At 47.4% G+C, this 961,301-nt stretch overlaps 289 protein-coding genes and 5 non-coding genes across 294 annotated transcripts; 150 read left to right on the top strand and 144 right to left on the bottom strand.

Annotated features, from left to right (window-relative positions):
• Positions 1-3,445: 3,445 nt before the first annotated feature.
• On the top strand, positions 3,446-8,037 carry RhiXN_04909 (Retrotransposable element Tf2 protein; the record flags this gene model as incomplete). The annotated part of the gene is made up of 3 exons (XM_043324725.1): positions 3,446-4,612; positions 4,754-5,827; positions 5,884-8,037. The coding sequence occupies 3 exons, from the start codon at positions 3,446-3,448 to the stop codon at positions 8,035-8,037; spliced, it is 4,395 nt and encodes a 1,464-aa protein (XP_043177144.1).
• A 5,135-nt stretch (positions 8,038-13,172) lies between these two features.
• RhiXN_04908 (integrase core domain protein) lies at positions 13,173-14,234 on the bottom strand (the record flags this gene model as incomplete). The annotated part of the gene is made up of 1 exon (XM_043324724.1): positions 13,173-14,234. The coding sequence occupies one exon, from the start codon at positions 14,232-14,234 to the stop codon at positions 13,173-13,175; it is 1,062 nt and encodes a 353-aa protein (XP_043177143.1).
• Positions 14,235-14,397: 163 nt separating this feature from the next.
• On the bottom strand, positions 14,398-17,666 carry RhiXN_04907 (Retrotransposable element Tf2 protein; the record flags this gene model as incomplete). Its single annotated transcript, XM_043324723.1, has 9 exons — positions 14,398-15,095; positions 15,142-15,633; positions 15,681-15,794; positions 15,845-15,966; positions 16,068-16,225; positions 16,719-16,811; positions 16,865-17,197; positions 17,281-17,457; positions 17,574-17,666. The coding sequence occupies 9 exons, from the start codon at positions 17,664-17,666 to the stop codon at positions 14,398-14,400; spliced, it is 2,280 nt and encodes a 759-aa protein (XP_043177142.1).
• A 4,803-nt stretch (positions 17,667-22,469) lies between these two features.
• Positions 22,470-26,109, bottom strand: RhiXN_04906 (BAH domain protein; the record flags this gene model as incomplete). Its single annotated transcript, XM_043324722.1, has 17 exons — positions 22,470-22,862; positions 22,912-23,055; positions 23,106-23,207; positions 23,277-23,498; positions 23,555-23,643; positions 23,704-23,830; positions 23,882-24,224; positions 24,274-24,440; positions 24,494-24,633; positions 24,686-24,694; positions 24,747-24,941; positions 24,992-25,020; positions 25,089-25,311; positions 25,366-25,382; positions 25,433-25,556; positions 25,609-25,998; positions 26,049-26,109. The coding sequence occupies 17 exons, from the start codon at positions 26,107-26,109 to the stop codon at positions 22,470-22,472; spliced, it is 2,775 nt and encodes a 924-aa protein (XP_043177141.1).
• Positions 26,110-26,503: 394 nt separating this feature from the next.
• On the top strand, positions 26,504-28,034 carry RhiXN_04905 (glyceraldehyde-3-phosphate dehydrogenase; the record flags this gene model as incomplete). Its single annotated transcript, XM_043324721.1, has 11 exons — positions 26,504-26,529; positions 26,579-26,583; positions 26,634-26,675; positions 26,752-26,780; positions 26,826-26,999; positions 27,052-27,074; positions 27,124-27,250; positions 27,303-27,424; positions 27,477-27,602; positions 27,653-27,779; positions 27,828-28,034. 11 exons carry the CDS (start codon positions 26,504-26,506, stop codon positions 28,032-28,034), a joined length of 1,008 nt encoding a protein of 335 aa, XP_043177140.1.
• A 1,913-nt stretch (positions 28,035-29,947) lies between these two features.
• Positions 29,948-33,029, top strand: RhiXN_04904 (transcription elongation factor S-II; the record flags this gene model as incomplete). Its single annotated transcript, XM_043324720.1, has 5 exons — positions 29,948-30,217; positions 30,275-30,648; positions 30,706-31,624; positions 31,682-31,965; positions 32,018-33,029. 5 exons carry the CDS (start codon positions 29,948-29,950, stop codon positions 33,027-33,029), a joined length of 2,859 nt encoding a protein of 952 aa, XP_043177139.1.
• Positions 33,030-33,206: 177 nt separating this feature from the next.
• On the bottom strand, positions 33,207-37,096 carry RhiXN_04903 (uncharacterized protein; the record flags this gene model as incomplete). The annotated part of the gene is made up of 27 exons (XM_043324719.1): positions 33,207-33,248; positions 33,296-33,373; positions 33,420-34,111; positions 34,164-34,199; positions 34,257-34,396; positions 34,456-34,475; positions 34,531-34,636; positions 34,691-34,773; positions 34,827-34,837; positions 35,022-35,046; positions 35,097-35,148; positions 35,206-35,220; positions 35,277-35,285; positions 35,337-35,381; positions 35,437-35,508; positions 35,556-35,574; positions 35,631-35,757; positions 35,807-35,966; positions 36,015-36,121; positions 36,173-36,234; positions 36,296-36,305; positions 36,348-36,534; positions 36,587-36,715; positions 36,768-36,802; positions 36,856-36,878; positions 36,932-36,941; positions 36,989-37,096. 27 exons carry the CDS (start codon positions 37,094-37,096, stop codon positions 33,207-33,209), a joined length of 2,403 nt encoding a protein of 800 aa, XP_043177138.1.
• A 114-nt stretch (positions 37,097-37,210) lies between these two features.
• RhiXN_04902 (ankyrin repeats) lies at positions 37,211-39,954 on the top strand (the record flags this gene model as incomplete). The annotated part of the gene is made up of 8 exons (XM_043324718.1): positions 37,211-37,264; positions 37,312-37,360; positions 37,415-37,571; positions 37,616-38,921; positions 38,975-39,065; positions 39,124-39,746; positions 39,800-39,880; positions 39,934-39,954. The coding sequence occupies 8 exons, from the start codon at positions 37,211-37,213 to the stop codon at positions 39,952-39,954; spliced, it is 2,382 nt and encodes a 793-aa protein (XP_043177137.1).
• Positions 39,955-40,147: 193 nt separating this feature from the next.
• RhiXN_04901 (U4/U6 small nuclear ribonucleoprotein Prp4) lies at positions 40,148-42,297 on the bottom strand (the record flags this gene model as incomplete). Its single annotated transcript, XM_043324717.1, has 10 exons — positions 40,148-40,637; positions 40,851-41,090; positions 41,145-41,250; positions 41,300-41,477; positions 41,530-41,611; positions 41,659-41,764; positions 41,811-41,925; positions 41,988-42,166; positions 42,216-42,237; positions 42,286-42,297. 10 exons carry the CDS (start codon positions 42,295-42,297, stop codon positions 40,148-40,150), a joined length of 1,530 nt encoding a protein of 509 aa, XP_043177136.1.
• Positions 42,298-43,763: 1,466 nt separating this feature from the next.
• Positions 43,764-45,386, top strand: RhiXN_04900 (UDP-N-acetylglucosamine transporter YEA4; the record flags this gene model as incomplete). Its single annotated transcript, XM_043324716.1, has 8 exons — positions 43,764-44,002; positions 44,061-44,107; positions 44,162-44,297; positions 44,354-44,454; positions 44,514-44,578; positions 44,632-44,841; positions 44,895-45,077; positions 45,141-45,386. 8 exons carry the CDS (start codon positions 43,764-43,766, stop codon positions 45,384-45,386), a joined length of 1,227 nt encoding a protein of 408 aa, XP_043177135.1.
• A 173-nt stretch (positions 45,387-45,559) lies between these two features.
• On the bottom strand, positions 45,560-46,680 carry RhiXN_04899 (uncharacterized protein; the record flags this gene model as incomplete). Its single annotated transcript, XM_043324715.1, has 4 exons — positions 45,560-45,874; positions 45,927-46,347; positions 46,411-46,517; positions 46,567-46,680. The coding sequence occupies 4 exons, from the start codon at positions 46,678-46,680 to the stop codon at positions 45,560-45,562; spliced, it is 957 nt and encodes a 318-aa protein (XP_043177134.1).
• Positions 46,681-46,843: 163 nt separating this feature from the next.
• Positions 46,844-48,290, top strand: RhiXN_04898 (uncharacterized protein; the record flags this gene model as incomplete). The annotated part of the gene is made up of 3 exons (XM_043324714.1): positions 46,844-46,979; positions 47,025-48,182; positions 48,235-48,290. The coding sequence occupies 3 exons, from the start codon at positions 46,844-46,846 to the stop codon at positions 48,288-48,290; spliced, it is 1,350 nt and encodes a 449-aa protein (XP_043177133.1).
• A 574-nt stretch (positions 48,291-48,864) lies between these two features.
• Positions 48,865-50,381, bottom strand: RhiXN_04897 (uncharacterized protein; the record flags this gene model as incomplete). Its single annotated transcript, XM_043324713.1, has 8 exons — positions 48,865-48,983; positions 49,044-49,122; positions 49,171-49,237; positions 49,281-49,525; positions 49,576-49,902; positions 49,963-50,049; positions 50,105-50,209; positions 50,265-50,381. The coding sequence occupies 8 exons, from the start codon at positions 50,379-50,381 to the stop codon at positions 48,865-48,867; spliced, it is 1,146 nt and encodes a 381-aa protein (XP_043177132.1).
• A 174-nt stretch (positions 50,382-50,555) lies between these two features.
• Positions 50,556-53,867, bottom strand: RhiXN_04896 (ClC voltage-gated chloride channel protein; the record flags this gene model as incomplete). The annotated part of the gene is made up of 23 exons (XM_043324712.1): positions 50,556-50,645; positions 50,697-50,753; positions 50,803-50,981; positions 51,036-51,134; positions 51,191-51,379; positions 51,434-51,482; positions 51,533-51,558; positions 51,618-51,663; positions 51,719-51,806; positions 51,863-51,932; positions 51,984-52,071; positions 52,120-52,218; positions 52,269-52,400; positions 52,462-52,491; positions 52,544-52,579; positions 52,630-52,841; positions 52,896-52,905; positions 52,957-52,971; positions 53,021-53,128; positions 53,377-53,480; positions 53,529-53,539; positions 53,663-53,731; positions 53,791-53,867. The coding sequence occupies 23 exons, from the start codon at positions 53,865-53,867 to the stop codon at positions 50,556-50,558; spliced, it is 1,884 nt and encodes a 627-aa protein (XP_043177131.1).
• Positions 53,868-54,304: 437 nt separating this feature from the next.
• On the top strand, positions 54,305-56,111 carry RhiXN_04895 (TRAUB-domain-containing protein; the record flags this gene model as incomplete). The annotated part of the gene is made up of 9 exons (XM_043324711.1): positions 54,305-54,311; positions 54,369-54,513; positions 54,569-54,711; positions 54,786-55,063; positions 55,111-55,218; positions 55,271-55,401; positions 55,530-55,789; positions 55,841-55,919; positions 55,976-56,111. The coding sequence occupies 9 exons, from the start codon at positions 54,305-54,307 to the stop codon at positions 56,109-56,111; spliced, it is 1,287 nt and encodes a 428-aa protein (XP_043177130.1).
• A 409-nt stretch (positions 56,112-56,520) lies between these two features.
• RhiXN_04894 (uncharacterized protein) lies at positions 56,521-58,023 on the top strand (the record flags this gene model as incomplete). The annotated part of the gene is made up of 3 exons (XM_043324710.1): positions 56,521-56,999; positions 57,083-57,436; positions 57,513-58,023. 3 exons carry the CDS (start codon positions 56,521-56,523, stop codon positions 58,021-58,023), a joined length of 1,344 nt encoding a protein of 447 aa, XP_043177129.1.
• A 273-nt stretch (positions 58,024-58,296) lies between these two features.
• On the bottom strand, positions 58,297-60,694 carry RhiXN_04893 (E3 ubiquitin-protein ligase ARI6; the record flags this gene model as incomplete). Its single annotated transcript, XM_043324709.1, has 10 exons — positions 58,297-58,444; positions 58,497-58,519; positions 58,576-58,632; positions 58,692-58,873; positions 58,921-59,028; positions 59,081-59,453; positions 59,510-60,005; positions 60,057-60,205; positions 60,255-60,521; positions 60,578-60,694. The coding sequence occupies 10 exons, from the start codon at positions 60,692-60,694 to the stop codon at positions 58,297-58,299; spliced, it is 1,920 nt and encodes a 639-aa protein (XP_043177128.1).
• Positions 60,695-60,844: 150 nt separating this feature from the next.
• Positions 60,845-63,711, top strand: RhiXN_04892 (transcription elongation regulator 1; the record flags this gene model as incomplete). The annotated part of the gene is made up of 13 exons (XM_043324708.1): positions 60,845-60,847; positions 60,902-60,928; positions 60,980-61,021; positions 61,073-61,129; positions 61,189-61,251; positions 61,303-61,397; positions 61,444-61,843; positions 61,903-62,136; positions 62,196-62,477; positions 62,528-62,851; positions 62,902-63,135; positions 63,196-63,603; positions 63,655-63,711. 13 exons carry the CDS (start codon positions 60,845-60,847, stop codon positions 63,709-63,711), a joined length of 2,226 nt encoding a protein of 741 aa, XP_043177127.1.
• A 1,336-nt stretch (positions 63,712-65,047) lies between these two features.
• On the bottom strand, positions 65,048-65,735 carry RhiXN_04891 (ribosomal L37ae protein family; the record flags this gene model as incomplete). Its single annotated transcript, XM_043324707.1, has 6 exons — positions 65,048-65,084; positions 65,144-65,253; positions 65,308-65,355; positions 65,417-65,452; positions 65,504-65,559; positions 65,615-65,735. The coding sequence occupies 6 exons, from the start codon at positions 65,733-65,735 to the stop codon at positions 65,048-65,050; spliced, it is 408 nt and encodes a 135-aa protein (XP_043177126.1).
• Positions 65,736-66,043: 308 nt separating this feature from the next.
• RhiXN_04890 (dolichyl-phosphate-mannose-protein mannosyltransferase) lies at positions 66,044-68,739 on the bottom strand (the record flags this gene model as incomplete). Its single annotated transcript, XM_043324706.1, has 8 exons — positions 66,044-66,444; positions 66,496-66,825; positions 66,878-67,631; positions 67,682-67,844; positions 67,906-68,014; positions 68,071-68,375; positions 68,427-68,548; positions 68,596-68,739. 8 exons carry the CDS (start codon positions 68,737-68,739, stop codon positions 66,044-66,046), a joined length of 2,328 nt encoding a protein of 775 aa, XP_043177125.1.
• Positions 68,740-68,872: 133 nt separating this feature from the next.
• On the bottom strand, positions 68,873-76,501 carry RhiXN_04889 (pre-mRNA-processing-splicing factor 8; the record flags this gene model as incomplete). Its single annotated transcript, XM_043324705.1, has 14 exons — positions 68,873-68,929; positions 68,985-69,188; positions 69,242-69,559; positions 69,614-70,287; positions 70,340-72,394; positions 72,444-73,106; positions 73,160-73,445; positions 73,499-73,629; positions 73,683-74,533; positions 74,587-74,789; positions 74,849-74,863; positions 74,924-75,575; positions 75,632-76,335; positions 76,382-76,501. The coding sequence occupies 14 exons, from the start codon at positions 76,499-76,501 to the stop codon at positions 68,873-68,875; spliced, it is 6,933 nt and encodes a 2,310-aa protein (XP_043177124.1).
• Positions 76,502-78,951: 2,450 nt separating this feature from the next.
• RhiXN_04888 (pre-mRNA-processing-splicing factor 8) lies at positions 78,952-80,602 on the bottom strand (the record flags this gene model as incomplete). The annotated part of the gene is made up of 2 exons (XM_043324704.1): positions 78,952-79,929; positions 79,979-80,602. The coding sequence occupies 2 exons, from the start codon at positions 80,600-80,602 to the stop codon at positions 78,952-78,954; spliced, it is 1,602 nt and encodes a 533-aa protein (XP_043177123.1).
• A 276-nt stretch (positions 80,603-80,878) lies between these two features.
• On the top strand, positions 80,879-82,290 carry RhiXN_04887 (pre-mRNA-processing-splicing factor 8; the record flags this gene model as incomplete). Its single annotated transcript, XM_043324703.1, has 2 exons — positions 80,879-81,225; positions 81,267-82,290. The coding sequence occupies 2 exons, from the start codon at positions 80,879-80,881 to the stop codon at positions 82,288-82,290; spliced, it is 1,371 nt and encodes a 456-aa protein (XP_043177122.1).
• A 508-nt stretch (positions 82,291-82,798) lies between these two features.
• On the top strand, positions 82,799-85,279 carry RhiXN_04886 (DNA replication licensing factor MCM2/3/5 family pretein; the record flags this gene model as incomplete). Its single annotated transcript, XM_043324702.1, has 9 exons — positions 82,799-82,801; positions 82,850-83,015; positions 83,067-83,132; positions 83,185-83,485; positions 83,556-84,117; positions 84,166-84,308; positions 84,373-84,453; positions 84,505-85,027; positions 85,082-85,279. 9 exons carry the CDS (start codon positions 82,799-82,801, stop codon positions 85,277-85,279), a joined length of 2,043 nt encoding a protein of 680 aa, XP_043177121.1.
• A 751-nt stretch (positions 85,280-86,030) lies between these two features.
• RhiXN_04885 (WD40 domain-containing protein) lies at positions 86,031-87,416 on the bottom strand (the record flags this gene model as incomplete). The annotated part of the gene is made up of 2 exons (XM_043324701.1): positions 86,031-87,131; positions 87,189-87,416. The coding sequence occupies 2 exons, from the start codon at positions 87,414-87,416 to the stop codon at positions 86,031-86,033; spliced, it is 1,329 nt and encodes a 442-aa protein (XP_043177120.1).
• Positions 87,417-87,523: 107 nt separating this feature from the next.
• On the top strand, positions 87,524-90,516 carry RhiXN_04884 (THO complex subunit 1; the record flags this gene model as incomplete). The annotated part of the gene is made up of 8 exons (XM_043324700.1): positions 87,524-87,709; positions 87,766-87,775; positions 87,923-88,041; positions 88,083-88,916; positions 88,983-89,402; positions 89,461-89,615; positions 89,718-90,126; positions 90,190-90,516. The coding sequence occupies 8 exons, from the start codon at positions 87,524-87,526 to the stop codon at positions 90,514-90,516; spliced, it is 2,460 nt and encodes an 819-aa protein (XP_043177119.1).
• A 196-nt stretch (positions 90,517-90,712) lies between these two features.
• Positions 90,713-93,535, bottom strand: RhiXN_04883 (peptidase inhibitor i9; the record flags this gene model as incomplete). The annotated part of the gene is made up of 13 exons (XM_043324699.1): positions 90,713-90,737; positions 90,797-90,860; positions 90,921-90,982; positions 91,042-91,131; positions 91,185-91,257; positions 91,319-91,586; positions 91,637-91,661; positions 91,722-91,744; positions 91,802-91,863; positions 91,924-91,947; positions 92,004-92,071; positions 92,232-92,396; positions 93,456-93,535. 13 exons carry the CDS (start codon positions 93,533-93,535, stop codon positions 90,713-90,715), a joined length of 1,029 nt encoding a protein of 342 aa, XP_043177118.1.
• Positions 93,536-93,689: 154 nt separating this feature from the next.
• RhiXN_04882 (heme peroxidase) lies at positions 93,690-98,556 on the top strand (the record flags this gene model as incomplete). Its single annotated transcript, XM_043324698.1, has 25 exons — positions 93,690-93,704; positions 93,762-93,881; positions 93,938-94,039; positions 94,094-94,156; positions 94,237-94,321; positions 94,372-94,508; positions 94,565-94,719; positions 94,776-94,983; positions 95,034-95,322; positions 95,383-95,708; positions 95,762-95,844; positions 95,902-96,088; positions 96,142-96,175; positions 96,226-96,311; positions 96,364-96,473; positions 96,526-97,132; positions 97,187-97,272; positions 97,321-97,441; positions 97,496-97,753; positions 97,807-97,855; positions 97,919-98,049; positions 98,102-98,212; positions 98,265-98,344; positions 98,398-98,488; positions 98,545-98,556. 25 exons carry the CDS (start codon positions 93,690-93,692, stop codon positions 98,554-98,556), a joined length of 3,546 nt encoding a protein of 1,181 aa, XP_043177117.1.
• Positions 98,557-99,218: 662 nt separating this feature from the next.
• RhiXN_04881 (uncharacterized protein) lies at positions 99,219-100,451 on the top strand (the record flags this gene model as incomplete). The annotated part of the gene is made up of 4 exons (XM_043324697.1): positions 99,219-99,500; positions 99,558-99,835; positions 99,897-100,092; positions 100,146-100,451. 4 exons carry the CDS (start codon positions 99,219-99,221, stop codon positions 100,449-100,451), a joined length of 1,062 nt encoding a protein of 353 aa, XP_043177116.1.
• Positions 100,452-103,566: 3,115 nt separating this feature from the next.
• Positions 103,567-114,319, top strand: RhiXN_04880 (vacuolar protein sorting-associated protein; the record flags this gene model as incomplete). Its single annotated transcript, XM_043324696.1, has 43 exons — positions 103,567-103,654; positions 103,706-103,768; positions 103,815-103,868; positions 103,922-103,973; positions 104,035-104,140; positions 104,191-104,256; positions 104,314-104,405; positions 104,461-104,543; positions 104,599-104,727; positions 104,781-104,915; positions 104,967-105,110; positions 105,227-105,299; positions 105,347-105,425; positions 105,475-105,604; positions 105,653-105,756; positions 105,811-105,850; positions 105,902-105,993; positions 106,119-106,252; positions 106,442-106,519; positions 106,641-106,908; positions 106,957-107,112; positions 107,144-107,288; positions 107,339-107,605; positions 107,673-108,110; positions 108,143-108,254; positions 108,884-109,010; positions 109,093-109,227; positions 109,323-109,868; positions 109,983-110,418; positions 110,479-110,827; positions 110,887-111,015; positions 111,082-111,127; positions 111,189-111,298; positions 111,347-111,641; positions 111,707-112,294; positions 112,341-112,439; positions 112,487-112,766; positions 112,814-112,884; positions 112,939-113,389; positions 113,446-113,537; positions 113,585-113,694; positions 113,744-114,040; positions 114,088-114,319. The coding sequence occupies 43 exons, from the start codon at positions 103,567-103,569 to the stop codon at positions 114,317-114,319; spliced, it is 7,521 nt and encodes a 2,506-aa protein (XP_043177115.1).
• A 377-nt stretch (positions 114,320-114,696) lies between these two features.
• Positions 114,697-114,798, top strand: RhiXN_12359. The gene has a single exon. It is a non-coding gene; the product is annotated as a tRNA-Glu (tRNA).
• A 2,177-nt stretch (positions 114,799-116,975) lies between these two features.
• Positions 116,976-120,453, top strand: RhiXN_04879 (Fungal specific transcription factor domain; the record flags this gene model as incomplete). Its single annotated transcript, XM_043324695.1, has 9 exons — positions 116,976-117,166; positions 117,271-118,201; positions 118,284-118,664; positions 118,714-119,051; positions 119,114-119,465; positions 119,514-119,654; positions 119,712-119,894; positions 119,948-120,173; positions 120,239-120,453. The coding sequence occupies 9 exons, from the start codon at positions 116,976-116,978 to the stop codon at positions 120,451-120,453; spliced, it is 2,958 nt and encodes a 985-aa protein (XP_043177114.1).
• Positions 120,454-120,721: 268 nt separating this feature from the next.
• On the bottom strand, positions 120,722-122,384 carry RhiXN_04878 (uncharacterized protein; the record flags this gene model as incomplete). Its single annotated transcript, XM_043324694.1, has 6 exons — positions 120,722-121,535; positions 121,588-121,739; positions 121,794-121,942; positions 121,996-122,112; positions 122,164-122,219; positions 122,266-122,384. The coding sequence occupies 6 exons, from the start codon at positions 122,382-122,384 to the stop codon at positions 120,722-120,724; spliced, it is 1,407 nt and encodes a 468-aa protein (XP_043177113.1).
• Positions 122,385-122,561: 177 nt separating this feature from the next.
• RhiXN_04877 (aldehyde dehydrogenase family protein) lies at positions 122,562-125,396 on the top strand (the record flags this gene model as incomplete). The annotated part of the gene is made up of 9 exons (XM_043324693.1): positions 122,562-122,577; positions 122,648-123,715; positions 123,767-123,851; positions 124,217-124,646; positions 124,701-124,835; positions 124,901-124,920; positions 124,980-125,096; positions 125,150-125,243; positions 125,304-125,396. 9 exons carry the CDS (start codon positions 122,562-122,564, stop codon positions 125,394-125,396), a joined length of 2,058 nt encoding a protein of 685 aa, XP_043177112.1.
• A 319-nt stretch (positions 125,397-125,715) lies between these two features.
• RhiXN_04876 (aldehyde dehydrogenase family protein) lies at positions 125,716-126,515 on the top strand (the record flags this gene model as incomplete). Its single annotated transcript, XM_043324692.1, has 4 exons — positions 125,716-125,867; positions 125,925-126,154; positions 126,215-126,301; positions 126,355-126,515. 4 exons carry the CDS (start codon positions 125,716-125,718, stop codon positions 126,513-126,515), a joined length of 630 nt encoding a protein of 209 aa, XP_043177111.1.
• Positions 126,516-129,384: 2,869 nt separating this feature from the next.
• On the top strand, positions 129,385-129,796 carry RhiXN_04875 (dynein light chain 1, cytoplasmic protein; the record flags this gene model as incomplete). Its single annotated transcript, XM_043324691.1, has 4 exons — positions 129,385-129,464; positions 129,506-129,630; positions 129,685-129,740; positions 129,791-129,796. The coding sequence occupies 4 exons, from the start codon at positions 129,385-129,387 to the stop codon at positions 129,794-129,796; spliced, it is 267 nt and encodes an 88-aa protein (XP_043177110.1).
• Positions 129,797-130,415: 619 nt separating this feature from the next.
• Positions 130,416-133,457, bottom strand: RhiXN_04874 (uncharacterized protein; the record flags this gene model as incomplete). Its single annotated transcript, XM_043324690.1, has 4 exons — positions 130,416-131,116; positions 131,176-131,320; positions 131,374-132,279; positions 132,315-133,457. The coding sequence occupies 4 exons, from the start codon at positions 133,455-133,457 to the stop codon at positions 130,416-130,418; spliced, it is 2,895 nt and encodes a 964-aa protein (XP_043177109.1).
• A 1,374-nt stretch (positions 133,458-134,831) lies between these two features.
• On the top strand, positions 134,832-135,248 carry RhiXN_04873 (cold-shock DNA-binding domain protein; the record flags this gene model as incomplete). The annotated part of the gene is made up of 4 exons (XM_043324689.1): positions 134,832-134,871; positions 134,928-135,065; positions 135,114-135,120; positions 135,170-135,248. The coding sequence occupies 4 exons, from the start codon at positions 134,832-134,834 to the stop codon at positions 135,246-135,248; spliced, it is 264 nt and encodes an 87-aa protein (XP_043177108.1).
• Positions 135,249-136,052: 804 nt separating this feature from the next.
• On the bottom strand, positions 136,053-137,222 carry RhiXN_04872 (shuttle craft protein; the record flags this gene model as incomplete). The annotated part of the gene is made up of 5 exons (XM_043324688.1): positions 136,053-136,461; positions 136,517-136,645; positions 136,700-136,840; positions 136,966-137,023; positions 137,078-137,222. 5 exons carry the CDS (start codon positions 137,220-137,222, stop codon positions 136,053-136,055), a joined length of 882 nt encoding a protein of 293 aa, XP_043177107.1.
• Positions 137,223-137,728: 506 nt separating this feature from the next.
• RhiXN_04871 (uncharacterized protein) lies at positions 137,729-139,514 on the bottom strand (the record flags this gene model as incomplete). The annotated part of the gene is made up of 3 exons (XM_043324687.1): positions 137,729-138,050; positions 138,561-138,648; positions 138,698-139,514. 3 exons carry the CDS (start codon positions 139,512-139,514, stop codon positions 137,729-137,731), a joined length of 1,227 nt encoding a protein of 408 aa, XP_043177106.1.
• A 946-nt stretch (positions 139,515-140,460) lies between these two features.
• On the top strand, positions 140,461-142,788 carry RhiXN_04870 (DNA replication factor Cdt1 C-terminal domain; the record flags this gene model as incomplete). Its single annotated transcript, XM_043324686.1, has 4 exons — positions 140,461-140,527; positions 140,664-140,763; positions 140,821-141,487; positions 141,544-142,788. 4 exons carry the CDS (start codon positions 140,461-140,463, stop codon positions 142,786-142,788), a joined length of 2,079 nt encoding a protein of 692 aa, XP_043177105.1.
• An 823-nt stretch (positions 142,789-143,611) lies between these two features.
• On the bottom strand, positions 143,612-144,138 carry RhiXN_04869 (C2H2 zinc finger; the record flags this gene model as incomplete). The annotated part of the gene is made up of 3 exons (XM_043324685.1): positions 143,612-143,796; positions 143,852-143,882; positions 143,950-144,138. The coding sequence occupies 3 exons, from the start codon at positions 144,136-144,138 to the stop codon at positions 143,612-143,614; spliced, it is 405 nt and encodes a 134-aa protein (XP_043177104.1).
• A 1,148-nt stretch (positions 144,139-145,286) lies between these two features.
• On the bottom strand, positions 145,287-148,321 carry RhiXN_04868 (uncharacterized protein; the record flags this gene model as incomplete). Its single annotated transcript, XM_043324684.1, has 8 exons — positions 145,287-146,254; positions 146,310-146,820; positions 146,878-147,074; positions 147,284-147,343; positions 147,401-147,907; positions 147,961-148,051; positions 148,111-148,182; positions 148,241-148,321. 8 exons carry the CDS (start codon positions 148,319-148,321, stop codon positions 145,287-145,289), a joined length of 2,487 nt encoding a protein of 828 aa, XP_043177103.1.
• Positions 148,322-148,570: 249 nt separating this feature from the next.
• RhiXN_04867 (SUR7/Pali family protein) lies at positions 148,571-149,682 on the top strand (the record flags this gene model as incomplete). Its single annotated transcript, XM_043324683.1, has 8 exons — positions 148,571-148,595; positions 148,652-148,692; positions 148,760-148,861; positions 148,927-148,990; positions 149,040-149,132; positions 149,186-149,246; positions 149,308-149,390; positions 149,447-149,682. 8 exons carry the CDS (start codon positions 148,571-148,573, stop codon positions 149,680-149,682), a joined length of 705 nt encoding a protein of 234 aa, XP_043177102.1.
• Positions 149,683-150,444: 762 nt separating this feature from the next.
• Positions 150,445-151,883, bottom strand: RhiXN_04866 (F-box-like protein; the record flags this gene model as incomplete). Its single annotated transcript, XM_043324682.1, has 2 exons — positions 150,445-150,537; positions 150,600-151,883. The coding sequence occupies 2 exons, from the start codon at positions 151,881-151,883 to the stop codon at positions 150,445-150,447; spliced, it is 1,377 nt and encodes a 458-aa protein (XP_043177101.1).
• Positions 151,884-152,317: 434 nt separating this feature from the next.
• On the top strand, positions 152,318-153,095 carry RhiXN_04865 (Zinc finger, C2HC5-type protein; the record flags this gene model as incomplete). The annotated part of the gene is made up of 2 exons (XM_043324681.1): positions 152,318-152,488; positions 152,640-153,095. The coding sequence occupies 2 exons, from the start codon at positions 152,318-152,320 to the stop codon at positions 153,093-153,095; spliced, it is 627 nt and encodes a 208-aa protein (XP_043177100.1).
• A 99-nt stretch (positions 153,096-153,194) lies between these two features.
• RhiXN_04864 (clathrin adaptor complex small chain) lies at positions 153,195-154,346 on the top strand (the record flags this gene model as incomplete). The annotated part of the gene is made up of 8 exons (XM_043324680.1): positions 153,195-153,309; positions 153,422-153,499; positions 153,558-153,595; positions 153,660-153,719; positions 153,777-153,848; positions 153,897-154,017; positions 154,082-154,119; positions 154,170-154,346. 8 exons carry the CDS (start codon positions 153,195-153,197, stop codon positions 154,344-154,346), a joined length of 699 nt encoding a protein of 232 aa, XP_043177099.1.
• Positions 154,347-156,116: 1,770 nt separating this feature from the next.
• RhiXN_04863 (major facilitator superfamily transporter) lies at positions 156,117-158,094 on the bottom strand (the record flags this gene model as incomplete). Its single annotated transcript, XM_043324679.1, has 9 exons — positions 156,117-156,227; positions 156,280-156,332; positions 156,382-156,407; positions 156,462-156,549; positions 156,604-156,841; positions 156,891-157,293; positions 157,344-157,614; positions 157,668-157,859; positions 157,917-158,094. The coding sequence occupies 9 exons, from the start codon at positions 158,092-158,094 to the stop codon at positions 156,117-156,119; spliced, it is 1,560 nt and encodes a 519-aa protein (XP_043177098.1).
• A 250-nt stretch (positions 158,095-158,344) lies between these two features.
• On the bottom strand, positions 158,345-159,007 carry RhiXN_04862 (uncharacterized protein; the record flags this gene model as incomplete). Its single annotated transcript, XM_043324678.1, has 1 exon — positions 158,345-159,007. One exon carries the CDS (start codon positions 159,005-159,007, stop codon positions 158,345-158,347), a length of 663 nt encoding a protein of 220 aa, XP_043177097.1.
• Positions 159,008-159,093: 86 nt separating this feature from the next.
• On the bottom strand, positions 159,094-160,065 carry RhiXN_04861 (RNA polymerase-associated protein LEO1; the record flags this gene model as incomplete). The annotated part of the gene is made up of 5 exons (XM_043324677.1): positions 159,094-159,276; positions 159,329-159,505; positions 159,558-159,741; positions 159,793-159,992; positions 160,063-160,065. 5 exons carry the CDS (start codon positions 160,063-160,065, stop codon positions 159,094-159,096), a joined length of 747 nt encoding a protein of 248 aa, XP_043177096.1.
• A 319-nt stretch (positions 160,066-160,384) lies between these two features.
• Positions 160,385-161,119, bottom strand: RhiXN_04860 (ricin-type beta-trefoil lectin domain protein; the record flags this gene model as incomplete). Its single annotated transcript, XM_043324676.1, has 3 exons — positions 160,385-160,861; positions 160,930-161,012; positions 161,074-161,119. The coding sequence occupies 3 exons, from the start codon at positions 161,117-161,119 to the stop codon at positions 160,385-160,387; spliced, it is 606 nt and encodes a 201-aa protein (XP_043177095.1).
• Positions 161,120-161,205: 86 nt separating this feature from the next.
• RhiXN_04859 (uncharacterized protein) lies at positions 161,206-166,475 on the bottom strand (the record flags this gene model as incomplete). The annotated part of the gene is made up of 9 exons (XM_043324675.1): positions 161,206-161,404; positions 161,469-161,586; positions 162,101-162,158; positions 162,211-163,046; positions 163,105-164,191; positions 164,275-164,754; positions 164,820-165,800; positions 165,851-166,158; positions 166,211-166,475. The coding sequence occupies 9 exons, from the start codon at positions 166,473-166,475 to the stop codon at positions 161,206-161,208; spliced, it is 4,332 nt and encodes a 1,443-aa protein (XP_043177094.1).
• A 643-nt stretch (positions 166,476-167,118) lies between these two features.
• On the top strand, positions 167,119-168,799 carry RhiXN_04858 (glutamate N-acetyltransferase; the record flags this gene model as incomplete). Its single annotated transcript, XM_043324674.1, has 6 exons — positions 167,119-167,836; positions 167,889-168,068; positions 168,116-168,258; positions 168,304-168,395; positions 168,450-168,708; positions 168,764-168,799. The coding sequence occupies 6 exons, from the start codon at positions 167,119-167,121 to the stop codon at positions 168,797-168,799; spliced, it is 1,428 nt and encodes a 475-aa protein (XP_043177093.1).
• A 161-nt stretch (positions 168,800-168,960) lies between these two features.
• RhiXN_04857 (uncharacterized protein) lies at positions 168,961-170,273 on the bottom strand (the record flags this gene model as incomplete). Its single annotated transcript, XM_043324673.1, has 5 exons — positions 168,961-169,193; positions 169,245-169,301; positions 169,349-169,530; positions 169,583-170,175; positions 170,229-170,273. The coding sequence occupies 5 exons, from the start codon at positions 170,271-170,273 to the stop codon at positions 168,961-168,963; spliced, it is 1,110 nt and encodes a 369-aa protein (XP_043177092.1).
• A 162-nt stretch (positions 170,274-170,435) lies between these two features.
• On the bottom strand, positions 170,436-170,930 carry RhiXN_04856 (Zinc-finger double-stranded RNA-binding domain-containing protein; the record flags this gene model as incomplete). Its single annotated transcript, XM_043324672.1, has 3 exons — positions 170,436-170,582; positions 170,629-170,805; positions 170,880-170,930. The coding sequence occupies 3 exons, from the start codon at positions 170,928-170,930 to the stop codon at positions 170,436-170,438; spliced, it is 375 nt and encodes a 124-aa protein (XP_043177091.1).
• A 195-nt stretch (positions 170,931-171,125) lies between these two features.
• Positions 171,126-171,766, top strand: RhiXN_04855 (ribosomal protein L35Ae; the record flags this gene model as incomplete). The annotated part of the gene is made up of 5 exons (XM_043324671.1): positions 171,126-171,139; positions 171,296-171,419; positions 171,473-171,537; positions 171,596-171,689; positions 171,743-171,766. The coding sequence occupies 5 exons, from the start codon at positions 171,126-171,128 to the stop codon at positions 171,764-171,766; spliced, it is 321 nt and encodes a 106-aa protein (XP_043177090.1).
• Positions 171,767-173,617: 1,851 nt separating this feature from the next.
• On the top strand, positions 173,618-175,921 carry RhiXN_04854 (Zinc finger, CCHC-type; the record flags this gene model as incomplete). The annotated part of the gene is made up of 7 exons (XM_043324670.1): positions 173,618-173,663; positions 173,715-173,925; positions 173,976-174,303; positions 174,401-174,867; positions 174,905-175,229; positions 175,284-175,398; positions 175,470-175,921. The coding sequence occupies 7 exons, from the start codon at positions 173,618-173,620 to the stop codon at positions 175,919-175,921; spliced, it is 1,944 nt and encodes a 647-aa protein (XP_043177089.1).
• A 77-nt stretch (positions 175,922-175,998) lies between these two features.
• On the top strand, positions 175,999-176,319 carry RhiXN_04853 (uncharacterized protein; the record flags this gene model as incomplete). The annotated part of the gene is made up of 1 exon (XM_043324669.1): positions 175,999-176,319. One exon carries the CDS (start codon positions 175,999-176,001, stop codon positions 176,317-176,319), a length of 321 nt encoding a protein of 106 aa, XP_043177088.1.
• Positions 176,320-176,880: 561 nt separating this feature from the next.
• RhiXN_04852 (AAA domain protein) lies at positions 176,881-178,109 on the bottom strand (the record flags this gene model as incomplete). Its single annotated transcript, XM_043324668.1, has 6 exons — positions 176,881-177,400; positions 177,468-177,516; positions 177,568-177,589; positions 177,672-177,753; positions 177,833-177,987; positions 178,041-178,109. The coding sequence occupies 6 exons, from the start codon at positions 178,107-178,109 to the stop codon at positions 176,881-176,883; spliced, it is 897 nt and encodes a 298-aa protein (XP_043177087.1).
• Positions 178,110-181,452: 3,343 nt separating this feature from the next.
• On the top strand, positions 181,453-183,572 carry RhiXN_04851 (uncharacterized protein; the record flags this gene model as incomplete). The annotated part of the gene is made up of 10 exons (XM_043324667.1): positions 181,453-181,633; positions 181,695-181,897; positions 181,957-182,006; positions 182,061-182,228; positions 182,280-182,379; positions 182,441-182,505; positions 182,560-182,946; positions 183,003-183,139; positions 183,262-183,413; positions 183,462-183,572. The coding sequence occupies 10 exons, from the start codon at positions 181,453-181,455 to the stop codon at positions 183,570-183,572; spliced, it is 1,554 nt and encodes a 517-aa protein (XP_043177086.1).
• A 1,142-nt stretch (positions 183,573-184,714) lies between these two features.
• On the top strand, positions 184,715-185,170 carry RhiXN_04850 (Centromere kinetochore component CENP-T histone fold; the record flags this gene model as incomplete). Its single annotated transcript, XM_043324666.1, has 4 exons — positions 184,715-184,752; positions 184,804-184,849; positions 184,900-184,957; positions 185,007-185,170. 4 exons carry the CDS (start codon positions 184,715-184,717, stop codon positions 185,168-185,170), a joined length of 306 nt encoding a protein of 101 aa, XP_043177085.1.
• A 78-nt stretch (positions 185,171-185,248) lies between these two features.
• On the bottom strand, positions 185,249-185,875 carry RhiXN_04849 (ubiquitin-conjugating enzyme; the record flags this gene model as incomplete). The annotated part of the gene is made up of 5 exons (XM_043324665.1): positions 185,249-185,253; positions 185,303-185,349; positions 185,400-185,602; positions 185,674-185,813; positions 185,866-185,875. 5 exons carry the CDS (start codon positions 185,873-185,875, stop codon positions 185,249-185,251), a joined length of 405 nt encoding a protein of 134 aa, XP_043177084.1.
• Positions 185,876-186,044: 169 nt separating this feature from the next.
• Positions 186,045-187,487, top strand: RhiXN_04848 (vacuolar protein-sorting machinery protein HSE1, Class E; the record flags this gene model as incomplete). Its single annotated transcript, XM_043324664.1, has 6 exons — positions 186,045-186,087; positions 186,152-186,239; positions 186,300-186,474; positions 186,531-187,262; positions 187,330-187,389; positions 187,431-187,487. The coding sequence occupies 6 exons, from the start codon at positions 186,045-186,047 to the stop codon at positions 187,485-187,487; spliced, it is 1,155 nt and encodes a 384-aa protein (XP_043177083.1).
• Positions 187,488-187,557: 70 nt separating this feature from the next.
• On the top strand, positions 187,558-189,017 carry RhiXN_04847 (uncharacterized protein; the record flags this gene model as incomplete). Its single annotated transcript, XM_043324663.1, has 3 exons — positions 187,558-187,612; positions 187,671-187,763; positions 187,813-189,017. The coding sequence occupies 3 exons, from the start codon at positions 187,558-187,560 to the stop codon at positions 189,015-189,017; spliced, it is 1,353 nt and encodes a 450-aa protein (XP_043177082.1).
• A 338-nt stretch (positions 189,018-189,355) lies between these two features.
• On the bottom strand, positions 189,356-190,275 carry RhiXN_04846 (kinase domain protein; the record flags this gene model as incomplete). Its single annotated transcript, XM_043324662.1, has 2 exons — positions 189,356-189,706; positions 189,760-190,275. 2 exons carry the CDS (start codon positions 190,273-190,275, stop codon positions 189,356-189,358), a joined length of 867 nt encoding a protein of 288 aa, XP_043177081.1.
• Positions 190,276-190,606: 331 nt separating this feature from the next.
• RhiXN_04845 (SAM-dependent methyltransferase) lies at positions 190,607-192,309 on the top strand (the record flags this gene model as incomplete). The annotated part of the gene is made up of 3 exons (XM_043324661.1): positions 190,607-191,095; positions 191,152-191,478; positions 191,530-192,309. 3 exons carry the CDS (start codon positions 190,607-190,609, stop codon positions 192,307-192,309), a joined length of 1,596 nt encoding a protein of 531 aa, XP_043177080.1.
• Positions 192,310-192,535: 226 nt separating this feature from the next.
• On the bottom strand, positions 192,536-193,933 carry RhiXN_04844 (uncharacterized protein; the record flags this gene model as incomplete). The annotated part of the gene is made up of 1 exon (XM_043324660.1): positions 192,536-193,933. One exon carries the CDS (start codon positions 193,931-193,933, stop codon positions 192,536-192,538), a length of 1,398 nt encoding a protein of 465 aa, XP_043177079.1.
• Positions 193,934-196,790: 2,857 nt separating this feature from the next.
• Positions 196,791-199,179, bottom strand: RhiXN_04843 (uncharacterized protein; the record flags this gene model as incomplete). The annotated part of the gene is made up of 4 exons (XM_043324659.1): positions 196,791-197,440; positions 197,489-197,534; positions 197,587-198,615; positions 198,670-199,179. 4 exons carry the CDS (start codon positions 199,177-199,179, stop codon positions 196,791-196,793), a joined length of 2,235 nt encoding a protein of 744 aa, XP_043177078.1.
• Positions 199,180-199,411: 232 nt separating this feature from the next.
• On the bottom strand, positions 199,412-200,299 carry RhiXN_04842 (carbohydrate esterase family 3 protein; the record flags this gene model as incomplete). The annotated part of the gene is made up of 5 exons (XM_043324658.1): positions 199,412-199,656; positions 199,709-199,802; positions 199,856-200,013; positions 200,069-200,144; positions 200,192-200,299. The coding sequence occupies 5 exons, from the start codon at positions 200,297-200,299 to the stop codon at positions 199,412-199,414; spliced, it is 681 nt and encodes a 226-aa protein (XP_043177077.1).
• A 933-nt stretch (positions 200,300-201,232) lies between these two features.
• RhiXN_04841 (uncharacterized protein) lies at positions 201,233-206,373 on the bottom strand (the record flags this gene model as incomplete). Its single annotated transcript, XM_043324657.1, has 20 exons — positions 201,233-202,091; positions 202,145-202,747; positions 202,802-202,929; positions 202,988-203,052; positions 203,112-203,160; positions 203,213-203,320; positions 203,369-203,461; positions 203,512-203,516; positions 203,583-203,604; positions 203,656-203,678; positions 203,730-203,842; positions 203,891-203,905; positions 203,960-204,002; positions 204,059-204,215; positions 204,278-204,365; positions 204,419-204,454; positions 204,507-204,523; positions 204,580-204,752; positions 204,823-204,944; positions 205,055-206,373. 20 exons carry the CDS (start codon positions 206,371-206,373, stop codon positions 201,233-201,235), a joined length of 4,038 nt encoding a protein of 1,345 aa, XP_043177076.1.
• Positions 206,374-208,854: 2,481 nt separating this feature from the next.
• On the top strand, positions 208,855-211,497 carry RhiXN_04840 (uncharacterized protein; the record flags this gene model as incomplete). Its single annotated transcript, XM_043324656.1, has 10 exons — positions 208,855-208,897; positions 208,955-209,021; positions 209,076-209,155; positions 209,215-209,321; positions 209,393-209,533; positions 209,582-209,629; positions 209,681-209,799; positions 209,849-210,043; positions 210,088-210,733; positions 210,793-211,497. 10 exons carry the CDS (start codon positions 208,855-208,857, stop codon positions 211,495-211,497), a joined length of 2,151 nt encoding a protein of 716 aa, XP_043177075.1.
• Positions 211,498-211,910: 413 nt separating this feature from the next.
• Positions 211,911-218,626, top strand: RhiXN_04839 (ICE-like protease (caspase) p20 domain protein; the record flags this gene model as incomplete). The annotated part of the gene is made up of 34 exons (XM_043324655.1): positions 211,911-211,966; positions 212,100-212,122; positions 212,180-212,245; positions 212,301-212,335; positions 212,398-212,479; positions 212,541-212,626; positions 212,674-212,797; positions 212,845-212,855; positions 212,903-213,016; positions 213,071-213,095; positions 213,146-213,223; positions 213,280-213,492; positions 213,549-213,676; positions 214,106-214,194; positions 214,251-214,262; positions 214,319-214,360; positions 214,420-214,650; positions 214,709-214,785; positions 214,833-214,898; positions 215,178-215,262; positions 215,313-215,329; positions 215,487-215,533; positions 215,589-215,651; positions 215,708-215,732; positions 215,795-215,872; positions 215,928-216,146; positions 216,204-216,331; positions 217,613-217,629; positions 217,690-217,755; positions 217,817-217,844; positions 217,906-218,042; positions 218,095-218,236; positions 218,296-218,413; positions 218,463-218,626. The coding sequence occupies 34 exons, from the start codon at positions 211,911-211,913 to the stop codon at positions 218,624-218,626; spliced, it is 2,892 nt and encodes a 963-aa protein (XP_043177074.1).
• A 50-nt stretch (positions 218,627-218,676) lies between these two features.
• RhiXN_04838 (eukaryotic translation initiation factor 4G) lies at positions 218,677-223,660 on the bottom strand (the record flags this gene model as incomplete). The annotated part of the gene is made up of 20 exons (XM_043324654.1): positions 218,677-219,024; positions 219,083-219,337; positions 219,395-219,490; positions 219,544-219,806; positions 219,865-220,010; positions 220,062-220,161; positions 220,218-220,466; positions 220,526-220,654; positions 220,852-220,929; positions 220,979-221,126; positions 221,182-221,339; positions 221,419-221,585; positions 221,623-221,972; positions 222,021-222,120; positions 222,222-222,563; positions 222,593-222,776; positions 222,821-222,891; positions 223,084-223,336; positions 223,390-223,566; positions 223,612-223,660. 20 exons carry the CDS (start codon positions 223,658-223,660, stop codon positions 218,677-218,679), a joined length of 3,663 nt encoding a protein of 1,220 aa, XP_043177073.1.
• Positions 223,661-223,877: 217 nt separating this feature from the next.
• Positions 223,878-224,976, top strand: RhiXN_04837 (Fatty acid hydroxylase superfamily; the record flags this gene model as incomplete). The annotated part of the gene is made up of 3 exons (XM_043324653.1): positions 223,878-224,389; positions 224,448-224,781; positions 224,842-224,976. 3 exons carry the CDS (start codon positions 223,878-223,880, stop codon positions 224,974-224,976), a joined length of 981 nt encoding a protein of 326 aa, XP_043177072.1.
• A 401-nt stretch (positions 224,977-225,377) lies between these two features.
• Positions 225,378-226,136, bottom strand: RhiXN_04836 (uncharacterized protein; the record flags this gene model as incomplete). Its single annotated transcript, XM_043324652.1, has 3 exons — positions 225,378-225,568; positions 225,624-225,816; positions 225,948-226,136. The coding sequence occupies 3 exons, from the start codon at positions 226,134-226,136 to the stop codon at positions 225,378-225,380; spliced, it is 573 nt and encodes a 190-aa protein (XP_043177071.1).
• Positions 226,137-227,112: 976 nt separating this feature from the next.
• On the top strand, positions 227,113-230,675 carry RhiXN_04835 (bestrophin protein; the record flags this gene model as incomplete). Its single annotated transcript, XM_043324651.1, has 16 exons — positions 227,113-227,478; positions 227,530-227,692; positions 227,835-227,901; positions 228,373-228,544; positions 228,603-228,654; positions 228,713-228,750; positions 228,810-228,840; positions 228,899-228,961; positions 229,016-229,047; positions 229,106-229,252; positions 229,316-229,785; positions 229,843-229,979; positions 230,033-230,094; positions 230,155-230,249; positions 230,316-230,326; positions 230,383-230,675. The coding sequence occupies 16 exons, from the start codon at positions 227,113-227,115 to the stop codon at positions 230,673-230,675; spliced, it is 2,199 nt and encodes a 732-aa protein (XP_043177070.1).
• Positions 230,676-231,356: 681 nt separating this feature from the next.
• Positions 231,357-232,335, bottom strand: RhiXN_04834 (glycoside hydrolase family 16 protein; the record flags this gene model as incomplete). The annotated part of the gene is made up of 6 exons (XM_043324650.1): positions 231,357-231,410; positions 231,470-231,542; positions 231,604-231,727; positions 231,778-231,841; positions 231,896-232,159; positions 232,216-232,335. 6 exons carry the CDS (start codon positions 232,333-232,335, stop codon positions 231,357-231,359), a joined length of 699 nt encoding a protein of 232 aa, XP_043177069.1.
• Positions 232,336-233,989: 1,654 nt separating this feature from the next.
• Positions 233,990-235,571, bottom strand: RhiXN_04833 (ADP-ribosylglycohydrolase; the record flags this gene model as incomplete). Its single annotated transcript, XM_043324649.1, has 5 exons — positions 233,990-234,332; positions 234,386-234,526; positions 234,581-234,780; positions 234,835-234,877; positions 234,943-235,571. 5 exons carry the CDS (start codon positions 235,569-235,571, stop codon positions 233,990-233,992), a joined length of 1,356 nt encoding a protein of 451 aa, XP_043177068.1.
• A 170-nt stretch (positions 235,572-235,741) lies between these two features.
• On the top strand, positions 235,742-237,413 carry RhiXN_04832 (glycosyltransferase family 25 protein; the record flags this gene model as incomplete). Its single annotated transcript, XM_043324648.1, has 7 exons — positions 235,742-236,300; positions 236,356-236,446; positions 236,505-236,595; positions 236,644-236,782; positions 236,843-237,010; positions 237,067-237,297; positions 237,355-237,413. 7 exons carry the CDS (start codon positions 235,742-235,744, stop codon positions 237,411-237,413), a joined length of 1,338 nt encoding a protein of 445 aa, XP_043177067.1.
• Positions 237,414-237,934: 521 nt separating this feature from the next.
• On the bottom strand, positions 237,935-239,907 carry RhiXN_04831 (peptide transporter PTR2; the record flags this gene model as incomplete). Its single annotated transcript, XM_043324647.1, has 4 exons — positions 237,935-238,607; positions 238,672-239,460; positions 239,512-239,748; positions 239,801-239,907. 4 exons carry the CDS (start codon positions 239,905-239,907, stop codon positions 237,935-237,937), a joined length of 1,806 nt encoding a protein of 601 aa, XP_043177066.1.
• A 1,445-nt stretch (positions 239,908-241,352) lies between these two features.
• Positions 241,353-243,279, top strand: RhiXN_04830 (extracellular matrix protein 14; the record flags this gene model as incomplete). Its single annotated transcript, XM_043324646.1, has 9 exons — positions 241,353-241,532; positions 241,596-241,690; positions 241,750-242,218; positions 242,271-242,363; positions 242,417-242,588; positions 242,644-242,790; positions 242,842-242,986; positions 243,038-243,122; positions 243,178-243,279. 9 exons carry the CDS (start codon positions 241,353-241,355, stop codon positions 243,277-243,279), a joined length of 1,488 nt encoding a protein of 495 aa, XP_043177065.1.
• Positions 243,280-244,592: 1,313 nt separating this feature from the next.
• RhiXN_04829 (extracellular matrix protein 14) lies at positions 244,593-245,524 on the top strand (the record flags this gene model as incomplete). Its single annotated transcript, XM_043324645.1, has 5 exons — positions 244,593-244,691; positions 244,759-244,805; positions 244,859-245,016; positions 245,070-245,223; positions 245,278-245,524. 5 exons carry the CDS (start codon positions 244,593-244,595, stop codon positions 245,522-245,524), a joined length of 705 nt encoding a protein of 234 aa, XP_043177064.1.
• Positions 245,525-247,116: 1,592 nt separating this feature from the next.
• Positions 247,117-249,067, top strand: RhiXN_04828 (C2H2 zinc finger; the record flags this gene model as incomplete). Its single annotated transcript, XM_043324644.1, has 7 exons — positions 247,117-247,491; positions 247,541-247,631; positions 247,676-247,828; positions 247,883-248,044; positions 248,097-248,278; positions 248,331-248,522; positions 248,579-249,067. 7 exons carry the CDS (start codon positions 247,117-247,119, stop codon positions 249,065-249,067), a joined length of 1,644 nt encoding a protein of 547 aa, XP_043177063.1.
• Positions 249,068-250,157: 1,090 nt separating this feature from the next.
• On the top strand, positions 250,158-253,044 carry RhiXN_04827 (polysaccharide lyase family 8 protein; the record flags this gene model as incomplete). Its single annotated transcript, XM_043324643.1, has 10 exons — positions 250,158-250,312; positions 250,365-250,682; positions 250,739-251,000; positions 251,048-251,129; positions 251,189-251,207; positions 251,260-251,410; positions 251,469-251,512; positions 251,572-251,715; positions 251,778-251,799; positions 251,848-253,044. 10 exons carry the CDS (start codon positions 250,158-250,160, stop codon positions 253,042-253,044), a joined length of 2,394 nt encoding a protein of 797 aa, XP_043177062.1.
• A 1,144-nt stretch (positions 253,045-254,188) lies between these two features.
• RhiXN_04826 (cytochrome P450 family protein) lies at positions 254,189-256,380 on the top strand (the record flags this gene model as incomplete). Its single annotated transcript, XM_043324642.1, has 11 exons — positions 254,189-254,341; positions 254,394-254,445; positions 254,498-254,630; positions 254,685-254,873; positions 254,931-255,079; positions 255,161-255,345; positions 255,409-255,553; positions 255,631-255,832; positions 255,889-256,011; positions 256,074-256,241; positions 256,299-256,380. 11 exons carry the CDS (start codon positions 254,189-254,191, stop codon positions 256,378-256,380), a joined length of 1,581 nt encoding a protein of 526 aa, XP_043177061.1.
• A 480-nt stretch (positions 256,381-256,860) lies between these two features.
• On the bottom strand, positions 256,861-257,599 carry RhiXN_04825 (uncharacterized protein; the record flags this gene model as incomplete). Its single annotated transcript, XM_043324641.1, has 4 exons — positions 256,861-256,999; positions 257,052-257,125; positions 257,191-257,357; positions 257,410-257,599. 4 exons carry the CDS (start codon positions 257,597-257,599, stop codon positions 256,861-256,863), a joined length of 570 nt encoding a protein of 189 aa, XP_043177060.1.
• A 289-nt stretch (positions 257,600-257,888) lies between these two features.
• On the bottom strand, positions 257,889-258,426 carry RhiXN_04824 (uncharacterized protein; the record flags this gene model as incomplete). Its single annotated transcript, XM_043324640.1, has 5 exons — positions 257,889-257,957; positions 258,020-258,034; positions 258,091-258,116; positions 258,174-258,293; positions 258,345-258,426. The coding sequence occupies 5 exons, from the start codon at positions 258,424-258,426 to the stop codon at positions 257,889-257,891; spliced, it is 312 nt and encodes a 103-aa protein (XP_043177059.1).
• A 202-nt stretch (positions 258,427-258,628) lies between these two features.
• Positions 258,629-258,716, bottom strand: RhiXN_12358. Its single transcript has one exon. It is a non-coding gene; the product is annotated as a tRNA-Ile (tRNA).
• A 384-nt stretch (positions 258,717-259,100) lies between these two features.
• RhiXN_04823 (C2H2 zinc finger) lies at positions 259,101-260,107 on the top strand (the record flags this gene model as incomplete). Its single annotated transcript, XM_043324639.1, has 3 exons — positions 259,101-259,421; positions 259,477-259,536; positions 259,598-260,107. 3 exons carry the CDS (start codon positions 259,101-259,103, stop codon positions 260,105-260,107), a joined length of 891 nt encoding a protein of 296 aa, XP_043177058.1.
• Positions 260,108-260,515: 408 nt separating this feature from the next.
• Positions 260,516-262,235, top strand: RhiXN_04822 (F-box-like protein; the record flags this gene model as incomplete). The annotated part of the gene is made up of 4 exons (XM_043324638.1): positions 260,516-260,545; positions 260,619-260,779; positions 260,831-260,953; positions 261,008-262,235. 4 exons carry the CDS (start codon positions 260,516-260,518, stop codon positions 262,233-262,235), a joined length of 1,542 nt encoding a protein of 513 aa, XP_043177057.1.
• Positions 262,236-262,331: 96 nt separating this feature from the next.
• RhiXN_04821 (NmrA-like family domain-containing protein 1) lies at positions 262,332-265,247 on the top strand (the record flags this gene model as incomplete). Its single annotated transcript, XM_043324637.1, has 12 exons — positions 262,332-262,512; positions 262,560-262,600; positions 262,655-262,739; positions 262,786-262,860; positions 262,915-263,130; positions 263,187-263,428; positions 264,088-264,267; positions 264,328-264,488; positions 264,547-264,658; positions 264,718-264,759; positions 264,827-264,990; positions 265,052-265,247. 12 exons carry the CDS (start codon positions 262,332-262,334, stop codon positions 265,245-265,247), a joined length of 1,695 nt encoding a protein of 564 aa, XP_043177056.1.
• A 573-nt stretch (positions 265,248-265,820) lies between these two features.
• Positions 265,821-267,176, bottom strand: RhiXN_04820 (Lipase (class 3); the record flags this gene model as incomplete). The annotated part of the gene is made up of 8 exons (XM_043324636.1): positions 265,821-265,945; positions 265,997-266,068; positions 266,126-266,183; positions 266,235-266,273; positions 266,340-266,631; positions 266,689-266,758; positions 266,809-266,883; positions 266,951-267,176. 8 exons carry the CDS (start codon positions 267,174-267,176, stop codon positions 265,821-265,823), a joined length of 957 nt encoding a protein of 318 aa, XP_043177055.1.
• Positions 267,177-271,343: 4,167 nt separating this feature from the next.
• On the bottom strand, positions 271,344-274,952 carry RhiXN_04819 (Zinc-binding dehydrogenase; the record flags this gene model as incomplete). Its single annotated transcript, XM_043324635.1, has 14 exons — positions 271,344-271,478; positions 271,550-271,854; positions 271,911-271,930; positions 271,987-272,160; positions 272,213-272,303; positions 272,379-272,402; positions 272,460-272,475; positions 272,526-272,567; positions 273,754-273,901; positions 273,955-274,225; positions 274,285-274,535; positions 274,588-274,703; positions 274,759-274,778; positions 274,835-274,952. 14 exons carry the CDS (start codon positions 274,950-274,952, stop codon positions 271,344-271,346), a joined length of 1,731 nt encoding a protein of 576 aa, XP_043177054.1.
• Positions 274,953-277,418: 2,466 nt separating this feature from the next.
• Positions 277,419-280,002, bottom strand: RhiXN_04818 (transcriptional corepressor LEUNIG; the record flags this gene model as incomplete). Its single annotated transcript, XM_043324634.1, has 4 exons — positions 277,419-278,075; positions 278,125-278,446; positions 278,539-279,493; positions 279,546-280,002. 4 exons carry the CDS (start codon positions 280,000-280,002, stop codon positions 277,419-277,421), a joined length of 2,391 nt encoding a protein of 796 aa, XP_043177053.1.
• Positions 280,003-280,404: 402 nt separating this feature from the next.
• RhiXN_04817 (transcriptional corepressor LEUNIG) lies at positions 280,405-280,966 on the bottom strand (the record flags this gene model as incomplete). Its single annotated transcript, XM_043324633.1, has 4 exons — positions 280,405-280,531; positions 280,582-280,713; positions 280,763-280,898; positions 280,948-280,966. The coding sequence occupies 4 exons, from the start codon at positions 280,964-280,966 to the stop codon at positions 280,405-280,407; spliced, it is 414 nt and encodes a 137-aa protein (XP_043177052.1).
• A 187-nt stretch (positions 280,967-281,153) lies between these two features.
• Positions 281,154-281,770, bottom strand: RhiXN_04816 (uncharacterized protein; the record flags this gene model as incomplete). Its single annotated transcript, XM_043324632.1, has 2 exons — positions 281,154-281,416; positions 281,452-281,770. The coding sequence occupies 2 exons, from the start codon at positions 281,768-281,770 to the stop codon at positions 281,154-281,156; spliced, it is 582 nt and encodes a 193-aa protein (XP_043177051.1).
• A 65-nt stretch (positions 281,771-281,835) lies between these two features.
• RhiXN_04815 (actinin-binding protein, afadin and alpha) lies at positions 281,836-284,502 on the bottom strand (the record flags this gene model as incomplete). Its single annotated transcript, XM_043324631.1, has 10 exons — positions 281,836-282,297; positions 282,356-282,514; positions 282,847-282,952; positions 283,013-283,109; positions 283,169-283,439; positions 283,515-283,656; positions 283,707-283,913; positions 283,977-284,122; positions 284,178-284,337; positions 284,420-284,502. 10 exons carry the CDS (start codon positions 284,500-284,502, stop codon positions 281,836-281,838), a joined length of 1,833 nt encoding a protein of 610 aa, XP_043177050.1.
• Positions 284,503-284,676: 174 nt separating this feature from the next.
• RhiXN_04814 (actin) lies at positions 284,677-286,153 on the top strand (the record flags this gene model as incomplete). The annotated part of the gene is made up of 7 exons (XM_043324630.1): positions 284,677-284,715; positions 284,773-284,809; positions 284,856-285,208; positions 285,251-285,553; positions 285,602-285,704; positions 285,758-285,933; positions 285,986-286,153. The coding sequence occupies 7 exons, from the start codon at positions 284,677-284,679 to the stop codon at positions 286,151-286,153; spliced, it is 1,179 nt and encodes a 392-aa protein (XP_043177049.1).
• Positions 286,154-286,276: 123 nt separating this feature from the next.
• On the bottom strand, positions 286,277-286,963 carry RhiXN_04813 (deoxycytidylate deaminase (dCMP deaminase); the record flags this gene model as incomplete). The annotated part of the gene is made up of 5 exons (XM_043324629.1): positions 286,277-286,475; positions 286,534-286,574; positions 286,627-286,670; positions 286,726-286,833; positions 286,891-286,963. The coding sequence occupies 5 exons, from the start codon at positions 286,961-286,963 to the stop codon at positions 286,277-286,279; spliced, it is 465 nt and encodes a 154-aa protein (XP_043177048.1).
• A 1,040-nt stretch (positions 286,964-288,003) lies between these two features.
• RhiXN_04812 (uncharacterized protein) lies at positions 288,004-288,873 on the top strand (the record flags this gene model as incomplete). Its single annotated transcript, XM_043324628.1, has 5 exons — positions 288,004-288,197; positions 288,223-288,320; positions 288,375-288,581; positions 288,653-288,704; positions 288,762-288,873. The coding sequence occupies 5 exons, from the start codon at positions 288,004-288,006 to the stop codon at positions 288,871-288,873; spliced, it is 663 nt and encodes a 220-aa protein (XP_043177047.1).
• A 915-nt stretch (positions 288,874-289,788) lies between these two features.
• Positions 289,789-291,090, top strand: RhiXN_04811 (mRNA-capping enzyme; the record flags this gene model as incomplete). Its single annotated transcript, XM_043324627.1, has 1 exon — positions 289,789-291,090. The coding sequence occupies one exon, from the start codon at positions 289,789-289,791 to the stop codon at positions 291,088-291,090; it is 1,302 nt and encodes a 433-aa protein (XP_043177046.1).
• Positions 291,091-293,848: 2,758 nt separating this feature from the next.
• Positions 293,849-295,363, bottom strand: RhiXN_04810 (uncharacterized protein; the record flags this gene model as incomplete). The annotated part of the gene is made up of 6 exons (XM_043324626.1): positions 293,849-294,349; positions 294,518-294,677; positions 294,746-294,916; positions 294,981-295,056; positions 295,108-295,242; positions 295,294-295,363. 6 exons carry the CDS (start codon positions 295,361-295,363, stop codon positions 293,849-293,851), a joined length of 1,113 nt encoding a protein of 370 aa, XP_043177045.1.
• Positions 295,364-296,624: 1,261 nt separating this feature from the next.
• RhiXN_12360 lies at positions 296,625-296,707 on the top strand. The gene has a single exon. It is a non-coding gene; the product is annotated as a tRNA-Gln (tRNA).
• A 2,253-nt stretch (positions 296,708-298,960) lies between these two features.
• On the top strand, positions 298,961-300,349 carry RhiXN_04809 (mRNA-capping enzyme; the record flags this gene model as incomplete). Its single annotated transcript, XM_043324625.1, has 1 exon — positions 298,961-300,349. One exon carries the CDS (start codon positions 298,961-298,963, stop codon positions 300,347-300,349), a length of 1,389 nt encoding a protein of 462 aa, XP_043177044.1.
• A 469-nt stretch (positions 300,350-300,818) lies between these two features.
• Positions 300,819-306,350, top strand: RhiXN_04808 (F-box/WD repeat-containing protein pof7; the record flags this gene model as incomplete). The annotated part of the gene is made up of 20 exons (XM_043324624.1): positions 300,819-300,853; positions 300,918-301,138; positions 301,191-301,372; positions 301,419-301,624; positions 301,689-301,941; positions 302,074-302,338; positions 302,388-302,464; positions 302,517-302,828; positions 302,881-302,905; positions 303,030-303,136; positions 303,192-303,286; positions 303,351-303,435; positions 303,505-303,631; positions 303,690-303,745; positions 304,107-304,129; positions 304,239-305,235; positions 305,381-305,595; positions 305,687-305,824; positions 305,877-306,099; positions 306,189-306,350. 20 exons carry the CDS (start codon positions 300,819-300,821, stop codon positions 306,348-306,350), a joined length of 3,804 nt encoding a protein of 1,267 aa, XP_043177043.1.
• Positions 306,351-307,283: 933 nt separating this feature from the next.
• Positions 307,284-308,030, top strand: RhiXN_04807 (uncharacterized protein; the record flags this gene model as incomplete). Its single annotated transcript, XM_043324623.1, has 1 exon — positions 307,284-308,030. One exon carries the CDS (start codon positions 307,284-307,286, stop codon positions 308,028-308,030), a length of 747 nt encoding a protein of 248 aa, XP_043177042.1.
• A 662-nt stretch (positions 308,031-308,692) lies between these two features.
• On the top strand, positions 308,693-308,940 carry RhiXN_04806 (uncharacterized protein; the record flags this gene model as incomplete). The annotated part of the gene is made up of 2 exons (XM_043324622.1): positions 308,693-308,742; positions 308,796-308,940. The coding sequence occupies 2 exons, from the start codon at positions 308,693-308,695 to the stop codon at positions 308,938-308,940; spliced, it is 195 nt and encodes a 64-aa protein (XP_043177041.1).
• Positions 308,941-310,213: 1,273 nt separating this feature from the next.
• RhiXN_04805 (uncharacterized protein) lies at positions 310,214-311,932 on the top strand (the record flags this gene model as incomplete). Its single annotated transcript, XM_043324621.1, has 5 exons — positions 310,214-310,551; positions 310,601-310,702; positions 310,769-310,945; positions 311,014-311,296; positions 311,354-311,932. 5 exons carry the CDS (start codon positions 310,214-310,216, stop codon positions 311,930-311,932), a joined length of 1,479 nt encoding a protein of 492 aa, XP_043177040.1.
• Positions 311,933-313,643: 1,711 nt separating this feature from the next.
• Positions 313,644-314,535, bottom strand: RhiXN_04804 (uncharacterized protein; the record flags this gene model as incomplete). The annotated part of the gene is made up of 5 exons (XM_043324620.1): positions 313,644-313,758; positions 313,816-313,889; positions 313,954-314,154; positions 314,204-314,261; positions 314,312-314,535. The coding sequence occupies 5 exons, from the start codon at positions 314,533-314,535 to the stop codon at positions 313,644-313,646; spliced, it is 672 nt and encodes a 223-aa protein (XP_043177039.1).
• Positions 314,536-315,123: 588 nt separating this feature from the next.
• On the bottom strand, positions 315,124-320,930 carry RhiXN_04803 (Mus7/mms22 family protein; the record flags this gene model as incomplete). The annotated part of the gene is made up of 11 exons (XM_043324619.1): positions 315,124-315,404; positions 315,461-315,668; positions 315,718-315,867; positions 315,919-316,092; positions 316,146-316,447; positions 316,496-317,669; positions 317,720-319,399; positions 319,452-320,140; positions 320,192-320,252; positions 320,301-320,633; positions 320,679-320,930. The coding sequence occupies 11 exons, from the start codon at positions 320,928-320,930 to the stop codon at positions 315,124-315,126; spliced, it is 5,304 nt and encodes a 1,767-aa protein (XP_043177038.1).
• Positions 320,931-323,925: 2,995 nt separating this feature from the next.
• Positions 323,926-325,578, top strand: RhiXN_04802 (uncharacterized protein; the record flags this gene model as incomplete). The annotated part of the gene is made up of 11 exons (XM_043324618.1): positions 323,926-324,081; positions 324,348-324,401; positions 324,455-324,467; positions 324,527-324,621; positions 324,674-324,766; positions 324,818-324,874; positions 324,933-324,981; positions 325,035-325,074; positions 325,147-325,270; positions 325,328-325,450; positions 325,516-325,578. 11 exons carry the CDS (start codon positions 323,926-323,928, stop codon positions 325,576-325,578), a joined length of 867 nt encoding a protein of 288 aa, XP_043177037.1.
• Positions 325,579-326,398: 820 nt separating this feature from the next.
• On the bottom strand, positions 326,399-327,721 carry RhiXN_04801 (carbohydrate esterase family 12 protein; the record flags this gene model as incomplete). The annotated part of the gene is made up of 9 exons (XM_043324617.1): positions 326,399-326,444; positions 326,502-326,581; positions 326,639-326,719; positions 326,767-326,829; positions 326,886-327,050; positions 327,100-327,314; positions 327,344-327,349; positions 327,410-327,543; positions 327,600-327,721. 9 exons carry the CDS (start codon positions 327,719-327,721, stop codon positions 326,399-326,401), a joined length of 912 nt encoding a protein of 303 aa, XP_043177036.1.
• A 562-nt stretch (positions 327,722-328,283) lies between these two features.
• RhiXN_04800 (alpha-amylase) lies at positions 328,284-331,405 on the bottom strand (the record flags this gene model as incomplete). Its single annotated transcript, XM_043324616.1, has 15 exons — positions 328,284-328,529; positions 328,587-328,702; positions 328,778-328,880; positions 328,930-329,032; positions 329,085-329,253; positions 329,312-329,401; positions 329,459-329,702; positions 329,756-329,894; positions 329,949-329,991; positions 330,041-330,208; positions 330,259-330,529; positions 330,580-330,861; positions 330,914-331,138; positions 331,194-331,280; positions 331,337-331,405. 15 exons carry the CDS (start codon positions 331,403-331,405, stop codon positions 328,284-328,286), a joined length of 2,355 nt encoding a protein of 784 aa, XP_043177035.1.
• Positions 331,406-332,305: 900 nt separating this feature from the next.
• RhiXN_04799 (coronin) lies at positions 332,306-334,755 on the bottom strand (the record flags this gene model as incomplete). The annotated part of the gene is made up of 7 exons (XM_043324615.1): positions 332,306-332,784; positions 332,836-333,100; positions 333,151-333,453; positions 333,503-333,698; positions 333,751-334,529; positions 334,580-334,676; positions 334,724-334,755. The coding sequence occupies 7 exons, from the start codon at positions 334,753-334,755 to the stop codon at positions 332,306-332,308; spliced, it is 2,151 nt and encodes a 716-aa protein (XP_043177034.1).
• A 579-nt stretch (positions 334,756-335,334) lies between these two features.
• Positions 335,335-335,712, bottom strand: RhiXN_04798 (uncharacterized protein; the record flags this gene model as incomplete). The annotated part of the gene is made up of 1 exon (XM_043324614.1): positions 335,335-335,712. The coding sequence occupies one exon, from the start codon at positions 335,710-335,712 to the stop codon at positions 335,335-335,337; it is 378 nt and encodes a 125-aa protein (XP_043177033.1).
• Positions 335,713-336,563: 851 nt separating this feature from the next.
• RhiXN_04797 (uncharacterized protein) lies at positions 336,564-338,051 on the bottom strand (the record flags this gene model as incomplete). The annotated part of the gene is made up of 2 exons (XM_043324613.1): positions 336,564-337,054; positions 337,106-338,051. The coding sequence occupies 2 exons, from the start codon at positions 338,049-338,051 to the stop codon at positions 336,564-336,566; spliced, it is 1,437 nt and encodes a 478-aa protein (XP_043177032.1).
• Positions 338,052-338,606: 555 nt separating this feature from the next.
• RhiXN_04796 (coronin) lies at positions 338,607-340,423 on the bottom strand (the record flags this gene model as incomplete). The annotated part of the gene is made up of 6 exons (XM_043324612.1): positions 338,607-338,759; positions 338,810-339,121; positions 339,171-339,366; positions 339,419-340,197; positions 340,248-340,344; positions 340,392-340,423. 6 exons carry the CDS (start codon positions 340,421-340,423, stop codon positions 338,607-338,609), a joined length of 1,569 nt encoding a protein of 522 aa, XP_043177031.1.
• A 631-nt stretch (positions 340,424-341,054) lies between these two features.
• On the top strand, positions 341,055-342,259 carry RhiXN_04795 (J domain-containing protein; the record flags this gene model as incomplete). Its single annotated transcript, XM_043324611.1, has 9 exons — positions 341,055-341,070; positions 341,128-341,246; positions 341,304-341,319; positions 341,378-341,595; positions 341,662-341,789; positions 341,853-341,871; positions 341,927-341,983; positions 342,044-342,115; positions 342,179-342,259. 9 exons carry the CDS (start codon positions 341,055-341,057, stop codon positions 342,257-342,259), a joined length of 726 nt encoding a protein of 241 aa, XP_043177030.1.
• A 1,675-nt stretch (positions 342,260-343,934) lies between these two features.
• On the bottom strand, positions 343,935-345,407 carry RhiXN_04794 (glycoside hydrolase family 61 protein; the record flags this gene model as incomplete). The annotated part of the gene is made up of 6 exons (XM_043324610.1): positions 343,935-344,000; positions 344,056-344,476; positions 344,526-344,873; positions 344,923-345,018; positions 345,079-345,253; positions 345,305-345,407. The coding sequence occupies 6 exons, from the start codon at positions 345,405-345,407 to the stop codon at positions 343,935-343,937; spliced, it is 1,209 nt and encodes a 402-aa protein (XP_043177029.1).
• A 1,687-nt stretch (positions 345,408-347,094) lies between these two features.
• RhiXN_12357 lies at positions 347,095-347,175 on the bottom strand. The gene has a single exon. It is a non-coding gene; the product is annotated as a tRNA-Ile (tRNA).
• A 463-nt stretch (positions 347,176-347,638) lies between these two features.
• Positions 347,639-349,033, top strand: RhiXN_04793 (Peptidase family M28 protein; the record flags this gene model as incomplete). Its single annotated transcript, XM_043324609.1, has 6 exons — positions 347,639-347,824; positions 347,876-347,954; positions 348,008-348,548; positions 348,598-348,718; positions 348,772-348,841; positions 348,900-349,033. 6 exons carry the CDS (start codon positions 347,639-347,641, stop codon positions 349,031-349,033), a joined length of 1,131 nt encoding a protein of 376 aa, XP_043177028.1.
• A 1,127-nt stretch (positions 349,034-350,160) lies between these two features.
• RhiXN_04792 (uncharacterized protein) lies at positions 350,161-354,064 on the top strand (the record flags this gene model as incomplete). Its single annotated transcript, XM_043324608.1, has 6 exons — positions 350,161-350,379; positions 350,434-350,633; positions 350,688-350,754; positions 350,810-350,945; positions 353,136-353,670; positions 353,728-354,064. The coding sequence occupies 6 exons, from the start codon at positions 350,161-350,163 to the stop codon at positions 354,062-354,064; spliced, it is 1,494 nt and encodes a 497-aa protein (XP_043177027.1).
• A 1,083-nt stretch (positions 354,065-355,147) lies between these two features.
• Positions 355,148-357,684, bottom strand: RhiXN_04791 (uncharacterized protein; the record flags this gene model as incomplete). Its single annotated transcript, XM_043324607.1, has 9 exons — positions 355,148-355,347; positions 355,402-355,512; positions 355,572-356,450; positions 356,518-356,654; positions 356,712-356,824; positions 356,875-357,176; positions 357,230-357,360; positions 357,420-357,508; positions 357,565-357,684. The coding sequence occupies 9 exons, from the start codon at positions 357,682-357,684 to the stop codon at positions 355,148-355,150; spliced, it is 2,082 nt and encodes a 693-aa protein (XP_043177026.1).
• A 1,007-nt stretch (positions 357,685-358,691) lies between these two features.
• RhiXN_04790 (Retrovirus-related Pol polyprotein from transposon opus) lies at positions 358,692-365,013 on the top strand (the record flags this gene model as incomplete). The annotated part of the gene is made up of 5 exons (XM_043324606.1): positions 358,692-358,788; positions 359,193-360,769; positions 361,000-363,936; positions 363,988-364,324; positions 364,385-365,013. 5 exons carry the CDS (start codon positions 358,692-358,694, stop codon positions 365,011-365,013), a joined length of 5,577 nt encoding a protein of 1,858 aa, XP_043177025.1.
• Positions 365,014-366,048: 1,035 nt separating this feature from the next.
• On the bottom strand, positions 366,049-366,519 carry RhiXN_04789 (uncharacterized protein; the record flags this gene model as incomplete). The annotated part of the gene is made up of 1 exon (XM_043324605.1): positions 366,049-366,519. One exon carries the CDS (start codon positions 366,517-366,519, stop codon positions 366,049-366,051), a length of 471 nt encoding a protein of 156 aa, XP_043177024.1.
• Positions 366,520-367,290: 771 nt separating this feature from the next.
• On the bottom strand, positions 367,291-367,953 carry RhiXN_04788 (uncharacterized protein; the record flags this gene model as incomplete). Its single annotated transcript, XM_043324604.1, has 1 exon — positions 367,291-367,953. One exon carries the CDS (start codon positions 367,951-367,953, stop codon positions 367,291-367,293), a length of 663 nt encoding a protein of 220 aa, XP_043177023.1.
• A 673-nt stretch (positions 367,954-368,626) lies between these two features.
• Positions 368,627-369,357, bottom strand: RhiXN_04787 (uncharacterized protein; the record flags this gene model as incomplete). Its single annotated transcript, XM_043324603.1, has 4 exons — positions 368,627-368,716; positions 368,767-368,845; positions 368,913-369,100; positions 369,160-369,357. The coding sequence occupies 4 exons, from the start codon at positions 369,355-369,357 to the stop codon at positions 368,627-368,629; spliced, it is 555 nt and encodes a 184-aa protein (XP_043177022.1).
• Positions 369,358-371,679: 2,322 nt separating this feature from the next.
• RhiXN_04786 (uncharacterized protein) lies at positions 371,680-372,104 on the top strand (the record flags this gene model as incomplete). The annotated part of the gene is made up of 3 exons (XM_043324602.1): positions 371,680-371,751; positions 371,800-371,950; positions 372,004-372,104. The coding sequence occupies 3 exons, from the start codon at positions 371,680-371,682 to the stop codon at positions 372,102-372,104; spliced, it is 324 nt and encodes a 107-aa protein (XP_043177021.1).
• A 661-nt stretch (positions 372,105-372,765) lies between these two features.
• On the top strand, positions 372,766-373,862 carry RhiXN_04785 (glycoside hydrolase family 30 protein; the record flags this gene model as incomplete). Its single annotated transcript, XM_043324601.1, has 7 exons — positions 372,766-372,851; positions 372,900-372,945; positions 373,002-373,050; positions 373,106-373,235; positions 373,287-373,453; positions 373,501-373,751; positions 373,806-373,862. 7 exons carry the CDS (start codon positions 372,766-372,768, stop codon positions 373,860-373,862), a joined length of 786 nt encoding a protein of 261 aa, XP_043177020.1.
• A 568-nt stretch (positions 373,863-374,430) lies between these two features.
• RhiXN_04784 (thiamine biosynthesis protein) lies at positions 374,431-375,503 on the top strand (the record flags this gene model as incomplete). Its single annotated transcript, XM_043324600.1, has 3 exons — positions 374,431-374,557; positions 374,621-374,732; positions 374,810-375,503. 3 exons carry the CDS (start codon positions 374,431-374,433, stop codon positions 375,501-375,503), a joined length of 933 nt encoding a protein of 310 aa, XP_043177019.1.
• Positions 375,504-376,772: 1,269 nt separating this feature from the next.
• RhiXN_04783 (uncharacterized protein) lies at positions 376,773-378,309 on the top strand (the record flags this gene model as incomplete). Its single annotated transcript, XM_043324599.1, has 11 exons — positions 376,773-376,840; positions 376,901-376,992; positions 377,042-377,133; positions 377,206-377,411; positions 377,467-377,551; positions 377,605-377,699; positions 377,753-377,759; positions 377,806-377,909; positions 377,965-377,993; positions 378,047-378,150; positions 378,202-378,309. The coding sequence occupies 11 exons, from the start codon at positions 376,773-376,775 to the stop codon at positions 378,307-378,309; spliced, it is 990 nt and encodes a 329-aa protein (XP_043177018.1).
• Positions 378,310-380,279: 1,970 nt separating this feature from the next.
• On the top strand, positions 380,280-382,496 carry RhiXN_04782 (cytochrome P450 family protein; the record flags this gene model as incomplete). Its single annotated transcript, XM_043324598.1, has 10 exons — positions 380,280-380,496; positions 380,549-380,687; positions 380,752-380,940; positions 381,004-381,328; positions 381,378-381,498; positions 381,550-381,563; positions 381,614-381,803; positions 381,853-381,919; positions 382,216-382,362; positions 382,421-382,496. The coding sequence occupies 10 exons, from the start codon at positions 380,280-380,282 to the stop codon at positions 382,494-382,496; spliced, it is 1,485 nt and encodes a 494-aa protein (XP_043177017.1).
• A 1,100-nt stretch (positions 382,497-383,596) lies between these two features.
• RhiXN_04781 (transcription elongation regulator 1) lies at positions 383,597-386,152 on the top strand (the record flags this gene model as incomplete). Its single annotated transcript, XM_043324597.1, has 7 exons — positions 383,597-383,675; positions 383,741-384,477; positions 384,527-384,658; positions 384,714-384,933; positions 384,984-385,075; positions 385,129-385,458; positions 385,511-386,152. The coding sequence occupies 7 exons, from the start codon at positions 383,597-383,599 to the stop codon at positions 386,150-386,152; spliced, it is 2,232 nt and encodes a 743-aa protein (XP_043177016.1).
• Positions 386,153-386,728: 576 nt separating this feature from the next.
• Positions 386,729-387,709, top strand: RhiXN_04780 (uncharacterized protein; the record flags this gene model as incomplete). The annotated part of the gene is made up of 7 exons (XM_043324596.1): positions 386,729-386,752; positions 386,806-386,975; positions 387,027-387,157; positions 387,211-387,257; positions 387,309-387,422; positions 387,478-387,581; positions 387,640-387,709. The coding sequence occupies 7 exons, from the start codon at positions 386,729-386,731 to the stop codon at positions 387,707-387,709; spliced, it is 660 nt and encodes a 219-aa protein (XP_043177015.1).
• Positions 387,710-390,874: 3,165 nt separating this feature from the next.
• RhiXN_04779 (RNA recognition motif protein) lies at positions 390,875-392,792 on the bottom strand (the record flags this gene model as incomplete). Its single annotated transcript, XM_043324595.1, has 8 exons — positions 390,875-390,998; positions 391,053-391,738; positions 391,795-391,903; positions 391,966-392,141; positions 392,195-392,372; positions 392,421-392,499; positions 392,553-392,612; positions 392,666-392,792. 8 exons carry the CDS (start codon positions 392,790-392,792, stop codon positions 390,875-390,877), a joined length of 1,539 nt encoding a protein of 512 aa, XP_043177014.1.
• A 179-nt stretch (positions 392,793-392,971) lies between these two features.
• Positions 392,972-394,777, top strand: RhiXN_04778 (Squalene/phytoene synthase; the record flags this gene model as incomplete). Its single annotated transcript, XM_043324594.1, has 5 exons — positions 392,972-393,202; positions 393,262-393,476; positions 393,528-394,221; positions 394,276-394,401; positions 394,454-394,777. The coding sequence occupies 5 exons, from the start codon at positions 392,972-392,974 to the stop codon at positions 394,775-394,777; spliced, it is 1,590 nt and encodes a 529-aa protein (XP_043177013.1).
• A 765-nt stretch (positions 394,778-395,542) lies between these two features.
• RhiXN_04777 (F-box-like protein) lies at positions 395,543-397,251 on the top strand (the record flags this gene model as incomplete). The annotated part of the gene is made up of 5 exons (XM_043324593.1): positions 395,543-396,028; positions 396,103-396,117; positions 396,175-396,274; positions 396,323-397,029; positions 397,090-397,251. The coding sequence occupies 5 exons, from the start codon at positions 395,543-395,545 to the stop codon at positions 397,249-397,251; spliced, it is 1,470 nt and encodes a 489-aa protein (XP_043177012.1).
• Positions 397,252-398,747: 1,496 nt separating this feature from the next.
• RhiXN_04776 (glycoside hydrolase family 32 protein) lies at positions 398,748-401,192 on the top strand (the record flags this gene model as incomplete). The annotated part of the gene is made up of 8 exons (XM_043324592.1): positions 398,748-399,068; positions 399,131-399,220; positions 399,279-399,327; positions 399,377-399,585; positions 399,635-399,918; positions 399,972-400,250; positions 400,300-400,924; positions 400,977-401,192. The coding sequence occupies 8 exons, from the start codon at positions 398,748-398,750 to the stop codon at positions 401,190-401,192; spliced, it is 2,073 nt and encodes a 690-aa protein (XP_043177011.1).
• Positions 401,193-401,922: 730 nt separating this feature from the next.
• RhiXN_04775 (vacuolar protein sorting-associated protein) lies at positions 401,923-404,811 on the top strand (the record flags this gene model as incomplete). Its single annotated transcript, XM_043324591.1, has 13 exons — positions 401,923-402,046; positions 402,112-402,261; positions 402,315-402,487; positions 402,546-402,669; positions 402,724-402,903; positions 402,955-403,304; positions 403,363-403,434; positions 403,486-403,546; positions 403,602-403,864; positions 403,913-404,524; positions 404,576-404,617; positions 404,673-404,737; positions 404,793-404,811. The coding sequence occupies 13 exons, from the start codon at positions 401,923-401,925 to the stop codon at positions 404,809-404,811; spliced, it is 2,235 nt and encodes a 744-aa protein (XP_043177010.1).
• A 141-nt stretch (positions 404,812-404,952) lies between these two features.
• Positions 404,953-407,521, bottom strand: RhiXN_04774 (uncharacterized protein; the record flags this gene model as incomplete). Its single annotated transcript, XM_043324590.1, has 5 exons — positions 404,953-405,279; positions 405,342-405,691; positions 405,748-405,846; positions 406,257-407,241; positions 407,303-407,521. 5 exons carry the CDS (start codon positions 407,519-407,521, stop codon positions 404,953-404,955), a joined length of 1,980 nt encoding a protein of 659 aa, XP_043177009.1.
• Positions 407,522-408,748: 1,227 nt separating this feature from the next.
• RhiXN_04773 (GMC oxidoreductase) lies at positions 408,749-411,044 on the top strand (the record flags this gene model as incomplete). The annotated part of the gene is made up of 6 exons (XM_043324589.1): positions 408,749-408,938; positions 409,013-409,139; positions 409,195-409,859; positions 409,912-410,249; positions 410,298-410,750; positions 410,805-411,044. 6 exons carry the CDS (start codon positions 408,749-408,751, stop codon positions 411,042-411,044), a joined length of 2,013 nt encoding a protein of 670 aa, XP_043177008.1.
• A 1,186-nt stretch (positions 411,045-412,230) lies between these two features.
• On the top strand, positions 412,231-417,058 carry RhiXN_04772 (The BTB (BR-C, ttk and bab)/POZ (Pox virus and Zinc finger) domain; the record flags this gene model as incomplete). The annotated part of the gene is made up of 13 exons (XM_043324588.1): positions 412,231-412,757; positions 412,828-412,982; positions 413,035-413,095; positions 413,152-413,470; positions 413,522-413,608; positions 413,660-413,698; positions 413,782-415,189; positions 415,238-415,299; positions 415,350-415,578; positions 415,629-416,007; positions 416,063-416,129; positions 416,189-416,577; positions 416,635-417,058. The coding sequence occupies 13 exons, from the start codon at positions 412,231-412,233 to the stop codon at positions 417,056-417,058; spliced, it is 4,146 nt and encodes a 1,381-aa protein (XP_043177007.1).
• A 226-nt stretch (positions 417,059-417,284) lies between these two features.
• On the top strand, positions 417,285-418,518 carry RhiXN_04771 (uncharacterized protein; the record flags this gene model as incomplete). The annotated part of the gene is made up of 6 exons (XM_043324587.1): positions 417,285-417,498; positions 417,561-417,703; positions 417,763-417,942; positions 418,058-418,175; positions 418,213-418,235; positions 418,291-418,518. 6 exons carry the CDS (start codon positions 417,285-417,287, stop codon positions 418,516-418,518), a joined length of 906 nt encoding a protein of 301 aa, XP_043177006.1.
• A 924-nt stretch (positions 418,519-419,442) lies between these two features.
• On the bottom strand, positions 419,443-421,362 carry RhiXN_04770 (uncharacterized protein; the record flags this gene model as incomplete). The annotated part of the gene is made up of 8 exons (XM_043324586.1): positions 419,443-419,697; positions 419,751-420,344; positions 420,395-420,612; positions 420,667-420,788; positions 420,841-420,959; positions 421,019-421,167; positions 421,224-421,305; positions 421,348-421,362. The coding sequence occupies 8 exons, from the start codon at positions 421,360-421,362 to the stop codon at positions 419,443-419,445; spliced, it is 1,554 nt and encodes a 517-aa protein (XP_043177005.1).
• A 1,513-nt stretch (positions 421,363-422,875) lies between these two features.
• On the bottom strand, positions 422,876-426,845 carry RhiXN_04769 (dihydrodipicolinate synthetase family protein; the record flags this gene model as incomplete). Its single annotated transcript, XM_043324585.1, has 10 exons — positions 422,876-423,079; positions 423,130-423,255; positions 423,306-423,812; positions 423,871-423,960; positions 424,015-424,163; positions 424,226-424,655; positions 425,874-426,094; positions 426,150-426,333; positions 426,384-426,590; positions 426,651-426,845. The coding sequence occupies 10 exons, from the start codon at positions 426,843-426,845 to the stop codon at positions 422,876-422,878; spliced, it is 2,313 nt and encodes a 770-aa protein (XP_043177004.1).
• Positions 426,846-427,912: 1,067 nt separating this feature from the next.
• On the top strand, positions 427,913-434,392 carry RhiXN_04768 (dynein heavy chain 9, axonemal; the record flags this gene model as incomplete). The annotated part of the gene is made up of 17 exons (XM_043324584.1): positions 427,913-427,935; positions 427,990-428,049; positions 428,753-428,954; positions 429,009-429,097; positions 429,209-429,267; positions 429,319-429,551; positions 429,610-430,211; positions 430,262-430,300; positions 430,360-430,466; positions 432,521-432,690; positions 432,745-432,833; positions 432,889-433,004; positions 433,061-433,293; positions 433,348-433,596; positions 433,634-433,942; positions 433,993-434,270; positions 434,329-434,392. The coding sequence occupies 17 exons, from the start codon at positions 427,913-427,915 to the stop codon at positions 434,390-434,392; spliced, it is 2,922 nt and encodes a 973-aa protein (XP_043177003.1).
• Positions 434,393-434,522: 130 nt separating this feature from the next.
• On the bottom strand, positions 434,523-436,112 carry RhiXN_04767 (polygalacturonase; the record flags this gene model as incomplete). Its single annotated transcript, XM_043324583.1, has 10 exons — positions 434,523-434,608; positions 434,660-434,747; positions 434,809-434,932; positions 434,984-435,218; positions 435,275-435,343; positions 435,397-435,509; positions 435,565-435,658; positions 435,715-435,772; positions 435,828-435,920; positions 435,984-436,112. 10 exons carry the CDS (start codon positions 436,110-436,112, stop codon positions 434,523-434,525), a joined length of 1,089 nt encoding a protein of 362 aa, XP_043177002.1.
• Positions 436,113-437,081: 969 nt separating this feature from the next.
• RhiXN_04766 (uncharacterized protein) lies at positions 437,082-438,843 on the bottom strand (the record flags this gene model as incomplete). Its single annotated transcript, XM_043324582.1, has 12 exons — positions 437,082-437,177; positions 437,231-437,356; positions 437,411-437,525; positions 437,581-437,620; positions 437,674-437,718; positions 437,990-438,019; positions 438,074-438,127; positions 438,184-438,196; positions 438,255-438,288; positions 438,347-438,492; positions 438,552-438,721; positions 438,771-438,843. 12 exons carry the CDS (start codon positions 438,841-438,843, stop codon positions 437,082-437,084), a joined length of 942 nt encoding a protein of 313 aa, XP_043177001.1.
• A 484-nt stretch (positions 438,844-439,327) lies between these two features.
• On the top strand, positions 439,328-439,735 carry RhiXN_04765 (ribonuclease H2 non-catalytic subunit domain-containing protein; the record flags this gene model as incomplete). Its single annotated transcript, XM_043324581.1, has 2 exons — positions 439,328-439,651; positions 439,712-439,735. The coding sequence occupies 2 exons, from the start codon at positions 439,328-439,330 to the stop codon at positions 439,733-439,735; spliced, it is 348 nt and encodes a 115-aa protein (XP_043177000.1).
• A 1,023-nt stretch (positions 439,736-440,758) lies between these two features.
• Positions 440,759-441,690, bottom strand: RhiXN_04764 (oxidoreductase family protein; the record flags this gene model as incomplete). The annotated part of the gene is made up of 6 exons (XM_043324580.1): positions 440,759-440,823; positions 440,997-441,009; positions 441,065-441,109; positions 441,179-441,334; positions 441,394-441,563; positions 441,618-441,690. The coding sequence occupies 6 exons, from the start codon at positions 441,688-441,690 to the stop codon at positions 440,759-440,761; spliced, it is 522 nt and encodes a 173-aa protein (XP_043176999.1).
• Positions 441,691-443,807: 2,117 nt separating this feature from the next.
• Positions 443,808-445,391, bottom strand: RhiXN_04763 (uncharacterized protein; the record flags this gene model as incomplete). Its single annotated transcript, XM_043324579.1, has 11 exons — positions 443,808-443,963; positions 444,040-444,148; positions 444,211-444,250; positions 444,314-444,362; positions 444,424-444,467; positions 444,649-444,678; positions 444,743-444,796; positions 444,853-444,865; positions 444,922-444,966; positions 445,022-445,177; positions 445,236-445,391. The coding sequence occupies 11 exons, from the start codon at positions 445,389-445,391 to the stop codon at positions 443,808-443,810; spliced, it is 852 nt and encodes a 283-aa protein (XP_043176998.1).
• Positions 445,392-448,828: 3,437 nt separating this feature from the next.
• On the top strand, positions 448,829-452,126 carry RhiXN_04762 (uncharacterized protein; the record flags this gene model as incomplete). Its single annotated transcript, XM_043324578.1, has 5 exons — positions 448,829-448,942; positions 449,070-449,117; positions 449,175-449,538; positions 449,604-450,230; positions 450,280-452,126. The coding sequence occupies 5 exons, from the start codon at positions 448,829-448,831 to the stop codon at positions 452,124-452,126; spliced, it is 3,000 nt and encodes a 999-aa protein (XP_043176997.1).
• A 525-nt stretch (positions 452,127-452,651) lies between these two features.
• Positions 452,652-452,954, bottom strand: RhiXN_04761 (cytochrome C oxidase assembly protein; the record flags this gene model as incomplete). The annotated part of the gene is made up of 2 exons (XM_043324577.1): positions 452,652-452,800; positions 452,846-452,954. The coding sequence occupies 2 exons, from the start codon at positions 452,952-452,954 to the stop codon at positions 452,652-452,654; spliced, it is 258 nt and encodes an 85-aa protein (XP_043176996.1).
• An 863-nt stretch (positions 452,955-453,817) lies between these two features.
• Positions 453,818-454,849, top strand: RhiXN_04760 (F-type H+-transporting ATPase subunit b; the record flags this gene model as incomplete). The annotated part of the gene is made up of 6 exons (XM_043324576.1): positions 453,818-453,857; positions 453,901-453,976; positions 454,046-454,062; positions 454,115-454,356; positions 454,423-454,768; positions 454,824-454,849. The coding sequence occupies 6 exons, from the start codon at positions 453,818-453,820 to the stop codon at positions 454,847-454,849; spliced, it is 747 nt and encodes a 248-aa protein (XP_043176995.1).
• Positions 454,850-457,903: 3,054 nt separating this feature from the next.
• On the top strand, positions 457,904-460,649 carry RhiXN_04759 (Fungal Zn(2)-Cys(6) binuclear cluster domain; the record flags this gene model as incomplete). Its single annotated transcript, XM_043324575.1, has 7 exons — positions 457,904-458,032; positions 458,094-458,192; positions 459,326-459,430; positions 459,491-459,675; positions 459,730-459,872; positions 459,921-460,195; positions 460,251-460,649. The coding sequence occupies 7 exons, from the start codon at positions 457,904-457,906 to the stop codon at positions 460,647-460,649; spliced, it is 1,335 nt and encodes a 444-aa protein (XP_043176994.1).
• Positions 460,650-465,265: 4,616 nt separating this feature from the next.
• On the top strand, positions 465,266-468,695 carry RhiXN_04758 (mitochondrial carrier protein; the record flags this gene model as incomplete). Its single annotated transcript, XM_043324574.1, has 13 exons — positions 465,266-465,389; positions 465,441-465,479; positions 465,532-465,580; positions 465,853-466,106; positions 466,170-466,234; positions 466,276-466,359; positions 466,416-466,681; positions 466,737-466,779; positions 467,436-467,636; positions 467,761-467,858; positions 467,910-468,014; positions 468,258-468,445; positions 468,499-468,695. 13 exons carry the CDS (start codon positions 465,266-465,268, stop codon positions 468,693-468,695), a joined length of 1,713 nt encoding a protein of 570 aa, XP_043176993.1.
• A 151-nt stretch (positions 468,696-468,846) lies between these two features.
• On the top strand, positions 468,847-469,161 carry RhiXN_04757 (cuticle-degrading protease; the record flags this gene model as incomplete). Its single annotated transcript, XM_043324573.1, has 3 exons — positions 468,847-468,912; positions 468,975-469,042; positions 469,122-469,161. The coding sequence occupies 3 exons, from the start codon at positions 468,847-468,849 to the stop codon at positions 469,159-469,161; spliced, it is 174 nt and encodes a 57-aa protein (XP_043176992.1).
• Positions 469,162-469,820: 659 nt separating this feature from the next.
• RhiXN_04756 (cuticle-degrading protease) lies at positions 469,821-471,350 on the bottom strand (the record flags this gene model as incomplete). The annotated part of the gene is made up of 8 exons (XM_043324572.1): positions 469,821-469,845; positions 469,898-469,965; positions 470,016-470,170; positions 470,229-470,432; positions 470,486-470,537; positions 470,587-470,648; positions 470,705-470,940; positions 470,995-471,350. The coding sequence occupies 8 exons, from the start codon at positions 471,348-471,350 to the stop codon at positions 469,821-469,823; spliced, it is 1,158 nt and encodes a 385-aa protein (XP_043176991.1).
• A 1,419-nt stretch (positions 471,351-472,769) lies between these two features.
• Positions 472,770-476,414, bottom strand: RhiXN_04755 (uncharacterized protein; the record flags this gene model as incomplete). Its single annotated transcript, XM_043324571.1, has 16 exons — positions 472,770-472,794; positions 472,851-472,918; positions 472,970-473,124; positions 473,175-473,379; positions 473,434-473,595; positions 473,744-473,882; positions 473,935-474,026; positions 474,078-474,138; positions 474,187-474,269; positions 474,705-474,883; positions 475,179-475,256; positions 475,309-475,511; positions 475,659-475,725; positions 475,783-476,013; positions 476,072-476,163; positions 476,215-476,414. 16 exons carry the CDS (start codon positions 476,412-476,414, stop codon positions 472,770-472,772), a joined length of 2,040 nt encoding a protein of 679 aa, XP_043176990.1.
• Positions 476,415-477,916: 1,502 nt separating this feature from the next.
• RhiXN_04754 (subtilisin-like protease 8) lies at positions 477,917-479,368 on the bottom strand (the record flags this gene model as incomplete). Its single annotated transcript, XM_043324570.1, has 8 exons — positions 477,917-477,988; positions 478,041-478,195; positions 478,254-478,460; positions 478,513-478,677; positions 478,733-478,855; positions 478,909-478,961; positions 479,021-479,112; positions 479,180-479,368. The coding sequence occupies 8 exons, from the start codon at positions 479,366-479,368 to the stop codon at positions 477,917-477,919; spliced, it is 1,056 nt and encodes a 351-aa protein (XP_043176989.1).
• A 1,538-nt stretch (positions 479,369-480,906) lies between these two features.
• On the top strand, positions 480,907-481,576 carry RhiXN_04753 (uncharacterized protein; the record flags this gene model as incomplete). Its single annotated transcript, XM_043324569.1, has 3 exons — positions 480,907-481,011; positions 481,067-481,146; positions 481,204-481,576. 3 exons carry the CDS (start codon positions 480,907-480,909, stop codon positions 481,574-481,576), a joined length of 558 nt encoding a protein of 185 aa, XP_043176988.1.
• Positions 481,577-482,443: 867 nt separating this feature from the next.
• On the bottom strand, positions 482,444-483,636 carry RhiXN_04752 (Fasciclin domain-containing protein; the record flags this gene model as incomplete). The annotated part of the gene is made up of 5 exons (XM_043324568.1): positions 482,444-482,644; positions 482,701-482,760; positions 482,870-483,100; positions 483,160-483,345; positions 483,406-483,636. The coding sequence occupies 5 exons, from the start codon at positions 483,634-483,636 to the stop codon at positions 482,444-482,446; spliced, it is 909 nt and encodes a 302-aa protein (XP_043176987.1).
• A 1,560-nt stretch (positions 483,637-485,196) lies between these two features.
• Positions 485,197-486,885, bottom strand: RhiXN_04751 (F-box-like protein; the record flags this gene model as incomplete). Its single annotated transcript, XM_043324567.1, has 3 exons — positions 485,197-486,034; positions 486,130-486,611; positions 486,682-486,885. 3 exons carry the CDS (start codon positions 486,883-486,885, stop codon positions 485,197-485,199), a joined length of 1,524 nt encoding a protein of 507 aa, XP_043176986.1.
• A 1,541-nt stretch (positions 486,886-488,426) lies between these two features.
• RhiXN_04750 (TPR-2 domain-containing protein) lies at positions 488,427-490,118 on the top strand (the record flags this gene model as incomplete). The annotated part of the gene is made up of 5 exons (XM_043324566.1): positions 488,427-488,486; positions 488,540-489,190; positions 489,246-489,511; positions 489,561-489,687; positions 489,738-490,118. The coding sequence occupies 5 exons, from the start codon at positions 488,427-488,429 to the stop codon at positions 490,116-490,118; spliced, it is 1,485 nt and encodes a 494-aa protein (XP_043176985.1).
• A 710-nt stretch (positions 490,119-490,828) lies between these two features.
• Positions 490,829-491,817, top strand: RhiXN_04749 (CHAT domain protein; the record flags this gene model as incomplete). Its single annotated transcript, XM_043324565.1, has 2 exons — positions 490,829-490,973; positions 491,024-491,817. The coding sequence occupies 2 exons, from the start codon at positions 490,829-490,831 to the stop codon at positions 491,815-491,817; spliced, it is 939 nt and encodes a 312-aa protein (XP_043176984.1).
• Positions 491,818-492,494: 677 nt separating this feature from the next.
• On the bottom strand, positions 492,495-494,049 carry RhiXN_04748 (terpene synthase; the record flags this gene model as incomplete). Its single annotated transcript, XM_043324564.1, has 8 exons — positions 492,495-492,592; positions 492,648-492,912; positions 492,971-493,095; positions 493,152-493,333; positions 493,392-493,525; positions 493,577-493,707; positions 493,766-493,954; positions 494,034-494,049. 8 exons carry the CDS (start codon positions 494,047-494,049, stop codon positions 492,495-492,497), a joined length of 1,140 nt encoding a protein of 379 aa, XP_043176983.1.
• Positions 494,050-495,845: 1,796 nt separating this feature from the next.
• RhiXN_04747 (uncharacterized protein) lies at positions 495,846-496,171 on the bottom strand (the record flags this gene model as incomplete). The annotated part of the gene is made up of 2 exons (XM_043324563.1): positions 495,846-495,949; positions 496,006-496,171. 2 exons carry the CDS (start codon positions 496,169-496,171, stop codon positions 495,846-495,848), a joined length of 270 nt encoding a protein of 89 aa, XP_043176982.1.
• A 1,204-nt stretch (positions 496,172-497,375) lies between these two features.
• Positions 497,376-497,968, top strand: RhiXN_04746 (uncharacterized protein; the record flags this gene model as incomplete). Its single annotated transcript, XM_043324562.1, has 2 exons — positions 497,376-497,909; positions 497,966-497,968. 2 exons carry the CDS (start codon positions 497,376-497,378, stop codon positions 497,966-497,968), a joined length of 537 nt encoding a protein of 178 aa, XP_043176981.1.
• A 1,618-nt stretch (positions 497,969-499,586) lies between these two features.
• Positions 499,587-501,789, bottom strand: RhiXN_04745 (uncharacterized protein; the record flags this gene model as incomplete). The annotated part of the gene is made up of 3 exons (XM_043324561.1): positions 499,587-500,066; positions 500,116-501,271; positions 501,323-501,789. The coding sequence occupies 3 exons, from the start codon at positions 501,787-501,789 to the stop codon at positions 499,587-499,589; spliced, it is 2,103 nt and encodes a 700-aa protein (XP_043176980.1).
• Positions 501,790-504,731: 2,942 nt separating this feature from the next.
• RhiXN_04744 (uncharacterized protein) lies at positions 504,732-505,695 on the bottom strand (the record flags this gene model as incomplete). The annotated part of the gene is made up of 2 exons (XM_043324560.1): positions 504,732-505,334; positions 505,387-505,695. The coding sequence occupies 2 exons, from the start codon at positions 505,693-505,695 to the stop codon at positions 504,732-504,734; spliced, it is 912 nt and encodes a 303-aa protein (XP_043176979.1).
• A 604-nt stretch (positions 505,696-506,299) lies between these two features.
• Positions 506,300-506,381, bottom strand: RhiXN_12356. The gene has a single exon. It is a non-coding gene; the product is annotated as a tRNA-Tyr (tRNA).
• Positions 506,382-506,498: 117 nt separating this feature from the next.
• On the top strand, positions 506,499-506,908 carry RhiXN_04743 (microtubule-associated protein CRIPT protein; the record flags this gene model as incomplete). The annotated part of the gene is made up of 3 exons (XM_043324559.1): positions 506,499-506,522; positions 506,583-506,772; positions 506,826-506,908. 3 exons carry the CDS (start codon positions 506,499-506,501, stop codon positions 506,906-506,908), a joined length of 297 nt encoding a protein of 98 aa, XP_043176978.1.
• A 101-nt stretch (positions 506,909-507,009) lies between these two features.
• RhiXN_04742 (PfkB family carbohydrate kinase) lies at positions 507,010-508,473 on the bottom strand (the record flags this gene model as incomplete). The annotated part of the gene is made up of 10 exons (XM_043324558.1): positions 507,010-507,020; positions 507,074-507,128; positions 507,179-507,309; positions 507,359-507,494; positions 507,560-507,673; positions 507,732-507,860; positions 507,914-508,049; positions 508,103-508,173; positions 508,234-508,306; positions 508,364-508,473. 10 exons carry the CDS (start codon positions 508,471-508,473, stop codon positions 507,010-507,012), a joined length of 966 nt encoding a protein of 321 aa, XP_043176977.1.
• Positions 508,474-509,300: 827 nt separating this feature from the next.
• Positions 509,301-512,368, top strand: RhiXN_04741 (peroxisomal targeting signal 2 receptor; the record flags this gene model as incomplete). The annotated part of the gene is made up of 13 exons (XM_043324557.1): positions 509,301-509,508; positions 509,567-509,735; positions 509,800-509,955; positions 510,014-510,495; positions 510,555-510,577; positions 510,627-510,661; positions 511,043-511,117; positions 511,209-511,451; positions 511,507-511,618; positions 511,702-511,710; positions 511,779-511,815; positions 511,891-512,309; positions 512,363-512,368. 13 exons carry the CDS (start codon positions 509,301-509,303, stop codon positions 512,366-512,368), a joined length of 1,974 nt encoding a protein of 657 aa, XP_043176976.1.
• A 2,977-nt stretch (positions 512,369-515,345) lies between these two features.
• On the top strand, positions 515,346-516,569 carry RhiXN_04740 (2OG-Fe(II) oxygenase family protein; the record flags this gene model as incomplete). The annotated part of the gene is made up of 9 exons (XM_043324556.1): positions 515,346-515,405; positions 515,470-515,654; positions 515,703-515,787; positions 515,845-515,939; positions 515,992-515,998; positions 516,046-516,149; positions 516,203-516,231; positions 516,288-516,391; positions 516,450-516,569. 9 exons carry the CDS (start codon positions 515,346-515,348, stop codon positions 516,567-516,569), a joined length of 789 nt encoding a protein of 262 aa, XP_043176975.1.
• Positions 516,570-516,895: 326 nt separating this feature from the next.
• On the bottom strand, positions 516,896-520,388 carry RhiXN_04739 (exo-beta-1,3-glucanase; the record flags this gene model as incomplete). Its single annotated transcript, XM_043324555.1, has 20 exons — positions 516,896-517,026; positions 517,084-517,156; positions 517,215-517,373; positions 517,432-517,497; positions 517,550-517,652; positions 517,706-518,012; positions 518,068-518,127; positions 518,205-518,304; positions 518,370-518,714; positions 518,771-518,801; positions 518,870-518,940; positions 518,995-519,049; positions 519,109-519,164; positions 519,218-519,285; positions 519,344-519,478; positions 519,535-519,655; positions 519,712-519,818; positions 519,886-519,934; positions 519,986-520,322; positions 520,372-520,388. 20 exons carry the CDS (start codon positions 520,386-520,388, stop codon positions 516,896-516,898), a joined length of 2,391 nt encoding a protein of 796 aa, XP_043176974.1.
• A 389-nt stretch (positions 520,389-520,777) lies between these two features.
• Positions 520,778-523,805, bottom strand: RhiXN_04738 (exo-beta-1,3-glucanase; the record flags this gene model as incomplete). The annotated part of the gene is made up of 16 exons (XM_043324554.1): positions 520,778-520,920; positions 520,976-521,048; positions 521,108-521,266; positions 521,320-521,491; positions 521,546-521,849; positions 521,906-522,160; positions 522,217-522,565; positions 522,618-522,672; positions 522,723-522,793; positions 522,849-522,903; positions 522,952-523,007; positions 523,064-523,131; positions 523,183-523,323; positions 523,374-523,485; positions 523,539-523,694; positions 523,746-523,805. 16 exons carry the CDS (start codon positions 523,803-523,805, stop codon positions 520,778-520,780), a joined length of 2,229 nt encoding a protein of 742 aa, XP_043176973.1.
• Positions 523,806-525,551: 1,746 nt separating this feature from the next.
• On the bottom strand, positions 525,552-526,681 carry RhiXN_04737 (short chain dehydrogenase; the record flags this gene model as incomplete). The annotated part of the gene is made up of 3 exons (XM_043324553.1): positions 525,552-525,584; positions 525,639-526,235; positions 526,406-526,681. The coding sequence occupies 3 exons, from the start codon at positions 526,679-526,681 to the stop codon at positions 525,552-525,554; spliced, it is 906 nt and encodes a 301-aa protein (XP_043176972.1).
• A 2,466-nt stretch (positions 526,682-529,147) lies between these two features.
• RhiXN_04736 (short chain dehydrogenase) lies at positions 529,148-530,561 on the top strand (the record flags this gene model as incomplete). The annotated part of the gene is made up of 4 exons (XM_043324552.1): positions 529,148-529,285; positions 529,339-529,717; positions 529,959-530,213; positions 530,272-530,561. The coding sequence occupies 4 exons, from the start codon at positions 529,148-529,150 to the stop codon at positions 530,559-530,561; spliced, it is 1,062 nt and encodes a 353-aa protein (XP_043176971.1).
• Positions 530,562-531,746: 1,185 nt separating this feature from the next.
• Positions 531,747-533,997, top strand: RhiXN_04735 (uncharacterized protein; the record flags this gene model as incomplete). The annotated part of the gene is made up of 5 exons (XM_043324551.1): positions 531,747-531,835; positions 531,896-532,221; positions 532,278-532,460; positions 532,513-532,686; positions 532,742-533,997. The coding sequence occupies 5 exons, from the start codon at positions 531,747-531,749 to the stop codon at positions 533,995-533,997; spliced, it is 2,028 nt and encodes a 675-aa protein (XP_043176970.1).
• Positions 533,998-534,281: 284 nt separating this feature from the next.
• On the bottom strand, positions 534,282-535,634 carry RhiXN_04734 (Lipase (class 3); the record flags this gene model as incomplete). The annotated part of the gene is made up of 9 exons (XM_043324550.1): positions 534,282-534,400; positions 534,463-534,537; positions 534,588-534,642; positions 534,696-534,734; positions 534,787-534,893; positions 534,954-535,138; positions 535,198-535,267; positions 535,317-535,385; positions 535,442-535,634. 9 exons carry the CDS (start codon positions 535,632-535,634, stop codon positions 534,282-534,284), a joined length of 912 nt encoding a protein of 303 aa, XP_043176969.1.
• Positions 535,635-537,294: 1,660 nt separating this feature from the next.
• RhiXN_04733 (Lipase (class 3)) lies at positions 537,295-538,348 on the bottom strand (the record flags this gene model as incomplete). The annotated part of the gene is made up of 7 exons (XM_043324549.1): positions 537,295-537,363; positions 537,415-537,453; positions 537,505-537,611; positions 537,672-537,856; positions 537,914-537,983; positions 538,033-538,101; positions 538,156-538,348. 7 exons carry the CDS (start codon positions 538,346-538,348, stop codon positions 537,295-537,297), a joined length of 732 nt encoding a protein of 243 aa, XP_043176968.1.
• A 1,863-nt stretch (positions 538,349-540,211) lies between these two features.
• RhiXN_04732 (FAD-binding domain protein) lies at positions 540,212-542,840 on the bottom strand (the record flags this gene model as incomplete). The annotated part of the gene is made up of 10 exons (XM_043324548.1): positions 540,212-540,464; positions 540,525-540,763; positions 540,824-540,935; positions 540,999-541,126; positions 541,194-541,315; positions 541,370-541,628; positions 541,684-541,769; positions 541,826-542,429; positions 542,608-542,741; positions 542,795-542,840. 10 exons carry the CDS (start codon positions 542,838-542,840, stop codon positions 540,212-540,214), a joined length of 1,983 nt encoding a protein of 660 aa, XP_043176967.1.
• Positions 542,841-546,740: 3,900 nt separating this feature from the next.
• RhiXN_04731 (dipeptidyl aminopeptidase) lies at positions 546,741-550,061 on the bottom strand (the record flags this gene model as incomplete). The annotated part of the gene is made up of 14 exons (XM_043324547.1): positions 546,741-546,829; positions 546,885-547,119; positions 547,169-547,223; positions 547,274-547,468; positions 547,521-547,596; positions 547,653-547,760; positions 547,810-548,054; positions 548,112-548,293; positions 548,348-548,948; positions 549,003-549,262; positions 549,312-549,415; positions 549,463-549,664; positions 549,718-549,945; positions 550,002-550,061. 14 exons carry the CDS (start codon positions 550,059-550,061, stop codon positions 546,741-546,743), a joined length of 2,640 nt encoding a protein of 879 aa, XP_043176966.1.
• A 1,714-nt stretch (positions 550,062-551,775) lies between these two features.
• RhiXN_04730 (uncharacterized protein) lies at positions 551,776-553,467 on the top strand (the record flags this gene model as incomplete). The annotated part of the gene is made up of 3 exons (XM_043324546.1): positions 551,776-552,028; positions 552,087-552,919; positions 552,973-553,467. The coding sequence occupies 3 exons, from the start codon at positions 551,776-551,778 to the stop codon at positions 553,465-553,467; spliced, it is 1,581 nt and encodes a 526-aa protein (XP_043176965.1).
• A 243-nt stretch (positions 553,468-553,710) lies between these two features.
• Positions 553,711-554,579, bottom strand: RhiXN_04729 (uncharacterized protein; the record flags this gene model as incomplete). The annotated part of the gene is made up of 4 exons (XM_043324545.1): positions 553,711-553,921; positions 553,978-554,144; positions 554,235-554,409; positions 554,461-554,579. 4 exons carry the CDS (start codon positions 554,577-554,579, stop codon positions 553,711-553,713), a joined length of 672 nt encoding a protein of 223 aa, XP_043176964.1.
• Positions 554,580-555,892: 1,313 nt separating this feature from the next.
• On the top strand, positions 555,893-557,654 carry RhiXN_04728 (oxidoreductase family protein; the record flags this gene model as incomplete). Its single annotated transcript, XM_043324544.1, has 14 exons — positions 555,893-555,965; positions 556,019-556,182; positions 556,237-556,392; positions 556,447-556,488; positions 556,538-556,550; positions 556,612-556,665; positions 556,722-556,751; positions 556,805-556,857; positions 556,915-556,971; positions 557,030-557,075; positions 557,126-557,165; positions 557,229-557,340; positions 557,396-557,506; positions 557,568-557,654. 14 exons carry the CDS (start codon positions 555,893-555,895, stop codon positions 557,652-557,654), a joined length of 1,038 nt encoding a protein of 345 aa, XP_043176963.1.
• Positions 557,655-558,044: 390 nt separating this feature from the next.
• Positions 558,045-558,790, top strand: RhiXN_04727 (SYS1 domain-containing protein; the record flags this gene model as incomplete). The annotated part of the gene is made up of 3 exons (XM_043324543.1): positions 558,045-558,101; positions 558,156-558,472; positions 558,526-558,790. 3 exons carry the CDS (start codon positions 558,045-558,047, stop codon positions 558,788-558,790), a joined length of 639 nt encoding a protein of 212 aa, XP_043176962.1.
• A 2,796-nt stretch (positions 558,791-561,586) lies between these two features.
• On the top strand, positions 561,587-564,334 carry RhiXN_04726 (mitochondrial chaperone BCS1; the record flags this gene model as incomplete). Its single annotated transcript, XM_043324542.1, has 16 exons — positions 561,587-561,722; positions 561,812-561,866; positions 561,918-561,954; positions 562,003-562,186; positions 562,242-562,321; positions 562,391-562,472; positions 562,529-562,550; positions 562,605-562,741; positions 562,797-562,920; positions 562,971-563,034; positions 563,084-563,224; positions 563,274-563,313; positions 563,377-563,664; positions 563,792-563,820; positions 563,868-563,999; positions 564,050-564,334. 16 exons carry the CDS (start codon positions 561,587-561,589, stop codon positions 564,332-564,334), a joined length of 1,836 nt encoding a protein of 611 aa, XP_043176961.1.
• Positions 564,335-569,889: 5,555 nt separating this feature from the next.
• Positions 569,890-570,459, bottom strand: RhiXN_04725 (uncharacterized protein; the record flags this gene model as incomplete). The annotated part of the gene is made up of 3 exons (XM_043324541.1): positions 569,890-570,033; positions 570,096-570,281; positions 570,343-570,459. 3 exons carry the CDS (start codon positions 570,457-570,459, stop codon positions 569,890-569,892), a joined length of 447 nt encoding a protein of 148 aa, XP_043176960.1.
• A 1,384-nt stretch (positions 570,460-571,843) lies between these two features.
• RhiXN_04724 (dynamin central region protein) lies at positions 571,844-574,695 on the bottom strand (the record flags this gene model as incomplete). Its single annotated transcript, XM_043324540.1, has 12 exons — positions 571,844-572,169; positions 572,231-572,714; positions 572,768-572,987; positions 573,124-573,356; positions 573,414-573,539; positions 573,594-573,936; positions 573,990-574,069; positions 574,125-574,173; positions 574,230-574,406; positions 574,465-574,505; positions 574,554-574,585; positions 574,638-574,695. 12 exons carry the CDS (start codon positions 574,693-574,695, stop codon positions 571,844-571,846), a joined length of 2,169 nt encoding a protein of 722 aa, XP_043176959.1.
• A 135-nt stretch (positions 574,696-574,830) lies between these two features.
• On the top strand, positions 574,831-575,363 carry RhiXN_04723 (Membrane magnesium transporter; the record flags this gene model as incomplete). Its single annotated transcript, XM_043324539.1, has 5 exons — positions 574,831-574,900; positions 574,952-574,972; positions 575,023-575,072; positions 575,118-575,221; positions 575,273-575,363. 5 exons carry the CDS (start codon positions 574,831-574,833, stop codon positions 575,361-575,363), a joined length of 336 nt encoding a protein of 111 aa, XP_043176958.1.
• Positions 575,364-575,438: 75 nt separating this feature from the next.
• On the bottom strand, positions 575,439-576,096 carry RhiXN_04722 (uncharacterized protein; the record flags this gene model as incomplete). Its single annotated transcript, XM_043324538.1, has 3 exons — positions 575,439-575,696; positions 575,909-575,919; positions 575,985-576,096. 3 exons carry the CDS (start codon positions 576,094-576,096, stop codon positions 575,439-575,441), a joined length of 381 nt encoding a protein of 126 aa, XP_043176957.1.
• A 526-nt stretch (positions 576,097-576,622) lies between these two features.
• On the top strand, positions 576,623-582,378 carry RhiXN_04721 (uncharacterized protein; the record flags this gene model as incomplete). Its single annotated transcript, XM_043324537.1, has 19 exons — positions 576,623-576,808; positions 576,901-577,346; positions 577,404-577,532; positions 577,583-577,679; positions 577,737-577,791; positions 577,854-577,906; positions 577,956-578,392; positions 578,457-578,600; positions 578,650-579,010; positions 579,077-579,318; positions 579,371-579,641; positions 579,690-579,836; positions 579,884-581,106; positions 581,175-581,331; positions 581,361-581,429; positions 581,491-581,670; positions 581,736-581,750; positions 581,816-581,966; positions 581,993-582,378. 19 exons carry the CDS (start codon positions 576,623-576,625, stop codon positions 582,376-582,378), a joined length of 4,749 nt encoding a protein of 1,582 aa, XP_043176956.1.
• Positions 582,379-582,817: 439 nt separating this feature from the next.
• RhiXN_04720 (alpha/beta hydrolase family protein) lies at positions 582,818-583,910 on the bottom strand (the record flags this gene model as incomplete). Its single annotated transcript, XM_043324536.1, has 2 exons — positions 582,818-583,681; positions 583,752-583,910. 2 exons carry the CDS (start codon positions 583,908-583,910, stop codon positions 582,818-582,820), a joined length of 1,023 nt encoding a protein of 340 aa, XP_043176955.1.
• Positions 583,911-584,716: 806 nt separating this feature from the next.
• On the bottom strand, positions 584,717-587,191 carry RhiXN_04719 (uncharacterized protein; the record flags this gene model as incomplete). Its single annotated transcript, XM_043324535.1, has 6 exons — positions 584,717-586,178; positions 586,228-586,333; positions 586,464-586,593; positions 586,712-586,957; positions 587,030-587,125; positions 587,174-587,191. The coding sequence occupies 6 exons, from the start codon at positions 587,189-587,191 to the stop codon at positions 584,717-584,719; spliced, it is 2,058 nt and encodes a 685-aa protein (XP_043176954.1).
• Positions 587,192-587,637: 446 nt separating this feature from the next.
• Positions 587,638-589,859, top strand: RhiXN_04718 (uncharacterized protein; the record flags this gene model as incomplete). The annotated part of the gene is made up of 4 exons (XM_043324534.1): positions 587,638-587,736; positions 587,801-587,862; positions 587,939-589,461; positions 589,519-589,859. 4 exons carry the CDS (start codon positions 587,638-587,640, stop codon positions 589,857-589,859), a joined length of 2,025 nt encoding a protein of 674 aa, XP_043176953.1.
• A 9,935-nt stretch (positions 589,860-599,794) lies between these two features.
• Positions 599,795-605,694, bottom strand: RhiXN_04717 (uncharacterized protein; the record flags this gene model as incomplete). The annotated part of the gene is made up of 9 exons (XM_043324533.1): positions 599,795-600,180; positions 600,207-600,357; positions 600,423-600,686; positions 600,748-601,003; positions 601,072-602,489; positions 602,538-602,808; positions 602,861-603,111; positions 603,170-604,447; positions 604,510-605,694. 9 exons carry the CDS (start codon positions 605,692-605,694, stop codon positions 599,795-599,797), a joined length of 5,460 nt encoding a protein of 1,819 aa, XP_043176952.1.
• Positions 605,695-609,694: 4,000 nt separating this feature from the next.
• Positions 609,695-610,773, bottom strand: RhiXN_04716 (Retrotransposable element Tf2 protein; the record flags this gene model as incomplete). The annotated part of the gene is made up of 3 exons (XM_043324532.1): positions 609,695-610,522; positions 610,573-610,665; positions 610,720-610,773. 3 exons carry the CDS (start codon positions 610,771-610,773, stop codon positions 609,695-609,697), a joined length of 975 nt encoding a protein of 324 aa, XP_043176951.1.
• Positions 610,774-612,160: 1,387 nt separating this feature from the next.
• Positions 612,161-616,916, top strand: RhiXN_04715 (Retrotransposable element Tf2 protein; the record flags this gene model as incomplete). Its single annotated transcript, XM_043324531.1, has 3 exons — positions 612,161-612,501; positions 612,573-613,511; positions 613,595-616,916. 3 exons carry the CDS (start codon positions 612,161-612,163, stop codon positions 616,914-616,916), a joined length of 4,602 nt encoding a protein of 1,533 aa, XP_043176950.1.
• Positions 616,917-617,468: 552 nt separating this feature from the next.
• RhiXN_04714 (Retrotransposable element Tf2 protein) lies at positions 617,469-620,759 on the bottom strand (the record flags this gene model as incomplete). The annotated part of the gene is made up of 1 exon (XM_043324530.1): positions 617,469-620,759. One exon carries the CDS (start codon positions 620,757-620,759, stop codon positions 617,469-617,471), a length of 3,291 nt encoding a protein of 1,096 aa, XP_043176949.1.
• Positions 620,760-620,884: 125 nt separating this feature from the next.
• Positions 620,885-622,081, bottom strand: RhiXN_04713 (Retrotransposon-derived protein PEG10; the record flags this gene model as incomplete). The annotated part of the gene is made up of 1 exon (XM_043324529.1): positions 620,885-622,081. One exon carries the CDS (start codon positions 622,079-622,081, stop codon positions 620,885-620,887), a length of 1,197 nt encoding a protein of 398 aa, XP_043176948.1.
• Positions 622,082-624,126: 2,045 nt separating this feature from the next.
• RhiXN_04712 (Retrotransposable element Tf2 protein) lies at positions 624,127-628,913 on the bottom strand (the record flags this gene model as incomplete). Its single annotated transcript, XM_043324528.1, has 2 exons — positions 624,127-627,478; positions 627,562-628,913. The coding sequence occupies 2 exons, from the start codon at positions 628,911-628,913 to the stop codon at positions 624,127-624,129; spliced, it is 4,704 nt and encodes a 1,567-aa protein (XP_043176947.1).
• A 1,198-nt stretch (positions 628,914-630,111) lies between these two features.
• On the bottom strand, positions 630,112-632,202 carry RhiXN_04711 (Retrotransposable element Tf2 protein; the record flags this gene model as incomplete). Its single annotated transcript, XM_043324527.1, has 1 exon — positions 630,112-632,202. The coding sequence occupies one exon, from the start codon at positions 632,200-632,202 to the stop codon at positions 630,112-630,114; it is 2,091 nt and encodes a 696-aa protein (XP_043176946.1).
• Positions 632,203-632,279: 77 nt separating this feature from the next.
• On the bottom strand, positions 632,280-633,467 carry RhiXN_04710 (Retrotransposon-derived protein PEG10; the record flags this gene model as incomplete). The annotated part of the gene is made up of 1 exon (XM_043324526.1): positions 632,280-633,467. The coding sequence occupies one exon, from the start codon at positions 633,465-633,467 to the stop codon at positions 632,280-632,282; it is 1,188 nt and encodes a 395-aa protein (XP_043176945.1).
• Positions 633,468-637,128: 3,661 nt separating this feature from the next.
• On the bottom strand, positions 637,129-643,281 carry RhiXN_04709 (Retrovirus-related Pol polyprotein from transposon; the record flags this gene model as incomplete). The annotated part of the gene is made up of 2 exons (XM_043324525.1): positions 637,129-637,688; positions 638,436-643,281. 2 exons carry the CDS (start codon positions 643,279-643,281, stop codon positions 637,129-637,131), a joined length of 5,406 nt encoding a protein of 1,801 aa, XP_043176944.1.
• A 689-nt stretch (positions 643,282-643,970) lies between these two features.
• On the bottom strand, positions 643,971-645,593 carry RhiXN_04708 (Retrovirus-related Pol polyprotein from transposon; the record flags this gene model as incomplete). Its single annotated transcript, XM_043324524.1, has 1 exon — positions 643,971-645,593. The coding sequence occupies one exon, from the start codon at positions 645,591-645,593 to the stop codon at positions 643,971-643,973; it is 1,623 nt and encodes a 540-aa protein (XP_043176943.1).
• Positions 645,594-647,656: 2,063 nt separating this feature from the next.
• RhiXN_04707 (short chain dehydrogenase) lies at positions 647,657-650,231 on the top strand (the record flags this gene model as incomplete). Its single annotated transcript, XM_043324523.1, has 4 exons — positions 647,657-647,918; positions 649,800-649,890; positions 649,946-649,981; positions 650,054-650,231. The coding sequence occupies 4 exons, from the start codon at positions 647,657-647,659 to the stop codon at positions 650,229-650,231; spliced, it is 567 nt and encodes a 188-aa protein (XP_043176942.1).
• A 1,284-nt stretch (positions 650,232-651,515) lies between these two features.
• On the top strand, positions 651,516-658,321 carry RhiXN_04706 (start domain-containing protein; the record flags this gene model as incomplete). The annotated part of the gene is made up of 13 exons (XM_043324522.1): positions 651,516-651,773; positions 651,862-652,091; positions 652,337-652,397; positions 652,462-652,487; positions 652,541-652,857; positions 652,926-653,045; positions 653,103-654,234; positions 654,286-656,758; positions 656,840-656,881; positions 657,030-657,531; positions 657,572-657,806; positions 657,857-658,034; positions 658,079-658,321. 13 exons carry the CDS (start codon positions 651,516-651,518, stop codon positions 658,319-658,321), a joined length of 5,817 nt encoding a protein of 1,938 aa, XP_043176941.1.
• A 2,986-nt stretch (positions 658,322-661,307) lies between these two features.
• RhiXN_04705 (glycosyltransferase family 66 protein) lies at positions 661,308-665,023 on the bottom strand (the record flags this gene model as incomplete). The annotated part of the gene is made up of 12 exons (XM_043324521.1): positions 661,308-661,421; positions 661,483-661,680; positions 661,738-661,843; positions 662,292-662,407; positions 662,492-662,609; positions 662,668-662,953; positions 663,010-663,951; positions 664,007-664,401; positions 664,469-664,668; positions 664,718-664,754; positions 664,800-664,817; positions 664,869-665,023. The coding sequence occupies 12 exons, from the start codon at positions 665,021-665,023 to the stop codon at positions 661,308-661,310; spliced, it is 2,685 nt and encodes an 894-aa protein (XP_043176940.1).
• A 343-nt stretch (positions 665,024-665,366) lies between these two features.
• RhiXN_04704 (GPI-anchored small secreted protein) lies at positions 665,367-666,392 on the bottom strand (the record flags this gene model as incomplete). Its single annotated transcript, XM_043324520.1, has 5 exons — positions 665,367-665,816; positions 665,868-666,016; positions 666,069-666,138; positions 666,200-666,269; positions 666,328-666,392. 5 exons carry the CDS (start codon positions 666,390-666,392, stop codon positions 665,367-665,369), a joined length of 804 nt encoding a protein of 267 aa, XP_043176939.1.
• A 2,091-nt stretch (positions 666,393-668,483) lies between these two features.
• Positions 668,484-669,151, bottom strand: RhiXN_04703 (short chain dehydrogenase; the record flags this gene model as incomplete). Its single annotated transcript, XM_043324519.1, has 2 exons — positions 668,484-668,737; positions 668,920-669,151. 2 exons carry the CDS (start codon positions 669,149-669,151, stop codon positions 668,484-668,486), a joined length of 486 nt encoding a protein of 161 aa, XP_043176938.1.
• Positions 669,152-670,879: 1,728 nt separating this feature from the next.
• On the bottom strand, positions 670,880-672,056 carry RhiXN_04702 (short chain dehydrogenase; the record flags this gene model as incomplete). Its single annotated transcript, XM_043324518.1, has 4 exons — positions 670,880-671,169; positions 671,223-671,591; positions 671,655-671,675; positions 671,720-672,056. 4 exons carry the CDS (start codon positions 672,054-672,056, stop codon positions 670,880-670,882), a joined length of 1,017 nt encoding a protein of 338 aa, XP_043176937.1.
• An 89-nt stretch (positions 672,057-672,145) lies between these two features.
• Positions 672,146-676,317, top strand: RhiXN_04701 (short chain dehydrogenase; the record flags this gene model as incomplete). Its single annotated transcript, XM_043324517.1, has 9 exons — positions 672,146-672,305; positions 673,215-673,378; positions 673,442-673,468; positions 673,541-674,113; positions 674,186-674,242; positions 675,102-675,348; positions 675,402-675,542; positions 675,602-675,970; positions 676,028-676,317. 9 exons carry the CDS (start codon positions 672,146-672,148, stop codon positions 676,315-676,317), a joined length of 2,028 nt encoding a protein of 675 aa, XP_043176936.1.
• Positions 676,318-679,142: 2,825 nt separating this feature from the next.
• Positions 679,143-680,808, bottom strand: RhiXN_04700 (uncharacterized protein; the record flags this gene model as incomplete). The annotated part of the gene is made up of 14 exons (XM_043324516.1): positions 679,143-679,155; positions 679,182-679,246; positions 679,307-679,421; positions 679,498-679,537; positions 679,592-679,640; positions 679,697-679,753; positions 679,804-679,853; positions 679,989-680,042; positions 680,096-680,108; positions 680,161-680,201; positions 680,277-680,364; positions 680,415-680,432; positions 680,485-680,648; positions 680,736-680,808. The coding sequence occupies 14 exons, from the start codon at positions 680,806-680,808 to the stop codon at positions 679,143-679,145; spliced, it is 840 nt and encodes a 279-aa protein (XP_043176935.1).
• Positions 680,809-685,241: 4,433 nt separating this feature from the next.
• RhiXN_04699 (squalene monooxygenase) lies at positions 685,242-687,023 on the top strand (the record flags this gene model as incomplete). The annotated part of the gene is made up of 5 exons (XM_043324515.1): positions 685,242-685,952; positions 686,006-686,423; positions 686,474-686,564; positions 686,626-686,905; positions 686,964-687,023. The coding sequence occupies 5 exons, from the start codon at positions 685,242-685,244 to the stop codon at positions 687,021-687,023; spliced, it is 1,560 nt and encodes a 519-aa protein (XP_043176934.1).
• A 269-nt stretch (positions 687,024-687,292) lies between these two features.
• RhiXN_04698 (uncharacterized protein) lies at positions 687,293-687,553 on the bottom strand (the record flags this gene model as incomplete). Its single annotated transcript, XM_043324514.1, has 2 exons — positions 687,293-687,365; positions 687,405-687,553. 2 exons carry the CDS (start codon positions 687,551-687,553, stop codon positions 687,293-687,295), a joined length of 222 nt encoding a protein of 73 aa, XP_043176933.1.
• A 1,689-nt stretch (positions 687,554-689,242) lies between these two features.
• On the top strand, positions 689,243-689,702 carry RhiXN_04697 (uncharacterized protein; the record flags this gene model as incomplete). Its single annotated transcript, XM_043324513.1, has 2 exons — positions 689,243-689,622; positions 689,678-689,702. The coding sequence occupies 2 exons, from the start codon at positions 689,243-689,245 to the stop codon at positions 689,700-689,702; spliced, it is 405 nt and encodes a 134-aa protein (XP_043176932.1).
• A 1,346-nt stretch (positions 689,703-691,048) lies between these two features.
• RhiXN_04696 (uncharacterized protein) lies at positions 691,049-692,756 on the top strand (the record flags this gene model as incomplete). The annotated part of the gene is made up of 5 exons (XM_043324512.1): positions 691,049-691,343; positions 691,404-691,936; positions 691,990-692,026; positions 692,086-692,536; positions 692,588-692,756. 5 exons carry the CDS (start codon positions 691,049-691,051, stop codon positions 692,754-692,756), a joined length of 1,485 nt encoding a protein of 494 aa, XP_043176931.1.
• Positions 692,757-695,248: 2,492 nt separating this feature from the next.
• On the top strand, positions 695,249-697,073 carry RhiXN_04695 (uncharacterized protein; the record flags this gene model as incomplete). Its single annotated transcript, XM_043324511.1, has 5 exons — positions 695,249-695,576; positions 695,636-696,168; positions 696,222-696,258; positions 696,316-696,772; positions 696,824-697,073. The coding sequence occupies 5 exons, from the start codon at positions 695,249-695,251 to the stop codon at positions 697,071-697,073; spliced, it is 1,605 nt and encodes a 534-aa protein (XP_043176930.1).
• A 1,157-nt stretch (positions 697,074-698,230) lies between these two features.
• RhiXN_04694 (chitin deacetylase) lies at positions 698,231-699,775 on the top strand (the record flags this gene model as incomplete). Its single annotated transcript, XM_043324510.1, has 5 exons — positions 698,231-698,321; positions 698,372-698,525; positions 698,580-698,713; positions 698,773-698,889; positions 698,958-699,775. 5 exons carry the CDS (start codon positions 698,231-698,233, stop codon positions 699,773-699,775), a joined length of 1,314 nt encoding a protein of 437 aa, XP_043176929.1.
• A 988-nt stretch (positions 699,776-700,763) lies between these two features.
• RhiXN_04693 (uncharacterized protein) lies at positions 700,764-702,586 on the top strand (the record flags this gene model as incomplete). Its single annotated transcript, XM_043324509.1, has 5 exons — positions 700,764-701,979; positions 702,032-702,129; positions 702,181-702,273; positions 702,336-702,498; positions 702,537-702,586. 5 exons carry the CDS (start codon positions 700,764-700,766, stop codon positions 702,584-702,586), a joined length of 1,620 nt encoding a protein of 539 aa, XP_043176928.1.
• A 728-nt stretch (positions 702,587-703,314) lies between these two features.
• RhiXN_04692 (uncharacterized protein) lies at positions 703,315-705,222 on the top strand (the record flags this gene model as incomplete). Its single annotated transcript, XM_043324508.1, has 5 exons — positions 703,315-703,890; positions 703,946-704,534; positions 704,589-704,686; positions 704,739-704,831; positions 704,890-705,222. The coding sequence occupies 5 exons, from the start codon at positions 703,315-703,317 to the stop codon at positions 705,220-705,222; spliced, it is 1,689 nt and encodes a 562-aa protein (XP_043176927.1).
• A 1,999-nt stretch (positions 705,223-707,221) lies between these two features.
• Positions 707,222-708,095, bottom strand: RhiXN_04691 (YOP1 protein; the record flags this gene model as incomplete). The annotated part of the gene is made up of 3 exons (XM_043324507.1): positions 707,222-707,507; positions 707,563-707,843; positions 707,901-708,095. 3 exons carry the CDS (start codon positions 708,093-708,095, stop codon positions 707,222-707,224), a joined length of 762 nt encoding a protein of 253 aa, XP_043176926.1.
• A 3,385-nt stretch (positions 708,096-711,480) lies between these two features.
• RhiXN_04690 (uncharacterized protein) lies at positions 711,481-712,163 on the top strand (the record flags this gene model as incomplete). Its single annotated transcript, XM_043324506.1, has 3 exons — positions 711,481-711,658; positions 711,711-712,017; positions 712,070-712,163. 3 exons carry the CDS (start codon positions 711,481-711,483, stop codon positions 712,161-712,163), a joined length of 579 nt encoding a protein of 192 aa, XP_043176925.1.
• A 2,829-nt stretch (positions 712,164-714,992) lies between these two features.
• Positions 714,993-715,676, top strand: RhiXN_04689 (uncharacterized protein; the record flags this gene model as incomplete). Its single annotated transcript, XM_043324505.1, has 3 exons — positions 714,993-715,170; positions 715,223-715,529; positions 715,583-715,676. 3 exons carry the CDS (start codon positions 714,993-714,995, stop codon positions 715,674-715,676), a joined length of 579 nt encoding a protein of 192 aa, XP_043176924.1.
• Positions 715,677-716,901: 1,225 nt separating this feature from the next.
• Positions 716,902-718,417, bottom strand: RhiXN_04688 (cytochrome P450 family protein; the record flags this gene model as incomplete). The annotated part of the gene is made up of 10 exons (XM_043324504.1): positions 716,902-716,977; positions 717,033-717,176; positions 717,255-717,362; positions 717,426-717,440; positions 717,498-717,540; positions 717,617-717,806; positions 717,891-717,904; positions 717,967-718,087; positions 718,204-718,277; positions 718,342-718,417. 10 exons carry the CDS (start codon positions 718,415-718,417, stop codon positions 716,902-716,904), a joined length of 861 nt encoding a protein of 286 aa, XP_043176923.1.
• A 2,126-nt stretch (positions 718,418-720,543) lies between these two features.
• Positions 720,544-721,997, bottom strand: RhiXN_04687 (cytochrome P450 family protein; the record flags this gene model as incomplete). Its single annotated transcript, XM_043324503.1, has 10 exons — positions 720,544-720,634; positions 720,696-720,839; positions 720,909-721,004; positions 721,065-721,079; positions 721,143-721,209; positions 721,261-721,450; positions 721,510-721,523; positions 721,592-721,728; positions 721,791-721,908; positions 721,973-721,997. The coding sequence occupies 10 exons, from the start codon at positions 721,995-721,997 to the stop codon at positions 720,544-720,546; spliced, it is 897 nt and encodes a 298-aa protein (XP_043176922.1).
• A 2,256-nt stretch (positions 721,998-724,253) lies between these two features.
• On the top strand, positions 724,254-724,721 carry RhiXN_04686 (uncharacterized protein; the record flags this gene model as incomplete). Its single annotated transcript, XM_043324502.1, has 2 exons — positions 724,254-724,395; positions 724,444-724,721. The coding sequence occupies 2 exons, from the start codon at positions 724,254-724,256 to the stop codon at positions 724,719-724,721; spliced, it is 420 nt and encodes a 139-aa protein (XP_043176921.1).
• A 1,121-nt stretch (positions 724,722-725,842) lies between these two features.
• RhiXN_04685 (uncharacterized protein) lies at positions 725,843-727,576 on the top strand (the record flags this gene model as incomplete). Its single annotated transcript, XM_043324501.1, has 4 exons — positions 725,843-725,970; positions 726,034-726,169; positions 727,276-727,424; positions 727,480-727,576. The coding sequence occupies 4 exons, from the start codon at positions 725,843-725,845 to the stop codon at positions 727,574-727,576; spliced, it is 510 nt and encodes a 169-aa protein (XP_043176920.1).
• A 9,450-nt stretch (positions 727,577-737,026) lies between these two features.
• Positions 737,027-737,706, top strand: RhiXN_04683 (uncharacterized protein; the record flags this gene model as incomplete). Its single annotated transcript, XM_043324500.1, has 3 exons — positions 737,027-737,210; positions 737,260-737,566; positions 737,625-737,706. The coding sequence occupies 3 exons, from the start codon at positions 737,027-737,029 to the stop codon at positions 737,704-737,706; spliced, it is 573 nt and encodes a 190-aa protein (XP_043176919.1).
• Positions 737,707-741,481: 3,775 nt separating this feature from the next.
• RhiXN_04682 (Cellulase (glycosyl hydrolase family 5 protein)) lies at positions 741,482-743,796 on the top strand (the record flags this gene model as incomplete). Its single annotated transcript, XM_043324499.1, has 8 exons — positions 741,482-741,842; positions 741,900-742,071; positions 742,125-742,697; positions 742,752-742,887; positions 742,939-742,948; positions 742,998-743,103; positions 743,158-743,352; positions 743,403-743,796. 8 exons carry the CDS (start codon positions 741,482-741,484, stop codon positions 743,794-743,796), a joined length of 1,947 nt encoding a protein of 648 aa, XP_043176918.1.
• Positions 743,797-747,260: 3,464 nt separating this feature from the next.
• On the top strand, positions 747,261-748,321 carry RhiXN_04681 (NAD-dependent histone deacetylase SIR2; the record flags this gene model as incomplete). The annotated part of the gene is made up of 5 exons (XM_043324498.1): positions 747,261-747,419; positions 747,470-747,513; positions 747,568-747,928; positions 747,985-748,125; positions 748,181-748,321. 5 exons carry the CDS (start codon positions 747,261-747,263, stop codon positions 748,319-748,321), a joined length of 846 nt encoding a protein of 281 aa, XP_043176917.1.
• Positions 748,322-748,487: 166 nt separating this feature from the next.
• Positions 748,488-748,961, top strand: RhiXN_04680 (NAD-dependent histone deacetylase SIR2; the record flags this gene model as incomplete). The annotated part of the gene is made up of 3 exons (XM_043324497.1): positions 748,488-748,551; positions 748,588-748,771; positions 748,856-748,961. 3 exons carry the CDS (start codon positions 748,488-748,490, stop codon positions 748,959-748,961), a joined length of 354 nt encoding a protein of 117 aa, XP_043176916.1.
• A 154-nt stretch (positions 748,962-749,115) lies between these two features.
• RhiXN_04679 (PAP2 domain protein) lies at positions 749,116-749,469 on the bottom strand (the record flags this gene model as incomplete). The annotated part of the gene is made up of 1 exon (XM_043324496.1): positions 749,116-749,469. The coding sequence occupies one exon, from the start codon at positions 749,467-749,469 to the stop codon at positions 749,116-749,118; it is 354 nt and encodes a 117-aa protein (XP_043176915.1).
• Positions 749,470-750,564: 1,095 nt separating this feature from the next.
• Positions 750,565-752,551, top strand: RhiXN_04678 (mitochondrial chaperone BCS1; the record flags this gene model as incomplete). Its single annotated transcript, XM_043324495.1, has 7 exons — positions 750,565-750,834; positions 750,889-751,072; positions 751,131-751,230; positions 751,286-751,390; positions 751,451-751,573; positions 751,623-751,960; positions 752,019-752,551. 7 exons carry the CDS (start codon positions 750,565-750,567, stop codon positions 752,549-752,551), a joined length of 1,653 nt encoding a protein of 550 aa, XP_043176914.1.
• A 2,318-nt stretch (positions 752,552-754,869) lies between these two features.
• On the top strand, positions 754,870-757,176 carry RhiXN_04677 (cytochrome P450 family protein; the record flags this gene model as incomplete). The annotated part of the gene is made up of 12 exons (XM_043324494.1): positions 754,870-755,065; positions 755,120-755,258; positions 755,327-755,533; positions 755,602-755,722; positions 755,988-756,108; positions 756,168-756,181; positions 756,266-756,455; positions 756,508-756,574; positions 756,632-756,646; positions 756,709-756,816; positions 756,894-757,037; positions 757,101-757,176. The coding sequence occupies 12 exons, from the start codon at positions 754,870-754,872 to the stop codon at positions 757,174-757,176; spliced, it is 1,398 nt and encodes a 465-aa protein (XP_043176913.1).
• A 471-nt stretch (positions 757,177-757,647) lies between these two features.
• Positions 757,648-758,159, top strand: RhiXN_04676 (uncharacterized protein; the record flags this gene model as incomplete). The annotated part of the gene is made up of 3 exons (XM_043324493.1): positions 757,648-757,846; positions 757,885-757,994; positions 758,046-758,159. The coding sequence occupies 3 exons, from the start codon at positions 757,648-757,650 to the stop codon at positions 758,157-758,159; spliced, it is 423 nt and encodes a 140-aa protein (XP_043176912.1).
• Positions 758,160-760,701: 2,542 nt separating this feature from the next.
• On the bottom strand, positions 760,702-762,490 carry RhiXN_04675 (Retrotransposable element Tf2 protein; the record flags this gene model as incomplete). The annotated part of the gene is made up of 2 exons (XM_043324492.1): positions 760,702-761,351; positions 761,815-762,490. The coding sequence occupies 2 exons, from the start codon at positions 762,488-762,490 to the stop codon at positions 760,702-760,704; spliced, it is 1,326 nt and encodes a 441-aa protein (XP_043176911.1).
• A 569-nt stretch (positions 762,491-763,059) lies between these two features.
• On the bottom strand, positions 763,060-764,523 carry RhiXN_04674 (Retrotransposable element Tf2 protein; the record flags this gene model as incomplete). The annotated part of the gene is made up of 2 exons (XM_043324491.1): positions 763,060-763,918; positions 763,982-764,523. The coding sequence occupies 2 exons, from the start codon at positions 764,521-764,523 to the stop codon at positions 763,060-763,062; spliced, it is 1,401 nt and encodes a 466-aa protein (XP_043176910.1).
• A 1,190-nt stretch (positions 764,524-765,713) lies between these two features.
• Positions 765,714-766,291, bottom strand: RhiXN_04673 (Transposon Ty3-G Gag-Pol polyprotein; the record flags this gene model as incomplete). The annotated part of the gene is made up of 2 exons (XM_043324490.1): positions 765,714-766,179; positions 766,203-766,291. The coding sequence occupies 2 exons, from the start codon at positions 766,289-766,291 to the stop codon at positions 765,714-765,716; spliced, it is 555 nt and encodes a 184-aa protein (XP_043176909.1).
• A 36-nt stretch (positions 766,292-766,327) lies between these two features.
• On the bottom strand, positions 766,328-767,458 carry RhiXN_04672 (Retrotransposon-derived protein PEG10; the record flags this gene model as incomplete). Its single annotated transcript, XM_043324489.1, has 1 exon — positions 766,328-767,458. The coding sequence occupies one exon, from the start codon at positions 767,456-767,458 to the stop codon at positions 766,328-766,330; it is 1,131 nt and encodes a 376-aa protein (XP_043176908.1).
• Positions 767,459-769,316: 1,858 nt separating this feature from the next.
• Positions 769,317-769,868, top strand: RhiXN_04671 (uncharacterized protein; the record flags this gene model as incomplete). The annotated part of the gene is made up of 1 exon (XM_043324488.1): positions 769,317-769,868. One exon carries the CDS (start codon positions 769,317-769,319, stop codon positions 769,866-769,868), a length of 552 nt encoding a protein of 183 aa, XP_043176907.1.
• A 362-nt stretch (positions 769,869-770,230) lies between these two features.
• Positions 770,231-770,860, top strand: RhiXN_04670 (uncharacterized protein; the record flags this gene model as incomplete). The annotated part of the gene is made up of 1 exon (XM_043324487.1): positions 770,231-770,860. One exon carries the CDS (start codon positions 770,231-770,233, stop codon positions 770,858-770,860), a length of 630 nt encoding a protein of 209 aa, XP_043176906.1.
• Positions 770,861-771,264: 404 nt separating this feature from the next.
• On the top strand, positions 771,265-774,388 carry RhiXN_04669 (Retrotransposable element Tf2 protein; the record flags this gene model as incomplete). The annotated part of the gene is made up of 4 exons (XM_043324486.1): positions 771,265-771,662; positions 772,700-772,922; positions 772,975-773,201; positions 773,287-774,388. The coding sequence occupies 4 exons, from the start codon at positions 771,265-771,267 to the stop codon at positions 774,386-774,388; spliced, it is 1,950 nt and encodes a 649-aa protein (XP_043176905.1).
• Positions 774,389-775,382: 994 nt separating this feature from the next.
• On the top strand, positions 775,383-775,874 carry RhiXN_04668 (Retrotransposable element Tf2 protein; the record flags this gene model as incomplete). The annotated part of the gene is made up of 1 exon (XM_043324485.1): positions 775,383-775,874. One exon carries the CDS (start codon positions 775,383-775,385, stop codon positions 775,872-775,874), a length of 492 nt encoding a protein of 163 aa, XP_043176904.1.
• A 3,219-nt stretch (positions 775,875-779,093) lies between these two features.
• On the bottom strand, positions 779,094-780,386 carry RhiXN_04667 (uncharacterized protein; the record flags this gene model as incomplete). The annotated part of the gene is made up of 1 exon (XM_043324484.1): positions 779,094-780,386. One exon carries the CDS (start codon positions 780,384-780,386, stop codon positions 779,094-779,096), a length of 1,293 nt encoding a protein of 430 aa, XP_043176903.1.
• Positions 780,387-781,614: 1,228 nt separating this feature from the next.
• Positions 781,615-783,039, top strand: RhiXN_04666 (uncharacterized protein; the record flags this gene model as incomplete). The annotated part of the gene is made up of 5 exons (XM_043324483.1): positions 781,615-781,676; positions 782,169-782,313; positions 782,372-782,547; positions 782,597-782,844; positions 782,897-783,039. The coding sequence occupies 5 exons, from the start codon at positions 781,615-781,617 to the stop codon at positions 783,037-783,039; spliced, it is 774 nt and encodes a 257-aa protein (XP_043176902.1).
• Positions 783,040-783,758: 719 nt separating this feature from the next.
• Positions 783,759-784,741, top strand: RhiXN_04665 (pathogenesis-related protein PR5K (thaumatin family); the record flags this gene model as incomplete). The annotated part of the gene is made up of 5 exons (XM_043324482.1): positions 783,759-783,857; positions 783,918-784,200; positions 784,251-784,399; positions 784,456-784,660; positions 784,719-784,741. The coding sequence occupies 5 exons, from the start codon at positions 783,759-783,761 to the stop codon at positions 784,739-784,741; spliced, it is 759 nt and encodes a 252-aa protein (XP_043176901.1).
• Positions 784,742-787,761: 3,020 nt separating this feature from the next.
• Positions 787,762-788,742, top strand: RhiXN_04664 (pathogenesis-related protein PR5K (thaumatin family); the record flags this gene model as incomplete). The annotated part of the gene is made up of 5 exons (XM_043324481.1): positions 787,762-787,863; positions 787,916-788,195; positions 788,256-788,404; positions 788,459-788,666; positions 788,720-788,742. The coding sequence occupies 5 exons, from the start codon at positions 787,762-787,764 to the stop codon at positions 788,740-788,742; spliced, it is 762 nt and encodes a 253-aa protein (XP_043176900.1).
• A 918-nt stretch (positions 788,743-789,660) lies between these two features.
• On the top strand, positions 789,661-790,693 carry RhiXN_04663 (pathogenesis-related protein PR5K (thaumatin family); the record flags this gene model as incomplete). Its single annotated transcript, XM_043324480.1, has 6 exons — positions 789,661-789,759; positions 789,819-789,932; positions 789,980-790,145; positions 790,204-790,352; positions 790,401-790,608; positions 790,689-790,693. The coding sequence occupies 6 exons, from the start codon at positions 789,661-789,663 to the stop codon at positions 790,691-790,693; spliced, it is 741 nt and encodes a 246-aa protein (XP_043176899.1).
• Positions 790,694-795,356: 4,663 nt separating this feature from the next.
• RhiXN_04662 (Retrotransposon gag protein) lies at positions 795,357-796,661 on the top strand (the record flags this gene model as incomplete). The annotated part of the gene is made up of 1 exon (XM_043324479.1): positions 795,357-796,661. One exon carries the CDS (start codon positions 795,357-795,359, stop codon positions 796,659-796,661), a length of 1,305 nt encoding a protein of 434 aa, XP_043176898.1.
• Positions 796,662-797,122: 461 nt separating this feature from the next.
• On the top strand, positions 797,123-800,156 carry RhiXN_04661 (Retrotransposable element Tf2 protein; the record flags this gene model as incomplete). Its single annotated transcript, XM_043324478.1, has 3 exons — positions 797,123-798,331; positions 798,391-798,842; positions 798,887-800,156. 3 exons carry the CDS (start codon positions 797,123-797,125, stop codon positions 800,154-800,156), a joined length of 2,931 nt encoding a protein of 976 aa, XP_043176897.1.
• Positions 800,157-804,098: 3,942 nt separating this feature from the next.
• On the top strand, positions 804,099-805,174 carry RhiXN_04660 (pathogenesis-related protein PR5K (thaumatin family); the record flags this gene model as incomplete). Its single annotated transcript, XM_043324477.1, has 6 exons — positions 804,099-804,251; positions 804,300-804,413; positions 804,468-804,633; positions 804,689-804,834; positions 804,889-805,096; positions 805,149-805,174. The coding sequence occupies 6 exons, from the start codon at positions 804,099-804,101 to the stop codon at positions 805,172-805,174; spliced, it is 813 nt and encodes a 270-aa protein (XP_043176896.1).
• A 638-nt stretch (positions 805,175-805,812) lies between these two features.
• RhiXN_04659 (pathogenesis-related protein PR5K (thaumatin family)) lies at positions 805,813-806,880 on the top strand (the record flags this gene model as incomplete). Its single annotated transcript, XM_043324476.1, has 6 exons — positions 805,813-805,923; positions 805,987-806,100; positions 806,160-806,325; positions 806,389-806,537; positions 806,591-806,798; positions 806,846-806,880. 6 exons carry the CDS (start codon positions 805,813-805,815, stop codon positions 806,878-806,880), a joined length of 783 nt encoding a protein of 260 aa, XP_043176895.1.
• A 498-nt stretch (positions 806,881-807,378) lies between these two features.
• RhiXN_04658 (hydroxymethylglutaryl-CoA synthase) lies at positions 807,379-809,040 on the top strand (the record flags this gene model as incomplete). The annotated part of the gene is made up of 6 exons (XM_043324475.1): positions 807,379-807,456; positions 807,506-807,632; positions 807,687-808,043; positions 808,097-808,350; positions 808,413-808,838; positions 808,900-809,040. 6 exons carry the CDS (start codon positions 807,379-807,381, stop codon positions 809,038-809,040), a joined length of 1,383 nt encoding a protein of 460 aa, XP_043176894.1.
• A 3,542-nt stretch (positions 809,041-812,582) lies between these two features.
• RhiXN_04657 (uncharacterized protein) lies at positions 812,583-814,959 on the bottom strand (the record flags this gene model as incomplete). The annotated part of the gene is made up of 12 exons (XM_043324474.1): positions 812,583-812,646; positions 812,698-812,969; positions 813,017-813,316; positions 813,369-813,479; positions 813,528-813,632; positions 813,685-813,774; positions 813,843-813,896; positions 813,945-814,013; positions 814,068-814,226; positions 814,288-814,386; positions 814,441-814,607; positions 814,662-814,959. 12 exons carry the CDS (start codon positions 814,957-814,959, stop codon positions 812,583-812,585), a joined length of 1,788 nt encoding a protein of 595 aa, XP_043176893.1.
• A 602-nt stretch (positions 814,960-815,561) lies between these two features.
• On the top strand, positions 815,562-816,710 carry RhiXN_04656 (Transposase family Tnp2 protein; the record flags this gene model as incomplete). The annotated part of the gene is made up of 3 exons (XM_043324473.1): positions 815,562-815,611; positions 815,915-816,066; positions 816,115-816,710. The coding sequence occupies 3 exons, from the start codon at positions 815,562-815,564 to the stop codon at positions 816,708-816,710; spliced, it is 798 nt and encodes a 265-aa protein (XP_043176892.1).
• Positions 816,711-816,757: 47 nt separating this feature from the next.
• RhiXN_04655 (Transposase family tnp2) lies at positions 816,758-818,735 on the top strand (the record flags this gene model as incomplete). Its single annotated transcript, XM_043324472.1, has 4 exons — positions 816,758-817,659; positions 817,711-818,024; positions 818,075-818,316; positions 818,370-818,735. The coding sequence occupies 4 exons, from the start codon at positions 816,758-816,760 to the stop codon at positions 818,733-818,735; spliced, it is 1,824 nt and encodes a 607-aa protein (XP_043176891.1).
• Positions 818,736-820,536: 1,801 nt separating this feature from the next.
• Positions 820,537-821,462, bottom strand: RhiXN_04654 (pathogenesis-related protein PR5K (thaumatin family); the record flags this gene model as incomplete). The annotated part of the gene is made up of 5 exons (XM_043324471.1): positions 820,537-820,653; positions 820,731-820,793; positions 820,833-820,981; positions 821,032-821,305; positions 821,364-821,462. 5 exons carry the CDS (start codon positions 821,460-821,462, stop codon positions 820,537-820,539), a joined length of 702 nt encoding a protein of 233 aa, XP_043176890.1.
• Positions 821,463-823,174: 1,712 nt separating this feature from the next.
• RhiXN_04653 (uncharacterized protein) lies at positions 823,175-825,159 on the bottom strand (the record flags this gene model as incomplete). The annotated part of the gene is made up of 3 exons (XM_043324470.1): positions 823,175-824,650; positions 824,701-825,008; positions 825,069-825,159. The coding sequence occupies 3 exons, from the start codon at positions 825,157-825,159 to the stop codon at positions 823,175-823,177; spliced, it is 1,875 nt and encodes a 624-aa protein (XP_043176889.1).
• Positions 825,160-825,359: 200 nt separating this feature from the next.
• On the bottom strand, positions 825,360-828,783 carry RhiXN_04652 (E3 ubiquitin-protein ligase; the record flags this gene model as incomplete). Its single annotated transcript, XM_043324469.1, has 9 exons — positions 825,360-825,480; positions 825,540-825,562; positions 825,621-825,667; positions 825,723-825,840; positions 825,891-825,972; positions 826,022-826,127; positions 826,184-827,481; positions 827,530-827,678; positions 827,728-828,783. 9 exons carry the CDS (start codon positions 828,781-828,783, stop codon positions 825,360-825,362), a joined length of 3,000 nt encoding a protein of 999 aa, XP_043176888.1.
• A 370-nt stretch (positions 828,784-829,153) lies between these two features.
• RhiXN_04651 (Peptidase family M28 protein) lies at positions 829,154-831,968 on the bottom strand (the record flags this gene model as incomplete). Its single annotated transcript, XM_043324468.1, has 13 exons — positions 829,154-829,500; positions 829,554-829,713; positions 829,762-829,786; positions 829,835-829,980; positions 830,034-830,261; positions 830,314-830,331; positions 830,386-831,048; positions 831,103-831,180; positions 831,233-831,281; positions 831,332-831,493; positions 831,544-831,616; positions 831,673-831,771; positions 831,833-831,968. 13 exons carry the CDS (start codon positions 831,966-831,968, stop codon positions 829,154-829,156), a joined length of 2,184 nt encoding a protein of 727 aa, XP_043176887.1.
• A 2,743-nt stretch (positions 831,969-834,711) lies between these two features.
• RhiXN_04650 (peptidase C14) lies at positions 834,712-839,736 on the top strand (the record flags this gene model as incomplete). The annotated part of the gene is made up of 8 exons (XM_043324467.1): positions 834,712-834,742; positions 834,801-835,261; positions 835,299-835,450; positions 835,508-835,646; positions 835,695-835,742; positions 835,791-837,329; positions 837,382-839,446; positions 839,498-839,736. 8 exons carry the CDS (start codon positions 834,712-834,714, stop codon positions 839,734-839,736), a joined length of 4,674 nt encoding a protein of 1,557 aa, XP_043176886.1.
• Positions 839,737-840,464: 728 nt separating this feature from the next.
• On the top strand, positions 840,465-841,355 carry RhiXN_04649 (uncharacterized protein; the record flags this gene model as incomplete). Its single annotated transcript, XM_043324466.1, has 1 exon — positions 840,465-841,355. One exon carries the CDS (start codon positions 840,465-840,467, stop codon positions 841,353-841,355), a length of 891 nt encoding a protein of 296 aa, XP_043176885.1.
• Positions 841,356-842,525: 1,170 nt separating this feature from the next.
• RhiXN_04648 (kinase domain protein) lies at positions 842,526-844,016 on the bottom strand (the record flags this gene model as incomplete). The annotated part of the gene is made up of 3 exons (XM_043324465.1): positions 842,526-843,064; positions 843,117-843,861; positions 843,909-844,016. The coding sequence occupies 3 exons, from the start codon at positions 844,014-844,016 to the stop codon at positions 842,526-842,528; spliced, it is 1,392 nt and encodes a 463-aa protein (XP_043176884.1).
• Positions 844,017-844,633: 617 nt separating this feature from the next.
• Positions 844,634-848,975, top strand: RhiXN_04647 (ubiquitin carboxyl-terminal hydrolase; the record flags this gene model as incomplete). The annotated part of the gene is made up of 14 exons (XM_043324464.1): positions 844,634-844,637; positions 844,693-844,773; positions 844,854-845,014; positions 845,070-845,122; positions 845,444-845,565; positions 845,621-845,674; positions 845,731-845,972; positions 846,075-846,272; positions 846,800-847,071; positions 847,187-847,560; positions 847,624-847,753; positions 847,814-848,231; positions 848,282-848,412; positions 848,765-848,975. 14 exons carry the CDS (start codon positions 844,634-844,636, stop codon positions 848,973-848,975), a joined length of 2,451 nt encoding a protein of 816 aa, XP_043176883.1.
• A 3,136-nt stretch (positions 848,976-852,111) lies between these two features.
• On the bottom strand, positions 852,112-853,456 carry RhiXN_04646 (uncharacterized protein; the record flags this gene model as incomplete). Its single annotated transcript, XM_043324463.1, has 2 exons — positions 852,112-852,713; positions 852,775-853,456. The coding sequence occupies 2 exons, from the start codon at positions 853,454-853,456 to the stop codon at positions 852,112-852,114; spliced, it is 1,284 nt and encodes a 427-aa protein (XP_043176882.1).
• Positions 853,457-853,659: 203 nt separating this feature from the next.
• Positions 853,660-862,062, bottom strand: RhiXN_04645 (Retrovirus-related Pol polyprotein from transposon; the record flags this gene model as incomplete). The annotated part of the gene is made up of 3 exons (XM_043324462.1): positions 853,660-861,087; positions 861,135-861,199; positions 861,255-862,062. The coding sequence occupies 3 exons, from the start codon at positions 862,060-862,062 to the stop codon at positions 853,660-853,662; spliced, it is 8,301 nt and encodes a 2,766-aa protein (XP_043176881.1).
• Positions 862,063-867,113: 5,051 nt separating this feature from the next.
• On the bottom strand, positions 867,114-869,326 carry RhiXN_04644 (uncharacterized protein; the record flags this gene model as incomplete). Its single annotated transcript, XM_043324461.1, has 8 exons — positions 867,114-867,221; positions 867,272-867,298; positions 867,352-867,533; positions 867,608-867,908; positions 868,385-868,543; positions 868,604-868,678; positions 868,884-869,006; positions 869,057-869,326. 8 exons carry the CDS (start codon positions 869,324-869,326, stop codon positions 867,114-867,116), a joined length of 1,245 nt encoding a protein of 414 aa, XP_043176880.1.
• A 2,007-nt stretch (positions 869,327-871,333) lies between these two features.
• RhiXN_04643 (uncharacterized protein) lies at positions 871,334-871,950 on the top strand (the record flags this gene model as incomplete). The annotated part of the gene is made up of 3 exons (XM_043324460.1): positions 871,334-871,558; positions 871,589-871,900; positions 871,948-871,950. The coding sequence occupies 3 exons, from the start codon at positions 871,334-871,336 to the stop codon at positions 871,948-871,950; spliced, it is 540 nt and encodes a 179-aa protein (XP_043176879.1).
• Positions 871,951-872,780: 830 nt separating this feature from the next.
• Positions 872,781-875,906, top strand: RhiXN_04642 (Retrovirus-related Pol polyprotein from transposon; the record flags this gene model as incomplete). The annotated part of the gene is made up of 3 exons (XM_043324459.1): positions 872,781-872,979; positions 873,040-875,491; positions 875,549-875,906. The coding sequence occupies 3 exons, from the start codon at positions 872,781-872,783 to the stop codon at positions 875,904-875,906; spliced, it is 3,009 nt and encodes a 1,002-aa protein (XP_043176878.1).
• A 1,745-nt stretch (positions 875,907-877,651) lies between these two features.
• RhiXN_04641 (uncharacterized protein) lies at positions 877,652-878,176 on the bottom strand (the record flags this gene model as incomplete). The annotated part of the gene is made up of 4 exons (XM_043324458.1): positions 877,652-877,674; positions 877,750-877,854; positions 877,904-877,938; positions 878,007-878,176. The coding sequence occupies 4 exons, from the start codon at positions 878,174-878,176 to the stop codon at positions 877,652-877,654; spliced, it is 333 nt and encodes a 110-aa protein (XP_043176877.1).
• A 269-nt stretch (positions 878,177-878,445) lies between these two features.
• Positions 878,446-879,226, bottom strand: RhiXN_04640 (uncharacterized protein; the record flags this gene model as incomplete). The annotated part of the gene is made up of 3 exons (XM_043324457.1): positions 878,446-878,844; positions 878,891-879,159; positions 879,205-879,226. 3 exons carry the CDS (start codon positions 879,224-879,226, stop codon positions 878,446-878,448), a joined length of 690 nt encoding a protein of 229 aa, XP_043176876.1.
• Positions 879,227-879,800: 574 nt separating this feature from the next.
• On the bottom strand, positions 879,801-881,717 carry RhiXN_04639 (Transposase family tnp2; the record flags this gene model as incomplete). The annotated part of the gene is made up of 5 exons (XM_043324456.1): positions 879,801-880,713; positions 880,798-881,164; positions 881,227-881,475; positions 881,529-881,675; positions 881,714-881,717. 5 exons carry the CDS (start codon positions 881,715-881,717, stop codon positions 879,801-879,803), a joined length of 1,680 nt encoding a protein of 559 aa, XP_043176875.1.
• A 405-nt stretch (positions 881,718-882,122) lies between these two features.
• On the top strand, positions 882,123-888,853 carry RhiXN_04638 (LON domain serine protease; the record flags this gene model as incomplete). Its single annotated transcript, XM_043324455.1, has 25 exons — positions 882,123-882,234; positions 882,336-882,423; positions 882,488-882,510; positions 882,566-883,009; positions 883,057-883,304; positions 883,352-883,468; positions 883,525-883,645; positions 883,693-884,039; positions 884,183-884,312; positions 884,366-884,382; positions 884,434-884,514; positions 884,561-884,671; positions 884,717-884,977; positions 885,024-885,044; positions 885,552-885,719; positions 886,097-886,186; positions 886,241-886,337; positions 886,390-886,569; positions 886,625-886,863; positions 886,910-886,979; positions 887,030-887,790; positions 887,842-888,060; positions 888,115-888,276; positions 888,348-888,670; positions 888,727-888,853. 25 exons carry the CDS (start codon positions 882,123-882,125, stop codon positions 888,851-888,853), a joined length of 4,557 nt encoding a protein of 1,518 aa, XP_043176874.1.
• Positions 888,854-890,538: 1,685 nt separating this feature from the next.
• RhiXN_04637 (capsular polysaccharide export protein) lies at positions 890,539-894,787 on the bottom strand (the record flags this gene model as incomplete). Its single annotated transcript, XM_043324454.1, has 11 exons — positions 890,539-890,542; positions 890,602-891,176; positions 891,231-891,479; positions 891,536-892,527; positions 892,590-892,608; positions 892,675-893,064; positions 893,115-893,845; positions 894,005-894,156; positions 894,216-894,284; positions 894,362-894,665; positions 894,727-894,787. 11 exons carry the CDS (start codon positions 894,785-894,787, stop codon positions 890,539-890,541), a joined length of 3,546 nt encoding a protein of 1,181 aa, XP_043176873.1.
• A 2,679-nt stretch (positions 894,788-897,466) lies between these two features.
• RhiXN_04636 (uncharacterized protein) lies at positions 897,467-897,943 on the top strand (the record flags this gene model as incomplete). Its single annotated transcript, XM_043324453.1, has 1 exon — positions 897,467-897,943. One exon carries the CDS (start codon positions 897,467-897,469, stop codon positions 897,941-897,943), a length of 477 nt encoding a protein of 158 aa, XP_043176872.1.
• Positions 897,944-898,983: 1,040 nt separating this feature from the next.
• On the bottom strand, positions 898,984-901,058 carry RhiXN_04635 (ubiquitin carboxyl-terminal hydrolase; the record flags this gene model as incomplete). The annotated part of the gene is made up of 7 exons (XM_043324452.1): positions 898,984-899,126; positions 899,183-899,221; positions 899,270-899,546; positions 899,592-899,915; positions 900,436-900,552; positions 900,736-900,977; positions 901,034-901,058. The coding sequence occupies 7 exons, from the start codon at positions 901,056-901,058 to the stop codon at positions 898,984-898,986; spliced, it is 1,167 nt and encodes a 388-aa protein (XP_043176871.1).
• A 2,816-nt stretch (positions 901,059-903,874) lies between these two features.
• Positions 903,875-904,639, top strand: RhiXN_04634 (uncharacterized protein; the record flags this gene model as incomplete). The annotated part of the gene is made up of 1 exon (XM_043324451.1): positions 903,875-904,639. One exon carries the CDS (start codon positions 903,875-903,877, stop codon positions 904,637-904,639), a length of 765 nt encoding a protein of 254 aa, XP_043176870.1.
• Positions 904,640-906,405: 1,766 nt separating this feature from the next.
• Positions 906,406-908,616, top strand: RhiXN_04633 (plasma membrane H+-transporting ATPase; the record flags this gene model as incomplete). Its single annotated transcript, XM_043324450.1, has 7 exons — positions 906,406-906,603; positions 906,672-906,729; positions 906,930-907,355; positions 907,431-907,544; positions 907,597-907,654; positions 907,718-908,492; positions 908,545-908,616. 7 exons carry the CDS (start codon positions 906,406-906,408, stop codon positions 908,614-908,616), a joined length of 1,701 nt encoding a protein of 566 aa, XP_043176869.1.
• Positions 908,617-909,363: 747 nt separating this feature from the next.
• Positions 909,364-914,752, top strand: RhiXN_04632 (CHAT domain protein; the record flags this gene model as incomplete). Its single annotated transcript, XM_043324449.1, has 5 exons — positions 909,364-909,949; positions 911,635-911,771; positions 911,821-911,953; positions 912,000-914,575; positions 914,630-914,752. The coding sequence occupies 5 exons, from the start codon at positions 909,364-909,366 to the stop codon at positions 914,750-914,752; spliced, it is 3,555 nt and encodes a 1,184-aa protein (XP_043176868.1).
• A 5,587-nt stretch (positions 914,753-920,339) lies between these two features.
• Positions 920,340-920,925, top strand: RhiXN_04631 (uncharacterized protein; the record flags this gene model as incomplete). The annotated part of the gene is made up of 2 exons (XM_043324448.1): positions 920,340-920,513; positions 920,584-920,925. 2 exons carry the CDS (start codon positions 920,340-920,342, stop codon positions 920,923-920,925), a joined length of 516 nt encoding a protein of 171 aa, XP_043176867.1.
• Positions 920,926-924,311: 3,386 nt separating this feature from the next.
• RhiXN_04630 (Transposable element Tcb2 transposase) lies at positions 924,312-925,349 on the bottom strand (the record flags this gene model as incomplete). The annotated part of the gene is made up of 1 exon (XM_043324447.1): positions 924,312-925,349. One exon carries the CDS (start codon positions 925,347-925,349, stop codon positions 924,312-924,314), a length of 1,038 nt encoding a protein of 345 aa, XP_043176866.1.
• Positions 925,350-926,868: 1,519 nt separating this feature from the next.
• RhiXN_04629 (SNF2 family amino-terminal protein) lies at positions 926,869-931,912 on the bottom strand (the record flags this gene model as incomplete). The annotated part of the gene is made up of 16 exons (XM_043324446.1): positions 926,869-927,194; positions 927,252-927,428; positions 927,486-927,563; positions 927,627-928,044; positions 928,104-928,277; positions 928,343-928,678; positions 928,741-928,906; positions 929,002-929,486; positions 929,553-929,828; positions 929,891-930,150; positions 930,211-930,367; positions 930,427-930,752; positions 930,809-930,985; positions 931,039-931,306; positions 931,362-931,580; positions 931,628-931,912. 16 exons carry the CDS (start codon positions 931,910-931,912, stop codon positions 926,869-926,871), a joined length of 4,128 nt encoding a protein of 1,375 aa, XP_043176865.1.
• A 1,367-nt stretch (positions 931,913-933,279) lies between these two features.
• RhiXN_04628 (DEAD (Asp-Glu-Ala-Asp) box polypeptide 58) lies at positions 933,280-935,786 on the top strand (the record flags this gene model as incomplete). The annotated part of the gene is made up of 4 exons (XM_043324445.1): positions 933,280-933,726; positions 933,793-934,312; positions 934,374-935,004; positions 935,057-935,786. 4 exons carry the CDS (start codon positions 933,280-933,282, stop codon positions 935,784-935,786), a joined length of 2,328 nt encoding a protein of 775 aa, XP_043176864.1.
• A 2,055-nt stretch (positions 935,787-937,841) lies between these two features.
• Positions 937,842-940,250, bottom strand: RhiXN_04627 (uncharacterized protein; the record flags this gene model as incomplete). Its single annotated transcript, XM_043324444.1, has 7 exons — positions 937,842-938,020; positions 938,068-938,536; positions 938,590-938,768; positions 938,820-938,882; positions 938,954-939,735; positions 939,786-940,044; positions 940,139-940,250. 7 exons carry the CDS (start codon positions 940,248-940,250, stop codon positions 937,842-937,844), a joined length of 2,043 nt encoding a protein of 680 aa, XP_043176863.1.
• Positions 940,251-941,897: 1,647 nt separating this feature from the next.
• On the bottom strand, positions 941,898-942,873 carry RhiXN_04626 (uncharacterized protein; the record flags this gene model as incomplete). Its single annotated transcript, XM_043324443.1, has 3 exons — positions 941,898-942,393; positions 942,450-942,699; positions 942,753-942,873. 3 exons carry the CDS (start codon positions 942,871-942,873, stop codon positions 941,898-941,900), a joined length of 867 nt encoding a protein of 288 aa, XP_043176862.1.
• A 155-nt stretch (positions 942,874-943,028) lies between these two features.
• RhiXN_04625 (ATPase) lies at positions 943,029-947,688 on the top strand (the record flags this gene model as incomplete). The annotated part of the gene is made up of 10 exons (XM_043324442.1): positions 943,029-943,143; positions 943,202-943,454; positions 943,514-944,301; positions 944,360-944,431; positions 946,083-946,114; positions 946,162-946,368; positions 946,424-946,641; positions 946,701-946,958; positions 947,007-947,529; positions 947,581-947,688. 10 exons carry the CDS (start codon positions 943,029-943,031, stop codon positions 947,686-947,688), a joined length of 2,574 nt encoding a protein of 857 aa, XP_043176861.1.
• A 578-nt stretch (positions 947,689-948,266) lies between these two features.
• On the bottom strand, positions 948,267-949,196 carry RhiXN_04624 (uncharacterized protein; the record flags this gene model as incomplete). The annotated part of the gene is made up of 6 exons (XM_043324441.1): positions 948,267-948,280; positions 948,333-948,422; positions 948,491-948,535; positions 948,591-948,780; positions 948,832-949,075; positions 949,138-949,196. 6 exons carry the CDS (start codon positions 949,194-949,196, stop codon positions 948,267-948,269), a joined length of 642 nt encoding a protein of 213 aa, XP_043176860.1.
• A 2,203-nt stretch (positions 949,197-951,399) lies between these two features.
• On the bottom strand, positions 951,400-954,468 carry RhiXN_04623 (Hydrocephalus-inducing protein; the record flags this gene model as incomplete). Its single annotated transcript, XM_043324440.1, has 11 exons — positions 951,400-951,883; positions 951,939-952,072; positions 952,129-952,237; positions 952,303-952,364; positions 952,425-952,493; positions 952,551-952,580; positions 952,629-952,955; positions 953,003-953,068; positions 953,127-953,701; positions 953,770-954,193; positions 954,274-954,468. 11 exons carry the CDS (start codon positions 954,466-954,468, stop codon positions 951,400-951,402), a joined length of 2,475 nt encoding a protein of 824 aa, XP_043176859.1.
• A 209-nt stretch (positions 954,469-954,677) lies between these two features.
• Positions 954,678-956,492, top strand: RhiXN_04622 (2OG-Fe(II) oxygenase family protein; the record flags this gene model as incomplete). The annotated part of the gene is made up of 5 exons (XM_043324439.1): positions 954,678-954,927; positions 954,993-955,189; positions 955,246-955,695; positions 955,750-956,385; positions 956,442-956,492. 5 exons carry the CDS (start codon positions 954,678-954,680, stop codon positions 956,490-956,492), a joined length of 1,584 nt encoding a protein of 527 aa, XP_043176858.1.
• A 635-nt stretch (positions 956,493-957,127) lies between these two features.
• RhiXN_04621 (uncharacterized protein) lies at positions 957,128-958,469 on the top strand (the record flags this gene model as incomplete). The annotated part of the gene is made up of 4 exons (XM_043324438.1): positions 957,128-957,291; positions 957,348-957,847; positions 957,901-958,100; positions 958,155-958,469. 4 exons carry the CDS (start codon positions 957,128-957,130, stop codon positions 958,467-958,469), a joined length of 1,179 nt encoding a protein of 392 aa, XP_043176857.1.
• Positions 958,470-958,579: 110 nt separating this feature from the next.
• Positions 958,580-959,224, bottom strand: RhiXN_04620 (uncharacterized protein; the record flags this gene model as incomplete). Its single annotated transcript, XM_043324437.1, has 1 exon — positions 958,580-959,224. The coding sequence occupies one exon, from the start codon at positions 959,222-959,224 to the stop codon at positions 958,580-958,582; it is 645 nt and encodes a 214-aa protein (XP_043176856.1).
• Between the last annotated feature and the right edge of the window lie 2,077 nt (positions 959,225-961,301).

Genomic DNA, 961,301 nt, shown 5'->3' with positions numbered 1-961,301 from the left:
GCTCAGATAATTGCGCTGAAAAAGCTTGAATACTCAGATTGGCAATTGTTCAGCTTTTGCAACCTCAGACCAAGGTCTCTCACGCAACTGTTGGTTGTATCTGGGCCAAGTATGGACTTACTGACTGCCCACTTGATTGACACAATCCCATTCCTGGGTGCCCACAAAACTAACCCCAGCAACGTCAGATTTGCTGCTTTGGCCCTAGCTTGGAGTAGAGTACCAACAGCAGCAAATATTAGATGGCAGTACTTCCCTGCTGTTGGGTCCTCTACCCTCTGCTGCTACCTCCAAGAGCTGGGTTTACAGCCATACAAATGCTGCCAAGTACCTGCTCACTTATTGGCATAGAAAGCCTGTTGCGCATGGGCCCACAGTTGATTATTCTGGCCACAATCACGCTGGGACAACATTGTCTTCTTGGACAAAGTCCAAATCAAGTTATTTGGGGCAACAGCAGCCAATATTACTGGAGGCAACCTAGTGAGTCCCTGAATAATCCCCATACACCAAAAAGACAATATCTCATGGTGGCGGGGGTATCTTCATTTGGGGGTGCATTACCTGAGAGGGAGTTGGGCAATTGTACCTTATACAACGCAAGCTGAACGCCCCAGGATACATTGAAATCCTTGGGGATGCCTTCTTTGGAACCCTTGCCAACTATAAAATCACCCTGTTCAACATTACATTCCAGCACAACCAAGATCCAAAGCATACAGCCAGGCTGACACAACATTGGCTTGCCAGTTGGGGCGTAAGCGTCCTCCCATGGCTGTCAAAAAGCCTGGATTTGAATATAATTGAGAACATCTGGTGGCATCTGAAGGAGCGCATGCGTATTCACTGACCTCCTGCTTCAAATAAGGAAGAATTATGGAAAATAGTGAGGGACAAATGGAAACAAATTTCCCCAAAATATATTGGCAATTTGTTGATTCATTACTTCATTGAGTACAGCTGTGTATTTAGCTAAAGGTGGAAACACCAAATACTAAAATTTGTATCCAAATTATTCAGTTTTGCATGTCATTTGGGTGCATGCATGCAGTTGCAGGTGCAATTTGAAAATGCTCAAAAAGAATGAGCCAGCCCAAAAGTTTTGCTCACGTGTATCTCCACAAGGAGACTTAATTTCAATCTGAAACTTTGTACATATGTTCTATACTACTGTATCTACATAATTTACTATTACATTGTAAACAAATTCTCAATTGTGTGGGTGACGTGTGAGCATCATTGATTTGAGCTCATGTGGCTCAATCTTTTGGGCACAAGTGTATATAAATTCAGCTGAGTAGATAAACAGTAACAAGTAATAATTCTCTTGTTTGTAGTATTTATTATTCAAGATTCTATCTTGTGGCTACACACAGAATATTCAGGGTCCCCCCTGTCGCATAGGCAAGTGCTCCGGCGCTTAATCAGCCCTTAAGCGCCGACGCACTAAACGCGCCTTTTCTCCATCACCCAGGCATCCTACACTGCCAAATTGCTTGCGCTTAGGTGCGCCTGTTTGTGCGCTCCAGAACGCTGGATCAAACTCCCAAAGCAGACAACATTTGGCAGAGTTATGCCCCATTTACTGTAAGTACCCAATGCAGCGGTATCCTAACTTTGGGACTGTTTACTCCAAGGATGAAACACTTAGCCTTGGGACAACTAAGGACCCACACAGGTAAATACTGCCTTGGGGCAAACATTGCCTTGGGGCAAATATTAGGATCTGTTGTTTGTTTACTATGTACCAAAGTATTGGCTCTCCTAAGTGTTTCAGTTGCCACATGTACCCCCTGTACCCCCTCTTGGTATCAATCATGTATATACTTGTTTGTGCACCTTCTCAGGGTATAAAAGGACCCTGTGAAGACACTTCTAATGCATCCATTTATCCACTTATATATTGACATATACACACAAGCCTTTAACAGCTTATCTGCGCATTTACTTTAGTGATTGACTCACTGTAAATAGCATAGGAGGTTATTTGGCGCACTAAGAACATAGGCCAGTCCCAACAGACACAGGGTAACCTATTAGTGTACTTACTGCGACCCTGTGCCCCTTGACTGTCACAGTTGTTGAGTTCAACATTGAGTATAGTGCAACAATACTGTAAGGATTGTTGTGATTGAGTGATAGTGTTTCAATCCACCATACCCCCATATTGTAGATAGCTTTATCTACAATATCTCATAAATCCTAGATATATTTTAGGTAAACCCCATAAGTCTTAAGTCTTACTTAAGCATCTATAAGTCCTATACTTTTTAGGCCAATCCTATAAATCCTGTACATTAGTCAGGCAACTCTCTTACTTAAGGTACTATCCCAGAGACCTTAGGTATACATACCCTTAGTCACTGTTATAACCTCCTAACTTATACCACTAGATTTGCCTGGATTTTCTGATATTTTTAGTATTTTTTACGAACTTGATATCTTTACTTTTTCAATCACGTGATCTTGGCGCTTATTATGCCAAGATGCCGCGCCAAGATGCCGTGCCAAGGGCGCTTAGGAGAAATCCATGCTTCTGCGCAGCCCGCAGCACACTTCCTTTTTCACATGGACTCTTCCTTTCCCACATGCTTTGACCATGTACATACTTCTGTTTTGTCTATATATACAGCAGGAAAATTGCTTGCAGACCCCAAGTCAATTTTACCTTGTCTCTTACTCATTAGAGAAGGTAGTTAGCCAGCTAAGTAGCCGGCCCCCAGTAGCATTAATCACTTACCCCTTATATTTTACCTACCACACCTCCCAGGCCTAAGGCCCCCTTGCAGTAGTATAGAAGCAGTAGGCTGCCTTAAGCGGTATTAGTATAGCCTTAGATAGTCAGTTCACATAAGCAAGTGTAGTAGTACGGCCTCAAGCGCCCGCCCGCTAGCGTGTACCCAACCTTACAGTTGGCGTACAACATTGTAAAATCAACTTCTGTAGGCTGTAACCAACAAGGAGAAGTTCCCCTGTACTAGCACAAGGGAAAACATGTGATCAGGGCCACCTTGCAGGATAGAATAATAAAAAATCCCCCACCCCCACGTAGTACCAAATTGCTATAAGGCAGACGGATACCTATCCCCCGCATACCACAAGTTTTGCCGGAACTCTGCAGTTAGCAACCCTAGTCAGCTGAAGTACCCGCTTGCAAAAAACCTGCTTGTATCACAATTGCCAGATCTGTTGATTTGTTGTAGGGATTGTTCAACGCCAGGTATTTGACGCAAGGGTTTAGCATTCACATACTGCGCAAAAACCGTTCCTAAGTCCTGTATCAGGCACTCCTACCCCCCACGCCGTCTCCACTATACCATCCACATGCTCTGGTGCTCCTCACCCCTACTCTTGCCCCTCCAGCCGCTCCAGCCAACGTTCCATTCCAACCTGCTCCCAACCACCCTCTTGCAGCACATCTCCCTCTCCGCAAGACCTGCCAGGCATGGAACCAGAGCCGTCCATTGTCTCTCTCCTCAAGGCTATCCAAGCCCTCACCACTCAAGTTGGGTCCCTCCAGGACCAAGTCAAGTCTCAAGGCAAGCAGATCATCCAACTTGTTGCCATATGCAGGGAGACAAACAACCTTGTGGGAGACAAGGACCAAGGGGGCGTCCAAGCCAAAACTGGCCCAGCAACTGGGCCTACCACTCCCCCTACCCATACAGGGGGAGAAGCCAACACTCCAGGCACGGTTAGGCCTGGACTCAAGGCCCCTTTCCGCCCATCCAGGGGAATGGGCTTTGACTCAGAGGAAGAAGAAGACCCAAGGAGAACTCCCAAAAAGGAGCCTCAGGGAACGCCTAAACAGTCCCTCAGCTCCCTCACCCCATTTGATGCCGGGTCCTCAGTAAAGCAGCCCAAGATGGAACTCCCAGATCCCTACAAGGGTGATACAAGGGGACAAAAGGCCACACAATGGCTTGATAGGATGATGCTTTGGGTTGCCCTTCACAGGGATCAGTTCAATGAGGAGGAGCAGATGGTGGTATGGATCCTATACCACATGACAGACAAGGCTGCCAATTGGGCCCTCCCCATCATCAGATCAATCATCAAGGGCAAGGGAAACCCTCCTACCACCATCACGGCCTTAGCGGCCAAATTCAAGGAGGCATTTGCCAACCCAGATGCCAAGAGGGCCGCCGCCAGGAAGATTGCTGCGCTTACTCAGACAACCACCATGTCTGAATATGTAACAGAATTCCGCAATCTCATTGCGGAATTGGACTGGAATGAGGAAGCATACATTGCCCAGTTCACGCGCAGCCTTCACTGGAAGGTTAAAGAACTCCTGTCCACAAAGGACAACATCCCTGACAAATTGGAGGCTATATTTGCCGCCTCCATTAAGATAGACAACACCCAACAGGAAAACAAGGAGAACTGGCCAAAAAAGGCACCTGCCAAGTCCCTGGCCACCATGGCCACTTCCACCACCACTACCAGGGTCCGCCTCTCCAAGGACCCTAATTATGTTACTCCAGAAGAAAGGGACCGCCGCCGCGCATCAGGGCTGTGCGTTAAATGCAGCCAAAAGGGGCACGGGATCAAACAATGTCCCAATGGCTGGAAAGCCACAATCAAGGAAGTAGTCAAAGTTGCTGAGGATGTTGAGTTGGGAAAAGATTGAAGTTGAGGACTGCTGCCAAGCCCCCAACTAAAAAAGACAATATAGATAGTATTGAATTTGTAAATGTAGGCCTGGATTCAAATAAAAAAACCATTGCTTTTTATTGATCTCTATGTCCAGAATTCCCTGGCAGAACCCTTAAAAACCTTGATAGATTCAGGAGCCACATTGAACTTCATTTCCCCCTTGATTGTGGAAAAATATAAAATCCCAAAAACCCAACTTGAAAATCCACAAGTTGTGAGAATGTTAGATGGTACCCTCTCCCAGACTGGTTGCATATGGCACCAGGTTCAACTTGCGGTCTTGGCCAATGGCCACTCACACACAATTCCCTTCCTAGTTTGCCCAATAGGCAGCACCTTGGCTATACTTGGTATGATATGGCTTACAAACAAATCTCCTTTGATTGACTGGCAACAGGGTTTAATCACTTTCCCTGAACAAGTTCAAATTGCCTCTGAAGAAGAAGCCAATTCAGACCCCCTTGCAGACCTCCCCACACAATACCACAAATTTGCAAAAGTGTTTGGGGAAGAGGAGTTCAAAGTACTTCCTCTGCATAGGGAATACAACATTGCTATTGATCTTGTCCTGGATGCCAAACTCACCCCTGGACCAATATATGGCATGACCAACGCAGAATCCAAAGCGCTCAAGCAACATATTGATGAGGAACTAGCCACAGGCAAAATCCGCCCCAGCACCTCATCCGCTGGTGCCCTGGTCATGTTTGTCAAAAAGGCGGATGGATCATTAAGACTAGTTGTGGATTATTGGAAGCTGAATGACATTACCCACAAGAATGTCTATCCTCTCCCCAGGCAGGATGACCTTATGGCCAAATTACGGAACGCCAAGCTGTTCACAAAGCTGGATTTGCAATGGGGCTACAACAACGTGCGCATCAAGGAAGGCAATGAATGGAAAACTGCCTTTAGGACCAAATACAGCCTTTTTGAGTACTTAGTCATGCCTTTTGGTCTTACCAATGCCCTGGCGGCTTTCCAGCACTTCATGAACAACCTATTCCGGGACTTAATTGACGTTACAGTGGTAATTTACTTGGATGATATCCTAATTTTCTCCAAAGACCCCAAGAAACACCTGGAACATGTAAGGGAAGTCCTCTCACGGCTGATGAAAAATCAGCTGTTCTGCAAATTGTCTAAGTGCCACTTCCACGTCACTACGGTTGATTATCTTGGCATTGTCATATCCCCAGCAGGCTTCTCTATGGATCAAAAAAGACTGAGGCAGTCACCTCATGGCCCCAACCCAAAATGGTCAAACAGGTCCAGGCTTTTTTAGGTTTTGTCAATTACCTTTGGCAATTCATCCCCAATTTCAGTTCAGTAGCATGTCCCCTCCACAACCTCACCAAGAAGGAAACCCTATGGTTGTGGGGCATGCCAGAAGAACAAGCATTCCAGGAACTCAAGGCATTGGTAACTAAGGCACCGGTCCTCATCCACTCCAACCCAGATCTCCCCTATTACCTTGAAACAGACGCGTCAGGGGTAGCAATGGGGGCCATACTCAGTCAAAGAGGATCCAATAACCGCTTACATCCAATTGCCTACATGTCCAAATCCTTCTCAGGCGCAGAGGCAAATTATGATACCCACAACAAGGAACTCCTAGCCATCATCAAGGCCCTGGAGGAATGGCAAATATTCTTGGAGGCAACAGACAAACCAATCCAGGTTTTCACAGATCACAGAAACCTGGAATATTGGATGCAAGCTAGAACCTTCAACCAGAGACATGCCAGATGGTGCATCTTCCTGAGCAATTTCAATTTTGAAATCCATTATTGCCCAGGAAAACAATCAGGGAAGCTGGACGCCTTGTCAAGAAGAGCGGACTATGTAGAAGCCGCCCAGGAACCAGAAGTCATGTTACCAGCCAAGGTATTTGCCAACAGGTCAGAAGCAGAACTCAAGATAGTCACAGATATCCAAGCCAAGCTCAGGGAAGATCCATCACTTGAGTCTATCATCAAGTTCCTCACAGAAGACGCAGAAGACGCCCCCATGTCAATCCAAAAAGCCTATAGAGACTACAACTGGGAAGAAGAATTACTTTGGTACCAAGGAAAGTTGGTGGTTCCTGACAATGAACCGCTAAAAGAAAAACTCCTAAGAGAATTCCATGACTCCCCCCTGGCAGGTCACCCTGGACAGCAAAGGACCCTTGAACTGTTGGGACAAAATTACTGGTGGCCAGGGATGAAATCCTTGGCTAAAGAATGGGTCAAATGCTGTCCCACCTGCCAAGCCAATTGTTGCCCTCATGCACTGGTCATTGCCCTCAAACCACTAGAGGTTCCCCCGTTCCCGTTCCATACAATTTCCTACAACTTCATCACAGGTTTCCCCAAGTTGCAAGGGTTTGATGCAATCCTGGTTGTCATAGATTCCTTCTCCAAATTTGGCCATTTTATCCCCACCTCCAAGAAAGTCACAGCCAAGGGACTAGCGGACCTATTTGTCAATAATGTATGGAAATTACATGGATTGCCAGTCAACATGGTTTTGGACCGCGGTACAACATTCATGGGCAAATTCCTAAGGGCACTCTACCAACGCCTTGGAATCAATCCGGCCTTCTCCTTGGCCTATCACCCGGAATTGGATGGACAAACGGAACAGGTAAATCAGTTCATTGAATTTTACCTAAGATTGTACGTTGCAGCCAACCACTCAGACTGGGCCACATGGTTACCATTAGCGGAATATGCCTACAATAACGCCAAACACTCTGCTACTGGGAAAACCCCATTTGAATTGGTCTTTGGAAGGAACCCCGTCATGAACCCATCCAACGTACCGGCAAATGTCCCAGAAGCAGATCTTGTAGCTGACACTTTGGCCAAGGAATGGAAAGAAGCAGAGTCCGCTTTAAGGATGACAAAGGAGAGAATGGCAGGAACAAAAGGCATAATCCCAGAATTCTCTATTGGGGAAAAAGTATGGCTAGACGCAAAAAATGTAGAGATCCAATCAAACTCCAACAAACTAGATCCCAAGCGCCTAGGCCCTTTTGAAATCAAGGAGAAAATATCAAGCAATGCCTATTGCCTAAAACTTCTGGACACGCTAAAAATCCACAATGTATTCTATGTGGGGCTGCTATCCAAAGTCCTCAAATCTCCAAGCCAACTGCTACCAGAACGCCCCCCTCCTGAAACAATAGAAGGGGAAGAAGAGTACAAAGTCAAGCGGATCATTGACTCAAAAAGACAACAAGGAAAGTGGTTTTATTTGATCAAATGGAAGGGGTATGGTCCGGAAGACAATTCCTGGGAACCCAAAGAGTTGTTGGAACACAGCCAGGAGGAAGTCCAACGCTTCAACAAGTTGCAACTGAAAAAGGCTTGTGACTCCGCCAAGAGCCTTTAAGGGGGGGGCAATGTTATAACCTCCTAACTTATACCACTAGATTTGCCTGGATTTTCTGATATTTTTAGTATTTTTTTACAAACTTGATATCTTTACTTTTTCAATCACGTGATCTCGGCGCTTATTATGCCGAGATGCCGCGCCAAGATGCTGTGCCAAGGGCGCTTAGGAGAAATCCACGCTTCTGTGCAGCCCGCAGCACACTTCCTTTTTCACATGGACTCTTCCTTTCCCACATGCTTTGACCATGTACATACTTCTGTTTGTCTATATATACAGCAGGAAATTTGCTTGGAGACCCCAAGTTGATTTTACCTTGTCTCTTACTCATTAGAGAAGGTAGTTAGCCAGCTAAGTAGCCAGCTCCCAGTAGCATTAATCACTTACCACTTATATTTTACCTACCACACCTCCCAGGCCTAAGGCCCCCTTGCAGTAGTATAGAAGCAGTAGGCTGCCTTAAGCGGTATTAGTATAGCCTTAGATAGTCAGTTCACATAAGCAAGTGTAGTAGTACGGCCTCAAGTGCCCGCCCACTAGCGTGTACCCAACCTTACAGTTGGCGTACAACAGTCACTTAGACTTAAGTAAACATTAGTCTAAGGTACTATACATAACCAACCACCTGCACTTGATAGTTGCTAGACTATTTGTTAGGAGTTGTTACTCCTGATAACCTAGCCTATATTGTGCATATATTCTGTGCATATATTCTGATTCTTAATACTAGTTCTTAGTTATTCTCATATACATTTTGTGTATAGTAATTTCTTACTCCTGTACTTACACAACTCTTAACAAGAACAGTGCTGACAATCTACTAGGCTATACTACTGTATCTAATAGCGCTTAAGGTGCTCTACTACTAACCACTGTCAGCAAAGGGGCCTTAGGCCTGGGAGGTGTGATGAGTGAGTAAGGGGGGTAGTGTAATACTACTGGCAGCCAAGCTACTTAGCTGGCTTCTGATAAGCTGTCTTGTGAATAAGAGACAAGGTAAAATTGACTTGGAGTCTCCAAGCAATTTTCCTGCTGTTTATATAACATGGGAATCTACAGAGCAGTCTGTGTGTGTGAGAAAGGAAGACTACATTTGAAAAGAGAAGCATGCTGCAGGCTGCACAGAAGCATGGATTTCTCCTAAGTGCCCTTGGCACAGCATCTTGGCATGGCATCTTGGCATATAGGTGCTGAGATCATGTGATTGGAAAACTAAAGATATAGAGTCTGTATGTCCTAGATGTCTGGTAGGACATTGAGGGGGTGGCGCTTGTGGCTGTGGGTTACAGTAAGAGAGAGTTGCTTAAGGCAACAAGGGTCCTAACTACAACAACAAGGCTATCCTACAACAACAAGTCTGCCTAAGGCAACAACAAGCTATCTAAGCACAGTGATGAAGCTGCTTAAGGTGGTGTGGACTAACTAGGTATGTAGCTACTTAGTAATTACTGGCTGTAAGGCCTTGTACACTTAGTGGGATGCAACAAGAGGTAATTGACCTGGGTGTTACCATGGTTGGTTGGCCTCCTTATATTACAGGAGAGAACTATTTACAATACACAATATGCAATATCATAACCAATAAGAACCCTGCTCTGCAGTTGGCCTTACTCATGCATATGTGTCACTGACATGTCATGATGATGTCATAGGTGGAGGTGGCTACATATGCTGATTTAAGCGCAGATGGGGACGTGGCTCAGCGCTTAGCATGATATAAGCGCCAATGTCACATGATCAAAAATCTAGTCCATTTGTCTTTGTTTAAATTTGAGAAATGGGAATAAATTCCCTGGTATCAAGTGTGTCTACACACTGTAAAAAATACTAAAGATATCAGAAAAAAGAGAAAATTCTAATGGTATATATTTAAGGGAGTGTAACATAACCCATATCTGGAAGGGTTATTACCATATATATCCACTGTCAAAGATATATATAGTATATATGATGCACAATGATATATGAATAATATATGTTGCTGGGGGACATTGCACTCCCCCTGTCCCCCTTGCTGCAGGCCAATGTTAAGGCCTGCAGGCAAGGTCTGAATAATATATTATTATAGAAGAGATTAGTCATCCCCCCCCCCACCTCAAATCTGTAGTAGTTTAGTATAGTATTTGATAAAGGGCTGGAGGGGGGGAGGTCATGTGACCTGGACTTAGAGAATGTCATTAAGTCCAGCCATATTGACCATAAGTCTCTTATATGTGGGAACCTGGAGGTTCTGAGTGCATAAGTGCAAGCATATCCGTGTTTCCAGTGGCCGTAGTGTGTACCATGAGTGCCCTGGTATGTGAATAAAGGGCACAATAGGGGTGTGGCTCATGACAAAAGGATAAGTTGGATAAGGCAACAAGGGACTAAACTACAGCAATGACCAACTATACTATGGTGACTAAGTTGCTTAAGGCAACAATGAGCTACCTAACTACATTGGCAAGGCTGCTTAAGGCAGTGGAGACAATGTATCTACTGAGTAACTTAGTAAAAACCTGGGCTGTAAGGCCCTGTGTACAAAAGGTGATGCAACAAGAGGTAATTGACCTGGGGATTGCCATGGTTGATTGCCCTCCTTATATTCTGAGATAGAGCTATTTACAATACATTATATCCAATACTGTATCAAATAAGAACCCTGCTCCAGTTGGCCTACTCATGCATACATGTCACCTGTGATGTCATCAAGGTGGAGGTGGCTATGTTGCTGACTAATCATGGAGGGGGACAAGGCAAGGCACTTAGGGTATGACATAAGTGCCAAAGTCATGTGATTGGAAATGTTGTCCATTTGGCTTTGTTTAAATTTGAGAAATTTGGAATAAATTTCTGTGGTATCAAGTATGTCTACAACAAGGGCTACTAAGGCCTGGGTTAATGGTTGTTAAGTAATGAGCACTAATGGCCAACTAGGGGCCTGGGCTAAGGATAGGTGTCATCAATAGAGAGAAATAGAACTAGCTGGAATTGAACCAGCTTGACCACTAAGCCATAGAGCCCTATTAGTCCTTTGCTGACAACCCATGATTACACCTGCTACCCCCCAATTTGGGCTTGAGCCAGCATGCAACCACTTGTGCTGGTCCATTTGACCATGTTTACAACAGTAGGTGTAAGCTGGAGATGGATTGACAACAAAGAGGTCAAACCTTGCTGGTTAGCAGTGGCTTGACCCTGCTTATGTACATGAGAAAAGCCACATCAAAAACAACAACAAAGCATGAGTCTTTACAATTTCACATCATATATCAAATGTATCACTTGACCTTGATGACATATAAATTTACCAAAAAAGGAAACTGTCTCAGAAAAAGGTAGCAAATAGTAAAAAATCATGTCATGCCTGTCAGAGCTGACAACTACCAGAGAGGAACCTAACTAGTTATTGCCTAGTATAGGACTTATCAACTAGTAGGACCTAACAATGCTCAAAGGCAATTGCCAGACAAGGGGTGGACAAGACCAATATAAGTAAAGTGCACTATGCTGTAAAGACAGCAGGTGTCATGACCCATGCCTTGCTGGCATGTCTCCTGACCAAGCCACCTACTAATAGGATATTCCACAGTCTTTAGAAGGCCGCATTTACTCACATATATGCAGTCAGAACTGTCATTACTCTAAGCGCTCATGACTTAGTGTTACAACCTCCTTACCTACACCACTGGATTTGGACGATTTTTCTGTTATTTTTACTATTTTTTACAAGCTCAATATCTCATGCTTTTTATCACGTGACCTTGGCGCTTATTATGCCAAGATGCTGTGCTGAGATGCCGTGCCAAGGGTGCTTAGGAGAAATCCACACTTCTGCGCAGCCTGCAGCATGCTTTTTATTTCCATTATGTACTTCCTTTCTCACGCACACAGACCATGTAGATAGTATGCCCCTGTCTATATATACAGCAGGAAAATTGCTTGGGAACACCAAGTTGATTTTACCTTGTCTCTTACTCATTAGAGAAGGTAGCAAGCCAGCTAAGTAGCCAGCCCTGTTGTACACCACTGTAATGTGGGTACTCGCTAGTGGCGGGCACTTAAGGCCGTAACTACTACAACACTGCTTATCTAATCTACTGTATCTAAGGCTAAACTACTGGTTGCGTAAGGCAACGTTCTACTATCTATCGACGGAGGGGGCTTAGCCCAGGAGGTGTGGTGAGTGTAATAAGTGGGGTTAACTTCTGAACTACCGGGGGCCGGCTACTTAGCTGGCTGGGAATGTTCCTCCTCAATGGTATGAGACAAGGTAAAATCGACTTGGGGTCTCCAAGCAATTTCCCTGCTGTATATATAGACAAGCGCATACTATCTACATGGTCTGTGCGCGTGAGAAAAGAAGAGTCCATGTGAAAAGGGAAGCGTGCTGCGGGCTGCGCAGAAGCGTGGATTTCTTCTAAGCGCCCTTGACACGGCATCTCGGCGCGGCATCTTGGCATATTAAGCGCCGAGATCACGTGATCGAAAAACAGAAGATATTGAGTTCGTAAAAAATACTAAAAATAATAGAAAAAACGTAGGAATCTAATGGTATCAGTAAGGAGGTTATAACAAGCCCCCTGTCCTAGACGTCTGTAAGGACGTCGAGGAGGAAGGCGCTTGCGGCCGGATGTATCTAAGTAGAGAACCGCGTAAGGCGGCGGCAAGCTATCCTACGGCGACGACCAGCTATACTACGATGACCAAGGCCGTAAGGGCGATGACCAGCTATGTAACTACAGCAAGAAAGCCTTAAGGCGGTGTGGACTAAGTAGCTAAGTGGTTTACTGGGCTTAAGGCCCTCGTACAGTAGTGGAGATGCAACAAGAGGTAATCGACCTGGGTGTTACCATGGTTGGTTGGCCTCCTTATATATTACAGAGCTAACTAATTACAAATACATTTATATGCAATACCGTATCAAATAAGAACCCCGTTCCGCAGTTGGCCTTACTCATGCATACGTGTTACTGACGTGTCATAGTGATGTCATCAGGTGGAGGTGGCTATGTATGCTGACTAAGCGCGGAGGGGGACGTGGCTCGGCGCCTAGCGTATGATGTAAGCGCCGAGATCACGTGATTGAAAATGTCGTCCGTTCTACTTCGTTTAAATTCGAGAAAATGGAATAAATTCCCTGGTATCGACTGTGTCTACGACACTGCCCCCCCTCTAAGGGCCTTGGCAGCGCCGAGGGCCTTCTTTTTCATTTCCTTCTCAAAATTTTTTAGGATTTTTTCGGCATTTTTGAGGTTTTCCCTTGGTTCCCAGGTGTTTTCCTCTGATCCGTAGCCCTTCCATTTCACCCTAAAAAACCATTTCCCATTTCTTTCCTCCATGTCCGTAATTCCCTCGACCTTGTATTCTTCTTCCCCATCTATGGTGACTGGTGGGGGACGGTTCTCAAAAGCTCGTTTGTCATCCCTCTTTACTTTGGACAGTAGTCCTACGTAAAAGACGTCGTGGATCCTCATGGTTGGTGGGAGTCTGAGGCGGTAGGCGCAATTGGAGATCTTCTCAGTTACTTTGAAGGGGCCCAGGCGTTGCTCCGTTAGCTTGGGGCTCAGGGTTTTTAGCTTCACATTCTTAGCATCTAACCAGGCCTCTTCCCCAACTTCAAATTTGAGTGGTTCTCCTGTTTCTCCAGCTATCATGCGTGTTTTTGATTGCCGGAGTGCCGCCCCTATTTCCCGCCATTGAGATTCCATCTGCGTTGCCAAGTCGTCTGCCTCCGGGACGTCTGTTGGGACGTTACTTGGGGTTAAGGAAGGTTCCCAGCCATATAGCGCCTTGAACGGGGATTTGCCTGTTGAACTATGTACCGCGTTGTTGTAGGCAAATTCCGCCATCGGTAACCATCTGACCCAATCTTTCTGATTTACCCCCGAGTAAGCCCTTAGGAAGTGTTCGACCGTAGGGTTCACGCGTTCCGTTTGACCGTCACTTTGAGGATGGTAGGCCGAGGAAAAATGGGGGTCTATCCCTAGGCGTTGGTACAGAGCTTTTAGGAATTTGTTATTAAAGACTCGTCCTCGATCTGATACCGTTTTTTCTGGCATGCCGTAACGTTTCCACACATGGCGCAAGAACAGGTCCGCCAATTCCGGGGCTTTGAGCTTCTTGGAACACTCCACCAGGATAACATATTTGGTGAAGCTGTCCACAATGACCAGTATAGAATCGTTGCTTCCGTCCTTTGGTAGATCTACTATCATGTCGTAGATACGTGTTGCCAAGGGCGTGATGGTAGTTCCAGGGGTTGTGGTGGGATGGACGCGTACTTAGGTTTTCGGATCCGTTGGCAGATTTCGCATGAATCCACGTGCCAGTATGTGTCAGCACGGATACCGGGCCAGTAGTAATTCCTGGATATCAATTCTAGGGTCCGCTGCCTGCCTGGATGGCCAGCCAATGGGCTATCGTGAAGATTCGCAGCAGGTCCGTTCGTAGGGTCCCTACATCAGGTACCACAATCCGTCCTTGGTAAAATAGTAGGCCGGCCTCCATCTCATAGTCTTTGAACGCGCGTTTAATGGAGGGCGGGGCCTTGGATTCGTTCTGTAGGAACTGTAGGATCTCTTCCAGGGACTCATCTTGGTCTAGGCTTGACTCAATGCGGCGTTGTAGTTCCTTTTCCGGTGTGACTAGTGCAACGTTGGCGAAGACAGGGTTGGGAAGCATGGTCTGGTCAGCAGGTGGGATATCAGCGTGGTCGGCGCGGCGGGATAATGCATCCGGTTTGCCGGACTGTTTACCAGGGCGATAGACTATTTGGAAATTATATCCTGCTAACAAGAGGTGCCACCTGGCATGACGACGGTTGAAGGTCCTAGATTCTTTCCAATACTCAAGGTTCCTGTGGTCGGTGAACACTGTGATAGGGTGGGTTGTTCCTTCCAGGAAGATTCGCCAATATTCAAAGGAACGGATGATTGCAAGGAGTTCTTTATCGTGGGTGTCGTAGTTTTGTTCGGCACCTTTGAACGATTCCGACAAGAATCCCAGGGGGTGTAAGCGACCGTCTTCCTGGCGTTGGCTCAGTATGGAGCCTAATGCTGCGCCGGACGCATCCGTTTCTAGGAAGTAAGGTTTGGTGGGGTCGGCATGGCAGTACTGGGGCACTGGTGATAGCATTCTTCAGGTTCTGGAAGGCCTCTTGTTCCTTGGTGCCCCATTTCCAGGGTGTATCCTTTTTTACTAGGTTGTGCAGGGGTTGGGCTATGTGACTAAAGTTGGCAACAAACCTTTGAAGAAAATTGGCAAAACCTAGGAATGACTGGACTTCTTTGACCTTTGATGGAACTGGCCACTCTCGTACCGCCTGGATTTTGAGCTTGTCCAGGCTAAAGCCTTTATCCGAGACAATGATTCCCAGGTATTCTACGGAAGTCACATGGAATGTGCATTTTGAAGCCTTGCAAAACAATTGGTTTTCCAGTAAGCGCTGTAGGACCTCATGAACATGCTGAGTGTGGGATGCGTCATCCTTGGAGTAAATCAGGATGTCATCTAAGTATATGATGACGCATACATCCAGTAAGTCCTTGAACAACTCGTTCATGAAGTGCTGGAAAGCGGCGGGGCATTTGTCAAACCAAAGGTCATAACCAGGGACTTGTATAAGCCGTATTTAGTGCGAAAGGCCGTTTTCCATTCGTCACCTTCTTTAACCCGGACGTTATTGTAACCCCATCGTAGGTCCAGTTTGGTGAAGACCTTGGCGCCGCGGAGTTGGGCCATCAAGTCATCAGGACGGGGTAACGGGTAGACATTTTCTTGGTCCGGTTATTAAGGCGACGGTAGTCGACAACCAATTGGCGGGAACCATCCTTTTTTGGTACAAACATGACAGGGGAACTGATGGAAGATTTACTGGGGCGTATCTTTCCGGCCTTGAGCTCGTCCCTGAGCCAATCCTTGAGCGTGGCGGATTCAGCGTCGGTCATGCTATAGAGGGGCAAGTTCAAAGGGCCTTCTTCCGTTAGTTCGATTCCAATATCGTAGTGCCGATGAGGGGGAAGCTTGTTGAATTCTTCTTCCCCAAATACCTTGGCATATTGATGGTACTCGGGGGTACTCCTTCAAGGGGGTTCTTGTCTGCTTCCTCTTCTTCGGCGATGGCTACGTGCTGGTTGCGCATGGGGAAAGGAGAGGGTACGTTGGTTCCAGTTGATTTCAGGATTATGGGTTTCCAGCCATTTGATTCCTAGGATGGCAGCGTGTGATCCGGTGTTACAGATTAAGAAAGTTTCTGTCATACGCTTGCCATCAAATAGGAAGGATAGATTGGCCTTCTTCCAAATCTTGCCAGCCTGTGGGCTCGACCCATTGAGCATAGTAACGATGCGGGGTTGTGGGAGATCTATCAAGGGAAGGCGGAGTAGTTCCGCTGTGCGAGGGTGGAGGAATGATGAGGTAGCGCCTGAATCTATCAGGACTTCTAGTGTTTCCGCTTGCTTCTCTGGTTTGATTGGAATTGTGAAAAGGGGTTTATTTCTATGTGATTGCGATATATTACAAAATTCCAATACTAAGCCAGAGTCCTTGGGGTCCTTGCGCGCGGCAGCAGGTACCCTTAGTCTTTTCCTGATTTGAGTCCAGACTCTTTGCCAATTTTGGCGGCTTCCTTCTTAACACCGTCTTCCTTGGCGTGGCTTTCCAGCCAGTGCGGCATTCCGCAAATTTATGGCCCGCCTTACCGCATTTGATGCAGAGGCCTTCAGCCCTGCGGCGGTTTCGCTCCTCCTCGGAGACAAAGTTGGGTCACTGGAGAGGCGCCCTGGTCTTGTGGCCTGTTGGCCGGTACTTGCCCCCCTATTGGGGGTGGAGGAAGTTCCAGACTTACTACCCTTAGGCAGGTGGCTGGCACGCTCCTCGCGGAGGGCGTTGTTGATGACCAGGGCTGCGTTCTGCAGCTCCAGGAGGGTAGTGGGGCGCCGCCTCGGGTGGCGATGAGGCGGCTGACCTCCCAGTGGAGGCCACGTGCGAATTGCCCACAAAGGGCGGCGTCGTTCCAGTCTAGGTCCATGGCAATGGTCCTAAACTTTGTAATGTACTCAGCACAGGTGCCTGTCTGAGTGAGGTAGGTGATTTGCCGCTCCGCGGCCCTTGTGGCGTCTGGGTTCCCAAATGCAGCCAGGAATTCCCTCTGAAGTCCTCCACCGTTTGGATGATGGCCCTATGGGACCCTAGTTGGTCGAGGTGAGGGTGCGCCCATGCTCCTGCTGCATCCTTCATGTTCATTAGGAGGAATGAGAGTACCTCCTGGTCTGTTGGGAACATGCGCTGGTTAAGGCGGACCCATGCCATCATTCTTGTGAGCCATTGTCGTGACTCATTCCCGATTTTCCCCGTATAGGCGTCAGGGTGATCTACCTTGACGGGGGCTTGGTATGCGGCTACTGGAGCCGCTGGTGGAGGGGCAACGGGGAGCGGAGCCTGATAGGCGAAGATGGAGCGGGAGTTTTGGACTCGTGGGGGGGCCCGGACAGGGGTTGGTTGGGCAAAGGTGATGGGAGGCTTGGTGGGGTTAGCCCAGGCAATGAGGGGCGCACTAGGCGCTGGAGGAGGTCGGCTTTGGATAGGGGCCTGGGCGTGGCTTCAATTGCCGGTGGTTTCCGGTCTTCTGGTGTGTGGTTGGGGCCCATTAGCCTCGATGCGAGTGAGGGTTTGGTCTGCTCCCATCCAGTCTCGGGCTTCCTTGTTGACTTCCTTGATTTCCTCGAGTTCCCGCTCGAGCCGGATGACTTGGTTTTGCAATCCCAGGAGGAGGGAGATTGCACGGCTGAGGGATATTTCCCCATAACCTCTGGTTCAAGGCTCCCTGACTCATCGGCGGTTGCCGGAAGAGAGGGTCCCAGCTCTCCTTGATCAAGAGGGATTGGGGACAAGCGGTGCTCCGGGAACGGGTTGCCATCTCATGGGGATATGAGCGGCCTTGGTGGGAAGTGGCGCGTTGGGAGGCGCGGGAGGAAGCGCAAGAGGGGGTGCGTGACGTAATGGTGGGCGAAGGGGGGGAGGATGGTGCCTATAACAGGACTTATGGTTCGCTTTCTTGTTTCTGGCGCTAAGAACTTGCGTCAACCGCCTAGCGTTGGACAGTCCCTATTGACCAATCAACTGCCGTGTACGGGCGTGATGTGGAACGGGTTTTCTGCAAGCGGGTGGATCTGCTGACTAGTTCCGCTGACAAGGGGTGCGTGACCGGTGGTCGGGCGATAGGGATAGCCTGCCTTATAGCAATTTGTTACTACGTGGGACCAACAGCTCTTTGATTATTCCAGCTGAAAGGGAGAGTCCGATCACGTGTTTTCACTCGTGCTAGTACAGGTATCCTTCTCGGGGGTTGGAGCTTAGTAGGGTTGGGTGCAGAACGGTTTGCAACCGACGTAAGGTCGATTACCTAGTGTCCTAGACGTCTGTAAGGACGTCGAGGAGGAAGGCGCTTGCGGCCGGATGTATCTAAGTAGAGAACCGCGTAAGGCGGCGGCAAGCTATCCTACGGCGACGACCAGCTATACTACGATGACCAAGGCCGTAAGGGCAATGACCAGCTATGTAACTACAGCGAGAAAGCCGCTTAAGGCGGTGTGGACTAAGTAGCTAAGTGGTTTACTGGGCTTAAGGCCCTCGTACAGTAGTGGAGATGCGACAAGAGGTAATCGACCTGGGTGTTACCATGGTTGGTTGGCCTCCTTATATTACAGAGCTAACTAATTACAAATACATTTATATGCAATACCGTATCAAATAAGAACCCCGTTCCGCAGTCGGCCTTACTCATGCATACGTGTTACTGACGTGTCATAGTGATGTCATCAGGTGGAGGTGGCTATGTATGCTGACTAAGCGCGGAGGGGGACGTGGCTCGGCGCCTAGCGTATGATGTAAGCGCCGAGATCACGTGATTGAAAATGTCGTCCGTTCTACTTCGTTTAAATTCGAGAAAATGGGAATAAATTCCCTGGTATCGACTGTGTCTACGACACCCCCTCAGTAGTCTAAGATGCTCACACCCCTTATTACACCTACCACACCTCCCAGGCCTAAGGCCCCATTGCCAGTAGTTAGTAGTAGGTTGCCCTATGCAACAATAGTATAGCCTAGCCAGTTAGATTACATAAGTCCACTTGTAGTAGTATGGTCAAAAGCACCTGCTCCCATTAGTGTGTACCCACCTTACAGTGGTGTACAACACTTAGAGACTGACAGCCCACCAGGGTCACATGACCTCCCCCCCTCCAGTCCTTTATCAAATACTATACTAAACTACTACAGATTTGAGGTGGGGGGGATGACATAATCTCTTCTATAATAATATATTATTCAGACCTTGCCTGCAGGCCTTAACATTGGCCCACAGCTAGGGGGGTGGGGGGAGTGCAACATCCCCCAGCAACATATATTATTCATATATCACTGTGCATCACATATACTATATATCTTTGACAGTGGATATATATGGTAATAACCTTTCCAGATATGGGTTATGACAGCAGGGCTAAAACCAAGGCAGGGACTATTACACTCATGGTGCACCTGATTGTATGCCAAGGGTAGGTAGTGTTGGAAGGGATAAGAGGTTGAGTTCTGAGGCTTAAGGCTCTCAGAACCTTCCTGTCCTAGATGTCCTTAAGGGGCATCAAGGCGCAGGTGCTTGTGGCTGTATGGACTGAGTAAGAACTGCATAAGTGTTACACTCCCAAGTTTTATACCATTAGAATTGGAGAATTTTTCTGTTATTTTTAGTATTTTTTATGGACTTGATATCTCTTGTTTTCTAATCACGTGATCAAGGCACTTGTTATGCCAAGATGCTGCACCAAGATGCTGTGCCAAGGGCGCTTAGGAGAAATCCATGCTTCTGTGCAGCCTGCAGCACAATTTTTATTTCACTTGTACACTTCTTCTCTCACGCGCACAGACCATGTAGATAGCGCCTCTTTGACTATTTATACAGCAGGAAAATTGCTTGGAGACCCCAAGTTGATTTTACCTTGTCTCATATTCATTGAGGAGGATACATCCAGCCAGCTAAGTAGCTGGCCCCTAGTAGTTACAACACTCACCCCTTTTATTGTGCTCACCACACCTCCAGGCCTAAGGCCCCCTTGCCATTGGAACCCAGTAGCAGACCACCTTAAGCAGTGATAGTATAGCCTAGATTAGTCAGTTAGATAAGCACTGTCTGTAGTAGTACAGCTGTAAGCGCCTGCCCACTAGCAAGTACCCACCTTACAGTGGTGTACAACAGTAAGGCAGTGAGGGAACTACCTACAACAACAAGACAACTATCTACAATGACCAAGGCCTTAAGGGCAATGGGTAACTACGTATGTACAGTGGGGTTGATGCTTAAGGTGTTGTATCTAAGTAGTTGCTGGCTGTAAGGCCTTGTACACAATGGGGGGTGCAGCAAGGGGTAATCAACCTGGGTGTTACCATGGTTGGTTGGCCTCTTTATATATTGCAGAGAGTACTAATTACAAATACATTGTGTGTGGGAAAAGAAGTAGTCTATATAAAATAAGAACCCTGCTCTGCAGTTGGCCTTACTCATGCATACATGTCACTGACATGTCATAGTGACATCATCAGGTGGAGGTGGCTACACATGATGAAGTAAGCACAGATGGGGATGTGGCTTGATGCTTAGCATAAGATATAAGCGCCAATGTCACATGATCAAAAATGTTGTCTGTTTGACTTTGTTTAAAATCAAGAAAATCAGAATAATTCCCCTGGGTATATGTGTGCCTACAACACCTCCTTATATGTTCAGTGTTGTAGACACAATTGATACCAGGGAATTTATTCCTATTTTCTGAATTTAAACAAAGGCAATTGGACAACATTTTTGATCATGTGATCTTGGCGCTTATATCATATGCTAAGCGCTAAGCCACGTCCCCATCTGTGCTTAATCAGCATGCATAGCCACCTCCACCTATGATCATCATGACACGTCAGTGACACGTATGCATGAGTAAGACCAACTGCGGAGCGGGTTCTTATTGGTTATGATTTTGCATATTAGACATTTGTAATTAGTTCACCTCTGTAATATATAAGGAGGCCAACCAACCATGGTAACACCCAGGTCAATTACCTCTTGTCACACTTCCACATTGTACAAGGCCTTAGGCCAGTAACTACCCAGCCACCCCCCACCTGTACTTGTTGCCTTAAGTGGCTCCCTCATTGTAGATACATAGCTTGCCATTGCCCTTATGGCCTTGGTCACCATACTAGGATAGTTAGTTGTTGTAGGTAGCACCCCCCACCACCTTAAGTGGGTTCACTTAGTTCTATACAGCCACAAGCGCCTGCTGCCTTGACACCCCTTAAGGACATCTAGGACATTCAGCAAGAGGGAGGAATAGTATATATATTGACAAACACAATAACAAAGATAAGGTCACATGACCAAAGATAAGAAAGATGTGATTAGATTACATAATAAGCGCTCAGCGCCTAAATAGCATAAAGATGCATATATCCATAAATCTTCATGAAAATAGCGCATATATTCACTATTTCTTTGACTTAGTGGATTCTAGGGTGATCACGCCTCTAGGGCATGACAATGCCAATGAAGGTCATGACAGTAGGGGAACACAGTGCTATTGACCTGTTGCTGCTACACTCAAAAAACCCAACATCAGTGCAGAATATCAATATTCTGGCAACAAGAAAGACAGGGAAAAAATAAGTCATGTAAGTACTTAGGTTGTGTTGCATTTTATTCAATTTACATCAAAACTGTGTTGTCCCCTTCAAGTACATCAACCCCCAAAAAGCCTCTTTTTGGCAGATAGTTCAAAATTAAAATAGCTTTTTAGTGGAAAAATGCAATTTGATTCCTTTAAGGAGATTACTTCCCTACATCAAGCAGGTCACATTTTGATGATTTGCTTTATGCAGAGATGGGATATGTGAAGGCTTTCCAGTTGTTACGCAAAAAGGCTAGGGCAGTGGCATCTAAGTATACTAGCAAACTTGAAATGGTCTGGGAGGGATCACTCTTTGGCCACAAAAGCCTGATCTCACAGTGCAGCCTTGGGTTTGGGTAGTCCAAAGCCCAGAATCCAAAACTCTAGGGGTTGGACTTTTGGTGCTTGTGCACCAGGACTTCCTACAAAGTCCATAATTGGGGTTCAAATTTTGGTAAAATCTGAACCTTCTAAGCCCAGTTTCTGAGTACTGCCTACTTTATGCATATATAGCTATAGATTTATAAAATGCCCCCCATTTTAATCTCAAGTGTTTTCTACAAGAAAAAGGCAACGTTCCAGCCTATTACGGTCAACAAATACAACAAATTGAGTGACCATACATGATAGTAATTATTGAATATGAAACAACTCCCAGATATTACTGATTTTATTTCTTATAATAATCAGTCAGAGATGCTGGTAATAAAACCACAGTAGCTGCTACAATGTGTGTTATTATCGAGCTTGAACTGGAGTGGCGTGTGCAGCAGCTATTTTCTCCAATCGAATATCCTCGCTACCAATATCTGTAACTGCCTCTGCCACGCCTGCCAATCCACGAGATAGGGGGCCTGACCTGCACAAGTTGCATAAAACATCTGAGGCTCCATCTGGATCTACGATGGTTTGGCCATCTAAGGTCCAAAAGCAAGGAGAGTCATTCGTACCGCAGGACCTGCAGTTGCTGGCCAAGTTCAGAGGACTTAATGGGTCTCCAATGGATGAGATTGCAGGTAGGAAACCCTGAGCGCGAAGCAGTGTGTCCAATCGTTTTGCTTTTCGCAAGAGCCCATAAGAATGTGAGATGGAAACCTGTTTATATGTTCGGCAGTAAAGCTGAAGTGCCGACTGATATACAGAATAAGAAACAATCCTTTGTTGTTTTTCTCCAACTCACCTCGCCATTTGTGTTTAGCGAACATATATCAAACGAAGGTCTCAGAGAAGCCGAATGGGTCTTGCAGCGAATCGAGGCTTTCATCACACCTACCTCGCCCCGAAATTCAACAATGGTAGCTGGGTCACGGCGAATGTTCTTGGACTACTAAGACATTTAGTTCAGGTTCCTCTTCGACTGAAAAACACACTTACTTGCCGAATCTCGAACCCAAATGCATGGCCAGCCATCCAAGCACAGGAAACATGAAATTGCGTCCCACATCCTGATGCGCAGCTGACCACTGCACCACCTTCCTGCCGACATACGGAACAAGCCTAATGACACGTAAGTAATACATATAACATGCCATGCAACTGACGCACTGATGCCCACCGTGCATCCGATACCGAACTTATCCCCTCTACTAATCGAAGCCGAGTCGCATCGGTAAAGGATGTCTCAGGGACAAAAACAGAACAAAGGGTATGCACCCATCCACGGCCCTCCGTCGGCTTAGAAAGTCTCAGTATAGTACTCGCTACTGCACTCTGCTTGCTCTGAAGGTTGTCATTTGAAGTTCTCGGACAGAGTAAACAGTTTGGATTCTGCACAAATAAAATTAACAATGTCCATACGATGCCAAGATTGCCAGACGGGTTACCAATGACGACTCCTGCGACTTCTCGTTCTGACATAGCTCGCATAGCCATATTTCAGCCATCGCGTCCTCCTCAGTAACCCCGTACACAGCTGGAGCAACAGGGTGACGAGTTAGCGAATCGTGTTCTGCAGGCACCATAAAAGCCTCACCTGCATGGACTTGGACACCGCATTGCGTGCACTGCACCACCCTCCCAACCGGTCCACTTTTTTTGCAACAACAACATATATGCTGTCGGGGTGCAAGTGGGGGAGAAGGGCCCCGAGACATGGATACCTTCACCAAGAAGATCAGTGCCAACGATCATACATTCACTCTATTCAATACCTTTGTTCGTTTTACGGGCGGTTGAGGTGTGTTTTCCCGCTTATCAATCCCGTTGCTCTTTTTAGGCTCTTCTATTCTGCCAGACCGAATGTCCCCGTATTTACGCCAGGATATACCGCACTGATCACACATCACTTCTGTTGGTAGACCCCGAGGAGCTTTCCACCATACGGCGGACTCTTTGGAACGACATGCCCCACAGACCTGCCTAGGAACATCACCTCCGAACCCATAAACAGAGCTCTCATCGTCACTACTGGGTGAGCGACTTCGCTTCAACGAAATGCTTTTGCCGGTTAAAGTATTGGTTTTCGATTGTCGATTCTCTTCCCTTAGGCGGTCGCTACAGGACTGGGTCAGGAAACCTCATGGAATACAAGCTTGAGCCTCACTTTTTCCAGCGCCCATAGAACCGTACCACCTCGTATATAGAGCGGGTTTTGATCCCATCCTTGATGGCTCGCATCTCGGGACCATGTTGCTTGATACCATTTTCAAACTGTTCAATTTCATCTTGGGTCCAATCTTTATCCCAAAACCTGGTATCTTTTGCCTGCCACTGAGCAGTATGTCAGTAGGCGGGAAAAAAAAAACCCCAGGGAATACACGGACCTTTCGGGGACGGGTTGTGCTGTTAAATTTCTGCGTGATGTCGAGATATTGCAAGCTATAGCGACGTGCTGATTCCTCTAAAAAGTCAACGCCATTACGCGCAGCCGGCTTGGACCAGAGATTTTGATGGAAAGTATTAACTGAGATATTGCATCAGCACCTGTCCAGGCTCCTCAACAAGGGACTACCTACATGCAGCCTCTGACGTATATTCGTCAGTATCTCACCAGAGCTATCACTATACTCAACTTACGTTCTTCTTCGCTCATTGAGACAATAACACTCATCATCTCGATAGTGTCATCGCCACCCCTTTCCGGAACACCATCCGGGATCTGACTGGGCTGTGGGGAGGCATTGGTGTCTGGGGCTACCCAGGGTCCTACGACTGCCTGATACCGCGCTCCCACCCTGGTAGCGGCCTTTGGAAAGATGAGATCATCGGGGTCTAGACGCAATGTAAAGTGAGTGGTTAATAAGAGTCCAATAATCACGAACCAAGTGTATCTTCGGCCACAGTATATAAACTGATGATAAAAGACCCACGTCAGCGCCCTAGTCGGCACGCGCTTAAGGAGCGACTCGAACCACCCACCCAAAATATCTGAACGGCCACATTTTGAAGTATCTATCCTCCGAGTTGATATCCCGATGTGGAAGGTTAGTACTGAGACCTGCTAAACCCCGAGACTTCACAGCGACCTTTGAGACTCTTGATTTAGTGACAGGGGTGGAGTGTCGCCCCCCAGGTTGAACATGTTCATCATGATGCCTTGAACAAGCACCACACGTCCACCCATACCCCTTGGCAGGTTTTGCTACCAATGGTGGATTAACACAAGCCATATGATAGTAACATTTGCAAGTATCACATCGAACTGAATCTTGGCTAGAAAGACGGTTACATAGGTAATTTCACAGATCAAATCGATAACTTACGAAGGTGCCCACTTTTCACAAGTTTCACAAAGGCGCAGATTGTCGGTTAAATCTCCAATCACGTCCCTCTCTGCGACTACAAATTCATATCGCGATTGCAATATTTCTCGAATATTAGCGGGCACTACGAGAATATCAATATAGGTGAATTGTTTATGGTTATCTGCAGCGCTTACGGTTGGTAACGTCCGCCGAACGCAGCACATCAAACTCTTTACGGATGTATGGATCAAACACCCTTTGAAAATAGAAATGGTCGGGTTTTTTCTTCCAGGCTTGAAGGTCAGATATTTTGTCCTTATGCCGGACATAGCATCTGGCCCGCAAGTGCGAGACAGGTTGAACTTCTGAAAAGATAGCAGCCAAGAGCAAGCGCGGATCCGCGCTTGGACGATCGTTTAGGTCACTAGGACGATAGTACCAAGCCAATCGTACACGAGTAATAATTTCTCGTCCTTTTCCTCTCGTACGGGTTGTTCCTTCGTCAGGAAGGAATTCCATGATACGAGCAATGTTGTACGGAATACCGTCGCGCTGAGGCCACGGGGGAGACACATAGACATGGTCTATAAGAGTTCAGTATCCTTTTTACTCTTCGATGGCCCGTGAGACATACCATTTATATAGGCAGTTTCCCCGTTGGATATCCTCAGCGAATGGGCTCCTCCAGAAACCATGACTGTTGACTAGCCACAGAACAAACAGGATGTTGAATTCCAAACGATGGGTGGACTAAATATGAACTACTGCTGGAGATAGAAGTTGGACTGAGATGTTTTGTATGGTCTCGCGTGGTCCCTGCTACCGAACGGTAGTAAACGGGGTGTGGCAAGGGAGGTGACAGCTTGGCTGGTCACGTGTGTATGGCGGTGCCGAGGGCGGCTGGGGTCGGTGATTTGACTCCGAATCTGATTCCGACGGGATCGTGTCATCGGTGTTTCCCAGGGATCGATATCACGATTGGAAGTGGGGTGGGAACAGCGTGAGAATATCAAGTTTGAACGCGTATATAGACCCCTCTGCTGAGGCCTGTGCAGCCACAATTCTCTTTCATTCTCATATCATATTACAATGACAGTCAAAGTTGGAATCAATGGGTATGCTCAATCTTTCATGCTCTACGACTCGCGACTAATGACATTCTAGCTTCGGTACGCGGAGCTTCCTTCCTCGTTGAGGCTCAAATAAATCTCTTTAACAGGTCGCATCGGACGTATTGTACTCCGCAATGCTATCGCTCACGGTGAAGTTGATGTCGTTGCCGTGAATGAGTGGGTATCTTCATCCTTGTTCTAGAATTCGAACTAAATGCATTCTAGCCCCTTCATTGATCTCGAATACATGGCGAGTAGGCCCTTGCGTTTGATTATCTACGGCTGATGTATTTCTTCAGGTTTACATGTTCAAATACGACTCAACTCACGGGCGATTCAAGGGCAATGTCGAAGTCAAAGATGGATCCCTCATCATCGAGGGAAACAAGTCGCCCATCAAGATCTTCAGCGAGCGCGATCCCACAAATATTAAATGGGACACCACTGGGACCGAGTACGTTGTCGAGTCGACGGTAAGCATGACAGAAGCCCATGGATTTCTTGTATTGATCGCACTTTCAATAGGGTGTCTTCACTACCGTGGAGAAGTAAGCATAACTGTTGGTAGATCTTCTAAACAATCCTAACAGCTCACAGAGCTTCTGCACACATCAAGGAGAACCCAGGTGTTAAGAAAGTGGTTATTTCCGCCCCTTCTGCAGACGCGCCTATGTATGTTGTTGGCGTGAACTTGGATTCTTACGAACCCAAGGGATCCAAAGTCGTACGTATGCCAAGCCAGCCAGCGGTTACCCTAGCTGAACGCCTCCGATCAGATCTCTAACGCATCCTGCACGACCAACTGCCTGGCTCCCCTTGCCAAGGTCATTCACGATGAATTTGGTATCGTTGAGGGTTTGATGACTACGGTGCACGCCACAACTGCTACGCAGAAGACGTGAGTGAATGCGCACTACGGATTCGTGCAATTTCTGATGGAATCTCTCCAGCGTGGACGGACCGTCTGCTAAGGACTGGCGTGGCGGACGCGGTGCTAGTGCTAACATTATTCCTTCGTCCACCGGTGCTGCCAAGGCGGTCGGCAAAGTCATACCATCGCTGAATGGCAAACTCACGTAAGATTGTACACGACGTCCACCTTACCCATTCTTACTTCAATTTCTAGTGGCCTCGCCTTCCGTGTACCTACTTCGGACGTGTCTGTTGTTGACCTGGTGGCCCGACTTGAGAAACCGGCCTCCTACGACGACATCAAGGCTGCAATCAAGAAGGCTTCTGAGAACAAACTGAAGGTATATACTGCTCAATCCTTCCCATTCTGTCATTAACCCTCTTCTCAGGGCATCCTTGGCTACACAGAGGATGATGTCGTGTCCACCGACTTCGTTGGCGATGAACACTCTTCTATCTTCGACGCCAAGGCCGGTATCAGCCTGAACAAGAACTTTATCAAGCTTGTTGCCTGGTATGACAACGAATGGGGTTACTCCCGTCGCGTTGTTGACCTGATCGCCTATATCTCCAAGAAGGACGCAGAAGCCGCCTGAGCCATGGATCTTTGAGGCTTCAGCCACCATAATGTAGAAATCGAGTTGAAAATAAAATATCTACTGGAATATAAGCCAGCTCCTGTTGCTTGGTTTGGCGTGGCACAACGCTTACCGTGATTTTCAAATGCTTCGGCATTGCCCAGAGTGCCATGATCGGGGTTAGATTCCTAGGCTACTGAACTGCACTAATTGACTTCAGCTTGAAAGAGGACACCAAAAATGTACGACCTGAAACAAGAATCTTAACATTAACAATGTGTACAATGTCGAACGTGTGTGTCGGCATTGCGTGCGTAATCGCACTCTCAATCACACATGACCAAGACTTTTGTCATCCAGAAGTGGGCTCTGAAATCGGCTCAAACACAAACACCTAACCTTCTTTTTGACAACAGAAATACTAGTAGAACCCTAAAACAATACCAGTTGACGATTGTATGGGCACCCGAGAATAGCAGACCCACTCACACCTATTAGTACTTCAATGCCCTATACCTACACGGTAGCGCATGCATCCACGTTCGGAGGGCAAGAAAAAAAAGGATGAACAAGGTAAGTGGCGACTGCTTATCTGTTTCTTAGCTGGTGTACGTCTCTATAGGAGAAGGAATACAGAGAAATAGCCCTTCGACGGCTGTCGTTTATTGTTATCAACTTCGCCTCTTATTCCGTTTCTTTTGGTATCTTCCTACTCTGTTCCTACTGCCCATTTGTTTTATATTATTATTGATCTTTCAACAGTTTAAATTTCCTAGGCAGGTTCTGATCGCGGCTTGATCAAGTGTATGTAGATGCATATACACGAACTGGAGAAAAATAACCACTACGCGATCAAAGGTTACCCCAAAGCTGAATGGGGGAGTACTTGGAACCAATAAGTTGGCGGGGAGGGGGCATTTCTTAGCTGCCAATAAAATTTTTGTGTAACTTCATATAACGAAGCAAGCACACATAGATACGGTGAGAATCCGGCGGGTTAGACTGGTAATTTTTAGTCAAGTAACAGGGTCTAAGATATCTGCCCAGCTTACCAGCTGCCGTAACTCTCAGGAAACCTTGGATTTGAGATTTATTTCAGCTGCTGGACTAGAACATGGGGAGCAGTGAGTCTGCATTGCTTAGTTATCTAAAGAGCGGGCGGACCGAAGCTTGTTTACTGTAATATGAAGTTCAACATTTTCTGTCAGCCATATTTGCTCGGCCCGGAAGGCTCTTTTGGCAAGTAAGCCCTAATTATAAAATAACGCTTGTTATATGGTCACGTGAGCATTTACATAGCCACATGCTGACTTTGATCGCTGTTGCACCTATCATCTAATTCTCAGTCACCCGACACATCGCATTGACGTGCAGGCCATCCGCCATGTCCAGTCGAACTAAACAAGGATTAAGTACAACACGCTCTGGTATGACGTCCGCTGTTAATCGGAGACGCTCTATTCGTGCTCGACATGGGCAAAAGGTACTGCTCAATCACAACGTCGGAAACTAGGCTCACACTCATGTAGCAGGAGTCATGTCCATGCAGTGATGTAGAAGCAGACAGCCCAATGTTGAGATGCGGTGCATGTCTTAAATGGTGTGTGTTTTACTCTTTCATAGGAATCAACGAGCTGGAACCCGCGCAGGTACCATTTCCGCTGTGCAAGTCTGGCGGAACGGGATGCTGAAGACCTTGGTGAGCAATGTGTTGTTGTCTTTGCCGATTCTTCCTGATGTCTTGGATAGCGTATTTCGTCTGCGCTTCTTGCGCATTATCAACCGGAAAAAAGAGTCGGGGTGAGTACTCTCGAATTTGGAACTGCTGTATAATTGGTCGCGTAATTTTGCATGGGCATCATACCCAAAACTACCTGTTTTACGCTTGTAAATACTATTTCTATATTTCGGTGGCCACCATCGCCTCGAACATGGGTGTACTGCCACGAAAATTCATGTGGCGACTATACCTCAATGTTACTTGGCACAATCTGGATGACGCCGTGCTCCTATCACCCTTACTACCGCACGCCTCCAACAACAATAAACTAACTATTTATCATCTCGTAAAAATAGAACATTGGGAGCTCGATGATTATGAGATTGCTGCCCTCCCAAGAGCGGAGGAGCGTGATGGATCTCCTCAATCAAGTGACGACGAGGCCGGTTCTGAAGACAATTTCGTGGCTGAACCAGACGAGGTTAGTCCGGATACTGGCCCTTTTTAGTTACTCAATTCTCTAAACTATTCACCCTAGGCTATCCCTCTCGAGGAATTGCCCAGTGATCACTCTGACGAAGGTATTGGTTCTCGGATACATAGACGAGGGGCTCGGAAGCGCAAGAGCAACTCAAGGCAAATTGAAGCCTCGGTCAAAAGATATAAAATCACTGAGGACGCTGCTCCGAGCCCACCTCTGACTTCTGCTGAGGACCCGATTCGTAAATCTTGCCTTGAACTCCTTGTCAGGCTCTTGACTCCCATTTTCTCTGAGGGCTTACCCGATGAGCCTGAGCCCCCAACGAATGCCGTGGGGGCTGAACAATTTGCGACTGAGCTGGAGACATGCGTGTTCGAAATTTATGCCGATCACACAGATTTTGACAACAAAATTCCAGGTAATAAATACAAGTAAGTGCCCCCCTCCCGGCATGTTATGGGTTTATTTGGTTGATCGAGGCTGTTCAGGGAGAGGATTCGTATGCTCAATTTTAACCTCGGAAAAAAAGATAGGAAGGAATTGAGGCAGAGTATCAGAGTTGGAAGAATCAGTCCAAATGAACTTAGCCGAATGTCGTCAATCGATCTAGCAAACTCTCAAGCTCAACAGGAAGCTCACAAGCTCGCAGAGGAAGCGATGAATCACTCGATCTTACAAGCTAGGACGGCACCTCTGCGTAAAATCACCCATAAAGGTGAACAGGTCATCGAACAGTCGCTGGAAGAGGATAATTGGCGTCTACAAGAAGAGGAAGCCGCCCGTGATCGAGAACGGGAGCTTCAGAGGTCTCGGTCAAACACAGTTGGCTCGGCTCACGATGGGGAGAAAACCCGTGCTAAGCTTTCGGGTATGTTTTCCGGAGGGACGACCCAGGAAGGACCGATGGTACAATGCACACGCAACGATACAACTGAAAAAGTATTTGATCCTGCATCCGCAGTATTTAACGTCGATTTTGACGGCGACGGGCCCACTCTCCATGAACATGGTCCTCCTACCCCGCCTGGCTTATCTGGGGAGCATATCGTATCTTCCGAGAATGCGTTGGGCGACGGTCTGCAGATAGCTAGCCCCAGTGCTACTTCTGTTTCTCCTACGGCACAAAACTTTAGCCTCGACGGCATTTTTGGGACCTCCGAACCCGCCACTTCGATATGGAACGACATACGCGAATCGGAAGGGAGCATCAGCGCCCACTCACCGCTAGGTGATGGTCCCGTAGCACCACCAGACGATGCCGATTTTGATGCATTCATTACTGTGGAGGATGATGAAACACCCGAGGAAGCATCTTCAAGAGATGATCACGCCTCTAATACTGCCGAGCCTACCACTTCAGCAATTAATCCCTCTCTAGCGGATTTAAAAACAATTTGGCAAGGCCGTGTAAGTTTTAAGGCTCTGCCCCTTGTGTCCATGATAACTGACACCTGACCCACTCAGGTCGGAATGCCTTCAACGAGTGACCCCTCCCGCATGATCCAATTTCAATCCGAATTTAAACAAGTTGCGGGAGCACCATTTCACGATATCGAGGCGAACAGGCAATCTTTATTCCCTGTTCCATTATTTGAAATTATTGGACGGGTTCCAACTACTCAGGCTACGAACTATCTGGTCTCCATGAGGCTCAATCCTACCAAGGAACTTTTTGCTTGTATATTATGTCCTAGAGAAGATGACAAGGGAGCGTACCTGGAATTACACCAGACTCTGCTTGGAAAAGAGTAAGTAAGACAAGGTGTGTATCCTGTCTGTGACTAATACCCCTTTTTTTAGCCGATATGGCCTTATTTTTCCTTGGGGCCAGGACCCTCCACTCTCGGCTCCAGGCAAAGAGCTGTACATTGCACCTCTATTACCAGAGCACCCTATCCCGGAGTACATCCAACTTCTGGACAATGTCAATATCCCGGCTAGGCGGGAAGGTCCGGTGTTTTGCGGGATATTCGTCCTTAGTAAGGGTCGGGTTACCGCTTTGGATGCAAAGGAACACTCGTATCCAACGCCGGTCGCTCCTATCCCTTCCTTCGCCCCGGTCCCTCCCACCATCCCTGCTACCCTACCCAATCCGATTGATCCGGCTAATTCTCTCTTGGGAGTACAGCCAGTGCTACCTAGTGTCACTTCATCTCTATCGAACCTCTCAGAAAGTTCGCTTGCTACCTTAAGCAAGGATTTAGCAAGTTTGACTCCGGGCCAGCTCGAGTTGGTCCGTAGCTTATTGGTTCAACAGCCTTTACCTGGCTCGACATCAGCCCCAGCAGTGCCGCCGACTGGGACTACCCTTCATCAGAATATGTCATCGCGGGGACCACCGCATCAGGGGCCGGGACTGTCCGGGCCTTTCCTGCCTACGGGACGCTCCCCGTCACATATATCCGCTCCTCTTCACTGGGATAGGCCTAGAGAGTCTTACCCCGATCGCGGCTGGGAACCAGGCCCCGGGCCGGGACGATACGGTCGTGACGACTATGCTCGAGATAATTTCACGCGAGAAGATCCGAGGCGAGACGACTTTAGGCTCGACGAATTTAGACGTGATGATTTCGGGCGCGACGATTTTGGCCGCGAAGATTTCGGTCGGAGCGACTTTGCCCAGGAGGAATTTCGACGGGATGAATTTAGGCGCGACGGCTTCCGGCGTGAGGTTCCCCGAGATGATTGGCCTCCCCATGGCCGCAATGACTCTCGCGACGATCGTCCTATCTACCGCGGTCGCGGAGGCAGGCCATCCCACTATCGTGGTAGGGGTAGAGGTCCACCTGCTCGATGGCGAAATGAAATATAGGGTTAGATTTTTTGGCTCTGGTGAATGTACACCATATTTAATTTGGAATGATGTTTCATGTAGTTTTATTCTGCTATTGGTCAAGGCTACGTATCATGGAGTATTAACACGGGTTGATCTCCAGGTATTACCCAGAGAAAATATTGTTGAAAATCATGATTCAAAGCCGATCCTAAATTATTCTAATCGATTCGTCAATTTCTGTAACATGATCTCGATCTATGTAATATTAGAACGCGAAACTTGAAATTGAGCGTCGGACTCACCCTTTGAAGTTTGTCTTCCATTTGAGTCATCCTAGCTCGTAAGGAAATCCAGTTATCATCGTCTTCCAAATTCCCGGCCTGGAGACATATAAGCATAGCGCTGTATCAAAGTTGAGTTCCTTACTGCTTCGGAAGGCTCTTTCTCCTCTCCAGGGGTTGTGCTCAGAGCACTAGAGCTCGTCCCAGCACCTCCCACCATCCCCGTCAGTGCCCTCCGCCGAAACATAGCCACGCCCGGGGCCGTTTGTTGATCTCCCCCAGATTTGCGAAGCGTTCTTCTTTGTCCGATGGTGGTATTTGGCGCGTTAAAACCGCCATCAGGAGGTTCGGAAATGATGGGTGAAAAAAGTTGCGCCAAAGGGCTGGTGAAATTTGCGGGAGGTACGCTTAGTGAGGCGGCTTCGGTACGATTAGGCACGAGACGGGGTTCAAATGTAGATTTACGGCGATTTCTTCTTTGTATGGGAGCCAAGAACCCATTATTGAGTTGGGTAGAGATACTGCTAGGAATTTGGTCTCGTGATGAATTCGCCTGGAAGGCTCCATTATGGTTTTCAAGCGCAATCTCGTGGTAAGGACCTCCAAGTTGATTACTTCCTGTTGGACGAGGGGTCCTTTCTGAGATTGATTGGCCCTCACCAGCCGAAGATGCGCTCATGATTGTATCCAATTTCGGTCGCTCAGGGCGCTTAAACTTCTCACTTGGGAGAGGGGGCGGCTCTGACTCGGAACTTTCGAGTTGACAAGGCCACGTAAGACTATCCCCAATAATCGGACTGGGGTTAAATTCGTCATCAAGCTCGAATATGGCCTGGACTAATCCATGATGGTTCAAAGCATACGCCCACGACATGTAATGATGACTCACCATTCCCCGACGAGCCAACAGCGCCTTCAAACAGAGCTATTTACAGTAAATAAGATTGATATTCAAATAGGAGTAACGACAAAGATAACCCACTCATCCGTTTCAATCTCCGAGGTAGCGTCACAAACCGCTCAGCAACGTTAGTCACTTTCTCAAACATACTTTCAGCCTCAGCTGCCGCTTTTTGCCTTTCATAGAAAGAGATGGCAAGCAAGATAGGAAAACCGGTTATCCTGAGTATGGCAAACGATGAACCTCCTAGCTTGCCGAGGATCAACCTAATGAGACGCACCTGATCATGGTAACGTTCACCTACGACGGAATAAAAACTATAAGTATGTAAATGAGTTGCAAGTGCAAAACACACTTTGTGAAACCATCTTGGTGAGAGTATAAAACTTGCAGGTAGCATTACCATCAAGGCTATCAAGTTCATGGGGGGCTGGTAAGAAAATATTGCGTCTGCTTTGACACTACATATAGGTTTAAGTCCGATCCTTGCTTTGATGCTCGGAGCGAATACTTACCCTTCAATCGTGCTTACGGCTCTCCGAAACATTGCTTCCATTGCAGCATCATTGCTAATATTGCTAAAAGTGTGGGAGAGAATCTACTGAGCTTGGTGAGCTTGCCTCAAATCGTCCTATCATTTAACATACTAACCGAAACGAGGACTGTCAAAAGGAGTGTATTGCTCAAACAAGCATAAGATATCTGGTGAGTAGCTGACTCAGTTATACAGCCAACGCAGAAGTATGTGACCGCACCATTAGGACTGGTCCAAATTGTGGGTGGAATTCGGCTTCGAATGAAACAAACGTAAATGCCCATCGCCTACAGTCTGAAAATTCCACATACATGCTCTGTCGAATCCACTAGCGTCCTGGTGATAATAGGTCAGGCCAGAAGGCGAGAAATTGGGTGCCTATTTACCAGTCCAAACCATAGATCGAGCATCCACCAAGCAATTTGACCCGAACCGTACCTGCTCCAGAGGTTTAGCCCATGGAGCATCTGAGTAGCTGTTTAAGTCGGTACGTACGTATCTCTTCCAAGACTATGTCAACAATGTCAACACCGTTTGAATCGAATTCCAATCCATATACGACTTACGTCCAAAGGCTAGGTATAACTGAGTGAGCAAACGAGCCGGGGTACGAATGCTGAACTTACGCATACAGAAAACCACCGAAACAGAAAGCGGCTACCAACATCAAGCTATGGACCATTCATCAGTAGAACTCTCGATCACCTTAGGTTTGTTGCATCTTACACCGCAAATTCTGTAAACATCGATCGCAACGAAAGAACCATAAGGTTATTCGATAGAGTGACAAATGCCAACCTGAAAGGAATGTTAGTGGAAACAGAATCGTATCTAGGGAAAACAACCTCGGGAAGACAATAACAGCTGTTGCATGCCGATTTCAGTCAAAATTTTATAATGTCTTTAGCTTCGAAACTTACCGACGACGGCCAGAATATCAATGCCTAGTTCACGAGCCCAAGCTTCATCCCAGCGAATCCCATACAATCTAAGACCGGCATACGAAAAGTACACAGTCACAAAGGCCATGTCGAAACCGTTCCAGAGCTGAGTAAATAGTCAACAATCCGAACGTCAGTACTGGACGATATCGTACATTCGAAGAGTAAACTCGAATGCCATGCTCTTGCATTGCTGCGAGTTTTTCGATCACGAATCCAAGCCCATATATCATGAACAAGCCTTCAGGCATATTAATTGTGGATTTTTCATTGAGCTCTAGGGCCACCACGAACAGTACGAAGAGCAGAACGAAGCTATCGGAGAATAAGAATTTAATCCGCAGTGAATTATGGGTAGCCCACTTGATATATTCCAAGACACCACGAATCACCGGAACTTTAAGCCGATAATGATTGAGGAGGGGTGCTCGATGTGGGTCATAGAAGTGAATGGGTTTTAGCTTGTAGGTCTGTGCCCTCTGTTAATACACTTTCCTTTCCAAGAATAAGCTGCAACTTACATCAGCGAGGATCGAGTGATCGGAACTGGCTTGATAAACAATATGACCCCAATAAATGGCATCTGCAACATGACGTCAGGTTGACCACAATTAGCAGGGCAAATTCAAAATCCATGAACCCACCGATAACTTTCTGGCAAGCGGAACTTTTAATAAATCTTTTCGCACTACCCACAATGGCCATTTCTATTGCATTGCCGACACGCTCACGAATGTCGAATTCGTCCGCATTTTTTTCCGCAAAATCTCGCACTTGCTCAGGAGCCCCCGCGAAAATTGGCCAAGGCGTGGTACAGGCGGTAGCCAGTTGCAATGTTGAGTCCGCATGCTCTCTCAAGGATCTGATCGCTAGTATCTCACAGCTGAAATAAAGCTACGTCAGAAGGAGCGGGAATAGTCCATATCTTGCCTTACAGTGCGGCTCGCGTCTGTGAGAGCGGGGCGGTCGATATGTTTTGGTCGCGAAGGAAGTGGACCCGGTTCAGGAGGAAGCAGAAAGTAACTGATAGGTTGTTCTTTGATTTATACTTTTCATGCAGTGGCCTGGAGGAACAAGTTTAGGGATAGATGCATTGAAACCAGGATTGTCACCCACACGACGATAGTATAAGTAGATTCAGTGGAAGTAAGCTAAGGCACAAGGTTTAGTCTTATGAAAGTGTTTTGAGTTGCTGGACACTGACTGTCTCCCAAGAAAAGGGGGTGTCTGTGAAGGTGCAAGGTCAAACCGATGGGGGTTGTAATTTTCTTGTCACATACCTATAAATTGCTAAAAGAAGGTCAGTTTACAATATGTTGTGAGCTCAGGAGTCTCACCATAACATCAGCTTTAATTTCATGTATAATCGGCCATACTGGCGTGTTGCTCATAAGCTCCGAGGTCAGCAAAGGGGCTGCCTCATCTTCAACGTCTCGAGAATCCATTACGGAAGAGCGATTCACATGTGATAACGGTCACGTGGATGTTAGTTAAGTCAAGTCACGTGCAATAGAGAACGGAAACAATCCCACGTGACGGGGTGAGAGTCGTGTCGCGTCATGGCAGCACCTGGAGCATTTCCCGCAGGGCAAACAGCCAGAGTATACAATGCAGTGAGTCGGATGTCAGTATTGGAACAGTCGATGCTGATTCAATATAGGTCTACTCCTCTGTTCAAGTATTCGAATGTATGGTTCGAGGGATTGCTGGTGAGTTTGATCGCTTGCTGATAGCCACCCAGATTTTGTGTTAATTTGCTTTAGTGATGCGTCGTCGATCCGACTCGTATGTGAATGCCACACAGATACTAAAAGTGGCTGGGATAGACAAAGGTCGACGGACCAAGATTCTCGAGAAGGAAATTCTGCCTGGCAAACATGAGATTGTCCAGGGTGGTTATGGCAAGTATCAGGGCACATGGTAGGTCGTTTATTCCCTTACCAACCGGTACTTACTCCACGCAGGATTCCCCTCGAACGAGGTAGAGACGTAGCCGCCCAGTATGGAGTGGCTTCGTTGCTTGGCCCCCTCTTCGACTATGTTCCAGCCCCAGCGCCTCTTCATCCTCGACCCCTTGGCACTACCTCACATGGTCCAACTTCTGGTTCAAATCCCCCATCTTCTGGCTATTCTTTCCCGCCTGCCCCTATTGTTTCTCCGCTACCTCCTACTGCTCCTCCTGGGTCTGCGCTCAGACTATTGGCCCAAGGTCGTGCTCAAGGGTTGTTCACACCTTCGACGCTTGCGAGCTCGCATCACTCAAATTCCCCTCCTCATCCTGGTCAACTTCCTGCCACATCACCTCACCGCTCCTCGCCTGACCCTATCTTGGCTAGCTCTTCAGATAGCACCGCATCTCGGCAACACTCTCGTCACCCATCCAACTCCGCGACTATGGCCGGCGGTCCAAATGTCAAGCGCCCCCGTCCTCATGAAATTCCTTCTCTTGCACCTAGTGTTACGCCCATCATTGATGGGGAGCTTCCGCCAACTAAACGACAGAGGGTACTACCTACGCTTGGGACTGGCCTAAGTGATACTTGGCCTCCACCTGCCCTTGCTGCTCCTGCCACAATAGTTCCGAAAGCCCCCGCTGCATCATCTCAATTGTCCCACCCTCCATGGGCAACAGTTAAGCACGACTCTCCGAAAGGGGGTCGTGCAAGAGCTGTCTTGATGGCGATTTATAGCGATGCGGACCCTACTCACATTATACAACTTCTTACCGCTGTACCTCCTGAGGAAATGGACATCAACCTCCCGCTGGATGAGCATGGTAATACTCCGCTTCATTGGGCTTCTTCGTTGGCTCGAATATCCCATGTGGAAGCCCTTCTTGATGCTGGCGCTGATGTTCAAAGAGGAAACGCTGCCGGAGAAACCCCTTTAATGCGCACGGTGTTAAGTGTCTCTTCGACAAATGACAATGCTATATCCTCTATGCTACCTCTCCTTGCCCCTAGTCTTCGAACACTCGATTCTTCGCACCGCTCCGTGCTCCACCACATTGCCGAAGTAGCGGGCGTCAAGGGGAGAGCTGCAAGTGCCCGAATGTATATGGAAGCCATCCTGGAGTGGGTTGCTCGAAACCAGGGCGGGGAGTTCAAGACCTTTGTAGATTTACAGGACGAGAATGGCGATACCGCATTATGTGTAGCTGCTCGGGTCGGTAATCGAGCACTTGTTCGTATGTTGGTCGACGTTGGAGCCGACAGGGGGATCGCGAATAAGCTAGGCCTCCGCCCCGGAGATTTCGGCGTCGAAGGACAAGTACGGTCACGCTTTGAATCAAAAAGAAACTCTATTGACACTAAATGATCTAGAATCTCCAAGTTGGTAGTATGGAAGAGGTACTTAGTGCACTCCGCTCACGCCCCTCAGTCCCAGTTCAGCGTTCTCAAGATATTATTCATGGTATGTTACTATGCGTGATTGTCGATTATTACTTTCATTAATTCAACATTCGTCATAGATTTAACCTCTATGATCCAATCGTTAACGTCGGACTTTCATTCCGAAATAAAATCCAAACAAGACTCACTGGATGTAGCTCAAGCCCATCTGCGCGCGGCAACTCGAGAGCTAGCTGACCAACGCAGGCACATTGCTGCTGCTCAGGTACGGCTGGCTGCTTTGGATCAAGCACGACAGCGGGCTCGCAACGTGTCTCGGACCATTAAAGACGAAGTCTCCTTCGATTGGACGGGTCGGACTGAAGTGAACGGCACCCCTGCGCACGCCTCAAGGGGGATCGCATTCCAGTATAGGGGGCCATCGTCGACGCTCGCCGCAGAAACAGTAGTATCCGTCGAGGATGTACCTCGAGCAGAAACCGCGGCCGCCATTGGGGATAATTCCGCGAATTTAGACATCAACCCCTCGAGTCTGAATGTGGACCCCCCTATGCCTGCCCCAGGAAGCGATACTATTGCCACCCTTGTGAGATTACGTCGGTTGAAGATGTGGCATACTCGAATTGAGGAACTCGTACGAGAAAGGATGGACGCTACTCGGGGCGCGGGAGCAGAGAAAGAGTTTCAATGCAAAAAGATTGTGTCCCTGTGTACCGGAGTTCCTGTTGACCTGGTTGAATCCGTAAGTGATGGTCCGAACTTCTGACCGAGTGTTGAAGAACTTCCTTTAAATAGATGTTGGAAAACTTGCTGATTGCTGTGGAGAGCGATGGTCAGGGTGTTGACCTCAATCGCGTTGCTGGATTTATGCAAAAGGTATGCAACATTTCACGTCCTTCCAAAGCATGATCGCTTATACAGACTCCCAGGTTAGAGACGGGGGCCTCTGAGGCTTCATGTATCCAAACATTTTGGGCGTCCATACAAAAGTTGTTGGTTTGTTTCACTATCTGCTTGTCACTGAAATCGGATGTAACCATAACAGCCATTTTTATTTCGCTCGGTGTACCTTTAGATTAACAATGGCCAGCTTTGTATCACAGAATGAATGTGGCTCCGGAAGAAATGTTAAACTATGGAGCTTTAATTCTCCATGGAGAACAGTTGGTATGAACGATTCCACGAGCCACTGGCAATAAATTGGCCATCAGATGAGATGTCTGCAGACATGACTTTGCCAGCGTCTGCGGACATAGCTTTGACAAGCTGCCAGTCATCTGCGCTCCATACCTTGACCATCCCATCATAGCCCGAACTAACCAAGAATAATCCGGGGATGGGTAAATGAAGGTTACCCACAGACTTTGAAGGGATCCTATCGTCCATAATTTCGTCTGTTATTGCAGGCTTATCCTCTTCCATCTTGGATCCATCTTCCCCGTCCTCTATTTTGACATCAGTGGAGCTACTACTACGCGCAATGTCGGTAAATATATCTCCTGTCGCCAAGGGCCGATAGAACGATACGTCAGAAACAATCGAAGTATGTGCGCCGATAGTATAAAGTGCACGCAAAGAACGCATGTCCCAAATACGAATCGTATTATCTCCGGAGCCCGTAGCAATTTGGTAACTACAAAGGTTGTCAGCGGGATGGCCATGCGTTTGGGTTTGTGAACATGCCCGTTGGGAGAGAAGTCCATCCCGTAAATCGCCTGCCCGTGTCCGTCAAGTACCATCGCTGTTCGCCCTGTTCTTAAGTCCCAAACTCTGCCAATAGCATCCAATCCGCTTTACAGTACCCCACATGAGAATGTGCTTGGATTGTGCAAGAAGCAAAACTTACCCAGAGGCCACTAATGCACCGTCATCCTGAAACTGTACAGCGTAAACCTCCTTGGAATGGCCTTCCTGGAATAACAACTGTCTGTCTGAAACATACGAGCTAGTATTTTGACCGGTAGAAGCGTCCCACAATCGCCAGGATCCATCATAACTCGCGCTAGCCAGATATTGGCCAGAGGGATGAAATGCCACCCGGCAAACTCGATCTGCGTGACCTTTGAGAGTATGAAGGGCTTTGTCACTACACTCAAATGAGTGATAAGCAAATTTACAGAATCGAGTAAATGGATATCACCTATTTAGTGACCATAAGCTGACTTCTAAATCCGCCCCACCTGTGGCTAGATTTATAGCATCCGCGCTCTGAGATAGCGTGGCTTGTGGGTGCCAAGCAACACCACCTACACGATCACCGTGAGCTAATGAAGGTAAATGTCAGATTCGTGGCACACTTTTCGGCAAATGCTTTCCCACCTCGATAGGGCTTTGCGAGATCGCAAGCAGGAACATTCCACAACTTGACATTTCCCGACCAACTTCCAGTGGCCAGTAATTTCCCGTTGGGAGAAAAGCGAACCTGAGATATCGGACGCTCATCCCCAATTTGCGACCCATAGGTAGCAAATTTCTGAGAACCAGTTAGTTCCCGGGCCGTAAGACCAGGTGGTCGCGATGCCCACCTTAACCTCACCGAACACTCGTTTACGAGTATCTATAATTTTCCCGAGTGGAAGACGACTTTCTTCTCGCTGCTGGGCAACTCTAAGTTGAGCTCTGAAATGGTTTGTGGTGGTAAGTACCTCACTAACCGGTAAAGTCTGGGAGTGGTAGTGACCTGGGTAATGAATATTCGGCTATTTTTCTGCGAGCCTCTAGAAGCTCCAGTGAACCTTCCGTGTAGAACTCCTCTTCTTTCTGTGCGATATGAGTGAGTTAAGATATTAGGGTATGTCCCATTTACTTGCCTCCTCATCGCTGGAGCTTGATTCATCCTCCATCTCAATATCATCGTCTCCCCCTCGGGCAGCACGAATCTGAGACAACACGTAAATCAAGCGGTCACGACGATCTGCAGCCTGTGGACATTGAATTGGTGCTTAGGTGAGAATTGTCACGCGCCTGATGTTGTGGAACATACGCGTTCTCCAAAGAGGGTGATAGGTTCTCCAATCTCACGCAACCTGGCCTTGACACGACTATCGTCTGTGGGAACTGCCATAGTCCTCGCTCGTTTTTTTCTGTCAAGCTCATCGAGAAGAGCTTTGTTTTCTGCCCTCACGCGGTCGGACCCCCCCAGCGCGTAATTTCTGTCATCGACTTTAGATGAATGTCAATAGGGTATTGTCATCCGAGTGCTCATACTAACCAAGGTTTTCCAACGTCAGTCCCTGTGTGTGCATTAGTCATTAATCTATGGATCTCTATTTAACACTCACGCTATCCGCCATGGTGAAGGACGTGGTCGGGTAACTACCATGGGTTGCAGTTGGGCGCTTATTGCAAAGTGAGATGACAAATTATTCGCCGATAAATTATAACCCAATAGGCATGATCGACCACAAAACAGTCCATGAGATAGGTGACCATCAAACTTGCTAGCAGTAATATAGTTCATCTTTCAATATTCAATAAATCCGATGGATCTTGTATTTTCCGACTGCTCTTCGATCGAAAACCGGAATGATCCTCCGCGCATTTATTTGGCGAATAGTCTGGACAGTGATATGACGAGTGCATCAAGATTATGTGCAAGCGCACCCTATGTATATTATAAAAACCACAATGCATATGCACTGAGCCTACCTTTACACGTTTCTACTGATGTCGTAACTCTGGAAGTCAACTGCACAACGAAGCGGTGCTCTTGAATAACCTGGTAAATTGGTTCAAGATGGGAAAACATTTGATTCGATATTGCCAGGTTTGATCATCTTAGCGAACCCATCTGTAATTGTTCTTATGTCTTATAACTCATCTGTAAGCAGCATGGCTGTCTGATATCCCAGATTCATCAACGCCGCAAACCATATGCAACCCCATTCAGGGTCATTCACCAATTCATCACACCCATTACGCTAAAACGGTATCAGGGCATGCCCGGCCCAGATAGGAGACATTTCAGAATCTTTATTCACATGTCTCGCGGCATATATGAGACTGCCCTCTTTTCAAGTAAGACTGCCTTCCGAAGTATTGTGATTGAAGAGGCTCCAGTACAGCATATACGTATGTACACTAGATGACCGCTGCAGATGTGAGAAGTGTTACCTCAATCTGAAATTAATCACAAATCACAGCAATTCGAAAGTATTCTGATGCAATCATGCCATAGTCCGCGAGTCAGCTGATCAAGATGGCATAGTAGATGGAAGGTAATATCTCAATCTAGATTTAGAGGTTCTTTTTGGCCCGCGATCAAGAATTCCAAGATGAACCATGATATTTTCGGACATATATTAACTCAGAAAGTCTCGTAGTAATCATTGAAACCAGAACAGTTGAGGATTTGGACCTCGTGAGAACAGGAAGGCAATCATTCTGGGTGACGATACCGATGAAATATGAAAATGAACCAAGGTGATTGAGCTCCGAACCCATTAATATTAGAATATGCTTGAGACAATTGATTCGCATAGAACACCAGACTATCAATGTTTTCAGGGCTGAAATATACTCAAAACTACATGGTTGCGAAAGATAGATCATCTCTTGGGTGTCGACGGAATCGAAGCGAGCAATAAGCCGGAATATTCGATCCGGCGGTACTCTCCGCCAAACCAACCGCCGAGCGCCAAGTTGAGACGTGTACAGCCAGCAAAACATAATTCACCACGTTTCGACCAACGTTTCATCCTCAGTGCAAGCTTAACACAGGATTGCGGCATCACATTCCCTTCTCCCTTCCACAAGCACTATGCAAGCTCATATTTCATCCAATTATCTTACATCACGCGTCCGTATACGGAATCGGGGTGATAAACCCTTGGGATCAGCTGCATCAAATACTAGCACCACGAACATAGCATCTGCCGTAAAGGACACCAGTACGCAGCACCTTTGGGCGCCATGGAAGATAAAGATGCCGGCCACACTTGCGCCCAGGTTGTTCGACTTTTTGTTGGCTGTTTCGCTAGTTTTCGGTGGATGTTGCACGTACGCCTTGATCCTGTATGCGATTTGTGGCGCCGCTACTGAGCACCTCGCCTTTTAGGAATGCCTGGACTCTAGAGCGGGTATTAAATGAAACACCTTCAATAGGTTGGTCTCTTAAGCTTGCGCTGGTGAGACAAGCACTTACCGCCATTTCGACAGGCACGACGCTATCGTTCCTTCAGATGCTATTTATTACCATTCAAGCTCTTCCGTCAGTCATCCAGTGGGATACGCCTCTGTGGAGTTCAGTACCACTACCGTCGCTTAAACCTCGAAAAATACCCCTGTCAGTGTGGTAAGCCTGGGCTTATTGCATGCCTCTTTTCACATTAGCTATAAAAAAACTCGCAGGACATTGCAAGTTGGGCTCGTATCTACCATAGCTATACTCAACAACCTAACATTTCGATACAAGCTCCCGCTAAGTATTCAAATTGTATTACGATCAGCAGGTAGGTGCTCCCTTTACCCATGCCTTTCGCCCATATTTATCGGCTCATCCTTGTAATAGGCCTAATCGTTTCGATGGCCCTCGGATACCTTTTTGGGTGCAAACAATACAATAAGACCCAGCTCGTAGGCTATCCCCAATTCAAGTCTCAACATGGGATTCCTAACTTTTATACTAGTTAGCCGCTCTGATCGTAACTGCAGGAGTGATTACGACAACCACTTCTAAAACGACTTCGGCAGCATCATATCAAGCCAACACCAAGGAATATGCATTGGGAGTGACCTGCCTTGCTCTATCGCTTCTTGGGTCTGGGGTACTTGGGCTGTACCAAGAACGAACTTTCACAAAGTATGGTCCACACTGGAAGGAGGGTGTGTTTTATAATGTGAGTTGATTGTGGAATATGGTGTATAAGTAAATCAATAGCCATTCCGATAGCATGCAATGTCTATCCCTATCATTTCCTTCATGTGGTCCGAGATCTCCGACGGGTGGCGATCTCTCGCCACTTCACCCTCGAGCAATACAATCTTTTATGGGCTTACTGGACTCCACGCGGTACTAGCATTCAACGTTGTCACCCAAGCCGTATGCGTTTCGAGCGTAAATAACCTGACTTCGGTATGTTTCTGCTTAAAGTAATTTTCGAGATTGCTAGACATTCATAACACCTTCCGTTTACAGCAAGTTTCATCTGTCACAACTAACCTTGTGCTTACCGCGCGGAAGGCCGCGAGTTTGTGTCTGAGTATTTGGTGGTTCGGGTCTGGGATTTCGACGAGGCTTGCGATTGGCGCTACCTGCGTCTTTGCAGGTACTGTGTTATACGCTCAAGCGAGCTCTCAAGGCAAATTAACTACTGCTCAACCCACCCCCGCCGACCCTCCGTCCGATGGAAAGCTACTTGCCGAGAAATCAGAGTCTCTTTAGTGGACACGGTAATTACTGATATCCTTGAAGCCAGTCAATATGGATATATACGCTTATTATGTATTTTTACTTTAATAATCTGAGCATAATGATTGTATTCCATGCCGTGATAGACGTAACAGTACGAGCATCACGTCCAGATGGAAAGTCCAGTCACATTGTCATTGCAACCACTACCAGCCAAATATCATATCCGAAAGCTTTCCCATCACACCAGACTGAGACTGGTTCTCCTGGGCCCCCTCTTGCTGGTTCCTTACACCCCAGTCAGCGCCTGGAGCAGACGCTGCGGTAGGTCGCGTTTGAGCTGTCACTGGCGCGGTAGATCTGAATGCGGAAGCTGATGGCGCAAGAGTTGCGGCTCGACCAAAAGCTGTGGGCGCATGCGAAGTTTGCAAGGCTGGGCTTTTAGGAGTGGGTTCCGTAGGTGCAGCGGTAATCGCTAGCCTAGGTGTAGTTTCGCCAAGCATAGATGCTTGCGAAGGATCCTAACGCAAGATGAGTTCTAGAATGGAACAAAAAGAGATTAAACGGACTTACGACTAGCCGAACAGAAATCATCATATCCCCGTTGATTATATCCCCGTCTCGCCTCAAGGCCCTAGCGCCGTCCCATGGATTGAGGTAAGTAATCTTGAACCAATTTCCACCCTCTGCTGGCATTTCTGGTGCGGAACTCTCCCCGATCGCGGTGAACTGAGATATCACACTATGGGCACGGTCCGGATAAAATCCGGATACCAGAACTGCTACTGCGCCATCGTGGTTCTGCGTAGGAGCAGCCCCTTTGCCAATAGTTGAGACAGAAGTTGAAGCAAGAGTGGGTCGAAGAGTTTGTTGGAGATGGGCTTGTTGATGCTGTTGAGAAAAGTTGAAGTTTCCGCCCTCGAGAAGTGATTCGGTGGGTGGTGCATCGTCATCTACTATCGGCGCAGTGCGGTCACGAGCTTTTGGAGGTGGCCTAGACGAGTAAATAAAAAACAATTCAGGATAAGCCAACTACAAGCATCAACCACAAACTAACCGAGCATATAGTGAGCCAGTCCCGAATTGGGTCGACTGGCCATGGTCTCGTGCCACGGGCTCTGGGAGAAGAGGAGGGTTATTAAAGTTGGAGAATCCGGAGACACTCTACTCCTTGTGAGACAGGCGCCACGTTCAAACATACAAAGGTACGCACTTTTCCCTGTGTAGTCGATAACAGATACCCTGGAACGTATTTTTGTTCTTGATTTAGAGAATCAATCGTGAACGCATTTGGTTGGGACGTTGAGGCATGTTGGGACTGAAACATGATTAGGTGTGGTTGGAGTTGGATGATGAAGCAACAGCCCAGCGCTTAGGTGAGGAGTGTTCTCACGTGACTTGCCACGGGGTGCAACTAGCCACGAGGAGGATCTACGGATGCATCGTGTTGTCCACACATCCAGCTGAACTGACTCTTGTCTTATGCGCCCATGGGTCGAAAAAAGGGAGGTAAAAATCCAGAAGGTCACAAGGCGGGCGGCGCTCGTATGGGTGCTGGACGTCCGCGAAAGACCGGTCCACTGACACTCAAGGCCTCCATTCGGGTCCATGCCCACCAGCCACCCGGTGAGTCCATTATATATGAATTTACGCTAGCTCTAACTTCCGTAGATCCCTCTGGACTCATCCGGCGCGATGCTGTTCACCCTGCTCTCCAAGCTTGGATTGATATCCCTGCAACATATGTCCTACGATGCTGCAATTGTGGCCATTCCGACCAGAACAATCTCTTGGACTCCAGCCCGCCACTACTTGCTGCGGACGAAAACCCTTCGACCACATCAAGTCTCTTTTCCCGCTCACAGAGCCCTCATACTTCTGGCACCGGAGAGCCTCTCCCAGAGGTCTCGGCCGACTTTGAGAATCACAGTGACACTCCTTCGCTCTTCACTCCTCCTCAGTCTGTCAGCCCAGTGGGATCGTCCATCTCTGACCCAGATCAGATCCACTCTGCAATGTCCAACGATGACTCTGTGGTATCTCATGCCGAGTCTCTCTTGATGCTCGGTACTCCCGCCCCAACTATTTCCATCCCGGTGGCTCACACATCGTACGAGCTCGAGCCTCAGGAATTAACCCCGGCTGCCACCCATCCGCATTCGCACTTACCGGTGATGCAGCCGAATCATATTCCACAGTCTCCAATGACATACAACCAGCCGTATATTCCGAGCTTTATCTCACAAAACAGTGTCAACCATCCAGACCAGTTTACAAACCCCGGGCCCGATCCTCAATCTCCGTATCGCATTTACAACTCACAACCCGAGCCGCATTTCACTCCCACCTCGACCACGCCTCCTTCTTTCCCTGGACCAGCAGAACCACCGTTGCCATCCCCCCAGCAACAGTACTATTCACCTCAACAACAAAGGCCTCCCGAGTTTTCTCAGCAGCAAGCACAACACTTTTACGCTTCCGCTTCGTCATATCCAGACCAGCAGCCTCCAGAGATGTATTTCCCCCAGGCCCAGGCCTTGCAACAACCGCAACACATCAAACCTGGTCCAGCCGCGTGGCGCCATGCCCCACATTCCACCTCCATTCCCCCCGTGGTTGCAGCCATTCTCTCACCTCAGCACACACACCCACAGCAACAACTCGATCCCTGCGGACCAGTGCAGTTTTTGCCTACGGGCCAACACACCCAGCGACGCCGCCGTCGGTGTGTCATTTGCATCGGGGCCGGAAGGGAAGGCGAGGCCGATAGGTGCTGTGGGAGAGGGAATCGACATTTATGTCCTTTGTATTCGAAACATGGAAGTCCTGGTATGTCGCCTCCCCTTTCTTCATTTCAAACCTCGAATTAATGCATTCCCAGAAAACATAATGGAAATTCGCAACGCCAAACACGTTCGTTCCACTACTGCGACCTGACCGCCCATTCGACTATCGATCTTACATGTACTTATTTTCTCTTGATTTTCTTTCTTTGGGTTCGTATCCTTATTTATTCCGCCTCCCGTGTATCCGTATTTGTTTCTTTTATGTTGCCTTCCTAACTGAACATTGAGCGAAGGATTTGGTTTGGTCAACGTATATCTAATAGTCCATTGTACAGTTAATATTCTGAAGCGAGATATACGTAGCTTCGTTGCTATCCTGAACTTGTTGTGTTGGTTTATTTTTGTTGCATGCCTATGCGTGCAAGGTGTACCGGCGCAGTATGTACCGCCTCGTGGCCAAAGTGGGCTAGAACGAGATACACGTTAGTCTTCCTGGTCGAGACCGTTGCCTTGTGCTCAATGTAAATGCTCAATAAGTGCGTTCGCAATGTGGGTCGTATGATATATTGGGAAAGAATTCACAAGATCGAAATGAGTGGCTCAAAAAACTAGGCTTGCGTCATTAATACATTCAGTCGAAGACTCCAAGTGCAGAACGATGGCTATCAAGTTGAGCGAATGTAAGCCGAAGTAACTGGTCAGGAATTCAATTCCTTCTACACGAGTCAAGACGGTAGCTTCAGAGCACTCGTCTTGATTCCGTCACCTCCCCATTGTGCGACCTCTCTTAACATATTGCGTTTACGGTCAGCGGCAGCGTTGGATCGAAGCTCGTACAAAGTTGCTGCGTAATTGTATGCAAGTGAGTAAATTACACATCTAAAGAAACCAGAATAGCACGTACCGAGATTATACAAGAAAGGCTCTACAGCTACAAACGATGCTGGACTCACTTTGAGCATGCTTTCGAGCAAGGCAATTGCCTATCCAACATTGGTCAGCCTCATAAAGTAATAGCGAGCATATCTCACCTCATCTAATTTTCCGCAAGCCAATAGCACAACCGCGAGATTATTGATAACCTGGATCACTCGCGTCCTAAATTACCTGTGAAACTATGACAGGGGCCAAATCGGCTCACACACCATTCTCCTTCTCGTCCTCATGCGCCTTTCTGAGCATCTCTTCCGCTTCCTCCCACCTTCCCAGCATCGCGGCTTCCAGAGCTTGCGTAATCGCGTCCGTCTCAACGCCCTCGAGTGTCAATTTCACGGATTTGGTATCCCCAGCCTCCATCATGATACGTGCCAGTGCGAAACGGATCTCTGAAGGCGCTTTTGGAGCTATTGCGAGTGGACGAAGAATTGACAAGGCACCGGGATAGTCCTGTAATCCAGAGTCAATAACCATCTAGGTGAAGACACTTGAAAGTGCACCTGCATCTCGATCAATTGGGTTACAACCATCATTCCTGTCCTCATTCCCCGCTCTGTCCAAATCCCCCAAGAGCCAGGCTTCTCGTCTCTCCTTGCCATGCTCTTGCACAATCTAATTAATCTAGTAAGCTCGTCCAAGTATCCCTTCAGGTCCCCGGACCAATAAATCGTGCGTGCATAAAATACGTCGAGCTCGTACGGTACGATTTGGCGACGAACTGAAGGCGGAGAGATGGCGTTGAGGACAGAGTAGAGATTCGAGCATTCCGCTGTTGCTTGGTTAAAAAGGCGCATTCGAGCGAGAGAAGTTAGTCTGAGCGACCATAACTATGTACGAGAAACGGTGTCGGGTTTACCAATATGTCAAGGGGAATAAACCACGCTTACATCGAGTACCAGCGTCGTGTCTGCAGAAGGAGTCGCGACAATTCGGTCTTTCGCCATTCGCGCCAATGCACGCCAGCTGTTTGACATCTGAGTGTCCTGCCATAAGTAGCGAGCCATGTTTCGGGAATATCATACTGCATACCACCAGAGTCTCCAGCGTTTGTTCCTCATATCTTCCTACTAGGTCTCGATGAGGCCTCGCCTCGGCGGGGATGTGCTTGCTGAGCAAAGCATTGAGTGGGTCTGTCTAGAGTGCTCTTTTGGTTCATCCAATAATCAATAATCAGCGAATAAATACTTACAGTTGGAAGTGGAAGAAACAATGTAGGATGGTTTAGTCCTTCGATTACAATCTCATTCACGGGTGATGCTCGGGGCGTAGCTTCAAATGGGTTAGGGATGGGTGATGGGACAGACATAATGGGTGCTCCCAGCGGCGCTTGCGGAACCGTGGTTGCCATTAGTGGCTGGGCAATTTGTGGCTACACCTTTACTATTGCACCTATTACTCTACCCGTTCGTCTCAAGTAGCTGTAAAAGAACTCAGAGTCTGATTTCACTTTGTATAACCATAATACACTTGATTATCACAATTAGGCGCCAGTAGTAAATATAGTTTCGGATTGCTCAGCCAACACATGCGCATTCTGAAAGCGTTCTCTCAACAGGTTAACCACGTCCCTCTAGATGGGAACAAATTAGGTATCATCACAGCCAAGTACATCTGAACTCACTTTGGTCATCATTCCTTTAAGCTGCCCTTTGTTCGTAAACAGTACACATTGCGGGCTCTGGGTTTAGCGTTAGGATTCAACCCGGGCTGGATGAGGGAAAGTATACCATTTTTTGGAAAAAGCTGACAACCAGCTGAAGTGGTACGGCGGGACGAAGTTGCATTGGCGCTGGATCCAACGAAGCAGACAAATCTGCTTCTTCGTATGATGAATCATGCCTCCCAACAAAAGTGTAGTTCATATCCGGCGGTGCCACCCCATCTGGGTATTGATCGGCGAGATTAGCTGAATAAAAACAAATCAGCACTTGAAAGTAAGATTATAGCAAACCTAACCTACATATAGCCATCTGAAGCTTATCTCGCGTTATGTATCCCACAAGTTGATCACCGTCTACCACAGGAAACCCACGATACGTGTACGTCTGCAATAAATGTTCTATCCACAGCTTAGCTTCACAACTTCCCTTGTAAGCATGACCAAGGATATCTCACCAAGCTCTTCTGAGGTACTATGATGAGCATTGATTGAGATTATATGCTCTCGAGCAATCATACGCCCAGCCGCTGTCTCCCCATAGTCCCTGAACTCAACCGTAGTAGATAGAAAGGGATACCCGTGAAGTGCGATCCAAGCGTCATAGATCCCTTCTTTGCCAAACACGTCGCCCACCCATTTGCTAACTGTGTTACAATTACATCAATAGATAGAGCGACTTGCCATGCAATTGCTCTTACCCATCACTGCGATCATAATAGGCAAAACGTGGGATAACGCGCCAGTCAACTATTAGAAATTGTCAGTTGGTGTATGAGACCAGTTCAACCTCAAATTACCTCAAACATGATAACAACCAATGATACTACAGAAAGGACGGTGTTAAGCATAGGTCCAATCAGGAGGTGAAAAGTATATGCCTACTTGTCATTCGAGTTACACCGCCCAGCATGGCCGCCGCACCAATCACCTGCGAAGGCGTTTGTGATTTTACGCAGCATGGTGTCTAAAAAAATGACACTTACAGAATAGAATCCAGGAAAAATGCATTGTCCCTCAGGTGCGCATGATGAGAAAATCCACGCAGTAGGGTGAGCACGATGCCACCCTTGCCTAGAAGTTGGTCCCGAATTAACGACACTATTAAACTCTAGTAAATCGACACTCACATGATAATACCAACCGCTCTGCCCATAGTCGCTCCAATTGCGATTGTGGGAAGAAAATTCCTGCAGGCACCTTACCAAAGAGTCAGTCCGAGCACAGGGTAGTCGCATAATCCTTACTCACCTTCATTCCGAATGTCCATGCGGTTAACCCCAGTTTGAACCCAGAAGTCAATACGAGTCCAAAGATATTCTGCCACATTGATGAAACACTGCCATTCAAAATATTAGCTCATTGGGGTCGGGGAGCTATGATGTACTGCATACTTGCATAGGCCATGGTAATCCGGTTTGGTGGGGTCGCATTCCGCAAATAAATTTCCAACCAAATTAGTGCTTTGAGCTCTCATAAAGGCAATCTACCAAGGTTTTAATACGATACCTAACATTATAACTGAGATGGCTATACCGGATAACTAAGTAACGATGTAAATGCTGTCACGCACACCACTTCCATGAGTGGCCAGTCACGAATCCAAGAACGATGTCGATGGACTGCAGCAGCGATGTTCAAACGAATGAGAAGTGCACCAGCGAGTCCCTGAAACGAATAGGTAGTTCAGAATAGGGGCCAGTCATGGAACCTTGACGCAAATTCTTACACCAAAGACACTCAGAATCATCCATGGGAACTAAACGAAGGTATCAACAGATTGGTCCACTAGATCCATCCTATCGACATACCAGTTCAAACCCTTTCCAAGGCGTCCCTTCCGTAACCTAAAATACTGGTAGACAACAGCCCATTTTCAGATCATACATAAACCTACTCGAAACAGCACCAGATTCCCGGTCGCGAATACATCAGTCCACTGGAGTGTCACAGCGGCCAGTACAGCACAAACAAACGCGCGCCACATTATATGAACACGCGCGAAAAGGTCGAGTTCTTCCAGTCCAAATAGCACCCCACCTAATGGGGATCCAAAAGCGACGGCCACACCTGCCGATGCGGCCGCAGATAGGATGCGGCGCTTCTGTGCTGGATGTAGGTTAATCGGTTGAACCTATTGTAAAGCTAGGCAATGAAGCATACCTTGGTTTCCCTTAAAGCGTGAAATGAGATCGTAAAATATGGATGCGATACAGCAGCTAACATGCACCAAAGGGCCCTACCGATCTCCCTCAGTGAAGTGAGAAACAAAAGCTTATATTTCTCACCTCTTTACCGAGAGATAGCCCGGAACCCACTGCCAGCGCCAAGCCTACACCTTTGACCAAGAGTGTCCAAGGAGATAGGAACAAATCTAGGACATACCCATTGAGGATCTACAAATTTAATAGACATTCGATTAGTCTTTTTCATGAAAATACCATAAAATACTTGCAGCTTTAATCTCAGGAACTGGTATTTTTTGTCAGGAGCACACAGTGATTTGAGATGCTGCCAGACTCACTTCCGGTGTGAAACGCGTACGGTGCGTATGATTGAACAAGTATTGCGGCGCTTCCAGAATATGCCATCTATTGCAAGTACGATATGCTGATGCCCTGGAGGTTGATAAACGTGAACTCACAGCCAGTACGACGTAAATGATGGATTGAATGAGTGCCGTCGCAGCTATAGATCTAATCCCAAGGTATTCTCCCCACGTGTTCCATTCGTTGCACTCTTCTCCAGCTAAATTCACGTTAAGCCGATAGCCTAGGGCTAGGCGGAGAGACTTACCGTCCAGACCACTGCAACACGAATTTTCGTTGTAGAAAAATCCGTAACTACACCTCCCCGTGCGTATATCACCCAGCCTTCGTGTATATATAAAATAAGGTAAAGTGGCAGATTGAATTAATTGTAGGACTTACCAGGCAACTAGAACATCTAACCACGCGCCGACGAAGCCAACCAAAATACCGGTCACAATGAGAACAACCCTAGATCACCAAGAGAGTCAGATATAGGGGATTACCATCCGCATACATGAGATAATAACCATATTCGCGCTTGATCCAGTAGGGGAAGGACAATCCCTCGAAGACCCGGTTGAGAGCGTAGCGTGTTCTTGTTCATTCGCTCAACGGCTTCTTCTTGGGTCCAGTCTTTGCGCCTGATAAGAATGAAGGTTATACAGTGAGCGAAGATGCCTATTTACCTATAGTCGCGCCATCTCGATATGCTCTCTTCCTGTAGATAGATCCACTTGACTTTCCCAGGGATTCATATACTGAAATGTTTCAATATTTTCGGTAAAAGTGGCTTGTGTATCACCATTATCAGTGTTTCTTGAGCTATCTTTGCTTGCTCTAGGATGTGCTCATCCCATTGGGTCCATGTATCGTCAAACCCCGGTGCCTGAGCTGGACCGGACATGATCAATACCAATGTACGTGTTGGCCGGGTGTAAACCGTTGCGGTGGCAGTGCCAATCGGCCAGTACGCCACTTGAAGTTTGATGTGCAAACTAAACCATTTGCAATTAATTTTGCAGTAACCACAACTGGGCAATCATGAGCCGTATGATATTTCTCCGTTTCCTATCCAACAGCAGATAAACTCATCCGCGCTTGATAGCTATTTCCCTTGCGGAACAAATAGCCCAGCTAGAGGACACCGCACCTCCTGACGTCGACATCGAACGGATTGACGGCGGCGGGCTGGCAGAAGAAGCCGACAGCAATGATTTAACCGCGGGGAGAGGTCACTACTTGGATGTCGGGTATGTTCTCATTCTAATCTAGCTCCGTTAAGTATAGCTTATTGGGTATATCTAGAGTCTCATCACTGCGTAAACAGCAAAGCGCGTTGGCCGACCCCAAGTACGAAGGGGTCCGAACTAGCAGGAGCGAATTGTATGAATTCGATGACGAAACTGATAACGATATAGGAGACTCCGCAGCAGATGATCAGATAATGAGTCGGATGAATCGGCCACCATAGGTAGGCTCCCCGAATCATTGGCTATGTTACTTTCCTCATGAGATTAGACAGACGAGGGAAATCAAGAAGGAACACCCACCGTTTCAGGAAGTGAAGACGGAGAAAGCGAAGGAGATGATGACGATGACCTTAAGAGCGTAGACTCAGGGCCAAGTGACGTTGCGCTAGAGCACGCAGCAGACAACCTTGCGGCAGCGCTCAAGGAGTCAAGGGAGGCTGACAAGGACAAGGGCAGATCCATTATCCAACAGCGCGCCCTGTGGGACTCACTGCTTGAAACTCGTATAAGGCTCCAAAAAGCAGCCACAGCTACCAACCGCCTTCCTCACGTAAGTTGTTTCAACTTGGCTATGTGCCCAGTACTAATATTTCGTAGCCCAATGATCTTGCGCCGTATGTGACGTCAGAAAGCGGCAGGGGGGCAGTTCATTCTCTCCTCAAGGAGGTCTTGTCATTTTCAGATGAACTCCTAACTCTACGCAAGGTGATTTCGGCCTTCCTATATTGGGGAGTCTAGCTCAACCTACTCTTCATAGCGGCTCGCCCAAGTGAATGAGCCCGAGATCGAACTTCCTCCATCCAAGAAACGAAAGATAGTCTCCAGCGACGAAGCCTTTGAACAACAGATTAAGGATGCGTCAATTGCGGCTGTAGAGATGGATGCAGTGTGAGTTCTTGTCGGTTGTGCGCCACTCCCCAAAAGCGTCACTCACCAGCCTTGATTGTAAAGCTATCACCCAACCTGTGTCCGAACTCTACAAAAATGGTCAAACAAAATCGCTGCCGTTACACCAGCAAGTCTCTGGCGCGGAGCGGGAAATCATTCCGTGGAGGCGTAACACGTTCGACTGTCGAGCTAGTGGAGGACGCGCTTGGCGAGTCCGGAGCTAAAGCCATTGGGAGAACTCGGGTTCGCCGATCTGCGGGGGCCCGTGTAGGGACACAGGTTTCGTCAGAGGTCAATGGTGCTGAGGGAGATGCCGAAGTCTTTGACGATTTGGATTTCTATCAGACCTTACTACGAGATGTGATCGACAGTCGTACGGGGACGGAAGGTATGCATTATATTCGAAAACTTGCGTGACCACTAACTTAATCGATAACAGACGACTGGATGGCGCGACAGCGCATGAAGAAGGCTAAGAAAGTGGTGGACACTAAGGCGTCAAAGGGTCGGAAGCTGCGGTTTGTTATTCTCCCCTTCTACGTTTCGGCCCATTATCCTAAATACGATCTGACAGGTACGAGGTCCACGAGAAACTTCAGAATTTTATGGTTCCCGTTCCCACTGCAACTTGGCACGAAGAACAAATAGACGAGCTATTTGCGAATTTGTTAGGAAAGGAACTCGGTCGCATGGATGCTCTCCCCGCATAACGCGTGTTGTTTTGGCATATTTCCTTTCAAGTTTGGCCTTGTTTTGTCTCCCACACTTTGTCTAGCTATCGCCCGTACGTACCCCATGTTGTAACTGGTTGGGCAACTTTCATGTACATACACGGAGCCCAAAATAAGCACCATGCTGTGTCAGATCGAAGTAGGTACACTGCCATAATTACCGCGGAGCGGCAGTGGCCACTGTCAACGTCGAATTTGAATCCACGGCATGTTATGCTAAGTTTACGCATTTCATTCAAGGCTGTGGTTTGGTTTATAAATCCAGCCAGGCGCAGCTACTGCGCGATATTCTTCTCCCTTCTGTCCCCTGGACATTTTTCTTGAACGGACATTCAAGTACTGGCCTTGTTTTGTGGTCTACCACCTTTCGTATTGTCCTCTTGACGTGATGTTTACCTCAAGGCAACTGTCGTTGCTACTTGCTTTGCTTTTTGTATCTGGTTTAGGGACAGTATGCGGAGGCCCCATACAGAACAAGGAAAATCTAGTGGCGCGCCAGGTTACAACCGCTACTTTGGCTTCATCTACCCAAGTTGCATCCCCTACAACGCTAGCATCACAAACGACACTTCAGTCATCTGCAACTAGTGTTGTATTATCCTCGGCAGCGAGTTCTTCTGCTGCTTCCGCCACCACCACTAGGAGTACTACTATAGCTACTTCGAACATGCAGAGCTCGACCACCACTCAAATTACTTCAACTCATACCTCCCAACTCACCGCTACTACATCCGATACCTCTTCTCTCACGTCTGCCGCAACTTCGAGTACTTCTGGCACATCGACATCGACATCGACTTCAGCATCGACATCGGCAACCGCAACGGCCTCTGTCAATATTTTTGACAAGTCAAGCCCTTATTTCGGGTATGCGGTTGGAGTAACAGTCGTAGTTGGTAAGATCTAAACTTGTTATAAGGTTTGATATTTTAATCTAATTTATCTCAAAGGTATTTTTGTCCTATTACTCCTCGTGCTCGTAATTCGCTGGATCGTCCAGAAGTTCAGCAAGAAGCCGACCCATCACCGATCACGGCCAACGCTGGTGCATGGCGCTACTCTGAAGATACCGAATTATATTCTCCAAGCGTAGCTCCCAATTCAGCAAGCAATACTATGTCAACCATCCCGCTTGCACGGCATAAGGGACTTGGTGCTGAAATGGGGGAAGCACAGGCATTCTTATCCACGGAAAGTGTCACATTGTATCCTCCCGCGAAGTACACCGAAGAGGAAACCGGCTCCAGAAGACATTCTAGGAGTTTGTCAAACGCTCTTCGTCCCAAGCCACGGCCATGCCATACGTTCAACGGCGACCCATGTCATTCTTACAAAGCCCACCTGCTACTCACCCGGCATTTATCGTGGATCGGGATCAAGACTCCAACAGTGGGCATGGCCATTCGGACGCGGCCGGGGCCAGAGCAGTCCCCGAGGCATCTCGGAGGGCGAAGTCGACTTTGCCTCTCCAGGACAATCCATGCCAAGCATGCTGATTGCGCGTGCCGGCCACAGTGACGCATATAGGCAGCCCACAATCGGATCTACAAGTGTTTCCCGAGCTAGCACTGCATCAGTATATTCTCAGCCATCCGGAATCCATACACCGCCTCCCATGCCGGAGCTGCCTCCACTTCCTACACCCGCAACACCCCGAGCCCAGGCTCAGCCTCGGCCCCAGTCCCGAGACCAGTCCCCTGATGTGGAGGCTGAATTATTAAGAATGGCCAACACTTTCACTGATACGATCCCTGGGGACGAATCAGTTCATTCTCAAGATAACAACCAGCCTGCGGTCCGGCAGACACCGGGTCGAATGGGGTGGGGCCGTCAGGCGCCAAGTTCAGTTCATAGTCATTCAGACTTATTTTTCAATCAGGAACAACGCTAAAATTCACACGGACATTTTCGTCTCCTATCCTACTCTACGGACGATTAAAATTTATGGACTTTGTTTTTGTGCTTCTCGTGCAATATTAGTTATACATATCGGTCGTATTCATATTTCGTTCCCTTGATCATCCACTTTCAACTGTATTTCATGCAATTTGACAACGTATAAAATAATAACCTTGAACGAATACACTGTTATTAGATCTAAATGCGACTCTCCCAGGCGCCGAATCAAGGAGAGCCATGCCAACACAAGTCCAAGTACCCCCAGTCAACGTCTTCGTAAGCGTTGCAGGAAGGAGAGCATAGGTGCATCAAACATATCACATCTCCCACGGAAATGCTCGTTGACTGCGGATTGGATAATCGCCCGGTCTAGGGATTGGGTAATGAGGGCCCCGCAGCGATAACAAAAGTGCCTATATGCGGGGTTTACGACACGTCAATTTGTACTTGGGTGGTTACACTTACGAATTGCAGCCGGGCGTAGTACACTGTAAATAACAACGTTCGACTACGTGGCTTGAAGCTGTAACTGAATCAAACTCACCGTCATATGGTAGCATCCTTCATTCCGACTGATGGGGGTTTTACATCCCGGACATTCCTACCCAGACACCCTTTGTTAGTCACTGAGGAAACATATATATGACTAATAAAAGATACCTTCCATCCCTCTGAAGCCATCAATTCCCGCAATTCGCTTGTCCCATCACATGAGTGTTTCTCATCTCCTTCGATCGGCTTATTGCAATTCTTGCACCATTTGTAGTCGCAATCGGGCAATGGACAGGTAATCTCCATTTCTGACTCGAGGTCGGCTCGCATGACGAATGCAGCTCTCTGGCCTGGAGTGGGACGTCAATCAGGCTCGTAATGACAACTAAAGCCTTACATTTTCGACAGTGGACCATAACTGACAGGGATGCTAGCGATAATTCGACATATGTTGCATATTCTCGCTCGTCAAGTCCTATTATCTCGACCAAAGCCTGCCCAGCGGCTTTGTTCAAGTTAGCACGAAAGTCAAGGTGACTGAGTTTCGATCAGCTTACTTCCTCGGCTTCCATCCTTCGATGCATGGCAAGTAGGACACAAAAGTGGAAAGGTCCTAGATGCGAGCTTGGACTTGATATAATCCCTCATACACTCCCGGCAGTATTTGTGGTCGCACCCATCCATAGGGGCGAGGGCGCCCATATGGAATGTCTCAAAGCAGATACCACAATCGAATACGTTTTTGCTCTGCTCCGGCTCTTCAGCTGCTAATTCGGTCAGCAACTGATCCTCTGCGTCGAATTCCTCCTGCATCTTTAGTGCAAGGAGTGCGTCTTCCGATAGGCCTTCAGGATATTTCTTGGACTCGGACACGGGTTTAGGCTCGATTGGAGATTTCGGCTTTGAGTCGAGCGCCGAGTAAGCGTGATGCTTTGAACCCTAGTCCTCAATAGCTATCCAATAACCCCATTGCGAAGGAGACATACTAGTTCTCGTTCGAGTTTCCTGGCCTTCTCCCTCAACTCGGTCACTTCACTACGCAGCCGCTTCGCCTCTTCTTCCGCATCGAATGCATGCAACAAGCCTACGTTTGCTTCATATATGGCCGCCAATCTAGTAGTTCTCTCTTCAGCCGGTTGGCGCCACTCAACCCTGCGCACAAGATGTGCAGAGAACTGTGACATGAGTTGTGCTTCCCACGACAGCCCTGGCGACCCTGTATTGATATTTACCCGAAGTAGCGCGGTGAGGTGTTGGGCTGCTGCGGCAATAGACGGCAAGAGTGTTAAGCCTGCTCCATCCGGATGCTCAGGTCTAGAATGAGAGTCAAAGATCGCATATATAGACTCGTCCCTATTTAAATTGGAGGAGACTGAAGGCTCAGTGGTAGATAGTGGTACGCGTAGAATGGCGACTATCTCGGGTGGGCGGGTAATCAAGGCTGCGGTGATGTCATTGGTAGTTTCCGCAGTCTGAAGAGAGCTTATGAAAGTTTAGTGAATCCGTATCAAGAGTGCGAAAATTGGAACATACTTGATCATAGTTAGAAACGATTCAAATCCCACCAATTTATCATGTCGATCGTAAACTTTCATGGCCTGATGGAACAGTGGAAGACTGAATAGGTGGTCGGGCTCTAAATGACCACGACTGGACCAATGTACACAGATCGCGGTCGCATCCTGTTTCACAGAGTTAATGTGAGATTTAAATACGTGCGAGATAACCCACAAGGTGAGTGTCCAATAAACTCAACGACTTTAAGAGATTAACTCCAGTCACGCCTTGTAGTGGCTTATCGAGTGCGATACGAATCGTATTTAGTGCAGCTAAACCACAAGCAGAGGGCGCGCCTTGGCTGTATTGGCTAGTGCCAGGGTATGAAACAATGTGAATTTCTCCCGCAAGGACTCGTTGGATCTTTTCATCAGGCGTAAGATTAGGAGCTGGATCCACTAATAATTTGGTTTTATTGGAGAAGAACCAGGCTTCGAGGAGCTCCCAGATTTAGAATGCTTAGAGGAGTGGCTCCGAGAACTCTTGCTGCTACTAACGGGTGCATTACGATCGGTAATTACTTTTCCAGAAGAAGAGCGTCTTTCGTGCTTGGATTTGTCTGGTGATCTAGAGGATGATTTAGTTCCTGTAGACTTGGGGTTACTTGTTGACATCCTTGGTAAGTTAGGTTCGGCACACGGTCATGGGGCCCATGATCAGACGCGGCTTGGGTCGTGGCTAAGCGCCAGGTCCGTGGATTGTATTTGGCGCCAATCCCGCCATTAGGCTGCAACCTCCCCTTCCGCAACCCACCGTGATTCACGATGGTATGTTATACGCTTCTATGACTTGGCTGCTGTCACTAACACTGGCTATCACAGGCATCTATACCTGTACCGGTACCATGGGTACGCGATTTAATCAGTGCATAATGAATGCTGCTTACGTTTTGTCTACAGACTGAGTACCGCAATCCTGAAGGGAGGATATACTGGTACAACGTGCGTGCAATGTGTACTCAGACGCAACTTGCTATTAAACTATAGACATAGACTCAAACTAAATTGAGCTCATGGGAGAAGCCAGAAGAGCTCAAATCTCCATTCGAGGTGTGGCGTTTGTTCATGTTCACCATGTACGTTACGCTAAACTATGTGCACTTTCTTAGAGAGCGATGGCCAAAACACCCTGGAAAGAGCACACATCTCAAGGACGTAAATACTGGTATCATGTACGTCTGCTTCATCTCGTCACCATTTGTTGTTAACCACTGTTGGAACAGAGTCAAACCAAAGAGTCCAAATGGGAAATGCCACAGGAACTCGTCGAAATTATGGAAAAGGTCAACAAGGAGAACCCCATGCCCGCCGGTCTCCCGTAAGCCTTAGTTTTTACTTCCCGGGTCGATTTGACATGTCTGCAGACCCCGGCCCGGTGCTCCAAACTTTGTACCAGGACCCGTCACTCACGCGGACGGTCTCCCAGCGGTCCCAGGTCTACCGGTGAACCCGACCCTCGCTCTCGTTGGGCCAGGCGGAATGCGTCCAGGCCCAGGACTCATGCCTCAGCCAGGTTTCATGCCCAACAATCCCGCTGGTATGGGCTCACCTCTCCCCACTCGCCCCAATATGCCGGACGATCCTGTCGTTCCTCCGGGTGGTTTCCCCACGCACGACGAGGCAGAAAAGGCGTTTTTCCATCTCTTGAAAAAAGCCGGTGTGGATGCGACTTGGACCTGGGACAGGACTATGCGTGCGATCATCACCGACCCACTCTACAAGGCTCTAGGAAGTTTGGCTGAGAAGAAAGCTGCGTGGCAAAAGGTTCGGCGACACTTGCTTGTGGTTGGGTTCGGCACTAATCGTTCGTCCTTCAAAAATAGTTCGTGGAAGCTATCAAGGCCAAGGAAAAGGAGGAACGTGATGCTCGAATCGCAAAAGCTCGTCCAGGTATACGTAACCTGTTGACCAACTCTAAAGATGTACACTATTACACTACTTTCCCTACGGCCGAAAAGCTGTTCGCAAGGGTTTCTGCGTGGAACGCTGCCAAAATCGAAGAAGAGCGTAAAATCATTTTCGACGAATTTGTCGAAGAGCTGAAGAATGCGGAAACGGTAAGCCCTAGTTCTTGTTGAATTGGATACCATGGTCCTAAAAGTCTATCCTTGCATAGATTAAACAGCGCGAGCTGAAAACCAAAAATATTGCCCGAATCGTTTCCTTGTTCAAAGAGCTTGACGTGGATGTCCTTACCAAATGGCGCACCGCTCAGCAACGAGTTCTTGAATGTGACGAATGGCAAGAAAACGAAGAACTAAGGAATCTTGGTCCATTAGACATGTTGCTTGCCTTTGAAGACTATTCTCGTGCACAGGAGCGCATGCACCAAGAAGAAACCCAGAAGAAGGCAATGGAGAAGGCTCGGAAAGAACGGAAAGCTCGTGAGGCATTCAGAGTAAGCAGATATCGCCTGTGTATGATAGCACACGTTGACACCCATCTCAGGAACTTCTCGATGAACTTGTCAAAGGGGGCCATATTCGTGCCAAAACTAAGTGGAAGAATGTGTACCCCATGTTCGCCGAAGACGATCGTTACCTGAATCTTCTCGGGACACCCGGGTCGAATCCGATCGAGTTGTTTTGGGACGTGGTCGACCAATTCGATCAGGCACTTGAGGAAAAGGTTTCGCGCGTCAACCGGGCGATGGATGCCAAGGGCATCAAATTCAGTGCCTCGGTGATTGGGGAGAATCTCCTTGATACCATTCGAGGATCAAAGGAAATTGAGGGTCTCAATGAGAAGGATATTCTGGATGTTTACGAGACTGTAAGCATCCATACTGGGCCATAAGATTCATGGTATTGACAACCCCTTAGTTCAAAGAAGAGCTGAATCAAAAAGCCGCCGAAGAGCTGAGGAAAGCTGAGCGCCGAAAGAGACACCAGATCGAAGACCTGCGTAGTGCGCTGAAAAAGATGGACCCTCCTATTGGGTTGGACATCCCATACGAGCAGGCTGTTTCTCTCATGCAAGATCTGAAAGAATTCAAGGCGATCGAGGACGAAGAAACCCGCGCGGCCGCGTTTGCGAAATACGTCCGCAAACAAAAGGTTCGTTATATTGTGCTCTCAACCTTGCAATTCACGTACTAACGAATCGAGTTGGAACAGGACAAACTCAAGGAGTTGTCCGAGGATGGTGGCTCTACCACCAGTCGGAAACGAAAGGAACCCTCTCATGCCTCGTATGATCGTGACCGAGAGAGGGACCGGGACCGTGATCGGGATCGAAAGCACCATCGAGACTACGATGACCATGACCGAGACCGAGACCGAGACCGCGATCGCCACCGAGACTACCGTGATCGCGACTATCGAGACCGAGACCGCGACCGGGACAGGGATCGTGATCGTGATCGTGATCGTGACTATAGGGATCACAGGGATAGGGACTACCGGGGCTCATCGAGGTACGAGCGAGATGACCGCGACAGAGGACACCGTTCCGATCGACATCGACGAGATACTATGGATGTGGACCGGTACGAGTTGGACTATGCAGATGAACGAGCCAGAAAGGTGAGCTACATGGTCTTGATTAATCCGGCTTGTTGATTGACTGCTTAGTAGAAAACTCGTATGGAAGTCGATGGACGGGAAGACAGTCCCGAAGAAGGCGAAATTTAATCAGTCGAGGCGACGATCACCCAATCTATTCTCTCGGTCTGTGTTTCTTAAGTATGTGAGTTGTTGTTGTAATGATGATATTTGCTTCTTCCTATGTGTTTTCCGAGATTATGCATTGCGATGGGTTGGCTGTGGGGTACATGGTCCAACGGTGAGCATGGAACTTATTCATGGATGACTTTTCAGTTTCTGGACATAGTCAAAACATGCTAAATAAGATCCATCATACACTGCCATCAAATGATTTTATGAGAGTTTGTCCTGGACTAAGTCCGTGTCAATCTCGACGTGCCCTACATGCAAATCGCTTATATTGTTGTCAAGGCACCAAAGAATTTCGATTCGTGCCCCCTTGCATTGAGCGAGTTGTAGATAATCCGCTTCACTCAGTCACCGGTAGTAGCAGAATCTAATCTATGACTAGAGCTATAAGATTATTCGAGTTTGTTTATTTTGATCCTTGTATGGTCTGCCCAGTGCTCCCAGCTTGCCGATATTTGCCAGTGAGCGGGTACCCGTGATTCAAGTTGACAATATAAACATACATTGCCCGACAAGGGTTACCTCATCAACAAATTCATCGTACTATCCAATTCCCTTTTCAATTGATTCCTCTCCAGCAATTTCTGTGGCCCTCCAAATTTGGAGTCGGTTCTAGATGGAGAGTCGACTGGTTTATCGCCTGGCAATTTAGAGCAAAAGCAAATCTACTAATTTAGTTCAATAATTTATCTTAAAGATATTCATTAATGCCACCCGCCGCCAACATTGATTGAACTATGGCTTCTGCGCGCGTAGTGCAATGGCGCATACACAAGACACTGCCAACTGGGGCTCTGCTTTTCAAGTTTGTGTCGAACCCCCCCCCCCCCCCAATTCACCCAAAAGCGTCGAAGCATTTCATGGCACCTATCAGCACACTCCTAGATGATATTCTCATTTCTATTTTTCCAGTTGCTTTCCAATACACCCCTATCATGTATATCTTTCCACATAAGGCTCCCAGAATATCCTAATCTAAGTTTGCAACTATGTGACGGGAGAATGAGATTGATAACTTAACCGTAGCTGACAACTATTGGTTCAAAGGATAATCTCATCACTAAGCAACTGGACATAACTTTCTTTCAACTACGGCGCAGTGCACGATTCGGGTTTACAAAAACGGTTTTGATTGCTATTTTTCGGATCGGGGTCTCGCATATACTTACCCCACACGACGCACACGTCGGACGAAAGAATTTTCATAGTGCATAGCAGCAGGACGAGTGCATTGGAGCATAAGAAGCAATGATAATACAACACACGCAAGCATATAATCCTAATCAGACCATTTTTATGCCTCAGTAAGCTCGCGCAGACGACGAATGGTACTAAAAGCGGGATTTTTTTTTAGTTGAGTAAAGGTCAACCGAGGGGGAAAGAGACGTACCTTCGGACAGTCGCCGCAGCAGTGGTCGAAACAGTCCATGCACCGCCAGCAATCACCTTCTTGCACGAGCGGCAGTTCCAGATACCAACAGCGGTGCGCTTGACCGAGTCCTGAACATTCCCATGTTACTATCTAGCCCTTGCGTCTAGTTAAATCAATGTTACCTTTCCGCAGAAAGTGCAGGTGTAGCGAGCGTGTTGAGTGACCTCCATCTATAAGCCCAGATAACCGGTCAACTATCTACTTCCGCTACAGGTATACGATTCGGCGTACCTTCTTCACTTGCTTACGCAGGGAAGCACCATAACGCTATAGCACAAAATCTAATTATTATCACCCTTGTGCCAGATGCAGCCAAACCCGAAACTTGCCGTTCCGTACTTTCCAGTAACGCCAACTTTTCTCGTGCGCTTGGTCTATGATGCGAAGCACATTTAGCATTCATAAACCAGATACGACACTTTGCCTTACCATTTTGGATGTCGGGGGTCTTGACGGGGTCTGCGGATGTGTGTTTGTGTGGATCCGGAAGCAAATTCGGATGTGAGTTGGGTAAGCCTCTTGATTTGGAAGTGGTACTGAGAAGTACCATATCCTCTGAGATAGTTCCCCAAGTCTTTTAAATACGCATGTGAAGCGGTCCAGCTGACACCTTGCACTAGATCATGATTTCTCTGTCCCAAATGTAATTTATTCTAACAATGCCAATAGATATATTACTCAAGACTACAATCAGGTACAACAAACTATAATCCTGAGCACAAACACACCGGGAGTTATGTACAAGCTTCGTGCCTCCTACAAAAATCAAAACAAACTCTCCTGGATCGTAATGCGCGTAAGATATTGTATTTTATTCCCTCTATCTCTTCCTCTTTCTTTCTTCTCCACGTCATTTGCTTATTTGCCCGCAAAGTGCAAAGTCCAGGTGGACAGAATTCTCCTCCTGTTGACTTGGTGGCCGTCGAGCGAGCTCGTTCCGTATGTCAATGGCGCAATGAACAGGAACACCATCAAAAGTGCGACAGCGAATCCAGTAGCTGCGATGGCAGCCTTGAATCCGAGATCGCTCTTTTGACGGGGGCGAAGACGGGTGGATGGGCCAGCAATAGAGATAGGATAGTGAATGGTTTCAGAAAGGATGAAGTTGAAGACGGAACCGGCAACAAGGGCGGATGCGAGATGTGCTGGGAGGTAGTGGTGGACAAAGAGCTGGCGGTTCATGAGGAAGAATGGGAAGTAGTGGTAGGCCCAAGCGAGCAGGAAGAATCCGGTTGAGTTGTACAGACGATTCCGGACAGCTGCATGAACGAATGAGCACGGCATGATATATAACGCGCGTGGACACTTACGATCGGGGATAGGAACAATACCACGCCTCCTAGCGAGTTGATCGGCGCCAAGGACGCCCAAGAAGATTGAGAGTGCCATCACGCAGAACCACCAACCAAGAACATTTCCAACCATATAAATCTGCTTCTTAGAGTCGCTCTCAGTCCAGAAACTGATCCCACTGAGAAGGAATGGCCAGTTAATCGGGCCAGACGCATATGGATGCGAAGCAGTCAGTCCAGCGTTATGCTGCAACATCAGAAGTTGTAGCTCGCCGAATTTGCGGAAGAAGTTCATATGTTTGGGAGGGCGAGGCGCAACGTTAGTGATACGTTCGCTCTGGGTACCGTCTACAAAACCAGTTAGTCTTGGGGACTAAAGCAACCACTGAATCGGACTTACATTCATCTGCAACAATATCATCAACATACCAAGTGCAAGACTTTTCGGCCGAGTTCTTGTTTCCGTTGATCTCTTGCTGGTTGAAGGCCCAGTCGGGAAGGGGGCTTGGATGAGTCCACATGGCGACTTTGGTAGGGATATGAATCAACTTGAAGTGACCGGACTTGCTCTTCCAGGGCTCCCCCTCGTGTGCATCATTGATCTGAATCTGGAACAAGGTGTCATTGTAACGCGACTCGTCGTTGGCGTCGATAGTGGTGAACTCTTGGTTTGTGGGCATCAAGGGCGAGGCGACATCGTGTGTCATAAGGTAGGTGTCGGTCTTGATGTGTAAAAGTTGAACAACATCGTTGTGGCGGACAACGCGACCACGGCCAGTGGATGGGATGGCCTTGGTAGGAATAACCTGCCAGTCGTTGTTGGTATCGTTGTGTGGATAACCAGTGACTTGCTGGCCTTGACTACTGATACGACCATCTTCGTAGCGCATTGGGTAGCGTTCAACGTGTGAGTGAAGGAAGGTCTTGGTATCCTTGTGGCGCATAGTAATAGTATCGTAGTAGCGGATCTCCTGACTGTTCATCAGCAATTCATTGCCCTTGAGAGTCTCTTGGAAAGCAGGGCTCATGAAAGAGTCGCCACTGCCCGAGTTGGTAAGAATAGCAAAGTGAACCCAGAAGAAAGACAGATAGACAATGGCGGGTACGATGATCAAACCAAATGCGCGGGCAGCAAAGTGACGTCCGAACGATTCCTGCACAAAATTTGAAAACACGTGCATAGTAGATAATTAAGTACACATACCATAGTATGACCACGTCTGATATCCAACAAACTCCACAAGTCGACCAAGACGGCGGTTCCGATAGTGGCGAATGTGAAGAGACCAACCATTTTGCATCCCAGAGTGCATGCCAAAAACACGCCTGTCGCGATCAACCAAGTCCACCACTCGGATGAATACTCGCTGAAAAGGGGCAAAAACGGTCAGATGAGGGCAAAATGGAGAATATGCGGAGAAAACTCACGCGTATCGGAGTTTGCGGAAGCGGATGTACGAGTACAGTGACAGGGCCATGAAAAAGCATAGCTGTGCATCGAGAAGAATAAGGCGAGACTGGGTGACGTGTCCGTTGTCTGTATGCGCGGTGCATCATGAGCATCAGTAGCAGCGTGATCGACACGTCACCTACCAAAAAGAACAAGGGCGGCAGTAAACGCCGAGACGATAGTGGGATAGCCGCTTTCCTTCATTATCTGGAATACGATGGGGACCGTCAAGCTGCCGAGAACCGCAGGGAGAGCACGGATGCCGACATAGGGGACGTGATGTTCGGTGTAGCTGTCCCCGATATTCTCAAACTCGAATTTACCGTCAAAGCCAGAGAACCAGCCGGCGGCAGCGAGGAGCATCTTTGCAAATGGAGGGTGCACATCGAAATAGTATTCACGCAAGATATAGTATGCGGCGAATTTTCCAAAGTGGACCTCGTCAAAGCTGCAGGATCAGTTAGCGGATGGGTCACGTGCAGCAGAGGCATGTACATACACGACCTGGTCTGGCTGGTTAATCTTGTAAAATCGTAGCAAGAACGCGAGTGCTGTGAGTGCACCCATGACCGCGAGACTCGTGCTCTCAGACTCAAACGGCGCATTAGTCGCGCGTTCTCTCTGATGAAAAAGTTAGAGAAAATAATTGCAAAAAACAAAGGGCGGACCTCGCCGTTAGGGTTCCAGAGCCCCATCATGTCGCGTCGAGGGTGGTCGTCATCGTCGATAACACTCGCAGTCGCGATACTGCCATGTTCAGTCGCACCCCGACCGTATCCTCGCCTCCGTGCCCCAGACGCAGCGTCACTCATAGTCGTTGTCAGGAGTAGCTCGTGTCCAGGCCCCCTTATCTAATCACCGCAGCATGACACGTAAACAAACAACGTATATTACTCGAACAACATGTACAACCACAGCATATGTAACTATAATACCTCCAGACACCTAAGCAAAGCTGTTTTCCACGTCAGCACTGTCGTCACCCGTTTCCAAGTTTGCAAACTATCGGGATAACATCAGTAAACGTACATAAATAGCTTGGATGCGCAAAACTCACTGAAAGGAATGCATTCGGTCTGTGCTGCTCAGCCCAGAATGGTAAAGGCGTGTCAAGCACAACGTGATATGGAAGATTGGCGGTCCACATTTGCGCAAGGCCAACACCGTAGTTCCATACTCGTCCTTCGGGGGTGAGTGTCATACCCAGAATGCGATCGGACAACAACAATTGGACGCGCTCAGACATATTAGGATTAAAGCCCTGTAGAAGAATTGTCAATCGTCGCGCTCAAATCGATAAACTTGGACGCGTACCTGAGGATTAACACCCGAGTCTTGATTCTTCCTTCCCCACTCGAACCCAGCCACCGTCAACTGGTGAGCGCTGAGACTAATACTACCAGGCGTAAATGAGCAGCTCAGGCAAATCGAGTGGCTGCTCCATTCAGGGTGGTCCGCCATAATCTTTGCTTGAGTGGTTACATCGGTAGGAGAAAGGTGAGAGATATCTAGGCCTTGGGTCTTGATCCACCCAAGAGGTTCAAGGTCTTTAAGTAGGAATTCGTGCTTGGGATGTTGGGCCGGAAGTTCAACTGAGTTGTTATTTCCCCGTTGGGGAACCCAGACGACAGCCTTTAGACGCATTTAATCAGTACAAATCTAAAGTCAATCGATATGACAACTCACCTTGATCTCCTTGACCTGCTTGTTATCTGCAGGGCTCGAGCCATACAAGAACGCAGCAACCTGGGTCCTCAAGTCGGCATTCGTGATAAACGCCCGGAGCACGTTCTTGGGCAAGACATAAGTGTAGCTAGCCGCATCATCTTTAACATCGTCATTCGATACATAAATGTGCTGCAACCGCAGAGGAAGGTGAGTCGCCGAAATCGCACGAACGCGCCAGTCAGACTTGGAGCTGAATACTTGTTGTTCATAATTGGTGGTTGTGACAACTTGAAGAGTGTCTCCATGAATGTTGGTCGTCTGAGTTTGTACGGCAGTGACCTGTCCTTGCGCCTCGGTCGATTTCTCGAGCTCGGCCATTTGCTGACGCTGAATTGAGGGTGCTGCAATCTCTTGACCAAGGATAATATCACGGATTTCACTCGCGGTGAGGGAAGCAATGTTCACGCTGTTGCGTTTACCAAAGTCCGCTAGAATGAGATCGCGCAGGGCAACTTCAACCTTGATCCATTCGTCGTCGGTAAGTGTCGGCCAGACAAAGTGTGGTTCGGTAACGGTGCTCTTGTCGGGGCGGAGGATAACCTTCGCTTTCTCGTTGTTGACGTGAAGACCACGGAGCAGAAGGATGAGGCGAGAGAACGCGGTGTAACTCGAAATCGACTTGAGCCAATCATCTATTGCACATACATTAGTTTGGGCCTTCACAAAGAGACAGCGCAAACTTACCATAAAGACTGAAAAGCACCATCTGAGGTTGGGTCGCTCTCAAGATCAAATCACCAAACTTCTCCATCTTCATGCACGCTTGGAACGGCAACTGAAGCTCACTACCCTTGATAACGATGTTCGGGAAGTCGAGCAAGTGCACTTCGAGAGGATCCAACATGCCCTTACGAGTAACGATAACTTGTTTGGGCTGTTCTTCAACGGGCAGGGAACGAACAAGGGCGGCAACTTCTTCGGCAGTCTTCCATTTTGCAAGCTGGCCGAGACGTTTTTGTCCGGCCCAAACACTAGTGTGAATAATCTTCAAAAAGAGTTGACCGGAGCGAGGATTGAAAATGAAGATGGCGCCGTTGATAGGCTTGGTGGTCAAGTTACCCTCGAACGTTTTGTGGATGGTGACCCGGTAGACGTTTGTGTCGTCGACGAACCAAATAATCTGGTTGGAGAAGAGTTCGGAGTAGTTTTGGCTGTTAAGGTAAGGCTCGGTGGGTTCGGACGAATAGAGTTGTAGACCCTTGCGGATACGCTCGCGCAAGACGTGAAGTGCCGGATTAGCCTTCATAATCTTGCTCATCGCCTGTTGGATCAAAGGTTTCATGCCAGGGAACCAATTGCCGTACGCGGACCACAAGTTGTATGCCAAGTCCATGCCAATCATGACACCAGTGGGCGAAGGGTAGATCGACATTGAATCTGACACGTAGTCCAAGAACTTGGAGCGAACATAACGCTCGATGTCGTGTGTATCGAAGTCACCCCACCTAAGCTGAACATCAACCCAGTATTTGTTGCTGGTTGTGCCGTCGAGAACATCCTTGGAATCAGTGACAATCGAGGGGCGTGAGATGTTCCATTTATACGACGAGAAGAGGAGGATGTCGGCGCAGGACGAATTCATCTTGTAGGACTTGCGAGGATGGATCGTTTCCTTCTGTACGGTCTCTATTTGCAAAGCTTCAAGCTCTTGGTCGAATACCTGACACAAGTCCATGATGACAGACTCGTGAATCTTCTGCCACAAGTGGGCACGGAAGATCTGGATCAAGCTGATCTTGAGAGTTGGAATTTTTCCGTGCATGAAAATACCAGTCAAATCGAGTTGCACTTGGAAACCAACGTAGACGTTTGCGCGATTAATCGTGGGCGACCACCAGAGCGTGAAGCGACGATTCGGGATTTGGTTAAGACCAGATCGCTGGGCGTTCGTGAGCTTCTTGTAGCGCATCGACTCTTCGAAACCAGATGCTTTCTCCCAGAACAAACCCTCCCAAGTTGGGAAGTACGTTCCCTTGAATAGAGTGTGCTCAAGGATACCTTCGACACCTCCGAGAGCAGCGATAACGTCGACACGGTAGTTATTCAATTGCCAGAGCTTTCCGTCGTGGCGTTGCGATGTCCACCAGAAGGGATTGTGCTTCAATAGCTGGTACTGTTTCCAATCGGTTCGTACGCGCCAGCCCTTGTCGTACGCGAGAGTATGACGGTCCTTTTGGAACAAGGTGTTGATACGAGGAATACCACGGTCCCAACTGTCTTCCAGATCTTCAAGTGTCAACCTGCGGTTCTGAGCATTGGCTTCTTTGCGCTTCATCGAGTATTCGGACCAGACGCGCGCAGAGTCCATGAATTCAGCCTCCCATGGTTGGAGATACCGATATAGATTGGGAATGAGCTGATCCTCTTCGTGGGTCATACCGGCGCGGAAGTGAGAAACGGCTACATCGGTTTGCTTCGACCACCTCAAGTCGCTTTGTGGGATCAAGACGTGACCCATAGACAACATACCCAAACCACCGAGTTCTTTGGGAGTGTAGAAAACGACGGGGGGGAAACGGGAAGGCATCTTGGAGTTGAGCCCAATCTTGACGCGGGTCTGAATCTTGTTTTCGGCCTTGACAAGCGCGTCCAGCAACTCGTTGGTGTGAACGACGGCCTCGCGATAGTAGGTCATGAGGCCAATAATCGCCGTGTTCCACTTGTTGACAATCTTTGAGAATGTAGTTGAACCAGAACTCATGAGCACTTGACGAATACGATTATTGAATTGTTGGATACCTAGAACCAAGGTCAGTACTTGAGCAACAAGCCGTCGGGCGCAACTTACCCTCATCAGAGACACGTAAGAACGCTTGAGCTGTCCTCTCCTTCGTTTGCTCGTTTGTCAGGTTCCAAACACCGTCCTTTAGTGAGAATTGCTCTCCACTCATTGTGCGAATCTTAGGTAGGATACGAATTTCGAATCCGCACATCGAGAAAAGGAGTTGTGGGTTATCCTTGGAGTAGACGCTCACAAAGGTGTCATCCCACTCGATTGTCGTCAGAGACCTGGGCAAACTCTGCTTCACGTTCCAGAAGACCGCTCGACCGAGGTTAACGTCGTGCTTGATCAGACGCATACGGCAATCACGCGGCCAGCATCGCTTGTTGTTGTACCCAATAACGTTATTGTTCGTCGGGTCGGGATTAGCGCTGAGGTAGCGTTGGATAAGATCGCGTGCCTCATCGGCTGTGAAACGGAAGAGGATATGAATACGGTCGACGTAACGGGAGTACAGGCGGATGGGATGGCGAGTTTCAGTGGCACTGTCTCGGAACTGTAAGAAGTTGTTGGGGAGCTGGGGCGGGCCTGCCATCTCGCTGGCACGTTGCAAGCCGAGGATGAGCAAGTCGAGAACGAGACCGTAATATTGGAAGACAAATGCCGAGAATTGGAGACCACGAATGAGACCATACGCGTTGGTGTGCGCCATATCCTTGTAAGTGAGGACTGGGTTGCAGGAGTTAGCCCAGTACAGCTAGCCGGATGCACTATTGACTCACCAGTATTGTTCTTTGCTGTAATATAATCCGCCAGATTGTGATCCAAAATTAAACGCAAGAGTCGGTTGAGAAGAGTTAAATCGATCTTTTCGTACACTTTCGACAAGACGGTTTCCATGAGGACGTTGCACTCTCCCTCGCTTGTCTCCCAAATCTCGCTCAAGTTGTTGATACCCTGGCACCACTTATAAACGAGAAGTGGAGGAGGCTCTGTATCAGCGGGTTTAATCCATGCAGGGAACAGACCACGCTTGTCAGCTTCGAAGAATAGGAATTGATCAAGGTACTAAATGAAGTTGCAATAAGCCATCCGAACAAATCAAGTTGGTCAGGACTCACAGCATCGGTGATCTTCTCGACGGGTTCAATGTCGTAGCACGGAATGAGCTTGTCGTATGTATCGAAAAACTCAATGCCAGACTCCTTGAACGCACGTTGAGTCAACAATAATCGCTTTATACGCGACAGACCTATTGGAAAGTATTAGTTTCCACAATAAAAATTTTGAACAATAGCCACTTACATTCATGAGGATTATCGTAAGCCTGTTCTATCAATGCCAACTCTTCTCTCTGGCTTTGGTTCAACCTTCCTTTTACGCTATATGCCTCCTTCAACTTTTCAAGAGCGAGAACGAGGAGCTTGGTGTCATGCTTGTAGCTCAAAGGTGGGAACGGAATTGGCGCAAATTTGCGGCTTTCCAGCCAGTGCACGGTTGCAGTATAAATCGCCACCGCTTCCTCAGAGCTGATATAGGGACCGTCCTTGAGATATCCGTGCTGGCGCTCCTGCTCGGCCTTCAAGTAGAGACGCGTCAAACGGCCCAAGTTCTTCTTCACAACTGCTTTGTCGACGGTAGCGCCACGACGGATACGCTCGCGGTTGTAGTGAGCAACGGAGCACCACCAATCTGCCTTGGACTTGATATAACGCAAGATGATGTTTTCAATCGCTGTGGGCATCCCAGGTACCTTCCAAGGAATGTTTGCTTTCCAGCAACGCCACGCCTCACTCAAATGCTGGAGGATCGTCTTGGCCTTGTTCTGTTTGATCGACTCGGGCATCATATCGAGAATATCATGCATGACGGCAGCACGGAGTTCGAGATCAAAGTGAGATTCGACGCGTTGCTTGGTTACTGTCTTCGCAATACCCTTGGAGTTACGACCTTCGAATTGGCGGGCAAGGAGGTTGCCGAGCCATCGCTCCAGGAGAGGAACGATACCGCGCATAAAGAATAGCCAGACTCGCCACCCGGGTGCCCAGAAACCACAGCCAGGTCCTTTTCCAACAGGGCCGGTGTTGAAGCGGTAATAAATCAAGTGCTTCAGATCCTTGCACATACGGACTTGACGCATCAACTTATACTTGTAACTGCAGTATACTCGTTAGACCAATATATATGCATATACCCGTCTGCAACGTACCGATACATGCCAGTCAGGGCACCAACATGTGCAAAGATGTACTGGAGTGCGTCGGCAAGCTGGAAAGCATCGACGTTGCCGAGACGGAACTGCACATGTGCATCGACCACAAGTTTTGTAAGGCGGAGAATTTCACGACATAAATGGAATGCATTTCCGAAGCGAGACTTCTTGCGCTCTTTGGTAGTCAGGGTTTTGACGGGCTAAGCCAATAATCAGGTCAATAAGACAGCCTTTAGATTTTGTCCAATGGAAAACTAACCTTCAAGTTCATGTTCTGAATAATAAAGCAAACCTATCAGAATCAACATGATGCTTTACAAAAAGATGGACTCACGTAATCCAGATGCAGATAGTTCAAATTCTTACGGTGAATCAACAGGTTCAACATGTTGTATCCCTGTCGGCAAACCTGCAAACCGGCCTCAACCCAATCCAACTTCGTTGTCTGGAAGAACTTCGTTGCCTTGAGTTGGCGGAAAAGTGACTTCTTGGTCATAGCCTTTGGCGGTCGATGTTTGAGCTCATTAAGGACATAGCACTTGAGCAACTTTTGATACGACACGCGAACTTTGGTAACCTGGCCAGGTGGGCAGTGTTCCAGGTACCAATTCTTGACCAGCGGAACGTCTTGGGCTCGCCGTGTTCGCCCAGAGCGAGTGTTGTAAGGCGCGGGTGCCCACCACAACGCAATTGCGTCGGCTGTGTAGTCGTTCTCCAAAGAAGATTCAGTAAGGAACGGCTCGACCTCGTCTGGTAGTTCGAAATCGTCATCATCCGCGCCGTTGGGTCCGAATATATCGTCCTCGTGAGCAATAAGAGGCGCGTTCTTAGGCGCGACGGCACGTGAAGATACAGGGTTAACGAGAGGATCGAAATAGAAGGCAGGAAGATCGGGGTCGTCTGTACGAATGTAGACGTTTTTGGGGACATGATAGGGTGCAATATGAACGGAACGGGGGGAGAGTTGTAGAGGTGAGGGAATGCCACTTTGTACTCGGTTCGGATTTGCTGTCGTATAATGACTTTGTTAATGTCGTTAAACTCATTCCAGTCTTCGTCAAAAGATTCCATATCGCGATAAAGTGGCTCGAATTTGGGCCCACCAGGGATGGCCATGTTCAAAGCTTTTGCAGTAAAGAACGATTTTTTGTCGAAAAGATAAGATGCGTTGGAGTCGGTGTGGTCGGAAAGGAGGGTTCGGCCAAGTCGGTACAAGTTGGCCATTACAGGCAGATCGAGAGACCAAAATTTATATGCTTCGCCCGAAACGGCAGGAGTATCGACAAGTGGCCGGTGGTCATAGAACCACTCAAAGATTGGGCTGTCTTCCGCTTCGTCGAGGTCGAGTTGAATTGCTTCGAGCGGGTCGACGTCGAGAATGTTGTCACCATAATCGAGTGGGGGTTCTTCGTCGTCAAATGGAGGGAATCGCATACGCTTGAAATGACGGCGATCACGCTTTTCTCGACGCATAGCAAGCCACATAGATGCCCACTGAGCATGGTAGACAGGTTCGATGACTCTGGGGACCTGGTTCACGAATGTAATAGCACCAGTGATGTGGTACAACACTGGCACTTCGCGGACTTGCTCCCAAGGGCACGGAATGTTTTCCAAAAGCTTGAGAACGGCATGTGGCACGTATTTGAGCGCGCCAAGATGGACACGCTTGTCGTTGCGGAATTTTCGGTTGCTCATGTCGCCATGATCCTTGATGATTTTTCGTACGTGCTCCGGGGGAAGATCCTGCACAATGTCAGCGGGACATTAGTAAATTTACTGCTGTATTTACCTGCTTGCCGGTGTCGATAAACCCAGCTTTACGCTTCTCCCCATAACGTTTGTTTTGCATCTGGACCCATTTGTGAGATTTTTGGGCGAGAACCTCAGAGGGCATTCGCATAGAGTCCATTTGCTGTGGGTGGGAAGTCCTGGAGGCATGCCAGGTGGCGGCGGGACAAAGCCCGGAGGAGGCGGCGGTGCAAACGACATCTCCCCAGTCGTCGTCAACAACAAGTCGGTGGCGATCGCGTGTGCCTACACAGCCACTTGGCGCCTCGTGATCTTGGGACTCTATCGGCGCTTACGAGAACTTTCCTGAATTTGTGGGTCAGTTGGTGGTCACATTCCAATTTACTACAGCCAAGTATTGAAGGAACCACGGTGAACTTTCCCAGGGTTCTATCGTTATATGCTCATCGCCCATCATTTACTAACCTATTACAGGAAGTTTTCTACTGTAAATCTCAATCCCGACGGATCGCAGGTTTTAATGTATTCATATGCATTCTCAATCTTTTCATGTGCTTGGGGGCGGACATATGACATACAGCTTAAGCGCGAAGAGCTAGTTACTTTCACGCTACATCTAACCTGAGTTGTATTTTGGTACCCATGCCATTGGTGCCTAAGCATGATACATATACATGTATCCCTATACACCTGTTATTGGTTCTTTTACTACCACCCCTAAACCAAACAAACTACGGACAGTAGTCAAAAGGGTCGAGGTCTACTAGTACATCCTTACGGAATAACGATCCCCAATGATGCAAAAGGATGCTCGTAGTAAATAAAACTTCTTAGAATATAGGCTCAGAAAACTTTAGTATCATAGCCACGGAGGGATGATTCTTGTTCCATTTCGACCACATCAAGGGGGAAAGCCCCAACATATGCTTATATTTCTCGCATTAATAACTATCGTAGCGCATATATTCCGATCTTGTATGAAAGGGCTCTGATAGTCAGTTTTGGTACGTTGATATTGTTTGCATTGAATACATAATACTTGAGGGTATAGCGCGGGTGCCTTCTCACCATGCAGAACATTGGCTATTCCTGACGCTTTAGTGCTAAATATGAGAGTTTCAATAACGCCCACAGAGCTTAACAGGCAGGAGTCATCTTCAATGCTTCCTGGATACAACAGCAGAGATTTCAGGTTACAGCGCGCGAGCAACTCCGTAGTCGATACAGCACGATCTAGCCTGCGTGAATATGCAATAGCCTAGGTCCAGACATAAGTAGCCGTGCAACGCATCCAAAATGTCACCGATCATTGTTTGTCTTAGCAAAATTATCTCAAGGTCTGATAGCTGCACAAGTGTACACTGGATTATTGTGGGAGCAATATGTAGAGTGATATCTGGTGTTGATCTGAACGGTCAGCTGGGTCAAGTGCCCTGGCACGCAGTTCAAGCTAAAACAAGTGGATAAGATTGATTAGTAAAGATCTCGACCTGTCCACTCGACTTCGTCATTGTATGTGCTTTCTTCCGCTTCAGTGAGGGAGTAATAGTCCTTATGAGCCACTTCAATTTTGAGCTCAAGTGATCGGATACGAGAAGCAAGCGGAACAAGAAACTCAACTCATATGTTGATCGAAATTAAGATGCATTTACTTGCCTCAATTTCAGAACTCATCAACCACTTAGGCACAGGTGATACAGCTGCCTTTTCTGAAGATTTTGTTAAGCTTTTGGATAGCCTTATTGGTGCCTTTCAAACCCTCCCCATTCGTCTTGACTCCTCTTCTAGTTCAGGATTTGGCACCACTTCGCCATTGTTTATGACCGACTTTACTACACTAATGACAAAGGCTGCCATGGAACTCTCTTCGCACAGCATTCCCGCTAACCAGACATTGAGGGATGTTGCGTCCAATCATTACAGGCAAGGGTCCGGGTTATATAGCACATGGTTAGAATGCTATATATGCAAAGACAACGACAAGTTGGTGTGAGTATGCGGTTTGTGAGAATGGTAACCACAGGGAGCTAATTGAGGGCGAAAGATTTGGGAAGATGAGCTGAAAGATCACTGTGAGCTGCAAAAGTGCTAAAAGGCTACGTGATGTCCGGTTTTTGCTAGGCGTTCCCACCCAAAAACCCACAAACCCAAATATACAACTCGATTACACAAGCAGGTGACTTATAGCAAGGTTACTGATTATGGAAGTAGTGGTTGGACTTTACCGACCATTCGCATATGCGCATGTAAGTCGCGGTTTATGCATTGGAAAGCACATTTTGGGTTCTGTATTCTCCGACCCCTATGCTGTATGTTGCAGTTGAGACCACCCACCCGTGAGTCCTCAATCACGGTCGAGCGCCCGAGGCTCTTGGCACACCCTTTCCACCTCGTGGCCGCAGGGATTACTTGCTTTTCTCCCAGTTCCATATGGTCTCTCTCTGGGTTTCTTAGTGCATATATCGCATCTTTATGTATGCCTACTATTTTCGCACACATCACTTCGCGAATGGGCTTAGCTCAACTTCTACAATCGATAAATTCACGTCTACTTCATAGATATAGCTTATAAAAAGGCTTGGTAACCCAATACGGAATGTAGAAGTCCACTTAGAACGACATTAGGGAGTACTCTGTAGGGTTGGGTGATTTTGAAATAACAACCTTGCCGGTGATACCAATGTTAGATAACTCTTGCTCAACTAAAGTTGTGCTATGTATTTTGGGGACAGGCCCCCGGGTAATAGTGTATGGCACCCATACCACCAGTCGCTGGGGAACGTACAACTTGGCGAGTTGCAAAAGCGTACCAATAGCCAACTCGTCTGGATTTACACTTAGCAGGTGAAGTCTCTTTGGGTGAAGATGGCAAGGTTTCTCGTAAGCAAAAATGGATTTCATATCTTCACTTGAGTATATGGTGAGCGTGAGGGTTTGTAGGCCATTCACAAGGCTTAGTAGTCCGAGACAGCTGGTGATTCCCACAAAGTGCAGTGTTGCCACATTTGAGCGCGCAAAGAACCTGGCTATCTCTGCAGTGGTGTATGTTTCGTCCGGACCAGCCAGCGAAGAGCAAATTGCCATGTGCAGGGGTTCAGAGCCAGGAGTAAGTAGTCTCATGACGTATTCAAGATCACTCTTGGATTTCGGCCGCATTATCAGCGTTTGTAGGTGGGGTAGTGACACAGCTGTAGGTAGGTTATCGCTAGGAATGATACAGAGTCCAAAATCCAACACGCGTAACTCAGGGCTCGAGGATAAGATCTGAGCTAAGTGGTACACGGAAATGTCTACTCTGTTGTAACTGTCGTAAGTTCCTAGGCTGAGTTCGACAAGACCAGAATATGCGATACTCGTCCAGGAAGGGAATATGGATGCCAACCTGAGAACCCTAATTCCTCCCCAAACATTACGGAGGTGAGTTTCAGGGGCTTCAAGTAAAAGCTGATTATCGCCAGGCCCGGCCTCGGCAGACTCAATGAAGAGGTGGCCGATATGGTTACAAATGCTCGTTCTCAGGCTAGCCTGGCTGAGCGTTTCAGGTAAACAGCTCGTACCAAAACATTTAGAAAGTACGGATGAAGCAAACTTATTGCGAGGCGCAGGCGTCGTATGAGCCTGTGTATTCCATACGAACATCGAGATCTAGAGATTGAATACGAGGGATAAGTGGAATGAAGAACTCGTTCAAGCCAGTAGCTTCCCAGTACTCGTCCGTAGGATAAGGAGTAGAGATATGAAGTTCAAGCGGGGAGCTGCCAGCACGTTCTAAGAAGATCCGGCTGCGATCTTGTAACCTCTCACTATTGTATATGTGGGGGGTGGCATCGATGTGTGTCCAAAAGAGTGGGGTGCCAACAATAATCCGACGCCAGTGGGCACAAACATGAGTTAACAAGACCAGGTACTGTGTCTCGACGGGCCATAGGTTAAGCGTGCAAGGTTCTGTACCGATCGCAAGCCGAAAGATGCGAGTGAGTACCTCGGTCGGGAGTACTTTCATAGGCGCCGTTACAGAGGAACTGTTTATCGCCTCGCCAATGGCGGCCTTAGCTCGTTGTATTTGGGCCTCAAAAAAGGTAGCTCTTGGGTATTCCTGAGCAATGAATTCATGAGAGTTCGAGTTCGGTACGCAAACAACACTCTCAGTCTTTGATGTTATCTTGGGGTTGGGAGTAGCGAAACAAGCATCAAGATATTCGTCCAGCGCGGCTCCTAGTGCGTTGCTCGCACTCTCGAGTTCACTAATACCAGTAACCATTATAATTTTAGGGTTATGCGAACGATTTTCGAAATTCAAGGGGGTGGGCGGTAATTGCAAGTTTCCTGGTCCACGATCTATCGTAAGCATACGCGAGGCGTTGCATTTATAACAATTGCAATTCACTATCACCTTGTGGTATACATTGCATACGTCCCGTTCTCTCACAGTATATATCGCTCCAAGGACCCTTCGAACAATTACCTTGCACAAAGTTATTTTCCAAGAATATATATTATCGCTCGCGGGCGGTAGTTCAGGAAGACGACCAGTAAAATGGATTCTAAACTTAAATCTATCGGCTACCGGCTAGAGGCTGCACTAAGTCAATATTTGGACACTAGTCTCGCTGTACGAAGAGAATGTATCAACCAAACGACTGCAGGACCCGTCCTTCAGAATCTGCGGCTTACTGGCCAGCTTGATGAGGCGGTCCTGCTTGAACAAAAGATCCAACGGGCCAGGGTAGCTATCAGCTTTGCAAGGAACGCCTCGCCCAGCATCGTCCCTATCCATCGTCTTCCCCAGACCTTCTTGCCAAAATTTTTCTTCTCTTTCCTACTACTGAGTCATGCATATTGGATTCTGGCATCAGAACAGTGCCTCGGGAGTATCCAATTTGTGTGAGTCATGTTTGCACTCATTGGCGCCAGATTGCCATCAGTCTACCCCAGCTATGGATACACATCGACATCACAGCAACGCTCTTAAAAAACTCTAGTTCGTTATCTCGCATAGAGACATTTTTGTCGAGATCTGGGAAATCGCAACTGGAGCTCCACGTCCAATACGCATATGAAGATCATGCCCATGACCGTAAGATTGACCCTTCTCTAGAGAAGGCTGTTGCTCCTCTGATTCCCCGCATTCGGCGGCTAAGATGTGACATCCCCTTCCTATCCTATGATACCGATCCCGTCGATTCAATTTCCAGAAAAGAATTTAGTTTATCGGTACTTTCCCAATTTCTCAATACGAAAGCCACACCTGGGACTCTGGATGCGTTGGAAATATGGCTCACAGGCACAATAAATATATTCAGCATCTACACGAATGAACAGTTACACAGGGAAGATGCTCTACGTCTGGACATGCCTGCTCAGCACCTAGAAGATTTATTATTTCCGGTCACCACTCTGCGACTAACTCGTTGTTTTCCCGACTGGACGAGCAAAGCATTTCACAACCTCAACGAGCTTCGTCTTTGCGCCTTCCACGACAATGCTCCTCTACATGAATCACAATTATTGGTTATTCTAGCGAGTAGCCCCCAGCTACGTGTGCTTGAGCTTCAAATTGAGTTGAGCCTCTTGGACATTGCAGTTCCGCCTGTAGCACTTCATAGCCTAGAAACCCTTATCACCCACGCCCGATCATTCTTAGAACTCGGGAGACTTTTGCGATTGCTGGACACCGGTTCAAGCCCCATATTCATGACCATCTACTCCCCTTTTAATTGGTACGAACAGCCAGACGAGAACATTGTACATTTCTTTTCTCGCTCGAATGTGACTAGACTTTGTGCGGAGGAATTCAACAATTTTTATAAACCATTTGAACTCGTCAATCTCTCACCTACAGTCAAGAAATTGCCATTACCCCACCAACCAACGACTCCTGGGAGTTTTACGGCGATTATCGATTACCTATTCAAGTTTGCCTGGATACATTGTACTATTACACGATAGCTCGGATATTAATATCGGCAATCTTCAAAGAGCGCTGGAATGGTCTGGTATCCGGAGACTGGTGACATGGGGGAGTTTTCAGGAAACCACCCGTGATACGAAACCAATCAAGGCAAGCGACTTCTTCGGGATGAGCTTTCTAGCTTTGGTCCTATTTTGGAGATGCTTCCAACTTGTATGCCTTGTCCAAAGGACACTTTCCTGTTATAAATAAGCAAGTGTTCGAACTTGAAGTATACTACGAAAGACCATTCATTTGAGCTTTGATTGATTTGAGTGAGACTCTGCTCAACAATTGAAGTACGGGCTGTCGATTCGGTCACGGTGATCGTTTTTATTGTGAGGGCCCATTGAGTTGGATTTCTGGCGAGCAGCATGTATTCTCGGGCTCCTTTACCATCAGATACCTCAGCATTAATTTTAAAAAATTGAAAGGTACGATCTTTGGAACGCATCCCAGCCAAAGTCACGTGATCAGACGCGCTCCTGTTCTGGACCAGTTATCCACATGGTGAGCTAGGTAAATCCGCTATTCTCCCTTAATTAACTTTATATTAAGCAATCGCGTACACAAGACGCCTCTTCAAATCAAGAAGAGATTAGACGACAGATCGCTGCCCTTCAGGCCCAGCTGTTGCCGTCTCCCGAGAGAACCAAGTCCAAGCCTGCTGAAGAGCCAAGTGGCCCCACAAAACGTGTGCTGGTAGCTGGAAGTCCTTCTCCAAGTGAGTAGAACTGGTACTAGCGAATTAAAAAAAACCTATAAACATTCACAGAGAGGCGTAAACTTCAGCATGATACACAATTGAAGTCTCAAAACAGGCAGGAGGGAAGCAACAGTGGTAAGACTTGACTTCAGCTATACTATCACAAGGTAGTTAATCAGAGCTCTAGGAAAGCCGAAACCTATAGCTGCCCCGGCCTTTAAGCCCCCTTCCCCGCCTCGGGTTTCTGCTGTTGCGGCGGCTGCATCGGCATTTCAAACCAACCGCACTGCCCGAATTAAGGATGAAAAAGAGCCAGTTGTGCGATCCACATCGTTTGCCCAACCCCTACCGGTGGATTGTGTCACGCAGACGAGGAATGATGATATGACAGTTAAAGAAGAACTACCACTCGGTCCAATCGACCATCCCGCTTCCTTCGATGACCCTCGCTGGGAAAGACGGGAACCATATTCTGGAATTCATCTTTCGTGAGTTCAACTAGTTGCATCTACTTTTACATTTATCTCCCTATATTAAGTGCTTGAATCTTACATCTAGATCTCGAAAATTACCGTTTGAGGAGTTCCAAGAATTTATGTATGGTCGAGTCTATCTTTCCCCCTCTAAACTGTATTCTGTTGCTCGACTTTCCCCCGATCGCTCTGGTTATGACGTGCCTGTAGAGGGTGACTGGGTTACTATCGCTGTCGTAGCGGAAAGAGGGCAAGTGCAGGTCTCGAAACGAGGAAATCGAGGGGCTCCACAGGGGAAGAGAGGCGATAATTCGGCTGTTGGTCAAAACGCCGGGGAAGATGAAGACGAGGATTCTCGGCCTACCTCTCGCGAAAAGAAGTACATGCGCCTCTTACTTGTCGATTTCGGCCATCGTGCATCCGAAGAGAAACCAACACCAAAGGAGCAAACGAAGGGTGATGCCCTACTGAATATGCTCTTGTTTGAAGCAGACTCGGCGAAGACCGAGGATGGGCAGGCTACTAGAAGCAATGGAAGGGGGGTCACTTACAAAGGGGGCAGTGGAGGTGCTTTTGAAGCATGCGCCAAGCTGAGGGAAGGCGCCGTTTTGGCCATCCTCAACCCTCGTATTTTGAAGCCTTTCCAGGTATGTATTACAATCAACCCTGAGAGAAATGACTGAGACTTGATCCAGCGGAACACTGGTAACCCACATCCTCGTGATAACGCTCTGGCCATCACTCCGGAGAACGCTGAGTCCATTGCTGTACTAGGCTATTCTCGGGATCTTGGATCATGTCGCGCCATTAAGAGAGATGGAAAACCTTGTGGTAGTTGGTGCGACAAGTGGGTCATTCATTTTTCAGTGACTTTCGTAGGAAGGCTGATATGGGTTCTTTAGGCGCATCTCTGATGTATGCGAATATCACATCCAAGACGCCATCAAAAGCAAGAGAGCGGCTCGACCTGAATTTTCGGCAGGGTTAGTTCTAATCAGTAATCTGCGAGACCGTATTGAGCATATATCTGGTAGAACGATGAACCTTTCTTCCTTGAATTCACAAGGCGGGAAAGGTGGGAAGTTTGGAAAACCAGCATACGATCCATCTCGTAAGTGGGGATTAACACCGTCCACTGGGCAACAAAACGCTGCCGCATCGTCCGAATCCGCTAGACTTGGCGGAGGCGCCACATATGTTGTTGACGGACGGGTATTCTCTGGATTCGATACGGGTGGCATTGATGCCGATGCTGCGCGTCTAAAAGGGCTGAGAAAGAAAAAAGAAGAAGAATTAGCCATTGAAGAGATCATCCGGAAGGACGGAGGCAAAACCCCAGCTGCGCGAATCCTGAAAATGGGCGCAGCACACTTGAAATCGCTCGATTCTACCAGTACTAGTGTTTCAACTAGTGATGTTCCCGACGATCAACTTGGCGAAGCCAACGAAACGCCGAAGAAAGTGTATTCAGCGGATCTAGTAAAGAGTATCGGGTTCGATCCGTCTCGTCGCTCTGGTAATAACGGGAGACCCAAGGAAGGCGGGGGGGTCCGACAGGTTGGGTGTTTTCGCTATTTACTAGAGCAAAATTCTTACTTGTTTGTTGTACAGTTGGTTGCGAAACTGGATCGTTCAGTAATTTTGGGACCGGCCCCTGGATCCAAGCGTATGCGCTCGAACGTCACGTCTCATTTCGCCCCTTCTCGAGAAAAAGAAGCTGAGGATGGCGAAAAAGATACTGGGGAGGTACCAGGGGCAGGATTAAATTTAGATTCAGACTCAGATTCGGACTTGGAGATTGAAGACTGAATTTTGATTGGCATGCTTATATCTTCGGGCAGTGTTTTTTCCCCTCCCAGTACACAGGCAATTTGTATATACCATCTTGAATTGTACGTATTTATGGAAATCGATAGATGTATTCTTTAACTATGTGGAGTTAATTGATACCAAGGGGCAAGCGTATGTATGCACCTGATTGGACGCCAAGAGGTTAATCAAAAGTGGAGATTTGATTATTCGCCGCAATAACAGGATTTCACCATCCATACCAACTTGATTATGCTACAGTTTTTTTTTTTTAAAAAAAAAAAAGAAAGAAATTGAGAATTTTTTCTCATAGCTACAATTCTTTCATGATCTGTGAAAACAGACGGTCTGAAATCAGTGCCTACAAATGAGACACCCGTCTGTTTCAAACGTCTTATCGGGCTGACATTGATGAGGATTTGCGAGTGGGATATTCATGAGAGTTCCTATACTATAGTGCGTGGTAGCGGTTTCTTCAACCCCGAGAACATGCTCACTTCAAAACCTGGGTGTTCATGGCACTACCTTGAGTTCTGAATCAGCTGAGATTCCATTTGCTACCAGCCAGTTGCAGGTTTGTGCCATATACGATAGGGTCGTATAATACCAAAATACTCCAAGTCATACATTTTCCATCGCTAATATATCCAAATTACCCCATCATCCCCAGCAACCCAAACCGTCTTTGACTCGTCGTGCCATACGATCGATCGAAGAGGTGAACAGTCTGCCCCTCCTGCGTATTCTACTATCACCTGAAATTGGACGCCGGCTGAATCCGATTTTTGAGATATTTGAAGTTGGTAGGGGAGGCCATCATAGTCGCGACTAGCAGGCGAGGATATGCATCTGTAACAAATTTTTTGGCTGAGGGAGTGTATCGCGCGGACTGGATCCACTTGCCTATAGAATCTTTCAGCAGAGGTATGAACTTGACGTCTGAAATCCCTGCGCCGTTCCTTATACAACTACCAAGGTTAGTTGTGACCACACTTCCGTTGTCTATGGTGCATATAAAGAACGAGATAACACCACGCTGCGATCCTGTTGCTACCAGATACTTGTGGGCTGTATAAAGAGGGTAAATATCTATTGCATCGAGCGGTCCATTTCTGGTGTATTCGAATCCAGCCGAAGAAGTACTAAACAATGTGTTTCGGGAGTCTACATCGACGAGGTCAAAGTGGCCTGACTGAAGAGCGAGGACGGCCAAAGAAGCAGAGTGAGCGAATGATAATGCGAACGAATTGATGGCTACATCTCCATTAGAACGGACCATCCCGATCTGTCGGCTCACAGAGGTAGATTCGGGAGTTAGGTCCCAGACTCGAAGGGTGCCATCGCGGCCTGCTGAGATGGCTTTTGTCCCGCATGGAAGTACCCGGGCCGAGGTTACGGAGCGAGTGTGTGATGTCAGACGAATGCTGGGGGGAAGGAGCGTCTGGCTGATTAGTGCGCTGGAGTTGACCTGGGCCAGTGACGAGAAACCAGGAAACTCGGATAACACGAGGCTAAAGTCCTCCGAGCCGGAAAGAATACGAGGATTGGCGGTAGATGTGGTAGGTTTAACCAGTTGGACAGTTGAAACTGCGCCCTTGTGGTAGTTTCCTTCAAGAGGTGCTGGCGTATCCTTTCTTGCTTTAGATGGACCAGCACCAACCAAGACCGAGCCATTTCCTAGTGCAGCCACCCATAGCTGGCCATCGGGAGATATGTCCAAGTTGTTAATTCCTTTGTCCAGTTTCGAGGAGGTTTTTGTAGATGTTACTTCCGGAAGGGTTATAACATGAGTAGGGAAATGAATAGAGCGGTTGTCTATATGCAGGGCCGGACAACTAACGGCAAATATCGTCTTTGAATAGTCCGTATGAGCCACAATAAGCTAGACCCATGAAATAGTATGACTCACATTCTGAATCCGTTCGCATTGGACACCATCTCTTCCCTTGAAAGCACATTGGGTTCGATCTTCATCTGATATCATCACCGCCACCTTACCATGCACCGATGGCATGGACGAATCATAGCAGCTGATCCATATGTCCTCGTTCTCTATGACTCCTTGTTCAACGTCCTCGATGGCCGTAAAGGCATCCGCCTGGATTGTGACCTGTGGTAGACTTGTCGGTAGGGTCATGAGGCGATCGGTGATCGTAAATGACCATCATTGTTTGGTTCGATCACGGAAAACATACACGATCCTAGCGCCGAGCGCTTTCCTCTCAACCGCCACCTACCTTCTTCATGGACATTCAGACTCGGTATTCCTCCAAATCCGAATGCTTTGAGCGAACGGTCCAAAAGGTTCTTGTATCCAAAGATGGCTCATCTTCAAAATTAATCCGTGAAAATCTGGGGCAAATTCCTGTTCCTGCAAAGGATCGACCCGAGTGGGAGTATGTCATACGAGCCAACATTTGGGATCACGTTGTATGTCTCTTTGTATTAGTTATGCTAACTTGGTTCAAATATTCCTCTTATCTCAGGCGAAAGAGGGTGAATTGACCAAGAACCCGGAGACACGAGAGGCCTATTTCAATGAGCTATTTGCCAAGCTCGATGTTGCGCTAGAATACACAGAACTGGGCAAGTCGACATCTCGCATCTAAATATGGAGCGAGCTATATTAAACCTCCTTTTTAGAGGCCTGTAATTGGCAGTTTGTTCTCGAGGTCTTGGAAGAGGTACTTGATGGTCACACAATTGACTCTTGCGTTACTATTTTTGGTTGGGTCGAGGATCGAAGTTCGCGGTTACTCAAGGTAAGTAATCGGGCTAACAAGTCATCGGCTTTGAATAACAGGATCCAAAGGGAATGGTTCCTTCGAAAGGCAAAGCACTTGTGGTCCTTCGCACTCTCAATGCTCTCAAGGCCCGCGCTGCTCGAACAGGTTTTGCTGGTCGTATCCTCGCCTTCCAGAGCGGAATTTTCGACATCACAGAGCGAAGCGGTGTCAACTTACAAGGCGAGCTCGGGTCCACTTGGAATGGAGTCGCGATCCCCCCGCCTGTAGGCGAGAAAGCGGAGGCAACCGAATCTGGGGTCAAATTGGAAGGTAGTGATGCGATGGAAGGAGTTGAATCGACAGACCAGTCAGCTGCTGGAGACGAAGACAAGAAATCGGTCGCCGAAAACAAAGGTTCTGCTGATAGCAAGCCCGCCTCGCGAGCAGCAGATGCAAAAGTAGACCCCGCTGAACAGCGCCGAAATTTATACAACACTTTCTGGCAACTCCAACTATTTTTCGCCAACCCCCTCGTGTTTGCTGAAGGTATCTCAGCCCAGGCTGCTGTAGCGAATGGAATGTACTCGAGCACTGAACCTCCCACCGACCTGAAACCCAATGATGTATTCTCTGCCTTCAAGAAAGCGGTGGACACCATCATCCCAGTTCTAAGCGAGAGGACTAGAAAAGATAATGCGTTGATGGGACGAGAGGGCAAAGGTTCGAGCGCTCCTGTTGCAGGAGTGAAGAGGAAGAGGGCCACTTCATCCGGCGTACGGAGGATCCGAGATCAGATGGAGGATGAAAATGCTAGAGAACTCGAATTGGAGCGCCAGCCGCCCGAAGATTTGGATTTAGACAAGTACTTTTTTGCGAAATTCTTGACTTCGCCAGACCTACTGGACTTGGAGGTATGTGACTGCAATCTTATTTAGATGATAAAATTTATGTCCACTCAACATTTGTGTTTTCCTTAGCTGGCAGACACAAACTTTCGGAGACAGATATTATTCCAGCTAATGATTATGCTCAAGCACCTTTCCCTCGCGATCCAATATGCCAAACCCCCTCCGGCACCTCCAGCATCCACTCCTACACCACCCCCTCAACAGGCAAGCAATACAACCGCCATGCTCATACCAAACGCCAAGTCTCTTGCGGCCAAGCAGCCTGCATCTCCTGCTCCCACTCTTGCTCCCATTCCAGCCCCTGCCCCCGCTCCACTTACACCTGCTGCTCTCGCTGCCCAGCAACGAAGAAAGAGACTTATGGGCGACATTGTTGTAGCAGTCGAAGAGGAACAGTGGGTTCGTCGCCTCGTGTCAAGCTGCCTGGACGAATGGCGTGCAACGGGTGCTGGAAATGTAAAAGAACTTTTCACTCGAGAAGAGCACTGGGTGCGTCGACTTTTGCAAGAACTGGCTTGATAGTGGTACTCATTTCCTCTTATTTCAGGTTGACTGGAAGAACACGATGTGTTCGCCATTCGAAAAACGAGGGTTTGACCAGAAAGCTTATGCGGAAAACGCGCGAAAAACTCGCGAAGACATGATCCTTCGCCCACTTAACGTATGGAGAAACCCACTGGGCAGCGCATCCTTGACGGCGGTGTGGGACTCCAAATACAATGGACCCGAAGACTTGGAGGATGTTATTCGGCATGTAACCCTTAAAGATGCGCAACCTTCCTTCTAACCCACCGCTTTGTTTAGACCTCCCTCTATGCAAAAGTTCGAGAATCTCAACAAGAGCATCAATCTCCAAATCCAACGGGCCGAGGCAGCGATTGCTGCAGAGAGCGCATTGAGGAACCCACCACCCGCACAACCGAGTCCTGCGCCCAACCAACCAGCAGATGCATCCACAAGTCTAGCCCCTGTAAAGGCCGAAGGGGATACCGGGGCTCCTGGTCCCGCAACGCCCAAACCCATGGCGAAGCCACTTGCGACTCTAGGTGTGCCTCCAAAACCCAACATCCCCTCGCGCTCTGGGACACCAGTTCCTATGGCTCAGCACCAATCCTCAGTCATTGCTAGACCGAGTGATGAAGAATTACCTCGCGCTCCCAAGCCCGCACCGAGGCTGACTCCAAAGCAGAGGATGCTCGAGGAACACCAATTGGTGAGGCTAGCCGTTTCCTAGACGGTCTTTTTTTTTGCTCGTACTGACAATACCAATATTTAGACAAAAACTAAAATATGCTGGCAGGCATTGCGTGCTGCCTCCTTGCTTGGTCACACCCGAGTATTTGGACAGATTGGCTTGGGAAGTGTGGACCAGCTCATCCAAGAGATCGAGAAGGATAAAAAGAAATACGAAGATGACCGTGCAAAGAGGCTCGCTGTCAAAGCAGACGAATCAGCCAAAGCCGCTGCAGCCAGCATTGCAAATGAAGAAGGAAAATCCTTGGTTGAAGCTGACAAGGTAGAAACTGATGCCGCAGAACCAGAGAAAGTAGAAGACGAGAAGGTGGAGGGTGGGAAGCCAGAGACCATGGAAGTTGACGCGTAAAGCAGGATTGTAACGGGCAGGTCATATGGGCTATGACCCAAGGCACTGACCAATGGCTTTGATGTGCATAATTGATTGTTGTAGTCTATCTTATTTAATACCGTATAACCACAACATCTAAACACCCATATATATCGGCCACATTGCTCAAGTCAACGTTGGGGCAAACGAAGTTGTCTATATCAATATTTCCCTCCTACCATGGTACAGCTCGCAAGTTGCTATCAAAATCCAAGGCCAATCAGTACTTGAAGTAAAATAAAGTCCAAATCCAACCCACGTGGTGCCTGTGGGGACATTGATGACATCCGGGACTGCATGACTTTTCAGATCGGTAGTCAAAGCTAAATGCGCCATATATCTCAGCCGTCCGATCAAACGTACGCTACTCCAGGCGCTCATACCTGCCGGCGCTTTATTTCCGTATGAACCAATTGCAACAGCCATATACGCAGCCACGTACGATCTATTTGTAAAGAATCCATCAAAATATAGGCGCGCTTTATCATCGTGGAGCAAACTTACACGCTACCGGTCGGTGTGTTGCAGTTGGGTATATCTGTTGGGCAAGCGATAGGGTAGAAGCTCCAGACATCCAGCCCAGCGCCATAGTTGCTACCAATTCGTGAGCACCTCGTTTCACGGTATCAGAACCCGAAGCACCTTACCTATTAGTTGGGCGAACCTTGGATCGTGGTATCGATCCAACGGTCACAGCACCTGCTACACGTGCTGGAGAGACTGTACTGACGTCGGTATTCGAGTAACCTAAACACACATAATGAAGTATATGTATGCGCACTTGATGCCCAAACAAACTTGCCGGCGGTGACAACCATGTGGAGCCCAGCATTTACGGCTGCAGCAACAGCGTTATCAAGGGTCACAGAGGCTGGTCCTCCAAGCGCCAGCGCGCCAATTGAAGGTCGATTTGTCGATTGGTATTGTTGGACTGCCCAGTTGATGCCAGAAATGAGAGATGATGTTGTACCCGATCCAGAATCCGAGAGAATTTTGACCGCAACGCCCGAGGCTGATGTGGCGGTTCCACCTGCTTCGGCGCAAAGCGCCTGGAAAAACTCGACTAACGTTCTGTGAAAAGAAGGTAGAACAAGCGTACCGAAGCTGCTAATGCAGTACCATGGCTGAATATGGGACGTAAGATTTTCGACTAGTTCTCAGAGTGTAAGCGACTTGTCGCTCACCCGCTTCCGTCAATGTCTTGATACTATAATTGTATCAGTTTATTTAAAGGCTCGTGAGAATACTTCGAAATCAAACTCACTCCACCGAACGTAGCACCCCAGCGAACACGAGACCCAAAGCATTGCTTTGTTAAGTTGATTCCTAAGATTAACATTTCCCCGGTTAAATATGTTAGTTCATGTATCGAATTTGTGACGTTACCAGTATCGAAGAAGTAGATATCGACTGTAGTTGGTCAAGCCAGATGAGCCATTATGAAGCTGATAAGATGGCCCACCTACCACCTGCGCCTCCATTCGCTTTCTTCTCGAATAGTCTTCTAGCATTTCCAAGCTGAGTAAAGGTAGAGCTAGTCGGAACAATCATGGTCCGCGATTGGTGAGAGCTCAAGTACACATATAAACAATAATTGCCTTGGTGTCCCCTGTGGAATAGATAGTATCTGGTCGCTTTGAGGCGCATATATTCAATTCAAATATACATTGTCTCATGAGAACACCATCACTTACATTTCGATCGCCTGTACGTCGTCGGACAACCTTAATGCTTCTAACACCGAAGGGGAAAGCGCGGCCGCATAGCCGTTGATGACGGCCGAATATACGTGTTTTACCTCGAAGCCTTCTCTTCGCTCGTTGACGTGAGACTGAATGTTGGCACCTGGCTTCAGCGTTCTTTTGAAATAATAAGAGAACGAATATATTGTTATGCAGGGCATTATATGGCCTGTCGTGATATCAACCTACATGATATACGTTTTACTGTCTGGCACAACGGCAAATGCCTCGAAAGCAAATAAACAAGGTAACACAAATTGTCTGAACAACATTGCAGGTAACAGAGGTGAGAAGTATCGACCAATACCCTCGATAGCTGGTTATATGCGGCTCACTCATCAGATAAGCGAGGATTGCACCATTTCGATTTTGATCTATCCATGTGGTGTTTACCTAGTAAACATCACCTGTTTGACAGCTTCACGGGGAATTTTGGTCTTCTTGACTTCTTGTTGACGCGAATGGTATCAAAATACTGTTTTAGTTGGTGCCCATCATAGTGACCTTATGGAAACGAATCAATTAGTACTGAGTAAGCTTGAAATGTGGTGCTCTACGCGCCAAGAATTATCTCACTACCATTAGTGATACACAAACGCAATTGGTGGTTCGTATCGGTGCATATATCGGGACTATGTGCTTGAGAGATATGCGCACATCTGGGAGGTCAGATCAGTGTTAGATCAGGCTCGATATTGTGCCTGATAGGTTAGTGACAAAGATGCGCTTGTGGCTCTATGGTCTATATTACATACATGCAAACCACGACACGAGGGTACAAGCGAATCACAAGCTATCTATTTCTTGGTTCCGGTGGAATCCAAGTCTCTAAGCCTGGGCCTCTATGCTATTACCTACTTTGATAAGACTTAGCAAAAACGGGAACCAATGTTGCGCCACATCCAGGCACCCTGATATTGTGCCTGTACTTGTCTTCGGCTCGGTGGCCGTTGGATCCTCAACATTGGCCAACAAGGGCAAAGGAACATCGAAATTCTGCTTGCGGAAGCAGCGGAGATAGAGTCTCTCTAATCTAAGCACGATTAGCGCCGGATTGTGGTCAACTCGGGGATAGTTGCGTAGACGGGGATTGTTATAATGAAAGCTAAGAAGCTTGGGCCCCGTGTTCTTGCGTCAAGGCAGTGAGGGAATAGTTAAGCGAAAAGGAGCGCTCACCGTACGCCGTGACCCTCATTACGAGATGAGGAATTGTCGAGCCAGACAGAAGTTCGTGATTTGAAAGATTGAACGTCCATGGCGAAGGGCTTAGCGCCAACCAATAGAACGCACCTCGTTCAGGGGGAATGATGGACCGGAGATCGAGGCACCGGTATGGTTATTGCGTACCGCGAGGCGTGAAAGCATATATAACCCTCTTGTCACTCCTCTTCACTCCTTCACGCACACACCATGCCTTCCCTCTGGGTAAGTGTAATAATGGATTGAATTCTCTAATATTGTTTCAATTAATGGTTTCGATAGAACCCGGTTTTGGACACGCTTGCCAAGGTCTCTGACCTTGCCGATACATCACGTCTATCGTCTCGCCCGATCCCCAAGGCCCCTGATGGCCTTTCGGACGCTCAAGCGGCTCCTGCCATGGTATGATTGTCCAACCAATGGGTTATTGAGATTTTGATATATAAAATACCCCCCAGTTTGGTCGAACCGATCGTCGTTCGACCATTTCGACCGTTATCGATGCTTTTACCAACCAAGCGAGGCGGGGAAAGCCCGTTGACATCGATTTTGATGTTGCAGTAAGTGTTTTGCGCGTGGCCGTTTCTGCATAAATTGAATCCATTTTTTGTTAGTCCGCGGCCGCAGACGCCCTCTTGAACTCCAAGACAATTGGTTTGGATGATCGAAAGTACCTTGTAAGTGGATCAGTCACATTTGGTCCCGTTTCCGGCCGAAGTATATGATTTCCAAATGGCACTAATTATGGACCCTGTAGCTCGAATACCTCTTCGTTGCCCTGAGCAGACTTTCCCCTGGCGGCGATCTCCAACAAAAACTCCAGGATGCAGTTATCACTCTTCGTACGTAGCAATCAAATGTATCCTTTATCACGATCTCACGCGTATTTTAGTTTACGGCGATCTCCCACACCCACCTGTAACTAATGTTCACCCTGATTCTCGCTTCCGCGAACCCGATGGTGGAAACAATAACCTTAATATGCCAGACCTCGGTCGTGCTGGCACACCCTACTCGAGGACCGTGGCGGTGAGTTTAAATTCCGAATCTTCAGTATATTATTCAACTGATTTCTCGTATCTTAGTCGATCACACCCATTCCTCCTACAAACCTTCCCACTCCAGAGCTTATTTTCGATACACTTCTTCGTCGCGACACTGAAGGAGGTATACCGCACCCAGCTGGTGTTAGTTCCTTGCTCTTCTCGTTTGCTGTGTTGATTATCCATAGCTTGTTCCGGTGCGCTATTTCACTTCCAATTTTTGTCATATCCGAAACTAATTCCCATTCTATAGAACATCCCCCGAGTCGGTGTATATCAATGATACATCCTCATACCTTGATCTCTCCCCGCTATATGGCCATTCTTTTGAGGCTCAGAATAAAGTTCGTCGAAACGATGGTACCGGTCGTCTACACGAAGACGTGTTTGCTGAGAATAGGCTGCTGCTGATGCCTCCTGCGGTCAGCGCACTCTTGGTTATGTTCTGCCGCAACCATAATGTGAGCGCTTTTCTCAAATCACTCAAACCAATACCAATATCGAATTCTAGTACATTGCAACCAAACTTCTCCAAATCAACGAGAATCGTACTTTCAAGGATCCTGAGAAGCTCAAGGACCTGCCTGTTGTCAACCCAGAAAAAACTGGCACCTGGGGAGGCCCTTCAGAAAGCGGTAGTCCTCAGGACCAAGGTAACAACGCAGGTGGAGGGAAACATGGTAAGGATTGGACCGACGTCAGCATGACCGACTCCATCTTGTCGCAAGGTGCTACGGCTTCGACAGCCTACACCACTCCGGCTGCGTCGAGATTTTTAGGCCTCGATAATCAAGCATCGCGTGAGTTAATATTTGTATAGTTTTAGTACCTACTTATAAGTTCGACGCTGCCAATACCAGGTAAACCCCGCACTCCCCTTGAGGAACAAGATCATGTTATCTTCAATACTGCGCGTCTCATCAATTGTGGCTTTTTCATGCACATTATCATTTCCGACTACATCGGCGCCATCTTGGGTCTGACTCGTGAAGGTTCCTCCTATTCACTTAACCCTCTTGAAGAGATTCGAGGCTCGGATCACAAACTCGTTGGGCGCGGAGAAGGCAATTCATGCAGTGTCGAGTTCAATTTGTTGTATCGCTGGCACGCAACCTTGAGCGCCGCGGACGAAAAGTGGACAGAATCGATGATGAAGAGCAAGTTTGGGGACGTCGACCCGAGCAGTGTAAGGGAGAATATTAGTGCGCCAATTATTCGAGGCTGATTTAATCTCTGTAGATCACCTTGGAAGATTTTATGAAACAAGCAGCCAAAGACAAAAAGACGGCTCAAACTGACGTCAAGACCTGGACCTTCCACAAGTCAGTTACTTTTGGTCTTTCTTTCACTCACTTTATCTAATTGCTTGACTATCTTAGCAAACATGGCCAACCGCTCCAACGTGACAGTACGACGGGCCGATTCAAGGATGCAGACCTCGCCGAGCTATTACATGATGCAGTCGAGAATGTATCCGGGGCCTTCTCTGCTCGCAACACTCCAGAAGTACTTAAGATTGTTGAGGTGTTGGGAATTAACCAAGCGAGGAAATGGGGTGTTTGCACTGTGAGTCCAGACTTTGGGTCGCTTGAGATGTATTTTGCTGATATACGTGACAGCTCAATGAGTTCAGGAAGTTCATTGGCTTGAAACGTGAGTAGTGGCATTTAATTAAAAGAACTTTACACTGACCCAATTTCCAGCCTACGAATCATTTGAAGAATGGAATCCCCGCCAGGAGATTGCTGATGCAGCGCGCGGGTTGTATGGGCACCCTGATAATCTAGAGGTTTGTTCCTGGCGTCGAGTAGACTCTAAAACCATGCTCACATACCATACAGCTTTACGTTGGTATGCAAGCTGAAGAAGCCAAACCTGTCATCGCCGGTGCCGGTCTCTGCCCTGGGTACACAATCAGTCGAGCAATCCTTGCCGATGCCGTCGCATTGACGTATGTTGGTTATTCCACATATAGATATAGAAAATAACCCTTCACTTCACAGGCGCGGCGACCGATTCCTGACTACCGACTTCACCCCACAGAATCTCACAGTATGGGGCTTCCAGGACTGCCAGCGCGACATCAATAACGGCTGCTTTGGAGGCGTTCTCTCCAAGATTCTAATGCGTGGTTTACCCGAGCACTATACCTTCAATTCGGTCTACGCTCTCTTCCCCTTTATGACCCCGAAATTCATGAAGACTCACCTTGAAGAAATGGGCATCATTGACTTGTATGATTTAAGGCGCCCAGAAGAAGCTAGACATATCGTTGGCATTAACTCGTACAAGGCTGTTCGGGAGGTCTTGAACAACCCCGCGATTTATAATGCTACATACGAGAAGCATATGAAAGAGCTAACCAACGGATATGGCTTCTTCCTTGCCATGGATGATCCAGCTGCCCATCAACGGGACATGAACGTGATGCACAAGGTCATGGTTGGCTCCGCAGAATCTCTGGAATACAATGTCGCATGGTATGCAGCCAAGACGACCGAGCTCATCAAGGACAAGTCGTTCTCTATGAGCAAGGGAACAACACGTAATGTGGATATTGTGCGTGATGTGCTGAATCTCGTGCCAGTTTACTGGGTTTCTCAGGAGATGGTGAGTCATTCCTTCCGGTATCCAAGAAATCTATCTGAAATATGGCTTGCGTAGGCCGGTTTGCCTCTCAAATGCAAAGGCAATGAGGATGGCTTGATTACTGAACAAGAAATATATCAGATGATGACGGTCGTATTTACGTGAGCTACCCTCGGTTGACTGTACAACCGTGTTCTCATCCATTTTAGCCACATTTTCCTTAATGTCGAGCCCTTGAATGGATGGCAATTGCGCGACAAAGCCAAGCAAGTTGCATCGAAATTGCTAGGTATTATTCAGGGTCACTTGGAAGCAATCGCCTCCAAAGGCGTAAGTGCACTTGGTTCTTGTCTCACAAATCCTTTGCCTTATCCCGAATCCTAGCGACTCTCCTTTGCTGGTATCAAGGCCTTTGTAACAGACCGCTTCTACGGCGATGACGATCGTGCTCAAGCGTTCCTTGCCAATTTGTACAAGAACAGGGGCGATCTTACCATCGAGCAGCTATCCTACAATGTGTTTGGGTGTATGATTGCAAGCGTATCCAACTACGCGCAAGCAGCCACTCAGGTCGTCGATTTTTACCTTGAAGATAGCAGGCAAGATCTGAAAGAAATCATTTGTGAATTATCGCGTCAAAATGTGGGTACCTATGATATTCAATCGCCACTATACTCACGTTTCAAATTTTTCAGACGCCAGAGAGTGATCACAAGTTAGCTGGATATGTTCGCGAGGCGATGCGTGAGTACCATTCTAGGGGTGCTTTGATCGAGGCAATTAACTGGGTTTCAACTGGGTGTATAGGCTTGAGCCCACAGGCACCCGGCATCTTCCGCGATGTATCTACAGAGGTGACACTACAAGACGGAGACAAGACTCTTCACCTCACTCCTCACAACCGCTTATTTGTCAGCTTGGCTAATTCCAACCTTGATGTAAGATCTATTCTTTTGAACCTGACTACTCCGCTAACGTATACTATAATAGCCGGATGCCTTTGAGAACCCACATAGTGTTAATCCGGATCGCCCTCGCGACGCATACAACCTCTTCGGACATGGAATGCACAAGTGCATGGGTGATCAATTTACCGAGAGGGTATGTTTCTCTCTTAATAACGTCCGAGTTTGGTAATTAACCCATACTACAGACGATGCCTGCAGTGATCAAAAGCATTTTCAAACTAAAAAATATCCGTCGCGCTCCAGGCGAATCGGGCAAGCTTCGGTCGTGAGTCACTACCTATGTTCTCAATCGAAAACCGTATACTGAGCCCCAAATAGATTTACTCAAGATCTGCATGGGACAAAGCAAACCATGTTCATCAATGCCAGGGGTTTAGTTACCCCTTGGCCTGCATCCATGGTGATCCAGGTTCGTACTCTTTCAATCAGCGGGGCTATGAATATTCACCTACTTCCCCTCCTCAGTACGATGAATAATCTCAAAAGTGATATGACCCTTCATGTTCTACGAGTACGCATTCATGCAGTCGATTATGCGTTTTATTTAGCTTCCTTGTACAATACCGAATGCTCTGTAACGTTAATGAACAAATTTATCTACCCAAAAATAAAAATAAAAAAATAGCCGTATCAATGATTTAGATGATCCCCGTCATTCATTATTCTCCGGGTTTCTCTCGGGGTTGACTATCCTGATGATCGGCCGTAGTCTTTGCTTTCAATATATTCCCGGCGAGTCATGCCCTGGTTTGATACGTTTGTGGTTGTTTACATGGGCATCTACGGTCCTACTAGCAGATGAAGCAAGGCTAGGCATATTCGTTCATCTTGCTCCTACATTGGGTCAAGCGAAAGTCTCAATAAACTTTTCTCAATGGGCTGGCACTGCAATTGAATGCACCACAGAGAGATGCGTGATGTGTAAGCATTTAGGTGCCTCGCTGAGTAAGATGTAGCCAAAATACGGTGTTTTGATATGAGCACCGGCCGCACTGGGGAAATGACTCGAACTACTCGAGTCGAGCGCGGTTTTAAAATACTACAAGTATCCGGCGAAATGATGTTAGGCAACATGCATCCCTTCGATTTCGCAGCTTCGTTTCGTCTTATACTTGGCACTTCTTTCATATACTGTGCGTATGGCTGCCCCTTGTTATACCGACAGTGGATACTCTGCTCCTACGTCTCCGCCATACTCAGCATCGGTAACTGATGGGGAGCGGATTGTGGAGCTACGTCCGTCCCTATCATCCCTGCCTAATGACCTCCCAGATCATTATATGTTTCAGTCTCAGCGCATAAAGCTGGACCTAGGTGCGCGTATCTGGCCAACTCGTACCCCATGTTTTGGGCGTACAGGTGTAATCGAAGGCACAGTGTCGGTGACGACTCTGGACCACATCAAACGTCTTACTATCATGGTATGACTCGACTTTATAGTGAATACACATTATGCTAATCGTATTCTCCTGGTGAAGGTGGAAGCCATAGTAAAATCGTCGTTTATGGAGCGAGGGATACTCATTGGGCATATCGAATCCACGCTATTCCAACGCTCGGTCACACTCTATACAAGCACTCCTCCAACCGTAAATATTCTGCACTATCCTTTCTCAATAAACCTCCCCGAGACTTGTGACAAGAGCACAAACCTACTCCCTCCCTCTTTTATATGCTATCTACCCGGCGTTTCAGCAGAAGTGCGATATCGTATTCGCGTTGATATGCCACGTTCGGGTTTGCGTCGACGGGAAAGGTAAATTACAATAACTTATTCCCTTGGAAGCTATCATAGCTAAACTTGGCGCCTTATGTAGTCTAACTGTGCCCATCCTATACCTCCCTCGCTCTTACGCACCTCTGACCCCTCGTGCCATCCCATTGTTTGACGACCAAGTCCACCTGTCTGATGCTCAAGGCATGAAAGAGCTCCACCTTGCTCCCAAGCCGATCGGCAGCTCTAAAAAATCCAGTAAACCTCAAGCACTGACAACTGCCGAAGTTCAGGCCAAGGTTTGAAACATTGTCCTCTCGCCAATGCAAATTGAATGACTTTATCTTGCTAGATCTCACTTCCCTCTCCATTGATTATATCTTCTGGGGATCGGATACCCTTTGTCATCACTATATATTCCCCATCGCAAGCACTTGCTGCTCTTTATACGGATATTTCGCTTCAGCTTGTCAAGGTTACGAGAATTAAAGCATACGAAAAAATATCGCTTAAGGAACTGGTTCTAGCTGCTGGCGAGGTATACGAATCTGAAGAACGAGGAGACGGCGTACAAATCCTTCGCGGAGAGCTAGGAAATGGTACTCCCGGAACTGAACTCTCCTGGTCGGCAGGGGAAGCAGTAGAAGTGAAGGTATGAGTCATTACCAAGGATCCTGCCGACCCCAGAAAAATGATCGCTATATATCTAGCACATAATTCGACTTTCAATCAAACCGTCCTGCACAGTGTCATTGTCTGCAAATCTTCCCATATTCGAAGGTATAGCTACAGTAGGCGTTGTGACTCATCGATATAGTCTGGAAGCCGATATAGCGGCGCCAGCATTGGGAATGATCGGTATTAGTATCGCTTGAACTCTCGTCGACGCTTTGGCGTGAGTTCACGAATATAATACACAGTACAGCACCAACTGTTTCGGAATAGGACAGTAGGTCCAGCGTTCTATCACAGGACTTTTATGAATGTTATAGTAGCTATGCCACATCTTATAGTACCGCACAAAAGAACCTCTTTGGGATTTTACCCCATATAGGCGTACTTACACTAGTGACAGGAATATATCTTCCCGAGTGAAAATAAGCTTCTCTCTTCAAAGTCCATTTATAATTCGAAGTGAACGGCGTTGGCTTCAGTTATCATACCAAACAAAATGCCATAAACTATCATCCCCCCATAAACGTTGGCCAAACCAGGCTATTTATCTAGACAACCTATAGGATCCGAAATATCTACATCATTTTATACCATGTTTATCATTATCTTCTGGAGAATTTTGTTGAAATTCAATCAAACCATGCAGAGCAGTTCAAGTTGTTGCACGCATATAAGAAGGGCGTGACTGAAGCCTTTGCACCATTACGGATGTCGTGTGCTCTTGCATTCGAACTTGGAGAAATACCTCGGGCATAGCGAGGAAAAACAACCACCCACGATACCACTTTGTGGCCTCTGAATGACATGAAACGAAACAACAAACCATTATCCGGAAAATCATCATCTTTAGAGAATTAGAATATGCAGTAACCACAACCAACATAGCCAGCGACTACAACATGCGCATACAACAGGCACGCAATTTTACATTTTAGATACGGCTCCCAGTTAGACGCAGACGTAGACGATACGTATGAAATCAAGAGTAGTTAGAGATCTACTAAAGATTCGAACCATACCACACATGCCAGAAGCATTTCCTTATTCGCGTGAATCTCATCGCAACTAGCGCAAGAACCCGAAAACTGAACCCAGGAGGGTCATCAAGTTCAATACTTTTTGATAGAACGGCGTATCGATTTGTGGCACAAAACTGAAATAGCAAAGGCGTCATCAGCCCCACATTTCGAGCTTCTCGCAAAAGTCTGATCAGTATCAGCTGATATCCTTATCCTCATCGAGGCATCGGGGGCCAAGGAAGTACAGAAGCTATGCTATATAAGACCACAACTGCGCGCAATACAATTTATTTCCAATGCTCAATGAAGAAGCTGTTCGTCTTTGCACTAACGCATCTTACACCTTGATTGTTCTCGTACATAGCACTCTGGCTCTAGCGTAGGGCATTATCCTTATTTAGTAAGTTGATGCACCCTAAACCGTTTGACTTCTAGTTTACAATGTGTGCGGGTTGCTGAAAACGAAAACATCAGCAGCCAGGACTGAGCTATCGATTGGCCGGGCCACTGCTGCGCGATACGCTGGTAGCGTAGTAGCTCATTTCGAGTATAGCTTGTCGTATTAAAATTTCACAAGCACATCGGATCAACTGGGGTTTCCTTAACTTGGACAAACTTGGAAGAACATCTCCTAACCAACCGCTCCCAAGTTGTAGTGTTCAGCCGCACCTTGCCGTGCAGTTGACTTCAGCCAGCTTCTCTGTATCACATTGTGCTAATCTTGTTTGAGTATATATCAATTTGTACCTTGTCCCAGAATTCTATTACGAGTTATATTAATTGCTTATGTTAGATCCACGTAAAGACGTTTCAGTTCTTCCCAGTGTGAGGCTAAAGCAGCCTCCTATAGTGATCGCAGGCGCCTTCGCGGTGTGAATGGCAAGGAAGAGGTGGGCTGCGAGATATTCCTGGCCCTAGCTACCAATGCGATTTCTTATCATTCTTATCCCTTTCGACTCAAAGAAGCCAAAGTTCATAACGGAGTAGCGGCCGGCCACCGGGCTCCGAAAATACGTCGCTCTAGAGGCCTTTTTTGTGCCTTGACGTGTGTGGATGTGAGGGTGTGTTAAGTCACCAGACCAAATGTACATGTTGAATGATTTTGGGGCTTACGTACGAAAAAAATACCCGGCGCTGGAAGTCGGTCTGGTTGTCGCTCAATCGGTAACAATACAATCAAAGTCGAGGCTAAAACTTCATTGTCGTTCAGCTGGCTGGAATATAAGCTAAAAGGTCATGTGAGGTTAATATAGTGCAAGGATCACTAGATTTAAGCGTGGTCTAGGCACCCGTAGCCAAGAGACCGAGAGGCGTCCCTTGGCGTCTACCGCGGCAACAAAGCCTTGCGAATAGTCGTGCCGGCGACTGCGGGGTAGTCGGAAGAGAGAGATCGTTGCTCGCTCCAACTACAAAAGCGTACTTGGAATAGATACAATAGTGACACATCCATGAGATCGTGCGAACTGGGTCAGATAGATGGGATAATATCCCCACTTTTTCAAATTAAATATCTGAGTGTACGCCCCTGTTAGAACTGTGACCGAGGGTTGAAGGTGGGTACGCCTGATGACTCTCAGTCTGTGGCTGACACCTAACGCCACGAGTATCGGGAAACCCCAGAGATGCCACACATTGTGAAGCCAAGGTGCGTCTATGCTGTATGCGGTAGGCCAGCAAAGCAGGACCAGTCGATGTACCTGGCGTAACACGACATCGCAATTTGAACCGGCTGACCAAGCTGAGATGACGCAGGGTCCTGGCTCGGTTGCCACGTGCTTGTACCCCAGATCGACTCTCCACATAAGACGATCCATCATGTCAACAGTCTTTCGAAGCCCCCTGGAGAAAATACAGGAACTGAAGAAATTGTCTGCACGGTGCTTGCCATTTCGGCTCGATTGCCACCTCCGACCCTGTGTCTTCCGACAAGCGACCGTTATATACCTGTGTGTGTGGGGACAGGCACCCATATTCCCCGCGTTGGTTCTGTGATCTAGTTCTACTTAAAGTTGCCTCTGTGCTAGTTCTCTGTGTTGTTTTTTCTTCCCCGCGCTCGTGTGCGCGATCCAACTTGGAGTCATGGCTCCTCTAGGTGCCGCCAACTTTTGTCCGGATGACACTCCGCTGGATATAGTACTCTATTCTGGGAGATGGTACAAGCATCGACGTGAGTCCTGTCTAGTTCTTGAGGATGATAAAAAATCTTACATATCCTCAGATCTTGTAATACTCAACTTGATGCTGGTCATTCCACTGGTAACATCGTATGCTAATGGCTATGGTAGGTACAGAATACCTCCCACTGCTACCGGGCTAACAACCTTCAGATGGATCCATGATGAACGGTCTCCAGTCGGTCGATGGCTGGAAAGAATATTTTGGTAATTAACCCCTGATATCATAGTCAGCATGCTCACCAAATCCATATATTTAGGTCATCCCACGCCCAAAGAGCTAGGCCTCTTCAACGCCATCCAGTCTATCGGGTAAGTCATCACGCCTGGTATTACCCAACACAGCTGACCGGGCGTTTGGACATGTACGTAGTTCCCTGGCCGCAATACCTCCGGCGCCATTCCTATCAGACAGATTTGGTCGTCGAGCGGGTATTTTCGTGGGATCATCGATTACATTGGGCGGTGCTATTACCCAGGTTTGATGCGCCTTTTTGTTTATTGGGCCATAGGTTGACACAATACACAGACTTTGACGACAAATCTGCATACATTTGTCGCAGCAAGGTTTATGATTGGATTTGGCACGACCCTTGTAAGTTGGCTCAGCTGCCTCGTTATGGAGGCCAAAGTCTAACCAACGGGATCAAAGGCGATGATGGCTTCCATTGCTCATTTCGGAGCTTGCATACCCAACACACCGTGCACCGCTCACGGCGTTGTACAACTCGCTATGGTTTTCCGGTCAGATTGTTGCTGGTGGGTAATATCCTAAATCGGTACTTGCACACTTCTCAAGCGTAAATGTCATCTTTTCGCCTATCCGACATTCGCCCGCATTTCGTCATGCTCCGCATATACGCGATCTCGCGGGTGGTGTTGGTGTATCGCCTATTATCGACATGCACGCATGTGCGTTGTTTATTGGTATACACAGGCTGGTCGACGTTTGGCACCTTTCGAATCCCCAACGAATGGTCGTGGCGTATTCCATCGGCCCTCCAAGGGGTTTCGAGCGTGCTCCAGTTGGCGTTTGTATGGTTCATCCCGGACAGCCCGCGTTGGTGTGAGTTTGCCCAGTGGATTTTTTTCATGCTTCCGTTGGCTGATCTCGCATAGTGGTTTCTGTGGGACGAGACCAAGAAGCCCGAGAGGTGCTGACGAAATGGCACGCGGGGGGTGAAGAGAACAACGGGCTTGTGAAGTTTGAATACCAAGAAATCAAGAACGCGCTTGCTGCCGAGTCACAGAGAGGTAGGGCTCCGAGCCATCTACCCATGCACTGAGAGTAATAATGACCACCAGGTTCTGCATGGATCGATCTCTTCCGCACGCGGAAATCGCCGACGCATGCGGATTATCCTCGCCATTGCGTTGTTCTCGCAATGGAGCGGGAGCGGGTTGATCAGTATTACCTCGAAAGGGTGAGCCTGAGTTCGCGTTGCCAAGGTCCGTTCGGGACAATATCCATATTTGGGTCAATCGCCTATTTGAGGGATGGACGCTAATGTTTCCTACTGGGGATATCTGGGGAATGAAGTTCTGACGGGGTTGTGTTGTGATAGGTGCTGAGCGGGATTCGCATCGAGAGTTCAAGAGATCAGACGCTGATCAATGGGTGCCTTGCGATTTGGAATTGTATGTATTTTGATACGTTTTACTTATGGGGCTGACATTGGTGGTAGTGATGTGGGCGGCAGGGGCGCGATGTTTGTTGACCGACTCGGACGGAGAAAGTTATTCTTGACGAGCAATGTCGGCATGGTATGTTCACCCTTTTCACGCACCGAATACGAAGCTAATGCGTTTATAGTTGGTTGGCTTCTCGATCCTGACGACCTGCGCTGCTATCTTTGAAAAGTCACGGGTCGAGAGAGCCGGACACGGTGTGATTGCGTCGTTATTTTTATTCCAGGCCGCGTATGCGATTGGGTATACACCGCGTATGTATTCCGGGGGTAGTATTGTGATGTGTGCTAATTATGGGTCAGTGCTGGTGTCGTATACGGTCGAGATTCTTCCGTTCTTCTTGCGCGCAAAAGGGTTGGCGGTGATGTACTTGTTTGTGAATGCCGCGTTGATATTCAACCAATATGTGCGCGCGCTTTTGCCCTTTGTTCGCAGTCCAAGCTCACTCTTGTTGTTCCAGACGAACCCGATCGCACTTGATGCCCTGAAATGGAAATATTGTGGGTAGCACTAATTCGATACAAGCCAGGGATACTGAATTGGAGCGACAGATTTGATCTACACGGTGTGGCTCGTGTTTGAACTTGTGTTCATCTACCTGTTTGCGGTCGAGACGCGGAACCGATCGTTGGAAGAGACAGCGGTAAGCGGGGTTGGTTTGGGCTGGTTTGGGAAGTGAAGGATTGACGGGTTGTGAATTTACCCCGCGATCGTCGTGATCTACGATGGGACGGCGATGTCTATGTGGCACGACTCGAATGATGCCAGGCGCTATTCGACGGGGACGCGGCACTGCCGGATATGGCGATGGACACTCGGACTGAGAGCTTCATGGCGGAGCACGTGAGTCGAGAGTCGAGTCGAATAAGCTCGGTGCCTGAGAGCGGAGACAAGCCGAGGGTGTGAGTGGGCGGCGTTTATGGGACCGGTTGCTAATCATTAGAATTGTTTTTGCTGGGGTGGTCTTGATATTTTCTGGGCGGGGTTGGTTTCCGCGCGGCGAACCTAATTAATTTCCTTGGGTGCCGTGATGGCGGTCGTGTTTGGTGATGCGCGTGATGCCGGCATGGTTTTTTGTTGGTTACGCACAGGTTCGACGGACGAGAGGGGTTCCAGCTTTATGATCTCGGGAGCAAGGCGATGCATTCGTATGCGAGTTCGAATCGGTAGTGAGTGGGATATTTTTGGGATTTCTGTTGGGACTTTGTATGTGTGTATGTATATATATATATATGAAAAAGCAGGGCGATTAGCGCCGGAATGAATAGTTGCGGAAAGAGACGATCGCAGTCGAGGCGGAAGGATGGTGGTTGCACTTGGACGGATGGGTTCACCTAACCGCGAACTATCACCGATGAGTGCTGGGAGTACGAGCCGAGAACGAGTGTCGAGCCCCGACGAAGAGGCGCATGACCCGCTGCTGGGACGGTCCGAGTCGCCAGTGCAGAGCCACCGACGCAAGCACCGCCGCCGACGTTCGCGCTGGACAGGAATCGCCTATGACACGGGCTACTACCTCGTCCGACAGCCCTGGTTCCCCACGCGCCCTCTCTCCATCGTAAGTCGTCCATCTCTTGTTGTTCCCCCTGCTCGTTGACGGCAGCAGTCCATCTCCCTCTGTCTGCTCGCAGCCCTCGTCACTTGCCTTGTCTTTGCCATCATATACCTCGTCAACTCGTTCAAGTCGGCGCTGTCATGGCGTCGCTACTGCTCGACACTGCACCCTTTCCTCCTGCCAACTACTCCACGCTCCCGCCCGTCGGTGTCTTTCTCGGTGTCCTCACCGTTGCGAGCGGCTACGAGCGCAGATGATGATCCGCGAGAGCTATGCCGCCCACCCTGCCAGTCGCATCCCCGGCACCGAGCGCACCGTCGTCCGCTTTGTCATGGGCCGTCCCACCGGCGCTGACATCCAGGCCGTCCAGATCGAAAACGACAGTCAGTGCAGTCCGTTTTTGTATTTTTATTTTCTGACGACTATTCTCCAGTCTACAACGACATGGTCATTCTCCCCATCAAAGAAAACATGAACGATGGCAAGTCCTTTGCTTATTTCGAATGGGCCTACCACAACGCCCTCGTTCCCCCTCCCGCCGGTCTCCCCGAGCTCAACAACCGCACTGTCGTTCTTGCCCCGCACGACCCCACCACCACTAACCGCGGCTGGGTCCAGCCCGACTATGTCCTCAAGGTTGATGACGACTCGTTTGTCATGCTTGGCGAGATCGAGGCTAGGCTGCGAGTCACACCGCGCAGTTGACCTATTGGGGATGTGAGTCGGTTCCACATTGGGTTGTGCCTCCGAGACTGATTCGTTTTCAGATGTCGTCAAGAAGCGCTTCATGGGTGGGGAATCCTATGCACTCTCTTTCGACCTTGTTCAGTACATAGCAACCTCTCCCGTCGTCCGTGCCCAAACCAAAGGCGAAGAAGACCAGGTCACTGCACGATGGATGAAATCCCACCCGCGCGCCAACATATCGTCTGGTGGTCCGAACGCTGTTGGATATACGACCACCCCAAAGCGGCACCGTCTACTCCCGCGGCTTCCTCTTTCCTTCCGAAGTCGAGAGGGTCAGAGCCATCGAGACAGGCGCGGCCAGGGCGAGGACGATGGGGATATCGTGGATGTTCGGTGGAGCAGCGTCGCCACCTATCGTTATCGCTATACCTACAAGACTGCCACCCACTGGCCTACCCGCTACACCCCTCCGCGGGACAACTTGACCCTCGCCCAAGCCATGGAGGCCCTCGTCGAGGGTCGCGCATGTCCCTGCTCACCCCCGACCAAGACCCCCAAGAGGTCTACGAGAACCGGGAGACCTGGGAGGAAAAATTCAGAGGGAACAAGGTCGGGGGAAGTGTCGTGGTTCATTATGTCAAGAGCCGCGAGTGGTGGCTCGAGTGCGTCGAGGTCTGTTGGGCGGGATGGGTGTCGGGTTAAGAGTGAGGTGACCCCCCGCGCGTTGGGGTCTTTTGTGTACCTTTTTTTGCATGTAGATTGGTCATTTATGTCTGAACCACCCCATGTTGTCGTTTTGTTGTTGGGTATCCGTACAATATTATCTTGTATACATTTTTTATTTATCTGTTGTTCTCTTTTGGGGGTGTGCCAATGGGGGAACCGCCTGTAGTGTGTAAACGACAGGGTTCGCTTGCACTTGATTGCCGAGACACCTATTCTATGCCAGTATCACCATAGCATTCCAATTCAAACAGTTCGCACGGATCCAATAAATCAATAACCTCGGTTTCATTTGTCCCAATCGCAACACTAAATTGCTAATTTATCCCGTGGCGGTGCATCCCTGCTGTAGGGCGCTTACACGTTGACTGCGCGTTGATCCCTCTTGCAATTTCCGATTACCGGCTTGCGCAAGTCTTGGTTTACTGCTACGACCACCCAGCTCTGGGCAAGGGCATATCAAAAGTAAAAACCTCAGCACAATAAATCGAAAGAGAGTGCGCATTTGATCAGGTGGGTGCACTGTGTATGTGCAGGAGATCTGACGGGGTAACTTGTGTGTGTGCAGGATGTGGGCGAAGCGATTCGCTTTGCCGTTACTGTTATTTCTGGGCGCATCAGCCCAGAAACCCAACGTCAAAACGACCCGATTCGAGAATTTACCCAAGAACATGTTTTATTTCGAGGATGCGTCTGTGAGTTTGGGTCCTCTCCTTGGTTCTTGTTCATTCGACTGACGGGGGCATTGCGTGTGTGTGGGGGATGAATGCGCATTAGGCTGTACTCTATCACGATTCTGCGCAAGCGAATGTATACCTCTCAGAGGACGAAGGGAAGAATTGGAGCAAGGTCAAGGGTGTACCGGACGGCCATGCGCTCGTGCTCGTTCAGCATCCGTTCAATAACCGAATGGTGAGTGCCCATGTGTGTGTGGTTCTCGAGCAGATTCACACACGCACACATAATCCCATACCAATGGAATGGAATTCTAATTCTACGGCGCCAAGGCTTTTATTCTAGGCGACAAGGTCACGCATTGGCGCACGATGGATCGAGGTCGGATGTGGCAGTCGTTTGAGATGCCTCATCCGATCGCGTTTGTTCCTGCTCCCCTTAGCTTTCATTCGGACGAGAAGAATTCGGAATGGATTATGATGCAGGTATGCACACACACGAACGACTCTAATGTCTTGCACTCACTCGCACTCGCACCCACACTTGCACTCACACTTGCACTCACACTCGCACCCAAGGTCCGCGAATGCAAAAAATCAGCCTGGGGATGGTCCGAAACGTGCTTTGGCTCGACATACTACACCCTCGACGCATTCTCGTCCGGAGCCAAACTCCTCACGCGCAACTCGTTCAAATGCATCTTTGCCCACTCGTCCAGCATCCGCACTATCTCGAGCGGGAGCCACAAAAAGATCGGGTTCGCGCCCAAGCGTCCGCCGAGCCAGGTGTTTTGCGTTGCGTTTGACAAGAATGCCGCGGATGGGAGCACGAATGCGCGTTCCAGTCGGTTGTTTACGAGTTCGGACTGGTTTGACAAGGTGCGGGCAAAGTGTTTATTTTATCTACGGGTCAAATGGGATTCCTGATCGTGTGTGTGGCCAACGGCAGGAAACCGAATTGATCGATTTCGGACTGGGCCAACGTGCGTCGAGGGGTGTGACCGCGATCGGGATCATGTCCAAGTTCATGGTCGCCGCGCTCCGGACCCGAGCGGTAAATCGCACGAGCTCCAACTGCAGGTCACGCTCGACGGGCATACATGGCACAAGGCCCAGTTCCCGCACGCCTCGTCCTCCAAGCTGCTCGAAAACGCATACACCATCGTCGAGTCCACGTCGCACAGTCTTGCCGTCGACGTCTTGTTGCACTCGGACGCGGCCGTCGGGACGTTGTTCGTGAGCAACTCGAACGGCACGTTTTTCGTCGAGAGCTTGGTCGATACGAATCGTAACCGGGCTGGGTTTGTGGATTTTGAGGATTTGGTGGGTGTCGAGGGTGTTGGGATCGCTAATTATGTCAAGAATGCGCCTGCGGTCGAGGGGCACAAGGCTGCCAAGCAGGTTAGGAGCGTTATTACTTTTGATGATGGTTAGTGCCCCTTCTCTTGGTCCTAGTCCCCCGCCCCCTGGGTGGCTGACGTGTGGGCAGGCCGAACTTGGGACCCACTCGATCCCCCTGATGATTCGGACTGCCGGTCGGGTTCGCGCGAAACGTGCGCCCTGCATTTGTATTCGGTCTCGACCCCGCATAATATCGGCAAGGTGTTTTCGTCCCCCGCGCCTGGGCTCGTGCTCGGTGTTGGTTCCGTGGGGACGCACCTCCGGCCGTACGAAGAGTGCGACACGTACATGTCTCGGGACGCTGGTCTCACGTGGAAGCGTGTTCAAAAGGGCGCGCATATGTATGAAGTCGGCGATCAGGGCGCGGTCACGGTTCTCGTGGACGATGAAGAGTATACTAAGCAAGTCAAGTACAGTTGGGACGAGGGAAACACATGGTAACGTTACCCTTTCAACCCTCGAGTCGACTGCGCTGACCCCGGGCGGCGTATACTAGGCAGACGGTCGACCTTGGGGTAGAGATTCGCGCGCGAGTCTTGACGACCGTGCCTGACTCGACGTCGCTCACTTTTATCTTGCTGGGCTCGCTCTCGCGCGAGGACGCCAAGGGCCCGGTGGACGCTATGTAGCGATCCACTTGGACTTTGAGCCGGCCAAGGTTCGAAAGTGCGAGAGCGATGACTTTGAAAAGTGGTATGCGCGCACTCAAGGGCAAGGAATGCCTGATGGGGCACAAGGTGAGAATGGGTTCGAGCGTTTATCCGCCGAGTTTCAGTTGATGGGATGGGGGGCCCGTAGCAATGGTACAAGAGGCGAAAGGAAAACGCAAAATGTTACGTCGGAGACAAGTTCAACGAGGCTCCGGAGCACGAGGAAAACTGCCCCTGTGAAGATGAAGATTATGAATGGTGGGCATCTTCTGATTACCTTTTTGACTCGTACTGCGCTTAAATCAGCCCCATCGTCAGCGACTATAACTATATCCGCCAGAACAACCAGTGTGTGGCTGCCGGCCCTGAGCCAATCCCTGTAGACGTTTGCAAGTCTAACAGTCGAGGTGAAAAGTATTTGGGGTCATCTGGATATCGACTCATTCCCGGTAATACCTGCGACCGAGACAAGGGAATCAAGAAGGACGAGAAAATACAGAAAGATTGTTCCGAGGCTCAGAAACCTCCTGGCGAAGTATCGCACCAAGTCAAGTTCTTCAAACGCCCGATCGTCGGAAACTGGCATTTCCAGAAGGCAGGAGTACGTTTTGGTTATCGTATTTCATTCTGGGACCTGTCATTCATAAATTTATTTTTGATTAACAGACGATTCTAGTCCAGTTGGACGACGGAACGGTACATCAGTCTTCAAACGAGGGCTATTCGTGGACTCAACTCGTCAATGGCGAATACATTATTGCCGTGTATATGCACCTATATGCGGATGACCGAGCTTATCTGATTACCAACAAGGACAAACTGTATTACACAACTGACACAGCGCAACAATGGCTGGCCCTTGACCTGCCGGCACCGCCCAACCAGTTCGGGCTTGGTCTTTTATCGTTCCACCCATTGCAGTCCGATTGGCTCATCTATACTGGACAGACCGATTGCGGCAGCGACAAGACCAATTGCCATGTGGAGGCGTACTACACTCTCAATCATGGGCGTACTTGGACATCAATCGAGAAATACGTCAAGACTTGCACATGGGCCCGCACCGCCAACCTTCGAATCGATCAGCATTTGATCCTTTGCGAAAGCTATCGCGACAAAAAGGGCAATCAATTGTCCTTTGCGAACAATCCCTTGGAGTTTATCGAGGGTAGTGAATATTTCAAAAACAAGCGCAAGATGTTTGATAATGTTGTTGGGTTTGCCAAGTTTTCAGAGTATTTGCTCGTTGCAGAGGTAAGCAGGTTTTAGGGTGTTCGTTCGCGGGCTAATGTTAGCACAGGTCAAGGGGCAATCCAACGCGTTGGATCTCCAGGTTTCGCTCGACGGACGCAGTTTTGCGATGGGAAAATTCCCCCCTGGGATGTCGGTGGACAACCATGTATGCGCGCTGGCTCTTTTGTTTACCATTTGCTAACGCACTCCCAGGCATACACGGTACTGGAGTCGAGCACCGACTCTGTCTTTTTGCACGTTACCATGTCCGACAAACGCGGTGCTGAATGGGGCAACGTTCTCAAATCCAACTCGAACGGCACATACTATGGCCTCTCGCTCGAAGCTGTGAACCGAAATGCACAAGGATATGTCGACTTTGAAAAGCTGGTTGGCTTGGATGGGATTGCAGTCATGAATATTGTTGCGAATACGAAAGAAGTAGAACACACAGGAAAGAAGAAGCTCCAGACTCGTATATCTCACAACGACGGTGAGTTGAGTAATGATTATGTGAACAGGCTCTGAACTTTATGCAAGGCGGAACTTGGAAGAAACTCGTACCACCCCCCAAAGATTCTTTGGGTCAAAACTACGAATGCTCAGGGACTGTGAGTTTCAGCTCAGTTATTGGTCGACTGTAACCAGCTCATACCACACGCCAGAATTGTGCACTGCATATTCACGGCTATACTGAGCGATATGATGCTCGCGCCAAGTATAGCAGTCCATCAGCTATTGGCCTCATGATGGGGGTTGGGAGCGTGAGCGAACACCTTGCTCCATACAAGGACAGCGATACGTTCCTCAGCCGGGACGGAGGATTCACATGGGAGGAAGTTCACAAGGACGCACATCTATTTTCGTTTGGTGACTCTGGTTCGGTCATTGTTATTGTCAACGACGAAGAGCCGACCGACCACGTGCTATATACTACCAATGAGGGGACCAGCTGGCGCGAGTACAAATTCTCGGATGAGAGGTTACGAATTCGATCGATTGTAACCAAACCGACAGAAACAAGCCGAAAGTTTGTTTTGCTGGGCCACAAGTCTGCCGACCGGGACACCTGGGTCGCGATTCAACTCGACTTTTCGGCTATTACATCACGGCAGTGTGAGCACATGTATGCGGGAGAAATCGGGTTTCTTGGGCTCATGACATTTCCATAGGCTTGCTTAACCCGGACGATCCAAACAAAGATGATTTCGAATTGTGGAGTCCAAGCGAGGAGCGCGAGGAGCGTTGTCTCTTTGGCAGACAGGTGTGTGGGGAATACGTTTTATCGTGCGGTCACTTATTTCTCCGCAGGTTCAATATCATAGACGATTGCGGGATCGTGATTGTTATGTCGGTGACCAACCCAAGATTGAGCAGCGCATTGTAAAGAATTGTGCATGTATGAAGTTTGATTTTGAATGGTAAGTGAAGCCTAATAAACTGATCATGTTCCTGGCTAACTCTTTCCAGCGAGTTCAACTATGTCCGCAATAGCGCGGGTGATTGTGTGCTGACTCCTGGGGCCGAGCCTCTGCCGAACGATGATACTTGCCCAGGTGATGCATCAGTATGGTACGAACGAACCGCGTACCGCAAAATCCCACACTCTAGTTGCGAAGGGGGTGATCGTAAAGATCGTGGGCCAGAACATCCATGCCCAGGTATTGGCTCCCACGGATACCTTTTCTGGGGATTCGTCGTCATGATACCCATCATATTCGCTGGCCTCGTAGGTCTACATTTTAAGAAGCACGGATTTGCTACTGGGTGAGTCCCTATATTTTTCCCGATTGTACGCATCTGACATTGCATAGCGCAATCCGGCTTCCCGATAATACCGGTCGGCAGTCGTGGGATGATGGGGGGATTGTCTCCACCCTGGCGTCCATCCCTGTTGCAATTGTTGCAGTCTCGCGCGGGGTATGGGCACGTGTCTCGACTCTCTTGCCTGGCCGAAGAGGCCCACGGTATCCTACAAGAGGTGGATATCGAACTGTGGCCGTGGATGAAGATGCACAAGTTCTCAGATTTGAGGACGATGATTGAGTTTGTTGAAAATGTGTATTTTGTAGCTTCTCTGTCTAGTACATATGCATAGCTTTAACCTTTTTTGACCGTTCCGTTTGAAAGGTCTAGAATCGAGTTAATTGAGCTTCGGTAGGGGTAAAAAATTAACGCAAATTACCACCACCAGCCCCTATTGGTCGGTCTACAGTCAGGTATCCGTGAATCACCTCCAATAGCTTTATCTGGTTTCATTATATCAGAGACCTCCTATTACTCTACTGCATATAGTCGAGTCCCATATCTTGTATCAAAATTCTACATCTATTTATTCTTGACGTTCCTGTGATACACAGCCAAGTACGGTTTATCGAGGCATGTGTTGGCTATATAAAATGTGTTTACAACGTATATATCAGTCCGATATGGTGTAGTGGCTAACATTATCGCCTTTCAAACGGCCATGTGACTATTACATGACTCGTACGCGATAGCGCTGGGTTCGATTCCCAGTATCGGAGCTTTTGTTTTAAGAATAATTTTATTTTCGCACTCCAACTCTAAAATCAGCCGTTGAATACGGGCTCTGGGGGTTCAAGTCCCCAAAACTATTTGAGGTTTAACTTCCTGGTGATATAACGCACCTTTCCCTTCCTCCGCCTAAAAGCAAGCAGAGACCAACCAGTTATGCGAATGCAACTAGATGACACAAGGTACCCGCTTCCATGCCTTAAGCAAAGTAATCGAGCCACTCCCTTCTTTACCAAGCATTGATAGCACCTATGAAATTACATAATGAGGTATCAGAGACTCCACTACGTAAGCGATATACTCGCGAATATTTGTTCTTTTTTCAATGAGATCACGTATTTACTCATGGTGGGAGACACTTGAACCTCCATTGAGGTCTGCACATGGTTTGGCGAATAAAAGCTGCTGGCCAAATATTTGCAAGACTTCCGGTATTTGCCAAGGCTTGGCAGTTGTACTTGAGGCTCTTTTCTGGCTTATTTCCGCTGTATCGCTGTATTTCGCCCAGGGGTCATTCAAAACGTCGGTATGCATTGAAGTAACTTTATTTTGCATCCGCGTTTCTCGGGCTAGCCTCGGTATTAATAAATGCCGCCGGTAATGTATTTGTAATTAGAACAATACACGCACATGTGGATGATTGACACTTTCGATCGCAAGTTCTACGGAGCTCACGGCCATATACACAGTCCAGGTTTCACCCCTACTCTATGCCTTTCTCACTCTCGCTTCAAATGTGCATGCCATCGTTGATCTTATCTCGTCCGGAAACTACGTATCACGGCATGTTCCCACCGACTTTCTCTTCTTCTCGATGAGATAGTGTTCTTGACTGGTGGGCTGGCGGAGATCCTAGTGCAAGCCCATCGCGGGCTAATCCCCTAGTCCTTGCCTGAGTTTCTTTATTTGTATCACGACGAAGACAAGGTTGCGACTATTTAGCCCATTTTCCCATTGGGGCAAAGCGGGGAAAATCCACGGCTAAACGAAAAGGAATACATATGGACGCTATTTGTATACCTGATTTTGCCTTGTAAGCAACAAATGTCAATATTCATTTTACCCCATGCACTTATGCATGGCGTGTATTGCATGACGCACTTATGTGTCCCGCGGCCGCATGCATGTGTTCGTTGACACCAGCAACGCCATATTTGTAAAAGCTGCCACGTTTCATCCCCGGACGTAGGCCATACGGTCTAGCAGCTGGCATCTCTGGGTAAAGCGAACAGGACGTATTGGGGCATAGATACGCCACCCTAATGCCACTAGTAACAGGACGTCGTCCGATTCGGCAGTTGGTATAATTATTTCGTGGCTTCTGCCGGTGCTTCGCCTTGCAACTGATGTACGTAACAGCGTCCCCCCCATCCAACTCCTGGGGCGATCTTCGTTGATCATGATCATGATCGCATGGCGGATTCAGCTGGATCTGTGATAGATCAAGGTTCAGTGATAGTGGTCGTTTAACGTTCGACCAATATGTGATGAGGCTAGGCTTGAATAACACGCACCTCGTGTGTCCTTCGGCTACTTGCACGAGTCACCTTAGTTCAACGGACATACGAGCTTCATGAGCGTGCGTAAGCCGCGTTTCAGCAACGTGTTCGAGGGGTTAAGAGTAGGAAATCCGAGACTCAGCGGGTTAATTCCGTTGGCTGAGCCCATGCCTGGGGGTGAACGGAGAGGTTGGAATTCAGCAGTATGCTCGTGAAACACGATGACGTCCTGCAGAGCTGGTAGTGGCCTTGCAAGGTCTCAACTCAGGGATGTCCAATCATGTCTGAGTGCTGAATCAGGGGACACTAATTATTCCACCCAAACTCCCAGAGAGTGGCGAATGTTTAGTGTCCTATCTGTAATGCCGGTAAATCTTATGCACCCCAATGCCGCGGAAACCAACTCAAGGCCACTTGCCAAGTTATATGCTGAGTATGCGACCCTGATGGGTTTACTACAAATGGGAAACTAATAGAAGCGGATGTAATACAAATAAGAGCGGATGATCTCGGTACGGAGAACCGAAAACCGGAGATCACGGCATCGCACCTCGATACCGCCGGCTCGCTTTACCAAGTTTCACCCACCACAACCCTTGCCTATATACAGCTCAGTCTATAGTGCCAGTTAGCAGTATCCCCTTCCTCCGGTCATTCGACCGCCCATCATGGATTTCACTACATCCCACCAAGCAGTAGCTGGCCCTAGTACTCATGATCTACCAAACTGGCCTGGAACAACTTCATCCCAGTACACGAGCGGGAAGAGGGGGCTAGATGATGGGGACGGAGATGGCGGCGAAACTGACGAGGACGAGGGAAAGCCTGGGGAAGAAGTACCCAAGAAAAGGCGACGAAGGTGAGTTGGTTGCCCGACTCGACACGCGTATCCATTACTCATATTGTTTGCTCTCTCAACCAATCGGGAACATTGCCACTATACCACATGGCAACTCCATGTAGACAAGCACTTTCGTGTACAGAATGCAAACGGCGCAAAATCAAGTGCGACAGACAACATCCTTGTGGCCCCTGTGTGCGACGTACTGAGGCGGACAAATGTCACTGGAACGTTGTCGAACCTTCAGACAAATACATTTTGCGTACTGAGTGGGATGGACTTCAACGCCGGGTCGAGGCTCTGGAACGAGGGAAAAACGAGGTCGGGTCTCAGCGTCGAGGAGATGCATCGTCTATCAAGAGTGTTGCCCCCGAGGTCAATAGGGAGCCTCCCTCCAATCTTGTTCGGTCGCCTAGTCACCTCTCTCGAAGCCAGACTCTTCCTTCACATCCAGAACCTACTAATGCTCGTATTGCCCGCCTCGAGGCCTTCATTGCTGTATTCGCTCCTGAAGCGTGGGCCCGGTTTCAAGCGGAAGAAGCGGGTCAATCAGGTGGAGTTGGATCAGACGATTTTGACAGGAGAGGAGAGGAGAGGGTTTCGGCTTCGAGAACACAGCTGATGGACTGGCGTTCCGTTCGTTCAGAGGATGAGCGCTCCTCGACTGCCCTAGGAAGTACTAGTTTGCGTGCACCACGCTCCGAACCTAGTATTTCTCCCCTGGTCCCTCCCAGACGCGAGGATGGTCTACCCCCGATTCAGCCCCCCAATTCACACCATGCGTCATCGCACCACCCCGCGGCATCGGCCAGATACTCTCCGCTCCCCCCACATCCCTACAGCCGTACACCTCCAACTCAGCATCAAGAACACTATGCCCGGCCGCTGCTTCCTCGAGGATCCTCAGACCAGCCCCCATCATCTTCCTCCAGCAATTCTCATTTCCCGGCCCGTTCGCTTGATGGACCGTTACCTGGTCCCCGGACATTAGGGTTGGGAATTGTCCCTGGGTTCGGGGGCCCAAAGAGCGAAGGGGGTGTATCATCCAGGCAGGTGAGTCCACCTTCCCTTATCGGGGGATCAACATATCAAGCTAATGTTATCGTGATTGCCGTGCTGACCGTTTGGACCATAGATAAATGAATCATGGGATGCCCCTCTCTCGTCACGTGTTCTTCCACCCCCACTCCCTTCTCCTCGGAGCCGCGCGAGTGGTGCGACAAGTGTGACATCTACTGTTTTTTCAGAGGGGCGGAGGCCAAGCGACCCTAGTCCATTTGGAAGATACGATAGTTTTGGAAGCAAATATGAGGTTCCAAAGCAGACAGAACCTAGTTCAAAACAAGACAGGCAAGACGATCCCGGCCCCCCTCAGGTGTTTCTCTCATTTCCTATGTCCTATCACTCAGACGAGAGGGCCGCGTTACTGGCCAGCGTCTTGGGGAAATCCGAGATGGCAATTGAAGACGGTGCTGTGCCGAGCCGCACAATGTGCGATAAGATTGTAGATTACTATGTGAGTCGGTTGGATTTACACGCCATTCTGTGTCTAAACTATGGTATAGTTCGGTCGTGTGGCTTGGAATCATAATTTGGTTGACCCCGCAGCTTTTCGAGAAGCATACAATGCCTTTTTCAGCTCGCCCTCGGATAAACGACATGCTCCGTTTATTGCTCTGCTCCTTGCTATTCTTTGTGTTGCGCTAGGGAACATGACTCCTGAGCGGGCAATTCGTGAGGGCATATGTCAAAATCAGGCACACTGGAAGCGACGTTGCGATGCGTACTGGCGGGCGTCCCAAAGAGCTCTGGGTGCCAATGACATTGCCCGTAGCAAACCAATTGAGCTGGCTCAAACTTTAGTAATGCTACTGTATTGCAATCAAAGTCTAGATGATAATGGGTATGCGCACGATTTTCTTCAGAATTGATGGATTCCAATGGCTCACAGTTCATGTTGTGTAGCTGGGAATACTCTGCTCACTTTGTGGCATTCGCTGTTAGGATTGGGCACAGCATGGGCCTCTCAAAACTCGGCTCAGAAGCCATTGGCCGCGTTCCTCCGCCCGGTCTACGCGAACGAGAACTTCGAAGGCGAGTTTGGTGGAATATCGTGTTTATGGATTGGTATCTATCTCCGAGTGTCGGTCATTCCTATCTCATCCATCCCGCACAATGTACCACGGCCTTTCCCGCTAATCTGGAATGGGAAGAAATGGTGGACGGAAGGCGTTTCGAGCCAAGACCTCGGAACCAATGGACCGGGGCAGCATTTTTGATTGCCAAAGCGGAAGTCTCAGAGTCTGTCAGAGAATTGGTGAGTTTCAGTCGTTTCGTAATGACAAATAGCTAATCCCAGATTCAGTCGGATCATATAAATGCAGGTCAAGCCCTCACATACGACTTTCTCTTAGCCTACGAGCACAGAGTGAACGAACGGCTTGGTCTTGTCGCTCCATGCCTCCTACAACGTGACCACATTCTTGAGCGTGACGATCGGGTAGCGGTACGTGCTTCTGAGAAGGTTGATATGCTTCTAGCGTGGGCTCATGTGTTTCCGCAGTGGGAACGTATCATGTTGACGATTGGGCTTAATAATCGTTGCATCAGGTTGCACCGGAGGTATATGCTACGTGGTTATACTGTTTTGGAGTATCGTGGGTCCACAGAGAAATGTATCAATGCAGCCAAGAGTATGCTGCACATCTACCAAGAAGCGCAATCTATTGATTTTCCTGGAATTACCGTGAGTCGGCTTGGAATACAATTGGGTATCTGCTGACTGGCATCTTTGGCAAGTGGTGGGTTGTATGTATGCACAGTTTTGCCGCGGCGGTAGTGCTGCTCATGGACCAGTTCTATGCACGGACTGCTGTTGGCGGCGAAACCCCTCCGCCAGCGGAAATGGAAACCCGGCGTCGACACATCTTCCAAGCCATTAGTTTACTGAGCGTTGTCGGGAATACCAACAATCTTGCAAGACGAGCCGCAAGAGTCCTTGCCATACTTGCCGACGAACTCGCCCGTCGGCGACACACCTTTTCACCCCTGATTTGCACCCTAGCCTATCCACGAGCCTACATATTTCAGCAATGGATAGGCTTAGAGATCATCCTGGGGATGCACATCTAGGAAGTTGGGTATCCGCAGGATTGGGACCTGCGACTGTACCAGATGCAGAACTTCAAGCTGCGCCTGTTAGTGTCCGAGGCATGCCGCCCGAAATCGAAGCCTTTTGGACTCGGGTGTTTGAGCTAGATCTTCCAGTAGCAGAGGATCCTAGAGATGATAGAAGTAATCACTAATACATCAGTATGCTTCGTTCCACACATATACATGCGTATGCTTTTGACTACTTCACGAACCCGTTAAGTACATTCATATTGATATTTCACTACTCCTTGGTGTACCTGTAGTATTTCAGACTCTTTGATTTTCTTTCCGGGCCAACATCGCTACTTATGATACATTGTATTCGAGCTTGAGGTTGTAACATACACGGAATGCTACCTGATTCTCAATAATTGATTCATTTGCACTGAAAATTTAATATCGCAAGATTATTCAAGAAGTCTATTCAGATGGGGTGGGTGGCGCATTATCAAGGATAGTCTTAATCATCTTGGACCCAATGGCCGTTGCTTCCGCAAACCGGGGTTGGAAGAACGACTGAGTATGCTGGAACCTGTCCTTGTAAAGTTCAAAGCTTCCAAATGTTACGCACTGGCTCCATCCACGGGCCGCGACAACAAACTCGAGGTCATCCGAGCGATGAGAGACATTATGGACAGCCGCACTGAGTGCGGCGTCTAAACGTTCCTCGGAGCGGAACAAGTATTCGGCAACCCCAATCCACATCCTAAACAGAGGCGTGGCGGCCAGCGAGAGATGTTCAAAAGGGTCAATGTTGAGCGCTGCCCAGCAGTCTACCATCGCAAGAAGGGAAAGGTGTGAGTTGGTGCTAGGTGGTCGAGAATTGGACTCTCTTGAAATTGTACCAGGGAGCGCATTATTACCAGTTGATTTCGTCGGAGATCCATCAGCTTCGACACATGACATCCCAAATTTGTCCAGTACATCCTCGCTAAGCAAGATCGGGGTAACCCTCCGATGAGGCCCAAACAAGGCTTCGCGCGCTTTATACACGCGCTCCCGAAGTCCCTTGATGTCCCCAGCCAGCATTAGTTTAAACAACTCTGTCGTGCTGGCTGAGTACTGCTTGATCATACCGCGCGCAGCTGGATTTAGTATTGCTAGCCCCGCATAAACGTGCCACTGGTTCGAATAAATCCGGAGCATGATGTTGACCTTGACGATTTCTATCCCTCGGACGTACAAGCCCTGTTCCCAGGGATAAGACTGGGAACAATGCCACGCTGTACCCATACTAAACAATTTTAACTTGAGCAGGATGGCCCAGTTTGAATATGGATTCATACCTCAGAAAAGCGGCATGAGTAACTGCTTGCGTATTTGCGGTTACTAGGTCATGATCTTCGTATGACAGATACACAAAATGCGAGCGGAACGGGCGAAGTATGTTCTCCACGAGCTTAAGTGCCCAGTCCGGACCGCGGTGACGAATTATCACCTGTCTTGAGTGTGAACAAACCATATCTGAAACGATAAGAACACAAATATGTACCAATGGCTGCCCTTCAGGAGATACCGTAGGGCCATGAAGCGAGTGACATGAAATAATATGGACGTCTTCCGGCAAATATTTTTCGAAAGCCTCTTTCTCTGGTGTTTTAACGGAAGTCTGCCCCCCAACAATGGAGCCGACTTTAGTGGCTAGGATCCATTGCGTCAGAATAAAGAACCCTGAGTTGACAATCTCTACTCACACGGTCCATATTCTGCCACTACTTTATCCATGAATTGAGCTTCAACAGCATACATAACCCAATCTGCTGTCCTTGACACTCGGTGCCCATCACGTAGGACGTTTATCCCGGGAACATCTGGCACAATTGGTGAGCAATTAATTCATTCAAGGTTGACCTTGAACCCACCTTTCATGTCTTGGGTGAGTTGATCGAAGTTCTCCGGACGGTCACAAACATTGATTCTGGAAATAGTTAGTGCCAACACCATGTGGCCCAAATGTAGCTTACTTAGCCCACCCCGCTGCAGATAATACTTTGGCGTACATCTTGCCCATTTCACCCATACCTATGATACCGATAACAGGCTGATCTTCGATCGGAGCATCAGGGGTTGCATCGAACCGCATATTGGGAGTCTCTATTATATGTCTTGACTCTGTATACATAAGTCGTCGAATTGGTCCCCAGGTCGGCTAGACACTCGTAATCAAGAAGGGAGCGTACCAGGAGTTTAAAAGGTAGTATGCTTTATAGGCTATCGAATTGACTCGGGGCCACGTCTAGGGTCCCCAGATCGCACACCAATGATGAATACCCGCGGTGAAAGCTATAGCTCAGGATCCAGGCTGAGGACAAACAAGCCCGAATGACGTATGCTAAAACCAATCAGCAACGCGGTCACGTGGCCCTGCATCATGGGACACGCATATACCCACCCTTAACAGCAACAGAAAGAACACAACTGAGAGCTTACAATCCCCCATCCACTTCATTGCATCACACAGTCACCCACACATCGAATTTGTCTCGCCTCACATTAACCACCCATCCAACCCAAACATTCCATTCCCTGATCAAATCAAAATCAAGGACTCCACTGACGGACTTAAGCGCGACGAATACCGCGACAAAGTCCTATCCGAAATCAGCGTACTGGAAGAGTGTCATGCCAGCTTTCTTGGCTACTCAGATGGGCACGCGGCGGTGTCCAATGGCATTCGGAAAGTCGGCGTCGGCTACGTTATACGTGCCGGAAAAAGGACTATGTCATCGTCGTCAGTTGGAATTGGACCGCGAGCCAACATTTATGATGCAGAAATGCTGGGAATATTATTAGCGTTCATGAAAGCTAAACAAATAGCCGAAAACCAAGGTTATCGCAAAATACGCGTATATTGCGACAACCAGTCCGCTGTTAAATCCATCACCGACCTATCACGACATCCGTGCCAGTACACATCCAGAGCATTCGTCACCGCCGCCAAGGCATTCGTGGCGGAACATCCAGAACGATCCATCCACATCACCTGGGTACCTGGGCACAACGGAATCGAAGGCAACGAAACAGCGGACCGATTGGCTAACGAGGGAGCTAGTGTGACTCCAAACCCCATATTCAATCGCACCATCACATGGGCGAAAGAACAGGCAACTCGCAAAACCATACGTTCATGGAAGAAAGCATGGTACGAACACTCGGAATCACGCATTAACTCGAAATATTACATACCCCGCCCACCCGCACTCAAACTACACCCCATTTTCAACTCAAGCAAGCTGGGCAGGGACATCGAGTGCCGCCTCGTACAATACCTCACCGGACACGGACATTACGGCGAGTACCATGCACAATTCCACCACGACGTAGATCCCAGATGCGCCTGCGGGGAGTCGGAGGAGACAATCTTTCATTTAACCACCTCCTGTCCCGCTACGGCGGGACACAGGGGGATACTCAGTGAGTTTTCCACCAACATTAATGATCCCACACTGTTTGGCTCTCTAGCAGGTCTCGAAGCAGTCGCAAAGTTCATAGCCAAGACGGGCATAGGCCGAAGACGAGGAGGCCCGCAGGCAGCCGCTCAAACCATGTAGTATATACGCCCTTAAGGCCGCCACTCCACTCCCGCCCTTACGGCCTCTACCCCGAGTTAGGCCTTAAGCCACCTGTACGTCGCCACGCGACCATTTCTTTGCCCACTGACCGTGCTACGTTCTCGCTTGTTTCTTTCTGTGTGTTTCCCCGTTTGCGCTTTGTTTTGTAGCTTCCACGGTTCGGTCCCGGTTTTTGTGAGCGGTTTGCCTAGTTCGCATGTAGCTCCCGTATTGTCTTATATATGGAAATGTATTAAAAAAAAAAAAAAAAAAAAACGCGGTCACGTGGATATCAGGAGTAAGCGCCAACATTTGGTAGGTAATTCCTAACTTGCAATTGCGTGCCCTGGTTACTTCACCGAAGCGCCAAAACATTCGAGAAATCATTACTGAATCTCTCCCTACTTCTTCCACGTCAAGAACCAGTCCTTCGAACTATCGGGCTAAGTGTTCCCTCGCCCCGGCCTTCATCCGAGTTTGAGCAAATCATCAACATGTATTCTTCTAGAACTTCTCTCGCTCCTACATATGGTCACATAATTAACGGACAGGAAACTTTCTCTGAAAAGACAACTTCGGTTTTCAACCCGGCCACTGGCTTGCGTCTTGCTGACGTTCCCGTCTTAAGTTCAAGTCAGCTTGATGAAGCAGTAGATGCTGCCGAACGAGCCTTCCCCATGTGGGCAAGCAAGACGTATGAGCAACGCGGATCTGTGCTTCTAGAAATGGCTATCATTATTGAATCGCGCGTAAACCAATACAAGGAACTTTTGACGTCCGAGCAGGGTAAACCTGTGGGTCTTCTAGCCGGAACTATTCACTCTGCTATCTAATAAATGTAACCCTAGCATCGTGAAGCGCTCTCCGAGATTATGGGAGCAGTGCATTGGTTTCGTGAGGCCGCCTGTCTCAGGTTACCCGAAATCATTCACGAGGACAGCCCCAGGCGAAAAGTTATTACCCACCACGTCCCTCTCGGAGTCGTGAGTTGATTTCAGTGAGCGTACTTCCAGTGATAAAAGCTGAAATACTTTAAATATACTATTAGACAGCCGCTATAATTCCTTGGTAAGTGTTAGCGTTCGCTGGTACATACGGTAGGCTTTATCAAGGATTGATTGTTCTAGGAATTATCCTATTCTTTTGGCGGTATGGAAAATCGCACCTGCTCTACTTGCCGGGAACACGATCTTGGTTAAGCCAAGCCCATGGACCCCATTGACAACCCTTTCTATCATCGCCGAGTAAGCGCATATATTCAAATTAAATATCATGTTATTTATAACGGCCCAAACAGCTTACAGCGCGCATTACCACCTGGCGTTCTAAGTGGAATCAATGGGGATGAAGAGCTTGGGCCACTGATCACTGCCCATCCGCGAATAAAAAAGGTGAACCAGTAGCTCACTGGAGGATTTACCAAAACTGACCATAGTATCCTATTCAACTAGATTGCGTTTACAGGATCCATTCAAACCGGCAAGCTTATCATGCATAGTACTAGTCATGATCTCAAAAGAATCACACTGGAGCTAGGCAAGTAAAAAAGCGTCGTTGGGCTTCAGACTAGGCTTATAAAGCGTTTGAATTCATTATCAGGTGGCAATGATCCTATGATTATCCTTTCCGATGTCAATCCTCAAACCATTGCACCGTAAGGATGTTCCTGCGAAAGATATTTACTGAAGTTGACGAAGAATTATTGTATAAAACAGGAGCATATTTTGGGGAGCTTTCACTGTAAGCCTGCCCTTGCATTTATTGAATTTTTCATCATTTTCGTGTCTTTCATCAAGAACAACGGCCAATTTTGCATTGCTGGTATGTACCTGTTCGCAACTCGAAATTCCTTGTATTTTTACCATGAATTTTAATCACCAAGCTAAGCGCATCTATATACACAACTCCATCTATGAATTCGTCCGAGACGCTCTGGTTGCATATGCTCGTGCCGTCGTGGTTGGCGACGGTGCTCAAGAAAGTACGCAAATAGGGCCAGTTCAAAACTATGAGCTGTAAGTATTGCCCCTGCGCACACACTGATCGTTAATTTTGGGGCATTCTACCTTTAGCTTCAAGAAGTTGAGGGACATTTTTGAAGACACCAAAGCTAGGAAGTGCAAATTTGCCCTAGGTGGCGAATTCCCAACAGCTACTTCGGACCGAACCTGTGGGCTATTTGTTCCAATAACCATCGTTGATAATCCTCCAGAGGACTCTCGAGTCGTACAAGATGAACAATTCGGACCAATTGTTCCCTTGCTTAGGTGGGAAGATGAAGCAGACGTTGTGCGTCGGGCTAGTAAGTAGTGATCACTACTCTCAGGCTCACTTATGGTATTTATCCAACGTGCTTACACAGATGCCACACATTATGGGCTTGGAGCTTCTGTATGGGGGAACGATCTCGTTCAAGCTACACGTATCGCCTCGCAAATTGAATCAGGCAGTAAGGCGCAAATTTCTCCTTTGAACTTCTCCTTCGCTGAAGTTCTATATTAGATGTATGGGTGAACGAGATCCATAAATTTGGACCCACCATTCCTGGAGGTGGCCACAAGCAATCGGGGATTGGTGTGGAGAACGGTATTGCAGGGCTGAAGGAATGGACTAACTACCAAACTATTTCTATAAATAGAGTGGAGGTGGCTGCCATTGAGTAAGATTTTCTTACCGTCATTGATATAGTGGTCCGTAGAACAAGATAAAGATAGCCGCCTAACAATATAATAGTATCCTTATATATACTAAACCGTCTGTACATCTGACAACATCGATTGGATCCATTAAATTGAACTGTGGTAGTATGAGCAGGTTAGGTACTAGTGCTCAATTGAAGTAGCATAATCCCTTACTAGCTTTCGTAACCTTCTGACACCTACCTTAGTAACAGGCCTTGAAATGAGCGACAGCCTTGCGCTCCTCTAATCATAATTCACAATGCTCTTGGATACCTCTACGAGGTCCATAAGCTCTAATCGGTGGTTTGACTTTTGATTCGTTGCGCCATTATGTCAGTTGAAGACAGCCCAGTGAACGCATTATCAGTGTATGCGCTGCGATATATATAATTGATAGGCAAACTCTAATGTAAACCCTGTACTACAATGCCACAAAGTGCGTACACGCTAAAATACGCCCATCTAGCTGCCCTGGCTTTACTTTCTGTTTCTTGTGCCAATTTGCTTTCTGACCTAAACAAGATCCGCAAGCACGGGAATCGCTTGGAGCGCCATTGGCCTGCGTTGTGTATGGCAGGGCCATTCAAACTCCTACGGTCCATTGATCTGTTGGAAGGAAGATATCCGTAATCCCGGTCGGGGATATCCAGATATCCGATTACGACTTTGCCACGTTGTGGCACAGGGGTGGGGGTGTTTACAAGTGCACGACCTCGAGCAAAGCGAGACAACGCTCGGGAAAGGGTATGCTCTATAACGACTAGCACGCGAAGCTCTCATTGATCACCGCGGATCTGGTCAACCTTATCATAGTTAGGTCGGATGATCTGATCTCGTAGAACAACTTACCCGACCAACTAGGGGCACCCCCCACTACGTGGTGCCACTGAAGCATTGGTTTACCCGACCCCAATACCCGGGTCGTCAAATCCACGCTTTTTTCGACTTTCTCATTCAGATGGACTAGGATGGGTGTGGCGTAAACGGGGGAGCTGAGTCGACGTACGTTGAGCCGTATTTAGCATTACGAAAACTTAATTTACTTCGGGAATCTTACGGAAGAGAGTGCTTGCTACCGATGTCAGATAGAAACTCTGCTTTTACAATTACGCTCGCCGATTTATGATCAAAATGACCATGCGGTCTAATGGAAATACCATTTATACTAGAATCTCAGGCTTGCTGGTCACATACTTCCATAGATACGGTTGTTCAACCACGTACAGGCGTTGTTTTCCTTTGAGCCTCCAAATAAATATGTAGGAGCCGATCAACATACAATCGAATTCTGAACTGAAGAAATTAATTGGAAGGGGGGGGGGGCGGATGCATGTCTAGTTACAAGCACGCTCCTACCCTATGCCTACGCGAGAATCAGGTTCATGGATCCATCATTGCAGGATCGGTCGAATACTAGCGTGTAGTTCGATCAGCTGGCGTACTTGTCCTTGATCTGCGTTTGTTTCGTGAACACGAGCGTGTTTTGGACGACATACACTATACCTCTTTTAATCATATGTCTGCCAATATACTATGCGCATATACTCACAGTTGTTCCAATTGTAACTCACACTAGGACTATCCATATTTGCCATACTTTCGCCACTAAAGAGGTCCTTAGTGGTACGAATAGCTTCAGAAAGTATTGGACACCGTAATTTTGTACGTATATCATGACTATAGCCTGTAACCGGCTGACGAGCCTCTCATCCCCTACTGAGGTCTACCACTACTAAATATATGTGATCTGACTATGCGATCTAAGGTAACGTTACTAGCTTGTAGCATACTTTTCAACTAGCCCTTGTCTGGCATAGTTATCAAGTATCTATGAGGTCAATATTTTGCTATATCTTTTAGCTACCTGAATCTACAGTCAATGTTTTCAGTTCATTGAGTTTAATAGCTCAACCAGACGACTAGCACGATCCTGAACAGAGAAACAAGAATGCATTCGACTTTGGGTTAGATTAATACTGTTGCCATCCCTTCTAGTCCCGACAACCATATGTGTAGGCAAACCATGGAAATCTAAGAGATAGTCTAACCACAACGACAAAATCCAAAGATTCCGAATGTACCGCTCTTAATTCGGGCAGATAAGCATATATAGCATGCAACACATACAAACAAAATAGGGAATACACACTAGTACTGGCTAGTACGGTGCCGAAAGATATAGGGGCACATGGCTTAACCCATTGCTCGCGCGAGGCGGTACCAAAAATACACGAGACACGTATCACTGAGCTATTGGTCAAAATCTTCAGCTATCAAAAACGATATCCGTCCGCAGGACCAGGGCAACCGATAATGCTAAGGCTAGGAGAACAGGTGAACATTTGGTATCATAACAATTCGTGGGATATTTGTATGTCAATAGGGTTCTACGCATGTTGCAAGTGATCTTGCATATGGAAATGAGCAAAGCGAGAGCGCTGGCTATTCAGTACTACAGCGGCTACGTGGTGAGCACATAGAACGAAGCATTCGAGGAAGCTTATGGATGGTTCTTGAGATGTAAGTAGAAGAAAGAGGCATCTCCCCGCATTAGTTACAAGGAGATGACAATTATGCCCAGCACAAGGCAAGAGGTGCGCACATGGTAAAGCTGGGGATACATGTGAAGGCTGAACCTCGTGGACATGATGACTAACACATGAATTTGTCTTTGTTGACGCGATTGTTCACGCCACTTCTTCTCTACCACCACCATAATAAATAATAGCCTTTGAGCGCCTACTCGATATCCTCTCACACTTGGAATTTATTTCTCATAAACGATTGTTCGTATATACACACACTTGTCTCAACGCATATTAAACTCATCTGTGGCCGTAAAATTGTGCAGATGACCGATCGGGCACAAGACGCGTCGACCACCGCAGACAAGGATTCTGCTCCCAAAGCTGTCATCAAGAACGTAGACATGTCCGAAGACATGCAACAAGAGTCTATTGATATTGCCACAGCTCTCTAGAAAAATTTAATATCGAGAAGGATATTGCCGCCCATATTAAACGCGAGTTTGACCGCCGCTATGGGACAACCTGGCATGTTGTTGTGGGAAAGAACTTTGGGAGCTACGTCACTCACGGTCAGGCAATTTTACTTCTACCGTTAGGTGTAGCTCACTTAAAAAATTACATAGAAACTAAGCACTTCATATACTTTTACATCGGTTCCCTTGCATTCCTTATCTGGAAGGTATGTAAATTCCAACCACAGGTCGTGCATCTCCTCACGGTCTACCGCAGTCATAGATAGTCAGTTGTGGTGTGTGCATGGTATCGTTTTTTCCCGCTCTGCGCGACAGTGCGTCGGTAGACCTGGATAGGTTGCGAACAATTGCTTTCTTTCAAGTCCTAATCGTGTTTCTCATGTCGGGTGCAATTCATCGGTTTCGCTCGTATTTGGCCTGATCGAGTTGAGCAGTTGTGATTGCGATGGTCCTCATTTGTGTCCCCATAGAGACATTCCGACCGAGGCTGACTCTTATCTGCACCAGTGCTCGGCTGGCTCTAAGTTCAGCATGCTCATGCAATGTTTCCGCGTGCATCGCGGTTTCTTCTTTCAGAAGTCGTCGGATAATTGCATTATATATGTCGGATAAAATCACAAGATCCAGGCTGTTCTTTTAGGGCCCAAAGAAGATCATAACGCTGATAATACGGCAGTATTGTAAATCAGGAGGCACACCCCTCTTCAAACTGAACCGTGCTCCAAATCGGTCGATAGCCCCCGACATGCGACATCTGTAGTTCATGTACGGCCCCAGATTGAAGTACATTTATTATTACACTACTATACATGGTCTCTGGCGGCGTGCGGTTCAGTATATATTAGTGTAATCAAAAGAAAGACTGGTGTTGATGCTTGGCTTCACTCCCACTGGACCACCTCAAGAGACATTCTAGCCACAACCCGTTGACCCTCCTTCGTACCTTCCAAGATTTCTAACAAGTGGGTTCCCAGGTGTTCTTTCAAAGGAACTCCCCATAGCTCGACATCACGTTGGTCCAAGTTAATCCAAGCTGGGACAGGCTTCCCGTTCTGTTGGCGGACCGATATCTCCGCGCCTCGAGAGGGGATAATCTCGAAGGGAACCGAGATTGCAAACGGAGTCCCAATCGGGATCTTTGAACAACGAGATGATGTGCGAATTGGTGCAGTGTTGTTAACGTCTGGGTTCAGCGAATGTATTATAGCCTTGGGGGGTCCTATGCATTCGCCGAGTAAAGTAGGCGACTTTCCCGGTCCAGTCACAGGAGAAGGTGCCGTTCCTACAGAAGGAGTCATATAGAATACAGCAGATCCAATATCTATGCCATCGTCCAAGGATGGGACATAACGGACACCTAGGGATAAACGTCTGTCTTGGTGGAGTTGGTTGGGTTCATTGTTGCCTTCACTTGCTCGGGACAGATTATTTATCACAGCCTTCTGGGAGCGATTTCGAGAAGTGCTTGCCCCCTCATTTGAAGCCAGCACCCTCTTCTCGCTATTAAGTTGCACCAATCGTGGTCGTCCTACACGGTTATACTGAGGCTTCCAGGGGAGGACGGGACGGTCATATCTTTGCTCTGAGAACCAGTCGAATCCATAGATGACCGTATCGCAGGGTGCTCAACTGAAGTGGTACTAACGATACTGGGAAGTACCTGGCGGGCAGCGGTGGCAATAACCGCGGCCTCTCTAGGTTCATTACCAATGGTTTCGGAAGAAACTGAAGGTCGAATAAAGTGTGCTGGTCCAGCGGTGCTGGGACGCGGCTGTTCGGATCCGTCCTACCAAACCAATTTACATATCATAAGATCCAATAGCTTTCATCGCCACTTACCACCCGTTGATCTCGTGGAGGCAAAAAATCGGATCTCCGACGAGGAATACTTGTCAGTGAGCTCTCGTCAGACTCACTGAATGATCGGCTGGTGTGGTCATACATGATTTGTGTCGAACTCTCGCGTGATAGCAGTCTCCCATGTGCCTCAGGTTTGGTCCCGGGCCGCTCAAAACTCGGAACGTGGTTTGGTACACCAGATAGGCACTGTCTTCCATGTTGAACGAGGTCCTGTTCAGAACCATTTGAACGCCGTTTGCCCTCTAAAAAGACATTCTCGGTGAATCCCAGCATGCGATTGTCGTCGATCAAAACAGGGCAAGAAATCTGAGATCGCCGAACTCGACCTAATTGTGATCCCAAACTATGATCTTGAAGTTTCCATTTTGATGCGGCCGACAGGCGCTGGAAGATACCGACTCCTTTACCGTCTATTGCCTTACGTCCAGGGTTGGAGCCATGTATCTGGGGCGGAAAGATCTCGGAAGAGGTAAGTTTATATCCTCCCTCCAATCCAACGGTCGTTTCGCCGCTTGCTCGGCCTAACTCAACACTCCGTACTGATTTTTCCATCTGGCCAGCGCAATGAGCACCCACCCGGACGACACCCCGACCTTTCCATTGGCTTGCATTCTCGTCGTCTTCGCACGGATCGCGAACTGCACAACAGCGCCGGCAGAGAGCGAGCAAACAGCATACGAATATAGCGCCACCAATAACAGAAAAGGTTACCAGAACTGCTGTCTTTGCTCGATGGCCAACACCGTGTCCATGCCGATCTTCCCAAACCTCTGGTCCAAATGTGGCATTAGGGGAAATAGATAGAACCAAGGACGTAGTCGATATGGCGTGCGTCTCCGAGTCAGTTGCGCTAAACGTAACATTTACCTCATTGTAACCTGTGGACTTCGGGACAATACCACTCAGAGTGCCATTCGAACCATCGTAACTGAGCCAGGATGACGCTGTACGTGGATTGTATTCGGTAATAATTGTTGCCGGGTTGAAGGCCCGCCCATAATATACTCCTTGAGCGAAAACGTCATGAATGTACCTGTCGTCACCGCCACAGGCTGGATAGGCATCGAGCTAAAGCACGAGGGCAACACACTTAGTTTGATGCTGGTGTCCACTGTATCGTTGTAATCGGAGGTAATAGACACGGGAAAAACAAGGTTGGTTCCAATAGCCGAGAGGGGTGGTATTCCAGAGAGAACGCGAGTCAAATTGTTAAAGACAAGCCAAGGGACTGTTGAAACGTTGACTTCAACGCGAGATATGTTTGCAGCAACTACTGGTATCCCGTCGATCGTTAATCCACCAAATGTTTTGATTGAGTGCGCAAACGGTGTTCTTCCAGTTACATTGATGGTTTCCAGACCGGTTGTGCCGTCAACTCCCAGAAGATGTGTGCGCGGCCCAATAACCAAATCGAATCGTGCTTGGATTGCTCCGAACCCCCACCGGTCACTTCCGTGAAGTATAATCGAGAGCTTTGGGCTACGATTGGTGGGAGCTACTCCATCAAATGTGAGCGTTCGATTGTTGAAGACAATCCAATCGGGCAAGGGTAAACCATCAGCCAAGGTGGCATCATAATAAACATTACGCTCATCGGGAGTGATAAACGTGAATCCATCAAAGCCAATGCTAAAGGACCACTTCGGAGGAACCCGAACGCCAATACTGGGAGCCGGAAATGTAAATACCGATGAGATTGACGGATTCCCAGGGACCAGTTGAGTCTCCAGTGGTATATTGACGATAGGTGGTGGAAGGTCGGACACATAGAGCTGGAAGCGATCGCTATCTCCAAATTGATTGTAAATACGGACTGTAGTAATTCCAATATCCTTTGGAGTTGGGGTGCCCCTGAACGTGCTCGTAGCGTTGTCGTAAATGAGCCAACCTGGAGATGTCCGAAGGAAGATACTCGAGAAATTTGTATTATCAAAAGTGGATGGAGAAATAGTCCAGGAATAAGGTTGATTGACACGAGCTATGAGGGGATGCTGCCTAGATAGGGGAATTGCTGCCTGAACGACCACCGGAAGAAACGCTATCAAGACTTTGACAATACGCATAGTTACACCTCGGAGAGAAAACTTCCGAAGAGAAGAGGTTCAACGTAATCTCTTCCTCCCAAGAAGGATGAATTGTGGCAAAAGAGTGTAGTATCGAAGGGAGCTGAGATGCTGCACTGAGTAACATACATGGGTTCTCTATAACTAGAAAAAAACTTACGAGCAAATTATACAGGTGATATTAAATTATTGCTGGTTCATATAATTGTGAGAAGTATATGTTGAACGAAAAAGATGATGGGAGAGAAGCAAAATTCGCAAATAGGGGCATGGAAAAATCCAGCGCCTATAGCTGTCGATCTACACTCAGGGTCTCGGACCAATAATTCACCAACTGGCACCCATAACCATGGCCAGAAAACGGGTTGAGCTGGTAACAATCATTCACTTCAAGATCTCGCATAACGGATTTCTCACACAATAACCATTAATCAATACTTATGTTGGAAAACTCGCACGCCATTTAGCTGATCATAGGGTACCTGCAAAGTATTGTCCGCAGCCAGAGGCACAGACAACCCAGTTCGACAGCTCGCGCCCTACCTGCAAATTTGTTGAGAAAATATAGGAGATCCAGTAGCAGAAATGAATTCGACTCGGCCACGGGCCCTGAAATCAGAAGGTAAGTATCATTGTACCTTTATGCGGCTTATGGTATGCTTGTGTATCTCTCGGATAATCTATATTCATAAGCCCCGCTGCATACACCCCGCAACGCAATGACGATTTGATCGTGTGTTATGATGTGTTTGTCTGAGACTTTTATGTGTATCGACGGCATTCTGACATTAAAATATACCCTTTCTAGTATTCCGCGTGGCACACCTGCGATGTACATGTGCTAACATGAGGATCGTAGCATAAGGGCGCTAGCCAAAAAAAATGAGTTACTCCACTTTGTGTTTAGCCAGTTTTATTTATTAATCGACTCAATAGCGGGGGCTGGTCCGCGGGGGCAAGCAAAGTCGAAAGCGCGAAAATAATACTGTACGATTGCAGCTGACTATCGCTGTGCTGGAAGAGCGTTGTGCTTCACACAAAAATGAACTACTATAGAATTAGCGTGCTACCGCCACTTGAGCGTTACCCGAGAACAAACAATTAGGCTTGAGTATATTAATCTATTCCTTAGGCTCCGGGCGGAGTTAGAAATCGTGTCAGAGTGGCGGAGAGGAGCACCGATAAATTGTTAAGACTAGTAATAATGTACAAGCATAATCTAACCTTTAACGATTCCGGAATTTCGGAAGGACCCTTTATAATAGCTTGTGTGGGGGTACAAAAACTGGGACATTTGCCAGAGTTATACCTCAGCCCCTCTCAATCCACACCTAGGTCTCTCACATTGAGCTTCTCAAAGTCACCCTCTTAACTATGTCCACTAAATTAGGGTCCGTGAGGTGGTTCAATGGTGGTACGTAGGGCGTCATGCGAAGCACCGGTCCCTTCTGACGCTGCATTTCTTTCTAGCCAAGGGACACGGATTCATCGCTCCTCACGACGGCGGAGAAGATGTTTTCGTTCACTTTAAGTCTATCATAGGGGATGGATACAAGTCACTCCTTGAAGGCGACCTCGTCGAGTTCGAGGTTGAAACCGACACCAAAGGTCGATTGTCAGCTAGGAAAGTTGTCAAGAAGTAGTTAATTTGTAAAGAGAACGAGTGAGCATTTCTTGACTTGGAGGTTTGGAGAATGCCAACTCATCCTTAGGTATGCTGAAGAGCCAGGAATCAATAATCCGGCCGCATATATGGACTTGAGAATCTCAGTTATTCGCCACGCGTCTTGACGTAAATACGCAGTGTTTCGGGCCGCAGGCGTTTTTGAATTTGTAGTATTTACTAAATTAGGTGTAATTTAATAGATTCTTAATATGTTATAGTGCTTGCAGCAAACGAGCAATCAGTCCTTAGTGAACGTTTAGTATTCTCTGTGTCGGAGTTCGAATATGCTTGACGCACGCAAATTTTCTACTCAAGGGGGGTTCAGCGCGACCCGCTCAACATCAAACTTTATGTAGATGGTGTTCCTCCGGTGAGTTCTGCCAAGGGGATCACTGCTCCTGAACTAGGTCACGTTTTCGGGTCCTACCAGAGTCAGAGACGTGGCCACGAACCCGAATGCCTATCGTCGTTTTACGCGCATGATAGCCTATTGAATTCGCAGGTGCCACATGCTAACACTATCAAATCTTTGGACTCCCTTTTTGTCAGTGTGCAACCAGTAGTGTGTATTGTGGAATTTTGCGATCAACCTTTCAATTCGGCTCACAACATATGGGCTCCCCTCATAAGTTCACTTGTACTCCGATATCGCGGCTTCTGCCTGCACCTCTCATTGCAAAGACGGCTAGCTCATATTACATAAAGCCACTTTATGTACGGAATAAGTACAAAAGCCCCCCAGTAGAGGTACACATACATTTGGCACACGTATCTAATGGATGGTCGCTTTGATTTGACGGTCAATGACACAGCGAGACTAGACCAGCACCAATTGAAATAAATCTTGACGGGTTTATGACATTTGTGTATTAGCCATAACCACCAAAACTATACATATTATGACCTAATCTAATTTGGGAATGTGTAACTCATTCGTCCTCCCAGTTGGCTGGTATGTCCTCCCTGGTTTCGACAGCCTGAGCTAGCGTCTCTGTCGCCACCCGAGACGTTTGGGGCGGAACTGAAGTCCTAGCCACGGGCCCGAGATTTGGTCGGGCCCATACTGTAGCGCTAGACCCTATTGGCATATTCCCCGATGTCGGGGGGCCAGGGCTGGCTGCCATACTTCTTGGTGCAACGTTCAAATTTGGATCACTGACGCCGGAAGCCCCGCTCCTCCAGGCGCTAGCTACAGGTCCGCCTGGGGTTGTGGGTTTAGTAACGATCGCAGGCTTTCGTAGATCGCCTAAACTTCCGAGACGAGACGGAGTAGGCACGCTAGCTTGAGAAAGCAACGGCACAGGAATACGAGAGTCAATCCTACGAATAAGTTGGATGCTATAGGGGGAGAAGGTCAACAACGTGATTCAGAAAATATACCCAATATAGGTACCTTCGCCTAGGCTCCTCATCGACCAGTTGCGTAGTGATCCGGTATACCTCGGCCACTTCCATCACGATCTTGCGTCTAACTTCAGGCATATGGGGCAATACATGCGCTTTTTTGTCTCCTGAAACGAAGCTAACATCACGGTGTCAACCAGACCATATTTCAGACATAAACCACGGTACGTACTCGGCCAGTGCCTTTTCCATGTTCTTGATAAAAGATTGATTGGCGGGTACCCTGGAGAACGCAACGAGTTCTGGGCTCCAAGTAACTTGATTATGGTTTGAGGAGCGCCCACTCTCAGAAATTCCCAGAGCCTCAGCTAGCCTAACATTGCGTTTAGCGACAAGGCATGCGTCTTGGCATTTGAGTATTCGGGACGCTCCGCACGGCGCGGGCTGGGTGATGCGCCCACACCCACAGGTTACGGTAATAACCTCTGGGCAAGGTACGGCATCGATTGATGGACAAGTGGAAGGTGCATGACAGGGAACAGGGCAAGGATGCCCACTATAAAAGGTTATTTAGACTCGGTGATAGTGGCCGGAGGTAAGGTTTGCATACCATTTTTTTCGAGGCTTTCCGCAAACCTGAGCACAGGACCCGCAGGCTCCAACATGGCAAGTTCGGTCGCAAGAATGATATCCACAGTCAAGCGGCTTCCCGCAAGGGGCGCCGCATGACGTGCGTTCTTGCGAGCACCGGACATTCCGCACAAGACTTTTTCCGCAATCGCACTGTCGATTTGTCAAATACGGACAAGGGGGACACAAACTTCCTTCTTCAGCAGCGTGGCACGTATGAGGAGTTCGTGGGTGGCCACATGGTGGTGGAGGTTCGATACACGGGTAGGTACAGTTCATGCGTGTTCCGCATGGAACAGGTGGCTCGATTATCGTACGGTTGCAAGGACAGATGAGTTCTTCAAAGGATGACTGTAGGCACCTCGGGCAGGGACCACGGTGGTCAGGTAGCATACAGTTATGATTCCCACAACTGAGTTTCTTGTTGCAGATCTGAAATCATGACAGTAAGGCTTAAGAATTCATAAATGTATCTTTGCGCTCACCAAATCACAAGTGTGCCAACCCTCAGGATCATCATCCACGGTGTCACCTGTAGCACCAAGATCTACCTTCCTCTTTCCCTTGGATTTTCCCGCAGTTCCAGCCAGCGGGCAGCAAACTCGGTTGCATACATGTCGGCCACATCCCCTCAGGGCTTTACATGTTTTCTGGCATAGAATTTGTTGACCACCGGCAAGTTCGTTGCAAGGAACTTGAGAAGTCGTCTCTCCGCATCGACACTTGACGGAGATAGGCAGCGTACATGGGGGACAGGAGCCCGTATGACAGACTTTGGTGCAGGCATGTCCGCACTCCGAATGAATTTTGCCACACGATTGAGAGCAAGTAGGAATAGGATCGACGCAAGTGATTCGCTCAACCGAAAGGGGAGTTTTGGTGCAAGGGCATGTCGTGACGAGGGAGGGTGAGAAGGGACAAATGGAAGGAGTCTTCGAAGGAGGGTGACAAGGCTGTGAGCATGAAAAGCGTCAGGGTAGCTCGAGATACGGATAATCAAATAGAGCAAGTTGAAAAGAGGAATGTACCAGTAATATGGTGCTTACTTTTTGGCATTTGTGTTGGCCGCAATTGAATATCCTATATCGATGGTGAGCGTGTTTAGCAAGGCCCCTCAGCAGAATATCTCACCGATCACAAATTTCTTCACACTCCCATCTACCTTCCCATGCACCCTCTCCGTCTACTCTACACTCCCTAGAGACCCCTGCTCCACAAGGCATCTCCTTCTCGTGTTTTCCACAGTAACACTGAGCAAGATCCACAACCTGACATGGTGTGCAAGGTCCTGGGTGACATTCGACTTGGCAAGTGTGCTTTTCGCATCCTAGCAATCGCCCACATGGTTGACCACAAGACAGAGTTGGTACCGTAGCGGAGCCATTCAAAGAACTCTTGTTAAGGACGGAGCATCTTGATACAATAGTTTTGTTGCCACACCAGCAGTCCCTGCTAACACTTACCAAGCAAGGAGGGCACGGACCGGGATGACAAGCCATGGGACAAGCGTGTTCGCATTCTCTCCGAACCCGTGCACACGGCTCCCCACAACTGTGAGGAGTCGAAAGTTGACTGGGGGCAGGGTTGGTCACTCTCGCACAGAAGCATGCATACGCCTGCGGTATCACGGTACGTTTAGTCTGACAGCCGGGGCAGCGCCATTCGCCAGGGAGATCAACGTTTCGAGCGCGATAAGCTTCGCGAGTCGCTTCGACAGACTTACGAGCCCATTCTTTAATGCATTTCATGTGGAATATGGTCCAGCAGCACGTAGCGGGTGCGTCTCCAATCAAAGTGGGAGGAGGGGCACAAGACCATATCGGTTGGGCTGGATGAACTGGGTTGAAGCATATCGGGCAGTCGACAGCGTCGTGCTTGTGAGTAAGCGAGTATATGAGCCTTGAAGTGAGATCGCCAGAGGTTGGTGGTGGAGGCGCGGGCTCTGAAGCTGGAGCAGCGGATTTGGGTGATCCTTCGGTCAGACGAGCGCCAAAGTGTTGGCGGCGCCCACCACGTCCAGTTTGGGTTCCACCGCGGTTAGAGTTACGATTTCCTCTTCCTCCACCACTGCCACCACCGCGACGTGGTTGAGTATGGGATCCAGCGCTTTCGGCGGCAGAGACATCTCCCTGACTCTCAGTGGCCAAATGGGGTGGCAACTGGGCAGACTCGCCACCAGCCGCCCTTGGTCGCTCCTGGCGAGGTCGGCGATTGCGATGACGGCCTCGATTGGCTGATGTCTCAGAGGCTGAAACCGGAGCTTGTCCGGTCCCAACGTTAGAATCATCGGGGTGGGGAGAATTATTTCTACGACCTCTTCCCCGACGATTCGGCCTACGAGATTGGGGTGTTGTGGCTCCAGCAACCGCTGAAGGCACAGAGTTGGGCGGCCCACGATCGGCGGGAAGCGTGCTCATTCACTAGTAAGTAAGAATTAGAACTAGAGCGTAAGTTAGATTGTTAGTAAAGTTTTCTACTTTCGAGGCTTTTTATACCTTTGGGGAGGTCTTAGTCAAGGTGGAGTCATCACCACCGCCCGGCGGGCAACGCTCGGGGCCGTACAAGCGCCGGGGATGAGTCAGCGAATAGGTACTGTGATTTGTAACTGTAACTATAGTCATTCTCTTACAATTGACTCGACATGTCCATCGGAGGCCGTTAAGCTCACATTAATTTAGCATACAGCAGAATATGATCCATTATGTGTATCTTTACTGTATGGTATACATTAGATCTCATTCGCACCGAGTTCGAGTTCCGAATGCCGTTGATCCATAACATTAAGCCGCTTTCAAGCATGAAAATTTACTGGTCAAATAATCCTTCAAAGTGAACTATAGCGTGTGCTAACAAACCAAGAGAAAATGATATTCAAATATGCGTTAGATCTAGAGTTACGTAGATAGCTTACACAGTCACCCATGTACGCGTCAAAGTACTCTCAAAGCTCGAGTGGTAGATCTATAGGCGACTGATCCTGTTACTTGAAATGGCCGGGTATAGCACTTGAAATTTCCTTCACAACGAGCCCTGATTGTCTTTATAGATGTGAGCTAATTTAGTGAAGTATTGATCAGCTATGCTTGATCTCTAATAAAGCTTCTTCCTATATCTCAATATGGGAATTCAAGCACCAGAAAATACCTGGTTTGCAGGAGTTGACATTTCAGAATCATCAAGAGTGCCTATATATATGAGTTACTGGCTTCTTTAAGGCTTTTCTTTGGGCAAATTTCATCTATATTTATCAGGCAATGACAGGTCCTTGTCCTTGACGAGCGAACAAGGAATGTCAAACCTAATAAGGTGATTATAATACCGGACGCGATCACATGACCAATCATTTATTCAGGGTCAATTCGGATGTTTGTTGAGCAACACGACCGTGACCAACAAGAGTGTGCTTCCTGCGTCTCTGCGTTGCGAAAATGTGAGTTTTATTCCTCACAAACGCAACTAACCAACAGTCACTAATATTAATGGCCCGATTCAGCCCTGCCTATAAGCCCCCCCCCCCCCACATAACCCAGGTAGCACGCTCTTGAACATCTCACAATACCACATAGTTGAACACAACATATTCACAATGGCCATCACAAAATCCGAGAAGCGGCGTAAGATTGCCACTAGTCCGTCTACGACGACTCCCAAGAGGAAGATAGCTGAGTAGGTCCAAATGTCGACCGCAATGAATCTCAAAACTCAATGTCATTTATGTGCCAGCAACATGGCGTCCCCATTGACAAAGCGAGGACTCACTGTTTCTCCGGCCGGTTCTCCATCTTCACCGATTACCCCTCGTGCCAAATCACTACCCCTTCCTTCTCACCTTTCCCGCATGGTTACAATCCATACTGCTCTCGAGACAAGTTTGTCTTTGTCCCTCGCAACTTCCTCCCGAGCTCCGTCCCAGCTCACGGGTCACCTTCCTGCTATTACCAACACAGTTGCGCTGGAATCTGCAGGACTCCGTGTTCGCTGTGGAGTGGAGGAAATCCGTCGTCTATGCTGGCTTTGGGAGTGGGACGGATGTACTCTCCCTCAGTCTGTTGATGAAGCCTCCAAGCCTGGTATACGCTCTACAGGTCCACTAGAGGATAGCAGCGAAGACAATCCATTCCTCGACTCCAACACTCCTCGAAAATCTGCTCCGGCTCCCACCCCACCTCCGACCGATTGGCTCCGTGGAGGAATGGGTTTAATTGTGACACCGACAACCCAAATTCAGCGAGCTGAAGGTCGTCGTGTCCCCGCCTACGGGATAGGAATTAAAGTCGAAGTCACGTCCGATGACTCGGTTGGCGTAGCTCTTAGTGCCGCGGCAAAATGGACGGCAGATTCACATTTACGCCGAAAAGAGTTGACGGACAAACTTCACCAGTGGGTCAAGGTGAGATGCTACTGGGGGGCCGGTTATCTTTTTATTCTTACGCAGGATCCACACAGTTACACGAAGTTTCTCAAGTTACACCAAAGGCCAACGGGAAGACGAAACGGCTCCGGTCTCTGTCACCAGTTCCCATTCCCCCTATCCCATTTGCCGATCTTCCCCCACTTTCATCAATACCCATGACGTCAACACCAAGTACACAACGCATACTTCAAACACCATCCAAAGGAATGTTTTCCACGCCAAGTCGTGGTACGATCAGTACACCCACATTTGCGCGCCGACAAGGCGGTTTCGGTACACCATCCTCGGGTAGAAGCGTTTTCAACACTCCCAGTCACCGGAAAGGTGGTATCTTTGCTACGCCAACCTCTGCTCACCGCAGCGGGGCAGGGACACCTGCCACAGATAAACGCCTGTTTGACATGGCTCCCCCAATGACACCAACAACTCGTGCTGCTGGCGTCCCACTCCCCCCTACCCCTGCAACGACTCCATCATTGTACTCTTCATCTGCATCGGAATCTGGTGATTCACGGCCTTGCACCCCGTGCACAAATCGAGTCTTGTTCAAATCAGCACAAGGAGTTGACCCTCAAACACCTCGAAAAGACAAAGATGCTACGCCATCTGTGCCTATGACTCCTCGTCAAGCTGCATTGGCTGAGCGACTTCGTCAACGTGGGCTTGCCACACCCTCAGGAAAGACCACAACCGTGACACTGGGCTACGATGCCGAAACTGACACAGTTCGGACTGCCGAGGCAACCCCTGCCGAACTTCGCCGTCGCTGCTTGCTTGCTCGACTCCCTGACGCTGCCGAAACTTTGTTAGCTATGTTTACGTCGCGTCGTGTTATTCCCCTGAAAGAGGCCGCTCGATCGATTGTCAGCGCGTCTAGAGTTACTACCCAAGAAGCTGAAGATGAAATTCGAATGCTTGCGGAGTTGTGCCCCAAGTTCTTACGGATTCGGATTGTGGAGCGGGATGAGTGGGTTGAACGAGGTACCGGAATTGCAACGGGTAAAACAACCAAGTTGTCAAGCCCCAGCGGATCGAAGAGCTCTGTACAGCCGATCTCCAGCCCAGCCCACAAGAGTATTTCTGGTTCTGGTGTCCAGACTCCTTCCACACCTGCCCGGACCGGCTCTAAAAGTACGGGAACTTCAAAACTAGCCGCTGGCAGCCCATCCAGCAGTTCCCTTGCATCGGCCACACCCCGTAAGGCAAAGGAGTTAGAGGTTTTCGGATTAAGGGAAATTAGAGAGTTGGTCCGCCGTGAGCTTGAGGGGGGAATATAACTTAATTAGGGCTTAATTTTCAATCTACAAACCAACATTGTATAACTTTTTTATGCGGGGTTGCATCAACATTTAGACGTCGTTTACGCCAATCGCGATATACATATGCCTCGTTTTGTTCTGATAATAAATTTACCGTATTGCCATAAGATACGAGGAGATTGCCGAGAACTTGTCTCGGTAAATTGATGCTAAGATTACGCATAAGATCTACTGTCTATTGCAGGAAATACAAAACACCGCGATGATATAGCTTGTTGGGACACAAGCCTGTGATCAAGCAGCCGATAGATTTGGTTAGCATCCTTTGACAACCGATAGATTAAACCTAAGTTAATTCCCGTGTACTTGCGCGTTGGCTCAAACTCATGGTGCCGCCACAGGCGGGGCGACTTGTTATGGCGTATTGACTTTCATATCGGATCAGAGAGACTAAGATATGTGCGTCATGCTCTGGGTTTCGGCTAATCCCACCGTGCCCCGAGTATGCCACAATCTGAAATAAGCTAATATGAGAGCCTTGATAATCCTGTTCATGTATGCACAGCTTCAATGTGGTATGTGAACACATATAAATAATAATATTGCGTCGATCATGATGGAATAAATAGGCCAAAACATGAGGAAATACTATGTACATCGAACCAGTGAGAAGCAAATGGATTGCGATGGTTACAAAGCTCTTCCGTATCTAATTTAGGGAATACTCAATAAGTTAAACCAAGCTGATGGGGATGGGGATAAATTGCTGAATGAATAAATTATTGTGGTTGGCCCCAGCGTCCTTTGATGTTGATGGGCAATAAATAATAATAAATGATTCTTAACGCCTCGCGTGCTGAGCGACAGAGAAGACTCCATATTCGCAGCTGTTGTTCGTATGATGGGAGCGACCATCTTCGGCATCGGCATCTGTCATGCGTGGTTGTTCGTGTACGCTAAGGTGGCGGCGCATATTACTCTTGACGGAGAATCTACGCCCGCATCCTTCATATGGGCATTGGAAAGCTGATGCAAGAGTTGAGTTGAAGATCGTTACACATACAAATCATGGAATACTCACGTTGCTCTCCGGTGTGTGTGTTCATGTGAGTCTGTATAGCCGAACACAACAGTAAGAGTCAGGGCGTATACGTGGACGTCCAGGTCATATAGACGTACCTGAAGGCTACTTGGCCTGTCGAACGCTTGTCCACATTCAGCGCATACATGTCGGCGCGAGCCAGCCCCTGCGCCTGGGACGTTTGCACCTGGTTGGGTGGGGTAATCGCGCTCTTCAGATCTAGCAGAATTCGGCGGAGTAGGGTAAGCATAGTCGCTCCGGCTTTGGCTGGAGGGGTGGGACGGCATATGGTGGAACTGAGTATTCTGGTCGTACATTGGAGTTTTATGCCGGTTCCCTCGGTCTGCAACGTTGAGTAGGTGCTGGATGGGTGGCAGAGTTTGACGCTGGGAGTGATGAGAGGACATTATGAAGAATAAATAAAGCTGTGCGATTAGGGGTAGATAAGGAAGGCGTCAGAGCTCGGGGTTAGAGTGAGATGAGAGTAAAAGCGAGTATGCCGAACTCGAGGCGGGGTGCATAACCCTTATAAAGTACTGCAGTTCCCAGGTCAAGGCTATGGCCCACATAAAGGATATATCCAGGCTCCTCGAAGCGTAATGATTGGATTGATTGTTGAACTTCGAGTACATTGTCACCACTAAGTCGTATCCAGGATTTGATATGATGTGATGCACCCATTTCGGTCCCATCAGGACAAGAAATCATTATACAGCATATAGAGACGCCAGAACCTGACACCGAGCATCACAGGCCGCTTGTTTGTATAATGGATGGTAAGTAAAGGGTACTTCGGAGGGCGGTTAATGGCGTCGAGAAGGAGGTAAAGTGATGAGGCAGAGCAAGATTGATCAATGGCGAGTGGCAGTGCTTGTCCATATCAATAAAAATACCACGGCACTGTGCCCGATATGCGCGATGGTGCCCTGACAGCTGATAATTATGGTATGCTCCCGGTCATTTCGGTCCCAATGTGGTCAAACATGCCTCCGACCCGCCCGAGGCCGAGCCCCTGGAGTGATGATCAACACCACAAATATCAGGAAATAATCAGAGGAATTTGACGAACAGCATAACTCATCATCCACAACACATACTTCCCCAACCCCTCTTATTTACATCCCCCCGGTCATCGGCTAAACAACCGATGCATATGTTGGTCTGAATGAATATAGGAGGTCGAACTAGTGTATGCGTCATAATCTATTTCCAATCGTGGTGCGCCGGCGGCAGACCAGCCCTCGGAAACAGTAGTTTAACCAAATTTAACGACTCTAAATATTGGGGTCATGGTTGTACATATAGTAGCCAGGCACTGGTAGCCCCCCAGTGAAGCTATACTACGCCAGTCATTCTAATGGAGCTAACTCCTACATACAATCCGATAAACCATTATATTCTGCATCGCAGTAGATCGATCGAGAACAAAAGCTAATCACATGAAGTCGATAGCACGTTTCCGGGCCCGAGGTGGACCTGCTCCCTCGGTTAGCGTCGATGGCGCCCCGCTTGAATCGGGACATGTCTTCTCTCCGGTCCCAACGGATACGGTAGCAGCGGGAGGCTGCTTCTCTACCCATTCATCTTCGTCTTCGTCTTGAGTCCGAGGCTTTTTTGGTTTTCGGGCCGCCTCTCCGTCTCGTTCGCGCCTCTTTCCCTTGCTGCTCGAAGCGTTTTCCGTATCTGCATCTTCGTCAACGTCGAAAGAAAGTGCAGCGCGCTTCCCCTTATCCTTCTTGCTCTTCTTGTCCTTTGATTTCCTCTCTTCCTTATCCTTAGTTTTGGTTCGGAGATTGAAGATAGGCTTGAACGTGGCAAGATCCACAGGAGGCTCTGGTCCCTCTGGTCCTTCCTCCGCTTTGGTCGATATGTGAGGTGGAGCAGCGCGTCTAACGGAGGCTAGAGCTGCGTCTAAAGCGGAGATAGGTGCTTCAGGCTTGGTCGCCACATTGCCATCACTGGCTTCTTCATCGCTTTCCTCTTCATCACTGGCAAAGATAGCTTTGAATACGTCCATAGTGGGGCGTACGTACGTGAGGGTGTCCACGCCTTGATGTGGATCGTCCCCTAGTCCAACGTTCGCTAAGTCGCGGGGGCCAAGGTCTTGTTCTGCAACCCCCTCCCCCTCATGGACTTCGACCGTATCTAACGGCTTCATCTCGATATTGTCAAGGTCTACGTTCGCCGGTGCTGTCGGAGCTACGCCCACTTCTTCTTCCCATGTTTTCGTAGGCGCGGTAGGCGGCCCATCAGGGTGGGGATCATGAACCCCGAAGCGTTTGCATAGTAATCGGTGGGGATACCATGGCCGTACTTCATGGGTGAGCGGACCATACATGCCAAGTCGCGCCGCATTGGCTTTGGGATCCTCATCCTCAATGGGAGTAGGACCCTGTGTAGATCCTGTACAAACGGCTCTTAGTCTTGGTTATGTATAAGATGAATGTATAATATCCACCTTCGTCCTTCTTTTCATATGTTGGCTGATAGAGCCCTCCTTCTACAATGGGCGCTCCTCCAATAATTGTCGAAGATCCCCCTACAAATCGTCCTGCCATAGCCCCGGTGACTGGTTTGAAGATAGCCGCCGCCTTGGCGTAGTCCTCCATTTCTTTATTAAACTGTTCCACGTTTTGGTCTGGTAGCAAACCCAGCGAAGCAGGGGGTGTATCTGACGCGGTCGGCGCTGATGCATAGTACTGCAGGTATGCGGTGTAACGCGCATTTCGAAGTGGGTCCGCAGTAAATGGTTGAAACCCGAGCAGAGCAGCCTTGGCTGTAGGAGCTGTAGTTGGAGCTATACGCGGCTTAACGGTAGGCCTAGGAGGTACCGCCTGGGGTCCATCGGGCGTGTCTGATGTAGCCGTTGCGCGGAAGTTTAAGAGGCGATCACGATCCTTTTGCGAAAGGTACTCAAAGACAGATTTCTTCGCCTGCGGGAGCACCGGTTCGCCTAGTTGGGCCCCGCGCTGCAAACCAAAGACGAGTTTAGCTAAATTGGAAGACTGATTCGGAACATGACTTACCTCTTGGGCGGTCGGGGCGTTCTTCCACCCTGATTTCCCCTCATGCACAGCCTCGGTCTTTGTTCCGACATCTTCCACGCCCCTGTTTGTGCCACCATCAACGCCTGAGAATTTCGTCCATACCCGTCTAGGATCGGCTGTCCATCCTTGCGGTACATCAGGCAACGGATACCATTCATCTTGCCCTATGGACGTCTCTGACAAAGTATAGCCAGAAAGTAAAACCCGGCCATCATTGAATTTCACGACTGGTCCTGCTGAACGGCCTCCGCCACTCGTATCATTACGTGATGGCCTGTTAACGTTTTGCGATGAGAGGGTTAGGGGCCGCCGACGGGAATAGCCATCAGCCTCGTTGTCATCAATTTCGTCGTAAGCCATCCTTGTTGCACGGAAACAGAACTACCATCGTATACGTCGATGTCATCTTCATCTGCGTCGTTGAGTGCACCCAAACCGAATCCAGCTATTGATAGCGCTCAAGTTAGGGGATGTATAGAGCCACGGACTAAAGTAACCATACCACTGATAGGGCCCCTCGTTGGGTCTGCTCCCAGCCCCGATATCTCCGCCCAACCGGACTGGACCAGTGTGTCCCAGTCCATGTGCATTATCTTTAGCCCGAAATAAAAGGACAGGTGTATCCCTTGGGGCAAAAGATGCTTGCTGGCCTCGGCGTCCTCTGGTACACCCTGAGGAACGACGCCAGCATCAATGTCTTGTTGTCGCCTTCGAGTATAAGAGACTCGAGGCCCTACTCCCTGCCCAGGTTTCCATCCCATTTTTCGAAGCAACTTGGCACCTGGTGAGTCCAGCGATGGAAGAGTGAGGGACTGCAAAGCCGAGGTCAAAGAATGGTCGTCGTTTGATTGAATTCGAGGGGTCAATTCAGTACTCTCGCTCGTGTCAACAAGTTGTTGGCTGTCGCGCATTTCAGCGAGATCTTCTTCGTCCATGAAATCTTCAGGTCGAGAGCCCTTGTGACTAGCACGGGCATTTCGAGAGGACTTGAAGGTGGAAGGAGCCCATCCTAACTTCGAGTTAATGATCTAGTATAGGTCCAATGAAGTCAAATGAACATACCTTCCTTGGAACCAACGGTATTAAAGTAACCAGCTGAGAATCCACCAGTGAAAGCACCATGCAACCGTCTTCGGCCTTTTTCATCCCGTACCTATAGTGCCTGAGCATGGTAGATAAGATCCAATAGTAACAACGTGATATATCACTCACTTCCTGCTTCCATACTGGGACAAACTCATTGGCATCTTTGGTACTGGCAAGAGATGGAAGTGGGGTACCAATCTGGTTGGACCAATGTCTTAAATGGCATGAATATAACTTTAATTTGTTCGGTACGTACCAAGCAGAAGTTCTCATTGGCTTTTGCACTAGCTGGGTCTATACCCATGTTATCTAATTTGCGCTTCAACCGTTGGGCCATGGTGGATTGTGGCAGGAGGCAAGTAAGCGCTACAATGACCAAGCCCGGCGTTAAGCGGAGATTGTCATGTGACTCCAGAATATAAACAAGATTCGGAATTTAGATCTCAGATTGCTGATGACGTTATGCTGAAAGAAGTCGGCTCCGCTCCATGAATTGAGAATCCAGGCCACTTAGGCCAAGACCGTTCATATTGGCCTCATTTTCTCCCCCTCTCCCTTACCCTCGACCACCACCAGCTCAGCAATTATGGCTCGCGCATTCTGTCTTCCAGGTTAGATAGGATGACTTTAGCTCTATTGTGAATGTGCTCCTAACTTCGATTTCCAGGAATTTTCTTCCTTGTTGCTGCACTTGTGCTCCAGATCTTGGTAGGCACAGCCTCGTCATTCCGCCATCAATCATCCATTTTCTTATAGTTTGTATTTTGATGCACAGGTATCCATATCTCTGCGCTATGTTCCAGCGCTGGATATTGCACGCACGCACTTTTCAGGGGCTGCTAGTGCAGGCTCCTCTCAGGCTGTGAACGAACTCCGGGTATGCGTCCATGACGGTTGCGCTTCCGAACCTGAACTGATATGTTGGTTGTTCGCTTCGAACAGGCTGGGGTTTGGTCCTATTGTTACAGAGTAGAGCAAAGCGGGGATTTTGCATGTAGCCCAGCCCGTAAGCTTGACATTCCTGCTCTCTGTACCCAATTCAAGCCGTCGTCTAGGTCATGGCTATTCCTTAACCATGTCATCGAGCGGGGGTGACGAAGAGCGCATTGGCGCCTCTTGGACTCGTGGGTTGATTCTCCACCCCATTTGTAAGTCCAATCTCCTTCTGCATTCGAAGCCGGGGCATGACCGAATAATCCAGCTGCCGCAATCATCTTCGTTGCATTGTTATTGAGCCTCTCACAACACCTTACTGTGACCTTGTACGCGATGTTTCGTCTTGGCCATCTCTGCCTCTTCCTTGATTAATCTATCCAACGACAGATTTGCGTCACTTGCCTCATTCCTCGCGGCATTCTTCGTCCTCATTGCATTTTTATGTGACATTGCACTTTTCGCATACCTCAGTATGTTATTAAATTTAGGTGTTCTTAATCGGCTCTGTGCTCACATGCGTTTGTAGGGCGTCGTGCGTCGAAGCTCGACAATGTTATTGCGTCAACCAAGCCTGGGCCCGGATTCTGGATGACGCTCGCATCTTTTATTGTATTACTCTTCGCAGGGTGCACCGTCTGCCTTGGTCGTCGTCATGACCGCCGTAGCGCCGCAGGAACTGGTCTCGCTACTACCAGCGATGCCTATGCAGCCAACGCTGCCGAGGCTCGACCATGGTACAAGCGCTTTGGCCGCAAGTACTGAACATCTTTTATTGAATAATCCTTGCCAATTTCCTACTCTGTAATTTCTACCTTTTGGCTCGTCATTTCCTCCTGATTGTGAACTCAACAGGGATAAACATTTCTTAAACGTCACTTCTGCCTCTACATGTTGTTGGAGACTTGAACTATTGCAGTGAATACATGTGTTATTGTTTCTTGAAGCGACTGATTACGCGACCCACTGCGGTTGTGACGATTCAACAAGTCAACAACTCGAGGGTGATAGGTACCTGGGTTCTGGAATGAGTACTTGAACTTGATAATGTAACTGAATTCAAGGTATGCACAAGGAATCGGAGTTCGTGATATGATAAATACATATAAAATTGGCAAGAGCCAGGGGATATCCCTTCCATACGGGTCGCTTTCGACACATGCAGTCGTTACGATCTTGGGTGAAAGAGAAAACTTGTTCTCCCTCGCTAGTAATACGGTTCAAGATCACTGCATCGAGAGTTGCGGCAGAGGTCCCAAATATCAACGACGAGGTTATCAACTTTGAGAAGTGCAAAATTGCCAAAATGTTAATTTTTATAATCAGGACCCTGAATTGTGCACGGGCCACCTTATGTGATCATTGCTAGCCATGAAGGACATTTTGTGGGGTAGCCAAAGTTATGTATTCGCAAATTCTGTCCGTTGTACAGTAGATAACTAAAATTCAAATAAAACGGGATCGAGTACTACAGGGGATTAGCAGGGATACACGTCAAGACTAAAACAATGAAAAGTTCAAGTTTTTTCAAGGAGCGTATGGCGTGGAAGGAACACGGCTGTGTGCCTTGGAAATAGGGACATATCTAGGGAATGTGTCGCACTTGACCATTTCTTCACGCTGCAATCATTTATGTATATTTGACTACTGTATCAGAGCAAAGATAAGAAGACAACACTGACCTCTGCTACGCTGAACCACCCGAATTCGTGTCTGAAGCACCTCAAATCTATTCCCTTTTCGACACAAAGTACTTTGAGCCCAACAACATCACTGGATCCTTCGCTCTCGCACCAACTGTACGTGACTGTCCGCAAAGAAGGAGCTTTCCGTACATATTCGAGTATGTCTTCCAACGAAGTTGATGTCGGATTCTCCTTTCGTGGAGCTGAACGGGTTCCAACAACTGCCGCGGCAGCTTTCGACCTCGTTTGAACTGGCGAGGTGCGTGGGCTGCTAAACGGAAGGGACCTGGTCGGGGACGTGACAGTCGGCGATGATGTCGTGGTGGAGGAGGGTGGGGTAAAAGGAATAGGAACATTAGGAATCAAGCTCTGGCGACTTGGTTTAGGTTTGATGCCGAACGCGAGATGTTCAATCGTAGGTGGGAGAGCATTTAATGTCTCCCTTGTTGGAATCGACGCGGTAACTTTAAATTCTTGTAATTTCTCAAGCTGGGAAAGCGTAGTGAGTAGCCGCTTGGGAGCACGGGGTATCCGTAAGGAGCGTAGTGAGTCTCGTAACTTGAGTAGAATCATACACAGAAAAACAACATCATCCGAGATATTGTTCAGTGATAATATCTGAAGGGAGTGGCGTGAGTTGTATAGTATCCACTGCAGATGCTCTTCGCTTTCTGGGCGAGTACATCTCCACTCGTATTCATATAGCTCGAATTGAGGCTTACTTGCCCCATAAGCTCGAACAATTTCGGCGTTACCGGTCAATGAGACGTGCTCTACGCTCGGCCAGATGCTGCACAGCTGGGACCCAACTATTGAACGATCGGAGGCCATACAGGCAATCCGGAGTGCTTTGGGCCGTACATCCGAAAACCCAATCATTTCGAGAGTTGCGTCGTGCAGAACCGTTGTCCGTTCAAAAGTTACGTCTATTTCGATAATTGATGGGAGGAAGCCGAGCAACTTGGCGAGGTCTCCTGGGGTAATTGCGTCCCGAGGGGCAATGGTAGCGTTTCCACCGTCTCCATGCACGTACAATTGAAGTCGCTTCACTGCTTGAGTTAGTTCTATGCGTGTCCCGTGCATAAGAAACAGGCGTAGACGTCGCGCTTGCGAGATCTTGACATTTGAAAATAGGATTGCCTGGGCAGGTCCTCTCCAGGCCCGACAAACCAGCGCGAGTGACTTCATGATAGCAGGGTTAACTGAAGATAGGGCTGTAATACACAGGTATTTGAAGCATTTCTTTAGCAGTTCTGGGGGTAGTGATTGTATGTTCGCCATTATAATTCGTTTTCAAATAAACTGAGAGGGAGAGAGACTATTGTGGTAAGACGCAAAAGATTGTTGTGGCCCAAATAGCAATCTGGCCGGTCGTGGTTGCAGAGCGGAGTGATCTGTTTTTTTCAGGATTGTCAAGGTACCAACGAAGTCGATTCAGTCGAGCGGGCCAGTGCAGATCAATAAGCCCTGAGCACAACCAATATATCCAGACGCAGAGTAGGTCACCGCGCGCTCAAGGGTGTGGTAGTCGAATCTACGATGAGGCGAGGAGTCATAAAACGCACAGCCTAGTGTATTCCGGGCACCCTCGTTTTCTTCTATAGAGATGTATCACGTAATCAATCATTTCATCCTGTATAAGCACCCTGACAACTCGGCGTCCACTGAATCATATATCAGTGCCTATTCATTTGGTCTACTGCAGACGCATCGTAATGAGCAAGAATAAGACGACGTCAACAGCCTGGGCAAGCAAGAAACAGGGTGGGGGCTCATTAACATCTGACCTCCTCACACCTCGGAGACCGTCTCCGGCGCCAACACAGAGCCAGTCGAAGCGTTCAAAGGGCCCATCATCGCCTGCAGGGCTACCAAAGAGCGCTGAAGTGAGAAGATTGGAGCGATTAATTGATGAGGTCTCAACTGGAGTGGTTGATAGTAGAGTGGCCAATCGCCCTGGATGCTTCTGTCTAGGTAAGTTCAAATACATTTGCACGCTCCGCAACAAGTGATATTAAGCTGTGTCTTGTGAGTTAGCTCGCCCACGAACTCTCACATTATGTCCCCATTTGCATCCACTGCGGCATCGTATTATGCTCGCTACATAACCCTGCCCTCCCTTGCCCCTCGTGCTCGAGTCCACTTTTGCCTCCTGCGACCAGAAACGCGCTCCTCCTCCAGCTCCAAGAAGAGCTCGCCCTGCAGATTCGTAAAGAAGACGAGAAAATAGCCGAGGAAATGAGGATAGCAAAGGAAATAGAACTTCATAACAGTGGTGGCGGCAATTTCCCTACTCTCACAGGAAAACCCGACTCTAAGCCCGCGCAAAACCTTCCTAGGAAAGTCATTAGCATTGGTTCAGGGAAAAAGGCCACCGTTTCAACATTTATATCCGTCCCTCTCCATCCGTATCGACTCCAAATAGTGGAAGAACTTCACCAGTTGAAGAGCGAATACCGCCGCCACCACAAACGGCTATATGCATCGAGCTAGATCCTGAGCTAAAGCTACTGCAACGTCAGAGACCATGGGTCGATCTTCTTGACCCGACTCCAGTGTATCAGCCCAAACAGCCTCAACAGCAGTCAGAGGATGCACAATCTCGAGGAGGTGGCGGCCGCGGCCGGAAACGTGGTCGGGGTCGTGGAAGAGGAGAAAACGGCGGTGCCCGTACGGTACCAGGTTCAGGGAGTTAGCCTTCTCTCCTGTGTGATCTGGGAGAGGGTTACTATATGCATGACTACATATTGTAGTTTACCACTTTTAATAACAATAAAGTAAATTTTATTGCAACATATAGCTGAAAAAATTGATTCTAGCCGTGCTACGTGGTCCCGTCACTCTTGTTGTACGAGCTGAACCACATGTATGGGATCTCGGATTAGGTTACAAGTGCGGTTGGTAATCTCAGTCATAATGATTAGGTAACGGAACATCACTGACTTCCTAACTCAGGCCTCAACCACCACATGATTCGATTCATATTGGTTCAGGTAAACATTTTTCTAAACTTTAACATGAACAGTAAAGTTATTTAACCGAATCAATACATGTTAGAACAGACAAGGAAAAACACGTTTATCCAAATGGTACGTGCCGTTCGAGGACGACGAGAAGGTCAGCCCCAACCAACTGTACATAGTCGTCCTGTTCACAGCGATTGTCACCCAATAGGTTCGGCTTCGAGGAGAGGTCCACAGATTGGTTGCTCCCAGGGACCAAAAGTACCAATCCAATTTTGTGGAAGTAAGAACTCTTTTGTTTTTAAGTTACCTCGCTCAACTATGACCCCAGTTCCGAAACTACAAGGTCGTATACAGGAGATACGCTGGGTTGTTCTTCTGCGTATGTGTAGACGCCAACGACAATGAGCTAGCATACCTTGAAGCCATCCACCTATTTGTCGAAGTCCTTGGTAAGTTACATCAGTTGCTACACGTCAAGATTACTTGCTATAGTCCATCAGACCAATTTTCCAGAATGTTGTGAGCTTGACCTTGTCTTCAACTTCTACAAGGTAAACAGAGATATACTATGCACATACGTATTCTAATTATGGGTTTTTAGGTCTACGCTATTCTTGACGAGTGTTCCTTGCGGGCGAGATTGAGGAAACCAGCAAGACGTTGTCATGGCACGATTGGAGGAGCTGGAGAAATTAGAATGAGCCTGGGCCTAGGAAATTTGGACCCCGTACACTACATTATCTTAATATGTACAACCATGTGCGTTCCGCGCCATTAGCCACTCAAGTATGGTGGGCCGGTCTCTGATGATTCGATAAGCCTTGTTTCCCTTACTCGAACCTCAGGCAGCCAACACCAGGTAACCGATTTGACATATGCTTTGTTATATGATCAGTATTATTCTTCAGCTAACACTTAAACGAGTCCACAAGGAGGCAGCAGGCTACTAAGACCAATGTTTGGTAAGCGCTGAGATTACGTTCTTGTCGATTTGTCGAACTCCACCTAGCTTGATTACAGAGCCCCACTACCACCGTGATATCTTTCTGTTAAATTTGAGTAAATTGCGCCTGACAAGCGGATAAACACACTAGGCGAACGAGAATCAAAGCAGCCTAGTTCTATTCCTCAGTTCAATATTATTTGGTAGGCTGAGCTTACTTGTATGAAAATCGCTTAGTAGTGTTGCTAGCTGTGCTCTTTCATGTCTGCGAATCTGTCTTGAGCAATAGTTGCTGCAAATTACACAGGGAGCACTGTCTAAGAATACTTGAGATGGGTTCATTTATTATTTGATGCTGGTTTATATCTTGCAATCGCCACGCTCCGTTCTTAATTGGCTTCACCTGGTACTTCTTTGGGCTATCAACAATCTACAGGGTTGGACACTTAACTAGTGATAGCCTACCATGCTTAATATTACCGACTATAGATTAAGCCATGTTTTACTGGTTAGTTTACCCCAGCTCCTCAGCGCTGCTCGATTAAAATCTCGAATGTTGATTCATGTTGATCATGATTCTCGTGGACTTGTGTCATCGCTTCGGATGTTGCCGAGGGGCTATGCTATGTTAACAGAGATTCATTCGTCGGAACATTCGCGAGAATCGATAAGAGGCTGGTCTGGACCTTAATTACCACCTACCGGGCACTTGATTGAGCACTCAGTGGAATTTGGCCATATTAGCTAGGTATATGCGCATGGTATACGAAGTGCTCCATGCGGCAATTGTTTAGTACAGGCGAACGGTCGCCACTCTGGGTCTACTAACGCGAACATGAGAGATGATAACGGAAACTATACTACGCTAACAGGGAGCTTGGATACCCTTTATCGCACGTGCTAATGTTCCGGAAGGCAGGGGAATATCGCCAACGTGTCGAATCGGCCTCGGTGCAGTATAAATTCACCCAGATTTTTACTTAATATTTTTATCCTCTTTCTTGCGCGATGGGAACGAAGGCAGCTCTGAAGACACGTAGAGTTCTCACCCACTGATCCTAATTTTCCAGGCAGGTATTGAGTATTTCGGGCATCCTTTCACTCACCCGTTTGTATTTGGATATGACCCATACGGCTTATATTATACTGCAATTTGCCCCTCACCATTTTGACCAGTACACAGACAGTGAAATGGAGAAATTACAATCATAACTATACGAAGACCAATATCTTTTATATTTCTCTACTTGCAGATCTTATATCTTAGATTTTGTTGGGTCTGCGTATATTCATTTAGTGTTGAGTATAACGGTAGTACCCAGTACTAATATGTGTTGCATGAATCAATTCGATTGGCCTGACATAGAGAAAGCAATGCAGGGAAGTCGCACGATGTCTAGAACAGTTTCAGCTATATACTAAAACCTTGGACATTTGGCGACTGGATCATTACACAAGGTTGTGTGGCACTACAAAAATCGAGCGTGGAGTCAAACCACTGATAAGACAACTAAAAAAGTCATGGGTTTTGATAATAGCATCCCAGTCCCAGTCCCAGTCCCAGTCCCAGTCCCAGTCCCAAAGATATATCATCTAGGGATAGCCTTATTCCTCGGTATCAGGATTCGGGTCATTCGATGAGGTGCTGTCCGGAGGGGTGTATTTGTCCGTGTCTCTGACTAGAGTGACTATACCGACCGCTAAAAGTAGGAAAATCTAATGGAATCATCAGAACATAAGTCTTGATCAAACTCAAAAATTTACTAACCGAGGAAACAAAGAAAACAAGCTGCGGGAGGCGTGTGGTCGCTGTGCGACTCACTATCGAACCCAAAATGATCGGAGACAAGAATTCTGCAGTCGAACGAACGAGCGCGATTGCAGCCAAAGCTTCGCCTGTAATATTGATCATTCAATAATCCATATGGGGCATTTTTCCAGCCCTTTTACTTGCCTTGAACCAAGGGCTCAACACTGGCAGAAACAAGTGCGCTTATACACGGAGCAGCGCCTGATCCCAGAACTTCAATCATCAAGGCTATTTAACAAGTCAGTTACCAGCTCTTGTAGATGGATTTCTGTAGAGACTTACATATGCTTGCGAGAGTCCTATTGGGAGATAACCCGATCCCGAGTAGAGCTAACGATGTAACGAAGAGAGAGAAAGCCAGTAGGTGCACGTCGAATAGTGAACTAGGTAAGTTTTTGGTATCCGTCCTATTGGAGTAGTTTTTAAGGTAGAATCTATGTCCGGTCTTAAGGATTGGAGGGAACAGTAACAATAGATATATAGTTTTCCCTGCGGCAACCGAACTAAGCATGTATCCGTTCTAGCCTATCCTTTAGTGGCCATATACTATCAGATATCTAAAAACTAACCTGATCGGGAGTAGCATGGAATCGATTGGTAGTGTAAATCAAGTATGCTGTTGAGCTGTATGCAGATCCAATGTATGCGAGGAGCACTCCAACGGACAACAACATCATGCGCTTGTTACGTTTACCCGTTGCAGGGTCACGCTTCGGCCAGATGAGAGCGAGAGGACGAGAGAATGCACTGGCACTCTCCTTTACGCCCTCTTGTACGCGTTCCAGGCTTGTGCTTCTACTCCTTGCGAGTCTGGGGCGACTGCTTCTCTGCCTTCCGCGGGAACGTTCTGCAGCTACTTCAGCAGCACGGGCAGTACGCTTTTCCCATCCAAAAGACTCAGGAATGGCGATGATGATATAGAATAGAAGAACCGTGCATATGGCAGCTTGAACCCAGAATACGTATGTGAGACTACCGCTCCAACGAGTAATCAGTCCTCCAGAGCGAAGCTTATAGCCAACCCAAAATTGACGGAGCCCTCGAGGATAGAAAGCACTGGCCCAGGATCGCTTGACACGTCCACAATAAACATAGTAGTCAACAAAGAAAGCTGCCGGGGGCCTCCAATTGCGGCGATAACGGTTGAGAAAACAACGAGCACCAGAGAACCTTGATACAGAGCCGCGATTATCACTAAAGGCGAGATAGCATAAAGCAGGGCAATAATGATAAAGATGGGTTTACGGCCAAACTTGGCCGAAAGTGTGCCTATGGGCGAGGAAGTGACAACGGCTGGCGAGTTGAAAGGTCAGTATTAGCGAGCTCTTAGTTTAGAGTTTTTATACCTCCACAGATGTCCACAATGATTAGAATCTGTATAATCCTAGCGAATAAAGATTGTACTTCAGGTGCTTGACATAGCTCTTCTGGGATGTGCCCACTCGGCGGAACCTTGGATGGGTCGTGAGCGTTATACCAAAGCTGACAAGCAATGATGTTAACGATCTGGATGGATGTTGTAACCGCGATGCTGCCAGCTGATCCATTTTTGGTTGAGATTCACATTCGATTAGTCTAAATAACTGTGGACTCACACATGAATCCTAAGAACGCCACTGGTAACGCTAGGTGTGCGCGCTGAAAGCGCATGATGCGTGACCGTGAAAAACGCTGGATTGGTTGAGCTTCATCATGTTCAGCAAGAAGTGAACTTGTTTCGGTCGGTTCGGCCCGATTAGCATCGTCAAGAGAACGAGGATCGTCAACAATCATGGCGTTTGTGTTACCTGAAGGTTCGGTATTGAGACAGAGTCAAGCACTCAGGAGATTAAATATGCTAAACGAAGGTTGAAGTGAATCAGGCACGTTGTAGATAACCTGCGGGCGCTCAAATCACTGCGGTGGTGCATATGCAACCGTGGACAAGTGTTCTTCCATCACGTGAATGGAATAAAAAAGGTGAACACGCCGTATAAACAAGGTACGATAAAATATATGCACGACAAAGTGGGCGGCGTATTACTCATTCGTCTTCGTCTTCATCATCTAGAGCTACCGTCCGCCTCCTGTTTCTTGTTTTACCACCAGCCTTACGAATACTAGCCTCCTCATCTTCTGCACTGTCATCCATATCCACATCTTCGTCAGCATCGGCCTCGGGATCCAGATCAGCGTCTTCCTTTCCGGACGCTCTTTCCTTCTTCCGACGCTTGGCAGCCTCCCGCTCGAGTTTCTCCTCTGCTTCATCAAGTGAATCCATACCATCGTCATGTCCCTTCCTGCGCTTCCCATTAGGCGACCCGCCATCATCCGCGTCATCCTCGTCCGAAACGACGAAGTCATCTGCCACATACTCTCCCCCACGTTTGGGAGCCGACTGCGTTTTCTTCCTAGCGCCTATTCCATCATCAGAGTCCGAATTAACATCCCCTCCAGAATCATCTGATGCAAATACGTCGTCGCGTCGACGCGATGCAGTAGAAGTACGACTCCGACGAGCCCCGTCGAATCCTCCCATAGACGCGCGCGGTTTGCGTGGGCGGGCAGAGCGGTTCGCCGTTTTTTGAAGCTCTCGCTGCTCCCGCTCGGGGTCCATTGTTGGTTCAGGGGCCAGACGCAGGCGAGCAGTGCGACTGTGTCTTTGACCAACCGCACGCACCAACTGCCTATGTGTCGCAGAGAACATGCCGGTTGGCTGTAACGTTAGAGTACCGGTGATAGGGACTTCGCATTGAAGCACTCCCGCGTGTTTGTGTTGTGTGTAGAGATAACTTAAACCACCGGCTCGTTTTGGAGTTTGAGAAGATTGAGTCTGGATTGAGTCTGGGGCTGCGAAGCCGCGGGGACTGGGCGCGATCCTTCCGCATTGGCATTGATGTCGAATATTTCTGTCCCAAGTTGGAGAGACATTGAGCCGTCGGACCACTTGACGATTCGAGCGTTCGATTGCTTTTTCTGCGGGATTTGTTAGCTCACTTCAAGTTGTGCCAATACTGTAATTACCCACCATTTCGCCGTCCTCGCCGTGGATCCATCTCCACCTAATTGTATTGGTGACATCCAGCATAATTGCACTTTCCTTCTTGTCTTCGCCCTCATATTCATCTTGCGGTCCCTCGTAAGTTTCGGTATGAAAAGGTTTCGTGTCCAATTTAAGGAAGCTAGGTAGTCGCATCATCCAATACTTTACAGGAAATAATTAGCAAGTAGATTCATATTCAATGGACTTTATTCACCTGACTGTCAGAGCTAGTTGGGAGGGGCAGTTTGGGAATGTTGATTTCTGCCTCGCGGAGTATCTGTGGCTCTGCTGATTCTCCCTCCTCCTCTTCGTACTCCATATTCTTTCTGTGCTTTCTCTCGGCTTCCGTCAACCCATCACCGTCGGACTCATTTTGAGAGGGTGCCGCGGAAGACTGTCTGATAGGAATAGTAAACATCAGAACCATTTTTGGTCATACTTTAACTCACCGCTCAGACATGGTTACATCTGCAGCAGGTGCCTCGTTCCCAGTCGCTTCATCTTCGTCACCGAAAAGATCTTCGACTGTAGCATCTCTAACCTCTTCTTCCTCTCCTACGTCAGCCCCAGTGTCGTCTGCCTTTTCATCAAACAGGTCAGACGCGGCATCTGCGCCAGTAGTTTGTGCATTTTCATCATCCGAGAGCGACTTTGTGATATATCAGGTAGGTGTACATGGGTAAGCCTATTTACTCATCCAAAATATACAAAATACATACCATGGTGGTGAGTGGTTGGACGCGAGGTTGAAATAGCGCTCGGCGCTCATCACAACAATAAACAAGTCACCTTGATTACATTTTGTAACAAGCTGATCTGCACTCCCCAAAGGCCGCAATTGATTGCTGGTATCTTCTCATGTAAGAGGGTCGAAAATCAGTAAAGTCTTGGCTCTCATTTCGGCTTCAAGCACTCCTGTGGGAAGGTTGTCTACAGTCTGCACATATCGGTGTTGTGTGAGAGCAGGCGCGACTGCAAACTAAGGCGTTGTCGAACCCTACTTATTGATTCATATAGATCGCTTCCCATCTAAACAAAAAGTTAAAGTACACTACATAATCCAAGAACAAAGGCTCCTGCAGCGAACATAGTGCCTCCCAGTATCAGAGCATCGCTGCTCGCCAGTCTTCTTGCACCGTTGGCAGTGCTTGTAGTAGGAGATGCCGAGGTCTGACCACTCCTAGAAGTACTGGAAGAGGCCGGTGGTGTAGTAAGAGTTGATAAGGAGCTTGTCGTGATCCCGGCATTCCCCACCGAGCTTACAGATGTACACGAGCTACTTTTGGGAGCTGCGTGTGGCTGAGGGGTAGATGGGTCACCCTGATGAAACGTGGAAGAGCCGTAGATTCCCATCGGTTGACTCGAGTCGCCCATGCAGTTCTCGAAGACGCCTTGAGCGTAATTTCCAGGCATATTCCACTCGCAACCCATTATATCGTAAATGTGGTTGCAGATCTTAGCAGCGTTGGGGCCGTCTTTGCATGCGCGAACACAGAACTCGGTGGAAGACATGAAATTCTGATAGGGTATTATCAGGAACAGTTCCTTTGAATATTATATCTATAGAGATATCATAGGCGACGTACCGTCCATTCGTGATATTGTTGTAACTTCCCAAAGCTATTGCCAAATACTAAGCCTCCGTGTGGGTTACCCAATCCATCTGCGCCTGTAAAGATATACCGTCAAATAAGTTCCCAATATGAACAAGCATTGTGTTTCATGATTACCATGTGGGTCGAGTTCTCCTCCAGCATCACCTTTGGGTATGTTCATTTTAGTAAAATCTCCCCACCCAGTGACTTGAACTAAAAATGGAATGAATATAAGTACATAATTGGGGCTCATGATCATAAGTAAGTTTACTTGCCATAGTCGGGAGTTTGCACGAAATGAGCGCCTTTGAGTGTACCGTCGGGGATCAACCGGGTGCCATATCCTGCCTTGACGCACCAAGACACTACAATCTCTTCAACTTCTCCAATAGATGAGTTTTTACCATCAGAGTACGGAGGGGCCCAGAGACAAAAGTCTTCAACAGAGTTTATATAGAGATTCTGGCTGTAAGCGTGCTTCTTGGTGAGCACTACCATATAAAATCTTTATGTATGTATCCTCAACTGACCACAGTGATGTTTGACTATTCCCAGACCCGCACTGGTTTGTGCCGATCTGTCCTTCCTCCGTATGGGCAGGGACATTATTAGGAAGGTATGTCGCAGTGTATTGGGCTCTGCCAATCCCTGAAATCGCGGAGAGAGTAGTGAGCACCAACAAAGCCATAGCAGTCAAGTTGTGCCACGGAGGACAGAAAGAAGGATGACGCAAAGAGGTTAGTCAAGAGTCCTCTGCGAGTCTGACGCTGGCAAGTGATGAAGATAAGCCACTCGTGGGGATGAGATCTCATGCATTTCCTCATGTGGTTCGGTTAGAATACCTATCTAGATTAGCGGTATCATCCCGTGCTGCACACATGTCACTATTGCGTGGGTAGCCGCCCAGAAATGGGCCGCTTCGGACAAAAATAGCTCAAATTGCCCAATGTTATCTTGCCAAGCCATTCATGTTTGGTGATCGCTGACAAAGGCACATTGATGTAATCAAAAGTGGAGAGAAGCAGAGAATCCGCAAAATATGTGTGAAAGTTAACGAACGATGATACAGTATATAGTGAATGTACCCGAAAATGCAAGAAAGATAAGAAAAAAAAATAACCCCATAATATACAACATAACGCTGCCTCATTCGCCTAAATACACTCGCAGGCCGCCTCTACTCTGTGGCCCGCAGCGTCAAGAACGTGTGTGAGAAGCATCTGTCGAGGATAGTCAATAAAATATTGATAGAATATCGAATACATAACTCACTCCCATGGAATCGAATACCTTTCCACATATTTTGCCCGTACTTTCTCGGTACGAGCACATCCACACCATCTCTTCACCAAGTTCGCCATCCAGGCTGGCCAGTATAGCCGATTGATCAGAAAGCATGGTTTCGGTCTGAAGGTCATCGTGACTCAAGCGTAGGCTTGTTTGACCCTGGGATTGAGTAGCGCGCGCAGAGTCCTCAAGGGCATGCTCTCGATCTGCAACCAACAATTCCCGTCTTCGGATCTCAACTTCCCGTTCGCGTAGTAGTGTCTCCCGTCGTTCTGCTTCAGCAGCCTCTTCTTCCAGTTCTTCGATCCGCCTCTTCAGTCCATACCACTCTGCTGCACGGCGACAGAGCTCCGGCGCCTTGGAGCGAGCATACATCTCACGCTCAAGCTTGAGCTGACCCTGGAGAGTTTGAACCTCCTGTTTGTAACGGGCCATGTTCGATTCGAACCCGCTTTTCCACTGGCGAATTCCACTGCTAAGTTGAGTTTCTAGCTTCTCAACCTTGGCTTCAAGTGCTCTGTTCTCGTCGGACATCCGTTTGGCTTCGATTGATGCTCTAGTGTACTGCTCCAGGGCGAATTCACGTTGAGACTCAGCCGTCTCGTATTGGTTTCGTACCATCTCGAGCTCCTTCTCCAATCCAGATATGGTAGTCGTTCGCATCTCTATCTCTTGTGCATGTTCCTGCCGCGCTTGCTGCAAAACTTCGTTTAATCGATTGGTTGACTCCACGAAAGCAGCTGCTTCGGCCTCAATAGCCTTTTTAGCGGTTTCCAGATTGGTGAGATCAGCCAATAGAACTTGAATTCGCGTAGCTTGTTCTAAGGTTACAGATTCAGTAATTACTCGACTAAATGTAAGTCAACAATATTTGCACACCTTGGATTTGTTTCTTCATGTCTTCATTCGCATGGCGAGGAAGATTGCTTTGATCGGCCCTGCGGTCATGATGCCAACTGTCTCTATAACTTGGGCTGGATTGATGTGCCGCCACTTGCTGTTGCCGAACCGAAACTCCTTCGCTGGATCGAGAGCTTGCTCGGCTTGGCGAAAATCGCCGGGGACTAAAGTCTCCGATATCGCTTTCGGGAGATGAATGCCGAACATGTTTCTTGAAAACCTCCACACTCATTTCAGGTACCATTCCCAGCTCGTTAGACCGACTGGACATAGGAATAAATGGTGCGTTCGCATCGTCTGGTTTAGCCTCTTGAGATGGTTCAGACCGATTCATTTGAGAGAGTGGCTCGCGGTCAGTTACATCTGCTTGATCGTCCCCATTGGTTTCAACAGCCGGATTGGACGAATGGACGTGTTCCTGCTCGTGGGTAGGCACAGCTGGAGAAGGCTTCATGCTTGGATTGGTAGGCGTAAAGTTGCTGATGGTGTCATTCTGAGGCAGCGGCTGACCAGGCCGAGGTATACTCCAAGAAGAAGCCGGTTCTTCAATGGACGAATGAGTATTGTCTTGTTGTGATTGGGGAGGTTGGGAACCAGGTTGAGTAGGTATATCTGACACCGTTTGAGATGGAAGCGTCGGAGGGGTCGAAGCATGGTCCGGAGTTGCCGTAGGGAAAGAATGAGATTGCGATTGCGACTGTGAAGATGTATCCAGAATCCCAGGAAGAAGTTTTGATATAACCTCCCGGGCAGTTGGATGATCAACAGCAGTACGAGAATAGGGAGCTGGTATCTGCGCAAAGGACGAGTCTGTCGATGTTTGGGTGATGCGCACCGATTCTTCTGTATAATGCACCTGGCTAACGTCATTCACGGTCATGTTCAACGGGTCGAGCGTGCTGTCGCCGAAGGTGGCCATTGAATCTTCCTCTTCATCCTCCTCTTCATCCTCTTCTTCATACTCGTCTTTGTCGCCGCCCTCGTCCTCTTCGCCTTCTTCTTGTTCTCTCTTTTGTTCATTTGATTCGAAACCTTCCGAGGCGTCGGAGGAGAGGAGCATGTCCACCTCCGTCGCATGAGCCATTGATGCGTCTGGTCAGTTGCTTCATATGACATTTCAGGGACAGACAGCGATCCAATATCTTGCACCTCATCCACGTTGTCAGTATTTTCGGGTGAATCGGGCAAACCATCCTGTTGAGTCTCGAGAAATGAGGATTGTTGAGGACTTTGAGATCGCCTACTGGTATCTGGTGCGAGAGATGGGCCATCATCGCCCAATGAAGGCGAACTACGAGTCGAGCCCTGGTCGGTTTTATTAGTCTCGTTCTCTCGTTCCTCTTGTTGGTCGTCTCCTTGAACCTCTCCTGAGTCGTCGTCGTCGTCGTCCTCTTTGCCATCCTCTTCGTCTGGCTCTTTTGGAACCAGTTCGAGATTCTTAACCTCGGCCTCACTCTCGTCAACTTCGCCCACTTCCTTGTTTTCACAATTGTCATCCTTGTTTTCCCCTTCCTCGGTTCCGTCCTCGGAGTCAGATACATGCGTAATTTTGGAGGAATCACTGTTGGACTGAGACTGAGATTGAGGTTGGGGTTGTGGCTTAGACCTCTCAGGGTCAGCGGGTGTTGACTATAGTGTTGAATAAGGGTAAGCCTAAATGACTCTCAATAAAATAAAAGGAAAAATAAGTGCACCTGTGTAGGTTTCTGCCCTGAAGTCTTATCTTCAGACTCGATACTTGAGGTGATACGATTCGGGTCGGCCATCCTATCGTCAAGCACATTAAGCGCATAATCGTCTTGGTATTCGTCAACGTCGTCTACTCCATCCACGCGGAACGACACGCTCTTAGCTAAACTTGGTCTAGCACTTGAGCCAGCCGTTGACTTGGCTAGACTTGATCTCTTGGGGGCATCAGGAGAGGGGTCGGATGGTATGAGAGCAGTAGAGGGGGTAGGGACCGGAACGGGCTCAGGAGCAGGGGCATGACGTGGTGAGGTAGAACGCGGCGCTTTACCCTCGAGAAGGGCGGGAGCCTTTGCCTCTGAGGGAGTCGACGGGCCAACAATCGACGTCCTACCCGCACTCCTGCGACTGCTGTTTGCAATACTGCTCGTCCTGGACTTGGAGCCACTTCGCCGGCGTAGTGCATCATCCTTTTCAACAAGCAAGGGCCAATATGGATAATCCTCAGGAGGTCCAGGTGGCCCCTGCAGCGCTTGCCTCCTGATATCTCTTTGGGTTGAAGGCTTGCTACGAGGAGGTAGAACGCGGGTACGAGCGGCGGACGTTGGATGTGGTCGTTCATGGGGAACGCTAGATGCGCGTAAATGCTTGTCTGAAGTATTTCGGGTAGCGTTCCTAGTTCGAGGCTTGAGTGTGGGTTCAGATTTAGCTTTAAGAGGGCTGATCCTGCCATCTGCTCCGCGCTTTGGAGGAGGCGAGTATTCATCATCTTCTGTTTCGGTATCGGTATCATTGACGTCTTTGTCTCCATCCTCGTCTTTATCTTCACGGCTGGCCTTTGTTCGGCGCTTGATAGGCTCGGGATTTATTGGGCCACGAGATGACTCGCCCTCCTTGTGCGCTTGAACATAAGGTCCGGTGAGCTTTGGAAACTCGGCGTTCTTGACGACCTTGGGCTTTCGTTCCTTGTATGTCACTGGCCCGAACCGCTGGACGAATTTTAGCTCTTAGCACGAGCTTTCAGCTTAAACATACTCACCTTTTTGGGGAACATCTCGCCCACACCACCGTCATCGTTATCGAAGGGCGAAGCAGGTAGTGGTGAAAGAGGACCGCCAAGTTTCATCTTTTTGACGGGGGATATTGGATCTTCCCTGGAGTCCGAGTCACGTCGGCGTTTGGTGCGCCTGGGAGCAGGAAGTTCAATACAGAATAATGTTTCGCGGCGAGAAGTGGCAGACGTTTTAGGTAGTGGTGCAGGGGACCTCGAGCGGGCAGAGGTAGAGGCATCAGTCCCCCGTGATGATATGCTCTTTCGAGATACCTGACGAGGCTTTGACACAGAAGCTACATAAAGGATATTCAATTCATCCAAGTCCAAATGAATGAACCGACTCACAAACTCTCTTCGGTGGCATGGCTCTTGCCTTTTGATTCATTCGTGCCTTTTCCCTTTTCCAATCCTCAATCAAGTCGTCCGTGCAATCCGTTTTCGGGACCCAATCTGGCTTCCATTTCTCCCCAGTTACAGGATCGATTCCCTCCCACTGGACCAGATATTTTCTCCCCTTTTCAGCTAAAATCCGTTCCACATTGTAAAGGTTTTCTTCGTCGTCAGATTGGGACTGGAACTGAGTTTCGTACCCAGCTGGAAATTGGCTCATGGCGCATGTGGTTGAGTGGAACAGGCGCCGTCAACACGTATTCACGTGATCGTGGCACAAGATGAATAACAAGTGCGAAATCGGGGATCTAAATTGATTTGTTTTATACGCTGGCGATCCAGGCCAAAAATAGGGCACAGTATGTAAAGTTATATCGAAAGTGAACTGACTGGATTACTTTTACAGTAGATCACGATTGGTAATGACAGATGTCATAGGACCAAAAACACGGGTTCCGTTTGAAGTATACAAACCACCCTTGTTAAGGAGTGCTCCACTGGTTGTTGCACCTCTCGCTAAGCTACAAGCCACGAGTTATCTAGCCAAGGACCAAATACTCACAAAGGAGAAACTGATCAGCCGGTCCCTGATCATCCCGATCATATCCGACCAGATAAGATTAGATCCTTTCCTTTCCTCCAGCTATCCTCGCCAACCTCTCCAGTCACCGCAATTATAATATTACGTGTCTCAATAGATCTCCAATACCCCGCTACAAGACTCTTCTACACAGCCTGTAGAATTCTTCATCTTGAGGCATTTACCCAGTCGCGTCTAGCGTTATTCTCTCGAGCGCTTGACAAGCTTAAGGTCCTCAAAAAAGACCGCATCCCACTCTGGCCGTTTGTGCATCCAACGTACAATGAGGCCCGCATCCCGCCCAACTCCCCTCCTCGCGTTTACATCACTCGGACGACGCTCTCTTTCCTCTTCCCAAATACTCGGAATGCCCCACTCAGCACCGTCCAAAACACACCTACACCAACCCATCCCAGACTCTCATTTCCCCCAGGGATACATAGTCTCCTCGACCCATGCAGGCGTGAAAAAGAAAGCAGGCGTACTAGATCTGGGTATCCTCCTCTCGACCACCCCCCAGACGAGCGGAGCAGCATGTTTCACACGAAACGCATTCAAAGCGGCTCCTGTTCAAGTCTCGACAGAGGTACTGAAAAACAGCGAAGGCAGGGTCCGGTCGTTGGTCGTCAACTCGGGATGCGCCAATGCCGTCACGGGCGCTAAAGGTCTCAAGGATGCCTGGGCTATGGCAGCTTCAACAGACGCACTCGGCCGTGAACTCACCCAGTCTGGAGGGGGCTACGAAACGCTGGTCATGTCTACTGGTGTCATCGGCCAGCACCTTCCAATCGAAAAGATCACCAACGCATTGGGCGGAGAGGGGATCAAATCGAATTTAGGCTTGTCGTTTGGACATTGGGAGGGGTTAGCTAGGGCATTTATGACCACTGATACGTTTCCAAAGTTGAGGGCTAGGAAATTCAGCGTTAGAGGTAAAGAGGTGAAGATTGCAGGAATCGACAAGGGGGCAGGGATGATTCATCCGAACATGGGCCCGCCTGGTATGCCCTTGTTTCCTTATGGTAGATGTATGCACCTCACAGGCTTCGCCAGGTCTCCCACATGCAACGTTGCTGGGAGTTATAGCAACTGACGCAGGAGTAACGCCCCGTTCGCTTCAATCCGCATTGACATACGCCGTAGATCGATCGTTCAATTCGATTTCGGTAGATGGGGACATGTCCACAAACGATACGGTCATCGCATTTGCAAACGGGGCCGCATTCGGTGACAGTACGTTCCTGGATCACTCCCACAGAATTCTGCTCACAAAGAAACAGACGAACCTGAAATCGACGAAGCGACCCATCCGGAAGAGTACCTCCAATTCCGAGACGAGCTTACCTCGTTCGCGACCGAACTCGCCTCGCTTGTCGTACGGGATGGAGAGGGCGCGACCAAGTTTGTTACCGTCACGGTCGAGGTAATCAATTTCATTTATATGAATGATTGATGCTCACAAACACAGGGAGCTCCAAGTTACGAAGATGCACACAAGGTGGCATCCACAATTTCTACCTCTGCGCTGGTCAAATGTGCACTGTACGGTGAAGATGCCAAGTCAGTTCCCATACTTTCATTCTCCACCTAGACTATCACTCATGCGTGTTATAGCTGGGGCCGCATCCTCTGCGCCGTAGGATACACGTCCCTGCCCTCGGGAACAGCATCGACCCAACCCGAGTCTCCGTCTCGTTCGTTCCAGATGAAGGATCCCGGACCGACCCCGCTCAAACTACTCACAAACGGCGAACCAGAACCTGCCAACGAAGAACGCGCGAGCGAAATTCTCAAGCGCGAGGATCTGGAGATTCGTGTTCAGCTTGGATTGGGGAAGGAGAGCGCGAACTATTACACGTGCGATTTCAGCCATGTGAGTTTTGTCCTATTGCTTGACAGGGTAGGGGCGATACTGATAGGGTTGGTAGGAATACGTGACAATCAACGGAGACTACCGTAGTTAGTTATGTTACAGTAAATTCTTTGATAGCGAGTGTTTAAACTAGACAAATATAGCGTCTGTAACATGTATACAAAATCGTAAGCATCAGCACGTCAATCTCGTTGGTTCCAAAGCAGCGACCCGATCTCCCACATGGCAGGATAGTAGGCCAAGGGGCCGATCTCAGTCCCAGACAAGGCTCCCCTTTTCGTTGACGCTGGCAGTCATCCCTCCGCTCGCTTTACCCTTGCCTGAAGCGGGCTTGGCATAGGCCTCAGCGATCCGCTCGCGCTCGAGTGCGCGTTTGTGTGCTTGGAGTTTGGCAACTCGGTCTTCTTCGGCATCAGCCTTGGCTGCCTTGGTTGCATCGCGCTTGGCAGCATTTTGGCGTTGTTTTTTGGTTAGTGCAGAGGGGTCTACGAATTAGAGTTAAACACGATAAACAAGTCGAATAGGGCATGGCGTACCAGAGGATGATTTAGCCTGGCTAGACGCTTGCGTAACAGTTTGGCTACGTTTGGGTTCTATGCCGAGTCAAGCGAATGGCAAACGGGGCTAACTAGGGACATACTGCGGCTTTTAACGACACCCCACCCGCCCTCGTCGGTCTCGTCATCGTCCATGGAAACGACCTTGTTCTCGTCCGCATCTTCATAGTCGCCCCATGAATATCCCGGCGCAGGCTGAGGTTCCCCTTCGGATTTGACGCGCATTACGCGCGCAACCTCAGGGTACTGGGGCGTTTCAAGCATACTACCCACAAAAAATCAGCATAAAACTCGAATTAAAGCCAAGTAACGCTCACTCTTCAACACCTGTCTTACGCCCGGCAGGAAGCAATCGTTCGGCCAGTGTGGGCTGCTTGACTTGTTCCTCGGCCTCGTCTTCGGTGCCGGTGACCGACGTGGTGAGTCCATCGCTGAGCACAGCCCCTGACTTGCCTCCTCTCTTCCTTGTCTCTACGCGTGTCCATGCTCCGTCGTTGGCACTCGACGATTCGTAAGCACTCGCACTCGGCTGGGTCTGAGCCTGGGCCAACGTCGTTTCGATACTCGACACCGGTGCCTTGCTCTTCTTCTTCTTCTTTTTCGACGCTGTTGAGCTCGATGGCGGAACCTCGGGCTTGGGCGTCACTTCCTTTTCTTTCTGTTGCGGTAGTGGTTGTGATTGCTGTGGCTGTGGTGGCTGTGGTTTGAGCGGAATAGGCTCTTCGGCGGCGGTGTCTTCGCCTGATGTCGCTCGTACAATGTTCCCAGGCAACGACTTTTTCTTGTTCTTTTTGCCTGATTTTTTCGAGGTGGATGTGGCCTTTGTGCTTGTTTGCTCTTGGTCTGGTTCGACCGTGCCGTCCGCCGAGGGTTTGGGCGCACCAAAGTAGAATGCGGCGCCGACAGCGACCTGGCAAATGAACCCATCAGCGGCCGAAACAAACGTAAGCTTGTCGGACTTACGGTGACAGCCGCAACAGCAATTTCAGTAACACTAGACTCGAGCATAACGATTCGCAAAGTAAACGACAAGCCAAAGGGGGGTGGACGTGGACGAGTGCAAACGAATTACTCCAGATTAGGTAATCTTAGGGGCCGAGCTTGGGATGAATGAAATGCAAACGGGTCTCGATTGAATAAATTAATGAGCAAGGATGTTACATGGGGTGTCTATGCGATCAACTCCATATCTGGTGCAGCGGCGGTGGCGTCGGTATTAGGTCGTTTACGGACTTCTCTCCCGAGTCCACCGGCCCTTTCCGCCTCTTCGATCGTATACGCTGGTTCTTTAAGTTGTTTACATCGTCGTTTGTGGACCTGTAGACACATTAATCGTGTACCGAGATAGACAAGTATAACTTACCTTGCTCTTCCAGTGAGACCTCAGTGCAGCATCCGTTTCATAGTACTTGGCGCACTCGACACAATAGTGCTGTGCCAGCCCAGGCTTTTCCACATCGATCGGCTGCGCTTCCAGTTTGGCACGGACAGCAGGGTCAAGATCGTGCAGCTGAATCTGGTCCAAATCTCTTGTCCGAGCCTATATTCCAGAACATATTCATTCCATGCTCTATGTAAGGCCAAACCTGCAAACCACCCTTGTCCGACTCGCACGGTGCACATCCCTTGTGCCTTGTGCACCCTCGACCTTCTTAATCGTCCCATTGCCAGCTGTACCGCATTAGCCTTTGGCAAGCACAAGTTGGAGAAAACTCACATAATATAGATCGTCGCTCAAGTCCAAAATTATTACCCCACCCGAGACCCTGACGAAATCACTCACTCCGTCGGATCAAAATTTGCGTCCGACACACCGACACAACGCGACCGACCGACTCGATTCAAGTCGACTTGTAAAATATGCCGAGCACTCGGTGAGTGTTTATATTTCGGGCTCATAAACTATGCTAGAGCACGAAATGTCAATGCTGGATGGATAAACGGACTGGGAATATGGATCAAAAGTGGATTGGGCTCCGGCTATGTGGATGGATGGACGGGACGAAATGCTAATTGGGGTTTACTTGCAGTCTGTACACCAAGGGCCGTATTCTGGGACACAAGCGCGGCAAGCGCAACACCCGTCCCAACACCTCGCTCATCCAGATCGAGGGTGTCTCGAACAAGGACGAGGCTCAATTCTATCTCGGCAAGGTACGTCGAGTCATATCCCATCCCGTAGCCCCTTGCTCACTGGACGGGCTTAGCGACTTGCATATGTCTACAAGGCAAAGCGGGAAATCAAGGGGTCTAAGATTAGGGTTATCTGGGGGTGAGTGTCTTTTTCTTTTTCTTTGCTTGTTTTGGCGCCGAGGCTGATGGAATTATAGTCGTGTAACTCGCCCACATGGTAACTCGGGTGTTGTAAAGAGCAAATTCCGATCCAACATTCCTCCTCATGCATTTGGCGCGAGTGTCCGAGTGGTGCGTCCTTTATAGTCTAGTACGATTCATGGCACGCTAACAGCCAATTGCAGATGCTCTACCCCTCCTCGATTTGATTCCACTGTATCACCCTACCCACTGCTTTATGCCATCATGTTATATGCACGGTTTTCCCAAAATGATTGGTTCAATTCGATGAGACTTGGTGATGTGAATATGCGGGTGTCTTTGTCATCGAGGTGTGTACGAGTTGAATGCCATTCGGCCCGGATTTCACGGGCTTTTGGCCGTTGTGCGTCATTCGGAATTACGAGGGTGTATATCCACGTTGACGAAGATGCGTGTTGTGACCTTTTGGCCCGATCAGGTCGGTTGCTACTCTCTGTTGATGATCGAGTTCGAAACCGGGAAGCATGGAGACAAGAGACCAAGTTGGATAAAACTGTGTCGAATCGAGTAGGGTGAATTGAACTCGAAGCACGCAGGCTGACCCATGATAATAAGCCGCCGGCACATGATCTTCCGACCCGGTCATGCTCTCAGACACTCTATCTCACCGTGGTTGTACGGGCCGGGTTGATATGGGTCAGAGTTCAACTCGTGTATTTCATCGGCTGTCTAGCGATCAGACAACCGTCCATGCATAAAGACTAAGCACTATGAAGAAAGTTAAATGGCTGGTGGCGCAAATAAACGCTGTTGCCACTAGTCCACGTGCGGAGCACCGGCTATAGATGTGTCGTGCCACATACGTACATCCCCCTCTCCTATTCAGGATTTACCGGCGCACGGCAGACACACTCTCTGTTTACGCATGGAAAAAATTGAAAAATTCGGCAGCCGCCATAACAGAGCCAATCGCAACCAACCCTCACAATCATGACATGCAGCAACCTGGTGCCCTATACCGCCCCTGGGGGGGCAAATCGGTATGAAACATCCCGCAAAACAGGTCCCGCTCAACTACGCCACCGTCGGGTGAAACCAGTCACGTGGCGGTTTCATCTTGGGCCAAGGTACAGCCACCTCCTGGAACACGGAATTGGGTTTAATGAAATATGTAGATTTTAGGACTAATTAGGTATTTGACCGCAAGGGTTGGGATGCGTGTTTCTTAGGAAGGTGGTGAGATTGTATCCCTGAATGCGAATCTTTTTTAATCCCTGTGAATGGGGATGGAAAAGGTGAAGTTTTAGTCCAGGATGATGTAGACAGGCGTGTACATGTGAAGGTGCCGATGGAGGAAAAGTGGATATCCAAACCTTGTGTTTTAGTAGGTGCAGGTGTAGGTGCATGCGCTGGTGATCGAGCCTTCAGCCCCCGCGAAATTGACACGCGAAATCAGCGACAACGAGCAATGGGGTAATGATCAGCCGCGCTGATATGTTTGCCCAATTACAAGGTTCGGTAAATTGGCCGAAATGAATGGCGGTGGGTGGGTGATTGTGTCGGTCGGAGAATCCGCGGCACAAGAGCAGAGAGGAACGAGTTGAGGGGGGGTCACTGCAAATGATTCACATGGACGGGCGACCATAGGTCCGGCGAACATCGGAGGAAAATAGAACTGGTGTGGGATGAGAACAGCACTTGGAGAACACTGTACTTTGTAGGAAGCCAGCGCTTGTGGTTAATGTCGGGCGCCATAGGAACCTGGAGTAGTGGAGAACGACCCTGATGGGCCCTGATGTGATATTGCTGATATACGGGCCCAGTGGTTGGATTTGGGATTCCCAGACCCGGCCTTTGCGCAGGCGCACATTCTTACCGAGTTAAATACGTGGTATTCACATTTAGTCGTTCGTTTAACACGCTCCTGTCCTTGCTCTTCACTTTTCTTCCGTTTCGGTTACTTGTTTGATTTTTTTTTTAAAGCGCTGCGTGGTGACTGTGTATTTGAAACCTTGTAGCGAGGGTGGTCGAGGTGCACACGACTTTTGATATCATCGGCTTGTTTTCACCTATAAGCGATGCCTCTTTCGCGTGAGCCCCACGACGAGCCGCGATCCAACATGCGTGAGTAGCGTCATTGGGATGAGTCAATTAAGCTAACTTGGCTCTAATTAGAACTATCAGCTCCAAGTTGGACCTCTTCGTCCTTTACCACATCCCCACGCCGACCGTTTGCCATGACCGAAACGCCGTCCTCGCCCTCGAGCTCGACCGCCTCGCAAAAATTCGAAGTGAAAAGGCTTTTATCCCGTCCTGCCGATCCGTGTGGCTCTCGTCCGCTTACTCTAGTCTCCCATCCACCGACACCCGAACCCACTACTAGCACGTGAAGCGCTCAAATAGTCTTGGACGAGGATTTCTCAAGCGCCGGCCGAGCAAGACCCAGGACGATGCGAGCACACCCAAGGCCCGCCAGATGCCCCTCGACGGGCCCATTCCGTCCGCTCCGTCGTTTACTCTTGCCGATCCAGCTGCGACTACGCCAGCATCCGCCTATGCCCGTGCCTATGCCCAACGCACCCAAATGGCATACCAAGTCGATGTCGCCGATCGGGAACACCGGCCAACCGGGGCCCGGTCCAAGTCCCGCCCCCGTGCACCCTCAGAACCTGCCCAACAAGCCCAAGGCCAGTCTCGCAATCCATTTGAATCACCGTCCGGGCGAGTAGTCGCTGTAGGAGACTCTCCTCCGCTCGCTCTCGCGGTGCAGGCCCTACATCATCACCGGCATCATCATCATCTCCCAAGCCCGAGCCTTCCCTAGCCCGTGGTCTGAGCCGTAAAGTTTCGGCCCGTTTCAGGCGCCGCAAAAACTCCAACCCGGGCGCCGGGATCATGAGCGACGGCGAAACCGATCTCCCCCTCTACACCCCCGATCGAGAGAAAACGACTCCCACATGATGATGGAAGGAATGGGAAGCAGGAAGGAACGATTGGTCACGCGAAAAAGAACGCGTTGGCCTGCGCGGCATTGGTTTCACACTCGCCCCTCCCTCGGTTCACATACGCGGTCTCCTGTCTTGTCCGTCGTTCAGTCTACTACGAGTTCCCCTCGGCTTTTGGATCAGGATGCCATGATGCGTGTGCCCCGCACAAACCAGAGGCGTCTGTCTCGCCATCTTTCGATTGAAGACTTTCGGGGGCTTGTTCGCCCTGAACAGGAGGCGGTCACCAAGCTGGACATCTGGGAGCCTAAGAACACAGGGTCTAAGAATACCGAGTCTAGGCCCGAGGCAGAAAAATCGAGCGACAGAGACGGGCGGATAGTGTGAGTCGCAAGGAGAGGACCAGACGGGATCTGGCAGCGGTGCAGGAGAAGGAACGGGAGAGGCAGAGAGCAGCTACGGTTTCCAAGTTTGCTGGCCAGGACCCTCCGATGGCTCGCACAGAATCCCAGCCTCCGTTGTTCAGAAAAGACGACCTGCACACCATATACAAAGAGTCATCCCCACCCCTTCTCTCAAATGCGACTCGTCATCCAGACGTAGTACCATGGTCCGTAGCGATTCCATGCCTAGCGAGTGTCCCAGACCTACAGCCATCACCAACGATGCACGCAGGGAGAACAAAATTTGGCGCTTGGTCAAGAAGATGTCGACCGGAACGTTGAAGGAGAAAAAGAGCCACCAAGTAAGTTTCCTTGTATTTTCTACTCGTCCAAGCTCTGATTCCGAACCGCCACAGGCTGAAAAGGCGCCCCCGGTTCCTCCTCTGCCTACCAGTCGTCGTAGCTCCGTATATGACTATGGCGAAGAAGTTCGGCCTGACCTTGCGCGATTCGCAACTCGCGAGCCGAGCAGTACGGCCAACAGTATTCATTCTGGGCCGAGCAGTTTGAGTGGGCATGGCACCGTTAGTGTCCCGACTCAGCCCAGCCCTCTCGGAACCGTTCTGCATCTGGCGGGAGGCCATCGTTGAGCCATGAATGGCGTCCGTCGATGACCAACGACTCGGCCCCGAGCTCGTCTCCCAAGTCTTCATTTGGCAAGACCCAGAGTCCGAGGACCAGCATGTCATCGTACATTGATCTGGGAGAAGAGATCCCTCCTCTCCGTTGGGAAACACATCGTCTCTCCCGGAGAACTCGCCCAACAGTACATACCGCGGGACCGCGAACCATTAGTACCGAGCAACACCCACAACGCGGAGTCGGAGCGTCCCCCAGTCTCCCGCCTCCCAAACGACCCCGCACGGCACAAAAATCACGAGACAAGGTCGGATCCAGCATCACACCTCTCTCGAGCCCTGCATTGTCCAACGCACCGACGAAACCTAAACCGAACGTGCTTCGACGACCGACCCGGTTAAACGACGACGACTGACGATCCCGACCCTTTCTCCTCGACCCGTATCCGCCGCCCCCGCCGCCCCGTCTCCGAGATCCCCACGCTCGGCATCGATGGGCATGCCTTCCCCACGACCGCGTCCCCAGACCCAAGCTCAAGCCCGGGATTGGAACCGGGACCAGGACCGGGACCAAACACAGCTCCCGCCTCGTCCGCGCTCAAACTCGCTCGGGACCCTCTTCACGTTCAGAGAGCTCGACGACTCGCGCTCCAAGTCGAAACTGACCGAACAAGAAAAAGTCGCCAAGTTTGAGCAGCTGCTTGAAGCGAGCGACAAGGCGGGCGGGACTCTGCATGCGCGGTTGAACGACCGGGCGTTGTTGTCGGATACGATTGCGTTTGATGGGGCGAGCGTTGTGAGTGAGATGATTTGATCCCTTTTTTGTTTGGTTTGTTTGGTTTGTTCGTTCGTTTTATGCTGGCATCTGGATCTATCTTTTTTTATATATTTAGAGCACTGGACGTGCTTGTTTTCTTTATGTGTATATCTTGGGTTTCGGGTATACCCATGCATACCTATCTTGTAGCCCTCTTGGCGGCTTTAATTATATATCCCCTCTTGCTTTTTTCATGGATGCATGTTTCTCTCTTGCATGTCTCTCTTCGCATATACATTCCCTAATCTCACCTCCGGACTATCTGGACAGTCGCTCTTTTTTCTCGCATGCTCGATTTCCTCTCTTCTCATACTCACATCATGATGCACTCTTTTGTTGTATATCTTCTTTCTTTTTCGTATACGATGTACACCACCAGAGTGAAAACGTTCAATGAAAATAGAACCCTTTTTTAAAAAGATGGTCTTGTAAACCGGTTATTTCACCATCTGCCGGTCTCAAATATGCGTGCCCTCATCAAGATCAATCCAATCAACGAGAACGATAAATTACATCAAGTATTACCAGGAACATCAGAATGCTGAGATTCAAGTGGGTTCAGGTCGGAGTTGTGGGAAGATGGGATAGGTCGAGGAGGTGTTTGAGACCAAGTTCCTGTTGGACGCCCTCGGGGATAAGCCCCGCTTCCTCCGTGGTGCACGTACCCAGAGCTGTAGTTTGACTCCCCTCGCCCCCGTCCTCGACCCCAGCCCCGGCACGGTACCCGTATCCTCTATGTGAATCCGTCGATGACGACCCTTGAACCCGCCAGTTGCCGAGCTCAAATCCTGTTGTGGGCCTTGAGAGTTGGACCCCATGATGATGATGGCGATGCCGGATGATGGAGCGCCAGCCGTGAGAGCCAGACCCACGAGAAGAGAAATAGCCTCGCCTGCCGCGGTCTTGCGAGCTCCTAGAAGCCTGTGGTAATGCATCTGGGAAAGGGGCATAGGGACTCTCTCGGATGGCCGCTAAAATGTTTTCCAGCTCTTCGCGCGTATAGTCTGGATTCTCTCTAGGCGCGATACGGTATACTCGGTTGAACCCTTCGTTGGCGCTGATGGGAACGAACTGGTAGCTGAATCGAGATAGGACTGTATGCCGGCGTCAGTCACGGTGTTGGATTGGATTTGGATTCGGGCTACATGCCTTCAACTGCTTTCTCCGGCGTCTTGAGTGTCGGGTGGTCCTTGCCTGTTTAGGAGAATGTAAATACCAACGTTGCTTCGTTTGGATATGACGAACATATCACGGACGTTCGATTAGCCTCGCGTGACAGGTCTTATTGCCATAGCATTCATATCAGTTCCAACGGCCCTTCGCGTGTTATTAGAGTAGCAGACACCTACATCAAACGGCGTATCCATCGTGATTCCCCATATTTCAATGTTCGAATGTTGACGCGCAATATCGATCCAGGTTCGACGTTGGCTATACCACAATCACGACGTCGATGTAAATATGTATACAACAAACTGAAATGGATCTCCCAAGCCAGCTAAACTCTCACCCTGGGTCGAAATTGGTTCGGTCTACGCAAACAGATAGACCCTGTGAGAGAGCGGCGTGAACTTCTCGTTCGACGTCTTCGCGTCTTCCGAGCTCGTCTTGGTTACATCGACGAACTTCGGGGAATTCGCGCTGGAGAGCGGTAGCGAATGTTGACTTGAGGAAATAAGGATGACGTTATTCAAAAAAAGCCAATTTGGGGTGCATACTTTCCCTGAACCAACTAGCCCGCAAAGAACGATGAGTATGTTCGAGTTGGTACTGTTTGATGGATCCATCTTGGTCGTGGCGTAAAGCTGAATCAGAGGAATTTCAAAGAGGACACTATTTCACACAATTGTTTACGGGTGAGATACCTCACGCAAGTAATACATAAATTATTATTCGTACACATCTGAAACATGTGTGGGATACGTCGGACAGAGACTTCAGCCATCGCGTTCCCGAACCAAATACTCTGGGTAGAAATGGCCTATAGATGGATATTTGAAATATACTATACACGACCTCGTGCATGATCAATACATCCAAATAACTTGCCATACCCCAGGGGGCTTTGTTTCTGGGTTTGTCGATTTCCATCACCCTTTCTCCAAGCCACTCCCTCTCAAACTATACAACTCTTGAAGCTGATACCTTATCATCCTCTTGTGTAATAGCTGGTTAGTGAGCTTGTTCTACAATGAGTTTCTCAAATCACCCTTGGGGTCTTGAGCTCGTCGATTACCTCGAGTTGACCGAAAGCTACATTCCTGCTCGCACACCGAGCTACGAGCAAGTGCTCGAGTCATACTTGCTGTTTCATGATGGGGACCTCAAACCCGAACTAACGTGCAATGTACTTGAAGATGTGCTTCTGTTATTAAACTATCCCGAAGCTATATTAAGGTGGACGACAAACCCTGAGATATGGTACAATAGGATTATCTCTCCAGTGTTAATTATAATACACGCCTACACCATAGATAATGAGGTAAGCTTCTTGAACTTGCTATCCGTGAGAGGGGCCGCATAGATTCACAAAGGACAAATAGGTATTTGATCATTATTTTGGTGTCTTGTGCATTCAATTGCTGGTCATGGGGATCCAAATAGACGTATTGGCCAGAGAGCATATTTAGAGGAAACGATTATCCTTGGACTTCCGGAAGACCCTGGGGCCGATGTGGTATCCCGCGCATTGCACCAAGAAAGCGTCAGAGCCATGGCATGTTCTGATGCGCAATGCGGCGCGTCCCGAGAGCTCTTAAAAGATCTTCTAGATAATATGATAGACTCGTACGATGTCATATTCGAGATATGCAGCTCAGTTCCAGGTATACACGGATGGGACACAATTTTTGTCGCAGCATGGAGTGCATGGAAATCCAGCCCACGGTTAGAGCAGTGCGTTTTTACTATTCCCTCTCAGCTAGTAGTTACTCATCTCAACAGAGAGAGCGAATATTTTATTGGATGGCCTCTCTATGATCTCACATGTCGCTGCGCCTTGGCTTCGTCGAACAATGAGGCTTTTTCTATCGAAGGGCTAATCGCTGTTTCGAAATGGGCGAGAAGTAATGCGCCAAACGCTGGTGTAACTTATAAGACAGTTGATCTCATGGGGAATATTAATGTACCTGTGTTCCTCGATGCGCTTACAAAAAGTCTGGTTCGACCACATGCATCCCGCTGCACAGCTCAGCCACTCCCATTCTAGTCAAATTTATCACTCAATGCCTATCTCAGTCCAACCTGGTATTCAGCAATTCTTCGACGTCTATTTTAAAGCGGTATTCCATCGCTTATGGACGGAGATCGACGATGAACGGTGCTTAACGGATTTGGAGTACAGGCGTGAGACACTCGAATTTGCTGCAGCCCTTCTCGAAGCCATAACATATCCATTCTAGTATGTATCATCATTTTGTCGTATTCGGTAAGATGATTAAAGGCATACAAGTTGTCCATTACTGGAAGAGTCTAAGGCTGCAAAGAGATCGCTCGTACTTCCTGGCTTGACGTTTTTCGCCCAAGTACTTCCAAAAGGAGACTGGATCGATCTAGCAGGTCGCTTACTTTTGCTTCCAACAATTTCATTGTGCGGTAGGGAGGTTTCTGAAACAGAATTAGGCGAGTTTGGAGTAGGTGTTGATATTTGGTCACAAGCTCATATGCCCTATTGGCCTCAGAAACATTAATGGATGCGCACGAGGCCACTAGGAGCGTGTTAACTATCTTTATGACATTACTGCACGGGCACAAGTCAAAGATGGCGGATCGCTTCCGTCCCTGTTTTCAAGACTGGCTAAGCGTTTACCGACATATAACGGCGGGATCTTATCTAACCGACGACGGCCAACAACTGGCTATATATCATGCTAACAACTTCAAAACCTGGACCAGGATCGGAGCATTGGCTGGGTGGTTTCCAACTCCCTCAATAGGGTTTTGTTTTAATACCGGATGCCCTTATACCTTTACCGGGCCGGCAGATTCACCTGTTCGAATCTGTGGTGGATGTATCTCTCTTACAGCGACTTATTGCGATAGTAGCTGCCAATACTCGTATGTGACATTTGCCGATAGTTGATGGAGCGTGACTCACCCCTGAGCTTTGTAGTGACTATATGCGTCATCGCGCGGAATGTGTCTCTTATAAAGGACACTGTTGAAGATTTACTGGCAACTGTTGGGAAAAGATAAATAAGCACTCTCCTGGTCCAATTCTATTAAATATGTTGTATCAAAACCAAGAAAATTTGTCTCACCTCAGACTTACGCAAACGTGATTTGTTAGCCAGCAGACCTATCTGTTGATATTTTAGCGTTAAAAACAGTGAACCGGTCGCATATATCCAATTAATTAGGACTAAGGAACAGAGAGTCAAGATCGCAATTACGGGAAGCTGCAACAATGGTACTACGAGTAGTGGATTTTAGAAATGACCAATTGGTCACCAGGCCAAAGCCCTTCCGACGCTTTTTTCAAACACTGATTGTAAGTGGTTGAGTGGAGCTATCGTACTGGAGATCGTTCTACACTCTTCAATTGTGTTCCACGAATCGATTCCCTTAAGTGTGGGCTAAGGATGCGCCAAAACGAGCCTATTTGTCTTTGTATACGTTTATTGCATCTCCTTATAGGGTCTAGACCCTTCACGGGCATACAAATTTGGCTCGCCCAACATTTTTGACATGATCACCAGCGATGTAGTCAACGGGGCTACACTCTCCTACGCAGCTCAACTGCTCTCGAGAGTAACGGAGCGCTGGGAGAACGAAATCGTTCTTGTGCTCTCTTGTTTGCCCCTGACGTTCAACTTTTCTCGAGGACGTTGGGGATGATGTTGGATAGCACAGCCCGAATATTTCGCTTTCGTTGGCCGCAGATCCGTCCTGATTTTGTTGGTGCCATCTTTCTGTTGAGCTTATTTCTGTGGTACTACGGTTGTATGTAAATCATATTATTGCTCGGTACACGCACCATCCGCCCTTCATCGTACCCAACACACGTTGGAATACACTATCAAATCTTTGCCCGATCATGAGTTCTTGACTTCCTGAGTTCCCGCTTGTGCCCTGTCAGGCTTTATTATATATACCGACCATGCTTGATGGAAATCTCCTCCCTCCACGACAATGCTCGTTCCATTTATTTTAGTACTAGCGACCACGGGTGTATTTGCCTGTGGCGGACATGCCGACCACACGTATGTGCCAATGCGACGCATGCAACCTGGTGCGACACCCAGTACAACGTGGCCCACCGTTCCTCTTGAATGGGGAAATATCAATTTTCTTCATACGACCGATACACATGGTTCGCTTTTCAACCCACTTTATTTTTCTTCCCAAATAACTACTTACGTCATTATATACAGGCTGGTTATTGGGTCATCTCCATGAGTCCCCTCCCGAACCAAACTATTCAGGGGACTTTGGAGATTTCGCGTCATTTGTAGATCATATGCGTAAAGAGGCAGATAGAAGGGGGGTCGACTTGCTTGTTATTGATTCGGGCGATTTGCATGACGGAAATGGGCTGAGCGATGGATTCCCTGTTGGAGGTGTGAATGGACAAAAGGTAAGCGTTGAATTTAAATTTCAATCTAAAGAAGACTGTCAACATATGGCCATATATAGTCGAACGAATTTTTGTCCAGATTGCCGTATGATGTTATGGCTATTGGCAAGTGAGTACAGTAGCGAGTCGCCAAGTTTAGTTTTTTGACTGTATGGACTACTAGTCACGAACTCTACCAATATTCTGTGTCATATGACATGCATACCAACTTCGCACCCAGACTTAAAGGACGGTATCTTTCTTCCAATGTCAACATCACTATACAAGATAAATCGGGAAACACGGTCAGCAAACCCCTCGGCTCGAGGTTTGCTAAATTTACCACCAAACAGTGAGTATTCTGATTCTGCTCAAGCGAGGCTTGCCTAATCCATCAGAGCAGCAAGAAAAAGATTACTGCACTCGGAGTGATGTTCGAATTTACTGGAGGCAACGCTAATACCACAGTACAAAAAGTTGCAACCATGGTCAACGAATCATGGGTAAGCCTTTGTATCGGTTTAGTTGTCTAGGTGAATGCTAACTGGTAATATATATTATCAGTTCAAAGAGGCGATTAAAGAAGAGCCTGATTTATTCCTTCTTGCGGGACATATGCCTGTTCAAAAGTAAGTATCCCTGCATGAGATCCAATCGAGCTCGTAGTGACGGTCCCTTCATAGGGACAAATGGCCTCTTGTCTTTGATGCAATCCGAGCAGTTCACCCAACGACCCCAATTGTCATCTTTGGCGGACATACCCATATCCGTGATTGTGTTCAACTGGACAAAAGGAGTATGTCGCTCATGAGTGGACAATACATGGAGACCGTCGGATGGATGTCTGCCGATCTAGACGGGGTTAAGAACTCGACTGAACCCGTCAAGTTCTCAAGGAGGTACTTGGATGCGAATAGAAATACGTATCAGTTCCATACCAATAAGACTGGGAGAAACGGTTTCGACACCGCCAAGGGGAAGAAGATTACCAAAGACATGGGCCAAGTGGCCAATGAGTGGAATTTGACCCAAGTCTGGGGACAGGCACCACAGGATTACTATCTTGACCGGTTAGTAATACTTCACTTCCCGATAGTTCGCAGCAGTTGACCAATGTTCTCATTAGCGTTCAATATCCGAACAATGCTTCCCTACTCAACCTGCTGCGGAACAAGTTTTGCCTGCCGCACTTGCAGCCTCAAACCCGAACGGGCCAAACTTCCCCACACGTCCGTTATCGATACCGGCAACCAACGATTCGACGTATATGCTGGTCCTTTCACTCGTAATGACCAATACACAGTATCACCGTACTCAAACGTGATTGTGTACATGTCTGTCCCCGCCGGTATTGCAAAACAGATTGTGGCAAGTTGAATGCCCAGTTACCAATGCTGCGAAACGGAGTGAGGAAGACGAAGGCTTATTCCAGGGAGAGATTGCGCCTCATTTTAAAAAGTGGAAGAGGGAGCAATATGAGACTCATTATGAAACGAGGAGAGACCAAGGGTTGACGTTGGGATACGTTACGACCGATGTGAGCTCTACATAACTTGAGATCTCGTTGGACTGACCTTGTTCTCAGAGTTGCCCTGGAGTTGGCGACGATATCTCACACGAGCCCATCGCTTCATACAGTATCCTAAATATATTTCCTCCCGTTCCCGTCGAGTGTTACAGACGACACGCTCGTTGATGTGATTTTTACGATTTTTATCAAAGCAAGATTATTTCGATTGTGAACGATCTTGGCGGAGGAGGAAAGAATTACACCACGACTGATGTGAAGAGCTGGGGCGTGAACCAGCCATTGATCACCAGTGCATTTATGAACCGTTTGTCAAGAGTGCTTGGGCTTAGTAAAATTACTGTATGACAATATATTATGCCTCTATATCGAATGCTTTTTTCATTATTTCGGTATTATCATCGCGCAAGTGTGTATTGAGCTATAGGAACCCCTTGCACTACTCTACGACCGACCCTTCGATTCACAAGCCTGGACCAATGTTCTACTCTAAAACTGAACGTGTCCACTCCGAAATCGAAGCAAGCTAGTTATACCTCCTGATTACTAAACTAGATTTTATGATTCGAGAAACATGAGTGAATTTAGTAGTTGAGTGATAACGGGTCTGGGTTGTGCATGGGTTGTGCATATACAATTGACCTATGCTGTTGACCCAGTAGGATGAGATTTGCAATTCAGGGGAGGGTCTGGGAAAGATCAATTAACGGGATACATGTATTCATTTTCTCACTTTCACACTTCCACCTCATTCTTATGTGTTTTTGTCACATATATCTTAGAGCGAGGCTCTATACGGTATAATTAGTTGGTTATAAGGACGAATGAATGGTACTACACCAGAAAAAGTGAAACCAAGGCGGCCATGACTTGGAACATAGATGGTGCGGCCAAACAAAGAAGCAAGCGCGAATCAGCGCCAAACAATCCCGACATTAGATGCGCACGTGACCGAGTGAGGTGTGTCGCAACGCACAATTCTCGCTCTTAGCGTTCCAAATAGCTCAGATACTGTGAGATAGACAAGATATATGCTAAAAGTCTCTCTCTGTGTATTTTATGTACGCACTCTACAGCGAGCTCTGCCGACTTCAGTAAAACCGAAAGGTACGGTTTGGGGTTTGTTTTTCTTTGATGAAGGATCACGTGATGCTAGGTCTCTCGCAAAACACCCGTTTAGGTGTATAAAAGGGCTCAACCCGAGTCGTATCAGCCTCATCAACACCTCTCCTCCTCATTCTTACACGACTCGCGCTCTCTGAGCCCAACGCAACTTTTATCTCCCACACAAACCTTTAAACTCGAATAAAATGTCTGGCCGTGGAAAGGGTGGAAAGGGTCTCGGAAAGTGAGTTGAACGTAATACGTGTGGTAAATGTTGTGTCTAACAGCAGAGCAGGGGTGGTGCCAAGCGTCACCGCAAGATTTTGCGTGACAACATCAGGGTATTACTAAGCCCGCTATCCGCCGTCTTGCTCGCCGAGGTGGTGTCAAGCGTATCTCTGGTCTCATCTACGAGGAGACCCGTGGCGTGCTCAAGATCTTCCTTGAGAGTGAGTCACTGCTATCGCTTCCTCATTACCATTGCTGATATGTTTACAGATGTCATTCGTGACTCGGTAACATACACCGAACACGCCAAGCGCAAGACTGTCACTGCGCTCGATGTCGTCTATGCCCTCAAGCGCTCGGGACGCACTCTGTACGGTTCGGTGCATGAGGACTGGTCATGTTTTGGGCTGTGCATATCTCTTGTTGCTGTGTAACACCACTTGTTTTGTTATTCTATCTTATTTGATTCTTTTTTGAACCGTCTACCCGCAAGTCGATGATTAATAGTTGAGTCAAGCTAGCGACGGATACAAATACATGTAAGAGGGGGCATCTAATAGTGGAACCCTCTGGGGGCTGAGGAAGCTTGCGGTTCTGAGCAGTTGCCATTTCCCTGAACCAAGTTAGCACATGCACCAACGCATGTGTGATCGATATACTCACCGTCGAATGTGAACGAGAATAGATTCCAACGACGACTCCCGAATCCAGTTTGTGAGCACAGCCAACTTGGTATGGTCGACTTTTCCGGTAGGTCCAACAAACGGCAAATTCACTTTGGAAACGAACGTAACAATAGGAGGTTTGTTTGGATATTCTGGTCCACATTCAATCTTGAGACTGTAGATACGGTTCTCGTGCACGGTCTGTGGCGAAATGGACACGCGTTAAATATTAGAATAAATCAATAGAGCTCATAGGAAGTGATGGGACTTACATGGCCGGGTCCAATGATAGTGCCATTCCAGTGAGTCATTGTCATATCATCGCCGTCTTCGAGTCCATACGAGCAAGAGCCATCGCCAATACCCTTCTCACCCTTTTCGAGCTCTTCAAGGAGCTTAAAGTTGCGCGGAACTGCATATATCCCAAATATTAATTCAATTCGAACGGTTTATACTGAACTAACCTTGGGCCATTGTCGTCGTGGGTAAGGGTGTGGTGGGGCAGAGTCAGAGCACAGGACTGCGACCCTCATATGCTGACAAAGCACTACGCGCTTCCTCCACAGTTGATCTCTTTCCCATCCACCACCGTCGATCTTGGTGGCCACGCTAGACATATAGACATTTATTTTGGATATTTACAATGTTTCGAGGAGGTCAAGTCAATCCGTACGACGACATCGTCGGTAAGTGCAATGTCCAGGTGTAATTGTGTAGGGGCACTTGACGAGTCTCATGCATGTTTGGCAGTCAAAGCGACCGATGAGAACCAGACGAGCGAGAACTGGGAAATTTTGTTGAATTTGTGCGACAAGGTCTCTGAAGAAGGAGAACAAGGGTGAGCGCGGCTCGACACCCGCCTTGAAATATTCTGGATTGACGTCACCCGTTCATCTAGGGCAAGGAATGTCATTGCCGCGCTTCTCAAGCGTCTCACACACCGCAATGCCAATGTCCAGCTCTATGCATTATCCGTTTCAGAGGCCCTCTCCAAGAATTGCGATATCACAGTGCATCGCGAGATTGCGTCCAAGGCGTTCACTCAAGGTCTTGAGAAGCTCGCCACAGATAGGGTAATATCCCGCCTTGCAGTACAGCCCGTATATCTCGCTCACTCACCACACTACAGAATGGTCATGAGAAAGTAAAGAAACGTGCTCTAGCTCTCATCAAGATGTGGGCTGGCGAGTTTGCATATGATCCTCAACTTGGGTTGATGGAAGAGTGCTACTCGAATCTCAAATCCAAAGGCATGCGATTCGAAGATGCAGATGCAGCTCCTGCTCCAACATACGATGACGAAGCACGTCGTCGCGAAGAAGAAGAGCTCCAACGCGTCTTGGAAATGAGTTTGCATGACAAGGGCGGGCGTGATCGCTGGGCTGAGTATACGAATGCTGGGGCGAGCGGATCCGGATCCGGCTCTGGTGCTGGATTCGCTGGGTCCAGTTCTGGGCCAGCCTATACGCCTGCTGCCCACCCTGCCGTTGCGGCCTCTTCATCCAGGCAGGATACGATTCCCGCTCCCGCCCCAGCCCCGGCTCCAGCTCCAGCTCCTGCCCAAGTCTCTAGCCCAGCTCCAGCTCCATTTTCAGCGCCAGCTCCCGCGCCAACCGCGGCCCCGTCTTACTCTGCCCCGGCCCCCGCTGCGCAGTCCCCCGTGACCGAAGCGGCGCCGCTTGACCCAGGCACGATGCAAATTGTCAAACGCGTCAAGGCTCTGCACGATTTCAACGCCACCGAACAAGGCGAGCTCTCATTCAAAAAGGGCGACGTTATCAAAATTGTCGATCGGTGCTACAAGGATTGGTGGAGGGGTCAGATCAAAGGCACTGTTGGGCTCTTGCCTGTCAATTATGTCGTGCGTTTTCTTTTTTTCTATGTTGTATGCAGCGTTCGGGGTTTGGTTGATGCTTGGTTTTGGATAGGAACCCCTTCCAGAGCCGACGGCTGCTGAACTTGCCAAGGAGGCAGAGGCAGAGGCATTGGTCTGGTCTCAAGGCGGGGCGATTGATACTTGTTGCAAAAGTTGCGCGAGTTTGATCCCGCGACTGATAACCTGAACGACAACGAAGAAATCCAGTAAGCTGTCCTTGCATCCTTACCCTGGGTGCATACCAATTATCATTATTCGTTAGGAATTGTACCGTTCGGCTATGTCTTTGCGTCCGAAGATCCTCAAGTTGATCGACAAGTACAGTCAAAAGAAGGGTGCGTTTACGATTGGATAGACCGCTGGGCGGATGTTAACGCTTAGGGCCTTGATTAGCCGAGCTGGTGGTTATGAACGAACGCTACGTTAAAGCCAGGAACACATTTGAACGCATGATGGAAGAGAGCGTAGCCAAGCACAACCCTTCGGGTATGTCTCTGCGGAACTTGGTCCAGCATATGCTAACATTATCCATCAGCTGCGGTTTACGAATATGGCCCGCAGCCCCAGCCCGAAGGATACGGCCGCCCGCCAGCGGACAACCGCGGTGTTTCGACCTACGGTTGGAACCAAAGCATTTACGGCCAAGTTCCCGACCCAGCTGCCTATGCCGCATATCAGGCCCAAGCACAGGCTCAGGCTCAAGTCCCGCAACCCCAGCCCCAGGCTCAACCCAGGCTCAGCCGCAGCAAGCTCCCGTGCAGAACGTCCCACAAGAGTACCCACCACAGCCCTATGGCCCGCCACAGCCGCAGCCGCAGCCTCAGCCAACTCCATACCCTCAAGAGCAGCAATACTCAGCAGCAGCAATGGTACCAGGGCCAACAAGGTCAACAACCATATGGCCCTCAGCAACCCCCTGTGTCTCCCGGGCAGCAGCCGCAACCACAGCCTCATCCCCAATCTCATCCTCAGCAGCAACAGGGGTATCAACAAGGCCAGCCCGGGTATCCGTATGGGGGCGAACAGCATACTCAACAGGCTCAGCCACAACCGCAGCCGCAACCACAACCACAGAGCTATCCATACGGTGGCGAGTCACAGCAGCCACAACCACAACCGCAGAACTACCCATATGGCAGCGAGCCACAGCCTCAACCTCAACCTCAAGCGGGCCAGCCAGGGTACCCACACGCGCCTGAACAACAACAACAGCAACCTGGACCTGAAGGCCAACCGGGACAGCACCCGGCATATCAGCAGGGGTACCAGGCGCAGCCTCAGCAGCAGCAGCCTCAAACTCAACAACCTCAACAGCAGCAGCCTCAGTCCCAGCAGCCTCAGTCCCAGCAGCCTCAACCTCAACCTCAGCCCCAGCAGCAACAGGCGTACCAACCCCAGCCTACAGAGGCGGTCGCGGCCGAGCATGCACAGTCGCCCCAGGCACAGCACGTTCAACCAGACCCCACTCAAGCGGTTCACGAGACTCCAGCTCAGGCCCAACCCCAACCCCAACCCCAGCAGCAACAGCCTCAAGCCGGTCCACCATACCCCTGGAACGGAACTGCAGTATACCCGCATCCTGGGGCGTGTCAATGGGCCGAGTATTATCTTGGGGGAGGAGAGGATCCTTCCGGCCTGGTGTACTTCACCGGTCCAGATGGGAATGTTTTGAAGAGCGTTCCGCCCCGAGGTGGTATGGACGCGTTACAGCAAGGAATGGCGGGCGTTAGTTTGACATGAGTTGGATCTTAGAAAAATGGGAGGTTGAATGGACTGAGGGTTTGGAAAACAACGAATCTGTTGTATGTTGATACATTTACAAGAGTAATGGAACGAGTCTTCTTTTTGCTTCGTTTAGTAGGGCTCCGGATTCGGACTTGCTGATTGTTTTCTGGTACCAAGTTCCCAATACGGATACGCGTGAACTACTCGTAAAGGTCGTTGGATTTCTGACAAAGATAATTTAATACAGCATGGCTCTACATCTGGATGGAGGCATAAAACGTTGATAGCTAGAAACTGGGGACAAGTCAGTCACATCACACACCCCTTATTTTAATTCACTTACCTAGGTCAATTTAATCATCGTCACGAGTCTTTATATGATGAGTCCTTTGAATTGCCCATCGCTCGCTCTTTGGTAGGGTATAATGGGAAACCAAATTAGCAAAGAGCTTGAGGTCGCTGATCTGAGGCGGCTTGTCCTGTAATTGATCTTCTAGTGAAATCACATCTTCGTCGATCCCACGTTCAAGGTAGATGAGGACTATGCCTAGAGAATATGCGTCCCCCAGCCGTCCGTCCGTCCCTTTGTCCGATCGAAGGATTTCGGGAGCGCAGAAGGGCGGTGTACCCATAATCGCCTCTTCACCTATATATGTGCTATGGCCAAAGTCAAGTATCTTGACGACATTGTAACGAACCATGATCTAGTCAAAGGGTAATCGCATTAAAGTCATCTAAAAATAGACGCTCTACTTACATTCGTGCACGACAAATCCCCGTGAGAAAGCCCAAATTTATGTATGTGCGCAAGGCCTTCTAGGATTTGATTGAACCAGTCAATCTTGGTGGAATCATTCCAGATGGTGGGCAGTAACTCAAGTAGTGTGTGTCCGTGGTCAATTTCCTCGAGCACGAGCCCAACACCTTCGATAACTCCAAAGAAACGGACGACGTTTTTGTGGATACCGATGGTACGAAATACACGTAGCTCTGCGGCAAATTGTTTGACAACGTCGTCTAGTGATTGGCGTTGCACTGTCAAAGTTCCCTCTGATGGGCCTGTACTGGATACTTGACCTGATGCAAAGCTTAGGGGCTGGTCTGCATGGGGACGTTTGACGATGCACCGAAACATCTGGGATGACGCCCCATCCTCGTTAAATGGATACAGTCCAGTAGTACGGTTCAGTGCAGGCGGGTCAGGGGGACCATCAGAGCTTTCTCTCAAAGCCAAGTCTAGGATATCTTCTGGAGGCAGATATGAAGCACACATTGTGATATATGGTCACGAGGAGCTGTCAGTGAGCATCAAGAGGGAAGCAGGGGGGCCAAATGAGGTGGGAGCTTGAGAGCCTGAGAGATTGTGTTGATTTATCAGATCATGTCTGTCCCGACTCTCGACGAGGCAGGTGGTCGCTCGGGGCTATTTCATTTTCCGGAGCCCAGCGCTTGTCGATAAATCCAGTAAAGCCTTGATGACGTGTGGCTGTGCTGGGCGATCCTTACGCTGTAGCATCGACCTCATTTGACTACGAGAACCAAATAAATCCTGGGTTTAATCTGTGGTCGAGGGTGGACTTGGCAGGTTTCGAATATCAATCTCTATGATATGTCTGCGCGGCGTCTCCGGCTCTCGCTCGCTTCTGGCAAGTAGCCGCCGGCATCTACCCACTTTCCGTACCTTTAGCCAGAGCTGTGTATCCTCAAAGACTTCAGACCCAAACTCTCGAGATAGGTGGAACTATAATGAATCTTCTCTGTTCGATGTCGAGGATCCATCAGCTCTCCCACATCAAACTTTTCGACGAGTGACTGCCTCTCAATTGGCCAAACAGGCCAAGGAACCACCTCGCCGCGTTAAAATGCTCTCTCGAGACTTTATCGATGATGCGCTTTATAACCCGCACTATGGCTACTTTCCAAAACAAGCTACCATCTTCACCCCTGAAACTCCCTTTGATTTTGCTGAGATACCCAATTCTCGAGTGTTTCATCAAGCTGTAGCCGAGAGGTATCGGGATTATAGGCTCGAAGCTGGTGTCGGGACGGGGCCTGGACGTCAAGTATGGCATACTCCTACCGAACTGTTCAAGGTAAAGGGGGTTTCATCGGATTGGAGTTGCGAGCATGCATTGAACTAATTGGGTAGCCATACTACGGCCATGCGATAGCCCGATGCCTCATATCGGAATATCTTCTCAAATATTTCCCATATGAGGACCTCGTAATCTACGAAATTGGAGCGGGGAACGGAACACTGGCCGAAAATATACTAGACTTCCTCCAAATCGAGCATCCTGAGGTTTACGAACGAACTCGATATCGAATTATTGAGATTAGTGGTAGTCTTGCTGAAAAGCAAACGGATCGTTTGCAAAGACGACACGCTGGTATCGTCGAAGTCCTTCACAAAAGTGTGTTTGATTGGACAGAACAGGAGCCAGCGCCATGCTTCTTTTTAGCCATGGAGGTTATTGTGCGTAACTTTGTTTGGTCTTCTGTGAGCTCGAGTTGACCATATCCGCAGGACAATTTCGCCCATGACATTATTCGATATGAATATGAGACACTCAGACCCCTCCAGGCAATCGTCGCAATTAACCAGCTTGGCGACTTTTTCGAACTCTACGAACCTGCGCATGATCCGTTAATATCCAGGTTCCTCAATCTTCGCTCCCGCATTCGACATAATTCCCCAGCTCTTGCGCCTTCGCTCGCCAACAACTCTTTTATGCGAGCAATCCGTCCTTACTTGCCCTTTGCTCCTAACATGACGCAACGAGAGTTTATTCCTACCAAACTCCTTGAGTTCCTCGTCCTCATACATGAAAAGTTCCCTCGGCATCGTTTATTACTATCCGATTTCTCCTCGCTCCCGGACACGATACCAGGTTACAACGCGCCTGTGGTACAAACGCGCGTAAACGACATGATGATTCCATGCGAGACATATCTCGTCCATCAAGGATACTTTGACATCTTCTTCCCGACCAATTTTGACCTCCTGAGAGACATGTACGAGTCTGTCGTCGGGGGCGGGGACGACGAGCGAGGGACCCGGGCATCACCACTAGGAAGCGTTGCGGGTTCTATAAAACTTGGGTCGAACTTCTTTTCACCCCAAGGACGCAGAAAACCGATTGAAGGGGTGTTATCCTCTAGTGGACTGGCCGTTGGGGAGCGCAAAAGTAACGTCTATGCGCATCGTGAGTTCTTAGAAAAGTATGCCGATTTGGATGCGACGACGTTACGCAATGGGGAGAACCCGATGTTAGATTTTTACCAAAATGTAAAATTCTTATTTTAGGGATGGTAAATTGCCTTTCACGTCGTGCTCGGAGACTTAGTAAATTATACATTGCAAGGAACGCATTCCGCAAAGCCAATCTACATCGAAGGATCCAAACAATACACTAAGGACTCATAACCCAGCGTGATTAAACAAGTACGATACGTATAGTTATACCAAGACTTGTAGGATACTCATCTCTAATGACTAACATAAAATCAAAAACCCGAAGCATTCGTGACGATCATGACACCTTTGGAAACATTGCCTGCACCTTCAACTCCACCTGTTGCAACTGAGCAAGAAACGAAGCAGAAATCTCCTTCACAACCACCCTCCCATCAATCCGTTTCCCTTCCTCCGTTGGAACAATATTGGTTGCATCCCAGTCTAACCCCTTTTCACTCTTCTCGATACGTTCAATACTTTGTTCCGCACTAGCCCACTCAGATTGCAAGTCGGTCACCCGGTTCTTTAGCGAGCGCAATTTCCTTCCTGCTTCGGCAGCGGCTGCACCGTTCACTTGTACGTGTTCCGACAAGCCTGAAAGTGAGGCAGCGAGAACTTGAGATACGGTTCTCATATGAGCCAAGTGGGGTAATGTACTTGAAGGGGTGAGTGGATCCGAGGGATAAGGGGGTGGGGGAGGAAGAGAAGTTCTTCGCAGAGTTCTTCGATACGGCGAGCCGCGGGGACTTCGACGCGCAAACATTGGGTCATCTCCGTCTCCATCTTCGTCAAATACGTCTCGCGGATCACGCTGTTGGGCCTCCCAATTGTCGTCATAGTCGTCTTCGGCAACGACATCAAGCGTTCGTAATGAATAGGCTTGTGCGGGTGGCTTTTCTGTGAGGACAACGTCTTCGAGAGGTTCGACGGACCCAATGCGATCGGCTCCTCCTACTTCACTATCAATTTTGCGAAATTCGCGTTCGTAAGTCATCAAATCGCGTAACTGGTCCTCGCGCTCGCGGCATGCCTCGTCAATATGCCTAATAATGTCGGTCGCGAACCTCTCGACTGCAGGCTCCGCGTTGGGGTAAATAGACGAAAGCCTTCCTGAATTTGTGGATTGGGCAGGCTTGAGGGGAGTCGAGTCAACATCCATGTTCTTTAGTTGAACGATGAACTGGTCCAAGAACAAGACGTTTTCTTTGAGGGTTTCAATTGGATCAACGTTCGGAGTCGAAAGAGCAAAAGATGGTGCAGGTAGGGGCTTGGTTGGGGAAGACTCGAATTCAGACTCGAGGGCGAGACTGTGGGTACGACTATGTCCATTAAGCATGTCGTTTCGGCTTGGTCTGGATGGTGTATCAACCATAATCGTTGGAGAATAGTTATCCGCTCCCAACATGGTTTCTGGTGCAGGCTCTCCGAGCTCGATATTCAAGCCTTGTCCCGCGGCCATTTCCTCCCCTTCTTCTTCTTCGTCCTCCTCTTCCTCTTCCTCAAAATCTAATCCAAGTTCGTCAGCAAGTGCCCTAGAATCTGATGGTTCGGACATGACTGCGGCCGCCAGTTCGTGCGCAAGCGACGCGACTACAGGCGACCGCCCCCCAGGTGTGCTCATATTCTGTCGCGAGGGAGTTTTGCGTGGTGGCTTGTAGGTAGACGGTGCAAGAAAGTGGGTGTCATAGTCCATCGCGAGAAACAGTATGTGGTATGTACAAGAGAGTGTGTAGGTTACGAAAAGGGTTCGTGCTGTCGTGGACTAGAGATGACAGAGTCTAACCTATCTTGACCTTGGATGACTTCGCAGCGCTTAATTCATCACGTGGCATTCCAATTTAAATCCCTAAACGGGTGTCTTCACTGGTAGACCATGGGGGTGAATCCCATTCTCGCGCATATGGCCACCCAAGCTATTATGAGCAATAATAGTCTCGATACTAATATATAACTAATGTGGTGGACTCATGTATCGTAAATCGTTATCGCAAAGACTATAAGGCTAGGGCACGCGACACGTGGGTCTGAATTAACATGAATTAACTCTGGTACCTGGCCGGACCCGCTTCTATACTAAGCTGCACAAGCTAAAAAAAAGAACTTATTGTGATAAATATATGATAAAATCCTTGAAGGCTATTTCTTCACTCAACTTCAGAGCGCTGGTCGCGCCCGGCCAACGCCGGGTAATACTGTGCAAAACCCACCGGAGCCCTTGGGCCCAAAATGCTCGAGAAGCTTAAACGAGACGCTCACGGTAATCTCGTTTGTACTTCTCGAGCATTTCGGGCTCGCGAGCTCCGACAAATTTTGCAGACTACATAGCTAGGTATCAGAACCTAATCAATCTACTCCTATTACTCGGTACAAGTATTTCTATAGCAATATTTGAGATGAAATTCACAGCTGATATTAGCTCAACGTGTACGACCAGACTCCTGAGATCGATGCCACAGTCGCCCATCGCCGTTCAAGTGCCGTTCGTATGCAATGCGTTAACTGACAACAATCAGAAACGTGACTGCATTTGACTCTGGAACTTCTGATAGATGACGTTGAGTGTCCACATCACGATAAAGGGGTCACTTGTGCGGCGGCACTCAAGTCTAGTCTTCCTCCCAGAGCAGGATTGCTACTATTAGGCCACGGGTGGCTAGAGGGACACTCGGTCGGGAAAAAAAGCACGCTCGAAGCGTTATAGCACTCCAGAGGTAACAAGATCTTTTGCCTGGCAAGTGCTTTGATTGTCAAGTGTACTCGTCGAGTTGAACTATGTCGTCGGAGCTGTATGCTTGCGTGCATAGAACAGAGCCTACCTCATTAGGTCACATCGAGAACAACCGATGTGGAACAGAATAACGCACGCAATATATCAGCATTTTTTCTATTGGAAATAGGTCCTCCCAATAGGCTAGTGTGACATACCAAGGGTAAACCAAATCTCCGGCTGTGGGCTGTGGGTATAATATGTCCTGATTAAATGATGCCTCCCTTGTAAAGGGCTCTCCGATAAGCTGCTTATATAAGATCTCAGCCCTATGTGAGTTCAAAATCGGCCACTTCATTGGCGAGATTTACCACACCGAACCGTTGATGCTGTCATCAGTACTTAGGATTTTATTGATCATCAGGGGTTCTCGAAGTCAACCACAGTTGATCACATCCGTGAGGTGTTTTTATTCACGTGGGCGCGAATCCTCGTACCGTTTTGTCCAATCCAATGTCTAAAACGGAGTACACAGCCCCAAATGAATCGGGTTGCATACACCCCTGAGAGAATTATGCTACCATTAGTTGTAAATAACCAACTGCTCGCTTCCAGAATGCTATGACGCCCAGGCCTACGGACGTATATCCATGTAGCCTGCTTCAAGTGCAGCACCGAGTGGGCGCGTATTCATTATTTGGCTTTGCATCTACGTTATTAAGAATGATACCCACGCTATTTATGCCTCGAATATGCCACCTAAACCAGCTGCTCAATATTTTAAGTAGCCTAGAGGGTAGCAGAAACCCAAGTCACTGCACTTAAACAGTATGGGGATACGGTCACATTCTATTGTGAAACCAAGCCCCCAGCACGTAGAGGGGTAAGCCCAGTCTGGTAATAATTTAATTAGTTTGCTCACTGATTTCACAATTTACGCCGCCTGTCTTACAGTCAGCCTGCTTTACCTTGGGAAGATACTTACGATCATGAAAGTTGGCTATACCGCCTATCCTCCTACTTTTTAGTCCTCCTACTTTTGGTGGCATTGATGTTTGGAATTAGCCAGCTGGCTTTCAGTCATACTCCGGCACCTCCTTGAACGAATAGAAGGCCAAAGTTTGGGGAATGGACCGGTCAAAGAGTCTAAAGTGCACACATTGGAGTAGTAGAATGGATATGTTAGCAAACCCCCTGTGCATCTTTAGTGATCCAAGCCACCTATATCTTTGGTCCTACCAGCTCTTATTTTAATAGAAATACATACAGCTGTATATCATACTAATATTTTGTTCTATATGTGCCATGCTCCTCCTAGAGCGAGAAGACAGACAACAATACATTTGGCCCAAGTATTATGGTCCCGCTTGATCCGCCTACATGGAGTTTTGGTACGATGACTTCAACTTCTCAAGCTAGTTGGTAGATAGTCAACATAACGGACGAGGAGAAACGAGACACACATTTTACTGGGTCAACACCCATGGCTCAAACTAACACTAGTATTGGTAGCCCCTCGGTGTCGCGGACGCCGAAGCTGAAGTTTTAAACGCCTATCGGGGTGAAGGGCTCGTAATGGCTGTTTATTCAACACCTTAGAAGTGGCGGGGCAGTGAATCGGAGGTCGGAAATCAGGTCGGTGTAGATAATATACTTCGTCTATTCAAATTGTTCCGCTTTGAATTCGAAGCTACCACAAATTAATATCAAGAAATATAATGATTGGACTACAAGTAAATACAACGGCACAGCTTGTTATACATTATGTTACATGCGGCCATTCAGATTCGTATATATGCGTACCCTATTTCAATTTAAGAGGTGGGAGATATTGTTTCCGCATCTACTCTCCTTTAATTAACCCAGACAAGATACTCGCCCCTTCATCCGGCCCATCCCAAAGATCAGCGCCACCATCCTGCATATTTGACCCAGCACTGATGCCGTTCGATGTCACTCCTGGGACAAAACCACCTCCGCCTCCTCCAGCCAAGAACTTCCTCTTAACTTCTCTCTCGGCTTTACCGAGAGCACGATACTCATCACTACCCCTCCACACGGCCCTTTCGATCACATGTTTTACCAAAGCACGGACTACGAAAAAAGCATGGGAAGCTGCAAGAGCAGTCAAGATTGCGGGGAGAACGGCTGTCAATAATGTGCTCGTTGCATGTGTAAGGCCGAGCCTCCCTCCAAAAGTAGTATTCGTTGCCGGAAAGTGCGGAATCTTGATTTCACGGCCGAGAGTAGTAGTCAAGAATGGCGAACCAGATTGTGCGGCTGTTGTGGTACGACCGTGAGAGTCGACGGTCATGGGGCGGAAGAGGTAGACGAGAGCCGCATTGGTGAGTGCACCGACCCAAGTAATAAACCCAAGTGCTTCTAACCATGGGCCAATGGTGTCCACGCGTTGTGGGAGTGGGCGACGGCCATGGCTGGTTATTTTGAATGCATCTGAACGAAGTTCGAGCCAATTGTTGAGGAGAGCCATTACTATAAAAAATGTAAGTTATAGTTGGCGCTTAATATAGGCACACGTACGAGGTGCGAGAGGCCAAGCGGCGCTCCAGATCACGATATAACCAAACTAACAATACAAAAATTAATTATGAATTGATAGACATAGTTCACTTGCTTACCTGAGTCACCATTTCCGCGTAATCTGAAAACAAAGTGTATTCAGGCAACATCGACTCTTCCCTCGCATGTTCCACTAGCTGGGTCACGGCGTCCAACTTTTCGTTGTTCTTTTTATTGTTGATGCTTCGGCTGGCGCGAGCTTTAGCCACTCCTCGTAGGATGAAAGGCAGTCCAGTCTCGAGGAAAAAGTTGATAGCTTGATTGGTCACCGTGTACGCAAACATTTGGGCATGTAGGCGACCAGGATTGATTTTGGTATGAACGTCGATGGGTGGGAGAGGCTTGATCCCTGCATCGGTGGCTGCCTCTGCCACTTCAGGATGGCCGGAATCAAATAACGCAGTGTTCACCCAACGCATAACATCGGGTCCGAATGGGATGTAGACGAATGCAGTCAAGAAGAGTCCCAGGAAGGCCACGATACTCGACAAAGCAAACGTCTTCAATGTAAGCGAGCGATTAAAGGAAGATTCGTGAGCGTGGTTTTCCCAGCGGGTCAAGCCACCAGCGCTTTGGTTATAGACTCCCATGATTCGAGGGATCACGGTGACAAAAATAATAGTCGGAATGAATCCAATATAGCTCTTTCCTGGACCGTCGTATAGCTGAGTGACAAAGGCCTCAAATAGGAATATGGCGGTAAGGAGACCACCGAGCAAGACACCAAATAGGCTAATGACCGGAACCGAAAGTGCCATACGGAATTCGCGTTTCCACCAGGGGAAAAGTGTGTCAGAATCGGCCGCGATATTATCTTCGGATTGTTCTTGAATCGAGGTAGTGATAAACTCGACTCTTCGGCGCTCCACGCGTGCTACACCGTGAGTTCCCCAGCGGACGGACAGGGCACGTTCACGAACTTGCCAAATGTCTACTGTAGTGATCGCCCATAGGGAAAGTGCAAGAGAGTAGAGTGGATGATATGGGGTTTTAAGCACCCATGCAATAAGCCCCAGAGTGGCGGGGACAAATAGAGCCCGAGTGTAGAAAGACAGGAAGGAAAAATACAAGGCGAGTGATTCGCCGAACTAGACAAGTAGTCAGTCCCAATCAAACACATGTAAGCAAAAAGGCCCACATACGTTATCCCTAATTTTATCGAGCTCAACATCAGGGATCGAAAATCCGACTTGTTTCCGCGTCCAGTTGGAAAGCCATGTGTGGTTAAAGTCACGGTCCTGAAGTGCCATTATGCTTTGAATGCGGGACCAGTGAGGGGAACCGGGTGCCACTCCAAGCCCCCCATCGGTTTTAGGAGACGATATGTACGTGTGAACGAGACGAATGCGCTCGGCTGGAGTTACCGCCCCAGGATTGCCGGTACTGGATAGGGAAGGCACCTTGGCACGAGCAACGCCGTAAACAAAGTCGGTACGACGCTCATGTTCGGCCAGTTGTTCTAACTTGTCTTGAGGGCACCACACAAACACAAGAAGCTCGTTATCTGATGCACCCTTCTTTCCGACAGCTTTGAGTCCGCCATCGGTGAGTGTCGTCAAAAGACGCTTGTATTCTGAGGCCGCATCGATGGCTTCAGCCTTGGACTTGGCTCCGCTCCGGAAGATGATTGCAAGGTCGACTCTAGGAGTCATCGAGGTAAGATATATGGCAGGATGCGAGAGGACTTGTTGATGATCCCCAAGTTTTATATATTACTCGTTGATGCAATGAGGTCGACTCTGACGTCAGAAGTGATCACGTGAGACAGGGCGTCATCGTCTACTAGGTGCCTGGATCATTGACGGTGTGTGCAGATCGTCCCAAAAGATAAGATAAAATGAGTAAAAGGTTGATTGAGTATATGCGTATTATGTTAAGGATTCTCTAAACAACGTTATATACAAATGGATAGTAAGAAGCCGCAATCTTGGCGTTGCCATTCTCGTTGGGATGAACCCCATCATAGGTATCCGTGGTGGTATTGAAACCCTTGTATAGGTCAACAACAGTGATCGGTGAAGCAGTAGTTGTCTTATTCTTTGCCCAGGCTGGTATCGCACTGTTAAATGCAATAACTCGCTGATTGCATTCCGTGCAACCAGAAGGATTCATGGGAAGGATTTGAGCAACTAATAGAGAACGTGAGTTCTTGTAACCATCCTGAACCATGATACCAATTACCAAGAATTTTCATTGTTGGCTTGCTTGCACGCATTTGGTCTACTAATTTGCTAAAAGCGGTAAGAATCGTGGCAGGGGCTATGCTACTCCAGACCTATTGTTTTCGAGTCAATTCTACAGTCACTGGGATAATGAACTCGGCCTTACATCGTTTGTACCCAACGTCATTGCCACTACGTCGGGCGTCGTAGCAGATAGCCAGGCAGGAAGCATATTCTGGTTCGCGATATTTGTAGCGAGATATCCACCATGTCCTTCGTTATCGCCATCATAAGGAATTCCACAGCCTTGAGCCGGGAGGGTTCCTATATGTCTAATAAATACCAATTGGCCGATTAAAATCTTAAATGAAATACATACCAACCATGTCTACGTTTGTTTTCCCGCATTTACCAACTGAGTCCAAAGTAGAGCCCGCCAACAGCCCTTTCAGCCGCTGGATGTTAGAGTATGCGCCCCGTATTGGTGAGTCAACACACTTACAGGTGAGCCGGTGATTGAGTCACCGAGGAACATGACCTTTGTTGCGGCTAAAACAGGATTGACTGTATATGCCAATGAGGCGAGCAATACTGCCAGTTTAGCGTGCATTTTGGGCGTAGGAAGTGTGTCAGTAATGGGGTGAGGGTCCAGCACTGTGCTCTCTTTTATATCCTACGCTCGGAAATTCGGTAGTTGCAACATCTTGGCAAACAGCTACCAGATTGCACACAGTAGTTAGAGCTACGTCTCAAATGATCAGAGATTTCATCAGACCGGACTATCAATGGATTTACATCGCGACCCGTGGTACATTAGATGTGGAGACTTGGCCAGTCGGAAGTCATTCCGTAGCCGAGACCTTCTTAACTCGGGGATTCAAGAAGAGTTGTATATTATTCTCTCTTAGAATACTGTCAAATGACCGTTAGGATCCCACCACTCTCGTTTGGCACGCTCGGAAGAATTATTATAATTGCAGCGTGAATTACTTTGGGGTAGTGAGGCTCTTTATGTAATCGGAATCATTTCCAGATGCTGTATCCACCCCACTTTATATATGAAAAGACCCATGTAGAATATATACGATAATGGTGATATTTGCCAGAGAGATTCAGTTGCCAATTAACAGGCTAGTGTCTAAGCAACGCACGCTGCGGCGACTATATCATCGCACAGTAATCACTAGTGCAGCGAATCATAAGGGGAAATATACGTACTACGGCGAGTTCAATAAAAAAAGTGTAGCTATTTCAGCCCCTTACTAATCATAACAAGCAATCAACACCCTATTTTCAGGCCTTAGCCTGTCTAGGATAGACATACACTGTACATATATGCGCCATGTGATAAAAGTCAGTTCATGAAGGATAACAAGCTTCTGGTTAAGATAGCCAGACAGATATTATTCGAAGCTCAAGAGTCCCCGGTTGTACGCTACATCTGGGGCACCAAGTCATCAATTAGGTTACTCAAAAAATGATACAAAATCCAAATTATAAAATGGATACACTATCCAAGCGTATGTGCTAAAACCTTCCCCTATTACTCAGCGTTTCGTTTTAATACCAACTTCTTGACCAGACTCCAACCCCCACTTTCCTCTTGTTCGACTCGTGCGTCATCAAGTTTCTCGGCCTGTTCTTCCCTGGCCTTCTGTGCTCTTTCCGCTTCTTCTTCAGCCAAGACAGTAGCATCCAAAGCCTTGCGAAGGTCTTCCGGAGCCAATATTCTTGTCTTCCTCTTATCCGAGTTTTGTCTGCTCTCGCCTCCATCGGCGGCTGTCTTGTAGGAGAACAAGCTGCCAGGCTTGGCAGTGTCGGTATCTTCGCCGCCCCGTCCAAAGCGGAGAGCGCTCAATAAAGATGGTTGCCGTTGAATTCTTGGTTGAGAAAGTGTCCCGCCCAGTGACGAGGTAGTGGCCGGTTCATCAGGTACAGTCTGAAGAGTTTTCATCTCCACCGATTCCGAGACAGATTGGCGCATTCCCCAAATTGATCCCAACGTAACGCGGTCAGCAGAAGCCGTACGGACTCGAATCAGACTGGGACGAGCAGCTCGAGTGGAATAGGAAGTGGCCTGTGCAGGGTTCTCATCGGGGGTTCCAGCCGGAGATTGGGTGAAAGGAATTTGACCAATGCTCTTTTCGCTATTATGCTCGCGTACTGGAGGTCGAACAATTGATGATAGTGAAATATCAGAACCTGGGCTACTGGGCTTTGCATCTTGGCTTTTATCAACGAAGCTCTTGTCCTTGTTCTTGTGAGTGTTCCGATCATGCACGCTAAGGAGCAGACGATGCATGAATATTGTATCATCAAGGTCGATGGGTCCAGACGGATCACGGGGTAACCAAAGGGCCTTGGGGCCCTCTTCCAAATAGTAGGGACATTCGTAGGACGCACTGGCGCTCGATCATTAAATTGAATCTGGTAGTTAAAAACTGGCGAAGCTTACCTTCCGTTGGGAGTATCGTCCCATCTGTGAACCTTTGGCCCGGACGTGACTAAGTCCGTTGGTTGGAACCTGGTGAGATAGTTTGCACCGCCCCAGTCATCATCATGAGACGGTTTGGAGATAACCAGATCCAAAAGTTTCCCAGGCGCTTGTACGAATATATCACCCACGTGCCCTCCGACTTGTTGAACAATCCCTAATGGAGCAGCAAGTAATCGAGAGCTGGCCTGAATAGCAGCTCCTGTGGTGCTCTCGACGCTTGTGGGCGAATCGGGACGCATGATGTCGGCCTGGGAGTTTGTGCGGCTCACGACCTTTGAGAGCGACATGCTCTTTGCTTTGTGTCCTCTCGGAGTATGACTACGTATTGGATTGACATGATACCCACGTCCAAATGACTTCAGACCTGGGAAGTTCCAGGACATTGTTGAGGGCCCCATAGCGTCCGGAGGAGAGTGGAACTTGTCTAGGCGCTCCAGGGGCATGGGCTCATCGGACACAGCACCATTCGGTTCACGTCTTGCCTCTGTCGAGGACCTCTCCTCGGAACTCAGGAATGGCTCCTCGTTCCCACATAAACGAGCACTCTCTGCATCTTCCAGTCTTCAGATAATGTTAGCCCTTGACAGTTGTTGAACAATAAACAATTAACACTACCTCTCGTATCTAGCCCTGAATTCTCGAGTAGCCAATACTTTGAGGAATAGTGTCAGTCCAAATAACGTGCCGCTTATTCCCGCTCGTGCTCGATTGTAATTCAAGAGATTAAAGGCTAAAAACACAATCTAAAGAAAGTAGAGGATTTAATATTTAGCACTGTAATCGACGGAATGTTAGACATACGTGACTCAAAGCCAGGCCGTCCATGGAATATCTCATCACTCGAATAGTAAGCATTTTACCGTTTCCTACCAGAAAACGATCTGAGCGTCTACGGCAAAGAGTAAAAGACAATGTTTCTTCAAACCTTCGTAAAACCGACGTGCATATACTCGTAGCAACTGATTGCGGAACACCTAAGTATAATTGGTTCAGTTATTATTTTAACTGTAATTATAATCGACTCACCACGTTGGCCACTGAGTAATAAATCAAGCCAAAAGGTATAACCAACGGGTTGAGGACCGCGAATATCATGAGTATATGCATCCCAAGTAGATGATTGGGTGTCCAGTACTGGTAGAAATATAAGCAACTGGCCAAAGTAGAATATATGGGACCTACATGGTAGTCTATAGTCCTTGGCCGAGTGCCTCTTTTTCGTTTACGAGGAGTCGAAGCTTTTCGGACGCCCCAGATGTAAGTCACTAGTGGTAGCTGGAGAGCCCTGTAAGGGTGCAGTTCTTTGATGTGTCCAATAAACTTACCCCAACTACTCGCACAAGATTTTCAACAGGATATTAGCACTGGGGGGAATCGCTCATGTAGATGAACGTACCTAACCCAAATTGCATCAAGTTCTATTTTCCGGTTAGTAAACATGGAGCCGGTCGTCAGCATGTCATACTCACCTGCAATGATGTTTGAAGAATAACTGGAGGGTATGATATGAGCACAGTCGGAGGTAACAAGTGGAGGTACGTACACCATCCGGCATAAAAAGGAGCAGCCGCAGGGAACGAGGATGAAACTAATTGGAAAGGGTCGGGTATTTCTTTTTTGAATGCTTCCAGGAATGTCCGAAAACTGGATAGACCACTGCATCATAATGAGTATTGCTCCTATCTAGTAGCGGGCCGCACTTACATGCAGAAGAAAATACTAATGACAGAGGGAATATTAGTGATTTGCGATCGTGAGAGTCGAGAAACATACACAATATTCAGTATCAGCCATTTGTAGTAACGAATCAAGATTCCTAACAGATATAACCGCATTGGTAAGTCACGGAGTGTTGATCAAACCGTTTCTTACCGTCATGAAGCCCACTAAAGGTTACTTCGGTCTGAGCCTTCCTTCCGATAACGAATAGGATGACAGGAATGAGAATACCAAGGCCAGCGACCAGCAACGTAGGAATAAGACCACTGAGCAATGAGCGTCCACGGGCATGCTTATCGAAAAACTCTTTCTACAGTTTATTGGGATGTTTGTAAGTGTTTTAATATTTAAGCTTATTTTGATAACACATACCAGCGGAGGGATTGCGACCTCCAACGACTGAATAGAAATAAGAGTTGTGATAAACGAAATTGGAAAGAGCCAAAAGATCTGAAAAAGCCTGAATACAAGTATGTTTTTCAGATACAATTGATCACACTCAGTTCTGCTTACCATATTGCCGCTCCCACCAACCAATCTCTAACAAATCTGTCAAATCCCAGTTAGTTCACAATCCAGGTTTACAAGAAACCGTTCGTACTGCGCAGCGAACTTTCCCTGTTCAAGAAACAAATAGTAAGATCTGGAATACAATACGAATAAATAGAGGCTACCTTCACAAGTCTTTCCCAATCTAGATCCGTGGATTGGGGAGCCATTACAATAAGACAGGTCAACGGCCGACCAGGACGGTGGGCCAGCGTACGCACGGCACGGCGGGCATCCTCCCACCGTCGAAATGTAATAAAAGCCGAACTCGCAGGCTCGATAGTAGAGGGCTTATCAGCTGAGAATGGGGAAGAGATCGTAAGTTATGGGCTCCGTAAGGTATTGAGAATGCAATACTTAGGTCTTACCATCTTCGCCAGAGAAGCGAACCTCGCTTTGCTCATCTACATAGAACGATTCTCTATCTCTTCTTCTCTCAGAAGCATCAGGTAAGGGGGAAGACTTGGTATCTTCCACTCGCCTTTGGATACTGCGTATGCTGGAGTAAATGCTACTGGTCAGTGGATCAAACTCGACACCCCCGGGCACCATGTTTGCTTTTGGCGACCCGTCTAGTAAATACATCGATAAAGTGCTTACCGGGCGAAAGCTAGATCGATAGTGGGTAATCCTGTCGGAGCCAGAATCCCAATCAGTTCGAGAGGCGTAAAGAGTATCGACCTTCTTCTGGTGATTGGATGGAAAGGGCGCAGGTCACTGGGGTCCATATCGTATAAAGCATCCCAGATAGTTCTATACACAGACGCGTTGGCGCCGTTAGACGAATGCTGCCCGTTTTGCTCCGCCCCATTGGATTTGGCTTGGCCTTGCTCGGACGAGTGTAGTTTACTACCAACCTTTGCCCGCACTGTGCCAAAAGTGGAGCTAAACCAAGGCATGACGCCATACTGCAAGTCTCGCCTGCAGGACTCCTCGACAAATGGACCGATTGCGTGCACCAGCTTATCCATCACCTCACTTCTGTCCGGCCTCCCCAGAGTAAACCTCTCGACCGAGATTCGTAATCGAGTTGCCCTGTCTCGAACAGCACCCAATAAACCACCGCCATTTTCTCCATCTGAACCGGAAGTATGTGCCTGCTGAGACTTTGCATCGGCTCGGAGTCTTTCTCGCCGCCTAATTTCCCCTTCCTTAGCCTTCCGAGCCTCCTCCCTTCGCCGCGTCATCATCTCCGTGGCTACAGCAGCCATTACTGTCTGCGCCAAGTGAATGTGCGCTTCTTCCAGCTCCTCTACTCTCCTTCCTTGGTCCTTGAGGAGTTTGGCCAACGCACTTAGCTTGGGTGCTATTACAACGGTCTCCACCAACTTCCTCCCTCTGGCTTCTACTTCTTCCATTTGTTCAGGATCGATTTCGAATTCATCGGCCATGGGAGTCTCTAGGTTCGGCCGTTCACCTTCGACTCTTGATCTCTTTGGCTTGTCTTTTGGCTTATTGTCAAGTGGTGAACGAACCGCGTTGACCGGACGAACAGCAGACTTGAACTTGTTCCATGATTTTGTTCTTCTCTTGGCGTCGTCGTCAAAAGATTCGGGAGCCGGGCCATCTGGAAGGTATCTCCCAAAGTATCGTCGGAGCATTTGGGGAGTACGTAGGTTCTGAGGAATGTTGGTCATCATCACTGTACGACACCTGAGACTATAGTCCGGTCCGTTCCCATTGGAATAGGTGGGGATACGAGCAGGAGCAGGTTCAGGTTGAAGTGGGAAAAGCGTGCCCGTGGTAGATGAATCTGCGGGGAATGATGTAACCGCGGCAGAATCTGGATGTAGAGCAGTAGCAGTGGAAGCTGGTTTCTTCGGCGACCCGATTCTCGACATTACCGGAGCGGGAGCATGTCGGGCGGCGTAGGCGCGATATCTGAGTGACCCAAGAACGAACCATACGAGGAACAACATCCAGGAAAATGTGATCCAAATCACCTATAGTCGTTTTAGACATGTTAGAAGTTCATGAATAAATATATGTAAATGAGCCTTGCCATTCCCATATGAACCCAGAGTATTTTATCGGCATGCTCGTCAGGTAGTCCTTGTATCAAGGTAGTGACGGAACCCCGATTGATGTCGCTCTTTTTAATATCCTTGTATCCTAGAAGATAGTGAATAGGAAGGATCACGAGAAGGGTAGTACATGTATGAAGTGCAGCAAAATAAACTGTGCAAAATGTTGAACTCAAGCTAAACGTGCAAATAGAGTAATCCACTTACAGCACGCTCGAAGAAAGCGAGTATACACTGTGGCATCAACTCCAGATAGCCGAAGAAACGTCTCGTCATTGGTTCGTAGAACTTGCCATATCCACATCAGAGGCCATTTCGGTTGGACGGGAGATGGGACAACTGCCCAGCAGCGGGCCATATATAGACTATGGAGCCAAGAGCTCATGTTATCCGCGGCTTCACCAAATTTAATTAGTACTCACTATCCAGTGATCCAGTTCTCCCTGCTCCCAAGGTGAGAAATCCTCTTAGCATCTTCCGAGGACAGACCCCTTGTATCCCCGACTGGAAAGGGCTCGCTACGGACCACTTCCCCTCTAGCTCTCCTTCTCGGTATCCGGCGTAGACATTCGACAAGAGTTAAACACACGCTCCCAACAGCTATCGCTGCATATGTTTGCTGAAGAAGGCCACCATATGTCGCCTCTCCACGGTCAGTGTAAGTGGCCATTGGCCGGTGAATGTCAAGGTGAAGCTCTCCCCAAGATCCCCTTCTGCCGGCCAGCAAACAGGTGACGTAACGCACGTGATCATCGGTCGATCAAAACTTAACCTCTTTTTAGTATAATTGTTCTTCAACAGACCTTCTAGAGCACAGCATCATCAAGCTTGTCATGGGCATGCGTCTTACAGCATAGGCGGTCAAAATATATCTTTATACGATATTGCTATATATACTGGAATACATCAGTGTGCCACCACTGCGAGACCACAACCGGCATTTCGACAAGACACCCTTTTGTTTCAGTTGTCGTAATCGTTTGTCAGTTCTTCGGCAAAAAAAGAACCGACTTCAGAAGATTCTATCTAACTTTATTTTAGGTGGAGCAATACAGTCAACCGTCAGCTCGATGACCAATCTCACTGTCACACGGCCCGTGCCAACAATACATACACACAATCTTTTCGGAAATATTGTGGACTTGATTTTTTTCTCCACTGGTTGTTTGCAATTCGTGCAATTCGTGACCTAGTCCCAGGAATATAATGTACGTGAACCGCTATAGGCATATGGTGTGCCTGCTTATATGTTTTCAGAATGAAGAGTGGGCATATATTGGCCCCGTATTTCGAGATTTATTGTTTCTCCAGTGAACGAACAATGCACCCATGCACCTCATATGTTATAGTATATACAGGTCGGTACCATCGTCAAGCTCAGAGGGTGTCGGTACAAGACTTGATATCTAAGCGGGTACTCGTATGAGTGACACGACACCTACAGTACTCCGCTGGTTCATAACATTTCCGAAAGCGTCGTATAATTAATAAAATGAACAAGCGCCTCAGCCTCCTATAATCATGTGTATACCAAGAATGTCTGAGACAGCCAAGAGTCCCGGCTGACGCCCTCGTACGAGTGGTGCCATGGCTTTTGGATCTCTGAGCAACAAGGCAATGCGACTTTGGTTTATTACAATCGATAATTTCAATAAGCTATCCAACAACAATAACATCACTCACGTGTTTGCTGGATACATGCATCGGGAGTGTAGTGACTTTTCATCGGGCAAAAAATGTTTACCGTGCTGCTTGTTGATGCTTCAAAAAGACAACAGCCTTGACATATTACGTGGCTGAGCGTCATCCGTGTCACCGTGCACACGTACGTGTATGTATTCTGACATATATTGCGCATACAGTCAAAAGTTATCTCAAACCCATCTGTGATTGCTTTATCGAATATTGGATCTTGATTATGCTGGTCTCTTCCATGGGATTGAGTATTTGAATGGGGTCTCTGATGGCCGGAATGAGGCCGAGCCTGAAGATCCCCCAAATGAATCCTGCTCAGACCAATGCCTGTCAATGAGAGTATTTGAATTCAAGTAGAAAAAAGTAAAACGTATGACAACGAGCAACAATATGCTATGTATTGTTACATGGTGCTCCAACGATATTCCACAACAATCGAAAGCAATCAACATCTATGCTACATAGCAGTATAGAAACAGAGAGGTGTTTTGTTTCAATCGAGGAGCGGATCTTCGTATTGACCCACGTGGATTGATGACGGTGTCATAAATAAGCGCTGGACCCGCGGGTTGACGTCGTCCCTCAACTCTGCTACACTGTTCCTCGACCACCGCGTATGGGGTGGCACCCCCCACAACACAAACACAAGATAGCAAGATAGCAGAGTCTTGTAATATCAACATGAATTCGGAGAGTGGGTCGGACGTAGATGTGGATATGGAGGGTAGGTTTTCTTTTACATCGTTTGGGGACTTGCTCATTCAACCCGACTTGCTTGCAGATGTAACGATCACCCGTCCGCCCGCCCCGAAAGCTGATGAAAACGCTATGGAGGAGGACACCCCCATGTGAGTACATGATATGTATACTACGCCGGAGCTTTATCCTGACTATCTGTGCAGGGAGCTTTCGGTGTTGGCCGCTTCCACAAGAATGACAGAACTCTCCTATACTATTTCTGACATACAGACCCAGCTATTTGGTGAGCAGACGTTTTTTGCGCCTCGGTATGCGCGCTATGTTTATATATCATTACTCAAGAGATTCAGGAGCTACGACATGCCGAAGAATCAAACAACTCGGGAGAGAACCATCTCGCCATCGAGCGTGCCATGTCCGACCTAAAGGAAGCCGTGGCTCTGGTTGACGTGGAGTTCGGGGAAATCGATGCGAACCTCGCGCCGGTCTTCAACATGCAGCTGATCCAACCGCAGCCCAGATTAACGAGCACGAGCCTGTGTTGAGAAAGCATGCTGCATTATCAGCCGACTGGCAGGCAGTTCATCAAGAAGTTTCTCGTCTACACAACGAGCTGCAGGAAGATCAACTCTTGGTTAGATTCCGTACTGCCGTTGAACAGGTAAGGTTGATATATTCCAATGATAGATATCTGCTCACGTTTCACAAGGCTGCGGGCATGATGGACTCGTTGGATAAGGCCGTGGAAGCTTGCCAGGTAAGCTGCCCTGGACTGAATAGTGATCATTTCCTGATTGGGCTCTGTCAGGAATTCATTTGGCGAAGAAGTGAAGCTTTGCGGGCACAGCACAACGAAACAGCAGATAAGCCTGGAGAACTTTGGTCGCATTTTGCAGAGACTGTCGAACATTATGAGCGGGTCAAGAAGTGAGCAGAGGTCTTCAATTCTTGAGCTGTGTGCTAATTTTTGCTCCAGATATTATTATCAGTCTAGTACCCAGGCCATGGCATCGATCGACAAGACGATGGGCAGTCGGGACTTCAAGAATGGGGAGGTTTTCCGCAGACACACCGAACTTTCTGCTCGTTGGAAATCCATTCGTGAACGTATAGCACGAACAGATCGTGAGATCGAGCTGTTGAAGAAACCGCCAGAGCCGGAGCCCAGCGAGTCAGGATCTGTAAGATCTCGGACGACGACATCCTCGCGACCAGAGTCCCAGTCAACATCGATGTCAACATCAGAGTCGTTATCGGTCTCAACACTGAGCCAGTCGATATCTCCCCTAAGGAAACTGGCAGCACGGGTCACCTCTGGATTCAAGACTCCCAGCCGCAAGAAGGAGAAAGAAAAGGCCAAGACTGGACCGAGGCCTTCGTCCTTGATGCCTCCGCCACGGGTGATGTCACCAACCAACCCCAAGATCTTTTCCCCCCAGCTAATCGCCCATCCGCACAATCGATCTTCTCCACACCAAATCATCTTTCGTCGAGTGCCAGTCTTGCTCTTAGAGGAGCAAACTCTGCCCCCGCCAAGCCCCGTTGGAACTCGTCGACAAAGGTTCAAGACGACACCTATGCGATCGCTAAGCCTGGCTCGCCTCGTACCGCAGGACACATGCGGCATGCATCTGCCTCGGCGTCAGGGCGACAGTCAGCCATGTCTGGCCGGCAAACTCCGTCCCGCTATGCAGATTATGGCGTTTTCTCCACTCCGAGGGCCCCCAACCTTCCTTCAGGCTCCCGTCCACAAACACCTGGGAGTGGGCCCAGAAAACGACCCATGTCACCTAGTAATATCCCTGCCCCGATCGACGTCGATATCGGCCCACCTTCCATACACAAGACGTTTGCAACACCTGTTCACCCTTCTACACAAATAAACTTTCACCTCCAAAGAATATCGATAATCCGGAGCAGATGAATTTTCTAACTCCACCGAAAGCAAGGCGAGCCAGTCACTCCCGGATTCCCGCTCCAGTTTTCCATAATAGTCGCCCGACGTCACCTTCGGCCTCGAGCACATCCTACTTTCCAGATGGATCGACCAGCCCCATGTCAACCCAGTTTGCCTCTGCTGTGGGCTCTCCAATCGACTCTAAAGACCATTCGCCTTTCCAAACTACAGGTCAGAGCGCCGCACGCCCATCAACCCGGGTTCTGCGAGCTCCACCTTCAAGCTACCGAGGTTCTACCCCAATGCCCACCTCGGCACGCCCATCTTCACGTGGTAGTATGACTGGCGAAAGCGCTGGTCGTCGCACATCCCTGGACCGCATTGCTGCGGCCACAGCTCAAAGTGGGGACTTGACCTATGTTCCCAACCCCAAGGATGCACTCGATGTTGAAGTTGCACGCGTTGCCAATTCGCTTGTGCACCCTTATTTCATTGAGCGAGTGAGCGACTTTGTCAAGGGCGCTCAGGGGCCCGACGCTTCTGCACAGTACTCTTTCACTTTGCCTACTAGCCGCAAAGTCATGGTCTGCAAGCTTGTGATTGTAGAGAAGAGCGCTGGGAGAAGCTCCTTGGACGGAACAGGCGTAGCCGGACAACAGCGCCGAGTGATTTGCCGAGTTGGAGGTGGTTGGGAGAGTTTGAGTGCCTTTTTGGCTAGGAGTGTCTGAAGGGTTTTTTTAGTCTTCTAGTATTTATGCATTTTGTTTGTTTTGTTTTCTGTATATACGCTTGTTTGCTACAGGCTAGTTTACTGCTTTGTGGGAATGGATCTCTTGTAATTGCTTTCGCTTTAATCATCGTAGGGCCAGATCATCTCACAAGTACACCATATCTATTGCATATACCCCACATCCGCACCTCGATGTTCATCTGAAGGCGGTGAGATCACACTACGTGAGGCGTTCTAACCACCTTCGGCGCTTGCTGTGCCTGTGCATAGCCCCACAGGTGACATGCCACAAAGGATAAGTTGGTGAAAATCAGAACGACCACCTGGTTTCTTGATTGTTTAAATTACAAACATCCTTACGAGCATTATTTACCATTTATTGAAGCTACTGTCTTTGGATTACCTCCGACTATGTCACGAACAAGTGTCGATAGCTCTATTAGTCCTTCTTCACCCAAATCACCAGGGTATGTAGTCTCTGGTCAAGTTCCCAAATTGATTGAATTATTCAAACCGGTAAATTTGAAGTTTTCTCAAATCGTAAGCCTTTGCCCCATGCGATGATGAATTCACCAAAGAACTTGTTCTGTAATGGTATAGGACTAGTGGGGCAGGAGACACAGGTATACATTGACCTCTCTTTCCACTTCATATTGTGGTCGAACCTTTGGCCCTAATAGGTTCGCCAATAAATATACAACTACCATACGGATCGCCCTCTGCTGGAAGCGAGACGTTCACTCGAGGTATATCTGCCTAGCCCATATGTTTCGTGCGCCACCTCTTACTACTCACACCCAGTCTCTAACTGTACTGGGAAGAAGAAGGCTGTATGTGTGAGTGGTCAAGAACGTTCAACATTTATGACGCATTATGAAGTAGGCCACCTTGGCTCTAGATCGGAATTAATTATCAAGGTCAACGTGATGAACTTCGGGGTTGTATACACGACGCAGGCCATATTGCCGAACTCCTTATTCGTTCGTAAACCTATTTTTATTGCCCTCTCTGTCTTACCAATTAATTTAAACCGTGATGCAGAGCAGTTCGGTTTTCGGAAGGAGAACATAGTCAAGCTCACAGATGATACCACGGAAACCCATAGCTTGCCGACGAAGGAAAACATTGTAAAGTATTTCTCGCACCATTTGCGACCGTACTGATCTGTTTCTAGATCTCTGCTATGCGTTGGTTGGTAGAAGATGCGAAACCAGATGACTCTTTATTCTTCCATTTCTCCGGCCACGGAGGCCAGACGGAAGATCTCAGTGGCGAAGAGATTGACAGCTACGACGAAGGTAACCCTTGATGTACCTCACAAGCGACTTCCCTTTGACAATCTTAGTGATATACCCGGTTGATTTCGAACAAAATGGTTATATCGTTGATGATGTATGAACTAGGTATTTGTCTGGGGTTTGGACGATCCTCCCTCACCCCTTGATTTACATCAGGTAATACATGATTTAATTGTACGGCCCTTGCCCGCGGGTTGCCGGCTCACCGCATTGTTCGATGTGAGTGCTCATGCCTATATGTGTGTTATCGTTAAGTCTTACTCAAAATCGTAGTGCAGTCATTCCGGAACCAGCCTGGGTAGGTCTTAACATTACAACTATATTCTCCTTAACCAAAGGTATTTTCAGACCTTCCTTATGTCTATACAAGTCGCGGAAAGGTGAAAGAGCCGAGTCGTTGGGTAGATATTGGGCAAGGCTTGAGAAGTGGGTGAAACAAGCCGTACTTTCATTGCATTGCTTATGCATATACTCGTCTCAAGACGCAGGGCGGTCTACTATCCGTGGAGATATGAAAGGCATGATCAAAGGCTTTGGCAATATGTTCAATTCCGAAACAAGCTTCCAGAAGAGAGCAGTGCGCTACGCCAAGAAGACTCGAGCTAGTCCAGCTGATGTTGTTGCTTGGGCTGCATGCAAAGATTTTGAGAAATCGGATGACGTTGTGGAGCACGCTGAGGTTGTTGGCGCTATGTGTAAGCCTGATCTATTACCATCCTTCGGCCTAGAAATCTAATTATTTTGGTTCAAGGCTATGCGTTTATCGAAGCACTGAGGAAGCAACCCAAACAATCTTACCAGGAGCTGTTGAACAATATTCGTGACCTTCTATACGAAAAACATGATCAAAAGCCTCAGCTCACAAGCTCACACCCCATTGTACGTCTGAATACCATTGCATAGATGTTTTACTTATAGTACCTAGGATGCCTCCGACTTATATATTATTTGAGGACGGTAATCGTTGCGTGTCATCTTGGATGATTGCTCATGAGATGTGTAGCCTACCGAACGGATTCTGTAATCTGTATTAATATAGTACTATCTTATTGAGAATTTAAAGATTTTTATTTACAAAATATCATTAATAAAACTAAGAGCTCATGTGCTTATTAGAGAGTGCCCAGGATTCGAGGTTACATAGTCTCATTGGCCCCTAAATCAATTAGAACATCACACACCACACCGCGTGTAAGGGTTGGCTCACGCCTCGTGGCCGTAAACAGGCGCCGCCATAAGGCAGGGTTTGGGTTATTGGTTCAGGCAATCACCTCCCTTCACCTTCGTAGGCTTACACTACTAACCTAGACCCCCCCCTTCACCCCTGCAGACACTTGGAACAGCGCGATGTCAGGGAATAATGCGTCTCAGACTCATCCAAACACTGATGAACATACGTATGTATGCGTTTGAATTGATATGATCGACACTACTGACATCGAGTGCTCTTCAGTTCTCCAGCCTCGTAATTATTTCAAGTTATCGCTGTCGTACATTATTGAATAGCTCGAACTACCACAGTCATCGGCCGCCACCAAGCCACCCAGTCTCAAGTCAATTTAGGTAAGAGTACCTGACTCATGATTATTAGGTCGTTGGTCACGTATGTACATGTGCTATAGTGATCAATGGATAAAAGATCCTGATACCCCCCCCACAACACCACCCCTGGTCCCGGGGAACACGTATTCGCCGCCTCTTAGCCCCAGGTCGATACTTTTGGGGTCGCCAACGAATAATTCTAACAACACCAGGTATCCTGGGCAACCGCACGGTCGCCGGGCGGAATACGTCACTGAGCCCGAGGATTACGGACTTGGCGGTGGGCACATAACATTGGACATCTCGTCCAGGTAAGGTCTCGGGCTAACATAAGTGGACTTTTCAGCAAGTTAATATGAATACACACAGATCGTCTTGCGAGCAACATGGCCTAGCACAGGATGGCGCTACTTTTACTCATGAGAAATTAGCCACAAACAGCACATGTGAGTAGGCTTATTCTGGGTCGTTCTAACAGAGTGTATACTTACAGACGCATCTGATCGGCAAGCCTGTGGTGATCAAGGCCAACACACTTTTTCCTATGATCAGCCTATTCGTGAGCTATTTTCTCGACAGCCGGTGCACACACTTAAGCTTAGATAACTCGTTTTAAGATACATACCACCCCGGAAAGAAAAGGGCACTATGTGTGAGTAAAGCATTCTACACCGTTGGAAGTGGCCAGCAGCTCATCGTAATCCAGGTTGGCATCAATTATGTTGGACAATCCGTAGAACTCCAAGGTTGCGTCAACGATGCTTACAACGTTTCCGAATTTTGAGCGGTACCTCGTTTACTCTTCCCCTTGCTTTATCCGCCTTACCATGACGTTCAGTCCAATTCGGATACGAGGAGGAAAACATCCGACAGCTCACTGATAGTGCGACGGATCCCGTTTTCTACCGACTAGGGAGAACATCGTGATTGTTTCCTCATATATGCCTAATATAATTTCTAAGCTATCAAACAGATTGCAGGAATGCACTGGTTAGTTAAAGATGCGCAACCTACCGATGCGCTATTTTTTCATTTTTCTGGACATGGGGGACAAACCAAGGATCTTGATGGAGATGAGGCTGACGGCTTCGACGAAGGCATGTCGATCAATACTCAGGCGATGGCTCGTGCTCTAAGCTATCTTTAGTTATTTATCCTCTGGACTACGAACAAGCAGGCCATATTGTTGACGACGTACGTTATCTATATTTTATACCATTTTGGAACATCGGTGAACCAATGCTCCAAGGAAATGCACGAGATCATGGTGCAGCCACTGCGTGCTGGGTGTCGCCTGACCGCTATATTTGATGTTAGCCCCGCTTTACAGTTACATGATATCGGTCTTACGATTTTTGTTATACATAGTGCAGCCATTCGGGCTCAGCTCTTGGTACGCACCAGTGTATATTTGTCAGATACTTCTGATGCTCATACTTCTATTTATGATTTTAGACCTGCCATATACCTACTCCACTGATGGTAAAGTAAAGGAGCATAGCCAACTAGTGGAGACTGGACGTGGTTTACTAAGTTAGTGCGCTTTGGGTGCTTAGGATCGCTGTTATTAACTGATGCGTCCATCCAGGTGTTGGGAAATCCTGGGCGCGCGGCGATATGAGTGGTGCAATCAAAGGACTGAATGATGTGATACGACCACCTACAAGCAGACAGGCCCGCAAACAAGCGATATTACGCTCTAGACAGACGCGTTGTAGTGAGGCTGATGTCATCTCCTGGTCTGCATGCAAAGACTCGGAAAAATCAGACGACGCATTCGAAGGGCACGAAGCAGTTGGCGCAATGAGTGAGATTTTGAATAGTGATAATTTAGAATAGTTCCAGGCTGACCACGCTACGACAGGTCACGCATTTATACAATCTCTGAAACAGAAACCCAGGCAATCCTATCGCGAGCTACTCAACAATGTGAGGGTGATCCTTCGTTCGAAATATCAACAGAAGCCTCAACTTTCCAGTTCTCATATAATTGTACGTTTCTCCCCAAAGATTTAACGGGAAACAACTAATATATAGCCCGTCAGGATACAAATAATTGGTTCATTGTATAAGAGCTACTGGTGGGGTTTTTATGAGTCGAGCTCGCTCGAGGTTGGAATATGAAAGCGTATTTATATCTGCAAATTCTCCTCAGAAATTTTGTGTACACTTGATTTCTAGAGCATTGATGCATGTCACCGTGTGTTTTATCAGTACATAATAATAACAGTGGTGTAAGCTGGTAAAGTCATGCTCTTTTCTATATACAAATATAATGGTGTCAGACAATGTGCATATAAACAAAATCAAGCACCTGATATACAGTGGGCCACAAAACAAATGGAACACGTGACCGTATTTTGTGAGTATGAGCGTGACGCAAGAACGGTAGGGAATAACGCATAGGTACATTAGTAAGGAATATAGAGATATAATTAAAGAGTATTTTTACAAACTCCGGTGGAAATGGGACAAGTTTACGCAAAGATACAGCTTTGGTTTGGTGCCGGGTGTTCCATTTGATTTGCAAATGCAACCCATCCAGCCCGGCCCCTGCGGCTTTTGTGAATCTTGACCCGTTTCTTGGCCGAATTTGACCAAACAAAAGGTACAAGAGTATTTCTATAACCAAGAAGAATATTTACATAAGTTCTCAGCGCATATAAGCAACGTTCTGGGGTGTTGTATATGCTCAATAAGTACTGGCTCTTCCTCCCCTTTATCCCTAGATTGCTCTGGACCCAGGGACTATTAGGAGCCAAGAATGAGCTATTGGATGGCTGTTACCCTATAAGTCATTAATGTGTCTTTCTCTAGTGGTTGGATAAGGAATAGGTGGATATATTGCCAAGATACATGTATACTAAGCTACCATACTAAACTTGAGAGGTCTGCTATTGCACTAAAAAAGCAAAGGGTAATGAGTAAACATGTATCTTGGCAATATATCCACCTATTCCTTATCCAGCCAATAGAGAAAGACACATTAATGACTTATAGGGTAACAGCCATCCAATAGCTCATTCTTGGCTCCTAATAGTCCCTGGGTCCAGAGCAATCTAGGGATAAAGGGGAGGAAGAGCCAGTACTTATTGAGCATATACAACACCCCAGAACGTTGCTATGCTGAGCTCGTCTGACATCGTGGCCAACAAAACCAAGAGCAGCTTTGCAATTCGAACATATGCTTATTTAATCACGATGGTCTCTCAGGGTCCCATCAGGAATCTAAGCCATCCACCATGGTCACCGAATTGAAACCAACGAAACTAGGGAAACGAGAATAGCAAGTAGGATCTCGATCGAAGGCACATAATCTGTAGAGCTGATTGCTGTTAACTAATCTTCAGCTGGGATGACGTTTATAATAACGAGGTTGAGAATTTTGAAACCAATGGGGACGAAGGTGAAGTCTGGTGAGCGCATTACAATATAATTTCCACCGCTTGTCTAAGTTGCCTGATATTTTACCCATAGGTTCGGAGAAGAAACGGTTGAAAAGATGGTGAGCCAGAGTTTACACTTGTTTCATCTCAAGAACATTAATGTATATCTGCTTCCACAAGCTTGAATGGACACTCGATAACTATCCTCCGAACACTGAACCCTATGTTCTCGACATCGGTACGGGCAATGGAATCATGACGGTAACCCTGGCCGAAAATGGGTATGATCCAGGCCATTTGGTTGGGCTCGATTACAGGTAGAGTCAAGATCGGACGTACATTGAAGTAACGTTAACCTAAAACCATGAGCGAACCCTCGGTCAAACTGGCGAGGGCTGTAGCCAACGCTCGCGGACACTCGAGTATTCGATACGTGGTATCTGATTTCATCAACGAAACCGCGCCCGCGCCAACAGAGGGAGTTTCTCCTGGAAACTGGGATCTTTTGCAAGTTCTTCCTCCCCCGAAAAGCGCGCGATGGATATTAATCATTTTAGCAGGCTTGATAAGGGTACCTACGATGCAATTGCATTATCCGGGAGGTCTGAAGACGGGAAGACTATTGTCTCGAGGTATCCTCCCAAGGTTGCTGAGGCTCTCAAACCTGGTGGCATGTTCCTGATTACATGTAAGATAATGTAAGAGCGATGCGATGGCGACTAAGACTTTATTTTTAGCCTGCAATTTTACTGAAGAGGAGCTCAAAGAAGCTTTCGGTGCTCCCGAACTCGGATTAACCTACCAGTGCGTCCTTCGTTCGATTACTATGCGTAGCACTTACCAGCGATCTCAAGCTCGCGCATACAACATCCAACCTTTACATTCGGGGGAAATCAGGTAGTGTGTGCGCCTCGGTCGCATTCAAGAAAAACTAGGAGATTAAATAAACTACTACAAATCATCATCATCTGAAAGTGAATCCTCTTGTAACGCATCCTGTACAACGCTCAGACCCCAAATCACTAGTTCGTGCGCCCGTTTGGTTTTTGTCTTGAGATCTTGTTCATCGGATAACATAGATTTTATAAAGTATCCGATGCCTTTACACAAAGCGGGTAGTCTCTTGGCTTTGGCAATAATTTCTTGGATTGCTTCTCGATTCCGAGCTTGCGGGATGGAAGATTCGGGAGACCGAACATCGACCAGGGGAGAGTTTGACTGAGAGCTAATAACCATTTGTGCAAACAATGACCTGAAGAACTGCTTCGTGCGTGGTCGGAGCACGAGGAACTCGACCGGCTAATATATAAAAGCACAGATCAGAACTGACGCCTCGGCCACCCAAACCGCAACTGACCTTGAAGATGGTTAAAGCTACCGATCCGCGTGCTAACCACCATGCATACGCCTTGGCATGATTGGATATCATAGAGTTCGATACTTCGTCGCCACTGGCCACCTCGTCACGCGAAATGGCTTCACCGCCGACTTGCGTCTCTCCGAGCGAACGCAAAAAATCCCAAAGACAGTACTGAAGTGTGATTCTGTGTGAATGAGATTTTTGACATAGGTGGTGGGTGACAAGAGTATAGAATGGGTTATATGCTCGTTCCTATTCCAGTAGCTGTGTGAGTAGGCGACATATAAGTGCATAGGCAGAATAACGCACGTTACCACAGCAGTGTAGCACTACACGTATAATTTCTCTTTGTTGTGTTTCTTGGAGATCGAGCTGAGTTAACCGTTCGCATGCATCCACATAATCCTAGCCTCGAATTATCAGACTTCATATTTGCTCAACTATTTGATAACACTCACATCACTGCTCACGAGCACAACAAAAATATTCCTCCGAACTTCAGTGTTCATCCCGTGCTGACGAGCCAGTTGCATTAGCTGTTCAGTAGCCTGGGCAGTACTCGTGCCCTTATCCTCGGTTTTACTAGATTGGGCTGTCTTGGTGGCTTTCTTTTCTACCAATGGATCACCGCCCCACGCCGAGCCAACCAGCCACCATTTACCGCGCTTGGAAGACGTGTGAAGATCTTCTAGCGAAACCCGAAGTGGCTCGTGCGACATGACTGTTGTCCCATCAGTTCTTCTTTGCCTACAAGACCTTGAGATGAAATCCCAGCTTACCGTGTCGCTTTTTGTTTATCCCACCAAGGTACTTTTTCATTCTCTCTATCGCCTCCGCACCTACATTCTGCCCGGTCCCTGTCGCACGTTTCACCTTGTTATTTTTGAGATTGACAAGCGTTTCGACCATGAATCGGAACCTCGAACTAGAAGAGAATTCTGTATGTGCGAGTTGATTCAGGTAGCGCTGAACTTACCTGAGCTCGTTGTCCCTCTTCCCTTTCATCTTGTCTTGAACCAATTGTATAATGTCCTTGAGCGCGAGAGGATCATCCTGTCTCATCTGCTGGCCGGAATCTAGCCTGCATAGTCAATATACCGACCCCCTACCCCCGATACACAAAGGCACCCACTCTTAACGACCTTGAGCAACAACTCGACATCGAATTCCGAAAATTCCGAGTCGAGCAATGCGCGAATAAGGTCGTATATCAAAACGCAAGAGATTACTTGGAAGTTGTACAATTCGGAGAGTAGGACCAGGAGGTTGGATGATTCTTTGCTCCCGATAGCTGGTTCTTCCGGGTTCTGGGATGAGCTGGAGCGAAGGCTGTTCCAGTGGGTTTCGTATGATGATACAGTATTTTCGATAAAAAAGGCGGCTGAAGGTTTAGTTTCGTTATGAATACGGCCCGTTCGTATTTTTAAATCAGGTACATACCGAATTCAATACCAATAATCTTATGGATAGCAGCTACAAATGCCGCGTGAAGGATAACGAATGTGTCCAACAAATTAGCAGAAGACGAGACAGAATCAAGAATGATACTCGTCAATGCCTGAGTCACATCTGGATACCAGTTTTAGCATCAAATTGTACGGCGTGATCTTCCGAGAACGCACCATTTCGGGTTGGCCCGGTACAGAGCTTCAACTTCTCCTACTATTGATTCGATATTTTGTTCACTCAGTCTGAGAGGTATTAATCAGCATAATACAATATGCCATTGACAGTTTACGGACCTGTTCAGCAACCCTTGAGCTGACGAGCCAACTTGACCTGCTCTGGAGTTTGCGCGCTGTTCAGATCGGCTTTTTGGCGGAGATGAGGGGGGACATATGCGCCTGTATTGATTGTTAGCGCCATTAAAACCATATAGAAGGAGGTTGCTACCTTTTGACTGAGTCGCAGTAGGCGAAGTAGCCTGTTCCTTCTCTACTTGGGGGTCCAACAGAGTTGGCACCTCCTCGTCTGACTCGCCTTGATTCTCATCACTTTCAGAATCGCTCTCGTCCAACTGAGAGTCTTGGTCTCCTGCCTCCTGGTAGCGCCATTCATTTAAACTTGACCATAGTGACACACGTTAAAACTCGTACCTCGTCCAGTCCTTCATCCCCTTCGTCCCCTTCGCTCCCATCACTCTGATCACCGTCATCTCCTTTTTCCTCCAACTCGGCATCCAGGTCGTCATCATCACCCCCCAAACCGCTCATATCCATATCCATCTCAATCCTATCCAAATCACCCAAGATGTCTAACCCCGCCAATTAGCTTCTTTGTTCCCGCAAACACACTACGCCTTGCCAAAGACCACTCCAAAAAAAAAAACTCACCATCCAGGCCATCCGCACTAAACGCCCCTCCATAACCCTTTTGCTTTCCCTTTTTCTTGGAGACTCCAAGCTTAGCTTCGAGCCATGCGATTTCATCATCTTCAATGTCCTTTGTTCGTTTCTTGGATGTCGAGGTGGATGGCGAGGAGGCGGGAGAGAGGCGTGGACTTGGTGGATTTGGTAGGCTTGGTGGATTTAGCGGACTTGACAACTTTCGTAGCGATATGTCCCGACTCCAAACCAGCCCGAGCAGGCTTCAACTCCAAGTCCGCAGGAATGGATTTGGAAATCTGGGGAACAGAGGCAAGTTTTGGTTTAGAGACCGGAGCAGGGGTAAGAGGCCCAGCCGCTGCTTCGATCCTTGGTTTCTTTGCAGGTCTCGTGTCCACCGATTCACCAGCTCTCTTCTCATGGAAATTGTCTCTTTCTTTTACTCTCGAAAAGTAGTCGTTCTTCCCCTTTTTACGGCCTCTCTCTTTTCTTTCCTCGCTGACCTCCTGTCCTGTCCTTTCCCCTTGCCTCCAGCACGCCTCACATGTCTCGATGCGAGCTCGCTATCTAGTACTATAATTAGCCGAGAACATCAGAAATACAAAGTATACGTTACCCTTGGAATTAATCTCCTCCAAGAGCGACTGTGGCAGTTTGGTTCGTTTGTCTTTATACCCCATCGTCGATCGATCCAAGTCCAAACCAGAAATTCTAAATCAAATTCCTCACAAGATTAGCTGACAAATCCGATCAACCCAGCCACCATGAGGAACAAAAAAAGCAGATAAATTACAATCCAAAAAACTATTTACATTTCATTGTCACTATCATCAACATCTTCATGATCAGAGAGAATAACATCAAGATCTTCGTTTTCCTCATCTTCATCTTCTTGATCATCTCCTTCCTCTTCTTCTTCACCATCTTGCTCCTCATCCTCACTTTCCTCAAACATCAACGACACAAACTCGTCTCCCAACTTTTGTTGACCTTCCTTTTGCTGCCCTGCACCAGGCATGCTCTCCTCGGCTAGAGCAACTCCGGCAGCAGTAGCCTGGGCAGCAGCACTCGCACTCGCAGCAGCAGCCTCCATCTTCCCCCGACTCGCACGTATCACATGGGGCAATTTGCACCCCTTGGTCGCACACACACCCCTCTCCGCAAAATCAGGACACTCACGCACATGGTTCCGCTCACACTCCACTCCGCGCGCACAGTACCCAAGCACCGCAAAGTCCCGGCACACCCCTTCTTTGCGCTTGTCCCCCAGAAACACATGCGGGTAGGGACACGACGAGCCCAGTCGACATCGCCCCGCGTTTTGGAAATGGACGCAGAGGGGCATGCGTTCGGGCGTGGGGTCGTGGCTGAGTGGACAGGTCAGTGCTGTGTTGGGGCAGTCGCCGGATACGAAGCGTGGACAGATGGCGGTCTTTTGAGGATCGTGTTGGTACGGGCATGTGTTCCCGTTTTGGCATATGCCTAAGTTCATACGAGTCAGAAGCGCGTGGATGATGAACGATAATGGAAGGGAGAAAAGGGAAAAAAGGGGGATTGCCCACCGGTACGTGTCCAGAATTTGCACGGCTTTTCGACTACTTTTCGACGTTTGACAGTTTTATTTCTGCTTTCTTGTTACGAGATGTATCTAGCCTAGGAATAGGATAAACGCACCGATGAGCTTGGACATTGTTCAGGACCTTGGAAAGTTTGGCTAGCCGTGCACGTTTGGCGGCCAAGACGGCTGGTGGAGGCGGTCGTGGTTTCTTGTTAACTCGATTGGCAGCGATAAGTGTGTGCTTTCCGGCATGAACATATTGAGGCGTTGTTGTTGATCCGGATGCCGGAGCCAGAGTCGATGCTGATGCTTGAGGAGTTGGGGTTGGAGCTGGAGCTGGAGCCGAAGTCGTCCTTGAAATTGTCGGTGCTACAGTGCCTTCAGGGGGGAAACCCACCATTAAAGAAACAAAAGCAACTTACCGCCTTTGCGAACTAGAGATTTTCCGCCGCGGCCGCTCTGGAAGACCTGTCCGTTGAGTACGACTTCCTGTGCGTTAGTGTAAGGCTTGGTGCTGCGCTGCGAGTGGGGGACGTAAGGCCGTCCACCACGGTAGCCGCCCCGGGGTTGAGCTTGCGATTTATGTCGATTGATAGCACCTGTAACACTATTAGATACGATATAGACAAATATATATATCTCACCTGAGAGTCTTGAAATCTCCTCAAGAATCTGAGCTTCAGTCTGTGCCATGATTATGATGGTCGGGAACAACGCGGTGGATATGAATTAGTCATCGGTAGGGGCTTCGGAGCGATTAGATAATCACAGGGATACTACCCCGAAAAGGCGGCCGAGGCTATTGAATCTCACGAGTCCTTTTCCTGACTTTGGTGTTGTGCAAGCGAGTCCGAATCCCATCGGGCGCAGGACTATATAAAGGGGAGCCACTATCTGCTGGATAGCAACGATGACCATGAACGTGACTTCTGCATTCTACGATTCGCTCGTTCCCTCTCCACTGACCTATCCATGGTACCACTCGTCCAAACCCGACCTGCTCGACTGGGCATCTGACAAGCATCTCTCGCTAGCAGCCCCCATCATAGCCTATTGGGTCTACTCCATGTTCTTCCATGCACTGGACACAATCGAAATCCCATTTTTCGAGAAATACCGCATCCACGAGAGCGAAGAGGTCAAGAGCCGCAATTTGGTCTCTCGCATAGATGTCATCAAGGCCGTGGTTTTGCAGCATGTTATCCAGACTATCTTGGGTCTGGTTCATCTCGACGGATCTGGCTCCGAGTCTTCGTATAACCACACAGCTGGCATGCGATACTGGGCTCCCTGGGTCGTTCATGTCGTCCGATTGGCATGTGGACCGATGACAGCGGAAAATATTCTCGAATCGTACGGACACCAACTCGTCCATTTTACGTACTGGTGGTTTATCCCCGGTGTCCAATTCATGTTTGCATTGTGAGCTATCGTTTTTTTTTCTCCGCCACGATTCGTCCCGAGTTAATTAACCTTGTAGGTTCGTGATGGACACATGGCAGTACTTCCTCCACCGTCTTTTCCACGTGAACAAGTATTTGTACAAAAAGTTTCACTCGGTTCATCATAGGCTCTACGCTCCTTATGCCTATGGCGCGCTATACAACCACTGGTTTGAGGGTCTCGTGCTCGACACCCTCGGTGCTGCCGTTTCCCACTATCTCGCGGGGATGGGCATCCGACAGGGCATCTTCCTCTTTGCGTTTTCTACCCTCAAGACTGTCGACGATCACTGCGGCTACGCACTACCGTTCGATCCTTTCCAATTATTCTTTGGCAACAACGCACCGTACCATGACGTCCCCATCAGGTTCGTTTACTTCATCCTTCTATATATATGTGTGTGCTTGACGCTGACCGCGATTACATCATAGTCTTATGGCCTCAAGAAAAACTTTAGCCAGCCCTTTTTCGTGCATTGGGACACCATCCTCGGGACCAAAATGGAGCCTCGCAAACTCACAGACAAGTCTGATGCACGTCTCAAGAAAAAGGAAAAGGAGCTATAATCGTCGGGTCTCGGCGTATCAATGTTTTAATAGTTGTGGTAATACCGTAGTCTATGCGTTGTATCGTGTTCTTTTCGTGCTGTTGTTTTGATTCTGGTGGGACATGTACAATTCATATAATTGACTGTGATTATTAAATGATTTTTTGGTGACATATATTATATACATAATCCGTCCGAGAGCTGTTAAACTTGTTCAATGTGTCCGAGGGTATGTTATCACATACGGAAACGCATGTACGCCATTAGTAGAGCTGCGCAACCCGTAGCTTCACCCAATAATCAACCTCAAGAGAACAAAACGAGAAACAAGCGGACTCACCGACTGTAACAAGGTACTGTAGTGTACTTTGCTATAGATTTAGAAGACTACCGTGTCAGTCACCGGCCAGAGACGGAACACTAACGAAATGGAGGGAAGAACCGATGGGTGGGAATTGATCGAACGACCAGACGATCACGGCAACAACAATCCGGAGAACTAACCTTGCTCTGCTCAATCGCCGTCCTCAATCCCGAAATCTCACTCTCAATCCTCGTATCTACCTCTCGGATCTTCAGCTCTTGAACACTACTCTCGTCTCTTATCCTTCCTACCCTCACAATTAATTTCATGCCCATTTACCCTGAATATAAGAACAGACTCACCCTTTTCTAAATTAAGATCTAATCTAACCCCAGCCTGGGTACGCGAAATCTCCTCTCGAAGACGGGCTTTGAGGCGTTCGACGTCCGTGACAAGACGGTCGTTGTCCGCCTTCATTAACGCTACATCGTTCTTCTCCAAAAGCTGGATTTCAGACTTGAGTTGCGCAAAGTCGACTTTTTGGGTGTACGAGTACTAAACATTGGGCAGAAACCACCCCATACACAGGAACACAGGGAGGAGGGGGAGATTGGGAATGTCAGTATTAATTATCCGGACTTGATTGAATTGAATCAAAGGTGCATGGCGAAGAACGGGGAACGGACCTTTTCCTGGTCTGTCTTTGTGACCATATTCCGACTCATATTCCTCACGCTCTCGTCGATGATTTCCGCGACGGCCGTCATGATTCCCTCTGCCTGAGACCTTGAAAGCCCCTCGGACTCGAGTCGTTGAATAAATTGATGCGTGTCAAAGTGTGTTGTGACCGGGGCGGGGGGAGTGTATGGATCCATCGTGCTCGCTGGGTAGGAAAGACGGGTCGAGCTATACATGAATAAACGTTGTATTAATTAAACGAGTGCTTAGCTCGCTATTTAATCTTCTTTTCTTCTCTACTCACGTATCCCAAGTCGCGCCCTAATCATGGCGAAGCTGCGGTCTGGGGCGTTCAAAGGTCGCAATTGAGAAGGGAACTCCTCAAGTCAAGGTTTAGATAAGATTAGATCCCTAGTCCCCCCTCGTTCGATCATCACATGATTACATGATCCAAATTTTGATTTGAATTCGGGTTCCGCCTTGCAAACTTGTTATTAACCCACACCACAATGCAGAGCGATGATGTTATTTGGTCTGTTATAAACCACCAGGTGAGTTGATAAATAATTTGTGATTGAAATGATGCTAAACAAGTGGCAGTTTTGTTCTTATAAAGTCAAGTAGGTCGTATTCCTCCCTCTATCCACATGGAGTTAATATTATCACAGAACGCAGACCCAAAATTTCTGCCGGAACGAATATAATGTTACGGGATTTTGTAATAAGCAGTCATGTCCCCTGGCCAACTCGAGATATGCAACTGTGAGGGAGAAAGAAGGTTCTGTCCCTAATCACTCCGTCCCTTGTGATTTGTTTACTTATGGGAACGAGCAGGTGTGCTATATCTCTATGTTAAAACTATCGAGCGAGCCCATACCCCTGCAAAAATGTGGGAAAAGATTAGACTTTCGAATAATTATACAAAGGCTTTGGAACAGGTGGGTGTCGTTCTTTTTGTTTCGAATGATCGTGGTATTGACGGAGAGAGAGAAATAGATAGACCAAGAACTCATTTACTGGCCAAATTTTACAATTCATAAATGCAAACAACGTGTGACCAAGATCACCCAGTACCTGATCAAAATGAGAAAATTAAAGCTACATGCACAGTACGTCTGGTATTCCTCCTCTCCCCTCCCTTTTTCTTCATTGTATTGTCTACTAACCGCCGAAATGGTGTATAGACCCAAACTCATTGGAATCAAGAAAAAGCTTGAACGGAGGGAAGCCACGCGGGAAGCCAAAGCGCTTGCGGCCGCACATCTCGAAAGATCGATCGAGAAGGAGTTAATCGAGCGATTAAAGTCGAAAGCGTATGGAGATGCACCGTTGAACGTGAACGAGGAGGTATGGAGACAGGTTTTGGAAGGTGAAAAGGGCAAGAATAAGCTGGAGATGGAGGACGACGAGACGGATGAGGATGATGAAGAGGAGGAAGAGGAAGAGGAAGAGGGGCTGGGAGATCGGGAGTATGTGAGCGACGATAGTGTCGATGAGTTTGGGGATTTGAGCGACTTGGAGGATTTGGAAGAGGCAGAGGTAAGCCTTTCTGGGAGTTTCTGGATATTTTGTTGCTGATTTCTGGTGTAGGACGATGAGTCAGAGGAGGATGAGGAACAAGGGGACGAGGAAGAAGAGGATGGAGATGAATCAGACGACGAACCGAAATCATCCAAGAAACGACCTTCGGCCCTTGGAAAGCGTAAAGCTGGACCTTCATCACGACCAGATCCAAAGAGGAAGAAGGGACGAGGTACGCGTTTATTTGCATTGTCTCTCACGCATATCTTTGCCCTCCTGGTTATACCTTTTTCTTGCTCGAGTCTTATCGAGTCTATCCATGTTCGCTTCTGTTTTTATCCTTCATCGTATCTGACAAATGCTTTGCCTCATAGGTGGTGCCCGTGTGGAAGTCGAGTACGAAGACACTGTTCCACTCACAAAAGAGATGATTGCTTCATGGTAGTTCTTGAATCTGTGTTATGGACGCGCTTTTTTGTATCAAGTGGGATATATGCTTATTTTCGTTTCGATTGAGCGCCAGTAAGTGAGATACTGTGGCTGGGCTATCCATGGATGCCAAGCGAGTGCTAGAAGCCTTGTTAGGGTAGTGGCAGAGGGCGGGTGAGTGGCGCCACCGGAGGAGCGCTTATTATAACCCTCAGTTATTAACGGAATTTTGTTTGGGCTCTTTTGATCCAGATTTGGGATGTGTTTACTGACGCTCCAATTCCCAATAACCCCGAGTCAAGGCTGAGAGACGCATACGCAGATGCTTTTTGTGGCTGGCCAAGCTTGCCTCGTCCATCGCCAGAGCCGCATTGTGAGCCTCGTTCATAGTCGTCTGACCGCAACGATTAATTGATAGTCGCCCAAGAAGCTTGTGCCAAGCCGACCGGATGCCCCTTTCTGCTATTGACTCATTACGACCAGGCACGCGAGCATCGCCCGAGACCGTCACTCCAAGTATAAACTCCCCTTCCCCCCCACTCATGCCGTTATCACCTGTTCCCTCCAGTCATCCGTTACGGCACTTGACGCCATGCCAGGTGCTTCAAGTTACTCGGACAGCTTTATGTACTTTTTGAAAAGGTCCCGTGGGATCGTGAGTATTTGCTTTTGTTGATTTTATGCGCGTTTTGAGGGTTAATTGTGTTGGGTAGATTGTATACCAGATATGGCCCGAGTTGACATTTTTCACTGCAGTTGCCGTTAGTGAGTTGTAGTTCTTGGCGTAATTAAAGTACAAGCTCTCAATGATCTGGGCGTGAAGTGGTCTACACTGTTTCGGAGTTCACTTCCACGACTCTTGTAAGTTTTCTTCCTGTTTTGAATTTTGCGAGCTAGCTAATTCAAGCTCCCATCAAAAGGCATTCAATAACGCATTGTTGACGGTTCTTGGTGCGTCGTTTATCCACATGCATCTTGGGTCGTCTGTTGCTTACCGCGGGGTTTCCAGGTACTGTGCTCGGTCTTGTAATCAGCTTCCGCACAACATCGGCGTACGACCGATACTGGGAAGGTACTTGCCAATCACTCTATCTTTGGTTATATGCTCATCTTACGCGCTATTTAGGCCGCAAGCTATGGACGACAATTTCACTTGCGGTTAGTATACATCTCGACTCATCGACCTGACGAGTCTAGGCTCATATGTCTACTGCAGAGTCGTAATTTGGCCAATCTTATCTGGATTCATGTCCCGACCGACCGTTCGGCCAAATCTAAGACTCCTCTCCCCAAGGACGCGCACCTCAAAGTTATTATCGAAAAACGTTCGATGATCAACCTCGTTCAGGCGTTCTCGGCTTCTGTCAAGGCAAGGCACTCACTACACTGCCATTTGATCGGAGAAAGCTGAGAACTTTTCCTGTAGCATTATCTTCGTGGGGAGACTGGGGTGTACTACGAAGACGTGTATCCTTTGATTGCTTTCCTTCCACAGTATGCCAACAGCGAGCACCTCCCGCTCTGGTCAGACTATACAAACAGCCACGGACACCATGTTCCGCTCAAGACCGAAGGTGATCTTGAAGCCGGTAATGGCGTCGGCGCCAACGGGAAGAAGCTATACCAGAAAAAGAAACGCTCCGATGGGTTCAATCCCGAAGGCGCGCTTCCGACCGTTTCGCCAGACCATATTCAGCTCGCTCCTGCAAGACTAGCTCCCAAGCTCGGATTCTTCGATTTTGTTCCCGTGCTTTTGCCGCTAAAGGCCTTGTACAAGTTTTTCAAGCGCATAGCAAGTAAGCTTGATGATGAAGAGGATGCGTCAAGGAGTTCGTGGACTGGAAGGAGGACTGGACGCCCGGCGGTCGTAGAGTCTGTCGTACCACTTGAAATTGTGTAAGTTCGTGTCGTTTTGCTGTGTCTAAGCCTTTAATGAGTGCCCTTGCTTGACAGACTCTATCTATCCTCTTATTTCAACTTTCTTTTGACCGAGGGATTGCTCCAATCCGCTGCTGCCACTTCGTTTAACAACAACCTTCATTTCCTTCAAGATGCATCTGTTCAGCTTCGTCGTGTTGCCACTACCCCCAGTAAGCCGATTTGAGTAGCATACATACGTTTTAATTTGACTTGCTTTCGTTAGTTCCTTTCGCGTATCAGGCTCATCTGCGTATGGCCATCTGGCTCTACTTGTTCTTCCTTCCTGTCAGTACTATATGGATACGCAACTAGTATAGAAACACTAAATCCTGGTCATCATTTTAGTTCCAGGTCTATACCCAATTGGGGTGGATTGTCATCCCCGCAACCACGTTCGCTTCCTTTTTATACCTTGGCTTCCTCGAGATTGGAGCTGAGATGTAAGTGCTTTGATCCTTAAATAAACCGAGCTCTGATGAATTCCCTACTATCGTTTGCCTGAATAGTGAGAACCCATGTATGTCCACACTTTCACTCTGTCTTTTGCGCCTCGTGTCTGACTCAACCTTTTAGTCATGTACGACGAGAACGATCTCGACATTGACTCCTACTGCCTCTCCATCGCCCGCGAAATTGCCGAGATCACAGCTCACGATCCCGTCCCGCCTGCTGCATACATATTCTCGCCAGCCAACCAACCTTTTGCGCCCGCCGACAGACGGACGGCAAGCGATTTAACAACAGATATGGAACACGAGTACTATAACGAGGGAACGGGGATGCAGAATCTACACACAACGCTTGTGAAGGGGTGGAGGGCGGTCAATGAGATGACCAGGGATAACAAGAAACGTGTTGCTGCTTGAGGATGGTAGAGAGGGGGTTACTGTGATTCTGGTTTCAGTCTTGGTTCTTGACTGGAGTGCTTATCGGGTGTGTTGAACCGAATACCATAATTTATAACCTGGACTGCCTCCCCAGCATACAACTTGGATTGCCGACTACTGCGCAAGCCACAACTGTGGCGCGACCGAACGATTGATATTTTAGTAATTCAAGAACAAAAACAAGGATGTTGCGCTAACAAAAGATCACAATTGCAAGCGATGTTGACTGTGCAATTCGGCATTTTTATGGAAATCCAGTAGCAAACCTAAGTAACCTGGATCATACTAGCCATTTTTACTTTTACAGAAGGCTTGACCGAAATGAGTATCAGTTCGTAGCAAATTATGCAAACATCTCCGTTGATTATATGCGTATTGATTACATATGGCACTAAAGAGTAGAAAACGAAACTGGAAGTCAATTTGTTTCAGCCGGGACGCTCATCTCAAATGGAGCAAGGCGTCTTGTTAGAGGCGGCTGCACAGCGCGAGTTGAACTGACTAGCCGAGAGCGACGTTGAGTTGGAATAAGCCTGAGAAAATTTGAGTTAATCATCTACATGGAGGTTATTAAAGGACGAATCTAACCTTGATGTAATAGATGTTAGCAATGGCATCCTTGGTTGGTGGGCCCTTGGTCCAGCCGGAGCCACCGTCAGACTAAACGTTGGCAAGGATGGAAGAAGCGACAGCAGGGGAGTTTTTGGAAACAGTCTGTGTTAATTTCAATGTCAGAATTGGCCGAAAGATATTAAGCTATACGAAGTACGTACCGACTTCAAGGAGCCATCATAATAGTACTTGGTAGAGCCTGGGAGCCAGTCGAGACGGTGTTCATGGAAAGCCCTGATTTAGATCATTTCTGTCATTTTCCGTACCAGCGAAGGGTAAACTTTGCTGAAATCACGTAAAGTCGGCCCCGGGGATAACAACAGCCTTATATGCGCTCAGGTCTGTGTTACCGTTAATCAAACCAGGCTGGTTGGTTTGATGTACGCGCTGATAATAGTCTACGTCCGAACTCAAGAATTCTACACCGATGTTAGTAGCCATCCTAATGAGGATGCGGTTTCATATTAACTTACCGGTATCAGCTTCTGGGTGTCACTCTTATAGGTGAAGAATCCGAAGCATACGCCAGGTACCTAATATGATCCTGAATCAATATCATGCTCATTTAGACAAAGAATATGACTGACCTTGGGGACCGTAGCTCTCATCCTGAAAGTACCGTAAAGAATATCGCTGCGGGTGGTGCCGATTCCACCAGTCTGAACTCGACCACTGCCAGAATATGCGGAAGCTTTGATCCCTAGACCGTCGTTGTATGCGTATACGTTGTTGGCGGTGTATTGCATTCCGTACGGAACATTTTCATGATCTTCTTGCCACGTGAATTTATAGTAGTTCTGACTCAAGACAGACTCTGAACCGGCAGTGAAATCTGAGACGATAGATTCCCGCTGTAATTATATAGCCCATAAGTGTACGGTATACAGAAAAAAAATAAGTTACGAACCCATACTGCTCCAGTAGAGTCTTTGTATCCACAAGCGCAAGTATTGGCTTGGCGCTCGGTCAAAGTTGCCGCAGACGCTACAGCGATGGCAAAAGGCGCAAGTAATAAAGTGCGGACCATGGTTTCTTGAGTTGGAATAAGTCACTGAATATGGTGTGATGTTGTCAAAAAAGCAAGCGAGAGGTCGGTATATATACCTCTGGGCTTCACGTCAGAAGTTTTGTACCGATGCGACCCGGGCTAGATTGATGGTGCTGATACTCACCATATTTTTCTGAATCTAGGCTAAATTGAAGCCCATCAATCAAACCGCCTAGGTAAGTGGTGCATTCGTGATACCCAGATCCGTAATTTGGATGGATCTGCGCCAGCAAAGACAGTCAATATTATCTCCGATGTCAACGCATCCAAGAACTCGTGTACTTTATTCGTACACTTCCCAACGGGCTTACCGGGCTAGGGTAGCGCCAAGCTCATAAGTGCGTTGGAATATTGTTACTCCGGTAGTTCATCTAATCCTGTACGACCCATCAGACGTGTTCAAGTTAGGCACTATTGTAAAGAATTTTAATTCTAAAAGATATAATAGCAAAGGCAGAAGATGCTTAAGGTTACCTCGCGAGATATTGAGAGTTCATGGGCAATAACGCTGGTAGTATTCTGGGGCTTGGGAGAGCTTCAGTCACTGTTCCAGTGGGTTGTACGTCTGAATTTGACTGAACAGACCATATATGCAGGAGTGGCTAAAGTATTCTAGGGGACTGGTACCACGTTGATGTTATCTTACAATGAGCTTTGTGAGTGTTGTTTGTTTGATAGATTGTATCTTTAGTCGCCAAACTGATCATTGGATCCAACAAGGATAAAATGATTTCATCGTTCAATCTTTAATCAAACGGTGAGAGGTGTTGTCTTGCGAAGTGAATCAGCCGAAAATGATTTATTTCTCACCCCACAAATTATTTTTACGCACTGAGCTGAATCTCGCAACTCTAAGGTTTATTCCACATGACGAGCGTGCCGACAACGCCGCGCATGCCAGCTGGCGCATTGATCATTAGCCCGAGCGGCCAAGGTGAGGTGCTTGAACACCCTACGTTAAACACCGGCCGTTCAAACTCGGTGCTCTGGATAACATGTAAATGGATATGACGAATTGTACATCATAGGGCTGAAACCATCGAAATTTGTATATATATACATGATAGAATTATCTTTGGGAGTCAGCATCAGCACAGGATCTAGCACAAAGTAATGGATGGGCCTGGATCATTGAGGCGCGAACATGACTCGCGGGTCGGGCGGTCGTTTTCGACCACAAGCACATAGGTGGGAGGACTGGCAAGCATGTATATAGAATAGCTATTGCGGAATATAGAGTGATGGGGGTAGCGGAGCAAAAAGAACTATACGCGTGTGAATAGTTGCACGCGAGGCATGGCAGAAGACTGGAATCAGACCCACCTATATGCGTATAAGTATATAAACATAGTGGGTGCGGGGGCATCCCGATGCCAAAGTCTCGACTTGTGAACCTCCGCGCGCTCCGGACCACAGCCTCAAATAATGACTGTGATTCACCTCAGTTCAAGTACACGATCATATTATCTGTTGTTGCAGGCCTTCTTTACAATAAATGACAGGTTGATAATGATGTACATACTATATTCTCAAGTATACAAATCGGTTCGGGCTGAATTGTTGAATACAGAAATAAACGAGGCACCAGTGCATACGTGAAATAGAGCAAAATGAAAACTAAACTTTTATCACTTTAACACATAATGCACCCGTCCTTCTCGCTCTTCCCTCCTTTACTACCTGACCCATGAGAGCCCGGCAGGGGAAGTCCATCATTGACCCTTTTTCCAACCTCACACATGAGTTCGTCATACCGACGGTTCAGCTCCTCGGGTGTGAACGCGCCCTTTCCTCCATCGATGAGCACATCCGGGTCGCTACTGGGGTCATAATCTCCTCCAAATCCGAGCAACGACCCAGCACACTGCATCTTTTCTGCAAGCCAAGGAGCATGACGAAGATGACGAACCCAGTGGTCAGGGAGCCCAGTATCGGTGAGATATGCACCCAAGAGAGAACCTGCTACGGTCGCGTTTCTACAAAGGCCCATATCAACAGGCAAAATTGGTACATGTGTTTATCCACTCACGTATCGGCGTCGCCACCTTGCATGGTGATTTCAGTAATGCACCGCTCGAATATTCCAGATTTGTTCGATTCGGGAGTGTTCAGGACTTTGCGCAATGCCCAAGTTCCAGCTCCAAGGCATTTAAAAGTGTATCCAATATGTCTGGAAAGACCATCAGTATAGTATTTTAGGGGAGATATTAAGTGAATTACTGACTGACGACTATCTAATTCCAGTTCATCCAAGCTCCCTGCGTATATGTGCTTACGAAGGTCATTAAGTTGATCTTCACTCAGACGCTCCGGAGCATATGCGCCAGGTTTAAGTGGGTGATCTTTATAGTTCTGAACAAAATCAGTGCTTTGTTGAACAATGCGGTCGAAGTCTTGGAGGGAGTGAATTTCGTTGCGCATTATCTATTACACATATTTATTGGGGTGGACCATCATGAACATTGATGGGAAACTCACAGCTGCTACTAGGCCGGTGACTATTGTACACGACACCAAGCACCTAGAGATGAGTTATTGATATCGAAATGTTCAAATGGTAAGTTTCTGGTAGATTCATGAACTAACCTTGGGTCTGGGTGTGTTGTGGCTGCAAGTTGTAGCGCACCATTCATGGCCCGATCCACACCGTTTGTTCCATCTGAGTCCTGGAAAAGGAGTGCACCGATGATAGCCGTTCTCATCAGAGCGCCATTGGCAGCAACATATCGGTTGGTTCCTTCCCAGTATCTACACACCAACTCGTCAGATTTTTGTCTTTGGCTCCGTTTCTCGCTCAACTTGACTGCCGTTCCTACAGGATCTTTTTCAAAATCTTTATCCCGTACTACGTTCCCCACAGTTCTTCCTAGGCCGAGCGGAAGGCGATCCAAACACCGCAAGCCATTTGCTACCCAGAATTTAAGACGAAGAGCGAAGTCGTGAGGGTCTAGGCAAGTTCCGTTGCTCGCCAAAAATGAGAGCAGTATTAAAATGGAGTGATCGGTATCATCGGTCCACCCGGAAGGTTCAAACATAGACCTATGCCTGTCGGGCTTGATTCCAACCAACGACGGTGAGTGGGGCTCTGGTAATGGTGATTGGAGCGAGAAGCTTGGGGTGGGACCATAGAGCTCAATAGCGTATGAGCGCGATAAGAATTCTGTAAATAGCCCAATGGCATCACCTAAGGCTCCTCCCAGAGCGGTACCAGTCATCCTCTTTGGGCTGACATGATGGTTGCAATCAAGTATATGATTGTGATGACCTTGGCTCCTTTGAAATACCTGGGTGGCGGTGCAAAGCAGGGTCCAGGAACGTCGATCAGGCAAAAAGTACACGCGGTCAAGTTTGAACTTGCTCCTCGCCCTCATTCTGAACCGGAAAAATGCCCATCCAGCGGACTACGTCCGTGGCTATTGGTATCATACTATGCACCATTACCGTCTACTTCCTCCTTGGTCCTGAATATACACCTCATTTAAATGCCACTTTTTGGAACTCTCAGAAGGGTGCTCTTACGACAAACAACACGATCAATCTGACAGAGGCCCAGCTGGCAGATATCCATGCATTGAATCCCACTTTGAGCAGTGCATCGCCTTACAGGCAGCGTCTAGCACTATTACACCCCAAAATGCCAGGACAAGGAAAAGCCCCTCATCCACACCTTGGGATCGCCTCAAAGATCGTGGTAATTGGCCTTGAGCGCCGGGTCGATCGGCGAGAGCATATGGAACGCATTCGACGTGCTATGGGGCTTGAATTTGAGTGGTCGAATGCGATTGACCTTTCAGACCCCAGAGTTGCTGAAATCCTGGAACGCGTAAGGTGGGCTCGCGAAGAAAGCCGCGAAGGCCTAGAATCTCTTATCCCCGAACTTAACTTTGCGTGGTCGGACGAGGTTGAAGAAATGTTTAAACACGGTATTCCAAAGGATCCTATTGGTGGGTAACCATTGTTCTTATCACACGTCAACTGCTCATGTAATTGTCCGCTTAGGCATTGAATATGCCGATATCTGGTCCCTGCATGATGACCCTCGATACGCCCAGTTACCCCCGCTACCCAAAGCTCCAGTTCCGGATACAAGGTGAATTATTCAATCGGACTCTAGAGTGCACGACCTGGTATCTTATTCGGCTCTCTAGACCACCCCTTACACATATGGCAGGGTTCAATATCACTATGCCTACACCAATATCGTTGGCTGCGGTCAGCTGCTGGTATTCTCATTATCAGGTAATGCGTCGAACTCTTACTTCTACAGACTGAACTAAACCAGCGTAGGTGCTTCGTTCTGTCGCTGACGGGCCTGACGAATCTGTCATCGTTTTCGAGGACGATATTGACATGGAGTTTGATCTCGAGAAACGAGCTCGCGAAATGTGGCCCGCTCTGCCGGAGGATTGGGACGTAGTAATGCTAGGTACGTAGATGCGCTGTCCTCAAATGCCCCTTTGAACACTGCTCAATCGAGTATTATCAGGTCATTGCCAGTCTCATGAATGGGGCCATCCTAAACTCAAATATACACCTGCCCTTCATCGTTCCACGCATACAATGTGCACCCATGCCTATGCTGTATCGAAACGAGGAGCGCGTAAGCTCGTTCGCTTCCTTCGAAGTGAACGCTTTGCGTATTCACGGCCAATCGGTAAATGATTCCTAGCCAAAACTTACCTGCCATTAGCTAATGGATTGCACCTTCAGATCATACCTTTATTCACCTCGGCTACCATGAACTTATCAAGATCTACTCGGTTCTGCCCGCAGTCGTTTTGCAAACCAAAGATAATCCTTCCGACATTGTTGCAGGCACAGGCGGGTTGAAAACAGAATTTTTGGTAGACAGTGTGTTGGAACGTATTAAAATGGTGGAAAACAACAGGATCTTCATAGCGAGCCGGCACATTGGGAGCCTGGAAAGGACCATCTTAGATTGTGATATATGTATGCAATGTTGAACTGTTGTTGTTATCTAATCTGAATATCGAGCAGATGACTGGCGCGACCGATGGAAACTCACCAGACATACCAAAGCTTATCTGGTATACTGATAACTATGATTACGGCAAAGTGGTGCCTGGGTTTGTAACGATGCTCAATTCGACCGCACGTTCCGCGCCGCTTACCCAGTAGTCGCCCTGGTGGCAGGAGAGTATTCGGAGGAGCGCGGGTCATACATATATTGACACGAGCGCAAGATAAATACGGTCTACGGAGCTGTAACACGCATTCTAAAATATGGACATGCAAATAAAACCCCATTAATTCATTTTATTTGGTGGATACTGCCCATCTTTGGGGCTAGGCTAGGAAAGTTTTGTTGCTGTTCCATAGCTGCTTTATTGACAATCTACTATATTCCATGTCAAGTTAGACAAACGACATGTCTCGCATCGAGTAACTGAGAAGTAGACTTTTTGTTCAAACGAGGCCAATCACTTTAAACAATTCAAAACAGTCGTCACACAACTGAGGATAGAAAAGAAAGTAGAAGAATTTCATTATACAACGTACAAAGAACATAAACACAGCATCGACCCAAAGCCCAATAAACATCTACACTCATACACGCTCACTTCTCATCCTTGAAACCGGAACGTCCAGTAGCACCAATGGTATTAAGGGCATCTTCCTCGGCATCGAGGGAGCGGAAAGTAAACCAGAAAGCAATGCCAGCGAGGAAACTCGTGATGGCAACACCGGCATACATCCACATGAGGTAAGGATCCGTGCTTACACCAACAAGACCGAACTCGATCGCGGATGCGAGGGCGGACATGAACAAGAAGATGGAAGTAACCACGGACTTCATGCGTTCAGGGGCCTTGGTGAATGCGTACTCGAGACCGGTGATGGAAGCAAAGATCTCGGAAAGACCGATGATAACGTAAGAGGGCGCTTGGAGCCAGACGTTGAGGGGAGCAGGGTCGTCGCACTGAGAGGCGAATTTGCCGCATGGGCCTTTCTTGTAGATATAGTACTGGATGATAGTGGTGTAGACCATGGAGAGCGAGGCAAGGAAGAAGCCGAAAGCGATACGTTTGATGGGCGTGAAGTTGATCTTGGCACGACGAAGGGCCGGGTAAACGATGCGCTCCATAATGGGGATCATGATAACGAGCGAGAGCGGGTTGAGGTTGTTCACGATTTCGTTGGGCACGCCATTGAGCTTCATGGTCGCGGCTTGAGACGTCAAGTTGTTGGTCATTTGGTCGTAAGAGATCCAGTAGAGAGGGAAGAAGGCACTGTAAGAAGAAAACAGCTACTATCAGAAACCTGAAGCAGGCGCTTGCTAAAAATAGAACTCACAAGACCTTGCACGCCTTCATCGCACGCATGACCTCATCGGCAAACTCATCGTCCCAGGTAATAGCGGAAGGAACGGTACCAGCTCCGGTGCCACTTTCACCAGTCCTCTTGTTAAGGTGGTAGCTGGGCTTAGCACTCTCCCAGAAGTCGGGGCTGGTGAAGTTCTTGAAGAGACGAACTGGGTTGATAGACCACTTGCCACGGGCGGCAATACGGAAGACACGGAAGGCCTCGACAAGGACGGAACCGCGAGGAGGGGTCTTGTGGTACCTCTTGTTACCCCACACGAGAATAGGAGGAATGAGCAAGAAGACGAAGGTGGGGAGCGCATAGGCGAGCCAGAAACCGACATACTTCTCCGCAAAAGTAGTGGTGAGTGAAACGAGGGAGCCACAGTTGATCATCATGTAGAAGTACAAAAAGGTCCTCTGCACAGTAAGACTAGGATCAACGAGGACGGTCTCGCCGCTGGGGAGAACGCGCTTGTGTAGTTTGCCACGGTACTGTTCGGCGACGAGGGGCGAAATGTTGGACTTGAATCCACCCGTCCCAAGGCCCATGATGACAAGGGAGATGATGAATCCTCCGAGAGCGCCATTGGGATGCTCGATGGCTTGAGGGATCGAGACAAAGACGAGGAGAATATGACCAACCAAACAAATGGTATAGAATACACAGATGGCCTTGAAGCGACCATAGTATGTATCAGCAACAATGGCACCGATGATAGGCGTAAAGTAGGTCCAGAATTGACGGAAGTTGCCAAGTGCGGTAGACGTACGTTGACCACTGCATATAAGTGAGTAAGTTTATTTATTTGTTTCATATTGATACACTTACCGACCAAGTGCACCAGCAACGTCATCAGGTTTTAGCGTATTACCAGCTCTCGAGCCTTCTGGGAGCGGTTGTTGAACGTAATTGGTCATAGGACCCGTCGTTCCATACCATGAGAACCGCTCGGCAAACTCGACGAACACAATGGTCCATGCGGCGAAAGGAATAGTATCCGCAACTCGGCGCAAAGTATGTTTTTCCTCCTCCGTGGGAAGCAAACTGGGGTCGACGACCTCGTCCCTACATGTGGGGTCAGTGGATTGACATGGTGACAGTATTCCAAAATGCTCACGTTGAATCTTGGTCATAATCATGTTTGAGGTCACGCTTCTCGTCAATAGTCTGCACCTTGGAGAGAGCAACGACTTCATCAACATCAACGTGGGGTTCGGACGCCATGGCTATAGCACGGGGGGGATTCGTCGCGCGTAGGGGAAGCGTCAACGGCCGTGGGCTGAGGGGTGAGAACAGGAAGCCAAGATTTGTGAGGTTTATAAAGGGCGGAAGAGTGGGACTGCATGTACCTTGTGGACCAAGATGAATTGGAGATAGAATTCGAAGACGTAGCACCATGCTTCGTGTGCCTTTGGGAGTGGAGACGATAAAACCTGGCGGTATCAGCTTGGTACGCGATGTGATTGGTCCTGCGCTTGCAGCCCATGTGCTCGCTTGCTGACACTCGAAGAAGCGGAGCAAAGATGTCCTATTCCATCACACCATGATCGCAATTGCTGACGACCGGTATCGCCGGCAAATGGGCTGGACCACGACCGGATCGACTCTATGCACCATACAATCGATAAATTTTTGGTTTGGGGCGCAGTAGGAACCGTCGCCAAACATACTTTCAGCCGACCGGGAGATGACCAAATTAATTTGAAATGTATTGGGGTCTGGCGAGCACGAAATCGAAGCCCAGTGATTGCATGTGCTCGCATCTGTGGCCATCACTTCTTCTCTTGGCACTACTCCGTATGTTTACTACCTGCATATGCTAGTGTACAAATCGGGAGCATCTGGTTCAGCCCAGAGACTCGGCCGGAACCAAATTTGGATCTCGAGGACGTGCGTCTGGGCACTGATTGAAAGCTTGCCCCTGGGATTAGGAGGTGTTGATAAACGAAAACAACATTCCTCGGCGTCATTGGGGGTGCTAGGGCCACCATTAGAAGAGCAGAAGGACCAAAAATAAATCAAAATTCGTCGCTAAAACACCGGCTATATGTCCGTCTGTGCCTTTTAGCTGTCTTCTCCACCTTCCCCCACATCGGCTCTGATGATGCAAGAATGCCAAGGTATGGTGATGCCGACGGCCAACGGGCCAAACTTAAGGAAAGTTATTCTGGACAATAATTGTAAGGAACACCGACCAGGATCTCCAAGAAGCGTGGCGCTGCGGAGGACATCGACTGGTACTAGAGTCGGATTGTGTCGGAGCAGGACTCCATTATAACGAACTGTGGCCGCACCCGAATGTGAAGTAGAACACATAATACCAAAGTAGTAATGTGGGTTGACCCCGGCCAGAAGACATTGCCGAACCGGTGTGGTGGTGGCTGGACTTGAGCAAGTTAAATTTAATCTGTGCTGATCAGGGCTGTTTCAATTGTGTCACGTGCTCATTGTGTCGGCTAACACTCGCCATCACCTTCTGGTTTCTGGTTTTGTGACGTAGACCTGGTTGTAGTGGATTATCCTTGGCAAACATATCGGTTTCGTTAACATCCCGAGCTTGGAAGACTCCGATTGCCCTCCATTGGCATTTGAATGCGCTCTGTTTGAATCCCAACTCCGGACTTAGCGAGCGTTTGCAATTGAGGAGTGATCATGCTGGACCTTCGGCTATGGCCAGCCCTCTCTCTGCACCCCTATTTCTCGGAGTAGTGCTGGGTCACCCAACGCAACAACCTTTACTATCCTCAATTCAAAACTCCGGCTTGCCCGCAAACTACACGAGTTTCGAACTGCGGCGTTATGGCATCTCCAGTCATGGGGATCTAGTTCACATGATTAACCTGATGAATGTAAGCAATTTCGAGAGCCCTTCGTCAGGTGGTAGTAGGCATTTACTCATTTCTGAACTGCAGAAAGCCAACATCGACGTATGGCACCTCACGCCAAGCCACGTGGATGTTCACATGGATACTACGGCCGACTTGCCACTCTCCTTGGCTAACCGGCGGTACACAACACTTCCCCATTCGTTCCCTTACACTATGATTATCACCCCACAACGGCTAGCTCATCTAAACATCCGAAAATAGATTTATCTTCACTACAAGATAATGAGTTTCACCGAGCCTATCACACATATGAGGAGATAAATCAATTCGTCGTCGCTCTGGCATCTCAGTATCCTAAACTAGTCGAAGTCGTCTGGTTAGGAGCATCGTCGGAGGAAAGGGATGTGTTCGCCATCCGGATTGGGAAACGAAGCCGCGCCGGAGGCAAGAAAGGAAAGAAACACAAGAGCAAGGACGAGAGGAAGAGCAATAAATCTACTATTTGGGACACACATCCGCTTGTAGAGATGGCTCATCATTATGCAGGAAACTTAATCAGCAGACTGATGGAAGTCGGGGAGCTCATTTTGCGTGGTCGTGCGACTACCATGCGAGATCTGTACTCGAACCCTAGGTTTGATGCGATAACGCTAAGCCGACCTATCAAGGACAGGATGGTTATCCAAGGCGCGCAGCACGCCCGGGAGGTGAGTTCTAGTCTAGATATCTTACTCAATACCGGATTGAACTTTTGTGTAGTGGATAGCTTCAGCAGCTGCTCTTTACATTGCCCACGCTTTGGTTACGCCTGAGGGCGAGCCCGGATCGCTCCAACATTTATTGAATAAATTTGTAAACGTTGTCTGCCTATCCTAATCTTATATAGGCTGATGATTCTCTCATAGGATTTCACCATTATTCCCGTTCCCAATCCCGACGGCTATGCGTACACCTGGTCCACTGACCGATTGTGGTACAAGAATAGAATGCAGCTTCAACCCGACGCTGCATACCATGAGTGTCGGGGTATTGATATGAACAGGAACTGGGGATACCAGTGGAACGCGTCAGACCGCTGTAAGTGGTATATCGACCAGCCTTCCATTACTGGCCGCTAACTGCCCGTTTCAAGTCTCTGGAAGCCCCGAGGACCCATGTTCACACTGGTACCCTGGCGCATATCCATTCCAAGCGCCTGAGGTAACTGCCATTGCAAACTACATCCGCCGTACTCCCAAGATCCGAGGGTTCTTGGATCTACGCAGTTATGGACAACAGCGTACGTTAGTAACCTAACTTAATCGGCCCCTGTATGCTAACTTACGCGTAGTGATGTACCCTTACTCGTATTCGTGTGAACATGTTGCACCACATGCGGAGAATCTGATCGAAGCCGCTCTTGGAGCGACCAAAGCGCTACGGGAGACTCATGGTATTCCGTACACGTCGGGAGCATCGTGTGAGCTTTTGTACCCGTGAGTACCCCACCCATTTATGCACCGAGTGTAATAATGAGTTGTGCACAGGGCACCGGGGAATATCATCGATTGGACATACGGAGATGCAGGGATAAAATACTCGTACAGCTTGATGCTTCGTGATACTGGAACAGTATGTTATTTTACTATTTTACCTCATGCTATCATGCGCTTATTTCCTCTTTAAGTATGGATTCCTGTTACCACCTCGGTATATCCAACCTGTTGGAGAGGAGACAGCTTCAGCGGTCAAGAGCCTCGTCAAATTTATCGAAGACGATGGCATGTAATCAATGACTACGTTCTCAGTCTGGAATTTCTCTATAGGGTGTCTAAATGCTTGATGTTGTGTTTGTTCCCTGCCTTGGAAACATGTTGGCCCAGCTTTTAGCTTGTATTATAAAGGGGCGTCTCTTATATAATGGGGCATTATATCAAAGGAGACCACTAATCATTTTGACTCGATATCTCAAGCAGTTGGACTTGGTGAGACCAGAATTTAGTTGCGTAATTAATCCGGATCACGTGATATCTTTCCCTCAAACTTGTACATCCACCACCAACAATATTCTCTAGACACACAAAAGTACTCTTAAGCTTACTGAGTAAGAGCGAACTCGAATAGAATTGGATACGATATCTATAGCTCGGGTTATTTTTTTACTCGCCAGGTTGACCGATATATTTCTAGTAGTGCAGGCAGCCATGGTGTCTGAGCTATCTGGGGACACTCTCGACCTCGTCAATCGGATGGAAGATCTTAACCTAAAGCTCTCAGAGCACGACCCTAGAAATGACAGTCAAAACGAGGCGCAAGCAGCCTTACTTAGTCAACTGGCAAGACTCGCGGCGGACAATAAGTAAAGGGGTGTTATATCCCGGATAGATTGCTGTTGATTTACAGACAGTCGGCAGGTTAATTCTAGGCAAAAACGAGCTTGTTCGAAAATCGATCATTTGGATGTGGCGGTTTGTTGAGGCGAATATCCGAGCAACCGACTCCTACATTGTCGTTGAGCCTGTATGGAAGTATATTGTTAGCTTAGCACGTTTTACGGGGAATCTGATGATAGAGTGCCCGAGCAACCAAAATTGGATTTTGAGGTATGCTAGATGCTTTTATCTGTGCTCAACTCTGTATAAAATGACATTGTTAGGGAATGTGAACCGCATATACGTTGGATTTTACATTTCCTCACGTCGTGGTACTACACCGAAGAGGTCTTAGGTAAATATAACCACCCCACTATCTGAGTGTATATTATTTACAAGATTTTTGATAGACCGTAGTATGGTGAGGTCAATGGCCCGATGTCTATCGAATCTTGTAACTGGGAATGAAGAGACATCAAAAGTCGTCTGGACTACATACACAACATTTGCAGAAAAGGATAACATTGTGACGTACATTGAATTGATCGGAAGTCGATAAAGTACTCAAATTTTGCACAGACGACTCCTGCAATACCCAGATCACCAAACTGTAGTAGCCACCTTGGTGTTTATTTTAAATTCCTTGTCAACTAGTCCAAGCCAGAGGTGTGTATTGATACCAACTCAGCCAGCTTCTAGCTCCAATTTACTCATAAATAAAAGCTTGGCTATGTCGACAGGGGTCGGAGGTCGCGCTATCTGCGTCAGTCTGCTTGAAAAAGCCGACCAGATACATGAAGACGAAGAAGAGGCGAGTTGTTCCGATAATGTAAGGGATCTCATGTATTTTAATCCTAATTAATCCTCCTCTTTCCAGCTTTAGTATATTCGTTAAGCTCTTTGAAGATGGAGGCTTAGAGCCACTGTACCAAAGCTTACATTCGTACGCGCATATGGCTGACAGAATCGTAGATGTGGCTAATAGGATGCATTCAGGTCGGATGAAACTATATCACCCCACCAGATTACACTACTCAAGCTCCTCGATGGATATATCGACGTTCAACCCAGGGCTTGTGAATCAAGTCCCTCCCTCTCAGCTTTCCTTCCTAATACATTGCTAACACTGCTCCGAACCACAAAATCATGGACTAGTGTAGATACCAGCTCTGAGGCCGAGCTTGCTCTAAACGAGAATCTCCCTCAGGTCTCGATCGCCACGGTGCTCGTATCTCAAATGCTATCCAACATACTTATGGCGAACAAACGGTATGGGAAAACGCCATCGACAAGGAGAACGCTGGACGACCTATACTGGGAACGCTTCGAGCACATCTAGTGCTTTGTGGAGCTAATTATAGGTATGTAGAAATCCATCAGAATCGCGCCGATCATGTTTTTAATAAGAATGATAGACGTGCTGCGCCGGTTGGATCAATTACTTCCTCGTATTCAATTTGGAAAGCCAAGCCAATCGTGACTGAAGCCAATGCGCCTCCAACCGACAAGGCATCACTTCCCGCCTCTCGTTTTGAGCTCCAAAAACGGGATCTAGTAAGGCTGTTGGGTATCCTTGTACATGATGACCCCAGCATACAGCCCGCGTACGAGAAGCGGGGGCGTGCAACTCGTTCTTGGACTATGTGCGATCGACGAAAGTAACCCATGTCAGTCGATTCTTAAATGGTATTTCGGATGCTGATAATCTATAACAGTCATTCGAGAGCACGCGCTCTTTACCCTTAGAAACTTGCTGTATAAAAACCTGATAACCAGCGAATCGTTCAAGAAATGGAGCCTATGGGAAAAATTGACGAGAATGGGATACTCAGAGGCATCTAATGAAAGTATAACTTGGCCGCATGGATCCGGAAGAGTATATCGACCCAATGTGCCGCCATTCCTTGCATGTTGTCAAAGATGATGCGTTTCCGGTATTTCAGTCCCCGGATAAAGCACCAATATTGTAACTTAAACAAATAAATTTGGATGTGGAATGAAGGCCCCAGGCTAATAGAAAGGGATTGGATCGACCAAATGAAAGACATGTTGCGATACGCGAGCCATCGCCTGGCAGTAATATCATGTGTGCTGAACGAGAACCGCCGCACTAACCCCCTGGTATAGGCATAAACCACCGGCTGCATTATTACCGGCATTGCAGTCTGCCGCGAGTCTCTCTGATACAGTAGCCACGGAACCTTGGTTTGTCCTTCAGAAACGTGTGGTCATGTCAGTCATCATAACCGGTCGGTCAAGCGATAAAGTTCGCCTTACATTACAGAATCTGTGGGACTCTGATTGGTTACGATGATTTTGCAACTGCGAAACGACCATTCTGTGCCCAAGAAGGGAGAGAGGTTGATTGTTTGGTTGGATACCGTGTACAAGGAGTTGGCTATCGTCGTACAATCAAACTGGTTAGGTCCTGTCCCGGCAGCACCAGAACACATATTTGTACATGGACTGTCGATTATTGAAATCGGTCCTGTTGTCTTGCCGCTCGAAGACCCGGTCTTGGGTTTATTAGGAAGGGAGAAAGTAGTCACAACTATATCCGGAAAACCCAGCACGGGAATGCGATTTATTGAACCTACAAAAAGCAATGGTCGGTGCTCTCTTTCAACAAGGTGGAGCTGGTGTGGCAGTGATGTCGTACCTATGGCTGCGGCAGATACTTGCCAACAATTCAACAAACCACGAGAATCACCCAAGCCGGCATCAGTAGCCATACGGGCGATCGCGAGGCCAGAGTCAATGGTGCTCTCATTAGGCAGCGCGAGCGATAAATTCGAAAGAAATATATGAAAAAGGGCCAGCCTCTGGAAACGGGAGTATGTAGGCAGAGGGAGAGTTACGAGAGCTCGAGGTGGAAAAGGGATGGATGTGCCGACACACCCGACACACATGGTACCGACCTCGCGCTTGCCTTCTCATGGGAATCCGAGCGCCCCAATAATGACTGTTCTGCTTTTTCTTGCCGAATTAAACCAAGGAAACGGTTGTGAAGCACGCTTGGTTCTCAGACAACGCGAGTCCCACATGACTGCCGCCTATATCATTGACAAACAACACCATGCCTAAATTGCAAGCTGCTGTTTATTACACAAACTCAGCGCTAAGCCGAAGTAATTGGCAAAAGATTTTTGATTCCAGCTCGTTCTCTGATCATAGGTTGTGACACATCTTTTGACTGGCGAATTACTTATACTGTGGTTATACCTGGCTGATATCTTGTGAGACTCAAGGTACTAATGGCTAATGTGCTGGACTCTTGTGAATTGAGCAGGTGCCATTCAAAACAGCCTACGAAACAAAATTTGGCTGGGAAAACACGAGCAACTCAGTACCCCTCTGATAGTGAAGATAGCGCACTCACCGACTCAACTTCTGACTCTGACTCTGATCTTGAATATGAGGTCTCGGGTGATGAACGTACGGCCATAACTGAGAAGGAAACTCCTTCGATGACTTCTCTGACGGGCGCTCGTCCCATGAAACCACTAGTACCGCAGAGTACGTCGACTGTACACACTAAAAAGCCTTATGCTTGCACCCATGCTGGATGTTACAAGTCATACAGGAAGCCATCTCGGCTTCAGGAACACGAAAGATCTCACACAGGCGAGGTGAGACTATTGGAGACAGACATCTGTATGATACTGACAGGCGCACCAGAGACCATTTGTATGCTCTGAATGCGGAAATTCATATCTTAGAGACTCTCATTTACGAGCTCACATTCGTAGCCACCTGCCATCCAGTGCACGTCCGTTTGTCTGTTCCCAAGAGGTACCCATAGTCGATTTACAGTCATCGGAACAAGAGTTGATATCGACCCAACATGTGGTACCAGAGGGCTCTGCGAAAACAGCTCGGACGCAAATATGCGGTCAAAGATTTTGGACCGCACAACACCTCCGAGCTCACGAATCAGCTATCCACCAGGGAGAAAAACCGTACAAGGTATGTAAATTAACTATACTACCTTGGAACAAATTGGCTTGACGATATACTCAGTGCACGCTATGTACCTTGGCTTTTGGCAAGCACAACGCATTACGACGTCACATAGCCGACAGTCTTCTCCTGGGACCAAGCCGTATCGATGTGAGCACACTGGCTGTACCAAGAGCTTTGCTACCAATCAGAAGCTTAAATCCCACACAAAGGTGCACGATGGTGAGCAGGGGGCGACTTTTTTGTTAACCCAAGTTACTTAACGTCTTTCAAGCCACTCGTTATGCATGTGCCCACCCAGACTGTTCAAACGATAGTGCAAGCACCCCTGTTCAATTTCCCACTTGGTCGCTACTGCAAGAGCATATGCGCTCTGCACATCCACCCAAATGTCCCTATGCAGCCTGTGAAGGAAGAACTTTCGCCTCGTCTAAAGGACTTCGAGGTCATCTCAAAGTACGTCGGGGGCTTGTTCTTCAAATATGAGCTACATTCTGATATATAATAGACGCATCGGGATCGCGAATTGGAAGCTAGCTACGCCACTGGATCTTCCGATACATCTCTTCTCAAGCGTCCCCATCAGGGAGTAGACTCCACAAACGAATCGTCCGAACCGCCTCCCAAAAGACGGCGCGGAGGTGAGGTCGGCAGAGATTGGCTCTGTCCAATAGACAGCTGCGCCAAGACATTTAAATCGGTTGGTTTTTCAACAGACACGATACAACTCTGCCTAATCAGCCTATGATCTTGTAGAAAAAAGCTCAGCAGGATCACATGCGTGTCAGCCATGAGGGTCTACGTAAATTTGAATGCCCGGATGCTGGGTGCGACAAGACTTTTGGGTACAAACATGTCATGCAACGCCATTTGGAGCGCCATCATCGTCCCCAGAACAATGAATCGGCCTTACCAAAGCCAAACTCAAAGCCAACGAATCAGAAGAATACTGCCAAGGCGGGCACACTTATTGGTTTACTCACTGGACAAGACTACGATGAATCGCCACAATCATCAAAGTCTAACGCGCCCCCTCGACCTCGACTCATCAGTTGCCCTTGGCCGAGTGCTTTCGGGACGACCAAGCTCGTTAACGAGCCTGCTTCTTCGACGATTGACAACCTGGTCAAGTGTGCATTCAAGTTTAGTAGAGCGTATGACTTGCGTCGACATCTTCGGAGTGCCCATGGGTTGGAGGCCGGCGCTGACGAAGTCAACGCTTGGGTTTTGAAGTACAAGCAATGAAAAAGCTAATCGAGTTGACCTTGTATTTTGTTCGCTATGATATTAATTACCCTCTATCTGATTGCTTTTTTTATTCTTCATGTATATTACTCTAAGGATCGCGAAGTCGAACTAATTAGTTGTTCCACGCCATTGCAACCCACTCATTTAATTCGCTGAAGCCCTTGATGCGGCCATATGGGCTGATTCTGATGGAGCGAAACCAACACGCTCAATCTAATCGAGAATCTTGTAGTCAGGTAACAACGTCAAAAACTTTATCGTGCATAGGCTGAGTTATGGCATCAATCCTGCCAAGCTGCCAAAACGTAAAAGGAAGATTGGTCGGGGGGTGAAACCCTACAACCCCGCGTGGTCGATCTCCCTTGAGCCGTGAAATTTGTCTGGAGTGGCCATATATGCATTAAATTCCAAGTTGCAAATACATTATGTATACTAGTATAACATATTCGATCCAAATTCGATTGGATAGAACTCTTTATCGATCGCATTATAGTGATCCGTATACCCGGCTAGCCCCACAGCGGCAAATTGCAGGTCTCCAATAAGACGCGCGAATTATTTGTCAGATTGTATGAACCGGGGTCTTACTCATTATCGCCTGCGGAGAATAGGAAAAACCAAGCATTTTTGGTAGCACTAAAATGACAAACGTACTGTACAATTGGTACTATTTAGACTTAACAGTTAAGACTGGTTCTCGTAGTTTATAGCAGCTCACTTGGGCTATTCTACGCCAATGATATTGATATTCAAGCGAATAACTACACGTGTTGGTTCATACCATTTAAAAAAAGGGTGCCGGAGAGAATGATACCTGTTCCTTGGGAAGACGCACAAATTCTGCTCGATCTGTTCCACAGATGAATATAGTGTATGCTTGTTTGCAACACCTGATTGCTGACATTGACACGTTCTAGTTTGCTCGTTCATTCAAACCCTATTGCAACGCAGCCCAAGTTTCCCTGACTATGGAAACTAATATTGGTGATCGGCTGCTACCTTCTTCTATATAAGAACCAGGAGTTCTACCTACCGACTCAGTTTTTCATCTCGTTTCCCTCTTCCTCGTTTGGATCTGAGATCTGTAATGGTTTATTTTCAGCTGCTCACAGCAGTAGCTGTCGCGACACTAGCCTACGCGCAGACAGATGGCCTCGACAAGGATATTCAGACGCTCTACGAGCGAAGAGTAGAGTCTGCAGTTGCCCAGTCCGGTGCTACAGCCGAACTTGTTCAATCTTAGTGAGCAATCAGGGCTTGTGTTTTAAGCCTTTCACTAATCAATCATTTGAAGTATGTCTACTATTCAGGAGGACGGAACATGGAAAGACGTCAACTACACTACTGGTTGTGATGCTCGGCGTGCCAATTGGCCAGCCAGCATTCACTGGACTCGAATTCTTGCTATGTCTGCGGCGTACTATGGTGCTCCCGGAGCTGAAGAATATGCTAAAAGCTCGGAACTGCGGGGTATCATATCGCGAGCAATGGAATATTGGTTTGCTAATGACTTCAGCACAATTGGTAATGGAGCATGTCTGGATGGAGGGGGTCTTGCTGGTGACCTATGCCCGTGTGGGACTCCAGGCCTATGGAATACGAATTGGTATAGGTAAGTACATACACATGACAATAAAACCACATGGGCGCTGAATTAAATTCGAATAGCAACGTGATCCTTGTCCCCAGACCTGCTGGAGCAGCCTGTCTATTGTTACGCGATGACCTGACCTCTACAGAGTTAGGAAATTGTACCCAAATGACTGCACGCTCTGATGCAGTATTTTATCGAGATATTCTGCCAAGCTATACCGCTGGCGCAAACACACTGGAGATCTCTTCAATTGCAATTGCCTGTGCACTGTTGGAAAATAACCGTACAGGAAACATCACGAGATTGGACGGCGTGTTCGACCGCGTCCATAGAGAGGTTAGTCACTTAAAAGATCCTAGGGAGTTTTCACTGGAAGAACTTAGCTCGTCACTCATGACGAAGATCGGGTGGATGGTGTAAAGCCAGATGGCTCGTTCCATCAGCACATTGGGATAATATACAACGGTAAGTCGCATGAAGGCTATTTTGAGCCCATGAGTCCACGCTGACGCCTGACCGTCAAGGCAATTACGGAGCTGTCTTGTACGTTTATATGTACCACCTCTGTATCCAGGATTAAACCTTTTCTATATAGCTCACGGAACATGGCAGCATTCGAGATACAATCCCTCAACACGAGATTTCAAGCAGACGAAGCCAGTCGAGATGTACTGGGTTTACTTCTCGGAGGCACACAATGGATGGTATTTAGCGATCCCTCAAGAAAGAAACATTTTTGGGACTATGTAAGATCGAATTCAAGATAGTCAGGTTGTGGTAGGCTAATAGAGCATGATTTGGCAGACTGTTATTCCTAGGTTCATTTCCTTCGCGATTGCGGATAATCAGTACGTTGAATAGTTAGATGACAGCACAAATAATCACATATGCGACGCTTTTCCTTTAGGCCAAGCTCAGGCCTCGGAGCTCTGGATCCTAACTATCGAACTCTCGGCGATGCATGGAATCAAACTCAGATACAAAGATTTGTCAGGGACCTGGAACCAGTACCAACTTCAGTCAATGCAGGTCCACTTGTGGGTAACAGGATGTGAGTACATTCTTTTCAAATGATCGGCTTGAGGTCTCAATTATGTTGCTCGGGTCTCATAGGTTCTGGAACTCCGATTATATGGTAAGCTTTTTCGCTGTATATGATTTATCCCGATGCTGAACCCTTCAGGTCCATCGTACGGAGGACACCATTACCACCCTCAAACTTATCTCGAATCGAACCAAGACGTCCGAGTGCGTCAATACCCAAAATCCTTATGGTTTTCACCTTTCGGATGGGGTCATGTACCAATACTCTACTGGGGCAGAGTACCAGGATATGTGGGCTACTCTTGATTGGAACCTCGCTCCAGGTTCTACAACAGACTACAACGTCACGATCTTGAATTGCTCCAAGACTGCAACGTTCGGTATTGATCCTTATGCAGGCGGTGTTAGTTCAGGGGATGCTGGTATTGCGGCTATGAAGTATCTCAACCCCCAAACGCAGCAATTCAGCTTCCGAAAAGCGTGGCTCTTCTTCTCTGACAACGTGCAGCATGTTCTAGTCAATGGCGTCGTGTCCAACAGCACCGCACCTGTGTACTCCAACCTCGACCAGAGACTTCACAAGGGCCCTATCTACATCGACGACAACGAAATTACCAGCGGAAACCATAGTGGCGTGAGCAGTTTATGGCATTCTGGAACAGGCTACGTATTTCCCAAGGCACAAGAAACGGAAATATGGCTTAATGCAGGGGAAAAGACTGGTGAATGGAAGTCAATTGGGACAAGTACCCAGCCTGCATATACCACCGATATGTTTGCCGCATCGATTGTTCACGATTCATGCAATTTGGACTCGCCGATAGAATATTCCATCTTTCCTGCGACTAGCTCGAACGAGCAGTTCAAGACCAAGGCCAGCGAAAATACTCCCAGTACAATTATCAACGATGGTACCGTGAGCGCAGCCATCGACTCAAAGGGCCATTTGATGGGCGCTGCGTTTTGGACCGAAGGAGGCGGCTCAGTACCAGTCTCGGCTATGGGCTTGACGGTTCATGTTGACCGGCCTGTCGTGCTCATGATAAAACGTGTCGATGAGCAGTCTTGTGAGGTACATTTGGCAGATCCTGCACACGGGAGCGGGATTGTGAAGGTACGACTGGAGAAATTGTCCAAAGGCTATCGGCATAAACATAGGCGCAATGATCGACGACAGCTAGGACACGCGGCAGGCGAATTTTATGTAGGTGCCAGACACCACCACCGCTCCGAGTTGGAGACGACAAATAATGATGTATTGTTGGAGTTTGAGCTCCCCGATGGTGGAATGGCTGGATCTGGAGTAACCAAAGTGTTTAACTGTAAATGGGCATAGTGCTAGGTACTCGCATCCCTATCCATAGACTTCCGGTCCAGTGAGAAGGGGTCTTATTTATATTTTCTACCGTTAACTCTCGCTTGCATAGCCTGAATATATTCCATTTAGGTTTTGTCCCTTAAAATATACCTGCCCAGATTTTCGATAGTATTCAAGTTAGACATGGTCCAGGGCAGAGATAGTGCTTCACGCAAAGCAGAGCTTTGCATAAAAACTACTATAACAGGTGACGGGCACATCGAACCCATTGCTGAAATCTAGTCAAATTTATAAGGCAGATATCGCATTTCAAATCATCGTAGCCGCCAGAACATTTCTTCATATTCACTCAATCAGGCTGAGTCATTGACCTGTGCTATTCGATGATGATAAGTACTTTGATACGACCTCCCACTTACCCACGCCAGCTTATCCAGTGATCCTCGACACTTGCACTCAGTGGTGTAAAATGGCTATCTGACAGGAAGTATTCTATCAGTCCGGTCCGAGTTTCGAGCGCGATCGCACAACGGAACCCATCGAACCCAACATCGATTGAGTCCGTACGACATAATTCAACAAGGCGCGACATAGTTTAATCGTTGGATCTTAACAGTCCGTCAAAATCTAAGGGTTTAGGAACACCGATCTACTCGAACTGCCACTTTCGTGTGCATTGCACCGCACGGTGGACATGGTCTCGGTTACCAACCTTCCGCCGGTTTGAAATTACTCATGATTTGAGCGCTTAAATCACCGTCCTGATTTCTCAATCGGGCATTCCAAGGAGGTTTAAACGGATAGTTTTCATTGCAACTGCAGCATACTTGCCAAATAGCATATGAGCTCCCAATGACAGCTTGATTATAGCATCCTTTGGAAATATTTCAGCCCTTCGTTCGTGTATGCGCCAAGGGAGGAGCGTGATGGAAGGTGGCGCGCCAATCAGCGGCAGGCCTGTGCAGGTATGCGGACCGGGAATTCCCATCATTATGACTCGGAGTTAATGCACCATGTAGCAATATGACCAGCCTTCAATCCAGTGGAATGTTGGCCTGTTGCACAATCATCGGTTTGGTCGGAGCGACGAGTCACATTTCCAAGATTCAGAAAGGTATAAATATCCTGGGCGCATGCGCCTACACCACACATATCTCAAGCTATGATTTCAGAGTCTGCATTCCCTCTCGCTATTCTGGTAGCAACATCTGTAGTTGCTTATTTACTATTAAAGATCGTTCGCACTACGAGTGAACCTGCAGGAGTCTTGCCTCCAGGTCCTGAGCAACTGCCTCTCATAGGCAATGTGCACCAGGTAAGCCATAGTATCCTCAGTGGTGATTAAAATACAAACCCATTTATTATAGATGCCTCCTAAAGAAGACTGGCTGACATTCAGCAAATGGTCGAAGCAATATGGTACGATAGCTCAAGCCATTATACTCAAACTTCGCTAATAACGATTCTACAGGAGATATGTTTTACCTTAGCATCCTTGGAAAACCTCTTATCGTGGTGAACTCCATGCAAATAGCATCGGATCTACTGGACAAACGCTCCGTCAACTATAGCGAGCGGCCTACTTTTCAAATGGCAGGGGAAATGTGAGTTGTTAGTTCTATGCTTCCCATGCGTCAACTGAATTTTCCAATCTATAGTATGGGATGGTCCAAATCTGTTGTTCTTTCTCAGTATGGTGATAGGCTAAAGCGCTACCGCAAGCTACTTCAGTCTGTCTTGGGCCGGAGCTCTGCACCCCGGTTTCGTCCACTTCAACAAGAGGAAGCTATGCGTTTTGCTCTCAGGATGATGAAGACCCCCGAAGACCTTGTACAACACATCCGACAGTAAGTTCCAGCGCTTGGTTTACCCATCTAGGGTTTGCTGACTCCAAATTATTTAAGTAATGCGGCCGCGGTGATAATGAAGATTGGATACGGATACGACGTGTCCTCTACTTCTGACAGGTACATTAGTATTGCAGAGCGCGCGCTTGGTCTTTTTGCAGCGGCAACTGTCCCTGGCGCTCATCTGGTTGATCTCTTCACTTGGAGTGAGTCATGTCACGCTATTTTCAGCTTATCGGCAACGACTTACTGGTATAATTTTTCTTTATTTTTTTTTTAAAAAAAAGTGCGCCACCTCCCCGCCGTGACTTCCAGCAAAGTGGCAAGGGAAGGAAACGCGGCTCTCATGGAGATGGTCGAACGTCCATTTGGAGATGTAAAGAAGTCGCTCCAGGAGTGTGGCGAAGAGGACCAATATTCGTTTGTTAGCGCCAGCCTTCGCGCTCAGGCTGATGATGACGATCATATTCAAGTGAGTCAATGTTGAAGTCCGGTTACGCGGAGCAAGGGCGCTAATATTATTATTGCCTCCTAGTGGGCGGCTGCCTCGTTGTATGCTGGTGGCGCTGATACCACCGTCTCGGTCGTGGAAACGTTCTTCCTTGCAATGGCTCTATATCCTGACATTCAGCGTCGGGCACAAGAAGAAATCGACCGAGTCTGCACGGTATTTGGTGATGGTAAGTTTTATCCCTTCTTCGCCGCTCTTCATCGGCGGGCCGCAGAGGCGCAAGTTAACTGAATAAACAAAACCTAGTAAACACACGCCGGCTTCCAACCATCAACGACCGCGACGCCCTTCCGTTTACTTGGGCCATCTACCAAGAGTGCTTGCGATGGGGCGTTGTCACGCCCTGCCAGTACCATGTATCCCGAAACGAAGACGTATATGACCTTGATCACGGCGCATATAGCCAGGTTAGGATTCCGAAAGGTACACTTGTGGTAGTGAACGCTTGGTACGTGCACATATACAACAGGCTTATAGACATTAAAACTGATAATAAACACGTAGGTCCATCCTCCATAACCCCGATACTTACCCGAGGCCATTCGAGTTTGACCCAACTCGATACCTTGGCGAGAAGGAAAGCACACAGCCGGACCCTCGTGACGTGGCTTTCGGATGGGGTCGAAGGTGAGATTGACTTGTCAATGATTCGCCTTGTGTTCAGTACTGATCCTAGTTTGAAATAAAAGGCGCTGCCCCGGTACCATCATCGGAGATGATTACGTCTTTGCAACAATTTGCACCACGCTCGCGACTCTGTCGATTTCGAACGCCCGGTCCAAGGCGGGAGTGCCTATCCCCGTTCCTCGTCCCGATGTTGAGGCGGACATGTGGCGTTATACCACTGGAAGTATTAGGTCAGTGGTAGAGTTCCCTTTTCCTTTTCATTTTATACTTAAATACACGAATGTTAGCCATCCAGAGCCATTTGATGTCACAGTGGTGCCTAGGGCTGGGGCCTTGGATACAGTAGAGGCAGGCACAGACCGCCATTAAGCGGGTACCTGAGACCGCCCTCGGATCCAACCCTTTAACGTACAAGTCATTCGTTACGATAGAGCACACGGTAATCGCTATTTATGGGCTTGCAGTGGCATAATTTAACTGTTTGTAAACATTCGACTAAAATCAATATTAATGAATTTGTATATCACTCTATTACAACGAACTGTGATCTGAAATCGTGTGCCACCTATGATGGTGCTTACCTTGAACAAAATACGGAATATGAAAGTTCGTAGCCGAAAACAGTGCGCAAAGGCCACTTCTGGTCCGGTTTACCTCGCTGGATCTGTCGAGACTACTTAACACACTAGGTAACTATATTTGCGCCACAAGGGCCGGAAAGTTGAACTCGATTTCGAAATCCGCAAAAACCAAAAGTCCATTAGAAATAACTAAGAGAGGAATCTCTACCAGCTACCCTACAAAAGCCTGTGATAACAAAAATCAAACAACGCTGGTCTTCATAACCCATCAGTAGGAGGCGGGCTTCGTAGCGTATTCGATCATATCCATCCTGTCTGAATATTTCGCAAATGCAGGAATAACCATATTTGACAATGGCTGAGGCAGCTTCTGGGCTAGGAAATCTCCCATAGAGTCGACCTCGACGCTAAAATATAGGGTTAGTTGTCTCTTAGATGGTCAGAAGTGAAGGAACGGACTTGATAGCATGGATATTATCAGTCAGTTGCTGACTGCGAGTTCCCTTGCAGCTACGGAGAATATGATACATTTTCTGTTGAGACAGGACGTGACGTGAGCAAGGAAGTGCAGTGGACTCATGTTGCGGCCCAAACTCACGCTACCAACAGTTGATATCTCGCCTCCTTTTGCAATATTGCCAAGGTCCAACAGCAAGAACTTGGACTTGAAGTCTGAATTGTAAGTTTTGACACAATCAAGCACCCCTGCTGTGATCTCTATCAACTTGGCCTCCCGTTCGGACACCGGGCCAGCCATGGCATCGGCTGTTTGTCAAAATTAGAGCTTAATTGAATGCTATGGCTCAACAGTACCCACTCGTTTGCTCTTGGTATTCATTGAGCTTGGCAATGGTGTCTTTGTAGGGGGATGCAGAGTAAGTCCGGGGAGCAACGTCAACCTTTGCAGGAACCCGAACCATGCCGATTTTATGGGCATGGCCGGAGCGGGAGTGAGCGACAACACCGACGGCAGCAACAGCGACAAGCAAGAAACGCGAGAAAATCATGTTTGAAAAGAATGTAGTTGGTAACGAGAGGGAGAGACCAAGTCAACAAGCAACTAAAGTGGGGTGAGTGAAAAGACGGTGTTGGCTCAACGTCCGTGCTCTTTTTATAATTCGAAGTCGGCGGACTACGCCCGCTTCCGGACGTTTCAGGTCCACCCTTCGATCACGGCTTCTCGCCCATTCAAGCCACTAATTCAAATTAGGGTACACAGGTTTATGTGCGAGTGGCATTATAGTACTGGTACATAATGCAGGTGGTATCAGAAAAACGATCCGAAAACAGGGGGTATCAATGGGCTGGAGGAGGGGGGTCGATTTCGCCCGCAAGGATTTTCTGGCCAACTTCCTTTTCTTCTTTCTGAACAGACAAATCACATTCAGGTTCGGACCGATGGGTTGGGCGTGGATACAAAGACTTACATGACCGGGTAACAACTGTTTACAAAAAAAAGTTAGCGAATCTAATAATATCCGGCCTGGACTTCACTCACATTCCCTCGATGGATCTTTGCGTAAGCTATTTAATTCAAGGTAAATGAATTATTGAACATTATCTCCCCACAGGAGAACGCACCTTTCACCTGCTCCTTGAAAGGTAGTTTCTCTTCTTCGTGGAGGCGCTGGTCAGCGTGCGCATTAGCAGAGTGTTCCAAGTCATTGGGGACCGCAGAACCACTTCCTGGTTGGGTCGCGGCTGATCACAAAGGTCAGATAATTGACTCTCGGAATTCCAAATATCAAGTACCTTGTTGATCTGCGACAACTCCCTCAGTTCCCTGATGGGCAGGTTGGACGATCTCAGATGGCAGAGCGGGCTGATTAGACATAACAGCAGTGGGATGTGGAGGATGAATTATCGGAATGGTGATAACACTGGAGAGATTATAAGCTCGAGTAACGTGAGTATGACGTCACGCCACTGGACGAGCCTGGACGGGCGCCTACAAGTATGACGATGGCACTGATCTCCCGTCCACAAAAGAGAGTTCCATCAAATAAGCCCGAGCGGTAAAGCACCCGGCAAAAACATGGTCAGCGGGGGGGTCGAACCCACGACCTTCGAGTTACACGTATTGCGCTATTAGCTCGACGCTCTAACCAACTGAGCTAGCCAACCGATGAATGTTGTCAAGTAATGTGTATTATTGCACAGCATATTATGCTTCACATTTTCCCTTTGAGTTCTCGAACAAAGACTACTGTGATTTCCGTAAGTTGTGTCCTGGGGCGTCTGTATAGCCAGTATACCTGTCATGTGCTGGGAAGGTCACATGTATCTTGATGCCATAGTCGTGCATTGTACCCAACGTTTCATTAGAATTTTGCAGTGGAATTGTGTTCCAATAGATCAACTTATGTAAAGTTACTCGTATATATGCGCAAAATACTGTTATGAGCGCACATATATCTGATAAGATGGGTGTTACGGATTGTGAGTCAAATTTGAAATTCGTGATGTGAAGCTTATTTGGAACAGGCATTCATGTTGGGCTCGGCCACCATGTCCGGTAAACGACGCCGACATTCCACTTCTTCTTCCAACGAACATGGCCGGATTGAGCCTCAAACAAAAGCCCGTGGATTAGAATCTATTGATCCAGATGGAAAACTTCCCCGAACTTCGGATAGCAATCCACCTAGATATCTTGTTTGTTCTTTGCCTCCTACTTGTGCGCCTCCTCGACATCCAACCTCATTAGGATCTCTAAGGGAACTAGAAGAGCATTATAAGAAGTACCATACTCATATCTGTAAAGAGGGAAATTGTCGTAACGAACCTGGGGGAGCCAAGATATTTCCGGATGCCCGGATGCTCGAGTTGGTAAGTGTTCTTCGTTTCTCAGTATAATTTACGAGCCTTAGCGAGCTTCGTATAGCACCAGACAGAGTACCACGATGAGTTAGCAAGAATAAAGAACGAACGAGGCGAAAGTACCGTGGGCGCGCTTTCTACTACTTATCCAATTATCTACTTACCACACGCCATTCCTCACACAGTTTGCTTGCTTTCTTGAGTCGTGTCCTAAAAAATTCCGTACTCCAAAGGGGAGAAGGCTGCATTTGATCGATGCCCATGGATATCCCAAGCTCTTTTTCTTTGCGGTGACCAAACATGGCGTCGGTGGCTTATTGGCACGCTATGGGGAGGGTGCTACTCTAATTCGCAAGCCATGGAAGCCTAGGGCAGAGAATCAAGGTGCTGGAAAGGAAGAGAGCGATAGTGACGGTGATGACGACACAAAGAGCAGTTCGGCGCTACATAACACTGTTGATCAGCCGGCCACCCCCCTAGCGGCGGAAGCTGGGCCATCACGAACACCTTCTGTCCCACTATCGCAACCTCGCGAGGATTTGGATGACCTAGCTTCATCTATGAAGAGCCTGAGCCTTGTTCCCACCAGCATCCGGTTTGGTCGTGGCGTGCGGAGGGCTGGGTTTGTGCGAGGCACCACAAGAGGAACAAGCCGCGTTGCTTGGGGACGCAGCTCGAAGAAAGAAGAGTCATGAGCTTCGGATTGATTGATATAAAGACGCGGCTGTCAAGGTAAGCAAGATAGTTTTATCATTCATAGTGCCCTTCTCTGACAGGGCTGTTCGTTGGCGTAGGTTTCATGTCGTGGTGGTGGTGTGATAGTAGCTATTCTCATGTTCGGACTGTCGGTTCCCGAGCGTGCGAATTCAGGATAGGCTTAGGAAATGGGTGCGATGATACCTTAGTTGACCAAGGTTAGCCATATAATATTCCATCATTCAATATAATACACATTTTATCCCCAACTTTAGTCATATTTCTGGTCCTTTACCGAGGAAGTTTCCTATCTGGGCGTGATATGACCAAGCTGTTCCACTTCCGTGATTGTCGGCTGGTCTTTCTTACAAATCCGATGTCCCCACGTGCTGTCTGCTCCATTGGTTATGCTCGGCGCACAAGCTACGTTGCGTCACGTACGTATATAGGCCTCTATAGAGTGGATAACCCCTCGACCACCCCTCACTCTTCTCCGATTCTTTGTCTCAGAACCTATCAATGCCTCATCTTGTCTCATCCCAAACAAAACGATTCAAAAAGTGGTTGCTTCGTTTCAAGACGGGAAAGTTCGTTGGGCATCGCCCCACCGGAATTGAGGTCCTATCGGCCAATAGTCACTCGCAGCCCTTACATGTGCCCGTAGCACTTCAGTGAGTTTAACGCGATATTGGCATTATTACCAGTATACCGATACGCTATAGGGTCGCTAGGGGAACCTTGGTGGAAACTCTCGCTGGCGCCAAGGAGGATACAGTCGATACGCCAAGTACGGCCCGTGCCGTGGTTTCTGGAGCCAGTTTAAGCGGGAATACTCGGAGTTCATGGTAAGATATCCGAGATCAAAAGCAACAATCGACTGAGATCCATATTGTTTGTAGTATATCAATTAACGATCTCCCAAGAGAGTTGTTTATTCGTATTTTATCATATGAGGGGGAGACTGATGAAGGCCCCAATCTTCCCCTATTGGCTTCTTGGACATGCTCGCGCTGGCGTGAGGTTGTCTTGAACACACCCACACTCTGGAGTACGGTGTGCTTGGGCGTTTATGGCGCTGGCCTACCCGAAATTCTACTTCGCAGTGGAGGATGCAGCATCGATTTTATCCTGGATTCTACGTCTGCAGAGTCGATTGCCTTTCCTCGAGACGTCTCTGGATTACTCGCCATTCTTGAGCCATATTATTGCCGAATTAGATCACTTAACCTGGTTCTACCCGACCAGGATTGTGTCGAAACGACCCTCGCACAGATATGTGGTGCCGTGCCGAATCTCCAATCACTTGAACTCAGCCTCCCATATGACCCATGTTCTGGCATGCAAATCTTTGCACCTGCTCTAGCACCTGATATCGCCAACTCATTCGGGGTAATCGGCTGCGGTAGTGGAGAAAAGCTTCAAGTTCTCAAACTTCAAGCTGTCAACTTTCCCTGGTACGACAATGCGTTTTCACACCTCACAACGTTGCGACTTGCGTCCATGTGTACGGAAGAAACAATGATTGTTTGGGAACAGCTCACAGAAACTCTTATGCGCAATGGCCCCACGCTTGAGGAGCTTAGTCTCGACCAATGTGACTTTTGCGTCGAGGACGAAAGCTTGTCCTTTCCCGTCGTCACACTCCCGCAACTCAAGTATTTGCACCTCCGACTGGTTGATCCCGGGTTGATTGCTATGCTCTTGTCACATACGTCTATGCCAGCTCTTGAAACCCTGGAGCTTGAATTCGATCCCGACGACCAATGCGAAGTGTTCCGTGCGTTATTCCCATCCACATCTACATGCCCCGAACAAGAGCCGGCCAAGTCTTTGAGCCGAGTACGGAGCCTCGCGATTCAGGGAGGAGCATATCAGGCCGATCTCGTTTGCGAGATTATTGGTCGCATGCCCGACCTTGAGCGACTCATGCTTGGAGGGTGTATCGTTACAGCAGCCATCATTCGAACACTTTCATTGCCTCGCGTAGCACGGAAACTAACCGACATGTGGCTCGAATTATGTGAGAACTATTGTGCCTTTGATTTACAGCGGTTGGCTCGGGCTCGATGCGGAGGAGTACGGGTGCATGAAATCGGCTCAGCAGGCCAGGCGCCTCTTGTCATGTGATGTAGTGGTCTGTGCGTATCTATATCAAGTTGTTATATACAATAGGGTGTAACAGAGTGAACCTTTGCCCACCACAAAGCAAATTCGGACTCTCCTATGAGTGATTCGATTGGAGATGTTGCGTCCTTGAAGTATTTAGAACGTACAAATCTAGATGAATCACTGTATGATCTGGACGCCAACGAGTTGCGATTTTTCCAGCTAGCTACTGATATCAGAGACCCAGCTGAAATCAAGCAACACATCCTTTCAATCCAGGCCGAGGCATTCAAGGCAGGTGAAGATTGATATGACTATCACTGTAACTAAGTACGTTTATTACAGATATTTCCATATCCTTGTATACGCTATTTCATGTTTACCAAGTGAGACTAATGTGTAGAGTATCGTATCCATACTTAATTGTTGCTAGATTAAAGGTCACCCGGTACCCTGTATATGCGCATGTCTTAGATTATGGGCGTACACATGCCGGTGCAATATTCTTGGAAATGGCATGCTGTTGTAAGTCGGTCAACAGAAGAGGAGAGAAATACCGACAATGTGTTAGTTGGGAACGATGCTCGGAAGGCTGCGTTGGATGGGTATCCTTTGGAGAATATTGTTGCGACAGATTTGCGTCGAGGTAAGTCTGATTGTCCCATCACCCCTACGCAAAAGCTCACGAGAGGACGCATAGACTTTTGGGACCTTGGATTCAAGTTGTTTAAAGATGATCCAGCGCTATTCCCCGTCCCGTTTCTAGAGGGCGATATTTTCTCATCGCAGTTGCTGGATCTTGATGCACCCCGCCCAACCGAACGGCCAAAGGTACCACATCTGAAGACCTTGACCGAGCTCTTGGGCCGCGTCTCTATAATTCATGCCTCGGCATTTTTCCACTTATTTTCTGAAGGTGAGTACCCCTTCATATTCCATCGCTTACAATTAGATAAATACTCGCCGCCCTAGAAAATCAAAAGAAGCTTGCCGAGAGATGCGTTGCTCTTCTTAACATGGAGCCAGGATCAACCATATTTGGTTCGCATAACGGTGCCCCAGAGCCTGGGGTATACACTGGTATTGGCGCCCCGGATCGGGAGATGTTTTGCCATTCCCCCGAAAGTTGGCGAAAGTTATGGATAGAGCTTTTTGGTGATCGAAGGATCAACGTCATGGCTACACTTGAAGGCGGCGAGGCCGGGGCGAAACTCGTGGGGCCCTCACTCCCCCGTAGAGAGAAATATGCTATGATCTGGAGTGTCGTAGTACTTTGAGCGCTCTTGTAATAAGATTTCGAAAGGCCGAGTGCAAACCATTGTTGAGATTTGCTTATATGCCTATCTCATACGAAGGCTTTTATTCGAATGGTTAATTGCCTATATTTTGGACAGATTATACATACATGTGCATTTCAAGTGCGAGTGCGCATAATCGACCACTCGGCCAATGGAGCGGGGGTCGTACTGGCCAAATGTAAACTCAATCCAAGTTAAAGTTTCAGGAGTTTGTGCTTGGAATCGAAAAGGAGTCCGGCTCACGTGTTTCAGAGCGGTTTGCCTCGTTCGCGTGTAGCTCTCTAAATATGATTTTTTTTTAAAAACTCGGCTCACGTGACCATCCTAAACCCCACCGTAAATAGATCTGAGAAGTCCATAAGATCGATCCGAGATAGCGCTGTCCCAACTACTGAATTGAAGCGCGCCTCCTAACGCAGACCCTCTCGTCCAACTTGTTATACACCAGGAATGAAAGTTGTCTTGGTTGTCGGTGCCACGGGCCAGCAAGGCAGTAGCGTCATTGCAGCACTATCTGATTCCGGAGACTATTTGTGTCTAGCATTGACACGGAATCCCGATTCTCAAAAGGCTAGAAACTGAAACCCATAAGAAACGTAAAGCTAGTAACAGGTGATCTAAACGATATCCAACAACTGCGAAAAGTTTTCGAGGACGCAAGGTCCGATCCTTCGTATGCTATATGGGGTGTATTTGTTGCCTTGGAGTTTCCAGGGCTGGGCGTAAATACAGAGGGCGAGGAAAGGCAGGGCAAGGTGAGCTCATAACCATCTGCGTCACACACACAGAGGAGTAGTTACCGTGATTGAAACAAGAATATCGCGACTGTTGCTTGGGAGTTCCGAGTCCAATCGTATATATTCTCGTCTGCAGTGATGGCCTCCTTCCCTGAGGATAAACCGCCCATACCTGGGACAGATCACTATGCCAAGATGTCAATCGAAAAGCATGTATCTTCCTTGGATATACCATGGACGTACGTTTTATTATCGCTTCTTCCCGAGGATATAATTCTGAGTGATAGCTGCGCACAGTATCGTTCGTATCGGGTTTCTGATGGAGAACTTCAACACCTCGATTGCTGGTAGATTCACCAACGCAGCAATTCAGTATTGTATGTCACCAGAGGTCAAACTTCAGCTTACTGTAAACTACCCCTTATTACAAGACATTGGGAGCCAATTGCTAAGTGTGTTGTGTTATAGGCTGTTGATGACGTTGGGCGATTCAGTCGGCTTATTTTTGATGTACGTACCGAGCCCGGCAATATACTTGTTTGAAGCAATTGATAACTCTGAATTATGCATCACACAGAATCCTTTGGAATTCAATCGGGAGACCATTAACGTTGCCATAGAGGGTCTCAAAGCAGAAGAATTAAATCAAGTTTTTATTCAAGCGACTGGGTATGATATACCGAGCGTGCCTAGGTTCGTCATGACCGCCGTCTACTGGCTAAACCATGATGTCAGAAGCGTGTGCGTAGCCCTTTCTCTCCTTGGATACGTAGAATAATAAGGCTGATTGTGCACTCGGTAGAATCGAAGGCTTTGTCCAAGCCGACGACCTAAGAAAAACAGATCTCGAGGGGTACAATGCAAATATCCAAAAGGCCGCGGGCCATATGAAACTGACGACCTTTGAGGAGTGGGCTCAAAGGTTTAGTCAAATGACTCCAGACAAAGTGAATGAGCATCAAATAACAGTATGGGGATTACTTACTGGAAAGGCCTGATGGAACTTGTCTGAGCCCCGTTTTGATACTTAAGTGTTTTATCTTGCGATTATAAATTTGCTGTTCAGGAGTCCCGTGCTCCGGGTCTCTTGTGCTTGTTTTATTTTCAAGCCGGTGTGGTAAGGCAAGCGTTCTTTCTCCCTGTCTTTCATCACGTCAGCAGGAGCGACCCCCCCCCCCGAAACTCTTGCACGCCAATTGTAATGCGCGACGACACCATAGTTATATCTTCTCAACCTTGGCCGCTCTATTAAATTTAAACTACACAACATGTATAGTTATCTTCAACCCAAAGTAATTCAGCTTTTACACCTTCGGACTTTGAATATACAGCGTAGGCACCGGTTCCCGAGTTATCCTGCTTGCGAGACGTACCAGCAAAACTACATGCGCATCTATTGGTAGAATCCATTTTATGCAGAAACACTCACAGTAGTGAATCTGATGAGTAATGCGGTTCTCGAATGTCTCAACTCACACCCTATCCCTAGAGCGCTAGGGGAAAACGGATCGCATAAGACAACCCCTTGTGCTTTAGCTACACTTCCCATTGCCAATCTGAACGAAATGGATCTAGCATGTACCAATATCCTGTCCTATCATTACGCCACCGGCATATGGTCCAAGATGGTCATTTAGTACCACTCCTCCAGTCAGGACTTGTCCCGTCGAGCAATCTGGACTCAGGTTATCTTGTCCTGAATCTCTCATTAGATATCGAATCGTTGGATTGATTTTTCCAAACTTACCCGCACAGCTGTTCCATACCCCATCGGCGTTAATATGTTCTTCGCCAGTTGTGTGCCTGAAGCCAAGTGACACTATGGTGCAAAAGCATTCAGTCGTGATAACATCTGACTCTTGAACAGACGGCTTACCTGGGGGCAACACTGGAACAATATCCTTCTTATTAGTAATACGGGTGATGCTTGAAATCTAAAGCCCAGCTGAATTATTGCTACCGAAATAGAGTACAATCGAACGCACCTTTTCGTTGACGAAATCGGCAAATACATCGTTTCCCACCTAACAATAAATCACTCATCATCTGATCCTTTAATTCCCGAGGTTAGTGCTAAACTTCTGACATACCCTAGGTCCTCCAAATCCTTTTACGGTAACATTTACTGCGCTTCCGAGCTGGGTTTGCAAGTATAGACCATCTAGGGTTGCCAGCGCAGCGCCCAGTGAGTGTCCAATTACCAGTATCTTTGTGGCGTTCCTCTGAGCCAACACACCCTTGACAGCGCTCAGGATATCAACAGCCGAACGCGTGTGTGACGCTAAGAAGCCAACATGAGCTTTGGCTAAAATCGGGCGGCCAGGGAATTGGGTGCTTGAGAGCTCAACAGGGAGGAGTGTGACATCTGTAATAATTGCTTCTCTGGGAACAAAGCAGGTAGGTCAGTTGACGCAATAGCTGAAAGCTGAAACCGCATACATCTTGGTAAGGTCCGTTCCTTGACGTCCAACAACAACTGAGTTCTGAGATGGCCACCAGCCTACATACCCTATATAAGCGTAAGTGAACACATGTTTCGTTATATCAGGCATGACCTACAGTACTGAACCCGGCCTCCATCGCCCCCGCTTTTGTACACCTGGAAATCTTTAATGGAGTCGGCCTGACATGACTCTGGGAAAATAATTGATCAATGAATAGAGTCTAACCTCTTAATACTAGACAAATATAAGCCACTTACTGCACTGCCAACTGACCCGTGATTCCGGACTACAGTATGCAGCGGCTGCGAACAATCCATACGGGATAGAACTTTCAACTTTCGCCGAATTAAGGGGAGTAACTGATCCGACCGTCAGCTGCTTTGCATCTTCAGTCAAAGATCCGGGAGGAGCAGTAGTGTTGGTAGGTGCAGCAATGGCCCTGAGAGGAAGAGCTAGAACGAAGGCTGGCAAGAGAAACAGCATGGCTAAGAGAGCGGCGTGTGGGTGCGTGTGTTAAATGCTATACATAAATCGAATAGGGTTATATAGACTCCAACTTTGTGATTGCCTCATCTATATTTCGCAACATTTGTGGTATAGTAGCTCAATGCAAATGAGCGGGTTGCCATCCCCTTGATCATGATAGAGTCGAGCGCCTGTCAATTCTAACTATCATCAGCCCTCTCGGTCGCCGACCGTGAACACAAAGAACATCAGTCGACTACCATATTATAAACCTTGTACTCAACTCCCGGGCTATGGAGCTATCATAACTATCTTTACTAAACCGGAGCACCTTTATTACGGGCCAGTCAGCTAAACCCCTTTCGTCAGGTGTACTGAACATCCGAACGGCGTCGGTCGGTATCATCAAACCCTCTCATGATTGTCCACACGCGGACAGTATCAGGCCTTGGCAAACTCGAGACACGACCAACGAAAACATTTATTCGGACATGGGACATGCAGAGAACACCATTCCTACAATGCATTTGATGGTTATCTCGGCGCACGTGCTCGTTGAGAATTCTTGCGATCAGAAGAATTGCGTGAGTGTTAGGGACCGAACGGGCTTAATTGAGTAGGCGTTTTTGGCTTTTTGGGTCGTCGGTTGTTAGCGAGAGCTTCCGATATGAACCACCATAACAAAACTGTAACAAGATCTTTTCGAGTCGCTGTTCCGACTACTTCGTTTTCATCCACTAAATAGCTCGGGAACCCGAGAAAGGACCCAATAGTTACGGGTAAAACCCATCTAGTCATTGGCGACTATTTTTGGCATGTTTTGAAGCTCGGTATGTAACTGCCGACATGTGATCTATCGCCACAATAAGAATTGGCCTAGGGATTACCGCTCCCGTGCTGAGATAGGCTTGTGTTGGTCATGCGCCAATTTCCGAGGTCCATCGAACATATTGCCATCTCTCGGCATCGTGGGCGTCTCATTATATGACCTCTTTCACGCATACAAAACTACACCTCTCAGCCCGGGGCACCCCTATCGTGGCTTTCATCGGTGCGAACATTCATTCACCCTCTTGAACCCCATCGCTTCCTTCAACCATGTATCCAAAACTCTTATTTACGATATTTATATCTCTTTCAACACAAGCACTCACAGGACCGGCTACGGCAAAGCCCATTGTAGTGGGTTCGGATCAGCCGGTCGAATCGACCTCGTCTTATATGTCAAGCAATTGCATAGTTCTGTCAATTATAACCAGTAAAAGACTTTATCGTCTATGCGAGTGGAGGAGACCGGAATCTGGTTCATTATTGTAAGTAATTCTGTCGCAATTATCTCTGCCCAACCTTCAGACCTATTTACACAATACGTTTGTTCCAGGGTGCGTTGACTGGTGGCCATCTGGAAACTCGGTCGTTATAGGACATCAAGGCACGTAATTCACGTCTACCGGACACCAAACACAAATACCCACAGCTTTACTACGCCCTTGAATACGCATATCAGATCAATCGGGATGAGCAGCAATGCGATAGTGACCACAAAATACCTGTTGTCTCCACTAAACAATGTGGTTTAAGAATTGGGTGTTGACCCACAGTATTGTTTATCTATCTCTATAGATCCAGATAGGCTTCAATCATACTGTACTCTATCTTCTCTATAATCGTGTTTCTACCCTTATTAAATTCATTTTTAGAGAGATCTATTATTGCTCTGAGCATAGGATTCGATGAGAGGGCCTTGGAGGCCATCCTCACTCAGCATATACAACACGCAACATCCAAGCAGCATCCAGGAACTGGCGGAAACAAACTCCCATAACCGAAAACTCTACTCAATGACACCCGGTCAAGCAAGTCTTTTTGATGCCTTGCCTAGCCTTGCGAAACAGGACGAAGATCACGATTCCCTGACTGTGCCTTCCCATAAAACTAATAAAACAAATCTAGCATGTTCTCCTATCGAGTCAAAGCTAGATAAACATGCCACCGAAGGCAGTGTTTTAGAAAATCCCAAAGCCTCAGACGATGTGAATGATAATTTCACAAGGGCAATATCCTTGGATTGGAATGTTGAAAGCAACACGTTGCCATTTATCCTAAATGCGTGTGAGTGTTTTAATTTGCAAGCAATCTAATATGCTTTGAGCCAGTTGCGTGGATGCATTTTGGGCTACACAAATGATGTTCGATCTCCTCCAGGTTATCCAGATAGGGCGTACATATGTCTTTCGTCAATATGAAGCCTCAGAATTGGCAAGATAGAAGTTAAAGTTGGTCCCAGATTTCACGTGGACCGCTGGGGATAGCACCATATACGATCTTGATGATCTACCGAGTTTTACCATCTTCCAGACTCACATGTGTCAGCAATTCCTGGCAGCCACTACCAACCATTCATGCGAAACCCTGGATTGACCCACTACCGCAGACTCTATCGATTCTAGAGCCAGGCTTGCGCAAGCGAGGTTTATGGAACTCTTCCGGGAGTAAAGCCGGAGAGGAACCCCGATGTGTTTTCGATTCTTCCAATCATAATGGTATGTCTGGTACTCATTCATGTTTTTATGAAGCCTTTATCTCACAAACTACTACGGTTAGGCATAGCTACATATTCGGCAGAAGAATAAGACGCGATTCACCAACGTATAATGAATCAACCCGAGTGTTCGCGTCGGCCCACTTCAGGGAACGACATCATAAAATACTGAACGAGATGTGGTCGTAACCAAAACGCCTCGGTCTAGCGGTATGACACGACCTTCGGCTGGCATGCTTGCGTGTGATTGGTATGTAATACTTCCTTCTGCTAGCGGTTCACGATTTGTTTTAGAACAAACTACCAACTATGTGACCTTACCCTAGCCACTTTTTACTCTGCATGTACATGATAATTACCAAGTTGGTGCATGAATTCAAGGTACTATTCATCCTCTATTCCACAACAAGATCTCTTGTTTTCATGGTAGCGCATTTGATCTTGCCACACATGTCTGTCTTTGATTCAAATCATTCTTCTGGAAGGTGGTGTTGAATTGTCCATACTGGTACGAGTGTTCCAAGGCCTTACTGTTACAAGCAACTGGTCATCTGTCTGAACTGCACCTTGGTAGTAGTTTAGTCCTCCAGTATATCTTATATCAGTCCCCGCTTGAACGCCAACAAGATTGATCGATCAGTTTGGTGGTCAATGTTCTAATTACCTGACAGCAGATAATTTCAACGCAAGTGTTTTGGACATCTGGTTGTTGGCAGTGGCACTACTGTTGTCCCAATATTAGAAAGTTTTCGGTTTCGAATTCTACTCAAAACCATTAAATTATGTAAGAAAATTTGGTAGCAGCTTGTAAGGGTTACGCGATCACTGTAGGTCTGGCTCGGGTGTATGCGTTACCCTTACGATATATCGTAACCACTCTTAGTGTTACACTTGTACCCGGTGCTCTGTTCAGACTGATTACTAACTATATACGTTCATTTGGTTTCTTCTGTTTACGCATGTATCGACCCGGGCACCTTATAAGGTCCCGGGATTGCGACCCACTCCCCCTGTCTTTACTCTTATCATCAATATTGAGTGTGTGTTACGACTTGTTATTTAGGCGACGCTGTCCCAACCGAGTCATATATATACATCCGATAAGTAGAGACCTTGCACAACTCAGGGCTCTGATCAAGAGGACCATGGTCTCGTCAAATCGTGGTAGATAAAGCTTAAGCATATACGGTGCACCAAAGATAGCACTAGAGAATCGTAGTTATGTCACCTGATTCGGCCACACCGTCCAACCTATGGGGATATACTCTACGGGGCCCCAAAGATCTCGGGAGCGCTCCGCGACTCGCTATTGTCGGCGAGCACTTCGGAGCGTCTGGTATGACGCTCAGAAGTGCTCGCCGAGCAATCCGGACCCGTCGGATCCTAACGAGGAGGTTCCCAAAACCGGAGCACTCTAGAGCGCTCCAGAGTTTTTGGGGCCCCCATAGAGTAGTAAGCTTGGTTGAGGTGACGATCTCTCCAATAATCAGCTACTAATAACTTGAACTATAAGCCATGTCTTTCTAATTAACTGATAAACTTAAGCTAGGGCGTTCCAATGTGCCTCTTGCTACACTACTAATTAGTTAAACTCGCTTGGATTGAATACGATTCTACAAATACAAGTAGTTGCCTCCTCTCCCTCAATCCTGGGGGTGGATTACGACCTTCACACCGCTCACACCCTTGCGCGAAAGATCCAAAGCTTCTGGTACCGCGGCAAGACCTCCCTTCACAACTTGTACCCGGTTAGGTACAAGCTTCTCATCCTTGATCCACTGCCAACAATTTGCCAGAATGGCACGCTTAGATCCCTGAAATGATGAGGGACACCATACACAGTGTGTACAGTGACCTTGTCTCCACGGTTCTTCTCCTTGACTGAGTCAGCGAGCGGAAGCACGATTGCAAGATGTGCGACTGGTGCAAGAGAGGGAGTAGTCAGGATATCGAATGCAAGTGATTGGGTAGAATTTGTGGAGATTGCGTCTAGAACAAGAGCGACAGGGGTGGAGAAAGCAGATTGGATAGTATTTGCATCCACGTCGCGACCAAACACATGAGTTGCTCCGAGCGACTTGAGGAAGTCATTGTGTTGGGCCGACGCAGTCGTAACAATAGGCGAGAAGCCAGCGATACGGGCAAGTTGAATAGCTTGATCAAGCCCAGGCCGTAAGTAACGTAAAGTAGATGTTCCGCAGATCACCCACCAAATTGACCAACAGACGCACTCCCCCCCAGGATTAGCACGCCTTTTCCATTAGCAGTGGGACCATTTTCTGGTACATCAATGCCAGTATTTTGGAAGAGACCAAAAAACGCAGTAATAGTACAACTGGGATGGTCGATGCCTGATCGTCGGTGATGTTGCCTGGGATCTTAGAAATGAGATCTGTCTCGACGATGGTTTTCTCTTGGAATGTTGTTTCGTCGCTGCTACGGTAAATGCCTTCGAAAAAACTACATATTGACATTAGATAACAGATTGAGAATCGTGAACTACAAGACTCACACTCTATCTCCGACCTTAAAGCCAGTCACCTCTGGACCTACTGCTTCAACGACTCCAGCTCCGTCAAGCCCCAGAACAGCAGGGAAATTTTCTATAATCACGCCATATCAACGATCTGCAGAACCAATGATTAAATACGGATAGATTGAGCAAAATGAACATATACTGACCTTCCAGTCAACAGGGTTGACTGAGGAAGTGTTCGTTCAGTACAGTAATGTATATGTGCATTAGAGTAAGAACTTACTTGCAGCAGCAGTGACCTTTACGAGAGCTTGGTTCTTTTGTGGGTAGGGGTAGGGCGAGTCTTCACTTCAAGTTTACCGTGCTTCTCGAGAAGGAAGGATGCCTTGTGCTGAGTCATGATATCAGAAAATGAGTTTCAATAAGAGCTATTGAGATTGGGAGTTTGAATGGTTGAGATATATGCAAGTTCAAGGCACTTAAATACCATCTACTCTTGGTTTCAGAGCGCTGTTAGGTTTCATATATCATGTCATGTAGTTTAGAATGGATAGACAGTAGGAGCGCGATACGCATACAACAAGTTGCAAACCAGCCAACGCGGGTGTTTGGCTTGATCATTAAATTATGAATCTCCCGCGCTGACTGATCCGATTCTCATTTGTTAGACGCGTAAATTAGGGATAAGTTGTCTCATCTGAAATTAACCTAGCTTCAACCCGCGTTGAATGCTTATAGTTCTGCATCAAGCCTGAGAGAGCGCAAAAATGACCAAGCAAAGGACAAAACACAGTCACAAAAGAGACGAAGGGAAAACAGAGCCTCTGTCTCAACTAAGAAAAGTGAACCCCCCCCCCCCGACACCAACTGTTTGGGTACATACAAACACTCATCTGATCTAAGGTACAATCCCTTGCTAACCGGGCTGTAATTTTGCATCTTGCCGTAGGACACCAAGTCTATTGTTGCCAACATGACAAAATGGCGCGGAGCCTTCTATACTGGTATTTTGACTGCGCTGTATGGCCCCCATTGTGTTGGCTTGCTAAATTGTGTTGTAAATTACTGAATATGCAAAACAAGTGAAACTATACGAATACTTAAGCTTTTGAGTATCTGATTTTAAGAGTATGAGCGCCAGTAAATCAACATGAGTAACCAGCATACAGGGATCAGAGTGTTGCCTTAAAATTGATCCCCCAAGTCCTGAGCCTCGACTCAAGGTCTCAACCCGGTCAAATATAGGACAATCACCTCTGAGATATTTAAGTATGTAAAAGACTGCTTTTATGCTCATCTTCATGGTGCCTATGTATCCATCTGAGTTTTAAGTATGGGTGTGTGATACCTTTGATGTATTCCTTTTCAGGTGTGTCCACGATTTGAGCGCGCCAATTGCGGTCATTGTATTGTAGGCCAGTATAATTGATAGTCTTAAGTTAAAACATCCTCAACCCGTCGCTTGCTATGTTATCAGACAGCTGAATTTGTTTATATTCAACACTATTATACAAGTACAAGTAGTTGGTTCCTTGCCCTCACTCTTGAGGGTGGATTACAAGCTTCACACCGCTCACACCCTTGCGCGAAAGATCCAAAGCTTCTGGTACCGCGGCAAGACCTCCCTTCACAACTTGTACCCGGTTAGGTACAAGCTTCTCATCCTTGATCCACTGCCCGACAGTTTGCCAGAATGGTACGCTTAGGTCCCTGAACTGATGGGAGCTACCAAAGATGTTATGCACGGTGATTTTGTCTCCAGAATTTTTCTCTTTGACCGAATCGGCGGGCGGAGCACAATAGCGAGATGGGCGCCCTGCACGGACGAGGGGGTAGTCAAGACCTCGAAAGCAAGCTCCTGAGTCGAAGCCTGGGAGATTGAGTCTACAACAAGAGCGACTGGCGTAGAGAAAGCAGATTGGACAGTCTTTGCATCCACGTCGCGATCAAATACATGAGTTGCTCCGAGCGACCCGAGGAAGTCATTGTGTTGGGCCGACGCAGTCGTAACAATAGGCGAGAAGCCAGCGATACGAGCGAGTTGAATAGCTTGATCAAGCCCGAAGTTGGTAAATAACGGGGAGTAAACCTCCTGTGATATCACCCACCAAATTGACCAACGGATGAACTTCCTCCCAGAATCAGAACCCCCTTTCCGTTGGCGGTGGGACCATTCACTGGCACCTCGATGCCAGTCTTCTGAAAGAGGCCGACCAGTGCGGCAACAGCAGCGACTGGGATGGTCGATGCCTGGTCGTCGGTGATGTTGTCTGGGATCTTAGCAATAATATCGGTCTGGACAATCGCTTTCTCTTGGAACGTTGTTTCGTCATCACGACCGTATGCTCCCTGGAAAAAACTGTGCAGGAAGATCAGATGGATAACAAAGGCTGTAAACTGTGAAACCTAACATTCTATCTCCGACCTTAAAATCATTCACCTCCGGGCCCACTGCTTCGACGACCCCAGCTCCATCGGTTCCTAGAACGGCGGGGAAATTTTGTAAAAAGATACCGTAGTCGATGATCTACACAATTAATAATTAAAGATGGGCAGATCGAACACAATAAACATGCACCAACCTTCCAATCGACAGGGTTGACTGAGAAACCACCATTCAGTCAAGAAAGTATATACACACTTGGGCCAAGGACTTACTCGCAGCGGCAGTGACCTTGACAAGAGCTTGGTTCTTTTGTGGGGTAGGGGTAGGGCGAGTCTTCACTTCAAGTTTACCGTGCTTCTCAAGAAGGAAGGATGCCTTGTGCTGAGCCATGGTGTCAGAAGATGAGGTTCAATAGGTCTATCGAGGTTGAAAGTTGGGATGGTCGAGTTGTGTGCGATCTTCGAAGCATTTAAATACCCCCTGTTCTCGGTTTCGGAGTTCTATTACGTTCCATAAGTCACGTCATATGCTCTGGAATGAATGTGACAGAACGCAATCCGCATAAATCAGTCAGCATGAGTGTTCCTAATCATTGGATTGCGCAAAAGCTCACGAATACACCGTGCTGACTATCTCAATCTTTGTCAGTCGTAAGCGCTGACGAAGGGTGTCCGACGCCGAAATGGTACTGGAAAGCTCCAGATTGTCCCGTGACTTATGCTGTCACTCGGCGCCGTTTCTCGGATGTCGGCCCAAGGTATTTACACCGTCGTTGAAATTAGGACTGTGTCGACTAACGTACCAACGTATATAAAACAGCTAGCGCATTAAAGAAACCCCAGTTTCTTCATTGCCCCTTTGGCCCATCTATACTCTGTTGACCTACAAAAATGGCCCCAACCAAAGTTCTCATCTGTGACATGTACTAATAATAGCTCACATACGCAGCTAGTCCAATGCGTCTGACCAATGCCTGTGAGAGACCTCGTCTGGGTAAGTGAAGATGCCAAATGATGATTACACTTGTTGCCGAGATTATTGTAAGTAAACTAGCAGCCATTATCCATATCTCGATCCACTTGTCCAATTACAGCTTATAAAATCTAAATCGCGCGCTCAATTCTGACGAGCCATCCACCACCTACGCTAATATTATTGGTATCTACCGACACAACGCATCGGCAGATTTCATTGGCATTTTCGGTAAGGAACCGATCGAGGAGTTACCTTCATCTATCAAATGTATCGCGCATAATGGCGCTAGGTATGGTCAAATTGATGTTACCGCCCGCAAAGCTCGCGGGATAGGCGTAAGCAATACGCCCCGGAGCAATTGATGACGCAACGGCAGCGACTGCGCTTTATCTCTTCATCTCTGCGTGCCGCCAATTTTCTATTGCGTAATGTAATGTATGAAAAGGAAAATAGAAGAAGTGGGCTCGCACCGGCTCATCATCCGAGCGCATTGACGCTTGACATCATTGGTATGAGTGGGATCGGTTTTTGTACACCTTGCAAAATCGGCGAGGGCATTCCCTACGAAACGAATCTTGTCTCACTCGTGAAACCCGGTAAAGGACGCCGACAGAGTACTATCCGGACATAGACAAGATGTCTCTGAGAGATTGAAGTTCTCAAGTGCAGAAGAGATGTATGACGGCTGATCCGGTTGTTACTGATAGCTCTATGCTGATGGTCTTGGCGTCCATCCGAACGACCCTCAAGTAAATCCCAAGTTATCTACATTCCACGACGTTAATATAATCCCTCACATGGACACAGAGACAGGAATCGCACGAGGTCCGAGCGCTTGGAGACTTGAAGGATTTCCTCGAGGGCAAACCCGTGAAAAGGATACAGTTTAGGAATCGGGGTGAACGCTGCTTCAATGTATATAATTCAGCAGCTTGAATATCCGAGAACAATCTAAGAAAGTGGTATAACTAGATGTTTCCAGAGCGCGCATACCATTCCGCCTCGCAATATACATGACATTCGTACCAGGCAGTGCACATTCAAAACCGGGCCCAAGACCACAAAAGAACATCAAAAGAACAACCCCGAAACTGCCGCCCATCAATCCTCTATCAAAGTCCTCGAGGAACTAGCCCTATCACACAATAGATACCTAGGGTTATCAGTATACATATTTATGTTCCACCGCCACATGTGCACGCTCCACCGCAGAAAACAGACCATACACTCACCGTTTGAAGCGACGAGGCACCATACGAACCGCGCGTCACACACACAAACCATGGCATCACATCACATTCAGAGAAAATCGAAACATAAATACACAACCCATGCGTCCTCGCTCACACACATCCAAACCAGCTAAACTGGCCTAAACACAAAGAGAAGGAAGAGAGAAAAAAAGAAAGGAGTGTCGAGAGCTTAGCTAGAGAGAAAAATGTTTAAATCCAGCGGAAAGATTATTACTGTTACAAAGCGCACATTCTGAAAATAGACAAAAAGAACAAAAAATAACGAGGACAACGACGATGGCAAAACCACACGCGCACGCACACGTACGCACGCACGCAATAGAACATGGGGGGAGGCGGATCGGAGGAGGAAAGGGAAAGGACATGAGAGTCGAGTGGGGGGCGTTCATGGAGATAGCAAGGAGTGCAGTCTAGGACAAGAGGTGGGCAAGGGACAGCAAATAATGTAAGACGAAACACAAAGAACATGCGGACGAAGATACACCATAGACTTTGGGGCGGAGGGGAGGGAGGGTGAACTACACACCATAAACAACAGTTGCACGCCATAGAACAAACGCTATTTTTGGAGGGGGAAAAAAACAAACAAGCAAACAAAGAGAGGGGAGGTCGAAGAAATCGAAAGAACTTAATCGTCGTTTGTCCAACCAACGCTGTCGATGCCGAACATTGGGTCCATGTCCGCTAGAATGTCATTCCCAAAGGTCGGAAAATCCATCCCGCCCGAGAAATCAAACTGGTCCCCAAACTTGCCGTCAAACGTGAGGATGCCGTTCGATGGGGACTGGGCCGGAGGGAACATAGGTGGCGCCGACCCGGGTGGTGGAGGGGGAATACCCGATGGACCTTGGTTCATCGCCGGTTGGGCGCTCTGCGGGCGGACCATGGGCACCGGCATGGGCGAGTGGGTATCCGACGGCTTGACGGGCGTATGACTTCGATCTCCGGGATTGTTCATTCCATTCGGGACCGTGCTCGACGCGAGTGCCGGACTACTCCCCGCGCTCTCCGGCTTTTTCACCCCTCCTACATTACGATGCGTTAGACTGGGGGAGGCGGGGGGACCCATCGAGCCGCTCGCTTGGCCCTTGACGTTCATCACCTGCCGTGGTTGGCCAGCGCTGTCACCACCAGACGCGGGAGACGGCGCGTCAGGCGGCCTCGATCCTCGTTGCCCAGGACCTGCACCGTTCACCTGGCCCGGGTTCTTTGCAAACGGCGGCGCCTGGGGGCCTCCTTGCCTCAGTATCGCGCCGCGCATCTCCATAGTATATTGCTGATCGGCCTGTGTGTAAGTTGAACCAACGCTGATCTAGCTTGGCCGAGCCACTCACTTGTAATCGCTGTTGCTGGGGGTTGGGCCCTTGGCCATTCATACCCGGATTGCCCTGCTGCTGCTGCATGCCCTGGAACGGCGGTCCACCTTTGGACGAAGTGGGCCTCCCATCCGGCCCGGTCCTCGACTCGACCAAGGCGCCCGGTCCAGGATCGTTCGGTCTCGGGCGCTTAGGATCAGGCGGCGACCCGCCCAAGCTCATGGTCGCAGCCGGAGGAGGCGACACAGGTCGTTTCTGTCCTTGCCCCTGCTGTCCCGGCCCCTGTGGCGGACCTTGGGGATTAAACCCTCGTCCCGGTCCCGGCCCCGGCATTCCAGACCTATAAACACACACGAGAAAAAAAATTAAATAAATATCGATTCCATTGACTCCGCCCTCTCGCCCCCCGCCTTGGCTCAGAAATACACTTACGGCCCCATTTGACCCCCCTGGCCGGCCACACCTGGCCGCCGTTGCATATTCACTCCACCCTCGTTCGTCCATCCGGCTTGAGTTTGCTGTGGCGTGATGCTCCGAGGATCTTCTTTCGGCGAAGGCTGGGGTCCACCCATCGGCAGACCACCCATCTGTTGAGGCCCGCCCATCTGCTGTTGTTGCGGCCCTCCTCCCATCCCAGGCTGAGGTCCGTTCATGCCCATCATTTGCGGGGGTCCGGGCGGATACCTCAGCATGCCCGGATTCGGCCCCATCTTGCTCGGCGGCTGGCCCATCATCCCACCCGGACCAGGCCTCGGTCGTCCGTCGTCGGGCCAGGATCCATCCGGTCGTCGACCCTGTTCAGGACCGCCGGGCCCCATGTTGTTGTTGGGCGGAGGCCGCTGCGCCCAATCGGGTGTTTGGTTAAACATGCCGCCTGGACCTTGCACCGGTCTCGCGTTGGGCGGGAAGCCAGTCCCGCTCGGTCCACCCGAAAACTGTCCGCCCGGACCTGGTTGGAAAGGTTGAGAGCCAGGAGCTCCAGGCGGGAAGCCTTGTTGGCCGGGTCCAAAGTTCTGACTGGCCGGACCTGGTCCGTTGGCGCCTGGCTGGAACGCAGGACCAGAGCCCGAGGGGAACGGTCCGTTTTGTCCTGGAGGACCGGACTGTCCTGGACCTGGCCTGAACTGCTGTTGGTTACCACCCGGACCGCCCTGGAACTGGCCAGGCTGGCCTGGGAACGGAGGTTGACCTGCACCAGGCCCGTTGGGACCTGAAAACGGCGGTTGCGAAGGATTAAATTGTGGATTAAACTGGGTTTGCTGGGGCGATGGCCCAGGACCCGGTCCGCCTGGGAAAGTCTGGGGTGGAGTCGGGACCGGAGACGGGCTAGAAGAGATATGTGGAGCCGAGGGCGTCGAGGCGTGGGGTGTTGATGCGTGTGTCATACCTAGAAAGGAAGGTGAATAAGTAACCTTGAGGCTGGGCGAAAAGCAACGCACTGGGTGTCATTTGCATGGGACCTGGTGGCATGCCCATTCCAGGCTGTTGCGGTCTCTGTTGGCCTTGGAGGCCCATTCCTTGTGGGGGGCCGGCCATGCCAGGTTGCTGGGGAGGGCCGTTCATTTGGCCTGGTGGCATGCCTGGGCCTTGCTGCTGGGGACCCATGCCGGGTTGACCAGAGGCGCCGGGACCCATGCCTGGTTGACCGGGCTGGCCCATTCCGGGCTGCTGGGGGATCCTGCCGCTCGCTTGGCTTTGAGGCCGTGGGCCGGCCAAGGGATTGGGCATATTGGCCATGGCAGGAGTAGACATGGTGCTGGCTGTTCCCGAACCGTTGATGCTCGGGGCGATGCCGGCCATCATCGGATGAGAGTGACCAGTCATGCTCATACTCATGGAACGTGTTCTGTTCTGTTCATCCTTTTCGTGCATGGCGAGTTTTCGTAGGCGAGCCATGGTCTAAGCGCACATGTCGGGACGGCATATGTCATCGAAAACACACAGAGGAGACGAACCGAGTCGTCCCAAAAGAATAATCGGATGAGATCGATGCCGGCGGGAAGTCGGAGTAAATAGTGTCCGGGCGGAGAAGCAGTTCCGGATTTGATCCCGGTCGAGAAGCGAGTGTTCGAGACGCGGCAAGGAGATACGAGAGCGAGTGAATAGATGGGGGTGGAGGTGGAGGGGGGAGATATGGAATGAAAAGTGATCCGTGTGTTCGGGCCGCATGGGGATGCCGGAGGGAGATCAGACAGCAGTTGGAGGACCGGGCATGGTAGCGCGTGGGATTGGCGATGGTGGGGAGTCGAGCAAGCACAGCGCCGCAAGGGAAAAACAAACAAGATGGGGAGAGAAAAGTCAGTAGAGAGATGGGTAAACAAACAAGCGACGCACATTGACATAGACGGGACCCGACTCGCCCTGGCCGGGGGGAACAAGGTGGGAGCGCTGTGAGTTGAATGTCTCCCAAAAGACAATCCACCATCTGGGCAGTATCAGTAGGGACCGGAAGAGAGCATATGGGCGAACACGCACTCGAATAGCAGTCCCTGGGGGGCGTCAAAGTTGGGTCTGGAGTCGGGAGAGATGCGTGCCTCGCGCTCGAATGCCGAGGCTGTCTCGGCGAACTTGCGGCGACGGCAGTAGTCGAGAATGTACAAGTGCAGACTAGGGAGGGTAAATACGGGAGATAATGGGAATAAAAGAGACTACGCACTGCTTGTCCTCGTCCCAGGAGCGGTGGCGATTGCCAATAGTGGTGGCTACGGTAGAGTGCGTGCCCGTCGGACTAGTCGTGCTCGACGACGCAGTGCTGGGGCCCGCGGTATGGGGCGGGTGCGGAGAAGAGGTGGCTGCAAACAACATCAGCACACGACAGATGCTGCCCACACACATGCTTACTAGCTTGGCTCGAGGCCATCTCATGTGCTGCGGTCAGAACACTCCAAGTCCAATCGACCGCCAGATGTTTCGTCCAACCCGTGGGCGACGACAGCTAACAAGCGACCTCGGGCGCACGGCACGTGTCTCTCGGATGCAATTCATAACATCTACAAACACCACATCCAATTGCTATGGATACTATTACAGGTGGCAAGTGGCTAATCTTATCCCTTCCACGCGCTTCGCTTTGCCCGCACTCCCCCGACAGCCGCCTTCCGGGGTGTCATTAGCGCCCGCTTGGCCACCACCGGCACACGCGTCGGTTTCCCCGCCGCAACGGGCACCCGGCTCTTCCCTGCCCGACTCGACCCAGCCGCCGTAGTCTTTTCTTTTGCCTTGGGTGCAGCAAAAATAACATCCAAGTCCCGGCCGTCTCTTTTTCCTTTTCCTGCTCCGTGCGCGATCGCTCGGTCGTAGCCGAATTGGACTTGCCCGCGCTGTCAGCCTCGCTCTCGCCCTCACCCTCCTCGGCGTCGGCTCCCTTGCTCTTGCCCTTGGACCGGTCCTTGGCCGCCGCCGCAGCAAACTTTTCCGCCAAACTTCCCACGACCACGCTACCCGAGCCCGCCCCAGCCTGAAGCGGCGACTGCACATCCGACTGCACACTCGTCTTGGTCGATTTCCCTCCTCCCCCTGTTCCTGTTCCTGCCCCTCCTTGGCCCGTTTTCGGCGACTTGCCCACCGCAAGTCCGGACTTGGGTGACCGGCTCCCACTCGACTTGGGCGACTTGTTCTGGGGCGATCGCGCTCCTCGGCCATTCGCGCTGCTCCTCAGCGTCATCGTCATCTTACTCGGCAGCTGCACAACCTCTTCCACCTGCTTCTCCCCGGGCGACACCGCCAGGCTTATGATCCTCGACAAGGCGACGGTACAGCGGGCGCATAGTTTCGTGCGCGTGCGCGTTGGGCGGCAGGGTGCAGCGATCGCGGCGTACTAGGGATCTTGGGGGCGGGCGCAAACGGATTCACAGATGTCGTGCCAGAGCCAGACTCGGAACCAGAACCAGAGCCAGAATCTGAACCTGAGCCCGACGCAAGGTTCTCTTTTTCCTCAGAGCCGGCACCTGCCTTTTCTTTCGTCTTGGCCTTGGCCTTGTCCGCAGACTTTTCCTTGACCTTTACCCTGGACTTCTCCTTTTCTTTTTCCTTCTTCCCCGCTGCCGTCGACGCCGCCGCCTTTCCCCTCTTCTTCGGTCGTTCTCCCGCTTCGGCCGCTTTGGCAGCTTTAAGCGCCATACGCAGTTGTCCCGTCAACCCGTTCCGCTCGACCGGCTCCGGCTCTGGTTCCAGTTCCGGCTCGCGGTGGCTCTGATTGCAGATCTTCCTCATCTTCGACGATGGGCTGGAGGCACGGTTCCTGGCTCACATGCATAGGAACAGGCGACGATCCAGAGTCCGAGACGACGACGACGACCGGTACAGGCCGTTTAGGATTAGGTTCAGACGTTGCTACCCGCGGGAGATCTTCTTCCAGTTGTCGAGTCGCCCATTCTCGTTTTTCTTCAGCCAGCGCGAGCCTCTCGACCTGAATGAATGGAAATGTTACCCAATCTGTGTGTTAGTTATTTTAATCGGGACGAGTTGAATGTACGAGCGGGGCAGAGGGCAGTGTGACCACCCAAGGCCCCCCAATGAGTGAGGAGGAGGGGAGACAGCAATGTATATATATCTGCCGACAAACGTGTCCATCCCAGTTCATCTAGGGTTCCGATAAAGTTTGGTTTCAACACCATGACGGAAAAAGTAAGGACCATTCACATGAAAACCCCCGGATAGACGTGATGGCATGTATAATTGTAAAGCGGAGGAACTGAACCGAGGGAAGATGCCGAAACAAAGGTCTCTGCACACACGTACCTCGAAATCACTCCGCTCTCGCGCAAGTCGAATAGCGGCGTCCGTAAACTTGGCCCGTTCGTCTTCGAGCTGCTGTCGTTGCTCGGCAATCGTTGCTGCTTCGCTCCTATCGGACATCTGAGGATTAGGTGTATACAAAAGAGCCGAGAGGCAGCGGCGAACGTACGAATCACGGTCTTCGACATCCTTCTCCAATGCCTTCTTATCATTCACCATCTGCTGAATCAAAACCCTGCTCTTTTCACAGAAATCGTTGCTCGCAGCTACCTCGATTAATCCATCAGTGGTCACACCCCACATTTTGAAACTAAAAGAGACTGACCTAGTTCTCCCTTGAGCCTCGCAACCTCCCGTTCTACCTTTTCAACCTTGTCTTCCCATTCCCGAATCTCGAGTCGGTGTTTCTCTGCCTTGGCACGTTCTGCTTCGCGGGCTGCGATCTCCTTGTCTGGCGAGTGAGTCGAACCGGCCGATGCCAGCTGTTGTATGAGATCGCGCAGTGTCCGGTATGCATTGAGAGCCGGCCCGGCATCATCTTCAATAGCGGGGGGTGTAAATAATGCAGCAGGAGTAGGAAGTTTGATATTCGGTACCTGCAATAAAAATACACACATTCATTCACTCCATCCCGCCCACTCAAAAACATGAAACCCCGAATTGAAACTCACCTCCTTTTCACGAAGACCATCTCCGACCACATTAACCAACTTAACAAGCACCTCCCGAAACTCGTCATTCACTTCGGCCAGCCTCTCCCGCGCTTCAATCGCATCCCGCATAGCTCCCTCGGCAGCCTCCTCCCCTTCACCCCTCACACCCACATACTGCTCGTTGACCGCCACCGCCCAATTCGAACACACCATCCCGCTCCGACTGTCCCGAGCTTAGCCTGCTCGCCAGCAAGCTTCTGCCATCGCTCTTTCAGCCGAGCGACGTCTTGTTCGCGTTTGCGGAGGTCTGCGGCCGAGGCTGCCCTCAACGCTGCATTGGCCGATGTTGTCTGGGCGAGTTGGGCGGCGGTACGGTTGTGGGATGTTTGCGCAGATGTGATATCTTTTGCTAGTGCGCTATAGAACAACTATAAGTTCAAGTACAGGAAAGGACAGGAGTGAGGGGGGCGAGAGACGAACTTGGCCTTTGTCTTTGCAGCCTCGGCCTCGCGTTCAGCCTGAAGGACCTCGTTCTTTGCAGCTCGTAACATATTAGACACTCGTTCATGCTCGTAAGATATCGTTCTCAGCCGGGCCGACAGATCTTCGGCACGTTGCATATCATCCTAGTAGAATAATATGGGTTGAGCAGTAAAGAGCAATATGTACGGTCATACTTACCACCCTCTGGGACAGCATGCCCAATACACATTTGACCACCCTGTTCTGTTCCTCTCGTCCAAGTTCAGACAAGTCCAACGGGGCACGCGCAAATCCATGGGCGATGATTTGTGAATTGACATACGCCAACGAAGACGTGCTCGTTTCTGGAGTCGAAGGCCTACAATACACCAACACAACCAAAAACACAATAAGAAAATAAAGAAACAAAAAAAGGTAAATACATCAGAGTGAAAACTCACTCGGCAGCCCCGCCAAACGGACTGTTGGCTACATCAAACGCCCACCGAACACCGCGTCGCGTCGGAGTTTCTGTCGTCGCCATGTTTAGACAAGATGCGCGCCTTTGCTTTCATCCCCACGTGACGTAAATGACAACGCACGTGATCTTCGTCATTCGCCTCGGTCCCCTCTCCCACCGTCTTGACGAATAATTAACGCTTAATTCAGTGAGTGGCTCGTTTGGGTCGAACTTAAATGAATCTAATACCAGTGTAGAATGGACCAGCCGCCTCTAGTCGTTGACAACGGAACTGGCGTAAGTCGGCTATACTCGACGCGACGCCCTGTGCTCATATCTCCCAGTTTGTCAAAGTCGGATACGCGGGGTCCAACTTTCCCGAACATGGCAAGTTAAAATTACTTTACTATTATTTAATTTATTGACATGTCCCTCAGTCTTCCCATCTGTCATCGGTCGCCCTATTCTCCGTGCCGAAGAGCGTCTCGGTCAGCACCTAATCAAGGACATCATGGTCGGCGACGAAGCCGAGGCCGTACGTTCGTACCTCCAAATCACCCACCCGATGGAACACGGAATCGTCAAAGACTGGGACGACATGAAACATCTGTGGGATTACACATTCGATCAGAAACTCCGTGTTGACCCTGCCGGACGAAAGATCCTCTTGACCGAGCCTCCCATGAATCCAAAGCGGAACAGGGAACGTATGGCGCAGGTCATGTTTGAAGAGTATGGATTTGGGAGCGTGTACGTCGCTATTCAGGCGTGCTTACCTTGTACGCGCAAGGTGAGACGCGATGATCACATCTTGATGTGTGGGTACTGATAGGATACCGACATACTAGGTCTGACGACGGGTGTTGTCGTTGACTCGGGAGACGGTGTAACGCACATTGTCCCTGTATACGATGGTTTCGCGCTCCCGCACTTGACGCGCCGACTCGATATCGCAGGTCGAGACGTAACGCGTTACCTCATCAAACTGCTTCTTATGCGTGGGTACGCGTTCAATCGTACGGCCGATTTCGATACCGTCCGAGAGATCAAGGAGAAATTCTGCTATGTGAGCTACGATTTAGAGATGGATCAGAGGCTGAGTGAGGAGACGACGGTGTTAGTTGAGAGTTATACTGTGAGTAATATGCCGAGTCTTTTGGATTTTGATTTAATCCAAGTTAAGCTCCCCGATGGACGTACGATCAAAATTGGTGCAGAACGCTTTGAAGCGCCTGAATGCATGTTCCAGCCCCATCTCGTGGACGTTGAACAACCGGGTGTAGCAGGTAATCTCCGCCTGTACACTCTTACCCTACAATCCAACTGATTTCCCTCTTAGAAATGCTTTTCCAAACAATTCAATCAGCTGCAGTCGACACTCGTGCCGAACTCTATAAGCACATTGTTCTCTCTGGTGGATCCAGCATGTACCCAGGCCTCCCTTCACGTCTTGAAAAAGAGATGAAGCAACTGTACTTGACACGAGTTCTTGGAGGGGACACAAGCAGGCTACGCGTGAGTTTGGTTTTCAGCATGTCATATGACACCACTAATCCTCCGCTAATAGAACTTCAAAATGCGCATTGAGGACCCTCCTCGCCGAAAGCACATGGTCTTCCTTGGTGGTGCGGTGCTTGCAGATATCATGAAATCACGCAACGAGTTCTGGGTCACCAGGGAAGAGTGGTACGAACGTGGTGCAGCGTCGTTGGATAAGCTCGGACGAGGAGAGTAGATGTTAGATATTGTATTTAGGAACACAAGGATAAAATAAGCTTGTTTCACGATGGAGATTGATTGATTGAATTTGAGCATACACTCGTGCTTGGCTGAATGAATTCGAAAACGGGGTGCCCCACTAAGTTCTTGGCATCTCCAGATGCTCCGGTCCAAAACTATACGGAAGAATATCCTCTAGAAGAACGGCCTTGACTGCGGTGTCGGAAGTGGCTGGAGTATAGCTCGACTTGACCATATAAATAGGTGTCTTGAGCGAGCAGAATTCGCGAATAAATTGACGGCAAATGCCACACGGAGACACGATTTCATCGACGTCACTACGTAACGAGGGAATATAACGTCTCGGACACGACGATGAGACGGGGTGAGACATACCTCGTCACCGCAATAGCTAAGAAACTTTTGGTGCCTTCGCTCTTTTATGCTCTCAATCTTGGTATAATGCTATCCGAATACTAAAGGACGTACAACTGCCTTGACCAGGGCCGTACGTTCGGCACATATAGTCCCCCCTTTGAAAGCACAACTCAATGCAATCAAATCGGCAAAAGGAAAATTCACACCTACCGTAAGAGGCATTCTCAATGTTGCTACCCAAAATAATGTTCCCGTCTGTTGCAAATAGTGCGGCACCAACGCGGAAGTTTGAATAAGGGCTATAAGCCTTGCCCTTGGCTTGGGACCACAACAGTGAGCGTTATTCTTCGCACTCACACGAGAGGAACAAGGTACCTTCGATGGCCGCTTGAATAAGCTTTTCGCGCTCTTCTGGTGTCAACTCTCGTGGGACTATACCGGTGGACATGGTTGTTGAAGTAAGATTTGGGTTCCCGGATGTCCCCCAGGACTCACGTGCATGCGCGGAAGTCTGATGTTATCAACAAACTAGTTGTCCGAATCCGTCGAGCGCCTGCCCTTAATTAAATACGCCTCGAAATGGGTTATCTTTGTTTAACGTATACTATTTCAACTTGTGACTCGAGTTTATGCTTACCTTTTGGACGAGTGTCAATTGTCAAAAACGATGATTAATTTAGATACCATCGTTTGCAATGAGCTAGAGCCAAGAACGCCTCCACATGCACCTCCACCTCGTACATCGATTTATTTTCACCCACATTTGCACATATTCCGGCTGACTGAGCTGATTATAGAAACCAGGAAGTAAGGCATATAATCTTGGGTATGTAGAATTTCCGGAGTTGCGCCTGAAGTTCGCCATTGATGGTCTTTGAGGCAGTTCGCAATTCTTTCGTCGTAATGTTCTAATTCCAGGACTGGGCGTTGCGCCACAATATCATAAGAGAGATGCGACTTTCTTTTATTGGGATCTACCTTGGCGCTGGCCGACATACTAGAGCTAAGCTGGCTTTGCATGGTGACTCAAACATTAGTCCCGCAGCCGAACTTGTGGTTTGTTAGAAACTCAGTTGAGGCGCTCAGTGCAACGCTTAAAGCCTCAAACTGCGTGTTGACTTGGTGCTTCAAGCTTTGGTTTCTTGGCGAGAACTTAATTAGCGGGGCAAAGAGTGACACGTCCAGCGAATGAACCCTATGTTACGAAATCTAGGCTGTGTGATTCTGGTTTCTATTCTCCCAGCCGTCGACTGGGGAATTGGCTTGGAGCTGTCAACCAAGATGATTCAAGAGTGATAAGTTGAAATTCGAATGGTGGATTCGTAACTTCGCGTAGCGTCATTTTGTGACATTTATCCGCAAAAAGTCAAAAGCTGGGCGGTTGAGATACAAAAGGGCCGAACCCCCAAAAGTAAAGGTCAAATATTGTTATCGTCTCCCCTTCCGACCTATACTTGTTTTCACACTCCCTTTAATACTATTCGAATCATGCTGTTCAACCGCTTTTTGCCTATCGCTGCCCTCATTTCGTTTGGCGCGCCAATCCTCGCTGCACCAATCTCATTTCCCAGAGCTACTGGATTGAGTGCTGCAGAACTACAAGAGGAATGCGATAAAATGTATACAGAGCTCGAAGACGCTATAGCTCGTCAAAGCATGGGTCTTTCCATCAGTTCCGAGGAGTCGGTCAAGATGGTTAACCTGAAGGCTCTCTGCGCCCAAGGAGCGCACCGCAGCCAATAGCTCTATGGCGGCAGTTTTTGTCACGGCGCAGAGTAAAATGGACAGCTTACAGTCCGAAATAGGTAGGCTGGATACTATTTGTTTTACTAGTAGGGGTTACTAAGATCGGTTCGCAGATCAAGTAATGGCTGGCCCGATAGGTTCTATGGAGGGGAAGATCGGAAAAATCATGATCGAGATCGACACCGAGGTCAAGCAAGTACACTCAGGAGTCAAGTCGTTTATTGGCGCCGAGTCTAGTGTCGTGTATGGAAACCCGGATGGAGGCGCACTGCTTACCACCCAACTTGCTAACCGCGTTCTACCCTTCTACATTCTTATTAGTAAGTTCAGCTTTAGTCTGTTTCATACAAGTTTATCTAACCTGGTTCAAAGATCGCGAAGATGGAGGGAGCCGTCAAGAATATTAGTGGCTATACTTTCACATCTGCACAACAGAGCATTCGGTTAGTCCCTCGACTTATTTCATATTGGGTCGTTTGATTTGACTCGTTTACTTCCAGCAAAGACATCACCGCTATGAAGAAGACTCTATCCATTGTTTCATCTGAGCTTGCTGACGAGGTTTCAAGCACGATACTCATATCTAGCATAGGATATACATCCCTTGCTTAGGGGTTTGGCTACTTTCACCCTGCATGCTTCGTTCTCTTTCTCGCTCTGTGAGCTTTCCTCTGGGGTCTCCCTTAGAATACATGTAGCATACATTCATACACTTTTTCGAATCCCATATCCTTATCCTTCTTAGAATTAGGCTGTGAATATGTATCAAATCTACTATGGACTATTCTTAAGCACGAGGCTTTTGATTTAATTGGTTGATGAACCATAAAAAATAGTGCACTCAATGGATTTGCTCGTTTGCTTGATGCCTCGCTTGTGGGGAATGCAAGCCACGGAGGCTTATGCTTACTGGATGGCGTAGACTCGTTGATTAAGCTTCTATGTCATCGATCATGCTTACAAGCCAGGTAAAACGAAAACACTTTCATACTCGAAAAAGCAAAAGTAAATCCCTGGGCTACATTATACAGTATGAATGTATGCGTGCCGCCGAAACCGGTAACGTCAGGTAATTATATAATAGTGGAGACATGTACGTTTCGAAGATATGCGCTATTCTTTTACATGAAATAGCTTAAGCTGCGGAAGTTGATAAAACTAACAAAATGAACGTAGGAATTGTGCAAACTAGCTAAACCGCACCCTAGGCCTAAAACCGACCAGCCCAGTGAATTTACAAATCAACACGTATGTCCTTTCTTAACTGTAACTGTTACACACTTACGCCATTACAGTAACCTCACTCAATAAAACCACGATCTTGTGTTTCATCTCTAGTTCTTTCGCTACAAGTTGCTTTCTGTCTGATACCATCCAGCGAGATAGAATGAATGCACCGAATGTAAGTTGAACTCAATTATATTACCTATCCAGGAACAATCGATTAACTGAACTAGTGTTCCCCCCATACTGCTGTCAAGGAGTGGGAGGAAGCTGGGGCGTCTTTGTTAGCTGCGTTCAAAAAATATGCAGACATGTACTGGAATAGTTAAATTGCCAACGGACGGCGGAAGCGTAGAAGACCTTGCACCCAGAATCGAGTCCATCCTCCATACAGTACATGCGACCATTTCCGAAGGGCTACCCAAGGCCACAGCCATTCTAACTCGACTCCAAAATAAACTTGCGTCCTCAATATCTCACTCTCCCGAAGAGATTATGGTAGAAATTTTCACGAATTTCATTTTCGATGATGGTGGCCCGGACTTATTCACTATTCGGCCAATGGACCAACGTGTATGGCTCATCTATGACCTTTTACATACTTTACGTGGCGTCTGTTCCGCATGGAGAGATATCATAATGGATAGGGGATCTCTATGGTCGGTGATACCCATGATTCGAACCCGGTCTCACGGAGAAATAGCGCCCTATGAATTTAGCCTGCAAAGAGCGGGAAAGGGCATGCTACATCTGGCGGCATTCCACCGTTGCTTTGTGTTTTGGGAGAGAGATTTCACGAAGCTCATATCCGAATACGGGCCACAACTGCGTACCATTAACATCATCCTGAATAATACTCACTTGGAGACTGTCAGAGAAACCGTCTGCACGCTACTAGATCATGATCTCACTGGATCTCTGTCTGGATTCTCCGTTGCACTCGAAGAGCTGCGATTCAAGCATCGTAAAGATAGTGACCACCACGACTGGGACTATACGGTCCCAGAATTTCCTAGAGAGTTTGATTATCTTTTCCCTTGCGATTCTCCCCAACATACTTCCTTTGCACTGCTTTTGAAGTCACTGGTAGTCTTTCGCATCAAAAACGTTCTCCTTCATTGGGAGCATATTAGCTTTTCCTCTCGGCTTACAGAGCTTCATATACAAAGCATTAAACTCGGATATGACGATGCAATTGTTCCATTCGTACAGACTCTCTCTTCTGCTCCCGAGCTACGCGTTCTAAAGGTTATCGAAGTCGAGACGTTCCGTAATATTAGTAAATCGCCTAAGGTATCTGCCCTCATACCTGTTGAACTTCCAAAGCTCCAGACCTTGATCCTTTATAACTTGTACTTCAACACTTTCAATATTGTACTTCGTATGATTGCCCCCGGCAAACACCGATTGAGCCTGGGCCTCGATAGTGCAAGTTTCGAGACTAACCAGCCCCCAGGAGTTGCGGCTGATGATTTTAGTAACTCTCATATCAGTGGTGATGAAGACATGGATGTCGATGGCGGTGATAACCCAATTAACATTTCCGAGCTGCTGAATGCTCTTGGAACGACCCATGTTGACAAGTTACGATTGGAAGCACCATAAATACGATTCGTACACTCCTGAGAGGTTTGCCAGCTCTATTGACCCTCGAGTTGAATAGGTGGATAATTGACGAATCCATCCCAGAGTGGAGCGCAACTAAACTTGATCGATATCATGACCATGACGCTTCGCCAGATTTCCCTCATCACCTACTCCCCGAACTGGAAAGCCTTCATTTAACCTGCCTCTCAATTGGTAACCATAGCATACAGCCTTTCCAGAAGATGGTGGCTAGTTATCCGCTGAAGCGGATTGGCATTGAAGGAAACCTTTGGAGAGCATCGGACAATGAGTACTCGGAAGGTGCTACAACCAGCTGTGAATCGATTGGAGAAGATACTGGCCTCGTACAATGGCTGAAGGATAATGTACCGAATGTTTTTGTTGGCAGATATGATCAGGCTTACAATGCTAGATGGGATACATGGCAGCTATAATAGCTGCTTCAGAGTGCCCTCGTATAATGAACATATAAAGACTAAATAGACTGTATAGGTACCAGTGAATTCAGGGGTTAATTTTGCCTATAGACACCTGCAAACCATGGTTTTCCCAATTCCTATATTTAGGGCTGAGGATGTATTGTAATGGCATACGATCACCTACGAATGTATTGATACAAGTTAACATCGTCAGACATATGTAAAATTCTCTCACTTACAGGTTAGCTATGGCATGCTTTTCAATTATTGGAGGTAGTTTTGAGCTATCAGAATGTGATTGAGGGTATGTTTTGTGCCATAAATGCAGACAGCCTCGTCAGGATGCACTGACGGCAAATCGAGAAGTGCCGTAATGTCAATAGAGAAGTTCGAAAGGCGACTTAGTCGCATGTAGCGATGAAGAAACTGACGCCTGAGTGACGTTTGGGTGATGATAGGTCCATCCATTTTTGGGTACTAGCCATGCTTCGACTCCAAAATAGGTGGAGCAGGCTCGATTGCTCTTATTTAAGTATGCTACGACGCAAGCAAGGCGGAGCGCGTTTGGTAGTGAAAGTGAATCGCCTTACAACACTGCAAGGTAAAATAATATAGCAACTGTATTGCTTGAGCAAATGGAGATGCTATCCCAGGCTTGTTCAGGTGGTTGGACATGAGGTGGTCTGGTGAAGTAAGGCGAGGAGAGCACGAGTGGTGGGCCCGAAATACGAAGTATAGAAAATATCGATGCGGATGTCGACCAATGGCTGAGATTAACAGAAAAGTGGCGCCCAGCAATCGGGTTGCCTAAAGTTGGTTAGGGAATCTACGAAGCAGGATGTAATGTCTATCAAGGCCTGATGAGAGATGAGCAAAGCGTGCTGGAAAATGCCCTAGAGAGCCTAAAAGTATGAGCAGCCTTGGGAGTCACGAGGTTTGGCCTATGCGAAGCGTTTTGGGTCTCGACCAATAAGGATGAGGGCAAAGTCGAAGGATGAGAAAATACTGTTGGGGATACGTATTGGGACAAGAAACCGCGGCTGCAAATACCAAGTTCATTTGGGGGGGGGGGGAGGTAAGAAGGGTCGATTTGGACTGTGTTTGGTTACGATTTGCATAATAGCGAATATGCAACGATAAGGTCGGTATCGATCATAGAGTTTATTTTATTTTTTTTCGGGGGGGGGGGACACGGTGCGCTAGGGGACACAAATATCAGAGATTATTGAGTATGTTCTATGCTTCCAATTTAGTACTTATACGGCACCGTATTAGCATATGACCTTTGTTTCGACTATAAGCCCGTTGAGTATAATTTTCTACCCAGCCTAACAGCTAGTTCACTTTTCTCTTGTCAATAAGCAGAAATAATGATACATATGCGTACTCACTGCGATAATGCTGATGAATAGGGTTGCTACAGTGCCCCGTACTTGTTGGAGGACTTAGGATAAGATTTGGGTGAGGAAGGCTAAACCAAACCGAAGCCTAGAGAAGATTGTGTCGATGAATGACGAGATATTGAGCGATAGGGAGACGTAGTCGCAGGCATCTGTAACTACGGTTGTCGAGGCGATAACGTGTATGATACAAGGAGTGTTGGTTTGGATAAATTCTACGTTCCCTATGTTACACTTAGGAAAATTTGGGTGAGGAAGGCTAAACCAAACCGAAGCCTAGAGAAGATTGTGTCGATGAATGACGAGATATTGGCGATAGGGAGACGTAGTCGCAGGCATCTGTAACTACGGTTGTCGAGGCGAGTTCAACGTGTAGGTGATAAGAGCAAGGAGTGTTTGGGGTTTGGAATAAATTCTGACGAATTCAGCCTATGGGCTATACACTTTAGTGGAAAACTTTAGAGGTCAATTAAAGGACCAAGAGGGTACTCACTGATAACGAATGCACATGATCAGGATTAACAAGATAGGGGGTGCTTGAAAATAGACGAGAATGGATAAAATGGATGGAGAATGGACAAAAATGGCTGAAAACAGAAGAGAGAAAATTGACGAGTTCAGAAATGTAGAGTAAACAGGGCAGACTGGAGGGCGAGAGAAAGTTTGCAATGGATTTTTTTTTTTTGGATCTTTGTGTATTTTGAAGTTTTTTTTTTTTCGTATTTGTATTTTCTTGAAGAAGCAGAGCCGAAACGGTAGCCAAGGCCGAGGTGTAAACGAGTTCGAAAAGAAACGGATGAAAATGGCGAGCAAAATGATGCCAAAAATGAGTGGCAACGATTCTTCCGCTTTCAGCTGAGTATTGCTCAGCATGGGACCCCAATCTCGTCGGTAAAGGATTCTCGGGGCGTAACTATTGCTGTGACGGTATCGCGCTCATGCATGGCTGCATGGGCCGGACTGCTGATGGTGGGCATACCTACCCGCAGCCCATACACTCATAGTTATGGGCGACGCAAGATAGAACTCTTCAATTGGAGTATCAGGAGCCGACGCGTCAGATGAGCAAGTCGAGTATGCTGGGATAAGGGGAGTTGATAAGGGAGTGAGGATCGGCGAGGCACGAAGCACAGGGCCAGCCTTCTGAGCCACATCGTCAGCCACGAGCTTGTTGTTACCAGCGCCTATCGTCGCGAGCCAATCGGACATGTTTGTTCGGATCTTGTTTAGTCGCTTGGTTCCTTGCTCTTGTATTTTGCGTTTATATTTGACTATGTGTCCGAGTTTTGACTCCTTAAAGGGAGTACGATCCTCATTCGATTCGTCTTCGGTATAATCGATGCTGGAGGAGGAAAATCCAGCGGAGACAAATGGAGATAGCTCGCTGGAGTCGGAAATGTAGGGGGTTGTTAATGGATCCTGCCGCACGTTGAGGATCTACGACCCGGGTGAGGTGGAGCCCGTTTCGCGCATGATTCATGGATAGTTTCTTGGATAAGTGTATCCTGTGGCCCTAATCGTGATCGCCGGGACTTCCATGGCATATCGATTTCCCCACGATGGCTTTATCGGGCCGACTGTAGTTTCACGTCGAGTTTGGCGCACCACATGGCAGTATTCAATAGCTCCTGGTTCAGGCCGGGTTCTAGTGGCTGGCGCATGAATGAAAAGCCCGTCGCCTGCTAGCTCTCTCGCGCAGTACTTGTCACGTTGACATGCTTCGATTGCAGCCCTTTCGTTAGCCCGCCGGACAGCCAACTCGTTTCTAGCAAAAAAAGCACCATAAGTCATACTTCAAAGCCTATGTACATGGCGAACTTTGATAGGACTCACTCAGTAGGAAGTCGGATCGGGCGCGTTGGCTTCCCAGGAAGCCTCAGAGTTCGCATCTTGGAATACTTGCGAACTCGCTCATTATTGTTAGTAGAGGAGGGTGAAGATGCTGGACTTGGGGTAGGGTTTCTCGGAGGTTTGACTTCGTTGGTCTTTGGCAAAACGCTGGATCTGTTTGCTTGTTCAGGTTGATTCAATGAACGAGCATAAGTAGCACTCGCCTATTTAAACGTACCGAAGTAGGGACATGATAGTTAAGACCGTTGATGGAATTGTCTTGCTTCGAGACTTGATTCCTAGGTCGTGATGTGCTACCTCACAGTTAGTGTGGTTATTTGAACGGAGCCGCTGACAACACTTACTTCGTCGCTTCGCTGTTAAGTTTGATATTAGTTTGAAGTTGCTGGGAGAGAATAGGGGTAGCAGTGTGCTCGTCGCCTCCAATAGTGTGGACTGCCGGGAGATATGCCCCTGGGATTGTGTGACTGCCGGTACCCCTGAACGCAAGCACTGTCGCCACCGACTCCGCGAGCACTGATAGTACTCACAGTAGACTTCGACTCCATTCCACACCCACTCTGCGACCTTGCTTCCGCCAGGAGTATACCACGCAGCCATAGAGACCACGCATATCACCACCGCCGCACTGTACCATCCCAGCTCCGAATGCATTGGAGTCCGGTAGATGCTGAGAGCACACATGTTCGCTGATACGCTTGCTTGTTCGAGATGCCAGGTGATGGTCAAGATTGGGTACAGCTATGGCCGATGTTCGATGTTCAATACTGGATAGGGGTTGACCCATTGCCGAGATATACCTCCGCTATTGGACCATGAGCCTCGGCTGAATAGCCAGCGTACCTTGAGCCAATAGTAGCCCATAGAAAGTGAGATAGACTTGTAGGGGTGAGAGATACAATGATAAGCACTAAGGGAGCTGGGACTTCGTGCGCATATGGGAGAGCAGGAAGCTCAGCATATGGGGATCGTACCTCGAGACTGGGATGGGAGTATGCACCTTGTATGATAACCTTCTATGGGAAGAGTTACAGGGGTAGAGATCTCTGCTGAAAATGATGATGGTCACACGGAAGGACGAAAGAGTTGCTGAGTGTGAATGTAGATCAAGGGTGAGACACAGGGGAGCTGTCCGAAAATGGAAGTGGACTAACCATATAAGTGAGTAGTAAGTCACGTCATTACTCCACGCTTCCAAGTAAAAAGGACGCCCTCTTTAGAGTCCCTATGTAATCTAATGGCGCTGTTTTGCTTAAGCCCAGAATTGTTGTGCCAATGTTGTAGCCAAGCTCATTTCGTCTATCAATCACAGAATTGACATCCAAATATGGTTCGAGCGACGCTGACATAGCTCAGTGATCCTAACCACCTTACAAACTATTTAAACTACGAGTAATTAGAAAGAGCGCTCTTCGTTGCTGTGGGAAGCAGGAACCTCTGGGCTTCCTTGGGCGTTGCGTAAGGGTGTTAGTATTCCACGACGCTCAGTATCATATTCTTCAAGACGTCGAATGAATAGGCCAATACATGAGGCTTGTACGGCTCACAGCTTTTTTATGCATATAGCTCATAGATATTTAATTTATATGTTACTGTATCTAATGTAATAGAATATTAATAAATTCAAAACAGTCATCTGGGTCTCGACAGAACACCCTTTTTGTACGAGTGCTTTCTACCTATCTTTATGAGTGCTCTGGAGCTCCCGTGTCCTCTTTACGAAAACAGTGGATTTTGTCGGAGAGCCCTTTAAGAAGGAAAGGTACTGCCAGAGCTCCGGAAGCGTCCTTTATGACGTTGACGCCGCTAGCAATTGTACATTAGGCGCCAGCCCATCCTGACCGAGAGCAGTCACGTGAGAGGCTCTATAGTGTAGTGGTTATCACCTCGGATTCTGATCAGGTCACCATTCCGGTAACGCCAGTTCGAATCTGGCTAGGGCCTTTCCTTTTATCTAGCTTCTTGGAAATGAATCCAAAAGCCTCATGATCAGCCACATGAATCACCCGGACGTCGTCCCTATATTGCCCTCTGGAATGGCGTATCAAACTCGAGGCCCCACCTCTGGTCTTGCGCATTTTCGCCCGCACATCATCCCTGGTAACGACACGACAACGCCTTTTTTCTGCATAGTCACTTTAGGGCCAGGCCCTATGTTGGGCTACAAAATACTGGGGCATACCCCATGTGTACAGGTTGGAGGAATGAACAGGTCACAGTATACACTAGCAATCGAGATGAGAAAAGATGCCAAAACTAAAAAGCGCAGACATGCGAGCAGACCGAGACTACTAGGGCGTACGGGACGAAAGGAGCTGAGCCAAGGTAACACCGTCAACCTCTATGGTCCCCCGCCAGCACAAGCCTTCGATCTTGCTTTGAATACAGGCTACCCCACTAATATACTATGGGTATATGAGAATACGTATAAAGTATCGGCGGTTCAATGCGCTTGATACTGCTGCGAGGGCAGTATAAAGAGTGTATTATGCTCGCCTTCATCCTTGGTGGAGGAAGTGGGTCTTCTTCAGACCCATCAACTAGGGATGTTGATTCCGTCACCGATATTCACAAGCCGCCAAGCTCAAGAACGATGTATCAAATGAATTATACTTCTCAAGCTTTTGAATGCAAAGCCTTACCCTTGATGGTGTTTGAGCCAAGATATTTCACTAACGCTACTCTATAAAAAGGCACTCACGTATGCCGAAAACCCTGTTCAACACTCCCACTCTCGCTCTCAAGGGCTTATAGCACATCCACATCATTATTCCAGTACCGCATCATGTTGTTCAGTCGCTTATTCTCCATTATCGCTGTTGCTTCAGTCATTGCACCAGTTATTTCGATACCGCTCCCACGTCCCATCAGTGACTTCGAATTGAAGCCGAGGTTGTGGGCTCGAAATTGAAGTGGAAAAAAGCACGGTGAAGTTGAGATCGAGATCGAAAAAGAAGGGAGCGGGTCACATCCCCTTTCCGAGCTGGAAGTCGAAATCAAGGTCAAGGAACCTGGTGTTCGTAGTGGCTAGTTGGTCGGCATCGGTTTGATTGGTTGGATATCGACTAACTTGTTCCTTTAGATTTAGCCATGCTCTAGTGCTTGAAAGTGAATACGCTCAGCTATCACAGGATTGTTGTTTTACGTCTGATCCAATCTAATGCAAAATCAATCCCTTTTTTTTAATTCCTACATAACTATACTCAAAAATATCATACACAGACTTGTTTACCTCTTGTATGCGAAAACTAGTTCTCAAGTCTCCGTTCTGCCAAGCTATTTGACATGCCTCTCTCTGCGCCTCTCACTCCCAGCCGCTGCCGGCCGGGCTCTCTGTAGTCGTCGTGTGAGCGTGTTTCATCCAATCATAGCAGTCCAAGCAATTGGGTATCATTGTGTGAGGTCAAATAGCCGAAGCTATGATTGATTGTGGCTGATGCAGTTTGATATCGATACCGTATTATTCATATTTATTGGTATCGTAGCCTAAAGCTATAGCTTGTTATATCCCAATTCCTTGTTCATCGGCGTTACAAAAAACCTCCGGTTGCGCCGGATTATTAGTAAATTAGGAAAGACATTGTAAGTGACGGCCACTCTCGCAAATTACACAGGCTCCCTGACACACCTTCATTGTAAGTTATGATCACGTGTGGCCCCGCCGACCCAGCCATGGGTTGCTTCAAGGCATTTACCATCTACCACCACCAACTCAACAAAATGAGTGCGTTGAATGTGAGTTATACCCGTAGTAAACTCCGGTCGATTGAACAGGTGGACGTCACATATAGTTGCCACCAACATCGTACGCCACTATCAAGCGGTGGGAAGAGGCCGCTTCCCTCATGACCGCATTCACCATTACGTAGACACTTGCACAGAAATAGGCACCGATCCATTAAGTAGGTTCGTACGACTCGAGGACCTTGGACCTAGAGTCGATTCCATTCTCAAAAACGTACACACCGCCATGTCCGACCAGTTACCCAAGACGACCACCACTCTATTGCGAACTCGGAATATCCTGGAGTCACCAGTACTACGCTTCCCCAGAGAGATCCTATTGAGATTTTTATGCTTCGTTTTTGATTACAAGCAAGGCCCGCAAGTACACATATCGATGAAGGATAGCGTGCATCACTATATGCTCGCCTGTATACATTGTGTGGCGTCTGTTCTGCATGGAGAGACATTGTGATGACTAGAGGAGTGCTATGGTCGGTGCTACCTCTGGGCTCACGCCAAGATACCTGGAATCCGGAGGCCTTTTACCGGAGTCTCCAAAGGGCAGGAGCGAGCCGATTGCACCTGGCGGCACATGACGATGGTACTGAGCATTGGAAGGACGCCTTTATGCAACTTATGTCGGAGCATGGACCTCGGTTCCGGACAGTGAACCTTTTCAGCAACGACCTTAAGCGAGTCAGAGGTTTTGTTCGTACGCTGCTGAACCACGTCGCCACTGGGCCATTGTCCGAGTTATCGATTAAGACTCGGCCCAAACTTGAATATCATCCTCTGTATGAACTTGATGATGATCGGGAGGGCGAAAGAGACTTGGACGGCTATATCTTTCCCGGAAACCCTCGTCAACATTCCACAGTTATTCGCGTTTTGGAGTCCCTCACTGCATTTCGTATTAGTGGTGTTCGAGTTAACTGGAACAACGTGTCATTCTCATCTAGGCTTGTTGAGCTTCAGATATGGAATATCACACTCGGTTACGATAACACTATTGTTACCTTTCTACAGTCCCTCTCTTCCGCCCCTGAGCCACGGGATTTGCACATTATTAGAGTCCATACTTTTCGCGATCAAAGTGCTCCAATCAAAACTGATGCGCTTGCACCCATCGTCTTTCCCACACTGAAGACGCTTTTTCTCCAGGGGTTGTACTTCAATAGTTTCAAGTTAATATCTGCCCTGATTGCCCCTGGTCAATATCGTGTAACCTTACAGTTTGACTACAGGTTTGCGAGGATAAGGAAGCCAGGAAGGGAGATACATCCCTGCATTTATGATCGTGAATACATGGGTGACGATGACCGTGTTGAAGCTTTTGACGTTGCCGAGCTGTCAGCCGCTCTAGGGCGAGTTCAGGCTGACACGTTAAGACTAGAAGGGGGGTTTCATCTGAGGAAAGCCCTACTTCGGAGAGTTCTCCGCGGATTACCGGGTCTCAAAACGCTGGTCTTATATGATTGGGTATTCGACGCGAATGATCACTATCGGAGCCCAGACGACTTTTGGAGAGACTCCCCGCGGAGTTCCTTACCCGACGACAAGATTCCGGCGCTTGAAAACTTGATCTTGGTCTCTTGCGAGGTATATCTTCAAAGCATTAGCTCTTTCCTGAATATGGTATCTAGCCACCCGCTTCGACGGATCAACTTCTTCAACACGTATGTTGGGGATCGGAACGACGAGAGGTACAATCACCTGTATATCGCCGACTCGCAGCGGTCTGGAAAAATTGTGAAGATGATAGAATGGCTGAGAGATAAGATACCAGAGGTTAGAATGGTTGATGACCACAGTATTTTACATGCTACATACTATTACCGGAGAGAATGGGAGCTGTGGTAGCCAAGCAAGATTCTTGGTACATGATGATGAATTCAATGAAATTAGTTTCTAGCTATTTTTCTATCGTTTTCTATCTTCTATGCCGTACGGTTTAATCAATTAACGAATACTCTTATCGATTTTTCAGTTGACTAGCCGCACTTTAACTGGATGAATGAAATTTATCGCCAGATGTCTCAAATCTGTTTTTACACTCCATAATAAGGCTCTGATTGTCCCATAGATCGGGCACGAGTCATCCAAATATATTCACCCTCTAATAATTGCCATTAGCCATTTGCATAAAATGAATCATCAAGACCGAAACGCATATACTCAACAGTTCCCGTCCGCGCATAGACGCTGACCGGCGTATGTCAGCTTCCAGTCCATTCCAGCACCTTCTTCACCGAACCACCCGCCGGGCGCTTAACAGATATACCTATTTTTCCTCTCCATCTCCCCACCACTCACTCCGTATCCGAAAGCGATGGCAGGCAACAAGAAGAAAAAGTCTGGTGCAGCGTACGTACGAGTTGACAAATCGAAACCAGGGTCAAGGGACTGATGAGCAGATTTTAAACCCTAGTCGCAAGAAGCAAGCTGCTGCCGCGAGTGCGACTACAACTGGTGCGACAGAGGAGCCGATTGTTATTCCCGACGACGAGATGGAGAGCTCTTCAGATACGGATACCGGTCCTGACCAGTTAGATCTGGCGGCGCAGGCAGAGATCATCAAGGAGCGGGGGAACGATCAGTTTCGAAAGGGTCAATATGAGAGCGCGATCGAGAGCTATTCAAAGGCTATTAGTGCGTATACCACTCTGCTATTGGTACTGTTGTTCATGCATAGGATGAGCAGGTATGAATCCCAACGAACCGAGTTACCTAACCAACCGTGCCGCATCGTATATGGCGCTCAAAAAGTTCAGCCAAGCGCTATCCGACTGCCAAACAGCAGCGTCTCTACAGTCTGCGAATCCAGTACCCAAGACACTGCTCCGTCTTGCCCGATTCACCTTGCGCTCGGAGATGTTCCCGCATGTCTGGCTGCCCTTCGAGATTTGCCGATTCGACGCCGGGGGTCCAGGATGTGCGAAAGCGGGCAGAGGGGTTGGAATTGCATCTCAAGAGATTCAAGGATGCCAAGGACAAGAACGAATGGGGTGCTGCTCGATTGGCGCTCGAGCAAGCTGTCGAGGCTGTGGAAGGCGACGTGCCCGTTCAATGGAGGTGCTGGCGAGTCGAGTGCGAAGTCGCACGTGGTAGCTGGACTGGTGCTCAGAATGCCGTCAGGTACGTCTCACGCGATCAAATTTACTATATAGCTCATCTATCTCTACAATTTGAATTATCACAGTGACGCCTTGCGGTTGGCGCCGAATTCGTCAGAAGTTCTCACTCTACGAGGCTTGATTCTGTTCTTGACGAATCAAATACCAAAAGCCATTCAGCATGCGCAACAGGCTTTGCGCCTGGACCCGGATTGTACTCCTGCGCGTCAGCTGCTTCGACGAGCCAAGGAAGTCGAGCGAGTCAAGGAAGAGGGTAACACGTTCTTCAAGGCGGGTCGATTGGGCGAAGCCGTTGAGAGATATGGTGAAGCACTCGAGGTAATTGGTCAGGCGCAGAGTGAAGGTGGAGGAGGCATCTGAGGGCTATATTATTGAGTAATCGGGCAACAGCTCAGTTCAAGGTGCATTTTTTTATCCCCCCTTTGTCTGTGTGCTAATTGGTACTTGTAGTTGAAACAACTTGAACCAGCGTTGGAGGATACCAATGCATCTCTTGCGCTGAATCCTGATTCGTACAAGGCCCTACGGACGCGCGCGAGGATCCATCTTGAATTGGAACATTATGAGGATGCTGTTCGTGATTTCAAAGCTGCTCAGGAGTCTGCAGAGAGCGACGGTGCAGCGGGAGGAGAAGTCCGGTCAATCGCAGAAGAGGTCAGGAAGGCCGAGGTATTACTAAAGAGGAGCAAGACCAAGGACTACTACAAGATCCTAAGTGCGTGTGTATTTCCTATAACCTCTACTCGTGACTAATCGATTGGCAGACGTCGCGCGAGACTGCTCAGACCCGGAAATCAAAAAAGCATACCGACGAGAAAGTCTGATTCACCACCCCGACAAGGTAAGTTGTCCATACTCCCTCTTCAGCCTTCTTGGCTAATGATTACCGCTAGGGCGGAGACGAAGAAAAATTCAAAATACTCACCGAAGCATATACCGTTCTCTCTGATCCACAGAGACGAAGGCGCTACGATATGGGTGTAGATGAAGACGGCGAATCAGCTGGCGGCGGAATGGGCGGAATGGGCGACCCGATGATGGGTATGCAGATGAACCTCGCCGAGATGTTGGCCCAGATGCAAGGCGGCGGACGGGGCGGGTTCGGTGGGTTCAGCGGGTTTGGAGGCGGCGGCGGGTTCCCAGGGGGCGGCGGTGGAGGGTTCCCGGGCGGGGACATACGCATGGGTTTGGATTTTAGATTCCCCGTGTGTTTTTATATAGTCAGCTGTGCTAGTCTATTCTTTGTAGCGAATTTAGATTTTTTATTCCGTGATTTGGTTAAGTAAGCGTAATTATTGGGGAAACAATTAGATTGTGGCGGTGTTGGATGATCCGCTCTTGGAAGACCACGATCTTATCCCTTGCGCCGAGCTCGCCTGGATTGATATAATTGAAAGTTAGACTAGGTAATATGGCGACGACAGCTGCTCCTCTTGCATCTCTTAATTCGCTGGGCTCGAACACTCGATCACCGTCTGCTGGACCAAGCAAGTATCGGGGAGCCGTTGTAGAAGTACTTGCCTACTCTCCTCGAGTTCCTACTTATCAATAAAATAAACCAATTGCAGGACTTACAACTCCCACCCGCGTTTGCTCTTTCTCGCAGCGAACATGTTGTCAAGGCCATCGAACTAGCGTACGATCGTGACTTTTCGTACATTCCGTGAGTCCTACCCAATTTATTCACAAGAGATGGCCAAGACTGAATCGATGGGTTGGGTTCCTAGAGTACTAGACTCGAGGAGAAAGCCCGTAGGATACATCAACGTTGCGGATTTGAAAACCAAGTGGGAGGCAGGGAGCGCCAATCCTGTGAGTTCCTAGATCTGCCCTGCTTTATCATACTGATTTATTAAATGAATCTCCCCTCCTCCCCCAAAGTCGGATTTAATCTCGAATTATATGACTAAATTTGCACGTGGGACTGGAGTGGAGTACACTGTGATTACGCCCGAGACGCCGTTGGAGGAGCTCGAGGCGTTTTTGGAGACTACGGATTTTGCGATCGGTGGGTCTCTTTTCGTAATATACAAAGCACGGAGCCTAAACGGAAAGGGAGGATATAGTTACAGACTGGAATCGCAAATTTGTGTTGGGTGTGGCGACCAAGGATGACTTGTCGGTGCGTCTCCCGGCGTCGAGAATACAGATGATCAAAGTTGAACTGACTCGCATGGATTGCAATTGTAGAATTTTGTAACGAGACGTGGAGCATGAAACGAGTGTTTCTAGATTTGGGATTAATTCGATTGCACGAGATGTTTGCTTAGATTCGCTTCATGTTCGGATGATTGAGGATACAAATGTTGGTTGTCAGATGGGATTACATAATAACTTGAGGCGTCCTCACGACGACGACGGGCTCTGACGACTTTTCCTCTCCCCTTTGTGTTGACCCCGATCTGTTTGTATAGACACATTGCATTTTCTGGTTACTTGTTTACTTGACTACCTAATACTTCGAAATGAGCACGTACGCACAGATGGCGGCTGAGCACTTTGTCGGGTGAGCAGAGGCATATCTTTATCGGGAGTGGACTGACGAGATGTGTCGTGTATTGCGTACAATACTATTCAACGGGACGCGTGTTCGATGCTATATGTTGCTGGTGCAGCGAGTGGGCCGTAGTTCCGCCAGCACCACCGTCTCCCCCCGTATCGCCTGGAATCCACACCCCCTCGTCACCGAATACTGTGCTCGTTCCCGTCTTCTCTCCCCCAACGCCGGCCCCTTCTCCCCGTCCAGACTCGCACAAACAACACCAAGCACCGATCTCATTCAACCGCGACGTCCTGCCGTACTTCTACCTCCTCTCTCCCTCCCAGCGGCGGGAATTCGTCACGCAGCTTATCCAAGCATGCGACGTCGACCAGCTCGTGCACGCAAACGCCCTTATTCAGCCGAGACTCAAGCGAGACTTTTTGCGCGAACTTCCGCTCGAGGTCTCGCTCTACGTGCTTAGTCTCATAGGCGATGCCAAGACACTCGCTAGGGCCGCTCAGGTCAGCCGTTTCTGGAATGCGCTTGTTGCCGACGAGTGGACCTGGAAGGTCCTCTGCGACCAGGCCGGCTATGGTAGTCCCAAGTCCGGTCCTGGTATGGGTCCTGTGCCGAGGTATGATGAACTTGTGAGAGGGATGAGGAGACTGTCGATTACTACCACTGCCCCCGGATCCGGCCCATCGTCCGATATGCCTTGCTATCCATTCCCGGCTTCATCAATACCCAGACAGCTTACGCACCAGTATCATTACAAATTGGCCTATCTTACTGCTCGCAATTGGCTAAAGGGCGGTCGGATCCTTCGGGCGCACAATTCTTCAGACGATGGGGTCGTTACGTCTGTCGCGATGGATGACGAATGGATCGTTGTTGGTTTGGCAAACCACCGGATCCACGTATTCTCCTCCCGAACCGGTCGGCTCGTCCGAACACTTGTAGGGCATACGCTTGGCGTGTGGACGCTCGGTCTTGTCAGTCGAGGTGGTGTTTTGAAAACGGCGGAAGGAGAGGAAGAACGAACGCCCGAGCAAGTTGCGTGTGATGCCCAGGTCACGCCCGGTCGCTTTTGGGAGGGTGTTCGACAGAGAACACGGAGAGTCGAACAAACGGTCAGCCAGATGCGTCGAATGCTTCGGCTGGGTGGGGTCAGAATGGAGCGATTGTTGTTTCGGGAGGGTGCGATCGGGAAGTAAGAGTATGGGATCTTACAACTGGGTTAGTCTCTTCTTGCTCCCTCACTGTATTTCAACTTAGCTCTTTGCGTTATTATGTAGCAACTGCCTGCATGTCCTTAAAGGACATACATCCACCATTCGATGCCTTAAAGTCCTCGACTCACGCCCGATCGCTGTCTCTGGTTCTCGAGATACCACTGTTCGAGTCTGGGATATTGCGCGGGCAGGGAAGTTCATGTTCTCCAGGGACATACAGATTCGGTCCGATGCTTGGAGGTTGCAGGCAAATTGGCCGTAAGCGGCAGTTATGACGCAACTTGTCGGGTACGTCTTGTTTTCCCTTTCTTTTTGTCTTTCGAGAACGGGACTAACGAAAAGGAAAAAGTTGTGGGATGTTGATTCCGGAGAATGTTTACGAGTTCAGGGGCCATTATCATGAAGTCTATTCAGTTGCCTTTGATGGCGAGTTGTTGGCCACTGGTTCTTTGGATTCGCATGTCCGGATATGGAGTGCTTCTACAGGGTAAATCCCCCGCTTCCCCATTCTCATTTACCCCACTTACCTTAATTGGCAGAGATTGTATCGCCCTTTTGCAAGGACACACATCCCTCGTGGGCCAAATCCAACTGCTCGGCAACATTCTCGTCACAGGCGGCTCAGACGGTCGAGTGATCGTCTATGACACTGCCACGCTCGAAACTGTTCATAGGATCAGTGCGCACGATAACAGTGTCACTTGCTTACAGTTTGACGAACGGTATATGGTTAGCGGAGGGAGCGATGGATCGGTCAAGATGGTTAGTTTCTCTCTTTCTTTTTGCTACTTCTTTCTCCCAGATGGGAAAGTATTCCTTTTTTTAGAATAGAGCTGACATGTTTGGAATAGTATGACATGAAGACTGGCCAGTTTGTACGTGAGATGACGACTCCGTGCGAGGCGGTTTGGCGCGTCAGCTTCAGAGACGATAAATGTGTTATGATGTGTCGTCGGTCTGGTCGGACGGTGATGGAAATTTGGACGTTTAGGCCGACGGACGAGGAGATGTGATGTGGTGGTCGGTGCTTGGATGAGAAAGTGTGTAGAAAAGGTGGGGGTAGGGGCACGGTCAGAGGGGGAGGAGGGGAGGTGGTTATCAGCAGGAGAACAAAAGCGCGAGTATTCCGCCGACGACCAGGTCTACTTGACCTTGATAGAGGACAATAGACTCGAACCCGACGATTTTCATGATTTGACCTATGATCTATGATCCACGTTTGAACAGTTTCTTAAAAAAAAACTCTAAATTACGATTTGTACCCTTTTTTCTCTCTTTTTTCCTTACCTACTCACATACCGCATCTATCCCACAACCCCCATACACATACCATTTGCATATTACGTACATCTCGCAGCTATGGATTCTTTTGCTCGTGTCGCCTCGTACCGTTGTCTTTTTGTTACGATTGTTAGTGCTATCGATTTAAAATAGTTTTTTCCCTTTCAAATTCTTTTTGGGGGTTGATTGTGAGACACGCGAGCCGATTCTGCCGGTTTCAGAAGTTCCGGCTATATTACTCGATTTATTCTACTACTCTCGAGGTAAAATTCTTGTTAAACTATAGACCCACGTGTATAGCTCATCGTGCTAGTCCCCTCAGGCTGACTACTACTACGCAGCCAAGGGAACCTCTCATGCATTGTATCGCGCAGTCACCACATAGGCAATCCCGCCCTAGATCATCCCGAGCGCGTATCGCTCATCCAGATAAGAGATAACAAACATACTGATTCGATTTCCCCAACCGCAATTCAAGAAAGGCACGAAATATTAACTGTCCTATACACTGTGTCCCAAAAAAGTGCAATACATGGGCATGGATGGCGCCAATCGGATAGAGCTACGCGAATTGGTAAATTAATGATTAGCGCTGTCAACTTGAGCTTGACGTCAATACTCTTGCCACACCATCCTTGAGATACTGCCCAGCCCACTCCGGCGCCATGTCTTCGGTACTCGCCATGGGGAATGCTAGGGGGCGAAGAGAAGGAAAAATCCTAGTCATCAACCCTAATTCGTCCCAAAGCATGACCGAATCACTCGTGACCATGTTCCAGACTTGGCCTCCCCCTGCACACGTTACCTTGTCCTTCTTCACCGGCCCCCCAGAATGCCCCAAATCTATTGATGATGAGGAAGGATGTCATGCCTCGGCAAGGGTCTGCTTATCACAGCTGCTTCCTAGTCTTCATGCGCAAGAATACGATGGCTATCTCGTTGCTTGCTACAGCGAGCACCCGCTCCCTCGGCTTCTCCGCGAGGCATCTCAAGGCAAGGTCCCAACTCTGGGCATCTTTGAGGCCTCGGTCCTGTACTCTCTAGCCCACACGACTCCGTCGGACAAGTTCGGTATCATCACCACTGGCCAAGTCTGGGAAACGCTCTTGACCAACGCCCTCGCCAATTTCTTGGGTGCACGCGACTCGACAAGGTTTGCTGGTGTCATGTCCACGGGGTACACTGCAATCGAGCTTCATCAGGTGCCTCAGGCCGAGGTGTATCGCAAGATAGGTCAGGCGGCCAAGGTACTTGTTCAGGACCGGGGCGCGAGCGCTATTTGCCTTGGTTGTGCGGGGATGGTAGGGATGGAAGAAGCTATCACGCAAGCTCTTGGCGAGAAGCTGGCCGAAAAGGTTCTGATCGTTGATGGAGTCAAGGCCGGGGTGCTTTTGCTTAGTAGTATGGTTTGATAAGCATACGGCAGTGGCCTTGTGGTGTCATGCAGGGATGGTGAGAAAGAGGTAAACTTGGATTTCTTAATATTACCGGCATTCGACTGACGTTGTTAAAGATTTCAAATCCCCCAAAATTATCGTGGTTCCGGATGGACCCAACAAGGCGAGGGGATATCGCTGAAGCATCGGTCCTTACTGGTGCTTGGATGAGACGAGCGATGCCGACACGTGTCAATTAACGACTGAATCATGAATAAACCTAAGCGATTTGGTAACTCATTCTGAATCACCGGACTACGTAAAACATATGCTGTGCTAATCCCGGACTACGTAGTTTGGCCTGAACCTGAAACCAGGTCTCTAGTCGTAAGCAGATCGCAAGGCTTGATTGGCTAGAAAGCGAAGTATCTAAGCGAACGTCTCTCCCCCACTCTCCAATGAATTACCCCTGAGCGCCTGTAAAATCAAGCTAGACGCGGGGCACGCGTATACCGGAGGCATTTTGTAATTCGAATTCAGTGCCTTTCATTTTCGGTCAAGGTCGAGATGAACAAGTCGCTCGCCCATCCACTGGGACTCAGAAAATAAGACAATAATGGGTGAAGTCATATATTTATAGCGAATGACCTGGCGGTCATGAGTTCAGTGTCGCCTCTCCTCCCTGGCAATCTTTTCTCATGTCGCTCAAGAATAGTTTACACGGCATTCCTGGAGTGAAGCATGAATCGTATGTTTCGCGCATGGTTTGGTCCAAGTATGTGCACTAACCAGCGCTTACAGACCTAAACCACCCGCATCTGGAGAAACCAACCCCGGAGGCACCACCGCGCCTGCGGGAAATGGTATAAACTACTCTTTTCCAGCCGTCTCTACGCATTCTAAAACCAACCGCCCCAGCTTAGCCTCAACTCCTGCTTCACGATAGCCACGTGGCCGAGAACATCTGAGCTTGAACGGGATGAGACCAGATATAATATCACGTATCGGGTGTCTCCCACCTTACTGGTACCCCTACCGGTGTTCTCGAACCGCGTGGCTCACCAAGGTCTCCAAATTCGTTTGATGAGTTGTCTGTTATGATGTAACGTCCAACGACGCCCATCCATTTTTTAATTGTATAAAATGAAGTGCTAGTGTAACTCTGGGTTCTGGCGGGTTGGTGTATTTGTAGTTAGAAACAAGTGTTCTTGTCGTGTGTGGTTGAATGGAAAGGTTAAATGTGCATCGTTGTTGTTGGTAGTAAATTTTGAGATCGGATAGTCTTTGTCGACCGTTCATTGCCAGGAATTCAGTATCGAAAGAGCCAGCGCGGATGAGTCTATATGCGCATAAAAAATGATGGAATTGACACTATACCTGCAGGAATGGTATAAAAGTGAAGGTATGCAACTTATCATATTTCCAAAAAAAGAATCAGCCGTAATAAATACGTAGGCTGGCGACCCATTCCTGAACCAACTTGCCCGAACGATCTCTCTACTACCAACTGTTCACCCCGATGCACCCATTTCGCTCCCAATATTAGTTGTTTTTATACCTCTTTCATCCTCAGCTCTAGTATTATTCGTAGTCATTTTATTGTGCTCGAGATATAAGATGGGTATAAGTCTTCCGAATATTACTCTGTGGATATCTCCCAGAGTGCTATTAGGAGTACTGGTTGGTACGAATTTAATTTACAATTCTCCTAAGCCCGCGGAGAAAATAGTTTTGTAGTGCTTATATGGTTAGTCCACTTCCATTTTCGGACAGCTCCCCTGTGTCTCACCCTTGATCTACATTCACACTCAGCAACTCTTTCGTCCTTCCGTGTTGACCATCATTTTCAGCATGAGATCTCTACCCCTGTAACTCTTCCCATAGAAGGTTATCATACAAGGCTGCATACTACCCCATCCCAGTCTCGAGGTACGATCCCCATATGCTGAGCTTCCTGCTCTCCCATATGCGCACGGAGTCCCAGTTCCCTTCGTGCTTATCATTGTATCTCTCGCCTCTGCATGCCTATCTCACTTTCTATGGGCTACTATTGGCTCAAGGCACACTGCCTATTCAGCTGAGGCTCGTGGCCCAATAACGGAAGTATATCTCGGCAATGCGTCAACCCCTATCCAGCATCGAACATCGAACATCGGCCATAGCAGTACCCAATCTTGACCACCACCTGGCATCTCGAACAAGCAAGCGTATCAGTGAACATGTGTGCTCTCAGCATCTACCGGACTCCAATGCATTCGGAGCTGGGATGGTACAGTGCGGCGGTGGTGATATGTGTGGTCTCTATGGCTGCGTGGTATACTCCTGGCGGAAGCAAGGTCGCAGAGTGGGTGTGGAATGGAGTCGAAGTCTACTGTGAGATGCTAGCGGTGCTCACGGAGTCAGTGGCGACGGTGTTTACGTTCAGCGGCACCGGCAGTCATACCATCCCAGGCGCATACCCTCTGGATGCCCAAGTCGAAGAGTGGGTGGACATCAAAGCACACATATCTCAAAGTGCAAATATCTTTCTTACCGATGACAATAACACAATTCCAGGGTGAGTAGCATTTGTATAAGCGCAACGAGCCAGACTAATGGGATAGTAGCGCCAGCAGCAGGCCACAATCTCGTTATCAACACGCCAAGCAAACCAATTACACCATCCCTACTGGCCGGCATGTCCGACTCCCAAATGGGAGCTTGGATAGGTGAGAGCCTCCTACTCTAGTTCCGCTAGAACAGAACTGACCAAACAGATGTACTGTATATCTCAGACCCAAGGCCCCAGCTAACAATAAGACCACCCAAGTAGATCGAACTTCAATTACTACCGTCAGTCTCATTTCGGCATCTCGCTCCAGCAGTAAATCGCATCGGGTTCGCAAGTACGCCAAGATGCAGACTCTTAAGCTTCCTGGAAAGCCACCTCGACCTATCCATCCGCCCACCGAGTGAGTTGTTGCTAAATCATCTTATTTGTATTATTTATGACCTTTGACTTACACCAAAACACTACCAGAAATGAGCTATTGATTCAGCAAGCTAAAGAAGAAGTAACTATTGAAATATTTCAACGCGACAAGTATTGCGTAAGAGAGCTAGCCGGCAGCGGCATATTCGTTCATACACCTACAACCAGAACCAGGAACGAGCCAGGAGTCTTGCAGTACTGTCATACAGTGCATCAAGCCCGGCGAGAAACTGCGATCGGGCCTATGAGTGGATTGAGGAAAAATAGACAAATGGAAATCCCGACCATCAAAATTAGCGAACCGAGCGATACCTCTGCAGACTTTACTGAGGTGAGAGCTCGTAAGAAACCCGGATTTATGACCACTGATTTAGCCTGTCGAGAACAGAATGAATCCGGTAGCCCCTACATCCCACCCAAAGTACTTTTTAAAGCAATACCTAAATCATCATCACCCCCAGTCTTCATATCTACGTCAACCTCTATCCCTGACACTTACGACAAACCGGTCCTATACCACACACCCTTCAACAAATCTACTCCAAGACGTAACACCAAGGATGAGGATACAACACGAGTCCAGCAAGGCCAGTACTCAGCAAAAAACAGAGCAAGTATGTCTGAGTGGCTCGCAACTATTAGTGCCGGTAGCAACCCCCTAGTGGCTGAGCATGTGGCGAAGAAAGCCGGGCCGATGCTCCGCGCGTCACTAATCCTCTCACCTCCCTTCGCCCTTCCCCCCTCTCCTACCTATTCGACTTCATCTTCTGACTCATCTGGACCTGGTACTCCAATCGATGGCTTTTCTCTTTCGCCAAACGTACTTGAGAAGTCTCAGGTTATGGAAGGGCCTGGCGACCGCCGATGGCGTGCGAGGTGCAACTACCTTGGAGACGGGTATGATATCGTAGTCGCGCCTGTCATTCCCGAGGAGTTGCACACCGATGAGATTGGGGTTGCTTGTTGAGCGACGCCCATTTTACAATCAAATGCATGCACACATTCCTCCTATTACGCATCATTTTTCATCAACCACTTTTTCTGCCTGATTCGTTTTGGTCTCGGTCCGGTCTCTTTTAGGTCTTGTTTCCTAATTTCCAAGAAAAACCAAGAAGAAATCCTTTTTTTTTTTAAAAAAAAAAAAAAAAACTGTTGTGACATTTTTCTTTGCTCATTTCACTTTACCGGTTTTAATCTATGCCTTGGTCTCCCTTTGCCCATTTTCTTTCAGTACCCTATTATTCCTGACCTCTGAAATTGATGATCGATTACCTCACGGTGGTGCTAATGCCGGCGGGTGCTCGGTAAGCTTCTTATTTTCGAGATTCGGTTAACTCTGATTGAAGACTTTATTGGAATCTTCAGGCTACATGCGTCGAATCTTATCCTAAAGCGCAAATCTGGTACTTGGTCTCGTCATATGCGTCTCGACCTTGCCTTTCCCGAAAGTATCCCATTTCACCGTCACCCGGTTATCTCCCATTTGTTCCATATTCCACATCCTTAAATTACCTTTCTCTGACTCTTGGTTGGTATTTTTTAATTAGTTTTAGTTGTGTGGTATTGACTTGACTCACAGACTCTTTTACAATGTGTAAGACACCACAAGCACCCGATCAAGTACAGAAACCGTCGGGTAGTTTTGTATCCAGAACTTCTATTAGTGAGTAGTAGTGATCCTGATTAGATCTACTACTGACTTACTGAGGTAAACCCAGTCGATAACCAAGCGCTCTTGTTTCTATGCTCGAAACTAGGAGTACTCAAGGTGTCAACTATACACATATAAGTCAGTAAATTACTTTATTAGTGCTAAAAACAGTATTAAATAAATCGTGTAAAGAATGTATCTGGGAATCTTTCCTAACCGTACCCTTGTGCCGAAGCATCCCAACCGTCTCCAAAAAAGGAAAGCACGCCATTGGAAGAAGATGCAAGCATAGAAGTCAGAGTGCTTGTGTGCTTCAAGTTATAAGTCTGTTTAGGAGCTCCGGGAAGCATACTACAGCAACATTACCTGGATTGAATTTTGCAAAGTCTGTATCGATTGTTGGTTTGGCAATTCTGCGGCTTGCTCGTCATCTCGCTCTGCATTCTGCCCGTTCCACCTGGCCTAGTACTGCTGGTCCTATGTCCTATAATAGTATGCATCCTGCCAAACCTCCGTCACAATGGCAAAAAAATAGGCAAACCCCTCCCTATAATATTGTCCCCGTTTCGGTCAAGATGTCCATGAGCCCCACCTTTCTCGAGATTATGCTATTCAGTTGTCCTAGTACTTCGTACTTCTTCAGTTACTGATCTACTAGAAGACTCCTTCGATACCAATAGATGGTGATAAAATGTATTCATTACTCTAGTGGATGGATAATCACTTGTTCGGTGACGCATGTATACATGGAAGTGCTGCAGCTAGTGGCATGCTTGGCGAATACAATGAAGTGCAATACTATCGCCGCCTAAATCTCGACTACTCTAAGTGTTCAAGACATGACCCGTCGAACAGAACAATCGAATCCACAAGACTATCCCGGACAGAGAAATAATGAATGAGATTATAACACGAATGTGGATGTACAACAATTATAAGGAAAGTACTAGTACGTACTTCAACCAATGTCTATATATGCTACATCAACTCCAACGGAACACGCAGGAACGGAGGATATGGTAGAAGCCTAGGCAATAAAACCGTGGCCCATGCTAAGGGCCGCCGACATCATGTTCGCAGTACCACCTAGCACCTCTGGGGAAATGGTACCCAGAGTCTTCTTCATTGACAGAAGATCTTCGCTGCACAGGTTAGTTGAGTCAGCTGGGTTTACTAAATGAAAATTTCGATCAACTAACCGAATCTTATGTTGCGCCGAGGTGAATTTGTATCCACTAACATGCTTAGTGGCATCTTCTATTTGAGCGATGTGCTTTTGTACAGAATAATGGAACAAGTTAAGAATCGCAGTATAATTAAGATACCAGCCCACTTACCAATAAATATGTAGAAACAATTTTAGCGAGCTCGGTGCCGGTGAGCTGTGCTCCGCCCGACGGGTTTCCATAAACTGTGCTCTGATCCGCACCAATGAATGACTTCATATCTTTGTTGAGAGCATTGACACCCTCATGCACCTCGCCCATTAGAGTGCCAACTTTTTTCTCGATAGAACCAAGAGGACCATTCAGAGCTTCCTCTTTGGAGTAGTCAGAAATCATCGCAATGAACGCCAGCTAATACTACTTGCCAAATTTCGGCTTCAGATCGTCCAATTTGCTTTGCGCCGACAGGACCGATGCCGCTACTGAGCGGTCAGATTGCGCTCGCTTCACGTGATCCAGTGTCGCGCACACGGGTTTGAATAGCTCGCTCTTTGTTTCGGTCTCGATTTCAGTTTCCGGCGAGCGTCTCTCGATCTCCACTTCCGTTTCCAACTTTTTCCCCTTACACTCGACCTCCACTTCAACCGGACCGTGCTCGATCTCGAATTCTTTGGGAAGGGGAAGGGGCGCAGACAGGATCGGAACTGCGAGTGAAGCCAAAGCAATAAATGAGAAAAGGCGATTGAACAACATGGTGGTATATAAAAGAGTGTGTAGAACAAAAAAGAAAGTAGAGGGAGAGATAGGGAACGGGGTTACTATGGGTCTGTCGCCCAGCCTTTTGTAGTTTCACTTTTCAATCAACCATGGCACTTATTTCACTCAAGAAGCATCGGCGACCACCTTCTAAAAGCAAAAGAAGTCAGGGTCTTCCTGTTTTCATATTTTAGTCTTGGCCACGCCTTGTCCTCTCCCCAGTTCACAATTCCCCAAGGAGGCCTGGTTCAACCAACCAACGAGGTTTGCGCTGTCATTCAATGAATGTGGTTGCTAATAATTTTTTCGAATCTCCTCCCCCCGAAGTGTGCTATGTTACTGATGAATCATCGAGGAGGCAGAAAAGGCGGGGCTCCATAAATAGGACAAGGATTGTTCCGGGCTTGGCAAAGGGTGTAGATCATATTGTATAGTACAGCATTTCTTCGGAACAGTGACGCAATACATGTGGCGATAGAATAAGCAAAAACGTTATCATGAGCTATGAGAAGACAACGAAAGCGAATAAACGAGTAAAAATGGAGCTACTTGAGGGGTAAAACATAATATCGAGGATAACTATATTTACAAACGTCGAGGAACCCAAGAAAGCCGAAGAGACATGTCTTTGACCGAAGCCTCAAGTAAGAGTTCTCCCGTAATTCTCCTGACATCGTTGCAAAATTCCAAGTACGAGGGAACCAAACCGCAGTCAGCCGAGAACGCTAATGGCCGTCCCAAATACTCCCAGGTATGCTTCATTGTTTCGAAGAATTTAGCAATATACTCTCGCCCCCGTGTTACATGCGTGGACATGGGATTGCCTTCATCATCTCTCGCTAACTTATTCAAGTTCCCCAGAACTCCTGTTTAGTGTTGTTGTTAGAGAGGGACAAGGGTTAGGTTAGGAGGAGCAACGTACGGCGGACGTATTCAAGGCGCTCTGCCATTAATTCAGTGCTGAGAACATAGTGCTCGCCTTTGTCGTTTGATCGGCACGGCAGCCCCTCCAGGATGGGATTAGAAGTCAACCCACGGTCGCATATCAAAGCTGTGTACTTGTGCTCCACAGTGTATCGATGGTGAGGCAGGCATTGAAACCACGGCAATATAAGCAGATGTTTTTGTTCCTGTCAAAGAACTGTGAGTACGGTTACACATTAAATTTATACGACTCACCCTACTGGCCTGTCGGACTAGGTTTGGGGCGCACTTCATAGCAAGGTAGCAGAATTGTATACGCACACGTCGTTCGGCACCGACGTCGATTATTCGTGAAATCCGTTCTTGGTGTGCACCACCCCAATTGCCAAGATGATCCCACCAAGTCTAAAAATCCGTAAGGTTCAGCACGGTATACGTTATTTGTGACATGCTTACTTTTTGGTGATTCTCTACGACAATCTTAACACAGCTAACCCAAACTTTGACCCAAGCATATTCTTCACTTTGGTCGTTTTCGCGTTCCGGGGCCACCGACAATCGGCGGTCGTCAAGTCCGAGCCCGAGGATCACATTTTCGAAAATGACAGGGGAAATGGTAGTCCTGACGAGCTGCTCGCAACTGTGAATTGGTGTCCGAGTATGAATGCGTTTGTAAAACCTACTTCCGCAAAGTTCCTCTCTTTTGTTATTAGGGGATCTGGGTTATTTGTTGGGAGCACCTCATCTCCTTCGGCCGCGTCTAAGCCAGCTAGCACATCTGGATCATTCAAATCGAGTTCGAAATCGTTAAACCCGTAGCTTTCTTGGCTCTCTTCATCTTGAACAATGGGTGGGATGGGCTTTGGGGGAAGTCGTGCAATAAACGCCTCACGAGCATTGCAAAAAGCTTCCAAGAAAAGCCTTATCTCTCGTCGGGCGGCCGGATTACTCTTCATGTCCACCTGAAATATCAATTGAAAAAGTTCTGAAGAAGGTCAGGCGCATTCATGGGTTGCTTGTACCTCCAACTTACCTGGAATAAGGAGTCCAGTCTCGGGGTATTCAAGCGTAGTATCCCGATCGAAGCCCGCTGTGCTGACGACAGCGGAAACGCCACGAAGTAAGCATAATACCAAGACTGCGAGACGGTTACGCTGAGGAAGTGACGTGGCCTTTTTCATGCCCTCTTGCAATGAAGTCACCATGTTACGCATCCAGGAAGCGAGCGGGGCAAAATCCAGTTTGTAGAATTTGAGCAGGAGACCGGCGTATTGAAAAGCGCGAATACATGCTTCGCGCGAGCGCATATCTGCAGTATGGAATGGAATTAGAGCTTGTATCCTCTTGGCGCAATCCACTGCGCGGTCTTGAGTGGGCTCGGTGATTAGGATTACCAAGAGAATGGCGAATCGATTTAAAAGCCGAGAAAGGTCCATGTCGGTGGCCGGGTTCTCGTCCGTAAAATTCAATACTCCGATGGGCATACATGTTGAATATAGCTTACGCGCACCACCGGGATTGTCAACAATAGCACGGCGAAATATCTTCAAGAAAATGCTCCATGCAGAGTCGCCGTTGCTGAAGCGATCTAGGCTTTCAAGATCTAGGTGGCGAATAAAGGGAGGAAAATCGGTCTTTTCGTCCTTCAATTTGGCTAACTTTCGAGATTGGAATATAGGATAGATAAGCGTGAAAAGACGGTCGTAATGCTGGTAATTCCAACCCCACATTGTATGCAAGAGCCAGCACCGAGCCATTACCGTGCGCACATAGAAGTCAATTCGTTGTTGCCTGGCGCTTGCTCCAGCAATATTGCTGTCTTCTTTGAGCCGAACGTCCTTAATGGTTTTGCAAACCCATGCCCAACGCGAGATAGGTGGATGTGACGGCATTAATCGGCCAGTTTGGCTCGAGAACATATTGAGTGCTGAAAAGGCGAAAATGTATTCCCAACGCCTCTCGCTTTCAAAAACTTTGTAAGGGAGGGAAAATGTTGGTGTATCTAGGACGTGTTCGACATGTATCCACAGTGGTTTCCAATTGACTGCACCAGCAACTCGGGTTTCATCGACCAAATAAATCAGACATACCCATATTTCGAGAATGGGATCGTTGAGATCATTAACCGAGCTATATGAATATTGAAGGCGATCTGAAATGCTATAGCTCAGCAAAGCGCGAATCAAAACTTGGACGGCAGAGTCAAACTGTGTTGAATCCAAATCGGCTGAAGTAGATATTCTCAGAGTTCGTCGACGATTGCCGCAAACGATACGAGCGGCAAGTTCAACGAAAAACCAATGAAATGATAGCCAATTGATGCTTGATTCGATGGTCGAATCTTGAAAGCCGGATCACCTTGGGAGACCGAGTTAATCAATGCGAGGATCTCCGTTGCATCTTCCTCCAAAAAATCCAGAGACACCGAGATCGATTCAGAGTTGAGCGGAGTTACACTAGATGAGCCTTCAAGAATGTGGGTCATCATTAGCGCTACGTAGCGAAAACTCCGTTGGACGTTTAGCTCAGTCTCGCTCTCTTGACCAAGTAGCCAGCCAGTCCATCTGAGTACCAAATAACGTACTTTCTCCACAAATTCAGATCCTGTGATCCGAACATCCAAATGTTCTCCAAAAACGACGACAGGAGTCGCTTCAACAGGCGGAGTATCAACTGTCGTTACCGCATCCAGCAAGTTTTGAAGAAACCCACGTCCGATGTAAGTCGAAGGAGCAAATTTCGTATGCGGAACAAATGGAAGTATCCCGCAGTCTGTGGAAACCGTTTTGTGATCGAATGAGCGTGTATGTTGAGGCCGCTCGCCGGCCCCGCTGTTTTGTGTTGCAGAACCAGGCCCCTCTCGAATATGCAAATTGCTGGTGGATGCAGTCCGGTTATATGCAGATTTTTTGTCTTTGGCTTTTTGAGTGTTGGCCGTAGGAGCTACCGTCCCATCGAGAAGGTCTGCCCAATCTCCGCGTATGGTGAAAGTCCGCCGGGCTTGGGAACTCTTGTGCCCTTGATTTCTGCTTATGTCGAGATGGATCCGAACGCTTGTACGTTTCGCACGCGGCCTGTCGTCTTCAGAGGAAAGTTCGATAACTCCGTCTTGACTGGAGGCGCGAAACATCGATGTGAGCTTCGCCTGCTTCATTTTTGTTCCATCTTGCTTGTATCCTGCTCGTTTCTTGGGCGTAGGTTTGGTGTTTCGCGAAAATTCTCCAGTTCTACTGAGCATACGGTTTATAAGATCTCCACCAACACCTGATCGCACTGGGCTCCTTCTCGTCAACCAGGAAGATATTTCATCGTCATCCATATGCTTCGGCACTATGGCACTTGATGAAATGGAGCGCTCATCTGAAGAGGATATCTCGACAATATCGCCATCGTTATCATCTGAAAGAACCTGAGTTTTACGCTGGCGCCGACGGAGGGGGGCGGGTGCTGGAGATCGGTCCATAGAGTGAGTCACTGGAGAGGGGGGAATGTTGAGTTGGTCATCCTCTTGTTTCATTGTGCTATCATCGTCTTCACTTTCAGAGTCTCCAAGGAGTACAAGCGGTCGCTGTAAGTTAGCAAGGTTTCGTTTGGTGCCTCCGGTCTGTGGTAATGTCTGTCGCTTTGGAGGGTTCAATGTCTTGTCCCGTTTAGCTTCTATTCGTTCTGCTTGTCTTCGAACCCAAGCAGCAGGCATCATTCTATTGAGAATTCGCATTCTTTTTCGCTCCAATGAATCGGATAAACCTGAGCTAGAGACGGTAGCCGATGAATCAGAGTCGTTGTCGGACTCGGGTAGTATGTTAGAATCGCTCGAGCTGGACCCTGGAGATCTTCTGAACCGATCACTTTGAGGAATGCGAGGAGTCAGCGTGGATGGGGCGACATGCTTTCGCGTAATTGGACTCGGCGACCGGCGAGCTTCATCAGCTGTTACCTATACCCACTACATCAGATGCAGCCAAACCTCCGCAAGTAGATTGACATACAGATTTCGCGTTCAGCGGGAAAGGTTTCGGCTTTAAGGGTGCCCTCTTTGGGCTCGATCCCGCGTTTTCCTTTCCCTTGTCTTTTCTGGCGGCTCTTCTAGTTGGCGTATCGTCGTCAGACAGAGCTCCACCAAAACCTGCGAGCAGATCATCCATGTTCACCGTAGGTTGCTCGTCCCTGGTGTTTCGCCTTTCGTGTTGGGGAGAAGGGGGAGGAACGTACAAATCCTGAGATTCTTCATCCTCGGGGACAATAAATTCTCTCATTTCTGGATCCAAAGGCCTGGGGTGTTTTGCATGAATGACACCTTGAGGATCTTGAGAATCGCGCACTTGTGGCCGTATGATAGCATCATTCAAGCCCGCTTGGAGCATTGTGCGTCTGTACTGAGCATACTCGATCGCATATGGATGCTGTTGTCGAGCGGTGCGAGTACGGAGAGTTCGACCATGAACGGGGATGTGCAGTTCATCTGGGACGCCTTGTGCTTCGACAATGTCAGCAGACATGTCCCCTCTCATCATGTTGACCAAACGAGTCGGAGAAAGCGCTGGAGTTTGGTTGTCGTTTGTCGATGGCTCATTTTGTGGATGAAGTATCGGTGCTGGTGAAGATTGAGTGGGCGAAGGTAAAGTGGGCGATGAGGCGCGAGAAAGTTGAGAAGAGAGGTGCGGTTCGTCCAAGGACACTTGGAATAAATTAAAATCTACCAGTGAATTTTAGCAAGTGTTTTACTTACTTGGACTTAGCGGTCGAGTGGACTCGATCCGAGAATGATCCTCCGTTCGGGGAGAGTTCGCCTGAAGCAACTTAAGACCTCCTCCGTGGATTGGGGATGGCCCACCTACCAATGGATCACCTTCTGGATTCGTTTGTTTAGTTGTCCCACTATGGTCTGGGGTGCGCCGTAAAGAATACTGGAGGTAGTCAGGAGGGGAATACCTGATCCTAGTCGAATTCGGTGATGAATTCGGAGGGGCTGGCTGTGGAGTGCTTGGGGCTTCGGCGTTGTTATCATATGTATACTGCGTCATGCTATCCACGGAGGATTGCGATGCTTGAGTAGGGCTAGACGTTTGCGAAGCATCTCGAGGCGGGGAGCGTATTGATCCCAACGAAGGTAATGAGTTCGACAAGTTTACTTTAGGCAAGCTTGTATCAAAATTCTGCTCTTGAGAGCCCTATTTCTCTTTAGTCGGCAAAGCCTTCGAGCAAATCAGACCCACATTCTCAATAATCTCCCGATTCGGATGAATTACATCAGGACTGGAAGGACCAGATTTCTCCTTGATATACTTTTCGAGAGAGCGATTAGCTAGTATCTCGGCAAGTTCTTCCGGATCAGAAGTTAAGATTTCTTCAGAATCATCGTCTAGACCTTGGTCCCGTTCGTTGAAGACTAAATCTTTGCTCGGTGGTACACGGGACCTGGGTGGGGCACGCTCGATAATGTCCATTTCATCGTCAGAGCTCTCCATTGCCTTAGTTCAGTAGACAGTTGAGTAACAAGTTGCTTAATATGAGTTCATCGTATCCTGGATCTCCTGAGCTATAACAGCTCACAATGTGAATGTCTTTGGTGGAGGGGACAAACAATCGCCTCGCGGTCACGTGGCAATTGTCAATTATGGAGACGACTCACGTGCATAATTTACATACTTGGCCTTGGGCCGGTGCAGCGCGAGAAGAGGGAGGGGGATATATGTACACTGGATAAAGGATACGACCGGGACCGGCGGGCGAAGACGGGTGGGGATCGGAGAGGCGGTATACCGGACCGGGGTGCCACCGGGGTCGCGCTACCGAGCGAGCAGGGTGGGCGGCCGGACCAGGTCGTAAACGAGTCGAGGTGAGGGCGGGCGGGACCCACAGAAAAGGGGGGGGAACGGGTGAGTAAAACAGTGAGCAATAGTGAGATCGTAGGATGTGGTAAGGAAGGAAAGCCACTAGAGGCGCAAGTGTTGAGCCATGGTATTACCAAACGGGGACAAATATAATACATAGGTGAGAAGCGGCAATCCATGTCTCGCCCTGGGCGGTCCAGTATAAGTTTTGAGGCTTCCACAGGTTCCGTCGGGAAATTCCACTAAAAATCTGACCGTTTGGGGGCCGAGGCCAGTTCAAGGACTTTGTGCTATCTACAAGGTGATTGCGAAACTAAGGCCAGCATGGAGGACTGGATACTATTTCTACCTCTTTTTGAATGTACACCTAACTTTACCAGAATCTATTAGTCGATGTTTCTACTCTGCAACTGCGAGAACCAATTACAGCATCATGGGATCTGTGATGAGCAATAATTATGGATCAGAATACTATCAGCCATAGAACCCTCAGAAGAGCGCTGACTATAATCTCACGATCACTGTCTGATTACCATGCACAACCCTTACACACACACTACCGTACCACAGGCTGTTTTTCTAACACCCTCCATAAAACTGACACAAGTCCATTGGAATCAAGCCGATCCTGCGCCCTAAGCCCCAGTGATTGCCCGGTTTGATGAGTACCACGGTGAACCCCAAAAGTGCGGAAAATCCGCATGACCTCCAGATTTTGCCAGACATCCGCACCTAAAATCGCAGAATCCGTACCTCGACGACACACAGGGGTGAGTTGAGGATGCGGATTCATGGAAAAACTGGTCGGATTTTGCCAACACTCCGCATATAATGCGCGATTTTTCACGTTCAGAAAAAATCCGCACTTTTGGGGTCCACCGTGACACGGGAGCACGCGTTGAACCAATGAGAGTATGTAAGAGGTGGAACTGACCTTACCACCCTTGAATGCATCTGATTTTAACATACGAGAATGCCACCTATACTGACACACTGGTAATGAGGAGGCGATTTGCCTGTAAACTCGAATTTCATAGCAATTCCAAACCCTACCCCATATATCTGGTCTCAGCAAGTGTAATTTATTCTAGACAGACCCAGCACATATGCTTAAATTCATGGATGTCGATGTGAACGGGCGAGAAGAAGCAAATTGGTGAGCCATTGCCTCGACATGGATCAAGCTCAAGGCGCAGGGAAGTGCTTAGACTCGGCTCAAATGTGAAATTATCGCAAGGGGCGACGAAGTTATTCTCAGCTCAATGTAATCAAGTCGTCATCTCTACTAAGCCCGAGCATGCGCAGTGTGCAGCAGGCATCCAAGCATAATTATCATACGTATACCTTACAGTAATCCTAAATAATGTCTTTGGTGTAGGCCCAGGTGTGGGTGTAGCCGTGCTGCTTCTGACCGCTATGGTTGGCCACGATGTGGCGTCTGATCCTAGTTGTCCAAGAATGTTCTCATTGAGTTTGGAGCTGCCACGGGATGAGACGTATACGGCGCCGGATAAGACAGAGTTTAAAATTTGAATTTGCCCCACTCCATCCAATGCATATGCCGACGTCGAAATGTGTACTTCTCCAAGCCGGATTGTTCATCTCATGGCATTTTGAGTGGATTTACGAGAGATAATACGCCACCGACAACCTATTATCTTAAGTTTGATCATCTACTTAGAGTCGTGACCAAACGAATGTATGAATAACTAGTCGTAAGATGCTGCGCCTCGGCGGGGCAGAGCCCAGTGTATTGTAGTCTAACATAGGGCTCTGCCCCAAAATTACTATAAGTGGGTCCAAAAAAAGGCTGCGCTATTCCTATAAAATAGAACAAGTCATTACTACCGCCCGAGGATGAATGGGCGCATTGGTGAAGGCGGATGCAGTACTGTTATTTAGCTGTGATAGAAAGAAGTTACACGCATCAAGGTGTTTGAAATCAAAATATAACCTTTGATTATGTGGGCTGTCAGTCAACACCGTATCACGGGTTGGCGGGTCGTATTTGAAGATATACTTTTATTCGATAGTAAAAGATCGAGCTTCTTGGAGTTGACTATAAACAATCAAACAACGCCAAGATAACTATACCGTTAAGTAATTGTACATACGTGGGTTTAAATTTTCAGCCCACTGATGGACGATCTGATAATATGAGTATTTATCTCTGCGGATGTCCGAGTTTAGAAACAACGGGACGAAAAAATGCTTCTCCGTGACCAGGGATCCGTTGCGCAATCAGGACCCTCCTGGCCTTCCAACATGTGTTACCCGCCACCGAATAGAATTAAGAGTTGTCCGCAATGCTGGTTACAGAACGCTGCGGGTTTTCATAGCTTGGCACTCTGCGCAGAAGACCTGATGCTATATAAGCGTGTGCGTGAGAGCTAACATCTGCGATTGGACTGGTATACCTGCCATCCCTTGTTTATTTGCTCTCTACTTCAGCTCAATCCAGAATGTCAGTCGGAGCTTATGGATTGTCCAGTCATGCATTAGTTTGCTTGGCGCTTCTGCAAGGCATTATCCAAGGTAAATAAGATCAGTGATGATACTTGCTTCGCCGCTTTGTTAAGGCACTCATACCTTGACAATACTAACTCCACACCAATATACAGGGGTGCTTATGGCACTGCTTTCGAATTTTCTTACATCCAAAACCAACCATCCAATCTGGCTGAAGATATATGTTATCTTTACCAATATCCTGACGGGATTGCAAACAGTTATCCATGTGATCCAAGCATTCGAGAGCATCGATTCGGCTATTCCTCAAGCTGAGGTAGGGTTTCAGAATATGAGCTTGGTGTATTATCACACTGAAAGTCTGAAAGAAGCTGGTTCTTGCAGCTCCTGTATTAACTGGCCTTATTTCCGCCTTAGTACAACCGTATTTTATGCATAGATGCTGGAGAATATACCAACGTCGCATAATTCTGGTCATTCCATTGGTGCTACTATGGATAACCTCCTTCGTTTCTATAATTTCGCTAGTATGTGGCCATAGCCTATCATTATTTATTTCAGAGATGTTCATCTTAGCTACAGGGTATATTCTTAGCCCAAACATTCGCTCGTCCTCCTTCGCAGGCAATGCGCATTGTAAGTCCGCTTTATATACGTGCTTGAGGATCCGCATGCTCATGTTATCTCAGGTCGACATTTTGAGTGCGTATTTACAATATATCTGGAATGACCCTGGACGCCGCTCACCCTAGATCTACTAGGCGAGGTTTGGTCATTAAGTTCTCTGGCATTCGATGTTATCACAACCCTCAGTAGTGAGTACTTTGGACGGTTAAGTGATGGTGTACTGAATAACGTAGCTGTACTGTACTTATTCCGAGTTCGCAAGGGTAATGTGCATGGGATAGAGTACTTTGGACATTGACGCGATTCGGCCTCCTGGACTCATAGAACTAAAAGTTAACCACTGTGTCTTGGTAGTCGTTTGGCAAGTTCTATGGGTATGTGAATCATGCCATCAGCCGGTAACAGTAGTCTGACACCATGTATAGGCCTCGGCGGCCCCTCCCTTGATACTTGTTACTATCAGTATTGTTGATGGTTATCTGGTAGGTGCAGATCTATTTGAGCTCGAAACACATAGGCTTGATTATTATCCAAATTAAGATTCCGGGTAGTTCAAAAGTGGTCGGGGTTATTTCGATTGCCATGATGGGTGAGGTTATCATTAGCGCAAACCATCATGAATAGAGCTTACTTGTATGATAGGAAAGATTAACGTGCTATCTCTCATGATTAATGTAGTCGGGTGAGTCCGTATCGCAACACTACTGGCTTTGAGTTATGAACATTGAGTCGGAATCACAAATTAACTCCATAGCCAAGAACACATTCGCCAGCAATTCCAGCGACGATGGAATACCCCTTCCCCCCCGAGAGAGACATGGTTCCAGAAACAAACAAACCAAACGTCCCGATCCGATTGGCCGGCAGTCCATGTAACTGTGAGTACATTCTAGCTCTTATTTCGAAACAGTTTCAGAATCCAACTCTCAACACAGGTACATGCCGAAACGGTTGAACTCAGAACAGTGACCGAGTCAGTAACAAGTAATATCAAACGCGAAGAATCCAAAAATGATAACTTGGATATGGCTTTATCCGATACCATCAGTCTGAAATGTGTAAGAAATTTCATTATCTGTGGAATAGCCGGTAAGGCTCGACTCACCGTATTGATATTGGACAGGATGAAGTGGGCTCTCGTTATGATGTTCGTGACACACAGATATCAAGTAGTCCGAGGAACTAGAATGTCGCGGTTAATGATTTAAAGTTAATCTTTCTATCGATTCAGCAAATTTGAGTGGACCAACGTCTGGTGCCACTGGCCATGGAGTGGGGCCCCTGTTGTTCAAATACAGTAACACATTATTCGGACATGGCACCTACTTTGTTTAAATTGGCTGTGAAGGCCGGTTGAAAAAAAAACCGGGAACAGCACGAGGGTTTTTATGGTTGACAAAAATAGAGATGAAGTGATATTCACGCATGTATTCACTGATTATATCTCGGAAGGTACCAAGGTTATCACATTTGAACCAAGGCCAATCAAGAGCTATTTCAAAATCAGTGCCAAATTCTAAGTTACGAGCTCAACGTCAACACAATTGCTCTCTTATCCTAGGTACTTAAACCAGAGCCGTGCTCAAGTAGGCCCCTGTAGTGTATCAACGTAACATGAATTGAATAAGCGAGGTCATATGAGCACTCTGTCTCTGGGTTGTGACAGCGAGGGACCAGCAGCAGGTAGCAAATACCAAAACTACCAGTCTCCCAAAATATGTGTAAAATTAGTAGGAAGTTCTAAAACTGCTCGCATGGTATCTTATCGGCTGTAAGGGGACTTAAGCTTCGGTTGCTAAGTATCTGAACGAACGAGTATGCGCGCACGTATTAAACCCATAGCTTATCTGATTATGATAGCGCAAGGTTCTTAGAGTCCTTGACAACTCAAGCGATACTATATCACGTATACATTGAGTCTGATATGATGATAGATTAATTCGAGTGATCTAATAGATACGATATACACCCGAAGTAATGGACATGACACTTGGACTATGCCACGCTCACGGAGCAGTGCAACGAGCGCCTGCACCTTGGCCGGAAGAGTTACTTCGAAACAAAAAAAAAATGTCAGTGCCACAACTTTCAGGCAGAAATGACTCTTACATGTACTGGCTCAATACACCCTTGGCAGAAGGGCATCGGAGAGCTGAGAGGAATGCCCAAGCAACCGCATTCGCACCAGCCTGTACAAGCATTCAATTAAGTTACAAGATTATTCATTAAATCCTTTTAACACTCACAGCGTTGGTATGGGTATGGTCGTTGGGGAAGTATGATTCGGTGACGCCCTTGCCGAGTTTGTCATAGTACAATAGGCTTGCCTAATTCGGATGAGTATATGCGTGCTAATTGACCCACATGAACTTACTGTGAAATGATCTACGTAAGGGACACCTTTGGCGGCTGCAGCATTCTTTGCATAAGTAACGAACTGGTGTGTAAATATTTGTGAATTAATGATCGACTGAATGGTAATATTCAACTTACACGACCCGGAGTGTAGTTGATCTTGGAGACTCCTTCAAATGGGTTGTTGGGAGTGGTACTAGAAATGATTGGAGTGGCTCCTTTGCTCTTAGCCCCATCTATCATCCATTTAACATAGGTGGGCCATGTATAGACGGTCTCGACAGTTCCATCCGAGAGGGTAACCTGTTGATGCTGTGAACAGCGCTCCAAATTGTGGTATGTATGTACTCACTTTCTGGGTCTCGCTTCCCTCTCCCACTACTGATGCGCGGTCGCTGGTAGACGGGGATCCGCCGTCATTGTGACCAAACTCAATCACTGTGGGAATGCGCGTGCGGGTGGAATCGTGTCGATCGAGCGCAACACAAAAATGAGGCGGTGGGTTGAACCATAGGCGAAGGATAGATTGAGGAGATGGGAGGGAGTTGTCTCGTTTTAGCAAATGTTCTGGTGATATATTAGATCGTTCGTCTTACCTACAACTAAATGCGCAGACTGAAGTCAACACCCATCGATTGAGCAACAATAAAGCTAATACTCACAGTCCCCAGACTTTAAGCTGGCCTGCACGGCAGCCCATTTTCCTTCCCTCCAATAGGACCTCGCGCTACGCCCGCTAACGGCCTTGTTTACAAGCGTGATACCAGTCAAATAGTTGTTTAAAGGAACACCCCAGCTACGACGATGTGAGTCCAAAGGGTCCTCCGGGAATGAATTTGAAACACTACATACCCTTCGATACCTTCCGAGGCTTTGTGGGAAGCCATGGTCGAATCGCCAACCAAGTAAAGCGACGCACTGAGCGCGCCCGAAATGGCGGACACAAAGACCGCAGAAACAGCGAAGAACTTCATTGAGCTTAGCGGGTGAAGGGGCAGGTGATACGTTTGCAACAATACCAGAGGCTTTATAAACTAGAAAAACTAGAATGAGAAGCACTTGTGCATCCGCGCTACGACGCTGATCTGAAAAACATTCAACACGTAGTCAAGCGACGTGCAAAACGTAGCTTCGTTCCAGGCGGAAGGACGGTCCGTTTTCGGCCAACTCATCAATCCACATGCCTATTCGAAGTAACTTGACATATGTGTTCGCTTCCTAGCATGTCAATTCTTCCTCAATGAGCCAAATTAGTATTTCGCCAAGTCAGGAATTGCATTGAGCTGTTGTTGAATGTCAGCTGAGGTGGAATTTGCCGGGATATATCCGGATTGTCTGCCGGTAGTAAAACATGTACATGTACCTGAGCCTAGAATTTGCTTCTGCCTAGCCGCATCGCGATCGGCAACGCACGTTTGCCTCGGGGGCTGGGTAGCCTTGAATCAAATATACCATTTACGAAATGAAATTTCTACACATATATTTATTACAGCATCTACAAGAAATGATAGCCTGCGATTCCCGTAGAACTATCCATTAGGTACAGCCGGACGGAAGGCCCACGGCCGATGCCGTGGTAGACCCGAGTCCCATCCATCCACGCATGGCATTCACGATCGACATGTCACGGTGAACTCGAGTATAGACACCCTCCGTCCAAGATCCACCCTGGGCTACACTGTAACCACAAGCATTGGCATTGTAGGCTGCAGAGTAGGGCATAGAGATGCAGGTGCCGGTTCCCTTGAAGCGAGAGCAATCAGAATAGCCGTCAGGGAATCCCTATTGGCAAAACATTTAGCATTTACACCAGCTCCCGAATTGGCAAAATTAACAAACCTTGGCGCCGTTGCTCCTGAAGGAATACGAGGACAGAATGTTCCTAACGTTTGCGTTAAATCCAGTCTGGGTGAACAGCTGGACTTCGAAGTTTCGGTGGGTGGCTATATTCTTGTCTTTGATAAGTACGGAGCCCTATATGAGAGGTTAGAATAATTTGAGATATTCAGAATAGTGCCTTGCCTTGTCACCCATATCGCGCGAGCTGGAACCGTCATTTTGTTGGTCATGATCATCGTTCTGGATGACGAATCGGGAAGGAGGCAGAATCCACGATCCACAGATGGGATATTCCTGTAATGGGTGTTAGGCAGGCAATCAAACCACTTGCAGCGTCACAAACCTTGGGGTAATCTGACGACCAGATTTTAACATATCCAATTTCAGTGGAACTCAAGCCGGCTGCTGACATTTGTTCATTGAAGTATTGATACCAATTGTAATCGCTTGGGGCGCAAATTAGTATGCAAGCAAAATAGTATGCCAAGATATACGCACTTGTACGAGCATGCGAGAAGGTCCTTCTCGCCTCCAAGAATAATCTCGAGCCAAGTGATGAAATCTGGCGGTAGAGAACCACCCATTTTAGTCTTGAGGCGTGCGAGAATCTGAGCAATATTCTTAGGGCCCATATGCTTTGCAGCGTCAATACGGAATCCGCTGAATCCTTTGAAATACCGCACTTGTTAGCCGTCGGAGGCCGATAACGATAGGAAAAGACTCACCGACGCTGAGAAGGGTAGCGAAATAGGTTGCAATACGTTCTTGTACATATGGTTTCTCGGTGTTCAAGTCGGACAAACCAACCAACCAGCCTGTGTTATATAATATCAGATGATGAATATATAATTTCCAACCAAAAGAAAACTGACCGTAGTTGAGGATGAAGCCATCGGTAAACGAGTTTAGCGAGCGGTCACAGTGGAAATCGGTCGGGCTGTAAGGAACAGCGGGGTATTCCATCGCCGGACGCAAACCGGTTTGAGTATTGTATTGGTAGGTTGATGTATGCGTGAAGAATGGGCTTCCAGCGGTCCCGTTCTTGGGTCCATACCAACCACAAGTGGGTGCCGAGCCAGAGCCACGGTGATTTTGGATATCGTTACCGCCTCCGGACTAGGAACAAAATCTTTCAGGAACAAGTCATTTGGCGTAGGGGATTAGCTTACCATGTGGTTGACGACCGCATCAGCATATACGCGGACACCGTTTGCGCGGCATGTCGTGATCATGCTTCGAAGCTGAGCGAGGGTGCCATGGCGGCTAATAAGACGATAGGAGACAGGCTGGTAGACGAACCACCAGGGGCTAAAGGAAACGGCATAAATATCAGATGATAAAACAAATAGGAAAATGACTCACTTGAGCTCGTTTGATTGGGGCCACCAGTCAGAAGTAACCGCCTCTGCAAAGAGAATAAGCTCTCATGGCAATCCCAATACGGATGAACATACCAGATGGAGGCCAGATTCTTACACCACCATAACCGGCCTTTCCAAGGAAAACACATTCTTTCTCAATATCGGCGTATGGCCATCCGAAAAGCTCGACAATCGCGACTTTTTGTCCACCATTCGTCTCGGGACGATTGACAGCGGGGGCATCCCAGACAAAGTAGGTAGCTAATCTAACATCAGCCGACCAAATGAGATTAAGAATTTGGGCAACGCACCGTCGAAAGCCAAGGTGGCGCCGTTTGCATCCTTGACCGAAATCGCGTATGGGCCAGTAAAGGAGCTAGTCACAGTTGCGGATGCGCCACTTCCAAAAGCACCGCCATTGAAACTATACGAAAGCGCAACTCCGGTGCGAGAGTTGGCCTTGACGGTGACGGTTGCAGAAGTACGGGCCGAGTTGTAAAAAATGTCGACGTAACCCGTGAGCTCGCGGTAATCTTGGAAACCAGAGGACCAGGCCGAGGTTCCGCGAGACGGAGTTTGCCACTGCGTATTCTGATTAGAAAAGAGTTGATCTTGAGGAAATTTGAACGTACTTTGCGATCATCCCAGCTGGCAGGGTATTCGACCTGAGATCCACTGCATGCGTCTTGTCCATTCCAAGTATTGCAAGGAGTAAGTTCAGGAGGAATGTTGGACGGCGTGGGGATATAAGACGTGCTGACGGTGGACGTAGGCGTAGTAGCTACCGAAGTAGTAGTAGTGACGCGGGAAGTAGTGATAGCTGTGGTAGTGGTGGTAGCAGCTGTGGTGGTGACCCTGGTGGTTGTCGTACTCGGCGCTGTAGTAGTTGTGGTCGTAGTACCTACATCGTAGTTCTAAAAGTCACTAATTAGCACAAGATAAGGGGTTGTTTCTGAACAGCTTTACCTTAGTGCCATTATTGTCATAGTACGAAGTGCCAGAAACATCGTAGCGAATGTAAAACTGCTTGATGCCACCAGAGCCAATGGTACCCGAGAACGTCCAAGTCTCATAGTTTGAGCCGCTGATAGAACCGCTGTACGACGCCGAAACCGATTGACCACTGACCCAGCTGTTGGCAGCGTTGGAATAGATGACGGTAACCACTTTCTGATAGGCAATATTCTTGATCTGTAGAACATGATGTTATTTGCCCAAGAAATGTGTTCGAGGAGTATATACTAACGTAGATGCTACCAGAGAAGCTATTACCATTGAGGGTATAGCTCTGTAGCTTGACTTCTGAAGTCGGAAGACTCTGACGCTTGTCCACCTAAAAAAAAACCTAATTGAGAACCAACCCAAACCACCAATCAACCAGAAGCTTACCACAAGGGCAGAGACGAATTCCCAGCTCACAAGCGTGAGCACAAGGGAAAAAAGTCGAGATGGCCTCATCTTTGTCTAACTTTCGATACCGTCCCAGAGGGCAGGACTCCAAGTCTTATATATACACTCCCCCAGATTTATCGAACACTCAAGAGAAAAAACTCAGACACGATGTCCATGTTTCTAGACGTCGGTAGCGAAACCCAAAGTTTCCGATTAAACTGACCCAATCGCATACAGAGAGCCGCATGCATGGTGGTTCCGGAAAGTTTCTAAATGGTCACCAGGCCAGAGTACATGCCCGGTCCGAGGTGTGCCGAGGGTCACGCGAGCGTAGTGTTAATAAAGGAAGACGTCAATAGACGTCGATATATCGAGTGGATCGGAACTATGGAACTTCCAGTCTACGCGCTAATTCATCAGATCGAGAGATCGAACGAAATGTTTGATTTGTGACGAGAATCGAATCCGCGTGAGTTCTCTGGAATAGTGTTGGTAACGTTGGTATAGGTAAGTGAGCCGGCTACAGAAAGTTTAGTGGATCATTGAGGGTGAATGTCTGTCACTAGTCGTGGTGGTCGGGAGGAATATCGGCAATTACAAATCAGCATCATGAAGATCATCCAACATATGATTACCATTCCGGGTCTAATGACAGCAATTAATTCAGCTGCTTCAAGACAAATTCTCGCAAAATCACGTTCATAACGACCATGGCAAACCGGCTAAGCCCTGTCGTGAGATACAAGAGTCAGCCGAATGGTTCTACACGCGCGGCACCATACCCTTCTCTAGGAATCCATTATGTTTGAAGATTACGCCCAAGAATACAAAAGCGAGAAATCACACGCCGTATCTTACAGATCAAAACCATATACAGTGCACTTCTTATCAGACAAAAAAAAACCTCTCGCTCCAACCTGACTCGACTGATTCATCTTATCCCAAACTATCCAACTTCTTACTCTCCTAAAACAGCCTGCCCAGCCCGTCGCACGCCGAGCATGTCTTGGTAGCCAATTTCAGCATTATGTATTGCCAGCCGTTTCCGCTACACTTCAAGCAGACTGTTCCACCTATTCTAGAATCACCCGGTCGGACAATGAGCGCACCCGGGGGAGGCCCGCCGCGGCATACCGTGACCGAGGGTCTCAAGTTCGAGGACGACGACCAGCCCGTAGGGAATGACGATCCAAAAGGTTGCCCTGGTCCATGGAACGAATGCTGGGAATGCGATGGACTCGCCGAGGGTGGTTGAGGCCTCGGCTGGGGCCGGAGAGAACTAGACAATGGAAGTGGTCGTTGGAGGTTTTGTTCATCCGAAGTAACAGACTCAGGAGAGTCCCAGGGTGCAAAGCTCAGTACTTCTTTGTAAGGCTGAGCAAACAGCGACCAACATTCGCGGCACGGATTGGATGGATCATAGGCTACATAACCAGTAAGGTGACCTGGGTCTGAGTCAGTATCCAGCTAGCACCATCAAAAAGCCTAATACTGACATTGATTGCATTCATACTGAGCAGGATAAGCCAGAGCCTTTCCATCATGCAATAAAGCTCGCCCGGGCATCGGGATCGTCGTCGGCCGACCATGCACAATACGAGACGAACCAGTCCCAACCGTCTTAATTTCCGGTCCGAGAGGCTGAGGAGGATTCCTGGGAGGAGGCTGGACGACCCCCAGTTCGAGGCCAACGATTCGAGCGCGAGCCTCGCGTAGCTCGCTCGCCAGGCGGGCATTTTCTTCAGCCAGTATGCTGTTCGCCTACGCCTCTGGTATTAATAGGGTGGTCCACCCGGTTACATGCAACGTACCTCATTTGATGGAGAAGCTACCTCGGTCGGGACCGGCGTTTGAGCCGTCGCAGGTGTAGGCGGGAGAGGAATCGAAGCAGGGTCAACCGGGTTCGGTGTAGCCGCCGGGGGTGGAGCTGCGGCAGCGGGAGTCGGTTGCGGCGCAAATATAGCCGGAACAGAGAAAGATGCCGCACTAACCGCCCCAGTGTCCAGATCGACCAGGTTTTGCGGTGCAGTCTTACCCGCGAACCATTCAGCTGCAGTAAGCGCTGGTTCGCTCGATGGTGCAGGCGGGAAGATGTCGGATTGGAATTGATCCGACTAGTCAACATGCTCAGTAATATAATCCCATATTGGACGCAATACAAACCTTGCGCGGAACCACAAACCCGATCGGCTCGATCGTCGACCCGTACACCTTGTACACACGCATGATTTCGCAGTCCGACACGCTAAGCGCACGTCGAGGAAGGAAGCACATTCCTCGCTGAGGGTCAATCGACTTGTACTCCGACAGCTCGTATAGGTTGTCGTTCTCGTACTCGTACGACCGGATGTTACCGTCTCTGCATAGCCAAACATAAGTTCGAGTCCATCAGATGCATGAATGGCACCCACCCCTTGCCAGCCAGGAACAGAACGTTGTTGTCGCTCCAGAACGGCATGATCACACCAGACGACTGATCAATCGACACCGTCTTGATATTCGCCAACGAGCTAGTATCCCAAAGAGCAAGCTGGCGCCCACTTATCTTGCTGAACCCAGTCGTCGCAATACGATCATGTCCGCCCAACCACACAACGCGCGCACCCTTGATACCTGCATGGCCGTCGCCAATCCGTACCGCCTCACTGCCAGCACGAGGGTCAAACAGCCGAATCTTGCGGTCGCGACAGGTGGTGGCCAAGAGTGTTCCAGTCGGGTTCCAGGTCAGCGACTGAATCGTATCGGTATGTCCCGTGAGCGCAATCTTGGCTTCGTTCGTGTCGGCCAGGTCCCAGAGCCTGACGGTCCCATCGCCGACAGTCGAGCTCGCAAGAACGTTCTCAGCAGTCGGGTGGAACAAGACCTGGCCGACTTTACGGCCCGAGCCAGTAATTGTCGCGACAGGATCAAAGTCGCGTGGCCGCCATTTCTCGGCTCCCCAGTTCTCGAACTGGGACTCTTCGACTTTCCAGATAAGCACACGTCCGTCTTCGCCACCACTAGCCACAACAGAGTCGTTGAAAGGCGACCAGTCGGTGTCGAGTACAGGGGCAGAATGACCACGAGCGAGTGGGATGATGCCCGGGAGTTTACATGGGAAGTTATGGGGCAATGGGCGGAATGGAGATGCGACTGGCAGAATAGCGAATACACCTCCTCCAGACGAGTTCCAGTTAAGTGCAACGTATGACTGAGTATAATGTTCAGTTCAACGCAAAGGGCTATTGATGGAGCACATACCGCAGAGGCACTGATCAGATTAGTGTCCCAGGCGCTATTCGAGACTTTGACATTCTCAATGCACCATTCCTTCTTTGCAGATTGGCCAAAAACATGCCTTTTGAATAGTTAGTCATGGACATCTTTATGTGCAATGCTACTTACCTATACTTGGACGGGCGTACAAAACGTGACATGATACTCGTTGTTCGTGGGAAGGGCTGTAGGTGATAACGGTATTTATTGTGTTTCTGTGGGGTCTCTACTTATATTCCACTGAAACCACGAATGTCAATCGCCACCGAATTGCCAAGATAATGACAATTCGTAGAACACTCGATCGTTGTGGTTCGAAGTAAAGATCGGGATGAGGAGGTTTGTCTCGGGTCCTTATAAGGTTGCCACGAGTGATACATCAGCAAGCGAAACAAAGTAAACGAGGTTATACAGTTAGGAATCAAACACAAACAGCCAGGAGGGGCAGGCTGGCCGGCGAGTCCGTCACGTGAGGGACCGCGCATATAATCGAGATCAATCAGCCAATATCGCGCACCCGTTACATTCGCCCTCCAGATAGTATTGGCCATCTCAATCAATTAACTCCATTCACTCCCTCACCTCTTCTTTCCCCTTTCGTTTCATTTCGATCAGATCTTTGAAGCATAGACGGTCGCTTGAGCTCGAGCTCTCACAGAAAGATACACAGCTGTTCTGGGTCGAGGGTCTTGAGCCCCTTACTGGCGTCTCGCGTCTCGACATCCGTTCCGGGGGTGGGTTTACTTGGCAACATGGTGAGTAGCATCGCGGACATCCGGGTCGTCTCGGACGCTGTTTAGGGTCAGCTCCTCCTGAGTAGTTTTCGAGGGTAGCTCGCTTTTTCTTCTATCCTTAGAGATCCGAGTACGATCCGAGGCATACATTCGATGATGTTCTATTCCCTGTCCAAGATCCCTTGCCGGAAACTCTTCGCCCGTTCGTTTGCCGTCTCGGTTACTAAGAAGACACTGGAGAGGACTACTTGAGATAGCTTCCTCGCCAGGTTGTTGACCTGTTAGCCTAATCACCCCCGTCTGGTTAAGGTCCGGAGCTGGCCGGAGATGTGGGTTCGGCCGTGTCCTCTTCTTCCACGAATGGTAGACCTGTTGCTGGACCATGGTACTGTGTCAAAGTGCCCCATATTATACACAGTCTTATCTCTATTCGTATCGTATGTTTTACTCACGCGCTTAGATCTCCTTCAATATATAATGTATATAATGCACATGCATTCTTGTTCAATTGATAGCCTTGCACACATTGTGTTTTAGTATTATAGTAGCCACACTCGGAGCCAGCTCCGTTGAGAAGCAATACATATAATCACACCTGCTAGCCCCTGTGTGCGTGCTTGAGCCAGTATGTAACCACTTGCAACTGGTCTGTCATGAGCGTGTCTAGGACAGAAGCACTGTTGTCACACAGCATACAATCAGGTATGTCCAATGCTACAATCAATTTATACACTTTAAAATCAGTAAACCCGGTAAAGGATTATTAGTTGAGAGCATATTATAGAGGTTCTAGATGGTGTACCTGAAGTTATCCATCCAGTCTTGAGCACTGAGAGCCCCTCAATCAACAGGCTCACAAGCAAGTTGCTTGTTTGTCTTTTTATCTTCATCAAATCCACCTAGATCAAACTCTTCAAACTCTATTATATCAGCAATGCTAGATAGAGGTTTAGTAAAAGCATTATTCTAGTGGACAAGAGTCAATTGCACTGGCATTGTGAGCACAAATAAAAAGAACTAGAGATACAACTAGTCACATAAATCACAACCTTAGGCAGCCAATAGCAATTCGATTGCCAGCTCTCTCGTACAAAAGCGGAAAATCACACGTCGTATATTACAGATCAAAACGATACAGTGCACTTCTTATCAGACAGAAAAAAACAACTTCCCAACCCAACCCAACCCAACCCAACTGATTCATCTAATCTCAAACTGCCCTACTTCTTACTCTCCTAAAATAGCCTGCCCAGCCCGTTGCACGCCGAGCACGTCTTGGTCTCCAACCCCATCGTCTTGTATTGCCAACCATCGCCACTGCACTTCCAACACACTCTTCCGCCTATCCTAGGATCACCCGGTCGAACAACGAGCGCTCCCCGAGGAGGCCGGCCGTAGGATAATGTAGCCGAGGGTCTCAAGCTCGAGGACGACGACCAGCCAGCAGGGGGTAACGATCCGAGAGGTTGCCCTGGTCCATAGGACGAATGCTGGGGATGAGAGACGGGGCGCGATGAACTGGCCAAGGGTCGTTGAGGCCTCGACTGGGTCCGGGGAGAACTAGACGAGGGTAGAGGTCGCTGGAGGTTTTGTTCATCCGAAGTAACAGACTCAGGAGAGTCCCAAGGCGCAAAGCTCAGTACTCCTTCATAAGGCTGAGCAAACAGCGACCAACATTCGCGGCACGGATTGGATGGATCATAGGCCACGTAACCAGTAAGGTGACCTAAATTCAAGTCAGCACCCAGCTAACACGCCATCAAAAACCTATACTGACATTTGTTACATTCGTATTGAGCAGGATAAGCCAGGACCTTGCCGTTATGCAGCAAAGCTCGCCCAGGGGTCGGAGTCGTGGTCGGCGGCCCAGGCCCAACGCGAGACGAACCAGTCCCAACAGCTGTGTTCGCTCGCTCCAAAGGCTGAGAAGGATGCCTGGGAGGAGGCCGAACCGTCGTCCCATGCCGTGCCAGCCCAGGATACTCGCTCCACGAGCTATTCGATCCTGTCTGCTGAGTAGCCAGATTGGGTGAACTGGCGCTCGCGCTCGGTCGCCTCCAGGTGGAAGCCAGCGAATCCCATTGTGTTTCCGTCCTTGTGGCGGGTGGACTGGGTGAAGTGGGTGCGGGCACATGCTCGTTGCGCCATGTTCGTCCGTCTGGGTGCCAATCGGGTGCATAGGCGCGGCGAGGACCAGTTTCGAGTGGTATTTCTCCGTGCCGAACATCGGCTGCCGGGGTATAAGGAGGCGGTGGCTCCACGTTTATAGTCGGAGTCGGGGATGGTGCTCGAGGCTGTGGAGGTGGACCTGATGGAGGTGCATATCGCTGCGGAGGAGGCCCCTCTGGTGGTGCATATGTAGATCTGGGTGGGGAGCTGGGTGTGGGAGTTGCTGAGGGAGGAGGGCCGCTGGGTGGTGTGTACGACGTAGTAGATTCGGCCCCCAAGTTCGAGGAAGTAGGGGTATAGTATGATCCGGTGCTTTGTGTTTCGATGGGTGCAGCGGTTGAATGCGCTCCGGTTGCTTGGGGTGATAGTGTTCCAGTGGGTTGAGGAGTAAAGTACTGGCTTGTACCTGTTGCTTGTGGCGTCACCGTTTCAGCTGGATGCAAGAACGGGTTCAACGAAGTGGTCGATGTCCCCGTAGCTTGCGGCGTCACTGCTGGAGTCCTATTAGGATCTCGAAAGGGATTGGAAGAGTGAGGATGTAGCGAGGTAGCCATGAGGCCTGGTGTGCACAACCCAAATGCAATAGTCGAGCCTAGTACCAGCAGAGAGTTATAAATCAATGCGAACGTCGTAAGCGCGAGACCACTTTATCGTCTGGTGCTCGTTCGTCGATCAGGATCCGAGATACTGTGTTGTTTCCAAGAAGATCACAGCAACGGGTTGCCACAAGTGGTGTTCAAAATCGAGTCACCAGCGACGATTCCTAGAAGTAACTTGTAGTAGAATTCTCAAAAAGGTGATGTGGCCGAAACCAGGTCGTGGTGGAGAGAAGATGATACACGATGGCCCACGTTCATAAGCGCCAACGTGGCTATGCCAAGCGTAGTCGACCCATGCCGCGGGCGCCGACGGACACTTATCCTCTGAGGCCGAGACCCTACCGACATCATCGCCCCTCGCCGGCCGTCATTAACCTCCGACTACCTCGAGTTTCGTCAAGTAGTGACATTGCATCATCGCGTCATGATACAGGCATGAAAAAATTATCAATTCTATCCCAGTTCCTTTCCGTTTTTGTCGCCCCAGGCGAGTCTATATCTTGAATTTACTCAAATCCCACCAGCCTCCAAAATTGCCTTAGCCGCCTTTTGTGCATTAGCCTTCATGGCCTCGATCTGAAGTTCGAGGTTACGGATTTGAGCGCGAGCCTCGCGTAACTCGCTCGTCAGGCGGGAATTTTCTTCAACCAATGCGCTGTTCGCCTACGCCTCTGGTTTTAACAGAGTGATCCATCCAATTACATAGAACGCACCTCATTTGATGGAGAAGCTGCCTCGGTCGCGATTGGCGTTTGAGCCGCCGCAGGTGTAGGTGGGATAGGAATCGAAGCAGGTGTAGGGGGGTCAACTGGCTTCGGTGCGGCCGCCGGAGGTGGGGCTGCGGCAGCGGGAGTCGGCTGGGGTGCAAATGTAGCCGGAGCAGAAGCAGGTGCCGCACTAACGGTTCCGGTGTCCAAATCGACCAAGTTTTGCGGTGCAGTCTTACCCGTGAACCATTCAGCTGCAGTAAGCGCTGGTTCGCTCGATGGTGCAGGCGGGAAGATGTCGGATTGGAATTGATCCGACTAGTCAACATGCTCAGTAATATAATCCCATATTGGACGCAATACAAACCTTGCGCGGAACCACAAACCCGATCGGCTCGATCGTCGATCCGTACACCTTGTACGCTCGCATGATCTCGCAATCCGACACGCTAAGTGCACGTCGAGGAAGGAAGCACATTCCTCGCTGAGGATCAATCGACTTGTACTCCGACAGCTCGTATAGGTTGTCGTTCTCGTACTCGTACGACCGGATGTTACCGTCTCTGCATAGTCGAACATAAGTTTGGGTCCATCAGATGCATGAATGGCACCCACCCTTTGCCAGCCAGGAACAGAACATTATTGTCGCTCCAGAACGGCATGATCACACCAGACGACTGATCAATCGAGACAGTCTTGATATTTGCCAGCGAGCTGGTATCCCAAAGGGCAAGCTGGCGCTCACTCATCTTGCTGAACCCAGTCGTTGCAATACGATCATGTCCGCCCAACCACACAACGCGCGCACCCTTGATACCTGCATGTCCGTCACCAATCCGTACCGCCTCGCTGCCAGCACGAGGGTCAAACAGCCGAATCTTGCGGTCGCGACAGGTGGTGGCCAAGAGCGTTCCAGTCGGGTTCCAGGTCAGCGACTGAATCGTATCGGTATGTCCCGTGAGCGCAATCTTGGCTTCGTTCGTGTCAGCCAGGTCCCAGAGCCTGACGGTCCCATCGCCGACAGTCGAGCTCGCAAGAACGTTCTCAGCTGTCGGGTGGAACAAGACCTGGCCTACTTTACGGCCCGAGCCAGTAATTGTCGCGACAGGATCAAAGTCACGTGGCTGCCATTTCTCGGCGCCCCAGTTCTCGAACTGAGACTCTTCGACCTTCCAGATGAGCACACGTCCGTCTTCACCACCGCTAGCTACAACAGAGTCGTTGAACGGCGACCAGTCGGTGTCGAGTACCGGGGCGGAATGACCACGGGCAAGCGGGATGATATCCGGGAGTTTGTATGGGAGATTGTGGGGCAATGGGCGGAACGGGGACGCGACTGGTAGAATGGCAAACGCGCCTCCTCCAGAGGAGTTCCAGTTGAGCGCAACGTATGACTGCATATAATTTTTAATTCAACGTAGAGAGTCATTAGTATGGCACCTACCGCAGAGGCACTGATCAGATTAGTGTCCCAGGCGCTATTCGAGACTTTGACATTCTCAATGCACCATTCCTTCTTTGCGGATTGGCCGAAAACATGCCTTTTGAACAGTTAGTCATGGTCATCTTTGTGTGAAATGGTACTTACCTGTACTTGGACGGGCGTACAAAACGCGACATGATGCTCGTTGGTTGTGGGTCGTGATGGGTGGAAACGCCTATGGTCACGTGGTACTAGCGAATATAAGCGCCGAGTATAAATCAACTTCTGAGGACAGCACATATGATACTGATATTGTGTTATGTTGGTAAGGCCTCTAAAGCCGGTAATATTGTTGTCCGATACCTCTAGACTGGGTCGGAGCAATGGTGGATGTTATATTTTCATAACAGATAATAGGTCTTCGCCTATGTTTGTCTAAATAGTATATTATTGAGTGAGTTGCCTTGAAGAGTGGGGATAGTAACGTATCTGAACCCACTTTTCTTCTTGAAATGAAATTTGTAGCTTCTCTTATTCTATTATACATAGTTGCACTCTTATACATAAGCCGTTAGACAACGTAATTACCAGCATTACAAAGTTGGTACCAACTTACCAAACTAGGGAAAGTAGTGATATGGCTCTCTAAGTCTTCTGACCCTTGTTCGATAAAGAAGGTACAATTTCTATCACGATCTTGGGCTGTGCTGTCCTCGAGTCTGAAGAGAATAGACAAGCGCCCAGCGTCATGCCACCGACCGATCTCGTCAGCTGATTGTGTGGCAAAGTGGCAACCTTTTCATCAACGACAATACTCCAGCTACTGATATGAAAGATAAGCAAGGTAAATACATGCTTGTACCAATCTTTCAATTTATGAAGATGCTAAGGATGAAAATAGACTATGATCAAGACGAGGAGTTACTCCTAGGTTGCAACAATAATGCATATCCATTACCAGGGCAATATCAAAGTGATACACCGTATAGTCAGCTTGATGAGCTCTCCAAAGCTTCATTGGTATGAAGTCTTCTTATGGGCAAAAGCTAACCCAATGCTAATACTAAAATCGGAAAGCTACATGACAAAAGATGTAAGCCAAACATTGATTGAGTATTGCGCTCAAGTAAATGACTGGTTAACTTCAACAGATCTATTTGGTGTTAGGATTGATGGTGACAATGGTCCAAGATGGGGAACGCACCAAGTGGCTCAACATACTTCAACTCTACCGCTCGGTATTCAAGAAATTAATAATATTGAGTCTGAAGTTACCACAACAGAGAACGACCGCGACACCAACTACGTCCATAAAGGATGGCTCATTTCTGCTCTACAAGACAAGTCACCGTGGACTTTGTCCAGAATGGTTCGTAATAACTGTCAAGCAAATCCGAGACGCCGATCAATCACGAAACACATCATAATTCCAAAGCTCCGCATCGAACTTTTGGTTCAGGACCTATCGCCGATTGCAGAGCTTGAGGATGCGTTTTCCAAAGCTTTGAACCTGCCTACTCAATTTGAGAAGGCCAATGCCACCTATCGGGTGTTTGAGAATTGGTAGGGGGGTTTTTTTTATTAAGAAATCTAAGTTGCAAGTTACAACTCGCTTAATTATTCTAGGGGCGACGTTGTTCCTTTGGTATGGGGTTTAGGGAAGAGACTTGTTCAAACTTGAATAGAACGTCTGACTGTAGGTATTTGATATTGGGGTGTCTTTGACGGTAACCGATTCCGAATCAATTGCAATGAATGTGCGTTGCTTCCACAAACTGCTCCTCACAGGAAACTTGGGCCTAATATTATTGTTCAAGTATTTGGCGGAACAATCCTATCTAGGACTTCAAAGGCTATCAATGTCGGCAACAGCTAGGATCTCCACACAGGTAGGCACTTTTGTACCGGTCTTTCTTGAGGCGATAAATTAATAATATTATTGGTACTTCTAGGGCGGACACCCAACTATGCTACAAAGTGAAGACAATATCCGGGAATGGCTAGGCAAATCAGGTTTGCTCATTCTTAATTAATATTGGCGAATCCTAGCCAATCTTACCTATTTACTCTGGCCAGTGCCTCCATCCCAGTGGGAACAGGTCCGGATTATTAAGACAACGCCCATTACATCAATACTAAACAACCAGCTTCAATCCAAGCTGACCGACCTACATCAATCGCTTACAATATACTTCCCGAATATTCTTAACACAATCATGCCGAGAGGAATGTATTTTGACGGATCGTCCTATGCTTTTAAAACAATTTTGAAGTTAGCTGTCTTTTCCGACACACATCACATCAAATCCATTTCTATTACATACGCAGCTGAATCGTCTCCAGTCCACTACGGCGGTGTACAACACCGGACGGTCGCTAACTTTGATTTGCGACATGGTACGATAACATTACTCTTTCACAATGTCCAGTCGTTGAATATTTTATGAACATTTTAATTCTATAGGAGAACATGTAACCGATATACTATTATGGAAAGATAATAAGGGGATCTGTGGGATCCAATTTAGCACTAGTCAAGGCAGAACTTCGCAGCACTTTGGGTCGGCGAGTGGTTCTCCACAAATCATGCGAAGTCCAGGCGGGTGTCTATCTGCATTTTCAGGTGTGAATCAAGATGGAATACTACATGAACTTCAGGTGGGCTCTTATCGACGGATGGCGCTTTGGTTCCGCAGCTTACCTCCACAACTTAGAGCATCTGGATCCATGACGTCCAAGGATCGGGGTTAAGTGGAGACAGACAGTTCTTGCGGTATCTTGGTGGCATGGGGGGAAGTCCTTTCAGTGATTGGCCAATTGTTCAGCACTCAGATTCCACCTGCATCTCAAGTGTTCGAGTGAAACACTGGAGCCTGATTGATGGAATACAGGTAAGCTTTAAAAAACTGATTTTAACCCACAAACCTCATGCTCTGATTAGATCTCGTACAGCGATCGATCTGGAAAAAGTGCTCCGACATCTCAATCAGGGAAGTATCACGGCGGTTCTGGTGGAAAAGAGGGTTCCTTTCACTTGGATTTCAATGAGCATATAGTAGCTGTTACTGGTCGGTGCAAGAAATATATCAACCAGCTATGCTTTACGACCAATAAAGGCAAGATTTTATAGACCTTTAGTTATTAGGATGTTATCTAATTACCAGTATTTTTCTAGGCCGGAAAAGTCAAGTATTCGGTGGGGGCGGTGGTGATGAATTCAGATGCGAGGCACCTCGAACTAGAGACGGGAAAGCTACTCGTCTGCATTATATATGCGGGAAAAGGTACGCATTCAAAATCTAGCGATTGCGTTGGAGTTGAACAATTCGGCATTTCGAATAGTGCGAGCTTGTTGGATGGAATTCTCTTCATCTGGGCTCCGCTTTAGCTGGGTTCCAATGAAATACAGCGCATGTATTACATTTGATTGTCCCTTGTCGACTGGAATATACCCTAGTCCCGTACTTGCACATATTTCAAAAAATGGTTTAACAGGCGAAAGGGGTGAAGCATGTGTAATCGAATAGTCAGCAAGTGACAATTAAATGGCGTGAGGATGTTCGACTTGCGTTGGATAAATCAAACCATTCCAAATTAACGTTCGAGTAACTAAATGCATCCATATCAAGGACTAAAATACATGCGCAGCATTATAAGCTCCAGAGCTAGTGAAAAAATCCATACATTCGCGCCTATAAGTGTAACTAACTAGGCCTGGACACACTGGGAATAGTAAGCGTTCCACTCCTTGCAAACATAAGGAGAAACGCAGCCCTATTTTCATTCAATGTTAAGGTGCTATATTAACGGAAATAACAGGTCAACTCACCTTGGGGCCGTTGTAATTGTTACCTCCACACTGCGCGTAGAGAGCGGCGAGAGCACCAGCCCCCCCAGTAGGAGTCGATGGGGCTGCAGTGGTGCTGGGAGCTGCGGCACTGGATGGAGCAGGAGCTTGAGAGGAAACAGGGGCTACAGTGGATGAGCTTGCAGAGGGAGCGGCATCAGTCGATGTAACAGCTGGGGCACTGGTAGAAGGCTCGGTCTCAACAGGAGCACTGGCAGTCTCCGTAGCAGCAGCACTAGTCGAAGGAGCGGCTTCAGTGCTAGAAACTACTGCGGTGGATGAAACAACGACGGATGAAGCTGCTTGAGTGGAAGAAGCGGCAGCAGTCGACGAAGGAGCAGCGACAGAAGAGGCGGGAGAACCAGATCCACCATTTCCGGTACCTGAGCCAGCTCCGTTCCAGCTATCAGAGAATTAGTAAAATCCACGGAAACATTCGTATCAAAACTTACACAGGGGGACCAGGGATAGGGTAGGTGGTCGCACCAGCGTATGGGTTGTATTTGACCCCAGGATCCGTGGGGGAGTATGCACCAGGGAAAGAGACCAAGTCAGAATCGTTGGGAATGGCGGTACCAGAACCAGTGATCTCGAACTGAATGCAGCTGGGGTAGAATTGAGCACCAGGGTAGTTCTGAGCACCGTGAAGAGCAATGATCTCGTGACGCATAAGATATTGGCCGGGCTGTAAGTTCTGAGGGATTTTAACAGTCCAGAGACCATTCTGGGACAAGAGAACATCGGTGCCAGCCCATTTTCCGTTATCAAGACCAGCCTCGTCAATTTTGAACCACACTTTGCTATTCAGGAGTTAGCATACAATAGTCGTGCAATAATAACTATACATACTCGGTACCAGGGCTCCACTTCGTGATGTCAGATGGAGCCTTTGCAAGGTAGGTGATCACAGGGCCAATGTGGGAGGTGGGCCAGTCGGTCCAGTTACTAAAAGGTTTAGAGATGAGCTTGAAGATCAACGATGGCAAGTGAGATTTGAGAGCTTACAGTGCAACATTGGAACCTGCGGCAGCTGTGGCAATTAAGGCAGCAGGAACGGCTCCTTTGTTACATTGAATGTCGATAGAAGTAACATCTTCGACTGGGCCATTGTCCGGAATCTTGCGCCCGACGCGATCGGGCGATGGCGTCTTGTAAGGGTCTTGGAAGGGCAACCACGGAACTAAGTAGCTGCAATCAGTGACTACTTATAAATGCGCATTTAACGACGTACTGTAGGTAGCTGGAGGGTTCTCGACAACAATTTCCTGCAGATTACCGTGTGCCAGCACCGATGATGCAACAGAAAGAAGAGCAAAGGCAACTTTAGCGAGCATAACGAATGCGTGTAAAGGTGTCGAAAGAAAGTGCGCAAAAATGAATGAGCGAAATGGACAGAAGAGAGTGTGAGAAAAGAAATTGTTCTGAGTTGATTTCGCGCTGAATTACTCGGTTATATACCCCACGAGTACGCGTTCCAACGTGGACGGGGGTACAATTTACTTGCAACGACTCAAATGAAGAAGTAACGAAGAACTTGGAATCGGCCGCTTCGGAGGATTCTTTTGCCACGCGACAACCACGCTAGCTAATCACCAAGGGCAACAATTGCGACCGGTTCCTTCTACATCAAAGCTTGAGTAGTTCGGTCCAGCGAAATCCTTGATTATGTAAGCATCTGCTAGCAACCGTAAGTAGACCAACCCTCGCAGTTTACAACAACAAAATAATACCGAATTCCACGTATGCTACTGGCAAATATGTAAACCAAAAACGAAAGGACTTCCAAAGGAGAGAATCTTGCTAACGTCTCTTTGAAAAGTACCAGTCAGTTTTGACATGCGTATGTCTGATGTCATAGGTTACTACGTTTTATTCTCATTAGCAATAACAGTTACATTGGGGTGATTATTCTTTGATTAATATCACTATATGTATCCAAGCTAAAAACACCACTGTTGGAGAGAAATTCTGCGATTAACGAGTCGTTTCAGACCGTTGGCAAACCGACCACCAACGTTTGTCGCTCCATTTCAGCTCCGACTCGGTGCCCGCGAGTTGCAAATACTGCAGGTGTAGCTAACAACGGGGGTCATCAACTCAGCTTCCATAATGCTAGGTCGTCTTCGTAATCCGTAGAGAGCGGATCCAAGTACAGCATACACGCGAGGTTCGCAGAAGTGCGCCATACCAGGCCTTCGAATAACTGTTATACCGGCTGCATAGTTTATGTAGATTGGGTAGCTAGGCATGTACAACTTGATTTTATGGGGACGGTGCTTGACATGACCTCGGTTATAATTTGCACTCGGAAACTTTTATCTTTATTGTAATTCGAGTCCTGTGACTGATTTTTTGGTGGTGCCTAGATACGAGTGAGTCCAGCAAGTGGATGCATGACGTCATTGTAGGAACTTTCATTATAAATTGAGTTGATGGACTACAGAATTGATTTTAATTTGAAGAAGAAGAGAGGTGCGGTTTCGTGGAAGGGTCACTGGTAGGAGGAAGTTATCAGTGTACCAAGGATAAGTGAATGTCAGGCGTACAAAAAAATCAAGAGGTTCACTCTCAGCCGCATTGATCTGTATTGCTAGCCCTGAGTTGGGTCCAATATGCATGATGGGTTGAAGTAAGTATCATAAGTCAATGAATAGAACTATAGCAATAGGTGCTTTGTTCAAGAACAAATGGAGTATGTTAATATCAGACATGCTCGATGGAAAAACCTGAACCAATAAACGGTGTCAAGGTAATCGTTGTGCTGCATAGCTATCAAAGCCGAGAAAGCCGCAGAGCATCAGGCTGCTTGCCCTAATGAGCAGTAGCCGGTAATACTTTCGAAAGGACAGAGATATAGCCAACGAACTTGGTTTAATGCAAAATCAATTCCATCCAGCAGCTGCAGAGTTTAGCTCAGTCATGTGTATGGCTGTGGTATACGTAGTTGTGTTCTGTAGTAATTTGGCGCCGTGTTATTCAAATTTGGCTGAATCAATAATGGAGCGGTACCGGACAAAAATATGGTCAGCAGGGGGGTCGAACCCATGACCTTCGAGTTAACTAATATTAGCTCGACGCTCTAACCAACTGAGCTAGCCAACCTTGAGTTCAGGATGAATCAGTTAGATTATATAGCTTTGCCTAAGTTTCTTATTCTGCTCCGGTGAATTACAGATGCTTGGCACGAACATCACTACCACATGCATTCGAAGCCATCTGGCTGTCTATCATGCTTTACCTTCTCTTCTTTTGCCAAGTGTCCCATCTTCGACCTTGTGGTTGCATTGTATGTACACCCTCTCCTACGCATGGGCTAGCGCGATAAGGGGAATTTCCGCAGTAACGATCATGGCTGTCCAATACAGCGAGGTCAAGTGACATAACTGCCTCACGGACTATGTCTGACTACCCCACCGCTTCACCACGAACGCATCAGTTTGAAATGCGAAACATCGTTGTTCCACACGATCACCAGTGTTCCAACCGATGGAATTGAACAGCCATGAGATATTTATAAGGCCTACAGCCACAATAGTGACGATAGTGGTTTCTCGCACTAGTCGTCATGAAGTTCACACGCGCGCTCGCCCTTGGCTCTATCTGCTTGTCTGCTGTGTTCGCAGCTCCTGTCTCGGATTTTGACGCGAATGTCGCCAAGGGATTGCGTCTCATTCAGACTTCAGAGGACACCGCACCCTTCTGGGCAACAGAGGACCAGAAGCTTGATCTCCTCCGTGCAGACAAAGGCTTTGTCAGTATATTCAGACAATCCTGTCAATGACATCTACTCACATTGGTACAGTTCGACTTGACTGAGACATACCACCAAGTCGAGGAGCAAAAGGCTAAAGGCATCAAAGCGATTGTTGAGCGAGCGACCTGTAAGTGACCGTTCCATCATTGGCAGAGGACGCTCCATGCTAATTTGCATTAGATCCATCCCCTTCAAAGAGTTCCACCGTCAAGTCAATCATCTCCACTCTTTCGACTTCTCGCATGCAAAGCAACCTCGCTACTTTGACATCCTACAACAATCGTTATTATACTAGCAGCACCGGCTCCTCTTCTAGCACATGGATATACAACCAACTTGTTTCGATTGCCAGCGGCAAGAGCGGCATTACTGTCTCCCAATACAGCCATTCGTGGGCCCAAAAATCTATTATCGCCAAGTTCAACGGCGCCTCGACTTCTGCCGCCGCTGTAATCTTTGGCTGCCATATTGATTCGATCAACCTCAGCTCGCCCTCCTCGGGACGTGCTCCAGGTGCGGACGACAATGGAACCGGCACTGTAAACTTGATAGAAGTGTTCCGTGCTCTCGTTACTGCTGGTTTTTCTCCTGCCCGCCCCGTTGAGTTCCACTTCTATGCGGCCGAAGAGGTTGGTTTGCTTGGATCCCAGGCGATTGCGGCCAACTACAAGAGCTCGGGCAAGGCTGTTTATGCCATGATCAACCTGGACATGACTGGATAGTGAGTTTTGTTTGACATGTAATTATACTAAGCGCTAACGGCAATTTAGTTTCAAGCCTGGTTCGACAGAGGTCATTGCTCTCGTCACCGACCGAGTTGATTCTGGCCTCAACACTTACCTCCGTTCGTTGATCTCCGCCTACTGCTCCATTCCTGCTGGTACCGACTATGTGCGTCACCCAAATTGCCATTGTTCCTGAATCTCAGACTGACGTACAAGCAGTGTGGCTATGCTTGCTCCGATCATGCTAGCTGGAATACTCAAGGCTACCCTGCGGCCTTCCCCTTCGAGGGTGAGTCACACGAAAAAACCCCGTGCATTTAACCAAAGGTACTAATAACCCTGACTAGCCCCTACCGTTTCCGAGAACCCGAATATCCACTCTTCATCCGATACTACCTCTGTCAACGGTTTCTCCTGGACCCACTCGTTGGAGTTTGCCAAGCTCGCAACTGCGGCGGCTGTCGAGCTCGGATCGGTTTAATTTATTGGCTCTATGGGATTATTGACATTGACACCCTGTGTATTTTATGGTTGAATGTTGATGCACGTTTGAAATTCGAGATGTCGATAAGTATATGCTGCATTTGGTCGTACGACACCCTGCTGGTCTCTTCCAAGAGCAACTCTAATGATAGCTCCAATCTCTCGACGACGAATGAGATAGAACATAGCTGAATACGCCATCATGCTAGGGGGGATCGTGTATATTAAACTTGACACCATAAATTATCTTTTAAACTTGGAACTTGAAGCTCATCGGATTCGTGATGCCGTTTAAATGGGGCTCATAATGTACGATATCTTCAAAACTATTATTAAAAGCGATTTTTAGCCATTCTCACACACTGCCCTTACGTCCCCGCCACTGATTAATTGTTGCGAAGAATATGAGGATTTCTCGTAAGGAAATCTCGCTTCTTTGCGACCTGGTCAACGCGCTCATTAGTAGAATCGGTTTGTTTGAATACAGCCCAAAGCCAATATAATTATACTGCCCAATACAGCTTGAAGAACTGCGATCACCAAACGACTATACATATATATGTTCCACTATCCCTCCGGGTCCAATACTGTAATATCACTTTTCCGCGCTCAAAGATGATTTCGAGTAATGATTTAGGAAATTCAAAGAACTTCCACGGCCACCTGTGTTCTGTATTAACATTCTCTTCCGATTCATAAGAGGCTAGAAAGTCTTTGACAGAAAGCCCCAGTAATTATCATTACCCCATGATTCTACACCGCCCTCTTCGCTTGCTGATCAAGTAAACATCCATACGAACCTACCTCGCCATCAGAAGCACGTCGACTCACACTGTCAAACCCACCCTTCCGCTCTTCTCGTTCACTGCTGTACTTATTCATGACATTATGACACAGGCAATATAAATCTGTCTGATCCGCTCGAATGGTAGTACAAATATTCAGTAGCTTCTGTTCGGTCCAATTATCAGTTAAGCTGTTTCGAGAAACTTCCTACGTCAAGCTTGCCTCATACTCAAGGTATGCTAACCCAAACTGTGTTGGTTAGTTCTCCGTGCTCTTATACTAGGAAGCTGTATAAAAGCATTAAGAACATCACACCTCCAGCTCCATACACCAACTACAATGGTTCGATTTACCATCTCTTCTCTCGTCACCTTGGTTGCGTTTGCCCCTATCATCTCTGCAGACTTCCTTCGTGATGGCACATATCGTATTTCCTGTGACCCATTACGCCCGGATAATATTAAAGCGGACGCCCCGGGACGCCGATTTTTAGCAATCAACTCTCCGAATGCGAATGCTACTTTCAGTCGTTATTTGAACGAATCTCGTTCCCCGCAGGTATGCTTGACCAATGTGCATCCCCATGATAACGTTTATGATAGTCCTACATAGTGGGAAGTTAGAAAAGCCCCAACTGGAGTTGAATATACTATTACGAGTCTGTCTTTTAAGGACTCAGACCTAGGATATCCATCGCCGGCGGCAGGAGGAGTTCAAGTCCGTGGTGACAATGGCACTGAAACAAATCTATTAATTCTCAGCCGCTGGAACATCAATAACGCTACATCCGCGGCTGGAGAGGTATACTTCTTGTAAGCGCCATTTTAATATGTGGTTTCTGTCCGCCCACTGAAAGTTTTGTCTAGTGTGCTGCCAGCCTCATCCAGAGATTTCTACCTCGACTGTAATCATGGTCCGTCCAACTCTAGCCCGGTATGTGTGTATGCTATCTCCCTGATACAACCATCTAACAATAGCAACGACCAAGGCGTTCTTGCGTCCCAATACTACCGTGAACTCGGTTATTCCACTATATTTCAAGAGAACAGGCAATTTACCAGATCCAGGTGAGGATCAATTCAATAGCGATTGCAAGTGCGCTGTTTGCTTATGGGATGGTCAACGTACGTGTGGGTGCAGTATGATTGTTTTGATAATGTACTCTATCCAAAGAAATACATAGCTTGCTGGGGTGACATAATATCATACAATGAGTAGTACGAACCGAGTAGACAATCAAAAGAATTTTGAAAATTGTACTCAAACTCATTGGCATTACTTTTTATCGGGACCGAACGGTGTGTACGCATTGTTGTAAACTGAAGAAAAGTGTATGCGACTTTAGACATGTTGTTTCTATGGAATCTTCCCCATTTTACATATTTGAATGCATTTCGGATGAGCCCGAAGTCAACCGAAAGAAGAGCATGTTTCTGTGGAGGTCCAGTAATCAAACAGATGAACCAGATCATCAGACGAAAACGCCTAGTGTCAACCTTGGACATTCTATTGATACACATAATGGTAAACAAAAGAAGGATAACAGTGAAGGATGCTTGCGTACGTATACCCGAACAAGGAAAGCGATCGAACTCAAAGTTGAAGTGCTTCCGAGTGCAAGTTACGTATATGCGCAACTTTTGCGGCATTGACACAGTACTCTATCAATGCAGCCTTGATTATTTGTGGGTTCCGAACAGCCCATGCTCCTATCCATGTATATATTAAGAGGATTTGGCCCCATTGCCTGAGTAGATCCATGTGACCGTTACAAATGTAGCCTGATTATCCTTGGACATAGTCCACACTAAGACGGTATGCAAGATCCAAGCATTACTGTGCCGCCTGGTCCAATACTTCTGTACTCTATCGAGGGCTACAATAAATGAATCCGTGCCACCTCCGTGTCCTTGCGTTTAGTTTTCGGAAGTTTATCGATGTATACTCCCCAGGGCCGATGCTATTTTAGCCATACGAGATCGAGTCCCTATAGCATCGACTAGGTTGTCAGCGATTGCCATGGCATTCTATCTCCCGACAAACTGTCTTGTTTCTCCGCCCGATGTACCTCTCCCCCTCTACTTCTCATTTGAATTCACCTCGAGTCTGGGCTCTCGTGAAGATATCCGTACTGTACAAGAGCCAAGCGTCTTCGGGTTCGGGGCCGAGTGATCGATGAGCCAGTGGCGTCCATGTCAGATCAGGATTTTAAGACGTAATTCCGCCCAACAAGCTCGGCCCTAGATCTTATGCCTGACAAATTTTAGCACCACCGGCTCCACCTTCTCCAGATCCCGCTCCGATTGCCAGCTCAAGCTGACTCACGATCCTGGCCACATCGTTCTGATATATCATCCAAAAATGCCCACATTATAGCCACAGCGAGTAGTGTGATCAATAGTCATAACAACTAATCTCATCGAGTCAGCAACGATTTGTCACCCTCTTCATCCCTTGATCTATGGCACACAAATATCATCATAAAAGGCAAATGTGATTTACTTTTTCCCGTAATTTCCCTGGACCTCGTGTCCTCCAGCGAAACAAACTGAAATTCGCCCCCCGCTGCAGGCTTGAAATGAAAGGGCGGATCACCCGACATATCGTTAGTTTATGCGCCGTTTCAGACTGTATTTTTTTACAAGTTTTTTTTTTTCTTCTCTTGGCCGATCACTGTTTCAAAACAAGAGCCGGGTAGGGGTCGGAGTGTGAGTTACAGGGGCGGTTACCTGTTCCGGAGCAAGCGAGCCCAACCCGGTCACTACGGGACCTGGATACACGAGCCAAGAGACGAGTATGCGAGCTTAAATCAAGACTTAAGAACTCTCATGGCTGATGAGCGTTCCGGGTTATTGAGATTTGATACATACTGTCGACGTGTGTCTTTGTATGTGTCGAGTGAGTGACGGTATCAAGAGACAGCATAATGTAATTATCGGCTGCGCCTGCGTCATTCTTGGACATACGGTTGCCGTTTCCAAGCAGATGAAACAAGCGGCGTGGGTGTGTGTGTGGGGCGGGTGATGTCAATTGAGGCGCGGGACTAGAAAAGGAAGCCCGGGTCAAGCGCCCGCACCAGTCCCTGCTTTAAACTCAACCCAACCACCACACCTTACTATAGTCTATTTCTATTCCCTATTTTGTCTGTTTTCCTATTATACTTCCAAGTGCGATTGCTGGCTAAATCTGAATCTCAAACCCTGAAACAAGTGGTAATTGCAGCACAGGTAAGTACAAAGCCCTGGCCTCGCGGCGATTGGCTTAAATACTCGTGCCTTCCCCTGGACCCGCTAACATTTGCTCTATCACTTCAGCTCTGATGATGACTACTGCATCTCCCCCTGGCTATTCTCGCCTCTTCGCGACTGGACTGTTTCTTTCTACGGATGTTCCAGCTACAGAGAGTCGATCAACGACCCCCACACCAATGTCGACTGCTCCCCACACTCCGTTTGAACCTAGTTATATCGGCTCGGCCACGCTTGTAGTGCCTGCCTCGTCCCGCTCTCGACGCCCAAAGCTGGCTGCGCTGCGAACTCACTCGGCTCGCACGGTGCCTGCAACGAACCCGCCTTCTGCGACAACACCTACTTCTGCTTCTATGCCACCCTCGCCTCGTGTCTTAAGAAGACGAAGATCGTCGCTGACGTTATCTCACAATCCTATTACGGCAATCAAGAGTCCGACCAGGGCGGCCCATCTCTCAGGGCGTACTCATAATCTGGTTCAATCGCTCAGCACTCATGCACATCCACATGGTTCAAGCTCCATCAAGGAGCGTCGGACCTGTAGCCTTGATGCGCTCGGAGAGAGGAGCTTCGAGGGCGCTGAGAACACACCAAAGTCCAGGTACGTCATTCAATCTCTCAAAATGACTGAATAAAATTCAATGAATAGATACAATAGGAAACGCCCGCCCATCGCACGCAAACCACCCCCAACGACACCGTTGCCAGCACCCCCTTCAGTGATCCCTGCATTGACCCTAAACACTTCTTTCCCCTCTCCCAATTCACTTTCACCAGCGTTGACGCCTTCGCCCAATGTGCTCCCTGTTTTAACGCCCGGTGCGATCGAGCTTGGATTGCACAAGTTTTCATTCGGGAACACTCTCAAGCAGCCGCGACCTACTCGCAGCCCGCTCGTATCCAATAATGGCAACACTGTCGATCCTAGCTATTTTGATATCGCTATTAGGATGTCGTCGCCTGTGCTACCCGAAAACGAAATGGACACGAATTAGTTTCTATTCTAATCCAACGATTTGAACTTCGGCTAATGGACCAACTCCCACGACCTGTCCCTATTTATCATCATATTCATAATACCTAGTCTACCTGTATCGAGTTACCCCCCACGCTTTTGACCCTTTTTCGTTTTTTTCTTTCTTTCTGGTTTCTCAGTGTGCTGTGCATGATTTACTTTTAATTTGTTTCGTGGTGATTACCATGTGAGCGATTGATTGTTCGCTCGGTTTACATTAAACACAAATATTACTCGCGCTTGCCGCACTTGACTACCTGACTGTTGCTCTGGGTCCTGGGATGAGGCTCAGGGTTGGATCGGTGGCACCGTTTTGAGCCTTGAGGTTAGTGTATGATAGGCCGATGGATCGGCGTGGTGGAAATATACGTAAATTCATGGCGCGTGGTAACTTGGAGGTGCGCCATATGATCATGATTGTTCCTGGGCTAAACTTCCTTTTCTGAACTTTTGTCTTTTGTCGCATCATATGGGCTTGTCGCTGGTTGGTATTCTTGAACAACTGCGCACGGTTCGGGTCGTGGTGGGAAGTGAGCTCTGATGGACAACGATACCTCATTTGTCCTTTTGGGGATCTGGCTCATCAAGATTTCATCAGCTACTGCGATTGCGAAATTCCCAATGACCACCACAATGTCCTAATCTACTCCATGTCCTTCCAAGACTCGAGCGTCACATGAGCGCAAGAATTTCCTAGCTTTTCACTACGTTCTGATGTTTGGAAGAATCAGAAATACAATAGAACAGTGCAAAATTGTTTCCCCGTATACACTTAACCATTTTGAGCTTGTGTGGACTGCGCTTGGCCATTTGAAACTTATTGATGTGGTTAGTGTGGCTATAGCTATCGGGCGGATGTTTTGAAGTTGGTCAAGTTATCAATCACACCTTGTGTTTATAGAACGCACCAATTACGTCCCTTAAGTTGGCCAGGGGTCTCATTTGTTGTATTATACGGTGTCCTAGTATATCATATATATACCCGAGCCGGGAGGCCGCAAGATTCTAATGATAATATTCAAGGCATTGATCAATCGCAGCTCCCGACTTATCATTATTGGTTCTATGGGACACGAGAACCCTGGCTACTTTTGCGTCCTCTTGAGTGCTCCACGTTGAGATATTTCGAGGGAGCCGACCTGTACTTGTCGTTCGATAACTCTCTGTCTGCCCGAGTACCATCGGGATCCTCTTCCTTTAGTGGCTTTGTTGTGAATCTGCCCTTTTTAGTTCTTTTATCCCCTCTTGTTGGATTACTGAGGGCTGGTGCCCAATAATGTTATTAATCATCCGGGGGTTTCAATGTTCATAACTGACCTTCATCGGACCTGTATTGATCATATACGTTGTGATAATCGGTTAAATCAGTACGCGATTGGGTAGGAAGGTTTCTGTATATGTTGAAATGCAGGTCTGGTGTTGAGGTATCTGATGGTGCGTCATTAAAACTCGAAAAAGCACGCTAGCTTACAATAATTATGACTTACCATGACCCCTCTGTTTTCCTTTCTTCTTACTTTGCCGTTTGTTTTCTACTCTTTCTCCATCTTTTCCTTTTTCTTGTTCCAGCTTGTCCACGCCCTGAAAACTCGTCTGTAATCCTGCTGTGTGTTCACTCGGGCCCTCTATGTTTCGACTGGTTGCTATCGCATCAGTCGTTATATGTACTACCTCCATACCCTCCATCGCAGATCTAGAGTAGCCAAGATTCTCGTAAAAGAATTGGCCCTTCATCTGGACTTTGTCACTACCAACGCCTCTTGCATCGCTATCCTCTTCTTTGCGGATGCCACTATCTTCCAAAGACATTTCCCGACTTCTATGTCTCTGGATAGCCTTATAAGCGATCTCTTGCTTCTTGCTGCGACCATCTCGGTATGCGTTGCTACTGGATAGCCCTCGGTTGGTACCTAATTGAGCAGCTTTTACGCCCATTTTAGATTTGGTGGTCCCGCCCAGGCTATACATCCCAGAGAGCGCCTGTCCCCGTTTTGGACCCGACTCGGAGGCTCCCTCGTATTGTTCATTGTCATATTTCCCCCCTTTGTTCATCTTATTCGAGTATTCTTTGTGTTTTTTGGTCTCCCTAGGTCCATCGTTGCCGTCACCGTCCTCTCCACTCGCGTCAGATGCAAAATCATCACTGTCTTCATTGTTGCCGCTTGTATCCTTGTTACTTTTGTCCTTGTCATTCTCTTCATCTTCCGGTTTTGTTAGTTGTCCGAGCCGCTCCTTGAATTCTTGTTGCTCCAGATGAAACTTTGCGACGAACATCCGCAAAAACCTCTTTGCTCCCTGGACTTTGTTCTGATTAAGCAATGAGGTATCTAAATCAACGGAGAACCAAGTGCCTTTCTCCTGGTTAGCTAGTTCAAATCAGTCGGTTGGTCGTTAGTATCGGTGTATATTTATAGCAATCTCTATGAATCTTACTTGGCATGCTCATGATTCCCCATGTACCCAATCCTGTCCTCAAGTACTTGAGCCTCGATTCACACTCTGCTAAATGCGCAGCCTTCACGCTTGAATTGTTTGGAATGTCACGTTTGGTCAGGAAGTACGAATTATACCTTTGTTCCGTTCAGGATCAATAAGGCTATCAACCAGATGGATAAAAGTCGACGCACCCGAAATCGGGTAGCTCCGTTTGATAAGTACTTGTAATCAGGGGATAAACTGTCTCGTTTTGCGTGTGGTGCGTATCAATTTTGACCCAATACTGGTATATACCCTTTCCAATCTACTATAGGGTGAGTAACTATTTCCATCGGTCTTAACTTCAACACTTACTTGGAATCCATGATTGAAGGCCCGTGCATGTGGACTTGGTGTGACAACAATTGAAATTGATGGGGTTTTCTTACGACGCGGTCGATTCTTATTTTTTCCCGGACCTTGATTCTCCGGCGTAATTATACTCCTCAAAGATGTTACAACCTTATCCCACTCAGTAGGATTCGTTGCCGTGGATTTGTCGCGTCTACCACCGTTCAGGGCAAGTGGGTATAGTATTCCCTGATCAACAAGCGATCGCAATTCTTTATTAAGGCTCTCCGCAAGTCGATTGTCCCCGTACAAAGCATGCCACTCTGCTATTAAATCGTGTTTTGTTGAGGATAAGATTTACGGCACTTAAATAACTTACAAGAACCTCCAGGGAGCATGCCACCCATCTCATGGTGTTGTAATAGCTCATGTTCTAGATGCTTTCCTGGGCCTGCAATCTTGTTATTAATCCTGAAGGGAGGTCGATTGGAAATTTTTATTGCCCCGATTCTAGCATCATAAGCCGTTATTAACACAGTTACTTAACAAAGACATAGCAGGTATTTTACCGTTGACTTGGGTTGTGGTACTGGTCAGTGCGACCTATGATATCCCCTCCGTCGCCTATTTTAATCCAAAATAAGTGAGTATCGGTTCTCTAGTATCTTTTTGTTAAAAGACAAACAGCCTTGGGGTGCGCATGAATCTGCTCACGTTCTTGTCAGCATACTCAATTGGGTCAATGTCAATTCCTTGGCTTTTCCCTGGATCCGGTACAACAATAAGATATACGTCCTCATCATATTTAGTTGGCACTTGTGCATCAGCAGACATGTTGAGGCGGAAGGTCGGTGAGCTAGGAAACTAGATGATCCTCTCACCCAGTGGTTTATATACTGTAAAACAATTAAACTTCGAACAGTTATTCAGACTTACCAATACCACTAAGCCGTACTTAGTTTTGGTCACGCTGCTGATGCCTATGAAGATAGGAGATCCAATAGCCGGACCGCTCATCACAATACCGCACACAAATACATTAATATTTGAGACAGGTTGTTGTGACAAGCTAATTAGGTATAATATATCTTTGTCATCAGGTTGTGGTATATCTCCACGGAACCAGGAACAACTCGTTGATTGCCACCTCGCTAACTCTTGCTCCGGAGTCCGGATACTTGGGCATAGCCAAGGGTCTTCTCAATGTCCCAATATAATTTCGACTTGTGATAATTGAAGTTAAGATCCCCGTATGACATCTGTCTGGTCTGTTAGAGCCATAGTATGTCTGAGGTTCAGCGGCCCGCTACTAGTCTTTTGAGTGCAAAAAGAAATATGTGCGAATATAGTCCCAGCTCTACTATACATTAGTGATCTGCGATACGCTAGAGTCAATATCAAGGTTTATATACTAGACCTCTTTGAATGTTTGCGGATATTCTAGCTATATGCGAGCTAAATTGATGTACTAAGTGATCATGATACATAGTAAATACATAGAATGAGACGGGGCGGGGGCACTAAAACAGAAACGGAAACGGAAACGGTAGTAAGCTGGCGCACATCACAAGACCTTTTCAACCACTGTCCCTTTCGGGAGGACAGATTGTTAAACTGCAGTCAATATTAAGGCCTGGTAATAGTACAAATATACCCGGTAACTGCTTCCTGGTATATATATTGGTGACCGGCAATTTCTCCAGAAACCGGCTATCTTTTCCATGAAGCACCGTAGAGATGCTGAGGTAATATGGGTCTTGTTCAGGCAAAGCTCAGACGATGTGTGCGCGCTAGGGTAGCTCCCAGGACTGCGTGATGTGAGAATTGGGGTGGGGAACTTCATGCCGGTCGTGGTGCCTCACTATTATGACCTCATGCAGAACGCCCTAACAGCAGCTACATTGGATCTTAAGCCCCTGCCCCTCCAAGTTTTCTACTGTTTGCTTACACTTCGCGTCTTGTTTCTAGTTTTATGTTTATCAGGTTTCTCTTGCCCCTCGCCGAGTTTGACTTGGTTTGCAAGCGGTTTGGCAACTTGTTCAATATGATCCAAAAAAGCCTAAGCATGATCACGTGGTGCAATTTTTTTTTTTGAATACACTTCTATTACGGTGTAGTAGGGGAGGCACGGGGGTATGCCCCTGACCGCGTGTACTGCATGTATATAACACGTGCCCGCATAGGCGGATATACATCTCTTTCCACCACCTTGTACGCCCATCTCCACCGTGGTGACAAGGGAGGATTCACACCTCTACGCGCCCACCGCTTGCGCGCTACCTAAGCACTATATTCACTACCTATCTACAAAATTCCGAGGACACGCGCTCAACAAGAGGCAGCCCGTCGGGCCGAGGATAGCCCAAGAACCAATATTGACAAAGTCTCAGACACGGAGTACAGCTCACCCAAGGAAGAAGTTACCCCCGAGGAAGAAGAATTGTGCCAACCGTTAGACGACGACACCAGACGCCGCATACGAAGCCAACAAGCCCCAAGCCCCAACAGTTCCCCGTTCTCAACAATTAGCCTTTTGGACATTGAGACATCTAGGCCCCCAAGCAGAGGGCGATCAGACTCCGAAGCAACTGCAGTACCACCACCACCCTCGACAAGCCTGTGGCAAAGTCAAAACGACCGAGCGCCAGCCACCAACCCCCGACCCCAACCCCCGGCAAGCTACCCCACCCCACCAAACTCGCAAGCACCTGCCCTCCAGCTAACAGGGCTAGCACCGCCACGCCACACCTCTTCCACACCACACCAGCCCCCAACACCACCCAAAATGGCGGAAGCAAGCGACCAGAACCTACACTGGGCACGAGAACGCCTGCGTGATCTGGACCAATTCAATGGGAAGGAACTCACCGTAAAACAAGTAGAGAGCACGTGGAGGAAACGTTTCTGCAAAACGGTCAACGCATATAAGGTTAGCAATAACCAACAACGCGCCTTGTGGCTGGAACACCTCGAGGAGCCCTCGTTGGCAGCCAAATGGGCGGAACAAATGGAGGACGAGGGGAAAATTGGGACATGGGATGCGCTGGTGAAGGAGTTGGGCGTGCGCTGGCCAGCGCCGGATGAAGCGGAGAAGCAGAAGGAAAGAACGGAGCGGTGGTACCAGCATGCAATTGAGGAGAAGAAATTAGGGACCAGGGTAGAGGGGATAGGCAGAGCGTCGGAGCCGTATTACGTTGTCTGGGCAAGGGAACACATGGCGTTAGCAGCAGAAATGGGTGCAGGGAAAGTAGGCAAGGAGAAGTTTATGGTGGAATGGACATGGCACCGGGCCCTCCCAAGTACCCTCAAGGGGTTGCTGCCAAAAGAATTTGGCAAATATAAAACAATTGCCGAGCTTTGCAAGGATGTTATCAGCATTGAGTACGACCAAGTGCTGGTACTCACTCAAGCCAAGGCAGCACAGAAAGCTACAAACAACTTGGTCAATCAATTAAATAAGCGGATAGCCTCTCTTGAAATCCAGTCCCGAGCTACAACACACATGGCAGACCCAAGCCAGACAACGGCTCAACCCAAGGCATCCGCAGCAACGCCCAAAGGGGCAATCACGCAGCCAAATCCACCAGCCAAATCCACCAAAAGCCGGGGCCAAACATTTGGAAAGAATCCAACAGGCTACAACCTCTACCAAGCCGCCGTTAGCAACCTGCCAATCAATTGGCTCTTGATGCAAAACTTCCCACTCACCCCCGGCACTTTTAGTCAATCGGCTAGTACCTGTATACGTTGCGGCAAAGGAAGCCATGCAAGCAAAATCTGCTACGGGAGAGCCCTGCCAGAGAAGGAGATGGAGTGGAGGAAGCGGGCAAAGGAGGAGCTGGGAGCGGTAAAGCCGGGCCCAACAAAGGCCAAAATTTTCCAAGTGCTGGTTGAGAAGTTTGGCAAGGAGGTGGCGGAGGTATGCATGCAAGGAGGATTGGACTCAGGAAATGGACTTGGTCAGTAGATGATGCCGCGCACACTACTGGCCCAACCCTCTGCGCGCCCATACACAAGCCGCGAGGGAAGAATGTATCTGGCTGTGAATTAATGTATACATTGGATATTCAAGCTTCCCCTGACAAAGAAACAAATCAAACAAAAATCGGCAGAAAAGAAAACAAATCCATTAATCATCTGGTATTACAGATCCTACCCAACAACGCACACATGCCGCCCACACTCCCTTTTCAGCAATGGACATACCTTACAGCAGACAAAAACCACGCAGTCAAAACCCAAGGCACTATTGACGCAGGATTGCAGGCCAACGTACTTGACGCAGCGCTTTGGGCCGCAAACAAAAGTAACTTAGGCCCCTTGAAACCCTCCCAAACTCTGCTTCAAGTAGCAGATGGCAAAGCGTCACAATGCTTGGGACAATGGTCCGGCCAAGTCAAGCTAGAAGGACAGGCGTTACGGTCAAACTTTGAAGTCTTTGATTCAGGCGGGGCATTTGAAGTCCTACTAGGAAAGCCCTGGCTCACACAAGTCAAGGCAACGCAATCATTTGTTGACGATACCCTGCACTTACCAGGTCTGAGGCCCATCCCCAACGCATACCCACTCACGGAAAAGCAGACAGAAGAACCAGAAGAATTGAAGACAGAACCGGAGGAGGTGAAAGTAGAACTAAAGGAAGAAGAGCCAAAGAAGGAACAAGGGCGTAGACAGAGCAGGAGGCTGGCAGCAAAAGGGAGCCGATATTGGGTATCCAAGACCCAAGTGGAGCTACTGGAGGCGGAGGTTGGGATGCGGGAGACAGGACCAGGAGGAGGCGGTCAGGAAACCCCAGAGGCAAAGCTTGACGAAGCAGTAGCAAGGGCAAAACGAGCTCTAGCCCGACAAGAAAGAGCAGAAGCACTAGCACTAGAAAAAGAATTGGAAATACTGAACATCAACAAGGTACACAACGCGCACATACCCGTCAACCAATCCCAGCAACAGACAAACCCATTTGCAGCGGAACAAGTGGCAAAAATCCAAAACCAAGTAGTTGTTGGCAACAACCTTTTGGAAAGCCAGAAGGCAAGCATCCAAGCACTGGTAGCAAGCTACGCAGACGTCTTTGCACTGGACCTATTGGAAGTAAGGGCAGTCAAAACACACTCGCACAAACTCAATATCCCACCTGAAACAAAATTCCGCACCCAGGTAGGCCAGAAACTGCTCTCACAAGCCCAAAGAACCTGGCTGTATTCAACGTTAGACAAAATGGAAGCAGCAAATATCATCAAACGAGTACCAAACACCTTCCCAGCAGCAGTATCACCCACCAATGTAGTCCCCAAACCGGGAGGAGCCAAAGAACCATCCCTTGAATACATCCAGATGTTAGCCAACAGAGCCTGCAAAGAAGTAGGAATCCCGGTACAATACCCAAGTCCAACACCACTGCCAACGGCCCCCACCAAGAGAGAGGAAAAATTCCGGCTAGTCCACAACTTTGCCAAGGTCAACGAAGTTACCCAGATACCAGCATTTCCCATGGGTGACCTGGCGGCAAAGCAGCAGAATGTTGCAGGGTACAAGCGCGTCTGTACCATAGACTTTGCCTCAGGATTCAACGCACTACCAATGGAGGAGTCAAGCATCAAGTACACCGGATTTTATGTCGAAGGAAGAGGGCATTACGTCTACCTTCGTATGCCCTTTGGCTTAACAGGAGCCCCAACCGCGTTTTGCAAAATGCTTGCAGACGCCTTGTACGACTTGCTTGGGGATGGAGCGGAGGTGTGGATGGACAATATTTGCCTAGCGTTCAACAACTTTGACGAAGGATTGAGCAAGTTAGGAAGGCTGTTGGATAGATGCAGAGTGAGAGGGCTGTCAATTGCACCGGCAAAAACACACCTGTTCATGGAGGAAGCGGTATTTGCGGGAGCCAAGGTTTCGGAAAGAGGGATTGAGCCGGACAGGAGAAAAGTACAGGCTATACTGGAATGGCCGGAGCCAACGTCAGTCCTAGAAGTAATGGGGTTCCTGGGGATCACAGGCGCGTTCCGAGCAAAGATTAAGGATTACGCACGAATTGCGCAGCCACTGTCGGACCTGGTACAAACAGTAAAAGTAAAGAAGAGAGCAGACGGGAGATCGGTCAAAGGGGAATACAAACGAGCATTAGAAAACGCAAAAGTGGAATTAACAGACGAAGCAAAGAAAGCATTTATCGAACTTAAACTCATCTTAACAACAAACCCAGTCCTACGAGCACCAGAATACGACGGGCGGAGCTTTAGAATCACTACGGACGGGTCAAAGTACGGATTTGGGGCGATGCTGTCGCAGGAATGGGACGAGGAGGATACGAGGAGTGGAACAACAAAGAAAATATCATACCCGATTGCGTTCGCATCAAAAAGAACATCGCAAACCAAAGAAAAATACGCACCGTTTTTACTCGAATTCGCAGCACTCAAGTTTGCGTTTGATTCCTTTGCACAAATCATCGCCGCACAGGACATCGAAGTCGAAACCGACTGCAAAGCACTAGCGGACCTATTAGGAAATAAAAAGATTAGTTCAACGCATGAAAGATGGAGAAATACAATAGTAGCACACCGAATCGTGGCAGTTAGACACCGACCCGGAGCAGAGAACCCGGTCTGCGATGGACTCAGTCGGATGTGGCAGTATCGAGAGGACTCGGAAGAAGGGAACGGACGAGAGGAAACAGTAGATCCGGATTGGGAAGCACACAAAGGACTATTAGTAGAAGTCCAATATGTAATGGAAGATACGGAGGCAGGAGAGACGCTGAAGAAGTTTGATGGGGACGAATACTTCGGAGACATCGTGCGGTACCTGGTCCTAGGGGCAGCGGACGGAGAAGATTTGACACCGGCAAACATCGAGAGGGCACAGAAGCGAGCCGCGCACCGAGCGGTTGGATTTGAAGTTGCAGAAGGAAAATTGTGGCGAGTAGCAGGCAAGGGGTCGACTAGAGCACCACGAGTAGAATGCATACCGAAGAAGGAGGGAGCAGCATTAGCACGGGCCACGCACGAAGCAACAGGGCACTTCGGGAGGGACCTAACAATCCTGACCCTGCAAGACAAATACTTTTGGCCGAATATGCGATCGGACGTCATTACAGCCGTTACAACTTGCCCAAGATGTTGAAATTTTGGCCCAAAGCTTATGAACGCCCTTTTAGCACCCATTACACGCGCTCGACCATTCGACCTCATCTGCGGCGATTACTTGTCACTACCTACCGGTACTGGAGGATTCAAAACAGTCTTGCTAGTCATCGACGTATATAGCCGATTCACCTTTGGCTTCGCCACACGGGACGCAGGAACAGGAGCATTCACAGTCAAATGCCTAGACAAACTATGCGACGCGTTTATGATCCCAGGAAGCTTTATGTCAGACAACGGGTCGCACTTCGACTGCCACAAAGTCAACGAATGGGCAGATAACCAAGGCGTCTCGATCATCCACTCACCACCCCACTCACCCTGGGTCAATGGTCTCATCGAAGACGCAAACCGAATCCTAATTGGTTGACTCCGAACCTCCTGCGCTGAAGACCTTGGGAAAAGCCCCGGAGACCCGAACCGTCCGCCATCACCCCCCACTCGATCATGGCCAAAATTCCTGCAAAAAGCCATTCGAGACATGAATGACCGCATACTCCCATCCCTCGGATACTCCCCCCGCGAGCTCTTAACAGGTGTCCTGACAGCCGACCGCAACTACAAAACTGGGGCCCACATTCGACAACACTACGCGCCGCTCGGTAACGAACAGACACCCCCAGTCGACGTCAATATGGCCCTTTCATACGCACTACGCCAAGATGGAGCAGAACGAGCCTTAGCACACGCCCGAGCCCGCAAACATGCCTTCGACTCGAAAATCAAGCCGTTACTAGCAGAGCCAGGGGACCTAGTCCAGAAGTACGACCCGCGCTGGGACAATACCCACAGTAACGAGCGAAAACTGGCGCAACGTTGGTCCAACCCACTTCGTATACGCGAGAGACGCAACGCCTCATACGTCTTAGAAGACCTCGAAGGAAACATCGTGTCCCTCAGCACACACGCGCGTTACCTGAGACCATACACGCCTGAACCCAAGAGCACACTGCACAAGGCGGACCGACTGGCCCCCGAGGAACCTGAGCCGCTGTTTCCTGGGAGCCACAAAGACTTCTAAAAAAAAGTCCCGATCTAGTTTCCCATTTTTCCCTTTCCCTTACGGTTTTTGTTTAGTCTTGTCGGTTTCACTATTTAAAGCTGAATGTAAAATATTAGACTGGTTGTAGATACATCGGTCTCGTCCGAGGGCGGCCGTGGGTATGTGGGGGGGCACCTGTAGTAGGGGAGGCACGGGGGTATGCCCCTGACCGCGTGTACTGCATGTATATAACACGTGCCCGCATAGGCGGATATACATCTCTTTCCACCACCTCGTACGCCCGTCTCCAACGGAGAACAGGAGCTACATGCAAACAAGGCAAACCGCTCGTGATGATACATACGACACCATTACACAACGCATCCCCAGTCGACCACACAGTAACGGCACGAGAGAAGAGAGGGAACAGAGAAAGGAAACGCAAGACAAACGAGAAGAACATAGAAAAGGACGCCTGATGGCGTTGCTGATAGGCAGGGAGGGTCAAAAGGCGGTCACACGAGGTTAACTATAAAGTCCGATTCCAGAGTGAAGTATGAATTTCGCCACCGCCTCCACACAAGGGGAAGTTAAAGATCACAGGTCCGCTGTAATCTGCCCGTGACTCAAGATCACGGGACGATTACGTGGAGATCACAGGCCGGAAATCACAGATTCTTGTCATGCGCATATAATCTATCATTACTTAGATATTACAGTGTAGTTACAGCAGACAAATGGGAATAGCGTGAGAAGGAAAATTATCATTTGATCTTGAAGCTCGCCACAAGATCTTGAATTAGTCCGTACAATTACTCGCTTTTTCGGCCCTTTTGACGACTGTGTCTGGTACACTTCAGCCCGTTGATGTCGTCCGTGAGTACTATAACGCTTCCAGTGCCATCCAATCATATACATCTCTAATAAAGTCGTCCATGAGGATACAGTATAAGCTCTGGCTTCAGTTCCTTAATCGCCCCAAACAGGTGCAATAACACCTTCGTGCAAACAGTCTAAGGATAGTTGAGTGCTAAAACTTGAACTATAATCTGTTTTACTCACTTTCATCGGTTGTCAATCTCGAAGTTGAAGCTGAAGTTGTTCTGGATTCATCTCGGTATCTGTGTGCGTACTCCCCAACGGTAATAGCGCATTTCCTCCGTTCCGGTCGGTTTCATCTAATGGATTTTCTCCATCCACAACAGACTTCAGAAACGTGTTTGGGTCGTTAGACTGTAACGCCAGAGACAAAACTTGGGCTTTTAGTTCATCAACACCATGATTGGACACTAGGACTTGTAGCAACTTTGTCGCTCGGGATTTGAATTCTAGTAAGCTTTGTACCGTATCTCCGAGCGTGCTTAGCTGAGCTTCTAAGTGTACAACCTTGGAGCGAAGTTGCCTATTTGCTGCGTAGGCTTCTTCGAGATCTTGAACCGAGCTCTCAAGAAGTGTATACTTGGTTTGTAACTCTTGAATATCGTCAGCCGTGGCCCGCCGTGCTGCTGCATGAGGCGACGGATTCGTGGTTCCGGCACTTGGCATCAACGAGGACTGATCGATATGTAGTAAATAATAGTAGTTATAGCGTTATATTATACAGCGAGAAACAAAGAGCGTTGATTTGTTGATGTAGTTAGGAATGCAATGCACAAATAGGGGAAATGAATAGGAGCGCGAGCTCCTGGTAGAACGGTCACGTGTCATGCATGTAATCTTCCTGTAATGTCGTTTTACACTGTATGATTACTACACATCACGGAGCCATTCGTGATCCAAGGGTAGCTTATTGGTAATCGTCCTGTAACCTGAGGTAACTGGCACATTACCACCCGCCTGTAATCTTGCGCCCCCCCTTGTGCCAGTCTTTTGGTAGAACCGAAGAGGGTGGAGAGGTTTAGGTCTGGTGCGGCGTTGGTGAGAATTTTACGGCTGTCCTCACGTGGTGCAATGGCCCGCTGACATCTCAACGAAATCACCTGTTTCTCCAAAATGTATTACTTAACTCCAGAGTGCTCTGGAGATCTATGGATATCTATGGAGCGCCCTGGAGTTAAGTAACCCAATTGGAGAACTCTGGAGAACCCCAGAGAAAACAGTGAGTTAGTTGATATGTATATACCCGACCCAGTAGATACAGAAAACGAGCGCGAGGAATTGAACAGGATATTGGCCTAGCATTTCTAGTGGCTCGAAGCACAAATTAAACGTGTAGAAAACAAAAAAAAAATACAGTTTCAACGAGTCATAAAAATAGTCACAAGCTGCGCCATTGAGTTATTTAACATACAGCTCCTACTTTTTCAAGGAGGGATATCATTGGCGGTTGCGGTTGGGAGGACCAAGCGGAATAGCTGGAAGTGGGGTCTTATTATAGTCCGAATTAGTTCGCTTAACCGGTTGCAGCTTGGCACGAGCTGAAACCTCACGGGGCGGAGGATGGGGAGGGAGAACGGTAGACTCTTTGTGATTGGAGTTGTCCACGGACACACTAGTTGCGGCCTTGGGATTTGTTTTGCGCCGAGGAACACCTGGTGAACGAGCAGCCACGCCAAAGACGATGTGGGACATAGGCTGTGTGCGTGAGTTGCTGCCACGAGAACGAGAACTATAAGGTTTTCGCCTGTCAGGTCCAACAGACCCTTCAGCCGAAGCTTGGTTGTTATGCTTGCGAGCGTTCAGCTCGATTAAGGAGATATCGGTTGAGAATCTAAAGGGGGGCAAATATTGTGGTGTATCCGGAATTACAGCCTCACTTGCTTCATAGCCCTCCCAGCTGTCAATCTCCAAGGGCCGGTGGGTAGCAGAGATATTAGACACAGTAGAGACTTCAGGTACGGCAGAAACTTCAGACACGGTAGATACGGTAGACACAAAGGAAGGAGTGCATTCGTCACAATAGCAGAGCCTACCTTGGTTGGCCACCGATATGCCTGGGCTTTTAGGAACAGGAGAGAGCTGATTGAAACGGGAAGCCATAACTGTAAGATAATCATGAGTAAATCATCTCACAATTAACTTTAAATGTACCTTGCACTGGGTAAGCGAATGGGGAAACAAGATGACAGTGCTTGTATTCCCAGACTGGGGGCTTATATACTACACGAGATACGGTCACAGCGCATTGAACATAACATTATTGCTTGACATCATACAGAGAGAAACAAGGGGATGGGCCCATGTGTGCCGGGTGTCGTAGCCACACATGGCCCACGTCTCCCGGAAACCAATAACCACCACCATCGCTGGGCCAATAACAATGGGATCAACAAATATACTTCGAGCTCGGATAATACATAATACGGCCATCGGCATTATTCCAAGGTAGTCATATACAATTTGGTTGTGTAGAGATCAAATAATCTGTTGTTAAATTGCATGATACAAACCACAGGCTTATCCAAGGTAACTTTACATGTGGTGTGAAGGTATATTCTCCGATTTCACCTTAAGTCCCTAGATGGACAAAGTGTGTGAAATGTTGGACTTTCCAAGATTCATATTTCTCAGCTCTGAGATAGACCAAAGTAGAAAAAGTCATATGTTATCATAATTAGTGCGTGCGACCAGTACAACATTGAAGCAAGACTACACGAAACAAAGCAGAACACAGCGCTAATAAGATGCTGGCTTCAAGCCCAGGTGAAGGCAGCTAAGCTTCAGCCGAGACCTGCACAGAGGTGACTGGGGTGAACAGCAAAGGAAGCATCGGAAGTTGGGTTATGTTACCACGGAGGTAAGCCTGGAAAAGAATGTTCGTAAGTCGGATGGTGTGTTTATGATATAGAAAACAGGACTTGCAAATCGATTTCGGGACTCAATGCGAGAATCGCCGTTGACAACAATATCCCGGGAGGTATACGGGAATACACTAAAATAATAATAATAATAATAAAGCACGTCAGTAAAAGAAGATTGCTTGGATGACCGAGACTTACTAGTAATATCCTTCCTTTAGACCTTCATTGTCAACCATGTTGAAGTAATAAAAGTCCTTGGAATTTTCGTCTATTCCTCTGACTCGGATATCACTTTTGGCCGTTGGGTATCCCAAAGAGATTCCGCGATATGTTTCACTTTGAATCTCACGCCATGTGGAGTCGGTGGCACTAGTGGTCACAGTCCACTGTCGCCGATAGAGTTAGCAATCAGACAACACTGACAACCAGTTAGAACATGGCTCACAATCTGTGCTTGTGACTCAGGAATGGGGTTGAAAGTAGCGTTGACCGCACGTCCGGTGAGATGGAGAAAGTGCTTGGTCTCTATGCCACATGGAGCGGGAGAGTAAGAGATCTTATATTGGCCATCACGCAGACGAGCTGCCGCAACGAACGTGGACGCAGCAAGGAGGGTGACGAGACCGGAAGTGATATGGAGCATACTGTGACGGACAAGGGAATGAAGAATGAGGTTGTGTCTCTTTCTGCTCTTATATAGAATGAAAACTAGCCCAAGGGTAAATAAGTCTGAATGGATTACTGTCTGAAACGAAAACATTGAAACCCTATTTGACCCGATGAGAACATCATCCTGAGCTCAGAACGTCAAATAATTCTATCTGTCATTCTTGATAGTATGACATTGACGCGTTTCGCAAATATGAAATGTGTCAATCCCATGGATTGATTGATTAAGCTAAGAGATGAAGCGAACAAGCTCGCCTACACACTCTCTGACTGACGAATGTAGGAGAAACGAGGTAAACGGCAGGTTGAATGCACTCACCTATTCCCAAGTAATCCTAATACTTCAATAAACCAGCAGCTAGTTAGCTCTGATTTGGATCGCGGATTTGGAACTCGCTGAGTTGTAAGCATATAGGACGTACGCTTAGCCAGGGTACTTTTACGGAATAGGCACAGTCCCTTTTATTCTTGGCATATGGTTGAATTGCGGCGGGCCAAACTGGGACGGAAGTACGCTAAATAGGTCCAGTCCCAACGGCGAAGCGGTCAATTTGATAATTTATCGATGTCGATGCTGATCCGCTGGCCAATTGGACCGTGGGCCACCACGTATAGCCGACGCCCAAAATTTGCACCGACAGTCGTCTAGTCGAGCCTCTTAGGACAAATCACTACGTAAACTGCTTCTGTAACTTCGATTACTATAGCACTTCGGCTTGTATAGCCGGATTAATATCTGATGTATCACGCAATCATTTAATCATCGTACCCTCGACGGCCATCTGACCGAGGGCAGGTCCTGAGAACGCCAATATGCAACCTGCCTCTACAGTCGTCTTGATATCTCAATTGTGAGACCAGTTTGAGTACACCTTATTTATCATTGGCGGCATAACCAGGTGATCATTTTCTACGATACAATATTAGCGAATTCACTATCGCCTGTTGGCTCGAGATATCCAAAGACACCAACACGAACGGATTACACCCATATATTAACTCATATCCAATATGAACGACTTCTGGGACAATTTATGTGGGAACACCAGCGTCACGCGGTTTCTTTCTAGCTTGGCACTCTACGGCGCGGGTATTCCTTGCGTGTTCTCGACTTCGAAAATCAACCACATGACGAGTGCGATAGGTAATAACGCATGAAAACATGCCCTTCTTCGAAGCTTCCTCTTTCCTTGGGATATCACCGCTGAATCTTGGCGGGTTGCGAATTATTTCGCTGATCAGGCGCCTTCCATGCCACCTAGTATAGCGTACCCAGGGTCGATGAGCCTACCTTCAATCGTCTATTACTATTCAGGATAGTCCCACTCGTTTAATGGCGATTGTGATTTTCTCCTATTGGCTCTGGTACCCGAGTTCCGAGATACTCTTCTACGTTCGGTCATAATTCAAACTTGCGTGACCCTCTATTCCCTACGGATAGGCTTAAGGTTTACAAATTAAGCATCTGCTGCCTTGAAGCGCGCGATTTTGCATGATGGCCATACTGTTTATGACCCGGAGCAATTTTCTACCAGAAGCGAATTACCCAGGTAGGATTGTCGATCAAAGAAGCCCAATGTTCGGTCGACTCGGGGGCCCATTTGCATTTTCTCACTAAGGTGAGTTTGCCGGTTTGCCTCCATCAGCTTTAACTTGCGGCCAACAACAACCACTCGGGGACGGCCATGTCCTATATTCTGGAGTATTTTCTGCTTTTATGATATCATAATTACGGATTTGTATGCTGACAATGGCCATTAGTAGCCGTAGGGACCACTGTCGCTTAGCCTCAGTCTACTATCAAGGCGAAGGTATTTTGCCTGATCGGGCATAAAGGTATAAGCCCAGCTCAAATTTGATCAAGCCATCGTGCGATAGACTCACTGACGCGATTTCTCGAACCAAGGCGACTAGCCGGCACCAGGCTCAGGTGGGCTACCGCTTCACCCGGGGAATGAACCTCCATTATTCTAATTCTGATTTTCTGCTCAGATAGGAAACAGACAGCTCATTAGATATCAACACTGTATTGCTGCACATGCCTCCCGAGACACCCGGTTCCAGGAAGTAATCCGCGATGGGTTGTGAGCACATGGGGGATATGCCTCGGCTGCATACCCCATGTTGTGCGCAATATGCTCATACCGAAGAACGACGAATTTCCCGCTCTCGATTCTGTTAGGAATGCTCGCAGCTTGGGTTGCATCGGGAATATCAAGCTCCGTTGACTATAAAACCTATCGTGAAAACGCGAAGGGCTATATCAAGCTATCTTTTTCATAATCCCCTCACCCCCATGCGATTGATCTTCCTCGGCGTCGCCTCTGGGCTTTTGCACCTGTCTGCTGCTCAGACTATATATGATATAGTTCGTAATACCTCTATTCTGCTATCGCCAAGGCTTATTACATTGTAGTGGCAAACGACATGGGACCGTTCTAAGTTGTTGACAAGAACCAGTGATCCATTGGTCAACTTTGTGACCAAGGGAGCGATTGGCGATGCCGACATTGTTGTGAACGATGGTACAGTCTATCAGCAGATGGACGGGTTTGGTGCTACACTTAGTGAGTATTTGTGGTTGGGATTTCCGTAAACCCAATTCTGAAGTATTGATTAGCCGATTCGTCGGCCTTGGTGTTCAATAACCTGAAGACCAAAAACTCGGCCAATTACTGGGCCCTACTTAACAAACTATTTGACGGCAAGCATGCCCCTTAATTACACAAATTCTAGTTCAATAATTGCCCCCTATATAATAGTTACGGACGGAGCTGCGACTGCGGGTTTTGGAGTTCTGCGCTTGAATCTTGGCGCCTCGGATTTCTCTGCGAAGGGTAAGTACGGCAACTCTACATCTGGGACGATTTACAAGGCATCATTGAAATAGCATATAGCTTTGACGACAAGTCTGGGGACACTACTCTTTCTTCGTTCTCACTCGATAATGCGCCTTCATACCTGTGGTCCGTGCTGAAGGATATTTACTCCATCAATCCTAAGATTAAACTTTATGTGCTACCCTGGTCTCCGGTAAGGACCTCCATCGCTGTACGATCATTAATTTACCGATGTGATTAGCCTGCTTGGATGAAGTCGGGCGGAACCATGAGCGGGGGTGAGCTGCAAGCCCAGTACAATGGCGTCTGTAAGACCGGATACCCCCAGCATCCGACGGTGTGATTCACACTTCTGGTAGATGCACAATATCTGTTCAAGACTGTACAGCAGCTCTCCGCAAGGGGTTTCCCTGTTTACGCAATCAATCCACAGGTAGTTTTGGTCTATTCCATCTTATCTACATATCACAGCCTGAAGCATGCTTTTTCTGGATTGTTAGAATGAACCTCAGAATTCAAATCCTACCTATCCTACCACGAAGATGTCGGCTTCCCAAGAGGCAGCAATCGGCCAAGCCTTGCGACCGCTTCTCAATAACAATGGGTTTTCTTCGGTTAAAATTATCGGGTAGGGCGCCAAGCTTTAGTGCTAGATATCCATTGACACAAATATTAGGTTTGAACACAATTGGGACAACGCTGGAGGCTATCCTATAGATTTGGTAAGATTTTTTTCTCTTTTTTAAAAAACGCATCCTTTTTCCAAATACATGCCCAGATGAAAGCTGCCCCCAACGCATTCTCGGGAGTTTCGTTCCATTGTTACGGTAGGCTAACTTAGCCGTCGCGTGATTTATTCGGCATGCTCACGTACTCTTTTAGCGTCCGGGGGCCCATCTCAGCTGGAGACATTCCATAATGCATACCCTAATAAGGAGATTTATTTCACTGAATGCACAGGTTCCTTCGGTAGTGACTGGTGGTCCGATATCAAGTGGACTATGGACAATATGTAAGTATAAGTTATTCCTGTGTTTTTCTGGTTATATCAATCGCATTCCAGTGCAATTGGCGCTCCCCAACACTGGGCGCGCACGGCACTCGAGTGGAATTTTGCCAGCAATGAAAGCGGAGGCCCTACCTTCCCCGGAACTGATAGTTGCAAGAGTCCTGCTTGCCGCGCCATCGTAACAGTCAAGTCCGACGGCTCGTACGAACTTAACCAGGAGTGTGAGTTAGCTAAACCTATGTGATTGGCTTAGCCTGATATCCCATAGTCTATTCCTTGGCCCAGGCATCTCGAGCTATAGTTCCAAAAGACCCTGGAGGACCTATTGGTCAGCGAATTGGGGTTACTGTTGGCGGAAACCTATCATGGGCGCTCCGAGTGAACGCATTCGTCACCAAGCGAAGCAATAGTGCAGACTGGAATAGGTACAGCATTGTTGTGCTCAACTGGAACGATAACTCAAGCTCGAGCTGGAACCCTCAACCTGTCAAGGCTACAATCGAGTTTAGAGGAGTTCAGGTATGAAGCATATAGCTTTAATTGGAGTCTGATTGCTGAGCCCAACATTCTCAGGCAAATTATACTTTCCCAGTTGGGGTAACTACTCTGTGGTGGTTTGCACCTTCATGAGTCTTTCGGTACCCCAGACTTATTTGTTTGTTCGAGACGATGGAAAATGGCAGATCTTGTTTATCAACAAATACTGTGTATGCGACATCACGTGATTCAAAATCAAACTTCTTTTCGATATGACTCAGCTCTGGTAGTTGGCGGTGTGGCGGCCAAACTTTCCCGTGAACTTCAACTCCCACGGTCTCTAGGTTATGGAAGCCACAAAGAGAGCATTATCCATCCAGTCACATGTAGTTCATGGATATGTAGGTAAAGTGGATATCTTCCGTACTTATGAATTGCACTCGAGCGCAGTTTCGATATCTTAGGTAATAAGGCTGCAACTTTCCCATTGCAACTTCTTGGGTGGGACGTGGATGCAATTAATACTGTTCAATTTTCTAACCATTCTGGTGAGCTTATTACTTCAATATTAGAGTAAAACTAGACTTATATGATCACCAGGATATCGATCACACGGGGGTTCGAAAACCGACAAGGCCCAACTCATAGATATATTTACAATATTGGAGAAGAATGAATTCACCCAAACTGATGCTCTTCTTTCTGGCGAGTGAATTGCTAAATGGGAGATAAATTCATAATAATTGTAGATGCAGGCTATGTGCCTGGTGCCGAAGCATTATCTGCGTTAGCCGATTTTGCTACTCATTTGAAAGCAAAGAATCCAAACCTGCTCTTCGTACTTGATCGTGAGTACTCTTGTCTTAGTTAAAAATCTTGTACGACAACTTACAATATTCTATATAACTTAGCTGTAATGGGGGATGACGGGAAAATGTACGTTGCTAATGATGTGCTCCCAGTCTACCGTGATCGGTTGCTCCCCCTGGCCACGGTGATCACACCGAATTGGTTCGAGGTCGAGTAAGTCATATTTCTTATCAAATCAGCTCAAGTAGATGCTGACCGTATCCAACCTTTCCACGATTTTTGTCATTCAGACTCATGACACAAATTCACCTTGCATCCCAAGACTCAATTCGATCAGCACTGCGATCTTTACACTTTGATCATGGCGTTCGAAATGTCGTTGTGACTTCTGTGATCGTACGGGAAGGAAGCCGTCTTTCTGACGAGGTTACGGCTGCGGGGCTTCGGGCAGGAAGCAGCTATTCTTCCGATGGACTCACTAATTCCATCGATCTCAATGACGAATATATCCTCTGCATTGCATCATCTGCTCACGACGACCCGTCGATTGCGCCAGCGGTATATGCACTTGCCGTTCCACGTATCAAAGGCTACTTCTCTGGTGTCGGGGACCTCTTCTCCGCCCTAGTTATGGCTCACTTCCACCAAGCACAACACTCTAACACAAGCAGTTTATCGCTAACCGCTGGCTCAATGTCGTCGCTATCGTCCGCTGCCTCTCGTGCACTCCACACAACACATGCTGTCTTGCGCCGCACTCAACAGCATGCACTGACTCTGGCTGCGCAATCTTCGGATGATCCATCCTCTTCAAACGCCTACACCGACGATGAACTGGACTCAAAGGAACCTTTGCGTCGGGTAAGGAGGATGCGCACTAGGGAGCTTCGGATTATCCAGTCTCGTGACGATATTTTGGCCTTTGAGGCAGAAAATGGCTCAGTTGAAAATATGCGCGCCTGGGAAGGATTTTGGGGAAACTAAGCCTTACTTGACCCTACGGTGATCACTAGGACTCATTCAACTGTATGTATATATTTAATAGAGGGGTAGCCAAATGTTACGACACACAGAGGGTCGCATATGTCGGTTGTATGCATTAGGTCTACACTAATTCAATTTAATCATTCTAACATGACTCACTGCGATTTTTAAGCGGGAGTGCCAACAGCTGTCAGGTTCACTTGGATATTGTCTCTCGGACATGAATGCAGCACACAATAGAGAGTGCGATAATAGGCCGTATCCTTCCAATGCCATTATACTTATCTACTCCGAGACGCGACCCAAGCCAAAATGTATAGGCCTCGAACACCCTGTACGTCCACATGGAAGCCTAGTACTTGCTATAACCGCCAGCCGCTGATATTCCGGTAGTGTATCGGCTATCCTTAATGCGAAAGCTCGGTACCCAGTCTTTGATCTAAGATACTAAGCCATACATTTGTAAAGTCAAACTCTGCTTCTGATTGAGAACAGACTAGATGAAAGACTTCAAATCACTTCCTGAAAGGTATCATCGATAATAATATTGGATTTGGTCAATTTCAGGACTCCAGGCACTGGTAACGGTCTATAATTCCGATTTGGCGTCAATTTGTTTCATGTGTCCTTATAAAATTTCCAGTGATGGATTTGAGCGTATTGATAGCGGATGTTAGACGTATACCGCTGCCCCCCAACTGTTCCCGGCTGACGCCAGTGTGTTGGCCAAAGCATGTTATAAGACCTGACATTTAAAATTTCGTTAAGTTCTCCTAGCACGATTGGAGGATTGTCAGTTACGAACAGTTAAGATTAACCTTCTGAAAGTGACTTCGATGGCGCTCACTTTGGGAAAGACGGGTCTGTATTGCTGACCAGAGCACTCTCTTGGTCATAGTAATTTCTCGCCGTCTAGAATAGGCTCGTAGCAACGCATAGACACAATGGCAGATATACCTCTTTTGATTGATACGGATCCAAACTCTTCCAATTGACTATTTTCGGAAACACCGCTCGAAAGGACCGGCGATAGGGTATCTTCTAAAGGTCGGCAAAGCGGGGTGCGATTCGATTTCACATCCATAACAGAGTAGAAGTGGGTCGTACGTTTAACTAGATAATATCTTGAACAAGATTCTTAACTTTGGGAAGCTTCAGGCCCAGTTCTAGTAATTTATGGTAAGAGGTGGGTGGAAGGTGAGACCAAGAGTGGACTTCTTCACGTGATCGATATTCGACATTCCTCCACCCATCATATCCGCGCCAACCATGTCCCAGATCAATCTACTATCGCTAGCAACCCAGCCGATTCGTCCGTTTGAATCGATCCCGGTCATGTAATCCATCAAATCTTAGGGAAATAGTACGATGCTGACATTCGGAATATTCATGGCCAGTGATATTTCGGGTCTATCGGGCGATGCCGATAGTAAAGCCCAGGTTGCAAGCGCAATTAGAGAAGCCTGTATTCACGTCGGATTTTTTTATGGTGCGCACTATAAACTTTTATCCTGGATCCCGACTCAGCCTCTTGGTAGTGAAAAACCATGGTGTTGATGAAAGCGTGATCCGAGCCACTGTGGAGGCTGCTCACCATTTCTTCGATTTGTCTCTGGAAGAGAAGATGAAGGTAAGGACAGGAAAGACCCTTAGTCTCCCACATATAAATACTTTGGGTGGGATTGACCTACTTTCTTGTTAGCTTGACGTTCACAAGAGCCCCAACTTCAAAGGCTATACTCCTTTGCTAGGCGAGAATACCAACCCAGAAAATCGAGGTGATCTTCATGAGTGCTTTGACATTGGGCCGGAAATCGATGTTTCTTCAAATAGTTCCATGAGCGGGTCCAATGTATGGCCGTCCGAAGATTTAATGCCCGGGTTCCAACAGGCGGTACTGAAGTACTAGTAGGTCCAGGAGTATTTGCTTCGAGGTTCGACGTAACCATACCCTTACGACTAGCCAAGAAATTATTGGACTTGGATTGAAACTTTTCCCTGCATTTGCATTAGCATTAAACTTGCCGGAAGATTTCTTTGCTGATAAGGTAAGGAACATTCATAAGTACTAAATTCTCAATCCATCGCACTTCAACCATAGGTTAAAACCGCCGCGGCGATAATGCGCATATTGCATTACCCGCCTCAGACTGGAGTGGTGGACGATCGAGTACAAGGGATCGGAGCACATACTGAGTAAGTCCTCTTTACATTATAGGTAGTTTGAGCGACGCTAATTTGAGGCATAGCTACGAGGTTAGAACTCTTGCCGATGAATCGTGCGTTCTCTTACCTGCTTCAGTGCTTTACTATTTTATGGCAAGATGAAATTTCCGCACTTCAAGTGTTGAATACCTCTGGCCAGTGGATAGACGCGAAGCCCATACCCGGCACTTTTGTCATCAAGTAGGTATACATATAATACTCAAGTAGCAAGTGACTGACTAACCCATCCGTATAGTATTGCCGATCAGCTTTCGAGGTGGACAAGTAATTCTATTCTCCCATAAGAGTCAACATCTTGCTTAGCGCATATACATCAGATGATATATTCAAATCTACTGTTCACCGTGCCATCAATAGGTCAGGAGTTCGACGATACTCAATACCATTGTTTTTTGGTACGGATTACGATGTAAAGCTCGAGGTAAGTATTTTTACTGAGAACCCAGCGCACTCTATCACATCTATCTTACAGGTGCTTCCGTCATGCATCTCCGCGAATCGACCTGCACGTTACGAGCCCATCATCGCCGGGGATTACGTGAAGTCTCGGCTCGAGGAAACATATGCGCACTCAAAATGATTCGCTACTTTGCTTGGGCTCACAACTTAAATCGGTGCAATGTTAGGCACGTACTGTTGACTGGATAGTTTTTGGAACATCAATCCAACGAATAAGCTTACGTTTTACTGTGGTTTTAATTTCCAATTTGTAAAGCCCAGAATGCCGAAGTCAATGTTATGGTCGCTGCAAAGGTAACATATGGCAACGGTCCCATGCTTGCTGCTTTATTATTACCATATTTTTATATGGTGTTTGGAGGCTCTATTGGTTTTTGAGCATAGCATTAACAGGGCCAACTGAAATCCCCTAGAAAGCGCCGTGCGAAATGCAGGACGAAAGGTCAGTAAGACTTATGTTTGTCTATGCGATGATCTATGATGATCTTTATATGTGTATGGCGCGTCAATCTAGCGGTCACAGTTACCCTTGTTTGGGTTGAGTCTTCAGATAGCCGTTCCTCAGATAATGACCATGTTTCATGGGGTTGGTGGTCCATCAAGATTGACGACGGTCGACTAGATGGTATGTTTGACATCTTGCTATTCACAGAGCCTTTGTTCGGACGGTAAAATGCACATGTGTACATCATTCCCAAGAAATGTGAATAGACGCCCTGTGAAAAGAACATTTGATGATGGCGTCTACTGATGCGTATGTACGGTATCGGTCATTCTGGGCAGTCTCGATAGCTCAAGGAATATAATGGCTCATAAAGTGGAATAGTTTCCTGATTATATCTGTACCACCCCCAATTGCTTTGGTGTCTCATCGGAGTAATTCGGTGCCAAATCGCATATACATACCCTGAGTTTACTATCAAAACCAGATAATTGTCTATTTTTATTTTGGTTTCAACTAGCTCAGGCTTCAGCTATCTGATTCATGTCCAAACATTGCTCCCTAAATCGTAGTCTCTATGGGGCCACTGTTGCTCGTCCAGAGGACTCGAACTTCTTACCTCCGTGTGTAGCCTTTGTAGATCGTTGATTGAGCCTAACCCCCTTCTTGCTTTGATAGTTCTCACCTCGATGATATCAATCGAGACAGGGTTGGCCAAGACACTGGCAGCTCAAAGAACTCGAGGTCTATGTCAAGTTGGATGATTCACTGGAGGTTCGATCTAATAGGAGCACATAATGCATGTGTTTCTGTGCGGCGTTTGTGTGAACAACCTTCAGACTCATGATGTTAGACTCGGATATAGCTTTGTTTTTAAAGTTCTTGGTTAGTTAATCCCTCGTTTGAGATGAAGACATGTGCCGATGTACCGAGATTGAGTCTACATAAGGCTTGATTACCCAATGATATGTAGCCACTGTACTGAATGGATTGCTTCCACCAAATCATTGGCTTGTGAGAGATAAGGGGTTAGTCTTCCACCAGAAGTTGTGGTACGCTCGTAATAGATTTTACTCGTGGCTATTTTTGTCCGTGATTAAAGATCGCCTGTCCGCCTAGAGGATCCGGAACAATAGCGCGGCAAAATTACATTTTGAGTGTCTCTGGGGAGTTCCTGAATTTGAGACTCCTAATTGATCGGGACTTTCCCGATCGACACCGGCCTGACGGCTCCGAAGGGCCGATGGAAGCATGATTGGATATGTGGACAACAAAGGGCCACCTGTCAACTAACCACCGGCTTCCCAAGATGGAATAGCACCCAGTTTACTTGTCCGGTGAATAACGTAAAGCACTAGTGTAGCACAGTGTGGCAATCGCTCCACAATGGCTGACCACGCAAGTGGAGCTGATCCACTTATTGTGGTTATGAAGGCGACTGGCTAACTTTATTGGCCGGTTTCACTCATCTAATTAGGAAGAAGATTGATGTATTACTTTACTTGGAGTGATATTTGTATTGGAGACAATAAAGTCTTCATTTTTCCTAATCGGTCTGAATCGGCCCTGAGCTCCTCGGCTCAAGGTACTTATATCCGATAACGTCGACGCGAAGTATCCACTGGACCCCCACTCTGCGCTCATCCACGATGTTACTCGAGCAAGTAACCAGCGTCTCTCATACCACCGTTATTGCGGGCCTGATAGCTGCTATTGTGTTCACTGTTCGCCAGAGATGGAAGCGCTCTAATTCTTTGCTTCCATTGCCACCAGGCCCGCCTAGCTATCCGGTTATCGAACAACTCCTTTCAATGCCACTCTCCTCTGAACACACCGTATTCGACAAGCAGGGAAAGGAAATTAAAAGTACGTGGCTCATTATGCGTGTCAAAAATAGTCATACTAAGCTACCGAGTAGGCGACATAATATCTCTAAGCATGCTTAAGAACACTATCGTTGTTTTGAATTCTGCTCAATCTGCTGTTGATTTGCTCGAGAAAAAATCATACATATACTCTGATCGTGTTTGCCCACCTATGATACTTGAACCTACCTTGTGAGTTTACGATCGCCTTGAATGTCTTCGTATTCAACTCAAGTTATCTGCTTTGTTGCTCAAGAATGGACTGGCGAAATTACGTGGCGCTTCTTCCTTATGGCGATCGCTGGAGGGAGCATCGCCGTATGATGCACACCTGGCTCCAGAAAGGTGCCGCAGAATCGTTTCAGCCTTCTCAGCAGAGACAAGCCAGGCTGCTATTGGTTCGCCTCATGGATTCGGATAGTCCTCTTGATGATCAGCTCTATCGGTACGTAAATGTCCCAGCATAAGTTTCCTAAGATTGAGACTAATTCTTTATCTATTCAACTAGCACGGTAGCTGCAACCTTGCTTCGCTCTGTATACGGCTATGAGCTTGAGCGCTTAGACGACCGTTTTGTGGCAGGTGCCAAGCAGGCTATTGACAACCTAGCCCGAGCAGCCATGTCTACGAGTGACTATAACTCCTTCGTCCTATTTCCATCTACCATATTAATCGCCTTGGTTTATCTAGATTTCCTTGTTAACGCTTTTCCAGCGCTCGCAAGGGTTCCAGACTGGTTTCCCTGGACCCAGTGGAAGCAGATTGCTCGTTCGTTTAGAGAGCAAAAGAATTCTATTATGAACGAAACTTTTCAATGGACCAAAGACCAAATTGTGTGTTATTCCTCTAATTTCTGAAACTTGTACTGACTCCGGGCCACAGGCCAAAGGTAGCAACGAGCCGTCCATAGTTCGTTCGCTATTAGAGTCCGGGGCTAGCTCTGAGATTAACGAAGAAGAGCTAGAAGATTACATCAAACATATTGCTATCGCCTTGTTCGGAGGTGAGTCGTTGATTTATCAAAGCATATCACCAGATACTTATTCCTCTTCAGCGGGATCGGATACCGTAAGCAGTTGACGCGACTGAAATCCGGCGTACACTAAAACATGGTTCAGACCGTGTCTTCGTTGAAAACATTCGTCTTGGCCATGCTACTATTCCCTGAGTGCCAAAGAAAGGCCCAAGCTGAAATTGATCGTGTCATTGGAACGGGTCGGTTACCTACCTTTGAGGATAAGGACCGCCTTCCCTACATTGACAATCTTATCAACGAAGTAATGCGTTGGCAGCCGGTCACGCCACTGGGTAAGCAATGAAATGCGCGAATTAATAACGCAAATTGACCCCAGTCTAGCGGTTCCCCATGCATGTACCCAAGATGATGTATATCGTAACTACCGTATTCCCAAAGGCGCAATTGTGTAAGTGGCCAAATCTTCTAGCCTTATAATCCAGTAATTGATGTGCTGTTCGGATATGACCAAAGTATAGGAAATGTCTGGTGAGCAGGATCTCATCGTCGGTTATATCCGAGATGGCTCTGATTCTTGAATCAAGGTCCATGTCTCGAAACGAAGAAGTGTACAAGAATTCAGAATGCTTTAATCCCGATAGATTCATTGATCCTCAGGTTCCCAAGATTCCTGCTTTCGGTTTTGGTCGGCGGCAAGCACCGATTCTTCTATTTGCTTTCACCCAATACTAATATCCTACTTAGGTTATGCCCCGGAATTCACTATGCCGGGGCGTCGATTTACATTACCATTGTCTCCATCCTAGCAGCCTACAATATTACCAAAGCAAAGGATGAGAATGGTGAAGAAATCACTCCTTCGACGGAAGGAGTAGCAGAATCTGTAGTCTAGTAAGTCGCTAAACTCATAGGACATTGGCGTCTACTAATTACGTGAACATATTCTTAGTCACCCTAAACCGTTCAAATGCGTGTTTACGCCCCGTTCCGATAAACATCGTGAACTAATTATCAACGAAGCTTAATCCGTATCTCAACTTCAGGATTTTAGCAGCGAAGGTGTCAATCTATGTAAAGCACAGGTTCTGAGTAGTTAGAATCGTTCAGGTAGTTTGTATATTAGAATTGATATGAATTCAAGTCTTGCTTTTCATCGATTGGATTGGAAGGTGTCACAGTAGTTGATCAATTTGTTCTGACAAGTAAGCCACCCTAGGCTATGCATGCCAGAGCTCGCAACCCTGCTTCTTGTATCATGTATAATCTCATCCTGCGTAAAACACGCTCCCAAATACTGACCGTGTCCTATACACTTATTAGCTGTAGTATCATTGAATATTATCAAGAACTTTTACTTCTTGATGTTAATGATCAGCTCGTGATGAGATCCCTTGTCTGGATTCGATGTAGACTGGTTGAATTTATGCATTACATGCAACATATAAGGTGGGCGGAGGCGGAATTTACTCTCTCGACTTGATTAGTGATTGGAACCCATAAATGTATATAAGCAGCATGCTATTGCGATCTTTGCTTACTCTCATCTCTGCGCCATCATGTCCATATGAATTAGCACAGAGTTATTGAATGATCTTCCCATATGTACAGAACTCAAGCTAACTAAATAAACTGATACGACTTGATTCTAGCACATAAGAATTGGGCATTCTTTGATAGTGATTTACTTATCAAAACCGTACAGTGTACGTACACAAAAGGGATGATCATAGATTAAAGGTTTTCAAACGTAGGCCATTTCTATTTGGAAATGTACGGATGAAAGTTACACATCGGCCAACTGCCAAGTGCCAAGTGCCAAGTGCCTATTCTTTCTGTCGCATGAAACAATTCTGATTAGTTCAAGCGAAACCTATGTATGATAGGTCTAGAGATATCGTATGATAGTAAGCCATGTTCTAGGTTAATGCTCTCAATGCTCGAGCCCAGTGCCTGGTGATCACGTGTCGACGATTGATCGGCGCAATTGAAAATCGGGCCAATGTTGCACCACGCCGTTACACGATCAGGTCACTGTCTTGTGAATAAGCTTTGTACTCGTATCCATTTCGACATTTGGACCCCAGCCATAGCATCGGGCACCCACGCATCCGTATAGATCTGTAACATGGCATCTGTTCCACCTCCCCCACCTGGCACCATGTTTGTCCCTCCCCCTCTCCCTCCAGGGTGGACCGAACATAAAGGTGAGTCCATTGAGTTTTGAGCATTTATTCGATAAAATAATGCTAGAATATCTTTTGTTCGAAAGCTCCTACTGGGCACACCTATTTTTATCATGCCGCCACCAAACAATCGACATACACTCGGCCACTTCCTCCAATTCATATGGGAGGATCTGCCCCAGGCCCCCCTCCCTCGTTTCCTACAGCTACAGCTCCAGCAGGTGTTGCTAACACCACAACGGATAGCAATGCAACCCCGGAAACCGCGTCGGAAAAGAAATCCAAAAAATCCAAAAAGGAGAAGCCTGCGAAGAAAACGCCTATTCCTGACACACCATGGCTGCGCGTTGTGACGAATCTAGGAAACGTATTTTATACACACACCGAACGGAAAGAGAGTGTATGGACAGTTCCCGACGAAATTGCAGATGCGGTAGCAGAGTTGGAGCGGGAGGAAGAAGCCAAGAAAGAGGCAGAGCGTGAGAGGGAGTTGCGGGAGAAGATAGAGCAGGAGCAACGTAAAAAGGAGGAACAAGAAAAGCTGGAGGTAGAGCGAGTACGGAGAGAGGCAGAAGCGGCTGGAGCAAAACGAAAGGCGGAGGAGTCTGAAGAGAATGCTGCCAAGAAGGCTCGCGTGGAGGATGAAGAGGATGATGATGAGGCATGGCAGAGGCAAGTTGCGGAGGAGATGGCAAACGAAGGAGAAGAGTCGACTTCTGCCAACAAAGCCCCGGCTGAGGACGCGGGGCCGGTTGTTCCACCTGTCTTCAAGGTTCCTGATCAAGTTAAACTTAATCCCGAAGAGGCCAAGGCATTGTTTATGGTGCGTAAATGATCGATTTTGAGCCGAGACATATTAACACTCGACGTAGACTTTGCTCAATGATGTATCTCCTAATCCTTTACTCCCTTACGACTTGGCTTTACCTCAACTCGTCAATGACGCGCGATATGTATTGTTGCCTCCCAATGACCGCAAGGCGGTCTTTGACGATTGGTGCAAAGTATGTTGGTATCCAGTCAGTAGTTCAGTTGGATAACTTATATCGTGGGTTCCAGGATCAAGCCCGCAACTTGCGAAAAAATAAAACGAAGGAAGCAACGACGACACCAGAGGCCGCATATGAATCATTGCTCCGTAGCGAGGTTAAATCTACACGTACTCAATGGGATGAGTTCCGCCGAAAGTGGAAGAAAGATAGGAGGTTCTATGGGTACGGCCGAGACGACAAGGAACGGGAGAAGAAATTTCGTTCGTGGTTGGTTGAGCTTGGTGAAAGTGGGTTACTGTCGATCGCCCCGCGTAATGTCTATTCATCGTATGTACAGCCAAACGCAAGGAAGCCAAGAAGGCCGAGGATGACTTCATCGAGCTTTTGAAGACTGTCGAAGGCGTCACAAGGGACTCCGAATGGAAGGATGTACGTACGTATCGTCAATAGATGGGTGATCATATACTAATAATGTGGTACAGGTCAAACGTGGCATCGCCCAAGATCCCAGATACGACGCTGTCGGATCAGCCAGCCGGCGGGAAGAACTATTCAACAAGTTCAAATCTAGCGCGAAGCACGAATCTTCCAAGAGTGAGCCGGCCGAAGCCAAACCTGAAAGCAAAGGCGAAAAAGAGAGGGAAAGTAAAGCCGCGCGACGGGAACGCGCTCTCAAAGAACGCGAGGCTCAAGTCCGGGCCGTTCAGAGTAACGTTGAGCGGGATATCAATCAGTCTCGAGGGAAACTTGGACGAGAAGAGGCCGAGCTCGAACTCGGCACTGTTCTTACGGACGCGATCAGGGACCCACTGGTGCGTTTATTGGGTGCTGGGACTATTATGTAGACTGATTCGGGGATTGTAGGCAACCTGGAATTCATCATTATCGACATTAGAATCGGATCCTAGGTTCCAGCATGCATCGCAGGTTTTACCGATCGGCGCTCAGCGCGCCAAGTTTGCGGCTCATATCGAGCATCTCCGAGCTCGCTACATATCCCAGTTGCATGCTCTATTTGAGGCACATATGACGAGTCTGAATATGCCAGCTGAGGCACTTCCCAAATCGGTCCGAGGATCTCTGCCTGCGGTGAAGCTAGGCTTTGTTACGGGTGACCTCGAAAAGGAGGGGCCTGGCGACGACCAAGAGATGCTGGACGACGACGATACCTCGAAGAGCCAGGGCCGGTTAAACAAAGGGTTGGCAGACGAGTACGCTCGCTGGCAGCGCAACAAGGTGGCAGAGGCCCGTGTCGCCTTTGATGCGTTACTCGGAGAAAACTCATTTGTGGAGTTCTGGGGTCGGTTGGCCAAGATGGGCGGAGAGGGTATCAACGGCGGCGTGCCTATCGATGGGGACGACGAAGAAAATGAGGAAGGAGAAGGTGGAGGCGGAAAGGTGGATATGAAAGCCTTGGCTAAGAACGTGGATGTATCGGAGATGGAGAAAGTTCTAAAGGCGAGTCCCACATTTGAATACTTGAAGCCCGGTTTGACCTTTGCCTGAATAGCGCGACAAAAGGTACACCATATTTGACCATGTACCTGAGCAGCGAGAACAATGGATCCGTGTAAGTGTATCCCTCAACTTTTGTATTAGCCTTTGCTAAAAGTCTTCTTAGGATTATCTATCTCGTCAAGCGGCACCCAAGCTCTCCGTCCATGCTCTAGAGAAATAACGATCGAGTGAAAGCGACTATAGATCGGCGCCGGTAGCAATTATGGAACTTCTTGAGTGTTGGCTGTACTTTAGTTTACTTGATTTATGCCAGTAGTAGCCATTAGCGATCTTTCATTATTGCAATTTTACCGATGATTTATTCTGATGAATTGTCTGGCGCTAGGTGTGTTGGTATGTTAGCATTGGGACACAGCCATAGCATAGCTTTCACGCGACGTCAGGCCCTTGCATGTGATTTTCTAAGATGACGTTGCGTGATCATCCAGGTCAACGATCGTCAGAGCTTTGTAACTCGCGGCACTTGTAACCCGAGGTACATCGTTCCACATTTATACTCCACTTACCTTCGGATCCGCCTCCTCTTGGTTACCATCATCTCTACAACATCCATCCTCTGTTGAGATGTCAGACCTTGTGATTCGCGAAGTAAGTAGATGAACAGCTGTCTTCAATTGACACCTATCTCTAATTGACATCAGGTGATCCAAAACGTATGGACATTTTCCAAACCTTTCGCGCGGTTTGGGATCTTTCCGGTTGGGGGACGCTCAACTGCTGTTCGCTTGCAATCGGGAGACGTGTGGCTCTTGGCTAGCACTCCTCTCAACGACGAGACCAAGGCGAAACTGAACGAACTAGGAACAGTCAAGTACGTCGATCTGTCCGAGGCCTTTCTGCTGATTTTGACCTTTTTGAACAGGTACATATGCGGCGCAGATGCAGTGCACCATCTCTTCCTAGGGCAGTATAAGAAAGCATATCCCGAAGCAAAAATGATTGGCGTTGCTCCGCTTGTTGAGAAGAAAAAAGGAGAGTTTGAATTCGATGGAGGTAGGCACAAGTTGACTTGGGTATAAATTGTGAATTTACTGACAATCATTCAGTCTATGGGCGGGATCCTCCAGGAACGCAATACGGATATGAGCCAGAGGTAAGATTTTATCGAAGACCATGGTTTGCGGTGTAACATTTACGTTCTCAGATTCAAGCGTGCTACTTTTCTGGATTCCAGAACCAGGATGTGGCGTTTTTACATGCACCCAGCAAAACCTTGATCCAGGCCGACTTGTTGTTCAACCTTCCAGCCAAAGAACAGGTACGTGGATACTATGGCAACTCACAAGTAGTTCTACTCACTCAGTTTGCCGCAGTACTCAAAGTCAAAGTCGTCTGGCAAGTTCCCATTCTTTGGCAACTTGGGACCCATGATGCGATCTCACAAGACGTTTCTATGGAGTGCCGGACGGGACAAAAAGTAAGAGACACTTCGAATGAGTGTCTGACGATTTGTGCCACTCACCTCGGTTCTGCAGCGCCATGGCCCGCGACGCAAAACGGTTGCTGGATGGGATTTTGACCGCATTATTCCATGCCATGGGGTAAGCCTAGTTTCCTCTAAAGTCACACCAATCGGGAACGCTGATCAGAGGCAAACGTATTCTATGTGTAGGATGTAATCGAGTCCGGGGGCAAAGCAGCGTGGTGCGAAGCGTTCAAGTGGTATCTGGAAGAGAATATAAAGCCATGAACTGACGTGTCATGATCCGGCCAATATTGTTGTATTAATATCATTGTACTCAGTTTTTTCCTCCCTTTACAAGTTAATGACACATTCATCAATCCCGTATACCGCATCATGAGCTCTTCTGTACTATGGCAAGAACTCGGTCTGGATCAGGTCGTTGGAACCATTTCGCAAACGCATAGACTGAGTCTTGCTTTGGGGAATACTATCCCAAAGGTGGTGGGCTGGTGGTATCAAAATTGCTTTGCCTGTCTAGGCGATAGACTATGAAGCTCAATGAAAGCAATTTGACTTGACTATCCAGGTAGTTCGATCGCCCGAGAGTGTAACGAACTTGAATGGTATAATCAGCCCAAACGGCGCCCGCGTCAGGCTGACCTCTTAAACGTAACTATGAGTATGCCATAAGATTCTAGGATGCAAACCCGACAGTTACGTCCCTACTTGGTTGCACGGCAGATGTGCACGCGCTCAAGGCAAAGCGGCAAGCTAAATTTCATGCACCTCATGCATTCATGCGATGGCAGCGGAACAAGTGGCTGGTGATGGACACTCCACGATAGCTTGACTCAGACAGGACTTGATCATCGCTGTCAATATTCTGAGTTCTTTAACGTACCAATTACGTCGGACTCCAGGCCTAGGATCACCACCTGTTACCGTGTACCCAACCGGTATTCGAGGCAATCAGTGTTTTGTGCGGCCCCCCGAGTCAACAATTCATAAACACATATAAATGTCTTCTACATTCTACATTCTGCATTCATGTGCATCCCTATATATACTGCAAATATGTGCTGATCAGGGCTACTTATTGACAAATTCGGAAGCTAGATTTGGGCTAGATGGTTGTATGCGTTTGTACCGCGGCACATGGCGAGTAATGTACATATAACAGGGCACAGAAAGCTGCAATATAATGGTAAAAAGCGACAGGTGTGCAGTAGTTAGTCTCCTGTGATCAAAGCAAGACCTTTATGAAGGGATAGCATACAGAAAAATTATCTCGCTTTTCAGAATGGATCATACCAAAAGAAATGACAAGAATGTACTGACCTTGCGGGATTGCACTAGATCAAACCCGAACGAGCTGCCTATTTTGGAATAAACTGCACTGAAAAGAGAAATTATTAAGGAACGTGTCAAATTTTAGTATCTCGACACGACGCAGACGAGTGTTTGCTCCCCTTGTGACTTACAGATACTGTATGTCCAAGGTCCGAGCAATACATGCAAGCCACTCACGAAGGATATCTGAATTTTCACATACACATGTCAAAGCAATTAAAATTGGAATGTTTGCCAGTGGCCAGTTAGCACTGCGTATCAACAGGTTTCGCGATGACGGCCATAGATGTAGCAGGATGCGAATGTAGATACCTACCAGAACAGTATCGACGGGGCTGAATATGAATCGATATCGTTGAGCGATGAGAGCATAGTTGTATAGAGAACAAGGATTTGTGCCTTTTGAAAGAAGTTGCTTGCTCTGTTTCAATTGCATGGGTAGTTTGATCTGTGCATTCTATCGGCTGGAGACTTACAGAGCTGCTGTTCGATTGCTTTCAATAGAGTCAGTTAGTACATTGCTTTGTTTTACCCTACTGAGCTTAAGTGAGTGTTTCTTAAGCTGTAAATGCTTTTTTTAAAATTTTTTATTCGTGTCCTCTTCTTTTATTCGCCAGCTTGTATGTTCAATGGGAGAAGCCCGCTGCTGGTACCACTCTTTCTGAGTTCAATACTATATAGGAGGCCGGTAACTTCAGCTTGAGTCACTATATAGGCGGTTCAAACGGAGCTATAAAGTACAACATGAACCAATTGATTCCTTACTTTCTTAGTTGACGGGTGCATCGAATTAAACAGGCGGATATCGATGGGATGCACTCATTTCAATCTGCATTCAAGCAACGACAGCAAAACGAATTACTTTAGCTGATATATTGGTGTCAGTACCCTACAATTTTAACACAAAAAGGACCACTGAGGCAGAATCGTAGCACCGCGTTGTCGGCTTGCCGGGTTCTTTGACGTAACTATGGCGCAGATCATAGGGTCACCAGTCATTCCACGTCCAGGAAGGCAAATTTTACTTTGCACGAGTCCTAATAGTTCGTAAGAGCCAAACGTATAAAAAGCAGGTAGCATGGAACCCACGCCTTCTGTCTTTTACACTCACGAGCACTTTATAACTTATTTCTTACATTGTCACGACCCATCATGAAGTTCTATATCCTACTCGCTCCAATGTTCGCCTCTTTGACTCTATCTGCCCCCACATCTATCGACGAGAGCGCTATTTCACTCAGGATCGGGGCGAGGCAAAAATGCCAGCCTGAAGGAATGGTAGGACCCATTTCAGTGTTCATACCTTGTAAAAGGCTAAAGAAAATCTCTAAAGCGGTGTGTGAGGGATGAAAGATGCTGCGAAAACATGACTTGCAAGTTCTCAATAAGTACGGGCCCCTTTGGTTTTTGCGGATGGTAGTAGCGAGATCTCGTTGCTCGAGGTGAGTGATTTGAACAGAGCAACACAAGAACATACGCTTACACCTCGTTTCCGGTACCCCAGAGTTGATCGGATATACCCACTAATAATAATAGTACCAATGTATTTAAATATGTCATATATAATGATTTATTGTCAAGGAGTTGCGGCAACCGGCGCGAGTGTCACCATGTCCCTGCGGCATATTTGATCACAACAATTGTCAATAACGAACAAAACTATTTTTAGTCACGCACGACAGTCTGTTGTACTACATACAAGCCTACTATAGACCGAATAAGCGATCGTGTTGGTACCGGGTGAGACCTAGTAGTATTATCCCACTGGAACGGTGTTACTATAAGGGCTGTAAGCATGTATGGCACAAAAAGGCCCGTTTCATCGAGCCTGAACGATAACAGCATCCCTATGCCTGGGTGGGGTCTTAAATTAAGATACCTCTAGTCGCTTAATAAACATGGTTAAACACATTTAGGCACAATTATGGCTACAGGAGGTAATGCCTATTAGCGCCCTACGAATCGTCCCCTTTAGTTCCCCCAGCTCTTCGGCGCCGCTTTACAGCTTCCCTATGGCGCTTCGTGTACTCCCTTGTCAGTTCGGCTTTATTCTTATCCCACTTGGCCCGGATTTGCTCTCTGGAGTCCTAATCAGTGCACTAGGCAATAACTCATCAGCACTTAAAGACTCACGAAGTGCCAGGATGAGGCCATTCCCATCCTTTTTCCACTATCACCCGTAAAATATCGTTTTTTCCACCCGGAAAAAAGAATGATGCCTTGGGATCGGGAGTAAACTGGATAGTATGCGCATGTTTCTCTACTTGAATCGGTGCAAGTGCTAGAACCGGTTCAGGAGGAGGAGGTGCTGAAACCGAGGAAGGAAGGAATGATTCTGCGTCGGGGTCCAGTTCGATATCGAGTCCTAGTGAAAACCCGGTTGTTTCTTCTTGTGGTTTGAACATGTCTTTCAGAGATGAATGTTTTATAGGTGATTCTTGCTCTTCTTGCTCTTCTTGCTCTCCTTGCTCTTCGTCCTCGTCTATGAGTTCTTCCTGTTCCATTTCCTCATCGCTTTCCTGCGGCTCTTCTCCCTCTTCTTCATCCTCGTCATCGTGTCTTGTCTCCGTGTTCTCAATCGCATGATCCACAGCCCGAGGGACCACATCGTATCCCACTTCCTCATTTTCCTCTCCGTCGACAACTTCCATTTCGTCACCGCTAACACTCTCCCTCCCTTCCCACTCTCCTTCGCCAAACATTCCACCAAGGAGTGCCAGAGCTGAGGATTTTTCACGCGTAAGAGAAAGAAGATCTTCTGCCTCTGAAGCTCGAGGGCGGGTTGTTTGGATACCGCCTGTGACTGGGCCAATGCAGGACTGGGATCTGGTCGAGGCGAGGCTGGTGTGGGGTTTGGTTGAGATGGCGCTGGTACCGGTGCCGGTACCGGAGTCGGAGAACGTGTCGATTCTTCAGACTCTTGTTCGACCGGGAGTTCCTGTCGAACGGTTACTTCCGGCACCTTTTTCTCTTCTTCGTCCTCCCTACAGCCACTACTTCTGCACCCAAAAGTCCGTCCCCATCCTTTAAATGCACGGCCCCATACCGCGCAGGATCAATAACCGTTAACCTCGCTCTGGTCAATTTAAACTTTCGTTTGTTCAGCTTTTCTTTCAATTTTGTTTTCGAACTTGATTGTCTGGGTCGTAGGGAGGGAAGAGGGCGTAGGGGACGCATACGCATAGGACGAACAAGATGATTTAGAGGGGTCCGGCGCCACCCCTATAATTGTATCCTGTTAGAGTCAAGTGTGAGCATGAGAGAATCGAGCGAACCTTGTGCTTCGAAACAGTGGTCAAAGTGACGAGAGACATGTCTCTCAACTGCTTTCCCTGTGTCCCTCGCAGCAACCTTCGCGCCCGTAGACGAAATTTGAGACGAGCACGCCTGCGAGCTTCTTCGGATAGTTTGGGACGAGGAGCAGGTGGAGGAGGATTTACTTCTAATTCATGTCTAGGGGGGAGGTTTAGTATCGAGAATGGGGTATAGGCAGGAACTTACCGAGATTTGTAGTCTGGTTTTGCTTCTCCTATGCGTAATTTGGCCCCTTTCCATGTTGAACCACTGAGGAGATTCATACCTGGAGATGCGTGAGTTAGTCTAGGACTTGAAGCTCAAAATAGGATTGATTACATCTCGCTAGTTTGGGTTGTGTCGTCTCGAGTGTCAAATATGCAAACTTTCTCGGCCTCCCTGGAAATTAGGTGAATAAATACAAAGAACGCAATCAATCAATCCGAGCTCACCAACGCCATCCAATTTCCCAACACCGTCAACATCCTTGACTTCTCCAAATGTAGTAAATCTCTGTTTCAGGTCCGAGGCGGAGATAGAGGGAGTCAAACCCGAGATATGGAGTCTTGTGGTCTGCATTGAAAGATGATCCCCCAAAATTAAGGTTTGCCAGAGCTAAGAGCCGGGCGCTAAAGCCACGTGGAGCGCCATGTCGTGTCATGATACGATTCGAATTAGTTTATTGGCGGACGTGACCATTTGTACTTTTTCACTCCCTTTCCTCCCTCTTTAATTTCTGACGTTTTTACGACTTTACGATGGGATTTGCGGCCTATCTGTACCTGCTCTGCACACACCCAAATGAATTCCGCAGTTTAATCCAGTATAAAATATGGCACGAAGCAAAGCGGGATATTACTGCCCAGCGCGAGCACGAGACTAGTGGATGGGATAGGGAAAGCATGCGCAAGTGCTGGGAGTTTCTCGACATGACCAGCCGTAGTTTTGCTGCCGTCATCAAGGAGCTCGAGGGCGATATGGCTCGCATGGTTCGTGTCTTTTTTCCCTTTGTTTTTTCCGCGTTGATTTTTGATTGGCTGGCGAGTAGGTGTGTATGTTCTATCTCGTGCTTCGTGGGCTCGACACTATCGAGGACGACATGACTATTCCCGATGAGAAAAAGCAAGTTTTGTTGAGGTCGTTCCACCAGAAGCTCTCCACTCCCGGATGGACTTTCAAAGAATCCGGCCCCGATGAGAAGGACCGCCAGCTGCTGATTGAATTCGACCATGTCATTGCTGAAATGGCTCTCTTGAAGCCAGAGTAAGTTTACACATCTATTTCGTTTAAACCTTGTTAATCATTCGCATCCAGGTACCGCGAAATCATCACCGACATTTGTCAAAAAATGCAGATTGGCATGGCCGACTATGCGCATCGCACCGAGCTAGTCCAGTCCTATGACCCTCACTCCGGCCTTCCCAAACCATCTCCTTACCTTGAAAATGTTGCCGAGTACGATCTGTACTGTCACTATGTTGCCGGTCTTGTGGGAGAAGGGCTCTCACGCCTCTTTGCAGCCAGCGGAAAAGAAGTCACATGGTTGGGCGAGCAACTCACGCTTTCCAACTCGATGGGGCTGCTGCTCCAAAAGACCAACATCCTGCGCGACTTGAGAGAGGACGTCGATCAGGGACGATACTTTTGGCCACGCGAGTTCTGGGGGGTGTACCAAGGCTCCGAGAAGAGCCGACCCCCCAAGGGAGGATGGCACGGCTTTTCCACGCCTGAAGACCTCGTTCGTGCAGTGGGTCCTGTCGGCCCAGTCATCCCGTCGGGAGATAATACCCCGGCGGACAGAGCCATGTTTGCACTCTCCTCCATGACCCTTGACGCGCTCCGTCACGCGACCGACGCGCTGGACTACCTCGCGCTACTCAAAAACCAATCGGTGTTCAACTTTTGTGCGATTCCGGCTGTCATGGCTCTTGCTACTTTGGAAGTCTGCTTCATGAACCCGGACGTGTTCAGGAAGAACGTCAAGATCAGAAAAGGACAGGCTGTGCAGGTGCGCTCTTCGCATACATTTATCGTGATCAAGGTACTCATTGGTGTTCGATAGTTGATTATGAAGAGTACAAATCCTCGAGACGTGGCATACATGTTCCGAGATTTTGCACGAGGCATACACGCCAAGACCTCTCCTGCTGACCCTAACTTCCTCAGAATTGGAATTGCCTGTGGACGTGTACGTTTTCCATCTCTTTTCCTCACAACTCCAACTAACGCCTATCACCCAGATCGAAGCATGGGCTGAACACCACTACCCTTCATTCATCACAATCTCCCAGTCCCAATCGCAACCGGGCTCCACCTCGGTCGAAATGTCCACCACCGACGCCCGGATGCGAATCATCAAGCGCGACCAGCTGCGCGAGTCCCGACTCAAGGCCGAGGCCGAAGCCAAGCGTCGACGCGAACTCGGACTTCCCGAAAAGGCGACCATCGAACAAGAGGGTCTGCCCTGGGCTCTTATCGCTGCCGTTGCCGGGTTCTTTCTGCTTGTATGCGCGCTTGCGGGTGCGATTGTGATGGGCACTGTTTGGTACTTTGGAGACGCCTAGATGTTGGACCGAGTCAGGCGCGGGAGAGTTTGAAAAAACGTCGTATGGACTTGAAGAGTGGGAGACATAGAGGAGTCTTGACAGGATTATTTTTTCGTATAGGTATCCTTGTTTTTTGTTTCTTTTTTTGTGCAGTACTGTACAGTTCGTGTCATAATTGATGTTGTACTGTATGGTTTTCTGTGTGGTTTGATTGGATGAGAACAAGGTGTTATATGGTAAGGAACTGGGATTATGTATGCGGACAAGGTGATAGAGATCACAGAATTTCAGCCTCGTTCTTTGCGCGATAGTGGGCTTTCATAAGGCTTTCTGAGGGATAAACTGGGATAAAGCCTTAGTCACGCTCCGACCTGCCCTATGTCTCTTCGCATGTCAGGATCGAAACCAATGGCATATGCGAGGCTTGCCCTCCGGAAAGCCTGGTCCTCACAGTTCAGGTAGAGCCGCATCTGGGGCAATCCTTTGTCTCATCTATGAGCATAGAGCCTCTAAACTCTTTGCCTTTTTGTGAGTAGGCTGGTGCTATGAGTCAAGATCTTTTTTGTGTTCTTTGTATGTGGGTATTGGCTTAGTGATACTGAATGCTATCGTCTCTTCTGTAGAAAAGGAGACATATCCTTCCTTTCATGTCTTATCCTTCGAGATGGGCTGAAAACACAATTCGGTTAATCGTAACAGTCCCGTTAGATTGAACCAAGGGTCGCAGAGCCGCAGATAAAAAAAGCCGTACCTGGCTCACAACACCTTCAACATCATCTCATCATGAGACGCATCGAACTTCCTCACGAGGTAATCTGTATGATCCTAGCCCTCGTCCCTCTAGAGTCCAAGAAAGCATGCTCCCTGGCCTCCAAGAAATGGAGAACTTTGGTGCTCCCGCTGCTTTTCAGGGAGATCAATCTTTATTCTTCGATTCGGCTGAGGATGCATGTACCGGAAACTCCAGTTATGGATAACTTTATCCAGACTTTCTGTCATATGCATGAAGAGGCTGGAGCGGTGGGTAAACCGAATCGACTTGATTTCAGGCGCTGCGTACGACAATTGCACGTTGATTGCCGGATGACCTCAGATCAGTTCGAAGAGTTCAGTTGCGCTGTACTGAGGCTGCAAAACTTGGAGCACCTTCACTGGGACATCTCGAAATTCTCTAGTTATGTCAGGTCGGACTATCTGTTGGAGCTTTTGCAGAAGATACCAAAACTTGGTTCGCTTAGTTTAACCCTTGCAAAGTCCGACATCATTTTGGTATGTTTCTCAAGTCTTCGACTGCCTTTTTTTACATTACTCATATGAAATCGTTATTGCTACTATGTGAACAGAGAAACCGAACCAAGGTATCATCTGGCCGGGTCTGATTCCGGGTACGCATACTGACCGCTAGTCTATTATAGGTTGTGGCGCTAACTAGCTTACGGGAGCTTGAGATTGATTTGTGTATGTATCAGTGGACAGGTACTAGTAGTACCAGTCGTGGTAGTCCTAGACGTGCCAGTAAGTGCAACTCTTTGATGCCACTCTACATTCCTAATTTGTCCGTAGCGCGCAAGACGATATCGATTGTCCGGAACGATGACTTGCTATCACCTCTATATGGACTTGTCGAGATTATTCGCAACGCGCGTAACGTCGAATTACTGTCTCTGTCACTGCATGAAAACGGCGAGATACTAGAAGAAGACAATTGGGAAAGCGGGGCTCTGTTTCTAGCACTGCGTTCAGACCGTTTTCCCAATTTGGGCACACTCTTGATCAACTCGAGTCGTTTATGGCCTCATGATTCACCTTTATATAAACTTATTCGGAACCAAGTACGACTAGAAAAGCTGGTCGTGAGTCCACGCAAATATAACGGCAGCCGGTGGGAAGACGCAGATAGATTGCCATCGACTTTTACCCCAAATTTCATAGAAGAGCTGATGCCATCGGTTCGTTACTTTGGGGGCCCGCTATTCATGACCCAACCCCTACTCAAATCCAGCCTTTCGAAACAACTGGAGATATTGGAGCTTACTTATCCAAAGTACGAGGACCTTGATACTGTGTCCAAGTTATTTCCGAAAACTGGTAATTCGACTGCACATGTGCCAGTGCTACCACGTTTGAGAGCCTTAGGGGTATTCGGAACGATTGACAAGAGCGATCTCACGAGTGTAATTAATGTTAGAGCACTCTGTAAATTGGCTCATCATATGCCTATGCTGGAAGAACTTGTTATATGCGACTTATACTTGAACTCGAAGAGAGTGGTTAGTTCTTTCTACATCAGATTCAGATATTCTTGTTAACTAACACATTTTATTTCATAGGAAGAATTGTTCCAGTTGTTGGATCAGCTACCTCGCCTCCGTAGACTAGCCGTCTTTACAACTTCAAGCGATGGGTTTTCTCTCTTGCACGAGCGCGCTAGGGCCAGCTTTTCCCGGTTGGAGGTTGTTAACAGTTCTCAACTCATTTCAGTCCTGTCATAACGTGCCGAGTGCGACATCATAATTGAGCATATGCGAGAACTCAGTGACTGTTATTAGTAGCAATTGCACCCAGACCTGGGTCTTATGATCGTTTTGTGTAGAAATACGTAGATAGAATATACGTATATTAACTAACTAACTAAATACAAGAGAGAGCGAGAGTAAGAGTAAGAGAGAACGATGGATGGATAAGAGGCTCATCAAGCCACCTTATACACCCCGGAGAAAACCAGTCGAGTCACTTGATGAGGGTGCCGCGTACTTGCTGCATATTGATGCGCATATATCTTATTGGTTCGTACTCTTGTATTCAAAGTGACTCGATTATATGAATATACTAGATTATTCTAATACTTACATGACATTTCTACATTTTGGTTGCTGGTTTCTCAATAAGATTTGTTCTTTGCTCCGAGATTTTCTGGAGTATTAGTGATCCGCTAACGAACAACAATTTCAAATCACCCCATATAAAACGGCGTAAGTTTTCTTTGTAGCTATGAATATCTGAGGAGTCCCGGAGGAATCTGGAGTGAACTCCTCATTCTGAAGAATTCAGCTAAGCTGGTAACTTCCTGAACCTATGGCCAAGATGTTTCAGTTTACTTCATGCACCTCGGTTTGATTATTTCTCACTTGTACAATATCTCTATTCAAATCTTGTCATCATGTTTTCTAACGAGACCCACTGGTCAGCGGAAATGCGCGTGATGCTTCTTCTTGGGATAACTTAAGCCTCTGCTAGTCTTCTACAAATGTGTAAAAACGTACAAGTTCTCACACTCCGGACTCGAGGCCGACACTAGCTACATTACACAGCTTTAAATAATATAGCCAACGTCAGTCTTCAACTAGAGCGTGCGAACTTGTATGTTTCCAGAACCCTAAATTGTAGCGAGCTGCCATTCGATGGATGGTCATGACTAAGCCGGCTTATACATTTCAGGGGTTGGGTCAAGTAATAGCCAGGCGAACCATCTGGGCGTCGGCAAGAGCTCACCGGTGGTCTTTTCAATCACAGTTCCTTGCAGTTGAATTGGTTGTTCAAATCGAGCGACGATCAGCAGCAAATATCATTTCCATCGAACACTCGAAAATATACTTGGCTTTTACCGTACTTCTATTGGAAGGTTAGTCGGAAGTTCGAACCGGACTCAGGTACTCGATTGACCTTGTTCCCGAAGACATTTGGCCTATTTTGTTTGATCGTACGATCGATCCGATAGGCCTGTGTTTTCCACCTTCAGGCCAATCGACAAGTGTAATTCATACATACCAACTATAGGCGCACCCCACATCCGACCCCCTTCCGCATGACCCACAGATGACGTTGAAAACTTGGCTATTTTCCTCTTAGGTTTTCCATGCCAGAACCTTGGCATTCAATTTCACTTGGAGAACTGAAATAGGTACTCCAATAATGGATGCCAATTGTGCCTGCAGGTCCAGTTGCTGGGGTATATAGCGTCTCTTGCCGGCCCCATTCGACTTCCTTCATGCCCCCCATGGCTCCCCGCTCTCAACCCCGCAACCGCCGTGCCTTGCTCTCTGCTGTAGCTTCGGCAACATGTTCCAGCGCCTGGGCGTCCTCCTGGCCTGAAATTATTCCGCGTGCGAATGCGATCGACTTTTCAAGTGCTCCGCCAAACTTGACCACTCTGGGAAACAACTCTTTGTTCACTCATTGGAGGCCTAAAGCTCACTTTATCGCCCCCAACTCATGGATGAACGATCCTATGACGTTGTGGTACAAGGCTGACGGACAAGGTGGGGGCAAGTTCAAGGCATCGTACCAGGCCCATCCGCACCATGTCCAGGTATGTACGCATGCGCACACTGGACTCTTATGAAACTAATCGGCTATTTTTTCGATTTGCAGTGGGGAAATATATCACAGGCCTCGGCTGCAAGTGATGACTTAATCCATTGGAAAGACGTCCCTTCATGGAAGGATGATCGGCTTACACTGGTGCGAACTTTTGTCCACGTTTTATACTAATGAAATTGACCGGCCGAACGAATTTCAGTATCCTAGCCAGCCAAATGATAGATTGGGAGTGTTCGATGGCACAGTTAGTAAGTTAAACCCATAATAGTGCGCTGTATTATTCTAAACAATGTCTAGTCCCCAAGGGCTACAAGGGATTTCCTACCGTGATCTATACCGGTGTCAAGTATCTTCCAACTGGATGGACTATCCCTTACACACCTGGCACTGAAACTCAAAACCTAGCCTGGACTGAAGATGGCGGTGTTACCTGGAAGAAGCTCGAGACGAACCCGGTCATGGGAGGTCCGCCCGAGGGCATGAACATTACTGCGTGGCGTGATCCTGTACGAACATCAAATCATTATGCCTTGTGCTTTACTAACTCTTTCATAGTGGTTATTCCAATCCACTACTATCGAACGTCTCACTGCTTCGAATCCCGGTGTACCTGTCCCTCCCACTACATTCAACGGCACCACGGCCAATGTAACGAACACCAATATTGCAGATACGAACGTAACCATCAAAGACCCTTGGTTTGCAACGGTATCTGGAGGCGAAAAGGGGGTGGGGCCACATTTGTTGCTGTATCGTCAAGCTTCAGAAGATTTCACCAAGTGGGTTTACCTTGGTCAGATCTTCCAGCATGCGGGGAACTATAGCTGGTCTGAATGGAGGTAAGTCGAGAGCGAATTCCAATCGTGGTCGTTCTAATGTATACCTTGATCAGTGGTAACTGGGGCTGGAACTTCGAGGTTTCTACTGTCGTTCGTCTTGGTACAGAAGGTGACCAACCGGGCGCCGGTGGGCGCGATTTTATCTGCATGGGCACCGAAGGAGGTCGTCCCGATGGCTGGGCGAACCACTGGCCTCTATGGGTTAGAGGCAACTACTCGGATGCGGCGCAGATGGTGCCCGAGTATGCGGGTGTTGTCGACTGGGGTGAGACGTACGCGTTCATGAGTTTCCCGATTCCTCGTAAAAAGGGGAGCAAGGACTACAAGAACCAGTGAGTTATGATTTAATAAGCATATAACGCATGCTAACCCTCCTTCTAGACCCACTCGTCAAATTCTGTTTGGTTGGACTTATGAGGATGATAACAACTACGGCCTTCTCGCCAAGGGCTGGAACGGCGCCTTTACCCTCCCGCGTGACATGTTTGTCAAGAAATGGACGGTTCGTGACCCTCGCGCCGAAGAGCGTGGCTCATGGGGCATCGTCTCTCGTTCCGGTTCTTCGTATGATCTCGAAACTCTTGGAAGTCGCCCTGCCGAAGAGGTTAACGCATTGATGAACGAATCAAAGACCAAATGGTCCGAGAAGAGCTGGACCTACTCTGGGTCGGGTTCGAACAACGGAGCATGGAAAGCGCTTTCCAAGCAGCCCAAGTCGAGGTTCTATGTACTTTCTGCCACACTTGCCTTCAACAGTTTGTCTGATGCTCAGGCTGGGTTCACGATCTTCCGATCCCCCGACGGCTCCGAGCAGACCCACGTTTACTACGATTTCGCAGCCGAGACTATCCGTGTGGACCGTAGCAAGTCGAGCTTGGTGACAGGGTTCAATCTTGGGCCCGAGGCCGGTAAGCTTCGCTTGTGGAACGTCCCGTCGGGCAAGGGCAATGGAACCAAGCTCGAGACGCTCGATTTGAAGGTGTTTGTGGATAACTCTATTGTCGAGGTCAGTTTCGAGCTTATATACTGAATAACAATGATGCTGATTGTTAGGGTAGATCTATGCGAACGACGTCTTTGCAATGACCACCCGTATTTATCCATGGCGCGATGATTCAAATGGTTTGGGATACTACACTTCTGGGTCCAGCAGCGTCAAATATTCCAATGTCAAGGTGTGGGAGGGACTAACGAACGCTTGGCCCGAGCGACCTGCCAACTCGTCCAACAAGCTTGTTTGGGATGGGCCCGATGTGCCTTGGGCTGGTTGGTAAAGGTCTCAGCTGACCAAAAGACTTCTCCCCCAAAGGACCTTGAAAAAATCAGAAGATATGATTTATATAATGTGCAATGTACAAGGAACATTAACGAATGTATAATATATGACTCGAAATAAATTCGTGATCTCCCGTATTCACGTATGCACCGCAAACAAATTGTCGGCTGGATAAAACCCTGATGGGGTAATCCATTACACCCACGTGGCATGCCATTGCGTCATTGCTGGAAATAGGCTCTGATTGATAAGCACTTAAATGGTTCATTGTGGTCTTGTTGGTTTGGATGAATAACCACGACAAACGTGCATATGTTTACTTGACCCATGTCGATCGCACTCCGGAGGAATTAAGCCAATTGAGACTGTCACTCGGTATGGGAGATTTAGCGGTCTCTAACGACATACCGAAGAAGTAATTGCGGATGAAATTCGTCGGGAAACCACGAGCATCTGCTGTTCGACCAATTGTGTCAGCCTTTCCGGGAGACATATGACCATATTCCCCAGTATTAATCCGAAATGACATCCGCATAGTTGCTTCCAGCCTGTAGCAACCACTGCCGGACTCTCGTTACTGCCACGTCGAAGTGTTTCCGATATCAACTATCACAGAGAGCAACGGCGGTAGGAGGTTGGGGTATTGGAAACAGTAGGTTGAGGCCTATATAATACAGGTATGGTGATTTCTTGAACCAAGTGAATTCCGACTCTCATTCTTTTGCACCATGCATAAGCTATCTACTCTCGTTCCATTCTTTATATCTCTCGGCCTAGCACAGGCAGCTCCGTCTGCACAAAACTACAAGTGGGACAGCGTTAAGATTGGCGGAGGCGGAGGATTTGTCCCTGGTATGATACTTCAACGTAACTCGGTACTGAGAGTCAATTAATGGGTTGATTTTGCGGTGCGCAAGGTATCGTCTTTAATACGAAAGAAAAAGGGCTTGCTTATGCGCGCACCGACATTGGTGGAATCTACAAGCTCAATTCGGATGACTCGTGGACCCCACTCACCGACTTTGCGGACAACCAGCGATGGAACTACTGGGGCGCTGACGCTCTAGGTGAGTTTCCAGAACTCAGAGGCATACAGCAATTAAGCACGCTCTATTTTTAGCCACCGATCCTGTTGAACCCAAGCGAGTGTATGTTGCTGCTGGCATGTATACCAACAGCTGGGACCCAAACAACGGGCAAATCTTGCGCTCCTCGGACTACGGTAAGACGTGGTCCGTCACCAAACTTCCGTTCAAGGTGGGAGGAAATATGCCCGGAAGAGGCATGGGGGAGGTAAGTTCCTGACCTTCAAGCTTCTCTAGGCGTTGGGGCTGATAACGATGAATTTCAGCGCCTAGCCATTGATCCCAATAACAATGCGATTCTTTACTTCGGAGCTCGCAGTGGAAATGGCTTATGGAAGTCTACCGATTACGGTGTAACCTTTACCAAAGTGTCGTCCTTTACCAACACAGGTATGCAATCGTGATACCACATGAGTCCGCCATTTACCAACACTTTCATAATAGGAAGCTTTATTGTTGATCCTTCCGATAGTAGTGGATACAACAGTGACAAGATGGGGATTGCTTGGGTAACATTTGACTCAACCGCTAGCAAAGTTGGAGGCGCAACGTCCCGAATCTTCGTTGGTGTGGCCAACTCTGGCTCAAACTCCGTCTTTGTCTCCAACGATGCCGGTTCGACCTGTAAGCTATAATATCCCTCTCTCTCTCTACCTCAATTGACATGTAAACCAGGGACTGCCGTGTCTGGACAACCCACCACATACCTACCTCACAAAGGAGTTTTCTCTCCCAGCGAGAAAGTCCTCTACGTCTCCTACAGTGATGGAAGCGGTCCTTACGATGGGGCTAAGGGGGCTGTATGGAAATATTCTATCGCAAACTCCAAGTGGACCGATATTACTCCTGCTACTGGCAGCGACCTCTACTTTGGCTTCGGCGGTCTCACTGTTGACTTGCAAAAACCTGGAACGTTGATGGTTGCGGCCCTCAACTCGTGGTACCCGGATGCTCAAATCTTCCGTTCGAGAGACTCTGGTGCGACCTGGAGCAAACTCTGGGAATACAACAGCTCTGGTGGAGTGGTATGTTTAAGTCTGTCTCGCGGTAGACTGTTACTTACCTGGTTCTGTTTCTTAATAGAACCGGTACTTTGGCTGGGATACATCGCTCGCGCCCTGGCTCAACCCTCCAGGCAACACCGACACCAAGCATGTCAGTAGTTCATGACTTAATTATACTCTTACACTGACCAGCGATTTACAGGCTGGCTGGATGATCGAGGGTCTTTCGATCAATCCTTTCGATTCTAACCACTGGCTTTACGGTAAGCTATCTACAATAATGTTATTTGGAGTAATACTCAAGTAAAATTATCATAGGCACTGGCGCAACTATCTATGGAGGGCATGACTTGACCAAATGGGACACCAGCGCTCGCAATATCACACTGAAATCTTTGGCAGATGGTGTTGAAGAAACTGCTGTTTTAGCGCTGATCTCACCTACGTCAGGGGCAAACCTCCTTTCCGGAGTGGGAGATATTGGTGGATTCGTACACTCAAACTTCAAGACTTCTCCTCGTGCCGCATATACCAACCCTCACTATGTGACTACACCAGATATGGACTATGCGGGAAAGAAGGTGAGTTTAAAGGTTAATAGCGTGGCTCTTACTAATAGCTACATTAAGCCTGCGACAATCGTTCGTATCGGAAACGATGGTTCTGACGCTTCAATCAAACAAATCGCTCTCTCTACCGACGCGGGAGCGACATGGGCTCCCTACGCACCCACTCCAGGTGGCTTGGCGGGTGGCAAGATCGCAGTCTCCGCTACCGGAGAGACCATTCTCTGGCGAAACTCCAATGGCGTTACCGTTTCCCGCAACTCGGGAGCCTTTACCTCCGTCTCTGGACTTTCCTCCAACAGTGCTATCGCATCCGACAAGGTCAATGGCACGGTATTCTACGCCGCCGACGGCAACAAGTTCTACGTCTCTACCAGCTTTGGCTCTTCATTCTCTGCGACGTCTGCCAGCCTCGGGTCTTCCTCGAGCCCGGTAAAGATTGCTAGCAACACCAATAAAGCGGGTGATGTTTGGGTTTCCACCGACAAGGGATTGTTCCATTCGACCAACTATGGTGCCAGCTTCACTGCAGCAAAGGGCGTAACTCAGGCCTGGGCAATTGGTCTCGGCGCACCCAAGACGACCGGAGGCGCAGCAACTGTATTCGCTGTCGCCACCATTGATGGTGTCACTGGCTATTTCCGCTCGGATGACGAGGGCAACACTTGGGTTCAGGTATGTCTTCAAAGTCCTCCTTGAACGAGGGTTATTTATCCCATTCTCTAGATTAACGACGCTGCGCATGGCTTCGGAGCGGTGTCTTCCAACGTAAGGTTTACTTTGTGCGATCTTTTACAGAAAGCTGACGCTGGTCTATTTACAGCCTATCAGTGGCGATCCCCGTGTCTATGGTCGCGTTTATGTCGGAACAAATGGCCGCGGTATATTGTAAGTCATGCATACAACCTTTATTAGTGGAACAAGATTTTGATATGGCTTTTAGCTCTGGAGACATTGCTTAAGCTGCACATTTTTCCTGTATTGTTTACATGGGTGTCGCGATTTATTCTACAAAGTTCACGAACAAGTACATTACTTCAAACTAAACAGAAATGCGGTTATATCGCAGACGAAACATAAAGCACAAAAGAATAGACCATCTATTAACTATCGCACTTGTATATCAATCTGAGCATAGCCTCCGATGGCTCCCACAGAGTGTAAATCCGTAAAGACACGCCCCATTCAGAGCGGATATTTGGAAAATACCATCCGGCAGCATCTACAGCAACCTCAATGCTGTCTCCTGGCTCAATCCACTCCCAGATTTCATGGCAGTGGTCGAACGTTCGCAATGGAGTAATTGGTTGACGAGCGGTCCCCGTGGTAAGATACTTCCATCCCAATTCTTTTCCTTCAGAATCTGTTTTGTATCCACGGTTAAAAGGATCCCTCGCAATTCTTACAATGAGCTCGTCAGGCCTGAATGCCTTTCGCCAAGTATTAGTACTCTCAGGCTGAATTATAGAACAATTCGGTATGCATGACGTACGTGAGTTCTCGACATGACAGGTTCGGCAGGGTGAATGCAAGGTTCGGCCCGCCACGCTTTCTTCAGGAAAAGTGAAGATAAAGGCGGGGAGCACAGCCAGGGCCTTATCTCATTTGAAGAGCCCGATTCCATAGATGTGTCGACTGCCCCGCGGTCGAACGCGACTTCGGTATATAACGACCTGTTGGGCCATGGGTCGACGAATCCAGCTAGTTGGCAGATACAAAGTATAACTTCCACGGGAAGCGCAGGCCGAGAGAGAGATGATAGAGCGAGGGCCTTGACAGTAGTATAGTACAAGCGAAGTAAGGTTTCAGTCTCAGAAGAGGGTGATGTCACGCGCAGACGTCCTTTGAAAACATACTTAGTGTGCAGAATGATTACTTGTATATTTGCTTTTACTGACCCATGAGTGGGTGATTAACTGTCCTTATCGCGGTAACACGGTTGTATCCCAGTGCCTCGCGCTTGATTCGGTTGCTGACGTAGCGGGATCCCTTTGGTCCTATATAGTACCATGGTCATTCCATTGGCTGGACTAGCATGTATTCTTAGTCCGAGTTTCTCGTAAACAATCTACTTGGTTCTTGCTTCTCTAGTCCCAATTTTTCAGTCTTCCATTTTCTTTTCAGGAATGGCCTTACAGTGCGACAAATCAGTAGATTTATCATACCTTGACTGTCAACAAATGCCCAGTCAATAGCACGTATGCGAACACTGCAAAAAGCATAGAATTCTATCAATCTCCTAAGATTTATGAAAATGTTAAGTTTTGTACTTCAAGGGAATTGGCACATATACCCACTGAGCCATACATTCTCGGTACATTAAACTTCAGTCAGACGAAAGCATACACCATCCCACCCGGGCTTCTCAGTAGAAGCAAGCTATTCAGGGTGTATGCCCGCTATTTACTCTTGTGATCAAACGCTTCCTCTCTTATCGCAGGCTTCAGATCCAAAGCTCCCAAGCTAAATTTCACATCGAACTCTGCTCCCTTTCCTGGGCTCCGGCTCTCGCAGAGGAACTCGGTCAACTCGGGCGAGCAAGTACGCAGGATAGGTAAGAACGTTTCTCGGGCCCAATCGAGGGTTATTTGACGGGAATGATAGGACAGTATTGTAAGAGAGGTAAGCTTTCCAACGAGCGGCTTCGATTCCCAGATCTTTTCCAGAGTTTCTTGATCAATATCGAACAAGGATAATTTGACGAGTTGGGGGAATGAACTGGTCGGTACAAGTTCAGGGTGAAACTCGGGCAGTTGATACGAGAAAATATGAACCAATAGGCTCTTCAGATGTGGTAAATTCGCCAGCACACGAAACATGGATGTTTCGAATGCGATTGCTGTAATGGAGAGCTCACTAAGCTGAGTCAGGCTCTCAAAGCTATTGCAAAACCTCTGGTAAGGGGTTTCGGGATCTATGAAGCCACCAAAGATGGCGCCCTGGCCCATTGAGTTGAGTTCAGCTGAAGAGACTGTGGGGTAGATTTCGAGGGTGCGAAGAGACTTGGATTTGATAGCCAGTCGTGCGACTGCGGCAGATGCAGTAGTCAACGGCACGGAGGGAAGGTGTGGCGGCAGACCAGGTCTCAATGTCAAAGGGGCCTGTATGGTCAAAAGAGTTTCAGAGCTAAATGCTGTTATCCATTGCTCGTAGGCAGGGGGGTTGTGACGGCGACTGGATGAGCCACCGATAGTAGGCTGGTTTATCACGAGCGACATCAGGTTTGGGAAGAGTGTTTGTTGTTGATATAGATAGTGTATAAATCCCCAGTTGTACCACGTCTCGATGCGCAACTTTTTATCCAGCGGATCATAGATCGTCAGGTGTTTCACTCGGGGTGCGTAGATATTAAACCGGGTAAAATCGACAGCGTCTAAATACAGACGAGGGTCCTATCATGTATGCAAGTCACGCTACAGTCTAGATAATATATCAGTCGATGGATTGGGTTACCTTTGGAGGAGGCTCGGTGGGCTTTATGCGGCCAATGACAGCTCCCGGTATCAGCTGGAAGATTTTATGGGCACCTTGGAGATTTCCCCAGAGAATTGGCGTCGCGATTTCAAACCATAGTCGAGAAGTTCGAGCAAGTGTGGTGCGTGTGGGGTTGTCGCAATTTACACAGATGAGCGAGAGTAGCTCCGTGACCGTGAATATTCTATGGGGGGCCATCGGAGTTCAAGTGGGCAAATTAGGGCGTTACGTGTCCACTTTTATCTGATAATCAATACGTCCGATGTCGTCATTGAAATAGTTGGTTCGGGAAGTCGCTGAAACGCATACATTGGCAAAGTGGTGGACAAAAACTATCTTCGCTAATGGATGATTTCTAATTGAGATACATTTGGTTGGTTTCAGAAATGTTTCAGCACAATGTGCTAATCAATGTATTTGGGATTAAGACTAAATGAGCGAGTACCACATATGTTTTGGCTTGTTTGATAACAACTCTCTTCCGTCTTGCTGGTGATACACTTTACATGTACCCAACGCCTGTGTTGCTTATCCCGAACGCTCTTCTATTGAGCAGCTTAGGCTCTTGGGCAGTACATCAGTGCATCCGCTTAGAGGCGTGGGGTTTCCAGGGAGAATTCGTTTAACGATCTCGCGAGCTACTATATTAGAGTTAGTAAGTGGTTTCCGCCGGTAGATAGAGAGTGGTCGTTAGGGATCTCGAGCGAAAAAAAAAAAAATAAGTTCGTGGGCGGCATTTTTTATTGTGTAACATATATTGGTATTCTGCAGCAGCGTGAAGCTACTAAGCGTGGAAGGTCGATACCAATGCCGGCTGGTAAGCTAATGCTACCACATAACACGCAAAGTCAGATTGAGTACGCCTTCTCCACTCAAGAGCCAGCGTCGCCTTCCAAACTTTTTGAAGTGTTGATTCAGAGTCCGAAACGGGGGGGAAAGCGATTCTGGGTACTCAATTGGTTCCCGCCCGCACCTATGATGGCGATCCTCGATCAAATCTAGTGCCTCACAGGCGTTGATCGCGCACCACAACGGGTCGTTCTTTCGCCACCGTTATCGCTTCTTTGTTGTACTTTAGCTCGGAGTTATTGTTTGTCGTATGAGCCCGGCAACCGCGTTCTGTCCTTTCGTTGCGTAGCTCATCAAACTACTAACAATTAAGCTGGGTTGTTCAAAAGCTTAACGTATGGGTTGCTAAAGCCAAGTCCGGGACTCGAATTCAAGAAGCCATACGAGGGAAAAGAACGCTGAGTCATGCTTACAAAGCCTTCTATATGGCAAATTGCCTGCGCCGAGGTGCTTATGAGGTCACTTGGTCTCGTCATGCTGGGATGGCCAAGCCCGGGCGTGAACAAGAGCAAAGAAGCCGAACGCGTGGTAATATAAGTACGATGTTTTTTTTACTGATTGTCTCTCACTACCACGATGAGGACCGCTCTTTCGCTGCTTTCGCTGGCGATTCCCGCACTTGGAGCAGGGATCGTATACAATGACCAGATAGATGCCGCATACGATTTTGTAATTGCCGGCGGAGGCTTGGCTGGACTTGTGCTTGCCAGTAGACTATCCGAAGATTCGAACACAACTGTCTTGGTTCTCGAAGCCGGCGCGTCGGGTGATGCTGTCAAGGATAGAATAGGCGAGTTGGCTTGATGTTGTATGCGGGTCTCTGAGTAACATATCGTGCAGATATCCCCGGGAATGCTTATTACTCATCTTTACTCAACACCGACTATGATTGGCAATATATGACTGTTCCGCAGCTCAATGCGGGGAACAGAGTTCTACCTTGGCCCAGAGGGAAAGTGCTAGGAGGGTAAGCACAGTTTGCGCTATGATTTTTCGAAAATTTTGCTAACATCCATTTCCAGATCCACTGCAGTAAATGGGCTATACCTTGTACGCCCCTCTGCGATCGAAGTCGACGCATGGTCCCAACTTCTTCCCGGCCAATCTTCAGCTGCAGCATGGTCATGGGCCTCTTTGTTCGAAGCCATGAAGAAGTCGGAAACATTCACTGAGCCCTCAGACGCGATCAAGAACGCAGGGCGAATTCAATATGATGTCACATCTCACGGCCGATCTGGCCCTTTGCATTATGCTTATCCAGGATTTATTGTTCCTGTTGTCGGAAACTGGACATCCACACTTGATTGGGTTGGTATCCCTCCCAGTCCAGACGCCAACGGAGGTAGTGGCTGGGGTGCATTCATCGCCACTAGTTCGATCAACCCTAGCAATTGGACTCGTTCGTATTCTCGGAGCGCGTACATCGATCCCCTTGGTCCTCGCCCTAATCTGGCGATCCTGCCCAACGCGACGGTCACCAAGATCATCTGGGAACCTAATAACGATGGAAACGGAAAGAAAGTTGCACAAGGAGTCGAGTTTGCGGCGTCTAGAGGTGCGCCTAGGCGTAGCGTGACTGCTAGGAAAGAGGTTATCCTTGCTGGTGGGGCCATTGGAAGCCCAAATATCGCGATGCATTCTGGTATCGGGCCCAGGCCAGTCCTGGAAGGTTTAGGGATACCCGTTGGTAAGTACAAGCAGTTCGCACAATCTCATCAATGTACTTACATGAGTTTCAGTCTACGAACTTCCTGGTGTCGGTGCCCATCTCCAAGATCACATTGCGACGGAAGTTGTATTCCGCACTACGGCCGAGACAGCAGCATCGATTCGCGGATCTGGTACCCTCGAAAACGGCACATCAGCGCCGTTCTTGTCGTTTATCAATTCGGCCATCGCATACGCTAACATTACGGACTTGTTTGGAGATTGGGCGCCCACTTTCCAAGAACAAGTGCGCGCAAATATGAGTGACAATGTGAATGCGCTTGTTCCGAACGATCCGCGGGTAAAGGCTGGTTATCAGGCTGTGTATGAGGCTACGACCGAGAAGATATTGATGTCACAGGCCGGGCAAGTAAGTAAACTGGCTAAAAAAATTTGGCTTAGAATTAACGCGGTGCAGGTCGAATTGCTGTTCTCGCTTACAGGTACCTCTCAAGGTTCTGACACGATAGCCATCCAAGCCGCTCTACAACATCCCTTCTCGCAAGGACACCTCTACATCAATTCGACTGATCCTTTTGACCCACCCGTCATCGACCCTCGATACCTTTCCAATCCTGGAGACATTTGGATGACCCGCGAAGGCCTGAAACTTGCCCGAAAACTCGGCCAAACTCAACCTCTCAACGGAAGCATCGTCGAAGAGGTATCTCCAGGCGCATCCGTCCAAACCGACGCAGAATGGGACGCATGGTTGAAGGATAAGATTCAAACCGAGTATCACCCTTCGTGTACAATGTCCATGTTACCCGAGGAGCAGGCTGGTGTAGTCGATGCTGACTTGAGGATGTACGGAACGAGCAATGTTCGTGTTGTTGACTCGTCCATCTATCCGATTCAGTTTGCGGCGCATGTGAGTATCCTATCTAGTTTTTCTTTTTCTATCGGACTTACAGAATCTGGGCAGCTTATGGCTCCGACATATGGAATGGCCGAACAGGCGGCGTCTATTATTCGTGCACAGTACAACGGTGTTCCTCCACCTGCATCGACCGTTCCGACGAGTGCATCTGGAAGTGCTACTCAAACCGCAAATCCTAATAATGGTAATGGAAATAACACTAACGGTGGGGTTGTCGGATTGAAGAGTAATAACGCCTTATGGGCTGCTTTGTGTTTGATGGCGGGACTCGTAATGGTTATTTAAGACCCAGTCAAGGGACTTGGATCAGGACCGTGTCGTGAACTTGGAAAACCCCCCTCGCTGGCTTGCTGTTTTTGTATCCCCGTCTGTAGCTCAAAGTACTTGGACTTGAAACTTTCTTTTTATCGTTTTTTTGGAGTACACACTGTGATACACCCTGGGATTTTGTATATACCTCTTATATGTTTTGCGAATTATTCTTTGGACGCTCTGGTGTGTTGTGGTTGTAAGGTATATGCATACGAAGGGTCGAGTGTTATGAAAGTCCGCGCCCGCGGGGAATTATTTTCCAGATAATCGTGTATACTTGTTTTGGTTACTACGAAAGGGCAAATATTTCAAGGAATAAAGCTTCTAGAATGGGGATATACAGGAAAGATTGGGGCAGGAGGAACGGGTAGAAAATAAAATTCTGGCTCATAATAGAGCATATATAGTAGGAGACCGAGTCTTACTTAAACAGTCATTCGTCTTGGGGAGAAAACACGACAGTCCCTATTAAAAGGGCTACCGGTCAGACATAGAATTTAACGTGTATTGTATCCAATATGGCTTCCGTGTTACCAGCTGGTCCGATCGGGGCTGCGCTGTATGTATTTGGACCGATGAGCGGGCTGGGTTGACCACTGCTTACTAATCACCACTTAACTCAAAAGGCGCTGGGCGCTAGAGTAGGCACGTTTGATCATCGCTCTTCAAGATCGCCCTTTGCAGAAACATCTTTGGAGCCAAGGTCATTTGTCAAACGTGCGAACCAGGATATTGCACAGACAACAGTGTTTGCTGACTCACGTCATATTCCAGTCGCTCCGAAGTTCCGCGCAGCTCTTAAAAGTCGGTTTGGGCGTGACTCGACTATCTCCAATACGACCGGCGTCCGTGGGTAGTGTCGATTGACTCATAGGAGCCGTCTTTGTCAGTGCCAAGGTAAAATTTTACTTCAAACACGTATTAGTAACACTTAAAGGCTCCCAGGCCCATAGTAACCCACCACCTGGGCTTAAGTAACCTTATCTTCGATCGCCACATCTGTGCTCAGCACGCTCCGAGTCAACACTAGTACCAGGTTCCAAACGCGTTTCGGATACTAAGGCACAGCTGCCTTTGGTCTGCTTGTGTTTCTTTATCTATCTTGTGGAGCTTGGTTTGCCCCGCAAGTAGGTATAGACACTCGGACCCCCTCTTGTACATGAGCAATCTTCACGCCTACTTTCACCTGCGCAACCTTGGCGCCTTTCGCCAGCTCCTCGATGCGCGTGGTGTATCAGCAAATCGCCTCCCAGATGGCAAATCGGGCAGTGGGCCCCGCAGCTGGTCCCAAACTCAAGTCCAGATGACCGCACTCCCACAAGGCGGTCAACTCGATCATAACCCAAACATGCGTGACCCGCTCGGTCGTACGGTCCTTCATTTAGCTTGCGCCGACTTGGCTCCGATCGCCCTTGAGTTTGTCCGCGCATTGTTAGCGTTGCCTCTAGGCCAAATTGACGTCAATGCCCAAGATGCGGAGAGTGGCTGGACAGCCTTGCACCGGGCTTTGTATGCCGGAAACTTGCCTGCTGCCGTGCTCTTGTCTGGACGAAGCGACATCGATGTTGGGATCAGGGATTTGGAGGGTATGACCCCCTTCGATGTTTACAATGCAACCGTTGAAGGAACGGTTCCCGAGTCTTCTCCCTCTGTGCCTAGGGAGCTTTGGGTCTGGGGGAGTAATCGGTAGGTAATTTAGTTTGGTAATGCGGTTACATCTGTGGGCGTGTTTCTAATCGCTCTTATTGTCATATAGGAATGCTACACTGGGAATCGGTAGTGCAGATGATCGCGGCTATCCAGAAGCGATTCACCCTCCTAAACCTGCGGAATTACTCGCAAAACTCAGCGGAAGTGCTCGTTTTAAACTAATTGGCGTCAATGATATTGTCATGTCTCGGTTGCACACAAGTATGTACCCGCCTACTCTCACATACGTTTCTTTATTAACCTGGTCACATAGGTATTCTGACCGATGAGGCAAGGGCTAATCTTGAAGCATGTGGATTTGGTGGCGTTGGGAGGTGAACCATTTGGCCATTTGCTTGCTATCCGACCTCATCACCAATACCTTTCATAGACTGGGTACTAAGCAACATACACAATACAGCTTCGGAAAAGTGGCTGGGCTCGAAAACCAAACAATTATCCGGGTTGCGCTAGGGTTGGATCATACACTGGCCCTTACAAGTGGGGGTGACGTTCTCTCTTGGGGCATGAATCGGTTTCACCAACTCGGCTACGTCATTGAACAAACCGACTCTCCCGGAAAACCAATTCCGAAAGGCAAGGCTAATATCGACTCGTCTGAAAACCAAGTTCAAGTTTCGCCAAAGCGAGTTGTTGGGCCACTCCGAAAAGAGATTGTAGTGGGCATCGCGGCGTGTAAAACCGCCAGTGTATGCTGGACCAATGAGGATTTGTATTCGTGGGGAACTAACTCCGGTCAGTTGGGCTATGCCAAGGTTGCTCCTGGGTGGCAAGCCACTCCTCGAAAGGTCGCCACTGTATCCAAAGTGGTCGATGTCGCTCTCTCGGTGAGATTCATCGAACGTTTTGGTTATGCAGAGGCTCATTGGTTCTGATAGGACATTGCTATGGTTTGCCTACTCCCGACGAAGGACCTTGTTTGTTTCTGGAATGGGGCTCACTTCCGTATTCAGTAAGCTAATTTGTGTTAATAATCGGCAATCATCTGACACTCACCTAGATTTCCACAACCCGTCTTTCCTCACCGTTATCAGCCACCTGTGAACCTGGGACGAATCCAGATATCGAAGATCACTTGCAACGAATCTGCTTTTGCTGCGCTCACGACGCAGGCGAGGTTTTCCTATTCACCCTACCCGACAACCCCACCTCCGAGACCGAGTCCAATCCCAACGTTCGCCCTCAAAAGGTTTGGGCATTACGTCGGCGGGTTGCGGCAGTCCGTGATATCGCACTCGGCGGGGATGGTACCATCATCGTCTGCACAGCAAGTGGACATGTGTTTGTCAATACCCCCAAGCCTGTCAAAGGGCCGAGTATAGCTTCCGGCGTCAATACTTCGGGGGTTGGCTCCGCCCTTTTATCTGGATCATATCGAACGCATAAATACCAACGCATCCTTGGATTACAACGCGTGTCAACGTCGCGGCTAATCCTACTGGCGGGTTTGCGGCACTCCGTGCGACGCCACTATAGAGCCGTTGATCATCGAGGGCAGTCGATGGCCGAGGCCATAGGAGGTATTCAACCATACCTTATCGAATCACGAGACGTGGGCCATTCGTTCGATTTACTCCCGGCACTTGAATTTGGAGACGAAGATGACGAGGAGCATGGTGGGATACTTGAGGATATTATCCTCGCTGAGCAGTTGTGTCAAGCGGTGATTCGATCCCGTAAAGAAGATGGATTCCCCTCGACTTTGGAACATCATATTCTTCACGGAGCCGACATTCGCATATCTGGAGTTGTTGGAATACCTGCGCATCGCGCTGTGATTGCTGCCCGGTCGAATGTCCTAGAAAGGGTTTTGTCCGGAAAGTCGCTCTCCCAAGATGGTTTGGTCTTCAAGTACTCTGCAAAGTCCGCCACGCTATCTGTATCGGGATGCCACGCCCTCTCCATCTTGGTTCTACTAAACTACCTTTATTCCGACTCGGTCTGTCCCATATGGGACCACCGTGTCCGTTCTCCGATAGCCTCATCTCTTGCGCTCATCAAAGCACAACCAGGAGATATTCGATTGGACCTCCAGCGTCTCTCTCGCGTGCTTCAGTTGCCGCAGCTGCAATTTGCAGTAGAGAGCATTGGAAAACGTACCCCAGCTCCCACCCTCGGTCCCGACTTTGCGCGATTGTTCCACTCTTCCCAACTATCCGAACGACCTATCGTCGGAGGCGATATTTGTCTCGAGCTCGCGGACCGGTCTGTATACTGTCATTCGGCTGTTCTCCGTGCTCGGTCGCCATTCTTTGCGAGCTTCTTTGACGAAGCAGAGTGGACGCAAAAGAGATGGAGCGATGATGGTATACTCGTCGTTGATATGAAGCACTTTGAATGGAAACCCATGGATTATGTATTCCGGTACATGTGTTGTGGCCAAGTAGACGACTTGTTTGACGATATTGGTGAGTCGCTTTTCTATGAAAACGGGCCCAGTTTTGATCGTGGAACAGCTTTCGCGCAATCTGTTGAAGAATTTATGACTTTATTTTCCAAGTCATGTCAGCGGCGGTTAGTTGGTGATACAGCTGTGAAGTTCCATATGCTGATAGATCCACAAAATAGAACGAACTCATGCTTGAGCAATTGACCGAAATCTGCTCGATGGTTATTCTTCGTCACGTTACCCTCGTGAACAGCGTTACCATACTCGCGATGCCTCGCCTTTCTACTGTCCAAAGCTCAAGGCTCTTGCACAATTACATTGCCGTGAACATGGAGTCTTTGATGGAAAAGCGGTATCTGGACGATGTTGCTCATGACATCATCAAAGAATTGGCGAAATTCGTTCGAGGTCAGCAAGCTGCAAAACAACCGCATATACGCTCCGGGGCTTGGATTCAGCAATAATGAACCGGCACCGAGAGTGGCTTGCAATGCAAGACTTCCCGTCGGTGGTAGTTCGCACCGTTCCTCCCGGACGACAACCCAAACTGTCACCTAAACTATCCCCGACCATTGGTCCAACATCTCCCAAGACCCCTCGGCGAGTGTCGTCGTTCAATCTCCCTGTGACGCCACAGAGACAGAATACGTCCAAGCAAACGGAAAAGACCCCTCAATCCGATGGGATGTTTGTCATGGACGAGGAAGGAGACGAACCTGTGCCCGCTCGCGATTTACCAACAGGAACGGAAACGTCCATGGTCAATCTTCCTCAACTCCCCCCAGTCGCAAGCTCCCCAGGTCCCTCATCAAAGGTATGGAGGGGATCAAAAGCCGAGTGAGTAAACCAATCTTCGTCATTATTATCCACTTGTATTTAATCAAGCGCACAGACGAGTGGATATGCGGTCAATAATGGCTGATGAGGCTGCAAGCTCGCGCCCTGCACGCTCTCCCATGGTCCGGATCACTGGGTTTGACGCGAGTAATCAGCCCCGTCGCCTAGCAAGACCCTACAGAAAGACAGGACTCAGCCATCCTCCACCCGCAAAGCAGTCAACTCGCGACTCCTCCAGCTTCAGCGAGTAGCTCATGGAGGGACCCTCCAGCGTCGTCGGGTCCCTGCTCAGCGCTCAAACGAAGCTAGACCTCGCCCTGGAGAGTTTCCAAGCTTATTTGAAGGTAACTTGCGACAACGCGTACCGTCTACTCCCACTGCGCCGCCCTCCGGTCCCTCTCCTTCTTCGGTGCCCAAACCCAACGCCCAACAAACGAACTCAGTCAAGTCGAACAGACCACCGCTGCAGCCTGCTCCAGCATCGGAACAAGCATTCCCAGGGCTCGGTCCCGTCATTGTCCCGAAACGGGCTACTGGAGGGACCGAGAGTTCGCGAAAACGAAACAACGCGTAAGTACTGTATAGTGACGCATATATAGTAAACTGACAAAGCTTATCGACCTGAAGCGATGCTTGGACTGCCCCTCCCCCTGTTCCGTCCCCACTTCCTGGGCCATCAGGGTCTGTATCCTTTTCCGAAATTCAGCAGCAGCAACATGCACAGAAAGTTGGATCTGGAGCAGGAAAATCGAAGAAAAGCCTGTTGGAGATCCAAGCGGAAGAAGCCGAACGGGCAAGGTGTTACAAGAAGAAGAATTGGCACGGGCTCGGGAGGCAGAGGAACTGGCAGCAGAAATTGAGTTTATGCGTTGGTGGAATGCTGAAGAGGCCAAGTAAAGAAGGAAATGGAAGGGAACAAGGGAGGTGGCGGAAGCGGGGGCAAGAACCGTCGGAAAGGGAGAGGGGGTGGGGGAAAAGAGGCAAAAGTGGCCAGGGAGCAGCCGTCGGGAACGCGCAGGCTGCGGCAGCTGGGTCTACTGCGAGGCCATGATTCTGATGGAGGTTCGATTTACCCATATTATACCCCAGTGATTTTCGTGTCTCTATATGCCAGATATGCGGCGTTAAGATATGCTATCTCCATGCTCCTTGTGGAGCGTAGGTTCTGATGGCTAGCGCTGATCAATTTCATTTGTTCGATTCGATTTAAAATTTGGTCAACTTGGAACCAACCAGTTCCATAGGCCACTATACTTCCACTGCACGACGTCACTCCTATGTCGACCCCACAATCAGCCTCAACAAAAAGGACCAAGAGGCCAAGAGGATTGCTTGCCTCTCGGAAAACCACAGGAAATCCTGCCGAATCCGAGCCTGCAGCAAAAAGGGCCCGAGGTGAAGATACGCCTCCTCAAGACCCAGAGGAATTAAAGCTTCAGGACTGGCATGATTTGGAAGAGCTTTTCGAGAATGCGCTGGATGCACTCTATGGTCAGTGTGCCCTCGATTGGCTCATAGGCTTCATCGTCCCAATTGATATAGATTCGTTATAGGACCTAATTGGACGTCTGCTATTCCCTTGATTCGTGGTGTGCTACACGAATGCGCACGAATGGTGACTGTTTACAACGACCCGACATTAATCTACTCCCCACTGGAGCCAGAAACTCAAGTTGGCCCTGAAAAGGCGCCCGCAGTAGGTGTTTCTCTGTTGATTGATGTCAATTTTATTCAATCGCGAACCAATTACTCTAGTCAGCTTTTTATACAATCTATGCGTCTGCGTGGTTTATAATGTCCACGTTTGCACGAGTGACCCTTCTACTTACAGAAGATGAACCAGAGGAGGCATTAGAGTATCTGTTATCCGCATTATCAGCCTGCGAGAAAGGGGAGCAAGCCCTGGACGTGCGAAAGCAAACGAAAGCTTGGGATGTGAGTCGATTCTTCATCCACATTCCTTATTTTCAAGCCAACTTAAAAAATGCGTTGGAACCCGCATTTAGCTTGAATTTACCTGGGGGCGTGTACTTGTTGCTGCTGCGCAAAGCCTTTCCGACTCGGAGACGAGCCTCGGTCTCTGAAAATGGTACCACTGATGCTCGAGCGCACTTCTCGGCTCGGCCCATCAGCCGCACTTGCTCGGGCATTTGAGCATTTGACTTATGGTATTGATCATCGCCCACGATATACGGATTCTGACAGACGAATCAAAAGACGAGAGATTCGTGCGCGCATTATTGGAATCAGCACAAGGTGTACTAGCACTTCGGATCACTACAGTCCGAGGAATCCTTGCCATTCTCCATCTTGAAAATGCCGAAATTCCTCCATCAGGTAGAGGAGATGTCCGTTCCCGAAGAACTACGAGTACAAGTAATTCTAGTATTGGGACAAATTAATCTGGCGATTGGTTCCAGTATTGCTGAGAAATTTGAGGAGGACTCGAATGCCGAGGATGGTACTGGAGTGAAGGACTTGAAACTAGAAAAGTTGCGATTGGGTCATTAAAAGAAGGTACTCATATTTAATAGGATACGCAGCATAATTCTAATTTTAGTCTCTGTTTAGCTGTAGCGAAGTTTGATGCAGTCCGTGAACTATATTCAAAACAATCGACCGAGAAAGCTGAATCCGTGGTCGAAGAACTTAAGCCAATGGTAGGCCTTCAATACTCCGCTCAGCCTGCTTCGCATCGATTAATCACATTATGGTATACAAACAATAGCTACAAGAGCGCTAGTTACCCTCGCGACGCTTTTACCTGAAGGACCTGAGCAAGAGAGAATGTACTCTCGTTATCAGGCTGAAGGTGGTATTTTGGATGACGAGGATGACGAGATGATGAAGAGTAGCCGATGTGTTTCAATGACAGTACTGTATCTGCTTATTATGCGCCTGTATCGAATGGATTCTATCAATGTGTCACTCCCCCTATAACTTGATACATGCATCAAGTCAATCCAACTTGAGAGTATGCCACATTAATTCGGTTTGTAAGTAGAATAAGCTTTTGATTGTTCATATTAATGGCCCTCCCCAGAGTTGAGCATATGACCCGGCCGTAACGAAGGCAAGATGCAAGTTATTTCGTCTATTCATTCATGCCGCATGGTTGCTATTGCTAATAGCCAATAGACTATATATGCATGCTGGTGCTCGACGTTTAATATATAAAGGTATCGTCTCTTTCTTCTTTACAATTTATAAATGAAATGATACATGCACCGTGTCTACTATGTGGATAGAGGCCATAACTTATTGAATGATTGGAGAGCAGCTTCACATATGCATTTACGCCGTTACGAGATTCGGGGTGAGAGTACTAATGCAATCCTTTAATGGTTCATCGGTGGTGTATCTGTCTTTCAGATTAAACCTATTTAAACTCGAATAAATTAATCGGACTTACATACTTCGGGTATGCATATGGGGTTACATATCGAGCTCGGCCAGATAAGTATCTGGATCCTGACAGAGTAGGCGCATGAAGTCACCTTGACCGGATTCAAGCTCAACAGGCTGAGGGGGGTTACTAGTTGGAACATCTAACAGTCGCACCAGCGGCTTATCGGAATGTATGACCTCAACGTCATGCGTGAATGTGTACGCATCAATATTTTCCGGGCTCCCAAAACCATACATTGTCAGTACTTGATTTTCGTATGTTTTATCGATATAATGGTGGAACTGAGCCTGGTTAGAGATCGCAGGTATACTCTAGGTGAATTTATGTGACTTACAAATTCTTTCCAGAGAGTAAAAACGGGTTGATCATCGCATCGTCCGCACTGATAGCGCCTGGGTATCGTATTAATTGCCAAATACGAAATGTCAGGGGCCCCCATGGCACATAACAAGGCTTTAGCGATCCTAGCTGCCGCAGAATGATAATGAAGTTTCCCCTTGTCGCACATCTTGAATCCTCCCTGAAAGCATTCTGGGTAATACATCAGACCTTCCCCATCCATCCTCAAAATTGGTCCAAGATATCCCACAGAAAAGATAGAGTCGGCACGCAGTAATTTTGCACGTTCCACAGGCAGACAATCGAGCAAGTTGGCGCCCCAGCCATTGCCAAGTATCAATTTATACTCAGGGGTCTCAATATCCACAGATCGCGTCTCCTTGGGCAGCAAACTTGTCAGTTGGACTTCCAATTCATTACGCCAGATATGGATTGCGCGCGCCAAATACTCGTTCTTAGTTCGTATCTCGAGCTCAAAGGCCTCTTTTGCTGTTTTTGCATCTATTATTGCCTGTATCTCCGGGCATATACCGGGAACATCCTCGCCATGAGGGAAAGATGGGATAAATAAATCATCCCTCAGTTTACCCTAGTGCATGGTTAATTTAAGTACGGAAACAACATCTCAGTGCGACTTACGGTCTCAATGATGCTGTTAAGCATGTTCAACATAGTGGCAACTGATATCAACGACCATTCATCATTTTCGGATTGGACATGTACGCAAGAAATAGGCTCAAAATCCTTTTGTATTTCGGATAAGATAGTGTTGACCGTATCTTGCCGATCGATACGACGTTGAAGCTTGCGATTTTTTTCGAGATGATGAAGAAGATGAGGAAGAAGTAGCTCCCATGCTTTGGTCTATGGTTTTAGATCGGTGTTTGCAAACCAAATTGAGCACAGCCTACCTTCGTCATCAGACAGATTTGCATATTTAACCCTCCATGCACGCCACTTTCTAGACTCAGAAGCCCTCAAATGCTGAATTTCAGAAAGCTGGTATCCCATCTCAGTTATTTGACGATCAATACTAACATCATGGGTGTCAATGCCAATTGTATAAATTATGAAATCTAGCTCACTATTCCACTCGGGCCTTTGCGAGCTTTCCACGTTCTCGCCTTGACGATGCTGGATAGCGTTTCCCAGCTCGTCTATTCTTCTCCCAACCCTTGAACCATGTCAAAAGCATGTTTGAATTCTGGTTTGATAGTTAGCCGAATTGAATTCGCAGGACACAGTCGCGGAGCACTAACAGACCTTGAATCTATTTGCAACAATCTCGAGTCGATCTTTGGTCCACTGTGCCAGAGCACAGAAGTCCCGAGAAACTTCCAGAGTCTCGCGTTTGCGTTTAGTCATCTCGTAGTCCCGGCGCAAACATACACCTCCTAATTTCAGAGAAGCGCCTACAGCAGTGACAATCAATATGATATAGGATAATTAGGCCAGGAGAGCCTCCAACCTTTAGCGTTCGACTTGAATAATAGCCTAGCAATATCGCCACTAACAACAGGCATGATACTCCAGCGGTATTGGTAAATCAACTCTGGAACATTATTAGCCATATATTTTAAAAAAGGACTTACCTCGATTTCCGACATTCTAGACAAGGTTTGACTTGCAAAGCAAAGTCAACATTTTGATCCGTATACCCGCCACAGATCTGATCAAGAATGTGGTTGAGGCATGATACAAATAAGATTCTTAATAGGAGTAACCCTTACGGTGCATTCGGCCAAAAAAAAAGTGCTGCAAGCAGAGGTTCGGAGATCTCAGCGGGACTGGGGGGAAGGGCATCCACGTTCCGCAGTACAGTCCTCCAGACGCTTACCGCCGAACGGCGCATAAGCAGGTGGCGGAGCAATTTATCTACTCTTGAAAGCCTAATAAGATCCAGTGGTCGGAGATACGTAGCTATCTGAGTAGTTTTGGTTAATGTCTTTCTTGCGTGGGTATGGATATGTATACTTCTAATAACAACTCCAGTGGCAAATCAAGAAATACTTTGTATAATGGCGAGTCCAAAGGTAGAGTATTTTGTGATAAAGTTTCGTATCGGGCTTTCTTCCTGGGAGGTGATCCATGTGACGCAAAGCCCTGTATCTCTACTACTTCAGCTTTGATGCTGGTATCGCAGACTATCGTGTTGGGGTCGCACTTCCTTTCGGTTCCACTTGTTTAATCAGATAGTAACGACGGGCATAGGTTAACCTACAAAACAGTGAGTCTGGAGCTTGTCGTACAAGCCATTCCTCGAAAGCACAGGTTTGTCGCTAGAATTTATCTGGCAAGCCACCAGTGTGCCATGCACACGAGCGCCGGGAACTCGTGGGGGCTTCAGAGCGCTATCAGCCTCAAATTATCACGTGGGTCATCTGGAACTTATCAGCACCGAATAGCTTCGGTAGTCTTTAATTATATGCGCACATAACGCGCCTACTCGCAGCACATCGAACAGCTTGACTTAGCTTCGACTAAAAGATAGTATGAGTGGAAATAATAACCAATATCTATCTCAGAGTTCTTTGTGACCATGAGATAATTCTCGCATCATTGACATCTATATAAAATGAAAGGGCGTCCGAAATGAAATATAGATCCACTATCCTTTAATGAAGATAGTGTTTATTTCTGAAGTGCCTGATTAGATATATATAAAAGTAGTATCCAGATTTATAGATCACTAAATTCGGACAAAAGTACCACTTGGCCTCGGGCCGGCACGGCAAGGAGGGGGGATGCTAGCACAGTGGGAGAAATATACGACCGGGACCGGCGGCCGGAGAGGGTGGGGCCGGGCCACTGAGCGAGCTGGGTGAGCAGCCAAACCAGGTCGAATCTGAGAAGAAGTGCGGGTGGGCAGGATTGACAGAAAACGGGGAAACGAGTGGGTGATGCTACGAGCAGTAGCGAGTTCGCAGAATGTGGGGGAAATAGAGGCGCAAGCGCCGAACTATAGTATTACAAATAAGGAACAGATACAATACATGACCGAATGGCAACAAGTCTAAGTCCCGGCCAGGGCGGCCGAGTATAAGTTTTGCGGCCCCCACAGGCTCTGTCGCAAAAACCTCACTCCAGCACAAGCTCAACAGATAGGGGGTGCACGCTTGGTCATCTGCCTGTGACTCTAAAGCGAGCAATTCCCCGATCTAACCACACGGCTGGCCTTCCCTCATTTCTAGTTCTGGCCCATATATCCTCTAGCATCAGTAATGTTTGGTTTCCGGTAGTTTCCGGTTCTGCGTGCTCTCGGACGCCTAAAATTCTCTGCCGAATTGTGCTGCGATCCTGTTCATCAATCGTGGCAATTCCAACCTACAGATGGTCTTGAGAAATTACATACAGCCTAGACTTTGAGAACTTACCAAGGCTATAGGTATGAAGAGAAAGGCGTCGGGATTCCGCGATGGCTTGACCCCCCTAACGAGGCGCATAAACCCTCTCTGGGCACGCGCCACGCGAGGATCACTGGCGCTGGCCCCACAAAAAGCCTGGGTGGTATGAGCTCCAATTGTGCCAATTCATAGTTGGATATACGTACCATATAGAGATAAATAAGGACCGCAAAACGCCAACATTCTTGTACCGCTATTCTTCTAATGTGTAGCAATGGATCACCCGACTGACTAGTAGTAACGTTGATCTGCGGGACAATCGTCTCTATCCAAGTAACCAGCTCTGTATTTTTACCGGTCCCTGGGATTTCGCATAAGGACATTATCCAGGCAAAAAGAAGAATGAATTGATCTGGAATCCCGTGTAGCCATTGCAGGCCAATCGTGTCTTGCTGCTGGTAAACTTGCTCGCATAGCTCGATTGAGAACGGGACTTCGTATCGACAATACGTTGGTTGTCCAGTGGTCACGCTCGCCATGATGTCGAGAGTTGCAAAATGTCGGAGGTTGAGGTTAGGGTCCAGCAGAATGTTTGGGAGATTGATTCGGTATCCCGGTGGTTCCAAGCATGCGCGTCGAAAGACAGGAGCCATAGCCTCTAATGACTCGAGGCAGGTGCGTATTGAGAGCGTACTAGTTTGGAGCGTAAATACCTTATGTTTTTAGTTGTAAGCTAGGCAAACCTTCAACCTTGATCGATAGTGTTCGTACCTCAAGCATATTATCCAATACGCGCATCGCGTGTTGTCTGTCTATTGCACTGGCGAGAAAATGCGTCTCCATATACCGGGAGCCACTCGCCTTTACAGTCAACACCAATTTATTCAGTACCAGCTTCTCCTGGCCTTCAATTACCAGGTTTTTTGCGAACTTGTTCATTACATTTGCGATCAAGATGGTCCTTGTTCGTGTGCTCTCTAAGGAAAAATGTTGGATGACCTGATCTCGCATAGCATGCGCTATTTTTAACGGATCAAAGATCCTGACAGTAGCCCAGTGCGCGTCTGTTGTAGTAAGTTTGGTATAAGTTCCCTAACTGGGTAGCAAGTAAGTTGTGATGACTTACAGCATTGTAGCACAAAGGGTAGTGAATTTTGTTGTATATTCTTATCCATAGTAGGAACTATACAGAAGAAGTCCTGAACCCTCTCGATATCACTGGAGTATTCTTCGTCGTCTTCGGGCTCTGTTGTTTCTGAAGCCTGCGGTACTAAACCACAGGCAACAGGGTTCGCATCATATGCCGAAACTGTAGCCTGCAACTGAGCGCTTTCGGCAGTGAAAGGAGGTCCTATTGGGCAGTTATCTGGGTATGAATGTGATGGAGCGGTGCCGATCAGTGATTGAGGAACATAGTTGATAATACTCCAAGGTTCTGCGGAGCTCGGGTCGTGGTAATTAATTCTTGGTTGCGTCTCAAATGAGTTGAAGCAAGCCGTTGTGAGTGAGTTTTCAGATGAATAGAGAGTGAAACCGGAGCTGGGGTTGCCTTCTGACTCGCAACGGTCAGTAATAATATCTGGAGCAGATGGTTTAGAAATGATGCGGGGCCCTGGCTTTGTTCTTCTGGTCCGATAACTCTGCTCTTCCCCATATTCCACAAATTCGTAAACGCAAGTGCTTCCTGAGTTCAAACATCGCAAACACCGAGGCTTGGTCTCGTCGCATTTCTTACGTCTGGTGACATTGTTATTTGCCTCTAAGATTTTATAGACCACACACGGCTTACCTAGCCTTACATAAAGCACACCCTGTCAAGGACCTCCGTGATATGGCCATTCTTGCCTCGGGAATGGGCAATTCTGAGGAACAAACTATTATCGAAGAGAAAGTGACCCGCACGGAGTGGTGCGGCCGTTAAGGCCGTATGACGTGTAATCAAGCAGAGGCTTTTGCAAGCTCGACCTCCTTTGGTTAGAAGGTTGAGAACACGCGCACGTATGTGTTGACAAGTGGTTGAATCTGCACGGTATTATATAACGTATTCATAGGGCCTGTAGCTACATCGAAGCCGGCAAATTTCAATTACTTAAACTTCTATCAAAACTGGATCCACCCCTGGTCGTGGTTTCGAATATTTCTGTAGCAACTTGTGGGGTTATGCTATGGAGTCTACCGAGTTTGCAAAACTTGTACTAGGGCCAGTCCAGCCGTGCCATCTACCCATGTTGCTTGCGTTGGTTATATTACCTAGTACGGCACTTGCGTACCGTGTCGTTTTCTTCCACACAATGCATTATGATCCTGATTTGCTCGCTGAAACTTTATCTTGCTCTTCACTCTGGTAAGTCACCCCCCAACTCATGGCAAGGATTCGAAGTCGTGGTCGGGGCTCGGAAATTACCACCGGACAAATAGCGTCATACACCGGGTAATTTGATCCTTCACGCAAGCGGCTGACTTGACTTGGCAAGCTGAGTGGATTAAATAGTTGGCGATCCGAATGGGCGTCCCTGACTGGGCTGATTTGGTCTGTTGTTTCATAAGGAATATTTTACATTGTTATACAGCATATCCTCCACCTCGAGCTGCCTTTCAATTTTAACAATTTCTATTAATTCAGTTTTGGCCCATTCCTTCATCTCCTCGGTTGCATGGGAGAGGCTTACGAGGGTATGCAACGCTCAGGTAACCCTCTGTGAAACGCAGTTGCGTACTTTGATTTTATAACATCAGTAAGTAATCATCCCACAATATGTTATTGGTTATCTTACCTTGGTACCAGTAACCCATCCTTTCCCAAGTGCCCACTCTCCTCGCGAGATTGCACCCGCCAGTTCACGTGCTTCGTCGTGTTTTCCGGCTCGCCATAGGTCCATGGCTTTTACACATGCTCGAGGAGTCACGTTGGCCATTCCCGTGATAGCACCCTGGGCTCCGACTGCTAGTGCCGCAAGGAGGTAATCTGATGCGCCCCCGAAGACGGTGAATTCGCCTAGAGCACTTGGTGAATATATAGTTATAATATGTCAAGAAAGTTCAGAACTGACTGTTAAATGTTGGTTTCAAGCTTGCCAAACGAGCGATTTTTCCAAGATTATGGTCTGTATGCTTTACCCCCACAATGCGGGGATGCGTGGCCAACTCGGCGATCAGCTCACTACTCATATCCAATCCACTGCATACTCCCGGATACGAGTATACAAGAATTGGAATAGGCGACGCATCTGCTACCTGGAAGCCAAAATGAGTCTATAGTTGGAAACCCTTTTGCAACAGCTTACATCTCGGTAATATCCCAAAATGCTCTCCTTGCTCAATGCGGGTGCAAAGTATCCGGGGGGAAGGACCAAAGCATAATCGCCTCCACTCTCCGCTGCGTCTTGACAAAACTCGATCGCTTGGAGTGTTGATTGGGCGCCAACTGTTCCGACGATGACCAGCCCAGATGGGTTGATTTTATCTACCACTTCACGGGCGGTTGCAGTTATCTATCTCAAATCAATAGATCAAAGAGAAAATCAAGTGTACGGTATAAATGGTGACCATACCTGATTCCTCTCTTCCCTCGAAAGTGCGACGGCCTCACCCGTCGTACCCATAACCACAATCCCCTTGATGCCCGACTTGGCCTGCCATTCAAAGTGCGCGGCCGTAGTTGGAATATCAAGTTCTTGTTTGGGTGTGTCTTTGAAAAAGACGACGGTGGGGGAATAGATGCCATCGACAAGAGATCGCGAAGGCATCTTCTTGAATGGGTTAGTTGAGAGGGCGGGGTCGAGGGTGGGAGAGAGGAGAACTAGACTTATTTATAAATGCATCAATCAAATCCTTGGCTTATGCGTTGGTTTGTCCCGATCCATTTCCGTAGTTGTTTGGCGAGATATGATAAGCATCAAGGTGGAGAACCTTTGATTAACTTGATGGGTGCGTGTGTTCCGTAATAATTCCTGCGACATGCTTCGAATTCGGTGGGTTGTAGCCTACAATATAAGCCCGTTGGTGACCCAAATCTATATGCGCTCTGTTATCCCAAGGGCCATACCCCATAAACTTATTGTAATTAAGTTTCAAAAGCCTATAATCTAGATTACAGTATCACCGCACACTAATGCCGATCCTGATTCAATGACACCATAGTCATAGGGGAGCCTGCACGAGCCCAGACTTAGGCGTAGGATTTAAGTAGCTAGTCACATGACCGTCGGTCGCGCTCGCTTGACCGGACTCCCATAGCGCATTCGACTCCTCATCGCGCTTTTATTTCACCATTTCACCCACCGGTCCATCCGCTCGCTCTGACACATTTACTCGCCAATCGTTGCTTCATGATGTTCCCGCACATCTCAATTATCGTTCAGGTTTGGCCACCCACCCATGAGTTCTGTTCGCGTGCCGGATCCTCCACCCCTGCTGGTACCTAACGATGATCATGTATACACACATTTGTTTTTACTTTATTTTTTGAGACTCGCTCCTATGCATATGATATCACGTCGGATGCGTGGAGCTACTAAAGCCTAAGTTATTGTTGTTCTAAATAAATGTGCATATACAATGCCCTTATGCCAAGTGTCTTACATCATTGAGTGAATTAGTTACTTTAGAACAGAATCGACAAGTCAACTCTAGCCTATAAATTTTAATCAACTAATATATGTAATTTCAATCAGACTGCTGACGTTTTCTATTGTCAGTTTAGAACAATGGCGCGCGCAGCCATGTCGCGCTAGTCACGTGTGCAATCTTCAATTTGTGGTCGTGATCCTTGTGGACGACATCAGCCCCGTTCTGTTATCCACGACCATACCATATGCCGGCTCTCACGCGTTCACAGTACGTAAATTTAAGCCAAAAACTATGGTATGATCCAAGCTGACTGATTGATAGAACCAGTGCTACTAGGATGGCAGCAGACCGAAGGGGGAAAGAGCAGCCAAACGTGGCGCTGTGAGCAAACCGGAGCCAAATCCAGAATCGAATCGAAATCCAAGGATAAGGTACCACCAAAGAAGAAATCCCGGATTGAGGATCTCATCCAGACGAAGAGCCCAATTCTAAGCTGGTATTTCAGCCCACGGTGCTCCCGCTCGAGTTGTTTCTTGAGGTAGCCACTTGCCAAAATAAACGTAACATCTCACCCACCATCACTCACGACCTTCTTTCCTTAGATTGCAAGATACATATCCCCGCTCGACCTCATCCACCTTTCTCGTGCCGCCAGGGTCTTTCACAGTGCATTTATGTCGCGCTCGACCGCTGACGTCTGGCGTACCACATTTGCCAATGCTGGCGTGCCACCATGTCCAGACGAGACGATGGCGGAGCCACGATATGCGGCTCTGATGTTTCTCGAACAGTGCACGGTCTGTGTGATTTTGTTACCGGGTACACTGAGCAAGAAGAAAGTGACAGACGTCTGAGTAGACATGCCACAAGCCGGCGACTCGCTATATCGACCCCATCAATTTGGTTCGGCTGTGTCATAGATGTGGCAGGCACATGTACGCACCACATCTTTGGAACGATGCTCAGTTGACGAATATATGATATATCATCCTGTCCTATAGGGCCCTTGAGCCACATGAGGTTGGCTACTATGGTGACTTGATCCCCCGGTCCATATGTGAGCCACGCCTCATACTTTGTCTAGTTTCTATACGTGGCGACTCACATATAACGAAGTCATTGTACCTCTCTATCCCGGGAGGAAAGCAGAAAGGCCCGAACGGTTCCACAGGGAACAACACCGAAAGGTGGCAGAGAAAAAGGAGGAGTTCATAAGGGCTAGAGACTATGACGGGTGGGATGCGTGGGTAGATGAAAGGAAGAAGTTTGTCAGGGCATGGTACGAAGTGAGTATCTTTTCCATACTTATGCCATCTCTTTGATTACTTCGAATGTGCCAGAAAACAAGTGACCTTGTAAAATGGGTACGGAAACTGGAATGTGAATACGAACAGGAATTACAAAGGCTTCAAGATGTCCGTACAGAAGGGTGAGCACCTTCCAAGCTGTTTTGTTGAATTAGTACCTATAGCGATACCCATAGGATTAAATCTCGGCTAATAAATCTGGGCTGGTGCCGAGCTGATATTCAATTAGCCAGTGGTTACTCTAACAGATGGAAGACGTTGTTCAATAGAATAAAGCCCCTTGATGAAAAAGGTTAGGTTTTTTTTTCTATACTCCAGTGAGGATACTCATGTGAAGTTTTAGATTGGAACAAACATTTGCCGCACTTGCTTAGAGACCTTGAAAGTGCCCGTAAGAACCGCCTCCGCCTTGAAGCTCATAAACGGTATCAGCAACGCCAAAAATCAATTAAAGACTGGTTTACTTCAAAGCCCGCAATCAATGTATACATCAAGCTATGCTGGAAAGATAAAGACAGCCATATGGAGTCCGAGATTGGATTAGAAAGGAAGCCAATTAAATCTCTTCATTCCGAGGTAAGCCAACTCACGACTCTATTGGCTGTTGAGTCAGCTCAAAATGGCCATCTACCAGGTTGTGGGGAAGCAGCAAGACTATGTACTCGAAATTAGATCTTATCCAGTGGATCCTTTCAGGTACTTGTGCACACCTTACAAAATTCATGGGGCGTCACATATCACGGATCTCATTTCTTGCGACCAGCCTATGGACAAGTTTTGGACTGACTTCACAGACAAACGTGTGGATATAGTAGAACAACTCTACAAGGGCCGAGTTTGTATAATTCAGGAGGATCTCATCAAAAAGATACCTGATGATTTAGTACCAGTAGACGTCCAGACTCCCAGTTTTTATTTGCAGGGTCATATTGGCTCTGGAGACACCTCGATCCCGGACGATCCTCTTTCTATCAACTTGAGGAAACTGCTTCGCGCTGACGTAGTGCTTAAAAAAGAAGACAAGAGCATGTACTATCCTGAAGGATTGGACGCTTGGACCCTGGAAGTGTTTAGAAGTTCGGTGCGCTATGATCCGGAGTTATCCAAGATTGCAAAGGCTCTGCTCAACACACTTCAACACCCCAACGCTTGTTATCTCGAAATGAGGCCCTCGGCAAGGTCTTCCTCTGTGGGCGCTGCACCAGAGAACCACACTATCATACATGGAATGGCATTGTAAGTCACATCTTGTCTACGTGTATACATTACACCTGACATGGTCCTAGCTCGACCATTACATGCGGGAGTACGGAGTCCATGAACACGTCTGTAAAAAGAATAAAAACGCGTCCGAATCGGGCAAAGAAATCGAGATAGTGTTTAGGCATGATACCGACAGGATCGATGATGAGAACCCGTTGGTGCATGTAGTCCCCGTCGCCAAGCAAGAGCCGGTCCCGACTGCCGGCACAATTGTTTCCATGTCAAGATGTAAGCTCTGTTATAGGATGCACATATTTATCAAACGGGGGTTCCACAAATCACAAGGCACGTAAAAGAGGTGTAAGTGGTCCAAATTTGATTATAGCAGTTCTCTAACAAGCCTTGTACTACTAGACATTTAATCGAGGAGCCTGTATTGGGAGAGCATTACACCGAGCCATTCCCATACAGGGTATAAGATTGGTACTATCATTTTTGTTTTTCTATTGCTATTATTGTAAATACTACGAAATGTACCTCACGGAACGGGAAGAATGGTTTATAGGAGCTTGAACAATCAGTTGTGAATCTACAAATAAGTGAGAACGTAGGATACTTGACAAGTTTGATGCATATATATGCGATAAATGTACTTGCTTGACAAGTCGAAGACGTCTGGGCTTTGAACTATCTTGAAAGGATCTGAATAGTTGGCTTCTCTCAGATTGTGAAAGAAGAATCAATTTCCGTTAGCTGATATCAATACAGGCAGGACTTTCATCATTTTTATTCTTATACATGAGAATTTGACTTGGAAATAGATCTTGAGATGATTCTGAGAAAACTCGATCACTCGAAGCGTTGATTGGGCACCCGCTGTTGGGGCGATGACCAATCCAGATGGATTTACTTTATCTGCTGCTTCATAGACGACTGTAAATAAATTTTCCATTTCTCAAATAGCGAGAGCTCGGATCCTATATTGGTGAATAGAGAGAGCAAAGGGGGAGAGACAGGCGACAAGGAGAATTATCGATGTCTTGAGCTTGCAAGAAGTAGGTCACGTGACTGCCGCTTCACGCTATGTCGACTTGACTTCATCCCGGTTTCGCACGCACCGAGTGCTCCAATATGCCTTTGCGTATCACTTTTATACCTCCTACGCTACGAATCCTGACAGAATTCCACCAAATCTCCGGTTCAATGGTTGCATCCTTGGACAGTTAAGTATGCATACTGCCGCATACATGATCCATAGACACTATATACTGACGTCCAAGCACTTGCAGAATGAGTTTCGAAATGGATATCTTGATAGGCCTGGGCTATCAGTATACCCGGTTATTGTTGTCAGCTTGGAACAATATATACTTTGGGACTCAGCTGGTGGGTCACGTTCGCAACTTGAATTTGCAAACTCGGACATCATCCCCGTCTTGCCATCGACAACCACCCAATATGCCAGCTCTGACACGTTCAAAGTATGGGAATTCAAGATAAAAGCTTAACAGAATCCTAGCTGATTGAATAATAGGACCGGTGCTATCAAAACAGCAGTAGTGGAGAGTGATCCAAAGCCGCCACCCAAACGTGGCGCAACTGGCAAACCAAAACCCAGATCGAAACACAAGTCAACTCCAAAGCCGGTACCTAAGGCTAAATCACCGCCGAAGAAGAGACCTCGAAGGAAAGCGCCTGCGCCAACAAAGGATCTGACACCAAGATGGTATTCCAACCCACCGTGCTCCCGCTCGAGTTGTTTCTTGAGGTAGCCACTTGCCAAAATAAACGTCACATCTCACCCACCATCACTCACGACCTTCTTTCCTTAGATTGCAAGATACATATCCCCGCTCGACCTCATCCACCTTTCTCGTGCCGCCAGGTGTTTCACAGTGCATTTATGTCGCGTTCGACCGCTGACGTCTGGCGTGCCACATTGCCAATATTGGTCTGCCACCGTGTCCGGACGAGACAATGGCAGAGCCACGATATGCGGCTCTGATGTTTCTCGAACAGTGCACGGTCAGTATGATTTTGTTACAAGGTACATTGAAAAAAGAAGAAAGTGACAAGCGTCCGAGTAGACATGTCGAAAGCCGGCGACTCGCTATATCGACCCCATCCACTTGGCTCGGTTATGCTATGGATGTGGCAAGCGCATGTACGTATCATATCTTTTGGATATTGTTTAGTTGATGAGTTTGGGACGTTATCTCACTCATAGGGCTCTTGGCCCACATCATGTTGGTCAATATAGTAACTTAATCCCCCGGTCTATATGTGAGCTAGTCCTTGTGCTTCGTTTGCTTTATATACGAGGTGACTCATATATTGCGTAGTCCTTGTACCTCTCTATCCTAGGAGCAAAGCAAAAAGGTCCGAGTGGTTCCATCGGGAACAATATCAAAAAATAGTAGAGAAAAGGGACGAGTTCCTCAAGGTTGGCGACGAGGAGGGATGGAACGTATGGGTGGACGAAAGAAAGAAATTTGTTGAGACATGGTACGAAGTAAGTGGTCTGTTTGTGCTTGTTATATACTCTCGTTCATTCTAATCATGCCAGAAAACACGTCCCCTTGTGAGGTGGGTACGCGACTTGGAGCTTGAATATGAAGAAGAGCTACAAAGGCTAAAGGAGGCCCGTAAAACAGAGTAAGCACCTTTCAAACTATTTTGTTGGACTGAATCCTGTAGCTATAGCCCATAGGATTGAATCTCGGCTACTGAAGCTAGGCTGGTATATGACTGACATCCACGAGGCCAGCGATTACTCCAATAGGTGGAAGGCATCGTTCAACAAAACAAAGCTTCTCGATGAAGAAGGTTTGCTTGCTTTATTAATCTATTATGGGGGGAAGGTTACTCAAGAGAGGTTGTAGATTGGAATAAAATATTGCCTCATTTGCTCGAAGGCCTTGAAAAGGCTCGTGCTGACCGCCTTCACTCCGAAGCTTTCCACCGACGTTCCTGTCGTGAAAGATTGATCAGTAGATGGTTTTGTTCAAATCCCTCAATCAGCTTACATGTCAATCTCTGCTGGAAAGACAAAGACAATCGCATGAAGTCCGAGGCGGAATCAGCAGAAGCGTCAATTACATCCTTTCATTCGGAGGTGAGCCCATTCGCGACTTATGTATCAAGCGGGTCCAAAGCAATCACCTATTAGGATACCGAGAAGCAAGACTATACACTTGAAATTAAAAATTATCCCGCGGGGCTTTTCAGATACTGGTCAAGTTCAATTTTACGCAGTTATGGGCAGTCATATTTAGCGGATCTCCTCGACCAAGACAAGACTATGGACGAGTTTTGCATCGAATTTAAAAACAAACGCGGAAAAATAGCGGAGCAGCTTTACAAGGGCTGGATCTGTAAAATACAGGAGGATCTTATTGGAACAATACCTGAGGACTTGGTACCGGTGGATTCAGAACCCTAATTTTTATTTGCAGGGTCATATCGGCTCTGGAGATACCTCGATCCCAGACGATCCTCTTTCCGTCAACTTGAGGAAACTGCTTCGTGCCGACGTAGTGATCAGAATCGAACAAATGAGCGCACATTATTCCGGAGGAATCGATTGCTGGACTTCAGAGTGGGGTATGGGGCAGTACGATCCAGTCTTGTCCAAGATCGCGAAAGCTCTACTCCACACACTCCAGCACCCCAACGCTTGTTATCTCGAAATGAGGGCCCTCGGCAAGGTCTTCCTCTGTGGGCGCTGCACTAGAGAACCACAATATCACACATGGAATGATATTGTAAGTCATGTCTTGTCTGCGTGTATACGTTACACCTGACGTTGTCCTAGCTCGACCACTATGCACGGGAGTATAGAGACCATGAACATGCCTGTAGAAGGAACAAAAGGGCTTCCGAATCGGGCAGAGAGATCGAGATAGTGTTTAGGCATGATACCGACAGGATCGATGATGAGAACCCGTTGGTGCACGTAGTCCCCGTCACCAAGCAGGAGCTGGTTCCGATTGCTGGTGCAATTGTTTCCATGTCGGGATGCAAGCTCTGCGTTGAGATTGGACATTATTATAAAACGGAGGCCACGCAGATCACGAAGCATATAAAGGAGGTGTAAGTAGCTTAGATCCAAAGATACTAGTTTGCCACTGAGCAGTTCTTGTGCTAACAGGCATTTAATTGAGGAGCCTGTATTGGGAGAGCATTACACTGAGCCAACCCAATATAGGGTGTAACGCTGGTACTATCTTTTTGTTTTTTTGATCGAATGTTGTAAGATATAGAATCAATTAAAAGACTTGAAAATGGTGGATAATGGATGATGCATTATAGATTAAAGATGAGCTATGCGCATTTACTGGGTGTTTAAAGCGAGAAACCGGTGATACCAGAGTAATTGATGGCCCCCGCGGATCCACCAGAAACCTTGAGACCCGACCAATTCCAAGTTCCTGAGTAGAATATTAAGTTTCGGAGATCGGGTTATGACACTAGATGCCTACCTGTGCAAGAACCTGAGCCGCAGTTGACTTCGACCTCCTTGGCTCCACTAACGACGGAAACGGTGTTGGTACCACTGAAGGTCACGCCCTGAAACAAGAAAAATCCTGTTTAAAGCTAGTCGGTATAATTCAAGAAAAAAAACGCCTACAGAAATTTTGACGCCAGTCCCAGGAGTACCAAGGGTATCTGGGTAACTCTGGTCAATGATGACACCGTACTTTTTGCAACCAGTGACGGTGTTGCCGGTGTAGGTAATGCCAGATACAGTGGAGCTGTGTTTGACATGAGTAAAGAAACTTCTATGAAACTTGCTCTTAACATACCCAGTGGCAGCAGCCTTGGTCTTGATGCGAAGACCATTGTCGTTGTTCGTGACCACATTATTAAGGATCTGTACGCCACTGACTGTGACATCCGAGTCGATAGAGCCCACCGAGATCCCATGTCCACCGGTGCATGTGTTACGCTGGAAAATAATGTTGGAGCCTTTATTAATTGCGAGACAATCATCTTGATTGTGCACGGTGGAGTCTTCGATAGTGAGATTGGAAACCGAGACTATATGCGATTTTTCACGGGTTAACCAACGCTTTGCGAAGGAAGAAAGTACTAACCATCAAACCCGTCCGTGTTATGACCAGCAGCTTTACCACCACTCTTGCTGTTCGCAGCATCTCCTGCAGCTAAACGCATGTTCAATATCCCCATCTTGAATAGCCTCAGAAGTTGATCTTACAATTGTCGACTGTGACCTTGGAAACAGTCAGAGCTGCGCTGTTGCCGAAGCTAAAGCATTGCTGTGGGGAGTTTTTAACTACAACGTTCGAGAACGTTCCGGACGATTTGATTCTATAATCCATTGTGGTTAGATGTGCAAGGTAAACACAAAAGGAATGTGACTGACTTCATCATGGGGTGAGGCTTAGTCGTTCCACTGCTTCCAAGACCGTCCCAGTATTGTTCGCCTTGGCCGTTGAAGGTATGTCCATTGCCGTTGACTATAGTTGCGTGTAGCTCTGAGTAACTGCAACGTTCCGGTGCACTTCAGACTTACAAGTGATGCTTGTTCCGGTCAATTGGAATAGTGGTCCCGCCCATGCAGAGACGCCAAACTATATGCGTGGTTAAATATTGTTGGAAAGCTGCCATTGATATAAGCCCGCTCACCGTAACGTCTCCCAATAGGTTGACTGTAGCGCCACTGGGGGCATCCAGTTGGAAAGTCTTTCCAGCGGGTACTGTGAACGAGTTGATATTGATCTATAAGCGAATCAAGAATGGAGTGTTAAAATATCCTTATGCAGGAGTCTGAATAGCACGTACAGTAGTACATTTGATTGCATTGGCAACATCATCTAAAGATGATATGGTACCTGTACAACGCTCAACTGGGGATGCAAACAGGGCAGGAGCCAAAGAGAGAAGGGAGAAAGTAGTAGCAGTGGAGCGCATGGCGATTGGCTGTTGATTGATTGGAGATGCAAGAGGAGGTGAATGATGACCCTCCCGTCTCCGTACGCTCCCTCTTTTATCTAACATTCTCTGTACCGTTATGCTACTCGAACGGCGTCGCCGAGTCCGCTGCGGCCCGCCAGGTCTCGCAAGGCTATTGCAAAACGTAGTGAGCAACGGCCCGCTCGTAAATGAGTGGGTGCTCACAAGACAGGGTAGACCCCCAAGATAACAGGCACACCCCCTCACATGCTCATTTACATCACAACCAAAAGGTAAAAATAGGCCAATCGAATGCTTCGATGCCTCGACTAGCCAAACAATACGCGTTAGTCAGATGTCATCCAAGTGATGTTACGAAATTGTTACCAGGATATGGTATTACAGTGTATCAAGATGTGTTATTTAAATTCCAAAATTGGGCATGCGCAGTCCGACGATATGTGCTGGCATGATTTATAGGTCCTATTTTTACTCGTGATAGTGAGAAAAGAATCGAATAATAGTAGAATATGACGAATCGGATCGGTGGTAATTTGTCGGAACAATCATGTCATGAGCGTACCTAGTATATTGACTCTACTTTTAGTTCAACGGCATGGTTAAGAAACAACTAGGTTGGCCTGTCAGTCAATCCCCCGCTTCACGCTATTATCTTGATGGACATGTGCTAAAGAGAGTTAAATAAGCTTGTCTTCCTGAAGGTGGCCGTGAGAGTGTGTCAGGGATGTAATAGTCATCTGATTCGGGTGTTTCAAGGGTTGTGATTAAGCGCGAAATATCTACACTTCAGTGTGGGATAATGCAGGGCGGAAGCCAGTCGAAATAGTGCGAAGCTTTGGTATCATGAGTAAGGATTGTGTATGCAAGCTATGACGACTGTGGTAGTACGAGCTTCTCCCCGAAATTCGCGACCGTTATAACCGGCGGTGCTAATCTAAGTTAATTGCAGTCTTCCGACATAGCGTATCAAGTAGATTTATGAGGAGCGGCCACCTCAGGGGGAAATTGAATGAGTCTGATAGCATAGGAACCACCGTCTTCGCTCGGCTTCACGACCGACACCTATGGCTCTGAGTTGGTTTTTAATACTTTGCGATCTAACTAAGCCTTCTTACCTGACTCATTTCCGGCGCATCTTTACTGTGGTCGCTCGACAGACTATCCACGCTAACATCGGTAGTAGAAATCTCCATTCGGCTCGACACAGGTAATTGGCCATCATCGAAAGTAACAACCTGGGCCTGTAGGTAAATATTTGGCATGTTCTATCTGGCATCGTAGAAAAGGTGGCGCACCATGTCCCTAGCAAACACCGGTTCACTAATGATGCCCATCGTGCCATGCGAGGCCCCCACATTAGGAAGCTGAGAGGGACCAGACCTATCGAATTTTTGGCGAACATAAACTTGGCTTGATTTGCGTATAAGAATGAATCACTGGCTGAACCTAATCATAAGTCACTCACCCCAACAAACTAATCATTAACGATAAATTAAATATCTTTGCTGGAACAAGGTTAGACCCAGATAGAATGAAGCAGCAGCTCAATCAGAATTACCATTCATGCCCCCGAAAGAAGAGTCAGAGAGGGTGGCCCTCCGGTCTTTAATGCTATATGAGCTATGCTGTACTAAAGTCACACGCAGACAGCTCACAATGTGGTCGTTGACAAGTACTATGGAAGTCATGACAAGCGGCGGGCTGCAGAAACCTAGTACACTTGAGCTCAACAACCACAGGATTCTGACGAGACGTCAGGACTACGTACCCACATGACTGTCCACACTGTATTTAATAGACTATTATGTTCTCTGAGGCCTTCCAGACAGACAAATCTTAATTTGGTGTCGCGATTAGTTTGACGACCAACTTACCGGTACGAGTCCGACAAAGGAATACCGTGGCTGTCGCGAAACGGGTCAAATAGATCCACAGGGATTAGTAGTAAACAAACTGACTGGTGGTCGTCATCAGGAACTCCAAAGTGAACGAGCTACTAATGCATAAAGCCACTATGGAGATGGTGAGAATGGGTTGGAAGTGACACTCAGCCGGGACAAGTACTCACTCGCAATCTTTTTCTGTTGTATGATTGCGATTAGCAAGCGCGGTCCGATCAACCAGAACGCATGGACTAACCTTTTGTGCCGAACTAGTATCCGCCAAATTGGAGCTATACACGATCTGTACTGCTTTAAGCTGAGTTCTTGAGCCAAATAACAAGGGCTTACTCCCAGGTGATCAGCGATGAAAGTGAGACAACAAAGAGCAACGAATGGGATGATGGGCAGTATCCGTTTCCCAAATATTCTCCAGCAGCGATAAATGAAAAAGGGCTGGACAGAGGAACAAATGAATCCGGTGAGGTATGTATATACTGTAATTAACTTTGGAATTTTTGTGAATATATAGTCCGGATTTAAGGAATCCACTCACAATCTGATTAGAAGGGACCGCATCTATTGTCCTAAATCCACAAAAGATTATAATTATTGTTTGTGCCAAGCTTAGTGCATTGACGAAAATAACGTATAGTTTGAGTCCGATCGGTCGTTTGAGAGCGGGCTCGGGGTTCAAAAAGGTGACAAGCATAGGAATAAGGATTCCTACATATAGGTCGGAGTAGTTCAATTGACACTAAAGATACAAGCTAACCTTGCGCGATACATTGCATAATGACCAGTGACCAGATGTGACGAGGCTCTGGCTCGTAGGATTCACTAGACATGTTGGCTGGGTAGGTAAACAGAGGATGTACATGAACATGGCCTTGATATAACTGCTTCACGGCCAAGGATTAGGATAACATTCTTATTTCAAGATGAGTGACACGAGCGGAATCGGGTTTCTCCGATTGACCGTTCATGGAAGGTTATGTTCCGATGTGTTGACAAATTTAGACTGATGCCGTATTGCAGTTCTGAGTAATACAGATGGGAACATTCAGGCCCAACCGACTATGGTCTTAGCCTTGGCTTAGAATTATATGTGGAAGATTTGATTGGATATAGGGCGTTTCTACGGGGAAAGCCCGCGCGTCGCGATAACACAAGCCGCGCGCCTACTCACATCGCACGGTGTGCATGTGCAGTCATGACCTGTCGTGATTGTAGAAACAGGGAACAAAGCTGAAGTCCAGAAGTCGACAAATGATTACAAAGCACCCCACAGGTCACGTGTCAACGACGCGGTCCTGACGTGACTCTCAAACGATGACAACTCCCCAACTCTTACCTTTGCATATCGATTACGATGGCCCAGCACCCGTAGACACGTATTTTCACCCCGCCAAAGACTCTAATGGAACCCATATAGCTGCATTTAGAGGACGAACGCTCTGTGGTGTTGACCTACCGCTTCCTGCGGGATATACAGGCGCTGTTCTCTCAACAAAATCAGACAAAAACGGAGAAAAACGACTCGAAACTGCGTCTACATTCTCTGAGATCACACTCTGGAGGCCCGACATACCGGTTGACGTAAATGCAGATGAATACGCTCGAGCTATGGATGAGTGGACGAGGATGGCTACACTGGTGCGATGTGGATTTATATCCACCATTTTTGCGCAGAACTAACATTGATTTGACGACCAGATACATAGCCCAGATGAAGAGTAACATAAACAACGACACCGATTTTTTCTATCTCCCGCGAGTCTCTTTTGATCTATTTGGTCTAGTAATCACTTGGTTTCACTGTGTGTAATGAGAGTCCGACTTGCTTGGCTCATAATTCCAATCTTCTGACGAGGCTAAGGCAGGAGTTATTGAGTGTAATGTAAAATATAGAGCTAAGAGATAATCACCTGACTATTAAATGTCGAATTTTATGAGATTCACGATCAGAACCATGTACACCTTAAAACTAAATCAACTTACATTCCCTATGTGAGCAGTTGCAATAATCTTTCCTTGCTTCCCTCGATCATCTTCCATCTTATCGCGGGGGAGCATTGAACCCGGTCTCGGTCTCTGTGTACCATCAGATATTATCTGCAATGAGCAATCGATATGCCTTTCATTCAGTCGAAACGTATGAGGAGTAAATTTACCTCGAGAGCAAACATCGGCTCGCCCGCGCCATTGCGCTCCGTTAGTCCATGCGACACGCGTGGCCAAGACTGTTCAATTTTTCGGCGTATATACCCTTGTCTGGAAAGGATAGAGGCATATTGTCAAGGCGTCCAAGATCGAGCAGCCATAATCATCTGGCTAAAGCGAGCATGGCTTACCCAACTATACTACTCATGAGAGAAAGTTCATAGGTCTTCGCTAAACCAAGGCAAGCATGAGCATTGTAGCTCTGAGAAACTCAAAGGTCACCTACCGCTAATGGTTGTAAATATGGCTGTCATGTAGAATTTCCTCTCCGGGACCTGAAGGCAGCACTTAACAGTCGTTCCCTTGGATCTGTACAATTGGAGATACCCACCGCTTCATTGATCGTGGCACCGACCAGCAAAATAAACGAAGGTGCCGAGGATATCTGGATTACCGGTACCAATAGCCATGGCAAGAAAACGATTTGCTCAATTAACAGATGGAAGAAGTGTCAATAAAACCTTACCCATAAGATTTGCCAGATTCTCTCGATTACTCCCTCATGTTTATTCAGACCTGGACCAGGAGTCAAAAACAAATCTAATCTCGTTGTTGGATAATGGACTCAGACGCACCTTCACGAGTGTTGTGCAAGAATACAATAGCTACTCACGGAATACGTCAGTATTTTGATAGGCTTGGAGAAAACAATCAATTGACTTGCTAGAAAATGTCACAATAGCATCCAGCACGATAGAGTTCACGAGGCATATGATCGCTTCAAACCGTTTACGTTAGACTTTTCTCTCGAAAGGAATTATTGGATATTTGTGCTTACTTGGAATCCACCGCTATATTCCGATAACTCATCAGAGTGCGTTCGTGTATCAGGCAAAATACACCCACCTTCTCGAATGGAATACTAGGTATCCACCCGGGGTAAGACAACACCTGAACAAGCGATGTATTTGTCAATCTCAGTTGACAGCTCAAACCTGGATACCGTAATTTGAGACGCACCGCAACAAACCCCGATGTGAAAGATATGATCAGGAGAGACAATAAGATAACAGCTGGCAGGAGCTGTTTGTTAAAGATGACCCAACATCGGTAGATGAAGAAGAGCTGTACTAAAGCAGCTATTATCGGTGTTAAGAGAGTGCATGTATGCATCGGCTATCAATCGTTAAGTCAGAATTAGCTATGGAATCAAGCTCTGAATTAATCAATATTACCATATCAGGCCCAGGTGTACCGTCAATGGTGTAGAATCCTTGGGCAATAACTAATATCGTTTGTGTAAGACCGAGCCCGTTGATCCCCAGAACGTACACTTTAAACCATAGTGGTTTTTCGTTCGCCGAAGAGGCCTTAAAGGATGTCAGGCTCATAGGAATTAGGACTCCTGTGTTATCGTCAAGCATCAGTACACATTGTTCTTGACAAAATGATGCGCTACCTTGAAGAAGGCATTCTAGAACCGCCAACACAAAAATGGCTTGGAGTCCCAGCTTGTATGATTCGGTCGCCATAGCTAAACCGAGTAAATCAGTACAATTCCAAGGGCCTTTTGGGCGTTGCGTATAGTGCGACCATGCTTTAGCTGTATATAAGTCACCTCGGCATATCAATCCCTACCGTGTTCGCTTCGGGGTAATATAAATCAAACAGCATTACATCACATAATCTCAAATTCAAAAGTTTGGCAAGGTGATCTTGTTGTGCCAAGAAGCTGAACGAAATACATATGTACCTAGCGGCATCTATTGGTAGTAACTTCTATGTTGTATTCACATTACGCTATTATACACCGGTACCTTGATTACATCAGAAGGTTCATCTTTTCTCGGCTTTTCTTGATCAGACTCCTTTACTACCCCACGAAGAGTATCAGGTTTGGTCTCGGCTATTCCACAATGAGTTTACCGAGGGTGTAATGTCAGCGCGACTTCAACTGGCTCAGTTGCTTGCTATATAGTATACTGCTCAATCAGAGCGCATATGCATACTAGTATACTCGAAATTGATATATATAGAATCATGGGATCCGACTAACCGAGTGAAGGTAAGACAGAAAGATGTCAGCAAAATGACTGCCACTCGGCATGGCGAGCGTTCGCTTACAATCTTATTCAAGATATTACCACAAGAACCTCATGTGTCGCAAAACAATAAGTCGCTTGCCTTCAGAGCTTCAGAGAGAAGGTAAACTGAAATATTAGTACATAGAAAACTTTATAATTAGTCATTCAGACTATATAAGCAGCTATCGTTTAGGCAAACAAACATGGGAAGACGCTAGAAGAAACCTGAAAAGATGAGTCAGTTGCGGTTTGATTGCGTGGACATTGAGCGAGTCGTGGTTAGGGGGCTTCAATAAAGCACTACTGGGTTCATTCCCGAAAGTGCTAAAGTTGAGCTAAGCTAAAACTTTCAGTATTCTGCACCCCAGAAGTACAGTTGGTATGGTGAAACTCCATGTTATCTAGCCGCACTCGCCATAGAACACTCAAATAAACCGTATGGTGATACGCTATAAGACTCACTGACCAATCCGTTTGCCTGATAGCTTAGCTTTAGCGCTGGGAGAAAGACGCCTACTGATTTCTAGTTCTATATTTGTAGGAGCAGTGTCATAATGAATATGTATAAATACTCTGGTAATGCGAAGAATCAAGTCGTGAGTTTCGGCGGTAACCCATCAGTCCTAACCATGTCTTCTTTGGCCTTGAAAATCAGCCAGATTGTTTGGCAGATACCGAACGATGCTAATGGGTATATCTGACCGTATGCCAAACCACATTTCTTCTCACTTTCTGATCGAAAACTAGCTGCCGAAGAATATAAATACATCCACTTACAGACTTTCCTCAATCTTATTTGTGTGTAGGTTTACCTTGCTATACTCGCCCCACATTCTCACATGAGCTTCGAGCGCCAGCGTACACAGGTAGGTTACGCTCGCATGCGTGCTTTTGCGCATACATAACTACGTTATCAAATCAATCGAAGTGCTAGTACCGTGAGGAGGGCCATCGTATGCTCAAATTCTATCGGAAGATGTTGAAATAGAGATACCATTTGTCTTTATTATGTTTTATGATATGTTGTTCTGGGGTGTCTACCTCAAGTTGCTAAGTCAAAATCCAACGTGAGTCCGGATATAAGGCTATGGCCTAACCGGCCCCGGTATGAATTCACACTCTTTCGGAGGGGCTCCTTCAGTTTTGACTAGAGGTCAGACACTAATCTATGGAGTGCATGGGCTTGGCTGACGTATTTAAGCCACTTTAGACTCGCCTTTTATACTTAGTTCAACTAACAGCTCAGTATTGGAAACTTGGCAGAAAACCTCGCAGATAATACTGATATTAATATTTTCGGTAATTCCATCCTGTGCGCGAATCATCTAGCCAGGTCAACCACTACGCCATTCATGTGAGTCAGACCAGCTTTTCAGGTAACAGTCTATGAACCATAAACGACATCAGGCTCCAAAATTTTGGTATGTATATTTCGCTTAGTGCACCCTCTAGCTTTCGTGAGCCTTGATAATAACTGGTATATGGGAGTATCTAAGGTTTAAGCTACTCCGTACCAGTACTATGGACTCCCTTGATGAGAAACTAAAGCAAATTAAGTACATTATCTAACTCGTGGAACGATAGTGCAATTCAATAAGCACCCCATCATTGACTCGGACGTTTTCCACTCCTTGATTGCTTGAAATAGCCTCCCCATTCCAGCCATTACTATGATCGCTGAATGAGGTAGATCTTGGTTTGTGCACTCCTTCAGGAGACATCTAAGTATAAGCAAATACATCAGGACGCTTTGATGTGACGAGAACGACGGAGCAGCAAGCCGACTCCAGTACTTACAGTTGTAAAAGTAGCAACCGGTCGATTGCCATTATCCTGACCCGCTACGCCGGTACCCCGTGAGGCAGGTAGATGACACCGTTCAATTTGTCGACGAATATATCCTTGCCTATAAGAAACAATCAATACAATGAGATATGCTATAGAATCATACATCGAGGGAAAACTTACCCAACCAAGCTAATCATAAGAGAGAGTTCATAGGTTTTTGCTAAGTGAATATGGGTGCAACGACCGTAAATAGTGGTAAGCGAACAAGAGAAAATTTTAATACCACTTGTGGTTGTAAAAATAGCTGTGAGGGCCGAACGTTTGCCCGGGACCTAGGAAACACAGTTGGTATGGACTGCTCGAGCATATATACATAACTCCTGCACCACTTACAGCTTCATTTATAGCAGCCGCCACCAACAAGGCAGCGGGAGGTGCTGTTGATGCCTGGGTGAGTAAAAGGGAAAAGAGGCACAGTGAGAGTGGGTCTAGTTTATTGCACTAAAGACTATACCAACCCACATAATTTGCCAGATTCGTTGAAGTACGCCTTGATGTCTACTCATGCCTGACTCCAAATTCACAATGGCTAAGTGGGATTCGTTGTACAGTACATACCTTCGCGACTTTGCTTCAGGAACCTTACAGCTGATTACAAGAATACCATCCGAGTCAGTATGTCGCTGATGCTCCAGGAGTAAGAAATGCCTACTAGTAACCACCACGATAGCATCCAACAAGAGAATAGTGAGCAGGCATATAACCACTTCCAAATATTCAGTTAAGCATTTTGGGCGTAAGTCATCTGAAACTTCAACTTACTTGGAATCCCCCACTGTAATTCATCGCAACAGTTAGAGTAAATAGACCCAATCTATGCGACAAACTCACCCTCTCTACCGGAATGCTTTTAATCCATCCCGAGTAGGTCACTATCTAAACCAGAGTAGTCATTGTCTGGAATTACGCGGAATCTGAAAGTGAAGCTTACCCCAATGATTCCGAACGTAAGCGCAAGCAAAGCGAGCACCACCAAAATAATAACTGGCATTAATCGCTTATTGAGCATTATCCAACATCGGTGAATAAAATATGGTTGAACAGAGGCAGCAATGATTGGTGTGAGCAGCATTGAAACATTTACGGGCTGCAATGTAGTTAGACATGGCTCGTTGGGTTAACTCCTAGCTTAGACAGGCACTTACCGCAATTCGTGGGGGTGGGGACCCAAAAGTAGTAAATCCCTGAACAATAGCCAATGTGGTTTGGACCAAACCAAGCGTATTGATACCTAGGACATATACTTTAAACCACCGTGGTTTATCATCCACTGAAGATGCCTTAAAAGACGATACTGCCATTGGAAGCAAAACCCCTTTGTTTTTGTTTGAATTAGCATAAGATCACCCTCAGCTATGGTCGTACATGAAAGTCGATACCTTGTGAGAGGCACTGTAATACTGCCAACAAGAATATACTCCTGGGCTCTAGTCTATATGATTCCACCCCCATTGTCTTCCCCAGAAAAGCAAGAGGATCTTGGAGTTGATTCAATCTCCTCGCTGGTTGGTCATACTATCGGTATATATATGAACTACCTCGGCAACGTATTCCCTGTCTACGTGTGTTGAGTTTTCAAATGATATTGTTGCGCAAGCTCCATTCCCCTGTTTGCATTTAAAATGAGAATTTCCAGAACTTGGAATCGATTGGATTGAATGAGTGTTCGTGGTCTGCACAAGTCTCTTCGATTACAACGGGCTCGATTCAATCAACGGATAGGATATCAGCAGATAAACAGGCCAGGCGGATCAAGTGCTGGAGCCTATACGGCTTATAGATCACTATGATTGAATGCATCGATCCCATTGTCAAATCCAGCTAAATCAATAGTTCAAATTCTAAAAGACATCAGTGTATAGTAATGGAATCGGAAGATACATAGTGAAACTTAAAAGTTTGGATTTTCCGGACACCAAAAGTCGCGCCTTAAACGCAGGGTGCTAGCAAAGTCCAACCGTCATTTCCATGAGCCCGCATCCTCAGCCCATCCCTGTATGCAGTCAATCCGCGGACTCTGCTTTCAGGTAAGGATGCTCGGCAAAATTTGGACGTCGTGCGGATTTCTGCATTTTGGGGGTTCACCTTGACAGTCGGGTAGTAAAAGGAAGAAAGAAAAGAGAGGATTCGCTTTATAGTACGAATCAGTAACTGGGTACCCAACGAGTGAATTTAGTGGATCATCCGACTACGGTGTGTATCAATGGGAAAATGTTGGAAGAAAAGGAAGACTGCCCACAAATCGGAACCATATGGTGACTGAGTGAGCAAATTTCAGATCGAGTTGCCCTTTCACATTTGTACATGTGTAAGAGCGAAGGACTCCCCTATAACTAGCTCTAGAGGAAGATATGTTTAGTCCGATTCCTTACTTCAATCCCCATTAGGTTTGGGTACATACGTTCATTTCAGTGAATGATAGGCTTAGATTGAGATTTAGTCGCATAAACTGATCACTACACTTATTCTTGAGGAAAGGAAAGAGTTTGGTTCATAGCGCGTCGGCGTACATGGACTGATGATCCCCTTAAGCTTAGCCTTCTTCGGGCATCTATTTTTTTTTTTTTGTTCAAGTTCCTTTCATTTTCCCATGGGTTACGGGTGTCGGATTTTTGGTTTGTTCAAGAAGTTGTGCGCATATTGGTCCGAACAGGTGCCGCGTTGCGCGTCCATCGAATCAACCGGTGCAACCCACCGAGTTCACACGGAGAACTCATTAGGATAGATAATTCTATTAGAATAACTTGAACTTGAAAAAGATGTTAACCTTTATGTATTGTTGTATGATACGTCATTGCGGGGGATCTACCTTGAAACTTCAAGTTCATGGAGAAAATCTGGAGACACGGGCCGACCAACGTGCGCGTGAATTCACGGTCTGATAACGCAGTTTCTCCGATCTCGATCAGAGCGCTTACAGACGCCATGTCCAGATGGGTATAAGAAATATTCAGTCCAAAAGACGTATCGGGAAACAAGTGAAGGTTAAATTCCGCAACGCCGGCGCTTTCACGATCCTAAATTTTCTGAATCGGATCGTCGGGAAGCTTATCCGACTTGCTAGTTGTAGGCTGATAGGATGTCAGTTCCGCGATAAAGCTACTCAGGTATTCTCATGCCAGCACTAGGACACTGGTACAAACATAGAACAATTCTCACAATATGTGGCTCTAACGGAAAAGGATTATATCAAACCCCAACTGCATGATATGTAACCAAAGATGGGTCATATTTCTACTCAATAACCAAGCCATTCGTAAGGTGAACCATTGCCAAAAGCTTCTGGAGACGAGCCGGTCATGTCAAAGAGCTTAGGCGGGTCTGATTAGATCAATCAAGTTTATTAAATTAATGGGGACAGTAATTGGTTTCGGGAACACATTATTGGCCTAACGCGGCTCAAACCACGTGATCTCCACGTGTAATAGGCGTGTTTGCTTGAGTTATCCCTGAACCTCACCTTGAACCTCACGCTCCCGCCACAGTGTGTCGCTCTTCGCCTCGATTGAGACACGTATATAAAAACAAACGACTGAATTCAAACATGAAACTAGTTAGGCTAAGCCGAACTGCATGTCAGTGGGGTACACAGCGAGGCCCAAACTACGAGGGAGGACAAGAGGAAGGTCTCAGAGTCGACGTTAATCACTCGAGTGATCTTCAGATGGTCTAAGATCATCATACCGCCCAAGTGACGTCGAGAATTTACATCTTTTGGACTTCTCTAGATGGATCGTACCTTGATGCCTCGTGCACTGATTTTGGCTGTATTAGGTCGAGACATAATGGCCTATGAAGTCCAGCAGGAAGTTTAGGATCTTTGAGCCCGAGGTTTATTTCTTGTTCTAGAGCTCTCTGACGTCAACTGTATTGTGGATGCGTTTTAGGGGTGTAATGAACGTCATTTACCGTCTAACGCGATTCAAGCTAGCTAATCTCGATATGTAACTTATTGGGTATTCTGACAGATGATTGACTACTCTTCTAAAACTCCGTGAGTACCGGGTTATGCCTAGTTACGATCGACGTGGCATCTAGGTTTTCGAGAGACTCGGTGAGTGCCGATCGACATGAAGTCAGAAATACGAAGATGTTGAAAAATCCGTGAATTGATATCTATACTATTTGAGTAGGTTGGTCTCGGGGCGGTAGTCTGGAACGCCCTCACGAAAAGTCACTTGAGCGTCGGTATCGGAGCTCGAGCCTCGTGCCATACCAATTTAGTTGGAGCAAGAAATTTTTGTGTACGAGAAGTTTCCTTTCAATGAGTATACATCTCGAACGTGCATGTGTCAAATCCCGTTCGAGCCATGTCTCAACCCCTCAAACCTGCCCTTCGATGCCCATGAAATGACAGTCTATTTGTTTATCTCAAATTCAACTCAAAACATTCCGATGGACACAAACATGGGTTGTATGCGGGGGATCGCAGGGGGGATCGCAGCTCGGGATCCCGCGTCCTTCCCAGTAGGTTTACAGCACTTGAAGAGACGCGAGGGGCTCCAAAGGTGCAGTATCAGAAACGTGCTAGATCGAATGTATTTTGGCCCACAATCTTTAACGATTGCATAGCCTTGAGCTCGAAGGCAGAGGCCAAATATGTGAATTGACGCACTGTCTGGTAGAAAACGGACGAGCCCGAGGAACCAGCGGTAGGCACGATGCACGCGGACCAACTTCTTAATAACCACGGGCTACGCCTCGCGTATCCCCCAGAATCAGTTCAGCTTTTGAAGTGATGCTGCAACGATACGTGCATTGGGTCTTCCGGACCCAGGTATTTGGGAGACAGACACCGCCACCAGCCGGCCTCGAGGACGCAACGAGCAAACCCTTCGACCACATTGCTAGAGTGCGTGCCATGATGCAACTAAAATTATAGCTCACAAATATATAAGTGCCAACTGATCACAGGGATGAATATCAATACACTCCTCACGACCAGTCTTGAGCGCTGGTACTCGTCTTCGTACGCATAGGGCATAGGGAATCAACTCTCTTATCCGTTTGTTATTTTCCCAACAGCGGTAATTACAGCAGTCGTGTGATCACTGTGGCTCTGGTATACTCACTAATTGCGATAGATCAGCGGTTCCGTCATGTCGAGCACTGACTCAACCAAGCAAGAAACGACCGGTTCGCGTCTTGCTCAGATGATCGACCATGCCAAAATATTACTCGAGAAGAGTACCTATGTGAGCGGCTTCAAGAACGGAATAATCACTGCAATTTCCGTCGTCTGCATCATTGCACTCTACTGGGTCATGATCTTCGTCTGGGTAAGGAACTCCATCCGATCCTTCAAAGGTCGCAAGACCCCCAAGGCCGCCACTCCCAAACCTTCTCCGGTCGATGTCGAGCCAATCATCAGACCTGCGGGAGATATTGGACTCAACATGGACGAAGTACAAGAGATCCCTGGTGAAGGCGAATTAGCGACAAAAGAAGGTAATTGCCACATTAACCCTTGAATAGCCACGATCAGTGTGCTGACATAATTCCATTTATTTCAGCCATGCCCGCCCGTGATCAAATTCCCGAGATCGAGGACGAACCTCAAGCTGGCAGTTCTGATGAACGTGAGCCAGTTCATACCACGTCCGACGACAACACAACGACGACCAGCCAAGATGAGCTGGCCGGCACCAAAACTATCTCGACCATAGTGCCGGTGATCAAGCACGACTTTGAACGTCCGATTTCTCCTCCAGCCACCCCTCCGACAGAGGCTGCAGACCTCAAGGCTTCGGCCGTCGACCCCGTCGAATCCTTTCATGCAGAATCGACCACTGACGTACCAAACGTCGTCGATCTTATGAACGTTACTTCCAACGAGAGCTTTGCTCCCCGCGAGCCGCCCACTAGGAGCGATACCGAAAAGACACGAAGCACCGTGGAGGAGGCTGCCAAGGCGGTCGAAGACCACGCCAAATTTGTCGAAGACGCGACTAGCCCAACCGAGTCGACTGTCGAGTCGACCGTTGAACTGTCTATCGAATCGTCCAAGACCGAGATCGATTCGCCCACATCCGAATTCGTTGTTGTATCCGACGCAGAGGACAAGCCTGTTGAGAATGTGCCGCAGGCTCCCGTTGAGAGCTCTTACAAGGCTGTTGAAGAAATTGGGACCAACCCACCAGGTAGGTGCTTCGACTATGATCTTTACGCTTTGACCGAAATGTGTCATAGTACCCATCGAGCCTGCGACGACTAAGATTTCAGTTGCCGAGGTGGCCGCCACGACTCAATCTGTGGTTGAACCGCAACAGCCCGTCATCGTAGCGGATGGAGCGAAACCCGAAGCTCCCACACCACTTGTTGAAGACCGGCCGACTGAAGAACCTAAGCCAGTTGAAGAACCCAAGGCTGTCATCGAAGAGCCCAAGGTTGAGGACCGAGAGGTTACTGAAAGCACGAAGGTTGCCGAGGATATCCAAGTTGTTGAAGAAGTCAAGGCTACCGAAGAGCCCAAAGCCACCGAGGAGCCCAAAGTCTTTGAGGCGCTCAGGGTTGTCGAAGAGTCCAAGATTATTGAGGAGCCGGTTATCGAGAAACCCAAGGTGGTCGAGGAGCCAGAGACCATTGAAGAGCCCGAGGCCAGTGAAGAACCCGAGTCGGAAGGCTCGTCTAAGGCTGCGTTCCCATCTATATCCAAAACTCCACGCGAAGAACCCGTCGCACCCTTGTCGCCTAAATCTCTGCGTCCCCGTGTCATGCGTCGCGCAACGGGTAGCACATCTGCCGTCGCAGGCGTGACGACAAGCCCTGCTCCCGCAACTGTCGCTGTTGTTTCCCCCGTCGATGATAAGGCCAATATTCGTGCTCAAGCGAGCCTTCGTGCAGAGAATGCATTGAACAGACTAGCTGGATCGTTGCTTCGTTCCAATAATTCTGAGCGCTCCCCTGTGTCGCCAGTTTCGGGTATTCCACGCCCTACATCCCCAATATCGCGCCCGACCTCACCTCTGGGGATCAGCCGTGCGGCGTCTCCCAATGTTTTCCGATCTGAATCTCCCTTGAGCGACACCGGGGCAAACTCCCGCCCGACTTCGCCAACGTTTGGCATGCCCCGTCGTGGTAGCATTGTTGCCCCTCGACCAGTCTCGCGCCAATCTACGCTGGCTAACGTTAACAATGGGTCTGAGCGTTCGTCTTCTCCAGCCAGGAAGTCAACTTTTATCAACCCTCCCAGGGGCGGGGCCACGAGCCCTCCACCAATGCCACTCCCACCTTCGCGCCAGGGCTCGCAAGGAACTGTTTCGCCGCAATACCAGGGTAGCGTAAGGGGATCGCATAGTCCACAGGTACCGCAAGCAGCGGTGATGTCCCCTTCCGTTCTCTCCCGTAAAGCTACTATTGACTCGAACGGTTCTCCTGGCTCCCCGCCAAACGGCCGCCGTGCTGCAAGCCCACCACCAACTCGCATCGCAAGCCCGCCGCCGACCCGTGCTCTGGCCGAGGAGCTCACAATCGACCAAGCAACCAGGCGCAACACATCCTTTCCACCTACCGTGGAGGGTCCGCAGATCGCAAGTCCTACGGGGGTGAAGCCCCGCCCCCGTCCTCGGACCTCGACTAGCGGGTCGGCCAAGGCTGCCATGGCCCCCAACACACTCTTGTCCACCCTGACCTCCAAGGTCACATTCCCTGGTGGCACCAATCCCATCTCTCCTTCAGATTCAAGTCCTGCGTCTCCAAATCCTGCGAGCCCTGCGAGTCCTGTGAGTCCCGCAAGCCCCGCAAGCCCTAATCGGAGCGATTCGTTCGCTAGTGCAGTAAGCAATCGGAACTCGATTTATTCTTTCAGCGACATGAGTGATATGGACATGTCTACCTCTGATCTAGACTTCGCGGGTCGCGAGAGCCATCGGATGGTCCTAGGCCGCCTTGATTCTATGGGCTCCATGGGCTCTATCGCATCAAGCGACGATGGGATGAGCGGAAATGAGGAAGACAGACAGAAGAAACGGGCCAAGAGGAGAGCCAAGGCTCGTGCGCAGGCGCTGAAAAAGCAAAAACGATCGAAGAGGAACTAGGCAAGAATTGAATTCACCGGTGGTGCGGGACACCTGTGTGTAGGATAGTGTATCAGAAGTTGTGCGCGGCAGACATGCGTTCAGGCGATAAGGGAAACCAAAAACACGCCTTTCGGGTCCTCCTGGTCGTTCGAACATGGGTACTTTAATCTTTATTTTGATTCGGCAGCTGCGTTTATTGCGTTTTGTTCCTCGCTTTGGATGTTATGGCTTTCTTGTTTATGTCCGATGATTACCCACTTTTCGCATACGCATGTATCGCCTCATTGAATTATGCTCTCACCGATCTTGACAATATATGCTGAGTTGTGAAATAACATTGGTTGTCCGTAAAAGAATAAATATGATGTGGAGTGTATTATCTACCAGTGAAATCTGTATAGAACACGTTTATTAGGACGAATTTGGTACGATCGAATGATGTACCCACAACTGCCCGGTTGCATGGAACAGCACTTACCACAAACCAACCCAATCTCATTCAAGCATCCAAAATCGATGTGTTAGATCCTCGTGAGGTCTAGGTTAAGATATTGGGGTGTTGGAGCCTGGTCCGACCGTCTGCACGCGCTCATAGATTTCTCGCTTCTTCATCGACTCAAGCAACTCCTGTTCCCGCTGCTTCTTCTTGGCTGCTTGCCTAGCTTCATCCCTTATGACACCCATGACATTGTCTGTTGATATGGGATTGGATCATGACACCGTTAGACCTCAGATACGAAGACCACTTGCTTCTTGTTCTTTCCGCTGCTGAGCATGCACTCCCCATACCGCCAATCCTGCAAACACGACCGAAGTGAAGAGCGTAATTTTGGCAGCACGCGACATTCCGGTTTGATTTATCCAGGGGCCAGGATTTCCGGGCTAGTTCGTGGCTTCAAGCAGTTGATTTGGTCGAAAACGGCATGAACGAAGTTGTGATTTGGAACCAGTGGTTATCACAAAAAGCCGTTGGCGTTCGACGTTTGATGAGATAATCCGAGCGCTTAATGGGTGTTATCCAGAATGTACCGAAAGCTTGCAGGAAGCGTGATTGCTGGTACGAGTAGCCGGGTCGAGCTGGCAATAGTGGAGACTATATATGAGCAAAAGATATATGCTCCAAACTTTCGCATACACATCTCCATAGTATAAGCAAATATATCCATTCATCGAAACCCAAACGTCAAATCACTCCTCTGAAAGCTATCTTCTGTCCAGTATTGGGTACCCACTATCATGCTAGTCGTTATCTTTACTCTCGTCCAATGATAACGGGTCATCGGTTGAACATACGAAGTCACGACAGCTCAGTATACTTAGTTAACTTGGTAAATCGAATATGCCTAGAAAACGATCGAGCTTCAGGTGCTACACTTTCACAACAACGACTCCTTTTATTTGCTGCTGTGCGCCATCTGTCAATTTCTGGAGGAGCGCCTTTGCGTGACACTTGACTGTAGTTGGTACTTGAACGAGCTTCGAAATCTTAATTAATCCTCTCTATACATTAACGAGGATTGAAGCTCTTTAGCATAACATTCTCCTCATACTATGGTTGGGTAATAACGCATACAATGGTGTCGACTTCTACACCTGTCCACTCGACTTTTCGAATTGGCATTTTGCTTCCGATTGGCCCCGGCTGACCCGGTCATTCCGGATTGTGTAATTTGCAACTCAGATTCGACCACACCCTCACCACTTAGACGATGGCCTCTCGTTTTGCTATCCAGTCGCTCCGGGGCTCCTGTAAGTATTATGTACTGATATTATGCTTTAAAAATTTTTAAAGCGATTTTACGAAATTATTTAGCGTCCCTTTTACGCAGGCAAGCTACGGCGATCCCACGCCTTGCAGTGGTGCCCAGGTGCGATCTTTTAATGAAAATATTATGCATATAGTACGTAGCTAAAACCTTCTATCATCTCATTTGTAGTCGCCAGTACTCCGATGGTTAGTCAACTCCAGGATTGCATAACTAGTTGGACCCTAATACCTCTTCTAGCATCGAGGCCTCCTCCTGAGCAACGCGCCAATGCTATCATCGAATCTCTCCCTGGAAACTCCTTGATCAGCAAAACTGGTACTGTCGTCCTCGGTACTGGTGTTGCCGCTGCCGCGATCTCCCAGGAACTCTATGTCGTAAACGAGGAGACAATTGTTCTTGTCGGAACTGCCATCATGTTCACTCTCCTCGCTCGCATTCTCAAGGATCCGTACAAAGAGTGGACCGAGGGTCACATTAACGTACGTGACTATCCATATTTCATTGATCCGTAGTGTTCCAGAATACCTATACAAATTAATTTCCAGCGCATCCGTAACATCCTCAACTCGACCCGCAAAGAGCACACTCAGGCCGTCACTGCTCGCATTGATGCTGTGCAGCAAATGAAGGATGTCGTAGATGTTACCAAAGGCCTCTTTGCCCTCTCCAAGGAGACTGCCAAGTTGGAGCACGAGGCATTCACCCGCCAAAAGGTCGCCGTTGCAACTGAGGTCAAGGCTGTCCTTGACTCGTGGGTTCGTTACGAGCAACAGGAGAAGGAGAGCGAGCAGGCTGATTTGGCCAAGGCTGTTATCGAGCGTGTCACCAAGAGCTTGACGGATGCCAAGAACCAGCAAGATATCTTGAACAGCGCAATTGCTGAGGTTGAGCGTGAGTCAAACTCTACCGACCGTCCCCAGTACGCTATTAACTTTTGTACTTGTAGAACTTGTCAAGTCCAAGGCCATCTGAACAGGGCGTTCGTAAAATAGATCCCGCCTTGGCGGGCACACCTGTTGAATAAAATGCTTCAAATCCAACACTTTAATCCAGGCCTTTGGTCGCTCGTGGATCACTTCAATCTTGCCGCTGTCGTCAAATAAAATTATTTGCGAACTGCTCTGAGTCCTTACGTGAGATCATCCGATGATCATTACCATGCCCCAAGCGCCGGGTTAACCATGCTTGCTTTATGGTCGCATTCAACCGGATTTAAGCTCTGTTTGGTTCAATTCCAGAGTTATGAAAATCTCCATAAAGTATGTTTGTAAGACCAGCGCGATCAGTATAAGGATAATTTGATATAGGCGGCCCGAGATCATGAGCTCAGAGACAAGAGTGTAAATCAAGGTACAAGTGATGCATTAAGGTCCTGGATACTAGATATTACTGGCGACAAAGAAGGCTGAGGACATTAGATCCCGACATCTTTCCGCCTAACTCATTCTAAGCAAACGGGCATGTATACCCTTAGTGTACGTATGCGTGTCTAAGAACGCAGGCCATCTCGGCAGCCAGCTGAGCGGATGGAAGGACCATGCAGCCTGAATTCTTGATGGTCTGGAAGTTATTTCTAAGTATACCATGTATAGCCCACAGCAAGTCTCATACACTTACTCTCGTAAATGATACAGCGATATTCATCCGGTGTAGATGCTAATTCGAATATGTTGGTTGCCCTGAGAAAGCCCCGTGGAATTAGAATCAATAATATCATGAAATGCACGGTGGGCTCCCAGTAGATGAGCAACAGAATCGAGTATTGCTTAGATGTCTTCCTGTCCACAATATTCCGGTTGTTCAGTTCATCTCGGCCCAAATGTCCATCAATCACATATAAACAAAGATTAGGCACAAGAGATGACGCACATGAGCGTAGATCAAGATGAAGATGACAAAAACGATCGACAAGAAGAAATAGGGAGGGGCAATGCCGCATGCGGCATTACGCGCGTTCCGCCCCGTAACATGGTATTCCAACGCCTGGTCGGGGGTCGTCTTTCCTACTGGGTCTCTCTGAGCCGGGGATAGATCGTGGCTGGGACTCAGTGCGTTGCTACGATCATGCCTTCTCTTACCTATAAGCCTGTAACTCCCACTCTTTTAGATGCATGGATCGGACCTAGTCTGTGGTATGAGCCCTGAGGCTGAAGCAGAAATATCATCGAGGACAGGATGTGGCTCGAAACTTCATCACTTGAGGTCGTTTTGTTTTTACAGTCATTCACAGTGAATTAAAAGATCTATCGATACTCTATCAGAACTAAGGTTTCACATTGAGTCCAAATTCACCCCTAGCATACATTCATACATAAAATTTGATCAAGTTGGTATTTGAAACCGGAATTCAGGTTAACGTCTCTACCTATGATTGGTAACATTTGATCCTGCTGCACTTTGGCCGAGGTCGGGCTTAGCTCAGTGAAATCTCACCGCGCCGGGCGCAGGTAGGCTAACACCCACACAATTACTAAGTATCGAAATACAATTTAAATTCGACTTGAAATTAGAACAGATGCAAAGAATTCACCGAGTAATATGGGCTCGGCGTTACACTGCAAATAAGCTGAGGCGGTGACTACTATTTAGGTTGGGCATAAGAAACCTGTGTGTCTGTTTCTCCCTCGGTTTGTAAAGCTGACATGGGCCTCGAGGGCATTGTTGCACCCTATGGGTAAACCCCACACACTTTTTTGTGCTGGTGGTCTTGCAGTGCTTGTTACAAGGTGATATAGGCTCGCCTCCGATTCACGTATCGGCATAAACTGATTCCGCTAACTCCTCAGGCATCTTGGTTTCAATGCTAGCCTCGTTTTTCAGCTCCAGATCAATCAATCAACGACCCTTATGGTTCAAAGCTTACGTGCTAATAGTGAACGTGTTGAGTCTAACGCAGACAGTCTTGACTTTCATTCAGGGATCAGAGTTATTCAATACCACAGCTCCTACGCAAGCCGTAAGTATTTCGATCCAGAACATACATCCTTCGATTTCAGCTCAAAAGCTCAAAGTTAGGGACTGCATTCATGATGATAACAACTGTCATTGGCGTTCCGGTACAGATGTTTTTCATCCACCGATGTTGGCGAATTTTCAATCAAAATACGCTATTGATTGTCCCCCTCATCATTCTCATGATAGTTTCTTTGGTATCAGGCTTCCTAACTGTGCGCCACCCTTCGTTCCAAGACGAAAAGTGAACACTAAAGCTGAGTTTAGGAGTCTCTTGGCAATCCAGGCCGGAGAGCTGGGCCAACTCCTATGACAAGTGTAAGGTTCTACAACAATTTTGTTTACGTTGTACTTGCGAGATTTGCCGGTGCTAATCTTATCATAGAGCAGAATTGCATGTATGCAGGATATCGACTGACTGTATTTATACTCGAGTTATCTAACCCCTCTTCCTTAGTAATTATATGCCTTTGCTGCTCCCTTAAACGGATTTTCGTAACGACCACAAGTGAGTTAACCTCAGTCCACTTAACGCCACAAATGGCTAACGAGTAATCTAGCAATTGTCTTTATATGTCGGACACGCACAGGTGTGTTATATATTTAACCTCAAGTTCACTAAATTCTTAATTCTGATCTCCAGGACTCCGTGAACATGACGGGATCTTCAATGCAATCTGGAAATTACTTGGGTGAGGCCATGAATACTTTCTAACCAAACCCACGATGCTCTAACTGAGCCTTAACCAGGCTTCAGCAGCCCCACCATTGATCCTATTAACCGTTTCCATTATCAATGGGTACATTGTAAGTTGAGCTGTATGCGCCCCATAACACCCCAGATAGTCACGGATACTACGTCCATAGATTCAGTCAGGTTCTCAACCCCTGAACGTTATTGTTGGAGGCATAAATGGTTCGAAATCTGTATCTTGGGCTATGAATTAAGATCTCATCATAATCTACCCTTAGCAAAGTTTTGCAACCTTTCTCTTATGGTAAACCTATTAGGGTAAGCCGTTCACTTAGTATATTTCAACCTAAAATTCAAGTTTGAAAACTCATTTATCATTCATGACCCATCCTAGACAAGATTTCATCCGCCGCCGATTTGAAAGGGATCGTTCTCCTGAACTCCCAACCATACAAACATCGGAGATAGACAGGATCAGCGATCCAGCGTTTGCAATACCAATGCCTAATGTACGTATCGAATATTCAGACATATTAATGTAACGGTAGCTTTTAACAATATGTGGATTAGCTGGGCACAGAAAATACACTGGGAATGATCGCAGACCCGGCCGGATATATTAGAAGCCATGATAGCACACTCGGTATTGAGCACGGAGAAGACAGCGATGTGAGTTGATGTATCCAACTCGGCCAATCTTGAGGCTGAGAAGAAGCCCGTAGACGTCAAGCGCAAAGCCTGTAAACTCGGTGGCTAACTACCCGTCTCTCATCAAATCAGTTTTTGAAAGAGGTTATCATTGTTTGGCTTCTCAGAGCACCAAATAAGTTCGATTTGGCCGAACACCGGACCTGTCTTATCACTGTCGGGGATTCTTGACAGTACCCCCTTAGTTTGGGTGTGGGGCACCATTCAGCTACTGGCCGGGAGTTCGAACCGTTAACTTATTGCTACAAGCCTACTATAATATATGAGGTCACCATACTTCTATCTTATCGTTATTTGTATGTAGAGTTGTCAGAATCCTAAGGAATACAACCGCTTGTCTTGCAACCAATAGTAATTAGTACTACCTTCATAGAATTAGGAGAACAAACCATGTGCCTTTCTTCTGTTACTCTGTCGTTTACTGTGGAGACAGTAGGAAATACAGGATATCGGCCAAGAGGAATATCAAGCCTAAGGATCTGTTCAGGTTCTTCGAAAATCTAGGAGCTATCTGTGGCTTCATATCTCACTCACATGTAGGGCATTTCAGATGGCTCGTATATGCGTATCACAGACATTTATAGCATAACTGGGATGCCTCGTACGGCAGGTTCCCGCTTGCATATTGGCTTTAGATCCGCAATATCCTCATAGACATAAAGCCAGTCTAATCTACTGTACTAAACTCTCCTCCATCGCTCATCCAGTGTGTTTGTAGCTGCTTTAATTTCATCTCTCGTTGAATAGCTTTCCCCGTGTCTTACAGAAACCGAATAAGACCCAATTTACATATAAAATGTCACGTGATGACCGAAAACACCGCGCTACCGGCACAAGGTGGTGATAGTATTTACCTTGACATTTACTGTACTATTGGTCGAATCTCAATGCCTCCCGTGGTTTCAGCGCCTGGACCAGCTCCTACTAGTTGTTTAACGTGCCATCGAAGGTTTATTAGTATCCCTGGCCTATTCTCGCGCTGTGACTCATCGTCAGTCTTGGTTTTTAGGCGAAAAAAGTGCGACCTGGCCAGGCCGTACTGTGAGAGGTGCTTGAAAGGCGGACATGACTGCCTTGGCTATGATCATATCAAGCAGCGTATGAAATCCCGTAACACAGATCTTGCCATGCCTGTTCCGTCTCAATCGTGGCCTGCACCTGCACCAGCTCAAACAGAAGCACGAGGATTACAACCAGAGGTAAACGAACGATACCGCAACTTTAGCCTGCGCGCTAACCCTAAGTTCATTCGACGTTAGGCAAGTAACTCCATTACCCCTAAGTCGGAAGATCAGTGGGATCCAGCCAATGGAAATACGAACTACATCGCTAGGCCTTCCATTTTAGGAGCAGGACTGTTATATATGATCGGGAGACCTGTTCATGTGGCTAACAAAAGCGACACCACCCTTTCAGAAGAATTCGATCGTTCATGGCCACAAGAGTCAAACCGACTGACTTATTCGTGTATATCGACTCACCAACCTTTTCGTGCCAGGCAATTGATGGATGCAAAATCCAGGGAGGATCCAGCGATAGATATAATGAAAGCTGTAGAAGCGTTCTGTCAGTCAGTCCCTCCTTCAGTAGACGCGAGAAAGGCCACAAGGGAAGCTCATTTTTCACGCAAGCTTCACGAGTGTAAGTAAACTACCTGACCTGGTGTGTTATGCAATGACAACTCTGTAGATTGTTTGTTGCGTGTTAGCTATTGGTTTATGCCTCCTCCGCTGACGGCGCTTGGTTCCCTGGCGAACCAATTTGGGGGATCGAAAAGAATAATATGGATAATGTATTTGACAGCTAGCATCTTCCAGTCATTTGAACAGGTCTCCCAAGCTTGTGTTCCGGCCTCAACCAAATACATTGCTTGGATCGATACATTTGAACAAAAGTTTACTACAGACTCTCGTCACAATCTGTCATTGAGCGATATGTCAGAACGTCTGATGGCTCATCTTGAGGTAAATGCTTTTCTTAGTAGGCCATGTAGGGATGACCAACTACAACTTATGCCAGCTAGCGTTCTTGAAGTTTGCCGTGGCTGATAGTGTTTCAGGGTATGCTCTACTCAAAAGAGCGCTACCCAAGTTTCTTAAGATCTCATCCATGGACTCGAACTCACTGATGGAAGACGCTAACGGGTGGCTAGTGATTTCGTTTTCTTACGCGCTTACTGGGCCTCGGAACGAACTTAGAAGGTTCGCTACATATGACACCATCGTAGCATTCTTATTTGGAGTTCCACCCTTGGCAGAGTACGGGTACAACCACGAATATGGTCCTGAGCCACAAGGGTTCGAATGGTCGTATGGGATTCCTACGGCGCTTCTCCAGATTGTGTCGCAAGTAAACTCATGGAGATATTGCTCGAGAGTTGCTCTCGATGATTGGCAAACGTTAGAGAAGCAAGTTTAGGATGGGAGTCATCATATGCTTTACTAGATGAGGCTTCCAGTGCCGATCCTGCTAGCGTAGCAAGGAATGCGGTGCAAGAAGGCTGGAGACATGTAGTATTGATTTATATTTATATGGCATGTTCTTTCCCTGCTTCACGCACCTAGTGCATACTCAGATAGTGTTTCTAGGGTATATGCGGGGCTTCGTCCTACGATCCCCGTGTACAGGCCTCAGTTCACCGAATATTTGAGCTTAGCGAATCAGCGAATAGTTTACAGATGGATGTGCATCTAGTTACACACTGTGTTGTTGTAAGTATGGCATATACATCTCAAAGCGGCCTTCTGATCTGGACTGGATCCACAGGTGGGCGTGGCAGCTCGGTTAGAGAAACATAGGGTCGCCGCGTAGAAGCTGCGCTCTTTTAATATGCCCGAGCCTGTCTCTTTGACGGAACAGATTTCAGTCGGGCTTTGTACCACTTGTGGCACGGTGTGGGGCTAGGAGGCGCACCCGTTACATGGGAAGACTATGTTCAGTCGAGGCGCGCAGTCATCCCAATGTAGAGGGATCCGTGTTTCTATCTTTGTGTATCTTACCATGGAATAATGGCTTTTGTAAATATATATGGAAGTAACATGTATGCATGCCATCACAGGGATAATTTATTTAGGTCGAAAAATACTCTTCATTTACACGGTCTCAGGTCGAACGCAGGCTCGAGGCGGTGTCGGGACTTATGGGAAGATCGGATGACTTGCCAGTCTCGTATCGAAGGAATTGTGTATCTCTATCTACGTGAGAGGGGTTATATAGGGTGGAACAAGCCTGTTTGTATCTATGTATGCTAATGAAACGAGTCGAGCTGTAGCGAGAGAAGTGAATGAAAGAAACGTAAGCCTGGTGGCTGTGATACATGTGTGGGTCGCGCGCAGATCTCACACGCTAATTGAATATATGCACACCTCTTGGCCCGCACTGTGCTCGGCAGTTAGGCTATAATAACTCAGGCGCTCGTATTCATAAGAAAAAAAATACAAACATATATTCTGGCTGGAGATATTAGGTAAAACGTACAAAAGCCATGCCATATCTGAATAGTACTAGTACTGCGTGGTTATCTTTGCCTGGCTCCTGCTTAGCATAGATTCTACTCTAAAGATACAATTTGCTTGTGGATTTTGAGAATGTGGGAGAATATCATAGGCGACACATACTTTTATTCAAAATATATACCATGATACAACACCCAAAAATAACGCCCGCGTAAACGATTGTACGGTACACTAGGATGAGCGTACCGTAGGATTTCCGCTGTGCATATATATAGATGATCCACATACAGATTGAGTTGTGTGCGCCGATGTGTATAATATAACCATGGCTCACGGGTTCAACTCGAAGCGCACACAATACGCAGGCACGTCGCATGAAATAAAAGCCCCGATCATCTCAATCTACACCCAATGGCGAGAAAACATATGTTTATCGTCAATTTTGAATCCAGGCCTATTTGGATGCGTATATTTGTAGGCCCGGTTATTTGGGAGGACAACTAACACCAACCATCTCAACGAAGAATCCCTGGCAATTACACCCATATCACTGTCCAGGCCATTCCGACCCAATTGCGAGTTTCACTTGGCACCTGTAAATGGCGATGTTGTATCATCCTGGTAATCAACCCCATTTGAACCTTGATGCCCTACATCACTTCAATACCTGGACCGGCTCCTACTAGCTGCTTGACATGCCGTCGAAGGTTGGTTGGTATCCTTGGCTTATCCTCGTGCTGTGACTCATCGTCAGTCTTGGTTTTCAGGCGAAAAAAGTGCGACCTAGGCAGACCGTGTTGCGAGAGGTGTCTGAAAGGCGGATATGAATGCCTTGGTTATGATCATATCAAGCCTCGTATAAGAGTCCGTCACACAGACACTGACACGTCCGTTCCCTTTCAATCGCGGTCCGTTTCCCCAACCGCCCAGGCAAGAGCAGGAAGATCAGAACCAGAGGTAGGCGTATGTCTCTATCGCACCAACTCTTCCACTGACATTTAGTTGGTCTTCGGATGTTTAGGAAATAAATTCTGCCACTACAGAACCATCCGAAGATCGATTAGATTCTAATGTAAACATAGACTGCGTCGCCAGCCCTTCCGTTATGGGAACAGGACCTTCATGTAGGATTGATGGATCTGCTCAGATGCCCAATGAGAACAGTTTTACTTCAGCTTGCTCAGAGGATTTCGATCGCTTATGGCCGCAGGAGTCAAATCGATTGACAGCTTATTCGCGTGCATCGACCCATCGACCTTCTCGTGCTAGGCGATTGGCCGCTACAAAATCCAGCGCGAGTACCTCCGGGGTCGATATAATGAAAGCTTTAGAAGCGTTCTGTCAGTTAATCCCCCTTCAGTAGACGCGAGGAAAGCCACAAGGGAAGCCCATTTTTCATGCAAGCTTCACGAGTGTAAGTAAACTACCTGACCTGGCGTATGCTATTATGATGACGACTCTGTAGATTGCTCGTTACGTGTTAGCTATTGGTTTATGCCCCCTCCGCCTGCAACTCTTAGCTCCCTGATGAATCAGTTTCGAGAATCGAAAAGAATAATGTGGATAATGTATTTGACGGCCACGATTCTTCAGTCCCTCTATCAGAGCCCCCAGAACCATGGTCCGCTGGCCTCTGGATATATTGATTGGATTGACAGGCTCGAACAAAATATTACTACAGGCTCCCCCAACAATCCACCAACCAATGATACTGGAGACTGTCTCATGGCCCAACTCGAGGTAAATGGTTTATTTGTCTCAGAATATAGGTATAACGAACAGTACCCCTCACTAGCTAGCCTTTCTAAAATTTGCTCTGGTAGATAATGTCTCGGGATATACTACATTTCAAAGGGCATTGCCGAGGTTTCTGCAGACTGTAGCTTCTGATTCAAACTCACTTATGGAAGACACCAACGGAAACCTAGTGGTTTCATTTTGTCGCACTATCAACGGACCCCGGAACGAGCTTAGGCGGTTTGTTTTGTATGACACAGTCGTAGCACTCTTACTTGGGGTTCCAACCTTGGCGGAATGGGTACGATCGCGGATGCGACTCTGAAGCTTATGGATTCGATGGAATTATGGAGCTCCAGCTACACTCTTGCAGATTATATCGCAAGTCAATTCATGGAGGCTCGCTCAAGCGTTGCTCTTGATGATTGGCAAACGCTGGAGAAGCGAGTCTTGATGGGGGCCATCACCTGCTTTGTTAGACGGGGCTTCAACTACCGGCCATGCCAACTTGAACGTGGCGAGAGCTGCGGTGCAAGAAGGCTGGAGACATTTAGCGCTGATTTATATCTACATGGTATGTCCCCCCTTGTCCTGACATTTTTGGTCGTGCATTCAAGTGATATTGCAAGGGCATGTGTGGGGTTTCATCTCATGATCCCCGTGTACAGTTTTCAGTAGACCAAATATTTGAGCTCGCCGAATCAGTAGCCAACTTACGCATCGGCACACAAATGTTTGCGCACTGTGTCGTTGTAAGCTTGGTATATACATCCCGAGATCATCTCCTGACTCTATTTGGCTCACAGGTGGGCGTGGTGGCACGGTTAGAGAAGCACAGGATTCCGTGTACGAGAAGCTGCGCTCGTTTAGGCATACCCGAGTCTGGATTTTTGACGGGCTGCAGTTCAGTGAGGTTTTATATCACTTGTGGCACGGTGGGGCTAGGAGTACCTGTTACATGGAAGACTATGCTCAATCGAGGCGCGTGGTTATTCCTATATAGGAGAACTCTTCCCATCTTCATACAATTATGACAGCCCTTCTTCAATTGTAGTACAAATAATACAGGAGCATATATGAACTCTTGTAGGAACACGGCAAATGGCTCTATGAATGTTCTTGGTTGTTCACCTAAGAGAACCAGCTCTAAACTATCTTTTGTGCCGGAGCTTGGCTGGAACGATCGATGCTTTTTTATATAGCAATCGTATACACAGATAGGCTCAATATTTCATGTTGGAGAGGACTTCGAGGGAATAGCGAAGTGATTGAGTACGAACGACGTTGACATAGTGGGAGAGCCGAATAATTACAGTACACAAAAGTGGTGCGTTTAGGTATATCGTAATATGAAGCAATCATGCCGAGAGGTGCACGGTTTTTACACGTTGCCCCGTATTACTGCACCCCGATCTGGTAATTGTGTCAACGGTTTCGGAGCAACATTCAGGGAGTCAGGTGACTATGACGAGGTTGCCAAACAAAGAGCGGCCAAGTAGTCGTAGAGGCTCGTTAGGCATGAGAGACTGACTATTCAAAGCGCGTTTCATGATAAGACACGATAAGGTAGACTGATAACACTGATACACGTATTATGATAATGACGTTTGGTGGGACTCCGTCCTCTCCCGATTAGCCACGTGACCATCTCTTGGTCGTGAGGAAATTCCCAATTCGGATCCAGTGATAGGAAAGGTCGGTCAAGGTCGGCTGACCATTTTACCACCACCACTACGTATACATATATCCTAGACTTATCATCCGGGCATTCTAACTGGTCCCATCTGTCTTTACATACCGAATACCACAATAGACAATATTTAGGGCACTTTATAATCCACAATGGGAGTGCTGGTCAAGGTGAGAGCGTGCTGGGATTTCTGGGAGCTGCAATTAAGTGCGTGCGACGTGACCCCAGATGCTTCAATTGGGCCTATTACGGACTTTGTGGCCGGAACTGTAGGCGGTGAGTCCCGTTCATATATTTGGGCGACGTACATGCTTAATTCGGTTTCAGGGATGGTTGGGCTTGCTGTTGGTTTCCCATTTGACACCAGTAAGTATAAAGCCTGCTCCAATAGCGAGTGCGCTACTAAAGCTACTTGTAGTCAAAGTTCGATTACAGCACCCAGAGACTAGAATCGTTACCGCAACGGTGTGACTGCACTCGTGAAGATTATTCGAGAAGAACGAGTTGCTGGGTTGTTCAAGGGAATTTCGTCACCCATGGTATGTGTTCCCCCTTCCGCCCACTTGTACTGCTATTGAAAAACACCAATATTCCGACTCTGGATAATTAGGCTGGATGCGCGTTTTTAAATGGTCTCGTATTCGCCGGATCTGGATTTTTGTAAGCGTGTGCCCTTCCTACATTCCTTTTATGGGAGAACCTTTGATCAAACAGTTTAACTTACCTTTTCCTATCTCAGCATGCGCGCTCAGATGTCTGATCCCAATGCCGAGCCCACTCTCACCCAAATCACGATCGCTGGAGCTGGCACGGGTATCTTGGCCTCGCTCATCGCCACGCCGACCGAGCTGATCAAGATCCGCCAACAGGCTAATACGAGCGCGGGCGCGCAGCCATCCGCCTGGGTAGTTGCCAAGGATTTGTGGAGAAGTCATGGCGTAAGAGGCTTATATCGGGGCGTTTCCAGCACTGCAATGCGAGACATGAGTTATGGTACGTCTTCTTACGTACCTTGTCAAAACAAATGGAGCTTAACCTCATCCTTGGAATGTTCAGGGGCATACTTTGCGACTTATGAAGGGATGCAACGGTTATTAGCTCCTGCTCGCCTGAGAGAAAGGGTACGCTGGTGACAGATGGGCGCCCGATATTTGTGACCCAGCCCTCCGACGTGGAGGTGAAAGCTGAAAAGGAGATGGAGGCGCAACGCTGGGCTCGATTAATGGTTTCAGGAGGTGTTGCCGGAGTAAGTTGAAATAGTAAAACTGGTGGGCTCGAGTTTATTTACCATATTGGGTACAGATTGCTGGATGGATATTTACCTTCCATCTGGATTCGATCAAGACTCGTGTCCAAAGTATTGATTACTCACCTCCAATCCACCATCCGGCATCATCTTCTGCAGCTTTGGGTAATTTTGCTCCTGGTGCGCCCGCTATGGCCTTGGCTCGAGGATATTCGGCAAGTGCGTCGAGCCCGTATAGGACAACGTGGAGCACAGCGGTATACATGTACCGAGTTGAAGGATTGAGGTCATTCTGGAAGGGACTCTGGCCAACAATTGTTAGGTGTGTAAACTTCAGATATTGAATTTGTCTCGCCAACTGACAGAGTATGACGTAGGGCTGTACCGGTCAACATGGCTACCTTTGGGGCATACGAAATCGTTCAAATGATGCGCTGCTCATCACTTTCTGTCGTTCTAAATTCTAGAGTGACGATTTGGATGATATTTTATCGTTTCATGTTCACGTATTTATGAGCATTGGGCGTAGTTTAAAACACTTATCTTATCATGTCAACCTAACTGGGATGAATTTTGACTTTGAATATTACCGGAAAACCCAAGATACAGCTTATTGGTACTTCAGAACTAGGATATGGTAAGCAACATCCCTCGCTTCTATCGTGCTGCGGACTGAACTAATTTGGATAAAATACGGGTTCAATCAAGATTCGAACATTATTAAGATTCAATGAAAGATCTGCTTTGGTTGGTTAATCTCTTGCAACCTCGCGGACAGAGCGGTAGACCTCGCCTTCGTTTACCGAATCGTGATCCAGACTCTTCATATCAGGAAAGTTTGGAAACTGTCCGCATGAATCTGATTACAGGCGAGTAAGCAAGCCATACAGGTCAGCTGGGGAGGATCATCCTTTCAGTAGCGATTACTCAGAAGCCCACTGTGAAAGCGAAGTATCCAGACGTCACGGACCACCTGGTGCGACCACTCTTCGATAGCGCGCCATGCATACCTCATTCTCGTCCAACGAGCGTGTGGTCACTCACGTTCCTCACTAATTGAGTGTGCATATAAGCAGAGTGAGCGGGACGATGGTCAGCAGGTCCTATCTCTCAGCGTAGTACCAGTTCCACTATATCGGCCAAAAATGTTCACCTCTACCGCCGCTGCTGTTTTCGCGCTCTCCGCTTTGGCTTCTGCCGCTCCCGCCCCCATTCCTATCACCAAGTATGCGGGCCCAGCCAAGGCAGACTCCTATATCATCAAGCTCAAAGACGGTGTTTCCAAGTCATCTCACATTGCTCGCCTATTGTCGGAGATTCAAGGAAAGGACTCTTCGATTACCTACAAGGCAAGTGCTCGGCTTTGTCTTAACTGATGGGCTCTATTAAATTGGTTTTTAGTGGGACAATGCCAACGTCTTCAATGGTTACGCTGGTGTTCTGAAGGGCTCTGTGTTGGATTTCATCCGCAGGTCGTCCGATGTTGAGTACATTGAAACGTGAGTTGCTCAATTTCTCTTCTTCCTTCAGCAAGGCTGACTGATTATTAGCGATACTATTTGGCAACTTGACTACGAGGGAGCTTCAGCTGAGGAGTTTGAGGAACGCTCTGAGCCTGCCTCTGCCGCTGGTCTTGCTGCCCGGGCAACTGGAGGGTCTTGCTGCCCGGGCAACTGGAGGATCTGGTGTCGTTGTTTACGGAATCGATACCGGTTGTGTCTCTTTCTTTACAATTTGATACTGCTGAGTAATGAGAATGCTTTAATAAGGTATTTACACCGCTCACTCTGCTTTCGGTGGTCGTGCAAGCTGGGGTGCTACCTATGGTGGATATGCTAGTGCGGACGGGAATGGCCATGGAACGCGTACGTGTAGTTTTGGTGATACGAGTCAACCAGTTTTGATATTTACTCGGAAACAATAAAGATACCGCTGGTACTGCCGTTGGACGACCTACGGTATCGCCACTCAGGCTACCATGTCGCTGTCAAGGTCTGCTCCGACTCCGGATCGTGTGCTACCTCGGATATTGTATCTGGAGTAAACTACGCATATGCCCAATTCAAGGCCAACGGAAAGCCTTCAGGTAACAAGCCAGATAATTGGTGAATAATTGCGGTTAATAACTATTACTACCAGTTGCCACCATGTCCCTCGGCGGAAGTGCATCCACATCAATTGATAGCGCCGTCTCGACTGCCATCAGTGGTGGTCTCCACTTCACCATTGCCGCCGGGAATAGCAATGTCAATGCTGCCAACACATCTCCTGCTCGTGTCGCGGCTGCTAACACTATTGGTGCCATCGATAGTAAAACGCCAAGGCTCGTTCTCTAACTACGGACGTAAGTATATGCGCAGAATAAAGAGAGCTCTCATCCTAAAAAGAAATTAATCTAGCTGTCTTGGATGTCTGGGCACCGGGTGTCAGCATTCTTTCTGCAACATTGGTAGCACTACTGCTACCGCTCGTCTCTCTGGTACATCTATGGCGACCCCCTATGTTGCTGGTATTCTGGCCTATGTCCTTAGCGAGTATGGCCAAGTTACTCCGGTAGGTCAACCCATAGATTTTGTTTGGCCGAGAATGAACACTAATCCCCTTACTCTATCAAGGCTTCCCTCTCTGCTTCTCTGAAATCGCATGCTCAGGCCGTTGTCACGGGCGCTCCCTCGGGCACCACGTAAGTTCTTGTATCATGCTGCAGACAAGACTTGAGATACTGACTCTTCAATTCCAACCTCAAGGCCACTTTATGGTAGATTTCATAACAGTAACTGCTCCTTGGAAAGCACTGGCTAAATGAAGTGGCCATTCCAATGTATGCAAGCTCTGGAAAAATAAATGACTTATCCTTCGAATTTCCACACTCTCAGACTCACTAGGTTCTTAGTCAGACTTAAACAAATACTTTAATTCAATACTTTTGGCCGTAAGATGGATCTAAACTGGGCATTATTTCTTCTTACTTTACACTGGATTATCCGGATGATCTTCGAGGCACTTCTAAGAGCTTGGGCGGCTTTTGCAACTGGGAGAGTCATGACCAATCATACAAACAGACCATTCTTGGATTCCCTAATCCCCCGTATTGGGAGGCTATTATATCAACTCGGCCTGAGTAAGCTACTCTGACTTGAATAAAACCACGCCTTTTCCTGGTGCAACACCTTTCCGAGACTTCTGTCTTGCTAATAAGCGTTTGACCTCCGACTGGCTTTTACGACACGAAAGCTATCGGTTAATTTAGGTGCAAGAACTTGAGACTAGTATTGCCAAGCCAAATGCTCATCCAGCGGGCAAATCTAAGAACGTATGTATAGTGAAGGCCTGTCGTAAAGATTACTCGTACGCGTACTCAAGCGAATAGTGACATGAAACAATTTCATAGGATTACATTCTATCTGTACAAATTACACAAATATTTTTGTGTCCAGCCGAGATAACACCATCAAATCCTTCTACCAGACACGGGCCTTGAGGTTACTGAAGGCAATATTCTATGAGTGATTGCTCTTTGGCGGTTGGTTATACTTACGTAGTACCCGAAGGGGCGCCAGTAACAACGGCCTGTGCATTAGATTTGAGGGCAGAAGAAAGAGCGGCCTAGAAGGAAGATATTAGTATAGGCATAAATAGAACAAATGAAAACGTACAGGGCTAGAGTTGCCTTTGTTGCCGATGACAACAGCAAGGATGCCAGCAACTTGAGGGGTAGCCATGGAGGTACCAGAGATGGTGTTGACGGCCGAGTTGCTACCGATCCATGCGCTGCGGACGTTGACACCGAGAGCCCAGACGTCAAGGACAGCTGGGTTCAGCAAGTTAGTTGTTTTGGCCTAGGTATAGGAGGCTGACGCATTACTCACATCCATAGTTGGAGAACGAAGCCTTGCGGTTGGAGCTGTCAACAGCACCAATTGTGTGGCGGCAGCAACGCGGGCGGGGAGACGTTAGCTGCGTTCTGGTTTTCGTTCCACCGGCAACGGTGAAATGAATACCGCGCGAGATGGCGCTTGACACTGCGGAGTCGATTGCAGAATCGATATCACCACCAAGAGACATAGTTGCGACTAATCGAGTAAGTCAGGAAATGAAAAAAGGAGCATATAGTTAGTCAACTTACTGGTCGGGCGACCTGATGATGCAGCGCGAGAAACTACATAGTTTGACGCCAGCTACGATATCGGAAGTAGCACACTCTCCAGCATCAGAGCAGACCTTAACCGCAATAATGTTGGCGGCGGTAGCAAGACCGAAACCGGACCCGGCTGCAGTTCCAGCGGTGTCTTTTTAAATGGGCTAATCAGTGGCAGTCGAATGAAACACAAGAATCGATACGTACGAGTACCATGACCATTGCCATCACGGCTAGCATAGCCGCCATAGGTAGCACCCCAGGTAGCACGACCACCGAAGGCAGTGTGAGTGGTTAGAATACCTGTGTCAAGGCCGTAGATATCAACACCTCCCCCGTTGGCAGCACGTCCAGCAAGGTGAGAGGCTTCTTCCTGGGTGTGAATCTCACGAGAAGCAAGAGACTCGTCGCCCTGCTCCCAGTTGATCTTGTAGATCGTGTCCCTATATTAGAGTATTTTAGTTGGAAGTTTAAAGCTCAGAGTGTTATCTACTCACGCCTGAATGTATTCGACATCGGAAGAGCGACGGATATATTCGAGGATGGGCCCCTTGAGCACACCAGCATACCCATGGAATACATTCTCATACTGCCCATTATTTTGTAAGATTACAGGGATCGAACCAAGTAAAAGACTAAACTCAAGCGCACCTTGTAAACTACCTTGGAGTCTTGTCCGCCAATGAATTCCAAAAGACGGGCAACGTGAGAGTCCTTGGAGACACCCATCTTTCAGTTTGATGATGTATGAGTTCTCCTTCGAGGGACCAGCAAGCTTAGTGATAGGGATGGCGGTAGGAGCAGCGAAGGTCTGGGCGACCAAGGCAGCCGCAACGAGAGCGAAGGACTTCATGGGTGCAAAGGTAGTCAAGAAAGCCAGAGACCGATGTAAACCGAAAGCAGTCAAGGTATGTGAATGCTATGAGGCCCCCTACTATAATGAACCTAAATTTATAGCGCCTTCATAATCATTTGACCAGGTGCTCCCGACTGGCATCCATGCGAGTGACCTGAATCATCAAGATAGAGAAGAAGAATGCATACGGTGAGGATACCACATGGTTCGAACAGTGCCGGCGGGAATTATTACTTCGAAACTAGAGGTCGAACAAAGTCAAGAGGACCTCATGGCGGCTTGGTCATGGGGTGACGCATAGGAAGTGAAATGGACACAAATGTGACAAGGAGTCACGTACTTTGCTATACACCAAATCAAAATATGTACTAAAAGAGCAAAGCGTGGAGAGTCCTCAACACTAGACATCGAGCTTCCTGAGCACACTGATTAATTCGAACGATTGAAGCCATCAGAGAAGAGTCACGAGGTGGATTTCGCACGCGAAGCCGAAATCTGGCAGTGGTGGAAGGCAAGCATGCCCGCATTGTAGATAAGCTTACTAATATGGGGGTTTGTTGATCCTTCAATAAGCGATGGGGCTTGGCAGTAGCACTTCGCGAAGGCGTGAGCACGCGAAATATTGGATCGACGGTATTCTCAGCATCTTCATGGCTATCTATAGGTATCTCATGCAACCCACCAAGGCAAGAGTCCCCAACTCAAGTACCGTCCCAGTGAGTCCTTTAGATAACAATTGAAAATTAAGAAAAGTACATCGATTATGCCATATGCATCTGGTCATACGCCGACATCGATTTGGAAGGGTCGCACATGCCCAAATATCATCATCGCTCAACAGAACGCGTAAACGCGATCCGAAATTACCCACGTATATGGAAGCTACGGCACGGCATCTTGAAATAAGGATAAAGGAGAATAAATGATTAACCAAGGATTACCTGGGCCTAGGATGGCCGCATTCGAGGCTGTGGCGCATCTTTCCTTCAGCCCCCCTAAGGATATATCATCGTGTGGGATTGGAGCGTCTTATATGACTCGGAATCGCAGGTAAAGAGATTGTCTTAGAGCCTTGGAGGCCAATGGACGACTGGGGTCGAACGGGTGGGTTATTACTTGAATTCGGAATAGACTGTAGTAAGCTAACCCACGATAAGTACATGATCGTTCGGCCGCGAATAACCGGGCGAAGATACACACACAAACCGAGCATTTAGACTTAAATTTATCACGATTTTATAAATGGTATTTTTTAATATAAGAAGGCTGAATGGAGACGTCTAGCTCCCAAGGCAGAGTATTATCAAGAGTTGGAATTGGATGAATTTGATAGCATTGTGATAATTTATATAAACGTAGTACAACGCATTTTTACTCCAGCCGGTGATACATCCCAGAAGTCAATATGATTGCCATTTACCAGACTCGCGCTTTCAGGTTGCTGCGCATACAAGTGTTAGATGCTTAGTACATAGCGGATTGTTGGCTTGTACTCACGTAGTACCAGAAGGAGCTCCTGTGACGACGGCCTGTGCTTTCGATCTGAGAGCAGAGGCAAGGGCGGCCTAGTATCAATCGGTTAGCCATAGACCATCCACCGAATTGATAAATCCTACAGGGCTAGAGTTGCCTTTGTTGCCGATGACAACAGCAAGGATGCCAGCAACTTGAGGGGTAGCCATGGAGGTGCCAGAGATGGTGTTGACGGCCGAGTTGCTACCGATCCATGCGCTGCGGACGTTGACACCGAGAGCCCAGACATCAAGTGCAGCTATAGGGTGACAGTCAGATTGGTGCTATGTCAGCAAATGTTACACTCACATCCGTAGTTAGAGAAGGAGGCCTTGCGGTTAGAGCTGTCGATGGCACCGATAGTGTTGGCAGCAGCGACACGAGCAGGAGAGACGTTGGCTGCGTTCTGGTTCTCGTTTCCAGCGGCTACGGTAAAATGAATACCGCGGCCTATGGCGCTGGTAACGGCATTGTCAAGACTGGTGGTGGGTGAGAAGCCCAAGACATGGTAACACTATTGAAAAGTGCCATTAGTGAGACTATGACTGTAATTGGTGAATCAACTCACTCGATGGACGACCAGTAGAAGCGGCTCTCGAAACAGCGTAGTTAATACCAGCCACAACGTCGGAAACAGCGCAACTGCCAGTGTCAGAACAGACCTTGACAGCAATGATGTTTGCAGCTGTGGCGAGGCCGAATCCGGATCCCACCGCGGTACCAGCGGTGTCTATTCGCATACAATCAGCTCTGTCTGGGAGACGTGCAGAATTTTATACTCACGGGTACCGTGGCCATGACCGTCGCGGTTAGCGTAGTTACCATAGGTACACCCCAGCTCGCACGACCGCCAAAGGCAGTATGGGTAGTCAGAATACCGGTATCAAGACCGTAGATATCGACACCTCCGCCGTTGGCAGCACGTCCAGCGAGGTGAGAGGTTTCCTCCTGAGTGTGAACCTCACGGCGGCGAGGGACTCATCGCCCTGTTCAAAATCAATTTGGGAAAAAGTATCACTAGAAAAAGGTTCGTCAGACAGAATAATATAACAGTGGAATATCGTCTTACGCTTCGATGTATTCAACGTCTGGAGAGTGACGAATGTAGTCCAGAATAGGACCCTTAAGGGTTCCCGCGTATCCGTTAAAGATGTTCTCGTACTTTATTCCTACTATAAGTCAGGCTGGACGATCAGACACTATTCTACTAACCTTGTAAACGACCTTGGAGTCACGGCTGCCGATGAAATCTAAGACGAGCAACATGGGAGTCCTTCGATACATTATCCTTCAGCTTGATAATGTACGAGTTCTCCTTTACAGGCCCTGCAAGCTTGGTGATGGGGATGGCACAGGAGCGGCGAGAGCTGGCGCGACCAAGGCAGCAGCAAGAATAGCAAAAGACTTCATGATCAATGAAAAATAACTAAGACTCAAGCATTCTTGCCAAGGTGCTCTTCAACGGAGACCATACGGTCAATGTTGCCTTATCTGAGTCGAGACATTGTGTTCTTATAGCTAGCTCAAGCATTCTTGCCAAGGTGCTCTTCAACGGAGACCATACGGTCAATGTTGCCTTATCTGAGGAAAGACGCAAGAGCTCGTGATCAGTATGCAAACCACCTGATGGATTAATGGCCGTGGATAGTGGGAAGAAATAATGTGCTCATGACGATTACGGATATTCCATACCATACTCGATGAATATGTGCCCTAAAATGGGCAAAAAGGGAGGATATCCCGTATGAGGTTCAAATGACTCACCCAAAACATCCTAGAGTTAGCTAACGCGAAGCGCACAAAAACTATTGACGAAGAGTTGAACGAAGATTACTTCACCATGGTAGCTGAGGCTTCTGAGAGCGATACGGGCCGAAGGGTGCCGAATGATAGATACACGGGACATCCGGTATGGAAATTCGCTGAGTTTCCGTTGAGGCGAACTCGGCACGTTGCTTCCTGAAGACCGAGCACGCGAAACATAGTAACATCAATCACCACCGCGGACGCTAAAGTTCCTACAGCATGTTCAATCATGATGAACACGATATCAGAGCCATAGCCAGGTATCATGGATTACATCGTCGGAGCAGGCCGAAACTGTGGGGTAACTGTTCAGGTCCTTCTGACGTAATGTTCCGGTTAGCGCCAATATTTCAAATAAATTAGTAATGTGCCATATATAGCACATATGAGATGCACAAAATGGCTACATTCTTGACAAAGGGAATGGAACTAACGGGCTCATCTGTCCATCTCTCCCAAGAACAACTGCAAGGATACCTGCAACTTGGGGAGTGGCCATCGACGTACCAGAGATAGTGTTAACAGCCGTATATTCCGATCCAGGCGCTGCGGACGTTGACACCGAGAGCCCAGACTCAACGACAGCTACGGCGGGTCGAAGGTTCAGTCGGTATTCAATTGGATTTGGTAAACGTACTCACAGCCAAAGTTGGAGAAGGAAGCTTTGCGGTTGGAGCTATCGACGGCGGCAATGGTATTGGCTTCGGGACGTGGGCAGGAGAGGAGTTTCCGGCGTTCTGATTCTCGTTCCGGCGGCAACTGTAAAGTGATTCCACGAGAGATGCGGCCTTTACTGCGCTATCGATCGCAGGGTCACTGGTCCACCTAGGACAGTGGCGACTAGCACAAGCAATGTCAGTTAGAAGCACTGGGAGGATTCCTAGTAAAACTACTGCTCGGACGACCGGAAGATGTGGCCTGGGAAACAACAAAGTTGATACCAGCTACAATATCAGAAGTGGCGCATTGGCCCTCATCCGAGCAGACCTTGACGGCAATAACTTTGCAGCTGTAGCAAGGCCAAATCCAGATCCAGCAGCAGTGCCCGCAGTATCTACACCCACAAGGTCTTTTCAGTACATACTGGTGAGATTAATATAATAGCACGTACGAGTACCATGGCCATTGCCATCCTTGTCTTCAAATCCACCAAAAGTGGCTCCCCAGGATGCACGCCCACCGAAAGATTCATGTGAGGTCAGGATACCAGTATCCAACCCATAGATATCAACACCTTCCCCATTGGCCGCACGCTTAGCAAGTTCGGATGTTTGATCTTCGACGTGACCCTCGAGGCGAATTCTCATCACCTTGCTCCCAGTCGATTTTATAGATCGTATCACTAGTAGAAGTGCGTAGTTAGATTAAATTGTCAATCCCTACGGATGCCATTTACTTACGTCTGGATGTACTCCACCTCGGAGGAGCTTCGAATGTAGTCGAGAATAGGGCCCTTGAGCACACCAGCATATCCGTTGAATACGTTCTCGTACTGCCCATGCCTCTTATTAATGCCTCAAAACTGGGCGAAAAAAACCAATACCTTATAGACGATTCGGAGTCCTGGTTTCCGATGAACTCCAACAGCTGAGCAATATGGGAGTCTTTAGATACTCCATCCTTCAGTTTGATGACGTAAGAGTCGCCCTTGGCAGGGCCAGCAAGTTTGGTAAGTGGAATGAGAGTGGGAGCAGCAAGGGCTTGGGAGGCCAATGCAATAGCAATAAGAGTGAACGACTTCATGTTTAGATGTGGAAATAAGTTGGTTTGGTTAAAGGACTGAGATCAACTAAGTAGTTGGAGTAGGTGAATTGTTGTGAGCATTCTGGCTCTGGATACTCGTGTTTTATACTGACTCGACGCGGTTCGTAGAGTTCTTAAGGAATAGCCATAAAAATAATCATATGGATTCTCCATCTTCTCTGGGAGAAAGCGTCAAAAGAGCTCATGGTGATTATAAGAATTGCCTCGTGGTCAAACAATCACGATCAATGGAAACGGCCGATACGCACATGCCTCACTCAAATGCATTTTTCTTGTCCGATCGATCCATATGTTCAAAAAGGGGAAATCAATAAGTAGTGCTGAGCGACTCACCGAGAGTACAATGTTTCAAGGAACAAGAGGCATTATAATTGTTGGTCAATTTCACGTTTAAAAAAAGCGGTCACATATGGGCCAGGACAACGTTTGATAGCGGCACTAGCTGGGAATATGTAGAATCTCATATACGAGTCACGAGATATGCTGATGCCTGAGCATTGATAATCGACTTGGCGCTGACGCTTTTGTAGTAGAAGCATACAAAAGCTTGGAGCGGTAACGGTCATATGGTTCACCTGTCGGACAAGTCATTGTGAATCAAATATTGGCCAGGCAAGTTCTACGAAGAGTGAAAAAGGCACAAAGGCATAATAAGTTGTTCAGTTGACCATGTGCATCGAATAATATATGCCGGTTCGGAGTATCAGGATATTAAAACGGGGGTTCTTTCGGTTGTGAGGGTGTTCCTGTGCCCAACTAAGTCAACGCAGATGAAATAGTTGTTTTTTGTGTAGCATTGTATTCTAGAGCGACCGATGATTATGGAGGAGCTGGTTGACAGACAGAATGTGCCTGTGGTGGCCGAGCTTCTGTGGCGTGATCGGGGCATTCCAGTGATTATGTCATCTAACTGTATACCACACCCGAGGGACAACTGTTGTTCTCGTCTTCACGATTCATTTTCATGGTGACAATGCAAATTATACAAGAGACTCTATTAGACCAAAGCTATTATACGAACGATCGCATGAGAACGCGGATATAAGTTTGTATAATCATCCCCGCTATAGGAACGTGGTATCCATTTTGAAGGATCACATAACACATGAGTTAGTTTGGCTGGAATTTGGAACTAACCTAGTCGTTGTGTATGTGAAGGGCCCAACAGGGGCTAACGACTGGTTTGAAGGAGTCGCATAGCATTGGTCCTTCAAGCATTAAATCGCCTACCTCATAACTCATTTGCATCACCCAGTACCGCTAAAACTATCACTTATAAAGAGCTATGCACGGTATAGAAAAGTAACTTTTTGGTTGATTGAATTTGGGTTGTACGGAAGATACAATTTGTTTTCACTTCGGCCATTTCGTCATCATGCAGACCAGTTTCGATATCGTTTAATTTACCAAACACGGGCCTTAAGGTTACTGTATGCGTAAAGATTATTAAATAATGGTTCCCGCAATGGAATCTGCTTCACTCACGTAGTACCAGAGGGGGCGCCGGTAACAACAGCCTGAGCGTTGGACTTGAGAGCAGAAGAAAGAGCGGCCTAAACAGCGCGTGTTAAGAGATAGCCATGTAGTGGACGAATAGATACATACCGGGCTGGAGTTGCCTTTGTTTCCAATCACCACAGCGAGGATACCAGCAACCTGGGGAGCAGCCATGGAGGTACCAGAGATGGTGTTGACGGCCGAGTTACTGCCGATCCATGCACTGCGGACGTTGACGCCGAGGGCCCAGACATCGAGCACGGCTATTTTACACTCTGTTTCAGAATAATCCAATATATATTAGCCGAGAACATCACGCACCACCGTAGTTGGAGAACGAAGCCTTGCGGTTGGAGCTATCGACGGCACCGACAGTGTTGGCAGCAGCGACACGAGCGGGAGAAGTGCTTCCAGCGTTGACGTTGCTGTTACCAGCGGCAACACTAAAGTGAATGCCTCGGCCGATGGCATTTGAGACGGCACTGTCAATAGCAGAGTCCCCTGGACCTCCAAGGGACATGATGGCGACTTGAGTTCACTAAGTATTAGTCTGGTATTGACACCTAGAGAGGAAACATACCACTTGGGCGGCCAGACGAAGCAGAGCGAGACGCGACAAAGTTGACGCCAGCAATGATGTTGGAGGATGCGCATTGGCCTGCATCGGAGCAGACCTTGACGGCGATGATGTTCGATGCGGTTGCAAGACCGAAGCCCGATGAGCCAGCAGCGGTACCGGCAGTGTCTAATTAATTGATATTAATATCATGGTACAAACCTCTAGAGAGAGGAGAACGTACGAGTTCCGTGGCCGTTGCCATCGCGGCTGGCGAAGCCGCCGTAAGTAGCGCCCCAAGTAGCACGACCGCCAAAGGCAGTATGGGTAGTCAGAATACCGGTGTCAATACCATAGATATCGACGCCTCCACCGTTTGCGGCACGACAGCGAGGTGAGAATATTCGTCTTGAACCTCACGAGCGGCGAACGATTCATCACCTTGCTCGTACTCGATTTGGTAGATGGTATCACTACCCAAGGCCGATGGGTAAAACGCCTATCTCTAATAGTTGATGCGGGAGTTACTTACGCCTGAATGTATTCAACATCAGCAGAGCGGCGGATATACTCGAGGATAGGTCCCTTGAGGACTCCAGCGTATCCGTTGAACACCCTATCATACTGCACATTCTTAATTAGTGATACTACCAAAAACGATAACGACCTAACCACTTGCCTTGTACACAACCTTAGAGTCCTGGTTGCCAATGTATTCCAAAAGGCGAGCAACATGGGAATCCTTAGAAACACCGTCTTTAAGCTTGATGATGTACGAGTTCTCGTTGACGGGTCCAGCAAGTTTGGTGATTGGAATAGCAGCCGGAGCAGCGAGAGCCGGAGCGACCAAGGCGGCAGCAACAAGGGCGAAAGACTTCATTTTTGCGAAAGTAACGAAAGAGTTGGGGACCGGTGTGAACCAGAAAGCAGCTGATGTGGACAAGTGCTGTGAGGAGGATGGCCATCGCTGTTTCTACTTTATACTTAGTTTGAGCTCGCCCGCCAAGGTGCTCTGGGCGCAGTCCCGCACGACTTTCCTACCTTATCTTCGATGAATTAGGACGAAAACACTTGGTGAATATGCGAACCATCTGATACAGTTCGAGTGACTATGATGAACCCGGCTTGTTCGAGTTCGCCAAGAGTGGTATGGGGAGGGTGACAAGAAATGCCTCATGGTCGAGAAAGAGGCGAAATGAAGTGCACATGATGTGGTTACATAAATGACTTCATATTTCTATCGAGGTACATTATTCAGGGACGCAGAAAACAAAATAGGTTTACATCAAAGATCAAGTGACTCACACGCATGCAGCGGGCGGGTACCATCATAATATGCGTAAAGGAAGGAGGGCATAAGACGAGTTTCACATGGCAGCAGCAGCATATGACAATAATACAAGCCTAAGAGACGTCGGGCCGTGAGTACGTCAGTCGACTAATATGACTTCATATTCTATCGAGGTACATTATTCAGGGACGCAGAAACAAAATAGGTTTACATCAAAGATCAAGTGACTCACACGCATGCAGCGGCGGGTACCATAATATGCGTAAAGGAAGGAGGGCATAAGACGAGTTTCACATGGCAGCAGCAGCATGACAATAATACAAGCCTAAGAGACGTCGGGCCGTAGTACGTCAGTCGACTAATATGGTAACTTGCTGATGTATTTCCTAGAACCGACCTTGGCAGTCGCTTCCCGAAGTTGCGAGCACGCGAAACATCGAGCCGGGATCATTAGGCAGAGTGAGATATCATTTGGGCTGCCAAGGTACCTTCCAGGTAGGCAGCTTGGATAATCATTGATACGGGTATAGAGGAGCTCAGAGTCGACCATGTGGGTCCAATGATACACTCATTCGGGAAGTATCATCGAGTTTGGGCAACGTTTTGTTTCGACCACAAATATGAGATACGTGTGGCTATTCATATTGGTGCCATAGTTGTGCAAAAACAGCCTCGTTTGTATCAAGCAAGAGCCATCCAGGAACTAAGTTAGCACGATCGTGGCCGAGTTGGAAAGTATTTCCCGGTAAGCGCCAGCGATCATGACGTAAGCTGGCACACACAGACGCACCAACGCGGCATTTGCCATTCACCACAACTGCAATTTGGGATACTCGCTATAGAATCCGGGCGCTACGTGTTAGGCTTGAACTCTTACCATGTTCAAAGGAGCTGGTAATTAGTCCTCGCGCTTGTTCTGTAACTCACTAATTATAAAGCAATGTTCGCCCTCAGCCTGGTTCAGTCCCTCGGTCCCAAAGCATGTTCGACGACTCTGGAGTATGTATGCGAACTCGACTATGATCTCATCCACTCAATTACCTATACACTCTAGTCAAAAACGGAGGAAAGAGAGCTGGACAAGATAAGGATGGAATCCGGCGCCGGCTCTGGTACTGCTTTCTGCAATGGCCCCACAGGATCCTAAACTAGCAGTGAGTGAGCTACGAAACTCCGACAAATACGACCGAACGAAGCTAGTAAATTCCAATGTCGAATCCCGTGGTCTGGTGGTACGTCCAACTCGTTCAGAGACCGAGCAGAGCAAAATGGGGTTCTTCGTTTTAGGCGTATCATGCCTTGTGGATATTGGACAGCGTGAAACTTGGAAGAACGCTTCCTATGGAACAATACCAAATTGATGGTGAGTGTGTTTACCCCTTGATCTCATGTGCTTCATGACTCTCGTCCCATGGTATGTGTAGAGCCGCTACGGCCCGGACTCGACATAGTCCTCCAGAGCCCGAAACGACGATCTCGGCCCCTCGCGTTGGATCGTTCAAATCGAGCCATTATACTCATAGTGGCAGCAGCCTTCGAGAAATGTCCTTGGACTATTCGTATGCAGGAGACCTGTCTATCAACCAAGACGTCGACTTGGACGGACTTTTACATAGTCCAAGTCGGCTATCCGATTTTCGAACCGACTGCAATAGTTCATCGGTGCTTTCCTGGGATATGGCCTCGTCTTTCGGATTTGGATTCGATGACGACGAAGAAGAACAATCGCGTGTGGAGACGCGATTGATGTTGAAGATCCCCGCGAGTCGAAGGACCTTCCGGGACTGGTCGAAATGACCATTTCGAGGTGCGTTTCCATTGTCTGTCAAGTCGAGCCCTCTTTTTCATGTTTGTGCGTTTTCTTTTTCGACAGCCACCAAGCGTCCGTCACTCACGACCAAGCCTCCTCCGCGCCCTTTGAGTTGGACGCATCCCTAACATTATCCCAGCTTTCGGCACTCTACCCCCATGTGTCAGAGGATGCGACAGTGTTTCTTCCCAACAAGGAGTACAAAGGCAAACTATTTACTGCCACTAGAAGACGCAGGTCGACCGGCGCTTCTCCCAATACCCTATCCTAACACGCTCAATTATCGACTATACACCACGTCCCTTTTATATTTCATTATTTATTCCCTTTGTAGTCGTTTATCATGCTAAACTCCGAATCAATGCACTTTGCTACTCTCCTGAAAAGGTAGTTAGGCTGGACTTTGGCATTTTCACTCCCAACATGCGACATGGTCATCAGGAATCACCTGGACAAAGCTTTTTAAGCCCTTCACCAAGTCCATCACCCAGAACATTTACATTTCATTAATTGAATTCCAATTTTGATTAGCAGCCCTTGATGATATGTTCAACTATGTGCCCGACCTCGGAGTGTTCGTGCTCGAACAATAAGATTGGGTGTCGTCTTGACTTAACCAAATGTATAGTTGAGTACCAACGCATTGAATAATAGTTCATGCGTTCTCAGACGTCTTGGCACAATGAAATGATAATAGGTACTAATAAGATCGTATGCTATTGTTTTAGTTTCATGTGCGTATTACTACATATTCATACATTAAATTGGTCGTAAATCTGGAAGAAAAGGGGGTGGGAAAGTATAGAAGGATATTATTGAATGAGGAAAAAGTTAGCCCAAGTTAATTAAGAGTTTTAGGCCAAGACAGCATCGATGACGTGGACGACACCGTTCTTGACAGCCACGTCGCTACGGAGCACGCGGGCACGAGTGTTGTTATAGGAAACGAAGAGAGTGCCATCCTCGTTAGAGAAAGTCAGTTGAGCGTCGGAAGCGGCGTTGGCGTTGGGAGTATTAGCGAGCTGGGTAGAGTAGAGGACGTTGTTGTTGATGACCTATTTCAGTCAATTAGTTAGATAGGACAAGACGGACAGCGATGAAGATGGCTTACATGGTTTCGGAGGACGGAAGTGAGCTGCTCGTCGGTGAGACCAGCGACGGTAGTTGATAGCTACAAAGGCATCATCGATAGGGGCAAATACCTTGAATAAAAATCAGATAAATAAAGCACTTATTTTCATAACTCAAGGTTCGTACCGTGTGCTGGCTGCGTCGTTCACGGCATCCAATTGTCCAACCTTCTGGAGTGCACCTCCGAGCTGTGAGAATCCACCGGGAGCACGGGAAACGAGGCTTGTAGAGAGGGCAGCCTTGAGGTCGGATGGAGGGGTGAGGACAGTGTTGATAACGTGGACAATGAGGTTCTGGTAAGTGGTGGTACCAGTAACGGTAGCGTTACCAATAGTGCGACGGACAAGGACGCCGCTACCATCCGAGGTCTTCTCGAGAACCTGTACAGACAACTTTAGTCAATACGAGCAAAATGGCTCGATATAGATCAGCAACACACCTGGACTTGAGGCAATCCACCAAGGTTGACGTAGGCACCATCGGTCAAGAGTGTCGGAGCAATGGAATGAGAGCGAGCAGGTGCAATGAGATCTGCCGGGTACGATCCATTGATGACATGGTAGGAGAGGATAGGGCCGACGGATGAGTTGTCAGCTTGCAAGCCAGGGAGAACAGGCTCGAATGCCTAAAATAAAGACCGCAGTAAGTTTCAGACATATGCATGTAATTTGAAATAAGTGCTTACGGCATTGGATGGAGCGAGGATGGTGTAGTTTCCGTTGGGGAGATTGTTGACAACCTGTTGGCCCTGCTCCGTAGTAGCCCATGGAGCGAGGACTGCAACGAGAGTTGTTAGATTGGCCGAATTAAGCGCCTGAACGAGACCAGTGAGATAATCTTGACGAGGAACAATTGGCGATGCCTGAACTGCAGCAGAGGCAGCAAAGAGAGCCGAGATAAAGCGGATCGAGTACATTATATCGATTTAAGGGGATTAAACTGAGTTAAGATACCCAAAGTAGGCTGAAAAAGGCTGAATGCTCGACTTGTAAGTGATGAAAAACTTGCAGCGTCAAGGTCTGTTATATACTTGACGATCATGGGAATGACGGTGTCGAGCCTCCAAACTTGGACCAAAATGACGACTTTGCAGGTACGGAAATGACGAGAGCCCAGGCGGAGGTTATTGCGCCGAGGGGTGTACATTTCGCACGTGCACAGTGGAGGCGAGGTGGAGCAGGGGCAGAGCACAAGGTTAGCGTTACCTGAAATATAACACACCCTCTATTGGCCGTATTAAGGCGGTCGGAAATGCTCCGATAAATGCTGAAAATAGTGTTCGAGGCATGTTTCCGCAGCCATGCTCTCGACTCGATCGAGCCACGGGCAGTGCAAAAGAGCCAGCAAACTGGATGCCAAGTTAGCAGTCACCTACAGGCACACGAAAGTAAGCGAATGACGTGCTCATTGTTGACCATGCCGAGTACGATGCATGCATTCGATCCTAATGGGATTCGTCATTGGAGCGGAGGGGCTACGTTATTTCGAGTAATAGACTTGAGGTCATATGCCGGTGAAGAAAGAAACTTGCCATCTCCGATGCCAAACTTGGCGATGAGTAACTCGATATCACGTGACATGGGCCTCGGCATCGTTGTGGGAATATTTCCCCACCCGCACAGGTTTTTCGATCGTACCGTCTATGATGCAAGGCCGCAGCCCCTCTAGACTCAGTCTAAATCTTGGCAAAATTAAACTCCAGCGCTAGCGACTCGATCTCGACGAGTCGCCCAGCTAAAGAAGTTTATCTGACTTGCCATCCATCCATGAATTAGCGCCAAAGCGCAGTCAACGTTCACGGCATATTCAGTAACAGACACAGCATACAAACACGTTGCCTGCCAAGTCCAAGTCCCCACAAACTGTGAAATAGAAACACAAAGCAGCAATCAAATTCTTGACACTCAGTAGTTGGAAAAAAAACGGCAAATAACTAAATAACTACTCGATACGAGTTCACGCAAGCCGTCGTCGCCAGAACCACTGACGGGTACCGGCAACTATTGGTACATGGCGACCATTTCAGCCCTAATCAATTCAGCCTGGCAATTTGACCAACCGCGTTCCTTGATCTACCAATGGCAGAATCAAGTAGTTCTGCGGGTAGCTATTGCTGTGGTCAGGGTGCATAATGATTACTTGACCCTGTGTTGACTGGAACAGAGCATATTGAAACAACCCAAGTGTATTCGTATAATAATATAAAATAGATCATTTTGGGTACGGAGAACCCTGGCGCATGGATAATACATATACGCATATATGAGCCAAATGAGTTTGTCCGAATGCCGCCATAGGTGAGAGCTAACTTTGTAAATGCATATCTTGTAACACACTGGCTGCGTACAGCTGAAGTTGGTAAATTTAAATGGAATGAATGTCCTATAAACCGAAATAGTACACTTACATCACCTATCCCAATACACTTAGCCTGCTAATTGAATTTGTGATTAACCTCGCACAGGTTCCTCCATGTCTAGTCGCCATCGAAAAACTCGTCGCGGCGATTGTCTTCCAAATCGTACTCGGACCGATCTTCGTATTCCTTGCTGAAGTCCTCCAATCGTTGCTGAACACTTTTCAGATCACCTGTCACCTCTGTGGTAATTGCATGGCTGTGATATTCGTACTGGGACATCATGTTTCCACAGTTGCCAACAGAGTCAAAATTCTTCACGCACGACGTTGGCAGTCGAATGGATCCTCCTTGGAACTTGATTGATTGAATCGGAGTACTCGCTTCTGCTCTGAGACGCAAGATTTTCATGGCCCCATCAATACAGATATGAGGAACCTCGAGTAGCTCTAGTGTGGGTACCATCCACGGGGCTTCACTCAACCATTCAGCCTGCTTTCTACGAGCTATGAGGTGAGTGATTTGTGGCATCGATTTCATCAAATCAGTGAACTCCTTTTTCCTACAGGGAAAGTGGAAAGTGTTAAAGCTTTTGAGGGAGGGATATGCCGGCGCATAGGTTGAGTCCCAATTGCCAGAACCTATGGAAGTGTTGCTCCCATAGGCTAAATAGGACACAAGTTCCTCGCGCGCATTGCCTCCAAAGACACAGCGATTAAAGGACTGGATGGTGAGCTGGGTCAGATTTGGCGCCTTGATTGTTGAGAGGACGTGTATAACCCACGTCGCGTTATCGACGGCACTAATATAAAGCGAACGGAGAGCCGATAAAAGCACAGGCTGTATTGTGGAATGATCTTGTATATTTGGACGGTAAAAATCTCCGCTTTGAAGAGATAAAGACTCTAATTGAGGGTTTGATCGTAACAGACCTGTAAGGCCAGTCGAGTACGGGGAACTAGGAGTAATTGAAAGCACTCTCAAAGTAGTAAGTAAGGATGCCCATTGCGGAGGGAAGATAAAGCTCCCAGAGAAAGAAGCCAGCTCGAGTACGCGCAATCTTGGAACGATGATCCAAGTAAAAAGTGGGATGGGTTGATCCTGACAATATCTTCCAAATCATCCGCCAATATTAGCTGATCTGTATCGTCCGTTTGGTTGAAGCTCCAGCTGGCACATTCAAAATGGAGCAAGCGTAGGTAGGCCGGTGAATTGTTATTCAAGTAGCCAATAAACATAGGCAGTAGATCCGATTCCGGGAAGCGAACAAGCAGAGACCGCCAGCGATTAGCCCCCGCCCCATGCCTAGTCAAGAACTGAAGGATTTTTATTGTCGGCTTGGTGCTTAGAGACGAGTTGTAGGGAAAATTAGGGAAAGGGACGAGCTTAAACATGTCAACCAATACATCAAGGAGTGTATTTCCAGCACGGGCGATGTAAAGAGCTGTGTATTCGTTTGGAAGGCCAAAGATATGGATAAAATTCCATAACTTTGGAGTACTAATAGCAACATCACGCCAATGGCTGCAAACATGCTGAATGATGCAACAATGAACCGCGATTCAACCGTCAATGAAGAAAGGGGGAAAGCCACATGAGACCTACTGAAGCAGTATGTTGGAAGCCAATTATTTGCGGCTCAGAGCCCCAGATCCCGCGATCGCAGTCTGTCCCAATAAAAAATATGTCTGCCAAGATTTCCGGTGGTAACCTGTTGATAGCGATCTTGCCATTTTCGCTTCCCAACTGAGAGGGCTCTATATTGTAGGAATGGTTAAAACAAGATGATTTGATAGCAACCTCAGACATGGTAATATGGTAGTCCTCGTGTCGTCTGCGAGCTATATGTACGACGTAATAAGCCGTTGGGCTGGCCGCCTTTTGGGGCTTCATAATCATGTGCAAACAATAACAAGCCACTTTTCTTGAACAACTGAAGCCCAGAGTATATGCGCTGATGGTCAAACCTCTTATTCTAAAGTACTTATTATGACGAAGCTAATTTGACTAATTATTCAAAAATCATGTGAGATTAGTAGGAGCCCGTGGGAGCGTGTGTTTTGTACAAGTAGATCCAGGGACATTCATGTACTCTCAAAGGGGCGTTTGTACATTGGTTCTAGTTTCCAGCTGCATACAAGCGGAGGACAAGCTCTCATCCTTGTGAAAACCTCACGAGGCTTCTGAATTTTTCAGGTTCTTGCAGAGATGGGGGAAAGGATTATGGTGTCATGAGACCGAATGGCACCATTATCTCCCCCTGTTTCTTTGCACCTTTGAATTTTGCAAAGGATAAGCTACTTTAAGTTTTGTTTTATAACTATATAAGAGGTCTACATTTCGGCCGGGGAAGCGGATCAGGCACTTCTATATAAATTCAGAGCATACGAAACGCGCACAGCAGTTTCGCCCAGAGAATTTTTTTCTTGTTGGTTTAGAGTCTCACCAGGAACTACACAAAAGGTTCTTGAGCCGGAATCAGCGATAAAGTAAAAAACGCTCATGCATGTAACTACAGGCGCCGCGGCCGAATCCTGTACATAATCGAGACCTGGCATGCACAAATGTTACATATAAAAACAGGTATATGGATATGTGCAGATATGATCATTGCCGTGTATATGGTGGCGAGCGGAGGTAGCTTATACCGTCTCACTAAGCATCGATAAAATAGGTGAAATATGATTTTACCAGCATCGTGCTGTTTGGCCCACGAGGCAGGAACACGCTTTAGATCCGAACTCACTGGCTAGCCTAGCCGAGTTGGTAAGCCCTCAACCACGAAGTAGTACTTGTTGATTAACTCAGTGCGCCTACGTCGTTGTGTCAAGGGTTTAGAAATTTATAGCTTGATATAAGTACTGACTTGTACTACCATTGGGAAGAATTTAAAACTAATAAAATCATCCAACCGAAAGGGAGTAACGACTTCCTATATCCAGGCAATGTTTGTAAGTGAGATTTTGCTGCCCCATATCGGGCGAATAGCTAACTGAGGGACACAGGGTAGGATTAAAAGCGCGTTGGATTTTGCTGCCCCATATCGGGCGAATAGCTAACTGAGGGACACAGGGTAGGATTAAAAGCGCGTTGATGCGTGTCTTATGTGGTCTCAGAAAGAAGGAAAGCGCACAAACGGGGACGGTTGGGTACCAGTTTTCAAATAGACAGTCGAGGTAGTATCTAAGCATTTGAGAAATGGTTTGACCGAACACTTGTGCCTGATTCGAACTCCGGAAGGTCGTAAGAACATTTACGTATACTATGGGAAGTCCACCTCGATCACTTTCGGCGCTTCGGAAGGTTGGAAGACATTGAGGGTGGTCGAATACGCGACTCTTGCACTAAATATGACCCCCGAGGTGACCCAGACTTACCGCGGCGACACGCTGCGCTCGGAGTCTCATACAGTGATCGTTATCGGCGCTTAGGCGAACTTCCTGACCTTGAAAAAGCCATAGAGTGTTTGTCTCGTGCGCTCGAACTCACACCGGAGGGCCATCCGGATTTGCCCCGTCGTCATGCTGATCTAGGGGCGTCATATGGCGATCGATATCGGCGCCTAGGCGTGCTTGCTGACCTTGACAAGGCGATTGAATGGGATTCTAGTGCACTCGATCTGACTCCCGAGGACCACCCAGACTTGTCACGCCGGCACGCTGCTCTAGGAGCGTCATACGGTGACCGATATCGACGTCAGGGCGAACTCGAGGACCTCAAAAAGGTAGTCGAATATAACTCTCGCGCACTCGCCCTCACTCCCGATGGTCACTCAGAGATGCCATCTCGACATGCCGCCCTAGGAGCCTCATATAGCGATCGATACCGACGCCTGGGAGACCTTGTTGACCTCGAAGAGTCGATCAAATGTGAGCATCGCGCACTGGCACTTACTCCCGATGGCCACCCAGAGTTGCAATTCCGGCATTCTGCTCTAGGAGCGTCATATAGCGATCGTTATCGACGCTTGGGCGAGCTCACCGACCTCGAGAAAACAATCGAATGTTTATCTTGTGCACTCAAGCTTACTCCCCAGGGTCACCCGGTACTACCACGCCGACATGCTGATCTGGGAGCCTCATATACTGACCGATATCGGCGCCTGGAGAGCTCGGTGACCTCGAAAAATCAATTGAATTCAATTCTCACGCACTCACCTCATCCTGAAGGACACTGATTTGCCACGCCGCTATGCTGATTTAGGAGTATCGCACATTGACCGATACCAACGCTTGGGAGAGCTCGATGACATGGACAAAGCGATCGAGTATGGGACCAAGGCACTCCATCTTACTCCTAACGGCCACCCACACCTGCAAATGCGCCATGCAACTCTTGGGGTTTCTTATGGCGATCGTTATCGACGCATGGGTAAAATAACCGACCTCGACAACGCAGTTGAACACTTCTTCGTGCCCTCAACTTACTCCAGAGGGTCATTCAGATTTGCCATCCCGATATGCTGATCTAGGGAGTTCATACAGCGACCGATACCGACGCCTGGGCGAGCTTACTGACCTCGAGAATCCATCAAATGTAATTCTTGTGCGCTCAAGCTTGCCCCCGAAGGCCATCCGCATCTCCCGCGTGGCATACCGACCTAGGAGGGGTGTATAGTGATCGATATCGACGCCTAGGTAAACTTGCTGATCTCGAGAAAGCACTTGAGTGCAGGTCTATTGCTCTTGAACTCACTCCCGAGGGTCACACACTTTGCACGCCGACATGCTGATCTAGGAGCATCATACACCGATAGGTATCGACACCTGGATGAACCTGCTGACCTTGAAAAGGCAATTGAACTGGACTCTCGTGCACTTTCACTTACCCCTGAAGGTCACCCAGACTTACCACGCCGGTATGCTGCTCTGGGGGTGTCATATGGGGATCGATACGAACGCATAGGTGCACTCTCCGATCTCGACAAAGCAATCGAATGTCACTCCAACGCACTTAGCCTGACTCCCGATGGTCATCCGCATTTATCTTCGCGACACTACAATTGGGCCACTTCATACCATTACCGATATCAGCACACATGATCTTTCACATTTGAAAGTATCTCTTGATTCCTTCAGAAAAGCTTCCCAACTTCTGAATGGCGCACCGCGTGATGTATTTAACCATGCTCTCAATTGGGCGAAGCTCGCATCTAAACATAGCTATCTTAACTGTATCGAAGCGTTTCGTGCGACAATAGGGCTTCTGCCTCATTTCATCTGGCTTGGCACTACTGCTTCTCAGAGATATCATGACCTATTGTCAGCAAAGAGTGTCGGCGTACGAGCTGCTTCTGCTGCTATTTTGTCGTCGAGTACAGCTTAGCACTTGAGTGGCTTGAGCATGCACGATGTGTTGTTTGGAACCAAAGTCTTATGCTTCGTTCTCCACTAGAAAGCCTCGAATTGTCTCATCCAGAACTTGCAATTCAACTCCGCTCGGTTTCTCACCAGCTACACCATGCAAATTCAGAATCCCCATCTCACTCAAGTTCGGTCTCTGCGGATCGCCATCGTCTGGCTATTGAATATAACGATCTAGTGGCCGAAACACGCAAAATGCCGAGCTTTGAAGACTTTCTCCGCCCAGTGAGCGATAGTTTAAATCGGGCCGCTCGATTCGGACCCATCGTCACTGTGAATTGCGAAGAAACCCGTTGTGACGCACTTTGGTCATACCTGAATGCAATGAAATTATTCATGTTCCGCTCCCCGACTTTAATTGGAACAAGGCTCAGCATACCTACTCTGAAATGGAAAAGTCGATAAGGAATAAGCAATCGATCGAACGGGGAGTTGAGCGCCGGCCCGTACAAGAGGAAGAAGTGGATTTCAAAAATGTCTTGGCAGACCTCTGGTACAGCGTTGTGAAGCCAGTACTAGATTTCTTAGGATATGGTACGTTTGGCCAACCCATACGATTGGTATCTTGCTGAATATGCTTTGAGAGAAGAACGTTGATGAAACCGAAAATATGATCCGGCATGTAACATGGTGTCCTACTGGTGCATTGTCTTTCCTGCCATTGCATGCCGCCGGCGATTATGATCGGCCACGATCGCGAGTGTTTGACTACGTTATATCCTCCTACACCCCTACTCTTACTGCTCTACTCTCGTCAGTTCCCCGTACATTGAGCAGTTCCCGAGTACTTGTCATCGGGCAAGATGCCACGCCAGGTCACCAACCATTACCAGGAACTGCCAAGGAGCTCGAGTACGTTGTAAGCCATATAAAAGGGAGGGTCGAGTACTTGGAGCTATTTGGAGATCAAGCAACCACAACAACCGTGCTCGAAGCGATGGAACAACACGAATGGGTTCACCTCGCTTGCCATGCTCACCAGAACGTTCAGGACCCAACTGATAGCGGATTCTTTCTCCATGACGGCACCTTGGATCTGGCCTCGATCAACCAAAGATCGTTCAAAAGCAAAGGTCTGGCGTTCCTCTCGGCTTGTCAGACAGCGACGGGCGACGAGAAACTTCCTGACGAAGCTATTCACCTTGCTTCAGGCATGCTGATGGCTGGATACTCAAGCGTTATCGCCACGATGTGGTCGGTATATGATGAAGATGCACCCCTAGTAGCCGATAGGGTATATGCGCAGCTGATGAAAGACAGAAGGATTGGAAATGGAGAAGCAGGGAAGGCTCTACATGATGCGATTGCAGAGTTGCGACGCAAGGTTGGAGAAAAGGAGTTTAGCCGATGGGTACCTTATATCCATGTAGGCTCATAGCTTTGTACGGAAAACTGATGTAGGTTTAGATCAAACCATACCACGTAGCTATGCTAGCTAAATTTGTTGAATTTACTACTTTTCTCGAGGAGCTCTTGCATCACTTGTTGAGCGAGTTCACAGAGAGCAAGCTCAAATTACCGCACAACATGCAATTCTGCAACCGTAAATACCACCATACAAAGCGATCCGAGCTTCCTCTCTAGGGAGCCTAGGAACGCGTAGCATAAGTTTGGGGGGGTATTGTATTTGTCACATGGAACCATATTGTCCTGGATTCCCCATTCAGAGCGAGATGCACTGAAAGTGGCCGAGCGCACTGAAATGTGCTTGTGCTTCGACTCCAGCGCTCCACAATCCATATCACCAACAGAGCCATCGGTCGCCCCTAAACTCCATGACATATAAACGAGCCCTACCAGGAAGGCATAGTGCATAGGAACCCGGAGCCTCCATTCGGTAGAGGCTCGCTGCAAACATGAGGTTGATCACGGGACCGTGGGTAATGATGGGTATGACTGCATCTTGCGATTTAGAAAATGAATGTAGAATTCCCAAAAGATTATTGACTAATTATATAGAAATGATAAGAAAATACATAAAACATACACACCGATCCTATACACGATACGCATACATACGCCGAACACAAAATTCCAACGTATCCAATAACTGTTTCAAGCTTCAACATGTAAAGGCGCGTCTAGCGCAATTGGAGCTACGAGTTTCACAACGCCCGTCTCTTTTACTTTCTTCGCTTCATCGCCAAAATAGCCTTTCAGACTAATTAGCATAGTACTCGCATTGGGGGTGAACAAAGGACTACTTACGAGGTGTAATAAATGACCAATCGATGAATCCCTGGACAAAGTACTCGATCCCTTGAATATACCGAGCAGCTTGTTCATCTAGGCCAGGCCCAAATTTCGGCAGCTTATTCTTGGTAGCAACGTATTCATCCACACGGTCGCGTATACGCTGATCTACGTATGCGATGGCATCCTCTACCCCGAGGTCCATATGCTCCATCGCGACGTCCATATGCTCCATCGCGACGCTTACAAAGTTGTGCACATCACCCCGTGCAAACTCGACCTGTGAGGCGCGTTAATGAGGCGGAGTTTTATGAAAAAGCTCTTTGACTGCGACTAACCGGGAATGAATAAATATCGTTGGCCCAGTTTAATATGTCGCTTCCAGCAATACCTAACTCTATCACTACAGAGTTGTTGGCCACCTCATCTGGGAGATTGAGCTCGAGTGTGTACTCAAGCACGGCTGTGCGTCACGAGCTACTTAGTGACACTCTATCAAAGAATGTTACATGTACTCACCCAAAGCTGTCATCATTGCAGACGCCTCCCTTCGGTGTTGAATATACTCATTAACAGTCGGGATTCGTTCGGTGGACTTGTTGACTTGTTGCTCTAAAGACCTTTGAGTATATTGATCCGTTGCATCAATGAAGCGTCGGAGCGTTCCATCACCTCCGTCTTGGCGCATACGATGGAAACAGCTACAAGAAGTGAGCATATGAGTTGGTGAACAGATGAACTCGTAGGAAGTCTTCCTACCTTTGGAGCACTGCAGCAACTTTGAACTTTGGGGGAGGAGTGCTTGGATCCCGAAGTACCTTCATGGTAACATCAACAGCATTTTTCATCCTTTGGATATTATTAAGAGCTCCTCGATCAATCATGTCGTCAAACTTTATTCTCTCGTCAGTGATTGGCTATTGGCGGCTTTCATCTCGACTCACTGAGAAGAGCCATAGCACTAGTTCTATGGCAGTGCGCAAGTGTGGAAAGTCAGCGTCGGCAAAGCACAGGGCGCTCATCAATCCAAAGTCATAATCGAAGAAGCGCTGGCGTTTAGACCCGGTATGAATCCCTTTTCAGATGAAACAGGTATAAGTAAATAGCGTGTACATATTTGGTGAAAGATATACCATAAGTATCGAAGCTTTCGTAAGCCTCGTGCGCTGCTGGAAGGTGATGGGGATTGTGTTTGAGAGCAAAGACCTTGCCGGTATATGCTCGGATATCAGGCAAACATATTGAGAAGGCAAACTTGTCGAGGTGACAAGGCGGGGCTGAGGAAACTGTGCCATTATAGAAGCTGAACAGAAGTTGGGAAGCTGTAGGAAGCAGTGAGCTGGAGTGGTGAAAGTAAGCCCACTATCACCCCGAGTTTTATAGTCCAAGCGACACTCATACAAGATGGAATACGCATTATTTGAGCGCTTGGACTCCGATTATGCCGGCCATTTTCTCGACAGAGCGGCGCGGTGCTCCTTGGGACCAATGGATAGCGTGGTAGATCGCGTAAAGCGCCCGAGGTCCATCAACGGATTCGGACGGAATAGGCCGGCTCTAGAGTGCCACTGTGACCCCCGGCCACAACGGAATCTGAGCGGGGTCAGTGGAGGGGCTCTGAGGCTGTACGAAGCGTCTTGGATGTTGGGGACAGGCAGCAAGCGCCCATTTCGTTTTCATAGATTTACACGAACGTGACCTGGATATGGCTGCGGCAACGCATCACAAACTTGAATCTGTAGTTGGCGCTGGCATATCTGAACATATACTTGTAAAGGCACAAAATAAATATAGTTAAATATAGCTTAGCCATAATGTCTTTTTCTTCCCTCCCGAGAAATCTCACGAAATTCCCTGGTACACAGAGTGGCGAGGTCCTGCACAACCTGAATCATGGGGTTCGCAAGAATACGCATCTTCACGATCGTCGTACATACCGTTCGTGCCCAAGTACCACTCTACCGGTTTGGTGACGTTAAGGGCCGCGTATCCTATCCACTCGGATAGCTGTACGGGATGCACAACACTAGACTTGATAAGCTGGGTGGTACCGGAGAAATTGGTCCGAGCGGCAACGATGGCCCGGAGGCAAAAATCTAAAATGTAGTATTTACGGCGAGGGTCCCCGGCGACCGATGTGCGCTAAATTCACACATAGGATTATCTAGATCGAGGTGAGAGTTGCAGGGCAAACATGATGGCCGGCAAGTTCGGGTTTGACCATTTAATAAATGAACACAGATTTCAAAGTTTCGCAAGAGCCAAAGATGCTCTGGACATCTATAGTTAATGAATATAGTCCGATCAATGAAGTGTCCTTTGGCTAGACACCTGACCCAATCGACTCGAGCTGTACGTCTGGAGTCCACTTGGGATCATTCGTTGTCATGTATAAATTTATGAGCGCCTTCAAGTCGGCAGCTAAGTATTATTAAGTATCCGGGCCAAACAACGTTCTGGACAACTGTCTCATGGACCAGCTGCAGTCACAGATAGTCGTGGAACGAGTGGAGCACGTAATATTAGTTTACTAATGACCGCCTTCTGGGTCGGGGCAAAGCGCCGAGGCAGGACACGGATGCTGACTCAGCGATCGCAATTTGAGCCGAGCAAGATATCCAGCCTCAAGAATTATAATTCCTATTTTGGTTGGGAAATACCAATGATTTGTCCAATTATATGTAATGGTTAAGGGAAGACTGGTACATGGAGACGCAAGGGAGGCTCATGGGCCGGGTGGGCGGACCAGAAAGGTCGGAAGTTGTGTATAACTGCCGACGCGGGTAGTACTGAGCACGATATGGGTCATGTGTCGGTCAGAGGCCACAGGTGACTGGTATATATCCTGGCGAATAACCTCTTGTCGTGACTCTACGCGGGCGACGAGCCACGCCGTTGATTAGAGGTATAAGGCGAACTTTGAGTAGACATCAATCGAAAAACTCTGCGTCTCGTTTCAGGGCCGGATAAATGCGCATGTAGATACGTTAGATTGACACAGCTTACTACATCACAACTTATAAACTTAGACATATATAGCGTCATAACGGCTCTGAATCGAATTCCACTCGGTGATAATGCTTTGCTTCATGGCTGTCCGTTTATTATAGCCTGTTTGATCTTGTAGGTTAGTTCCGGGTGTTTTTGTCATTAAGGTCTTACCTAACCGCCTGATAAATGTCAAATTAATTTCTTAAAATAGCATAAATGCCACTAAGACTCTATGGAGTCTAGCGAGTATTCTGGGAATCGTGGGTATTTTACCACGCCCAAAAGCTTCCACAATATTGGTAGAGTATAGAGCAATCGTGGAGAATCTATGGATCAAGTATATATAGGCTATTCATTAAAAAAAGTTAGCTCGTAAGTGCACCGGTGGTCGGGGGCGTTCTTTGTTCCTTGGAAGGCTGGCCCCGCGCGACTTCGCAGGCCTTGAGAGCCTTGTTAGGGCTAGAAGCAGTGCTCTGGCGGAGAATTTGAGTCTTGCCGACAACGACCATCTGACTCATGTCATCCACTGTTCCCATCAATATCGACATTGTTTTATCTCCTAAGTATTGGAAAGGAGTTGATAGGATATCGTTTTTGGATCCCTGGTCAGATTATAGATTGCGAGTTGTGGACCACCCAGCAACGGGGCACACAACTGGGACTTTACCAGAGTGTCGCGGAATGAGGCATAGCGGTGTTCATGTGTCAAGGTCATGGGTCTCAGGAACCATATACAGTAGCAGCGGTGATTCGCGCCCTCAAACAGGGCCGAATTCCGAACGGTGAGGTCAAAGTCCCTAGGGTTCGGGGTACTCACCATCGCACAACCTTCCATTCATTCAGAGCAGCCCCAATACCCACCTACCACAACGTCCCAGCCATTATAACCTACTGTATCGCTCTTGCCTACTCCTGTTAATATCCTGCTCTTTTATTACACAGTACAAGTAGATTGTCATGGGATTCCCCTTTGGCAGGCCAGAAGTTGTCACCCGAGAGCAAGTTGAGAGACCGAGGAATTTTGTATCATACTATGAAGCGAGTCACAAACTCTATTAGCCACGACATTGCTCTTCCACTTGCGATGAGGTTTCATGACTTATGGCTAGACCCCGATTGTCCGGTCCGGCAATGGTATCAACTAAATTCCTCAAGTCCGTTCATCTACAAAGTTCACTTCAATTCAACATTGCAGAAATACAAGGGGGCCATTATTTCACGAGTATCTACTCGTTCTACTTGACAACGGAGATGTATGTCGTATTGAAAGAATGGGCGAGGGATCTCGCAACGGCGCCATTAAACCTGTTGGATGCATAGCACACGACATCATACAGTGGTTCCCTGCCCCCAGTTATTGGGATAGTGCTGAATCTAAAGAGCCGAACGAATCATCTGCCAAGTGGATTTTGCACGCTCTTTTGACGTACTCGACGTACTAGCATATGCTATAGCATCCAATGCCCGAACATGCTCTAGATACACACTGCAGCGATATAACTGCTACTTCCTGTGCTTGACCATCTTGGCAGTACTTGTTCGTCGGGTAGGAGAATGGGAAGGATTACTAACTACAGACTTAGCCTGGTGTATATTGTTGACCTATCGATTGATTCGCTTCGGTTCAAAACCTCTGGGGAGTTGAATTCATTCCAGCACGCTAGCTTAAATATGCGACCTCCTCCAAAAAAATGACCCAGTTTCATCAAAGCCAAAGCCTCAAAGATCCGGGTTTGTTAAATTTCAGTACCAATGCGAAAATCGGCGCCAGACTCCGAGGGACCTCGTACTGGAGCCTGTGGGTCGTCGCCTACCTTCGAAATCACAGCAAGTTGGCGTAGGAATGTCTCGAGGGCCTTATGGATGGACGACCTCGATTTTGAAGCTCTGAGTTCGTCGCACTATGCTTGCATCGAAGATGCAACCAACGAGTTGTTCTCCTCTAATGACCCTCTCGCGAATCAGTTGGCCTTTGCGCTGAAATATGAATACAACGAAGCGAACTCCCGTGCATTATTCAAGCTCAGCTCAAAGCCAAAATTTGCGAAAAAGGTCAGCCTTGTGCTTCAGGCTCGTGTAAAGAAACAACTTTATACGAGACTTCACCTGCTAGCCTACGGTGGGTTACAACAGACTAGGCGGGAATCTAGAATTCCTTTGAAGTTGAATGCTCGTTCATGGATTTGCGCGTTTGGTATTTATCTCGCCATTAAGCTGCAGCACAGGAGGCAAGGCGTAAATACCAAGCTGGAACCAGCTCCTACTAGCGCTAGCATTTCAAGGCAAGTGAAGTTCCACATTATTACGATACCTACCCGTAGCTGAGTCATTCCACAGCAAAGTAAGGGGTATATTGCAATCCAATCATGAACCGAGGCCTACTTACAAGACTTGCCGCTATCTTTATCTTGCCGAGAAAGAGTCTCAGAAGATGACTACACCCACTCCACATGGATTCAAGGGACCTGGGACACAATTAAAGCTATGGCAGAAATTGAAGTTGCCTGCCAACTTACATGTGATTATTCGGTCGCGAGGGGCACTGGCAGTGATTCAGAAAAAATTCTTGTCTTTATGGTTACGATGACCCGCGAGACGTGGATCTCATGCTTGGACATCGGCTTAGGGTTTGAAATGGCCGAGTCTGCGCTGTCCTCATTAGCTCCAAATGCGAGAAAATTCATATGTATGTAACCACAAATTGATTTGACCTGACTGAAGTTGAAAAAATGTTTGAACTGTAGACTACAAATGGTAGAAATCGGAGGTCTCGGTTGACGAGTTTCATAACCATACTCGGGCTCGCATTCATTCCCATGCAGAGCGTGTAGGATCGGCACAACTTGCTACGTCGCAGCTGGTAGAACTGGACATATGCGAGGCTATGACGGAGGTCTGGAGAAGATTGCCTCGCGGTTATGGAGGATTGTTTGATAGTTGACTGAGACAATGTGTGTGTGCCTTTGCAAGACAACAGAAATATCGAGATCCAAATTATTACGCCAAGGTATTCCAGCTTGAGCTCTCTCAGTTCACACATGAGTACGGGCAAAATTTGTACCAGACTCATGAGCACCTGGAAGCATTACATAGATAAGATAGCGTGAGGTCGTAAGGACCTGACGTCGAAGGGTGAGGCTGGAGGTAGTAGCGGGACTTATGAGACGAGCCGAATGACTTGCAAGAGTCTCGTATTCGAAAAACAAGAATAGAGTTCTATCTACATGAAGGGGGGGGGGGTTATATCCCAATGGTTATGTTTGTATCTGTGTGTCTAATGAAACGAGTCGAGAGAGCGATGAGATAAGCGAAAAGTAAGTAGTGGCGGTGCCGCATATGTGGATGCGCTGCGCCCGCCTCACAGATAGCGAGGCTCGACCGCGAATGACAGCCAAGATAAGCCAAGTCAGTAGTATTAGTAGCCACGTTAATCAATAATCGTAGCCGCACTGGCTCAAGTCTTCGACCTTGGCAAACACGCTTGCCCAGGGACATCACCTTGTTCCTTCCTGTGTCCCGCTCATTCCATTTCTGATTCCATGGCCACCACGCATCCTGTCTTCCGCCAAGCAAACCCCCCCCCCCCAGCCCCCCTTCCCCCTCACCACGTATCTAGATCTTTCACAAGAAAAGAACCCATCACGTGCTCCTCCAATCCCATTCCATCACATACACCACACAACACATAACCTTAACACATAATGCTATACCTCTACGACATCATATACATCATCAAAATAATAGATAAGACGAACAAAGTCAACCGACCAGTCAGACAAAAAGAGAAAAGCGAGAACGTAGAATTGGAAAGGCGTCGTAAAAAAGCAAGCAAGAGTGTGCGCATATAAATACTGTACTATGTTTAACCAGTTCAACGAGTGCGGCGATGAGATGAGTGAAAGCGAGGAGAAAACAAAAATGAAGAAAAAGGGAGGATGGAGGGAGAAGATGCACGTATAAATTTTATGATTCCTCCTCGCCCTCGACTACAACACCCACATCCGCCGACACGACCCTCCGCACATCGATTCCCAAGTCCACTTTTCGCCTCCTTCCCCCAACTTCAGAAATCACCGCCTTGAGCTCATTCACAACTTCCCAGTTCCCATCGACCGGTTTCGAAGGAACAGTCTGAGAGACCGCACGACGAGCCGCGATCCTCTCCGCACGCGTCATGGTCGATTTGGGCCGAAGTCGAGTCGGGATATCTTCCGTATCAGCTTCGAAAACTTGTTCGATTCCCGGAGCGGGCAACGACGACGCCGAGGTGCCCAACAGCAAATAAGCAGACGCGTCGTCGGATCGGACATGTGCAGACTCGATCTCGTCCCGCTCTTCGACCGATTTTTCCGAGTTCATCGAGTGTCGTCGGAACGGGGTTAAATCTTCGCTCGTCGGGCTCGAGGGACTCGCGTCCAGAGCTGGCACGTCGCTGTCCTCCTCCTGGGTCTGTTGGGCCCGTTCGAGCGGGGGTGCGTTGAGACTTGATCACCGCGCGCGCTCGTTCGAGTTGTCGGAGCGCGGTACCGAGTTCGCGGCGGATGGATTCCAGCTTGGATTCCTCGTCTTCCAACATATTTCCGTCTCCTACCGACGCGACGAGTTCATTAGCCCTCGTAACCGCGCTTCCCAGCTCCTTGACGCATAGATCAAACCTCTCCCGCGGCCTGAGAGTCGGCGCAAACCCAAATCCGGCCGAGACGGGGGTGACGACCGCGGCGGTGACCGATCGGTCCGAGCTAAAGCTCACGATGCGCTGTTTAATATCTGACATATTCTCGACCGCACCCGATAGACGGCTGGCCGAATCTTCGAGTCCGGCCGAGAGCAGGCCGAGTACGGAACGGACGTCTTCCCAGTATTCAGAATCTCCGTCTGTGAATCGGAGCGCGAGCAAGTGAGCAGCCGTGTGTCTCCTGCTTGCGCGCGCAGCGTTGAGAGCATGTCGTAGCGCGGTCAGGGATGTAGTTTGGATTTGGGACGACTTTCGAAGTGTGGACAGTGCCGCAGATCCAAACGTCGAAGGCGCCAGTCTGGGCGAACCTACGTCTCGTCCAGGGCTCTTGAACGCAAGGGGAGATCCAAGAGGAACTAGTCGTCTCGGGGGAGTTTTTGGCCCCGCCGCCTCGGAGTCAGAGGCGAAATGAGGGAGGGGGGCGAGCTTTTCGCTCTCTTCGCCGCCAATGTCGGATTCGATCGTCGAGATGTCTTCGAGCGAGCCGGGTGTGGGCGTAGGGAGACGAGAACGACGAAGGCTGGCGCTGGTTCTGCGTCGGCCGATTCCAAGTGTGGAATAGGACCCACTCGCGCTGAACTTCCCTCCTGAGTTAGGGGTACTGGTTAGCCCTGGGCTCCAGGTACTGCGTTTGTGTTCTATGATTGAGGGAGGGGGAGAAGGCGACGGGCCTCTCGGGCCAGATCCGATACTCGCATATCGCGCATGATGGCGAATTCGAACGGGGGGTGGAGAAGCAGGAGGACCGTACATGGCAGCCAAGGGCGCCAACGCCGCGGGCGATGTGAGAGGACCAAACAACGAACGAAGCGTATCAGTCGTAGATGTCGCGGTATTAAGTTCTGACGTAATGGCAATACGAAGGGCGGAGGTTGATGGGCGTGGTGATTGGGGTGAGGAAGCGTAAAACATGCTGCGCCCGAAATTAGTAAATGAACAGTCACAGTTGTGATAATTTGCTCACTTGCGCTCCTCGTTCTCCAAGAGCGCCATGGCCTCGGATACTAGAGTGTCCCAGACAGTGGCGGCCTGAACGCACTTGTCTAGTGCGGTGAGCATGACGGGTGCTGGATCGTCTTCCCACTCGCTGAGCCAGCCGGTACTACGTAGCTTTCCGCATGCCGCGGCGAGGAAGCGGCGGGCGTGGTGTTCAGGGGCAATGTTGGTCAGATGGGCGACTCCTGCGCCGAGGGCAATGATAGATGCCGGAATAATGCCGGATGCGATAAATACAGCACCGACAAGAATAGCAGCTGCGATTGGCCAGGCGTGTATGGGTGCTACTGGCTCGTTGTCTGATTGATGTTTAGGAAGGGCGGGAGGGGGAGTCGAACCGCTGGCAGTAGTTTGGCCGAGCAAGGGTGAGAGAATAATTGCATGGGTAAATCGCTCGGCAAATTCGCGGTGTGCGTTCTGCCGCGAAAAGAGCATTATAGACTGGTACAGATGCTGGAACATGGCGGGGATAGAGAGAAAAGAGAAAATAAATGAGGTTATTATAATGGCCGCAACGTGCCCAACACATGTCACTCACGCGCACTAGGTTTATCAGGGGCTCCACCAGCTCTATTGTCGAAGGCAAGTGTATATCGCTCGTGTCTTCGCTCTCGTTGGCCACTGGGCTGTCCCGCCAGGTACACACAGAGTGACTGCCTGTTCCCCCGCCTCGTCTGCTCACGTCAGCATCATCACACAGCTCCACAGATGTCATAGCACACCTTTCAGATATTCCCCCAATGGGTGTTGGTCGTATACGGCTTGAGCCATAGGTCGTTGCAAATATAGTTCCAGGTACTGGGTATTGGTATCAACTGGCAGTGCTGCTGCTGCGGCCGCACCTCCGTTTTTTGCCAATCGAGTTCGCAAATAGAACCGAATGGGTTAAATAAGCTTAGTATTAAGTAGGATAAAGAGCGTGGTGTGTTTATATCAGACAAGGTGTGCGGTCTGCTCTGCTAGTCACTTGGGGCGGTCGTCGCAGGAACAATGTCCAAACACGCCCCACGTGCCATGCTTCTTCATCTCGGCGCTTTTCAGGCCTCCATACACATGTGATTTAACTTGCTCATTTCGGTTTCGACCTGACCGAGTTTAAATGACAGTTTTCCATTTTTGTATTTCTCTCGTGCCTGCCTCGTCGGCCCGTAACCTGTACAGTGCAGTCCATGTGAGACACACCCGCGCGAGCCGCTCTGTCTATATGCCCCGGCCAGCCTCCGTCACCACTCGGAACCCAACCCGAAATTCCTCCATGGCTTACGTTCCTACCAACCAAACCAAACCAACAACCATCAATCAAACACGCATTGCTTCGTATACCCCATCCACGCAAAAACAAAAAAAGAAAACTTACGTCTGAATGCCACACCTCTTTGCTCATGATCACCTACAACCTCCCTCAAAGCTTCGCACAAGACTTCCAATTGCGTCTTGGTGCTCTGTTCTCCGCTCCGGGATTCATAGTCTTCTAAAAACGAATTGCATAGTGCGTGCATATGAGGCGCTTGTACCGTTTGAGACGAGAGGGGCTGGATGTTTAAAGGCGTCGAAAGACGGTCTTGTGCTGCACTCATCGTTGGATACAGAGTCCAGAGGTGGTCGATCGGTCCAAGGAAATTTGTGGGGTAAGAATATGGTTATGTAATAAAGGCTACTCTGTGGCTGTGGTGGGCTTCTTGATCAAATTCCCGTTTCTCCACGCGCACCCATCCAACCACATGTCCAGAGCCTGGACTTTAGCATACTGGAGGCGACTTGACTTTTTCATTGTACGTAAAACGCGTATGCGTATCTCATTTTGTCATGCACACGCATACATGTGATTTGCATTACTCTGCGCGAGGCGGTCACGTTGTCGGGATCAGCGTTTCGAGGTGCCGTTCTTTGGTCGAGAGTGCTGGTCAGCCTTGATTATCGGGGGTGAGGCCTCCTTAATAAAATGTACCAAGAGGCAGAGTGCTGGAAACTGTGAGGCCTAAGTCCAACTATGACTGTCATTCACCGTACTTTTGCGATCGATGATATGGGGCACTGGCCCATGACTTGAAATGATGGTTGTGTCGAATTTTACACGATCAGCGTGAATGGTATATCCATGTGCAATGCTAAGGTGCTTCGGCCTTCAGGCAGTGGTCAGCGATACTCTGAAGGGTAGGGGGCGCCGGTGCTCAGCAACAAGGCCGCCCGGTAGTTAGACGACGAGCTTTACATTAGCGACATAATAACCCAAGCTCCCTCACTATGGTCAAAGCCCTGGAGACCTTGCCCGAAAATCCGTACTTTTGGGTACACTGTACTTAGGGAGGGAGGGGCCGGGGGGTTATAGAACGAAAACCTATTTCATCAGCCTGTTTGCCCCACAGTCTCATATCAGCGGGTGCGGACCTCCCATCGATATCTCAAAAAATGAATGCCGAAAATCAAGCAAGTCAAAGCTCACATGAGGGTCGATTTGGCCTTGATAACCATCTCAGGCGAAACGCTGTTTTAGTCGAGATATGTAACAATGATAAGGCCTTGGACATCCCTAATACTACGCTTTAAAATGCTGTTACGGCTCAATATCTTTTTTGGACTGGATCCGGTTTCTTGAACAGCCAGGGCAGTGGCTAGCCAGTTGATGACAGACATGTATCAATCGATATCAGTACAAATGACAAACGTGCTCAAAACTAAACTGCAGCTCACCGCGATATTCGATCTATCCCATTCTTCCCGCGGCCTTGGCCACTGTGATATTGGAAAAAACGACCATCTTTTGTAGCCTATTGGTGCATTTTCAGGTTTGCAATCGAATACCTGAGCTCTCCCGGTGAGCAACCCTTAACATTGATACAAAAAAGGTTTAATGACTTAATTAATAAGTAGAGGGGCCCAGGAATTACTTTTTAATTAGCCACAGATGTCCAGTAACTGTATACGTTAACCGGGAAACCACATTGCCAAGTACTCCAGCCCAAAAATAGGATGGGACACAAAGGCTCATGAATGTAGTTGGATATCAAACAATACAGATCTTCTGCTGACTCTGAGCGCGCTCGTGTGGGAAGCTAACATGAGCAACTATCCACAACACCAATTATGAACGTCTTGTGGTATGCTCTGTGCTAAGATGGCTCTGAGATCTTGGATTGAAACTCCGCTCCTGCATGGCACCGGAGAGGCGGTAGCCCTCTGGAAGCACCAGATCTGATACGTTACATTTATCCAATAATTGAGACAATTTCTAACTTAATGTATACAGTCATGGTTGTTCAATACTTCCAGTATATCCCTTCTATATGTTATACACCTGTGGATCAGCCACTAAGTGATCTGTGCGAAAACTCAATCTATCCGGTTGATATCTGACGCTTAGCTAATATCTGTAGCTATTACCACGACAGATACCCTGACCCAACCGCACTAGACTCTACATTGGCCTTATTGATCAGTGGCAGTCGCTCCTCGTCGTATCCGCTTGGGCTGCCAGATATGCGCATGATAGGTGTAATCTCCGGTGCAAGCTCCACCCGCTTTCGCCGCTCACGACCTTCTATGTACGTGGCACACTCGCACATGGCCACAGTGAACACCAGGAAGAGGAAGGTGATAGCATTCGGAATAATTGCAACTGCAATGTACTCTCCGTTACGAATCGTCAAGCTCTCTCCTGGTCCATGAACGATCATGGCCACTAGCCCTGATAGGGATGCAAATGACGAATAAGTGGCCAGGATAGCCGGGAGCGCCATTACAAATGCAACAGGACGAACTGGCTGCCCTTTAAACAATTTACCTACGGCTAAACGACCAATGAGCTCATCGGATGATCCTCCAGCAGAGATAGTCATGTAGGTAATAATGATAAGGCCTTGGAGCGACATCCCTAATGCCCCACTGTAAAATGCTGTTACAACCCAATATATGCTGTTTGGATCGGGTCCGGTTTCTTGAATAGCCAGCGCAGTGGCACTAGTCGCTGTAATAACGGACATCTATTGATTGATTTCAGTACAGACGACACATGCACTTAAACCCGGAGCCCACTGCGATGTTCAGTCTGTCCCATTCTTCCTGTTGCTTTTGGCGCATTGTTTTAGTACTATTGGCATCTCCCCTATCCGAGAACGTCTTTGGTTGCGACCATGCTTGTATGTCAGAGTTGGAAGCAACGTCCCTAAAGTACGTAAGGCGCTCCAAGTATTTATTAGGAAATCCGAGCGCGATAATGCAAATGACAACCCATAGACATTGATAGAGCAATGAGACTAGTCTCGTAGTATCCCAACTCCATAGAATACGGTCGATAGAAGCGGTCATAATAATGCAGTTGAATTTGAGAGAATCGGGCACCATGTGGGTTAGATGAGCGGAAATCATTTGGTTTCTTCCACTTTATATACCAACATGCAGTTAAACTCCGCTACATCCGTACAGACAAAGGCACCCCATTTCTCATACCAAAAGGCGGAGTTCATTGCAATTGCGACTTAGTAACTGACATTCTTTGTGAAACTCTAGGCGGCTTGCTGTTACGGCAATTTAAATGCGAACTTTGTGTTCCCAAAAAGGAATCTGTTAGTCTAGGTCGTCCTAGCGCTTCAACTTGAATTCTTTGTCCGAGTTCATGAAATTACCGACTCCTAATACAAACAAACAATAGCCTTTCCAATAATGCATTGTCGAATGGAATACATTTCATGACAGGCAAGCCCAATAGTACCCTATCAACGTTTCATAAATCCTAGCCTCTATTCACTTATTCAATTCCAATAATTCAAATCGTAGTCTCTGCTCATAAATAATGTGTAATCTGATAATCTGTTCGTAATATATAAAAAAGCTGACATTCAAATCTAGAGATAAATCTAGCTTAGCGACTAAACACGAAAGCCAACTATCTCCCTGCTCACACCAATCATCATGGGTACTTGGGGGATCAACAGAAAGCAAAAAATAATCCCTTGAATCGGAATCGAACCGATGGCCTCAAGATGGCTTCCAATTACAGTCTTGCGCTCTTCCAGCTGAGCTACCAAGGGGATGTGAGAGAAATTCTGTGTAATCTTCTAACAAGAAGTTCACGTGACACCGGATGAAGTAAGAATATGCTTCGTCGTGGCTGTGCAGGTATATCCAACAGCTTGTCCTAAACGACGATGGTGTGTCAGAAATGTACCAAGGTAAACTTTGATTTCCACAGTCATACGATGTTGAAAAATGCATACTAATTTATAATACAGAAATTGTCCAAAGTCGCAGCACCGGATCCATTTGCACCAAGCTCCTCATCTCGTAAAGTTGGCGAGAACAAGCTCTTGACAGCCCGCAACGTGGGCGGAGCTGGTTCGTCGAAGCGGTATCAGCCGTACCAGAACAAATGCAAAGATTGCAAGAGCTCAGTGACACAAAATGGGGCCAAATACTGCCATGGTAAGCGTACCTCGACACACTCTTCGCAACCGCTTAACGCCACTTGTTTCCAGGATGCGCGTACAAGAAAGGGATATGTTCAATTTGCGGGAAACAGGTTCTCGATACAAAGGGATACGTTATGTCTAGCAAGTAATGGATGCAGGTCTCGGGTATGATAACACTGTTCCGATGGTTGTATGTATTTTATTCACAATTAAAGGTGTATTTCTAAACATGATATGGGTGACCGCCAGCTCAGAGTCGGCCTACGAGCAAGACATTAAGCTCGAGTACCAGCCCTTATTTCATCGCACCGTACCTTTCCATCCTTTCTCTCCCTGCTCGCCGAACTTAGCTGTATATGCCGAACCGATCTACAAGTGCCGTTAGTCATCTGTCGTCCATTCAATCCACAACCACATACCTCGCCAACCATATCACCTGTTATAACCCCGCGACCTAACTTTTCGAATGCTATATGACTTACTGCACGCGTTAGAATTGAGGCGCCTGCGGCCGCAAGGAGAGGAACACGGTGCTCTGGGATCTTCTCGCCTATTTGCTATAAGTAGGTAATACTAAATAGTACAATTTCTACGAATACCTTGTGCATCCCCCTCGTCAAGGCCGCCCTCAACATATGATTTACCCCATGCAAGGAATGTACCAGTCATTCCAGACAATAGATCACCTTGACCCCCACACCGTTTTAATCCCCCGGGCTCCTTAATTTCCTCAACCTGTACGTGAAGAACGATGTCAATATTGTCTACTGCGGACAAGTGAGCTGCGGATGTGATCATACTTGGTCACCCGACACTATCAAGTCAGTCGGTCCCTTTTGGATAATCGTTACCCCTCCAAGCGCTTTTGACAATAGCGGCGCAAATGAAGAGGGTTCGCCCTTGGTGTCGACTTTCTGCGCTCGAAATGAAGAAAATTACTTTAACAAAGTGGCCATGTTTAGAATTACACACCAGTGCTTCACACAATCGTTTGAATTCTACTACGTTAGGCGTAAGGACCGCCCGATCGTTACCCTTGACTACCTCTGGTTCATTCTGAACAAGGTAGAGACCATCTGCGTCGATAACCACGTACATTCCCTTTGTTTAAGGCGAGTGAATATAACAGACTTATCGGCCTCGTCTTGACATACCTTTTCTCTGGCCATTTGGAGAGCAACTTTAGCGGCATTTTGCATGTGTTTGTCTCGCCCCAGGCCCGGGCCAATAACAAGCACATGCAGTCGGGATACAATTGACTCGAGCTTCGACCTAATACTGTCAGGTGTGCTGAGCGCATCATTTGAGCATAAGGGTTTTGAGGAGTGATCGCATACACCTACTCGCGCTCGTTTAGTATAGGATGAACGATTAAATCTGGCGAGTAGGTTTTAATCCCAGCGCCGGCTCCAGGCTCACAAATAACGTGAGATAAGTCACAGCCCTGTGTGTAATTCGGTTATTTCCTTCGAACCGGATTGAGACAAAAAGAAAAACACACAAGACGTAGAGCCGAGATGGATGCAAAATAGGGTGCACCTGTATAACTTGGATAAACGGCTACTATTTTAGCACCAAAATCAGTTTTATATATTTTCACTCACTCCTGCGATCCCCCAATTACTCCGACACGTCCTGCTTGTCCTTTATGAAGCTTGGGCGAGAGGGGAGGAATGATCTGCTTAATTTGTTCCAAGAGTGGTTTGTTCGCCATGTTGCGTATCGCGGTCCTAAGCATCAACTGTACGTCCCAAGAAATTGAGCACGATGTGCGTCCTTGGCAGTGTCACTGACATCATGATTGTCATTCCCCTCATTTCATAATACCCTCGGTCCCGTGATTTGGGTGACACAGGTCAGAAGCTAAATTCCAAACACGGTCTAATCGCTTTTTGTTAGCATCTATCTCCAACGACCATCTTCGAATGTCAACGCTCCAATCTTCGGAGAGAGCATACAGCCAACCTGGAAATCACACCTGTTGCTGTGTCGTTCGAAGAGCCAGCTCGCTTAGTGGAAATACGGTATTCTTAGACTCCGGGGTAAGGTACAACCGTGGCCCAAGATAACCCCTATCCACGTTCGAGACTCGACCCCTCCCGAGTAATCGGCCGCTACAGTATTCTACCAGAGTAGATGGTACCTCTTGATAACTTATATGATTGCAATGATTATTTGACAACTTCAAGAATCTCGACTGCGCCGCGTGTGTTTCTGCTGTTCTGGTCGTTATGTGGCCTTTCCTATGTCCTGCCACCCGCAGCTCCACACTCTGGATGGCTTTGTTATTTGGTCTTGGCGCGAACATATAAAAAGGGGTTCGCGCATACTTCTCAAGTCACAACTAGACTCCGTGTGCCTTCTTAGTTTTGCTCCCCATATCGAAATAAATTATTCTTACTTGGCTTCGAAAGCCTTTACGTTCCGCCTTTGTTTGTCTCTGCGCTCACTTAAATTTCACCCTCTTGTCTGGTACACTTTCTTTGCTTCCAACTACCACACCACATTCAACTCGACCACATTTTCAACAACAACTAAACAATGGTACATTTCTCCTGGCTGGCGCTCTCACTTTCAGTCGCTGGTATCGTATCAGCTTCGGGCGCAATCTACGAGGATGGAACCCGGATGCTCAAACACCGTCGTGTCTCGCGTTCAAGCCTCCATCATCGTACCCCCGGACTTGCTCGACGCGCAGGCGCCAAGCATACAAAATCGCAGACAACTACTTTGGCGATAATTTCTTCGAGTGAGTGGACTCTCCCCCCCTCCTGCTCATTTATCGATCAAGGGCTAATGTGTTTGAGTAAGTGGATGGGACTTTTTCAGTGAATCTGACCCAACCAATGGAAATGTCAACTATCTCACTAAATCGGACGCATTCTCCAAGAAACTTGCTTATGTCCAGGATAATGGTACGGTAATTATGAAAGTTGACGATACCACCTGGGTTTCGTCCGGGGGTAATCGAAACTCGTGAGTTCTCCATGATCAATATGTCTATTTTTAGAACACGAGATTTACCATGGGTTTTATTTAGCGTTCGTATCGCCTCGTCCAAGTCTTATACACAGGGCTTATTTGTCCTGGATGTCGAACGATGCCTCATGGTTGTGGTGTTTGGCCCGCTTGGTGGACCGTTGGGCCCTCGTGGCCCAACGGTGGAGAAATTGATATTCTCGAGGGCGTTCATAATGTGAGTGGAGATCGCAAAGCTACTCCTTCAAGCCCTTAATTTATCATATATTAGCAAGAATCAAATCAAATGACTCTTCATACGTCCTCGGGATGCACCCTCGACACTGGCCTCCTGAAGCTCAAGACATCGACATTCTCTCCAAGAATTGCGATGCAGCAGTAAATTCCAATGCTGGATGCGCATTCCTAGACTCGGACAAAGCCTCTTACGGTTCCGGGCTCAATGCGGCAGGTGGTGGCGCCTATGCAATGCTTTGGGACGACGAGGGTATTTCGATTTGGTTCTTCCCCCGCAGCAAAATGCCTTCGGACATCCAGAACCTCAAATCCAAAACCAATGCCACAGCTGACCCGTCGACATGGGGAACCCCAAAGGCGCACTGGACCTCATCGAGCTGCTCTACCACCAATTTTTTCAACTCGCACAGTATTGTTTTCGATACGACTCTTTGCGGTGATTGGGCCGGTGCCACCTACTCATCAGCTGGATGCCCTGGTACTTGTGCGGACCGGTTGAAAGACCCGGCTAACTTCAAGGGTGAGTTGCGGGCTGTGCTGTGCAGGTTGCGTACGGAATGTTGACGTTAGTTACTGTAGATGCCGTCTGGAAGATCAACTCTGTTACGGTCTTCAAATAAGTAGAAATACTATGGCTGTACCTGTTTCTAGAATTCGTTCGATAGATCCATACCAGCTGGACTCGTGTATGTAGTGCATTAATATTTGCAATTGTATAGATATGTCTCAAGTTAAATCATTTGTGGGTGAATCGCTCTTGCGACCCCGTGTGATGAAACACATTAATATTTTCCTGTGGCTAAATTTTTGTGGCTTCTTAATTTTATTAGAGATTTAACAGTTTTCAGACCGAGTGCAGGTGCTCGGCGTCACGCGCTTCCGGTAACTCGGTACGGTCGAGCCGGATGAGCGAAGATTTACTAAGCGCCGAAGGGATTGCATCTTACCACAGCATCCTTTCCTGGGTTTCTGCGGGATTCTATGCCTGATTGAAGAGTAATATCCAACAGTAAGCAACAAATTATATATATTATGACTGGTTACTGACCCATTTGATTAATCCATAGGCGTGAAACCATCTCTGGCCCCGATATACGAGCCCAAACCAACGTGGACCCGATTGGACCTGATAGCGATTCGTTGTAAGTGGTCCGTATCCATGGGTTGGGTATAGGCCAAGCGCGTGTCCAAGCCATAGGAGTATTTATACTTATACGTCATCTCATTTCTCAGCAATTTCCCCTCTGTCTCCTACCATGTCCGAATCTACCAACCAAATTGCATCGTTGCGCACAAAGCCATTCGCCCACCACTCGGTCGCTTTCTCCCTTTTCATCCCAAGTTACTTGCACTTGCTTCGTCCGCCAATTACGGTCTTGTTGGTAATGGTCGGCTGCATGTAGTGTCCCAGGGTCATCCTCCGGCACCAACTGGAGCAGGTGGATTCGATGCGAGCACTCTGAGAATCGACAGAGCGTAAGTATTGCATCTATCGCCCCTTTCCCTATCAATTTAACATTCTTATCTATAGATACCGCACCCAGGATGGTCTGTACGACCTCGCTTGGTCCGAGCTGCACGAGAACCAAATTGTCACCGCATCAGGAGATGGGTCGCTTCGTCTTTGGGATATCACTATGACAGTAAGTGTCGCCATTCTATTTTCTACCCAACCCTCCCGGACTTATTGGATCTAAAGTTATCTCGTATTCGGTACTGCGTTTAGGATCTTCCCGTACGTGTGTGGCACGAGCACGTGAAAGAAGTCTACAGTGTCGATTGGTCGAACCTGCGTAAGGATAGATTCGTATCAAGCAGCTGGGACGGGACTGTGAAAGTGGTGAGTAGCTTGAATCATAGATACGTATCATGCAATACAAATGATTAAGCATTGGTTGGCTTTTGTTGAATCTAGTGGACACCTATGAACGGAGCATCCATCCAAACTATTCCGGCCCATTCTTCTTGTGTCTACCAGGCCTCTTCTCCCCTCATACTCCAGACATTCTCGCGACGGCTTCAACTGATGGTACAATGCGTTTGTTCGATCTTCGTGTTCCCCTGCATAGTCTTCAGCCTGCTGCCAACCCCAATGCCCCAACTCTTCCGTTAAGCTCAACGCCACTCGCTCGGCCGTCACTTACCATTCCAGCGCACGGAACAGAAATACTCAGCCTGGATTGGAACAAGTACCGTCCCTGGGTTCTGGCCAGTTCAAGTGTCGACAAGTCGGTCAAAATCTGGGATGCCCGGCAAATCCAATCGAACCCTACAGGGGAACAGGGGCTAGTTGGGGGTACGTGCGAGATTGATCTCTTGGGGCATGAATATGCGGTAAGAAAGGTGCAATGGAGCCCACATCGGGCCGATTTGTTAGCGACGGCTAGTTATGATATGACATGCCGAGTGTAAGTGGCATCGTCTTGACCTCTATGCAGTCAGTACTTGGTAACACTCTATCTATCAGATGGTCAACGAATGTGACACTTGGTCGGCCCCCACTCTTGGCGATCCATGACCTGCACACCGAGTTTGTGGTGGGGTGCGCGTGGAGCTTGTTTGAAGAGGGTGTCATTGCAAGCTGTGGTTGGGACTGTGCGTTGAACATCTTTGCGCCAAAGTAATGGATGTATTTGGAAGTACATGTAGTGGTAAGTCTAGGCTTAAAGCCTTAGCTTTCGGTCATACTTACAAAGCCTTTCCGTATCTACTGTTCCCTAGAAACTGTAGTAACTATATCACGATATAATACCATCACATATATGCTATGTACTGGCTCCTAACGCCGCCTATCGATCAGCGTCGGCGAGAGTTCCTTTTATCGCTACCGGAGAGCTGACCATATGCGCGGCGGATGAAACTTGGCTCGACTATTCCTATGGAAAGAACGTGGTCAGTACGTGTACTAGACCAAATCCTAATCTACTTCTCGCAACGATGATCGTTTCAGAACCCAAAACCATCCACCATCATATCCTCTGGTGATGATCGTAGCCCCTATTCTCATCATATCGATCCGATCTCGGGATAATATAACATACCCAATTCTCCACTTACTCAACACGATGTTGGGGGTCTGTTATTAATCCAGCGACGTAGGACTAAAAACGGTAGCTAAGCGTCCGGTAACCTTGGTCTGAAACACTTGGTATAATTACCTGTCGGGTTCAAACGTTAATTCAGTTAATGAAGTCCGTAGGCGCCCAACCAATCCCTGCGAATTGGCCCGCCATTGAGTCTGATGAAACAGATACTTGGAAAGTTGAGGTTTGTTGATGTTTCATTTTGCCTCCATTGGCACAGGAATTATTAGTTCTAACTAGGACGGAAAAACTTAATATGGGGATGATTCTTCAGCAATGAATTGAGCGCCAGCGTGCGCATATAGCAATAGGAGTGATGCTCAACGTTGGTCTTATAGATTCCAAGCACGAATCAGGGAAGTCTTGAAGATCGAAGTGATCAGGATTGAGTATATCCAGTCTCCTGGCGCACATGCTCACGTTACGCTTTCATGTCATCGCAATCTACAAGGCGTGATGATCATTCATGGGAAAGCGGTATCCATACAGTAGCTATGTAGGGCAAGGTTAATATGGATAACAAATATCATATATGGTGAGATTGGCGCTTTGCTAGCCGATCTGCTTTTCACACCCAATGGGATCACACACGTTCAGTTTCCTTGGGAATAAAACAAGCTAGTCCTGGTAGCAAAGGGGTTGAACGCTTTGCGTTCTACTAGATATACTTAGTCAACTAGAACACGATAATAATATACAATTCTTTGAATAAAGTTGATTGAGGTGCCGTACTTGCCGAATCACATAGCCGTTAGCGGTTACTAACGTGGCTAAGCGTAGCCGAATCTGCGGAAATTGGCCAGTCGAGTCAACAAGTGGCGAATAGTGACATGTCCGGCATACACAATGATTTCAGGAGACTTCAAGAAATCCCATCATCATTCTGTCGACTTGAATTGAGGACTCAGGAAATTGGCGTCGTTTTTCCGGACTGTAAAATGAAAATGACCCTTGTGTAGACCAGGGTTAGTCATACTGATAGGCATAATACCATTTTCAGGTATATTTGATATCCGACCTCCCTTAATCAGCCATTACAAGCGAAAACACGCATACAGGACCCATAAAATGTCGGTTGCATTAGGATACAGGTGCAATTTTGAATATCTGAATACCTTAACGCGAGCCGACACCCAAAAAGGACCCGGGAAGGCCCAAGTAAGTAGAGCTGATATATCCACCGAAAGCAGCTTTGATCTTTATGATCTTTATATTGTACTTCTTTTACAAAGAAAGATTTGATCATACCCATGGCTGTTGTTTATGCGCACGAAATATTAACCACGCGACGAGTATGCGTGTGGACCGGTACGAGGCAGGAGCTTATATATGTAGCCAACACGGCGTTCAACTCACTGTTGTTGTGTTGCACCTGTTGGCTATTTTCCAGATTAAAACTATTGTATTGGCTGTAGTACCGGTATCGTACTCTCATGGTGAGTAGTTTTGGAGGTATACGAAGGTATCTTAACTCGCACTGCGCTCGGGTAGAAAACTAAGGAAAGAGAAGCAGTTGCTCATTTATATGTAACATAACTATTCGCGAACGGGTAATTAATCGGTTGTGTAATTCTATGCGTGTGTGTGATATTGAAATTCCAACATGAGTTTCATGCCAGGCTTTATATTCTAGCACTCGATTGTTATATAGTCCGATAGCTATGAAAGCCTCTGGTTGTTATGATAAAAACAACCCAGAGCATACTACAAGCGTGGAAAAGAAAAGGGCGATAAACCAAGCGGCTTTTATTAGTTTAAAGAAGACAATGCATTTGATGGCTTAAGTACCGCGCAGAAGAATGTTGAAATATAGGGCGCAGAAGAAATCGAACGATCACGCGGGTATAGGCAACAGAAAACAGGAGAGGCTACAATCCAAAGGTCTGCATAAAAATCCTGAATGGGCAACCCAACAACACTAAACCACGTGCATATTGTATTACGTAGCTCCGTTATTGAACAGTGCCATCATCCATTTCTTCGACCATGTCGACAGTTGATCTGATATCGTTAGCAACACAACAAATAGGTTCATTCCAGTCGATTCCAGTCATGTAAAGTAGGCAGTTATTGATAAATGGTGGGCTACTGACCCGAAGAACCGTGGGTTCCAGTGATCTATTGGGCCTATCTGGTAATACCAGCAGCAGAGCTCGCGTTGTGAGCGAGATTCAAGAAGCTTGCATACATGTTGGATTTTTTTATGGTATTGTTGTTAATCTTATTGGTTTTGGGCTCTATTTAATCTTCTTTAGTTAAAAACCACGGTATCGACGATAATTTGATAATGTCCGCTGTAGATGCTGCTCGACGATTTTATGCTTTGCCAATCGAGGAGAAAATGAAAGTAGGTGCACACAGGCCAACCAAGCAGGCAGGTGTTTGCTGGTACTGATATGTCTCTACCTTAGCTTGAATTTCGGAAAAACACATACTATAGGGGTTATTATCCTATTACTAAGAAGAAATACTCACATGAATCATTCGAGCTTGGGCCCGATGTCAATGTCGCTTCCAACAGCTCCTTGAGTGGACCGAATGTATGGCCGTCTCGGGATGTGATACCAGGATTTCAAGAGCCAGTACTTAAGTACTAGTGAGTTTTAGCATGCTTTTTTATGGCATTTAGGAACCTTAAGCTAAGCCAGGAGGTTGTTGGGCTTGGTATGAAGCTTTTGTCGGCATTCGCCTTGGCACTAAATCTACCCGAGGATTACTTTGCCGACAAGGTTAAGAATGGATCCTCACAAAGAAATCATTTGTTCATTGAAAATACTCGATTATAGGTTCAGACCACTCCGGCAACAATGCGTCTGACGTACTATCCACCTCAAGCACAGGCAATTGACAATGAGGCGCCAGGGCTCGGAGAGCACACGGAGTATGTCTTCTTTGAGTCAAAAGAAGTAAATCGAGCACTAATTTACCCTCAGCTTTCAGGTAAGCCGTTTGGTTCAAATACTAACTAGTATATTCACATTTTATAGCTCTTTACTATCCTATGGCAAGACGAAAATCGTGGACTCCAAGCATTGAACCCATCAGGTCAATGGATAGACGTTGCGCCAGTTTCCGGCACCCTTGTTATTAAGTAAGTAGGCCTGGTCTCCTATGGTGGATGATTGTCGACCACCCATGCTGCAGCGTTGCAGATCAACTTTCAAGATGGACGAGTAATTATGCTTATTTTTCTGCGTTATACGGTTCCACTCAACGCATACATCTTCAGATGATATATTCAAATCTGTAGTCCATCGTGTTATTAATAACTTCGAAGTCCGACGATATTCTATACCATTGTTCTTTGGTCTGGATCACGATGTAATGCTCGAGGTGAGTGAATCTTTCGGGGCTTAAATCCGTCCTGTAATTATATGATCATATGCGTCAGGCACTTCCGTCATGCGTCTCTGCGAGTCGGCCTGCTCGTCATGAACCCATTCGTGCTGGAGACCACGTTAGGGCACGATTCGAGAAAGTGCACGCGAAAGCAGAGTCAAATAAGGCATGAAACTTAGTTGGATGGTCAGCCAAGTTGTGTACCGAGTCTCTATGCGTTTCGAACCTGGGAAAGTCCGTGTTCAATATAAGAGTTAGCATGAATTAAACACTCTGTATTTCTGTGCATGTGCATGAATGCTGTAGCGAGGTGCAGACGCCACATGGGCACTATCACACGGAACGTTATATATATAGTATATTCGCATCCTAGGGGATATCCTAACAAGCAACAGACACAACGAATGACAAGGAAACAAAAGAGTGGAAAGGTATGCCAACTGGAATAAAATAAGATAACATTCGACCAACCAAGTTTGGTATCAAGAATCTAAGGAATTATGCCGAGATCCAACCAGCAACATTGGATTGGAATCCGTTTCGGTTATCATTTTGGCTGATAATAGGATTCGAATCCACGCTGAGCATGCTGGTAAGACCAACCGTAGACAAGGAGAAGATAGCAACATCTATAATTTTTTTCTATTAGCCTTGTATCGGAATGCATGTAAAAGCCTAGTGCTTACCTTTGGAGCTCTTGTCAACGTTGATGATCTGACTCTGGCAAGTGTAGTCGGCGAGACAGGCCTGGCTATAGTGCTGTGAACGATTTGATGAGTTTGATTTTTCAGGTTCCACTGGCTATTTGGGCACGTACCTGGAAGAAATTGTACAAGCCAGCGCCGTAGATGTAGATCTTGGATGACTTGGAGATAACAACCGACCAGGCGGCGGGCCCGGCAGTCAGCTCAGGGTCCTTGTAGGCCTTGGAGAGAGCGAAAGGAGCGGGAGGAGCGGGCTGTGGCTGCCAGTAGGGCTAAGGAGTAGCAGGAGTAGTCAATATGTATGCTCGTCTTTGGGGGTGAATAACTTACTGTTTCAGTCTGAATAAGTCCGAGGTATACGTTCTCAGCGCCAACGAGGTTGTATTGGTAAATGACCTAGATAAAGCTTTATTAGTTTCGATTGGTCGAAATTGAATAAGAGCCTTACATGGTGCTCAGAGCCTGAGCCAGTCAACCAGACAGGTCCACATGATTCGATCAAGATACCACGACCGGTATAAACGTCAATCTGGCGCTGGGTAGGATCGTCACTGAAAGGTGTGTCAATCGCATGTTCGGCAATATCGCATTCACATTTACTCACAGATCGTGATCGGCAGTCCAGACCCAGCCTCCTTCGTAGTACAGAGCAGCCTTCTCGGTGAGGTGCATGGCCAAGAAAGCGACGGTGCACTCATCGGTGGGTTGTTGCGCGTTGCTCGCAAGGCAGTTGCTGACTTGGACCCCGGATCCGGTGAATCCACCCAGGCGAATATGGACTTCCCACATTCCGGACATGTCTTCCTGACGGCTCGGTTCGCCAATGTTCCACCTGATGACGATCGCGCCAGCACTTCCAGAACGAGCAGAGAGAACCATGTTGCTAATCTGTACGGGCTTATTGTCGCCGACTGTCAAGCAAGATTAGAAGATTATATGGGTGGGAGGTTATGCTCGATGCCTTACCTTTACCAACGTCAATGACCACTCGGGGATTGTTCTGGTCGGCGAACTTCTTGCCGCCTCCTATAATGACAGACCAAACCTCGCCGACAATATCGTTCCTTGGGGAATCTTGATCGTATCAGTGACATAATAGGTACCCGCGTCAAAGTAGATGATCTTGCAGCCTGAGAATTTGTTGATGACGGCCTGGATGATGCGAGTATCATCGGTCACGCCATCACCCTTGGCGCCGTATTGCTTAACAGAGACAAATTCTACAAATAACATTAGCAGATAGTACTGACTAATTGAAGTTTACTTACGGTCAGCCGAATAGTCCTATACTCTGGGCGTCTCTTGGAGAAAATCTTTCCGGACGAATCTAAGAGCTTGGGCGATTTACGGACACCGTTCACAGCTCCCGTGCTGTATTCAAAGGCAGTGTTGGAACCTTTGTAAAAGTTTCCTTTGGTCCACTGTTGCACTGTCTTGTCTCCACCGGCGAGCAAGACGGTCCCGTTTCCGTCAACGAAGCCGGATCCTACGTTCTTGAAGACAACGTTGTCGAGGAGGAATGTAGTATTCGAAGTGCCAGTAACGCCGCCTGCCTTGATAGCAATTGGCGTATTTTCAAAGGTGGTATCGAGAATCATCTCGGAGCCGACGTTCTTTGGAAGACGGGTGAATCAGGAGGTGCATGGATGCCGAGGGCTGGCACACTTACGGCTGGAACTTCGAAGCCCACTTGACAATTTCTGCAAAAAAAAAAAAAAAAAAAGTTTAATGAGCGCCAAACTACGGCCGTGTTTCAGCTGGAACTCACTTGATCTTGAGATTTTGATATGTCCATGCCCAGTTCCAGTATTGCGTTACGGCGGTGTGTGCGTCCTCGATCTAGGAATGGTTCAGTTTTATGGCGAGGATTTGGGGAGGACGAGGGCGACTTACCGTAACATTGCGGACAGTAAATTGTTGATTTCCTACAGCCAAACCATATTGACCGCTATAATCGAAACGGCGTCATCGTTAGTATCCGACAGTGATCAATCCAGTACTACTTACCCGATAAGGTGCAAATCGGCCATGAATCCTCCAGATCCGTTTTCAATGTATACACCCTGTGGCCCACAAAATGTGAATCAATCCAATACATGATCCAAATGTAACCCACCTGTTGCTTAGTATCGGCATCTTTGGACATTTCAATCCGAAGATTTGTCAACGCGGTTGCCTGCGAAACTGAAAAATCATGATGTCAGTATCTCGAGTGACCCTATATGAAGCAAGAAATGCTCACGCTGCCAATGAACACCTCTAACGGTTGTGTTACGAGGAGCTTGGCGAGTGTCGATCACAAAGTTGCGAATCGAGCGGAAAAAGTTGTTCTGGTTGATATACCAGTTGTTGCCCTCGGGGGTATATGGGTTCGCATCTGGAAGCACTTGAGGTTAGAAAGGTCGCGACGAATTCAGCGACCAAAGGACTCACCAAGCACGGAGCCTTCTGAGCCGTTGTTGAAATTATCTGACGCGATCAACACAGGGAGATCCTTGGGATTTCCAACGATAGACGTGTAGTAATACGCTGCTATCGGTTTGGAAACGAGGTACTGGATTCACTCAAAGTAAATACCCCAGTATACACAACGAAGCAAGCTAGACGTACCTTGCCCGAAGGGAAGTAAACCAATGCTGGAGTCCTGGTGGTAGCCTCGCACCCTTGACCACAGCGTCCTCCTTCGGCAATAGCGCGCTGGATAGCCTCGGTGTCATCTATACAATTAAGAAACATACCCGATCAATCCATGGTTTCTTGGAAGTTTGGTAAAAACGTGCTCACCTGTCTTCCCATCACCCTTGGCTCCATAGTCTTTGACGTTGCGGTACACCTGAAAAAAAAAATTAGCTCCAAGTAGACAAGTCCCAGTTTTATTAGTTACCTTGTAGCCCGCTGGGTCATCACTGTATGGCGCAGATCCCCGGTGTTTGATAGCTTCGACCCAGTAAGGATCCTTTGGCTTGGCATTTCCACGCAAGTTACATCCCCCACGTCCTCCCCCGAGGCTGATCTCAAGGTCAACGTCAATGCTAACGACATCGCCATCGCCAACACCAACACCAACACCGAGGGATGCGTCCACGCCTACGACATTGGTCTGAGCGAGTGCAGGACTCGAGTTCAGAAGGCTCGTAACACCGAAAAGAACGAACGCGGACAGAGTCCGCTTAGGGAGAAATACCATGGCAGGAAGAGGGGGAAGAGACGAACGGTCGAATCTAATCGCGCTTTTACCAACGGTTTTAAAGGATCAGTAAGGGTACATACGGCCCACATATTTGCATGGCGTGTCAATCAGTGGGTGTGCTTCTGACACCTGGAGGGCTACAGCCTCAATTTGTTAGACCGACCCGAATGGTCCGAGCATGTTATTCCATGGTGGTAGTCGATCTTCTATCAAGGGAACGGCGCTTGTCAATCTTGGCATACCGACTCCGAATAACCATAACGGGAAGCATTCAGCGGCATCACTTGATGAAATGAAAGGGAAAAAAAAGTGGAATATGCAATTACGCGATACAGTGTGCAATAATACATACAACATTTTACTGTACCCCACAAGTCCAATCCACCGTGAATGATTTCTACAAGATATTATCTAAAACGATCTTCATTTCATTGCCATCGTACCCAAAACGCCGAGAGGCACGATCTTCAGGATTCAAGTTCAAACCTAGTGAGTCCCGGTCGCCGAAGACCAAAGAGTCATGGTCGATTGGAATCCGTTGCGGTTGTTGGCCTGCTTGGCGATAGCAGTGGACCCAACGTTGAGCATGTTTGTTGTGCCCACAGTGGACAGAGAGTAAACGTAAACATCTGCAAAATTAAAATAAGCTTCATCCTGAGATCAAACAAAATGATTCGGACATACCCGTTGAATCCGAGCTAATCGTCACAATAGAATTTTGACAGGTATAAGAGTCCAAGCAAGTCTGTACGTAATTCTATACCCAAACTAGATGAGCCAATCTCATTTAAGTGGGTCTCAACTAGGGCTACTGACCTGGAAGAAGCTATACAAGCCAGCGCCATAGACATAAATGTTCGACGAAGCCTGCACTCTCAAGGCCCAAGCAGCACTACCATTCGTGAAAGATGGATCATAGTAAGACGAGTTGATGGTGAACGGTGCCGGTGGCGCGGGGTTGGGTTGCCAGTAAGGCTGATCAAGAGTTATTTGCTTTGCCCCGAATCTGATCCGTGCTTGTCACTCACTGTTTCAGTCTGAATCAGCCCAGCATACACGTTCTTCGAGTTGACAATGTTGTACTGATAGAGAGCATGGTGCTCAGAACCAGTACCAATGAGCCAGACAGGTCCATTCGTGGATTGACTGAGAATACCGCGTCCAGTGTAGACATCGATTTGGCGCTCACTCGGGTCCTCACTATATGGGGCGATTAACTCCGTGGATAGTACGAAGCGGACGAGAACAACTCACAGGTCGTGATCGGCGGTCCAAATCCAAGCGTTCTCCATATAGGCCGTGGCCGTGCTGGTAATATGCAATCCCAGGAATGCAGCGGCGCATCCCGTGGTCGAGTGCGAGCTTCCTGCCAGGCAAGTAGACACATCGAGGTTGGTGCCCTTGAATCCTCCGAGGCGGATGTGGACGTCCCACATGCCAACGGTGCCTTTCTGGCCGGCCGCGTCGGCGACATTCCATTGCACGACAATCGCGCCGGCGCTACCAGCTCTAGTAGAAAACACCATATCGCTAATTTCAACGACTCCCTTATCTCCGGCTAAACAATTTTAATTAGCCAGGGACGGATTAGACTATGATCAAAAGAAGACCTACGGTTTCCGACTTGAATCACAGGGGTAGGTTTAGTCTGGTCAGCAAACGCAGATCCACCTCCGATGACTGTTGACCAGATTTCACCAACGACAATCGAGCCAGTTGGGATTTTGATAGTCTTAGTGACATAGTAGGACCCAGCATCGAAGTAGATAATCTTGCACCCCCAGTATTTGTCAAAGACAGCCTGGATCGCGGCGCTGTCGTCAGTTACACCGTCACCCTTGGCACCTTCAGCCTTGACAGAAACAAACTCTAAACCAATAACTTGTTAGGTTTGTTCAGCCTACCGCATAGGCGCGAAAACTCACGGCTCGGTGCGTAGTTGATGTATTGGGGCCTTGACCTGGAGAAGATCTTGCCGGTGGAATCGACCAAGGAACTAGGCTTAGCTGGCGCATTGATCGTGGCTTGAGTGTACTTGAATGTGGTTCCTGTTCCGGTATAAACGTTTCCTTGAGCCCATTGCCTGATGGTCTTGTCTCCACCAGCCAAGACAACCCTGCCGCTACCGTCAACAAGACCGTTGGTAACACCGGTAAACTTGATGTTATCGAGTAAAAGAGAGCCGGCAAGAGAGGAGGGAGCCGAACCAGAGGTGCGAATGAACGTAGGGGTATTGGTAACGACCGCGTCAACAATCACTTCTGCGCCAACAGTCTGCGTCGACATGATGTTAGTTTCCTGTATTTTTGACGTATTTGGAACCAACCTGTTGATCTTGCGTAAGACCACCAGTAGTAAGGTCGAATCCAACTTGGCAGTTGCTAATGAGCTTAGTCAGATTTTGCAATCGGAATTTGCCAAGAGCGCATACATAATTTTAACATCTTGGAAAGTCCATCCCCAGTTCCAGGGCTGGAAGATACCAGACTGAGCGTTCGCGACCTGTAAATCCGGGAATTTAGAATCGTTTAACAGTGTGAACCAATTTTGGACATACCGTGATATTACGGACTGTGAATTGCTGGTTGCCCATCCAGACACCATAACGACCACTAAGAGGAAGGTTAATATATGTGCAATTATAGCCATAAATGACTTACCCATTGAAATACAAATCAGACATGAATCCTCCAGAGCCGTTCTCCATGAAGATGCCCTACATAGTAAAGGTCAGCAAATGTGAAATACGATAGTCGTGTGCTTTAGTCTAACCTGGTGATTATTGCCAGCAGCTTGAGACATTTCGACGCGGATGTTAACCAAAGAAGTAGCCTGAGAAACTGAATAAATCCTGATGAGTAACTAAATATTTTAAATGGTGGGTAAAGTACCTTGCCAGTGAAGACCAGTTGCAGAGTTGGCAGCAGGAACTCGGCGCAGGTCGATGATGAAGTTGCGGGTCGAGCGGAAAAAGTTGTTTTGGTTAACCCACCATTGGGCCCCACCACCACCAGGAATGTAAGGGTCGGCATCTTTGATCTTGTCAGTGATGTATATCTCGTTTTAATACGCCAACACCTACCGATTACGGCGATACCATTGAAGCTAGCAGCCGCAAGTAATGTAGGTGGGTTCTTGGCGTCTCCGACCATGGAGGTATAGTAGTATGGAATGATTGGGCTCGAGACGAGGTACTGTTACAAATACGTTAATAAATATATTTTCGATGTCTGACTATCCCACGTACCGTGCCCGACGGGAAGTAGACCAATCCAGGCGAGACCGTGCTGGACTTGCAGCCTTGACCACATCGGTTGCCATCCGAAATCGCACGCTGGATGGCCGCAGTATCGTCGGTAACACCATCACCCTTTGCACCATAGTCTTTGACGTTGCGGAAGACCTGTACACAAGGTTAGGAATCCTTATAAAATCTCTATCAATTCTGACCTACCTTGTAAGTCGAGGGGCTGGGGTTGTATGGCGAACCACCGCGACGAGTAATAGTTTGCATCCAGTACGGATCGCTAGCCGCTGCGGTTCCAAGACCAAGAGGTGCAGTGCATGTTGTACCGAGTGACTGCACAGATGAAACCAAGTAAGCTGCTGCAAAAGCAGCTACAGAAGCGATACTGCGCCCAAATGAAACCATGTCGATGACCAGACACAAGGGGAAACGAGGATGGCACTGATAGCAAAAGTCGGTCGACACACCATGTTTTATAACGCCGGACGTCAAGGCCGTCTATGGATTAAGCTTGCGAAATTCTCACTCGATTTGATGATATCTTGAGAACCGAACGCGCACACACGCCAAGCGACACCGGTTCAAGCAGCGGTGATAGTTGAATGTATTGCTATACATCCACCAACAACAAAGCGAAGCAAGCAAGTTTCTTGGGAGAATAATGAGAGATCACGAGATGTTGGCCGGATTCCCCTTCCGGACACAAGCGACATTAAGCCGGGCATCGCGAGAGCTTTTCGTGTGGTCGGCTCGCTTCTGGCGGGTCTGGCCATCCCGGAATTTTGCAAGGTGTACCATAGATGTAGTATCATCCGACCACACCTAAGCGAAAAGATGAACAAACTAATATGGCCGTATTCGACGTGGCATGTGGTGGGATCGTCCTTCAACGTCGATCCGAAATCACGTGCCTGTCGGAGCACAAATTGCAATCATGGATCGCCATCAAGGTTCGGAATCTAGTCAAACTCGAAATAAAACTATTGGTATGGCCAATGTGCGGTCGTGGATATTGGTGTTCAGCAGAACTATAGTGAATACCAAAAGCCAATTGCACGGGATACATGGCTATCTTCGGTAAAGAAAAATAGGTCATCATCGCGATAGGCACATGTGGTACCCTTCTGACTAAGAATGTGGTCAACATTGATAGTTTGATAAGCATAATTCATCCGAACTCAACCTAATAGAAGCTTCGTTGTGTTTCGCTTAACTTTTGGGTAGTGGTATTTGAATTGTTGACAAAATCGGTGGGGCGAGCCATTGGCCACCTGGAAGCATATTGGCCATCCTAAAGCCCTGGCTGCTCGCGTGTGTGTGGTCGCTTATTAAACTCTAGGCTAGTCTTGGTCGGTTTCAATCAGCATTTGAGTGATCTTATGCAGACACTTGCCGCGCATGAACCCTTCCGTGGCCGATAAACCCCTGAATTGTGCTATCTGTCATTAGGAGGGACTATTAGAATCCATAGAGTTGTTCACGTTGATAAGCTCTTAGAGATTCTCTTACAAAATTAAAACGACTAATTATGTCATGTTTTCCTCTTCTCTTCTCGGCATCTTACGGATAGAGGAACACCATGTATTTACTACGTTCAATTGATGATTGTTCACGTATTTGTACATCCCAGAGCTCTCGGTCAATCGACTTGGTCGGCTATCAACCACTCACTGACAATGGACTCTATTAAAGACTCCTAAATCATTGGAAGAGAGCCACTGTCTCCGAAATCAGAGTGTACACTTTCGGATAATAGCGATATACAACCACTGCGGCGAGCTGCAAACCGCATATACTCAATTCATTGCCACGTAATCTTACCAAGACTAGCATGGAATTGAAGTTTTCTAATAAATATACATGTATACATTACAACAACCGAATGGTAGAATTTCTATCCATTCCATACATGAATAATATAGCAAAGGCATGCAGCAAATATGCATGAGTGTTCGAGTAATTTAGAAAAGTAAATGAGATCCAATCCATCAGGCCGAGCGGGACATGCATGTTTTAGCCTGTATGATCCTGAACAGGGGGGTTGGACTAAGTTTAAATTTGTTAGACACCTGGCAGAGGACTGAAGGGCTCCAGACTCACTAGTATTCTATTAAGAGCTTGGACAATTGCTTTATCCAGGCATGGGCGCTGAGCACCGGGAGGACATTTGGGACAAAGAAGGGCGGGTTGGGTGTGCTCATGGACTCGACAAGACTCATTCATTGAAGCTTCTGCATTTCTTCTCCCGCTTGTCTCAATCTGACTGCCAATTTCGCAAAGTGTAATCGCGATGACGAGGAATAAACCCCCCAACCCAACTGGGATCATCGTCACTAGAGCGTACGATGTAGCTTGTGTGTCGACACTTTCACCTGGGCGAACCAGCACCATGGTTATCAGTCCTATCAACAAAAACAACGATGAGTAAGTCGCCATTACTGCTGGCAGCGACATTAAAAATGCCGCAGGCTTGACTACTTTGGGCCCGGGAATAAGGGTGCCCTGGGCAAGTCGGGCAATAGCTTCGTCGGAGGAACCTCCGGCAGAGATAGTCATATATGTTATCAAAATGAGGCCTTCCAGCGATAAACCAAATGCTATACTATAGAAGGCTGTCACCAGCCAGTAAATGCGGAATGTGTTGCTTATTGATTGGATTGAAAGAGCTGCAGCGCTTGTAGCAGTAATAACCGACATCTAAAACTTGCGAATCAGCCGCCAGCCCATTTGTGCACATTTTCTCAAATAATTGAATACTTGCCGTAATGTTGAGTCTGTCCCACTCTTCCTAAGTATTTGGTAGTTGCATTATCAAATGATTTGCAGATCAGCTATTCTGCAACTGCAACTACAGCTGCTCAACCCACCTGCTGCTTTTGTCGCATGGATTTGAGAGAACTGTGTTCGGATCCCCTATCAGAGTGGGTCGCCGGCTTAGACCAGGGTTCGTAATCTTCTGTCATAGGGTAAATGTTTTCGAACAAGCGCAAGCGCTCTTGGTACTTTTTTGGAAACCCAAGCGTAAGCAGGGAGACTGCATTCCACAGAGTTTCCACTAGTGCTACCAGTATTTTACTCTCTTTGCCTGGCCCATCATCTCCGTTGCGTTGGGTCGGGGGGATTGCGCCTTCCAAATCTGACATAGTGAGTTGTATATAGAATACAGACGGGTTGGTGCAACTAGAAGTTGAACAATGCCAACGATTTTATACTTGAGCATTGACGCTGGTGTATTTAGCTCCACAGTCTGGCCTCACCTAGGGCACATGTGGTATGAGCGCCGTGCTCATGAATAGACTTAGTCGTGCCGAAAATCCCTCAAGACCACATTCAAAAACTGGCATCATGTACATGTACAGCGGCGTGATGATCACAGGCGTCAATCGATAATTGTTCCCACAGGAGCCAACGAGAAAGAATCCACTCATTCCATAGGATATTCACTCTTAGTTAGCTCAGTCACTGATAAGCTCGTCGTTGCGGCAATTGGCATGCGAGGTTATTCATGCCATCCGATTTCGAGTACGCCCGGTGGCTTCACAACTGGCGATTCAAATTATTGGTATTATCTATTGGTACATGCGTTTACCATGTGTATGGTCGGAAAATAGGCTGCACGCGGTATTTGGATGATGGTGAACATATTCAATAGTTAACGCGTGTCCCGGATTCATCTAATATATCAAGTTTGATTCAGTTTGAAGCGCTTTTGAATTTAAGCTCACCGTGCGGATGGTAAATTGTAATATAAGATGAAATGTATCACATAATTCTTAGATCGCGCACGCCTTGTAACCTGTTAGGGCCCGTAAGATCACATTTCTCGGGAAGCACAAACGAAATCGTTGCAATTATCCTTGATACATGTCTCGAGCACCGCGGCCTAACGAACGCCAGCTAATTTCTTCAGAGTACTCATACTGTCTTATGCATATCGTACGGTTGGGGCCCATCCACGCTACTTTGGAGCTCCAGAGGGTGTGGATTATGGACAAAAGGACGACCGGAATAGGGGTATTTAATATTTGAAAATGGTTTGCCAACCCGATCCCGAGCTTCGAAGCGTTTGGAAAGCCAGCACCTTCACGGGCCGCATGACTATGGTTCAGTAAGGATGCACATGTACTTGAACGTGATAGGACTCGTATATGCACCAGTGGACAGCGTGGGTACAACTGGTTGTGGGTTGGTAGTCGTGTTACCCCGCCTAAAACGATTGTCAATCTGCATCCTGCCGTGTTAGTGTTCGCCGGTCGCAATAAATGGTAGAATCCTCCTCATCCTGAGTGTCAAAAGTGGATCCACGGTCGAGGAGTTATTGAGGCCAATCCCTTCATTTGTCGGCTTCATTTTAAGTGATCCAGTACATCCGGCGCCATATTCACTGTGAAGTTATCTTCATTTATGTCACAACTAAGCCGTCGGAGAACTTGGCCAAGTGCTAGACAATGTCGTATTCTGGTAATTTCCATCAAGGTTATGCTGAGCCTAGGGCCTCTCGCTTCAGAGATCTACCCATGCATGCGGGTGCTCCTACATGGGAAGGTCTAGCGCCATAGTACCGGGTACAAATCATCATGTTGGGGAGACGCCCGAGCAGTTTTAGCGGACTCGAACGCGAGCTGGGGCCCTGAGACACGGGTATGACTCATGGGCCGGGTGGACCATCAGCACTCGAGGTAGTGGTGGCAGGTGAGGAAAGTGGGATGAAAAGAGACCTAGCGCGGTGCTCGATTCGTCTGTCGGCAGGGCGTATTGGTGTTTGCAACCACTTGGGGGCGGCAGCCACGTGGCCTCGTAAGCGCCAGCTTCCAATGCTCAGTACGTACTGGTTGTGACTCGTGAGACTCCTCTGGGCTGAGTCGCACCACCTCTTATAGAATGTTAAATCTCAATATAGCCATATAATAAATGGTAATTACACTTTCCTAAACTAAGGAAGGCTGATTCCGCTCACAATTAGCGTTGCTATCAAAGTGTTTGCTGGGGTGGCAAAAGACAGCGTTGAACTAAAATGGGCGCTTACACCTACCGGCTATCAGTCAAAGTCTTTTGACCGCTTTACTACTTATCTTTATCATGCGTCTAACTGCGCAAATTCCAGTGGAGCTCGTAAGACAATTCTCGAGAATTTTGGGCTCATGAACTCTGGTGGATCTTGCAGGGTAGGTATCATACGAAAGGTATCTGGTAGAGTGCGCTCTGCCTATCTCTGCGTATCAGTTAACGCATCTAAGGCTATATGGTGTTCCGATTGATAATTATCAGGGCTTCGAAATGGCTTCGAAATTGGGAGTAAAAACTGCGCTATACTGCTCGTTCAGCTAGCGCCGGAATTGTAAATTCATATTGATGTTACTAAAGCTGGATATCCCGTATACCAATGACGCAATGATCGATTCCTAGCTCTTACATTGGCCGGGATCGAGCCATATATAGCTATACACCAAAAATTATAATTACTAATTAATCAAGTGTAACTTGGCACACCAGGCAATCGATCATCTCGAGTATTGATACCACGTTCAACTCCACACGCCGCTTTATTTGGTATTTGTACACGCGTCACCACCTTCATTCATGGTACGGATACTAGCACTACTGTAGCTATGAGGCCCGACTCCGACACGGTCTCGGAGAGGCATAGTCTCGGCGACGGCCTCGGGGAGTCCACAGACTTAGCGAATTGGTTTGCTGGTAGGCCGCTGCATACGCAAGCGGTCTTGACGCTAAGTTCCCATGGCCAGGTGATCATGATCAATAGCCCTTAAGTGGACGTATAAATACCATAAATTACTAGCAGCCTTTATTTACCCCTTCACAGTCTCTCCAAAGGTGCCAAGATACAATGCCCTACTCTCAGAACGAACATGTCGCTCTAGTTGCCTGGCTTCTTTCGATGCTTAGTTTTGCTCGAATTCAACTCGACAACTTTCTTGCCCCGTTTTACCCGGATATGACTATGCCCGTCGCTGATCTATCTGGCAAACTGGCTATCGTCACTGGCGCCAACTCTGGTATTGGCCTGGAAGCTGCTCGTGCGCTCGCGAGGATGAATGCCCATGTTGTTTTAGCCTGCCGCAACGAAACGAAGGGGGAAGAGGCAAAAAGGCATATAATTGAAAATACTGGAAACTTGAAGGTCGAGGTCGAAGCACTGGATTGCGCGAATCTTGCGAGTATTCGCGAGTTCTTGAGCCGATGGAGAGAGAGAGATGAAACCAGTAGATATACTAATAAATAATGCGGGTGGGTGCACTCTAGCTTGTATACGCTCTGATAGTGACATGGTCTGTTGTTTTCAAGGAGGGCTTACGGGCACTATTTCCCTCACAGAAGACGGACACGAGCAAATGTATCAGACCAATCACTTGGCGCATGTCCTGCTTACCCATGGTCTGCTAAACTTGGGATGCGTAGCTCCAAACGGACGCATTATTTCCGTTTCCTCTGCTGGATTTTATGGCAGCGATCCTCTGAGCAAGAGAAACATCGGAAATCGGGACATCTTGGCCAAGTTCAATAACCAAGCTGGGGCCAAGTTATCGCTTGGTGAAATGCTGCAGCTTTACTTTAGGTCTAAAGCCTCACAAGCTGTATGGTCGATGGCTCTTCAGTGCCGGTTATCCAAGAAAGAAGCATGGAAAGGTATCACCGTACACTCTTGCCATCCTGGTGAGCACCATTACGTATGATTATAGGAACACTTTTGACAATCCAACTTGCTTTCAAGGCACAGTTAAATCTTCTATTTGGTCTCAGCCTGAAGGTGCCGGATCAATGGCCGACGCGGCCTCCAATTTAATGAAATTTGGGGCGAGAACACTAGGCATCACAAGCGAACAGGGAGCGATCACCGCCGTTTGGCTGGCAGTTGCGCCAGAACCTGCCAGCTCTAATCTAAAGGGGAGGTTCTGGGATCGTAAGCAATGGAAGTGGGTCAATCCTTGGAGTCTGAGTGTTCACCTTCAGGACGAGTTATGGGATCTGTGGTGCGAAGAGGCCGGAATGCACTTGAACTAGTTACCCAATGTATTTGGATTCTTTTACTCGACACTTGTACAATACGTAGATGCATATTAGTAGAAAAAATGAGCAAAATAATGTCTAATATCGCTTGGTATACTATAGATAACTATGTGACTCTAAGTCCTGGGGTGAATCAACAGAAGAAATGGTGGAACCGCACCCACTTGTACGACTCCACAGCAGCTTACGCTGATGGAAGCTATAGTACAAATATACTGGTGCTTAGCTTTCAAATACTTAGGCTGTATGTTATATGGACTAACGTACTAACGCATCGCCCATCTTAAGATCTTGCGTTAAAATTTTCTTATGGTCTCCTTAATTTGTGATGCATTGCTCCCAACGATGGCATCATTTCTACCTATTTTATCACGCATTACCTGAGCGAGCTACTAATTAAGACTGATTGAAATAATAGCTGCATATAGATCAAGCTCAATGAAAAGCCCAGGGGCAGATGATCGTTGAGTGATCATGAGATGAAACGTATAGTCACGTTAAGTATACAGCGTCGACTCTTAGTGCTGCAAGACCTGTGGTGTAGTGAAGCAAAGCTTTTTGGAGTACCTGCAAATGAGATTCAAGTTATTGGGCCATCAGTCCTTTTACATCTATGCCTACGTATACTTTGGAGAGCATAATGTATGCATAACAATTATATCGTTGGATGAGTAATTACAGATCGGATCTAACGAGAGCAAAGAAACAAATACATTTCGAGAAATTTCAAGTGCCAGCCATTGATTTTACGCCTTGTCATTGTGCAAACGATGTGTGCTTTACGAACAAAATATATTTGTTTCATGGATCGTGTCTGAGGGCTTGGTAACAAACGCCAATTCGTGTACATGGTAACACCTGACTTGGTAACGTCTGCGTGTCAGCTACAGCATCAAGTGTCTCTTTGGTGATCATCAATCAACTTATATCATTTCTGAGCTGCTTCAAATGTAATATCTCATCTACCGGTGAATCCAAAAATCCCACATTATACTGAAATGGCAAACCAGGAGAAATGATTTTGGATTCGGCGTGACTATCGAGCATTCCCTCTTGAAACTCTAACCGAGAGTAGCCAGCCCCTATCAGCCGACTCAGGGGGGTTATATATAATAGCGAAACCCCCTTCTTTCCCATCCTTTCTTTTCATCTACATTGTTTAACTAAGAGTGTCGTGGAATGCTTTTTGCTCTTCCTATCATAGTTGCGGCTGTCGCCACGTATATTCAGTTTGCATTCATCCAAGGGGATGAATATGAGTGGCTTCGGTGCGTGAATTTTCCTAAACTATGGATCTCAGCTTGACGGGCATCTCATTGCCTACTTAGACCGTTGGTGTGGAATGCGCTGGAAGACATGAAGGGAGTCATGCGTCACCATATGCCTTCTTGGATGTATCCCATTTCGGCTGGAGACCCAAGGCCTACATTACCTGCTCCTATCCCTACTAATAGCTCGTTACTAGCTACCAATAACCAGTCTTTGGCGACTGGCACTCCAAAGCAGGTCTCGACGCTCTGCCTCATTCACGTTCCCTACGAAACATCTGGGTGGATGATTCTTCATTATCAGAACATTTGCAGAACTTACTTTTTCAATGCGATCTGTGGGATGGCAGTGTTTCTATGTCTGGCAGGATTTGTGGCTTGTTTAGGTATGTGGCCCTTGTCTTTTGGGTATTAAATAATGTATTGATTTTTCTCTCACCAGTCACGCCCACAATTCGCGACTGTGCGCAGAACCGAACCGAAAAACCAAATACGGCTTCCAGTCTTGTTTTGATTCCTCCTATTGATATTCTGGACTTTGAGCTCATATTACCGAATCGACCGGCTTCAAGTCAGTACAATGTTAAACCTAACGCTAGTTCCAGTCCTCGTTTGAGACCAACTAGTAAGCAGTATTCCTCCTATATGGACCCCTACTCAAATCCGCCTCACCATAGCTCCTGAATCCCACTTCAGCTCGGCCGTTGTTAACACTAATTTTTCTCCGGCCGCCACTCCTGCATCGGTTTGGAAAGACCTTCGAATATCTTCTCCGGTTACTACTTCGAATGAAATGCCTCGGAGCATGGCCAGACATTGGCGCAGGGACTTTTCATGTATTACGAGCGGAGGTAAGTCGCCTCAGCACTGCATTCTCATAGTAGCATCGACCCATTCGTGTCCCAGGACCCTGTTCCTGTATCACAAGTCTGTCACGAATGAACTCCGAACCATGTCATCATCCTAAGTCACAGATGGTACCTCAGACAACTACTGAAGGATTCTCGGAACCATCAAATACTAAAACTGTAGACTTGGGCCCCCTCACAGGAGAAGCAACTCGGATTAACTTGAAAACAGGGCCCCTTGAGGATATTCAGAGGCATGATTCCCCTTTCCGTGGTTCTAAGGAGCGTGATCTAGTTGCCGAATCGATTTATCAAGACTCGGCCCTCGGTAATTCGGACATTATCTCCTCCAGCGGGCATGACTCTTCGGTAGATTCAACTCCTCGCGCAGCTCCTAGACTTATCGGGTGCTGTAAGTCTTCTATCGAAAGCATGCCTACCATGGTTCGGACCTCGATAGATCCGCACGCCGAGGGGACTTCAAACTTGGCTTCCGTCGTCTCAGCCTCCTGGGCCGAGTTCATTACTTTGCGGAGTTTGGTGGCTCCTCATCTTGATCACCTGGGCGAATCTTTCTCGCTCGACTCTTTTCAAGATGAAAATGCCTGGGCAAACAGCGATGCATGTGGTCCGGGGCCTGAATGTACTGGCCCCTCTCCTGACGCCTCGGATTCCAACGACAATAGTATTGCCTGTTCCGGATGTGCCGAACACATCAAAACCACTTGTTACTCCTCTAACTCTATAGGATTGACGTCTCAGTATAGTATATCGACTGAACCGGATACCCCATTGATTACTCCATCAAACAGCATGTTGCAGGTCCCTGGATCAGAGGAACCTTCTTGTATGGATGCGACTTCTGACCTTCGCCCTAGTATGGATTTCGTTTTTGAGAATCAACTGTCCAAGATTGAATCTTCTCTCGCGTCTCCTTCAGAGGGCAAGTCTTGTTCGAACCCATTCACGGAGGCACAACCCAATGGATCCACTCCCAAAAATTCGGACGGATCGCTCCCTTCGCGAACACTGGGTTCTCAAACGTTCTTGGATGACAGGACTTATGCCGAAGTTGCTGGAGTGCCTTCCGACATAGAAAGTGCCCAAGCTACTTTAACTTTGGAAAGATGGAGACTCCCTCACTCAAGTAGCTCGCACTCCCGGTCTCATAAGGTACCTGGTGCTAATAAACAGGGAGTCAGTAACTGGGAGACCCATGGTACTGCGGCTAGTATGTGGGCTCGAGTTCCAGACCCGAACTCTCGCGGGTTTGTGGGGCGCCGTGGCCGTAGGGGGCGGGCACAAATTATGTGATTTTCGATGTGAGAACAATCCTTACCTAAAATAACCTTTAAAATGACTCGGAAGCCTCTCACCTCCTTGCTTCTTGGTCTCTTACCTGTTAATTGTTGAATGTCGATTTGTATAGTTCTGGTTTTTATTGTGAAATCGAATTTGCGTTTAGCCAAGATGATATTTCAATTTCCACCTGCCATAAGACCCGAAGTAAGGAAAATACAATTGTGAATAGGCGCATTCATTTTGCTCCCTTTTCATGGTGTGGTAACTCGAACGAAATCTGTGTTAGGTCGGGTAGTTTAGCACGATAGAGTGCTGATCCAGACACCTTCGTAGGGTCCCAAGTGGTCGATCAAGTTGCCCTGAAGGACAGTTGGTACAGAGCCAATGGAACAGTCTTCACTAGTATTATCTTGGCCTAGATAAATTTGGACAAAGATGTCAAATTTGGAAGGAGCAAAAGCACTACTGGCCACTCACCTGCACATGCTCTCCAGTTGCCGGTATATTTAATGTGTTTCTCTCCCGAGATGTGGCGGTAGCCAAGGAATCGACCTATTCCTCCGTAAATCAAGGCTCCAGCAGTGCAATGAACAACGACCTACCCGGAACGATGGGGATTACATCCTCTATATTTGTGATACGCGAAAAGTCGAAGTTCTAGAATAGGTTAATTACAATTGTTTAATTATATAAAAACGTGAGTTGATTACCTTCTGATCCATCATGTTCGTAAACTCTTGGTTTCCGACCTGAGAAGTTCTCAGTAATGCTTGTAAGTTAGGTCCATGAATTACAACTCACCCTAGGCTGCCCGTATGTTACAACCTTGATGGCGACATTCGATAGCAAGTTCAACTTAAGATAGAGGGCATCAAGAGTCGCGAGTGCACCGCCGAGGGAGTGTCCGACTAGAAATGAAAAAGAATAAGTATCTCCGCGCATATTATACAATAAGTGAATAAACCCACCCAGTGTCACCTTGGTACTCGACCTTTCTGCCATAACCTTCTTTACTGCAGCAAGCACAGCCGACGCGCTCGCGGCGTGTGCGTCTCTGAACCCTGAGTGTACTTGTACCGCGCTCGTAACTCCAGGGAACAGAGATGTGCTCAGAGACCCAAAGAAGGCATTGGCATCGGTCAGTAGTGATAGGCTAGATATATGCGCATTTTAGTTTAGTAGTAATTGCTAACTAAGATAGGTGCCACATACAATTTAGTTGGATCAGTTCCTTCATGCGCAACCACCACCGACGATCCTGATGGCCACCAACCTACATACCCTGAGAATACTGTGAGTGGCGAAATTAAATGTGATCGTTAGAAACTCACAGTATGGCACGCTGCCTCCGTTTCCGCCTGTCACATAGGGTATGAAACCAGGCACTCTTTTGCAAGCCTCTGTGGCAAAACAGTGACTATGGGATATAATGCCATATTTGGACTCAAATACTTACTGCAAGACCAGGTCGCGGTCCCTGGGCAATAGGTAGCGGCGGCGAAATTGGCATAAGGAGAATAGGAGGCTATAGTTGCGGCATCAATAATTGTGACGGATGAATCTGCCCTCTGATCAATCTCAATAGGAGTAGGGGCTGCCAAAACGCGGAGAGAGAGGCCGATGGCGAAGATAAGAGTGCTAAGAATCATATTGAAGGGGAGAGAGGACGGAGGAAAAGGAAGGAGAGGCAGGAAAACGACCGACTGCTGCTGAGACGACCAAGGTGACCTGACACGTCATTTATACCCCTCTCCCTCTCTGTCTTAAACTTTCACTGGGTTAAAGCACAAAAGATTGCAACCAGCTGATGACCTTCTCATAGCATTTACTCACGCGATTCAAGCTTCATACCGCCAGCTGTCTGGGAAGGAAACTTACTCGATCAGGTCTTGGGTCCGGCATGCCTGCCAAGAGAGATAAACTGGTACGCTCTGCGTTGCAATAAATGCCGTACAATTCCTTTTCTATCCATAACCGTGACTGCCTTCTTAATTGGTGTTACTATCGAACCCATAGAAAGGCGGGAACCTCGGCGGCTGCACGTGGGGAATGTAGTCACGGGGGCCCCGCCAATCCGACGATCGTATCTCGAGGGCACAATGAAAGTACCGTGGATCTCACCTCGGGCTTCGGAGAGCGACAGGTGAAAATACGTCGGCGTTCTTGGCTGAAATGATGACCTGGCTTCGGTGATAGCGCTCTTTTTATGGTAATCGAGAGACTAGTGTTTCCCATACCAAGCCAAGTACACGGTGAACCCCAAAAGTGCGGAAAATCCGCATGACGTCCAGATTTTGCCAGACATCCGCACCTAAAATAGCAGAACCCGCACCTCGACGACACACAGGGGTGAGTTGAGGATGCGGATTCATGAAAAAAATGATCGGATTTTGCCAACACTCCGCATATAACGCGCGATTTTTCACGTTCAGAAAATCCGCACTTTTGGGGTCCACCGTGGTATAGGTATATGTTGAGAGACCGGCCAGAGTTTGGCAGTGGGCGGCTTGATCCCACTGATAGCACAGATGGCGCATGAATATTGATGCATTACGGAATGCCCACTTGGAAGGTATGGAATAATCGCGGACATAAATACAGAGAACACGAAAATATGTGCGCTTTGTCTAGCGAGATCGCCTAGACTGGTACCCTGTCGCTAGCAGTTATCGGTCAGCTTGGAAATATGATTAATCTCGATGAGGCACGACGAGAAGAATTTGAGTAATTTTGTTCCGATCACCTGCCAGGCACCAACCAGCTCATTATAGAACTTTCATTTGAAACTATATAGTATCACACTACTAACGATCCATAGCCTCTGCTGGAGCAAGCTAAGGTGTATGCTTCCAATTTCTCCTCACTTCTTATCATCAATACCATGTTCATTCAATGCCTTAATTCCATAAAACCCCCAATATAAAACACCGCAATAGTAAATGGACACATTCACTTTGCTACCCTTTTGCCGTGGACAAGATCTGGCCCCATATACGTGTGTCTAACAAGACAGAGTACCGATCCATACACCCTCGTAAGGACCCAAGTGGTCAATTAGGTTGCCCTGAAGAAGCGTCGGAACAGAACCAACTATACAATCCTCGCTAGTGTTATCTTGACCTAGTTGATTTTCATTCGGGACGTTAGGGGATATCGGGAAACGGAACATGTATCACAGTGATTACTAACCAGCACAGGCCCTCCAATCACCGGTGTATTTAATGTGTTTCTCCCCTGAAGAGTGATGGTAACCGAGGAATCGTCCTATTCACCGATGAATAAATATACTAGCGTTTTATTGAAAGCCGACTAGAAAAACGCACCGGGAACAATAGGGATTTCATCCTCGATATTTGTGATGCGAGAATAGTCGGTGATCTGGTACAGAGTTGTTAGAAATGATCCCAAAGCATTTGGGATATGATTCACCTTTTGCTGGAACAAATCTGCGAACTCTTGGTTTCCGACCTAATTGATCTCGGTACTTGGTTCAAACATAAGTTATGGGCTATAACTCACCCTAGGCTGTCCATATGTCACGGCCTTGATGGCGATGGTCGAAGCCAGGTTCAATTTAAGATACAAAGCGTCAAGTGCTGCAAGTGCACCACCAAGTGAATGGCCAACTAAGAAAAGAAGATATAGTTGATTTATTAAATTCAAAAAGTGGAAGCAAAGAGTATTACCTAGTGTCACTTTGGTTGCTGACCTCTCGGCTATGACTTTCTTTACTGCGGCAAGTATAGTTGCCGCCGTGGCAGCATGTGCGTCTCTGAATCCCGAGTGTACTTGTACCGCGCTCGTAACCCCGGGGAAAAGGGATGTACTCAAAGTCCCAAAGAAGGCGTTGGCATCAGTCAAGACGGACAGGCTATATGCGTGTTACGATTTGGTAATAATTATTGACTCCGAGATAAAGGCGACGTACAATTGAGTCGGATCTGTCCCTTCATGCGCAACCACAACCGACGATCCTGATGGCCACCATCCAACGTACCCTAAAAATAGCTTAAGTCTGTGAGTTTGCTGTAGCAGACAGACGCTTACAGTACTGAACATCATTTCCATTTCCGCCTGTAGCATAAGGAATGAAGCCAGGCACTCGTTTACAAGCCTCTGAAGTAAATTCACATCAATAACGAGAGCTATTTTTCATATTTTAGTACTTACTGCACGACCAATCTGCAACCCCAGGACAATAGGTGGCAGCAGCAAAGTTGGTGTACGGAGCATAAGACGCAATAGTGGCAGCGTTGATGACGGTGACAGATGAGTCCGCCCGTTGTTCGACTTCAATCGGAGTAGGAGCGGCCAAGACCTGAAGCGAGAGGGCAACAGTGAGAACGAGAGCGCCGAGCATCATGGCTTAAACAGCAGGAAACGCGGAATGATGGCTCCTAGAAGACGAGGGACAAAGATAAACCAGCTGCCGCTGAGCTCACTATGATCTCCTGCCGTGGCATTTATATACTCCCTCCTAGTTCTCTTCGGACTAAAAGGAGAATAAAATCAGAGCCAGGTCATACCTTGCCCGTAACATTTACTCACGCAATTAAGCCCCTTCATATCGCCAGAACATCCCGCCAGTCTCGCAACGCGCTGACACAACCACATCTTGAACCCGGCGTGCCCGCTAAGACAGATAACCCTGTTCGTTGAACACTGTGAGAAATACCGATTGTTCCCTTTTTAGTTGCCAAGTGTGATCACCCTCTTGGTTGTTTCTATTATCGGGCCCGCAGAACGGCGGAGAACCTTGGCGTTTCATGCGGAGGATCTGGTCATGGGACCTTCGCTAACTGAATAACCGCGCTCCGGGGGATAAAATGAAGGCACAGTGAGCTTCGATTGAGACCTTCCAGGGAGGATCCAGGTGAAACCAGGTAGGATGAATTGACTAAAACAGACACCTAGATTCCGAAGTGGCCATTTTGCTATCGTCACTGAGCAAGTAGCCTCTCGGAGTAGGTGAACAATAGCGAGTTCTGGGATAAATAGCTAATATTGATTAATGTATCAGCTGGGCTATATAGTGTATCAGATCTGAAATCCTACAAGACTTTTCCCTAGAAGCCCGCCGCAATAGGACGTTAGTAGCACAATCGTACGAGAGAGTGTGCATATGTCCTTTCGTCTAGCGAGAGCGCTTGGCATAGATAGTCCTCTCCCTCTATCGCTAACAAGTTGATTATGCCGACTGACAGCGGTTCGTTTTGACGAGACGCGATAAAGAAGGACGTGAGCAACATGGGCGGCTGGCGTCGCTTTTGATCGCCTGATCCTCCCCAGACTTATTAGGTAATCCATATGAGCCTGTATAGCACGCCACCGTGTTTATGTGACGGGTATAGACATAATTTTGTCAAGGTTGGGGATATCATAGCGATCGACTCGTTTGTTATCCGCTCTGTCCAATTTCTTGTAGTTTGGTAGTGGATCGTAAGCAAAGTACAGTTAGCCCCTGAATCCACACTACAGAACCAACACATTTATCATACCCTCCTCACCAAACGAGACACACTTTCCCTAATATAACTAATCGCGGCGCGGGTGCCAGATATAGAGTTGCAAAGAAAGAAAGAAAAATACGCATATACAATACGACGCCCATGTGGGTGATCCAAGTCATGAGACCTACAAACACACATACACACTGATCGTACCTCGAACTAAAATAGTCAACACCACTCCGGCCGAGCTCAGATGGGACTTTGCATAGGCAGGTGAAAAAAGAGACAGAGAGAGCGAGGGAAAGAGAAAGGGATGATATGGAAGCTCCGAGGACGGTTGTTTTTTCATTCCCCGGCTCGGGAAATTATTATACTAGTGTGCGTGTGCCCTTTATAGAATTCGAACGAGAAATGATGTCCAAAGTGAGAGAAGTACGAGGGTGGGAAGCTCTGTTGCTCTCTTTCTTTCTTTTTCCGCGCGTAGACTTTAAGAATGTAAGAATCAAGTGGTTGATCACCTTGATAGACCCGACGAATGTCCGGGTTACATCACTCGCGGTATCGTAACTCGACTCTCATGAGCTCAGTGGCCGAGACGAACCAACTCGCGACAATCAAATCATGTAAAATGTAAATTCGATTCTGACCCCCCAAAGGTATCATCAAAAGACAAAAAGACAAAAACAGAAGAACTCAAACAAAAAAGCGCAAGAACATCTTACAAGTTATATTACACAGATATACTCGACACCCACAATCAACCAATCCCTTTTTTTTCACGCGGAAGCCATAAACCCACCAAACCAGCTATCGAGCTCATCGACACCGTCGAGCGGGACAACATTGCCAATATACCCGTCGGGACGGACAACAGCGACACACCCCTCGGGACCGATTCCGTACGTCTCGTACAAGCGTCCACCACCCAACCGGGACTGGACCGCCTCGTCGTCCATGAATACTTTGGACCAGTGCGTGCGAAGGGTGGGGGGAATGTCCGTGTAGTCGCCGGTGGTCTTGGTCATGGAACTATCGTACAAAGATAAATGAGCGTTTGGTGATTATTGAGAAACAGTGGGGAAAACGCACCTGACGACTATGATTTCAAAGACAGTGTCGACCTGTGCACCCGCGGGAGTGTACTTTTTGTAGAACCTCTCTGGCTTGTCGAGTTCGTCGGCAAATTGCTGGATGCGCGCCTTTTGAATTACGTCCTTGGTGTTTCCGGCGAATACGATGAGCTTGTATCGGATATCGGACGGGATGAGGTCTTGGATCTCGAATGGACGTGCGTCGGCGGTGCGGATGATGGTTTGAGGAATGAGGCGCTATTAAAAATCGTTCATTGGGACTTGTATTCCATGCAATGAGAGTATAACTATACACACCTGTCCAATGATCAGCTTGGAAGCCAAAGACTGGTGCCTCGTCTCCACAATTGCCGAAGGCGCATAATGAATTCCAATACCACTCGTAAAGCCACCAAACGTTTGGAACACACTGCCGAGACAAACATCAGCCCCTCGAATCTTCTAAACATTCCAGGTCAAGGGAAATATTCACCTGACAAATTGTTGGTGGGAGACACCATCCATGTTGGCCGCGCTCTGTGCCTTGCCGGAGAACAAGGCCGAGAACTTTCGGTCAAATTCGATCAAGTCTTGGGCATACTTGCGTCGCTCTAGCTCGTACTATTTTTTTTTTCGTGGCAAGTGTTAGTGTCATGTCCGGTATCCCATAATACCAATAAATACTCACAGTCTTTAGGAGATCGGGTGAAGCCCAGCCACGCAAGACCTGGGTCAACTTCCAAATCAAGTTGTGGGTATCATTCATGCTAGCGTTCATTCCCTGGCCAGCCTTTGGCGAGTGAGTATGGCCTATCAAACGTCGGTTAGATCACTCCCACCACTCCCGACGAACAAAACACCTACAAGCATCGCCTGCAATAAAGACGCGTTCCTGTGCCGAAAAGTTGGAAGCAACACGCTGTCCGATGATGTAGATCGTCCACCAGTCAAGAGCCTTGGGGAACTCGAGGCGGAAGGGCTGGAATGAGCGCTTTGCGACGTCCATGATCTTTTCAGGGGTCATCTTGCTCCTGTCCATTCTTCCGGTGCCACCGAGTTCGATCTCGGCGAGCTGGACGTAGAGGCGGACGAGGTCACCCTCGCGCGGAACGATCATGCAGCTCTGTTGGAATACATATTAGAGGTGCCCAGAGTCTCATCGAATGGCTGCCACTCACCCCGTTGTCAGAGTGGATGGCGGTACGGTTTCGGATATCAGGAAAATCGGTATCGGGGATGGTATCAACGACACCCCAGACATAATCTACAAATAATTCAGAACCGCCATTCGCAAAAGACAGAAAAAAACAGAGCCCTCACCAGTATGTTCTCCCTCCATCTTCCAGCCCATCTGGGCCCTCGTCCAAGAATGAGCCCCATCGCATCCGACGACGTACTTAGCCCTGACAATCTCCTCGCGTTCTTCTTCGATTTGGACATTGCTTCCGTCTGCGGCGGCCTCGTTCGAGTTGGGAGGTGCACCCGCGACCGGTCGCGACAGCCTCTGGGCCTCGGCCTCGCTGAGTTTTTTGAGATGAACGGTAACGGGGTACGAGTCACGCGACGCAAGTTCGGCAGCGTCGGTCGAAAGACTGATGCTAGTCGGGACAACGGGCTGCTCGACCTCGATTGAACGAGGCGGCCACGAGAATTGATCATTGGCGTCGGAGCGTTTCTCAAACTCGCGAGGGCAAGCACCGTTCGGGGCCGTGGGTTTACCCAAGGCACGCATGGCATCGCGGAAGATGTTCTCGATAGCACCTTGGTGCAGGGTCACTTCAAAGGGGAATCGGGCCGTAGGAGCGGTAACGTCTGGGAGGCGATCCGAGCGTTGGATGCCAGACCCATCGGGGGCAGGATTGTAAAATGCAGCCATGTGCATCTGGTTTCCTTCCTTGAGCAGTCGGTCCGCGAGCCCATAGCTCTGTTGCAATATACCAAGGTCAGTAAGATCGTGATGGTCGATCACAGAGGCCAAATCATCAAAGCCAATTGGCCGCTAACAGTACCCAGCGCTTCGCTGTCATCTCACAACGTGCACACTTTTGATCGAGTGCAGTGCGGGGGGCCTTGGAGTCGTGCGAAAAATTGATTGTACTGACCTGGAGGACTTCAATCGTACGCGGCTGGATACCGTCTGCTTGTCCAGCAGCGACCTTGGATGGACGCTTGTCGATAATACGCACGTTGACCCCAGCCTTGGCCAGTCCATGGGCACACATCAACCCAGCAGGGCCTATTAAATTCATTAAAGAATGTCCATAAAATAAGATCCGTGCATATACTCACCGGCACCGATGATGAGAACATCGACTTTAGATTCAACAGCGGGCATTCTGTACAATGGTCGTCGCGGTAGAGGCGCGGGAGGAGAGGTAGATACTGATCAGATGAACATCTGCAGCGACTTTTATACCGGCCTCTAAGACACTCGGAAAGGGTGCTTTGGAAAATGGCCAGTCTCTCTCTGAGCCATGCAAGTTCCGGCCGATAGGTCTAATCGGCGATCACTTGGGGCTGGGATGGGTGAGAATGAAATCCCTGGATTGGGATGTGTCTGTCGGAATTGGTGCTGTAGAACCCCCCCCCCCAGTCCTCTAACGGCTATTCTAGCTTCTCCCAACCGACAGATGTATCCAAAAGTCAGCCACATTCTGTCCTTGCCCATCTTTCAGCGGAGCCGCTAAAAATATAACGTCATACTATCCTCCTTCCTTCCGTTCTAAACCCCATTGCATATACGGGTCCTCAATCTGATTGTCGTGTAGACCAAGTTGCCCCTTTTGTCGTCAATCGTCCCCCTATATCGAATTTATTTCGTAACGATATGACATGGATAAAGCCACATTTCGAAGACATCTCATTTGACTTTAAATGCTGACGATATATATGGCCGGTCCCGGGCGCCTAAACGTTTACCAGCCCTCGGATCCGGACTCTTTGGATCCTCCCGCTTTGGCCGTTACATCCGTCCAGTCCGTGGTCGGATCCTCGAGACTCGAGCAGTGCATTAGACTCTAGGATTCCTTGCTTGTTTTTTTTTTCTATATGGCAATAATGCTCACATTCTATATATGTATATATTTGATATTGACAATGCGTGGAGCTGCTTGCCCACAATTACTTAATGATTACTATTCAGAGCGGTCTCGAATCCGTTCACCACGATAACCGGGCGGTGAATCAGCAGAGTGGCAAGTGACGGTATATTATCCACTGTAATCTTGCCACTATCGCTCCTTCGACCACGTGGAGTCTGGGGAGGGCAAATATCACGCTCGCCCGGGTGGGGCGGGGAGTTAGCAAAGGGGACTAGTAGAGTAGAGGTGAATGTGATAAGCCGCAGCAATAGACACGTTATTCGCTTGGTCGTCCTGCCTATATTTTACTTTTCCGCACACATTATACGCAAGCGATCGTATTCTGCTCTGAAACCACACACACACGCGCGCGCTTGTGGGTGACTCCATGTATTGCTAGCCAGGAGGTGGAGCACAATAGTTTGAGCCATAACACATCCAGACACGCCGTCGCATATAGCTATAGGTTGCCTATCGAATTTGCAAGAGCACGCAATAATTCGATTATAGAACCAACAGACTATCGAACAAGAGCAGTACGGGCTGCTCAGGTCTAGACCGGTCGCAAGCTCTCGAATAAATCCAACCGCTCGATGCATAAGAGCCGAGTCGAGCCAAGCAAAATTCTACCCTGAAATTAGTCCCCTCCCCCTTCCACCAGTCCTTCTCCTCGCGTCCTGAGAAGCACTCGTTCAAATTAAATCTTGGGTCAACATTTCAAGTCTAGGCACCCAATAGGAGCATTGGGAGAAGACGGGAGACGTGCCTCGTTCTCATTGCCGTTAGCCTCGGTTGAGATCAGTAGGCCTTCTAGCCCAGTCTTAAGCTACCAAGGTTCGGCCAGAAGTTTCAACAGTCCTCGGGAGCTTACTAATTACAACCTGGGCACTTCTCTTTTCTCTTATCCACGTTTGACTCGAAATAAGCGACACAGGTTTCTTAGTAAGGAGACTGAAAGATGCGTATGTATGTGATCGATGATTCCTGCAAGTGGAGGTACACAGAAACATAGAAGAAAGAGCTACATATGGAGCCGGGCTTGTTGAGCATTTCCAAAAAATCCACTTCACAATTACTAAGGTGTGGCTCAACCGAGATGGGGAAGAAATGGCCTATTGCTTTCCGTGATGGTGTCACTCATGACGCAGGCCCCAAAATGGCGAGTACTGAGATTCTCGTCAGAGGAATACCGTAATAACTATCGGTCTATAGGTATAGGATTACCTGAGGACCAGCTGACTCCAATACCGGACCCGAGACAGGGTGATGCGTAGGCGGAATATTCCGAACTGAGGATTAAGGCGGTGCCGCTGTAGCGATGATACAAGGTCATTGATTGATTAAACATCGTTGCGCCACATATGGTAAATGCGAGCCATCAGATTTGGGAAATTGTTTAATTTAATTTAATTGACTAATAACGCGAGCTCCAGGGGTGTCGTGGGAAGGTTGGGCCAGCACACTGAGGGACTACCAAGGGTTAGGAGTCAATGTAGCTGGGCGGGTAGACCCGGTGGGATCGTGCGACTACCTGTGGCTACCTGTGGCTGAAGAACCACTTGGTCAGCGAACCGGAAAAATACACCACCACCCGAATGTACGACGCGTCGTAAAGCTTGCGTTGTTAATGTCAATGTCTGTGTTTTACAATTTCGTTAACCAGCTTAATTACTCTCTGCACCTAAACTTGACGACTGCTTATAGTCACATTGTGATTTTATGCTTGCGCAATTACCTTAGATCCAATACTCCTATACCATAGCTTATATCACGAGCAAAAACACAGCACAACTCATTGTAATTCAACGCCCAGTAGCTCCCTTAGCACACTTGGCCAGGCAATCCTTTTTGATAGAACCTCTTATTCAGCTTTCCTTTTCATGAATCGTTCAAAGTCACAACATTCTTCCCAGGAGATTTCCCACTGCTCCCATCAATTTACTGGCCCCAGTCTTCCGTCGAACTAGAGTTCTAGTTTCAGCACCAAGTTCTCGGGGAGTCGCCGACGATATGTCGCCATTCTTACCACGCAAATCCCGGATTTATCAAGCAGGGGGTGACATGCAAGTGCGGGACAGCATTCCCTGGAGAGATCACAGCGCTGATCTAACCGTGAGTGGCAGGTTATGTGAGCTGCGAGGCAGTCGAGACTCACCCCGCCTACGCCAATGCAAGGCTGCTGCCCTTGGGGTGCTGGGGAAGCACAGACAAGACCTAAAATCGCGGAAGACACAAACAAAGCAAAGAGATTTCTCATAGTGTGCAAGGGGGAGTAGGCGTTGAGAGTGCTCGAGCCACGCAGGCCATTAAATACCTGTGTCCCTCTTGAATAATTAATATATCTGATCTGGTGTCTCCCTTTCACTAAGTTCGAGCTTGTGCCTTGCAGGTTCAAGACCGGCGCAATGCACAAGAAACGCCACTGGGCCTAGCGTTTTTCTCTTGCCACTGGGTTTACGTTGGGATCGTGCACTAGTATTAGCGAATGTGGCAGACAAAAGAAAGTGTAGCGTATAACCAGACGGGAACCAAGCGCAGTCGTGATTAATTTTTTTTCGAGCTCCAAAAGATCAAAATGCTCATTTCCCTCGTGCTGCACTTGACTACTTTGAACATTGACCAGAACCTCGTGCCTCGAGAGCGCTTGTTCTCAACGTGGCATATAGTAAATTTAGTCATGCGCTGCCTGTGTGATCACGATAGCGTTTACAACGGGCCGCAGCGGTCCCAATGGTTCCGCGATTCGCGTCGAGCTGACACGTTTCTCGGATGGGATAGATCGCGCATACAAGGACGATGTTATTTATATAATGATGAACAATCGAGCCTGGAGTAGGCCAATCGTACACAATGGCCGACTCTCTCGATAAATGTAGTGCCAGATGTTCAAGCCCATTGAAAGTTATAATTAAAATCATCGTATAAAGATGCCAGCGATAGCGAAATAGCACAAGAGGTACGAGAAACACAGTCAACTCTCGATCAACTATTGGCCTGTCACCAACCACGCTGCCGAGGGCCGCTTCCCCACTTCTCCTTCAAATACTCGGTCATCCACTCATGAAGCTCTCGGTATGCGCCTCGTTGCCTTATACTATGGTCACTGTTGTTTCGTTCGAATTAGCCCGATTCGATTTCGGTAATTTATTTAGTGCCTACCTATCGGTGAACATTCTAAATCTAAACCCGCGAACCTTTGCCTGAGTCAGCATGTCCAGGAGATGGGCCGAGTTGGCGAAGTGAACTGAAACGAAAAAACTGTGAGTTATATGCCTCCTTCATAAGACGTTGGAGCCTACCATTATCGTCGCCACTTCCATGAGCCAGTAGGTAGTTCGCGTGGCGGAATCCATCAACTTTGGTGATACTAGCATTGACATATCCTTCTGGGTTGTTATCAGGAAGACCCATGTATCGCTCCGTATAGACCGAGTCATAGAGGCGCCAGGAAGTAACAGGAGCTACGGCCATACCAAGGGTATGAACTCCAGCATCAGCCTCCAAGACCTTGGAAGTCATAAACCCGCCATACGACTGAACAAGAAATCAGAAAACGGAAAACAAGAGTTCGGAGCGCATTTACCCAGCCCCAGATACCAATTCTCTTGGAATCGACGTACTGCTTCGAAGCCCATATCCTTGGGTTTCAAATAAGCATCCCATCCAACGAACCAAAAGCCTAACCCACCTAGCCGCGTTGATTTGATCCACGACTTCCCAGTATCCCAAGTTACCGCGAATAGGGTTCCTGAGCTTCCTGCCTTTGAACCCAGTACCACGCCCATCAACAACGACAATAATGTACTGAAGTGAGCAAGCGAGATAGTGGTGCCAATCACGATCAAATCGGCTGTGTACCATCTGTGACCCAGGTCCGCCGTATCTGTGAACCGGGATTTAGTGAGACAGATGGACATTAGGGGCGACAGACTTACACTCGGAAAAGCACCGGGTACTTCTTGCGTCCAGTCTCATCCATATTGGGCGGCCGAATTTCCATAAAGTTGAGCTCTGCATCAATGGTCAGTAAACATAACATAATGTGAAATCAAGGATTAACTACGCACCGTACCCGTCGCTCTCTATCGTTGAACGAGTAATGAAAGGCATTTGGAAAGCCGCTGATGTCTTGTTTAGTTCATCGTTGTCCGTAAGCACGTAGTTCACGGACTCTTCTTGCGCTACATGAGTGCTGAACTGGCTGCGGTAGATAGAGTAACTTACTCTGGCCTTTGGTTTCTACTCCTATGACCTTCTGCCAGGGCACTGCTGGCCCATCATAGTTAAGGACGTAATAACCACCTTGCGGGGAGAACGATGCGGAGTACCAAGCCAATGTCGAATCGTCTGTTAGAGCAACAGGCTCGGCCGGTTTGGGTACAGGTGCTCGGGAGTTAAGAACTTTCGCCGACGGAAGGGAGACCGAGTAAACACCACGAGCGATTGAGTGTTTGGCTGCTTGGAAATATCTTCGTAATGCAAACAGTTAGCTATAGTATTTGCACTGAACACATTGAGCACCCTACATAAGCCCGTGAGTCTCGTCCACAGCGAGAACGCTCCCAGTAACTTCCCATTCACCGCTAGTGAGCCATATAGGATCAGAGGAATCAGGAGGGCTAAAAAGGGCTATATGGTTATAACCTTTGGGAGTGGGTAGAATATCCAGGTAGCCAGGGGTTTGCTTGAGTGGGACAATGTTTTGCTCCTGTACTCGGCCAGAATTTAGTATTGTCAAGGCGAACAACAATTAAACACTTACTGATTCAATCCAGCCTTTGTCTCCCTCTTCGCCTTTTTCACCCTTGACTCGCACGATCTTTCCTTTGGCAACTTTTCCAGTCTTGCCCACATCGAATAAGACTACATGGCCTTCCCGGGCTTCGCGACCGACTTCCCGGACAATGAGAGTTTCGTTTCCGACCCATGCAACTTCGCTGACAATCTGGTCCTCCGGTTTCAGTTGTTTGTCCCACGACAGTATGGTTGTCGCGTTTTTAACAGTTCCTTGGACGATTTTAGAAACAGCGTCGGTGGTCAGGTTGGTAGGAATTGCCGTCAAATCGCAAACTGCAACCTGCACGAGGGGATTACCGTAACCAGGCTTGGGATACTTGATCTTGATAGGGTCCCCACCGTAAGGAATAACACTGGATGCGTCGCCAGTTGGGTTGTATACTGGTACCACGTACTCGAGGACGTTGGTTTCATCGAGAGAAAGATAGGCGATATGCGAGGATGTAGGAGACCACCAAAGAGCTGAAGCAGACGAGAGAACCTCTTCTTCGTATACCCAATCAGGTACTCCGTGGAACAAGGTTGCATTCCCAGAGTAGGTAAGGCGGAGAGGTGTGACATCGGGGCTTCGAAAGGAAATAAGTGCCGCCGCACCAGCACGAAAAAGCTATGCAGCATACCTAGGATCTTTTACGACATATATATCATTTCCCATTACCCAAGCAATGCTTCGACCAGTGGGCGACCACGCGGCATGCACCACACGAGGGGGGTTACTTGGAGGAACGAGAGGAAATGTGCGTCCATCCGAAAGGCGATGAAGATAAAAGTTTCCAAAGGATGAATGCCGGTATTGTTTGAGATAATCGGTTTTGAGGAGAACGTGGGAAGCATCGGCTGAGAGGGACCAGGAGCTAAACACCAATTGGTTACCATGTTCCTGTGATGTTGTGAGAAACGGCACCAGATAAAATAAAACCCCGACGTACATCTTTCACATCACTCCTTTTGACGAGCGTCCGATTCGTCTGAGTACTTAGATCCACAAGTTTAATTGACCCCTCCTCTTCAATAGAGTAGATACCGTCTCCAGCTGACTAATGATTAATTCCTAGTCCAAGTAATATGGGAGTTACTCACCCTCACTAACCCAGGCCAAGCTGCGTTTATCAGCAGCGAATGTTCCATTAAATACATGATCCATAGTAATGTGTTTATTTCCAGGCGCGCGGTAGCGATATGAAGTTTGGTTATAAGTTCGTGCCGCCAAAAATCCAAGCAGAACCGCCAATAAAACGAGTGAACCAAGAGATAGTACTAAGCAACGAAGGGGAGACATGCGCTATAATACATTAAGCAAAAACCTCTTGGCAAAATATACCCCTTTCGACTTACCTTCCTACCCAGAGATAGCCCACCAGGTTCGCGCATTACATTAACGCGATCCATATCTCCGTCATCAAGGCTGCCACGTTCAACACGACTCGGATCGAGGAGCTTTTCCCGGTCCGTATATTCATCATCGCTGATTGAGCTTGGTGGCGAAAAACGACCCTCTCCATAATAAATGGGCGGTGCTTGAGGGTCGGTCAAAACGTCGGATATCTCAGGTGGCTCAGCATCCTGGGCAAGAGGTGAGTAATTTGTGCGATTTGCCATCACCAAGTGAGTTCGCCAACTCGGTGGTGGTTTGAAGCTTGTCCCGCGCGGTGTAGCTCCAAAGCTGCCAACACAGCCATCACGTGATAGCATGGAACGCCCCTCAGCACACAAGAGCTTACGCTTCTAATTTACCTCTTTGGGCTCCGAAGCTCTTCACCGCCTCAGGACTGCCCGCATATAAGGATGTAGGCCAGTTCTTTATGGACTTGACTTGGCGGTGCACCTGTTTCATTTGATCTGGATCAATTTGTGTGGCCATACTTCCTGGTACCGTATTTCTGCATCTATCTCATCTACAATTTCCGAGTAAGTGATACCTATATCACGCATTTTCAAGAGATCTAATCATTTAATCTTGTTAGGAACAACATATTTCGTGCCTAATCTTATGGGCTCATTCAGAACTAGTTGCGTCGGGTCCACTTTGCCCAAGGCTTGTTATCATCTTTCGAGTTGAGTAGATAATAGCGACGCCCTTTAAGCTTCCGGGACATCACTCTCAGTGCATTTTTGGAACTACATTCGTCTAGAAAGTGCTACAATCATAAGTTTTACAAGGCCATAACTATGTTTGACACGAAGCATCTCAAGATATGATAAGCTAATGGCCCAAAGCGCGTGTTGATTGTCAAAAGTTACCCTGATTTTGTCCCTTGCTGGTGTGAGGATGACTGAATCTACCCCTCCTTAGCTAGAGCTACTCATACATATATACGGTGTTCACAATAAATCTTCTTGATAAACCTACCTTCTCTTTACCACGAAGCTACCTAGATATTGCTATGGTCAGTGTTCCGAATTTTGGAGCAAAATACTGACAGTTTTGCATCTGAGAGCGAACCTCTTTATTAGCCAGAGCTCAGGAGAGCTTCAAAGAGTGCTGGCTCTGGTACCTGAGATAGGCATGACGTATCTATTTGTTGCAATAATGGTACATACGTATACCATGGCAATCAATTGAACCATAGTAGTAGAGTGAGTCATGTATCAAGAGGTATGTAGCCTGCAAATCGGAATTTCAGTTGATATGTCTGTCTTCTGCGCATATAGCCAGGTTACTTCTGGGTCGTAAATATATGCATACTACATAGTTCCATATCATACGACCCTGAGCAAGTCTGGGGTCATCACGAGAGCCCCTTGAACTTCTCTGGCTCATTTAGCATCAGATGGTATTGTAGCTCGAAAAGTATCTCCTGATTATTCGTGTCTCAAGGTGTGCAAGGTTAATTGCCGCGAGACCCAACCGGAAGAGGAGTTTAGCATATAACCACTTCATGTTGCGATTCTTCTATGGTTAATGCTCTCGGATTGAGACCTCCAATCTCTTAGCTGAGAGACTATACCGCGGAGTCGCCCGAAGCTATGGGGGCTAGCAACAGTTCTCCCACCCGAAGTGGAAATCTTCCTGGGTCCCCATGTCTTTGGGAGCTCCAGAGTTACCAAAACTCCAAGAAGGTGTGTTATACATTCAATTACCGCTGGAGACTTTTTAAAAAAGAGCCCACCAACCTGGATAGCCCAGCCCTAACGCTGTAGGTGTCCTGGACGTCAATTCCATGATTGGAAACTCTTCAAGTTTCCTTGCGAACTTGCTCTGATTTTAGGTCACGTGAGATACTGACACGCTTCCCTGGGACCCTGCGTCGATCTCGCTTAATCGAGTCGAATCAAGTCGTCAATAACCCAACTCCGTCTTGTGGCTTTCTCAACTTGAGTCTGTTTCCGTAGTGGATAAGAGCGTTTGGCTCTTTCTATCAGAGAAGGTGAAGCTACCAAATAATGTGCCCAATGGAGAAAGGACAGGAAATCGAGGCTCCAACATCTCCTTCCAGGCTGGAAACGGTGGTGCCAGCCACGACTCTGTTCATAGTTGGAACCCCTCTCAAATCTTCGTCCACGAAGAATATAAACCAACCAACCAATCTTCGGACGCTATCTCGCTCAAAGTTTCCACATTCGGAAGGCGGCAAACCCAAAAGTAGACCAGTTGTCTATGGAGCTGCTCGGTCAAAGCCAAAGCCTAATAATACACCTATTGCTCGTAAGCATCATATTGTACCTTATCGAACATAGTAATCGATTAAAACGAATTTTCAAAGAATGCTTGCCACTGGCGTTTCCTGTTGGTTCAAACTTCACTTTCAATGTCCCGAACGTGGAGATCAACTGTGTCTCCACAACCCGGAAGAATTCTACTCGAGCCCTACATGCTCTTCCCACAGATGTGCTAGTCTTGGTCATACAATCGATTGAGCCCAGTCGACATCATCGGGTATTGAAGGTCCTATCGCTGGTTAGCCGGGGCTTGAACGCAGCCATTGCTCCCATTCTTTATCGTCACTTGCGGCTTTTTCACCTCAAAGAAGTCTATGATTTCTCTCTTGGTTTTAGACATCCTGCCTCTGTCATGTCTCTCGAAATGTTTCTGACACCTGACCCTCAAGACTCCAAATGGTCGCCTCCTAGCACAAATTGGGTCGAACGATTGATGGGAACTCTAAGCAAGATGGAAGGGTTGGTTTCTCTTAATATCAAACGCTGCAAAAATAGTGCAATACTTGATGCGATAACTCGTCATTCAAACAATCCTAACTTCCTTCCTGCCCTCCAGAAGGTCTCGTTGGGATATTCATACCAATTCATGTGTTTCGCCGCTGGCCGTTCTATCACATGTTATGGACTGGCCTTCGACATCCAAGATCCGTCTGGTTATGAAAGCCTGGATCGATTTCTGTTTATGCTTAAACTATCCAGTAAATCAGTATCCGAGTTGAAACTGACTATCAATTTCACGGATCGTTTTCAAGTACACATGGATAACTCTAGTGACTATAGGGAAAAGATCGTACACAGCATCGCTCACTATTTTCCGTGTCTACATACCCTGGTTCTAAAAACTCAGTCCCGGAAGAATCCTGGTGTCGGACAGAGAGTACGTCTTGGGTTTGTTTGTTATCCCAAGAGAAACACTTACCATTGTGCCAGAAAGTAACCGACGTCCTTAGCCTGATACCCCATAAAATGCCGAACCTGAGCCACCTAGAACTGTTTGACCTGAGATCTCCTGAATACCACCCCGATGCAACCATGAAAATCGCAAATGAGCTGTCTGCAAATGAAGGCTTATGTCCCGGGCTGGCGCTTCTTGGACTGGATGGCCTACTCTGGAAGCGTACTCGCGACTCGCCATCTCCCCAACAAATAGCAGCCGAACTTTCCCGTTTGATTTCGAATGAACGAGATAAAAACGCCCAGTCGAAAGAGAATTGTGGCAGCGTGTCGTTGCCTGAGGTAACGTGGATACCATGTCCGAGTAGCCCTCGAGGTCTCAAATGGTGGGCAAATAAAGCACAGGCGCTATTCCCGTCATCTAGGACCAAAGCGATATTCCTTCTTCGAGAATGGATGCTGAATTACTGGGATCCAGCTCGCGTGCCGTCCGATGACGGCAGATTAGAACGTGCGGTACCACATTGGTAGATATCACACCAAAGCCATATATGTATTCATCTAATCAACCAACGTATTTATCTCGAGATATAAAATAATATATAATTTCAATGTAATACTATAGATGTACCGGCATAACCTAGACCTGCCATGTGTGCTAATTCAAAATCGCGCATATAACTTTCGATATGAGCCCTTCAAATAGGAGGTTACGGCGGGATGTGGAATGAGTTGGTCAATGTACTACTGATGCACGCTGGTAGTAACGGCCCCCTACGGGTCGTTTTGATCTTTCTGTATTTGGTACATATGCCTTTCGCTCCGTTTGGTATCCTTTAATATTTCACGGACTCGAGTGCGTAGTTTTATTAAGTTTGGTGGGTCACCTCTAGAGTGATCGGTGTAGGTCCAGACCCATAGTGCAGCCGAAAGTTGGTCGGGAGATAGGGCGTAAACGACGAGCACGAATGCACGAGAAGGATCGCTGATATATCGGGACATATGATTAAATGCCAACTCGGTTCTATAAATGATACTCACTATGCTTTGATGGCCTCTTGCAACTTAACACATAGAGTAAGCTGGGCTTCTGGAAAAGTTATCCAGTTGAATCGCTCTTCCCCGACCATATAATCACTTAAACCGAATGGAACATCCACATTCATAATGAATGCACCTCGCATACGGGTTGAGATAAATTTGTTATGCTAAAAGATCGGTCAGTATACACTCCAACGGAAGGTTTAATGAATCGGTGGCTACGAGGATCTCCTAGGTAGTTGAGACGTATGACTTACCGCATATGCCATGGCCACAGGAATGTCGGACTTGAACGAGACGAAGCATTCCCGTGCCTTTTTAGTAGCATCGTCGTTGCTCCGAGTGTTACACCAGATAAGCCGGTGTGATGCCAAGGCGTGCCTTCCAAGTAAGGGTATCAATGCTGGTGTCAATTGATCGTATACCGTTTTTCTGTACCCAGTGAACAATACGTCCAGGTTTGAAAGTAACGAAAACACTTACTTTCCCATGGCATTTTTGTTCACTACCCCCTGACTCAAGGCATCACTAATATCTATCCCGGAGAGTACGTCAAACGAAGTGTGCAAAGGGATAGCTTTAGTGTAATTGTTCATTGACATAGTTGGCGCTGAAACAGAGGCTTGGGGTGACTGCCCAAGAGATAAAAGTCCTGGTGCACCTATGGGCATGGGGGATCGTTGATCAATGCAATCCCGTTGGTGTGCTGGCCAAAGAGCTTTCTATAATGTGATCACAGTGGCAATTTGGAAGAGTGGCAAAATAATTAAAACTGTCAACGTTGGGCGCTTGTTGCAGTTGCTCGGTGATTTCATACCTGGCACTCTGGCGAACAACTATCATATTGCGTTAGCACGCTTTTCCTTTCAAGTAGGAAATGATCAAAAGACTTACTACCACATTTTCTTACATCTCTGGCACTCTCTGGCCTGTGGAGAATGGACAAATTCGTAAAACGCTGAACCTTGCATGTGTGGGCATGCCTGGGGAGGGGGACCAAACCGACGCTCGTACGCATATAAACCCTTTGTTCCCGCAATAAAATCCAATTCTTCTTTTGTTAGACTGAACTTCCGAGGCATTATAAACTCGAATAATTTGGCTACACCGCCAGATATCGGTCGCGTGGTGGTGGTTGCAGGAACCACGTGAGGCCATCGAATGGAACTTTAAAGGTCCTTATTGGGTTCGCGGTCACAATTGCATATCCATACAACAGTAATCTAGATCAATAAATTGATCAACGACGATCCGACACTTGTGATAAAGATAGGTTTCTGATGTGGGCTATAGGTAAATGGATGACTTGTGGGTTTGTTTTATGGCCCGAATAGTAGTCAGATCCCCGTTCCAGGCACTTACTAGTGGAACCGGATCCAGCTGGCGATACGGTTCCTCGACCCTGGATGGGCGTCTTGTTGATAACTTGGCATACTAGTCCGACTAAATAAGACAACTATTGAACACCAACGATGCCACAAACCCTTATACAACGAGCGTTCTAACCTATTAAAGTCGACGATGTCGATTCATCGAGGCACACGCAGTTACTCATCTTTGGTCACCGTCACTTTCTAGCGCGGGATACGTTTGGGCCGGACTTGCAACCAGAAAACCAGCTTGCTCTATTTACCTAATGTTCTACACGTCATTCTGTTTTGGTCCCGGGCTCAGCTTATAAACGCACACTCTCACAACGACGCACGTCTCCGTTCAAAACAGTTGGCATGGATTTAAATGTCAGTGGCGCCCACGGGCCTCGCCCATTTTCAGGAATATCGACGCCTCTTTTATACTAACGTCATATGGCATCGGTCAGAAGTTGACTCGCACCTAACACTATTTGCCCCTTTATAACCTTAGTGTAATGAGCCTCAAAAAACCATCCTTGTCACGACCATAACGCCCCCCAGTTATGGGAGCCTCTTCCTTCGCGCTTACTTCGAAGCAGCAGATTCTATTAGCTATACTACAAGGAATCACCCAAGGTGCTCGAAATACAATCGTCTGTTCATCTAAGGCATTTGACTAATTGAAATAGGTGTACTTATCCCGTTGTTGATCAGTTTCCTTACGTCCAAGCACAGCCACCGGCTGTGGTTCAAAGTCTATGTGGTATTCACCAACATTCTATCATTGACACACACCATAATTCGTATAGCAGAAGCTTTTTCAGCATTGGATCCTGTGCCGAACCTTTTACCTGTAAGTTATTAATCGATAACGCAATAGCCAATGCTTAGTCTGATCGACTCGTAGTTTGAGCTTAGCTCCATATTCGTCACGTGTAGTATTGCTGCATCCACCCAGGCCTTCTTCATTTATAGGTGCTGGCGAATGTTTAACAAACGAACGATATTTGTCGTTCCATTTGTCCTTGGCCTTTTCGCTGCACTTATCTCTGGTGCCTTGATTGTATGTGCTGATTAAATGAAGCGGGGCGAGCTCGTCAATGATCTGAAATCGCAGGGACTCTTCGCTGCTGGAGTGATACACAGTACATGGCGCACAGTAGGTCGTCTCCCATCGACGACCGTGTCATTCTAACCTCCAGGATCAGATCGATACTACATGTATGCCGTACAACCCCACAGTTTACCACAATTTCTTACAACTGGCTTTCCTGTAATGCAGTGGCTGTATGGATTTTTAGTGCGTTTACGCTGGACCTTTGTATGACCGTGACAAGTAGGTTCTGCCTTCTAGCTTCTCTATAACACCTCCTGAATAACATCAACCCATAGCAACAATTTATTTGTACCGGCTGCGAGGAGGTAAGTGGTGGGAATCATTGCGTCTGCTTAACCCCCCTTATACCAATTCTCAGATCATAACGATAACGATAACGTCTTTGTGACTGCTGGCACTTTATATGGGTTCGTTTCATCGACCATACATAGTTTGCTTTGATCATATGAGCTAACACCGGAACCCAAGGCCTCTGCAGCTATGCCTCTGTGCTTGATTGCTCTAGTCATTCTTGATGTATATGTTGTAAGCGTAGTCACTCATATTGTGACTTTTGGTTTTTTGGTATGCTGACACTTTATAGTTGCCCCAAAAATTAATACCAGCGCCGTTGGCTGCAGATCTATCCGGTTAGTCTTTAATTCATTACGTGGTACTCTACTTACTTGGCGCTGGACAGAGAAATTCTTGCTTATGTCCTTGATGATAACATTAACTGGGTAAGTTTCGAAGTTTCAGGTGCCCTAAATTTCAACAAAAGCATTCACTCCCCGTCTCGGTAGACAAGGATATGTGCGAAGACAGCTTGAGCGGCCTCGTCGCGCTAGACTATCCGGTCTCGCTATATCCCAGGGCACCACGGGACTTGTGAGCGAGCCTGTGTTCGCCTCAGGGGTAAGCCTTTCAGGACTATATTTAACATAGGGATAATCTAATATATGTTCGCCAGTCGGTAGCTTATGAACTTCAGGCTAGAAGTATACTGGGTACCACAAGATCTGGCTATGGCAGCGACACTACAGGAAGATATCCGGGACCAGAGGATGCGAATAGAAGCTGTGTGAGTGAGATTTCTTTTAGTTTTATGGTAAAATAATAACTTTATACACTTAATACTTCAGCTCTCTGTTAATAAGTCCCAGATGGCCGAGCCTAGCAAACCTATTCAGGTCCATCTTTCGCAGAAATCGGTTGATTTCATGCCTTGACGGCCACATAGGTTGTTTCAGTATTCTAAAGCCTTGCTCTCTGGTGCTTTCCTATTTACTGCACCGCTTACAAGTATATAGAGTACACAATTAAACTCAACAGCATATATTTATTTGATTTCTCATTTTTATGTGTGTCGATTCTCTACGGGGTGATAATTAATGTTACAAATGTGTAACAAATAAGAACTAAGCGCGCTTGCCGTTACCAACGTGTATCCTTTGCAATTCCTCTTTTCCTGTAACGATAACTCTGACCACGCAACCAACGTCGCATACGGTAAGGGTCATCTTATGTGTTTCAGCATTCAACAAGCCCTGGATTAAAACTACATGAACCTTTCTAATTCAAGCGACGAACAATAATATCGATTTGTATGAAATGATACCATGTCTTCCTCATTTCGCCTTCCACACGGATGGCACCCAACTATAATTATCGCTCAGGTAAGAATCAAGTGACCTGTCATAGTCCCGAACCATTGACCGTGTTTTTCGCAGATTATCGCTCTTCAATGTTTGCATTATCTCGTTCTTTCTCTGTTAATACCACCTCTCCTATACTTGTTCGCAAACCCATACGCCCTCGCCTATGAGGGAGGAGCTGCCAACGTTGCGATGGTCATGGACTGGCGAGAACTAGTCGGCCGGGCTACTATTCGCGAACCTCGAGGCCGCGGGTGGAGTGGGTTTAGTAGCAGTGGCGCATGGAGTGGAGGGGTCAAGCTGGGTGGTGATTCTGGGCAAGAAGAGGCATGGGTTGATCCGGTCAGGAGCTGGATCATATCCCTATGTTGGCTGGTCGCATCCACAGTGGAGTGAGTAATAAAAAAAAATACATTTATTCGATCACTTGACTTATTAGTATCAGTGTATACTTTTTGTACATCTTGGTCCGACGCCCAACGCACATCCTCGACTTTGCCCTGACCCTTGTTCTGAACCATACCATACTCACGACCTACTATGCTCGATCACTCCCTACCTCGCTATTCTTTTGGCTAATCATGGCGTTGGGCGCTGTCATTTCCGTTGTTGGGGCTGAACAGCTGTGCGTCAAGAGAGAAATGCGTGAAGGTATCGAAATGGCCGGAGAGGAGCAAGACGATGAGGTAGAAATGGATCGAAGGGATTAAAGTTCATAGGTTCTGGTTGATTAGCCTACTCATTATGTTGCCTTTGCGAGACATATGTCAGGACTCGGGTTAATTTATACGGCAGCGTTCCTTGCTAGACTCGGCAATTAAACATGCGTCTGCTCATTCGTATTGGCATCGGCGCGTTTCGACCGTATCGGCAGTCCTATGCTCAAGGTCAGGCTCTGGACCATACCTCAGCCACGGGCGAACTTCTTACAATGATGTGCGGCGACACCATTGGTGCAGCGGAGAGTCGGGGTTGGCCAAACCACCCAGTTACATGGTACTCGGAACCCGCAGCTCAACTTGACCACTAGGACCTCTGAGTCGAACTTGCGAAATCGAGCCCCATAACGTGGTCTCAATAAAGGTACCCTTCATTCAGACGAAGGCGCAACGGAAGGCGCTCCTTTGGGTCGATTAATCACTATTGCATCACGTGCTGTGGAATGAGGACTTTCGTTTTCGGCATCCATAGCCAATGCCCGAAGCCGCACATCCGCCAATCCTTTCTGCTGAACGGCCCATTGAATATTCTTGTTCTGGAACCACTTGTGTTTAATTTGGAACGTCACTCACACCATCGATACTATATTCTACGGCAATACAGCAGATGATCGACGGGATTGTCGGCCCCAAAGAATGTACTACGTCCGAGCTCAGATCGTACACTGCACTTCTCTCCTGCGACAGGACCTCGTCAAACACTCTTTTTAACCTTTAACATATGAGAGCTGGCACAATAGCTTGCATCGATCCATCTTAATCTAAGCGAGTGATTTGAGCGTGTCGCGCTCCGAGTGGATCCCCTGTCTACCTCCGGGCCGCAAGCTATGCAATGTGCGGTGCTACTAGGTATCTTCAGGTCTCACGGTGTGTCAATCAGAACTTTCTGCAATTACATTACAGCTCTGCTCATCATTCTATATTACATCGATATCTATCGACTTTATCATCTTATTGATGCGCGTGTATCCTTGGTGTGATCTGTGCACTGAGGTTGAATACGAGGCGAATACTCAACCCCCAACGAGCAACGCCAGCTATGACGCTCGCATTTCCCCACACTTTTGGTATCCCCGACTTGTTCCCCCTCCCCCCACAGACCGGCCGGTACCTTCGCGGCTCGATCTGCATCCAGAACCATGATCGCGGATTTCCCTTTTCCTTTTTGAAATTAGAAACAACTTTAGGTGTACCGGAGAATTGTGGCGGCACCTGGCACAGTACAACTAACAGGTCGGGGGCGTTTACACGTAAGTTATCTCCTCGTTGACCTGAGCAGGTCACTTTTTCCCTGGGGTATTACTTGATACAATGTATCAGAACTAGTGTCTCCACAACACATGTGGAGGACGCAAATGGTACGGATCACGTCATGAAGTTGCAGCCCGTTTATTGCTATAAGATGCCCCTGAAAAGTAAGAAGTACTCCCGAAATGTTTATTACGTCGAACAACTCGACTCCCAATCTACCAACTCAAGAAATTTCAATTATTATTATTTAATTTCCAAAATTTTCCGGGCATCTAAAGTCACGGTTTGGTATTGAATTGACTTTTCTGTGTGCGATGAATAAGAAATAGCATACCAAGAGCCACCAGGTTAGATTTGTATAATGAAGCAATATAGTTTTCATTTAACTTCTTGGTATGCTCCGATATGGAAGAATCCGCCTAGGCAACCGGGCTACGGATGAAACTATCTATTGCCATTTCCTCGGCATCCGATTTATCTCTACTAGAAAGTTCGATACCAACTGCGCATGCGCTTACGAGTTCTCGAAGGCTCTGCCCAGGGGGGGACCATATACGCATGTAGGCTCCTGTTTCAAGTGCCAAAACAGTTGTCGGGAAGGGTTTTTTCTCGCATCGTTGCCCCGTCCTTTTGAGCGCTTATTCAAATTCAAGAACGGGACCCCAAGATAGGGGTGTCGTTTCCCTAGCCTATCCGGTGTCCGTTTACAGTAATGAGTCATACTGAAGTGGGCTTCCGCCCCGCCGCAGCTCCAGCTAATGACTTGGAACCCCGGGGACACAGTCCATTAGAATGTACGCTCGTTGTTTCATTCTTTTTTTCTTTTCTGTTTGAACGGGGGATAAATGAGCAAGATTCTCACAAACGGCTAACTGAGCTGAATTCGTCTAGAATCTCAGTCGCACGAGCGGGACTTTCGGTTGGTGGGGAAAATGATGAGAAAGTGTCAGGTGGTGCAGCGGGATTTGCTCGACTTGGGCCCATCCCGCTCCAACTTTCTTATTCGTTTTAAATGTGGTGGCTGAGATCTGTTGGAGAAATATATACATACTGTGATCTGAAACATAGGAAAATCCGGTGGGAATTGGGTCCAATTATCCGAGGCCACCTGATAAGGCACACGTGTTTATGGTGTGTAAACAAAGAGCGCTTGGTGGCCCAGAACCGCACAGAGTCATCGACTGAACAAAAGCGGGGAAGTAGCAGGTAATCCCGGAGAGCTGTACACGGAGCACATTCGGAGATGATGTGGGGAAGAAAGGCCAAGCCACACACTTCCACTCCCACAGAGTTAAATCTTGGAATTGGACGTTTGCATTTGCCTGTTGATCATATACAGGGTCATATTGGTTTAAAGTACACGTTGTGCCGCCCTGCCCTGAGCTTAGGTTCTCGCCGAACTCAGTAACAGCAGGTCGTGTATAAAGACCGGCCCGCCCGTGGCACCCGTTCAGTCCCCAGGCTCTCCTCTCTTTCTCCCTCCGTTCATCCCCTGTGCCGCCCCTCACGCGCGCGTATCTGAGACAGCAATAGAGAATGGATACACTGAAGAACCTACTAGTGCCTGGTTCAAATGCATTACAAGACACGTTGAGACTGGTGGTCATCGGGGGCGCAGTGGAAACTGCACGACGCACGGGTATACGGGATGGAGCACTTTTGTCGATTCATTGTACGTTTTATTATCCATGTTCATGTATTTTCAGGCGGGATTTTTTCCACTCGTCTTGCTCGGTCTCCGTTTTTTTTTTTTTCGCACAGTTACTGATGAGCTGGCATGCAGTTTCCTCACCGCCACGTTTATGCAAGATGACTAGTAAGTACTCGAGGGCATTGTACGAAGTATGTGGTATTCATGCTGTCCAAGCCCATATGACTGGGTGATGCACTGGCTTTCCAAACAAGTAAGCATGGCCGGAGATGCAGTCGCACCGGTACTGATCTGCTCTTAGCCCGCTTGGAGCCGTGCGCGCGAATTTGAGATCACGACCCGCAATGCTGATTCTTCGAGACTGGGCGTAAAAACCCCTACCGATCAGGAATTTGAGGAAGATGAGGAATTTGGTTTGGTAGACGATGACGAGCAACTTGTTCACGGCCGAAGGAAGCGTAAGGTGGCGTTGACACCATCAGCCGGTTAGTTCCATCACATGATGGTATTGGCTTCATTGTCTGACGTTCGGTTCGTCAGATACTACCCACAATATCTACTACAGGGGCCATTGGCTGCGCGTGAGGAGAAAAGGCAATCGGATTCGCCACAGTGCTGACGTCTGTCCATCTAATACAGATCACCCGGACAAGCTCCCGAGATGGCACTCGTGGTGAGCTGAAAATTAGCGTAGTCGCCGCAACAATGCCATCATCAAGAAACTCGTCCTTCAAGCCAAGTACGAGTACGAACAGGACATGGAACACCGAGGTACGTCGTCATGGCGCAGCGTGGGAAATATAAAACTAAACAAATATAAATAACAGTTCACATCTTCCTCGCCGATCAGTAAGGTCCCGATTTAATCACTCTCGATCGCTTACTAATTTCGATCGTGTGCAGAGGAGGAGGATGGCGCTGGAACGGAGCCCGACACAAACGACCAATGTCGTCGATCGTTCTTGAGCCTGGTGTGAAGGACATGCTTCTCACCGACGCCAAGGACTTTTTACGAAGTGAAGATTGGTACGCTGAGCGGGGTAAGACGACTTTACTAGTACGTTTCGGGTAAAATTAAATTCAATTAATTTACAGGTATTCCTTTCCGTCGAGGGTACCTGCTTCACGGGGTCCCTGGAAGCGGCAAGACTTCCTTGATCCATGCACTTGCTGGAGAGCTTGGTCTCGACATTTACGTTGTCAGTCTAAATATGAAAGGGTAGGTTGATCCCGTGCAAAGTCTTGCTCTAGTCCTGATTTGTATTTCAGAATGAGTGATAACACGCTAGCGAACCTGATGGGACGTATTCCTCAGCGGTGTATCCTACTCGAAGTTAGTGTCATAACTCATTGATATGGATTTATTGCTTATTTCACAACAGGATTTGGATGCTGCATTCACACGAGGCACTAGCCGTGATACCAAGTCGACGGGTGCTCCCACCGCAAAGACTGCAGCAGAAACCAAGGCTGATGATCCCAACACACTTAGTCTCAGCGGGTTGTTGAACTGTCTCGATGGCGTAGCGGGCCGAAGGTCGTTTGTTATTCGCAACGACTAATCACATTGAGCGCCTGGACCCCGCGCTCTCTCGGCCGGGTCGTATGGATGGTGAGTTTTATTTTTATTTTGTTTTCCGAGGCGGCCGGAACTTTTATTGACTATCCTAATCAGTATGGGTCGACTTTAAGAATGCATCCAGGTGGCAAGCCGAGGAGATTTTCAAGAACTTCTTCCCGTCTAAACCCCCCGTTACCCGAAGAAGAGCCCACCCCCGAAGACGCAGAAGAAGCAGAGAAGAAGCGTCTTGCAAACCGTCGTCGCGATACACGGCACTGGTTCCCCTCCTCGATGTTGAGGAGATTTCAGAGCTAGCCAAGCGCTTTGCGCAGCACATTCCCGAGGACGAGCTGAGCGTTGCTAGCCTTCAGGGATACCTGCTCAAGAACAAGACTCGTCCTCGTGAGTGTGTAGATGAAGTTGCTGGTGAGGTTTTGTCTTTGTTTGTTTTGAATATGAAGCTGATAGTACATCTATAGATTGGATTATCAAGGAGCGCGAGACCAAGGCACGCCTGAAGCGTGAGAAGGAGAGAAAGAGAGGCTCGAGAAGGAAGAGGTATGTTTTGAATCTATATGATAAATTGTTTCTAACTAGAATCCTAGGCCGAGGAGAAGGAGAAGAAGGAAAAGGAAGAAAAGGAGAAAAAAGAGAAAGAGGAAAAGCGTGAAAAGAGGAAGAAGGAAAAAGAAGAGAAACTCGAAAAGGAGCGCAAGCTCAAGTTGGAGCAGGAAGCCGTAGGTTGCCTGAGCTGTGCCGTCGAGATGGTGCTTACGACTACCGACAGAGGAACGCCCGGCGCCAGTCACGTACATCATCATCATCCACCTCTGTAACTGCTTCTACCTCTTCTGCTACCACGGGCACCACCAACTCCACCGCCACAACTGATTCTGAGACCTCGGACGACGAAAGCGACGCTGCGACGACCAAAACACGCACTACCACCAACAGCACTGAATCCCAAAGTACTGAGCCTTCTGGAAGCAAATGGGTGAACGTTAAGGGCGCAACCGGTGGCCCGGTGTCGACCGCCGGAATCATTGAGAGCGTTACCGACTTGATTGCTTGAGGTGTGATGTGTGTGTCGTGTTCTAAGTGTGTATCGCCTTCTGAGATGTGCGGCCTCTTCAGCTTGTATGGTGTGTGTGCGTGTGCGTGTGTGTCCTGACCCCTCCCCCCCTTTCCTCTGCCCCTCTCGAACTGTCTGATTCTCGTGTTTGTTGCCCTCGTTTTTGACTCCCATCGTTTTGACCGGATTGACTTTTCTGACGAATTTTGGACGACTTTGACGTTGCCACCCTCCCCTCCCCTCCCGAAAAAACTTTAAAAAAGCATTTCTTTTATTCTCGCATTGTAGATTTGAGCATCCATCTCCATCGCTTTGTTTGTGCCTCTTTTGGTAGTAGCTTGTTTTGTGTTTCGTATGTCTGGTAATGATTGTTTGGTTGAATGCAGTTGTGTGCTTTTAAAGTTGTGTCATCTGAGAAGGCTGAATTGCATGACGGTTATCTGAGCTCTCCTCTGTGTTCAAAATCTCGAGCCTAGTATTGGATTTGCACTGTTTGATTGTGTGCTATTATTGGCTATGGTGGATGTAAGTCGCATACAGGAGCGGTGCTCATAGATTAAACAATAACTGCCTTGTACGATCGGCGTTGGTTTGCATTGTATGTGATTTACGATCAGTGCACTAGTACCGTACAAGGTGGTTGAAGTTCAGGAGTATTGGTAACTTGCCAAGTTACGTGTTCGAGTGACTTGTACCTGAATATCTTTCGTCCTATTCAGGGAAATCCTTTCATGCTAGTGTCCTCATGTAGCGGCTCGTGGTGTACTACTTAATAATTTTGATACGTCCTCGAGAAGGATTGATCGAGGGTGAGACATATCGTTGGCAGAACCCTTGAATTGCGGGACGTAAACGGTGCCACATATATAGGTGCAGACGAGACCTCGAGCCTTGACACACGTGTCGATTGCACTCATAATTTACCAAGATGTGAGTGGTCTATTTTCCTATTCGCGATAGTCCCCAACTCTTAGTCCGTATCACATTAATACAGCTTTTATGGAACATTCAAAAAATACTGTGATAGTACGTTGTATCCAGGCACCATGCCCACCACATGAAAACGCACGCCACGCCAGAGTCACAAGAGGTTCTGTAAATATCAATATATGTGTGTCCAGACGAACCAGAATAAGCCAAGATTTTACTTGTGGTCTTGTCTGTACGATCGCCGCACTATGATGTTGCCTGAATGTTTACTGCAACACAAGTTTATTTTCGTGGGGGAATAGGGGCCAACATGGCATCATGATAGTAGGGTGCGGTACCGATGCTCGGTTGTACTTATAATCGATCAATTGTTAATTCACAAGAGCGCTACTCCATACGGCACATAATGTTACCACTACTGGTTCGCCGAAAGCCGAACTTAAAGTATCCACTGGAACTGACTCGAAGTACAAGAGAAATCAATGAACGGAAGTTATCGCCGTCAATACAAAACTATTGATCGAGCGCTCATGTGTTCTGCCGGACACATATACACACCAGGATCTTGAGGCAACCATAACTTTCACGTGGATGAATGTACAGATTGGCTCGGGAAGTTTTGCGCTTCGTACATTGCAGTCCTGTGGTCGGCTCGTAGCTACAAAACAAGCCAGGCCAACACTGGGGTTAGCGATCGGCTCCAAGAGCTTGATTTTCCGCAGTGCGGGGCGCATGAGTACGGAGAGTCATCTCCATAAATCCTATCACCAATTCAATTGCATCAAAGAACCACCGCATACGCTAGTCCTTCTGCCGAGATTAGTACCCTTTGCAACGAGAATGTATTCGACATATGAACCGCAATCAGCTCCTTAGTAATGTGGCGGGAAGAGTGACGGAGCTTCTATGCGCATAAACAGTCTTTGTCTAGATCCTCTAGTGGAGCATTCTAGAAAGAGGGTCAAAGATATGTTTCACAGTTATGGTATTGGGGTAAGACTAGCCGATTGCCTGATCGAGACTGTTTATACGGAGACCGCGGTTTGCTAGTGGACCCCAAAGTTTATCCCCCTTCTGTCTGAAAACGCATAACAAAGGTTTTTGTCTTGCCTCTGATTTAGAAGAAAGAGCAGGCATTAGTGGTAGATATATATATGGATATGAGCACTCGGCTAGTAATGATCCCTGGCGCCAAGAACAATGCCGACGGAATTTACGCAGAGCATGCATTACGTTTGTCCTTACTCGGTTAGATGGGATCCAATGTTAAATCCCAAGAATCAACCAAGATGGCTTCGAGACTTCAGCGGTGTGGGCGGCGAATATACCAAATTTGTTAAGCCAGGACTGGCGACTCTAATCTTGGTTGCAACTCAAACGGCATACCCACGTAAACGCAGTCATAATTAGTCAACTAAAAAGTGTAGCTAATCGATAAAAAGTGCTAATGCCAACCCAATTAACGTGTTCAAGATCGGCTGAATTGGACAGGTAGCTTTTGCACTCATAGTCTTACTTGGAATAAGCGGATTCCGCTCCGTGCACCTCAGGTGAGCGGCAGTTAAGGTATTACACAAATTCTCAAGCCTAATATCGCCAAATTCTTAGCTATAGCTCGCGCAAAGATAGAATAAGAAGAAACTACTTACAGTTTTCGTGCGAACAAAGAAGTCATATTCTCGCGCCGGTTGGCTAACAAGTTGCAACAGGTCCTCCAGTATTATGAATCAGTTATCGTATATGAACATCAGGTCGAAATGAAGATTATTTCTAGGATGAATCCCGACAAAGTAGTATTCGTAAACGTAGATAGCTCGATAGCGTCTCCCGGCCGTGAAGGGTGGTGGGGGTAAATAAGCCTATAGAGCAAGTCTGTTTCAGTGATGTGTACATACCGCATCAGGAAGTGTTGAGTGAAGAAGTCACGCAGCTGCATTGAGCAGCGATAAAGAGCGTAAGCCAAGCTGTGCTTGTGCTGGTTCACCGGAGAAATTGGAAAGGTGTGAACTATATGTTTGTGGATGAAGGGACAAATGCAAAAGTCAAGAAACGGTGTGCAGCTGGTAGCACGTCTTGGCGCATTGTCCACATAACAGCTGCCGACCGTCAGCCAAAGACCGTGTCACACCTTGCTCCAGGCGGGCCGTAGCTACTGCACGTACATTGAGGTAGAGACCTTGGCAAATAAATCGAGGCTGGAGCGGCTTCCTGGATTGAATCATGATTTACATTCCAACAAAGAAGTTGGCTGTTTCAAACTGGTGCGTTGTAATAGCTCGGACCTTTCGTGTTACATTCTTGCGCCAACTACATTGTATTGTTACTTAACCTGGGCCCACCTATTACATGAAAAGTTGGGCATTGTCGACGGAGTTTGTGGGCTACGCGTGTTTCTCTTCCTGACATCCCTGGATCATACGCAGTGTTGGATTTGCGAGAATCAATTGAGATAGACCTAAGATTTCGGCAATGTAAACAACCCATATACCGAGTTCGGTGAATAAACTGATGGCTCTGATTGTGGGCATAGCACAAAGTAGTGTGCATGTAGCCTTAGATACAATCCCAAGCAGATAAATAAGGAAGTGTACTGATTGCTACAATGGATTGGTGGTGGCCAATCAGGACTATGGGCATGATGGCATGGCCCAACTCGCGGATATAGGCTTCCCATTGACTGTCTACGTTTTCTCCGCTTAGAATAAGCAGGACCCGTTCTGAACACTTTGAATGGGCGACAGCCAAGAGATTAGTTAAGCTTCTATGCTGAATATCACCGAGTGCTTAGTTCTGATTTTTGGGACGACTGCCTAAGAACATCCACTTACAATTTCCTGGTAGACCTCGGCATAGGGTCCTTCATGCGGTTGGCTGGCAGTGACCATCAAGACGCATAGCTCGTATAGGTAACCATTGTACAGGAACATTGGATCCGGATTAAAGGCAATGACTCCCTGGTACATTCCGTTATACTGAGTCTCATGGACGAAGACACGGTCACTAGTTTGCCTGAGCTATGAGTAGTGATGAAAAATAAGCTCTTGGGTTAGGTAGAGTTCAGTGCGCAATACATACCAGTTCTATGAAATTTGGACAAAGTCTACCTTCACCGGCCGAGCGACGTTACGAAGCGTGTTAGCTATGCTATTTGCGTACCATCTAGTTGAAAAAGCTGGGGCAATAGGAGTTGACATGTTTTCAGCTCGAAGGGGTGAATGTGAGAGCCAAGGAACGACATGAAGGTATAGCGCATCTTCATGCATCTTATGTATGCGCGTCGTACATACGAAGTATCAATCGGAGGCTTTAACGTACCTTGTCCGGGGCGTTCTGTGTCAACTGTGCGACACTAGGGAGGGGACTCCGACAAACAAGCCGCAAGATTGGAGTGGCAAGTCTCCAAATTAAGCAATAATTTACGATCTGGCCAAGGATCCAGAAGCTTAGACTGAGTCAGTACGTATGGGGTGCTTTTTTCGCAGTAGCAACAGACTGGCCTCTCTATGTGCCACCGTCTGCAACACGCTGCGTTATTGTTCAGTCTGTCATACTGATGCAAAGAAAAAAGAAAATCCCTCACTCATGACGAGGTGGCAATTTGAGCGACAGCAATAGCAAAGATGCTCCCGGCTCTCCTCTCACATTCTCATGTCAGTATGCTGCCTAGAAGGGCCCTTATTCGTGGTATAAGGTCAAATTATCCACAGTCAACTCGCAAAGCTCAACTCGTAAGGCCATTGAACTGTCGCTGGGTTTGATTGCGCCGGCCCCAACAAAGTACAACATCAACATTACATCTCAACCAGAGTTCTAGCATACATCGGAACATTGTGTTTCTCGACCCCCCCTCCCCCCATCTCGTTGATCTGTGACCTGGGTACACCCAAACACTTTCTTCCGCTATCTCGAATAAACACCAGACCTATCAAACACACGCAAAGCTAAGCGTTGTCGGCGGAGCTCGTATGTTATGTGTCGTCCTTCCTTGCTTGGACCATACGCAGTGTTAAATTTGCGAGGACCATAGGGACTGTGGATCGGAGCCTGCAGAGACGCACAAGCCCGGACTTAGGTGTAGGTTCGCATGTAGTTTAGTCACGCCACTGCTGATTGTGCCCAGTCAACCATACTTCGCAGCGCATTCGATACCTCATCGCGCCTTTATTCTCCTCTTTTCCCACACGCCTTCCCATCCGCTCGCCTCTACCCCCTGTCTTGCGAACCGTCATTCCTTTCAGAGTTTTCTCACTGTTCCTCTTCCCTGCTTGACTATCGTCAGGGCTGCCCGCCCACCCGCAAGTTCTGCTCGCGTCTCGGTGCCCCAGCTCTCATTCGCGCTCTCCGTGCCGGGTCCCTTACCTCCGCTGGTATCTGAAGATGGTCTTGTATGTATACATGTACATATCTATTTCTATCCTAATGTGACGGAATCACCACAGCCTAAGTATTGAGATAGACCTAAGACTTCAACAATGTAAACAACCCATATACCGAGTTCGGTGAATGAACTGATGGCTCTGATTGCGGGCATAGCACAAAGTAGCGTGTGCACGCAGACTTAAATACAATCAAACAGGTAATAAGGAAGCGTAACTGATTGTTATAATGGATTGGTAGTAGGCCAATCAGACTATGAGCATGATGGCATGGCCCAAGTCGTAGAGGTGGGCCTCCCACCGACTGTCTATATCTTCTTCGCTTAGAATAAGCAGGAGCCGCTCCGAACCCTTTGAATGGGCGACGGCCAAGAGACCGGTTAAGCTTCTACTCTAAATATCACCAAGTGCTTAGTTCTGACTTTTGGGATGATTGTCTAAGAATACTCGCTTACAATTTGCTTATAGACCTTGGCATGGGGTCCTTGAAACAGCTGGCTGGCAGCAATGATCAAGGCGTCCAGTGCGTTCCGATAACCATTGTACGTGAACATCGGATCTGGGTTAAGGGGAATAACCCCCTGGTTCATCCCGTTGTACTGAGACTCATGGACGAAGACACGGTCACCAGTTGTCCTGAGCTATGAGTGGTAATAAAAAATAAGCTCCCGGGTTAGGTAAGATTCAGTAGGGAATACATACCAGTTCTATGAAATTTGGACAAAGTCTACCGTCACCGTGCCGAGCAACATGGCGGAGCATGTTAGATACGCTATTCATGTACCATCTAGTCAAAAAAGATGGGGCGGGATTCGACATGTTTCTAGTTAGAAGGGACGAATGTGAGAGTCGAGGAACGATGTGAAGGTATAGCGCATCCTCATGCATTATGTATATGCGCGTCGTACATACGAAGTATCAATCGGAGGCTTTAACGTACCTTGTCCGGGGCGTTCTGTGTCAACTGTGCGACACTAGGGAGGGGACTCCGACAAACAAGCCGCAAGATTGGAGTGGCAAGTCTCCAAATTAAGCAATAATTTACGATCTGGCCAAGGATCCAGAAGCTTAGACTGAGTCAGTACGTATGGGGTTTTTTCGCAGTAGCAACAGACTGGCCTCTCTATGTGCCACCGTCTGCAACACGCTGCGTTATTGTTCAGTCTGTCACACTGATGCAAAGAAAAAAGAAAATCCCTCACTCATAACGAGGTGGCAATTCGAGTGACGGCGATAGCAAAGGTGCTCTTGACTCTCTTCTCATATTCTCAAGTCAGTATGCTGCACAGAAGAGCCCTTGGTCACGGCACAAGGTCAAAGCATCCACGGCTAGCTCGCAAAGTTCAACTCGCAACTTGAACTAGGGCCATTGAACTATAGTGGGCTTTGATCGTACCGGCCCAACATAGTACAACATCAACGAGCTCTAGCATGAATCGGAACATTATGTTTCTCCCCCCCTCACCATCTCGTTGATCTGGACCCAGGTGCACCCACACTTTCTCTCACTATCTCCGATAACACTAGACCTATCGTCGGTTAGGTTTGCTTAGCTGATGTATTTCATAGAACAAAATGTGATACAGGAAGTAACCATTGTAATAGAGCGTGAAGACTGTGTCCCTATAACAGACACAAGGTTCAATGTCCGCGACCCCCCTGTACGAATGTACGGTTGAAATGAAATACGATAACGACTTCTACATTGATCGACTATAAAAGTCAATACTCCATGTTTAGGCTTAGGGGTGTGTGGTACCCGTCGGTAAGTTCCGGGTCATTTCCGTCGGTCCAACTTGCTCTGTTATGTCAAGCACATCAGTAGGCACTACGCCTTTTTTGGACCCTACCACTTTGCTCTACGCCCTAAACGGATCTTCAGCATGGAGATAAGACATGGCCTGATATCCATTCCAATAGGTCCTTCTTTCGGCTTGATTAATCCTGATCTCTGGGCACCTTGTTCCTGGGCGAGCAACAGACCACAAAAGACTGAATCTAGACATTTCCAAGATGACGAAACGGATAAATTCAAAAAAGTTCAATGAATGGTTAAATACCATACAAACGATAAAACAAATGCGTGAATAGAGAAAAAAAGATGCGAGTTGTTCGTTTCAGTACGTGAGTCATCGAATGAGTGTTACATGTCCACTAGGGACGTTACCTCCCCCTCCATCTTTCATCTAGTCCAACCCGAAACCTAAGAAGCATTCAAGCTAACCTCGCTCAAGGTCTTGAATGCATCCTTATATGCGTCCAAAAGCGCCTTGACTCTCGCCCGCTCCGAGACCAAGTTCTCATCCTCGTGCAATAACGAATCAAACTTCTCAGGGTTGTACAGAGTCGAGACAAGTCGGTTTTGGACTTGCTGGCATGTGTGGTTGACCAAGAGATGCATGATCGCCTTGGGGACAATGTCTTGGATCGTTTGGCGTACGATGCCAAAGTAGGATTGGATCAAGGACCGGATGAGGGATGTTTCCCACTCGTCGCGCTGTGAAGAAGAGAAGTCGCCTCTGCCGGTACCTATTTATCCAAATGTATCTATTAGTACCGAGGAAGAAAAGGAACGGAGAATTAGAGGAACATACAGCCTCGATATGTCTTCCCAAACTCTTCATATCAAACGCGGCATTCTGACTCTCCAGACTTCTCCTCATCTCAAACGAACTTGGAGGAGCCCCACTCTCGCTCATCGTATCCCGCCCGATCGCGCGTTCGTGTCGAGGACCCAACAATGCGGCCGTCGTCGCGCCGACAATCTTGCTCCCTCCAGGACCGGATGGAGTCATTGTACCCGGTTGAGGAGGCTGACCGCCAAAGAAGTAGCCGAGGAATGTATCCTTGGGACCAGACGCGATGTCCGACCCGGCGACCGAGGACGCGCGACGGGGTTTTTCGCGCTGCCGGCGTCCGATGTTGGACGTGGTTTCGGGATCAGAGTGTTTGGCTGCATCACTTGGACGACCGGGTCGAATAGGGTTGGGAGGGGGTGTTGGACCAGAAGGTGTGATGAGGTCTCCTTGTTCATCGACGTCGTCGCTCGTCACGTCAGACGTATTAATCGGGTTCTGTTCGTCTATGGGTTAATGGAGCCATGACACGACCAATTAGGTTGACGAACCTTGACGATCTTTTCGACCTTTTTACTCTTCTTCTTGTCTCCTACTACAAGTCCACCCGCCGCGATACCCTCGCCGCGCATAAAGTTCGGGTGGTTGGTGTTGATGTATGCCGCCTGGATATCAATCAAGCTCTGCGTATAATCGCTCGTCGGTCCCAAGCGCTCCCTCAATAGCTCCGAAACAGTCTCGATCAACTCGGCGTGGAGCTTGGGAACCGAACTAATTCCTTGGACGTGCAATTATGGCAAATCTTCACAAGCTCCTCGTACACCAATTCTACGCATCGCAAACTCGGCATCTCGAGCAGCTTGATCTGAGGCTTGACCAACAAGTCGAACGCCAGCTCGGGACAAACATGCTCGGGCGCGGGCCGTGGCTGTTTCGAATAGCCGTTCGGATGTCTTGGGTCGTGAGGTTGCCGGTGGCATCGAGTGAGTTGAGAGCGTGGCCGAATACGTCGTTGAAAATGTAGTATATGCGCGCACCACCCGAGAGTTCTTTGGTGCTGATTTCGAGGTTCGTACCTTCAATCGAGGAGACAAAGTCTCGTGCGAACGAGGTCATGAGGCGCAGGATAAGCGCGCCTTTCTGCAGGGTATCGGGTGTTAGAATTGGGAACGGCGGGTAAGGCAAAAGCAGACGTACTTGGTGTTTGTCACCAAACAATGTCGCATCTCCAAACGCGTTCAATTCTTGCTGCGTTTGGCCCATGAGGGTATTCAAACGGGCCTTCATATCCGGCAATTTTTCCCTAATATGGTTAATCAAGACCTACCCATTCCATCAGTCTCTCCAAATCCCAAAAAATAAATAAAGCTTGCGTACATGATTAAGCGTCTTGGCAAGAAACGCGGTCCCCTGCTTATGCGCAATATTCCGATAGACCAAGTGCTCCTTGAAGAACCTGGCCTCGTTCGCCCGAGCGTCCTCCATACTTCGCTCGGTATTAATATCCTGCTGACTCCGGTTCACCACTCCGATGAATCCGAGCTTGAGCGGGTAGACTCGGCCGGTGAGAATATCCAGTGCGTGGGTACCGGCGTCCATGAGATCGAGTTTAGTCAGGACACCGATGGTGCGCTTGCCTTGCGGGTCGACGGATCGGGCGAGTTTGAGAGAGTCCGAGTTGGCGAGATCGACGTTGGCGGGTGAGACTGCCAAGATCACGCTGCCGAATTGTTGAGTTCGAGTCACAGGGAGATGGATGAGGGTGTTACATACCAATTGGGCTTGGTAATAAAGTCCAAAATCAGATTTCGAATCTGTCGCTCAATGTCTGATGGTTGATCTCCAACAGGGATCTACGACATGCGTTTTTAAAAAATGTAAAACAAAAACAAAACACGGTGATCTCACCTTGGTCAATCCCGGTAGATCCACCAAGGTCAAGTTCAATACATGAGGGCTGTAAATCCGTAACGAAATCGGGAGCTTGGACACGCCCTTGTTCTGTCCTGCGACTCGGAAGGTCTCGGCCTCAATTTCACGTCGGATATCTGCAAATCGGTGAATCGTTTGTCGGTGTGGAGGAACTGGGCGTATTCGGTGGCAGGCTCGGGCGTGTGTATTAGTTGGAGTACGAGCGGGCGACGGGTGACGATGCCTTGGCCTCGGGGGAGAAAGTCTCGTCCTACGATACTAGTATACCATTTCGGTTAGGATAAATTAAATTTTATTATTGGCTATTGGGGCGTACGTTTCGAGAACGGAGGATTTCCCAGCAGATTGGCTGCCCACCTATGATTCCCTCAGTATTGTCGACAATCATTTCGCTATCATACTCACGACAGCAATCTGGGGCATATCCAGCTCCCCGCCTGTCCTCACGTGAATACAGAAATATCGCATACATGAAGGAAAGCGACGTACCGAGATTCGCAAACGTATCCTGGAGTTTGTTTACAAGTTGAATGAGATCGCCGTCCATGGTGGTCGCTGGGGGGACTGGTCGTGGTGGTCGTACTTATAAACCCTAGACAATTGGGGGTGAGCCCCGTACCTCTGGCCGCGTTGGATTATGAAATCGAGACAAATAAACAGGAGACAAACACGTGAAGGCGGCATGCATCACTCGACCATGAGCTCGGCGGGAAAGGGTATACTACTGCTGGCTATACTAGGATTATTGCATGGTCAGCCGTGCTTCGTGTCTCCTATCCGTCGCTGACGCCGTGTCTTCCTAGCTGCGTACTCGGCCTATGAACGTATGTCATAACATAATGATATTTATTTTATTTATCTTATTGGTTGCTAGACCTATCATTACTTAAAGCTCTAGACCGGCCTTCGCGGGTTCCAATCGACGTATGTTTCTCAGGCCTCATTGGAGTCGATTCTGACTGTGTGTAGATTGCCATCGAATCAATCCTCGCATTCGCCGTGTTTTTATTCGGCGTGTCACTCTCTTCATCTGAGCTCAAGGAGATCTCATGGGCCAGCGAAATGCGCTACAGGTGCGTATACTGATCTGTTTTACCCATTTTATTTTATTCATGGATCGATAGAAAAATAGACGATGTCCACTCGCGTCTTGGCTTTGCTTCGTTCAATCACCGTGGAAAACAATTGTACGGCGGCAAAGCACCAGCAGAGTGACCATAGCATGTATCATATCTCTTAATCTCTAAATAAGCCATTTCTCGCAAAATAAAATAAAAACTCACGTTTTTTCTACCGTTCCTTCAAAACTCGCTTCAGGGCATCCCTCGTCTCGCTCTTGACACCACTCCAATCGCTCTTTGCATTCCTGAATTCTTCGATTCGCAAATTGGTAGGACCAGGTTTGGCGGCTAATGTTCCCACAACGGTTTGTCTTGGGGCACTACGAGGAGGTGCCGATCCAACCGCCGGGCGCACCTGAACGTGCTTGAGTGTGGCGATACGAATGGGCTTGATTCGTGAGATGAGATGCGGGGGTGAGGTCGACATCTGTTCCAGGCGTGGTCAACATGAGGGTGTGTCAAACGATAGGGGTGGAGCCGGTTATAATGCGATGATAGTGAACGATCTATAGTAAGAAAACGCCATGACTGGGCGGCTACATAACAGGGGGTGGTAGATCAAAGAGGGTCAAGGCATGTTTGGTCCGGAGAGATAACAATAATATCACACGACATAATCAACCACGACTCTAGACTTACCGGCGGGTAAACTGGTGAAGGAGAAGTTGAGCGCTTATAATCAATTGACAATCACGTGATGATAGGGTATTAGGACCCCCGATTATCCCGGGGGAGCTTCTTCGGCTTCCGGACATGGATCCTAGTGGCCGGAGGGGGGAGGCATCGTTTTTTCCGGACATGAAGCCCTGGTTGGAGGGGGTAGGCATCGTGCAAATCCGGACATGAAGGGGTCGCCGCGGCCCGAGGCTTCTTCGGCTTCCGGACATCACGTGGAGGTCCATCCTCCGGGGAAAATTTTTTCCGGGCGCTAACGCCGTCAAAGGGTCACTTTTGATCGTAACGGTATTCAACTTACAGCCTCGCTCGGGGGCTAGGTTATGTTTCTAGTATATCAACCTACTGTATTTACTAGTTTAAGTTGAATTTATTGTTTTCCCATTCCGTTTTGAGCTTGATGCCCCGGGTATATGCGTTTGCATTTGGCTTATAATTACCAACACTCGGGGTTATTTTCTGAGCTTCGCACACAAATTTTTCGTTGTGTTAGTGATTTACGTGACCATAGCCAGAGTCAGAGCTCCTTCGTGCTCGAATTTCCATCTCGTGCGAGTACTATGGGAAGTTTAGGCAAATTGTCTGCGCGTAATATCATTGCGCCCGGGCAGGATATAATCGAACAGAACAGCGCGCTTTCCATCCCCAATATTTTCTTAAATTTGCTCCCCGCCTTTGATGCTCCCAGTCCCCGATGCTCTTCGATTCACTTTCCCACCTCTGAATAATAATTCGCCCGAGCAAATCGCCTCTTCTACGACTCGTTTCCACGATCATTTGCCCACAGCAATTGGTGCGGATCTCATTGGTCATTCGATTCCCGATCCTACACTCTTCCTATCTCTGCGGAAAGAGTGGCAGAATGTACAGCCCGATGAAGTCCCTCGATATTCCATGTGACAAACGATGGAAACGCTCATTATACCCAATCTGGATATTGACATGGTGGGAATTAGTGCTATCAGGCAGACAGAAACAGGACCAATGGCGTAGCGCGTGTGACTGGCTATCCCAAGCTAAATCGACTTCAAACCACCCGGCTGCTTTACAAGTTTTCACTCAAGCATGGGATTATATCGCATATAGGGGACACTGCAATTCCGTTCGAAACCAGATGCTCTGCCGCTGATCTATCGTTCTTTCTCTCAAACAATTGGTTGGCCACTCGACATATTGATTGGATGCTCGAATCGGCGCAGCTCCGCTTTGAATCACGCGAACCAGGCGAGGCTCAATTGCGACCTCCCCATAATTCAGTTATTTTCTACTCACCCGAAGTCCTCCGGGGCATTATTCGACGATTCGAAACCATTCCACCCAGTATTCCTCCCGAAGCGATCTCTCGGTTTCTTTCGCCACTTCAAAATCGGATTCGAAATGGGAGCGCCCACTGCTCTATACCGTCTATAACTACTCTGACGTACACTGGATCGCGCTAGAGGTTGACTTCAACCGGCAGGTCATCCGTTATGGCGACTCGATGGGTGGCCAGAGAAGTTCGGCTCGCATTCGGAATAATCAACGCCTGGCTGAAAGCGACTTGGGGTTACGACAAATTTGTGTCTGAACAGAGCCATGCGGTACTCAAGTGGACGATGCGACTTCCTGTGGAGTTTGTGCGGTCAATACCATTGAAAGGCAGGTCTTTGAAGACCCATTATGGGACGAAGGTCTTGCCTCGGCATATCGGGCATCAAAATTTGTGGAAATAGCGTACCGAATATTAGTGCCGAATGTAAGCTCCTTGTGCCTATTGCTGATCCCGTGTATCTACTAAACATTTATTTCAAAGGGATCTGATTCCATTATCAACCCCCATTGCCGATATCGCGCATATTGGCCAATTCGTTAGCTGGGTCAATCGGACAAGGTTTATTTATTGCCGAGCCCCCAACATCTCCTCATCAAGCCTCCGGTTATCTCTCCTCCGATGACAATTTCTTCGATGGATTTTCTTCAGATGTAATCGAGAATGTCGAATTCAACGCCTTAAAACTTATCCGATGACCAGACCGATGGGGATGCAACGGATGATCCAGAGCTCGTGCATCGAAACCAGGTTTTGATACGCTCGGGATTGGACTCAGACTCGAGTTCAGACTCCAACTCCAGCTCAGAGAGTTTGAAACGCCCGAGAAAACGACAAAAGCCTGGGAAGTCGGCAGCACATACCCGGACTGTCTTAGGAGCCGTTCGCGAAGGAAACTTTCAAATCGACAACCTCGATGGGCTCGTTTTGAAGCAACGATCAAAGATCTCGATAATTATGCTGTGCTCGATCGCGAAAACCCACTATATGTACGACACTCGACATGCGGGAATAAGTTCAAGATGCGCCAGCCATACGATACCAAAAATTTCAAAACACACGTCCAAGCAAAACTTGTGGGCCACAGGCGACAGGAGCATCCTCAGGAAGAAAGTCAAAAAGCTTGAAGAAGTCCGATGGTGCCGGAATGCTCCCTCTCACCTCGTTTGCTGGTTTCAAACGGCGTTCTGACCGCTCTATCAGCACTAGTGCAAATCTTACTGGCCCAGAGCCACAGCTTTCTACTCCTGGCTTGCCTGCTATGGTCGCATCTTCGTCATCTACTTCAACACCATCTTCTCAGCAGGAGATCGAGCGCATGTGCCCAGGCCTCTCGGAAGAAGATATGTCAGGTATATCTAATTACTTGCTTCGAACTACGTATTGGGGGAGGAAGTCGCGCATATAAGCACTTTGCGTTTGCTCTTTATTCAATACCATATGCCGAACTCGGAGCAGAAGAGCAACAGAATGTTCGGAACGAAGCTCATGGAAATGTCGCCTGGCGTGTAGATGAGTCCCGTAATGTTGTTATTGCCTCGGCCTGTACTCGCATTGCTCGAAGAGGGCGCACTTCAGACGGCAGATTGCGTTCATGCAAAAATTGTGCGGCTCTGTTGAAGCTCCGACGTTTCAGAGCCGCTGTCCGATATGAAGCAAAGCCGAATCAAAAATTTACCAATAGGCGATGGGTTCGGGCATCCTCGTGCATGCAGTTTGCGAAGGTACACGGTGTGTATGAACTCATTGTCAACAAGGTAAGTTACATTCATTATTATTTAATTTCCTTTCAAACTGAAAAATTGATGATTTTAGGACGAGAGGACTCCAGCGCAACGATTCTTTTACAGGTACTTAAAGGCGAAATGAAAGATCGAAAGATTTTCTGTGGGATGGTTGAAGTGATGGCAATGATGGACGACAAGGCGCTTCGTGGAGTTGGCCTTCAGAATGCCAAATATCCCCCCGAATTCGACCAATTTTGCCACGAAATCGTCAATATATCCCCACTTGCATATCAAACATTTCGTAACATCTTTGGGGGTCGAACTGCATCGAATTTTCGGTATGTAGCACCAGTTATTATCTAGTTACAGGCCTATTGAGAGTCTTTGTAGAGTAATCCGAGGCCGAGAGCGTCGTTTCCCTCTAGCAATCGACGATGGTGTTTTCGAAATTGCACAGATTTATTTTTCTTCGATTAATTACACAGGCCCGGTGTGCTTGTCATGCGATGACACCAAGCTCCTGCCCGCTCTCAAAACCTACTACGATACAAGTACAAAACTGTGGTATTTGCTTGGCGGAACTACGGGCGCCATCGCTGTTGCAAGCACAGAAGAACTTACGTCAATTCTGAAGGATGGGAAACTTTCCAAGGCTTCGAAGGTACGATCCTTAAACTAGCGCTGGACTTGGGCCTAATCCCTATTATAGCTTCGGCTCTGGGTTTTACAGGTCCCATTGCCGCATATACCCCCTCTTGCCATTGCTGCACTACCAATTGCCTCAAATGCTACGACCCAGTCACTTATTGGCTACTTGAAACTTGTCATTCAAGGCCTACTTGCCCGAGGAATACATGTCATTTCGTATGCTACGGATGGCAGCGCAATCGAAAAAATATCCAGGAGTCACTCTTTATGTCCATGGATAAATACCGACACTATACTGTCCCGCATCCTTCACGGCGCCTTCCCAACAGCCTATCTACTCCAGACCCCTTGGACTTCAAACTAGGTCTCTTAGACGGCAAGACCAAGGATAATCCATGTGTAATCATCCAGGATAGTAAACACGCACTCAAAACATTGCGTAATACCCTATACTCAGGTGCTCGGCTTTTAGTAATGGGTTCCAGGACACCAATGTATTCTCAAGTTCGCGACATTGCTGAAGATCCCGATTCAACCCTCCATCGTCGCGATGTCGAAAATAACGATCGGCAGGACGATGTTTCCACGGAATGTGTATTCAACCAGTTCACACTTTCATTCGTAGTCAAAAAACGACCCCAGTACCTTGGCTTAGCAGTCTATCTATACATAGCAGGTGAACTCGGTGATGCATACCAGAGCCGACACATTTTGCACGCAGATCGGCTGTGGATGGTACTTCGAGCAAAATTCTTCTTCGATTTCTGGCGACAATTTCTCCTGGACTCTGGCTACTTATTATCTCGATATTTCATCTCGCAACAGGCTTTCAACATCTTAACAACAATAATTGAGGGCTTAATCTTGCTCATCTATGCTTATCGTGACTATATGCCCGAGGGGACTCCCCTTTTACCCTGGCTGCACTCGAGTGAAGCCTGCGAACACTTTTTTGCCGAAATGCGAAAGCTTGTTCCAGACTTTACATACCTTGACTTTATTTTCTCTGTGCCTAAACTTCGTGTTCTGCTCCGCGCATCCTATCGAAACAGTCCCGAGTTTTCCGCAGCATCGACAGAGCGTCAGAGGAAAGCAACTGGCTACCAGCATACATACATGGATTCAACAAATGTTGACTTGTCACTTCTAGCTTGCTTCCCAACAGACGGCGAGATTGCAGAAATTGCATATATTGCATACCGCGAGGCGATTCTACTTGCTCAGGCAGTGAATATACTTCCCGATGACCTGGTCCCTGCAACAGCGCTGGACCATACAAGTACATTTGATCAATCTGAAGAAGATACAAGCCCCGAGTCCAACACAGGTGTGGCAGAAGACTTATCATCAAGTGAAGCGTTTCAAGAGCTAGTTGAGCTTGCAGATGCCCACGACCTTCCGCTTGAATCAATTTCTATTCAACGCGATAACTTAGTGTATGCTAATGCGGCTCTTCAAACCGAGGCCACGGCTCTCATGTAAGTGGACAAAATCTCTCTAATTGTTCCCAAATGGCTGATAATATTTTCCTGCCACGGTGTTTTAGTGACAACCTTCCCCCCGAAAACGATGCCGATGTACTGCTTGACCGCACAGCCGTTGAGGAACATACAAAATCGACCACAGAAATGTCTGACCCCAACTTTCTTGAGTCACAAATTCAAGATATGAATAGCGAAACCTTTCCCCAACAACGCTCTTTGGTCGAGCTCAACTTGATATCCTACTGCAGATCCGACAGCGCCATCAAAATCCACGCGCACTCAAGAGTAGCAAAAATTATGCAAAATTTAAGGCAGGCGTGAGCATATATTGTAGTCACTCATCGTCAACACTGATTATTGATATACGATCATACATAGCTACTAGGTAAAACTGCCTCCCAACAAGGGGAGGTCCTTCCAGGCTCATTGGCTACCCCGCACGCATCGGAAGGACTATCAACAGAGACAAGTCACGCAGCGCTAGCTCGCTCGTTCTTGCAGACATTGCGCGATCATGAGCTTAGTAGTCATAAGATCCCCCGCCTACAACGCTGGATTGTAAGTGGGGGTGAGACGGATGGACAATTCAAGGGCAACACAGCAAATGCTAAAAAGCCGCAGAGACCCGTGCAGACTCCGTAAGTAATGTTTCAAGTTCGCTACTTTACCAGAAAAACGTTGTAAATAACCGAATTCTTGATAGTATGTCAAACTTCGACGCGATTGCTTGCGGAAACGCGGCATTCCCAGGCTACTCGAAGATATTGCCACGGCACGAATTACTATCATTGACCCAATCAAACCCGGGACTTTTGTCTGGATTATGTTGGAAAAGCAAATTATGCTTGGACGAGGTAAGTCTTGACTCATATTTATGCAGAAAAACTCAAACTGGATATTACAGTTATGGCTATATACATCAAGGAGGGCGGATACAATGGGATGAACCTATGGGTCCCCCAGACCACTCATCTCGGGCACATCTCATATGTCGCAGTCCAAACCTATCAGAAGGTTGCATCGCGGGCCAAGTATCGTGCTATACATCTTGGTCGGCCAATGGAGATCCCGTACTACCAACTTGTACCGACAAACGAGCTCTTGATGCGCGTCGGCTTCGTAAACACGCCAGGCTCGGAAACTGAGGACATCGAATTGAAGGATCGCCACATTCTCGACGAGAGAGATGAATTGGCGCGTCTTTTACCCGAACTAGAGAAGGCCGGTATACCACGAGTGGGTTCAAAAGCCAGAACGGGATCGTAAAAGGAAAATATGTATATAGATATAGATATGTACATTTAAGCGCCGGGCGCATACGGCCCGAGGCATCGTTCAACTTCCGGACATGGAGGGTTTGGGCTCCGAGGCATCCGCGGGTTCCGGATATGAGTCATATAGGTGGCCGCCGAAAAGCTTCCGGATATGAACACTAGTAGGAGGCCGGATTTCCGAAGAAGCCTCCCCCGGGATAATCGGGGGTCCTGTGGCATACATCTACCCCGGGGTCTCGAACGGTATGGGCACGATCGACCCATTAACCTCTTCGCGCACAAAGCTAGGGAACACTATTAGGAAATCGCACCACACCTCGTTCCACAATGCAGCGAGTCAAGGTGCCTCGAATTCAATTACAAGATTTCATAATTTCAGTAAAAATACATGTTCTTTCGTACAACACATAATCATAATACACATCAAGTCTTCACAGCATAAGCACAAACCTCGTCACCGCAACCGCAACCTCCTCAACATGCGTCTCCAACAAAAAATGCCCAGCATCAAGCAACACAATCTCCGCATCCGGCACATCAACGCGATACATCTTCGCCCCGTCCACACTCAAAAACGCATCGCGGGTACCCCAGATGGCCAACACCCGGGGCGCCCATTCGCGGAGATAGCGCTGGAAAAGCGGGTAGAGCTCGACGGTGGACTTGTAGTCCGCCAACAGCGCGAGGTGGATGTCTTGTCGCTCGGGTTCCTGGAGTAAGAGCGAAGACTCGAACATGTGTGATTCTGGAGGGATCGGGCGGCCGTTTCCGTGTGCGCCCGAGCCGTGCGAGTAGACCCAGTGCACGCCCGAGGGAGTCAAGAGCGCCGCGCGTAGCAATTCCAACTTGTCCGCGGCCGAACCTGTTAGTTCGGGATGTTCGGGCGGGACGAGGTACGAATCCAGTTCGGGTTCGAGATCGTGTCGCCTGCTACTACTGGTGATGCTACTCGACCGCGAGACCTTTTGGTACGTGTACCGATGCCTTTTTCCGCCTTGTTTAACGTCGCCCCAGAGCGCCTTGACGGGCTCCCAAGCCTTTCCGAGCCCCTGGATATATGCGTTCCCGCCCTGGGCAATGACAGCCGTAACGCGCTCAGGGTGAGCAAGGGCAAGTCGGTACCCGACCGCAGCGCCAAAATCGAACATGTAGAGCGCGTACGAGGTAAGTTTGAGCGCATCGACAAACGCGATGAGCGTTTGGGCGAGCGAGGCAAATGTATACTGGTATGGCTTTGCGCGGGCTTGACTGGGGGATGTGAAACCGTGTCCGGGCAAGTCGGGAGCAATCACATGCTAATATGGTTTTGATTAGTTCCGAATCGATGAACAGGGACGTGAAATGAAAGAGAAAATGGGTACGTACAAAATCACGAGCTAGTAATGGCATCAGTGCTCGAAACTGGAAACTAGAGGCGATTCCACCGTGTAATAGCAAGATCACAGGGTGACCTGCGATCCCTGCCTCGCGATAAAAGACGTTCATCCCGTCAGCGACGATCGAATGGACGTGAATCGACAACATTGTTTTTTGCTTTTTTGGGGGAGTGGTGGTGGCTCTGAGAAACTCAAGGTTAGCGGGCAAACGTTCAGGGCTGAAACTACGAACCTGTTATCAAGCGTTATTAAAGTTGACAATGCTTAACAGTGTGAATAGTTTCGGTATAGATTAAGAGTTGTGGGTTACTGACCAAATTAGTTAGTACGACAGACAAAGGGGGAAGTAGGCAGGGAGGTGGGGAGGGAGGGAAGGAGGAGACACCTCACCTCCCCACAACTTGTAATCTACTCACCAATTATAATAAAAATGAGGACGAATCTACCTAGTTCCTATCAGTTTCAACGGAGCGGCAATCAACTCGTGTGCTCTGGAATATATACGAGCCCAACGCAGCAGGGGCAAGGGAGAATGACAGGATCCGACGTGCCGTCGGTACAGAGTGCGGCGCGGTCGCGTTTGCTCCAACTCTGGGGCAGGAAACGTCGATCGTCCTATATGGGGAATAGCGAGTAACCCGGAGAAGTGGAAAACGCAGACTGTTTGGGTGCCGGGCGAATACTTTGAGCTAATATCGGTGCGGTTTGTATCCAAGTATATGCGTCGGGCGGAAGATGCAGCAGCTTGACAGAAAGTGTACCTCTTTTGTTTTGCATGCGTCATAATACTATTCCAAGAACACACAAACAACAATCGATTCCAAAAACCTCGACCAAAAGTATAAACATCATATCTAGCAAGTGGGAACAGAAAAAAAGTTACAATGGGTCCAAACGACAAGAGGGGTTGAAACCTGGTATATACCATACAAATAATCCACACTCCAACCCTCGCTAGTTTTTAGTCCAGACCCATTTCCCATCGATTTTCTTCATGCCTCCACCGGAAGATGCAGTAGGAATAGAATTGGCGTCGTTGTATACTGTATAATCGTTTCCTCCGTATTCGTGTTCGTATCCGTTCGCGTAGGCTTGTTCGTTGCCGTATCCTTGACCCGAAGTCTCATCGTCTCCTCCACCAAGAACAACAGCGTCGCTTCCTCCCCCATATCCGCCTCCTCCGTATCCTCCGCCACCACCATAGGCATCGCCGCCGCCGCCACCGCCGCTATATCCTCCTCCGCCACCTCCAGAACCAAACCCGCCCCTGCCCCTTCCTCTACCTCGTCCTCTAAACCCACCACGCCCCCGACCTCGTCCTCGTCCCCCACCCCAACCGCCCCCTCCCATATCGTTCCCGCCCCCGCCCCCAATTCCGGCTCCAGCACCGGCACCACCGCCAGCACCAGCTGCCGCAGCGTTCGCGGCATTACCACCACTCATAACAAACATCATCATCTCTTCTTGCGTGGGAGCACGACCATTGGTCATTTCCCAAGCTGCCGCAAGGGACGTCCACGAAGCTGGATCGGCAGGATTAAACATGGACATGTCAAATGCCTCTAGACCGCCTTGGGGAGGCTGAGGTTCAGATTGGGACTGGGGTTCGAGCTGGAATTGGTTCTGGTTCTGGTTCTGGGACGGGTGAGACTGGGGTTGAGCTGCATAAGAGCGAGTTGGCTGAGACTGGGCCGAATAGGACTGAGGTTGAGCAACAGGAGACCGATCACCAGCACTCGCGTCGTCCCTCAAGTCGCGGCCAAACTCGTCCTTGCCGGCCTCGCCTGCACCGGGCAACGGGGCCCTCCCGCTCCCTCCTCGATGGGGCGACAAGGGCCGCCTTCCGGGCGAGATGGGACCCCGGCTGTGTGTGGGAGACATCGGCCTCCTGCCTGAACTAGGCAAACTGGCGCGGCGGTTTCGGGGAGACCTCGAGCGGCGACGCGGGTCCTTTGAGCGCGGGTCGGCCGACCTCGGGCTGCGATCGTCTCCGAATCGGGGTTGGAAGCGGGGTCCTCGTCTCTCTGGGTTGTTGTTTCTTGGACCTGCATTGTGTCGGTGGTCATCGTGCACTGGACCGCTGAACCTGTCGTGATGACCACGCTCACGATCATCATACCGCGGTGGGCTCTTTGACCTGGATGGCGGGAGAGACGAAGGGTCGGGAAGAGGTGCCGCCTTGTGAACGGGTGAAAAGGGGGGAGCAGTGGGCGAGAAGGAGCCGTTGGGGCCAACACTCGCCATCATGCTCGGAGACGCATTTCGGGCGGGCGAGAACGGAGGAGTGGCAGACTGGGATTGGGAGGCAGCAGTGAGCTGGGAGATGAGTGCCAGTTGGGTTGGATCGAGCTTGAATTGGGCTTGGATTGGCTGGGGCTCGGGAGGTGGAGGAGGTGGAGGCGGTGGAGGCTGTGCACTGTGTGGAGCATGAGATCAGCTATTCCCGTCAACTGTCGAGTACGTACGGCGGCACAGCGTTCCCGAGCAATGCTAGGATCGCAGGCGGGAGCGATGCAATGGCGCTCGAGGGTGTGGCCGGAGTAGGAGGCGTACCGATACCAATACCAGTACCTAGAAACGTTTCAATAAAAAATAATTTGTATCTCAGTTTCTTATCGGCCAACTCGCTCGGGTAAAAGAAAGAGAAAATTAAATGGATTGCAAGACTTAGCAAACATGTTGTAAGGGACAGGATAAGCACCTTGGGTAGTCACAACGTTAGCCGGTTGCTGGGCAGTAGTACTAGATACCCTCTCCGAGAGACGGCTCAGCACATCGCGTGCAAACGTCCCCTCGCGTGTCCAGATATCCAGCACCTTGCGAGTTTTTTCCTACGCCAAAATGTGAGTTGCACTGATTTACATTCCCACCCCAAGTACATAAGCCCATTGTATTCTTGTTTTGTCTTGGACAACAAACACGTGTACGTGAGCCCGGATTACGACGTACCTTGGCCTCGGCCGGTCCGTTGCCGAGCATGTCCTCTACCAGTCCATCCAGCATCCCCTCTAGTCTTACTAGAAACGATGCTGCGTTGCCCATGGTGCTATTGAGATCCGCAACAAGCCCCTTTTTGGTCTTGACTCGGTGCGCCGCCCGCGCAATCGAGTCAAACACATACAGACTCGCCACCTTGTTCGCCGCCGCCAGTCCCTTGTGCGTGCGATACAGCAGCGATATCATCTGCGTATCCGCCTGCAGAAAAAAAAAATAAGCCCAAAATCTCAGAGTAAAATAACACAACACCCTCGCCCCCCTTTGACTCACATGCATCTTGTCCACCGCAAGCTCCGTCAGCGCCGTCATCTTCGAGCTTGACAGCCGCTTGGCCGTCACGACCGCCTTGAGCTGCGTTTCAAAATCCTAGAATATTGTTAGAATACATGTAATCATACATTCATCCCAACTTACCCCCAGTCCAGTACTCATCGCCGCAGAGTCAGGCTCACGGGGTCACACCTGGACCCCAGGAGAACCCCCAGAAGCGCCTTCATAATACCACTATGCCAAATATATTATATTTACAACTCAGATGTCGAATCGGGTCCTGCTTCATCGTGTGAATTATTAATCGGCGGCTGGGACCCAGGGATCTCTTAATATCCTCGTTATGGGGATAAGACGATCAAATATACAGGTTGTTCTGTACAAATCTTATGCCACAAAGCTCCTACTTTCAAACTCAGCTGACACGTGGGGGGACATACTTGTCTGGATTTAATCCTAGACATTCGTACCACTTGACTTTGTCGATCTCCCCCCACATCCAACTCGAACTTGCTGCTCTCGACACACTTGTTGCTTGCTCGTCGCCGAGAGCCCCATCGCTGCTGCTGCTGCTGCTGCTGCTGCTACTCTCTATCTCTGTATTGAGTATGGATTCGAACCCGACCCCCGATGCAACTCCCGACAGTCCCCGATCGGACCTCGCTCCCGAGAAGGCGCCCGCTCCCGACCCTCCAGCGAGCTCAAAAGTAAGCAGATCATAGCGCCACTAGGTTATTCGGACAGAGCACCTCATAATCATGTAACCCACAGCCTCCTACCTACGATTCTACCTCATTGGACGTAAATCAGCCATCTTCAATCCCAAACGACAAGTAAGCCCCCCATACCCGTCATCTCCCTCGGGCCCCTGTCTCGTAACCTCGATCGTACTCATATGGTTGGGAACAGTATAAAAGACGAAACGTCCGCCACGCATATAACACCCCCTCCGACTCCCGGTGTGCCCCAGGACCCACGAGATCGACCAATGGATTCGGTTCCGTCCATCGAGCACGCTCCGAGCTCTGAAGCATCTGCCGAAGCCCCGCATTCGCCTGACCTTTCCTCGATCACCACTCCTGTTCCTGCTTCTGAACCTGCACCTGCGTCTGTGTCTGCACCTACTAGTTCGCCTCCACCACCTGCCTCTATGCCTATCCCTGCTGTCCCGCCGGTCCACACGACCCATCTCCCGTTGACGATGGTCCAGACGACGGTCGAAGCAGGTCAAAATCTTACTGCTCGCCAGCTCGGCCAACGTGCCCGCCGCGCGCGCGAACGAGAACTCCAAGCACAGGGGCTTTATACGCCTAAACGCCGTACTTCGAGCTCGGCGACTATGTCGGATGTACATCCTACTCCTACTCAACCTATCCATTCTCAAACCGAAACTCCATCCCACTCTCACTCTCAGTCCCAGTCCCAGGACGTGACGATGCAAAGCGCAGACGAAGGAGGGGACGACGACGGAGAAGGAGAGCTCGAGTCCGAGGTTGCGGGATCCGTACCGAGCGTCCCGCCCCATTCCGCATCGCACCTTATCCCGCCCATCGCTGTTCTCGCGCCCGTTTCGACGCCCAGTCGAGCGTCCTTGGCTCAGCGTGCGCGGCGGGACCGCGAGCGTGCTGCCCGAATTGGAGGATCGACTCCGAATGCTAGTCCGAATGGGGCAGGAGGACATGGTACCGATGATTCTCAGTCTCCTAGTGCCGTTGCTAGCACTAGTGCTACTACTACTACTACTACTACTACTACTACTACTACCATCGTCCAGCCCATCCCGTTCAACCCCCACATCTCGCCCGGCCAAACTCAGCCCCCCACGCTCACCCGGGGCCAACTCGCTCAACGCGCGCGACGTGCGCGAGAACGCGTCGAACGGGCCGCCAAGGCCGCCAACGGCGCCGCACCCGGCGAATCCTGGACCCCGTCCCTCAACTCGACCACGGACGGGAGTGGCGGGATGAGTTCCGCGGGCGAAGCGGTGTTTGCCGTCGCCCCTCCCCCACCCGGATTCAACACCTCGGTCGTTGGCGTCGGCGTTGGGTCGTCTACTCAACTCGGACAGACGAGTCCGCAGGCCGGGTATGGTGTTGGGTTGGGCGCCGCGCATGTCCCTCAGCAGTTGAATCGCGCTCAGCTGGCGCAGAGGGCGCGTAGGGCCCGGGAACGACAGCAGCGGATTGCGGCGGCTGCTACGCATGCGTCGGGTGTGCCCCATATGTCGCCCAAGTCCCATGTTGTGGGCCCCAGATCCGATTCAAGCTCGGTCCCGCCCGGTTCGCCTGATGTGCTCGTCCGTCATCATACCTCGAGTCCCGCTCGGACCTCGTTGTCGCCCATGACAAACTCGACGACGGATACTCCGGCCCCGCTCAGTATTGGTCCTCAATTCAATCAAGTCTTCAAGTCCTTGACTGCTGGTGACGATGGTAAGTTTTTGTTTTCTTTTATGGAAATATAGTTTAAAGGCTAATATATGCACTTAGGTGTTTCGCGTGCGATTGCTGATTCCGGCGCAGGCGTACTTTCTACTTCCTCGGGAGGGCGAACGAGTAGCCCTGCGGAACGAGTGACCCCAACTGTCGCCGCCCCTAAAGCAGAAGAACCGACCAAGGTGGAAGAGTCCATGGATGTCGATCACGAGGACAATGTAGATCAACTGAGCGACGAGGCTCCCACCCCTTCTCCTGAGCTCGCCCCTGCCCCCACCCTTGCCCCCGCACGCGCGTTAACTCCGCCACCTATGCAATCTATCCAACCAGGGCCGGCGTCCCCCAAGCCTCAGCCAGAAGTTCACAGGTCAGCGGTTCAATCCGTGGGCGCATAAACCCGCTCCGCATAAACTCGGTTTACTGGTTCATTGCAACCTTTTTCGGGTCGGTCTTCCCGGATTGTAATGACGCGTTATATCCCTTTTTTCTTTCCCTGGTGGTGGTGGCTTTTTCTTTGTCGTCTTTTTTCTTTCTCTGGACCTTTTATGCCTTTGTATGCGTTAGAGTTGACTCGGTAGTTGACTTGGATTTATGCTCTGGGGTGATGGGTCTGGTCTGGCCATACAGCGACTCGCGTTCGGACAAGTGGTCCACGTATGACTTTGTTACTGGGCCAATCGCGGTCTTGCATGGCTTGACTAGGCCAGTCTAGATCTGCTGCTTTCTTCTTTTCTGTTTTCATGCGCTCCATGTCTTATGGAATTACTACTTGGTAGTGAAATCTGGACAAAATTATAAATGAGTGTTCTATCCCTTCTCTTCTCTCATCATTTGTATCCCATAGTTTTAACCTAACTTCTATTCGATCGTTCCCCTCCCCTTGTAACTCAATTTACTTTTTGTCATTTCCTTGATATAAAATTTTTGAACTCCGACGAGGTAATTATATTATGAGAAGAATGATTTCGCCAGACAGTCGGTTTTGTAGAAACTCCACGAGACAAACAACCGTCAACGTAATCTATCCGCGGCCTCTTGGTACAGCGAAACGGGCGCGCACCACCCCGTCCCTCTTCCCTTCCCCGACAAGTCATCATGTATGCGCCCCGCGTGTCGAATTACGAACGAATGTGTGGAAGAAAGATGCCTTTTTTGGACTATCGGATCGAGTTGGGGTTAGCACAAAACTGGGCTGGAGCGTGGGGTCCCGAGCGGTTTGGGCTCGATCGTCTGGGACCAAGCCCTTGCATGCACTTTCCTTGCGTATCCATATCTCGTAACTCATCTTATAGCATAATATACTGAGTCCATGCAGCATGGTCCAGGAACCTCCCGGGATGCTCATCTCCTAAATGTATGCAAGCGGACTGTAAACGTTATCATAGTTCCGATGAAATACATAACCTATCTGCCTTGAGGCGTTTTAACTTTTGACCATTATAAATTGTCTCACACCTTAACCGAGCGCTACACACACATAACTTAAAACCCCCGTATTCACATGCGTCGATATAAAAAGATTTGTATGGCTTTTACTTGTCTGGGACAAAACACAGATCCAGGGAATACAAGATAGATATTGTGCCTCGTGGTTTGAGGAGTCGGTTCTGATCTTCTTGACTTTAGGGGTTTTACAACTTTAAAGAGCGCGATTCGCATACGAATGGGATCAATGGGGAGTGAGACCCTGATTGACGCCGACGTCAGCCAAGCACTTGGTTAAAACAAGACAAAATGCTAATTGTAGATGAATGGGGGACCCGGGCTATGCCTGCTATTGTTATTGTGCCCTCATTGACGTCAGCTGTGTCATCAAGGGCAATTTCATCCGAGGGGGTTTGTCGAGCCGGGAATCTGTCAAATTTGTATAAGCGGTGTGAATGGGAGTGCTGCTTTGAGTGCCTGGAGCTCATCTCTTCGGGTGATCACGTAAAACGAGTTGGATCAGTGATCTTCCTTGGATACGCTGATATACACAAGACAGATATCGATCTTTCCCTTGATGTGAGAAAACGCTGAGGCCCAAGGTGTGCGAGTCGAGATGCTATGGCTTGAATGCTGGGTAGACATCCATGCTTCGACTATGATCTAGACCAGCGTTATGCAAAGTGATGTAAGCGGGGAAGGAAGGGGGTGACATGTTGGTTACGAAAGGGACGTGGACCGTTTGGGCCACTATAGCGTATGTTCTGCTCCATCCTATTTTTTGCCGCTGATAGCTAAAGTTAGACCGTTTCTAGATCTCAGCATTCATACACCTATGCAATCGCTCCAACTGTAGTAGAACGCGACTGTTATTTTCGGCCAATGTATTGTGTTATTATTAGGCGAGCTATCCAAAATAGCATTGTCCTTGTAGTTTAAAAACTAGTCAGCAGAGCCCGCAGATATTCAGACCTATAGCACCCGTGTTCTTCTCACTCGTAAGTTCCGGTCAACTCCTGGTGTCTCGGAGAACTCCTGGGAACTCGGTCATAAGCGAGTGACCAGAGGATAGCTGGAATTATTCTGCAGTTCTCCCGACATATGTCGATGACTAGCAAACTTACATACTCTTATTTCAGACTCATACACCGACCCGAAATGGTAGCGAAAGAAACTTCCCAGCTCATTGGCTCAACCCCGATTAACCAATGCGGCTGCGATGAAGGCTTCGTGAGTCCTGGTTTATTGCTTTCAAGTCCGCTTGACGGCAACTTACTCAACAATGGTAGGATTGTGGCTGCGTTAGTTGCGGATGCGACGACTCCTGTTGTACCATCATGTAAAGAAATGATACCATTCCCATTGTTATTTCGTCGTTAGTTTGGGCATACCATCAATTGATCGTACTTTTACAGTGATTGGTGCCCTTGATTCAAGCCCAGCTTTGACAGGAGTGATACCAAAATGAAGTTGGGACGTGGATTATTACCCACCACAAATTAGGTCAAACTGTACACACTGTTTGTGTTCTAAGATCCAGTTGCATCATTTGCATTTACTCAGATCTACTATATCGGCAAATTGATATGTAGACTGAACTCCAGCTGCTCGCAGTTGCTAGAATCCATGTTTATAAAGGGTGCGCATGAATGGACTCTACGAGCATGGTAGAACAACTGATCTCTATAACATGATCTTACTATTTAGGCTCGGATGCTTGTTCCTTGACACCCTGTTATTCATATGTCCCCATCCCAGGGAATGAGCTATATTATCTGATTGGCTAATTCACAGAGCCTGTGTCCCTTGACCGAGGTATCGCCAACACCTGTCCATCAATTTTAACTAGGTGAACGTGAGAAATAACTTTCTTACTTTGACAAGGATCGGGCGAAGCTCATCGGTCGATAGCGCCACTATCGGGAAAGAGAATCTTCCGATAATTCAACCCAAATATGGCTGAAAAATCTAAAGCAAAATAAGATTTGCAGGCGCATAGAGCTTAGAGACCAGTCGGAATCAAAGGAGCGTCATTCGGTCACCAAAGTCCCCGAACCAATGAGAATGTTGGATTCATGGGTGTTCGCAAACAACGGTAACTATTATTCAATTGATAGACAGATATGTAACTTAGGGGTGATTAACGGCACGTTCCGTCGAATAAGGCGACGCATTAGTATCTCCACATGCGCGCCCATCGAGAACATGACGTGAAGTGAATATTTTTCTCACAATATCCAGGATTCTTCGACTCAGCTTATTGTATTATTCCCCGGATGGGCCTAGCCTTTGAGGCTATAGACAGAATGCGTTGCGCCGCTCTCGGTTTGTGACATGACAGGGAGCCTTGACTCCAATCCTCACGCCAACCAATTATCTCGCACTAAGGACAAAGCAGGAAAGTCAACGAGATGCCGAAAGTTCGGACGGTATATTACGGGCACACTTGGGAGACATAGTTCCTGTAGTGTGCCCATCCGCTCACAAATTATATCAAATATATGTAGAACATATGGCTGCAGTCAGTATAAAGCTAGTGGCGCATAGCAGGCGATAAGATATTAGATACTATTTGACCAAAGCCCATTTTTTGAATGTGCGTTTTCAAAAATCACGATCATGTGGATCTGTCGGCCTAATTTGACATATCAATATCGCCCCGATCTTCGGGCACTAGCCGATAAGGCTGATTCTCCGCGGAAAATGTATATGTCATAAAGGGCTTCATCTTCCATGGAAGGGCAACAGACTAATATCTTTGTCGACAACCGGTTTATCCGGTACCCCAGTGTCGAGGAATTGATTCAGTTGTCCTCTATTTGATAAGCCATGTGTGCCGACCGCAGCGCTTAGACATAAAGACACAGTCAAGTTAGTTGCCATTCACCGTTGTGCCTGACCAGCTGTATATATGTATACTCTGCCATAATAAAAAGAAGGGCGCCGCAAGGACAACGTCCAGATAAAACAACTGCATCAAGATTTGTCTGTACATAGCTATGGACCTCGTGGTAGGATTTCCCACGACTAAATGTCTTTCTGATACACTGAGTCTATTTCCTTAAATTGGTATCTATGTTCTTGACTCCGGGTAGCAGCCGGGTTGCTCTTCTTCGAGGTTCCACAACTAGTACATGTTTCCTTTGGTATTCCTATGTACATCTAAATTCGCTAGATTTAGAAGAAGACCCCGGGTCTGCGGAGACATCGTGCCTTATGCACAGTGATATATCTCTTCTGAAGGTGAGCCTGATATAACATCTGGATGTACGCATCGCTAAGGTATAGATCATCAAGGAATCGTGCGGCTTAATGATGATATAGTCCTTTCACGTGTTGACATAGGGCGAATCTGGTATGTGTGCACAAGCCATCATTTGCCATATGTACTCGGCTACCGTACTCGAGTTGATATAGGGGTTAAAGTTAACAAGGTGCATATGTTAGGTTATCCACATTGTTAAATGTGATGGCTGGTTTCAAGCGAGAAGGATTCCGAACGATCGAAATAAGCTGCCGCCACATAACACACTGGCCAATGACTTACGATACAAACGACGAGTTTCATTCGCTGTATTTCTTACACAGAATCTACCCTGTCGACCTTACGTCCCAGATCGCCATGCGTTATACTATAAAGGTTGTATCTTAGATAGCCTCGATTAAGTGTTGGAAATGACCCTAATGTTACCAGATCTTTGTCTCACGCCGGGTGCAAGGATATTCATTTATCTTGTCCCTGTGACATCGGTATTGATTCGGAGCCAACATTGATATTTTTGTGGTTACATCTTAACCTTCCTGTTCAAAAAACGTTCCACCAGAACCACATTATTACCCGGTTTTCGACTAGCGGATTATGTTCGGAAGACAAATGCACCGCAGTATAGGGGTCAGCTCTTAATCGGCTCCAGAATCCATAGTCAACGAGCGGCTATCGCTTACATCTTTGTCACACCGATTTATCCTGCCCGCAACTTCTGTCATATGTGTCATATTTATTTTCTCACTGAAAGGGATAAACAAACACTATACAAATACTATTTACACATCCAGCAAAGTATTGGTTGAGTTAGGTTTTCGACCCAAGTAGTGACCTTGCTCCGTCCTAAGCGCCGCTGGGTAGTGACGCAGTGTTATTGTTCAGTCACCAAGCCTGCAATCCAGGACGGATACTAATGGTGATGATGAGAAGTATTTGTGCGCTGTTCTAAGACCTCTTTGGGTTCAAATAAGATTTTTGGCGGAGGTAGTACATTTTCGTTCTGATCAGAGCCACTGGCGTCACCTGTGGCCCTTGTTGGATATGACCTACGAGACTCTGCTGCTACGGTTCAGAGACCTTCAAATGATAAGATACGGATAGAACGATACGAGCAATTGTGTTATATTCAACGTAATACCCATCGCCCACAGGTTCCGGTAGTCAATGGAACCATGCCCGAGAGGTTTTGAAACCACAGGAAATGTACGCAAATATTTTCAAAAGAGCTTCAAAATTTGGTTGCGTTCTAATGACGTACTGCCAAATTTGCTTCGTCCCACACTGCGAAGGTAAAAGGTACATGATTGGTTTCTAAGGGGTCTAGTCAAATTCTTGCCGATCCTATGTATAACTCTGTCCAATCGGAACGCACCATGGTAAGGTTGAGCTGAGCATTGCTGCCTATCTGCCTTCTAAGCCATAGGCTTTAGGTGGTAGGTTGATTGACTTGAGAAACATTCACCATCCAGCATATCTTCGGGTGATGTAAGGAGCAAGAAGGCGAGAGAATAGCTAGAAGTTTCTGTAGGAAATAATCTACGCACATATTTATTAACTTTCCATGTGCAAACACCCAAGCGATGGCAGTACGCAGCCAGGATAGCAGACCGCGCAGGATTAAACAACTCTCATAGGCGTATCGATCGAAGTCAAAGTCCTGATCTAACGCTTGAGCGCCTAAAGGTAATCGCTGTATACTTTTGAGGTGCGCACATATATTCCACGTGTGACAACACTCAATCTTTCGTTCAACGTATCACACACAGACAAAAGCATTTCACAGTCGACCAGGACCCCTTATCACTTGGGAGTTGCATACTTTTTCATACACAATACGTCGGAATGAGATATCGTGCCAGAACCTATGTGTAACGTAATCCAAGCCGCCGGAACTGTAGCGGAACGGTGATCATTCTCTGAAGTGTTGCATTGTCGGAAAATGTCAGAAATACGATCATCCATACGGAAGGTAACTCATTATTGACGCCACAGTACCATGCACAAATTGTCATAAAGTGCTGTGATCGATGTCTTATCCCCAACTATGAAGACAGTGACTAAATCATCCTCCGTTATCGGGCCCTTTATCTCAGAAGATAGGGTTACTTCCTGAACGCTGAAACTTAAGGAGATTGAGTACCCAGAAATATGGCTCAGAGTTTGTACCCATAGATCCTCTTAATCAAACACTACATAACGAAAGGTCATGCCTACCAAGAACCAAAGCATTTCACGGCCCCAACAATGCAACTTGTCACTGGGCAGATCAAAAACAGGTGTGGTGTGTCATCAACTTATCAGCCAGATATAATCCCTCCTGAATGTACCTTACGCCTGAGCAGTAGATTTGCGCTTTGTATACCTAAATGAGCCTTTGAATAGTTATGTATCCCGTCTGGTAATGCATATACATCCGGTAGCGATCATCGATGGATAGTCAACTTATCGAGGACAGTGCATTGATTGTGGGATTCATTGTCATATAGCCAATAGAACGAATTGCAAGAGTTCGTCAAGGCATTTTTATTTTGGATTATCACAGATTAGACTACTTTGACCCACGAGAGATGTCTGAAACCTCGGAAAATTAACTTCTAATAGTAGTGTTGATGCTTAAATTTTTATACACTAAGCCTCTTCGAGATCAAAACGACACGCATGCGAGTACCGCATTGATTGCAACGTTACTCCCAAGGCTAATAGTATTGTAAAGTGTCTCCGGTAATTCATGAAAGGATCCAGTATGATTGTTTGTGTTCAGTACAATTCCGTGGTCAGCCCTCAGTCTATCAAGGATTTGAGCCACTTTTATGGTACCTTTCCAAGTGCTTTTCATTGGGTAATAATTGACTCGGAACTTCTAGCCCTAAACTGGCGCCTCTGGTTCTCATTTATACCATTCCGAGTATATATAATTACAGCTGATAATCGACCTCCAATTAATTCTTCCCTGAAGATCATTCTGGAGCGGCATGTCAGTATTGTATGGCGGCTCCGGTCGTCTAATGTATCAATACCTCAGCGCCGCATTGGAGATTAAAACACTACCATTATACCCTCTTGGCTTTTAAGGCTCTCTCCGTTAATCATCGATAACGTAGGCGCGCGCATAGCGATATGGTTCGAGCCACAGGCCGAGACATGTTCTATTACTAGAATGCTGAGATCGAATCCCTTGGACCATATGTAAGAGGACCAAGATGAACATGGCTATATTCACGCCATTTTCCCTTCTTGACGTCGGTCGTGTGAGCATCAGCACAATATATATGGGCTAACTTAACCCAAGAGTATAGGATTACCACAGACCTGGTACCTGTGTTAACAATAACCAAAAAAGGTCGTAGCAGTTTATGACGTAACTTTGAGTGATATTTGAGCCTGTCATTCAACTCGGGGATACGACAAAATGTTTGTTTTTGGGAAGTCGTGTTCAGCCAAATTTTCATTCCCTCTGCAGCACGATCCTCGGAGATGGCTAGATTTAAGTTAATGGTGTGGTCCCGTTGTATTTCGCAACTCTGTCAGTTGTAATGCCTGGCAAAGACCAGTAAGCTTCTTAGTACCGAGATTCCAGGCTCAGCCCTAGAGTTCATTCAAATGTCTAAAACAACAATTACTTACATTTCAACCAGTAGGTCTAGATTGATTACTTTAGCCACACATCCCACAAATAGACGATTAGTGTGCAGCTCCGATCTGTCATCCTGTGTTCTTCAAGGTGTTTCAAAGCCCATTTGAGGGCCTGAGTTCAACCCAAAGTCATCGACAACGTAATGTTACACATCATCGATTTCCGACAACCGACCTTTCCGGAAAACACGCGAGCCGGCCCGGTTGTCTCTTCGAGGTGCCTTCGTAATGGCTATGAGTATTTAAGTTAAACGAACGAATCCGTTTATTATTGTACGTTTGTGCGTATATATGGTTCTGCATAATCATGTACTTACTTATGGAGAGATTTGGCTGACTTAGATTTATCTCAGCAGGGACTTCCACTTCTCCGGGACAAGTACGTTTAGCTATGCATACACCCAAGGTCTTGTTCCTCATGGTGCCTTATCTCTAACGGACATCGTGTATACCAGGTTCAGGAATTATGCTTGTCAGCATTTTCGATATTCATCCTGTTTCTGATCGCATGTCTTCCCTGGGGTTCCGCTTATAGGGTACCCTACAGCTGTTTTATCTCCAAACAAACCAGATCCTCGAGACCTCTAGAACGGAAACTTTTCGGACACCCTTGAAGTGTGTTCATGGAGGCTGAAAAGAGATGGGGTTTTGGTTAGTTAATATTGAGCAATGTCCCCATTGGATTCTTGATTATCAAGTATCGTACCAGCACACATATGCGTGTGCAATATCGTAATAGTTTGTGGCAAGTAAGCCGCACTTTGCGGAGGCACTACATGCGATACTTGACATGAATCTGCCATACTACGATCTCGGAATTGGCGTACCAAGCGCGAGGTTTCGATCTGTCTTGTCATTTTTCAGCACTCGCTGATCATCCCTATTACGATCTTTTGTATGGCCCTCTGCCACCCAAGGCGTTCGGACTATGGATCTGAATAATTGTAGCCTTGGGTGGCCCAGCCAGCACTACCATTTGCACCGTGTACAAAACGCTACATAGTGCACAGGCGAGCATGCCAGACCATAGCACAAGCTGAGGAATCTGGCACGCTATATGCGTGTGTGATTCTTCGGTGCACAAAACGATAATAGTTACGAGTATGAGCGTGGAACATAATGCTGGACGAGAAACGCATGTACTCGTAACATGCACCTTCTTTCCTCGTGTTTTTCTGGTTACCTATTTTGCTCAATACTTGTTATAGATCATATCAAGTATATGCATCTGTGGCTGTTGTAAGCTCCGAGCATTTCCAGACGTTCAATAGCCTGGTGGCTAAAATACAACGTTCAAGCTGAAAAGAATACGGAAGTGGGAGTACCTAGTTACGTGCCTGTGGAGACAAACGTATGCTATATATGATGTTAACTTTATCTCCTGCGTAAAGCTCAGGCACTTTGAATTGTCCTGGTATGGTAAAGCGTACGGCACTCAATACATTACTATCAATTGTATAGCTCAAAGGCTTTTATTGAGTATTTATGGCCCTGACCGTGATGGCGTTGTTCTGCTCATCCTGTTCACTGCGCATGTATGGCGGCGATCTTAGCGAAAAGGAAGAGAAGATATCTGTGCAAACGTTGTCAGGCACATTAGGGGTTGAACTCATGACTGATGTGACAGGCATCCACACCATACACACGGTGTAGATCAATATCTTTACCGCCGGCTCTGACAATAAGTTCTGAATTCGCTAATAATAGATGTTTATCAGTGTCATAGCCGTTAGCTCCGCCAATCGACGTCGTGGAGCGACAGCACGCTGCCCTTTTCGCAATACCCTAGGACCCCCGATTATCCCGGGGGAGGCTTCTTCGGAAATCCGGCCTCCTACTAGTGTTCATATCCGGAAGCTTTTCGGCGGCCACCTATATGACTCATATCCGGAACCCGCGGATGCCTCGGAGCCCAAACCCTCCATGTCCGGAAGTTGAACGATGCCTCGGGCCGTATGCGCCCGGCGCTTAAATGTACATATCTATATCTATATACATATTTTCCTTTTACGATCCCGTTCTGGCTTTTGAACCCACTCGTGGTATACCGGCCTTCTCTAGTTCGGGTAAAAGACGCGCCAATTCATCTCTCTCGTCGAGAATGTGGCGATCCTTCAATTCGATGTCCTCAGTTTCCGAGCCTGGCGTGTTTACGAAGCCGACGCGCATCAAGAGCTCGTTTGTCGGTACAAGTTGGTAGTACGGGATCTCCATTGGCCGACCAAGATGTATAGCACGATACTTGGCCCGCGATGCAACCTTCTGATAGGTTTGGACTGCGACATATGAGATGTGCCCGAGATGAGTGGTCTGGGGGACCCATAGGTTCATCCCATTGTATCCGCCCTCCTTGATGTATATAGCCATAACTGTAATATCCAGTTTGAGTTTTTCTGCATAAATATGAGTCAAGACTTACCTCGTCCAAGCATAATTTGCTTTTCCAACATAATCCAGACAAAAGTCCCGGGTTTGATTGGGTCAATGATAGTAATTCGTGCCGTGGCAATATCTTCGAGTAGCCTGGGAATGCCGCGTTTCCGCAAGCAATCGCGTCGAAGTTTGACATACTATCAAGAATTCGGTTATTTACAACGTTTTTCTGGTAAAGTAGCGAACTTGAAACATTACTTACGGAGTCTGCACGGGTCTCTGCGGCTTTTTTAGCATTTGCTGTGTTGCCCTTGAATTGTCCATCCGTCTCACCCCCACTTACAATCCAGCGTTGTAGGCGGGGGGAGATCTTATGACTACTAAGCTCATGATCGCGCAATGTCTGCAAGAACGAGCGAGCTAGCGCTGCGTGACTTGTCTCTGTTGATAGTCCTTCCGATGCGTGCGGGGTAGCCAATGAGCCTGGAAGGACCTCCCCTTGTTGGGAGGCAGTTTTACCTAGTAGCTATGTATGATCGTATATCAATAATCAGTGTTGACGATGAGTGACTACAATATATGCTCACGCCTGCCTTAAATTTTGCATAATTTTTGCTACTCTTGAGTGCGCGTGGATTTTGATGGCGCTGTCGGATCTGCAGTAGGATATCAAAGTTGAGCTCGACCAAAGAGCGTTGTTGGGGAAAGGTTTCGCTATTCATATCTTGAATTTGTGACTCAAGAAAGTTGGGGTCAGACATTTCTGTGGTCGATTTTGTATGTTCCTCAACGGCTGTGCGGTCAAGCAGTACATCGGCATCGTTTTCGGGGGGAAGGTTGTCACTAAAACACCGTGGCAGGAAAATATTATCAGCCATTTGGGAACAATTAGAGAGATTTTGTCCACTTACATGAGAGCCGTGGCCTCGGTTTGAAGAGCCGCATTAGCATACACTAAGTTATCGCGTTGAATAGAAATTGATTCAAGCGGAAGGTCGTGGGCATCTGCAAGCTCAACTAGCTCTTGAAACGCTTCACTTGATGATAAGTCTTCTGCCACACCTGTGTTGGACTCGGGGCTTGTATCTTCTTCAGATTGATCAAATGTACTTGTATGGTCCAGCGCTGTTGCAGGGACCAGGTCATCGGGAAGTATATTCACTGCCTGAGCAAGTAGAATCGCCTCGCGGTATGCAATATATGCAATTTCTGCAATCTCGCCGTCTGTTGGGAAGCAAGCTAGAAGTGACAAGTCAACATTTGTTGAATCCATGTATGTATGCTGGTAGCCAGTTGCTTTCCTCTGACGCTCTGTCGATGCTGCGGAAAACTCGGGACTGTTTCGATAGGATGCGCGGAGCAGAACACGAAGTTTAGGCACAGAGAAAATAAAGTCAAGGTATGTAAAGTCTGGAACAAGCTTTCGCATTTCGGCAAAAAAGTGTTCGCAGGCTTCACTCGAGTGCAGCCAGGGTAAAAGGGGAGTCCCCTCGGGCATATAGTCACGATAAGCATAGATGAGCAAGATTAAGCCCTCAATTATTGTTGTTAAGATGTTGAAAGCCTGTTGCGAGATGAAATATCGAGATAATAAGTAGCCAGAGTCCAGGAGAAATTGTCGCCAGAAATCGAAGAAGAATTTTGCTCGAAGTACCATCCACAGCCGATCTGCGTGCAAAATGTGTCGGCTCTGGTATGCATCACCGAGTTCACCTGCTATGTATAGATAGACTGCTAAGCCAAGGTACTGGGGTCGTTTTTTGACTACGAATGAAAGTGTGAACTGGTTGAATACACATTCCGTGGAAACATCGTCCTGCCGATCGTTATTTTCGACATCGCGACGATGGAGGGTTGAATCGGGATCTTCAGCAATGTCGCGAACTTGAGAATACATTGGTGTCCTGGAACCCATTACTAAAAGCCGAGCACCTGAGTATAGGGTATTACGCAATGTTTTGAGTGCGTGTTTACTATCCTGGATGATTACACATGGATTATCCTTGGTCTTGCCGTCTAAGAGACCTAGTTTGAAGTCCAAGGGGTCTGGAGTAGATAGGCTGTTGGGAAGGCGCCGTGAAGGATGCGGGACAGTATAGTGTCGGTATTTATCCATGGACATAAAGAGTGACTCCTGGATATTTTGTTCGATTGCGCTGCCATCCGTAGCATACGAAATGACATGTATTCCTCGGGCAAGTAGGCCTTGAATGACAAGTTTCAAGTAGCCAATAAGTGACTGGGTCGTAGCATTTGAGGCAATTGGTAGTGCAGCAATGGCAAGAGGGGGTATATGCGGCAATGGGACCTGTAAAACCCAGAGCCGAAGCTATAATAGGGATTAGGCCCAAGTCCAGCGCTAGTTTAAGGATCGTACCTTCGAAGCCTTGGAAAGTTTCCCATCCTTCAGAATTGACGTAAGTTCTTCTGTGCTTGCAACAGCGATGGCGCCCGTAGTTCCGCCAAGCAAATACCACAGTTTTGTACTTGTATCGTAGTAGGTTTTGAGAGCGGGCAGGAGCTTGGTGTCATCGCATGACAAGCACACCGGGCCTGTGTAATTAATCGAAGAAAAATAAATCTGTGCAATTTCGAAAACACCATCGTCGATTGCTAGAGGGAAACGACGCTCTCGGCCTCGGATTACTCTACAAAGACTCTCAATAGGCCTGTAACTAGATAATAACTGGTGCTACATACCGAAAATTCGATGCAGTTCGACCCCCAAAGATGTTACGAAATGTTTGATATGCAAGTGGGGATATATTGACGATTTCGTGGCAAAATTGGTCGAATTCGGGGGGATATTTGGCATTCTGAAGGCCAACTCCACGAAGCGCCTTGTCGTCCATCATTGCCATCACTTCAACCATCCCACAGAAAATCTTTCGATCTTTCATTTCGCCTTTAAGTACCTGTAAAAGAAATCGTTGCGCTGGAGTCCTCTCGTCCTAAAATCATCAATTTTTCAGTTTGAAAGGAAATTAAATAATAATGAATGTAACTTACCTTGTTGACAATGAGTTCATACACACCGTGTACCTTCGCAAACTGCATGCACGAGGATGCCCGAACCCATCGCCTATTGGTAAATTTTTGATTCGGCTTTGCTTCATATCGGACAGCGGCTCTGAAACGTCGGAGCTTCAACAGAGCCGCACAATTTTTGCATGAACGCAATCTGCCGTCTGAAGTGCGCCCTCTTCGAGCAATGCGAGTACAGGCCGAGGCAATAACAACATTACGGGACTCATCTACACGCCAGGCGACATTTCCATGAGCTTCGTTCCGAACATTCTGTTGCTCTTCTGCTCCGAGTTCGGCATATGGTATTGAATAAAGAGCAAACGCAAAGTGCTTATATGCGCGACTTCCTCCCCCAATATACGTAGTTCGAAGCAAGTAATTAGATATACCTGACATATCTTCTTCCGAGAGGCCTGGGCACATGCGCTCGATCTCCTGCTGAGAAGATGGTGTTGAAGTAGATGACGAAGATGCGACCATAGCAGGCAAGCCAGGAGTAGAAAGCTGTGGCTCTGGGCCAGTAAGATTTGCACTAGTGCTGATAGAGCGGTCAGAACGCCGTTTGAAACCAGCAAACGAGGTGAGAGGGAGCATTCCGGCACCATCGGACTTCTTCAAGCTTTTTGACTTTCTTCCTGAGGATGCTCCTGTCGCCTGTGGCCCACAAGTTTTTGCTTGGACGTGTGTTTTGAAATTTTTGGTATCGTATGGCTGGCGCATCTTGAACTTATTCCCGCATGTCGAGTGTCGTACATATAGTGGGTTTTCGCGATCGAGCACAGCATAATTATCGAGATCTTTGATCGTTGCTTCAAAACGAGCCCATCGAAGGTTGTCGATTTGAAAGTTTCCTTCGCGAACGGCTCCTAAGACAGTCCGGGTATGTGCTGCCGACTTCCCAGGCTTTTGTCGTTTTCTCGGGCGTTTCAAACTCTCTGAGCTGGAGTTGGAGTCTGAACTCGAGTCTGAGTCCAATCCCGAGCGTATCAAAACCTGGTTTCGATGCACGAGCTCTGGATCATCCGTTGCATCCCCATCGGTCTGGTCATCGGATAAGTTTAAGGCGTTGAATTCGACATTCTCGATTACATCTGAAGAAAATCCATCGAAGAAATTGTCATCGGAGGAGAGATAACCGGAGGCTTGATGAGGAGATGTTGGGGGCTCGGCAATAAATAAACCTTGTCCGATTGACCCAGCTAACGAATTGGCCAATATGCGCGATATCGGCAATGGGGGGTTGATAATGGAATCAGATCCCTTTGAAATAAATATGTTTAGTAGATACACGGGATCAGCAATAGGCACAAGGAGAAGCTTACATTCGGCACTAATATTCGGTACGCTATTTCCACAAATTTTGATGCCCGATATGCCGAGGCAAGACCTTCGTCCCATAATGGGTCTTCAAAGACCTGCCTTTCAATGGTATTGACCGCACAAACTCCACAGGAAGTCGCATCGTCCACTTGAGTACCGCATGGCATCTGTTCAGACACAAATTTGTCGTAACCCCAAGTCGCTTTCAGCCAGGCGTTGATTATATTCCGAATGCGAGCCGAACTTCTCTGGCCACCCATCGAGTCGCCATAACGGATGACCTGCCGGTTGAAGTCAACCTCTAGCGCGATCCAGTGTACGTCAGAGTAGTTATAGACGGTATAGAGCAGTGGGCGCTCCCCATTTCGAATCCGATTTTGAAGTGGCGAAAGAAACCGAGAGATCGCTTCGGGAGGAATACTGGGTGGAATGGTTTCGAATCGTCGAATAATGCCCCGGAGGACTTCGGGTGAGTAGAAAATAACTGAATTATGGGGAGGTCGCAATTGAGCCTCGCCTGGTTCGCGTGATTCAAAGCGGAGCTGCGCCGATTCGAGCATCCAATCAATATGTCGAGTGGCCAACCAATTGTTTGAGAGAAAGAACGATAGATCAGCGGCAGAGCATCTGGTTTCGAACGGAATTGCAGTGTCCCATCCTATATGCGATATATAATCCCATGCTTGAGTGAAAACTTGTAAAGCAGCCGGGTGGTTTGAAGTCGATTTAGCTTGGGATAGCCAGTCACACGCGCTACGCCATTGGTCCTGTTTCTGTCTGCCTGATAGCACTAATTCCCACCATGTCAATATCCAGATTGGGTAATAATGAGCGTTTCCATCGTTTGTCACATGGAATATCGACTGGACTTCATCGGGCTGTACATTCTGCCACTCTTTCCGCAGAGATAGGAAGAGTGTAGGATCGGGAATCGAATGACCAATGAGATCCGCACCAATTGCTGTGGGCAAATGATCGTGGAAACGAGTCGTAGAAGAGGCGATTTGCTCGGGCGAATTATTATTCAGAGGTGGGAAAGTGAATCGAAGAGCATCGGGGACTGGAGCATCAAAGGCGGGGAGCAAATTTAAGAAAATATTGGGGATGGAAAGCGCGCTGTTCTGTTCGATTATATCCTGCCCGGGCGCAATGATATTACGCGCAGACAATTTGCCTAAACTTCCCATAGTACTCGCACGAGATGGAAATTCGAGCACGAAGGAGCTCTGACTCTGGCTATGGTCACGTAAATCACTAACACCAACGAAAAATTTGTGTGCGAAGCTCAGAAAATAACCCCGAGTGTTGGTAATTATAAGCCAAATGCAAACGCATATACCCGGGGCATCAAGCTCAAAACGGAATGGGAAAACAATAAATTCAACTTAAACTAGTAAATACAGTAGGTTGATATACTAGAAACATAACCTAGCCCCCGAGCGAGGCTGTAAGTTGAATACCGTTACGATCAAAAGTGACCCTTTGACGGCGTTAGCGCCCGGAAAAAATTTTCCCCGGAGGATGGACCTCCACGTGATGTCCGGAAGCCGAAGAAGCCTCGGGCCGCGGCGACCCCTTCATGTCCGGATTTGCACGATGCCTACCCCCCTCCAACCAGGGCTTCATGTCCGGAAAAAACGATGCCTCCCCCCTCCCGGCCACTAGGATCCATGTCCGGAAGCCGAAGAAGCCTCCCCCGGGATAATCGGGGGTCCTTATGCCACCCCCTGATAAAGTACGCTACTAAAGCGGGAGTTGACGCGAATAAGCCCATTGTCTTTGTGCTCTAATTTGGCGCGTCAACTGTCCGAGTTCTGGCACGGCTGCCAACTGAATCCATTTCAGTACGATTGATCCTTGGAACAAGTAAGCCTGTAGAATCAATGCGGTGCGAACCCTCCTAGGCAGATCTGTTATTCAATCTCATCATATTATAGACTTTTCTTATTAGGGACACTTATCCCTCTTCACACAAAATCTTTTGCCATTGCGCAAGTCAATGCCCAAAATAAGCATAGGTTTCTTGGCACTTTGCTCATCAGCCATCACGGCATTTTATCACAGAAGCAACCTGTTGGAAATCACTCGGAATGCCGCGATTAATCAAGATAGTGCATATCATTTAATGTATTAGTTATCTCGGTACCTCAACAATTCCAAGTCATGATGATGAGCATTGACATGGATCGTTGTATTGAAAATTGAAATTCCCGATCCTAGTCTCCCGACGCATTTTACAGGAAAGAAGCGTTTATTGATTAGCCTCTGGGCTCTTCCAGTTATATTCATCGATGTGGCACAGCAACCACTTGTGCGTATCAGGCACTTGTACCCGCACATACCAGACCTCTTGTTTTTACCTTCAGCTCCATGGAACAACGGCTCCAACACCACCGTAGCCTAGCTTGCTTTGTTAAGGTACGATGCAACCAAAATTAGTTGGCACCGAATTGATAGTTACTTATGCTTTTTGTTCATTTGTGATCTTATATTTGCTTAATTTGCACAGACTTAATAAAATTCTATTTCTAGACTCTCTGGAGTGATCCACCAAGGCGGCTGAACTGTGGGAGTCCCAGAATGTGTATCTCCAGAATCATCGGAAATCCTTACGACACTTTGAAGAGCTCTCGAATTAGGTCCCTGCTTTGGATAATTTGACAAAGTTGGCGACGTCATTCCAGTACTCGGTTTCTCAAAAGCTGGCATTGATACTTTATTTTCGAACGAACACGCTAACACGCCCTAAATTTAGATGTTATGACATCTTTCGTTTGTCGACATCATTCTTAATTATCGGTCCTATCTACCGTGCGTTTACTTCTTATTTCAACTTTATTCGTTGTGTTTCTATATGTAGCAGTTAAAGACTCTAGGCTTAAGGGACGGCGATTCAGTGTCATACGAGCCCTTACGTCATTCCTTGCTTTGGTCTGCGGCTTCAGGCTTAGACTTCAAGTTGTATATCATAACTTGTGCGTCAGCGTTGCGACGCATCGGATAACGGCCATTGTAGTCCTGGGTATTCGAATGACAATGACTTTACAAGTGCATATATGAACACTTGGTAACCTCCGAAGCTAGAGCACTAAGATCAAAGTCGCCAACTCCCAAGATACGCACCATCCTCCAGTCAGCCGATTCGCTAAGGAGAATTGACTTGACGGGTTCCACAACACTGTGGGAATTTTTTTTTTGGGGGGGGGGGGGCTTGTGCCCCGGAATCCTGGGGATCTTTGCAACACTTTCAATAAATGTGGAATTGGGTTTTATTCGAATAACTTGGTCAGGTTGGCGACGTCATTCCGGTGGTCTGATTCTGAAAGGTCAACACTTAACGTTCTATTCAACGCACCAGCATGCTCTGGATTAAGAAGTCATGACCCCTTCCGCCTATCGGCACGTGTACAAATGTCATATATAGGTGTTGGTGCCGTTCTTAATTCCGTTGAATGCATCATGTGTTTACTTCCTATTTCCGCTTTATTCATTGTATTACTACATATAGCGTCTTAATATACTGCATCCTCCAGCATAATGCGGGTCCTAGGATCCATTCCTTGATTCGGTCTATAGCTTCGTACTTGTAGGCCACGACTTAGACGTCAGCGTTGGGATGTATCTGATAATAGCCACCATGGTGCCGAGCACATACACTTGCGCCCAAAAAGATTGAGCCACGTGAGCTCAAATCAATGACGCTCACGCGTCACCCGCACGATTGAGAATTCGTTTACGATGTAATAGTAAATTATGTAGATACAGTAGTATAGAACATATGTACAAAGTTTTAGATCGAAACTAAGTCTCCTCGTGGAGATACGCGTGAGCGAAATTTTTGGGCTGGCTCATTCTTTTTGAGCATTTCAAATTGCACCTGCAACTGCATGCATGCACCCAAAATGACATGCAAAACTGAATAATTTGGATACAAATTTTAGTATTTGGTGTTTCCACCTTTAGCTAAATACACAGCTTGTACTTGACGCAGTAATGAATCATACAAATTGCCAATATATTTTGGGGAAATTTGTTTCCATTTGTCCCTCACTATTTTCCATAATTCTTCCTTATTTGAAGCGGGAGGTCAGTGAGTACGCATGTGCTCCTTCAGATGCCACCAGACGTTCTCAATTATATTCAAATCTGGGCTTTTTGATGGCCATGGGAGGACGCTTATGCCCCAACTGGCAAGCCAACATTGTGTCAGCCTGGCTGTATGCTTTGGATCTTGGTTGTGCTGGAATGTAATGTTGAACAGGGTGATTTTATAGTTGGCAAGGGTTCCAAAGAAGGCGTCCCCAAGGATTTCAATGTATCCCAGGGCGTTCAGCTTGCATTGTATAAGGTACAATCACCCAACTCCCTCTTGGGTAATGCACCCCCAAATGAAGATACCCCGCCACCATGAGATATTGTCTTTTTGGTGTATCAGGGATTATGTTGTACACCACTGTAAGGTGGGTACACGCTAATGGAAGCGGGCGCTTAAGGCCGTACTACTACACTAGTTTAAGTAAGATGACTATCTAAGGCTATACTACTAGCGCTTAAGGCGCTCTACTTCTAACTACTGACGGTGAAGGGGCCTGAGGCCTGGGAGGTGTGATAGGTCAAGGGGAGGTGAGCGTCTGCAAACTACTTAGGGGCCAGCTACTTAGCTGGCTGAATACCTTCTCTAATGAGTAAGAGACAAGGTAAAAACAACTTGGGGTTTCCAAGCGTTTTTCCTGCTGTATATAGGAGAGAACGCACTATCTACATGGTCTGTGCGCGTGAGAATGGAAGTACATATGTGAAATGAGAATTGTGCTGCGGACTGCGCAGAAGCGTGGATTACTCCTAAGCGCCCTTGGCATGGCATCTCGGTGCGGCATCTTGGCATAGATAAGCGCCAAGATCACGTGATCAAAAAGTGAAGATAAAGAGTCCGTAAAAAATACTAAAAATAAAAGGAAAAATAGGCAAATCCAATGGTATAATTCTTGAGGGTGTAACATTGCCCCCCCCTTAAAGGCTCTTGGCGGAGTCACAAGCTGTCCTGGACACGGTCACATGACCAGTACAAGTGGTTGCATGCTGGCCCAAGCCCAAATTTGGGGGTAGCAGGTGTAATCATGGGTTGTCAGCAGAGGAATAATAGGGCTCTATGGCTTAGTGGTCAAGCTGGTTCAATTCCGGCTAGTTCTATTTTCCTCTGTTTATGACACAAGCCTTTCTCAGTTGTGATTTGTTGAAACGGTTGATCTCTTCTTGACTATGTTCCAGGAGTTCTTCCGGTTCCCATGAATTGTCTTCTGGTCCATATCCTTTCCATTTGATGAGATAAAACCACTTTCCTTGTTGTCTTTTTGAGTCAAGGATCTGTTCAACCTCGTATTCTTCTTCCCCTTCTATTGTCTCAGGAGGGGGTTGGTCTGGGAATGGTTGGCTTGAGGATTTGTGGCTCTTGGATAGTAATCCTACGTAGAACACATCATGGATTTTCAGAGTGGCAGGGAGTTTTAGGCAATATGCGTGGCTAGAGATTTTCTCGGTGATTTCAAAAGGGCCTAGGCGCTTGGGGTCCAGTTTGTTTGAATTTGACCAAATGTTCACATTCTTTGCGTCTAGCCATACTTTTTCCCCAATGGAGTATTTGGGGATGGTGCCTCTGGTTCCTGCCATTCTTTCCTTTGTCATCCTAAGGGCGGACTCTGCCTCCTTCCATTCTTGTGCCAGGGTGTCTGCTACATGGTTGGCTTCCGGGACATTTGCTGGGATGTTGGAGGGGTTCATTACAGGGTTCCTTCCGTAGACTAATTCAAAGGGAGTTTTTCCTGTGGCAGCGTGTTTGGCGTTGTTGTATGCATATTCCGCCAGTGGCAACCACATGGCCCAGTCCAAGTGATCCGCTGCTACATATGACCTAAGATAGAATTCTATGAACTGGTTGACCCTTTCTGTTTGTCCGTCCAATTCCGGGTGGTAGGCCAATGAGAAGGCTGGCTTGATTCCAGTTGTTGGTACAGTGCCCTGAGGAATTTTCCCGTGAAGGTGGTTCCCCTATCTGATATTGTTCTAACGGGTAATCCATGCAATTTCCAGACGTGTGAAACAAATAGGTCTGCTAGTCCTTTGGCTGAGATTCTCTTGGTGGTCAGGATAAAGTGCCCAAACTTGGAAAAAGAGTCTATGACAACTTGTCCTGGACACGGTCACATGACCAGTACAAGTGGTTGCATGCTGGCCCAAGCCCAAATTTGGGGGGTAGCAGGTGTAATCATGGGTTGTCAGCAGAGGAATAATAGGGCTCTATGGCTTAGTGGTCAAGCTGGTTCAATTCCGGCTAGTTCTATTTTCCTCTGTTTATGACACAACTAGGATTGCGTCAGAGCCCTGCAACTTAGGAAATCCTGTGATAAAGTTGTAGGATATGGTATGGAAGGGAAATGGCGGGACCTCTAGTGGTTTCAGGGAAATGACGGGGGCATGAGCGCAACGGTTAGCTTGACAGATAGGACAGCATTTGACCCATTCTTTGGCTGAGGACTTCATACCAGGCCACCAGTAGGACCTGCTGATTAGTTCAAGTGTCCTTTGTTGTCCTGGGTGGCCTGCCAGTGGGGAATTGTGAAATTGTCGTAGACACACCTGATACCAGGGAATTAATTCCCATTTTCTCAAATTTAAACAAAGTTGAACGGACGACATTTTCAATCACGTGACATCGGCGCTTATATCATACGCTAAGCGCCAAGCCACGTCCCCATCCGCGCTTATCTCAGCATACGTAGCCACCTCCACCTGATGACACGTATGTATGAGTAAGGCCGACTGCGGAGCGGGGTTCTTATTGGATTACGTATTTGATATATTGTATTTGTAATTAGTAGCTACTCTGAATATATAAGGAGGCACACCAACCATGGTAACACCCAGGTCAATTACCTCTTGTCGCATCTTCACTTGTACAAGGCCTTACAGCCAGACCACTAAGTAGTATTACAACGCCTTAAGCGTTGACTCCACTGTATATACGTAGTTTGCCATTGCCCATACGGCCTTGGTCATTGTAGATTAGTAGTTAGACGTCGTAGGGTAGACCTCGCCGCCTTACGCGGTACTTACTGTATTTCCACACGGCCACAAGCGCCCGCGCCCTTGACGTCCTTTCAGACGTCTAGGACACTAGGTAATCAACCTTAAGTCGGTTGCAAACCGTGCCCACCAGCACACCCACTCAGCCCAACAACGAGAAGGCCCCTAGTACTAGCACGAGGGAAATCAGGTGATTGGGATCGCCTTTTGCTGTCAATAATCAAACCAGCGTTGTCCCCACCTAGTACCAAATTGCTATAAGGCTAACGGGTTCTAATCGTCCGCATACCACCGGTCGCCGCACCATTCGTTAGCAACCCTAGACAGCCAATCCACCCGCTTGCAGAAGCACTGCCCCGCATCACGCCCGTCCACGGCAGTTGATCAGGGTAAGAACTGTCCAACGCTAGGCCGGTTGAGGCAAGGGTTTAGCGTACACATACGATAAAGCGCTCATAAGTCCTGATATAGGCACACTAGTACCCCACACCTTCCACCATTACCTCCCGCACTCCCCCTTGTTCTTCCTCCCGGGCATCCACCCACGCTGGCCGGTCCTACCCCACACATCCTATGGCAACCCGCTCCCGGCCACCCTCTCGAGCCCGCTCCCCTATTGATCAGGGAGAGCTGGGACCCTTCCTTCCGCCAGCCTCCCCTGAGCTCGGCGAAGTATCTCTCGAGCGGGTCATCCGCCTTCTCTGGGGACTCCAATCCCAGGTTGACCGCATCGAGCGGACCCTCTCGGAGCAAGCCGAAGTTAGCCAAGAGGTTCGGACCAATGTCGAGAACATCTCACAAGCGGTTGATACTGTCAAGGATGGGCTTGCCCAACTCCAGCAATCCCGGGGCCCCCACACCCCAGAAGAACAAAAACCCCCGCGGTCGAGGAAACTCCCAGGGCCGCGCCCAAAGTTGAGCCTTTTGGCAAGACTCAACCATCCCTTGGGGCCCCAGCCCCTATCTTCTCCACAGGGGCCCCTAGGCGCGACCCTCTCACCCTGTTTAACCCCTATCCCTCCTCTTCCTTCCCTTCTGGACCGGCTCCAGCCCCCCAAGGACCTCCACCAGCGCCTATCATTACCCCGGCGCAGCCTCCAGCCCCCTCCACTGTAAAGGTGGACCACCCAGATGCCTTCAAAGGCAAGATAGGCTTGGAGGCCAAGCAATGGCTAACCCGCATGTTGGCCTGGATTCGCCTCAACCAGAGGCAGTTCCCCTCGGACTTGGAGGTCCTCAGCTTCCTTCTCATGAATATGGAAGAAGCAGCAGGGGCCTGGGCCCATCCCCACCTGGACCAATTAGGGTCCCATCGCGCGATCATCCAGACCGTGGATGAATTCAAAAACGAGTTCCTGACCGCCTTTGGCGACCCCGACGCAACCAGAGCAGTGGAGCGGAAGATTACTTCCCTCACCCAGACCGGCACTTGTGCCGAATATATTACTAAGTTCCGCACGCTGCAAATGGAACTCGACTGGAACAATGCCGCACTTTGCGGCCAATTTGCGCGAGGACTCCACTGGGAGGTCCGCAAACAAATTGCCACAAGGGAAAGGCAACCAAGAACCCTGAGGGAGCTACAAGATGCCGCCCTCCTCATTGACAACGCCCTCCGCAAGGAGCGAGCCAGCCACCCGCAACAGGGTAATAAGTCTGGCAAAACCTCTTCCACTCCCAACCGGGGGGCGAGTACCGGCCAACAGGCCACCAAAACCGGCCCCCTCTCCTCCAATCCCAATTACGTCTCGGAGGAAGAACGCAACCGCCGCCGCGCAGAAGGTCTCTGTGTCAAATGCGGCAAACCCGGGCATAAATTTGCCAAATGCCGGACTGGATGGAAGGCTACCCCTAAGGAGGACAAGGGGAAAGCCAAGGAAACCGCCAAGATTGGCGACGACTCCGAGTACCAATCGGGAAAAGAGTAAGGGTACCTGCTGCCGCGCGCAAGGACCCCAAGGACTCTGGTCTGTGTTTGGAATTTTGTAATATATCATCTACCAATAGAATTACACCTCTCTTTACAATTCCAATACGGCCAGAGAAAACAGCGGAAACATTAGAAGTCCTGATTGACTCAGGCGCCACGTCATCATTCTTACACCCTTGCACCACGGAATCACTCCGCCTTCCACTCATTGATCTCCCCACTCCACGTACCGTTACTATGCTCGATGGGTTGAGCCCCCAGGCAGGAAAAATCTGGAAGAAGGCAGTACTCACCTTCACCTATGATGGCAAAAAGATGACGGAGACCTTCCTCATCTGTAATACTGGCAGCCATGCGGCCATCCTAGGTTTGAAATGGTTAGATGCTCATAACCCAGAAATAGATTGGAACACGCGCACCCTATCCTTCCCACACACTCCTCCAGAACATGTGGCCATTGCCGAAGAGGAAGAAGCTGATCAGAACCCCCTTGAAGGAGTACCCTCCAAATACCACCAATACGCCAAGGTATTTGGAGAAGAGGAATTCAACAAGCTTCCTCCCCATAGGCATTACAATATTGGGATTGAACTCACCGAAGAAGGCCCCCTCAATTCTCCCCTCTACAGTATGACAGATGCCGAGTCTGCCACGCTAAAAGACTGGCTCAGGGATGAATTGAAAGCAGGGAAAATCCGCCCAAGCAAATCCTCAATCAGTTCCCCCGTCATGTTTGTTCCAAAGAAGGACGGTTCCCGCCGCTTGGTTGTCGACTACCGCCGCCTTAACAACCGGACAAAGAAGAACGTATACCCGTTACCCCGACCAGACAATCTTATGGCCCAGCTCCGTGGTGCCAAGGTTTTTACCAAACTAGACCTAAGATGGGGTTACAACAACGTCCGAGTCAAAGAAGGCAACGAATGGAAGACCGCCTTCCGCACCAAGTACGGCCTCTACGAGTCCCTGGTCATGACATTCGGCTTGACAAACGCTCCGGCTGCATTTCAACACTTCATGAACGAATTATTCAAGGACCTCCTGGATGTTTGCGTCATCATCTACCTCGATGACATCCTAATTTACTCTAAGGATGACGCAACACACACCCAGCACGTTCACGAAGTCTTACGGCGTCTCATGGAAAATCAACTGTTCTGTAAGGCATCCAAATGCACCTTCCACGTCACCTCGGTGGAATACCTAGGAATCATTGTGTCGGATAAGGGATTTAGCCTGGATAAGCTCAAAATCCAGGCGATCCAAGAATGGCCCATTCCCACCAAGGTCAAGGAAGTCCAATCCTTCCTTGGGTTTGCCAATTTCCTACGACGGTTTGTAGCCAACTTCAGCCACATGGCCCGTCCACTGCACAATCTGGTTAAGAAGGACACAATTTGGAAATGGGAAACCAAGGAACAGGAAGCTTTTCAAGGGATAAAAGACGCAATTACCAATGCCCCCGTTCTCTGCCATGCCGATCCCACCAAACCCTACTTCCTAGAAACAGACGCCTCAGGGGCTGCCCTGGGATCCATACTCAGCCAGCGTCAGGAAGACGGCCGTCTCCACCCACTAGGCTTCCTATCCGAATCATTCAAAGGTGCCGAACAGAACTATGACACCCATGACAAGGAACTGTTGGCCATCATACAATCCTTTGAATACTGGCGCATATTCCTGGAGGGAACCGCACACCCAATCACCGTGTTTACCAATCACCGCAACCTGGAGTACTGGAAGGAGTCAAGGACCTTCAACCGCCGCCACGCACGATGGCACCTTCTATTAGCCGGATACAACTTCCAGATCGTCTATTGCCCGGGGAAACAATCAGGGAAGCCAGACGCCTTATCACGCCGCTCCAACCACGCCGACATCCCGCCAGAACCTCAGTCCATGTTGCCGGATCCGGTATTTGCCAATGTTGCTTTAGTCATCCCCGAGAAGGAACTCCAACGCCAGATTGAGGCCGCCCTAGACCAGGACGAATCCTTAGAGGAAATATTACAATTCCTCCAAAATGAGTCAAAGGCACCCCCCTCAATCAAACGTGCCTTCAAGGATTACAAAATGGAGGCCAGACTACTATTCTACCAGGGCCGGATTGTAGTACCTGATGTAGGGACCCTAAGGACGGACTTGCTTCGGATCTTCCATGATAGCCTGTTGGCTGGTCACCCAGGCAGACAACGGACCCTAGAACTGGTATCCAGGAACTACTATTGGCCCGGCATCCGGTCAGACACTTACTGGCACGTCGACTCCTGTGAAACCTGCCAACGGATCCGAAAGCCCAGATATGCGCCCATTCCCCCTCAGCCCTTAGAACTCCCATCACGCCCTTGGCAACACGTGTTGTACGATATGATAGTAGACCTGCCAAAAGACGGAAACAATGACTCTATCTTGGTCATTGTGGATAGCTTTACCAAGTACGTCATCCTGGTAGAATGTTCCAAAAAGCTCAAAGCCCCGGAATTGGCGGATTTATTCCTACGACACGTATGGAAACGTTACGGTATGCCCAAAAAGACGGTATCAGACAGAGGACGGGTATTCAACAACAAATTCCTGAAGGCCCTTTACCAACGCCTAGGGATAGATCCCCACTTCTCCTCGGCTTACCACCCTCAAAGCAACGGCCAGACGGAACGCGTAAATCCCACAGTTGAACATTTCCTACGAGCCTACTCGGGAATCAATCAGAAGGACTGGGTCAAGTGGTTACCAATGGCGGAATTTGCCTACAACAACGCAGTACACAGCAGCACCGGCAAATCCCCTTTCAAGGCACTATACGGTTGGGAACCCCTCTTGACCCCGAGTAACGTTCCAACAGACGTCCCCAAGGCAGACAGCATGGCAACCCAAATGGAGGCACAATGGCGGGAAATAGAGGCTGCGCTACGGCAATCAAAGACACGCATGACGGCCGGAGAAGCAGGAGAACCACTCGAATTCGAAATTGGGGAAGAAGCCTGGCTAGATGCCAAGAACGTAAAGCTAAAGACCCTGAGTCCTAAGCTGACCAAACAACGCCTAGGCCCCTTCAAAGTAACCGAGAAAATCTCCGACCGAGCATACCGCCTAGAACTCCCACCGACAATGAGAATCCACAATGTCTTCTACGTGGGACTCCTGTCAAAAGTCAGAAGGGACAAGAAGCGCAACTTTGAGAACCGGCCGCCACCTGTCACCGTGGATGGGGAAGAGGAATACGAGGTGGAAGGGATAACGGACATGGAAGAAAGGAACAGGAAATGGTTCTTCAGAGTGAAATGGAAGGGCTATGGACCGGAAGAAAACACGTGGGAACCCCGGGAAAATCTCAAAAACGCGGGGAAAATTTTAAAGAAATACGAGGAAGAGATGAAGAATGTCGTGACCCAACTGTAAGGTTGGTCACACGCTAGTGGGTCGGGCGCTTGGGGCCGTACTACTACAAACAAAGCTATACGACTACTATCTAAGGCTATACTAAGGTTACGCAAGGTAACCGTCTACTGGACTATACTACTGGCAAGGGGGCTTAGCCCTGGAGGTGTGGTGAGCGCAATAAAGGGTGAGCTTCTGAACTACTAGGGCCGGCTACTTAGCTGGCTGGGGTGATCCTCCTCAATGGTATGAGACGAGGTAAAATCGACTTGGGGTCTCCAAGCGATTTTCCTGCTGTATATATAGACAATACTACTAACTACATGTGGTCTGTGCGTGTGTGAATAGAAGCCTACATGTGAAAAGAGAAGCGTGCTGCGGACTGCGCAGAAGCGTGGATTTCTCCTAAGCGCCCTTGGCACGGCATCTTGGCGCGGCATCTCGGCATAATAAGCGCCGAGATCACGTGATCGAAAAAGTGAAGATACAGAGTTCGTAAAAAATAGTAAAAATATCAGAAAAATCAGGCGAGTCTAGTGGTATAATTTGGGGGATTGTAACATTGCCCCCCCCTTAAAGGCTCTTGGCGGCGTCACAAGCCTTTCTGAGTCTAGCTTGGTTGAACCGCTTTATTTCTTCCTGGCTGTGTTCCAGCAGCTCTTCCGGTTCCCATGAGTTATCTTCCGGGCCATATCCTTTCCATTTTATTAAGTAGAACCATTTACCCCGTTGTCGTTTGGAGTCTATGATTTGTTCTACTTCGTATTCTTCTTCTCCCTCTATTGTTTCAGGGGGAGGTTGGTCCGGGAATGGCTGGCTTGGGGATTTGTGGGTTTTGGATAGCAATCCAACGTAGAACACGTCATGGATCTTCAGGGTCTCTGGTAGCTCTAGGCGGTAGGCGTGACTAGAGATTTTTTCGACTATTTTGAAGGGACCAAGTTGTTTGGGATCCAGTTTATTTGAATTTGTCCTTAATTCTACGTTCTTTCCATCCAGCCAAACCTTTTCTCCTACTGAATACTCTGGTATTGTTCCTTGGTTCTTGGTCATCCGTTCCTTGCTTAGTCTGAGGGCTGACTCGGCTTCTTTCCATTCCCGAGCTAGGGTGTCTGCTACCTCATCTGCCTCTGGTACGTTGGCTGGGACATTGGAGGGGTTCATCACTGGATTCCTTCCGTAAACCAGTTCGAAGGGGGTTTTTCCTGTGGACGCGTGTTTGGCGTTATTATACGCATATTCCGCTAAGGGAAGCCAAGTGGTCCAGTCTGAGTGATCGGCTGCTACGTATGACCTTAGGTAGAATTCGATGAATTGATTAACCCTTTCTGTTTGTCCGTCGGATTCTGGGTGGTAAGCAGAGGAGAAGGAAGGTTTGATCCCCAATCTTTGGTAGAGTGCTCGGAGAAACTTTCCCGTGAACGTGGTACCGCGGTCTGAGACGGTCTTGATTGGTAAGCCGTGGAGTTTCCAGATATGCGTTACAAATAAGTCCGCCAACCCTTTGGATGTGACTTTCTTGGATGTAGGGATGAAGTGCCCAAACTTGGAAAATGAATCAATAACCACAAGGATAGCATCATGGCCCTGGGACTTGGGGAACCCGGTGATGAAGTCGTACAATATAGTGTGAAAAGGGTACGGTGGGACTTCCAGGGGTTTCAGGGCTATAACCGGTGCATGGGCTTGACGGTTTGCTTGGCAAGTTGGGCAACATTCCACCCATTCCTTGGCTGAGGACTTCATGCCTGGCCACCAGTAGTTTTGACTTAGGAGCTCTAGGGTTCTTTGCTGACCTGGATGTCCTGCCAGGGGAGAGTCATGAAATTCCTTCAGCAGTCTTTCCTTCAGGGGCTCGTGGTCGGGTACCACTAGTTTGCCACGGTACCAGAGTAAGTCTTCCTCCCAGTCATATTCTCGGTACGCCTTTTGTATGGATGGTGGGGCGTTATCAGCGTCCTCTGTTAGAAACTGGATAATCTGTTCTAGGGAAGGGTCTTCTTTCAACCTAGAACGTATTTCGGTGACAATCTCCAGCTCCTCTTCTGACGTATTTGCAAAGACCTCTGTTGGGAGCATGATTTCTGGTTCCAGTGGTACATCAAGGTAATCCGATCGTCTGGATAGGGCGTCTGGTTTCCCTGATTGCTTTCCTGGGCGATAGTGGATTTCAAAGTTGAAATCGCTCAGGAATACACGCCATCGGGCATGCCTGCGGTTGAATGTCCGTGCCTGCATCCAATACTCCAGATTCCTATGATCCGTGAAGACTTGTACCGGTCTGTCCGTTGCTTCCAAGAATATCCTCCATTCCTCTAGTGCTTTAATGATAGCCAGGAGCTCCTTATCGTGGGTGTCGTAATTAGCTTCTGCTCCTGAGAATGACTTGGACATGTAAGCAATGGGGTGTAACCGGTTGTCTGGGCCTCGTTGGCTGAGTATTGCTCCCATTGCCACCCCTGATGCGTCCGTTTCGAGGTAGTAGGGTAGGTCCGGGTTGGAGTGGATAAGAACCGGTGACTGGGTGACAAGAAGCTTTAATTCCTGAAACGCTTCTTCCTCTAGGTTACCCCAAGACCAAGGGGTTTCCTTTCTGGTGAGATTATGCAGAGGGCGTGCGACCAAGCTGAAGTTGGGGATAAACCGGCGGAGGTAATTGACAAACCCTAGGAAGGCCTGGACCTGTTTAATTGTCTTGGGCTGTGGCCACGACGTGACTGCCTCAATCTTCTTCTGGTCCATGGAGAAGCCGGCTGGAGATATGACGATGCCCAAGTAATCCACCGTAGTGACGTGGAAATGACATTTTGACAGTTTGCAAAACAACTGGTTCTTCATTAGTCTAGACAGAACTTCTCTGACGTGGAGCGGGTGTTCCTCCGGCTTTTCTGAGAAGATGAGAATGTCATCTAAGTAAATTACCACTGTTACGTCGATCAGGTCCCTGAACAGGTCATTCATAAAGTGTTGAAATGCGGCGGGAGCGTTTGTGAGACCGAAAGGCATGACCAAGTATTCAAATAACCCATATTTGGTGCGGAAGGCAGTTTTCCATTCGTCACCTTCCTTGATCCGGACGTTATTGTAACCCCAGCGGAGATCCAGTTTTGTGAACATTTTTGCATGCCTTAGTTTGGCCATGAGATCGTCTTGCCTTGGTAGGGGGTAAACGTTCTTATGGGTTACGTCGTTGAGTTTTCGGTAATCTACCACCAGCCTGAGGGAACCATCTGCCTTTTTTACAAACATGACTGGGGCACCTGCTGATGAAGTGCTGGGGCGGATCTTGCCCGTTGCTAGTTCTTCATCAATGTGTTGCTTCAGGGCTTTGGATTCTGCGTCTGTCATGCCGTAAATGGGACCAGGGGAGAGTTTGGCGTCTGGCAGGAGATCTATGGCTATGTCGTATTCTCTATGCGGAGGAAGCACCTTAAACTCCTCTTCCCCAAACACCTTTGCAAATTCTAGATATTGTGTGGGGAGATCTGCCAAAGGGTTGGGATCGGCTTCCTCCTCGGAGGCAATTTGTACTTGCTCTGGGAATGTGACTAGGCCCTGTTGCCAGTCAATGAGGGGAGATTCAGATGAGAGCCAAGTCATCCCTAAGATGGCGGGGGTGTTTCCAATAGGACAGACAAGGAAGGGAATGGTATGTGAATGGCCATTGGCCAAAACCGCGAGTTGGACCTGGTGCCATATGCAACCAGTCTGGGAAATGGTACCATCTAGCATCCTCACTACTCTTGGATTTTCGAGCAGGGTTTTTGGGATTTTGAGTTTTTCAACAATCGTGGGGGATATAAAATTGGATGTGGCGCCAGAGTCGATTAAAGTTTTGAGGGGTTCCGTCGGATAGTTTTGCATGATCAGATCAAGATAGAGTAACGGTTTTTTATTTGAATCACAGGCAATGGAGACAAATTCAATAACTGGTTCTGATACATGATTAACTATAGATGTCACCAAGGGCTTGACGGCAGTCCTTGGCTTTATTCTTTTTCCGACTCAATAACTTCTCCTATCTTGGCGGCCTCCTTGACAGTTGCCTTCCAACCATTAGGGCATTGTTTGATCCCATGACCCTTCTGACCGCATTTGACACATAGCCCTGATGCGCGACGGCGGTCCCTTTCCTCCGGGGTGACGTAGTTGGGGTCCTCAGATAGGCGGACCCTGGTAGTGGTGGTGGAGGTAGAGGTGGTCGCGGTGACCGGGGCCTTGGTGGGAGCCTTTTTTGGGCGGTTCTCCTCGTTCTCCCGACGTGTGTTATCAATTTTGATCGAGGCGGCAAATATGGCCTCAAGGTCATCTTTGGGGATGTTGTCCTTGGTGGACAAGAGTTCCTTGACCTTCCAGTGAAGGCCCCGCGTGAACTGGGCGATATAGGCCTCAGTGTTCCAGTCAAGTTCCGCCATGAGGTTGCGGAATTCTGTGACGTACTCAGACGTGGTAGTGGTCTGAGTCAACGCGGCGATCTTCCTGGCGGCCGCCCTCTTCGCGTCTGGATCAGCAAAGGCTTCTTTGAATTTGGCCGTTAAGGCCGGGATGGTGGTAGGAGGGTTCCCTTCGCCCTTGATGATTGTTCCAATAATGGGGAGGGCCCAATCGGCAGCCTTGTCGGTCATGTGGTAAAGGATCCACACGACCATCTGTTCTTCTTCATCAAATTGGTCTTGATGAAGGGCAACCCAAAGAAGCATCCGGTCCAGCCACTGAGTGGCTTTTCGTCCCCTAGTATCCCCTTTATAAGGGTCTGGAAGTTCCATCTTGGGCCGCTTTACTGAGGACCCAGAATCGAATGGGGTGAGGGAACTGAGGGATCGCTTAGGCGTTCCCATAGGCTCTTTTTTGGGGGCGCGTCTTGGTTCCTCTTCCTCTTCAGAGTCGAAACCCGTTCCTCTTGAAGGCCTAAATGGGGCCTTGAGTCCAGGCCTAACCGTTCCTGGAGTGTGTGCTTCTCCCCCTGTATGTGTGGGGGGAGTGATAGGCCCAGTCGATGGGCCAGGCTTGGCTTGGGCTCCGCCCTGATCTTTGTCTCCAACGAGGTCGTTGGTTTCCTTGCATATGGCCTTGAGCTCAGAGAGCTGTTGGCCTTGAGTGTGGATTTGGGCCTGCAAGGACCCGACTTGGCTGGTGAGGGTTTGGATAGCCTCGAGGAGAGAGGCAAGGGTCGGCTCCGGTTCCATTCCAGGCAGGTGTTGCGGAGGGGGTGATGGGCCGCGAGAGGATGGTTGGGAGCGGGCTGCCACGGGACGTTGACTGGAACGGCTGGTAGGGCGGGAGTAGGGGTGAGGGACGCCAGAGCGTGTGGATGGAATAATGAATACGGCGTGGGGAGGTAGGTGCCTGATGCAGGACTTATGAGCGGTTTTTACGCAGTATGTGTACGCTAAACCCTTGCGTCAAATACCTAGCGTTGGACAATCCCTACAGCAAATCAACAGATCTGGCGATCGTGATATGAGCGGGTTTTTTGCAAGCGGGTACTTCAGCTGACTAGGGTCGCTAACTGCAGAGTTCCGGCAAAACTCGTGGTATGCGGACGATTAGAGACTGTCCGCCTTATAGCAATTCGGTACTGGGTGGGACCGACAGCTGTTTGATTATTAAAGCTGAAAGGCGAGTCCGATCACCCGTTTTCCCTCGTGCTAGTACGGGAGTTCCTCTCGTTTGTTGATCAAGCCTACAAGAAGTCGATTTTACAATGTCGTGACCCAACTGTAAGGTTGGTCACACGCTAGTGGGTCGGGCGCTTGGGGCCGTACTACTACAAACAAAGCTATACGACTACTATCTAAGGCTATACTAAGGTTACGCAAGGTAACCGTCTACTGGACTATACTACTGGCGAGGGGGGCTTAGCCCTGGAGGTGTGGTGAGCGCAATAAAGGGTGAGCTTCTGAACTACTAGGGCCGGCTACTTAGCTGGCTGGGGTGATCCTCCTCAATGGTATGAGACGAGGTAAAATTGACTTGGGGTCTCCAAGCGATTTTCCTGCTGTATATAGACAATACTACTAACTACATGTGGTCTGTGCGTGTGTGAATAGAAGCCTACATGTGAAAAGAGAAGCGTGCTGCGGACTGCGCAGAAGCGTGGATTTCTCCTAAGCGCCCTTGGCACGGCATCTTGGCGCGGCATCTCGGCATAATAAGCGCCGAGATCACGTGATCGAAAAAGTGAAGATACAGAGTTCGTAAAAAATAGTAAAAATATCAGAAAAATCAGGCGAGTCTAGTGGTATAATTTGGGGGATTGTAACAAAGAAGAAGGCCCTTGGCGCTGCCAAGGCCCTTAGAGGGGGGGCAGTGTCGTAGACACACCTGATACCAGGGAATTAATTCCCATTTTCTCAAATTTAAACGAAGTTGAACGGACGACATTTTCAATCACGTGACATCGGCGCTTATCTCAGCATACGTAGCCACCTCCACCTGATGACACGTATGTATGAGTAAGGCCGACTGCGGAGCGGGGTTCTTATTGGATTACGTATTTGATATATTGTATTTGTAATTAGTAGCTACTCTGAATATATAAGGAGGCACACCGACCATGGTAACACCCAGGTCAATTACCTCTTGTTGCATCTTCACTTGTACGAGGCCTTACAGCCAGACCACTAAGTAGTATTACAACGCCTTAAGCGTCAACTCCACTGTATATATGTCCTAGACGTCCTTAATGGGCGTCGAGGCAGCGGGCGCTTGTGGCCGTATGTACTGAGTGAGAAACCGCTTAAGGCGGCGGAAGGGCTACCTACGACGACGAACTATCTAACTACGATGACCACGCGCTATAAGGCGGTGGCAAGCTACGTGAGTACAGTGAGAATGACGCTTAAGGCGTGTACCTAGGTGTTTACTGGCTGTAAGGCCTCGTACAGTATGTGGAGTGCGACAAGAGGTAATCGACCTGGGTGTTACCATGGTCGGTTGGCCTCCTTATATATTACAGAACTGTCTAATTACAAATACAACTATATGCAATACCGTATCAAATAAGAACCCCAATCCGCAGTCGGTCTTACTCTTGCACACGTGTCACTGACGTGTCATGATGACGTCATAGGTGGAGGTGGCTACGTGTGCTGAGATAATCGCGGATGGGGACGTGGCCCGGCGCTTAACGTATGATATAAGCGCCGAGATCACGTGATTGAAAATGTAGCCCGTTTGTCTTCGTTTAAATTCGAGAAAATGGGAATAAATTCCCTGGTATCGATTGTGTCTACGACACTGCCCCCCCTCTAAGGGCCTTGGCGGCGCCAAGGGCCTTCTTCTTCATTTCCTCTTCAAATTTTTTTAGGATTTTTTCGGCGTTTTTGAGGTTTTCCCTTGGTTCCCAGGTATTCTCCTCTGATCCGTAGCCTTTCCATTTTACCCTAAAAAACCACTTTCCGTTCCTTTCTTCCATGTCTGTGATCCCTTCAACCTCGTATTCTTCTTCTCCATCCACGGTAACAGGTGGGGGCTGGTTCTCAAAGTTGCGCTTTTTGTCCCTTTTGACTTTTGACAGGAGTCCCACGTAGAAGACATTGTGGATTCTCATGGACGGCGGGAGTTCCAGGCAATATGCGCGATCGGAGATTTTCTCAGTCACTTTGAAGGGACCTAGGCGTTGTTCCGTCAGCTTGGGACTCAGGGTCTTCAGCTTCACGTTTCTGGCGTCCAGCCAGGCCTCTTCCCCAATTTCAAACTCGAGTGGTTCTCCTGTTTTTCCGGCTGTCATACGTATTTTTGATTGCCGGAGTGCGGATTCTATTTCCCGCCATTGTGCCTCCATCTGTGTTGCCAATTCATCTGCCTCAGGGACGTCCGTTGGTAGGTTACTTGGGGTTAAGGATGGTTCCCATCCGTATAGTGCCTTGAACGGGGATTTGCCTGTAGCACTATGTACCGCATTGTTATAGGCAAACTCCGCCATTGGCAACCACTTGACCCAGTCCTTCTGGTTTACCCCTGAGTAGGCCCTTAGAAAGTGTTCGACCGTGGGGTTCACGCGTTCTGTTTGCCCGTCGCTCTGGGGGTGGTAGGCCGAGGAGAAGTGGGGGTCTATCCCTAGGCGTTGGTACAAGGCCTTCAAGAATCTGTTGTTAAAGACCCGTCCTTGGTCCGATACTGTTTTTTCAGGCATGCCGTAACGTTTCCATACGTGCCGTAGGAATAGATCCGCCAGTTCCGGGGCTTTGAGCTTCTTGGAACACTCTACCAGGATAACGTACTTAGTAAAACTGTCCACAATAACTAAGATAGAGTCATTGCTTCCGTCTTTTGGCAGATCCACTATCATATTGTACGACACATGTTGCCATGGGCGTGAGGGGAGTTCTAATGGTTGGGGCGGTATGGATGCGTACTTGGGTTTCCGGATCCGTTGACAAGTTTCGCAGGAATCAACGTGCCAATATGTGTCCGCGCGTATGCCGGGCCAGTAATAGTTCCTTGATACCAATTCCAGGGTGCGCTGTCTCCCTGGGTGTCCTGCCAAGGGGCTGTCATGGAAGATGCAAAGTAGGTCCGTTCTCAGAGTTCCGACGTCAGGGACCACAATTTGTCCTTGGTAAAAGAGTAAGCCGGCCTCCATCTTGTAATCCTTGAATGCGCGTTTGATGGAGGGGGGTGCCTTGGATTCATTTTGGAGGAATTGTAGTATTTCCTCCAGGGATTCATCCTGGTCCAGGGCAGCCTCAATCTGGCGCTGAAGCTCCTTTTCAGGGGTCACTAGGGCTACGTTGGCGAATACTGGCTCTGGGAGCATGGTTTGGGCGGCGGGTGGAATGTTGGCATGATCAGCACGTCGTGAGAGGGCATTGGGTTTCCCTGACTGTTTCCCTGGGCGGTACACAATTTGGAAATTATACCCGGCTAGTAACAGGTGCCACCTGGCGTGACGTCGGTTGAATGTTCTAGACTCCCTCCAATATTCCAAGTTGCGATGATCTGTAAATACCGTGATGGGATGTGCGGTGCCTTCCAAGAATATGCGCCAATACTCAAAGGAGCAAATGATTGCTAGGAGCTCCTTATCATGTGTGTCATAGTTCTGCTCGGCTCCTTTGAATGATTCGGATAGGAAGCCAAGTGGATGGAGGCGGCCGTCTTCCTGTCGTTGGCTGAGAATGGAGCCTAGGGCTGCACCAGAAGCATCTGTTTCTAGGAAATAAGGCTTGGTCGGGTCGGCGTGACGGAGTACCGGGGCGTTGGTTATGGCGTCCTTCAGCCCTTGGAATGCCTCCTGTTCCTTTGTGTCCCATTTCCAAGGCGTATCCTTCTTGACTAGGTTGTGTAGCGGCCTAGCCATGTGGCTGAAGTTGGCGACAAAACGACGGAGGAAATTGGCAAACCCCAGGAACGATTGGACTTCCTTGACTTTGGTGGGTACCGGCCATTCCTGGACTGCCTGGATTTTGAGCTTATCCAGGCTAAAACCTTTATCCGATACAATGATCCCCAGATATTCCACGGAGGTGACATGGAACGTACACTTGGAAGCCTTACAAAACAGTTGATTCTCCATTAGCCGCTTTAGGACCTCATGAACGTGCTGCGTGTGAGATGCGTCATCCTTAGAGTAGATCAGGATGTCATCAAGGTAGATGATGACGCATACATCCAACAAATCCTTAAATAGATCGTTCATGAAATGTTGGAATGAGGCAGGGGCATTGGTCAGGCCGAAGGTCATGACAAGGGATTCGTACAGGCCATACTTGGTTCGGAACGCGGTCTTCCATTCGTCGCCTTCTTTGACGCGGACGTTGTTGTAACCCCATCTTAGGTCCAGTTTGGTAAAAACCTTGGCACCACGGAGCTGGGCCATAAGATCGTCTGGACGGGGTAACGGGTATACGTTCTTCTTTGTCCGGTTGTTAAGGCGGCGGTAGTTGACAACCAAGCGGCGGGAACCGTCCTTCTTTGGAACAAACATGACGGGGGAACTGATTGAAGATTTGCTTGGGCGGATTTTCCCTGCTTTCAACTCATCCCTGAGCCAGTCTTTTAGTGTGGCAGACTCGGCATCTGTCATACTATAGAGGGGAGAATTGAGGGGGCCTTCTTCGGTGAGTTCAATCCCAATATCGTAATGCCTATGGGGAGGAAGCTTGTTGAATTCTTCTTCTCCAAATACCTTAGCGTATTGGTGGTATTTGAAGGGTACTCCTTCGAGGGGGTTCTGATCAGCTTCTTCCTCTTCGGCAATGGCCACATGTTCTGGCGGGGTGTGTGGGAAGGATAGGGTGCGCGTGTTCCAGTCTATTTCCGGGTTATGAGCATCTAACCATTTCAAACCTAGGATGGCCGCATGGCTGCCAGTATTACAGATGAGGAAGGTCTCCGTCATCTTTTTGCCATCATAGGTGAAGGTGAGTACTGCCTTCTTCCAGATTTTTCCTGCCTGGGGGCTCGACCCATCGAGCATGGTAACGGTTCGTGGAGTGGGGAGATCAATGAGCGGAAGGCGGAGTGATTCCGCGGTACAAGGGTGTAAGAATGATGACGTGGCGCCTGAGTCAATCAGGACTTCTAATGTTTCCGCTGTTTTCTCTGGCCGTATTGGAATTGTGAAGAGAGGTGCAATTCTATTGGTAGATGATATGTTACAAAATTCCAAACACAAGCCAGAGTCCTTGGGGTCCTTGCGCGCGGCAGCAGGTACCCTTACTCTTTTCCCAATTGGTACTTGGAGTCTTTGCCAATCTTGGCGACTTCCTTGGCTTTCCCCTTGTCCTCTTTAGGGGTAGCCTTCCATCCAGTCCGACATTCGGCAAATCTATGCCCGGGTTTGCCGCATTTGACACAGAGACCTTCTGCGCGGCGGCGGTTGCGTTCTTCCTCCGAAACGTAATTGGGATCGGAGGAGAGGGGACCGGTTTTGGTGGCCTGTTGGCCAATACTCGCCCCCCGGTTGGGGGTGGAAGAGGTTTTGCCAGACTTATTACCCTGTTGCGGGTGGCTGGCTCGCTCCTCGCGGAGGGCGTTGTCAATGATGAGGGCGGCATCTTGTAGCTCCCTCAGGGTTCTTGGTTGCCTTTCCCTCGTGGCAATTTGTTTGCGGACCTCCCAGTGGAGCCCTCGCGCGAATTGACCGCAAAGTGCGGCATCGTTCCAGTCGAGTTCCATTTGCAGCGTGCGGAACTTAGTAATGTATTCGGCGCAAGTGCCGGTCTGAGTGAGGGAAGTGATCTTCCGCTCCGCTGCTCTGGTTGCATCTGGGTCGCCAAAGGCGGCCAGGAACTCAACTTTGAACTCATCCACGGTTTGGATGAGTGCGCGATGGGACCCCAGTTGGTCCAAGTGGGGATGGGCCCAAGCCCCAGCTGCTTCCTCCATGTTCATGAGGAGGAAGGAGAGAACCTCCAGGTCCGTTGGGAATTGCCTTTGATTCAGGCGTACCCAGGCTAGCATGCGTGTTAGCCATTGTTTGGCCTCCAAGCCAATCTTGCCTTTGAAGGCATCTGGGTGATCCACTTTTACAGTGGAGGGGACTGGAGGCTGCGCCGGGGTGATGACAGGCGCTGGTGGAGGTCCTTGGGTGGCTGGAGCCGGTCCTGAAGGGAAGGACGAGGAAGGGTAGGGGTTGAAAAGGGAGAGGGGGTCGCGCCTGGGGGCCCCTGTGGAGATGATGGGGGCTGGGGCCCCAAGGAATGGTTGAGCCTTGCCAATAGGCTTGGCTTTGGGCGCGGCCCTGGGAGTTTCCTCAACCGCGGGGGGTTTTTGTTCTTCTGGGGTATGGGGACCCCGGGCGGATTGGAGCTGGGCAAGCCCATCCTTGACAACATCGACCGCTTGTGAGATGTTCTCGACGTTGGTTTGAACCTCTTGACTAACTTCAGTTTGTTCCAAGAGGGTCCGCTCGATGCGGTTGACTTGGGATTGGAGCCCCCAGAGAAGGCGGATGACCCGCTCGAGTGAGACTTCGCCGAGCTCAGGGGAGGCTGGCGGAAGGAAGGGTCCCAACTCTCCCTGATCGACAGGGGAGCGGGCTCGAGAGGGCGGCCGGGAGCGGGTTGCCATAGAATGTGTGGGGTAGGACCGGCCAGCGTGGGAGGATGCCCGAGAAGAAGAACGAGGGGGAGTGCGGGAGGTAATGTTGACGGTGTGTGGGGTTATGCCTATATCAGGACTTATGAGCGCTTTATTACTCGATCGCTAAGACCTTGCGTCAAACAACCTAGCGTTGAACAGTAGGAATTACTAATCACAGCCGTGGACAGGCGTGATGTAGAACCCAGTCTCTGCAAGCGGGTGTATCTGCTGTCTAGGTCCGCTGGTAAAAGGTGCGGCGACCGGAGGTATGCGGGCGATAGGGACTTTCTGCCTTATAGCAATTCGGTACTAGGAGGGGACGACGCTGGTTTGATTATTAACAGCGAAAGGCGATCCCGATCTCCGGTATTTCCCTCGTGCTAGTACAGGAGTCCTTCTCGTTGTTGAGCTAAGTGTGGGTGTGCGGGTGGGCACGGCTTGCAACCGACTTAAGGTCGATTACCTAGTGTCCTAGACGTCCTTAATGGGCGTCGAGGCAGCAGGCGCTTGTGGCCGTATGTACTGAGTGAGAAACCGCTTAAGGCGGCGGAAGGGCTACCTACGACGACGAACTATCTAACTACGATGACCACGCGCTATAAGGCGGTGGCGAGCTACGTGAGTACAGTGAGAACGACGCTTAAGGCGTGTACCTAGGTGTTTACTGGCTGTAAGGCCTCGTACAGTATGTGGAGTGCGACAAGAGGTAATCGACCTGGGTGTTACCATGGTCGGTTGGCCTCCTTATATATTACAGAACTGTCTAATTACAAATACAACTATATGCAATACCGTATCAAATAAGAACCCCAATCCGCAGTCGGTCTTACTCTTGCACACGTGTCACTGACGTGTCATGATGACGTCATAGGTGGAGGTGGCTACGTGTGCTGAGATAATCGCGGATGGGGACGTGGCCCGGCGCTTAACGTATGATATAAGCGCCGAGATCACGTGATTGAAAATGTAGCCCGTTTGTCTTCATTTAAATTCGAGAAAATGGGAATAAATTCCCTGGTATCGATTGTGTCTACGACAATATACGTAGTTTGCCATTGCCCATACGGCCTTGGTCATTGTAGATTAGTAGTTAGACGTCGTAGGGTAGACCTTGCCGCCTTACGCGGTACTTACTGTATTTCCACACGGCCACAAGCGCCCGCGCCCTCAACGTCCTTTCAGACGTCTAGGACAGAAATTCTTTTAGCAGTCGCTCCTTGAGGGGTTCTGAATCTGGAACTACTAATTTTCCCCGGTACCATAAAAGGTCTTCCTCCCAGTCATAATCCCGGTAGGCTTTTCTGATGGAAGGCGGTGCATTGTCTGCGTCTTCTGTTAAGAACTGGATGATCTGCTCCAGGGATGGGTCCTCCCTTAGTTTGGAGCGTATTTCTGTAACAATTTCCAGTTCTTCCTCTGTTGTGTTGGCAAAGACTTCTGCAGGCAGCATGACTTCTGGTCCTGGTGCCATGTCAATGTAATCCAATCTCCTGGAAAGAGCATCTGGCTTTCCGGACTGTTTTCCTGGGCGGTAATGAATTTCAAAATTGAAGTTGCTCAGGAAGACGCGCCATCTGGCATGTCTACAATTGAAGGTTCTAGCCTGCATCCAATACTCTAGGTTGCAATGATCTGTGAACACCTGGATTGGTTTATCTGTGGCTTCTAGGAAGATGCGCCATTCCTCCAGGGCTTTGATGATAGCAAGTAGTTCCTTGTCGTGGGTGTTGTAATTTGCTTTGGCCCCTGTGAAGGACTTGGACATGTAGGCAATAGGGTGCAACCAATTATCTGGACCTCTCTGACTCAATATGGCGCCCATAGCTACTCCTGAAGTGTCTGTTTCTAGGTAATAGGGTAGCTTGGGGTTGGAATGTATCAGGACCGGGGACTGGGTGACTAAGGACTTCAATTCCTTAAATGCTGCTTCTTCTGGCTCACCCCAGGACCAGGGGGTTTCCTTTTTTGTGAGGTTGTGGAGGGGACGTGCAACCAAGCTGAAATTAGGAATGAATTGTCTGAGGTAGTTGACAAATCCCAGGAAGGCCTGGACTTGTTTGACCGTTTTGGGTTGGGGCCACAACGTTACTGCTTCAATCTTTTTTTGATCCATCAAGAATCCAGCTGGAGAAATGACAATGCCGAGATAATCTACAGTGGTGACATGGAAGTGGCACTTGGAGAGTTTGCAAAACAACTGGTTCTTCATTAACCGTGAAAGGACTTCCCTGACGTGAGAAGGGTGTTCTTCTGGGATTTCTGAAAAGATCAATATATTGTCCAAGTAGATTACTACGGTAACATCAATGAGATCGCGGAATAAGTCGTTCATAAAATGTTGGAAGGCAGCTGGGGCGTTGGTGAGGCCAAAAGGCATTACTAGGTATTCAAACAACCCGTATTTGGTTCTGAACGCCGTCTTCCATTCGTCTCCTTCCTTGATCCGGACATTATTGTAACCCCAACGTAGATCCAGTTTTGTGAAGACTTTGGCGTGCCGGAGTTTGGCCATAAGATTGTCCTGTCTAGGAAGCGGATATACGTTCTTGTGAGTGACTTTGTTGAGTTTTTGGTAGTCCACAACCAGCCTGAGGGAGCCATCTGCCTTCTTTACAAACATAACTGGGGCGCCCGTTGATGAAGTACTGGGGCGAATCTTGCCCGTGGCTAGTTCTTCATCAATATGTTGTTTCAGGGCCTTTGATTCCACATCAGTCATGCCGTATATGGGGCCAGGGGACAGTTTGGCGTCTGGGGCCAGATCTATAGCAATATCATATTCCCTATGTGGAGGGAGAGCCTTGAATTCTTCTTTGCCAAAGACCTTGGCAAACTCGTGGTACTGGGGGGGAAGGTTTGCCAAGGGATCTGGGTCCGCTTCTTCCTCCAAGGCAATCTGGGCTTGTTCAGGAAACGTGATTAGCCCCTGTTGCCAATCAATAAGAGGGGATTCAGTCGTGAGCCAAGTCATGCCAAGGATTGCCAAGGTATTGCCGATGGGGCAGACCAGGAAGGGAATAGTGTGGGAGTGGCCATTGGCCAAGACCGCGAGTTGAACCTGGTGCCATATGCAACCAGTCTGAGATATGGTACCATCTAGCATTCTCACTACTTGTGGGTTTTTGAGTAGGGTTTTTGGGAGTTTAAGTTTTTCTACTAACTGGGGAGATATGAAATTGGAGGTGGCGCCAGAGTCAATGAGGGTTTTGATAGGATCCGTTGGATAGTCACGCAGTGTCAAGTCTAGAAAGAGTAGGGGTTTTTTGTTTGAGTCCATTGCAATATTTACAAACTCCAAGACAGATACATGCGTTTCTAAATTAGGGACCAAGGGCTTGATGGCAGCTCTTGGCCTCACTCTTTTTCCAATTCCTCCTGTCCAATTTTGGTGGCCTCCTTGATTGTAGCCTTCCAGCCATTGGGGCACTGTTTGATGCCGTGTCCCTTTTGTCCACATTTTACGCAAAGTCCTGATGCGCGGCGGCGGTCCCGTTCCTCCGGTGTGACGTAATTAGGGTCCTCGGATAGGCGGACTCTGGTGGTAGTGGTGGAGGTAGAGGTGGTTGCGGTGACCGGGGCCTTGGTGGGAGCCTTTTTGGGGCGGTTTTCCTTGTTTTCCTGACGAGTGTTGTCAATTTTGACCAAGGCGGCAAATATGGCCTCTAGGTCATCGTCGGGAATGTTGTCCTTGGTGGACAGGAGCTCTTTTACCTTCCAGTGAAGGCCGCGTGTGAATTGGGTGATATACGCCTCCTCATTCCAATCAAGCTCCGCCATAAGGTTGCGGAATTTGGTGACGTACTCAGCCGTGGTTGTGGTCTGAGTTAGCGCAGCAATCTTTCTGGCGGCCGCCCTCTTGGCATCGGGGTCTGCAAATGCTTCCTTGAATTTGGCTGTTAAGGCCGGGATGGTGGTAGGTGGGTTTCCCTCGCCCTTGATGATCGTCCCAATGATGGGAAGAGCCCAGTCGGCAGCTTTGTCAGTCATGTGGTATAGGATCCACACAACCATCTGTTCCTCCTCGTCAAATTGATCCCAATGGAGGGCTACCCAGAGTAACATCCTATCTAGCCATTGAGTGGCTTTTCGACCCCTGACTTCTCCCTTGTAAGGGTCCGGGAGGTCCATCTTGGGGCGCTTCACGCTGGACCCCGTGTCAAAGGGGGTAAGGGAGCTGAGACTCCTAGGCATGCTGCAAGTTTCTCTTTTGGGGCGTTTGGGCTCCTCTTCTTCCTCTGAGTCGAAACCCGTTCCTCTTGATGGCCTAAAGGGGGCCTTGAGCCCAGGCCTAACCATTCCTGGAGTGTGGGTTTCCCCTCCTGTGTGGGTTGGAGGGGTAACAGGCCCAGTCGATGGGCCAGGCTTGGCTTGGGTTCCACCCTGGTCTTTGTTGCCAACAAGGTTGTTGGTCTCCTTGCATAGGGCTTTGAGCTCAGAGAGCTGTTGGCCTTGAGAGTGGATTTGGGCCTGCAAGGACCCAACTTGGCTGGTGAGGGTGTTGATAGCCTTGAGGAGAGAGGCAAGGGTTGGCTCCGGTTCCATTCTGGGCAGGTGTTGCAGAGTGGGTGATGGGCCGCGAGAGGGAGGTTGGGAGTGGGCTGCCACGGAACGTTGACTGGATCAACTGGGAGGACGGGAGTACGGGTGAGGGACGCCAGAGCATGTGGAGGGAATATTGAAACGGCAAGGGGGATAGGGGTGCCTGGTACAGGACTTATGAGCGGTTTTTACGCAGTATGTATGCGCTAAGCCCTTGCGTCAAAAACCTAGCGTTGGACAATCCCTACAACAAATCAACAGATCTGGCAATTGTGATATGAGCGGGTTTTTTGCAAGCGGGTTCTTCAGCTGTCTAGGACCGCTAACTGCAGAGTTCCGGCAAAACTTGTGGTAAGCGGGCGATCAGAACTAATCAGCCTTATAGCAATTTGGTACTACGTGGGGGTGGGGAGTTTTTGATTATTATACTCCGCAAAGTAGCCCTGATCACGGTTTTTTCCCTTGTGCTAGTACTGGTAGTCTTCTTGTTGTTGGTCAAGCCTACAAGAAGTTGTTTTTACAATGTTGTACACCACTGTAAGGTGGGTACACGCTAATGGAAGCGGGCGCTTAAGGCTGTACTACTACACTAGTTTAAGTAAGATGACTATCTAAGGCTATACTACTAGCGCTTAAGGTGCTCTACTTCTAACTACTGACGGTGAAGGGGCCTGAGGCCTGGGAGGTGTGATAGGTCAAGGGGGAGGTGAGCGTCTGCAAACTACTTAGGGGCCAGCTACTTAGCTGGCTGAATACCTTCTCTAATGAGTAAGAGACAAGGTAAAAACGACTTGGGGTTTCCAAGCGTTTTTCCTGCTGTATATATAGGAGAGAACGCACTATCTACATGGTCTGTGCGCGTGAGAATGGAAGTACATATGTGAAATGAGAATTGTGCTGCGGACTGCGCAGAAGCGTGGATTACTCCTAAGCGCCCTTGGCACAGCATCTCGGTGCGGCATCTTGGCATAGATAAGCGCCAAGATCACGTGATCAAAAAAGTGAAGATAAAGAGTCCGTAAAAAATACTAAAAATAAAAGGAAAAATAGGCGAATCCAATGGTATAATTCTTGAGGGTGTAACAGATTATATGGGGACTCACTAGGCCGCCTCCAGTAATATTGGCCGCTGTTGGCCCCAAATAACTTGATTTGGACTTTGTCCAAGAAGACAATGTTGTCCCAGCGTGATTGTGGCCAGAATAATCAACTGTGGGCCCACACGCAACGGGCTTTTCTATGCCAATAAGTGAGCAGGGGTACTTGGTGGCGTTTGTATGGCCGTAAACCCAGCTCTTGGAGGTAGCGGCAGAGGGTAGAGGACCCAACGGCAGGGAAGTACTGCCATCTAATATTTGCTGCTGTTGGTACTCTACTCCAAGCTAGGGCCAAAGCGGCAAATCTGATGTTGCTGGGGGTTAATTTTTGTGGGCGCCCAGGAATGGGATTGTGTCAATCAAGTGGGTGGTCAGTAAGTCCATACTTGGCCCAGATACAACCAACAGTTGCGTGAGAGACCTTGGTCTGAGGTTGCAAAAGCTGAACAATATGTCACGACCCTTTCCATTATTTCCATGAGTCCTGACCTTGTCAAGCCTCCAACACACTCATGTTACACACCAACATGACCGCAAGCACGCATATAATAGCACATATACACTCAGAACCTCCGAGTTCCCACATATAAGAGACTTATGGTTGACATGGCTGGACTTAGTGATATTCTCTAAGTCCAGGTCACATGACCTCCCCCCCCTCCAGTCCTTTATCAAATACTATACTAAACTACTACGGATTTGAGGTGGGGGGGGATGACATAATCTCTTCTATAATAATATATTATTCAGACCTTGCCCGCGGGCATTAACATTGGCCTGCGGCTAGGGGGGCAGGGGGAGTGCAATGTCCCCCAGTGTTATAGAGTAGGGTTTTAGGGACTAAGTAATTAAGTACAAAATATAATAAAGTGATTAATAGATCAGTTATCTATGGATATAAAAGGCAATAGACTAGCTATATAAGGGTAAATTAGGTTAGTAATCAGGGTGATCCCTACACTTAACAAGTAATCAAGCAATTACTGCAGATGCAGGTGGTTGGTTATGCTTATACCTATAGTATGAAAGTTAGTATTGAGTCTTAGTTACCTACTATAATTTATCTGGATTTGTTAGTAATTTATTTGACTGAGATCGCACTCAGTTAAGGTGTATATGCCGCTCTCAAGGCCTTAAACTCTCCCAACTGACTTACTCAAGAGGTTCAGGGTCGCCCTAGAGCCTTTCCTAGCTACCCAGTATCTGTTGGGACCTTGCTAGAGGCTATATGCGCCGAGATACCTTACAGGTTAAGTTCAGTGAGCTTAAGAGGCTAAGAAAGCGAAATAAGACACTCTAAACTAAGTTAAGAAGATCTAATAGATCTTCAAGTTCACACAAGGGGTAAGAATGGGATGAAAAGAAGGTTGTATTCAAAGGGTCTCCCTCAGGGGGTTTATATACCCCAGAGGGAGAACAAATAACTATATACATGATGTACAAAAGAGGAAGTTACATGAGAGGTACAGTCTGAGCTATTTGATACATAAAGACCAATTAGTCCCAATAAGTCCTAGTGGGATAGACTCAAGGCTATTTACAGAATGTTCTAGAGCATACATGACTAAATTACATTAGTGTGAATGCTAAAAATAACCTTGAGGCAAGGTAGGATCTCATAGAAAAAGCTAGAAACTTAAATGGTTAGTATCTCCATCAATTTGGCTCAGAATCAGACGATTCCTTTTTAGGAGCTGAGATGCCGGAGCCTCCGACCTATTGGTATTTGTCCGCATAGTAATATGCCTATTTCCCGCCGAGATATCGGCGTCGGCGCGCCCCGCCGACCTTTGGCGCTTATTTGCAATTACTAAGCGCCGGCGCTTGCATGCTTACTTGCACTTGTTCTATGGTCTATAAGTACCGTTCCTACATATAAATGCATGATACAAAAAATGCTATAAATCATAGAAATAATATTATGACCACTTCGCATAATCAGACGTGTATATATGCAAGCGCAATGAGGAAATAAAGTATAAAAGGTCTTGTAGCACCGCCAGTTTCCAAATATAGTAATATTCATGCCCATATTTGGATAGAGCAAGTATGATTACCCCAGTTCGCACTATTCACTATTGGCAATTAGGGGCGCATATGTCTAAATTAGTCATTCCATAACATATCCCCCCCAGTTTGGACATATGTGCTTGTGTGAAGTAGCTGGGTCACCATTCTGATTCTTTCTTACAGCAGTTCCAGGAGGCTAGCTGTCCATCTTGCATAGTGGGAGCAGGCAGGAAAGACTTGTATTTCCCATGTCCTTATGTGGTCCTGTGTTGGTATTCATGCATAGAGCTTCATAATGCCTTGCTAAGTAATGCTAGCATAATGAGTTTGGAAGGTGTGGAAAGTTGCATAACAACTATGGATGCATGCAACAAAAATGCAAAGCCTTGCAGAGTTTGAAAAGTAAGGTACAGGCCTTGCAGATTATTAAAAGGAGTATAGGTAAATTAAATGCTAGTAGAGTATTGGGGAGAGGCATGTTTAAGTATGTTACCAAGATATAGTAGCCAGGCCAGGTTTATTACACCAGTGTGGACACATCAAAAGTGTCAAGGAACTTAGAGTGGATTATCTTTAATGGTTCCTTTGAGTGATTTTGATCTTAATCTTAAATCTGGTGCACTCTTGAGTTGTTTCTTTGGTTTGCTACTTAAGTCGCGTCCCAGCCATTGAATAGGGTGCTGGTAGGTGCATTTATCTCCTAGTTTCATGTATTCTTGTTCCCTTAACATTTCCGCTAAGCTCTTAGACCATTGATTGATCACTAGGTCTTGCTGATATCTATTAGGACGTCTTCTGAGTTTGTACAAAGGCGCTTTGATGATATCTGAACATGGAACATCTATTAAATTGATAATGGTACGTTGTCCTGACCAATATGTTAACTTGTCCAGAGGCTGTTGCATTTTCCCTGGATATAAGTGGTTACGCCTGTGAGTTGTTCCGTGTGACCTTGGGTTTGCCGGGCTGATATACGGTAGGTCTGCCTTTGACTGGGGAAGTGTCTTGCGCAGAGGTGATTCCACTGCTTGATTCCGTCCCATAAATGCGCTGGTACCTGCTGACGCATTACAGTCCGTAGGGATTTCTTTCCTATCGCCTTTAGGTAGTTCCGCTACTGTTTCAGTCCTAGCTCCAGTTGCCCTGTTTCGTCTCAATGTACACTTAAGTATTGTATCTACCGAGTGCCAAGAGTTTGGATGCTTGAGGCGATTCCCTTGCATGTTGACAGGCGCTTCCTGCTTGTTGTGCTGCACGTCCATTTGTGTCCTAGTATCATTTACAAGTACTTGTAATCTTTCAGTGCAACTAAGGTTGTTCTGAGCAGAGTTATTCAATAATATGCTTCCGCTAGTTTGGCTGGTTGTATACTGCGTTGTTGGTCCTTGCATATAACTACGTTGCTTCTTTTGTATATGTTTGAACGCTCTTGCCGTTTCATGATAGCTGTCTACAGTAGCTGTACTAGCTTTGGTGCAATCAATTGGCTTAGTTGCTTTAATCTGTGTAGTTAAATGCAATTCCTTTGTCCAAGCATGAGCAATGTGCTTTGCGGCGATATACTTGGCTGTCTTTTGAGTGTTCTCTGACCAGTGATGATAGTTCTGGGATTTTTTGGCTCTCAAACTCTTAAGTCTTTCTGGTTGTTGCTTAAGACTTCGCTTTTCTAATCCAATTTTTTCTGTGTCGAATTTTCTATCCCTTGTATCCCCCCCAGGCACGTTGTCTCTTTGCTTGGACGTGGAAAGGACTGAATTCAGAAGGAAGTGTTGATTCCCCTCGAACCACCTAAACCTTTGAAAACTTGCCGGGCAATATTTCCCTGTCCTATACGCTGTTTGTCTTGGTTTGTTTGTGTGCGTACTAGCAGGCAACGTTTGCGGTGTTAATAGCTCATTCAATTGCTCATTCAGTTTAGCTAATTCTATTGTTAATCGCTCCTGGCTGGACTTCCAGTCCAAACTCTGTTGACTACTAACGTCTTCTTCGATTGACTTTCTAGCTGGTATTGGCTCGGGAGTGCATGGGCGCACTAACGCTGTGAAGGATCGAAGGGTTTGGTAGGAGTCTTGAGTAGAGGCTTTTTCGTTGATTTCAGACTCGTTGTCACTCGTATTCTCGTTGTTGCTTAACTCTTTGTAATCCCCTTGACTGGAGCGATTCGTCTTGACGTTGGAATCCGGTTGAATTTCGATATTTTTCAGAATTTCTTTCATTTCGTCGAGCTGCTTCTGTATGTCCTGAGATATATTATTATCATGTCTCAGCAAGCGGTCTTCATGCCATGCAACTTTGTCCAAGAAGTCGTCCCATGTAGTTCCTACAGATGTATCTATATACAATGACCAATGTTCAGGAGCGCTGTTCATGATCTCCGTAATTAGTTCAGATTTGGTCCAATTGCTAAATAGAGTAAGCGTTTCGGCCTTCCAAACAATGTAGTCTACCGGTGTTTCATACGGGTTATCTCTGTCTCTGAATCCGGCTTGAAGAGCTTCGGCCTTATTTCTGTCTATCAGCGATCGATTCATGAAGTGTATTGTTATTGCGCGTCTTAAACTTGGCCAATCAGTGGTAATGCTTTGTCGATAAGTCTTATCTAGTGCGTTAAACCATCTTAGCGCTCGACCTGTGAGTCTCAATGGTACTTGTCGTCCTAACTGTATGCGTGCATAGATACCGTATTCAGCTAAATTATTGATGGATATGATCCATCTGGGTAATTCGCTAGTATTGCCATTCCATTCTGGAATGTTATCCGGCTCAAGTTTAGGATCAAAGTGCACGGGCTTAGGTCTGAAAGATCGTGCGCGTATAGGATTCCTTATAGGTACGTCACTATACTCATCTCCTGATTCGTCAGGTGGATCCAGAGGATCGTTCCTTGTCCTTTGTTGAGGATGTTGGTCTTCGTTGGAGCTCTGATTTGATTCATGGGCACAAGGCGAGTCTCCTCGGTCGCATTTATGACTATATCGATTGCTAACGGAAGCTTGCAACGTTTCATCCTGAGACGATTCGCTGAATCTGCGCGAGCTGGCTAATCGGCTCCTTACGTGAGTAGGTGATGTATTCCTATTTCGTCGTGCCTTAGACGCGGTTGAACTACTGACTCTATTCGACCTTAAATTCTTCGCAGTGCCGAACGCTCGGCTAGTACTTCGTCTTGAGCTGGACCTTACAGGCGATCGAGACAGCCGTGATGTTCGTGCTGCGGCGCTCCTAACTGTAAAGGTAAAGTTGTCTTGGTAGGACGGACCGGTTATATGCTGCAGTGCCTGTTCCTCCGCTGTGCCAGATGCTTGTGTATCTAGTGAGCTAATACAAAGATTAGTATCTGGTTCGTCGGGCTCGATAGCTTCCGGCTTGTAAGTCGAGTGTTTACGTTCCGACTCCTGATTGTATTCGTACAAGAGGGTTGTCGACATATCCAACTGACCATCTAAAGGTTCGTATTGGCATAGATGTTTGCTTAATGGAGTCGCAGCTAACGTGTCGTCATTCCTGTTTCCTAGCTTGAGCACCTTACTCGCAACCGACTCATATGGTGTAAGCTTATCAGGCGGTAGTGAGCATTCCGGATCGGTCTGCTTAGTGAACAAATGCATTGTCGAGCTCGACATCCCAGATATCGGTGTCGAAGGTAGTTCGGAGCCTTGCGAGATAGGTGTTTCAACCCTTATATCTGATTCTGATGAATTGTCTAGACTCCTTGTATTGATTGCCGGCGACGGGAGTCCTTCGTCAGTAGATATTGATGAATAAATACTTATTTGATCGATATTATCACCTCTGCTTGGTGTAGTCGGCTCTTCTGGTACTAGACAATTAATTCCAAGATCTGAAACTAACTCTGCTTGACTAATAACTGGTTCGTCATTAGCTGATTTCTCAGGTAATACGATTCGGAGCTCAGTGTCAACGGCGCTTGACTCGGCGCTTGACTCGGCGCTTGACTCGGCGCTTATGCATAGGGCCATAGGCTGGTAGTCGGGACTTAGAATTCTAATTTCCGACGGCGCTAGAGATTCAAATGCGGTGTTTGCAGCAACGCTAATGCTTGGGACTAATATTACCGGTGTACCCAATGAGTTGTATTCATGAAACGAGTTAGGACCTTCCATGTTCGCAAGTATAATAGGTAAGCTCGTATGAGCACTGTTTGGTTCTTCACTGATATGTACTAGCGTCTGTTCGCTGATCAAATTCCTTAGCTGCTCGGAGTGCGAACCAATGTGTTCATTTTGTAACTCAGAGCTGATACACCCGGTATCAAAGCTTGGCGTAGGTGTCTTATGGTTCATTTGATCATGCAAGCTCTCCGGTGGCTCGCTCGAGACTTGCGTCGATGGTTCGATATCGATTGTACTTACAGATGATGCCGATGAATCAATTGAACTAATAGTCACGCTTCCTTCTACACTATTGATTGAAACGTCCTTGAATATACTAGTGTTAGTGGTAGCATAGTTGGCTGCACTTGTTTCAGTCGATTCAGAGCCACAAATTGTTTCAGACAATGCTGAGTAAGGATCACGTGACGGTGTCGCTTGTAGCGCGCTCTGAATAGTGTTGTTCTTGCCCATGTCAATTTTATCCACCAATAAAGATTGTTTGCTTGCTTCAGACTCAAAGATCCTTACAGATGATTGCGCTGGTAGTAATAGATCATTGACAAGTCTAGTCGTGTGACTGTTGTTACACAGAGACAAAGATTCCGAACTCTTCATTGAAGCGCTAAGCTTAGGTATTTGCTGGGCCGACTTGCTTGATTCGTCAGGCAATATTGTCGATACTGGATGTTCCGGACCGGGCGGTCTAGTCGAGTCTAAAGCTAAATCACGTTCAATCTTAATAGCAGCTGAATCGACAGTAGATATATGCGAGTCGGTAGAATCGGCGTATATATCCATTATTTGCTGAATTTCACGGATAGTTTCAACTAGCCAGTCCTGCATATCTGGCGATAAATCGACTTCCAGTGGTTGAAAATCTGGACAATTTCCCGATGTTTTGCTGCAAATACTCGTTGCCGTCTCACCATGCTCTTGCTGACTAAGTGGTGTGTACGGCGCGTCAGTCTTAGAAGTAGCTTCTTCCTTAGTATTTGTATATAGGTCCGAAGTAATACCAATACTTGATCCTTCTAAGGTACTAAGTACTGATTGTTCAGCCAAACCTTGCGGCGCAATTGCATTTGAATGTGGCTTATAAGCTTCCGAAGATTGCTCTAAGCTATCTAGATATTCGACACTTAGGTTTCCGTAAGAGACTGACAAAGTATCTTGACTAATCAAAGGCTTCGCGTCTATTAGTGGTTTAGGACTTGAAGGAATCTCGACCATATTGTTACTATTGCTCGTTACAGTACGATCTGTTTGACTAATTGATAGCAAGGGTAGAGCCGACTCATGAATAAGCTGTTCTGCTGTATTCAGGTGAGTGTCAATAGTATTACCAATCTGTGGCAGCATAGTATTGGCTGTTGAGTACGATTGGTCCAGGGACCCTTGGATCAATTGCGTTGCTTTTGGAGAAATTTGAGCGGGTTTGTTTCTTACGTCTGACGCATGTATCTTGACTAATGCATCGGTTGAATTCTCTGAGGCGTCAAGCAGGGAGCTTGTGACCAAAGATTTGGGCGCAAATTCAAGTAAGCGTTGCTGACTAGTGACCAGGGATTGTTCCTTATCCGGCAATTCATGAGCCAACAGACCTTTGTCTAATGCTTTGGGTTCGACGCTAGCTGACAGTTTACTTAAGTAACCTGTATTGGTATCATCGCACGAATTAGACAAGGGGTCTAGGCTAATCATAGGATTCGGCTTCAGCTGTGATTCTCTATGAATAGAGATGAGAGTTGAAACTGTTTCAGCGTTAGTCAATAGGTCTTGATTTAAGCATGGCTTAGATTGCGACTGTCTAGGTAAGCAACTAGCTAAATCTTCTTCCTTTGTTCGCCTAATACTGCTTGAGGTGTGTACCACATCGTTATGCGAAGCGTCGATTGCTTGTTTAGTTATCATGGATGAAAATGGATCAGTTGCATCGTGGAATTTGTCCGGTGAATGACTAGCTTGAGAAATTGATAATCCGCTAATTGTCCTAGGAGCTGCTTCCTTATAGGTTAAATCATTACTTATAGTCCGCTTAGCATGTGTATTAGATATGTGAGTATCTATACTAGTAGGACCATGACTAGTAAGGTTAGACGGCGTTCCTGTATGCTTAGTGATTCCATTCGCGCTACTAGTTGTAACCAATGCGTGCGAATGACCAAGGTTACCAAAAGAGTGATGACAATTTATGTGTACCGGATCACACAATGCTTCATCTGGCAATGGTGTAGTACTTCTGAACTGGTCGCGCGTCATCCGGATTGACTCATTGTCTGGTTGCTTAACAGGTTTGGCTAAGCTCTCCTTTCTTGATGTAATACCATTGCGTTTTTTGATTGTAACTAAAGGCTGAGCTAACTTGTTGACTAATAGATCGCTTAGCTGTTCATTAGATGCAATATCTTTTACGGCTTCTACTGGTATCTCATTATCAACAATGGGTAGCGATTTGTTGACAGACTTCCAGACGGGCAATGCTGGGCTATTGTCACACTCTAGAGTAAACGTAGGTGTCGATACGGATACTACTTCCAAGTCGAGAGGGGTGGACGGCTGAGAATCGTTGAGTGATGAGTAGGAGCTTGAGCTCATCGTCATATGATTAGGCTGAGTACCCTTAACCGTTTCAAGGTTGCTAATGGTACTTCCTGCTGACGCATACATGTACTCAATGCTTGCTCTAGGACTTGTATGCCGATTCAGATGTCCCATTGGTTCTGAATGGGGCAGTCAAAGCTTAGCTGATGACTGAAACACTTTGGTCACTCTGTAATCATCATCGCATGTAGATGACATGGTAGGCGATTCGATTAGTGTTGTTTGAGTTGGCAACTTATCATGTGATAACTCATGTTGACTCTTAGCCTCGTTAGGTAACCAGTCCGGTTGGGAATTCAAATTTATTTGTGAGTTATGCTTACGTGGATCACCTTGTGGATGATTTGTTGCAGGTAAATGATTAGTCAATGACTTATGAGGCAAGTCTTGAACTGTTATAGACTTAGTAAGTATGTCGTGCAACCTTTGGATTGATCGTTCCATTTGATCCCTAAAGCTAACAGCTGCTACTTCGAACGCGCATGCGTCAAACAAGCATTTGGATGCCGGCCATTCTGGTGTTAGAAGTAGTAAGTCAAATTCATTTGATTGCCGAATGATCTTAGCAACTAGACTATTATAGGCGATATGAAGTTCGCCGTATTCAGGCCAGTAATGTATGTCTTGGGCAGGAATTAACTTATTAGTGATAAGGCAGGTTGGTCTGAATGTAGTAACTATATCTAGTAACTCAAATAAATGTACGGCCCATGTTTCACATGATTGGTTGGAGTGTAACTGTCTTGCTGAGTCGGCATGGGTAGATTATATAAGTTGCGTGCCAACCGCCAAAGTGCTCTTCTGGCTCGGCTAATTTCCGGGTCCAATCGGGTCTCAGAGATAAGTCCGGCACTAGCAGGCTGAAACGAATAGTCTGCTATTTCCTTATCTGTAATCGCGTACGCGGGGGTATCAGGCAAATACGGTAAGTACTTCCTTAGTTCTGGACTGCTAGTTGCCGATGAACTACGGCTATCGTGCAGTGCAACCTGTTCTGGCGAGTGTTGGGAGCTAGTAGTCTCCTCGTGCTGCCATGTTCTAGGCTGTACCAGCCATTCGTCTAGCTGTACTGCAACTGTTGGTGCGTACTTGCTTAAATCCAAACTCTCTGCAACTGATTTGTAGCAGCGGTTGTATGATATAGCTTGGTCTGGCGAGCATTGGGAGCTAACCGTTGCCTGACCTCGTCGAGTCTTAGTCTTAGTGTGCCATTCCTCTGGCTGTCTTACCGTTGCGGGTAAGTACTTAGACTCTGTATCAGGTTCAAAGCTTAGTTGACTGCCTGAGGCTTCGCAGCCGTTGTCCATGTTGTTGACCAGGTAGTTATCCCGCATTGTATCATAGCTGATGCTATGATTCAAAGGATCGACTGGATCCTCAGTCTTGTGGTCGATCAAGCTGTACGGCGGATCGCTTAGGGCGTACGATGGGTCACTTGCAGTATACGGTGGGTCGCGTGGGATGTACGGCGACATTCTCTTAGTTGACGGTGAGTAAATATCTTTCGGCGATGATTGTTCAGAGCTTAATAGTTGATATGAACGTTTGTGACGGTCGTCCATATAGCTTTCAACACGTTCACGCTGCGTTGTAGCCGTGCGGACCTCATGAGTTGATGGAGACGATGAGACAGCTTCCTTGCAACGATGGCTTGGTCTGAAAGGTGCGTCGCGCTCTCTGAACCGTTCCTTAGATGTATGTATGCTACTATCATGTGCTTGACGAAATATATCCTTGTTAACTGCTGCTACTTTGTGCGCATCCAAGACCGTGAGGTTGTTGTTCTCATGCTGGGAGCGTTCGTTACTAATGTTCCAGCGGTGAGAGCTCTGTTGGGAGCGTTCACTTGAGTTAGACGTAGTCTCAGTGTTGTTTGCATGATTATTATTCATATCTAAGTACATCCTAAGAGCATTTTCTAAATGTACACAATTGTCGTTCATATCTGGTGAGTAGCGCGATTGGGGTCTTGGTATAGGGAGCGTTGTCGACCGGGGCTGAGCTGATGAGGAAGTGGAAGGGGTAGCTTTAGAGTAATTGGTCATCGGACCATGTTCGCAAGTGTCTTGATGGGTTCTCGGCGACGAAGTCGTTGAGTCGGGCGACCTGGCAGCATTAGTACTGTTGCTGAGGTCGATGGAGTGATTAGGAGAGGTAAGAGGGTGTCGAGCAGTGGGCTGAAAGGTATCCAAGGCAGTGCTTGTTGACGGCACCTGTTTGGACGTTGTAGAGCAATGTTCCCTTGTTGTCCGAAGCCCTAATTCAGATCTAGACAATCTGTGCAAGTGTTCTGGAGGTTTCCACATGCAGTGTTAGTACAACTATAGTAGTAAGACTAAGTAAAAGTAATAAGAGACTACAGGTAAGAATTAAAGATGTAACCAACGCAATGCCCTGCGGTGGTCACCAATGTTATAGAGTAGGGTTTTAGGGACTAAGTAATTAAGTACAAAATATAATAAAGTGATTAATAGATCAGTTATCTATGGATATAAAAGGCAATAGACTAGCTATATAAGGGTAAATTAGGTTAGTAATCAGGGTGATCCCTACACTTAACAAGTAATCAAGCGATTACTGCAGATGCAGGTGGTTGGTTATGCTTATACCTATAGTATGAAAGTTAGTATTGAGTCTTAGTTACCTACTATAATTTATCTGGATTTGTTAGTAATTTATTTGACTGAGATCGCACTCAGTTAAGGTGTATATGCCGCTCTCAAGGCCTTAAACTCTCCCAACTGACTTACTCAAGAGGTTCAGGGTCGCCCTAGAGCCTTTCCTAGCTACCCAGTATCTGTTGGGACCTTGCTAGAGGCTATATGCGCCGAGATACCTTACAGGTTAAGTTCAGTGAGCTTAAGGCTAAGAAAGCGAAATAAGACACTCTAAACTAAGTTAAGAAGATCTAATAGATCTTCAAGTTCACACAAGGGGTAAGAATGGGATGAAAAGAAGGTTGTATTCAAAGGGTCTCCCTCAGGGGGTTTATATACCCCAGAGGGAGAACAAATAACTATATACATGATGTACAAAAGAGGAAGTTACATGAGAGGTACAGTCTGAGCTATTTGATACATAAAGACCAATTAGTCCCAATAAGTCCTAGTGGGATAGACTCAAGGCTATTTACAGAATGTTCTAGAGCATACATGACTAAATTACATTAGTGTGAATGCTAAAAATAACCTTGAGGCAAGGTAGGATCTCATAGAAAAAGCTAGAAACTTAAATGGTTAGTATCTCCATCAATTTGGCTCAGAATCAGACGATTCCTTTTTAGGAGCTGAGATGCCGGCCTCCGACCTATTGGTATTTGTCCGCATAGTAATATGCCTATTCCCGCCGAGATATCGGCGTCGGCGCGCCCCGCCGACCTTTGGCGCTTATTTGCAATTACTAAGCGCCGGCGCTTGCATGCTTACTTGCACTTGTTCTATGGTCTATAAGTACCGTTCCTACATAAATGCATGATACAAAAAATGCTATAAATCATAGAAATATTTATGACCACTTCGCATAATCAGACGTGTATATGCAAGCGCAATGAGGAAATAAAGTAAAAGGTCTTGTAGCACCGCCAGTTTCCAAATATAGTAATATTCATGCCCATATTTGGATAGAGCAATGATTACCCCAGTTCGCACTATTCACTATTGGCAATTAGGGGCGCATATGTCTAAATTAGTCATTCCATAACACCCAGCAACTTATTTATTAATATATCACTGTGCATCATATATACTATATATCTTTGACAGTGGATATATATGGTAATAACCCCTCCAGATATGGGTTATGACACAATAGCCCAATCTGAGTATTCAAGCTTTTTCAGCGCAATTATCTGAGCCTTAGTCTTGGGACTAGTGTATCAAGCCATTTGCGCACTTTTGGCAGGTATTCAAGCGTAAAAAGGGGTGGTAAATGGCACTTGATGAGGGAGGACCAAGTAGCTTATATAAAGTGATCAAAAAGAATGAGCCAGCCCAAAAATTTTGCTCACGCGTATCTCCACAAGGAGACTTAGTTTTGATCTAAAACTTTGTACATATTTCTATACTACTGTATCTACATAATTTACTATTACATTGTAAACAAATTCTCAATTGTGCGGGTGAAGCGTGAGCATCATTGATTTGAGCTCACGTGGCTCAATCTTTTTGGGCGCAAGTGTATAAATGTGAGTCACTTATAAGTATGTTAACATTCAACAACCTCCAAAAGCTAGATCAGCTTGGAGCAGCATTGTTGGTTATGCCCTACTATCAGCATACACTACCCCCTAGTCAATTCCCTCCTTGCAGCTCTTAGTTATGGTAGAATGTTAGCCAATGACTTGATTTATTCACACTACTCTCAAATGACAATGCCTATTGCCAATCTTTCCGGCAAAGTTATTATAATCACTGGCGCAAATTTGGGTATTGGACTGGAAGCTGCTCGCGCTCTGGCAGACATGGGCGCTCAGATTGTCTTGGCATGTTGTGACAAATCAAAAGGAGAAGAAGCAAGGAAAGAGATAATCAAGAGTACCGGCAATTTGAATGTTGAGCTTGAGATCCTTGATTGTGGAAGCTTTGCAAGTCTGTGCATTCTTGGGCAGGTGGGAGAAGAGGATTTCAAGAAGGGTAAATATTCTTATCAATAATGCAGGTAAATGAAAGTTCATCCATGTGCATAATAAACCTGCGTTAATTTTTTGTAATTTATAGGAGGGCTCTCAAGTTTGGTTGCTCTTACAGAGGATGGGCATTGTTATGGATATGACATTTCTTCTTTAATCTGTACTTATTTTATTAATTACACTAGTAATCTCACAGTAAATAAATGAGATAAAGATGCAAACTAAGGTTTTCAAGGTCCCTCTATCCAATAGTGACCTTTACAAAACCTACAAAGCTCAGGAATGCCCTTAATATGCGATGCCTTTTGCATATATGCTGTTTTCTCACTCATTTAAATATATATAAATTCAGCTGAGTAGATAAACAGTGACAAGTAATATTTCTCTTATTTGTAGTATTTATTATTCAAGATTCTATCTTGTGGCTACACACAGAAATATTCAGGGTCCCCCCTGTTGCATAGGCAAGTGCTCCGGCGCTTAATCAGCCCTTAAGCGCCGACGCACTAAATGCGCCTTTTCTCCATCACCCGGGCATCCCACACTGCCGAATCGCTTGCGCTTAGGTGCGCATGTTTGTGCGCTCCAGAACGCTGGGTCAAACTCCCAAACGGACAACATTTGGCTGAGTTATGCCCCATTTACTGTAAGTACCCAATGCAGAGGTATCCTACCTTTGGGATTGTTTACTCCAAGGGTGAAACACTTAGCCTTGGGACATCTAAGGACCCACACAGGTAAATAATGCCTTGGGGCAAACATTGCCTTGGGGCAAATATTAGGATCTGTTGTTTGTTTACTATGTACCAAAGTATTGGCTCCCTCAAGTGTTTCAGTTGCCACCTGTACCTCCTGTACCCCCTCTTGGTATCAATCATGTATATACTTGTTTGTGCGCCTTCTCAGGGTATAAAAGGACCCTGTGAAGACGCTTCTAATGCATCCATTTATCCACTCTTATATGACATATACACACAAGCCTTTAACAGCTTATCTGCGCATTTACTTTAGTGATTGACTCACTGTAAATAGCATAGGAGGTTATTCGGCGCACTAAGACCATAGGCCAGTCCCAACAGACACAGGGTAACCTATTAGTGTACTTACTGCAACCCTGTGCCCCTTGACTGTCACAGTTGTTGAGTTCAACATTGAGTATAGTGCAACGATACTGTAAGGATTGTTGTGATTGAGTGATAGTGTTTCAATCCACCATAACCCCTATATTGTAGATATCTTTACCTACAATATCTCATAAATCCTAGATATTTTAGGTAAACCCCATAAGTCTTAAGTCTTACTTAAGCATATATAAGTCCTATACTTATTAGGCCAATCCTATAAATCCTGTACATTAGTCAGGTAACCCTCTTACTTAAGGTACTATCCCAGAGACCTTAAGTATACATACCCTTGGTCACTTAGGCTTAAGTAACATTAGTCTAAGGTACTATACATAACCAACCACCTGCACTTCATAGTTGCTAGACTATTTGTTAGGAGTTGTTATTCCTGATAACCTAGCCTATATTGTGCATACATTCTGTGCATATATTCTGATTCTTAATACTAGTTCTTAGTTATTCCCATATACATTTGTATATAGTAATTCTTTCTTATTCCTGTACTTACACAACTCTTAACAGGCATGAGCAAATCTACCAAACCAACCACCTGTCTCACGTCCTTCTCACGCATGGTCTACTCAACAAGGATGTATGGATCCCACAGGCGCATTATCTCTGTGTCTTTGAGTGGATATTACATGAGCAATCCATTGAACAGAAATAACTCTGACAATGGCAACATATTGGCCAGATTTAAAAGCCAAGTTGGAGCTAAATTCTCTTCAAGTGAAATGTGGTTGCTTTATTTTTGCTCAAAGATGGCACAAGTGGTGTGGTCAATGGTGTTGCAGCGCCGGCTCTCCAGGATGGAAGGATGGAAGGGAATCACTGTGCACTCCTGTCATCCAGGTGAGTCATTGCTCAAAATGTGTTGTTGATACTGGAGTATTATGGTATCATTCAGGCATAGTGAGGACTTCAATCTAGTCTTGGCCTACTGGTAACGGAGGGATGTTTGATACAATTGCAAATTACTCAAGTTCCAAGTGGCAACCTGCGGTATTTCAAATAGGGAGGGAGCTATAAATGTTGTATGGCTCTCTATTGCACCTGAACCAGTAACGCCTGGGATGGAAGGTCTGTTGTGGGCTTGCAAAGTGGATGTGGTTAAGACATGGACTCTCGATCTACAACTCCAGGATGAACTGTGGGATATCTGGTGCAAAGAGACTGATGCACCGCTATTGTAGGCGCATAATGTAGCCTAGCTCAATGCAAGCTGTTTGTCTGTGTATGCTATTTGCTTGTATCCATCATTCGATAGCTGCAACTAACCCTTTGAATTGGCAACTATGGTATGATATACCGTCACTTTAGAGAGCAGTACATTAAGCTTTTGGCGGGAACACTCGGTATTTCAAGTAAAGAGGGAGCCAAGACTATTTATGGCTTGAGAAAACTGATCTCGGAGTCGGTAATCAACTTAATTTGGGAAATGGGTATCGACAGCTGTCACTGGCTATTGGGGACAGTTAAAATTGTGACTAAGTACTGTGGAATACAGGGTGCGTCTGCTATATACCAGTGAGATTTCAACTCAATAAGATTGAATTCCAGCGATTGAAGGGGAAATACCGTAAGTCGGTAATCAGTTGGCTATTGATAGTACGGTCGTCGAAATGCAGATGTGGACTTTCATGAGCACATTCCTTCTCTCATATCGGAATGGACAGTTTATCGATTAGATACATTTGCAATTGTACACCCAAGTTAGGATATAATCAGTAAGCACAGGTAATAATCTACCTGTACAGCAGGATCATAGACGTCAGCGTTGCGATGTATCTGATAATGCATAGAGCCACCCTGGCGGCGAGTCTCCCCGAAGGTGAATGAGTTATAGGTATATAAGCGTCAGGTAGCCTCCAAAAGCTAAAGCACCCAGCTCAAAGTAGCTTCGGTTGCTATGCCTTACTCTCAGCATGCACACTATCCTCTAGTCAGCTCCTTTCTTGCAGTTCTTAGTTATAATCGGATGAAATTCAACCATTTTGTTGCCCTTCTTTTCCCTAATGACCGTCCCTGTCGTGGACCTCTCCAAAACTCGTCGTGATCACCGGCGCGAACTCGGGGATTGGATTAGAGGCGGCCCGTGCTCTGGCTGGATGGGCGCTCGCGTTATTCTTGCATGCCGCAGTCAATCGAAAGGGGAAGAGGCAAAGAAGCAAATAATCGAAAGTACCGGTAACTTGAACGTTGACTTGAGATCTTAGATTGTGGGAGCTTCACAAGCGTTCGTGCATTCTTGGACAGGTGGAAGAAAAGGGAGTTAAGACAAGTGGACATTCTCATAAACAATGCAGGTGAACGAAGACTTGACCATACGCAGCATAAATTCGCGTTGATTGACTATTATGATTTATAGGAGTAATCACTAGTACAGTTCCATTACAGAGGACGGTCATGAACAGAATTATCAAGTCAACCACCTGTCGCACGTTCTTCTTACTCACGGCCTACTCAATGCGGGATGTATGGCTCCCAATGGGCACATTATCTCTGTGTCTTCTTCTGAATCTTACTCAAGTGATTCACTAAACAAAGGCAACCTGGGTAATCATGATATACTATCGAGGTTCAACAACAAGGTCGGAGCTACCCTATCGTTGGGTGAAACGATGCAGCTATATCGTCGTTCAAAGGTGGCCCAGGTCGTGTGGTCGATGGCACTGCAACGTCGGCTTTCTACGACGGAGGGTGGAAAGGTATCACAGTACACTCCTGTCATCCTGGTGAGTTATCGGCCATGTCATAGTTCGTCAACACCACAAGTCTTAGGGTGCCTCTCTAGGTTTGGTCAAAACCCCAATCTGGTCTTAGCCTGGCGGTTTTGGGGAAATGTTCGATATACCCTCAATGTTGTTCAAGTTCAAAGTGTCAGTATTTGGTATTTCAAATGAAGAAGGAGCCGCGAATATTGTCTGGCTTGCAGTTGCACCTGAGCCAGCAAGTCCTGGGATGGAAGGTCTGTTCTGGGATCGTATGGAGTGGAAATGGGTTCGGCCATGGGGTCTTGACGTCAAGCTTCAGGATGAGCTATGGGATATTTGGTGCAGAGAGGTCGATGTAGTATTATTATAGCGCACAATTCAACCAGATTTCATGCGAGTCGGCTGTTTATAAATGCTTTTTAGACACATGTATTGTTCGATAGCTTATCCTAGCGTCCCAGAGTCTCAATAGATCATTTGATACAGCGCCAACCGGCAGAAATACGTTTTTGTTGAGCTAGCAGTATATTTTCTATGGCTTACTGAGTAATCACCTTGCTCGAGTTCAAATAACTGTAAAACAGCGGTCTGGGCAGCAACCTGCCACCCACCTACGGTGATCAACTCGGTTATCCTGAGACTCACGTGAGGTACTTTGGTGGCTGTGTTTTTACATCGACTATCCACTCCGGCGTGGTGATTGTGTCAGTTGACGGCCATGTCGGATGGTGCACGGTAAGTGCCTCAAATGTGGGATGAATGTTTATTGAACCGTTGACATTTTTCAGACTTCATGAATTATGGGCGTCTGCGTTATCCGATGCGGCCACCACACTCAAGAGCCTAGTTGGCTCGAATGGATGGGTGCGTGTTAGCACAAGTAATGGTGGGAACGGGTCTCTACACAAGAAAGGAAACGTGTTTCGTGCTGTGATGGAGATCGACGAAGGCGGATGCCCCGGCGTTGATGAATGGAGGGCGATATTCTCTTCGCCCGAGCTACGAAAGGAATGGGACGTCATGACAGACAAAGTTCATGTGTTGGAAGTCCTCGATCCTGCCACACGTGTAATCAAGACAGATATGCTTTGGGATGGCCGGCCAAGTGAGTAGCAAGCATCTAGTTGGCAACTCCACTTATTTCTTCTACAAGTCCTCGGGATGCCATCACAGTCTCTCGGACAGTCCATGACGCATCAACCATCATCGATATATCAACATCACTTCCTCGTTCTCCAGAAGAGCCTGCCTATCTTCGTCCTTCGCCCCCCTATGTCAGATCCCATGTGCATTGTAAGCTATTGCTCGTATTTGGGTTGTGCATACAATTGAACCGATCATACCAATTAGTGCAAGCATGGTGTATCCAACTCCCAACCTCCACGTCTTCAAAAACGCGAATCACTCTCTTCTGGCAGCACGATCTCCGCAACGCCTTTAGTCTATCCTCTTCTTCACCGAGTACTACCCTCCCTGCTCTCCTCCCTGCTATCTATTCAATGGCCTGTGAACGAGCAACTCGGGCACCACTTCTCCAGAGGTGGGGCCCGCGATCGGTAATCGACGCAGTATCGTACGACACAGGCAGGGCGGCGTTGAGGGTTGATTACACAATCCTTCCTGAGGACGAACATGGGGAGGGGAATCCAGGGGCGGGCCAAAGAGAAGTCGAGTTGCGAATCTCTCCATTACATGCATGGGAGGCACAGATTTCAACGCGAGCAGCGAGCGAAGCTGTCTCCAATCTGCCTTGGACTGTAAATGCTTCTCGTAGTGGATCTGGTGATGAAAACAACAACGAAGACGCTGATCGGACCGTGATGCGGATCACTCATCCACCGGTCCCAGCAAACTCGGCGTCATCTCTTAAAGTCAAACTCGTCATCGAGCTCGGAGGTGGCTCAAAGGGGACATTACGGATCAACGGAGCTCCCCACGCTGTCTCTTCGGCTCGGCTCGCCCCTCGACCAGTTTTAGATGCCGGGTTTGCCTTGGGAGTAGGAGCAGAGGCTCTATCAAATATTAGTTCCAGTGCCGGACAAGCGAATATATCAGGCAGTGTATCCTCGACCCCAGCTCCCAGTACTCAATCCCGTGCAGCCAGCATTACGAGTACGGTCCCCTCTGGGCTAACGACGTCGACTCGAACCGCTGCCGCCCAAAAATCGATTCAAACTCTTATTCGCCGGTCATACACGTACTTTACGGCGTTGTTGCAAGAGCCGGACATCAAATGGCGTCCCTTGCTGGAGTCACGAGGTGTTACTGTAACACAACTCGATTCAATTGACCCCACTTTGGTAGTATATCGAGCTGAGGCCACGTTTGTGGGCGTAGGCGTATGGGACCTTTTAGGCGTACTAGGATGTGAGCCAGCACGAGTTATATGGGAGAAAAACATAGAGGATGCACGACTTATTGAGGATGTAAGCGAACTCAGCGAGCTATGGAGAGTCGGATGGAAAGCCGCCTGGCCTGTCAAGTGAGTCACTATGCTTTTTTAATGCGCTATTCATGCTGATGGCCAAAGTAGTCCGAGAGACACTATTGTACTCAAGACGTCTTACAAATCGCCCACGGCAGCACACGTCTTTTCGTTCTCCACGTCTGACGTCAATCTATTCCCTTTAATTCCCCCTTCTGAGCTGCCAACAATCCGAACGCATGTGGATTTGCACGGTTTCGCCATCGAGGCACTGTCGCCTACGACTACACTCCTTACCCTGCTTGAACAGTCCTCCGCTTCCAACTCTGCTCCATGGACTGGTCGAGGATCCGGCGGTGTACCGGCTTCTATGGTCGCGACGCTGGCAGGGATCGGAGAGACTGTTATCAGAGGTGGGGGTGCGCCGCCCGTCGTTAGCAGATTGAGTGGTGCTAAGAAGACACGGATGCGCTATGACCATGACCGTGGTATCTGGAGAATCGAGTACGAGAGAAGCGAAGGACGGACTCCCACTACTGCTTCTCCCAAACCTGAAGGCGAACGAAGACGAAGATGGAAACAGTCATTGTCGGGTTTAGGTTCTCGTTCCAGTTCCCTCTCCCGACGAGCCGGGGAAAGTGATGAGGATAACGAAGGCATGGGAGCGAGCGTTGCGACGATCATACCTAATAGCAAGAGAGCATCAAGTCCATCGAGTTCCCCAGAATCACCTGGTGGCCGGTCATTGACTCCATCAAGTTTATCAAGTCGTTCATTAACTCCGTCCTCTACATCCATCTCCTCTGGCAAGGGGATAGCATTCCCCACCTCCGAGCCTTCGAACGACAGCAACTCAACGATTAATGGTGCCGGCGAAACTTCTAATCCTATCCCAGCGCCTGTTCCACCTATCGAACTGGAACTTCGAGTCGATCCCGACAATTGGGCCCCTCTCGAAATCGTAGTCGACCCTCCACCTTCGGCCGTCCGTGCCCTTAGACGCCACCGACTTGCGAGAGGCGGTGGTGGTTTATGGATCACGATCGAGCACGCAGCTGACCAACTCTCTTCAACTTATGGAAATGTCAGCGGTATCGGTTATGCGGGAGCTGGAGGTTGGGACGACCGCATCAACGTCGCCGTTCGCAAGGCCGCCCCACCCTCTCCCAAGGATGGAAATAATCCCTCAATCCCAACGAAAGACAAAGATTCTCCGAGCGAATGGGAGGACCAAAGCTCGGGTGGAGAGGGGACAAGAACGCCTGTAAGATCCGCTCGCGAAGAGTTGCTACGATTCCATGGAGAGCGTGCCAGAGCTGAATCTACCTCTAAAGTCATGGACTCGAAGAGTCCTTTGCTCGCTGATAGACCGGGGCACCAGCGCTCCAATAGTCTTCTTACCGCTCCTCGCATACAGACCGGCCGTCCAACGCTCGTTGTCAACGGTGCTCGCGTGAAAGTAGACGTAGAGGATCTCCCTGAGGCCGAAGCAAAGGCACTAGCCAAGGCCAAAAGGGTTAAACCCATGCGGATCCCATTGGACGAACCACCAGTATTGCGGACAAAGCGTGAAAAACCCAGCGAGGACGTATCGGATGTCGCAGAAGGAAACGAAGGGGGTGGGGTGGGTACTGATGGCGAAGATACGGGGACGGGGACAGGGACGGGCATGGTGAAGACTGTTATGAACTGGGGTATGGGGATGAGCTCTTTGGGGCTTGGTATGGGTAAGATGTGGGCGCCCGCGGGTGCTAACATGGGCGTAGGTGGACCCAGCTCGGGAGAGGATTCGCATACGGGACTTGGAATCACAATACCTAACGTTCAGAATGGAGTCGAAACTGCCATCACGTCGGTCGCGCAACCATCGAATCTCTTACGACTCGTCACCAACACGAGCGCCCCCCAATCTACTCTACCGTCTGCTGCTCTGGCAGGTGAAAGGCCGCCTGTCGCTACATCTCTCGATGCACTTGCATTCCTAACTCGCCAGCACTCGAACAATCCCACGCCTGATACGATTCCGACCGCTGGTGGATGGACACCTGTGACCACCAAAGCTGGACTTACGGTAACCCGGCGTACCGAGAACTTCTTGTCGACCACGCTCCCAGTGCATCGATGCGCCAAGGTCCTACAGGGCGTTTCGGCTGAGGATGTCGCGAGCGCAATCTCGTGTGTGGAATCGAGAAAGCAGTGGGACACGTGGTTCGATGGCAGTGCAAGCGCAGTGCTCGAAGAATATGGCGCTGGCGTCCGGACGGAGTTTACTGTACTCAAGGGAGGATTTCCATTCCGTGATCGAGGATTTTACGTCTCGACACTTACTGCCCGGACCACTTCTCGCGCCACATCTGGTTCTGGCTCTGGCTCTGGCACCCCAGATTTAATTTTCCTCACATCGTCTTCGTACAACCCGGCATCTCAGTCATTCGCGCCCGGCAAAGTGAACCCATACACCCTGCCAGTCGGAAATATGCCTCTATATGGCTGGGTGATTGAGACGCTCGATCCTTATACGGCAGAGAACTATGCGATTCCCAGCGCACGTTGTACTCTCTTGTATGCGTGGATTATGGAGGTCAGGTACCTGCTACCTACAACGCCATGGTCAACTCTACTCTCCCCCGTGCTTCCATTACTGCTGTCGAATCGTTCTTAGGTGCGGGTCGCGCGCTCCGACCCCTATAGTGCGATACCCGTCGTCAGTTTTTGGCAATGAAGGGAATAACCGAAGAAGAGGCGCATGAGAGCAAGGATCCTCACGGACTGACATGGACACTTAATCATGAAGACGCACGCCGAACATATGTGTGGGCTCGAGCTACAACCAAACAACAAACGTGTTCCAGACGAACGTGAAGCTCTCGCCATACACTATGCCACCCCCATCTTCTCCAATGCAACCCCCAGCGAGTGCGATAGAACCCACTTCAAGCTCCTCCTTTCTTTCCGTAACGAGTAGTTCGCGCAAAACACCTAGTAATGGAGGTGGTTCCAGTGGGGGGACCGCAGGAAATAGCACCAATACTAGTTGGGGGCGTGCTTCGGGATCCAGATTCCGCAACCGAGCCCGCACTCTCTCCTCGAATGCCAAGCGGCCCGATATAAACTCTGAGGGTTTGATTGTCGCCGAGTTTATCATCGATCCGAGGCTATTCCCGGGCGGCTACGACATCACGACTACATCCACGTTCCTCTCTGAGAAAGCTACTCAGCCGATATCTCTTCTAACTGACGACGATAGCTCCACAACAACAACACGAATAATACCACTGCGCGCTCAAGTATTCACTCTTCCTGTTTCTCCACTTCGCGCGTCTGCGGCGACAACTACCCCCCAGTCGTCAGTTGGTCCGTATATCATTACCTACGACACCCCAAACGATCCCAGAAGTTCTGGATCCTCTCACTGGTGAGACACGCCGCGGCCCTGAACAACCCGAATGGAAGCAGAGACTAGCAAACGAGCATGCAATCGTTAAAGTCAGTATCGGGCCGAGTACCATCAAGGACAAGATTCGAGTTGACGGGAGCCTTATGGATGTTTTGAGCGAGAAGAAGTCAATTGTTGCCCTTGGAAGGGCCGCTCTAGAAGACGATCACGTCGGTTACCCACTGCTGGGTCGGTGCGTACGTGTCATTTCCATAGAGTCCAGAATATTGACTCTGCCACTAGCTCGAGAGGTGGGCCTGGACCCAAGGTCCCGAACACGCTTTCTTGGCCTGTGGTCGCTGCCACCCACTTGTATTCAGATGAACCCATAGTCAAAGCCCCGCCCTCCGAACCCGTACAGAAAGTTATTGATGAACCAACCTCTACGGAATTTTCGCCGACAGAGGAGGGCTCGACCTCGGTATCATTAATCAAAAATTCGTAATACATTCTAACACGATACAGGCTCCCAAATCTCCCACACGGCCTGCGCAAGTTCGTCGCTCTTCTACGTCGCTCTTTGGATTCCTCTCCGCATATACCAACACAGTAAACAAGATGCCGTCCATTACGGATGCCGAAAAGGAATCAAAGTCCCAAACACAAGAGCCTCAGCCCGAAGCTCAGGCTCTCGAGCAGCCCAAGACCCCGCAGTGGTACCTACCGAACCCAGGCAACTCTTACTCGACCGACAGCATTCAACCATGACACTTCTGATCGTCGCTATCATTGCATTCTTGGTCGGTCGCTCCTTGCTGCGATCCCTAATCTCCCCTGCCGATTTCATTTATATGGGTTCTACCAAGTCCCCCAATGAGAATACAGATGCGGATGGATGGAGACAAGTCAAGAGGCTTGTCGAGATTAAGTACGCCTGGTGGGGATGGGACTTCGTCGTCGCCGTAGTGAGGCGGCCGTAATTTTCTTATGTCGATAGCTCCTATTCAGGTATTAATTCATCTTTCGCCTCAGCTTTTCAACAGCCTCGCCAACCCCACATGTAATATCTTGCATCGCTAGTCATCCCCTTGTATTCCTGCCTACTGCTTCATTTGGGCCGATAGTTGGTGCTTTACGGCTCCATTCCTATCAGGTTCTATTCAATACTAGCCTTTGTGGTATCTTTCCCCTTGGCTCTCGCAATTTCAGATATGATTTCTACTCAGGTACGCAGGACAGGGAGCCTCTTGGTAGTATCTTATAGCTATAGGGCGCCTTGTACGTGTACTAACAGAGGCAAATGTAAAGCCATGAAGTAAGAATTTTGTTATGGTTATTCAGTAAGTAGAGGTATATTAACAAATATAGCAGCACGAATTGTTTCCATGTAAAACGTCGCCGTGCCCCAACATGAAGTGTGTGAATGCAGACAATGCCTTGTGTACGGTGTGATCATTGACTAAACTATAAATATCATTACCATTGGGCTGGATTACATGTAAGATATTCTCAATGTGGGTGACCTGGGGAAATAAAAATCAGAATTCGAGTGGCCATGACGCACGGCACCGTCACTCACCATACGCTGGCATAGTACAGCCCGATAACTATCTTTGAGCCCACGAGGTTTTCAGAGATTACCTTAAGCAGACTATCCAAGGACGTTTTGTAGCCTTTGTACATGTATAGCGGATCAGAGCTAACCGGGTGTCCGGGGTCTGAAGTTTTCAGCTCAGCGATGTATGACTCATGAACGAACACCGACCACTGGCTTCGTTCAACTGAAACAATGGTGAGATACTATCGAACCCTTAAATAGAAAACATATCTACCAAAAGATGTATATCAGCTGGAACCCGTGGTTTACTAAACTGTGCAACATGGCAAAACGAGCGAGAGAGGCTCCCGTAGTACCACGGCCGAACAAGGGGGGTGGGATGGTACATCAAGGTGAAGATAGCGGACGTTGGACAGAAGAATTTTGAGTAGTAAAGCAAGCCCGAGTTAAAGGAAATCTAGTCCCCTTTTATATTCTATAGAAAACCTTACACAGGCCACAGCTCAATTTCTTGCGGTGTGCTTCACTATAGTTCACTGGTCAAAGTACATTGCAGTCAACAGAGTGGAGGCCAAGCACCTGTCGCTCTTAATTAAGCCTGGTATCTCATGTTACACCTGTACAAGAAAGCTGGTATAGTTGGTCCAAGTGTAGTGAATTCGAAAGATAACTCAGCATAGTTAGGTCCTACGGGCGAGCGTTTTCCGGTCATACAATGGCTGTGCATGAAGTCAAAACGGGATTGTATGAGATTACTATAATCGGGTGTGTTGAATATCAGTCTCACGGAACCGTACATGTAATCCTTACGCATATATTTACTTACGTTTGGATGTACGAGTATAAATGTGTTCTTTATCGATTCTCGTGTACCTCAGTTCACTACCATATAGTAGAGCTGAGGTACGTATCATATCTCTCTATTCTGTTCATGTATGCTTATAATCCTGTAGATACAAAATCGTCTAGGTACAGTATATATACAAGTTCACTACCATATAGTAGAGCTGAGATACAAAATCGTCTAGCTACGTGTCTTTCAACAGGGTGTTCATCTAAGCCAGCGTATTCTAATGTACGCATATATTGACACTACTAGCAATCACGACGACTGGCAGAATAATGTTAACAACTATTTTGAAACCTCACACCATCAGTGACCTATGTTAGTTACATATATTGCGTATCCTTCGAGTCTATGCTCGACTCTTTTGCAAAAGTAATGATAGCAGAATGTAAGATAGCTTTATCGTGGAAATACTCATTGATATACGGGCATATTACTGCTTCTAAGGGGAGCTGGATCACTCTACACTGTGGTGTGATAAGATCCTGAAAATCAGTACATCAGTAAAATATTCCTTTTTTCAGTAGGATATGGTCTGAAAATTACAATGTTAGTGTGCCTCCCTCAGCATGAATCAGACTATGGAAGAATTGATACCTAAAATCAGTATGTATTGATCTTGATTTCAGCTCAATTCTCACTTAAACACACGCACTGATTTTCAGCATTATAACCTTGTACAGTGCTAGATCTGCCTTCGAAGTTAATGCGCAAGCAATGTATGATGGCGAGTGACCACGGTGTAGTGGGGCTTCACATGTAATACTTGACTGAGAGCTGATACTTGTACCCACGTCCTTGAGCGGTTAGCCTTGTTCGCTTGTAGCTCTTTAAATATGAATAAAAAAAATTGTACCCACGTGACTTACTCAGACACAATTAATATACCCCCTATCACTTCATAATGGCGTACCATGGAGGGGACTCTGTATGTAACCGTCGCGTCGTTTCTTCATTAACCTCTCGCCACCTCTAAACTAGTAATCATTCTCGCAGTTTTCTACTCACTCTCCGAGCCTTTGATCTGGGCGGTCGCAGTGTTGGGTGGCCTAGTCGCCACCTCGAGCCCGTCAAAAGCGACCCCAGGCTCTCATTGATAAATACTACTGTGCATATATGAATAGGCCAGCTCGGAGCACAGGTTGGGTCAGTTTCATTATGACCCAGCAGATCTGAGGTGGAGTATCATGACCTCGGAGATTAGTTAAAAGGTTCTCAGAGGGAGAATCGCGATCATGATGGATTATGTGTTAAGAATAAGCAGATAAAATGTGCGAAAATTAGAGTGGACTACAATAGATAAACCAGGAACAAGCTACAATATTAATACGATACACAACTCGAATAGACTAAATGTTGGCAAGGTTGGCCAATAACCGATTCATCTCTGGATCCTTGAACAACCGACCAACATCATTTCCCTTGGACCGGACAAGGGCTAGTATGTCCTGCAAGCACGCGTTCTAATATACGGACAATGAGTGTCGGTATAGTATGAACACAAGAAAGTGAACAGCCACTCACAATTCCACGACAAATCTTTCCCCCTGGAGTTCCATCGAGTCCAGGCTGGCTAACCATGCTGAGCAAAATCGCAAGCGATGCCTTGTATCCCGTGTACACAAACGACGAGTCAGGATGAACGGGTCGATCAGGGTTTGCAGCGTGTAGATCGCGAATATAATACTCGTGGATATATGTTCTTCCCGCTGCCTCTTCGATCTAGAGCATGAATCAAGTCAATTTGGAGCGCATATACGAGGGGATAAACGCGCATACAGTGACATAAACATCCCGAGGCAAGGTAGACTTGGACTTTTGAGCGAGGGCACGAAGTGCATTGGTCAGGCTATCTTTGTACCACGCTGGATTGCTTTGGTTAGGACTGGAAAAGGTGTATCCACCCATGTTCATGAGACCGACCGACATGGCAGTTAAAATAAGTATAAGAGTGAACGAGGAGGGACTGTTGTATCTAGGTTATGGCACCCATCGCTCGTTCCTACGTACCTTAAATACCTCTTATGGATGCCCGAGGCTAAAATAAGACTCTATACGCCTTGTGCCTCCTTAGGCCATTGCTTGTGTTCGTCGCAAGGCTCATAGGCGGGTCGAGCAGGCGGGTGGCGCACACCTTTGTTATGTAAACACACCGCCCTTGTCCGGGTGTAAACAGAAACTTCTAAACGCATTCTACTCCAAGCACAGAGTCCGCCTTTAGTGTTTGAACTGAACAATGTATACTCTGATACATATATTACACAAAAGTCACTTCTACAACTAAAAGCACACTTATTTTTTTTTACTACTATTTCTCATAATCCACCACTAACGCTTTTCTCCTGCTCGTCGGTCTTACGCGTTTACGCTTCTTGCCGGCTGCAAAGGCGTTTGCGACTTTATGATCTCGTCCGAGCGGGTCGTCCTGTTTAACCTTGTAGATCCGCACCTGTAAAGAAAAGCGAACGAAACCGTTAATTCACACTCGAACGGAGAAAAGGAATACGTATGCAAAGGAAGAAAAAAGACGTACAATCCAATTTTCACTCGTGAACGCTTCTTCGAGGTAATCCAGCGTAGGACCTTGTTTCGGCAAATGCTGTTGACGAACACGATCCACGGCCTGTCCACCACCAAACAACTCGGAGAACCTGAACCAATACATTAGTTATTCTTTCCGAACCCAGACCCCAAATTCCCCAAACCCACCGATAATAACTCGTCTTGTACATCACGCTCTCCTTCATCACCGCACTCGCCGACTCGTCCACCTTGTACTCTCCACGCGGGGTGAAATAATTCGCCTCCTTGATCTCGTCTGGCCAGATACCTTGCGCGATACGAACCATCCAGAGGAACTTGTTGATATCGTCTCCGGAATATCCGAGCAACCCGCCGAAAATGACGAGCACGTAGTCCACGTCGTGTTTTCGCAGGATGGGGTAGGCTTTATCCTCGGGCGAGGCCATAATTTTCCCAACCGTCGCAATATGAGCTAACCCCCAAAGAGTCAGGAAACCAGGGACCAAGACAAAAATAAAATAAACGCACTGTTGTTCCAAGTATTATTATCCACCAAAGTCGGACGATCAGCCATTCCCGCAATCTGGTAACCATAATCCCACCACGAAGCGACAACACTCGTCTCGGGGGTGTTCATCCTCAACCAATAGTACGCCTCTCGGAAATCGTCAATGATGTTTTGCGACCCGTCCGGACCGCGCGAGGCCAGAACGACCGAGGGGGACGAGTACGCGTTCGAGGTGACCCAGGTGCAGTGCAGGACAAAGACGAGCATGAGGAAGACGGTGTTGCCAATGACGGCCAAGCGCGTGTCCAGGCCGTAGATCCCGGTCTTTTTCCCGCTCGATTTCTTCTTGGACTGTTGTTTCTTGGGCGTCGCGGCTGGAGTAGCAGCAGAGGCAGAGGCAGGAGCTGAAGCGGAACCATCGGCTTCGGTCGACGAGGAGGACGAGGCAGGGACAGGTTCCTCGGGCGCATCAGGCTCTTCCGGGTCAATATACGTATCCAAAAGCGAGGACACGGCGATTGCAGCCGAGACACACACGCACGGCGTAAGCGTCAACATCAACCGCACCATCACGCCCGCGAAATAACTCGCGACCACGGCGTAGATGATGACAAACACATGCTCGTCGCGGAGCTCCTTGAAGCAGAGCACGACCCCGACCGGGAAGACAAAGATCAAAAAGTTGAGGTCCATGAAGAACGCGGGCCAGGCCGTGGGCTGGTGCTCGGATACCGAGGCGATGATCGGGATGTGGATCTTGGCGTACCCGGTGTCCCAGAGAGAGTAGAAGCGGCCGGTCCAGGGTGCGATCCATCCTTTGGAGGTGAGGACTACAAGGCCGAGGGTGCCGAGTACGAACAAGACGCCGACAGACGCGCGGAGGACGAGTTGGAATTGCTTAGATGGGAGGTGGGACCTGACGAGCTCGGTAAACGCGATGAGTTGGAGAAGACCAAACACGCCTGGAGGATCAATGCGTTTAGTGAGGGAATAAAAATTAAACGAGACGAAACGAACCGAGAGCACCCATGTGTTCACTCGTCCTCACAGGCTGAAAGCCGACAAAGGGAACTTGCATGCTCGCAAGGGTACCAATGGCATACCAGCTCGAATAGCCCACATACAACCGACTCGAGTAGCGTCCCATGAGCACCAAGGCAAGCGCATGCAGCGGGATCATGTTGGTGATGAACGCGTAGCCTCCCCATGCGGCGACCATGTAAAAGTAGAATATGGCAGCCAAGGTACCGAAGAATGCCGAGCCTTGTTTGAGGGCGCGGATCCAGAGGTAGAAGGTGAACATGAGGAGAAAGATGGCGATCGCTTCGTTGTCGTAGGATCCTGCGACGGAACGGGAGATGTAGCCCGGTGCGATACCGATAAAATGGCCGCCAAGAGACCGGCAGATTCGTCTTTCATTTCCTTAGTGAACCTGCGACGCATTAATTCGGGCGGTGTATCAAATAAAGAATGACGCACAAGTAAGTCGCATAGGCAGTCAGAGCGCTGAACCCGGGCGCGAGAAGGACGCAAATGTTACGAATATCGACGGGGAGATGAAGTGCGTGTAAAAAGTTGTAGATTACGCCCGAGGTAGCCATGAGACCTGGGTAGATGGTCCCACCGACGACACGGCCGAGAGGGTACCATGCCGTGGGGTCAAACCAATTCCAGAATTCCTGTGTATGCGCGTTAGTAAACATATACTGCGCGATAACCAAAACCCACATAAAATCCGTCTTTGGCCAGGACTTTTGTTGCTCGACTGGGCTCATCAATGCTTGTTCTTGTTACGCGCCGAAAGACTTACTAGTTAAACCAAGGATCACTAGTCCAAATCAGCACAACCCCCCGCAACAGAAGGCCTATGTGTACTCACAATTCGTGAATAATACTCTCAAAATTAATGACGGCAAACAATCGACTGGCAATAGCAGCGCCTGAAATAAAGACGAGAATGACAATGCGCAAGAGCGAGGCCGTGTTTGCTACGGCCTCTTTTGAAAGGGCTGGCAGTTCGTATGCGACTGCCATATTCGTAGGGTGCCCCGTGTGGTCGAATGGGAAAAGGCAAGGATTGGACAGGTGAATAAATGTGTGCTGCTATGCTCCAGACACGACTGCGGACCCTGAATGGTGTCGTGGCATCCTGAGGGGAGCGCTCGGCGGCTACCATAGGGTGGTGGCGACTTTTGTTTCAATTTGCTCTTATCTTCCACTCGCACACCAACTTGGTATAATGTGGCATTCTATTGCGTAGCGTAAAATGCACATGACAAGAATAATGTATTTATACCCAGGAATGAAGGAACACACACAAAAGTCACAAACACATACAAAATGTTGTTGGCAACGAGAATAAAGAAAGTCTATGAGCCTAGAACAAGCCGAGAGCGGCGACGAACGCTCCGACGAGGGTGAAGCCAGAGACGGCAGTGTTGGTCAATGCACCGTTGGCGCTGGTGGTAGTGGTCTGGTTGTTGGCCGAGGCACCAGCGCTGGGTGCACCAGTGGTGGCAGCACGCCCAGTCGAAGCAGCTGGGGTAGTGTTGACAACGGTGGTACTCGAGACTCCAGGACCAGGGTTTATGGTTGACGTAATGCTCAAGGTACCAGTCTGGGAAGCAGTGCTCGAGATTACAACGGTGGATGGAGCTCCAGCTGCAGTGGAATTAGTCGACCCTGCTTGGTTGTTGCCAGCGAGGTAAGCAGGGGCAGGAACCGCCGTCGAAGGGTCAACAAGCGCTCCCTTGCCCCAGCCAATCTTATCCCCATTGGGCTGAGTAGTTTCGCTTGGTGGTGTGGTTTCTCCGCTCGCACTCGCAAGCTACATCACCATCAGTCACTTGTTCCAAACAAACAACACAAACACACTCACAGTCCAGCGTGTGGTCCACAACAAGTTCTTCGGGTCCGACGGGCTCGAGAACTGGTAAAAGTAAATCTGCGAGTTGGGTGTGACGTCAGGGCAAGTGTATGTGTATGTGTTCTTGGTCGCGTCGGTTGCGTCAATATTTTGAGCGATGGCTATCAAGGCGTCAATATACTCGCCCTTCACTGTTCAACCAGTACAACTGACTAGTAATGTGGATCATGTTCCAGTTGTCACCGGTCATGAGCTGGATGCTCATATCCTTCCATGTGCCAGTCTACCATGTCCAATCAGCCAAACTGTGGAGAACAGGATCCAAGGGGCTAATGTATACGTACCGCATCAGCATCCCACTTGATCGAACACTGCTGGCCAACATTGAACACCGAAGCACCAGAAGGCTCCGTCCTAGAGCGCAAACAATCAATAAATGATTACCACACATGGCAAGTAGAACAACACCTACGGATTAGGAGCAGCGGCAACACCAACAACCGCACCAGCAACAAGCGCAAATCCAAGGGCCAACATAGTGTATCTTCTCTCAAGAAAAAAATGAAAATGAAGCGCTTTTTAAAGCAAAACGAATGACAGGGCACGAGGACGCTGGTACGGGTTATGAACACACAGCAAAGCTGGAGGGGGACGGGTGAACAGCCTCACAAGAACGTAAACCCACTGGTTTTATTCGGCATCAAATCTGGTAACGTTCAGGGTCCGATCGCTCGGCTGTCTTTGGGTACCTTTTTACGACGCTTTCCCTTGGCGGGCGCTCTTTTCGCATTCATTTCCGTGCCTGTTGCGAGCCAAGGTCGGAAACGTGCTGTACATTAATGATACGGTTTTCATCGATTTTCTTTTTTTGTTTTTTTTTTTGCCTTTTTTGCTTCAACTTGTTGTTGTCTGCAGCGAGAAGAAAGACAATCCACGCTCGGCTCAACGAATCAGGCGCCTCTCCGCGCTAGTTTAGCCCTCAGCCGGCCAAGATCACCGTCCCACCTGCGCTCCTCCCTTCCGATCCCCAAGACAACACCGACACCCGGCACGATCGCAACTCTTGGTCAAAGCACAATCATTCCCCACGTGGATCACACTGCATCTAGGCGCATAACTATAAATATACTCAAGAATACAGTCGACGATTGGGTAACATTTATCTACCCTGCGAACTCGGAAGCCCGTGCCAATAATCAAACGATCCGGGGTATATCATAATTTCATTAATTCAGTTGTCAGCCATTACGTCGTCTTTGGAATAGTAGGCTGTATATCGAAGCTGTTAACTAACGAATCCATGATCAGACTTCCATTCGGCGTCGCGTATAGCGTCTTCTGAACCGGTGCGTGTGTGAGATCGAATTCTCGTTCTGCCTACCGAATACGATCTTGGAGCGTCTTCGAATACATTAATGTGGCAGCGTCACTTTCTCAATTTACCGTCATAGCCGCATGCAATACTAAGGAGTACTATACTGACAGGAATGGCGCTTTGTTTATACTGTTGCTTGCGGCATATTTAATAGTTACCAAGTTGACTGTATGCATCCATTGTCCTAGGTTGATCCCAAATTACATTGATTCTTTTACGCGGTTCTGCATTACTAACGCACGCAAACTCTGCAAAATCCATCGGAGCTTGTGAGCCCCAAATGCTCGAGAAGTATAAACAAGATTACCATGAGTGTCTCGTTTAAGCTTCTCGAGCATTTCGGGCTCACGAGCTCAGGCGGATTTTGCAGAGAAGGAGTCTCCAGTACCAACATATACGCATTCAAACTGTAGCTAACAATCAATTATTAAACGATTATAAATTTAGCAATGTTATTGAATTCGAAGTTTATCCACTGGCCCAAATCGTATGATCCTACCACACCTCTCAACAAGAATCGTGAAGCGTTGGGGATTGGTGTAACACAACACTCAAGAGCCAGCCATGTCTCATGGGCATCCAGAACCCCTGAATAGCTGGGTTTCGAAAACAGGCATATCGAAACGAGATAATCCATGACTTCCCATGTATTCCAATCGAATTATTTTAATCACAAAACCTAGAGAACCTAAATCAACTATGAGCTAGTACTCTAAAGCAAGATTCACAAGGCATTCATACGAAAGGCCCAAAGATCCATAGTCATATTACTATAAACCTAAAGTAGCGGCGCATCCGTGTCCTTGCACCAGACGTCCCATAGTTCATTCTGAAGCCCAACATCAAGCGCCCAGGCTCGATCCATTTCCACTTCATCCGATCCCAGAACAGACCTTCCATCCCAGGGAGAACAGGCTCGGACGCAACCGCAAGCCACACAACAGTCACAGCTCCTTCGACATTCGAGATGCCAAATGTTGTTCCCATAAATTTGAATAGATCCAGCCTATATCTTTTATAGCCTCAGGACCCTGTAGGTGTGGTCGAGTCCAGATTGAGCTTTTAACTACTCCTTTTTAAGATACAGACGGGGCTTTAGATCATTTGCTGGCGGCCCTTGAGGAATATACATAGCATACCTGGATGGCAGGAATGGATTGTTATGCCCTTCCATCCCTCAGTGGCCGAAAGGCGACGTTGCAGCGCCATAGACCATACGACTTGTGCGGCCTTGGAACGGTTATATAGCCGCATCATGTCAATAAACGACAGCTTGGTCCGGCCTTGTTGTCGAACTTGGTCAGAATATCGCGATTGTCCACGTTATTCTTGTTTAGTGGGCCGCTAAAGTACGAATTCATAGAAGAAACAGACACAATGCGTCCATCGGGAGCGATGCATCCTGCGTTGAGTAGGCCATGGGTGAGAAGAACGTGAGACAAATGGTTGGCTTGGTATGTTTGCTCATAATCATCCTCTGTGATGGCGAGCACTCCCGTGGTTGCTCCTACGAATTGAAAAAAGCCATTAAGTATAGATATAAGGCGTAGATAACCGAGAACCTAATCACCGGCGTTATTAACGAGAATATCGACTCGCTTCGATTCCTTCTTCTTCCATCTGCTCAAGAAGTCACGTACGCTTGAAAGCTTGCGCAGTCAAGGACCTCGACCTCGATTTCCAAATTACCGGTGGTTTCGATAATGCTTTTCTTCGCCTCCTCTCCTCTCTCCTTGTTGCGGCATGCTAGAACAACTCGAGCCCCCATTCCTGCAAAAGCGCGAGCGGCCTCCAGCCCAATACCAGAATTGGCACCGGTGACGATGGCAAGCTTGCCTGACAGGTCGGCGACGGGCATAGCCAACCTGGCGAACAACGAGATAAAAAAGCCATCGAATTGTATCCGGCTCAAACTAAGCATAGGTAGAATAGAGGCGACTAGAGAGCTATGTGTATGCTGAGAGTAAGGCATGACGAGTGCTGCTGCCTGAGGCCGGGTGAGAAGGATGATGTATGTGTTGGAGAATCTTATGGGTATAGCATTTATATACTCTTTTACCAACACATATGATATGGACAGTAATGAGCAGAATTTCCTCCCCAAATTCAGGTACCTATTGCGAACCATGGACAGCATGGACCCAGGGATACCCGGGAGTGTTCCATACCCGTGTAGGCTACTCCAGCTATAGTTAGTCAGCCAGCATTCAACCTGAAGTGATGCTTTATTTGATAACTATACCCCGAACTGATAAAAGGTCAGCTTACTAACTAGTGCAAGGATTCAAAGATCCTGGAAAGCAAGTGGGACTCTCGATTGTCTCTCGAGCAAATAAAGCTTCGTAGAGGGACAGCAAAACTTCTAGAATAAGCCTCCATTTATTCTTGATATAGAGCGTAAACCTAACGTTTTCACAAGGAGTTTTTTGCACACAAATCTCGTGCATTTGTAAACCAAAAGGCTCATTTACCAAGAAAAGTCATTTGTCCGAAGGTCCTGTCTCGGCAGGTTGGCCCGATATAACCAAATATTTATTTTTAACAGGCTTCATTTCAGCCGAAGACGATAAGGTTGGTCAACCACCAATAAAATTTGTGTCTATTGATTCGCTCGAGCTCCATGTCCCACTCTGTTGCACCATCCTTCTGTACACCCTTGCCGCATGGTGAGTCTCAAAGGTACGAGGGATCTGCACGAAGTAGAGATTTTGTCAATCATCTGCAGCTCAATAGAACACAGAGATGAGCTGGGATGCGGATCCACGGAAATACCGGTCGGGTTTTGCCAACACACCGCATATAAAGTGTTGCTTTTGGTATTTAGAAGACCCGCAATCTTGAGGTTCATAATGCATGCCACGAGCCTGGCCCAGCCTACAGAGTGCCCACGCATTTATGCAACTAGCCGGGTAATTTAAAATCCGAGACACATGGTTCACAAACTAGCGCCATAGCGCTTATAGAGCATTTAAGATTTTCTATCAAAGTTAGGTCCAGTCATCTCTTGGCTCTTGGTATCGGCAAAGACAAAGTTATTACTCGCTGGGATATTACCACCAGTTTACCAGCCTCGACGCTTTTATTGGTTCCGTGCTTGGCAGCCAACAATTCTCGGCGCTACAGTGTTGGTATTGATCCACCTCGGACCTATTCTCCTCGTGTAGTAGAGTGTAAACATTATATACCAAAAATATTGAGAAAACTTTGAATTGTCTGGCAGTCGCGTGCGCCAGCCAAATAACTTCTCGTGAAACCAACCCAAATAGTGCATTGAGCCTATACTCCGGTCTGGTCTGCTCGTATGTTGATATATATGTAAATAATTGCTCGTACTGTGTGTCCAATATCAGTCCTTGAGACCATACGAGTGAAAGACCCTAAGGCTTCCCAAGATGGCCTGGAGGTATCGGTGAGGCTGCCTAAGACTGCGGCTCTGTTTCGTCAGAAATTTCATGTGGGTGCTGAAAAGTACGAGATCGTGAAAATGCCTCGCGTTTAGTACGCCATCCCGAAAGATATAACGTGACCACGAGCCTCCCCTCTCGGCTAAGTATCGCATGGGATCCTCCGCACGTTTTGGTCCACCTCTCACCACGAACTCAAATGCTGACGGCAAACTGAATTGTAAGAAAATGATTATATTGTACACTCAATAAAGCGGTGCACCCGTTTCTTTGCACCAGACATCCCACAACCCATCCTGGAGGGTGACATCGAGACTCCAAGGCTTGACCCATTTCCACTGCATACGATCCCAAAACAGACCTTCCATCCCAGGACTGGCCGGTTCAGGTGCAACTGCTAGCCATACACTGGTCACAGCCCCTTCCTCGCTCGATATGCCCAGTGTTCTCGCCGCAAGCTTAAACAAACTCGAGGCCATGTCGGTCATTGCTCCAGCACCGTTAGGTTGGGACCATATCGCGGTTTTGACCGTACCTGTCAGAGCCACGTTGGTAAGATTGGCACACATTATTAGAACCACGACTCACCTGGGTGGCATGAATGTACCGTAATGCCTTTCCATCCCTCAATCTCCGAAAGTCGACGCTGCAACGCCATGGACCATACAGCCTGTGCTGCCTTGGACCGGAAATACAGCTGCATCATGTCAGCTAGTGGTAGCTTGGTCCCCGTCTTGTTGTCAAACTTGGTCAGGATGTCATGATTATCGATGTTGTTTTTATTAAGTGGATCGCTCGAGTAATATCCAACGGAAGAGACAGATATGATGCGTCCATTGGGAGCAATGCATCCTGCGTTGAGTAGGCTGTGGGTGAGAAGAACGTGGGATAGGTGATTGGTTTGGTAGGTTTGCTCGTAGCCATCTTCCGTGAGAGTTAGCGCTGCTGTGTTCCCTCCTATGAATTGGTACCGCCAGTAAGTATAGGTAAAAGTCTCATAGAGTTATGGAAGCTAATCACCAGCGTTATTTACGAGAATATCTACCCGTTTTAGTCCCTCTTCTGCCACCTGCTTAAGAACGCACGGACGCTCGCGAAGCTTCCGCAATCAAGAAGCTCGACCTCGACCTTCAGGTTACCAGTACTTTGGATAATCTGCTTCTTTGCCTCTTCTACCCTTGCCTCATTACGGCATGCTAGAATAACTCGAGCGCCCATTCCCGCGAATGCACGAGCGGTCTCCAGACCAATCCCAGAATTGGAGCCGGTAATGATAACGAGTTTACCGGATAAATCGGCAATAGGCATTTCCATTTTCGAGTAGAATGGGATAAGAAAATTGTCAGCGTGCATTCGGCTTGAGCTAAGCATGGAAAGGAAAGAGGCAACTGGGGGGTTGTGTGTAGACTGAGAGTAAGGCATGGTTGTAGCTAGCGACGTTGCTGGAGGTTTACGTTGACTGGTTTCGGAACTCGTCGAATGTTTGTGGCCATATATACAATACACTTCCCATGACTAGGCACCACCAAATCCTAGTCTTTGCGTACGCATACTTCATCAGCAAACACCGCGATCCCTACTACCTCGGAGTATCGCCCAAAGCCGTGGCCGAACCGGTAATGTGGAGGGTAGCCCCATCAGCTCCGGCAATATCATGGTCTTATAGTAGCTGTATGTTCATTATCGACACAATGTTAATTACCAAGCGGCTCTTTTCCCGGATCAAAACGCATAGGTTGACTCTTGTGCGTAGTTGCCTAATTTAGTGCTCGTAGGGATATGATTTGTAACGATGGCCCTGACTCGCGTCTCGCTGTCCAACCAGCTCTCACTGCACATCGCCGATCACCCCGACACATAAATGAAGCACTCATACGTGCGTCACGGCATGAAAATGTGCAACGCGTCGCCTCCACCTATCCTCGAACAACATGTGTTCTTATCAGCCGTGCAGGAAAGCAATTGGGCTATTCTGCGAAGCACTGGTCGTGGACTCGCATCAGCCGACGTGAAAAGAAAGCTCATCGTACGTCCCATGAGCAATACGTGCATGGTGATCTTGATAAACCTTCAGAAAAAGCAATTCATAACCAACGAAATTCCCGAGTGACGCGGAGTGTATGTAACATTGTATTTTGCTTTCCGTCAACCACGTTCACCAGCGGCTACCAGTCTATGATAGGTTGGTGTGGACCAAATAGTGAATGATCACCATCCTATAAGTGATCCCTTTAGCCAAGATCTACTGGTACCAAATCAGAACGATCTCGTTGCATTGTCGCGTCTCTCGAAAGCCAGGCTGCCTCATCGGAGCCACGAAAACTCATGGACGATAGACGCTTGATCGCGCATCCCAAAGCGAAATTGCAGGCCAGGCTAAAGCCATGAGGAGAGAACACATCTCCATGCTGGCGCCAATTCCCCAAGTACAAATCCTAGAATTTATTCACTCCCTTGCTACTTCATATCCATCCCCTTCGCATCTTAGCAACTATGACCCCTCGTGATAGTTCTAAGAAGCACGGTTTTGTCGAATTCTTCTCCCTATCCTATGGATCCTATTCTGTCTATTTGCACTAGGGTTTCCGGCCAAGTACAAAGAGCGTCTTCGCCTGTTCGAAGACTTAGTTTGTCTCAAACACGAGCCTTGGAGTCTGGAGGCATCGTTCTCCGACAGAGGAGACCCTTTTGCCAGAGCAAACAACCCAGGCTCCTCGCTAAAAACCATGCGACAAAAGCAACAGGTAATGAGTGTCCTCAAAATTATGGCTACATTCACCCCTATTAATGCGTGACCGAAATTTCAGGAAGAATGGGATAGACTCAACATTGCAGTGGGTAACACCTTTCATTCCGCTATCAATCGTATCCCACTCGTGTAGAGCATATAGCTTATTCGAATTTAGATGTCAGTTATCACTGCTACAAGCGCAGCGGCACTTGCCATCGAAGCAACAAACGGTCGAACCCATATATATTGGCTGGTTACAGCCTTTTACAGTATTGCATTCGGCCTATCTCTCGAAGGCGTCATTTTGATCACCTACATGACTATCGCTGCTGGCGGATCATCCGACGAAGGGATCACTCGCCTCGCTCGGGGCATCCTTGTTTCAGAGAAACACCCGGCAGTTCGGCCAACTGCATTTGTCATGGCACTACCGGCCATAATGACGACTTACTCCTCGTTCTCTCTGCTGTTGGGATTGGTGACCATGGTGGTGTCCGGGCCAGGCGAGGGCGTCGATACGATGAGCGTAATGTATAGCCGGGCAACGATGATTCCCGTTGGACTAGGATTTTTCTTCCTCTGTATTGCGATTGTGCTTTGCGAAATTGGTTATTGGATCGAAACTCTAGGGAGAAAGAAATATAGGAATAATCTCCCGAAAGGAACCGATGGTTGCGTTGAGCCCGGGGTTCAGATGGCTGCACACTCCAAAGACTGTTGTCCGGATCGTATTGCCGCAGAATCCGCAGTAAGTTGCATGATTTGCTGGACGCAACATACAAATATCTGAAGCAATATCATTTCAGCGACTGGTTAACAGAGCAGGCGTGAGCTCCTCGAGAAGGTCCGGTTATTCAAGTCCAACGACCGTGACAAGGTAAGGATATTCCATGTTACAGTCGTTTGGGCACCGGTGGACAGGCGTGGGGTATGCAATAATATTTATAAATTAGTGAAATAAATATGTTTGATAAAGGAACTATAGAGCCACCACGGTGGAGCCTCTGTGGGACACGCGGCTCCACTATCCGTTTCGTCAAACTCTTGCGGGAATCTAGGTAGATCTTGGAGATCATTCCGTAAGATAACGTCCGGCAACTAAACACACCATAACTTTGTCCATATCGTATTGACATATTTATGCCCCGAAGATGACACACATTGGTATATTTGGAAGTAGGTGACTTTATACGCATGCATGATAGGAGGGCGTAAATATGGTTTGATAAATTGCTTTCCTCGGATATCTTTATTGGGTTTCTCAACACATATCACCCTCACGAGCATCAGCCACCCATGTCGAATCCACCGTGAGACTTGAAGCAGACATCGGCCAGTATGATTACAACATGTGTAAAAATATGTATTTGCACAAATAGATGTGTCTGCTGCGTTGAACAATTCTATGGATAGGGATATTACGGATGATGGAATTCCATGGGGCGATGTTACCTGCGCTCTGCTGGTACGAAATCAGGAGAAGACAGAACAAGGACTGGGATTTATAGCTAGCGAAGCATGATAAACACATTCAGTATGTATACACAGATAATTATCTAGCACTTCGACTCGGGCTAGAACGGTTGGGTTTTTTTCTGATCTTTGCTTGGTTATGAATCGTCAGGGTTCATAGTACAGTTGAGTTGACATCCGTGGCGTTCCTGATAAGCCACATTGAGTTACCGTCCTTCGTCTGAACCGCGCTGTACTCTATTATCCACTTATAAGTCCGTAAGTTGCCTCGGTTTTTCTCCGCCCCTCATCGTATTGACATGCCTTATCCCCAAGACACACACTCCGAATTTGTCGGCTCGTTGCTATCTTCATTTAGTTTCGCGCGGACGAATTTTGATTATCTGCTCATCCCCTTCTCTCCCCTTCTTACTCTTACCCACTTACCTGATTTACATGGTCATGTCGCAATAGTGACTGGAGCCAACTCGGGTGTTGGATTCGAAACAGCCCGATCACTTGCAGGAATGGGTGCTCGCGTCATTCTGGCGTGCAGGAGCGAGTCTAAGGGGAAAGTTGCGCAGATGAGATTGTTGAAAGCACCGGTAATAAGGAGATCGAAGTTGAGGTCCTAGATTTGGCCAGTTTTTCGAGTATCAAACAGTTCCTGGGACGATGGGAAAGCCGTCAAACCAAGCATGTTGACATACTAGTCAACAACGCAGGTACGGTTGTTGGTCTCCGACTAAAGCGGTGCTGACATCCTCAACTTGATCTATGCTAGGATGCATGACCAATGCGGCTTCCGTTACTGAAGATGGGTTTGAATACATGTACCAGACAAATCATCTCGGGCACGTACTGCTGACCCTCTCACTTCTCAATCACGGCCGCCTATCCTCACATGGACGTATCATCAATGTCTCATCCTGCTCTTCGTACGCCAGTGATGAATTAGACGCACACAACGCTGACTCGCGTGACATTATTCGAAAGTATACACCAAACACCGGATGTCCACTTTCTTTCGGAGATGTCATGACTTTGTATGCTCGTTCCAAGGCATCTCAGGTTGTTTGGACCATGGCCCTCCAGCGACATCTCGCTGAACGCGAAGGATGGAAAAATATATCAGTTCACACATGCCACCCAGGTGAGTTGACTTTGCTCAACCCAATTACCTGCATTCGATGTCCATTGCCCTTTGCAGGTACTGTCAAGTCATCTATATGGACCCAACCTGACGGCATTGGTTCTGTGGCTGGACGATTGGCAGACATTTTTCGGATGGTAGGCAATACCTTTGGTATTCCCAACGAACAAGGGGCAGTAAACTCCGTATGGCTTGCTACTGATCCAGAACCAGCGCGTCCAGATATGCGAGGGTTGTACTGGGATCGCCTTCGATGGAAATGGGTACGCCCTTGGATCTTAGACCCGAAGCGTCAAAGCGAGCTATGGGACAAATGGTGCGAGGATGTTGGTGTGACTCTATGCTGACGTGGAAAGCGCCAGAAGTATTTGGCCGATTGCTGTCTCTGTCCTCCGCGTTATCGATGTAATACTGTAGATGTGTATGCTATATATGTATTGGCGTTGAGTTCGACATCATTAATCGGGAGCGTGGTATACACCCCGGCTTCCCTAGCTCAAAACACGACGTAGTCACATTTGTGTCGCGCTGCATCCATGCCAATGATCCAAATTTATAAGGTACAATTCCAATCACTCTGCATTCATCTAGACATTGCTTTCAATCCCATACTAGTGTGCATGTATTATAATTATACAACTGGTACAGATTGAGCGGCCGAAGATATCAATAGATGCATGCAGACATAAGACCAGCTACCACTGTGATATGATAGCATCTTGAAAATTAGTACGTCAGTTAAAGATATCTTTTTTCAGTATAATACGGTCTGAAAACTATAACGTCGGTATGCCTTCTTCAGCATGAATTAGATTAAGGGAGAATTGATACCTCAAGTTAGTGTATATTAACCTTGGTTTCAGTTTAATTTTTACTTAAACACACATGCTTATTTTCAGTATTTTAACCTTGTACAGTGTACGAACCCGTGGTGTCATAGTACTTGCTCTGGTAAAAGTCAAAGAGATGGAGCCACAAGGCTAGGTTGTATTATCAGTGACCACGAATTGCCCAATCCACCCAGGGCACACGAATCGGTCAGGATTATCAGGCAGTAACTGTAGTTGCTTACAGAACTGAGACTAACCGCGTCGGCTGGGCCTTTCTCTAAATAGCCATCGAACTCGTGAGCCCTGGTATTTGTCTTTTTAGGTAGCTTAAGCTCGATAATCTGTACCTTGAAGGGCACATGGGCGATGAGCAACGGCAGTTGATACGGTATATATCTCCGCTTACTGTTATGCTTGTTATAGCCAACAACGTCAATATATTCAAATAAAGCACTTACCCTACTACAATGATCAACGACAAGTCCAATAATTTTCCTATATTAATGATGTATATGAGTATGTATCAATGGGTAGAAAGCATTCAAAGGTTGATCTTTCGTGCCGGTAAAAATCATTCCGACAGCTTTAGAGCTACCACGAACGTATCACAGTAAAAGGGTTTGCTCCTAGGGAGTGTCAAATATTTGCACACAAGTGGACTTACGGTGTGCGTGTCAACGATGTTGATGGCCACGAGAATAAGAGGGGGAGCCGCCGATGTCTATCCCTTGCCTGTCGGCTACACTAATATTATAACCGTTCGCAACCGAAAAGACGTACCCATACGGCCCGCCATACTATATCACTATGGCGTGATAAGATCTTGAAAATCAGTATATCAGTAAAAGACATCTTTTTTCAGCATAATTTGGCCTGAAAACTACAACGTCAGTATGCTTTCCTCAGTATAAATCAGACCAAGAGAGAATTGATATTTAAAGTTAGCATATATTGGTCTTAATTTCAGTTCAATTCCTACTTAAATACAGATGCTTATTTTCAGTATTTTAACCTTGTACAATGATGTCACAAGGCCCCGTGACGAATACTAAGAACCATGATGGGTTTGAATTGTAAGATTTAGTCTTTAGTCTTGGTTGTGGACACACTAACCTTCCGAATACGATATAGTTAGATAATAACTAATCTCGCTATGTGAGTCAATTGACTACTGGACTAGTTGGACGAACGTACCATTGTGTAACGTTGCGGTATCATATGTTTCCTTATTTGCCTCATTTGTTGTTACTGAACTTATCACTATCCTTACCAAGTCCTGTATAGTACCGTGGCGCCTCTTAAGGCCCGTGTACCCAAAATTTTCATGTACTGTTTTTTTTTCTCTTACATCAATCGAGTGTTTGTGAGCTTGTCAATTAGTCTTGATACTAAGATTTCGATAAACCTATCAGAATTCGATCTACGGAGTTTTACACACTGAAAGTGGCTATCAAATCGAGAAAAAAGAACTGAGTGCCCATGTTTCCGCTATCCATAGATTATTAATGCTTCAAAGTGACGATATGCTATGAGCAGCATATACGTGAAAACTTTAACTAGCTCCAAGAAGTTAGTAGGCCGCCTACTGCGTTGACACTGATAGAAACGCTTCGACATACACCCCTACCCGCACTCCTATCTCCGTGGCCTAAGATCACCCTAAATGCTCCTTATAATCCCCCATTAACACGCCATTAAAGTAAATTTGAACTCCCGTATCACTACCCACAATCGCTATTGAAGAAACCAAAGAAGCGAGCAAAGGGGCAAGAGAGGTGTAGCCGTTACTGTTGTTTGATGCTGTATCTTCAAGCAGCTTTATATTTATTTATTTTTAAAAAAGCTTGAAAAGAAGTCCCAATTAGACCTGTTAAAATCGGACCTGCAGTCAGAAGCTTGGATTTATGCGTCAACAATAGTGGACGTGCGGGCCGCAGCGCGCGGAGACATCGCATACGGTACTTGGCCACAACGTCGCCTACAGCGCTCGTAGCTACACTCAACGATAAGTACAGACCTCGCAATCCGATACGGAGATGTGTAAATATTGTAATTAACAGGCATCTACAAGGCGAGATTACGCTACGTAGCAAACATAGCGGTTCTGTTGGATTTGCTTAGAATGTGCATAAAAACACAACTTCCACAATTTCTACAAACCTCTTAGCGGAGCTGTTTCAGTAAGGAGGGTGTATCACGTCCTCTAATCGCTAAAGAGCTGTATGTCATGGGCGGTATCGTGGGATCTTGTTTGTTCTATCCCAGCAATGGATATTGGCACATGAGCCAAGTGTTCTGTAGTTAAGGTCAGGAAACTCTTGCTTACGGATCTTGGGCCCGCTTTATCCAATGAGCCTGTCCCGAAATCAACCCTCACTAACTTGCATTGTGTGTCGTTGGATGCCAACTCTGCAACTGTTCCAAGCTCGATTGGTTCGGTGTGTATCTATGTCAAATACAAGGTTCTAGAATACTTCCTTTTGGATAAGAGTCGTAGTGCACTTACAGTTACGTGAACCGATGGCCAATCTGTTTGAGTTATCCCCGCACGAGAAGGTATCTGCCTCGTTAGAGGGGGGGTCGTCCAGCGTTGCTCAAATTGCTGGCGAATGTGTCCTTGGCTATGACATTGGTTAAATATAGGCAAACCATTAGTTTGTACGTTTTTAAACCACTGGTGGTATGATGTCAGCTTACCCAACTATGCTGACCATGAGGGATAAAACGAAAGCCTTTCCTGTTAGTTGGGTAAGCTCAGAATTATTGAATGAGCACTAGGCAAGAATCTCACCCATCATAGCATCTACTATAACTGTCTCAACTTGAGAGCTGTCTGGAATCTTCGCATAGATGAGAAAAGTGTTTTCATGGGGTCTTTGGTACGAGCTTAGCTCACCACATAGCCATAGACAATGGTCAGGATGATGAGTATTAATGGAGGTGCCATCGAACCCTGAACATGAATGTCAATAGCCAGCTATGGGCTATAAAACGTTACCCCACCCATAGAACCTGCCACACAACTACTATAGCACCCTCATTGAGAGCCAAGTCTGTGTAATTGGAGAATTAAACGGTACCAATACTCAAAATACGCTGTTTATTCTAAGTTACCTTTGTGAATACGGATTAAGTATACGATGGCTACAATACTCAGCACCTTGATATCGGGTGGACGACGAACTCACTGGTGAGGGTAGTAATCAGATCGAAAGCCAGAGAGCTAAATGACCACACTCCGTCTATTGAGCCCAGAGTAAGCGGTATGGATAGCTAATGTGACATGTATACTCACTTGCGACGTTAACCTAAAAAAGGTAAATCGAGGCACCCTTCAACGCAGGTATGTGACAGGCTTACCTCAGGCGATGTTGTTCTAGGAGAGCGATTGGGCGAACATGCTAGATAAACACCCTGTGCCCGGATTAATATACTGTTGATTACAATGTTATAGCCCAACCAAAATAGTAACATACCATAATGATCGCAGATATCAACGTTATCACCCACAGTAGTATCAGAGGAGTGATCAGCAACAATCGCCGTTGGTATATTCTCCAACATCTATACATGAAAAATGGTTGTACAAAAGCAGAAATGAGACCAGTTAGTACCGGAACTACAAGCACAAGCTGTTGCCATGCTGTTTAGCTACATGCCGCAAAACAACGGCCAGGTGCTTACTTCAGTCCTAGGGGCGATCGATTCAATGCTCTCAAACGCTTGAACTATGTGCATAGCTGTCTGTCCCGCAGCCAGAGCGTTGACAGAAATAACGTAGGTCTTGAACCAAATTGGGCGGTTGTTATTGGAAGCAAAGAAATCCAGCAGCAATGTTACAAGAATTCCTGTTTTTATGATTAGAAAATCATGAATACCTAGCCGCAACTTTTGAAAAGGCTGGCCGCATAAACGGTATGCCTAGCTCTGTTTACCTTGAACACCAGTATGTAAAAGAGCCAGACAAACCAATGGACTGGTTGATAGACCAAAGGCTCCAATTGACATCTTAGGGCCCCAGCACAAATCCGAGTCAGTGATAAAGAGAGGAGTGAATGTATTATGCCCTCAGATGCTAACGTATGATGAGTATCATTATATAGACGACCACTGGACTTTATGGAAATAAACTGGTGCCGAATAAACATAACATCTTGTGGATAGCGCAGCTCGGAAGATTCGAACCGTTTGTGGATACCTGATACTCGTTATTGATACTATTGATATGCCTAAAGCCTTCGATGAATGTATCGGAAGATTTACACAGAACGGAAGCAATAGCAAAGTCCCGTTTGCCATGGTGTTATGTGACTTTCCAAAAATAAGAGCTGGCACTCAATTCAGGCTACCATAAATGGCCTGAACTAAGGGCTGAAACTTTAAAGACGCAACTGCGCATTGAATCGTCCAACGAAAAGGATCGTCATCTCGCTACGGAGACTAGATACAATTTCTACGCACCTATTTGCCCTGGGTGCCAATTAGTGGCTAAATGCATTCATTGGCCTCAATTGGTGCAAGTGCTAAATTAGTGGGCATCTGCCAGTATTCGGGATGTAACGTCTAATCACTAGTGATTTCACGCTAGCGGATACTGGAGGCGTAGTCCTTCCGGGCTACCTTTTCAAAGTGTCGGATAATGGTAAATGATGCCATAACCCACCCAACGTGCTACGGATAGTATACCGAAATTCTTACTGCAAAAACTGCCTTTTTTCTATACATGCTGATGATACCGCATTCTCCAGTCAGATTTGAATCAATGCCTGGCAAGGAGCAGTATCAAACGTATGTGGCTGAACAGAGTTAGCCCCGATCTTCCTTGAGTCCGTACGAGTGTTCTATAAATTATTGGCGAGATAACCATGTCAACTAGCTTCGCCATATAAATGGGATTTGCTCGAGTCGTTATTGTTTGCCTTTATTACACTGGAGCCAGACCTTGGCTGAATCTCAATATTAATGTCAATTGTATGCATCTAATAGATCGCTCAGCTCTCGGCTCAAACGTGGGGCTTGTACCAACTAACAGGTATTCCTACAGCTATTGAATCATTTGTCCTCCGAACCCGAAGGCTTTGTGAGTTATCCTGGAAGAGATGGGGTCGTTCAAAATGTCGTCGAATGTATCCTCGTCTGTGCCACTTCTGAGTCGGGATCACGGGATTTTATGATAAAAGTGACTTACCCGACTAGATTAATCATCAAGGATAGGACAATAAACTTTGCTGGTGTGAGTTATGAGTATGTAAGTCAATCATCATTTCAGATGAACTAAAATACCAGTCATTGAGATCGCAAGCGCACCAACCAGGCCAGAACTGTTTGTGACCTATATCACAAGCACATAGTGGTAAAAGGCCGAATTTGGTTGAGTTTGGTGGCTCACAATGTACCGGTCGAAAAGTGCGATAAGGATAAGTATCAAGGGAGGGGCCGCCGATGCCTACCAGGTTTCATTGAGCCGAATGTTTCAATAGTAACTAAGAGGCGGACTTGACGTCATACCCATATGACATTCCATACCACACTCAATGCACTCTGACGTTCGCTAAGATCTATGGGCTCAGCATGAGGCATGAGCATCCATATTATGTCACACAGTGCACGGGGCAATACCTTTGTGTATGCGATATAAATAAACGACTGCTATCATACGGTATTAAATGTGATTTAAACGGGCTATTTAAGAAGACTCACTACTGCACGTAGTAATTAAATCGAATAGTAGTGAGCTAATAACCCATATCACTGCTGAGATATCACAGTCAAGTCAGCCTCACACGAGATAGTCTTGATTGGGAGCAACACACTAGAGATCTCAGTCTATTACGGATATATGTGAGCAATTCGCTAAATAGACACACGTATCTTACACCAAGCGCAACGTTATCCGGTTCCCTAGGTAATGCTGCCAAGTAACCCCCCTACAAATGCGATTCGCGTGATCAGAATGATACCAGAAGCAGATTATCCCTTTCGTATGACCATACGTATGGCAGGACATACCATTGTGATCGCTGAAGCGAGAGAGGTTAACCACAGAAGCAAAAGCGGAAGGGTCCATAAGGTTCGCCGCTGGTATATCAGCCAACAGCGATGAATAAAAAACGCTTGCACAGCGGCGCCTATAAGTCCAGTTAGCACTGGGGGTATCACTACAAGCTATAGGCACATTTGCTAGTTTAAGTGGTTCGAGAGTCCCAGCGTAGGCATGGCTAGGACTTACGGAATTGCGAGTGCGTGTTGCATCTATAGCGTCGAATGCCTGGATTATGTGAATAACTGTTTGCCCCAGTGTGAGTACGTTTACGGAAATAACGTAAAACTTGAACCAAGGCTGATGGTTTGATTTCGAGGTTAAGAAAGTAGAAAGCGTCGATATCAGTATGCCTTTTGGTCAGATCTCAGTACTTGTCACGCGATTTCCATACAGATCGAGCGCTAAAACTACCTTGGACCATACATTGCATGAGCGCTATCCAAATCAATGAATTCGTAGTTAGACCGTATGCCCCTCTATTCATGACTGGGCCGAACCAAGGTACTGGTGAGAAGAAGGGGGATGTACCTCAGGTTCTCGTTCAGCCTAGGAGATTAAAATAAAAACTTCGAGTTCTGGTCTCGAACATCCGTCTGCCCTGGATGTCCATTGATGGCTACGTTCATTGAGTTCCTCAGGTCCTCGATCTCGATAGGCGTAAATATACAACGGTCGATTGACATTAATACACCTATAATGAGACGCTGTAGATCTATTCGATTGCGACTCCAGTCCGAGTTGGTGATTAAGTCCGTGGTAATTCGGTAGATGCCGACGGCGCATTTGTCTCAGGGGTTAGACTTATTAAAGGTCCTGTCATAATTCAGTGGAATGTCCAGTCATGACTAATCTATCATTAGATAAATTATATGCGCCACAAGGCAACCATTGAGATGTGGTTTTAATTTGTTACAAAATCTGTCTGGGGGCGCAAAAGTTATAGCTTTATGCTGGCCGATCTGATCGAACCGGCTTTATTCTCCACGAGCCTTTCTAGCCCATGCTGTATCTGTATCGTTGTATCCCCAGCCATCCTTCCAAAATGGGCTTGCGCAAGGGCCCCACACCCAAGGACGATCGCGAGCTCATCATTTGTAATAGGGTGATGCAGATCATTTGCAGTAAGTGTGATCGGCTTGGATTGCATATAAGGGCGTAGGGCCGTGATATATTTATAGCATAGGTCAATGACCCGGTCGGAGGACGGGCTAGCCGAATAACTTCCAACATTTGTTGATATTTGAGAAGGGCCGTATCTCGGGCTCCTCCGTGGAGCGCCATAAGAATAGAAGCGACACATCTTTCCCAGTACTTGTGCCTGTCTGTTCGCAAGGAATCTCTTCCACGGATAATTGAATACTATACTAGTGTCGGGATGGTCGACCTTGAGCGAAGATCCCGTGTGCGCGTAAAGTTGATGTTTGGGCCGTGGTTTCTGTATCGATGCAATACGCTCCACCAAGCCTCAAGGCATGCGGCTCCAAACTAACGTCACCACGAGTTCGCGCATACACGCCATTCTCAATGATTTCAGGAAACGCGTTGAATCATAAGCTATTTACGGGGGCGGGGGAACATATACAATACTGTAGGACCCAGATTACACGCCCACTCTCTTATCCCTATTTTGGTAAGATGGTGCCTGCGCTAGTTTACCTCGTAGTTAGCTTCTCTATCCCAGGCCTCCGCCGACGGTATTCGTCTTCCTTGTAACGTGATCATCCCGGAGATATGCCCATATGTTGCTAGCACTGGGAGCAGTTAATTGAGTCGATAGGTAATCCCGAAGGGTTAAGTGTATTTTGGACCTAGTGGTATATACATGTTGCGATATGTTTGATTTGGTACCATCGTCTTCTATGCTGGTTCTCATTTTGGAAAAAAGCATGGTACTTTTCTTAGGAGCATAATCCGGGTAGAGTAATGTAGCTACGATAGGATGTTGGCACCAGCTTTCATGACAGTTGTAATCTTCCATGGATATGACAGTTAGATCAGGTCATAACACGCGTTGATCGTACAATAAAAGAGTCGGAAGATACGCACGACCCGTAAGAGCTCGGTGATAGAAATTAAAAGAAATATGGGGCGTTTAGATGACAATACATCAGAATCTGACAATAGGATGTGTTACTACTATAGACTGCGAAAGAGTGAATAAGTACGCAGTTAATGACCAATGCGCTGCTCCAATTATACACACGCGTTTTCAGCTGCCAATAACTTCCCCAAAAACGCGCTTGAAGAATCACGTGTCAGCTTAGTCATCCGATCCTTGCCGGCGGGATGAGGAAATGGTACGAGCTCGAAAAATCCACCATCGCGAGACCGCACGGTCATTTTCTGATAAAATCGGCCAGCTCAAACTTACGGAGTCTAACCTACATTCACTAAAAAAATGGCCGAATATGACGTTGTTATTGTTGGGGCTGGCATAGCTGGGAGCGCCATGGCACACGCTCTGGCCACAATGGAAGCGGCTCGACCCCTTAAAATCGCGCTGCTCGAACGTTCACTGGTCGAACCTGATCGAATAGTCGGAGAGCTCCTACAGCCTGGTGGAGTCGAGGCGCTTAAAAAACTGGGATTGCAGGAAACGACGGAGGATATAGGTGCGATACCCGTCCATGGCTATGCGGTGCTCAACGCAGGGACCACCGTACATATACCCTACCCTGGGACTGCTCAAGGTCGGAGCTTCCATCATGGCCGTTTTGTCATGCAACTTCGTGATGCTGCTGCAAAGCACCCAAATGTCGAGATGATTGAGGCCACCGTCAGCGAACTTGTCGAAGAAAACGGCAAAGTCACAGGCGTCCGTGCTCGACGAAAGGACAAGGAAGACGAAACGTTCAGCGCTGGATTGACCATTGTCGCCGACGGATGCTTCTCAAAATTCCGAAACCGGGTCTTGAGGCCGGGTGCAAAGAGGCCCAAGACTAAATCTCATTTCGTTGGTGCAGTGCTCAAGGACGCGCGCTTACCCATTCCTCAACATGGGACAGTCGCATTGACCGAGAACGGACCCGTCTTGTTGTACCAAATCGAAGAGCATGACACACGAATGCTCGTTGATGTCAAGGGGGAAACACTCCCTCGCGACCTTGCCGTGAGTCACTTGATTTCTCGTTCCACTTTGCATCGCTGACGATGAGCTTTCAGGGATACATTCGCCAAAATGTCATCCCCGAACTCCCGCCCTCTCTTCGTTCTCCTGTCGAAGCCGCCATCTCATCCGAACGTCTACGCTCAATGCCCAACTCACTTCTTTTCGCTGCCCAACAAGGCTCGTCTTCTCATCCACCCGGTGTGCTTTTGCTAGGTGATAGCTGGAATATGCGTCACCCGCTTACCGGAGGTGGAATGACGGTTGCATTGAACGATGTGGTTATTCTTCAGCGCCTTTTGAGCGAGTACCTCGCCAGCCGCGGGCCTGACATCCACGAAGGAGTGAAGAGTACATGGAGTGAATGGGACGAGCTGGCTGGGATTTTGAAAAAGTGGCACTGGGAACGCAAATCTCTGGCAAGCACAGTAAATATCCTGAGTGTGGCCCTTTATGACTTGTTCGGCGCCAAGGGTACGTTTATTATCACTCGGTACGACAAACTCTATTAACTTCATTAACAGATGAAAACTTGCATGTTCTCCGAACGGGGTGCTTCAAGTACTTCCAACGTGGTGGAGAATGCGTTAACGGTCCGGTAGGACTACTATCTGCGTATGTTGTTTCGTTTCAACGTTGCTGTTGCCCTCGGCTCACCCGAACTCGGTGTTTGTAGCCTTACACCTCGACTCGGTCTCTTGGCATACCATTTCTTCTCAGTTGCATTTTATTCTATTTGGATCCTCTTCACGCAACCCAAACCTAAACCAGTCCCTTATCCCGAAGACGAAAGGTCAGGCACCACGACACCGGACAGCGGAGTCGAAGTGGAGAGTGACAGTATTATCCGACGACGCAAGACCTCTCAGACATCTGGAGAACTCGTGCAGGCCGAAGATGACCAAGCGCCCGGTCTGTCTGATTACCCTCGACTATTCATTCAAAGTATTGTTGTGGTGAGTGACATTATATTATTGGTCTATTTAAGCAGACTTTTGACCGAATCCCACATAGTTTTGGACAGCATGCGTCGTGTTTGGTCCACTCTTGTGGAGTGAGATTAGGTGGTGGTAGATTTAAGCGATGTGTATTCGAGACTGGATGGTGGCTGTATTGCTTAACTTGGCTGGACTGTTTTGTTAGACGTTATGGAATTTTATGTTTATAGTCTGTTTTGCTAATGAATTTTCGCTACTTTTCTTCTTTTGTCATTGGACTAAATCGGAAATTAACTTTGGTTGGGGGCTTGTGGCGTCAAAATCCATGTATATGAGCGCATATACAGGAAAGAATGCAGCCCGAGCCTACGCTGTTCAATCGGTTCGCTGCTGATTACTACAAGACTAGGAAAATAGGCTGGTAACCTGCCAATCGAGCGGTGCCGTCACACTTGATCGTCTCTCATCGGACTTTAGCCTACAGCATCATAAGATTTAGCCTGTTACGCGTACGTACGTGCCGGATTCGTCAACCCTCTCCTTCCTAAGAGTCATAGCATGTTGAAGAGCGCTCATAGAAACAAGCCCAGTCCAGCCGCTTCGGCGCCCATGTCCACGAAGTAGCTCCACAGGGCCAGAGCGATGCTCCTCTTCCGCGCTGATCATTGGCCACCTTCAACTCTACCGCCACCTTTTATCGTCTCCTCTCCAATTCATGGACTCGCTACGTTGATCCAGGTGAGGTGAGAGATTGAAGACTTTCATTGAATATTTCATCGAGTGCTCGTATTATACAAGTGAGCGGCAGAGCCGTCCAGTCTCGCTCAGGCCAGATACCCTGCGCCTGAACTTCCTCTTTTTTCACCACCTGTGCTCTGCCTCCCTCCCCTTTTTTCTTCCCGTTTTCACCCCTTGTTATTTTCTCGCTCATCGTCGTCGCCCGTGTAGCTTACTTTAGTGTACCCCTCGTACATTAGTTTCGATCGCGTTTTCGTCCCTACTAGTCCTGGCCCGTAGTACACAGCGTTTTCTCCTCTCTCTTCATCTCCTGTCTACGTCGATCCGTGTATGTTTTCACAAGCGGATACATTGTACCATGGTGCCATGCTACAGAATATCGAATTCGCGATTATAAGGAAGAGCCGATATTTGCAGGATTGTGTACTCGACAAGATGAGCAATGGCAAGGGGGCTCTTTGCTAACTCGACGAATACATATTCTCATATTGGACACCTTGAATTTTGAATCGGATAAGCTATTACTACCGCATAGCGAAAGTGAACTTGTTTTTCCCATAATTCTCCTGGTGAGACGGTGCGGGGCTTTGAGTTTGTTTGCGTAATCATGCGCCAGGCCCTTGACGATGCAAATGGCGAGATACTAAGAGGTGAAAAAATAGGTCCCAGGTAGGAACACCCGACTCGAGGAGTGCCTCAACGAGACGTCAAAGGGCGATGAACTGGGCTTATGCGACATCCAATCAAAGGAAGTTTCACTGCGTGCCGCCCCCTGGAAACCCCCCAAATGTCTCGGCGGATTGCCACCTGCTCCCTTATGGACAGCACCCATGCTATCGTGAAAAGGGTAATCCAGCCATATTACCGAAACTTTGGGGCTTGTGCCACTGGGGGCTGGCATCTCGGAATGAGCTCATGAGCACCATTTAGTGTCTTGATATCTCCGACGCGGCCTAAAAAAAAAGACTCAAAGTACTCAGATGGCTTATGATCAGGCTTGAAACCTTTGACTATTCGGCCACTTTGCTATGATAACGCATACATGGACCTACATTGATTGAAGCATTTTCGAGTCTTTCCAACTTGATTGTGGATGCATGAAAAAAGGGCTAGTGAATTCAGCTTGACTTTGGGCCTTGTGAACTAGATTATGCCTATATGATGAAAAAGATAAAAATAAGCGTGATTGCTCAGAATTACTGGTACGTGGGCGTGCCAAAGACGCTTTTGTTTCATGTATTACAGCCTGAACCGTTCGTGTGCGGGTCAGATCTAGAAGAATGTACCAATGAGAAATATCAGTCCCTATGCCCAGAAATGAGAGTCGGAGTCTGAAGCCGAATCCATGCGGTTCAAACACGATCCAAGGCTATTCACAGAATAATTTGATGAAAATCGTCGACGTCGGGTTATAATTAAGTTCAATAGTAAACGCGGTTTTTGCCGAATCAGAGCTACTAGCGGTCTCCTTAGGTAGCTTGTGAATCCAAGTCTAAGATCCTGTGTTTCAATGCTAATGACCTTGGCTCCGACCACGCGACAAAAGTTGGAAATGCACCCCAACGTTTACTATATAAGCCGCTACTAAACCTCGAGTAGTTTGCTGAATCTCTCACTATGAAAGCATTCCTTGGTTACCCAATCACAAAAACCGAGCTCAAAGCCCGAGTCGACCTTCTTGACCCTGCCGAATTTCGCTATGTTGGTGCTCTCGATGCGGAAACCCGGTATATATGGGATATCTACGACCGTTTTTCATTCATAGGACCATTCCGTCTCATCAAAGCTACCGTCAATGACGAAGCAGGATATGTCTGTGCTGTAGGATGGAACGACTGCCGACTGGAAAGGATCCCACCTCTACTCTTGGAATGGGCGGAAAGAGTGTTTGGTGGCAAACCACGCACATTCATGATAGATAAGCGGACCAGAACGTTCAAATCCCGCAGAGCTGATGGGGAAGACGAGGACGTGGTCCGCGATAACATGCTATTAATGTATGAAATCAGTTACTTTGGATTCATTAGCTGACATCAGACCTGTGCATTGCAGTTCCAACTTGGATGCGTTCCGGTAAACCGAGTCTGGGTACACTCTACCGATTGTTATATATAATCCATTTAATATATCATGATTAATACTGCCAGCTGGCGGATCACTAACTAAGGTCGTTTAATATAACCGAGTGAAACGAAGCTCCAGTCGTTAGATCAGAGCCAAATTCAGTTGATACCTGTAGTAACGTCGGAGGCAAAAAGATGGTCGGAGAGGCATTGAACCTGTGGAAACTTAATCCTGGGTAAAACAAGAATAACTTCATTCAGGAAGTACTCAGCGAGAGTTGGGCTCAATCCGGAGCAGAAATTCTAGCCCCAAACCTGACTAGCTGCCAAAACTACCCGATCTGAAGGAAGCAGCACTGTGGTGTGATAAGATCTTGAAAATCACACGGTAAACCCCAAAAGTGCGGAAAATCCGCATGACGTCCAGATTTTGCCAGACATCCGCACCTAAAATAGCAGAATCCGCACCTCGACGACACACAGGGGTGAGTTGAGGATGCGGATTCATGGACAAAATGGTCGGATTTTGCCAACACTCCGCATATAACGCGCGATTTTTCACGTTCAGAAAATCCGCACTTTTGGGGTCCACCGTGTCAGTATGTCAGTAAAAGGCATATTTTTTCAGTATAAATCGGTCTGAAAACTACAACGTCAGTACGCCTTTCTCAGTATGAATCAGACTAAGGGAGAACTGATATTTAAAGTTAGCATATATTGAACTTGATTTCAGCTCAAATCCTACTTAAACACACGTTCATATTTTCAGTATTTTAACCTTGTACAGTGCAGGGTATTTTTGATCGAGGTACATGAAGAAACCTGACCAAGGGACATTATAATATGGATATAAGCTATGTAGGAAAATAACGTATGTGCCTAACGATGTCCATTATAGATGTATCGTGTGCTTACTAGCGAACTCTATTATATTTTGTTGACTGTCATCGAGTCCGTAAGTCGTAAGAGAGCAATCCATATTCACTTCACTTACTCCCACATTCATTTCTCGTTCGCATTTACATACGTTAGACCCATTAGTGACGAATAAATTCGTTGAGGAATAGACATCCGAATTCTTTGTTGCTCAGCACAGGCAAGTGAATAGGTATCACCAAGGTTTACGGCGCGAAGGCGACCGGGCTCTAGTAGACCCGAGCTGAGTCTCAAAAGGAAAGAAAAGGGTCACCCCACTCTTCCACATATATTATGTATAGTATGTAGTCGGAATCTTTGGTGTGTATTTGTTTGCGGGCGTCCGGCGCTTGTCACAATTGTTGGAGCACAGCCACTACCCTTACCATTGCTGAGATCGTAGAGTCTCGCCCATTTCGGCAAAGCCACATCATCAACGACGACTATGCATCTTGACCCCACCACTGAAGGACCTTCACAAGCGTCCACACATCCCATGGCCACCATAGATGACAAAGATAAGAAGGATCCACATGGCTACTTTGAGTCTGGCCATTCAGACGAGAGTTCTCGATTGCTAGGCGAAGGTTCGTCCTCTGGTGCTCAGCCTTTAGAAACAGTGCCTGCATACGAAGAAATGCACAGAGACCTACCTCCAGAGTTTCAACTATACCATGCTGATTATGAAACCACCTCAAGCGGCGATATTTACTCTCATGACAAGCATTTGAATGAAGATGGTGAGCATCCTTTGAATCATGATCATCGGGTAAACCTTTGGCCGAAACTGTGACCTCTAGGGGAAGCACTCTACCAGTTCATACTCTCGCGAGCCAAAGTTCCTCCCAACTTTATTCTCAAGTGTCGTGGCACTCATCCCGAGACGCGCGTACGTCATGTAACCCGAACCGAGACCACCGATAACAGGACCGTTACCCGAACCGAGCCTGAGATGCACACCGAGACCATTGTCGACTTCGACTTTGCTATCGATATCTCTGAACACCTCCGACAGCTCCCTCCTGTGCTCTGGACTGTTCCCGACGACGAGCCGACTTACCGCGGTCGAATGAAACGCGAAGTGCTGACAGATACTATGGGCGGTGTTCGTCGCGTCTCGAGGAGAATTCTCAAGGCTGGAAAGGCCTGGAAAGAGACAAGAGAAAAATGGGGACTGCCGCCTTGGTTGAGCATGACAGACCAATTTGACGGTCCACGACGATCCACGCCAGCCGATGAGGCTATGCCAAGTCGCTCCGAACTTACCCTTCGTCAGTGGGCCGATCGATACTGTGAAAGCAACAAGAGTATGAAGTCGTTCAAGTTTCGCAAGGTATGCCCTACAAACGATGGTATGCACCTATCGGTGTTTGACCAACTTCTCAGGTTGTGTATGGGTGGAACACTGAGAAGCTTACACAAGGTGCGATCTGGCGAATATATCTGAGACTGAACGTTTATCCATTCTTACCTTTGACTCAGCTATACGGTCAAGTATACAAATGGTTACGTACCACAGAACTCCTACTATCACAGTCCAGTTTGTCACATCCGCATCTGAGATCGATATTCGACCCTCATCCACAATCTCCCGCGCCTTGTCAAAAACATGGGTAGTCGTCCTCCTTTGGCTCACGCTGATATACCCCTTCATCTGGATATACGACCGACTTCGAGGAGGTCGTTGGGAGGTCGCTGGGTCTGCGTTCCCACTTCGCACGTGGAAACACTGCGGAGATTCCATTCCTGGAGAGTCCGCAGAAGCCTATCGAAGAAGAACGTTCAAGGAAGTTACGGGTGATGTCATGAGCTTGACAAGCGAAAGGAGTGATGGGACTGACGATCGTATACTGGCCGAAACCTCAAACGGAGTTAGTCAACTGATCGGACCCTCGGAAAGAGACTGGTTCCTTACATGGGAGTCAACGATCAAGTGAAATGAATATCTGTCGATCATCTTTGGGTTGCTAACGTTTTCTTATAGACAATGCGTTACTGCTGGAATTCAAGAAGCGGCGCCGATTATAACGCCTTATGGCATGCATACATCCGCCCTGCTTGATGACTTCCGACCTCCAGTAGTTGACCGATTTTCCAGTTTGGGACTGCAGCGGGACCATGAATACAGTGGATTTGCTGACCTTGGGATTTAAGCTGGATTTACTTGCTACTATCATCATTGTATTTCTACGTATGCGTTTTGGTTTGAGGTCCGTGGGGATGGTTGATATTTGCATTATAGAAATATAACATCTCCTGGCTTGCCCATTCGATTACCGTCAGGGAGTGGAAGCAACACCTTAGTGATTACAAAGGAGAGTTACACTCTAGCCCGGCACGAGTTATCGCCACTTGATAGAATTGCTTCGCGCTTCTTGTCGTGCTTATGGCAGCAGCATTCACTAGCGCATGTGGCCTCGGAACCTTGCTGCTGGGTACAATACCTTATAACTCCTCTTATTCCAGCGGGTAGCGGTGAACAAATCAACTAAGAAATGTCTTCATTGAGGCTATGCAACTACACAGGAAGCTAAGATGTTCTTCCTTTACAAATTTATCACGCTTAGGATCTGGTGAGGTGTTTTGCACTGCCCAGTCATTGTGCATTAAAAGCCCATCTCCTAGTTACAATTACTCAAATCATAGATTGCTAGCCTTTCACGTCGAGTGAACGACTCCTCAGCCCTGGGAAATGTCTTTTGGGACTCAATTAAAATGATTCCAAGCTCAAAGGCATCCAATTTTCCCTTTCTTGGAGTGCGGTCACTCGCTGGAGTAGCTATCTTTTAGGTATTCTTGACTATAGCTAGTCATGATCACTTGACGCTTAAGGGGTACGTACTAGCCAATGGCCGGTGGAAAGTACAAGTGGGAATTGACACATCAAATTTCATAAGCACTCAGAGTAATTTACTCTTTTCTTTGCTTTAACTTCACTCTAACACAGATTTGAATAGATATGTAGTTATATGGAATCAACGGGGTATTTCTCTCAGGTAAGAGACTGTCTTGTTCACAAACCCCTCCCTCAATTTTTGATGCTTCAGGCTCAATCCTATGACATTTGCAACAACGCTCTCGAGTAAAACTTACGGCCGTTGATTTATACTGAGGCTGAGGCAGCCTTGCTTGCTTTCGATTGATATATCGAGTACGGGAGGTGCCGTGCTTCTATAGAATTGCCGTCAGTAAGAATTTTAGCGTAATTTATACGATAAAATGTTCTAAAGGGTATTGATTAAGCTAGAGTTGCATGCGTTAACTGCAAGCACAAGTGGTTCGCGGATTGGAACCTCGGTGCTGATCCCATTCGGATGCAGGTTGCCACTCGTATTAGCGAACTCTACCCCAATACTCACTTTAATCAAGTGAATACTCAGCCAGTTCAAAGTGCGAGTAAACTCCGATTTGGCTTAATCAATTACTATAATAACTTGAGCTCAGCAACAGCGTGCTGGCAGCCTCTACATGCGATGTCATGCGTCTGGCTCTACCCCACCCATCCAACGGACGCTGATTCGATAGAATAGTACTTCAAGATCCAATTGCTCTTGGTTTCATGCCTCAGTACATACAGGTCTTTCCTCAGCTTGAATTTCGCTCCCACCTTGCACGCATGACTCTTGATTATATTACTGCCTCCGGTGAATCGAATTAATCAATGTCAAATTTACAGTTATTGATGATCTACTGAACTCATCAGTCGGCTCCGAAAGTGCGCTCTCTGAGGGGCGGCTCATAATCAATCACCTGCAACGCCAAATATCCTCTTGAATATTCCAGGCTGAGATGGCTACCAGGTCTTGGTTTCGTACTCCTTTACTCCCTAATCTCAGTCACGTGGTTGTTGCTGCAGAAAGTAACATATAGATACACCATATACGAACATCGATCAATTAAAATAACTTACCAAGTTGAAATGGGTGCGCTGAATCCTACCCATCAAAACTCATACGCACTCCAGCCAGTGGCTGTACACATAGGGAGCCACTTGACCGGAGAAGCCAGCCACGATAGCGCCCGGATCATTCCTAGCGTAATCATTTTACTCCCTAGCCGGCTCCAAGCTCTCCAAACCGGACATTAGCCTTCAACTTAGGGGCAACTTGATAGGAAACCCGTAGTGGCCACGCAGCACGCGGGGCCATACAGCCACTGCGGCATGACTCATAACAAAGACGCAGCCCGATGCATATACGCCGGGCTCATGACCTATAACGGCTGAAGGATTGTACGAGCGGCTGCACGAAACTAATTTATATAATGACCCGATACTAGCTATAAGAAACTCATGAGTCTTACTCTTAGAATCGATTCACTGCAATAATCCAACTCATTCGATTATACTGAGTCAGTTGTCTAGGCTTTATATCCCACTTGTTTCTATCTCTGTCGCAAAGCTATCTGGTGTGTTGCTAGTTTACATGACCTTACAGCGTTTGACTTTTCTATAAATATATCTGTATCTCAGAAGACCCAGCCAAGCTATATGCAAACAAGGCAGCTCGTTTGACAGAGAACGAGACAAAACAATCGCGTTACAAAAGTACCCCTAACATTCCAACAAAAGTAACAGACAAAGATACGAAAACGGAGAGGAGACTAGAAGAGGAATTACACGTGCCATAATCCAAGCTCACCCATTATGGCGAAGTCACATCAAACAACGACCATTCATCTTGACTCCACCATTGAAGGACCTTCACAAGCGTCTACAGGCCCCATTACCGTGCCGGATCACATAGACATGAAGGATCCACATGTCTGTATCGAATTTGGTGATTCGGATGAGAGAACTCGATTGTTAGGCGAAGGCTCGTCCTCTGGTACTCAGCCTTTGGAGATAACTATGGTACCTGGGTACGAGGAAACAGACAGAGACTCGCCACCAGAGTTTCAGTCATACTATGCCGACTACAAGACTACTTCCAGCGGTAATATTTACTCTCACGACAAGCACTTGAACGAAGATGGTGAGCATGTCTTGAATCATGACCAGCTAGCAAACCTTTATCGAAACTATGACCTCTAGGCGAAGCACTCTACCAGTTCATACTTTCACGAGCCAAAGCCCCTCCCAAATTTATTCTCAAGTGCCGTGGCACTCATCCGGAGGAGCGTACACGTTATGTGACCCGAACCAAGAACATCGACGGTAGGACTGTTACACAAACAGAGCGCCAAACCTATACCGAAACCATCGTCGATTTCGACTTTGCTATCGACGTTTCTCAACACTTCCGACAGCATCCTCCTGTGCTATGGACTGTTCCCGACGACGAGCCGGCCTATCGCGGTCGAATGAAACGCGAAGTGCTGACAGACACTGTGGGCGGTGTTCGTCGTGTCTCAAGGAGGCTTCTCAAGGCCGGAAAGGCTTGGAGGGAGAACAGGGGAAAGTGGGGGCTTCCGCCTTGGTTGAGCATGACAGACCAGTCGGATAGTCCACGACGAATCACTCCATCTGACGAGGCTATGCCAGATCGCTCCGAACTTACCCTTCGTCAGTGGGCCGATCGATACTGCACAAGCAACAAGAGTATGAAGTCGTTCAAGTTTCGCAAGGTATGCACTACAAGCGATGATACGCACCTATCGGTGTTTGACCAGTTTCTCAGGTTGTGTACGGGTGGAATACCGAGAAGCTTGCACAAGGTACGAGCTATCGAATGTACTCAACAAACTGAACATTCATCCATTCTTTTGACTCAGTCGTACGATCAAGTATACGAGCAATTACGTATTGCAGAACTCCTACTATCACGGTCAAGTTTATCACATCGGCGTCTGAGATCGATATTCGACCCCCGTCCACGATCTCCCGTGCCTTGTCGAAAACATGGGCAGTCTTCCTCCTTTGGCTCACGCTGATATACCCCTTCATCTGGGTATACAAGCGACTTCGAGGAGGTCGCTGGGAGGTCGCTGGGTCTGCGTTCCCACTGCGTACGTGGAAACACTGCAGAGATTCCATTCGTGGAGAGTCCGCGGAAATCTACAGACAACGGACATCCAAGGAGGCTACAGATGATTCCACGAGCCTAACAAACGAAAGGAGTGCTAGCGATGGGACTGACCACCGTATACTGACTGAAACCTCGAATGGGGTCAGCCAACTGATCGGCCTCTCGGAGAGAGACTGGTTCCTTACATGGGAGCCTACTATCAAGTGAAACAGATATCTATCGATCGCCTTTAGGTTGCTAACGTTTTCTTATAGACAATGTGTTTTTGACCGAACCCAAAGAGCGACACCGATCGTTACGCCGTATCACATGCCTACACCCGCCTTTATTGACCCTCGACTCTCAACAGTCGGCCAATCTACTAGTTCTGGGACGCAGAGTGTCCATGGACCCGCCATGCCTATTGATCCTGGGATTTTGGATAGATTTGATCTCCACATCAAAATGTTGAAAGTTAGCATTAAGATTCTACGTTTTGGTCTGAGGGTCGCGAGGGGCACTTGATATCTGTATTACATAGTTACATCTCCTCGTTTATTTATTGGCATACCCATCAGACAAGATTAAGGGCGGAACTTCGATGGTGAAAGGAATTTATATCCAAACCCACGATGAATTATTGTTGTTGTTTTTTGACATAAACACTCTGTTCTTGGCACGTCTATGGTATCAGGATATACTGTCCTTTATGACCTAAGTATGTCACTGTCTAATCCATACCAGCACTCATATTATAAATTTTGACACTCCATGTGATCACGCCGAGTGAAATACGCAAGCGGGGCTCTATCGAGAACACCCAGACGCGCATGAAGCTATGTGCACCGTTTTCGACTACCCTATTATGTATGTCCTTGGATGAGGTACCTTTACCTCAATGACAATCGACCAGTAGCATAACGATGTATACATCCGAGTATAACATGCCTTCGTTAATTCTACGATTGATCCGAGTTGCACCCCCAGACTTAGAAAACCTTCAAGCTAAGAGCCAGTCGGCCCGAACGTCATAGTATTATTGCCCACGATTCGGAGTATCTGTCTTTTCGGATGCTGGTACATACCCTATCATTGCACCATCAATCTCATATTTCAAAGGTTACGTCTTGTGTCGGCAGTTAGTGAAACGAGTAGAAATCCTCATTTAAATATTCGAACATAAGTCGTTATATCTTGGTCCCTGAAAAAGGGGGTAAAACAGGGGTCTATTATTAGACTATATTTCGAATCTGACAATTGGTTCAGGGCATATGCATATATGAGTAAAAAAAATGACTCTCAAAGACATTGCAATGCCAGCAGGTGCGGGTGTCATGACCTACTGGAATCCCAATAATTAATATTCTAACCATACAACGTGGCTACGGTGCACAGTGACCAATCAGCTCGGTTTGCGCACGCCAAGCTACAGGAAGCAACAGCCGAGGTGCCGAATGAGTTCAGGGTGCACTCTGTAATCCAAAAATAGAAGCAATGATTTGCAATGTCTCAGTGGTTGAAAAGCCAAGCGGTCGCTTGGGATCAGTCGCGTGTCTCGGTCTTCCGTTCTTAACCTCGGTATTTTTTTCTTTATCTTGTGTTTCCAACCTCCACTGGCCTTGTCGCTCCCAACTCGACTTGCAGTGTAATACCACGTACTGTTACCACAGATACAAAACAAAATGATTGCTCTTACTGCCGTTCTCGCTGCGGCTGCCGTTGTCAATGCGCAAATTACCCCTCGCCAGGCTGCAACTTCTACTGCCAACGTTTGTGAGTGCAATTGGCATTGGTGTTGTTGAAGCGAGCTAACGTCTCGATAGCCCCACCTGCGTTGTCGTCAACGAACCCGACGGCTGTGCCCCTGTCATCGATCTATGCAAGTGCACCTACCCAAGCTACTGTTGCACTACACACGACATACGCAGCGGGTGCGACTCCTCCAATCTCTGGTGCTCCGCCTTTGCCGACCTGTGAGTGATAAGCGAGCTTATCAATACCGGCTATTTATCTAACAAATAAACCCTGTAGCTGCCATCACCGCTGCCAACTGGCCCGCTCTCGACCAAATCCCCCTCTCGACAGTCCCCAAGTGAAGCAGTGGATCCAAGAAGTCACCAACTCGGGTATTAAGATTCCGAATATTGGGCAAACCCAGCTTGGAGGTGCGCAACATCTTTGGCTTGTCCTGACGTCATGATCTCATATACGTTCTTGGCAACAGGGTGTGGAGACCCGGCAAACGCAGCCGCTCTTGCAAATGCCACGGCTCAAGGAAACTGCTGGTGGACATGCGGAGGCTGCTCGCGCGAAACCGACATTACGACTTGTCCCGACAAGGGTGTGTTTGAACATTCCCAAACTGTTACCCCACAAACAAATAACTGACAACTGCTTTGATTCGTATAGCAACCTGGGGTCTTTCGTTTGATGACGGCCCGTCGCCATACACCCCCGATCTCCTCAACTACCTCGATGCTAACAACATCAAGTCCACATTCTTTGTTGTCGGTTCGCGTGCGATTTCTAGGCCCGAGATGTTGCAGGCCGAGTACATGGGTGGACATCAACTCTCTGTTCACACCTGGTCTCACCCAACTCTTACCACCTTGACCAACGAGCAAATTATTGCCGAGCTTGGATGGACACGTGAGGCTATTAAACAAATTACCGGTGTTACCCCCAACACTATGCGTCCTCCTTATGGTGATATTGACGACCGTGTTCGCGCGATTGCCAATGCCATGAAGCTTACTCCTATAATCTGGACTAGCGCTAACGGCGGAAGCTTCGATACCAACGACTGGCACATTCCTTCCGGTCTTTCCGCCGCCGAAGTTCTCAACTCGTTTGACAAGATTCTTGATACTGCTGGCGAACTCAGCACTGGTTTCATCGTCCTTGCCCACGATTTGTACCAACAAACTGTTGATCTTGCCGTTGGCTATGTTCTTCCTGACGCCCAGGCCCGCAAGTTCAACATGATGTCCATTGTCGAGTGCTTGAAGAAGCCGTTGTCCGAGGCATACATTGAGACTTCGTCGAACTCTAGCTCCCCTGCTAGCACCGGCACTCATACCGCCTCTGGTTCCCAATCCAGCGCCACCTCTGGCTCCGGCTCCAACAGTGGTCAATCATCTGGGGGATCCAACGGCGCCACTCGCGCAGTGGGAGGCCTCGTCGGTGCCCTGGTTGGTATCGCCGCAGGTGTCGCATTGCTACTTTAAACAACACCACAGATATACAGACTCTGGTATTGCTTAAAAAACGGACACGATTTGTCATGTTGATTGGATTTTATTTCGTTGCATAGTTTTAGTTTTTTTTTAGTACGACCCTCCCGCCCCTGCCTTGAACAGTAGTGTTTGCATGTTGTTCGTACGGACTTGACTCGGCTTTGTGTTTACTACATATCGTATTAACTAGCGCTCCTTTTTGATTGGATTAATATTCGCATGCAAAGTCGGGTTGGCGGTGCGACGGAGATGTCTTGGTTTGTGTGGAAATGATTTACCGAGGGCGGTGCGACGGTTGGCTCCACGAACGGGTGTGGAGAGAAGCTCAGCGTGGCCTCGATATTTGAAATTCACTCGTGGGGTCGGAATGTTTTCTCAATTGACCGGCTCGCTGCGCATGGGACCCGACAAGTGGTGTTCTGTGTACTTGGCGTGTGACCGGAAAGGGCTCTGAGTTTGTCGGGAACCCGTCAAATCCGAAAGCAAGTCCCCACCAAGTGTATCACAAAGCAGTGCACTTATCCTCGTGTATGCGTGCCAGTAATTTATCGCATCGCGATCGAGCGCGCCAACGCGCCAGGCGTCTGCGTCCCAGGGTTCCCTCAGAATAGGGGGATTTGGGGGGAGCTATCAATACGTGATGGTCCCTTGCGATTGTGCCTTGTGAAACCCTTTCTGTTTTAGTTACGGCTGTCAAGTAAGAAAAGGTTATAATACAGGCCTGAACGGCTGTTTTGTGTGTGTGTGTGTCTGGCTTTATGGTACCACGTGTGGTTTTGTGTGATACTTGCTGCCTACATTCTGAAGAGGTGGCGTAGCCATTTGCGGATATGGCCATAGGGGCTGAAGCAGCGGACTAGCGCCAAAGAAACTATGGCAGAAGCATGCGGAATGCGCGTGTAGTACTTTACGCACTTCATAGCTATAAACATCTTCCAACCCAAAACCACCCTACATCCTCTTGTCTTCGCATTCTCCCATGTCTAGGATCCGACCTGACCGCCTTCCGGGCGCATCGTATGCTGGCTCTAACGCACTAGTTGTCGCCCAGCGGAAAGTACTCGGTCTCAAAGATCCATTTAACATTACATTCGATGAAGGAAACGATAGCCAGCCTATGACCAAATGGTATAATGATCATAAAGATAACCCCTACGTCCAGACCCTACAGCTGCGTAAAGAGACTAGCGGACCGTTCTATCACGAGTTTGTTGTGTTTCGCCTTCGAGCGGGCACGTACTGGCGAATCGACAGGCGTCAGCTACCTGATGAAAAAAAGCCACTCGACTCAGCGTTTGGGGATGGAGTAACGGCGCAAGATACAATTGAGCAAGTAAGCTCGCTCGATGGTGTGATGCACGGTCGCTCGAGTTGCATGGTCGAGCTGGAGTTCAAAGTCCAGGTTCACATAGGACTTGTCCTCCGAGCGTGCCGCTCGATTCAGAAACACGCAAGGCGGTACACTCTACAGAAGCATAACTGTTATTTCTTCGCCCAAGCGCTGACGCTTTGTGTAGCATGCGGGGCTTCGGATTGGGCAGGTGTGGGCGAACAGGCGAGTGTATATATGCCTCGCATTCAAACTACGCAAAGTACTCACCCTCCAAACTTGGAACAGAGCAAGAGAAAGGGCCCCTGGATGTCGCCAAACGGTCCATTTACAGACTTTTGTAAAGAGTTTGACTTGGAGAATGAGGCTCGTCTGGCTAACTTTAAATGGAACCCTACCGACATCTTTACTCATGACTGGGAGAAACTTTCGCGACTGTCGCGTGTGCTTATCCATACAAGTCCATTATTGAGACATGCCGATCATTGCAAGTTTTGCTCAGAATCTCAGACTGTTCACCGCCAGCGCAGCCTAGGCGGCGAAGTCGATCGCCTCAAGAATGAACTCGTAGAATACTGGAACAGAGTGTTTCGTGAAATCCTTGAAAAGTCCTATCTGGCGAATCATAGACGACTTGTTTCGAGTGGTGTGTGGAGCTTAGTTTCGCAAAATGTAGCCGACAAAGATTGTAAGCAAGTGGTGGAAAACAGCATCGAAGAGGTTAGAGAGAGATGGGGAGAATATGCCAAGGGCCGGGTGGACAAACTTTTTGGAAATGTGGAAGATCTCCTCGATCCGATGGAGATTTGTGATGCTTGGTATCCAAACCCCGACGAGTGGAAACTAACGTGGACATGCAAAGATGGTGAGACGGTCTCACTGGCCCAAAACTCGACCTATTTTTAACACTTACTTAGGAGGACCGGTTCAAGCTGCAATGGATGAATGGCAGAAAGAAATACGAGCCTTTGTCGAATCGGAGATCTCTCACCTGGAAGCGGCTCTTGAACATCAGGTAAGCCTTGTAGCATGTATCGTGCGGCTCCTGCTAACGGGAAATTTTCAGACAATTCAAGCTGGCCTAAAGGCCCAGGAAGCAGCAATGCGCGCACGTCTTATATCATTTGACCAGTCTATGGCGATTAAAATCCTAGTTGCCGTGCGTATACGAGCCCCACCTTCATGGATGTCTCTTTGCATTTGCTAACAACCGGATCATAGCAACGTGAAGGGGATCTAATAGTTCCAGAAGGTGCGGCTCCCGCCGATCAGCGAACGGTGATGTCCGGAAAAACAAAAAGATCAGGGAAGACAATGAGAACAATCAACACTGTGTTGACTAAGGGAGCTATTCTGCTAAAGAACAAGATGCTTCGTTTCTTTGGTAGATCACATAAAATGGAAGATGCTGACATCGTACAGATGAGAAAACAGATAGAGGAGTTGATCAGATTGCACGCCGATCGCGTTGAGTACTACAAAGTATTCTTGGACTGTGATGCAGAGGCAGTCAAAAAGATATGACAGAGGGATTGGATAAAGTCTGGAACTATCTCATCGGCTGATCCAGTAAAATTGTCACTCTTCCTATATATGCGCGCAAACGATAATGCTTATGGTTCATTTGATATTTTAACTATTGAAATGCATAGTGTACATGCGCAGCGAGCCTGCAAGATCATGTATGCTAACTCAGTAAGGTGTCTCTTTTAGACGATTTTGACGAAAGATCGTATAAAAAATTACTTAAATGTATCTGGTCGACTTCTTCATATTGTAGGGGATCTAGATTGAAGTTTGGAACGATACCACAAACTGGCTTGATGCCAAATAAAAGCGACATACCACTGTTAGCGTAAAACTATCCAAGGCATGAGTGTGTCTCTTCAGTTCCTTTGTGTGGCATGCAACAATCCTTTGTACAGCGTCGGCTCCCTCGCCATTAGATAATGCATTGTTGTGCAAAATTGTTACGTACAGGGTAAAAAGAACACTGGTTGCAATTAGCTATATTTGATATAGAACTAGTTTGGCCACCCGCAGATGGCTACTCTGTATGTTTGCCAAACTAAGGCAATAGATAGGCGCCTAAGAAGCCACAGGAAGAAAGGACTACTATATATGATAGTTACAATTATCGATCATACGTTTTTCAGCCAAACCCTCTCCCCACCCAGACCTCTATTTATTTCCATCTACTATGTCTCGAATTAGACCTGACCGCCTACCGGGCGCGTCATATCCTAGCTCCAACGCGCTTATTGTCGCTCAACGAAAAGTCTTACGTCTTCAGGAGCCATTCAACATCACATTCGATGGAGGAAAGGACAGCCAGCCTCTAACCGACTGGTATAACAATCATAGCAACAATCCATACATCCAGACCCTACAGCTGCGTAAAGAGCGTGACGGACCGTTCTATCACGAGTTTGTTGTGTTTCGCCTTCGAGCAGGCACGTACTGGCGAATCGACCGGCGTCAGCTACCTGACGAGGAGATGCCGCTTGATTCGATATTCCGGGACGGAGTGACAGCTCGAGATACGATGGAGCAAGTAACTTCGTTTGATGCTTCACTCTATTCGCGCTCAGACTGTTTAATCGAGTTGGAGTTTAAGGTGCTGGTCCATGTAGGGCTTATCCTCCGAGTGTGTCGCTCGATTCAAAACCATGCAAAGCTGTACACTCTACAGCGTTACAACTGTTATTTCTTTGCTCAAACCTTGACGCTATGTACCGCGTGTGGGGTTTCTGATTGGGCGGGTATGGGAAAAGAGGTATGTACCCTGCATAGCAACGATAGCCAAGGTTTGACCTCGATACTTGGGAAAGAATGAGGGAAGAAGCCCCTGGAGATCGCCAAACAGCCCCTTTACGGACTTTTACAAGAAGTCTGACTTGGAAAACAATGCTCGGCTACAAACGTGTACTGTCAACTGGAGCCTTGACGATAGCTTTAATTTTGCTTATGATTGGGGTCAGCTATCGCGGTTGTCGAGTATACTTATCCACGCAAGTCCAGTATTGAGACATGCCGATCATTGTAACTTCTGTCTCGAGTCTGATTCGAATCGCCGCCAACGCGGTATGAGCGGCGAGGTTGGGCGCTTGAAGCATGAGATCGAGGAATATTGGAGTACCGCGTTTCGCGAGGTTCTTAATAGAGCTTACTTGGAGAGCCATAAAAGAGTAATTGCGAGTGGTATATGGCGATTATTGTCTCCGAACGTAACCAATGAAGAATACGAGCAAGTCATGCAGAATCGTATCGATGAGGTCAAGATCAAATGGGAGCAATATTCCAAGGACAAGGTCGAAAATCTCATTGCTGCTGTAAAAAGTCTCCTTGACCCGACAGAGGTGTGCGATGCCTGGTATTCAGATCCAGACGAATGGAAATCAATATGGGCATGCAAAGATGGTGGGATATACTTAATCGTTCATAACTCGCTAATCATAGTGCGTTATACTTTAGGAGGCCCTGTTAGAGCTGCATTTGTCGAATGGGAGAAGCAAACACGCATCTATATTGAATCAGAGACCTCTCAGCTGAAAAGGGCCCTGGAGGTGCAGGTGAGCCTTACCAATTCCACCATATGACCTTCGGTACAACATCTACTCCCAGACAATTCAAGCTGGCGAGAAGGTCCAAGAAATGGCTCTGCGTGCGCGCATTAATTCCTTTACACAGTCTATGAACATTAAGATCAGAGTAGCGGTATGAGTTCTCTACCGGTTCAACCGTTTGAAATCTGTTCATAATAAAAGACTTGCAGCACGAAGGAGAGCCGATAATCCCAGGGGGTGCGGCCCCTTCTGACCAACGATCAGCGATGTCCGGAAAAACAAAATTGTCAACGAGCACGACTAAAACAAGGCTAACCATGCGGGCCGCGAAGTTCAAGAGCAAGATGGACCGTTTCTTTAGCAAATCACACAAAATGGAGGAGGCTAACATTATGCAGATGAAAAGTCAAATAGAGGAGTTGATCGGTTTGCACGCTGCCCGCGTTGATCAGTATAGAGTCTTACTCAATTGCGGCGCGAGGGAGGTGCAAACCGATATAAAAGACGGGGTGGATCAAATATGGAATTACATCATTGGATGATTGATCATATGAGTATAGTTAGGGTAGTTAAGTTCACTTGGTTTGTGTGAGACTGATGACTGAATATTGATATTTATGTCGTCTGTGAGTAGTGATTACAGGCTGAGGGATACATGTGTAATATGTCACCACGTTTGGCATGTGGGGATTGATTAAGTCGAAAATGATTATGGGGAACTTTGTCTACATTATATACAAAGGTTATGAAGTCTTTCCCTGGTACCATATTTTCCCATTGCCACGGCACCGCCTGGTTTGGAGTTATGTAATAGAATGACCTTCACACCCTCGACTCTTTGTCTTGCATAAACATTATCTTTTCATCGCGTGTATTAATTGATTATTGCCATGCATGCTGAATTGATATGAGCTTCGAGAAGATGTTGGTCAGAAGCAAATCTTGTCTGCAGTGGGCGGGAGGGGGGCTCCACTGTAATCACTGTGAGTGTATTCGTCTGGTATAACATTCCCACACAAAACTGATTTTGTTGATATTCGATCGCACGGGAAGTCTCAAAGGCCTATCGCGTAGTCTATGTTTCGATGAGCGCAAGTTCGTGCGGATAGGTGCATCAACGAGTCACCTACTCACAGGCACTGTACTGAATAGCCTGATGATCCATGGTGAGCCCCCAAAATACAGAAAATCCGTACGTCCTTTTTTTTTTTTTTTTTACCAGAATTCAGCACCCGGAAACTTCGAATCTGCAGCTCGACGACAGACAGGGACGAGCTGAGGATGGGGATGCACGAAAATATTGGTCGGATTTTGCCAGCACTCCGCATATAACGTACAATTTTTACACCCAGAAAATCTGGACTTGTGCAGTTTATCGTGATCCCAAGTCCCTTACTACTCCCCCCGGAAGCACTCATCGTCCTCAGATAATTTACTGACGGGCGATGCTGTATGACTCCCAAGTCAATTCGGGGTGCATGTATGCACGCGGTCACGTTTCCTACCAACCCAAAGTAGAGCAGCAGATAAACATGGCGACCTGGAACCCAAAGTTTCCAACAGGATACTTGAATATATGTGCTAATTTTCGTGTGGGTTCCGCGACATTCGAAAAACCATACACTGCGCCAACTCGGTGTCTGCTCAAAGGCACTCCACCACTCTTTCGTGGCGTCCATTTAACACGGATTCCGCTCTCGCTGCGTTCTCTGTAGCTTTCAATGTGTAAATCGCGGGCTATATTGCGTATTTCACAATGGACGAGGCTCTTTTCGGGTGATTCGAGTCAGATCGACAAACCTAGGTGTGCTCGGTTCAATTAGCTGTATTAGATTAATCTTCGTTATTTCCGTGGGTTGGAAGGCAACCTAAGGCAATGTAAGCAATTTCAAGGCCGCTCGATGTCCCCATAAAATACGAAAAAAAAAGTTTCATATCTATTACTTGCTATCGACAATAAAGGTGTTGACAATCGAGAATTGAAAAGAAACAATTCGCAGGGGGAGATGCTCGCATTTTAGATCATTGGGTGGTTTGTGCACCGACTTAAACTATCGATCGAAGCCTACTCATGGCCCATAAATGCATGCCCATATAGCCTATCTTGCCCCGCCACAACGAACTCTCCAGTGAATGGCCTTTTTTATATCTTTTGTATTGGTACTGCGATCTTGTCATTTCGCATTGTTTCAAAGTGGCTCCGCATTGCACCCGTCGAATCTGAGGTTCGTCAGAGATTCAGTAAGCAACATTATTAAATCAAGGTACAGAATGTACTAATACGGCCAAGTACATCATCTCGGACAGCTAAGTGCTGCTTTCGTGGGCGATTGTCGAACATAAAGGTACCCAGCCGATGACTGAAATATATATACCTATTAGATTATTGTTGTGTGCTCGAGTTTGGACCGTAATATGGTAGAATTACTCCATTGATGTATTTCAAAGCTATGACTTAGATTGACTATTCATACGAATACACAGAATTATTGCAATCAAATATTAATACAATCGTGAATCGAGACGAACAATGTCCAAAGCTTAGTAGACGCGCTCAGCGCCGACGTTGTAGCCGGCGGGGGCGTTCTGAGTGCTGGTGGTAGCGGGATAGCGAGTAGTAGGGGAAGTAGCTTGGAGACGGGCCCGATCCATCGAAGGACGGATGGCGGCGTGGTACATGGTAGCAGCACCCTTGAACTGGGGGAGCTGGAGCCACAGAACGAAGACGGTCTTGAGAGCAAAGTACCACGGAACGTAGTACAAGACAATGCGAAGAGCGAACGATTCAAGATAGGTCAAGAAACCAAAGATGACCCAGTAAGTGAGCCTAGACACCAAGTCAGTCTGCGAGTACGAGATGTTGCCGTATCGATGACACTTACCACTGAACATCATCACGACCCGATGGTGTTTCGATGGCCCTCATGCTCATATAGGCTGGGAGACCCCAGCCGACGAGGTTGCTAGCCGGGGCAGCGAGTGCATTGACGCTGATGAGCAGAAACATCAAGCCCACACCCCCAGCAGCGAGGTAGGTCTTGGGAACACCAGTGCGCTGTTCGAGTTTATTCATGGCAGGATATTGAGAGAGAGCCTTGTCGGCACGAGCATGGTATTCGGCAGCAGAAGCCTGGGCTTGCTGGACAGCAGGGTGATTGGCCATCTATGGGCAAATCTGTAAGTACCCCTTGGGTACCTTGATCGAGTATCGATAACTTACCTGATTGCTAAGTTGACGAGCCTTCTCCTGAGCCATTTGAGCCTTTTCTTGGGCCTGTTGCTGTGCCTGTTGAGCCTTCTCCTGGGCGTGGAGCTTGGCGTCGTTGGTGGTAGTGTTATTGCCAGGGGGAGAGATCGGAGCCTGCGCAGTCGCGTTGGGGTCGTAGGGTTGCTCGGGGTAGTTGGGGCTCGACATGGCTTGTTAGAGGTTGGTAAGACGCTGGTAGAGCACTAGTAGTAGGAGTTCAAGTGTGAGTAGTGAAGATTCCAGCGCTCGCTCACAGGATTTTGTATCCGTCTGAGAGTCGCAATGCGTCATCCGGTGACATCACTCTACGCATGGCGCTTAACTACACGTGACATCACCCCAGGCCCTGAATGATGCGCTTTGCTCCGCTCTGACACGCCGAATACGCTGCGGCTACGACTAACTCCACGTATTTGGGATATAATTACGTTCTTCCAAGGACGTTCCTCTCTTCCAAGCTCTGGCTACGGGATGGTGATATCCGGGTGTTAACTAATGCTCAGGTGCCCAAGTACCTCGTAACGTAAATATGGCGATTTATCATTCATCGTCCCATGCTTATATTCGAAAGTTGCTCTCGAACCTAGATCTGAGCTATAATTCATGTTTGCGGCTGCGCTGTCTTGTATCCCAAAATCAAGAGTTCGAGGTAAACACGAGTAGCAGTCCAGACTCCAGACTTCCGGATCTGATGGTAACTCAGCCTTTGGCATGTGAATCTAGCCCAAGTGGCGCATGGTCAATTTCTATTTGAAGGCTGACTAGTAAAAGAGACATCGTAACTCTAGTAGAGATTTATAATTAGTGATCCCCCGTAGTTGGTTGTGAAAAATCATGCTCGATAAAGACCCAATGACTACCAAACCATACATGTATGAGTATGACGACACGTACACGAGTTATCAGATACATTTTCGTTTATTTTTGGTTATCTTCGCTCCGATATTAAACTCAAATGACGAGGTGGCGCTGTTTTCATGAGCTCATCCAGAGGTGCAAGACCGGCGTTGGCCGAACTTATTCTGCTCTGCGTCGTGATCAGTGTGGGATGTGGAAGGGTAGTAAATAGATAGAAAATATAACATGTGAATCGGGAGGTATGGGATAAGTACACTAGTGATCGTAAAGGCTAGGTAGGGAAACGGTAGTGATGCGGGCCGGCTGGGGCGGATCGGCAACGCCAACAGGGAAGAATGGGGCACTGAGACACGAGGGATATTTGATTGTCGAGTGGTCGCTTTTTCTGACTATAGAGAGTAATGATGAGTGGGGGAGAAAGGAAATAAAAGCGAGAGACGGTGATGGAGTGGTCAGTGTCAAAGCGGACCGATCACGTGATCGGGTGGCTCGGCTGTAATAGTAAGTCCGCTCTGCAAAATGCATATGAGCTCGTGGGCCCGAAATGCTCGAGAAGCATGAACGAGATTACCAGGAGCGTCTTGTTTAATCTTCTCGAGAATTTTTGGCTCACGAGCTCCAGCAGATTTTGCAGAGCGCGCCGTGACGATTTCATCCCATATCGGGAGATAATCGAGTTTATTCATGACCAAAAGTTCCATTATCCTGTGCAATGACCGACAAGGACACGGTCCTTTCATTGCCTGGTTTCTTCTGGGTCGGAGTGTGAAAGATGTACTGTCGGGCTATAGAGAATTACCGACAAAGGATTTACTGGAGTGAATCGGGCCATTAAGCCAGTTTGGATTTCTGTGAGGAACGGCGAATTACACGGCATGGTTTCGATGTTCTAATGAGATAGATGTAGCATAAATTCACTCAGTCTCATGCAAAGAGCGATTCCCGCTCAACTCACCAGAACTTTTGCTAAACATTGATTGCGGCTTTCTTGTATGCTCCGAAGCTTTGTTAATATATATGATGGGTGAATATAATGGAGCGCGTGTCTAGGGCTACTGATCCTGGTGGAAGTATGCGTTCTTCTGAATACTTTGGCGTGTAATTAAATTCCTGGTAGATGGGACATGTAGTGTATTTGGGTTTAATTACTATATAGAGAGTGGTACTGAAACTCTACAGGATCTTTGACCTCTTGATTCGCTCAGCATTTTAATGGTGTTGTGATCAAGAGATCCAGATCGTTCCATCTATCCAACTGGCGCAGCTATCGATAATACTAGGGGCTTTCTGAATGCACGAGCCTGTTGTATTTGCAACGACCAAAAGGGGATAAGAAGATCTGTCTTGTCGTTCCTACTTTAACTTAAATGACTGTCTCTTCACCTAGCACATCATATCCGTTGTCTGTGGATTCTTTAATAGGTTGATATTCTCATATGGCTTTACACAGTAATACAAAGCAGAGAGGATATGGGTAACCACTGCGATACAAAAGAAGCTAGCAGCTCCAAACCATTTGATTACACTATCAGACGCGCGGCACTCTATTCACTGGCCTCTGGTCTTGATATCATAACTACTTGCCATGCTCCCAGGAGAGCAAATTCGGACCAGGGAACCAAACTCCCTCCGTGATTCTGTACTACTTCCGTCCCCCACATCTTCACCGAGACTCAGGTCTGAATACGTACGCTTCAGGGGAGGGGTGATCAGTGTGAAACTGTCAAGGGTGTTGGATGAAAGCAATGAAAACTTTAGCCCTCGGACCAACAGAAGGCGAGTGTGACTCGAAGCGCAGTCGCGAGTACAGCATATAACCATGAGTTCCGAGCTTGGAGTCTTCAACCCTGGATTCCTCCAATGTCCTTAATCATATATTGTCTACATGCACAAACGCAGAGCCCTTTTTGGCTTGATCCCCGAAATACTGCAGGCCTCCTCTGAATGAGCTCGCTCGGCTTTTGTATTGGCTTCGCCTTCTTTCGATTGTCTAGTACCCCGTTCTAGCCCGCACGCTATTATTGAATGCAATCAGAACGTTCAACTGGGATCAAGTATCAAGAATAGGGTTTGGAGAATCAGGGCGGCCCGGGATCATGGTTAGCTCCTGTAGCCTGATCAAGGATCCTAAGTTTGACCCATCACCCTGCACGTGATTTTATGCGCCTTGAACCCCCATTCGAATTCGTGATCTGAGCTCGTGCTTCGGCAACGGAATTTTATTTTCTCCGCCATTTCTTCATAAATTTGTTGCTGTGACCAAAAGAAGCATGACGCTTGAAAATCCTCGACGCAAGGCGCCCAAGCGGTCGCCTAAACTTGGCAATTGTGTCCAGTCGAAACTTTAATATGAAATAGGAATGTCGGTGAAACAAAGCCGAGCCTTTCTCTCATACCGGAACAAAACTAGACTCAGGATAGTGCAGAACGATTCCACTGTTAGTCGGGACTAAGTTATAGCTCAGAACCATAGGGGCACGCCTGCGCAAGCAATTTAGGTAATAGGGTTTCATACAACTAGCTTCTACTTTACATAACTTTGCTCAACAAGGGTAGCGTCGTGTGTTCTACAGGTTGAGTTACGCATATAAAAGGCAGGCTCTAGCAGCATCTCGACTCATCGGCTTTCGCAGCTCTTCAGTTGTCTAGTACCACCACCCACAGTCTTTACCACACTCTCATTCACTCTTTTAAAATGCTTGCCTTCACCCGCCTCACCAGCATCCTCCTCTTCGTCCTCTCTTTGGGCTTCCTTGTCTCTGCTCTTCCTACCACTGAGAGCAAGGCTCTGGCTGCGCGCCATGCCTCTGACGACCTACTCGGTCTGATTGTTGACCTCAAGGCCAAGGTCGATGTCGATGTCAAGGCCATCGGTAAGTCCTTGCGCTCATCTTTCTGTCACTTGTAATCTAACCCGTTGCACAGTTGCTGTCGATGTCGTTGCCGACCTCGCTGTCAAACTCGAAGTGCTGGTTGCCGATGTTACTGCTTGCGCCCAGGCTGTCCTCGCCATCGGTGCTAACATTGACATTGATGCTTCTGTCAAGGCCCAGGTTGTGCTCCAGGTTGCTGCGATCATCAGCGTGATTGTCAAGCTTTGCGTCGACCTCGTTGCCAAGTTCGGACTGCTTGTTGTGATTGGACTGCTCGTCAAGATCGACGTCTGCCTCAACTTGTTGTTGGTCAACTTGCAGGTCTGCATTGCCGGCATTATCTCTCTTATTGTCAAAGCGTAAGTGAAGCATTGCGTATAGTAGTGATAAAGTACTGACAGACTCTCGCAGTCTATTGGACCTCGGCATTTCTCTCTCTGTCCTGGTTTCCGTTCATCTCGGATTGTGCATCAATGTCCTTGGGCTTATTGGCATCTCTCTCTGAGGGCTGAGCACTTGAGCACTGTAGCTTTGGCATGTAATAGGATCGCATAGTGTTTTATAATATATTCTTTATTATCCCATTTTGCTCCGATCTTTCCGTCATGCTTGCGTGCTTTCATCGGGCGGTCCATTCGCACCAAGATCATTTTGATAGTAGTTAAGACCGCCACCAAGTGGTGTGTAAACCCAAGCCATCCTTTTTTTTTGGTTCATCGACGCCCTATGGCTAGGAGGGTTTCCTAGTTGGCCATGTGTGTTGTCGATTTCGGTATGGCTACTCTATGAAGGTGATATTCTTTATCTGCCTTCTGGGATTCCAAAGGTGTTAGTTAGGCTCTTACGGCACCCACTTAGATTTGTATTTGATGTAGCCACGGAACACCTCGGCTTGGGCCCATCAAATCCGGATAGACAACTCGGTTTACCGGTGAATTTTGTTGCAGGGTTATGGGTCTCGACAAGAGACGCACATAATTTCATTATGAACTTTGAGTGAACCAAGGTTCGAGACAGTTTCGCCACTATTTACCAACTTTGGTCCTAGTCTGTTTTTGGCTATATTACCCAAGCTTCAGCCTCAACACGTTCTTGAAAAGCATTATGTGGGGCGCAGCCTCCACAGGAGGCCACATAAACAAGACTGTAAATGAGGCGTAACAGTTCGATCTGGTGGTTAGAGCAGAGGAAAGGTGACGCCGACTTGTCTATCCTCGAACGATAAGGTACTATGATAAGTGCCCATCTTTGAGTCGCTTAGAGCATGATTACTGTTGCTGATAGTAATGCATAGGGTAGAGTGATACGAGCTACTAATTTTGAATATATTCGAAATGAAAATAAATGGCTGTGGACGTGCAGTTGACACGCAACCGGATGAAAATAAACCCACAAAAGCAAACATCTGTGGGATTGAACAGATTACAGAACTAATATGAATCTTAAGCTCATGAGACAAAGTTTATTATCTTGATCACAAATATTGAATTAGGATAAATCCTGCTCGAAAGATGCGAAAAACAAAAGTAAAATTGCAAAGGAGCACGCTCTGCAGTTTCATGTGGAGATACCTAGATATAGCAGGTGTAAGCTTAAGGGAGGGCTGGATATGATTGAACCCATTTATTATAATGCTAGGAGCTCGTCCTACAAGGGATGGAGAGACCCAAAATGGCCCGCGCCGCACAGGCAAGCACCTCACATCCGGTCAATCCGGGAAGGAAATACTGGAAAACTAGCCGCTTTCATAGAACCCATAATCCATGGTCATGGTATTTGTCCCACACTTTGCTTCTCTGATATGTGGCTATATGTTTTCACGGAATTCACACCATTTGATGGAAGTTCGGTCAGTTTCATTCATTCCTAAACGGTCATTTCCGTGTTGTCAAGACCCCATGTACGTACACTATAGTCACTGTTAGCTTCAGGCCTGCTCCTTGTATGAAATCTTACCTTGGCCTTCACATCGGTTTGCGCAGGAAGGATCTTATGCCATCATGCCCTCACACTAGACCAATGCGACAGGGTGGCGGCCAAAAATGGGGATTTTCCGGACATGGAAGGCCGTGCTTTATATGCGGAGAGCTGACAAAATCCAGACGTGATACGGATTTTCTGCAGTTTGGGGGCTCATTATGCACATCAAACCTACTCAGCTCATCTAGGACCAGTCTTTGAGCTCTGAGCCAATTTTCGAAAGAGTATTTTACGCTACATGAGGGCTGGATAAGGCAGGAAAACTGGCATTCATGAAATAAGCAAGAGAACAGATGGCCGATGGTGAGTTTGCCAAGGCCGAGTCAAAGCAAACTGTGTGACCAGCCGCTGGTCCAACCTGGCTGATGTATTCTCAAGGGCCTGCTTGCTTGATATTATATTGTTTTCTAACATATTAGAGCCGACGGTGGTTGTGTTGCCGAGAATGTCACATAGTCGGGCGCTTGTAGGACTAATTATAATGCATTTCAAACTGGTCGGCTGGGGTCGACGTAGATCCACTATTTCAACATCGTGGACGATAGGCCTATAATTATTTTTTCCCCCTATAGCAAAGGACTTCTTGTAGCTCTGCTTTACGCCAGAGTCACAAAAGGAAGCATAGCAACGCTTGGTCACTCGAGGATTCTTGGCTTATCAGGCCTTCTAACCTCTACCCGGGTTGCAACAATTTTCTATGTGACTTGATATATTGGTTAATGGATACGCGTGGACAAGAATCCCGTTGATATTTGCAAAAAGCTATGAGACAATCAACAGGACTTCTGCGTCAGTTTGTATCCTTACTACCCTTCTTAGCTGCTCTGGTTAGCATCCCCCACAAAAACCCTCTGGACGATCAGGATCAATAGAACCGAAGTCTATTTTCAAGGTCGAAATGCTGACGGTCGTTCTCGAGCATCCTACCCTTGCCATGGATCAAACCACGCAACAACAGAGTCCCTTGAGGCGGGGCGCCTAAACTTGGCACTGGGTGGATAGAACCCTAATATGCAATAGGGATTCCGATGAAACAAAATCAATCACATCCTTCCCCGGACTCAAACAAAATCGTAATACAATTGGTATTCGTAGGCGCAAGAAGGTTCCTTTGCAGGCTGCGCGGTCTGGGCAAAACCGTAGGATGAATTGTGAAGAAGTTTCACCAGCTTCCGACGAGCGTAATTTGGTTCGGTGAAAGGCAAATTTGGTCAAGTGTAATTTGGGCCAGCTATCGAGCTATGTGTATAAAACCTGGGTTTGGAAACATCATTCCCATCAGCTCTCACAGCTTCCTAATTCACCTCTCAGGTTTCCAGTCACATTCTTTACTTACCCTCGCATTCTTTTCACGATGCTTGCCTTCACCCGCCTCACCAGCATCCTCCTCTTCGTCCTCTCTTTGGGCTTCCTTGTCTCTGCTCTTCCTACCACTGAGAGCAAGGCTCTGGCTGCGCGCCATGCCTCTGACGACCTACTCGGTCTGATTGTTGACCTCAAGGCCAAGGTCGATGTCGATGTCAAGGCCATCGGTAAGTCCTTGCGCTCATCTTTCTGTCACTTGTAATCTAACCCGTTGCACAGTTGCTGTCGATGTCGTTGCCGACCTCGCTGTCAAACTCGAAGTGCTGGTTGCCGATGTTACTGCTTGCGCCCAGGCTGTCCTCGCCATCGGTGCTAACATTGACATTGATGCTTCCGTCAAGGCCCAGGTTGTGCTCCAGGTTGCTGCGATCATCAGCGTGATTGTCAAGCTTTGCGTCGACCTCGTTGCCAAGTTCGGACTGCTTGTTGTGATTGGACTGCTCGTCAAGATTGACGTCTGCCTTCACCTGTTGTTGGTCAACTTGCAGGTCTGCGTTGTTGGAATCATCTCCCTTATTGTCGACGCGTGAGTACCCAACAGTTTTCTGAATAGAGATAGCTCTGACGGCTATGCTATAGTGTCGTAAAGCTTGGCCTTTCCCTTGACGTCTTTGCTTCCGTTCACCTCGGATTGTGCATCAATCTCCTTGGGCTTGTTGGTATCTCCCTTTAATTGCTATATGACCAGTGTATCCCCAAGTTTTTGTGTATTCACAAATCATTTAGCTCCATAATCGAATGTCTCCTTACCCATATAATTCTTCCTTCTTGCATTTCGCTTTGGTTATCCACCGGAATCTTCCCATGACGGCTCGACCTGATTATGCAACAAGTTATGCGTCCGGCCCTCACTTATACGCAATTAACCTCACTATTCATTGCGCTGATTGGTCTTTTATTGGGGCATCACTTGTGTACTGGCCAAACCATCTGTCAACATATGATATGCACTCACCACACGTATGGTCTATTTCTTTTTAGCATGGAGCTGCATTTTCCCACCGGGTCTCGCTTTACCGTATGTACTCCGTTCATATTAAAGCCTGGGAGTCCCACGTCTATCACACCAAAGATCTAGGACTAAGAATCATTTGAAGTCTTGGGTGACTATTCCAATTGGCCCACATCAAGTTGAGTGCTGTGGTGCACTAATCTTAAAAGGTTCCAGTTTTTCAGTCGGCGGCTTCAGTATTCAACACCGGTACCTACCCTCGTTATTTCTGGGATATACCAGTGCTAAGTATGCGTACCACCCGAGTACATGGCTATTCAAAGAACAAAACTACTCGAGTTCAAGTATCTCAGACGTATCCAATCATCATATAGTCGTCGCCCATGCACATATAACCGTAATTTTCCATGCTTTACCATGTGATTGGATTTTCGTAAGCTCTCACTGTACCCAGACCTGGCAGTGTTCTCGGAAAGGTCCAGGTCCCAACCTGATTGGGCAATGAGATGTGGCTGCCTTGCACTATTTTTCAGTTTGCTAGTAGGGCATTGAAGGGAAATGTGTTCTTTCGACACAATTGTAGCCAAGGCTGGGATTTTATATAATCTTCCGTAAAAGGATATCATACAAGTTTTCCAGTGTTGCACCACGCCCACGGTCGTACGTATCACTTGACTATTCTCTAGGTTTAGAGAATTATGTGTCCCTTAGGAATAAGGTGCGTGTCAATACCTAGCGGCTATTCATTTTCCATGCCACCGGCCACCTATTACCGGCTCTGCATATCAAAGCACCATCGGTTGTACTCTCGGGTAATCGCAATACGATATTCACATATGTACAACCAATATATTTAACAAGTATACTACACCATGCACCTCCCCAGATACCAGCAAACGTCCTCAAGAACAGTTCATGCATATTGGAGTGTCGGGAGGGGATAGACTTAAAGGCCACCTCTTATTAGTTCTTCGTGCTTCGCAGACCGAGGGGTCAGCTCAAATTCAAAGCGTTCTGGAGTACTAAATTATGAAGTCAGTAAACACCATGCGTTGAATTTGGGTGGCGTGGGCTCACAGGACTATTGCGTTAATCATCTTCCCACCAGGAAGCACTTCCTTCCCATCGCTATCTATAATTGTGCCGATATCGAACGTCATCAAAATAGAGGCGATCGTAATGAAGAGTGATGATTGTCCAAGATGAATGCCTGGGCAACGACTATGTGAGCGTGCCATGATGGTTGCGGTATGTGCATTATTAATTATGCTTTACTGACTGGCTCATACGGTTACTCACCGACGACCCCACCCAAACACTGGTGAAAACGGAGTAGCAGGATCTAAATACCGGTCTGGTTCAAAAACTTCTGGATCCTTGTACACGTTTTTATCACAAGTCATTGCCCTACACAAGATCAATTAGATCTGTGCATAGACAGAAGCCTCATGACAACGTAAGCGCACTAACCAAACATTGCCCATTCTACGACATTACAACGAATTAGTTATTCGCATCTAATTGCTGTTAATATAATCTCACACAATTGCACCCTTGGGTATCCGGTAGCTTTTGTATATATCGTCTTTGAAACACGTATGTGGCACGGCTTATTTCAGTTAGCATACATGACAATGTAAATATACCATTCGCGGCCTTACCAATTGGCGTAACCGGACCCCACCTGAGCGTTTCCTGAACAACTCTATCCACGTACTTGAGCCGAGGCCGATCTTCGACCTTAGGTAATCGAGAGTGCCCTAGCATCGAGTCTATCTCGGCCTGCGCTCTCTTCTGGACATCCGGGTACAGCACCATGGCCATGAAAAACATGATCAACGTGTTAACAGTCTAGACATGCCCATCAGACATCAGCAACCGAGTTGAAAAGCCGGGAATAACTAGGTAGATGAAAGGAGAAAGTGTCATGCTCACAGTGTCTGTCCCTCCTATGGTTGGGCACCAAGTAGGATTGAGCTGTGTGTGTAGGTTGGATCCGAGATGGACATACCGGAAAACATAGTAATGGCAATCTGTGAGACATAGTCGTCGGCTTCGTCTTCTGTTAAGCCTATCTCCAGAGCATCTGCTCTCAGGGAGGCAACCATGACAGGAGCACCCTCGTTATTGCTCTGTCTAACTGGTAAGCCTGGCGAGATAATAAGGAGAAAATATAGCTTGCCATATTTTTCAAGCCGATTATATATATATCTTTGATCAAGGCCTCCTTCGTCCTCCACTTAATTACATCTCGCTTCCAGCCCGCTCCAGGGAGCCAATCTGGGACATGTTTAAGGATCGGGAGGATATTCACTAGATAGTCTAAAGAGATGTGTCGACGGTCGATGCAAGCTTAAGTGAATGCTATACTTGAATTACCACTCACTTGAAGAGAGTGCGGCTCCTGCAAGAAATGAGAGAATTGCCTGCGTTTCAACAAGATAATGATCATCAGAGGTCATTGCTTCGTATCCATAGATTGAGTGGAGCAACGTTGCCGAGATAGACCTAGTTAATATCCAAGATTGGTTAGTTATCATGAGTTATTATAACCATACAGTCCGTAGCCAAGCACTCACAGAAAAAGCTCGCATTCTAGTTCATGAGAACACATATATTTCTGACGGCGCTCCAGTAGCCTTTGTAGAAGCTTTCTTGTAGCACGCTCTTGATGTCCATGATGTGAAGCCACGGCTTGCTTGGTTAGCCAGGGGTTCATCAAGCGCCGATACTTTCGCCAGCGGTCACCATAGCCAACAAGGCTGCCGAAACCACCCCAATCAAGCCTAAAGAAATACGCGATACATAACATCAATGAACACAGTCGTTTAGTGTTAAAATAAACTCAGCATATGCATACAACGAAGGCTCCTGGATCATTGGAGGGCAAGTTCTGTCAGAGTATATAGTTGAGCGTTTATCAAGCAGGTTTGTTGCATCATCTTTGTTGTTTAGCACCACAATGGTGGTTCCGAACACAGTTAAAGAGACTATTTCACCTGTTGAATGGTAATAAAAGTTAGCGAATTTATTCTGATCCAAGTCGTTGGCTTGCATGGCATATAAGCAATGGATATTCCACATATAAAACCGAATATCACACGTAAAATCAGAGTGCAACAAGTGTAAGATAGCAATGTGGGCTTGGAAAGGGGAACGGTTACGGGAGATGGGACCGCCAGGGCCACATTAGCAACGCCAGTGGGGGAGACCGAAGCACCAAAATGGGAGGAATGATCGCGGATCGGTTGGCTGGCTTTTCCAACTGCTTAAAGAAGTGGTCGGTAAGGCGAAAAGGGAACGACTGTCTAAGATTGTGGTGGATGCGGGTGCTGTCGGCCCTATAATGAGTCACGTGAGTAAGGTGAGGAGCCTAAAAGAATAGGTCCTCGCTGTGACTCGCCGCTGGCTCTGAGCGTATAAGGTGTCCAAGTGGAATAAAATGCGTCACTCACTACCTAGCTCTTCCCCAAGTCTCATGAACCCAAGGTGCTCATGCTCCGCAGGGACGGAAAACAGATTTCCGATTACAGGACACGACTTAGGGCTGGGGGGTAGGTTGGGCCCGTAAGTTTTCCCACCCTTGCAGAGCTTGTAGGCTAGCAGGAAAGTACTCGCAGCTAGTACAAGCACAATATGAGTATTCGACATTCACAAAGACTCCGGTTGTTGAAAGGAGAAAATCTCGATAGATGAAGTCCATAATGGTTCTTTTATATTCGTGTACCAGCCACATGATTTCATTGCGCTCTCACCAAAGATGGCCAGAAGTTTCTTGCCTCGGTCTCGGGGAATCTTGTCCGCACAAGCGCCCGCAATATCAAAGACTTCTTCCGGCCTCTCGAATATCTCGAAGCTTTTACTCGTTTCATAACCCCTCTGCAAAATCCATCGGAGCTGGTGAGCCCGAAATGCTCAAAAGTATAAACGAGATTACCATGAGCGTCTCGTCTAATCTTCTCGAGCATTTCGGGCTCACAAGCTCTGGCGGACTTTTCAGAGCCACTCTATTATCAGACTATATCAGAAACTCCCACAAAGCTCTACATCAGCAAACGGTATGAGGTTCTTGTGGTCTGTAGGAGCTGTAGTACAGGCGGCGAAGCTTGTTTGGTAAGGAGAGATGCTCCCAAGGTCTATGTGATTTCTAAAGGGTTCAATGATTTAGAAAGTTTGCTAATATATACTTGTCTTGCGTGAACCTCCGTCCTGCTTGCACTAGGTAAGAAAACGAGGGTTCGTAAGAGCTCATGAATACGTGAGCCTTTATGGAACTCCAGTATGTCAGCCGGTTGCATCCGCCTATAGTATCACCATCGCCCACACACCGGCAACAAGTGCTCGCCAGGGCCAGAGATTGGGGTATATCTCGGTTTGAGGTGGTGCAATCGTTTACTTTGAGCGTTACTGGTCTATTGCCAGTTTTACATGCGGTTCAATTGCTTGCGCCCTCGGATGATTGGAATATAGTTCTCATAGTCATACAGACGATACATTCAATAACTGCAGTTTATTCGACAGTAGAATGATATGTGAAATTCGTCACACATATTCCAATTGAGCTCTCGGCAATATCTTGTATACAGGATCAAAATAATATTGGCTTATAGACCATTCCTTGCCAATTCTTTATGTTCTCTGAGCGAGGCGTCAGTTCAAATTCAACGTGTTCTGGAGTACTAAATCACGAGTTGAGCAGGTTCAATTCATGGAACTTGTATAGTTGACTGGGTAACTCACAGAACTGCCGAGCTGGTCATCTTCCCGCTTGGAAGGATATCCTGTCCATTTCCATCTTTAGTTGCCCTAATATCAAATGCCATCAAGATGGAAGCAATTGTAATGAAGAGAGATGATTGTGCGAAGTGAACACCTGGGCAACGACTGTGCAGATAGAATTAGTAATCAATGTTGTTGCACTCGGTTTATAGAGCTACTTGCCGACGGCCCCACCCAAACAATGGGGATGGTAGAGTGGTAGAGTTCAAAAAGCGATCGGGGTCAAACGCCTCTGCATTCTTATACACTGTTTCGTCGCGAGTCATGGCCCTGCACAATACCAATCAGATATACACAGTTTCAGGCACTAGTCTACGCCTCCACACTAACCAAACATTACCTATTCTACAGAGTTGTTTTGCATTAATTACGTGCATTTCATTGATGGATTTAGGTTTATAGGCTTACACTATGGCTCCCTTGGGTATACGATGACCCTTGTACACATCGTCCCAAAAACATGTATGCGGGAAGGCTTGTTTTGTGATGTTGAGTATCAAACCAAGTCCGTTATTTATGGGCATACCTATGGGAGTAACAGGAGCCCATCTGAGGGTTTCCTGGACAATTCTGTCTATGTAATTGAGCTGAGCTTGATCTTCAACTTTGGAGAGCCGAGAATGCCCTAGAACCAAGTCTATCTCGTCATGTGCCTTCTTCTGGACACTTGGGTACAACACCATCGCCATGAAGAACATGAGGAGTGTGTTAACATTCTATGATTAATGATTAAATATCAGTGTTTCGCTGATATATAAAGACAATATCATCTTACGGTGTCTGTTTCTCCTATGTTTGAATATAGAATTAGCTTTGTTCTTGGATCTAGGATGATCCTATGCATATGATAGACTCACCGGCAAACATAGTAATCGCAATTTGGTCAACGTAATCTTCAGCCTCCTTGTCTGTGAGCCCTATACTCAGAGTCTGTGTTCTTAGGGACCCAAATATAATTTGTGAGCTCTCATCTGTGCTCTGTATGAGCTTTGAGCTATATCGTATCAATATAAGCAATTTTGACAATATGCCATATTCTTTAGCCTAATATTATACATATCTTTGATCAAAGTATCTTTCCCCTTCCTCCACTTGATTGCATCTCGTTTCCAACCAGCCCCAGGAAGCCACTCGGGGGCGTATTTGAGAACGGGAATAATATTCACTAGGTAGCCTGAAGCGGGATTTGGCAGGTTAAATTCAGACTTAGTTAATAATGTACTTGGATCGTTACCTACTTGAAGTGAGCAAGGACTTTGTCATGAACGAAAAAATGGCCTGTGTTTCGACAGGACAGCAGTCGTCAGATGCTACTGCTTCATACCCATATATTGAACGAAGCAGGGTAGCAGAGATAGATCTAGGCATCCAAGACTAATTAGTCATTCTGGGCTATGATAAGGTCATGTTTTATAATTGAACCGGGCTTACAGAAAAAGCTCGTTTTCTAGTTTGTGTGTAGACAAAACCTTTTGGTGATGTTCCAGCAGTCTCTGTATGAGCTTTCTTGCAGAATGTTCTTGATACTTGTGGTGCGCAGTCACGGCTTTTTTAGTCAGCCAGGGGTTCATCAAACGTCAATATCTTCGCCAACGGTCACCATAACCGACAAGGCTAGCGAAATCTCCCCACGCAGGTCTAAAAGAGAATAAGATAAAATGAAAAAACTAATATGATCCCATAGTGTAAAGTATACGTACAGGGAAGGCTCCCGGACCATTGGAGGACAACTTCTGTCAGAATATACACTTGAGCGCTTATGAAAGAGGTTTTCTGCGTCCTCTCTGTTAGTCAAGACTATAAATGTGGTTCCGAATATAGTCAGAGAGAAATTTTCGCCTTTTGAGCCGGGAAGAGCACGATTAGGTATATACAACTGGAATTTCTTATATTACTCACTCCCCAACTGCTCTCCAAGCTTTATGAATCCAAGATGTTCATGCTCGGTTGGTGCAGATAGCAGATTTCCAATGAAAGGGTATGATCTGGGACTGGGTGGAAGGCTGAATTGGTGAGTTTGCTTGTCCTTGTAGAAGTTGTATGCCAGTATGCCAGTGGTAGCAGCCAGCCCAAATAGTAGGCGAGTATCTAACATTTACGACACTGAAGTTGCTGAAGAGAAAATGTGCTAATCGATAAAATCTATATCATTTGTTGTTGTTTTCAATCGGCCACGTGAACGGTGCTGGACACACTTGGAATATCACATACAGTAGTAGTGATAGTAGTAATTTCAATGATACATAGCATCAATTAATAATTGCAGTACATGCTAAAACGCTGGTATCTCTAATAAGTATAATGGGGACTTTTCGCAAGGCCGGAAATTGCACTTGGTCTTGGGCCGAGACAATTATGGCAACGGTATACACAATGAACAGAGATATCTCTCTGGTTTCCCCTCGTCGATCGCACCCATCGTCACATCGTCGCCTATTTCCGTACAAACCAGCCGGAGTGGACGTTCCACGCCTGGCTTGATTTTATCCGCGTATTGCCGAGTGCTGGGGGAAACTTCGAATTTCCAACGACGGTGACTGCATTCCATGTGCGGCAGTTGTCGATCCACTCTCGCCATGTGGTAGACGCGATTCCCCATTTATTCGGGCAAGTGCATTATCCATGCATTTATCGCATACTAACTGGAATGTAGTATGAGTTCGAAATGGACGCGAACGAGAACTATCCCAGTCGCGACATGGGATAGTCGAGGCGTTTGGTTATAGGCGCCTCGGACTTTGTTATCCCCCTGACCCCCCCCCGAGTCAGAAAGTCAAGCTTAAAGACCCGAAACTCCACGCCTGGGCGCATGTAACCGAAGCCAAGGGTGCTGAAGGCGATGCGAAGATAGAGGTAGTCTCGCTCACGCAGGTTAGGCGGTCGGTAATTCTAGACGTTTCTTCAGTCGAGCACGTCGTCGAGCGAATTTGTACGATAGGCTCTTACGGCGCATGTAAATGGCTAAACCTACAGGTAAGCTTTAGTTGGATGTTTTATATACATCCCACAGCTAAATAAAGTAAAATAAAATAAAATAAACTTTACCTACACAATTAAGCATGTTCAGCTGTTTCGCTTTCAGTGTGTGTACTACCACAACCAATAAGCGCAACGAGAAACAATACCGATTCTATTCGGACTTTGCTCAATAGTCGAAATGGCAAGCAAACTATACGGTTAAGCTTCATTATTGCGTTGAAGTCACAAGATCCTGATTGAAGGTCTAATAATTTTTTCAGTGGCACTCCCATTCGTCTATTTCGTATGGTTGTCTACGGATCAATGTAGCCCAACAGAACCTAATCAATAGACACATTCAGTCGCTGGAACTTTTAAACACCCTGGTCTGACTATAAAAACTTGGATATGGAGATTCCTCAACCCCATCGTTTTCATAGTTATCTATCCCCATCGCGCCTCTGAGCCCACTATTTTAACTTTACCTCCCATTCTTTACTATTACTTTACCTTTTGACAATGTTTAAACTCATTCACTTTGTTGCTTGCATACTCTTTATCATGTCATTTGGCTTCCTCGTCTCAGCACTTCCTACTACAGCTTTGAACTCCAAGGAACTAGCTGTACGCCACGACTCCAGCGAGTTGGCAACACTTGTCGTCAACTTGCAGGCCGATATTGATGTTTGTGCCAAAGCTATTGGTGAGTTTATCTTACCGCTCAGCCCCATCAAGCCTAACATCGATACAGCCGGACTCTCGGTTACTGCCGATATCTTTGCCCAGATTGACATCCTCACGGGCAAAATTAACTCCTGCGCGGCTGCCATCCTCGCTCTCGGAGCTGGTATTGATATCGAAGCCTCTGTCAAGGCTGATATCGCTGCCAAACTCGGCGCCATCATCAGTGTCATTGTTCAGCTTTGCATCAGCCTAAACGCCAAACTTGGCATTATCGTCGTCTTGGGCTTATTTGCCAAGATCGACGCCTGCCTTCAACTTTTGATCAAACTCGGGTGTATGCGCTGAAGGGATCATCTCCCTCGTCGCCAATGTGGAGTTTCATCTAATCTACTAGTGTAAATTTTTTTTCTGATCAAGGGCTCTCTCAGCGTTGTTAAATTTGGCATTGAGGCCTTTGCAAACACCATCTTGGCCTCTGTGCTCAGGTTCTAGGCCTTACTGGGGCCTAAACCTTCAATGCTTCCCTGTAAAGTCATATACTCTCGTTTCGGAGTACATACTCGTATAATCTATCCACCCAACCGAGAATTGACAACGGATGTCGCATAAAGTTATATCTCGCCTTTCGCCCCCATATAGATTCACCTTTAAAGTTAGCAGTGTGATATGAGCCTGGACTCTTTGTAGTAATGGTTGCCAGTCTGGTGCAGCGATGTCTCAACCTAGCGCAACAACTCGCTCATGCGATTAGTTGCTATGAAGTTGGGAAACGAGGCTGACTTTTGATCAAATAAAATTGGCTTTTTCAACGGAGCGCCGATCTACAATCCATGTCGAAAACACAACCATGTTGGCAAAAGAATGGAAATCCAGTGTGGCGCGCCCAAGTCTTCTGAAAAATGAGCCCGGCCCAACACCTAGTGGTTTCTGGTCGGTATATGTGCTCAAAGAAATGAAATGACAAAACAGTTGACAGAAGTAATTAACCATCTAGTGGCTGACTTCTGATCAATAGTTGATGCTACTAGTTCAACTATCATATATTAACCAATGACGGCAACACAGATTCAATATTCCCTATACGCATCACCACGTCTTACTCTTATAAAAACGTAAAAGTAGACAAGTCAATCATCATTAAACAACATCAGCAATCAGGACTGATTACAACCGTATCAAACACCAGAACCCAATTATTCATCATACCCCAAGCCAAAAGTACCCTGGCACGACCCGCAAACCGAACTAGAATTGAACATGCATACACATGCACGCCGAGACTGTCATACCATCAGGTCCGCCGATGATCCGTCGTATTCATTCATTTCAGCATCGCCGATAAGGATCCTAGGATTTGCACAAATTCACTTCAGCCTCCCTGGCGCAGGGTATACATAATAACCAACACGCGAGATTTTTTTTTTCAGTTTCAGTTTCGACTTGCCCACCACACACCGACGCGCGCCATGAAGTTGACGAATCTGGTGTTGTTTGCGCTTTCCTCTGTGTCTGTCGCGTTCGGGCAAACCGCTGGAGCGGCCCGCAAACGACGCGCTCGCGCTCGTGTCCAAATGCAACAACGATCTCCAGGCTGGTACGCTTTTGTTCCTTTCCCGCCAATGATTTTTCCACGATGAGTTAATCCCCTCGAGAACAGGCCCCCCGGAGAAATCACGTCCAAACTCACGGGGCTAACCGTTGAGATCAAATCTCTGTTCGGCGCTTCAGGCGGACCCGGAGATGGGCCTGGAGATGAGATCGAAAATCGCGGTGCAAATGGCTACGATGATCAAGTACGTTGCGCACGAGGGGATGAGTGTTGGTCCCGGAGCGTTGGGCGGGAACATGCAGTCTGCGCTCAAAGCGCTTTGGAAGAGATGAGAGTGTGCGTGCCGGGTGTTGATAAAGAGACCAGTCGAGTGTGAGTTTCTTTTCTTTGTCTTTTCGAGGAAAGGAGTCTGATGGGATGGAATTATAGACTGATCGACATTCCTGCGCAAGTATTCTTGAAGAACAACGCTGGGATGCCTTGGCTGTTTTGAGCGAGGCAAGTAGGGATCATACTCCAAACGCGGCCGACGGGAATGGGATCAAACTGGGCCGGGCCTGGGCGTATCTATCGATTGTAGGATGTCATATATCTATCGGTCGGGGGTGGCAGTAATTTATCAGTTTTTTCTTCGAATTCGAGTGTGGTGCTCACTTGGTTGGAGGCGGCGCTCTTGCGAACGAGTTGAATCTTGAACATTTTGCCAAGTATGCGCCCATTGACTTCGGCACCGACGATCGCGTCAGCCACCCGTCACGCCGACACAAGGAATCATCCAAGATCTCAAAAGTTGCATACACCCACAACTCGCTCGATTCTAAGAGCCTAAAATGCACAGGGACAGATAAGAACCTCCCCATAAGAACCCCGAGAGGTGATAGTCCAAGGCTCCCATGATCACCCGAACGGGCCGAACAATCAGAACCCAAGGGACAAAGCGCATACCAATCAGCACCATCAACGAAATAATATTTACTTCAGCCGTGCCATAAATTCCGCGTCGTACATGTGTTGGGAAGAACTTGGATCCACGACCACCTTTTCCTTGACCTACGTCCGTTCGTTGCACCCACACGCTCTCTTTTTAAATTTTTTACCATGCACATTGTCCCGCTCTTGCTCTCGTTGGGAATGTTGGTTTCTGCTGTGCCTATGCGTCGTGCAGATGACGCATTGGGACTGATCTCCACACTGAACGACGGGTTAGAGAACGGACAGTCTCCAGGTAAGACACCTGTTCGCTTTCCCTCATTTAAAGCACGAGGGAACTGACCCTAAAAAAAAAACATTTAAAAAAAGACGTGGCGAGCACATCCCACACTCTCTCGACACTTTCATCCACACCACCAGAACCCGAAACCAAGAACCAAATCGCGATCAAAACAGCATCGATCATCTCATCTGGCCGATTCCAACAACAGCGGCGGCGAAGCGTTGAAAGATCTCGTCGTGGCCCTTGAAAAACAGGTTCCTGGCGTGGACAAGGAGATTTACCGAATGTGAGTTGCCGTAAATAGAGAGGACTTCTAGGAGGAGGTGCTGATCACGAAACAGCCTAAACGTCGGGACGATTGCCAAGTTGAGAGCGAATGGGGGGTCTGTTGCGCCTGTGTTGAATGTGGCCGAGGTCAAGGTTAAGCTTGACGTCTAAAGTGCTGTGTATTTGGGAGAGATACAATCGATTTGCTGCGTTCTAGATCTAGATCTTGGTTCTGGGCTCGTTGTGGAAGTGGCGGTGTCCATACGGTATCGCGGCTTGAATGCCAAAAATAACTCGAGGAAAGGAGCAGGAGTGGAGGCGAAAGCACGGGTGGGCATAGGATGGCTGAACGGGCGTGGTACTGGCACTTGGGCGCCCAGGACGTGATTCTCGTCAAGTCATCAGGCGGTGCAAAAGGAGGCCGATCGCGTGGACGTCCGTAAATTGAATCGCAACGCCCCACGGTGAGCACAGCTCCGACGTTACCTTACGTCACCACGTAATAAGCTCGTTACTGCCCACAGTGCACCTCATGATCGTCCATGGTCGTCGTATTTTTAGACCCTCTGCCCGAAAATACACTGGTGAGGTGCACTCGACAGCTCAGAACTAGAGTAAAGTACTTTTGTTTTCATAAAGTGTACATACAAAGGAACATGTATTGTCACATAAACATACTGTAAACAAAACGAAGCCCAACAAGCGAATAAGAAATCTGGTGGTACAGTGAGTGAGTGATAGAGTCCGGTTGTCGTATCAAGACAAGCATGAGACAGAGAGAAAGAAAGAAACAGAAAGACACAAATCTATCTATCGCTTTAACCTCTTTCCACCCCGCTCGTCATCGTCATCTCCCCCAGCAGACACCTCAAACGGGAAGAGACTGCTCAAGTCGACGTCGTCTGCCGCACCAGGAGGCTGGCTCGTCCGACCGGTGCCCAAGAAGCTCAACCATGAGTGTCCCCGCCGGGACCCGCGTTGCTCGAATCGTTCACCGACCTAGACAAGCTGGGCCAGATATCGCCTCCCCTACTCCCGGGCCGCCGCTCATGGGTTTATGAACCTGTTCCTGGTGTCCTGCCGAGTCGTTCAGGTTCGGGTGTTTCGGGAACAAGGTGGAGAACAGAGGATTGGAGTAGAGGCCGCTCGAAGACTGGTTGATGTTTGCCGCGTTTGCCGATAGCATGGCCAGCAAGTCCTGTTGATTGTTCTGGGGGCCGGCCGGGGGTAAACCCGCAAGTCCAAGGTTAAGACCGGGCATGCCAAGGCCAAGAAGTGGGTTCGCTTGCAAGAGGGCTGCCAAGTTCAGGGACGGATGGGATGTGGGTGGTGGGACCTGGTTCGATGCGAGGAGATGTTGAGGCCGAGCTGACGCAGTGCACCTTCGCGCTCTCGTTCTCGCTCGCTCACGCTCCATGAGTGCGTCCACAGGCTGTTGTTGGAGAGGTACGGGGGACGGATGTTGGGCATAGACGAGGACGGGGGAACGATTGGCCGAGGAGGATGCTGTTGGAGATGTAACAAATGACCAGATGACTGGGCAAGCCGTAAGCACGAGTCGCTGTACATGTGAAATGAGGAACGTACCTCGTAGTCGATTCCATGATCGTCCTCACGGCCCCTCTTCTTGCGCTCATGGCAAACTTTCCACGCGAGGTGCCAGCACCTGGGGCTACGATTGAGTTCGGGATCGATAGCAAAGAGGATAAAGCGACATACCAGCATCGTCGCTTCCATCCTCGTCATCGTCGTTGTTGGCCTTGTCGCCGCCGAAATCAGCCGGGTTTGACATCTCGCTCGCCAGTGTACTGCTCCACCATCAGCCATCGATCTATGCATGGATCCCACTCTTAACTCACATGTAAACGACGCTGGACCATGGCATCGCTGTCGGTACTGCAGTATTCGTACACTTTATTATTGTGGCCTATTGGTCCTATTTTTAGTACGGATATTTTTGGAAGCATGGATCAAGTGCACATACCAAAGATGATGACCGCGACATCTACAGAGCATAGCACACCCAGTTCATACGCCTTTTTGAACAGTCCGTTCTTGCGCTGTCGTAGACCATGTCAGATCACGACCAAATTTGACAACGATCGGAAATGCTCCCCAACGGGTGGGAGGAACACACCCAGATCAACAAGATCAACACACCTTTAAGAACGTGACGCTGCGATTCCTGTCGTGCTACAAACCAACAGGCGTGAGTGTCGAGCACAGGCAATGCGATGCAAAAGAGAACTCACCTGAATGGCAGGATCTCAATCTTTCTACGGCCCATGACTGTAAATCTACGAAGAGGTAAACCAGAAAAGATGTAATAGCCAGACGATCGCTGGGGGCAAAAATAACACAGCCGGAGAGGGGGATGACGCCCAGTATATACCCAGCCGAAACCAGGTTGCGCAGTACCGTGGATCGCCGATCACGTGGCACCCGGCAAGGTTAGATCTCACCCATGCCGCCCACTTGACGGGGGTGGGATTTCGCACCTCCGCATTGTAATACTGTACTTTTCCGGTATATTGCCCTTATCGTTTGTTTCGACCTGCCCCGGATCGAATGTTATGCTGGGCCCTGAGACTCGGACTCACTTTTCGTGATCGCTCTGACTGCCTCCCCCTGTGCTTAAAATATCACACCCGGACCGTATTCTCCAACGGTCCGGTCGTTTTAGTACATCACTTGGCTATAGAACAAACTGCCGTAACTCATGTACATGAACTGATAGTTCAAGTGGCGTCGGTACATCCAAATCACCCTGATCGTCAGGACCACCGAATCGACAGTGGTCCAGGCGACCAGAAATACACCCGTAACGTGAGCAGTGTCAAACAATACCCGCCTGCACCCAACATGCCCCACTCAATTATCCAATCCAAGCGGCCAAATTATCTATTCTTCCCCGTTCCTACTCTATTTCAACATAGAGTTCGTGTCTATTTTTACTACCTCTAGTGTATATCCGGGTCCGCAGCATACGGCGTTACGTTGCCCTGACTATCCCAGACATCAACCATAAAACCCGAACACCAAGCAGAGCTCGTTGCGTCATACCGAGATCGTCCTCACTTGGTCTCGCTTAACCCAACTCAAAGATTCAAGAGGCACGTATGGCGTCATGCACGTCCAGACATCAAGGCGAGGTCTCCCAACGTCTGGAACTTGGCTGAGGGGAGTTGCCTGTCAAATGAATTCATTTTTTCGCGGCTGCTGTTGGATATACATCCTCTAACCCTCTCCAACGATTGCAAATCCTGATTCTAGTGTCTCCAGCCGCTGCGTTTTCTGCGAGAAAGGTCATGAGGATGGTACAGTATGTATCCCGTTGCGAATGAAGATCTTGGATGATTTACAACCTGATCGGGCGCGAGGTTTCATTGTCTATCCCGAATAAACCTATTTTGCTTATTAAGTCACGTATATTACAAAAAGAAGCACAATCTTAATTGTAATTAAATACTGGCTCCCCGAAGTTAACCTTGCCCCTCCTCTCTTCCAAATTCCCATTTACGGTAACAATCCAACTGCCAAGGCCGACCAGATCGGACACACTGCTTGACAGTCGTCCCTCCCTCCTCTCTCCTAGTAACGTTTGATTCCCGTCCCAGGTCGGTTGGCTATATATTTGCACACGAATTGGGTCGTCCTGTCCGCACCGGCTAGCAAAATGTAGCACACAATGTGGTGTGAAGAATACAGCTTTCAGGGGTCAGGGTTTATTTCCAAGACATTACGGAAACCAAGATTCCTGTTGTATGAAGCACTTCACTTTGTCCCCGGCTGTAGTCGAGGGACGGCGACCTTGGCAAAACGACAAGAGATTCGTTTCAAGGGGGGAGGGGATTGACAGCCTCACCGTCCCAAGAATGTTCGTCACTCAATACAACCACACTCACCTCAGCCCCGCCTATTCTACTGCCAAGATCGCATAGCTGCCGTCCGATCAGCGGGCTCATGACCATCCACCAAGAACTCGAAGCACCCAAACAGACACACGCCAGGAGATCCGAAATTGCCCATACGTGCCTTTCATTCCCCCCCTATATGCCACCCTGCTTCTAACCGTGACGCAGAACACGAATCATAGAGTTTGGCAGACACGATAACGTAGCGACGATCAGGGTCTTCACACGGACTCTGCCGGTGATTCCCATCTGGGACGGCATCAACACACGATGAAGCCAGATATACTGCGTATCTTGACGGGGGGGGGGGGGACGGGGACGGGCAGCGGGGGCCATCGTTCGACAAGATGCCGACCGAGCTCGTGCAATGCCGTCATTGGCATGAACCTCAAACACGGATCAACGCTGAGCGTATACCCTGACCTCTTCTCTCCCTCTTGATCTCTCTCCGCGCTGTGATCTCACTTTGGATTCAAGTATATTTATCATCGTTGTGGTGGTGCTTTAAATATCTCACGGCTGTCTTGGGCATTATGTTTGGGCCGGCCCGGCGAGGATAGGTTGGTAAGGTTGCGGTGTGACTCGCTGGGGTTATGGTATAGTGCGGTATGAGTGGCGAGTACGGGGGATGGGGTGTATGCGTCGCGGCTTGGTCTCTCCCCGCGTTCAATGGCTCGGACATTATTTCTAACTTGAATCCGAGTCGCCAGATTTCTTCAAGGCATGGTGTTTGATCATGTCGGGTTCTGCATGGTAAGCACCAAATCGGGTGTAACCGACCCAGTACCTTTCGATCAAACGTCGAAACACTATTTAAACCTCAATCGTCGTCAGAGCAAAAGCTTGTCTTTTAATTTGCCTAATTCGAATTTTATAATAATTTGAGCTGAACTATCAGCATCTGCCTCTCGATCTTCTACCAGAAGCTCCATGTAACCGCCCTTCCTCGTTTCCTTGGAATTTTTAATGTGCAAGGCTGTGTCTACTGAGTCAGAGACTGTTGGATCTTCAGGGATGGTAACACACTCGTGTTATCCACGAGCGCCGACTTCTACGGTTGCATGCCCCGAATATGCCGGTAAGAGTGGTTCGTCGGAAGACGAATCAAGCGAAGTGAGCCTTCTTGCTAGGCGTTCGGGAAGCAACGCGCAAATGGAAATTCTCCATAAATCGGGAAAAATGAGGAATACCAAGTAGACTCCCCCTGTACCTGGGTAAGTGTATCATGAAATAGGATAGATCGAGACGGACTTGCCTGTGATACTGGATACAATTGACGCTGTGCGAATGTTGCGCCATTCGGAATGCAACATAATATAAGGGTGTTATCGTACGCAACATCCAGCCAAATGATCGCAGCTTTAATTCCGTTAGTATGAAGGATAGATGTAGCTTTTAAGACCAACCTGATTGAATGTTACACGCGAGCCCGATATAGAGCTGTTTTACGAGCAGTGGAATGTGCTTCTCGAATCGCCACTCCAGGAGTACTGTTGGAATAAAAAGCAGCAAAAATCCTGTAGATGAGAATGGTCATTCCCAATGGGATAGAGGCCGACGCTGCCAAGGTTCCGGAAGCGAACGAACTGACGATTGCCAGGCCTACAAGAACAGAGGTCAGCCGGGGTTGGATTCTGTAATATCGACTCGATGTAAATTACCCAATAGTATTAATTGACAACGAGCATAGTAGATACTAATGCGAGTATTGCCCAGCGCCATAATACCTTGCTTTCTGTTATAATTCAAAAATGTTGCTATGTGGTTGGTCGACAAGTCAATGCCCTACAAATGATTTCATGGCTATGTCTAGCTTTATATATCCTTTACGGTAGCTATGGGCACCCCCTCCCCCGCGTAGACGATCAAGGGACATCAAACTGGCATATCAGGAAACATTACAATATTCCAAGGGAGCAATAGCATATGATAATTAGTGACTGTGCATTATTCCCCATGAACTTGACTCATTATCCTTTCGGTGAGCCGAGTTGGGGTGATGTGAATGGATTGAGAATGGCTGCAGTTGGCCACCTCGACCTTGTTCCTTGGGCCAGTGCTAAATTCCATCCGTTCGCTGGTCATGACCGAATTTAGCAGCTCGGCGCGGACATCAAACTGGCATATCAGGAAACATTACAATATTCCAAGGGAGCAATAGCATATGATAATTAGTGACTGTGCATTATTCCCCATGAACTTGACTCATTATCCTTTCGGTGAGCCGAGTTGGGGTGATGTGAATGGATTGAGAATGGCTGCAGTTGGCCACCTCGACCTTGTTCCTTGGGCCAGTGCTAAATTCCATCCGTTCGCTGGTCATGACCGAATTTTAGCAGCTCGGCGCTTGTTTACTGGACACCTGTGGGTAAGCAATTCCCACATCCTTCCGGTCATTGTCTAAATTTGATAGTTGGATCTAGCAACGTATAAATGATGTGTTGGGATTTCTAAGAACTTGATCTGTGTGAGATATTTGGCCTTTTGTTTTGCTCATTTCGGATTCACAAGCCACACTCCCTCCCGTCACAACTTTCACAGATGATAATGATTCGTACATTTAGCCCGCAACTTGCTTTGTGAGTCCCATAATAGTCAATCTATGCGGAAGACGAATGTATTGGGCTAAGCGTTTCGTCCTCTTACAGCAATACTTTCATGCTAGTATTTGATAGTAGATTTTAACCTGCCGTCATGAATCAAGGGCGCAGCTAATGAAACTGAGTCCGATGAGTCGGCGTGTGGCAGAATCAGTCTACGTATAGATTCAACTCTTAGATGAGATAAGTACCCATGTCGTGATTACGGTTGGTCATCACAAGCACAGCTTGTGATTCGATTGCCAAGAGAACGTCGCCTCACGTGGGAATTAATGGTCAAAACTCTTTCACATAAAGCCGATTTCCACCTTTTTACAAGTTTCTAGAAGAAGCCCTGTCCCTAGTGTGAGCAAGAAGTCAGAGAGCATGTTGAGGCTGCCTTCTGCCTGTTCTACTTGTCTGGGACTGGATTGGTACCGCATATTCCCTACATCAACAGTGTTGCTTGTGCATATAAAACGCGCCTTGCTTCACGGCTGCCATAAGAATTTCCCTGGATAGACAGGCAGAACGTCAGATTATGCCATATATGAGCTTTCAATGGGATAACCGAACATGAACATAAATAGGATCAACTGGATGGCTGAGTGATAGGTGACGGATGTGGCATTACTTCGCAAGGAATATTAGCACCCCATCTATTTAGTTGGCATATGGCAGTGTGTACATACGATCTATGGGGGTTACACGATTGAGAGCTGGACTTTCTCAGGAGTAGGACAGGAGTTGTCCCTTGGGGAGTGTCAATTTATTACCTTCTTGACGTTTGTGTATGAAACACAGTAATCCGGGAGCCTATGATCTAAAGGAACAAAGCACACACTCATGTCTGATGTTTTGTGTGAGCCAGAATCTTGACTTTCAAATTTGCTTGTGTAAGTACATGCGCTCAAAAACTGCAGTCACACTGACATACGTTTGCCTTAATTCCCATACAAGGGGTAGTATTCAGAAATGGCAATATATTCATCCTACTTTAGCTCAGTTTTTACCCTTAGTCCACGGACGTGAGACCCCTTTGGATCTGGTGTACAAGAAAAATGGCGTATTGAATTATGTAACACCATATCGATTTGATTAAGATTCTCTTTCTGGAAAAACCCCTGCTAAGCAATAATGTGGTGATCTCTACTCATCTTGAGGAAAGGGCCCACGTCAAAAAGTGTCACGAAGGGGCACTTTACCATACAGCCCATGTATATAGTACATGCTCGCTGCCCTTCAAGGGTTTTCCACCCATTAGTTGATACAGCAGTTGATATTGACCCAGAGCGACCTCCTTTGTAGGCAAAGAAAAATGTCAAATGTCGACGTCTATGCTTGGCGTGTGCCATCACAATAACTATAACAAACCAAGTGCAATACTTGGCCTTGGGCTGGTGCCGCGAAGGAGGATACAAGTACATATGGTAAAAGATACGACCGGGACCAGTGGACGACAAGGGTGGGGGGCCGGAGAGGCGGTACGCCGAACCGGGGAGCCACCGGGGCCGCGCCACTGAGTGAGCTGGGTGGGCGGCCAAACCAGGTCGTATCCGAGTAGATGCGTGGGTGGGAGGGACTTACAGAAAAAACAGGACACGGGTAAGTAGTGCTGCGAGCAACAGCCAGTTCCCAGGACGTGGTATGGATGGAAAGAGACTGGAGGCGCAAGCGCCAAGCTATGGAATTACAAAAGGGACAAACAGGTACAATTTGCCATTTGCAGAGAATACATTAGCCATATTTCAGCTTTATTGGCCGGAAGCTGATATCGAAGAGGATACATGTTATATTAAATAGTAGCTTATTAATTTTACCATGGTCCATATCCGGAATGCCCGAGTGGCGTGGAAGGGTTGAACAACTTGTATACCCCATTACAGAACCCATCCTAATTATAAATCAGATATTCACAAGAGATCGAAAGGCATTCTCAAGAGGTTTATGCCTCTGATCAAAGCTCAAAGGTTGATACTGTGGTCGCACAAGTGATTTAGACTTGTGTGGCCATGCTTCTGGAGGTAAACTAACAGATAAGATAGCCCATGATACCCGCGACCTGAATCATCCATTAGTCACTAACTATTCCACGATTATCGCGACGGTCTGTATGCACAACAATTTTTTAAATTTATTTTTATTTATTTATTTTAAAAAGAATGTTACTACTGATCATAGTATCGTGATTATCGCCAATGACTACGGCTAAACTCCAATTACAAGGGACAAAGGCCAGCGTTTGTCGCCAGCTCAAATGACCCGTAACTCTACGGTACTAATGATTGTGACAGGTGATCTGCAACGCGCGGAGGATTGACATGAGATACTTGGCCCAGGCACGGAGGTTCGGTCAGGCGAGCCCTCCACATACGACTCCTTCTCACCACCTCAAGCAATCACCGAGCGCGAGGTACAATATGGATCAGACCTTTTGAGTTTTCTCCCACCCACCATCCTTCTCGTCAACACAAACCCGACACATACAGTTATCTGCCACCACAAGCCTTCGATCCGGACCGTCGTAGCCTTAGGTGGCACGGCCGACACCCCTAGGCTGCCAAAGGCGGGCCCGGGCTCCCTCACCGTTCTGCGTCGAGAACCGACTTTGTTCATGTACACATACACTTAGATAGTGATACATATATACACGCATATACTCATTCATCAGCATACACAAGGCCACACCGGAGCATAGGCTAAATCTCAACCGTGATCATATGCGCAGTAAGATTTACATGTAACACACGAATCGATATCAAATCTACTTATAATACTGAGTAGAAAAAACATGACATTGGTCTTTCATCATTCGGTCAAACTCGCAGCCGCAGTGGCACAAATGGAAATCATTCCATTTTGCCGAAGCGGAAATTTAACCTGGTACCTACCTTCTATAGCGTTTCAGTTATATTATTCTTAGAACATTTCGTATCTTTGCCTGCGGATTGACACAAATCTATTCAACCTAGAGACAAGTGGCCGCACGCATTTAGTGGCCTGGGTATAAAGCCGGGCACGAATGGACTCTCACCTCACAATTCTTGCGTCTTTACTTCTCACTGGGCCTCTAAGCCAACTAATCAAACTCCACTTTCCACTCTTTAATATCCACATATCCTTCGACCATGTTCGTGTTAAATCGCCTTGCCACTATCTTCTTCTTTGTCCTATCTATGACCTTCCTCGTCTCGGCACTCCCTACAGTTGTGGCAAACGCCAAAGATCTAACGGTTCGCAACGACGCCAGTGATCTGTCTACACTTGTAGTCGCCTTGCAAGCTGATGTCGATGTCTGCGTCAATACCATTGGTGAGGGCTTCTCCCATTTTTGGTCAAATCAAAACTAACACTAGTACAGCTGGATTGACTGCTTCTGCTGATATTTCTGCTCAGATCGAGATTCTTGTTGGCAAAATCAATACTTGCGCAGCCGCCATTCTCGCTCTTGGCACCAATATTAATGTCGATGCCTCAGCTCAAGCTGATATTGCTGTTAAAGTTGGCGCTATTATCACCGCTATTGTCCAACTGGGTTTAAGCCTTAGCGCCAAATTGGATATTCTGATCGTCCTTGGCCTTTTCGCCAAGGTCGATGTCTGTCTCCAACTTTTGCTCACGAACCTGGGTGTATGTGTCAGCGGAATTGTCACTCTTGTTGCGAAGGCGTAAGTGTTTTGGTAGCTCATCAGTGAAACCAGACGTTCTAAAACATCCTGTTGATAGTGTTGCCAACATTGGGGTTGGTGTCTTTGCCAACGTCCACCTTGGTCTCTGCGCCCAGGTTCTGGGACTGATTAGCCTCTGAGTGCTTTTCAGTAGGCTTTTTCAAATGATTTGGGATACATGTACATGTAATAGGAAATAGCTCCAAATACACTCCTTCACGACTCACAAATAGCCGAAAATGAAACGATTGTCAGCCGGATCGTCAAGCGCGCTGCAAGGTTAAGAATTATCCCGGAACCTAATCTATTACCCGGTGATATCATGTACATTTGGGTGTTCCAACAGGGATTCTCAACCCGGTATGTGCAAGGAGTATGAGACATTTGTACGTTAATACCAGATTATATGCGCTACCCGTCACGTGACAACATTAGCCTCTCTGGCTGGCTCGTCTGACTTCAACTTATTCATGTTCGACCTCCAACCATATACCCTCGTTTAATCCTCTTAAACATATACATGTGTCACCCTCGGTGACCTTATAAGGTCCTGGGAGGAACTTTCGACCCTCTCCCTCTTTACTTTAGCCACCTAAGTCGGTGTTGATTGGCGACTGCCACTCTCGCGGTGATACGGTCACCGACTACATTCGCATTTATACTCAACGACAAGTATTGAGCTTACAGTAGGAAGATTTTTTATGTGATTGATTAGCCTAGATGTATATCTATCAGGTACGGTGCCCCCTGGATCAAATTAACCAGATTTAATACACCGACAAAGCAAGAGTTATACCAGCGTTTCTCAACTTGATTCAAAGGACAGCCGATTAAAGGAATATAGGCCATAGAGAAAGATATAGATAGTGGGGGTAGCCTACATTGCCAGTACTCAAGTCGTCCGATTCACAAAATACCAGGCGATCCAATGGAGATACATACATGTAAAGGTGATAAATACATCCTATTAGATACAGCAAAAAAGCTTGGGTAATGCGACCAACACTGAGATGCACCCTGGATCATACCAAAGAGTTCAAAGTAAGGAAGGGCAAAGCTTGAAGTGATGCATAATGTTGGCGCTTATTCATGGAATACTGAATACGTATCATTCCTTTGATTATCACAAGGGAGTCAAATAGTCTGAGAACATTACCTGTACTAGTATATCGAGGATAAGTCCCACCTAAAATGGACCAGGCTGCCAATTAATAAGATCCGTGGTTGAAATGGCCTAGAATGAGGAAGTAATCTTCAAAAATGCTAGCAAAACTCATAATCGACGAACAAACTGTATGAGGTAGGTCAACCTCATTGTACAAAGTAGGCTTATCTAGAGATATCAAAACTCATGTTCCATCTACGTCACCGCTTAATAAAACGCCATTGTAAGGTCGTTGTGGGAGTAAGAACACAGTGTAGGCCCCCAAAGTTACCAGTGAAAAGACTCAGTGAGTTATGATACTGAAATAACACACCACATATATACGGTCACAAATATTGAACCCGCTACCAAGGCTTGGACAGAAGCCTTAAATCTGCCTCTCAAGTTACTGAAGTAAGTTTGTCGAGAACATGCAGAAAATGTTGCGGGAGATTACTGACATCCTGTACAGACTGCTTAATACGTTTTTCGGAAATTTGAAGCCTTCAGCTTGGCCAATCAATTGCTTAAATTCGAGAAGATCGAACCCTATAAAAGGACCGAGCACTAAAAATACTCATATTCTGACTTTCTGCTCGTACTTGCCACAAGTAACAGGATCGACGTGATTCGGTAAGATTGGGGTCCCCAAGTGTGAAGCGATATGAGTGATTCTTCACTTTACGTGATTACATCTCGCGTGCCAGTGGATGCCTTGCGCACAGCCACCGGATTTCGGAACCGCAAGGGACATCGATATGTTTGCAAGGATGGGAACGAGCGCATGGGTCCAGTAGCAACTTGCGTCCTTCCCAATAAATGTACATCCAGAGCGCGCTGGTGAGTTCACCGAAATAAGACTTATCTATAGCTCAACTCTCAAACCTGCATCGACAACGATGGGAGAGGCATGAGACAAGACATCGATCTATATCCACGTATGCCCGTGCGTGCCCTTTTCAGCGTAGATTGTAAGGAGGAAATTTGCCCACGCCTCTGTGTTCATTAGCCATAATTATATCACTGGAGCGGGGGATTTATATCGTTTGAGGTATTGACCCATGTATATCAATTGATGCATGGCTATACGTATACGCTCCGCTGTGAAGTACAAGCGCGCCGAGGAAAACATTCGAGCTATACTCGTGGACGAACAGAACATGAACGAAAAGGTACTTCAAAGTACCCAGGCTCATACACATCAAGTCACTCGGCGATGTTGCTAGGGCATATATAATGTTCAATATAATACATATGATGCCTTTGTTACCAGGTCGCAGGCACACAATCGCGTGCCTTGAAATCACTAAAGACCAATCACCGATACAGTTAAGCTTGGACGTGTGATTTGAGTGAAAGGCCCGTAACTTTCTAAAAAGAAATTGTCATAGTCAAATTTTAGATAATCGAGTATTCAATACTGGTTACTTCCAAGGGCGGAGGATAAAGCTAGACTGGTGCACGCACAAGTTTCACGAGCTACATTGTACCTGCGTTGGGCAGATATAACTCAATAATTTATTGGTCTGCCACGGGATTGCGGGGAGCGGGGAGTCCCCGAGATAGAACACCCCGAAGACATAAGGTGGGTACTATGGTACCTGTTCGCAAATTATCAGAGTGTCCTTATCATAGGGCACACGGCCATTGGGGTTTACGGCAGTTAATATCGGTATCCTCATTCTGATCTCGCTCATCTTTGACGCTTGTAAGGCATGTCCATTCGCATGGTATCCTCATGGTGCGGAGGATCTATAACCAGTCAGAAACGTGCCTTGTCCTCGAATTCGTAGCGAGATCCCCCGATGATTACGAGCGCTCGTGAACCCTGCCCAGCTCAAATAGTTAACTTCACGAGAGGATTCGCGTTATGAAAAAGGCAAGAGTTGCCAGTTTGGGGATCAATCTTTATGTAACACGACTCATCACCCCTGGCTTAACCACCCCCCCCTCAACGAACGTTCCGCCAAGAGCGAACAGAAGACACGCCTCTCGCTGCATTTAATCTCTTGAGACAACTGCCTATCCATCTCGGTGGTTTGACGTATCTATCGCGAAAGGAGCAATACAACAGCCTAGGATTCCTGGCTGAGACTCGTAGCCTCTTGTTCACTCTTTTTGACATGCTACCCTGCGCGCTTTAATACCTGTCCAGTCCGTCAGATTTGACAGCGACCCTTCAACAATGGTGCGGCACCGGACAGGTATTGGACTTTTGAAAACCCTGCATATGGACGCTTTAGGAAGGTCGAAGCACAGCCAATGTCGATATTATGTTGAGTCCCTTGTGGCTGGATGTTCTGGGCAAATACAGGCTGATCCACGATCAACGTGCCTAGCCTTTGTCGGACATTCTCTATACCCCGATTGGTGGATTAAATGGGTCTATCTAGATTAGCGCCCGAAGTTGAATGGCGGAGTCTTTTCCTTTCCGCTGGTCTTATCACTGCCTTGTCCCTTGGGTCCTGTTTACCGTAGATGTATGCGTACTACAGTGAGATTCGAGCAGGAGTAGTATTTGTACTGGGGCATTTGCCTGCAACTGCCAATTTTTGCTGGAGTGGTGGGACGATCTGGGCGGCTCGGGAAAGCCAGACACGGTCACGTGGCTCATTTCAGCGCGCTCAAATGAGCGACGATCAGGGACCCGATCAAGGTACCCGACTCGGGTATAGCTGTGCTTGTCCTTGGCGAAAGGGATGGATTAAAACGAGCCCGAACAGATTGTGGTCTTCATCTCCTCCTTCCTCCTCTTTTCCTTTGCTTGGGAGATGGCTGATACCCTTGTGCCGCCAAAGCCCTTGGGGCAGGATAACAACCGCGACTCGATTGCGACGAGTGCTGCGAGTTCGTACAAGGCACCTATCTCTGGGTCCCCTTCGCACACCTCGCTGCCTGTGCTGCCCTCGGCGGAAGGCCGACCGCGCAAGAAGCGAAAAGCCGTATGGGCGGCAGTTGCGCTCGCTGCTCTTGCAGTCATTGTTGTTGCTGTTGTCGTCCCAGTCTACTTCAAGGTTGTCAAGAAAGATAGCTCAACTGCTTCGAGTGCTAGCAGCAGCGGCTCTTCAACTACCAGCGCTGCATCACCCGAACCAACTAGCGGCAACCCTACGAACAACGTGATCACTACCGGTAGGCTCAGAGCTATTGATATCCCATCGCACCCAACTGATACCGATGTTATTTCAGGCGATGGCTCTACTGTTACCAAAGACGACGGAACTACCTTCACTTACACGAACAAGTTCGGAGGCTATTGGGTCTTCGATCCTGCCAACCCCTTCAATAACTCGGCCCGTGCTCAGAGCTGGTCCCCTCCGCTTAATGAGCCTTGGAGGTACGGTGTTGATCAGATCCGTGGGTATGTAGTTTTCTATCTGCCATTTCTGTTTTCAATTTCTCAGAGGTCTTTAGAGTTAACTTGGGTGGATGGCTTGTTCTTGAACCGTTCATTGCTCCTGCATTGTACGAGCCTTACCAGCCCCAGGCTGTTGACGAATGGACCCTCTCCGAGGCTATCGCCGCCAACGCCTCGTCCGGACTGCAGAAGGTTTTAGAAGAACATTATGCGACCTTCATTACCGAGGAAGACTTTGCACAAATCGCCGCTGCGGGCCTAAACTGGGTTCGTGTCCCTCTTCCGTTCTGGGCCGTTTCGAAGCTTCCAGAAGAGCCGTTCCTTGAACGTGTATCCTGGAAGTACTTCTTGAAGGCTATCGAATGGTGCCGCAAGTATGGTCTCCGCATGCAACTCGATCTCCATGCGATCCCCGGTTCTCAGAATGCTTTCGATCACTCTGGCAAGCGAGGCAACATCAACTTCTTGCGAGGCAACATGGGTTTGGCAAATGCTCAACGTGCTCTCAATGTCATTCGCTCAATTACCGAATTCATTTCTCGTGACGAGTACAAGGATATCGTACAGATGTTCGGTGTTATGAACGAGCCTGCGAGCCAAGCGATTGGCATGGATTCTCTTACTAGCTTGTAAGTCGTTTTTTCTTGTATTCTCGCTTGATACGTGTTTATGATTGGTGTTAGCTACGTGGAGATGCACGACATGATGCGTACTCTTACTGGTGCTGGAAAGGGTCCTTGGATTTCTCTCCACGATGGATTCGACTTCGCCGCTCATACCGCCGCTGGCTTCATGCCGGTGCCGATCGCCTTGCTATCTGTAAGTGGTATTCCTTGGCCACATTCGTTCATGCACCAACCTCAGCTCTAGCTGCCCATTTGTACTTCTCGTTCGCAACCCCATTGAACCCTGCTCCGCTTGAACGTCAGACCCGGCTCCCGTCACCCAATGGTCCAACCGTTTCAACTCTTCTCTGGACAGGGGTATTTTCGTATCTGCCGGAGAATTTCTCTTGGATTCAATGATTGCGCGTACGTTTGTATCGCTTAGCCGTATTTTGACATAACTAATTATTTATGGGCATTCTAGTTACTTCCTGAACGGAGCTAGCTCTGGATATCGTTACGACGGTACTCTTCCTACCTACAATGGCCCCCGCATCGGATCATGTGCACCCTGGTTGGACTCCAGCGAGTGGACCGACGAGACCAAGGAACTTGAAGCAGCTTGCTCTTTCGAGTATGGACTCCATGCAGAATTGGTTCTTCTGGACTTGGAGAATCGGTGCCTCTCTCCGCACCGGTCAAGTTAATTCTCCCCTCTGGTCGTATAAGCTCGGCCTTGAACGTGGGTACATGCCCACCGATCCGCGCACCGCTGCTGGATCCTGCGGAAACTCCGACCCTCGCACTACGACCACTTTTACTCCTCATACTCAAAACAGTATCACCCGCTGCTTACCGCGCCGCTCACCCCTTCCCTCCCACGAACATCGTCGACTCCACTAACCTCGCTGTTTATCCCGAGACTGGTACCCCAGTCATTCTGCCCGGGCCCGAGTTCAAGGGGTTCAATGTCCCGACCACTCAGAGTGGGACATGGGAGCACGATTATCAGCCAGTTGCTGGGTGTACGTACCCTGACCCTTGGAACTCCGTGGGAGCAGCTGTGCCAGCGTGCGCGGCGGCGGGTGGAAGGAAGCGCTTCGTCAAGGAGCCCAGGCACTAGTTTTTTCCCATTTAGGTTCAGAACTTTCTGATTGACATTTTTTTTTCTGATGTGAACTTTTTGGGTGTCTTGTTTTTGTCGGGTTTATTGTACCACGTTCTTTGTACATGGACCTTGTGCTGTGATGTGTCGATGAAATTATCTAATAACGCTTACACTTGCAATGTGATGTGTTAGTATAACAGGTTAACGTTGTAACTCGGTTTGTCTCAGCTTGGTGGAACGCATACAGTACGCGTTTTGGGCGTGCTGATTGATATAGTTCAAATAACTTGAACTTATCGAAGGAAAAAGGGAATGAATGCCGGCTGACACGGTTTGATATTAGCTGCCACTTGTCCTAATCAACTATGGCCTCACTTCTTTTAGTTGTATAGTACGACGTATGTGTGTTCCTACAATAGATTAGTCATCGGCTCTCCCGTTTTCTCTGATGTTGTGGTAAATCATGTTACTTAACCTATGTCGGTCGCTGTGGGCGATGTGTGGGTTCTGTACGCGGTACAAGAGGGGAAGCCCGTGGCCGCCGGCAGGCGGCCTAGGGGCGTTGGCCGGGCCACCCAAGACTGCGACCGTCCGGATCGAAAGGCTTGGGGTGGCAGAGAACCGCACATGGACGAGTATGTTATGAATAGATGTGTGATAATATGAGTAGTAAACAAACAAATAAAGACGTGAAGAAAAAAATCGTGAAACATGCGGCAGAATATAAAGGGATGGTGGCGGGTGCTGAAAAACGCGAGTACAGTCCGAGTCCTCGCGCTTGGTATACCATTCCAAGATCCCAGTGTCGAATGGTGCCGGCCGACTCACGTGAGTGCGGTTTGCCTTGTTCGCATGTAGCTCCTTAAATATGGATCCAAAAAAAAAAAAAGCCGACTCATGTGATCGCGACCTCCGCCCTTGGTCAAGTATCGCATGTGATGCCTCTGTGCGCTGCGGCTCACGTGTCCACACTTAAATTAAAGATACTGATATCATGAAGGGTACCATGGGTACGGTGTCTGATAAGCTAGCAGGGGGACAGGTATGTACCAGAGTGCACCAACTATGCCAGGTGCCGCATGATGGTGATATTTTCTTAGATTGATAACTGATTTTTCGTAACTAATTATCACATTCTCGCTCATGATTCACGCTCATCTATACCAAGCTTTCAGCCTGTGTTACTCCTACATCCTCACTTGGGAGCATCACGTATCCTTTCGAATCCGCTTTGAGCTACCTTGATGTTCATAAACTGTTAAAAACGCTAAAGTTTGAACAAAGGAATCAAACTCACTTGCATTCTCAGGGTCACTTGTGACATCTAGTACCCCATCTTCAAAGCTCTCAGCTGGATGCGGGGATTAGGCTGGTAAGAGGACTCTTCAGAAAGGGCGTCGGCGTTAGGACGCTTCCTCAGACGCTCCGGTAGTAGCATCCATTTAATTGTATCCCGCGCATATGGAAAAGCAGGTATTGTCAAGTAAATAGCCACTGAAATTTATATCATTAATTAGTAACTGCAGGGATAGATAATAAAAAAGTACAGTGTCTTACTCCCAACAAGTGAGATGACTGATGTTGAAAAAGCAACCTCCCAGCTCGAACATAAAAGTCGCCCGATATGGACGTACTGAGTATGGAGTTCGGACTTGTTCCATGGATCTTCTTTCATAGAACAAATCTCGCGATTAGGAGAAACAAGACTCTCTAAGATGGTGGCTGCTGAAGGTTTGTCAGTATGAGCGTCCGAATGGATGGCTTCCCGTAAGAGCTGGAGCCAGGCTAAGCTACCCTATCCTTTCCTAAAATGTGGATGTCGTTTTTGTTTACCTATAAAAATTGTTTCCTTGTTGTAACCCGTTTCACCTTATGGATAAGGAATGCTTAGAATAACCTGTACGCTTACGGGAAACCATCCGATAGGGAGCTACAGGCAATACCTACTCAGTTGAGCACAGAAGGCTATCCCGATGAGAATGTACTTGGTACGGAGTGAAACTCGAAGGTCAAGCCGCCACTCTAGCACGCCAATCAGAATGAAGATCACCAGAAATGATCCATAATTGAGAATGACGATAGGGAGGGCATAGCGGTTCAATTCTGCAGAGTAAATACGGGGTCTCAGATGGCAAACTTCTTTGAATAAGAATTTTGTGAATTCACCTATGTATGTCCATTGCAAAATCCAAAATTTATTTTTGATAAGATAATCTGCGTATTTATGTGATGACGGTGGGGACAGAAAATTCACTGCTGTCCCAGTTGCCGAAATGAATGAGCTAAGGGAAGACAAGCCTGGGAAAGCCGATTAGAGTCAGTTTCTTACAAGATAGTCCCCTCGATTAAGTGAACGTACCCAGTAGTACGGCCCGACAATAAGGATAGCTAGTATGGTCCAGCATCAAGCGAAGGGATATAGCAAAGTGGCCAGATAGATGAATCCGAGAGTTAGAAGATATTTCGACACTATTCACCGCGAGATTGGAGTATCTATATCGTCGGACGGCCGTGGCAACTCCAGGTTGTATGCAGTGGGCCTTGCCAGGTGCACAGCCGCACTTGCCTAGCCTAGGCGAACTCGGGTATCTAGTGGCAGCGCAACGGTCTACAGAAGGCAGGGCTTCGTATAATTGCATTGAATATCTGTGATATTGGCGAACGTATGTTGAAATAAACGCTATATCTCTCATCCGTTAGCCCGTTTACGCTGTGAGACGGTATATTTAGTGCCAATTCATCCACAATACGTGAGATGTCTTGCCGATTGATTGACAAAGTAAGCAAGCTGCATAAATCTAGTAAGTGCTGGTGAGACTTCCAGTTTAACGTATTTCACGGCTGGTCGTTCCCATGCACGAGTATGGTGGAACATGTGGAGCCCATACATGCAAGGAGGTAGGCAATCACATTGCCATTCGGAAGTATCAATCTAATCAATATTGTTGCGCATATTATCGTATACATATAGCCAATTGACACAGGGAGCGAGTGATCCTGAGATGTGTAATTTTAATTGATAACGATATATAGCGAATTCTGCTGCCCAGTAATAATCAACTAATGCATACCACGCGTATGGATGTATGCATCAGAATATTTCCAGAAGGTCTTAGCCATATTTTTCGCTATCGTTTGCACTTTCGTGACCACTCGTTCGCTGGTTGGCGCAAGCACTACTGGAGAGTGATGGGTCGATTTTTAAATATTAATGAGCGGTGACTGTCCTCACCTTCATGAATGTGTAAGTCCGTTTACTCAGCTGGGCTTGGTTGTGATCTTCCTGGAGTTCCGACCAATGGCGAGATAACCATACCTGTTGTGTGTACGAATGCCATTGCGGTGGGTCGATGATGTAATACGATCCACCTCAATTACAACCTATGGCCATCGGAAATTACGATCCTGACCTCGCCATGACTCAACGTACTTAGAGCTTTCACCACAACTTCATCCTTTTTTCGAACATAGCGAAATAAATGAGAATCACGATCCCTACGGTACCTGAGGCACTGCTTTCTCGAAAGGGCACTTCAATCGATGTTTCGCAGGCTTCGGAGAGGGTAGCGAATTTTTTCAGCGGAGGAAACGCGCTGGTTATCACTGGTGCAGGAGTGAGCGTGGAATCGGGGATTAGGGTGAGCTAGGCTATTCTCAGATTACCATCGTATTTCATTGCCTTATGAAGGCATATCGAGGGACCACAGGGAGATATATGAATCCAAATTACAAGTCCGTGCATTACAAACGCCTTGGATGACATGATTTACTAATGAAATCAAGCAGACCAATTCTTGTGAGCCCCATGATACGGTTAGGGACACCAAATAACCGGACCAGTACCATGAACTCGTTGATCCTACCCCGAGAGGTCACAGTTTCAGGCAAGTACACCCCCAATACGGCTTCACGTTATTTAACCTATAGAACTAGACAAAGATACTGGTCTCGATCCTATCTCGGCTATCCCCCCGTTCGTGATGCACAGCCGAACCCAACCCACTTCGCACTGGCCGCTCTACAGTGGTCCGGATTCGTTCCAAGGTTAATCACCCAAAACGTTGACGGCCTCCATCAGAAGGCTGTACCCAACGAAGCACCGTTGAATGGTCCAGGACACATCCTCGAGCTTCATGGCACGTTGCATGTAGGATAACTTCATACTTCCCTCATAGGCGCAATTATCTAATTCAAATACACCAGATGGTCCACTGTAGGAAAAACCATACGGTCAATCGCGAAGAATTTCAGGACCAACTATCTAGATTAAATCCAGCCTGGAAAGATTTTGTAGACGAGATGACACGTACCGGTATCCAGCCTAGAACAAACCCAGACGGTGACGTAAGTTTATCGGTCATTTACCGGGTGGTATCTTATATAAGATCTCGTTCTGTAGGTTGATATCCGTGGTGTCGACTTTAGCAACTTTGTCCTGCCAGTTTGTAAAGCATGTCTAGCGGAAGGAATCCGTGACGATGCAGTGGGTATCATGCTCATCTCTAATAATTTCCACCTGGATTTAATCGGGATGAGTTAATTCTGGGTACTGATCAAGCCAGTTTGTGTAGATGAAGCCAGCCGTGATCTTTTTTGGAGAATCGATCCCTCAGCAGGTGAAACAAAGATCGTGCGTGCGAGCCTCTCCACACATGCGGTGAAAAATCAAAGTCCGATTAATTTTGCCACTAACCACAGATTTTCCGATGTCGAAGCGAGTGACAGGGTCTTGTTCATCGGGACTACATTGGCAACGTATTCTGCATTTCGGTAAGTTCGTGATTCTCTTACTTAAATCCATATTAGGTGAAGACCTACTCGTTATGCCGATGTGTGGTCCCAGGTTACTCAAACATGCCATCGAACTGAATAAACCAACCATGTTACTCAACTTGGGACCAACTCGTGCTCATGGTGTGCCGGAAGTAGATATCGTTGAGGCTGCAAGTAGCGATGTGCTTCGCGCTGCAACTCGGACATTGGCAAAAGAGTATGTGGCTGATAGTTTGAGACTTATCTTGTGCTGACGACAATCAAACATTGTTTGTATTCTATTTACGGAAATAATTTATAGCCTAAAGGGGGAAGCAGGGCGGGTGGTTAACAGGTTGTTGGAAAGTGGTGTGGTGACACCACCGCCAGACGACATGGAGGACAGAGCGCCTCGCGCAGCGGGATAGAGAACCGGGTCAAATATTGTGTTATTGTTATTTCGGCCCATAAAGGCCAGATTTTTGGACCACTGGGATAATGTGACAAGTGCACAGGCCTAGCGCCTCTATGCACGTGAAATGCCTCATTTGTTGACTTTGAGGCGCACATATGTTAACACTCCTATAGCTGTTTTGCCCCCTTTCTTTCAGGCACACTCTGACCTGAAAATTGGGTCCGAGCGTCCCAAGCAGCCTTCCAGCGTGTATATTCGTTCTCTTTGCCCCCGTCGCTCCAAATAAGCCAACCGTCCCGAATCCGAGCCCATTGAGAGATCGGAGAATCGAGGATAGCCGAACGCAGTTTTCCAACTGGGCTATTCGGGGAACGTGCCGGCCAGAACTCGGTCACAAGGTAGTGGCTCATGCCTACGCATGCTCCGACAATGGAGCCCCAAATGATCTGAGGAGGCGTGTGATATGTAAGATGGTACCTAGAGGCAGGATTAGCTCTAGTGGCGCGGCGATCTCCAGACATGGTGAAGGAGCATATGGCCGTATTATGACCATAGGACAGCAGTTCGGATAGGAGTAACGTTGTTTTCCTAATAGAGCGTATCTGGTGGGCATACCTTGAATAACACACCACACCCGCCCAGGCTAACAAGCCAAAACAATATTACACGATGAACAATTTGGGCCCACGGAGGATGATTTGGAAATCGGTGACGTGTGATGAAATGGGTAACCAGAAAAGCACTAAAATACCCCATATATTGAGAGTGCGATGAGGGGAAACCATATCCATCACCGTGGCTCGCTAAGCATACCAATTTGGAGTGGCAAGATGGATTAAATTCAGAGGAAGGTTCTGAGTCGCTGATGGGAATAATAATATATAAGACTGACTTTCTGGTCGTTCCTCTCTAAAGATCTGCTTCAGGACCCAGTTAAAGCCTTCATTAGCAAGTTGGCCGGCCCACATATTGATAATTAACAATTCCCTCGTGTACACTGATAGAGAAGCATAGCAGCCTAGTCATTGTGTATTTGACCGAGATAGAAATGCCAGTCAGAGCTGTGGGCTACTCGGTTGCCTGAGACCCACCATTAACAAGACAGGGCTTAGTGTAATGAGAGCAAGGGCCAGAGATACATGTGAACCCGAGTCATCTGCGTACGAGGTGTTTCAGATGGGTCAGAACTCCGAAAAACGTCAGGAAAAATGAAGTTGCGGGCGTCGTACAAACAACATGAGTCACCGAGAGTGAGGATAGTGGTACCGAGCTCATCTCCAGTATAGTATACCCACAGCCAAGAAGGTCGGTGCACAGTTGGCGCGAGTCAAAACCTGGTCGGCGTGCGAATCAAGACGGCAGGGAAGGCTGTGCCACATGCACCGGATCCAGTTTGTCGGAATCGGAATCCGGTCTTTGGCGTTGTCACTGCCTTGTGATTGCATACTATCATTCGGGATATCGCATGATTGCGATATATAATTCAACCGAGTACTGCTCCAAACATGCCCTACTTAAATATCCGTCCTTGAGGATCTCTGAGTTCATTCCACCCTCCTGTGGCAATTTTCTTCGTCACTGTTCCATACAAAAGTACAAGCAAGCATTCCGGAAGTATGACGACTTGGACAGCACATCAGCATCCTATTATTCATTCGGTGCCAGTGTCTCCTCTGGTCAACCAGACGGACACAAGTTTTAATACGGAAAATCTGTCGTCGGTCACTAGTTTGAGCTCGCTGTTCACAATACTTCTTTCCTTTTCTGGATTACGGGATTGGCTAAAGCTCTTCATTCTGGGAGGCTCTCTCGAGGTTCTTCGTCGTATTTCGTCATTATCCTGGGGGTGTTTTGTAGGATATTTCTTCGTCACCGTCCACCTCGACGTAAGCCACTTTGCCACAATGTTTTACTCTATTTGACACTTCCCTTCAACGTAGAACGACGACGTCGCTTACGATTGGATGATTATCTGGTTATCTCTTCAACCTGCCTGGCGTAAAGCCCGCGAGGTTCAGATATCCAGCAAAGACTATGGCCTTAACCGAAACGCAACGATCGTGGTTCCAGGTGAAACTAGTACCACAGGGGACACACGCTCCGTCGCCTATCTACCCACATATGGTATGTACTGACTTTAGGCTTTAGCCGCAAAGCAGACCTGAGCCCGGATACCTCCCAGGTTCAACCCACACTATGTTTTTCCGCCGCCGTTGGATGCGTGTGACTCGCACCAGACAAGATTTGGGCGAGGGATGCACGCGTGAAACTCTTGAAGTCAGGTATGTGCTACTATTTGCTCGCGGCGAACATGCCTGACCGATCACTAATTGGTAGCATTTTGGCCCGTGACCGAGAGGTTATCAATCAACTCCTCCGCGAGGCGAAAGAGGCATATACAAGCGAGGATCAGAACCGTGTATCAATCTACACATGTGATCAGTATGCAGCCTCGTGTTCTTCATTAGCGCGCGTCTTCTCATTATTTCGTGGCAATTTCAGGTACAACTGTTGGCATCGGTCTGCATCTCGGGCCAAGCGTCCGATGCAATCGATTGTTCTCGACCCCAGCATAAAAAACATGATCATGGAGGATGCAAAAGACTTCATGGCCAGCGAAAACTGGTATTCTGAAAGAGGTGAGTGTCTTTTCACACTTCGTTACCAAATAAAGGTATATTGAGGGCAATTACAAATCAGGAATACCTTTCCGAAGAGGCTATTTACTGCATGGCGCCCCTGGTAGTGGAAAGACAAGTCTCATACATGCTCTTGCGGGGGAATTAAAGCTCGACGTTTACGTTATCTCACTTTCACGACGCGGTTTCGACGATGCAAGGCTGCATGAAATTATCTCCGATCTTCCACCACGTGCCATTGCCCTCATTGAAGATATAGACGCCAGTTTCACGACAGCCGTAGGCGTCCGAGGATCCTCGGCCGGTACGGCTACTTCCGGAAGCGATGAGGGGGGTGGTAACTCTTGCTGGTTTGCTGGCTGCGATCGACGGAGTTGCGGCGCAAGAGGGGCGTCTTCTTTTTGCAACTACTAATCATATCGAGGTGCTAGACCCGGCTCTCACTCGTCCAGGTCGAATGGACGTCCACGTAGAATTCCGCCTAGCCACCAAGTGGCAGGCCAAGCAACTCTTCAAGAGCTTCTTCCCCCCTGTGGCTCTTTCAGATTCTTCCCATGTGGATGAAATCGATTCGGAGCAAGACAAGGTCTCCCAATCAGTATCTGATTCTTCCGGTTCAACCCTGGTCGAGTCTGAAGCCCCACGTTCCCGTACTGCCAGTACTGCCTCGATCCCCTCCCGTCCTGCTTTCAAATCGGCCGATGGGTTCGTTCGCTCGGCACCCAAGCTTTCAGCTGCAACCGTGGAGTATCTGGCACAGCAGTTCGCTAATGCGATACCGGAAGAAGAAGTATCGATGGCTGCACTCCAAGGGCACCTGATGTGCCATAAAAGGCAGCCAAAGGAGGCAGTGGATTCAGCTCTGGAATGGATATCCCGGGAGCGCCAGGCCAGAGAGGCAAAGCAGAGAGAGGCCGAAGGAGCAGCTACCCAGATAGAGCCTACCAATAACCCGAGTACGTGAACTCTTAGCTAGGATGAACCGATACGAATTCCGACCTTGTAAAATATCGTTATGGCTTCATTATCTCTTTCTCGTGTACCATTAATTGTCGAATATGTATATATTCGTACGGACTTTGCGGCCTTGGTCTTCATAGTGAACTTATAGTGACATCACTTATTTTTAAATCCTTCTAAACATTCGGTATTCGCCAACATTGAAATGGTGAATTTGCGCGCATGTAGAGTTAATTAAATACTTGCGGTTGTTCCGCTTGTGGACTCGTACGTTGGGTATGCACGGTGGACCCCAAAAGTGCGGATTTTCTGAACGTGAAAAATCGCGCGTTATATGTGGAGTGTTGGCAAAATCCGACCAGTTTTTCCATGAATCCGCATGCCCAACTCACCCCTGTGTGTCTTCGAGGTGCGGATCCTGCGATTTTAGGTGCGGATGTCTGGCAAAATCTGGACGTCATGCTGATTTTCCGTACTTTTGGGGTTCACCGTGATGGAGCATTAATCAGTATCAAATTAGAGCAAAGGGAATACTAACTTTTCCGGATTTGATCATTGCACGTATCGAGTGCCTATGATCATACCCAGATTGTTGCGAAAATTGGAACCAACTGTTACCGTTCAACACCAAATCTATTCAGATCCATGAAGAACCGAATTTTTCATCTCTGATGAGATAAATTATGTGACTTCTTTGATACTTCATCATTCACAATTACATGTACATAAGGCTATTTCCGGAACTATATATATAACTAATACTGCGATGGTCTCTCACCCCATGCTCGCTCATTCCGTGCTCATTCCATGCATCCTTTCTAGGGGGTTTATCACCGTTTGGCCAGTAGTATGGCTGAAATCCCGGTTTCAGCCACCTTGATTGGAGCCGATCAACGAGCATGGAACGAGAGCCTACTGTAAAACCCCTTTTGAGAAATTACATAAATAAAATTAAAAGCCAGGCTCCGTTGATCGGACGTTGGCCTTTGTACGAGCACTTCCTGGGTGCTTCTTAAGGAATAGGCCACCACCATATCCGTCATATTCTTCAGCCTTTAGTTCAATATCGTTGCGCTGATTAATCAATCATGACTTGTACTGGAGCTATCTCTTTCGAGACCTGTCCATGTATGCATGTACACCTACGTTGGCGGCCTGCCGCCACGATGCCGAGTGGAGGACGCCCGAGTTGGACCACCTGCGCTCGGCAGATGTGGTAACAGGGATCGAAAGTGGAAAGAAAAGACAATGAGCGCGTGGCTCGAATCGTCCGTCGGCCGGACATGGTTGATGTTCGCAACCACACAGTGAGTCGGTGGCCACGTGATCTCGAAAGCGCCGGCTTACTCTACGGGGCCCCGAAAATCTCCGGAGCGCTCCGGGGCATTTGGTATGACGCTAGGAAGTGCTCGGCTAGTGCTCCCAAGTGCTTGCCGAGTAATTCGGATCCTGACGAGGAGGTTCTCAAAACCAGAACGCTCCAGGGTTTTGGGGCCGCCATAGAGCTCCTGGGCCCAGTACAGTACTGGTCATGTGGCTCCACCGACTACTTCGTACCACCTCATTTGTAATACCACGGTCAGGAGAAGGGAATACAGTAGACTCTCGTTCCATGCTGATTGACTCCAATCGAGATGGCTGAAACCAAGATTCTAGCCATCCTATTGGCTAAATGGTGATAAAACCCCTCAAAAGGAGCATGGAATGAGCATGGAATGAGCGAGCATGGAGTGAGAGTCTACTGTATAGCGTTGTAGCCCAGGTAAGTTTATGGGCCGAGGCCAATATTGAAATAGAACGGTTGAGTATCTGCCCTTCCCCCGAGATCCTAACGCACAGAATACGTGTAAACGCAAGTGAATCTCTAATCGTGTGCATCTGATCCGGTAAACTTTATTGTATGGCGGGTATAGAGGGCTTCTGCCCGGAGCTTATTTTCTTCAACGGCTATTAATAGCCGCATTAATGCCAATTTCAGTATAGGGAAGGGGGTGATAGAAATGTTATGATGATTGAAGAGCTTATATTCAAGTAATCGGTAAAATAGCATGTATGAAGAAAACCATTGTGGTCCTTTAGCAAAATGCCAAGTACTGAGATCCTTGACAAACTTAGAGCTGTTTAAATTGCCTCTGTAGTTGCTCATTTCTGACCCTGTTCAATCCCTAACTGGCAACTAACTTCTGGGTCCAGGGTATAGGGCCCTTCACACTGTGCTTCGAACTCCTATGTGTGATCATCCGCGTGATTGCAACAGGTATAAATTCCATCGGTGAAGGGGTGCCTCCTTCAGCAGCTTGGTTTATCATAGCGTTTTAAACAATGCCCAATACGCATCTACTCTTTGGATTGACTGCGGCTACTGGACTAATAGCGTACAAGCTTTACAAGGACAGGAAAACCTACGAGCTCAGCCTGCCACCCAGTCCCAAGTCATATCCCATAATCGGACATTTGTTATCTACCCCAACCCAGTACGAGCATCTTGAGTTCATGAAAATTGGAGAAGAACTTGGAGGTGGGTACACGTATTTCGCTCCATTGGTATGTTGAATTATCTCACTTTTCAAAGAAAAAATATTTTCTATGACTGTGTTTGGAACTACTGTCGTGGTACTGAATGACAAAGATGACGCAGCAAACCTATTTGACAAGCGCTCGACCATATATTCTGACAGAACTTGCCCTCCAATGGTCCAAGAGTCTTCATTGTGCGCTATGTCTACCTATACGCTAAACTCTAGCACTCATTAAAACTATATACTACACGTTTCCTCAGGTTTGGCTGGAGTGATTTTGGTAGCCTTGTCGGCTATAGTGACCGTTGGCGAAAGTATAGGCGCTTGATGAACCCATGGTTAACCAAGCAAGCCGTGGCCATACACCATGAAGATCAGGAGCACGCTACAAGAAAGCTTTTGCAAAGGCTACTGGAGCGTTGTGAAAAAGCTATGTGTTCCGACGAATTGGAAGACGAATTTTTCCTGTGAGAAACTAGCTAAGAAATGTGTAATAGTTATGGTCCGGAGTAGCTAACCAGTGTCACGTGCCTAGATCCATTTCCGCAACGCTACTCCATTCGATATATGGATACGAGGCAGCAACATCTCACGATCGCTTTCTGGTGGAGGCAAAGGAGATTTCTCTTTCCTATCAAAAGCCATGCTCCCTTCAAGTAAGTGATAATTTACATATAGAGCCGACTGAATCCAGTAGCTGATATTTTGGGTACCAATCTCCACACCAGATTACCTAGTAAATGTATTTCCGGCTCTCATACACATTCCTCAATGGTTCCCCGGAGCTGGTTGGAAGCGCGATGCAATCAAATGGAGGAAAAAGAAAGAGACCCTGATAAAAGATATATACAATCTTGGCTTGGAGAATATGGCAAGCTACATTTTCTCCTTGTTACCTCAATAGGCTCACTAGCTAGACAGAGCAACAAGAAGGGTGTGCCTCTCATGGTTACGTCTCTGAGAGCAGATGCTCTGAAAATAGGCCTGACAGAAGACGAAGCCGACGATTATGTTGCACAGATTGCCATTACCATGTTTGCCGGTATGTTTATTTGGATTAGACTTGCATACGCCGCTGAATCCACTTGTACTCAACCATAGGAGGGACAGACACTGTGAGTATGATGCTTTATCCTTTCGTGTACTCAATTATTCGCGACTTCACAGTTCAGTCGCTGATATTTAGTTGACATATCTAGAGTGTTAACACGCTGATCATGTTCTTCATGGCCATGGTGCTGTATCCGGATGTCCAGAAGAGAGCACAGGCAGAGATAGACTCGGTGTTAGGGCACTCTCGACTACCAAAGGTCGAAGATCGGGCTCAACTTGGGTACGTGGATAGAGTTGTTCAGGAAACACTCAGGTGGGGACCCGTTACCCCACTCGGTAAGTACATAAATGGCATATTTACACTGACATGTATGCTAAACAACATCAGCTGTACCGCACACGTGCTTCAAAGATGATACATACAAAGGTTACCGGATACCCCAAGGATCTGTTGTGTAAGACTATGTCAAGAAGAATTAGATGCGAGTGGCTAACATGTCCTAAATCTGTAGAACGGGCAACGTCTGGTTAGTATAATCAAACATAATGTAACTTTAATCTATATGTATATCTGGTTGATCTTGCGCAGGGCTATGACTCGCGATGAAACAGTGTACAAGGACGCAGAGGTTTTCGAACCAGACCGATATTTAGATCCTGTTACCCCAGCTTCTCCAGTGTTTGGGTGGGGTCGTCGGTGAGCAACCACGTGAATTGATCAGCAAAATGTGCTTACTACTACACCCATCATGTATGGCATGGCATCTTACGCAGCCGCTGTCCGGGGGTCCACTTCGCGCAATCATCTCTTTTCGTTACAATTGCTTCTATCTTGATGATGTTCGATATTGGAGTGGCTAAAAGTGAGGATGGGAAGGATATCCTCCCCAGTGGTAGAATGATAAACTCGATAGTTCTGTGAGTTACTGATATGTGGTGCTCAAACTCAACAAACCGGTCACGGCTGACTCAACTATTTAGTATTCCGGAATCCTTTAGACTCAAATTGACGCCTCGGTCAGAGAAACATGAAGATTTAATAAGAAATTCTCTTTAAATGCCTCTTCATCTGATAGCATCCCTCTTTACCAAGAGGTTTCCCTGGTACCGTGCGCATACCCACACGAGATATATATGCCACACAGAAACAATTTAATTTGTTGAGTACTCATGTCCGGTGAATCCAAAGCACGTATCGCAAGTTTGCGATAGTCCAAATGATGGAATTTGGCATATGCCTAAGTGATACGGCCAGCATCATTTAACGTAAGGTAAACGCCGTATGGTCATGATGCCCCACTAACCGAGTTGCTAGCGCTTTGCATACGTCATGTTATTCTTCGGGCTTCCGGCAGTGTCTTTCTGCTTGAGGAAATATTTCCTACAACGTTCACGGCATGTTACCAAAAATCTGGCATGATGTCACTGCCAACGATGAGATATAAATTTGCACCTATGGCTGTGTGTGTTGTGGTAAATACTACTCTCCAAGATACTGTCAAGATCTACGGGCATATATCATATATCAATGTCCACCACTAATTCTATCCCGTCTCATACAAGTTCATATTCTTCGAGTGCTTCTCGTGGGGATCAGACCACTCGCATATTACATTCTTCATTCCATACTGGAGAATCCCAACATCAGCCTACTCCTTCACTTATGGCGGCACCCGAATCAGGTCAATCGAGCGCTATTAACTCACCAGTATCATCGGATATCTCACGTGAGTATCACTTACCAAATGGCCCTCTATATCCTCAGTGACATATCTCCGTCGCTCGGTAGAAGACTCCATCCATGACGATCATGATAGATATCTTCCAACGGCAACGGCAACGACGCGCGATAGGCTAGTCGGGAAGGTAGAAAAAGTAAGTTATGTATTAGTTTTATCTTCAGGTCACTCATGTGTACATAATAAGGTTTTATCGAAGGTCGTTCGTGACCCAGAGTTGCACGAACGAGCAATGCTCCGTGAGGTTGGTGGAAAGGAACTCGCAGATGGAATGGCTATGGTTAATTCAAAAGATTTATAAAACTATCTGATACATTTCTGATACCAAAAATGAATATACCCCAACACACGAATTCACACTGGCGGCTTCCACAACGCTATGACAATAGTATGGGCGTTACAATACTACTCAAATCAATCCACTGTGTCATATTTTGAGTCTTGGTTATGCTGGAGATTCACAATCCCCTGCACTGCCTCGAACATCGAAGCAAGTCCAAGACAGTCACGCTTCTGATCGCCCAACGATAATCATTCCCAGACTGCTTCGATGGCCTCGCTGATTTCATTATATAGATCACACATTTCCCGGCGGAGAGGTTTGCAAACCCGTTGGCTATGCTCCCACATCCGTTGATTGATGTACGTTTGTAGTTGCCCGTTAGTCATCCATTCAGGTTCTTGTTCAGACTGCTCCTGGGTGTTAGCCGAGGTGCACCCTTTGTCCAGGACCCGGCGTACTCACTCGTATCAATTCAATATTTACTGGTTCGGACTTGGGTATCAATCCTCCAATTATCCTACTTATGCACTTATCGACTGCGTCCCATAGCCATCGGTCCCATAAGCGAGGTAAAGGAGATGCCCTAAAAAAGGGAACTTGTTCGTCACACGCTTGAACTAGCGCCTGTCGCCACTCGGCTTGAGTTACGTTTTCGTGTGAATTAATCAATAAAAGAAGCTGGTTTTCGACTTCGGACACGCTTTCCTTTTGAACAATTATTATTATTATCTATTAAAGCAAGGGAAGCCGTGGGAAAGCTGACTAACCTCAGTGACATTTTTGACAACGAATCAGGGTCCAGCACAGGTTAAGCGCCGAGCCAACCCGGCAGCCGGGGGGATCCAACATGGACACAAAATGTTGTATGTAGCGTGTATAGTATACACAGCAATCGAATAAAAAGCGAAATTCAACACTAAGAAAGCCTGTAAGGCATTATACATATATAATACTCGGTTAATGATAGTGTTAAGCACAGTGTAAGACAAAGGCAGGGAAACAAAATGAAACAGCTCTATCTCAGCCAGTACCTCACCGATTCGGACGTTCCTAAGCTCATTCGGATGCAGGAGACCACGCAAAAAACCTTTATTAGAACTACTAAGCGTAACAACCGCAAGAAAAAGCTACTACATATCAGTTGCAAATTCAGGTATACTTGATTAGTCATTGCTTTACTGTGTTGTAATCAAACACTTCTGGGGTCTTTTTCACCCAGGGGCATGGTCCATAAAATACCCAGGTGTACCTTTGTGGAGAGAAAAGAACAAAGACAATTACAGTGGAAGCTGATCAAAATTGTAACTATTTTAAAAATCCCAAATAAGATCAAGAAAGACAGTGGGTGACTACATCAGTGGGAAGGGTTTCCCTATGTAGAAAGGTGTCTCTACATAGAGCTATCTAGAACTAGGTAGAACTAGGCATATGCAGAATCTTCCCATGTGGGCAAAATGATTTTTGAGTAAGGTTTTGTTTATTGAACTTTTTTATCCACCATAAATAGAAACCACCCAATTTCCAATTTGACCAACTTCCCAATCTTGCCAGCCAAATGTCATCTCTTGCTCACTCAGTAGACTAAATAATATAAAATACCCTCAAGTGGGATGTAATCATGCTTCAGGGGGGGAAGGCACCTAAATGGGGAATTAGGGGGACTTAGGTTGCAGAAGTGACAAAGTCATGTGATCTACCATGTGACCCCTTCCACATAGCTCTACATAGAGCCTACATAGAACACCTATATGCTCTATCTATATAAGAGGGGCATCTACAAGTGTTACAGTGCTACATAACTGATATGTAGTACTATGTAGGAAATAATTTTTGCCAATGTACATGTAAGGTCAAATCAATGATGTAGAATGTCCCAGACCATGTCTGGGACAGTGTAGGTGCCAGTGCTTGCAGCTGTGTAAATACAGGAGTAAAGTAAAACTGCTTAAGGCAGCAAGGGGCAACTATACAACAATCACTATATGTGTCCTAGACATCTGTAAGGATGTTGAGGGCACAGGCGCTTGTGGCCAGGTAACTATTACAGTGGTCTGCTTTAAGGCAGCAGTGAACTACCCTATGACGTACTAACTACTAACTACAGTGACAAACACTATAAGGTGTCTGTAAACTACCTAAGTACAGTGGAGAGGATGCTTAAGGTGTTGAACTAAGTGGGTTACTGGGCTATAAGGCCCTTGTACAATGTAAAGATGCAACAAGAGGTAATTGACCTGGGTATTACCATGGTTGGTTGGCCTCCTTATATATTACAGGGTAGGCTAATTACAAATACAATCTCTGTGTGAAAAGAAGTTATTTATATCAAATAAGAACCCTGCTCTGCAGTTGGCCTTACTCATGCATACATGTCACTGGTGTGTCATAATGACATCATCAGGTGGAGGTGGCTATGTATTGCTGATTAAGTGCAGATGGGGACGTGGCTCAGCGCTTAGCATATGATATAAGCGCCAAGGTCATGTGATTGAAAATGTTGTCTGTTTGACTTTGTTTAAAATCAAGAAAATGGGAATGATTTCCCTTGGTATAAGTGTGTCTACAACACTGCCCCCCCTCTAAGGGCCTTCTTCTTCATCTCCTCTTTGTACTTTTTTAAGATTTTTTCCGCATTTTTTAGGTTATCCCAGGGTTCCCATGTGTTCTCTTCTGACCTGTAACCCTTCCATTTGACCCTGAACCACCATTTTCTGTTACGCTCCTTGGCGTCTGTTATACCTTCAACTTTGTATTCTTCTTCTCCATCCACGGTGACTGGTGGTGGGCAATTTTCAAAGGTGCACTTCTTGTCCCTTTTGACTTTAGACAGAAGCCCCACATAGAAGACATTGTGGATTCTCATGGATGGCAGAAGTTCCAAGCAGTACACCCTATTGGAGATTCTTTTGGTTATTTTGAAGGGGCCTAGGCATTGCTTGGTTAATTTGGGACTCAGGGTCTTCAGTTTTACATTTTTTGCGTCTAACCAGGCCTCTTCTCCAACTTTGAATTCCAGTGGTTCTCCTGTTTCTCTGGCTATCATGTGTGTCTTGGATTGCTGGAGAGCTGCTTTGATTTCTTGCCATTGTTCTTCCATTTGTGTGGCCATATTGTCTGCTTCAGGGACATCTGTTGGGACATTACTTGGGGTTAGGGAAGGTTCCCATCCATATAGTGCCTTGAATGGGGATCTGCCAGTGCTGCTATGTACTGCATTGTTACTGTCACAACTAAGCTTGGACCTATGATACAAGTAGGCTTAAAGTCCGTGGCCCTATCACCAATGGACTATGAGACAAAGAGGGGCAACAAAGGCCCAAGGAGTATGGTATGGGTAGAGGGCAACGAGGCCTGGGTTAAGGGTTTGTAGTAAAGTGCACTTATGGCCAACTAGGGGCCTGGGCAATGGGTAAAGGTGAGCTTAGGATGAATTGACAAAGAGGTCAAGTCTTGCTGTTTTAGCAGCAACTTGACCCGGCTTATATACATGAGGAAAGCCACATCAAAAACAACAGTACTAAATAGTGAGTCATTTACAATTTCACATCATATATCAAATATGTCACGTGATCTTGATGATTCATAAATATATACCAAAAAAGGAAAATATCTTGGAAAAAAGGTAGAAAATAGTAGAAATTCATGTCATGCCGATGAAGGTCATGACAGTTACAAGCAAATTCCGCCATGGGCAGCCACTTGACCCAGTCTTTCTGATTGATCCCTGAGTAAGCCCATAAGAAGTGTTCAATGGTGGGGTTCACTTGTTCTGTTTGACCATCACTTTGTGGGTGATATGCCAAAGAGAAGTGTGGGTCTATTCCCAGGCGCTGGTACAATGCCTTAAGGAACTTGTTGTTGAAGACCCTTCCATGGTCTGAGACAGTTTTTTCAGGCATACCATAGCGTTTCCATATATGCTGTAGGAACAGATCTGCCAATGCCAGAGCTTTGAGCTTCTTGGAGCATTCCACCAAGACAACATACTTGGTGAAGCTGTCCACAATGACTAGGATTGAGTTGTTGTTCCCATCCTTGGGCAAGTCCATGATCATGTTGTAAGATATATGTTGCCAGGGTCTGGTGGGAAGCTCAAGGGGTTGCAGGGGTATTGACAAGTACTTTGGTTTCTGGATCCATTGGCAAGTCTTGCAAGAGTCCACATGCCAATATGTGTCAGCACAGATGCCTGGCCAGTAGTAGGCGCACATGATCAATTCCAGGGTCTGTTGCCTCCCAGGGTGCCCTGCAAGGGGGCTGTCATGGTAGATGCATAATAGGTCCGTTTGTAGGGACCCTATGTCCAGAACTACAATATTCCCTTGGTAGAACAATAAACCTGCTTCCATCTTGTAGTCTTTGAATGCACGCTTTATGGAAGGGGGTGTGTCCTAGACATCTGTAAGGACATTGAGGGTGCGGGCGCTTGTGGCCGGGTAACTAAGACAGTGATCCGCTTAAGGCGGTGATGGGGTACCCTACAACAACAAACTAACTAAGTACAGTGACCAAGGCCCTAGTGGCAATGGCAAGCTATGTAACTATGTTGAGTAGGTTGCTTAAGGCAACGGCAACAGGTGTGGACTAAGTGTGTTGCTGGGCTGTAAGGCCCTTGTACAGTTGGGGGATGCAACAAGAGGTAATTGACCTGGGTGTTACCATGGTTGGTTGGCCTCCTTATATATTACAGAGCTACCTAATTACAAATACAACTATATGTAATACTGTATCAAATAAGAACCCTGATCTGCAGTTGGCCTTACTCATGCATATGTGTCACTGACGTGTCATAGTGATGTCATCAGGTGGAGGTGGCTACGCGTGCTGAGATAAGCGCAGATGGGGACGTGGCTTGGCGCTTAGCATATGATATAAGCGCCAAAGTCACGTGATTGAAAATGTTGTCCAATTGTCTTTGTTAAAAATCAAGAAAGTGGGAATAAATTCCCTGGTATTGAGTGTGTCTATGACAGGGTGCCTTGGAATTGTTCTGGAGGAATTGCAGGATTTCTTCCAGGGACTTGTCTTGGTCCAGGGATGCCTCAATTTGACGCTGCAGCTCCTTTTCTGGTGTTACCAGGGCAACATTGGCAAATACCGGGTGTGGTAACATGGTCTCATTGGCGGGAGGAATGTTGGCATGATTGGATCTCCAGGATAGAGCATCTGGCTTACTGGACTGTTTGCCCAGGTGGTACACAATTTGGAAGTTATATCCAGCTAGTAGGAGGTGCCATTGTGCGTGGCGGCAATTGAATGTTCTAGACTCCTTCCAGTATTCCAAATTTTGATGATCCGTGAAGACCATGATTGGGTGCGTTGTGCCTTCCAGGAATATACGCCAGTGTTCAAAGGAGCAGATGATTGTCAGTAGCTCCTTATTGTGTGTGTTGTAATTCTGTTCTGCCCCTTTGAAGGATTCTGACAAGAACCCCAAGGGGTGTAGGCGTCTGTCTTCCTGGCGTTGGCTTAGGATGGAGCCCAGGGCAGCCCCAGATGCATCTGTTTCCAAGAAGTAAGGTTTGGCAGGGTCTGCATGGCAAAGTACCAGGGCACTGGTGATGGCTTCCTTCAGGTTTTGGAAGGCCTCCTGTTCCTTAGTGTCCCATTTCCATGGCGTGTCTTTCTTGACCAGGTTGTGTAACAGCCTGGCCATTTGGCTGAAATTGGCAACAAAGCGGCATAGGAAATTGGCAAATCCAAGGAAGGATTGTACTTCCTTAACCTTGGTTGGTGCGGGCCATTCTTGCACTGCCTGGATTTTGAGCTTATCCAGACTAAAACATTTATCCAACACAATTATTCCCAACTATTCCACCAAGGTGACATGGAATGTGCACTTTGAGGCCTTACAGAATAGTTGGTTTCCCATCAGCCTTTGCAGTACTTTGTGAACATGCTGGGTGTGGGTTGCATCATCCTTCAAGTAGATTAGGATGTCATCAAGATAAATGATGATGCATTCATCCAGTAGATCTTTGAATAGCTCATTCATGAAGTGTTGGAAGGCGGCTGGGGCGTTAGTTAGGCCAAATGTCATAACCAGCAACTTGTAGAGGCTGTATTTGGTATGGAAAGCGGTTTTCCATTTGTTGCCTTCCTTGACCTGGACATTGTTGTAGCCCCATTGTAGATCCAACTTAGTGAAGACTTTAGCGCTGCAGAGCTGGGCCATAAGGTCATCAGGATGGGGTAGCAGATAGATGTTCTTTTTTGTCTGGTTATTGAGGCGTTGGTAGTCTACAACCAATTGGCGCAAACCATTCTTCTTTGGAACAAACATGACGGGTGAACTAATGGAGGATTTGCTGGGTTGGATTTTTCCAGCCTTCAATTCATCCCTGAGCCATTCTTTAAGTGTAGCGGATTTGGCATCTGTCATACTGTACAAGGGCAAGTTGAGGGGTCTGTTGTCTGTAAGCTCAATCCCAATATTGTAGTGCCGGTGGGGGGGAAGCTTATTGAATTCTTCTTCCCCAAATACCCTAGCGTATTGATGGTATTCCAGGGGGATTCCTTCAAGGGGATTTTTGTTGGCTTCCTCCTCCTTGGCAATGGTCACGTGTTCCAGCAGGGGGTGTCATGACCCAAGAGGCATGGACACAGATACCCTATTATTCTATTATCATTTTATCTAAATTTTACGAATTATATGGACCAGGGGATGTTCCCAACATGACCACAGGCCATGCAGGACTCCCCTGGCAGAGCAATCAACATGGAATGTGAATGATCCCTTTGTTTAGCCTGTTAGCTTTGTCCTCTGGTTACTTAGTTACCATATGTCCTTAGTTGCATTGTTCTATTGTGTCATGACCCATGCCTTTGCTGGCATGTCTCCTGACCAAGCCACCTACTAATAGGATATTCCACAGTCTTTAGAAGGCCGCATATACTCACATATATGCAGTCAGAACTGTCATTACTCTAAGGGCTCATGACTTAGAGACTGACAGTCCACCAAGGTCACATGACCTCCCCCCCTCCAGTCCTTTATCAAATACTATACTAAACTACTATGGATTTGAGGTGGGGGGGGGATGACATAATCTCTTCTATAATAATATATTATTCAGACCTTGCCTGCAGGCATTAACATTGGCCTGCGGCTAGGGGGGCGGGGGGAGTGCAATGTCCCCCAGCAATATATATTATTCATATATCACTGTGCATCACATATACTATATATATCTTTGACAGTGGATATATATGGTAATAACCTTTCCAGATATAGGTTATGACATATTGTTCTCTTAGTTACCCATACCTTTGTAGTATGTCTTCTATTGTTCTCTTAGTTACCCATACCTTTGTAGTATGTCTTCCATTGTTCTCCTTTGTACTTTACAGTTCCCTTGTTCTGTATGATGTATATAATGAAGGGAGAGTTCTGGCATTCAGACCAGAACTTGACCTCCTGTCAATCTACTGACTACCCTCCCCACTCTCCTGCTCTACTCTAAGGGGTCTTGTGCCATCTTTGGCAAGTAAACTCTCTCTCTAAAGTGTTGGTTGCAGTCTTCTGCTTATCCCCAAAGCCAGCACTGCCTCTTTAGGCATATATCCCATTCTTTATTGGTCAGACTCTGACAGGGGGTGAGAGAAGGTGAGTGTGCATCTATTCCAATCAATTTCTGGATTATGGGCGTCCAGCCACTTCAGTCCCAAGATAGCAGCGTGAGATCCTGTGTTGCAGATGAGGAAGGTCTTGGTCATATGTTTGCCATCAAGGGAGAAGGTTAGGATTGCCTTCTTCCAGATTTTGCCAGCCTGGGGGCTTGACCCATTGAGCATGGTAATGGTATGTGGGGAGGGGAGATCAATGAGTGGTATGTGGAGTAGTTCTGCTGTGCAAGGGGGCATGAATGAGGATGTGGCGCCTGAGTCTATCAGGACTTCTAGTGGTTCTGCTTGCTTTGGCAATATAGAGATTGTGAACAGGGGAGATAGATTGGAGGCGGTAGATACATGACAGACTTCTATATTACTAAAACTATTGTCCTTGGGGTCCTTGCTTGCAGCAGCAGGTACCCTTAGTCTTTTCCCAATTCAGGTCCAGACTCCTTGCCAATTTTGGCGGTTTCCTTGGCCTTTGCCTCAACAGGGCTGGACTTCCAGCCTGTGCAGCATTCAGCAAACTTGTGGCCCATCTTTCCACACTTGATGCAAGCGCCAGCGGTGCAGCATCAATTTCTTTCTTCTTCCAAGACATAGTTTGGGTCATTGGAAAGTTGCTTGGTTGTGTTGGCCTGTGAGCCAGTGCTTGCCCCCCTGTTGGGGGTAGAAGGGTTTCCAGGCTTACTACCCTTAGGCAGGTGGCTGGCGCACTCTTCTTGGAGGGCATTGTCAATGACCAAGGCTGCATTCTGCAGCTCAAGAAGGGTTGTGGGTTGACGCTTGCAAGTGGCAATTTGCCTGCTGACTTCCCAATGGAGACCTTGCGCAAATTGACCATGTAAGGCCGCATCATTCCAGTCTAACTCCATGGCCAGGGTGCAGAACTTGGTAATATAATTGGCACAAGTGCTGGTCTGAGTGAGCAAAGTGATTTTCTGCTCCACTGCCCAAGTGGCATCAGGATCCCCAAATGCCGCCAGAAACTCCCTTTTGAAATCATCCTTGTTCTGGATGATTGTGCAATGGGACCCTAGGAGGTCCAAGTGTGGGTGGGCCCATGCGCCGGCTGCATCCTCCATGTTCATTAGGAGGAAAGAGAGGGTTTCCACCTGAGTGGGAAACATCCTCTGATTTAGGCAAACCCACGCAAGCATGCAGGTTAGCCACTGCTTGGCTTCACTCCCTATCTTCCCTTTATAGGGGTCCAGGTGGTCTACTTTGACAGCTGCAAATTGAGGGGGGGCAACTGTAACCAGAGATGGAGGGGGAGGTGTAGCCATTTGGATAGAGTGGGCCAAGTATAGGGGGGACATTGGGACAATGGGGAGTTTGACTGGAGTGGGCTGGTAAAGCCCAGGGATGGAGCATGTGGGCCCTTGGAAGGCCGGGTGGATAGCCTCTTGCAAAGGCTTGGTTTTGGGTAGGGGACGGGGTGTCTCCTTGACTGGGGGAGGCTTGGTGTCCTCTAGGGTCCTTGGTCCAGGGATGTTGCCAATCCTAGCTGCAAGGCCATTGACGGCTTGGGATATTCCTTCAACAATCAACTGGGTTTTGTTGATGGCTTCTGTTTGCTTGCTGAACTTGTTTTTGAGGCGGTCAAGCTGACTTTGGACCCCCCAGAGGAGGCGGATGACTTGTTCAAGGGAGACTTCTCCCATGTTGAGTTTGACATCCGTGGTTGCTGGAACCACAGGTTCCATGTCTCCTTGATGGACAGGGGGTTGGCCTCAAGAGGGCAGCTGGGAGCAGGTTGCCATGGCATGTGTGGGGTAAGACCAGCCAGTGTGGAGGGACGCCCTAGAGGACAAGCGGGAAGGGGTGCAAGAGGTAATGATTGGAGGGAGGAGGGGTGACAGGCTGTGAAGCTGGTAGTGCCTATATCAGGACTTATGAGCGCTTGACTACTTGAATGCTAAACCTCTGCATCAAACAACCTAGCGTTGGACAGTAAGTACTGCTAATTACAGCTGTGGATGGGCATAATGTAGAGTCTAGTCTCTGCAAGTGGGCGTATCTGCTGTCTGAGGTTGCTGGTAGAAGGTGCAGCAACCATGGGTATGCAGATGATTAGAACCTGTTAGCCTTATAGCAATTTGGTACTAGGTGGGGGAGGCAGCTGTTTGATTATTGAAGCTGGAAAGTGTCCCCAATCACCTGATTTCCCTTGTGCTAGTACTAGGGGCCTTCTTGTTTGTTGGGCTAAGTAGGGGGTGTGCTAGAGGCACAGTTTGCAACCAAGTTAAGGTCAATTACCTAGTGTCTGTCATGACCTTCATTGGCATGACATAATTCTTTACTATTTTCTATCTTTTTTTTGAGACAGTTTCCTTTTTTGGTATATATTTATGACTCATCAAGATCACATGACATATTTGATACATGATGTGAAATTGTAAATGACTCACTATTTAGTACTGTTGTTTTTGATGTGGCTTGTCTCATGTATTTAAACCAGGTCAAGTTGCTGCTAAAACAGCAAGACTTGACCTCTTTGTCAATTCACCCTCAGTTCTCACCTACCCATTGCCCTGCTCCCTTGTTGAGCATAGTGCACTTTAACTAAGACATCATTAACCAGGCCATTGTTGCCCTCTACCCCCAAACCATAACCCTTGGGCCCTTGTTGCCCCTCTACCTTGTTTCATAGTCCATTGGTGATAGGGCCATGGACTTTAAGCCCCCTTGTACCATAGGTCTGAGCTGAGTTGTGACACTAGGTCAAGTCTTTTCTACTTGTACTCTTGTCCACAAACAAGACCTATGCTTGGATAAGCACCAAATCCTGAAATGGTATCACATTGTAGCCCCTGTGTAATAATCAAAGACAGGAATACAAGTACCAGTAAGGACGTGGGATAGCCCCTTGCTAGCAATTGTCTGCATACCAGGGTGTCCGCACCTTTAGTCATACGCTGTTAGTCAGCTGAACCTCTGCTTACAAAAAACCTGACTAATATCACGCTTGTACACAGCTGTTGATTTTAGTAAAAGGATTGTTTAATGCCAGTGGGAAGGCAAACAGTTAGTAGTTTGAACTATAAATCCGTCTTATACCTATCTGATTGAGTACCAATTTATATTGGGAACGCATTCTAGTGTTTGATTTTCTAGATCTTATCCTCTTTGCCATTTTTTGGCCTTACTCCATTGTCACCTGCTACCTCTACCTTGAAAAAACTCTCAACAATATTGACCATATACTAGTGGGTTGTATCAACAACCTTGAAGAACATATTGCTTGCATTGAAGAACCTGGGCTACTTCCAACCATTGCCCATATCAAACACCACAAGTCATTTGCCAAGCACCTCAATAATATATACAAGGCTGATCTTCAAGAACAAAGGAACCTTATTTCCAACCTCAAAGCCAATGACTGTAATTTAGCTCTTACTATTGAAGAGCAAGAACGCCTTATTGAGGAAAAGGACTGCCTTTTAGTTGAAAAAGAAATCAAGTTAGATAACCTCCACACATCCATCCAGGACGCTACCCAAGATGGAAGGGGATGCATTCACTACTACTGGGACTATGAGTTTTGGGCAGTCTTGCACAACAATGCCTGGTTTGGGCACAATGGGAGGGACTAACCTAACTTCCTCTCAAATACAATCAGGAAGGTCTGCCCCATCCTCTTGTACCCATACTCCTGCCCCTGCAGCTGTGCCGCCTCATGTATATTCCCCCATGTCTTTTAGTCAGATGACAGATCATGAAGTACTTGATATGGTTGCCCAGAATATGATTGTATTAAAAAAAGAATTTTCCCAACTACAAGGCGCTTATGAAGCACAACACAATCAAATAGCACTATTAAGGGCTGAACTGGAAGAACATTGCAATCAATTGTGCAACCAACATATTTTCTATTCCAATCAAATCCAGGGAGCTGCTGCTTCCATCCAAGCTGTGCAAGATCAGCTTATTCATTCATCTCCCTCTTGCCCTACAGCTCCTCCTCCTGTCCCACCTGTTGGCACTGCAGCTGCTACCAATCCTCTTCCTGCTCCTGCAACCTCCAATTCTGACTTAAAGTTTGCCAAGCCCAACAAGTTCAGCGGCAAAAAGGAGGATGCCCTTAATTTATTATTGCTTGTCAGGCCTATATAAGGGCAAAAGGAGCCAACCATTCCCATGAAGAAAATATATTGTGGGTTACATCATACTTTGAAGGTGCAGCAGAAGATTGGGTTTGTCCATACAAGGAAAGGAAGGTTTTTAGGGGAGAGGTGGTTCCCTTGTTGGAAGATATTGATACATTTTGGGCCAAGTTTACTAAACATTATGTGGATACCAATTGCAATGAGAAGTACCGTCAAAAGTGGAATAACTTGCAGCAGAAATCTTCCGTACAGGAATATACTTGAGAATTTCAACAATACTCTGTCTCTTTGGGTTATAGCAACAAGACTTTACATGATAAATACTATGATGGCCTTAAAAATGAAATCAAGGACATCATGTTATCCACAATGTTTCAGTGGCGCCATGCTTCTGCCCAACAAGTTTATGATAAGGCAGAAGAAATTGCAAATCATATTGAATCCACACGCTTATCCAACCCTTCTGTTTCTACCTCTACAACCCATGCACCCTCAAATGTTATCTCCCATTCCACTTCCACCCCTACTCCTAACCATACTTGTCTCAATGTAGGGGATAATGTTTATATGATTGATCCAACCACTTGCTGCGCCAAGAAGGGTGCTATTACTTCCATTGTGCATACCACCTCCAGCAATATGCCAAATGTTAGGTGGAATGGGGAGTCTAAAGATACTATGATTCCTTTCCCCTCACTTAAAAAAGATGAATGCCCTGCTGCAGCTGCCCCAGTCAAACCCATTGTTGCCCCTACTCCTGTCCTGGCCTCAAACTCTAAAGGTCCAGGTCTTATGGATCTTGATGGGAAAGGCTTTGCAAGTGTCACATGTCATGTGTGCGGTGGTAAAAGTCATTTTGCACGCAGTTGCCCCTCAAAGCCCATGTCTGGACATGTGGCCAATGTTGAATGGTCATGGGAAAGACCCAAGGAAGAAAGTTGTATTGAGGTTGTTTCTGATGAAGAAGAGTTGGGAAAAGGGAAAGCCAAGGCCAACTAAGGAGTAAGGCACTTGGCTGTATGCTAACGGATTTGCATTATGTAAACAATGATCTTGAAATACTTTCCTTATGTAATACATCTCAAATATATGCATTGTTTACTGCAAATCCATGCAAAACTCCTAAAACCCAAAAATCAAGTTTTCTGGCTAAACCTTTCCAAGGAAAAGCCATGATTGACTCAGGAGCAACCTCTTGCTTTGTACACCCTCTTTTAGTCCAAACATACCATCTACCTACCTATCCACATCCAATTCCAAAAAAACTATGTGTTATTGATGGCCAAGAAATTGACTTGGGCCAAATCACTCATTTTACTTGTTTCAAGTGCACCATTGGCAATCACACTGAAGAACTAGAATGTCACATTTCAAATATTGGCAATCATCAATTAGTTCTAGGAATGTTGTGGTTAAAAAAACATAATCCCCAAATTTCATGGGAAAAGCACACACTTGTTTTTAACTCTGTATATTGCTCAAACAATTGTCTATCTACCCCTGCTGTCTTAGAACTCAAAGCAGTAGAAGAAATACCACTCCCTTACCAAGAATTTGCTAAAGTCTTCTCAGAAGAGGAATCGTCCAAACTACCGCCCCACTGTCCCTATGATATAGCAATTGAACTGCTTCCTGACGCAAAACCCCAACATGGTCCTATATATAGTCTAGGACCAAGGGAAGATGCCAAGCTCAAGGAAACCATTGAAAAGCAGCTCAAGGCAGGATTAATCCGCCCCTCCAAGTCTCCCATGGCATCACCCATATTATTTGTCAAAAAGAAAAATGGGAAATTAAGGATGTGTGTGGATTATTGGCGCTTAAATAGCATGACCAAGAAAAACGTCTACCCCCTTCCCTTGCCACAAAACCTCATTGAAAATTACAAGGTGCTAAGATCTTCAGTAAATTTGATCTTAAAGCGGGCTACAATTTAGTTAGAATCAAAGAAGGCAACAAATGGAAAACTGCTTTCAAAACTAAATATGGATTATTTGAATACTTGGTTATGCCTTTTGGATTAACAAATGCGCCAGCAACTTTTCAAGATATGATGAATGAGATATTCATGGACCTTTTGGATGTTTATGTCATCATATATCTGGATGATATTTTAGTCTTCTCACTTAACAAAAAGATCATGAAATTCATGTGCAAGAGGTACTCAAAAGGCTACAAGACAATGACCTCTTTTGCAATATCAAAAAATGCCATTTCCATGTCAAAAAAATTGATTACCTAGGGTTCATCATATCTGAATTTGGTGTAGAAGTAGACCAATTGTTGTAGACACACTCAATACCAGGGAATTTATTCCCATTTTCTTGAATTGAAACAAAGACCTTTGGACTACATTTTCAATCACATGACATTGGCGCTTATATCATACGCTAAGCGCCAAGCCATGTCCCCATCTGCGCTTAATCAGCATATGTAGCCACCCCACCTATGACATCATCATGACACGTCAGTGACATGTATGCATGAGTAAGGCCAACTGCAGAGCGGGGTTCTTATTGGTTATGGTATTGCACATATTGTATTTGTAAATAGCTTGCCTCTGTAATATATAAGGAGGCCAACCAACCATGGTAACACCCAGGTCAATTACCTCTTGTCATATCCCCCAACCATACAAGGCCTTACAGCCAGACCCACTAAGTAGATACACGCCTTAAGCGTTGTCCCCACTGTATATACGTAGCTAGCCATTGCCCATACAGCCTTGGTCATTGTAGTTAGGTAGTTAGACATTGTAGGGTAGAACCCACTGCCTTAAGCAGTACATTTGTACTAGTCACACGGCCACAAGCGCCCGCGCCCTCAATGTCCTTACAGACGTCTAGGACACCAATCCAAAGTCACAAGTGCCATGAATTGGTCAATACCTAAGAATGTCAAAAACATCCAAGAATTCTTAGGATTTGTGAACTTTTATAGACAATTTATCCCCAATTTTGGCAATATGGCACAACCTCTATACAATTTGCTCAAGAAGGATAGCCTCTGGAAATGGGAATCAGCAGAACAACAATCCTTTGATGGCCTAAAAATGTCTTATGTCAGCACCATTACTCCTACAACCAGATACCACAAAGCAATTTTATGCAGAGTGTGACGCATCAGACTATGCCACTGGAGCCATATTATCCCAATGCAATTCTGAGGGGAAACTGGCCCCAGTAGCCTATCTATCTAAATCCTTATCCCCAGCCAAAAAGAATTATGACATTTTTGATAAGGAACTATTAGCGGTCATCAGAGCGTTTAAGGAATGGCATTACCTACTGGAAGGATTGGAACTGCCAGTCCAAGTTTTAACAGATCACAAAAACTTGGAGTACTTTTCCACCTCTCAATCCTTGAATAAGCATCAAATTAGATGGGCCAATTTCCTAGTCAACTACAATTTCCAAATTATATAGGCCTGGAGCACAGAACAAGAAGGCAGATATCCTTTCCAGACAATATGACTTAGTACCCCTTGAAGGGGGGGTAGAGAACCAAGTTCTCCTGAAGCTGGAACTTTTTATCTCAGCAATCACTCCAGATCAGGAAATTAACAACCTAATTGGTGAAGCAATCTATGAGGATGACCGTCTTAAAGAAATCTTGCATAAACTCCAGAACAAGGACAAAGTGGTTGACTGGGAATTAAAAGAGGGCCTACTATGGTATCAAGGAAAAATCTTTGTACTCAAAGATGAAACCATTAGGAACCTCATTTTAGAATCAAGGCACAATGCATTAGCTGCAGGACATCCAGGACAAGCCAGAACATTGGAACTTGTCTCCAGAAATTACTACTGGCCATCACTGAAAAAGTTTGTCAACTCTTATGTCAGCCATTTCAAAACCTGCATTTGGTCCAAACCTACAAATCAAGTACCCATAGGCCTGTTAAAACCATTACAAATACCAGAATGCCCCTGGGAAGATATAGCTTATGATATGATTGTGGGACTACCAATGTCAGAAGGGTTTGATGCCATATTCACAGTCATTGACAGGTTCTCTAAAATGGTCCATTTTATTCCTACCCAATCCACAGCATCTGCCATCAATATAGCCAACCTTTTCATGTTGTATATATGGAAATTACATGGATTGCCCAGAAGCACAGTATCCAATAGAGGTCCCAACTTCAACACCAAGTTTATCAGACATCTGTATAAAAGATTGGATATCAAGCCCACATTTTCTACAGCTTATCATCCCCAAACTGAAGGCCAAACAGAATGGATCCAACAGGAGGCTGAAGTCTTTATTTGCATGTTTGGTAATCATTGCCAATTAGATTGGGTTTCACTATTGCCCATAGCAGAATTTGCCCTCAACAACTTAAAACAAACATCAACTGGCAAATCACCCTTCCAAGTATGCTATGGGTTAAATCCACAATTTTCTGTTGGACAAAAATTAGATGAGACAGTTCCCAATGCAGACAAACATGCAGAATTCCTAGAAAAGGGGTATGATGAAGTTAAAGCAGCACTCTCCTTGTCACAATGTTGTACCCCACTGTAAGGTGGGTACACGCTGGTGGGAGCGGGCGCTTATGGCCGTACTACTACAAGCGTATGTAATCTAATCTACCAAGGCTATACTATTGCCGCTGTAAGGCAGGCTTCTACTGTCATGACCCATGCCTTTGCTGGCATGTCTCCTGACCAAGCCACCTACTAATAGGATATTCCACAGTCTTTAGAAGGCCGCATATACTCACATATATGCAGTCAGAACTGTCATTACTCTAAGGGCTCATGACTTAGAGACTGACAGTCCACCAGGGTCACATGACCTCCCCCCCTCCAGTCCTTTATCAAATACTATACTAAACTACTACGGATTTGAGGTGGGGGGGGGATGACATAATCTCTTCTATAATAATATATTATTCAGACCTTGCCCGCGGGCTCCCTTAACATTGGCCTGCGGCTAGGGGGGCAGGGGGAGTGCAACATCCCCCAGCAATATATATTATTCATATATCACTGTGCATCACATATATATATATATCTTTGACAGTGGATATATGGTAATAACCTTTCCAGATATAGGTTATGACATCTACTACTAACTACTGCAAGGGGGCCAAAGGCCTGGGAGGTATGATGAGTTAATAGGATGGGTAAACTTCTGAAGATAACTGGGGGGCTGGCTACTTAGCTGGCTGACTAGTCCCTCCTCAATGAATAGAGACAAGGTAAAATTGACTTGGGGTCTCCAAGCAATTTTCCTGCTGTATATATAGACAAAACAGAAGTATGTACATGGTCAAAGCGTGTGGGAAAGGAAGAGTCCATGTGAAAAAGGAAGCGTGCTGCGGGCTGCGCAGAAGCGTGGATCTCTCCTAAGCGCCCTTGGCACGGCATCTTGGCGCGGCATCTTGGCATAATAAGCGCCAAGATCACATGATTGAAAAAGTAAAGATATCAAGTCCGTAAAAAATACTAAAAATATCAGAAAACCCAGGCAAATCCAGTGGTATAAGTTAGGAGGTTATAACACACAAGAAAGGATGAAATACTTCTATGATCAAAAACATAGGAAGGAAGAGGAAATCCAAGTAGGGGACAAGGTCTGGCTAAGTCATCAAAACATATCCACCAATAGACCCTCCATAAAACTTAGCCACAAAAAACTAGGACCCTACTTAGTGATTGAGAAAATAGGATCCCATGCATATAAACTTCAATTACCTCATACTATGCGCATACATCCTGTCTTCCATATCAACCTCCTTACAAAATTCCATCCTGATCCTCATGGACGTGATCCTCCCCAACCTGCACCTATTGTCACAGAAGAAGGTGAGGAGGAATACAAAGTAGAAAAAATCCTGAATAGTAAATGGAAAGGACACAGCAAGGGAAGAAAATTATGGTACCTGGTTAAATGGAAGGGATATGATGAAGGAAGTAATTTATGGGAACCAGTTGATAATGTGGCCAATGCCAACAAAGCAAGAAAAGAATTCCATGAAGAGTACCCAGATGCAATTGGAGCTTGAAGAGGGGGTAATGTCATGACCTTCATTGGCATGACATAATTTTTTACTATTTTCTATCTTTTTTTGAGACAGTTTCCTTTTTTGGTATATATTTATGACTCATCAAGATCACATGACATATTTGATACATGATGTGAAATTGTAAATGACTCACTATTTAGTACTGTTGTTTTTGATGTGGCTTGTCTCATGTATTTAAACCAGGTCAAGTTGCTGCTAAAACAGCAAGACTTGACCTCTTTGTCAATTCACCCTCAGTTCTCACCTACCCATTGCCCTGCTCCCTTGTTGAGCATAGTGCACTTTAACTAAGACATCATTAACCAGGCCATTGTTGCCCTCTACCCCCAAACCATAACCCTTGGGCCCTTGTTGCCCCTCTACCTTGTTTCATAGTCCATTGGTGATAGGGCCACAGACTTTAAGCCCCCTTGTACCATAGGTCTGAGCTGAGTTGTGACAGTGTCCTAGACATCTGTAAGGATGTCAAGGGTGCAGGTGCTTGTGGCCAGGTAACTATTACAGTGGTCTGCTTTAAGGCAGCAGTGAACTACCCTATGACGTACTAACTACTAACTACAGTGACAAACACTATAAGGTGTCTGTAAACTACCTAAGTACAGTGGAGAGGATGCTTAAGGTGTTGAACTAAGTGGGTTACTGGGCTATAAGGCCCTTGTACAATGTAAAGATGCAACAAGAGGTAATTGACCTGGGTATTACCATGGTTGGTTGGCCTCCTTATATTACAGGGTAGGCTAATTACAAATACAATCTCTGTGTGAAAAGAAGTTATTTATATCAAATAAGAACCCTGCTCTGCAGTTGGCCTTACTCATGCATACATGTCACTGGTGTGTCATAATGACATCATCAGGTGGAGGTGGCTATGTATTGCTGATTAAGCGCAGATGGGGATGTGGCTCAGCGCTTAGCGTATGATATAAGCGCCAAGGTCATGTGATTGAAAATGTTGTCTGTTTGACTTTGTTTAAAATCAAGAAAATGGGAATGATTTCCCTTTGTTATAACCTCCTAACCTATACCACCGGATTTGCCTGAATTTTCTGATATTTTAGTTTTTTACGGACTTAATATCTTTACTTTTTCAATCACGTGATCTTGGCGCTTATTATGCCAAGATGCCGTGCCAAGGGCGCTTAGGAGAAAATCCACGCTTCTGCGCAGCCCGCAGCACGCTTCTCATTCTCACCATGTACTTCTTTTCTCACGTGCACAGACCATGTAAATAGCGCACCTATGTCTATATATACAGCAGGAAAATTGCTTGGAGCCCCCAAGTCAATTTTACCTTGTCTCTTACTCATTAGAGGAGGATATCAGAAGCCAGCTAAGTAGCCGGCCTTAGTCATCTCAGAAGTTAACCCCCTATATTTACTCATCACACCTCCCAGGCCTAAGGCCCCCTTGTCATCAGTAACTAGTAGTAGAGCGCCTTAAGCGCTAAGTAGTATAGCCTTAGAGTAGATTACTTAAGCAGTGTCTGTAGTAGTTATGGCCTTAAGCGCCCACCACTAGCAAGTACCCACCTTACAGTGGAGTACAACACCCTTGGTATAAGTGTGTCTACAACAATATGCTGTAAAGTGTTGGCAAACTATCTACATATAATGAAGACTCTGCTTGAGGCAGTGTGGAAGCTATCTACTTAGTGGCCAAGTGACAAGACCTAAAGCCTGGGCAAGTAAGGTGTCAACAAGAGGTAATCAACCTGGGATTACCATGGTTGATTACTCTCCTTATATATTACAGAGGCTATGTGATTACAAATCCAGAACATGCAAAACCTAATCCAATAAAAAGACTGCTCCATCAGCAGCCTTACTCATGCATACATGTCACTGACATGTCATAATGATGTCATCAGGTGGAGGTGGCTACTTATGGTGAGTAAGTGTGGACAGGGACATGGCTTGGCGCTTAGTGTATGGTATAAGCGCCAAAGTCATGTGATTGAAAATGTTGTTTGTTTGACTTTGTTTAAATTTGAGAAAATTGGAATAAAATCTGTGGTATTGAGTGTGTCTACAACACCTGTGGGTGCTGAGAAGAGGTAATTTACCTGGGGATAACTATGATTGACCACCCTCCTTATCTCAGCAAGATATGTGGGGTGGAACAACATGCAATTACATGTAATTGGGGTGTTGTAACATCAGGGGTTTGGTAATGGTGTAATTGGTGTTACATGGTGTTATAACTGTACATCACATCAGCATTATCATGTGTATTTGTGTAATGACATGTTATTGGTGTGTTAATACACCATTACCAAACCCCTGGTGTTACAACAAAAACAGTTTTTGCTGAGATATACTTAGGGTTACAAGAAGTCATTAGGAAAGACATTACATAGCTCAAGTGATTTTTTTAATTGACCTTTGTCACACTAGCTACATTTATAAGTCAGTGCTATTAACAATAGAAGATCAAATGCTGTGCCAAACAAGAACCCTGCTTCATCAGCACCCCTACTTATGAGTTTGTGTCAGTCATGTGACTGAGGCAGAGATGGTAGTACTGCTTAGTAATGTGGCAGAGGTGTTAGGTGTATGGGTTAAGCACTAAGGCACTGTGTTCCTCCAAGGTCTGGATTATCTGCACCTTCTGGGCTCACAGTAAGGTCACAAAATTGAAAATGTTGTTTGTTGGACTTTGCCTAAAAGGAAGAAAATGTAGTAAAAATCACTTCTTCTGTTCTCAGCAAAATATGTGGGGTGGAATAACATGTGATTACATATAATTGGGCTGTTGTAAGATCAGGGGTTTGGTAATGGTGTAATTTGTATTACATGATATTACAACTGTATATCATGCCAGTGTTATCACATGTATTTATGTAATGACATGTTATTAGTGTGTTAACACACCATTACCAAACCCCTGGTGTTATAACAAAAACAGTTTTTGCTTAGTCCTGTGTCTACAACAAGATCCCATGTTTTTGTGTGCAACTGTAAATATGTACCTACTACATGGGATGTTGTGTATAAGATTGCTCTAGGGGATTTGTTACTATACTGGGCATTCCTTCTTTGTTTTTGACCTTATGTTTTACTTTTTGTTTTACCTCCCTTTTTGTTTTTGTTTTTCCTTTTTCCTTTTTTTGTATTATCCCCGTGTTTTGTCATGCCTATCTCATTTATCAAACTCAATTTGATTTTATTTAAGAGTCTTAAATTAGTGTGTCTCAAAAGTTTATTGAGTTGTTGTTAAATCCCGGAGGTATGACGGGTCAGTAAGGCTCGTCTCAGTAAGTAGACGATCTAGTTGAGATCGCCAATCACTAAGATCCATAGCAGGAATCCCCACTGCATTTTGGCTTTCTGGTTGAGAAATAATCCTGACTCCTTCGTAAACAGCGCTCAGAACTAACGATGAAGTCTGGTACATGGGTGCGTGGAAAAACTCGGAAAGGGTTGGGAACGGGTGCGATCTCGCTGGTGTAACAGGAAGGGTGTCAGTTTTTGGTACCATATGCTCATGGCTTTTGGTAGATATAGGCGCTGAGGTAGGATAATGGGCCGTGGATGGTTGGTCGCGATCCCAAGGCTTTGGCTCGATAGGCGTGATAGGTGACTGGAGGCTGAATCTCCCAAATTCTGGAAAAAGAATATGGAATGTGTTCTCAGTGATTGAGTGTCTTATGGAGTTTTCAAGGCGCCGTCTTATAATATCTGGGGCTTGCTTTGTCCACAAAAGTGCTTTTGCGCGCCTGTTAAGTAGAGGGCTTTGCCCCCGGATGTGTTGGGCGACGATTTCACAAATCCTTTTGTCCCCTGTTGCAGTGAGCAAATCTTCAAGTCCAAAAGCAAGGTTATTGAATGACTTGTGGGATGCTAAACCGAGTGCCTTGGCGGCGTCATTACAAGCATCGTCCCATTTTGAGCCCATAAATGCTAGGTCCCATTGAGCAATTTGTCGCGATAATATGAGAATAATGGACCACGCGAAGAAATAACAATTGAACCTCCATAGCGTATACTTTTTCGCATCTGAATCGAGTTGCATAGCGTAGCATATATCAAGGACCGAGAGTAACTTGATTTCTTCAAGGTAACGGATTTCTGTAACAAGCATCGACTTGACTGGACCGGCCTCATAGTCAGACGCCACGGATGCGGGGAGAACTTGCATAAAATCAACCGCGGGGATTTCATGGGAGAATAGGGCACCATGTCGGTTATTTTCATCGGCCATTCCTGTGCGCTCGACGCGGCATACGGACCTGTCATCAAGGAAGAGAAGAATAAACTCATGCCAGGGAGCTTCATTCTGCTTGCGATATTGCAGTGTGCTGAAAGTCTTGCCCTTGTGCTCGTTGTACCACTCCTCGCCTAGGCACTCGTGGCGAGTGTTCCAGCTCAGCGGCCTTGGTATGCGGAAGCGATCATTAGGTCGTGGACGAACTGATAAGCTATTACAACCGGCTGAGATACTACCTGCCACACCGCTGTACAAGAAAGTTGATACAGGAGCTGAGAAAAACATTGGAACTCTTGGTCAGGGGGGTTAGACGCTGCAAGGAATTGAGGAAAGGAAGGGGAGGGAATAACGTATATTGGTTAGGGGGGGGCACCCCTTTGCCCTACCTCGTGCCTCTCGTGTGGTTGTTTCAGCGCGCCTAGATCTAAGAGAGTAAGTCTAAACGATTGGCGAGCTGAGGGGATAGCTCTGCATGACCTCATTGCGTCAGCTTTGTTTATCATAAAGTAATTGGAATCGCACCAATTCTTTCTTTTTTGCGGCTCGTATGCGTGCTCCACTAGAAAATGGCTAAGCTCTATTGACACACACATCGTTTAGCATAATCCACAAACAAAACCACCCATATCACTATAGTATCACTTAAAATCGGTGGAATAGTGTGTATGCGACCATTTTACCTGTTACATCTGAACACGGGTGGTTTGATTGAACTCAGTTTCGTTACTCACTAGAGGTAACGATGGGACTGCGATTTAGCTGACGCTTGTTTGGCTGAGATACTCATAACAAAAGCGACAAGCTTTGTGTTTCAAGCAGCTTTATGATTGAACAACAAGATGGGTACCATGGATCTGAACAAACAACATCCAACGATTTACAATACAACCACCCCCTTGGGTTTTGGACGTGGATTAGCGTCCCCATCAAGGACAAAGGTCGTAAGCTTACATTCTACGAAACCCGCTGGGGTTCGCAAGCGCTCAGGAGTACCTATGGCTCGCCGAGCTCCATAAAACCTTAGTCACCTAGCATGTATGGCATCTAAAGAGATTAATGCAATATTCTCCAAGTTTAGTAAGGCGCGTGGTGACTGGGCTATATCCGTTACTCTCCTTGGCGAGCGTAAGGAGAACCATCGGTACTCCCGATGTAGTAGGGTGGCTGTGCCTCCTAGGGCTTCCCCCAGTCGTCCATAGCTATAGGATTACCTTGCTGCCCCCAGGCGTGTCCACCGAGCGCGCGAACCCCAGCGGGATTTTGTAGAGAAGGCCAAGTGTTAGCGCACGATTCTGAGCGCCAAGGCTCTGTTGGCGCTTAAGTATGGCTCAATCTAAGCAAACGTAAACACAAGAGCTCAAGTGAAATGGAGACCACCCTAGCCTCTCACGGGCCACGCCTTCTTGTGTACCGCTCAGCTCTGCATATGCTGCGGATTGGAAACTTGAATACTCTTGGAGCACTCGGCGTCTTGTTGTAAACGTATTGGCATGTTCGCTGTGTGACCCCCGTCATGTCAACGACATTGGATCCCGCGGAACAAGCAGATCAAGAGGATATGATCGACCCGGAGAAGTAAGCAATACATTCATAAGGCGGTGGGGCTCCTTATGAGCTATGTTTCCGTGTAAACCCAGGGTTCTTTGCGCAACGCGGGTGCGAATCCATATTTAACGAGTTATCTCATCCTTCCGTGGGCTAATTTCTATACCTCGGGACAACAATGTCGCTGTGGTCCGCCTTATTGGACTAGGGTGCCGATGTATTGGCAAAGAGCGTTTATATTTGTTCGATTCGATGACGCGAAGCGTGGATTCGGTCTTGACTTCGGGGATCAGCACCGCCTCGTCTCCAGCTGCGGACCAATTGGTCAAAGGTATATAAAACCACGGCAACCAAGACCCTCGAAGTTATACTCCTCCCGCACAACGACTAGATCAATAATTATGATTTTCACAACCGGACTTGTCGTCGCTGCCGCCGTCGTTGGCTCTTCTGCCCAGAGTTTGACTGGGCGAGTTGGATCAAAACTCGTAAATATTTAATTTGCTGACAATAAAATTGTAGTCTAAGCTCGTCATGCCAAGCGACCGCTGCTTCCGTGTTGACGGGCCCCGGCGCAGAATGCCTTGGTATCTCAGGCCTCATCAATATTGCTCTAACCAACTCCAACGATAGCCTCGTTTCTCCCATCAACAACTGGCTGACGACGGTAAGCCAATCATATTTTACACAAAGCTCACAATAGTAAATAATCTTAAAATGGTTAGACTTGCGCTCAACCGGCGTGCACAAACGGGACTATTGACACACTGATCTCGAACATTACAACCGGATGCTCGAGCGATTTGAATTCTGCCGGCGTTACCACCGGTACTTGGCAAGACATTAGCGAGTACGTGAAGGAGTGGTATCCTGTTGGGCGCCAAGTTGCTTGCTTGAAGAAGTGAGTTGATTTGGAGTTTCGAGAAAATCTCGTTAATTGTGTTGGCTAGTGGCGATTCTCTGTGCGTGACTTCGACTCTGCAAAGCATTGAGAACTGGTTAGGCCAACCGTTGAGCAAGAACACTATCGAAACCGTCCTCCCAAGGCTTGTCTCCACTACCACGGAAGTTCCTGCAAACGTGACTTGCACCGATTGCACCAAGGCTGCCTATGCCTTGATCCGCCCCCATCTCAACGATGCCAACCGAGGTACTTGGGACAACACCGTCGCCGGACAATGCGGTAGCAGCTATACTGGTATGTCAAAACACCCATGATCCCTATTACCGTGCTAAAGGATTTGCTGTAGATGGAACTACCCCCTCCGGAATCGTCGAGTCTGCCAATAGTGCCACACAAGGATCTTCCAACGGGGCCCTCTCGTCCGTTGGGTCCTGGTCCGCTGCCGCGCTCCTCACTGGAGTCGCTTCTTTTGTGGTGCTTGTCCTCTAAACACCACCAAGACAGTAGATCTACGAACTTTAGACTCTTCGAATGTGGACATTTTCGTTATGATGTATGGTCTTTGTACGCCCGATTAATGATGTACAATCTTATAGTGATAGTCGCTGTATACGATCGGCGTGTTTCCCTAAGATATTACACTATGATCGATGCAGTACTACCTAAGCTATTGACGAAAAAGTTATCGTGGCGCCAATGACATTACTAAGCAGTCGGTGGGTGTCTCTATCTCATCTACCTAAGGAAGTATCATGCTGTTTAACCATCAGGTTGCTGCCCCCTCGTAACACCCAACACGGAACTACTTGACAACGCTTGCTGTGTGAGTTCTATCGCGTAACCGAACGCTGTGTTCAACAACCGAACTGTTCTCTGGCCGACTTGCCCGATCGGGCAACCGAAGCGAGTTGATTCGAGTAAGAAGTAGCTTATACCCAACTATTATGGGAGCTGGGATGGCCATGGATAACTTAACGCCCTTTTACAGAACCGACACCGAGTTTGCCTTGTTTTGTAAACTGCACGGGTAGCAAGATTCCCACTCGGACCACAGGCCTACGGTCTTCGGCGAAGCTAACAAATGCCTGGTCATGAGCATGGATCGATCAAAATTGACTCGCAAGGGACGTATATAAAGCATAGTCCGGTGCAGTATGTCGAGCAATATTTAAAACATTTCCGTACGACCTTGTACACCAACTTAAAATATGAAAACTGCAGTTCTCCTTGCTATCGCTGGTTCTGCCCTCGGCCGCACATTTACCGTCTATAACGCGTGTCCATTTACCATCTGGCCTGCTATCTTCGTAGGTTTCTGCCAACTAATTTTTATTCCGTGCTTATCCACAATCGTTTTCGTGCGTTAGACTGATCTGAGCGTTGGCTCCGCCGTTCCTGCGATCGAAAATGGGTGGGAAGCGCCGGCATACTCAAAACGTTCATTTAATGTCCCCGATAACTGGAAGGTTGGACGCATCTGGGGTCGTACCCAGTGCGATTTCTCAAAGACACCTGCTGGTATAAATTCATGTCTCACAGGCGGATGTAACGGTGGGCTGGTGTGCGACGGAAGAACGGGAGTCGGCCTCCCACCTGTCACCTTTGCCGAATTTACGTTGGGTGATACTGGAGGGTCCGACTTTACGGATGGTAAGTATAGTTGCTCGCAAAGATTGGCTATTTATGAAGTGGGGAGATAGTGAGTTTGGTCGATGGATTCAACCTGCCTATGCGTATTTCCAACACTGGCGGGTGCGGAGTTGCCGAATGTACCGTGAATCTAAACAAGGATTGTCCTGAGGCTCTCAGGGGACCTTTGGATTCAAATGGAAGTGTCGCTGCTTGTAAGGTAAAAACGCTATGCAATTTCCCTGTGCTCTATATTAATTTTCTTTCGTTTTCCAGTCTGCTTGCCTAGCACAACTCAGTCCCCCAAGCGATTCATCAAGTTGCTGCACCGGTGGATTCGCTAAGCCTTCGACTTGCCCGCCATCCGGAGTCGAATATTATTCTTACTTTAAGAATCCTTGCCCAAAGTCGTACGTCTACGTTTATGACGAGTCGAGCGGTACTGCGTTGTGGACGTGCCCTTCCTCAAAGAAGGCCGACTGTAAGTTGACTTGTTCAGCCTTCATTTTTTGGAAAATTGCTGATGGGTTGAAATACAGATACTGTAACGTTCTGCCCATGAAATTAAAGCTCCTTCGAGCTCCCTGCTTGCTAGATATACGCTCCTGAGCATGCTATGTATTAATTGTATACAATCCATATGATTTTAAACTCAAGGGTCGGTATTAAGAGTAAGATGATCTGGGGTGACGAATCGGGTAGGTATATGCGCATGAACCCAAATCTCTGAGTGAGTGTATCTAAATCATTTGGGCAATTACAAAATGATTGATATACGGAGTCGAACGCAGTAGCTTGCCCTTTGGTTCTTAGTTGTAGGTATCTCCTAGCGCTATCATTCAGGGGGAAACGATGAATGATACGTTACTATTATCGTTGGCATAGTTCTCAGTCGGGATTACGTAGTAAACGATGGCAAGAGAACTATACCAGAACTCCATACAGTTTATTTTCTGCGACTGCTGACATTCCAAAAAATATTTCACACATCGCTATCCTACCCTCCTGAGTGGGTTATCACTCTTTTTGATAATGCGGCAGCGGCTTTTCTTGCCTCCAGCTTCAGTTTACCTCGGGTCTCTAATGAAAACCTCCACGTAGCCATTGCAATTGATTTGAGCAGGCGCACCCGCACTTAGTCACCCGCAATCATGAAGGCTTCATATACAAAAGTATTAGCTGTATATTCACAATCATGGTTCAAAGTAAAAATCATCTTCAAGGGTTGCTACTGTTCTGGCATATGGGCTACCCGACCTCTTCTGTCGCCCGACACCCCCGACCGGCTAATCGTTGCGAGTCTACCCACTAGAACCCTGATATATCTATAGAAATATTTCCGCCGGTAAAGCTATGAGTTGGCCATAGCATTGAGCTCTCGGGCTGGCTCTATTTAATGTATGCGCGTTGACGGCGCTGCCCATACGATGTGATAATATTCTCGACTATGTTTGAGCACCCGCGGCTACGTTCTCATGGGTAACCCAATATAAAAGTGAATATTCGACCCAAGAGTTCATCGACATTCATTATTCTATAGTACTTCGAGTATCAGAAATATGATCCCTGTTTTGTTTCTTGCCTTGACTGGTTATTGCCTAGGCCTCACATTCACCGCACATAGCGCACATCCACACACTATTTGACTAGCTTTGTTCGTGAGCATTCACGGCTCACCAGGTTTGGTCTATATCTATTGTTTTACTCAGATCGACCTCATTATCGGCACGACTATTCCCATGATTGAAACCGACTGGGAGGCTTTGTCCGGTTCGAAACTTTCTTTCATCGTCCCCGATAAATGGAAGCCTGGCTGCATTCGGGGACGCACTGGATGAAATTTTGTAAATAAGGACGGACCAACCGCATGTTTAACCGGCGGTTGTACTGGTGGCCTACGGTGTGATCCAAAAACTGGGATTGGCATCGAGCCAGCCAGCATTGTCGAATGAGCACTAAGCGAGAGTGATGCCTATGACTAGTATGGGTGGTAAGATATATAGACTTCAAGATAAAACTCTTAGGACTCAGGCAAGTACTAAGCACAGCGGGTGCATAGTGAGTCTTGTGGATGGGTTCAACTTGCCAATGCGGATCTACAACAACGTCGGCTGTGCACTTCAAGAATTTATTGACAACCTCAGCCTCAGTTGTCCCGACCTACTCAAGGGGTCTATAAATGCAAATAGAACCGTCTCTGGACGCAAGGTGAACTCATGCGTTTGAGCCTAATATGTTTAGGGTCTTAAGTATACATAGCTAGTCTGCTTTCATAGCAAATCTTGACGGAAATCCTGTCAATTATCTCAATTGTTGCACTGGCAATCAAAATCCCCCTGCGACTTGCCCTTCTTCTCGTGTCCAATGTTATTTATACTTAAAAATGATTGCCCTCGCTATTTTGTTTATCCTTACGACGACTCAAACGGCGCTGATTATGAGTTAACCCTGATACAACTTTATGATCAGGTGGTCGAGGCAGGGTCAGCGTTATATATTTGGAACAGTCGCTTTGGGTTGATAGTGGATAAGATAGTACGGTAATCTTTGGTTTGTGTCTTTTCATGAATTCAACGAATGTGTGGCGCACATGGGAATCACTATCTGCACATGAAGAACAGAAAATTATGCTCGATTTCCTATCTCTAATTATCGGTTGCCCCCCAGTCGCCAACAAATCGGTTATTCGTTAAAGGCACAAGTTTCGATATTCAAGGCCCGAGTGCCAAGCGTGATAGGAGTGACCTTGAGCCGTCATTAACTTGCAAGTTTCGGGATTGTGTCGTTGGAAGACTCTTGACCGAGAAAGCTTATATACTCAATTGAGACAGGAGCTTGTTCATGCTTGGTGTTGTGTGTTGACATATGTCCGCATGAAATAAACGAGCACGATGGATAACTGCTAAACAATCCCAAGTAGGGTTTGGGCTATACACTGGCCATGAGGAAAAGATTGAGATATTCAACCTTGAAAACGAATTATATAATACAAATAGATAAACAGATACGGCGTATTGCTGGGTTGACGCTCGATCCGAGCTGGCCGCTCGAAATATGCTGGGATCACGTCCACGTGACCAAGGCACTTGCCGTTTTGTCCTTGACCACGACACTGGTCAGACCGCAGTCTACTTGGTACTGAACCTGTGATACGCGGCCACATGATGCACTTCTAAATAATCTTGATATGAACGTTTTTTCTCTCAACCGCGTATGCACCTATCTAATACCCGAATGCTTCTGTTTCCCACTGCCTTCGATCGCTTAGTTGAAGCGACTTGATCCTGGTTGTCTCATGAGCCCAAGCAGCCTATGGTCACTTCTTGTTCAAACATGTAATATCATGTGTTAATAGGTGTCCTTTTCCGGCGTCCCCGCCTGTCCTCGCTTGTTGAGTTCTATCCATGCTGCATTTTGGCGAAGCTTCCAAACTTCCCGTGCCGCTTGATGCTATTTTTGGAGAGACGGAGAAAATCTTTCACTTAGAACTCGATATCTAGTTAGTATTTAAGGTGCTATCGCATAAGGCCAAAGACAGCACCTGACGCTTAGTTCTACATACTTGCTTACAACTCCTTCACAATGGTCAAGTCTGCTGTCCTCCTCGCTTTCATTGGTTCCGCTCTCGGGCGTACATTCACCGTCTACAACGCCTGTCCATTCACCATCTGGCCTGCTGTTTTCGTAAGTTCACTGAGACTCGTATATAGTGCTCAACACTAATTTCCGCTTGCAGACTGATCTCAACGTCGGTTCTGCTGTTCCTTCTATCGAAACTGGTTGGGAGGCTGCTGCCTACACCAAGCGTACTTTCACCGTCCCCGACAACTGGAAGGCTGGTCGTATTTGGGGACGCCGCAACTGCAATTTCGCTACCAACCCAGGTCCCAATTCCTGTCTGACTGGTGGTTGCAATGGCGGTCTCAAGTGCGACTCTCGTACTGGCACTGGTGTACCCCCGGCTAGCGTTGCCGAGTGGACCCTCAGCGGCTCTGATGGGCTTGACTGGTACGATGGTGAGTCAACAATACCGGGATGTAAGTTGCACATGTTTTGACACGTGTTCGGACGTGCAGTGAGCTTGGTCGATGGATACAACTTGCCCATGAGCATCACCAACAACGTTGGATGTCAGGTCGCCTCGTGCGCGGTTGATCTTGGGCCAAACTGTCCTGCTCCTTTGAAGGGGCCTTATGACAGCAGTGGCTTCCCAGTTGGTTGCAAGGTACGTCCCTAGAAGTGACCGTCTTCCGACAGACCACTCACACTAAACCCATAGTCTGCCTGCTTTGCGAACCTCGATGGGAACCAAGCCAATTCCGGTAACTGTTGCTCCGGCTCCCATAACACCCCCGCAACTTGCCCTCCCTCTGGCGTTCAGTACTACTCGTATTTCAAGAATGCTTGCCCACGGTCCTACGTCTATGCCTATGACGAGTCAAGCGGCACAGCCTTGTGGAATTGCCCTGCTTCGAAGAAGGCTGATTGTGAGTGCTCTCCATCAATTTATGGGTCATTAGATTGACAAGTTTGCATATAGACACTCTTACTTTCTGCCCTTGAACGGACAAAAAGACTTGAATACATGTATACATCGGCTAGATAATATACTTTCTCCTTCTCATTATTTAAGTTGAATCTGCCATCACGGCATCCTGCAGTACCCATGCTCAATAAGTTGACAATAACATTCGAGAACTCTCGGTCGCCGCTTCTTGATCAGCTCGGGTCGATATGACGACTCTAAGGTGAGCATGTGCTCATAGACCTACCATGGATACGTGAGCTGGCACACTGGATTCTCGGCCATGTCTAATGTGAATTTCCATTTGTAGTGTGCACAGGGAGTGCGGGGTCACTGGTCACGAGTGTGGCATAGGTGTGCCCAATAATAGTACGACCATCTACTGAAAGATTGTATTTATAAAGTGGGGCACGTTCGCATATTTCTTCGTACATGAGGAGCAGCTAGTTGGTCTGGGTAACCGGCTCACGCATAAATCACGTGAAGAGCTGGGCCTGGGCCCAGCTGACCCCCAAGAACAGAGAAGTTCAACACAACACGACTAGGCCCTCAATGGTCTCATAACTTGTTGCTATCTTGAGCTACGAAAAAATTCATAGATGTACCATCCTCCGGCCCGAAACCTTACGAGAATTCCCCTCAGTCAATATCTGGCATGCCTCAAACCGGAATTTCTATTTGCAATGCATGACTATCAAAGTAATGGACTGTGCTAACTTTGAACGCAGTTTGAATTTTACCGGTTGAAAGACAAGGTCTTTTTCACTCGCTTAGATAAATTTTATCTCGTTTAGCTTGGCACAACTAGAAGGTGTTTGTGATGTGTGCCTACTGGATCGACGTATTCTGAAATTCGTTGCTCGCTTGCATGTTTGCCTGGGCCAGCGTGAATAAAAGGTGCTTCCCTGCGTTTGGGCCAGCACCGTCAACTTATAATCATCTCTGGAACCTCTGCCATGAGATCTGTCGCATTACTTGCATTCTTCGGCTCTGTCCTCGGGCGCACTTTCACAGTATACAATGCATGCCCATTCACTATCTGGCCTGCTGTCTTTGTATGTCTCTGGAGCTTTAACCTGAAATCATCAAGAACTGACTTTTGTTACTGACTTAGACTGATTTGAACGTTGGAAACGCTGTTCCTGGGATCGAAACTGGATGGGAGGCTGCCGCGTTCACTAAGCGCACCTTCAACGTTCCAGACAACTGGAAGGCCGGCCGTATCTGGGTGCGTGATGTCCCATATATATTTATTCGTTTTAACCCGTGTTGTAGGGCCGCCGTAACTGCAACTTCTCGACGAACCCAGGTCCCAACTCGTGCTTGAGCGGAGGATGCAATGGAGGTTTGTTGTGCGACTCGCGCACCGGGACTGGTGTGCCCCCGGCTAGTGTCGCAGAGTGGACACTTAACGCTGCTGATGGTCTTGATTGGTATGATGGTTAGTGATCAGTCAATCAGTCTTTTATTGATGGCTCACATATCATAACGTGGGACAGTCAGCCTGGTCGATGGTTACAATCTGCCTATGCGCATCACTAACACTGCCAGCTGCCCTGTGGCTGACTGCGCTGTTGACCTTGGTCCTGATTGCCCCGCCCCCCTCAAAGGGCCATTCGATTCTACTGGCTTCCCAGTTGGATGCAAGGTATGATCTCGATCTTTTCGCTGGGCCATATTCTTATATCGGACCCAGTCTGCTTGCGCCGCCAATCTAGATGGGAATCAAGCTAACTCCCGTAATTGTTGTTCGGGACAATACAGCACGCCTCAGACATGTCCTCCTTCTGGAGTACAATACTACTCGTACTTCAAGGACCGCTGCCCTCGGTCATACGTTTATGCATATGATGAATCTAGCGGCACTGCGTTGTTCACATGCCCTGCTTCAAAGAGGGCAGACTGTAAGTGTCTAATATTGTTTATGTGCGGCAAAATCGCTTACTGTTCGCAAATAAGACACCCTTACCTTCTGCCCGTAAAGCTTAGCAGATTCCTGTTTAACGGTAATACGGTTGGATCGGATCGGATCGGATTGCTAACTGAGAACCGGCCTTGAAAATCTGTAGTTATGTTGCTCATATCATAATTGGTTGTTTAACATATCAGTGAATACAACCCACGAAAAAACCTTCCTATATCTCGCTATGAGGTGATGTTACGCAACCCGTGAAGTCCCACCATGGCTAAGAAGCCGGCACTCATGGACCATAGAGCTCCAGGCACTACTAAATTTTGAAAATGTCACCATCTAATTTAAATTTGGAAGAGGGAAACCCGAGTGACGACCAAAATACCATATAAATATGAACGTTTACCGTAGTCGGTAATGCTGGCAAGCTTTCAAAGCTTCTGTATACTAACCCACACTGTACAAGGTTATAATGCTGAGAATCAGTGCGCGTGTTTGAGTGAGAATTGAGCTGAAGTCAACATCAATACATACTGATTTTAGGTATTGATTCTTCCATAGTCTGATTCATGCTGAGAGAGGCATACTAGCATTGTAATTTTCAGACCATATCCTACTGAAAAAGGAATCTTTTACTGATGTACCAATTTTCAGGATCTTATCACACCACAGTGCCAAGGAGCAAACTTGATTGCCACATTTTGAAAATGTGGTGGTGCTCAAGGTCTCTGTTGTGAGCATTGACCATTTACTGCACAGTGGACCCCAAATGTTGTACACCACTGTAATGTGGGTACTTGCTAGTGGGGGTTGGGCGCTTAAGGCTGTACTACTACACTACTTATGTAATCTAACTAAGTAAGGCTAACTACTAACTACTAAGTTGCTTAGGGCAACAACTAACTATCTACTGTCAATGCAGAGGGGGCCAGAAGCCTGGAGGTGTGGTAGGTAAGGTGAGGGGGTAAGTGTCTTCTGTCTACTGAGGGCCGGCTACTTAGCTGGCTGGATACCTTCTCTAATGGGTAAGAGACAAGGTAAAATTGACTTGGTGTTCCCAAGCAATTTTCCTGCTGTATATATAGACAAGGGCGCACTATCTACATGGTCTGTGCGCATGAGAAAGGAAGGGCATAAAGAAGCATGCTGCGGGCTGCGCAGAAGCATGGATTTCTCCTAAGCGCCCTTGGCACGGCATCTTGGCTTGGCATCTTGGCATTTTAAGCGCCAAGATCACGTGATTGAAAAAGTAAAGATAAAGAGTCCGTAAAAAATACTAAAAATAATAGAAAAATTGTGCAAATCGAATGGTATATGTTAGGGGGTTGTAACACCAAAAGTGCGGATTTTCTGAACGTGAAAAATCGCCCGTTATATGCGGAGTGTTGGCAAAATCTGACCAGTTTTTCCATGAATCCGCATCCTCAACTCACCCCTGTGTGTTGTTGAGGTGCAGATTCTGCTATTTTAGGTGCAGATGTCTGGCAAAATCTGGACATTATGTGGATTTTCTGCACTTTTGGGGTTCACCATGCTGTTGACAGATGGTTCTAGCAACACATTCAGTGGCTTTTTTCCCACCTGCATCCCCTGTTACTGGGATGTCAAGCTTGTATGCCCCACTCAGTCCATGAGTCACACTCACCTCTCAGGCCCTGGCCCAGGCGTCTGTTTGTCTGTCAGTTTACGCTTGGCATTGTGGCTGCAGGCCATTCTGAGTAGCTCCCAAACAGTAGTACTAAAATGGCAATAATAGCAATATGTAAGACCATTTTTGGTTATGTAGTTTGGCCATGCTGCTTGGTTTACCCAGCCATGTCATGCATAACTATATACAACATTCATCTTCAACACATACACTTGCGCCCAAAAAGATTGAGCCACATGAGCTCAAATCAATGACACTCATGCATCACCCGCACAATTGAGAATTTGTTTACAATGTAATAGTAAATTTTGTAGATACAGTAGTATAGAACATATATACAAAATTTTAGATTGAAACTAAGTCTCCTTGTGGAGATACATGTGAGCAAAATTTTTGGGCTGGCTCATTCTTTTTGAGCATTTTCAAATTGCACCTGCAACTGCATGCATGCACCCAAAATGACATGCAAAACTGAATAATTTGGATACAAATTTTAGTATTTGGTGTTTCCACCTTTAGCTAAATACACAGCTTGTACTTGATGCAGTAATGAATCATACAAATTGCCAATATATTTTGGGGAAATTTGTTTCCATTTGTCCCTCACTATTTTCCATAATTCTTCCTTATTCAAAGCAGGAGGTTGGTGAGTACGCATGCGCTCCTTCAGATGCCACCAGACATTCTTGATTATGTTCAAATCCAGGCTTTTTGACAGCCATGGGAGGACGCTTACGCCCCAACTGGCAAGCCAACATTGTGTCAGCCTGGCTGTATGCTTTGGATCTTGGTTGTGCTGGAATGTAATGTCAAATGGGGTGATTTTATAGTTGGTGAGGGTTCCAAAGAAGGTGTCCCCAAGGATTTCAATGTATCCCAGGGCATTCAGCTTGCATTGTATAAGGTACAATTGCCCAACTCCCTCTTGGGTAATGCACCCCCAAATGAAGATACCCTGCCACCATAAGATATTGTCTTTTTGGTGTATTGGGGATTATACAGGGACTCACCAGGTTGCCTCCAATAATATTGGCCGCTGTTGGCCCCAAATAACTTGATTTGGACTTTGTCCAAGAAGACAATGTTGTCCCAGCATGATTGTGGCCAGAATAATTGACTGTGGGCCCATGCGCAATGGGCTTTTCTATGCCAATAAGTGAGCAGGGGTACTTGGTGGCGTTTGTACAGCCATAAACCCAGCTCTTGGAGGTAGCGGCGGAGGGTAGAGGACCCAACAGCAGGGAAGTACTGCTGTCTAATATTTACTGCTGTTGGTACTCTACTCCAAGCTAGGGCCAAAGCGGCAAATCTGACATTGCTGGGGGTTAACTTTTGTGGGGCCCAGGAATGGGATTGTGTTGATCAAGTGGGCGGTCAGTAAGTCCATACTGTCATGCCCTAGAGGTGTGACCACCTTAAAATCCACTAAGTTGAAGAAATAGTGAATATATGCGCTATTTTCTTGAAGATTTATGGATATATGCATCTTTATGCTATTTAGGCGCTGAGCGCTCATTATGTTATCTCATCACATGACCTTTAGCCATGTGATCTTGTTTTCTTATCTCTGGTCATGTGACCTTATCTTTGTTGTTATGTTTGTACATGTAATTACTCTTCCTGTCATGACCTTCATTGGCATGACATGATTTTATACTATTTTCTACCTTTTTTCCGATATAGTTTCCTTTTCTGGTATATATTTATGACTCATCAAGATCACATGATATATTTGATATATGATGTGAAATTGTAAATGACTCACTATTTAGTACTGTTGTTTTTGATGTGGCTTTCTCCATGTATATAAGCCAGGTCAAGTTGCCGCTAAACAGCAAGACTTGACCTCTTTGTCAATTCATCCTAAGCTTACCTTTACCCATTGCCCTGCTCCCTTGTTGAGCCTAGTGCACTTTACTTAAGCATCATTTACCAGGCCCTTGTTGCCCTCTACCCTAAACCATACCCCCTGGGCCTTTGTTGCCCCTCTTTGTTTCATAGTCCATTGGTGATAGGGCCACAGACTTTAAACCCACTTGTATCATAGGTCCGAGCTTAGTCGTGACACTAGGTCAAGTCTTGTTACTCGTACTCTTGTCAACAAACAAGAACTGCGCTTAGATAAGCACCAAAACCTGAAACGGTATCACATTGTAGCCCCTGTGTAATAATCAAAGACAGGAATACAAGTACCAGTAAGGTTGCGGGATAGCCCTTTGCCAGCAATCGTCCGCATACCAAGGTGTCCGCACCCTTAGCCATACGCTGTTAGTCAGCCAAACCTCCGCTTACTAAAAACCCGATTAATAATCACGCTTGTACACAGCTGCTGATATTAGTATAGGGATAGTCTAACGCTAGTGGGGAAGCAAACAGTTAGTATTTAGCGCTATAAATCCGTTTCATCTATCTGATCAAGTACCAATTCATATTGGGAACGCATCCTAGTGTTTGATTTTTTAGATCTCATCCTTTTTGCCATCTTTTGGCCTTATTCCATTGTCACCCACTACCTCTACCTTGAAAAAACCATTAGCAACATTAACCACGTATTAGTTGGTCGCATCAACAACCTAGAAGAACATATTGCTCAAATCAAAGAACCAGGGCTAGTCCAAACTATTGCCCATATCAAACATCATAAATCATTTGCCGAGCGCCTCAATACTATCTACAAGGCAGATCTTCAGGAGCAAAAGAACCTTATTGCCAATCTTGAATCTCACAATCGAGACTTAGCTCTTACAATTGAAGAGCAAGAAAGGCGCATTGAAGAAAAGGATCAACTGCTGGTTGAAAAAGAAATCAAGCTAGACAATTTCCATTGTTCTATTCAGGATATCACCCAAGACAGAAAAGGGCAAATCCACTATTACAAAGAATATGAGTTTTTTGCAGTCTCATATGACAATGCCTGGTTTGGGCGTGATGGGAGAGACTAATTTGTCTTCTTCCCAAATCCAATCAGGGTGGTCTGCCCCATCTTCCCGAACTCATACTCCTGCCCCTGCGGCTGTGCCGCCACATGTATATTCTCCCATGTCATTTGATCAAATGTCAGATTGTGAACTCCTTGATATGGTTGCCCAAATATGATTATTTTAAAAAAAGAATTCTTGCAATTACAAGGAGCCTACAAAGCGCAACATGATCAATTAGCATTGCTAAGGGCTGAACTCAAGGAACATCGCAATCAGTTGCGTAACCAACATGTGTTTTATTCTAATCAAATTCAAGGGGCTGCTGCCTCCATCCAGGTGGTGCAAGATCAATTGCTCCACATGTCTACCACTCGTCCCATGGCCCCGCCTCCACCTCCCCCACCTGCTGGTACAAGCACAGCCACCACTGCCCACACTTCCTCACCTGTTTCTACGTCTTCAGATTTAAAATTTGCCAAGCCCAATAAGTTCAATGGCAAGAAAGAGGACGCCCTTAACTTCATTATTGCCTGCCAAGCCTATATAAGGGCAAAAGGGGCCAATCAATCCCACAAGGAAAAAATCTTGTGGGTAACGTCATATTTTGAAGGTGCTGCGGAAGATTGGGTACGCCCATACAAGGAAAGGAAGGTGTTCAGGGGAGAGGCGGTTCCCTTATTGGAAGATATTGATACATTTTGGGCCGAGTTCACAAAGCATTACGTAGATACAAATTGTGATGAGAAGTACTGCCAAAAATGGAATAATTTACGACAGAAAGCATCAGTACAAGAATATACTTGCAAATTCCAACAGTACTCAGTGTCCTTAGGGTACAGCAATGAGACGTTACGCAATAAGTACTACAATGGCCTCCAAAACAATATCAAGGACATCATGCTTTCCACTATGTTCCAATGGCGTTGTGCTACGGCTCAACAAGTGTATGACAAGGCAGAAGAAATTGCCAACCACATTGAGTCAACTCGTCTTTCCAACCCATCTGTCTCCGCTGCTTGTACGTCTTCCAACACTGTCTCCACCCCTACTTCCAACCCCACTCCTACTTGTACTCGTCTTAATGTTGGGGACAATGTCTATATGATTGATCCAACCACTCGCCGCGCCAAGAAAGGCGCTATTACTTCAATTGTTTGCACTACCTCTGGCAACATGCCAAATGTCAGGTGGAATGGAGAATCCAAGGACACAATGATTCCATTCCCCTCCCTTAAGAAAGATGAACGCCCCGCTGCGGCTGCACCTGTTAAAACCATCATTGCACCTACTCCTATTCTAGCCTCAAACTCTAAAGGTCCAGGTCCCATGGATCTTGATGGGAGAGGATTTTCAAATCTCACATGCCATGTATGCGGTGGAAAAGGTCATTTTGCACGCAGTTGCCCCTCTAAGCCCATGTCTGGACATGTGGCTAATGTTGAATGGTCTTGGGAAAGGCCTAAAGAAGAAAATTGAATTGAAGTTGTCTCTGATGAGGAGGAGTCGGGAAAAGGAAAAGCCAAGGCTGACTAAGGAGTAAGGCACTTGGCTGTATGCTTGCGGATTTGCACCATGTAAACAATAATCTTGAAATATTCTCATTATGTAATTCCTCTCAAATATATGCGTTGTTTATTGCAAATCCGTGTGAATCTCCTAAAACCCAAAAATCCAGCTTTTCGGCTAAACCTTTTCAAGGAAAAGCCATGATTGATTCTGGAGCTACGTCGTGCTTCATACACCCTCTTTTGGTAGAAACCTATTGACTTCCCACCTACCTTCATCCAATTCCTAAAAAACTCCGCGTTATTGATGGCCAAGAAATTGATTCCAGCCAAATCACTCATTTCACTTGTTTCAAATGCACTATTGGTAACCATACCAAAGAACTAGAATGCCATATCTCAAACATTGGCAACCATCAGTTAGTTTTAGGAATGTCATGGCTAAAAAAGCATAACCCCCAAATATCATGGGAAAAACATACACTTGTCTTTAATTTGTTATACTGTTCCAATAATTGCCTACCTGCACCTGCTGTTTTAGAACTCAAAGCAGTAGAAGAAATCCCCACTCCCTACCAAGAATTCTCTAGAGTCTTTTTAGAAGAGGAATCATCCAAACTACCGCCTCATTGTCCTTACAATATTGCTATTGAGTTGCTCCCTGACGCAAAACCCCAACATGGCCCCATTTATAGCCTAGGCCCAAGGGAGGATGCAGAACTCAAGGAAACTATTGAAAAGCAACTCAAGGCTGGATTGATTCAACCCTCAAAGTCTCCTATGGCTTCTCCAATCTTATTTGTCAAGAAAAAGAATGGAAAGTTACGCATGCGTGTGGATTACCGGCGCTTAAATAGCATGACCAAGAAGAATGTGTACCCTTTACCTTTGCCACAGAATCTTATTGAGAAGTTACAAGGCGCCAAGATCTTTAGTAAATTTGATCTTAAAGCAGGGTACAATTTAGTCCGAATCAAAGAAGGTGACAAATGGAAAACAGCCTTCAAGACAAAATACGGATTATTTGAGTACTTGGTCATGCCTTTTGGGTTAACAAATGCACCGGCGGTTTTTCAAGACATGATGAATGAAATATTCCAAGACCTTTTGGATGTCTATGTCATTATCTACCTGGACAACATTTTAGTATTCTCCTTGAATGAAAAAGATCACAAAGCCCATGTGCGAGAAGTACTAAAGAGGCTACAGGACAATGATCTCTTCTGCAACATCAAAAAATGCCATTTCCACGTCAAAAAAATTGATTACCTAGGATTCATCATATTGGAGTCTGGCATAGAAGTTGATCAGTCTAAAGTCACAGATGCAATGAATTGGTCGACACCTAAGAATGTCAAAAATATCCAGGAATTCTTAGGATTTGTGAATTTTTATAGACGATTCATCCCCAACTTTGGCAATATGGCACGACCCTTGTACAACTTGCTCAAGAAAGACAGTGTTTGGAAATGGGACTTGGCAGAACAACAGTCTTTTGAGGGTCTGAAAAAATGTCTTACGACAGCACCATTGCTTCTACAACCGGATACCACAAGGCAATTCTATGTGGAATGCAATGCATCAGACTATGCAACAGGAGCCATACTATCCCAACGCAACTCTGAAGGGAAATTGGCTCCAGTAGCCTATCTGTCCAAATCCTTATCCCCTGCCAAAAAAATTACAATATCTTTGACAAGGAATTGTTGGCGGTCATTAGAGCATTTAAAGAATGGCGCCATTTGCTAGAAGGATCTGAATTGCCAGTCCAAGTTCTAACGGATCATAAGAACTTGGAGTACTTTTCCACGTCTCAATCTTTGAATAAACGGCAAATTAGATGGGCCAACTTCCTAGTGGATTACAATTTCCAAATTATCTACAGGCCAGGAGCACAAAACAAAAAGGCAGATATCCTCTCAAGACGCTATGATCTGGTACCCCTTGAAGGGGGGGTAGAGAACCAGGTTCTCCTAAAACCGGAACTTTTTATTGCATCCATAACTCCGGATCAGGAAATCAATGATCTAATTGGCAAGGCCATTTACAAAGATGATTGCCTTAAGGAAATTCTACACAAACTCCAGAACAAGGAAAAGGTCTTAGACTGGGAGTTGAGAGAAGGTTTACTATGGTTTCAAGGAAAATATTTGTACCAAAGGATGACACTATTAGGAACCTCATCCTGGAATCTAGGCACAATGCATTAGCGGCAGGACATCCAGGACAAGCTAGAACATTAGAACTTGTCTCCAGGAGTTACTACTGGCCATTGCTGAAAAAGTTTGTCAATTCTTACGTCAGCCACTGCGAAACCTGCATCAGGTCCAAGCCAACAAATCAATTACCTGTGGGCCTGTTAAAACCATTGCAAATTCCTGAACGCCCCTGGGAAGACATTGCTTATGATATGATTGTGGGACTACCGGTTTCAGAAGGTTTTGATGCTATCCTGACAGTGATTGATCAATTCTCAAAAATGGTCCACTTCATTCCCACCCAATCCACGTTGTCTGCCATTGATATTGCCAACCTATTTGTCACATACATATGGAAGCTACATGGCCTCCCCAAAAGCACAGTCTCAGATAGAGGTCCCACATTTAACGCCAAATTCATTCGTCATCTCTATAAAAGGCTGGACATTAAGCCAACATATTCCACGGCGTATCATCCCCAGACAGATGGACAGACTGAACGCATACAAAGAGAAGCCGAGATCTTTATACGAATGTTTGGGAATCATCGCCAATCAGATTGGGTAGCATTACTACCATTGGCTGAATTTGCTTTAAACAATTTAAAGCAAACTTCCACAGGCAAATCCCCTTTCCAAATTTGTTATGGCTATAATCCAAGATTTTCGGTTGGTCAAAAATCAGACAAGGTAGTTCCAAACGCAGACAAACATGCAGAATTTCTAGAAAAAGGATACAATGAAGTCAAAGCAGCTCTATCATTATCCCAGGAAAGAATGAAGTATTTTTATGATCAAAGACATAAAGACGAAGATGAAATTCAAGTAGGAGACAAGGCCTGGCTGAGTCATCAAAACATATCCACAGACAGACCCTCAATGAAACTCAGCCATAAAAAATTAGGACCCTACTTAGTAATCAAAAGAATAGGATCACACGCATACAAACTTCAATTACCCCACACTATGCGCATACACCCTGTGTTCCATATCAATCTTCTTACTAAATTTCATCCTGACCCTCACGGACGCAACCCTCCCCAACCTGCACCCATTATCACAAAAGAAGGAGAGGAGGAATATGAGGTTGAAAAAATCCTGGATAGCAAATGGAAAGGACGTGGTAAAACAAGGAAACTCTGGTATCTGATTAAGTGGAAAGGATATGATGAAGGAAGCAATTCCTGGGAGCCAATTGATAATGTGGCCAATGCCAAGGAAGCAAAAGAAGAGTTCCATAAGGAGTACCCTGATGCAGTTGGAGCTTGAAGAGGGGTAATGTCATGACCTTCATTGGCATGACATGATTTTATACTATTTTCTACCTTTTTTCCGATATAGTTTCCTTTTCTGGTATATATTTATGACTCATCAAGATCACATGATATATTTGATATATGATGTGAAATTGTAAATGACTCACTATTTAGTACTGTTGTTTTTGATGTGGCTTTCTCCATGTATATAAGCCAGGTCAAGTTGCCGCTAAACAGCAAGACTTGACCTCTTTGTCAATTCATCCTAAGCTTACCTTTACCCATTGCCCTGCTCCCTTGTTGAGCCTAGTGCACTTTACTTAAGCATCATTTACCAGGCCCTTGTTGCCCTCTACCCTAAACCATACCCCCTGGGCCTTTGTTGCCCCTCTTTGTTTCATAGTCCATTGGTGATAGGGCCACGGACTTTAAACCCACTTGTATCATAGGTCCAAGCTTAGTTGTGACACTTCCCTTCTCTGTAGAATATATAAGGAGGGTTCTGAGAGCCTTAAGCCTCAGAACTTGACCTCTTATCCCCATCCCACATCTACTACCCTAAGACATACAATTAAGAGTATTGCCTGAGAGCATACCAGTCCCTGTCAAAGGTTCCTTGCCCTGCTATCTTTATAGCATTAGTGCACTTTACTATATTGGTCTTGTCCAAACCCTTATCTGGCAATTGCCTTGAGCATTGTTGGATCCCACTAGCTGATAAGTCCTATATTAGGCAATAGCTTGTTGGGCTTTACCTTGTGGTAGTTGTTGGCTCTGACACATACTTGGCCCAGATACAACCAACAGTAGCGTGAGAGACCTTGGTCTCAGGTTGCAAAAGCTGAACAATAGCCCAATCTGAGTATTCAAGCTTTTTCAGCGCAATTATCTGAGCCTTAGTCTTGGGACTAGTGTATCAAGCCATTTGCGCACTCTTGGCAGGTGTTCAAGCGTAAAAAGGGGTGGTAAATGGCAGTCAATGAGGGAGGACCAAGTAGCTTATATAAAGTGATCAAAAAGAATGAGCCAGCCCAAAAATTTTGCTCACACGTATCTCCACAAGGAGACTTAGTTTCAATCTAAAATTTTGTATATATGTTCTATACTACTGTATCTACAAAATTTACTATTACATTGTAAACAAATTCTCAATTGTGCGGGTGACGCATGAGCGTCATTGATTTGAGCTCACGTGGCTCAATCTTTTTGGGCGCAAGTGTATATGTATGGCTTGGAAACTCACTTGGGGTTGATGATACTTAGGACTGTATCAATGCTTGCAGCTCAATCAAGCAGTCCCAAGTGCCCTTTATCACACTTTGGTGTAAAGTACAAATAGCAGGTTCTCTATGGCCCACGGTGAACCCCAAAAGTGCGGAAAATCCGCATGACGTCCAGATTTTGCCAGACATCCGCACCTAAAATCGCAGAATCCGTACCTCGACGACACACAGAGGTGAGTTGAGGATGCGGATTCATGGAAAAACTGGTCGGATTTTGCCAACACTCCGCATATAACGGGCGATTTTTCACGTTCAGAAAATCCGCACTTTTGGGGTCCACCGTGTGGTTTCGCGACCGGAACCAAGGCCCGGTAGGGCCGAGAAGCCGGCCGGACGGTAATCTGCTCTTTGATCGGATGCTTTCCTAGCGGTCGGGTATATCTCGCTTCTGACTACGTCGCAGCTACGTGTCACTCGGAATCACCCATATGGGTGGGTGATTGTACTGCATATAAAGCCATGTGCATGTCTTGCCATTGGCTCGGAGCAAGTACAATGACCCTAACCCAGGTTTCGAGCCTCTCAGTGCAGCAACTACTCTTAGTTCTGAACACATGTCTGCTCCTCACATTGATATACGATGAAGTTCGTCGATCCCGCAGCACCGCCACGTCTATTCCTCATATTCGCCGTCGTTCTTTTGCCCGATTGAGTCCTTAATTCGGTTAGCGAACAATCAGCTAAGTGGGCTAGTGGCTGTATTTTCTTAACGAACATGTGAGGAAACCAACTTGCACTTCAGCCAAGCTCGCTGACTCTGCCAAATAGTGTCCAAATAGAGGCTCATAAATCCAACTCATGATATAACACAAAATCCTTGGCCACCTTGTATAGTTATATAACTATCCCCCGCGATCAGCGCGAGTGTCAAATGGGGCGTATAATCAGATCAAGTCACTCGGAATTAATCGCGCCAGAGGCCCATGACGCCTCGCTACATCCTATTGTATAAATATATAAATACAATTTATATGTACACATGCATATGGGGAGGGAAGTGTGATCGTTGTCAATAATTGTCAATGTATATCACTCACGACTTCTTATACGTGTGTATCTCAGGATCTTAACCCATTCTTTTAAGATATCCCAGATAGTGTGATCCAATGGTACGATGGCTCGTATCTATATAAATCATCTGCTCTCTGACTTACAATACGCATACATACGCAAGACTGGCTCGGAAGTGAGTGAATTCTTGTATCGTAAGAAGTTGCAGTGACTATAGCGATTTAGACAATGTTATCGTAGCGGGAGGATGATCAGTAAATACTGGCTCCGACTTCTCTGTTCAGAGGGGTTCACCCCTAGCTATCCGATAATAACCTCAGGCCCTTCGAGCCTGGGTTTCCAGGAATTACAGCCGTTGAGTCATCTTATCAATTCATTATCCAAGAGCCAATAACCCAATGGATCAATCAGGGATCGGATGCAGCAGCCGTCTAGAATTACAGGCCCCACCGAAGCGGATCAATACACAGAAAATGCTAGCCATTCAAGTTCAGGCTCGTAATGCTAATGCTCATGGTTTAAAAGAGTCGAAGAAACTGGATCCAAGATCAAATTTGTGAGAAAATCTGCTTCTGTACCCAGGTACGTATATGAAACTAGTTCCTCCTGCCTCGTATAGATGCCATCAACGGACATGTGCATGCACTTTAATCTGACCAATTCATATCTAGTTTCTCCTTGAAATTTTGACACGATTTCGATATACCGATGTATTATTTTACACCTGAGCTGAACTCTGAATGTTGAGTTTTGGTTTGTGGAGTTGTTAGACTCGCAGAGGCGAAACGGATGACTAAGCGAGTAGGCGCCGAACGAAGAGGACGGTGCAGACGAGTGTCGGGACGAGAGTGAGCGGAGCGAGCGAGTGAAATAAGCGAAATGTATTCTACGAGTAAGAACTGGTGTTGCAAGCGATGGAAGGCATTGGACTTCCCATGCTTGCTTATATACATAAGTGGGTACATGCAAGGAGCCCGCGGGCGCCGGTAGAAAGTGGCCGTGAGCCCGGAGGGCGAAACAGGAGAGAAAAAGGGAAGTGAAATACAAGACGAAATGAAAGAGGTACGCGAAGATAAGGAGTGGGGAGCCGAGAGGCTTTGCGTGACCGATCGTAAGAACCGATGGTCCAAGTCGGAGTTTGGCCGAATCGGGGCCAATGTCGTGCGAATGAGCGCAACGACCGCGTGGGATCCTCGGGTATCTGAGGGACGAGGTGGAGGTGCGAAAGAATCGCATGAAAGCGACGGGCCGGAGAGAGGGGGCCGGAGGGCGAGGAGAGCAAGGGGAACGGGACGACGAGGTGGCGACGAGGTGGCGGTCACGTGCAGGCGTTACGGTGTTACGGACCTGGGTTCGTAACAGGAGTGTGTTCGGGGCTTGAAGCGAGGACAGTGTTACATTACAACTATTACGATGGCTGTGGCATTACGTCATACTAACGCCTCCTGGGCTTGACCACTTGCTCTCGACGCCTTGCTCGCCTTGTCGCCTTCGAAGTGTCGAAAACCTCGTTCCTTTTTTCACATGATCTTCGCAACTAAGATACCGGTGCATCCTTGGCGACGCAAGGCCGAGTCTTTGTATTTCATGGCGGACAGTGGAGTGCCCCACAACAAAGCCACGTGCGGGCCGAAAAAACCACATAAATTCGGACCTCATTTATGGGGCATGGTCACTACACACCACCTTTCATACTCTCTTTGGTTATGAAATCCTGCGCAGCACTTGCCTTTCTCTCCATTCTCCCGCTTGCGGAAGCCCGTAACTTTACGGTGCGCAATGCATGCTCATTCACCATTTGGCCTGCCATTTTTGTGAGTGGCGACCACCAGAGTTAGACACACTACTGAAGTATAATTCAGACGGATCTGAACGTTGGCACAGCAGTTCCCTCCATAGAGACGGGTTGGGAGGCGCCTCCAAATACTTCTCGCTCATTCGAGGTGCCTGACAATTGGACGGCTGGACGAATTTGGGTGAGTATTTATCACTCGAAGGCATCGAATGCAGCTAATCATGAACGGAAACAGGGTCGAAGTGATTGCAACTTTTCGGTCAATCCCGGCCCGAATTCTTGTCTTACTGGTGGTTGCAACGGGGGACTATTATGTGATAACACCACAGGGACTGGCGTTCCCCCTGCGACCCTAGCAGAATGGACACTGAGTGGTGACGGAAATCGCGATTTTTATGATGGTGAGCGCAAATTAATTACTTAAGTGTCCAAATGGATCAAACAGCCCCGAATTAGTATCTCTGGTCGATGGGTACAATCTGCCGATGGCTATCACCACTAACTCTGACTGCCCAATTGCGGATTGCCCGGCTGATCTAGCCTCAAATTGCCCGGCCGCGCTGACAGCCAAGAACTCTGCGGGTGCTTCTGTCGGCTGCAAGGTTCGCATCTAGTTTTGGACAACGGCGCCGACTGACCTCATTGATATTTGATAGACCGCCTGTTTCGCCAATCTGGACGGGAACCAGGCAAACTCGCCCAATTGTTGTTCAGGCCAATTCAGCACACCAGAGACTTGTCCTCCATCGGGGATTCAGTTCTACGACCACTTCAAACAGGGATGCCCAAACTCGTATGCGTACGCTTATGACGAATCTAGTAACACAGCGCTCTGGACCTGCGATTCAACCAGGAAGGTCGATTGTAAGTCTGCATTTCTCATCAGCGTGGCAGGTTCGCTGATTCCGTATCAAAGATACCCTCACGTTCTGTCCATCATAAAATGGATAACAGAGGACTCCTTTAGCTCATTGAATATAGATAAAGCTTGCCCCATAGAGTAATTTAAGTTCATTTCTCAGGCGTATCTGAGTGTGACGTATGTTAAAGAAGCAACCCAACCATGATCAGAATAATTCCTTCTTTTACTGATGCAGGTATTTCGTTCCGAACGTGACGTACAGTCAGAACCCCCCGCCGAATCAATTGCCCAATTGAAGCATATCTGAGAATCATGATGTTATTCAGAAGGATAGCGGACTTTTCGAAGTAGGTCTGATTTCAACTTTTCCATTGGGATCCCAAAGCTTTGTGCAAGACATGTGGGCTATTCCAATATAAAGCCCTTCTCCGGAATCCGAACCATTGCCGTTTACGTTCGGGACCTTCAGATTGAGCCATCGGCTGAACCGGCCGGCATGGATTGAACTAAAGCATCGCTCTAACTATGAATGTTGAGGACTTCTCCTTGCTTCGAGGTGGACATATGATCGCACAAATTCTCCATGGAATAACTGACGAGGTATCAATGATTCGTATGAGTTCTAGAACACCCCCGGGGTCGGGGAACGAGCATAAAAAGGCGCGCAATTGAACCCGTTCACTACACCCTCCCATTACAAATTCCACACTATATTATCATGAAATCCACTGCTCTCGCATTCTGGTTGGCTTCGTCTCTACCAGTCGCGATGAGCCGTACTTTCACGGTGTATAATGCATGCCCATTTACAATTTGGCCCGCTGTATTTGTGAGTGATTCAAGAAATCTCAGCTTCTAAATACTACGTTTGAGAACTAACGTTATTGAATAGACTGACTTGAACGTAGGATCGGCGACACCGTCTGTGGAGACTGGCTGGGAAGCAGCCGCATATACCTCTCGGACATTCTCAGTCCCGAACGATTGGAAAGCCGGTCGTATCTGGGTTAGCACTCTCCCGTGATCTTACTGTACTTTGACAGCATACTTATTTACCGCATATAGGGTCGACGCAACTGCGACTTTTCGGTAAACCCGGGTCCCAACTCATGCCTGTCCGGCGGGTGTAATGGCGGCTTACTCTGCGATTCGAGGACTGGAACAGGGGTCCCGCCGGTCTCACTGGCAGAATGGACCTTGAGCGGAGATGGAAATCGTGACTTTTACGACGGTTTGTTCTATGCCATTTCATTGAATTCCTTTCGAAACTGATGTCATGTACTCTTTCGACTAGTGTCGCTGGTTGATGGATATAACCTCCCAATGCGCATAACAAACAACGTTGGTTGTCCGGTTGCCGACTGCCCGGTAGATCTTGGTCCGAACTGTCCGGAACCAATCAAGGGGCCTTTTGACTCGAGTGGGTTCCCCGTTGGCTGCAAGGTAAAGTGTCATTATAGCACCTCCTCGAAGTAACTAGCCTTACCTTTTGCTAGTCCGCCTGCTTTGCAAACCTAGATGGAAACCCAGGTGATTCTGCTAACTGCTGCTCCGGATCACACAATACTCCAGAAACCTGCCCGGCTTCAGGGGTTCAGTATTATGACTACTTCAAAAGTAATTGCCCGAACTCGTATGCCTACGCGTACGATGAGTCGAGCGGGACCGCACTCTGGACTTGTGACTCTGGGATAAACGCAGATTGTAAGATATACTCTTATTGTCCCAGGTTGTACTCCCTTTATAACCAGGTTTTATGACAGATACTCTGACTTTCTGCCCTTGATAAAGTATTTTACAACATTGTGGAATGAAGCATGAATAATTCGTGTACCTTTCCATTGTACCATCTGTTTATGAGCATAAATTCAGTTCAGCGAACCATCTAGAGTATCCGGTGCGATATACGCATTTACGCGATTCGTGATGGCTGAATGACACGATCACACTGAACCGTTAAATTAGTGAATGGTTAAATCTCACCCGCATCGTAACAAAAGGAAAAAACAAGAAAGCAAACTGACACATCGCTAGCATTGCCGATTCATTAGGCATGCATGCGTTGCGGACAACCATAAGATCAAAAATGGTACTACAGTAAGCGGACTAAGATTTCCCCCGAGGTAATCAGGCCATACTCGTTGTCATGTGATATCCCGATCTCGTACGAGCTCCGGCATCTCATGGCGATCACTAACATGCCGGGGCCGTCCCGTTCCGAGCGCATCGAATATAAACGAGTCTTTCAATCCACTTTCAGCTATAAAATTCTTCGTTCTCAATCATGACTACTCACCTCACTGAGTCACCTAGACCGACAAATGTTGGTATCCTAGCCATGGAAGTCTACTTCCCTAAACGAGTGAGCAATGACCCGAGAATATTAGCGCGTTGACTCTAAAATGCGCCAGTGCGTATCTGAAGCTGATCTAGAGACCTATGATGGAGTCTCTTCGGGAAAGTACACGGTTGGGCTAGGCCAGGAGTTCATGGCCTATACTGACGACAGGGAGGATATAAATTCATTTGCGCTAAGTGGTATGTGAATCCTAATATTTTATGAGAATAAATCTATATAATAATCTCGAACAGCTGTATCCTCTCTCCTCGAGAAGTATGACATCGACCCAAGAACTATTGGCCGCCTAGAAGTTGGTACTGAAACCCTCGTGGACAAGTCTAAGTCCGTGAAAACAGTACTTATGGACTTGTTTGCTGCGTCGGACAACTTTGATATCGAGGGAATCGATTCGAAGAACGCATGTTACGGATCTACGGCGGCAGTGTTCAATGCTGTAAATTGGATCGAGTCACGTTCATGGGATGGTCGCAACGCAATTGTGTTTGCTGGTGATATTGCGGTATATGCTCCTGGAAATGCCAGAGCTGTAGGAGGGGCGGGTGGGTGCGCTATACTTATTGGCCCGAACGCTCCAATCGTTCTAGAGCGTATGTATTGATCGGACTTCTCAGAATACTCCTAATATGTTTCCTTCTTTCAGCTATTCATGGGACGTACATGGCCAACTGTTATGACTTCTACAAGCCAAATTTATCATCTGAATATCCTTCGGTCGATGGTCAAGGGTCAATTATAGCATACTTAAAGTCACTCGATCACTGTTACGATGTTTTGCGTCAGAAATCGGTTCGGTTCGGGAACAACGGGGGCAAGCCACTGTCTTTGCATGATTTCGATTATCACGTTTTGCATTCTCCATACGGAAAGATGGTACAGAAGGGACATGCGCGATTGGTATGAAGCTTACAAGTAACCGTCCATCTTGAATACTAATTATGCTTGATTTAACCATTTAGTTATATAACGATTTTTTATCTGATCCGAGCAACCCAATATATGACAAAGTCCGCGACTTAGAGACTGCTCAAAGATCCAAGGATGAGACTCTTTCAGATAAGGCCCTCGAGAGAGCATTCATCTCCATCGCCAAGTCGAGCTACGAGGCCAAGGTCGCACCAAGTATGACTGTTGCCAAGCGCTGTGGAAACTTGTACACGGGGAGCTTGTACACGGGTTTGGCGAGCCTACTCAGCAATCTTCCATCAAATCAGATGGTCGGCAAACGTGTGCTTATGTTTGGATTTGGAGGCGGCTGCGCGGCATCGATATTTACTATCCGCATCGTTGAATCCCCCGCATACATTGTCGAGAAGATGAACCTAATACAAAGATTATCTTCGATGGATGTGACCACCGTAGAGGACTATCTCTTGGCCATGGACGTATGTTTATGCAATTAACCGCTACTGCTCTATAAACATACTAATATCACCGCCAAAATAGCTACGCGAGCGAAATCACAATAAGGCCAACTGGAGGCCAGAAGGCGGAATCGATAATCTGTTTGAGGGTGCATACTATTTAGACGTTACTGATGATCAGCGAAAGAGGTTCTATCATCGTCACTCCACCGCTTGCAACTGATTGGGATGTGCTCCATTTGTATAACTCATAGATAATATTGCAAGATTTGAGGGATACCATAGTTTTATCTTCAACATGACTTGCGGTTACTTATACATAAAGAATCAAGGAAAAGCTTAAGGATTATCCATGAACTTAGTTGTGTTCGCGATGAGAGGTTGGTTCTTACCTTAATAATCGAGCCTGATTGACATCTTTACTAACATTGTTATTTGTGTCCAAAGACAACCTCTCGAAAGCTTGAGGCTTTCGTTGCGTAGATGAACCGTAGCGTGCATATATACAAGGTCTCCATAATTCTGTCGAATTTTGGGTGATCAGGTGCATTAGAGGTTATCGAGGGTATAGGGTGGCAGACTCAAATATACTCGAGGGATAGTTCGGAGGATAGAGGGTAGGTGTATGAGACATCAGGTAGCTGAAACTTAAATTTAAAGGATGCCAGGATACTATGTACAAATCACTTGGATATGGTCTACATACATACGGGAGGTTGCATGTGGATATCCTGCTCATAGGGGATGGATGGTTCACACATCGTGGAAAGAGTTGCGGTCACGATCGCAACAAACATGCTGAAGGTCGAGCGTTTGGACCCGAGAGTGGTGTGGTTGTAGGTTGTATAGGTATAAGTCAATGTTGACAAGCTTTAGAAACAACTACTTCAATCATGCATTAAAATCGTGTGACATGATGAACTCCGATTGCAAAAATGCTGATTTCCTAGTCACGCAAATCATGCATTATATGCCAAGTGTTGACAAAACACCATTTTCGAGTCCGCTATGTAACCAAGTGCGGCGACTGCTGCCTAAATTGCTCGGGCTGCAACACATGCGAATCAGCAAAATGGGTGTATCTATATATACATCTAGTTAAAATTTGTATATTTATCAAGTGGGAACATGCTGAAACCCAACGACCTATGAAGCCATGACGCATATATAATCCTGCGTCCTATCTAAGTGTGACGTAGCCGACTGTATGTATCCTACCTTTCGGCTCCCTGCTGTAGATCAGGTAGTGACGCGGCTGACGCCCAACCTGCTCAGAAGGCACAGGTGTCCGGTGACCAACCTTATCAGAATCACATCGCGTGGATAACTGCTTTAATCACCTATTTTTCTATAATTGATACTGCATTTTGACAGGTCCACGAACCCAAAGCACAGGTTTAGATGATACCTTGATGGGTGCCTGGCCTGAAAAACATACAAGTACCCGATACACACCCACAAGTTGTCCAACTCTCACTTGAGCCCCCTAGCCTTTTCCCTTGATCGACTTGTTAGCATGCGCTTTAAGCTGGTTTACGCTCTGTCCTTCGCCAATTTGCTATACGGGGTCCATGCGTATCCAAGCATTTATACGTACGTCATTTTACTCATCCGCAAGCGACGTTATCCGATAAAAACAAAGCGTATCTCGCAAAAGCATTGCTGTTCGTGCAACATGCCCCCCCGGCCAGGGGCGAGAGAACAAAAATAGCTACTACTGTGTAACATGTCAGCCTGGCACGTTTGGCCTTGGAGGAAACGCTGAATGTCAGCCCTGTCCAACCGGTTCGAGCGCTCCAAATAGTGTAAGTGACGCCTTACAGCTTAGAGTATCAGTGTATATTTCTTATCCCACTCGCAGGGTATGGGGTCATGTACTTGCAATGCTGGTTACTATAAGCCGGGTGGCGGTTATACATTTCAAGGACCTTGTACCATCTGCCCCAACGGAACATTCAGCAGCAGCGGCGCTTCATATTGCTCGTTTTGCCCTGCTGATACCTACTCTACGTCTGGTGGGCCTTGTACTCCATGTCCCGACGGAACTCATTCAGGTCCAGTGAGTCTGTAGCTCCGTAGATGTTGTTTAGCTTCTAATATTTTGGAAACTATAGGGAGCTGGGGAGTGCACTACTACTGTGTGCATCGCTGGCCAATATATGCTTGGTGTGTCATGTTTGACTTGCCCAAGCGGTACGTACAGCAGCGCCGGTGCAATCTCCTGTACACCTTGTCCTGCCGGTCAAACGAGCGGCCCTGGTTCTGATTCATGTATATATGAGCCTTCGAGGAGGGCTGTTTAACCAACCTTGGATACATGCTAAGAATTCTTCAGGAAAAATGTACGGGTTTGCTTGTTATAAGTTTGGAAATTAGATAACAAAACAAACAAAAAATCATTTGTACTAGCTGTACAATTAGCCTTGGAGTTCATTTACAATTAACTCTTAGGTGAATTTCAGGCTGGCTAATGGCCGAGCAGAGTTAACATATATACGGAGCGGAATGGTGCGCCAGTTGGAAGATTTCAGTAAGCCGGATTCAAGATGAATATACATAGGTGATTTTATATTGAGCCTAAAGCTATTATTGACAACCCAGTAGCTTTCTTCGCCAAGTCAATTTCAACATACCCCTTGGCAGTATTGATTCATAGTTATCGTATGGCAAGCAAAACATACCCGGGTGATTTATAATTCCTCATCACGGGATCTGAAGGGCTCCCGCCGCGCCTCGACTGGGCAGAATGTCACAGTATCTGGCGTATCCAATATGGAAAATGAGGCGTTGGCAATGTCCCATCAATTACAGTTACTCACAATCAGCTTTCTTCGAGGACGGACAAGTCCACAAGGCAGTTCCACTTGATTCGTCATAAGCATATACGTACGAATTAGGACAAGCGTTTTTGAAGTACGTATAGTACTCGACTCCAGATGGGGGACATTTCGCAGGCAGAGCAAACCTGCCAGTGCAGCAGTTGGGTGAATTCATTGGCGGTCCGCCAAGACCAGCAAGACAGGCGGACTAAAGAACGCAAAATTCAGTTTTCAAGCAAAACACTGTGCCCCCCCTAGGCCCGGAACTTCCGGACCTAACGGTTCCGAACTTTACCCCCGAAAGTTACGGGGCTGAGGTGCGGAAGTTCCGTGCCTTGAGTTGTAGTGCGGCTCGGGTCCGGAACCGCGACAAATACCGGGGTTTGCCACCGGCTTGTTTTTCTTTGTTGTTATGCTGTTACGTCACTAAACTCCGGGTGGCTCAGCCGGTTCCGTGGCTAAGCAATGGGGCAATTGCCAATAGAAATAATAATATTTGCGGTTGTTCCGCACATATTACACGAGACCTACATGAGCGAAACCCCCGGAACACGCATATTCCGCACCTAAACCACGGGTGTTCCGTGGCTAAGTACTGGAACATTGGCACATAAAACACAACATATATGGGAAAAAGTCCGTAACAGATGGCCAGTCCGAGCCTAAACCCCGGATGTCCCGTGGTCTAGTCTCGGAACTTCTACATGTACAAAGCAGCCCACAACCATGAAAAGATGTCCAAACAGCTAAAGTTACAGGGGTGGTAATCAGGTGCGAAAGCACTATAAATACGAATCCGAATGCGAGTGGGAATATGAGCAGAGAGTGAGTATGAGTGGTAATACAGTGGAAAATCGATAAGAATGAACATAAGAACGAAAGCGAAAGCGAAAGTGGAAATGAAAGCGAAAGTGAAAGCGAGAAAGGCATACAGGGTTAATTTGCATCAAGCTCGAATGCCTTTGGCACTTCCCCGAGTTAGTCTCTTGGGCGGAGCAGGTACTGGAGTCCTGGGAGGAGGGTTAGGGTCCAAATAAAAACACTCGAGTTGAAGAACTCACCCGAGCAGACTATCGGCATTGTCAATCAGTTCCTGTTTAGCTCGGCGCCCTGCTCTTGTGTTTTTCTTGGTGGAAGGCTGGGGCTCTTGCGTGACGCTTGAATCGAGGATGGCATTTCGGACCTGATCGCTAGGGAGAGCAGGAGGGTGAGGAGAAGTCGCACAAGGCGTTGGGATGCGTATGACTGGGTTCTGTGTGGGTGCTGTGTCGTGCTCTGTGATGTGGGTTGGAGTACCAAAGGTCGCTGTAGAGCTAACAGTTGGGCAATCCAGCTAATTGTATGTTAAATCGACTGTAAGTTGATTATAATAAAACGTACCTGTGTTTCCACCGCCTTTGTAGTCGCTTCTAGTTCTGGCTCCAGTTCCAACTCCAACTCCGAGTCCGAATCCACTGCTGCTACCTCTGCTGCCGCTGCCGCTGCTGCCGCTTCAGCTGCTGCCGCCTCCGCCGCCGCCGCTGCCATGGCCTTGGCTTTTGCCTGTGCCTTAGCCTTAGCCTTAGCCTTAGCCCGGGCTAGAATGGAGGGTTGCGGGGCTGGGGTAGGCTCCTCGCTAACGGCGGCTTCCTCTTCTGACTCTGCGACAGGTCGAACTCGAACCTTCTTCTGGGCGTGATGCTGCATTGACAAGCAATGTTAGAATGAGCTGTTTGTCGAATAGTATACATACCCCATTGTCTTCTGCCGCTCGCTTCGACGTAGCCGATGTTAGGATCGGAGTTGAGTTGACACCATTCTCGGCGGCTGCGGGAGTGGTTGGCCTTGTTGCTGGCTTTGGTGCCTATTAATTTTGTGAGATCAGACGGTGCGACTATGCAATCTTCCTAACCTCGACTTCATTCGATCCCGGCTTCGATGAAGAGGGTTTGGAAGCCAAAGTTGGTTCGTTGTCACAACCAGCCTCATCTTCAGAATCCTCAATCCGGCGAGTGATCTAGTCATCGATCATACGTTAAAATAAGCTCGTAACTTAACCTTATGCTCACCTTGTGCTTTGAACTTGATGGCTTTGGGACTGAGATGACTTCCTCTTCGCTATCAGACTTATCGCCACCCTCTTCGTCAGGTTGTTTTCCCTGAGAGGTGCGTCAGCTTCTTGAAAATCATCTGGTGTGCGTGGCAAGTCACGTGCCTTGTTCGAGACTTTTGATGGTCCTTTAGCTTGGTTGGCGTGCTCGGATGGATCGGGCTCCGATCGCTGGTCACATCGTGATTAGATGATCAAGTGAACACCCACACGACAAACCTCTTTTCCTTTCCCCTTTGCGTCTGACCTGCCTCCCGTTGACTTGTTCGTTTTTCCCAATTTCTTTTCCTGTGTGTGGGTCGTATTAATTAGTTGAAATATAAATGAATCAAAGATTCCTACCTCGCGTTGTGCCTTAAGCTTGTCGCACCAAGCTGCTTGCCCCCCAGCCTTCTTGATCCGTGCCTGGTGGTCGCGTTTGTTGGTTAGTGATCGAATAATGAGCTCTTTTGTAACCCAGTTGTTGCGGAAGCGTGCAAGGTATGGGTATTTGTTACGAGCCTTAGGTATACAAGCAAGTTAGAGTAAGATTTATGTGAAATACCTGAATGAATGCGCTTACTTGGATCATAATGAACGACCGCTGTTCCTCAGCGAGCTTGGGGTATGTGCAATCCTTGATGTTTCGAGCTACATGGAGTGTAATTGACCGGACGGTACTCTGAAAGCGAATTAAAGGTCCAGAGACCAGGCTAATATGATTGAAAGCACATACCTGGATCCCCTTGACGAGGTCCTTGTTCTCTCGGCCATCCAACTCCATGTGTGTCGTAAGTCCTTTCAATTTTCCTTGTGGCCGTTCGAGTATTGAGAACTTGGTGTATTCGCCGGTTTCATTGGGTATATAGATAAATTGGCCGCATTTTGACTTGTAAGGCGGCTCTGGGAATGGATTGAATGGTTAGCGCACATTAATTGAACGGACCAGACACATACGTTTGGGTGCCTCAAACTCAACAAACGCGTTGGCATTTTCATTCTCTTCCTCTTCACCATTTCCATCTTCTTCACCACCGCCCTCGCCTTCGCCCTCACCCGCACAATCACCCTCGTCATCACCACCATCCTCATCGTCCTCATCGTGATAGCGGGGCCCTTTGAGAGTGGATTCCACAGTCGATGCCTTGGCGTTCTTATATTCTGTAGCGTGTGCGCGTCGAGCCGCCTTTTCTGCACTTGAAAGCACCGGCTTGGATGGCTGGGTGGTGGGTTTTGACTTGGTGGCTTTCGGCATAATGATCTAGGCAGAATAAGTATTTTAATAGTGTATAACTTCAAATCACATACCTCGTGCTAGAAATGGTTCCAGTAGGATAAGGGGAAGAAAAGAAATTAGCATAATCCAGGTTTTTACATCGGATTGTTCGTCTCACCTTTAACACTCTGGAAACACACTAGGAAGCTACAGGATAATAAAACGATGAGCACCCCAACCTGAAAGCACACGGAAACCATGGAATACTTACCCAAGTGGCTGTATGAATAAATTCGAACTTTTTTGTTTTTTTTTGTGCAAACGCGCTGAGCTTGCCCTGGCATCCATTAATACATAGGCAGCAATTCCAGTTGAGTTAGAGGTCTCTAGGTACCTTTTATGCAGCTGGGGAGGTGGGACAGCAAGGACTGTGGTGGTCGGGAGGAAGGCGGGATCGAAATGAGAGCGCGCTGCACAGTGATCTACGGCGCGACCACGTGACCGTAGATCACGGCGCTTAGCACTTGTACAGTTTTCGACGCATCCCAATGCCTGAAAGAAAATACCCCTGTAAATGCGGTTGTGGTGGAGTCTACACTGCACGTGTATGCAGGGAACACATGAGGCGATCCATAATCAAGATGCCTGCTCAGCAACCAGTTCAGCGAAGGAACTCTGGACAGAAACTACGGTAAGCCCATAGTGCATAATGGCATTAGGTATAGTAAGGTTGATTTTTTTTTAGCAAAGCACAAGAAATGATTCGCCGCACCTCAATTCAAGCTGCAATTACTCGACAAAATTCCCAAAACTCCAACATGGATTGATTCCCTTCCCCTACTCCTTCGTCCTATTCAAACCACTTTAATTTTGATAATTTTGACTTGGAGGAAGACCTACCACCAACAGACCCGGATGTGTGGCAGGAGATCTTGCACCACCGACACTTTAATGAAAGGCCGGACAGCAAGCCTGATTCTCATAACACGCCTAGTACTCAGCCCGAAACCAACAGACCTGACAAACTTGATGACATCAGCATTGAAACACTTCATGACCACCTTGGCGGCTTTGACCTATTGACATACGGACTCTCAGCAGAGGATGTTATGGATGCAGAGGATATTGTTGAGGCAGTGGTTGAAGGTATGTATATTCACGCATTTCACCCCCAACTTACTAACGTTGGTCTAGCGCACACTTTACTTGAAGTGGAGGATATTCATAACCTCTCTTCGTTTGACCTTTATGTTAGATATAAGCCAACTGAAGAGCTATTTGCTGAATTGATTCGTTGTTATCAACCCATTGATAGTGCGCAAGGAGCCCGGATTCCCTCAATTAAGCGCCTCCGCTCCCTTGCTCGTACTCTTTCTGGATTCACTCCAAAGCGTCACCACTGCTGTGTCAATTCTTGCGTAGCCTTTATTGGGTACCTTGGGGATATGACAACCTGTCCAGTCTGCCATGAAGGTCGTTTGGATTCATCAGGCAAACCTTGGAACATTTTTACCACCATCCCCCTCATTCCCCAACTTCGTGCATTATTTGCCTGTCCCATTACTGCGGAGAAGATGCGCCATCGACATACCTATTCCAACAACAAGGGAACAATGGCTGATATTTCGACTCTCTTCGCTATCTTGAGCTATGCAACCTCTTTGTCACGATTGACGGCAAGCCAATGCCGTATAGATACTTTCAAGAGGAGCACGAGGTTGCACTTGGAATTACTCTGGACGGTGCTTGCCCCTTCAAACGCCGAACCAACACCTGTTGGCCTATCCTAATTATTAATTACAATTTACCACCAGAGGAGCGCATATGTGTTGAGAACATGATCTGTGTTGGTGTCATTCCTGGTCCACAATGCCCCAACGATATCAATTCATTTCTTCAGCCCCTGATCAACGAGCTCCGAGAGCTAGCACGTGGAGTGGCAGCTGTTGATGTCAATCAACGCAAGCTATTTTTGCTACGTGCACATCCTTTGACCATATTTGGCGATATCCCAGCGCTTACCAAAGTCTTGGAGTTTATTGGGCACAATGGTTGCTTCCCTTGCCGATTTTGTCTTATGCCAACTGTACCTGGTCCAACATCAGGTGGTGGATTCCACCGCTATTGTCCCTTACACCAGCCCAATGGATTTCGAATGGACCCATTAAACCTCCCACTCCGTGAACATGACGACACTATCAAAACCGGTCTCAAAGTTCTCAAGGCAAAAAATGAAGCGGAACGCAAACAACTAGCAACCAAATCAGGTGTCAAGGGTGTCACACTCTTTGCTCGTGTACCCTCCATCTCCATCCCACGCTCCTTCCCTGTCGATCTTATGCATATGATTTGGCAAAACCTTCTTCCGCAACTAATTGACCTATGGACTGGGGATTTCAATGATTTGGATGGCGGACTTGAAGATTATGAACTGAAGAAGGACGTCTGGGGCGCCCTCTGTGAAGCTTGTATCCCATCTCGGCAAACAATGCCAACGTCCTTTGGCTGCGCTGTCCCTGATCCCCGAAAACGCTCCTACTTCATTGCTGAGACTTGGAATGTTTTTACGACACAACTGGCTCCCTCGCTTCTACGCAAGAGGTTCTCTGATCAACGTTATTACCGGCATTTTGTTCGCCTTGTCAAACTCCTTAGTCTTGTTGTCTCATTCGATCTACCGCGTGACAAGACTCCAGAAATTCGACAAGGTTTCGCCGAATGGGTAGAGGAGTATGAACAGTAAGCAATACTCTATTTATCTCAACCAAATTGAATATTGATCAACTACAGGATATATTACCAGTTTGATGAGGATAGGCTTCAGACTTGTCCCGTCAATGTTCATTATCTCCTTCACATTGCTGATTCAATCGAGTACATGGGACCTATATGGTGTTACTGGGCTTATCCCATGGAGCAATTCTGCAGCTTCATCATTAATTCGGTCAAAAGTCGGCGGTATCCATATGCTAACATTGATGAGCGTGTACTTAACCGAGCCCGCTTGCAAATTATTCTACGGAAACACCGACTCATTGACAAAGAGCCATTCACTAGGAGAAGGCGACCAGAGGAGTCTGATGGCGCAACTCTTGTCCGAGGCTGTAAGTTTTGTCTATTATGTGGTCTTTGCTCTACTAATTCCTCGGGATAGATCCGCTTGTGTTTCTGTTAAGCCTGCACTCAAAGCACCTCCGTGTAGACCAACAGCTACGGCGGCAAATCATTCGTTATCTCACAACTTGCTTCGAAATACTTTCCTCTGAAGCCGAAGCAATTATTCCTGAAGAACTCGAGCAATGGGGGCGATTGCGAATAGGGAACGGAGGGGATGAAGTACATGCCCGTGGTTTCCATAAGTTGCGGCCCGATGGAAGGGATGCTGCTTTTGTCCGTGTGAGTAAATACTAACTCAGACCTTTGCAGTTTACTCATTTTTGATTCCTCAGTATCAACTTATGGTAGATCAAGATGCCAACAACATCAATGCAGCCCCTCGATTTGAGGAAGAAAGCCAATACGGCAAGCTTCAGCATATATTTGTTCTTACCATCCCCCCCAGTACTCGCAACATTAACCCTCACCGAACAAAGAAGCGACACTTGCTTCTGGCACAACTTTACGAAGTGCCAGTTGAAATAGACGAAACCGACGAATACAAGGTCATATGGTACAAGGGGAAACTGGGCTCGGGCGAAGTTGTTGATGTACAGACCATACAGTGCTCAGTTGGGCGCATAAAAGATGGTAATGTATGGTGGATAGTGGATCGCAGTGCCGATAATACGTTTGCCTACCCCGAGTTTATAGATTAATCGCGTTTGTATCATTATTCCATCCCGTGTCGGACTCAATGTTATGTTCGCTTTATTTCAAATAATGCGGTCACCTGACCATGTTTGTCCAGTGCCTGTACCGCACTTGAGGATCTGAGGATCTTCCCCAGACGTCAACAACAGAACCACCGTCCCGACATCCTTGTCCACATCCCCCTGCCGCGCACATTGCTCCTTTTTGTTTTATTTTATTTCGCTATCATACATGTGTGGTCCAACTCTGGACTACCATGTATGCAACTGACGTAGCAATGCTGGTACTGCTTGCCGCCATTCGCTCCGGTTACTCCCGGTTTCGCGTCTTGGTGGGCCAGCTCGGCGGACCTACCGATGGTGTTTGTAACGCTGACATTATTAATATCAAACGTGCAGGGCTGCAACGATGTGGCTGGCCGCTCTGATAAGAGCCTGTCAGTCCGCCTACGATCACGCTGGCCAACACACCAACTTAGTTGGCTTGTGTTGGTTGGGCACGTTCTAGGTTGGGTTTTGGTTGTTTATCCAGAATCTTTGGAAATTTTTGTGGAACTCATACGAATGACGTCCTGCACTCGTCAGTACGAGGTTCCGGGACGTTATACACCATATATTTCATATTCGTGGTAAACATTATTGTGCTTCCCAGTTCGGTAAGCACGATTCTCGGTGCAATGTTCGTTCTTTTGCTTATAACCCCTAGGCCTGGTCACTTCACGAACAACTCAGTGGTCCCCTTGCCGGTCAAGGAATCCTCTATTTGGTGTGTACTACGAACCCACAAGGTATATACCATCCTTACACTCTTTCCCTCGCACTTACATTCGTCTTAGGCTTGCCGTGCCCTTAGACTTGCCGGCCCAACCTCTATCTCGATAGCCTCTGTGCTTGAAGAAGACATACTACCTTTTACGACGGTGCATCTCCTAAGTTCTACCATGAGCTTGTGCGGATTCGCAATTGGCCTGGGACTCGTTGAGCGCATGTATATCAACCCTAATCACCACGCATTTGTACGCAGGCCTTCTCTCGAACATTATCAACTCGAACGAACTCCTCCGTCTACCCGCCAATCACTACCGTTTGAGTGCACAACCCCTCCCTCGGCTCAATCGATACGACCCCTGGCTTTATGATTTCGACAAATCCCCCGTCTCCCGGTCCCACCTTTAAGCAGGGGGATTGGATTTGCTTTACGCCATCGTGCACTGTGCATAATTTTGGGTAAGTTCCGGTTGTCGCCTATACCTGGAGATCAATACCCACTAATATTGCCGTGCCTCGGTTGACCGCGCCATTGGAACTGGGCACCTTACAACCACCTGCGTGTTGCGGAGCCGTCAATCTGACGCCTCGTTACGGCTATCAGGAACTCTTTTTGCGGTACATGCGAGGGGCAGTGATGCGGGCCTCATCTACGGACTGGGTCGCCGCCAACACCTGTTCAACGGACAACGCCACCAAGAGCTCCCGACCGACCTGTGCACGCCTAATCACCCTAGCTCAATGCCCCTTTTGACCCCTGTCGATATTCGCTCCTTTAGGACACGCGAGATTCAATTGGCTTTGTGTCCATTGGGCGTTCCCCTGCCCCGTCAAGCAGGTATTCCCATTTGTCTTCACTTACAATGTATCGGATCCGTACACAGGTCGTGGCGCACCTCTATATATATTAACTCCTCAGTAACACCCTTCATTGCGAACTTCATATATTCAGTGGGACAGTGCCTACAGACAACAACAATGGCCGAAAAAAAGCAGGCAAGTGAACCCAGGAAAAGGTGCGGAACAACACGAAAAACTACTATGTACATGCAGAGCTCGGGCAAATCGGTGCAAGGGTGCGGAACGGGAGTGGGTGCGGAACAGGGTGTGGAACGGCCGTGATACCAACTCTCCGAGGCAAAGGTGCGGAACTCACCTGTAAGTCCGGAACATGGGCGCGGAACACGGCAAAGAGGTGAGCCTGGGTGCGGAACGATGACATTCGTTCCGTACCTTTGCCCGGTCTCTAACCCCGGAACTGGCACGTTCCGCACCCAACCTCCGGGAGTTCCGGACCTAGGGGGGGCACAGTGAAAGCAATGTTAAGACCCTCACCTTGCATGCTGCAACTGTGCCATTTGGATCTATTGGTACTTTTAGGGGTTCTGGGCAATGCTCGTTGAGGTTCACGGTACATTCGGCATAACCGCAACCAGCAGTATTGGAAATACGTATCGGCAAGTTAAACCCGCCAACCAAACTCACTACGTTTCTAGGTTCATAAGAGCAAGTGTCCATAAGTAGAACTGCCTACCATCGTAATGGTCTTGTCCGTTATTATTTAGCGTAAATTCGGCATAGGTAACCGGTGGGTGAGCGACTACATTCGCATCGCATTGTAAACCACCCAGGCAACCACCAGTAACGCAGGACCCGATCCCTTCGCTGTTTGTAAAATCACATCCAGTGCGAGCCCAAATACGTCCAGACTTCCAGTTTTCGGGAACCGTGAAAGAGAATTCTGAGCCTCCTGGTGCCTCCCAGCCGGTTTTAGTTGAAAGGGCAGAGGAGCCCGCATTTAGGTCGGTCTAAGTTAAAAGAAAGGGGTTGAATAGACCCAAAGGCGAGTAGAACATAAAGGCTTACAAAGATAGCAGGCCATACCGTGAATGAACAAGAGTTCTGAACGGTGAAGGTACGACCGGCCACGGTACTTGCTACAGCGAGAAGAATAGCCTTTATCATGGTAGAAAGGATTAGGAAGCTAGGAAGCGGTAAGTACGAAGAACAGACTATCGAGGAAATAAAGCAGTTTATCAGTGGTGGGTACTTGCGCGGGTATGTGACGAATTGCAAGGATAAAACCCGTATACGTAGCCGTGGGAATGATCATGATGTCAACCAACAACTGGTAGGGTCCAACCTGAGCGGGAAACTTGCCAGCTGTCCAATACAGGTGTACCCCGTTCGTTCCTCAAGGAAAGCCTAGATCGCTATGATAAAACCAATTAAACTATGATGTTGAAGGCATATTCGGATCGCCTCATGTGCAGCAGTACTATATATATGCGTATGGGATACTACTTGGAGACCTGTGGCACCGGAGTTGGTGTTAATGGGTGTTAGCTGGGCCTCGGTTAATATATCCCATTTCTCTCATAAAATGATCACTATTGCACAAAGGCAAGACTATAGGAACGAGATACGAGGGAGAAAAAATGGGTTGGGTTATAAGGCCAGGGAGATAATCGCTCACAGGATAGTTCACTGTACAAGGTTATAATGCTGAAAATCAGTGCGCGGGTTTGAGTGAGAATTGAGCTGAAGTCAACATCAATACATACTGATTTTAGGTATTGATTCTTCCATAGTCTGATTCATGCTGAGAGAGGCATACTAACATTGTAATTTTCAGACCATCTCCTACTGAAAAAGAAATCTTTTACTGATGTACTGATTTTCAGGATCTTATCACACCACAGTGGTTTATTTGTCCCGGACAGCATGTAACCACTTTCAGGTTAGCAAAGTGGGAGCGCGCTGAGAGCAGGCAAGTCTACTGGCATGTGTATCGTCTGATATTTGTTGCTAAAAGATACGCGTAGGTAATGGAGGGCGAGTTCAAGACTGGGCTGCCTACTAACGAAAATTTAAGATTCTAGGACTCTAGTCACTGTACAAGGTTATAATGCTGAAAATCAGTGCGTGTGTTTAAGTGAGAATTGGCCTGAAATCAAGATCAATGCATACTGATTTTAGGTATCATTTCTTCCATAGTCTGATTCATGCTGAGGGAGGCATACTAACATTGTAATTGTCAGGCAATATCCTACTGAAAAAAGGAATCTTTTACTGATGTACTGATTTTCAGGATCTTATCACACTACAGTGAGTGGAGATGTACTTGGACTCAATTCGGCGAGTACCATATAGCGTACTCACCCCTCGACCAAAGCTTCTGTAGCCATGGCCCGCACGCAGATCAAAGCTCGTAAATCTTGAATTGGGGATGACATTGGAGGCAGCCTTTTCCTCTAAACTAGGCCCGGTTAAGACGTACCGACTCAGATTGACATAGCCCTTCTGGTAAAGACAAAAGCGCGACCTGGGATCACACATCCATGACATTAACAACGAACAGAAAACCAAAGGATCTCATTACCCAAGATGTACCATCCGTGGCCCTATTGTACAAAACACAGGTTCACACGCACAAGTAATATAAAACACATCAAAAATCACACTTATTCACAGAAGGTTATAAACAAATGGTATAGCGAGCCTGACTTGCCGGCATAGGTGAATCGGAAATGGTAAGCGTTAAAGAGTGGGCGATGATGGATGTCAACCAACTGAGGCCGGCGCCCGTTGAAAAAAAAAAAATACGGGCGCCACGCACTCGGTCGTAAAATCAAGAGACGAAATCAAGAAAGGTAAGAAACAAGCTCTGGCGCAGCTCACATTCCTCCATAGGCATCATCGGCATCAAACACGCTAACTGGACGGTTGGCAGGTGCAGCAGCAGCTCTGTTTGCGGGTGCGGCGGCGGCGACGGGAGCCAAGGCAGGGGCAGGCGCCGAGGGAGCAACTTGGGCAGAATGGTCGTCACGAAGGATGGCAGCCGGAGGCGGGGTGGGAGGTTCAGGCATCAACATGCCGGCTACACTAAGACGGTGACCCTCGTGGGCAGACTTGGCATCATAACTCCAGTGAGCGTGTTGCGGGTTCGGATCAATCGGGGTCCCGGTACGGCTGAGGCTCTCGATAGGAGGAAGTGCGGGTGGCGTCGAATCAATTCGCTGGTGGAACGAAGGAGGTGGTTCGTCAAAGGGATTCGGCAAATGTGTCTCGTCAAGTGGGCTGGGAGAACCTGTTGTCGGGCTATCAATGTCAAGCCCGCCCATAGCCTGACCAATGGGCGATGCCGAGCCTCCGACCGGGGACATAGGGTGGAACGAGTCGTCTTCGTAACCACCTTCAAGTTGACGAGTGATTTCAGCGTATTGTTGAGCCTGGAACGGTGTAACGCTTTGAATCATGCCACGATGGTCAACGGGGCCAGGATGCATAGGGTATGTGTATCCGTCGTGTCCGTAGCTATAGTTGTCGGGCGAATGCATGCCATACGACTCGGGACCATAGCCTACTGGAGAGGGCGTGTGGGAATAGGGACCATTGTCGTACATTCCTCCAGTGGTGGGGGCACGGTTGAGCAACTGAGCACCACTCGGGCGGCGAACAAGCTCGGTTTCATGGTGCTGGTCAGGAGGGGTATAGCCAGAAAATGCAACAGGGCTGGGGTAGGCAGGATCGATAGCGGAAGCAGGGCCAGAGACAATTTGACCAGGTTCAAAGGAAATAACCTGACCAGGGGCAAACGACGGCGGGGCTTGAGAGTGACCAAAGTAGGTATTCTTGCGCTCAATCATCGTGGGTGGGCGGGGACCAACGTTTGTGTTGTTCCTTGCCAGGGCCATGGCGGCTTGAGTACCCCTGACGGGATGGTCATAAGTCATATCGTCAGGAATCATTTGGCTGTTGCGCAGATACGACTGGCGGTCAAAGTCGTCGTGATTTCCTTGCCTACGCTTTTGGTGTTGACGAATGATCCAAGAGACAAAAGCAACAAGGCAGATCAGGCCAACGAATCCTCCGGCAATGGCCCCAACGATCGTCCCAGCATTGCTGTTCTCCTTGGGGGTATCGCTGGCGGTGGGGGTCGGAGTTGCAATGGCAGTAACAACGACGACAGTTTGAACCACAACACCGTTCGAATTGGTAAATGAGCTCGTGGTGCTAACGAGAGAAGTCGAGGGGAGTGCACGTGGTGTGGTAGTGGTAGCAGCAGCCCTCGTGGTAGGTGCTGCTGCTGTCGTCGAAGTGGGAACCAGAACTTGCTCAGAAGTGGAAGAAGTGGAAGTTGTCAAAGTGCTCTATTTTAAGAAATAAGCCAACGTGTTGGTCGTCAAAGGAAAATACTAACCAGCAAAGTGCTCGTGGTCGACACGGCAGACGAAGAGGTCGACAGACTGGTAGACGAAGCTGTCGATTCGGTTGTCGTCGACACCGTAGGGACCGGAACCTGGGGCTGGGTCTGGGTCTGGGTGGTTGCCGGAGTTGTCTGTGTGACCTGAACCTGGGTGCTCGAGGTCAAAGGCGAGGCCGAAGTCGTTGTGGTTGGAAGAACCGGGGGGACCTGAACATTCGAAGTCGGCAGATTCGGAACCGGCAACACCTGGGACGTTGTAGGCTGAGCATTCGCATCAGGGGTCGTGGCGACGGGGGGCAGCACTGTGTTCAAAGTGCCGTTAAAAATGCGGAGAAAAAACGGGGAAAATACGTTGCACTCACGAGCACTCGTCGGTTCCACCACTTGTCCAGTCCACGTAGGAATAAACTGGTTTTGCCTCTTTCCCAGGCGTTTGTGCTGATTACGGCGCATGGTACAGTCCTTTAACGATCGAAACAATAACGAGTGACGGGGGGATTACAGACGAGAGAGAGACGAGAAACCAGTCGAGGACGAGACTTGAAACACGCAAGAACAACAGAAGCACTTTTGATTAGGGTCGGTCCTTGCATAGCCACCAATTATTACTAAATCGTTACATCTTCAGTGTACATTATTCGTTACAGCCGTCGTTACTCCTCGTCAGGCACGTCAAACAATTTGCAGTTGGAGAAATGCTGCATGATAGCCTCGTTGATCTCGTTCCTAATCACCGATTGAATCACCTTTCCCCCACACACATAGCAAAAGTGCCTGAGAACGCGCACACAAGGTCAGCCTCACCCTGAGGTTGATTGGAACCAAGAACTTACGTATTGCATGCGGGCGTTGTGCACTGCCAAGGACCAAGGGTCAGACTCTTTGCATTTCAAACAACATGCATACACACTCACAGTCATATGGTTGCACCCTTCGCTCTTCTCAATTGGCGCCTGACAGCCTTTGAAAAACGGTCAACGGCCCGTTTCTGAATTTAAACCGTCCCTATAACCTACCTGGACATTTCTTCCAGCCCTCACGCTCCATCAGCCGAGTCAACTCGGCACTTCCATCGCATGTGTGCGGCTTGTCTTTATCTATTGTGGTCGAGCAAGACTTGCACCATGTGTGGTCCTGAGCTGCCGTCAACTCACTGAACCTTGTGCTCAAACGTTGATACTTACACAGTCGGGCATTGCGCAGGTAAACGACTTGGAGGCAGGGTCATTGTAATCTTCCCGCGAAACCATGTAGCTTCGGTTGCATCTAGAACACGAATCAGCTCGACTTCAACGGTGACTAAAAATCAACATACTGAGTACACTCGATCGCAAACGAGTACGCCGCCAACTCGAACTGCGTCCACCGCTCGTATTCGCTCTGACTAATCCCAACCGACTCGGCGAGCCAGCTCGAAACAACTAGAAAAGGGGATTGGATTAAAAATAGACCAGGGGTTATTGAGCTAGGCACGCACCACCAATCGTTCCTCCCGCTTCCCCAGTGGCACACGTCGGACACACGATCGGGAACTTGCCATCTGCCAACTTGGAGCTAACGAATCCCTTCAAACACTCTCGCCCGAATCGATGCCCGCATCCTTCGACAATCGCAACGTCCACCTCGGGCTCGGTGTCCTGGCAAATGTCGCAATGGAAAGTGATTTCGGGGGCTGCAAGGTCCGGGTTGGGAAGAGGGGGTGCGTTGGGTGTGGCTGGCGTTGGGATCGAAGCTGGGTCCGGTTGGTGTGAGGTGCCCCAGAATGGGATACTTCGACTTGCGATGGAGGCTAGAAACCCGATGGCCCCTCCCGTGCTGAGTCGAGGAGCTGGCGGGTCCGGTTTGGCAGCCTCAATGAGCTGAGCGACGCTCGCGATATCCAACTCGTCTGCATGTTTCTCCAATCCGACCTGAGCTTCCTCCTTGTCCTCGACAGCCTCGGGCTCGTCAAACAACGAGCCCTGCACTTCTGCGGTAAACACCTGCAACGGCTCCACCTTGATCTCGGGTTCGTTGCTTTCATCGGCCTCGACCGGAGCTTCGCCCTTGACCATGGTCTGCAGTGGATCTTCTTCCTTCTCGACAGGGCTCGCAGCCATCGAAGCTCTCGCAGATCCCCTTTTAGACTTGTCCCGTTCTCGCCGCTCCTCCCTGCGCTGCCTCCTTGCTCTTTCGATATCGTGCAAACGAGTCTCCAACTCTCTCACTCTCGCATCCCGGCTCTCTCGCAATCTCCGCTCCCGGACATACGCGTTCTCGCTCCGCCTCAATTGCTCCATCACCATCTCTACCTCTCTCTGTGCCCGCTGACGCGCGGCGCGTAACTCCATCTGAGCACTGAGCATACCCAGATTCGCAGCGTACACGTCCGGATCGGTCGGGCGAATCGAGAGTGCTGCCCCGGGGTTCGAGACATTCGGAGGGGTATCGCTAGGAACGACAAAGTGGGCGTCAAAGGCGCCAAGCAGAGCTCCACCATCGTTGAGGACATCAGGGTCCACCGCAAAGAGCTTTTCCAGGTACCGGGCGGTCTGGTCGATCGAGGCACTCACGATGAATGCCGAGCCGGTTGGGTGGGTGGGTCGTGTATGGGAATCAAAAATCGCGAATATGCTAGATGGAGAAGGTTGGGGTGTAGATTGGACTGAGGAGAATGTGGCAGGTGTGGGGGCGGGCAGAGAGGCAGGGAAATGCATAATACTGATTATTTCAGGAGGACGGGTGATCAACACCCCTGCGGCGGCAGAGTGGTTTGTCCGGGTGGTTTGTAGGACACTGTGAAATGTCAACTGATTGTCGGATACATGTAGGTACTCGACTGACCTGAGGATTTCTTTAAAATTTCGTCTATTCGTCAATCGTTGTTCAGTTCCTATACAAGTCAAGCTGCGCGTGAACAACGGCAGACCGAGTATATCCTCGACCTCCAAATGCTCGCTGCTCTTCCAATGGGGGGCTATGCCCATGACATCCTATGCAAGTAGTGAGGCTCTGGAACAACGATTACTCAGCGACACGCACCTTTACAAACTCGAGCTTGGTCATTGTGCCAAGGATGCTCAACCCCACGCCTCCACTTCCGACCTGACCTCCTCCGACGCGAATGGTTTGCTCGAGGTGCAAAACGCACCTTACGGCATTCAGACTCGTAAGTCCACAAGCGCTCGGCCCGCCAGCCGAGTATTGGGATGTGCCGGGGTAGGTGACCATTCGTTGGGTGTGGGGTGGGGTAAGTATCATCCGGGCCAGGTTCATTGTCACGTCTTCTGTGGAAGGGCGCGGTTGGTGGGTGGAAGAAGCGGTGGACGTAGCAGGGGTAGGGGCAGGTGCAGGTGCGGTCTTTGTCGGTGGCTCGACTTTAGAGGATGATGGACCGGGATCGCCCATCTTTGTCGGACGATGTCGTTTCGAGTCGGGTGAGGTGGGGCGATATGGATTCCAGTTCTTTGCCTGGATGCTACTGTCGCTGCTACTTCTCGGTGCGGTTGGCGCAGGTTGTGGCTTGGGAGTTGGAGGTGGTGGATGCGTCGGACGTGGTGCAGGGGTAGCAGCGGTGGGTCTGATAAAATTTGGGGGTCGAGGGAGTGGGTTAACGTTGCCAGTGTGATTGGGTACGAGTTGAGGCATAGACCCGTTTGCAGGTAGTTTTCCAAGCTGACGAGGAGAGAGCGGTCGTGTATAAGCAGCTGGTGGAGGGGACTTGGAATAAATAATGTGATTATTAAAATTGTCGACAGACTTTGAGGCGGGGGTATGAGTAGATACAGACTGGCGTCGTCGGAGAGCGGGGGCAGAGGGAGCGGAAGTTGGATTGATAGAGACAGAAGAGGTAGACATGTTTCTCTGTGCCAGACCGCGTAGACCTTGGGTTGTAGAGAGTGAGCGCTGAGGAGGACGAGGAGCAGGGCGGGAGGGTTCAAACGACTTGTGACCAGCCACAGGAGGGCCGGTGGGTGCATGGTGTAAGACAGGGGGATTGCTCGTATTGTTGATTGCAGTGCAAGTCTGATCGCTCAGAACTCGCCTGGAGCTCGGCTTTCGTTTCGGTTTATTCGTTGGTTCGATCCTCTCGTCCATCGTAGCTGGGCTGACTGTACTACTAGTCGTTGCGTTTCCAAAGCGCGAGAAAAAACTAGCACTAGTAGATCCAATTGGGTTCTGAGCCATCCAGCAGTCTCAGCACAGCCCACACTATCGACGTCGTCTCCAGCTATATCACACCGTCAATCGTTCACTATATCTCCGGCTCCACGCGGCCGCCTCGTTGTGATGTCTCTCACCGCACGAACACTGCCCAGGCTCTGAGGAACCCATAAGCGCGCCCTGGCACGTGCTCATCTTCTGACTGCGTCATCATTACTTGGCCTTCTATCATATATATTTCTACATTTCTACATCTACATTTACCACATTCTCGCTCTCAAGGAAGTTTACGCCTCAGGTTTTTTTATATCACTGCCATACCCGCAACACACCCCAGCAGCATCACGTCATCCACCCCACCCCGCTTTTCTTCAAACCACTGATCCATTCGCTCAAACACCTCCATCGCCGGTCCCGCTCGATCATTCTTCTTCCCTGGCCACATGGCCTTTTCCTCAATCCCCACAAAATTGATCTTCAACGGTTCGTGCGTAAATTGGCCTGCGCCCAGCCCGGGAACCTTGATCTCCAACTTGATCGACCATTCGTTCGTCCCATAATACGATGCCTCTTTGATGTGGTGTCGGGCTTCCCCATACGGTGGTGGAGAATCCAGGGACCAGCTCACCACCCATGCGTCGAACGCGATCACTGTACCGCGCATTTAGTATCTCCCAATCAGACCCCCAACAACGCGTACATACCTGTCCAGATGAGACCCGGGTGCGAGATTTTCAGTGTCAGTTTGCGTGTCCCAGTCGCGAAATCAAGTATATCATCATATGCCTTGACCGTGAAAATCTTTTCCCAGCTGGACTCGTATCCTTGAGGCCGAGGCGCTGCCACCTTGTACGACGTCACAAACTAGATAAATCTTAGTCGCGTTCCACGACTCGAATTAGGGATACTTACTTGCGAAAACGGATACAGCACATCCCTAGTGGTCGTGTAAGTGGGCTCGACCAGATTAAACACCAACACCTACCAATCCGGATTCCAATCATCCATCACATTCAGAGTCGGCTTTGCCCCGGGAGCCCCAAATTCCGCTGCCAACTTGTTCACCAGGGCTTCAAACCCAGGTGCCGCGTCAGCAGCGCCCAGTTGAAGCGTATATTCCCCAGAAGTAATCTGACCAAGTAAATGTCAGTCTCAACCCTAATTATAAATATAAAGAGCCGTACGTTTTCAACGTGCATACCAAAGAACCGCTTCTGGTGCGTTCTATCGAATGGGGTGATCCAAGGCAGTGAGAATATGATGCACATTAACACAGACCATCCTGCGACTGAGAGAGTAAATATTTTCAATGCACGCGCGCCGAACCGGTGGGAAAGAGGCAGAACAAGCGGGAAAGCGTAGAAGGCGGCAACGGTAGTGAGCGACGCGATAATATTGTCGACGGGAGGAAGCTGGGGCAAGACGTTAATTGACAAGCACACCACAAGGTTTCGGGGCACTCACAGAGCCCATACGTCCCGTCTTTGTTGGCCATATAGTCAGAAATGTGTGGGTACGGCAACACGCAGTACTCACCAAGGGAACAAAAATATCAGTCAATGAGGTCGCCACCTCGGTTCCAAGAACAAGTGGACCAAAGCTTCCCAACACATAGGATGCCACTGGCACCTCGGCATCTCCCCAGACCCAGTCTACAGCAATTCCTGCTCCTGTGAATAAACTCACAAACCACAGTAGTCCAGCACTTCCGATGCCGAGACTTTGTACGGCCCAAGCCCCAGCGCTAAAAAAGAGGTGGACGGAGCGATAGGAAAGTCGTTCTAGGTCTTGGCCCGAAGCACGCGAGTTGAGGAATACCTGAAAGACCAAGACACCCAGCAATGCTGAAGGGGTATAAAGTACAAGGCAAAATTGTTCGTTGGCGAACCATTTCATGCCCTGACCCATAGATGACATTAATGCAGCAAAGACATTCGCCGAAACCAGGCCAAATATTAGCGAAACCGGTACTCCCACTACTGATTGAGCGTGTAGGCGAGACAAACGGAAAAGGGGGAGAGATAGGAGGAAGGTCGCAGTGTACAGTCGCTGGGCTGTTGAGAAATGGTATGAAAAGAAGTATCGAGAGAGGAGGGAGAAATAAGCTGTCTTTGGAGGGCTGTAACTTCGCAACGTCGGTAAGGGTGATGCTGACGATGATAAATAGGTCAAGAGTGCAAGAGTGTTCTCAGCCATGTGCTAACCAGCCAATCATCAGCTCTCGCTCGCCATAGCCCAAGACCTTTAGCTTACCTGTGCTACGCCAGGTTCAATGTTCTCCACGGTATCTCTTCGAGTGTGATACAAGTATGAATTTCCCACAATTGCCATCTTGAGGTACCTATCAGCATACATGGCCCTGAGATTAACCGATACTACTCACATCTAGACCGGTTAGGTTCTGATATTCCTGAAATTGCCTGAAGTCAGTGCTGCCGAATAAATTAGTAGAGTCCTTCTTTTCGTTCATCTGGATGCCTACTCGGACATGATAACCCCCGAGCTGAACACATCGTTCGCTAATACCGTCCCGAAAGGTCGAGGTACATGCGAGTATGCTTCAATCATTTCTTCAGAGGTTGCCTGAAAAAGCAATTCAGGCCCGGTTGAACCAGCCGCCTCGAGGTTTATGATTGCTCGAACACTACAGATGGGATCAATCGGTTTGTCATAATATAAGCGAATTATACGCACGTATGCGCAGTGAAATGCTGAGTGGCATACAAGTGCGAACCATCTTGCAACGATTCTTCGGCATTATTAAATACTGGGGCGAGAGTATATTTAATCCTACTAGTTATGTTGATAAGGACTCAAACTCACAAAAAATGATCGAGTGAACCGGTTGCCAACCAGGGGTTTCCGTTAGAACACGAATGCACTCCAGCATAACACCTACAGAAATAGCATCGTCCGCCGCACCTACAAATTGTCCACTTAATAAATCTTTTGGAGGGCTTCAGTTGAACCGCTCAAAACTTACCAGGACTGGGCAACGTGCTATCGAGGTGCGAGTTTACCAATACAGCGTTTCTCTTTCCTTCAGGGGTCCCATCCGATACTCGTACGATGATATTCGTCAAGTCGACGTAGTTTTTATATACTCGTTTGTTCATCATGTCAAATCTTGTGTATGGTAGAAAAAGGTCAAGTATACCACATGATATCATGGGAAAAGGATGACCTGCCTGTGCGTTCCACTACCCTGCTGCCTCCACACCTCACATTCAAGCCTTCGTCCCGGAGTGAGACTCAACAGCTCTTTACATTGGTCCCGCAATTTCTCAACTTGATCCAGCAGCCAGGCATCTCCCAACGCGTGCTCTCTAGTACCAACGGTACGAAAACCAATATCTTCACTAAGTGCACGAACATGTGACAAGATCTGGAACTCGGACAGTTGAGGAAGTCCGGTTCTTGGATTGATCCTGGTACGCCAGAGTCATTTCTCCACATAAATCATAATTAAAATGCTACTTACAAATCTACCACGGGGGTGGGCAATTCTAGCAGCGGAATGTTTAAAAAGGGGTTTTATTGGAATATTTTTCATCTTACCATAGTGTATTTTACTCGTTATCCAAGGAGTGATTACTAACAAAGGCAGGAGGCTGGCAAAGGTATGCCAAACAGACGTGGACTTGGTCATCGTCGGACTCAAGGACGCCCAGAGCAAAGTTAAGCGTTTCATACACGGGTTAATCACGTGGGACTGGCGCTTGGTGATTGTATGTGCAATTGTTTGCCTGGGTCATACCCCAATGGAACTCGTGCGCCTGAAATAGCCGGGATGCTGAAGCAGAGTGTTCACTGCATCTCATTCAAGCTCCTTAAGTAAGTTAGGCTCACTAACTTTGGTGGATTGTGCAGGGTAATGGACAATACATGCCTGAATTTCGCCCAAGGCTCGGGGATGTGTTGTACTTGTAGTTGAGGGAAATAGTAGCATTTGTATAAGAATACAGTCAATCTTTTCAAATATCTCAACGGATTTAAGAGTAGGCATAGCTATTTGGAATGTCTTGTTCGTCCAAGGGGACTTCGTGCCGACTCGAACTCTAACAAAACTCAAACCTGCTGAGCTCCAAAACACGGTGGACCCCAAAAGTGCGGATTTTCTGAACGTGAAAAATCGCGCGTTATATGCGGAGTGTTGGCAAAATCCGATCATTTTTTTCATGAATCCGCATCCTCAACTCACCCCTGTGTGTCGTCGAGGTGCGGGTTCTGCTATTTTAGGTGCGGATGTCTGGCAAAATCTGGACGTCATGCGGATTTTCCGCACTTTTGGGGTTCACCGTGAAAGCGCTCGGAAGCCCCGACGGTCCTGCCTCGTCCGTCTGGGGACCTCCGTTTATCCTCCCCAGACGTATTTTTACGCCTCGGTTGCATCCCATACATTCAGTAGTTACGTCGCACCACAGTGCTCAGCCCCTGAAAGTCGTAGAATTTATAGGATCAGAAAAAAAGGCCCCGACGATTCCGATAGAGGATGCATGGGGAAGAAGAACTCATATATGCCAAGCCACGTTCTATATATATTTGAAGAACCCAGCTGGGCACTGGAAAGGACGGTGACTCACCATTGGTACATGCATCAGTATCAATTTATGTGCAGAAATCAATACTAGGCATATCAAAAAAGAAGCTTAAACTCGCGGGGTCTCTACCATGGTACGTATAGCTTTATGAATATCCTTGTCTAGTTCGTTCAAAGACCTTTGCAAGATACGACACTCGATTAGTGCATATATATAGCTACAGTTGATACCACGGGTGCATTGGGTTTTCTTAAGTTCTTTTATCGACCACTCAGCTCAAGGGTTCGGTAATATAATATGAGCTTCAGCTAGTCCTGAATCCTGTACAATGCACTGGTACTGTAAAAGTCAGTTTTCGGGATGCAATTTACAATTTGCATTCATAATGATCATGAGCATGATCATGAGCTGACTTAAAATACTGATACAGGTTTCGTGGCGTATCGATGGTGAGTGCCCCAATGGACGTCGATACTACGAATGAAGGCTCTCAGCCTGGATCTGTATGCGATGTTCACAAGGCGAAGCTTTGGCTAAATACCAGAGTTGTCCACACGATTCAGAAACAGAAGCTTGAGCTCGAGGCGCAGAATAGCAGACAATTCATACCGCCAAACTGCCTTGTTGGAGACGATGGTTCTACCCACCTTCATACTTTTATGGGAACACACATCCGAAAGAACAAAACATTTATGTAGGTATCAGAATGCTATCAACCCTCGATGGACCACGAGCTTCTGGGCGCTCTTGCAGTATAGTTGCTTATATCCTCAAGAATTATGAAGAACTAACGCACTGTCGTGCGTGAAGACTACTTTCTCACTCAGGATGTTGTGCATTCATCGGTATAACATTCGTCATTTCTAGGATACCCTTATTTAGTATGACGTGACCTGAAAACTATAACTTCAACATGCTTCTTCAGCGTGAATCACACTAAGAAAGAATTGGTGCCTAGGGTTAGAATATGTTGAGTTTCCTTTCAGCCTAACTTTAACCCGAACACGCAGACTTAGTCTCGGTATGGTAACCTTGTACATACTGCGATTTGGAACTACGGTTCTGATCGAAATTCATCGTACAACTATTTCTTTCATGTTTGATACAGCTCACATACATTCTACCAAGTTATATCAAATAGCAAATACATCCTGGTATAGAGTCTATTCACAAGTGGTTGAATGCGCCAATTTTTACAGTCACAGTGACCTTTTCAATCGAAATATTCTGAGGGAATGTCCGAACTGGGCTTGGCTAAACGGTTTCTTGATCAAAAGCTGGAGCGGATAGAAAAGGTTGTACATGTTTAATTGGTACACACATGCTGAGATATCTCAACAAGAGCTTTAAAAGTAAGTCAAAAAGGGGCGGGCAGCAGCGCATTCTCTGTAGTCTGGACATATGCAACAGTCATCCGTAGTTCCAAACCACGTGATACGTGGGAAAGTATGGGCACAACGGATGCATTTTGGCCCGAACGCATCAGTGATACACAACCACAACCCAGCGTGATGTTGTTCATGATGAACCTAGGCGACTCGCTTAGTCGCTCAAAAGAAAAGTGGAAAAAACGTTTGGGCATAGGATCTGAGGATAAAAGTAGCTCGCCTTCTATGGCAGGTTCTTATCCAGGCCCAACACCTCCGTTTCAGCGTCTTCAGTCCACCACACTTGTGTCCGACCCAACCGAGGATTTCTCGCACAATATTGACTCAGATTCAGCTGCTCCTGTCAGCATATATTTGGAAAAGCCCTCGGGCGCCTGGACTGCAACCAGGTCGCTTCTTACTATCCTCGAATCAAGTACTAATGCGTTTGGTCCACTCAATTCGGCAATCAGCGGACTGAAGGGCTGTATCGATATATATGAGGTATGGTCCGCTTCTCTCATTGGACACCGTTACTCAGACGGCCTTGATACCCGAGCAGGTCGCGTGCAAGGAGCGCAAGGATTATGAAGAACTAGGCGCAGGGTTGAAGGAGGTACTGCAAGATCTAGCTGATCATATGGAGCAACCGACAGGACTTGTCATGACAAACAGTGTGAGGAGGATTTATAAGTGAGTATATTCAGGTTCACCCCTCCGGTATGCTAGCGTTGCTTACCAAGGCCGCAGCGATATTGTGGAAGAGGCGAAGAGGGTGACTGATAAGCAGGCGAGGACGACAGGAAGGCGGCTGATAGATGCTTTGGAAGGATCAGTTGGAATAGTGGAATGTTACCGCCGGATCGACGGTCATCTTCGGAAAATAACAGTAAGTAAAGGCAAAATAGCCGCCAACATCCTAACAAATGCTGGATAGCTCAACGCGAGCATGAGTACCCTGGAGGCGGTCAAGGAACAAACATTGGTACGCGCAATTATGCTCTTAAACACCCCGGTCTGATGGCTGGTAAAGGAATTGCGCCTGAATAGGATGTCACCTCACACGTCCGCGACATACGACTCTGCCGAATCCTTGGACGTCCAAAGAGGAGGCTGCACCTCGGGAACCCGGAAGACACAAATCAGGGAGTTGATTGAATGGGCAAATATACCTGACTCTGGAAGGATATGCTGGATGAACGGAATGGCTGGAACAGGCAAGACGACAATCGCATATACCGTGTGCAAGGAGCTCGAAGATACCAACCGTCTGGGGGCCAGTTTCTTTTGCTCAAGGGCGATCTCAGAATGTCGTCAGGTCAAGCACATCATCCCCTCTATCGCTTATCAGCTTGCTGCCTTCTCGCGTCCCTTCCGATGCGCGTTAGCCAAGGTTATGGAAGTGGATCGCGATGCGCATACTCGAGCGCTGAACGTGCAGTATCAGAAGCTTATTGTCGACCCCTTGAATGAAGTGAAAATGTCCCTGCCGACGGACTTCATTGTAGTCATTGATGCCCTGGATGAATGCGAGAGTCTGACAGCCGTCGAGCAGATATTGGAACTACTCCTGTCCACCGCTCATATGCTCCCCATACGATTCCTTATATCCAGCCGCCCGGAGCGAGAAATTACTGGAAGGATGGCAGGAAGGCCCAACGAGCAGGACCAGGCACGGCTTGTCTTGCACAACCTAGACTCGAGCACTGTGAAGGCCGATATCGAACTATACATGCGTGAGGAGCTAAAAGGCATTCCATTGACGGACTCGCAGTGGACAGGTATCATCGACCGTTGTGGAGTGTTATTCATCTATGCATCTACTACTTGCCGCTACATCAAAAACGCATACAAAATGAAAAGCCTCAACAGAGCCGTGGGTGTGGTAATAAATTCGGACTCTACTCCAATGGAAAAAGGAAACGAACACATGATTGACAAATTATATAGAACTATCCTCGACATAGCCTTCGGCGGATCTGAGATAAACCAGGAGGATAAGCAAAAGATGAAAGAAGCCCTTGAAACAGCCGTATGTGCGATAGAACCAATGTCACTGGGGGTTATGGCGAACCTACTGGGGTTGGATAGTACTGAGGATGTGGATGCGCTCCTAGGTCCCCTTCGATCAGTGTTGAACGTGACGGAAAAGACAAGACTCGTGACCACCCTACATGCATCATTTCCCGATTTCATGCTCTCCCTAGGTCGATCAGGTCGATATCACTGTCAGGCAAACTCCCGCAATGCGACAATTGCGGAATCCTGTTTAAAGCTCATAGATGCTGCCAAGCCAAGGCACAATATATGCGCACTGGCTTCTTCCTTCTTACTAGACGAGCAGGTCAAGGACCTCGATCAGCGAGTCACCCAGTCAATCTCACCCGGCCTTGCATATGCGTGTCGCTACTGGACTACCCACCTCAGTCTCGGCGAACACACGAGTAGCCTTACTGGGCTTGTCGGTGGCTTTTTCCGATCCAGGCTGCTGCTGTGGATGGAAGTCATGAATCTCACGAAGAACATGCGTTATGCGACATACATCATACAGAGCGCCGAGAGATGGTGTACCGTATGTGGCGAGCTTTGTCCTGATTTGACACTCTGATCCAGCTTCATTACAGGAGCGAAACGTAATCAAACATCTCACAGAGCTAGCTCACGACGCGTCCCAGTTCGTATCGGTTTTTTCGAACCATCCTTTATCCCAAAGCACTCCGCACATCTACATCTCCATGCTTCCGTTCTGGCCGAGATCTCGGCCACTCTCAGCCGTATACATGCCAAGAACATCTGGACTTGTGCAGCCGATAGGAACAGCGATCGATCGACGACAACTCGCACTGATAGCCACTTGGAAGGTCTCGACCACAAACTTAGGATCGATTAGCCTGTCTGGGGACGGAAGACGACTTGTGGCACCTACCGCAGACAGCATCGACGTGTATGATACAACGACAGGCGAGAGTGTGCTCAGTCTCGTCGAAGAGCGCACAAAAAATGTTCACCACGTTGCGATATCTCTCGACGGGTCCAAGGTAGCCTTTTCTAGCTTGGGTGGTACCCCATATGTGTGGGACACCGCCAAAGGAGGCGTGATCACACAACTGCTTGCTGATGGCGTGTCCGGTGGTCGGTCGCTTGCATTCTCGCCTGACGGGTCCCACGTCGCCTGTGGTCTGACAAGCGGAGATGTGTACATCTGCGCATTGGGACAAGTTATCAGCAGTCATAGTCCGCTCAAGAGCCATACTGGTTGGGTCAACTCAGTCACGTTTTCCTCCGATGGCTTGCACCTTGTATCCGGATCGGACGATAAGACTGTGCAAGTGTGGGATGTTCAGACAGGCCAGCCGGTTGGCATGACATTCGAGGGTCATGCTGCTGAGGTCTGGTCAGTATGCTTCGGTGCCACTGACTCGCACATTGCCTCGGGCTCACTCGATAAAACGATCCGAGTGTGGGATCCGCAAACTGGGGAGACGGTACTAGGACCACTCACAGGACATTCCAACGCTGTATGCTGCGTTGCCTTTTCGCCCAACGGCGCTTTCATTGCCTCTGGATCAACTGACAAAACAATCCGAGTATATGAAACACGTACCGGCCAGACGGTGCTTGGGCCGCTCGAGGGACACGCTGGCTACATCTACTCGGTCATCTTCTCTCCCGACAGCACTCGTCTGTTCTCTTGCTCAGCAGACGGCACGGTACGCATATGGAATGTGCAAGATATCGATACCCCCAATCCTCTTCCGATTGCCTCATCTCTTTCCTCGCATATCTACTCCATCCGATACTCGCGTAGCGGCACACGGGTTGTCTCTGGCTCAGAAGATGGATCGGTACATGTGTGGCATACAGCGACGGGTCAGCTGGTGCTCGGACCGCTGCGCGGCCATGAGGGTGACGTTAGGTCTGTGGACTACTCAGCCGATGATCGGTATATTGCGTCTGGTTCATATGACAGCACACTGCGAATATGGGATGGACTGACAGGAAAAGATATGCACGGACCGATGAAGGGGCATGGCGATTGGGTGAACTGTGTACGATTCTCACCTGACAGCACGGTCGTTGTCTCAGGATCGTCTGACCGCACTGTCCGAATATGGGATGTGAATACTGGCCAACAAGTGACTCAACTTTTCGAAGGAGATCTCTCAATCCGGTCGGTTGGTATCTCTCCGGACGGCCATCGGATTGTCTGCGACTCAGATGATGGCAAGATAGTTGTGCTAGATCGACATAGCGGCACCACGGTCGTTGGCCCAATCGATGCCCACAAGGACTATGTTCGTTCGGTGGAGTTCTCTCTAGATGCAATGCGCCTCGTTTCAGGCTCGAATGACAAATCGGTGGGAATATGGGATGCAGAGACGGGGAAGCAGCTTGTTGTGTGCGGCGAGAGTGGTGATGCCCACGGTGACTACGTCCTTTCTGTGTCGTTCTCACCCAACGGTCTGTATGTTGCATCTGGGTCTAGAGACCGTACTGTGCGCGTGTGGGACTCACAGAACGGCAAGCCTGTACACGGTCCTCTAATGGGACATACTGGTGACGTGCAATCCATCCAGTTCTCTCCTGATGGCTCACACCTGGCCTCGTGCTCGTGGGATCGCACCATTCGATTCTGGGACATTTCTTCTTACGCCAATCGAGCGCAAGGGAACAGCATGATAAGCATAGGTATGTTACTGAAGGGCCACCGATTATTTCTTTGCTAACGCATTCCGTCAGACCAAAACAACAATATTCTCTCTGCTTCTGACGTTACCCTGCCTGACTCCTGGTTGCTGGATGACAATGGCTGGATTGTGGACTCACACGGTCAACGACTAGTATGGGTACCGCCTGACCTTCGAACGTACCTGCAACTTCTACCAAACTCCTCAATGATTGCCGATCAAGGATGCTTCCGGCTAGATATGGATGGGTGGAATATAGGTGATAACTGGTCCAAGTGCTATCAACCGTAGCTTTGTGTAATACCGCTACATGAAGTGCTGCAAGGATGAGCCCCAGGATGGTGTTAGTTTTGTGAATACAGTGTAGTATAGAGATAAATCAGACAACTTAATAAAGCTGAATGACAATCTATAAGTCACTTGTGTTTGTATGTTACACCCCTACAAATTATACTATTGGAATCGCCTCTTTTTTCTATTATTTTTAGTATTTTTACGAACTCCTTATCTTTTGTTTTTTGATCATGTGTAAGGAATGCACGATATTCGTATATTAACTCCATTATATGCGATCCCCTTACATAATCAAGTCGGCAACGCTCACCCGACTTACCACCTCGGCCCACCCTCATCTCCGTTATCGTTTGTATCTGATTTCTAACTATATAATCTCGTTTGGATTATTTCGCTTACTCATGTATGAACCCCGTTGACCTTATAAGGTCCCGGGGGGGGATTCTCTGAAAAGTGTCTTTACTTTCGAACCACAACAATCGAGTGTTTTACGGATTGTCATTACCTCGGCGACACGGTCGCCATCAACGTTCGTATTTACAGTAGTGGACGATAAGTGAAACCTCACATTTTTTGACATACTAATTACAACACTCGTATCGAGTTTATACTCGACGAATTTCGAACGACAGAGTGACGGGTTGGCCTCCGTTGCACTGTCCCATTTTACTTTATTTTAATTTCTTCAATTGCTGATCGATCACAGAAAATAGTACGTACTGAAAATGAGCAGGAAATTGCGCAGCGGACGCAACTACGACGCATCCAAGGTTCCTACCGCCCCCAAGAGGCGGGCCGATAAACGCATGGCTCCGAAAACAGCCAACCGCGTGGAACCCGAGACGTCAAACAAGACCACTGATGAGCAAGCGATTGTACCAGCGAGAAGAGTACAGCTCACCTTTGGCACCATGCCCCAGGGCGCAAGAGAGCCAGGCGAGCGCATGGTGGTGCTGGGTGTTGGGAAGCGCCAGGGAATAGCCTTCGCCGACACCGAGGGAGTCAAGTTATCTCCCTTGGCCTATATGGCCCTCACGCAACAAGACCCACCTATCCGGAAGGTGTTGAGTTGGCCGTTGCCGATTAACGAGACCCGCCGAGAAGCGGATGCCCCCATGAACAGGGAAGCGACCTCAGAACAGAGCGTCGAACTCGTCGAGCGAGCGTCGGTCGAGCAGACAAGCGCTCCCGCATATGCTGACGACCAGCGAACAGCTACGGAAGTCCCTACGACCCCCAACATGGGTGCGGAAAGTAGGAGGGAATCGGACGACAAGATATTTGTAACGGCTAGGACGAGTTGTGTACTAAATGAGAGCATCGTCCTGGACGATGACGGTAAACCCGTGTTAGCGCAATACATAGTCAATGATGAGAGGGAAAGCGAGACACCTTCCAAGAATAGTAAGCGCAAGCGTACCCGCCGTAAGTCCAAGGGTAAAGGCAAGGGAAAGGAGCTGGATATCAGTGTCAGCACCAAACCTAAGTCCACGGCTAATCATGAGGGCCTCACCTGGGACAAAGAAGTACGCCAAGCCAATGGCGACGACGGGGGTCCAGGCGATGTTGAGGAACTACCAGACGTTAGTGACTGGATTAATCCTAACTGGTCATGATCAGATTACATACCCACGAGTGAAGGAGATCGTACCAAAGCCGAAATGTTACGAACCCAGGTCCGTAACACCGTAACGCCTGCACGTGACCGCCACCTCGTTGCCACCTCGTTGCCACCTTGTCGCCCCGTTCTCCTTGCTCTCCTCGCCCTCCGGCCCCCTCTCTCCGGCCCGTCGCTTTCATGCGACTCTCTCGCACCTCCACCTCGTCCCTCAGGTATCCGAGGATCCCACGCGGACGTTGCGCTCATTCGCACGACATTGGCCCTGATTCGGTCAAACTCCGACTTGGACCATCGGTTCTTACGATCGGTCGCGCAGAGCCTCTCGGCTCCCCGCTCCTTATCTTCGCGTACCTCTTTCATTTCGTCTTGTATTTCACTTCTCTCTTTCTCTCCTGTTTCGCCCTCCGGGCTCACGGCCACTTTCTACCGGCGCCCGCGGCCTCCTTGCATGTATGCACTTATGTATATAAGCAAGCATGGGAAGTCCAATGCCTCCCATCGCTTGCAACACCAGTTCTTACTCGTAGAATACATTTCGCTTATTTTACTCGCTCGCCCCGCTCACTCTCGTCGTCTCGACACTCGTCCGCACCGTCCTCTTCGTTCGGCGCTTACTCGCTTAGTCATCCATTTCGCCTCTGCGAGTCTAACAGTACCAATCTATTTGTATGCGTGCGATCACATCCCGGAGAATCGGCGCTAATTAATATCCAGATAAACATGAGCCAATGATCGGGATAGGGCGGCTTGCCACCAGGGGCGCATCATGTTTTACCTGGCTATTTGTGTGACAGTTGATCGGTCAATTTCGGGCCCGAGCTACTCGATTGTTTCCCGTGAGGATACGTGTTTTATTTATGAAAATTATGTACCTATGCTTTCAGAAAATTTATGATATGTATTGGTCCACAATAGGTCAATATATCTAATCATGCTATATTCTTGTGCAAATTATCGCAATATACTCGCAGTTTTAGCCCCGACAAAGAAAAACAATTTCAGGTACTTTATTTAATAATAATTGTGAGATTCCGTTTCTTTTATTCGATCATAAGTTCCTGTACTAACTATGGCACTGCATGTCGTGACGCGTGGTTAGTATTTGACGGATACAGTGTGTATGATTAAAATAATGCTATCCTTATTCGGGTTCTGTATGTCAATGCTACGCTGTCAAAACATCCATGACTTTCACAAACGTAATATAACCATCCAAAGTCTCCTTGTCCGACTCTACATTGCCCAAGTAAGGATCGACTGCCGCTCTGCCTCGCACAAAAAGACCATGGATTCTGTTTATCCAGGTTCGCCGCAGCGGCTCCGACCAGTCTATCAGTGACAATCCGCCGATCCTATCACCTGTACCGACCGCCAGAAAAGAGTCCTTCTTTTCACGCATAGCCGCAATGGAATGCACGGTATCCCAGCCACAGTGATCCTTGACGCATATCCATATCAACACGTAATAAAAGGACTCTAAATCGTGGCGGTACAAGTGGGGTGGTGGGCACTCCACCAATAGGTCTGTAGCCATAAAAGGTAGCGTCCCTGTTCGATGGTTAGACGATGGCGAGGCTAGCTTTTCTACGGATTTGCCCAGGTCCACATCGATCAAGTAAGGCTCATCGCCAAGGGGATCATACATCATGTTTCCAACAGAAATGTCACAATGCAATATTCCAGTCTTGTAGAGTTCGTGGTGCGCTATTTGGTGATAAATCAATACAGCATAGCAATGCTGAAGAGTAGTTCTCACCAATAACTAGCTTTCGGAAGCTACGCTTGAAAGTTTCCAAGTCAGCGATGGACGTCAGTGGAGAGCACACGGGTGACAGGACCAGGACGCGAAATTCGCGAAGTTCAAAATGGTTGACCATAGCTACAAATTCGGGTCCAAATCCATCAAGCGTATCACCCCAGGTAGCTGATGCCGCCACCTTTATGATATTCGGGATATCTTGAGCCTTTTCGAGTAGCTCAGCCTCGGACTCACGCACTTTTGGTGGACAGTTGAACTTGATTACGACTTTTACTTGCGATTTCCCCACCGCCCGAAGTGTGCCCGTTCCGCGTCCAAGAAGAGATCGAGCCCGAAACAGGACTTTATCGATCGTATACTCTTGGTCCCCGATCATGACAAGACATTCCTGGGGGCGAATGGTGACATTCCCTGAATTGTCAATAAAGTGCGAATCGAATCCAAGGGCCTTCAAATCTGTTGTCCACAAAGCCGCAAATGCGACCGTCAACTTGACTGGGTCGGAGCGGATATCAAAAGCTCGACTGACTACAATAAAGCTTCTCGAATGAAAAACCAGCTGTAGTCGCCACTCGGAGAGCAAAACTCCAATAGTATGACGGCGATGGGGCTGAGCGCTGATTGTTTCCAGGCAATAGCTTAGTAGTTGTTCCAATGGATCGTCACTGTCTCTACCTGGCGTCGATCCAGCAACTTCGCTGTTCGATTGCCTGGATCGGCTAGCACTTTGCGACGGCTTTGACTGATCTACGGGTGAGTACTTGCGTTTCATGGGATTATAATACTCACCCTTTTCCTCGGCGGCTCTCCAAGTTGGTCCTGAGCCCCACGCTTGTTGCTGTGCTTCACCTCCCAACAAACCAGTACGTCCTTCCAGCTAGGCGTTCCATTGGGCATTGTTCCAGACACACCAGTAATATCTGGTTTACGAAAAGCAGGTGAATCAAGTAGGTATTTTGCGAAGTATCCCTGAATGCAAGGTTGGTTTTGCTTTGGAGGTCAAACAGAGGACCAATTTGTGTGCTGATTGAGTCGTAGAGATCAATTAACGGTGCGTAAAGTGCAGCTTCATTACCAAGAGGGACGTCTTTAATTCTATCCATGATTGGGCCCCACCGACCAGCTGATTCAAAGGCATTGCGATCTAGGCCTTCTTCGATTGCCTGATAATGACTGTTGGGAAATTTGCACACTTCACGAACAAACAGTCGAAAGTCCATGCCGCGAACTATGTTACCATTTATTTCACCTCTAAGAAGAGGGGCCTCGGATTGCCTATCTGTTCTTGTTGATGTACTGACGCGAACGACGTGAGGGGTACTGCTAGACCCAGCTAGTCGAGCAAAATGGATGTCAGAATCGAGACAGAGATTTATGTTTAGATTCCATACTTGGAGCAGACATGAGCCTTCCAAGTAAGGTTTGTGTTTAGAATCAATCAGAGTATTGATTTGAAAGACCTTGTTGCACGAAAAAATGGAGAGACTACAAAGGCTATACCATTAGCAACCAACATGGGTAAGCGCCAGTATGAAAAGCACAGCCACTGATCAACTTCACACCTGCTTGGCAGCTGAGAAACTGTTGCAGCCGCGCACCACTGTCTCTTACAATCGTTCGCAAGCAGGGTGGCAGTTACTCGGTCACAGCTTGGGTAATTCATTTTCCCTCACCTATCTAACTTTATCAAGATCTCCAACATCCTTGCCGTTGAAACCTAGTACCAACCCGGAGTCTGGACTCTCGCAGCCAAGACTGTCGCTATCCTCTCCGATCCCATTTCTGGTGATGAGATAGCCCCTGACAATGCGCATGAACCTGGTCCACTCCTTGGCAAAGGTTCAGACTATTTTAGCAAACTTCAAGCATCTCATGATGCGAACAAGAGCAAGGCGGTCACCACCCGAGCGCCATGTCGACTCTGAAAAGTACGCTTACGAGCACGTTTAGAGGCAAAGCCCGGCCCCAGCGGTACAGCAAGGGACCACGGGTTTACAAAATCTGTGAGTACTGGGTTGTTTATCCGATTGTTTCGAGTCTCCACCCTGATTCAAGTTCCCATACGTTCACATTGCCCCTGATATACAATGGATATCCCATCTCATATTTTTATTCTGTTTGTCCTCATACGGTACAAACTTCACTTCATCCATTTATCCATTCTCCAATCCGTTGTTTGATATGCATTTTCGCAAGATTATTACTCGGCATTACTCTTGGCAATTTCACTCTCCCGTTTCAATAATCAGCATGATGCGGACTTCCTTTCTCTTTGTACTTTTTGTTCATTGCATATCCTATGCTAACCTATCACATTCCGGCAGCAATACTTGTGTTATGAATTCCGCGCTCCAGTGCCTGACCCATATTCCCGAACTCGAGGAATACTTCCTTTCCGGTCTTTATAAGCAAGAGCTGAACTACGATAACCCTCTCGGCATGCAGGGTCAGATCGCTAACGTCTTTGGCGCCCTTCTCCACCACTTATATCCATCCCCCAGCTCATCCGCCAAGCCTGCGACAAAGAGCTATGGGTGAGGCAACTCCACAAACTCGTATGCGCCAAGAGAGTTTAAACATACCTTGGGAAAGTTTGCTCCTGCGTTTTCAGGCTATCAACAGCATGATACTCAACAGTTTCTCGGGTTCTTGTTGGGCGGATTGCACAAGGACTTGAATCGAGTGCTCAAGAACCCATACGTCAAGAAACCCGAATGGCCAGAAGAAGGCGGTAACGAAAAGGCGGTTGCAAAGGAGACCTGGGAAGGGTACAAGAAGCGAAACAAAAGCATAATCGTTGATCTCTTTCAGAGTATGTACAAGAGCACGCTTGTATACCCCGAATGTAGCAAAGTGAGTTTAACCATTTTACCTCGCGTGGTTTGTTCTTGCATTAGGCTAGACAATGATTTGTGCACGTCTCTGCTTAAAGTACTCATTGCATTCCTCGTACAGATCTCAATCACATTCGATCCCTTTATGTATCTCACGCTTCCTCTGCCTGTGACGAAAACATGGCGGCACATTATTCATTGGGTTACCTGGGATACGAGAAAACGTACGCTGGCCGTCGAAATCGAGGTTCCAAAGGACCCGAGCTATGGATATCTGAAGAAGCTGTTCGCCAAATGGTTCAGGGTCAAAGCGGAAAGTGTGAGTACTCCTGGTCTTTCTCCCGCCCAAGCTGCGTTCCTCTTCTGCTTCGATCTGTGCTGTAGATTGTAGATGCCTCTTTCCCGACTCAGATTCGTTTCTTATTGCATTAATTCAATGGTACTGTTACGAGCTCTATACCCGCCCTCGAAGCTGTCCTATCACACCTCGCTTTCCAAGCGCCTCTCTGACTCGTATACCGCCTTTCCTTTCTGCCTTGGCCATCCGTACGCTATATGCCTCAAATCGACCCTTTTTATCACTACATTCTATCACTTCTGGAGTAGGGCTCTATCTCCTGCGTGTTATCTAATCAAAGATTCACACATCTAGCGTATGATTTCGCGTATGCTGGGCCACGCACGCTACCCTGACAGCACCGTCTGCCCACTCGACCATTTCAATCTGTTACTATCATTTACTCGCGAACCCGGTTTATGTTTATTCAATTAAGCAATTTTCTTATTCAATAAAATTTTGGCTTGGCATAACTACTGATTGGTTTCGTTTTGCTCGCTCGTTCGTAGCTCCTTGCGGCGAAAGTATGGTCGCATAAATTCTACAAGTTTTACGACGACTATGTGAATTTGACCGAACTCGCCAAGAAAGATACCCTAGTCGCATACGAACTTCCCGTTCCCGTCAAATCTATCGCCAAACCTCCTCCTCAAACGTCCTCGTTTACATTTGGCGCTAAACCAAAACCATCTCCAAAACCGACCCAAGCGCCCCATTCCTGCTACCTGGATTCCACATCTCCGAGGCTCAACGCAGTACAGCGTTTGGCGTACCGTTCTTTGTGTTAATCACCCCGGCCAAAGCCAGTTCGCGCGGGGAGATCTACCGAGCTGTGGTTGAACGATGCGAAAGATGGACAAAGAACAAGAGTAATTTGTGGAAATATCGTGGCCTAGGTTGCCACTTAGCAAGGACGAAGATGGCGAAGGGGAGTTGGTTGAACAAATACCTCCCAAGGCGGACGAGGCGGACGAAGCTGTGACGAAGATCAGGCCACAAGCCGACGAGATGAAGGTCGAGGTGGTTCGAGATGTGGAGATGCAAGCTGCCCAGGAAATCGTGGCCAAAGAGGAAGCGTCTACGGAGCACGCTCAGGATGACGGAAAACTCGCGTCTCTTGCTGAACCGCAAGGGGAAGAGGACTTCGAGGTAATTGGTCCGCAAACCGAATTATTCGAACTACAACTATTTAACTCGGTAACAGCGACTAGGATCGAAACAGGGCTCAATATGAATGCTTCTTCCGTTCGATGGGTTGACTGGAATACGCGTGAGCAGGCGACAAAACGGGACCCAACTCTATCTGACCCCTAGAACGAGGACGGCAGCGCAGTAATTGTCGAGAAGCTGTCCCAACCCACGCCGCTGGTCAAGCCCACCGACGCTCTCGTACGCCAGTGGTCATTGCCAATGCAGACACATTTCTTTGGCTCCGAGTCTTTGCTTTTTGACGAGTGGGAGGAGTTTGTACACCCAGAGGTCCAGGCGGTGCGGGATGCATAAATCAAATCTTGTTCCGGCAGGCATTCTATCGATCTCGAAGATTGTCTCAACGAGTTCACGAAGGAAGAGCAACTTGGCGAGGAAGACCTCTTGTATTGTCTTAGGCGCAAAAAGCATCAGCAAGCAACCAAAAGATTCGAGCTCTGGTCCGTACCCAATATATTTGTTGTCCGCCTCAAACGTTTCTCCAACGCCCGCGCCATGCAAGATAAGATCCATGCTCTCGTTGAGTTCCCGATCTCTGAACTTGATCTGAGTACACGAGTTGGGGAGAGCGGTCAATCGGATGAATGCGTGTATGACCTATTTGCAGTTGATGAGCATATGGGCGTTCTTGGTGGAGGTGACTATTGGGCATATGCAAAGAACTTGTCCGATGGCAAATGGTACCACTTTGAAGATAGTTATGTCAGCAAGTCAAGCGCTGAAGACTCGGTCGTAAGTCCCTCACTCCCAATTGGATCAAAGTGTTTTTACGCTCAGCCTAGAATGCTAACGCATCTTTGTTATTCTACCAAAGACGCTTGTCAGATTCTAAGGCTGTAATAGAGAAGATTTGTACACGCGTCTACTCAAATCAGGGGCCTGACTCCCAAAAGTCTATTGACATGGGAGGGCAGTCCGTCGTGCGTGTACCAGACAAAGCAGATCCGCCACTGTTCAAACTCCCAGACCTTGCTATTAGCTAAGCTTACGACCTACCTGAGTGTTGAAAGGTGTCGGACTTAATGTATAAATCGTATAAATGAATATGATATGTATTCAAGTGTGATGATAACGTTGGATTCACTCCAGACGCCTCTATATATACATGAGTAAGAAGATCGAGTCATATAACGAATCATGACGTCCACATGGTACTAAGGTACGCGATTGGTTTGCATATAGTTGACTCACGCGTTCATACTGACTTGCATATGCTTGTACATTCCATATGACTTGTATCTAACTATTTCAATACTGAGTCTCAGGCTTCCTATGATTTCCCGGGGCCATACAGATCCCAACCTTGGTGGCTCCAACAACAACCCCACCTTCACCACACCATCACCAGTGACCACCGGCTCCGCTGGTGCCAAGTACAATTCACTTAAAGAGAAAGACCAAGATGGAGTAGAGGGGCTAGGAGGGGTTGCGGTTGAGGTTACAACCACCACAACCATGGAGAGGAAAGAGTTATAGACACCCAGATAGATTTTTGTGCTATATTTTTTACATACATAATATATTTAATTTGAATGATCTTCCTCCATATAAATATGACATGCATACACAGCACTTCAGCTGTTTTTTTCTGAGGCTGGGCTGACTGGTTGGACTTAGGAAAGGGTCAGGTTGGACTTAGATAAGATGTACACTGCAAATTGGAGGGTTGTAAACCCACGGTTTAACGCCTGTTTATACCAGAACAGCACCATACAAACCCATCAAGACCAAACTGGTCTTTGATATCACACGCAGGTACTCCACCACGCTGTTCTATGAGCTCCGTGACCACACTCGCACGCATTGGCCAATGATGTCCGTTGCTGCCAATGGAATAATGACCCATGTGGAGCGGTTGAACTCCAACCCAGTTGGTGGGACGTTATCCACTTGGGCACCATTGGTTTACACTGGTTGATGGTATACTGACTGGTGGGTATTGATTGGATTTTGCTGCGTATTTTGATGTATATTGCCCCCAGTTATGTGGTTGCATGTGTTTCACTGTGACCATATATGGTGTTTATCAATGTATACACGCACACGGAAACCAGGCAGAAATGTACCATAAATGCTACGTCAAACATTTGTTCCAGAAAGGAATGAAGCTAGCCCCAGCCAAAGGTTGGGGCATCACCTTGGCTAAACATAACCAACCACAATAATACTGCCTATTTCCAAACTTAAACTTAGGTTAATCAGAGAAACTAGGTTGCTAGGTAGGCTTGGTCCCAACCTGGGTCCCAAACTGAGCCAGGCTACCCATGGTAAACCTCTTAGGCTTGAGTGTATGCATGGAGATCACACCTCTGAACACTGGTCAGGTTAATAACAGCAAGCAGGTCTGCCCAGGTCCAGTTCAACTTGCAAAAAAATACTGTCTTAAACTGTTGTATATATACCAAGTATGCATACAGCACAAGCACAGTTATTCTTTGATATAACAGCATGCAAGGGGCAATGCATACCCAGTACACACACAAATTCAGCTGCATTAACAATATATGACTAATTTACAGAGCCAGTTAAGTTTGTAAGATACTACAGCCATAGCAATCACTGTGCATACCATGTATGCACAAGAAACCAACTGTATCAAGGTCATGTGACCAGGGTACTCATGCAGTCCACTATGGGTGTTAAGAGTCGTGTAAGTACAGGAGTAAGAAAGAATTACTATATACAAAATGTATATGGGAATAACTAAGAACTAGTATTAAGAATCAGAATATATGCACAGAATATATGCACAATATAGGCTAGGTTATCAGGAATAACAACTCCTAACAAATAGTCTAGCAACTATGAAGTGCAGGTGGTTGGTTATGTATAGTACCTTAGACTAATGTTACTTAAGCCTAAGTGACTAAGGGTATGTATACTTAAGGTCTCTAGGATAGTACCTTAAGTAAGAGGGTTACCTGACTAATGTACAGGATTTATAGGATTTGCCTAATAAGTATAGGACTTATATATGCTTAAGTAAGACTTAAGACTTATGGGGTTTACCTAAAATATATCTAGGATTTATGAGATATTGTAGATAAAGCTATCTACAATATAAGGGGTATGGTGGATTGAAACACTATCACTCAATCACAACAATCCTTACAGTACCGTCGCACTATACTCAATGTTGAACTCAACAACTGTGACAGTCAAGGGGCACAGGGTCGCAGTAAGTACACTAATAGGTTACCCTGTGTCTGTTGGGACTGGCCTATGGTCTTAGTGCGCCGAATAACCTCCTATGCTATTTACAGTGAGTCAATCACTAAAGTAAATGCGCAGATAAGCTGTTAAAGGCTTGTGTGTATATGTCAATATATAAGAGTGGATAAATGGATGCATTAGAAGCGTCTTCACAGGGTCCTTTTATACCCTGAGAAGGCGCACAAACAAGTATATACATGATTGATACCAAGAGGGGGTACAGGAGGTACATGTGGCAACTGAAACACTTGAGGGAGCCAATACTTTGGTACATAGTAAACAAACAACAGATCCTAATATTTGCCCCAAGGCAATGTTTGCCCCAAGGCAGTATTTACCTGTGTGGGTCCTTAGATGTCCCAAGGCTAAGTGTTTCATCCTTGGAGTAAACAGTCCCAAAGGTAGGATACCTCTGCATTGGGTACTTACAGTAAATGGGGCATAACTCTACCAAATGTTGTCCGTTTTGGGAGTTTGACCCAGCGTTCTGGAGCGCGCAAACATGCGCACCTAAGCGCAAGCGATTCGGCAGTGTGGGATGCCCGGGTGATGGAGAAAAGGCGCATTTAGTGCGTCGGCGCTTAAGGGCTGATTAAGCGCCGGAGCACTTGCCTATGCGACAGGGGGGACCCTGAATATTTCTGTGTGTAGCCACAAGATAGAATCTTGAATAATAAATACTACAAACAAGAGAAATATTACTTGTTACTGTTTATCTACTCAGCTGAATTTATATATATTTAAATGAGTGAGAAAACAGCATATATGCGAAAGACATTGCATATTAAGGGTATTCCTGAGGTTTGTAGGTTTTGTAAAAGTCACTATTGGATAGAGGGACCTTGAAAACCTCAGTTCGCATCTTTATCTCATTTATTTACTGTGAGATTACTAGTGTAATTAATAAAATAAGTACAGATTAAAGAAGAAATGTCATATCCATAACATATCCCCCCAATCTGGACTTATCCTATCAAGAGATGGCTTCCTAATTAAAGGTTTGATGCTAATGGATTATACCCCTTGAAATTGGAATTAAATTTCTTAATTTTATTGCTAAGTCTTGAGGTGTCGGAGCCATGGGCGCTTAAGGCTTAGTCACCCGCTCTGGGTCTTCAGTTGGTGTTGGGTATTTACTTGTTGTAATTATTGCAAGGTCAAATCTGAAGCTTTTGACTTAGTTAAAAGTGCTATCGATATCTATCGAGTCGTGGCTATCGATCGGTACTAAGTGTGGTGGGACGTTCACACGAATAAGGGTCGAATTCTTAGCGACGATTATTTAGACGAGTCAAAAACGGTCAGATTCGCGAGTAGAGCATTAATGGTCGCAGAATACAGGAAAGGAGGTGCTGAAAGCACGGATTGGAGGTTACAAGGCTAAAGACGACGCTGACTACTAATTAGAGGCTACAGGACGAGTTTGAATGACATGGTTAGCGTTGATTTCGATTCCTCCGCCAATGTCGAAGTCCATATCCCCTTCGGTCCTTAAGTCGCGGGCGCGAACCTCGTGCCAATGGTCTTCCCATGAAAACGGAGGTGTGTGCTGCTGCGGTACGGAGGGCCACTCAGGAGGTCCCAGGTCGGCGACGGGCTGAGGTTCTCCAGGCCATTCCCAAATAGATTCGACGAAGTCGGCGCTGAAGGACGGGGGTGCGGGATCGGCGTCCTGTACAACGGCCACTTGCGCAAGTTGCTTGGTAAGAGCGTTGACGTCGAGCTCGTAGTTGCTGCTATTGGGGGGTGCAGGGTACTCGCCTGCATTGCTTGCGGCGTGCAGGGGCTCAAACTCCGGCGCAGTGAATGAATCGCTGTATTGCTGTCCCAGCCAGTGGATTCCGTGGGACTCGGGGATGACAGGAGGCTCGAGTCCCCAAGCGGCGTAGTTGAAGATTTGTTCTGCAAATTCTTCCAACGCAGGCGGCGAAGAAACTTCAGTGGGCGGCGTAAGCGGGCCCAAGGACTCGTCGTCGGCGTCGTAGCCATTGATAGGGAATCCTGTGACACATATCCTTGTATATTTAGTGCACATTATTAATTCTATGCCAATTCTGCTTACCCGCGTCTGATAAATCGTCTTCAGAGCCATCAATGACAGGGTGCCCATGTAGACAACACCAGAAGCGGTGTGCTGATACGCAAGCAGGGGAACCACGAATGTACCCAACATGGGCCAGGTTGCTGTAATGGTTCTGCTTGGTAGCATTAATAATGATGGAAAGCGCGTTGAGACAGATGACATAGAAATTGTTGTGGTGGACTTGGCGCTGTAATTCATGGAAGGTGTCAAAGGGGAAGTGGTAGAGATTGCGAGTGAAGCAAATAGGACAAGGGATGTATGGGAAGTTGATCTCTTCTAGCTTAGAGGCATAATCATAATTGCCCCAAGGATCATGGCGATTCCATCCTGTGGGTTGAACAGCATCCCCAAAGACTTGGAGAGCATGGTAGTAGGCCCCATGGAGAGCATGGGCAAGGTCCACACCTAGGAACCACTGGGGAGGGTGATCATCAGCCATGAGGAACACCTCAACATCTGGCATAGCATGAATGCGCCTCTCCAGAGGGTCAGGATGATTCTCTGAGTAGGGTGAAGGGTGATCATTGTGACGGTTAGCATAAATGTAGTATAAGTTGCGAACATGATTAGCCTCAATAATACCTGTCTCAGGGGAGAGAGGCACATCATTGCAATAGGTGGTGAAGATGGGGAAACAGTAGAAGCTTTGAGCAAAAGACATATTGATAGAGTACTGAGTAGACGTATTCAGTGTGAGTGGGATGGCAATAGAGAGAGTTGATTGATAGCATTTATACAAAATCCATCCTCCATAAGATAGGTTTGACTTAGAGATTTGAACGTTGAGTATGTTGTTATTTCCTATCTTGGAGGATATGACCGGTTTAGTTACACCTGTGGAACATGGAAGAAGCCATGTGGAGCTTAGAACTCCTTCTTCTTCTTGTGATTGGGATGGATAGTGGAGCCAGAGGTTCGCTTCCATTCTTTGATTACTTCTGGAGCATTCCTTAATTCTTTCTCTGTCTTCCATCTATCATGTTCTGAGCTGTACCCAAGCCAACGGATTTTGTACTGCCTAATCCTCTTGTTGCCTTTCTTGATTGTCCTTTCTTCTACTATCTTTTCCACCTCATATTCAGGCATTTGTTGGAAGTCCTCTCTAGGTATGTTCTGAGTGGGTCGGCTTCCAAACTCTGGGGGTGATGCCTTGTAAGATTCCAAGTGTGCTATGTTAATGATTGGGTGTATGCGATAGCTAGCAGGTAATCTTATCCTATATGCTACTGGTGATATGCTTTCCATGACTTCAAATGGTCCTTCATAACGCATATTTAGCTTATTCCCTTTCCCTGACTGATGTTTGAGTAAGTTTAAGGAATGGGGATTGATTAAGACTAAATCTCCTGGCTCAAAGGTAACATGTGTCTTGTCAGAATTATAGTATTTCTGTTGATAATTCTGAGCTACTTTGAGAGCGTCCTTAGCTAGTGATTGTGCTAATTCCATGGATTCCTTGAATTCTTCAGCTGTTTGACTTTCTTGGGCTGGTCTTGGAATGTTCTCAGAAGTGAGAGCCAGTAAGTTGGCTGATGTTAGAGGCTGGAATCCACGGAGTAGAAAGGCTGGTGTCTGTTGTGTGGATGTATGCACACCTGTATTGTATGAGTGCGCAAATCCTGGTAGGAGCTTACTCCAATTGTCCTTAGCTGGGTTAGTGAATACTCTAATTGCTACTTCTGTAGTTTGATTAAGTATCTCTGTTTGTCCATCACTCTGGGGATGATGTGCAGTGGTGAGTGCTCGCCGAATTCCTAACATACTAACTAAGTGACCCCAAAAGGCTCCTGTCCATCTAGCATCTCTATCAGTGATTACTTGCCAAGGTAAACCATAGTGACACCATATGTGATCATGGAACAGTTGCGCTGTTTGTACTTCATCTATCTGAGTAGTACATGGGATGAAATGTCCATACTTAGTTAGTTTGTCCACAATAACTAGGATAGCGTTGTAGTTGTTACTTGGTGGAAGATCCATGATGAAGTCCATTGATACTACTTCAAAGGGTTGCTGTGGAATAGGTAAAGGTTGAAGGAATCCTCTGGGTCCATGCCGTTGATGTCCTGCTTTCTGACAGATATCACAAGTGTGTACATATTTCTGAATGCTTCTAGCCATCTTAGGCCAATAGTAAACAGAAGCAATTCGGTGATATGTCTTAGCATAACCAGCATGTGCTCCTTGATTGAGGTTATCATGATTTTCCTTCAAAATATCTACTTGTAGATCCCTAGGTACACATAGCCAATACTTTTCCTGGGAATCTATAAAGTAGATCAATCCATTATCTCCTATCTGGTATTGATGGAAGGGTGGATTGAGTGGATTGTGGTGCGACTTGAACTCCTCCATCACTTGCTTAAAATGGGAGTCCTTCTTGTATGCTTCTATGAACCTTGTGATTTCTTCTGAGTTTATTGATATTTCCACAGAGTATGAGGTAGTTGTTTGATAAGATATAGCTTCTGCCGGTGTGGGTATCCACTTCTTGATGGGCTTCTGGCTATTTCCAATTTTGTAACTCTGGGTGAATGCGCTTGCAACTCTAAGAAGTTTCTCTTCAAAACGTTCATTTATCTCCTTGTAGAGGTTTCTTAATGGGTCTTCCTCCATATTGAGCTTGAGTGGAGTTGATTGATCTGCCAGAGGGCTGGTATGATATGGGGTTCTCCTCCTAAGTCTTGAGATAGGATCTGCATTGTCATGTACTCTTCCTGCGCGGTGCACAATCTGCATTCCTGGGTAGGCTGAGAATACTAGGCCCCATGTCATGAGTCTTCTGTTGACATTATTGTAAGTCTTGCTCCAAGTGAGAGCGGCGTGATCTGTGATAGCAACAAATTCAGCTCCTTCCAAGTATACCTGAAATTTCACAAGTGCTTCCTTGAGGGCTAATGCTTCGCGCTCTGTTGGGGAGTAGTTTCTTTCTGCTTCTTTCAGAATCCTTGACCAATAAGCAATGACTCGCTCCACTTGTACAGTTGTTTCTTCAAAGTCTTGCTTATCCCATGTATCCCCCCCAGTCACGTCGTCTCTCTGCTTGGAAGCAGGAATTGTCATTCTGGGAACTGGGTTTCCTTTGTCATATTCCCCCCTTAAGTACTTGTATGCCTTTGTCCCCTTTAGGTCTTTTATCTTGATGGATTGGACTTGCTGTAATATTCCTCCAAGGCCATAGTTGCATGCATCTGTATACAATCTGTAAGGTTTTCCAATAATAGGGTAAGCAATTACTGGAGCAGATGCAAGGGCCTCTTTAGCAAGTTCAAACGCCTGTTGTTCCTTTTCCTCCCAAGACCAAGCTGTTCCTTTCTTGAGAAGCTTAAACAAAGGTGCTACAATCCATGAGTAGAAGGGAATATAGCTAGAGAAATAAGTCATCATCCCTAGGAAAGTCTGTAAAGTAGGAACATTTTTAGGGGGTTCCAACTCTAAGATAGCATCAACTTTCTCCTTATGGGTTGATAGACCTAATCTTGATACCTTCTGTCCTAGCAATAGTAGTGATTGGTATCCAATGTGGCATTTCTTTGGAGATAGGGTGATTTCAGCTTCTTCAATAGCTCCTAAGACTTGATCTAAGTGATTGCAATGGTCTTCAAACTTAACACTATAGATCACTATGTCATCAATATATACCAGGGCAAATTGCCATAGAAATCTTGAAAGTATCCTATTCATGACACGCTGGAATTCTGCTGGTCCATTCCTATATCCAAAGAGTAGTTTGGTAGGTTGCCAATGGCCGTTGTGACATCTAAAAGCAAGTTTCTCTCTGTCTTCCTCCTTAATGGTTAGCTGAGTGAAACCAGCTAGCGCATCTAAGGTAGTAAGCCATTGAGATCCTTCCAAGGCATGCAAGATGTCAGTTTGTTTTGGTAAGGGATACTCATCTGGTATAGCTACTTCATTGAGACGTCTGTAATCCACACATAGTCTGGGTTTACTGTTGCGATAGACTACTATAACAGGAAATCCCCAAGCACTCTTGGATGGCTCAATGACTCCAAGTTTAAGCCATTCCTCAATCTGCTTGTCAATGACTTCTCTTTTAGCTGGAGAAGCATGGTAAGGGGTTAGAGATATTTCTTTAGTTCCTGGCCTTAGTCTAATTTCCAGTTGAGTGTTATGAGTACCAAGTCTACCATCTAATCCAAAGGCTAACTCATGCTTGCGCAAGACTTTTTCTAGTTTAGCCCTTTGATTAGGAGTGAGATGTTCTGAGAAATTAACTTCTTGAAGGAATCTATCTGAAGGGACAGGTTCTGGGTCAGGTACTTCAGCAGTCTTGGGTCCTCCTTCAGGCAACTTCATTAATTCCTCTTCTTGTGCAGTAGGCTTTTCTTCAGCTTTCCTCTGCACCATGGCTTGTACTAAGGTAGCATACTTGATAATGCTGTCTTTTTCTTCCTTAGTAATGTCCTTTTCCTTTGCAAGGTATTCATTGGGATCATGCATATATCCAAGAATTTCTCCTCCTTGCAATCTTAAAGGATGTTCTGATAGGTTAGAAACCTGAATCTTGGGATTGTTCCTATCTATCAGGCAGTCTGTTATTGCAAACAGATGTTCTTCTTGTTGATGGGAATTGAAGGATCTGTCCATAAAACCAGAGGCTTGACCTTCCTTCCATATTGTCTTGACTTTGATGAGCTTGATGGTATGCGCTGGGATAGTAACTGTCTCATAGACTTTTACTTTGACAGTATTGGGAGGTAATTTCCTATGTTGAAGTCGCTTCTTGTAGGCTTTCTTAGAGATCTTGATTTTCTCAGAATTCTTGATGAATCCTTGCGCAACTTCAACCATGAAAGTATTTCCTTGTTGGTCAATTCTTGGGCTGGAATCTGATTCTTCTACAGGAATAGAACGTCCTGTATCCCCAAAAACTATCCTTGTTCCTTCTCCATTCCTAACTAATGACAGTTGATACTGAGACGCAAAGTCTGTTCCTAGGATAAAGGGTGTGTTCATGTTAGGAACTATATAGGCTTCTACAATCATTTTAACTAATCCTTGTTCAGTATCAAAGATGATAGGAAGGGAAATATACTGTGATAAGCTACTATTCCCAGTAACTTGAATTAACTTGAGTTTTTGTCCAATGCGCACTCTAGGTGATGGATCTAGAGTTTTAAGTATTGACTCATTAATGAGAGTGATCTCTGATCCTGAGTCAAAGGTGATGCGCTTCTTAGGTCCATTACTTGTCTGAAGCCATCCTTTGATGATGGTGGCTTTGGATCCAAAGAAGGCAGTTCCTGGTGGTCTTGACATTAATCGCTTGAGAGTGATTTCTTCTCCATTCTTGGCAGTAGCTGTATGACTACTAGCCATTTTCAGTTTCTTATTAAGGCTCTTCCTAGTGGGGAGCTTGGGTTGTACATATCCAGAGAATACAGATGAATCAGATTCCTTACTGCCCTGGTCAGCAGAGTTAGTACCCTGGCTGACAATGGTCCCCTCCAGACCATGCTGTTCCTCCTGGGATCCAGAGCTGGGCTTAGCGCTGGAGGTAGAGACAGCTAATGACTGAAGGGGCTTATGAAAATCCTGCTCTTTCTCAGAAACAGACTCTTCTCCTTCAGTGTCATATTCTGTTTCATCAAGGTAGGCTTCATCACAGAGATCTTCATAAGCTTCCTGAGCTTCCCATTCATCATCATCTGCTTGTGCCATATGTGATTGCACAAATCTGGAGTTCTTCTTGGCATGCTTACAGTCTCTATCCCAGTGCATCATACTTCCACAGTGTCTACAAGGTCTAGCTTTCTTGTCTTTAGGAGTTTTACCTTTAGATACTGTAGAGTCATCCTTAGGGTATTTTGGTGGAGGATTATTTTGATGCCATCCTACTGGTTTAGATCCTGCTAAGTGTGAGCGCGCACTTGGCCTAGAGTGCCTGTTTCCTTCTAGTCTCTTGAGAGTAGATTGCATCTGGTGTAGTTGACGCTGTATGTCAGAGTTATGAGAAGAATCTTTTCCCAAAAGGTCCTCCTCATGCCATGCAATCTTATCAAGGAAGTCTTCCCAAGTGACTATTCTTGAGGTGTCTATATGCGTGGTCCAGGACTTAGGAGCACCATTCATGATTTCAAAGATTAATTCAGAGTCAGTCCAGTCACTGACAATAGTGAGAGCTTCCATCTTCCTGATGACATAGTCTTCTGGGGTCTCTTCTGAATGATCTTTATCCCTGAACCTGATGCGCATGGCTTCATTCTTGCTTCTGTTCAGGAAGGTCCTATTCATGAAGTGGATAGTGATAGCTTGCCTAAGTGCTGGCCAATCTTCAGTTATAATTCGCCTATAGTCCTTATCTAATGCATTGAACCATCTAAGAGCTCTTCCTGTGAACCTGAGAGGAATCTGCTGTCCAAGCTGAATTCTAGTGTAGCTACTATACTCAGCTATGTTGTTGATGGATGTCATCCAGCGCAACAGCTTCTTAGTGTCTCCATCCCACTCTGGGATTATGTCAGGTTTCAGCTTAGTATCAAAATGTACAGGAGCTGGATTGAAAGGTCTAGCTCTAGCTGCATTTGCTTGAGCATATGGTTCATTTCCTGGATCTTCTGGGTCGTTGGGAGGTCCTCCTTCATTCCTTCTAGGTGGGTTGTTCCTTCTTCTACCAGAGTTATCAAAATCTCCATCATCGCTATCATATGGTGGGTCATTTCCTCCTCCTCCTTCAGCTAAGGGAGCTAGTCTATCTCTAAGTTGATCCCTAGGAGGTGGATCATTAAACAGCTCACTAAACCTTCTAGAGGAGACCATACGTCCTACAATATGAGGAGGTAACCTAGTCCTATCAATGGGTGGTGCTGGAGGTACTTGAAGTTGTGGGACAGGTGCTAGTAGAGGGGCTAAGAAGTTTCCTCTCCTACTCATATTGGCTTCTTCTCTAGTAGCTGGTGCTGGCTGCTCCTGTAAGTAAGGTAAATTGGTATGGATACTTAGAGGAGTTCTTCTTGATTCAGGAGAGGAGGTAGGTCTCCTGTGGGCACTTTCAGCTAGTCTAGAGGAGCGCTCTTCTGGGATTGTAGATACTCTGGTAAAGGATTCAGCTGGTATAGCTGGTCTTCCTGAGGATTGCCGATTTGCTCCCAAGGAAGATCTGCGATTGATGAAGTCAGCATGTGGAGGTGGATCTCTAAGAGGAATACTTGGGCCTGCAAGGCTAACTCTTCTAGCAGCATTGCTTAAAGGTGGATTATAAGGTATATTTCTAAGATTATCCTCTTCTAATTGGCTCCTAATCCTGGGAGTAGATTGTGCTACTGGAATTTGTATAGTGTGTGTAGCAGCACTTGAGACAGAAGTAATAGAATCAGCAGGAGTAGCTGGGGCTATTAGTTCTGGGGCTACTTGGTCTCTTCCAGTTGATGATTCAGAAGAACTTAAGCCATCTATACTTCCATCTGAAAGATTGTTGATGTATTCTTCAAGGGCTTGTATATTGAAGGGAGGTATAGCTGAAGGTTGTGCAATAGGAATACTAGCATTACCTCTAGGTGATGATGGTAGGGTTTCTTCTGAACTAGTGGAAGGGACTACAGTGGGTCTAGGAGTAGGTGGTCTAGGTCCTAGAGATCTAGTGGCTTCTCTCCTAAGTCTCTCAGTCCTTTCTAAGGTAGGTGGGACTTGTAATGTTACATGGGGTGACTCCTCTGGTATTCTTCCTAAGGGTATAGATCTAGAGGAAGAAGTAGCAATAGAGCTAGGAGGTGATGGTAAAGGTTCTGAGGGAATAAGTGTGGTTCCATTATCAGGTCCTAAATACCTAGGTTGCATAGTAACAGTAAGAGAGGCTTTGGATGAATGAAGACTACTAGGAGGTTGTCCTGGAGGAGTGCTACTGGAGGTGTGCAGGGTTACAGTTGGAGGAGAAACTTGAGGTTCTGGAAGTAAAGGACTAGCAATAGTAACTTGACTTGTGGGCTTGATAAGACTCCTTAGTAAGTTTTCTTGAGCTGCCTCCTGTGGAGTGACAGAAGAGGCTCTAGAACTTTTGGGCACTAACAGGGTCATATCTTGCTTAAGTTGTAGAGTCCTATCTCTAAGGTGTTCTTGTCCAGGTTCTACCTCACTGAGATGTCCTGCAGAGATGACTGGGGAAGGTGGCCCAGTCTGAAGTTGTCTACCAAGGATCTCATATAGCTTCTGAATGAAACGCTCCATCTGGTCCCTATAAGTGACTGCCGCTACCTCAAAGGAATGAGAGGTGAATAGACAGTCATGTTCTGGCCATTCTGGAATAGGCAATAGCTCCTCCATGTCATAGACGCTCTGAACAGTTCTCTTGATTAGTTTATTCAGGTCTATGTGTAACTTACCATATTCAGGCCAATGGTTGATTTCTTGAGCAGGAACCAACTTGGTAGTGATGCGACATGTAGGTCTAAAAGTTACTACAGTATCTAGTAGTTTGAAGTAGTGAGAAGCCCATTGCTCACAAGAGGGTGAGGGGAAGCGATTCTCATGTGCTGGAGGTATCTCCACATGATAGAATACTCTTCCTAGCTGCCTGTAAACTTTCCTGAAGCTATTAGCTTGAGGGTTCTTCCTGCACCAAGAGGTCATTTGGGTACAGTCAGGCTGATAGTTGAATTCTCCTGGAGATTCTTCATTTAAAGGGTATAAGGTAGTGGAAGGAGAATAGGGTAGGTACTTCTGGATTGCTGGGTCATTAGTAAAAGACCTATCATTAGGATCCAGTAAGGCGGCTTGAGTTTCCCTATGCTTAGATATGTGGGCTTCAGAAGTCTTTCCTTTAGATTTCTTAAGCTCATGAGAGTTCATAGGCTCAGAGGGCTGAGGTTTACTAGAGGAAGGTTCCAACATCTCTATATCAGGGAGTCCAAATACAGGTATCATCCTCTGGAAGGTAGCTGAGCTAGCCTTATGACCAAAAGGTGAAGGCTTCCTCATAGAAGAACTTGGCTTAGCTAGCTTGTTTGCTTCCTGAATAGCTTCATATTCCAAAGGAGACAATCTTGGAGAGTGTCTGGATGATGACTTATGAGAGTGAGGTGATATCCTTCTTGAGCTACTAGGTCCTGCTTGAGGGTCTTCCAAGGCTGGCATGGAAGCATGTGGCTTGATGGGTGATTCATAGGGTTGGATAGGTTGGGGAATCACTAGCTCCTCAGGAGAGGATTGCTCAATAGAGTACCTAGTAGGTCCAAAAGGGTTGTTGGGACTATCTGTAGGTATGCTGTCTCTAGGAAGCACAGAGCTTCTAGGGGTACTATGTCTAGGCATACCTTCTCTTGAAAGTCTTGTGTCCCAAGGGGTCCTATTAGAGGATGCAGGTCTACTTGGTCTTCTAGACATAAAAGAATGTTAGTAGAGTACCACAATTAGAATGTATATACAAAGTGTGAAAGCTTGTACAAAAGATTACAGGTAAGAATTAAAGATAACCAACACTAGGCCCTGCGGTGGTCACCAATGTTAAGAGTCGTGTAAGTACAGGAGTAAGAAAGAATTACTATATACAAAATGTATATGGGAATAACTAAGAACTAGTATTAAGAATCAGAATATATGCACAGAATATATGCACAATATAGGCTAGGTTATCAGGAATAACAACTCCTAACAAATAGTCTAGCAACTATGAAGTGCAGGTGGTTGGTTATGTATAGTACCTTAGACTAATGTTACTTAAGCCTAAGTGACTAAGGGTATGTATACTTAAGGTCTCTAGGATAGTACCTTAAGTAAGAGGGTTACCTGACTAATGTACAGGATTTATAGGATTTGCCTAATAAGTATAGGACTTATATATGCTTAAGTAAGACTTAAGACTTATGGGGTTTACCTAAAATATATCTAGGATTTATGAGATATTGTAGATAAAGCTATCTACAATATAAGGGGTATGGTGGATTGAAACACTATCACTCAATCACAACAATCCTTACAGTACCGTCGCACTATACTCAATGTTGAACTCAACAACTGTGACAGTCAAGGGGCACAGGGTCGCAGTAAGTACACTAATAGGTTACCCTGTGTCTGTTGGGACTGGCCTATGGTCTTAGTGCGCCGAATAACCTCCTATGCTATTTACAGTGAGTCAATCACTAAAGTAAATGCGCAGATAAGCTGTTAAAGGCTTGTGTGTATATGTCAATATATAAGAGTGGATAAATGGATGCATTAGAAGCGTCTTCACAGGGTCCTTTTATACCCTGAGAAGGCGCACAAACAAGTATATACATGATTGATACCAAGAGGGGGTACAGGAGGTACATGTGGCAACTGAAACACTTGAGGGAGCCAATACTTTGGTACATAGTAAACAAACAACAGATCCTAATATTTGCCCCAAGGCAATGTTTGCCCCAAGGCATTATTTACCTGTGTGGGTCCTTAGATGTCCCAAGGCTAAGTGTTTCATCCTTGGAGTAAACAGTCCCAAAGGTAGGATACCTCTGCATTGGGTACTTACAGTAAATGGGGCATAACTCTACCAAATGTTGTCCGTTTTGGGAGTTCGACCCAGCGTTCTGGAGCGCGCAAACATGCGCACCTAAGCGCAAGCGATTCGGCAGTGTGGGATGCCCGGGTGATGGAGAAAAGGCGCATTTAGTGCGTCGGCGCTTAAGGGCTGATTAAGCGCCGGAGCACTTGCCTATGCGACAGGGGGGACCCTGAATATTTCTGTGTGTAGCCACAAGATAGAATCTTGAATAATAAATACTACAAACAAGAGAAATATTACTTGTTACTGTTTATCTACTCAGCTGAATTTATATATATTTAAATGAGTGAGAAAACAGCATATATGCGAAAGACATTGCATATTAAGGGTATTCCTGAGGTTTGTAGGTTTTGTAAAAGTCACTATTGGATAGAGGGACCTTGAAAACCTCAGTTCGCATCTTTATCTCATTTATTTACTGTGAGATTACTAGTGTAATTAATAAAATAAGTACAGATTAAAGAAGAAATGTCATATCCATAACAATGGGTATGCAGTATGCACAGAGGATAAGACATATACAGGTCACATGACTAGGTTACCAGTAACATTTAAGCTCCAATTTTACCAAACAGCCACAGTGCATACGCAGTACGCACACAAAACATACTGCATTAAGATCACATGACTAGTTCACACAGTTGAGCAAGCTCTACCATACAATGGTTACAGTGATCACTATGCATACTTGGTACACACACAAAATCAGCTATATCAAGGTCATGTGACCAGTTTGTGCATGTGGTCACCTACCTGCTGCTATGCGTATGCAGTACGCATGGAAGACCAGACACATACAGGCCACAGACTAATCCGCGGCGGATCATCCGCCTTTATGCATGGGCTTTGATTGTCATTAAACAGTCGCAGTGCATACACGGTACGCACACAAAACAAGCTGCATGAGAATCACACGACTAGTTCACACAGTTGAGTAAGCTCTACCTCACGGCAATTAAAGTCATCACCATGCGTACTTGGTACGCACACGAAATCAGCCATATCAAGGTCATGTGACCAGTTTATGCATGCAATCACCTACCTGCTGCTATGCGTACGCAGTACGCACAGAAGATAAGACTCACACAGGTCACATGACTGGATTAACACCATCATATTAGTTTTCATTTTATCAAACAGCCGGAATGCGTACGCAGTACGCACACAAAACAAGCTGCGTGAGAATCACATGACTAGTTCACACGGTTGAGTAAGCTCTACCTATTATAGGGGTCTGGCTCAAGGGGGGGTTGAGCAGAACCTTAAATCAAATCGCGTTTTTCCGCCCGAACCCATTAGATAACCTGCCCTGAAAATGAAATTTCACTAGTCAACCACGTGATTCCGCATTTATCTATATACCTATCAAGGCAATTTGAAATCATTTGTTAAAATTCACCTCTTCAATATTTCACATAAAATTGCAGTTATGTGCAAGGACCTATTAGCTAAGCAGCCCTGAAAATGAAATTCTACTAATAAACCACGTGATTCTGCGTTGATCCATATACATATCATGCCAATTTGAAAACATCGATCAAATTGGTGTACTAATGGCCAAACAGAGCATGCACCTTCCATTTTTGGAAGTCGAGACTACCATAAATGGAAAGAGGGGGTTTGATTACCCCATATAGTCCAGTTTCAAGGATAGATATAGCGTGTGGGAGGAGAAAATGAGAAATGAAGTAAATTTAGTGGATTTTGGTGAAGTGGGCCAGTTTTGAAAAATGGACTAAATTTAGTCCATTCTTGCTTTGTTTGCGCTGGCCAACTTTTCACCAAGGGCCAAACAAAAAATGGACTAAATTTAGTCCATTTTTTGTTTGTACAGGCCATGGCCACAGAGAGCAACCAAACAAAAAATGGACTAAATTTAGTCCATTTTTTGTTTGGCCCTTGGTGAAAAGTTGGCCAGCGCAAACAAAGCAAGAATGGACTAAATTTAGTCCATTTTTCAAAACTGGCCCACTTCACCAAAATCCACTAAATTTACTTCATTTCTCATTTTCTCCTCCCACACGCTATATCTATCCTTGAAACTGGACTATATGGGGTAATCAAACCCCCTCTTTCCATTTATGGTAGTCTCGACTTCCAAAAATGGAAGGTGCATGCTCTGTTTGGCCATTAGTACACCAATTTGATCGATGTTTTCAAACTGGCATGATATGTATATGGATCGATGCAGAATCACGTGGTTTATTAGTAGAATTTCATTTTCAGGGTTGCTTAGCTAATAGCCCAGACATCACAACCTGTTAGAATCACGTGATATATATACCATTCGATAGCAAATGCATTGGTTTCCTATCAGAATTTAAATCTCAGGGTTGATTAGTCATCAGCATTCTCTCTGATGGTGCCATTACTGCTGGTGTCTCCAAAACTTTATAAAATGAGGAAAATACAACCAGCTGAGACCAAACCTGCTTAACCACTGAGCCATAGAGCCCTAATGATCTTCTACAGACAACCCATGATCACACCTTCAGCCCACAATTTGGGCTTTGGCCAGCATGTAACCACTTGTACCAGGTTTAGACCATGTGTCACCACTCATGATGTGTTCTCTATTACAGAACAGAATACTATAGTAAGGAAGGGCACAGTAAGCAAACAGGAATTGACCTTAAAACATAGTTAATGAGTACTTATAAATCATGTAGTAAGATTTGCTGAATCTTTCTGTACATTCAACTATTTTTGATTATGTAAATACATCAGGTATTAAGGGAGATACAGCTTTCTTAAAGAAAAGACTCAATATGTTAGGACTGATCAGACAATAGTACTTAAGTCAGCATTATGCTTTTCCAGAAGCTACTATCCTCAGTAACTGGGAGTTGTGGTCTAAGCCCTGCTATGGGTACTACCTGTTTCAGTCCTTCTCTTATGATTCTCAGTGGCAAAAGGATATTCATAGCACTAGAGGCTAACTCTTATAAGGCATAGCTTTATGTGGTCTTGGTGCTTATCATGCCAAGATTTTGTGCCAAGAACTGCCAAGACACTGTACCAAGAATGTGTACATAACAAAGACACTTCTGTGCAGTCTGCAGCATGGTTCTTATTTCCAAACCTCTACTTCCTTTCACACACCTTATCAATTTGTAAATAGTGTTCTCTTGTGTATATTAACCACAGGAGAATTGCTTGGACACCACAAGTCAATTTTACCTTGTCTACCATCACAGACAGGTCTCAGTAGTTCAGTAGTAGCTTGGGTTATAATATGAAAAATCCCTTGGACTTTGTCAGAAAAATCAGGGTTCTGCTTTTTCCTGCAGTCCAAAGTGCATGGAACTTTCTCAGTATGGTATCTCATCCCATGCGCACCCACCCTGAAATTCTGGTGCAATTCTGTTAAGGTCAAAAATAATCAATTTTTGTTAATTTTATGAGTGCAGCCTGAAGGACCAGTTGCTGACTGGTTCCAGTTGACCTTGCCATTTTTCCTTAATGATTGGTACACACTCTGATCATAGTAATATAAGCATGTTGGCAACAAGTTGCAACTTTATACCCTCACTGTGGCCTGAGATAAATTACCATGCCTGCTTACCATGGACCCTGAGGACTGTTTGCCAACCAGTCCACTCAACCTTTTCTTTTTCCCTGCATATCTTGTACACAGCCTCCTCATAGTCATATAGTCACATTGGCAACAAGTCCCAACTTCATACCCTTACTGTGGCCTGAGATATATTGTTATGCATGCTTGCTATGGATCCTGAGGACCAAGCATTCACAATATCATGTCCATGCAGTGTCCATGCATTACCTTATGTCCTCTGTCAGAACCCATAACATGTCTGGTTATTCATGCCTCTTCTGTGTGACCTTCCTCCCATTCCTCCTCCTCAGCTGCGCTTCCCTGACCATCCCCCCTATCCTCATCTTCACTGACCAAGTTATTTTGATGCTCATGCTAAGATGTGAGTATCAGCCTTGCAACATGACCTCTTCTGTCACACTTACCACCTTCTTTAGTTTGGTTGATACATGCTGTCAACAGGTCATCTTGATTTTTGCTTTCCTCCCCTTGGCATCTCACTTACCTTTCCTTTTGCTAGTAATGCATCCACCAAGTATTGCATGTCTCCATCTCTATGACTTGCTGTGATTTGATCCAGGAGTTCAGCCAAGCCTCTGCTTTCTTCTTTTGTCATTGACTCTGCACTGGCAATGACTTTCAGGATGGATTTGTCTAGTTCCCAATCACCACCTTGCTGGAGTCTTGCTGATGGAGTTCCAAATGTCATTAATATTCTGATTTAATGTTCAAATGCCATGAATCTTGCATAAAGGACTCACCATCAGCTTCATTATCACCTCCATCCTCACTTGCATCTTGGTGTGTGTGAACCCCCTCAATATCATGGTCCACCTCCACATCTTCTATTTGATCATGTCCACCATGACATCCAGTAACTTGCCCCTGGTCACCACTATGATCTTCAAGGCTTGGCATTGTTGCACGCCCATGATTGGATTCCTGATGGTAAGAGGTATCCTCCATGTCATCCACATCACTTTCCTGAAGATTTGCTGCAAAGGTATCCTGCCTAACAGCAACAACACCAGGGGTCTTTTTAGGCCTTAGTCTTTGTTGCTTCTGTGCTCAATTAGAATGATTGCTTTCTGCCCCATGCTTGGCTGGAGTTGACATTTCCAGGGCAGCTTGCACTGGATTCAACTACATGCAATGTATGTCATTTTTCTTTTATCTCCCAACATTCAATTGAGATGAGAAATTTTGGTTTGGTTGTTGCTTACCTGACTTGATACACCCAGTGTTCCACTCTCTTGGCAGTCTCCAAACTCCTTTGGCACTAGCTGCTCAAACTTTGTATGCAAACATTTGACCCCAAACAGCCTCATGAATGTTCACCATGCCTTGCTACTGTTGAGCAGCTGTTGATATTTCTCTTGGCTTGCATCTTCAAATTCAAGCATTTTGTGCTTCTGGAGATCTGTGTGAAGAGTCTCCCAACTGGACCACACCCTTTGCATCACCTAGTATCAAGATCATCCAATCATAATGCCCTTCTTCAAGTTTCCAAAACAGTGTATCACACCACAGACACTAACCTTGTGTTCATATCCTCTGGCATTGGGCTCATCTCCATGTTTCTTCAAAAGAAACTGGGCTATAACTCCTGCTGGATGATCAGTGATATTCTCTATTGTTTCTGAGGTTCCCTTGGTAGATAGAGTGAGCTCATCCTTGGTTGTGATCATGTTGATCATCTGGAAGATCTGATTATGAGAAAAAACATTGGTGATGGATCATGTATATGGAGAACTTACATGAGTTATCACTGTTTGCATCAGCTTCAACTCCTCCTCTACAATCTTGGATCCAAGGCAAGATGGGAGAATCACCTGAAACCAAACTGTAGATTCACACTTGCACTCAGAGATCAAATTGGCCTACCATATCTGGAAAAGTTCATGGGTTATCCTTCTGTGGATTCAAGTGGGTAACAAAGTTTGTTGGGCATGTGTGCACTCTTTTGAGTGCCCCTGAGCGCCCACCAGGTAGAGCATCCCATGCATGTGCTTGCCTTTTCTGACCACCTTTAGTCACCTTGAGCTTGGACATTTGGCAGGACCTTGGGAGGAGAGTCAAATCATCCTTGGGAACATCACTCATCCCCTCAGTCAACAGGTCCACCTGTGCCAGCATCTCATGAACAAGGCCAGCAGCCACCTGTGAAGCTGCTCAGTACTTCCTGGTATTTGCAAAGGTCTGGTACATACCATGTACAGACAGCCAGTTGTTAGTCTCATCCATGAGCCTGCTGGAAATGTTGCTGCTATATGCACATGAGCCAACAAATCCAAGATGGCATCCATAAGCTCATGGTTGCAAGTCAGATTGCGTGTTGCCCAATTGGTTCTGTCTTCCAATCCACCTAGTAGCATGCAACAATCTTGTAGGAATTTCTCTTCATTAATGGTGCCTGACTTGAGGAGCTTCCTTAGTTTCCAGACAGCCAAGAATAGCTCAAGGTTGCTGGAGTGCTTCATCAGTTGAGGGCTGTTTGACTCATGCATCATTGTCAAAAATTCTGCTGGATGATTCTGTTCCAATTCTGTACCACATTCAATGGGCATGAGCTTTGTTGTGGAGTAGGGTTTTATGACTATGTAATTATATACAGAATATAATAAAGTTATTAATAGATCAGTTATCTATAGATATAAAAGGCAATAGACTAGCTATATAAGGGTAAATTAGGTTAGTAATCAGGGTGATCCCTACACTTAACAAGTAATCAAGCAATTACTGCAGATGCAGGTGGTTGGTTATGCTTATACCTATAGTATGAAAGTTAGTACTTGGTCTTAGTTACTTACTGTAATTCATCTAGAGTTAATATCAATTTATTGGACTGAGATTGCACTCAGCTAAGGTGTATATGCTGCTCTCAAGGCCTTAAACTCTCCCAACTGACTTACTCAAGAGGTTCAGGGTCGCCCTAGAGCCTTTCCTAGCTACCCAGTATCTGTTGGGACCTTGCTAGAGGCTATATGCGCCAAGATACCTTACAGGTTAAGTTCAGTGAGCTTAAGAGGCTAAGAAAGCAAAATAAGACACTCTAAACTAAGTTAAGAAGATCTAATAAATCTTCAAGTTCACACAAGGGGTAAGAATGGGATGAAAAGAAGGTTAAGAGAAGGATAAAAGGAGGATGAAAGGAGGATGTATTCAAAAGGTCTCCCTCAGGGGCTTTATATACCCCAGAGGGAGAACAAATAACTATATTGTCCTAGACATCCTTAAGGGGTGTTGAGGCAGCGGGTGCTTGTGGCTGTATGTAACTAAGTGAGAACCGCTTAAGGCAGTGGAGGTGCTACCTACAACAACAAGCTAACTATCTACAATGACCATGCGCTATAAGGCGGTGGCAAGCTTTGTATGTACAGCAAGAACAACACTTAAGGTGTGTGACTAAGTAATTACCAGCCTAAGGCCTTGTACAGTGTGGAGATTGCAACAAGAGGTAATCAACCTGGGTGTTGCCATGGTTGGTTGGCCTCCTTACATATTACAGGAGCTAACTATTTACAAATACATCTATATGCAATACTGTATCAAATAAGAACCCTGCTCTGCAAGCAGCCTTACTCATACATACATGTCACTGACATGTCATAGTGATGTCATCAGGTGGAGGTGGCTATGTATGATGAGTAAGCGCAGGTGGGGACGTGGCTCAGCACTTAGTGTGTGGTATAAGCGCCAAGGTCACATGATCAAAAATGTTGTCCATTTAACTTTGTTTAAATTTGAGAATATAGGAATAAATTCCCTGGTATTGGATGTGTCTACAACATATATACATGATGTACAAAAGAGGAAGTTACATGAGAGGTACAGTCTGAGCTATTTGATACATCAAGACAAATTAGTCCCAATAAGTCCTAGTGAGATAGACCCAAGACTATTTATAGAATGTTCTAGAGCATACATGACTTAATTACATTAGTGTGAATGCTAAAAATAATCTTGAAGCAAGGTAGGATCTCATAGAAAAAGCTAGAAACTTAAACGGTTAGTATCTCCATCAATTTGGCTCAGAATCAGACAATTCCTTTTTGGGAACAGAGATGCCAGAGCCTCCAACCTATTTGTATTTGTCTGCATAGTAATATGCCTATTTCCCGCCAAGATATTGGCATTGGCATGCCCCGCCAACCATTGGTGCTTATTTGCAATTACTAAGCGCTGGCGCTTGCATGCTTACCTGCACTTGTTCTATGGCCTGTAAGTACTGTTCCTACATATGAATGTATGATACAAAAATACTATAAATCATAGAAATAATAGTATGACCACTTTGCATAATTAGATGTGTATATATGCAAGTGCAATGAGGAAATAAAGGATAAAAGGTCTTATAGCACTGCCAGTTTCCAAATATAGTAATGCTCATGCCCATATTTAGAAAGAGCAAGTATGCTTACTCCAGTTTGCACTGGGATAGAGACTGTAAGCATGCCAAAAAGAATTCCAGATTTGTGCAATCACATATGGCACAAGCAGATGATGATAAATGGGAAGCCCAGGAAGCTTATGAAGATCTCTGTGATGAAGCCTACCTTGATGAAACAGAATATGACACTGAAGGAGAAGAGTCTGTTTCTGAGGAAGAGCAGGATTTTCATAAGCCCCTTCAGTCATTAGCTGTCTCTACCTCCAGTGCTAAGCCCAGCTCTGGATCCCAGGAGGAACAGCATGGTCTGGAGGGGACCACTGTCAGTCAGGGTACTAACTCTGCTGACCAGGGCAGTAAGGAATCTGATTCATCTGTATTTTCTGGATATGTACAACCCAAGCTCCCCACTAGGAAGAGCCTTAATAAGAAACTGAAAATGGCTAGTAGTCATACAGCTATTGCCAAGAATGGCGAAGAAATAACTCTCAAGCAATTAATGTCAAGACCACCAGGAATTGCTTTCTTTGGATCCAAAGCCACCATCATCAAAGGTTGGCTTCAGACAAGTAATGGACCTAAGAAGCGCATCACCTTTGACTCAGGATCAGAGATCACTCTCATTAATGAGTCAATACTTAAAACTCTAGATCCATCACCTAGAGTGCGCATTGGACAAAAACTCAAGTTAATTCAAGTTACTGGGAATAGTAGCTTATCACAGTATATTTCCCTTCCTATCATCTTTGATACTGAACAAGGATTAGTTAAAATGATTGTAGAAGCCTACATAGTTCCTAACATGAACATGTGTTACAACCTCCTAAACTATACCATTGGATTTGTACAATTTTTCGGATATTTCTACTATTTTTTACGGACTCTTTATCTTTACTTTTTTGATCACGTGATCTTGGCGCTTATTATGCCAAGATGCTGTGCCAAGATGCCATGCCAAGGGCGCTTAGGGGAAATCCACGCTTCTGTGCAGCCCGCAGCACGCTTCCCATTTGTCATATGTACTTCTTTTCTCACGTGCACAGACCATGTAAATAGTGCATGCTTGTCTATATATACAGCAGGAAAATCACTTGGAAACCCCAAGTTGATTATACCTTGTCTCATACTCATTTGAGGAGGATCTCAGAAAACTAGCTAAGTTGCTAGTTGCCAGTAGTCAGACAAGTTAACCCCCTTTACTTAACTTACCACACCTCCAGGGCTCTGCCCCCTTTGTCATCACCGCCAACCCAGTAGCCCCACCTTAAGCGGTTAGTTTAGTAGTAGCCTAGGTAGTAGATTAGTCAGCAGTGTCTTGTACTAGTTACGGCCTTAAGCGCCCGTTTTCACTAGTGAGTACCCACCTTACAGTGGAGTACAACAACACACCTTTTATCTCAGGAACAGACTTTGCATCTCAGTATCAACTATCATTAGTTAGGAATGGAGATGGAACAAGGATAGTTTTTGGGGATACATGATGTTCTATTCCTGTGGAAGAATCAGATTCCAGCCCAAGAATTGACCAACAAGGAAATACTTTCATGGTTGAAGTTGCGCAAGGATTCATCAAGAATTCTGAGAAAATCAAGATCTCTAAGAAAGCCTACAAGAAGCAACTCCAACATAGGAAATTACCTCCCAATACTGTCAAAGTAAAAGTCTATGAAACAGTTACTATCCCAGCACATACCATCAAGCTCATCAAAGTCAAGACCATATGGAAGGAAGGTCAAGCCTCTGGTTTTATGGACAGATCTTTCAATTCCCATTGACAAGAAGAACATCTGTTTGCAATAACAGACTGCCTGATAGATAGAAACAATCCTAAGATTCAGGTTTCTAACCTGTCAGAACATCCTTTAAGATTGCAAGGAGGAGAAATTCTTGGATATCTGCATGATCCCAACAAATACCTTGCAAAGGAAAAGGACATTACTAAGGAAGAAAAAGACAGCATTATCAAGTATGCTACCTTAGTACAAGCCATGGTGCAGAGGAAAGCTGAAGAAAAACCTACTGCACAAGAAGAGAAATTAATGAAGTCTCCTGAAGGAGGACCCAAGACTGCTGAAGTACCTGACCCAGAACCTGTCCCTTCAGATAGATTCCTTCAAGAAGTTAATTTCTCAGAACATCTCACTCCTAATCAAAGGGCTAAGCTAGAAAAAGTTTTGCGCAAGCATGAGTTAGCCTTTGGATTAGATGGTAGACTTGGTACTCATAACACTCAACTGGAAATTAGACTAAGGCCAGGAACTAAAGAAATATCTCTAACCCCTTACCATGCTTCTCCAGCTAAAAGAGAAGTCATTGACAAGCAGATTGAGGAATGGCTTAAACTTGGAGTCATTGAGCCATCCAAGAGTGCTTGGGGATTTCCTGTCATAGTAGTCTATTGCAACAGTAAACCCAGACTATGTGTGGATTACAGACATCTCAATGAAGTAGCTGTACCAGATGAGTATCCCTTACCAAAACAAACTGATATCTTGCATGCCTTGGAAGGATCTCAATGGCTTACTACCTTAGATGCGCTAGCTGGTTTCACTCAGCTAACCATTAAGGAAGAAGACAGAGAGAAACTTGCTTTCAGATGTCACAATGGCCATTGGCAACCTACCAAACTACTTTTTGGATATAGGAATGGACCAGCAGAATTCCAGTGTGTCATGAATAGGATACTTTCAAGATTTCTATGGCAATTTGCCCTGGTATATATTGATGACATAGTGATCTATAGTGTTGAGTTTGAAGACCATTGCAATCACTTAGATCAAGTCTTAGGAGCTATTGAAGAAGCTGAAATCACCCTATCTCCAAAGAAATGCCACATTGGATACCAATCACTACTATTGCTAGGACAGAAGGTATCAAGATTAGGTCTATCAACCCATAAGGAAAAGGTTGACGCTATCTTAGAGTTGGAACCCCCTAAAAATGTTCCTACTTTACAGACTTTCCTAGGGATGATGACTTATTTCTCTAGCTATATTCCCTTCTACTCATGGATTGTAGCGCCTTTGTTTAAGCTTCTCAAGAAAGGAACAGCTTGGTCTTGGGAGGAAAAGGAACAACAGGCGTTTGAACTTGCTAAAGAGGCCCTTGCATCTGCTCCAGTAATGGCTTATCCTATTATTGGAAAACCCTACAGATTATATACAGATGCATGCAACTATGGCCTTGGAGGAATATTACAGCAAGTCCAATCCATCAAGATAAAAGACTTAAAAGGGACAAAGGCATACAAGTACTTAAGGGGGGAATATCAAAAAGGAAACCCAGTTCCTAGAATGACAATTCCTGCTTCCAAGCAGAGAGACAACATGACTGGGGGGGATACATGGGATAAGCAAGACTTTGAAGAAACAACTGTACAAGTGGAGCAAGTCATTGCTTATTGGTCCAGGATTCTGAAAGAAGCAGAAAGAAACTACTCCCCAACAGAGCGCAAGGCATTAGCCCTCAAGGAAGCACTTGTGAAATTTCAGGTATACTTGGAAGGAGCTGAATTTGTTGCTATCACAGATCATGCTGCTCTCACTTGGAGCAAGACTTACAATAATGTCAACAGAAGACTCATGACATGGGGCCTAGTATTCTCAGCCTATCTAGGAATGCAGATTGTGCACCGCGCAGGAAGAGTGCATGACAATGCAGATCCCATCCCAAGACTTAGGAGGAGAACCCCATATCATACCAGCCCTCTGGCAGATCAATCAACTCCACTCAAGCTCAATATGGAGGAAGACCCATTTAGAAACCTCTATAAGGAGATAAATGAATGTTTTGAAGAGAAACTTCTTAGAGTTGCAAGCACATTCACCCAGAGCTACAAAATTGGAAATAACCAGAAGCCCATCAAGAAGTGGATACCCACACCAGCAGAAGCTATCTCCTATCAAACAACTACATCATACTCTGTGGAAATATCAATAAACTCAGAAGAAATCACAAGGTTCATAGAAGCATACAAGAAGGACTCCCATTTTAAGCAAGTGATGGAAGAGTTCCAATTGCACCACAATCCACTCAATCCACCCTTTCATCAATATCAGATAGGAGATAATGGATTGATCTACTTTATAGATTCCCAGGAAAAGTATTGGCTATGTGTACCTAAGGATCTACAAGTAGATATTTTGAAGGAAAATCATGATAACCTCAATCAAGGAGCACATGCTGGTTATGCTAAGACATATCATCAAATTGCTTCTGTTTACTATTGGCCTAAGATGGCTAGAAGCATTCAGAAGTATGTATACACTTGTGATATCTGTCAGAAAGCAGGACATTGACAGCATGGACCCAGAGGATTCCTTCAACCTTTACCTATTCCACAGCAACCCTTTGAAGTAGTATCAATGGACTTCATCATGGATCTTCCACCAAGTAACAACTACAACGCTATCCTAGTTATTGTGGACAAACTAACTAAGTATGGACATTTCATCCCATGTACTACTCAGATAGATGAAGTACAAACAGCGCAACTGTTCCATGATCACATATGGTGTCACTATGGTTTACCTTGGCAAGTAATCACTGATAGAGATGCTAGATGGACAGGAGCCTTTTGGGGTCACTTAGTTAGTATGTTAGGAATTTGGCAAGTGCTCACCACTGCACATCATCCTCAGAGTGATGGACAAACAGAAATACTTAATTAGACCACAGAAGTAGCAATTAGAGTATTCACTAACCCAGCTAAGGACAATTGGAGTAAGCTTCTATCAGGATTTGTGCACTCATACAACACAGGTGTGCATACATCCACACAACAGACACCAGCCTTTCTACTCTGTGGATTTCTGTTAAGAGTTGTGTAAGTACAGGAGTAAGAAAGAATTACTATATACAAAATGTATATGAGAATAACTAAGAACTAGTATTAAGAATCAGAATATATGCACAGAATATATGCACAATATAGGCTAGATTATCAGGAATAACAACTCCTAACAAATAGTCTAGCAACTATGAAGTGCAGGTGGTTGGTTATGTATAGTACCTTAGACTAATGTTACTTAAGCCTAAGTGACTAAGGGTATGTATACTTAAGGTCTCTAGGATAGTACCTTAAGTAAGAGGGTTACCTGACTAATGTACAGGATTTATAGGATTTGCCTAATAAGTATAGGACTTATATATGCTTAAGTAAGACTTAAGACTTATGGGGTTTACCTAAAATATATCTAGGATTTATGAGATATTGTAGATAAAGCTATCTACAATATAAGGGGTATGGTGGATTGAAACACTATCACTCAATCACAACAATCCTTACAGTATTGTTGCACTATACTCAATGTTGAACTCAACAACTGTGACAGTCAAGGGGCACAGGGTTGCAGTAAGTACACTAATAGGTTACCCTGTGTCTGTTGGGACTGGCCTATGGTCTTAGTGCGCCGAATAACCTCCTATGCTATTTACAGTGAGTCAATCACTAAAGTAAATGCGCAGATAAGCTGTTAAAGGCTTGAGCGTATATGTCAATATATAAGAGTGGATAAATGGATGCATTAGAAGCGTCTTCACAGGGTCCTTTTATACCCTGAGAAGGCGCACAAACAAGTATATACATGATTGATACCAAGAGGGGGTACAGGAGGTATATGTGGCAACTGAAACACTTGAGGGAGCCAATACTTTGGTACATGGTAAACAAAGAACAGATCCTAATATTTGCCCCAAGGCAATGTTTGCCCCAAGGCATTATTTACCTGTGTGGGTCCTTAGATGTCCCAAGGCTAAGTGTTTCATCCTTGGAGCAAACAGTCCCAAAGGTAGGATACCTCTGCATTGGGTACTTACAGTAAATGGGGCATAACTCTGCCAAATGTTGTCCGTTTTGGGAGTTTGACCCAGCGTTCTGGAGCGCACAAACATGCGCACCTAAGCGCAAGCGATTCGGCAGTGTGGGATGCCCGGGTGATGGAGAAAAGGCGCATTTAGTGCATCGGCGCTTAAGGGCTGATTAAGCGCCGGAGCACTTGTCTATGCGACAGGGGGGACCCTGAATATTTCTGTGTGTAGCCACAAGATAGAATCTTGAATAATAAATACTACAAACAAGAGAAATATTACTTGTTACTGTTTATCTACTCAGCTGAATTTATATATATTTAAATGAGTGAGAAAACAGCATATATGCAAAAGGCATCGCATATTAAGGGTATTCCTGAGCTTTGTAGGTTTTGTAAAGGTCACTATTGGATAGAGGGACCTTGAAAACCTTAGTTCGCATCTTTATCTCATTTATTTACTGTGAGGTTACTAGTGTAATTAATAAAATAAGTACAGATTAAAGAAGAAATGTCATATCCATAACACAGTCCATATTTCATTGTAAACCCGGTGCGTGCAATCACGCAACGTCCAACGTTGCTCTGGTACGTAGTGCATACAACTCTCAAAGCGCCTTGCGCCAATCAACTGACAAATAACTTTGAGTATATCCCGCAGGTGAACAACACATTCTCGCTTATATACACCCTCTCCAACTGTCACCTTTGTTGTCGTCCATTTTGGTCCCTGCGGTAAACTGTTGATGTCCCGCAGAAGAGCCGCATTGTTTGGCCACACTTTCTTTTCCCTCCCCTTCCATCGTCTGTACTAATCCAACTTGTAAGCATCATATATTATTTTGCCTTAGCTCACTCACCGACGGGCCTTTCAGGTGCCTTGTTTGTGCCCTTCCTGTCAGGCCAGTGGTCATCAGGATTTCAGCGGTTTCAAACAGTTCTCAATCCCCCATCCTTCCGCACAATCCCAAAAGTTCTGCTAAGCTCCCCTTCTTCTTACACGCATTGCCAATGGGCGCACCCGCCGTAATAATTGGATAGTCCTCGATGTAGGTACCATTGCCGGCATCCCTCAACTTAATCAAGGGAGGCTCAGTTGCCGGCAATCTGGACGGGCCGGCAATTGGTGCCATGTTCTCCTCCGTGCGGAGGCGCTTTGCCGGCGGCTCCCCTTTTATTGATTTGGGCAGACACTGTGAAAAGTAACTTATTTAAACATAGGGGGGGGTGCCCCTTAAAACCCGTCAGATTGCAATTTACTTACTTAAAATCAGCACTTAAAATTCTGAGCTGGTACCAAGGGGTACTTAAAACTCCAGGGGGAGGGGGTGCTTGGTTTAAGAGGGTATTCTACTTGGGACTCGTTGATAAATTACATGATAAATTTAAGTACATACAGCAGTTAATTTGCCCATCCATCTTCATTGTCCAAGTCATGCTTGTCCACCCGGAAGTCTGTGCGGCAAATTCCTCCACTACAATCAATGATTACCCATTCTCCTGCCTCCCGTGTTGCCCGTGTGAATACGCGCCCAGCGACGTTCTTGACAGACGTGATGTCAAGAACAAACAATTGCCCAAATTTTGTGAAGGAGATCCTTTCCTTGGCGGCATCTCCCTCTACATCCTTTGCCTCGGTGATATGTGCAAGGACGTGTGTTGTGGGGGCATCAATTTTGTTTTCTTGGTTGGTGGGGAATGTGACCGCAAGAATAAAGTCAAGGCGGCCGTAACCGGTCACACCAATCATGTTAACGGTTGCATCAGGGTTGTTCTTGTTCTCATCTCTCTGAAATGTAAACTAACACAAAATTAATACAAAATAATAACGGTCATGGGTGACTTACACAAACAAAAGACAAGTTGCGTTTGCCATAAATAGACAAGGGATTGCATGCAACGGCCAAACAGATACAATCACCCCCGTCACCTATTTGGAGCTTTCCCCAGCGTTTGCATTGCTCCAGTAAGTACGCAAGCCACCCATGGTATGTAAGACAAGGTAGCTGCCAAAAGTTGTTGGTGCAAAAGTACCTGGCAACATGTTGGCGGATGGTGCCTTTGAGACAAAACTCGCGGAGGCAGGGGAATTGAAGGATGATATTGTGCTGTTCATCTATCAAGGTATGAGTACCCAAAATTAATCCATAAATTTACTCACATTTGGGGTACATAAATTCCATTCAACTGATTGGAGCCGGCGCATTGTTCTTGCCAAAGAGCAGTGCCTTTTGAATGCTTGGGAATCAATTTGCTATTGCGGCAATTTGGCCCATATGAAGGACATGTTTGCTGATTGTCACATATGGTACTACTTTGGACTTGGCGCAAAAAGTGACTTCACGGCAGTATTGCTCCATACAAAATGACCATGCAACCCAGACAGGCCTGCAGCGGAGAACATTGTCGGCAACATGAAGAAGCGCATGTAGAGTTAGTTTACAGACACACAGCCTGTTGTATTTATATTGATAATAATATCTATTAAGAACATTAGTCTTGCAAGTGAGCAAAATTCAAGACTTACTCTTCAAAACCCTTGACGTAATGAGCAATCTTGTCTCTGAGTTGCTCTATTTGAGCTGTAGTGTTAGTAACTGAGGTAAGACACTTCATGATCTCCACAAGCTCCAGGTAATGTTTGTAGTATTTCTTGGCAAGCCGTCCACGTAGAACTACTGGTCCAATAAAAACTAGCCAGAAAGCCCAAGTCTTGCTGCAAAAAACCGCTTGGCTAGTCTGAATGTTAGGCAAGGGTCAAATGAATGCGGCAGGTAGTGTTTTTGAAGCCTCTTTGGTCTCAAGTCCAATAGCGGCCCAGTTGTCAGCAGATATCAAATAATCCTCATTGCCAGAATCATCAATGCCGTGACAAGATCCAGTCCAAAGTGAGATAAGTTCACGGCCATGATTGAGAAGAAACAAGTGAAGGTATTTGTGTGGGTACAAGTCAGGCCAACAAATCAAGGGAATGCGGTTGAGGATCAAATGGTTGATGAGTCCGTAGTTCTTAGACAAGGCATCACGTTGGCGCTTTGTGTTGGCAGCATCCATTTCTCCAAGTTGGTCAGCAATCCTAGCTTTGGTGCAGAGAGGGAGATCAAGTGGGTTGTACAAAGGAATTGTATCAGGCGGGAAATCCTGTGGGTCAGGTCTGCTGTCTGGGATTGCGTCGGGGTAGTTGGCTGGGTTAGCAAGAGGGATGTAATAACCCTTGCAGCAGGTATGATAAACACCAATGGCCTTGCATGCGCAACAAGGAACCTTGCTGTTTGGTCCTTTCATTTGGGTCACGTGCTTGATTGCCTGCATGTCGCCCAAAATGAGAAAAGCATGGGCCCGTAACTTGAACCGTTCCCGCCTAGTGACGTTGTAAGTCTCAACCCCACAAGCCTGTTCAATTGCCTCCCCCACAAACGGCTCCAGGTACGAGTCAAAATCCTTTGGCTGGTTTGGTCCAGGGATAACGCCCAGGGGAATCAAATTGCAAAGCTTAACGCGTTTGCTTGCAGGGAGATTTAAATTGATGGCCATAATTGGCCAACAAGTACTTTTCTCAGAATGCGCCTGCTCGAATAGGTTGACGCCATCTGTCATGACCGCATAGGCAATGTCACAAGATCCATGAAAATACCGGACTCCCAGGTCCTCACCTTTGACAATAATGTTACTTTCACACAGATCTTTATAGCGTTGCAAGTCAATGTAATCATCCATCCGGCCTTCTTCCTGTGTATAGTTGGCTCAATAATACATTCTCTTAATCATCTCCGGGTTGTTGAAATACCCCTGGAATTGAGGGGTTGTCGGGAGATACTCAAAAACCTGGCGTGGTCTTCCCTTTGAGTCATAGCGCAGCTCCTTACATGTAGAGCATATATCCTTGTTGGCGTAGGGTCCAGTGAATGCGTGACAGACGTTGATGCAGCAGTCAATTGGTTGAGGGGATATCCCAGAAAGAATAGCAAGCTTTTGGTGTAAGCAATAGGCTGAGAGCAAATAGATTTTTTCCCAAAATGAATACCAAATACGTTTGTAGTTGCGCTGCAAGATGTGTCCAAACAGTTGTATAGCCATCATCTTGATGCTATCCATTTCTTCCTTGGTAAGAGTTTTGGCAACTGGTAATTGTAATTGTAAGATATTGCGTGCAAGAACTAAAAAAAGGAAAAAGAAAACTTACTAATGTTGTCCATTTCAAGAGTGTCTTTGTCAAACCAACAATTGTACTTGCAATAATCCTCCTCCGTGATGTGTGCAAATCCATCCTTGTCAGGGGGTTCCTTGTTGTTGGGCGGGGGAGTTGGCGTTTGCAAGGGAATGCAAACAGGGTTGTCAATATTGTGCCAATTGGCATGCAAGTCCTCCGACTCAGACAGCTTGCTGTCAAGGTGTGCGCCCATGTATGCATCAATATTGTTAAAGCTGTTGTCTGAATTCAAAATATAATGCAAATTTAGCTGCATACATTTGCAAAATACTAACCTCCAAGCCCTAAATCCCCTCCATGGTCTTCATACTGATGCGCATTATGCATTGTATGGTCAATATCCATTCCATTCTCACTATTTTCAGCGTTGTCCTCATTGTCTTCAATGTTGCCTGCACGCAAAAGTTGGTCTAGCCGCTGGGCTTTGGCTAGATGTCAATAGCGGGTGCGTATGTGGCACTCATGGGGGGTAGTACCATACTTATTTATTCCACAGTAACACCAAACACGCTCTCCGGTGACTGCTCTACGGTTGGGCATGTTGCGGTTGGACTTAGTGAAATTTGTTGGTTGTGGTCACGTGCTGATGGAAATTGCCAATTCCTTGCGCTCATTCAACCGCCGCCCTCCTTGCACCCTCTTGCTCTTAGCCACCACTAGCCACCCCCTGTTCTACTCCCCCAGCCAAAATTGCTCAAAATTGGCTTATACCAATAGATAAAGTGGCTCAAATTGTTCTCCATTATCATCCAATAGCCCCCCTACATTTCCAACGCATCCCATATTGTCCAGTTGCAAAGACTGGGTAAGTGACATTTCACCAATTTCGTAATTTCTACTAATATGATCTCTTTATTCTAGTATCTACAATGTCTCAAGACATCCTAGCATTGTTATCAAAGTTTGCAGCTAACCCTGATCTCCTCCCACAGTTCCAGGCGTTCCTTGAGGCACAGGGCGCTGCAAAGTCATCAGTCCCTGGTAAGTACATTGTTTAGTACATTGAAAACAGCTATTCAACGTTGTAGAAGGTGGATATATTTTATCTAGATTTATTACGCATTTTTAACCCCCAACCCCAGAGTCTGGCCCACCCGCGGGCCCATCAATCCCCAATGCAGAAGAGACACAAGGCCAACCAACCACACATAATCAGTGCTTGACACCTTGGTAAGTATCTAAATACCATATCTATTGAGCTGGACAGCTAATCACACAATCTGGTAGTCAAAAGTCACCTCCCCGGCGCTCTATCAAGTAAGTACTAGCATATATTCTGGCATGCTAACTTGTCAATTAATTAACTTAACAGGGATCACAAAAACACGCAAAATCCATATCCTTCCCCTTCCGTCAATACTTCCATTCGGCATTCTTACCACTCCAACTCTTGCTCTCTCACTCACAATCATGCTTGTTCTCCAGCTTGTTCTCCAGCTCATTATCCGGCTTGTTCTCCCACTCGTAATTGTACTTGGTCTCCGGCTTTTGATCGCGCCCGGTCTTGCTGTTGTGATTGTGGTTGCGCCCGCCCCCACTCCCGCTCCCGTTCTTGCTCTCGCTCTTGGACCTGTTCTTGCTCTTGCTCTCGTGTCCGGTCTTCTACTCACGATTGCACCCCCGCCTGCTCCCGCTCTCGAGAGGGCCCTTATCATCACTCCAGCAACCAGCCTACCACTGAGACCGAGAAGCCAAGGGGCTGGGGCAAAGCAGATTATTACAATCAAATGCCAACATCTTATCAGAAAGGAGGCAGGTCAGAGGGCGGCAGACGTGGTGGACGTGTCTATGAATTTGTCAAAGGTGCCAAGGTCATCAAAGCCACTTTCCTCAAGCGCATGTCCCGCCAGGAGGCACACAAATTTATAGTCAAGCATGGTCACCCTTTCAGACACAAATACAACATGTACTTTAATCCATACAGATATGTGCCCAAGGATCCAAAGGCGGTTGCGCGCATACATCAGCCCCCTGGTGAGTGTGGTGTTGACTGGCAGCTACTCTATGCAATGGGTTGCCGCGGAGACCATGACTTGTATAACAGCACGCGGGTAAGTCACACATTGGTCAAATGTATTGACTGACCCACTTGTTATAGGGAAAGATCCGGGCTGTGGCAAAGGCATTCGCATGTAGGATTGTGGAGCACAGGCAGCTAGAAACAATAACTTGGGGTGACTTTGGTTCAAGCAATTGCAAGGAGTTCTATGATGGAGTAAATTATATATTTATTTGCTTCATTCTTGACACTCTGACTATTATATTTTTTAGTGTTATAAAGCTTGTCCATGGCTCTTCCATTTCCGGGGCGAGGCAAACGATGACTGCTGGGTGGCTCAATTGGTCATCCAGCAATATTTAGTTCAGGCCAAGGGATATGACCCAAAGCAAAGTAAGTGGCCGTGCATCTTATCTAATCATTGCTGATGTACGCTATAGCAAAACCCAGGGAACAGGACAACAATCTTTGTCGGAATGCATCCAAACTTGCACATAAGGACGTAATCCCACCCAAGGACAAGGACCCGTACTATATCAATGTGCCAGAAGGGGGCTACAGCAATGGGCCCAAGCGGTTGGCGAAATTCAAGCGCTCTGATTCACCCTCTTGCGGGCAATCCTTGTCCACCCAACTGCCTCCCTTGACTTTGTCCTCAAATCGCCACGCTCGTCGGGCAGACAAGGTTGTTTCGGAGGAAGAAGCTTGCGCTACGGCGTCCAAGTCCAGCGCATCAACAACGAAGCCTGCAGCACAGCAGGGAAATAAGCAAAAGGCAAGTGTTGGAGTATACTTTTAATAAATTCTAACTTGACATCTAGGTCCTTCGCAAGAGAAAGCGAGTTGTAGAGTCATTGGACAGTGAATCGGAGCAGGCAAGTTAATTGAATGTAAACGTATACGAGTGTAACTAATAATTTACACTTCAAGGAGCCCGCTGCAAACGCAAATTCCCCGCCCCTGGCAAGCCCCCCGTCCCTCGACTCCCCCAGAGACCGCCCATCCCCGTCTCCGCCCCAGGATAGCCCCCCGTCCCTGTCTCCGCCCCCACCCCGGCAAGGTCCCCAACAAAGACGCCTTGCTCAATTGTTGAGGTGGTTCTTTGGTCGCCAGCCCCGGTCAAACCCATGGTATGTCTTAGTTCTTGGTTGAAATCAAGCTGATTGTGCCACCATCCCAAGGAGCCCTGCCGAAAGGAGCCGTCAAAGCCTGCCGCCAACCCCAAAGAAACGCGGCAACTGAAGCGCAAGGCCAAAAACAATGTAAGTTCATCATGCTACCAAAACAATCACTTACGTTTCCTTGTAGCGAGATGAACCTGCCACAAAGAGGCAGCAGCCAAGCCGCGTCGTGGAGCCAGCCGTGGACAAGGAGGCCGGGGAGCAGGGGCCATCAAAGCAAAAGATTCGTCCAAGAATGGTAAGCATATAGTCTCAGTTATTCGAGTATTAACATTGTTTCAAGCGCCCGAAACGCGATCCCACCCCCAAACCCGAACCCAAGTCCCAGCTCCCCCCACCCCCACCCCTGCCTCCAAATCCGCCCCAGCAGCCCCAGCCCCAGCCCCAGCCCCAGCCCAAGGGAGGTAAGGAACATCCCGATGGTGGAGACGGTGCCTCATCCACCAAGCCCTCGGCCCCCAAGCCACGTGAGTCGACGCCTGCTCCCGATTCACCGCCCACTCCCAAGCAGACCAAGAGAGGGCAATCCAGGAATATACCCAATGTAGGCGCCTCTATTTATCTTGTAAATTAGCTAATTTGTCCACCAGGAGGAGAGCCAAGTCGTCAAAGTGACAAAAATGACGATACGCACTTGCTGTGATGGACTTTGCACCCGCAAATGAGTGGATTATCGCTAAGCCAACTTTGCGGTGCTGGCAACAAGGCAATGAGCTCAACGGACTCATGATATTATATGCAATTGTACGACTTTTTTTGTGTGTGGCTGACCTGTGAATGTATGACCATTGAACCAATTAACGTGATTAATTTTAAGTACCCCGTCTAAGCTACTAGCTACGTGCACACGATCGTGTGACATTTAAGTGGTAAGGAGGTGTAATCCAATATGGAATTATAAGAGGGCGGAGTACTAAAAGGGTGACACTCCAATAAAGTACGCCCCATACGTAAACTTAAGTACTTAATCTAGTAAAATTTTAAAGCAGTTACCACCTTGTATTTTAAGCCGGTTTCTTTTCACAGTGAGAGATTGGTGCGGTTGTAGTCCTTTTGATGTTTCTCCATCAGCTGACTTTGCAGAGCTTTGCAGATGGGGCTCAGTGAAATATGTATAGCCCTCCCTTTTGTTGTTTCAAGCGTCTTCCGACAATGAGGACAGGTTTGGCGGGCCACTTTGGGGGGAACATGTTCAGGCCCTTCGAGCTGGAAAGGTCCTGGGAGAAGCATTGCAGCGCGGCGTGTTGCTCGAGCATACATGCGTACTCCCCGAGGCATTGGGACAAGTACACGGTGTCAGAGTAGATGAGGGGAAAAGGGTTACAAGTGAATGCAGGCAAGTCCAACTTACACCCATTCAGATTGGAGGTTCAAAATGCTCATAAGGTTGTACAATATCTATTGGATTTTTTTGCCCGCTGCGCAGCGCCTTGTGCCGGCCTGCCAAACTTCCTCATTGGCGTGGTAACCCAACGTCCCTTGTCTGCCCTGACACTCCCGGCATCCATGCCTTTTGTAACCCGCCTCAACAGTCCGGTCAGAGCATCAATAGTACCAGGATAATACAATGCTGCAAGACACCGCACCACGGAGCCCCGGCGCTCGGAGGATCCATATCAATAAGCTGAATAGTGAGTACTGTCAAACTCAGTATTTAAGTTAGGAGAAACAGGCTATGCAAGTCAAGTGCATCCGTATGTCCCTTGTTTGTGCTCTTGCTAATTCAACCACTCAACGTAACTTGATTTTCTTGGTAAGCAATTGACTTAAATTATATGTATTCTCAGCCCATCTAGTTCATCTTCAGCAACCCACGCCAACAAACATCCTCGAGTATAAGGCAACTAACAAACCAAGGCGCTCACAACGCAAACGTCGGCCTTCAGCTTGTAGGCTTGAATCAGGTAAGCGGTTCTATATTAGGAAAACATGTCAGAAGTACTCACCTAGCACCAGATGAATACAAGGCCTCTGCTTGGCCATCCACCCCTCCGGCATTGCAACGCGAGTTTGATTCGCAACCACAGTCTAGATCAAAGACAAAGGAACGCAAATCAGGCAAACAAGGCAACAGACCTGGCCTTATCATCCAACCTACCGCTGACCCTGGGCCAACAAGCAACAAAGGCTTGCAGGGTGAGTGCAATCATCCTTATCATGTTTTAGTTTACAAACCATTAGTATTGAATAGGCTCGACTTCCGGAGAGGGATCCGATGTCGGCAACGCGCATATGGCAAGCGCAGATGCTGGCAAGGCGGCACCCAGCACAATCAGCAGGGCGGAAGCGGTCCAGAGCGCATCAAGAATCCTTGGCATCGATGTGTCAAGGTACTCGGCGTCAACGCTTCAAAAAATCATTGCTTTGGGTGAAACAATTTGCCAAGAGACTGGTCCGGTACCCATGGGAATTGAGAGGGAAGACCCTCCGGTGAGTAATCTTTAACTTGCTTTACTTCTCACTAAAACATTCTCAGCCACTAGAACAATCGGCCGGACCAGTGGGACTGGAGAGTCAACAAGAGCCATTTGCCAAAGGAATTGATCGTAAGCACTTACGTTTTGATTTATTGTCCGTTTTTTTACTCCCAGTAAAGATGATGCAAAGACGGTGCAAGCACCAAGCAAGCAACCTACCACCAGGCCTGGGCAATCTATTTTAGACCCACCCAACGATGATACTAATACAGAGTCCAAGCCTAACGCAGATCACCTCAGACCTGAGCGCTCGGTATCCCAACACGTTGTCCCCCCTCTGTGTGCCTCCTCTCACTCCTCCCAACATGCAACACCCGCTTTTCAGCGAACCATCCACACATCAAGACCCCATCTTTCTAGACGTGCAAGTTCTTTGTTGGGATCAAATATAGAGCCCAAAGAGGAAACTGTACGGTCTCTCAAACGCCAGCAAACTACGTTTGCCCCAATTGCGCGCCGTTTACCAGCTTGCTCTTTATTTCCAGCTTGCCCTTCAATATTGCCCCATCCTTGTACCCAATATCAGCCCAGACAATCAGCTCCTCAGCCTACCAGCCCCCCCACGCGGCACTGCGCTTCTCCGTCCCCTACACCCCAGGGACCCGGGTTGCCCCTACAAGATCCACCGACAACATCCAACATTGGTGCTTTACTTGCTTGGGCAGCGCGCGTTGCCAAGCAAGCCAGTAACTCTCGCTGCATGAACGAGGCTGGAAGAACTGATACCTACCGGCAACTTGCCACAGTCTTGGGTGACCTCCAACGGTCACACCAAGTGCCCTCGGAGGCAGGTTCTTCCTTGCATAGCCAGCAAGCTGGAGCTGCAAAGAACAATGCTGCCACCCTTGAGGCCGAGGCAGCACTCATTTTTGGCAAGCAAGTGAGTTTGTTCTCCGCTCTTTCCCATTAGTACGCTGAAATTCAAATCAAGAGCTCTTGTAAGAGAGCTACGCTCCGTGACTACCCCAGCCTTATAAGCCATATTGCAGCGTTGTCAATTCCTGAGCTGGTTGCAACAGCAATCACAAAAGGTGCGTACGGTACGCATGAAATTCTGGCTGGTATGACCGCGAAGGTATATACCGGTCAATGGGCACGCAAACTGCCCAACCTACGTTTGCAGAAGCCACCAGCATCCTTGGTGTCACTTGTATGAGTTTTGGGTTTCTCTGTCTTACTTGAGCTAATACTCTGTCACTCCCAGCTTGTCCATCGTATTTCATGGGCCCGCTGTCAGGCTAAGGTCCGCATTTGTCCACATATACCTTCCAACTACGGTTTCATCAACCCACCGCGTGATCCTGAGGACGTGAAATATAACCAAAAACTTGCAAAGGCCCTTCTGCCTAATGCATTTCACTGTTGCGTACGTCTTGCTTTCATTTCACGCATCTTGTTCATAGTTTGGATGAGCTGATATTCTTTTTACGTCTGTAGGATCTTAAGACTGACATCCATCCATATGAGCATCCGGCTCTGTCATATTGTATTGCGGCCGCCTTTTTCTGGGCGGCCAACTCGGTTGGCATGGTATTTCACAAATTATTCTATCCAGTACCTATCCCTACCGTTGCCATGGCGCTCACCAGGATACAACATGGCATTTCCGAGTGGATCACCGGGCAATATGTGTCAAAGTCACTTAACCTTGAGAAGCAACGTAAGATTTACAAGGCACACCTGGCGGGACTGACAAATTTTGGTAAAGACGACCCAGATTGGCTGCATAACATGCAGATCAATTGGTTTTGGTATGCTGTGTAAGTGCTGTACTATGTCGATTCTGCAACATTGTGTTGATGTATACAATTAATAGGGATTATGCTGGGGGCTCCCTTGAAGACAAGGAGCCAGTTCAGCCAGTGACATGGGCCAACCAGGCCAGTACGGATGGATCTGATTGCGAGGCTGATAACAAGAGCGGTGACTGGTACAACGATTGAGGCCAATATGGCACAACATCTGCCCATGCGGATGATGATCACCCGCATTACCCGGTTTCCATTGGCTTATTGACCCTACCTCACTATATATAAACTGCTTGTGCCTTTCCTTTTGTCATGCTCCCCTCACTCCTCCATTCCACTCGTATGTGTACTATCATGATCCCTCACTCAGTCTCTCTACTTGTTTGTGCTAGCCTCCACTTGCAAACTCCTTGCTACTTTTTGTAAGTGATTTGTTCTTGTACGTGTTTGCCCAATATCTAATGAAAATCTCTTGTGGCAATGCCTAGGTAACTTGTTTGTGTTTAATGTTGCTCCTGATACTCATCCTTACTCATGTAATTATAGACATCCCATTCATTTCATAATAAATCCAAATTTGACCACTCTTCTAAGTACAATGTTATGACATGCTAAATTAAATAAATATGCTTCTATAGTTTGCTACTGATTTGATTGCTCACTGCCACTGTTTATCAACATTGACAGAACCATAGCATTAATTAAACTGTGATAAGATACATCTAATCTCAAATGTGCAGATCAAACAGGATGCTTGTGGCTCAAGGGTTAATAGACCTCAGATGGGCTGATCACCACTGGGACAGTCCAGTAGCACAACAGCAGCTTGGCTTCAGCCTCTAATTTTTGGTACACTGTGGCTCAGCAGCAGTCCCAACCATCCTGCTAAGTCTCAAGACCATTGGGTGTTCAGGGTCTGACCACTCTTGAGTCCACCAATCCAAAATTTCAAATTGGATGTACAGCATTGAACTATCATAAGCTCTATAAGGCTTATATCAATGAATCAGGAAGGATGCGATTGATTAGAGAGCTACTCTAGTTCTGACCTCATTCTCATATATGTTCTGGCTGCTGAGCAATTCAGGTATCTTTGTTGCTGCTGTTCAGGGTCCATGTGGGACCGTCCCACAGATTCCTTTTTTTTCAATTCCACTTGTCTGTTCTATATACATCTGTAGCTGCTCTCAATACATGCTCATTAGTACTAGCCTCACTATCATATGTCATCTGGCTGCTGAACGGCCCACATATCTTTGTTGCCGCTGTTCAGGGTCCATGTGGGACCGTCCCACAGATCCCTTTTTTTCAATTCCACTTGTCTGTTCTATATACATCTGTAGCTGCTCTCAATACATGCTCATTAGCACTAGCCTCACTCTCATATGTCATCTGGCTGCTGAACAGCCCACATATCTTTGTTGCCACTGTTCAGGGTCCATGTGGGACCGTCCCACAGATCCCTTTTTTTTTCAATTCCACTTGTCTGTTCTATATACATCTGTAGCCGCTCTCAGTACATGCTCATCAGTACTAGCCTCACTCTCATATATCTTCTGTGATTGATACTCTATTCCAAGTCTCACTTATCCACAGCCCAAATCTTATCCATGCTGGTGACATCCTACCAGGCTATTCACTTGGCCTAGGCCTGATCTTTATCTTACCTGAGCCCAACCTGACATATTTCCATGCCCAAGCCACCAGTCCAGCCTTGAAAAAAAAAAATTCGCTGAAGTGCTGTGACTTGAAAAAAAAAAAAAAATAGATATCAAGGAACATGTTGGATCTACAGTGACTACTACTTTGTCTTCTTGGAATGATTATGATATATCATATAAACCCGGTTGTTTCCTCCCCCCTTATAGCTCCAGATCCGGTCACCTTGTATGCATGGGATAAATTCCCAATATCCAAATACAAACTGTATTAATTTTCTGTACCCACTGGCACGGGTGGCACGATTGGCTTTGTCTTCCTGTTCAAGCCGTTTTATGATGGGGTCCAAAACAACTGCTTGATATGAATCCCACATCTGCCCACGGTCCTTCATGACCCAATCATCAGGGAATAGTTGAGAAATAACATTCTGGAACCCTGCCCGAGAAATACGGCTCTTGCACTTAACTCCAGGACCAACTGAATTTTTCCATAGTTTCAGCTGAAATGGACCTTCAAAGCTCCGCAAATTTGGCGCCTCTGTTTGATCCTGGATGGGGAACTTTGACCAAAGCCAACCAGAAAGGTCTTCATTGATTAAGTGATCAAAAAAGACAAAATCTTCAGTCTCTGTTGTCAGTTGGCGAGGAGCTGAATTGCTTGGTGTAGTTGGGTTGTTTGACTTTTGGATCAGCTTTTTCCCAGTATGCATTACCCGTTTGGCTGCATTCTTCTGCTGCATGTTTTCAAGTGCCCGAATGATAAATTGATCAGTCTTGGATAATGAAAGGGTTGGCTTGAGACAAGCTCCAGCAGGGGTATGGCAAGCTGAGTATTGAAGGATCTTGTACTCAGTGAACTGGAGGGATCAACTCATTCCACAACAATCAGGTGAGAGGGCTGCTGGGTTGACTGAAGCAAACCCATAAGACATAGCCCTGGAAAGAATTCCAAGACCCTTTGCCATGTAACAACTAGAGCTCATCTCATCTGGGCGCTTTACTAGTCCATGCATAAGGTAATGAAGGACTGCAGCAAGCAGAAGAACCTCTTCACTTCTGCGCTGTGGGGCTGGCAAAACTTGTACCCTACAAAAGAAATAGTCATAGGCCCTGAGAAATGTGACTTTGAGCTGAACCACATGATGAGTTTTGAATGCAAGCTAAAATGAATCTGGTCAATGTGAACCCAACTACCCTTTGTAAATCAGACACTCACAATAGCGCCTTTCATCAGGAAACGTTGCACCCACAAGGATGGGTCTAGCCTCAATATCTGTTCTGATGCCCAGATTCCACACCGCCATTCTAATTGCACTCCATAACAGCCTGTGCTCTGGGTCCATCCTTTTGTCAACTTGGCAATCTCATTATTGTATTGGTCCGTGTTGTTCAGACCATCCTTGGGTGAGAAGCCAATCCCAATACTGCTGTCACAATGACGGTAGGTGACAACCTTGTCCTTCATGTATGCGTGGGAATAGTAAAAAGAGTGGCTTATAAGGCTACGCGGAGCTGCAGAAAGTCCTGCCACAACACGGGAGTGCATGTAGGAGTTGACATGTCCTTTACGCCAAGCAGGCCAAATAAGCTGTTTGAGAACACTGAGTTTCCATAGCAATGTCAAGTTGTTTGTATCCAATGAGAGTTCCTCTTGCTTGATGTTGATTTCTAGGCCAATGTCCACCACAATGTCTTGAGGGTTTTGAAGACTCCAATCAACAAAAGGATATTCTTTGAAGATACAAAGCAATGCAGATCCCCTCTCATTAGGAATTTGATGCCCTAAGGACTTCAAACCACTGCCCCAGATATGAAAGAAAAAGCCCTTAAATTTGGCCAGCCTTCTTGTGTTTTCCACTATTTCCCTGGCAAGAAGCGCAATGATGTTGAAGACTTCATGGCATACTGGATATTCCCTGTGGAGCCTTCCCTGGCTCCCACCATTTACAAGTGATTCAGCATTAGAGTAGGTAACAGGAAGTTCTTGTTGAAGGGAAGTGACTGCATGACGGAGTTGGGGTGCGCACCGCATTTCTGCTTGCATGATGGCTTGACGGACAACTTCTGTGTACCATAGAGAGCAATCCTGAGCATTGAGCATTGTAATATAACGACCACCAGCGTTTTTGCCTTTCTCATAGTTTGGGAAAAACACGTTGATCCGGAAAGGATTGGCACTGCCCACATGGCCCCAAGTGAAGTTGGGAACTACAATTTCATGTATTATGGGATTTTGAACACAAGTTTAGCTAAAGGTAAGGTTTACTCACTATGACTTAGTTTTGTTACCTTCCCATTGATCAAGACCAATAACCCAATGTCTGTTGTGAGTGTGGATCCTCATGGTGGGCAAACATGCAAAGAAATATTTGAGGTAAACTGAGGGCTCTTCACTGTGAGGGATAATGAGTCAACAGTAAGGCCAGCTGTGAGACTCTCAGGCTCAATAGGCAATGGGTCCCTGGCCCAGTTGAGCCTGAGTGGGCGCCTTTTGTGACAGCCAGTTAACAAGGCCTTGTTTTGATCATCTTCACTTCCAAGGTAGGGTAGAGATTTCAAAAAGCGTGGCACAGCCAGACTGTTATTGGGTTCTTCAAGGGAGTCACTATCCAAGTCCAATTGAACGTGATCTCCAGGTAACCAGGAAACCTCTTCTGTATTATCATCTTCCAAAGGAGGGCCTTCATCGAACTTTGGGGGAGCTGACCACCCACACCATAAAGCATTCCTTGAGGTATCTGATAACTGGCATTTTCAACTCCATCAAGAAAGCCACTGAATCTTTCTGGGTCAACCGTTGCAAATCTTCTCTCCATTTGTTCCCCAAAAACTTTGTTCCAACCTCCAGAGAGTCCCTCAGGTGGAATATCCTCACTTGGCTCTGAGAGTGATCGAACTATTTGAGGCACATTCCAGGTTTGTTTCTTCTTGCTATTGGGGTCTGAATGATTGTTAGCTGTCTGATCAAGAGTCCCAAGCCAGGGTGGGGGCGCAATAGTGGACGATTTGTGAAGCACAATGGAGGAATGCGGGATGTAGCCATCAGAAAGATTTTGTAATGCTCCATCTTTACAGTCCTGTAAGATTTGGAATACCTGGCCCTTGATCTCAGTGATACCAATCAAGTCATCCAGTGCGCGTTCATGGTTCATTGTCAAAGCCAATACTGCTTGACACACAAAATAGCCACAGTCTGCACTACCAGGGCGTTGACAATAGTATGGTAAATCCATCAAGCTACCTTTAATGCTCCCGTTGATGTGTGGCAGCATGTAATTTACAAGCTTCTTGACAAAGACAAATTGACAATTGAATTTGGAAGATCCAGGGTTTGGTAACAAGTCAAGGAGTTGCAGAGAGAGATCAAGCTTGTTAAGTATGGAATTGTGGATGACCTTTCCATACCAAAGGTAGCAATGCATAGCCTTATGGTCAACAATTGGAATCAGGATGATTTGGGGAGCCAGATTATGGGTCCAGATCATGCTTTGTTGTGTCAGCAGCTGGGCAAGGCTTTCTGGTGAAGCTGAATGAGCCCATATAGTGTAATCCATGGCATAGTTCTCATGTCAAAAAGCGCCAGATAATGATGCAGGTAGCAGACAAAGTCCCCCTAGAGATTTTGGTCGCTTGCGGCATGCAACATAGACAAGGTATGCTGTTACTTGATCCAAAGTATGCGAACCCATAAGTGGGCTATGTAGAACGTCCCAGAGAGGATTGTGATTGCTCTGAGCTTCCCAATTGATAGCCGGTTCCCATGCTTCAATGCATGTGCTGAGGATCATGAGTTCATTGTGATCCAAAGTATTGAGGCATGGGATCCATTCAGTGCAACTGTAGTAGAAACCAATGCAATTGAGAATAGTCCCAGTGCGCTGTAGGCCCACACATACCTTTCTGTCTTTACGGTATCTTTTGAATTTGAATACTGGGAATATTCATTATTGGTAATGTTAGCATAGCTAGATAAAGAGTCAAAGATCATGGGGAATTAAGAATAAGTAAAACATAAATGTTATATGTCCAGTGCAGCACATACTGGTCAGGCCCATCAGAATCACTATCAATTTCAATAATATCAGCTTGATTATTAGAACAGGTGTAGCCACTGTGACCATGGTTGAGGTCTATGTCTTCAGAATCACTTGTTAAATCAATAATATCTTCACTATACGCAAAGCTCCTGTTGCCTAGGCTTGAAACTGATGAAGCTGCAATAAGTTGACCTTCCATGCAAGAGTAAATTTGGGACTCTTGTTTGTTAGCATTCAAATCTTCATCATCCAATCCAACAACATCAACATCAGAGTTGGAGGAGTCTTCTTTGCTTGAAGCACTTGGCGCTGGGCTGAAGTAAAAGGAATGTATCACAATGAGATTTCAACTTTTGTATTGTAAACTCACCTTGACGGGATAGTGACTTTAGTTTCACGCCACCTAACTTGTTCTCTCTTGCTCTCTGCATCACTATGCAATGCATGGGGATTTGAGCTGGAGCTATTTGCGCTTTGCAAAGGAAATAATATAGGTGAGAATTAATATTCTTTGAAATAACAGATACCCTTACTTGCAACTTGGAGTAGAAGGAGTCTGAAGCTTTGTCTGGTTTGTTGTGTGCTCAGCGGTTAATTCACTTATTAAAGATTAGATGAATGGAATATTAATTTCACTGGACCTCTCACGGGAAGTGCACAGATGAAACACTCTCTTCAAGTGAGGTGGCAGACTCATTGCTATTGGACCCAGTGTATAAACCAGTGAGGTGAAAATAATACGTAGGTCTGTCATTGCGCTTACAATGTATGCAGCATGCGTCGTTTGAACCGTAGTTCAATCTCATCAGATTTACGGGGCCTTTTAGGAGTTTGGAAAGGAAGTGGTGACCCATCAAGTGGGGTGAAAGGTAAAGGGCTTGACGATTGCAATTGATTAGACAATCTTTGAGCCGTAAGGTTTGGGGTTGATTCTCTGGTTTGGACACTACAAGGTGAAGGAGTTTCAGAAGGAAGGGTGTCCCATATACTATAGTGAAACATAACAATTATTCTCTGGGATTCAAATTACTTAGCAACATGTCATTGATATCTTACATTTTTCGAGCCATAGGCCTACTAAGAATGTTAGGCACTCATTGATCTTGTGTTAGAAGCTATCACCCACTTTTGAATATGTTTATTTCTGTTCTTAAAGCTTTGATCCTCTTTTGACATAGCACTGCCAGATGCTGTAAAGGAGCAAGGTTAGTTGTTGGGGTTGCAACATGCAAGCCCTAGTGCACATCCAAACTTATAGATGTTCATTCAGCCACCCACATGACTAAAATTCAGGGCAAGGCACCATTAAGGATCACAGCACGGTGAGATTTGATAATAAGGTTGAGGTATGATAATGTTTCAGATTGCATCCCCCTCTGGACTACAATACCTGTCAGACTATTGCCAGTACTACACGCTCAATAACCATCTGCTAAATCTAGTCAAATTCAACTAAAGCATCTCAATGGATTCCCTGTCATTCAATTCAACACAATCAAGAAAAAATAATGAGCACACGGGGGAGTTGTGTTCCAACTTTTTTGCACAAGCAGAACATGATTTTTTCCTTGGCCTGTTCCGGGTTAGCACCAGTAATGGGCAGGTCAAGGTTTAGGTTAGGTTTTAAGGTGACTTAGGATGCATCCTAACACATCCTAGGTGACTTACATAAGCCACAAGTGCATAAGATTCCCCCTTTCCTCATCACACAGGTGACTGAACTTACATGAGACTTGACTTAGGTGGTTTTAAGGTGACTTAGGATGCATCCTAACACATCCTAGGTGACTTACATAAGCCACAAGTGCATAAGATTCCCCCTTTCCTCATCACACAGGTGACTGAACTTACATGAGACTTGACTTAGGTGGTTTTAAGCCCACCTAGGATTTGTCTCCTAACCATCCTAGGATCCTAGGATACTAGGATGAGCCCTATGATGGACCTAGGATGGACTGGTGAGTGACCAACTTTCCCAGTTCCCAGTTCATTCCCTTTGGTTAGGATTTGCTGCATGACTAAGGTCACACCTACCACCAGCCAGCTTGTATGTGTATAGCATACTTGGTACACCCACCCCACTGTGTTTACACTCTGCTTTTCCCATGGCGTACCTAGTACGCCTGCCCACGGACCAGAGCTATGTGATTATGTAAGGCTGTCACACAGCCTTCCTTTTGAGAAGCAGCATACCCGGTACGCCAGCCCCGGCACCATGGTGGCACCATTTTGTCATGCAGGCCTGCTCCTTGTGGTCACAGCGCACCCAGTAAGCTGCTTGGCAAAACAGCTCTGTCTTTCTTCTCACAAGGGCCCACTCTTCCGCATGCAGCATACCCAGTACGCTACGTGCCAACACAGCTCTTTACTTCTTCCCTACCAGCTTGTTCTCTGAGTGCAGCGTACTGTGTACGCTTTTGCACTCACCTGTTACTTATATGTTATTATGTCTGCTCCTCTGTACTTTACATTTTAAGCGTTTGTTATTCCCGCAACTTATGACCTTCAATTCCACTTGCCAATTTAATATTCACATCTTTTGAAGTATTTAGATAATCGTAACTGGGGATTTGATACTTAAACGATTGAACGCCCCACCGCAACTTGTATCAGTCGATAGCCAAGGAGGAGTAGATAATGGTAGAGCTTTCAAGTATATCAAACGGAGTTGTTCTGACAGAGTAATAAATACAACAAGAAAGTACCAATTGGAGCTCTCAACTATACTGGCGTACCAAGTACGCTGCCCCGGAGCCTGGAAGAAAATAGAATATGTGTCTTTATATGACTATCTTACTTGGGATGAAAGTAATAGATTCCTACTCTAGTATAATGCAATTCACTGGCAGTTACCTTTGACGGCGTACCAGGTACGCCAGCCCGAGGTGCTTGCCTTACATGTCACGTGACGGCGACCAACATGGCCGACAATCCTGAGCCCAAGGGCAAAGGCATTAGCTTGCGCTTTTTGAACATTTTGCGTCGTTCTACTTGTTCCATTTCTGATTTAACTGATATACACGAACACAGTATTGCTTCCCAATACCCAACTGAGCAAAAAATCATCAGAAAATCCAAAAACAATGGTTCCAATGACTCGATCTCTATCTATGCCTCTGACGACTCCGACAAAAAACCTAGAAAAACTAAAACCATACTCACCGCTGTCATCCCAGCCGGATCGACCCAAGAAGCGGTCGCAGATGCGACCATTAACGTTGAGTCAATCTCTGAATTCTCCCCAAGCCCTAGCCCATCTCGCAAGCCCAAAAGTTCCCTCCAACCCAGCACAACCCAGCGCCATAATGGTCATCAGCTCCTCTCAGGAGTCTGAACAGATTAGAGACGCCGGGGCTGGATTTGAGAAATTCGTGGAACATGCGTTGGACCACGGTAGCCAAATAGGCACACCCAAAAGTGTTGCCATGGACCTGGCAGAGGACACACGTCCCACGTCAGCCACCCCGAAGCGCACCCGTATCACTAACATACGTAGAGAAACCCCACTCCACGATCTAATGTGGAACCCTCAAGACCAGTACTGGTTAGAACGCCTCGAAGACAGGGCATACTCTACTGGGGCATGAATTTATCCGGAGGCCTCCAGAGCACTCATGAGGACCGGAGCGCTGCGAGGAGCCCCCCCCCCCCGGATCCGTCAGCGTCGTAAGCTCCTATGTCACATCGTGCGGTCTCACGAGTTGATGTAGAGCCTCGCAATCTTCTCGATCCACTCGTAGTTACTCACAAGTTTGATCCCAGTCTCATGATCCACTCGATCCACTCGTGTTTACTCGCGAGTTTGAAACTCTTCTCACGATTGAGTGGTCTTTGCGGCGTTGTTTGTTGATTAGCTACCTGTGTGCGCTTGCTTTAAACTATAATTGGCGATTGGTCTCATTCACGCACACAGTGTAATACAGCTAATACAGTAATTCATTGTTTCAGTTCTCACAGAGGCTTGCGCAACACAAGCATACGTCAAAAGTATAACCCGATACAACCCGACGCTACACGGCACGACAAAATCCAACACAAAATGACACGATGCGGCACAAAACGACACACAAAACGACACGACGTAAGATTATAAGGTTGAAAATCGTACGGTAACTGTAACGTTAATAATCGAATGTAATAAACAACCTTCACTGTGAAAAGAAACCGGCTTAAAACAAAAGGTGGTAACTGCTTTAAAATTTTACCAGATTAAGTACTTAAATTTACGTATGGGACGTACTTTATCGGAGTGTCACCCTTTTAGTACTCCGCCCTCTTATAATTCCATATTGGATTACACCTCCTTACCACTTAAATGTCACACGATTGTGTATACGTAGCTAGTAGCTTAGACGGGGTACTTAAAATTAATCACGTTAATTGGTTCAATGGTCATACATTCACGGGTCAGCCGCACACGAAAAAAGTCGTACAACTGCATGATATCATGAGTCCGTTGAGCTCATCCCCTTGTCGCCAGCACCGCAAAGTAGGCTTAGCGATAATCCACTCGTTCGCGGGTGCAAAGTCCATCACGGCAAGTGCGTATCGTCATTTTTGTCACTTTGACGACTGGGCTCTCCTCGTGGTGGACGAATTAGCTAATTTACAAGATAAATAGAGGTGCCTACATTGGGTATATTCCCGGATCGCCATCTCTTGGTCCGCTTGGGAGTGGGCGGTGAATCGGGAGCAGGCGTCGGCTCACATGGCGCCGACGACCAACATGACCGACAATCCTGAGCCCAAGGGCAAAGGCATTAGCTCGCGCTTTTCGAACATTTTGTGTCGTTCTACTCGTTCTATTTCTGATTTAACTGACATACACGAACCATTCATATTGAGCCCTGTTTCGATCCCAGTCGCTGTTACCGAGTTAAATAGTCGTAGCTCAAATAATTTGGTTTACGGACCAATCACCTCTAAGTCCTCTTCCCCTTGCGGGTCAGCAAGAGATGCAAGTTCTCCGTCATCCTGAGCGTGCTCCGTGGATGCTTCCTCCTTGGCCACGATTTCCTGGGCAGGTTGCATCTCCACATCTCGAACCACCTCGACCTTCATTTCGTCGGCTTGTGGCCTGATCTCCGTCACAGCTTCGTCCGCCTCGTCCGCCTCGGGAGGTATTTGTTCAGCCAACTCCCCTTTGCCATCTTCGTCCTTGCTAAGTGGCAACCTAGGGCCACGATATTTCTACAAATGACTCTTGTTCTTTGCCCATCTTTCGCATCGTTCAACCACAGCTCGGTAGATCTCCCCGCGCGAACTGGCTTTGGCCGGGGTGAGTAATACAAAGAACGGTACGCCAAACACTGTACTGCGTTGAGCCTCGGAGATGTGGAATCCAGGTAGCAGGAATGGGGCGTTTGGGTCGGGTTTGGGAGGAGGCTTTGGTTTAGCGCCAAATGTAAACGAGGACGTTTGAGGACGTTTGGCTATATATTTGACGGGAACGGGAAGTTCGTATACGACTAGGGTATATTTCTTGGTGAGTTCGGTCAAATTCACATAGTCGTCGTAAAACTTGTAGAATTTATGCAACCATACTTCCGCCGCAAGGAACTACAAACGAGTGAGCAAAACGAAACTAATCAGTAGTTATGCCAAGCCAAAAGTTTATTGAGTAAGAAAAGTGCTCGATTGAATAAACATAAACCAAGTTTGCGAGTAAATGATAGTAACAGATTCAAATGGTCGAGTGGGCAGACGGTGCCGTCAGGGTGGCGTGCGTGGCCCAGCATACGCGAAATCATACGCTAGATGCGTGAATCTTTGATTGGATAACACACAGGAGATAGAGCCCTACTCTGGAAGTGATAGAATGTAGTGATAAAAAGTGTCAATTTGAGGCATATAGCATACGGATGGCCAAGGCAGAAAGGAAAGGCGGTATACGAGTCAGAGAGGCGCTTGGAAAGCGAGGTGTGATAGGACAGCTTTGAGGGCGGGTATAGAGCTCGTAACAGTACCATTGGATTAATGCACAAAGAAAAGAATCTGAGTCGGGAAAGAAGCATCCACAGCACAGATCGAAGCAGAAGAGGAACGCAGCTTGGGCGGGAGAAAGACCAGGAGTACTCACATTTTCTGCCTCAACCCCAAACCATTTGGCAAACAGCTTCTTCAGGTATCCATAGTTCGAGTCCTTCGGAACCTCGATTTCGATGGCCAGCGTACGTTTTCTTGCATCCCAGGGAACCTAATGAATGATGTGCCGCCATGTTTTTGTCACAGGCAGAGGAAGTGTGAGATACATAAAGGGACCGAATGTGATTGAGATCTGTACGAGGAATGCAATGAGTACTTTAAACAGAGACGTGCACAAATCATTCTCTAGCCTAATGCAAGAACAAACCACGCGAGGTAAAAGGGTTAAACTCACTTTGCTACATTCGGGGTATACAAGCATGCTCTTGTACACACTCTGAAAGAGATCAACGATTATGCTTTTGTTTCGCTTCTTGTACCCTTCCCAGGTCTCCTTTGCAACCGCCTTTTCGTCACCGCCTTCTTCTGGCCATTCGGGTTTCTCAACGTATGGGTTCTTGAGCACTCGATTCAAGTCCTCGTGCAATCTGCCCAACAAGAACCCGAGAAACTGTTGGGTATCATGCTGTTGATAGCCTGAAAACGCAGGAGCAAATTTTCCCAAGGTATGTTTAAACTCTCTTGGCGCATACGAGTATGTGGCGTTGTCCTACCCATAGCTCTTTGTCGCAGGCTTGGCGGATGAGTTGGGGGATGGATATAGGTGGTGGAGAAGGGCGCCAAGGACCTTAGCGTTTTGACCCTGCGTGCCGAGAGGGTTATCGTGGTTTGGCTCTTGCTTATAAAGACCAGAAAGGAAGTATTCCTTGAGTTCGGGAATATGGGTCAGGCACTAGAGCGCGGAATTCATAAAACAAGTATAGCCGCTGGAATGTGATAGGTTGGCATAGGATATACAATGAAGAAAAAGTACAAAGAGAAAAGAAGCCCGCATCATGCTGATTATTGAAACGGGAGAGTGAAATTGCCGGGAGTAATGCCAAGCAATAATCTCGCAAAAACGCATATCAAACAACAGATTGGAGAGTGGATAAATGGGTGAAGTAAAGTTCGTACCGGCTGAGGACAAACAGAATAAAAATATGAGATGGGATATCCATTGTATATCAGGGGCAATGCAAACGTATTGGAACTTGAATTAGGGTGGAGACTCAAAACAATCGGATAAACAACCCAGTACTCACAGATTTTGCAAACCCGCGGTCCCTCGCTGTACCGCTGGGGCCGGGCTTTGCCTCTAAACGTGCTCGTAAGCGTACTTTTCAGAGTCAACATGACGCTCGAGTGGTGACCGCCTTGCTCTTGTTCGCATCGTGAGATGCTTGAACTTTGCTAAAATAGTCTGAACCTTTGCCAAAGAGTGGACCAGGTTCAGGCGCATCGTCAGGGGCTATCTCATCACCAGAAATGGGATTGGAGAGGATAGCAACAGTCTTGGCTGCATCAGGAAATGTGCTTTCCAATTTTGCGACCTTATATGCACTTATAACGTATAATTTATGTCAAATCAGTACATGGCATGCGTTGCTTGAAGAAATTGAATATATTTGATTGTACATATTGTTGTGGGGAGCGTGAATTTTACACCTTGCGAAGGCACACCTTTCGGTGGTAAAGTGTCAACCTCTTCCAGACTGTTGACGCCTGTCGTATGACAGGCGCCAACTCCCTGTCTAAGATATACCGCAGCCACTTTGCCCTACCAACGGACCCGAATGTGTTCTCCAATGTATCAGCCACCCTCGACACGAGTGTTTTGTAAATTGGTCTTTCTATTCCGCCGAATGACTAGTTTGCTTCCTCATGTGGACCCTCCCAGGGCTGACGTGCTGTTCTTGGCTGTATATGCTCTATTTGCTATGTTGCACTGTTCAAACCCCCGCTCTCAGATGTAGCATCCAAAGGTATGTCATACAAGATGCCCCTTTGGGGCTGTAAGTTCCACGTATACCAACTAATGGGCCAAAACAGTTTTTTACCCTTTTGCTTACCAGTAGATTATTTCACCACCTACCCAGCTTGATACACAGTCCAAACTTTGGCACTCTTTTAGGACACAAAGAAGTAGATTGTAACATGTCTTATATTATTGTGTATATACGCGTAGTAAACATATGGGAATGAAGCAAAGGCATGTATTGAAGGATAGTGCTATTTCAAATGAGCCTCTTGGAACTTGCTTACTTCAGATTGTGCGTCTTCAACGTTGCTACTCGCAAATTCGGCCCGCATGCGTTCAATCATGCTGATTCTGCTCAAGTCAGGATTGCAACAAGCATGCTGTGCATCAGAGAAGACTTGACTGGGGATTTGCCACGTTAGCATCAAAACAAGATAACAAAGAGTGCAACAGCAACGTACTTATCCCACCATTCCAGCAACTCATCCGTGGCCGCCCGGAAAGTGGGGTCATCCAAGTACTCCAGGTTTTAAGGTGACTTAGGACATGTCCTAACACATCCTAGGCTATTTACATAAGCCATAAGTACATAGGATCCCCCATCTTCATCACACAGAGGTTTGACTTAGATGAGACCAGACTTAAATGAGTGGTTAGATGTACTGGGTTAGGAAATCACTTTGACTACTTCTGTATTTGGGAAAGAGTTAGCATGGCGTACCTGGTATGCCCTTGGAAGCACCACCCAGTACAATAGCACACCAGCTACACCATGTGTGACTAACAGAGTGCTGGCGTACCCAGTCTGCTATGTGTGACTTGGGGAGTTGGCACACCTGGTCCGCTATGTGTGACTCAAGGCATGTTGGCGTACCTGGTCTGCCATGGGTGACTTAGGATGGGTGACTTAGGGCATGCTAGCGTACCTGGTTTGCTAGCACTCTCTGAGTCATATGTGGCCAACAGGGTTTGCCACATATGACTCAAGGAGCGCTGGTGGACTGGGTACGCCATGTGTAACACAAAGAATGCTCATGAACCTGTGATGCTGCAGGCAAGACAGCATTGAAAAAGCACACCATGTGTGCAGCTTGCAAAGAAGCATACTGGGTACGCCATCTTGCACCCAAGTGTCAGGTTCTTGAGACATTTCTGCTCACCTTGTTATTGTTTGTTGTCATTTCAATGATCTTACAGCACTGCAGCACATCCATGTGTGGCTTCTAGAACGCCTTGAGGCTTAGTACACAAGTTGCACTGCCTTGAGGCTGACTCAATTTGTGCCCTAGCCCTAGGGCATGGGGCCAGCGGACCTGGTACGCTACTATTGCGGACAAGACTGAGATCTCATTAGTACTACCAATTCATTTCTTTCACAATGAGCACAGTGCTGGGGCTGAACGTGTTGATTAGAATATGTTGATACAATAAGGAGATCATCACACATTGGTCTCAGAGAAAGTATAGAAAATGTTCTTCCAACATTTGCACTCACACAACGCTCTCAGTAACCCCCCTCCCCCACTTGTATTATTATTTTTATTATTTTTCTATCAACGTGCCTGCTGTAAACATGTGGCTTGTTCCTCTTGTCTACCATCTGTCCTTTGAGGCCAATCTGCCCTCAGCCACCAACAACATCTGGGATGTGTTCCCATTCAACAACGCCAACTTCTGCAGCCGTTTTGGGCTTGCCAAAGGAAAGGGTCTTTCAACTCCACTGGAAGGGGCTATAGGCAATCAATTTAGTGAAGAGATCAAGCTTAAGTGGCCAGCAAAAGCTGCTGGCACCAAACACTTTCTTCAATGGCTTGACAAGGAGATGAGGCAATGGTTCACAGTGCAACAATCCAAAACTGGGGGTCAAACTAAAGCAAAAGGCAAGAAAGGTAAAGGTAAGGCAAGGCAACAAAGTAGCAATTCCAAGACTGACTCCAAGGACAAGCTTGACAAGATAGGTGCCCCTATCAATAAATTACAAGCAGGCTGGAAGCACAATGCTCCCAAGACCAATTTCAAGGATTGGGACTGGCTCATTGCCCACGCATTTGGTGCACTGGGCAGCCTCTTTGAACAGCTCCAGGCACTGATGAAGGAGTTTAGCTGCAACGCCAAAACCGTGCATAAGGTTCAACGGTTTGAAAAGGCATATTTCTATTTCTCATATTTACAGTTAACAATTAGTAACACATTAGTAAATAGATCAAGAGATGCTGAAGGGACAACAAGCCCTTCAGGGAGGCCAACGTGGCAACCAAGACTGGGTTCAATCAATATTGGAACAACGCTTGGAAGAGCATTTGTCTTGCGCTCTTTGGGTCAGATGCTTTGCAACTAAACGTTGTTGACAAGAAGAAATCACAGGTTGCAAAAGCCATATGCTATTGTTTATTTGAGAATGACGTCTGTTTGCTGAAACGCATGGTCAAGAGAAGCCACACAACCAAGGAAGAGCTTGAGAGGGTGTTATGGATATGACATTTCTTCATTAATCTGTACTTATTTTATTAATTACACTAGTAATCTTACAGTAAACAAATGAGATAAAGATGCAAACTAAGGTTTTCAAGGTCCCTCTACCCAATAGTGACCTTTACAAAACCTATAAACCTCTGGAATACCCTCAATATGCAATGCCTTTTGCATATATGCTGTTTTCTCACTCATTTAAATATATATTAATCCAGCTGAGTAGATAAACAGTAACAAGTAATATTTCTCTTGTTTGTAGTATTTATTATTCAAGATTCTATCTTGTGGCTACACACAGAAATATTCAGGGTCCCCCCTGTTGCATAGGCAAGTGCTCTGGCGCTTAATCAGCCCTTAAGTGCCAACGCACTAAATGTGCCTTTTCTCCATCACCCGGGCATCCCACACTGCCAAATTGCTTGCGCTTAGGTGTGCATGTTTGTGCGCTCCAGAACGCTGGGTCAAACTCCCAAAACAGAGAACATTTGGCAGAGTTATGCCCCATTTACTGTAAGTACCCAATGCAGTGGTATTCTACCTTTGGGACTATTTACTCCAAGGATGAAACACTTAGCCTTGGGACATCTAAGGACCCACACAGGTAAATAATGCCTTGGGGCAAACATTGCCTTGGGGCAAATATTAGGATCTGTTGTTTGTTTACTATGTACCAAAGTATTGGCTCCCTCAAGTGTTTCAGTTGCCACATATACCTCCTGTACCCCCTCTTGGTATCAATCATGTATATACTTGTTTGTGCGCCTTCTCAGGGTATAAAAGGACCCTGTGAAGACGCTTCTAATGCATCCATTTATCCACTCTTATATATTGACATATACACACAAGCCTTTAACAGCTTATCTGCGCATTTACTTTAGTGATTGACTCACTGTAAATAGCATAGGAGGTTATTGGGCACACTAAGACCATAGGCCAGTCCCAACAGACACAGGGTAACCTATTAGTGTACTTACTGCAACCCTGTGCCCCTTGACTGTCACATTTGTTGAGTTCAACATTGAGTATAGTGCAACAATACTGTAAGGATTGTTGTGATTGAGTGATAGTGTTTCAATCCACCATACCCCCATACTGTAGATAGCTTTATCTACAATATCTCATAAATCCTAGATATATTTTAGGTAAACCCCATAAGTCTTAAGTCTTACTTAAGCATATATAAGTCCTATACTTATTAGGCAAATCCTATAAATCCTGTACATTAGTCAGGTAACCCTCTTACTTAAGGTACTATCCCAGAGACCTTAAGTATACATACCCTTAGTCACTTAGGCTTAAATAACATTAGTCTAAGGTACTATACATAACCAACCACCTGCACTTCATAGTTGCTAGACTATTTGTTAGGAGTTGTTATTCCTGATAACCTAGCCTATATTGTGCATATATTCTGTGCATATATTCTGATTCTTAATACTAGTTCTTAGTTATTCCCATATACCTTTTGTATATAGTAATTCTTTCTTACTCCTGTACTTACACAACTCTTAACACCTGGTGCAGTTTCTTTGGGGCTTAAATAAATATAGGATACAAGCTTATATGGAAGGATGAAGAGGCTGGTGAGTGTTTACATTTCTAATGACTACAGCATTGTATACTGCGGCTAACATGTTACAATGGAATCTAGGACTAGATAATAGTAGTAAAGACATGGAAGAGCCCCAAAAATATCTTTTTCCAAAAATAGGCAAGCATCCGGACATGAAGCTCAATGTTGTACCAAAACCATCAGGTACTAATGGAAGGAAATTCTTCCAAGTCTGGAAGATTATTGGGATAATGCAGAAGCAAGAGCAATACTGCAAGGTATGTACCAAATCTTTCAACATTTATTCATATGTTTGTAATGTACTCATGTTTGCACCCACAATTAGAAGGTTCTCAAGACATACTTGTATCTTGAACCATCTGTCAACATGGCCAAGGCAAAAGGTAACAATGATAAGGGACCCATCAGGAATGCAATTTGCAAAGTACAACTTCACTATCTACACTTTACTTTGTATGGTGTTATCTGACACAACATTCTGATACAGGTCATATTCAAGCTTCCAGAGTTTGCTCCATTTGATCAATACAACTATTGGCCCCTTGACTCTCCATGCCTTGCTGTTCTCAAATCAACAAGCCAGTGGCTAAGGGCTACAGTCAATGGTCACAAGCCAGGAAGAAGGCACAGGAGGCCACTGAGAAAAAGGATGCTTTACAAGTGGCCACTACCCCAGACAAACTCCCCACCCCCAATAGGTCTACTGAATCACTGGTAGTCTCTGTGGCAGCCCTAAATTCCCCAACCTTCCCAGCCCTCCTAACTACCCCAACCACCCCAACTGCCCCAACTGCCCTGACCAACACAACCGCAATTGCTCTAAGTGAACTGGCAACTTTGAAACCACAGCAACCAAAGCCCAAGGACATGCCAAATTGCAGGCTAAACGTAAACAACAACCCTGCTTCTATGGAATATATACCAAGTGACAGGCTTGTGGATACTGGTACAGTAAATGACCCTAATAGCAACATATTTTTCAAGAGGGTTGTGGACAATGAGACTGGGTGTAAGTGTTTAAGGGAAAATGCAAGTAACAGACCAGGAAGTAATGTTAACAATATAGATGACCCTTAGTTTGGAGATGCAATGGACAGCAGCTTCCAGGCACTCATACTTTTGGATGAACCTGATGGTGCAGACAACAACAAGGAGTTAGCAGGGAATTTTAGCTTTATGAACTTAGACCTGGACCATGGTATGTCTACCAAGTCATACATATACTCCCCTAACATTGATTTTACTTACAGATGACAAGCTTGAAGACCCTGCTAACTTACATATAGACCTCCTGCTACCCACTGCTATGTTAACACCATCCATTAATTGCTCATGTGTCCATCCTTTTGGCCTAATTGCTCCCCCTTGCAGGCAGCTTGTCAAGGCTTCTGCAGTTACAGAGGCTCTCAGCACTTTGACCTCAAACCCTCACCGTTCTGTCCTCTCTACTGCTTGGGAAGACACTTCACTCCATCACCAATCATCCACCATGCCAATGCACTTGGCAGCTCCTTTGAAAACTGTTCCACTATCCCCCGTATTCTCTCATCATTTGTCCACCACTATATCTGCACCTCAACAGCACTCTACCACCCATATATTCACAGGGGTATCATCTGCAGTCCTAGCTGAGCTTTCCACTCTTCCTGCACCTATTTTGGCTACACTCAGTATTGCACTTCAAGCTGAGGTTGCCTTGTTCAAAGCTTGCTCCACTGCACCTACTTGTACCTCCAACTCTGGGCCTGGACCCACATTAATTTTGTCTCATGATCTGGCCAAGCCGCCAGCCAAGGTTACAATTGCTGAAGTAATGCCTTGGCCTGTGACTATTGACAAGCCATTTGATGACAATGCTTACCTTAGCAACAAGCCCAGTGCATTGGAAACCAACCCCTCAGTCAAGCCCAACCGTTCATTTCCAACCAGCCTCCTAGACAAGGAGAGCCCCATTGTGAAGGTAACAGATAATGGGATGGAAGCAGGGATTAAAACAAGGACCAAGCGTAGCCAGCCCAGCCCCAAGGAGTTTGCCAGTGCCCCCAACGCAGTCAATGAGGGGACAAAGGGGGTATTAGGGAGGAATTCAGCCAGAGTAGAGAAGAGCAGGCCAGGGAGAAACGCAGTAACCACGGCAGGCAAACAGGTAGGTTTTTCATAGGCAATTTTCATACATCTAACCAACTCTTCTCCTCTAGTCTGACAACACATTCCCAAAAAGGGCCACTTGCAGCACAACTGCAGGAAAGAACAGAGCTAGCAGGAAGTGATTTTATAGCAATCTCCAGCTATCAGTGCGGAATGCCCGTACGGCAGTATGTGTGAACGCTTGGAGCCTCATAATATACAAATGGTTTAGTTTCTATTCCTTGTGTTTCTCATCCATTCCGTATGTCTTGCAACCTAATTAATAACAGTTTTTATGACGCATATATATCCTAATAGTGTATGCAGAGCCATCAATATCCAACGACGGTACTAAAACAAACTGAAAACGGAACTGAAAACAGAACTGAAAAGTAGTACAAGGAGCTACTTAGACATTGAAGAACAGCCCCCAAATTGGTTAATTAAGTTTGCTACGCACTCTAAAGTGGCTCCTTTTTAATAAAATCAGTTCCGGTCAAGCTATGGGTTAGTCCTGACGCGGGCAAAAGTAAATCTCGAAGAGCCTGATGACAGTCCCGACGGAACTCCTTAAGACATTTGGGACTGACTTGGCTCGAAAGAACTGTTTCACAACTGCTATTTGCTATTTTGTAATTCCAACCCAAAAGGCTCCTTTTTGGAAAACCTTGGACCTGATTACAGTCCATTGGCAGCTTGGACAGAGTTGATGCGAAGTCCGGGGAATAAGCTTGTTCTGTACTAGAAGGTAGTACCCCGACTTCCCACAGTGATCATGACCCAAGACCTACCAGCCACGTCGTTCAGAAGACCTCCCGCATCTTACTTGGTGTATAACAGGTCTGCTCTCATTCCTTCTAATACATGCAGCCGGACACTATGACCGCCCGATGGAGAAGCTCTCAGACTACGCTATCACATCCTACACCCCTACTCTCGCCGCATTACTACCGAGCAGCCGCGCTTGCTCGACATCCTCACCCAGCCTGCTTACCGTGGGTCAAGCGGCTACACCCAACATGAATCTCTTGCCTGGAACAACCACCGAACTAGCCAAGATCAAGGAGCGTATCCCTTCAGGAATCAGCTGCAAGCAACTGGACGGCGAGAGCGCCCAGGTTTTGAGCGTACTCGATGCGATGAAGAGTTACTCATGCGTTCACCTAGCCTGCCATGCACATCAGAACCTAACTCACCCAACCGAGAGCAGGTTTTATCTTCATGACGGCACTCTCACCCTTCGTGACATCATGCAACAATCGTTCAAACACAAGCATCTCGCGTTTCTCTCTGCGTGCCAGACTGCCAAAGGAGACAACGGGCTTCCTGACAAAGCAGTGCATCTAGCCTCGGGGATGCTGATGGCCGGGTATCCGAGTGTAATTGCCACGGTGTGGTCGATAGCTGACGTCCATGCTCCGACGATCGCTGATGAGGTATATGCTCGGCTGATGAAAGAAGGGAGTATTGGGCCAGGTGATACTGCTAGGGCGCTTCACTATGCCGTAGCAAAGCTGCGAGAGCAACTGAGGCCTAAGGACTTTGTGCTCTGGATGCCGTACATTCATATCGGAATCTAGGCAAGTTGACGGATTGAGAGACCTATAATCATCATCACTTACTCTATAATTCTAGCAGTTGGCTGCAAGAGTTGAGTTACGCGAAACGCTAACGTTTATGTTTTTTTTTCTGTTTGTTTGTTTTTGTCTTGAGGATGGTCTCATCTGGTATCAAAAAATCTGCACACGACTTACTTAGCCCCCCGCCTTTGTGGCTCTCTTGCCCCATGTGCATATGAAACTGTATTTTTGTGTGCATTTGTGACACGAAATTGTATATGTGTAATTCTCTCTTCTCCTTTCCGGAATCTAAGGCCGTTAAACTGTGCACTACACAACATGCAAGGTATCTCGGGCCATATGTATCGAGAAGCTGGAGTAAATTGACACCTAAGGAAAATCAACCAGAATAGAAGAGAGAGCAAAAGAGCAAAAGAGCAAAAGGAACACGACTTACTTCAGTGCTACTACAGCTCTATGGGATGCAGAGGCCTCTCGGCGGCCAGTTCCAGTACGCACTATCTATGGAGTGTACCACTTCGCATATCCTAGCAAAAACGATAATAAGTTATATATGTGAGCGAATTGGAAGCCGCGTGTGTATACCTAAGGCCCATACTCAGTTCTTCCGAATATAATTTCTTGGCTGTGTGCTTGTGAACTGCCAGAAACCATAGTTATGTGAAGAGGATATCCCCATCTACGCTAGCTCTATACCCCTTGAGGTTGGATTATTGACCTTGGCGTGTCGAGTATTAGAGGCTGCATGAGACGCACGGCGGCAAGAAATCAGGTCGGGTCAAAACGAAGGAAGATTGGTAGAAAACATGATAACAGAGCATAACGAGGCTCGGTGCGACACTTGGATCATCTATTTGCAAGGGCTGAGCGACATACCCAAGATTTAGCCATGAGGATTTGTTGTTTTGGTTCATCGTTCAGCAGGTCGACGGAAGTGAATTTAGGTCCGGCGTTATCTGAGTTGGGTGAGCATATAGCAGAGGGATAAATTCATAGCATATCACACTTGAGAGTTCTTTGTCGGTATCCTTCTGATGCTGCATGGGAAGTCGTCAACTCCTTTGGGACGCAAGTCGACCCAACCAAGATTCGGCGCTTACTGCATCCGTGGTTGTCAGCTTGGTGACCCCGCTTCCTACTTATCCTTTGCCTACACTGGAGATCACTCTAAAGTATCCAACGCGTATGCTATGCGTATCCGCCGGCGGATACGACCAGATTGAGAATGGCTACTGCTGAGCGACGGGGTCCGTGCGCCCGACGTCCGATCATTGTTTGTGACGGGGCTTATCTCATGGTCCAAGACTTGATCCCGACCACCGATATCACTCAAATCACACGTTTTATTCCGCTGCATGTAAACTATTAAAGACAATGGAATACACTGATGAAACATACGCTCTTGCAAAGGATAAAGCAAAAAAAGGTGTATATTAGGACTCAATGGTACGCAATGGTATCAAACATTCATAGCTAACATATCACACAGACCAAACGGGGGATTCGATCTGTACTCCGGTTGGACAGGGAATCTTGCTACTGTGCAGGACCCAGGCGCATAGATCTGGTGACACGGAACAGGACCAGCAAAATTACCGGGTGCTGGGGCCGATGTGGAGGAGGACTGCATCATCTGTGGCGAGAGCCTTTCCTTCTCCTTTCGACTTCCTGGCGAAAAGCCTCATATTGTTCCCGAGTGTGGACATGCCTTGCACGAGGTGCATCCTCTTGTTCTCAACTGCTGTGTGTTCTGCTTACATTTCCCAGGCATGCTTTACCGCAGTCTATGGCCAGGTGAACCAGTCACGGATGGAAGCACTGCCGCGCAAGAATCTGGGAGTGTGTGGGGTCTGTCGCAAGCCTATCCGGGTTGGAGATGGAGACGGAGCCAAGTCGAACAGTTAGTCGGATTAATTTCTTTTTTTCTCGGCGCTGATGGGAAATAGAATTGGCCGCGCTGACCGGAATGGGCGATAAAAATGCGACCTCGATGTTTCCTGGCCGAGAGCAGACACCCGGACCTTTGCGCTACACACCAACACCTCGAGCTGCACCCACCCCTGCCCCCCATGACCCCACCGACGACGACCCACTGGAACCCCCCACCAATGCTAGTGTTCGCTCAGGTGGCAGCGCCAGCTCGGATTACGTCGTTGCTCCCTCTATATCCGTCCGCTCAGAGTTCCCATCGATTACCCGCACCCATGAACCCACACAGAGCATCACATGCCCCATTACCGTCGAGCTGCCCAGTCGCCGAGGAAGTGCCCCCGTACCAGGTCCGGTCATCACAGCCCCGCAGCGATACACCACTCCTCCGCCCACCGGTGACGCACCCGGTCCATACAGCTACAACGCCACACCCCCTACCAACACCCCGTTCGCCCGAGTAGCCGAAGACCTGCAAAACAGACTAGTGGACTGGAAGGGTCACCCGATGGACGCACTCGGCCACTTGCAAATGTTCGACATTCTGTCTGTGCGCCGAGATTCGCTTGTGAGGGAGTTCTACGTATATCTGTTCAAGGAAGCTATCATATGCGTGCTGGAAGAGAAGAAGAAAACCCTCGGCCGGCTATTGCAAACTGGCTCTGACGCTGGGTCATTTGATGGCTCTTCGCTTGCGAGCGGGGCAACCTCTCCTGGTCCGTTTGGTTCCAAGTCGGTTCTGCGCCTCAAGGGTCGGATATACATTCGTCATATCAAACGGCTATTGGACACTTCGGTCGCGGGCGAGCTCAGTCTGACGATTGATATGGAGGACGAGCGACTGGAGTCATTTATCCTCATATTCCGCGATCACTCGTCCCTCGAGAACTGGCGCGCAACCATCCAAGGCCTTGTCAATGCCCAACGAGCGGCAAACAACATCCAGATACAAGATCTCGTCGAATTTGGTGGGGCGGCTCAGGCTGGAGGAGAAGGGACGAGGGCGAGGAGTGCAGCGACGACGGCGTCGAGCATTGGTGCGGATTCGCTACTCCATTCCGGACAACGGTCCACGCTCAGTTCCACTGCCTCTTCCGCAGGCGGCGGGTACCCTTCGTACTCCAAGTCTCCGGAACCGTATGTGCATGTTGCCCCCCATGTCAGTACCGGGCCGTCCAATGCTTTGCCGCCTCTACCCCATGGACCGATGGACGTTATCGCCGTGGTCTCCCTCCCTCCCCCCTCAGCCAACCCGTCAACCGCACAGCTCAAACATAGGGTGATTCGCAATGCGCTCGATTTCCTTGTCGCTTCGCTCGGTCCGAGGGACCGATTCGCGCTGGTCACCTTCCAAGTCGGCAAGTCCGGACGAGTACGCAAGACCCCGTTCCTGTCGATCGGCCGCCCTGGCTCGGTCACCCGTCTATCGGGATTCATCGAATCGATGGCGAACCCCCCACCAGACAACTCGGACGAGTTCTCGGTCACGTCCGCCAAGGACGAGATAGTCGACGTCGTGACTGCGGTCAACCACGGACTGGACACGGTCCTGCAGCGAAAACAAAGGAACCCGATCAGCGGGATGGTGCTCGTATGCGATGCGTCGGACACGTCTCGCAAGCCGCAGATGGACTTGCTCATGGCTCGAACGGAAGCCGCGTCGCTCCCGATCCATTCGTTTGGGTACGGCAAGAGCCACGACCCCGGTCCGTTATGGCTGATATCGAACGCGACGGGCGGGAGCTATACGTTTGTGCGCGACTGGTACGAGCTGCAGGACTGCTTGGCCGGGTGCGTGGGCGGGATGATGTCGATCGGGGTCATGAACTTGCGGATGCATGCCAAGGTGCTCGACCACTCGAGGTTCAGGATCAAAAAAGTGGCAGGGGTCGGCGGCGCGGTGGTCGCCAGCTCGGGACTGGACGTAGACGTGACTCTGCCGGCGCTCCGGTTTGGCGAACGGCGCGAGCTCATTGTGGAGCTCGAGCTGGACAACCGTGCACCCCTGGGCGGGTCGTCGCATCATCGGGAAGAGTCCATGTCGGCGACGGACGCGTTTGTGCAGCGCATGGGGCTGGGGATCGACGGGCTCTCGCTTTCGGATGCGGCGCTTGGCGAAGGGATGATGGATGCGATGATCGACGAGGCTCCGGTGTTCGAGGTGGACGGCGGGTTCTTTGATCCTAGCACCGGGAAGACCGTGACGCGACTGGGCCATCCTGTGCTCCTCACGTTGGCAATTAACCCGCCAAACGAGCGGACTATGCAGCAACCGTGGTCGGACGCATCGATTGTACGAAGGCGGGCGGAGTTGCTGTCGCACCAGATGATCATGCGCGCGATTGTGTTTGTAGGACGACGAGACTTCAACCATGCCATTCAGCTACTCGTCGGTACCCGGACGGCCCTCACGAACATGCTGAACACGTCGCTCCCCCCTCCGACATCCCGAACGACGAGAAAGGAGCTGGTGACGCTGGCAGCGGTGAGGGTGATACAGAGTGCGATGGCGGATGTGAGCGTTCTTATCGATGCGTTGGAGGAGAACCCTGAGGGGTTCGGGCGGGAATGGCGACCGTTTGGTGCGCAGCAGGTCAGACTAGAGTATCATTGCGCTAGAGAAATCGTAACTAATGGATGATCGCAGGCGATGGTGTTCCGAGACCAGCTGAGCTGGACAGGACGAACGACGACTGAAAAGATATTCTGGTGTGCGGATCATTCGATCGAGTTGTTTGGACGGAGCTCCGATTGGGCTGCGTCCTCGTAGTAGTATTAGATGCCTCACTCTCGTTTCTTTTTTTTTTTTTTCTTATTGACTATTGACTCTATTCCTGTGCTGTTGTTTCTATCGACTAGGCCTCTGATAATTCTGCTTTTGTTTTTCTACGTGTGTTTTTGTGTCTAGGCATGCTCCTCTCGTCTCGATCCCGTTTTCTCTCATTTTTCTGCTCCGTTTGAGTGACTTGATTGGAAGTTGTAATATTTTTGGTGAATTAATCCGCTTTTTTCGCCCTGTGATTGTCGATTGTGTGGTGATCCACGGTTGTTTTCCATGATCATAATGACGATGAACATGTGTATTCATATTACATCCTGATGACCGACTTTGTGGGGATTTTCTTCCTGCGAGTTTTTTGTGATCGGCCTGTGCGGAGTGAAATGAAATAGACCGGGTCGGCAATGGGTGACCGGACTCGGCAAAGAATTGACCGGTGCCGGTGATTAACCAAGTCCAACAACCGCTGCGCCGTGCAATCCAATATAAAGGTTCGAGTACTCGGGCGGCATATGCAAGTACTGTAGATGGACCGAATGACTATGCTCAATTGCAAAGTCCTGATAGATACAAATGAACTAGACTCATATGTACTCACCAGACACAAGTTTGCGAGAGAGTTTATGTGGTTTCTTTGTTTATGATGTACGATTGTTCTTGCCGATAGATCCATCGTAGACTACCAATTTCCACAAATCCCTACTCCTATGCCCTTTATCCCAAAATTCTTGTGTCTAAATGCCAGCATGTGTCAAGTCAATTGCAAAGCATACGTGCACTTGTTGACATGAGGTTTTTTTGCTGGCATATTTATGGTTTATATGATGCGGTGACATACGTGATTGCGCATATGTCTATAGATTAATGGCACAATCATATTTTCACTGTATCACTGGTACATCGGCCGAGGATTTTGCCCGGTGAGGCGGTGCAGTTTCTGAATAATCTGTTAGGTCAAGTTCAGCACGACTGATTGATTACCACGGGGCCATCACTCCGTGGCTGAAAGTCTGGTGAGTTTGGATGGGAGTTTGTATCGGTTGAGCAATGCTCCTTGGCACTCAATCCGGATATAGAGCACATTCACGCTGATCGCGAGCTCAGTCTGCAGCTAGTAATATATGTTGACGTTGCCCGTAAGCCATATAATGCGCAAAAAAATTTATGACTGCGATCATTAAAGACCCTTCTTGATGGCCAAGTGGCATAAGGTAATGATTGGTGGGACTCATGTGGGCAATCAGCAGCGCAAGTGAAATAGCTACTGCATGACTCCAGTAACAAGCCAAAAACCGCAATGTGCGTCTGAGAAAATCAGCCTTACCGGTTGACCTGTTGACATTGTGTTTGATCCAATCCACTGTTTGTCAAACAAATAATCTGCCAGATATAGTTATTGTTTCTCATCCGTTGAGTTCTCTTTGGAATAGAAAGTATCTACTATGGCAACACTTAGATAATTTGTTGACCGGTCAAAAATATCATCATTCACAAGGTATACACTACAATAAACAAGGCACAAGCACAAACAAATAACACTCTTCTCCAAGTTAACCAGCGGTTAGGCTTGGATAAACGCTGGCGGCTGTTCTTCTCACTACTTGGCATCCAAGTCTATACCCAATGAGCGTAGGTACATGCCTTGCGGCGGTGGGACATAGTTCACATCTACCACATGTCCTGTCAATCCATTCATCCCATGCACCCTCATCTCTGACCCATATGATCCTGACCCATATGCTCCTGACCCGTACGTTCCAGGCCTGTCCATTACAATTGTGCCCATACCCTGAGTGTTATAGTATGAAAAATCCCTTGAATTTTGTCAGAAAAATCAGGTTTCTGCTTTTTCCTGCAGTCCAAAGTGCATGGAACTTTGTCAGTATGGTCTTTCATCCCATGCGCACCCACCCTGAAACTTTGGTGCAATTCTGTTAAGGTCAAAAATAATCAATTTCTGTTAATTTTATGAGTGCAGCCCAAAGGACCAGTTGCTGACTGGTTCTAGTTGACCTTGCCATTTCTCCTTAATAATAGGTACACACTCTGATAAAAGTAATTTAATCCTGTTGGCAACAAGTCCCAACTTCATACCCTTGCTGTGGCCCAAGATTTACCACTATGCATGCTCACTATGGACCCTGAGGACCGTTTGCCAACTGGTTCCACTTGAATCTCTCCTTTTTTCCTTATATCTTGTACACGGCCTCATCATAGTAGTACAGGCCTGTTGGCAACAAGTCCCGACTTCATACCCTTACTGTGGCCCAAGATTTACCACTATGTGTGCTCACTATGGACCCTGAGGACCGTTCGCCGACCGGTCCACTTCAGTTTCTTCTTTTTTCCTTATATCTTGTACACGACCTCACCATAGTAGTATAAGCCTGTTGGAAACAAGTCCCGACTTCATACCCTTACTGTGGCCCGAGATTTACCACTATGCGTGCTCAGTTTAGGTTATTACAAAGTAGTAGGTTGGTGGTAGGTTGAACCAAGCTACACTGCAGGGTGATCCAAGCTACACTGCAGGGTGGCCCAAGCTACACTGCAGGGTGAACTGTGAGATGGCACAGGGTGGGAACCAGGTGGACACAACCCACATATGGTGTTAGGGTGGATTATAGGGAAAGCATCAGCCCTCCTACAAAAAGTTGCGTACTTTACACACAGCAATACCACCATCCCCTAAGTTAGGGTGAGTCATGTGACAACTGACCACCCATCCCACACAGAATTGCGTACAACATGCAGAAGTATAGCACCATGGTCAATGTTAGGGTGAGTCACATGATCAATGATTACTCCTTGTACTCACAGTTGCGTACCAAGTACGCAGCTATATGACCCACAATCATGTTAGGGTGAGTCACATGACCACCCATCACTCTACTCATGCAGAGTTGCGTACTTGGTACGCAACTATATCACACACAATTGTGTTAGGGTGAGTCACATGACCACCCACCGCTCTACTCATGCAGGGTTGTGTACACAACTATATTGCACACAGTTATGTTAGGGTGAGTCACGTGACCATCCACTGCTCTACTCATGCAGAGTTGCGTACTTGGTGCGCAACTATACCACCCACAGTTATGTTAGGGTGAGTCACATGACCACCCACTGCTCTACTTGTGCAGAGTTGCGTACTTGGTACGCAACTATACCACCCACAGTTATGTTAGGGTGAATCATGTGACCATCCACCGCACTACTCATGCAGAGTTGCGTACCAAGTACGCAACAATACCACACACAACTGTGTTAGGGTGAGTCATGTGACCCTCCACCGCACTACTCATGGAGAGTTGCGTACCAAGTACGCAACTATACCACCCACAGTTATGTGAGGGTGAGTCACATGACCACCCACCACTCTACTTGTGCAGAGTTGCGTACCAAGTACGCAACTATATCACACACAATTGTGTTAGGGTGAGTCACGTGACCATCCACCGCTCTACTCATGTAGAGTTGCGTACCAAGTACGCAACTATAGCGCACACAGTTATGTTAGGGTGAGTCATGTGACCCTCCACCGCACTACTCATGGAGAGTTGCGTACTTGGTACGCAACTATACCACCCACAGTTATGTTAGGGTGAGTCATGTGACCCTCCACTGCACTACTCATGCAGAGTTGCGTACTTGGTACGCAACTATATCACACACAACTGTGTTAGGGTGAGTCACGTGACCACCCACCGCTCTACTCATGTTGAGTTGCATACTTGGTACGCAACTATACCACCCACAGCTACATTAGGGTGAGTCACATGACCATCCACCACTCTACTTGTGCAGAGTTGCGTACTTGGTACGCAACTATACCAGCCACAGTTATGTTAGGGTGAATCATGTGACCCTCCACTGCACTACTCATGCAGAGTTGCGTACCAAGTACGCAACTATACCACACACAACTGTGTTAGGGTGAGTCATGTGACCCTCCACCGCACTACTCATGGAGAGTTGCGTACCAAGTACGCAACTATACCACCCACAGTTATGTTAGGGTGAGTCACGTGACCATCCACCGCTCTACTCATGTAGAGTTGCGTACCAAGTACGCAACTATATCACACACAATTGTGTTAGGGTGAGTCACGTGACCACCCACTGCACTACTCATGCAGAGTTGCGTACCAAGTACGCAACTATACCACACACAACTGTGTTAGGGTGAGTCATGTGACCCTCCACCGCACTACTCATGGAGAGTTGCGTACCAAGTACGCAACTATACCACCCACAGTTATGTTAGGGTGAGTCATGTGACCCTCCACCGCACTACTCATGCAGAGTTGCGTACTTGGTACGCAACTATATCACACACAATTGTGTTAGGGTAAATCATGTGACCCTCCACTGCACTACTCATGCAGAGTTGCATACTTGGTACGCAACTATACCACCCACAGTTATGTTAGGGTGAGTCACGTGACCATCCACCGCTCTACTCATGTAGAGTTGCGTACCAAGTACGCAACTATATCACACACAATTGTGTTAGGGTGAGTCACGTGACCACCCACTGCACTACTCATGCAGAGTTGCGTACTTGGTACGCAACTATACCACCCACAGTTATGTTAGGGTGAGTCACGTGACCATCCACCGCTCTACTCATGTAGAGTTGCGTACCAAGTACGCAACTATACCACACACAACTGTGTTAGGGTGAGTCATGTGACCCTCCACCGCACTACTCATGGAGAGTTGCGTACTTGGTACGCAACTATACCACCCACAGTTATGTTAGGGTGAGTCACGTGACCATCCACCGCTCTACTCATGTAGAGTTGCGTACCAAGTACGCAACTATATCACACAATTGTGTTAGGGTGAGTCACGTGACCACCCACCGCACTACTCATGGAGAGTTGCGTACCAAGTACGCAACTATACCACCCACAGTTATGTTAGGGTGAGTCACATGACCATCCACCGCTCTACTCATGTAGAGTTGCGTACCAAGTACGCAACTATATCACACACAACTATGTTAGGGTGAATCATGTGACCATCCACTGCTCTACTCATGTAGAGTTGCGTACCAAGTACGCAACTATATCACACACAATTGTGTTAGGGTGAGTCACGTGACCACCCACTGCACTGCTCATGCAGAGTTGCGTACTTGGTACGCAACTATACCACCCACAGTTATGTGAGGGAGGACCCCCAATTATCCTGGGGGAGGCTTCTTTGGCTTCCAGATATCACGTGCAGGTCCACTCTCTGGGTGATTGTTTTTCTGGGTGCTAACACCGTCAAACAATCAATTTTGATTGTGATGGTATTCAACTTGCGTTGTTGTTCGGGAGTTAGGTAGCGTTCCTGGTACATTTAGCTACTGTATTTACTAGTCTAAATTAAAATCAATTGTTTTCATCCTCTGTTTTGAGTTTGAAGTCCCAGGTATATGCGCTTGCATTTTGTTCAGGATTACTAAGGCTCGGGGAACTTCTGTTGTCTTCCCATGCCAAAAAATTTAGCTGTTCTTAGCGTATTGCGTGATCATTGTTAGAGTTGGAGCTCGTTTGCAATCATCCTTAAAACTCGTACACATACTATGGCAAGTTTAGGCAAACTATCCGCGCGTAATATCATTCGGCCTGGGAAGGATATAATCAAACGGAATAGCGCGCTGTCTGCCCCTAGTACTTTCTTAGATTTACTCCCTGCCTTTGATACTCCGGGTCTTTTGTCTGGATTCTGTCGGAAAAACAGCTTGTACTTGGGAGAGGTAAGTCTTGTTTCAATTGTATATGGACAAGTTCAAACTGAATATTATAGTTATGGCTATATACATCAAGGAGGGTGGATACAATGGGATGAACCTATGGGTCCCCCAAACCAACCATCTTGGCCATATCTCATATGTTGCCGTCCAAATCTATCAGAAGATTGGATTGCGGGCCAAGTACCGGGCTATACATCTTGGTCGGCCGATGGAGATCCCCTACTACCAACTGGTACCAACAAATGAGCTCTTGATGCACGTTGGCATTGTAAACACACCAGGCTTGGAAACTGAGGACGTGGAGTTGAAGGATTGCCACATTCTCAAGGATAGGAATGAACTGACGCGACTTTTACCCGAGCTAGAGAAGGCCGGCATACCGCGAGTGGGCTCAAAAACTGGAGCGGGGTCATAAAAGAAAATATGTATATATTTAGAGATAAATACATTTAAGCGCCGGGCACATACGGCCCAAGGCATCATTCAACTTCCGGACATGGAAGGCTTGGGGTCCGAGGCATCTTTGGGTTCCAGACATGAGTCCTATGAGCGGCCGCCAAAAAGCTTCCGGATATGAACACTAGTAGAGGGCCGGATTTCCAAAGAAGCCTCCCTTGTGATAATTGGGGGTCCTTGTGAGGGTGAGTCACATGACCACCCACCGCTCTACCCCCTACTATTTTTTAAGGATGTACTAGCGCTGTCCCCCCTTTGATTGTTTTATGCAAAATGTCTCTTGACGTTTTGCAGCTAAGCTTACAACTTTGAGAACCCAGTATGTGATAGCCAGATGTCTCAAAAACCTTACATGTAGCTCTATAATTATTTTTAATCACAACATTGCGTGTACTCAACAAAACATTTGACCTATCTTGTTTGACCCACCTATGAACGCACCCTCAGTCTGGTGATCCAACACAGAAGATCAGCCACTGCTGACCAAGCATGAAACAATCAACAAGCGCACCAGTTTGCAAGAACAGCAACTGACTTGGGATCTTTGATTATGTACATAGATTTGCAAAATCACTAATAGATACAGATAATATTACTACATACAAACACACTGGCTACAGCTGAGGTGGGAGTGTGCGTTTGGTCACCATCACTGGCACTTGCTCAATAGCTTTGTGGTTGTGATCAACCGTGGGGCCGGTTCAACAAGGGCAAGTAACGCAAAAGAGATTAGAATATTGAGGGAGAGGAACTTGTTGAGTGTGTTCATAGCAAGCATACAAGAATCTAGGAACAGTCAGATCATTGCCACTGAGTCACAGACAAAAAACAAGTTTATCTTTGTTGTCATCATACTTGTTGTCTGAGTCTCTGCGGCGCTGCAATACTTGACAGGGGTAAGGAGTTATGTTGCTGCGGTTACATAGCACATATATATATATATATATATTCAATGGCTCAAGAGGCGCATACATCAAGTCTCATGCACAGAATAGATTCGGGAGTATATGTGCAATTTATTTTGATTATGATTTCAGAAACAAAGTCTATTTTACATGGACCATTCCTTATGGAAAGGTAATAATTGAGGTCCAAGCACTGGCACAGCCTAGTAGTGTTGCGTATGAGCCGAGTTGAGCCAAGCCAAGCCAACTTGCTTGTGCTAGAGTAAGCAGGCTCGTGGTTACTTGGTGTGATGATTAAGCAATTTGTGCCCTGGCTTGTGTGATGGGTCCATTCCGTTGGGTTATACATATATTCAGCCTGGTTTGGTACGGTGCATGCACAATACATAAGATGATAATGAGGCTTAAGTTAGTATGTACATGGAATCAATAACTTCCAACTATTCTTCATTCTCGCAAGTCATGCTCTCAAACAGATGAGAGACACAATCAAAACCATTGGGCTTGATCTCAATCCCAGTCTCTGTAACACCGTCCAGACGGTCTCTGCGGTGCCAACGCAACGTGTGCTTCAAAACTTGCAGATATTCAACGTTCGAAGCAGAGAAGCAAGTTCTCTGAGCAGTTACAGTCAACTTGCTTGACAAGAATACTCGTTTAGACAATACAGACAAGCCTTGCGCAAGGAGGACATTCATCGCAATCTAGTACAGTATTGGGTGTGTATACTGATGATTCTGCCAATAAATAATAAATTTGGCTCCCCCTTTTATTTTTATACGTTTTTACCACCATTTTAATTCAAAATACATAACATATTGAGCTCAGTGAACCTTGGCAGAAACCCAGCAAAAATGCAACGCAAAGGTACTTTGCACCTCATCCCAATTGCCTTCCAGCCTATCGTACTATTGCAATGTGCTAAATTCAACAATCCCAACCGTTCCCCAAACTTGATCCTTGGAGACAGAGCTGTAGAGATACCATGTATATAGTAGTAAATACAAGAAGGATCTGGAATGTACTGGAACATGCATGTAATTGAGTCAAGCAACAATACCTAGTCATATACTAGATGACTTGACTATAATGTAAAGGTATAAATACGGGTGCACTTGACCGTATGGTACCTCATCCTCTCTTTCTCTATTCACACTACTGTCTTTACTATTGTTTTGTATTGATATAACTCTACTTACAAACTTATTCTTTCTACAAGAGCAAAAAAAAAGGCGCATTTATTCTTTTCCTTGGCTATATCCGCATTCAAACAAACTCCGTACAACTACACCCATTGGCAAGTGTTTGCTCATGCCAATACTGTCTATCTATGGTATACATCAGGTAAGCAAAATACCAAGCCAGACCCTCAATCATCACCCGGTTGCCCTGAATCAACCCCACCTGATCCCAGCTTGTGAACCTTATTCTGCAAGGTAAGCCGAGTGCAAATTGCCCACCCTTGGCCTCAGATGCAACACTACAGCCTAGCACAGCTGCTGCCGTACGGGCCAAATCCGTCCTGTCCCAACGGACCAATTTAGGACAAGGAATTTAGAAGAAATTCTTATGGAAACGCACCCATTCTATTACATTGGGTACGTTTCTGTAAGGGATTTAGAATGGTTGAGCCTCTCTAAAGTGCTCATTTAGAGGTGAGGCCCAGCCCGGATGCAGTGTGCACCATGGAACTCAATGTGAAATGTGTTGGATACAGATCTAGATGCTGAAGGAGGGGTGTTCTAGATATCTGGACCACCTATTCAGCAGGGGTCAACCCCCTCCCCCCTGCTATTTATTAAGTATCTATTTAGCTATGAGATAACACTTGATTGCGCTGATAAGATAACATCCCGCCAATCTCTTACCTTATTGGGATGTTGCTGACTTAAGGCAATTGTATATATTTGTCAAATAATCATTATTTATTGTCTAAGACACGGGATAGGGGCCATTGTCAACAAATAGCAAGCACCCCTATTGCTCCAACCAACTATCACATATCTTTGGCTGCAATGTCTAGCATAAGTCCTTTGTCTATCTCCAATGCAACTTGCGGCCGGAAAGGCAAAGATTGTGCCTCCACTCCATCTAAGCCACCCTTGACTTCCGCACCAAGCAAGGTGGATGTACTACATATATATACACTAGCTCGCAAAAATATTGCAACACGTGACCTCACGCACTTGCAATGGCCGCGACGCACGACTTAGCGGGTTTTGTGCTTAGGTCCAATAATAATATATATTTTACTAGAACTTACGGACGTAACCGCAAAGTTTGAAGTCATTCGGTGGCCGTGTTGTAAAGATATGGGTTACACAAGTTTTCAGGTGTTGCATTTATTTTGCAAATTCCTGTTGGATTAGCGCTACCTCAAGCAAGATAGATTCGTTACACCAAAACACACTATATAAACAGGCTCAAAAACATATAGAAATTAATAATGTGTGTTTCCACCTTTTGCAACAATAAGCTCATCTAACCTACGAGGCATAGAATCATACAATTGATTAATGAAATCCATGGGGATGCAATTCCACTCCTCCTTGAGCATAGTGTACAACTCCTTTGTATTTTGAGGGGGTGGGCTGCGTAAGTGCACCTGACGATCCAAATAGTCCCAGACATGTTCAATTATGTTCATATCGGGGCTATTGGAGGGCCAGGGAAAGGTTGAAAGTGATTTGTTGGCAAGCCATTTGGTTGTGTGTTTGGCAGTGTGCTTGGGATCGTTGTCATGTTGAAAGAGAACACTGCGTTTTGAGAGGTGGTAGTTGGCAAGGGTCCCAAGAAGTTCCTCTTCAAGTATCTGGGTGTATACGCGAGCCGTCATGCGGCCCTCAATGAGATGAAGACGCCCGGGACCATTCCGGGTGATGCACCCCCATACCATCACACTTCCCCCGCCGTGTTCGACCATTTTTTGAGTGTAACGGGGGTTGTACTCTTGCCCTTGACGTCTCCAAACATAACGGCGGCCGTCTGACCCAAAAAGGTTGAATTTTGATTCATCAGAGAATATGACCCGGCGCCAATCACGTTCCAACCAGGCTGCATGGTCTGTAGCCCATGCCAAACGGCCCCGTTGGTGATGAGAATTGAGGAAGGGGACACGACGGCGAGCATAAGCATAAATACCAAGTTTGCGGAGGCAACGCCGGACTGTATTGGCGGAAACTTCTGGGAAATATTCCCGTTGGATCTTTGCCACGCTTGACCCCCGAGTGCGAGCCATCTGAAGCATGGCAAATCGCGCATCTGCATGCTTCAAAACGCGTGGGCGACCAGCCTTGGAGTTACTTGAGTAGAAACTACGCGTTTTACAATAACGCTTGCAGATGCGGCTGATTGTTGAGGGGTGAATACGGATATTGTGAAGCTGGAGGAATTGATGGGCAATTTTGTAAATAGAAGCCCCATTCTCACAAAGAGCAACAATTTGGGCTCGAGTTTTGGGCAAGAGGTGAGGGGCCATCAGAAGAGAAGTAGATAATAAAAAAATCCCAAGGAGTTTAGGTGTTTGCAAGGAGCAAACGTGGATGTTGTTGGGGGGTTGTGTGTTTTGCTTGGTAATCAGCAAAATAAATGCAACACCTTAGAAATTGTATCGCCCATATCTTAATAGAATAGCGGTAGAAGTGCTTCAAAATACATAACGAGCTGCGATACTACTATACGGACAACTTTTATTATTGGACCTAAGCACAAAACCCGCAAAGTCGTGCGTCGCGGCCATTGCAAGTGTGTGAGGTCACGTGTTGCAATATTTTTGCGAGCTAGTGTACAACTTCAATGGCCCAAGAGGTGTTTGTATTAGGTCCCATGCATAGAATCAATATTTCAATCATGATTTTATAAGTAAAGTCTATTTTACATGGACCATTCCTTACGGAAAGGCAATACATGAAGTCCAAGCGCTAGCACAGCCTCCGCCGTGCGGGCCAAGTCTGTCCCGTCCTGACAGAACAATTTAGGACAACAAATTTAGAAGAAATCCTTACAGAAACGTACCCATTGGCTGCCTTTCTGTAACAATTTTAGAATGTCCCAGACGTTCTAAAAGTCAGTTTAGAAATGAGGCCCAGTCCAGATGCAGATCACACCGTGGAACTTGGTGTGGAATGCGCTTGGACGCAGATTTGGATATTGGAGGGGGGGTTTTAAACATCTAAAATCTTTTTTAGAGAGGGGGGGTATCTCCCCCTTTATTTTGTAAAGCACGTATCAAGCTTTAGAATGGAACAAGATTAAGTTGATAAGATAAGGCCCTGAAGATTTGTAACCAAATTGGTAGTTTGGCGCTTTGCAGTGACTGCATATATTCCAACAGTAATTACAATATATTAGAGACAGGGGGTAGGGGTGGTGCAAACAAAAAGCAGCCTCCTCTGTGCTCAGTCCTCTGCGCTCTCCCACCTGTACAAACTTGCTCCCCACTCACCGCTTCAATATGCCTGCTGAGAACGCATGATCCAACCCCAGGCCCTTGCAGAAAGGCAAGGGCCACGCCAATGCGCCTCTTGAGCCCAAGTGTCCTCTTCATAGTCAAAGCATTTAAGGGAGTTCATTGTACCAAGTTATTCAATTATATCCTTGAGCTGTTATACAGCCCTTTGTATACTTTTGTAGCTTCATATATGACGTATGATAACATATGCCCACATACACTGGATAATTGGGGCGGACTTGGTACAGGAGTAAAATTAAATTCAATTAAAAATTTACTTTTAGAACGCAATTTCTATTTGCATGGGCCATGGCTTACAGAAAGGCATTTTGGACAGGTCTACTTGTTGGACCAAGCTTGCACAGCCTCCTGTGTGCGGGCCAATTCCAAGCCATCCCAGCAGACCATTTTAGGAGACCAATTATTTCTAAAATCCTTACAAAAAGACACCCATTCTATGTCTTTCTAAAGGGGGCCCTATGGCTTGTTATACAATATAATATTATTAAGCACTTGCCAGTGAATTGCTATACAGATTTTCAAATCGTTACTTTTTTGCGTCAACAGAGTGATTACTAGCTGAGAGTTTTGATGCTTTCAGACGGAACACCTTCCTCTGTGAGCTTCCACCTCCTGTGACTACTGAGTGCCCAGATGTAGTAGGTGCTGTGGAGCTAGACCCAGGCTGTAATTGCAACAGCTGCTCCAGTGTAGCAGTAGCTGCTCTTGGCTGCGCACTTCCAGATGGCCTGGGAACAATTGGTGCTTGTCTTGAAGAGCTACCACTGGCAGCTGGATCTGTACGTGTTGGCATGCTGCTTGGTGGATCCATGGACGGTGCTGTGCGCTTCTTGGCTGGCACCAATATTGGCCCTTGAACAGATAACGTGTGTCAACCTTGGCAGAAAATGTGTTTAAATGAATCCATACCTGTTGCAGATAAAGGCTGACTTGGCTGTGTTGTTGCCGCAGCCACCCATGACGGGTCAGAAGAAGAGTGACCAAGTCTTGCCTTTTTTGCATGGAACTTAGTCTTTTGTTGACTACTGGCCACCATTGTCCGGCCACCAATGGCATTTGGTGTAGTGGTAGGTACACCCTGGGATACTTCACAACGTTAATATTCTCTTTGCACTCCGCAATCAATATCCAAGAAGAACTTACTCAACAACTCATCAGTCTGTTCTGTGCTTCCTGTTGATAACGTTGGAAGAGGTTGCATGCTCTGTGTTGTAGGGACTACTGTCAGAATACGTTGCTCCTGATCAGCAATGGTCAAACTTTATCTAGGCTGGAGCAACGTACAATTGCTTGAGGGAGCACCAGAAACCTGCGATCCCAGTGCCTTGGCTAGGGCTAGCTTTTGAACAGCATTTGCATCTTGAGAGTATTGTTCATTTTGGCTTTTTCTCTTGCGTGGCCCAGCTTTGGAAGTGGATGGTTTTGTACCCTTTGTTGAAGGGACTGCAGGGATCTCCTCCAAGTCAAGCTCATCGTGATCATTGGAGTGTGGCTGAGCAATTTCCAAGTACACAGTTTGCAAGGTTCTTTGCGAGCTCAGGAAATGGTTAGAGAGCTGTGCCTTACTATCTGCGTAAACATTCAGGGCCAGATCAATTCCCTCTGGCGCCATGATGTTGTATACAGCTACATCTCGCAGCTGCCCAGGGCGATCAACGCAACCCATGATTTGGTCAAGCTCAAGCCCAGACCAAACACTGCTCTGCAGATGGGAAAATTTGTTAGACAAACTGAGTGATGCAAACATTGAGCCATACATACTACGATGATCACAACTGAGGCTTCCACCAAGTTGAGACCAGCTGAGCCTACATTGCTGATGATCATGATTCGGCATGATGGGTCGTTGGCAAACTTCTCAACAGACCGTTGACGCTTGGTGGTAGCCATAGAGCCGTTGTACGTCACATAGTCTTTTTCTTTGAGAGTGAGCATCTGATATAATTTTCAGTCATCAAACGTGAAGCTACAAATAACTTGCAAGAAATAAGAGCACTGACCTTTGCAATGAGTGCTTGGTGCTGCTGAAATTCCACGTATATGAGAAACTTCCGCGGCTTCTTGCTGGGCAAAGGTTCTTGCACAAGCCTTGCTTTATCTAGCGTACCATCCTCAAGCAATGCAACGGGCTTGGGGTTGCCAATCCAGAACCACTCAATCAATCCCATGACACATTGCATCCTTGTGGACATCTTCTGGGGCAGATTCTCCACTGTCCAGTCATCGGTGACTTTGTTTGTCAAGGTACCACGATCAAGCTCCTGAGCCTGCTCTTCCAGCCGTAGCGCTCCCAGCTTAGCCAGCATGCCAGCAAACTTCTGTTCTATCAGGAAGTTCTGATTTGAGATTTGTAAGTGTTGGTGTAATCAGCTTATATGGGAAAGCAAATTTGACTCACATGCCACCTGACATTCTTGCAATCGCTCCGTTCCACCTCCCCCTGTGCCTGAGACCCATTCCATGCATTCTCATCTACATCCTCATCCTCATTGTCACCCACATTGTCCTGCGCTTGCTTTCTTTTTTGTCTCTTGGCAGCCTTAGCCTTTTGCGCCAGTTTTGTTCTGTTATAAATCATCAACAAAGTCAGTTGTTGTGTGATAGAATACGGAGACAGGAGATTATATCTGAGAGAAAGGCAAAAAAGGGTGAGACATACTTTTTGCTCTTCTGCTGTGTGTGCTCTTGATTGATGACCCGTTGCATTTCCTTCTCTTCTTCATTCATGGGTGCCCAAGCAATGAACTTCTGTACAAACGGGAGATCCAAGATTCGTCTGCCCAAATAGTCTAAGGACTCATTTGTGCAACGAATCATGATGGGGAGAAGAAGCAAGCGCAACATGTTTAGTGGCTGCTTTGAGACATGAATCATATGGAGGATGCTCCGCTGGTCCTCAGCCTGGTACTTGCTTTCCAGTTCTTCCTTGATCTTAGCAGCGCGGGGGTCGTACAAGGGAATTTTGCCAAGTAAAAGTGCCGCTTGAAGCTCCCTTTCTACTGTGGCTTGAATTACCGCTGTGCTTGTAAGCCTCCAACTTTCATTACCAGTTGACAGCATTTCCTGCATCTTGTTCCAGACCTGAACTCCTTGCTCACCAAGCAATGGCTGGTAGCGCAGGTTCCGTCCAAGAGCAAGCAGGCACTAGTACGCACAGGCGTAATGTAATGTCAATGATGCGCTGGTGTATAACATAGTCAAATGACTTACTTTGAGCGATGTAAACAATGGTGTGGCGGTTGCTCCAATCACCAAGGACGAGGACTGAGTAATGAGCTGAACCCCTCGTTGAGTGTGACTGCTGTTTCGGAGATTGTGTATCTCGTCCACAGCTGCCACCCGAAAGCGCATTCCAAAGAGTGAGCCTGCATTGCTGATCCCTGCCTTGAAAGCAGGTGTCTCGCCCTTAGCTTCGTACTCCCTTGCATCTTTACCCTTGAATGCAGGAGGGAGCTGTAAGCACCGTTTTGCTTCCTTTGCAATAGCCTGATAAGGTCACCGGATTTATTTAATAGTTCTACCAGCATAGTCAATGAATGTACACTTACCGATAGGTCTGCAATGATAACCACTCGCCCTGCATGCTCCAAGTCTCGTCCAGCTGCAGCGCGGTATGGACCTGTTGGGTCACTGCAGAAGCTCTCAAGGGTGCCGCTCTCAACTGAGTACCGGACAGGAACAAAACTACCAAGCTGGGTAAACTTCTTCCATTGCTCCATCCATTGATTGCCAAGTGTCCGCGGAGTAATGACAATTGATGGCAAATTTGGTATGGTCTTTTGGCCTGCAAAGTATGGCGAGCTTTGCTCTACAGGTCACAGAGTCAGAGTCAACCAAACAGCACATCAGCCACACAAACGCCACTCACCTTGGATAAACATGGGTGTTGCAAGACGCTCTTTGGCTGGCAGTTCCTGTTGCTTATAGTAATGTTGGATCATGCTAATGACCCCAATGATTTGCACCGTCTTTCCAAGTCCAACATTGTCGCACAGTAAAGTTGGTTGGGCGCAATCGCCCACTCTCTGTGTGAAAGCGCCTTCCAAGATTCTGAGAGTGCCTACACTTGATGCCAAAACGGCACCGCACGAGTTTTGGCCAGTGGAGCCATGTCTTTGGCGCTTTCACCAGTGCCAGGCTCTGCAAACGGGAACTGATCCACACCTGGCAGTCCTAGCTGGGCCCACAAAGCCTCCGTGGACAAGGACTTGAGATGCGATACCCCAATATCCTTGCACCCATCCACCAAACTGTGGAGACCAGAGACACCAACTGTAGGGATAGGAAGCTCGGACTCGTCAAGACAGCCAACTCCATAGCAGTACTCCTCAACATAGTAAGCATAGGCAGCCTGCATTTCTTCTTCGCTTGGACCATCTTGAGTTGACTTGCTTTTAGATTTTGACGCCGCTGGTTCAAGAGTTCCTATAAGCAAATAACTTAAACACAGGCTGGTTGGTACTCACTCAGATCATCCTCAAGACTTCCAAACCCAAGACTCGACCATAACTGCTTCAGCGTACGTTCCCTGGACAGGAAGTGAAGCTCATCAACCTCCTTTGTCCCTATTGCTATCTTCCGCCAATCAGTCAAAGCCCTTGTTGCGTCACGCAATGCCTTGGGGGATCTGAGCCTTTGAGCATCTATTATAACAATCCATTAGCTTGGCGTTTTTCGTGAAGCTTGGCTTGCTTACCTTCCAGTTTGCTGTCGACCTTTTGCATTCTAGCACATGATGTGGTTACCTTACGCTTTAAGCTCCGCGCAAGGTTCTCATACTTGCGCTGTGCAAAGCAACGAATTGTAGGGATCAGCTCTGGGACAACAGTCCCACGACTGCTGACCCCTGCATCGCCAAATAGGGCTCGAGCCAAAGCTGCTTGCACATCTCGTTCTTCTAGCCTTGCATGGGTGTCAGCTATAGGCACCTGATGCTCAAGCACACGTTTGGTAGCTGGACGTTCCTGCGTGTATGATTGTGGTCAAATACTGAGACGTACTTGGTCATGTAAAACTCACCCTGTTTAAGCTTCTGTCATCCTTCCAGAGATCGGCAGGAGTAGCCCCAATCTTTCCCAAAGTCTCCTCCACTTGATTCATGACGCCGCCCTTCCTGTTGATTGCAGCCAATACCAGGTTGCGATACGCAGCATACCCATAAGGGTCCGGGCCACCTTTCTCGCCTCGAGTAGTGGACTTGATTGTCTCGCGGATTGGTATCTTCCTCACATAATCCGCCTTCCAGGTATCCCAGAAATATTGCAGGAAGCGTTCTGCAGCCTGACGCTCATGGAGCCCAAGTGCCTTCGGCGATTTTCGGTGATTGAGGCAATTGAAGACTCGGGCATGGTGAGGCCCAGTTCCTTGCTTGAATCCAACTGCGGGTCACTGTCGCCAACTACATCAATCTCAGCATCGTAATAGTCCTCACTACCCTTTAGAGGAAACAGCCCAAAAAGCTCCCTCCACACGTTGCTTGTCCAGGGAGGGCAGGTTAACGGGTGTGACTCGTTCATAGCAGCAGCTTCGAACAGGTAGAGAACAGAGTGGGCAACGGGAGTCAAAGGCATGGTGAGGATCTAAGTGTGATGAAAAGGATAAATGTGAGATAGTGGTGATAGACTGCTAAGTAGCTCAAGTAGTAGCTGGGACTGCAAAGATCACGTTTGGGGGTATTGCTACCTGCGAGCATTGGTTCTTTTGTATCATGGCCTCCAGGATTACAATCACATGTCTCATGGCGATCATAAGAAAGTGCTACCTTGTCTCAGACTTTGTCTGCTGGATCCTCAAAGCTCGCTGTCATGCCAAGCCAATCAATACCGTTAAAGGAAGCAGTTTTCAGCTAAGGCATTACCCATATTAGGCATCTCAGCCGTATTCAATCTTTGGCTGTCCGTATCTACATTTGATTCTCTCAAGTGGGAACCCCCACAGCCAAAATTAACTGATGACAGTCAGATTGCAGATTGTTTGAGCTAAGATAAATGCGGGGGTAAATTAAGTTTCAGTGCAAGGCTTGGATCATCTTGGAACGATTCCCCGTGCCTTGGAATCTTGTATAAAATATGTTCTTTTCTTTTGAAGGCTTGATGAACAACAACCGTGGATGTTCGCTCAATTGTCGGTTTCAAGAATTCATTTTGTTTTTAATCAATTCTATCATGTGGCGGAATAAGGTTTGTCACCTTATTAAGATCCAATGTTTCCTTTCTAACTTCGTTACTCACCTTTCCAGAATTAGAGAAATGCTGCTCACGTCATGCTGGACGCTTGCACGCAAATACTTTATCAGCAGTGCTTGCAGAAAAAAGTGCAATATTGGGTTCAATAGTTCCATTGTTGAAAGGCTTGCGTCAAGACCTAAGGTACTGGTCTTAAGGGTTGTGGCGCACCGCTGGTGCCAACATTTGACAGGCACATTCTAGAACAGGCACTATGGCAGCTCAAATTAAACAGTCTCTTTTGTTGAGTTCCGCAGTCCGGTAGTGAAACACAGCCTATTGAGTACGGAAACGCAAGACAGACACACCCAACCCTGGTAAATGATATCCATGCGCAGACCATTATGAGCAATCACACAACCTTGACGCAACATGTGATCAGCAGTGCGGGGACATGCAATCAATACTGATCTTGGTTTGACATGAGATTCGCCATGTATTTCATGGCGACAAGTGATACGGTATCATGGCTTAATCAATCAGGATTTCGCATGGCTGACTGCTCTTATGTCTGTACCTGAGGCCGTGGATATGACAATCAGTCTTGGTAAATTCCTTTTGACCAATAACGTTATTTGTGCGGTTGTTCATCTGATTTTGGTTTGATTGATTATAAGTACTCTGAAGCTCACAGAAGACCATCTAACTAACGGGTTTTACCTTGAAGCCAACTTCTCTCCTCTTGATCTTTGTACCTTCTGCTTTTCTCAACCATGTCTTCGCGCTATTCATCTCCAAACTATACCGAGGACGAGGCAACCTTTGAAACTGATAAAAGGGAGCAGATCGACAAGAACTTACCCGAGATCAAGCTGGTGACGCTTAGGGAGTGGCTGGCCATTTGGCTTCGCTTGGACCGTGAGTCAACGCCTGAGCTCCGAGATGCGTTTGGCTTGTGTAGCCATTTCTATGATCCAGAGTCAAGGAGGCTGCGACGCGCTCAAATTACCTTCAACGATTGCCGCCCGCTGAATAACCAAACTGTCCATCAACTTGCGGATGTTGACTCAATGATTGGCGTTGTTCCAAGAATCATGCCTTTGATTCCTGTACCCACTCTCAAGACTGTCAAGTATTACATGATGAGAAGCAAATCGTATACTCTTACCTCTGACCTCCATATTGGGCCAGTCAAAGTATTGATGGATGACCGTACTTTAGTAAGCAATCCCCACATACACTCATTATCATTAGCATACCACTCACCATGTTTTGCTTTGATTTAGGACATGCATATACACAAAGTGCCCAACATTCGATTCTTGGATTTGGGAGATAATGGAATGTTCCGCTTGCACTTCCCGCTTTTGGGATCAACCGGTAACAACATGTACCTGGGTGACTCCCAAATGGCTCAGCTCTACGACTTGGCGTTTCATCCAGCAGCTCTTCAAACCCTCCCGGAGGATTTAGTACGAGAATGGCCTGGCACCTATGAGGACGAGAAGTTCAGAAGTCAAAGCCACAAGTCCAAGCGAAAAGAGTATCAAAACCAGCAAGGCGAGAGTCAAGACATGCGTGGAGGCGTGGCGCAGCAAACTGGTCGAGACATTCATGTCGAGTATATTCAGGATTGGTTGGATTGCGCCAGAGCCATGATCCAGGAGACTGAGAAGCTGCGCTGGGCCAGGTACTTTTTCTTGTCCTACAAGCTCAGAGGAGTGAAGAATCGGGAGTGCAGCGTTCATCCCCCTCCAGAGGTCCCCCCCGTGACTGTGCTTAATGAGCCTACGGGTGATGATGAAGGTATGCATGAATAGCTATCAGAGTCCCATTTTCTCACTAACAAAGCTTACATGGTCTCCAGATGTTGAAATTGAGGTTGATCAAGAAAGCCCAAGGGTGAAAGCTGTCGAAGGTATACTCAGCCATTTCAATACCACTCTATTTGAGCCTGGTATGTGGTTCATCGACATTGCCACCCGGATCACCATCTCGCCAAATCCGGACGATCCATCGGAGTGTACCTTTGCGGATGCGGATATGCACTCCCTTCTATTTCAACACTATACCGGCTTAGCATTTGAAAGCTGTGAAGAGCTCGTTAGCGGTCAAGGAAATCATTACCAGAAGGACGAAGTTGCCCACTTGAACGCTCTTGCCGGCGGTCGCTTGACCATCCCCCGTAGGCTAGCAGGAGACACCGGTATCACTTATGCGCAAATCTACACCACCGACAAAAGCAATACCTACAACATTGCGCTAGCTCAGAACGCACAGCGAACCAGCGCCATCCGAATGCTTGAGTCATGGGATCAAGAGCTCAGCACGCATATCAACGGGTTGATGTCTAGCTTTGAGAACTCGGCTTGCAACCATGGTGTAGCCTTACGTATTGAGACTCGTGTAGAGTATGAGAGCTATCCCACCTGTCATTTGAGAATACCGGATGAGCTGCTCCGGAGGTGTGTCTATGTTTTAGACCGTGATGTGTTCTGGTAAGCACGTATTCTGCTCATCCCTGTGGAAGTAATACTCATCTGTTGGCAGGCACTGGAAACGTTGCCGGCTTGCGTCCATGAAAAGCGTTATGTGCCAATGGATGGACGCTCGGCGTACGTTTACCCTCAACCGGCTTGCCGTGGCTGGGACATTGCTCATCATCATGGAATACATGATGAATGCACTGGTGAACCGTCCAGCCTCTGGGGGGACTTGGGACCAGGTTCATGATGCAGCCTGCGTTAAAGAAATGAGGGGGAACGAATTGGTTCCCACGCGCAAGCTGGGCGCCCTGTTTCTCCCCAAGATTCATTTTGAGAAAAACAAACAGCCGCGTGTTTCTAGGCAGCGAGTCCTCGACCAGGCAACCATTCTCTACTTACTTGGGCCTCAAGGTCAATTGTTGAGCAGTATCATGGCTTTCAACAAGATTGTGGGAGTGAATCTCCGAAAGCGACCGCGCGATGAAGACCCTCGCCCTTGGGAAAGCGGCGCGCAGAATTCAAGCGCGGCTCCAATATCAAACAAGCAGAGACTAGTTACGATCCGGAGTACCCATGACACAGCGAACCCGCTTGCTGGTCCCGATTATGCTCAAGATCAGGATACGTACTCATCAGAAGAAGAAGAAGCAGAGCAAGAGAGCGCTTCACCGTTCAAGAATATGCTTTGGGACATTATCAGCAATTATCCAATCCAGATCATGAACAAGGCTCCTAACCGCTCACAAGCGCGTGAGTCTTGGTGCCACTTGGCAGCGACGAGCTTGCTGGAGTAACGCATGACTTCTTCACCAGCATGGAGAATCTCACAAGAGCGTTTGAATCGTACTACTTGTTTCCTGCTGATCTCAGCAAGTGGGATGCCACCGTGGCTCATCTCTTTCCGCTCATTCAAGGCAGCACCGGGAACCTTGAAAGGCGACAAGGTGTTTCGAATTTGGGAGTGGTGGTAGAGTTTTGCACCATGCAGCTAGCCCTTCCTGAGTCAAGTCGAGCGCAGATGGTTCAAGACGCTAGACGATATGTCTCAGCACACTGGGCTTGGTTACCCATAGGCACGGCAAGAACCACTTGTGGTCAACCGGGGTCAGCAACGTGCCTAAATCTGCGCAACAAGTAGGACCATTGAAAGGAGGGCCTTGGATGATTCGCAACCCTAGGTTAATTCGCGCTGGTGATCACTAATGTAATACCCTCATATTGGTGGTAGTGCGTGGAAGCCTTTTTGTTCTTCATGATAACAGGCCCAGCTGACTCGTAGCCCAGACCTGTAGCTAAAGTGTCATGATTACACTTGATACACCAGCCTTTGATTGATATGATCTTCGACTTCTTGAACTCAGTCATTGCTTGTTCAAAATACCCTACTCCGTTTGAAACAATATTATTTATCTTCGAACCAGGATTAAGACTTTGAGTTGTAGACGCTTTATGATATTTAGTTTACACTTGGGTTGGTTTTGTATTAGTTTAGTAACTCATCAAGTGAGCCAGTACCACAGGGGATGGTGTATGACTTACGCAAAATGACAGGCTAAAACCCTATTGTAATGGGCAATGCTTTATTGTATCAATCCTTCATGCATTGGGTTCACTACTGGTGGTTTTATCAACTCTGTAAACTTCTGCCATTTACGTGTGAGAGATTCGTTGAGCATTTCTTTTACAAGACCCCAGATTCTAAGCAGCAACATAGGGGATTTCATGATATCCCAATCAGAAAGCGATAGCATCAGCATATGAGAAATTATGAACGTACCATAAACAGCAAATTTATGTATTCATATCCAACCTTTTATGACTCTGGAAGGTTATGCAGCAACACGCAATTGGAAGGACAAGGGCTATAATGGGAGGAGCCCCTAGTATTGCCCGTATGTTTGTCAATAGTACATTTATGTGGCTCATCTCCAACATAGAAAGCGATGTTTTATTTCTCAATAAACAATCGGACATTTGGAGAAAGCCATCATTCTCTTGTAGCTTGCATAAAGCACTTACTGATAAAACAAAGCCTCAAAACAACAAGTTGGGTACATGCAAATGCTCTATTGTCTTTTATACCGACTCATAAGGTCTTGCGCTGGACAATGTAGACCTCCAAATATATCTCAGAATATTCATTTATAGTTTTTATTGACTAATACAGATAACTCTCATCCATTTTTGACTCCGATCATGACCCCTGAGACACACTCCTGTCCTGGTCACTTACCCAACAGGTCTAAAGCGCTTATTGGTCGCAGCACAGTATCTTCCATTGTTGACCACGGCAGAAGGATAATGATGGCTAACCAACCAACAGTTGACGCCCCAATACCACCAATATGTATTGGGAAAAGCTCCCTGATGAAAGATTCTGAGGAGGGAAGTGGGTTACACGTCTGAGAAAATTACTCACGACCAACAATTAGTTTCTGACGGTCCCGCTATTCCAGGTGGCTCTTAGCCTTAGCACGTACTCCGCATTTTTCAGTCATTGTACTTATCACTTGGGTTAACCGAATTTGTCGCCAGGAGCTTTCCCAAGGCTGGATTCACAAAAATGAAGCAAGTTGACTTGGACATTGTGGAATGGACTCCAAGGCTTAAAGCAGGCTGGTCATTTCAAAACGGGCAACTGCTCATTTACTTACTATGATGACATGTATATACTGCCCAATCTATGATATCATATTTATAGCCTACCATATGTTTGATAAATTTCAGCTACGTGGGTTGCTTTTTTCCGCAACAGGATGTAATATATATATTCATATAGGACCGTTTTATATGAAAACAAGTCCTCAAAATTCACAAAAAAAAAACAGAATATACAAAAGAATAGCTCCTTACTGCCTTCCCGTCGTATTGTCCATATCGAACTCACATGTATCTGGGACTGACTGTGCATCAAGCGAGGAGCCGGCAGGGGGAATAGGTGCTGAAACTGAAGTGACAGTCGCAGGCACAGAGGCGTTCGTAGACGCAGGGGGAGGGGTTGGGGGTGGTGTGCCGGCTGGCACAGAAGCTGAAGACACAGCGGTCAAGGGAGGCTCAAGAGAAGGGGCGCGGGACCGGCGGGAGATGCAGGAAGAATGGGAGATGGCGGGGCAGGCGCAGGCGCCGGTGCAGGAGCTGGAGCCGAAGCAGGACCAGGACCAGGACCAGGACCAGGACCAGGAGCCAGACCAGGAGCAGGGGAAGGAGCCGGAGCAGGCGCCGGTGCAGGAGCTGGAGCTGAAGCAGGAGCAGGAGCCGGAGCCGGAGCCGGAGCCGGAGCAGGAGAAGGAGCAGGAGCCGGAGCAGGAGCAGGAGCAGGAGCGGGAGCGGGAGCGGGAGCAGGAGCAGGAGCCGGAGCAGGAGCCGGAGCAGGAGCCGGAGCAGGAGCCGGAGCAGGAGCAGGAGCAGGAGCCGGAGCAGGAGTAGGAGCAGGAGCAGGAGAAGGAGCAGGAGCCGGGGCTGGAGGAGGGGTTGGGGCTGGGGCGGGAGTCGGAGTTGGAGCCGGAGCCGGAGGGGGAGCCAGAGCCGGAGGAGAAGCTGGATCCTGGGAAGGCGCAGGCGGAGACGTACAAGCCGGCGCGGCAACAAAGAAGGCACGGGAGCAAGGGGAAGTGTGGGAGCAGGAGTGAGGGTAGACCCCAAAGTTTCTGGAGGCGCAGTGACTGGGGAAGGCGCCGGATCGGAGGGAGTCACAGGAGAAAGAGCGAGCTCGGGCCCCGGAGTAGGTGTACGCGCAAATTGCGCGGGGGCAGGCAATGCTTTACGTGAAGGAGAAGCTTTCAATCCGTTAGTTTATAGTTCTCAACGCTTTGCCAAATTCGACTTACCTGCTTCCGGGTCAGGAGTTTTCTTGGAGGAAGTAGCTTTGCCAGGCGGACTTGACATGGCAACTTTTATTAAAATGTCAGTGCCGAATAATTTAAAATTGTTGCATATGCTAAGATAGAAACAAATAACTTACCGTCTTCGCCTTCGTCTTCCCCTTCAGCATCCACCTCAGCGTCCGGCTCGTCAACCTCCATGGCCACAACTTGGCCCTCCTTCTCCCCCCTCTCCCGTCCTTTATCCTCGTCTTCCTCGTCTTCCTTGTCTTCCTCGTTCTCTGTGTCTTCCGCTTCCTCCTCGTCCTCGTCCTCTTTCTCATCCCCCTCTTCTTGTCCTTCTTCCTCCTCATCACTGTCCTCCTCATCCTCACTTACCTCCTTCCCTTTCTCCCTTCCCTGCGCTTCCACCTTGGCTCCCTCTGCCTCGTCATCCCGGGGATCGGACCTTGGTAGGCTCTCCGCAAACCGAACCGACGATCTACGCGGTCGCAACTTGCTGCGATCGAAGATTACATCATCATCATCAGTTTGATCACCTTTTCCAGGGCTGTACTCGACATCCTGGCTGACTGCCCTCTTCTTAGACGGGGAAGGCGTGGCCTGCTTTCCTCCCTTCTTGCGCTTCCGGGATGTTTGCTTATCTTGGTTTATTTTCCGTTTCGCACCTGCCTTTGCGTCCCGGATCGATTTGGTAAACCACTCCCAAGTACTCTTCCCGCCCCTGACCTTCCACCACTCGGGCTGTGGGCCGGCTCGGTCCACCTCGCGGAGTGTCGGGTCCTCCTGGCTCAGAGGCGGCGGCAGATTCGTCCAGCTTTGAATCACTTCAGCCCACCTGACCTCATCATAGATTGCATCCGGCTCCATCAGCGCATAGCTATATCCGGCCTTTGACTCCAGCCACAGAATCTCCTCGAAGCTGTCCGACCATAAGTTCTATCCAGTTGACAAATTAGCACAATGACTTACCCAGATCGCCAGTGAGGGCTTGATTCCTTCACCATCCCCACAATGTCTTTTATACACATGAATACCAGATGTTTGTCCGAGTAATCTTCGCCCATAAACCCCGCCCAGACAAAGAACTTGAACTGGCCCACAAGCGCTGTCACGTACCCGTAGGCCTGTACGTCTTCCCACCATTCAGGAGTCGAGTCTTGGTACCGGGGATAGACCAACTTGTTATGCTTCACGAAAACAAAACCATCCAATGCACGGACAATCACCTCTATAGTGAGGTAAGAATCAACAGACCAAATGCAAGAACGTGTTGAGAGTCAGAACATTATAAATGAATTATTTAACGCGAGAAAGTCACGTACCATTTTGACTTTTCTTTGACCGCGGGGCTTCAGGGTCCAGAGTCACTGTTTCCGCCGTCAGTGAGCTCCCGCGATACACCTCCTGAATAAGTGTGGGAATTCCAGTAGACATGTTAAAGTATGCGTGAACGAGGTAGGGAGGAAAATGTGAAAACACACGTGTCACAACATCCCAGTCACATGATCAGCGCGGTCACGTGAAGTGCCCTTATCAATGATCATGGGTCAACCTGGTAAACCGATGGTGAATCCTGCATTCCCCACTCGCGCCAATCAGGTGGTTATCCCGGTTAACTGGTAGTATTTCGCCGCCACCTGCCACATTTGTGGTTATTAACCGGACTGTGGTGCAGGCCGCTACAAGTTGGAGCGAGCGCTATTTGGCAAAAGCTATTTGGTGAATTTTGCGTTGGCACTCTATTATATATGCAATGGCTAATGTAAATATTCAGGTGAAATCAATTATATGCGCATTATACAATCTAGTGTCGTTGTGGCTTGTTTATTAAGTCAACCCATCTCACATGTCATGCATCATATTTTGTACACTCGGTTTTTCATCATATGTACTAATGCATCCTTCCACCCCATATTCAAGTACTATATACAAGCGTACCGCACCAAACAGAACTCTTAGCCAGCGCATAAAGCGCCATAAGGGAAATTAACAAAGCGTCTGATGCAGAGGCCCAGATGGCAATAGGCTGATAGTATAGTACACCCCTTCTCCCAGATGTTTGGTCTACAATTCATATTATAGAAAAGCTTATGGATTATTTAATCTATATACAAGGTGCCCAAAAGGCTACCCGGTTCAAACATACAACTGGGCCACTACCATTTTCTCTGAGGCTGTGCTCCCCGGTCAGGTGCTGGAACCACGCTCTGCTCATGGTATTGCCCGTGAGGCTTTCCAGTTTGACCGTTTAGTCTTTATTGCCAATGTTCATCAATTGCTAGGAGCAGCCTGCTCTGGCACCAATGACCTTTGCTTCGACACTCTCTTATAGGCCACAACTGAAGCCTTTTAATAGAGACAACATAGACGCTGGGTCAATGGTAGTTTGATTAGCATCTAGTTGTTAGCAAGCTGAGATTGGTTCCAGGTACAGGCTATCAAGGTCGGCTACTTAATACAAATAGGAGACAAGGTACTAGAAGCAATATAATCAATGGATAACTAATAGAGTTGCTTTTGCGTGCTGAGACAATGTGTATTCAAGTCCACATAGCTCAGGCTTACAGGGCACAGATTATAAGCCGAGGAAACAAGAACGGAAGCCAGCATATCCTAAGCTTGCTAATGCAATTATCCCATTTGGTTTGGTTCGGTTGGTTTGGTCGGTTGGTTCGTCTGGTTGGTTGGTTTGGTCATACACATATGGGGTCTTGTGGAAGATAGCAAGCAGAGAGCTTAAATGCGATACTTAGCAGAGGTTAAGCTACGCTAGGGACCACCCAACTATAATCTACTCTTAGTGGTGTACCAAGCGCAAGGTACTATTACAGGCGTCTGCTTCTTATCTCTCATCAAAATATGAAGTTGCTATTTGTAGCTTCATGTAACCCCAACCTTCGATTCACAGGGTTGCAGTTTTTGGTGGCGTGACTAATAGCTTTGATGGGAGTAGTTTATTTCACTTGCAACAAGTTGGGAATGAGCACTGCATATATTTTACCCTATACTGCATATCAGCGTAGATACATAAGTTCAAGAGCGCCCACGGTGACAGGTACGCATCAACCATCCTCCACCAATTCAAGCCCTTGCCCGACCGGTTAGCTTACGTTTACGTCCCTTGCTACCTGAGGACGTGTTTGGGTCGGTGCTTGTGACTTCATCGTATGGTTCCTTGCGTTTGGCCTTGATTCCCCCATCAAAGGCCAAGTTCCATGGTCGCAGCTGGCGAAGATTGTGCGCTGGCTGTCCCGGTTGGCCGGAGCTCCCGTGAGCGCTGGAGCAGCCCAAATCGATTGTGTTGGCACCTGCCTCAACGCTGAGACGTTCAGTCATCTGTCGAAGCTCTTCTTCCCATGTCAACACACACTGCTCCTCTCCTGGACGCAGTAGTCCTGGCCAAAGTCCCGAACTTTGTGCTGGCCACCAGTCGGGGCGATAGTCATCTTGCAATAGTGGGCCTATTGAAGGTGCTCCAAAAAATGCCAAGGCGGTGTTCCAAAACTTGGTGTAGGACTTATGAGGAAACCCCATTGCATACTCCCCCACGCTAGTAGTCATCCAGATGCATTGAGCTCTGTTAATAACCAATGAGATCCAAACATTTGTTTCAACTCATAAACGTTGACTTACCCGCCTCGGAACCTTGTGTCATGGCGTACTTCCAATTTGAGCACATTATCAATATGTGCCCAAACCCAGTCGAATCGGCCTTTGTTGTCGTACCATAGCCCCTGAGCATAAATTCCTTCCTGCCCGAGTAAGCTCGAGACTGCTCCCGTGACTTTCAAGCCTTGAAAGCGTTGTTCTTGCAGCAGTGGCTCAATGGAAGCTGGTGCACCATCAATCGTAAAGTCAAAAGCGCTGATAATTCTTGCACGATCTAGGAGTGAGATACATTATGAACGTAATTGCATGAATGTACAATGAACTCACTCTTTGACGCCAGGTGACCAACAGCCCGTTCCGGATCCAACAACTCGCCTTCCGACGCAGGAGATTGTCGGCAGTTTGATTTTCTCCAGTTACTTTGCTGATCGCGAACAAAAGATGTCATAATGCGTGGTGGTGAGTTTTACGAACAAACAAAGAACGCGTCACACGAGGCGTAATACATATATCACGTGACCATGTTGTCCAAAAAGGCCTTGCGTTTTTTTTTGGTTCCTTGCTTCCCGCACCACTACCTACCGTACACTTGTCTTACACACTATGTCGGCCAACACTCAGTCCACAGCTCTTGTCAATCCATATGCGGGTTACAAAATTCAGCCCGAATTCATCACCCTTGATCCTGAGTCTCCTCAAGAGCTCCGCGAAGGGGAAGGTAAGAGCCAACAATTCAATAACTAAACGCAACTTATCTACTTTACGTTGTTTGCTAGTGATTGCTCGTGCTTTAGACGGCTTCATGTTTCTCAAGGGGACCAAATACGCATACCCCCATCAAGGTGCTGATGCGTATTGGTGGAGGGGTATCATTGCATTTGGATTTGTGACGCCGCTGTGCGGCTCTTTCAAATACTTCACGTGGTTGGGACATTGGGGAGCTGACTGGGAAGAGAAGCATTTAGAAACCATCATAATTACAAACATTGTCCATATATCCAAGGAAAGGAACATCAATTGGCGAAATGGGTAAGTTAATAATTACCCTAGCCTCCATATATACTCATTTATTCACTTATTCTTGCAAGGACGGAGGACATACTCTGGATAGAAACAAAACATGGCTATAGCTACGCGTTGCTGGAGCCCGATGCGCAGTACGATGGGGGCTATTGGCGACCGGTAACGGAGTCTTGGGCAAGTACCTCGGCTGATGGTGTTTCAGCTAGTCCCGCCTTCAAACCACTGCCATGGCATAGCCCAAGGCCTGCATGGTGGGACGCATTGGGAGACGAGCAATGGGAGTACCTCGTCAATACATACTGGAAGAGTGACGCTTCCGAGGCTTGGTCGGATTTGCCAACTGCTGATGATCAGTCGCAAGCAAACTTGGAAACCACGGTTGCCGCTTCATCCCTGCTGCCCCCGGAATATATCACTGTGGACTCCGGATCGTCAAGTGAGGAGGAACCAGCTGTGGTGCTTGTCCAGACCAAGCCGCCTGTCACCAAGGGCGAAAAGCGAGTAAACCGGAAGAAGAAACAACAGGCCTCAAGTCGATCTGGTGCACGGTCGTCATCAAAGTCAAGCAAGAAAACGAAACACAAGAAGGTCAAGGTGACCAACGCTCCTGATTCTGGTGAGGAGAAGGTTATCACATCTGTCCGGGGCTCTCGGGGCGAGGCATCCAAATGGCCTTCTCAAGCACATCTGGGAAAGGGTAAGGCACGCCAAGATCAAGATAACAACCGGAAGCGAAGAGTGTACTCCGGTCAAGGAGAGGCTTCCACATCTCAGAAGAGAAGAGTCACAGAGCCGATTTATGTTGAATCTAGCTCAGACGAGGATGAGAAAACCGTGTCTTCACCGGCCTCAGGTAGAGTTTCAATCATCACATATTAGTCTTTGCTCATTCTTTTTGATTGAACTTACAGACTTGCCATCTGCAAGCAAAGATATTTCGGATATAGGGAATATTGATTCTCAAATGACCTTCCCCGGCAATTGTAAGCGCAATCATTGATTCTACAGATATATCTTTTCGAGTCTCATTTGAGTGATATTGCCTCCAGCTGTCAGCTCGGCGCCGTCGCATAAGGTTTTGGAAAACTGATACACACTGGGTGCGATGACATGTCAATGTATCACATTCTTAAACAACTTTCCTTTCTTAGTCCGTTACATATTTGTTGGAAAATTAGTGTTGCATATTATCTCAATACTAGTAAATAGATCATCTTTTTAAATTCACTTAAGCTTGTAACTTATGGTGATCAGCTTCACATCAATCTTTAGCAAAATTCAAAATTAAGTCACGGGCATGAGAGGGTTTATCGAATTGCTGTTTATCCAATTTAAAAACAACTGAGGACTTTTGAAGAGTTAACAGAAACCAAAACAAAGAAAGAGACTGAACTAATGTTAATTCAGGATGCTGTGTCAGATATATAGGGAGCCGCTACTCACAAATTACGGTCGTCAATGTGTGCTAGGAAAGGCCATTGGTTTAAGCATGGGTTAAACCTGTGTGCTACCGTATGAGGATTTGATACTTGTATCTCTCTCTTGCTTACATCCTGTTATCATCTTTATTTGCGCTGGTTATTCTCCACATTAGCCAAAAGCCTGGATTGGTTTGTTCCATGCAGCCCATTTGATTGGCCTTGATTTTTACAATATTCTTAGTGAACTACCTACTCACGTTGGTTAAGCACACAATTTATTAAAAGTCGAGCCTAACAATGCTGAGAAACTCCAATTCCCTACCCATGCTTTAAATTACCAAGTTTGGGAAGGAGATAAAGGAGTTGAAAGCATCTTCACTTTGCATGCCGGATCAATACCTGAGCTCACTCCTTACATTGAGCAATTCAGCTCTTGATAACTTGGAGGACACTTCCCGTCCCCCAAATGCTTCTATGTCTTACTTCAGTCTTCAGTTACCCACTTCCCTTGACCCTTGTTTGTCAAAGGGGGCGTTGATGATGTAATTGACCATTAGGTCCCCAATATACCGCTTCATCAATAACTATAGAATTACTGGAAAAGTACAATGTGTGGGAGGTGAATTTGAAAAAGAGTGTTTTTAAACAGGAGCAAGACCAACTGGTTTGTCTGGTGCCTTATTCACAGTGTATCAGAGTATAGAACATGAGCTCCAAGACAGGTGCCGAAGTAGTAAATAAAAACATGATTATGTAGTCACAAATAAGGGCCTGGCGCATAAAACCTGGAATCATTGAGTTTTCAGACATTATGATTCAAGTCCGGGGCTTCCTTGGGATTCCAAAATGAATCACATAAATAATTGCCCATAATTCCCTATGAGCAATGGTGAACGGCTGGATCTTAAATAATGCCCTGCCTTTTTTAGTTTAGGGGTTATATAGACCCTGTTCACGTGACTTTGATCTGCATTGTTTGTCACGCGTGCTACGTGATTCCATTTTTTACAACCATAGTTCAACCGTTGCGCCATGTCTTCTCCAATTGTCTCCTCAGGTGTGTAGACGTATCTCTGGCTAGCGGCTATTTATGGGATTAGGAAATCAATAACACGTGCACAGAATCAATCAAGCAAATTGACAGCTCACCGGTGTCAATGGGTGAGCCAAGCCTGAATATAGTTGATCAAACTGCTGACCGCTGTCCTGATAGACTCTGAGGAAAAGATAATACAGAACGACGAGGTAAAGTCAAAATTACTTGATTGAGATCTCTCACAAACGGCATACAGTATTGTTACTTGTGCGAAGATGGTGGAAATTTGATCGACTGTTTCTGGTGCACAAACGCCTGTTGTTACACGTTGATCGGAAAGCAGGTTGACGACGCACAAGAGGAAACGGAGTCCTGCGTCTCGATCCCTCAGAGTATGCTGGATAAAGGGGACATTTTCCCATGTCCGCGGTGTGTGTCTGAGCGCGGCCTGACTTCAATCGGAGTATGTGGGCCTCTAAATTATTATAGTGAGCTTATCAATTATTGTTTGTTCCTAGTATTTCATCAACCGAGGACACAAGGCGACAATGAGGGTAGCGCCGACATGCTCATTGATACTGGTAATATATCACCTCAAGGTATTCCAACATTTGGCAGAATCGCTGTGGCGCCAACTGCATGCTGCCTTGGCGGCTTTTCACGTCACCGTGACCGCTGAAACGCGGCTTATACACAAAGAATTCAGAGAAGGCGAGTCAGCACACTTGCTTGACGAGTAGGTAACACTGTACTCTGATTTATTGGTCGAACTGATTGACCTTCTACTCAATGTAGGATAGACGCAAATCGCCCTTTCCACCTTGCCATCGTTTTTCTCACTGAAGGAGATCCGCAAGGTGGATGGTGGCATACTTCTCAACACGGCAATCAGAAGAGCTCGAGCGTTGCAGAAGATCAATTTCTCGAGACGTGCCTACATACGTTGAGAAAGATTGCCCGAAGAGCATTGACTGCTCGCGTTTTTGGTGTGTCCTGCGGGTTTAACCTGCAAACTAAAGGCTCTCTGAATAGGATTAAGGAGTATCTGCAGCGGTAAGTACGCATGTAACAAACGTTACGATTCTGATTGCTAGTCTTTAGTACTGCCTTCACGTCTATTGTGCTCCCAAGCACTTGCTCCTTGCTCATGTGCGAGTATCTGTACATGATGCCAGAAATTTTCGTCAACCTGTATTACTTTGGTGCCGGCTTGGATCGAACGCTGTTTGGCGTATGGGGAAGATCTAAAGAAGCCCGCATTCATACTGGGCTGGTGATCATGGATAGGGCCGAGCAGAAACTGACGCTCAACGTCCGGCAGGTTCAGTATGCGCCTATAGCCTTACGACCGCTGGGTGTACAGCTGCCTGTGGCTCGAGCCATATGCGGATGCTCGGAGAACCTGCAAACCGACTGGGCGTTTAAGAAGCAGCTTCCTAACGGGCCTGAGATTATATTTATTTATCGTTCCAGATGCTGCGGAATGGAGCTACAGGTTGGAATATTCCCTGGCTCGCGGAAACAATTGGTTTATCATGAGGTTACATTCATGTCGGAGGTTTGGGACACGAACAAGGGTCTTTTTGGGTTTCATCCGTTAAGAAACGTTCGCATGAAGCTATTGGTGAGCACGAAAAACACTTTACTATTCTCACAATCTGAATTGTAGCTGTAGCCGCCGAATGAAGGGAAAAAACCTCACCCGGTGGACATTGGTCAGATGTGGACCAAGGCGGGGTCAAAAGCGTTGGCTGATGAATCCAGTATGAATGTAGCTGAGTAATGTATTGTATCATAATAATGTAGGCTATTGTGTAAGTAATTACATGAGCTCGAAAGTACATTTTCTCTTCACCCCAGATTCACAAAAGTGGTTTCATTTAGTTCGTTATATGGGTTTTGGTAAGTGAAATGAAGCATTGAGAAACTGTGTCCCAAGATGGAAGGTATGACTCAACAGTTTAGAAATACGAGCCTCAAACAATGGCAGGCTTACTCTCCAACATTGTGGATTATTTATATTTACGGATTTAATCAAAATGACTGAGTTTCAATTGAGAGAGCCCGGGTGCTCAAGTATCCACTTTCACAATTGTCACTTTATGATTACATCACTTATCGGAACTTGCTTCGGCACGCTGAACAGGTGCTCAGGTATTACTAGGCATATACGGTTACCAAAGGTGGCAACCAATATGTGCCATGTTGTCGAGAGGTCCAACAGGGTGTAACAACGTGTGAGATAAACAGCATCATTCAGTATTTAGTGGTAGTATATGATTACAGCTCTTTCTCGTCAACCGAAACAATCAGATCAAGCTTTAAAAAATGCACTGCAGCTAAAGGAGACATCGCAAGTTATCACTTTGTTGTTTCTGGTATAGGTTGAGTTAGCTAGAACCAGTGCGATTAAAACCTATCACGCACTAATAACTTGATGGTCATTAGAGAGCTTGGGCTTCTCGCCTGAAGTGAGCCCCTTGGAAACACTGCTTGAGCCGTTTGGCGTCAAGAAAGCTAATTAGCTGAGGTCAGCACGACGTTCAAAACAAAGTTTGCTTGCGTGATTGAACGTGTTTACTTACCGGTGGGTTTGTCATCCTCATCGTCCGAATAGATGATTGGAGGTACTGGTATGGTGATAGTGGTGAGCATATTGTACACGGACGATGGAGTAATACTTACATTGTTCTCGAGGGGCTTTACCCCCAGTGGATTTTCTAACGGTCGTGTGTTTCCCCATGATGAGTTGTCGTGGAGGGAAAGAGGCAACGAAGTCGGATGGAAAGCAACGAAAGGTCAGTCTTGGCGCGGCGCCTAAAGCAGGGTTCAACAGGGTCTCCCTTTTGGATGACGAGCCCGATGACGCAGCCAGCTGTCAACATCCGTCCTCATCACGTGACTGTGTCTTGTATATAACAATCACGTGCTGATGATGTTCGTTCAACCAAACTTCCACCACCTCCCTTGCTCCCGCCTCCCGCCCCGCCGCTAATTCCGCCCCCCCACTTCCTCGTACTGCCTTCGCCACATGCCCGTTTGGGCTCTGCCCCGTGATGCTCATTCGTGAGCCACAACTGCGTGTGGTCGTTGCGCGTCGTTCCTCAGCTTCGTCACTGCTGTTCCCCGCGTCGTACTCGTAGCCGCGCAGTCCTGTCTCGGGCTTTGCCCTGCGTTACTCGTTCACGGGTCGCCTGGACGTGCGGTGAAAGGTGCGGCCGGCGATCCCTACCTTTCGATCCCTGCTTGCCTGACTTCGACCTCACCGAACTTGGACCCATCGTCATTCATGGGCTCTGCCCGGGCGTACTGTTCATTCATGAGCCGCCGACGTGGGAACTTGTTTTTACGGTGGCCTCCTTTAAACGACCAATCATGGCGAGGGCGTTACTTCTTTAGGTGTTTATGGGAAGGGCGAGAACTTTCGGTGCGCACCTAGTTTTTGACTCTCATTGTTGCTAATCTATGTGGGCGCGCACCTACTGAAATACCCCCCGCGTGCTTGGCTTTGCCGGAAGGTCTATACTCATTAATGAGTAGACCAGTGCGGGGGGATTCAGTCGAGAATGTGTGTTGTACGGATCTAACTTGCTTGTTTGCGCGTTGTTCGTTGCCGGCTCTGCCCGACCCATGCCCCCTTGTGGGATGGTCTTAATGTTGACCGCAGGCGAGCAATTCCGTATGGGGATATGTCACCGTTTCATCTGCTTGTTTGAACGGCTGCTTCAACGGGCTATGTTACTGTCACTGCGGCTCAGGCGGCTGATGGCGGCTGCGCGTTGGTACCAAATAGGCTCTGCCTCCAACCAAAATCCTCATTTAGTGAGGGGTTGTCCCAACGCGTTTCATGCTCTCATGCCCGGTCGTGAGTCCATAGTAACTTTGAGGTGACATTTAGTAGTCTCTGCTCACAATCCTTTCCTATTGCTCCACGTTTCATAGATCGTCATTGCCTGTGGTGGCTGATGTGCGCATCTTTTCGGGCTCTGCCCTAGCCATTCCTCAATCATGGGGGGCTGATGATGCCGTCAGCTGCCATTGTGACAGGGTACCCGTCCATGCCGCGTGCTTAGGAAGTAGGCTTTGCCTCGACAGATGCTCCTTTAGGAGCTTGTCTCCTGAGTACATTGGTTCTTTGTGATGGCTTTACTTCTTGCTACACCTCGCAATTTGAGACAATATTTGAGCTCTGCTCTTGGCTTGTGCTCATTCATGAGTGGCCATCAATTGTCTCAACTTGTTTGTTGTTGGTCACCCAGGTACGCACAGCTCCCCCGCTCCTCAATTATGTATTATTTTGGGGTATTTATTTTTATCTTTGTGGCCGGAAAACATGCATTGGCGAACCGATATCGGGGCCATGCATATAACTGGTCACATTGTATAAGAATAAATGTCTTGAACTGTTTTGTATTGGAAGCATAATATCATTACCCCATTCTATGTGTTAAAGTTAATCAACATCCGTATATACTAATTGACACACTCTCATTCCGGTTAAGATGAGATGGAACAACGCAAACTCGTAAGGGGTAGATCAAGTTAAACCTTAGCAAGTTGATTAAGCCATCTCAATCCTAAAGGAGGCGTCATCCATCAGCCACCACCTGGGTGGGGCCTATCGCTTCTTTTCGGCGCTTGGGCCGTTTATCGTACAAAGTGCTAGCTTTCTTGCCTCACAGAGCGAATTTGAGTGATCAGGAAAGACAGTTCTCCTTGTTTATTGACCACGTATACATACATACATATAAATCATATTTTTATACACCTCTGTTGTGCCCCCACACTCGTTTAATTGTTGGCGTTTAGGCTGACACATGAGGAAAAACCGAGCAGCCACACACAAACACTGACTAAAGGAGTCTGGGGTCTTTACCCAACACACACAACTTACAACCACTCTGCTTTGATGACGACCAGTAAAAGAGAAAACACCAAAATTCCGGTCTGAAGAAAGCTAGAGCAGCTGTGAGTGGGAACCTTCATTTATCTAAGTTAATTACTTATATCTTTATACAGAGAAAAGCAAAACACAGCTGTGAAAATAACAAGCCCCCGGACTCTGTTAGTCAGCTTACATGTACGCTGCCACCTTGGTTTTCTCTCACGTGCACCAACTATCAAACAGGTGTGGAGACATGGCAATGGTAGATATTTATAAATAAGCCGGATAAACGTATGCAAACAAAGAGCAAAGAAAAGTGTCTTTCCCGATCGCTCGAATTCGCTCTGTGAGGCAAGAAAGTCTCTACCACGCTTGGGTTAAAACGTTCCCACTCAATGTACGAAAATTTGCTAGGTTACATGATTATATATAATGTCAGGTTAAAACAAGAGTTGTCTCTCAATAGCTTCTTGTTCATAGCGTGTCTTACGCACGTGCTTTAACAACTCATGCAAATTACTAGATCATTTTTCTTATCTTATCACTGAAAGTAGACAAATGTTGTGATTGAGTATATTAAAGTGATATTAATCAAAAAAGTCCGGTAAATTACGAGAAGTATGGAACGATTGCGGCATAGACCCCGTTTACTTTCACCAAGATACCCTTCATGTCTTCCTGAGGCAGAGGCCACTTCTGTCTACATGCTCGGCATATGGCTTTGACCTCAACGTCGCAAAGCTGTTTACCTGATTTGCCGTTGTGATCCACTTTCCAGATCTTTTTCCGGCGCTGGTTCTCGCCTTCCGATGAGCACGGGCATACACTCAACAGGCTTGGTAACGGTCTCCCCAAAGGCCGGCTTTGGAAAGGCGCGTATAGCCACATCTCTGCAGCATGCCCATTGCTCATGAACAGAAGATCTGAGTGACTCGGTGCAATGCTGTCCCTGAGCCAACTCAGACGTAGCGTCTTTTGGACCGTATTGGGCTCTTCGGCTAAAGCCTTTGTGGCCTTGTTCAACCAATTGAACATGTAGACCGGCGACAATTTTTTGTTAAGACATGCGACCAGGGTTCGTTGCTCTTCGTCCCTGCCAGTTTGTAGTTTAATTTACATGAGGGTTTGAAAACGTTAGGTTCACTCACTCGTTCACCCAATCTTGAAGCATTGAGACCGTGGTCGGGCTCATCATAGGATGACCGCAGGCAAAGAAAAACACCGAGGTCAGGCTGGCACCATTGACTGCCGTTTGTGCCACTGGTAGTGTTAATTGCAGCAGCTAAAGTGTATGTTAGCTTTAAATCAAAAATCTCATAACACCACACTGGAGCCTACATTAAGAGGAGGCACAGCTTCGGAGTCGTCTAGCTGGTACCCCTGATCTTCTGTCAATCCATGCGTAATGAACACCGCCATGAATTGAAAAGATCCTGCTTCCCATTGCCTGATAAACGTCAAAGACATTATGAAATTCAAATTCAAAGTCCAATCTTGCTCAAATTGACTTACAACTGAGCCGTGACATCGCTCCTGTCTTGTAAGTGTTGTAGTCGCACGGAAAAGCCTTGAAACTATTCATGTAAAACATAATGCTTAGTAGTATCGCTGAGATATTTGGTACCATCTCTTACCTCCCATCCCAGCTGTTTCCAAAGCCCACTGGTCATGGTTATCAAGTGTTGCGTGTGAGGCCAGAACTCCTGCAGATAGTAGACAACCATAACTAAGCGAGGCCATTCACTGGTTCAAAGCTCAACCGAGTCTCGGCACATTGGCTTCACAAAATGCTATGCCTGTGTTAGTTTATATTGCTGCTGCGGCTGAGCATCACGCACCGGGTACAAACCATTCTTACGATGGTCCCAACAAGCTGGGCACACGAATGATTTCTTTGCATCTTCAATGCTTCTGGTGCCCTCCTGAGAAAAGAAGTCGAAGATAAGGCACGCGTCGTGGTACGCGAAATCATCATCGCCAGAGTCCAACTCCTCCGGATCATCGTCTTCGTTGTCGTTGTCTACTTGACGGTGGCAGTACAGTGCTGAACATTCCGTGCACCTAGCCAGATACTCCGTAATCGAGCAGCCGCAATTCCCACATAGCTGCCCCTCGTACAAGGTCTCCTTTTCCGTCTGGCGGACGGATACATCCCTTCGAAGTAGCTAGTAACAACGTTAGATAAGCCTTTAGCAAAGCTCTGAGAACTTACCTCAAACCACAAGTCGCTATCGGCCAGTCTGGGTGGGGCAGAGCCATAGGCTTCCATGGCGGCCATCTATAAGGTATTCAAGGTGAGATCATTATTTTTCTGTCACTATCTCTCAATGACGTACCTGTTCCATCGCCCGCAAAATTTCCCCAAATGTGAGATTGAGATCGCCTTCCAGCTGGAAATCGATATAATCGTACTTGGTGCCAGGCAATGGCACTTCGCTCAGGCAGATAACTGCGCCAGCTCTGCTATGCACAGAGTCGGCGAAAGCGTGGACCAATTGAAGAACTTCCGGATCCTGGGGCGGTGGGCCCACGAGCAAAAACAGGTAAGCTTCCCCGTCGTAGAACTGGGGAGTCGACTCCGTCTGCGTGAGTTCAACGTGCTTTTTCATCCTTCGTCTGGACCTGAGTGCTGGCTGAGTTGAAGGACCGCTGTCATCGGAATCCTCGCTATCGCTGATCACTATCACCTCAGGCTTCTCGACAATCTTCTCCTTGCCTTTGCCGCGTGCATGTTTCGATCGGCCTACCTTGCTGCCTTCCCAAGCGGAGTCATCGACATAGTCCCCAGTTGGGTCATCGTAGTCGGGGATCTCCACCGGGATAAACGATAGTGCCACGCGGGACTGAACACTTGGCCGCAATGATCGAGTTTTGTCGTTTCCGCTTCGACGCAGCTTATTATTCTTGAGGTCTGTACCGTTCCAAGTCAGGATCCGGCGGCCACGCAATATAACATCAGAAAAAACATCAATAACTAACTTTTTCTTGTGCAGTCTTGGCAGATTCGCGGATCATCCCCACTTGGCTTGAGATTAGGCGGGTTGGTGAAAACGTCGTCGAGTTTCTTGGTTGCGGCCTCACCCAGACCTTGACACGAGGATGTCAAGCAACGGAGACGACTGTTGTCTCCATAAAGACCGGTAACCTTTGCGGCCACGTTGGCAGACCATCTACCTTCAAGGCCGTCAATGCTCGCGGTCACGCATCCGGCGAGACTGTTGGCGCCAGCAAGTCGCTCCAGATAGTCAATGTACCTGTTGCGATTGGCTGAGCGCGCCTCAATTCTTCGAAGGGCCATGACACGATTGTATCTGGCAAGTTGATCCTCAGACAGATTCATGACGTCCTGGGTTGCGTTTCTGATCATGTCCCAGTAGCTATTGCCAGAGCCCCCTTCAGCCGTCTGATGGAGCATCTTTGTGGCACAAGCGTTGAATTTCAATATTATTACGTGTCAATCCGCACACCTGAAAGAAAACTCACAGCGAGTCCACTTCCAGCCATCGCCGCGTCACCCGACATGACAAACACATTCCTAGTGCTTGCAATGCCTTGCACAAGCTCTTCAAACAGCGCCGAATGCCTCATCGGACTGACGCGCCTCAACGTCGCGGCGTCCCTCGAAGCTGAAGTGACAAAGGCGGCACTAGAGGATGCAATGTTTTGGTTAGACGACATTTTGAGAGTTTGTGGTAGAAAATAGTTTGATTTGCTCGATGTTCGCGTGGACGAATGTAGGTGGCAGGCAGAAAATCACGATCACGTGACTCTTTTGACAGGACACGTTGAGGCAGAATTTGCAAAGCTCATCAACAAGACGTATAGTGTAAGACCCTATGTTGAAGGCTCGAATAAGACTTTTTACTTCAAGCTCACTTAGCGTCGCCATGTCAAAATCGAAGCAGTCATGCACCAACAAGCAACTATCTCTTTGGCAAAATCATATCACAGAGGATTTATTCGACGGCTTAAAAACTTGCCCAAATGGCTCCAAAGAGGCGGTTCGAAATGCACCCATTCCTGACGAAAGCTTGCGCCGCCGCAAAAGAAAGTCTGGTCGCGAACGGCTGGCAAAGACTGAGAATGATATGATACGAAAAATGCTGGATGCAGTTACCAAAGCCTTGAACAATACCAGTAAGCCGTTTTGAGCATTTGCTGCCCTACAGTTTTGACATGCGTTTTCTTTGATTCACTTGCAGTTCAACTAGACTTCTATCTCTCAGAATTCGAGCTACAGCGTACAAGGGGCATCGGCGTTCACACAGCTGGTGTATTTAAAGGGCTTGACAAGCAGCCCATACGCTTAACCCGTAGTGGTGGACCAGCGGTTTTGACCGATAAGGCCGGGATACCCATTTTATGGTATTTCCCGGATTTCATTGGGAAGGGTTTGCAGGTATGCATTTTTTGTGACTTTTAGTAACGTGATGACTGGACTTGAGATCTACTTAGACAAACCTCATGAGGACTGTTGCCTCGCTGGCAGGCGTATATCGACCAGCTCCAGACAGTGAGATATGCGATCGCAGGACAACCTTACCACAGCTGGTTCAAGATGATCCGCACTCATCAAAGGCGCGTTATGCAACGAGAAGCCAGACTTCAAGAGCGGCTTTGCATATGCCTGAGGACCCTGAAGTGCATTCAACAAGTCAAGAAGAGCCGATTGACTTCTCACCATGTACTATGGAAGAGCCGGCATATGTGCAAGACAATCAGCTGGTACCACCGGCTTACGAGGAGGTCGACGGTGAAATCACTATTGCGGGGCATTATACTCCCTTGCTCAGCTTACATCAAAATTCAGACTCCGTTCCAGACGACCAGGGGTCCGCGCTTGCAGATTTGTCCCCCTTCGCCTACTATCTCTCCCCTGGATGGTCTCAAACAGGAATGCAATACGTGAGTAGCTCAAACTCATATTCAACTTAGTTCTGGTACTAAATCCTCTCCTAGAAAAAACCTATCCAGATGTCGGTACATCTACGTGGTGCGCTTCTTGAAGCCACTAGCGAAACCATTGCATTTCTCAAGGCAAAACGCCTTTTCGACAAGCAAATTATCAAACTAACGGATATTATTCAGCCTTCTCTCAGCCAGAGTCTACGTAAGCTCAAAGCTCATATGTCCGCCATCCAAGGGCCAACAGGAACCACGGTCACCAACGGATGGACCAGCGCATTCCCATGCTATGGGGTGGCCGTGAACCGCACTACCGGCATGCACCGGGATTCCAAGGGTATTCGGGCTGGGCTTGACATCATCGGCGTGTTGGGCACCTTCAATTCTGGGGGAGATCTTGAGCTGCCCGACCTGAATCTCCGTCTAGAATGGACACCTGGCGTTCTGGGTGCCTTTGATGGGTACAACTTTAGGCACATGGTACATGAGTGGACCGGGGGCTCACGGGTAGCGCTCATATCTTTCTGCCGGCAATCAACATGGACAGCGCTCGGTTTAATGCCAGACGTATCTCGCCCTACGGTTGCGCAGTGTCGGGGTCAATTAGAAAGTGCAAAGGAGAGGCGAGCAGCGAGGCAACAAGCGCATCTTGAGCTACAAGAGGAAACATCAGGAATGCGTGAAACCAAGGTAATTTACCTTTCAGGACCGGGTTTCCTCTTTACTCATACGTGGTTATTTTATAGAAGCTCAAGTTTCATTCAGCTCAAGCAAGTTCAGAAGCTGATGGGCCGTAGGCCAGCAAAGTCTAAGTATGGGCAGTCGGGTCTCAAAAGCTTTGAATACTTGCTCTACCTGTTTATTTAGTTCTCTCTTTGTTCATAGACATATATAAACAGTATGATTCTCTGCAATTCATAATCAAAGAGTAAGCTACACGTAGCCATATGTTCTGTAAAGAAGCAGAGGAGGCTACTTGTACAACTGCACCAAATTAGACTGATGTAATCAAGTTACAATCTGGACTTATACTTAGTTGAGTCAATCACACTACCCTATCTCTCACTGCACATCTGGCTTTTGTAATATAGCTCAACGTGAGCTACGGTGAGTACCTGATGCCTACTCAGCCCCCAGGCCCATCTTGGGCCAACGTACCTTGTTTAACCATTTCAATAGGTTAGTAAGCTGTCTGTCTTTTTCAGCACGACCAGTCTATGAGAAACAGGATTCTCCCAATTTAACAGAAGACTTTTGAGATTTGGGTATTCACTTGTACTTCACGTTTCAAATAATATAATTTCTGCAAGGATAAAGGTGCATCACGTGACTGATAGGTATAAGTCACGTGCTAATGTTGAAGGCACGTTTTCATCGATTTTCAACCACCGCACGTGTTCCCGAACCCAGAGATCCTCCTGATTGACCTACTATGTTCTCTTTTGGCAAGCGATCCCCTCGTACCAACCCCTCGCCCGCTGGTGCAAAGACCTGGATTCCATCCAGAGCCAACCCCAGTCAGGAATTTAGAGCTATCTCTTTCTCCAAGGCTCAGGAGCTGAATCAGTACTACTTGAGCCAAGGGTATAAGTTACGGTTGGTGTCTTTGCTGCTTTCTTCCTTGCAGTATAAATAACAGGGGTCTGTGTCAGATTTGACTGGAGTGCTTTGACAGAAACTGCCTACTTCAAGATGCCTGGCCCCTTTCACGAGCTTCCAGGACTGTGGCTGTTTGGTCAGTGTGATCTGATCAACCAGCGACTGGCTGAGCTAGCCATTTGTGGGATTCCGAAGGTCTATGGACTGGCATCTTCGGACGTTCAGCTCACGAAAGGGTCATTGGTGGTCTCCCGGGAGACCGGGAAAGCAAAATCGTACTACCAGCCTGATGGGTCGCTCTACCTGGAGTATTATACCACAGGCAATCCAGGGAGACCTATATCAGCAGCCGATAGCCCGCGCGTGGTCATGGAGGTCTGCTTCTCTCAGAGCCTCGAAGACGCCTTGGACAAGGCAGTTGATTATCTTCACTTCTCAGACAGGCAGATTCATGCTGTCATCATTTGCGATATGAAGTATAATGATCCGCGTAAGAAGCTGGGGTTTCAAGCCAACATAAGCTTATGGATGCGTCCACCCACCGGGAATCCAGGTAAATCTCAAGCTATTGTCTGATCTCTAGGGTTTTGACATTTATATCTCCAGATGAAGACTTCCCTTTGGATGAATGCCAGTTAGGGCAGGCCGACCACGCAATCGAAGCTGACACGGAAGATTTGGCCGAAAGAGCGGAGAGCATCAGAAGCGAGGGAACGGAAGAGTCTGTCCAACCGGAGCTCCACTTCTCATCGTACACCAAAAGTGGTCAGGCCCCGCTCGGCATATGGAACCGTAGTGGTTGGCAGGTGTGTATATTATTCATACGCCGAGTCACAGATAGATATCTCACTCCTAATCAGATCATAATTGATGAAACAAGAGAGGCAGCGGAAGCCTTGCCAAGTAATCCTCAGCTCACAATGAGCTTCTATGATGTGGTCCGGATATGCAACAAGGCCCCGTCTCATGCGCTCTCGGTCCAAGAGCAAATGATTCCCCTGCCGTTACAATGGCTTCAGGCTCGGCTCGTGACCCAGCTAGAAAAGGACCGCCAGGAGCTGAAGCCAGCGCCGGTTGCACGCTCCACAACTCGCTCGGTTCCCCGCATAATTGGGATGACAAGGCGGGTATCACAGCAGGTCTCGGACGCCATAAGGGCATCTATGCAAGGTTGAGGTTAGGAACCTTGGCCTTGAGCAATGTGTACCAGGGCTGTGCTGCCGCTTTCTTCATTTTTTTTTGACATATATTATGTATCGTGTGTGCAATTTTTTTTTAACCTCGTCTACGCTGGATTACCGTAAAGCGTGCTCTCGTGATCACAGGAGTTCATCCACCAGTGGATGGAATTGTATAAGACGTGGGATAGTTTAAGTGCATCAAGAGATTTAGCGACAGGCGGCCTTTCACCCGCCCAAGCAGAAGACAGTACAGTTGACTGGGAGACGTTTGTGCTAGTGAGAGGTTGCAAGAGATTTGTTGGGTGCGCCACCAATGTGATGGCATTTTCCACCCCAGTCTGAACATTAGGTACTGCGATGCGAAGTCTCGTATGCAGATCCTCTCTTGAGCTGGATCCACCTAAGCTGATTTTGGCACCCGCAGGAGCCCACATTTCATCCATACCAAGCCCCAAAGAGTTTATCCACATACCCCAATTCATGACAGTTCTCACCATTCCCGTCCCTGTCCCCATCCCCATTTCTTTGCCATCAGTACCCACGCCATCCCCTTTGTCTCCTTCTGCAACATACAATACGTCCTTGCCGGTTTTTTCGTGCTTAGTCCAGAATACTGATAGTTTGTCTAATGGGATTTGCATGGGTTTAACCTCTCTGGCCTTGGCTAGTGCCTTTGCTTCAGCTTCAGAGAGATTCTTCAACAAGTCCTGACATTGGCTTTTATAATTGCAAGTATCCAACCACTTCATAGTTGGGATACAATGTAGCTCATTTAAAAGACACGGCCACTACAAAGGCTGTGATATCATTTGCCTGAATAAGGTTTTTTCAGCAAGGGTAAAGAAAGTCTCGTTTGGCAAAGCAGTTGATCTGAGACTCCAATCATGAGGAACTTTGTCGTAGACACCACTGGGAGGAGATCCCAATCTTGAATACCATAAGATGCTCCCCAGATGTATCAAATTGCATGTCTTGATTCATTTAGACATCAAGTGCCATTTTGCATACACCTTGATACTCACAGACAAACCTTGACTTTAATATAGTAGGCCATATAAATCGGATAAATCATCATAGATCCCTAAGCTTGCCAGCTACCGCCACAAGATCTTAATACGCTTGGTACATGGCTGATCCATGAATACCTTTGACATGAGACATGGTTTGAATCTATTGCTCCTAGTCTAACTCTTGTCAGCCCTCTTCATTGGCCTGCCAATTACGCTGAGCTTTAGAAAACAAGGGGCGTTTAAATCAGTGGCTAATGCATTAACTAAGACACCCGGATTCGCCTAGATCTGCCCAAGCAGAGACTCAATTTAGTCAATCTCAATGGTGTGTTTTCTTGTTTTTCTTTTAGATCTGCATCATTGATTTGAAACTTGACTATATGTCCTTAGTGGGAACAAATGTGTTCGTTTCAGCGCGCAAGGTCAATTGAACAAGCCCCACTGTCATTATGGCATGCGTGGCTTGACTTGGAAAGGGAGTTTCGGGGCTCTGCTGCTGAAGGCAATTTAGAGTTTCGGACTGATCTATTGATATGTCAACTAAGAAAACGTTACATAGTATCTAAGCCTAACTAGATTTTATTCCAAGCTTACATGGTGGCTTAGCCTCAAGAAATACTCAAATGAAGTGCTATTTTATGAGCGATAAACATCCTCCCCAAAAACCCACTGGCATTCAGGCATACGCTCTTCAGCGTAGTCCATGACTGCTGATTCCGGATCACAGCCATATGTCCTCACTACTTTCAAGTCAGCAAACGCAGTGAGGCAATCAATGAAAGCATGACAGAGATGATTAAGGCCAAAGTCCATGCGCTTGGCCTTTGGGGCAATCCGGCAAATAGCCTGCAACGCAGAGCAGTATTCTGTTATGCTACCTCTGGGCTCTTGGATCCAGAGCTCTTGGATTGAATCTTGCTGATCGTGAAGAACTTGACCCCATATCCCAAGCTCTTCGACTTGATTAGCTACTATTGGTAGTAGACCAATATATGTAGGCGAAACTTCAAAACAGAGTCGCCGTAGGGTCGGAAGTGAAAGGGTGAACAAAAGGTCGTCCAGAAAAAGCGCTGGAGCATGCGGAGATACAACACGACCCAGCGTCCCCATCGTAAGCGACAGAACTTTTAAGCGTTCAAGCTGGAGGAAGATTGGCACGGTGCTTTGTCGTAGCAAGCTGTAGGGAATCTCCAAAATTTCCAGCTTAGGATGCCGCACAAGCAGCATAGCAAGACGTTGAATGTGCTCCTCATCGCTTGGAATCCGACGGAGCTGAACTTCCGTTAGAGCTGGATGATCCCCAAAAGCGTCTAGGGCCTCAATCACATCTTTGCTAGGCAAGTCATTGAATATGATCTTGGACAGGAGTCCACTTGCTTGAATAGATGAAACCAAGAGATCCATCCATGACCTCGAAATCGAACAGGGCAGTTTATCCTCCCCGCGGTACATATGAAAGGTGAGGGTCCGTAAACAGCTAAAGTATGGGATGCTGAACAACCGAGGATCTAGGGGAAGCTGGGTCTCGGAATCGCTCAGGTCTAAGTGCCTGAAGTATTGGTACGATGATGCGCGAGCAACTGGGAGTAATGAGGGATCGATTTTCGAAGGCGTATTATTCTATTTTGGAGTCAACAAGGGCAAAACTGAGAAGTTAGCATACCAAAAGTCAAAAGTGGAAAGCCAAGGACAGACCAAGCACTGATTTATCCACCAGTTTAATCCATTACTAGGTTAGGGTTAGGTTAGGTTAGGTTAGGTTAGGTTAGGTTAGGTTAGGTTAGGTTAGGTTAGGTTAGGTAGGTTAGGTTAGGTT

This window comes from Rhizoctonia solani, chromosome 2 (genome assembly GCF_016906535.1).
Source record: "Rhizoctonia solani chromosome 2, complete sequence".
Taxonomy (NCBI): Eukaryota; Fungi; Basidiomycota; class Agaricomycetes; order Cantharellales; family Ceratobasidiaceae; genus Rhizoctonia; species Rhizoctonia solani.
The sequence above is the reverse complement of the archived record's forward strand: the minus strand, read 5'-3'. Positions and strand labels throughout refer to the sequence as shown.